Consider the following 1,153,433-nt stretch of genomic DNA (forward strand, 5'->3'; position numbering starts at 1 on the left):
AATAGGCTTTACTTTGCTACTTCATAGAGCATAAGAAATTGCCAAGAGGAAAATTTTAGACAGTGAATTATATGACAGTGAATTTTCCATAATTTGAGGCATTTAAACAAAACCAAAGTGATTGTTTATCAGGAATGCCATACTGATATATGACTCCTAAGTTCTTGAAATCAAATGTCCAATATTCTTCCCCCCAAGTCCAACAACTGTAAAGACCAAGTTTCTAAGATACGTTATAGCAAGAGAATCTCAAGTTGAAAAACAAACAAACAAAAAAAAACTTTATGGGATAAATTATTTTCAAATAACATTAAATCATGAAAGGGAATCATAGTATTTTAAAATTTGCTAAAACTAAGACAATGAAGATCAATGCACAGAGCAATAAACATGCTATCTTTAATCTTTGCCTAGATTAAGTAGTAATAATTGGCCTTGAGGGGATATTTTGAGACTCTCTTTTCCTCAGGATCTTCCCTTTTATTCATTATCTAAGAAATGCTTGGAATCTATTGTGCTTTGCTATAGAAAAGCATTGGACTGTGAGAGGCATTTCCTTCCACCCCACTTCTCCTGTAGTCCCTCTTTCCTTCAAGAGGTCAGTACCCTTCTGATTGTAGGAACTGGAGTTAGTAACTCCATCTCCCGGTCCCAACTCTGCTGCATTACTGTAGAATTATCTAGACACTTCAGATAAGTTACTTGATTTACTTTAGCACATCTGTTCTGTCAATAGATGAGATATGTTTCAAATACCCAAATACATGATTTTCACTAGAGTATTCTAGAATACAGCAGAATTCTTGGACAAGACTCTACCAGCTCCTCTTATAGAACTCCCAACTTTTGTTCCTCCGACCATGCAGGAAGGCAATTCTGAGACCCAATGCATTCTCCCTCAGCCTTCATTTTCTCAGTAATCCATGGCATTGAACCTCCACTTTGGCCTGGCCACAGGTTCAATTTCCACTTTCTTCTTGCAAATCTCAATTCCCCTTTTTCTAATTATCTCCCGTGGTGAGCTATCCAAATTTGCTCTTCTCTGAATGAAATTCTCTAGATTGCTGAACAGGTATAGGAAAGTAAATTTGACTATGCTAGAATTTTGCTTTAGGGAAATTCATGTTGGAAAGAATTCATATATATACTTTCCCAAAAAGGCACATTCCAATTATTTTCTTTATTATGCTTAAAATAAATAAGACCATTGCTGCAAATTATGATTAACTATTTAGAACAGGACAGTTGTTTCTCTTTAAAAAAATTCAGCATGAGTTAAATATTAAATAAAAACAGTTATTTCCATAAATTGAGTATGAATAAGTGACTAGAAGGAAAAAATACATGCTGAAGAGTCCTGCCAAGTTTAAAGGTCGTCTCTAGTGGAGATAGAGGAGTAAGAGAAGGACAAAGTATTTTGAGGATTGCAAATATTTTTTCCATTCATTTTCATGCTAAAAATAATAATCAGAATTATATAATATTCTTCAATAAAACTTTTAAAATGTGTTTATTATTGCCAATATGAGGATGTACAATATAAGACAAGGGGAGCAAGGAGAAGCATGCAAGACAGGGTAGTAGTGTTTTACAGGAGTAAAAAGAACAGGGACTGAGGGAGGGAGGAGTGTTGAGAAAGAGGAATTGGTGCAATTTCTCTGGGATCCCTGGTAAATTCAAGGACCCTGCACAGACACCAAAATCTGTGGATGCTTAAGTCCTTTATATAAGGTAGTGAGGTACTTGCATGTGACCTACATAAATCTTCCCATCATTTAAATCATCTCTAGAGTACTTATTATGCCTAATTCTATAATACTTATAATAACTAGTACGATGTAAATGCTATGGAAATAACTGATACACTGCACTGTTCAGGGAGGAAAGAGTCTGAAGGCCTTCAGTATAGGCACTTTTTTCCCAGTATTTTCAATCCACAGTTGGCTATATGAAGGGCTTGCTAAACATCTAAGAAAATCAAGACAGCTGAGTCAATGAAAAAAAGGTAGGATCAAGGAACACGAAGACGTCTTCTGCCAGCCATTGTGACATGAAAGAAAAAAAAAAATGATTTCCAGCTGTCACAGTGATCGCCTTGAGCAGGCTCACAAAGTGGTGGCTCACTCACCAACTTGGCATCAGGGGGCAGATGAGATTTTAATTGGATTTGAATACATTTAGATATATCATTTCCTCCTCAATTTACCACAAGTCTAACAATGTCAGAGTTTCAAAGAAGGTATTGAATTTCTTCTAGAATGTGGGGCAAAGGTTAGGATAGATCTGATCCTCATATTAAAGGGCAGACACCCTAGTTTCAATTACTCCACCTTCTCTTGGCTTCTGCTTGTGTGAATCAGCCCCCAAATCACCCAACCCTCTGTGTGTTTTGCCAAGGTCACTTCCCTCAAATTTCTGTTTTACGAAATTTCAGTTTCCAAGATTCTTGCTCTGCTAAAGAAATCTCAGTCTCTCAACTCCTGGCCCTGGAGTCTCTGCCCCTTAGGACCCCCTACTGGAAAAATAAATATGAAAACATAAATACTAATCTTATTTCACATTTTGAGTGATATCCAGAACTCTTCTCCTTCTCTGTGCCTTTTTCATCTTGCGTGGAGTCCAACCTTCTCCAAGCTCCACAAGTCTGCTCCCCAAATCAGCATCAGTACCTAGAAACTAGTCCCAAATTCTGCTCTGGTCCTTCAGAAAGTGCTGTGTTCCCTATTGCTGAATGGAGACACTCCTTTGCCAAGTATTTAGAACTGGATCTTAGCTCTGAAACTGCTCAGATGTGCAGAAAATTGAACTTGTTAATTTTAACATAAGGGGCAAATGACCCAACAGCATTCCATGCTCAGTTGAGTAGACATAACACTGATAGAAAACAGTTGAGACACCTGATCCCTTGGACAGCGTGTCTGCTCAGGAGGTACACACTCAGTGCCTTCTCTGAACCCCAGGTGTGTTTTAGAAGTAAAAATAAAATATATCTTTTAGGTTTTAAATATGAGTCTGGAGCTTACTGTGTATATCACAGAGGCCCCATTTCATCTCCTAGGGCTCAAAGGCAGCACTTCAGAGGCAAGCAGCCCAGGGGCTGCCATGAAACCTACACTGTGCACATCGTGGTGGAGAAAAAGGTCTGTAAATAGCCTCTCATCAATTCAGGCCAGGTATTGCACCAAGATATGCTCAGGTCAGGAGAGTTTTGCTGGCCAATACATAAAAATCAACCAATCAATCAATGAACTTTTTATTTCGGGATTTCAGAATTGTAGATTAGGCACCAAGGATCCAAGCCATTAAGAGAAAAATAGGCAAAAAGGCAGGAAGGTTCTCAAAAAATAAAAATTTTAAAATTAAGGATAAACTCTGGGTGCCATGGTGCGTGCCTATAATCCCAGCGGCTCAGGAGGCTGAGGCAAATGGATCGTGAGTTCAAAGCCAGCCTCGGCAACTTAGTGGTGTTCTGTCTCTAAATAAAATATAAAAAAGGCTAGGGATGTGGCTCTGTGGTTAAGTGCCCCTGGGTTTCCTGGTACCAAAAAAAAAAAAATTAAGCAAGCAGAAACCAAACAAGCAAAGGAGGCAAGTGTTGTACGAAGAATAAGTGATGAGAAGGATCCAGGATCATTGGATCATTGTCCTGTGAAGGAGGAAAGTATGGCACAGTGAAGAGGAGAGAGCACTCATGGTGGGGCTCTTTCTCCTACAGCAAGAGCATGAGGAACCAAGAAGGAGCAGTGCAGGGACCAGAAGTCCTAGAAGTACTAGAGGAGGGGGAGGTAAAGGAGGGTGGGGTGGGGGACTTAAACCCTGGGTCCAGAGCAAGCAACAGGAGCCAAAGAGGAGCTCTTGTTCAGGAACTTTCCCTTCCCTTCAACAACCAGGAGCAAAGAAAGCAATGTTTTTAACTGCAATTTCAGCAACAGAGGAGATTTCAGTTTCCATACTTGATCTGTTCATTTAAACTTCCATATATGCTAGTGAATTTCTGTCTTCCCATCTATAAAAATTATTTATCTCATGATTGTGTTCTTTATTTTCATCCTTATTAACTTCATACTGAATGCACACTTACGATACTCTGGATTGGGCACAAAATTCTATTATCTCACAGTAAATAATAAGTGCATCTTCCCCTGTTGACTTGGTCCTTACCCCTGGAGTGAGGCTATGAGGTTATTGTCCTGGGTCAGCAGCTGGTACTTCAAGGTGAGGGACAAATGATTTTTCTAAGCTTAAGAAAGGAGAAAATGTCAGGAAAGGAGCTAGTGCTTTTCACAAGGCCACCAAGAAACCCAAGCAAGGTTTATTTTTCCACACTTACTCACATGGTTTTAATGAGCATTAAATGAGAATTATGGAAAGCATTAACACAAAGTCTGGTGATTTTTATTCTACATAATATCCTAATTAATCTTGTGGTACAGGTGAGTCGAACAAATACATTCTGTTCTTTATAACAGGTATTCCCAGAAATGCCAGGATAATGGGCCTCCTTGAAAACTTAGAAGGCAGTTTCCTGATGTGGGTGTTATACTATATTTCATTAATAAATGATGAGCACATGAATGAAATAAGTTGTGTAGGAGGTGTCCCACCAGGGGCTTAATATGCTGAGGCTTCTACAACTGCATTTCATTTGCTCCATGAAGTGAGTTGGGGGGCTGGGACTTGAACATGGTTAATGCAACTGCAAAAAAGAAACTTGAGTCTTTCCAGTTAAGATCAAGCTCAACATTACCTATAAATATCTTTTTGTTTTATTTTTAGTATCTAGGTCTAAGGAAAACATGCAACTCTAAGACAAATACCATTTACGGAAAAAAAAAAGTTACAGAATGGCAGAAAGACAAAGCACTTTTCCATTAATATTACTAATTAATATACACTTATCACATATTAGAATACTTAATTGAGTCTAATAAAATGTGGAAGTGGTAATTATTTTACCATTACACTGTTTTACATATATCCAGTGGTTTCTAATAAAAATATAACATATAGAAAAACATTTATTATTCATTTTATGTTAAGGTTATTAAAAATAAAAATCTTCTTCGGGAGGTTGGGGAAATTCTGTTATACACAGAATGCAAATTTTTAAAAGGGCCTCTAAAAATGGACTGATGTTGGTTTACTGTGTCTCCTGTTCACCCACATATTTGCCTGACTACAGTAGAGGACTGAGTCGGGTCTAGTGCTATCTCCACTCCAACTAGCCTGTGACCTGGGCCTCAGTTTCTCCAATAGTCTTATCACATTCCCTTGGCTAGCCTGATACAAGTTCATTAAGAAGAAAATTAGGAAGAATCCTATCTGATTAGTCTCTATAACCCCAATTGTAGGTGCAGAGTTGGTTCCCAATATACATGTGCTTAATAAATGAAAAAGCAATAACAAAGGAAGGAAAGAAAGGGACAGAGGAAAGGAAGAAATGGTAAAAGGGAGGAGGGAAAGAGTGAAGGAGGGAGGGAAGAAAGTAAGGAAGGAGGCTGTATCTGTGTAGGGGGAAACCCTATGTTGGCCCAGCTTCTACATTGCCTGTGCTGGGGTCTGTCTAGATCAATTTATTTTGTAAATGAAGTGTTATTGGAACACAGTCTCACCTATTCATTTACATATTGTGCAGGACGGCCTTCATGCTTCAACCAAAGTTTGAGTTGAATAGCTGCAAAAGAGACCCTGTGGCAACCAAACGTAAAATTTTTACTATCTGAAATTCTATTCAAAAAATTTGCCAATCCCTTATTTAAATATTCTACATAGCTTTGACCTGCCCTAAAAGAAGGATTTAAGGGATATATAACAGAAGTCCTTACCACTAATTTGGATAGAGAGGTTTAGGTTATGAAGGCATATTTTTCAAAACACAGCCTCAGAGAGAGATTTTTTGAAGCTCTTACTGTCTTTTAATAAGCCAGTTCTTGGGAAGTCTAAAAATGTTGAGTCTTTGAAAGAAGATAGGACAAATAGTACAGAACAGTATTGTCCTAACCACTGCCATCAAACAATTTATGTTGACCCAGAACACTTTCTTCCAAAAAGTTAAGATACACACATACATCTGTGTTTACTCAGAACAATTGCAAGTTCCATCAATATTATTAGAATAACTACTAAGATGCCCCTTACAAACAAAATCTCCTGAATGGAAAATCTATTATATCATCATACCTTATATACTTGGTCCTGCAGTTATTATGTTTGCTCCTGTCAAACTTAACTCAAGAATTCTTATCTTTGTCATCTTTAGAGTTTCTCATTGGGCCTCAGGGTATTTCATCCATCTTTCTTTGCTTGTTTTTTAATCATGGTTATGTGTATATTCCAAAGCAGCCTGAGCTAAAAATCCACAGCTTTTGACTCTGTTTTTGAAAAAATTACTTCACGAAAATCTATATCTGAATGCTTTCCATGTGTGACTTTCTCCCAAGAAAGATAAAAATGGAATTCTCTTGAAAATACTGTTTTACTTCCAGGCTCAAATATTTCTTCCTGCATTCCTCTAAGAACATTGACCTCTTGTGGCATCAAAATCATTTAACTTCTCTTGTGGCTGCATCTAAGAAATCATCTCAAAGTATTCTTTAAAACCATGTCTGAGAATCATTTAAGATGATCAGAAAGTCTCCCAGGAAAATGGAGGCTTTAGTCATAGAAGAGTAATGTGTTTCTGGAACATTGTCTTTGCTAACCCCTGATGGGAAAGCAGTTGAAACCAATAAGCAGGTGCACTAGTCAACTCCATGTAGACTATTTTAAAAGGCAATTGATGTCTACAGATATAAAAATTTAACCCGACAACAATTTCACAACTTCTATAACCTGGCTGATTCTCTGTTAAACTGTTTTAAGCATTGAAGTACCCATGAAAACTTTCTCCTGACCCTAAAAAATATTTCATTGACTTGGGTATAAATCTGTGCTGCCTTGCACAGGAACCACTAGCTATGTGACTACTCAAAATGTAATTAATTTAAATTTTAAAATATTAAAGAGTTGCACCAGCCATGTGTGTGTTCAATGACCACATGAGGCTAATGGTGACAGTGTTGGAAGATCAGCTATTGAACATTCCCCACGCTGTAGAAAGCTCTATGAGTCATCACAGGATATGGAGAGAAAAGATGACAAGGATAGTTTAATTAATGGAGTTATAACAATACATTATGTTCCCTCTAACTAGAAAATGTTATACTGTAAAGTGGAATTTTTGAATTGCCGATGGGTTTGGATTCAACTTATTCACCAAGCAAATATCATATGATGGCCCATGTGCTGAATGCTATGAAGAATTAAGAAACAAAAAAGTGTTGCAGCTCAGATAGGTGAGTTAGACGAGCCCTGCGTGTGTCAGTGACATGCACATGAACAATTCATACTGTTCATAAAGAGAACAGTTCAAACCAGACGTGGTGCACACGCCTGTAATCCCAGGGGCTCTGGCAGGTGGATCACGAATTCAAAGCCAGTGTCAATAAAAGCAAGGCACTAAGCAACTTAGTGAGATCCTATCTCTAAATTATATATATATTAAACAAAATAGGGCTGGGAATGTGGCTCAAGTGCCCCTGAGTTCATTCCCCGGTATGAACCCCTCCCCCCACAAAAAAAGAGAACAGTTTAATCACATAAAAAGTGCCAGGGACAATGAAACATATCCACTCAGCCAGGCTTCTGGGAGGGATCCCACAGGGAAAAACATTGATTCACTCATTCATACTTTCAAAACAGCTCCATGAAGAGGACAGGGAAAATCTTTTCTCAGTTTTGTAGGAGGCAGACAGTCTCTTGCCAATCAGTAGTGGTTGTACCAGGATTAGAGGAAGGTGCTATTTCTACTAGGTATGCTGTAAACTTCTGACGAAGAAGTTTCAGACTCAGCCAATCAAGGAAAGAACCGTAAGCGGTAACAGAAAACACGAGTTTACAGAGGACCTTTTCATTAAAGAAAGTTTTGGTGAGGATCCAATCTGAATTGAACTTTCAGTTTTCCTCTATTCTAAAATTTTCATTAAGTCTAAATGCTTAAGGAAAAGTGTCATTTCCAAAAGCATTTGTGATGCTTCTATAGGTAATGCAGCTAGAAAATGAGGTACATTTATGGAATAGTGCTGCAAATGTTCCAAAATAAGACATTGAAAGGCTTATAGTGCACTGATTTGAGTTCTCATCAGGAAAGGGGGCACATTTAGAGGCTTCATCATGAGGCTCTGCTCTGCTCAGCACATGGAGGTGTTGCCCTTCCAATCAGAAAGGCCGTCACAATGTACATTTTTATAAGGCTCTTGATGGTGTCACCTTTTAAAGACTTCACTTAATCTGATGGAGAATGTGAGAAGAAAACAGTCTCTGTAAATGCATATTTGTGGTAATGTAATTTCTTTTGAAGGGCATTAAGCTATTTCTGTCTCAAAGGTTAAAGTGATTTTAAAACATAAATATTTGAGTGTCAAGTACAGGAGCAGAATAAGGGTTCATTATCCAAATGCCTAGCAATGCAGTGCAAACTGAAAATGACTTTCTTCACCATAAAAGACTCTTCCATTGGCTTTCTAGTGAATACACTGTAGCAGAGTTCTATACTTCTAGTTTATAGCTTCAGGGTGTACTTTTTGTGTGTGTGCTTTATCTTTTCCCTTCAGGCTGAGACATTTCCACCCTCAGGTGTAAAGTAGAAAACACTGGCTTTGGAATTGACTTCACAAAGAGACCATAGATCTCTATAAAGAGGATAAAGAAAAAAACTAAAGTTGTGGTCAAGAGAAGAGAAGAAGGTAATTAACATTCACCTATGGGAGTGCTAGCATCCTTCTTGTTGAAGCAAGGATTCCTCTAGCATGAGTAATTTTGTTCTGATGCCTCCCATGGCTTCTTAGAATTGAGTCACTTTCTCAGGATATAAATGCAACAATAGAAACAGGACCTACCATATTGGTCACTCATGTAGCATCAGATTCCAGGAGTTAAGGAACTACAGTATAAGATTTGTTTTAAAGATGTTTTCCAGGGATTTTTATCTAAAGATGAGATACGTGGTCAAGAATAAGTATATTCAGTTTTAATGGGGACATGAGAGACAGTCCTACTGTAGTAGAGGACAGTTTTATTTATTTATTTTTTCTTTCTCCTTTTTTTTTCTTTTTTTATTATTGGTTGTTAAAAACATTAAAAATATCTTAACATATCATATTTCATACATTTGATTCAAGTGGGTTATGAACTCCCATTTTTACCCCGTATACAGATTGCAGAATCACATAGGTTACACATCCACGTTTTTACATAGTGCCATACTAGTGACTGTTGCATTCTGCTGCCTTTCCTATCCTCTACTATCCCCCCTCCCCATCTTCTCTCTCTACCCCATCTACTGTAATTCATTTCTCTCCCTAGTTTTTTTCCCCTTTCCCCTCACATCCTCTTATATGTAATTTTGTATAACAATGAGGATCTCCTTCCATTTCCATGCACTTTCCCTTCTCTCTCCCTTTCCCTCCCACCTCTCGTCCCTGTTTAATGTTAATCTTTTTTTTTTTCATGCTCTTCCTCCCTGCTCTGTTCTTAGTTGCTCTCCTTATATCAAAGAAGACATTTGGCATTTGTTTTTTAGGGATTGGCTAGCTTCACTTAGCATAATCTGCTCTAATGCCATCCATTTCCCTGCAAATGCTATGATTTTGTCATTTTTTAGTGCTGAGTAGTACTCCATTGTGTATAAATGCCACATTTTTTTTATCCATTCATCTATTGAAGGGCATCTAGGTTGGTTCCACAATCTAGTTATTGTGAATTGTGCTGCTATTAACATCGATGTAGCAGTATCCCTATAGTACGCTCTTTTAAGGTCTTCAGGGAATAGTCCAAGAAGGGGAATAGCTGGGTCAAATGGTGGTTCCATTCCCAGCTTTCCCAGGAATCTCCATACTGCTTTCCAAATTGGCCACACCAATTTGCAGTCCCACCAGGAAGCTCAAGTGCACAGGGCTACAGGCCATGGATGGATATCTTCTAATCTCTTGAGGGCCTGGATAGAACAAAAAGTCAGAGAGAAGTTGAATTGACTCCGCCTGACTGCATGACCTAGACTCCTCTCCTGTCCTTCCTTGTCATTCCTGGTCCTCATGCCTTCAGATCCAAAGTGGACTCTGTACCATCAGCTTTCTGGCCTTCAAGCCATACCACTGGACTTCCTGGCAGATGGCAGACTATGGGAATTCTTACCTTTTGTTTGAGTCAATCCCTTATAATAAATCTTAACATAAACAAATGTGTTTGTGTGGGTTTTTTTGTACATGTGTATACACACACACACACATACACACACACACACACATACATACCACTCAGTCTTTCACATGAAGATATGTATCTTATTAATTTTGCTTCTTTAGAGAACCTGGCCTAAAGTAGGTTCTACCCTTGCATGCAAGAAGTTTCTAACTACTCTCTTAACTCAGCCCTGCCTCCCATTTTCCCTTTTCATCTAGTACAGTATATTCTCATTTGTGTAACCAGACTGAAATCTAAACATCTCCAAAGCTCCAATCCCTGCGCCACTTAACCCCTGCCTCTCTTTCAGTCATCTCTTATCACTCCCACTGCCGCCCTGACACACACACACACACACACACACACACACACACACACCTCATTCAATTCCGGTCACAGTGACCTTGTTGCTTTTTGAACATGTCAAGTTCATTCCACTTGAGTCTTCACAATTGCTCATTCCTCATCCAAAGTGCATTTTCCCTTTGTCTTTCTTATTAAAGCTCACATCTTGACAGAGACCTTCCTCTCACCATTGCATTCTTCCTTTCCCTGAAGCATTTTCCCTCAAAGCACTTAGCAGGCGAAACTTCAGTTTCGTTCTTGCATAAGCACTGGCATATGAGCAGTGAGGCTGGGTCTGGCTCATAACTGCATCACAAGTATCAGGAGCAATTCTTGGGCCATGATAAGCACATATCAAATATTTGTGTCATAAATTGATAGAGTGGATAATTTTCATCAGATTCTTTTTCCCCATTTTATGTTTTAAGGTTAACATTTTATCTTTCCTATCTTGCACTAAAAAAAAAATGACAACTCAGAAATGCAAGCTTAAGCGGAAGTTGGTAAAGGGGAGGGAAAACATGAAGTTCTGTCTTTGATCTCCCTAATTCAGGTTGACGATGAGAACTCCAGCTGACCTGATATGTCTAGGTCTGTGTAGAAATGGATTGAAGGGGAAATTTCTAGGCTAAGAGTGAAGATTATTTGTGCATAATTATCTATCTGAAGATAGAAGTTAGCCTCCTTTTAATTGGGAGGTTTAGCCACCGTCTCGCTCATTTTGAGAGGCTTAACTTTTTCATCCCTTTAGGGCACCTCTATGAGGCAGGGCCCATGGAATGAAATCACATAGGCAATTGGTTTCAGGACACCATGGCATGATTCCCTGCACGTGTGGGTTCTAGAACCACAGATTATGAAGATTTCTCGTTCTCTTTTCCATTTGCCCTCTGACTATCAAGGATAAGGAAATCTCATTCTCTTTTGAAACAGTGACTTGTCTTTAAAAGTATCCAAAGTCCTTAAGTGCTGCCTCTCCCTGATTCATTCTCCAGGAGCATTTTTATTTTTAGCTTTGCTTCTTGCAACTAAAAAGTTTAGTTCATTCCCCAAGGAAATATAACAGCCTTTTCCCTGGGAATGAAACCTAGAAACATTTGTCCTGAGTGATACGCCTCCTGTTTGGGGTTTGCACACAGATTCTACTGGACATATCCAGGGCATTGTTTGACATTCAGAGGTAACATGTAAAATTGAGTATATGGTACCTTTGTCACACATTAAAGTGATGTGAGCCGTGCTCGAGCTAAGAGACACAAAAATTTTGATTTCTCCCATAACAAGAAATTATATCCTGTAACATGTGCTTGGTAATTACAAATCTTCACGTGGGCATCAGTGCCATATGCATAATATACCCCGGTGGCACCATTTCAAGGTTGCAGAGTCACATTTTGTAGACGAATCATTTATAATCACCACTGCTACTGCAGCATTGTCTGTCAGCTCTGCTCTGCCTGGGTGTTTCCATAACAAATTGTAAAGCTGCTAAGTGATTTCTTGAACATACAAGTTAATCTTAGTGCATTTGAGATATCTGTTAAGGACTATTAAAAATGTCACCATGTACCTTGGAAAAGGACTAGGATAAAAGATAAACAGGAATTCTAACCAAACTTTTTCATGGCTCCCTTATAACAGCAAAACAATTTTGTACAAGTTGGAAAACATTTGAGCACTTGTATACTTCTCTATTTGTATGAATTAGGAGTCATCATAGGAAGTGACAGGACTTAGATATTTTTATTTTTTTTAGTCCTACTTGCTCACATTATAAGATTCATGAGGATTCCTTCATCCATTCATATTTTCTTCATTTTTAATTTTATCATCACTACTACTACCCTGTCAAGTATGGACTACACTGGAAATAGAATAACCAAGTGGTGAAGAGGATAGGTTCTCAGAGAGTGAAATTCACAAGTCTAGGTTAAAAGCCTGGTCCACTACTCCTTAGCTATCTATTCCTCAGGGTCACTTAACTTTTCTGTCTCTTGGTTTTTTCATCTGTAGAAGGGGAACAATGTCAGAAACTCCTCATTGTGTTGTTGGGATTAAATAGTTAAAATAAGTATCTGACACATAACAATTGTTTAATATCAGCCATTGTTTCTATAATCATGTTATAGGTGACATAATAATGACCTCACTCACAATAGTTTGAAAGAGGTCCTGAAGTTTGTCCAGAGTGGCATCATTCGCAAGTGGTTGACCTGGGGTTTGAGTCCTGGCAACCTTGACTTTACAGGTCAAGGTCTTAGGCACCATACCTCAGAAAAGACGTACACTCACACAGGATGATTGGATCATCTTCAATTTTGAATGATGAGATCTATGTTGGCAATTATATTTCATTTTTTCAAAAGTAATATATTTTGAGTGTGCAGATTTTAATAGGTTAGGAGTCTATGCTTAACCTAAAATAATCCTGAGCACTGCTGAGACAAAACTGAATTTCTGCTTCCTCCTAGGCACACAGCATGACTAGAGTGCAAAAACTCCCTCTTTCTCTCTCTCTCCTGGGTACAGGAGATTGGACCCAGCTCTTTCACTGAGCTACATCCTCAGCCCTTTTTTGAGACCGGGTCTCCCTAAGTTGCAGAGGCTGCCTTTGTGATCTCCTATCTCAGCCTCCTCAGTAGCAGGGATTATTGGCAAGCATGATGGCACCTGATTCTCTTTAGATTGGGCATTATACTTAAAATAAAGTGGGATTGGTAGTGATATAGTCACACATGCACATAACATGATTTGGTCATTACATTGCCCAGTACTTGCCTTTTCCTCCTCTCTTCCCTCCCTCCCACAGATCCCCATCCTCTTCTATACTGGTCTCCCTTCTATTTTCATGAAATCACTTCTACCCACTCCCACATATAAAGAAAACTTATGACCCTTGACTTTCAGAGTCTGACTTATTTCACTTACCTGATGTTCTCTAGTTCCATTAATTTATCAGGAAATGACATAATTTTGTTCTTTATGGCTGCATAAAACTCTGTTATGTATATATACCATGTTTTCTTTATCCATTGTTAACAGGCATTTAGGCTGGTTTCTTAACTTGGCTATTGTTAATTGTGCTGGTATAAACATGGTTGTGCATGTGTTTAATCAGTATGCTGATTTTAATTCTTTTGGATAAATACCAAGGAGTAGTATAGCTGGGTCATATGGTGAGTTCCATTCTTACTTGCCCTTTCAGGAATCTCCATAATGATTTCCATAGTGGTTGTACTAATTTACAATCCCACCAACGGTGCACAATGGTTCCTTCCTCCCCATATCCTCACCATCATTTATTGGTATTTTTCTTTCTTTTTTGTTTTTGGTACTTTGATCCCAGGGTACTTTGCCACTAAACCACATCTCTAGCCCTTTTTAACATTTTTATTTTGAGACAGGGTCTCACTAAGTTGCTTAGAGACTTACTAAGTTGCCAAGGCTGGCCTTGAGCTTGTGATCCTCCTGACTCAGCCTCCCAAGCCATAGTATTTGTATTCTTGATGACTGCCATTTTAACTGGAGTGAGTGAGTCAGTGTAGTTTTGATTTGTATTTCCCTAAATGCTAAGGATATTGAACTTTTTTTCATTTATGTGTTGGACATTTAAAGATATTTTGATAAATCAATTTTTGATTGGGTTATTTGGTGTTTTGGTTTGGTTGGGTTTGGTTTTTGAGTTCTTTATATATTCTGGATATTAATCCCCTGTTGAAGGAATAGGTGGCAAAGTTTCTCCCATTCTATAGGCTCTCTTCACACTCCTTTGCTGTGCAGAATCCTTTTAATTCAATGCCATCCAGGTCTTGTTCTTTGATGTGTAACTGAGTTCTGGCCAAAGGAATGTGAGTAAGAATATTGAGCACCATTTCCAGGGAGAGCACATAAAACCTTCTTATGTGCAGTATTCTTTGTGTTGTTCTCACTACCTACTTGTTGGAGAGGAGATGGTCATCAGGAAATATAAATATGAGAATCCACAAGAAGGAAGGAGTCTGCATCTTTTAAACACTGCCAAAGAAAGGCTACCACCATCCAAGAACTCCCATTTTGGAATTAAGTTGAAAGAGAAAGAAATTTCTACTGTGTTTGGAAATTATTATTTGAGGATTTATCTGTTAGAGTAGATGGTATAATTTCATTGAAACAATTATTCAGCACCAGCCTCCTTGGCCAAATTGATAGATTCCCGTACCTAGGAAGCATGAAATGTGAGCGTAACTTCTTTTACCTCTGTATTCAATAGCATATAACACAATTCCTTTGGACCCTAAATGGAACCCATAATTTACTTTGGCCATCCTAATATTTTATAAATATATGAAATATACCTTTAAAAAACTTATAGGATTTGAGTCAGGAAAGATTTAAAAGTCACCCAATTCATCTTGAGCTTGCATCCTAACTATACCAGCCCTATGTGGATTAAGTATCTACGGTAACAGGAAATTTACTTCTAGACAGTTCTGCTGTCCATCAAATCACGCTAGGAACATATGGTAGAGAATAGAAGTTCAAGTCTAATTGTCCGTGTCTGTGGACCACTTTAGAGTTAAACTTTAATTGATGTAGTTCTTCTTCAATGTTCCACAGATCCCATCACCCTCTATCATCACTTTCTGTTCCTCCATGAACTTGTATTGTATTTCTGGTCACTGAAGCATTTGAGTTTGTGTCGCTTGGTTTGCCTTAAAGTAAAACAGTTTGTGTTCAATCCTTGACTCTGTACCTTTCCTGGTTTTGTAACCATAGGCAAAGTTCCTTAACTCTTTCAATTTTCTGATCTGTAAAATGGTTTCAAAATTACATCCTCCTATAGATGGAAGATGTGAGGTTTAGATGAGAGAACATGCTCTAGAGACTTATGATATCAGAATTACTGCTGAAGCGATAACATTTTCATTGCATCGTCTATGTGAAAAATCTTTGAATTTTTGGTAGAAAATGATCATGTCAGTCCTGTGGCTTCTCTTCTTTAGTCTAAAATTTCCTCTTTCAATTACTCTTGCAATGGCATTATTTCAGTTGCTTTATGGTTCTAAGCCAGACCAGCAGCATAGATGTGAGAAGTAGGCTGGGTGGGACTGTAGTAGAAAGAAAATGCCATGCCTAGTCCAAAGAGGAAGCCAATATTCAGCTGATAGCTACCAGGTGGCAATATTCAATTGGCCAGGTCTTCTAATTTTTCAAATGAAGGAGCTAATCTGAATTGTATCTATAAAATCTCTCAATTTTTAAATATGGAAAATTCTTTTTAACATTGACCTGGAGGCCTCTAGTTTATCAAATCCTCCCTTAAATTTTTAGAGTTTGATATATGATTTTTTGAGCCTATGTGCAGAAATCAATCCAAAAACAGGTAGCTCAAAGTTGAAAAGTGACCAAAGTTTTTTTTTTTTCCAAGATAAATTCTAGTGATTAAAATAAATAATATATTTGAGCCAGTTTTTATTAATGAATCAGAATGTGAAAATATATATTATATGAGTTAATTATGTGGTAATCAGCCACAGTGTTTTCTTTCTGAAAGGACTTCAAAGAGTCAAGCAATGTATAATTACAGATAGCTTTATCAGATGCAGAATTTTCAGTAAAGGATGTGCATTGAAAGGAGTCTGGAGATGTACGGCTCCTTCTTAGGGTCCCAACCCTCATTCACTAGGGTGTACTTAATCTTTAGATCTGGCACTGCCATCTGTGTGAAACCACATGAAACACTTTTGCACCAGGAAGCTCAAAAATTGTTCACGGGAATCTCTTTTAGTGAGCTGGTCACATAGACACACCACAGCCTTATGACCAAGAGTTAGCCCCAAGATTCTACTGAAATCAGGCACAAATCACCTGATTGTCTTGCCCTTAACAACTCACAGACTTTCAAACTATCATTTATGTTCAATTAAAATCTTCTACAACATCAGCCAAAGGGTACTGCTATTCTCCAGAGCACATAAGGAAAGACACATACACTCAATGCAGCATATATTAATATATGCTATATCCTCAACACAATTTCAACTCTTTTTAAATTTTCTAAGAAAAAGTAGCCATTTTTTATTGGACTTTTCTCTGACAGGCAAAATCATCTTTGTTATGACTTACAGCCTTAAAGTTCCCTTTATCTTGACTAAATTTTAGAATGTTTCTTCTTGATTATAAGGGAAGTCACTGATCTTTTTCCTTACAGTTTAGAAGACTTACAACTATAAATTCTTTCTCTGCTTCTTTGAGCTATGAATCTTTTCATAGTCTTCTGCCAGTTTTACAAACCAGAAATGTCTTTCTCAAGGGTCTGGCACCCATTTCTTTGAAAGAGAAGGGAGAGATAAGGCTCCAAAGTCCTGGGCTTTGTGAACAGAGCCAGTCTAATTTTCATAAACACCAGTTAGCAAAGACAGATGGATTGATCACATTGGCCAACCCCCCTATTAACATCTTCCAATAGTTTTATATTATTTTACCTTAGCACTTAAGGTTTCTCTCACCTCTTATTTTAGCAGAGTTGAGTTCAATCTCTCTCCTCTATTAATTCTTGACTAATACTATATTGGTCTTGAATAGTCTTTCTTGTCTGATTCTACTTGGCACAAAACTTCACTGACATGATGGTATGACTAAATGACAAAGTGAGTTTAACCATAAACACTAAGTGTATTATTTCTAAAAATAACTTTTTCTGGGGCCTAGAATTAAATACTATTTTCTGTATTTTATTTTCAAGAGACTGCTTGATTTTTAATCTTCCTAAGGGAATGTGTAGTGATTCAGACACAATCTTTAATAATAAAAGTAATAATACTTTTGAGTAATTGCTGTTTCTGGTACAGAGCAGCTAATTTCAGCAAAGCTTGACTTTGTCCTCAAATACTTTGCTTTTAGTTTCAAATAAACTATTATTAAGCCTAGCCTTTTGGCAGAGGCTTTTGTTTTCTTACTGGCACAATGGCTGTAATGTGCTTTTGATGTGATTATAACAGGACTGATGTTGTTTTTTTGAAAACAACTTGTATGATGTGAAATTTTCAAATGGGATTATTTTTCATTTGTTTTTCCATATAAATATGATTGCCAATGACCAGAATCATTTAGGGCTTTGCAGGTTGAGACATATCCTTGCTCTCAAACCACATAAGGATTAGGTTACAAATAGCAGAACATGCTAATCTTATAATCATTAGGTGGCTTTTTGGTAATGTGCAGGTGAAAGAGATGGTGATTGACCTGGTTGACCCAGGTGATTCTGACATGCAGCTATGGGGCTACAATGATAAAAACGAAGGTCTGCCAAAATGCTAACTGATTTGTTCATTATCTCTTCTTCACTGAGTTTTTGGAATGAACTTGAATTGACTTTTCTTCTATATGAGTATATAAGCAGCTAGATTCTGAAGCATCCATGAAATTTTTCTTGTCATCAAAAAAGTTACTTTTACATATAAATGTGTGTGTGTGTGTGTGTGTATTTCCCATAGCCATAGACTCTAGATAGTAACAATGTTTCTGAAGTAATTAACACATTTACTATAAAAATTTCAAACAAACAATATTTTATAGATGTTCATAAATACATTTTAAAAGTTAAATTTTATTAAAAGTGTATCTTTTAATGATCTATACAAGATTTTATTTTCATCTATCTATGGACAGATAATATTTGCTGGCAGAATGAGATAAATTTCACCATCAATTCTATTTCTATTTTTCATTTTCACTTGTATAAAGATTAAGAAACTCTTCTCACATAAAGAGGTAGATGAAATTAGAATTTTTTTATAGGAAAGAGTTCACTTCTTTGAACATCCAAGTTCTAGGTAAAAATGCCACATTATGACCTAACATTAAAACAACTGGCAGATCAATTAGGTCATCCTTCAATTTTTTGAAACCAAAGAATTGAAAATGTCTAGACTTGCAGAAAGATTTGAACCTAGTTATTACAGTCACTCATTTTCTCAACATCTAACAATTTTCATTTTAAAAAATTATACGGCCCATGGATTTTACAGTGTGTGGGAATGTACCCAACTAAGACTGGAGTTTAGTAAAACATGCTTTTTACTGGGCATGGTGGTGAACAACTGTAATCCAAGCAGCTCAGGAGCTTTAGGCAGGAGGATCTCAAGTTCAAAGCCAGCCTCAGCAACTTGGTGAGACCATGTCTCAAAAGGGCTAGAAAGTGGGCTGGGACTGGGGCTATAGCTCAGTGGTAGCGCACTTGTCTGGCGTGTGTGAGGCACTGGGTTAGATTCTCAGCACCACATATAAATAAATAAAATAAAGATCTATCAACAACTAAAAAAATATATATGTTAAAAAAAAGGCTAGGGATATGCTTCAGTGGTTCAGTGCCCCTCAGTTTAATCCCCTGTACCAAACAAACAAACAGAAAAAAACAAAATACAACAACAAAGACCCCACATGCCTGCCTTCTATATAGTAGGGAATAAAACAATCAGATTGATTTGGAAGATCTAGAATGGAAAATGATTCCCCTAAAAAAACTATAATATCATACATGAAGATTTTCCCTTCATGTTACGATATGTATTCACAAGAATGAAATAAAGAAAACCATTCCTAAAAAAAAAAAAAAAAAAAAAAACTTGGGAGAGAATAATTTCTTGCTCCTACCCTAGACTATATGTACTTTAAGAAAATGATCCTCAGGAGATTGTGACAGTGATTCAAGATGGAGGGAACATCACTGAAATAAAGGAAAGACAGTGACCATGTAGAAGTAGACAGACACTGGGTTCCTACCCGGTCCTAAGACTCACTAAGCCACATGACACCACTGGGCAAATCACTTAGCTTCTTAGAATCTCAGTAGTCTCAACTGTGTAGCAGGATAGCAATCTATCTTTTAAGCACTTTTTGGAAGATTAAATATAATATGTGTAAATCACTTAGCACAATGTCTAACACATGGAAAATATGCAATAAATAGTTGTTTGGGGCATTGTTGATATGATCACCATCATAATTTATAGACCAGAGTTGATTCTTGGAAGTTACCACTACATAGATAGCACCACGGTATCCTGGAGAACATGCAGGGATTAGGGGCCCAACTCTCCTCATTGTACTCTACTATGGAGATAATTATGGGAAGAATTTGGTCTGATTGAATGACCATAAGATGAATCCACATGAGAAAAAGCAACTCTTCAGAATACTTTAATAGGTTACTCTCAGAGAGAAATTAGAAGTAATGAGGAACCAAAAAATTCAGGTTAAAAAAAAGTTCAAAATATTTAAATTATGTCATCCATTAGACATATGTCAGGACATCACATAATTCCAGTAATTTAATCTCATTTAGAAAATTTAATTACCTTACTTTTAAAATCATATGAAAATTAAATTCAATAAAAATTAATGTATACTCATTATCTACCTAACTTTATGATAAAAATTAGGTTCAGCTCTGAAGGTCTCCAAATTTGATTTAAAGTATAGGTGGCTGCAGCAGGCAAATGGGGAAGATGTAAAACACCTCTCTCTGCACTTGCAAGAGGGAGACACTTAAATTTAGAGACTAAGTGAGAGCTAAGGGAAATCCATTTCTTTAATTATAACCTCATCAGAAGTATGTTAATCAAGTGATTGCAGCTCATGAAGGGTTTAGATCTTTGAATGCCAAAATACAGGATTAGTGTACAGAATCACAGTATTATTCAGTAACAAATTACATGAAGATGGTATTTATTGGTGCTCAAACAACAGCTATGAAGACCTTTTTAAAGGGAAAAGTAAAATCCATTGGTCATTTGTTTAATTTATTGTTAATAAAGGGATACTGAATATTGAGATGATAGTGCAAAGGAATCCCCTAAAATGTAAAATTCAATTAGATTAGAAATGTTTAAATGCCATTTGATTAGAAACTAAACAGCCAGAGCGTTATCAAAGAAACCCCAGACTGACACAGTACTGGTGACTTACAGGAGAACATGGCCATGACACAATCTATCCATGGTTTAGGCTTGAAATTCAAACGGAAATTTCCAAAGCATCACCTTATGTAACTTGATGATGAGTGTGTGAAGATAAGCAAGCAAACATTGCTTATCAGCTGAAGTTCGACTATTTTAAAATAAAAATAAATGTATTCTGTCATGATATCACCTAAGTGAGTTTACATGCTTTATTAGTTCTGACAGTTACTTTAAAATATTGGTGCCACATTCCTTCAAAGTAGACTAACTTATTAAACCGGAGCCTTTAGGAAGTCCCTAAAAAGTTTCTTTAACTTTTCTGGTAGAACACCTCTGTTAACAATTGTTCAGTAGATTTGGTGGAAATAATATTCTCAGAAAAATAAATAAATTCTCAGAAAAGACCACATACAATGATACATATCTTAGGCTACAATATCTATATTAGAGTAGACTCTGATATGAACTTCATCGAAGTATTTTGGCTTCATAAAACTTTTTTTTTTTAAGACTCATTTCTTCTATGGGATACAGACTATAGACATGTAGGGTTAAAAAAGAAAAAGACTATAAATTGGCTTAGATCCTTCTTAACATGGTGAGAATAGAGTTGATAACTTGGCAATCTCTGAAAAGAAATAGAATCTGACTAGGTGAATAACAATGAAGAAGGGAAAAAGGAGAGTGGATGAGGCAAGATGATGCAAGCACAATGGTTCATTGTGTGATGCAAACAGGAAGAAAAAAGCAGCTCAGCTCTAAAGTTCCTGTGAACCTGAGTCCTGAGATAAATTGCATTTGCAAGGATTTCTGGGAAGATGCTGAAGTGAATGTGCCAAGAAAGCTAGCCAACTGCCATTATGCTCCACATTGGCTTCCTAAAAATCAATAGATTCCAGAATGCATTCCCTCTCCATTAATAGATTCCCTGTGATTTCTCTCAATTTATGTTAGATCCACTTACTTAATTTGTAAGAAATTGAATGTTCAATGTATAAAACCTACGTTTTTGCCATTTTAAATAAAATATAAATTTTAAAATGCCTTTTGATAGCTGTTAATGGGTATTCAAAGTATATGAATTATCATTTAACACTTATATGTTTCCTTAGAATACAATATAAGAGAACCAAGTTTACCATTCCCCTCTACAAAAAAAGAAAGAAAGAAGAAAAAGGACAACAGAAAACTCTCTGTTTCTAAAATATTTTGGTAAATGATATCTAAGTCCATTTTCTATTGCCATAACTGAGCATCTGAGACTATAATATAAAGAATAGAGTTTTATTTAGCTCATGTTCTGAGGGTTGGGGGGGGTTCAAGGACATAGTACTGGCATCAAGTGAGGACCTTCTTGCTGCCTTATAATAGTTCAGAGAGCATGTCACAGTGAGACAGAGCAAATTTGTCAGTAAGAGTTCACTTTAAGACAAAGGCATTCCCACTATAACCACTAATCTATGGCAAATTAATATATTAATCTATGAATGAATTAATAACCTCCCAAATATCTCACCTCCAATCATTTTTAAACTATGGATTTGGGGATTGAATTTCTAACATGAATTTTATGTTTTACGTCCCATGTCTCCCTTTATTATTAGAAAAGAGCCAATAAACTGGAATAAAGAACATAATAAATGAAGATGATCCATTGATAAACGATTACTCCATTTTCTGAATTCTGTCTCCCCATTATGTCCACTCTATATTTAGTAGGAACTGGTAAGTTGGAATATCATGTATGAATTGCTGTTTACTACATAAATTTAAAAATTACATTCAGTTTCAACCTCCCTTTGTCTGTCTTAATATTCCCTCGATGGTTTTAAGTATAAACAATCCATAAATTAAATGTCTGCCATACAAAAAGCATTCATATGTGAATTGGACAATGACCATTTAATTTGATTTCAAATGAAACCAAACAAACTTAAAATGTGTATCTGCCAAATATTATTCTTTTGATTATCTGAGGAGATATCTAATACACACACATGCACACACATTACATTTAAATTTATATTGTTCCTATATTTTCAATAATATATTATTAAAGATTCTAAAATATGTTGAAGAATTCTAGAAAGAGATGCTTTAATGTCATTCCAATGCAGTTATTGCATTATACCCATAAAAATCATTCAAGATTGTAGATCTTATAATATTGGAAAACCTCATTATGACCAATTTTCCTGCCAACTATAGTTACAAATATAGGCAATTTCTTTGAGTGAGCACTATCAATGACTTGCAAATCAAAAATTCTGGTTATAAGATAAACAAAGAGACCAGGATGTGTATATGATATTTGGCCCTTTTAAGGTGTTTGCCAATAGGAATATAGCAGCTGAGAGGCTTAGAAGCTAAGAAATTTGGAAGTTGCAAAAAAATAAGGAAGGCCCCTGGTAAAAGTGACAGGTTGAAGCCCCCCTACTTACATCCTGGAAAGGTGCCCCCCAAATAGAAGAAATCCAATATGGTACAAATTAATACATATTTTTGTCTCTAAAGAGCCTCAAATTACCCCAATTTTTTAAAAATGTGATTCTCTTAAACTGAATTAAAAATATGTGAGTATATAAAAGTTTAACAACTCACCAATTTTTTGGAGGAAAAAGAAGTACTGAAAACAGACATAATAGAATTCCAAATACAGGTGTGATCATGTAAACAGTTGAACAGAATCAAGTGAAATTCTAAGACTGAAAAATAGAATAAGTGAAATTAGGGACTCAATGGATGATTTAATATTTACTTAGACGTACCTGAATAGAGAATTAATGAACTGGAAAATACATCAGAAAAAAATATCCAGACTGAAACATAGGGAAAAAAAGAATTAAAAAACAGAGAAGAAAAAAAAATGCAAAGAAGACATGTGGGACATGTTATTTATACAATTAAAAAATAAGAAAGTAGGAAAGATAAAATAATAGAAGCAAAGTTTGAGGAGATAATGGCTGAAATTTTCCACTGATGAAAGACATTTAGTCAGAGATATGAGAACTGGAAGCAGAACAAGTTAAAAGGAAATCACATCTAGAGTTCAGTACTTTCCCAGAAATGCTATAACCACTTGAATATGATCAGCTCTTCTGTAGGCAACAATTATAAACTATAGGCAACATATTTTTAAATTATTTGAAATCTTTATAGAGTGATCAAAATAGGCAGAAACTGCAATGGTCAATCTTTGAAAGAAGCAAACAAAATTGGATGAAGTTTTACATTGATGCAGCTTTTACCTCTGAGGGTATGCTCTGGTTCAGATGACACGGATGGCTAACATTAAACAGAAAGGCATGGTCTTATTTGTTTGAAGTATCAGCAGTAGGATATGGTAACTAGAGATTGAGAGGGAACTCCCAGGAAAAGGATTCTCAGAAGGATAACCCCTCAAATCTGTGCGCAATTTCTCCTAAAATCCTTGACTGATACCTGGATAGCACATGGGCAAGAGAGAGTTCAAGGAGCCCACTTGGAAGCCATAGCTAGGGGAGATATGAAAGTCAAATAATGATTTAAGTTGCTGGTCACCATTGGGGTGAAAGATTTTGGACTTGGAATTCTGCCAAGTTACAGGGGCTTGATATATACTGTGGTCTTTCCACTTAAATTCTAGATATATATTATACTTAAGACAACAATGATATTCCAGGTCTAAGGGCAAATCCAAGGCAGATCTTTCCCAAAAAACCAAACTTCCACAAATTCAAGGTGATTTTTTTTATTAATTTACCAGCCTGACAGATAAAAACAGCAGAATAAAGGGCCTTTACAATATATCATTCCAATTTTCTAGTATATATAATTTGAAAAATCTCTAGACATGTCAAATAACAGACATAGAAAAGTATGACCATAATAAGGAGAAATAAATCAACATAAACTGATCCTGAGCTAACTCAGATATTGGTATTAGCAGAGAAGTTTTTAAAGGCAACTATTATTTTTATGGCCAAAAATTTAAAGGAAACCTGGTTATTATAAATGAACAAAGGGTGAATCTGAAAAGACACATAGAAACTATAAAAAAGGAAAAGAACTGAAATTATAATGTCTGAAATGCTAAATTCAGTGGGTAGGCTAATAGGAGATAAGAGATGGCAGAAGAAATGATCAATGAACTTTAAACAGAACAATTTTAATTATACAACCTGAAGTACAATAAAAAAATTTTAAAGATAACATATCATAAGTAATATGTGGAATATATGAAGAAGTTAATAAATACATAACAGTGATCCCACAGGAAAAAATAATTTTAAGGATAACTATTGAAGGAAATGATTGTTGAAAAATTCCCAAACTAAGTATGAAACATCAACTTATATACCCAAGAGACTCAACAAACACCAATTAGGAGACAAAGAAAACTACACTTAGGCAACATACTCAAACTATAGACCAAAGGCAAAAGAAAATCTTAAAAACAGAGAAAAGAAGTCTTAACATCACCAGTGAAGAGATAGGATGACTGATTCTCAAAGAAACAAAGAAAGCCAGAAGACACTGCAGTGCTATCTTCAAAGTAATAGCTGCTAAACTAGAATGCTAAACTAGAATACTAATCTCAGTGAAAATACCATTTATAAATAAATCTGCATACTTTTCAAACAACCAAAAATGGAGAGAATGAATCATTAGCTGAAACTCATCAAAGAAAATACTTCAGGGAGTTCCTCACACAGAAGGAAATTAATCCCAGATGGAGACATCGAAATGAAGGAGAAATGAACAGTAAATATGTGAGCAAACTTTTAAAATACTGACTTCAGAAACAATAACTCTGTATTGTAGAGTTTAAAATACATGTACAATTTTTAAGTGGCAAACATAACGCAAAAGGCAATGGTTGTTACATAATATTGTCTATCTTAGTACTAATTAGGAATATGCTGTGATCTGAATGGTTATCCCCTCAAAAAAAAAAAAAAAATCCATGTGTAAATTCTAACCTCAAGGAGATGGTACTAGAAGAGTACCATCTTGAGTCTCATACTAAGATTGGGGGCTTTGGCAGATGATTAGAGCCAAATGAATTGGATTAGTACACCCTTTTAAAGAGGCTTCATAGAGCTTGTTTTCCACTATGTGAGGCTACCCTGAGAGGATGTCAGTCTGTATAAGAAGAGGGCTCTCACTAGATATAACTCAGCTGGCCCTATGATCTTGGACTTCCCAACTTCCAAAACTGCAGTGATGGTTACTTTATAAAAATGACCAGGGAAGCCCATGATGAGAAAATTTTGAGTAGAGACCTGAACAATGTCAATGACAGAAACACTGTATATGTATACATGGTTGTAGACTAGGAAAGTAGAGAGAAAAATGTAAAAATTTTTATACTTCGGGTCAATGTGATTGAAGATAAATACTTTTAAGTTTCTGTTTGTGACTACAGCACATTATTAATAAAAAAAATTGGGAGACTGAAGGGTGTACTTTAATTAATGATAATTGAAATATTTTTCAAGTTCTATTTTGAAAGGTCATCTCCTCTCTCTCTGCAAAAAAGTATGTTAGTGAAGTTCTGAATCTAAAGTATAATTTAAAATTTTTCTTTAAATTATTTTTGATGATAATTTGGATTCAGAAACTATATATTCCAGGCAAAATTGAGCATTAAAATTGGTAGTTTAACATTCATCTAAGTTTAAAAGTATTTCCATATACAATATATTTTAATAAAATATTTGGTAAAATTCTTTGTTATGACTTACAAAAAGTGAAAAAGAAATTGCAAAATGGCAGCTCTAAGTCCTCCTAAGGCACAATCACTATTTTATATTCTGCAAATGTAATATATAAAAGTCAGTATACATATACACTCCCCAGTATTTAAACGGCAATTACTGGAAACAATTTAGGTGACCAAAATAATTCTATACTGATTACATTTATATTTCACAGAAGGATGACTCCATTCAGCCTAGAAACCTCAATTCAAGCATCTGTCCTGTGAAGCCCTCCCCTCTGCTCCCTCCTCAGATTCCTCTGTGTACAATCCCACTGGCCATCCTCTCTGCCTCCACAGTACCTGTTCCACACTCCATTCCTACTGCTAGACCATGTGAGACCTGTTTGCCTCTTTATTACTTCAACCTCCCATCAGAAAACTGAGAAAATTTGTTTTATGCATCTTAATTTTCCATTCTTAACACAGCACCTAACATTCACACATTGATTGGACAGATATTTTTAATCAATTTTGTAAAATTACAGTATTAAATTGAGCAAGATTAACCTTGCTCTGGACTAGGACTAGACTAGCTTGTTCACAACCCAGCAAGGGAGAAAATACACACATGAACTCTTAGTGTGCCAGTGAGATTCATGCCCTCATGAATGTGCATAACAGGTAGTGCAGTGATTAACTTTGGCTGAAGTTGCATTTCTGAGGAAGCAACTCTTGAGCCAAGTTGTTCAGCAAGAATTAGGTGTTAATTCTGCTGGTGATGTGTTAGATGACTGGAGAATACAAAATGGAATAGAAAGGGCACTTATCTCCTCTCTGAAGATTTATAACCTTGAATTAATAGTTTGAGTGAGAATGACACAGGTAGTCAATAAGGGTAGCAAGGTTGGTGGCCAGTTGGCTAAACTGTTAAAATATTGAATTCTTCCATACCAGTGGTAAATAGCAGGTCTTCCATGCACCTCTCCATTTACTCCTTATTCTACATTCTTTTGGTACCCTCTGATCCACAACCCTCAGACTTATTGTGCACTAGTGACTAAAAAGTCAAAACCCCTATGCACTTAATATTTTACATATAATCTCGGGGAATACACTTCACCAAGGAGGGAGATTATAAAACATTAAATAACTGTGAGTATTCAATAAACTGCAGTTAAAGGTCAGACCCTGATGTTCAAGCTGGGGAACAAAGGAAATGGAATTGAAGAATTGAGAAGGGCAATGGACATTCATTGGAAGATTTTTAAGCAGATCTGCTTTTAAAAACAACAATTCTAGCCAGATACTGTGGCACATGTGTCTAATTCTAGCAGCTCAGGAGGCTGAGGCAGGAAGATTGAGAGTTGAAAGTCAGGCTCAGCAATTTAGCAAGACCCTAAGTAACTCATCGAGATCCTGTCTCTAAATAAAATATAAAAAAAAGGGCCTGGGGATTTGGCTCGGTGGTTAAGTGCCCCTGGGTTCCATCCCTGGTACAAAGAAACCAAAAAACAAAACAATAAAACCAATTTTGACCACTTTAGTATATAAGGGCCAGAAGATGTTTATTGGATTGAGCTACCCTGATGCTAATAAATTATTAGCAGAAACATATGTTCTTACTATGTGTGTGTTTATGGGTGTGTGTGTCTGTGAACACATGTATTTCTATTGCTCTTTCTTTTCTGCCTGCTAATGAGACATTAGTATCCACATTTGCAAGATGGCTAGTCATTATTTGGGATCTTGTCTGCTGATAACACCGAAGAAAACGAGTCCAGATGAACAGAAGGAATTGGTCCAGAGACTCTGTTTTAATCAGCACAAACCTCCAGCCAACAAGAAGGAAAAGGGGAAAAAGACTTTATAAATCCTACAGACTTTGTGGGGAATTTGTCTCCTTATTTGTACAAATTACAGAATCTATTATTCTACTACTACTCCCTTTTGCAAGTGGTGATTTCAGTATTATAGACAGGACACTGAGAAATCATTTGGGGAAAGATCAAAATCAGCTGATCTAGAGTGATTTTTTTTATTTCACTGAGAACATTTCATTAAAAAGTGACCTAATGCTGATAAATGAGTTTCTTCATCATTTTGATCAGGCATGAGATCATGCAGAAGTTTTGAATTTAAAAGGGCCAATGGAAAAGGCTTGATTGTTTTAAAGTATTGATAGAATTGGTTCTCCATTATTTAATTCCTTACTTGCATAAAAGACAATATGTTCCTCATTAATGGATGTCTGGTTAAGTGATAATTAAATACCAAAACAAGATCTGAACAAATCATTGTTTTATTTTAACATCACTGTTCACTGCCAGTTTATCTGGCAATCACTGCACTGTAGACATTATCAATTACAATGTAATTCCTATAATTATATGTATGTCTTTTCATGTTCTGTCTTAACAGTAAATGATAAACTATTGTCATTGAATATTAATTTTCAAAATCTTTCAGCAGCAGGCACAAAATCAAAACCCAATCAACAGAATAAGTATGTACAACAAGAAATCAAGGTTACCTCCTTAAGACATAGATGCAATATTTTCATATTCCTAAAGATCTGCATTTTCGGGGGGGGGGCAATAAACAATAGAGTACTAAAATTTAATACAGAATCTGGTGTCGTTTAATACTGTTTAATATTTTAAAAGTTTAAGAATATAGATCACCTTAATGTGGACATTGTTTCTTGCATAACATCATATTGTAGGGAGATTTACCCTTTTGGGGTGATCCCCTCCCACTATAATTGTCTCCTCAAAGTGAGCAGTCTGGAGGAGCCATGAAGTCATTCCTCTTCACTCTTAACCAGTATGCGCTCTGGAGGAAGAACGGATTCCAGTTTCTGCCAGCGTTCTGGAGGCCACAGGATATGAGTAGCATGAGCATGCAGAAGTCCCAGGGAAACCTGAGTCCATGAAAACACAAAGAAAACATTTTATAAAGGTCATCATCAATATCTTGAGAGCAGAATTTGATCCACGTCTGGCATTCCATAGAAAGATGCTGATAAAATAGTCAACACTTACATAGATAGCATTTTCCCAGGTGTCTTATGTATGTAAACTCCTTCCATATTTGCAACAACCGTTTTTGGTAGGTAGTTTATTATTTACACTTTATAGGTCAGGAAAAAAATGTCCAGAGAGATTAATAAATCAGTCAAAAGTCACATACTTTCAATTGCTGGAATCTGGCTCCAGTACCAGGCAGGACAGGTTGCAACCCTAACCGGTACCCTCAAGAACCTGTCTCTATAGACTCAGGAAGCATAAATAGTTTATAATCTCAGAATTTCTTACAGATTTCATGTATCTGATTTTCATTTTGAAAAAAACAATCATACAGACTTGAAAAATTCAGATTTTGTGAAAAGTATTGTGCTAATATTGTATGAGCTGCGAGTTAGGTGTGAGTCCCTGGTAGCCTGCCTCGGTGGGAGACCACACTGAGCTACAGGGAACCAGCATTCACGGAGAGAGTGAAACCCAAGGGCAAGCCGGCAAGCCAAACATGGTGGAACAGGAAGCTAAGGAAAGTATGAAGATCATGGCAGATGGTCAAGAAGCCCATCAGCAGAGATGAGCAGTGATCTGCCAGGAGGGAAGAGGAGGCAAGGGGAAAAAAAACTCTTCCTGGAGGAAATAAGGCTGAGCCCAGAGGCAGAAAGGGAACCTTAAACACCATAATCTCCCTAAAGACATTAACTTTGAGCAGGAGAAGATGGCATAGTTGTTTAAAATACAGATCAGGGCCATAGCCTCAGAGATCACCTGCCAGGGGGTCTGAGGTAAGGCTAGAAATCCATGTCATTTGTTGTTGTTTTTATTGTTACTACTGTGGAATATATGAATGGTTCTTGAAGACATTCATACTTAGGACATAGTTTTTGAATGCCAGCTATAAATCATATACTATATGTCCATTTCATTTACTAATTTATTTTCAAATGTTTTCCCTATTGACTGTCTACAGAGATTAGCACAGAATTGTTGGTGATACAGTGGATAGAACCCTCAAGTGCTTTACCACTGAGCTATACCTTCAGCACATTTTTTTTTCTATTTTGGGACAGAGTGTTGCTAAGTTTTTAATGTTGACCTTGAACTTGCAATCCTCCTGCTTTAGCCTCCTGAGTCAATGGGATTACAGATATATGCCACTACCCCAGGCTAAGATGTTTACTATTAATACCATATTACTTGTTATATAGTCCACGTTCAAAATTTTTCAATTGTTTCAATAGTATCTTTTCTATTTTATTTTTAAAATTCGAGATCTAATCAAGGATGACAAATTGCATTTAGTGGTCATTATTTGCTTCCAATTATATTTTGTTTACTTTAACCTGAAGTCCAGGACAGTTACCTTGAAAAAATGTCCAACATCTAGCATTGCCTGATTTTTTTTCCTCTCTAGCATTGCCTGATTTTTTTTCCTCTCATAAATAGATGCAAGTTAAAACATTTTGGCAAGATTAAAATACAGTTGATAATGTGTTCTTCCCACTCTGACACACTGGGAGACAATAATATCAGCTTTTCCCATTGTTGTAATGTTAAGTTTGATAGCTAAATTAAGATGATGGTAACCAGATTTCTCCATTTACAAACACATATTTTCCCTTTTGTAATTAATAAGTAATCTATGGGATATTTTTAAACAGGACAAATATCCTGTATATCACAACATTACATCTAATGGCTTTACCATCCCTTAACAATCCTGCCTTAATTAACTTATTACATTGTAGATTATAAAAACAGTGATTTTCCTCTATTATTTCTTTTATATCTACTAGCCAAACTCTTCTCTAAAAAAAGGGGGGGGGGCTTCTATTTCTCTCTCAGCCCCAACTCCTTTATTTTAATACCAAAGATGTGCTTATTAAATCAGAACCTGTTATGATCTTTTGTTTGTTGGATGTTCAAAGCCCTCATTTTGGCCAGTGTTCTCTAGCCATATCACCATCAACCTGATTTAAGCACTTTCTTACTTTTTGGTACCACTAGTTGCTAAAGGCTTATTTGTACCTTAAAGCTGTTTTGCCTAAACTCAGACATTTCCTTAAAATGCCTTGGTTTCTTTTAGCAAGAAATGCTATTTATAAACCAAGGTCTGGTACTAGACATGCTCATTGATCCTGGGGTGTTGATATTCCATGATATTTCAGGGAATAAACATACAAAAATCTAGTACCAAAAGGCTCTCCCTTCAGTTTCCCCCATTCTATATTTTATTTCCCTTCTTTCACAGTGAGCACCTTGGCTCCCCACATTAACACATTTGCTCATTTACATATTCCTAAAGTACACAAAAAATTTCAGGGTGACTATACTATCACTACTATAACCACAAAACATTTATTGGTAAAAATCAAGATTTCTTGGCAATTATTTTGCTTCTTGTACTAGTCCACTTTCTGTTATTGATTGGGTGCATTTTAAAGAAAAAAGTTTTATTTTTGGTTTATGGTCCTGGAGGTACAAGATAAAGGGTCTATACCTGGGGATGGCCTTGCTGCTGGCAGAGTTCTGGTTTGGCACAGGCCACAAGTGGAGTGTGTGTCTGGTCTTTTTCTTCTAATAAAACCACAATGTTCTGTCATGGGGTTCCACCTTAATGACTTCATCTAATTCTAAACACGTTTCAAAGGCCTGACCTTCAAACTGCATAGTTGGATTAAATTTGTATCCTATTAGTACCTCAAAATGGGTATAAAACTCCATGAGTTCTGGGAGACAAACCATTTTCAAATTTTTTCAAAGCACAGCAGTACTTAAAACATATCTTGTTTTAAGGATGTTTAGTAGGTCCTGTATTCAAACTTCATTTGAATCAAGTCTTTTTTTTCTCCCAAGTGTAGTAATGTTACCAATTCATAAACAAGTTCATTTGTTTCTATTTATATTCAATTTTAGAATTTGCTTTGGTTATTCTTTTTTGATTTATCTTTATTTCTGAATGTATAAACATCTACAATGGTTCAAAAGTCAAAATCATTTTTAAAAGGTATAGTAAGCAGAATGATACCTCCTCCCCAAAGATGTCCACATCTTAATTGACAGAAATTATGACATTTTATATTGTAGGGCAAAGGGGAATCAAGATTCACTAATCAGCTTATCTTAGGATGCTGAGAGTATTCTGTATTATACCAGGGGCCCAAATATCAGCACAATGGTCCTTAAATATGAGAGAAGGTAAGGAGAATATATTGCAGAACATCCTAAGTAACAGTGCCTCCCACATTAATTGCCAGGAAATACTTCCCCAAGCCTGAATGATCAGTCATGCCATTCTGCTGTTGTTATTTACCTTTGTTTATATCTAGGCTCACCTGAGTTAGAGAAGAGCTGGTCTCCATCTCACCTAGAGTAACCTTTTTTAGATTTGATAGGTGCTACTCAATTGTACCTCAAGTCTTGCTTTTCCAAGTTTTTAAACTTTTTCACAAGGGTGCTTTGCCAATTTTTTAACTTTGCTGAACTCTTGCCAATATATTTGTTTGCTTGCTTGCTTTAGTTTTGGAGTTCAGTTTTGGACACAGTCATTCAACTCTGGTTTTTTTAATCAACATTCATTTTACTGAAACTAATCTTAGGATTCTTTAATTTCAAATTTGTTAAAGATACTATTCTCACATCAAGAGAAAAATTAATCTTCACAATTATGAATAATAATGGTGAAAATAGCTATCAATGAATAATACCAAAATTGCTTAAAATCATTATATGGGAATGCAAAATTCAGGGTTTTAAAAAATATTCTAAAATAATATTTTGCGTGTGTGTGTGTGTTTGTGTGTGTACAGATATCTGTATATGCTATATCTAAACAGCCTATTCATCATTTTCTTGATTGTGTGGACATGGGTCTTTATTTTTTGTTGGTATGTTTATAGACATGCAGAAAACATAGTGAATATAGAAGAATAAAAAAATCCAGGAATACAGGAACTTTTTCAAAATTAAAAGCTATGTTTTGTATAAAGTTATGCTTTGGTCTCCACACTTGCTGCATTAGGATTCTCCAGAGAAATAAAACAGAAAATATAATATAAGGAGATTTATTTTAGGGAATTAGCACACCTTATTGTGGAGGTTTAGCAAATCCAAAATCTAGCAGGGGCAACTGTTAGAAGACTGGGGAAATAGTTATAGTTTAAGTTCAAAGGTAGTCTTCTGATGAATCAGGAAGGGTTGATTGTAGATGAGGTATAAGGAATCTGTTGGCTCTTTCCCTCTTGATGGAGTGGCGGCAGGGGCAAGTGAACCTGTCTCTACACAGGCATTCAACTGATTAGAGAAGGCCCACCCAAATCATAGGATAATCTGCATTATTCAAAGCCAACTGATTTAAATATAAATCTCACCCTAAAGCACACTCACAGAAACACCCAGAATAATGTTAAACCAAATATCTGGGCACTGCAGCCCAGCCAAATTGACATATGAAATTAACATTCTGCCTGGGAAATGGAATCTTCTTCCTCCTCCTCCTCTTTAATTCACATAGTGTTTAACCACACATACCAACTCATTTAATTTTCACAATAACTGTTGGGGTAGGTACAATTATCTACTTCATTGTTGAGGAAACCTAGATACAGCAATATGGTTTTTGAACTGAGACTCAAACACATAAACTCTGGTTCCAGAGCATCTGTATCATAATTTATCATCCAAATAAGATACTTTTGAGAGTCAACAGGAGCATTATTTTAATTAGGTCAGGATACTAAGTGGAAAATGGGCATGTCAAATCAGGATGTATAGTTGCCCTACCTGACGCTTCTTGACCTTGCTAGGTCCCACATCATTTCCTAAGAAATGTATCAAAAGTAATTGAAAGTCTATTGTTATGAGCCCAACTTTGTCCTCCAAATTTATATGTCAACATCTTAACAGTCGAGAATGTAACTACATTTGGAGATATGCCCTATAAGGAGTGATTAAGTTAAAATAAGACCCTATCCCTATCTGACTTGACTGGTATTCTTATAATAGATTAGGACACAACATAGAGACACCAGGCATGCGTGCACACAGAGCACATGAGAACACAGCAAAAAGGAGACTATCTGCAAACCCAGGAGAGAGACTTGTAAAGAAACCAGACCTATTGATCCCTGGATCTAGGACTTCTAGCTCCAAAACTATCAGAAAATAGATTGTTGTTTAAGCAACCCGTCTATGATGATGTAGCTATGACAGCCCTTGCAAATTAATACACACATGAAACAAAAAAAAGGAACATCAAGCTAGATTAAGATTCATAGTATGTCCCAATCTTCACTCAAAATATGGATAAAAACATTTGAGGGGGGAAAAAGAAATGATTTCTGTTATTAAAGAGAGACTATTGAGCACATACAACTCTTCCAATAAGTTAAATACTTCAACTACTATAGTTTGGCTTTTAAGAAGACCTAGGCATAAAAGGTTTGTTCTACAGTCTGTGGCTCTATTGAGTGATGGTAAAACCTTTAAAAGGAGGGGTCTAGTGGGAGTTCTTCTGGTCATTGGAGGTGTACCCATGAAGATCTTAGAATGTCAGCCCTTTCCCCACCCTGTCTTTTGCATCCCAGTCAAATAGTGCACAGTTTTGTTGTGTACTGTTGTCATGATATACTGCCTTACCATAGGCCCAAAAGCAACAGGGCCTACCAAACCTCCAAAACTGGGGGCCAAAATAAACATGTTTTTAATAAGCCAATCATTTCAGTTATTTGTTTTAGTAACAGAATGCTGACTAATGAACCAATAATATAACATCTTATTGGAAGTTGATTCTCTTCTCCTTACTTATTTGTGTCCCTTGTATAACTGTGTCTCCTTAAATGGAATTAGAATATTTTTCAGACAGTAAGAATCTACTTTTATAATAAATATTAAACTACAACACTAAAACATCAAGTGAACCATTGGAAACCTTTAGTAGATCTACTGAATGAGAAACACCTCCATCTGCCTGTATTAATGGATATCTACAGTACCTCTGTTGTCCCTAGGGGACCTTGCATATTGGTAAGCAGTGATATAGAATAGTAGCCACCACATTGTTTTGGTTGTGTACCCCATCAGCAAAATTTTTAGAATTCACTTTCATTATTTATATTTTTAAATTACATATAATTAGCAATCCATAAAATCAAACATTAGCAAAGCTCAAATTCTAAATTCTAGATACAAACAGATGTTTTAATTATTTCTTGCATTCAGAGTATCATTATCACATCACCTGGATGTTCATATCCCTACTTTAGGGGTAGCTACTCTAGGAATCACCAAAAGTACTAGTTGGAAAGTCATCAGTACTAGATCAATCAACCAGTTTGTTTTGTCTACAAAATGCCAGGGAACCACATAGACTAAATTTACACTGAATTGCTTGTCTCCAGTTGAATTGGCTCCACGGAGAAGTTATTTTGGCATCTGCCAGGCACAGCTTTTATGAGCCCAGTTTTTCCTTCAGGTGCCAGGAGCACAGGTGAATGTTGTGAGGTTCCCTCTACAACCTCCCCATGGACCTGCAGTCTACAGGACATGCCTCCATCCCTTGGCTTCAGGAGACCCTCTCTGAGGGCAGGGTTTGCAAGGATAAAATAAGGACAAGTAAAAGCAAAAGAGTGCTGAAGTAGAAAAGAGTAGAAAACACAGGAAAGAAGATAGGGAAGGAAGATGCCTATTGCTGGTAACAAAGACTTTTCTTAGAAGATGTTTAATACTGAAGGATCAGAAGAGGATCTATGTGAGAATGAGATAAAGCACAAAACTTCTAAGTTCACTTGATTAAAATGTTTTCTAAATAGGAAAAACAAACACATTTATCTACATTATTAGCAAATAAAATATATCTTTGATGAATTTATTTAGCAGCACAAAAAGAGGGAGAATTTTTCACAAAGTTGTAGTCAGATGATATTTATCTTACAATATTAACTTACTTATAATTATGTTTGAAAATCAAATCAAACTGGAAAAATATATGAACTTTAAAGAATGTTATTTTAAAATAAGTACTGATATTTCAAAGCCTAAAGAAATATCAGCTTTACAATCAGACATCCAAAGTCCTTCACATTTATGTCCTTCCAAAAATCTTCATGATTTTCTCACCTACCTTAAGAGAAACATCCATATCTCTTTAGAAAACATTATTAGGTGACACGAGGACTTTGTAATCATGGATGGTATGCCACAATGGATTGACAGCAAACTGCTCCTACCAAAGAACTTTGATATAATATCAATAATTGTTAAAAGATCAAATATAAGTTAAAAATGCATGTAAATGTGTGTGTAATAATATATTTTTGTGTGTTTACAGCATCTTCTCAATAAAGCATTTAAACATATTATAAAGGCACAGGAAATTGGTTCAGATTGGCTCTAGTGACTTTTATTTGCCTCCAAGGCAAATGAACAAGAATAAAGGACAAGAATAACTTATCACAAGTGATTCACAGTTCCAAATGCATCATAGATGGTTTATTTGGCCACTGATCATCACTCTAGCAACCTGTTTTCTTTCCAGACTAAAGTTTCCAGAATACAACATCAATGCCAATTTGCTCCGTGTGAGCTAGTGAATACTTCCCAGGGATACATTAATGAAGTCTTTCTGGATTGTGGAGCAACAAAGAGAGTATTGTCCTTGGAACCACTGCTGAGACCAAAGCTGGGAGTGTCCTAAGAGAACAAGGTCACTGAAGAGAAAACCAGGACTTCACTGGCAACCTCTGCTTTGTTAACCTGCATTCAGTGCCACAGTGGAGGGAGATGTCCTGACAATGCATATTCTGCCTTCCTGGTTGGACCTCACAGGTCACCATTATTTTGCTCATTTCATCATCACACATCAATACAATAATACTAAAAACAACCTGAGAGACAACAGAAAAAGAGGAAACAGTAAAGTAATGCCTTTAATAGCACAAAAGCAAGTATTCTTTAGATACCAACAAAAACAGATGCATGGTCTAAGAAAATCAAACAGAATTAAAAATAAGGGCAGGCACACAAAAATGTCACATAGAAAAATGAGCAATTGTTCTGTTCAAAAAGGATTATCAAAAAGATATTTTGAAAAAAGACTGAAGAGTGGAAACAATGCTATCTACTTTATTTTCAAACATGGATTAACACATCCCGATTTCAATTTTTCATCAACATATTTTGATAATAGCAGGCAAGGTTCACAAAGGGAAAATATTAGACTACCATGCATTTCCACATTCTTGAAGTGCTTATCTGCACAGCACTGAACAGATAAACACCACTCCTAACAAAGACACGTACAAAGAATGCTTCCATCCTAGACTGACTTGTATCTGTCTACTCAAAGAAAAGCAAATAGGAGCAAAGCTTCTGTTCTTCAGGTGCATGAGGTGAGATGTACAGAAGGAAAAGAAAGCATCAAACTCCTAAGATCTAACTTTTGGTAAGAAAAAAAAATTAAAGATAGATGGATAGAAATGAAGAAGAGAGAAGGGAGAATTAGAAAAATGGAAAAATAGGTTAGAACAAAGAGGAAGGAGCAGCAGATGAGGAAAAGTGCAGAGACAGTGGTGGCACAATGTGGAAGCTTTCTTTGCCAGGAATTAACTACTTCCACTGCCCTCTCTGGTACCACCATCCTCCTGAGGGACCCTAGCAGCAGTGTCAGTTCTGTGAACAGTTCACATGCAGGAAAACACAATCTCTTTCTCCTCCCTGAACTACCAAGCACAAGGGGCCTTGCATGGATGAGTATTTCCCTTAGATGGGAGCTTCTTCCTGAAGGAATGTAACAGGCCTACAGAACCTAACTGGCAACTCCAAAATCCAAAGAGCTCACATAAACACATTTTGTAACCTGGTAGCAAGACCTGACCCCACCTGAGCTGTTATGAATGACGGTCCTCATTTCTCCACACAGTGTGTCTGTTTATCATTTTTGCTGCAGAAGCATTAAGGTGCTTGATTACAGATCTGCCCCACACTCAGCTGGGAGTATTACCTAATATTATGGTACAGACATTGTTACAGACAGACACTCATATCACATTTCCAACAGTTGGAAAATTGGGATTCTATAATACATCTATGTCTTGAGGTTTTAGGTACAACATTAAATATATGCAACAGCAAATATACAACATTGAGAATCAATGTAATCAGAATTAGGGGCTTAGAAGGGACAGCACCCTGCTAGATGTGGGAAATACATAGAAAACAATAAACATGATCCCTGTTCTCTAGGAACTCATGATCTGGTGGGAAAGACAGATGTTTAAACAAAACATTAAAATAAATCTGGCTTGCTGGCCATCCCGAGGAGCCCAGGGCCCTGGGAGCAGAGGGTGTGGCAAGACTTGGGAAGGCTGCACTGATCAGATTCTTCTAAGCTCATTCCAAGGGCTGCCAGAGACTTCCATCTCCTGAGGGCAGATCTCCACCCATGACATCTCCTGCCAGATTTTTACCATGAACATTTCTCCTGATCCTCCACTGGATATCCAAGTTCAGATAACATGATAGTTTGTTACAAAGTAAAATTCTGCCACTGAAAAGTAAAGCCATATGCTTTACAAAAGGTTCAAAATGATCTCTCTTTCAAAGGCCTCATTCTAGGACAAGTGTTTTCCTTCATTACCAACAATTTTAACTTTAATCATTTCAAAGCAATTTTCCTGTTCAAGACTTAGCTTTAATCAGAATGCATTTTCAGGTCACTTCATGGCCTCTTCATGATTCTCTCCAGATAACTACAGAATCATGAATAATCATTCCAGTCCCCCAAGACACCCTCAGTAAGTAGTCAGTTCAACATTTTATGCAAAAATAGATACCAAACAGGCCTCTAGGGGTATCTTCAGCTAATTTTCATGAATTAATTTCCCAGGATTAATGTTTATGCACCCGTCTCTTCACCACATAATCAAATCACTAGAGTTGAAGTGGTCTAGCTCCTTATTTTGCAGCTTGATTAAGCAGGTGATGAAATGCTTGAATATAATTTGGATAGTTAGCAACTCACAGCATTCCCAATAATCCACAGTGGGTGGATGACATTACTGACCAATGTCTCATTGTGTTCTCTAGTAGTTGATGCCCCACCTGCTATTTTTTTTATGTAGGAAATAAAACTGCACATAAACCAAGGAGGAGAGAGGTATAAAGTCTTTATTGTTGTTGATACTGTCTTAAACAATATTTAGACCAACAGGGCAGGCGGCCACTGAGATGGGAGAGACTACCATTGGAAAAGGAGGATTTGGGATGATGATATCCAGTGCCTGCCATGCTACTGTGATGGATGCAGCTATTCCTTCACTGAGGTCACCTATGCATTTTAGGTGATCATCTGGCATCCAGTTTTTGTCCAGCCATCTCTTCCTACTTCCCTTTTCTCTTTCATCCTTTTCAAAATGAAAGTGAGAAGGCTTATAAAAGAAATAATCAGAACTAAGAGAAGATAAATAAAAGTGGCAATTTACGACCCTAAATAGTTGCTATAACATACCTGGTACTTAGCTATCTGAGAGCCGTTTGAAGAGGAAAAATATGCTAACTTCACAGTTCTCTTATAAAAGCAAGAAACTTTCATTTTTTAAAAGGAAAGCTACCTTTTTTTTTTCAGGGGGATACCTGGATTGAACTCAGGGGCACTAAGCCACTGAGCCACATTCTCAGCCCTTTTTGTATTTTATTTAGAGACAGGGTCTCACTGAGTTGCTCAGCACCTCGCTTTTGCTGAGGCTGGCTTTGAGTTCATGATCCACCTGCTTCAGCCTCACAAGCTGCTGGGATTACAGGCATGCACCACCGCACCCAGCTAGGAAGCTATGTTTTTCTCTGATTTAATTTCTGATACAAGGTATAGCACCAGATACTCTATGGGTCCCAATGTATAACATCCATAGCAGGTTTCCCTAAAAAGCAGAAGCAGAATTAAGGTTACTAGCAATCTGATAAATATTGTTCTGCAAGAGACTAAGATGATATAGTCTTACATGTAATTTTCTGAATATTTAACTTAGTCTAACAAGAAAAACATGTATTACTGGAAGGCTTAGGTAATAAGATTCCCTTTAAAAGATCTTTCCTAAATATCCTTCCTATCTTAATATATAAGATCTGCTCTAAGTTGTTTGTGATTGGAAATAATTCCTGATCCCAATCAATTACTATATAAGCACTGATAAATGAAGAGTTAGAATCAGTGATTCACTCCATTCTGCCTTTCTTCTCATACTAGAATGACAACTTCAAGTGGTCAGAGCTACAACTGCAATTCTTATTTTCCATCAGAAGTCCCCCCAAATTCCATGGAATAGTGTTATTAAAGAAAAAATAAAGTAAAACAGAAGGTAAATTGAAAGAGTGGGTAAACGCTAGGAAAACTGGATTTTCTGGAAGAAAGTAATTTATCAGGGCTTGAAGTTTCACAGGTACATATGGTGATGCTGGTGAAGCCAAATATACTTCATTATGATCCTGACAGGCCTGGGCATGGCACACCCAATGGCACCAGTCTTGGTGATGCTTGCATGTCCACGCGAGTCTCTATGACAGTCATCATGCTCTTCTACTGCCTACTCCCCAAGCCAAATGGTTCATTAGTCCTTCTCTCCAACCCCAGCAGCTAGAGGAGCAACAGACCCAGGCTGAGCCAGTCGGACACCCACATCTGGAAATATGAAAGTAAAGGAAGTGACACAAAGATGCAACTTTACTGGCAGAGATATGAGTGCCATTAAGATTTACTGGCAGAGACACCAACTGCTATTCTTACCACCCTGTTCCTGTGGAGTAGCATAAGTGTGTCCTCTGTTGCTAATTCTGCCAAGCCTGGTTTTCATCCTACCTATTCTGTGTAAGCTATTCAATATCCTTCCCATGGCATCTTTTCTGTTTAAATTAGTCAGGAGGAAAATGAAAAAAAATCAGAATGGTTTGTGTTGTTAGCAACCAAGATACTTGATTGGTGTGCTGCTATCAACATACTGGTGAAAGAATAATGTCTATAAGGATATTAGTAATTAAGTCTAATTCCTATTTTTATAGGTAAGAAAACTGAGGCTCAGAAATACTACTCACAGTCCCCAAACAGTTAGAGCTAGTACTCAAATCCTACTACTGGCTCTTATTGAAAGCCCTGTTCACGATACCTGTCAGTGAAATGAAGTGTAGAGCCCTGGAAATTGTAATGTTTGGCAATGGGCCCTGCATCAATGCTCTCTAAGCCCGTTTTACCCTAGGGAAAAGTGAGGTCTTTCATTTTCTACAGGAAAAAAACAAGCATTGCACATTAGGGTTTGTATACAGCCATGTCACTCTGTTTGGGAACTGCTACTGATTTGTGGCACCAGAGCATGTTACAAGCCACTGGGCTGTAAGAAACATTTGCTGGCAGCAACAAGAAAGCCAGTGCTTATTACAGCAGCATGCTTATATCCACATGCATAAAAGACCCTAGAAAATAAAGAAATGTGATAAGATTATAAAGTACACTTCTATTACTCAATACAATGAATGGGCAAAGGCCTACCAAAAGAAATTCCTCATGGCTAACTATGGACTATCTGTGTGTAGTTTATCTTCAGAAAACTTTTACATTTCAAGCTGATATTTCCTCAAGTTGATTGAATACTTTTAAATCATGTCTCTTTTCTCTATGTGTGTCATGTGTATGTCAGAGAAAAGGTTGATAAGTCCATGTACGAAACACAGAGAAAAGTGTTCAAAATCTACCGAGATATGTGGCACATGGACTCTGGCTTAAGGAGTCCATGTAAGACAGGACTGGTTTAAGGGAAGACAGTTGTCACAGGCTTGATCCAAGGGATGTTTGTCAGAGGCAGAGAAGTGAAGGTTACAGGAAATGAGAATATTCTGGTGAGAAACACAGGCCACTGAAGAATCAGGAAGAATTAGGAAGAATGGAAGCCACTTCTAACTGCAACCTAAGGAAAAAACACAGGCAAGAGAGTGGTAAACGAGACGGCAATCAGGAGATTTTTTTGCAATGATGTTGACAAAAGATAGTGTCCTGCAAAAGAGAAAAAATTAATAATAAAAAGAATACTTTCAGAATGAAATTCAAACTTCCTAGCATGGTACACATGGCCCTTTATACATGTGCCTCTGTCTTTTATCTCAGCCCTCCTCAACTAGTACCGGTCTTGCAAAGACCATGCTCACTCACTCATACCTCTGGACATTTACACACACTGTGTTTTTGGCCTTTCTTCTGATTTTTCCCAGATAAGGCTTCTTCATCTTTTCAGACATAGTTTACATGCCATGCCCTCCTTAAAGACTTCCATGTCCCCATTCCTATTCAACAGCCTATATACACATATTTATCATTAACAATTGTCATACTGTAGAGTGATGACGGTCCACTCTGTTCTCTGTCTTATTAGCTGTGAGCTTATTCAAGTGAGCACTGTTTCATTTTTCAAAGAAATGGCATAAAAGTAGAAAGAAACTAAAAAATGTTTGTGGACTGAGGAAATAAATGAAACTAGACTACATGGATATAGATTAAATAGAATCTGGCAACTGACTGGACATGGGAGCTGAGAAAAGAACAATGAGTAGACATGAATGACCTACCTGGAAAGATGGTATTGCCATTAATAACAAGGGATCACAGTACAAGGAGCAGATCTGGGAAAAAGGAGTTCAGCTTTGGGTTATTCATTCTAAGATTCCTAACTTCTGTCAGGGGAAGATATTCTACATGCAGTTGAACGTTTGGGCAAGAGTGTGAAGTAGAACCTAACAGACTGAGAGATATCAGCTGCACTCATGGGAATACAAATGAGTGAAGAAGAAGAAAGCAAGAATGCTAAAGACAGACACCCCCAGGGAACATTTCACAGGTAAAAACAAGCAGGCTCTCTAGTTGCCCTGCTGAGAAATCATCTTGTTTGTAAAGAACAGTTTGAACAGCCAACAAGGTAATGTTAATGAGATCATGTTAAAAGTGTATTGGTGTAATGTCAGTCTGAATAGTGATACTAAGTTCCCAGATATATAGATCTCATTGTTGAAGTGTTAGGTTGAATTGTTAACAGAGTCATTTCAGCTTAGTAAGTTCTCTCCTGCTTGTGTGATTTTCTTTTTTTTTCAATTTTCAGTTCTCACAAATAATAGTTATCTGCCTTTGTACTTTGATTACAGTAGTTAATTTAAAGAAATCTATTGAGGATTGTTCAACATGCAATCAATAAACATGCTGGCACAAAGCCAGGGCTGAGATGCTCTGTATGAGATACACAAATTGCTAAGGGTAAATAACATTTAGTCTTTTGATTCTGAATGTGCAAAACAGTTATTGTCTGAAAGATAATAATAACAGAATATTTAAGGTATAAACATATAAAATTATGGGTAATCTCTGTCAAAGATGATATAATATCAGCAAGATAAATACTGGTGTACAAGTACTCTGAACCAGAAGAAATTCCTCATGGCTAACTATGGACTATCTGTGTGTAGTTTATCTACAGAAAACTTACATTTCAAGCTGATATTTCCTAAAGTTGATTGAATACTTTTAAATCATATCTCTTTTCTCTATGTGTGTCATGTGTATGTCAGAGAAAAGGTTGATAATTTTAACAGTAGCCTAAGGAAAATATGATAACAGAAGCAAACTGAATTTTCAAAGGAAAGTGACAAATAATCTAAACATTATCCACTACTACAGATTAAACACAATTTTACTCCACTGACTCAGACAATCTAGCACTGGCTGTGATTTGTAAATTCTCTTAATGTTTTATGAAACGTTTCTGTTGTGTGATATATTTAGATGGATCTTGGTAGGGCAAAAGGCTGGGGTTGACTGCTGCAATTCTTGATGCTTTATAAAGTCAGGGACAATTCTTAAGTGCCAGGGCTTCCACCTGCAGCATAAAGAGCACTTAGCCTTTGGGGCCCTATGGCTGAATGGAAGCACCCACCACCTTGTGGAAGAAAGAGAGATTTGGGCTAATGATGAAGGTTTCACATATTTCACTCATGTCCTCATGCATACTCTGTGTTGGGCTCCCAGTGTTAAGAAATTGTCATCAATCAGCTTCCCTAGAATGTGAAATGGAATAAAATGCTCACAGAACACCAGGAACAGAACCTGCCCTGTCTTGGGAAAAGTCTTTTCATAAAAATCTTTGACTTTATTTAGCCCACTTTATCCAGTACAAACGGGCACTTGAAATTACAGTTCCAAAGAGTTTTTCTTTTCCTTCCAATAGTTTAACATTTTCCAATTTTTCTTTCTTATGCCTTCTTAAACCTGAAAAGACGTCAGTTTCATTTCTTTAAAGAAATTTTAACTTGTTATTTCAGTCTAGACAAATTCATCAGTCAAAGAGAGCATCATTTCTAGTTATCAAAGTCCTGTTGATTCAGCATCAACAGCATAGCACCCATGTTTCTGGAACACTCTGATATACTGATACTCCAAGGAAAAGAATTGCAGTGAACACGAGTCTCAGAGGGCAGAGAGCACAGACCTTAAAGTTAGAAACCAAAGTTGGGATCTAGACCCTGAAAACTAATGTTAGTATTATTGTTGGTAAGTCACTTTACTTCTTTGGTCTTACTTTGCTCATTCTCAAATAGGAATAATACTATCAACTCTGCAAGGTTGCCACAAGAATTAAATGGTGTAGTTTGCAAAGTGCAGCATAGTGCCCTACTACATACTAACTCCTACATGACAGCTCCCAGGAAAGTCAGGTTCAGATAAAGCCTGAGGGACTACTCAATAGTAATAACAAATAAGAAAATAAGGGGTTAAAAAGAGCTGAATTATATCTAATCCCATTATTAACTGTTAATGATGTTGAACTAGGAGTTAGGCCTTTAAAAAAATTATATTTGGTTAGCTTGTGATACTGGTTTATAACAAATATAAAAATGATCACAAAAGTATTGTCCCCATAAATTTATTTCTTAGAAAATCTCCCCACAATATAAATAATACATGGTTGCTGTTATGTTTCATTTATTGATGCAGACCTGAACTTTAAAGGAGCTTTTCTATATACTGAGATGAACTCAATTAAAATGAAATCCTCTGGTAGAGACATCTGCAGTATTAGACAAAAGAAGAATGGTGGACTATTACTTTAAATTATACATATGATAGATCACAAAGAAGTGGATTTTAGTTAAATGAGCAGTATTTTCTTGATTTCCTCCCATCTTTCAATGCCATTTAAAAGTCCCACTAAAATATGAATTTTCTTAACAAAATAACACTGCATTATAAATTGTTCCAGTTCCTGACCACAAATTCATTCCTTAAACTCTGCTGGCTTCAGTATTCACTATACAACAGAATCACTTTCTTAAAAATCACCAACACTCCCATGGCCTGTCTTCAGTCTTCCTTTCCTCTGCAATATTCACCCTTGGTGATCACTTCCTGCTAGAAATCTTTTCTGGTGACTTCTCTTCCTAGCATTCTGAATATACTCAAGTTTTTGCTGACTTGTCATTATGCTTTCCCTGAATGTAGCTATTCCAGAATGAGGTTCTAGCTTTTCTACTTCTCTGCCCTCTTTGTATACTTTCCCCAGTGAAACTCACCCACTGCCACAGCTTTGACTCCTACTATGCTGCCAATATCTACCACCTCCCTGTTTCTAGCCCTAACCTTTCTCCTGACATGCAGACCTGATTCTCAGTGGTCAACAGGGTGTTTCTTCCCCACCAGGGTGTCCCCTTATCATATGAAGAGGATGCAGTCAAAACACCAGCTTATCTTCAGTTCCCGCAAATGACTATCATATCTTGGCTTCTTGATTTTGGGGAAGATCCTATTTCCCAGATTTAACTATTAACTTACTCATAATTAGACTTTTTCTTCACTTCACCACCCTCATATTGTAAGATGAATGTTTTCCTTTCTGTAAAATTAAACCCGTAGTCGGAGTTTCCTAATATGTAACAAAAATCTGTTTCCTGTAATCTACAAGCTAAATTTCAGTGTGTAGTTGGGTGGAGCTAATAAGTTATAAAATTATGTGGTTAATATGTAGCCATTTTGAGCTCCCCAACAACACCCCCTTTGTTTTCAGGCTTCCAATCAAAATGCCTATAGTGTAGTAGGTGATCCAGTCATAACTATAGTCCTTCCTTTTCCCCTCCCCAATTTTAAATTAGTCAATCCTGTAGATTGTAACCCTAAACAACTCCTACCAGAGCAAGGGGACAGGGCTGTATTAGGGATAAAAATGTGGACAGACTTCCTGCCCAGTGTTCTTGCTTGCCAGATTTCTTTTTTTTTTTAGTATACCTTCTGCAAAAGTCAAGTTTGCCTTGCCAAGTAACTTTTTAGCATATATCTGAGTTATTGCAGCACCCTGATTTTTCTAACAATATCTAATTAGTTGCTGAATTCATCCTTTCTTGAATCCCTCTTCTCCTTTCCATTTTCATTGCCCTCATCAAGGAATAGGTTCTGATTGTCTATATCCTGAATGGTCACAGTGACTTCTATGCCTGATTCTAAACTTGTTTTGCTCCAACTTCTATACTATTTTCTTTTCTTTTTATTTCCTTCCTTCCTTTCTTCCTTCCCTTCCTCCCTTGTTCTTTCCTATTCGCTCCCTTTCTTTCTTTCTCTCCTTCCTTCCTTCTTTCTTCAATCCCTCCCAACCCACTTGTTCTTTTGTAGTATAATATCATCATTACCACCTTTCTCCACAACAAGAGATGGAGTTTATTTCTTCATCTGCTTGAATCTGGTTGGTGTACCTGTGAGTACTCTTACCAATTATATTGGGCCTGGCACTTACTAGACTGGTAGCTTTTGATTTTGCCATTTGGAAAAGACCCCTTATATAAAAAGTGTGATTTTGTGAGATTACTAATGATAAGAAACCCAGGTCACATTCACAGGTCCTGGATAATTAAATGCCACTTGGGAAGATAAATGAAAAGGCACACACACACACACACACATACACACACACACACACACACGCACATCTTCCAGGCCAGCTATTCCAGCTGATGCCACTAGAATGAGACACAGACCACTCAGCTAAGCCCATTCTAAAGTCTTGACTTATTAATGATTGTGAGCAAATTAAAATAGTTATTTTATATCATTAAGTGTCATGGTTTGGATCTGGAAAGTCTGCTAAAGTCTCATGTATTGAAGGCTTATCCCCAATGGGGCAATATTTGGAGGTGGAGCTTTGGGGAAGTGAGTAAATCATGAGAGATCTCTGTCCATATAGGTGCATTAATCCATTGACAGCTGAATCAACCACTGGGAGGTGGTAGAAATTGTAGGTGGCGCATGGTTGGAGGAAGTAGATCACTGGAGAAGGGTATTTCTTGTCCCTGGCACCTTCTTCTTTCTTTTATCCTTTCCTTTCTCCTTTTCCGGCTCCTTTCTCTCTCATTCCTTTCTGGCTGCTATGTAGTGAGCAGCTTTCCTCTTCCATACCCTTCCTCCATGATGTTCTGCCTTGCCTCAGGCCCAAAGCAATGGAGCTGGCTAATGACGGACTGAAACCTCTGAAACCATGAGCCATAATAAATCTTTCCTCCTCTATGTTGATTTTCTCAGGTATTTTCACAACAAATGAAAATCTGACTAACACACTAAGTTTCAGCATAGCTCATTACACAGAAATAGATAATGGAACCACTGCTCATCACCACTTTGGACACACAGAGATGTGTTCACATGAAAAAGGAATGAAAACAGTATGATTGATTATAAAACAGATGTCTAATCGTACAAATGACAAACTGCTGTTTATAATTTAAATGCTTTGAAGAAAATTTATTAATAACCAATTTACTAACTCCCTTAATTCTGTTCTTAGCAAAAATTAATCAGCATGACAAATGAATTAAATATCCTTAATATTTTCCAAGCCAAGGCCTCCATTATAAAAAGCTAATGGATAAGCTACAAAGTAAGTTGAAACTACCAAAAAACATGGGTTATAAGCAAATCATGGGATGAATTTGCAAAAAATCTCTTTCAGTAATGTCTATCATTAGTTTGTTTAAGTACAATGTGAAAAGCAGTGTTTTTCAAAATGCAGTCTAGGACACCTGCAGGTGACTCTCCAAGGGTCTTTATTTGATCTCTATCTTTAAAAAGTCTCTAGTAGTGATGTTTCTCCATATTCAAGTTTGAGATGAGCTAAATGTGTAAAAGCTACATTTTTAATAGGAAAATACAGGTCATATCAAAATAAATTGAATTTCCACTTGAGACAAGGAAGAATGAAAACCAAAAACACCTTACATAAACAGTAGGATATGTACTGAATTGGCTACTTCTTGAAAATAGCAGGGGTTTGTGTTTTCTAATGCAAAGTGACTTGCTAGCTAGAAGAGTGCAGCATGGGAAACTCACATGTCCATCGCTGACTGTAGTCTGAGACATCATTGTTTCCTACCAGGACCATTTCATTAGGCCCTCGATATTGTTTTCAAGTGTCATCTTATGATAACCACTTCCTATGCCCTCCAGATTTAAAACAACGATATCTTGTCTCTCTCCTAAACCTAAGTACTATTCCTTAAGTCACTTATCTCCAATTATTAAATTACCCAGTACATATTGAGTATTTCTTATCTGAAATATTTGGGACCATAAGTATTTCTTATTTTTTGAATATTTACATAAAATAAAATATTCTGAGGATACAATCCAGTGTTAACAAGAAATTTGTTTCATACACACCTTATACACATAGCCTGCAGGTAATTTTATACAATATTTTGAATAATTTAAATAATTTTATACATGAAAAAATTTTCATGGTATAGAATTTTCCACTTACAGTATCACATTGGACTTTGAAGTTTTCAAATTTCAAACATTCAGATTTTCAGTATAAACTTATTCATTTTTCTCTATCTATATCCATTCACTAGGTAGTAAAACCATGAAAACAGGACATTGCCTTATTAACTGCCATGTCCCAAGTACCTAGAAGACTTCCTTTATATAGAGGTTCCTAAATATTACTGAATGTAAAAATGAAAGGATAGAAGGAAGTCCTCCCTCCCTTCTAGCTTATGAGAGAATAGGAAGGAGTCATAAAGAGAATAGAAAGGGAAAAAATTCAGAGGACGCAGAAAGGAAGATGTCTTATGGGTGAGGGCAAACAAAACCAGTATCGTGAGTTTAATCTGGAAAAGAAGTTCACAAAAAAGGGAAAATCAAGAACTCTTGCACTGAAATGAGTTTCTAGTAATAGAGGCTCAAATCAGTCTGGAGGAGCAGCGGTAAGCCAAGGTGGCTATAGAGACCCTAGCAAATGAGAGCTCATGTGATGGTGATGGGTGTTCCCCTTCTGAGGAACCACAGAGGGGCTTTCATCTTAATCAGGTGCTATGCTCCTTCCTGGGATAAAATGTCCCAAGTACACTGCAGATCCTACCATTTCTGATGACTGACCCTCTAAGAATGATAAATTCATAAAAAACAAAACTATTTCACAGTAGACTTGTAAAACTCTGGCATATAGAAAGATTGTTTGTTTTCCCAAGTATTTTTTTTCCTTAGAAAAAAGAAAAGATCATATACAAGTAAATAGCTGGATGAAAAAGAATAGAGTAGAAAAAGAATAGAGTAGTTTTCTGGGTAATGACTAATAATGTTGGAATGATCAGCTCTTGGCAGGGCCAGAGCACAAGCCTACAAAAATAAGGAAGGTAATGTTTAGCAGCCTTGCCTCATGGATAAAGTTGTTAAACTGAGATAAAATCAGACACAAGAGAAAACAATAAACATGATGCAGAGAAGAACCATAGTAGAGAGGAGTCTATCAAGTCTCTGGGGAAAATAAGGGGAAGGGAAATTAAGTCTAGTATTTAGGTCTTTAATTACCTTTGGGTAAGAGCAGACGTTCTGACATAGAAGACTAAATGTGACCTTGGTTATAATTAAGACTTCATGAGAAGGTGTGGAGGACTAAGCATATGACTGATTGAGGAGGAAAGAGTGGAGCAGGGAGAAAGAAAGAGGGAAGCCTTTGAATGAGTGTTAGGTCAATTATCTAACAATTTTTTTCCTAGGTATATATACAAAAGAAATGAAAACAGAGGCTCAAACATATCCTTGGAAATGCCTGTTTTATAGCAGCAATATTGGCAATAACCAAAAGTGTAAAAAAAAAAAAAAAAAAACCCAGTGTCCATCAATGGATCAATTTACAACTAAAATGTGATATATGAATGCTGTGAAATATTATTAGTCCACAAAAAGTCATGAAGTTCTGATAAATTAACTCATGCTAAGTGAAATAAGCCAGACATAAAAGTCATAAATTGTAATACTACATTTCATATGAAATACCCAGAATAGGTAAATCCATAGAGATTGGTTATTTTCCAGGGGCTGGTAGAAAAGGGGAATGGGAGATAATTGCTGACGAGCAAAGATGTTTCTTCTTGGGGTGATGAGAATATTTAAAAACCAGATAGAGATAGAGGTGCACACTAAGAATACTAAGTGACACAGAATTGTTCATTTTAAAGTTGTAAATTTTATTATATGAATTCCAATTCAATGGTAAAAAAAAAATACAGTCTCAAAGTCTAGAAAGTAATTTCTTGAGTAAATTTTTCAAAAGATATGGAGGAAAGAAAAGGAAAAGGGAGAGGAGAAGAAAGGAGGAAGCAGCAGTGTATGACAGAAAGAAATTTGTTTACAGCAGGAACAGCCCAAACACCAGGGCAGCAGCACAGTGTAGGGACTCATGAGGCTGATAGTGTAGACACAAAGTACAGAATTGTGAAAGGAAGACAAAGTCAGCCCAGTCGGACCATTAAGAATGAGTTTCCAATTAAGGATACAAAACAGGGAAAAAAGATGAAGGGTGCAGTCCCAGGATGACACAATGTGGGAAATGCAAAGGTTAATAAGGTGAGGTTCTTTGTCTCCAAAAGCTAATGGTGACTTTCTAAGCCCCTGTGCCATGATTGAGGTATGTGTAAGTGTCAGAATCATTCAGAAGACAAACCATTTTCAAAAGTGGAAACAGGAAAAGCTTCACATACATTTACACTGTCCTTTATTGAATGATCAGAAATGGGGGTGGGAGAATGAGTGCAAAGCATGTGTAGATACAGAGTATACGGCATGCACAAGGGGGTGCTATAAGAGATAAGGCTGGCAAGGAAGTCTATATCCACCCTAGTTTCTGAACAACAGGCTGAGTCTGGATTCTATCCATGTCTAATGGAGAGTTATGATGGTTTTTGAATAGTAACATGTGCTTTGACACAGGAAAATTTATCTGACAGATAGGTATAAGATTGATTAGAAAAAAAAAAGAACTCTAGGCAGGGAGAGCAGTTAGAAATCAGCTCTAATATTCCAAGAAAAGGGGAATAGATACCTGCATTGAGATAATGACTGTGGGATCAGGGAAAGGGGAAAGATAAAACAGATTATTAGAAACTAATTGATAGTCCTCTCCTCGGTCTATACCCAAAGGACTTAAAAACAGCATACTACAGGGACACAGCCACATCAATGTTTATAGCAGCACAATTCACAATAGCTAAACTGTGGAACCAACCTAGATGCCCTTCAATAGATGAATGGATAAAAAAAATGTGGCATATATACACAATGGAATATTACTCAGCAATAAAAGAGAGTAAAATCATGGCATTTGCAGGTAAATGGATGGAGTTAGAGAAGGTAATGCTAAGTGAAGTTAGCCAATCACAGAAAAACAAACGCCAAATTTTTTCTTTGATATAAGGAGGCTGATTAATAGTGAGCTAGGGAGAGGGAGCATGGGAGGAATAAATGAACTCTAGATAGGGTAGAGGGGTTAGAGAGGAAGGGAGGGGGCATGGGATTAGAAATGATGGTGGAATGTGATGATCATTATTATCCAAAGTACATGTACAAAGACATGAATTGGTGTGAATATACTTTGTATACGACCAGTGATATGAAAAATTGTGCTCTATATGTGTAATAAGAATTTTAATGCATTCCACTGTCATTCATAAATAAATAAATAAATAAATAAATAAATAAATAAATAAATAGAAACTAATTGGTAGTGGACAAAGAGAATACTCCAAAAATTTGATTGGGGGAGAATGGGAAGATGATAATGTCATTAACTAAAAGAGAGAGTACTGTAAGTAATTGGGCAGAAGGGGAACATGGCGTAGACATCCTTTTTATTTCACTGCATATGTTTGAAATGCTGGAGAAACAAGCAGATAGAGATGCCCAAGAGACAGCAATAATGCCTGAGGGAGGGAATTACAAGTCCAGGAGACATCTATAAAGGTGTGAGGCTTGAAATTTGATTGAAGTTTGTTATGCAGATGGTTTGCAAGTACTTAGGGAAATGAAAAGAAATCAACCGGAAGCTAGCACAAGTTTGCTGCCAACTAGGTATGCCAAATTAACCTCAATTCCTTTGTGATGAAGTATCTAGACTATAAATCAAGGAAGCTTTAGACATGCTATATCTTGATTTCTGCTCAACATTTAATAATTATTTCATGTTATACTTGCAAGTAAAACAGAAACATATCAGGTACAAAAGCAAATATAGAGGGATTCATTATTCATTGAGTAACCATACTTGAAGCACATTGAATAAATATTAATTTTACACCAGAACGTTCATTACCTTAAAGAAATGGCTTCTTTACCTCACTAAGTAGTTGAAAGAAAAAAATGAATAAAACACAACAAATATAATTTTTTGTTTAACATGCTAATCCATGATTTGAAATTTTTACTAAAATTGACCATGAGAAAAGTCTGAAGAAATTATGTCAAAACAATAAGACCTATATGCAGACCTATATTAAATTGGAAGGAAATTGTTAAACAAAGCATACTGTTTTTATATAATATATAAATGCAGGGAATCCTATATAATTATTTGGAAATTTTAAATATTTCATTGTTAAAAATACCACGGCTAACTATATATATATCACTATATACTAAGTTTTTGTCCAAGCATCTAGTATTAAAAAAAAAATGCCTTTTACTTAAAGCATCAACAATTTCTATGTGAAGAATTTACCATTAAAATTTCATGGTGAGGAATCATGGCCTGGGAATTGAATATAAGAGTAGATGGCAAAAATTGAGTTCCTATCCAAATTCTACCATAGTCACTGACTATATATTATCGAAAAGCACCAAAAAGTAATTGCAAAATACACTGAATATAAAGTATTAGGAAAGTACCTAATGAAGATAATACATTCTCTTCAATGAGAAATCAGTCCTCTAAAAGCTGCTACCTGATGGAATAAATAGGTTTAGTCACTATCCAGATGTTAATGATGTCTCAATATAAAACATAATTTAATATAATGCATTAATAATAATATTACAAAATCATTGCTTCTGAATATGAATCTTACATTTCATTGTAACTCAACCTTTAGAATACAGAATTGTAAAAAGAGAGAGACACGGGTGGATTGGTGGGAAATCTTTTCCTTGGCTTAGACTTCTACAAGATCAGAGTTTCAAACAGGTGAAAGAGACTGTTACTGACATAACTAACATTTTTTTCTCTTTCTTTCTTACTAAGATAACCCTGATTTTCCTCTTGATAGCAATATGCCAGTAAAATCTGTATCCTATTTTTCCTTGTTACCAGAGGTGGCCTCCTCAAAAAATAAAACCCCATGGCACTTTGGGTACTGAGTGGATACTCCCTTCCTTACTCATTCCCTGCCTCTTTCTTTCATTCTTTCTACAATTCAGAAGTGAGAGTTGGAATTCAGCAGCCATAGAACTAGCACAGAAACTTCAGATGCCTTTAGGACCATAAGTCAGGCTTCTAAGAATGGCAGAACTAGAAGACAGGAAGAGCTCTGGACCTACTTGGAATAGAAGAAAGCCAAATGGATTTTCTGTTATATATAGTTAAATTTAGCCACAACCGAAACATACTGCATATACAATATTCACCTTCTTGCCTTTCCACTACATCACTCTACTCATAAGATGCTGCTTAAATTAAAATTTTAATGTTTGTAATTCATTCCAAAGTTTTGACAAATATCAAAGCATAGAACAACATCAGCATATGCCTGGATAGTTTATGGCCTGTGTTCATCTGAGATAGTTTGAAAAACATTTTAATTTCTGTTTTTCATTAAATGTTAATGACATGTAATTGTTTTTATAGATTTCCAATGAAAGTGAGACACATGGACAGCTGTCAGCAAAGAGTCAAATAGACTGCGGCAGTGGAAGGTGAGGGGATTTAAAAGTCTATATTGTCAGTATCCTTAAATTGATATCAAGATGCTAAAAATCAGCATCCACTGAGGAAATAGTGCTTACCCTTTCCCATAGTTCCTTCACCTCTTATTATTTCTCCCTGCCTCAGCTTTCTCAAACTTCTCTCAGTTGTGCTCAGACATGGTCCAGTTTCAGAAATGATTCTGCCCTGAATACAGTATCAATCTCAAGTGAACCTCAAAATAGCTGTCCTTTCCAACATCCCATTAATTGACACCCAGAACAGTAAGTCATTTAAATTTGTTAAACATGGGAAGATTACTAGACTTGCTCCCCAAGGTAGGAAAATTCTGAGAAGGCTCTATGAACTCCATCCACTGTGTACAGATTACTTTCCCTTAAATACTGGTGGAATCTATTCCTCAATTCTTATAGAACATGGAAATGGTGACGCTATAACACTCCCATGATTACAGTTATGTTATTTAGGATGTCTTATCAGACTGAGGTATGAAGGATGCTATTCATGACCTTGAAGAGCAAAAAGATCGCTGTTGTAAACTGTCTACAGAAAGAGCTGCATGGTAGGAACTTCAGCGCAGTGATTGGGCTCTGATAGTGGCCTCTAGTTGACAGTCTTTTAGAACCCTGGGCCCTCTGTTATTCAGCCACAAAGAAATGAGTTCTTCCAACAACCTGAATGAATTTAGAAATGGATCCTTCCCTGATCAAATTTCCAGATGAAAACATAGCCCAGCCAACCCTCTGATCACACTGTTGAAAGACTTTTGAGCAGAGGACCTAATTAAGTCATGACTCCTGATCCACAGCACTGGGAATTAATGAGTAAGACTTATTTAAAACCACTAAGTTTGTGATAATTTGGGAAACAGAAAACTACCACACTCTTCCTTGCTTCCAGTTGACCTGGGACCCATTGGCCCATTTTGGGGGTTCTCACCAATCTCTTGATTGAAACTTTAAAAGCTCTACACCACAACACTAAAGCATAAGCTTAGGTCAGTTCTAAGTAACACACCCCCTAAATTATTAATTTCTGCCTTGTACACTTTACCTTGCTTTGGTGAATCCCCGTTTTCCAAATATGCAGGCCATAACTACTATAATCCCCATCATTCTCACAAAGATTGGCAAAAAGATTAGCCAATATTTAGACATTGCCCATAGATAGGTTTCCTGGTCAATAAACCTCTGCCAGCTTGGATTTCCAGAAATATTTTACTAACTACCTGGCATCTCAAGTGTCTTGAATCACTACCTCTTAAGAATATCTCTTACCTCATCACAGACTCTCCAGTGTTGGAGGATTTACCGGAACATAAATTTGAAATTAGAGTATATGTTAAACATTGGACTTTCCTGCCTGTTCATGTGTTTCATCTTCTCTTTCTTTCTACATCTCAAAACAAAATTAAAATGCAAATTATAAAAATTATATAAATTATAAAAACAAAACAGATTTAGTGCTAATTGTTTGCTTATTATGGCCAGCATATTACTACTCCTACATACCATTAGAGTAAACACAAGTTTTATGTTTAATTTTGAGGAGTCTGTAATGCGATTTGATACCAAATGAGTATCTGAACTATAGTTATATATTCATTTTATAGAACTTGTAAATTGATAAAAAGTTTTTAACAGATCTAAATTGTGCAGGATTATAGAAAAGAATCTGTCTTGTATTTTATGACATATATTACAGTTACATTTGAAGCCATCTCAAACAGGACCAAAATGACCTACATCTCTGCATTTAATATAAAATATCTATGGATAGTTTGTGAGGTACAGTGGCGCATACCTGTAATACCAGCAGCTCAGGAGGCTGAGGCAGGAAGATCGAGAGTTCAAAGCCAGTCTCAGCAAAGTGTGAGGTGCTAAGTAACTCTGAGAACTTGTCTCTAAATAAAACACAAAAAAAGGGCTGGGGATATGGCTCAGTGGTCAAGTGCCATTGAGTTCAAACCCTGATAACCCTTACAAAAAAATACACATATATATGGAAAATTTATTATCTGCCTTAACTAACCTATCATACTAGTTTTTATAAATAAATTTAGTGAAAACTGAATATTTCCTTTATTTCCCATATTGTAGTATATAGTAAAACATTTACTGCCCCTGACAGCACATTACTGTTATTATTATAGATAATAGCTGCTAATCATTTAGGGTTTATTTAGTTAGGCATTATTTTATTTTATTTTTTATTATTTTAAATGTTTTATCTCACTCCAGGCAAATATTATGACAATAGGATTATTAATCCTATTTCACAGATGAGAACATAGAAGATTCAAGACACTAAAAAATTTAAAATTTTTAAATTGCAAGCCATGATTTAAATTTCCTTTTATGGTATCTGGCTTTAATTTGGATGAGATAGATTGTGGTGCTGAATGTCTTCTAAAATTTTATTGGAAGGTAGCATATGTAAGTAATTTAGGATACAAATTTAGATTTTATTTTGGCTCACACTTTACTTCACTTTAATGCACACACACACACACACACACACACACACAAGTTCTTTATTCAGCCATTACTTATAAATAAAATCATAAATATGTAATAGATAACACTTTCATAAAAGTGACTAACTCTAATCATATATTAATATCTAAGTAACGAGGGCTACATCAAATTTGAAAAATCATACCATGGGTAACTGACATGTTAACAATATTTCAATCTTTAAATCCAAGAACATGGTGTATTTTTTGTATTAGGCTTTTAATTTCTTTTAACAATGTCTTGTAGTTTTTGAAGTATAAGTGATATATATATATATATATATATATATATATATATTCTGTTAAATTTATCTCTGAATATTTCAAAGTTTTGATGCTATTTTAAATAATATTGCTTTAAAATTTTAATTTTCAAATATTCATTGCTAGTATAGAGAAGCAATACTGATTCCATTTGTAGCATATCTGTACATGTTTATGAGATATAGTGCGTACCTTGGGTAATGATTAACTCAGAGTAATTAGTATATACATCACCTTAAACTTTTATCATTTCTTTATGGTGAATACACTCAAAATCCTTCTAACTATTTTGAGATTTATAATGCCATCATTGTTCATTATATTTATACTGATGTGCCATAGAACACCAAACTTTCTCTCTCCTGTCTAATTGTAACATTGTATCCACTGACAACATCTCTCCAATACCCCTTTTTTCCTACTTTTCCTGGTCTCTGGTAACTATTATTCTATTCTCAGCTGTATACATATACTACTTGTTCTTCATCTATTTGTCTACTGAGGTATATTTAGGTTGATTTCATATTCTGTCTGGTAGTGATTTCCTCATTTTCTATCTTGGTAAGAAAGCATTAATGATGGCTTATAATTATGAAATACTTTATGATTTATGTAATTATTACTATGATTAAATATAACAATGTTGTAAGTTTTTATTGTTATCTTTTATCAGAATGGAAATTTCCCTCATATTCCTAGTTTCCTTGGAATTTTATTATAAATGAGTATTGAATTCACCAAAAACAATTTTCTGTATCAATTGAAATAATCAAAGGGTTTTGATCTTTTCTTATTTCAACAAGATAATTTACCTTGACTTCTGAAGTTAAACACCCTTGCACTCCTGGGATAATCCCTGCTTGGTAAAGATAATTACCATTCTTATGTATTGTTGGGAACAATTTGTTAATATTCTGTAAGTATTTTTGTCTATGTTTACCAAAATACAGCTCTGCAGTTTTCCCTCCTCATAGTATCTTTATCTAATTTGATATTAAGTAATTTTTGCCTTATCAAATAAGTTAGGAAGTATCTCACAATTTTTGCTTCACTTCCCCACAAACCTATCTTCCAGAGATAATTCCTTTTACTAAGGATTTCCAAAATCTCAGTGTGTAGTTCATTCATATTTTAAAACTGATCAATATATAAAATCAGTTGCCTTGTAGTAGGAATGTTATAGAGTATGAGCTATGAAAAACAATGGAGAGTAACGAAATTCAAAATGTCATTAGAAAAAGAACACTGTATTCAGAAAATAAAACTAATGTTTTCAAAGAAGTCTGTGTTTATAATGAAGAGTATTTGTTACATAATGACTAGGTCTCTACATAAGATGTAGAATATGTTCAAAATCTTATTGAGTTGAAATTATATACAAAAGGATAGTTTTCTAATCACTCTTAAGAGGGTATTTTCAAGACTTTTAAAGTTACCATTCACATTCTTAATATTTTCAATTGATTTTATAATTTCTAAATAAAATTAACAATTTAATAATATTTATAAATATGTATAGTGGTAAAAATCACCAATTAAATATGTTAATAACAACATTTGGGTTGCTGAATAATAAAAATCAAGCCTAAGTTACTTTAGGTTGAATAATTTACCTTAAGAATATTACTCCTTCCCACAATTCCAAATTTTTTCTTACAATATTATTATACCTATTAAACAATGTGACTTTTCAATGCAACATGTAACTAAAATCTATTTTCAGTGATATTTATAGTTCTTCTGTCTTAATTGCAAAGAGACTCTATCCTAATCATTTTGATTTGTAAAGAATTCAACATCAGGGAGAAGCAGTACTATGGCAAGTCCAACTCAAAGTGTCCTTACCAGAAGTCAGGTGACAATAGAAAACACTAGACTACATGGTAAGCTACTCATTAGATTATTAACTTTGTCTGACCCATTTGGTCAAGATTTTGTGTTGCAAATGTCAGTTTCTGTCACTTGATTTCTTTTCATCTGGTTTTTGTAGACTGAGAAGAAATTACCTTTTTCAAAAAAAAGAAAGACTATTAGGAAAAGCAAACTCAGAAGTCTCTTGGAGGAAAAGTTAAGTACTGGTGAGAATCATTTTTAAGTTGATTAACTACGCTGGGAGATTATTCATTCTGTTTGTCTGACATTGCCCCTCATTTAACACTTTGGTACTTATCACTGTGAGCTCTGATTTCACAGCATATACCAAATCTGAGAAAACTTTCCAGTAGAGCATTTACTTAGACCAGATTAAATCACTTCTTTGTGGAGGAAAAAAAAAGTCGATTCATATTTTATAATGAAGTGATAAAAATTTAGCAATCATTTTCATAAATGATCAGCTCATTATTATTTTTACCAGAAATAACTGTAGAAAACTAAAAGATGAAACTAGAAGCATGCCTTCTGCCTCTGATTAGCAGGTGTCACCAGGGGCTTAATAATGGAGAAGAGTATTGCTACTAAGGATAAGAAGACTGTCAAAAATGATCGGCAATATCTTTCATCCATGTAATACATGACTATGGACAACCAAGAATTGCCTTTAAAATTCTAACACTCATCAAACGGTTGTATTGAGGAAGTATACTGATAACTGGTTTCTAGTAGAATGTTTCAGAATAAAAAAAGCAGTGTGATTTTAAGTTTACTTTATGATATTTTTATTATTTACTAAGAAACACACACATGTGCACACGTGCATGCGCGCGCGTGCGCACACACACACACACACACACACATATATATATATATATATATATATATATATATATATATTTGTTGTGAATTGATTTGCCCAAGCCCTAAGATTAGAGAGCCCATCAAGTAAGTGATGTTGCCAAAAATGTTTTGAAAAAATACAAAGGACTGAAGAGGGTTCAAGTAAGTTTTCAATTCTATACTAATGCAATCATTTTTTAATCCCAATATTTCTGGTATGAGAAAGGAATGGATCAATTCTAGAAATGATAAATAATAGAAATGTGAAGGATAAAATGTATATATATATATATATATATATATATATATATATATATATACACATTATGTATGATCTGCTGAATTTTTAACTAATTAAATATGAATTAATCAAATGTGATTAAAAGTGAAGAGGAAAGAGTCAAAAGATAACTAAATTTTCTAGTATACAATGATGGAGATAACCATCAAAACTAGAAATCTAGAAAAATTCAGCATTATTAGTGTGAAATTAAATCTCATGATAGATGTCTGAAATGAAGAAATATTTGAGTCATAAGAATATGGGGTTTAAAAAAAAGAATTAGAAGACTCAAGAAAGTCAATCTAGAAGACAACTTGGAACGAGAAAAAAGGTGGGCAATATCCAAGGTTTATTGGAGACCAGGAGGTATAAAGTGCACTACAAAGGCACAGTGTAAACTACAAACAACTCAAAGGGTAACCTCTGCAAGGGCAGCTTCTTGCTTCTGCCTGCTACCTTGCATGTTCACAGCCCTTACCTGGAACACAGTAGGTAAACATCTGCCCAAACAAACAAACCAAGAAAATGATATTCTAAAATCCAAATGCAAAAGAGGGTTTCCAGAGAGAAGGTCAATTACAGTGGCATCAAGATGTCACTGCTGCATTTGCAATTATAACATCATCAAAAATCTCACCAAGAACAGTTTTTGTATGCTTCTGGTGGTAGAACCCAGACTGCAATGCAGTGAAGAATAAATGGATTATGAGTTAAAAACATTTTTTTCTTTCAAAAATTCCATTAGAAGACAGCAGGAACTATTAATGAATAAAACAGAGAAAGAAGCATTATTGAAAACTTTTTTGTTTTGTAAGTTAGGAGAGATGTAAGAAGGTTTATATGTTGGGAAGAAGCCACATGGAGGAAGAAATGGAAGAGGTGAAAAATAGAAAATGGACCCAATTAATAATGTTTGATCATGGGACATGAAAGAGACAAGTTCTAAAGCAGAGTTGCAAGAATCAATCTAAGTCAAAGGACAGACCTCTCTGTAAAACTGATAAAATGTAGAGCATGAAAATAAAAGAAGAGTCAACAATAATTCCCAGATTTCTGATAGAAAGTGATGATCTGTGTGTCTTACATTGATAAGGATTACCAGAAGGAATAGAGGAAATAAAGGCATATTTATTAGTGTGAATAAAGGAAGTCTGAGGGCCACTCTGATTCAAATTGCTTAGTGAAGTGGTGATGATACCATCTTTTTAGATGGGTTGAAGTAAGGCAAGTATTCTGAAGAGAGCAGCAGATATTTGGGGAAAACTCTGGCACTGGATTAGGGAGTTTAACAGATATATAGACAGAACTGCTGCTATCCAACTGAAGAGGAGATGACAAATTTTGAGTTGGTTATAACAATCTGCTCAATGGTTGGGTTTTCTCCAGTGGCATTCAGGATCTTAGTATAGAAACCAAAAGGCAAATGGCAGGTTTAAAACAAGAGCAGAAGTTGGCAGAGGAGCATGACAGAATAGATGGGAACCAAGGAGTTGGGAGTGTTGAAAACCACACCCTTGGAAGTTAGGTTGTGTGGAGAAGGAAGAGAGTGAAATGGTTTAAGTTTAAAAGGGGAAGGTGATTGAAGTGCTGAAGAATGTGAAAGGCGGGTTCATCGGAAGACTAAAGGAGTGTGGGAGCCTCAAGATAAGAGATTATGGCCCTAAATAATAAAAACAGATTTGGCTGGGTGTAGTTTTGTTCTGAGAGGGGAACCTTAGGTGAAGATATTAGGTCATCTTAGGTGCTTGCCTAAAATAGAAGACAAGAGCAAGAGGATGGTGTAAGCTGTATCCTAGAACAGCCAGGGCGAGCATCAGATGTGCTAATATTGAGCTGGTATAAACATTGCAGTGGCTATTCCCCTGTAGTATGCTCTTTTTAAGTCCTTTGGGTATAGACCGAGGAGTGGGATAGCTGGGTCAAATGGTGGTTCCAGTTCAAGTTTTCTAAGGAATCTCCATACTGCTTTCCAAATTGGTTGCTCCAATTTGCAGTCCAGCAGCAATGTATGAGTGCACCTTTTCCAACACTAAATAATTTGAAGATGTTTAGCATCTAGAACTTAAATACTTTGTTAGTGAAAGTGTAAAATAGTACCACCAATTTGAAAATCTTTGTCATTTCCTAAAGAGATAAATAAATCATCAATTTATATTTTGACTCAAAAACAGTGCTAACATTTGTCTGGCATATTGAAATGAACAAACAAAGTGACTGAATCAAGGGGTTCTGCTGCCTGAGTGATGCCATATTCCTGTCATACTTGTAACCTATTCCAGACTACTCTCTGCAGGTCCATAGAACATACTGACTTAGCAAAACTCTGCCTTAGGATTCCTTGAAGGCCAAAATAAAGGATACAGAATGGCTAATGACAAAGCTCAAAAAATTAAGGCGAGAGATTCAAAACAAAGTAACAGGATACGATCCAGGTAAACAACGAACTGGACCTGGGAGAAAAGAGCAAGGAGAGAAATAAACAAAATCTATGTCTTGGTACAAATTGATCTGATGCTACCTGACATGGATCTGTCTTTTGTGCCTTAGGATAAATGGATGAGTTAACACAGAAGCAAATAAGGTAAAATTTGGAGTTCATAATTCCAGGAGTAAGCATTCCAAGATGATAAGCTATAGGTTTTTCATTTGTTTGTTTTTTTGTTATTAACAAATGAATAAATTGTGCTCTGAAAGGAAAAATATTATTAAAATGCAAAACATTTACCTATCAAAATATATCCCAATATTTTCCTCTTTGGCAACTGCACGAAGAGAACATTCTCCTGAGTCTAGAATGCCTATATAAATAACATTTTTGTGTTTCAGTAGAATATAAGTTACTTTTTTCTCCTTGAATATCTTTGAAGGAATGATCAAAGAAGCAGAATATCATTTGCATCGCCAAATGACCTTGGTCTGTGATCCTCATAGAAAACAAACAGCTTTAAATGAGAAGAAGCTGTCGATTCTGGCCATGTCACAATTATAAGAGTTCATCACATGCACCATCCTGTGGTTCTGAAATTATAGCACTCTTTTATGTAGTTACACTGTAAATCACCACCCACTATTTATGGCATTTCTGTGCTTCTAGCCAAAATATCAAGTAAATCAAATTGGAGATGAAATATTTTTGGCTTAAACCAATCCAATATGTTCTTGCTCCTGACAGCTGTGAAACTCAAGAGTTATTTTACATCTCAGTGTTTGAAGTCTAAAAATCACAATTTTGGATGACCTGATGCACTACAACTAAAATCCTGGAAATCTCATGATTGGTAGGAAATTAGCTGAGAGGGGAATGAGCAGAGACCACTGTTATTAGATGAAACTCACAGGAGAATCACAGTCAGGAACTATTAACTATGAAGCCTAAAGCAAAAGATCATGAACAGTGAAATTTTAAGAGACAGTCCAATTGGAATTAAGGTGTGGCTGTTAACAGTATAATAAAACACAGTGATTCATTCTGTCTTATTCTACAAAGTCAGCTAAAGTATAAAGAATCAGAGCCCCAGTTGAGCCTGGTAATTATTCTAACAAAACATTTATGTAGAAAGCAATCAATCTTCTTCAAGGCTGCTGTTAACAATTAGTCAAAGAAATAAAAAAGGACTAAAGGGATGAGCTAAAACAAGAATATAAACAATAATGGAAATGTTCACTGCCACAGAGGAATATTATCATAATTGTTTGAGGTTCATAAGTAAAAATGGTTATTTCAGTATTATCTCAAAATAATTCAATGAAGTCATAAGATGTCTCATGCACATATAATAAAACAATTTAAATTGGGGAAAAAAAGAAATTTGATTTTTACCCTACTAATTGCTAAGGACCATAATACAGGCTGTGGCCCTTCTGTTCTTATAGAGCTATCTCATATTCATAGGACTATAACCCCTGGAGACTCAGTATTTATGTTAAATATTTCTGAAGTCTTAAAGCACATTACTCTTAGTGATTATGAAAATGCCTTTAAAACACAAAGACATGTTTGTTTGTTTTTTTTAATTCTTGTCAACCTGCTTTTCCAGAATAAGTGGAATTCAAAATTGAATTTTCATTCTCCAGTACCAAAGAACCTAAATTCTGTCTTTGACTCTGGAGCAACAGCAATTGTAGTCTTAAGTGTGCTTGAGAGTGCTTAGCCTTTCATCTTTCCCTCAGCTTCACCTGATCCCCACCCAAGTCACCATCAAGAGTATTAAACAGTATGTAAAAATAATGTGTTTGCTATACAAGATCAGCTTTATGAAGAGTTCTTTTGCTTCCCCTCCAATAAATGGCCATCCTTTGCCATTCCTCTATCTAGTGTGAGCATGAAGAGGAAGCTTAGTGCACAGACCAAGTGCATGAACTTAGGGATCAGACATTGCTAACAGAAATAGGCTGAAAGGAATAAGCACCATCTGTTTCTATGTATATGACCTTGGGAAACTTTTAACCTCCCTAAGTGTCAGCTTGCTCAGTGTTTTTTTTTTTTTGCAAGGACTGGATGAAACAATGAGATGTGAAGTACTTGGGAAGTAGTAAGCAATTCAGGTTAGACAATGTTAAAACTACTGTTATTGCTATTGTTATTATTACTTTTATTTTCTCTTGCAAACAGTTTATCCATTGGAAAATGTCTAAATTAATAACCATAGAAAGTTTTAGAAAATGAAAACAGTTTTTTTTTCTAATGAATAAATCTTAGAGGCATTCTGTATTCTACTACTAGCTTTGAAGGTTTCATTTGAGGAATCAGAGGACCCTAAGTTATGCAATTTTGAGAATGGCTAATTATCAGGAAATGAATTTTTTTTTTTTGGTAAATCAAAACACACTGAATGTAACTTGATTATTTAGAGAGCATTTCAGCCTCTTATGTTGCCTGAGAGTTATCAGTATAACCATCAGTTTTCTTTTTACTAGAAAAGAATGAAAATCCTTGCTATGTAAGAATTCTGGATAACAATTTAATTAAACAAGTATTGACTGAATTGTGACCATGTGGAAAAGCTTTGTGTTTATTGGTGGGGATTGCATTTAGTGGGAGAGGATAAAGATAAGTAGGAAAATATTTCAAATACCTTACAATACAATGCGAGCAAGAGGGAAAGTTGTAAACAACCAAAAGATTGAAAAGAATTAAAGTGCTGTAATGAAAGTGAAAACCAAGGCATTGAAAGCACAGCTATGTGAAGGGTTGATTTGAACCTTGTAGACTGATGAAGATTTAGTAAGAGGACTCACTTGAGCTGGCTCTTAAAGATGGACAGGATTTCAACAGGGGAGAAAGATGCCAGGATGAAAGATAGGATAACATTATTTTGGTATATTTAGAAAATATAGTTGAGAACAATAGTCAAGGAAACAGAACAGGATGGGGAAGGAACAATGAAAGGCATTAAAGGGCTTTGAGTAATGGGGTGGGATAATAACTGTAACAGCAATAGCAGGGGGAGAGTCAGCAGGAATTATATTAGTAATTGTAGAATTAGTTACATGGTTAATATGTATTCAGTACTCACACTAAGTGCCAGGCACTCCACAAGTGCTTTATGTTTACTATCTCATTTAATTCTCAAAAACCGCTCTTTTTTTAAATAGATCAAATAGAATGGAAACCAAACACTCAATTTGTATTTATTTTTTGGCATTTAAAAAAGTTTATGTGTTCATAATAGTTATACATAACATTAAGATTTATTTTAACATGATTATGAATGCATGGAATATACTTTGCTCCAAGTAAGTGCCTGGTACTTACCCTTGCCCTCCTCCTCTTCCCCTTTCCCTGTTCCCTTTCCTCTACTCTGCTGATCTCTCTATTTATTTACATTTTTTAAAAATTAGCATCTTGTGGATATAACGATGAGTTTCACTATAGTAAAGTCATATATGTACATAGAAAAATTAGATCAGATTCATTCCACTGTTTTCCCTTTATCCCATCCATCCTTCCTTCCCCTCAATCTGCCTCTTCTACTTTCCCTGATCTTTCTTTTATTTTGATGGAATCCCCTACCCCCATATCTATTCTGCCTCTCTCTTCTACCCCCTTGGTAATTTTAGACTAGCTTCCCCATATTAGAGAAAATATTCAACACTTGACTCTGACTTATTCTACTCAGCATTATAGTCTACATACAGTTCAATCCATTTAACAGAAAATGACAAGATTTCATTCTTTTTCATGGCTGAGTAATACTACATTGTGAATATATATCACATTTTCTTTATCCCTTCATCTGCTAGAGGGCACCTAGGTTGATTCCATAGCTTGGCTATTGTGATTTATGTTACTATAAACATTAATGTGTCTGCTTCCCTATAGTGGGCTGATCTTAGATCTTTTGTATATCTATTGAGGAGTGGGATATCTGGATCATATGGTGGTTCCATCCCAAGTATTTTCAGAAATCTCCATACTGCCTTCTAGAGTGATTGCACTAATTTGAAGTCCCTCCAACAATGTATAAGTGTACCTTTTCTGCCACATCCTTGCCTATACTTATTATTATTTGTATTCTTGATAACTGTCATTCTAACTGGAGTGAGATAAAATCTCAATGTATTTCAAAAACCACAATTAACACATGTACCATCTCTGATTTTAAAAAATGAGAAATCAGGAGTAGAGAAGAAACTGCCAGAGCTCACACAGGTAAATAAGTAAGTAAGTTAAAAAGGTAAGATTCTGACAGATCTCTCTCCTTTAAATTAATTCACATGAATGATTTTTCTTTCATATAAAAATTAAGAAATCATATAATCCATATTCTTCACATACAAAGATTCATTTTTTCCTTTAATTATTTTTTGGCAAATAGATGTTGTACATTGTAATCATCATGGACCTGCATTCTAATTTTTGTTTCTATGCTAAATGTTATTAAGAATTTATAAGGCACAGCCATGTGAATATTTATAGCAACTCAATTCACAATAGTTAAACTCTGGAACCAACCTAGGTATCTTTCAATAGATGAATGGATAAAGAAAACATGGTATATACACACAATGGAATATTACTCAGCTTTAAACAAGAATGAAATTATGGCATTTGCAGTAAATGGATAGAGTTGGAGGTATCATGCTAAGCAAAATAAGCCAATCCCCCAAACCCAAAGGTCACATGTTTTCTCTGATATGCAGATGCTAATTTACAATAAGTGGTATTGGGGCACTAAAGAAGAATAGAGTTACCTTAGATTATATAGAGGGGAGTGAAGGGAGGGGAGAAGAGAGAATATGAGGATAGGAAGAATAGTAGAATGAAACAGACATTATTACCTTATTTGTATATGACTGCATGACCAATGTGATTCTACCACATGTATAATCAGAAAAATGAGAAATTATACTCCATATATGTATGATATATCAAAGTACATAAATGCATTCTACTATCGTGTAACTCATTAAAGCAAATTAAAATTAAAAAGAATTTATAAGGTATACTTAAAATGTAATACATACCATTATTTCTGATGAAGAAATGAACACCTGTCTTCTAGGCCCTTCTTACAATGACAAAGGAATAGATCATCACTTAGCTTCTTTTTTCTATAATTACCAACTGAGATGGTTTGGGAATATTGATGATAGGAGTGTGTGGAGAAGATATGGAGCAGAGGAAAGTATAGGCAAAGCAAGTCTCTGAAAACGGACACTCTTCATTCTTTACTATCATGCTTTTCAGACCAAAAGAATCTGGAATTTGGAACAATCTGTACAGAAAAAAAAAAAAAAAACATGATCTGCGGAGCAGGCAATCATGGAAAACTTGTTAAAGCTCTGTGCCCACTTCCAAGTCCTTCTTAATAGGAATATTTTCTTATATCTAGAAGATCACACTGCATTGTGTATAACACAAACATACCAACTATAAATTGAAAAATCTTCTGCTATAAGTAATGATGAAATGTTTACTATACTACAGTCTGAAACTTTGGTCACTGAATCATAGATAGGATTGCCCAATTGTATTATGATTGGGATTTTGAGGTATTCTCCCTCTGGACAGAAGTTATGCATGTGTGTAAACATTCCCGTCCAAGAAAAGAAGATGGCTAGAAGTCACTGTCACATCAACTAATGGAATAAATTACCACCAGTCTGATGTAAAATACTGGCCAAACCTTTGGTCCTACAGTGGGGTGCCATTATCACAGGGTGATCTTTCTCACAAGCAAACTTCAACCCTCAAGTATGTGAATGTTTCATTTTAGTTTTTTGAGATCAATACAATTTTCATTGGCCAAAAGGAATAAAATGTAGATAACTCATAGTAACCAATTATTTGGGGTTGATATATTTATCCTCTTAATAAATCTTCACTGAGTAGCAGTTGTTAAAAAAAAAAAATTGACTGATGAAGAAAAAGACACATTTCATATGTCTGGCAATATGTCTTAATAAAATGCTTTTTGTAAAAAAAATGAAACATTCATATTTTTAAGAGATATAATATACTGGAGCTTTTATTTTATATCTTCCTGTTATGGCCATGGAGATGAAAGATTATAGAACAGAGGTAATTATACAGATATGCCATGTAGTTTCAGCAACAATCTCAGATGATTCTCACACTTAAGAATAGACATTTTGGAACAGAAAACATAAGAAATTCAGGTGGGAAATACTTCTTAGGAAATATTTATCAGAAATACTAGCAAATGCTTCACAGAAAGACTTATAAATAATTTATATGAATTATAATAGTTACTAAAATTTTTATGCTAAACTTTGATATCTTATTTTGACTAATATCATTTCCATATATTTTCTGTTCCTTAAATTCTTCTTATCAACACCCCTCAAAATATTGGAGAATACTTGCACAATTAGAACCAAGTTATGTTTTACATGACAAAGTATCATTTCATATTTTAAATATGTATGATACAAAATTTGTATAAAATTATAAAATAGATTTCAAATGATCACCATTTGTATGTCTTCCAATATAGTGTGGTTTTCCACCTGAAGCAAGATTATGCCTTGAATGAAAGCTTTGATATCTAAGCTTATCAAAATAAGCTTAGATAGAGAAAAACTAGTGTCAGAATAAATGCTTTGACTTCCAAACTGTAGATCTTTTGAAATAATTCTTATAAGTAAATTTTACCATGTTGCACTCAGGAATATTCTAGAACCAAAGTGTCTATGGTAGGAAAGCAACAGCTGATCACTCTGCTTTAATTTCCTTTAGAGTAATGTTGCAGGTTTGCAGAGGAATGTTGGAGGTGGACTCTTCCAGGGTGTTAAGGACAAGGGGAAAAGTCCTCAGCCATTTTTGTATGTGTCTGATTTGGAAAAGAAATGCAGTCTAATAACTCCACTTATTGTTGTTTTATAAATACGTTTTCATAAATATATTTTGGTTCTTAGCCTTCAGGTTTTTAAATGGACATTAAAATTTGAAAGAACTAACCTAAGCCTGATCTCATCCATAATCACCTTCTCCTTCCTCTTAGCCCAAGAATCATCACCATTAAGGACATCATATAAATGTGAGTAGCTTATCAGGAATTGGCTGTGAGATGTTAAAACCTGCATGACCTTGACAAAAGTAAAAGCATTTCCAAGTACAATTCATTTAACTACACCATTATACTGGATGACAGGGCTGAGACTGAGGGAGTATGAGAATGGTAAAGTTGCAAGTCCCTTGGGGCAGACAGATAAAATGAGGCAGAACATGTCTAAACAACACATTTGTTATAACCAGTCATGGAATTTTCAAAGTCTTTGCTCTGGAAACTACACTATTGTGCCATAGTTCACTTTATCACTGCTGCCACACAGGTATTTCAGACCTAAGACTTGCCTATCTTGACTTTACACAAAGGATACCAGAAATGACAGTGCATATAAAGAACTGAATCCAGGCTCAAATTTTCACTAATGTGCACTCAGTTATTAAAGAAACTCTGTTTCAAAATATCTTCTTTGCTAAGAAGTCAGTATTTGGGCTGGAGTTGTAGCTCAGTGGTACAGCACTTGCCTAGCATATGCGAGGCATTGGGTTTGATTCTCAGCACCACATAAAAATAAATGAATAAATAAATAAATAAAGATATTGTGTCCATCTACAACTAAAAATATAACAACAACAACAAAAAGAAGTCATTGTTTTGATAAAATTTGAATTTTTTTATATTTTGGAATGTTTTCTTTTATCCACTGCAAAGATAAGGCAGACATTATTAATAATTACAAAAAAACATTTTATCTTAATTTCCATGGTATTTACCTTCTACATTCAAAATTTTTAAAGAATATTTTTTATTTTATAGTATTCTTAAATATTATAAATTCATTTTTAGGCATGAAATGTTAGATTCAAACATGAAGCAAAAATGAAAGGAGAAAGAAACTAACATTTTCTGACTGTGTCTACTATGTTTAAACACTATGCCCAGCAAGAAATACAGAAACAGCCACTGTTAGTGAGGAAGGTAGATATGATAACACTAACCATGATGCCCTGCAACAAGGGTAGTGATACAGCTTGAGACCAAGGATTTAAAGCTGTCTTATTGGAATGATCTCAAAGGGTTTCATAAAGAAGGTGGTATTTAAACTGAACCTTAGATAATGAATAATACTAGCAGTAGTAATAATTACTACTTACATAGCATTTGCTATGTACCAGGCCCTGTTCTAAGATATATATATATATATATATATATATATATATATATATATATATATATATTTATATATATATATATACATACATACACTCACTGAATTCTTACAACTCTATAAGGCAGGCAGTATTACCCCCATTCTATGGATAAGGAAACTAAAGTTCATAACTTGCCCAAGGACATACAACTAATAAGTTGTGGAGCTGGGATTTGATCCAGATGGTCTAGCTCCATACTCTGTGCTCATAGACACTACATCAAACTGCCACTCACACAGAAATTCACTGAGGAGGAGTGTTAACAAGCTGAGCCAAGTCAAGGGAATTGTAATATATCAAAAGTTATGGGATAAATGATTATTCTGTCTTCAGTCACCAAGGTCCTTGAGAATCTCCCTTACCATCTGAGTAAGTATGCAGAGTTTCTTCTTCCCATCATAGACCTCCAATTCAGTTTAAATAGGAAAGAGAGAAAAGGAGGAAAATGGATAAGGTAAGGAAAGCATACGAAAGCATGAAGGTCCTTTTACCCAGAAGTAATTATTATATACATAATGGAATATTAAAATGGAAGTTTTGGCTGAAGCATCAAAACAATAATTAACACATTCCACGGGAGGTGTTAGACCATATGTTGAATTCCCAAAAGAGGATTGTGAGAACCAGTTATACAATTCTAAAATGCCATACCCACATCAAAGTCCTATAATTAGAAATTATGTAGGAAAACTTACTTTGGATAAGTTATTGATAAGCTATAAATTTGACTTTGAAGACTGGGATATGTCTGACCTCAGTTCAGCATGGAAAAAGAGACTTCAACAGGACCTAGAAACCTAGTATATGACCCTTGATATTTAATGTGCACGTTCCAACTCATGGATGAGAAACCTAACGGCCAAGTGATTGACCAGCACCACTTAGGGAAGAGTGAATGGAAGATTGCTGATCTGGAGACCAAATAAACCCCAGAGTACACTGGAGTTCAAAATGAGTGAATGTTTTCTATGAACCAGATGTGGGCATTTTGGAAGAAGGTATCAGAATGGGGTCACCTGTGATCAAGTCCAAGACACTTGGAAAGGCTCCAGATCCCAACAGAAAACATTGAAAGGCCACATCCAGACTACAGATGGTTCACCCTTTAAAACAATTGCAGAGGGGAGGATTTACAAAGAACCAATGAAAGCAGCCACAGAAAAACAGGGGGCAAAATCCAGGGGGCGTGATGCTAAATTACCACTGGCACTTGTCAAAGAAGAGTTTTCCAATAACTTTTTTCTCCCTTCCCTGTCAGTGCTCCAAAACTAGAGGAATCAGCTACTGATAAGAACAATTTAAGGATGGAAAAGTAGAGGCAAGGAGGAGAAAAAGGAGACCAACTGTCCCTTTCCCCACTGCAAGTTTCCTATTGTTGGAAGGCCTGATCTTGAGAGTTCAAGGGAGAAGCTTTAATGTTATAGACAAAGTTTAGAATATTAAATATTACACAGGCTAGATATTTAAATCATTAAATTGAAGCTGTGCTCCTTTCCCAAAGTACTATAGAACATACCACATGCTAAGCATCCCTACTTCAAAAAAATCTGGAACCTGAAATGCTTCAACACCACCAATATGACACTGCAAGTGGAAAATTCCACATCTGGCCTCATGTGACAGGTTGCATTCAAAATGTAGACACACTAAAAACACCATATAAAATTACAATCAGGAGCTGGGGGTATAGCTCAGAAGTAGAGTGCTTGCCTAGCATGCAGGAGGCCCTGGCTTTGATCCACAGCAATGCAATAAATAAATAAAATTATAACCAGGCTAAGTGTATAGGTTGTATATGAAATATGGATGAACTTCATATTTAGTTATGGGTCTCATCCCCAAGATATCACATTATGTTTATGCAAATATTCCAAAATCTGAAATGCATTTGGTCCCAATCATTTTGGATAAGAGATACTCAACCTATACTAAAAAGACTGTATACAAAAATCATGAAACTACCTAAACTTACATCAAGGGGCAAGAAAAGGCTTTACTTCATAGAGTGGATTTAAAAATGAACTGTATTTAAAATTTCACCTTACAAGTTGTGCCTATTCAACATAGTAGCTATAAGTATGGCAATCCCTGCATCGGTACCTGAACACGTGCAGTGCTACTTACTTCTAAACACACTGTAGAAGGCAGTACAAGTGAAACAGAGTCTGAACTATAGATTATTAAGTTTGGCTGAGCATGCCTCAGTTTCTTCATCTGTAAAACCAGGGTACTTAACAGTATATGCTTCATAATGTTGTTGAGAAGATTAAATGAGACAAAGGTGAAAACATTTAGTTTAATGCTTCTACCAGAATAAGTACTTGCTAAGAGCCACAGCCAAGTAATATGATGCATGGCATTTTTGGTTGAAAGGTGATGCCAGCAAGCCATTGAGATGAGATTATGTTAAGATTTGCATTCATTTGGATATTGGACTCCTGCTGTTCACCTTGGCCTGCTACAGGACTCCTGGAGAGTTCCCATTGGTTGGGGAAGTGCGGTAGGAGGGAATTCCGGAGGAGGAACTTCCTCTTGGGATCCGGGAGAACGCCACGTGCATTGGTCAGCAGTCTTCCCGGGAGCATTAGGGGCATTGGCGGCAGTTTCAAAAATAAAGTTTGTTCCTGCTTAAGTGGCTCGTGATTTTGTGCCCAGCCAGACTGTGGCAAGTACTCTATAAATGACATTTGCCATGCTTGCTGTTATTGTTATCAGTATTGCTAATAACATTAAAAGATCCTTTTTACCCACCCTACATGCAAAGAACCCCCAGATCTAGAAGCTCACCACTGTTATACTTTACTTAGTTTCCTCTTATTACTTTCAAATCAACAAATCCAAACTGATACCAAGCCCTACCCCATCCAAAGAAGAATAAGTCTAGTTTCAAAACCAAACAAATAAAAATCCTGTGTACTGAGTACTTCCCACCCTGTACTCTGATTTCTACATGTTATCTCATTTATTCTTCCCACATCCTGTGAGGTGGCTACTATTATTCCCATTCTATTGACCAGAAACTAAAAGTTAGAATGGCTAAGTTCCTTGTCCATGGTAACACAACCAGTATGTGGTAAAACCAGGATAAAGTCATTATCAACATTTTTGCAATCAAAATCATCACTCATTTTAGGGGCAAATATTGCTATATCTCATAGGGATTTCATTAAAGGCCACTAATATCTCAAATTAAAGCAATGCATCTTTGATGATGAAGCCATTCTTTTTATTCATCTCTTGGTATGTTTTGGGTATATATTAAATATAAGGTAAAATAAAAGAAGTTGACTTTTAATGTCAAGTGAAAGATTTTCATGTTAGAGCACGTCTAGAACCAAACAGCAATTAAACACATACTGCAGCTGTAGGGTTCACTATTTAATGGGTGTGAAGAGAAAGAGGTAGCAATTTAAATAAATTTGAAATACAATATTCAATTAGGTTACTTCTTCTGAACAGTCATCTATTACTTCATATCTTCATTTAACTTTTCTTTTACTTTCAGATACCTGATACCTAATATGGGAATTTGTTGTAGGAAACCAAAAGAAATCATATATGCACATAAAATGACATGTATCTATAAAATGTTAGCACTTATATTAATTTTAGCAGGACCTGCTATATTTTAATATATAGAAAATACAGCCCTCTCTGCTTCCTATCAGCCATGAGTAGAGCAGCTTTCCTCTGGTCACCTTTCTACTGTGAGTGCTGAAGCCTTATCTTGAGCCAAGAGCAATGGGCTAGGCAACCAAGGACTTAACTTCTGAAATATTTTCCTTTCCCTTCAACCAGCAAGGGCATTGAGAGGATCAAGCAGAGCTGAGGAGCACGGCCTTCTGGACTTCTAAAAATCACTGGGGCCTTTTCCACCTTGACTTTTACCCATTGTCTTTCTGGGGCTCCTGCCTGGCTGATAGGCTCCTGAGGAAGCCCTTTTGAGTGGGGCAGGGGACAGGCAGATGGGAACTCTGAACACCCACCTGGTGATAAGTCCTGCAAACAAGTCTCCTGTGATTCTGAGGAGGGAATGTTTCTTAACCTCACTAATACAGTGCTTGCCATAGAACTGAAAATCTTTTCCTTCTGTATTAGATTAGCATTTATTAATTGTACATATTAATGGGGTACATACAGTATGCACTGATTGAATCAGGGTAATAAGCGTTTCCCTTCCTTTATTCTTTCTTTATGTTTGAAGGCTTTAAGCTCCTCCCTCTTAGATCTTCATAAAATATATATTAGGTTATTGTGAACTACAGTCATTCCAGGACTGAATTTTTTGAGTTCTTTCCAACATTATTACTTGTGGTTCCATCATACCCACCTTTTCTGACAACTCTGATAATTAGAGCAATAATAATAGCAACTAATATTGAAAAAAATCAAAGAATTATGCACTTGGCACTGGAATAAAACACTCTATATGAATTTTCTCATTTGCCTTTCAAAATAACTTCATTAGGTAAGTATTGTAATATCCCCATTTTATAGTTAAGGATACTAAGGTTTAGAGAGTTTAAGTAAACTGGGTGAGATTATTTAGCTATTAAGTGACTGGGATTGGATTTGAACCAAGGAGGTTTGGTGCCAGAATCAGAGCCTGCTTCTGGTCAGGCATGCTGTGTGTTTATATATGCAAATTACCACTTAAGATATATAGAATATCATCAAAATTAAATATTTAGCTGCCTGCATGTATATAGTACTTTACCTTTAGAATGTGTTCAATAAATACAGATGTTCTGAGCTCCTTACTAACAACATGAATATATCTAGCCTTCAGAAATGAAGAGTGACCTCATATGTTTGTCACTGAATGAACTCTGCCAGCAGCTTCTGTAGTTTGGGTCAGACCCAAGAAAGGAGAGTTACAAAAATAAATACAATACGTGTGTCCCAATCTAGAATTCAAGCTCCTGACATTTATTTTTGTTTTGTTTTGTTCATAAAATACATAGACAAATATACAAATACAACCATGAAATAAGACATTGAAAGTAATACCTTGTAATAATTAGATGAAGGATTCTTGACATATTCAAATTTTATGCTACTTATGTGATTATGAAATCTACTGATTTCTCTACTGACTTCAGAATGAAAAAGATAAAAGAGCCGTGTGTGTGTGTGGTGTGTGTGTGTGTAATATCATTTCATAGCTACTGAGCACCTACTAGGTGCTAGGAATTTTCTGAAAAAAAAAAAAAGTCACTATGTGGAACTTTTTGACTAGTTAGTGATACAACTGACCAGCAATTAGGAGACAGCATGATATCTACTAGGAAAAAGGAAGTACTGAAGGCTATATGAGGACAAGAGAGAAGAATTTTTTAGAAGGGTTCCCTGCACAGTTATGCCAAAGTTGAAACAAAGTGGGGTACTGAACTGGGAGAATATGTGTGATGGTGATGTTCAAGGGGAGGGAGAGCATGAATAATTCAGGATCCTGAGTGTGGTGGGACTGGATAGACCCGGGACTAAAGGGGTATCCAGAGGCAGTTAATAAAGGACTTAAGAACTATGATTCCTTAGGTAAATTTCCCTATATCTCCAACATATTTATTTCTTTCCATCTATTGCTTGTTATTAATAAAAGCTAGCTGTTTTTGAAGAGGCTTCAATTTTTAATCAAAAAAGAAAGAGTACAAGAACCCCAAACAGGCCACTGTATATCTTTTTTGGAATACAAAATAAATAGATCTTTGGAGCTGCCTGTTCCCACTTCCAGCAATGTGTACTATGATTTGAGGGCTTGGAATATAGCACCGAATTTGCTTACTCTGAGGAAGGATGAACATAGATAGCAAGAAGAGTTTTTCTTTTGGGTTTAGATCAATGATCTTTTATAAGGGTTTTGTACACTCTCTATGAATGCTGGAAACTCACAGGAAAATTAATGTTCCCTAAACTAAATTACTGACAATTAGGAAATTATTGACAATTTCAATTTACTGATATTGATTTCCTATGTTCAGAACAAGCAAATAGATACCACTAACTTAGTACCCAGGCATCTGTATAAGTTACTAAATGGAAGAACGAAGATTCAACCATAAAAAATAGATTTCAATTGCTTTGATACCTTATTAATTAAAATTGGATTTCACTACAAGAAATAGACACCCCCACCCCAGTAGTTTAAACAGGATACAAATCATAATTATGGTACCCAGTATTAGAGTGACAGTTCTACAAAATTATCAGGAAGCAGTGACCTTCTATCTTAACTTTTTACCCCGGTGGTGGCTCTTCCCAGAATGGCTGCTTGAGTCATCTGGAGACTCTGGTAGAATGGAGGAAAAGGTGAGGATGGGATAGCCTCTGCTTTTCAAAGAACCCTCTGGGAAGTAGTACATAGCTCTATTTAATAATTAGACCACATTTAGTCATAAGGCTCTTCCTAACTGAAAAAGAGAATCAAGGAATGTCATTTTTATAAAAGATAGCAAAGTGTCCAGGTAACAAAGTACTTTTCTCTGAGACATAAGGATAGAAAGAAGGGATTTAGGAGGAATCTAAATCTTGGCCTTAAGCACATATTCCTGGGAATTAAACAGTGAACATGTTCCATTCTTTGAATGCTTGTGTATCTCCAGAATTCATGTTGAATACCCCAGTGGAATAGAATGAGGAGGTAGGGCCTTGGGGAGGTGATCAGGTCATCAGGACTCCACACTCTTGAATGGAATTATTGCTATGATAATGGGTTTAAGAAAGTTCTAAAACTATAATTATAGAAACATTTCTGGAGCACACAATGGTAGTGTGTGTAGCCAAAAGCCTTAAAAATGTTTGAATGCATCTCATGAGTGATTAATTAATTTAATTAATCCTTGGGAGAAAATAAGGGATGTGGTAGAAATGTATGAATAAAGATATTAATTATAAATGTTATAAAACACAATTCATAATTAGAAATAACTAGTATCAAAATCAAACAAAGATGGTTAAGTCAATTATAATATAAGCAAGCAATGAAACATAATAAAACTATTAAAATTATACTTTCAAAGCCTATTTGATAACATAGAAAATGCCCATAATACAGTATTAAGTGAGGGAAGCAAGGTAACAAATTAAGTTACATATAGCTTTCTTTCGTGATCTTCCACTTATGCACATTCCTAGGTAAATGCATAAAAGGACCCACTTTCAAATGTATTTAATGTTGTCTAGGGAGTTATATTAGTGAAGACTTTACTATCTCCTTCATGGTTTTCCATATTTTCTAAATTTCCTAATATAAATACATGTAATATTTATACGATCAGAACTCAATGTTACTGAAAATCTGTCATATTGAAAGTTACAATGTTGACAGAAAACAAGATTATACAGATTTTCAAAATTAATAAATATTTTTAAAACTCTATGGAACTAGTTTGGGGTGAGAGAAACAGGGTCCTTAGGTCTGAGAAAATGCCATTTGAAGGATGTACAGATAGCCAATTCAACATCAGGTGATAGGAAATGTTTAAATTATAATTTAGTCATTAGTCACTTAACAGTAACAATGCATTATGAAATAATTCATTTGGATTTATATATGCATAACTCATATCTATATTAGAGATAACTTTCAGAGTGCTCAATATATTAATCAAAATCAAGTATGTCACTTACTTAAGCTGTTAAACAACTGCCATTATGTTAAACTTCATACTAGAGTAAACCTTTGCAACTAGCATTCAGTTTCCAGAAAATAATGATTTTAATTAGAAAAGCTACCAAGAATAAACTTTAAAAACATAAATATAATCACTAAAATAAAACTTTTTGATAGATAAACACTATAAGGATTACCTGGTTTAAGTTTCCAAGTGCAAATCCAATCTGAAATAATATTGCTAAAAATCTCTCTGGTCTAAAGGAGTTTTTTTTTAATCTACAAAGAGTGTGCACAGTTATATCTTCTCCTCACTGATCTGGGCCTTCAGAAACACATCAATACATGCAGTACATAAGAACCAGCTGTAAGAGATTTTTTTTTTTTTTTTTTTGTCAATACAAAGCAAGGTCACTGCATTATAGGAAGACTCAGCACTCTGTTTATTTCACTTCCATAAAGGGATTGTTCAAGGGCAAATTCTAAAATAATTTGATCTGAGAATCATTGAAACCCTTGGGAAAGCAGATAATTTTGGGAAAATTCTGAATATCTAATGAAACATTATTAGATTATGTTGTAAATAGAAGCAATAATTTTTAAAAGTTATTTTTTATTTATATAGTTTTAACTACATGTCCTTCCTGCTGAATTTCAAAGCAATTGAAAGGAATATAAGATGAAGAAACAATAAATTGATAACAATTATAGTGATCCACTTTGGCAATTTCTAGAAAAAAAAAGTAAGAAAATCTTCTAACAACTAAATGCTGATGAAATTTTAATTCAGTTTAATGAGGGCATGCTCTATGTTGGACACTGCACTTGTTACTAAGATCTCCTGCTAGCTCTGGGGTTGTGGCTTAGTGGTAGAGCGCTCGACTAGCATGTGTGAGGCCCTGGGTTCCATCCTCGCACTATATAATGATAAATAAAGGTATTGTGTTCATCTACAACTAATATATATATATATATATATATATATATATATATATATATATACACATATATATATGTTTGTGTGTGTGTGTGTATATATATATATGTATATATATATATATATATATATATGTATGTGTATATATATATATATATATATATATATATATATATATCCTGACAATTGCTTCTTAAATAGTCTAATTTGTTTCTACACAGCATGTTTTGCCTTTGGCTCTTTCACCATATTGGAACTTATTTCTAAAACTATAATTATAGAAACATTTCTGGAGCACACAATGGTAGTGTGTGTACCCAAAAGCCTTAAAAATGTTTGAATGCATCTCATGAGTGATTAATTAATTTAATTAATAATAGGGAACAGGGTTAGGACTAGGGTGAAACAAGTGACACGCTTACTAGAAGCACCAAATTTAAGAGGGCACAAATGCAAGAAAAAGCCCTTGGTAATCAAGATAAGCAATATTTTGTATTAGTTTCTCTTGTTTTTTCTTTTGTAGTGCTGGGTACTGAATCCATGCTAGGCAAGTGCTCTACCACTGAGCCTCATCTCCAGCCCTAAGATAAACAATACTTTAATGAAATATGTTTTAAATAAAAATTAAATAAATAAATCATGATGAGCAAAATATCAAAATTTTAATAAATATGTTTCAGAAAGCATATGTCAAATCTGCCTGATTCAAGTGGAAATTTTTTAAAAATTCATGTTGAAAAATGTATTTAGAGCAAACAGAATATAAACCTTTTAGTAAGCTGTTTTATTTATTTTTAATACATTAGGATCTTCTTTAAACAATTCTCTCTTGAGACCATCATGAGAACATCATCCATAATATTTCCACTTTTGTCCCTAAGTGACTAAAGGGAAATCTTGTGTAAGCACAGACTTCTCAGTAGAAAGCCATTATGGAAATCATGCATTGGTGTTAACAAAGCACATCTCATTATTTATGATGGATGATTAGAACAGGAAAAAAATAAAAAGAGAAAATAACACTATGCTACTCCTTTAGAAATGTATTTAATATTTGGCTAACCCTAGATTTTCATTGTCTAGGCATTTCGACTGATTTCCCCCTGCCCTTTACAAACAATCTCTTAGAAAGTCCACATTCAAGCAACTCTAAGAGGCCTTGAGGAAATAAGATGAAACATTCACAAGAAACAAAAACAAGAGCACTAAAGAGAAAAAAGAATAGCTCTGAAATCCAGTCTGCTTCAGGAAATTTTCTTTGGAACACTGAAACAAAATATAGCTGTAACATAATAAATTATAATAAGGTAAAGAGGGCATTTACCTCAAAGCTATTATATGGCAAATTAATAACCAGAAAACTCTGATAGTTAATGAACTAAAAATTGGTTTGTTTAAACCAAGGCTTTATCATGTGAATGAAAATAGTTACTTCCAAATTAACAGTTTGTGATTATATTTGATGTTAAAACATTTTCTATTTGTTCACATTAAATCTTTTTGGATTTATAATATACATATAGTATTTTTTTAAACAAAATGAAAGAATATACAGATTATGACTTTAGATGGTTATATGCATTAAAAAACCCTGACTAACTTTTGGTTCTATTCCACTCTAGATTCTTATCTTAAAAATTCTCACCCAATTTTGCAGGGGTGAAGGTATTTATTGAAATGACTGATTCCCAAATCCCACATTTAATTTCCCAAATCAATATCTCTGGAGTTATGACTCCAGAAATAGCACTTTTAAGAAGACCCTCTAGTATTACTTATATGTTCAAGTTTGAGAACCACTATTAAGTGTAGACTTTTAACTTAGGCTTTTAAAAATAGACATGATGGAAATAGCTCAAGGGATGGATTATGAGGTACAGGGCTGTAGAAATAGTTACAAAGCACTTTCGAGGATACACAATTTTCTCTGATGCTTTGATCTTCTTAGTTTAACATTGTTTGTCTTATGGTAATTGAAATAGTTGTTTAGGATTCATGACTGGCTACTAGTATAAGAAAAAAAATTGAGGGGTATGTTTTAATGTCTCACTGTCTGGGTCTTACAATGTCTAATAAAAAAATTAGTGTTTTTTATTTTGTCTTCTTTAAAATGTGCCTATATCCTATTTTATCAAACTCTATGATTATCAACTTCTCTATTTATATGTACACATTTATATATCTAATTATTTTACTCTTTATATTTTAAAATATGGGTTTCAATTCTCTTACACAATAAAAGTGACTGGGACACTCACACTAATATTTTCAAGTCTAGTATACCAGGCTTCTCTGGTCTGCTATCACCACAGACATGGTGGTTCCAGTATTGTGAAAATCTTCTGCTAATGTGTTTCTCCTCTCCTTCAGAGAGGAAGCAGATGAGCCAAGTTTCGGTTAGTCAATGAAAAATAACTACCATACTGTGAAGGGATGTGGGAAAGAGAAGAGAAAACAGCTTGCCTGAAAGGAGAGGTTGGGTTGAGAATGTATCTTCATACATTAGGGGGGCACAGAAGGAAATCTACAGCAAATCAAACATCATAGATTATTAAATGTAAAAGCCAGAAAGAATTTGAAGAAGCAGATAAAGAAGGCAGACCAAAGAGGAAAGAAAAGCATGCAGAGGTTATACAAATAGCTAGGTTGTTCAAAAGAAAAGATTTCATGATTGTAATAGTAATATTTTTGTTAATTATATCTCCATGAAGTTGCTTTGGACCTGCAATGGAGTATATAAACTTTTCCTCCACAGTAGTCATAGTTTGTGGGAAATGCATGATGGATTTTGTGGGTGCATTACATGGGGGGAATGGAAAATATCTCCTAATTCCATTACTTTTTGTGAATCCACAGTTACTTTTAAAATTTCTTTGAATCTTTCCAATTCCATCTAGATAGGGAGTCCAATTTGTTTCTTAATATCTACTCAAATATATTAGATTTTACAAAGGGAATGAATGAGCCACAATGGCTTCTTTTCATTTGCTAATTCATCACCAAGAAGTTGTGATCCAGTTTTTCTTTACTAATCCCTGCAAATGGGCACATGTCTTTAGACACTTAATTCTTATAACAAAATCCTACACAGGGTTAAGTTAGACTTGAATATAAAATACCCACATTTCATTGAAATATTAGATTCTAAACTATCAGAGCAACATCAAGATACCTCGATTTTCTAACACCCAAACATAGGAATCACAAATTTATCCTGACCCAGAATAAATGGATATTCATATTGTAGATACCAAAGACATGCGATAGCACATATCATGTGTGATTTTTAAAAGAAAAACAGCCAAAAGGAGATGATCAAAAAAGGTTAGAGGTTTTCAATGGAAGTATGTTTGCTCACACATGTGTGTGTGGAAGGGATATGGTGTGTGGAAGAGGAAGGATGAAATAAAAAGAAAATGTAGTCAATGTATGGGAACTGTATCTAAACATCACTATAATTCACTGATTCATTGTTTAGGAAATCCAGAGCTACCTTAAAATCAGTATGGAAGGAGAAATGCAACCTAGCTACTTTTACCTCTTGACGTAAAAGTTTTGGGTGCCATCCCACCTTTCCCGTAAAATAGCCTTGGGTTTCTTCCTACAAAATCTGATGCATAGTAAGCAGCCACCATTACATTTATTTCAGCATCTGATAAATTCTTCTGATTAGTCTTTTTTCAATCCTATCTTCAAGATTATACATTTCCATCAAAAAAATTTATCTCTTTTTAAAAGCTGTCCTTAAAAATAGGGTACAAAAAGGTAGAAAAGTCAACCTTCCAGACACAGTGCCAGAGATTAAAAAAAAACAAAACTAATGTAGGGACTGAGTTGTGGCTCAGTGGCAGAGCTCTTGCTTTGCACGTGGGAGGCACTGGGTTCGATTCTCAGCACCACATAAAAATAAATATACAAAATAAAGATATGTGTCCATCTAAAACTAAAAAGAAATTTTTTAAAAAAGAATATGTTTCATCTATTATATAGGTTTTCTTCAATGTATTAAAAAACTAATGTAATGGTCTACTGGGTCCTTTATTTATTTACTTACTTAATTTTGGTATTTTTCTGTTATTATAAAAATAATGAGATTCCAATTAATGCAATCAGTGAATATTGATGCTACCACAAGATTAACACTCTCTTATTTCAGAGATAATAGGGTACTTCTAGATGGCCTTTGTTCTGAAAGTCCAGATTTAACAATTTGTAGAAGTAGAATACAGTTTTTCTATCAAGTGCACTTTTTGTAGAAATCTGTCAGCTTTACTCAAGCAGCTATCTCTACCCAAAGGCATATCTGTTGTGGATTAAATGTCAGTCCTCTCTTCTCTTCTTCCTGCTTTTCTATGGATACAGAAATAGTTTATAGAAAGTGAAAAGTTATTTTTGGGTCTAGTGGTATTATCTTGGATTTTGAATTTTGGAACTTTAATTTAGGAGTTTTTTAAGTGAAGAGATACACATCTGCTTACTGCCTAGTATAATGTTAATTATAATCAAGTTCAAAAAATAATGTGTTATAAAATCTAATATACAAAAGGAAATTTCCATGGTACTGTAATATATTTGCAATAAGAGCCTTTTGTTGGTAATTGGAAGATTTAGCCTCACTTCACTGTTTAATAACCCACAAAACAGTTTATTGCCCTGTATATTCCTCCAACAAGAACATTATCATTTTAATATACCCCTCAGAAAACCAGGGAACATGGCATGGTGATAGTACATTCTACTTTTTTCATATGTTACTGCCAAATTTTAATCTGACCATCAAGTTCTGGATAATATATATAATAAATAGCAAATATCTGAATTGAAACAGATTATTGTTTGATATAGAATGACATAGGTCAGGGATTAAGACATAAATATATCTACAACATAAACTATGCATCTAAAATATTAACTTTTAATTACATATGGGTTTATCCTTAATTATACAGCTATAATTTTCAGAGGAACTGTTGAAATATGTTTTCATAAGTGTGTTTAAGTACTATGGATTCATGTGTATTCATTTACAGAGATTTAGTTTTCTATCTACAGTTTTTAAGTAAACATAAATTATAAACTACTAATTTTTATTTTTAAAGTAAACTTTTCCATAATCATTAGGAAAAATAAAACTACCTGCCTTTACTACTCTCTAGACAAAAATAGACAACAGTTCATGGATAATTAAGAACATTGCTTTCAGTTTTTAAAAACTCAAGTACTTATTTAAAATATTGAATATGAAATTCTAGACCTGTGGTTTAAATTTATACAAAGATGTGCATATATTGTGTGATGGCCAAAATTTAAATGTAGCACTTGTTCAACACATTTTTATTGAACACCTAAAAATACTCTCTTCTCCAAAGAAATTTGAATCTATGGTATGAAATATACCTAAATATATAGAATCTTGCAATATTCCCTTCAAGGTTACAATGGCGTTACAAGGTATAGTGAGAATGCAGGGATGCAGATGGGCCTTAGAGGACAAAGAAGCCAAAGTTTGGTGGGTTGATAAGTCTGGGAAAACATTGCCTATAGGAGAATCAACATTAAATGCTAGGCATGACGAGGTTAGAGATCATGAAAAACACCTGACTGAAGAAATAGTAGTAGTTTGGTATTTTAATTTCATTAATTGAAAAAACCCAGAGGAAGATAATACCTTAGAGGATTTTATATGTCATTTAAAAGAGTTTAGTTTTTATGTTATAGGTTAAGAGAAATCATTGAACAAATTTTACACATGGGAGATATGATAAGACAAGCATGTATGAAGACCACTTTATTGTATTGCAGAAGACCGATATAATAGTGCAGTTAAAGGCAAAATCACTTAGGGGGACCACTGTCAAAATCTAGAGTGTAAATAATAACAAGCATATGAATTAGTACAACAGATGTAGATATGAGAAGGAAAATGCAGACCTGGGAGATACTTAGGAGGTAAAAAACAAATAGGCTGTTGCATCTAATTAGATGGTGGATGACGAAGAAAAAGAAGCCACTAGTGACTCCTGTTTCTGTAGTTGATCACAGGGGGGATAAAGATGTCCCCAAAGCCAAAGTAGAAACAGCAGGCTGGTGACTGGAGTAGGAGAAGAGTGATGCACACAATCAATTTGAGTGATCTCTAGATTCCTATGAGATTTGCAAGTAATGATATGTTACAGGCAATTGAATCAATGCAGCACTATGTATTTTGAAGGCAAGATGGAAGATAAAGACTGGAGACAGGGTTTGGGCTTAATCTGCTCAAAATATTATTTCGAACTGTTAGCTTTAAAGTATTTTGTAGGGCCTGAACAATGAGGAGAGAAGTAGGGCAAGTACTGAACTCCAAGAATGACTGATTCTGAGATAGGCATACCACACACACACACAAAAAAAAAACATTAGATAAGTTCCCAGGGAAATAAACTGTATGAAACTTTAAAATTACATTCACACTCACATTTTTCTTCTACATGCCAACCACTAATTTAAATGAAAGGTCTTGTTTTGATCACTGCCTTTTATAGAGGAAATTGTTAAGGCAGATAATCTTAAATACTGAAGGTTTTAAAATTATCCTTTCTAACAGGAGATAATGGATTTTATTTAGCTTTGAGTTTTGGCTAATGAAAAGAAGGGTCAAGAATATGGAAAAGGAAGATGTGAGGGAAAAAAAAAAGAATAGTGTTACCCTAGATTAGGTAGAGAGAAGTGATGGGATGGGAGGGGAGGGGAAGGGAGGGGGGGATAGGAAGGATAGTAGAATGAAATAGACATTATTATTACTGTGTGTATATATGTGACTGCATGACCAATATGATTCTGCAGCCTGTACACTCAGAAAAATGAGAAATTATATCCCATATGATTCAAATGTATGATATGTCAAGATCATTGTACTGTCATGTGTAAGCAATTAAAACAAATTAAAAAATAAATTAAAAAAATAAAAACTCCAAATATATAAGGTTAAAAAAAAAAAGAATATGGAAAAGGAACCATGCTAAATCAGTAAAAGTTTGATCCCTTACTTCTTTCCCTTTTCAGGAGAATGGTTCATTCTTTTAATTTGTATATATTTACTGCATTTATTGTGCCAACGAGTGTTTGAGGCATTATATACAACATATAAGGGTTCTCAACCCCAGAGAACTTAAATTGCACTGGGTAGAAAGAAAATCAACTAAGTAAGTAAGTTAGATAACATAATAGTTAGATAGAGGTAGTTTAATGGAGAAAAATGAAGGAGGAAAGAAGCAAAGGAAATCCACTGCTGGAGGCAAAGGCTGAAATCTGGGCTGGCTCATGGACAGGCAACCTACATAAAAACAAAAACAAAAGTGGCCCCCATTTTAATTTTGTTCCATTTTCATTTTGTTCCTCAATGATGCAGTCAATCCTGCTTATAATTTTAAATATAGTGGATGAAAAAAGCTTTGTGTATCTTTCATCTGGATTATCAGATATATACTTTCCCCCTTTCCCTGATCTCTGTCCTGGAAGACTAGGCTATGCAGACTATAACAGAAAATTCATTTGCCCTATGGCCTCTACTCTGGTATCAATAATGGGGAGCCCCAACAGAAGCTCAAAAGTCACTGATTTTCCCAAAGAGACTCTGTCTACCTATTTCTGTCCTACTGGGTTCTGCTACTGCTCCCACTTCTTGTCCCCCTTTGGCCCTATAGAGGTCATCCCACTGCTTTGTTAGGTCTGGGTTGTGCACATTCTTCCAGGCTCCCATTTTTTAACCTATACCTTTGGTAAGCCTTTCTTTAATTTTTCCAATTCAAGTGTGCCATCTATACTGTGCCAACACTCTGGCTAAACAAGTCTCATTAAGAAGGGAACACCTGTGTAGAATCCTTAAAAAGGTAAGGGAGAAGCCATGCAGATGTCTGGAGGAAGAGAATTTCAGGCCCTGGAAATGGCCTGGGCAAAGGCTTTATGAGTCTGACTTAGAGAAGACAGAAACTATAGTCTATGGAGACTAGTCTGTGGGACAAATCCAACACGCTATCTATTATTGTAAATAAAGTTTAATTCGAACACAGCCACACTCACTCATATATGTCCCATCTATAACTGTTTTCTGTGATCACCATAAGAGTTGAATAAAGCCTAAATTACTTCCTATCTTTCCCTTTACAGCAAAAGCTTTGCCAAACTCTGAATTAGGGGAATAAGAAGGAGGCCCAAAGAGTCTAGAGCCTCCAGGGTGAGGTGGAAATTTAAAAGACCATGTCATAGGGATAACAGGAGCCAGATGGTTTGGACCTTATGAACCATGATAATGGGTAAATTAGACAGTTTTAAGGAGAGGACTTAAATTTTACTAGGCTAATTGTGTCTGTGGCATTAGTAATTAAGCAAGAATAGAAACACAGAAATCAGTTAGAGGACTATTTCAATAAGCCATGAATAAAAAGATGATGGCTGGACCAGGGTAGTGACAGTGGAGCTGGTGAGAAGAGGTCAGCTTGGATATACTCTTGATACTTCCAGTTATAGGTGACAAGTCCTGCTTCCTCACATGTTGATGTATAACATTAGAGAAGCATGCCAAGGCAAGCATATAAAGCAGGATTTACTTTAAAAGGGGTTACACAAACTTCTCCCAGGAGGGAGAAGGGGGCCATGGCTAGTATGCTGGTATCCCAAGAAGTGATGGTGTTCTGCACGTTTTATACATCCTAAATTTTCTTTGTTTTCCTGCTCATTTCCCCCTTATCTCTTTCATTCCTGTATATGTGACTGGGCCCAGGAAATGCTTGGTGGGATGGCCAAAATGTGAGAAGAAGATGGGGTGGGGGGGAGAAGGGCCATATGGAGTGAAGCATATAAAGCAGGAAGCATCCCAGGACACATTAATTAACAACTTTTGCAACTCCCTGTAGGGAAGGAAAATTCCTGGGTCAGGTACCTTACAAATAGGTTGGAGCAGGGGCAGGTTATCTGGATAAGGGTGGAGGAAGGCATTAACATTTCAATTCTCAGGGGCTGTCTCCAACTTTCAGGACCCAAACTGGCCTCTTTCCTCAATCCTACCTGATTGCCTATCTGTACTGACTGCCTGTCTTTAATCCTGGATTCACTGTGACAGTACAGTCAAAATGACTTGCCAGTGGATAGAATGTGGGATGTGAGAGAAAGGGAAACTGAGTCAAAGTTTTCTGACCTGAGCAACTGCCAGTATGGAGATGCCATTGACTAAATTGGGGAAGATATGGTAGAAGTGAGAGAGACTGGGAATGTAGGGTCAGGAATGGGAGTGGTATAATTTATTAGATCAGTTTCAGACACATATGCACACACACACACACACACAGAAAAACACTTTTAAATTCCTATTATACATAAAGTAACATAGGGGGAAAACTGGAAAATATATTGCCCTGGGAGTTAAAGAAGAAAATGTTTCAGTGGAGAAGGAAGGAAGGATCCACTGTGTCAATGTGGCTGACAGTCAAATAATACAAGGATGAAGAACAGACCTGTGAAATTAACAACTTGGAGTTTGCTGATAACCTCAACAAGAGCAGTTTCTGTGGAGTGGTGTGAGTGAGCCTGACTATAGTGGGTTTCAGAGAGTAAGAGTTGAGAAAGTACAGTTCATAAGCATAGTTAACTTCTTGAAGAATTTTGGCAGTGAAGAAAAGGAGAGACATAGGAAAATACTAGAATATTTAGCTGAATAATACTAGCTGAATAGAGTGTTTTTTTTTTTAAAGGAAGAAAAATAGCATGTTAGTATGCTATTAGGAAAGTTCATATAGACAGGAAAATATTGATGATGCAGGAGACAGGATAAGAATTGCTAAAGCCATGTCCTTGTAGGTAAAAGGGGTTAGGCTCTGGTAAGTAAGTGGAGTACCAGCCCTAGATGTGAGCAAGGAGAGTTCTCAGGGCATGTGACACTGAGCTATTTAGTAAATAATAATCAATCAATATTGACTTTCAGTCTTCCTGCAATAAAACCTCCTAATACTCTGTGAACAGTTACGGCATTAGTATCTAATCAAGATCTTGAAGTTCAATTCACTGTTTGGACACTGATGAGCTCCAAGACCCCAGACAAAAGATCCAACCTTTCTATGACTTACTTTGTCTCTAATTATGAAATATAGCTGGATATTACAGAGCTTGGAAAATTAATGATTTATCTAAGTAAACCTTCCCAGGCACCAAATCTCTTTGATTCTTGCTGTTGCAGAACTTCATAGAGAAGGAAAAAAAAAAAAAAAAGGTGCTTACACAAATGGCTACCTAGCAACAGCCATGTGGAAATCTTTTCACAGTACATTATATCTATTTTGTAGACTTTCTTGAATTTCCTACAAATAAGAGATATTTACTCTCCATGCCTTAACACTCTCCATAGTTAATTTTAATTTCTGAGAAGACATATCTTTTACATAAACAGAATAAGCAAGCGTAGAATTCTAGTTGCCATTATTTTCAAAAGAACTGTGCATGTGATGCTTAACTGCAGATTCACTGTCCTTGGAGACACAGCTCAATGGCAGTGCCACAGGGACCGCCTGGGGAAGTCCTCTCCTTCTTGTTCTAACTGTATTTTGTTCACACCTGTCCTAAGACACTGAGCAGGCTGCCTTGAAATCACCTATTTACATCCACAGACCTGGGTCCTCTATAGTCTAAAAGTACCTTATCTAACTCTCCCCTGAGTCTTCACTGGAATGTAGAATAGATAAGAGATAAATAGTTGTTGAATTTAAATGCAAATTTTCAAATGGAAGCTGATCAAATCAAATGGCATGACATACCAGGAAAGAAATGGAGTGCCTAGGGACTGAGATAGGCTTGTGCAAGTATTCCTGGAGAAGGGAGACTCTTAGTGTTTTATAAGACCCACGTATCCAAGGATTGCTTTGGTAAACTGAATAAGGAATACTTTCCCAGCCAGACTTTAATATTTAAAGCCAATTTTAGAGCTGTTCCTCCTCTCTCAGATGTGTTCCACATATAGACATAGGGTTTGCATGTTTCCTTAAGAAAGTACACAAATGCCCGTGTCCCCTTGTTTTACCAGAACTGACATCAACATCTAAAGCCATAGCTTTAACTCTCTCCAATAAGAAAGGATATGAATGAATTGAGTTTACAGAAAGTGACTTTTCAGGATTGAACTTCCTAGATGAGGTAAAGTTGAGTAGTGCTCTCAGATTCACTCTATCCGACCCCATTACTTAAAAAAAAAAAAAATCTTCGTTATTATTTAGTTATACATCGATATAATTATACAAGCATGGAATATATCAAATATACCTAATTCTAGTTAGATTCCCATTCTTATGGATGTATACAATTCAACTCCATTTCTTTTCCCCCCTCTGTGAAGTCTCTTTGAACTCTCTATTAGCTCTATAATAGACAATAAGCTTCAGCACCTTCTGAGGAAAACAACAGCAACAACAACAAAAAGCAGAGGCTTCCGTTTAATATGAAATCAAATGGAGATATCTAATAAAGATAATCTGTATACCATTTGTCTCCAGGAAACTATAATAATTCAGCAATAGGTAAAAATGTTTCAGAGCTGTGAAGGCTTTGAAGCTGAATATTTTCCATTATCAGGTAGCCTGTATAGTAAATACATTAAAAATGAGACAAGAAATGCCTATACCAAGAATGAAGAAGTCAGAGGATCTCATCCCTTACTGCTTTCAATTTATGAAAAAGATTGTGTTGTCCCCATCTCTGAGGAGAGCAACTACTGAGATGGAATGAAGTACCTGGAAGACACCAGTCCACACAGTCCATATTGAAAGGGAGAAAAGAAAGTACTGGCTTTATTTTCCTCCAAAGATTCTGCTGGGTTTTTTTTTTTGTTGTTGTTGTTTATTTGTTTGTTTCTTGGTCTGTGCCTATTTTTGTTCTATAGTATAATGCTTATTTGGAAATTTCTTGTAGCACTTCAATACCTGGAAAATCTCAAGAAGTTGGCTGACTAGAGTAACAGCTCCAATTAGACACCCATTTCTTTTTACAAGTGTACATGATAATCACAGTAAGCTCCTCACAATGATCAGGCAGATCCCAAAGGAAATTAGAGCCCAGTGAACCACAGGAGTTAGACCAGAGTTGAACCAGAGTTGTAAGTTACATAGATGGGGCTGCTGGAGTGGAGAGAAAGAGAAAGCTAGCACTGTAATGCAACCACTGCAGTGGTGGCCAAATAAGGAACAATGGTTACCTTCTCAGAGTCATTCTCTGTGTGGATGGGTGAGATTCCAAGTTAGTCCAGCTTTCTGCCAATCAAATTTTAAACTTTTGGTGTCTACAACTATCTCTAATATTGTGGGATTCCAGATGGTGTAAATGAAATAGGAGCACTTCACCAGAGAAACAGAGGACTGCTATTTAGAAGTGTTGACTTCTTGAACATTGAGATGAGAAAAGAAGAGAGAAAAATAGGAAAAGGAAGAAAGAGAGAAGAAAAAGCGTATAGCCATTCCTTTTTATTCACTTCACACCAAGCTCTAAAGACAACAAAGAAAAATGAAGCATGCGTGTGTGTGTATTTGTGTGTGTGTATTTGTGTGTGTGTGTGTGTGTGCTGGGGATTGAACCCAGGGTCTTGTGTATGTGAGGCAAGTTCTCTACCAACTGAGCTATATTCTCAGCCCAAGAATGAAGCTTTTAACTGATTAATGATGTCATTTCCATGACAGAAGAATCTTGAACTCTATCCTTACACTGAGATATATAGTATTTGGGTAGAATCAGACCCATCTCTATTTAGATATTTGTAAGAAATCAAGAACAACATGCTAGAGTACTTCCTGATGATCTCCAAACTTTAACATATTCTGTAGGAAGGATCCATAATGCTATAAAATTGAAGTACATATACATCCATTAAGGGCCTCTTTGGAGATTTTAAATTTTTACAAAAATAGCCATTTATACATATCAGATGCTTATAAGGCTAGGAACTTACATGTGTAAATGGCTAACGTAATTTACATATATTGTGTAACTTAATCCACACAGCTATCTTATGAGGTAAATATGATTATGAATCCAATTTCACAGATGAAGAACCTGAGGCATAAAGAGCTTAAACAAATACCCAGCTGTTAATTGGAAGCCTGAGTTCTTAACTTCTGAGCCATGTTGTCACAACTTATTCATTTCTTTAATTCTGACTCTTGGTATCATCATGACAATTATCAGATCTATGGAATATACCTCAAATATTCTATGTCAAAGCTAAATATTGCCAACATAGCTAACTTTCTGACACTGGGTTTGTATTCCAGCACCAGGTCTACTCCTGAGCTTCTATCCAAACTATGATACTGTAAGCAAAGAATGCTTTGAATTCTTTCTCTAACAGTCATAGTCCTTTACCTTTTAAAGAACTGTGGAACTTGACAACTATCTTAACAGCTATTTTAAGGCATTTAAAAGATTTAATTGCAACTCATTATATTTGCCTCCTAATGTATTTCTAAATTTCATTTCTCCTAAAAGTTGTTAAAGTAACTTTTCATAGTTTTTATCTGGAAAGGTGACTTTTGGTAAACATACCACTTTTTCCATCATTAATGTGCTTCAAAATGCTTTAAAATGGACAAAGTAATTAAACTGTGGTACAACTGAAAAATTCTAAATGTCTAAAATTGTCAGTCTGCAGAAATTATAAATCCTAGTCTCTCAATCTAGAAAAGAGAACAAGGTTACAGCCTTGGTGGTAGGATCACTACTGGCTGTGAAGTGGCTGGTTCTGTGTATAAAGTAGACCACAGATCACTTTGCTTCAACATCAGCTGCCCCTCAGATCTACCTCAGCACCAGTGTTCTTCATTCTCAACTCACAGTTGCTTCAAAGTCCTGTATTGCTCTTCCTTCTTTTATATCCTTCTTGACCTACACACACACACACACACACACACACACACACACACACCAAATCTTATTTTTTTCTGTAAGTAGTTTTGTCTGAGAGGACACAGGTCAGAGATGTAGGCTAGTAGGGATGGACTAGTGAAGTCCTCCAGAGGTCTCTAAGGAAATCTTATCTGCTGAATTGAATTAATGTCCACTTGTATTTTGGACATATGCCTAGAAGCATATGACATAGCATATGACAGTGGGGCCTTTTATATGAAATACAATTCCCAAACAAAAAAGCAAAAACTGAAAGGAAATGTTTGGAAAGCAAAGGCAATCATAACAATGTATTGTTCTCAACCCTGTATTTGATTTTGAAAACATTTATCCCATTTTCTATTATTAATCAGGATTTTTTTTTAGTTTAATTTTAACCATTCTTTTTTCCTGCAACAATGTATGCAATAAAACCATCCTTTGAGCTGGGGAATAGCACCATGGTAACAGATTCTCAAACATCAGCACAGGATGGAGCTTTCAGTGTGTGATCACAGCTCAGAAAAGGAGGAGGAGGGAAATGATGAAACCCACATTGGGGTTCGTTCCTTCCTTGGGATAACATCCTGAGAAAAAGAAATCGACAATCTTGTGAGGTTATGGGGGGTGGGAGGAGAAGGAAACGGAGTCAAGTAACAGAATAAGCTTAAAATGTTAATAAGCTAGTTATAGAATTACAAGATTTGAAATAAATCCTTTATTTCAGCTCCCCAAAGAGATGAAAAAATGCATTTCCTATTCAATAGAGCAGAAAAAACTCCACACCCTGATGCCACACTTTGTAGCAGATAATGAAATAGGTCTTTCATTCATTTACTCAATATTTAATTTTAACCATTCTCTTTTCGTATAACAATGTATGCAATAAAACCATCCTTTGAGCTTGGGGGCTACTCTGTGCCACTCCCTGTGGTAGGCACTGTGCTAGGATCCAGGTTCATGTGTTTACATTGGATAAATCTTAGTGAAAATGTATTTTATATATGGAATGAATTAGATGTTACCATCTCAAACAGTCAGCTGCACTAGAAGATGGACACCAAGGTTTCGTCTATATGCTATCAATGGGAATGTGTCTTCTTATGCACATTCTAATCACCATTATGAAACACTGATAAGCCCTGGGTCTATAAAAACTTCATGTTTGCCTGCCAAATTCAACCAAACCTCATGGATTTGGAGTAACTGAGTTTAATGCAAGGTAGTACTGAATTAGAGATGTATTTTTGAAAGGTTGTTTTAAAGTCTCATCATTATTCCTGGAAAGAAATCTTATTTAAAAAACTTTGAGAATATTTTGTACTTCAAGTTTAGATTGTCTTTAGGTATATGGGTACTTCTAAAGTGCTTAAGGGTGTTTAATACCATTTGTTCCTCCAATTTTGTTTGCACTATTAATTTGGTTAATGGGTTAGTAATCCTTTCTTTATAGATAGCAGGAAAGTAAACTTCAGCCCAACACTTTTCTAAATTATTACACCCTCTAAACAAATGGGGTGCAGATTAATGAAGTTTTACTCCATGCCTTGAATTCACAGGAGCCTTAAATGAAGTAATGCATCCTTGTTTCCATTTAATGAATATAACAATCAAGAAATGTAATCTGATTTGAATGCAGGATAACAACCGGATAACTACCTGCCAACACTAAAACCACCTGCAAATTACATCTCCTAGCAAATGAGAAGGCTCTGACCTCCCACTGACAATGCCAAATATACAACTACTTTTAAAAAGAGCAAAAAGTCATTATACCCTCTTCTTAGCTGCAGTGAGTCTCATGATTTATAAAATAGATGTAATCTTACCATCCATCAACAATAAATTCAAGAGGGTTTCTGATTTTCAGGTTTTTCATTCACTTAATCATAAAAGAGTATATGAGAACACCCTCAATGACAAATATACTACTTGCATTATTTCACCTAAAATAAAGTGAAGAGATGAAACAATATAATTACACAGAATATTTTCTACAATATCAGCATATTACATTCAAGTTTTAAATAACTTACTGGTATTGGGAATTCTCTATGGAAGGCACAATTAATTTCATTTCAACAAACTTGTATTTTTAAAAATTGTGAACCTGCCAAATTAACAAACATCTATTTTGAAATGATTGCTCATAAAGTAGCATTTAATTACAATAATAAAAAATTCAAATGCAGGAGAAACAAGTATGTCAATGAAAGCAAGTTATGGCCCCAAAGAGGGGGAGAAAAAAATAACTTCTTTTTTTTGCGTTACTAAATTAACTGGGGAGAAAATGTTAGTATTTGAATGTAGCATCATTACTCTTGAAAGCACTACTCATAAATCTATCAAGCTCAAAATAAATGCTACTTTACTTTTAATCTTCTAGCCAACCAACCAAGATGTTATTAAAAACATTAAGAACTCCTCAATGTTTCTGCGTTTTTTTTTTTTTTTTTTTTATTGATCCAGGGCGACAACAGCAAGAACTACTGAAAACTGTATCGCTCCAGTAATAGGCTTGACTCAAATCCCAAAGCTCAAACTTTTCATCTGTAACATGAAGAAATGGTGCTGATCTAGACATTCTCCTACTATAATCTTATGCAAGGTACAGGATATTTCGTATATTTGAAGAGTGCATAACTACTATATGACTGCATAACTACTTTGTAAACACAGGTAGATTAATAGCAATAGTTTTATTTGCCTATATAAAATATTATATGCCTAAAATAAATCAGATTGCTGAGGTTAATGATAAATAGAAGTTTCAAATCATAAACATCATCAAAGAAATTAAATATTTATAAAGTTATGTATTTATACTCTAGAAGAGAAGATTACAAATGTAACTTCAAGTTTGCCAAAATTAAGTGTGGGTTGAAGTAGTTTTCATGACTCTCAATATATACCCACTAAATATGATGATGGGTGTGGGGAGAGGCAGCATGGACTAAAGGGAATGGTCAATATTTTTAAAATGACTTTTTCTTCAATGTGGCATTCCCATAATCAGTTTATATTTGAGATGATAAACTCAGTACTTGGTGCTTTACTTCTAATTAGGGTATGCTGACACTAGATGGCAGTAAGAGCTAAATCATAAACACTGAGAATAAAATTCAGTTGAGAAATCTTTAAAATGCCTACTAAAATTTTTGTTTACATTATATGCACTCTACTTTTACATGACGGTTTTATTAAGACAATAAAATACATAACCATGGAGAATCGTTACTTTGAGCAATTTGTTTTAAAGGAACATCTAGATATTGAGACTTATCTTCCTTTTTAATGACTTAGTCCAATGCCTATTCCTTCTTAGAGATTGATCAGAAAGTACTTTAACAACTATTTGGAAACGTTCTTTAAAGAATTTTGTCCCTTTATACATTTGACTTCCAAATCATGGAAAAGTCCTAAGGTTTTAGTGTATCTGGCATCAAAAAGCAACTTCTGGCAATAATACTCAGTTTCTTTAAATTAAATATTTTCTAAAAATAGAAAAATATTTTCTACTTTAGCTACAGGACTATTATGCTGCTAAAATTACTAGATTTGTTTAAAAGCATGGGTTCTGTTTATATTTCAAAGCTTTTTAGGAAGTTTAAAACATATTTTTGTATTTTGTAATATTTAATATCTGTATTTGAAATGTAGTTTACTAATAAGAATTTCCTGAGGTAAATGTTCACTGATATACTCTGGGAGGTGGGAGTACAGCTCAGTGGTAGAGTACTGGCCTAGAACGTATCAGGCCCTGAGTTTGATCCCAGTACAGCAAAAGAGAAAGAGAAAGAAAGGGAGGAAGAGAGGACAGAAGGGAAAGGGGGAGGGAGGAAAACTTTAAGCATCTTGTAATATGTTTACAAATTTTTTCCTTGTAGAAATCTACTTCATATTCTTATAACTTTTGTTGCTTCCCCCCCGCCCCCAAATCTAGTGGTACTGCTATAAGATATTTATGAAAGCCACAAAACACATTAGAAAAAAAATGATTTTTTTCTGGCTTTTCTGCTCTTCTGATACAGTTCATTCTAGGGCAATTATTGTCAAAATTACAAGGCAAAATTCCATGATTGCTATTTGGAAAAAGAGATATTTGATTCAGTGTAACATCCTTTCAGAGTGAAGAGAAAAAGAATTCTAATCATCATTTAAGTTTCTTTTTTTAGGTGGTTGGAAAAAGTGCTGTGTTCGACACAATAACCACAAAATAGCTTAATTTATTACAAATGTAAGGTTTTTCAATTAAATGCAGAGTTTGTTTCCTAATTTCTCTAAATCATTGTGAGAAATAGTTAGCTCCAGAAGTATCCATCATTTGGGGTAGAACTGGGGCCCTTTGGGATGTCTTTGGAGATCTAACCTGGTCCTTTGGAAAACACCTTTCGCACAGGTTGACCAGCATGACGTCTCTGGGTGAAAAGGGGAAATTTTTCTAAGGAAAGGCCTTTTTTAGTTGAGGGACAAAAGAAAGCAGTTTTGAGTTTTGATTGTTGAAAAGGGGATTCATTTAACTATAACAATAAATGTCACAGAGCACTTTCTGTGTGTCAGCTACTGTGGCAAGCAGTCTCCTACATCTTTAACCTTTACAACAACACAGGGGCAGCAGACTTGGGTAGGCTTGCTCTATGGATAAGCAACAGAGGCTTATGAACGTCAAGCAATTTGCCCCAAATAATCCAAAGTGGGAAATGGAAGAGCCTACTCTTGAAGTCAGGCATTTAAACATACTTTAAAGAGGCAATGCTGTTCATGTCTCAGAAGTAAGAAATTAAAGAACAGGTCACTAGGGGAATACCATCATAGACTTCAGCCTCATTATATGTGTGAAGTTGGGTAGAAGGAATGAACCCCAATTACAAAGTTATTGTCAAGCAGGGAAGCAAACTTGGAACCCCAAACTGCCAGGTCCAAGAAAGAATCAGTAGGAAGAGTAAGAGGCGGTTCCCTGGCATTCACAAACAACTAAGTAGAACTTCATCAAATCATTTTAAAAATTTCCTCAAATGCAGAATAGGCTCTTCTCAAGTTACATGTTTCTGAAATGTAAATCAGCTCATGTGTGATTGATAAATGGAAGAATGTCTCCAGAAAAACATATAAGTCACATTGTTTTATACACTGTTTTTAAAATATTTTCCTCAGCAATAAGCAGTTGCTGAGCACAGTATCTATGACACATCCACACCCATCTTATCTCAGTTCTGTACATGATGCCCAGGCATGCCCCTCAGCTCTCCCTGGCTCAGGTCATCCACACTACCTGTTTGTTTCCAAAATTGAACAGCTTTAATACTTCCTTCCACCTGCTTCTATCTAACAAACTTTGGCTTTTGTGCAATGCTATATTTATTTTAAATTTATTTATTAAATGGGAATTTAACATGTCTTTGTAAATTGAATTAGTATTTTTATTAGTTTTTTTAACTGCTTTTGCTAGTGTTCTCAATGCAAAGTTGAAAAAGTTTTAAGTGATCTGCCTCAAGCTTATTTTTCCTCATAAACTAAGTCACTAGTTGTTGTATAGATATTGGGCACCTTCAGGACCACATATATCAGTTTGTAGCAAAAAATCTGTATCATATGGCTATAATATATTTTTTCATATAATTCTTGGTTTTAATCATTTTAATAAGCAGGATTCATGTTGACTATATTGTCTATTATCTATAAATGGAATAAGTTGCACATAATAAGAGATCATTTAAATAGTTTAATTGATGAAATATAATCTAAACATAGGTGGTTTCTAACTATTTTCTGGCTCATGATAAACTTGTATTTGACTCACTCCAATCCTGAGGGCCTTTAACTTGTCAAAAATTAATAAAACAATACAAATGTATGTGACCTTGAAAAAAAACCATTGTTTTTTTTTTACTTAATTGGAAATAGGAGGTTTTCATGGTGGGAATAGGGGCAGGCAATGGAATCACATTAATTTATCATTTTTAATCCTTTTTGAACTATGTTGTCTTTATGAAAACTGAGAATTTATATTTGTCCTTTTCATATCTTCAAAAGAACATGTTAATATATTGCTTTCTAGTGTTGCTATAAAGTCAGAATCATTACTAATTAGGAGTCCAGTGAATTCAGAGCAGTTGTAATCAGAAATTTCAATCAATAAGTATTTGAGGAGTAGGACCTGGTATTTGAGTTCCTGGGGCTTCTGATGAAACTTCTGACAGTTTTTACCCTTAATTAGGTCATTGGATCCTATCTGTGAGAAGGGAGAAAAACAAGGGACTGCTTGTTAGACATTTTAAATGATTCATTAATGACTACCTGGCAACATGAACTTAAGAGTTATTACAATGTTATCAGTATTTTTTGTTTTTCTCATTCTAATATTTATTTTTGCAAGATGCCATATAACTTATAACTTATTTATCTTACTAAGCCCTATTACTGTTGCTTATGAATGAGGCAGACTGGCTTAAATATAATTTATCTACCACAGAACCAGTTTTTGTTTTGATACAAGCAGAGAGAGACAGAAACAGAATTCATATAAGGAAGAAATTGTGTTTTCAAACCTAAATTTTTTTAAAAAAAATCTTTAATTTGCATTTATTATGGATTTAAACTGGTTAATTTTAAAAAATGATTTTGAATTTGAAATATCTCAGGATTTCAAGGCCTACTCTCTTTCTGATCTCATTCTTTCCACTTTCTCCTCAGTTCTGCTCATCTATTTGAACAAGATGTTTTACATCCATTTACTGATCATTTGTGAATCCAAATCTCTTCATTATTCTCTCTTTATTTGGTTATACAAGAAAAATATCTGGATGACACCTTGATTTCTCCTTCTCCATCAATTAAGAATCCAATTATCAAGTACAAGGTACTGTCTATGTATCTCATGCTATTTCTAATGTTATTTCCTTGACTCAACTTGGCATTTGGGCTGGGATAGGGCTGAAACACCCTCAGCTATCTCGTAGCTAGTATTTCTGCTTTCATAAAGCTTTATGCTCCAGCCAGGATGGTTATTCTAAAGCACAGAATCATGATAATGTCCCTACTCTGCATAAAATCTACTGCTTTCAGCAGCATAAACTTCCTAGTATGGCACTGACATTATTTTATGGAACTGGCCTCAGTTTATTCTTTTATCAATGCTGAAGAGAATTTTATTGACCCAATGTGTGTCAAGCACTGTTCCAGATACTGAGGCTTTAGTAGTAAATTAGTGTCAAGTCCCTGCCCACAAGGCCTTGGTGTTAGTGAAGGAATGTGGAAAACAGATGGCCACATGTTTAACCTAAATAGACTTTTCTCAAAAGAAGACATACAAAGGGTCAATAGGTGTATAAAAACATGCTCATCACTAATCATCAGAGAATTACAAATCAAAATCACAATGAAATATCACTGTATCATAGCCTACAAAACCCTTTGCAAACACAATGGCTAATAGCAAAAGGACAAAAAATTAAGTGCTGGAGAGGACGTGGAGAAAAGGAATGCTTGCACACTGTGGGTGAGAATGTAAAAAATGTTGTAGTAAACAATATGGAGGTAGGTTCATCAAAAAATTAAAAATAGGTCTACTGTATGATCCAGTAGTCCCTCTACTAGGTATATATCCAAAGGAAATGAAGCCAGTAGGTTGAAGAGACATCTGTACTCTCATATTTACTGCAGCACTATTCACAATAGCCAATGGATGGAAACAATTTAAGCATCTATCAACTAATTTATGGATAAAGAAAATGTTGTACATATACACCATAAAATACTATTTGGCCATAAAAATTGGTGATGGCTGAAATCCTGTCATTTATGACAACATGGAGGGAACTGGAGATCATTCTGTTAAGTGAAATAAGCCAGGCATGGTACCACATGTTCTCCCTCATATGTGGAATTTTAAAAAGTTGATCTCATAGAAGTTGAGAGTAGAAAGGTGGTCACCAGAGAGAGTAGGGGGAGCAATGGTTAGTTATAGTTAGACAGGAGTAAGAAGCACTGGTGCTCTATTGCACAATAGGGTAATTATGGATAAAAAAAATAATGTACTTTGTATTCTCAAAAGCTAGAAAAAAGGTTGTAAATGCTTTCACCATAAATAAATGATAAATGTATGAAGGGATGGATATGCTTATTCTGATATAAACAATGGATACATGTATAGAAACACCACATGGTATCCCCATTAAGATGTACAATTTGTACATTTTTACTTGTCAGTTTAAAACCTTAAATTACAAAAAGAAAAAAGGAATTTCAGTACTGATAGGCGCTATCAATGAAAAAGGCAAGGCAGTGTTACGTGGAGGGATGTGGTACACTTTAATTTCTGGCTGGTTGCAGAAGGCCCCAAAGGGGGGATGACATGTGAGTGGAGATTGAAGAACAAGCAGAAACACATGAAAACCAGCAGGAAGATGGAATTTAAAGATCCTGGGACTAGAATGAGCTTGATATGTGTAAGGGCCAAAAAAAAAAAAAAAAAAAAAGAAAGAAAAAAGGCCACAGTAAAGGTCAGGTTAGTAAGGAGCCAGATGCACAGGGTTTGAAGGCTATGATACAGTTCAATTCTATTCTGCTCACAATGGAGGAAGCCACTGGAGGGTTTTAAGTAGAGAGGGGAGTGACCTGATTAACACATGAAAAGCTTCCTTCAGTTTCCTTCACTTCCCACTCACTTTTCAAGCTAAGCCTTAGCCATAACGAATTCCTTTTGTTCCCACAAAATTCATACTCTTTCTCCAAGCTTCTGGGCTATCCTCATCAACAACTCCCTCCCTCCTTGGCCAGCTTCCACTTATCCTTTTGACCTCTCCAAACAAATACCATTGCCAGAGGAAATCTTTTCTCCCAAGCTGAGATAGGCATCCCTATTTTCTGCTTTCTAGCTTTAGTATCATAACACTTCTGCAACCTGCTGGGATTGCTCACTTTTTCTCTCTTCCTCACTGTAGCATGGAATTCTTGAAAACACACATTGCCCCATGGATTCCTAGTTACCCAGTACTAGCACAGAGCTTTGATGTAAAGTAGGCATTCAGCCAATTATTGAATGAACGAAGGAGTTTTTCTAAGTAAAAATGACTATTGTGTGCTCCTAGGGTAGAGAAGGTTTTATGGGAACAAGCATAGTTAGATGTGCTTACAATTTTTAAAAGAAAATAGACATAGCATCCACCTAAAATCCTTGTAAATATTCTGATAACTTTTTACCTAATAGCACAATTTTTTTTAAGAATCCCAATTCCTCTGGTCTAATCTTTAGAATGCATTTTCATTTTGGCAGCACATATTTCTAGGGTGCCACTGTATTTGTCTATTATTTTCTGCTATTTCTCTAAATTATTATGTGGTTGATTAATGGTGTTCTTCGCTTGTTGTTTTCTTTACCTGCCTAGACTAGTGTCTGTTCTTTCTTTGTGGCATTTCACATTTCAGGTCCAGCTTCTTCACGGTTGGCTTCCACATTTTGTATTCTGTGCCATTTTGTATTCATTCCTTCCAGAGAACACACACACTGCTTCATCCCACCACCCATGTGCACATACACTTGTAATTTAGTAGTCAGCTAGTTCCTCATTAATCTGGGATTGATTATCCAATTGATAGATCACCTAGGTCTTCTCCTTCATTTGCCTGCTGTCTTTTTGCCTGAACATTTTTTTTTTTCATTTTCACTAGATAATGCACAGAGGGAAAGAGGAAGTGAAATGCAAATTAATCAATTTTGATCATTCTGAGTAGCTCTCATAAAAATATCTGACGGAAGGCAAGGTTGAAATTATTGGCTCAACTGAGAATTGTTAACTGCCAATGGGTGTCATTCATCCATATTATTTGTGGTGTTGATATAATGTGGATTAATTGGAAGGAAAATGGGAGGTTGGGTAAAAAACAAAACTTAGTGATAAAAGTAAGAAAAGAGAGAGGCAAAAGTAAGATAGAAGTTATAAATCAATAAAGCTCAACCAATAAGTGAGTGGAGTCTGCCCTGGATTTAAACAATTTCTACCAACTCTGTGTTCTGGTGGGGAAACAAACCATATCTTATGTAATTTATCATACTATACACTAAAAAAACAGATTGACAAACCGAACTCTTTAGCTCTATAATATATAGTCTTCTTTGTTCAAGTAGATACAGCTACGGAAAAAGTCCTCAATTGCTATGCACTCATAGATACAATATACTCTAGGACATGCAGTTGGTGCTTTCCTGATCCCAAAGGGACCCAGAGAGTTGAATTCTTCTTTAAGGAAATCTACAAGGTAAAGCTAATGGTGCCATAAAATCTCAGGCCCTTAAGTAAAGCAATCACTAACTATTTCCTGTGGAGAACTCAGAGGATGGAGGTTTTCATCCTTAAATCCCTCATAGCTAATGTGAAGCCATCTGCATTCATGCAGGGTCACTCCTCCATAGATGCAATCCTTTGTGTGCAGTGTGCCCCTCAATATAATGGCACTCATTAGCGAATGTAAAAACATTTCTGTGAATATATTACGAGGTTTAAGAGAAATTAGCCTTTCTTTATAATTAGAAAATAGCGGTGCAAATGTATTTTATTTCACAGACTTTTCTGAATACATTCAAATTAACAGTAAAGTGCATTCCACGTTCTCAAACTTCCTCTCAGTTCAAATCTTTACATTTCATGCACTGTCTTGTTCCTGTCAAAATCCTTCTGATGTATTTTGTGGCAGTAAATGTTTCTGGTGTTATTTTTATATATTCAATATGGCAAATGTTCCCTTTAAGCAACTCTGCTTCACAGGAAGGCATTGAAGCTGATTAGTACTCATATTTAGGTGATTATTACATTAAGGACAAAGTCAAATAATATATGGAAAGGATTTTCCTAAGGTCATGCTACCAGGGGAATTGAGTAATCCTGGAGTAACTGACCCTCTAACACATTCTAAGAAAGCTTTGGGTCCCTGTGCAACGCATGCCACTTTACAGCAAATGGAATATCTGTGTGGCAAATCCACCATGAAATTAGCACTAACATTGCTCCCACAGATCCATTTTGTCTCTTGTGGGAATTATAGGACACTTGCTCCAAGGGGCCTGTGTTTACCCCTAGGGTCTATTAGAGATACCCAGACTTCACCTATTTATCAAGCCCTATGTAGGACACTGAAAGGCTGACAGGAGGGAGGGGAAGAAAAGAATGGCAAGGAAAAATTAATCTTTGGAAGATTACGATGATAAATAACCAGGAATTCTATAAAGAAGGGAGAACTGTTTTTATGATTTCAGTAGTAGAAATATTATAATTTGGGAGCTACTGCTGGCTTAGATGAGAATCTCCCTGAGCAGAACCAGGCCAAGAATTAGTGTTGATGCTGTGAGGAAGTAGGGTGAAGGAGTTGTCCAGGCCTCTTTGCTAGATGAAGGATGATACTCCAACCAGTTAGGCTATACCTCTGAGAAGTAATGAGAAAACAGCAAGGCACATATTAACAGATAAAACAAGGCTGCTATGTGAATGGCACAGATTTGGAATGGAGAGTTAGTACAGCAGACTGCTTGGGAGCAAGAACCACCAGGCTGCCAGATTCACAGCTTTGCCATTTAGCTCTGTGATCTTGGGCTAGTCACGTAACCTCGCTGGGTCTTGGTTTCCTCATTTGAAAGAAAACAAATTATAATGAAAGCAGCTACTCTTAGCTTTGTCATAAAGTTTAAATGTGTCCACATTTAGAACTGAGCCTGATACATTTAAATACTATTTAAATACTAGAGTATAGTTAAGTCTTAAAAATTTATTAAAAATGAGAATATAAAACCCAACAACTAAAACTCCTATGGCACGAGCCAGGCAATATTCTGATGGCTTTACCCATATTACCAGTGTAATTCTCATATAACCTATAGGGTAGGTCTCTTATAATCTCTATTTTACAGATGAGAGCATGAGACACATAAAGAATAAGCAACCTTAGGATCCAGGATTTGGATCCAGCACGGGTTCCAGAATCTGTTTTTAAATACTCTATTCAACTTTTTTTTTTTTTTTTTGACTGTATGGTTTTAAAGAAAGCTCTTAGTCAAGATCTTTTAATAAACATAGGTTTCTATAGGATCTAAATTTTAAATAAGTAAGGACATTTGGCAGTGTATCAAACCCTCCTAAATCTGCCTGGTGCCTCTTGGGTAATTAGTTCTGAATCATCAGAGTTTTGGGGTAGGTTCTGGATCCACAGAGTTGGTACAAAATGGAACAAACCTTGCCAATACTTCTGAGGTATCCCTCTACTTCGCGACTTGATTGAGTTTATAAATTGAGAATGGCAACCTGCACAAATGGCAGGAGCTGGACACTGTCTATAGGATATGAGGCCCTACATCTATGAGGGATACTACAGTAAATAGCTTTTAAGCCTTCTTGGCCTCAAGGCTCTGCTCAGTGTCTGGCCAGAAGACTGGAAAACTGCCTGCCACACCCCTGAGGACAAGCTTCACTGATACAAAAGTCATCCCACAGCTTAACCCACAGCTACTCCTAGAATAACACTATACTGTCCAAGGGCCCTGTCCACTCTTGCTCTCATTTTCATAGTGTTATTCCCTATACTGGCTATGGCCAACGTGGTTAGGAGTCCCTCCAGTGGATGTTATGCTGGGGAGTGGACAAATCCTCTCTTTAACACCTGGCTATATTACTTAGGGAACATCTGTTTCAGCAATCTTACTTTTAGACAAGGTTCACCAAGAAGAGTCTCTTCAATAGCCAGGGCCCCTTAACCACAGTGCAGTGGGACCAGGTGAATGCTGACTTCCCTGCTCAAGTCATCTGTAAGCACCTTAAATCCCTGGGTGTAGAGCACTAGAGGGGAACATGCAGACTTAGCCTTCCTGGAAGGAGGCCTCAGGCACTGCAATCTAGGGACTCACTACAGAGAGTTAATTGTACTAGGAACTGTGCAGAGGACACCTCAGTTAAACTAGAAGTACCATGTGCCATATTCATTGCTTTTTCTTTTATACTTTTGTATGCATAATTATAAACATGAAAATATTCAAAGTTATACAAGATTAACCTCATAAAATCAGGGAGGTGTAGATATGTATTTATTTTTGTATTCCCAAGTAATACATACATTCCAAATAACAAAACCTCAAACAATTCCCGTTCATCTTAAATTAAGAGAATGTCAAGTAGAAGAAGTGACTATTATTAGTTTCCTCTATGTGTGCTAGAGAAACAAGGATTTTCAATTGCATAAACAAATGAAATGTTGAAAAATTCAATGTTTCAAGGTCTCTATACTGACAAAAGTGTTCACAACCTGCCTGAGGCTATATCTTGAAACTGCTTTAAGAAAAGGACATTAAATCTATCTTCCTAATTGGCTAAGACACAGTTGCAGAAATTCAGGTGTTTCAGGAAATAATAGAAATGAATCATTAGATCACTCTTATCTGAAGCCATCCTGAACCAGCTTCTCAATCTAATATGATATAAGATTTACTTAGAGGATCTTGTCTAGAACATTAAAAGAATCATTAAGAATCAGGGATAGAAACAGATTAAATTGGGAACTCTGACAAAATGCTGCCGTACAAAATATAGCTATAAGAATAATCTTCCTTGGACTGCATTTCCCAAAGAGCTATGAATGAAAAGCAACTATAACAAAACAACTATGCTATTATTGCCACATTACCTACCTCTTATTCAGAATCCTGACTACCAACCTGGCCCTGCCAACTGAGTTCTGGGTGGGAAAGGACAGGCAGAGTTAAATCACTCATTTCACTTGGTTTTCCTGTCTGGGGGTAATAAGGTAAGTGCTCAGTGGCAAGTAGCCTTTTTCTTTTTTAAAAAAATTTCTGCACTGGTATTCTTTATTTTCTGCTGGCTAAAGCTACAAATTATTATACTGGGGAAAATAACTTCAATATTTATATAAGTAGCCATTTTAATGAGGGTGTATCTTTAGAAATTAAATTACTTCTTGATAACTACTGCTGTTTAAGGTTGTTTGTATCTGACAATGCTTTGGGAGGGGAGCAGGCGGAAAGCTTTTATTTGTGCCACATAAAAATATTCTATGGTCTTTTATGGTTTTGCCAAGTTTAAAAACCACTATTCTACATAATAGATGGAAACACTTAACAAGGAAAAAAACTGTAGAATCACTGGTTCGCAAAGCCTTGGTTACTTGAAACTTTTTCATTGAAAGGGGTGACTCAATTTGATCATCCTCTTTAATTGGTGGTAGTTAGACCAATTGCTCTTCAGTGCTGCAAACCACACCAACCAAGCATAAAAAGGGAAAAATGGATAGATAAATAAGTGAAAATGCCCAGATTCTTTTCCAATTCCCAATGCACATAGTCATCTATAAAAATATTTTACCTCCTCTCATTTTTTATTAGTTTATCTAGATGGAAAACAACAACAACAACAAAAAAAACCACTTCCATTCCACCATAAATTTAAATCTGTTTTAAAACCTTTGTAGGTTTAATTCATATACACATGTATACACACACATATTAGATTAAATGATAAACAGAGATTCTAAGTGTAAATAAAGAACCATGAAATGGTTAAATAAGCCATGAAAAATGCATAGAATGGAATACTATGAGGCTAATAAAAATCATACCTCTCATGATTATTTAGTGATGTAGCAAGAGGCTCATAAGAGGTGAAAGGAAGATATAAAACTATATATCCTGTATTTCAATTTTGAAATATGTAAATAGGCACGTAGAAAACAGAAAAAGGGAAATTGTAGATGCCATCAGAAGCCTACCAACTAAGCAAAGCCCAGGACCAGACAGATTCTCAGCAGAGTTCTACCAGACCTTCAAAGAATTAACACCAATACTCCTCAAATTATTCCATGAAATAGAAAAGGAGGGAATCCTTCCAAACTTATTCTATGAAGCTAGAATCACTTGATACCAAAACAAGACAAAGACACATCAAGGAAAGAAAACAGACCAATATCCCTGATAAACATAGATATAAAAAAAAATCTAGCTGGGTGTGGTGACACATTCCTGTAATCCCAGCAGCTCAGGAGGCTGAGACAGAAAGATCCTGTGTTCAAACCCTCACCAAGGGAGGCACTAAGCCAGTGAGACCCTGTCTCTAAATAAAATACAAAATAGGGCTGGGGATGTGGCTCAGTGGTAGAGTGCCCCTGACTTCAATCCCCAGTACCAAAAAAAAAAAAAAAAAATCAATAAAATTCTGGCAAATCACAAAAAAAGATATTAAAAGGATAGTCTACCATGATCAAGTGGGGTTCATCTCAGGGATGCAAGTTTAGTTCAACATAAAGAAATCAGTAAATGTAATTCATCACATCACTTAAACAAGAATTGCATGATTATCTCAATAGATGCAGGAAAAAAATTGACAAAAATACAGCGTCCATTCATGTTCAAAATACTAAAAAATCCAGATATAGTAGAAATATACCTCAACATTTTAAAAGCTATCTATGTTAAACCCAAGACCAACATCATCATAAATGAAAAACATTGGAAGTATTCCCTCTAAAAGCTGCAACAAGACAAGAATGCCCTCTTTCATCACTTCTATTCATCATACTTGAAACTCTAGCCAGAGCAATTATACAGAAGAAAGAAATTAAAGGGATACAAATAGAAAAAGAAGAACTCAAACTATCACTATTTGCTGATGATATGATTCTATATTTAGAAGACCTAAAAATCTCCACCAGAAAACTTCTAGAGCTCATAAAGGAATTAAGCAATGTAGCAGGATATAAAATTAACACCCATAAATCCAATAACATTCCTATACATCAGTGATGAATCAACTGAAAGAGATATTAGAAAAACTACCCCATTCACAATAGCCTCAAAAAAAAAAAAAAAAAAAAAAAAAAAAAAAAACCCACACACATTGGTGAATCAATCTAACAAAAGAGGTCAAAGACCTCTACAATAAAAACTATAGAACTCTAAAAGAAAGAAATTGAAGAAGACGTGAGAAGATGGAAAGATCTACCATGTTCTTGGATAGGCAGAATCGTTGTGACAAAATGCCTATACTACCAAAAGAAGTACTATATAGATTTAATGCAATGTACATTAAAATTCCAATTACATTCTTCATAGAAATAGAAAAAGCAGTTATGAAATTCAGTTGGAAAAACAAGAGACCCAGAATAGCCAAAGTAATTCTCAGCAAGAAAAATGAAGCAGGAAGCATCACAATACCAGACCTTAAATTATACTATAGATCTATAATAACAAAAACACTATGGTATTGGTACCAAAAGAGACATGAAGACCAACAGAATAGAATAGAAGAAACAGAGACAAAACCCACATAAATACAGTTATCTCATAATAGACAAAGGCATGAAAAACATACATTAGAAAAAGGATAGTCTCTTCCACAAATGTTGCTAGAAAAACTGGAAATCCCTATGTAACAAAGTGAAATTTAACTCCTATTTCTCACTCTTCACAAAACTCAACATGGATCAAGAACCTAGGCATTATACCAGCAACCCTGTGCCTAATTTAAGAAAAAGGCCCAGCTCTCCATCATGTTGCCTTAGGAACTGACTCCCTTAACAAGACTCCTAAAGTGCAAGAAATAATGTCAAGAAACAATAAATGGGATGGTATCATACTAAAAAGCTTCTTCACAGCAAAGGAAACCGTCAAGAATGTGAAGAGAAAGCCTATAAAATGGGAGAAAATCTTCGCCACCTGAACCTCAGATAGAGCATCAATCTCCAGGATATATAAAGAATTCAAAAAACTTAACACCAAAAAAAAAAAAAAAAAAAAAAAACCCAATCAATAAATGGGCAAAGGAACTGAATAAGCACTTCACAGAAGAAGAAATATGTTGGTCAACAAATATATGAAAAAATGTTCAACCTCAGTAGCAGTTAGAGAAATGTAAATTAAAACTACACTGAGATTTCATCTCACTCTATACAGAATGGCAATTATCAAGAATACAAGTAATAATAAATGTTGGTGAGGATGTGGGAGAAAAGGTACACTCATACATTCCTTGTGGAACTGCAAATTGGTGCAACCACTCTAGAAAGCAGTATGGAGATTCCTCAGAAAACTCGAAATGGAACCACCATTTGACTCTCAGCATATACCCAAAGGACTTAAAATCAGAGATGCTTCCACATCAATGTTTATAGCAGTACAGTTCATAATAGCTAAACTATGGAAACAGCCTAAGTGCCCTTTAACAGATGAATGATTAAAAAAATATGGTATATACACAATGGAATATACTCAGCCATAAAGGGAAATGAAATTATGGCATTTGCTGGTAAATAAATGGAACTGGAGACTATCATGCTAAGTGAAATAAGCCAATCCCCAAAAGCCAAAGGCTGAATGTTCTTTCTGAAAATCGGAGGTTGACACAATAGGCAGGGGGTTAGGGGGTAGGGAAGAATAAAAGTACTTTGGATTAGACAAAGGGGAATGAAGGGAAGGGAGGGGAATGGGAATAGAAAAGATAGTAGAATGAATTAGACTTTACTTTCTTATGTTCATATATGAATATATGACCAATGTAATTCTACACCATTTATAAACAGAAGAATGGGAAGTTGTATTCCACGTATGTATAATATGCCAAAATACTTTCTACTTTCGTGTATAACTAAAAAGAACGAATAAAAAATATATAGAGGGGCTGGGGATGTGGCTCAAGCCAGTTGAAAAATGGCATGCATGCGCCCCGGCTTCAATCCTCAGCACCACATACAAAAAAAACAAACAAAAGATGTTGTGTCTGCCGAAAACTAAAATATAAATATTAAAAAATTCTCTCTCACTCTCTCTTTTAAAAAAATATAGAAAGAAAGAAAACAAAAGAAGAAAATACACTAATATATTAACCATTAACCATCTAGTAGTGAGACCATGCACATTTCCTCACACTTTCTCCATTTTTCAATTTTTTTCTTTTATAGGGAGGGTGCTACACTTATCAGCTGTATGGATATGGGGGTTGTTCAGGTACAATATTAGCTTGTATTAATAACTTAAAGTGAACACAGCTTCAAAAACAGAATTAATAGTGAGTTGAGTTCATTGTTGAAGATAATGCTACCTGAAATAGAAATATTCTATTTAAATTACAAGCAAACATCTGACAGCAAATGTAAACCTAAGGAAGAGGACAACTGTATGAAGCCTATTCTAGACATAAAGTCCTAAACTGATAGAGAAATCATAACTGAAGAAAAGGCCATACAGGTTTCATTCTGGTATGAGAGGATACTAAAACATATGTTGAATGTTTTATGTTAGAGTCTGTAAACAAGTCAAAATAACGCCTGGCATTTTGCCAGGGGAATGTTAGAGTTCATAAACAAGTCTGGATGGTGCCTGGCAAAATGCCAGAGGGCGTGGTTTGAGAAGTAACAAAAGGGAGCCATTAAGTGTGGAGATTCTTATTGGTTGACTGATGTATCTAGTTTATGCTAATTAGATAAGCTGTGTGGAATGTATAAATACTGCTCCTGTCCTGCAATAAACGGCTCCTACTCCTGCTGTATCAATGTACACAAGTTGTTCCTCACACCACCCCACCCCCCACCCCCGTTACTTTGCTGCAGCCAGACTGCGGCAGTTTTAAACTTTCAAATACACACATTCATCTTTAGTTCAAAGACATTCTTAAAAGAACCCTTAAATAAAAATGTTTTCATCTTGTTCAAATGCTATTCTTTCATAATTAAAATCTCTGAAGACTAAGATTCATTTTGTTTTGCTCTATCTATTATGCTTCTTTACTTGGAAAATAAAGGATTAAATGTAAAGTAAGTGTAGATTAAGGGTAATGTATTGCAGTGTGGAGGCACACACAAGGAGTCCCTACAACCTGGAAGATTGAGGCAGGGTGACCTCAAGTTTCCAGCTAGCCTCAGCAACTTAGTGAGACCTTGTCTCAAAATAAATGCAAAATGAGCACAGTAGTAAAGTGCTCCTGAGTTCAATTCTCAGTACTGAAAAAAAAAAAAAAAAAAAAAAAAAAAAAGGCAGACATCAACCAGAGACAAAGGGAAAAAAAAATGAAGCTTCTCTTAAACAAGAAAGTCATTTCTCCTTGTTAGTGTACCATGTGCAGACCCTATCTTGGTTCTGTAGAACCCCCAGGGGAAACAAAGTAACTTGTGGTTGAAAAAAGCAAAATAAGGTACAGAAACACTCATGAAGAAATAAATCTTTGAGAAAAAAGAACTTATAAACTTCATAACAGAACACTGCTGGGGTACACCTACATAGCATGCATAATACCTAGGTTCCAACCAATCAACCACCACCCTCAACAACAAAATCATTCTTTGGCCAATGATGAGTCATCTGCAATTTACATAAAATACTTCATAATAGTGACTGGAATGTGCATAAGATATATTTAATCTATGTCCTGTGTAGATTCAATGAATACTGCAGTCATAAGCAATTCATACTCCAGGATAGTTAGATCTGAAGATCATAATCAAGAGTCCACACTCCAGATTGGTCATGTCACCTACTTTAAATATCACTATTATGTCTATATTATAGGTTGGGTTAATTGGCTTATGTTCAAAAAATTTTTCTTTTTTAAAATGAGTGATATTTAAGAGAGGTGAATTCCCAGAAAGATTGTACAAGTCTTTCTGCTTTCCATGAACAAAAACCCAGCACTCTAGTTCTGAAACTTCTTTTAACTGTGTGCCCCCTTAATAGAGGACACTGTCACTTGAAGAAACAATGAGGCTTCTGCCTCTGGTAACAATACTAATAAAATTCTTCTGATTCTGCCACGGTAATACTGTTGCATCTTAACTGGAATAAAGTTTACATTAAGGCTAATTATTGGAGCTCCTACATAAACAAAGGAATAGGAATAATCAAAACTGGTTTTATCCCTGCATGTTAATAAAGAAATGGCAGAACTCAGATGATGGCTTCCTTTCATTTTAATATGGGGAAGAGATCTTTATATTCCATTTAACCTTAATTTTTTAGCAGCTTCTAAAATGTAACTTTTTAAATCTGAAATTTATAAAACTCAGCTTAAGGATTACTTTCTTAGACAAGACTTTGTTCCAAGTTGAAAAATGCTAGTTCTTCCTTTATGCTTCCCATGGTATCTGGTCTTTCAATTATACTGCTTTGGTTTAGTTTGGGTACTGTTTGTCTTCCCCACTGATTGTGTGTTTCTTTAAAGTTTAGAGTAAAAAGCATATAAACTTCATCCCTAAAACTTTGTAAGACGGTGCTTGTTAAAATTTGTAGCTACAAATTTAACATTTGCTCTACATTAAACTTATGCATACCAAGAATGCAAGAGGACTTAGCATCACTAGAAACTTCTGGGAAGGCCTAAGAACATTTCCAATGGTCCTTTTTCTCATGGGCATGCCATTCAGTGCTGTAGCCTTCTTAGGCAGCATCCTGAATCTTGGACAGTCACAGGATCCTACCTTGATTGGGCCACATTTGAAAAATGAAGACATAACTAAATAAATATATGAATGCAACTCTTCTGAGTCCTATGACAGTCCTATAAGCCACTTTTCCTATGGGGAAAAACAGGTTTATAGCAATATTAATAAGCAAGATGCAGGTATTTGGGACAATTTGGGAGCAATCAAATCTGCCACTTATATACATTTCCCACACTAAACTTCTTTCCTAGAATCTAGTTTTAAACTTACTGCTCCAATAAGACTCCATAAATTGAACAGTTTCTCGAGCCCATTAATTTAATATGAACATTCTGTGCCAAAAATAATCTTGAGGAGTAATGCAGAGAAAGCTGTAGAGGTAGAGAATGAAGACTGCTTCTAGAATAGAATGTCTTATGTTATATAAGCCTCATTCTATAAATATGTTTGGCATAGCGTTATTCTGCATTATTTTTGCTACAATATGTGTTATTCTGAGGATCTGTTATAGTGATGGCTTATAGGTCTACTATATCAGAATTACATATTGACAATTGTGAAAGAGAAAACAATCTTAATACAAAAAAACTGTCAAAAAAGAAACAGCTTGATGGTTATATATGCAGTTTTATTTTAAAACTGATAAATTATTTTAATTTTAAGAAGCTGAAAATATATCTTTCCTGTTCAAAGACTTTGACTTGTTTTTCATTTATTGTTCTGCTACTCTAAAAAAGGAAACCTAACATTTTCTAACTGATGGACAGCAGTGAATTCCTTTTTACTGAAACTCCCACACTCAAAACTTCTTGGCAGTTTTTAAGGCAATGCTGGGTTAGGAAGAAGATGAGAATATGTCAACTTTACTAAGATGAACATCTGGCTTCTAGAGTCACTACATGAAGGAAAGATGTAGGAACTGAAAAATATTTGTCATATAAAAATTTTCTAATGGTGAAATCTAATCGAGAGTCTAGACGCTTTAAGATATTTAAATTATCTATTTAATATTTCAATTTAAATAGTTAAAATTCAGTGGATGTTTTTACATATATGAGTAAACATGAGCCTCAAGGAAAACAATGCCTTCAACAAAATAGGGGGAATAGAAGACATAAAACATTTCAGAATATTGTCTTCAAAAAATACCTATTTTACACCTATAACACATATTGCAAGGGGCACTGGGAATGCAAAGATGAGATAACCACTGAGAATACTCACCCTCATCATTAATTACTTCTGTTTTAAGTTAATGATTTTATTATTATTACTTTAGCATTACTGTTATCACTGAGTCAATCTTTTTCGATGTAAAAATAAACCAAAATAGAGCAAATCAAAATTACATTTATTTCATATTTTAGGAAGGTCTAGAACAGTGATTCTCAGAAGTTTATGTGTAAAATAACTAATTCAAGAAAAGAATCTTATAGAGAGGGCCAGGAGAAGTGCTATGAAATAATAATAAGCCAACAGAATATAGAATCTACAAGAAACACTATGTGAGATATGCTCCCCTAAAACCTGTGACAGCACCTAACTATCCTTTCCCAATAAAATTCAGCTATAAGAATTGGTGTGTTACAATTCATATTACACATATAGAGAAGAATTTTTCATATCTCTGTTGTCATGTATAACAAATTAAAATTTTAAAAAATTTTTAAAAAGAAGTAGAATGTTGGAAATGTTTAACAACTGATTCTCAGTAGAGTGGGATGAGGGTGATTTGCAGTGTTTGTCTATGTCTGTGATATAAATTCTCCCACAATAGCCAATTTCAAACTACTAATGTGAAACCACTGAACATGAAGTTGGGAAGAAATGCTCAGTAGCAAGTCATAATGCCTATATACTGTAAAAGTGTGAGAAAATGATTATAAAGTGGTATCTTGAGGATTTATTACTCCTCACAGTTTATAATTTATATGTATACTCATGAAATTTAAATTTTAATCATGTAATCATGGTTATGTTTTAACAGTCACTCAAAAAAAAATCCTGAAAATTTAATAATCAACTCCTATAAGCCAGGAAAACTGGCCCTAGCACACACTGGCTTAAGAGTCATTTAATTTTGTCTAACTTATAACAATTGATATAAAAGCAATAATTAAACTGTTTAAGTCAGGTTTTTCACTGCTGTGACTAAAAGGACCCAACCAGAACAATTATAGAGAAGGAAAAGTTTTGAGGGCTCCCGATTTCAGAGGTCTTAGTCCATAGAAGGGCAGCTCCATTCCTCGAGGCTCGAGGTGAGACAGAATATCATGGTAGAAGAGTTTGGTAGAGGGAAGCAGCTCACATGATGATCAGAAAGCTGAGACAGAAGTCTCCAATTTCCAGATACAAATATATACCCCAAAGCCACACCTGCAATTCCCACCTCCAGCCACACCCTACCACTTCAGTTTATTAGTGAAGAGCCCCTCTACTTCCTCACAGCAAAGGGACAGAGTGCCAGCCTTTTCTCCTAGCATCCCTGCTTCTCATTATTTGCATCCCTGTCCCCTGAGCTCAGAAATTACCTGAGTGTACAGTTTCTCTAGTGTTGGCTGATTACCTACTGATGGAGGCTTTTCATTAGGCGACTAATGGAGATTTGACTAACATCTTTAAGGAAATGGGGCAGGTGTTAGAAGTTAAGATTTTCATTTGTGTTATCATTTGTTAAACTTGGAAATTTTAGCATAATTATTAATGATTTTATAAGAACTCACAGATTACTGAAAAGGCTTTTAGTTACATATAACATTTTGACATTAATATGGGCCAGGCAGAAATTATGTATATTTTCCATAGTAAACTATTTAATCTTGTCTCATAAAAATCATCTTATTAAATTGACACTTAAAGAGATGTGCTCCTATTTTTCCTCCAATAATGTAGAACATCTATATTCACTATACTGAGTAAAAATTTTCAGCATAATGCTGCATGCTTCATTTTACACATTGTAAGAATAAACTCTGCACATTGAGGTTTCAAATAATTTAAAAAATATATTTTTTGTTATAGATGGATGCAATATCTTTATTTTGCTTATTCATTTTTATGTGGTTCTGAGGATTGAACCCTGTGCCTCACATTTGTGAGGCAAGTGCTCTGCCACTGAGCCACAACCCTGGCCCCATTTCAAATAATTTTAAAGTCAAGAGAATGCACTACTTTTCCCTTAACTATAAGAAATATATTCTTTAATATCAAATTGGCAAAAAATAAAATAATAAATTTTAATTTGCCATTATGGTATTATTATTTGGTTGTCAATAATATCAAATCTCTACTCAAATTTTATTCAATATATTATTCCCAAAATAAAGATATTTTATATTTCATCTCAAGAAAACTATGCACAGAATATATTCTTAAAATGGACTAAAATATTTATTTTTTACACTCAAATATAATTTAGCCAAGATATAAATGGAATTTATCTGACAACATGTTATGAATTGTCAAAAATCTTCATCCAAAATAAAACAGATTCATATAAAATATTAACAATAGCCTGCACCTGAAATAAAATTTTAAAGAGATAATTATAAGGGAAGTCATCCAACCTAATTATACCTATTTTAATAACAAAAAATACATATAAAGTTTCATTATAATTATGTACCTAAGGTGATATGCTATATAGCCCTTAAACTTCTTTCTAAAATTAATAGAAAATAGAAATCAAATTCTCTTTTTCAATAAAAGAGAATGATCATTTCATTCAATTAATTTGAAGTTTTCTCTTTTGAATATGAAGTGGATTATCTCTTCCTAAGCCCCTTGTGAGTCTAAGAGACAAGTCCTCAAGATTGATTCAGCCACTGAGTCAGCCCAGCCAGCATGTGCTATGGGTATTCTAGTTCAAGGCAACAAGACAAGGGCTCCTTGCAGCCTTGTTTCAATATTCTTGGTCACCTCCAGCCTTTAAATCAAAATGTACTAAAAAAGGATTTTGAGACATTCACTGAACTTATAACCACAAACACATTTAAAACATTTAGTACCCACTGTACAAAGTTGAATCCTTAGGAAGATTGTCAAAAAGAAACAATAAACATGACTATTTTATATTAGAATAAAAGTAGGGTGAAAAATCAACCAACTGGGTAAGAGTCAAACCTGCTATGCAATTCTGATAGTTTTAGTAAGCCTTACCTTAGCATTGCCAATTTGATGGTTTTCTTTTCTGACAATATGGTGTTTGCTTAATGTGATAATGCAACCTTATGGGGAAGAAGGCAGGGGCAGATGGAAAGGTATCTGTATGAACCACATTATTCCTTTTCAAAACTTTAAAAAATTGTTTTGGATGGTCTATAAGTCAATTTTGCATAGTATTCCTTTTTGGGGAATGTTTGAATATATTTAATCCCTTAAATTTTATATATGTATATATAATCTATAAAGAAAAGCTCTCTTTATACCCATCTAAACCCAAAGTTTAAGGTAACTTTTAATAGGTAACTCACTATGTGCTAGGCACTCAGCTAAATATTTCTATAGAAATTAACTTAGATCAGATTCTTCAGAAATTCTTTGCCTTGAGTTCAGTTAAATCTTCAGCTATGTATAAAACTAAGACGTGGCTTAGACAGGCAGTGTTTAAAAGTATGGGGGAATTACTGCTTTTTTGGACTAACAGTAAAGAGGTTCAAAGGATAGAAAGTACAGAAAGATTAAAAAAAATATCTTGAATATGAAACTTCCAAAAGGACCACAATCCTGAAGTCAAAGAAGATAATCAAATTTTTAGTATGTAGACTGAGGTAAGGGGAGAATAATAAATAAGGGATGATTGTGATTTTTTTTTCCTGGGAGGATGTAAGAACTCTTGGGCACACTGAGGTTGGTGCAGGAACAGTGAATCTAAGACATGTACATGGTAACAGGGTTCCTTGTTCTCTGTGTTGGGTCTAATTAGCTTAAACTCAGCTATCAGGGAACCTACAGAACAAGGATACCATAACCTGCTTGTAAGCTGGGTTCTTTGAGTTTGAATTTCTATCTTCCCTCCTTGCTAGAGACTCAAGTCTAGTAATAATAAAACTTCCATTAAATTTTATAATAATTTTCTCAGGTAGGTATCATCATCCTCAATTACAATGAGGAAAATAGAAGGTCAACAAAGTAATTTTCTTATCTGAGGTCTTAAGTTACAATTTAAGTAATTGGTTCTTTCCAGCTCAATCAGATGTTCTCTCTATCACAATATGACTAGATCATGTCAATAAATGACACTTAATGTTTACATATTGAAATGTTTACATGCTTTTAAAAATTGAATACAAGAGCATGATAACAAATATGTTAAATGCAAAAATAAATTAATTAATAAAATTACTACTTGGTGTTACATTGTTAATCAATGAACACATGACATTTAAGTACAGGGTTTTCATAAGTTTTTGCTATATTAAAATACCATGAAAAATCCAAAATCAAATAATTAAATAGGTTATATTTTCAACTCAAGAACAGAATAAATATTTAGAAGCTTTAGAAAAGGCAGAAATGTATGTAAAGGTGGAGAAGCAAGTTCTCTGAGGAGCCAGAGATCTACAGAGAATAGGCCAGTATAAAATTGCATAGATTCATTGTGTGGAGGAATGAGAACAGTATGATTTTGAGCATATTCCTTAACCCTCTGGAGCCTCAGTCCCTCCATTAAAAAAAAAAGGGAGAGAGAGAGAGAGTGATGTTGGACAAGCATATCACTAAGTTCTTACAACTATTTAAAATTCAGTATTACTAAATCAATTACTAATTCTGTGTTTTCTTTTACAAATAAGTATTTTCTTCAGAAGGACCAGATGAGTCACAAACTCAACAATAAAATAATTACTCTCAAATTTGTCTTTCCCTTGAATAGTAAGAAGAATTAAACAAGAAATATTCCCCACCAGTGGTCTAATTCTCAACATCTTCAGAATTACTTAATACAAATGATAGCAAACACTACAGCTTTGAACAAGGAAACATCTTATTCTTATTTTACCTTTTGTGTGTGTGTGTGTGTGTGTGTGTGTGTGTGTGTGGTGCTGGGGATTGAACCCAGGGCCTTGTGCATGTAAGGCAAGCACTCTACCAACTGAGTTATATCCACAGTCCTTTATTTCACCTTTTTATATATCTGGATGTACATTATCAAATCTCATGACATGAAAAACACTTTTTGCCAATGTTCAATCTCTTAAAAATAATGAACTATTGCATCCTATTGCAGTATCCTCCATTACACTGAATAGTGTACTTCCTTTTCCTCTCACCTTCCACATTTTATCTATAATCAAAACCTTGCATTTTATCTGTAATCAAGTTATTTAGAATAAAACTCTTGATTCCATCTCCATCTACCATGAAGCCATCTTCTCTGAACTGGGCTTATAGCCCAAGCCAATTAAAGGATCGGCTAACATTCATGTCTACTCCCCCCTCCCTCATCTGTTTTCTATGCTTTCCCAAAGTTCTTTTAAAAATGATAATCTCATCATGCTTATCCCTGTTCAAAACTCTTAAAAATTTATCATTGTTCAAAGGGGGGAAATATCCCTGTTCAAAGTCTGCAGTTCTCACAGTGGTGGTCCTCATACTTGGCTGTACATTGTATTCACTTTGAAAACTTGTTTAACAAACCTTGTTGCCTGGGTGACTTTGATGTAATCAAAGAGACTTTGATGTAATTGGTCCTGTGTGCCATTGGACAACCATATATTCTTTTCATATTTTACTAATATTTTTTTCTCTGTTCTTTTTAGATATATAAGACAATAGAGTATATTTTGATGTTATTATACATACATGGAATATAACTTATTCTAATAAGGATCCCATTCTTGTGGTTGTACATGATGTAGATTCACTGGTCCTGTGTTCATATATGAATACAGGAAAGTTATGTCTACTTCATCCTACTGTGTTTCTTATTCCCATCCTGGCTCCTTCCCCTTCATTTCATTTTGTCTAACCCAATGAATTTCTATTCTTCCCTCCCCACTCCCCTTACTGTGTTTTAGCATCCATATATCAGAGAGAACACCTGGCCTTTGATTTTTTTGGGAACAACTGTGTGTGTGTGTGTGTGTGTGTGTGTGTTGAGAATTTAGTATTATTGGATATTGTGGTGTGGAAAAGTATAGCCATCCTCTATTTGCCTCTGCTGCTCAGGTAGGGTGTCTGCCTTTAGAAAGCTCCCACAGAATTGGGGGGAGAGGTCCCACATCAGTGGCTGTCTGCTAGGGGTTTTTATACTGTTTTGATGAGCTAATCTTTCATTGGAGAGTACCTCTTGATTGATCTCTTTTTCTGATTCAATTGTACAATTTAATTCTTATTCCCATAATGGGATGGTTTAATGTGTTTGTTAACCTGAGTTTGTCTTGTACTTGTTACTTAAAACTAAAGGATTGCTTGGGAACAAAACAACTCTTTGGGGTTAACTAATATTAGGTGGTCAAGAAAGCCTGGGAACAACAGAGAGGAGGTATCTGAGTGTGAGTGGGGCCTTCCACTCAGGCAGCCAAAAAAACCAAACCAAAACAACAACAACAAAAACATGCTTTAGCCTGTATTTTTAATCTGGGATGTGGGAATCCCATTCTCCAAGGTCCCAAATTCTAAGAAATTTGTCTCTTGCCTCACTAATTGATTTGGGGGGGGGGGTACCAGTGATTGAACTCAGGGGTATTCAACCACTGAGCCACATCCCTAACCCTATTTTGTATTTTGTTTAGAAACAGGGACTCACTGAAGAACAACCATATTTTTAAAAGCTCCTCTTATAGCTCAACTGTGTCATCGGAGATGAGAACCAGTACTCTAGAGCTGCACTGTCCAATATGGTAGCTACTCACCACAGACTTAACAGTCATGGGTACAAGTTTAAAAATTATAATTTCAAGTTAAAAAAAGTCATTATATTCATCCATTTGTACCGAATACCACAGACTGCACAATTATTAATGAGCAGAATATTTACTTGCTTATGATTCTTGGAGGCTGGGAAGTACAAGCCCTAGGAACCAGCATATGGCAAGGGCCTTTTGCTGTATCATTCCATGGTAAAAGGACACAGAGGAATAGAGAGTAAGGAAGGAAGCCAAATTCACCCTTTTATAATGAATCCACTCTCAAGATAGTGAGCCCACTTCCACCATTAATCCATTTAGGAGGACAGAGGTGGTCCAATCACCTCTTATGTGTCCCCCCGACCCCGTATCTTCCTTTCTTTCCTCCTTCCTTCTTTTTTTAAAATTTTATTCATCTGATTCACTTTGGCCAATAAAACAGAAACTTTACTCTATAGGGGTCTTACTTGACTTTTTCCTTGGGGTGGAGGTTACTAGTTGATGACACTGGGTACAGGATCATCTTCCATTTCTAAGTTGTATTTTGGGGTGAGCTGATGGAGAGGAGGCTTGCAAACAAAATACCAAATGCAATTCTCTGGATATTGTGGTATGGAAAAGTACAGCTATCCTCTATTTGCCTTGTCTTGTATTTTGCTGCCACATTCTGAATGGTGTCACTAGACTTGATTTCAAGGGTGATGGCCTTGCCCATCAGGGTCTTTACAAAGATTTCCATGTCTATGTGAGCCACACAGTCCCTGCCACCAACCTGCCAGGCTGTTGTCCTCTCTCTTGATACTGTGTTGTTAGAGATTAGATTTCCAACACATAACTTTGGGGGACACATTCAAATTACATGTCATAATATTTTTAAATAAGATGAAAAAACATTTGAAAATATTTTCTACAAGATATCAGAAATTACCTTTAATTAGAAGATTAATTTTAATTTGTCATTAATTTCATGACACTCTTTTTAGAGAAACAGATTTAGTGGATAAGTAAATTTTGGTGTTAACCTTACAGCAAGTCATGGTAGAGTCATAATGTCAATTGTGTCTTAGATCCTTTTTACAAAAGTTATTAGTAAAATATTTTTTAAATGAATGTGTTTTAGCTAGAAAATTATCCTTAAAATAGGCTTATCATGTTTTAAAATGTTTGCATAAACATAATCTTCTACTTATCACTTGTAATTAATGGTTATTTTTAAATGATGCTCCTTCTTATTAAGTATTTCTAATTCTGTTAGTAGTGGCAAATGTTAAGAGGTTGAAATCTTAATGGTGTTTCAAGGTGGGGCCTTTAGGCGGTGATTGGAATGTCATCAGGATGGAACCTCCAGGATTGAATCCTGGTAGCTTTATAAAAAGAGGGAGAGACCAGGAGAGACACAGGTGCAAACTTCCTGTCTCTGGCTGTGTGATTCCCTCTGCCACCCATTCCCCCTGCCTACAGCAAGGCCATCACCAGATGTGGCTCCTTGACCTTAGGCCTCCGGAATTGCAAGTCAAAATGAATCTCTTTTCTTATAAAGGTGACTCGTCTGTTCTATTATGTGATTTACCAACAGAAACAAGGACAAATACTGTATTTTTCACATCTTCCACGCAAATCAACCCAGATTTTGGTATCAAATAAAAGTAGCACAAGTCCTTTTACAAATCGAAATGAGGAATTCTGGAAAGTTACCCTTATGAATCACCATATTTTTTTCATATTAACATAGAAGTATTTTTTTAAAGTTCTATTTTTTTCAAATCTACCATGAAACAGATGCATAAAAGGGAAATAATTATTTTAATCTAATGTTCCTATATTTTTTCTAATAAATTGTACTATGCATAGTACATATTCACTTGAAAAAACATCAGATGGATTTTTCAGTTGCTCTTTGACATTTAAAGACATTTAAATGTTAGCAAAACATTATAATTTGCAGGAGTATTAAGCCTCTGAAAACACATGAGACTTCAAATAGGATTTGTTCTATCTTTTCACAGAGTAAAGTTGCTAAAAATAGTGGGAACTTAAGCTAGGCCATAGTTTTGTGACATTGGCATCATTTTACTAAAATGGAAGAAATAAAACAAGGCTGTTTGGAGGCCTGTTACAGAGGATGGATTAGCATTCACATACCAGCCTTTCAGAGTGTTATACCAAAGGCCTTTTCCACTGTGAAGCTAAACTTAACACCAAGCCCAGCCTAACTGTAGGACACCTCATTGTACTTGTATTACAGTATGCAAATATAAATAAAGTTACCATAAATTGGTGAACAATTAATGAGATTCATTGCAGGGATATTTCATCACTGACTGCTGTTTTCCTGCCAACTGAGACATGATGTATTTAATTCTAAATGACACCACCTGCTCCCACCTCTAAGTGAAATGAAAAAGCTGCCAAAGGGCATGTTGGGAATTAACTTGCAGGCTTCCTTTTAATCAGGCATTTCTCCATAACCCTGAAAGCCAAAAACATAACAAATGAAAAATAACAGTTTTGTAAGTTGATAGTTGAATTTGGAGTGCTCATCAAATAAAAGAAACTTAGAATATATAGCATGATGGTCCACACAACAATAATATTCTTTTCCTGCTGTAAAATTACTTTCTTACTCTAAAGCAAAAAAAAAAAAAAAAAGAAGAAGAAGAAGAAGAAGAAGAAAATGTGTAAGAAAAGACAATATTATCTAACATAACAAATCAATAAGAAGGAGAAAGTGAAGTGAATGTTTTCATTTGTCAGTTACCATGATAATGTTACTGTGAATGTACTGAGTGTCTTTTATCTGAACATTTAACAGAATTTCCCAAACCTTAATTCATAATGTTTCAATACATCCTCAGTGAAGCATCAACATGATATTGTGTATATTTTTCTAACAAGTAAGATGAGTTAGTGTGTGGACAGATACTTCACAAAGAACCTACAACACTTTTCTTGTAGCTCTTATCATATGATATTCAATCCTCTTTCCTGATAGACTGAGGTGCTATTCAGTGTGAACAGGGGAGGGTGGAGGAAAGCACACATAGTTGATTTATACCAATTTCTTATCACTAGGGTCAGTCAAATGAGGAACCATTTTCAGAAGTAATCAAGTTGATAAAGATGAACTTAGATTAGTGCAAGGCAATATAAAATCCCCCAAAGTATCTTCTCACAAAGTCTCCCCTAGTCCCCAGAAGTCTCAAAATGTTACCCTGATTAAATGTAATGTCAAAATCACATTTGAATTGCTTATATTCATAAAATATCTGAGATAAACAACTTAAAAAGAGGAAATATTTATTCTAGCTCATGGTTTCAGAGATTTCAGTTCAGGGTCAGTTGATCTGCCACTTTGGAGCTTATGGAGGGGCAGAATACCACATAAGTATTGTGGTATTCTGTGGGAAACACATGGGGAGTGAAGCTGCTCACCACCTGATGGAAACAAAAAGAGAGGAAGGGGCCAGTGTCACAAGATCCCTCCAAGGGCACCCCCCCCCCCGCCATGACCTAACTCCATTCTACTAGACTCTACCTCCTAAAAGTTCTACCACTTCCCAATAGTGCCACAGATGCGCAATCAAGCTTTTAGCACATGGCCTTTGGGGGACATTTAAGATCCAAACTATAAAAGGTAAGCCAAAAAAAAAAAAATTCCTATAGAAAAGCACACTCTTCCATTCATTCAGCTGTCAGTCATTCATTTTTTCAAAATATACTTTACATGCCAGGTTCTAGGTGCTAGGAACAGTTCATAAATAAGATGGGAAAAATCCGGGCCTTTGTGGAGCTGATGTGATGACAGAAAATAAAGAAATATGTAATAATGGTAATGGCAGAAAGAACAATAAACAGATTAAGAGAATAGGATAGGAGCTTTTCCCTGAGTAATCAGAGAGTTCTCTGAGCACAGGACAACTGAACACAAATCTGAACAAGATAAGGAAGGGGAACAGGCAAGAACCTTTTACACTGCATGTCTTCCCTCTACATGCCTTGAAGGCTTTGCTCTGGCAAACCACCTCTTTAATATTACTAATTCCATTTTATGATTTTTCCCTCATTGGTATATGAATATGTTCTAAAATATTCCAGTCTAAAAATTAAAAAGGAAAACAAAGAAACAAAACTCTCCTTTAACCTGACTTCTAAAACCCTTCTCACTCATATATTTCCCTTTAAAGCCAAACTCTACAAAATGAATATCCACAAGTAAAAGATTGCTTTTCTACCCTTTGTTTTTGAGCACATATCAAGCTGGTTTGGAGCTCTACCACTCAACAGAAATACATTATCAGGGTTATCAACAACCTTCACAATTCCAGAATTAATTCTCTGACCACATTTTTCAATAGTACTCAATTCAGTGACTCTTCCTAAAATTATTCCCTTTCCTGATTTCCGTAATACCATTCTTCAACTGGTACTGGTGACTAATTTCTGTCATCTTGGCTAGTTCCTTCTCATCATCTTACTCTGAACACTCAAGGGCTCCAAGGTTCCTTCCATCGACCTTTCCTTCTCTATCTAAAACTGCCTTCACATTTCTCCATATAAAATCTTCCCTTCTCTATCTAAAACTGTACATTTAAATAGACTGATGACTTCCAAATATACCCAAACACAGAACTCTAACTAAATCTACACTTAATATAACAGATACCACAAATAAAATACCTCAAAAGTATAATTATTAATTGTGCACTCCTACACACACTTGCTATTCCCACAGACTTCCCCATTATGGCAGACTGTGTTTTCCAAAGAGGACTGCCACAGTACTTCCCATTCTACACATTCTTCTTGCAGTATGACCTTGATATATATATCTCTGCTCAAGTGGTAGAGTGTCTGGCCCCTTAAGTCTGTGTGAACTTTTGTGACTGCTTCATTCAATAGAATATGATGAAAATAGTGCTATGTCATTTCTAAGACTAAATCATAAAAATGAAGTTCCATTTGCCTCTCTTGAGTCAGTCATTCTTAGACTATGTGGAAGTCCAAAACTAGCCCACATCAAAAGTCCACCTGGAAGAGCCCTGGGTAGGACCCAGCACTAAAATTCTAAACTCAAAACTAACAATAACTGCCTGGCAAGTGAATGATGACACTTTTGGATTATTCTAGTTTTCTACAATGGAGTCAATTCTGGGCTTTGAGTCTTCCCAATTGAAGGTCTGGATATTGTACAATGGAGATAAGGTGCCCCTGCTACACCCTGTTTGAATTTATAATTAATAAGGTCTGTGGGTAAAACAATATATGTGTTTTATACCAGTAAGGTGGATACAGTAACTGGAACAGAGTTTACTGGTTTTTCAGGACAAAACTTGTTGGAATCATTGTCAACTTCCCACTTTCTGTTGTACCCATATGAATCTATCAGTAAGAACTATAAGTCCAGCTCTTCTCTTGAAATACACCCAAGATCCTATGACTTCATATCACCATATTTCTTGTTCAGACTATTATAGTAGTTTCCCTCATTCATCTTCCTGCTTTTATGTTCCCTCCTATCCTATCTCAACACAATAGGAAGAGTACGTTTCTGAAAGTATAAGTCATATCATGTCACTTCAAAACTCAGAGTCCTCCAGTGGCTTTTTTTTTTTTTTTGGTGATATAGTTTAAAAGCTAAAATCCTTAATGGCATACAACATTCTTCATCATCTGGGCCTCCACCACCTCCTCCCACCATCCCTGCCTTGCTTATTGCATTCTAGGCATGCTAGCCTCCTTGCTTTTCCTTAGAAGTACCTGGCAGGCTCATGCCATAAGGCCTTTGTAATATCTGTTCCTTCTCCCTAGATCAGGCTTTCCCCAAATAGCATACAAGCTTTCATTTTCTCCAGACCCTTCTTGAGAGGCACTTTGTCAGGCCTTCCCTGAATACTTTCTATAAAATAGTGTACCTATACTCATTGCTTTCTATTCTTATCCTTATATACCATCACCTGAACGATTTTTGTGTATTTATTTATTTGCTTGTTTGTCTCCCTCCTGTAGGGTGAAAGTTTTATAGAATAGAAACTTTGTCTTATTGAAAGCTCTATTCCCTGTGCACAGCAGGAACTCAATAAACATTTCTTGTTGTTAAAGACTACTCCAAGCAGAGGGCAGAGCAAGTTCAAAGGCCCTGAAACAGGAATTAGCTTGACTCTTTGAGAAACAGTGTGACCAGGACAGAATGAAAATGGGGGAGAGTGAATGAGACAAGGTCACAGAAGTAGCCAAAGGCCAGATCATGCAGGTTCTGACAGTGTGTGACAAAGACAGCCAGGAAGAAATTGAAGGACAGTGATGTGATCAGATTGGCATTTTAAAAAGATAATTGTGGATGCTCTGTGGAAAATAGCCTAAATGGAAAGCAAGAAGAGAAGAAGAATTAGAGAGATTAGCCCAGAGGCTTCTGCAGTAATTCAGTCAAGCAAGAGACCAGGGTGGTTGGACCTAAGATGGTGATGATAGAAGTGTCCAAGGCAGTCAGATAGATAATGTATTTTGAAAGAAGAGCTAAACAGGTGTTTCAGTTTAGATATAAAATAATAAGAGCAATTGAGAATAAGTTCTAAATTTTTAGCTTTTGCAAATGGTTAGACAGTGGTCATTATGGACATTACAGCAGTGTAATGGTACAGCAGTGTAATGGACATTACAGCAGTGTAATGGTGTTGTTTTAGCAGTTGGTTTACTTTAAACAAGGATCCTATTTCCATATGATAAATTCAGAGTTGGCAAGTATGTCCCAAAGCAATGTTCAATTGTACTATGGTTTTGTTGAACTGAAGTTCTAAAAAACAAAAGAGTAAATGCTTTCTCAGGATGTCTAGGAACAGAACACAATGCCTAAACTTCAATAAAAATATACAAAGAGATGAACAGTGATACTTTACATAATAGAGACTTGTGTGTTCCACAATCTTGGAAAAGCACCCTGACACCTATACAGATAAGTGGCCTAAGGCGGCACCTTGAAAACTGCAAGATTTGGTCTGGCAGATGAGCCATCAGGAAAACTCTATGGACATAGATTTTTGCCCAGTAAGATGCAGCTCTTCAGAACATTTACAGATACTAGGAGGAAAAAGATAACACTGAAAACCCCAGTGAAAAGTTAAACACTCTATTCATGTAAAGAATTAAGTACTTACTTGCCTTTCTTCCAGTTTACACATAACAAAAAGACAGCTGCTGACCAGGACCAAAAAGGAATATAAAATAATGAAACATCATAAGTACAGCTCTGTAGGGAGTAGCCATCAAAATGGACTTCATGGGCTTGGTGCTTCCCAAGCAGAAAAAGGAAGTTTACCTGAACATCCTTCCTCAGATAAGCTAATAACCTTTTAACAGATTTGTCATTCATCTTTCTTAAAATATTTTGCCATGGTTTTTTCTCACATTTTCCCCATGGAGAAAAATTAAAACTATTAACTATACTACAGTTAGTGATTGATACCTATCCTGACATATATACATTCAACATATTGATCCTCTGGACTCTATTCTACCTTTTTCTGAGGTTGAAAACTGCCGCAGTCCGGCTGCAGCAAAATAACCGGGGGGTGACGAATAACTTGTGTACGTTGATACAGCAGGAGTAGGAGCCGTTTATTGCAGGACAGGAGCAGTATTTATACATTCCACACAGCTTATCTAATTAGTTACATCAGTCAACCAATCAGGAATCTCCACACTTAATGGCTTGCTTTTGTTACTTCTCAAACCACTCCCTCTGGCATTTTGCCAGGCACCATCCAGACTTGTTTACGAACTCTAACATTCCCCTGGCAAAATGCCAGGTGTTATTTTGACTTGTTTACAGACTCCAACAGAAAACCCCCTTAAAATGACCAGTAAATAAATGACATCCCACCATTTAGGTAGGCATGCTGGCACATGCCTAAAACCCAGTGGCTCAGGAGGCTGAGGCAGGAGGACCACAAGTTTAAAGCCAGCCTCAGCAACTTAGCAAGCCCTAAGCAACTCGGCAAGACTCTGTCACTAAATAAAATGCAAAAAAGGGCTGGGGATGTGACTCAGTGGTTGAGCAACCCTGAGTTCAATCCCTGGTACCAAAAGAAAAAATAAGTAAGTAAATAAGTAAATAAATAAAATTCCTTTCATTATTTGGCAGATCGATAGATAGAAGATCAAAATGGCACCTCTGATTTCTAAACAAAGCTGATCAAAAAATGATACTTATGGGAAGACAAGAGTGAGCCACCTAATACCCTGCAGAGTCCCTAAATTAGAAAGTTGCCAGTCACTCTCTCAGAGGAGAATTTGGCTGAAAAGCTCTCTGCATAGAGAAGCAGAATGCATCTTATAGACTTAAGTCATAGGAGGATCTGGGCATAGTCATTTCTTCTCTTACAGTCAGCCATCAGAGAAATCACTCCTCCTTCCCTGAAAGGAGCAAACAATGAGGTGGAGAGACACGGATGGCTTCCTCACCTGCTTGTCCCTCCAGGAGAATGGAGTAGAAACTATCTCCTTTTATGAAAACACGAAATAGGAAAAAATGTTCCCACTTTTTACACTTCAAAATTGGATAAGGGGACAGATTTTCATCTTCAATCACAGAAATTGAGCTGTACCAATAATCTATGTATACTTATTTTTTCATCATTTCTCATACACGTAAATGAGGTAGCTTGTGGCCATTGACCATGGAAAGAGGCAGATAGTTTTGAAAATTTTCACCTCTATCTTTAACTTACAGAATTTATCAAATAATCTAACTTTTCAGAATCTAATTTTTTTAACTTAAAAAGGATTATTTCCTACAGTATTTTTAGAATTCAATGGAAAATAAAATTACAATTTTATTAAATCAAATCCTGTAACTTTATTCTAGTTTACACATAACAAAAAGACACTTATATCTTTAAAAAATTTAAGTACATTTGATTTTTTAAAGCCAGATGGTTCACAACTAATTGAACACAAAGTATATAGATCCCCGTCTCTCACTTACATATGGCCTTTGATACTATGGACATCCCACACTGGAGTGGCACATTTATTACAACTGATAAATTGTAATGTGCCAGTCTCCCAAAGTCCATAGTTTATATTGGTATTCATTCATGTTGTTGTACATTCTAGGGGTTTTGACAAAGGTACTGTGACTTCTAGATGCCTTTATAATATCTTGTAGATCAGTTTTATTTTCTTAGGATCCTCTATAATCATGCCTATATATGTCTCCTGATTCCTTAATCCCTGGAATATTATCCATCCCTAAAAAGAATGTGCTGCCACTTATAACAATATAGATAAATCTGGAGGACATTATGCCAAATGAAGGAAGCCATACACTCAAAGAAAAATAGTATATGATCTCCCTTATTAGTGGAATCTAAAGGAGTTGAATACATAGATGTAGAGAATAGGTGGCAACCAGGGGATATGGGGAAATATTGGTAAAAGGGTACAAAAGTTTCATTTATGTGTGTAAGTCCAGAGATCTAATGAATAGCATGATGACTAAGAAGTGGATACCAGGTGCTTTTACTACATATGAAATATAACGATGTGAGAAGATATATATTAATTAACTTGCAAGTAGCAATCATTTCACTATGGATAAGTATATCTAAACATTATGTAGTATATATTAAATATATAAAATTTTATTAATATTTTAAGGGAAGGTACACAAATAGAAAATGACTATATGAAAAGATGTCCAGCATTGCATGTCATCAAAGGACTGCTAATTGAAACACCTATGAAATACTGACACATCTATTAAAACGGGAAAAATTCCAAACTATTGACATCTCCAAATGCTGACAAGGATGTGGAGCAGTGGAAAGTCTTGTCAATTACTGCAGGGAAACCAAAATGTTTCTGCCACTTTGGGAGACAGTTTGGTGGCATCTTTCAAAGCCAAATACACTCTTACTATATTATCTAACAATTGGTCTCCTTAGTAACTATCCATGAATTGAAAACTTACGTGCACACAAAACATGCACATAGACACATTTAACAGATATATTCAAAACTGACAAAATAAGGAAGCACCCAGGATTTCCTTTAGTAGGTGAATGGATTAATAAACCATAGTACAACATAATGGAATATTAGCAGTAAGAACAAATGAGTTATCATGTCATGAAAAGACACAGAGGAACCTTAAATGCATATTACTAAGTAACTACTGCTAGTCCAAAGGCTATATATGGTATGATTCTACCTATAACATTCTGGAAAGGGGAAAACTCTCTAGAGAGTAAAAAAGAACATATATGGTCATGTTTTTAGTGTTGATAAAAGATTCTTTTAAAAAAATATACATCTTCCATTGTTCTCTATTATTTTATTATCAGGTATTTCCATCTGATTCTATTACCAGATAGTCTGAGTTTGGAAGTAGGACATTTAGGATATTAAGTTTTACTTTTAAAAAAATGACAAAATACTACCATATTTCCTAGTGACTCTACTGTGATACAATACAGCTGCCATTGCCACCTTGAGAGAGAGTCATTTCCAGGTTTTTTGTAGGGAATGTAGAAAGCATAAGACTGGTTTGATCATGAGATAATATGATTCTACAGACCATACATATTAAGAGTTAAAAGGAACTTTATTAGAGCTCCAACCTCATACTAAAACATATATGTACATGCATGTGTACACACACACACACACAGGGAAATCAAAATAAAGAAAAGTTGAAAGATGTGCCCACAGTCAGCTGCATAGTAAATTAGTAATAGGGACTTATCGAGTCTTCTGAGTTCTGGCTCAGGACTCTTTCCTCTGGTTTAGACACATGGAGGAAAACAGAGATGGGGAGATGCAGTGGAGATCATGGGCAGACAGAGCAATTCAAGACATCAGGTGCTTGTAAAGCAGAAAGAATGAGAAAAAGGACGAATACTGAAAGTGACTGGAACATTCTGAAGATAAATGCTGCCAACTTTTTGATGGACTTCAAATGAAATATGTTTCATATTATGGTTGAATTTCTGAGTTTGCTGTTTGCACCCAGTTTTGTTTTTTCTCTTGATCACAGAAACAAACCAGAAAAGTTTCCCTGGCTGTTGACTCAGCATGAGTCACATGACTCCAGATTCTCCAACTTAGCAATGATTAAAAATCTAAGGCAAACATACTATTTTTAAAAATCAGTATCATATTATGGTTTAAATATGAGATACTGAGCAAGTGGGCCAGAAACAGGCAGGGGATTTTCTTTCCTATATCGGTAATGATGAACATTGTCATAAAATTCACATTGCATTTTCTCTGGAGGGCAAGACAGTGTGCTGACACTGCTTTTTACTTAACAGCTCTGACAACCAACTCAAGCATAAGCATAGCAGCCATAGAGAAACATCTGCTGAACCAGAAATATGGAGACATATGAAATCTGTGACCAAACGAGAAGATGGCACTGGATATGAGATCATTCTGGGATTCACATTCATATCTGCTTTTTAATTCCATAGTTGGTATCCTGTGCTTGAATCAAGGTATCAAGATTTTGGTCATATATTTGAGAATTCATTGGGAATCAACCGAAAATTAGGAAGGAACAATTAAACCCCAGGCTCTAGGATACAGAGTAGGGAAAAGCACCTTTTTGACCCTTAAGAGAGCAATAGAGGAAGGAATGCTTAGCCCTGGAGAGGTGGATGGACTGAGGACTCACCCAATGCCCCCGTGCATACCAAGCTGCAAAGAGATAATGTATCCAAGGTAGAAGCAGAAATAGAACTTGCCTCTGACTCTTGTTCCAATGTTCTTTTCAGCACACCAGTTCAAAATGAGAATATGCTCTTTTACCATCTTTTCTTCTCTTCAGTTTTCAAAATTTTTACTTCTGACTTTTATAAGGAAGTTTCCTAGTCAAAACTTTTAAACTGGATTCTACTGGATCAAGTTTTCATTCTATGAAAAATTAAAACACAACCTCGAGCATATTATATCACAGACTATATTAAAAAGGAAGAGGAAAGAGTTTAAGCTAGATAAAAATGAATAGGAATATATTCTGCATACTAACAGGAGTCATGGTGTCACAGCCCACAACTCCAGGTAGCTCCAAAGCAAGCCTTGCAAGATCACAGGAGAAAGATGGGCTTTCTTATTTAAACACCTGGTGGTTAATTAACTAAAAATGTCTACAGGGTGTTAAGAAAAAAAAGTCCACATTTACAATGCATATATAGTATAGCTAAGTGCTTTTTCTCACATTAGTCAGCCTTCCACTGCATACTGGGAACTCAGCAAGTAATGAGTTAATTCATTATAAATTTCTAGTTTGCAAAGGGAAAATAAAAAGACAGCAAAATGAATCAGAACATACCCCTCCCCAAAAGAGTTCATGTCACTTTCATTTTCCTCACTCCCTATGAGTAAACAATTCCTGTATAAGTATTAAAATGCAGGGAATCTAGAGAGATTTGCTCCTCAATTTAAAAGGTAAAGAATGAGGTTATCTTTCATAATCTTTTTGTTCAGGGAATAACTATTCTGTGTTTGCTTCTATCTCAGTACATACAAAAAAAAATTGGCATGACACTTAAATTACATTACCTTTTTATTACCTTATTTGAACAAACTGAAAAGAGTGAGAAAAAAAAAATCCTGAATAGACCATCTTACCAAATCTGAATTCTCAACAAAATCACACAGTAGGCCTGATATGAAATACTAGAGAAATCTTGAGTGGGAAAAATGTTGGTTAAGAAACTGCTCTTATTTAATGATAAAGCATTAATGAAAAAAGTGTTTTAATTTTTAGATTAAATGAAGCATGCTTTTAACACCATCTTCTCTTCCCCTTGCTGTAATTAACCCCTTCAGACAGATAAAATTCATCTTATTTTGAAACTATCAAATAAATGAAGCCTGAAAGGTAATTAACTAAGAGAAAACTGAACTAGATAGCATAATTCTGCAAGCTTAAACTTCTATGAGCACACTTGGGCTAGTGTGAGAATATCTACTGTTCTTGGTGCCTCACCACACAATGGGTACTGATGATCTCCATGATGATCACTGGTCCCTACTGTGGGAAGACACTGCCAGGTACTGTGGGAAAGTCAGGCTGTTGCAAAATGATCCCTGTCCTCATAAAAGTTGAAATCTACTAAACAAAGTAAAATACATGAATGATTGAAGTCATAACAGTATAAAACAAATGTCATATGAGGGCTAAGTGCCAAATCTTTTAAAATGGGTCATTTGTTTTGAAATGAATCTTTACATTTGCCTATGGAAAAAAATGTTATAAAAATATAAAGAATTATCATACCAGAGAATGACAGAAATGTACACAATAGCTATTAATATGAAAGAAATGGAGATATGTGAGAAGAGATATGTATTGTACAATACATCAGTCACAGGAGTCCTTTAGAAATCACAGAACTTTGTGTCTAGTTTTTACTAATCAAAATATAAAATAATGTGGACTTTGTCAATCTTTTTTTTTAAAGAATAGGTTTATTGACAACAATTTCATAAATATTCTAAAGAAAATTCCTAAATTTCTAAACTTAAAATGTTTAAAATCTGTTCACATTGGCAAAATATCCCTCCACAAAATAAGGTAACAGGTCACTACAAATGAAAGTCACATTTACAATTGCTTCATTTTAACACCTTTGCAAAATAAATTTAAAAATTTATACATGTTTGATTTTCCCCCTCTTGTTACAGTAAATTAATATTCAGTTTTTATTTCAACTATTAGATATATTCATAAATATATCATTGAGCTGCTTGTAAACCTATCAAGTCAGTCAGTAGTATATGCCCTACTGGGAAAAACAGTTCCTCTGAACTTTGTGACTCTAACCACAGCAGGACACAATTAAGAGGAAAAACTCAATAGACATTTTAAAGTTTAGTTGCTGTATTTAACTAATTAAGACAGGTAGTATTGATCTTAATTTGAAATATTCAAATAATTGATGCCTGAATAATAATAGAGAAAACACATTTCTACTGAACACACTATGTTTGGCATTATGGAGGTACAAAGAAGACTCCTCAAAGGTAGAGAACACACTCATTCCACAATTCCATCTGCAGCATCCCAGTACACACCCTGCTTCTCAGGAGATGGTCACTTAATATTGTTAAGAAATGAACTTAGATGGATGAATAAACAAGTGAATTAACAACAAAATCCTGTAACTTATACTCATTCTATTTCTTAAAAAAGAAAAGTAAAAGAAACATGCCAATTTGTATTAGGAGAGCTAGGATTAATGCAAAAAAAAAAGAGAAGAGGAACCAAATAGAATGGAAAGAGAAAAAATATTAAGAATTGAGGAAAGATGGTAACTTCAGTTGAACATCCTATTTATTTATGAACTTCTTAGCAGTTGCGGTGGGGGGAAGGGAAGCAATTAATTTTTCAGTTCTTATTGTTTAAAGGAAAATATGTCTTCAGAGAAAGACATAATATTTTCTTCAAACTATATCATAAGAGAAAATTTTCACCAAGAAACTAACATGTGAGGAAAACTCTGGGTAACTTAATGGAAAATGGGATCAATAGGCCCTTACAGATGTAGAAAGGCTTATAATAATGTGGTCCTTGGTTTTACTTTTGATAAAAAAACTAAAGAATGGTAATAAACTGTAACTCAAATAAGGCATTTTTATTGGCAGTTAAGCTTGTTGTGTTCTTAGGATTTACTGAATCATAAATAAAGTTTGGAAAAAATGCACAGAGAAAAGTGGTGAATACTGTCAGTCGAAATATCAGTTGTCTCCTGTTGATATTAATGGAAGGAGCTGGATAGTGCTCAAGATTGAAGTCTTCACAAGGAATGCTCAGAGGATAGATTCCTGCACTGTTAACTGGATACCATACATACAACTAGAAGTACAAGTTAGAAAATAAAAACTGAATTTGAGGATATTAAAAGAAGAAACTCTTTTACTAAACCAAGTGAAAGTAACTTTCAAGCAACTCAAAAAAAATTCTACGAATAACTTGTTTTCTTTATGAAACTTAAGCCAGAAAATATTTTTAAGACTAATTTATTTAGCATATTGTAAAACTGATTTAGATGGTAAAGTCATTTTTAAATGAAAAAGAATATTATCTTTTTATTTTTATGTCATTAAGTGTGTTTTTGGAAGCATGGCATTTCAAGGATAAACTATTGCCTCTTTTGTACTAAATACATAATTGCTCAAATACTTCAGAGTAAAGGAAAATATACTATAGTCAGCTTTACTTAAGAAACTAGAATATATAATTTCTGGGAAAAAAGGCCAAAGAAAGCAATTTATGTTTACTACCAGTCATTTTATTTCTCTAAAGACAGAAAATGTTCAGTAGTAGCATCTCCAGACAAAGTCAAGATACTGTATGTTAAGAAGGTGGATGATAAATTGAAATTTTATGTTCTTTTCTGAGTTACTAGCTTCAGTTTACCCAAAACTCTCTAATATAACCTGTTCAGTAGTGATGTAGGTCAGCTTTAACTCCATAGCAAATCATCCTGTGATAATGAAGGTAGATTTGGAAATTCATTTCCATAAGTGTTCCCTGAAGTTGTGCTATAAATTTTAACACAAAATTGACCTTAAAGATTTGCTAAAATATTAAATGCATGTTTAAAATATTTATTAATCTTTTCTTCATTATTTCAAAGTCATATCTGTTCAGAGAATCTGAGGACTTAAAAGAGAAAATCGATTGCTTCTTTTAACCATCTTTATTATCATATTATTTATAAATTTCTAGTTTGATGTGGCTGGACATCCTACAAAGATCCAACTGACAGAGAAGATTATCAGGAAATGTGAGGCTATAGCAAGCAGAAAATGTGAGGAAAGAGAAACATCTGGAGTATTAGAAGCTGTTTATGAATGAATACAACATTTCGTAGAGCAAATAATCAAACGTCCCACCCACCCACAGCTGAATGGCATATTTGTCTGATCTAATGATGTATATCTCTTGTGTAAATTAATATTTAGAGTTTTCCATGGCTCATGGGGAATTTTGGAAGGACAAAAATGAGAGATGAAAATAAAATTAGAAAATATGCAGATACATAATAAGCAATAAAAAGATCAAACCAGCAAGAATTTATGAAGTACCTCTTGTATATGCATATTTGCCAACTCTTTGAGAAGTTATTAAAAGAAGGAACCATGCTTTCTTCCCAGAAAGTTGGCATGCTGGTTTGAAAGAAAATATGTTTATGCAATTAAATCATTTTTTCCCTCATAACAAATTTTCCCTAAGATAATGCTTTTAAAAACCTGTCATAGTATTTTTACTCACTTCAGCAAAGGATATTTGCTCATTTTCTTGAAAACAATGACAGATGAGCATTGCTTGACTCTACCCGTGTTGCTATTTAAAGTTCACATATCTAGGTATTTAATAGCCAGTCACCTCTGCTTTGCAGGTGCAGTTCTAAGGGCAGAATGCCAATGATATGGGAGGAAGAAGGACTCCCCCAAGATGAGCCTGTTCTGCTATACAGTTTTGGACAGTTACCTCATAAATGGGGGCATTGGCCACAATAAGTACTTTCTTCAGGAAATTAGATCGATTTTTTTTAAACGTGCAAAACCCTAACCAAATTAAACAAAGCTCATGAATTATAGCTCTAGTTTAGTGGATTAAAGTCTTTTTTTTATGGTACTGGAGCCCAGAGGCACTCAACCACTAAGCCATATCCCCAGCCCTTTTTATAGTTTATTTTGAGACAGGGTCTTGTTAAGTTCTTTAGGGCTTCACTAAGTTGCTGAGGCAGACCTCGAACATGCCATCCTCCTGCCTCAGCCTCCTGAGTCACTGGGATTATAGGCATGTCCCACTGCACTCAGCTAGTAGATTAATTTGTATAGATGGATGGTGAAACACTGTGGTCTGTGATTCCTTTTAGCTGATGACTGCTACACATATATAAAAATGATGTTATGTGAGCATGTTTTCACCAGCTTTCTAGATCTGGCTAGAAAGCCAAAGCCACTCATTGTCTGATACAGGGCCTGCACGTGTTATCTGCTATTTACTGAGCTGCTGTAGCTGCCCCTTTAGGGGCATGTTCCTGTTTGAATCTAATACTTTGCTCAAATTGAGCCTTCCCATCTTCTACTTGTCTGAACTTTATTTGGATTGCTCAGATTAGAAATGACTGTATGCTCTCTTGACCTCTGCCTCAAAACTGAAATTTCCACATATATGACTGACTTTTTCTTTTTCTTTTTCTTTTTTTTTGTCATTATTCTTATGAGGACTGACATTCTGAACAATAAAGATTACCAAAAAGCATAAACAGTGATGCCCTTATCATATCCTAGAGGGTGGGAAAGAGAAGAATTATCATTCCTCTTTATTTATGCTCCTTATAATTCTAGTTATGTTAGAAGTTGAATAGATATATAGAATATGAAAACAACTCACTCTTCAATCATTTCAGTTGTGAGCGGCAGTGAGCCCTCTGTAGGTCATGGCGAGTAATGCCCCCCCCCCCCCAAAAAAAAAGGTCCCAGTGCAAACCTAATTGGAGAACCCTGAGGTCTTGTTTGTAGATACTGGTAAGGGGCAGATTTGTCAAGACCTGGACTGAATGACATGACTTTCTGAGTAGAATCATTGCTTTGTCTGTCTCTGATGCTGATGAGGCTGAGAGAATAAAAGGCAGCTAACCTACGGTTTTAGGCGTAAATATCCACTGAGCAGCCAAGATCACCAAACACTACATGTGTCTCCACCTAATAGAGAGGACCTTGAGCATGCACCTACAGCCCTACAACACTTATTCCCACCCACCCACCAACGATCCTGCTGCTGGTGACCAAGCTTAGGGCATTGTTCATGGTACGCAAAGGATCTGACACTTGAGTAATTATAAAAAATAATAATAAAGAGGAGACAGGAACAAGTTGTAGAGACAGGGAAGGTGGTAGAGTGGCTCTTTGTTCAAGTGGCCACATTTATTTATATGAATAGGTTACATTAGGTCCTTAGTACCATAACCACATTATTGTTTAGAGTATCAGTGAGGTTACATATTTTGCAGTTACATTTCATAGTTACAATATGCAATGTTAAGAGCTTTGTGCAGTTCTCAAGAAAGTCCATTGTCTATACTGTTAGGCGGGCAGCTCCAGGAGCACCCGGAGCTTGGTGAAACGCTGTAGTTATCTAGCAAACAAGTTCTTCTATTCCCAGGAGCTATGAGCCTGCAATCAAAGTTGAGGCTTGATGAGGCTCTAACACAGAGGCATCTCAGGGCATTGCCATACCAGATAGACAGTACACATATATTAGCTATATTATTAGATCCTAGGAGAAATTACAGTGCATTCTAAGGGTGGGAAACAAGGTATCTATTAGCCCCTGGGAGTTTTCTCACCAGGGGAATGCTTCCCTGTACATTTCCATGGTCAGAATCCCTACAAATGATACCCCACACACTATAATATATACTCTTTGCTACCTTAGGAGTGAACTAGAATAGAAGCAAGTATGAATTAAATGCAAGTGATTTATCTTGTCCATCTTTGAATCTAGATTAAGCCTTATTGGTCTAGTCTAACAAAAGTAGAAACTGTGACACAAATAACATTATAAGAAGATAGTTAGTAAATATTACCTTCTGAATTTTCATGAAATTAGAAGTTTTGAGGTTAACTTGGTGGTATGGATTAACCTTTAATGTTTTTTTTTTTTTTTAATTTTGGAGATGGCTTTATGTGTGTGTTAGTAGATGTAACACCATATACTTTCTTAATGCAGTTTTCCAATATTGTTAATATTTTGTGGTTTTCTTCAAATTAATGTTCTATATCATTATTTTATTATTTTATCATTTTACTTATAAATATACTATAAAATACTTAGATTAGGATGAATTCATTTTCTTGTGATACTATAAGCATTCAATTTTGAGAAATACATAATAAAGATGTACGATATGACCTTCTATTCGGAATATTTATTATTAGCATGTTCTTTATTATAAGCCCTAAAACCATTAGGTTCCTTTATTTATCAAGTATTTATGGAACATCTGGTCTCTTCAAAGCATACCACTCAGAACCATGAGACTATAACAAAGTTAAATAACAAAGTCCTGTGCCCAAGAGATTTGTAAGGAGAATGAAGCAAGAAGGCAGGTATAAAAGACTGGTGGAGAAATTACAAGGTAATATGAGCATATTACTTAGCTCCTGTGCAATGGTCTGGTGCTCAATTCTGGGCCAATTGTTTGTTCAACTGGTCTTTGCCCTCAAGCAGTTCACAGTCTATAAGACTAGAGACAAGTACACAACCATTTTCAATACCATATGATGTATAATGGAAAAATGCATAAGAAATATAGATTATAAATACAATTACTAGAAAGAATATCAACTGACTCTGTAGTGGTTTTTCAGGGAAGGCTTCCTAAAATAGATGAGTTTGGATCTGAGCCTTGAGGGATAAAAAGGATTAGGACAGAAAAAAAGGGTTAAAATGGAGGGCCTACAAAGAAGTGGGGACAAGCCATGCACAGGGGCTCATATTTGTAATCCCAACAATTTGGGAGGCTGAGGCAGGAGGACTAAAAGTTCAAGGTCAGCCTCAGTAACTTAGCAAGACGTCTCAAAATAAAATTTAAAAAATAAATAAAAAGAAGAACCAGGGATAAAATGGACAAAATCACTGTGACTGTGTGGGTAATGTTGATATTCAGATGCACAGAATAAAAATGAGTAGGAAATAGCTATGAGGCATGAGCTTCAGAGCTTAGGGATGACCAACAGATTGAATTTCAGATTGATATCAGAATGTGAACTCAATTTCATAAGCAAAAGAGATACAGTAGAGGTAGAATCATTACTGTTGCAGTTTGAATCTCTAGAAAGGCAGATTTTAAAGCAGAATTTAGTATTTAGAATGCTTATCAGAGACTGCTCTTGTGATAAACACATGTACAGGGAGGGGAGAAAGCAGAACAAAGCAGAGAAAAAGGTCAGCTGATTCCAAAGGGAGCTCTGGAGCAGGAAAGACCTCAGAAAGTGTCTTGTGTCCAGTATTCACAGCTCTACTGTGCTCAGACACTGGATGTGAACAGCTACAGAAATGGGTGTGACTTGGGACAAGGCAGGTAGTGTGTAGTCAAAGCATTTCCTGATAAGGCTGCCATACTGTCCTTTTGTAGCAACACCAGCAGCTAGCAGGTCATTTCTTGAAGGAACAGCTGGGGAGTCACTGTTACCCATCTCATTAAATAAAGTAATGCAGTCGTTTTCAAAGTATGGTTCTGGAACAGCAGTATCACATCAACTTGGGGCTTGTTAAATATGCAAATTCTGTCCTCTCCCAAGACCTAGAGAGTCACACACTGGGCTAGAGCCATCCAGAAATCTGTCTACCTACCCTTCCAGGCAATTACAAAACAAGCAGACGTTTAAGAACAACTCATACGTAGGTATTTGGACAGTGAGAAAGAGTTCACGATCAGTGAACAAACTAAGGAAATGAACAGAGACTCCATTTGCAAAGCTTTACAACTAATTCCTTAGTTATGCTGCTTTGAACATACATGTCAACTGTCTTAAAATTAATGAAATAGGAGATGAACTCCCTGTTTTATCTTCCTTAAGTTAGTATGTCAACAGACTTGTGGTCTTCAAATACCCAGGATTTGGATGGCAAACACCCCCTTTATGCTCATGCTATTGTAGATTATATATATTTACTGCTAGAACTTTCTTTCATACCAATTACCATTTTTAGATGAAAAGGCATTCTAGGTGTCATTTGTAAAAGAACCTTCCAAACACTGTTATTTCTATGGCAAAAGTTCATATCATGATTAAATTTTTTGGTCCCAGGTTGCTCTGTGCCCCACAAACAAAATGTTACTACATTGAGTATTTGATTTCTAAAAAAGGAATGGCTTACCTATCAGTTAGGGATTAATTGAAATCCATTTAGAAGCCAGGGCATTCTAGAATTCTGGTTTCTAATAAACGCTGAGTCCTATGGCACCCTACTAGTTGTCCTCTCAGTCTACCTGGTAGCTCAGCTAGGGACCACATTGCCCAGTCTTCCTTGCAGCATGTCGTACCCATATTGCTTTGGGTCAAAAGAATGTGAGTAAAGTGAAATGTGCAATGTCTGGTTATCTTCAAACACCTTTCCCTGGACTGCCTCTCATACTCACAAACACCAGGTGCTAGAATGTCAATGTGTCAACAATTCAGTTTCACCCATGAAGATGAGGATTATTTAGAAGATAGAAGAACAACATGCAATGAACCTTGGTCTCTGAGTGACCCAATGTTTCAGAGCTATCCTGCCAGGCCAGGCCAGGCCAGGCCAAATGCTACATAGGAGAAAAACAACCCTATTGCATTTCAGCTACTTAACATTCAAGTTAACTTAAACATTTACAAGCTTTACACAGTAAGCTGTGTACAAGAAAGGACCTGAAATCAAATGAGAAAATAAAATCACTGGGTACTCTTCATGTTCCTGAACCACTGAGAAAGAAATTGACTTTAATTATAAATATTATTGTGGATGTCACAGTGAAGTATTTCCTATTCTTGAACAAAGTGCAAAGAAGTCACATAAGTTTTAAAAGATAAATGAGTGAGCTCAAAGTCCTATTAAATAAATTAATAGCAAAGTCACCAGGAAGTGTTCCATCTACCAATGGTACACTATAATTTAATTAGCATTCAGTAGAAAATTTAAATTATAAGACCAAAGACCAAGCCTTGTCAGAATGCTAAAGGTCACTACTAGAAGGTAAGCTTCACGAGGACAATGAATGATATATTTATTGCTAAGTTCACAGAACCTATGAGAAAAATTTGTGGCACATAAGTAGGTACTGAATAAAACTGTATAATGAGTGAATGTGATGATGTCTTTCAGGGTCCACCACCTATGAACAATCACAACACACATGCAAAGGTATTATGAAAAGATTTACTCTATCCTGGGGCTGTGATGTAGCTCAGCACTCGCTTAGCACACACAAGGCCCTGGGTTTGTTTCTCAGCATCACACACATACGAAAAAGGATGAACACCAAATATATTAAACCTTTTCCTCAAAATAACCCACAGTTTAAGTCTTTTTTAATTACATAAAGAAAAATTCCATGATCCTAGAACTAATAAAACTCTTGTTACTATACTTATTGATTAAATTTAAGATTTATGAATAATTATGTCAAAGAAAGAATATGAAATCCCAGAATTAATTACTAGGAAAAATGTAAAAAAAAACATAAACTCGTATTTTATTGAGTTTTAATATAACAATGTCATATCACTGGTCTTATCATACTAGCTTGTCTTACACATGGATTTTACTCTAGGTATATTTTTGATGTATTTTGAAACTTTTCTTAAATCTATCAGTTAATGAAATGGTATAATGGTAACCCAGAGTAACTCTACACCAGATAAAAAGATCAAAAGGACCTTTATATTTGGCATAATATTGTCAGTGATTAGTCAGCTCCTCTAGGTAGACAACCCTTGGTAAAATAGGCAAAGCATTGATTCAATAAATCAATAAGTAGACTAGTTATCTTTGTTCCACACTAAGGCCAAATGCTGCATCCTTAATTAGGAATGCTTGCTACTGATCACAGAGGACACCTGGTGAGTGATAAGATGAATAAACTCATAAAATTACTTGAAAACAGTGCAAAGACTATCGTATGTGTTTAAGGCAATAATTGCAAATGTCAGTGGAAGTTCAAGAGAGATAGTTCATGTTCTGACTCTGAAGTTCTTTTCTGCATCATTCTAAATTACTCATTTGAGACTTCAATATTCCATTATTTTCCTTTTATTTAGTTCAAGGAAACATTAACAGATTAACATGTCAAAATAGATTAAAATAGAGTAAGGACTATGGAAGGAAGATATGGTATGGTTCCAATACAGCATTAAACTGATTACTTGAAAGAATTTATCCATAGTTTCAAAAGTATTCTATGTTTTATTCCCATGATTATATAATCCTCTTCAGTCTATGTTAAACATGAGGAATTTTTAACAAACTTTTTAAAAAAACATAACTAAGGAATGGTTGGCCTCAAAAAACACCCAATTAAAGGGAAACTGCACACTAAAATAGCAATTAAGATAATGAAATATTTCTGGGCTCAGATCTAAGACTGCCAAATTTCTAGTTAACTTCCCAATATAGAAATATGATCCAATTCAAATGCTTTTTTTACCCCCCTCTGAAATTTTCCAGCATGTTCAGAGAATGGTGATGTAAAAGATGAGAAGATCTTAATCATGCCAGAAAGTACAAAGGAATCTTACAAAGTAAAAGCATTTGAGACAAAGTTAAATATTTTCTTAGGTTGTAGGGCTCTCATAATTAAGCGGTCAGACTCCATCTCAGCATTGCTCCTTGGTCACTGTTTTGGGAGGACTGCTCTGGTTCTTAAGTTTTTAAATCCTGCTAGGGGGTAGATTGAAACCTGATATGCTCTAGATTTCTATGTTCCTTGTAGACACTTTGGTTTCCTCTCTCTAGGAAAGTTTATTTGTTGAGCTGGTTTTTCTGGTAATCAAGGAGTTCCATCATGTTCTCAAGTTGACATGGTTAGCTCCATTTTGTCAAATATGATATCCACGTCCCTATTCTTAATCCAGGAGAACTTTTCTCTGGCCATGAAAAAATACTCAATTTGAGTACTTGCCTGAAATTTCTAACATGTTTTTTTGAAAACCATTGTTGGTTTTATTTGTGCCCAACATAAATAAAATAAAAACAAAATTAGGTCAAATATTCTCAACTCTTCTTAACAACTTCCCTTGTTAGTGAGTGGCATCTTTCTCCTAGACATTGAGATATACAGTCGAATTTTTGCCAAATATTTTATAATTTGAAATAAAAGCAACCATTGTCTTCCAAATAATAGTTCAGAAAAATAATTTAAATTTTTGTACATGTATATACATATGTCATATATATTTGAAAAATTATTACAACTTTTAGTATAATAACTTTAAATTTATCCTTTTAAAACAACCTCATTAATGCTATGGTTATTTAAGGTATCATTCTACCTAGAAACAGCCACTTTTCAGTTCTGTGGCTGAAAAGTCTGTCATCCTCACAAAACCAAACTGCAGCTAAACCGCTGATTTCTGGACCTTTCCCCAAACCAGATATAAGTCAGAAGAAATCAGTGTAACTTCTGCCCCAGTTGGTGATAGGCTGTAGCTTAATATCTGTGTGTTTTCATTACCATGGGCACTAGAGCTCAAAGGGCCTGGAGTTTTGCTTAAGAAAAAGTTACAAATGAGTCTCCTGAAAGATTTTCAAAAGGTTTTTAATTTTACATTTAAAAGAACTGACAAAGTAAAGACAGTGATCTGTAAAATAATGTATTTTCACTTTTAATAGTTACATTTCAATACATGCTCCCCACTTGGTGTCTGTTTAAAATATATATTTGGATAAAGACTAAAACTATTTCAAGGAATGGGAAGGACTATAAAATTCAATTTATATGCATTCTGTTGAGAATAATTCAGTGTGTGTGTGTGTGTGTGTGTGTGTGTGTGTGTGTGTGATCTGTGCATGTGTGTGTCCTAGTCCACACCTAAGAATCTGGCTTGGTAACAGTGGGTTACATAAACCAGAACATCCACCATGGGCTAATGATCTCAGCACATCTGCTATTATCCAACACTGAAAATCTTTAGTCTGCAATTATAATAGAGGGAGGGAATCAAGAGTTTCTTGATTTTAGGCAGCCCTTTATGAATGAACAGAGTCACTAAAAGGCTAATTGTCTCTTCTGAGCTATTAATTGACTTAGCTCCAGGAGTACTGCATAAAACATATGGTGCAAGATCCAAGCAACTGTCCAGGGCTGTGCACAGGGGGCATTTGGCTTCTTTTTGAAAAGAAGAACTGAAGGTAATCCCTTTGCAGCTGCAGTGCAGATGGTTTCCTTTACACCATTTCACTGAATACTAAACAGAAACTGGAAAAAGTTTGAAAACATGATAAACAAACAGCTGAGTGTTAGCTTAAATGCTCTCTGCATCTATCAGAGAGAAGTATTCACAATCTCTGAATGTTTACCAGATAGTTAAAAGAAACACAGAAACATGAAAACTGAATGAAATGATTCTGGAATTATACCTAAATATGGTTCTGTGTGGTTTCCTTCAAAGCGACAATGTAATTAAATCTCTCTGAAACTTCAATTATGGGTGTCATGATTCATAATCCTCGACATCATCTAAAGTTTAGGTTTCTCTGAAAATACGTGGAGATGTGCACAGCTGAGATCACCTTCCCCCCAAAGAATTACTTGGAAATCACTGTTAACCTTCATTCTTCTTCTTCAGTGTGGCAACTTAACACACTGAAATCCTTTCCAAATCAAAATGCACAGTGAAGCTCAATTATCATTTCAACTTCACATCATTTATTCTGTCCTATCAGAAGAAAAATATAAGGCTGGTTGGGAAGTCAGAAAAAAGCAAAGTCATATCAATGAGTGGTTCTGACCTGTTAATATCTAGCATGTAAAAATAGTGTGTTTAGTTAGCTAGAAGATAAAGATATTAATTCCAAAAACAAATTAGGTTTCCTGAATGTGGGTTCAGTACTCTTACAGATATTGGGATTATAGAAATAACAAAATACCTGTTCTGCATATAAACGTGTCTCCACACATGAACTACTTCATATATAGCTAAAAAGAAGAGCAAAATATTAGCATATTATTGACTCTAATTATGGATAAAATTAAGAATAGCAGTATGGCTTGTCCTTATGGGGAATTCATCTTAAATTTTCTCTGTCAGATGCCATTCTGGATTTTCCTAAACACTTATAGTCAAAAGTTATTTAAAGGGCTAGGTTATATACCTTATTACTAACAAACAGCCCCACCAAAATATAATTTACATGAAATAGGTTATAAATTAGGTGAGTATAATAATATCTTTTAAGTCTTTCAAGTCTCTTAGAAAGTCAAAGTGTTAGAACTGAAGATATACAAAATCTGAAGTAAACAATTACTGTATTTCCGTAAAAGGACAACTATATTCTTCATCATTTGGATATTAAACAGCAGAACAATTCATCAGGCAAAATATGTGTTCTGAAGCCCCAAATAGCCAACTCTTTCTCTTTTCTATTGCTCACCCCTTCACACATTCTTGAGTTCCATAAGCTTTTCGTACACTTTGGAAAACAGCAGTAGCTTTGCATTATGAAAAAATTTAAAGGCCAAACACACCAACGCCAGCTCTAAGAGGCTGGTTGCTGGTGTGAAGTTTTCTTGCCTAAACATCTGCCATCTGGAGCATGCGTGCGTGCGTGCGTGCTCGCTGCCCTGCCTTGCCAGCTCCTAGCCCGTTCCTAGCTCTCAGCTGAAAATGTATTTCTTATCCCTAGTTTAGTCTGGTTTAGTTTTCTTAATCTCATTTTCCTCATTCGCTTGTCTTTCACTTAACTTAGTAAAACATTATACTGGCTGCATTTAGCTCACTTACCAATCATTGTTCAACTAAAAAGAATTATAACAAAATTCACATTTGACTTCTGATGTAACTTCTGGTCCAATGAGTAAAAAGTCCACCAACATTAGAAATTCTTCAGTGAGAAAAGTTCTGCTATAAAACACCAAGGAAATAATTGGCTGAAATTTCATTGCTTATTTTTCTAATGGAGTCTGCCCCCACTCCAAAGTCTTAACATGCAAAGGACCCTTTTATGAATATGTCAGCTATCACATGGCTTAACAAGAGAGCTGAACTGTTGACATGGGAATGAATGCTTAAGCTGTTTGTCAGAACTCTGGCCATGATAAAGGCTGTAATGTGCCTCACACATCCTCAGGATGTTACTGCTTCTCAGTCCAGAGCCCAAAGTGTGGGGAGAAAAAGTCCATAGCCTTATTTTTTTTTAAGAGAGAGAGAGAGAGAGAGAAAATTTCAATATTTATTTTTCAGTTTTTGGCGGACACAACATCTTTGTTTGTATGTGGTGCTAAGGATCGAACCCGGGCCCCACGCATGCCAGGCGAGCGCACTATCGCTTGAGCCAAATCCCCAGCCCCAATCCATACCCTTATTAGATCTGAAAGTCAGTTGGTCATCATGAGAGACAGCTAAATTTATCATATGAGTCTCAAATATGTGATTTTCTTAAACATAATGTAATGAAATCTCTGACACTTCAATTAAGGACACCATGACTCATTGTCATCAAAAATTTAGGCCCTCCTGAAAATGTGCTTAGACAGGTAAAGTTGAGACCATTTCACTGCTACTAAGCTGCCTATATATAAAACATCATGTATCTTCCCAGTGGGGGCAGAGGGACTAATGGAATTTGTGACTGAAAGACTACCCAGATACTGGATTCTGATACCAAATCTCATATACTTGGAAATTTTTTTTACTCATTTCCCAGGTAATTATTGGGTAATGAGACTAATAAAATTTACTGGTACTTTATTGATTTGATAGTAATTTTTTCTTAACTAAAGTAACAAACTTTATTACTTTATAGCAATTTTCTCTATTTTAATAACACTGTAAAATACTATAATTTTCTCCTAGAATCCAAAAGCACCATAAGGTTCAATAAACAAAAGTGTTTCGCTTTGCCAATTCCAAAATGACCTTAATGACTGACTAATAAAGAAGATGTTATAGAAAATCCTAAAAGTCAAATCTACAAGACATTAATGACAGCATTAGTCTGGTGAGAAATATGATAAAGGGTAATATATTCATAAACAAACATAAGGGGTAGCAGTTTATTATAAATAGCAAATTGGGCTTATTCATCAAAGAATCTGTATAGGTAAAGGGTAAGCATACATACATACATTCCCTTTTATGTTTTATTTTATCCTTGTAATTTTGATATAAGTATTAGTTCAAATCATAGCAATTTAGTTAAAATTGAAAGTGTGCATTTTTTGTTTCTTGTATTTTTAAACTTTATTATGCATAAATTTAATTTTTAGGTTTTACTATGTGTAACATTTTAAATTACTAAAATAGTATACAACCATTTTAAATGACTGAAGAAATCTAGGAGAATATTAACTGGGGACACATCTGCTATCTTCAGTGCCTTGTACCCTTTATCCCTTCTGGACACAGCATCCTGATTTTCCTTCAGGCAGCTATACTTGCTTACCTAGTTTGGGTGGGAGTCCCATGTGGTTTGAGTAGAGTTGACTGTTCACCCTGGCCTTAGGATGGCCTAACTAACAAGAGCATTTTAACCCTCTGGCCATAGTAATTGGCTCAGAGAAAAGTAGATGACCTAAACTATTCAGAGATATTTATGTTTAAAACTTTGCTACTACTTTTACCTTCTATTCTCATTTTCCAGAGATAGTCTGGAGATGCTACCACTATATATAACCTTCCAGACTTATTTCTCTGCCATATTTATTTGTTGGTAAATTAAATGTGTACGCATATACATATATGTATACATATATGAATGTACGGATATATACATATATAGATAGAAAGCTAGCTAGATAGATAAATTTGTGTATTTACATAAAAACTTTCTAAACAGAGTGGTATACTTTATATAACTGTTCTGTGCAAGGTAATTTCCATATGTTCATATGTTAACCATATTAACTAGCATGTCTATCAATTCCTTGGATTAGGAAACATACCTACCCAATATCCCCAAAGACACACACACACATATACACACACACATACACACACTATACCAAGTAACAACTGAAAATTGTCTCCCTCATACTTCTTAAAAATTTAACCATGTCACGATTTGCTTAATTTGTTTACTATATTTTAAGTACCTAAGGGGCAGGGAATATGTCTGTTCTATTCTGTAGAATATTCACAAGCACTAATGTCGCATGCATGGTTTAGCAAATAATTTTGTTGAAACAATCTGTGAGTGATGATGGGAGATAGGAAAAGGAAAGAGGAGGGGAAAGGGGGAGGAAATGAAGGGAATAGTGAAGGAGAAAGAGTCTAGTAAAGAAAAAAAAAGGAAAAGCACATTTTAAAGTCATGTACCCAAATCTGCAATTGTATTCCATGATGATCTTATTTTTTGCAAAGTTCCTAAGAATAGGACATGGTTTGAAAGGAATGAGATTACAAAGATGTCATTCTTGTTTTCTTCTCTTCTTACCTAAAATTATATAGATTATACTCACAAACACATGTATCCTTTCTTTAAAAAATGCAAGTTAACAAATGCCAAGACCATTTTTTAATCAAAATATACATACGCTCACATAGCTTGGCATTTTCAAGTAGTATTGCATTTTTCTTATGCCAGCTAGTTTGCTTAGTAGACACCCCTCGAAGACCATAAGCAGCATGGAACTGAATAGGAATTATGAGTAATAAGTCTGCAGTTAAATGTTTTCCTCTATATCTAATATCCGCAAGAATAACCCTCTGGCCATGTAAAGAAAGTTATCATAAACTCAAAGAACATTGAGTCAAAAAAGGTACATGAAGTTTTTTTAAAATTTTTCTAAATCATCTTATTTTTGTACTTTATTCAGTAATTAATTTCTTTTTAAAGTGAAACTCCCTCTTATTGAATTCATTTGAGCAAAACAGCAGGATAACTTTTAGTTTGGGCACCTCCAGCAGGAGAATAGTCTATCATTTTACAACATTACACCAGTTCTGTACTGAATATGAAAATTCATAATTGTCTGTAGATTTTGGATTGTTAAAAAATATCAGGTTAAAACACTTTTAATCAAAGTGGACCTAATGGGGAAATGTTAGAAGAATGCATTACTGTTGTTAATTGTAGACCTGGAATAAAAAGCTAAAGATTTTAGTTTTGTGTAGAATCATCAGAAATTTTAAGTATTCCAGAATTTCTTCATTTCCTATAGATTCTTCCCTAGGCTAAACCTATTACCTAATTTCTAAAGTACTTTTTTGTCTGAGATTAAAATAAATAAATAGAGCACTTTAAAATTACACCAGAAGGAAAGAGACTCATGGTCTCTTGTTTGCAAGAGACTCATGGTACACCCAAGGACAGCCACAGGCTGAAAGTGAAAGGATAGAAAATTGATATATCGGAGCTGGGGATGTGGCTCAAGCGGTAGCGCGCTCTCCTGGCATGCATGCGGCGCTGGGTTCGATCCTCAGCACCACATACAAAGATGTTATGTCTGCCAAAAACTAAAAAATAAATATTAAAAATTTAAAAAAAAAATATAAAATAGATATTAAAAAAAAGAAAATTGATATACCATGCAAATTGAGCCCAGAAACAAGCAGGATTAGCCACTTTCATATCAGGCAAAGCAGACTTTAAGTCAAAATTACTCAGAAAAACAGAACAGTCCACCAAGAAGATATATAACGATAGCAAATATTTATGCCCCAACTATTGGTGCATCAAATTACATAAAATAGATACTACATGAAATAAAAACTAAGATAAACTCCAGTAAAATGATTTCAACACACCTCTCTCACCAATAGGTAGGTCTTCCAGACATAAAATCAGTGAAGACTCTTTGGATCTAAAAAATATTATAAATGAAATGAACCAATAGATATCTATAGAATATTTCATCCAAAATAGAGCATATTTTAGGCCATAAAGCAACTCTAAGCAAAAACAAACAAACAAAAAATGATATAATACTTTAAATCTTATGCTACAAACAACATATAGCTGGGTCATTTTTTTAAATCTATTCTGCCAGCCTATATCCTTTAATTAGAGAGTTAAGACCTCTTACATTCAATGTTTCAAAAGAGAGATGTTTATTAACTCCTGCATTTGTGATTTTTTTCTAATGTTTAATGTGTTCCTATTTCTCATTTGTTTAGTTATTCATCAAGAGAAATTTGTTCATTTGTGAACTCTAGGGTTTGTTTATTTAAGTATTTTCTGTAATGCTCATTTAGTCATAATGAATTCTTTTAGTTTCTGCTTATCTTGAAACATTTTTTTTCATTATGAATTCTGAAGAATAGCTTTGCTATAGCAATCTTCATTGATAGTTATTTCCTTTATTGGCTTGGGACATCATTTCAAGTCCTTCTGGATTTTAGGGTTTTCACTGAAAAATGAGGAGTAGTTTATTGATTTGCCTCTAAATGTGACCTAATGCTTTTCTCTTGAGGCTTTTAAATTTCTATCATTTAATTATAATGTGTCACGGAAAGAGTTATTTTGATATTGTTTGTTTGGGGTTCTGAATGTTTCCTTTCCTGTATTTGAAGAGAACAAGGAAATTTGGTTGATAGCAGGGTACTAAAGAAGAGAAACAAAATAAAGAAATAAGCAAAAAGTAAATTAAATAAAGAATAAACATGAAAACCCCTCACCTTCAAAGGAAAATATCTATCATAAAAATGCTAAAAATGAGAAATAAGAAGTGTGTGTGTGTGTGTGTGTGTGTGTGTGTGTGTGTCTGTCTATGAACTAATCAATAGAATGAGAACATTGGGGAGGAAAAAAAAGTTGTGGGGGAATACGGTTCTCAATAAAAAATGAGAGAACTGTCTCCAATGAGGTGGTAAAAACAGCCAAAGCCAAATAGGATGGGTGGACACTGCCTATGCTAGACTGTACATCTTTTCATTTGTTCTTGGGATGTATACTGACATAAGAGAACAAGGGCTGGAGGTTGTTAACTTCCTCCTCTTCTTGTGTTGCTTACTGAGCTGCCAGATGAAGTGGTCTAAAACTGAAGCTGGTTGAAACAGCTCTCAGTTTACCTTCTAAGAATAGCAGTATAAGGTAGGATAAAATTGGAAATACTATTCATTGGACTTTTGTTTAGATAGCCCAAATGGGTGTACTCCCAGGCTGGGACTGCTGCAGAGTTCTATAAGGGGAGTTACGAAGGTTGGGTCTAAGGTTTAAATCAGGTCTTGGGGGCATTGAAGGGTGGTATCTGCTCTGGAAAGATTATATCCACATAAATCCTAGAGTGGGGGCAGAAGCCTATATCTGCTGGGAATCTGAATTTCAGGAGCCTCCCAAGAATTCTACCCATATAGCAGGTGAGACAACTCACCATACTGTCTGATACCCATGAATATGGCCTTCCCAGGGTTAGTGTATTTACATCTATCTGCCTCTTCAGTTTTCTGGACACTCTTCAGCTGGTCATAGGAGCCACCAGACTCAAAGGGAAAGCAAGTTGCACTTCCATCCATTTCTCTGACTTGAATCCACCTGGGTACAATCTTCTCTGCACCTACCTGTTTCACTCGTGTTATGTGAGATACACCCTATGCCACTTGGTAGGAGCTTGCTCCAACAGTAAAGCAATGTTTATTGATCCCCCAGAAAGCTGCAGCTTGGTCTCCAAAAGATGGTTCCTGCCTTCACTCTCCGATAACAGTTGAGAAACATGAAGCACTTTTCAAACACCAGTTTATGGTGAAGCTTACAGATCAGCTGGGTTAAGGCTGCTTTTCTAAATCTGCAGATTTTTTCGTGCCAAGTTTATCTACTATATTTCTCTATCTGTTTTCCCTCCCCTCTGTAGAACCAGTGCCCCTGCCACAATCAATTTGGCTCCAATGTACTCTTTTTTTTTTTTTTTTAGAGAGAGAGAGAGAGAGAGAGAGAGAGAGAGAGAGAGAGAATTTTAATATTTATTTTTTAGTTTTCAGCGGACACAACATCTTTGTTTGTATGTGGTGCTGAGGATTGAACCCGGGTCGCACGCATGCAAGGCAAGCACGCTACCGCTTGAGCCACATCCCCAGCCCGCTCCAATGTACTCTTTCTTGTTAGTTGTTCAATGCACCCAAATATCTAAGTCTCTAGGACACTATGACTCTTCAATATTAAATCTTAGTGAAATCCCTTTTTAACCCTCTATGCTGAGAAACAGTCCCACTGCTTGGATCCTGAACCCCAGAGCACAACTACAAATGTAGCCTTCTTCTAATCCACTATCTTGAATCTCCAAAACACAATTTTCAAGTATAGTGTTATATATAATTCAAATACACTTTATGAAAAATATTTCTAACAATTGATTGCTCAGAAATAAAGCCTCATTAAGAATAGGTATTGTAAGTACAAAATGAACATAAGACACAATGCTTTCACAGTATTTAACTTGTCAACAAGCATTTATTATGATGTTTAATCTGTCTTCTCCTCACCAGGATAGGTAGCATGTGGGTTACAGAAATGGAACACATGGTCTTTATCCTTTGGAAAGTTAAAATGCAATTGAGATAATAGAAAACCTTATAAAACCACTCTGAACAATAATTGCTCAACTGTGAGATGTTGAGAGAGTGCTCTAGGATTATGAGACAAGAAATGTCACAAAGACTTCTTGAGGAAACTAGGATTTAGCAGAACCTTGATGGATATCATAGTACAGCTAGGTGAAATTAGAAGAGAAGCAACTTTATGATCTTTTGGGAGACTTAGAGGACTGGGAGAAAATGAGGCTGAGATGGGGACTGAATGAGGTTTTAATGGCCAAGTGGATAATTGTGTGATATGGCCATTATCTCCAGCAAATGTGATGTACATATACTTGGCAATATTCATAAATGTTCCCATTTTGAAACTGGAGAAGGTCATTAAGGAGGTTTTATAAAATGAGATAGAGGAAAGGAAAGTGACTCTATTAACGTGATGGTGGCTACCTTACATTTCTGTGCAAACCCAAGGTACCATGATAACAAAGTAAGAAAAACAGCCATCACAGCAACCACACAGTGGGTTTTAGTAAACCAAGCCCAAATAACTTTACTAAACAAAATGTCCTACTACAGAAAAATCATGTGACTTTTAGAGCTAAAGAAGCTCAGAATGGTAATAATGAATGATAATATAAATTAAACTGAAGAACAGGGTGAAATTCCTAGTTAAATAATCATTATAAGCTACGTCTTTCAAGTAAAATTTAGCTTCATTTCTTAAATTAAGATAATAAAAATGCCTGTTATATAGACCATTTCCATCTTTTCTCTTTATTCCTCTATATCAACTAATATTTCTTTAACTTATTATTAATCTTGTTTCACTTAGTTTACCATATCTATTGTGTTTTTCATATTTAGGGTCTGACATTTCAGCTGTTGTTTATTTCTGGTAACAGTCTCAAATGTTTCATCTAGCATCATTTATTATGGGCAGGTGATAAAAATCTGTGCTCATTTTTATCACCTCAACCTAACTCCTAGAGCAGACTACATAAATTCAATAAGAGTCCAAATCTACTTATCTTCAGGGCACAATACAAAATCCATCTATTTATTCAAGTCTTTGATTAAGGGTTCTATATTTATGAAATGCTTTGGGCTTTTCAGGTAAAAATATTTTTATATGAAACTCAAGTATTATTAAATATGCTGTGATGCTATCACAGTGTTTTGTGTGCATATGTGAAAATGTTCAATAACTTTAGCCTGAGGGCAAATATTCACCATATACTTACAAAATAAGAAAATCTCCTGTTAAGGAGTTCCATTTACTGAATAAATCAGGAAAAAAAATTATAAATTTGAGGGTATATCCAGAAATTGCCTTATAGAATCTTACTCTTTTGTTTCCCATTGAATACTAGGTAGTCTAAAAACTATCCCTGAGGAACTATTAAATATTATTCAAACACATATGTAAGTTATGAATATATTTGATATGTACACATACATAATAGTTCGAGCTAAACTTGAACTTTATAAAGAGGGAGCTTCTGACTACTGACGAACTCATTAATAAGGGATGATACTGCAATTCAATTGTGTACTATAAGGCAGGCTAATTATCAATGAAAATTCTATGTAACTTAACCTGGTCACAAAGGCACAGTTCCTACTTTAACACAGGGCAGCAGGAAATTCAGTGAGCTGTGAAATCTCTGGGCTTCAGTGCTGTCTTTCACTAGCTGTGTACCCTTGAACATATATTTTTTAACCTTTCTGAGCTCCCTTTTCCCTACCTTAAAAACCAATATGATTATCTCCAGCATCCCTCCTGTACTAAAATTCTGCCATTTGATGATAATGATTATGATGCAGCTACTGATTCTGATGACACTGTAAAAATATCTAGTATATACTGAAACTTTAATTATGCATCAGTCACTATCCTATATACTAACACATTCCATCTTCACCACTATGAGGTGTATACTCTCCATTTTGTAGAAAAGATTAAATAACTTGCCCAAAGTCAAAGAGATAGTGAGAGGTCAATACTTAGATATAAGAAGTTTAAGTTGGCCTAAACTTCTAATTATTAGAATAAATTATCGTGTTTTACAACATAACTATAAACAGAGCCCTTATCAGTGAATTTACTCACAACTCCATGTTTTGTTGGAATTAAATTTTTAATTCTTTAATTGCTAAATCTATAATTTTACACACACACACACACACACACACACTTACACAATAAGTTAAAGAGATTTTACAAGTATCAAAAAATATAAGCCTTAAAACAACTCAATGAAGGATGTTGATGTTGGTGTTGGGTAATTATTTTTCATTTGCATTCCATTTGTGATAAAATTCAGAGGTAAGACCCAGACATTTATAAGACCTCCTAATTATAATGTTAAGCTAATTTAAATGCCTTAAGAACAAGTAAAGGTAAATTTTGTGTTGCAAAGCCAATGAACAACACAGCTAAGGATAGAAACTTGGGATTCCTGTCTAAATGTTTATCATTCAAATCTTGTCTCTACTCCAGGTCCCTTTCCTGTCTATGGTTCTGACAAATCGAATTTAAAACACCCAAATGAAATTTATCATTTTCTTCCCAAACAGACTTTTTCTCCTAAATTCTCTTTTCTGATTGATGACACCAATAATGACTTACCTGAACCAGAAATCTGGAAGTCTCCTCCTTTCTTTTCCCTTAGTCCCATATGTTCACTCAATCCTATAAATTAGACCTCCGAAATACAGCTTAAATCTATTTATCTTCATTCATAGTACTGCTGCCTAAAGTCTTAAATCATTTGGAGTAAGTAAAAGGTCCTCTGTGATTGATCACCATTAATTCTGCATCTTCATTTCAGCTTTTTTTTTTTTTTTTTCCTCCACACTGGAAGCTACATCTAGCTGAACTACTCATAGCTCCTCTGATTGTAGTACAAATTCCCTTGTGCTTCTCTGCATGAGACCTTCTCTCTCTCTGGAATCCCTCTTTGATATGGACACTTCCTTATCCTAAATCTCCTTCTTTGAAGTAATGTTTCCTTATAAGTCTTCATCACCAAATTAATCCTCTTTCTTTCTTGTTCTTTTCATAACATAGTTTAATAGTAATAACATGTTTCATTTGATGACAATTAGTTCAAGGCTCCATGGTTTAAATGTTTTCTCTGATCCTTAAAAAAAAAAAAAAAAATGTAATGAGTCAGTGCAGTGATGCACACCTGTAATCCCAGTAGCTCAGGAGGCTGAGGCAAGAGGATTTTGAGTTTCAAAGCCAACCTCAGCAACTAAGTGAGGGACTAAGCAACTTAGCAAGATCCTGTCTCTAAATAAAATATAAAGAAGGGCTGGGGTTGTGTCTCAGTGGTTGAGCAGCCCTGGAATTCAATCCCCAGTACAAAACAACAATAAAAACCCATGCAAAGAAACCATTATTCTCATTTTACAGACGAAGTCCTTCAGAGAAGATAAAGCCCATGCTCTTCTTCTTTCCCTGTGTTACTATTCATTTATTTGCATCTATGTCCACCTTGCCACTAGCCATGGAACTCACAGGATGCAGGAATTATATTTTATTCAAGGGAGGGGCTTCAGTAGTGGGCACAGGTTCTGGTATAGTATAGACATTCAACAAATGTTTGAAGGGTAAGTGCAAGAGCCCATGTGTTATTTCATTCACTAAATAAAATCCTATTTTATTAACTACTATTTAAATAGAAATTTTTGTTTTATGAATATGACTGATGGAAAAGGAAGATTTGAACAATGTTTATGAGTTTTTAATGTAATTTTATTGAGTTTTTTTGTATCTCAACTCATTAATAAAAAAATAAGGAATAAGATTGGTGTACTTTATCTCCCGACATTATTCAAATTGAATTGGCTTTTTTAATTTTTTCAAGATGCTTGGGGTACATTATTAAATTCTTTACTCCCAAAATGACCCATCAATTTTTCACACAATGACCTTGGTCCTTGCTTTATGAAAATAAATTTGCATGTACAGATGACATGAGTTTGTGTATGTTTGTTCAATCATATTTCTTGACTCCCCCAAAGCAGGCAATCATTAAATAATTTTAAGGAATTATAAAATGTGAGATATTCTTTATTGTAACAAGGCAAATTTTATCATTTATCTCAAAGCCTAAGATATCCTAAAGAAGCTTACCCTAAGAATGGGGCATTCAGCTAAATAATTTCTACTTTATGAAACTAATATACATGAACTAATATACAAAATGCTTGTTATCTTTACAAACAAAACAAAACTGTGTTTCTTACCATAGCACAGTATTAAACTAAGTGAATATTACCTATTTGTCTCAGTAGCCCCTCTGTACTTTGAAATAAAATTGAGGGGGTAAAAAGTGAATGCTATGAAAACTAGTGGAGAAAAAAGAAATTCTGAAGATTCTAAAGTTGCTTAGAGAGAAACTTTTGAGGGAAGACATTAGTTATACAATTTCCATTCTCCAAATGTTAAGACCATTCTTTCAAAGAGATCTCAGCTCTACTGTTCAAATAACTCAGAAGCTGAATTTCAATCAATGATGCTCTTATCAAATTATCATTCAGTAACTGCTTAGAGAACAAATTACTGATGAAACCATGCTAGTACCCAGAGCAGTCATTTACCTGTCTGACCAGTACTGAAATTGTTTATGTGATATTTTCATACATAATGCAGTACTTATACTACAACCATTCCCTACAAGGTCAACCAGCTTTCGTTATACCTAGAAGTATTTTCACCTACATTAATTTTTTAAATAAAATAACAATGAATATTGAAATAACAAAATATGGAAGGGTATGAAATAAATCTGTCTCCTTCTATGTTTCTTAAATCCCTAATCATTTTCCCTACTGTAATTCTTACCCATACTTTCTGGGCATTTATTTCTATAAAGAGATTAATTGTAAATATACAATGGGATCATAATAAAATTTTTCTTCTGCTTTTTAAATAATTGACATAACTTGACAATTTTTGCACAGTCCTACACAAATAACTTTTCAGTGTCTGTAAAATGCATACTAACTTCACTTTTTGGGTGTACTTATTTAGCCAACTTTGTGTACTTTGTTTAATCTTAATTCTTTTCATTTTACTATTACAACCAATATTATAATATTACTGAATCAACAGCATGTGAATTTAAGTGGTGATAGATACTGACAAATTATTTCCAAAGAGTTTGTACCAATTGATATTCCCACCAGCAGTAAATAAGAATATCTACCCCCAACATTGATGGATCTCAAACTTTCTATGTAAAGACACTTGAAAATTAAGAAACAGTTTGTGTTCTATGACTTGTTTATATACATATTTTCCACTTTAGAAACTAAACCTGATGAATTAAAAAAAATGTTTCTTAATACATTTTGGGTAAAAATGATAAACCCACTATACATTAATATAAAATTTCATGATAAGTAACTATATTTCATCAAACCAAAATCAGTGAAAAATGCTTTACATTTTTTACAAATGCACTAATTTTTGTGACTCCTTTTCATGTCTGTCTTAATAGAAGACCACTAGATTTTCTCATATGTTGGAAAATGTTGCTTTGCTTGAAGTGTATGAAGAAATTTGTCCTCACATAGTAGATGGTAGTTGGAAAAGGGGGATACATTTTAATAGCCTTTTCACATAATTCTTGATAGAACACCAAAACCTGACAGTAGTTGGTTGTTTAAAAATAGCTGCAAATGTGGAATCTGAAATCTCATGAATGAACATAGTGAAATTATGGTTACATGAAAATCTTTTAGTCTTGATGTACACCCATATTGTACTTTTAATGGATCTTTACCTACAAGTTAATTTGGGAACATCACACATTGGCCACTTGGAAAATAACCATTCATTAAGTTATGCAGAACTCTCAAATATTGTCTTATTTCATGATATGATATTTAAAAATGTTTCATAGGGCATGGTGGCACACAGCTATAATCCCAGTGACTCAGGAGACTGAGGTAGGAGGATCTCAAGTTCAAGGTCAGCCTCAGCAACTTAGTGATACCCCGTTTCAAAATAAATTTTAAAAAGTGAACCAGCCCTCCCCCCCCCCCGAGTTTAATCCCTAATCAGAAGAAAATAATTTTTATATCAATAGCAATCTCTTCAGAAAGGACTTTTAAAGAGTCTCAAGAAATTGGCTGTTAAGGACAGCTGAGGCATAGGAGAAGTGGCTGCAGTGGATTGACATGTCACCACCTGGGGATTCCTAAGGCCGTATTTTTCTAAGATGCAGATTCCTCGTGAAACAGCCTGGGAATAAGACTGTACATACTGTAGTTATGAAGCTCTATGGACAGTACCAAAGATAAGTTTATGAAACTCAAGCTTGCTCAAAAGAAAGGGAGTCTAAAAGGTCATATTCCCAAAATTCAACAGACTTTGGAAATCCTAAAATACATGCAGAAATAAAAAGAATCCACCAATTGGCTGGAGACCAGAATCTCATGAGCAGATAACCCATACTGCAAAAGTTGGGTTCCTCCTACTGAATAAGTTTTTCTGTTCTTTGGGGCTACTGTAATGCTTGAATTAGATGTTGATGAAGCTCAGGTATTGTTTGAAATAATTTATCAACTGCTACAAGGAATCTGGATTCTCTTGAGGAACACCTTGATTTTATTCAAGATCAGTTTACTACTACAGAAGTCAATATGGCCAGTGTTTATAACTGGGATGTAAAGAGAAGAAACAAAGATGATTCTACCAAGAACAAAGCATAATTCTGCCAATTAAAAACGTGGGTCAGTTTTACCAATATGTTAAATACTCCAGCATTTATTCTTTAAGACTGAAATAACTTTGAATGTTTTTTTAACAGCAACAATGACTAAAACTTTAAAAAGATACACACCATTTTACTTATTTATAAAAATAAAATTGGTTACAAATATTTTATAACACTAACTGAATTCTTCACATTTTTAAGCAAAATTATATTGCTTTCATGATTTTATTTATTTACTTATTTAGTCTATCAAAAGATAATTCTTAACTAAGTTGGCCAAAAACTGTGAGATAGTTATGAGGCTGAATGTTGGGCACTAGCATAGTTTCCTTTTTCTTTATTGACTGATCTTACTCTCATTTGATGTGGTTAAACCACTTGATAGCTAGGAAAGACACTTTAATATTTGTAAACTTGTTTTTCTGTAGTATTTATAGGACTTTTATGGTCCTTTGTTGTCATTGTCTCCTATGAGCAGTGTTTCATGAGCTATTGCTTAAACAATAACTATCAAGATATTCTGGACTTTTCAGAAAATAGTAATCTGCCTTCCTGCCTAGTTAGAGAGCAGTTGAGACAACACTTATAACCCCAAATAAGTGCACAGTGTCCTTGCAATGCTAATATAAGGGAGATCTTGGCCAATGCAAAATAATATTACTCATTTCAAAACTCTTAGCTAAGGTGATGTTGTATTTCATAACATATCTCCAAGACATCTTGAACAGGAATATCTGAAATAACTGAAAAGTTTGTTGTAAGCTTTTTATTTAAGATAAACTGCATAGGAATAGTTAAAAAAAATCCCTGGGGAAAGCCCTTGGTCCAGAGGCAAGTAATAGATGATACAGATTCTGGCAAAAACACAAATGTATTATTCTATCTCCATGTACTAAAAAGTATACTGGTGCAATGTTTTGTACTTGTGTTTTGTATAATTAAAAGAGTGACATTGAAGGGGAAAAGAAAGAAAGATCTTTTAAGTATTGAAAAGCTCTCAAGTTAATGGTGGAGGATACAAACTTTCCCAAATCAAAACTTAGCTGAAAATCCTAGTTCTATTATTGGCATCAAATATTATTAGTTGCTTTCTTTAAAGTGAAAGGTTTGCTTTATTAAAGTGTGATAAAACATTTGCCATAGAGTCAAAGTCTGAATAACTATAGTTTTGTCTTTCAGTCATTCTTACCAATGAAATGGCATTTCATGAAAAATGTGGCTAGAAAATTCTTTTCAATTATTTCAAATATTCCTGTTCAAGATGTTTGGAGATCTGTTATGAAATACAAAATCACCTTAGCTAAGAGTTTTGAAATGGGTACTATTATTTTGTATTGGCCAAGATCTCCCTCAAGATAGCCACAGTACTCCAAATTGTAGCAGAAATGATTTATTTATAATTCCCATTTCAATCACAGGAAATATTAAAAAGGACACTGTACTAAAAGAGTTAATAAGATCAATAATTTTCCTACTCATCAAGGACAGTCTTAAATAAAACAAGCATGTCTTTTTTTTCATGCCAATGAGTGATAAGAACAAACTGACAACTTGTTCACCTTGGTGCTACTGCTTTGGTCTTTGCTAAGGCACTAACATCTCCCCACCATTTCTTTTGTTCCATCAATGTCCATATCGACACAGTGAAAATAGTAAGTAATGTCTTAGCATTCTTATAAAAAATAGTTTTGACCTAATAGATCCCTTGAAAATGTTTTGGGGATATGGTTCACTTACAAAACTATTGTTCTCTATCATCTTCTTTTTATTTTATTAACTGATTGATTGATTGGTATTGAGGATTGGACCTACGGAACTTTACCCACAGAGCTAAATTCAAAGAAGTCATTGTCTTTTTTAGTTGCTGAGGCTTGCCTGAAACTTGCAATCAATCTCCTGCTGCAACTCCCAACATTGTTGGGATTATAGGAGTGTGCGACTACACCCAGCTATAATTTCCTTTTTAATACACTTCTTAAGTTGCCTATGCAAAATGTAAACCCAGGTATTCTAACTTTAAGTTTGTGTCTTTAATGACTATATACATTGTTTAGGAGACTTTTCTATTGGTTGCCAGTGCTATTACAAAGTTCTCTTTACTGAGATTTCTCAATGGTCCTTGCTATGCCCTCTGGGGTTATGATATACATTCATTCATCAAGCATTTAAGTTTCTTCTATGAGCCAGGCACTGAGGCCATGATGGGGATGCCAAGATGAATAAGGCACTGTCTTTACTTTCAAGGATTTCACAATCAACTGGGGAGACAAATGTGTATATAGCTACCTATAAGGCCATGTGATAAATGCTTTAATAGTACTTTGTACAAAGTATTTCAGAAGCACAGAAGAGAGAGTGATTAATTGTTCCCAGAGAAGGGAAGAACAGTGACCTGGGGCTTAATAGAAAAAGTGCATTTTAGTTGAACTTAAAGGACAAATATATTTAATCCCTTTATTCATAAGATAGTCCCCTTCACATAATTGAATACAGCTACTGTGTATCCTATATTGTATGAATTTCTACTACTTTCAATTAACTATTCCAATGCCCTCATGAACAAATGATGAAGATGAATATAACAAATTTCATATTGTGGAAAACACCTTCTGAAAATATGTATTGATCTTTCTTCTGCAAGCATGCATGAACATTTGTTAGCATCAAGCTATAATTAATCATGAGAGCTGGAGAGACACTTTTGCTTAATATCCAAACTTCTTTTTCTAAAGCACAACTAGAAACAAATGTGCAAACTAAAGAGACTATTCACAAAGTGCTCCATCCAGATTTCCCAGTCATCTTTCCTCTAAGCAGAAGGTCAGGAATTTTTTGTTTTGTTCTGTTTTTCTGTAAAGAACCAGATAGTAAATATTTTAGACTTGGTAACCCAGATAGTTTGACAACTACTCAGCCTATCCATGTAGCATGGAAACCATCAAAGACAATATGAAAATAATGGTCATCATAGTGTTAAAAAAATCTTAATTTTCAAAACCAGGCATGGCTCGCACGCCACAGTTTGTTGATTCCTACTAAAGGTATCTTTCTTCTTATGTCCTCCATCCTCCCACTGTGGGGTGAAAAGAGCATCAGATTCAGAATCAGCAGACCTGACTTTTAATTCTACTCAGAGATAATAACCAGCTGTGGAAACTGCTTTCCTGTTCTAGCATTGTTTTTCTTGTGCCACATCAAGAATCTTTAGATTATATAATCAATAATCATCATTCCTAAAACCAAAGAATCACTGCAAAGTAATTCTCTTTCCTGCCAATATTCTTGAATCCATTTCAACACAGAATAGACAGTATGAGAGACTAATAAAGAATGAATGTGACTTCAGATGGTACTGATAAGAATGTTTATATCAAATGGAGACAGGGTCTAGTCTCTGCAGGTTACAGTGCAGGTAACTTTCAATTCTGACAGTAATGAGGCTGCCCAGAAGAAATCAACTGGGGACCTAAAATTTTCTGGAGGTTTTAGCAAAAGAAGAATGCTTGAAAGAACTGAGGAAAGAATGGAAAAGAGAAATTTAATAAGCATGATATACTTTTTAAATGTTAGGAATCATCAAACAAATGTTAGAAACAAAAGGAAATATTCTAGGCCTAAGTTATATTTCTAAGTCGTGGACTCTCATGGAAAGGAGTTCTGTGCTCTGGATCTTCATAGTATCTGGAGTCTGCAAAGTTCCTGCTAGTCATATCACCAGAAGCAATATAATTACTAATTCCTTATACTTGCTTAGCCATTTAGAGTTTATATTCCTTTGTATGATATTGCTCAAGCATCCTGAACCTATGAGATTGGCAAAGATGAATATCATCATTGCCTTTTTACAAAGCAGGAAGCAAACATTCAAAAAGATTACTTTGCATTTAGACGAGTCTTGACTAAATAATAAACTGAGGGGCTAAAGCTAAGCTCCTAAGTTAGCCTTGAAAATGTAGACTGAACACTAAAAACAGACATCACCAAATATTTTCTAGAACACCATATCCTTTATAATTCTAGGAGGAAGGAGAGCTTGGGGGAGTGGGATTTAACAGCTTTTAAGCACTTTAAATTTAGAAATAGTTGCTTAGCATTTTGCTTGAGCTGTTAGTGCCCAATTTACCTAGTTTTTCTATTAAATGTTTCAGCCAAATGTAAATGCTTTATGAATATGGCTCATAAAATGTCCTGGGAGGAGGTTCCATAATAAAATAACTCCAACTGTGAAGGATTCTAAAAGCAGAAGTTATTCCTTTCAATTTGATTGGTGTCTTATGTATACCTTATTCTTACTAAAAGAAGAAACCCCAAACATCTGTGAATAATTCAAATTGCTAAATGGCAAGAATAGATTAATACTTTAATGTTATACTTGTCTTTTATCTAGGCACAACTTTGAACATAATAAATTTGGTTTCAGAACTGAAACCCACAAGATTCTGAGTTTGGTTTATTTTTTTCAATACATATAATTAACTTCATCTTTGAAGGCTTCTGAAGGTTGTAGAGGGCAGAAGAAATGCATTTTTATTAAAATGACTCAACCCGTGGGCGGCCTTCACAGTTTCTTACACAGAATACTACAAAGAGATTTGAGAAAGAAACAACATTGAAGCCAGGAATTGAAAAAGAGAGAATGTTACAAATGGGAAAGTCCCCTCAGTTCAGCTTCTGCCTGGCACTAAAGATACCAGTGGGGAACAGGTTGAGGAAGTCACATGTATGTCTGGTGTTCCCCCTTCCCCCCACCTCCAAGTTTCCCATAATAAGATTACATTTTACTAACACCCCAGGTGAGTTTGTGTGAGAAAATGATCTGTGGTGTCCTTGAGTAGAAAAAAGGTGCATTGGCCTTCTGTGTGGAGAAGTTGAGGGAATTGAGGGGCTGAGAGTGTACACAAGAGCTTCATGACTCCTCCTTTACTGTCCTGTGGACTACTTCCTTCTAGAAACTAAGTTTCCTAGAGGTTGTGGCAGGGAAAGGTGGCACTGAGGACAATGGTATATTTGATTTTACATGGAGGTTAGTTTCTTTTCTTTTTTGGGAGGGGGTATTAGGGATTGAACCCAGGGTTGCTTAACTACTGAGCAACATCCCTAGCAATGTCCCACCCCCACCCCCGACACATACACCTTTTTTAAAACTTTTTTTTTATTTGGAGACAGGGTCTCATTAAATTGCTTAGGGCCTCACTAAGTTACTGAAACTAGCTTTGAACACGCACTCCTCCTGACTCAGCCTCTCGAGTTTAGGATTATAGGAGTGCACCACCATGCCCAGCTGGAGATTAGTTTCTTAAAAAATCCGTCTGTAAGGTGAAAATGACCTTGAATCAAAATATACATAAAGATTTATTGAATTTTCCTTATAGTATAGTAGACATGTATAGTACACACACAGCCCTACAACTATAAATATAATATACTCAATAATATTCAGTTTATAATAAAAAGGCCATTTTGTACTAAAAATATCCATTGAGAGATTTTATATTAGAAACACACTCAGGGTTATGAACTACTAATATCATGAAGTATATAGGAAACCAATTGAGGGTCAGTGTTATGAAAAATTAAGGCTAATTTGTCTCTACTGTTTATAGGAATAAATACCAGACCCTCCTCTTTCTTTTCATTTTTTCCTTTCTTTTTTTCTCTTTCTTCCTGAACAACTAGAGCCAAATTCAAATAACCTAGACAACTTAGAGACACTCACAGCATATTGAGCCTCAGTGTATACACTGGTTTTCTACTGTTGCCATTGTTATGGGCTGATTTGAAAGTTAAGTCAGGTTGACCCCATCCTGCTCAGACATTTCACTCCAGGCAGGATTGACACCCTTTTCCACAAGAGCCCACTCACATAGAAGCTGACATCTCCACCCTCACCCACTTGCACTCTAACCACAATGTCTTTAAACTATGGAGCAAATGTCAGCTTACTTCCTAAATGGGTACAAAAAGGTAACAATTCTGAGAATGTACTTATGACTGTACTTGTCTCTCCTGCTCCCCTCCTTTGTGGTTTTTCTGTTTTTAAGTGGTCCCCCAACCGTGTTCAGTGTCTGCTTTCTGCTCCCTTGGCCCTAGCCAGAAAAAAATTCTTTGTCTTTACTTCAAAAAGACCAAGAATTTTATTTGGGATTTTGGAATAGCACCTTAAGACCCTAACAAATTACTGTAAACTATAAAGCAACTTAAGTCAAACACAGTCTTAAAACAACACACATCTATTATCTCACAATTTAGTAGGTCAGAAGTCAGAATTCACTGCTTTGGGTTTTCCAAGGCTAAAATTAGTGCCAGTTGGCTGGGCACAGGGAGCAAGTTTAAGTTTCTGGCTGAATTCTGTTCCCTGTAGCTGCAGGAGGGAGGTCCTGTTTCCTTACTACCTGTGGGCCAGAGTTTATTCTTAGCTTCTAGGGGCACCCACACTCTTTGGCTCCCGACCACCATCCTCTGTCTTCAAGGTCAGTCACAATGAGTAGAACCTTCTGCAGGCTTTTTCCCCCAGTAATTTTGTCTTGCATGTTTATTTTTATATTTGCAATTGCAACTATGATTTTATTCAAATACTTGTAATATCTCATAATAGTCTGATAAATTTTCATTTCTCATGTTTCAAAACTCTCTATCTCCCTTTCTGCCTCATCTTTCCTGTGTCTCCTTCAACTGTGTTTCTAACACTTTTGCCTTCTTGTTTTGATTTTAAGGGCTCGTGTGACTATATTTGATCCACCTATAAGAATCCAGATTTCTTGCTCTATTTTAAAGTCATCTTATTATTATCCTTAATTCTGTCTGCAAAGTTCTTTCATGGCAGTACCTAGATGAGTGTTTGATTGAATAACTGGAGGATGGGAATCTTCAGAAAGCAAACACCTTTAATGCTTCCCACCAAACCAAAATAAATTTATAGTCTTTAAAACATACTTCTTTATAGACCCTAAAATATCTTGCATATCTAGCCAAAAGTATAGGAAGCTAAGTTGTTGGTAAATAAAATTTTGTTTGCAAAATGAAGAACCAAATGAAAACATACCCAAGAGGACTGTTATGGGAGGTTACAAATATTTGAATAAAGCCATAAAACATTGAAACAGCAAGTATAAAAATAAGCATGCTGAAAAAGAATGCCATGGCCTAACAAAAATACTGGATGGAAAGAGCCTGCAGATGCTTCATTTGTTCTCTAGACATTTGGGGTCACTGATTTATTTAGAGGTGCCCAGGTGTTACTTCTTGCCAGGCAAAGTCTAGAGTGCTTAGTACTTTGAAACAAACAGTGCTCTGAGACTTGTTAAAGGCCTAGGTGAAATTCCCTAATTGAATCTAAAGATCCCAGCTGGGTTTTGAGAAACTGGCTTCCAAACTGATTTAACTTCAAAACTACTCTGTCATTCTGATTTTAGCCAGTATTTGCACTGGGCTGTCTTTATCCTGGCATATTCATAGGCTTTGCTAAGTAACATCTGAGCAAAGTCGTGCTAGAGTTCAGGAATTCCCAGTAGGTGACATATTCCTTCTCTAGCCAGTGGTCAGAGACTACTCTCTTCAGCTGACAAACCAGCCCCTTCTGGTCTTTTACAATCTAAAAGAGACCTGCAGGTGACATGTTTTAAAGCTTTTCTGTAGCTTTACTTGGTCTGGTGGCCACAGGTCAACTCAGAACAATGGGAAACCCAAGCCCAGTGCCATGCAATACCCCATCCCTACCTGGAATTGAATTTATACCACATGCACAGCCACTCAATTCTGCACAGGCAGTTAGCAGATATTTGATGTGGATAAAAGTGAAAGGTTTGTTCTTTTCCTAAGTACCCCCAAGATAGTCAGATTTCCTCATAGGGATTCTAGAAACCAAACATTATTGAGACATGTGAGAATGCAGGAGGGAAATTCAGTTTTCTCTAACCATGAAAATTATATAAACATATTTGACTTGGACACAGAAATAGTGATGACTTTTCTAATGACCTGAAATCTGACTTTAGGTAAACAGGCCTGTAGAAGAAACGATTAGGCAAAGTTTCTCTGCCCCCTGCAGTACATCTCCTGACCTGTTTGCCTCTGGAAAATCTACAGGTGGTTGAAAATGCCCAGCTTTCTCCTGCCATGAGATATAATCAATATATCTTGAATGACACTGTTTCTTGTTTAAAGCATGGGCTACAGGAAGTTTACTGCACTCTCACTAGTAATCATAGGAGATATTTGCTCCAGAACATGAAAAAGGGATAGTCTTAGAAGAGCTTTAATCCCTGAAGTCAAGTATTTTTGTGTCCTCACACCCAGGAGAGAGCCAGGACAACCATGGTAGGACAAAGGCTGCGACAATGAACAAAATAAACAGTAACAACTCTGTGTACTATAGCATGTTACTTCTCTACCTCTATGCTCTTTTCAACAGAACTATTGTGAGCCCCTGATAGACCACAGATGTAAAAAGTTTGCATGAGATAAAATTGTTACTTGAGAAAAAACTAAACAAACCTTCTAGCTTCACTTAGTCAACTTAAAATCACTAATTTTGGAGGTCACAGAGCTAATCAATACATTATTAGTCTCCCACTAGCTTTGCTATAGATCACATCTAATGTTATGTGAACTAAGATGATGATGGTAACCTGGTGGTTACTTTTCAGGGAATAAAGGCCATTTTTGGTTAAAACACTGACTCTTTACTTGGGCCTGCAGATGTGTGATAGGGACTAGAATGGGCTCTCTGTGTTTTCCCTTTACTGCTTTAATGTTTCAGGCAAATTCTACTCTGTTCTGCATGTAGACATGTTGAATGCCCACTGGAGCAGCTAAGTGCTTCTTTTACCCACCCAGGTCTTTTTCAGCAGCTATAGAAGCCCAAACACCTAGTGTCTACAGCCCTATTGTAAGACCCAGAACAGCATAAAAGGCCAGGATGTTTGAACAGGATGATGGTGCCACCTCTAAGAATAACAGCACAAACTGACCATGACCACCTGGTGGTCCAAGTCTTCCATATGGGGGAAAATACAACAACAAAATCACCTTTTGGAACCGTATCACTAGCCAGCAGAAAATACCATAGTCTAGCCTAGCCTAGCAAATAAAAGCTTGTATCTCCCTTTGTTAAGGGAGTATCCTGGTTCCTTGGTCAGTGCTGTTTGTCTTCAGCTCAAACCCCAGTTACCCACTTGCTTGACACCCCATTTAAAATCTGATGTATTCATGCTCACTTGACCTGATTTAGTATCTATCATCGCTGAGACAAAGATTCTCATCCCTAGTATTAGGAGCATTGTTGAACCATTTGGGAACATGGCTAATTTGAAGAGACTTTATATTACAATCAACCTCCAGTTGGTGGGTTATTGATTCTAGGACCCCCAGTTGATAGTGCTCAAGCAAAAATCTATGAATACTCAAGTCCATCATAGAAAATGCCATAATATTTGCATATAACCTATGCACATCCTTCCTTATACTTTAAATAATTTCTAGATTACTTGTATTTCCTAGTACAATTTAATATATAAATATGTACAACTATGTAAATAGTTGTTAAGCTGTATTGTTGAAGTCTACACATGTTCAGTGCAGACACAATCTTTTCCCCAAATTTTCAATCCATAGTTAGTTGAACCAAGGATATAGAACTTGCAGATACAGAGGGCTCATTGTATATTCACCAAAACAAATAATATTGTATTATTTGGATAATAATCAGCATTTTTAGAAGTTCAATAATAAAAAGATACTTTAAAGTAATGGCCATTTCTGTGCCTTTTTAACAGAAAATCTCACACATTAAACATTGTGTTTTACATTATAGAAGACCTAATAGTAAGATCCTACGGTAACTTTCACATGGATCTCCATTCTAGTGCAGTTGTAAAATGGTGTCTATACCAATCCTTTGGTTCATCTGGCCAGTGAAGAAGATTTTTGTTTCTGTTTGGCTTTAGTTTGCCTTCCTTTGAATGGGCAAATGCTAGCTATACCACTCTCTTTGGTTCACACCTGACCACTTCACTCATTTACTTGGGTGTCTGACCCCTGAGGGCCCTGAGGTGAATATGAAAGGTAAACGTGAGAACTAGATAAACTAAATAATTTTTTCCTTTTGTCTTCATTGCCAGTAACTTCGAATTGAGTTTAGTGATGATCTACATTAATACATTCTTTTGAAGTTGCTTCTAACTTTTCATGTACTTTCACTGTTTGCTCTGAGCTTTTTTTACATGTCTCTCCTTTTTACTGTTATTTTATTTTTTAAATATTAATTAAAATGATAAATAAATCTTAAATGTATTTTTAAAATTGGAGCTCCACAGAAATATACCAGATGTTGTGACCCCTGGAGCACAGTAGCCTTTCCTGCCCTAGCACAGCAGTCTATCATTTAAGAAAGGGCCATGAAATATATATCAGGCCTTATCCACCACATTAATACAAAGGAGTTAAGACGGACATAAACCTACCTACAAACATAGCACACACACACAAATATTCATAAGCCCAAATCAGTACTGGAGGAAGCTCCTAATCATTGTTGTAGCATTTTATCAATAGGAAAACAGGTACCAGAAGAATTAGGGACAACCACTGAAAGGAAGAAAGCTTTGTGTTCCTTTCTTCAACTGTGTCACCATTACCACATCTTAGAAGAAGGAAATTTTTGAGTTTCTAAAAGTTTTCTAATTTACTATTTACTGTAGAATAAAAACCCTTTAACTATTGAGATCAATCAGGTTGAAGAAGAGAAAATTATAGCATGTGACAGCACAGCGTAAGAAAGTAGACTAAGATTGGGGGCTGCCAACTGCTACACAGAGAAATTATAGGGAGCAAGGGAACATTTTTAAAAGCATTAGAAGAACTGATCAGTCAACAGCCATGATTTTTTTTTTTTTTTTTGATACCAGGGATTGAACCCTGGATTCTTAACCATTGAGCCATATCCCCAGCCATTTTATTCTATTTATTTTGAGACAGGGTCTCACTAAATTGCTTAGGACCTCACTAAATTGCTGAGGTTGGCTTTGAACTTATGATCTACCTGCCTCAGCCTCCAGAGTTGCTGGGATTATAGGCATGTGCCACAGTGCCCAGCAACAACCACTATCTTCTCAAAGACCCTGAGCTTTATGCAGCAAAGCAGAACCTGGTTCCCATGAACAGGTGCTATCTTCCACCTGCCAGAAAACCACCTGTTTGCCATGTAACTGTCAGCCTTAGAAGAACAGATTATAGGTGAACACAGAGCCATCAGCAGGGGTAGTCTTCAGGTAGAAGCACTCATCTGAATATTTCTTTAAGGAGATGCATTTGTCAACAGAGCCATCCTGGCTCATAATGTCACCCCCCAAAGCACCTCCAGGAGGAATAAGTATGTAAAACAGGAAACCAAATCACCTCTGGTGCTCAGAGGGGAAAAATATTTGCTTTACCAAAAGAATAATAAAAACAAAGCAAAAGGTAAATAGGGGGAGACAAAAACAAACTTGCTATAAAAGGCTCAAAAAGATTCCACCCAGAGATTAGGAACAATGTGAAAGAACACACCTGGCTAAGAAGTAGTATGACTTCATCATTGTTTGCTGAAGAATAAAGGTGTTCATTAACTGAAACCAAAGATCTGAACCACCTACTGCCCTAACAGGAGGTATGGCAGAACTTTTTATAGACTCTGAAATTTTTTATCTATAGTGTTCTCAGATTATCTAAGACTCTTAGAAAGATGCCCAGAAGTGACTGGTTCATCAACCTACTCTCCCCTTATATTCTGAGAGCCCTGGACCAAGGACAACCATCAACCGGAAAAAATAACGAGAGAGTAGCAAAGAAAGGAAAATTCTGATTTGGGGATGTACATTTCAAATTATTTCTCCAAATTGACATGTCTTTTACTCCCTGAAGTTAGTTTTATTCAGCTTAGTTGCTGTTTTTTTTTTTTCTAAATATTTTTTTCTTTCTTTGTAAATTCACTGGGTAGAAATAGAATCATTTCTTTTGCATACATGACACTGTAGTTAATAAATGCTAAATAATAGGATTAGAAACCTTTCAATAATTCTACATTTTATTCTCACTGTTTTCTCTTCATCTTCTCATTTAACAAATCTTTCTTCAAATATGTCTCATGGGGGTGGGGGGTGATTACTATCTACCCTGATGGGTCATTGACATTGTAGAACATGGCATATGCTAAAATGAAATTGTAATTACATTGAGACCCAGGGTAACACCCAGTCATTCACTCTCATTTGTTTCTAGAAGCACCTACAAATGACATATATTAATGCATAGCAGATCCTGCAGTGAGTTAATAGGATAACAAATCTTGGTCAGTATTGCATCAATTGCAGGAGGAGTAGAATTGACTTCTTTGTAAACATATGACCTAGTGGGATGGAATTTCCACAAAAGCAGTTTAGAAATAAAGAAACTGAGCTAATACTGGTCCCTGTATTATCATTGTTCTGTCAATCTACTAAATTCATACAATCTAGCTGGCTGTTTCCTAGGATTTCTGAGAGTAAGACCTGAATTTACAACGTTTGTTGTAATTTGGGGAGAGGGGATACAGTCATGAACACACATGGCACAATGTTTTCATGGATCATGAGTTATTAAAGAATCCTTCTGGAAATCTCTGCAGCCCTAGGCCTTCTGTTTATTGCCCTTGTGCTTTAAGTGACTGAAGTGATATAATAAAACATAAAGCATTAATGAAATTCTATTATATTTTCACATGAAATTGGAAAAAATAGAAAAGACTGACAATATCAGGTACTAGTAAAGCTGCCCAAGGTGCAGGAAAACTCAGTCACTGCTGGTAGCTATAGGAACCGCTATCACTTTTCTGAAAAGTAAGAAGGTGATGTCTACTTCAGTTTAAAGGTGATGGTACTTTTCAAATCAACAAACTCAACTTGGAGGATGTTTCATATAAATTTACAGCAGAATACCTAAGGATATGTATGCAAAGTTGTTACTGCAGTACTATAAGCAGTGGCACAAAGGTGGAAATGATCTAAATGTTTTTATTAATACAGGAATGATTAATAAAATATAATGCATATTATATAATATTAGGCAGCTACTAAAAAGAATATGTAGCTAACATCAGAGGAATATTTGTGATACATCGTATAAAAGAAAGTAATTCATTTTATTCTAATTTATAAGTGAAGATAGGGAAGATGGAGGGAGAGAAGAAAAAGAGATGTAATAAAAAGAAGGAAGAAGGAAGGAGGGTGAATAACAGAGAAAAGGGGAGAGAGAAAAAAAGAGGTGGTAATGGCAGGGGAAATATAAAAATGTATTCATATGCATATCAATATTTGCATGAACGTAAAGAATGCTATACTGCAGATGGTTATTTTAACACTGTTTGTACAGGGACATGAGACTGAAGTAGGGAAAGGGAAGTTATTATAAATTTTGTTTTATATTGTAGAGTTCTTTAGGGTTTATGTAATACAGGAAGTCCAGCATGGTTTGGATATCTAAATGCCCAGAAGGCCTGAAAATGTAGTCTTCAATTTCTTCTACTTGTAAATTGAAATTCATACACTGAGCATGACTTGTACTGAGAGACCAACAGACCACATAAGAACATACTGTTTCTGGGTCTAGACTGGGGGAATCTAATTTGTTTATTCCTACCAAATCCCTGGAATAATTACATACCACAGGAAAGACCTTGGTTGAAAATATACACTTAATATCATAGGTAGAAATAGTTAGAATTTTTAATAGCTCAGTTTTTCTTTTCCCAAATAATCAGGTTCAGTCAGTATTATCTATCTTTGATTATATATTCCTGTAGCATTTCTGAGCATGTACTCTAAATAAATGTAAATTTATTTGTAAATAATATACAACTTCTACTCTTAAATTTTATTTTTCCTTAAGTTTTTATGAAAACATATAGATATTTTATTATTTTTTGTTAATGCATAACCAATGGACTGTTCTTTGTTTCTTGTGATGTGTGGAATCCTCTTTGGAATCTCTAGTTTTACAGGTACTAATGACTTATTTATTGAGTCCATGTAGATGTTCCACTAGATACATGGAATAGTTAATGTGTTGATGTCAGAAAAATATAACACAGGGCAAAAATCCCTTGCTGTCCTCCAACTGCCTAAGTTAACATAGCCTTAAATGTTTTAAGATAGATATAGAGATTGTATCCAACACTTAACATCTAGTAGGTGTTCTTAATATAATATTAGCAACACAGTCAATACTACTGCATTCTTTAGAGACCAGGTCTACTTTAGTTCAGCAACTCACTTCAATGCTGTAGTTTGACCTTAAATCCATTCATCAAAGCTATCGCGGAATGTGAAAATCCAAACTTAAATAAAAAACAAATTAGAAGATGATGATTCACATAATGAAAAGATTTTTTGGCCAAGTGAGGAACAATATTAGGATATCTTTCAACTACTAATCTCAACAGTTATTTGCAAAATTATATGTATATATATTTTTGCTTGTGAGTAGACATCAGCAGAAACATAAATGAACAGGTGATATTCATTAGAATTTGTAAACAGTGCTTGAATATTGTTTTTTTTTTAAAGTCTAGTAGAGATGTAGAGATGTAACTCAGGGGTAGAGCATGTGTTTATCATATGCTAGGCCCTGGGTTCAATCCTCTGCATCACATATGAAAGAATTATTTCAAAACATCCAGAAAAAAAGAATTTTGGATATTCTCACCACAAATAAATGATAATTGTATAATATAAATTCATTAATATGTTCAATACCCTATTTTGATTATTAAACAATGTGTAAATGTATCAAAATATTATATTGTACCCCATAAATATGTACAATTATTCTGTGTCATTTAAAAATTTAAAAATCAGAAAGCAAAATGAACAAAAAGGGCCTATTATACTACTGAAAGGCCAATTCATTTTCAACTTAGGTTAATACAAATGTCATTGTCTTTTGACCTGAGTACAGACTTAACAGAAATCATATTTAAGACAAAAATGGTTCTTTTAAAAGAATGTATGTGTCCCTGAATAGTTAACTGTTTCCTCTTACAGCTATCCCCTCACACCAGGCACTTAAATATTTGTGTGTGTGTGCGTGTATGTATGTATGTATATATGTGTATGCATATGTATGTATATATATTTTCCAGGTTGCAGTTCTGAGAGAATGTTTAAATAAACTGATGCCCCTATATTACAAATAAGAATTAAGCAAATATATTTTAGTAAGTTGAAACATTTAAAGACATTGTCACTGCTCTATTCATTAACCAAACATTTAAACAGGAGAGTCTCTGCTCATACACATGCCTTTCTCCCCTGGTTCTGTCCACTCTCCTTTCTCCATATTTTTCTCTGCTCCTGGAAGTCTTCCATGGAACCCACTGATGGCTTTCTCTAGTTTCTTGCTTTTGTTTAGATTTAGGGTAATGAGAAGCAGTGGCAGAGCATTAGAGAATGAGACTATCTATCACAGATCCTGGTAGCAGTTCTTCCCTATACTAAGAGCCTCTGTTAAAGCTCTTTTCTGGTCCTGATTATCTCTCCCCCATTTTGCCCCTCATAACTGTGAGTGGTAATAGATACCTGCTGCTTCTAGCACAGGAGTGCTTCACCATTGTTGTTCTCCTTTATACCTGCTCATGCCTTTGTAAACAGTCCTTATTAAACTTTCTACAGTTACACAAATTGTGTCATCAATTTCCTTCTGAGACCCTGACCATACACTTATTTGCAAAGAATCTGTTAAGGGATCTATAACATATAAAAGTAAATTAGAAATTGATTATACTTTCAAACAGTTTACAATCTGGTAAAAGAGATAACTGTGGTTCATCTGATATCATTAGTTAATTAATGTCTGTTTAGATATAATTGAGAAGGTGATAGTATTGTCAGCATGAATGCAGGAGAAAAAATAAAGGTAGGAAATTACATGGAATGATTTGTTGTCTATATGCTGGGTTGAAATAATTTATTTACTTATGATAAAATTAAATTGTACTCAGAAATATTTTAAGAAGGTTTTAGAAATTCTACTTTTCTCTAGTTTGTATATGTACAATACTTGAAAGGAAAATTAAAATTTTGTGCCCATGTATTTAAAAAATTATTTCATATACGTGCTAATTTTATGGAACACTCTCATCTATTTTCTATACAATCTTTGTATTTTAAATTTCTACATTCAAGCCTACAATTGCTAAAACTTTTTTCATAGAATATTTAAAATTTTCTAGTATCAATGGAACTATTAATTAAAAATTTTAGCAATTTGACACAGATAAGCCCAATTTTGGAAATAATTATAACAAGCAAATAGCAGGAGTTTAGCAGTGAGAAGATTGTAGACTTTAAAAAAGTAAATCCCTCTGTCTAAATGAGATTTATTTAATTCTAAGGTCCATTCAATAAACTGGAAAAAAAAAAAGCTCTTTTACATCAACAGTTAGATTTAGATTTTTAAGCTCTAGTGGTATATCAGATGGATTAACAAATATATAATACAACAGTTTTTTCCTTTCTTTTTTCTTATCTAAATGTAAAGTATCCAAAATAATGTTTTAAATACCCACATACACAATGAAATTATTTCTATAAGTGAGCAATTATCATGTCCATCATCTCACAGTTATTTTTTAAAGAAACTTCAAATTTTTTAATTACCATTTAATTTTTGTTAAATATAAACAACAAATGAGACAAATAAGGGAGAGAGTTCCTATCCATAAAATTTATAATGGGAAATCTATGCATAAAAATTAATGATGGATGACAAAGTAGAATCCTTTCTCCATAGATATTTATTTTTTGATAACAAGTAAGGCTAATCTAAAATCATTTAGTTTAATTAGAGTTTAACAAATATTCCCACGTGAATATGTTCACGCTTGCTTCACAACTTCCTAGCATTCCTTTATCATAATAGATTTGTCATTCACACTGAATTTCAAATCAAATTTTGCATGACTTCAATGGATATGTTATGGAATTAGCAAATATTTAAATACTATTGCTTGAAGTCTTTGCTTTTTTTAAATAACTGGAGTAAGGTAAAATTAATTTTAGCTAAGATCTACTTAATACAACTTGGACTACATATGGGCATGGAAAGGAAAAAAAGCGCTTAAACATTTGCAGAAGTAACTATAAAGATGAATAATGACATTACCTAATTGTCTAAGAACAGATGTGAGATTTAAATTTTGCCTGTCTCAATGGCATGGCTTTCAAAAGGGTACAAATATAAATAAGTCTCAGTTAAAATAAATATTGTGTCAACAAATCTCAAATTCATAAAGTACACTCAAAGCTTTGAACTGCACAGCCTCAAGTGATACATTAGCAGTGCAGACATACATTAAAGCACTTAGCATGAAAATTGTCCACTGTAAAACAGGACAGAAACACATCAAATATTCTTATCAATCTCAAGTCCAAAAGGATTACAATTTAGAACATATGCACAATCAGTTATGCAAAATGAGCTCAATAGTTTCTCCAATAATTGCCTAACTATTTGGGGATTTTATTTCCCGTATACTTTTGAATTTGTTGAACAGGGAGATCAGAAAGAAAATATTTCAATAATTTATTTTTGTTTATTTGGCTAGAATAGCAAAACATGTAACACTCACTGAACATAATTAGCTCCTCTACACTATGATTCCAAATCTCTTGGATGCAGGGCCAGCTGACCAGATGGTGTGAAGTAACATAATGCCTTTGAAATGGAGGCTTGAGTTCAGGTCCACAGACCACAGTACAACAGAGGCAGATTGCACCACAGAAGCGGTACATGCAACTCTGAAGGCCTGGGGCTGGCAAGTGCTGCTGTACACCCTGCCAAAGGGCAAACCAAATGCCATCTTCCTTAAGCCTCAGGTTCTGTCTTAGTACGTGGCTGCTCACTGTGCTTCTAATCTTTTGGTGAGGTCTGGGAAAGGTGATTATGAGAGGTCAGGAAGAAAACAGAAATGAGGAGAGGGAAGTTAATCAGTTTACAAAATACCTATAACCTAATATGCAGATACAAGGATATATCCTAGGGCTGGACATGGTGGTACATGCCTGTAATCCCAGTGGCTCGGGAGGCTGAGGCAGGAAGATCACAAGTTCAAAGCCAGACTCAACAACAACAAGGCACTAAGCAACTCAATGAGACCCTGTCTCTAAATAAATACAAAATATGGTTGGGGATGTGGCTCAGTGGTCAAGTGTCCCTGAGTTAATCCCCAGTACAACATCACCCCACCACCCACAAAAGGATATATCCTCAATTGCAAAAGAATAGGCCTGTCCCCTAAGTTACCTTGTATACAAAGAGATTTTCTTAGAAATATTCTTTTGCTCTTAATTAATGAGACTGATTTGTTAGCAACCTCCTTTATGACTAAGTCTGACAGAGCTTAATGGAAAAGAAGCTTAATTGTAGACAGGCAATGGAAGAAATACATTAGAGAAGTCTTGAAATCTGAAAATTATGGGCAAAGCAGACTACCCAAATGGAAATTGAGCAATTTAAGATGTCTTAATTAGATTTAAAACCAGAGCTTAAAAAAACTAAATTAGCTATATTGAATCAGATAAAAAAATCTGAGATAAAATGCATGGTTATTATTGGATTACTCAAGATAGTCTGTATAACTTTTTTGCTGGTAGTTCTAAAACTCAGCTTTACAAGAAGTAACAACAAAAAGAAAAGAAGAAAGTGAATATGAACTTTTAATGGTACTTTTATTCCTAACCTTAAACATTTAAAACGTTGTTTTAACAATTTTCTCCTTCCCCAAGTATCTTAAACAAATTAAAAACAGGTAAGCATAGAGAAAATTAATCTTAATTTTGCTTTTTTTTTTTTAAAAAGAAATAAACTAAATACTCCAATTTCTTATTCACTTGGGAATTAGAAATTTACATGAAACTGCTGTGATCCTAAGGGATTAGAAGATGATGACAGTGTGGATATGGGGCAAGCCAATCAAATAGTCAACAGGTTATTACATTTACTAGATAAGCATGGGGCATTAAAGCTAAGAAATAAAGGGAGAAAAAGAGTAAGAGCAAAATACTTACAGTAAATTCAATCCTAGAGCATACCACTTGTTCAGTCATATTTATTGAGTGACTATGTCTCAGGCACTGTGCTCTAAATAAATATTAGAATAAAATATACAATGTCCCTGCTACAATGGAAAATAAAACTAGGGAATAAGATGGACAGTAAACAAAATAACACAGATAAATGTAAATTATAAGTACAAAAGTTAAAAACTCCAACGTGAGATGATAGCAGGGGAATGTGATTTGGATGTGGGTCTTGCTGAAGAAGTGATATCCAAGCTGACATCTGAAGCTGGAGAAAGGAACAGACAACCAGCACTAGGAGAAGAATATCCCAGATGAAGAAGCAGTCCAAGTTTTGGCATGCTGTACTAGAATCAAGGAAGATGGCTAGAGAGGCTGAAGCATAGGACAGAGAGAAGGCAAAGAGCATTACCTGGAGAAAGAGTCTGGTTCAGATAAGACTGTGGACTCCATGCTAAGACTTTGCACCTAAACATAAGTGGAGCCTTTGGAAGGGAATAAGCAGAAAAGCAAGATGACTGGATGTGTATTTTTAAAAGATAATTGTCTGTAAGGAAAGGGATGGTTTTGAGGAATTTTTGAGATGGATCAAGCTATGTTATGTGCATATATGAAAATGGCATAATGAATCCCACTATTATAATTATCACGCACCAAAATGAAAAAAAAGTGGTCACTTGGCATTGCTGAGTCAACAATGTTGTAAAAGGAAAGTCTCTGGATTCCCAGCATATGTTGGTTAGTGTATTCATTTAGTATTCATAGCAGGGAAACATTTTTTCAATGTCTATTGTTTGTAAGTTCCACTGAGCAGGAGAGAAATACAAAGATCAATAAGGCTTAGGGTTTGCTTTCAAGAAATATAACACATTATTAAATAAGTATGATTTATTAGAGGTAAATGTTTATTATAAGTAGTACAACATGCTAAAAGAGAACAGGGGAAAACTTCACAAAAGAGATGAACAAAAATAAAAACAGAGAACTGGGTCTTGTAAGGACACTTGAAGAGAGGCAAAATATTTCAGGCAGCTGCAACTGCAAAATAATAGAGACATAGAAGAGTGTGGAATGGAATGAAGACAAGAGGAATTTAGTGATGCTGTACCAGAGAAAAGTATGGGAAGATGAGACTGGGAAAGGTAAACCTGTGACAGATGAATGAGGATATTTTATATACTCAAGTATCTGAATTCCATACTGTGATTAGTCAAAGTGGAGGGTATGGAATGAATTCAAGCCAGATGAGATATTGTATTTTAGAAATTCTAGCCCTACATGGAAGACTGGGAAAGTAAAGTGGCAGGGAGAATACTTAGGAAACTTCTGCCACAGTCTTGAAGGAGAGAGATGAAGACAGAACCTAAGGGAGAATGTGGAAAAGACAAGATGGCCACATCTGCTCTCCAGTTCCTTCCCATTTCCATCTCCCACAACAACCTATGACCAGGAAGTTTATTAGAAGGTCATGGGGTTGCATTACATTCATATTGAAGACAATGTAAGAGTCTCTGAACTCAAGGAGCACTGAGGAGAAGAGGAAGAAGAGCCCAGAAGAAGAGGCAGGCAGCCCCTGGTAAAATTTTTTTCTACTTGCTCGCCCCTCTCCTTCATTCATTGACTTCTATTATTTTATTTTCATGTCTGTATTCCTTAGCAACTAGCACAGTAATTAACCAGCAGTACATGCTGAAATAATATTGATTTAAAGTTTATTTGTAAAGATAGTAATTATTAATTCACTGTTTGCCACTTCACAGATTCTGTAGGGCCTTATCAGAGGCACTTCTTAAAAAGCCCCCAGGTGGTTCTTCTCTTCAGCCAGAACTATTACCACATAAACCCTAGACTATTAATGCCTCAAGTGTCTGGGATAAAATAAGTTCTTGACTTGATTAAATTACTATATTTTTATCAGCCATATTTCTACTACTTCCCCTCTATTATATGGCACTATTCCATAGCTCTTTTTAAAATTTAATTCTTTATTGGTGCATTATAATTATACATAAGAGTGGGACACATTATGCTTTTAAATCTACTTTTAATTAATTCCTTATTACTAAAGTTAAATCTCCATTATAATTTTCCTCAAATGCACTGAGGCATTTGACCAAATTGCCCAATACTTCATTGCAAACTCCCTTCTCCCTTAACTGCATGATTCCATGTTGCTGTGGACTGAATGTTTATATCCCTCCAAAATTCATATCTTGAAGCCCATCACCAATATGATAAAACCAGGAAGTAGCACATTTAGTAGGCACTTAGGTCATAAGGGCAGAGCCCTCATGAATAAGGGTTAGTTCTCTTATAAAAGAAGCCCCAGAAAACTGCTTTACCCTTTTTCTGCCATGTGAGGGCACAGTGAAAAAGTACCATCTATGAGTCAAGAAATAGGCCGTCACCAGGTACTGCACCAGTTCCCACCTTAATCTTAGATTTTCCAGCCTCCAGAACTGTGAGAAATACCTTTGTGTGCTTATAAGCATCCAGATCATATTACTTCATCATAGCAACCTAAACAAATGAATTACCACTATAAGGTGATTTGTGAACAAAGCTTCACCTGTTAGCAATCTGGTAGTGATATTTAAAAAATTTAATCTTCCACTCCAATAATTTAACTCCAAGAAAACTGAGACTCCAAACAGCAAAATGACTTGGCTAAGGTTACTTCCCCAAACACTAGGTTTCTGAAGTTAAGGCTAGGATCCTTCCTACTTTGCTTCACAGAGTCTTTCAAATTCTGATTTTATGACTCAGCCTTGAATATTTCCTCTGAACAGAGAAAAATGTTACTTAGATTCTTGTTTTCATGTGAAAATAAATAACCTCATAGGCATTCTTATTAGATTAGCTGTTACTCAAACCCCTGTGATCAAAATCACCATTTGTCTTTGACCCATTGCCCCCAGTTGCCATCTGAAATAATTGAAACATATAATAATATCCCTATGACACCAGGCCTGCTGATCTTTGACAATTACCTCTTCCTCTATTCTACCATTGCTGTTTTTGGAGCCAAAGTCTCCTCTACTTATTCTCTAGATGTACCCCTGTATTCCATTACTCATTAATATCACAATTAGTTCAAGAACTCTTACATTACACCACACTCACAAATATTGCATTTCTCTTATCTTTTATAACATGGGCACCAAAGATGTAATATGTGATGGGTAATTTAAGAAATAATTATTTAATTATACTAATTTTTCAAAAGAAAATTAGACACAGTCTAATAAATTAAGTTGCAGGATTATTTCAATAAGGTTTAGGAAATCTTAGATTATCCAACATGGACAGAGGGAAAAATTATAAAAGCAAAACAACTGATTTTCTGGGGTTTTTTTGTACTATCATTATATTTTAAATATATTTATTTTAGCTAGATTACAATATATATAACAGGTATTCATTTGAAAACATTTCAGATAGTAGAGAAAATATAAAAGGAGAAGCAAAATATCATCTCTTTCTCTAGCAAATCACTGATTACAACATGATCTGCAGATTCAACACCACCCTAAACATAAACATAGCAAGTTATTTTGTGTCTATTGACAAACTAATTCTAAAGTTTATCTGGAGAGACAAAGGCCCTAGAATAGCCAGCTCTATATTGAAGGAGAAGGACTGACATTATTTGACCTGACAACTTACTATAAAGTTATATTAATCAAGATAGTATGGAATTGGCAAGGGAACGGACAAATACATCAATGGAGCAGAGTCGAGAGACCATAAATAGACCCACACATAGTCAACATATCTTTGACAAAGGAGCATAGGAAATTCAATGGAGATAGGATTGTCTTTTCAACAAATGGTGCTGGGACAACTGGATATCCACTTAGAAAAAGCAAAACTAGACAGACCTTAAATACTTCACGAAAAAAGTACCTCAAAATGGATGACAGGCTTAAATATAAAAGACATAATTTTAAAACTCCTAGAAGATAACAAAGAAGCATATTTAGATGCCATGGTTATGACTTTTAAGCACAACATCAAAGGCACAATTGATGAAAGAAAGAATTGTTAACTGGACTTCATTAAAATTCAAAACTTCTGCTCTGAAAAAAATAATGTCAAGAGAATAAAAATACAAGTCACAGATTGGGAGAAAGCATTTGCAAATGATATATCTGATAAAGAACAATTTTCCAGAATCTACAAAGAAGTATTAAATAAAACTCAATATTAAGAAAATAAATCACCTGATTTAAAAAAAGACAAAAGACTTGGATAGAAATCTCATCAAAGACATGCAGATGGCAACAAGATGTTCAACATCAAATGTATTAGGGAACAGCCAAGTAAAAACAATGAGATAACACTGCACACCTATTAGAAAGGCCAGTTGCCCCAGCACTATTAGAAAAAGAGTGAGGGATAAATAAGCAAAGTCCAATTGTCCCAGCACCATTAGAAAGAGTGTGAGGGATAAATAAGAAAAGCACAGACAATTTTTAGATTAGTGAAACTATTCCAACATGATACTGCAAAGCTGGATATATGATATCATGCATTTTTCAGACTCACAGAATATATAGCACCAAGAATGAACTCTAATGCAAACTATGGGCTCTGAGTAATAATAATGTGTCAATGTAGGTTCAAAGATGGAACAAATATGAGCAGAATGTGTGTGTGAGCAGAATGTGCATATGGAAATTCTCTTGACTTTTCTGCTCAATTTTGCTCTGAATCTGAAATTTCCCCACAAAAAATTTTATTGATTTTGTAAAAATTTCAGTTTATCTACCTGACTTCTTTAAGAAGAATAGCTTAGAAACAATGAAATCATGAAAGTAAAATAATTGAGATTTACTATACTAAAAAATATAAATACATATGAAATTAAAAATAAAAGCATAATGTAGGAAAAATATTTTCTCCAAATATCAGTTATCTTCTGTTAATGATCTGTTTATATAAGACCGTTTTAAAAACAAATCTCCATTAAAAAAAAAATAAGTTATGAAAAAAACAATTTACAGATAAAACAGGTCACTCAATAAGCATATGGAAACATGTTTTGACATCCATGTAATCAAACCAAAACATGAATTAAAATAATTATGGTGTCATTTATCACATTAATAAAAAATAAAATAAGTGATATAACTCAGTGATAATAATTAAAGGTAATCTTGATGTTCCCATACTCTGCCATTGGGATTATGTAACAAGAAACTTCTATAGGAAAGTGATTTAACAATATGTTAATAAGCATGATGAGCCTTTAAAATGTTCCCACTTTTAAACCCAATAATTCTTACTCTAGAATAATCTGTTCCATAGCAGTTATCAGAAATTTAGAAAGGATTCATTTATTATGATAATCTTATAGTATTGCTTAAAAATGTTAAAAACACAAAACAAATTAGATTAGCTTATGCTAAGTAGAAAATAATTTGATAATTAAAATTTGTTTCCAGTGATCTTAAAATATTCATATTTTTTGAAAAAATATATTTTAGAAGAAATACATATATGAAAATGTACAAATTACACTTATACATTACATGTAAAGATGATATACTTACCTACCTAGAAGAGAATCAAATGAGAAACTATTAGAACCAGATAATATTATACCTACTCAGTAAATAATTATTTTTTAAAAAGGTATGTAATAGCTACAATGAATTAGTCAACATTATAAAAAATAAAATGTAAGATTTTATGCTAAAATTCAAAATCAAAAGGCATAAATCAAAAGACTGATATTATATTTTACTTGACAAAAGATATGAGAAACAAAATTATTATAAAAATAAATGAGTACTGGAAAATATATTTGCAAACTTTACCTTTTCATAATTTATATAGCAAGTTAAGATATCAATGAGAAAAAGAAAACATTTCTCAATAAAATAAGAAAAAATACATGAAAAAAATTTACTAAAGGGAAAGTGAAAATGATTATTAGGATGTGAAAATTTGTTCATCCTCACGAAAAATTCCAAGAATTAAAAAATGGGTAAACAAAAAGAATTTTGTTTTCTTATTAGATCAGCAGTAATTAAGACGCTGAAAAAGTCTAAAGTATGAGGTAAAATCTGCTTTCTGATTACTTTATAGGGCAAAACTATGTATAAAGACTATGGAAGAAACAGTGATATTTTTAATAGACCACAAAATTTAGAATGTGAATATTCAAAGATCTTGAGATTTTCATTCTACGACTTATTTTAAGGATACGATTTGGCAATGCACAAAGAGATTTATGTAGTTACATGATCTTTACATCAAAATTCATGATAGTAAAACAACCCATGGTAGAGACATCTTGCAAGCCATTTTACATTTACTAACAGAAGTGGCTCCATCCAAACAAGTGCAGGATGCATAGAAGAATTAATGCCCCCTGAGCAAACTCAGACCAATGGGAGACAGGAGTCAGCGAATAAATCACTCTTCCTTTCTTCCTTCCCTATGCTGAAAAAATGTTTATGTCACCTTTCAGAATACAATTCTGCAAGCCAGCATTCAATCATGTTTAATACTGGGCAGTGGTCAGCTCTAAATCATCCGCATTTTGGCTCCCCTGCCATCCTCGCCTTGCTTCCCCTTTCCCTCTCATTTACCCTCTAGGATTGGACTAACCCATCAATTTATGGCACAGAAGTCTTTTGTCTTATACATTGTTATCTGAGGACTTCCAGACTAAAGGAAAAGTGGAACTTCTTAATGTCCCTCAACAGGAATAGAAATTGAGATAAAAGGATGAGATAGATTAATTTGCATTGATACATGTAGCAGATTGGATTTTCTAATAGTGATTTAGAACACTTTTTTCTTTCTACTTTTTTTTTTTAGCTTTTTTTAGCAACAGTTTTGATCTCACATTCCTTTCCAGAATCTTGCCATTCCTCGACTAAGAGCTATAGTCACAAAGGTGATCACTTTGTGAGGGATTGATTAATGAAATCCAGGAAGACTGTCAAGGAATGACTTCTCAGGTTATAATATAAAAAGTAATACAGACTCCACCTCATTCTGTCTCTCTCAAGACACTTGCCTTTTGAATATACCTACCATTTTGTGAGAAAACTATTATATCAGAAATTGTGATGGGTCTGAGATTTTACCTTACTTGCAAGTGAATAATTTATACTGTCACAAGATGGATGGACAAACTAACACATATTTACACATGCACATCTGTACTTTATTAATATTGCCTGCTGGGTACACATACAGGGGTTGAGGGAGTGACAGAGAAAGAAAGAGAATATGAGGCCTCTGGGTCATAGACAAAGACAATCTATTACAGCAAAAGCAGCAACTTGAATAGACTCTCAAAGCCCCAGTGCATTCAGGGCAACACCTGTTATGGGGAGCCACCTCCGGAAACACTCTAAGTCGAACTTATTTACCTGGCCAGGGACTGTCTCCCACCCACAGAGACTGATGCTCTGTGGGAGAACATCTATTTCCTGGCCTGTGTCTTGGGAATTTAAGGATGAAAACCACAACTCAAGGGCTTTTCTCAGCATCATGCAAGCAAGCAAGTTTCAGAAGCTTAAAAAAACACAGCTTAACTGCATCTCGGGTCCCAAGACAACATGTGTATCCTGAGTTTCAGCTTAGAGGGGTGCTAATCTATTTTAAAGTCATGAAGACCCATAGCTATACTCAAACCCTTGTTGTAGCTCACCACGACCACCACCATACCCTGAGTTGGTTACATTCGGTGGGATACAAAGTACAGAAAAACAATTTTTTAAAAGACGACAGCTTTTGTTTCTATTTCTCAGAAATGGGTCATGCAGTTCCCTCTTCACAGGAGCAGTAACAGGAAAACTAAGATGGAGTCTAGAACAGCTAAGATGGAGTCCCTATGGCCACACTTTTTGATCCTATAGCCACAGTGATTCCTTTCCCACTATCCCAGTACTAGTAACTTATTTCATGCTTGCAGTTATCTCATTTACATCATTTACTACTGGTATCTATAAGCTTTATGTCTATATGATCAAGCTAATACAATTGTTCACAACTTTATTGTTTAACCTTGTCTATATCTATATTAACCTTCAGCCTATATTTTCTATAACTCTATTGGCATATTGACCTATCACCTTTCACTGTTCCATATCTTTTCCCTGTGGCTTAAATCCTATGTCTAACAGTTACATGATTTTATTACTATTTCTTAGGCTTATTCCTGATGAACTTATCTATGAACTTATGTCTTTCTGTTGCTTATCTATGTTATCTATATTATCTTACCTTATTTCTATAATCTATAACCTAAATCTGTGACTTACTGATTATATTGATCAGTTCACACCACAACACACCTATATAGCTAGATGGTACCTGCACGTGCAGTAGGGTACATTACAGGACAGGAAACCTCCACATTAGGAAACTCTGACCTTATACAGGGTTGTTCACAACATGCCAATTCTTCCCTCAGGAGAGGGAGAAACATTATCCTTATTTTGGAATGTAAGCAAAACGTCTGGAGAGACGAGGGAAAGGGTTTTAGCTTTACTATTTTAGACTATCTCTAGAAAAGAAGATATCTCTGAGCTTTATTATACTGTCTCCATTAAAAATATTCTTAAATTGTCTATACTTGCCTTTTTAAACAGAGAGAGCCTGGATCATGAAGATATATGAAATATTCATGGAGAATTGTCTTCTAGCTGAAACCCCAGTCACAAAAAGAGCCCAAGAGGAGACATTCCAACTGAAAGGCCAAGCTAAGGTTTAAGCCAATAGTTGGTATCAGTTGTAAGATACACAATGAACAAGTATTCACCTGATTCAGCCCCCAGACTTTGAGACATCCATTCCAGCAGATGCCAAAGTGGGGTAGAGATTAGCATTTTCTGGTGAGCCCTGCCCAAGACTGAAGAAACTATTGTGTTAAATAAGTACATTTCTGAGATGGCTAGTTATGCGGCAACAAATTACTAGAACAGCATGGGAAAGTAGCCCTGATGAATTATATAAGCAGTTTCAGAATGAAACAAATAACTTGGTTCAATTTGTAGATACATTTGCACATGTGTGCTTTGTACCTGCATGACTATAAATTACTACTTTATACTTATATTCATTCAATGATTTTTTTTCTTCAAATGAAGATATATATTAGTTTTATCATTAAAAAGTGATGTTCACTGGAACAGGCAAAACTATGGAGACAATAGAAAGATCAGGGGTTGTGAGGGGCTACAGGGAGAGAGGAATGAATAGGCAGAATTTTTAGGGCGGTGAAAATAGTCTGTATACTGTAATGGCACATACACATCCCTATACACTGAGCAAACCCACAGAATGCCCCAAACCAGAAGTGAACCCTAAAGTACAATATGGACTTTGGGGGGAGATTAACATGTGTCAGTATATGTTCATCAGTTATAACAAATGTATCTTCTAGTAAAGGACAATGGAGGATATTGGCAATGAGAAAAGTTATCCAAGTGTTGGGGCAAAGGCTATACAGGAAATCTCTAGACCTTCCCCTTAAGTTTTGTTCCGATTTTAAAATTGCTCTAAAAGAATCCTTAGGGCTGAGGATGTTGCTCAGTAGTAGAGGACATGCTCATACTCTACAAAAAAACAGCAATAAAATATGTTCCAACTGCATGCTAAGAGATTCACTTCCTCTACAACCATATGGGTATATTGAGAGTAAAAGCATAGATAAAGGGATTTCATGAAAACATTAATCAAAGAAAAACTATATAATTACAAGGCAAAATAAATGTCAAGGAAAAAATTATTAGAGATGGAGAATTATGTAATAATAAAAAAACCAATCCACCAAAAATGTATAATGATCCTAAATTGTGTATACCTAATACCATACATGAAAAACACTTGAACCCAAAATGACAAAACCAAAAGGAGAAAAAGACAAATCTACAATTATAGAGACTTCAGTATCCCTCTCTTAACAATTATAGAACAACCAGAAAGAAAAATCATCAAAAAAAAGTGATGTTCACTTTTGTAAAATAGTGTGCACATACCTTAATCTCTGCAGAATGTGTTTGTGAGATTTCACTCTTTCTTATATTTTCTTTTTTACCAATTTTCTATAAAGAATAGGTGCTGAATACTATGTAGTAGTGTGAGGTAATAAGGATAGCAATGGAGATATTTTCAGACAGTAGGAACTGGTTTATTTCAAAGTAGAAATGTCAGCCCATTTTCCACAGTTTAGGTTATGATGTAAGATGATAGAACCTCTAGAAGACTTTTAAAGAAGAAAGTGTTGTCCTATACATGAAGATAGATAGTGCCTGCTTTATGAATTTGAAACTTGATATTGACTATTATTTTCCTATTATTTTTGCTAAAAGCAGCCAGTAAAAACAGATTTTTAAAAATTCTAACACTGCATAAATTTGAATTAAATTGTTAATGATAAAATAGGAGACATAAAAATCTTATTTAGCTTTCTTCATAAAATCAAACGATTCAGTAAAAGAGTTTCAAAGCAAACCAGACAATAATGACAACTTATGTAGGTTATCTAGCAAACCAGAAGTTCATTGGACTGTAAAATATAGAATACCAAAAATAACTATAGTTTCTATACTGAAACTATAAAATCTATGGAAAACTACAAAAATCTATGGAATGAAACACATTATAAATGTTCTCACAGTAGGCAGAATTTTGTTTTTTTTCTATTTAGAAGTGTGGACAAGAGTATTACTAACCAAAATGAAAACAAAAGAGAATATTTCTTATAATCACCAATAGATAGTCCCAAATTCTTAAAACTAACCAGAGTAACTCAGGTAGATGCATATGTATTCTAAATACAAGCATTCTGATATAAAAACAACACTAACTACTTTGTCACTTGGCATGCTTGTATTTTTCTTTTAAAAATTGAGTACTGTTGTGTATCAGTGGGAAATTAACATAAGGAATACATTTGAATATTATATTTATTATGCTTTACTAAATTTCACTGGAAAGAATCCTGTGCAATAGTAATAATGAACACATACTTTGAAAAATGCTAGAAAATCCACAGGAGAAAATTATGCAGTCTTTTTTCTTATTAATATAAAATACTGGTCTTTTAAAGTGTTCTCCATTAAGGTTCATTCTGTCAAAATAATACAAATACCATTTTTTCTCCTCCATCTTAATAATGTTGTGGCCTGAAACAGACTTAAAACCTTGCTGAATCACTCCTTATTGATGGACCTTAAATCTCATAAAAATAGGTAATCTAGCCAAATTAAATAATACTCAACAGTAATTAATATGTGAGCACACAAAGATTGTAAGTTTAATAACACTTTTAAATACATATCTGATTCACAGATCCTGAAAACAAATACATTAAAACCAGCTAAAAGAGGTTTTTATCATATTGCAAATTGCATGTCACTATCTGGAGACCAAATGGTTTTCTTGAGTCTCTCTGTCTCAGTAGACTAAGGTCTGTAAGTTAGTGACTGTCTACAGGCAGCCTTGTAGCCCCAGTGCCAAGACTGTACCTAATACAGAGCAAGGGTAATAAAGAGTAAACAAGATTTCTAGAGTTGTGTTCTTCATCTAAGCAATAGATGTACAGTGTACCCAACCCATGTTAACAATGAAAGCCATGAAGCAACAGTTATAATAAATATTTTTAAAGACCAATTTTATCATTATTTAAGAAAATATTTGAAAAATAGCCAACTTAAGAAAATTCACTTAAAGGATAACAGACCCCAATGCAGTGGAAAATCAAGATCAGACAAAATTTACAAACAAATTTTATCTTAAATGATATGAAAGTTTTTTCCCAAGGAAAAAAAATAGTTTCTAACAGAAAAAAAATTAATGTGTTATCAAAGTGACATAACCTAAAGTCTGCGTGTTGAACATGCAGACTTCTATCTTCTCTGTGGTACTGAAATGTAAGGACAAAAGAGATCAAAAGCCTCTGTGGTGATAGAGTAATACAATGTACTATAGTGTGTACTAAATTCTATATTGGAAATTGATTCTTTTGTCTTCCTTTTCATTTCTGCTAATTGTTTCGCTCTAAAAATCATAGCTCTCTTCTCACGGCTTCATTTCATAAATTGTGGTATGCAGGATGAATTAGACAATCTTCCCAATCTTTCTGTTTCTGTGCTAGGAATCATTCTGGGAAGAATCAGATCTGACAAAGGAAGGGGGCTAATTTTTCAAGATTATAACAAAGAATATTTAACACATCTTAGCCCATCTGTCAATTTATTCAACATGAAAGATATTTCTATTTTCCCAAACCAAATTTGTGCCTCCTCTTTTTTCAAAACTCTGAAAAAATTCATTTCTTCCTGCAATACTTCAATCAGATACACCTCATCTTAAGTAGAAAGTAGAGATGTACCTTCCATTCTATATCTTAATTTATATATAGGCACTTATCTAGGTTATCAGTCTATAAATTTTACTTAATATAGAAATATTAATCAATCCATTCAATTCTCATACAATAATGTGATAGACTCAACAATGGAAAACTGTATGTTTATGCTAAAATGTTTAATTAAAACATCTGAAAATATGTAGAGCCTCACTGAAGTTTATCCATATACCTATTGTAATATTTGCACTGTTCATCCACTATAAGAACCAATCCTCTAACTTAATGTACCTTCTTCCAAAGCCACCAGGGTTATAGATTCTATAGCCAATCCCCTCCCCCAAAAGTCAGTGAGAATTGTATCAAAACTAACACTTAAATATATTTATCATCAACTCTATTAATGTGAGGCTATAAGGAAAAGGCAATTTAAAGGACTTATCCTACTCTTTTTTTAAGTCAGAGGGTCCTTTATGTGTCAAACTTCAAAGAAAAATCCTCAGCTGCAAGGTATGTACAGATTTTGAAAGGTTGTAAATACTCTTAGTTAAAGGCAGAATAATTCCATTGCCAACATAAGTAGAAAAATGAAGCTAATTTCTAGAAGATAAACCAACCATAGCACCAAGAAATAAAAGCAAGACAAAAGCAGTACTCTACACAGCTGGTGCTATATAAAGGAAGTGACCTTATGTTATCTGACACAAATTTATTAAAAGAAAAATCACTATTTTCTTACAAAAACTCAAAAATTAATTATATAAGTGTCTTGAGCAGCTGGTAAACCCTGACATGTCAGATCAATCTGCCACTTTGGAGAAATTGACTTAGAACAGGAAGACTGTCCACTTAGATAGATATCTTTCTGTTACAAAAACCAATAGCTGTTTTTAATGAACATTGACATCAAGACATGCTTTGGAATGTTACCAATTAACCAAGAGAGGCTGAGATCAGTGGCCTTACTTAATAGAGAGAGAAACTCAGTACTGTAGGACTCTTAAATGCTGATGAAATGGCTTGATGCTCATTAAATAGGAGTGGTCTTAAGAGACAAGGAGTTCTGGGATCCCCAGCTGTTCAGAAGAATGACTCATCATTAACCTTGAGGAAACAATAAACACTGGCTCTGGCAGACAATCCCTGACATTCACCTGATGGATATAAAATAGCACCATGTAACAGGTCAATGTGTTCAAGTGTCTGGGGAACATCCAGCAGTTCACTTACCCTGGCAGCCATCTGGAGACCTGCACAGGATCATCATTAAGTCTTTCGGGATAGCTATTTTATGACACAGATAACACTTTCTTCAAAGATTTCAAACTCAAAATGATCTCTGACTTATTCTAACTTGATAGTGGAATTCATCAGTGATCCAAGTACTGGAGCAAACTCAAAACTCCTTTTTTGAGGCACATTTGGTCTCTAGGGTAACTCTTCCATCTAGCTTAGGATACTAAGGCCTGGCTCTATAATTTTCATAATAGTATTTAAATCCTATCATTTATGTGGTCCCTTATAGATCTGCCCCTAATTAGCACTAGAGAATTTCTGCCCTCTAAGCTGTCTTCTGATAGTCTAACATTGAACTGGTCTATTTTGACTAACATAAAAGAAATCTGAGAGACCTCATGACAGTGGTTTTGAAATGCTCTTTCTACTGGTTGCACTAGAATTATGTCAAGTATCTGCCAAAAATATAGATTCCTAGATCTAATCTCAAACTGCTTAAATCAGATATTGTAGAAATACAATCCAACAATCAATATTTTTAAATGATTAAATTTATTTGATTTTTTATTTGTAATCCAGGTTGAAAACAACTGGTCTAAGTGACTCAGCAGCCATTCAATTATTGAGGAGCTGGAGGCTCTTCTGTCTTTGGGATGCATTTGGATTTTGTAGATCTTCAAAAGAATTTCATCATTTGAAGGATTAACTTGACTAACACATTTCATTCTTAAAACATCAGCTTTTATTTCAGTAACTATCACAAAACAACAATGTGATTTCTGCTTCTGCCTTTGCCATAAAAATGTTACGAAGGATATGCTGGCATATCTCTCTCATTAAGTGCTTACTCCTTCTCAGTATGAAGTCTTTGTCTTGATTATAAAATATGCTAGTCATATCTCCACTTTCCCCTAGGCTGCAAGGAAACTCAAATCCAAACTGATGTCTAATTGCAGCATCACTTTAAACCACATAGTAAGCACATTTGTTTCTTCCCTTGTCTTTGATTTCTTCCTTTCAGCTACACTTCTATTAATCTTTCTTAAAGTTAAAGGAGAAAAAAAAAATAGTCAAACAGGCAAGGTTTGAGAAAAACCACAACTGAAAGTCACAGTGGCTTTATCATTTTGATGCCCTTCCATTTAGAACAGCAATCTGTGCCCAACTGGGGCTGGGCTTTTTTATTGTTTCCTCATAAACTTGCCAAGACAAAAGTGCAATGGGTCAAGACTAGTCAGAAGACATTCTTAGTCCTCAAGTACTCAGAGACATGGTCATTGTTCCAGACTAAATTTTTCAGGATATTGTTTTAGTCTTTTTTCCCCCCTTCTGTGACTAAAAGTATCCAACCAGAACAACTGTAGTGGAGGAAAAGTTTATTTGAGGGCTCACAGTTTCAGAGGTCTTAGTCCATTGAAGGCCAACTCCATTCCTTGGACTCAAGGTAAGGCAGAACATCACAGTGGGAAATGTGGCAGAGGGAAGCAGCTCACATGATGATGAGCAAGCAGAGACAGAGGTCTCCACTTGCCAGATACAAAATATATACCCCATAGCCACACTCCCAATGAATCACTTCCTCCAGCCACACCCCACCTGCCTCGAGTTATCACTCAGTTAATCCTATCAGGGATCAATCTACTGATTAGGTTAAGGCAATAGCCCAATCATTTCTCCTCCAAACCTTCTTGCATTGTCACACACATGAGCTTTGGGGGACACCTCACATTCAAACCATAATAAACTCCCATTAAAGTCCCTAGAATGGCAGGAAGGAGAGAGATCAAAACTAACCAGGAACCAGTTTGAAGCCATTCCATGACCAATCTGAATGGATGACTCAGACTTCAGGATGGTGTATTAGCAGCATCTAGAACCTATAGCATTGGCTGGAGTAGATCTTCTGGAAACCTTTACCAATTTGAAAAAACTTTCACTCTCAAATAACTCCTTTCCACTTTCTAATCGTGTCTTTCTGAGATCAAGCATTTTGGTTTGTAGAAGCCCCAAATGCATAAGCAACTAGTTAACTTTATTTTCTATATTATATCTTTTTCCTTTTACTGAAAATGATTGGTTAATTAACTGTTTTGATGAACAGGTGAGTTTAGAATTCTGGAAGTCCAAACAGTAATTCTGTGATAAAAGTGAGCATGCATATAAAAAGCTGAGGATTTCAATGATTCTTTAAAGCTTCTGAATCAGAGAATGTATTACTAGAGAAGTTAGAGCTTTTCAAAGTTTTGGGGTTTTGTTTTTGTTTTTTAATCCAACTATGGCAGTCTGGTATCTTTGACCACTTAGGAAAACCTAAATGAAAAATGTTAGAAACTCAGATGTATAGTTTAAAAAAAAATTATAGCAAAGTTTGAGATTAAAAACTTTGGTCTACAAACTAATTTTTACCAATAAAAACTTAGTAGGCCTGTTAGAAGTGTCATGCAAAGTTTTAACCCTGTTTCTTTTATGACAGTTAAAGTATGTTTTTTTTAGTCCTAAAATTAGAATAAGCAAAGTATCCAAGTTATTAGGGACATTCCTTCATAATCATATTCATAAAGCAAAATGAGTCATAAATTTATACTTTGATCTTGTCTGCTATGAACTTAAATTGATATTATAGTTTCAGCCTAAGAACACCAATATTAGCAATTCATGAAGTGATATGAACCATGCATTCTGTTTAGTTTTGTATTATTATAATCAACACTAAGTCTCATTCTGGACTCATTAAGAAGAGATGGACACCAAGGTGACAACAGCCAGAATAAACAAAGCAATTGTTGTAAAGCATTATGTTCTACTTTGTGGGATATACAAAGTAAACAAATTAGAATGGGAAAATAAAAGAATCAAACTATCTACCTAAGAAATAACATTTTTCCTTTACCCTCCCCTTTAAAAAAAAAAAAAAACAGTCACTTGAAAATGCTGAGAGTAGACTAATAAATGTCATAGAAAGTATTTCCTGCTATTGAGAGGCATTTGTGTACAAGTTATGTTCCCGGAGTCCCTAAGATTAGGTAGAAAGCAATGCCAAGTTAAAGATAATACCTTTTATTGGCCAATTGAATGTTGACAGATACACTTATAGAATTTTATAATGTATTTGCTAGAAGCCAAAGGAAAATATTTCTTATTCCCTGAAAGCATATCTGTCAATATTTATAATTATATAATAAAGGTATTATCAGAAATGTAGTTTTGGATTCATGTAACTGGATTAGTTACTATTTTCTAAACAACTGGAGAAAAATAATTTATCCCTCATCGATGCTAAAACTATACTGACAGTTCACTAATGTAGAGATTAAATTAATAGTGTTTCTCTTTATATTTGTCATCAAAGCTTCCAAGATCATAATATACTCCCTTTCAAACATGGTTTTCAAGTGAATTTACCTACTTCTTTTGCGGTTCTCAAAGCCATTCTGGAGAAAAGAAACCAAAGAAAACTAATACAAAGGCTAATTCAATTCGTTTGTTCATTTAAAGCAAAAATTAGGGCAATAATTTTAATTTTGAAAGCACAAATAGATGAAATTAGTAAAATAATGTTAATAGGTAAAACTACATAATGGATCCAACTATGTAGAACTATTAATATCAATATTTTCTGATTACAAAAAGTTTACCAGTACTTAAAAAGATGTATTTTATCTCAAAGCCAAGTAGCAAAAGAATGACTACCAGCGACAATTGTTTTAGGCTGTGCTGTTGATGGATTTATTGTGAGTAGGAAAGGGATATACTGTAGAACAAAGAGAAGGCAAATGAATAAAATCACTTTTGCTAATTTAATTTCCATCAAGAGGAGAAATATATTTTCATTAGTAAAAAATTTTTTGGTTGTTTTGGTTCAAGAGAAAAATCACTTTTGGAAAATCAGGAAAGGTTTTATAAACCAAAAGTTCAACAAACCTTTAGAGGGGTGCTTGCTATGGTTTGAATGTCTCCCTAAATTTATGTCAATGGCATTTGGAGGTGGGGCTTTAGGAGGTAATTAGGATTAATTGAGGACACAAAATAAGGCCCTCATGACAGCAATAAAAGCTTTTTAAGAAAAGGAAGATAAATCCAAGATAGCGTGATTAATTTAGTCAGCATTTTTGCTGCTGTGATTAAAAATAAAAACAAACAAACAAACAAAAAGACCTGACAAGAACAACTTTAGAGGAAGAAAAGTTTATTTAGTAGCTTATGGTTTTGGATGTCTCATTCCATAGACAGCCAGCTCCATTCCCTGGGACACCAAGTGAGCAGAACATTATGGTGGGAGAGTGTGGCAGAGGGAAACAGTTCACATGATTATCAGCAAGCAGAGAAAGCAGTTTTCACTAGCCAGATACAAAATAAATATCCCATAGGCATGGCTCCAGTGAACCGCGCCTGCCTCCAGTTACCACCCAGTTAATCCTATTAGGGATTATTTCACTGATTAGGTTAAGGCTGTAGCCCAGTCATTTCTCCCCCAAACCTTTTTGCACTGTCTCACACGTGAGCTTCTGGGGGACAAATTACATCCTAACTATAACACACAATTATCCTCTCTTGCCATGTGATTCCTCCCATAATGTCACAATGCAAGAGGTAAGGCCTCAGGGATACTGACCTCATGCTTATTGACTTCCCAATCTCTAGACATGTGAGTTAAATTAAAACTTCATACCTTATAAATTACCTGACTCCGGCATATTATATAGAAACAGAAAACAGACCAGAACAGCATTTTACCCTCAGTTTTCTCACTCTAATTATTAAGAATTAAACCTTCACTTTTCTGAAAATACAATTCAAAGGTCCTCAATGTCTTTAATTACCATAGGTCAGAAAGAAATATTAAATAAAATATATGCATTTCTCTACTAATTTCAAAAAGTGTTCAATCACAAGCATATTTGTAGGTTTAAAATGTTTTAATAATAAATTAGTATGTAATGTGTTAATATGTTTACCAAATATAATGACTAGAGTAGTAGAAAGTGAAAATATAAGTATTATCATAATATCCAAGTACTTATAGTAGATTCACAAGATATGGAAAACATTAATTCCAAATAACATTATTACACCACAATGTTTAAGTATAAATAATGTCCACAAGACCATCATGATTTATTTCCAAAATACATATTCTAGGTGAGAAATATGTACACTAATTGGCATATTAGACTTTTTTGATATCTCTAATATAATGTGTATATCATTTAGAAAACTGTGGGCACATGTGTATAAACAATACACATTGCACACTTATATATATCTTCATTTACACCCCTATACTTTCCTATGGGGATTAGGAATTTCTTTATAGAAGTAGATTTTTCAAGTAAAATTCAATAGAGAAAGAAACATTTTACTTTTGGATTCTCAAAATAACAAAACCTTCCCTATTATTCCAATGTCTATAAAGACGTCTGTTTGCTGAACACATTAATTTACTTTAGATAAATAGACACGTTTTCTGCAAAGGGCGGCAATTCAGTTTTATAAATGCACCAAATAACAGTGCAAAATAATGGTAAACACCCACTTTTTATCACAAGAATGTGGCAATCCTGAACATATTCTTCCTAAATTGACTAATGTCATAGTTTGTTCTGCATCGCTGTTCTTTCGCATTAAGCAAGAAATAGGTATGAAAGTGAAACAACATTCAGGCTGGAAAAAATGCAGAGGATAGGAAAAAACCTTAGATTTGATTCAGCCCTTTGCAGCTATAAGGGAAAGAAAACAGTCCTCCAACCTTTCCTTAGAAAGATAGGAGTAATGATCACTTTGGCTGCATTTATTTTTATTAATTATTATTTACCTATATTATCTTCCATATCTTCTTCCTAACTCCACAGAAGCTCTTTAAGGGTCAGGTTGGTTCCCAGCACTAGGCATAGATTTGTTGACCCACCGCTATTCAAGAAATTATGACTATCTTCTGGTTTATAGGTTCAAATTATTTGGATAACTTAAAGGGGCTGAAGAAATTTTCTTGGTTATTCACCGCACAGAAATTGTGGCCATGTTTGTCCATAATGAAGATTTTCCAGAATATAGATTTCTGTGGGGGGAAAAATAGAATTTAACTATGGCATATTTGCCGTAACCACTCCTCTTTACCTATGGATAATCATTTAAAATATAGAATCTTGTCACATTACCTACAAACACCTGTTCAGGTCTTCCTTTTATAAGTTTTCTTGTCACAATGTAATTTCATTTCATAGCATTTATCTTACTTGTAATTTTATCTGTGTGATGATTTGACTGCCTTTTTCCCTCACTTGGCTGAAAGCAGATACCACTTGTGTCCTGTCTTCCTCCTAACTTTGCATGACACATTAATTGTATGACACATTAAAAATAATCCAATAAAAGTTCCCCCAAACAACCCAGGCTAAACCAACTTGTATAAAGGAGGCTATTCAACATTCACTTACAGATTCTCCAAAGAATATATACATGCACTCACTAGAGGTTTATTTTTCTTCTCAAAATAGATCCTGATACAGGGCTTTGCTAAATTGATACAGGCATTTGCTAAATGTCTATTCCTTTATTTCTTCTGTTACGTGTCCTATAATAATAAGCAAAAGTACTTTCTCAAAAGGATTATAAGCTATAAATGATATTTTAAAACTACACATTTAATTCAACAAAACATATAACAAATATGAAAAGGTAGGTTTCAGAAACGGAACAAATTTTCTTTCAACCACTTAGGAAAGAAAATGGTAATTTATTAGAACAAGTTTGTTTTTAATTAGAAAAAGGCATGTAAATCTAAACTCTATCCTCTTTTCTGATAGTTACTTGATGGCGAGGTAGAGTAGCTTGATCAAAATTCTTCACAGGGTCCTAAAGACAAATGGCAATGTGAGGACTGGACCAAAATTCAGTTGGGTGGATTCAGGTGTTAAGCGCTCATACCTAAAAGATATTTACTCATGAATCAATCAGTGTCAGTGGTAACAGAGATGGGTCTTGCTTGGTTCATTCTATGACATTTCCATCATACAGGCCTGGAAGCATGTTTGTATAATTTAAAATGACAACTGGTAGAGGAAAAGAGTTGCTTAATTTTGGACGCATACTTTAAAGTCAAAAAGACCTGAGTTTGAATATTAGATTCCAAGATTAATACTTGCATCATCTTGGGCAAGTTGTTTAACCTCTCAAAATTTTAGTTTTTTTTTTTTATACAAAACAGAAATAATAATGACCTGGCAGATAGAAGATATATGTTTGACATGGTATAAATTCCTTATTACTGTTCAGTGCACATATACAAAAAGGACTCAATATAATGTTAGTAGTCTTATGATAACTGAATAAATCAGAGGCCTTGATAGACATGAAATAATAAAAGTAAGCTTCTCCTACAGTGCACAGTACATGATGTATTAAGGAGCTTTGGCTAACTTATACTGAGACAAGAAATGTTGAGAGATATTCTCCATAAGTCTCTTGCATTATTAATACATCTTGTGAGCAGAGGCTCAGACTATTCTCGACTATCTTTCAAGCATTTATATAGTGATAAGTTTTTGAAGATAAAGATAACATCTTCTTTTAGAGCAAAGGGTAGGTTTGCTTATAGATTTAGAAGAGTTATATCTCTCAGAAAGCAGATGGCCGCCACAGGTTCTTCCCTTTCTAAAAGATTCAGATTCCCAAAAGTTCAGGCTCCTTTCCTATAATAAAATCCACCATGTATGTGGATTTTACCTGACCCTCTTCACACTGTCCAACGGAAACTGGAGCTCGGGGAAACAGCACAAATTCTGATACTCTGGCTAATGCTATTGATATGAGTAATGGCCTGTCCTTTTTCTCTGGAGTCTTAAATCCTCTGCCAGTATATATGATGGTATGGCAGGTTTACTTATAAGCTTTCAAGACCCTCCACAGTTCTTGACAACCTCTGAATCTCAGCAGCTTGTAATAATACAAGTTTATTTTCCAATTTCCTTATATTTGGCTCACTTTCCATGTTGGCCATTGGTTGCTGTGGTTGCTGAGGGTTAGCTTAGCCTTGCTCCACAAATTTTCTTCTTTATGCCATTTGGGTTAAAAAAGCAGACCCCATTTGGGACATATCTTTTATCATGGCCCAGAGAAAAGAGCAGTGGAAGAGCCACACAAACCATGGCATACATCACTTTCACATGCACTTCCCCAGCCAAGTCAAGTCACATGGAGGAACCTGATACTAATGGGACAGGAGGCATTCTTTTCTCATTGGGAGAACTAAAATTTCATCTTAAATGAAAAGGACATGAATGCATAATACACATAATACACAATGCATAATACCCTCTCCATGTTTCAAAATTATTTCTATTCTAATTATTCTGCATTACACTTAAGATAGAAAGAATATACCAAAGATCAATGATTATTTTCTAAAAAATTGACACAAAATGATATGTAAATTATAATAAATGTAATAAGTTGGTATGAATGTCTTCAAACATACACAGGACACACAAATATGAGCATGTATTTTAAGAGGATTAAAGAGAAATATCACTGCTACTATTAACAAAATAAATACATACATAATGCAGTGATGACTAAACACTTGTTTAATAATCACAACTAAATTTCCTAAAATACTTTTTTTATTTTTTAACTTTATTTTTTCATTTTTTTAAATGTTAATTTGTTATCTATGACAGCTGAATGCATTATAATTCATGTTACACATATAGAGCACAATTTTTCATATCTCTATTTGCACACAAAGTATAAATTGAAGAGTTTTGGTATTAGTTCTTCTTTAAAGGTCTTGTAGAACTTGGCTGTGTATTCATCCAGTCTTGGGCTTTTCTTGGTTGGTAGGCTTCTGATGGCATCTTCTATTTCATCACTTGAAATTGAAAGGTTTAAATTGTATATATCATGCTGATTCAATTTGGGCAAATCATAAGACTCTAGAAATTTGTTGATGTCTTTGATATTTTCTATTTTATTGGAGTACAAATTTTCAAAATGATTTCTAATTATCTTCTGTATTTCTGTAGCATCTATTGTGATATTTCTTTTTCATCATGAAAGTTAGTAATTTGAGTTTTCTCTCTCCTTTTTGTTAGCATGGCTAAGGGTCTGTCAATTTTATTTATTGTCTCAAAGAACCAACCTTTTGTTTTGTCAATTTTTACAATTGTTTCTTTTGTTTCAATTTCATTTATTTCAGCTCTGATTTTAAGTATTTCCTGTCTTCTACTACTTTGGGTGTTGATTTGTTCTTCTTTTTCTAGGGCTTTGAGATGTAATGTTAAGTCATTTATTTGTTGACTTTTTCTTCTTTTAAGGAATGAACTCCATGCAATGAACTTTCCTCTTAGTACTGCCTTTATAATGTCCCAGAGATTTAAATATGTTGTACCTGTGTTCTCATTCACCTCTAAGAATTTTTTAATCTCCTCCTTGATGTCTTTTATAACCCATTATCCATTCAGTTGCATATTATTTAGTCTCTAGGTCTTGGAGTAGCTTTTATTTTTTATTTTATCATTGATTTCTAATTTCATTCCATTATGATCTGGTAGAATGCAGAGTGGTATCTCTACTTTTTTATATTTGCTAATAGTTGCTTTGTGGCAAAATATGTGGTCTATTTTAGAGAAGGATCCATGTGCTGTTGAGAAGAAAGTGTAGTCACTTGTTGAAGGATGAAATATTCTATATATGTCAGTTGAGTCTAAGTTATTGATTGTATTATTGAGTTCTATAGTTTCTTTGTCCAGATTTTGTTTGGAAGATCTATCCAGGGATGAAAGAGGTGTGTTAAAGTCACCCATAATTATTGTGTTGTGGTATATTTGACTCTTGAACTTGAGAAGAGTTTATTTGATGAGCATAGATGCTCCATTGTTTGGGGCATATATATTATTGTTATGTCTTATTGATGAATGGTTCCCTTAACCAGTATGAAATATTCTTCTTTATCCATTTTGATTAACTTTGGCTTGAAGTTTGTTTTATTTGATATGAGGATGGAAACCCCTGCTTACTTCTGCAGTCCATGTGAGTGGTATAATTTTTCCCAACCTTTCACCTTCAATCTATGGATGTCTTTTCCTATGAGATGAGTCTTTCGGAGGCAACATATTGTTGGGTCTTTTTTTTTTTTTAATCTAATATTCCAGTCTATGTCTTTTGTTGGTGAGTTTAGGCCATTAACATTCAGGGTTATTATTGAGTCATGATTTGTATTCCAGACCATTTTTGTTTATTTTTGGTATTTAACTTGACTTGGCTTCTCCTTTGATTAGTTTTTCCTTCAGTGTAATCCCTCCCTATGCGGATTTTCATTATAGTTTTTCAATTTCTCTTCATGGAATATTTTGCTGAGGGTGTTCTGTAGTACAGGCTTTTTTTTCATTATTTGTTGTTTATGGGCCTTTATTTTATTTATTTATTTATATGTGGTGCTGAGAATCGAACCCAGTGCCTCACGCATGCTAGGCAAGTGCTCTACCACTCAGCCACCACCCCAGCCCCTGTAGTACAGGCTTTCTAGTTGTAAATTCTTTTAACTTTTGTTTATCATGGAAAGTTTTTATTTCATCATCAAATCTAAAGCTTAATTTTGCTGGATATAAGATTCTTGGTTGTCATCCATTTTCTTTCAGAGTTTGGTATATGCTGATCCAGAATCTCCTGGCTTTGAGGGTCTGGGTTGAAAAATCTGCTGAGATACGAATTGGTCTCCCCATATGTGATCTGATTCTTCTCTCTTGTGGTTTTTAAGATTCTATCCCTATTCTGTATGCATTTTCATTAAGTGTGCCTTGGTGTAGATTTATTGTAATTTTGAACATTTGGTGTTCCTATAAGCCTCTTGTATTTGATTTTCCAATTCATTCTTCATATTTGGGAAATTTTCTAATATTATCTCATTGAAGAGATTATGCATTCCTTTGGTTTAAAACTCTGTGTCTTCCTCTATCCCAATAACTCTTAGATTTGGTCTTTTGATGCTATCCCATAATTCTTGGATGTTTTGCTCATGGTTCCTTACTATCTTCACTGTGTGGTCAACTTTATTTTCCAGATTGTATACTTTGTCTGATGTTCCGTCTTCCAAGTGGTCTTGTTGGTGATGCTTTCTTTTTTTTTTTTTAATATTTATTTTTTAGGTGTAGATGGACACAACACAATGCCTTTATTTTTTCATGTGGTGCTGAGGATTGAACTCAGGTCCCGCCCATGCTAGGCGAGCGCTGCTCTACCACTGAGTCACAATCCCAGCCTGGTGATGCTTTCTATTGAGTTTTTTATTTGGTTTATTGTTTTCTTCCTTTCAAGGATTTCTGATTGTTTTTGGTTTGTTTGTTTGTTTTTGTTTTTGTTTTTCCAGAATCTCTCTTTCTTGAAGTAATCTCAGCACTGCATATAAATAATTAAAATAAAGGTATTGTGTCCACTACAACTAAAAATAAATAAATAGAAAGACTGGGGGAGATTTTAACATGCCAGGTCTCCATCTTCCAATCTCTTTGTTGATGTTATCAATGGATGCCTATATTTTCTCCCTTATCTGTTTATTGGTGTCATCAATGGTTGCCTGTATTTAGCTCATTTAGGTCATTCTTTAATTCACAGATCATTTTAATTACGAACTTTCTGAACTCCTTCTCCGACATTTCATCAACTTCTCTGTCTATGGGTTCTGTTATTATAGTATCCTGGTTTGTTTGGGGGCACTTTCCTCCCTTGTTTTTTCATGTTGTCTATTATGTGATTTCCTTTTTTTAGTGAGGATCTGAGGTATTACCATTTCTACCCTATAATCTTGTAGTATCTGTGCGGATTATCTGTATCTCACACCTTTGTGTTGGGCTTCCAGACACTACTGCTGTCCCAGGATGAATTCTACTGCAACTATAGGTGGTGGCAGCAATAGCAGGAGGTAACTCAAGATAGCAATGGTGGGGTTGTCCCAAGATGGATGCAACATTTTTCAGAGATGGGGCCTTACAGTGGCTTTGGGATGCCTGCTCCAAGATGCCAAGCTCCAGCTGCTTCTAGGCCCCGTCTGGTTCTAGGTAGAGGCTATTGCATGGGGAACACTATGGGGATGGCTGCAGTGTCTCAAGATGGAAGTGGGTTAGACCTGGGCTCCCAGGTGACAGTAAAGCGGGGGCAGACCCAAGCTTATCCTAGGCCCTGTCTCCCATGCTGGTTAGTGAGGTGGGTCTAGGCCGGGCCTGAGCTCCTGCGGGGCTCTGCCAGCAGGATGGACTCGGGCCTACCCTGTGCCTGAGCTCCTGCTCAGGACAGTGAGGCAGGTCTGAGCCAGGTCTCCTCCTAAAATTCTTTAACAAGTGTATTTATATCTCTACTGTTCCTTTTTGAATTTTTCTGTGGTTTATCTCACAATCACCCCAAGAAACATAGGCACATAAAGGGTTATTTATGATTTTTCTTCTGGATTGTTTTAGATAAAACCATCCTTTGAGCCATCTTTTCATCAAATAATCTCTTTGAACTGGTTATCTGTGCATTGCCACATTTTAGACTCTTACACTGCACAAATAAATATGCTTTACTTTGAGGCCAATGAGTCAGTAAAAATTTGTCACTAATTTCAAATCAGAAATTATAATTTGAGATTCTAAAAACTATGGCAATCAACGGTATTCTGATCAGTTATCACCCCCTAATTTTACTGCTTATTTAACAATCCCTCATGCAGTATTCCTTTGACCACAGTATCCTTCTTAAGTGACTATGTTCCAGTAAAGGCAAGCTTATCTATATACTTACCTATTTATGTTACAGTGCTGGGCCTTTTAGGAAACTGAGGCAGCAGAAAGCCCCCCCCCCCCAACACACACCTGCATCAAATCCCAAGTTCTTATGATCAAGTCAGAAATATTTTAGATTTGTCCCTCAAAGTTCTAGGTGTGAGTTTATTATAAGGGATAGAAGAGGGGAAAGGGAACACTATATCAAAGGAGAGAGAGAGTCCTCTCAGAGAGGAGAGGGACAGTGTGTCCTTCATGTCTGCCATTATTATTGGGAGTAAAAGAGTTATTTCCTGATTTCTGCCCAAGTCTACTTCTGACTATAGATTGATAATATAGGAACTGCACGGACAACCTCCAAGAAAAGATGTTGTGGCCCTCAGAGTAGGAGTTTTTAAGAAAACTGAGCCCCCTGTTTTTCCCTCAATTTACTGCCCCATTAATTAGTCCATTACCCTTTGAATAGCCCCCACCAAGTTTTGTGAGGTTCTTGATATTTTGGCTTTCAAGGTGATGAGGTAGGGGTTGTGACACAGTTTAAGTGATAAGAGTTCTGGAGACTTGGTTACAAAACGTGATGAGGATATGGTCCTGAAATGATAGGTTTTGTTAATTAAGATGGGTAGGGCTAGGGTTGTGGCTCAGTGGTAGAGCGCTTACCTAGCATTGTGAGGCTGGGTTTGACTCTGAGCACTGCATATAAATAATTAAAATAAAGGTATTGTGTCCACTACAACTAAAAATAAATAAATAAAAAGACCGGGGGAGATTTTAACATGCCAGGTCCCCATCTTCCAATTGCTTATCTGTCAGATAAGGCTGCCAATGGCTTTCAGTCACCCTTCATTGTCTTTTCCCTGCTCACCCATTCATGGTATGATCAAGCTAACATTTCATGCTATTATCTAATATTATTTAGGTATTCAACTACTTTCACCTACTTTAACAATATGTGAATTTTATGTATATAAAAACAATTTTTATTTATTTTCCCTATTACTTACATAAGATTATAAGCATCAAGAAATACATATATTTTACACATGTACACACACTTTACAAATGCTTATTCATTTATTAATGGTGAAAAATGAATTCACACAAAAATGAAATTTTAATCATTCTCTTAAAGTAAAATTAAGACAGACTTTCCTGCAATGTTTCAAAAGGAAATTTAAATATTTTCCCTAACATTCGCTTTTCACATCTTGCCTCTACTCTCCAATGATATCCTTCATCTCATTCTTATCAACTACACACAACCACATTTACTCAGAGTTCTATTTCTTAATTATAAACAACTGTTTGAAGCTGTAGCTATGGCCACTGTATTTTTACCTTATAAATGTTATTCTCATGAACTTCCTGTTAGAAGAATGTTAGTAACAGATGGTGGAGCTTCTTGAGATACAAAATGAGACTTTGCATATCAATGCAAATCTGACAAGTGACTTAATCACAAAAAGACACCTTCCTTCAAAAAACAATTAGCTGGCAGCATTGAGGAACCCAGGGAAAAAGTCATCTTAGACATAGCCTTTTCTTCATTTTTTCCTCTAATATTAATTAAGCAGGTTTAAGGCAGATTTCCATTTATGGTATTGAACCTTATGTCAACTCCATTCTTAATGGGGAAAATAAAGTAAAACCCCTGCATTTATTTTTTCTAGACAATTTTTACTTCAAGAAGGAGATAGGCATCAGTACGTATGTATAAGCTGAAAACTGACCTAAAGCAGAACTTCTTAAAAGATGCTGTAGGTTTAACAAAGTGTGTGTAAGTACTGGGAGCTAGAAGAGTAAAAGACTAGAGAAGAGGTAAAAGCTTCTCTATGTAATACCAATAAAGGATCCTGTTGAACAAAGAGATTCCTATGACCTTTGGGTAATTATTAGGTAGATGTAACATGTTTTTAAAATTATTTTTCAACAGCAAAGGCTGAACACAAATCCTTTTCTTTGAGTATCTATTTTTTTTTTTTTAAAGAGAGAGAGAGAATTTTAAATTTATTTTTTAGTTTTTGGCAGACACAACATCTGTTTGTATGTGGTGCTGAGGATCGAACCCGGGCCGCACGCATGGCAGGCGAGCGCGCTACCGCTTGAGCCACATCCCTAGCCCCGAGTATCTATGTTTTGGTTCAAATTTCAAGATCTTTGCTATTACTGTACTTGGTGAAATGTTTCATTCAGGAAAGAGTAAAAAAGGATGAAAAACCTAATTTAAGCAAGAAGCCTGAGTGACAGAAAGAGAAGCAGAGATAGGAACCATGTTTGAACAACTTATGTGGGTACTAGAGTTACAGAAATGGAAGCAAGTTCTAAAACAGCATGAAGGTAGTGGTTGGTGAACACTGAGATTAGAGTGCAAAGACAGGGAGAAGGCCAATTCTGCACCAAGAGATCACTGAAGATGAGTATCTTCTTCTCTTGGCATAATCCAGGTATCTAACCTAGTTATTAACTGGATTCTCCTTGCCACCTGAGCTCCCTGGGGTCTCTCTCCCTGGGGTCACTCCATCTCACCACCATGAAGTCTCCCTATTTTAGTCTCCTCTTCCTCAAAGTCTTAACTACCTTTTCTAAGTAAGAGTTGGCTAATCTTAGAAATTACTCAATGCTAAAAAAAGAATGGTAATGGGGATGTTTACATTTGACCAAGGGTTTTACAGAAACACAAATTTTTGAACCTACAGAAATAAATCTCAAATCTTGGACATTTTACATCTACTGATTATGGAAGATGGCAATATTCCCTAAGTCAAACCAAAGATACATAACTGCCTGCTCTGCTATATACCAACCATGACAGTATTTTACAAAAGGGGTTCAAAGAACATAAATGCAAAAACAATGGCAGGTTTTCATGTAAAAATTAATTATACTTCTATGCACACAAATGATAAGGGAATTTTACTTAAAATCATTTTTATTTATGGCTACCTTCATCTAATAACCTATTCATATGATAATTATTATTGAATGAATGTATTAGACTTCTTGGACTATGCCATGGTTTAAATGAGTATCCTCTATAGGTATGTGTTAAAGGCTTGGTCTCCCACAATGGTGCTAAGGAGAGGTAGTAGGACCTTTAGGAGGCAAGACCTATTGAGAGGTCCTTATGTCACTGAGAATGTACCCTCAAAAGCAATTGTTGAACCTTCGTTTCTTCCTCGTCCTCTTTGTTCCTGGCATATGTTGTTAAGTGGTTTTCTCTGTTATGTGCTCCAGCCATGAGGTGCTGCCCTTCCCAGAGGCCCAAAGAATGGGGCTTCCTGATCTTTAAGGGGACCCTCCAGAACCATGAACTAAAAGAAACCTTTCTAAGTTAATTGCCTCAGATATTTTATTATAGCAATGGAGAGTTGACTAATACAAGTTGCTATATAATAAAATACTATTCACTGAATGGCTTAAGCTACATAAATTTTGCATTCATGTCTCTAGATTCTGGAAGTCCCAGATCAGGGTGCCAGCATAGTTGGATTCTGGTAAGGAAACTCCTTTAGCTTGAAGACTGTAGTCTTTTCATGTTCTCATATGGTTGTGAAAGCTTTGACATCTCATGTTCTTCTTAATAAGGACACTAATACTTAAAAGGAACCCTGTCCTCTTCACTTAATCAAAACCTATTTTCTTCCCCAAGGCCCCATTTCCGAATATTTATACACTATGAGTCAAGGCTTTGACATGAGAGTTTGGGGATGATACAATTCAGTCCATAGCAGTGATAGAATTCTTCTCCAATTCCTAAAAGATTTCAGTAAGGTGTATAAGCAAACTATTTTAAAAATTAAAAGTATCATCAATAAAATTATATATTTATATAGAGAGATGAGAGGTGAGAACATAACTATTATGGAAATAAATTCTTGTGTATTTTTTCATAAAAAATTTTTGTGCATTTAATTACCCTTGAGTATCTCTCTTCTTTGCCCACATCTCTAGATTTCACTTCAAATCAAGTTTAAGGGCACTGTTATTACTTTCTGTGTGCAAGCAACTGCCAATCCTAGGTCCTCCAGGCCATTGTGTGAAAATTTTTTATTTACATAGGTGAGCCTCAAGCTCTTAGATATCAAAATTAAGCATGACTACACTCAAGTGCCATTCTCTGAAGCTGGCTGGTTTCTGAAATGCCTGAACTCATTCTCCTCGCATGGAGGTTTCTGATGCTGACATTGCTCATTCCCTCACGTGCACTGCTTAGTCACAGGCGCTGTCACCCCAGGAGCTCCCCATGGGTATTTAGGGCTCCAGATGAAAATAATCAACAAACAAACAGCAAAACAAGCAATTAACTGAGGGTAGCTGACCTTCAAAGAGACACAAACTCAAACTGTGAGAAGTTTCTAGCTGTAGTTGTTTTTATTCTGAATACAAGGATCTTGTGAGCTGAAAAAAAAAAAGAAATGTGTAACCAACTTTAAAATTCAGTGATAGGGAAAGACAAGCATGAGGTACTGGGTGAGCAAGATTAGCTAAATCAAGCTAAGAAAAAGAACACCTGGTGTACATTATTTTGGCTAAGAATTTCTTCATTTTTCTTATGCCCTCAGCCCATTTTTAGTTTGTTTGTTTGAAACAAAAGAGGCATGAAATGTATAGATTCGGTAATTATAGCAATAATAGTTGTGGTACATCAAGACGACCCTCTGAGCTGATTTAGCCACAAGAATCAAAATCAATCACTCCAACTATAACCGTAGAACAGCAGGTTATATTGTCATTATTGTCATCATCCAATCTCAGCGCAGAGGCCAGGAGGTTCACATCATAGTGTGTTTATTGCATTTTTTATTCTACATTGTTCCAATCTAATCTAGACATTCATTAAACCTTTGACTGCTGGGCCCTGGGCTAGGCAAAGGGGTCAGACACAAAATTACTAAGACATTTTCCATCTTCAGAAAATCTCTAACACCAAAATAAGAACTGGCATTGGGCAGGCTTTGCTCTGTTTACACAAAGAGCCAGCCACCAACTTTAAATGAATAATTGCAATGTGAAAAATATCCCACTCAGCAATGTATTTGGTTCCTTTTACAAACTATTCCTTAAATAAACTAGTCTGTCTCCATTATCCTTTCTACTATATAATCAATTTCTTTTTCTGGAAAATGGCCAGATTTTAAACAGCTCTTGAATTGAGGGTTGAGAGAATTTTCTGAGTAAGGAATAAATTTCTGGAATAAAATAGAAAAAAAAAAAGAATGAATAAGACTTTAATTATTTTAATATCCTTTGGAAAGGAAGCTGTTTTTCTAAAATAAGAATTTTCCCTCCAGAGAATTTATTATGCTTTATCATGGTGGATATTTTTACAATATAGTTTTTTCATCTTTTACTTGGTTGTACATAAAAAACAAATTGCTCAAATAAGTGACAAATGGTGGAATTTCTGTTTTCAGAGTTCAGGAAAATCAAGTGGGTAGAAACAATTGTAGGTGGGGCTACTTAAAACTTTCCAACCAAACTTTCTAGTAAGACAAAATATATATTTAATTAACATTATCTTCCACTTTTTTTTTTCAGATAATTTTCTAACGAAAATCTGATTCTGTCTTGGCTCCAGCACCTATAAGCTAGTGATACTTGGCAAGGTACTCACCCTCTTAGAACTCTGTTTTTCTTACAAGAATTAACAATACAGACTTTATAGAACTGCTGAAAAGTGAGAATGAAACAGCAGCAGTAAAGCAACAGTCTGTATAAAAGGAAGAAGAGGAAGCAAGGAACATACAGCGAGCTTTGAGTCTTTTCCTGTAACAGAATAAAAGGCATCAAGGCACCTAAAGACTAGAATGTATGGATTGCAAGCTTAAACTCAGTGCCATCCTTGGTTTTGAACAACCAACAATAAAAAATTTAAAAAAAAAAAAGCTCTCTTATTATAAAAAAAAAAAAAAACAGAAAGCAAGTTAACTTTTACTGACATTTAATGAAACTGGACAGTGGACTTCAAAGACATTCAATAAATTCAACAAATAGTTCTTGAAAATCTGATTCTATAAATTCAGATGACTGGAAATCAAATGAAACTATATTTTTCAAAACTGAAAAAAAAAAAAAGAAAAGGCAGAGTACTCACAATGTGTTTACATTCACAAGTGTTACAAAGTTTTAAAAAATGAGACTATCTAATCTGCAGAATGAAATGTCTTCCAAATTCCACTCTACCTGCCTAACAAACATCTCACAGACATGCATCCACACACACTTGTTTAGGTTGTTACAACATTGTTGACCTCTGGTTATGTGCTATGTGAGAACAGAAGGGCTCCCATAGGCCAGTGCTTCTCAAGGAACACCTGGCCTTGTATTACAACTGTATTAGTTTCATATGTGAAATATTTGTGACGTTGCAGCTTTCCAAAACCCACACAAGTCCTACTGACTCAGATTCTCCAGAAAGCTGGGAAATCTCTATTTTTAAGAAGCTCCTAGGGTGATTCTGAAGCACATTATTAAAGTTTGGAAAACACAATACAGCATTTCAGTTCTGGGTTCTATTTAGAGAGCTTCAGAATGGAATGAGAAGCTTTGGCTCCATCCTTCTTCATACTAACCCAGAATTTTTCTCCTTCCACATAGATGTTTTTACCCTCAGATTTCAGATCATCCTGTAGTAAATGAACTTTGCCTTCTTACTACCCCAGAGTTAACCTAATAGAACCAATATCTGTCCTTTAGACAAGAAATGCATTTCTCTCAGTGTCACTAAAGATTCCTACCACCCTCATTCCCACTTTGCCCTTCTTCTGGGTTTTAGTCAGCCTGTTCCACTAACCTACCACAAAAGTCCTGTTGCACCTAAAAGTAAACCTTTCCCTGGCACTGTTTCCTTGCCCTGTTTGCTCTGATTGAATCACTCTGTTTTTGTAGTGGAAGCCATTTCTCCTTCTTCCAAGAGCACCATGCACAAGCCTTCTTTCAAATTCCACTGGCCACACAATAAGCAAATTTCACACTGTTTTCCAAAGATATCTTCTTGAATACTTTCCAATGCCTTCTTATTTCTGAGCCAGGATAATATACTGGGGCTAAGCTCATTTGCAAGGCAGACATTTGCTTATCTATTTAACAAAAACGTATTGGATGCCTATTCTGATCCAGGCCCTGTTCTACTACAGTGAACCAAAAGGATAAGGTCCAGTCCCTGACCTCATGAAGCTATGCATATGGAGGAAATTTTTAAATTATAAAAAAAGTAAATTGAAAAATGAAATAAGATAGTGTTAACACCTATGATAAAAATAAAACACTAATATTGTGATAGCAGAAGTGTGTGTGTGTGTGTGTGTGTTTTCCCTTTTAGATTGGATACACAGAAAAAAAAAAAAATCTTCCCTAAAGTGGAGAAAATAAGGAGTCACACAGAGACTTCAAGGAAGAGGATCCAGTAAACAAAGGACCTTTAGCCATTTCATGGAACTGAAAGAGCAGTACTAACATACACATGAAAAAGAGGCAAGGTCCCCAAGACATGAGGACCCTGAAGGACAAGGTCAACTGAATCAGAGAAAATTTCTTGGAGGGGGTTTTAAATTCTTATAGCAACAGAAAGTAATCATTGTGTATAGAAAAAGACCTGATTCAAGTGTAAGATGGCCCTAAAAGCCATGAGTACACTGGAGCTAAGCAGATGAAGAGCTGAAGTGTGTAGGCCACTTAGAAAGATATTGTGGTCTGATGTGATGGTGTCTTGAACTAGGGAGGCTGCTGTATAGAGGGAAGGCAGAAGATAAGATTGGAGTGTTCATGGTAGCGGTAAGGGGTCATGATGGTGAGTTGTATTTAGGGGTGTTGAAAAGTACAACAGCAGCATGCCCTCTAACTTCTAGTCTTGCATAACTGGGTTGATGGTAGTGAAACCACAATTAGACAGGCAGTCAGTATAGATAGGTAAATCCAGTCAGGTCAGATCATGGAGGCCAATTTGAGTGAGTCCAGAAAGCTGGAGATGGATTGAAATGCTAATGCCTTAAGAGCCCTTTCTCCAGCCTTATCAACATAACCTTGCCCTGCTCCAACCTGTTGCTAAGGTAACCTGTCCCAGGGATTGTCCCTTCCTACAGGGAGTTATTAATTATGTCCCCTTCCTGCCCAGATCACACAATTTTTTGCCCCTCTGGCCCATCTGCTGCTAACCTTTTGGCCATCCCACTGAGCATCTCCTGGGCCTAGTCACATATGCAGGAATGAGAAACATAAGGGGAAAGAGAACAGGAGAACAAAGGAAGCCTAGGACATATGAAAAGGCAAAACACCCTCACTTCTTGGGATATCAGGATACCAGCTCTGGCCCCATTCTCCCTCCTGTGAGAAGTCTATGTTACCCCTTTTAAAATAAACCCTGGGGCTGAGATTGTGGCTCGGTGGCAGAGCACTTGCCTTGCACATATGAGGCACTGGGTTCGATCCTCAGCATCACATAAACATAAATAAATAAAATAAAAGTATTGTGTCCATCTACAACTAAAAAAAAATTAAAAAATTAAAAAAAAAACACCCTGCTTTATATTCTTGCCTCCGTGTGTTTCTCTAATATTATATAAGGGAGCAGAACTCCTCACCCATAAGCAGCGGTATCAGTAGGGCCATTTGCTGAAGCAGGGTGGGGGTTATAGGAAAAAAGATTCATTTAAGAAGGAAGAGAATAGGGAATTTCATTTTAGACATGTTAAACTTGACCTGCTAAATGGATAGAACTGGAGAATATTATGCTAAGTGAAATACACCAATCCTAAAGAACCAAAAGGCAGATGTTTTATCTGATATGAGGATGTTAATTCACAATAAGGGTGGGGGGCTCACTAGGGAAGAATGGATTAGACAGAGGGGAGTGAAGGGACAGGGACCAGTGGGAATATGGAGGAAGGCATGATAGTAGAATGAATCCGACATTATGATCCTATGTGCATTTATGATTATATGACCTATGTAACTCTAATCACGTACAACCAGAAGAATGAGAAGTTATACTCCATCTATGTATGATGTGTCAAAATGCATTCTGTTGTCATGTGTAACTACTTAGAACAAATAAAGAAATTTAAAAAATAAAAATTAAAAAATTGACCTGCTTATTAAACATCAAGTGTGATAAGCTCTGGAGATATAAATCTAAGCAGCAATGAATAAAACCAGCATTTAAAGACATGGGGTCATATTTCTTTGGGAGGACTTCATGGATAAAAGTTCAGGATTGAGGTCAGGGGCATGCAGAAATTTAGAAGTTTGGCAATGGAGGACAAAAATTTAAAAGAAACCTAGAAAGAAAAATGCTTGGTTATATAGGTTCCAGGAAGCTAAGAGAAGAAAATTCTCAAAATATTTTAAAAAGGAAGTGTCCAACCATATGAAACACTGCTGGAAGACTGAGTAAGACCAATACATGGAAGAGATCACTGGTTTTCCTAACAGAAACATAACCCTGACAAACCCTAAAACAAGTAAGTGAGTAATCTCTTCACAGAAAGATGAAAAGGATAAAGAAGATACAAAGAAAATCTTACTACAGCTTCAGAACTTTTAGAGGTCTTAATCTAAAATAAACTACAATGAGACAAACATATCATACAGACATTATATACAATAGAAATTTATTTTTTAATAAAAGAAATTCTATCTTGCACACATATTAAATCAATCTAAACACAGATCTTAGAATTTGTCAGCACAGGATAGCATTTTATTACTCCTTATTCAGGAGACAAAAGGGAATTTTTGTAAAGACTTATAATTAATTATTCAACAAAGAATAGCCAAGCCAAGTCTACAAATACACTGCTCCTACATACTGCTCCTAGGGGTACTTATCAGTCCTCCCTCTCATAGCAAAGCTGCCAAAAGCCTGATGATTAATACCAATCTCCCATTTGTTAAACAGTGAAAATCACCCTTTGTCATTTAAATTGCACTGAATTTGAATTTGCATAGGTTGCAAGTAGAGAACAGAATCTTGAAGCCACACTTAGTCTTAAAACAGAATACATTAATCTTTTCTGGCACTGCTTTCCACTAAACCACAGAACTCAATGCTATTCTTTGGGTGAGTCATGCTATAAAATTTCCAGTTGACTTATCCACAGAGAGATGGCACCACTTGAAAGAGAGCCCACGTAAACTTTGGAGAGAAGTGAGCCTTCATGTTTTTAACCTTATGTTTGGCTCTGACTTCAAATATATTATACTGAGACCATGGCTAACTACCAGGGCTCTGAAAACTCAGCAAACAAAAGAATGTGAACCAGGATTCTTTCATATTCAGTAATTCTTAAAATGGTTTTCCAAATTTCTTCCCAAGATCAGTATTTCTTAAAGTGTGGTCTTGGGACATATGTACCTGGTTATTGGTGCTTGAAAAATGCAGATCCCCAAATCTTTATGGGGTAGATACAAGCCATCTGCATATTTAATAAGGTCCCCAAGTATTTGCAAGGCATAGTAAAGTCTGAAAACCCCTGCCTTAATTTGTTTATAGTGGAGTATATTGCTAGATCTTTTCAGGTTTGGGTGTCTTATTGTTTCTTTATTCCCCAACTCATTTTACACAACATGGCTATATTATCATTCTTAACTTGTTGTTCTAACCATATTGAAAAGCCTCCTGTGGTGCTTCATGGCCTGCAGAATAATATCCAAACTTTACTATGTGATGTTCTAGGTCCTTAATAATGGCTCCAGACTTTGTCCTTCCCATAGTTGAACTCCCAGCCAAAACTGACCAAATACTCAACACCTGCTATAAAAACTTCCACTTCCATGCTTATGCTAACTTGTTCTCTACTTGTCCTCAAGTCCAAATTCTCTTTTCTTCAAGTTCACTCAAGTCTTTCTAATTCCTTGCTAGAGATACACACTTCTACAAACCTCATAGTGATTCGCCTGTTTCTGTTACTCCTTTTGTACTTTTTATCTTTTATTATTGTCTATTCATTCAACTACCCTGTAGAAGTGGGGAACAACAACCCTCAGCAAAATAAGGTTTCCATGGAGATACCACAATTTTTATATAATGTTTTCCCCAGGTCATTGTTGGTTGCTCCAAACTATAGTCACCATGATACCCCACCCCTTGACAACCATTGCTTGCTGCTGATGGAAACTTCACTCCCACTATGCCAATCACAGTCTGTTCTCATCTAGACCCTGCCCCACTGATCATAGTTAATTGTCCAGGACTGGCACCTGTTCCAAGAGAACTTTCTGAATTGTTCAGATCATTCTCTCACCTATAGCTCAAACTCAGATATGTAACACTGGGAAGCTGGCCATGGTCATGGCCATGGGACTGGATTTCTGCTCTGCTTCAGAAGGTCTCCTTGTAGAAAGACAGGCATCTGTCTCTCAGGTGGGATGAGCCTGGGGTCCAGTCCTTCAGCTTTCAAGGTTCAAATCACCCTCAAAGCATTATTCAATGTTGTCTTAAGGAATACTATGGAAGAGCTGTCACCATATCAACAATTCATCTATCTAGTACATGTTTTTTGCCATTTTATTTGGCCATTTTATTATTTTTCTTTATATGGTGAAGTTGAGTAGAAGAAACTGATTCATGCTATATTTATGAAAATTTAAAAAACAATTACATTCACAAGAGATAATATTTATGTCTCTCTCTCTCTCTCTCTCTCTCTCTCTCTCGTTTTCTCTTTTTCTGTGAAAGATTATTAGACTTTCTCTTTTGTGGAGGGGAAGAAGAAACCTATTTTGAGAACAGGAGAGAACCCCCCCTAAAGAGGTGCTGTTGTGCAATAAAAGAAATCGAGGGCTCGAAAGACAGAATATGTGATGAGCTATGAAGGCATTGTAATTTACTCTAGGCCCAGTTGATATGCCACTGAGTAGGAAAAATATACAGGATAAATATAGCATATATAGAATATATTGTGCATCTGTAAACGATTTTGCTTTGCATGATTCATGATGTTTTTGGTTGGTTTATTTTTAAACAGGATTGGAATTATGGAAAAGCACATTTAAGCAGATATACTAGTCAAAGCATCGTGATAATTGTCCCCATGACCATTTTAGTGTCTTTCAGGAATTGAAACAGAGAATACAGAAAATAACTTTATAAGGAGGACAGTCATCCTGAACCTAAAAGAGCATGATATATCAATCTAGGGTAATGTTCTCATAAACAGGCATATCCTATTTAAATTCTTTCCATAAAGGAGCATCTCACTCATAGTCTTTCTTATCAGATATTAAATTTACTTTGATGAGACAAAAAAAAAAAAAAAGGTATTATGGATAATGAACCTGAAAAGAATGAGGAGTGAGACAGGTAGGGGTAATGACAGAGTACAGAAGCATATAATAAAAATCACATTAATATAATATTGTTATACAAAATACATAAAGGCTGTAGGAAGACTTTCCTGAAATCGAATAGTAGTTTAAATAAACTCTTTCATCTAAAAGGAAAAATACTTCTGATAAGTACGGTGGTTTTTTTAAATTGAAAAATAGAGAAGCATTATGTGACTATAATGTAATTGAATCAAATCAGAAGTTACTCTTGAAAACTTATTTAAAGTTCTTCATAAAGTATATTTATGTGACTCAATTGTATAATACTAGTTTTAAAACCAGCCATTTAACCAGAAATGTCCATCTGGGCACAAGAGGCTATTTAAGAACTATGCACATTGATGAATGACCTTTTAAATGGCCTTGCTCATTTTGTGCTATTAGTTTTCATTCAGTGCAGGATAACACATTAAATCTAGAAATATCAGAGCAATGAAACAATACCTTTAGATTTAAAGAATTCCTTCATTCAAGGAACTTACCAGTCCCTATTCAGAATGTAAATTTTCTTTGAAAGACTGAGAACATATCTATGTTTTTTAGGTTTATTTATTTTTTTGTTTTAATGACAGAATAACACAATAAAGTTTGTTTTAAAAGCCATGTATCAAATATTTTAAGAAGATTGTAATTTTTCCTTGACCAGTATCTTTATAATTTCATAATGATTCACAAAATGACATAATTTATAATCTCATTAAGCTTTTTTGAAACAAAACAATCTACATGAATAACCTAAATACAATCATGGCTCTTTTGAGAAGAATGTTTCATTTGTTTGCTGCTTTACAACAAATTCTGGACTAAGAGGGTTTAAAGCCTCTGTGGGGAATAGGCAGAGGCACTTTACAACAATGCTTTGAAAATGGTTTGGTCAAAGCTCTTCAAATCCAAATCAAATGACTAATGGTCTAAATAAAATTTCAGCCTTAAATAATTGTTAATCTAAATTAGGTTTTAGTTAATAGTTATTATCTTGAAAAAAATCAGACCATGCTGATTAAAAATAGTTCAATATTTCATAACCTGAAGAAGACTTGAAATTTCATCTTGCCTTTCACTGACCTACACTATCAATATACTTGTTGAAATACAGTACTTTTATTTGCAGGGGAGATTAGTTAACATGGATTGAAGTTAGCATAAAAAGTCTACATTATTCCTTCAGAAAAACAAATACATCTCTTTTCAGAAATTTTAATTTTGAAATACACAGACTTGTACTTTAAATAATAATTTTAAAGAACAATAACACATTTTTAAAAAACATGTTTTTCCATTGGCCATTTTATTAAAATACTGACTTCTCTGTGGTATTTTTTCATGAGCTCCTACATTATAGGAATCACCCACACCTTTAGAAATATGTGAGAACTTTAGAATAAGAACTGAAAAGGCCTCTGAAATGAGTGGGTCATCAAGTGACATGGATGTGAAATAAAAATAACAGAAGAGACCTTTGAGCAGAATACTTGCCAATAAAGTTTAATGAATACTGAGCAATCCTGGTTTATCTGTCCCAAGGTCAGAGAAGCAAATATGAGCTTTATGAGGAGGCTACCCAGTTCTAACTGGGGAGCCAAGACTTTCTGCTCACATGTCTCTTCATGTGCTCTGAAAACTAAAGAATGCTGGAGACATCACTTCCTCACTTCTATTTTTTTTTTTGGTCTTTCACATAAAAATGCTAACAAAGATATTATAATCATGTATGCTTCCTGTGCTTAATTTTAAGATTTGACCCATCAGAAGTAATTGTAAAGGCTATTTCATATTTTAGCTGGTAAGTTATTCTAGGCAACAGAATCTAACACATCTACAATTAATTCTTGACTCCTAAGAACTTTCACATCAATATAATTCTCCATATTTTTATTACTGCCACCTTAGTCTAGGGCCTAATCATTTCTTACTGGAATCGATACTATCATCAAGTAATTGCATTCTCTACCTATAGTCTATTTTTGATCTCATCTTTCATTCAAAATTTTCCCAAATCTGTCTTGCTAAAATGCCTCTTCTAACTTATTACTCTCCTGGTCAAAATGTAAATGTTTTTTCAAGGCCTTCTAGATAATGTTCAAATTTCTGATTTTCCTATTCAAGTCTAACATAATCAGTCCTTAATCAATTTTTCTAAAGTTGTCTAGTGCTAATTCAGGAGTGAACAAACCTCTTCCATATGCACCAGATAGTAAACATTTGAGCATTTGTGGGCTAAAAGTCTTTCCTGCAAGTACTTAACTCAGCCTTTGCAAAGGGAAAGCAGCCATAGTCAAACCAGAGCACGTTTGTGTTCCGAAAGAATTTTGTTTTTTTTTTTTTTGGTGCTGGGGTTGAACCCAGGGTCTTGTGCATGCAAGCAATCACTCTACCAACTGAGCTATATTCCCAGCCCCTTGTTTTTTTTTTTTTTTAAAACAAAAACAGGTGTGGGCCAGACTTTGCCCAAAGGTCAAACTCTGCTGTAGAAGAACCTTTATCATTGCACAGTTACATTGTCACACATTGGTCATTAATTGTGTCACCAATCAGTTACTAACCTGTATTCCCATTTCTAAGCTACAGGGATGCAGGATGAGTTACCTCCTGTACATGATTTAGCAAACTCATTCTCTTCTACACATACACATTCAATTAGACTACAAAGGCTGCGAAGGATAACTGACTCAGCCAGAAGCAAAGCTTCATATTAGTTCTGGAAGTGGTCATTTTCTAGCACGGGTATGCAGGGAGAGAATAATGTGCCAAGATAGAGGGATGCAAACATAATGGTTAATTTAGGGAGTAGTCAAGGCATTGGCAGGCATGGATAAGGAGAAATGAATCCAGAAAAATTTGCCTGGAAAAGAGTCAAAAGGGTTTTAATGTAATCCCAATGAGTTTAGACCAGTTCCTTTGAGTCACACTGCACTGTTTCCTGATGCGTACATTTTTGAGGAACCAATATATCACAGATTTCATAAAAATGAATAGAAGAACACATAGGTCCTGTGTCACTCAAGATCTGGCATTCAGCACATAAAAACTTTGATTATTTTACTCTTAACAAACAAACACTAATAAAGAGTGAGAAGAATATTTCCCCACATTTCTTATGTTCTAAGCAAAAGGTGACTGAGTCCAAATGCCATGAAAGTTTGCTGCTGGTTGATCACAGGGAGGGTTTCAGCCTCAGGGAAGTTGTAAACACTTAGCTAGGAAAAGCATGGAATTAAACAACTTGACAAGCTGCCTTCTCAGCAGGAAGGCACAGAGTCTTGAATAACAGTATCATTTGCCAGGAGAGCTGAGTGTCCCTTTCCTGGCTTCTCTTCAAGTTTCAGCTAGTGATTCAAGGGGTTCTTAGGAGAACAATATTCACTACAATTGTGCATGACCACATGAAAATCTTTTTATGAATATTATACAATTCATATCACTTTTAACTCAGGCTCTAAGATGCTTGGATAATGATGCTGACTCTTTACATTGACAACCATGTGAAAATTGAACCCTAAATCTGTGAATAGATTTATTGTTATAAAAATATGAAATAAAGTTTAATAATTTCATTATGTACTTTAAAATTCAGTTTTAGTTAAATAATTTTGATGGAATTTATAACCTAATAATAGTAATTTGTATGTTACCTTTTGTTTTTAAAAGACATGCTTTAATAGTTAAAAAAATATTTTTTGAAAAAAAATTACCTTTTACTATATTACATTTTTTGTTCATTTGCATTTTCAATTAAATATTTAAGTTGCCTATTATCTAAATATAATTAGATATCATCTTAATCTTTTATATTACCATCAGTTAAGTACAATTTATGGAGGTATATTTATCAAGTTAAAAAACATTACATTTGACAGTTTGCTAACTTGATTTATACCTACTAAATATTTCAGATGTGTGGTATATGGACCTCCATGATTTTGCCCTCACAAATATTAGAGAAAGTCTAATATTTGTGAGTAATATGGAGTCACTGATGCCACTATCCTGAATTTTTATTGTTATTACTATTTTAAATGACAAATGCATTAACACTATGTCTTGTTTTGTTTTTTTAAAGAGAGAGAGAGAGAGAGAGAAGAGAGAGAATTTTTTAATATTTATTTTTCAGTTTTCGGTGGACACAACATCTTTATTTTATTTTTATGTGGTGCTGAGGATCTAACCCATGCATGCCAGGTGAGCACGTTACCGCTTGAGCCACATCCCCAGTCCATGTCTTGTATTTGTTAATGATGAACATACACACATCATGTATAAGAGCTATTATACTAGTGAAACTTGCATTTCGGTCTCAATAGCTGTGCAGATTCTTCTGGGTTTAATAGACAATATAATATTTATGAAAAATAAGTTTGGAATGTTCCTTCTGAGCCTACATCTTTATTTCTCTTTCTTAACCTGCACTGTCAGTGACCTTTAGCATTGACAAAGTTGAACAGTAGAGGTAAGAGTGGGCTTTCTTGCATTGTTTTGATTTAAAAGGGAAGGCTTCTAACATTTCTTCATTGAGTATAATAGGTGTCGTAGGTTGATAATAATGTCTTAAGAAGCACAATGATATTCTCAGAGTTCTTTTCAGAAAAATCCTTAGTGACAAGAGAATGAAGTAGAGCAGGAGTCATATTACAGGAATCACTTCTATTTAGTTCCAAAGCTATGGGCCTGTGGTGCCCCATCAATGGAACATACCTCATGGCTCTGATTCTGACCACTGTATTAAAAAATTATATTTTCACTTGCTTGATTTACCAAGTTAGATAATTTTTAATATGCCACAGTTTTCTAGGGGTCTTACTATAGATAATGTCTAAAGGCATAGTTACTATAGTTCATTATAGGCTACATGCAAGGTTCCATTATACTGAAAACAATCAACCAAGTCACTCATAATCAAACTGACCTTAAATTTGTCTTCCAAGTCATTTTAGTATATCAATGAGATACTGACAAAGAACAGACTTTCTAAAAATTACCCGACAAGCTTTGAAAACATAAAAATTTCTAAAAAAGCTATCTCCAAGAATCTCAACCTAAAGATAATTATTAACATAATTTAAAACTTATAAAGTCATTTACATAATTTGCTGTTTATTAAGGTAGGTGGAAAGTAAATATTGTATAAGTATACAGCAATTTAAACGAGGTCATTCAATCTAAAACCTTGATTGAGAGTATATTTGACTGCATATTGTTCTCTTTAGCCCCCTCATATTTCACAGTTTCTATGTAGATCCAGTTATGTAGTCACCAGTTGATTTTTAGAAGTATATTAAGGGCTATAACCCCACTTTTTAAAAAATTCTGAGAGCTTATAAAATTGGCAAATTAATAACCCTGCATATATTTCAGTAAATCTTGACTCCTGACCCACTGTCAGTAAATACACACTTCTAATAAAACGAACCACATTTAATCCTGTAACTAAATGGCCCTCAGGAACACTATCTGCCATAGCAATGAAATCTAATGACAATTCTTCTGACATTCTCCTATGTGAAAATGAAATCATGTGGAAAATGATTTCTACACTAGCAGAATAATTAAGATAGAGGATAAATTTTATTTGGCAGAAATGAAAGTTTAGGTTGTGCCTGTTCTTAGGGGGAGGGTATGATAGTATTTATTTCATTCCTATTTTATCTTTCTATGTTTTCTTCTTAAAATCATGTATTTTGTTGAATGTCATAATTAATAATTAAACACACAAAAAAATCTAACCAAAAGTGAAGTTAATCCTGAAGGACTCTTTGTTTCTTCTTTCTGTAAGGATATTTCTCCAATTTGAGAATTGCTCCAGACAATGGGCTCTCTTCTGAGACTTAGCTATCTTGCACAGATATTTTCATTACAATGATATTCATTTCCATTGGTTTTAGCCTTTTCATGAAATGCATGCCTTTGTCTAAACCAGTCAAATGGAAAGTCATACCAAAAAAAATGTGGGTTTGCCAGGTTCTAATACTGTTAAAGGTAACTGTGAGAAACAATTGAAGAAAATCACCAAGGTAAAAATTACAAAACTATTTTCATCATTATTTTTGCTATAAAATATAGATTATTTTAATTTTAACAAAAATTTAATGAACAAGTATGTACTATAAAACGAGGAAATACAGCCAATTAAAGTCTAAGCAACATTGCTCAAGAATGTGTGAACAGACCACTTTACTTGGATGCTGTCAACACAGTCTAATGACCTTTTTCTTTATTTGAAAATGGCTGGTTTTAAATAAAAGCTACTCTCACAGTTCTAGAGAATTTATCCGAAGAAAATGCTGTACTTCATCAAGAAATAAAATGAAATGTCAATTCATTCTCATAAGTCCACAAGATTATCCTGTATTGTATAAGAATATTTTCAATGCAGCTGAAAGCCATTAACCACTCCAGGCACAAATCACTTCATTCACAAAGTACACAGCATCTAGAGTGCCAATGTAATGCAATATTTTACCATATAGTATTTTCACTAATTCTAGAACTGGTTCTATTCTACCAAATTCTCCTGGGAGATTTTCATAGTTTTTCTTGTAGGATTTTAGTACCTAAAAGTACTACTTCATCAAGAGGCCCTGTCATATCACCACTTGGAGAACTTACACTGCTGTAATGACTTGATTGCCTGTCTCCCCTCTAATTTATCCTTCCTTGCTCACAGGGGTATACATCAGGAGCCTCTCACCTGCTCCTTCTGGGTTTCGGGTTTTATTCATGCTTGGCAACAGTGACAAAAGATTTAGGAAGATTCACAGGCTCAGCACACACCCCTTATTATCCATGACTTGAATCTTTGCTCTTACAATCTCTGAGCATTTTTGAAATTTCCCAAATATCTGTCTCAATTCATTTTTTTGCGATATGGTTTCAGTAGTATCAAAAAGTCCCTTCCTTTCATCCTTCCTGTAACTCCAAGAATCTTATTCTTGCAGCCTTAATCAAAAATTGAATTTCTTATTAATAATGTCAAAAAAATTCAAAACAGGTATGACAGACACTAAACCTCTTAAAATGCCCATTATGTGTGTGTGTGTGTGTATCTTACTCATATATATACATATATCCTAATCCATCAACCTCTCCCTAGCTAATATAAAATATAATTCTTGTTTCTCCTGATCCATTCCACCTATGAGGTTCTACAGGCCACAAACCAAGATGGAAACATAGCAGAAGCTCAAAAATGTGTCTTTAAGGCATAAATGAAAGACTTTCCATGGCGTGAAAGAATAAACTTTACTTTTCTCTTTTATTTTTCCACTAGTTTTTAAAAGTGAAAACTTCTTTGCATTTCATGAATTTCAAAAGGAATTCTATGAAATTTTAACCTTTGTTTCTCATACTCTCTTATGTATCATCACTTTCAGATTCTCCAGCTCATTTCATTTATAAATATTATTTCTAATGCTCATTTATTGCTAAAATTTCCATCTTCAAATAGGCATATTTCTTTTAAAAATGCTCTAGGGGGCTGATATTTTATTTAGCTAGGTATCAATAAAATAAGTGATTGAATTAAGTATTTTTTAATTACTTGGAACTTAAAAAAATCATTTAAAGTATAAATTATAGTTTTTCATTCTTGGATAGACAGAGTACCGTGATAATTTCTGCACCCAAATGGTTCAGTTCTTCTTCATGGTTCCTGCACAGAAATTGCTCACAAGGTGATACAGTGATCACAGTCCTATAAATCAAAATACAGCCAGGCATGGTGGTACACGCCTGTAATTCCAGCAACTAGGGAGGCTGAGGCAGGAGGATCATGAGTTCAAAGCCAGTCTCAGCAACTTAGGGAGGACTAAAGAAACTTAGTGAGACCCTGACTCAAAATAAAAAACTAATTAATTAATTAATTAATTAATTAAAAGGGCTGAGGCTGTAGCTTAGTGGTTAAGTGCCTTTGGGTTCAATACCTAGAGCAAAAAAAAAAAAAAAATACATTCATATATTTTGAAAAGGTTATCTTTGTCTTGAAATGCTTAAACCAACACTATTTTTTTCTAATGTCCTTTGATCCATTTGCTAAACTATTTACTTTAGATGCTAAATAAATTATTTAGTTTTGATTTCTTTTTAGATGCTAGAATTTCTATTGTGACATATTTCCATATGATAAGTCACTATGCAGCACAGAGTGAAAATATCTAAATTGCTTCTGACTTAAAGATAAACAAAAATAGAACATATACAAGCTAAATGGAGACCATGGAAAGAGTCATATTTGTATTTTTCACCAAAAGAAGAGAATACCTCTGCGTACTGGAATGAATATCTATAAAACGTGGAAGAGTGAAATGCATATGCATTTTTAATTGATGAAGAGTTTGCTAATCTGGAGTAGTCAAAAATTATTACTCAAAAACTCATAGCCATGCATGTACACATACAAACACAAATGTAAAATTTGTTTTTTATGTGCTTCTGCCATTACTAGTATACAGAACATACATAATTATCTATAATAGTTACTTTGGGGTGCTGAAAAGACCAACATGAGTATTTCAGAAAATGTGTTAATGTCATCTACATGGAAGTAGGAGTGGTCAAGTGAAAGATACTATTTGACAAAGGGAAAAAAATTACTAAGAGAAACATTTAGAAAATATTTCAAGCAATCACAAACCAACATATCAGAATCATCGAATATATTTATTATGTAATCAAGTAAAATCAAGTAGTAATATGTACTGATCACTTCTACGCAACTATCATAATTTTAAAAGAAACTTAATAATATCTGGATATATCTAGAAATTCAAACTGAAGTCATAAATTAGTGAATTCATATTATGAGAAGAGAGACTATTTTCTCTTATTGATCAATGATTCAAGAGGTTTATTATAAATATATATCATGGAGATAGTATTATGCATAATAGAAACATTTTGTATCCAACCACTTCTGCGATATTTTTCCCTATGGTCATAGCAATATGGAACTTAGAGCTAGCATTAAACTTAGAAGTCATTTGCTTTCAACCATCTTAATCTTATTTTTAAAAATTACTTTTTCTGATGATAAAAGTAATTAATTTTTTTTTGCAAAAGTTTTAAAATATAGACAAGTATAACAGAATAAAGAAAAAATCAACCAGAGGCATTAACAATTGAAGATAATCAATATATATTCAGTTCTTTATTTTTATATTATTCACTTAATATCATGAATATGATATCATTAAAGTTTTTCACAAATACAGATTTAAATGATTGTATGTTTCATCCCTGGATAAACAATGTTTTGTTTTCTTGCAGTTCTATATTAGTTTACTTAGGATATTCATTAAAATTTTGGTTGTGTTTATGTATATGTATACGTATGCACATATTTATATTTGCTCATTTATCATTAAGATGGACTTAGAGGAAAGACTCTAATCTTACTCATGAAAAAACGTAAGGCCATACAAATTAGTAGAGAGTTCCATATCCAAGAATATCTGATTTTCTGTTATATCACCTATGTTTGTAAGATAGTGTACTAGTTTCTTCCCAAGATGTTATCCTCAACAAATTAGAAATGTGGGCTGGGGATGTGGCTCAAGCGGTAATGCGCTTGCCTGGCATGCGTGCGGCCCGGGTTCGATCCTCAGCACCACATACAAAGATGATATGTCCGCCGAAAACTAAAAATAAATATTTAAAAAAAAAAATTCTCTCTCTCTATCTGTCTCTCTCTTAAAAAAAAAAAACAATTTAGAAATGTGGGTGTCAGAATAAAAGTCATCTCAGATTTCTCCTCCTGTTGTTATGTGTTCTATGGCTATAACTCAATATCAATATTTATTCATAGAATCATTCAATACTCTCTAGAGCCTACAATGTAGTTATGATAAACTGAATCCAAAAAATAAATGATCATATAAAAATAAAAATAGTAAATAATAAACCAGAAAAAAAGAACAAGAAGCTCTCTTTCGTAGTCTTTAGTACATTATAACTAAAAGTCTGCTTGAATATGAAAAAAGTCAGCTCTATTATGATTACCAGTGGCAGAAATTTAAATTGGATAAATTCTATGATAAAATATAATTACTGTTAAAAGAGCTAAAACATTAAAAAAGCAGTTGGAAATACTTCCTAAGTTATTTGGCTAGAAAGTGAAAATGAAAAGTTTCAATCAATTTCTAAAGGCAAAATAAGCATTCTAGACAATCCTGCCTACCTTTAGATAGGCTGTTAACATCAAGGAAAATTCATTATCTACTTCCAAAAGGGAAGAGAATCAACCACCTATCTGCAAAGCCTGGTACTCACTCACTTTATATACAATCTTGAAGCATGTGATTGATAAGCCAAAAAGTATCACCAAGAATATTCTTAGAGGAATATAATAATATTAACACTATGTTTTTAAAAGTGTGAAACTTACATTTTAGTATGTAGGATTAGAAAAAACATTAAAATAATGAACAAATTATTCAGATAACCATTCATTAATAAAGAAGTGCACTAAGAAATCTTTACATTCAAACCTCACAGCTTAGCTTTAAGAAAAACGTGTGGGGCTTCTAATTTAACTTCTATTCTCCTCTATCCTTTTAACACTTGTGTGGGAGTATCACTAAAGCTATGTTTTCCTAGTTATAAATCCTTGGAACACAAAACACAAGAGCACAATATAAAAGTTAAAGTATTATATGTTAAAACTTGTACAGTACAAGTTTGCATGACATGACAAATATTTTCCTTCATGTAAAAAGGTACTTCATCTAATTTTGGCAAATGAAAATGACACAGTTTACTGAATGGAAATCGATAGCTTAGTCCAATTTATGAATCAAAAGTCAGTGTGCATAAATATTTTTCTATGCATTAAAAAAATTTCAAAGTTGTTTTGTTTCTTTGACTCCAGGTATAGTAAAGTAGATTTTACTTAAAAATATGATTTAAGTATTTAGTACATTATATCTAAAAGTCTGCTTAAATATGAAAAAGTCAGCTCTATTATGATTACCAATGGCAGAAATTTAAATTGGGTAAATTCTATTTAAAATCTTCTCATGAGATTTACACTCACGAGAAGGATGTTTTCTTTCTTTCCTTTTTATAAGATATAAGATTTAAGATATTACATGTGGATATTTTCACATTTTATGTGCTTTCATATGGATATATTTTTATTCAAAGTTCAATAATTCAAAACACCACTATGAAACCTACAGGAGGAACTGGGGCCCAGGAAGAGCTGCACCATAGGTAGGACACTAAGGAGAAATATGTGTAACTTCCACTATCCTGGTTATCAACTCTCTTCATTTCTTTCCCAAATGAAAAAGCATAAGAAATACAACTTTGGGGGAATAATATTAATTATATCAATCAATCACACCAGCTTTAACTTAATAAAAATGCAAACCAATGTCAAATTTTATAACTTTATTATTAATAAATAATTACCACATACCTGACAACTGATAGAAAATAACATTTTAATGCTTCATTTCAAAATCACTATCCTACCAATTAAAACCCAACTAAAGTTAACTAACATTTTAATGTGGAGTTGGCCCTAAACATGATATATTAATACATTTAATATATTGATAAAGGAGAATTAAAACTGCATTGATGTAATTTATGTTCACTTTCAACTTGCTACTAGATTTCTTCACAACAGACACTTGAGCTATACAAAGTGACCCAACATTTCCAAAATTTCTAGTCTGTATCTCATTTTTGATATGTATTACCAAGACTAAATTCAATTTTTGTATAATTATTAGTCAGTGCAAGTAAAGGACTTAGTACATTTGTTGTTGTCATCATAATTAGAAAAAAAGAAATAGCAATAGTCTCCTAAAGTTTTTCCCACTGATCTATATATACCCTTATCCAATTTCAGCTCCATTATTGAACTTTAAGCCAAAGTTAAGTTAAAGTGGCTGCTCCTTTAGTGGCATTGATCTTCATAATATGTGAAGAAAACTGTTTCATTAGAGATCACCAATATTTAATTTTAGACAAAATTATGTGGATAAATTTCATTTCAAAAACATATATAAAGGTACTCAATCTTAAATTATAATATGTATTGAGAACAAGTATAAATATGTCTAGCTTTACAAAAATCTGATGGTAAGGCTGCTAATCAGAATTAGGTACCACTTTCATCAGTAAAGAGTCTTCATATAACAAGTTATTGCAATAATATATAGAGAACTTTTGTAAGTTGTACAATGAAAAAATCCAAAAAATATCAGTTCAGCCACATATTTTATAGAATATCAGCATAAAGCCTATCTGCATTTATTGTATAAATTAAAATTCTAACAAAATATTACTTATGACTGTTAGCAGAACATGCTTCCCCAAAAGACACCACTTTGACATAAAAATTACTTTGAGTTAAAGGTACTTGAAAAACAGCCGATAGAATAAGGACATATTAATTTTCCCCTTTTCTTTCTGAAAACAAACTAAAACTCTGTTATAGTACTTGCCCTCCTTCTAGTAAAGACAGGAAACATTCTTGGAGAGTCACAGCTGAGAATTCAGCACAAATGTATCTTATTAAAATAATTCTTATCTTCCTTTAGCTTCCCCATATAATTTAGTTACGTTTCTGTATTACCTTTATTGGTTCAACCTAATACAAAAATAGATAGGTATTGCCATTTCTTTAAGTCTTCATTTCCTTATGAGAGCTCTTGTGCCACATAAAACTTATGTTAAATTTGTATGTTGTTGTTGTTGTTGTTTTTCTGTTAATCTATTTTATGTCAACTTAATTCTCAGGTCACCTTGAGAACCTGAGAGGGTAAAATTTTCCTCTCTTATAGTTATAAATATGATTTCTATTAATATTGTACTTTTCAAAAAATTATTTATTCTAATTTGTTATATATGACAGCAGAATGTATTTCAATTCATAGTACACATATAGAGCACTATTTTTCGTGTCTCTGTTAGTACACAAAGTAGAGTCACACCATTCGTGTCTCCATACATATACTAGGGATTTCCTACACCTCTATTCCCTCCTTTACCCTCCCTCTCATTTGTCCTATGTAAAGTTCCTCCATTCCTCCCATGCCCTGCTCCATTCCCTATTATGGATTAGCATCCTCATATCAGAGAAAACATTCGGCATTTGGTTTTTTGGGATTGCCTAAGGTCACTTACCATTATCTTCTCTAACTCCATCCATTTACCTGCAAATTCCATGATTTTATTCTCTTTTAATGTTGAGTAATATTCGATTGTGTATATATACCAGTTTCTTTAACCATTCATCTGCTGAAGGGCATCTAAGTTGGTTCCACAATATAGCTATTGTAAATTGTGCAGTTATAAACATTGATGTGGCTGCATTACTATAATATGCTGTTTTTAAGTCCTTTGGGTATAAACCCAGGAGTGGGAAACCTGGGTCAAATGGTGGTTCCATTCCAAGTTTTTCAAGGAATGTCCATAATGCTTTCCATATGAGGAACAATTTAAAAAATTTATGCCTATGTCTTTTATACATTGAATGTGCTAACCACCAACTAACAGCATATGCTATAAAGCATTCCTGTGGGTGAAAAAAAGATATTCTAACTAAGACCAAGTAGCTGAAAGCACCTTTTAGTAGTTTTTTGAAGTAGTCTAAATTATTTTCCATTATTTTACACATACAGACATACACATGTGTGAGATAGTTTACATATCTTTCGTTCTATATTTAAAAGGAAATATTTGAACATAAAATGTTACACTATAAAATTCCTAATTAGTCTTTACTGAATTATCCAAATGACCTATTTTCCCACTTTTGAGATCCAGTTATATTGGCAACAACATGAAAAGATGACTTACCGGCCCAAAAGAATTACTGTCAAAACTGTGTCCATGATGATCACCTTCAACCCAGATATGACCACGGGGGACTTTGACATACCGGTTTTTGTGTCCCATGGTCCTAGAAATGAAAAGTGTAACCATTGAGGTAAGAGGAGAAATCTAATAGCTGAGCATACAAACTCAGGAGCAGCAGAAATGTCACAAAGATGCAACCAGTTAACCATGAAGTCAGTCCATGACTTCATATAGCGAATAAGACATATTCCCTATAAACTTATTTACATTTTTATTTTTTTTTTCATATTCCATAGGTAGGAATTTTGGGCTTAAGTAAAATGAACTAGCACCAAATATAATGTTTTGCTACTTAATTTAACTCATAATATCCTAAATATGTACTTAAGAAATTCAGTAAGTCCTAACAAAGTAGAGATCTATTTGTTTTAAGACATTTGCTTTTAATTATTTGAATATTAACCTTAATATTCAACATTTCCAATTTACTAGTGGATAACTATAATATTAATTTTTTTTCAAAAAAAGTTCTCAAATCAACAGATGACACTTTTTATAACATGACTTTTAAAATTCAGCATTTATAAGAAAGAAAATAATCCAGATGATTTCTTGTCAGATATAAATTATCAATATCAGTTGAGAATTTTTGATCAGCACCAAATTATTCTTAGAAACTATAAACATTTTAATAATTTTTAAGATTATGTAAACATCAATGATAGATACTATACATTTAACAGAATATTCTATATTGCTGACCAAGAAAAGGAGCAAGGACAGGATTTCTTAAACACTCTTGGTGGCAATGTAAAAACAATATAACCTTTCTGTCTGTATTTGTATTTTGGAACTAATTTGGTAAAGTTTCAAAAGACTAAAATGTCCATGCATTTTGACCTACTTATTCTACTTATAGAAATCCATTCCAAGACATAATCAGAAGTGTGAATATTTATTTATTGATTGGGGCATCCAACATAGGCTTTTTATAGCTTCCTGTGAAAAATAAATTTACCTAAGTATCCAACAGAAAATAATTGGTTAAGTAAATTGTGATATAACCAATTAAATAAAGGAGACATAATTAGAATCAAGTACTATCTGAATCCCACCATAATAAATTCTTTGGGGAGCAGAGACTGCTTCCCATCATCCCACCTCTAAAGCCCCATAGAAAATGTCTAGCCACAAGAGCTTTTCAACAAATATTTGCTGAATGAATGAATGAATGAATATCACCCCCAAGATTAAAAAGACCAGAGACTGAATTTGGCACACTATTCTTTGATGTGGAATCCCTGCAAGACCATTTTTTGTTAGCATATTGTATATGTACAGAAGAACACATAAAAAAGGAAAATTACACATAAATTGGTGCTATAGAAATTGAAACTATTCATTATCTAGGATGGTTTTTAATTTTCAAGATAATTTCAAAGTTGAATTACTTTGCTTTAGATCAGTAAGTCATTCATGCAAGGAAGCAATCTTGTGGTCATTAGAACCCCACAGTAAGTTAATGACTGCTGTTTATTTTTAATTACTACTGGGAAGAAGGTTTTCAGCTTTTTAGAGAAAAGCAAAAACAAGTTGAACACATCTTTACCATCATATACTTTGTAATATAAGTGTTCTTCAATTAAAATCAGTCAATTAGTTCTTGACATCAGTACTGCTTTTATCATGAGATTGCTTCTAAGAACTAACATCCCACATCAAGTGTTAATGACAAAGAGAAGACACTTTTACTTAATTGTTGCAAAAGCATACTCTCCCAATAAGTACAAATATTTGTTCACCTTATTAAGCAGGGTATTTTCTACAAATACTTAGAAAGATAACAATTTCCAATTTTGTCTCTTCAAATAACTATTTAAGAATCACAGGCATGTATGTACAGGGGAAAAAGCATAGAGAGTTCAGTATTATTCAAGATTTCAGGTATCCCCTGGGGGCTTTGAAGTACTTCCTCCACAGATAAGTGAGAACAACCACATGCATGTGTGTAAATGTATGCATTTTCAGATGTTCCCAATGCTTGGGATTATTTCACTAGATAAAAGAAACCTGGGAACCTCTAAAAGAAGCAGTCTTCTAACTGATGTCTAGTGAAGAGCACTGGATTGGGGGGTGTCAGGAAACCCAGGTTCTGAGCCTAGGTTGCCTCTTCCTTCTTGAGTCTTTCAAATTAATTTAATAATAACTTTTTGTTATTAGCCAAACTGCTAGACAATGGACCAAAATGGATCTTAGCTCTCATAACAACTCCAATTGTTCAGTAGTTATGAACTAGAGTGCTAGAAGCCCTGAGTAACTGTCCATGTTTGCCTGGGGCTCGAGAATGAATTCTACATCCCATGTAAAATAAGATAAAGAGTAATGACAATATGCATAACAATGATGATGATTACAATAAAACTTGTCTGATCAGGTCATTTAGAATATCAAGAAAAATCATAGATGCAAAGGTGCTTTGTGACCTGGGCAGAGAGACTCATTAAATGCTTTGATAATGTAGGGGGTATAGAATTAAAAAAAAAAAAAAAAAAAAAAAAAAAAAAAAAAATTCAGCACAAAATAATTTTTTAAATGAAATGGTAGGTTTTTAATAAAACATATTGTTCCAGAACCAAAAGAAAGAGATAAAACTCAGATTGAGTTTCAATGTCATATAAACCAAGGAGTCAATTCTCATAATGAAAAAATGGGGCATTATAAAAATATTAGTGAAAGTTGCACATTTCCTTGCATTGAGTATCTTCTTTAAAAAATTTAAGTACCCTTTATCACATTATCTTCTAGTCATTTGCAATGCTTTATTTTCTTTATTGCACCTATTAACATTGACATGCATTTATCAGTTTGTTTAATTTCTGTCTCCCCCTACTAGGATGAAACCTTCAGGACTCTGCATTTTTCATTTGCTAAGTAGGTCCACAGCCCAGAAGAATACATGCACAATGTGCTCAACAAACATTTGTTAAATAAATAAGCAAATGAATGAATTACTGAATAGTGAAAGATATGCCATGAAGGCAGATAGTATAGTGGAAAGTATATGGATTCTACAAGGAAGCTAAACCAGTTTTAATCTTGATACTGTTACACACAACTAATCTCATATAAGTTATCTGTATTTTTCCATCTTTAAAATGGGACCAATAAAACACCCGAAATGTGTTGAGATGACAGCAGTTGGATGAAGATACTATAATGGGGAATTTGTATAGGATAATCTCTAGAGTTAGCCAATAATGCCTTGTACATATGAATTAATTCTTTCAAGTTTATGTGATTTGGGGCATCTGAATGAAACTCAGTTTCCCAAATATAAAACTAGGAAAATAAGGGTACCTAATTCAAAAAAGTTATTCCATGGATAAACATAGTATATATTAAACACTTGATAAAAGGGTGTCTTATAGCTGAGACTATTTTTAAGGAAAGCATTGAATATATATTAAACACTTGATAAAAGGGTGTCTTATAGCTGAGACTATTTTTAAGGAAAGCATTGAATATAGTTCTGGTGCTAGTCAGAACCTAATAAGTGGTAGTTATTATTGCTATTGTCTTCTTTTGTCCATTTTTTTTCCATTTTATAATTCAGAATATGTTCAAGCTTATTATCTATTAGCATCAGTCTCTTAAAATTACCTGAACTATGCTTTAATAATTGCCTTTCCCCAGAGTTGCACTGTGACTATAGACTATTTATAATGGTTTAATGAGGTGTTTTTTTTTTTTTAAACTCTTACTCCTTTCTGACCACTCTAAAACTTTTATGCAAAACATAATTTAGGGGCTGTTGGTTGTGGCTTGGTGGTAGAGCACTTGCCTAGCATATGTGAGGCACTGAGTTCAATCCTCAGTACCACAGAAAATAACTAAAATAAAGATATTGAAAAAAATAATCTATTTGTGCATTTTCAAATATAGAGAAAGTAATAGGTGAAAGTACAATTTACCTGTGGTTTTACTTGCACATTTAAATGTTGCTATGCTAATACACAGTGGTTTACTTAGATACTAGACAGGTGTCAAAGAACTCTTTGAGCTGTACAACTGGTAAAAAATCATGCCATATACATAGGACAAATTCAATTCTCAGTTTTCAGTCTAACCCTTTACAGAATAACCCAAAATAGCTTTAAAAATATGATGTTAAAATATTGGACTAGTTCCTTTTAGGGCTGCCAAAGAAATATAATACTCTTAATAGAATTTCTCTAGAGAAGGAATTTTAAATAGCTTTGTGCTCTTGAATTCACATAAAAGAAAGACAAGGTAATCCTTTAGGTGATTTAACAGTTAAGTGAGGTGTCAGCCTACAAGGTTGTATGTATCTATGGCTTGCAAATAATTTCAGTTTTGACAGTCAAAAATGAGTTCTGTATGGTATTCTAACTACCTGTCTTTTTAAAGAAGGCATTTTTAGTACTAGCTTTACTGAGAAAAGTTACCTAGGTCTTATAAATGGAATGAAGAATGATTGCCTCCAATTTGATTTGACCTTGAAAACAATGTTTTTAAAGTCTCTGAAACTTTTGCGTGTCACTGGTTGAATACAAAAGTACTGTCCAGGCAACTCTTGGTACTACAATAAGAAAATGAATTCTTATTTAAAGTATTTCCTAAGCATGTTCATGCCCATACACATGTATATTCTTCATTTAGGTAATTTATACTAGTAATTCATGAATTATTAGAGTTAATATTCTATAGTTTTCAAATCATTATATTTATTATTCTCACTGTCCAAAGTAGTGGCTACCCTGAGTGCTCCTTATCCAGGACCTCAGGTTTTTCATTTTCTTAAAGGGACCAGGGTTCAAAGGTCAGGATCCAGCAAGAACACGAGTTGGAGCTAGCTCTCTTTATCATGATTGGTAGGTAGGATCATGAAAATAACAACAAAACAAGAACAAAAAAATAAAAAAATTAAAAATTAAAAAGCCCTAAAATCAAGAAGGAAAATGATGATGTTGCTCTTTAAGTTTGTCTCTGAGAGAAAAATATTTCTCTTAATGATCTACATTTGCTCTTAGGTGAGGTTAGATTTAAATTCATACTATTGTGTGCTCTGGGAAAGAGTTCCTTTAATTGGCTCTGAGCATCTGGCAGAAGCAAATATAATTTCTTTAGGGTTAACACTCAAATTGGGTTTTCAGATTTTCTGTAAATAAGTCTCAGCCATTAGGAACCCACAAACCTACATGACAAATCCCATGAGGAAATAGCCACCATTAGAGAATCAGGAGAAACAATGAACAGTAGAATTAGACCTCCAAGGACTTAGAATTCTAGGTGTATCAAGCACAGAATATAAACTGCATTTATTTAAATATTTGTAAGTCACAAAGAGAATTAAAGACATGAGTAAGGAAGAATATATTTTTAAAAGAAGGACATTTGAAAAAGAACCAAACAGAATATCTAAAATTTCAAATATATAACTAAGTGGCTTAAAAAGTAGAATAGTATAAGTTAAGGAAAGAAGTAATTTACTGAAATACATACTCCAGTAAAATATAACCTTTTTATATTTGATATTAAAAATTACTTAGAATTGAACACAGAGAAATAAAGACATGGAAAACAGGAGAGATGTTAAAAGACCTGGAGAATATTCTACGAAAATGTCACATCATACAATACAAGCTTCAAAGAAAGAGAATAAAAAGAAAGAAAGAATCTTCAAAAAGACAGTGGGAAAGAATTTTCCAGAATTGATGAAATGCATGAACATATACTTTTTCCAATGAAAGAAAATAACAAGATATACAAATTCATAGATCATAATGAAATTGTGGAATGCTGAACTCCTACCCCACAACGCTCCTAAAATCTAAGATCTCCCAGAGGAAAAAATAAAAGTGTGGATTACCTTCAAAGGAATAACGAATTAATAGCACAGTTCACTCACTGGAGTATAATTTACATGAAATATAATTCAGTGATTTTTAAGTATATAATTCAAGGAGTTTTAAAAATCCATACAGTCACAAAATCAGCAGATAGACTAAGATAATAAACATATCACCCAAAAGAGTTTCAACAAGTCTCATACAAGCAAATCTGATAACACAATAAGTCAGGAAAATATTATCTACATTAATGTCAGAAAAAATTAGATCTGATCTCCAAGATAAGACTAGAGATTGAATTGGATCTGATGGCAACAAGTTGTTAATGAGTATTTTATCCTAAAGGATAATTTAAAACTAATAAATAAAGATCAATTTCTTCTTAAAATCCATGGTCAAAGGATTCTAAAAACCCCTAAGAATGTTTTTGCTGTCACAACATGACAAAGTTTTTTGCTCCTTAATATAAATATTCTCTATTCTAAGCCTAAATGCTGATGAATGTTTGCTTCAGAATTAAATGCTAAAGTATGATTCAGACTTCTTCACTTGCAGCATGTATTCAATTAGAAATGAAGGCTACTTAATTTATGGAAGGTGAATTAAGCAAATCAGGTGATAATGTTTCTAGGAAGTTGGATCACCTGAGGCTAACTGTAAGCAATTACATCTCTTCTGATCACAGTTGGAAGAACCCTAGCAATGATCTAATAACTCCTTCTTGTACAGATAAAGAAACAAAGGTTAAAAGCATTTAAATGATGCCATCTAGCTAGTTAGTGGCAGGGCAAATACTATAGAAACCAGACTCCAAAATTCCTTTCCACTGTACCATGGACCATAACTACTTGGGATTCCAAAGAGGAAATCTTAACAACTTTCATCTAAAAAAAAAAAAGAACTATTACTTTCAATGCAGACTGCAGATGGTTGCTAGGTGATCAGAGTGAATCTATTTAATTCATTCAAATTAAAGGTTAGATGTATACATCTTCACAATAAAGTTGTAGAATTATTTTATAATTAATGATTTTAAAATTAATATGATGTTCTTAGTATAACTAGGAATTGTTTTAGTAATGAGTATTCTTGATATATTTTTTCTAAATTTGGATGATAAGACATGAGACAATTACCTTTAATATGTAGAATGTGTTCTTTTGTAAAACACACATTTTTTAAATATCTGTGGCTATTTTAAAAATTAATACAATTCTTCATGAGAATTTGAAAAAGATGCCAACATTTTCTAAGTATCAGATTCTGCATATGATCCACCAGAACATGTTCATAGCCTGTACTTGGACTATACTGCTCAACCCAGCCGTGTTGAGGGGAGGGGTGCAGTTTATGCTGTGATATGCAGTTAGTCAGTGAGCATAACGATAGGGACTCTGTGAGAATAAAAAACTGTGATTTTCATTTCTCAGTATAAATTAACATTTCCAGAGTAACTATTACTATGTGAAACCATGCAGATGGTATAGGTGAGGGCACAAAAAAGAAGATTCAGTCCTTTTGAGTAGAGTATAAATAAAACCATAACTCAAAATGTAAGCAACAAAAGAGGTCAATTAAATACATTATTTACAGACTCTGAACTATCATAGACAAAAATTCAACAAATTGGAAGGATTTGCAACAGAATATTAGATAAATGGAGGAATAAATGAATGAATGTCAAACATTGCTACCTACAGAAATCTGAATAGATGATATTGTTTTAGGCTAAAATAGTCAAAAAAGTCATTATGAGTATTTAAATCAAGATATGAATAACTGATAAATACCAGCAGATTAAGATAGTAATATGGAATTCAAATCCTATTTATTTACAGAAAATTATTTTTTCCTTAGTGCATTATTTCCTTGAGAAGTAGCATAATAAAATAAGAGAAATTCATTGAAAAAACATTAAATATGTTTAAATTATTTAATTCTAAAGACATTATTGATTTTTCCCTTAAATATTCTACATGCTACTATAACATATGCAGCATTAACTAACATAAATTATACTAAATCAAATTTTCACTAGGTCAAATTACAGCATAATTACAGGCATTATATAAGCTGACTGAATACAGAAAAGATAACTCCACATAGTAAAGAATGTATCAAACTTCCATATATTTAACATTAGTTTTTGCTCAAATGATGATTGATGGCATGAAACGTTAAAGATATAAATATTATGATCAGTTCACTTATTGTTAACCTGAACTTTATTATAAATAAAAGTAGTGACTCATATCACTGTTCCATGCATGACTTCCTAGAAAAACAATTTAAATAAAGGAGTAAATTTGTAATGCATAATTTTATTTTTCAAAAAAATCAATATTGGCAGAGAGATCAAGTCTCTGACCTCTTCAGCTGCGCAGGCATAGGGAGTCATAAACCGTCTAAATGCTGTTTCCTCAGGATCACTAGGCAATGCTGAGCTGACATGGATCTGGGGTGAACAGTCTGGGCCTCTCAGAACACACACCGAGCCCGGATCGGCTGAATTCAAGCTCCTGTTCACCTGCTTCTCGCAGACAAACTGCTGTGACTCAGCACTAAATGATCCCGCTGAAACAACTGGTCGGCCCTTCTGAATCTACAGAGGTTAATGCCAACTGAGCCTTCATAGGCAGTGGCCACAGGATTGAAAAGGGGCTTGGGAGAGCCAGTCAGGACACACCCGTTGCACTGGTCACCCGGCAAAGGGAACAAACTGTTGCCATTTGCATGGGATACCACCATGGCAGAGAACTGACGTCACCAGAATGCGGCGGAGGAGATAACTCCATTGAAACCGGCAGCGACAGTGACTTCTTCCCTTCCCTTCTAATACCTATCCTCCCAAGCATCAAATAAATTTATAGGAGTAAACAGTAACTCAGCAGTCAAACAAAACAAGAAGTAACATGAGCAGCATGAAAAAACAAGGAAGAAAAGGAGTACAAACAATGCAGGACGGCCTAAATATTCAGGAGGACCTAGAGGCATCAGAAAAATGGTCAAATAAAGAACTCAAGGATTACCTTAGACAGATGGAATGGAACCTTAAAGAGGATATGAGACAGCAAATTCAAACAGTGAAAGAACACATTAAAAATGAATTACATAAACAGATAAAAGAAGAAATTAAGCATCTTCATCAGGAGATAGAGATTATAAAAAAAAAATCAAACAATAATTCTAGAAATGAAGGAAACTATAAACCAAATTAAAAACTCAAATGAGAGTATCACTAACAGAATGGAGCAAGTAGAAGCCAGAATGTCAGATAATGAAGACAAAATATATCATCTTGAAAAGAGTCTAGCCAACTCAGAAAGGCTGGTAAAAAAATCATGAGAAAAACATCCAAGAGATATGGGATAACATAAAAAAACCAAACTTAAGAGTCATCGGGATAGAGGAAGGTATAGAGGTTCAAACCAAGGGAATGAGCAACCTGCTGAATGAGATAATTATAGAAAATTTTCCAGAAATAAAAAAGGAAACGGATATACAAATTGTAGATGCATACAGGACACCGAGCATACAAAATCACAGTAGACCAACGCCAAGACACATTGTTATGAAGATATCCAATATACAAAACAAAGAGAAAATATTAAAAGCTACAAGAGAAAGAAGGCAGATTACATTCAGGGTAAACCAATAAGGTTAACAACGGATTTTTCATCACAGACACTGAGAGCGAGAAGATCCTGGAACAACGTATTTCAAACACTGAAAGACAATGGATGCCAACCAAGAATTTTGTATCCAGCAAAATTAAGCTTTAGGTATGAAAACAAAATAAAAATCTTTCATGATAAACAAAAGTTAAAAGAATTTGCAGCCAGAAAACCAGCATTGCAAAGCATTTTGAGCAAAACACTACACGAGGAAGAAATGAAAAAGAATAACCAAAACCATCAGTGGGAAATGCCTCAGTAAAGACAGAGGGTGGGGGGGAAAGCTAATCATGGAGAAACAAACTAAATTAAAAAAAGAAAAGATAAATAATCAAACATGGCTGGAAGTACAAACCATCTATCAATAGTAACTCTAAACGTTAATGGCCTAAACTCTCCAATAAAGCGACATAGGCTGGTAACATGGATTAAAAAAAAAATCCAACAATATGCTGCCACCAGGAGACACATCTGATTGCAAAAGACATACACAGGCTGAAGGTGAAAGGTTGGGAAAAAATATACCACGCACACGGTCTTCGTAAGCAAGCAGGGGTGGCCATCCTCATATCAAATAAAATCGACTTCAAGACTAAGTTACTCAAAAGGGATAAGGAAGGACATTATATACTGTTAAAAGGAACCATTCACCAACAAGACATAACAATTATCAATATTTATGCACCAAATAATGGTGCTGCGACGTTCATAAAACAAATTCTCCTCAAGTTCCAGAATCAAATAGACCACAACACAATAATTATGGGTGACTTCAACACACCTCTCTCACCATTGGACAGATCCTCCAAACAAAAGTTGAATAAAGAAACTATAGAACTCAATATCATAATCAATAACCTAGACTTAACTGACATATATAGAATATATCAACCATCATCAAGTGGATATACCTTTTTGTCAGCAGCACATGGATCCTTCTCAAAAATAGACCATATATTATGCCATAGGGAAACCCTCAGTAAATATAAAGGGGTGGAGATAATATCATGCATTTTATCTGATCATAATGGAATGAAACTGGAAATCAATAATAAAAGAAGGAAGGAAAAATCCTACATCACATGGAAAATGAACAATATGTTACTGAATGATAAATGGGTTACAGAAGACATAAAGGAGGAAATCAAAAAATTCTTAGCGATAAATGAAAATACAGACACAACATATCGGAATCTATGGGACACAATGAAAGCAGTTTTAAGAGGGAAATTCATCGCCTGGAGGTCATTCCTCAAAAAAAGAAAAAAACAACAAATAAATAAGCTCACACTTCATCTCAAAGCCCAAGAAAAGGAAGAGCAAAACAACAGCAAATGTAGCAGAAGGCAAGAAATAATTAAAATCAGAGCGGAAATCAACGAAATGGAAACAAAAGAAACTATTGAAAAAATTGACAAAACTAAAAGTTGGTTCATCGAAAAATTAAATACGATCTACAGACCCTTAGCCATGCTAACAAAGAGAAGAAGAGAGAGAACTCAAATTACTAACATATGGGATGAAAAAGGCAACATCACAACAGATACTACAGAAATACAGAAGATAATTAGGAATTATTTTGAAAACCTATATTCCAATAAAATAGAAGATAGTGAAGACATCGATAAATTTATTAAGTCATATGATTTGCACAGACTGAGTCAGGAGGATACACACAATTTGAACAGACCAATATCAATGGATGAAATAGAAGAAGCAATCAAAAGACTACCAACCAAGAAAAGCCCAGGACCAGATGGGTATACAGCAGAGTTTTACAAAACCTTTAAAGAAGAATTAATACCAATACTTTTCAAGTTATTTCAGGAAATAGAAAAAGAGGGAGCTCTTCCAAATTCACTCTATGAGGCCAACATCACTCTGATTCCAAAACCAGACAAAGACACCTACAGACCAATATCTCTAATGAACCTAGATGCAAAAATCCTCAATAAAATTCTGGCGAATTGGATACAAAAACACATCAAAAAAAATGTGCACCATGATCAAGTAGGATTCATCCCTGGGATGCAAGGATGGTTTAATATACGGAAATCAATAAATGTTATTCACCACATCAATAGACTTAAAAATAAGAACCATATGATCATCTCGATAGACGCAGAAAAAGCATTCGACAAAGTACAGCATCCCTTTATGTTCAAAACATTAGAAAAACTAGGGATAACAGGAACTTGCCTAAACATTGTAAAAGCTATCTATGCTAAGCCTCAGGCCAGCATCATTCTGAATGGAGAAAAATTGAAGGCATTCCCTCTAAAATCTGGAACAAGACAGGGATGCCCTCTATCACCACTTCTATTCAATATAGTTCTCGAAACACTGGCCAGAGCAATTAGACAGATGAAAGAAATTAAAGGCATAAAAATAGGAAAAGAAGAACTTAAATTATCACTATTTGCAGTGACATGATTCTATACCTAGAAGACCCAAAAGGGTCTACAAAAAAAACTACTAGATCTAATAAATGAATTCAGCAAAGTGGCAGGATATAAAATCAACACGCATAAATAAAAGGCATTTCTGTATATCAGCAACAAAACTTCTGAAACGGAAATGAGAAAAAACACCCCATTCACAATATCCTCAAAAAAAATAAAATACTTGGGAATCAACCTAACAAAAGAGGTGAAAGACTTATACAATGAAAACTACAGAACCCTAAAGAGAGAAATAGAAGAAGATCTTAGAAGATAGAAAAATATACCCTGTTCATGGATAGGCAGAACTAACATCATCAAAATGGCGATATTACCAAAAGTTCTCTATAGGTTTAATGCAATGCCAATCAAAATCCCAACGGCATTTCTTGTAGAAATAGAGAAAGCAATCATGAAATCCATATGGAAAAATAAAAGACCCAGAATAGCAAAAACAATGCTAAGCAGGAAGTGTGAATCAGGCGGTATAGCGATACCAGACTTCAAACTATACTACAGAGCAATAGTAAGAAAAACAGCATGGTACTGGTACCAAAACAGGTGGGTGGACCAATGGTACAGAATAGAGGACACAGAAACCAATCCACAAAACTACAACTATGTTATATTTGATAAAGGGGCTAAAAGCATGCAATGGAGGAAGGACAGCATCTTCAACAAATGGTGCTGGGAAAACTGGAAATCCATATGCAACAAAATGAAACTGAATCCCTTTCTCTCGCCATGCACAAAAGTTAACTCAAAATGGATCAAGGAGCTTGATATCAAATCAGAGACTCTGCGTCTGATAGAAGAAAAAGTTGGCTCCGATCTACATATTGTGGGGTCGGGCTCCAAATTCCTTAATAGGACACGCATAGCACAAGAGTTAATAACAAGAATCAACAAATGGGACTTACTGAAACTAAAAAGTTTTTTCTCAGCAAGAGAAACAATAAGAGAGGTAAATAGGGAGCCTACATCATGGGAACAAATTTTTACTCCTCACACTTCAGATAGAGCCCTAATATCCAGAGTATACAAAGAACTCAAAAAATTAAACAATAAGAAAACAAATAACCCAATCAACAAATGGGCCAAGGACCTGAACAGACACTTCTCAGAGGAGGACATACAATCAATCAACAAGTACATGAAAAAATGCTCACCATCTCTAGCAGTCAGAGAAATGCAAATCAAAACCACCCTAAGATACCATCTCACTCCAGTAAGATTGGCAGCCATTATGAAGTCAAACAACAATAAGTGCTGGCGAGGATGTGGGGAAAAGGGTACTCTTGTACATTGCTGGTGGGACTGCAAATTGGTGCGGCCAATTTGGAAAGCAGTATGGAGATTTCTTGGAAAGCTGGGAATGGAACCACCATTTGACCCAGGTATTGCCCTTCTCGGACTATTCCCTGAAGACCTTAAAAGAGTGTACTACAGGGATACTGCCACATCGATGTTCATAGCAGCACAATTCACAATAGCTAGACTGTGGAACCAACCCAGATGCCCTTCAATAGATGAATGGATAAAAAAAATGTGGCATTTATACACAATGGAGTATTACGCAGCACTAAAAAATGACAAAATCATGGAATTTGCAGGGAAATGGATGGTACTAGAGCAGATTATGCTAAGTGAAGTTATCCAATCCCTAAAAAACAAATGCCAAATGTCTTCTTTGATATAATGAGAGCAAATAAGAACAGAGCAGGGAGGAAGAGCAGGAGGAAAAGATTAACATTAAACAGAGACATGAGGTGGGAGGGAAAGGTAGAGAAAAAGGAAATTGCATGGAAATGGAAGGAGACCCTCATTGTTATACAAAATTACATATAAGAAGTTATGAGGGGAATGGGAGAAAAATAACAAGGAGAGAAATAAATTACAGTAGATGGGGTAGAGAGAGAGGATGGGAGGGGAGGGGAGGGGGGATAGTAGAGGATAGGAAAGGTAGCAGAATACAACAGTTACTAATATGGCATTATGTAAAAATGTGGATGTGTAACCAATGTGATTCTGCAATCTGTATTTGGGGTAAAAATGGGAGTTCATAACCCACTTGAATCTAATGTATGACATATGATATGTCAAGAGTTTTGTAATGTTTTGAACAACCAATAAAAAATCAATATTTATTATAAATGGTATTGTTGCACCAAGTCCTCTCTAGAAATAATTTCCTAGGTGTCTGCTTCATTCATCATTTAGTTTGTTGGTCTTTCCCACCTAGAGGAAACAAAATATTTCAGTGCTTCTTTTTGTAAAGTCCAATAATATTTAATGACTGGAGAAACTATAAATAATTTCCCATCTTTTTTTCTCTGATCACAGTCTTAACAAATTCAGGTTTTGGCATTGAAAGGGATGAATGCTATTTTATTTCTTAATAACAAATTTAATGAGTTTTTGGATTGAATAATAATAAAACAAAAAGGAATATCTCAAATCTAAAGAACTCACTAAACTACTACTCTTCTTTTAAAATATCTCTTCAGAAATCTGAGCAATTGGGCAACATTGAAGCAGGAAAGGAATGAGGCAAAGGAGAAATTCATATGAGTTTATAAGTTAATTGAAGACTTGGATTGAAAGTTTCAATTCTAGGCAAATTACCTTGTATTTTGGGCCTCAGTTTTCTCCCTTGTACAGTAGGATAATACACTAACTGCTCCACATAGTTGTGGTAAAATACAATAAAATAATGCATATAACATTTTGAAATAGTGCCTAGCAGAGCAGACCACAATGAATGGCAGATATTATATCAGAATTAGGGAGTGAGCTTAGCTATTCTTATAACATACTAATTAAGACAGCCAGGAAAAAAAATTACTCTCTAAATCAAATTAATTTTACAAATATCTACAAAGTGTCTACTACTATCAAGAATTGTTAGACACTAGAGATACAGACATAAATAAGACACAGACATAGAACATAGTAGTTTAATTGGGGAAACAGATAATTTTCATTCATAGTAGTAAGAGTGCAATGTTAGAGGTTTAGATAGGGCAAAATAGGGAAGTAGGCAAGAGATATCCTATGCAGAGTTGCAGGGATAAATTTAAGGAAAAGGTGATACATGTGATACATTATAGTAGTATTTCTGAAATTTTCAACATCCAGTGTGTTACACAATAGGAGTAAATTATCAACAACTCTGAACAATCAGACAAAGGAAAATGTACAGACCTTTATAGTAATTTAAAAATTAAGTATTTTAAATAATAATAGAAGTATATTCATAAACTAGGATCGGGAAAACCTTTTTTAAGCAAGAATAAAGAGCAAAAATCATTTTTGAAAATAAAAAAATTACCTATTTAAAAATGAAAAACATTGAAAGATTGGGGAGTACTGGGGAATAAAATATACCAAACTATGCTATGTTCATGTATGAATATACCATAACAAATCACTTATATATTCACACACACATATGTATGCCTGTGCGTGTGTGTATGTGTGTGTGTGTGTGTTAAGAGATCATGTTAAGAGACCATGAACAAAACTTCCAAGAAATATGCGATAACATTAAAAGATTAAGATTTATTGGGAAAGAGACAAAGGCTCAGAGACATAAAACAAAGGAATGCACAATATTTTTAATAAAATAACATCTGAAAATTTCCAAAACCTCAAGAACAAAATGGTAAAATACAGGAGGCACACAGGACCCCAAATATACAAAAATTATAACACACCCACACCAAGGCAGATTATTAAGAAAATGCCTAACATACAAAATGAGGATAGAATTTTAAGGAGTGCCAGAGAAAAACAAGGGTTACATTTAGAGGGAACTCAGTCTGGATATCAGCTGATTTCTAAATCCAGACCCTTAAAGCTAAGAGATCTTGGATTAATATATACCAAGCTCTGAAAGAAAATGAATTCCAACCAAGAATACTATACCTAGCAAAATTAAGCTTCAGATTTGACAATGAAATAAAAACCTTCCATAATAAATAAAAGCTAAAAGAATTCACAACCAGAAAGGCTTCACTATAAAATGTACTCAGCAAAATATTTCATGAAGAAGAAATGAAAAATAAAACTGAAAACCAACAAAGGGTAGAACAACACTAAAGGAATAATTAATGAAAGGAGAAATTAATTCAAATCAAAAACCAGAAATAAATCAAAATGACAGGGAATAAAAATCATTTCTCAATAATAACATTGAATGTAAATGGCCTCAACTCATCAATTAAAAGTCATAGAATGACAAATTGGATTTAAAAAAAAAAAAAGAGCCAACAATATGCTATCTTCAGGAGACTCACCTCGCAGGAAAAGGCATCCACAGACTGAAGGTAAAAGGATGGGAAAAAACTTATCTTTTATTCACATGGATCTTGTAAACAAGCAAGATTTCTATCCTCATATCAGATAAAGTGGACTTTAAGCCAAAATTAAGCAGAAAGGACAAAGAAGGACATTTCATACTGCTTAAGGGAACTATACATCAAGAAGACATAACAGCTTTAAATAGTTATGCCCCAAACAATAGAGCATCTTACATACACCAAACAAACCCTTCACAATTTCAAGAATCAAATATCTCACAACACAATAATAGTGGGTAACATTAATATGTCTCTCTCACCACTCAATAGATCTTCAAAATGAAAAATAATAAAGAAGCTATAGAACTAAGAATACAATTAATAATTTACATTTAACAGACATATATAGAATATTTTGTCTATCAAAACAAGTGAATACACTTCCTTTTCAGCAGCACATGGATCCTTCTCTAAAATAGACTATATCTTAGGCTACAAAGCAACTCTTAGCAAATAAAAAAAAAATAGAGATAATACCTTGCATTCTATTAGATCATAATGGAGTGCAATTATAAATCAATGATAAAGTAAAAAATTAAAAGCTACAATAACATCTGGAGATTAAATAGTACAGTACTGAATGACCAAGGGATAGCTGAAAAAATCAGGGATGAAATAAAATAATACTTGGAGGTAAATGAGAATAGTAATACAACATATCAAAATCTCAGGACAGTATGAAAGTGATTCTAACAGAGAAGTTCATTGCATTGAGCTCATTCATTAAAAGAATAGAAAGCCACCAAATAAATTACCTAACTTTACATTTCAAAGCCTTAGATAAATAAGAACAAAGCAACACCAACAGCAGAAGAAGACAGAAAGTAATTAAAATCAGAGCTGAAATTAATGAAAATGAAACAACAACAATAAAACAACTCAAAAATTGATACAACAAAAAGTTGCTTCTTTGAAAAAATAAACAAAATTGACAAACCCTTAGCCAGGCTAATGAAGAGAAAGAAAGAAATCTCAAATTACTAAAATTCATTATGAAATGGAAATATCACCCTGGACACCACTGAAATACAGATGATAATCTGAATTTTGAAAATCTCTATGCCAATAAAATACAAAATCATGAAGACACTGACAAATTCCTAGAGAGATCTAACATACCCAAATTGAATCAGGAGAACCTACAAAATTTAAATAGATCAATTTCAAGCAATGAAATAGAAGATACCAACAAAAACATACCAACAAAGAACAGCCTAGGACCAGATGGCTTCTCAGCTGAGTTTCTACCAGATCTTCAAAGAAAAACTTATACCAATACTCCTCAAATTATTCCATAAAATAGAAAAAAGAGGGAACACTACCAAATTCATTCTATGAAGCTAGTATTGCCCTGATATCAAAACCAGACAAAGACATATCAAGGGAAGAAAACCTTAGACCAACAATCCTAATGATGCAAAAATTCTTAATAAAATACTGGCAAATCATATACACAAACATATTAAAAAGATAGTGCACCATGATAAGGTGGGATTCATTCCAGAGATAAAAGGCTGGTTCAAAATATGGAAATCAATAAATGTAATACATCACTTCAATAGAATAAAAGACAAGAAGACATGAATATCTAAATAGAATCAGAAAGAGAACTTGACAAAATTCAGCATCCATTCACACTCAAAAAACTAGAAAAACTAGGGATAGTAGGAATATACCTCAACTTTGCAAATACATGCTAAACCCAAGGCCAGTATCATTCTAAATAGAGAAAAGTTGAAAGAAATACATCTAAAAACTAAAACAAGACAGGTATGCCCTCTTTCTCCACCCCCATTCAAAACAGTCACGGAAACCCTACCCAGAGCAATTAGAAAAGAAAGAAATTAAAGGGATTACAATAGGAAAAAAAAAAAAAAAAGCTCAATCTATCCCTCTTTGCTGAAAAAAAATGATTCTATATTTAGAAGTCTCAAAAATCCCACCAGAAATCTTCTAGAAGTCATAAAAAAATAAAGCAAGGTAACAGGATATAAAATTAACCTATACATCAATGACATTCCTATACACCAAGGAAAAAATCAGCTGACAGGGAAATCAGGAAAATTATCCCATTCACAATAGCCTCAAAAGAAAAAAAAATGGAATCAATATAACAAATGAGGTGAAAGAACTCTACAATAAAAACTACAGAACACTAAAGAAATAAATTGAAAAAGACCTTAGAAGATGGAAAGATCTCCCACGTTCTTGGATAGGTAGAATCAATATTGTCAAAATGGCCATACTACCAAAAGTGCTATATAGATTTAATGCAACTCTTATTAAAATTCCAACAATATTCTTCATAGAAATATAAAAAGGAGTCATGAAATTCATTTGGAAAAATAATAGGCCCAGAATAGACAAAGCAATTCTTAGCGAGAAAAGTGACAGGAAGTATAACAATACCAGACCTTAAACTAAACTACAGAGGCATAGTAACAAAAACAGCACGGTATTGGCACCAAAACAGACATAAAGACCAATGAAACAGAATAAAAGACACAGAGACATATCCACATAAATACAGTTATCTCATACTAGACAAAGGCACCATGAACATATAGTGGAGGAAAGATAGCTTCTTCAACAAATGATGCTGGAAAAATTGGAAATCTATGAGTAGTATAATTAAATTGAACCTCCATCTCTCATCCTGCACAAATTCAATTCAAAATGGATGAAGGACCTAGGCATTAGACCAGTGACACTTCGCCTAATAGAGGAAAAAAGTAGGCCCAACTCTGCACCATGTAGGCTTAGAAACTGACTTCCTCAATAAGAGTGCTGGAGAGAAAGAAGTAAAATCAAGAATCAATAAATGGGATGATATCAAAGCTTCTTCACAGAAAAGGAAATATGAATGTGAACAGAAAGCCTACAGAATGGGAGAAAAATCTTTACCATCTGCTCCTTACACCATTAATCTCCAGATACACAAAGAACTCAAAAAAATTAATAACAAACAAACAAAACACAACCCAATCAATAAACGGGCAAAGGAACTAAACAGGTTCTTCACAGAAGAAGAAATACAAATGGTCAAAAAATATATGAATAAATGTTCAACATCTCTAGCAATTAAAGAAATGCAAATTAAAACTACACCAAGGGCTGGGGATGTAGCTCAAGCAGTAGCATGCGTGGGGCACTGGGTTCCATCCTCAGCACCACATAAAAAATAAAAAATAAAAAAATAAAGATGTTGTGTCCACCAAAAACTAAAAAACAAATATTAAAAAAATTCTCTCTCTCTCTCTCTCTCTCTCTCTCTCTCTCTTTTAAAAAAACAAAACAAAACTATACCAAGATTCCATTTCACTCCAGTCAGAATGGAAATTATCAAGAATACAAATAACAATAAATGTTGGCAAGGAAAATGTGTGAGGAAAAATGTTCATTTATATATTGCTGGTGGTTGTAAATTAATGCATCCATTCTGGAAAGCAGTATGGAGATTCCTTAGAAACCTTGGAATGGAACTACTTGGAATGAAATAACCCAGTTATCCCACTCCTCAGTATATAACCAAAGGACTTAAAATCAGCATACTGCAGTGATGCAGCCATATCAATGTTTATAGCAGCTTGATTCATAATAGCCAAGCTATGGAACCAACCTAGGTGTCATTCAACAGGTAAATGGATAAAGAAAATGTTAGATATACACACAATGGAATATTACTCAGCTATAAAGAAGAATGAAATTATGACATTCGGTGGTAAATGCATGGAATTAGAGACTATCATGCTAAGCAGAATAAGCCAGTCCCCCAAAATCAAAGGCTGAATATTCTTTCTGATATGTGGATGCCAACCCACAAGAAGGGAGGGTAGGGAGAGGAAGAATAGAAGTTTATTAAATTAGACAAAAGGGAATGAAGGGAGGGGAGGGGGGCAGGAATAGGAAAGACAGTAAAATGAATAGGATATAACTTTCCTTTGCTCACCTATGAACACATAACCAGTGTAATTCTACATCATGCACAACCACTAGAATGGGATCCTAATTAGAATAAATTATCTTCATGTATATATGTCAAAATACACTCTATTGTCACATATATCTAAAAATTAGTAAATAAAAATTTTTAAAAACTGATTAGTTCGCTTTCTTTTTCTCCATTTTTTATCAAGGCTTATAATTTTATTTTTGATAATTAGTTTCTCTTTACTTGATACAGTGTATTGCCTGCCACAGTGGTGAAACTCCTTAATATTCAAAGCATACAATGATACCGTATTTTTGGAAACAACTTTCCATTTGGTTTTTTAATCACTGTTTCATAAGTTTTAATGATCTATCAATAACATTTATATAAACAACTGTAACACAAAAGTCAATTTGAGGGGCTGGGGTTATGGCTCAGTGGTAGAGTGCTCGCCTTGCATGTATGAAGCACTGGGTTTGATCCTCAGCACCACATAAAAAATCAATTAATTGATTAATTAAAGGTATTGTGTCCATCATATATATATATATATATATATATATATATATATGTATATATATATATATATACACACACACACACACACATATATGAATCAATTGGAATTTGGTAAAATTTGAATTGGGGTCCTTTTCAAATGATCAAAGTTGCAAAATAGTAGAACTACTATTAAGGAAGCAGGGATTAGTTTACTAATTTTTTCCAATTAAATATTAAATTAAATGGGCTCATTCAAATAATAGCATTATAGAGAGAATGTAATGACTTATTTGAAAGCTGGTACTAGGTTACATATTTGACAGCTACAAATTATTCTTCATAAAATACAGATATAAAGAAAAATAAGTTGTATAGAGTACCGTTTAAAGGATCTTGCCAATTTAAGCCCAAATTGCTTAAGCCAACATGAATCTGTCTTTTAAACCAATATTTATAAGGTCCAGACTACCAGTACTCATAAATAAAGAGATGAATGAATTGTCTGGAAGTCAGAAGACATTTTTCCTTTTCTATATACAGAAGTATTACAAAGTGGCTGAGCTGTTCCCCATGAATTCTTGGGCTGCAAAGCACGACTGGGGTTATGGATCAAAGTGTCTGTATGCTAAGTGGATTCGTATAAAACAAAGTTGACCTAAAGCTTCCTAGGAGATTTATGTCTTACATATCTATGAATTTTTACTATTAATTACCTAAGCCCCAAGTAATTAGAGAGCAACTCTCAATTGCCAAGAAATGTGCTCTTGAGTAAAGCTGACTTTTCCATTATGGATGAGGAGATTTGGGGAATGTTTTACTCAGATAAAACATGCAGAAAAATATATTGATTGAGGTTGTTTAACTTCTTGTGTAACCCAAAATAATAATAAGCAAAATAAAATTGACTTTTTGATATCCAATGAACTTATCTGACGAAAGTCGGACCTAGAAGAAATTGGATTCAAGTGGATAAAGTAAAACATGCATTTTCTCATACGTGTCACCATGAAAATTGAAAAGTCAACCTCCATAGACAAATACTCTTGATACCCTGCCATGTAAGCCAATTTATTTTTTCCTAGTGTAAATTTGTAAATTGTATAAACCATCTTGTGAAACCTAAAAACCAATAGAAAGCCATAGCCAAAAGTATTAAAAAAATCAACATTTATTTTTATTTATATCTTGAGTTACCACTAGTCCCTTCTTCCTTAGTTCCCGACTTGATCCATGCCACTAATATCTTCATGGACTTCAGCAATTACTTCCTCACATTTTTCATGTCTCCACTATCTTATATCTTCGGCCATTCTCCCCTAGCAAACCTAAGCATGCCATCCTCCTGTCCTGTTAGACACTTTCCACTGGATTCCCATCACACTTAAAACACAAATTTCTTATTTTAGACAACAAGCCCAACTGGGGTTCCTTGTTTTTAAATTATAGACACATTGAGCCAAATAACACTTTGTAATCTGACTGCCCTATGCATTTTAGGATTTGAGGAGCATCCCTGGCTCTATGAACCAGATGCCAGTAGCATCCACTTTGCAGTTGTGACAACTAAAAACATCTCCAAATGTTGCCATGTGTCTTCTAGAGGGTCAAATCATCCCATTTGGGAATTGCTGTCTTACAGGATCTGGTCCCTGGCTAACCTTTCAGCCTTATCTTCTCTTGCTCGGTCCACTTCAACAACACTGGCCTCCAATGTTCCTCCTGACTCCGGGCCTTCTCTTCACTTGCTGTTCATGTCCCAGTGCTCTTTCCTCATTTTTAACCTGATTTATGTTCTGCATATACCTGTTTACATATCGTTTTTCTATTTAAAATGTTCTTTCTGTCACCCTCTGTTCCTTAGCATGATTTTCTTCTTAGCATTTAACTACTCCTGGCTTTATAATTTCTCATGATTTACATGATTTTTATCTCACTAGGGAGATAACTATAAACTACATAAAGACAAGAGATTAACAATTTTGTTCAATTATCTTCTAATTCTTAAAACTGTCTGTCTCTGTATTTTTTAATAGATGCTCAATAAATATATATTGACTAAATGAATAAATGAGTTTGGATTCTGGTAGTAGTCTTCTTTATAATACTATATAAACAACTTGAGGTTGCTATTTATCTTATTTCAATAGGAGCATCATTTAATATCTGAAACTCAAAAAGACTTCAGAAATCTTCAGGTAACACAGTCATTTTATAGTAAGAAATTGGATGCCTGGAAAGGTTAAATAGTTTGTCAACAGTGATAGACTTTAGTTTGTGAAAACTGACCTTAAAAAAGCAAAATGGTCCCAAGTATATTTCAGGGCTTCTTTTCATATTCTTTCTTTGTGGTCATTTTATCCACAGTGATGGAAGGTTCATTTATAATTAAAGTTTTAGAAAAATTGTAATTGAACCTGGTTATAGGTGTCGGGTATAAGCAGTATAATTAGTTTCTTGTTGAACTCAATAATTGAAGACCATTTTGTCTTATTTTTTAGTAGGAAATTCAGTTAGTAACATCAGATCATATTTTTTAAAATGAAAGAAAATTGATAGCTTATAGTTTATAGAAATTGAATCATTTTCTGATTATATACTAACATATTTCAAATTAGATATTTGGCACCAACACTATTTGAATGGATTATATTATGGACTTCATAGGCTAATTTGCATCCAAACTATGACTATATGGGAGATAAATATTATTTAAAGACATGGTATTTGGATTCCCTGTAGTTTATGGTAAATTTTTAACATTATTAGTAAGGTATATTCCTACCAATTCATTTATTAAGATATACATCTAAAATGTACATGGTTTGCAGGGTTAAGGGGATCAAAATTTTAAGCATGGCAAAGCCTTTGATCTCAAGAAACCTTATAATATGGTACAAAAGATGAAATTAGTATGTAAAACCACAATACAAAAGATTATGATGTTAGATTCAAAAGGTGATGAGGATGACAACTTACTATATGCTGATTACTTATTATGAACAAAGTATTATACTAAATAATAGTAACTTAGGCCCTGTCAAACAAAGAACACAGAAGGATTTAAACTCAGATACCCCAAAGCCTGTACACTTAACTAATATTCAACACTCTTTAAGAAAAAGATTAATCCTTACTGGGCTGATCTTTATCTGGGAATTAGGAAAATACAAATGTAAATATTACCATGGGTACAGTTAAGATTGACAAAAGGTAGATAAAAAATAAGAGCATTACGTTATAAAACCCATGAGTTATTTGTTTTGCCTGGAATGTGGCTTAATGGAAGCCAGCAAAAACAGGCTATAGTTTGGGGACAGATTGTAGAGTGACTTAAATATCAATCTAAAAAAGGACAGACTCTATTATGCAGGACGTGGAGAACACTTAAAAGGTGTTTATTTTTTATTTTTTTAAAGTGACAAAATTATACTTAATATTCTTATAGGACTAGCTTTTTGGAGGCAAAATTGACCAAACTACCAACAGAACCCATTCCTTCAAATACCTTCAATTCAACCAAGCTTTCCCTGATGATAGGGACAGTATACAGTATACAGTGTGGCCAACTCTTTTTGGGGTAATAGTTATTTTTTCTTTGTTAGCTTTTGTTGTAATAGGAACACTTACCATGAGATTTATACTTCAACAGATTTTTAAGTGTATAATACATAACTGTTGAATATAGGTTCAAGATTATACAGCAGATATTTATATCTTATTACTCATCTTTGCTTAACTGAAACTTCATGCCACCAATTAGTAACTCTTTACCTCTATGAATCCCTGGAAACCACCATTCTATTCTTTGATTCTATTGATTTGGTTATTTTAGACAATTCATGTATGTGGAATCAAATGTGTTTTTCTATGACTGGTTTACTTCATTTTGCATAATGTCCTCAAGTTTCACCTGCAATATAGGGCATTGAGTAATATTCAATTTTATGTATATACCACATTTTATCTATATACTTGTTTATGTTCATTAAGGTTGTTTCCACATCCTGGCTAACAGGAAATAGTACCTCAGTGCATATGGACATGCAGGTATCTCTTTAAGATACTTTTTTCAAGTCTTTTGGATAACAACAAGAAGTGGGATTGCTGGGTCATATGGTAGCTCTATTTTTAATTTTTTGTAGGAACCCTCATACCATGTCCATAGCAGCTGGACCATTTTGCCTTCCCATTAATTGTATACAGGGTTTCAATTTCTCTACAATCTCATTAACATTCATTGTCTATATTGAAGTCCTTAATAGTCATCTTCACAAATGTGAGGTGGTATCTCACTGTGGTTTGATTTCCACTTCCCTGATGATTATTAATGTTGAACATTTTTTCATGTATCTCTTGGCTATGTCCTGGTTTCTTTGGAGAAATGTCTGTTTCGGCTCTTAGACAGTTTTCTATATAGGTTATGTGTTTGGTTGGCTGGTTGATTTATTTTATTTTATTTTTATTTTTTGCTTTACTAAGCAGCTGTTGAAGTTACTTATATATTTTGGAGATTAGCCCCTTATAAATTAATATATATATATATATATATATATATATATATATATATATATATATATATCCAAATAAATGGTTTACAAGTATTTCTGCCATTCCAAAGGTTGCCATTTCACTGTTCACCATTGTCTTCACTGTGTAGAAGCATTTTGGTTTGATATAGTCTCACTTGTTTATTTAGTTTATATTAGTGGTACTTTTTAGTTTCATATCTATGAAATCATTGTCAAGACCAATGTCATGAAGCTTTCCCCCATCTTTTCTTCTAAGAGCTTTATAGTTCTGGGTCTTACATTCAAGTCTTTAATCTACATCGAGTTGATTGTTGTGTATAGTATAAGATAAAAGTTCAAATACATTCTTTTGCATGTGGATATCTGATTTTACCAAGCATGTTTGTTGAAGAGACTATATTTTCCCCCACTTTTTTTGTATATTCTTGACCCTCTTTGTCAAATATCAGTATACATTTATTTCAAGCCTCTGTTTTCTGTTCTCTTTGATCACTTATGTCTGTCTTTTTTTTTTTTCTTTTGGTACTGGGGATTGAATCCAGGGGTGCCTAATCACTGAGCCACATGCCCATTCTTTGTATTTTTTATTTTGAGACAGGGTCTCACTAAGTTGCTTAGGATCTTGCTAAATTACCAAGGCTGGCCTGGATCTTGCGATCCTCCTGAGTCACTGGGATTGCAGGCATGTGGCACCACAGCCAGCCTATGTCTGTCTTTATGCAGTGTACTTTGGTTAGTGTACTTGGGCTCTTTCTGAATGCTAATTACATTCAATTTATCCCCCATGTTAGAGGCATGCAATAGAAGGATCACCAAGGAAGAAAAGCATGTAAGTATTTCAGCTTAAAAGCTCCCACATGTCTTAGGTTAAGCAGCTATTTGTAAATGAAAGTGAGTCCAAGAGAAGCCAGTGCTCCTTCTGAAGTACCAGAAATACATAATTGACATAATCTCTATATCTTCTGATTTGATATCTATCTCATTCTAACAAAAGTAATCCTTTCTCACCCATATAAAAAATCAGACCACTTAAATAATAAATGCTTATCATTATATTCTCTTTATGATTACAAAATACCACTTTGATTAGATGAAACAGGCTTATAATGGAAACCTCTATATGCACCTAAACCCTTCTTTGCTAGTTACTGCCTCATATAGTTATATATTCACATTGAGGAATGTGCCCTACAATTGTACATCTACTACTAACAGAGCTTGTGTCCTAAAAATCATCAGCCTTATCATAACACTTAAAAAGATAACAGGTTTTTGGATCTCATAATTTGTGTGATTCTTTGTTGTATGAGTTTTATCCTCAGCACCCAAATATTATTATTAATCCTTAAATTATTGCCAAGTCTGAGATTGCCCTACAGATTTAAAGGATAAGATGTATAGATCAGACAATTTTATTTATTATTTATCTTTAAAATGAGATTTGTTAGGGTTGGGATTGTAGGTCAGTGGTAGAGCAAATGCCTCGCATGCATGAGGCACTGGGTTTGACCCTCAGCACCACATGAAAATAAATAAATAAAGATATTGTGCTCATCTACAACTAAAAAACATTTAAAAAGTAAGATTTGTTGGAACTGTCCTATTTTTATACCCCATAAAAGAAAAAAGAATACATTCATTCTTTCACCCCCAATTTTGATTTCATTTTTTCCTGTGTAGTTGGTTCTAACCGATATTTAAGAGAGCATCTTAGCCAGTCTTGAAATGTCTGGAAAGATATTCCAGAGTGGCTAATCTATAAACAAAGGAATGAATAGAAATTGTCAAGCAAAGAAGGCTAGGAAAAGATATTTCAAGCAGAAGGTAAGCATATTCAAAGGCATAAGAGGAAAGAGCAAAAGTATATCATGGGTTAATATTAGAAAAACCTCAGTCCTGTGATTTGGCTTGAGTATGAATGTGATAAATATGTGGTACTATGTTTCAAAAGAATAGAAATCCTCATTCAACACATTTCAGACTAATAACTCCCAAGTATTCTTTTAATTGTCAAAGACATCGAATTTTAAAAAAATCATACATATATTTCTTATACATAACATTATTCTATAAAACATACAAATACATAATCCATTCACCAATCTTTTAAGAAGTAATTCTTGGACTAGGTATAGGTCAGTGGGAGAGCACTCACTTGGCTTGTGTGAGGCACTGGGTTCTATCCTAAGGATCACATAATAAATAAATAAAATAAAGATATTGTGTCCATCTAAAATTTATATATATATATATATATATATATATATATATATATATATATTCCTTCTCTGTATATTTTTATGGTTTAGATATGAAGTGTCTGCTAAAAGCTCATGTGGAAGACAATGCAAGAATGTTCAGAGGTGAAATGATTATGAGAACTATAACCTAATCATTGGATAAACCTACTGAAGAATTAACTGGGTGATAACTGGAAGCAGTAAAGCAGGCTAGAGGAAGTAGATCACAGGGTGGGGGTGTGACTCTGGGGGGTTATATTTGTCCTTGGTAAACAGTGCTCTCTCTATATATCTTTCTGCCTCCTGATTGCCATGTCCTGAGTTGCCATCCTCGACCAGGTCCTTGTGCCATAAGCTTCTGACTTACCTCAGTCCCAGAGCTATGGAGTTGGCCAACCATGGACTGAACCTCTGAAACCATGAACCAAAGTAAACTTTTCCTCCTTTAAATTACTCTTATAGATAATTTGGTCACAACAGTGACACAAAGCTGATAAAAAAAGTTATAAATCTCTAAATGGAAATCCTGAGAAGTCTTTTATTTCAAAAACCACACCCATGTTGCACAGTTTACAGCTTCCAATTTTAGTTTCCTTTTATTATTTATTTTTTAGTTAGTTGGACACAATACCTTTTGTTATTTATTTTTATGTGGTGCTGAGGATCAAACCCAGGGCCTTGCACATGCTAGGCGAGTGAGTGCTCTACCGCTGAGCCACAACCCCAGACCCAATTTAATTTCTTTACATTGGAGTAAAACTTAGATATTTGTGGCAAAATCTGAATAGGGAATTCTTGTATATTTTTACAAAATTTTCCCAAAATTTCACAGTTGTCACATTTGACAGTCATTTGAAAAAAAAAAATCATTCTAAGTTAGTCTTTCAAAACATTTTAAAATTGTATTTTATCAATGTGTGTAATATTTAAATTAGACGGGCACAATAACAGGTTAATTAGTGTGAAAATGTTTGTGAATAATCACAACTGATAAATCACAACAAATTTTTTGAAGCATATATTTTAGGTTGTAGGAACAAAATCACATCGTATTTTGAACAAGTAACCCTTTACTATAAACATCTAAGTCATAAGCCTCAAAGGAACATTTTATAGAAGGAATAGAGAGCTTTAATGAAGTTAGTCTAGGTGAAGATCCACTTACAACCATATTTGTTTAGTTCAAAATGCAGATTAAATGCAAGATGGACAAATAACCTTAGTGAAAACTGAGGTTGGAAAGAAGAGCTGAATGAGCACTGTGAGCCATGCTGTGACATTAGGGAGCTTGATGGAAAGCCAGTCAGAGCAAGGCATCAGAATTGGAATACTGGAGCAACACTGCCCAAGTTGGCACATCATCTCTCCACCTATTAGTCATGTGGCCTTGGACAGGTTACTTAGCCCCTACTTAGTGATTCAGTTCATCCACATTAAATACACACACACACAGACACACACACACACAACACACACATACACACACACACACACACACTAATGGTATTTATTCATTCAGTATTTTATCCATAAACCAAAAGATATATATATCTTTTGGTTTATGGATAAACTCAGGAAAGCAGTAAGAAAGTCAAAGCAGAAATTCACAAAATCAGCTACAAAAGGAGAAAGAGCCTGGTCTTTACAGTCTCTCTGCATCCAGCAACCTCAGTGTCCAGAATAAACCGACCTTTTCTTATTAAGCCATCAAACTTCTCTCTCTCTCCTTCAAAATTATTTATAGTTTAGTATCACTAAACCATGCAAGTGTTCTTTGAAGATCCAGGCATGAGAAGCCTTGTGGAATAATTCTTTGAACATCATTCCTTTAATATGAACTTGCCTGATAACTGATTTAGTGTTCACTCTACTGAGAAACTATATCACAAAGTCGAATAGTAAAATCATTACACTCCCTCTATTGAAATGTGAAAGGCTTTGAGGCTGTTTCAGATTTTGCTGTGTATAATCTTGCCTGGAAGTGGGCATTGATACTAAAAATGTACTTAGAGTTTCCAAAAACCACGCACAGGGAGAAAGGTTCGAAGTTCATAAAGAAATGTCAACTTTACTCTTTATTCTGTGAAAGGCGAAAATTAATTTTTATTAAATAGATAACTAACTACATTTATATTAGAAGCCTTTGTATATGTGTTTGATTTCTTCCATGTTTTATAGGGTTTAAATAACAGGGATAACAATGTTAGAAAGGAAAGCTGTAACATGGAGTAGTACAGTAACTGAATTCACAAGTGAAAATTAAATTCCCAGTTCACTTAAGTCAATAAATATTTATTGGGTGCCTTGTTGGTGCCAGGCACTGGCATACGAAAGTGAACAAAAACAGTTCCAATCTGTTTTCTTAAGGAACTTCCAATTAAGTGATCAAAGTGTACATTAAACAAGAAATCACTTTAAAATGTAATATCAGAGCTATGCTAATGACTGCGAAAGAGAAGTACCTGTAACCACAAATGCTTATAATAGGGAAATATTATAGTTGGGTTGTGATGAGAATTGCCTAGAGAAGACAAAAAGTTTTAGGCATACTAACAACATGTGTAAGGGCCTGTGTCCCAAGGAAACCCCAGCCTTTGAGAATCTGAAAGAAGGCCAAAGTATAGCAGAAAGGCAACCCATGAAAGAGGCAGGATGAAATCAAGCAGGAGAGGTGAGCAGGGATCATATTCTGTGCTGCACTGAAAAAACTAAGGACTTTAGTCTGATGAATTTATTTATTCATTTATTAGGTACCTAAAGAAATAGCTTAGTTAAGATAAATTAAATAATTCCTTAGAGACATGAGTTAATTTGACATAGAAATTCAATTATTCATGGTCTTAAAAGACATACCTATGCAGCAGGACAGTATAGCTCAGCAGGGTGAAAATAAGCTATGTGACTTTCACCAAAAGGTACTTACTTGAGAAAACTTCTAATGCATTGGAAGCCACAGATTGGCTCCTTCAAATTACTCCATTTCTGATGCCCAGGAAGTACTAGACTAGAATATGTTAAGGCCAAGTTTTCAAGGAGGAAATATTCATTTTTGGAGCCTTTTCTGGTGAACTTTCTGCCCTTTTGCAGAGGCTACTTACTCTGGGGGCCCACCATGAACTCCTCCAGGACTTCCTGAGCCCCTATATTCCTGATGTGACCCAAAACAACCCTCCCCCTACAATCATGCTTCCAGTTCAGCCTTCTCCCGAGGATACCAGTGCTTATTCTACCTACCACTCCTACTATTCAATTAGTTTATCTGATTTCTTTAAAGAAAGGGAAAGGTGAAGTCTTACTTTTATGAGTTGGGGAAAAAAGCCCTACATTAAAGAAAAAGAGCAGAATTGTAAAGAAAAGAGAAAGAAGGAAATAAAAAGGGGTGATACTATTAAAACAATGGGACAGCCAAGGAAGGAGACACCAGTGTGGGCTAAAGCTAAGGAACTCTTAAGTATTGAAACTTCAGTTAAGCTTTGGGCTTAGAGGGGGAGACCAGACTGAATAGGTCATTGTAGAGAGAGCAAACCAAGCATGAAAACAGGATAAAGGAATTATACATGTGAGGCTTGGGATGAAGCATGAAAATTATAGAAAATTAAAACTAGCATAAATAAAAGAGCATTCGCAATTAGAATAGTGATAAAAGTAAAAGTAGGAGAGCAAGATATTTAAGAGCCTTAAACAGTGGGTTGAGGGGTTTGCCCTTTCTTTCCTTGATATCTGAGATTCACAGGAAATCACTGTAGGACAAAGTAAACTGTATTTTTAAAAATTACTAAAATGAATTTTGTAATGTTTATTCACTCATTCAACAAAAATTTATGAAGTTCCTACAATGCTCCCTATGTGTAATGCTAGATGCTAGGATTATAGAAAATTAACCAGGAAGGGAGATATTCATTAAAACATATATTTATATAATTACATATTTATATACTATGATTCATATAATACAAATTATGTTACACATAATACTATAATATGTATATCATAATAATGAATGTTATAATGCATATATTACATATAATACATATTAATGTTATCTATTATATAAATATATATGTTGAAGTTTGATGTAACATGGCAACAATGTGTAAAAAGGATCAGAGAGGCTTTGAAATTTTAATTATAGATAAATCATTGAGTTGATAAAGGGTCATGAAAGCTAACTATAGTTTAAAGATCACAAGATGAGAAGACTAGGTGGGCACCAAGTAGTAAACTGGTTCATATTTGTGGGAAAGTTATGGACTTTTGTATATGAATTGTTGAGTTTCAGTCACAAGTGACTTCATCAGGATCGACAGAGTTTATAAGGGACCTGATAAGTCTCTCTTCTCTTGTTAGTTTGGTTTACAACATAAATTCTGAAACCCTGGTAGTTGGGACATACCATATCATGCCCAGCTACTAGGGAAAATGTTTTGATTCGGGAGAAGACTTTATAACAATATTCTATCTGTACATTCAGGTTAATGAGATTCAGCATAGAAGTTGCCTACTGGGAGGATTTCAAGATGTGTGAAAAACCAATGAAATTTAAGAGAAAACAATTTTAATTACTCTTAAACATATTTAAAGTGTTGTTAGCATTTAGATGTGAAGTGTCCCCGAAAAGCTCATGTGTAAAACAATGCAAGAAAGTTAAAGGTGAAATTATTGGGCTATAAAAGGTTTAACATAATCAATGCATTAATTCCTAATAGGGATTAACTGGGGGGTAATTGTAGACAGATAGGTATGGATGGAGGAGGTGGGTCCCCAGGATCATGCCTTTATATATTTTGTCATAGTTGAGGTGATCTCTTTCTCTCCTGCTTCCTATTGTGATGTCCTGAGCTGTTTTCTTCTGTCACACCCTTCTGCCATGCCCTTCTGGCTCACCTCCAGCCCCCATGAATTCAAGCAGCTATCTGTGGACTGAGACCTCTGAAACTGTGAGCTCCAAAATAAACTTTTCCTCCTTTAAATTATTCTTGTCAAGTCTTTTGTTAACAGCAATGAAAAAGCGGACTAAGACAAGTATATTTATGTGTTTATGAATACATATAATCATATATATGAACGTGTATGTATGCAAATAAATATGTATACATAAATATATACACAATATTTTTCTACACATTTCTTCCTACAGAGATGTTGATAGTGGAACTTTTCAGAATCAAGAAATAGAAGACACCCAAACGTTTAAGACCCTGTCCAAGTAAACCATCAATAATTCTGCATATAAATTTAAAAGGTATTTTTGAATATTTTTTACCATTTAAGATAAACCATTTAAAATTGGAATATGTAGATAGCCCTAGAAAAGAAAATTACTGAACCAAGAATTGCATGCTTTCTTACAATCATTTACTTAAGTTGTACTGTGTGGTAAGAAGTTTACATCTAAAAGACAGAAGTAATAAAAATGCATGAATTCAAATTCAGCTTTAAAAGTGGAATTAAAAATACATTACACAATGTAAATCAAAAAACATTAATTTATGTTAAAATTGCCTTTCCCTCGAAGCGTTTTTAAGTACTCAGCAAACTTTATTTTAGCAGTCATGCTCTAATTTCAATTATGTGAAAATTATTCTATCTTCATGGACACAGAAACAAGAAGAATAAATGACTTGTTCCTATTTAAACAGCACATCAGAAACTGTTCAAATAAAGAGATTTCACTCATATGGATAAATAATAAAGACACCTGATAAAGTTGGCTAAAAGAGGTTGAAAGGGGAATTTTGAAGAATCCTCTGGGGGTCAGGTATTAAATGTGTGGCATTGAACAGAACTGCAAAAGTTTGTACTTCCCCATCTTGACATCAGTATATCTACTTTTTGGGCATATTGTTTTAGACAACAAAATATCGTCTCTACCTTTACCAATATTTATCAAGGAAGAAAAAGACAACTATTACAGCTATTACTATAACTTATTTTCTTCAATTTCTATTAAAGATATCCTGGAAAATTCATGTATTTATCTCAGGCATTTTATATGAGAGCAAATATTATCAAAATAATTTCTTCTACAAAAATCAAAGTAAATTCATTACAAAAGTTCTCTCCCTGGAAGGTGGAAGAAGCTCCTAGAATAAGACAATGTTCTACAATAATATCATGTTTAAAAAAAAATTGGCATCCATATTCCAAAGTCATCTAGTATTTACTGACATATTCCTTTCCAATATACAGTCAAAATATCAAAAGGAAAATAATCAACAAACCAAAAATGGAAACTCTCAAACACACTGTAAATGAAAGAAGGATGAGTCATCTATTTTCCTCCAACACCCTTTTCAACAGGCAATGTGGCTATGCCTTTCAGAATCTTATGGCCTAGCAAATTTAGAATTTTACCCAACAGAAACAATTGTAAATCTATATAAAGATATGTGTATGAGAATAATTTCTGCACCATTATTTACAAGAGAAAATGCATATATATAGTATATAAATATGTATATACACAAATATATATACACAGAAATACACACACACACAATGGAAGTATTCAACAATAAATAGAGAAGAAAATATTATAATCCATTCAAACCGCATGATGCTGGGAAGAGGTCACAAGTAATGAGCTATACTTGTGATGGTATAATATTAATGATGAATCGCAGATTGGAAACAAAATTTAAGCTCTGTATTTAAAAAAAAAGCATACAAGTTAATATGATTTACTATGAGAATTAAATATTACACAAAGAGGAATGATACAAGGAAAATTTTAAATACTGTTACATGTTAAGATGGTTTACTTAGTGAAAGTAGGATAATGAAACAAATTTAGGAAGGGGAACCTTAACCTTTATTCAATTAAATATTTGGATTTTATGATATTCATATAAAGAGCAAAAAAAAAGTTTAACTAAATGCCAGTGACTGTGGGAAGAAGCTGCTATTTGCCTCACAAGTGATAATCAAGATTGACACACACTCTTAAATTATAGTAGCAACCTCTCTTACTGCTCACGAAATGATTACTGAGATAGTAAAGCTGAATATACTCCAAACTCACATCCGAGAACTTGCTGTTTTGCCTCTATTCAGTGACCTAAACTCCTGGTATACACAATGGCAAAGAAGACACACATAGCTAGAGAGTGAATGGTTAGTGGCAAGAGACGTTTTTGAAGATAGAGATCATCTCATTATAAATACATATGAGTGAGGATGAATCAAGGAAAACTCTGTGAGCAGCAAGATTTGGAGGTCGTAGTTTTTCATGTTCTTTTGTCAAGGAATATACAAATCTGACTTAGAATTTCCAGGATATGTACAATCTTCCTATTTCTTTCCCTTCTCCTACCAAGGTGTCAGTAGATTAGTAACCACTGGGTAATGGACAAACAGGTAAGATGACATTCACACACCCTGCCCTTCAGCATAAGATATGAGATTCGATGAACACGAAAAGACCAAGAACAAGTATATAATCTTTCTGGTAAGTAAATACCAAGACAAGCTAAATGTGACCTTCCTCAAAAATTCAGAGTAAACTAGCATCAATGAAAATTTTCTTTTATGAAAGAGAGAAAAGGACTGAATTCCTAAAATATATAAGGAATTTCTACTTCTTAATAGCTAAAAAACAATTCTGAAATGGGCAAAGGATCATAAGAGACTTTTTCCCAAGAAAACATACAAATGGGCAACAGGCATATGAAATGTGCTCAATAGCATTCATCATCAGGGGAATGCAAATGAAAACCACACAGAAGTGTCACCTCATATCTGTTAGGATGGTTACTATCAAAAACAGAGATAAGTGTTGTGAGGTTGAGGAAAAAAGTATCCTTCCTGTACGCTGATGTTGTATAGTAGTGTACTAAAAGTAAATCAGTACAATCATCATGGAAAATAGTATGAGGATCCTCAAAAATTTAAAAATGGAATTATCATGTAATACAGCAATCTACTTCTAGGTGTATATACAAAGGAAATAAAATCAGTATGTTGAAGAGATTTCTGTACTCTTCATGTTCATTTGAAGCATTATTCACAATATCAAAACCACAGAAACAACCCAAGAATCTGTCTACAAATATAGAAAATGTGGTATGTGCACACATTTTCACAAACAAACACACACTCACACAAGGGAATATTACTCAACCATAAAAAGAAGGAAATCTTGCCATTTGTAACAATATGAATGAACCTGAAGGACACTATGCTAAATAAATCTGACATAGAAAGATAAATATTGTACAGATTTCACATTTATGTAGACTGTAAAAATCTTTCTTAGAATCAGAGAACATAGAACAGTGATTTCCAAGGTTGAGGGGTGCAGAAAATGGGGAGAAACTGAAAGAAGGGTACAAACTTTCAGTTATAAGTAAGTTTGTGTCTCTAACGTACAACATAGTGACTATAGTTAACATCATATTATAGCTCAGTGGTACTACTAATGCTAATGCTAATAATAATAAAATCAGACTTTAAATGTACTCACCTCTACCTACTCCACATTGAGAAACTGTAGGTGGTAATGGTTGTGTTAATTAATATGTGACAATTAGAATGCAAGGTATACATACATTAAATCTACATATTATACACTTTGAAATTATACCACTGTATACTTCTTATTTGTCAACTAAATATTCTAAGTAAAATTAAGTACTATACTACAAAAATAGGATGGGGAAGCATATCTCTAAGATTTAGAAAAGCTTTAAGTATGAAACTTCAGTAATACATGGGAGGCTATGGAAATCATGCCATCTCCTAAAACATCCTATCAGATAGTCTGACAAGTAAGTTTAAAAAGACGAGTAATGCGTTTCTTAGATCACAGGGCATTATTCACCACAGCTAATACACAATTTTGAAAAATAAAAAAAAATGTTTATTAAAAGACTAAAATAATAACAACTCTACCATGCTATGCTACTCCCTAAATGAGTATGTAGAAATGCTACAGGATAATCGGTGGAGGAAATCAAAAGCAAAGTTAAAAATGATTGCTTTTGTGGTATGATTTAGTCATACACAAATTGCAGGACCCTGGGTCACTGTAAGATCCAGATGAATGAACTGGTGATAACATAAAGTGTCTCTGTCTAAATGCTTGTAATGCAATCAAGAATTTTCTCTCTTAGAAATGGTGATTCTTTGAAGCAGGATCATATGGTTCTCAAAGAAAAAAAAATAACAGTTTCTCTACTTTTTCTGTTCCAAAAGATATATAGAAAATGCATCTGGCACTCTATTTCTTCCAACTCTTTTGTGCTATGACAGAATGGATAAAGTATTCTACTGTTATATAAAAGAAGTGGGCCATCCGTGGGAATGGAAATTTACAACAGAGAGTAAAAGTGAATCCTTGAAGATGTGGCCAACCAATTCAAGTTTCTGTTTTCAAATGGGATGAACACATTAATATATTATTTTATTTTTTAAATCTTGCCCTACTTCCTTCTTTCAACCTCATACAAATACACATATAGAACCACAGAATGGGAGGAAGAATAAATAAGTGTATAAGCAAAAATAATGTATATTTGCTTATGGCAGATTTATTATTATTGATTTGATAATTTCATAGTTTGTCAGTAAATATTACTATGTGTGAAGCTGATATAAAACAAAATGCCAATCAGTATGTTTATATTTGTTATAAATAACCATATTTTCTCTTAATAGAGCAATCAGCATCAAACAAATTACAAAATAGATGTTCATAGTGGTTTGAATGGTAGCTCCCTAAAGATAAGTCTACATTCTAAATGTCAAAACTTGTGAATGTGATGTGATTCAGAAAAAAAAAGATATTTATAGATAGAACTAAGTTAAAGATCTCAAGGTCATCCTGGATTAATCTGCATGATCTCTAATGACAAGTATCCATGTGACAAGAGACAGGAGACCAAAGGGATGAGGAAAGAGTTGGGTAAAAACAGAGGCAGAGAGTGGATTATATGTCCACAAGCTCAGCACTCCTGAAGGCCACCACAGACTGTAAGAGGGAAGAAAAGGAATTTCTGGAAAGAGTACAGGACTTTGATACCTTCATTTCATACTTCTGGACTCCACAGTTATGACAGCAAGAATTTCTGTTGCTTCACAGCACCAAGATTGAAGTAGTTTGTTATGACAGTCTTAATGAAACCAATACCACATTATTTTTCTTTTCATGTCTTCCTTTCATTCAAAGGTTAAAAATAATGACAATAATCACACTCAGCACTATCTGCTAATGAGTCAGAAAGATTGAAAAGTCTTTTTTACAATCTTCTCCTTATTTAACCTTCCCAATGACCCATAAAGATGACTTTACTATTAATTCATTTTTCTTTTTGATGGTGCTGAGGATCAAGCCCAGGGTCTTGTACATGCAAGGCAAGCACACCAACTGAGCCATATTCCTCCCAGCCCTTTAACTCATTTTGTTGATAAAGTAACTGAGAATTAGGATTCTATCCCATCAGTTTGATATTAGCCCAGGCTCTTGCATTAAAAGTACAAAGAAGAATAGAGATTATAAGTTAAATTGATCCTTCTTTGCTTGCATGTGTATTTAAAAAGACTCAGAAGAAAGAGGAATAATAGGGAGATGGAAGGCAAAGTCAGAGGGTATCTTCTACTATACAAAATGTTTGAAAAAATATAAATCATGTTAATGTATTATCTGTTCAAAAATAAATTATAAAAGAAAACTTCAGTTGCCTGGTAGAAAAGAATTTTAAAAATCCCCAGCTGGATAACAAGAAAATAGTATAAATTTATAAGCAGAAAGAACAATTTTGAGAATATAACAAAACCATGTCAAACTTAGAAAGTATGTCAAGAAATTATTAGATGACTATAGGAGTGCTGCTCAAATGAATGTCAGCCCACTGCTATAATGTGGCCTAGTTTTCCCACTTCTGTTCCACTCAGAAGCATCTACCTCACCACTGCCAGTAGGTCAAGAGTGGACAAGAGCATCTGAACATCCCAGTGCTCAGCCTACATGTCTTTCCCTCAGGCATTTCTCTCCTATTAGTTGTAGTTATTGAACATGTGATATCATAGCCTAAAGGAACACAAACAGGCATTAAATGTCTCAAAACATATGAAATTATTAATGAAGGAGCTCCAAATTCTAATTCTACTCATGTTATTTAAGAAAATAGAAATTTTCTGCTCTGGGTAATTTGTATTTCAGCATACAGTTATATGAAGGAAGCACTTGGGACTTCTGATAGCCATTTCTGAATGCACAATTCTGAAGTTGTAGTACCTTTGACCTTTATCTAAATTGTAGGAGCTACAAAAATACCAAATAGGATTCCCACTGTTATATTACTTTTACTAAGTCACTTCTGTTAGCCACACATATTTCATTAAAAATATTTTCCCTAATAATGTTCAAAAGAAGAAGAAAATAAATTAAATAACAATAGTGACTTAAATTTTTTATTATCAATTAGCATTTTATCAAATCTTTACAGCTACTCAATATGCCAATAGAAGTTGGTGGTTCATCTTTCTTGGAGACACATACAAACCCAGAAAGATAATTGAGTAGATTAGAGCGTACAACAATAAAATCTAGGTCAAACGTAATAACCTTCCAACAGCAGCAGCCACAGTGCATACTAAATGCACCAACCATGAACAAGATATTTTGATGAAGCCAAAACCAATTGGAGGCCTGTGGAGGATGATCACATGCTGACTCCTGCACGACTTTCTCTCTTCACTATATTTACTTTCCAATGTAACTTTTATTTCACTACTTTCATGTTTAAAATTATAAACCGATTACTGGCAACTAATTTTTGGTTGGCTTGTCTTCTGACTTACCAAAATGAGCCAGAAGAGACAGATGTTGGCTGAGATAACAAATTATGGTTAAGATATACCCAACTAAGCCGGGTACGGTGGCATATGCCTGTAATTCCAGCGGCATGGGAGCTGAGACAGGAGGATCACAACTTCAAAGCCAGCCTTAGCAATGGCTAGGTACTTAGCAACTCAGTGAGACACTGTATTTAATTGAAATACAAAAAAACAGGGTTGGGGGTGTGGCTCAATGGTTGAATACCCCAAGTTTAATCCTTGGTACAAAAAAAATGATATACCCAAGTAACATAGCCCTTAAAATAATCAGGTTTTCAATATTATAAACTATAAACAGAACTTAGAAACAGCAAAATCAGCAAATACATCGACATTATGTTACCCAAAGCCTTTTTCATAGAGATTTCACCTGTTTTCCACATCATTTATATTTAATTCTATGGGACAATGATATTATCTTTCCAATAATCCTAAAGACTGCATATGCTGGAGAGAAATATCTTTCTTCTGGCTTGTTCCTCATTTGCACTCTGGATAGGAAAATGACTAAGATGCCCTTACAAAAATTTTGCAGTGTGCGCATGTTTTATGATCAAATCCACTGATTACTTGAAAAAAAGAAGAGAACTTATTGTGAGCTAATACATTAGGGAGGACAAACCAAAAATAAGTTTCTTGCCTTGAAGGGTGTACACAGTAGTTAGGGACAACAGGAGGTCCTCAGTTCTGTAGTAGCTGACTGCTAAGTGTGCAGCACTGGGCACCGTCAAGGACAGGGTCAATGATTTATTCTTGGGAATTAAGAAATATCTCAGAGATGTCTTTGAGATAGAGAAGGCATTGAAGAGCTAATCCTTTAAAGTTTTTAGAAGTGATTTGGCTTTTCTTTTTCTTTTTTTCAGGGTCTAACTTAATATGCTCTGTGTTATTGAGATGATTATGAGGATTCAGATAACTGTGAAAGTCCTAATGCTAAGAATTGATCTTATGGGTTTCTATATTGTTAAACAGTATTTTTATATTTAACATGTGCTCCTAAGCTTCTAGACCTCATTATATTTGTAGGTTTTGAAAAAGCAATTATCATAGGCTATGTCCTACTAATTATCATAGTTTTTACTCATGCCACTCCTTTTCCTCTATAATTGATATGAATTTTTTAAACAAATTATTTGAGATGATTTTAGATTTACAGAGTAGTTATAAAAATAGTAAAGTTCTATACACATTTCACCCAGCTCTCTATAATATTAACATCTCATACAACTGTAGCACAATGATCAAAACTGAGAAATTAATATTGCCTTACAGTATTAACTAAACTACAGATTTACCAGGATTCCACCAGTTTTCATTGCAATGCCTTTTATCCTATCCTGAGAGCACAACTCTTTTTTAAATAATTCATTGAATAACTGGTTGAGAGAGAAAAAAAAGGAAGAGTATTTAGAACTGCCAACTTCTTAAGACATTCATTAATATATTTCTAGAATATTTTTCTAGATATATTCATGATATTTTCCAGAATATTCATGATCTTATGCATTGAAAACTTTAAGTGAGATAAGCTTTAATTTTTCTAATATGCTACTTGTTGAATAATTTTAGTTGAATGCCGACACAGTAATATAGATGCACAAAAATATATATTTCATTATTCCATTTTTCCATATTCTGTTGGTATTTAAAACTCAAGGTGGTTCTTTACCCTTGGGGATGGAAGGATCTGCTCCATCTTGTTAGAATTCGTAAGACTCTAATATCTCTAAGTATACTGTTCTAGTGGAAGAGTGGCAGTAGCAGGCACTTACACCGAGGTGTCATTTGCAAAAACATGACTATTCCACTGTCTAACATAAAGGCCAAAGGTGGTTTGTTAGAAGAACCTCTGTGCATCCCTCATTATTCTTCTGCATTATTTTTAAGTAACCAACAGAATCCAAGGTGGTTCACTTTAAATTGCTCTTCTTTTTAGGAATTTCACATAAATTATACTCAAAAATTCTAGAAAGGGCTGGGGTTGTAGCTCAATGGTAGAGTGCTGGCCTGGCATGTGTGAGGCACTGTGTCCCATCCTCAGCACCATATAAAAATAAATAAGTAAAATAAAGCTATTGTGTCTACCTACAATTAACAAATATTTAAAAGTAAAGAATTCTAGAAAACCAGCTAAAGGGGAGAAATGCCTGAGATGACTCCCCCTGGTTATTTCTTCTGGCATTCTCTTTTTCAGACTGGCAGCATGGGATAGGATTAGATTACATTTTCAACTATTCAGTACTGTGAAATCTTGGATCTTGGAATAACAAGAGTGCTTAACTCCCTATGGCACATCACAAGGAACACTGTTTTGACATATATGTGAAAATTGGAAGTGTAAATTTTTCTAGCACAAGGAGGATACTCTATCTCTCCTTGAGGTTAACAGTAGAGACAACTCCAACATAACTAGTCAGGGAATTGCCTTGTAATAATTATCCAGAGTCCTTGGCATTAGTCAGAATTTATCTTTCCTTGCAGTGTCATTCTAGTGTCGTGTACTGTAATACACTAGTACCATTGCTGGAACTTGTGGCTTTATTATAGATTTGGTTCATTAGGTAGAAAAAAGCATTAGCAGTCACAGTGTTTCTTTCAGTTAAATAAGAATAAGCTTCAGTCCATTAGCATTTTCCACCACTCCAATACAACCATCATGGTGCCTAGATGCTATGAAAATAGTAATTTCGCTTTTCTTTGAAAAGAGAAGAGTGTATTAAATTGTAGAATCTATTAAACTGTTACTAATTATAACATTGTTGGAAAACCTAGTGCTCAGGAAAGAATGTATATGGTAATGTCTATAAACTGTAAAGAAGTATGCAATCATCAGGCTTAAATGCAATTTTCCACAGGTCCTTACATTCAAAGATTCTAATTTGTTTGTCAATTGTCTAAAAAGTAAGTTCAAAAGACTTTGGTAGTAAAAGTAGATGACCAAATTATTAATTATTCTTAAATAAACAATATTAAGTATATAGAAGATATAAACACCCAATTAGTTTGAATTTTGCTATACTTTTAGACAGTATTTTTAGAACAGATTTTTTTTAACCATTGAAATCTAATTGATCCAACCACTTCCCCATGAAGAAACTTTAAAAATTAAATTATTCAGACCCCATGATAAATGTTTAAAGCTTTAAAATATTATTTTTATTCTCTTCACTTAATCAACTGGTCGTGTTAGGCTGAGGGGACTACAGGATAAGAAGGCCTTTGGTCCAAACTGTTGTCTTGTTTTATGCAGAACTGAGAATTATGAAAAAGTTTTCTACTACTCACTGTGAGAATTGAGGCTACCCTGTCACTTCAGATATCTAGCAGATATCTGAACTGGTTTCTTGCTAAATTCTGGGTGCAATGTTTTTCTCATCAGATTGATTGTCAAGACCTTCATTATGTGTAACATAAATGGAAGCTGGAAGCTGGTGAAATGTGATTGATTTTCTGATTTTCCCCACTGCATGGCGCAGTCAACAATTAGATTAGTTGTTTCAAAGTATTTCACAATTTCAAATCTCTATCCCTGAAAAAACTAGCCTGGGGTAGTTGCTATGGTGATCATGCTCACAGCTAGGCCCCCAGGCATAAGGCAAGGCGACCTGCACAGCATCAGTAACTGGCTCTTTTTTTCTTTAGTCCCTTGACTATAGGGAAAAAAGAAAATAGACAATGTGTCATTTATTGATCATGAAACCACTTTCAGTGATGAAGAGAGAATGAGTATAACTATTACTTTTATATGCAAGAATAAGTAATTCTTATATAATTAGGGAAAACTTCCATTACTTCACCATAAATATATGAAAAAATGATAATTTCTTATTAAAGAGCACTGTTTTGAAAATTAATTATAATAAAGCATATGATAGGGTCACTTAGCCAACAAATTAACTTTCCATACAAAGACAAAGTACATATACTTGGTGTTACTAATGTCATCAAAAAACAAACAAACAAAAAACAGTGAACTTTTAAAAGAAAAATACAATTGAAACAGAACTCATAAAAATATAAATGGTAAATGCATTTTACCATTTATCTGAATACAGTGGATATGCCTGAAAGGAGGCTTTATTTTATGCATGTGCACACATATGGACACATACACATATTTTAAGGGAAATTTTGTTCTTATATTATTAAAATATTTAAGAAGAATTCACTAAACCTACTATGTTTAACCATTATTTTTTTTCATAATACATAGTCTATCATACATACTTTACATATAAATATTTTGGTCACAGTTCATTATTGTGAGTAACTGAAATACAATTTCAACACACTATTGATTTAATCTAAATTGTAACTCAAAAGATCTGATGCTTTAATTAGAACATTGCTTCCTATCATATTAGTCTTTAAGTGTAGATTGAAACTGATTTCTCAGAATGTTAATGAAACTGCTATGTCCCAGTGTCCTACAGGTCATTTCACTCTGCAGCCTTATTTCCACTGATTGACAATAGAATCCCAAATTCACACCTGTCCAAGAATAGACCCTGACTCAACTAGAGAGTGAAAAGCTCAGCTTCCTCATTGGCCTCCAAGGTTGCATTCAACTTACCTTGTTACTAATAGGCAAATTTGTGTGACTGAGTCAAATATATGACAAAGAAACAGCTCCCACAGTTATTGAGATTTCTATCATCTGTCTAATATGTTCATTCCTATATGTTATGATTTCACATGAACCATTGCTTTATCAGAATAGCCAGCCTTTATCAAAATAAAGCCAGGTTTGGGCCAATGAGAAGTGTTCAGCACTGGTTCTCTCTCCCCAGTGCTTTTTCAATTCCTTTCTAAGGTAACTAGAGATTTCTGGTGAAAGCATTTAAATTTTGTTTAATGTTTTTACTAGTGCATTATAGTTATACATAATATTTGGGTTTGTTCTGATATATTAATAAATGCATTAACATAGTTTGCTCCATTTTTTATTCTGTAGGCAGATAAAATTAAGATTTATTTTTTAAATTTAAGATTTAAGATTTATTTTTTAAATTTCTTTCCCCAAAGTCCTCAAGTTTCCCACTTGGCAGACTTTGCCAAATATATCCTAGACATGGCATAAAGTGGCCTTGTACTTCTGGCAAGTCCCAGGGTCCTCTCTGTTATAGGTACTAGATTTATCCCATGCTTTTGTCACTACAGGAAACTAAACAGATTGGTTTTATTTTAAATATTGTATATTCCAACAATGTACATAAATAATGAACAATAATGCATTCACTTAGGAAATAGGATTCTCAACTTGGAGATTAAATAGAGAGCAGTGTCCAAAATATAATTGGTACACACATTAACTAATTTGAAAGAATGTTCTTGTTTTTGCCTCCGCTACCACACTGCCCTACAAGCTTTCATACATATAACTCAAGAAAAGGTTAAGGATGTTCTCTGTAAAATATAATTAAAAGAACTATCAAACAGTTTTAACTATATCAAACCATTCATGGCTATACATGATAATAAAGGGGGAAAACAGAAGTATGACAGAGAGAGGTTGTCTTTTTAAATTTTTTTTTCTAATTAGTTATAGAATGCACTTTATAGAATGCACATTATAGAATGCACTTTGACACATCATATATAAATGAAATATAATTTCTTATTCTTCTGGTTATATATGATGTAGAATCACACAGATTGTATAGTGGCATATGTATAGAGGGTAATAATGTCTGATTCACGCTACTATCCTTCCTACTCTCATATCCCCTCCCCTCCACTTACTTCCCTCTACCTAATCCAAAGTAACTCTATCTTTCCTTAGTCCTCATCCCTTATTGTGAATTAGTATCCTCATATCAGAGAAAACATTCAGCCATTGGCTTTGGGGGGTATTGGCTTATTTTTCTTAGCATGATATTCTCTAGCTCCATTCATTTACCAACAAATGCTATAATTTCAAAAGGTACATTCATACATTGCTGGTGGGACTGAAAATTGGTGCAACCATTATGGAAAGCAGTATAGAGATTCCTCAGAAAACTTGGAATGGAATCACCATTTGACCTAGATATCCTACTCCTCAGTTTATGCCCAAAGGACTTAAAATCAGCAAACTATAGTGATACAGCCACTTCAACATTTATAGCAGCTCAATTCACAATAGCTAAACTATGAAACCAACCTAGGTGTCCTTCAATAGATGGATGGATGAAAAAAATGTGGTATATATACACAATGGAATATTACTCAACCTTAAAGAGAGGTTTTCTTTTAATTTTTTTTTTTTTTTTTTTTGCTGGGATAAAATTCAAATTGTGACACAAGATGTGGGGAAAATAAGATTGTAAGAAAGATATTAGAGCTAAAGAGGAAGGGCATAGGAAGAACAGCTTTATTTTTCTATATAGAGATACACAAACATGTAAATCAACTTTGTTTTTTGGTATGATTACTGAACAGAAAATAACAATTGTATGTATTTTAAATTTTTGTTAATGAGCTAGCTCTAACCTTAAGGGCATGGCTTCACACAGGACATCAATCCCTTTCTAGGCATATGAAGTGTTCTTTAAAAATGAGAGGCTGGGGGTATAGCTCAGTGGTAGAGCATATGCTTAGCATGTGCAAAGCCCTGGATTCTATCTTAGCACTCCCCCCCAAAAAAGAAATCAAACAACCCATTAAAAAAATCTGTCCTCCAAATATTCTCACATCTCTCCTATGTCATATTTTTTTCAGATAGACATTTTATTCCATTTTCATGTTATCTATTGATATTATGTCTGAGGCAAAAATACATGAGCCTCTTTGACAGACATTCTTAAGTTCTTTGCAATCTCCTGTTTTATTAGGTAGCAGTAGGAAAACATGCTACAATAATCAAGGATAGATACTTAAATGAAAGAACATTAAAAAGCTAGTGAACTTGGCTTTCGATTAAGTATGCTATGTAATTATCTTTTATTCATTCATTTCACAGTCTGCATCCTATATTACTTAATTGCAAAGAAAAGAGTAGACTGCTCATGTGTACACTAATTGCTAAATATATAAGTGATTGAATGACCCTGTTCTCAGTCCAAGAGAAAAAAAAATTATTATTGAAGACATTAAAAAGAAGTCAAAAATAGGACTTAATAATCAACAAAAGTATATACTGCCCTCTTTAGTAAAACATGATTTAAGAACTGACAGTATAAGAACTAATTGAAATAATTCCCATACTTGGTCATACTCATTTTATTTAGACTCTGATATTCTAAAAACCTATGGCATTAGATATAAATATTGGCAAAAACATTAATGATGAAAAGTCAAGAATTTCAACTATTTTTTTTATGGAAGGATGTGAGCCAAAGAGTAGCAAATGCACATTTTCTAAGAGACTGTTATAATGAAATACGAAAACAACCATTTTAAGTTGGTATGGTTTCATTTTCCATTTATTAAAAATAATTTGCATTTATTTATGTCTGAAATTGGTGACTATATAGAGAAGAGCATAATTTATTTCAGCAAAGAACTAAACACCAATGTCATCTAAAAAAAATAATGATTTTTCCTTAATTAGCCACACAGATTATCATTGTTCATGGTTCTTGTCAAGGAACAAAATCTTTCTCTCTTTGATGCCTAAGTCTTAACTTTTTATCAAAAACACAATATTCACAGAGGATCAGCTGAAGAATGTGTATGGTTCAATAATTTTTCTATTGCCTTTGTGTTTTTGTCTAGCTTTTCTTTAGTGCACTAGAGACCTATACACCTGAAATAAATCCTGTTGCAACTTGTGGAATTGCTTCATCCTGAAAAGGGCTTTGGTGCTAACACTTAGAAATGCCATAATATACATCTCTATGAATTTATCATTGCATTTTTGTACAGATATCGGTGAGACCATTGTCTTTTTCCTCACACAGTGTCCTTTTATGAGACTTATGAAAAAAAATTTATTTACTTGTTATCTCCAAGAAAAGCTATTCAGGGGACACTGTAAATCTTTAAAGTGACTGTGGTAGCTTTAAAAGATGCCTGCAAATTCTTTGACACTTCTTCAATCTAATTCCTCTCTCTTGAATATTGTCTTACTTTCTTTCAATTCTAGTGAATGTAAAGATAGAAAAGAAATATTCCATGATTTTGGAGCCTAGGACATAAAAGGCAACACAACTGATACCCATTTCGGTCTATTGGTTTCACGTTTCTTTCTCTTCCTCTACTTTCTTCTTCCTCACTCTTGGTCTCGCTCTCTCTGTGCCTTGGAAACCTTAGCCAGTATAATTCAGCAACTTGAGCCATATAGTTACAAAGGTGCTTTGGGAAGCCCAGGCAATTTCTCACTCTTTTGCGAAAGACATAATTACAGCCTCCACAATATGTCCATGTCTAGATCCCCCAAGTCTGTGAACACATGAAGTTACAAAAGGCAAAAGAGAATTGTTTGCTAGTTAGCTGGCCTCAAGAAAGGGAGGAGGAAGGCAAAAGAAGAGAGGCAGATATAGACATGGGTACTGCAGAATTGCCAGACAGATACAGTGTCACTGGTTTTAAAGATGGAGGAAAGGCACCAAGAGTAAAGAAATGTGGAAAGCCCCTGGATCCTAGAAAAGGTAGGTAAAAACATGGTTAACTCCCAGAAAGAAATGCAGCTCTACTAATACCTCGATTTTAGTCTGATAATATCTATGTCAGACCTATAGAAATATAAGAAAATCAACTTGTGTTAAGTCATTAGTTTGTGATAATTTATTACAGATTCACTATAGTAGGAAATTATATACTCTTATTTTAAGCCTCTCTGTTAGGGGATGTGTTCTTATCCCTCATTCTACAATTGGAAGAGTAACTTCACCTAATTCTCAGTTTTGGCCTATAGAACTTCATATCAAAACAATGATCCACCTTTGGCCACATTGCAGGATCTCTTATCTCCACACTTTATATGTTTTCTTTCTTGTGATATATGTATTTTTGTATACTACTCAAGTCCTTTTTAGAACAGGTCAGGAAATAAATAAGAATAGCTAAAATAATATAAAATTATATACTACATAACAAAGTTTTGGTCAATGAGAGACAATATGCATGAAATATAAATCATATAGCCTAGGTGTGTAGAATCTAGATTTTCATAAATACACTCCATTACATTTACACAAAATTCCTTAATATTGCATTTTTCAGAATGTTAAGTGATGCATTATTATATATACCATGGCCTATTAGAAGTAATTAAGTAGAAGGTAAAATAGCTTCTCTTCCTTCACTCTATTAAAAACAAAACAAACCTCCAAGGCAGATCTAGAGACCTATAGCTATGGAGAACATTAACTGAAGATGGAGGCAAAATACATTTAATTTAGTTCAATATTTTCTAAAGTTAGTTAAACAAAGCAATATTTACTTACCTAATTTATTTGCAATAAGAAAGAAAAACTTCTTACCCAAAATATTAAAAAATGCATGTGTATATGCATATTCACGTGTATATGCATCAAAATACACAGAACATGCACAAATATGCATATTCTTTCAGCTTCATATCATGTCTGGTTAGGGAAGAGAGTACAGAAGAAAAGAACAAATGACACTCAGGGGTTGATGGAAAAAGATCAGAACAGAAGGAAAAAAAGGGAATGGTCCTTTTTAAAAATGCCTGATGTGTATACACAGAGAATGTTGGATCCCCACAGAGACACATAGGAGATAGAGAATCAAAAAGTAATTCACACAAAGTGTGCGCAAAGATGATTATATTCAAAAAGAAGACAAATGCCCTTTCATGGCATAACTAGCACTCTCTGCATGTGCCTTTTGGTGATATTCAAATATTTCTGACATTACATTGATTTCTACACATTACTATGGAATATTATCTATTTCTTATAAATTTCTCTATAAATTTGGTGAATATACCTTTCTCAGGTTGTCTCAAGTGCTCTGAAAACAATGCAGCCTGTGAGGCTGCCAGGCCACAGGCAGTCACTGTGTGGAGCACACAGTAAAATTAATTACCTGACACCTGGAATCTTGATGGTTTGTTCAAGTGATTTTTCTGAATTTGTCTGTTTCCTGCCACCTGGTTGCAACTATCTCTGTGTGTACCACATCTTTGTAACCAGGCTTCTGCTTCAGTTTCCCTATTGAGCCTGGAGACGTGCCTTAAACCCCCAATCCATTCATGAAATGGCTATCCCGTAAGTGTACACATCTGTCTCTCCTATGTACTTAACACAACTGACTAGGGACATGCTCCAAAACATATGTATAAAGTGAAACCTCCATATGTGCTGACCTGGCCATAGATTTCAGCCACTAATCACTGTATAGCCACAGCTTTCTACTTCCTTTCAATATTATAATTTGTTCTTTTGGACACCTTATTGATATCACTAGCTCAGCTCTGTCTCCTTATTTATCACTGTGGTATTTTTAAAAAACGACAGACGATTTTCTCACCTGGAGAAGAAGCAAAAAGATATTCTGTTTCTCAACTACAAATCATTTAGGAGGAATAAAAGCAAGACTTAAGTATATGTGCAGACCCTTCTGTGCAAAGTTCTTTGACAAAGCTACTTGTTTATTTGAAACAAATGTAGAAACAGAACATAACCTAAGGTATTCTTTTATTTTAAGGTTTTTTAGAGGTTTATTTTATTTTAAATTTTTTATTGTTGGTTGTTCAAAACATTACATAGTTCTTGACATATTCACACTTTGATTCAAGTGGGTTATGAACTCCCATTTTTACCCCATATACAGATTGCAGAATCACATCAGTTACACATCCATTGATTTACATATTGCCATACTAGTGTCTGTTGTGTTCTGCTGCCTTTCCTATCCTCTACTATCCCCCCTCCCCTCCTCTCCTCTCCCCTCTTCTCTCTCTACCCCCTCTACTGTCATTCATTTGTCCCCCTTGTATTATTTTTCCCTTTCCCCTCACTTCCTCTTGTATGTACTTTTGTATAACCCTGAGGGTCTCCTTCCATTTCCATGCAATTTCCCTTCTCTCTCCCTTTCCCTCCCACCTCTCACCCTGTTTAATGTTAATCTTCTTCTCATGCTCTTCGTCCCTACTCTGTTCTTAGTTACTCTCCTTATATCAAAGAAGACATTTGGCATTTGTTTTTTAGGGATTGGCTAGCTTCACTTAGCATAATCTGCTCTAATGCCATCCATTTCCCTGCAAATTCTATGATTTTGTCATTTTTTAATGCAGAGTAATACTCCATTGTGTATAAATGCCACATTTTTTTTATCCATTCGTCTATTGAAGGGCATCTAGGTTGGTTCCACAGTCTTGCTATTGTGGATTGTGCTGCTATGAACATCGATGTAGCAGTGTCCCTGTAGCATGCTCTTTTTAGGTCTTTAGGGAATAGACCAAGAAGGGGAATAGCTGGGTCAAATGGTGGCTCCATTCCCAGCTTTCCAAGAAATCTCCATACTGCTTTCCAAATTGGCTGCACCAATTTGCAGTCCCACCAGCAATGTACAAGTGTACCCTTTTCCCCACATCCTCGCCAGCACTTGTTGTTGTTTGACTTCATAATGGCTGCCAATCTTACTGGAGTGAGATGGTATCTTAGGGTGGTTTTGATTTGCATTTCTCTGACTGCTAGAGATGGTGAGCATTTTTTCATGTACTTGTTGATTGACTGTATGTCCTCCTCTGAGAAGTGTCTGTTCAGGTCCTTGGCCCATTTGTTGATTGGGTTGTTTGTTATCTTATTGTCTAATTTTTTGAGTTCTTTGTATACTCTGGATATTAGGGCTCTATCTGAAGTGTGAGGAGTAAAGATTTGTTCCCAAGATGTAGGCTCTCTATTTACCTCTCTTATTGTTTCTTTTGCTGAGAAAGAACTTTTTAGTTTGAGTAAGTCCCATTTGTTGAGGTATTCTTAAGGACTTCATCTTATGCTCCTTTGTACCTCTAGAATAGTTGGCATTGGATGCTCATGGGATTTAATGGCTACTGATGCTGCTCTCATAATCCAACAGACGGGAGTCTGTGAAACAGCAGATTACCACCCAAGACATTTCCCACCATTTAATAAAGTTAGGTCCCCTTTATTCTTGGATATCAACAGGAACTCCCTCAATATGCTTAGGTTAGGTCTATCCATGGTCATATAAATGTTGCATATGAATTCCATTTTATATCAGTAGAGTGATTCTCAGTTTATAAAGCACTTTTGCATTAATCATATGGAATGAAGGCACTTTCTGTTCAGACTCTTTCTATGCAAGTATAGAGCATTATTTGCAGATAATATGCTTCACTGAGCCTGCACTGAATTGTTCACGTAACAGCTGTAAATCAAGATTGACTTTTTGAACCTAACTTTGCATAATTCAACAAGCTACTCAACATCTTCTGCCTAAGCAGGCTCATGACTTATAAGAATCTGAAAGCTAAATAATTCCCCATGACTGTCTCAAAAATGATTAAATAACAAAAAGGTTTTGCATTAACAAATCAGGAATGAGTCACTTACTGTCTGATTCTTCCCTGATCAAGAAGTGACAGAGAAGGTGCCATTTACAAAGAGAAATGTCATGGAATGATTGAATTGTGAATTTCTTCTAGTTTCCAATTATAAGAAAATGACCACAAAAGGAGGTGGTAGACGGGGGATGATAAATGCTATTAAATACTAGTCTGTCAAGAGACAAATTTATCAGTGTCCTGGTGGTAGATTTAGTCTTAGCTCAGGGGAAGTAATCAGCTCTGCAGTTAATGAGTATACTGCTTTTAATCATTTTAACATATATAAGACTGAGCAGTGTAAATCAGAAACACCGGTAAGTCAATATATAGTTACAGGGAGCTTCAACATGGCATGACAATCAGAATTCATTACTATGTTGAAGCCTTTCCACCTTTTCATCTGTGGGACAAGTGTTTGGAAAGATGGTGACCAGTTCCTCCACTAACCATCCATTTTCATTGTCCCCTACTTCTTCTACCTTAGTCTACCATGATCATCCTCCTTCCCATATAGGGTAGTTTTACGCAGCAGTAAACATTTTTTTTTTTTTTACCATGTTTTTTCCCAACTTGACCTGCTCCAGTGAGCAGACGGCCTATACCTGGAAACTCTCTGCTGTTTTCATCACTCACGCCAGCAATGAAAATGAAAATAAGAAGGAAGAGGACAAGAAGGAGAACAAATGTTCACTGAGTTTCTATTTGTCAGACAATTTTTTCATGTATTTATCACATATTATAGAGAGGTTCCATTATTATTCCTATTTTACTGAAGAGGACAGTGAAGCCTGGAATAGTTGCCTAGGGTCAGAGAAACTGGTATATTGTAAAGACCTAAATTATGACATAAACTCCAAGCACAGACTGGGGTTGGAGCTCAGTGGTAGAATGCTCGCCTCACACATAAGAGGCACTGGGTTTAATCCCCAGCACCATATAAACATAAATAAATAAAATAAAGGCATTGTGTCCATCTACTAAAAAAAAAAAGGAAAAAACTCCAAGAACTCTATCATTATATTAACAATTTGCATTCTTAGTGAAATCTGAAGTCATAAAGTAAGATTAAAATCACCATCACCTCACTTTAACCATACTTAATTAATCATACCATGGCTGCATGATAAACTTAGCCCTATAGCTTCCACAAAGCTTAATTATCTAATATTGGTATTTAAGTTATTTCATATAAATGTGGGGGTTTTTGAGGAGGGGGCATACTTGAGACTGAACTCAGGGGCACTCAGCCACTAAGCCACATCCCAGCCCTATTTTTTGTATTTTTTATTTAGAGACAGGGTCTCACTGAGTTGCTTAGTGCTTTACTTTAGCTGAGACTGGCTTTGAACTCAAAATCCTCCCTCAGCCTCCTGAGCCACTGGGATTACAGGCATGCACCACCATGCCTGACTATAAATGTTTTATAACTTCAATTATACTCTAAATTCATGTAGACTAACAGCTATGTCTATATAAATTTAAAATTTCTTCTTTACTTCCCAAAAATGTTTTCATAGGGACAAAGAAGAGAATCAGATATTCCCCTGGCCTGAAATATACTGGGCTCTTATGGAAATGAAGGGACCTTCACTGAGTACAGTGTTCAAGTAATTTACACCTCATTCCCCTTGACCCTTATTCCCACAGATTTGCTCTCTTCACCATCCAGTTTTCCCTATCCCAATAAATATTTCCACCATGTGTTTAGTTGTTCAGATCCAAACTCAAAGAGTCACTAAGATTCTTTCTTCTTCAGCAGCCCTTATATCTAATCCTCAGAAAGTTTTTTGACTTGTTCTTTTTTTTTAATTTATTTTTTTGTATTGGTTGTTCAAAACATTACAAAGCTCATGATATATCATCTTTCATAAATTTGACTCAATTGGGTTATGAACTCCCTTTTGTACCCCAAATACAAATTGCAGAATCACATTGACTTGTTCTTTGGAACAAGTACCTGTACCTGTACTTCATCAACTGGAGTTCTTTCCACTTCCATTCTATTAAGATGGCCTATATTGCCATAATCTCTTTCCTGGATTATTATACCATTCCATCTTCCAGCTTTACTTTTGCCCTTCCTGTTATAGTCTGATACACACCAGCTTCAAAGGTGATTTAAAAATATTAATCACATCATGCCATTTGCATTTTCTAAACCCTCTAGACTGAGGAGCCCCAGAGGCATTACCAGGGCATGGTTGAGGCTGAGGAACCTGATCAGATACCAAGGGTGAAAGTGATATCTGCCCCCTCATCACTTCTAGTACCGCATATAAGAAAAAAAATTTTTTTAATGGCACGGTGGTGGCCTACTCTGTTATCCAAGTGATTTGGAAGGCTGAGGCAGGATAGGAAGATTGCAAGTTCAAGGCCATTCTCAGCAGATTACTTAATAAGGCCCCATGCAACTTAGTGAGACCCCTCTCAAAGTAAACAAATAAAAAGGGCTGGGGATGTGACTCAGTAGCAAAGAATCCCTGTGCTCAATCCCCAGTACCTAAATAAATAACAGGATGACTCCATTCTCTTAATTGGGTCTAGGACACCTTTCCTGGCTACATAAACCCACATATAAGCCTATCCTCACCAAACTCAGTCCATGGACACTACCAGATCCTCTTCTGTTTTCTTCTATAGTACTCACCATTATAATTTATTTATTTGCTAGCCTCCATCTCCTTATACCACAGTTAAATACAGGCTCATGAGTAGGGACTCTCATTAATTTATGAGAGTTTCCTAGTACAATACCTATTTCAAAGTTAGGGCTGATTAACTGTTTCCAAAATGAAAGAACAAATAAATGAACAACAGAAAAATCTTTTTTGTGGTTAAATATTTTTTGTTGTTGTTCTTTTTCTGAAATCACTGGTTAAGAACTTCCATTCTGAGTGTGTTGAGTATGGTTTTTACATTCTCAGGTGATATTTGAGAAATATTTTCATGTATTTTTCCTTGGGAGGAAAGGAAGAATATGTCATCTACATTTTCCTTATACACATAGCTTTAATACTATAGTCCTCCCTGTGGGAATCTAACCTGAGAATTATGTGAGGATGAAAAAGATAATTGAAAGAATGGTATAAAAAATTCCATGTTGCCTTTCCAGAGGATGCAATAGAATTTTCTAGCATGATATATTACTATACACGCCCTCAGTAATAAGGCGAACCTGAGAAAATGTTATTTCAGAATATTACATCAGTGAAGAGCTCTAACTCTCTTCAGTTTTGCCACAGGGTTTTTAGGATTGCTGTTGCAGTGCTTACTTGAAACATAATCACAAACAAGAAGTGTGTGGAAGCGACAGCTATATTAACTTCATCATGTACAGTTAAGTATCTAACACACTTGGAAGTACTGTTCCTTCATTTTCATAGTATCCTATCTGAAAGAAGGACTTTATCCTATACCATGGATAAGGCCCCTGGGCCCTGAATTTTTATAAGATTAGCCCTTAATCCAGACACTCTTCTTAAATTAGGACAAATTACACATTCTCCCTCTTCAGATTTATTTCCCTAATCAATGGTAGAAACAAACGCAAAAACAGGGAAAATTTGCAAAAATGGTATAGAATACAACAGGAGTAGAGATAAAGGTATTATCAGAATGCAGACAAAGGTCCCCTCTCAGGCTCTGAATGTGGCACACTGTAGGAAGAGGAGTGAGTTACTAGACTTTTGAGCCTCCAGGCTACATAGTTTAGGAGTAAAGAGGCTTACAAACCAAGGGACTCCAGCTGAAACAGCCTATATACTTGAGAGCAGATTCAGGGTACTCTGAACTCTAGGATGAATTCACAAACCCTAAGACATACTGGAAAGTTTCTCCATTCAATGATTGTACTCAGAATTCTAACACAGATGTCATGTAATTGCTGATATTTGACCATTTTTGAGCAACAAGAAGCAATATTGTATGGTTAAACCTCAGGCAACCATGGGTAAGAATGGAAATAGGAAGAAGATGTTGACTGTCAGACCTGTTATGCTCTGCAAAGCCAGTTTATCTTGGCTCGCACCACCAAATTCGCATCTGTGGAAATAAAAACCTATTCAGATTCTATACCCTGTCCTTGCAGAATAGATTTTTTATGATCTCATAGTACCTTGTCCTCTAGACTCTTCTTTGGTGAATTCTGTCTCACTTTCAACTGTGTCAACAAAGATGCACACAAAGCATATGCTGGCTTCTACAAGAAATCCACAAATACCAAGCAAGCAAATTTAAAAGACTTATTTGAAAATTTGGGTACTAATCTTTGGTCAGCTTTAGGCCAGGTGCTACTAGGGAGAATGGATATCAAAGGATGACTCCAAATGCCATCCTGGCTAAGGAATTCCATCTACTTGAGGGTGCACATATTTTGTAATAAAAGCAATACAGTACAGGGACACAGAAAATGACAGAAAGTGAGGTGAGTACTCTGTGTATTCTGAGCCAGACTGGACAGGAAACACATTTCTTTCCTAAAAATATGCTTCCAATGAACACATTTCTCTAAGGGAAATAAAAAGTAATCCCAACTAATTCATCTATGTATTGCAATTACAGCTTACAGATTTGAATAAGTAAGCATTGATGGGAGTTGTTGATTAAAAATTAAATTGATTTTTTCTAATGGTCACCTAAGAATAAGAATATCCTTAAAAGATAATGTGCAATTCTTTCCAGAAGATGAGTTTGAAGAATGGGACAGATTGAAAAATCTGAATCTTAGATCATCCTGTAATCAAATCACTTTTTGACTCTATCATTAATCTGACTTTACCATAAATTCAAGCTTTCAAGAGTACAGAGGAACTGACAGAGGCCTCCAGAACACTTCACTCATGAACATAAAAACAACAGGCAGGGATTGTTTTATTTGTCCCTGAAAAGCTATGTTTACATTACTAAATCCTCTAAGCAGAAAAAAAAAGTGAGGGCTTCTACAGCTGACTCCTAGAGATGGAGGAAAGTTTACAACAGTGATTTTCAATCATGAGAATCACTGGAAGAGCACTTAAAATTCTAGAAGCTGGGACATCATCCACAGTGCTTCTGATTGTATTAGTATTGGGGAGAAGGATCAAAGCCTTTTTTAACCTATACCAGGTAAGCCTCTAAAAATTACAGATTCCTGGACTCCATACCTTGGTGTTTCAAATTTACATGATTTGAAGTTACTTTTAGGAATCTGGGTTTTAAAAAGTTTCCCAAGGACTTCCTCATTTTTAAAACTACTAACCAATTACAAAATTGCAAAAAAACCCATCATATTTGGTTCTAAAACACAAAGCCCAAGAGATCTAAAAGTAATGTAATAAGATTTCTTGTGCTGTGCTGTGGCAGAAATAGTCTGAGAGCCCCTGGGATGCCACCTGGAAATTATGTGCTGACAGCACTATGACTGTCAATGAAGCTCCCCATCTTGAACCCTCATCTCTAGGAAGGTGGCCCAAATGACTTCTACTCTGTTCTCATTTAAGGAAAGATGACAAATATATCTCCCTCTAGAAAAGCATACCCACAATTGAGCAGTCACATTAGCAAGTATTAGGATACAGATCAGGGGTTAACCTGAATATAGTGGACATCTCACTATACTTATTTTGCCAACAAAAATAATCAATAGCACTTAAGGTAATGTCCCCTCACTTATCTCACTTATATATGGAATCTACAAAAGTAGAAGTAAAGTACAGAATGGTTACCAGAGGCTTAGGAGATGGGGGGGGGGGGTAGATGGGGAAGAGAGAGACATTGTCCAATAAGTACAAAGCTATAGCTAGATAGGAGGAATCAGTTCTAGTGTTCTACTGCATTTAATAGTAACATATTATATACTTCCAAAAAGCTAAAAGGATTTTAAATGTTCTTACCACAAAGAAATTGTAAATATCTGAAGGGATGGATATGCTAATTATCTAATTATTCCACAATGTATATATGTATCAAAAGATCATTTTGTATCCCATAAATATATATAATTATTATTTGTCAAACAAAATTTAAAGAAAAATAGAAGGATCTGTCAAGTTGTTTGTTATGAAGGCTTCCAAGTGACACCCCAAAGTAGAAGGGCAACAGAAGAGCTCTCACATGGAAAGGACGGTTCAAATGCAACAGACAGGAAATCTCTGCATATTTTGCTAAAAGGGAAACATCCTCACATTATAGCTTTTTGTACAAAACAGTAGTATTACATTATGACACTAACATTGGCTTGAAGACATTTTTTTTTTCTGGAAATGAGAGAGATCTACTTCAAAGATATTGCAGTGGGTTAATCATTTAAAAATTAAGATAATATAAAGATTTATATAATAATATAGATCACTAGAGAAAATTTCAAATATGCATATTAGTGGTTATTCATTAGGAAGTACAAAATTATAGAATCTCAGGAATAAAGTGTTTTTAGAGGTCTCCTTTAATCATTCCGATATGCAACAGAATAAATGATAATCTATTGATGATAGATTTCCAATAAGTATCACCTGATCAAATCAGACTGAGGATTAAGGGAAATGAATTAGCTAGCTACATAAACTTGGCAATTTACATAACTTTTCAGGTCTCAATTACCTGATACATACTGTGAGTGAACTGAATTCAACACTGAAGTCATGTCATCAGATTAGTCAAATGTATGTCCTTCTTTAGAAAATGAGTAATCAAATACAACAAATGACAACCTGAGTGACTTGACCATCAGGGAATACCTCAGGTGTCATGAGAAAGAAAAACCACAAGATTATATTTTGGTTACAATATGCCTTGAGAAGAGAATGACAGAACTTAGAAAGTCTTTTATAACTAATATGCTTATAAGTGGTGTTTTAATCATTACTACCTCACATGCTGACAGAGTGCTGCATGAAGGAAGCCAGCCTGATAAAATACTTAGGGGACCAATCATCACTGTTGACATTCATCCAACACGACAGAGGAAATCGCTACTCTGGAGAGTTATGTTCAGCATAATCAGTGATAATGCTGTCTTTAAAATGGAAATAAGAACCTAGAGTAATGGCACCCTTTTAGGTTGAATGCATCTCTCAGAAGAATGGTTTGTGTATTTCTCTAGCATAAGTAAAACATTTCCTTTTATCCAGAAACCTACGGGGAGAAACATGCCATTTTCAGGGATATCCTGTTGATGACAGTATTATGGACACACAATATATCAAATGAAGCACCATAAGACAACATGCCATGCAATTTATGTTGCTCAGCATAATTTGTCTCTAAATCATCATTTGTTTGCAGCTATTGTAACTGGGAACTACTGATGATCTAAAAGATGTTTTTATTCTTTAGTGGTCCTTGGAATGAATAGTACCTGTGATCCTTTTGCTCAACAACACACACACAAATATTTTTTTCGGTCATGTTAAGTCATGGTTTGAAATTCTTATAATTACTTTATTGTATTTAAACTTATAGTCAATGCTTACTTTATGCTTCATAATTCTATTTAGAGAACAAAGTAGGATATTACTGTTGAGTGAGAGACAAAGGGTTTAAAATTGTGAATAATTTAAATAAATCACAAGTTTGATAATATTTATTTCATTCATTCCCAGCAGGTTTAATTTAAACACTTTTATACTTTTCAGGTTTTTCCTATTGAGAAGGTGAAATCTAATGCTTAATAATATTCTTTCAGAATCAATAGAACAGAAAGGAAAATCATGAACTCCACTCAATAACTGAATGCACCTACAACTTTCTTAAGTTCTGACAATGTGGCAAAAATTCCAATTCATTAGGCTTTTCTGTTCTTCTTTCACAGAATTATGGACATACTGTCGAGCTCAATTTTTGTTAAAATAACATAGCTATCCTTAGTTCATTAAAAAATCATAACTAGGTTAAAATGATTTTAAAATAAACTTTAAAATATCACAAGTGAACATTAAATTTATTTTAACGGCCTTGCTTTGGTGTATAAAATCAGTTGGTAATCAAATATATTTAAATAAAATTGGATGGATTATTTGTGTGGATTACTTAACAAATCCCATTTAAAGTATATCTATGCATTTATTTTCAATGATGAATTGCATTGCACTCCTGAGTTAACTTTCTTGCAATAAATATTAACATAATGTGGAAAGATTTTATAATTTTTCAACTTACTAGGAATCCTTGACAACCCAAATGCTGAACTTAAATTGTAGAATAACTCATTAGAAAATACACTTTTGCACTGTCAAGATTTGCAACAAATACACTGGAAGTGTTTTAAAAATTAATATTAAGCTGCTATGCTTGGCTTAATTAGCTTTCTTCTTCATTTACAAAGCATATCTGTCTGGTTTTATGAACTTGGTCTCCAGTCACTTTTCTACAAACCTGTTTAATTAAAGTTTAACAGCTGTGTATGCTTTAGAAACAGCAGAATGATTTTTCTCCCTTGAAATACTTAATCCTTTCTTAAAATATGATCCTTCTGAATATATATTTAAGAAGCCATGGACTAGGAATAATGTACTAACAGAAAAACACGGAAAACTTAGAGCACCATGTATTCAATGGGTACACAGTTTACTGAATCCCAACCCACCAGGAAATCCTTGCCCATCAGCATGAGCACATCTTTGTTCTTCAAAATATATAAAATGGCAGATAGGCAAAACAAAGAAAACTATAAAATTAAATAGAAAGCTATGAAATATTATAAAATATAGTACTTATTGGATTTTGTAAGATGTTTTTAGATACTAGTAAACACATCCAACACCCAAGGAGTTTGACAAGAGTGGTAATTAGCTAGTTATTTTGATCAATGACTTGTAAAGTCAGTGTTGCCACTTTATCATCATACATGCAAATATTTATTAAATAATGATATATATCTGCCATAAAATTTCTGAATTAAATTAAAATGCTGATGAATATGATGAATCCTCAAACAGAGTACTTTTGCTTGTGAGATTAAAATATAATAATACAAAATTAATTTATGGATCCTTAGCTAAGGCATAGAGTTTCATACAATCTCAACTTCAGCTTTCTCTTCTCCAGGGGTTCTCTTCAGCCATACCAACCTGATCATAGTGGCAGGAAATAACATGTTCTTTTAGGCCCTTGTGAAAACAAGTTCTCTGACATAGCCTCGCTTCCCATACTGTACTTTGCGTATATGCTCTGTTTGTGGTACATGCTTATTTGATGTGTGCTGAATATACACACTGATGCAAGAGCAAAATCAATTCCTTTCCAGGTAAGTTCTAATAGAAATTTTGATAACATGAATTATGGTTTAAAATGTTCTCCTTCCATTCCATAGTCATACAGACCCACTCTATCCATATTAGGCTTAGCCTTTTTTTTTATTATTAGTTGTTCAAAACATTACAAAGCTCTTGACATATCATATTTCATACATTTGATTCAAGCAGATTATGTACTCCCATTTTTACCCCGTATACATATTGCAGATTCACATCGGTTACACATCCACTTTTTACATACTGCCATACTAGTGTCTGTTGTATTCTGCTGCCCTTCCTCTCCTCTACTATCCCCCCTCCCCTCCCCTCTCCTCCCCTCCCATTTTCTCTCTCTACCCCATCTACTGAAATTCATTTCTCTCTCTTGGTTTTTTTTTTTTTTTTTTTTTTAGGACTGCTTTTGGCCAATGACATATGAATGGATATAATATGTGCCATTTTGAAGAACTCTGAAGTTCCATCTCATAATTCTACAAGGCTTTTGTTTTGCTTTGTTTTGTTCATTTCTCCTGAGACTGCAAAGACTCTGTCAGTATAAGTCCCTGAGGGAAAAAATAAGGAGCAAAGCCTCATATGGCCCATGGTGAACATATAATAGTGTGAAAAACACACCTCTGCTAATTATAAACCACAGAGATTTGGTGGTAGTTTGTTGTCACAGAATATGTTAGCCTAAGCTCATTGACACAGGGCTTATCTGAGCTTTTTCTATCATAAACATGCACATCCTCATCCCCTTTGCTGTGCAGGGACAATCCCTGCAGCATCTATGATGCTGAAGAGAGAAAAGGAAGACAGATGGCTGAGACTCCTGTTCTGTACTACTTGCCTTCCTTAACCTTCAGCAACATGAAAAACTAATGTTTAGCAAATTAGAGAGTTTACATTTTTAAAGATAGGGAGTTGCGATTGATACTAATTGGACTAAGTTGAAATATTTCCAAAATAAATACAATTATTTCACAGAGTGATATTCAGGATTAAATTTCCATAAATATTGCACAGAGCTTTCGGCAGTCATTAAATTTGACAAATGCAGTACTTACTGAGAACTCCCTGGATACAATAGATTTCTTAAGATCAGACTGTGCTAGATGCTAGACTCCAAAATTTAGTTGCTGCCCCTGACCTCAGGGAGGTCATAAATAGAGGGATGGATGAACAACTGGCTCTAATACAATTGGATGCATTTTACACCTGTTGGATCAATAACGTACTATGAAAACAGAGTAGATGACATTCACTTCTGTTGGGGTAAAGAAGGATTAGCTATGCACAGGATAAAACAGGGGCATATGTAGAGAAGAATGAAAATGTTTTTTAATCTTTATATAGCTCTAGCACAACAGTGAGCATGAGTGTGCATGTGAGTAGGAAATGTGACAAAAGTTAAGTATAGTGTACAATGGGAGCACAGAAAGGACCTAACTACAGAAGATTTTGAAAAGCAATGTACAAACTGAGAGTTTAATTTGAATACACATATTTCTAAAAATAAATGCATAAATACAGTAAACATGCATACATATGTATGTGTGTACACACCATATTTCTCCAAATATATATATGCAAATAAGAGAGAGATGGAGAAGAGAGAAATGAGAATTGTTTAAAGGTAGTCCTCAGCATGCAAGGGCTTCTGACCATCCAGTCTCCTTCTCTAAAAGCAAAAGTTACTCATTTACTACATTTATTTACAGTTTCAGTTGCAAAGAAAGTGAGAAAAAAATGTCTAAAAAAATGATCAGGATGGAAGAGATGGTCAGGATCTGACACATTATGTTGACTAATTTCAAGAAAATCGTTTACTCATATACAAGCATGTATAGGAGTGATGTGTGTGTGTATACACAGATCTATCCTTTTCTTAATTGTTACAGAACAGTCTCTTTTATGAATGTATCACAATGTCCTTAACTTTACTGACATCCATATAGAAGATTTTCAATCTGTCTTTTTTTAATAAACAATACTGTAACTAACTTCATTATTTATATTTATTTGAACTCATTTGTAAATCTATCCACCAGATATACTTCTAGAAAATTAACTAGTATTCAGCCAGTTATAGTAATCCAGAAAGGAGACAAAGGACTGCTAACTCATCTTCTGGTTACCTCAGTAGGAATTAGCCAATGGAAACCAAACCAAACCAAACATGAACAAGATTAAAAGGAAGGGTGTTTCTTGAAAAGCAAAGGTAAGTGAAAATGTACACCGTTGCCATGAAACTGCAAACTACTGGAAGGGCTATATCATAGTGAGGAGAACATCATTTGAAAGATACTTGGAGTCCAGACCACGAGGGACCAAATTTGTGATGCTCCATGTGGGAGGCATAATGAGATTTATATTTTTGAAAAAATTCATTTCTGTGGAATTGAATAGGATGCACTGGTAAGGGTAAGAAAGGAAAATTAACTAGCATGCAGCTATAGTAAACCAGAAAGGAGACAAAGGACTGCTAACTCATTTTCTGGTTACCAAGTGAAAGCGCTCTCCCTGCTTTGCCGCCCCCCCCCCCTTCTCCTTAGGGAACTTTCCAAGGCCAGTATCTAAGATGCCTACTGGCAAACATCTGCCACAGGGAATGGCAGATACTACAAAGAACATAGGAATGAATTGCTAAAAAATGATTGGGGTGGAAGTGATGGTCAAGACCTGACTCTTCAAAGTATAAAGAAAAAATGAGGACCTGATGCTACTGAAATGTGTTTTCTCACCAGACACCCCATCTGAATCCTAAAATTGGCAGATTAAGCTTAAGCAGCAAGGTCCAGGTCCTGGGGTTCCATCCCCAGCACCACAAAAAAAGGAGAAAAGAATTTATATTTCTAATCATTTCCCAGGTGACATGATGTTTCTGGATATCACACTTCAAGAAACAATCTACAACAACACAGAAACACCACCCTCCATGAGGTGGTTAGGTTGCCTATAGAATGTTCTCCTCTATAATAAAGTATTTCTAGGTTTTGATAATTTTAAAATATTGAGAAAACGTGTCATAAAATTTATAGGAAATCTCCATTTATATACCTTTGTAAAACACAACAACTTTTATATTTATATCTACTGAATGATTTCATATTTATTAGCAAGTTAATGTTATTCCAAGTATTTCAAATTCTAAAGTCTACTTCATGGATCTGAAACTACTAAAGGTAAGATTAAATGACTTTAAGATTTAAAAAAAAATTACAATCTCTGAGAATTAATAAAATTAAATGGCAAATTGTAAACTAGAAATATATTTGATATAAATATAAGGAGATAAGATACTTGATATATTCAAAACCAATATGAAAACCTTAAATACCAGTTCTAAAAATGGGCAATTATAGAATAGATAGTTGTAAGCAAAGGAAACAAAATGTTCATAAATACATATACTCTTCATTCTTACTAGCAATGAAAATAATTCAAATTAAAACAAAAATAATAAACTTTTTAACCTTTTGTTTTAGGGAAGATTAAAATGAATAATCTAACTCAATACAGAGTGACATTTCCATACATTTCTGAGGAAAGTTTCATTCTATCTTTTTTGATTTTCTTCTACTTTATTGCTAAGAAGGTTGCAAATTATAATAATAAGAAGGCATTATTTTTTGAAAGTCATGTGAGGATATTAGGGCTCAGGAATATTATAAAGTTAAGAGTCATTTCAATTTCCATCACACAGTAAGCATTCTCTTGATTTTAATGATAGTTGTATTAGATTTAGAATTCAAGCTTAATTTACATAATCCCCCAAAGACAGCTCCAGAAATCCATTAAAGGTCACCTTACTTTCTCATACAAATACCAAATTCTAATCTTTTCATTGGTTTCCTCTTCTATTATCATATCCTCTGCTTTTGTAAAGCTTACTGCTTATTATACTTTCATCTCAAATAGAAAATCTTTCAGTTTTGGCTTTCTATCCTACTAAACTCCATTCCAGTATGTATTACTTGCTCTTCTTCATGTTATGGTAAAAGATTAAATAGTCATTTACTTTTTGATGTGTGTAAAATTGAAATCCAGACTCCAGAAATGTTCTTTGGAAGTATCAATATACCTAGAGGTGAAGCAGTGTGGGACACAGCATTTATCACTGCTGCTCTGGGCTGCATATTAAAATCAGGTATCACATAATGGTCAGAGAGAATTTATTTATGTAATAAAGTAGAAAATCTCTTTGGTTCCCAGGTGTCCAGTTGCAGCACTCAAGTTAATGACTAGCTGCTTACCATACTACAAAGGTACAAGTTCCATATCACATAATTTACTCTTCTGAAAGAAAATAACAACTGTCAGACCCCTAATAATGAAAAAAATTAATCATTTTCATTCACATTCTCATTTGAATCACAACTACCAGGATGATCAATTCCAAAGTCTTATTAGTTCTGCTAGTAAGAACAATTTGGGCTCTCATTGCAGCATCACTTTGCATAAGAAAACCAGGGAGACATGTTTTTTTAATGAATAATTTGCAATTAATATTTCTGTCAACAAACCTTTTCCAATTTTACAAAACAGCAAATATAGACTTTTGTTTTGAAATCAGCATTTAGAATATGTAGTCATTGCTTGTAAATTAAGACATTATTATATATGTAAGTAGCCCTCACAATAAGTTAAATAATATTTGAACATTTTCTATAATAATGAATGAGTTGAAGAACTAAGTTACTTAAAAATAATAATCTATCTTATAGGGTGTTAGCTCCTTTGTATTATTGGTTTGATCTGGCACAGGCAGATTGAACTAACATAACAGCTAAAAAATAATTGGAGTTCTAATGCTGGACTTATAAAAGGAACTATGCATGGCATGGGATAGTATTCTATCAGAATTTTACCACCTGTAAGGCAATTCTTTTTGTAGTAAGAAGAGACTATTTAAGCAATAAAATTTACTATTTTATTTTATGAGCATATAGTTATCCTTCAGTTAAGGCACTTCATGTTGTTTTTGTAATATAATAGCTCTTCCTCATCCAACTCATGATACACATATCAATACCAATGTCATGAAAGTTTCTCCTTTATAATTTTTTCTATGAGTTTTGCATTTTTTGGACTTAGTTTTAAGAATTATTGATTATCAGATTAACTATTTCATTATAATAATCCATTTTGAGTTGGTTTTTGTGCATACTGTATGGGGATATAGCTCAGTGGTAGAGTGCTTGCCTTGTGTGCATACCCTTGGGTATGATGCCCAGCATGAGGAAAAAAAAAAAAAGACCTAATTGAGCCAATTTCAGTCTTCCACATATGGATACCATTTTATCAACTGCTGTTGACTATCCATTCTCCAATGTGCATTTTTGGTACACTTGTCAAGCATCAGTTGACTGAATATGCATGGATTTTCTGTTCTGTTCCATTGGTACATATGTCCATCTTTATAATAGTACCATCCCACTCTAATTACTATAACACTATATATAATAGATTTTAAAATCAGGAAGTAAGATGCTTTTTTTTCTTAAGAAAAATTCTGTGGTTTCAGTTATGCATGATTAATCAAGATCTGAAAGCTTTAAATAAGAATTTTTAAAATAATAACATTTCAAATGTTGCATTGTCCTGTGTAGGTTTTTCTTTCTACAAGATTGTTTTAGCTATTCAAGGTACACTGTTTTTGAGAATGCAAAATGATACCACTGCTATGGAAATCAGGATCTCAAAAGGATATTAACTCTCTTGTGTTCATTGTAATACTCTTAACAATAGTCAATATGTAGAATCAACTGAAATATTCATCAACAGATTTGTAGATAGAGAAAATATGTTATATGACACATAGGGAATACATTCAAAATTGGGAAGTAGATGCCTGAAACCATGTATTTTTTGTATGAGTTTTGCATTTTTTTGAAAATCCTATAAATACTATCAGACCTGTAAGTATTATCCCTTTTTTATAAACATATACCTATGACAAAGTTTAGCTTATAAATTAGGTACAGTAAGATATGAATAATTAATAATAAAATACAACAAATATAATGATATTCTACAAAAAATTATGTTAATTTAGTGTCTGTCTCTCTCAAAATATTGTATTTTCACCTTTTCATTTAAATGAAGCATTTTATGGATTCTTTTAAGACATATCTAAATTTCAGCATCACTACTCCTGTATTCTTGGACCATTTTTAAGTCAAATAAGAGATATTTGAACACAAGCACTGTGACACTGAGATAGTTAATTTGATAACCAAGACAGCTACTAAGTGACTAACAGAAGAGTAGTGTATAGAGCATGGATATGCTGACAAATGGATGACTGATGTTGCAGGCATGATGGAGCAGGACACCAAGATTCCATCATGCTCTTCAGAACTGTGAAAAATTTTAGATGCATTAATTGGATTTGTTTTAAGTGTATTAATTGTTTACCTCTAAAATTTCCTTGTTAACTATGCACTAAAACCACAAAGCAAAACCATATATAAGGGGAATTACTGCTGTATATGATCCAGAAGTCCCGCTTTTGGATATTATCTTAAAAATTTTAAATCAGGATCTCAAAAGGATATTAACCCTCTTGTGTTCATTGTAATACTCTTAACAATAGTCAAGATGTAGAATCAACTGAAATATTCATCTACAGATTTGTAGATAGAGAAAATATGTTATATACGTACACTGAAATAATATTCAGCCTTAAAAAAATAGAGAATCCTGCTATACAAAACATAAATAAATCCTAACAATATGCCAAGTAAATTAGGCTTTCACCAGATGGGCAAATGCTGCTTATATTCTACTTATATGAATTATACAAACTAGCCACTCATAGAATCAGGGTGTAGGATGGTGTTTATCAGGAGTTAGGAGGAGAGAGAAATGAGGAGTTGCTAAGCAAAGGGCAAAAAATTTCAGTCATGAAAGATGAATAAGTTCTAGAGATTTGCTGTACAACACTATAGTTAACAATACTATATTGCATACTTTACAATCTCACGTAAAGTAATCTCACCACAATAAAATAAAAATTTAAATTTATCTTTTAAAAATGTTTTTGTTTCTTCCAACTTTAGGATTCATAAAACACAGAGCTATACATTTACCTGGAAGTACATAAAAATTATTTTAACAGTGACAACAAAATATTTGATCATCTAAAATGAGCAAGGTACTTGGCCAAGCTCCGGAGAAGCCAAACAGAAAATTAATGATAATAAAATTTTAAAAATTGTGAAAGCGTTTTAAAGTTAACAAAGTATTGGTGTTTCTTCTAACAAATCTTCTGTGGTTTTCAAAATAAACCTGAAAATATATGTAATATATTAAAATTATTAAGGTCAATAACTGCCAAGGTCACGCAGCTCATAAGAAACAGAGCTGGAAGGAAACTGGTAATGTGGTAACACTCTCTACAATATCAGGCTATCTCACTTTGTTCTTAGACATCTAAAAAATCTTTCATATGAAAATTTTAATATAAATTTTAAAATGTCCATAATTAAATGTGTATCTTGAATGTATCTGTTCTGTGCCTCAAATTCTTCCTCTAAACATTATAAAAGAGAAACAGTGGTCAATGTTAAGTAGAAACAAATTTAACTTAAATTATACAAAAATACAAGTAAAGTTATTAAGTAATTATTCAGGCTGAAATATTCTTAAGTTTTATTTTTAAAAAGTTATTTTTAAAAAATCTTTTGAGTGTCATACTGTGATAATTAAATGTCTTTTCAAAGTATTTGACAAACTTAAATTACTGCAGGCAGAGGGGAAAAAATCAATATTTAGTTCAAGAAGTGTAGAAAAGTTAGTATTTCTCTATTTTAAGATGGTATTTCTATTTTACTTGGAGTTCATGACTTCAGGAAGGTGTACTGAAAGAAATGTAACTGAACCAGAATTACTACACTAATACTCTAAGCAGCTCCAGGTGCAATGTGCTTCCTACTAGGAAACATCAGACTCCACAGGAACTCTTCACCTCATTTATCTAATTCATGGAAAGAGTAAGGTTCATGGCAGAACTGAGAAGAAAAGGCCCAGTGATAGCCATGAGAAAAGGAGCTCAGTGAAAAGCATCAAAAAATCAAACACTGATTAGAATCTTTTCAAGCGAAGCAAGGAGATGCGACTGACATCAGGCAGATTATATCATCTTCCTAGGATCCCTGTTGCAGAAGTTTTTTTTTTGTTTGTTTGTTTGTTTCTAATTCAGTTAAGTCACTGTCCTTCCTAACCAAAGCACTTCTGTTATTTTATCCCATGGACTGCCTAGAGAGCATAGCATGGTGTTTCTAATACTCCCTTTTAGATAATCTGAGTAAAATATGATAATATTAAATAATGAGGACATATTCAATATTCATTTTCATTTATCCTTCCTTTTTCAATAAATTATTGGTCTTCAGTGTGTATCATCATTACCCAAAATGCATTATGGCATCTTTCTGCAGGTTACCTAGGACTTTTCAAGAACTAAAAGTTATAATTTATGTTTTCAAATACCTTCTAGTAAAGGTATACTAGTATAACATACACAAAGGAAAAATAATTCCATACGATGTGTTATGGTTTGAATGTGAGGTGTCCCCCCCAAAATTCATGTGTACAACAATGCAAGAACATTCAGAGGTGAAATGCTTGTGTTATGAGAGCCTTTAATCCAATCAGTGAATAAATTCCTTCATGGTGAGTGGTAACTAAAGGCAGAAAGTGTGTGGCTTGAGGAGGTGGGCATTGGGGGCATGCATTGAGGGTACATATTTTATATCTGGCAAGTGGACTCTCTCTGCTTTCTGATAATCATGTGAGCCACTTCCCTGTACCACACTCTTCCACTATGGTGTTCTGCCTCATCTCAAGCCCCAAGGAATGGAGCTGGCTGTGTATGGACTGAGACCTCTGAAACTGTGAGCATTGAAATCACTTTTCCTTCTTAAAATTGTTCTTGTCAGATCTTTTGTTTGCAGCAAAAATAAAGCTGACTAAAACAAGATGTATCTCAATTGTATTTGTGAAATATTCAAGGAAAGAGCTACTGTCAGATAAATACTTTTCCTAATCTTTTCAATCTCCTGCTATAAAACATAGGTTAGAAGGATACATACCACATTTCAGTCTAGGGGTATGAAATGGGTAAATGAAAAGATCTTTCCTTTTTATTTGCTATGCTCCAGTATTGTTTGAGTTTTATATACTAAACATGACTTACTTTTGCAGTTCAGGAGGCTGCAGGTCTTCACTCATCACAAATTTCCACCAGAAAGTAATCTCCAACATACCCCAGCTCCTCAGGCCAACCAGAGGTTCTCTGCCCCACACCAATTTCGCTAAACTCTCAGGGGCTCTCTAGCATATCCCCAGGATGGCGATTCTCTTGTTACTCTACATCTCTTTCATTGATCTTTTTTTTTTTTTATTTTATCTTCAGACTACAAGCTTCACAGGGATAAGAATTATCTGAGACTTTTGATGTTTATAACCCTGGAAGCCAGCACAGTGTTGTGCAAATAGTTAATATTCAAGACACTCAATAAACAATAGTTAAATCACAACAACTACCATTATCATCTCATATTTACTAAACAAAACTATATCCCAGGCCCTGTGCTAGTCAAATCATATCCATTATTTGATGTAATCCTCAAGAAAGCTCTAGGGAGTATGCGCTATTATAATATTTATTTTATAGATGAGAAAAATTAGGTTTACAGAATTAAATAATTTGGCAATGTAGCAAAGTCAGAATCAAAGCTTTGATCTGAATCAAGGCACTCTGAATTTATCATCTGTGCCCATGGCCTCCACACCATACTAAATGAATAAGTGAAAGACTATGTAGGAATAAATAAGCACAGAAGATTTTCTATCTAAAGAAGAGCTCTATTCAAGAGACAGAAAGACTAAGGGGCTGGGTTGTGGCTCAGAGGTAAAGCACTTACCTACCATGTGTGAGACACTGCGTTTGATCCTCAGCACCACACATAAAAATAAAATACAGATATTAGGCAGAAAATAAAACTATTCAGAGAAACTACTGATAGGAGTAGAGAGAGTATCACCATAATAATAGGAGTCATATTATTGGAAAAGGCAATTCAATATAAATGATCTATTGACTTTCAGAAAATGTCACACCTTTTTAGAACAAGGTGTACCCATTGTTTGATATAGTGTCTCCAGAAACCTGCCTATATTACTAGAATACAAAAATAATTTTGATTTAAAAATTGACATTTATAAAAAGATTTACTAATCTTCATGTAAAATCAAGATCAACATTTCTAGATATGAACTATTTTCCTGATGGTAAGAAAGAAATGCCAATTGCTAAAACATAGTTTTTATTACCAATTGCATTTTTTCCACTAATACATTAATAGTAAGATAAATAATCACCTACAAGGGCTGGGGTTGTGACTCAACAGCAGAGCACTCGCCTAGCACGTGCAAGGCCCTGGGTTCCATCCTCAGCACCACATAAACATAAATAAATAAGATGAAGGTATTGTGTCCAACTACAACTAAAAAATAAAAATATTAAAAAAAGAAATCATAAAAAAAATCACCTACAACTATATAAAAGAAAGTGATATTTTTCATAAAGACATAAATTGCTGACCAATCTGTAATTTTTTAGTAAGAAAGAATTATAGGGCTGGGGATATGGCTCAAGCGGTAGCGCGCTCGCCTGGCTTGCGTGCGGCCTGGTTTCTATACTCAGCACCACATACAAAGATGTTGTGTCCGCCAAAAACCAAAAAGATAAATATTAAAAATTCTCTCTCTCTCTCTCTCTCTCTCTCTCTCTCTCTCTCTCTCTCTCTCTCTCTCCCTTAAAAAAAAAAGAATTATAATTCTTCAGCAAGAAGAAGGTAAGAATATCCAGCCTATTTCAATAATTTCCAATGGTAACATCAGAGGGAAACTAATAATTTTTCACAACACCTCTTATTTAGTGGTAACTAAACCCCAGACAGGCCTTGAGACACCTAAATTCAGTACTCAAGCCCATATCCACTAAGTTGCAGCATTTGTCAGAACCTAAGTATTAAACAAGAATGTATAATTTTGATTTGGAATAACTCATTGTTCAAATTAAACCAAGCTAACAGGCCTCAGAGATTTCCTCAAAACCTTCAAATTACCAACTGGGAATCAGCACATAAATATTCCCTGTCCTCAGGAAGAACCACCTATCCTGCTTCCATTTGAGAACTATACAATAAAACTATTGGATTCCAAGCTCCGAAACATTTTATTCACCAGTCTTTATCAGAGTCCTGGATATAAGCTTCTTTTCATATCTCCTTCCTTTCAGTTTAGAAAGCACTGCTAATTCCTAATCTACCAAAAATACCATATATCAATGCATGGAAGAGAGCCATGCAAACACATTAGGCTTCTATTATTCAGAGCTACTGCAGCAACAATAAAGAAGAAGAAGAAGAAGAAGTTATTAAACAGGCATCATTTGTAGTTTCACTGGGGAAAACTCAATTTAGTTCTGTTTTTCTTCCTATGGAGCTTATTTGCTACAACAAAATATGATTCAGCTGTCTGTGATAGGCTAATATTGATTTCCATATCTTCAATAGCCCATTTAAAATCAACAGGCTTTAAAATGTTTAATTTCTAGTGGTTCAATGGATTTTTTTTACTAATACCAGAAAAGTTATTTTTAATAAATTATGGTATTTTGACATTTTACAACATAGTGTTTAGACTTGAAGAGGAATTATCACTTAAATATTTTGCAGTGAGAAAAGTTTTATGATTCCCTCCCTCTGACTGTTCTTCTATATCAGTAAGGGTTACAGAAAGTCTCACACTGTGCATTCCAGTAGGACTGTGTTGTGGGAGGGCATGCTTCTCAGAACACTTCTGATTCTCCCCTGCCTAATGCCTCCCTGGGGCCAATAAGTTATTCTGTTTCCTGGGAACACTTCTTGGAATTCATCTAACACAAGGAGGGCCACAAATGAAACAAAAACAATGTATGTGAAGTGAATTATAAAGTAGACTGTATTTTACTTGTCAGATGACCATTTGCAGTGGTTTGTCTTGGCAGCACTGGTTCATGTTTGATTATCCCAATGCAGTAATTAATATTATCCTTTTTCACTCTACAAAGTCTCCTAGTTTAGATGATAAATTAAATGTTTGCCCTCTTCATTGGGAACTAAAGGACTCCATTTACTTGCTTCATTGAGTTTGGTAACAACATAAAGCGCCAGATATCAAAAGTCTGTGAAGTATATTTCACCAAGTAAGAGGAGAAATGATGCTGAGCTTCATTTCTGACTGGGCAGAGATCTGTGAAACAGAAATATGAGTGTCCCAATAAACAATGTTGACGCTTTAGAAATTTCAATTGTGACTGACTCACATTGATGTGCTGTGGTTAGGGATTTACATTCATTTTATGCTTTTTTAAAACTGTGCTTCAATGTGAGTCATAACAAATTAATAAGAAAAAGCAAATAACTATGAACAGCATTTTGGTGGAACTAATGAGTATGTCTAAATATTACTTTCATTAGCTTTTGACTGTTAGTATTATAGATAAGCATACCCATTTGGGTCAACATTATGAAAACGACTACCTTGCTAGCTAAGAGATTCAGAAAATTGAGCCATTGCCTTGTGATTTTAATCAATGTTGGCATTGAGATAGAAAGTCCACACTCCCAGTGGGTCCTCTTTTAAAATCTTGGGAATTCTTGGCTGAATTCTCTGAACAAACACTTCAGCTCTATTTTCACTTCATTGATATAGTGAGTGTGATTATAAATAATGTGACTACTTTTATCTGATTCACTGGAAATAAATCAAAGTAGTCATCATGTTTGTCATAAACAAGGGTACTTAACTGCATTCACCAGAAGATAGAAATTACTTCTTCAAGGGAGAAATATTCTGACCAGTTATTTAAGTCAGATTGCATGCCTCTAGTTTATTCTCACACAGCAGATAATAATCTATTAAAGAATCCAGTCAGATCATACCACTCCACTGTTGTAAATCCTCCACTGGCTGGCAATTATCAGAAGAAACAATTATCAGAAGAAAACAATTATCAGAAGAAACCTCTTACCTCAATTTCCTTCCTTAAATGGTAGCTTCATACAATTCCTTAAGCAGCTCATCTAGTAAGTATTCATTTTAGGATTGCTTTTTTTTTTTTTGCTTTGAACTATCTTTCTCCCTGATACGAGTATGGTTCTATTTCCTTCTTCCCTTATTTTCAAATCTTCTCAAACATCTTCTTGTAACAGAGACTTCCAAGGAACCTCTTAAGTAAAATCCACCCCTGCTTTTACTCTCTACCTCTTTTCCTGTTTTATATTTCTTCATAGCACTTCTCAATCATGATATTGCATTATAAGTTATATATATATATATATATATATATATATATATATATATATATATATGTTTACTTATTATCTATTTACATGTTAAATGTTAAGCACTTACTGTCTGCTTTAAACCTTAGAATGTAAGCACCATGAGGGGAGGAATCTTGTTTCTTTCAATTGCTAATATCTCTTGTTATCTCAGTAGTGCTCATTAAATGAATGGCACTAAGATCTATACTTTCAGTGAACTGACTAAATGAAATATAACTTGATCATCTAACATGAATTTCAAAATTTGGATTGATATGATTTCTCTTATGAATCTGAAGTCCCCCTTGCACATGACCTTTAAATCAGTTTCCTCTGAGAAGGGTAGTTCATACAGTGTTGATGAATATAAACATACAAAAACTTTCTCAGAGCGAAATTTGGCAGTCTAAGTTAGAATTACAGTAGCACCAAACACAACAACATGCCTTGACCTAGTATTTTCAATTGTAGCTATTTATTCTACAAAAATAAACAAGACACAAAGCTTTGTGTGTAAGTGTGTTCATTATAGCATTTTGAATTCAATAGGACTGTTATTTCTATAATAAAAACAAAAATGTTTTTCTTCCTTAGAAAGTAAGATAAAAGCATCTACTAATGAGAATAGAGAACTGTTTTATAGAACTGAAGTTTCAAATGCTTATGCTTAGTAAAATGACTGCAAATTGCAATGCCCTGTTCCTGGATACCTCACAGTACCTGACATACCTACAAGCCCTTGCAACAGTTTTTTTATAATTACAGGGTATACACCAGGTGACTGGTCTACCTAGTCACAGATGACTAGACAGAGAAGGACATCTACCCCAAGGATAGTTGATTGGTTGACCAGTGGTCATCAGATGGATACATCCTGTACCTCCAGGGATATAGGTATTTTAGTTGCCTTTTGCCCTATTTTGCCCACTGGTGATTTTCTTGTGTGTTCTTTAGCAACCTAAAGGAGTTTAACTAGCAGTATATTAATGGGAGCTTGGATTAAACCTTTAACAGGCCTAATCTCTGAAAAGATTGTTTTTTTTTCTATCCTCTAATTATGCGTGATTTGAATTAAAAATAATACTGACAAGTACAGAAAGTATAACTAAATTCTAAAAAGTAAGTTTTTTCTTTGATAATTTTATGAAAGAAAAAAAATGGTAATTCACATTTGTTCTTACATTCCCTTCTAGGTAACCCAGTAATATTTTTTTTTTTTTTTTTTATTGTTGGCTGTTCAAAACATTACATAGTTCTTGATATATCATATTTCACAATTTGATTCAAGTGGGTTATGAGCTCCCATTTTTACCCCATATACAGATTGCAGAATCACATCAGTTACACATCCATTGATTTACATATTGCCATACTAGTGTCTGTTGTATTCTGCTGTCTTTCCTATCCTCTACTATCCCCCCTCCCCTCCCCTCCCCTCCCCTCCCCTCCCCTCTTCTCTCTCTGCCCCCTTTACTGACATTCGTTTGTCCCCCTTGTATTATTTTTCCCCTTCCCCTCACTTCCTCTTGTATGTACTTTTGTATACCTCTGAGGGTCTCCTTCCATTTCCATGCATTTTCCCTTCTCTCTCCCTTTCCCTCCCACCTCTCATCCCTGTTTAATGTTAATCTTCTTCTCATGCTCTTCGACCCTATTCTGTTCTTAGCTACTCTCCTTATATCAAAGAAGACATTTGACATTTGTTTTTTAGGGATTGGCTAGCTTCACTTAGCATAATCTGCTCTAATGCCATCCATTTCCCTGTAAATTCTATGATTTTGTCATTTTTTAATGCAGAGTAATACTCCATTGTGTATAAATGCCACATTTTTTTTATCCATTCATCCATTGAAGGGCATCTAGGTTGGTTCCACAGTCTAGCTATTGTGAATTGTGCTGCTATGAACATCGATGTAGCAGTGTCCCTGTAGCATGCTCTTTTTAGGTCTTTAGGGAATAGACCGAGAAGGGGAATAGCTGGGTCAAATGGTGGCTCCATTCCCAGCTTTCCAAGAAATCTCCATACTGCTTTCCAAATTGGCTGCACCAATTTGCAGTCCCACCAGCAATGTACAAGTGTACCCTTTTCCCCACATCCTCGCCAGCACTTGTTGTTGTTTGACTTCATAATGGCTGCCAATCTAACTGGAGTGAGATGGTATCTTAGGGTGGTTTTGATTTGCATTTCTCTGACTGCTAGAGATGGTGAGCATTTTTTCATGTACTTGTTGATTGACTGTATGTCCTCCTCTGAGAAGTGTCTGTTCAGGTCCTTGGCCCATTTGTTGATTGGGTTGTTTGTTCTCTTATTGTCTAATTTTTTGAGCTCTTTGTATACTCTGGATATTAGGGCTCTATCTGAAGTGTGAGGAGTAAAGATTTGTTCCCAGGTTGTAGGCTCTCTATTTACCTCTCTTATTGTATCTTTTGCTGAGAAAAAACTTTTTAGTTTGAGTAAGTCCCATTTGTTGATTCTAGTTATTAACTTTTGTGCTATGGGTGTCCTATTGAGGAATTTGGAGCCCGACCCCACCGACTGTAGATCGTAGCCAACTTTTTCTTCTATCAGACGGCGCGTCTCTGATTTGATATCAAGCTCCTTGATCCATTTTGAATTAACTTTTGTGCATGGCGAGAGAAAGGGATTCAGTTTCATTTTGTTGCATATGGATTTCCAGTTTTCCCAGCACCATTTGTTGAAGATGCTATCCTTCCTCCATTGCATGCTTTTAGACCCTTTGTCAAATATAAGATAGTTGTAGTTTTGTGGATTGGTTTCTGTGTCCTCTATTCTGTACCATTGGTCCACCCGCCTGTTTTGGTACCAGTACCATGCTGTTTTTGTTACTATTGCTCTGTAATATAGTTTGAAGTCTGGTATCGCTATACCGCCTGATTCACACTTCCTGCTTAGCATTGTTTTTGCTATTCTGGGTCTTTTATTTTTCCATATGAATTTCATGATTGCTTTCTCTATTTCTACAAGAAATGCCGTTGGGATTTTGATTGGCATTGCATTAAACCTATAGAGAACTTTTGGTAATATCGCCATTTTGATGATGTTAGTTCTGCCTATCCATGAACAGGGTATATTTTTCCATCTTCTAAGATCTTCTTCTATTTCTCTCTTTAGGGTTCTGTAGTTTTCATTGTATAAGTCTTTCACCTCTTTTGTTAGGTTGATTCCTAAGTATTTTATTTTTTTTGAAGATATTGTGAATGGAGTGGTTGTCCTCATTTCCATTTCAGAGGATTTGTCGCTGATATACAGGAATGCCTTTGATTTATGCGTGTTGATTTTATATCCTGCCACTTTGCTGAATTCATTTATTAGCTCTAATAGTTTCTTTGTAGACCCTTTTGGGTCTGCTAGGTATATAATCATGTCATCTGCAAATAGTGATAATTTAAGTTCTTCTTTTCCTATTTTGATGCCTTTAATTTCTTTCGTCTGTCTAATTGCTCTGGCCAGTGTTTCGAGAACTATGTTGAACAGAAGTGGTGAGAGAGGGCATCCCTGTCTTGTTCCAGATTTTAGAGGGAATGCCTTCAATTTTTCTCCATTCAGAATGATGCTAGCCTGAGGCTTAGCATAGATTGCTTTTACAATATTGAGGTATGTTCCTGTTATCCCTAGTTTTTCTAGAGTTTTGAACATAAAGGGATGCTGTACTTTGTCGAATGCTTTTTCCGCATCTATCGAGATGATCATATGGTTCTTATTTTTAAGTCTATTGATGTGGTGAATAACATTTATTGATTTCCTTATATTGAACCAGCCTTGCATCCCAGGGATGAATCCTACTTGATCATGGTGCACAATTTTTTTGATGTGCCTTTGTATCCGAGTGGCCAGAATTTTATTGAGGATTTTTGCATCTAGGTTCATTAGAGATATTGGTCTGTAGTTTTCTTTCTTTGAAGTGTCTTTGTCTGGTTTAGGTATCAGGGTGATGTTGGCCTCGTAGAATGAATTTGGAAGTTCTCCCTCTTTTTCTATTTCCCGAAGTAGCTTGAAAAGTATTGGTATTAGTTCCTCTTTAAAGGTTTTGTAAAACTCTGCTGTATACCCATCCGGTCCTGGGCTTTTCTTAGTTGGTAGTCTTTTGATGGTTTCTTCTATTTCCTCAATTGATATTGGTCTGTTTAGGTTGTCTATATCCTCCTGACTCAATCTGGGCAGATCATATGACTTAAGAAATTTATCTATGCCTTCACTATCTTCTAATTTATTGGAGTATAAGGATTCAAAATAATTTTTGATTATCTTCTGTATTTCTGAAGTGTCTGTTGTGATATTGCCTCTTTCATCCCGTATGTTAGTGATTTGAGTTCTCTCTCTTCTTCTCTTCGCTAGCATGGCTAAGGGTCTGTCGATTTTGTTTATTTTTTCAAAGAACCAACTTTTAGTTTTGTCAATTTTTTCAATTGTTTCTTTTGTTTCGATTTCATTGATTTCAGCTCTGATTTTAATTATTTCTTGCCTTCTACTTCTTTTGCTGTTGTTTTGCTCTTCTTTTTCTAGGATTTTGAGATGAAGTATGAGATCATTTATTTGTTGGTTTTTTCTTTTTTTAAGGAATGAACTCCAAGCAATGAATTTTCCTCTTAGAACTGCTTTCAATGTGTCCCATAGATTCCGATATGTTGTGTCTGTGTTTTCATTAATCTCTAAGAATTTTTTAATTTCCTCCTTGATGTCTTCTATAACCCATTGATCATTCAGTAACCTATTGTTCATTCTCCAAGTGATATATTCTTTTTCCTTCCTTCTTTTATCGTTGATTTTCAGTTCCATTCCATTATGATCAGATAGGATGCATGGTATTATCTCTACTCCTTTGTATTGTCTAAGAGTTTCCCTATGACATAATATATGATCTATTTTTGAGAAGGATCCATGTGCTGCTGAGAAAAAAGTGTAACTGTTTGATGTTGGGTGGTATATTCTATATATGTCAATTAAGTCTAGGTTATTAATTGTGTTATTGAGTTCTATAGTTTCCTTATTCAACTTTTGTTTGGAAGATCTGTCCAGTGGTGAGAGAGGTGTGTTGAAGTCTCCCATGATTATTGTATGGTGGTCTATTAGACTCTTGAACTTGAGAAGAGTTTGTTTGATGAACATAGCTGCACCATTGTTTGGGGCATATATATTTATGATTGTTATGTCTTGTTGGTGTATGGTTCCCTTGAGCAGTATGTAGTGTCCCTCTTTATCCCTTTTGATTAACTTTGGCTTAAAATCTATTTTATTTGATATGAGTATGGATACTCCTGCTTGTTTCCGAAGTCCATATGAGTGATATGATTTTTCCCAACCTTTCACCTTCAACCTATGTATGTCTTTTCCTATCAAATGCGTCTCCTGTAGGCAGCATATTGTTGGGTCTTGTTTTGTGATCCATTCTACTAGCCTGTGTCTCTTGATTGGTGAGTTTAAGCCATTAACATTTAGGGTTATTATTGAGATATGGGTTGTTCTTCCAGCCATATTTGTTTATTTATGTTACTAAACATGGTTTGTTTTCCACTTTGATTATTTTCCCCCCTTTAGTGTCCTACCTCCCACTGTTGGTTTTCATTGTTATTTTCCATTTCCTCTTCCTGTAATGTTTTGCCAAGGATGTTTTGAAGAGATGGTTTTCTAGCTGCAAATTCTTTTAACTTTTGTTTATCGTGGAAGGTTTTAATTTCATCTTCCATCCTGAAGCTTAATTTCGCTGGAAACACAATTCTTGGTTGGAACCCATTTTCTTTCAGTGTTTGAAATATGTTATTCCAGGATCTTCTAGCTTTCAGAGTCTGTGTTGAAAGATCAGCTGTTATCCTGATTGGCTTACCCCTAAATGTGATCTGCTTCCTTTCTCTTGTAGCTTTTAAAATTCTCTCCTTGTTCTGTATGTTGGGCATCTTCATTATAATGTGTCTAGGTGTGGGTCTCTTATGATTTTGCACATTCGGCGTCCTGTAGGCTTCTAGGATTTGGGGTTCTGTCTCATTCTTCAAGTCTGGGAAGTTTTCTCGAATTATTTCATTGAATAGATTGCTCATTCCTTTGGTTTGAAACTCTGTTCCTTCCTGTATCCCAATGACTCTTAAATTTGGTCTCTTGATGTTATCCCATATTTCTTGGATGTTCTGCTCATGGTTTCTTAACAGTCTTGCTGAGCTGTCTATGTTCTTTTCAAGTTGAAATACTTTATCTTCATTGTCTGATGTTCTGTCTTCTAAGTGTTCTACTCTGCTGGTAGTATTCTCAATTGAGTTTTTAAGTTGGCTTATTGCTTCCTGCATTTCTAGGATTTCTGTTTGTTTGTTTTTTATAACCTCTATTTCCCTGTATAGTTGATCTTTTGCTTCTTGGATTTGTTTATGTAATTCATTGTTGAAGTGATCTTTCATTGTCTGATTTTGTTGTCTGATGTCTTCCTTGAGACTCCAGATCATCTGAAGCATGTATATCCTGAATTCTTTATCTGACATTCCATCAGCTGCAGCTATTACCTCTTCTAACGTTGAGTTGACCTGCAATGCTTGTGGTCCTTTCTTTCCTTGTCTCTTCATACTGTTCGCGTTCCTTTCTTCTTGGTGAAACTGTTGTGCTATTGAATTTTCCCCCTATATATTTATATTGGTCTTGTATAGTTGCAAAGTCTCCCTCGCAGGCGCGGGCGGCGGCTCTGCCCCTCCTCCAATTGGTGCAATGTGCCTACCACACCGGCAGGCCGCTGGGCCTGCTCTGCCAGTCGGTAGCAGGTCCGCCGACCTTGCAGGCGCGGGCGGCGGCTCTGTCCCTCTGCGGGCCGCTAGGCTTGTTCTGTCGGTGGTCGCAGTTCTGCCTACTTTGCAGGCGCAGGCAGCGGCACTGCCCCTCTGCAGGCCTCTGGGGCTGTAGTGCCAGTAGGTCGCAGGTCCGCCTACTTTGCAGGCATGGGGGGGGCGGCTCTACCCTTCCTCAGGCCACTGGGCCTGTTCTGTCTCTCGGTTACAGGTCTGACCTGTTCTGATGGTGGTCTCAGTTCCGACTACCTTGCAGGCGCGGGGGGGAGTGGGCGGCTCTGCCTCTCAGCAGGCCGCTGCTCCTCTTCTGCCGGTGGGTCGCAGGCCCGCCTACCTTGCAGGAGTGATTGGAAGCTCTGTCCCGCCGCGGGCCACTGGGCCTTTTCTGTCTGTGGTCACCCTTCCCCTACCTGGCAGGCGCGGGGGGTGGGGGGCGGCTCTGCCCCTCAGCAGGCCGCTGGGCCTGCTCTGTGTTTGGTCCCAGTTCCCTCTACTATGCCGGCGCAGGGGGAGGGGGCGGCTCAGCCTCTCAGCAGGTGGCTGCTCCTCTTCTGCCGGTGGGTCGCAGGCCCGCCTACCTTGCAGGAGTGATTGGAAGCTCTGTCCCGCCGCGGGCCACTGGGCCTTTTCTGTCTGTGGTCACCCTTCCCCTACCTGGCAGGCGAGGGGGGTGGGGGGCGGCTCTGCCCCTCAGCAGGCCGCTGGGCCCGCTCTGTGTTTGGTCCCAGTTCCCTCTCCTATGCCGGCGCAGGGGGAGGGGGCGGCTCAGCCTCTCAGCAGGCGGCTGCTCCTCTTCTGCCAGTGGGTCGCAGGCCCGCCTACCTTGCAGGAGTGATTGGAAGCTCTGTCCCGCCGCGGGCCACTGGGCCTTTTCTGTCGGTGGTCACCCTTCCCCTACCTGGCAGGCCGTAACCCAGTAATATTAAAAGAAAGGTAGGACTAGAAAGTCCACATCATAGTCCAAAGCACTTTGTCTGTCACCAGTTGGGTCACTATTTGACTAATGTTTTGTAGAGGTAATTGGAAAGCATATTTCTACAAATGTTTTTATATGTTCTACTGTTTTTAAAAATGGGGTCCAGAAGAGTATGTATCTATAAATTATATTTTGTTATCTAAATACTCAATTATATTTTTCAGCACTATTAGATATCATTGTAGGAATATATTCAGTTATTAATTTAAGCCCCAGGAATCCCAGTATATATAAGTAATAAAGTTTCAAAGAAGGGCCGGAGTTATGGCTCAGCAATAGTTATGGCTAGCATGTGTGAGGCCCTGAGTTTGATTCTCAGCACCACATAAAAATAAATAAATAAAATAAAGGTATTGTGTCCACCTACAACTAAAAAATGAATATTAAAAAAAAGTTTCAAAGAAAATAAATTTTTAATTTTATTTAAAAACAGCATATGCTGAAAAACAACTGGTTTTTAAATTATTTTTCAAAAATAGTACTAGATTCTACATAGGAGTTTAGTGGGATTGCATATCTACACTCTGTTTTCCATTACTAAAAGTATATTTGGATATTCACAGATTAATATTTAAATTATATCTCAAACTTTTAAAAGAAATAGACCCCCCACCCCAAAAAATCATGAATTTAAAGCACAGCTCAATATAATAGTTTCACTGATATCATGCAGGCTACTAATGAACATTTAATCCTGACGTGAAACTTTTTTCCATAAATCCTTACATTGAAAAGTACATAAATTGTTTGCTCTCAAGAGGCCTTAGACTCAAAAATATGGAGAATCCCTCAAAATTTGTGTTTATGTTGATACTAGGTACCAATATTTACCATATTGAAAATTAGGAGAAAAAAATTTTAAAGTCTTTTTGATAATTTAATTTAAAATGACAGAAATATAACTATGTCATAAAAACATATTTGAATGAAAAACTTATTTTCTAAAACAAAAGAGAAAATAGTGAAGAGGGGCATTTTTTACATTTTTGTAAATCTTATTAAAGTGTCTAATTTTACAGACAATAGCTGAATTTTCATATCTGCTGCTGCCTTTAATCTATTACAATATCACACAACTGGAAAATTACATTGTACATTCACAAGAAAATGAGAATATAAAGGGCAAATAACATGTTAGCATTACTGGGAAAAAAAGTTTTGATCTAATAGGCCACCTAAGGGGGTTTTAGGGATCCTCAGGTATCCTAAAGCCATCCTTTGAGAACTCCTGGTCTAGATTCTGCTCTAATACTGACTGAGATTCATTTTAATGAGATTGCTTTATCTATAGTATCATTAATACAGATTTATAGGATGGAAACTCTTGGTAAAACAGAATCAGGAAACTTCAAGAGAATAGTTTTCAAAGCATTTTGGCTACTACATTATATAGAACTGTTTACAGTCTATTTAAAATAAACAGTCTAAGTGAAATACAGCATTCCATATTACTATATATTTACTCAACCTGAAATATGTTCTTTTTTTAAATTTTTTATTGTTGGTTGTTCAAAACATTACATAGTTCTTGATATATCATATTTCACACTTTGATTCAAGTGGGTTATGAACTCCCATTTTTACCCCATATACAGATTGCAGAATCACATCAGTTATGTTCTTAACTTATCAGCAAGTAGAATAAATGAGACAGTACTATATATTGTTTAAATATCTTATTATTAAAGTAGTATCTAAAACTTCTATTGTCATTAATTCATAAGTTTATATTTTATATTCTTTGAAGCTTCTCCCCCATCTTCATGATCATTAAAGATTGCTATTAGTTTCTGTATTTGCTTTATAAATCATAAAATATTCTTGAATACTTCTAAAATGGACATTAATATAATAATATTCAAATAATTGTGCTAATTTGCATACCTAAATAAAATGATTTAACAGCCACAAAGTTTGTGGTTAATTTTAGTTTAATTAATATTTATTTTTTGTAAGCTTTACAATTTAAAAGTAATAACATGATCCATAAGTTTATGGATGCATGCCATCCCAAAATGATTAATGAGCTTACTGAAGCTGTAGCAGCTCATGTAGAATACCTCCAAAGCTTTGTGATTTAAAACTAAATTTAAAAATCTAGGTATTTAAAACTCAAACTCAAAAACCACAGTCTGGGCACCTACCTTATAATATCTCCTTCAAGAGCAATCACTCTCTTGATTATTTTTTGCTCTGGATTTTTAGGAGACCTATAATAAAAAGATATAAAGTTATGTCTCTATTATCTTAAGAAAATGAAAAGAAATTCTATAGCAAATAGACTATATTAAAGTCATTAAAGAAATCTTTGAACCTATGATATAACATCAATCCTACTTAGGTGTGAATTAAAGTTACTAATGAAATAATTTTCATTTCAAATATCTGGAGAAAAAGAAGTCATGCTGAAACTTTGCAAAAATAAAAACACAGAATAAAGAAGTTTATCATTAAGAGATAAAATTTATTAATAGGTTATTAGTGTCATTAAATACTTTTGGGGAAGACAAAACATACATAAGAAAACATTTAGATATTTCTTAAAACAAAAGCATACTTAGGTTTATTTTCTTTGAAATTAACAGAGGAGTTAGATTTAAATACTAAATTAAATTTAAATACTAAATTAAATTAGACTAATTAAATTAAATACTAAACAGAGGAGTTGGTTTAAACTCTCCAGAAGATAAGAAGCAATTTTTTAAAAAATAAAAAATTAGGAAATTCCTTTATGCTACATTTACACTAAGCCATTTGAAGATTATAGACTATAGTGACCCCTAGAACAGGGTTACTAATTGTTTTAAAATATGACAGGTCCTGGTGTACTTAAAAATGACATCATTTATTTTAATCTATTTGAATAATAATAAAAAACTTCTACTTGGAACAATACTATGTACTCTAAACTCCTCCTTCTGGTAGATACCTTCTGTGTACATCCTTTTCACCTTGTAATAATAGTGATCTGTGAGGTCAAGACAGTGTGGGAAAACTGACGATACATCAGTTTTGAGATGTGTCATGGAAGAGACTTCACTTCCAGTTTGAGCTCTTCTTTTCTTGCTCACTTCACCCACCCCTCCTCCCTCTCCCCTTTTCTCTCAGGGAAACCATTTCTGTCCTGAGCAAACCTGTTGAGAAATTCACTTGCTGAGGACCCAGATCTCCTCACAGTCATGTGAGTAAAATGAGAAGCAAGACTTTCAGCTTCAGTCAAGTCCTTAGGAACTATAGCACTGGTTAACATTGCAACAGCAATCCCATGAGGGATACTAAGCCAGAACTAACCAGATAAGGAACTTCTGCTCTCCAAATCCTTAGGAAATGTGTGAGGTAAATGTTTGTTTTTTTAAGTTGCTAGATATTGGGGTAATCTATTACACAACAGTGTATAACTCTATTTTGATACGGTTAATTTTCTGCCAATGACATTAAGTCAATCTAAAACAAATGTAGGGGGAGAATTTTTGTGAATATTAAAAGCATTTATGCCCAGGGTTTGATTTGATTATTGAAATGCTCATTAGCAGAAGACAACTGTTTAAGACATATGACATCACCTGAGAAGAAAATGCTCTAAGCTAGGCACAGTGATGCATGCGGATAAATCCAGCAACTCGGAGACTAAAGCAACAAGATTGAAAGTTCAAGGCTAGCCTAGGGAATTTAAGCAAGACCACGGTCTCAAAAACAAAAAGTAAAAAGTGCTGGGGATTTAGGTCAGTGGCAAAGTGCCACTGGGTTGAATCCCCAGTGTAGCAAAAAGAAAATGCTACAAAACAAGAGTAAGACCTGAATTAAGTTTCCCTTGTAATATTGAATGAGACTTACCATTTATGAAATAACAGAAAAATAATCCCTACTAGCTAGTATAAAAACAGTTATGTGAACAATCTTTAAGCTTTTGAGATGCTTGAGAAGACTTTTATATTTTTAAATAATCTGTTTTTTAAGACCATGAAACAAAATAGAATATGTAAAGTGAACAATCTTTATGATTAAAATCTTATAAATTACTACTTCAAACACATCCATATATTTTAATGTAATATTAAACTCATGACTCTAATCAAATAATTCAAAATGAAAAAAGCTATTACTAACATTAATTCCATTACTGCTTAAAATCTATATCTATATTTGAATCATTAGGCTGTTGAATGCATTACTTTGATGTTAGTAGAAGTGGTAGAAGAGTTATTACAGATTTACATCATAAATGTTATTAAACTTCTCTTTGTCTTAATTTTCTTGTCCACTTGCCTATCTTCTAGAAAATGTGAAGAATAACAAGTGGAGGATTACACCTTACTTTAGGAATATAATATATTCTTCCAAGTTAATCCTCAAATTTACATTTAAATTTTTAATTTTAGTGTTTTCATAATATGCCTTGTTATATTCATTTCTGAGACCAGCATGGTAAACATTCTGTTTTATGCTTATGATTTAATTAGGTAAGATTTCTATAGACATTTGGACAAGGAGCCTAGAATTATCTCTCTACTGCATGGGCTCAGTAAATCTTTTCAGTATGACAGAACATGTCTCTAAACAGAATGGCTTTAGGGCAAGGAATGAAGTACAGGGTACACATAACAGGATATCCTTACGATGATACTCAATGCTCTTTTTTTGAATTTCACATTCTATTCTGATGTTTCTATTTTTACTCAGTGACAAGTCAAACAACCAGGCCTTAGATTTTGTAATCTTTTAACTAATTTTATGTTTTCAATGTCCTCAAAGGTAGTAATTTGGGCCCTGTCTGGAGCACTGGGAAGGTACTTTGGGGTATTTATGAGGGACCGCATATTTTGTGGAAATGGCATGATTAGCACTCAACCCACCTTCTGTCATTGACATCCCTATGTCCAATAGACCCTTTACTCTGGACCTACACAGTCCCATTCTTCTCCCATTTGAGGCAAAATTCTAAATCTTCTGTGAATCGGACAGATTTTCATATTTATATGGCTGAGAATTGGGCCACACTGTCATTGAATTAATCTCTGGATTATACGTCACTTTAACCACAGTCTAATGCAAGCATTGATCCTTCAAAAGTACCACCATTTATTGGACACTAATTACATTGCATGTAACCTAATGAGGTTTAAATCTTGGTGCTTCATTAATGAGGTAAAAGTAAGAATCAATACTCAGGGGATACTTTATATTAAATAGGGTACATTTCACTGTCCTAAAGTGCACCCATGCACTAAATCATACAATTTGGCTTGACCACAATTTTTAAAATTTGAGTTTTGTTATTGTTTTAATCACCAAAACAAGAGTAGAAAGAAAAGTACGCTCGATGCAGTCATAAAAAGTTCTTCCTTTAAGACTTACAGAATATTTTTAACTCTCTAATAAAAGTATTTTCAGATTTTGTTGCATGGATGGCAAAGAAAAGCCTTTCAAAAGTTAAGTTTTATTACATAATTAACCAAAGAAATACCAAAACTAAATGTAGCAGTGTGTTCTGGTTTGGATATGAGATGTCCCCCAGAAGCTCACATGTGAGACAATGTAAGAAGGTTCAGAGGAGAAATGATTGGGTTGTGAGAGTCTTAACCCAATCAGTGAATTAATCCCCTGATAGTGATTAACCTGAGTGGTAACTGAAGTGATAGAGTATGGCTGGAGGAGGTGGGAATTGAGGACATGGCTTTGGGTATATTTGTATCTTGTGAGTAGATTCTCTGTCTCTGCTTTCTGATTGTCATGTGAGCTGCTTCACTTTGCAACACTCTTCCACCAGAATATTCAGCCTCACCTCAAGCCCTAAGGAATGGAGCCTTCTGTGTATGGATTGAGACCTCTGAAACTGTGAGCACTCAAACTTTTCCTCCTTTAGAATTGTTCTGATGGGGTCTTTCAGTCACAGTGGCAAAAAAAGCTGACTAAAACACAGTGTTCATATGGAATAGTCAAAGTTTAGTTTTAAATTAGATCAACACAATTGATAAAATAAAGATAAGGAGCAATTTCAGTGTTGGATTCTATATACTTGCTTTACTATCAGTAGTGTGAACTCTGTGCCTACACTCCCCCTTTTTATTCATTCATTTAAAAAATTTAACACATTTTTAATCATTAGTATTCTCAAAACTTTTTACTTAGTCTATCATTTCAGCTACAGTTTTCTCCTTGCTAAACTCTGTGTCTCATGTGAATCTTTATAAACTTCAAAAAAAAAAAAAAAAAAAAAAAACACCTAGACTTCTTTTGCTCTCTGGGTTCATTCTTATCCTCGAAACTGTGGAACATCTAACTTCAGATATACTCCAGAAAATGACAGATATATATTTAATCCCTAACAATTACTTTTTCTCTGATATCTATGAAATTAGTCCAATCCAAGAGCCTTAGTATTAACAAAGTGACTTATGAATGAGGTGGCAAGAACTCAGGTTAATATTCCAAATTTGCTTTTTAAAACCTGATTTTCTAGAAGGAGAAAGGGAGATCCCAAGAAAAGTATCTCAGGCAGTCACAAAAAGTTGTTATATGTTCAGAAAACTTTAATGCAAAGGAGAATTCAAAGACTAGGACTTATCTAATCTCATTTGGTAAGGCTGGAACAGGGTAGGCATGCTTTTCCTAGTTGGCCATACTCTCAGACCTGAGTAAGGCTACTGAGCAGCAACAGTGGAACTTCTACAGAGCACTGAAGAGGTTCCAATCAGGTTTCTAGAGATCTAAAAACATGGCAGTAGCAACAGCAACTTTATTTCAAATTCATATTCATGATCCCTTACACAAGTAAATATGTTTTAATAGTACTGATAGGACAAAACAAAAAAAAAGCATGAAACTTGAAAGATTTATAAAATTTCTTGGTTAAATGTAAATATTGTTTTCACTTTTACTATGATTAGGAGAAGTTTAATAAGCAAAACTAAAAACTGGTCTTATAAGTAAGTCAGACTTGATTATATAAAATCAATTAAAATTATGTAAAATCAATTAAATGTGTATTATAACTCTAACTTCTGTAATTAAAAAGAGTTGCAATAGCTTTTTAATTGAGTTTTTCATTCTAAAAACAAAAATCTTCACTTAACTATGAAAAGTCCAAAGAATTTTATAATCATAACAAGTTAATTTTTACCAATGTTTATTGACTCAAGCATTTCCTGACAGAACTGTTCAATCTTCAGGTATTAAAGATAATTACAATTACAATCGTACCTCAAAATCTAGATAGGTTGTATGTAAATGAATATATACAGCACATAGATAATACACAGCATACATGAGAATGAAACTCTGTTATTCTACCAAGCAGTATGAAGTCATAGTATTTAAAGAAACTGCTTCAACATATAAACTTCTGATCATAAAAACTAAGTTCCCTGATTTATTTATTTTGTAAACATATGTTTTTATTGAATATGCTTAAAGTTGAACATATCTGTGGAAATGGAGAAGATGAATAATTAACATAAATTATATATATATATATATATATATATATATATATATAAATAATATAAATTAGTATACGGGTGCAGACCCATACAGAAGTACCATTACTCATTACCCAAAGTTGGCCATGCCCTCAAAAATGTTAGTTTTTCCTTTCGTTAAGCTAGGACTTAGCTCTCAATCCACACTATCACACGCAGTATGCTTTCCAATATAATATCATTTTAGCCCAAAGAATAAAACAAAAACAAATGGTTCTTAAAGGAATAAAGCTATGACTCTAGCTTCACAACCCTAACTTTATAACTTCAAGTAAGCTAACCAGCTTTAGAGTTTCCGCTTCAATCAGCTTGTGAAATACTGCCACATAATTTTGGTAGGCTTCAAGAATATTCACACAACAAATCACCCAGGAAGAGCAACTTATTTATGTTTTCTTTATCAAACCATGCCTATATCTATCAAAATGGCCCAGAGAAGATTGACCAACTGAAACACAAAATGGATATTAATATGTGAGAGCCTAAGTTAGGAACATTAAGCCAATGGTTGTGAAAAATGTTAATGCCTGTAGATACCTGGAAATGCTATTGGAAGAGTGGCATAAGGATCATTTTATCCCCAACACAGCTTACTTGCCAGTTTGCAAATATGTGGGTCACATTGTGGGGCGAGGGATTTCAAGCTGAGAGACAGGACCATCTTGGTAAAAATGAGGAGAACCTAAGGCAGTCTTGCTCATTTACCTGGAGCTAGCATTTAACTTCCACCTACCCTTTCACCCATAATTACTTTCTAGCCAGTCAAATATCTGAAAAAAGAGGCAGAATTTTTACCATTAATAAAAATAAGCATCTCATCTATGACTGACTAAGCTTTTGAAAACTGCCCAAAGAGCTATGCCCTTAAAACAAGGTCATGTGTCTTCAGTGTAATTTTCTGCAGTCAGACAAACTAGGAAATTTACACTGATGTGCCACTTCAGCCCTTTAGTCCCATGACTATAGTTACCAGGATACTTTTCATGGTCAGAGAACAGAGAGTAAAATGGGAATGAGGACATTGCAGTGGTTTCCAGGCTTGTTGGGTATTGATACTGGAAACTTTACAACTGAGAACCAGACAGTCCAATGTACTTCACTATGGATGCCAACAGAAAGGTGTCAGCTGAGGTGCACCCTTCTTCCGAGGCTATCACATTATAAATTCCCCTGAGTTGAGATGCTTCTCTGTCAAGATGGAGTTCCATAAACAGATTTAATTTGATTTAAATTGTCTTGGAAAGCTCTTAAATTCATCCTGAATTGAAAAAAAAATAAGCTTTTGCTTGCAATTAGAAACTTAAATTCAGTAGTGACAAAATGTTATATATTCTTGGCATATCTTATTTCTATAACTTGAGAATTTGCACCCATTTAATTTTACTTTTTCCACTGCATATATTTGTAGATTAATATACTGTCTAGTTATTTAGTGACATGCATTACTAATGTTTCAACTATTCTACTGGATTCAGAATTTCCTAGTAAAATCAAGTTTAGGTATATGTGTGGGAAGAGGTGAGTTTCTGCACAATTTTCCTAAATGCTTAGTCTCCTGGAGAATGTTGATAGTGTGGAGGTTACAACATAAGTAGAATATGAGGCTTCCTGACTCATTTCTGTTCTAACCCTGTTGAACTTATTAATTTTTTAAAATATAGTACTATTGTTTTACAGAAGAGTTCTCAGTTAGGCTCCAATAACTACACACAATTTGGTTTCTTGAAAATGTCAACTTTATGCCCCCAATCGCAAAACTGAATGGCATCAGCAACTATCTTCAGAAAAAATACATGAGGTTTTGGATTTTACAAAATCAATTGCAACTAGCCACCCCTGAATACATTATCATTTACTTGCTCAGTGTGGCAGCCACATATAGCTCCAATAGCTAAGTTATCAGAAACTTTGTCCATGAATTTTTATCTTCTGCTATTTGTACCACAATAACTGATAACTTTGATATTGACAAGTTAAGCCAAATAATTCTAAGGATTGTCCTTTGGTGAAAAAAAGATAGGTTGAGATGGCAAAATTTTAGTGTGGGTGGGGGGGGCGGGGCTTAAAAAGAATTATGAAAAACTGTAAAGAAACTTTGGGGGAAATAGAGAAAACTGAGAATTATTACCAAGGACCGAACAGATGTTGCCTCATTAAAATAAACTAAGCAAGAGAGGTACAGAACAGTGACCAGAGAGACAGACAGTATCATGACAGCCAGGTAAATAAGAAGAAAGTGTGGTACCCATGGATTCAGCAAAGAGAGTGCAAAAGCACTAGTGCCTCCTCCTGGGGAGAGAAGAACCTTGGAGCTGCTAAGTTTGGGTTCTGGTCATTGAAAAGAGACTCAAAATTAGACCACATTTGATTATTATTTTGGTTACTCACAATCCAATGAATGACTTTTCCCTTGATAGGTTACCTTTAAAAAGCTTTATTCTTTAAGAAAATAAGATGATCAAAATATTCTTAGTTATAGAGAGTAGAACAGCAGCTGTCAGGAGTAGACAAAGGAGACAGAAATATGGAGATGCTAGGAAAAGGGTACAGAGTTTCAGTCAGACAAGAGCTATGGAGATCTACTGTATAGAACGGAAACTATGGTAAATAATAATGTATTATATACTTTAAAACAGTTAAGAGAGTAGATCTTTATGTTCTTATGACAGAAAAAAGTGACAGGTATGTGAGCTGATGCCTATCTTGATCAGCATGATTTAATCACTTAACAACATATGTGTGTGTGTTTTTATATAATGGTCATTATAAATATATAGACAGTCAATTATACATGAATACAAATGGGGAAAATATTCCTAATTAATAGTGTTATATATTCTAAATAACAAAGAAATTCCTTTCCAAAAATTACAACCATATCTCAACTTGTGATACACAAAGCTAGATTCTGTCTTGCTATTTTTAGTTAACTACACAGTCAGCAGTGTAGAAAATGTGTTCAGTCTATTTAAAATAAAAATACAAAATATGTTGAGACAACAGTTTGTCAGAATGTCTATTCTTTTCTATTTCAATCATTCTTGTGTGTGTGTATCATGTATGTGCCAACACACACACACACACACACACACACACACACACACACACACTGATGCTGCTTCTTTTTTGCTAGTCCATAAAATTTTATTCCAGATAATTGGGTAAGTACCTAACCTGGAAACATACACTGTCAGCCCACAGGAGTTATTCCTCACACCAGGAGGCTTTGATTCTAGGTTGTAAGACACTGATTAATGTGAGAATGCTTGCCTGCTTAACTGAGCATTGGTCTTCTGATTCTGTACACACACAAAAATGGACTCTAATCTCTAAAGCTGTCATGATGATGTTCTTGGTGAGTTGTACATTTCACAGGCTCTAGATCTACTCTACAGATCAAATGTGTCCAACAGTTTTCTTCCAAACCAGAACAGAAGTGTGAGATTATTAAATCAAAATGAGAGCAAACCCTCTTCTTCTTGAGTAGATGAAACTCACAGGAGGCCTGATTTCCATAGATGAAGCTTAATGAGTCTCTTCCAGAAACAGGTACAGGAACCACTAGTAATCCTCAAATACCTCTACAATGGAGTAAACCGAGGCTAAACAGAATTAAGAAAAATAATATCCAACTGGTCTTGCGTGTCTGTGGGTTAAATGTATGAAAGAGGTTTTCATTTAAATAAAAGCAGATTCTCAGAAACATATGCTCACCACCCACCCTTCTTCATCTGAATGGCTGAAACTTAGGATTTTCTTTTCACTGTAACATGGAAGCTTTGCCAAGAGACATGAGCACAAGCATCAGTGATAAGAATGATCTTCAGCACAAAACATGCTTGCAGGGATCTAATGCAAATTACAATGGATTTATCAGCAATGGCACCATGTTTCCAAAGACCACATTTTATAGATGTTTTTGATTTATGTAACACTATTGTACTCTATTTAAAACTTTAAATAACCAAACTCTACTCCTTAAAATAAAATGCCTTCCTGGAAAAGATGTAACAAAAATCAAGTAAATACTTCTCACAAAAATCCTCTGATTCAGCTCCATTTTCAAATATAGAGCCCCAAAGCCTTACTGATGCATACCATGTTTCTCCCACCCTTTATCAGCTCTTTCTTGCCGCTGCCATCTGTTTGCCTTGCTTTTTCCAGCACAATGCCCATCCCTCCAGGCTGTTCACTGGTACTCAGATGTTCCCTCCAATTCTTTATAGCAATATCCAAGAAATGTTCCAGGTCTTTTCCAATTCTTCTTCCCAAAGATTTCCTTCAGCACCACCCCCTGTATATTTTAGGCATCTGCCTTTCTTGGATACTTTTTGTCAATTGGGTCATATATAATTTTGTTTCTGGCCCTCTATTTTAAGCACAGTTATTTCCTATTATATTGTTTTGTGTTATGCATGCAAGGAAACTTCTCTGAATACTACTTATCTTTTACAGTTATAATTCCCTATTTCCTTATAATTCCAGGCTTTAAAAATTAAAAGAAAATATTCAGAGGAGTCCTATGATGAAAAAGTGGATAATATAAATGTTTCTGGGGAAAATTATACTTCATTTTTATTAACTTTTAACTCACAGAAGTCTATCTACAGTTACATTGATCTAATCATATAGTCAATATCCTACTATATAATTAATAGTTTCAGGTTTTAGACAAATATATAATATGAATTAATAAAAATAAGGCAAGGAAGTGAAACTCAGTTATACCTCCATAATACTAAGAGGAAATAAAAATTAAGATAAATGATTATTTTCATCTCTTTCATATCTTTCAAACTATCCTTCTAAGTTAAAAATCTCATTTTGATTAGTTATTGATGATCCAGTATAATCACTTTCAAGTCACAGACTCAGCTGTTTGGGATGCAGACTGTAACATTGCTGTGGCCATGTGTACTTGACCTCCTGCCTGTTAACAAAGAGACTCAATTAATTATTTGCTGTTTTGAATGGCTATTTCATTTCACCTCCACCTTTCTTTAAGTGTTAAAAGGCTCAATTGCTTTATCACCTAAACCTTAGCTTTGGAGAAGACACACAGAATTCTTAACTGCCAGGAATAAACTATCTTGAGTCAGAAAGCTAATTTTCAGGGCCATAGCTCCTAAATGTCTTATGCTAGAATTGACAGAAGTAACATATTGACCTGGTGCCACATCAACTTCCAAGAGATTATCTATGTTTTGAATGCCTGCACTGGTTTTAAATTTTCCCTTTATATGATACCAGAGAGACACTAGCACCTCAATAGGTTGAACTGTCAAAGTCACAGTGAAACACTGGTTTTGTTAGCAATATCACCACATGCAACTACAGAATTCTTGTGTTCAGTAATTAATGAAGAAGTTTTTCCAGTAAAGTTTTAATTTTTCCCATATATTGTTAGTCCCTTTAAGCTTAGTAGTACAATCTAATATTTAAATCCTGACACACCAAAGTAAGAAAATAGCTTTGATTGTGAAAATGGATTTTGCCATTTATGGATATAGCAGAATCACTAGCAATGATAGTCTAAATGTGAAAAACTAACTACAAAGCCAAAAGAGTATATGGAATCCATCAAGAAACTTACACTCTTGAATTTCTTGAGCAGTGATGCTATGCCACATTTTAAAAGTTCCTATTTGCTATACACTTGCTTATTTATCAATATATTGTGCCCATATGCATAAGTAGACCATAAAATGATAGGAATAAAATCTTAACTTTATCATTATATTCAATCCCAAAGCAGATACTTACCCTTAAATAAAGCAAGAAATGAGCAGTTGATAAGGATGATTAGATCATAACACATACACCAAGATATTCCTGCTAGGTATTTCAAATAAGTGCAATTATATAACATTTGTCCTTTTATATCTAACTTAGTTCATTTAGCATGTCTTCTGGACTTATTCATGTGTAGCATGTATAAAAATTTTATTCTTCAATTGCCATTTTCATGACTGATATCAGTCATGGCTTTATGAATATCCAAATTGATTTACTGGCCTACTAACAATATCTTTGTATATTTTTATGCTATATAAATGGAAACTGAGACTTCAAAAAGTTTATACATTCTTTCCAAGAGAATTTATATTGACAAGAAAATAAATGAGTCTGCCGTCTGCAGATAGAATGTAGATTCGTGGTTCTGAAATTTTAAAGCACAGGGTGGGGTTTTGGGAATCTGTAATTTCATTTTAACAAGTACCTACATGATTTTAATGCAGGTGGTCTTAGATTACCTTTGATAAACACAGCTGGGACCCCTCACATGGAAATTCTACGAAGCTGAACATATTGGCTTCTCACATGTTCAATGAAGACATAAGCCATAAAGGAAAGTCATATTTCCAAAATAAGTATGAAAAGCAATACTGATTTTAAAACATTTTAAGCCAATGAGAAAACAAAATTCCTTATTGGGGGAAAGACAACACTCTAAAAACTTTATATTTAACTTCAACCTGGAAGTAGACACATAACTTACTATATAACTCAAGGAAAAAAAAGAGCAAAGCATCATTTCCATATTCTATAAAAACCACACTTGAATAAGGCATAATGATAAACTATAACAGAAGGGCTATGGTATTAGGTATACAATATGTTTCTTATGGTATTTCACTAAACAAGTACATGCTAGATGGCCACAGGATCAGTGACTCTATGTGGCACTAGTGACAAAACAACCTTATTACAATCTATGGCAAGCATGTCCTTTTTAATAGTGTTCAGGTCTAAACTCGAACTGTATCACCCCGAACAAAAGTCATTTACTTCTCTTAATTAGTGTATATGTGTGTGTGTGTGCACACATACAAACACATTTTTAATGAGTTTGAAAAGAGATGATGACAACTAGTTCTGCTGTCAAGACCATAGGAACTAGCTGCTGATCATCTGCCTTACATGGAATGAGCCTCAGAATGAGATGAGTTATAATGGAGCGCTCCATCCATCTAATTCCTACTTTAAGTAGGAAAGAAGCTATAATCTCTGAAACTAAGACTACAAAATGAACTTCTCCCTAAAAAGATCACTATTATAACATTCTGTGAGGTCTCTGTTGTGGTCTATTAGATCCACATAGATGGTTGTAAGTTCTCTACCCCCAACCACTTCCTCCTTCCATTCCTCCCCACTACTCTTGCTCTTTCCCTTCTTTATTTTCCATTTTATTTTCCTTCCATCTTAAAACCTTCTTCATAAGATCTTTTTTAATAGACGAAAGATGGTACAGCTAAATTATGTTATTTTTAGACCCAGCAATTTGTTGATTGTTTTCATTAGTTTATGAGCTGTTAAATTTTTTGCTAAATGTATTCTTATTGGGCAACTTAATTGCTTCAATGAAATGTAAAAGTTTAGTCAACAAATTTTGTGTGGAAACTGAAGAAAATCTAATTGTTTAATCACTTGTATTCTTTAATTACTTGTTTCTCACTTAAAAAACTAGATGACAAAATGAAAACCATAAGGATTTACTAAAAATGCCCAGGAAATACTGCAAAGAGTTTATAGGATATCCTAGAAAAGCAGAAATCAAGAAGTCCAAGATCTAACAGACATTCACAATAAATCACTTAGGAAGTTGATAAATGATAGCTATTACTTCACATTTTAGTCTCATATTTATTATTTTAGTGTTTTCTTTGAAGGATAATAAAAAGCCACTTGTTAATATATTTCAAGGCTTTTATTCTGAAGACTTTAAAATGCTATGACTGACTTAATTGTGGTAATATTTTAAAAGAGTTAAACAATTTTATCTATATTTTACAAGAAACATATGCCATAGACAAATAACTATTTTATAAAAGGCCCAAATCAAATTACTGGAACCAAGATGAGGACTAGAAGTGTGAATCTAGCCATCTATTAATCAGAACACTACATTATCATTTCTCATGAAGACCCATTACTATTTCTAATGTGGTTTCACTTTTAAAAATCAACAGAAATGTATATATATATATATAGCACCAAAGAAAAATTGATGATGACAAACTAAAATTATTTCCATTTTTTATAAAAGGCCATATAACCATAATAAATTAATTGCTTAGAGGGACAAATCCTATTTAAAATAAGATTATCATCTATATTAAATATAGCCTATTTTCCTATGAATAAGAAAACAAAATATTTAAACCAGTTTGAATACATACATTATTAATAATAAAGGTCCTGTAGAACACTCCAGTTAATTTTCTGCCTCTTTGGTCTCTTAAAATTCTTTGATAAAATTTCTTAAGGTATATGCCAAAACCACAAACCCTGTTTTTATAAAACTAAAATGCCATAATTTTGTTAAATGCCAAACATTTTTGTTTTAAAAATGTTTGTATGATTTATAAAGTAATTAGAAACATGAATATCATTTTAAGTGACAATTCTTATTACAAATTTATATTAACTAATATGAAGCTATATAAAGAAAATTAAGAATGTTTAGGCCAAATTCTAAATAATTTAAGTGTTTGCCATTACAATCAGAGATCATTATGAATTGGGTCAAATGTCTAGTCCAATTAGGCATTCCTAAGAATAATATGATTTATATACATTTCCAGAATACGTTTACAACATGAATACCACCCATAAGAATCCACATAGTATATGTTAATTTTCTATGGGCCAGAATATACATGTTGTCTTGCTCTCACTACAAACTGGTCCAAGGACTTTCTAGTACTTCTCTTACTATTTATTTCTTTATTAGTCTACCCAAATCAATTTTTATTCCATTATTCAAAAGTAACTGCTGGAAAATCTTCAAAAATTTATCTCCTATTACTTCTTTCTAACTCCAAAGGAATTACATGCAATGTTCTATGATCTGCTTTTTTTAGAATAATTAATATTCTGTCATGACAAGTTTTTCCAATTCTTAACTCAATATAATGAAAACTTCCAGGGTAGGACAAACACAAATCAAAATGAAAGACTTGTGATTTCCCAATAATCTCTATCAATACCATTGGTCAATGGGAGACTACCTAAATTAAAGCTTTGAGAAAACTGAGTTATTGGTATGGCACCACTCATGCTGTTAAAATTATGTAAATAATTAACAATTTTGCCTATAGTTAAGTCTATATTTGTTATAAAGCATTTATGAAATCTTGCTAAATGTTCTAGTAAGAACAGGCCTTACAAAATAAATAATTATAACTATACTCATAGCTATTATTAACTTTTCATTTAAATAAAAATAAAAGAAATTGGTGTTTTTGATTAAAAATGATTGAAGTGATAAGCAGTTTTGGGGAGTTTGAAGAGTTCCTTTTTAAGATTTTGAAAAATTAAAAAAAAAAATTTGTTTTAACACTAAAGCAATTACATTTCCAGGACTTTGGAGAAAATAGCTGTTCTTAAAGTCCATTTAAGTTAAAGAAATCTTTTCTAAGCCATGCATGCTCTTGTAATGGAAACAGAGCCTCTTTCCTTGAATCTGGTCCTCTTTCATTTCTCCTTCCTAATTTTTGCTCCAAGCTCATCCACAAAAGCCATACCTGCAACACTCTCCATTTGGAGACTCAAGACAATTGTATTCAATGTTTGGAATTATGAGTACTTTCTCTTAACCTTTCTTTTGCCACTTCTTGAAAAAAGCAATAGGAAACCATATAAAGTTGTCAACTTTTAAAAATTGATAGTAGAATATTTCATATGAAACATACATTGCAAGATCTTTTCAAATATTTTTTAATAACATTCCAGGAAGGATTGTTTATATTTAAACTGGGTAAATTTATTAATACCTACATCTCATTTCAGACTCTATTAGAAAACCTAAGTGATTTTTTTCTGTGTAAACTGTACATTTCCAAAAATAATAGATATGTTTCAGCTACTGTCTTCCAAAAGCTAGACCCTGCTGCGTCATTGAGCCAAAGGTATAAAACTAAATCAGGTCACATATTCAAGTACATATCTCCATGAAGAAGTCATTGATTCAGAACTCTCCCTTTTAAGCCACATCGTGACCTTAGTTAGATCATAGTTACTCAAAATCAAGTAGTTTTAGTTGAGTCCTTACTGCATAAGCACTCATATTATGGGGAAAAAGGTACACAGAACATCAAAATTTTCACCTTTGTTGGTGGTCTCAGTAGAAAATCCTGAGAATGAATAGGAATGAAGACCCAGAAACTCTCTGATCACTGGAGGTAGTCCTACTAGGTCAAAAATGAAGCAAATTGGTGGGCATCATGAAGGAGATAACACAACAGGGTCCGTGAATTACCTAAAAAGACTACTGTGACTGTATAAGTACACTTTGTGAGAATGAAATGTCTTCTGGGCCTTTCAAATGTATATACAATTAAATATACATATGAAAGGTCATGAACTTTATATAAAAATCGTATTATTTTTTCCTATAATTTCAGGTTTTCTTAGCTATCTGGAATTATATAATCCTTGTCAACCACGTCAAGTGGTACAAGTGGATAAAGTTTTTTGTTTTGTTTTTAATAGAATCTTTCAGTTCAAGTCTCTTGTGGAAATGAAAATTTGAAATTTTCCTTAGGTCACATACTTTTCTCTTTAATTGGGAAAAAAATCATAAGAGAAACATTAATGATGATCTCTTAATGTTCCAAAATAGAAAGCCATAGGTTTAAATCATTAACTATGACCCTTTAACATATCCCAATCCTCAATTTAGACTCATATATTTAAAACTATTCTTATTATTAAATAACACATATTCATTTCATGTGATTATCATAAATCTTTAAAATAAAAACTTACGAACTCCACATACATAACATTTATTAAAAAATAAATCAATTGGTCCATTTTGCCATTAAATAGAAGTTTTTGATAGTTATTATATATGAGACAAAAAAAAAACAATACTAAGTTCTAAGAAGTAGAAAACACAAATTATTTGACCCCAGGCTTAACCTAATAGCCTAATTGTCTAGGTAATACATATATAAACCAAACAAAAAATTTATCTTCCTTTCTAGAAATAATATCTGATGTTTTTATGCTACTAATTTAGCAAATTGATAATAAAACATTACTTCATGCAGTAATTTTTTTAAAGATTAAGAAATTTTATCTAAGTTTATTTAAGATACCATTGCTTCCTGATATTTCTTTCCTACCTGTGATCATTTAGAACTTTAGTTATCAGAATTTAGAAGTACAACACAAAGGGTCACATAAATGCTTTTAATATGTACTACTGCAATCTCTCCAAATTCCTACATGGAATTTAAATATTCATTAGGTTCTCCCTGTTTTGCTAAAACCATTCTAAGGACCAGAGATGAAACTTAAAGTATTTAGTATATATATGGACCCCAAATGCCACATTTATAACCTATAATCCATCCCTGCCAGTTATAGCACAACTTAGTAAAGCTCAAAAATCTGACACAATACTGGACCAAGCAGATGCTTTCCCACAAGAATTCATTCTCTTAGACTGTTTAACAAAGGACATGTAGTAAGCACAGACCCTTGGCACAGCCGTGGATGTTTACACATACTCTAACACAAATGTAATATATAAGGAAACAAGAGAAGCAGGACATATCTGGTAGTAGATTAAATATTCACCTTTTGCTTAAACCAATTGATAGGTTATGTTATTTATAATCAAAAACAAACAAACAAACAAAGGGTCTAGCTTCTTTAAAAAGAAAGAGAAAAGCAGACTCCTACATGTGTTTAAATTAACTCATACAAATTCAAGGAAAAAACATTACCAAACTAACTAAATAAATACTTAATGTAGTGTTTCAGATTCAATCTGAAAACACTAGTTTCTAACTCTTCTTCACCAGAATGTTAATATTTTTGGTTGCATAATAGATAAAACAAGTATGTAAGCCTTGTGAAAAACAGAGTTGTAATAATGGATACATTTAAAGAATAGTTGGTAATAATTTCATTCAAGTGTTCATGCTTCTTTAAAACTTCCAAATGACATTTTACCTTGCCTAAAATTAATGGCTTGTAACACTCAGTGTTTATGCTTGGCTATTTTAATGAAACATTTTGTTGATACATAAAGACAACTACTATTTTCTTCATTTATAATAACCTAATTAGTAGGAGCTTAACTTAATTGAAATAAATAAAACACTCTAAAACAAAAGTTAATGGTATCTTCAGGTCTAATGATACATCTCAAACATTTAAAGCCAATATTTCAAGCATAATAATGGCCCTCTCAAGGACCCACATCCAAATCCCCAGAACATGTGATAATGTTAGTCTTCACAGCAAAGAGAAATCAAGGTTGAAGATGAAATTAAGGCTGCTAATCAGCTGATCATAGGTCCCTACTTTAAAATGATGAGATTATTTTGGATGATTCAGATGGACCTAATGCAATCACACAAATACTTAAAAGGGGAAGGGAGGGGCAGAAGAAAAGAGTCAGAGGAAGAAATTAGCTGGCAGAAGCAGGGTTTGAGGTATGAAATGCTGCCATGTCTGAAGGTGGAGGAGAGGAGCCGGGATCCCAGAATGTGGGCAGCCTCAAGCAGTTGGGAAAGAGAAGGAAACAGATGTTCTTCTAGAGCATCCTGAAAGGAATCAGTCATAGTGACACCTGTATTTTAGCCCTGTGAGATCTGAGTCAGACTTATGAACTACAGAACTATCATAAATATCATAAATATTTGCTGTTCTATGTCCCTAAGTTTGTAGTCACTTACTGTAGCAGTAAAAGAGAATTAATACAGGCTGGTTTTCTCAAACTGTTTCCAGTGGCTAACTCATTAAATGTGCAGATTACTTAACATTTCACAGTACTTCTAAGACTTGAGTCTGTATTATAGCAAAAAGTGTGGATTATTGCTATGAAATTTAAATCCATTGTTTGAAATGACTATGAAATCTTAAAATTAAAAAATAAAAGTAAAATAGTAAGTGTCACAAATCAAATGCAAGGAAATGTAGCTTTTCATTACTTTTAAAAAGTCAGTCAAGTTAAAAATATTTTTAACATTTTTGAAATGTTGTAAATTGGGTGTTTTTTTTGGAATATAAACCCTATATCCATTAGGAATGAAATGACAAAAACATCCATAGCATTAGATTTCACATTCTTAAGTTGTTTTCCCCACTCAAATGAGTGAGAATGTCAGAATAAAGTTTTATGAATGCACTTTCTCTCAAAGCCAACAAATTGTATTTAATATCCAATTGAATGCCATTAATAAAACTATGTCATACTTAAAAGAATTTTTAAAATACAATTTTAAAAGTGAAAAACAAAACGAAACAAATAACAACTAATGTCATTTACAATTATAGTGATTTAATAAAAGCCAAATTTGTAAAATTGAGTAAACAACATGAAGTTCAATGTAAATATTTCCTTTAACAATAAAAGCAAATTATTGCAAGTATATCTAAGTTGTCAAGCTAGGTGCAAGGCAGAACTTAATTTTTAAAATACAAGGCTAAAGTAGTTTGTTCATTCTTTAAGGGAATCCTAAGTACAGTCACTGTGTACTGGTTAATCCAAGTTGTTTTGCCACCTGGCTCAAATTTCTGCCTGTTTTTAGTGATTCCAATTTTCCAGTCAAATAATTTCATTAGCTAATTAGCTATCTATTACATGTAAAACATATAGTGCTAGAAAGAAAGAGAGAGAGAGAATGAAAGAATGAGAGAGGGGGGGGGAGAGAGAGAGAGAGAGAGAGAGAGAGAGAGAGAGAGAGAGAGAGAATGAAAGGAAGGACAGGGAGGGGGAAAGGGGGAAAGGGAAAGGGAGAGAAGAAAGGAGGGAAGAAAGGAAGGAAGGAAGGAAGGAAGGAGGGAGGGAGGTAGCAAGGAATGAAGAATGGTAGGTTGGTTAGTTGGTTGAGATTTCCTGTTACATTTGTAAAGCAGACAAAGTTTTAAAAATCACCCCACCTGAGATGTACCCTCTTCAACCTAGAGTGCTGCTCTTAGCAATCTTGGTTAGATACCTATTTGATTATCTAATCTCTGAGATACCATTTTAGCCTAGTATGAGTCTAGAAGAGATTCCTCCAGGCATTTTACAAGAGGCACTTAATGACTGAAAACCTTTAAGATACCAAAGAGTCTATCTTCACCCTGTCAAACAGGTTGTGAAGAAAATAATCTTAGTTTCTGGGCTTTCTGGATCTTTTGCAAATCCTGCCTTAGAGATTATCTACTCTAACACCATGTGACGTCCCAGCTAATAGAATTTTTAAAAAGATAAATTATAAACAACATAATATGGAGGAGAGAATACTAACTTCAAAATTGAGAAAGGCAGTTTTGATTTCCAGACAAATCTCAGCCTCTCTGAACCTCAGCTAGTTTGTTTGTAAAATACTATCTTGAAAACCCCTCCAGGGCTATCACGCCATTTCTAGATTGGGTTAGAACATATCTTCACAGTTGTTAAAGAATTCAAACACTACCATTACCCACTTCAAGAAAATACCCTGATGATTGCTATAATGCTACATTTTACCTTTTAAATATTTTTCTTCTTGGATCATCTATTTTTCTAAGGAGTTATAAAGTGCTATATAATGTTATGATTAGTTCCACCAGTTAACTTTCACTGAACTATCAAAAATTCTTAAATGACAGTAGTAGATTTAAGTATGTATATACACAGCAGTAGATAGCAAAGATGAAAATTTAATATATTATAAATTTTCCTTTTCCAGATTATATCCAGCTATAGTGTGCAGACAGTAACAGGTTAAAATTCAAGAAAGACACAGGTCGAACAAATTGCCTAACTGAATTAAATAATCTCTAATATTTATACAGATATCAAGGAAGAAAATAATAGTTGAATTCTCAAAAAAAAAGTGTTCCTGTTATTTTTAAACTCTTGACAGAGGATAATCAGAGTTGACAGGTATTCACAATGAGCTATATTCCACTCAGTTAATCTATTTTGGAAAACAAAATGACAATTCTGTTTGAACCAGAACAGTTATTTCTTTATAACTGCATACAAAATTTCAAACAGTCCTTTCCATTTGCTTTTCTCAATCATTTCAAAGTTTTCTCTAACTTTGATATCACGAGAGAGCATTTCTCCATGGAACAAATGTTTTAGGAATGCTAGTTTTCTAAGATATTAGTGGTGGAGATTTAAGACAAGGATTCTATGCAAAGTGAAATTTTGGAAACAACAGGTTAGAGAAGGGAGCTGGGTTCACTTATTTCAAGGTTTCTCAGAGCCTTTCACATGCTAATATGAACTGAACATTGGTAACAGATGTGCAGGTGTCCAGACATCTTAAAGAAGAGAATATCTTTTATTGCCTAGAATTTGGTAACATCCCATAGGGTGATATGGGCAACACTGTCCAATGACATAATTAAGAAGCTTTATGTTAACTTAAAAATATTAATTAAAAATTAGTTTTTCCTGTCAGCTAAGGTCCTGAATCTCCCCCAAATATTATACTAAAATAAAAACATTCTACTAAAATAAAAATACTTGAGAAAAACACACATTATCCCAATATCAATCTTAAACAGAATTGGTTCCAGATCAGTTTAATAGAGAATCCCAAAACAAAATCAAGTAGGAGAAAGGACAAATACTTAAGAAGTATAGGAAAGTGACTATGAAAGGTAAAATAGAGCTTCACTTTTCAATATTTATAGAATATTTATTTAGGAAATATTTAGGGCTGTATGGTTACACAAACATGTATAGTTGTACAAAAAGTTCATTTATGGCTCAAATAACAGTTCAAAGTATGTAAGCTTGGTGAGAGGTAAGGAATATGCAACTTAACTTTATTATGTGGGCTGTGAGTGGCTTTTCCATCAACAACACAGTTTCCAAGGTCATTCTAGGGGCCACCTCATCCCCATCAGTGGAAAAGGAAGAGAATAGAGGCCAAGCATGGAAGACATTTTGGGGACAAGTGTATACCTAACATATATGACTTTTATTCATATTTCTTTGGCTTAAATAGGGTCATCTAGCTACAGTATTTTCAACAGAAGCTGTGAAATGTGGTCCAGCTAGTGACAAGACAGCAGTCTTTGCTACATATACTGTGGAAAAGAGGTAAAGATGAGGTCATGACAGCAAGCAAAAGTCACAAAGCACAATGAGGCAGCAAACACAAAGTTGGCCTATACAAATGCCCAGTATTAGACTTATTCGTAGAATTAAAAAAAAAAAAAAACACTTTTTGAAAATATTAAAAATAATCCAAACATCAAAAGTGGGGGGGGAGTTAATTCTAACATTCCTAAAAAGTAATGATATGCTGTAGAATAATGTCTGATAATTTAGAAGGATTTTCATCATATAAGATGCATAAATACACTATCTTCAATATGATTTCACTTCTATACGTGTATGTGGGGAAAATAAACATGTGGAAGATGAATGGAAAGTTAAACATTAACATGGTATTTCAGGGGCAACTATATTTAAGGGTTGAGATTTTAGATTTAATTGTTAAATTTTTCTGTAATTTTTTCATCTTCATTAATTTGAAATGTATTGTATTATAACATTTCTAAATAATAATGTAAGTACCTAATTAAATATGCACCAATGAAAATATTATAAAGATATTGATAATTAAAGATGATCACAAAATAAAATACATATATTTTATCTCTTTTCCCCAATATACCTGATGGGCAAATGTTTCCTAAGACATTAAGTTGTAAAAGAGATCTTCGTAGGGAAAAAAGTTAACTTTTATTGGAATCTCTTTTTTTATTTTGTAATTTCAACAAACAACAACTGATTCTGAGTGTTCACTATGAACTATGTAGACAAAGGCCAGTGCTATTTTCTGCCACCAATTATCTATGTTGATGCATCAGCAATTACTTTCCATGAAGAGTTCTGCTAAATAAAAACTCCTACATTATTTTCTATTTATTGATCTTAATAAAAGCATAAAGGAGCAAGTAGCAAATGAGGGTTTATAAATCAACAATTCAAATAAATATATACAAATATGTAGCCACATGAATAAGGAACTTCAGTAATACATATTATATTACTATTATTATTTATTAATAAATTTATAATCACAGAGGGTATATGGTGTGACAATATTTTTATGCTTTGTAACTACAAATAAAATTATAATTTTTTTTCCATAACCTTGAAAACATTAAGTAACATTTAAGAAATTCTCTTTGTGAGCTTCTTTAAGAAAGTCTTAAAATTCATGCTCCATTGCCTTCACAAATAATTCTGGTCAAAAATTCAAATTTAACAATAATCTCATACTAGACAAAGACGCCAAAAACATACCTTAGAGAAAAGATAGCCTCTTCAAAAAATATGCTCAGGAAACTGGAAATATGCAGCAAAATGAAACTAAACCCCTATCTCTCATCATGCACAAAACTCAAAATGGATCAAGGACCTAGGAATTAATTAGACCAGAGACACTACGCCTAATAGAAGAAAAAGTAGGCCCAAATCTTTTATCATGTCAGATTAGGCCCCAATTTACTTAACAAGACTCTTAAAAGTGAATGAAATAAAATCAAGAATCAATAAATGGGATGGATTCAAACTAAAAAGCTTCTTCTCAGCAAAAGAAACAATCAATGAGGATTTGGGGAGCAAATTTTTGCCATACAGTAGTCAGAGTACTAATCTCCAGGATATACAAAGAATGCAAAAAACTTAATACCAAAAAAACAAACAATCCAATCATTAAATGGGCTAAGGAGCTGAACAGACACTTCTCAGAAGAAAATATACAATCAATCAACAAATATATGAAAAAAATGTTCAACATCTCTAGTAATTAGAGAAATGCAAATCAAAACTAAGATTTCATCACACTCTAGTCAGAATGGCAGTTATCAAGAATACAAGCAACAGTAAGTGTTGGCAAGGATGTGGGGGAAAAGGCACACTCATACATTGCTGGTAGGACTGAAAATTGGTGCAACCAATCTGGAAAGGAGTATGTAGATTCCTTAGAAAACTTGGAATGGAACCACCATTTGAGCTAGCTATCCCACTCCTTACTCTATACCCTAAAAACTTAAAAACAGCATACTATAGTGACACAGCCACACCGATGTTTATAGCAGCACAGTTCACAATAGCTAAATTGTGGAAGAACCTAGATACCCTTCAATAGATGAATGAATAAAGAAACTGTGATACATATACACAATGGAATATTACTAAAATTAATTTGGCATTTGCAGGTAAATGGATAGAGATGGAGAATATAGTGCTAAGTGAAGTAAGCCAATCCCCCCCCCCCAAAAAAAAAAAACAGTGGCCCAATATTTTCTCTGATAAGTGGGTGCTAATCCATATTCGGGAGGCATAGGATGAGTGGAGAAACTTTGAATGGGGCCAAGGAGAAGGGAGGAAGGGGGCAAAGGGGTAGGAAAGATGGTGTAATGAGATGGACATCATGACCCTAGGTACATGTATAATAGCACAAATGGTGTGACTCTACTTCATACACAAGCAGAGAAGTGAAATTCTGCTCCATTTGTGTACAATGAATTAAAGAACTTTCTACTGTCAAGTATGACTTATTAGAACTAAAAAAAAAAAAAAGATTCCCACAGCGATGACATCTATAAATAAGAAAATCTATTATTATCTTCGTAAGTATATTTCAGATACATAACAATATACATGATTTCTATTTATCATAGCACTCTACTATTTAATTGTTCCTCGAGAGCACTGAATAAGTCTGTTTACAGAATCTCTTAAAAATATATAAATTTAAATATTTGGATATTGTAAATTGATAGAAAATCCAAACACATTTAAAATCACAGAATGATCTACACTTATTAAGGCAGAAGTACTGACATCACCATTCTTCTAAGTGTTTACTCTCAAATGTTTTGGTTATACCTTATTAGGTGATAAACTAAGCAGAGAAGACCCTTGTCATACTTCTTCATAAGCAACCTGGAATAAAGGAAAGATCCATGGCACTGGGATAAGACTAATTGGTTTTGATTTTTGCCTAGAAGGTCTCCTTTTTCTTGTTGCTTTCCAAATCCAAGCCTTTATTATTTTGTAGCTGAGATTACTGCATAAAGCTCCTAGCCCACCTCCTTAATGCCAGTGTTGATCTACTCTAAGCTACATTACACCAAGATTGGCTTTTAAAACACAAGTCTGGGAACATCATTTCTTGCTTAAAAACTTTTGTTAGTTCTCCAGCCATGGGATATATAGAAACATAGATCAACAGCCCTGACCATATTGACCTGGACTATACACTCTTAAAAGCAGCAAATTCTGAAGCTTTGCTAAAAAAGGGCAAACTCATATTCATGTGTGGCACCTGTTATTAATAGAACATATTAATGCTCTTTCTTTGTCCTCACATAGATAGGAAAACTTTCTAATTTTTATGCATATAATAGATAGGAAAACTTTATAATTTTCATGCAATAAGATGAAAATGTGTGTTCCATAATTAAAAGTAAATTTCATGAGTTACACTGGATTAGTACAAATCCTATGAGCTATTTACATAGTACTGATATTTTAAACCACGTCATTTAGGATGATCAATGCAAAGTCCACAGAAGATTAATAAATGATAATACTCTGTACATATAAGAAAATGTTATGGCCCTGATAAATCCTCTCAGAGATTGAGAGAGACCCAGGTTACTTCCATTTTTAAAGCCTCCCAGCATCATAAAAATTGTAGAAGGCTAAAACATGACTACATATAGGGTGGTTTCTTCTATATGTTTTTTTGAAAAGATAAACACCTTCAACACATTTAAATGCAATGCAATACAACTGTGCAATTCACAAAGCAATCAATTCATTATAATGACTAGTTCAGAATTTATTCAAAGTGGTATGGTCCAATAACAGGAACAAAGCTTAAAATTTTTTTGTTTTGTTTTTTAGTTGTTGATAGACCTTTATTTAATTTATTTGTTTTTATGTGGTGCTGATGATTAAACCCAGTGCCTCACACAGGCAAGTGCTCTACCACGGAGCCACAACCCCAGCCCTTAAAGTTTTTTAAAGACCACCATTTTTCACTCTTGTCAGTGTTTTTGTTTTTTGTTGTTTTGTTGTTGTTGTTGTTGTTGTTCAAATACAATTACATCAAAACCCCTCACATTAGATCTTCTCTGAATGAGAAGATTGCATCTACAGGACCATTCTGGACTCTCCTTGTGATGGTTATAGCTCCTGTCTCCCCACACAAACCAAGTGAGTAATTTCTGAAAGGGATAATACTACTAGATTCTGATAACAACATAAGACAATCTTAACTGCCACCACCACAATGGCTTCCTAAGATCTGTGAATCAAATTCCTATAAACAAGCATCCTGGCTAAAATGCTTTCTTCAGTAAGCCTCCATTTCTTCAATAAGCCTCCACCATTACCCTTAGACTTATCTTCTGCACCTGGCCCACCTATTTGAATTCAAATTTAGATCATGCTCTCATTTTCTTTGTTTTAACCTAGGCTGTTCCCTGTGCTCAAACCCTCCTCATGTCTGCTACCCAAATCCTATCCATTGGCCAAACTTTTTCTTAAGTATGAAACAGAACTATTCCTGACCTTTCTTTTCCTTTGTTCTTTTTTTTTAACTTTAATTTTATATTTGTCATTGTGTGACTAATAATCCATGCTTCAATTAAATGTGCATTTCTTTTATTTCCCCAAGAAACTGCACATCCATTGAGGGTAAGAAAAAATCTAGTATTCCTCTCTTACCTTCCCCATGTCCTGTAACATAATGCTTTATATGTGGTGAATATTTGATAAATATTTATTAACTATAAATAAAAATAGCCACAAGTTTTGGCAACATGTTTACTGAAGTATTTCCTGTGGTTTCACTATCTGAAATACTCAACTTTGTATTTAACAGATGAATTATTAAATAGCATGCATAATAATTAGAGATTTGATACCCACTTCAAGTATGCCAGGCAAAAGTATACAGTTTATAAACATTAAACAGAAAAATAAGTATAATGATAAAGCATCAATAATGCTATCAGCCTTCACAAGTAAGATAAATCATAATCACAATCTACTTTAACTTTCTGAACAGAATATAAAAACATATTTGAAATTCAAATAAAGATGTACTTTTTTTTTTTAACTTGAGTTCCTAAATGTCTTGACAAGAGCCTCATAATATACAACAGATTCATTAGGAAGCTTAATCCGATCACTCAAGCATTGTTCATATGGAAAGTTCATACAAATATATCAAAACTCATAGCCAATATCAATCTAACTATAATTGGGAATACATGCAGAAATAACACCATAATTAATGCTTATTCAAATTGCCAACTTCTTGGCATATAAATTCATGTTATCTTTTTAGGTCATTTGTGTTTTGTTTTTGGAGTTAAAATAACTTAGCTAGACTCCAAACTCCAGTCACTTAAGGGAAAAGATCATGTTTTAGTGGGAATTGACTACCCAAAAGGGATGCATTAATATAAAAGATAACAACCTAGTCATACTTACTGAGATGCCAACCTAATTTTTATAAAACAGAAGTGTATGTATATTTTTAAACCACAGGAGACTATTACAACTAATTGAGGAGTAAGTGATATTATAGTATCCTATCAAAAAATGTAAACAGGCCAGGTTTCTAGGCTTTCAGTCTTTTCAGCGTATTCCAGCTTCTTGTAGATCATCATAATAGATGAACACTTGCTACTTTAATGACTGAAATGCAAAGAAAAGAAAAAAAAAATGTTCAGAGCACCCTGCCTCTCCTTCCTCTTTGCCACCCACTCAGCACATTAGTTAACTGTGCAATTATGGCTCATGTCTGTCACTTGACTAAAATTGTTCTCTAAGGAGTTACCATAATCTTCCAATGAGCAAATTAATTAGACTTATTTCCTTGTTTTTGTTTTCTCTAGAAATATTACCCTGGTGGTTATTTCTCTCCTTGAAAATGCTAACATCAATGAGATTTCCTTTTCTCTTTCTCTATCTCTCTTTATAAGTTGCTTTTCTAGCTCTTCTTGCTATCTCCCAATAAAATGGATCTTCCCTAAAGTTGACCCTTTTTTTCTCTCTGCCCTGATGTTCTCTTTTTTTTTTTTTTTTACAGTTACAATCAGCATATATTTTCAAAACCATAACCTCAGACATTTTTGGATGGTCGTGGTCCATTTTCTCTGCAGGGGCTCTTTAAATTTTAAAGAAGGATATGGAAAAGTCTCCACTTATAGAAAGAATTTAGTGAACTATGGCCAACAGTACTGTTTTATAGACTTAAAAGCCAGTGCTTGTGGCTCTCCTGAATAGCAACTCAATGACATAATAAGGAGCTACTCAGTGTACTCTTCCACATTTAAAGTTTTTTTTTGTTGTTGTTTTTTTTAAGAACAACACTTTGGTTTATTATAATATTTTAGATGATTTCATTTGTGATTGTAGATGTCTAATTCAAATTATGTCATTTCTTTCTGTGCTTGGTACATTCCAACCATGAAAAATAAAATTAGCATTTAAGAAATAACTCAAGAAAGAGACTCCTCTTTCTTGCCCCAGTGAGCTGGGTAATTCTTGCAAATTGGTCTTTTGGCCTGAGTGCTTTAGATAATTATTATTATTATTATTTTTTTGCTCTTCACATTTTGGTAGTTTATTTATTTATTTTTTAAATTTTTTATTGTTGGTTGTTCAAAACATTACAAATTTCTTGATATATCATATTTCACACTTTGCTTGCAGCTATTAGATTCATAAGCAGTACAGCAAGCTTTAAAAGTCTCTTTCCCTTAAAATTCTAAAGCTCTCCTCACTTCCCATCTAGCAATCTTATTTCCTTATAAATAGTCACCTGGGTGTTACATTAATATCTCAAACTCAAATGGCCCAAACCCAAATGCATCTTACTTTCTTTTCCCCTCCACTTCCACAAACCCCGAACAAGATAAAGCCCAAAACAAAAGTAGGTCCTCTTGGCTTTCTTATTTCTATTAATAAATAATGACTTTCTCTATTTATCCTAAAGAAATGTGCTTGACACCTCAAGATCAGGACTGTCTTCTGTCCCTCTCCACCCCTGGCAGGTAAGTTTGCCTCTCCAGTACTCCTCAGGCCTGCCCTCTCTCTGTTCTTCTCACTATCTATACTCTAATGCTAGCTCGCATTTGTTCTTATCTGAAAATAAAAAACTAAAAGCTTCAATTTGCCCCTACTCATTACATTGCTAATGCCAATATCAAATTAGTATGCTAGGGAATAGCTCTAATTATGTACTTATCCCTTAAACAGTCACTACTCACCTTCTATCATGTCATTTTCTTATAGAAAAAACACACACCTGACTTTCTACTGATCAACCAGTTAATCTTTTCTCAAGCCAAAATCAATTTCCTAAGTTCTTTTTTTCTTTTAGCACAAGTCATAGTAACTCAACCAACTGTAATATATATATAGGCAATGGGGGGATTGAACCCAGGGCTTTGTGCATGTGAAATAAGTGCTCTACCTTGTGCATGTGAAATAAGTGCTCTACCAGCCCCTTAACTGTATTCTTGAGGTTCTTTTTTCCCCCTTCATGCCTAACTCATTGTCACTGAAAATCTACTCTCCTGCTTTTTTTTTTTTTTAGTAATAGAAAATAAAACCTCTCACCTAAACACTGTACTTGCCAGTCTCTTCTATTGTAAAATGTGGGTATATGACTATATTTTGGCCAATGGAATTAGAGTAGAAACCACAAGTACAGCTTCTAGATCTTGCCTTTAAAAGGAAGTGTGCCCTCCACTTCTTTTTACTCTCCATCTTTGATATGCAAATACCAGAAACACCCTACTGGATGGGCAGCAAGAAAAAAAGAGTCTGGTTCCTGAAGAACCTCTTGGAACAGAACAACAACACTCTTCCATGTCCCCTCCTGACCATCTATAATTTGGATGTTTGTATGTGACAGAAATAAACTTCTCCCTAGTTTATGTCTTTGTTGTTTTGTTTCACTTAAAATAGTTGATAGGACAGGCTAACCAATATATAGAAATGATTTCTTCTGTACCTTTCCTTTGTATGAACAATGATAACATTTATGGCTCACAGGGTATTGTATGGCAAGAAGAAGTTAAGCAGAAACACTCCTCAGTCTCTAATGCCAGGAGAAAGGTTTAAATGGTATTACAGAGAAAGGAACATGGTGGCAAGAAATAGAGGGACATATTTTCAGTTTGAGCTCTAATAAGAAAATAAATCTTCCCAGAAAAAAAGTCCACAGCTCCTGAGCATTCAAGGCAGATAGAAAATTAGAGAGCTACAGCAAGCACACCATTTCTATTAGAAAGAAAATGAGACAGTCTGAAGTGTACAACAGAGAGAAGTAAAATAACATAAACGTCAGTCATTGACTCACACAAAGACTCAGAACTTAGAAATAAGCGTTAAGAAAAACAGATGCTATATTCCCAATGTAGACTAGCATGGAGGAAGAACATGCTGGGGTCTGCTGAAGAGGAGAAGCAGAATTGGAAAAGCACATGAAGAAAAACAGAATGGATCACAACAGATGCCAGACTGAAAGCTATCATTTCTGTCATAAGAAAAAAATTTCATTAAAACCTAAAACCCATGAAACATGTTTATAGTTCTTTGATTGTTAGTAATATTTATGCTTTAGTAATATTTATGCTTATGTTAAAGGGTATATATGAAAAAAACTTTCCCCAGAGGCTGATGAGTGAAAGGCTGAGGGACAGAATAATGTTCCTTCTTCTACAAGATAAGGAAGTATGTTGGTTTGTACTGAGTTTGGTTCAATGACAAGGAAATTTCAAAATCTGTAAACAGGACTTCAAATATCACATCGATTTTGTATTTTAGTTCTTTCTGTCTCAAGCTTCTAAGAGGAGGTATTTTCCCTCAGCTGGCAGGGCCCTCCATATGTAGGCAGCATCAAAAATAGCCATGAACCCCATTAGGGGTCCTGGAAAAAAGAAATCCAGGATAAGACAAGCTACATCTCTCCCCAAGTTTCTGCTACGCTCTTTATCCTTAGCCAAATGTGTCATATACTGTGTGTGTGTTTTTCTTACCTATCCATAAGTCGATTCAGGTTATGCCATTTTCAACCAAGTCTTTTGGGCTCTCAGAAAATCCTGACATAAGAATTTCTACAGATGTAACATATATAAGATGCCTTAGAAAATCGTGGTAAATAGATGAGATTTAGTCAGAAAGACCTAAAGTTTAATCCAGCTTTACCACAATAGTAGGCATGTAACTTGGAGCAATTTTTAAAACATTTCTACAGTTTATCCTTCAGTTTATCCTTCTACAAAATTAAACTTAAATAACAAGACAATCATGCAATTGTACCAATAAGTGTCTGACAAATCAAAATACTATAGGAGTGTGCAATAGAGCAACTAACCTTGCTTGGAAAATAAGGGAAGTTTTCTCCAAAGAAGTGATCTTTAAACTAAGATCTGAAGGATGAAAAGGATTAATCAAGGGTCAGTGGAGTGTTCTGGGCAAAGGGAAGATGAACGGAAAATGCTCATGGTGGGAGAGGTCTGACCTTCTGAAAGAAGGCAACAGCAGCTGGAATATAGAGGATGAGGAGTTGTTATACCTCTGTCAGACAACACAGGACAGCAAACCCATCTTTTCATAAGGAAGCAGCAGAGTGGCATGCACAAGTACTCAGGAAAATTTAGCTTTCCTATCACTATGGGCAATAGCACCTGGGCAAGGGGACTCTGCTTTATCATCATTAATTTACCAAAGGAGAGAAAACCAGCTAAATAGTGCCTCAGTATAGGATGCTATCTTTAAAAGCCTCATTCTGTTTGAGGGGGCTGCAAAAACACATAGGCCCTTTTCTTTCTTTAATAGTATTTTTTTTAGTTGTAGCTGAACACAATACTTTATTTTGTTTATTCATTTTTATGTGGTGCTGAGACTGGAACCCAGTGCCTCACATGTGCTAGGCGAGCGCTCTACCACTGAGCCACAAACCCAGCCCTCTTTATTTTTTTTTAAGTTCTTATTTTGATATATAACAATAGATTTCCTTTCTGTTGTAAGGAATGATACATAGAGACCCTGTATATCCTTCATTTATTTTCCCCAGTGGTAACATCTTGCTCAATTATAATACAGTATCACAATTAGATGGTGATATAACTACTGACCTGATAAAGACTTCACCAGAAGTACATGCACTGTATGTGTGTGTGTATTGAGTTCTGTGCAATTTCATCCCATATATACATTTCTGTGACTACCATCATAGTCAAGAATTACAGAATTACACAGGGTTCAAATGCTATCTCTCATAGTCACACTCACCTCTCCCATCTTTCCTTACCATCCTAAACACTCTATCTTTTCTTTCTCTATAATTTTGCCATTTCAAAAATGGAATATAAAATAGCTTATACTGAATGGACCTCATTTGGTTTTTATTCAACATAATCCATTTAAGAGTTATCCAAAGTGATTTTACGTATCAATAGTCCATTTTTTTCTTATTGCTGAGTAGTGTTTCATGGCATGGCTGTATCAGTTTTAACAATTTACCTGTGGGCAAATATTTGCATTGTTTTCAGTTTGGAGCTATTACAAATAATAATGCTATGGACATTAATGTTCAAGTGTTTGTGTGAACATAAATTTTCATTTTTCTGAGAAAAATGACTAAGTGACAGTTTGCATACCATATTTTAGTTGCAGGTTTAGTTTTATAAGACTGTTGTCAAACTATTCTCCAGAGCAGCAGTGCCATTCACATTCCTACCAGCAATGTATGAATGTTCCTGAGTCTTTAAATGCTTGTCAGCACTTGGTGCTGTCACTGTTATTTATTTTAGCTTGACATATAATTGACATATAATGATATCTCCTTCTGGTTTTAATTTTCATTTCCTAATGACTAATGATATTCAATGTGCCTATATGCTACGCATATATCTTTTCAGTGATTTGTTGTTGTTGTTGCCATTCATGTGTTTTGCCCATTTTATACCTTGTTTGGCTTTTTTGACTGAGGTTTGAGTGTTCTTTATAAATTCTAGACACAAATGTCAGACATGTAGTAAGTACTTTCTTCCAATCTGTAGTTTGTCTTAATGATTATAAGTAACAATTACTATTAAGAAGCAGGCAATGACAAATAATAGCTATGTGGAAGACTCAGACACACAAAATTATTTTAATACCAGACTCTTTGAGAAAAACTTGTTTCTAACATGCTCCAGAAATGGAAACTGAAAGCTCTCTTGTACCTTACCTCTGTGTTCCTCCCTCTCACATCTACGCATTGTTTATGTGGGCTCTTTCCTCTCATAATATATAACAGTGCTTAATGGGTAATCAATACAGATGACTATATATCTTCTTGTCACAAATTTACCTTTCTTAGGATATCTGAGTGGATGGGTCAAAGATCACTAGGCTTTAGCCCTATATTACCCGAAAGGGAATTTTTTTTCTACTTGCCAAATCAAAAATATTTAATTGTTCCCAATGCCTACAAAAAGTATTAATTTTACAATCTTGCAATTAAAGATTATGAGAGAATAACCCCAGGGGCCTTTCTATTCTTACCTCCTGTGTTCTAAAATTTCTATCAGTCTTTATACTCCACATCTTGTTTCTCAGATATACTAGCTCTCCTAGATTGGGGTTGCTGCTAAAATGAAGAGCATGTAGAACTCTATAACACACGGCACATGATTCTCTTGCTATGAAATTGAATGCCTCCCCCCACATCTACTTTTCCTAGCAATTATCAGTTTCCTGTTGCAAATAAGTATACATTTATCTAAGTATGTCAAAGTTTGCTAACATCAATATGCACTCTGTTCTTTCAAGTTTCATATAATAAACTATTTCTTATGAAAATTTTGTTAATTCAAACATCCCATCACTTGCTCCCCCTTGGATGGGATGACTGAAAGCCTGGGATCAACTGGACAAAGCAGGATAATACAAGGAAAGAGTGCTTCAAAGGACAGGAAGTGAATGATGATAGTTTCTTAAAGCCTGGGCTATGAAACTGGCACAATATCAACCCACTGTATTTGATTGTCTAAATGGTCAGATTCAAGTTAGAAGGATAAAGGATCATATCTCTCAATGAATGTCAGGAATGTTAAAGAACCCCCACCAATCTTTAATCCCCAGATGGATTAGGAAAGAAATTATCTGAGTTCTTCAGTATCTGAAAATGTCTTCAATTTACCATTATAGAATGGAGGGCAGATATCACTCTAAGTTGAAAAAGAGTTTTTCCTGTAAAACTATGAAAATAATGTTGTGTCTTCTGGTGTCCTATGCTACCCCCAAGGAGTCAGATATACATCTGATCTATGTTCTTTTGTGAGACTCAAATTTTTTTTTCTGAACCTTTTATAATCTTATCTTAAGGTTCTAAGTAGAGAAAAGGTTGTAAAAACTCCAAAAATTATTGTATAGAGTAATGAAATGACAAATATCCTTCTTCAGGTCTTGATATGGTCTTTGACTATTTTCTTGATAATTGTTTTTTTACTTTCCATATTTCTTCGGAAATTCTCAGATTTTGCCTCCACTGTTAGTATCTATGCTTTATAAAGGTCTCGCCACATTTTCTTTCTTTGTCTTCTTGCTCTGTTTTCTGCAAAATTTTCTCAATGTTATTTTCTAACTTCATTGACAATCTAACTTTAATTTTGACAATCATATTTGTATTTGCTAGGACTGCTCTCTAGCTCTCTAATAGCTCCCGATTCTTGTTTATGAATACATTGTGTTCTCAAATATTTCTGGACATATTAAACAATTTTTTAAAAAAGATACTTATGTGTCCTGCATTGTTAGTCCTTCTTCTGAGATTAGCTTTCTCCTTTATTTATTGATCTTTTACTTTCATGTTCCTGGGTATCCTCATAAGCCTGGCAATTCATAGTTATTTGGTAGTTTATTCATAGTAATAGAAGATGGGATTGCCGAGATGGGTTTCCTTGCTGTTGTGTGAGAAGTCTTTCCCTTGAGTGGGACAGTTGCATGGGGGTTAGTCAGCATGTGGTAGCGAAGCAAAAGCCAAAGATGAAACTTGCCAATCTGCATTTCAAGGTAAAAAAATTGCCATCTGATAAGTTCCATGCAATCCGCTCCACTGAGAGAATAAGAGGAGCTTTGCTCCCTTTACTGTTGAACATCAATATCCACTCTAGAAGCCTGGGCTTTCCCCAGTCAATCCATTCAATTCTTGTATGAGAAGCCATCTGTTTTGTTTTTCTTTTGCCAAGCACCTGACAGATAACTCTGTTCTGGGAACTGAAATTGAGGAGAGAGATGGAGGTATGCTCGATCAATCCCTGTTTATAGCCGTACTTCTTAACCAAACCCCCATGGACTTGGCTGACTCTCAGCTCAGAATTTCTCTTCTCTGTTAAATGTTTATCCCTTTAAAAATATCTCATCAGGGAAGGAAGAAAAGCACATCCTCTTGGTCAACTGTCTCAAACTAAAAGTTTTTAATAATCTTTTATATTTATACTCAGCCTTGTTTACACAGATACAAATTTCAAGAGATTGTTACAAAAGGATATGGGACATGATACAATAGAAATGACATTTGGGTGATAATACATTTGGATTAGGGGGCTTCATTCTGGAAATTTCTGTTATTATATACTATTTACAATTTAATTTTTATTGGGGACATTAAACATAACAATTATGACACCCCTATGGTAGACTAAAAATTTGGAAATTCTTATTAATATTTTATGCCCTCTTATTCATTTTGAAATGTATGAAAAAGTTAATAAAAAAGCTAGAAAAGTCAAATTTACTAGCAAGAGCACTGAACCAGAACACTATGGCTGTTCTGTGTAGACAGTGATATCAGGGCCAGTTCATCCACACATCACCAGTTGGTGGTAATGCATGGACGCTGATTTATCAATGAAGCACATAAACCTCTGTGTGTGGAATCAGCATAAAGACCCTGAGGACTTATTTTTAAATATTCTACACAGTTGCCAAAGTACCTGTCTGCTGTTATGGCACAAAACATTCTTTTACTTCCATAAAATAAAATAATGTAATGTTTAATTATTTCAAACATCCTTTTTCAATCCCATCTTTGATGAGGGCTCCAATATAATTAAAATCCATGGAAGCATAACTCCAAGTGACATGTTTTAATACCTTATATTATTATGTTTAATCATGTATGAAAGTATGATAAAAATACATAACTATTAAATAAATATGGTATATCCTTAAATAATGTTTGGACAGATTAACCATCTATCTTTAAGTATGTTAAAGAAGACTTGAGAGAACAGGTTAAAATCAGCTGATTTTACATCAAAAGAGATCAGACTTCATTCGAAGTATTTGAAAACTATTGTTATAAAATTTGGAAGGCAGTTAATTATACCTTACATAAATCAATTAAAGGAACATTTATTGGAATCTCACAATTAATAATATGTCAAAATTTTTCATTGCTAAAATGACTGATACGATATTTAGAGGACAAGGCTGAAATACAGTTAATAATGAGCATTAGTGGTACACTAAGGTCAATTTGTAATGAGCTAGGACTCTTCTTACCAAAAATTGGCCAACAGCATCCTCAAAACCAGTCATCAAGGAAAAGGGACAATCTATTGCAATGTTTGTGAGATAAACATCAAGAGATAGATAACTCTCTCCAACTAAGTAGCTAAAGGCTGCAAAATTGACCAGACCCAAATTCCCCCAATGTGCAGACAATCTAGACATGTGGACAAGAAATTACAGGGGAGCTGTGCAAATAAATTGAACTTCCATGCTTAATGATACACAAAACATCAATAATATCATAATTGTGGCGTGTGCTCTGCGCCACCCCTCCCCCCAACAAAATTAAATGAACTTCCTGATTCTATGAGTCAAGAACGGGGAGTACAAATGAAAAGAGCCTGTGAGGTACCAGCAGTGTTCTGAAAATAAGTTTAATAAAATCAGCACAGAATAGAAGCCATTAAATACAGGTAAAATTTGCCCTAAGACAACAAAAACCTCTGAAGCTCAAAGAAGAAGACAGGAAGAAAAAAAAAAAAAAAAAAAAAAAACACCTGTCTTTATCCAATCAAGTGTATAAACATTTCAGGGGAAAAATATGTGTTAACTGATGCAGAGGGTCAGTAAAAAAGAGGAAGGAAAATGTATGTCAGAGAGTGATCAAATTTGGCAAAGTTTTATCCTCTTGAGGAAAGAAATGATATGTTAGGGGAAGCTGGACCACCTACCACCTTTCACTAAAGATACCTGTATGAAAGGCAGAGAAAATTCTTCAGAATTCTCTGTCACCTAGATAAACAGTTTCAAACCTTGAGCCTTAAGTTCTTGAAATCCAGTCACACGCTGCCATAGAAAGGGGAGCTGAGAGGGCTGGGACATGAAGAACTAGAGCTGCTCTGATTTCATTTGTTATACACTTGACCAAGGGTTCCACGTCTTTTAAAAATGGAAAAATTACTGGTTCAGGTGAAACTGTTTCTACTAGTCTGATGAAGGTTTGCCACGAGGTGCTCCAGACTGCTTCAGTTTCCATGCATCCTGACTCCAGAGATTTTATTTTGATGAACAGCCTTAAGCTTTTAGATCACTCAAAAGGAAGGCTCATTTTGAAAACACTATACTTGTACTGTTTTGTTTTAATAAGCTCTGGAGAGTCTGGTGAGGATGAGTAAGCACACATCAGAAGAAATACTTTAAGGAATGTGGGTAAAACTGCTTCCAAAGCTGCATCCAGGACCATGGTAATGATGCCATTCAGATAATGCCCCTCTGCAAGTCCTTCTCTGAGAATCCAAAATATTCTCTTGATGACATAGATATTGCTGTTGGATCACTGAAACATAAATATCCTTAGGGAAGATTTTTCCATTACGGTGTCATTTTTTGTTACTATTTGTACCACTCTTAGTTTATGTTAACTGTTTATCATACATTGAATCAAAACAAACTGAGTTAATCTGGATATCATGCTTTTATTATTGATAATTTGTTTGGCCTACCTTTTCATAAAATTAAATGGAGATAATCCATAACTTATCCATCTTAGAAACTGGCATAATGGCCAAATAATGTTGTTCTTCCTTCTCCTTCCCCTCTCCACCCACATTGTGCTGAGGATTGAACACAGGACCTCATGCATAAGGCAAACTCTACCACTGAACTACAACCCTAACCTAAAGAATATATTCTTTATTAAATAGTATTTACAATGCAAAACTGCTTATTCGTGACTTTTACATGTTCATTCACTCTTGTTATCAAAATATCATCAAACTATCTCTATTAAAGTCATAAATCCTAAAAATCTTTTGACTATGTAAATTACAAAGTACTATACACATAACAACTATTATCGCCATTAGAATGTTTATGTTCCTAATTTTGTAAATAAAAATTAGAGTTGAGTACAAAACAGAAAAACTTTGTTGGAAAATGAAAACATGTTTGAGTGATTAATGTCATTATCCAATCCAGGGCTCTTTCTCCACCCCATGGAATATGCATCCATTTTATAGTAGGAAATTTCACTTAAAACAAATTATCCAGAGAACATTTAGCAAATTTAGAGACACCACTTTGTATATTCTCATCTAGTATATCTATTGATAAATTTGACAAAGGAAACAATAAATCAATGCCAAAGATCATAAATTCTCAGATTGAAAGGCAGGAAAGAGAGAACATGGTACAGCAGACTGCCTACAGGTGAATGCTCAGCTTCACCCTGTGCAGTCTTAGTGACCTTGTACATGTCAACCAAGCTTCTATAGAAGAGGAAATGATATCCAAGCTTCACAGGGTTGCCATGAGAATTATTTAACTCTCACATAGCACTGGGTTGGTGCCTGTCACTGAATAAAGCTTTATAAATATTAGTGAATATGTCATTATGGTCCCATATTTGTACTCTTACCTATTTGCACAGGGGATGTTCTAAGACCTTCTGAGAAATTCCTTACTAATCCCCAGCTGAAGGCTACTAGATCCACCTTGGATTATTCTTTCTAACTTCACAGTATGTGGAAACTGCAATACCAGACCATAAAATATGGTCAGAGGTGAATAAAATCAGAGGTGGAATAAAATTCCACCCACCTCTTTCAAAGAATGCAAAGCTTCTGTATCTGGTGAACAGTGCATTCCTGCATGTGTACTTAGTGACCCAGTATATTTAGGCATGTTTATTCCCTCAGTGTATGTTATTTGGATGGTTTATTTCCTTAACTTCTAGAAATAAATCCATTAATAAAAGAACTAGATATTTGGGAATACAAATAAAAGATAGATTTTGAAATTTAAGGATAGACAGGCAAAGCAAAATAAAAATATTCTTCCTTATCACATCAAAGCTATTTAATAAATGTGACTAAATCTAATTCAAACTTTCCCAGGTTGCAGAAAGATCTAATATATGGTATAGCTACTAAGTCATGAATAACTTGAGTCCACCTAAAAGGCAATTACTTGAATTAAACAAAGGTGTTAGAATATGTAAATATAATATTCCAGATTTAAAGAACATGTTCCTATATTCCTATATCTATGGCCATCAGATCAGTGCTTTACTTAGTTGCTCTCCAAGTTGTTGACAACATTTAGAATTCCAACTGCCTTAATTTTATATCTACAAATCTGCCCATCCAGAAAGGAAATCAGGCCAATATTCAATCAAAAGTGTTTCATCATTATACAATCTCTTCTATAGATCAAAGAAAGAGGGAAAACAGATAGTGTTTCTTATTAGCAATAATACCTCTCCTGCTGTTACATAAAGTAGTTCTAAGAAATTAATAAGGAATGTGTTTTAACCTATAGTTAAGCTAAGGTCCAAGTTATACAGAGAGAATGCATGCATCCCTTGCAATGATAGTTTTGGGAAACTACTTAAATCCAGAATCCACATCACCAATCTATTGTAACAACCACTCCAGTATCTGATGACCACATGCTCTCAGCATCCTGAATACACAGCTACCTCAGTTAAGCAGATAATTAGTCTACATAGTTCATCACTTACTGATGTCCCTGTAAAGAGAGTAACAATTGTAATGACCAGATTTGTTTATGTTCATGGTAAGTCTAGTCTCCTGTAATTAAACAGCTATGTGATTCCTTTTTTTGCGTTTGATTTTAGAGACAGTTACCCACTGAGGAGTGGATGAAGAATGCCAAGTGCATTCTCTAAAACTGGGGTCTTGCATTCTAATAGCTGAAGGCTACTAGATCCACCTTGGATTATTCTTTCTAACTTCACGATATGTGGAAACTGAATTAATTACTGGTACACTGCTTGGTGAACAAGGTAACACGAAGCAGTTAATAGAAATTAATTCAGCAAGGCCATATTTCTTAAAGTTATAGACCGCTTGGCCAAGAGTAACAAAGATGCTTTAGTCCCTCCTCACACACTTCCTCCCACTGCTGACTCTCAAGGGGCTAACTGAGGGGCTTAGGAAGCATTCTCACATTACAGGATCAGTTTCGTCTACACACACATGTGGATTAGAAAAGACGTAATTGTCACCATCATTTTAAATACATATCAGTAAAAACACATAGACACAATCATGAATGCCAAAACCAACTGAAGGGCCATGCTGGTTGATTCAAAAGAGAATGTGAAGTTAGTTCTGGTGTCAATGTGAAAGAGTACAATGACATGAGCGCTGACGGATGAGTATACAGGAAAACTGACATTTGTATCACAGTATTTGACCTCTAAATTTTGTAATATATTAACAGGCTTTTTCATGGATTCATAGACTTTTAACACTAAAACTCATTCTTAAAAACAACTAGTTTAATCTGAAGCAAAAGCACATTTTCCCAGAACAGCTCTTTAAATATTAATTCATGAGACATTTATTAAGCAAAAACTTTTCAACAGACACTGTACTGAGGGAGGGGCATTTCCCTGCTTTCCTTTTTCTTTTAGGAGTAACAATATTATCCAGTGACCCAGCTTCCTAAATTTTTGCTGTCATCATGACTTGCCTCATTTGAACATCTGCTGCCAGATTTTACTTTCTGAGTCTACTCTTCTCTCTCCTAAAATTCTATCACCATCAAGTAAAACTTGTGAGGTTGCCCTCCTCTTCCCTAGTCAAGGAAACCACTCTGGGAATCCCCTCCATCACTTGCTTCTCCAACTTCTCTCCCTCTGCTGGATCATTTCTCTCAGCACAAAAATGCATGTTCTTGATCCCAGTCCTCTGCCATATTTTTTTACTTCTCCACTTTCCCTCCTCCTGTTTTTACTTAAACCCAGTGCACTTGGCTTTTGTCCCTAGTATTCCATCAAAACATCTCTCTTTGGAGTAGGTACCCTTGGACACACTGATCATTCTCTCCTTGAAATGTATATGCCTTTGGGCTTCTGAAATGGAATACTTTCTTAAATTTCCTTCTGACTCATCTGCTATCATCCTTGATGAATTTTCCTTTTCTCCCTGATCTCTAAATGTTGGAATTCACCAGGACTCATACCTCACACTTCTCTTAATCCAAACTCATTCCCTAATCAATGTCATCCATTCTAATGTGTTTGTGTTCCATGGATATGCATGTGTGTATACAGTTATACATATGTATGCACAGATCAATATATATGTATATGTATCCATTCCAACCTTCCCTGAATGACAAACTCATATATCTATTTGTTATCTCCACTCAAATGTGTTATGTGCATCTAAAACTTTACCTATTCCAAACTAAAGGACTGATTCTCTACTTTCTACCTATTTTTAAAGAAAGTCTTCCCAATTTTTCCAATTGCAGTTAATAGCATCTAGTCATTTTAGGATAAGTACATTAAAGCATTATTGACTCCTCTCCTTTTTCTCTCATTCACATGTAATTTATTGGTAAGCCTTGTTAGCTTTGCTTTCAGAATGTATTCATAATTTAACTACTTCTCACCACTTCTACTACATTGACCTAGCAATAATGATATCTCTTTTGAACTACTGCAATAGTAGTAGTTTTTCACTTGCGCCTTCCTATTCTCTTCTCAAATGGGGCCAGCCTATCATTTACCATGCTCTTCTCAAATGGGGCCAACCTATCATTTACCATGCAAAATTGATCTATTCCTTTGCTCACATCCACAAATTGCCTATAAATCCCTAAACATATGATTCTCCCATTATCTCTGAGGTCACCTCCTTTTATCTACCTCCCCTGCTCTACTCTTAATCACACTGGCTGTCCTGTTTTCTTTGAGGCACCAAGAATTCTACTCTCAGGGACTTGAAACTCTATGGTTCCTCTGCCTGAGATCACACCCAACACATGGTTCCCTCCCTCATTTCCTTCAAGTCTCTAGTCAAATGCATCATATTTCCCTAACAACATATAACAGTCATGCTTTCTGGGTTCCTAGTCAATTCCTATTACTCATAGACCAGATTTTTCTCCATGTCACTTATATTTTATGGCCACAAACACACACCGTGTTGCTGTTGTTTAATCTTCCTCTCATCCTAGTGTGCACAATGTGGTATTGCATGTTAACAGGAACTTTAGTCAGGTGGTTATATTCTGTGTTCTCAGTTCCCAGGATGATGTGTAGTGCATGTTACTCAAAACTATTTATTATATGAGTTCTGGGGGGGAAGAAATTTTTTAAGAATGTATGAAAATATTACTGTGGAAAAACACAATATTAGCCAGTCTTGAATCATAAAGGATGAATTGGAAGTTTCCAGAAACTGAATAGGACACTGTGAGTAAAATCAGAAATATGTACTGATTTCTGACCAATTTGGGTTATCTTACTGATTATTAATGAAGAACTTCCCTAACTCATACCAACAACTTTGCCTGTTTTAATATCTAAATTTCTTTGACTTGTGTGGTCCATAATACATACTGTAGCATTTAATTCAATATCATTTTATATTTTTATAAGGTAATCAAACTGTATTTATTGTTTATTTCCTATATGCCTGTCCCCAAAATTTGTCTATATGTATTTCTTCTAAAAACGATCTTAAAACTTGGTATCTGGCCTCATTACATTGTTCTAGATAAGAAGATTCTGCCCACAAGTAATTTCACAGTTCCAAACTATTTCTTCAGTTTAGCCAAAATGGGTGTCCCTGTTATTTGGTAAAGAGCTATAACTGCAATGATTTCATTAACACTATATTAGCAAGTCAAATTAATTGCAGATTTAATGTAGAACATATATATTTATACACACACACATATATATTTATATACATCTCTGACTTTTTTTTTCATTTTAGGTTTGATTTTGATTTTGCTAAGACTGTAAATTACATACAAGCAGAAACTGTGTGATGCTCAAATTGTATAATATAGTATCTCACACATCATAGGCACTTCAAAAATGACACTGATGATGAACATTGGGAGGAAGCACATGTATATCAGCATCCTACAGAATTTTGACATATTGAAAATGTACGTGTTATATATGGCTTTAACCATATTTATTTTTTGTTTCTGTTTTCAGTCTGTCCCCAAAAGAATAAAAAGAGAAAGTAAATCTTTGGCAATAGCATAAGCACAGTACAAAAGATTACAAAGCCACTCCATCTCATATTCATATTCTACTCTGGAATGCAGATTTAGGGTTCCTGGAACATCCTGTGTAGAAGTTGAAAAATAAATGCTGTGGTATTGAGAGGACTGCAAAAGTACTAAAGAGAAATTAAAGACTCTGAACCTTATTTGTGTTCTGTAACACTGCTTCAAGGCAACATTTTTATTTTTAAATGTATGTCCTCATTTACTGAGGAAATTAAGAAGTGAAATCTCTGTGTCAGTGTCCCGGCTACTAAAACAACCTCCGCCACTGGCTGATTTACAATTGAGTACTAATTGAATAGTTATGGTTTTAACTATATCAGCATATCTTCAGGTTCCTTAGATAAATATTCCAAGTGTTTCCCATAGATTTTATAGGGAAAGTAAAGAGTAAAAAGACTCTTAGAGCAGACAAGATTCTGCAGACTATTTGGCATACATCTCTGCTTATTTTTCTGAAGTATATTTCATTTCTGATACATATTTTCCAAGACTTGCTATGGGAAATATGTTAATTAACAACAGATCAAAGGTTTTAGAGAGAAAACAGTCTTATGTGTCTTTATTAATATAACTTAAATTTTATGTTTTATAATTAGATAAAATTTAGATGGAGATAGATCTTATGCTTAATCACTACAATAGTTCTCCATTCATATTGTAGTATAATCATTTAGATGCCTTCCGACTAGGAGAAAATGAATAACCAAAGAACACATCTTCACAGGTATAATAGGGCAAAAATGGAAAGCTTAAATTTAAACCACAGAGAATTTATACTTACAGTCATTAGTCCACTTTTCAAAAAAGACTCATACTTTATAAAATTTTCGAGTTGTAAAGGAATATAGAGATGTAGGCCAGACAACTATTTTACGCAGAAGGAAACTGAGGTTTGGCGACACTTGATGAGCTTCTGAAAGTTACACAGTCAGCTGGGTCTTAAGCCCAGGTACACTGAAAGAAATTTGATAATTAAAGCTCACACGTGCATAAAGCACAAGCTCAGTGAGCATAAAGAAAGGATCGTGTTGCAAGCATAGGCTATATTTTGGCTACAGAAGGGAGTCAGGATCACAAAGGTGGCACAGTTTCAACTGAAGACAAATTTGAGGTATCCATCCAAACTAGGAAAGTCAAGACACCCACCCAGATGTTCAAAGTGTCCCCAGGATGAGACAAGTGGGATGACATTATAGGGGAAGGCAAAACTGCCCCAGAGATCAGTAGATAAGAATGGTAATTAGGAAAGAGTTGCAGAGGTAAATGACACTCGTAGGGACAGGTGGCAGTTATTACAGAGGGAAAGATAGGAGCCCAATAAATAGTATTTTAAAGACATGTTTTCAGGTGCCCACGGAAAGAGAGAAAACAGTGTGCTAGCTTAATCATGTTGAGTTACCAAGGCAAAATTTTAAGTGGGCTTCCATTTGCTGAGAAAAGTATTCATTAATATCTGATTCAGTGTTACTTCTAAGTGTTGACCAGACTGTTTACCTGGAGAAATACTGGTCTTGACCCTTTCCTAACTCTATGTGTACCCAAAATAGAAAGGTATATGTTATCAGTGAAGAATAAAATACACATAAAAATGCATGTACAAGGGACATTTCCTTTAGGATGCAGTACATTTGAAAAACAATTTTCTGAAACAATTTTCATCCTTCTGAAATAAAGCCTAGGGGGAAGAAGCAATAAGTGGGGAACCTGTGGGATATTAAAGCCTTCTTTCCTAGATCAGGATCATTTCCTATAGTTGAGTAATTATGCTCCCAGCCAAGACATTCTTTGGCATGATGTGATAGTTTGCAACTTTGCCACCAGCCAAGGAATGGATTTTGGCACCATGTTATACTGAAGGCTGCAACTGACAGAGTGTCAAGTGATTATTTTCTCCCTAATGAATGAATGAGTGAATAAACAAATGAACAAAAGGAATAACTGTTCAATTTACAATTTGTGATTTTGAGAGGTGATAGATCAACTCTCTCTATGAAGAAACTATGATGTGAGTTGGGAAGTATGACATAGATTGGAATTGCTACAAGTCTGGTAGAGTCATTAGCACAAAATTCTCACAACATTTCCAATCCCTTTCATACTGTATTTCCCTCTGGGACTTCACAGCTGGGAAGCATGACTGGAGTTCACTTTTCCAGAGCCATTTCTAATTGCATATGGGAAGCAAGAAGAGGCAAATGTATTCATTCTCACCCTCCATCTATGCTGAGTAATTTACTGAGTTGTGGTGAAAAAAGGTAGAGAGAGTTTTATTAGTCAAGGAACTGAAGTATAATATAGATGAAAAGTACATGAAAAAAATAAATTTCTATGACAATTACAGTTAAAATTTGATCTAGCTAACTTTTATATGCATCATTTCTGATGAGATGTCCAAGCATGAGTCTTCAGAGTAAACAACATAATTATTTCCATTATGATTTTGAATTTATATTGTGTTCTTCCCTTAAGGAACTTCTGCACCTCATATGATAAGTCAATTACCTTCAGAAATACCTCACTACAGAGGGAATAATACTTCATAAAAATGTAGCTAATAAAATGTAAAAAAAATGTAAATTCTTATAGGCAAATAAGCATAAAGGCATGTGTTTCCTGTACTTTCACAGTTTTTTAGTTTACAGTGAAGGTATTCACAAATAGTAATGTTTGTATATGATGCTAACATAGAGGCAAATCAAACAAGTTGAAAATGCCACATTCTTGACATTTAAAACAAAAAAGCTTCTACAAACTATTAAAGGTTAAGTTTTAGAAGGCAACTGAATGTAGATTTAAAACCAACACTTGTAATATTTTATATATGGTAGCTACTCTAGAGTTTGAGGTAAATCAGTGTGGCTTTAAAGACAACCTGGTACAAACCTTTTAGGTTGCAGATTCATTTGTAAAGGTTTTATACTTCATCTTGCAGGTGAGAAAATGGAAGCCTAAGGGATTTGCTGTAATTTCAGAACTTGTTTGAGCTTTCTCAGGAGGCAGAAAAGAGTGACCACATTAAGTCCATTTAAGGAACTTTGCAATTAGGAAAAGGAAGGAGTTGCACATAGCTTGGCTGCTTTGGTTCATTCAACACATTTGTATCACACACCTAATGTGTGTGCATTGTATTTGCTACTGGGACCACAGCAGTAAGCTAGACTGGCATAATTCCTGACCTGAAGAACCTCACAAGCCACTGAGAGACACAGACAAGTGAAGAAGTAACTAGAAGTCTCCCAAACAAAGGCTAAAAGAAAGGTAAGTAAAGGAGGACTAATGAGATGGTGTGAGAGCATGTGCTAGAAAGAGGCCTTGTGAACCAGGATAAGAAGTTTAGTATTAGTCCTGAGAACAACTGACAATTGTATAAGGAGTCTGTGTAAGTGATAGACTTGAGTAAACTGTATTTTAGAAATGACTACAGATTGCAGAGGGTAGGCCAAAGCAGACAGACCAATGACAAGACTGCTGTAGCCTGGAAGGCACAAATAAAACAGCAGTAAGAAAAGAGAGAGCAGCCTTAGGTTCAGGAGGAAAAACTGAAAGAATTGGGTGATTTCCTGGATGGGAGGTGTGAGGGAGAAGAAGACTGAGGGAGGCTGTCCAAGTTTCTGTTTTAGTAAGTGGGTGAACAGGAAGCCATTCACACATAAAAAGGAACAGAGGAGGAGGAGGACTGAGGAGGCTTTGAGTGTGAGCAGGATATGTTCAGAAGCATCACTCCAAACTAACCCCTCCCACATACAAACTCACACACCTACAAGTGAGAAAATGAATTCATTTTATAGAGAAGTAGCATGAGTCCCTGCAACTTGGGCATTGTTAGAGAGTTAAGTCTTAATTATGTGTATCTTTTGAAGTTTAATCTGTGGTGTGTCTCAACAGAGTAAACATAAAGTAGTCTGCTTATATTCTTTGCTCTTCTGTGAAGACAAACCTGGTTTACTTCTTTGTGTACCCTGCATCCTACCCAGAAATTCTCTGAAAGATAGACATGTAAAAAATTGCCTTGCATCAAGGAGTTCTTGATGGGGTCAAGCCAAGAAAATTGCACATATTTCTAGCTATTCTTGAGTCAAATATTCATAGCAAAACTTATTTTTCTGGAAGTTAGCTTTCAGAAGAGTAGGCACAACCATAATCAGATATAAGTATAAATTTTAAATAAAATACAAATGACTCTTGGATTGACTCTTGTTTGAATTACAGAACTCTGATTTTTTTTAAATTAAAAGCTGACAATGTATGTATAATTGTACTATGTTTATGGATTTCTTGGATATGACACCAAAACTACAGGCAACAAAAGCAAAAATAGGACTGCATCAAACCTAAAATATTTTTTGCATCAATAGCTTTAACGAAGAGAATGAAAAGTAACTTATAGAATAGAACATTTTCAAATAATTTTTCTGATAAATTAGACATTTGGTAAGAAGGGAAGTGATTGCTAATGAGCACTGGTTTTCTTTGGTAGGGGTAAAAATATTATGGAATTAAATATTGGTGATGGTTGCACAGCTGTGTGGATATATCAAGAACCACTGGGTTGTTTAATTTTTTTGAAAAAGGTTTTTGATGTCTAGTGATTGACATAGTTGTGTTCTCTCTTATATATCCTCTCTCATACACACCAAAGACTCTTAAGCAATTCCAAACCATTCAGTATATCCTTCAAACACTAAGAAATATTCTAAAGTAGTTTCTAAAGATATCTTAATAATTATTTTCTTTAAGCCACTGCATTCAACTCCCTAGGAATCCACAGACAACAAATACAGCATTAATAATGTTATGCTAAGAACAATGGCATAATGCCAGAGAATTTCAAGGATAAAATTATGAAATTCCCTTGCCTGAGATTTATTGTGCATTGCAAAAACAACTATATGGATCAGCCAGCTTGAATAAGATGTTTTGACATCTAATCTCAACATCTAAAATTAAAACTATATCTTCAATTTGCACTAAAAGCCTTGTGTTTCATCTAGGTTAAACTCAGATAAGAAGTTAAAATGAAGGAGATTACCTACGAGAATGCTTATTTGAAGGTTTTCTTCCTTCCCCCTGGAACTTGAAAAACAGTTCGATAATTTGTACATATCATATAATAATGTGATTCCTGTTTTGAGGATATGTTATGTTCACACTTTAATAAAATTTGAGTAGAAAAAATAAAATAGAAATTTCAGTAGGATGACAGCAATCCCTTCATCTTAACAGATATTTCATAATGATTATAATCAGTAGAACTTCAAATTATATTTTCTAAATACATTTGCTTATTTTTAACTCTACTGCCAATATTTATTTTCCATTAATGTCCAGAGTCCAAGATAATATAATAACTCTTATTTTATCAGAGGTTATTAGTGGGCTAGCTAAAAGGAGAATTATGTATATGATGATCTTGTCCCTCTAAACCCAACATCACAGAATTAGTGAGTGGAAAAACGGAGGCTTCAACACCACAGTCCTGGCTTTGGAAATTGCCTTACATCCTCTTCCTTTTATTGCTTGTTTTTACTCCTCATTCAGTTCCCTTTCAACTTCCTTTATCTTTAATAAAACCCCTTCTTCCCCAGTCATATGGAACAGGGGATCTGGGGGAGGTTTCCCTGGTTTTGACCCTTGTGCTGGGCTTACCACCATTCTCCTCACACAAGCACCCAGACAGCTCTAGAATCTAGGGCTCAGGAAGCTCTCTAGACAAGCCCCCTAGAAGGTAGGCAGACATAGTAGGGCCCACCAGGAGAACAGAACCTACAGAAACAATATCAGAGAAAATACCCATTGAGCCGAAAGAAAAGCTTCTGCCTTTACAAAAAGATGTCATTCTGAATAATACAATGGCCTATTTTTCCAAAGCAAGGAACCTACTTAACAATACCTTTTGGAAAAACTGTTAGAGATCTTAGAAAATGAAAGTGATGGGTATCTTAATGCAGCTTGGCTCTAACATGGAGCCCATGCAGGTCACAGCTATTCTTAAACTGTTCTTGTTTGCTTTTCCATTTTTCAATGTCAGACAGCATCATTATTCTGCTATTATTTGAACTCACATTATTTCTCAGAAGTAGGAAAAATCTAATAATTTCCCACAAGTGCATTATCCTGAAAAGTAGCAAGATAATTTTCAGTCCTGCAAAACCACTCTGGGTGTTCACTAAAGTCATCAAGCAACATAGTGTGACCCAATATTAATGGGAAACAGTGTTAGATTAGAGGATCTGTGAAGCTAGTGTTGACCCTGATTGCAAATTGTATATGAATATGCATTGGAATCTCTGGATCCTTCATTGAAATAGCCTAAAATGGTATATAAAAGATAAGGCCCTGAAACACAGCACAGGTTCTAGAGAAAAGAAATATTTTCTCTTCTTCAAACTAGGAACTCAATGCTAAGTTATTCCATAGTAAAGACTCAAAAAGTAGAAATGCTTCTACCATCACTACTTACTTGCACTTTGTATGTGCTCCACTGTTTTGAGTACTTTGCAAATGCAAATGATCCTTAACTTAAAAATATGATGAGTCACAAATAGATTCAATATGCCTAACCAACAAAACATCATAGTTCAGCAACACAGCACACTGTAGTATATTGATTGTTTCCCCCCTTGACTGATGGGTGATTGGGAGCTGCAGCTCACCAATGCCACTCAGTATCAGGAGGCAGGATCTTACTGCATTATCACTAGCCTGGGAAAAAAATCAAAATTCAAATTTTGAAGTACAGTTTCTATTAAATGTGTATCACTTTTCATACCATCATAAAGTCAAAAAAATCTTAAGTGGAACCCAAATATGTTGGAAACAATCTATGTTTGTGCAATCCTTAAACCCCAACAACTCCCAAAGATAGGTAACATTATTATCCCCAATTTATATATAAGGAAACAGAGGCTTAAAGTTTAATAATTTTCCTGATACCACAGAGCTAGTATATGAAGAAACCAAAATTTAAACCACATAGTTTGGCTATTAATAGTGCATAATCTTAACCAATAAAAAAGGTGTGCCTTTTTTTTTTAACCTTTCAACATCTTTTTATAAATATCCATTTTAGAATGGCACTACATTTTAAAAGAAAGCTACACCTACGTATCCAATGGTTTAATCTATTTAATAAACTTGCAAGGCTAAATAAGAAAACTGTCAGCTGAGTTAGTGACCATGTTCACAATAGCTGGGTGCAGACAAGGTCTAAGGCACAGAATCTTCTGTGATGATTGGTTATTCAATGCCTAGATGCTGTGCAGATAATACTGCTCCTTGAAAACAGAGATTACCATCTTTATATTCTGAGCATCTAGTTTAGACTATTCTAAACACTCAGTAAATGGTTTGAATGAAGATAGAATGTAAATAAATCAACACCATATCAAGGAATTGTCTGGTAGCACAGAGAGGAAAGAACATTGAAGGAGGAGGAGGCTGGGGAAATGTGACTGTTGGATCTTTGCTGTCTTTGCTCCAAGGTTTCCTTACTCTGCAAAGTTACAGGTCCCAGGATTTGCATCCTTGCTGTGCTTAAACTGAGTTCAGGAAGCAGGGCATGGGGCAGGGAGAGCAAAGAGGGAAGTCAGAAATCAGAGAGGGCCCCACAGCAGGGAAGCTATAGTGGCTGAGAGTCACACCCCCATCCTCAGGGGAGCTGTGGAGGAGTGAGGCATCCAGGAAGGGGATAGAGGGGGAGGCAGGCAGCAAGGGGCTCCCCTCCTACTTTTCAAAGAACCAAGAAGTCAAACTGAAAGAAAAAAGGATTTAGCCTTCTCTTACACAGGGTCTTCTGTCTTCCTTTGAACATGATTTTAGAAAAGAAAAGGTAAGGTTGAAAGGGAACCCACACAAAAAAAGTCAGAATCATACCTAGAGAGTTGAAACACATTGGAAGAGCCCCTGAAAATCAGTAGTAGTGGCCACTGCATTTGGAAGGGACCCTCTACCACAGGGTTTCTAAAGTCTGGCTTCTAAACACTGCTAATTATTAGGATGGAGGGGGGTGCTTAATCAGAGTAAGGATGTAAATTGAGAGGCAACTCATTGGCTTCCTTTCCTCCTGCTTTCCTGATTCATGCTGCGTCGCTTTCTTTATAGAATATTGCTATTCATCTCCACATCAAAGCCAAATGCCACCTCTTCCATGGAGCCCTTCCTGGTCACTCAAATGATACCTCATCTAATAGCTCTTATATGTCACTTGTGTGGTCTATTCAGGTACTGAATACACATTTATTGCATGTCTGCCATAAATACAGTGATGAAAAGCACAGACACACATTCCAACATTAAAGGAGCTATTTCCATCAGGTTGCTTACACCTTTTGAATTCCCATCTTTAATAACAGCATTTTGTAGAGAGCAGGCACTGCTTTCAAAACACACATGTGCATGCACGCACACACACACAAAATTTAGTGCGAATTTTTAAAATTTTACTTCCCAAGAGAAATGGAATATGCTATCTTTGGTAGATTTGTGGGAGAACATTTCACCTTTGCATTTTGTGTTTGGCAATAAATTCTCATATCTTACCACATATTATAGACACATAAAAAGTGGAAATAGTTGGTCATAGGAAAGGAAGATTCCAATTTCTGATTCTAATGACTACATATGATGCAACAACAAAAAAAACAGTCTTATGAAGCTTCTATTATGTAAAGTGATGCTTATTAAAAAATGTAAGGGGCATGATGGAAGTAAGCCCTTCTAAAATCAGTGACTTTAATAAGTTAAAGTATTTTCAAAGGAATCTAAAACTGTGTATCATGACATGTTCCTTAAACTTATGCTCATGTTTAAAAAAATGGCAATCTATAATAATTAGTACAAATTAAGTGCTTTCTTGTCTGACTTTAACTTCTCAAATAGTCAAGTGCTGAGATAGAAACCACACTGTAAATAATTAATAAACCACACTGTAAACCATGTGGTCACTACATAAGAATGATACTGCTCACTAAAGAGAGTGGGCCTTTAACACACTGTTATTTAACCGGAAAACAGCAATGACAATAAGGAAACATCTAAGTTATAGATGAGCTATCTCCTCAGAGAAGGTAAAGCAATTTCCACGATCCAGACCATCTTTCTTCTTTCTCTTTTTTTTCTTTTCACTTCTTTTTATATTTTAGCAAATACTAAAATATAAGCCTCAGAAAATCTCTATCTGAAAACAGGCAAGGTATAGATAATATTCTTCATAATTTGATATCTTATTCACCCTAATCAATTAAAAACATTTCTTACATAGAATAACTTGTGCTCAGCTTTATGCTATCCTCTTCCTAAGGAAATTAAAACCACCCTTGTTCTGCCAACAAAATCCTGTCTGAAGCTGGAGTCATTTTCTAAATCTCTTATTTCTCATCTAAGTATTTATGAATCATGACCTTGGCTATGAACATTCCTAAGAGACATGAGTGATATGGATAAAGACAGGTTGGGATTAGCAGAAATGCAGTTTCCTGGCATCCTAGTTGATGGATCTAATTATCATTCTTTGAATAAAGTCCCTCATTAACAGAAGCAGAATACAAGCTTAAAGCTTGGCTTATAATGGCATGATTTCCAACAGATTCAATGTCACAAGTCAATTTTACAAATTTTTTTTTCCAACCTGGAGGCAAGAAAATAATAGGATCTCCAGAGGTGTTGGGAGTGGGCAGGACTTTTAAAATTCTACTTGCCTCCCCAGACATTCTGAAACACCCTGCTCTGGTAACAATCTTAGTGAGTGGCTATTTTTATTGGTACTAACATATAATACTCTTTTGAGTATTGGGTTAAAACAAATAATTGAGGAGTTGGGTATAGCTCAGAGCTAGTTGATCTGCCCTAAGTCTTAGCCTTTCTCAAAGATGATCTCTGTCCTGGTTTTAGAACTAAAACCAGTAGCAAAGAGTCATCATGTTATGCTATGACATCCAAATTCTGTGTCACCAAGTCTGCTGATTTTTCCCCAAACTCCTGTATAAAAGACATTAAACAGCCTTAAAAATATTCTGAGTGCAGTGGTACACGCCTGTAATCCCAGTGGCTCAAGAGGCTGAGGCAGGAAGATGACAAGTTCAAAGCAAGCCTCAGCAACTTAGGGAGTCCCCCAAGCATAAAAACTAAAAAGCGGGCTGAGGATGTAGCTCAGTGACTAAGTGCCCCTCAGTTTGACTCCGAACCAAAGTAGGGGGGAAAAGTATTCTAGAACTCTGATCAGAAATAAATTTCATTCATTTTTTTCATGCTGACCTTTTTTTTATGGGAAAATGTTGCAAAATTGAATGAAAAAGACAGCAAATACACAAAGCAAATACAACTCATTTCTGAGTTACGATGGAGGCACAATACTAAATCATATCACAATCCCAGCTCTGTGCTAACTGCTCATGCCCTCAATAGAAAAAAGTCATAAATAATGTAGCAGTGAAATTGTTGACAGGCCACATGGTCACAGAAGCCCCTGTGAATCTGTGGCTGTGGACATGAGGATATGATATGTGAAGCAGGGCCTAATGATATTGCACATCCCTCAAGACGGTCCAAAGGCAAGTTCTGCTGTTTGATCTGCATCTGCAAAAATGTAAAGGCTTTTTATTTTATATACTTTTCCAGTTTTCAGCAACAGTTAAGCATATGCACATACAAAATGGCATCATTTCCTTGTTAAATATTCAAGTCTTATGGCTTTGGTAAACATACATAAACAAGACATCTAAACTACTCTAGCTCAAAATGCCCCTTTTCAAGTAAATACAAATATAAATGTTTACTCAAATCATGGGTTTGTAAAGCTCATGAATGTTGGGATGGCATGGTTAATGTTTGGACTTTGAGTGCCTTGATGTCATTTGGAATCACACATGCATTTCTGTGAGTAAGAGTCCATGATACTCAGCAATTTTAAAGAGAGTAAATGATCCCAGAAAGATTAATAATCACTAATTTAGAGGGATGAGTAAATAGCCCAGCATATATTGTATCTCATGACACAAGAGAAATTAGAATACATAAAGACTTTATAGATGGTCACTTTAAGTACATAAATGAACTGGAGAAAATCCTGGCCATGTGAATTCTATCATTAAATTATGAATCAATAATTTATTTATTTACTTATGGTGCTGGTGGGGAAATAGAAATAGAAAATGCAGGTTGTATTGAAGACAAGATTCTGGATCAAAATTTCAGCGTCATCCTTTTCCTTTTATAAAAAATGCTTTATTAAGCTACAGTTGATATACAGTAAACAGTATATATTTAAATTGTAGAATATATAATTTTTACATATGTTTGATTTACTAGATCATATCTACAATTAAGACATTCAAAACATGCCCATCATTCCCAGAAGTCTCCTAGTTATCCCTTAGAAATCCCTACCTCAAACCTTGTTCCCTTTCCAGTTCCCCATCACTATTTAATAGTTTGTATTTCCTAGAATTTTATGTAATGGAATCATGCATGTAGATGGGTGACTGATGGCCTACACCCTAATTCCTGCAGCCTGGGAACATTACCTATTTGGTCTTTTCAAATAAAGGATCTTGAGATGAGGAGATCATGCTGAATTATCTGGATGGACATGAACTCCAATAAGTATCCTTATAAGAGAGAAGTGCACAGAGGAGAAAATAAAGAGAGAGAGCGCAAGTGAAGATGGAGGCAGAGCATATAGTGCTGTAGCCACAAGTCCTGGAATACCAACAGCAACCAAATGCTGGATAAAGAAAAGAACAAATTATTTCCTAGGGTTGCTAGAAAGTGCAGCTATACCAACACCTTGATTTTGGACCTCTAAACTCAAGAATGGAATGCGAACAAAAACCTAATGTTTGCCACCAATTTTGTAGGTAATTTGTTATGGCAGCTACAGAAAATGCATTTCTTTTTGTCTGACCTTTTAAACTCAGACTAATTATTTTGAGATTGATTCATGTTGCAGCATGCAGCAATAGTTCATTCCTCTTTATTCCTGAGTTGTATTTCATTATATGGATATACCAGAGTCTATTTAACCATTTAACACTAGATGAAAATTTGAGCTATTTTCCAATTTGGGAGTATTATAAGTCAGGTTACTATAAACATCCATGAATGTCTTTTAACAGATGCATTCATTTCTCATGGGTATATACCTAGTTGTAAATGGCAGGATCATAGTCCTCTGGGCTCTGATGGGGTTCCTCCTTTGTTAAGCTACACTCTGAAGGCAAGATGAGACACATGTAAGGCTCACTTTATTTGTTTCCCATCTCAAAGGAAGCACAGTTGTAAGTCACCAGATGCCCAGGGTCTTGCTTCATGTATTCTGTCCCTTGTCTTTGTTTTTAGTGAGAGTAAATGCCAAATCTTTTAATTGTATACTGGCCTTTACTCCACATGGCCCATTTACCCTTTAATAATTACCTACTAATTAAACAAATAATACATAACAACTTTAGCATTGTACTTGGGGGAAAATAAAAGTGGACACCAGACAGAAGATGTTGCTAATATTAACTGCCTATTTTTCTTATGTTTCAATTTTTCCTTTAGTGTACAAAATATTATCAGTGTGAATGGTTATGTTTTGGAGAATAGAAAATAAATATTGAAGAGGGTTAATTAAGGGGGTATTGAAAACAGAATACACTGGAGGAAAGAACTTCTGAAATTTTGTTTACCCATAAATAACCCTTCCCAATGAACACATTCTTCAAATAGAAATGGAGACAATTTTGAAACCTTACTACAGTGACCTCCAGATCATCTACTTCTTTAGCTCCTTCCTTCACCCATTTCCACCCTTCCACCATACTCCATCTCCCAAATTCATTGTAAAATATTTCAGCTATATCAGTCAGCATGGACCAAGATGACCTAATCTCATCATATGCAGTGAAGATGAAAGTCTGATGTCATCCTGCTGTCAGTCAAAAGTCATGAGGTGGAACTGAGGAGGATTCTCTGGAAACTTCCTTGAGTCTGCCAATAAAACTGGAGGGCAGGAGGGGCAAAATGTCCTGCTTCTCCTTGAGAGGACCCACTCTTTCCCTTGAGAGTGTCCCCTTTTCCCCCTTTCCATTCCTTTCTAATTAACCCATGCCTATTACTCTTCGCGACATGTCTAAATATTTCTGGCATGGTTACAAGAATCGGGGCTTGAAGAGGGACCTTTACACTGCCTGAGTTTCATGGAAGGTCTCTGCCCTGTAACAAAACCACTTCTGAACTTTGAACAAACCTCTTGTCAGAGGCTCAGAAGTCTACAGAGCCCAAGCTCTTGATGTAGATGAGTGGGTTACCACTGAATCTCTCTTTGATTCAGTTTCATCATTTATAAGATGTGGTTACTTATGTTTTCTACTTCTTAGAGCTATTGTGAAGATTAAAGGAGGAACAAGTTTTACTTTGGTAAATCCTAACACTTTATACCAGTAGTAGTTATTTTTAACCAATAAGAACTTTCAGGATAAAGCCACTATTGTTTAAGATACTGTCTAGAAAATAAGCATTGTATCTTGCTGTATCTGGTATCTAAAATTGGGGGGAGGGGGTACTGCTTCAAACACTAAAACATATATTCTTTGATTTACCATTGAACTGTTTGTACTGCTGTCCTTTCAACTTGATTTCCGGAACTGATAAAAGTTAGTAAGGTAATAATGGTGGCTCAGCTATTAGGAACAAAGTAAAACATATAAGCAAAGATCTGTGAGCAGCAAAAAACAATTTAGTAAAGGAAACATATTTTATTCACAGAAGAAGCCACCCTACTTTAAAGGGGCCTCTTACTTCATATATAATTTTAATAACCTTAGTGGTCTTGTATCTATACTATGGAGGTTTAGAAGGGATGATTGGGTGGAGGGTAGGGGGCTATATAAGCAACTGTAGCAAAAAGATTGTGTTAGCCAGAAAAGAAATACAAATACAAATTTAAATCAGTGTAATAATTCAGTCACCTAGGTTATTAAGGTATAGGTCAGCATAACATATGAAGCCTTGATCCTAAAAGCATAAAGAAAGATTATTTCTTTGATTCCCAACACATTAAAACAAAACAAAAAAATAAATAAAAACAAATTCAAAAATAAAAATAAAAACAGAAAAAAAAGACAGAGAAAAGGAAAATAAGAAGAAATAAATAATATTTCCAGTACTTTCCATTTGGAGGTTATATAGAAGAAAGATTTTCAACTAAAATAAGTTGCACTTTAAATGGTTAACTCTTAGCCACTGGAAAAGGCAGAACCATGAAATCCTAGAAAATGGAAAATAGCTAAATGTTAATGTACTTTTCATTCAACTCTGTACTCTGGTTCACAGCCTGACAGTACTCTCCAGGAGGGCAATGTGAGTGCCCTGCTTTCTACTATACCTCAGCATCCAAACCAGTGCTGAAGCCAAGTTGGACATGAAATTTATTGAGTGAAAGGATGAATGCATACGTATGTGAATGGGTGGTTATAGCACTGCATGAATAAAGTAATCTCATTCTAACTAATCCACTATTAAATATTTTTAACATTGTTTGCTCCAGAATGGAATTTGTGATTCAGATGCTTTTTTCTCAGATCTTTTGAAGTTTAAACACTCCATAAATTATAATAGGCATAAAACAAGACCCCTGGGTATTTAACATTGCCAAATGTTCTTGTCTCCCTGATAAGTCTTTTAGTTTTCAAAAAAAGAAAAAAAATGTGAAAACAGAATAATTTTTAGTACCATAGTTACCAAAGTCTCCAGTAGCACATCCTTTCTTTAAAAAATAAAGTAAAATTCAATAAAACTATGTCTGCCCCAGCCAGATTCACTGTACAATTTTACCTTCATTCTACTACCTGAAGCAAATAATTTAAATTCCTATTTCAAGTAGTTAGAAGTTAATGATATTTTTTTGCTCCTTATAAAACCTGGCAGTTCTGTCTAAGCTGGTGTGTCACAGAAAAATTTCGCTATTTAATCCTTAAAACAAAGTTTCCCCTTTCTTCCCCTTATTGCAAAGAAGAGTGATGTTGACATAAGGATCAAACTGTTTGCCCTCCAATGCCATTATGAATGTATAACAGAGAGAGGAAAATGTGCAACTTAGATTAGATTACTGGGCTTCTAGCAGGCTCTCCCTGTGCCAATTACAGAGGGCTTTCATTTACATATAAATAGCTCAGAAATTCCAATACCAATGTACTTAAAAACACCGAATCAAGTAGTTCAGAAAAACATGGATTAGGTACATTTCAATTTAATTTTAAAGTGTTTACAACAAGCATGCATTCAAGTAAATAAGAGAAATGAAATCAATTTTTATTACAGAAAGTTACATCTTTTTAAATTATTGAAATTATCCCCACATAAGGTTTCTTTTAGCATGCTGTTAGAGTTTTGCTGGCAAAAAAAAAGAATTAAGTTTTTGTATAGAATCATGATGCGATGGTTGGGATATATTATGCTGTATTTGACTTCCTCTTAGGTTTTATCTGTGTATGTCAGAGATGGTTCTCCAGCTATCTTGGGCCTTATAAAAGATTTAAATAAAACAAGGTATAATTTCCCAACATAACTTGTTTATCTTTCTGGATAATCTGGTTTAAATTTTCTGCCTTTGTCATGTTCCTTCCCACTGAAAGACATTTTGTATTGCATATAACCTCATTAGCAGTCTCTAACCACTAACTCATCACAGATTAATGACTCTATCTTCTATTGCTTATGAGGAGTCATTTCAACTTCCACTGCAGTTTCACAACTGGATTTGATAGATGGTTAAAAACAAGCAAGTCTGAATGGTATAAAACAAACAACAGTGTACAGGAACAGTAAGTGTGCGAGTTCTGATTTGCTGCCTTCACTTGAGGGATAAGGATGTATAGAGAGAAAAGAAAGCTAGTTTTGATATATATTTTTATGCACTGAAATATTACTTGTGGTATTTTATATTTTGAAACTATATCACAATTATGTGTTCTTTGTAAATGCCTGAAAATATTAAATTCAATCAATTTCACATATACAAAAGCACAAGCCAAAATGGCTAATAATGATGCAGGTGGTAGGCATATAGAAGGAGGGAAGACAGGAAAAGGGAGAGAGAGAAAGAGAGAGAGAGAGAGACAGACACTGAATGCAGCTGCAGAACATCCTCTGTAATTGGGAAGGCTTGAAGGTGTTTAGTGGGAAGTTCTTGGTCTAGATGGAGATTCTGGACAATGCACATGTTAGAAACACTGTTGATATACAGAAGCAGCTGAAGGACTTATAAAAATGACTGCAAGGCCAAGTTCCATCTTCAATTGATAAATCCAGACATTATTGATTATCTGCCATGTGTAGGGAAGTCTAATGCTATTTCTCTACATGTTATGTAGTATTCAGACACAAACCTTAATATATATCTAAAGAAAGAAGAAAAACTTCTAAATTTAGAACTTCATAAGGCAGAATGGTCTCAGAATAAAAGGTATCTTAATTCACAGACTAAAGTAATATTATTTTAAAAACAAAAACTTGGTAATTTAGAATGCAGCCTAGGAAAAATGATTTCTTAAAAATAAAAGCTAAAGCAAAATAAAGCATTTGGTAAGAAGACCTGAATACATGAGGTGAAAATAAGTTATATATTTTAAAGGATAAATTTCTTAAAGTTTATAGCAGAAAAGTCCATATACTTAAACATTTAAGAAGTTCAACAACAAATGGTAAACATGAATTTTCTCCAAAAAGAATAATAGCATAATAATTGTTAATTGACCTTGTTATTTTTTCTTTTCATAGACATCTGAAAATGAATCTCTACTAGTAATTTTTATTAATAAATTATTCATTAGTTATGAAAATAAATCACAAATTCAGCAATAAAAATTAGATTTCTGTAATGATAGCCAATTCCTGGTAAAGTAAATTTGCACTACCAAATCTGGTCTCCATTACTTGGTAGTTCTGTCATTTTCTGGTAGACTAAGCACACTTACATTGAACACTGGATCAGGGACAAACAGAAAATACTTGTTTAGCATGTGTCCCTTTCCTTGTACTCTACCACATTCTCTCTCTCTCTTTCTCTCCCCACCCCCTCGTTGGATTACATAGTATACAAATTAGATTTTGTGAAAAGAGCATAAGGAAATCTCTGCAATTGCCTTTTTGACTGAATGTATTTAATAATCATCTTTCTAAAGAAACATAAGAGCAAAAGGCTAAGATGAAATTTTTATGCAATGGAATATCTATGTGACTTATTTTTAATGAAGATGGTATTACTGTCTATGAAAACAATTATTAAATATACCAGCAAAAGAATATCTCTGGGGAAAAAAAGAAAAAAAAAAACCCTAGCATTGTACTTATTCATGGGTCTCTTTATTTGAGACGTTGTTTCCCTAATAGATGTTAGATGCTGCCAACATACTAAGATTCTACTTAGTATTCCATGGTTTACTTAGCTCTCTTTTCTCTTAATATCACAATGTGTTGCTAAGGAAAAGGCTATGTATTAAAAAAGAATAAATGACATACATCTGCAATCTAAAGTGATTTCATATGGGATGGGGAAAAATGAGTAGAACTGTGAAAACTAAGCTATAAAATAAGATTTTCTTCAAATGTCACTGGATTCTGAAACTTTCAAGAAAATCTGAAATACACCTAATGGATTAGGATATATAGTGCATCAATCAAAACTATATAATCTTTACACAAAATATCAACTACCCTTCTCTTTAAAAAATCACTGTTTAAAAGATATTGAAAAAAACTGGCAGACAGTTATTTTAAAGGGAGCAAATGTGATTCTTCTAAATAGTAGTAGTGGACCAGCTGTCTTTATGACAGTCACTTGTATTACATGAGTTCTGGACAGATTTAAAACTCATGGACATTGATTCAATTTTCATAAGCCAGTGGTATAACTTAGGTACAACAGAGACTTCAACAACTTCCAAGGGACATAGTTCAAGGAAGGCCAAGTGGAGAATTGCACCAGGGAAAGATCTGGTTTCAGTTCACTGCCTGCTAGGAGCCAACAGAGATGAGAGCAGCCAATGTCTTTACGCTGTTCAAAGTGCTCTTCTGAGCAGCGGAGTCCTCCCGGGAGGTATTTTCTCCATTTTAGAGGTGAAAAATTTGAAACATAAAAAGGTCAGTGAAATATTTAGATCAAACTAATAGTAAGCAGATAAAGAGATACAGGTATCTGTTCCTCTGCATCAGTCTGCTGTGGTCAGGCAGGGATAAACTCTTTTCAAAGATATGTTTTAGCCTAAGATCCAAAGGCTTAACTGAATTCAACTAGGCTCAGCAAAGATATAAATGCCCTAAATTATCAATGCCTATTTCCTAGAAATGGACAAATATCTCTGACTCTTTTACCATGAATAAAAAACATATGTAAACTTCATGGTACCATGTTCACAGAAAATAAAATGACTGTTATACTTAGAAAATAAGTATTTTGGGTATTTCAATTTATTACTCATCACTTTCCACACCATCTATAATTTTAGCTACTTCAATCCAGTAACACATTTCTGAATCTACTGAAGGAGAGAAACTGATATTCTTTATTTTTTAAAAAAAATCATTGTTAGTCAAAGAAAAAAAGAGTTTAAAAACTATTGTAAGTGTTTTATGGCATTATAAAATGGAAACAAAAAGATGGCCAACTGGACACTGCCAGAGTCACTAGTCACAGAATTCTAAAACCTGTCTGCCAGAACTGCTCCTTCTCCCAGGTTCCTTATCCCCTCCACAAGTCCAGACCCTAGCTCATTTCCACTCATTAACGCAAAAGAAATCCTGGATTCTGCCCCCATGAGAGTCAACCTCAAGAGTCAAAAGGCAATGAGAAGTCAGTGAAGAGTTCAGGATTGAGCCTACAGCATCTAATCACGGACAGAAAATTAAATGGTGGAGACAATTACTTTTTGGATATCAGTCTTTTATACTTTCCCAATTGTCTAAAATGAAGACAAGTGAAAAGAACCTATAAAATGTATTCAAAATGGATGCCACTGCTAAAAACTTCTTCCTTTCATGAAACAAACTATTTCCCTAGTTTCCCATTTATGCAAAAACAAATTATTATATAATGAATGCCAACAGACGAGATAATCATTTTTCTTATGAAGCATTTTTTTTTTCTTTGCCTTCCCTCACCAGAATTAGTACAGTAAAAACATGTGAGGAAGTCAGAGACAATGTCAATCTTGATTCTGATGGAAGATTTAGCTTGTTAATTCCAAAATAAATTTCACTGGGTTGCTTTCAACAAGATAGTAACCCAGAGATTCCTTGGTAGTGATGCTAGACTCTTGAAGTAAGTAATGAAAGCCTAGTAAAAATATACTGACTTCTTTCACAATAGTAAAAAGTGATAAATTATATAGTTACTACATGTTTTTACTATACCATTAAGCAAAACTGTATGGTAAGAACAGTAAATGAAATCAAAAGAATGTGTCTGTGTGTGTATGTGTGTACACATATATATTTATTTATGTACATATAAGAATTGAGCAATTAAGTACGTGGATGATGTAGGAGGGGTACCAAATTTCTCACTGTTGGAGTGAAGCAAGGGAGGATGAGGACCATCCACATGATAAGGGACTAGAGTTGGAGACACAATGAGCTCATATTTAGTTTAATATACATAGATATTTAATATGTATACATATGGATTAGTATACTTCTTTGTTATATTAGCTGAGAGGGCCAAGCAGTAATCACATCACAATAGCAATAAGTTATCTAATGCCTAAATATTGATTACTAATATATTTCTTCAATAAAAGAACCTGAGATCCTCATAAAAATGCTAATCTTAGGACAAGAGCTAAAATATAAAAGGTGGAGCTGAAGAATATCATAGTACTAGATAATAAGGAAGTACCAAGGGAGGGCAGAGAGAAGAGAGAGGGAAAAAGGTCTTATAATGACATGCATATGTCAAAGGGACACACAGCCAACTATAAGAGCCCTCATTGGCCAAAGGGGCAAAGATTTGGAGCAACAAAATAAATACTGGATTATAACTAAAAGTATAAAATAAATACTTTACTGTTAGAAATACATAATATAGAAATTAATGAAGAAAAAGAGGCACATATCCCAAACAGAAGACTGAAAATGACTTGGGTTGATGCTCTGCCCTCCAAATGGTGAAAATATTTCTCTACTCCTTGAGTGTGAGCTACTCATAATGACTCCAAAGAACAAACTGTAGAAAGAAGAGGAAAAGAGCAACTTTACAGAAAAGAAACCTGAAAAATGTTATCATAGCCAGATGATGAAGGTCAACATTGACCATGATAAATCATGTTCATAGTATGTACTCTTGAAAAATGATGAGAAGAAATTTTACATCTGTGGAGCTTCTTCAAAATCCCATAACTGCACTCTTACCATGAGAAAACACCAGAAAAATTTCAATTGAGGGTCATCCAAAAATAAACACACACACACACACACACACACACACACACACACACACTTATCTTGTTGGTTTTGTTCCTCTGGAGAAACCTGACCAAATAAAATCATTCCCAAAAAATGAAAATGGAGGAAGAAAGAAATTACTAAGACATATAAATCTAGCAAAATATCTATAAGATCTGTAAAAGGAAAACTGAAAAATTCAGATGAAAGGAATCAAGATCTAAGTAAATGAGCATACTCAATATAGTTAGAGATTAGTACCCACCCCCCCAAACTTAATCTACAGATTAAGTGCTATTTCAATCAATCACAGCAAGTTATTTCTGGATATCAAGAAACTGATCCTAAAGTTTATATAGGAAGGAAAAAGACCAAGAATTGCCAACACAATATTTAAAAAGAAGAAAGAACTCTGAGAAATGACACTACCCAGCTTCATTCTTTACTATAATGCTAGAGTAATCATGAAAACCAGTACTGGCAAAAGAATAAATAAAATAGAATCAAGAGCCCAGAAATATAACCACATCAAAATGATCAACTTATCATTGACAAAAAAGCAAAGGTAACTCAATGGAGAAAAGATAGTATTTTCAACAAAAGGTGCCTGAACAACTAAATATTCACTTGTAAAAACTTCAATCTAGATAGAGACCTTGGCCATTTTAAACTCAAAATAAATCATAGGCTTACATGTAAAACACAAAACTATAAAACATATAATATACAGAAACAATTCATAATTTGGGCTGAATAATGACTGTTTAGCTACAACATCAAAAGCACAATCCTTAAAAAAAGTGACAAGGTAGACTTGATTAAAGTTAAAAAATTCTGCTTTATGAAAAGCCCTGTTAAGAAAACAGACAAGCCACCATCTAGGAGAAAACATTTGCTAAACACACATCTAATAAATATTATCCAAATCATACAAATAATTGTTGAAAAGGAATCATAAGAAGAAAAACACAACCTGATTTAAAAAATAAGCAATATATCTGAACATACACCACATTAAAGAAAATACACAGATGGCAAATAAACATATCCAATGCTCCACATCCTATGTCATTATATAATTGCCAAGGCTCAACATTATATCAGTGGATAATTGCAAATTAAAACAATGAGTTTTTACTACACTTCTGTCAAGAAGGCTTAAAGCATAAAATACTGACAACACCAAACACTGAAGAGGTGGAACAATTGGAACTCTCATTCATTGTCATTGGGAATATAAAATGGTGCAACCACATTGGCAGATATTTTAGCATCCCTTATAAAACCAAACATACTCTTAACCAGACAATACATTAATAATGTTCTTTGGTATACTCAAATGAGTTAAAAATATATGTCCATATAAAAACCTGCAAAGAAATATTTATAGCAGATTTATTCATGATTGTAAAAACCTGGAAACAACTAATATGACTTTAATAGGAGAACAGACAAACTAATAATCGAGAGCATCCATACACAGAATATTACTCAACCATGAATAGAAGGGAGGTATCAAGTCAAGAGAGGTACCACACACATTGCTAGCAATATATCTTTGACAATTATGGATGTATGTTATGGATAAACTCTCATTCAAATTATTAATTACCCCCCCCCCCGCCTCATCCTTAAGGGGAAAGTCACAGTAATATTGGCAATCATCACATTGGATAAAAAGAAATTACTAGTTCTTATTTCTCAACATGAATGATAGCCCCTCTCCTAAATTACCTGGCATTAACTGGGCAGATCATTTTAGTAAGTAATTTCTCTGGCTTCAGTTTTGTCATCCACAAAATGGGAATGATAACTTCACTTACCTTATAAGGTTATTGTGAGTTAGTGAGCTAAAGAATGTAAAGTGCTTAAAATAGAGCTTAGCACGTGGGAAGTTATATAACTTTTAGTCATCACTATTCCTTTCATTATTACTGCTCATACTACATCCTCTTTGCTACCAACCCAAAACAAGAAATGTTGACTCTCAGAACTAGAAAAAGTTAGAACTGACACAAGAAACACAAGTTTCTAGATCTACTTCACTGTTGTTTATAAAGCTATTTCTTTCCCTTTGGACCCCAGCTTATTCCTAAAATTGAGAATTAGTAAGATATCTTTTAATTCTAATATTCTGATGCACTGAATTCTTTAGTATCTTTTAAATTATTTATATTTAACTTTTTACTTAATTTTAGTAAAATCAACTTAAGGTAGTTAATTATACACAATTTTAAATTAGTAAAAGGGGTAATTAAGAGAGAGAACTAATCAGAGCAAAGTACAATAAATAAGATAGAGAGGTGGTAGTTTACATATCTATTTCCAGATGACAGTCAAAATGCACTCACTAATTTATTTGTATAGCAAAACTGTGGCTTTTGACGCTTTAATAATGTCTCTAGACATTAAACTAGACTAGGATACTCTAGGATAGAACTTTCATTCTCCTTTTCCTTCCTCTCCACAGCAACTTGCTTATTCAGAAATTAAATGAGCAATCAAAAAATGCCCAACAAGTGAAAAGTAAATGATTAATAAAGCCACCAGAGCATCTAAGAGCAATCTAGAATTTTATTGTTAGACATCCCTTTTTAAAAAATACTACTACTTGATTATAAAGCTGATCAAGTCTATCATTCACTCTTATAAAGTATATTTTTATAAACCAAATTAACTTTAACAGTTTCTGTAGTTTTGTATGGGTAAGAGGTTTGAAATATTCAAAATTGGTGCCACTTATTTTTCTAACAAATCCATTAGGACTACAGATTTATCTATGATATCATAAGAAATAACCATGTTGTAGTTTTGCAATTAAAAGGAAATATTTTTATTTATTAATGCTTTCAAATGATACAATATTTTGTAACAGAATGAATGTTTGCATGAACTAAATGTCAAGGACCAATAATGAGCAGTCAGAACAGCTGAGCAGATCTCTCACTTCTAGCTAGTAACACTGTTGTATAGGATCACTCAGACTGAAAATAAAAATTTTACAAGCAAAAATTTAATTAACATTTTGTCACCATTACAATGTTCTGCTGTAAGCTGATTTTCTTATTCAAGCTGTCGGTGCCTCAGTATTTAAAAGCGAAGATGTCCTTAAACTAACCATACATAGTATGGAACATTAATCTTAAGATTTATGTTTTTGAATTTGTCGAGGTCTAAAGGTTTTCAAGGCAGTTATAAACACATACCCTTTCTGAAGGGGAGGTTTTCAAAAGATCCAGAATGCAACCAATAAGACATATTATGAAGTCAGAGGAGAAACAGAGGAAAGTAAGCATAGTACAAGAAAATCACAAGATGTAATTGAGGCCAAAAGAAGCAGTTATTAATTTCAAAAGAGTGCCTTGGATGGTTTTAAAGCCCACTTCAGGTGCATTAGTAGGATATCATTTTCTATTTCAGGAAGAATAATATCAAACCAAGGCAGCTTTGTAGTAAATGAATCCTACAGCTATATTTTGTGAAAAGGGGTTATTTTAATTTCAGGGTCTTTATTACCCAGCAAGTTACCTGAATGAAATGTGTAATAACATTTATAATATAAATAAACTCAGTTATCTTCTCTTCAAACAGGTAGTTATTATTCTAGTATTTACTTTCTGGGTTCTCTCCTCTGTTGCGATTTACATAATAGAATCTTGGCCCTTTATAATATTAGATGGAAAGCAAACTACTAAAATAAACTTAAGGTAGTTAATTATATACAATTTTAAATTAATAAAAGGGGTAATTAAGAGAGAGAGAGAGAGAGAGAGAGAGAGAGAGAACTAGTCAGATGCAGAAAGTACAATAAATGAGATAGAGAGGTGGTAGTTTACATATCTATTTCCAGATGACAGTCAAAATACACTCACTGTATTTTACTAAGAAATAAAAAAGTTATGGTAATATCAGTGTGCTTAACCTGCTAGTTCCTAAATAACCTGTCACAGAAAAACCCTCTCTCATATGCCAATATAAGATTGTTACAATATTGGTAAAATATCAACCACACCTTAGCTTACAAATATCGCAATAAAGAACATTAATTTGAAGGTTTTTTTTTATTTTCTCATAATCAGTGATAGATATGGTAGCATATGCTAAGAGAAGAACTTGTATCTACCTAAATATATTTACAGAATTTAAAAGGCCAATAAATTGGGAATTGAATAATTCTCATTTTTTATAAAATCTAAATCTAATTATTCACAATTCCTTGATGGTAAAATTGAAAGGATAAGCAACAGCTGTTAGAAAGTAAATTGGAAGAGCAATGGAAAAGTTGTTAACACATAGCACTTCCTGTATTAGTTATTGTGACCTGATCCTTACCAATAACTTGCAACAAAAAGAGAGAGAGGAGAGGAAGAGGAATGAAAGTCATTCTCTTTCCCAACCTGCCAAGGCCATCTGCTGATTCCAGATAAACAAGGTAGGCTCAAAGACTCCTACCTAAACTAGCAAAGGCATGAATATCAAATATGATGGGGATGCTCTGAGTGCTCACAATGACCTAGCATCTAACCAAAAAGACATGAAGAATTCCAGTTTATTCAGTAAAATGAGCCCTGGAGCATAAAACCAGAGTGCTTCTAGTACTTAGTGCTAGAAAGACAATGAATAGTAAAGGGGTATACTGGAATATGTTAAGTATTATATGGAGGAAGGTACTGTTTCAAACACTGGAATCAGTGTTTTATGGGATGAGTTAAAATGGTTAAAATCAAAGGGACTGTCTGTCTTGCTAGACACAGTGGGGCACACCCTGTAATCTCAGCAGCTCAGGAGACTGAGGCAGAAGGATCAGATTTCAAAGCCAGCCTCAGCAATTTATCAAGGCCCTAAGCAATTTAGCAAGACCCTGTCTCTAAATAAAATTTTAAAAAGGGCTGGGGATGTGGCTCAGTGGTTAAGTGTTACTGGTTTAATCTCCAGTACTGCAAACAAACAAACAAACAAACAAACAAAAAAGACCATCTTCGTGAATTGGCTATTGATAGAGAACAGATGAAGAAATTTGCAGAATAGGATATTGGGAACTTTCTCAAAGCAGAAGTAATAATTAAAATCAATTTGGGGATGATGTGTCATTAATCAAAATTAAGGTTTCTAGTAGTGACCTAGTGTAAATGAGAAGGTAACAAATACATTTCTAAGCTTTGGAATTCAAGTCATTTATTTTAATATCTCAGACTTAAAACATTTGGGGAACAGGTGTCATTTCCTTCTAAATGTAATTTCTTTTCTAAACTCTGATAACCACAATGCACAGAATAGAATGGTTTGCATTAGCAGCATGAAGACAGCCTTTATCTCATATTTCTCCTCATTATTTATATATATATATATATATATATATATATATATATATGTTTCACTGCATCTGTTCCACCAAATCAGAGCATGAATTTCATTTGAATTTTGGAAAACATAAAATCTCAAATTTGAAAGCCTAAGTTTCAGAATTTATTTAAGACTCAGCTACTCAAATGAAAACTGAGATGAAAAAAACATAGTGGAGTGTTCTACTTAGCATGTCATAGAAAATTCCAAAATAGCTATTTTATTGTTAACAAAAATACATTTCTCTAAACATAAACAAATTTTTAAGCCTTATGATGAACAAATATTACAACTATGATACTTTGAGGAAGATGTATTCAGATTCCATGTTTCATACTGCTCAGTAATAGGTAGGTGTCACCCAGAAAACAGAAGTGTACATACAAAGCACAATTCAAAGAAATTCACATTAATTCACATCAGTGAGTGAGCACTCCCCTTTTTATTCCCTATATATTTGTTGATCCATGTAATAAAATAATAACATGGTAATGATAAAGAACACAGCAACAGAAACTATCAATTTGTACTGCATTAATCAAAAGTTCACAAAATATGGAACTTAGAGAGTAATTTCAGCATCTTCATTCCTCCCTTAATCATACCTAAGGAATATTTACATCTTTTTATGTAGATTATTGGCTACCATTGCATTCCAGCAGCATATTACCCCAATTCTATATGCGCACTCCTAATAAAAGGGTATGGTTATTTCCACATATGAGAATTTTGACCAAATTTCCTAAAATAATTTTGACGAAGTTTTCTAAAATAAATTGATGTTCCTAGTAAATAACTTTAAATTCTTTAAATATTTTCTGGAGTTACCAAAATTACTATTTTATAGGCTTGAGAAATGTCAGGATAAATATAGTAACAAGAAGAAAGAAATTAAAAACTTGATTTAACTGTGTGGGGTTTAATCTTACTGAAGCAAACAAAATTTAGAAGACTTTCTCCCCTGAGTTTAGTAAAACGTATTACACCAACCAATTATAGCAAAGATAGTACTCAACTAAATTTATCTAGTGGTTATATATCCTGAGATATATCTAAAATTCTCCCTTCTCTTTTAATCTAAAATTCTCTCTTCTCTTTAAAAAAATCTATGGTTGTTCTCACTTTTTAGGGTATTTTCTCTACTACTAATGCATGACAAAGATGTATAAGACTTCATGACAATAAAGTATTGTATAATATATTAAGTTTTAATTATGTCAGAAAATATCTGAAATTAATAATGATGTTATTACTTCACTCAAATATTGCATGGAAGGAAAGTATTAAAATCATTTGCTTTAGATACATTCAATTACAAATGTACAATGTCATCATATAATTCTAGCTGTTATGAATTATGATTCACAGCTAGTATTTTGGTATAGTAAATCTTCCAGAAGATAATACTACTTAGGGATTAGTGGCTAATTCTTATGGCCATGTACCACCTAAGGACATTTAAATTATTATTTTCCTAGGACTCATAAATTTTTGATATTTCTGTACTGAAAATAGTCTAAGTACCTATAAGGTAAAACATATCAACCTAAACTTAGCTAAGCTATGGTCAGAAGAAAAAGTATATATGGAAAAGAGAGCATTAAAATTCACTTAATTGTTTCTTTCACCTTATAAGCATGTGTAAATAAAAAGTTTAAGCATATACTTGTGCTTCCCTAAAATATGTCTTTACAGCAGCTCATTCTAGCTTCTTTACTATGAATATCTAATTCTAGAAACAGTTTCTCTTCACTATCAGAAATAGTGCATTTTCTTGCAATGTTGAAGGGATACATGGCAAAGTAAATTTCTTGTTTAAATTCTATATTTCCTTCATGTCCAAAATCCATTTTTACTGGATATCCTCACTTACCAGTTTATATTTCTGATTGTGCTTCTCTTACCAGTCACTGAAATATTGCTAGGCCTTGCCCTTAAGATTCTCATGGCTTAAACTAATATTCATATGCACAATATTCATATGCACAGTAGCTCTGATCTGTTTACATCAGAGGCCTTTTCTCCAAGTTTCATACTGATACATGGAATGATGGCATAGACATCAGGTGTCCCATAAGTGATACTCTAGAGGGATGAGGCAATGCAGTGCAATTAGCAGTAAGAGCATAGAACCTGGAGCCAGATGCCTGAGTTAGAATCCCAAATCCACCAGTTGAATGAGCTTGAACATATCATTTAATCCCTCTGGGTCTCAGTTTCCTTATCTAAAACAGAGATTAAAATAGTAATTTATATTATAGGGCTGTTTTAAAGGTGAAATGAGCTTAGTTTAGAATTTGGTATACAATACATGCTACATGAACTATCTATTCAATGTAATAAGTAATACTATAACTTATGAGTCTTAAAATATCCCTTATATCCCCTATGGACACCTTTATTCATGAAGCCATATGTTCTGATTTTTAATGTGGCCATCATATATTTTAAAATTTCTCATCATATATCATTTTAAGATTTCTCTTCCATAAGGGTTAACCTACTTGGGATAACCAAACTTGGAGCACAGGAAGCTAGATGCTGGCAGGGTCACAGGGACTCTGATTAGGGATGGAGGAGGTAGGGACAGGGCAGGAAAAAGTGTGATCCATTTCATACTCTACATGAGATGTGTTGACCACTGCTCCTCTAAATTACTTTGTCTGCCCTGCCACAACAAATGCCTAACATCTAAACTGGGATTTCAGGATTTTAAAGAAGCTTAAGAATATCAAACTTTCTCTATTCCCTCTAATCCAAGATGATCTTATCTTGACACACCCTCTGGTGATCCAAGGCTAGAAAAAATAAAGAAATGAAAGTTGGCTTTATGATTTGAAAGAGCAGAGATCATGCCTTGTTCTCTGTAACCAGCACCTAGCAGAGTGATTGGCTTATAACTGGAATTCAGTAACTATTTCCTGAACAAAAGAATAAATGTCAAAAGTGAATGAAGCAAAAGACATCAAATGCCTGTTTCCATAGCTGATCCTGTTGACTTCACTTGCCTGAATATGTGTATACACAGTGAGCCCTCTGTATCTGGAAGTTCCACAGACATGGATTTAATCCACCATGGGTGGATAAAATTACCTGTGATGAAGATCTAGGGAATATTTTGTCATTATTCCCTATACAATACATTTTTCCCTATGTAATACAGTATAACAACTACTTACATACCATTTATCTTGTATTAGGTATTATAAGTAACTAGATGTGATTTAAAGTATACAGGAAGATGTACAGTTTATATACAAACACTAGGATCATCTTATATATAGGATTTGAGGAAACATGGATTTTGGAGTTTTGCAGAAGTTGATGGGACCAATTCCCCACAGATAATAAGAGATGACTTCACCATAGATAGAGAAAGGTGACTTCATTACAGCCCCACTCAATCTACCCGCCTGTAATTCCTACCAACAGCCACTGATTTTTCAACCTCAATAAAATGCCAATGACAATACATTATTTCCTCCATTAAGTTTCAAAATATGAAAAAAAAACCCAAATACTCACATATGATCCTATATTGCAGGGCTGTGTTTAATTAAACATATCTTACAATTTGATTTTCTGTGTGTGTGTTGGTGCTAGCAAAAGAAACCCAGAGTCTCCCACATTCTAGATATATGCTCGAACTTGAGAGATACTCCTAGTCCTCTAAATTTGATTTTTAAAAGTGTCAAGAAAATAACAAAAAAGGTGTCAATATAGAAAAGTGATGACATATTATAATATCTAACTCAACTAAGAAGCCTTATCCTTCATGGTTGTTAATGTCCTACCTCCTTGCCCCCCTCCTCCTAGCATTAACATCTTAACAGTTTTTTTTTATACAGTACCAAAATTGCCTGTGGGAAAATACATAAACATTAAATGAGATGCAAACTTGATATCTGTCAGTTCAGTCTTGCAGTTTTATCTCTTGCATCTTAGCTGAATTTAAGATTTTTCTTCAGGTATGAATTCACTTCCTTCTAACAGAAAACTATGGATTAAAATTAAGTTTGAAAAATAAGAGCAAACAGAAGAATAAAATGTTGTATTTAAATATTGGAAAATGCTAGTATTACTACATGACCCTCGATATTATAATTGTTTTGGTCTAAAAACAGAAATAAATACATCTCTGGCCTTTTCCCCATATCTTTGCAAAGGTATAATGAAGAAGTCTTAGTTAATATATACCAGACAAGAAAGTAGCACAGAAGACAATGCTTTTAATTACTAAATGTGAGACAAAAACCAGTGGTGGATAGGAATATTAAATAGACATCATTTCTTGTCCTTCAAATATGAGAGAATGACTAATAATTCTGTCAGCTCCTTTGACAATAAAGGGGTCTGAACAAGGTATGAAAGAAACTTCCTAATCCAAGTGGTACTGATTATATAACAAAAACTAATAAAACACTGAGGCATTTGCTAAGTTAATTCTTCTGAGTATCACTCAAAGGATACATGTTAAACAATTGTGTTCTTGGACCACACTAGTAGAGTGAAATTACTGTTCCTTTGATGGCTTTCAATCTTCTAGGACACTTCCTTCCCCCTTCATCGTGAAAAGCAAAACAGTAGTTTCAGTTCATATAGTACTGATTAAGAGGCAATGCCATATCCAGAGCATGACACAAACATTGCCTTTGACTTCAAGAGACTTAGACTCCAATATTGTTCACATTCTGGAAATCTGGAAACCTTCTGAATAAATAAGATCAACTTTTTCATCAATCTATTAAGATTTTTTTCCCAACTATTCAAAATTGGTTGACAAGTGTTAGAATAATAACAGTAACAAATGAACTTTAAGAGACAAAACTACTGTAAAAAAGGTATCACTGACAAAAACAAAGGAACAAATTTGATGCTTTTTTAAAATCCCCTAAACAAATTAAGATATATGTATGTGTGTGGTAAATGAAATAATGAATGGCAATCTTTTTAAAGGTTACAGATGTAAATGGAAGGTAACTGACACATCAGGATGCTACTTGATTATAATTTATTTATGTTTATTTATAATTCATCTATATACTGTCTTGATTTAAGACAGCTCATACAAGTGTAAAAAATACAATAAAGACACTTAAAAGTGATAAATATAAGGTAGAAACAATGCAAAGATAGGACAATAATAATGAGATAATGGTGAGATTAATATACAAATTGAAGTCAATAAAACCCACTAAAAAGTTTGCCAAAAAAAAAAAAAAAACAGCCCATGAATTTCATTCTAAACTTTCAAATACAAAGGTCACAATAGCTATAAAAGAAAATTTGCTTCCAAGAAACTTCCTCCTGACTTTCATGAACTGGACTTTGACTATTTCTCTACACTCTTCTTCTAGTATCCTTAAAAGAAGTGAAAGACAGAAGGGTTAGTGACAGGATGATCTATGCATTGCTGATGGCTTTAAAGGTAGAAGGGGACCAGGAGCCAAGGACACCAGCAGCGTCTAGAGTCTGGAAAAGGCAAGAGAACAAGCTCTCCCCTAGAGCTTCCAAGGAGGAATGCAACCCTAATACCTTGATTGTAGCCCATACAAACATAGTAGATTTCTGATGTACAGAAAGTAATAGATACATGTGGTTTTAAGCCACTAGGTTGGTGGCAATTTATTGTAACAGCAATAGGAAACTAATACAGATTGTAATAAAAACCTCTCCCACAAGGTAAAATATAAACCAAAATAGCAAAACATGTTAAGAAAGAATCATGATAAGAGGGAAAGCCAATGAAATTTTTGAGAAGTATTTACTATGAAAAATTAAGATATTTATATAATCTAAAACAATCTGAAAATATAGATGTTTTAAAAACTCAAGATGAAAGAAGAAATGAGTACATAAAATAAAGGATAAGAAATTTAAAACAGGCAGAAATTAAACAACATGACATGCAGATGAAAAATACCAGTTAAAAATATGGGGATAAAATAAAAATAGTCATTGAAATAAAACAATTAATATATTGAATAAACTGTAAACTTAGTAAAAGAATTCATCAATTTTAAATATTAAGAGACCCCAAAGTCACCTATGATGGTTAATTTTAGGTCTCAACTGGAACAGAGGATGGCTGGGGAAGCACTGTTTCTAGGTATGTCTGGCTGTTCTGGGAGGAAATTAGCATGTTAGTCAATAGGCTGCGTGTCCATCCTCAATGTGGACAGACACAATTCTGCTTGCTAGGGGCCCACACAGAATAAACAGGCAGAAGAAGTGGGTATTCTTTGTATTCTTTCTCTATTCCAGAGTGGAATGCCCTTCTCCTCCTGCCACTGGATATCAGAATTACAGGTGCTTTAGACTGTTGACCCTTGGATTTGCATCAGCAGAACTACTGGGACTCACAGGCCTTTTGTTCAGACAGAATTACATCTGCTTCCTTGATTTGTATTTAGGTTTTCAAATTTGTACTGAGCCATGCTACCAGAATCCCAGGGTATTCAGCTTGAAGATGGCTTATTGTGGGACATCTCAACTTCCACAACTCATGGGGAAATTTTCTCTAATGAATGCTCTCTCATGATTCTCTATCTATATTGGTATTTATACCTAAATCCTGTTGGTTCTGTCTCACTGCAGAACTCTGACCAACGTAGTATCTAAGAAAAATAATTCATTAAAAAATATAATGGAGCAGTTGAAGAACATGAAAAAGATTGAGAAGCTCCAACATGCATCTGGGACAAGATGAATAAAAAATTTCCAGGACTGAAGAAAGATATGTGAGAAAGTATACACTGGAAGACCAAGCAGGAAAACTAACGATAATCCACCTGTAGAACCACTGCAGGAAAATTGTAATATATCAAGATGAAGATAAAAGCATAATTGCTCACAGAAAGAAAATTTTGCAGAGGAGTCTAATTAGACTGGCAGATTCCTCAGCAGCAACAGATTATAGAAGAATGTCATTAAATATCAGCTTCAAAATGTGAAGAACATGGAACTCTAGTAATAGAGTTAACCATTAGTCAATAGTGAGCCAAATAAAAAAATGAATATAATTCAAAGACAGATTTACCATAAACTAATGAAACTGAATCTTCAAGGCTCCTCTTGTGCAGAAGCAGCCAAGTATTCTGGACAGAGAGGGAAAGCATATCTATGAGGCATTTCTCAAAGATGAGCTGTCAAAAAATATCTCAAAATAAAAGGACCCAAATCTTCAAGTTTCCAATAATTATTATGTACTCTTATCCTATTCTTATCTGAGAAAAATAGATTATTTAATTCTTTTAAAAAATATCTTTGAATTTTTAAAAGAAGTTCCTAATATTGCATAAGCTATAATCCTTGTAACTTAGCTGTGCTTTTAAGTTGGAAAAAAAGATATTCAGAAAAAGGAGTGGGATACATAAAACATTAAATATAGAAATTAGAAAAATTCTTTGAGAAGCATACCTAATAATAGAATATAAAAATAACTACATTTGAGCTAAGGATGTAGCTCTGTAGTAGAATGATTGCCTAGTATGAAAGGTTCACTTCTAGATATGTAACTTTCTTTTCCAACTAGCCATATTTTATTTATTTATTTATTTATTTATTTATTTATTTTTTTAAATTTTTTATTGTTGGCTGTTCAAAACATTACATAGTTCTTGATATATCATATTTCACAATTTGATTCAAGTGGGTTATGAGCTCCCATTTTTACCCCATATACAGATTGCAGAATCACATCAGTTACACATCCATTGATTTACATATTGCCATACTAGTGTCTGTTGTATTCTGCTGTCTTTCCTATCCTCTACTATCCCCCCTCCCCTCCCCTCCCCTCTTCTCTCTCTGCCCCCTTTACTGACATTCGTTTGTCCCCCTTATATTATTTTTCCCCTTCCCCTCACTTCCTCTTGTATGTACTTTTGTATACCTCTGAGGGTCTCCTTCCATTTCCATGCATTTTCCCTTCTTTCTCCCTTTCCCTCCCACCTCTCATCCCTGTTTAATGTTAATCTTCTTCTCATGCTCTTCGACCCTACTCTGTTCTTAGCTACTCTCCTTATATCAAAGAAGACATTTGACATTTGTTTTTTAGGGATTGGCTAGCTTCACTTAGCATAATCTGCTCTAATGCCATCCATTTCCCTGTAAATTCTATGATTTTGTCATTTTTTAATGCAGAGTAATACTCCATTGTGTATAAATGCCACATTTTTTTTATCCATTCATCCATTGAAGGGCATCTAGGTTGGTTCCACAGTCTAGCTATTGTGAATTGTGCTGCTATGAACATCGATGTAGCAGTGTCCCTGTAGCATGCTCTTTTTAGGTCTTTAGGGAATAGACCAAGAAGGGGAATAGCTGGGTCAAATGGTGGCTCCATTCCCAGCTTTCCAAGAAATCTCCATACTGCTTTCCAAATTGGCTGCACCAATTTGCAGTCCCACCAGCAATGTACAAGTGTACCCTTTTCCCCACATCCTCGCCAGCACTTGTTGTTGTTTGACTTCATAATGGCTGCCAATCTAACTGGAGTGAGATGGTATCTTAGGGTGGTTTTGATTTGCATTTCTCTGACTGCTAGAGATGGTGAGCATTTTTTCATGTACTTGTTGATTGACTGTATGTCCTCCTCTGAGAAGTGTCTGTTCAGGTCCTTGGCCCATTTCCAACTAGCCATATTTTAAAAAAATAAAAGCTATTTGACACCTGTGCTTCAAGACTATGAAATGTTAGCATTTCTCATGATAAATTGGAATACCTGTGATTTTCTGGAGCCCAGAGACTATGTCTTATTCATAAACTGTATTTCCCAAACTTACACCATATGTGGTACATAAAAAGTGCTAATAACACTTGTAGAACTAATGAATAAAGATTAGTGAATATCTATGTAGAATGGTAAGAAGGCAGCTATTGATGATGATGTATATACTTACAGATGATTTTTGAGCAATTCCAGGGAGAATACATAAACCTCTATAACATCTATAGTTACAAGGTAGTGGCACTTCAAGAGATGAATGACATGGAATTCAGAAACAGAGACTGTGAGAATGACTGTGGAATTAATTTTTTTTTTTTTTTTTTTTTTTTTTTTGTCAAACAGGTTTCTGAGGAAGTACTAGATAAGCTGACCTGTGGTCATCTTCTATGGTCTATTTAGAGATAAGATGGATACTACTCATTATAATCAATTGTATGTTTAGTTAGAATGCTTAGTAAATTAAATCATAGGCTCAACTATTTGGAAACTACTCAATAATTAATTGAAGGACTACTAAATAAGTGATCCATTTTGTGAAAACTTTCATTTTTAAGAATGATACTGGGGGGATCCAACATGGCGGCGAGTGGGGAGGCAGCGCTTTCAGTACCTCCGCAACAACGGGGTCAGAGAGACGCATGGATACGCTTACATTCGACCTGCTGAGAAACTCCTAGCAAAATTCCACTAACGAGAGACCGGCCGGGAATTGGTAGGATTTTGGAGGTGACAGTTTGCGCTAGACGAGTGAATCTCCGCCACACAGCGCAGAGGTCCAGACCCGCCAGCCGATGCCCGTGCAACTCGGCGACTGTCGGCTGCCTGCACGCAGCCCCTGCGTCAGGGCGGATAGCCTCCGAGGCGCAGCGCAGCAGGAGGGGTGCAGGGACTCTAGGAAGAGGTCTCTCGCCAAGCTTTCATGAAATAGTCATATGATCTGCCCAGATTGAGTCAGGAGGATATAGACAACCTAAACAGACCAATATCAATCGAGGAAATAGAAGACACCATCAAAAGACTACCAACTAAGAAAAGCCCAGGACCGGATGGGTATACAGCAGAATTTTACAAAACCTTTAAAGAGGAACTAATACCAATACTTTTCAAGTTACTTCAGGAAATAGAAAAAGAGGGAGAACTTCCAAATTCATTCTACGAGGCCAACATCACCCTGATACCTAAACCAGACAAAGACACTTCAAAGAAAGAAAACTTCAGACCAATATCTCTAATGAACCTAGATGCAAAAATCCTCAATAAAATTCTGGCGAATCGGATACAAAAACATATCAAAAAAATTGTGCACCATGATCAAGTAGGATTCATCCCTGGGATGCAAGGCTGGTTCAATATACGGAAATCAATAAATGTTATTCACCACATCAATAGACTTAAAAATAAGAACCATATGATCATCTCGATAGATGCGGAAAAAGCATTCGACAAAGTACAGCATCCCTTTATGTTCAAAACTCTAGATAAACTAGGGATAACAGGAACATACCTCAATATTGTAAAAGCAATCTATGCTAAGCCTCAGGCTAGCATCATTCTGAATGGAGAAAAATTGAAGGCATTCCCTCTAAAATCTGGAACAAGACAGGGATGCCCTCTTTCACCACTTCTGTTCAACATAGTTCTCGAAACACTGGCCAGAGCAATTAGACAGACGAAAGAAATTAAAGGCATCAAAATAGGAAAAGAAGAACTTAAATTATCACTATTTTCAGATGATATGATTCTATACCTAGCAGACCCAAAAGGCTCTACAAAGAAACTATTAGAGGTAATAAATGAATTCAGCAAAGTGGCAGGATATAAAATCAACATGCATAAATCAAAGGCATTCCTGTATATCAGCAACAAATCCTCTGAAATGGAAATGAGGACAACCACTCCATTTACAATATCTTCAAAAAAAAATAAAATACTTGGGAATCAACCTAACAAAAGAGGTGAAAGACTTATACAATGAAAACTACAGAACCCTAAAGAGAGAAATAGAAGAAGATCTTAGAAGATGGAAAAATATACCCTGTTCATGGATAGGCAGAACTAACATCATCAAAATGGCGATATTACCAAAAGTTCTCTATAGGTTTAATGCAATGCCAATCAAAAACCCAACGGCATTTCTTGTAGAAATAGAGAAAGCAATCATGAAATTCATATGGAAAAATAAAAGACCCAGAATAGCAAAAACAATGCTAAGCAGGAAGTGTGAATCAGGCGGTATAGCGATACCAGACTTCAAACTATACTACAGAGCAATAGTAACAAAAACAGCATGGTACTGGTACCAAAACAGGCGGGTGGACCAATGGTACAGAATAGAGGACACAGAAACCAACCCACAAAACTACAACTATCTTATATTTGATAAAGGGGCTAAAAGCATGCAATGGAGGAAGGATAGCATCTTCAACAAATGGTGCTGGGAAAACTGGAAATCCATATGCAACAAAATGAAACTGAATCCCTTTCTCTCACCATGCACAAAAGTTAATTCCAAATGGATCAAGGAGCTTGATATCAAATCAGAGACACGGCGTCTGATAGAAGAAAAAGTTGGCTACGATCTACGTACTGTGGGGTCGGGCTCCAAATTCCTCAATAGAACACCCATAGCACAAAAGTTAATAACTAGAATCAACAAATGGGACTTACTCAAACTAAAAAGTTTTTTCTCAGCTAAAGAAACAATAAGAGAGGTAAATAGAGAGCCTACATCCTGGGAACAAATCTTTACTCCTCACACTTCAGATAGAGCCCTAATATCCAGAGTATACAAAGAACTCCAAAAATTAGACAATAAGATAACAAACAACCCAATCAACAAATGGGCCAAGGACCTGAACAGACACTTCTCAGAGGAGGACATACAATCAATCAACAAATACATGAAAAAATGCTCACCATCTCTAGCAGTCAGAGAAATGCAAATCAAAACCACCCTAAGATACCATCTCACTCCAGTAAGATTGGCAGCCATTATGAAGTCAAACAACAACAAGTGCTGGCGAGGATGTGGGGAAAAGGGTACACTTGTACACTGCTGGTGGGACTGCAAATTGGTGTAGCCAATTTGGAAAGCAGTATGGAGATTTCTTGGAAAGCTGGGAATGGAGCCACCATTTGACCCAGCTATTCCCCTTCTTGGTCTATTCCCTAAAGACCTAAAAAGAGCATGCTACAGGGACACTGCTACATCGATGTTCATAGCAGCTCAATTCACAATAGCAAGACTGTGGAACCAACCCAGATGCGCTTCAATAGAAGAATGGATTAAAAAAATGTGGCATTCATACACAATGGAGTATTACTCTGCATTAAAAAATGACTAAATCATAGAATTTGCAGGGAAATGGATGGCACTAGAGCAGATTATGCTAAGTGAAGCTAGCCAATCCCTAAAAAACAAATGCCAAATGTCTTCTTTGATATAAGGAGAGTAACTAAGAACAGCGTAGGGACGAAGAGCATGAGAAGAAGATTAACATTAAACAGAGATGAGAGGTGGGAGGGAAAGGGAGAGAAAAGGGAAATTGCATGGAAATGGAAGGAGACCCTCAGGGTTATACAAAAGTACATACAAGAGGAAATGAGGGGAAAGGGAAAAATAATACAAGGGGGAGAAATGAAGGTCAGTAGAGGGGGTAGAGAGAGAAGAGGGGAGGGGAGGGGAGGGGAGGGGAGGGGGGATAGTAAAGGATAGGAAAGGTAGCAGAACACGACAGTCACTAGTATGGCAATATGTAAATCAATGGATGTGTAATTGATGTGATTCTGCAATCTGTATATGGGCTAAAAATGGGAGTTCATAACCTACTTGAAGCAAAGTGTGAAAGATGATATATCAAGAACTATGTAATGTTTTGAACAACCAACAATAAAAAAAAAAAATCCAAAAAAAAAAAAAAAAAAGAATGATACTGGCTTTTGAGGTTCTCACTGAGGTTGCACATTAGCATTGTTGAATAGACAATGCAATCACTTTCACTAGGAGTGGAGCCCAATCATTCTCATCAGTATTTCTTGAAGCTCCTCTCTAGAGACTCCCAGAGTTTAGAAAGGACTTTTCTAAAGGACCTATGTCCCAGTGAAACTTTCCAGCTGTCCCATCACTAAACTATTAACTCATCAACGACCTACCAACCTTCAGTTCCCCCTAGCCCCAAAATAGTAATGCTAAAGAAAAGAATGTAGGTCAACTAAAAAAGATAAATATACCACCTCTTCTAAGTATTTTAGAGAAATATTTTTATGAAGCTTCAGTGGAAGAGACAAAAAACAGTCTTTTTATGAAAAGTCATTCTAAATGTTTCTAAGAGTTGGTAAATTTTGTTAAAACAGGCACGTTCAGCATTTTATTGTAATACACTATGTATAAGCAACTGTTCTTCATTCAAGTCTGAAAAGTTGGAACATGAGATACATCTGATGAATATTTTACCTGTTCCTGTGTGATATTTCTTTAGTTATTTAGATGTCAATGTCTGTGCAAGGACAACTAAAGGATCCAAGGAGAAGATAGCCAATATCAGAGATGTTGACAGAAGGAACAAGAAAATGAAATTCAAGCATATTTGATGTTACAAGTTATTTGTTTATTTCAATTAAGACAACAATGAATTAGTCTTCACAGCAAAATAACATTTTAGAACACATGCTACAATGCTACCTATATGATCAAAATGTTGTAATCACTAAAGCAAAATCTCTAAGGAATATTATGCTTGTTTTTAGAAAGATTCTAAAAAAGCAGGATATTAGGATATTAGGAGTAAGACAGGATAAATGTATTCATTGAGTTAATATATTTTCTGGGCATATGTCTTCTCTAAAACACTATCCTAAGGACTATAGCAATACAAATTTGGTCCCCTCATCAGAAGAAAATCTAATATATCCAAATACTACATGTCTCAATTTGAAATCTCAGAATGTCTGCTAAGTGTACCTAGAGTTATTACACTGATATGTTTTTAGCCTTTTGAATATATACTATTATATCTGATAGCCAAATGCATCCTAAAATTATAATCCTAAAACAAACAAACAAACAAATAAAAACAGGCTGTTCAAGTCTAGGGCATTGACTTTTATGATACTTCTAAAAGTGACAAAAGATATTAAGACTTCAGTGACTATCAAGTGACCTTTTAGCTTTTTAAAAATTCCAGAGAACTGACACTCTTTCTCAGTCAATCATCTTAGAACAGCTCTTCCCTTGGATCCACCAATCAAATCCTATGTATTTAGTGAATTTTCTCCTTTTTTTTAAAAAAAAAAAAGTAGCTAAGAAGAGGATATAAAATTGGGTCTTTTTATACCAATTTATCTGAAGCCCCAAAAGGATGCAAATGAAAACCTATTTGTCAAGTACTTCTAAACAAAATTCCAAGGAAAAGTCAAAATGCTAGACCATTTTGCAGGATTTGTAAAGGTAGTAGTTCAAAAACCAGTTTTGCAGCTCCATACCCATTGTGTGGGTATAAAAGTTTTAAAGCAGAATTGGAAAAACTAGACCCTTAGGGAAAATACAAATGTGCTAGGAGTAATCCCCACCCACCAAAAGGAAGGGTGGGAATCAAAGAGGCACTGATATAAACCCTTTGGGAACATAGTAGTTTGCCACTTAAAAATTTAAGGAACAGAGGTCAGCTGAATAGGATTTGGAACTAACTCCCCTCTCCCTGGTAGAGGGACCGAGTTTTAAGTTTCTCCTGAACCAAGGCCAAGAAGATTCAAAGGTTTGTGTTCATGTAAGGGCAGGGAAAGTGGCCTGGAGGCGGAGATACAGTCACAAATTCTGAAATTTTTTTCATTCTAGTAGTGCTATTGAAGAAGATGCTTGTGCTCCATCAGTTTCCTTTCTAGGAATGAAGGCCCTAATGGGCATCCCTGAGCACTTGTTGAATAACTCTAGACTGCTCCTTCAAAGGAGCTTTTGCTAATTCCCCCAAAGCTTCACTCTGTAGAAAGTGATGCTGCTGAGGGAAAAACCTTTACCTGAATTTCCACCCTCTCTCTGCCTTTGTTTTGCTATGGTCCTTCTTTAGGCACACCAACGTTGTACAGTCTGCTTTAAGATGAAAAACTCCTTTTTTGCTTTTTGCCTGGCAGGTTGCCAGTCTTTGTAAAGCAATCTTCACATATACGTGAATTATCAATTATGTGTACATCAACGATCTATTTTAGTAGCTTTGGTCTCAGTTTAGTTGGTGACTCAGAGCTGGGCCTAATTACTAAGTATTCATGCCAGCCTAGAAAATATAGCCTTTTGGGTTCAACTCTCTTCTGTGCCTAATATGACCATATCTTTTCAAAATATTTTTTTTTAACCTCCACAATATATCACTGGTACTCACAGAGTATGTCTAAAAGAAATCCTAACTGGGTCAGGTGGAAAACACAGGGTACATACACTCAGGTTGTTTTAGTCCTCAGTCTCTGGTCTGGAAAACATCAGTGAAAGCTGAGTGAGCTGATTACAGGAAAATAAATTAACAAACAAGAAAGCTGTCTTAAGAGTTAATGGGAAACAACAGATGGAAAACAACAACAACATTCAACAGACTACAAAGAGAGGGCATGGCATTTTTGGTTTTTTGTTTGTTTGTTTATTGTTTGTAAGTATTTTTACTCATCTCCCTCACTCCAAAAATGGAGACTAATTTACTTCTACAGTGTCAGAATTTTTATTAAAACTATGCTGTTTCATATTTGTCAAGAAGTTATTGTTTCTGAAGCTGCTGAATATTTTCCCTGGAGAGCCTGGGAAAACCTCCAGGGAACTGAGTAAATGCATCTAGTGAATAGAACACAGGACAAAGAAACCTGAGAGGACCAGTCCTACTTCTCAGCTTTCTAAAGAGTCCTGTCTATTCTTATTATCATCAGAAAATATTTCTAAAGCGTTTGAAGCCTTTTAATCAAAAAAATTCTTTATAAATACAAGGTTGCTTATATCAGTATAAAAATCCTCAGAGATTCACAAAATTCAAGCTTTCATACTTGAAAATTTCCTGGGGAAAAATATTTGAGAAATGTCTACCTTTTGAGATATACAAGAGCAGATTCACTCTAATTGTAGCTAGGCACAAAAAAAAAAAAAAAAAAAAAAAAAAAAAAAATCACTGTAAAAAACATGTCAAAGCATTTACATTTTGAAATATCTTTTTTTTTTTTTTTTAATCTTAGGTTGTATCATTTTAAGAAGAATCATGATTGATTATATCATGACCAATCTGCTTTTCAAAATAACTAACAAGAATATTGGAATCAATGGCAATATCAACAACTTGCACAAGGAAGGGACAGAGACTGTCTAATCTGGTTCCCTCTCTTGAATGGTGCTTCTCCAGCTCTAGGGTCTAAATTAACAACTAGCTTCTATGTTTGGTCATTCTGCTGTTCTTTCCTCTTGTGAACTGCATTTGTTTTCTCTTACCAAAATTCAGCACCACATAAGTTTAGCTCTATCTTTATCAGAGGACAGACAATAAAATATAGTTGAAAAGAATTCCAAAACACATTATAGCCAAGAAATTCTATTCAGTGTTAAATGCACCAAATGCATTCTGATAAATAAGTGTATCTCTGCTGTGTCAATACCACATTACTTACCAAGAGGGAACTATATCAAATTACATGATAATTGCCAAACAAATTAATCATTTTGCATTTTAATGCAAATTAATCAAAGTCTTTATGTAAGTAAGCTTTGGTGATTCAGAAAAAGCTACTCATTTTCAGAGAAAAAAATAGGTTGATAAGAATCATTAGTAAGAGAAGAATCACTGAAGTGGTAATTTGCAATAAAAGGAAAAAAATGGGTCACTAGGGAAAGAAGCAAATCAGTGCACTAAAATCTTTAAAATCACCATCTTCTTGTGAAAGCATATTTTTAAGACTGTACTTAAAAATAATTCTATTCAATATTTTTTAATATGTAGGAATTTAAAATTCATCCATACATCAAATTTTAAAAGAAGAACTCATGCCTTACAGACAGAAGATTTTTGAATCATTCTGTTGTTTTGACTTTTTGAATGTCCTTTTCTCTCTTTCAGCTATTTTTTAACCATGATAAGAGCTTCCCTGTCTTGAAGACATTTAAAAATACTTCATTTTGAAGAAACTATCAAAGGGACATCAACTGGCACATATGCTTGGCATCAGGGCACACCAAATGGCCCAATTAAACCATTTGCAGTCTTTGCAAGACACAATTTAAATGTACCCAAGAAATGTCAACTGGTTCCTCATGCAAAATTATCCTTACCAATGAGCTATGCCTCAGGAACTTAGCACATAAATCCTGCAGAAATCCATAAGATGGCATTTGTCTCAGATGCATGCAGCCGGGCAGGGGGTGAGGGGGACTAAGAGCACAAAAGAGGAGGAGCTTTTGAACACAATGATCAGAAACACTTTCTCCATGACAGTGCAGCTGAGGAAATTGAAACTGCAGCATCTTGCCCTGTTATAAAGTAGATTCCCCACACTTGGCTCTAAAATAAACATCAGGAGAATAACTTTGTACTTTTTTCTTTCTCCGTGGAACAATTCTTTCAGAGTTCCTAAGAAGTCTTTTCATTATGATACATTTGAAAAACAAAATAGTAAAGGATGGAAGAGAATTTTTAGTAAAGTTACAGACTCATACTATTATTTCTGTACTACAGAAACAAAAAAAAATGGCAATAAATTTGTGGAAAATAAAACAGTTGAAAGGGAGGCTCCAAGGCAACCCTAGGGGTTGCACAGATCCCATACTGGCTCCCTTTCAGTAGTCATGGGCCTGACCTATCTTGGAATAGAGTTCTAGGCCTGGCTTACTAATGTGCAAGAAGCCTTCACTTCCAAAGACAAGAGTTCTCAAAATGAAGCTGCCTCAGTCTCTTTAGAAGCTTGTTTCTATTGCTGACATACCTGTCAAGGATTTCCTCCCTCACTGGGACTGGTTCATCAGCCCTTGCCTGGGACTCTGTTTGCTGCCCTGTCCACCTTGTACCAGTTTCAAATCTATTTTCACCACTGCCTACCTCTAAAAACCACTCACCTGCTTTCTTAGATTGGTCCCTCGGGCCATAGTTCTTTGCCATTGGAAACAAGCTTACTTGTTATTCATACTCAAGAATGTACTTAAAGACTAACTAAAATATGGTTCATTAGGCTTCAAAAGGATATAGTGAGCAGAGGGATAAGGAAATTCAGGGAAGGGAGAAGAATGTCTCAAAAGCCTTCAAATACACGTGCAACTAGTTAATATACATGTATTTGAACATGCCTTCCAATAATCATGCAATATTAAAGGTAAATTCTAGTGGCTTGTATATGGTTAATACCAGAAATTCATTATATTGATGGCCAAACCATACTTAGGCTACTGCTCTAAGAACTGGCATATTTAATAAAAACTCATGACGTTTAATTATTTTTTAGTATTTTATACAATTAACATTTTCAAAGACTACTATCAATATGTTATCTTAAATTCATTTTCAATTTTATATTTGAAGATGCATTTAAGAATAAGTTGTTTATTTAAAGAACTAATGTATCTCTGAGTTACACCTACTTAGCAAGACATAGGATTTAACAGAATGAAGGTAATTAATGAAAATCTAAAAAAACTAAAAAAGAGCAAAAGCACTAATGTAGGATTTATCCTGTACAGCATATTCAATTACATAAAAGCTACACCAGTGACATTCTGTCATCCACATTAGGCTGAACAACGACATGGATATTTTTGCTTTGTGACATCATCTTCCTGCCTCTGAGGCCTGGAACTGAGCTGAAGGCTTAGATATAAAAGCAGAGGGAAAGGAAGTCTTCATAGTTACATGCTGCCTTTACTAGGAAAGATGTTCATAGGGTTGAATCCCTCTAAAAATATTGAAATCAATACCATCAATTGTTCCTAATAAGTAAAAGTTTTAGATATTTAAAATGTTTGACATGAACTCCTCTTTTAATAATATTAGAACCCCAAATCTACTTTATCCACTTGCCATACTAAGGTAGATTTGTACTTTTTGGTGGAATTATCTTGATTTTTTTTTTCATTTTTGCTCAAGAATTACCAAATTGTTAGCAGCATTCTTTTTTTTTCTTTGATTCATAAAGGTCACAACACTTTGGCTTCTGGAGATTACTAATTTAAAACTGCTCTCTCTTGTAATCATTAGTCTCACACTCTTCTGTTCACTTTTCAGCATTTGCTTCCTACATTTGATTCATTAGCATGGTACTGACTGCTGGCTCATGCCTACCATGAGGTAGACACCAGTTATCTTCCTCTCAATTTCTCCAGAATACAGGAAGGACTTATATTGCTCTGTGCTAGGCATTCTCCCACAAAATGATACCAAGTTATGTTTTAAAATAATAATCTTTTGGAAATGTATTTCTTATTCAGTAGAGTCTAAACCAAAACAGATCTGTTTTGCTAGTTTCATATAAAAAAATTTAAGAGTTCTCTAAATAATAATTCAAATAAAAGTTAACTCTCGGATAATATACTATAGGTACTCATTTTTAAAAAGTTTTAACAAGCCAGGTGCTATGATGCATGCCTGCAATCCCAGGTTATTGGGAGGCTAAGGCAGGAAGATTGCAAGACGGGGACCAGCCTGGGCAACTTAGTGAGATTCTAACTCAAAAAAAGGGAGTGAGGGCTGGGGTACAGATAGTTTCCTGGTGGAGCAACCCTAGGATTAATCCCAAGTACTATGAAAAGGAAGGAAGAGAGGGAGTGAGAGTGGAAGAGAGGGAAGGAGAGAGGAAATAAGAGAAATAAGAAAGGAGATTTAACAATATTTTCCATTTATAGGAAAGTACATACATATTGAATGAAACTGAATAATTAAGATTATCAGTGAAATAACACCCGCCAAAGGCATTAAATCTGAAAAAAGTGTATCTTTTATGATCATGAACATCAGGCTGAACCCTAAAATCAATGTCCTAATCAACCTGTTGCTCATTTGGTGCTTTCCAGACTGATGAAATGCTGTTTTTATCTAATAATAGAACAAATAATAAAACAATCACTATAAAATTTTTCTTTCTTCATGTAAAAATGTGGACATTATAAAACGTTCTTATCCATGAGCAATTTCTGCCATTGTGTTTCTGGAGATACACACACACACATATATACACAGCAGATTATTCTAATTTTGTTCTCCAGAGTCTTCAGCAGATCTCTTACCATCACAATATAAAGGCCCAAGGTAACTAACATTTCCATTTTTGAAAAAGGCAGAATTTAATCAAGTGAAAACTGTAATGCCCTAGATTTCCAGAAACACATGAATTCATACTCTTTTATTCTTCCATAAAGTCAAATAAATGTACAAGCAAGCACTCTAAAGAGAGGAAGCCATGTCCTTTTTCACTCAGGCTGTCATCCTAGTCAAAGATGACAAAGATTTCATTATCATGAGCTCCAATGAAAGACATCTAAGAAAAGTATAACTACAAAAATTTACCCCAGGACTATACTATGTCAGTATGAAATTATAATGTGTTTTATATTCATTTCTGAAAGGCCATGACTAGCCTACTTGAAATAATTCAAACTTCAGGTTTAAAAGACCAAACAATTCTTATTAAAAGAAGCTTAAAGTAAGAGCAATTCTTGGTGTTTGCAGGACACAGTGTGGTATGGTTTGAATGTGTCCCCATAAAGTTTATGTGTTGAAAATTCCTCAATGCAGTAACATTAGGCAGTGGGGTCTGTCTGGGTACTGGGGTAGAGCTCTCATGAATGGATTGATGCCTTTCTTGAAGGGATGGGTGACCTATCATTGAGTCCAGTCTTCTTTTCTCTTGCCCTCTTTTCTACTTTTCCACCATACTATGAAGCAGTACAAAGCCCTAGCCTGAAGCCACAGAGATGTTGTGCTATTCTCTCAGACTTCCCAGCCTCTGGAACCATGAATCAAAATAGACCTCTATCCTTTATAAATCACCCAGTCTCTCAGGTATTCTGTTATTACAACACAAAATGGACCAAGACACAGTGTTAAATTAAATATGAATTCAGGGCAGAATTACAAATAGTATTATAATGAAATAGAAAATGGTTCTTTGTTGCTTAGAGTTTATAAAATTGAGACAACTGAGAACAGAATAAATATACAAAATTTCAGTTTGCCATACTACCTTCTAACCCATCTTAACTACAAAGCTTTAAGAACCCAAAAAGTTATCTCAGCATACAGAAACCCAAGAATAATTACCCAAATCACTGTCACATCCCTCCTCTTCAGAAAAATTAGAAGTCTTAGGGAAACAACCACTGTGACAAATGACCCAGCACTGACCAACTTGAGCCCCATTACCAAATTTCTACTTCAAAAAAACTAAACTTAGGGCTGATAATATAGCTCACTGGTAGAGTGGCATTAATTTAGCCATATAATATAGGTCCATAAACTAAAATAAATTAAGTGCATTGCTTAAAGTACTCAAACTTTTTGTTCATAAGACAGTGAAAACCTTAAACATTCACTAGTTATTCCAGGGAACACTAAGCATTCTCCCCTCTATTGCCCATGAAAACAGCTTTCAGTGCCCCAAATTTAGTTCTCTAAAATGTTTAGTTGTTACAGACTTTCCTTCTCTGCTAGATACTTCATGAGGAGAAACTTTTATCTTTCATCACCTCTGTTCTCCTAGGGTCTAAAATATTGACTATGACATATAGGGCAATTAATGAATGTTCGCAGGATTGATTTTATATATTGGCTTACATATTTGTAACTTACATATTCTGCTGATCGTGTAGGACAGACATTGAGGTACTACTCAACATTTTAACAGGAGACTGCAAAGCAAATTTTCCCCAAAGGTTAACTTAATATCTTTGCCATTTCATATTGGTGACTTCAATTTTCTAAAATTATGGCACTCCATATGCTATTAAGACACAGCCCTTTCATTCAGGGTATGTATATATAAATATATAGTTTTACTTTACAGCATATGGTAATAAATTTGAGATTAAATGCCTAATTGTGAAGGGGGGGGGGGGGGGGAAGAACTATTCTTGCCAGAATCCAAGTCCTGTGAAAGTAGCCAATGCTGTCTCATTAGTTAGTAAGCTAATGGAAATGTTGCCAGCATTTCTTTCAGTGTCTAGAAAACAGAGTCTGCAATGTGCCAAGTCTTTACTGATTTATTTTTGTAAACAGTGGTATAATAAACCCAAGGAAGCCAAAAAGCAAATTTAAAAAAAATAAATATTCATTTGCTATCAAGATGGATATGACCTTTTTACCCAAGCCTATTAATGACAATTCAGAAAGACTATGTGAATTGGTCATTCGTTTATCTCAACTGCATTTGCAGGCACTACCACAACTCAAGTTTTCAAATGCCCTTAATTTTGAATTCCAGTAGCTTTTCTATAAGGAATCACATTATTTTACCCATGTACCTTATTATTTTCTGACCTTTCAGGAAAACCTGATAATAGAAATCTACAAAATGAAAAAATACTCAAGAATTCCACTTTTCTTTCTTAGCATGCCAACACATAACCTTCAGCTTTAAATTCACTGCATTTTACAAGAATCCTAAGAAAAGTCACCACAATGGGTTTTATAATCAGGCATGTTCTAGAGTACAGCCTTTTGAGTTCTGACTCCAGTACTCAGTTTTAAATCAACAAGGTGAAGATAACTTATCAGTCTCATTGCTCTCTTAAAAAAATTAAATGAAACAATTCAGGTAAAGCACTCAGGGCAATTCTGAACTCAATAAAAGTAAATAAATTAGTTATTATTATATATCAATAAGAATACCTACTCAAAAATAAGCTTTTGGGAAAATGGAGTCAGTGTACATTTTCAAAGTTTGCTGGGGGGTTTTCCCCCTGTTTCAATGCATAGAATCTTTTAACAATTTGGATGCTAAGTTTAACCTTAGATAAACTTATTCACCATATATAAGAAACCTATCCATTAGGTTTCTGGAATTTAGACCATGTTAGAACCCAATGTTCTTTTTCTAAAACATCTAAAAACTTCTATAATCTTTCATGCATAATAAAAGATAAGTAGATTTTGGAGAGAACAGTATTGTGGTTTTCAAGCATCTGGCTGCATTCCTAAAATGTATGTCTGTGAGTGGTTAAGTCTAGTTCTTTAATATCCCAGATAGGGGAGGAGTTTCTACAGAAGGTGTTATATCAGCTAGTTTCCAAATAAGATTTCAATGGTGAATACAGCAGACAGTCTGGGCTTAGTCAGATTCACAGATTAGAGAGAAGCAGGAATGTGATTCAGAGCACAGTGACAAATTGGACTTGCTAATGAACCATTCATGCTAGTGAAAATGTGGTCAATAAAGCAGGAAAGACCAGGAACAAACCACAGAGTTACTGGCAGAGTCTGAACTTAACTATTCAAGCAAAGAAAATATTAGTCTTATACAGTTTTTAAGATGTCCAAGTAACTGGTCTATTGAAGCTGGAAATCATGAAGCTTAGGATATACGTAGTTATCTTCTCTCCTTCAGAGGTTGGTACCAACTTCTCTAAGAGAAGGGTTTCAGGAGAGGCCAGGAACCATGTTCCATTTATTCCTATCCCTCACATTCCTCATCTGGACCTCCTATGAAACCTACCTCCAAATATATCTCAAACCCTTGGGCTCTGTGCCATATGTACTGCCACCTCAGTGATCCATATCACCTTTACATCTTTGACTGAATGACCAGATTTCCATGAGAGAGAGAGATTTTTTTTTCATATTTATTTTTCAGTTTTCGGTGGACACAACATCTTTATTTTATTTTTATGTGGTGCTGAGGATCAAACCCAGCGCCCCACGCATGCCAGGCAAGCGCGCTACCGCTTGAGCCACATCCACAGCCCAACCAGATTTCCATGAGATCTTTTGGGGTCCAGTTGCAACTTTTCTCATCCAGTTTCTAAAATACATCAGTTCTTTACATTGCAGATAAAATAGTATTTACAAGTATAAATGAATAATTTCATTTATTTACATGAAGCCTTTCAATGATTTTACTGTGATACCTCCATTAAAATCTTTCTTCTTCACTGCCCTTTACTCACAGTGTTCTAGTTACAGACATATTCCTTTACTTACTCTTCTACAAAGTTATTTCCCAACTAAGAAAATATTATTCCTTTTTTATGGAATGCTCTCTCCCACTACTAAGCCATTTACAAGCTGGCTCCTTTTCAACTTTAGCATTTCAGTTTTAAGAGAGTTATCTCCTTCCCCATGGTCCCACAGTTGAACCCTAACTTGGCACACTTTCTTTTCCTTGAAATATTTTCTACAATTAGGAGCCTTTCTATTTTGTATGTATGTGTGATTGGCTGATTTACTTTTTGTTTGTTTCCATTCTAGGCTGCTAATTCTGGGGACAGGAACTACATCCACAGTAGATAAAGTAAGCATTCAATAAATATGTATTGAGTAAATTAATGAATAAAGAAAAAAATGAATGAGATTTTAAAATGAGAATCATTAACTAAAAAATTAAAATAAGGCTGAAGGAAAAGGAAAGAAAGATCAAAGAAACTGACTCAAAACATAATATTTTACATAGGTCAGGGACCATGTTCCACACTAGGTGCCTCATACTGATTGTTTCTTTTAATCTTTGATGTGATTCTTAAAGGCAATGGGACAAAGATAGCTGATTTATTCCCCTCTGGATCCACTTTCCCCATTCTTTTCTACTGTGTATCAACAGATGTAACCTTGCCCAAAATGAGTTATGGACTTTTCCTTTGGCTTCTGAAAAGGTAATCTATGGGCCCTTGGAATCTTAGAAGTGACTCGGATTGTCTGCAGGCCCTAAGTAATGTTAGACAACCTAAAGATATGATTTAGAGTAGGTGCTGGCCACACCAGAAAAACCAACAATGTGTGCTAGGATGGAGCTTTGGATTATGTGATATCAGTCAGCCTTAAAATTGAGATCAATCACAAGCGCAATCAATCAATCAATCATGTTTGTGTCTATGTTTGTATATGGAGCCCCAGAATAAAACCTGAACACTGAGACTTCAGTGAGCTCCCCTTGTCAGCATACTGTCACATATTTCAGACAACAAAAGTATGTCCTGACTCAAGAGGGAAAGGACAATGGAACTTCTGGTGTGGTACTTTCTATATTGCCTGATATACTTCTTCCATTGGTTGATTTTAATTTGTATCTTTTCCCCATAATAAACCACAACTATGAGTATAAAAGCTTTTCATGAGTTATGTGAGTACTTCAATAAATTATGGAACTTGAATGTGGTATTGAGAACATTCATCCAAAAGTAACTGATATGAGAATGAAGTACAGTCTTGGGAATTGTTTCCTTAAACTTTGTCTTTGGCTCAAACTCTTGCACCCACCATGATCTCTGACACAGAAGCTGACCTGGGTGGATTACATAAATAACTTTGACCTTTGGTTTAAGGGTAAATGCAGATAAGGGGGAACATAGTGATCCCAAAGGAGGTTAGACAGAGGGAAATGAGAGAACTTGAAACTTATTCTTGTGTTTCTGTCCAGTATGACTTCCTGGACTGGCTGTGTCCCTCTCTGATAGACAGTCACTACTCATCTCCTTCTACCTTTGGATGATGACATTCATAATTAGATTAGTCCCTTCACAAATAAATCTTTCTCAATTTCTCCTAGTTCGAGTGGATTGTTTTTCTTCCTTTTGGGAGCCTCCCTGACAAAGGAAAGCATTATTTCACAAGAAAACTGGGGCTCAAATAAGTGAAAATAACTTGTGTAACATCACATAGTGAGATTTGAACCTGATTTATCCAATGGCAGGGCATATTCACTATCTATTACAATTGGCAGAAGAAAAGTTGGCAAAGAAAAAAAAGCAAGAGAAATAGGCAGAGAACTAGGAAAATACATGGTCATAGTCTCTAATAGCTAAGAGGATTTAAGCAAGAGATTGGGCATATGCAGGAGAACAACATAAAAGTCGTCTAAGCCTAAAATGAAAAAATACTTAGAAGAAGGAATATTTCAAAGACTATTTCATACTTAGTAATCCCTGAATTAAATCAGTGTGCCACAGGATATTTGACACATGAAGAATCAATAATATAATATGAATATATACATACATATATATAAATAAGTAGAATCATAAAATCATTATATACAAAAGGTTAATTAAGAGTGCTAAAGGAAAGAGTGCAGTGTTATAATGGTTACTTTTAATTTTGAACTTGATTTGAATAAGAGAAGTCAAAGATTAAGAGGTATGTCAATGAGAGTGTGTCTAGGAATGACTGGCATATGGGATAGTAAACTGAAGTGTAGGCCTTCCCTAAGCATTGGCAGCACCATCTAATAGGTTGGAGGCTTAGATGGAATAAAAATTGAAAGAACAAGGAAGCAGCCACAGATGCAAGCTTGATTCTTCTTGAACAGGTTCTTGATTGCTGCTGCAATTGCCTAAGGACATCAGACTCTCACTCTTTCACTCTTCCAAGGTGGACTCAGACAGTGATTCTCCAGGGAGTTTCCAGAAGCCTTTGGTCTTGGTCTGGGGTAGCATCATTGATCCATTCTGTTTTGAGGCTTCAGCATCTTTGACTGTACAGCTACTGGTTCTTCCAGCTCCAGCTTGCAGATGGCCACTGTGGGCTATGCAGCTTCTGTTTGTGTAAGCCAATTTAATAAATATTTTGTAATCAAACCTCCTGTTGGTTTGGTTCCTTTAGAGAACCCTGACTTATACAGGTGTGCATTTGTATCAGCATATGTATACACACTCACATACATACGTACAAACATATATAAGGAGAACACAGAGAATAAAGAACAGGAGAAATAAAATATGTGTGAAAAAAGATGGCTAAATTTATTTCACATATCTCATACAATTTTGCAAAATTATTTGTGACTGATAGCATTTTTCATTATAGAAAAGGAACATTTCACGATAAACTTTGACAGAGAAAATGTATTTTGTATGAAATAATTCCTCACATTTCCAAGATGATATAAGTTAATATGCAAAAAGCACCAAGAAAAAAGTGATTGATTTTCATGAAATCAATATGCAGCATAAATTTGTCATTTTATGCATATTTTTCTAAAACAGTACTGCTTCCCAGTAAAATTAAATGCACAAGGTGTGGACTTAAAAATTTGGCAAAGAGTCTTCAATCAAGCAAAAAATGTGTTTTTGAGGAAAAACATCAACTAATAAATTGTGGTCATTCTGACTCACTACTTCTTATGAAAATCTATAACAGCACATTTTTGGGCAAAAAAACCTCACAAGCCAATTGGAAAGCTCCTTTATCTTCTAGATAACATGTAAATAGAGATCAACAACATTAAAAGATCTTGTCTATTCTCTCAACTATACAGTTCTCAGGACAAACCATGAGGTCATTCTAATTTTAGAAAAGACAACTCAGAAGTCTGGCTCAAATCCCTTTTGTCACTCTGTCCTTTGAATTAATGGGATAATCAGGGGATGAAGTCAGCTATTTCTTTGCCAATAACAATAGAAGAGCAATTCCTTGAGAGAATTGCTTTCTACTTGACAATCAGTCCGGTACTCAGCCACAGGGAAGGCTGGGTGCATAGATACATTCTGGCAAAAGTAAACTGGATGCAACACCAAAGTCAAAGGCCTGTTTTGTAAAGGACTTCTTTTGCAACCCAAGAAACAATTTTATTATTATGTTTCTTTGATCTCATCTTTAAACAAAGAGGACTGGACTAAATCTGATTAAGCAATTAGATTGATTCCCTCATATTAACTCCTTTTTACCAGTGATGACTTCTGGGCACCAGAAAGGATGCTTTGTGCTCAGTGGGAAGAAGATCTTTGATCAATTAGTAATGTCTGCCATGGACAAGCTATAGTAGAAATGCTACTTATTTGATGTATTAGTGTTCGATGATTGTTGGATATCCTTGAAACCAAATATTTGGTAAAACTGAGTAATATGAATAAACTAATCTGTAACAATAGGCCATAAAGACCAATGAACGTAAGTTTTTATTCTATAAAATTAAAAAATGTGTAGTGGATGATATCCTAGAGTCTTTAAAAACTATTCCACTCAAGGTTTACAGGTAGAAAATGTTTTTTATGTGTCTTTTCATTGCTTTAATAATTAGGATGAAGGCTGATGACTGTATTCACAAATTTTAAGTAGCATTCTTTACATATACAAAGCCACAGTGTCCTAAGACCCTCTGCCAAACTGCTTATAAACCTACCCAAATACTATTTAGGGCCAAGATATGAAGGAGAAGTGGGGAACCAGTCTTCTTCCTGGAGAGACAGTTAAGGTAGAAGGACAGCTGCACAAGTCTCAAAGAACTGATTCCCAGGCTCTCAGATCTTTCCACAATGTGCTGTTAAACCACTTTCTAAAGGCCAAAGACATTGCAATATCCCACTAGGAAGTTCTTCTATTCTTTGCAAATAGTTCATAAAATAAGCCACATCATAGCCTTATGGACAGTCCTCCCTGAAGTTTCACACTCAGGGTGCCTTCCTTCAAAGACAGTTCATATATAACAGAACAGAGGTGATAAATATTATCCAGAACCTCATAACACAGATTTATAGATTGGAAGGGAAACAGTTTTTAGTGAAAGCAGTTCACATTTTTCTCAGGAATGTAAGGCTAGATATAAAATGATAGTGAGAAAAACACCTAGCAATATGCAAAGTCCAAAGAAGCTTTGAATAATGAAAAGAATGCTATAAATTCAATTGGAAAAAACAGTGAGCACCACAAATTGTAAAGGGTAGCAGGCCCCACTTTGAAAAAAAAGTCTTTGCCTCTGAAAATGTCAGACATCCAATGTACTTCTAAATGCTTTCCCAAAATTTAAAGCAGTACTCTCCATGGCTGCACTACTCTAAACTGTCATGATAAATTGTGATTAATGTTCTGTTGAATACCAGTTTATAAGGTAATAATTATATATGGAGACAATAGCTACAAAAACATGGATTTTTTGATTTGGGTTGTGGTTGTTGTTGTTAAATAAAAATTTTATCTTTATACAAATAAACTGATGATTGGACATTTTTAATTAAGAAAATAAGAACAGTAAAATAAGTAAAATAAGAACTGGTAAAAACTAGGATAAGTTGTTTTAGCAATGCACACACCAGATTAAGAAAACAACAAAGACCCATACAAAAAATTAATGAGGATAAGGTTGTTTTGCAAACTAGACTTCACAAGTTTGCCAAATTGAACTTCATCATGAAAATACCACTTGAGATTAAAATGATTCTCCCTAATGAGTCTAGATTATTAAAATGCTTGAGAAACCCAAACTGTTCTACTGCATCAAGATGTCCATGTTGAAGATGCTGTGGAAACCAGGTATATGATATTTAGACTGAGCCCTAACTGTGTAAAAATACAATAAACCTATGTGTGTTTTTATTGTGTAAGCAGATATATCTTCAAATTTCAGGTAAGTCATTAAAAAAGATTTCCTATTTGATGTTTCCCTGGTACTATTGTTAAATCATGTCTCTTGCTTAAATTTCAGATAGGAAAAAAAATGAATTTCAATTAATTTATGCTTTTTATTTTCAAAGCAATATGTTATTATGTATTACTAAAAGTTTATAGAATCTATAGACATCTTATCACTCAAAAACAAAATAATAACCCACATAAGAAAATAGGCAATGGACTTGAATAAAAATTTCTTCAAAGAATATAAATAAATAGTCAAGTATGAAAATCTTCTCAGCATAATTAATCATTAGAAAAATGCAAATCAAACTATCGGCCTCAGTAGATTTGTGAGAATTTAAAAATATATATAAAATTAAAAGTGCTGATGAAGATGTGAAATGTGGAGAAATGTAACTCTCATACGTAGATCATAGGAATATAAATTGCAGCCAATTTGGAAAAATGATTTGGCAATTCCTCAAAAAGTTAAACAGAGAATTACCAGATAATCAGTAAATTCATTCCTAAACATACACCTACCAAAATTTAAAAGTTTCTCAAGCAAATATCTGTACGTTGATGTTCACAGCAGCTCTATTCACAATTATCAGAATGCAGAAACAACTCTAATGCCTAATGTTTATCTCTAATGAAGTGATAAACAAAATGTGGAATATATATATAATAGAAATTATTCAGTCACAAAAGCAGTGACATACTGATTCCTGCTACAAAGTGGAAGAACCTAGAAAACATTATACTTAGTGAAGGACTCTGACACAAAAGGTCAGTATGATTCCATTTACATGAAACTTCCTGAATAGGTAAAGTCATAAAACAGAAAGCAGAATGGTGACTGCTAGGCACTGAGCAAAAAGGAGGATGGGGAAAAATGATTAATGATTCCAGGGTTTTCTTTTGGTGTGCAGAAAATGTTTTGAACCATTATATAGTTAGTGGTTACAAAAAACTATGAAAGCACTAAATACTATTGAATTTGAACTTGGTACATTTTTTAAATGGTTAATTTTATGTTACATAAAATTCACTTCCATTTTTTAAAGTTATTAAAGACTCCCCAAGACTCTGCTATGGATGATAACCATCCATAATAAAAAGTGATAGGGTCATGTCAAAGACTGAAAGAGAATTTCTAAAGGAAATATTGCCCACTGGCTAGACCTGGGCCAATTCTATAATCACTATAAATAATGATGTTATTAACTTCTAACACATTTTAGGAAAAAGAATCCACTAGCCCTTGTTGTTACAAAGCAAAAAGGAGATAAGTAAAAGCTACTCATTATAATAGGATGCCAACTAACATATATAAAAAGAACAACAGGATTAGAAATAACTACTTTGCCATGCCATAGTAGTGATGATTCAGGCAAGAATCATTAGGAGATGCTAAAATTATTGCATAAAAGTTAATCACAAATAGAATATTTATACACAATTAACTACTTAATGACAAACCAAAAAAAAAAAAAAGTTATCTCCTCAGTGGAAAAGGCTGACTGACACACCTTTTGCTTAAGTTCTCATGGTATGGTAGGTTTCACTAAAATTGACACTTTGGTATGAGTTACTTTCAAAATGCACAACCTCACTCATGAGGGAACCTGTTTGTTAGAAAAACTAAAATAAGGAACATTCTATATAAGTTAAAGACAAAGAAAGGTCGAAAACTTTCAGGTTAAGGGAGTTTAAGGAGACATGATTATCAAATACAATGCATGATCCTTGATTAGGACAAAGAAACAACTGTAAATAACATTACTGAAATGACTTGTAGAATTTAAACATGTAATATGCTGTATATAATAGCCTTTACTGATATTAAAAGAATTTCAGGGCAAGTTTCTTTCAAGTGGGTCAGTCATGACCATGATTAAAATAACAATAATATGAGTGTATACATGTATATAATAAGTACACTCACATGCCTGTATACATTCAAAATGTTATCAGTTGCTGAGAGTACTGCATCTAGGAATCCCTGTATTATTCTTTTGTTTATTAATTTTTATTGTTCCCACATTTTTATTGGTACAATATAATTGTACATACTGATGGGATTTATTGTTCCATATTTGTACATTCATATAATACATAATATATAGTTTGGCCAATATCACTAACTTTTCTACAAGATTGAATAAAGTAAAAGTTCTTTTAAATACGTGTCTCTGAATTAAGCTTTTTTCATTTAAACCTGTATGTTTATACAGATGTAAGACCATGTTTTCATTTTCCTCTTAGAAATATGGCAAATAGAAAATAAGAGGTCTCATTTGCTTATCTGGTCTATTAGCTTGCAAGTTCAGAATTATTTCTTGTTGCATCATTTTTACTGTTATTATGAGTCCATTTTATGAGTCCTCAATGTGTGGAATTCTACCACTTACTTCTCTTAAGCGGTATCTTCTGTTAATTATCATTTGCTAAAATAGAGGCCACCCTTAAATGTTCTTTTATTTGTTTTACAATATGCCACAGAACTGTGCCACTCAGGAAGACAATCCTTTTTTTCTAAGGATTTGTACAAACTGTCTTTAATTACTAACTTTGGCTTCTATGTAGGAAAATGTGAGAAATATATTTGGGATAAAATTTTGCATTAAAGTGTACATGATGTGCATTTACTGGTCAGTTTTCTGCTCTGCTCTACTCCATGGCCTGTCCCTAGAAAATAGGGAAGTATCCAAGCTCTGATACCAATGTATGCAAATAGAAATTACTTTTGTGTAAAAAACACTTCCTGAATTCTGCTTTGTTCCACAGTGAACCACAGACTCATAAAACAACAGAGCTAGAACTGAGACAAGCAAGAACCTCAGAAACAAGCACGCTTAATCCTCTTATTTTATGGATTAAAAAAAAATAAGACCCAGAAAGGTTAAATGACCTACCCAAATTAATATATTAAATGGAGATCAGAGCTAGAATCCAAAACCTGGTTCATGTATTGCCTGACCTGTAATCTTTCCACCTACTATGATGCCTCATCAAATGGTTCAGTATCTCTCTTTCTGCTGATTATTACTTCAAAAGTCTAATTTGCTTTTCATAAAAACGATGCTTACAATCAATAAATTTTCAAAGCAAAGTTTATCTCTAATCACATTGAAGAAGCTTTATTTCTTAAGGTTCAGAGCGAAACCCAGTTAATCTTTGTCCGATGTAAAATACACGGGCACATGAGACATATCTTTAGTCCTCCAATTCTTGGACATATTTCTGCCAAAATCCTCGTTCCTCTGCCAACTAACTAGCATTCTCTGAACAATATTTAGATCACTTTGAAAAAGGGAAATTGGCTCACAGAGATTTCATCCATACAATCACTGCGGGGGAATCAACATTTTAATGTTCTTCTTAGCGGGGCTCCATTACAATAGAAGAGGGTGACAGAGTCCCAATTCTTCTTAGAATGTTTTTCACTTTCAGAAACATTGAATACCTAGTTTTTCTTTTATGTCTGGTTCTGGTCAAGATTGAAATCACACATCAGATTGCAGCAATAAGGGTAGTTTTGTAGTACTTTGTCTATGATCAACAAACAGAAATGCTGAAAAATATCTAGAAACAAATCCATCTGTATAGTATCTTTAAGAATAAAGAAATCTGGGGGAATTCAGCCACATGGAGCTGACTGATAAGAACCACTCAAATGACAGAGACCAAAGGTCAATTAGAGTGGACTGATGGGATTATAAAGCTAACAGGTGGAGATAAGAGCTATCAGGCCAAAAATTCAATAAGTCTGATTGTAATGGGAGCAGAAAAATGTGGCGATTATATTATAAGTAAATTGCTTTCAAAGTCTTAAAAGTTTTATTTATAGCTATTGTAAATCTATATTTGTAGTTACCAGTTCTATTGGTCAATATTCTGTTTTCTTAATATTCAAAACTGCAGGAACATTTAATGTAGTTAGCTATTCATTTTTTAAAGATATTTTTAAGTTGTAGATGAACACAGTATTTTTAATTTTTATTTATTTATTTTTATATGGTGCTGAGGATTGAACCCAGGGCCTCATAAGTTTGAGGCAGGAGCAATACCACTGAGCCACAACCCCAGCCCAGCTACTCATTTCTTCTTGAAGCTTCCATAACACTAAGCACTTTCAGCTTTTTGCTTCCTGGTCGCACCTTCTCATCCCCCTCTCCCAGCCTTTTCACTTTTGCTTCATATTAAAAGAGAACGCCCCCAAGTTGGATCCTCAGACCTTACTGTCTCTCTGTACACTCTTTCCTCAAATTATTTATCTAAACACATAGTAATGACTTCTATATTTAAACCTTAAACTCTAATCTCTACTCTGAGCTCTATGCTTTTATATCCAAAATATGATGTGTCCATTATTTGGCTGAAAGATATCCCAAATTTGACTCATTATTCTGGAATACAGATAAAAGAGAAGAATGATTAGTTTAGTTTACAGGCCATTTAAGTGTTCTCTCCAAGCCCCTTCCATTTGATAGTTATCACTGAGTAGTCTATTTTCAACCAAATATCCTATCTAGCTTATGTTGGATCTAGTCCGATAATTGGAGAGATCTTTCAGCTAACTTTTGATTCTTCACATAGCCCTCACTCATGCCATTGGAAGAGAGGGGTCCACTGGTTTCAGGATGATTGTGTGTCAGTGCTAACTCTTCTTACTCAGAGTGATGTCTGTGAACTAGGGAATTCAACAACTCCTGGGAGGCTGTTACAGATGCAGAATCAAAATCTGAATTTTAATTCTGCATTTTAATAAGATCCTTGGGTGATTCACAAGTCTGAGAAGCACTGTCGAGCTGATAGCTACTCAGTGTGTGCCTAGCTACTGCTGGCCTTGCTGACAATCAGAACTGTGATATAGATTGTTGTGGTGTTCTGTTTGATTGGTTGGTTGGGTTTGGAGGGATTGTGCTGTTGCTGTTGTTTTTTCTCCATTGGTCTGCTCAAAGCCTGGTAGTTTTGTTGGAGAAAAAACCTCCACTCAGCTCCCACCAGCAGCAATCTCCTTAATGGCTGACTTGTCTTCCATTCATTCTGTAGCTCCGAAATGAGCCCAGACTCTGCCTAGGGACTCTGCTCACTGAATCTCAACATAGCATCTGTGGTTCTGGAAGGTAAATATTAGGCAATATTTTTGCTGACTTTGTGGTGTGGCCAAATGGCTGTGACATGGTACAAAAATGATGAAGAAAAAAAGGTGATATTTTACCAGGGACATAGGCAATGATATTGTTTGTTTTAGTGTACCCAAACAACTTCAAGCTAATGCCATGAGTGCACTTTGGAAAACACCTCTCCAGCATCTCATTCTCAGTCCTTTTCTCTTGAAAAATCTTTTGAGGCAAAATAAAAGACTTTTCTTTTCCTTCTACTGTATCTTATTTTTTCTTCTTTCTGATTCCAGCTAGGACTTAACAGATGACAGAGTCCATCCTTTAACAGGGAAAACTACATGAGCTAAGTCACTTTGGCTCAGGTGGACTCAGGAAAATCTGATCTCAAAACAAAAGCCTGGCTTGCAATACTTGCTCCATAAATTCACACCATGGGACCTTTGTACTAGTTATTTCTTCTGCTTGGTGCATAATTTAATTTCTGAAAAACAGTGCTGAATGTTATACTGACTACTTCTTGGAATTCCTTCTATTACAAATTTGAATCTCCCTTCAGGGAAATGAATGACTAGAGCTGATGAGGGCAAAACATTTTTGTTGTTTTGTTTTACATAATTGAGCAAAAGATCAAAACAGTTTAAGCATTTTTAAACAGTATTCTTCATGATATGGGAAAAATAGAACTCTATTTGGGCATGAGGACAAGGGCAATTAGCTCATCACTCAGAATGCCTCATCTCTCATCTCTTAGTAGACCACCATCTACCCAAATAGTTCCACCAAATATATAGCACCACCGACCAGCACAATACAGATAAATGCAATAATATCGACATTCTATTTCAAACCATCACTGGCTGCTCATTACAATTAAAATCTAATTGTTTTTGATGGTTTTCAAGAACATACGAGACCTCACTTCTAGTCATCACTCAGGCCCAATACCCAGGCACTTCCTGTTTGTTCACTATTCTTATGCACACCAGCCTTTTTCTGTACTTAGGATATGTCAAAGCTCATTCTTACATGAGCACTTTGGCACACAATGTTATTCGAAATGGAACCCTCTGTCCTTGGTTATTGGTTTGACAGACTCTCTTTTCAACAGTCATGTTTGAATTCAAACGTCACTTTCTAAGAATGAACTCTTTAATGCTGAATGTAAAATCATACCTCTTCATTATTCACTGTGTTATGACTTTGCTTAATTTTTTTAAACAATACATACTAATGTCTGGTATCATAATGTATAAGTTTGTAACTGCTGTTTATCACCTACCTCATACACCACCCCAACAAATAAAATTTTAGAAATCAGTATTTTTTTTTTTGCCTTTATGATCCCAGCACATACAACAGCATTTGAAGAAGTGTTCAAATATATTACATGAGTGAATACTGGCAAAAGCATGAGAGAAAAAAAAGACTCATGCTGCTATATGAATTTGGTATATAGCAAAAATCAACAGTCTTAAAATGATCAAATCTTTTGGTACACAAAATGTCACAACAATCCTATCCTGTGATTTCTATCATCACATTGTTTAGTCTTTAGTTATAGTGTAGGGCACTGAAAAGAATTTAGAAAAACAAATGTTCTCTCCAAAATACAAATATAGTTGATCTGATCAACTATATGGTATTAACATATGTAGTGAAGGGGGTTGGGATTGTGGCTCAGAGGCAGAGCGCTTGCCTAGCATGTGTGAGACACTGGGTTCGATCCTCAATACTGCATATAAATAAATAAAATAAAAGTCCATTGACAACTAAAACAAATTTTTAAAATATACACTGACAGTAATAAAGATTCTTTCATATAATTTTTAAAACTAGGGAATGTTTTATTATATGTAAAGGCAAAATAATATATACCAAAGTGAAGTATAGTAAAGTATATACCATGCTTGATGGGTAAGTGCTTTCTTCTCTGACTCTTTATTCTCTTCAAGTTTTCCAATTTTCTACAATAAACCTATGCTATTAATGAATATTTTTATACAAAATGCTTATTTACTTTTTACTTAAAGAATATAAAAGGAATGGAAATCAATATATGCCTCATTTAGTTAAATATGACATTTTTTCTAAACCCACTCTTTCAAAATGCAAAGACCATTTACTTATATTTAAATTGACAATATTCTAATCATTCCTCCCATTTTATCTGTTCTAGGAAGGAAAATTTTAACTTGTGTCCTTAAGCAATGTTGCAATCACATATGAAACACCTAATAATTAAAAAAAATGTATGTTTACATACACATGTTAAACACTATAACTTTTTAAAAAAATTCTCAGTGAGCTTCTAACTTTGCAAATTATAGATATGTACTAATAATTTGGGTAATAACTAAATTCCCCATTCTTATTCAAATTATAATCTTTTGGCCTACTAACAAATTTGAGTCTTCAAAATTTACTTCTCCAAACAAGATGATGCCTTGAGTTAATTGAAATGTATGATTGTTATAACAGACTGCAGATCTTATTGCTGCAGGCAGAAACGGAATTATAATGAATATCTGATGTTTCATGGTACCTGGAGACATTTTAAGAGCTCTCCCATTAAGAGAATGAAATACAAATATAACCACTATAGACTTGAAACAAAAGAAAAGCTGTCTGACAGATTTGACTCAATCCTTTCAATGCAATTTTATCACGTACACACGCAAGTGCATACACGCACAAGAATATTTCAAAAAGAGAGGTGACTGAAAGGACAAAGAGAAATTAGAATTTATTAGGCTAAGTGATAAAAAATTAAGCATTTGCTGTTTTTATCATTTAATACTGAATTAAGCAGAATAAGGGTCATTTATAAATGCTGAGCTTGCTATATTTTCCTCATATTAAACAATTCAGTTCAGTTTCCTCTTCCCAAATGCCTGCCATATGCCAGGCATTGTGTTGAATACCAAGAATATAAAAAATGCAGACAGCCTGATGTCTTCCAAATCCATATATGGGACCTAATGCATTTGAAAACAGACATTTCATAAGAAGTCCCAGTATTAGAATAATTTTCTTATCAACCACCATGATATTTAAACTGCTAAACATAAACTCTGTAAATATTCTGTAAGCATATCAGAACAGAAACAGCAGGTAGCTTCAGGCTGTTCACTTCAAAATGAATTGAAGATCTATAATCAAAATTAGTGAGAATATTATTAATAAGATACATATTTGTGTCATTCACATGCATAAACTTTCTTTTGTTCATGGTTTCAAATGTAGGGGCTTTTTGTGATGCTGGGATTCCCCATTTAAAACTAGAAAATGACTTAATTTATCCTTACTCAATTCTATTGAATTAGATATTTTTAAAATTTAGTTAGGCAGAAAATCTGAAAAAGATATATACTTGAAATATATTTTCACTAAAAATGCATAACTGCCAATATATTTAAAAGTACTAAAAGAAAAAAGAAAAAGTTTTTTAAAAATTATACTTTCTAACAAAGCTATTGGCTTTTTACATTATTAATTTTATTCTATTGATCTTTAAGAAAAGAAAACTGTACTTCCTTATTATGCTTGTTTCTAGGACTTAGATATTATAGCACCTTTTTGTAACATTGTTATTCCAAAGAGAATCTTGAGGAGCCTCTGCACATAGGTCCACAGTGCAGTATTAAAGTTCTGGGCTACAAGTTCAAAGATTTCATTCAATCATGAATTTTCATACAGAGAAGTCACCTAAGTGCCATGACTGTTGGCAAAACAGTAAAATGGCAAATCATCTGTAAATATTTGTTAATTTCTGCATGTGTGGACAAATTGAGCTATTGAAACACCTGTTTGAGGAAAAAATTAAAGTAGCTTGAAAAATAAGTAGTAATATCTTCCTCCTGACTTTCTATATTGCATGTCAGTAGCAATTGATTGAGGGTATATATAGCACTTTATGTATTTAAGAAAATGTCAATTAGACATATGCAAAAATGGGGAGGGGGTGATAAAGAGTATGGTATAATCAAAGTGTCATAAATTCTAGTTACTAAGGTAAGGGAGTAAGAAAAAAAAACTGACTTTTTGGTAGGAGTTACTTTTTTTTTTCCTGTGGGTTGGCAGGAGCTGGAGAGGGAAGGAAGCCTCCTAGAAGTAGGATTTTCTCACTCAGTATCTGAATCAGATACTCATTAACGTGTATCCAGTACCAGTTTGCAGTAGCCATTCTGAATTTAACAGTGACAATTTAGAGGCTGCAAACTGAAGTCTGACTCTGAACATGTGTTTGTTTACTGGCACAGAGATAGCATTACACCATGTAGTTACAAAGAAAACAGAGTAAATCTAGATTAATATGGGAATCCATATTTTGTCCTTCCTGTGCTGTATGTCACACTTCTCAGTGAGACCCTAACAAGAGCAGGAATTAAGAATAGGTCAGAAGAACATCTGCTTTGCTTATTTTGATTACGTGGGCAGGCAAAGGAATTTGCTTTTATAACACTGAAATAACTTGGAATGCGGCAAAAATAAATGCACCTTCTGTCTCATAGAATGTTATTACAGTACGACGCTTTGTGAATGCTTGGTGGCATTTTCAAGCATTTTGTGTTCCCCTCATTTCTTTCTCAGCTCCATAATGCAATCCTCATGGTTTGAGCACTAGACTTCAAATGAGACATCTATTCAGAGCATGTTCAGACAAAACGAGTGGTTTCCTTAGTAATGGGAACTATGTGAAAGCCTTCAGCACAGCCCTCCAGCGCCAGGCCTCTCCCAAGCGTGGGGTTCACACATAGGCTCTCAGTGACCATCATACAGCCACAGAGACCCTCAAAGTCTGAGCTGGCTAAAGAACTGAATATTCATTGTATTTCTAATAAAATGTACCTCTTATAAAAGCTTACGGCTGTGAGAAGTGCTCTTAACGTTAGGGTTAATTTGCTCACTTTTGGCATCACTTCTATAGAATGGAAAGAAAAACAAATGATTTCACAAAAAAGACATATGTTGTTCTTTTGTTTGACTACATTTGAAATGTCTCCTTACCTTAAAAAGTTAAGCTTTTCTCTTTCTTTTTCTGTCTACGCCTAACGACTGCTTCTTCTAATTTTCTGGTTTCTGCATAGCAATTGTCCTTAAGAAAGCTTTGAAATTCTGTTGTTAAAACATAGTGCAAGTTTTGCCTTTTTATAGTGTCAAGTATATAAAAAATAAAATAGTAAAGCAGTTTTAGGGATAGCAATGTTGAAGTGTTCTATATGTGGATCTATTTATCCAGTTGCTTAGTTTCAGGACAATGCAACACTTTTGAAAAGAGCTGGTTTCTCTAATTAATACATTTGTTCTTTATTTTAAACACTGACTCTCAAAGGCAGTCAAAATTGTGGAATAAAAATCAATATAAAATAGAGTTAACATAATTCTTACCCTTGAGGATAACAGTTTATAGTTTATACAATGTCAATCATCCAATCAGGAGGATATAGTCAAATATTTTGAGGTGAGAAAAGCAGGCACAACAAAATTATGTTAATTGTGTCAATCTTGGTGACAAGCAAAGGTAGGAAACAAAAGTTTGCTACAAAACATACAAGAAAGAGGACAATAGGGATCACACATGATACTTGGAAAAAAAAATACAGTTTTAAGATTATTGTCCTTGGCATCTGACTTATATTGCAGCCCTAGCTGTAAACTAGTTCAGAGACTAAAAAAGTTTACCTCAGTTTCCTCCTCTGTGAAATGCAGAACGCCCCTGGTTGCCTCAACATCTTGTAAAATGAAACCAAACATATGTAGTGCTCACTAAACATCAGTGTCTTACATATAGTTGGAGTCAACAAGTGCTATTTATTATTTTTCTAGGAATTATATGATTTCAGCATACATAATTTTTGCACTTGCATAGCAATACTTATTTCAAATTATGACCCATTCCATTGTGTTCTGTGGATAGCTCAAGTAAAATCATCTGTATTTCTCTGAATAACAGCAACAATAAATACAACAAAAAGGACTGCAATACTAAATTTGCTATCAAAGAAAATACTGCATCACCATCAGTGATAGTTATGAGCTTTTCTCCCTCCTGGAAATTGTGATGGATTTCTCCTCATAACTCAAATTCACAACATCAGTTCTCTATTTAATCAAGAGAAGGTATCTCTGATCCAGTTGGCCATGTATTATGGCTAATTGCCTCACATAAATGTTAAAATATAACCTTGCTCTCGTTTTTACTAGTCTACACATCACAATCACAGATTAAAAGATTTATGTGCATGTACAAATATACCACAATGAAATCCACTATTCTGTATAATTATTATGTATCTGTAAAAACAATTTTAAAGAGAAGATAATGGTTTTTTTAATGACTTAATTCTTCTGTGCTTAAATACTCTGCAATATCACGTTCTTCTCCATCAAACCTTTACTTAAAATTTATTCATCCATTTATTTAACAGTATCCTCAGATCCATTACTCTGTAAACCCAGCCTCATTTGACAAGGAACAGATCTCCCAGAAGGAACAACTGAACTGAAGATTAAAGAGTGAACAGTGGGAGGCAGCCTTGCTAAAGACAAGCCAGTGCCTGACTGCATATTGTAGAAAAAAGATGGACTAGAAAGAATGAGACTGGAAAGAGGGAAGTTAGGAGCAATTATGACAACTAAGGGAAGAGATGAGGAAGGCCTAGCAGAGGAGGAGCGTGATTCAAGAAAATATGGAAGTAAAATCTGCAAGATTCACTAACTGGTTGAATGTAGGATATCAAAGACCCTGGAATTCTCTGGATAACTAGGTAGTGATACTATAAAGAAAAAAAGGGAGCACGTAAAGAGGAGTATGCCAAAGGACCTAAGATTAATTCTTAAGAGGCATGAACCCACAACAATAGCAGACACAATGTTCAGGCAAATATGAGAATGACTAGAAGGCTTTTGTGTGCATGAACCAATCAAGGAAGGCACTGATAAGATCCCAAGGTAGAATTTCAGCAGCAAAGATTAGATTAGAAACCAGATTAAAATGAGTTTAAAAAGTAAGTAGAAAGTGATGATGTGGCTGTAGCAAATGTTAACAGCTTTGTGAGGAACTTTCCTGAGGAGGATAGAGATGGAAAGATAGAATAGGGTTATGTAATGAAGGGAGAATTGTTATCATTTTAGTATGAGTAAAAATTAAACATATCTATTGATTTTTGGAAATTTATCAATCATAGACTGGGGAGTAAACCTGCTGGAAACAAATTCCTGAGAACATAAAATGGATAAATTTGAAGAAAAAAAGTGAATAACATAGAGACTGACAGTAAAAAAAAAAAATGCTCATACTTTGATGAGTTTGGATAAAGACATATTAATAAGTTGGAAATTCATAAAATTAAGGGAGTTGATATTTAAAGGTATATAAATCCAAAAAAGTTAAAAGCAATGATATTTTCCTAAGAATCATCAGCAACTGAAAAAGGAAGTTAAAGAGAGTGCTAGAGTTTGAAATCATCCTTCAAGTCAATGAGATAAAGGATAACTTAGGACAAACATGAGGTTGGAAGGGTACAGCTAAAGACCAAAGCATGACAGTTTACCTTTATAGTAGATACCAGGGAGCACCACTGCTTGATTTCTTCCAGGAACACTTTGTCTCATAAAGACTGGGGCAGAAAACAAAGATTACATTGTTATCCAGAAGATTTCATTGAAGGGGGATGGTGAAAGACAAGAGCAAAGATTCTAGGTAAGTAGCTTAGATGATTGACTTTGGTGTGTAGGAAAGGGAGACAGATGAGGATGACCAGGAAAGAACTCGCCTCAATAAAGTTGAGTATTTGTGGTATCAAAAAAGCAAATGGGGGTGGGGTAGAGTTCTAAATTGACAAAATGAATATGGGGTTATAATCAAAAGCAGAATATTGAAGTTCAAGACTTCAGAGGTAGAATAATTCCAGTTACCAATAAGACCAAGGGATTATCCCTGAAAAAGAGTTTCTGAAATAAAGTGAAATTACATTTTAATTTAAGAAGCTTAGTAATTATTGACTGGTTTTATTCTTAAAAGTTGAAATCTTCCAAGATTTTAGTAATAGTCAAGGTGGAAAAGGATAATGTTCACCAGATATCAAATCTCAAATACAGTGAAGGATAGGTAAGGTAGTAGAAAAATAGAAAGGTTATGAATGCTATTTGTCATATGGAAGAGTAAAATAATTTATGAAAAAAATTGCAACTGGTATTGGAAAACCATAGGAATTACAAGAATATGATGCCCATGAACAATATATGTGCATAAATACATACAAAACACCCAGCCCTAAGAGTCAAAAAAAAAAAAAATCAGTAGTCTCCAAGCAAAAAGACTTAGAAAAATAACAGGTCCTGAAAGGAGATTAGTTTTTATTTAAGAAAAGAAATGGAAGAACACACTGGGAAGTAGTTAAAAGGATGTCAAATCTTGTAACTGAGTAATAGAAAAAATGAAAAGAATTGGGAGGATCCTTGTAGTTCTGGTAGAATATACTAGGACTGTAAAATAGAGTTGAAGACGATTTTAAGATTAAAAGTTAAAAATTTTACAGTAGTGCACATGTAGGTAGTAGATACAGGAATCTCCTGTCTATTTTGCCATCCTACTAGCTATAGTGAGATGCTTTCATTCTTGAAGACACCTTCTTTATATTAAAAGGAATAATTGTATGAATGATCACTAAAAGATTAGGCAGAGAACTTTAGCTCTGGGCTTTCTGTACCCTCCATCAATGAAAAAACAGAATCAGATGAGAATGATAATGGAATGATAACATTCTTCTCCTATCCAGTAGAAGTCAAGTAAAAGTAACAAAATATTCAGGAAAATTCAAATGACCCTTTAACTTCTATCTAGATAGTACAATATAAATAGATGCCTAATTTTTTTTTTCTGATAGTCTGCTTTTTCTTTCTTAGAAATCACTGCTTTAGTTTATTACTTGGATACAAACAAATAATTTTCATTATCCCATCTTTACAAACGAACCCATGTCAAAACTAAGGAAATATTAGACAACTGTATATGAGAATATTGTTTCAGGAGCAAATTGTTACTGTAGGCCATCTTTGTTCTTAACTTTTGCCTAGAATCGGTATGAAATTACATGCCATCTTGTAGAGCTTAATTTTTGCCAATAACTTAGATGATTCTTTATATGAGGCCAATTGGCATTTAATATGTACTAATCAAAGCAGATGAAAAAGAGGAAGTGATCAGCAAAGAAAAGTTCAGGTCAAGAGATACACTCTATTCTCACATAATGAACAGCTCTGTTATATATAACCTCATGAGTAACTGAAGTCACGAATCTGACAAAATTGATCTCCTTGAGGGTACTCTCTTGATTTAAGCTTTCTTTTAAGTAAATGACCTTCTGATTTTTACTCAAATCCTTGAAACAAAATAAACACTGATATTACTATTTTAAATATTATAATGTGGATAGAACTGAACACTGTTAAGAAATTTATTTTACTAAATAACTCTAATTATAAAGCAAAAGGGTACCACAAAACAGTCTGTATCTTTTCTAATAACAGCTATTACTTCCAATGTTAAAAACAATATGTATTGCTTATAGAAACTTTGAGAAGTTAAAACAAAAGAAAGGTACCCATTATCCCATCAAAGAAAACAAGTGCCAATAGTTGGGTATATTTAGGTGTTAGTGTATTTCTTCTCAGTTATTTCTGAGCATCTTTTGCAACTATCTATCTAGATATTCAGCTATTCATCAACCTGCTGTATTGTTTTCCTCCTTAAGAGACAGGGTTGCTCTGTATGGTTCAGGTCAGTCCTAAACTCCTTGGTTCAACTGATCCCCACACCTCAACATCCCAAGTAGCTGACTCTACAAACATGTGACACCACACCAACTACCTGCTGTTTTTTTTTTTTTAATTATTCAAAAAGCATAAATTTTCTATCTTGCACTTCACAGTAATTTTAACAGAAGCCTCATCTTTATTGCCACTGTTGTTTCTAATATATCTAGAGAAAAATGTTAGTCTTCTGAATGAAAATAATGAAGACAGGCACAGGGAGAAGATAAGATAGATAAGATGAGTAACATAAAGAAAAGGCCTGAGAAAGAATAGAAGGAAGAAAAGAATCTGAGGAAAGGACAGAGAAACAGATCTGTCCCCTGGATTTCTCTTTCTTGTTCTTGGTTGTGAACTTCCTTGAGTGGTAAAATTATGTGTGTTCTTCCAATGGAGTCATATTCTTCATTAAAAATAAAATCTATAGCTGGATGCAGTGGTGCACCCCTATAATCCCAGCAGCTTGGGAGGCTGAAGCAGGAAGATTACAAGTTCACAGCCAGGCTCAGCAATTTAGTGAGACCCTGAGCAATTCAGTGAGACCCTGTTACTGAGGATGTACTGGGGATGCAGATCAGTGTTTAGTGACCCTGAGATCAGTATCTGGTACCAAGGGAAAAAAATTTGGTTAAATAAAGATCTCATTTTTCCCCCAATTCTACTTCCCAAAACTCCTTTGAAAAAGAAAATGTGAAATTGATCTAGTTCGACATTCTAATAATCAATGTTATTCCTTTAAATCATGTTTCTGTCTTAATTGAGAGCTAATCTGCTATCAGAAAGGACAGAGTCACTGAAACCCTTCTGATCACAACAAAGCCCCTCATGATCAGTGGCTCATTCATATTTATTTAGTTTTCTGAGCATATCAACTCAAATTTCAGATTAGGTATTGCATTTCTTCCAAGCTCTATTTCTCAAATCGTGACAGCAATAAAAATTCTGTCATCAATGCTGAACAACCATAACTATATAAAAGCATCCACTGTCTCGTGCATAAAATTCATTCCTTTTTAAAAATAGTATTTTATTTTTGGCATCCCTAGTTGCTGACTACATCAAATTGGTTGGCACAAACATCAATCAAGCATTCATTTATTGTACAAATGATTATTGAGTTCCTTGTATAGTGGAAGGAGTCTTGGCTCTGTAAGTAGACTTAACTGGGTTCATATTTTATCCCCATATTTTAATAGTTTTGGGACACTGGGCAAGTAAGTAACCTAACTTCTTTCATCCAATGTTTCTACTCTGGCAATTGGGGATTAAAAATACATATCTGATGAAAGATGTTGTGAAGATTAAATAACTTTTAAAACATACACAGGCATATACTAGTGTTCAACAAATGTTGTTTTTTTCCATGTTAGAATGCACTATGGAGCTTAAAGACATCATAAGACATATATCTCCATCTAGAAGAATCTTACAAGCTAAAGAAGAGGTGAAATTATAGAAAAAAATTATGAGATGAAAAAAAAATGATGGGTTATAAGAGAAATAAAGAACACTACTATGGGTCAAATGAAGATCATATCTTCTTAGAGGGTTGGGACACATAGACATATAAAAGCAAGAATTCAGAGTAGAAGATACAAAGGACATTCCAAACAAAAGGGAAACTGAGACGAAAGTGGAGGTAGAGGAGGAGGAGGAGCTAATGCTTCTGACAATAATCAAGGTGATAATAAAAATTGTCATCAACACTGAATAATCATAACTATATAAAAGCATTCATTGTCTTGTGCATAAAATTCATTCCTTAAAAAATAGTATCAAATTGGTTGGCACAAAATCAATTAAGCATTCATTTATTTTACAAATGAATATTGTTTTTCTGTATTTCTTTTTTTTAGAAAGTAGAGCAGGTAGTTGGGTGTGGTGTCATGTCTGTACAGTCAACTACTTGGGAGAATTACAGAGCCAACCTTCCTTGCACTGACAAAAATTGATGTCCAATATCCACTTATTCTTACTGTTTCATGCATTTGCTAAGCTCTGTATATGTATTAACTACTTTAATCCTCATAACAATCCTAGGAGGAAAATGAAATGCAAGGTGCTACTTAAACTGAGATGAACAAGATACTTAACAGACATGATACTTAACATTATGATCAGGTTCACAGAGTTAGCAAGTTGGCAAGGTAAGGATTCAAACTCAGACAATCTGTCTGCAATCTACCCATTTGCCAAACAAACAAAAGAACACAGGCATATAAAGCCTAGGATGAAACAACAATAAACCCTGTCACAAATTAGTAACTTTAACATAAATCAATGAATATTTATTGTATTCTAATCATTTCTTATTTGACAACAAAGGCAGAACTCTTTTTACATAATTTAAGAATAAATTATACATTATGTTTTTAAATCATTTCATTAAGACTAACTATTCATTTGGGAATCCCTGCAGACATTTACTACAAGGTATCAAACATGTACACCCATGTGATAAAATATATTTGCAAGGTGAAATTTCTCTGATGTTTTAGTTGACTATAAAGAAATAAACTGGAGATAGAAAGAAAGTATAAGAAAGGGAGTAAAAAAAAGGGAAAAATTAAAATGAAGAGATCTGTCAGTTATCCACTGGATGATAGACTAATTTTGTAGAGAAATATTAGAAGACCTGAGGGATTGTATTCCTGGCTCACTTCTGTCACTTATGTATACTTAAACAAATCTCTAGACCTTCTAGAAGAACAGTAGAGTTCTGAGGTTCTATAGTTCTCATTTGATGATCATTCACAATTGCATTAACTCAAAAGTCCTGAAATTGTTACCCTATCAAAGCAAATGACTTCATATGGCACTGCATTATAGATGTGACACCTAAATAACTGTTTCACCTGTCTTTTGGGAGACATTTTGTATTTCTAGTGGATGACTGACCTTGATAAGTGAAAAAGCACCTAAAACACCCTCTGATTCCACTAAGCTGTTGATGTTCTTGAACCAAGATAGAAACTATAGCCAAAGAACAGAAACCTCATCCTTTCCATTCAAAGCAACAGCCATTTTCTCCTCCACAATATAATCCTATTTCTAATGCTCCATAGTACTAAATTTTCCAAAATGAGCATGAGATCTTTTAAATTTATCATATCCCTGCATTAAAAAGACAATCTTGCTGGGGCTGTAGCTCAGTGGTAGAGCACCTGCCTCGCATGTGTGAGGCACTGGGTTCAATCCTCAGCATCACATAAAAATAAATAAATAAATAAAGATATTGTGTCCATCTACACTAAAAAAAATAAAATAAAAAAGACAATCTCAACTCCTGTCCTACAAAACACAGTATCATTTAGTTAAAACAACTTCCAATGAAATAATAAAAGAAATCCTTTAAAAATAGGACTCAGTCCTAACTAAATTAAAACTTAAAAGATTTTTCTTTGATGTATGAATGATATTGAAAATATTTTTAAAAGGGACTGGTTGTTCATTTAAGAATCAAGAAAGTATTTTAAACATGATCTGTTTGAACATTACAACTTACCTTCATGATTAGAGTGTCTTTTAACTGCCTTGATTTCTGATTTTGCAATTATACAGTCAATACCAATAAACCAAAATGAAATGCATAAGGAATCGTGATATAAAAGTTCATTTTTCGAACAGTTATCAAAAATTTAATATAAATTTTCCCTATTTCAAAATAAACCTTTCAAAGATTGAAATGATTTAGGATACACAAAAATTACAGCTTAATAAAGTGAAATTGGGGGTAAGAAGGATGTTTATTATCAGTATTATAAGTACATTAAGTTATATGTAAATATACTCCAATACAACATCTCTAACCCTCAATCATAAACCCTAACATCTAAGAACTGATTATACACTTTATGAGTAAATACTAGAGCATCTGGTAAAGAATAAAACCTTAAAATAATGCTGTAAAATAAGTGTCAATAAATTAAGCAAGAAGCCATTTTTAACATGTATTCAAAAGGTTACAAATCAAAATAAAAATTTTATAGAAAAAAATAGTAAAGCATTTGGGAACTTTTTACAAAGTGAAAATATATGATTAAAAACAGGCTTAGAATTTTAAAAATTTTCAAGCATTATGATTATAATAACTTCAAACTATTAGCCTATGTTATTTCAAGAAACTCCTTAAGAACAATTAGTTGTGACGCTCTACCCTCCCTCCCCATACAAACACCAAGAAAATCTAATAGTGCCTTTTCTTTTAACTCCACTAGAGGGTAGTGTCTCAAAACCAGGGCTGGAGTCATGAATCTAGCCTGCTTTTGACCTGTTCACAAATTAATCCTCATGTTCCATCTTCTCAACATGTCTCTAGTATATTAATAAAAGCTGTAAAATGTGTTTTTAAAACTTCTGTCCATTTTTTCATAAGTATTCTTTGAGACATACACACTGCTATACTTTTCTCTGTTTTCCAAATTCCTGATACAGCTAAATTACATTTGTTTGTGTTTCATATAGGATATATTCCTGATAAATATCTATTTAAAGATAATAGGCCTACAAGTAAGGAAAAATCATTTTGAGTATTTAGTTTATTATAGAGATATATATCCACTGGAATAGTAAATTCATGTGTCCTAAACACACACACACACACACACACACACACACGAGAAGTATGTGGATATAACTGAAAATATAACTTTAAAATTACCCCCTTCCATACCAATGTTGTGAATTATAGAGAAGCAAATATATGCTTTATTTTTAAAGTCTTGTCATTCCAAATATGAAATGTCATTGCTTTAAAAAAAAAAGAAGAAGAAAAGAAAGGAAAAAAAGAACATGCTATTGGACAGCAAATATACAATCTAAATTGAGTAGGAACTATAGAGAACCAAATATCACTCCAGTTTCAGGCACAGAGAAGGAGTCAGATGCTTGAGTCTTTAGCAGGTGTTTTTAATATTTGGGAAATCCTTATTAGTAGAATGCCCTGCCTATCTTCAAAGTGAAAACACAGCTTCTCTGAATGACTGATAACACAAAAATAGAAAAAGTTGTTAAAAAAAAAAAAAGGGAGGGGGAGAAAGAAAGAAAAGAAATCTCTACATTCCCTGAAGGAAAAAAGAAAGAAAATGATTCCTAGGAAAATATGCAAGCCTGTTTCATTTATTTGTACCCTAAGCAGCAGTGTCATAGAACAGACAGGTTGCTTCAGCCAACCAGACTGGAGCAGCTGCGAGTGCTACATCTTGGCAGTCTGAAGCGATTGGCTCCTCTCTGGGGAGTGGAGGGTGTTCAGTTATTAATGACCGCTGAGCAGGCAGCACCATGTCAGTGTGACAACTGATCGGGTGAACGATGCACCACTAACCACCATGGAAACAAGGAGAAATAACGCCAGCTCACAGGATCTCCCTACACTGGATTGAGAGCCTCAGCTGCCGACCAGGAGAGTTACAGGCAAGAGAAGGAATCTGAGCTGCAGCCTCCTGTCTTCCTTTATATTTTAGGACACAGAGATAAGATTACTTGCATGTGTGCATATCTTTGGTACATATTTGTGTACACTTTATCACACACACACATATGCACCGATTTATACCCGGGAAAGAAGACAACCATGTGATTATCTGAATCAAGGAACTAAGGAATTCAGCACGCAGGGACACTGTATGTGGTCTAGCACTGAAACTGCTTTTGCAAGGTAAGTTTAAAATATACATATCTATTTAAATAAGCTCTATTTCTTGTTTCATTGATGCTCCTATTTTTATGTCTAAATTCTCCCTTGAGGTTTTCTTGTTGTCTGAATCCTGAGAGCATTTTCTCTGTTTTACTTTTGAGAAGAAATTCACATGCAAAACCCCTCTAGATCTGTATATGCCTATCTGTGCTTGTGGGATTCTCCAACATGCATTTTACTAGCTTGAATGCCCATCAGAGGATGTGAGTGGGAGAGAAAAAGCAGTGTTGGGGGAGGAGAAGGAGGAGGGAGACAGAAGAGAAGGGGTCTGGAAGAGAGGAGAGAAAGAGAGAAGTGGGAGAGAGGAAGAAGGAGACTAAGAGAGAACCAGGGACAGGAGAAAAAGAAACACAGGTTGTGGAGGGTGGGTGGTAGGATTTTTCTTTTTCTTCATATTATTTGTAATGAAAAGCAGATCAACATTATTCTGTGTTTTGCAACCACCTCCCCCCACCCCTAAATAGGACATTTTTGTTCCTTTTTTCCCAGTGGATGGAGATTAAGGGGAATGCTCTTATATGTATGTTAAGAGGAAAAACCACTAACCAGAGTAGCAGAATGAGCATATCAAAAACATTTATTGAATTTCTGCCAGACTACATCTTACAAACTGGAGTAAATGAGTTCCCTTTAATAACATCCCCTCGCTGGTCTGAAGGGACAGTGCAAATGTCTGATTGCTAACGCAGCTGGAACTGCCACACACTAGGTAAAAGGATCCCGAGAACCAGAAGAGTTCTAATCTTCTTTGGTAATTAACAGGATCACAGCAGGATGGCTTTAAAGTACATTTCCTATTTAAGAAGATTGTTTGTTCTAACTAAGTGCAATATTCCCTTTGCTGTTATTGAGTCAGATGGCTTAATTCAGCTCTAATTTATTCATTTTTAACAATATGTCCTTGTTTCCATGCATTTAATTTTATTGAAAGCAGACTATGAGTATGAGTAGAACCTTCCTGATTTAGTAAAAAGGAACAATGTGAAAAATGAAAAGGGAAGAAGAATCAAAATATCTACCAAGAAAAGAGTGCACCCTGGTACTACAATTACTCATATCCTAAATTTCTTATCTTTAGTTTCAGAAGTAATGCCTTTGAGACAGAATTACTCTCAGTAAACTCTATGAGCATCCAAGTGGTGATGATGATTCATGGAATACAACATGGGCTAATTTTTACTTCCAGTCTTGTAAAAGGAGTCAGCTACATAGAATATGCTTTCAAACAGACAACACCAATTGAGGATGTTCATGGAAACATTCACTACCCCCATTAATGGGTCCTGCACAGACATTAAAACAAACCCAGTATTTACATTTCATCTTCTGGAACTCTCTTCTCCCTTCCTCTAGTTCAACTAACCAAACACTTAATAGAGTCTGTTTCTTTGAAACTGTGTTATTTTTTTTTCATAAACTGTGATTTCACAGTTATTATTGGTTTCTAGTTTATAACATATGCCAAAACCAAAAGACAATAACCAGCCACTTACATCCTGCCACTTTCCCATAAACGTGTCAAAAAATGAGTCAGTTTACAATATGTAATGTAAGAAGTCAATTAATTCTGGCGACCTTTGTAAATGATGACAATAAAACATCTCTGACAGTCTGCCAGAGGCTTCGATTTTCCCTCTGTAAAATGAACAAGTTTAAGAAGAGGGTTCCTGCTCAGGGTGAAAAATGAAAGGTGCTGAAGCATTAGCTTGCAATATTGGCAGGCTTGCTCGCTCTGCCTCAAACACCACATGCAATCTATAGAAAAAACAAAATGATTTATTGCAAAGAAAAGGTGTTTTTATTTGCTTTTCTGCTATTCATTAGAAGTGCTGCTTTTGAAACAGATCAGATATGTTATTTTGAGGCAGCCGTTAAGTTCCTAACCAAGAGGAATGGTTGAAGTAGACATTCTACCTCCCAATTTCAAACTCCTATATAATGTAGCATTGCAGCATTGATTTCAGTTTCTCCTAAACCTTTCACGGGGAAAGTTTTCATACTAAACACACACATTCTTAAATCTTACCCAGCCTATTTTAAAATTGCAATCAATGACAGCTAAGTACAGGGGATTGGCTCTTTAACCTTAGTAGAGCTCAGATAAATATTCTGTGGATTTTAGAAGTCAGTAATGTGCCCTAGAATCTGAAAAACACTGTCACCCCAGGCCCCTAGTGTTGTCATTTGGTGTGTGCCCGTGAGTTTGGTGACTTGGTAAGCCTTGCCAGAGGATGGACACACAGGCATGTCTGAAAGATTTAACCATGCCCAGTCATGTAGAAATAAAGAAATAATAGCTTTCTGTCAAGAGGAGCTTCAAAGAACCATCTTTTCAGGGTGTCGCTTGTCACAGGCAACATGCTGAGGTAGAATGCTGATGAGTAGGTGGAATTTTTCCTTTGGTGGTGGTAGTGGTTGTTAACAGTTTAATAAATAGTGTAACCAGCTTTCTAGACTAGCAATTTAAGGACCTATGGAAAAGGTGATTAACTTATGATTCACTATGTGCATTTTACTGTTTCTTTGTTCATCTTTTAACACTTGCTTTTGCACAAAATGGGTTTGATGTTGAACTTTTTTCCCCTACTCTGATATTTTTTTGAGTGTAAAATTCCTAGGTAACATGATATTATATTTATTGAAAACTTAGTTGAACAGAGAGGTCTGTAACCTGAGTTAACCATAACAACAAAAAATTAAATGCTGTAACCCAATTAGCAGTCCCTGATGGCTGTATATGAAGTTGGTGATTCAGAAGGAGATTATTAAAAGGAAGCTTATGACACACTAAAAATGGAGTCACAACTCCTAGCCTCAGTAAAGATGCTCCCAAAGAATAATTTACAAGTATGTGGCTCCAGCCATTCTGGAGAAACACTGGACATGTTTGCAGTCCACTAAGATATTCCTTGCAGACCTGGTTCCAAGTGTAAGCTACTTATGTATTGCTCATTGGTATGTGAAACTAAATGAAGTAGCTAACACTAGGCCATATATCAGTATGTCTAATCAATGTTGTCAATAATCTCTGATATTGGCTATGACGAGTTCTTAGGAAACCTTCACTATGTAACAACAGAACACATTTCATACACAGAGCTCAAAGAACTCTTTCCCATCCCTCATGGTAAAGTGATATTCAGCAAGTCACTAGAAGAATATAATAGCAGTTATTCCCTTGTCCATAATGTCTGAGGAAATAAAAATTTAATATAAAGAAAGTAGGTGGTGCCAGAGGATGAAAAACAATAATAGGGAGAAATCAAAATGTTTAATTTGATGGGAAGGGAAGAAGACCTGAAAAGATGCTACTTAGAGGTCAATAAATATAAGATTAACAAAGAAGACTTAATGCTCCTCTCAATTCTTTGGAAGAACAGCACCTACCAGGTCATCTACAATATCTGTGTAACTGTCAAGTTTCTACAAATCTGTTTGCTATGATGTTCACTCATTTTAAGGCCATAAGGGAAGGTTATTTTTTTTAAGTCACCATGAATAAAAATACAATACACAGCTTCAGCACAGGGGAATGAAAGATGGGAAAGTGCTAGCATAATGTAATTTTTTTAATTGAAAGTGACCTTCAGTATTTAGTCTAACAAGCTCAGTGTGATAGGTAAAGAAACTCAAGTACAAAAGATTTAACATCTTTATAATGAGATGTAATATACATTATATTTTAAATATACACAGCCATTTACTAGAGAGGCCTAGGATAGAACTCCTTAGAGTGCTCCCTCCAGCAGTAAATTAAAAGTCTGCATCCTCTGTTTTTCAAATAATAAAATGTAAAAGAAAGACTCAGAAATATGGGGCAAAAAAAGAAAAAATATTCAGCAAGATAATCAAATATTCTAGAAGCAAAAACCAAAATTTAATAAAAGAAGAAGCAAGAATTTGTTAAGTATATATCACAAATATTTTAAACCCTTAATTTATCTTCTTGATCCAGTCCACTGTATTCTATGATGAGTTATAAACATTAGAGTTTTGCACTGTTTTTAAAACATCCTAACAGTAATGCTGCTATCCTTCAACTAGAGAGATTCAGCCAATTGATCATCTACTCTAAGCTATAAGTTTTTCTAAGAATTCTAAAAATATGCTCCAAATTATTTTTTACTTGTTTTCACTGGAATTACTTTAAGGCATTTAGCATGCACCCTTCTTCATATTCAGTGCCCATTCTTACAACTGATGCTTGGCTTGCTTACCTCTTTGGAAAATAAGGAGTGTATTCTCAGAATAGCAACCCCTTCCTTCTTCCACCCTCCAAACTCCCCACCCTGCCTTTTTCATTTCCAGAGTTAGAGTGTGAGAGGCTTTGTGGGCAATGACATATCCTTAATTTCAAAGACCTATTTTTTTTTTGGCAAATTTATCTCTGCTTCTAAATGTGTTCTCCAATAACATAACAGTAATTAATGGACTCAAAAAATTCAGGGGGAAATTAAGAATAAAAAAACACAGTAATGAGAATATTTATTTAGAGCTCTATTGTTTACAAAGTTTTTTTCCCAACAATACCATTTGTTCCTTAAAACAACCTGGTGAGGTAGGATAGGTATGTGATGATTATCCTTTCCTTCAAATTGGAGAATGAGTTTGTGTAAGATAAGAGACTTGCCAACATGTAGAGGAATTAGGATATTCTGACTCCAGGGAGTAGGAGATACAATGGGTACAGCACTGATCAATATAAGTGACATTTTATTAATCATTAGTAAATATCCCTTCCCTTCTTCTTGAATTCTCACACAAGGCTTTATCTTTCTAAGTCCTGTATTCTTTGTACCACACCACAATAATTTCCAGTTGGATTTTTTGCAAACTAAAATTTTCATTCTTAATTTAAATCATAGCTAATGCTATACCCAAATTAAAAAGAAAAAAAAAATCAACAGCCAGAATAAATTATTAGAGAAAAAGATTGTACATTGTTCTACCTACTCATCCATATGTTTGTCTGACAGCATTAGCACTTTGATAAATAAATACTTGGCAAAGGTCTTAAAAATTGGATATAATGGGATGAATAAATTATTCAAGGATTTTCGAGGTTGCTAAAAAACTATGAACAAATTCTTCAAAGTCACTTGAAGCACCACCAATGGATGAAGTGTCAGCATAAAAGCAACTTTTTTGGCATCTCCTTCCTGGTTAGTCTATCTTGGGGAAAATATGATACATTTAACCACTCCAAAATACAAGTAAATCTGTAAACTAGTAAATTTATAAGATAATAAAGGCTGTATACCAGTAAATTTATTTACATTATTCTGAAGAGCCTTTCTAGGGAATATTTTGACAGTCAGAAGCAATATATGATCTTTAAATTGAATGAAAATCCTGAAAAAAAAAAAAAAAAAAACATGTTCTAAACTTTGTCCTGTCAAGCTTGACTTCTATATGAGGCATCCCACAAATAATCTACAATACTACTCAGGAAAGGAGGGTAACAGGGTAACTACCCTGAACTTTTGCATGTATTCATTGAAAAGGCCCATTGAATCAACAGTCTTTGTATCAAGAGTCATTAATTGCCATTTCCATAGGCCTGAAACCTTTGGGAACTAAGTCCCTGAGGAACTAGAGGGGAGGCAGTGTTTCCCTTTTTGTACAAAGCAGGGACTCCAGGAATGGGTGGAGGTTTTCTTTTACGTGGAACCAGGGCCACTAACCTACCACAGGCAAAGCAACAGCCCTCAGAAAGGCACATATCACTTATGATTGACGTGAATAATACTGGGTATCTTGAAGACAGAAAATAGTAAAAAGGCCTCATTTTCACTGTGGTAGAAATAATTGATTTAGGCTTTTTGTAATTTTTTTCTAAAATTACTGAATTAAATTAATAACTAAAGAAATGAATGCAAATATTTTAGTCAATTAATTCTTCTGGAGTAACGTTTATATCTTAATGTCTTACAATCTCATAATGCCAAAAGGTCAAGGCATTTAAATGACATTGTCAACTAATTTACAGTTGATATTTGTTAAGGGGAAAAAATGAAAATTCAAAAAGGGTATTAAAAACAGACAAGTAACTGGGCATAGTGGCATACACCTGTAATCCCAGCAACTCGGGAGGCTGAGGCAGGAGAATCACAAGTTCAAATCAGCCTCAGCAACTTATGGAGGCCCTAAGCAAATTAGTGAGAACCTGTCTCAAAATAAAGAGGGCTGAGGATGTGACTCAGTGGTTAAGTGCCTGTGGGTTCTATCCCTGATACCAAAAAACAAAAACAAAACAAAACAGATATGCATTTTCAGAGATATAGTTCACGTTGGCTTTTATATCATTAGACTACTTTTCTCATTGCTATATTTATATGCCTAAAAAATACTAGTCTTATCATCATGGTCAACTGTGTCTTTTGAGTCTGTGTTTTATTCTTTTTTTATCAAAACTCAGTCACTCAGAAACATTGAATTCTGAATATGTTCTATCATGAGTACTCAATATTTACAGAACATGTGGGGTCATAAAACCTTTACTGAAATTACAAATAGTTGTAGGGAATAAATTTTAATATTCATCTGAAAAGATTATATTCTCATTTCTACAAAGGCCACAGAGATAATGACCTTATACTGCAGGTGCTAAGGCCCTGAGAACAAAAAGAAAAAAACAAAGTATGCAAAAGGGTCTAGGTTTCAGTGCTTTATTACTGAAGATAAAGTGCTAGAAGATGGAAAGAAACAAACAATGTGGCCACAACACATAGAAAAGAAATATATTCTATTTCTATATTCTATTTCTAGGCACATACAAACTTTGGAAGCTCTATCCACAGTAATTTTTTTCTTAAAATAATATAAAATGTCATTACAACATATGAGCTTTGATTTTCTTCATCTAACAAATCAATTCGTTGTGGGAATAGCTGCACTGATTCACTACCAAACACATAATTTATATTTGTTTCTCTTGCTGTAGTTTTTCACTCACACATTTTGTTTGCATTTTTTTTTCTTACACAAACACCATATCTGCTCATAGAGTGTCACAAGGTGATATTCAGCTAACTTTTAAAATAGTGAGACATTTTCCAATCTACCATTTCCTTAACCAGTTACTTTATTTATAGGGAGCAAATTCCATATACATATCAGAGTCCCATTTTTCATTTACCCTATAAATTATATCACAATATGCTGCTGTTAGACAAAATGGTCAAGGAAATGAAGAATTAAAATAAATGTTATGATATAAATTAATATAAGCAGAGCACTTATATGTCCCAATTTCATCATCTCTCTTAGACAATCCTTGAATAGCTCAGAGAATGATATTCAAAGTTCTCGTTTATTATTACTGTTGCATCTGTGCCAAACTTTGTACTAAACATCTAGCATGCATGTTCTCATTTAATCCTCACAATAACTGCATGCATTAAGTAGTATTTTTCTAACCCTAGTTTCCAAACAAGGAAGGGAGAAAAAAAAAAAGGCTTAGAGAGGTAAAGTAACTTGTTATAACTAATTAAAGACCAAAAAATAAAAGGAACCTATCAATTTGGTTCTAAAGAACATTCCTTTGTGGATGAGGCAACACTGCCTCTCACTGGTCCTGCCTAAATATAGCTAGTCTCTACTGCCTTCCTGGAGTCATATTCCCTTTCAAAATACAACTCTATATGTAATCTCATTCCAGGTGTTCTGCTCATATTACAATATCTTTCTGCAGGATTTATTCATAATTTCTTCTTCTTTTGTTTGTTTGTTTCCAGGAAAGAATAATGACTTACTTTTTTCAGTTGAGTGTCACTGTCTGTTAGACTACCTGAAATGATTTCTTTAGGTCAGTTCATAGCTTGACCAGTGAAGTAGCAGCTTATTATTCTTTCATTCTTTTTCATCTTTACCTAATGGGATGGAGTACAATAATGCATAAAGGGAAAATGCAAAGTTTGGTCCATAGGTCTCAAATTGCGTTATATTTATCACAACCCATCGAGGAATCCATTGACTGTCATTTTCTCTCATGCATTCTCATTTAAAGGAGGAAGATGAATACAGTCTGAATACTACACTTCACTGTCAATATGATCATTAATTTTCAGTGAAATTCATCAGTCTTTCTCATTATTAATAAGCCTCTTGCTCTGCAAAGTTAATTGATGAAAACTAAAACTTGTTCTTTAAACTGACTGAGCAAAGACAAACAAACCTAAAACTTCAGAAGTGTTCTATTGTAGTTGTTTGTTAAACTTCATCATTTCTCATTAAGTGACCTCCTCAAAAATTGTCTGAGATGATGAAATTGGGACATATAAGTGCTCTGCTTATATTAATTATGTCATGACATTTATTTTAATACTTCATTTAAAATATGGGGGAGTCCTTCAACTTGACTGACTGTCCTACATAGAAAAAGCTGAAAAAAGGGCTGGGGTTGTGGCTCAGCGGTAGAGTGCTCACCTAGCACAGACAAGGCCCTGAGTTCGATCCTCAGCACCACATAAAAATAAATAAATTAGTTAAAGATATATATATATATGAAAAAAGAAAAAGCTGAAAAAGAAATTATGGTAAAAATATTGTTGAGGGTTCCTCCAATGATTACAAATGGGGTCTGGACAGCTCATGTCCACAATGCTTTCTCAAAATAAAGATTTTTTAGTAAAAATAAGCATTTAGACAACTGAAAATACCATCATATAAAATTAAAATTATTTGTGCATTAGGAATAACCTAATTCAAAACATGTGAGAAATAAAGATCATTCATAATTTTAAATTAGATATTGAGGGTTTTCCTTGCTATTTATTATGTCCATTTACCATGAGGAAGAAGAAGCTAAAAAGGGGGAATAAGAGGGAGATGTTGGCCAATAATAACTTATCATGTACCACAGCCTGGACTTGGTTAAGCTCTTTAAAGACCTCCTCACATTTAACTTCACAGTTCCATGAGAAAAGCAAGCAATTAGCACGGGGAAATACTTGCCCAAATTCACTCATTGGCAGAGTCCTGATATGAATCCTGAGTGTCTGACTCCACGGTGCATTCTATTACAAATATTGTGATGAGTAAGATGTACTTTCATCTTCCGCATTCTGTAACAAATAATGTGATGATACCACTAAGGTATCACATCCTTAGAATAAGCATAATGAAATTCTCCTTTGGGAAGCATTTGATATTTTTATGCAGAAGCACCCAACAACAGGCTCTTTCTACAGCAAAGGCCAGGAAACAATAATTAATAAAACTTTACAGTTTTGCCACATGGTACAATCATATAATATAATCTTATTTCACGAATAATATACTTAACAACTAATATAATTCAACTAATTTAAAATAAAAGCACTGCTTGCAGATTTTCTACTTAAACATTTTCATTAGTCTGTGAGATTTCAGAAGCATAATGTGCATTTAAGAAGTTATCATGGTTGAATTCCAGAAGGACTTATGAACACCTAAAACCTTTATGTTATTTTCATGAATAGAAGAGTTAGGAAATAAAGAAAGTTTTCTTGACCATGAATGTCTTGCAAACTGAACAACAGAACAATGTTCAGACCTCATCGTTTGTTCTGAATGTTGATTCCCAGATTGGGAAATATGATTTTTTTTTTTCCAGATTGGAAATTGACGACTTTTTCTTTCTGTTTTTCTATATTTTGTACACCTAGGAAAAATGATAAACACGTTTAAATCTGTCTTTTAAAGAATCTTTCCTATAGAAACTCCTCCTGAACCATCACCTCTTACTACCACCCCTTCCCCACACCACATTGAAGGTAATGGTGCTCTGAGTTCTTGACTGCACTTAGGCACAGTCATGTCTAATTATAAAGCAACATGCTGCTTTTACTTTTCTTGGGAGAAACTTATATGTGTGAGTCTTTTAAAAGAGGAAAATTCTAAGGTAAAATTATACCATGTATTCATTCATTTAGAATGCCATTCCATGGTCATTTAATCAATGACCTTTTATATATCTATAGTCAATGATATATTGATAAGGAATGCTACAGATAGATAGATATAGATAATAGATATAAATATGACACAGTAAACAGAACTAAATATCTGTATCTCTGATGATGTATATATCAAACTCACATGAGTGATTACTTTTTTTCAGAACATCAGAAAATCTGAGAGTAGCACCAAATATACCCTAGTGATTTTCTTGAATAAAGTTCATGATCAGTAAAGGGATAAAGATTCTTCTCCTTTATATTTGTCCAGAGTCTGCCAATTTTATCTATGTTTAAGTAATTTTTTAAAAAAATTGTGACAATCAATTGCTTGAATTTATATAGGATATACATATGATAGAGCCACCATATAGTATTTTTCCCCAAGAGAAGACTGAGAAAAGGGTATAGCTAAATGAGTTAGGAGTTTTCTTTCAAATATCATATGATTTTCTTTCAAATATCATTGAATAATATAAGGATCAGAACTGCGGCAACAGAATTCTTAAACTGGGGTTTTATAGATAATTAAGTCACTTTCTCAAAGTGACCCTGTTACTTAAAGACATGATTGGAACCAAAGCAGGTGATTCTGTGCTTGCCCAGCAGGTATATTTCACAGAACATTGACTCTGATTGTAGAGTTTCAAAGAATTTGGACCATATGCTCACATCACATCATTCTTTCTTTGAGCACCACGATGACCAAAAACTTCCAACTTAACCCTATAGAGAAATCCAGCAGTACCTTCTCTGTGAGGGGCCAATGTTTGTGCACACTGTTAGCTGCCGGAGTCTGGTAGAAGTCCAATTCACTGTCACCAGTCACTTTTTAAAATTATTTTTATTTTTTAAAGTTTTTAAAAATTGTTGAGGGACACAATATCTTTATTTCATTTATTTATTCTTTTATGTGGTGCCGAGGATTGAACCCAGTGTCTGATACATGCTAGGTGAGTGATCTACCACTGAGCCAAAACCCAGCCCAGTCACTTTTCAATGTTTCTTTAGATTGGCATAATAATGACAGTAATGTGTTGCTGCTACTCGGTATCAAGCATGTTAATGATTTAAGTTAGGATTTGGGATTTGTGGCCTAACATGATTTTAGCTGAAAAGTTGTTTTGTTTTGTATTTTTAATCAGTAAAAAAAAAAAAAGAGGGAAAGAAACAGAAATTATTAAATGGAAATCCATAAGTAAAAGAATGGCGACCATAGAAATAGGTTTCACATTAATTCAGAAAAGATTTAAAATAAATCAGTTTCTTTATGCTATTGTAATAGAAACTCTACTCTTTTGGAACCTCCCATCCAAAATTTACAAAGCTCTGATAACATTACAATGACTCATGCTACAAAGACTTTCTAACACATACTGTGTTGTAATTTTTGAACTTCTAAATCTCACTCTGAAAATATTTGTTCAATTTTTTAAAAAACCTATTGTAAATTCCCTCCCACAAGAATGCATAAATTAGAACTGGACACAGTGGCACACACCTCCAGTGGCTTGGGAGGATGAAACAGGAAGATCGCAAGTTCAAAGCCAGACTCAGCAAAAGTGAGGCACTATCTCTAAATAAAATTCAAAGTAGGGTGGGGTTGTGGCTTGGTGGTCAAATGCTCCTGAGTTCATTCCCTGGTACCCACCCACCAAAAAAGAATGCATAGATTAGAACAATGAGTACTCAAGACTCTGAATTGCTAAAATATATTTTTAATTGCTAACAATAATATGGTCTTGTTTAAGATCACAGAATATCTATTTATCTGAGTGACTTCACACAGACAGTTTTCATTTTTCTCTCATTTGTACTCTCATTAGCACTTCTTGTGGATACGAATGAATAATGTTTAAATTAAATTTGAACAATGTCTACAAGATTTTGTTTCCACACAAATGTAATTACATCTCAAAAAAGGACTACTGCCTTATTCCATCAATTCAAAAAGTATATATACTACTATTTTGTAAAGTGATAGTTAACAGTTATATTTCTTTGTCTCTATTCCATTGCCAACAACCATGATACACACATGTTTAATTGTACATGCACACGATACTGGATTTCCAAAAACATTTGCCAAATGTTAATAGTTCTTATCAGTTACAAAAATTTAAATAAATCAACTCACAGTTGTGCATGGTTTCCAATTCCTTTTTGCTTTTTTTAGACATGTCATATAATTGAGATGTCAAATACTGTAGCATATTTTAAAGGGTCATTTACACAGAAATATCCAGAAAAAAATCTACTAGGCAAGCAAAATTCCACAGCCCTTTATGCAAATCAGAGTCAAATGCCACACACATAGCTCTATTTTGCTCTACTGCTTCTATTCTGACATCTCCACCTCTAAACTAAATTTAAGTCAACAAATTCTAACGAATTATCAATATAACAACTATTAGTTATTTGGTAGTGATTAACATTTAGTTACTGCTTTCTATGTTTCTGGGAGTTTTGTATTAAGAACTTTTAATGCATTATTTATATTTTGCAGTATGCCTAGAGGTAGGCATTATTATCACCCACTTTTAAATAAATAAGGTAATAGTGACATTGTAACCGAAAATTGATGTCAATGTTTGACCCTTAAATTACTATGATAATTCTACTGAACACCATTCTGAGTGAGTGAATAAAGATAAAGGACTTGCATTTGCTGTTTAAATAATTTGGGGAATAAGTGTAGAGCAAAGTGTGAACACCAAAAAGTGATACTCATGGAATATGTGTTTGGGGGGAAGCTACTTGTTCATTCTCACTTCCCCTGCATACCACCCCTCATCTCTTTGGGTTTGGACCTATATTCACACAACCTTTTTGAAATTCAAATTCACTAGAAAAATGACCACTGTTGTTGAAGAATTGCTTCCTTTCTTTCATGCATTACTCTACTTTTCACATTTTGAGCCAATTGAAAAAGATGAAAAAGTTAAAAAAGATGAAACTTCAAGTAGAGAAGATGTAAAAATCATAAAACTTTATTTCTACCACTGTCTCTTGGATCCATTTTCCCATTAATATTGGGTTCTGTAATCCACAATTCAATATCTGAGAGTGACAATTTCTCTTGTCAGCTTCTTTTAACTTGCCAAATGCTACCTTATGTTCTAGGAATGAACTTACTACTTCAGCTAGTATTCCAGGTTTGCATATTTATGTTTAGCATCCTATTGCTGTCAATTCACTAAGTTCAGTAAGTTCATCACCATATTATTTTTTTAAAAAAAGAGTAAATATTATATGTGAAAGTAGTCAATAAGTTTCCAGCAATAGTATTAAACAGTACTACATAATAATGTAGTATTGATAATCCCCTAACTAGTCTTTTCAGTTTTCAACTTTTGGAGGCAAATGCTAGATTAAGAGTTTTAAATGTAGAGAAAATAAAAATTGTTATTAGGGATAACAAGACAAGGGGGAACAAGACATGAGACATTAGCAGATTCCCAGTAAGCTGTATGTTGTACTTCATATTGAATTAAAAAAATATGCACAGAAATACTCAGGTTCTTATTCCCTTGGAAGCAGAAACAAATTCATTCAGAATATGTTAGTTATGACTTCTATACCCTTTTTGAAGACAGAGAAATAAAGCAGAGAGAAGTTTCTTATGTGCAGTTTCACACATAAGAGAAAAAAATAAAAGGAAGGGAAAAGGAGTTGAGTTATAACAGTTGATAGAAGTGAGTCATATATGTGGGCCCACCTGCCCAGTCCACAAAAGGTCCCAGTCCACAGCTATTTCTATTTCCACAGCAAAGGTCTCAATTGAGATAAAAATGTATTCTTATCTCTGTTGACTGAAAATACATGTTTTCCAAAAAAAATCACAAAGTGTTTTAAAATGCCCCTTAGAATTAATTTTATTCTTCTCCATGAAATAAACTGAAGAATCTGTGTGTTGATATGCTGAAAAATTACAAAACAGATGTCAAATAACATTCATTTTGCAACAACAACCTTCTATGAATCTGACATCTAGTTATTTCAGTTAACATCATGTATCAGACTCAGACTCAGAAATTATAGAGCCAAAAAATGAAATATTAATTCATGACAGCATGTTGAAAGGAGCAGATGAGAGCAAAACATCACAAAAGTATTTAAATTGACCAAATGAGACTGCACATGTTACCATCTTGGATGACAACAGAAATTTATTGACTGACAACTTACATCTAATTTGCTTCCTTATTCTGCAAATCACAAAAATGGGTTGCTGTGACAACTGTCATGTCATATTTAGCTTTATAGGGGGAGAAAAACCTTTAGAGTACCTCAAAGACACAAACACAGAATGTAGTTTTATTGTTATTCCCATCCTAGGAAAACAAATTTCCGACAATAGGTCTATTTTCTCACAGCCTTAAAAATGGGTTTGCTTTCTGTCCTTTTCATTTATGTTATGTCTAGTAGCAATTTGTACAAAAAGGGAAGAGAAAAATCCATACTAATATAAAGAGATAAATTCAGATCGCCTGAGTCACTTGAATGTGATAGGGCTATTGTCTTTTACAGCATCCCCACTTTATCACCAATAGCTTTTATCCAATTTAACTCCACTGATATATGCACCAAATCTGCACATGATACTCCCAGGAATATACTACAGATCAATTCTTAATGTATCAGCAAAGCCAAGCTTATTTTTTCTAGACCAGAAATAAGAGCGAATGCAAATGAGAGATGATTAATTTTCTTGTAAACATATTCTTCATCTCACAATAACAAATAATATAGTCTGTTCACAAGGATGCTATGAAGGATCTTAGAACACATAATACCAATATCAGTGCACACTGGAGCAAGCACATGAATTGCTTCATGCTAAATAAAAACTTACATGCTTCTCTTCTGGGACCCTAAAAATATATATCTATATAACATACATTGAATATATTATTTATATTACATATTTTATGCAGATACATATGGAACACTGAAGGATAATAATACGTATAATATGCACTTGTGTGTATATGATATATATAGGTAAATAAAACGTATAAATACAAAAATGTATTTATATATATTATTTTATATATTTTATACAGATATATACATATATAAGTATATGTATGCTTATACATATACTTATATGTATACAAATAAAAACACTGAAGGCCCTGAGTGTTGGAACAAAAATAACTCAAGTCATTGTTCTCCTTATTCAATGGCAATTTTGATAACTTTTTTGAATTCTCCAGACATTGGTCTGATGTGGAAGGCCACTTTGAGTTCTCTCATCACTAGAAGGTCACTAATATTGAGAAACCTTTCTTAGAAAGATAGTCCACTTAAAAGACAAAGAAACAGAAATTTTAACATGTCTTCCACCTTCACCACCAGTGTCATAGGAAACTTGCTCAGTAACTTCTCCCAGCCGTAGGCTTTAGTATGAACTCACCATTTTGAGGAAGGGATGTAAACAGGGCAAAGTTAGTGAAATAGGTCTGCTAAAAGATGCTATAGTTTTATAATATAAATAGTTTAATAATATAAATATATCAATAAGATTACAGGAACTAAAGTCAGTGTATAAACACACTATGTATCCAGGATGCATAGTAAAAATTGTCCTTACACATCTTGGAGGGAAGAGTATGGGCCTGCATATTAAATGTCTTCTGCTGCACCATTTAATCATACCAAGGAAATGGAATCAACACACAGAATTTTTTCAACTTTTCCTTGGGCAACAATAAAGAACAATCAATTTAAAAATAATTGGAGAAATTTGTGTTTTGTTCAGAAGAGTAAAGGAAAACATTCATTCAGCAGTACCACATAGAATCATTTGCTTAATAGCATTTCTAATATGTTATGCATTTATTCAATCTACTTCCTTCTATATTAAAATGCAAAAACAATTACTCTGGATGTAAATCCTAGAAAACAATCAAAGTTTCTATTAAATCAGAGAAGAGACAGTTAAGCTGCAATGTGATTTGCAGATGCTCATGAATAGACAATACTTAGAATTTCTTGCACTAAAATATGAACCAAAAAAAGGGTGATAGAAATTCAGGCATTATTTTTCTTATTCTTTTCCTCCCTCTCTCCTTCCCTCCTTTCTTCATTCTCTTCTTCCTCTCTGCTTTCTTCCTTTCGTTTTAGATAGAATTTGAAAAGTTCTTATTTAAAGCCTAAGGATTAATTTATGCAAGCATATAAAATTGTCTTTTGTTACAACACCAGTTCTACAGAAGTAGAAACTTCCTTTCAATGTTATACGTAGTTTACATTTAATTAATGTAATATGAACAGTTTCAACCTTTTAGCTCCTTTATCTCTTAAAAAAATCTAGGTAGTTCTTTGTACACTCACATTAAAGCCATTTCTGTTCATTAAAAATAAGTATGTTCAGGAAAAAGCAACTGAACACAAAGCACTAAATAAAAAGATTATGTATATATAATAAGCGCATTTTGTATTTTACTGTCTGAATGGAAGTTTTTAAAATCCACAAGCTTTAATTGGGATGCTACTGAAGTAATAATCTCAAATCTAAGATTCAATAAATATATTTGATGCTCTGATTAAATGTCAAGGCCACAGACTTGTTATTTCAGATCTACTGAGCAATAATTTTTCTAGATAATAATGAACTCCCAAAGATTTATTTGCAGCACTCAGCTGTCCATTTGAAAACTCTGAGTCACACTACAATACTTTTAATTCTGTTGATGACATTACAGAATCTAGTGTAGAAACCTTAAATTTTTAGGTAAATCTTATTTGTTTCCTATACACCATCTGGACTCTGTGTTCTTTTGCTAAAACCAGTGATATCTGCCCAATTTTGACTATTTGGGTTAGCATCAACTTTTTTCCTTAAAAGAATGTATGACTTTCATTACAAGGGTGGGATTTATTTGTTTTGTTTTGTTTGTTGCCTTAAATCTCACTGGCAAATATCACTTTTCAGCACAGATTCTTTACTTCAAGTCAGATTTCACTAAAGACATAAACATTTCATAGCAAATGTAATGACAACTTTAATTTTGACCACTATCAGCTGACAACAGGCAAAGTTTGGCCTCTAGCCACACAAAACCAGTTTTCTAGAGGTATTTCACAACATTTACACTCAATTATCTTCATGTTTATGGTTGCTCTTTTGTTGTTATTATAGGCATCTTCCATTACTTTTAAAAGCTGTTGGCTTTTGGACATTAAGACTGTATTATGATCTAATTTACATGATTTCCTATGTTCTCCAAGTAGAAATGTCACAGACTTCAGAAAATGACCTATATATCTAAAACCCTTGCTGCATATGCTATTACTGTAGATATTTTGTATACAAATCAATTGAAAACCATATTGTAAGTGCAAAAGATATACATGAACAAACACACTATCTCCACTAGTTCCTTCACAACAGATTTATTCAAGATATTTTATAAAAGTACCTTTTAAGATGCTTTTCCAACAATCTGAATTTAATTATACCTTTTAAAATATGCTAGTATTTTCAAGTGGGTTCTGTTCCAGTTTTATAGTCGACAGAATTAAACAAAATACACACTTATGTTTCATCTTGTCAAGGTTATATCATCATTCAACAGTCCACTCCATACAAACTTTATGAGGGAAATAAGCAAGACACAAAGGAGTTTCTTGTACAGAACACTTTAAAAAAGTGTACAATGATATTATGATATTACAACTAAAACAACTAATATTATTTATTTAATAGATATTTATTGAACTACAAGTGAAGAACTATTCTAACTGGGCACTGGAGATTCATCAGTGAAAAAACAGAAAGCAACCTTTATGAATGCTAACATTCATTGGAGGTGATGAGAAGCTAGTAATAAACCAAAAGCAAATATATTATTTCTGAAAGTTTTGAATGCTATATAAGGAAAACAGGATGAAAAGAGTGACCTGAGAGGGTACTTTTAGTAAGGGGGTCTATAAATCAAGTATTATTGAGAAAGAGTATTAAACACCAACTTATAAGCAAACATCTAAGATGTCTAAAACAATTTTAATGCCATTTAATATGTTCATTTCTAGCTGATAAACCATTAGCATTTATTCCTTAAATTTTAAAAAGAAGTATCATTTCAATGTGCAAAGAAGAAAATTCAGCATTGTGTATTCTTAGGATAAGACTAGAATAAACATGAAGTATTTTAGTAACAACTAAAATAATGATTCGTACTCCAATTGTATTCAGTACCAACTAAGGAGGTCAATTGAGCACAAATGTGTCTTTAACACAAAGCTTTATGCATCATGGGCAAAAACAAAGGAAGCTGAGGATGGAGTCAGGGATATGGAATACAGTTCAGGAGTCCTCACTTTCCATCCCTTTCGACTTTGACCACCTCATTAAATCTCTCTGAGCCTCTCTTTATCACTTATGAAGTTAGCACAAGACCCAGGCTACCAAGATTATTATGAGAATCAAGTAAGATCCTATGTGAAAATTGAACTGAATTCTTACCATGCAGTGCATCATCATTGTGATTACTACTGTTGTTTTTATTGTTTATTGCAGTTGTTAATGGGAATTATAAGGACCTTGAAGTATCTTTAGAATCAGAGCTACAGTAAAATATGCAAGAAACCAAAGCATTAAAGACCCTATCTATTCATTTATATTGGAATTAAGTCTACATTAGAAGAAAATGATATTATTTTTCTAATCTGTTTTTCCATACAATTAATGGGAGTCGGTTATGAAGAAAGCCTTAAAATTATAATTTTTCAGCTCCATATTTTCAATTATCCTGACATGGCTTAATTATTCTCATATATTTAGAGTACCTCTATACACCAAAACAACACCATATCTATCAAGAAAATCTAAACAACATCAAAGATATATTTTATCTTACTAACCAGTCTCATGAATTATAATGAATAGAAAACAGATAAAAAGTTTTACTCTATTTTCAGTTTGAATCCTGAGCTCCAAGTCCACAGTGGTTTAATCTGAATTTTACTGCATACCTATATTTTAAAAATCTACAAATCATAAATACTGAAATATACATATAAAAATACAAACAACTTTTAAGCTTCAAAGAAAATATCTCCATATTATGAAATTAATGTTACAAAAATATAAACTGAGTAAAGTAAATATCCTACAACAGACACCTAGTGGAAAATAAAATTACTTCACAAAATAATTTGTCTGGGTACAATGGAATAATAAAGTTAAGTGCATATCCCAGATCAAACCAAGAAGACTCCAGATCTGAAATCATATAACTATGAAGGGAAAATTTCTTCTCACAACTCAAATAATCAAACATTTCATTTCATCTAAAAAAAGAATTCTAACCTTTGAAGCTGCTATTATATAGCTTAAACCATTTTCTTTTGTTAACCTAAGCTGATTGTCTGAAACAATATGGAATTATCTGCAGAGACTTTAGTTAGAAATTCTTTAAAGCAGGTGATTTGGCACCTAGTTTTCATCGTAAGGTGCGTACAAATTTACAACATTGTTTTGAAAGAACTTTTTCTCCGTCAAGATTTGGAACTCCATTTCTATGATTGGTACATCCATATGCAACCTTGAAAAAAGATGTAGAAGTGAGTATATTGAGCATGTTCCTAACAGGAAGCTGAAAGAGGTAATGCTAACAAGGGCCTATATTGTGCATTAACACAAAATTAAAATTTGGTATGTATCACAAATTATACTACTTTCTATTTCAAAGAAATGGGCATTTAGTCTTTTTATTTCCTCCCTTAATATTGTTACTTTCTATTCAATACTTATAAGGAAATACATACTTCTTTTTTAAAGTCATTGTTTTCAGGTATCTTGTATTCCCCAGGTGTTCATAACTCAGATATAGTCTTAGTTGTTAATGATATAGTAATCAAATATCATTGGAAATTTATTTAACTAGAATTACATAGAGCCCTTTGTGAGCAAGAAAGATGTATATAAAAAAAAGTCCCGTTGTATCAATAATAATTTAAAATTTATGGAATTTAAGTCAACCAAGTCTCATAAGATCAACTACATAAGACATAAGACATCTACATAATTAATCCTATGTTAATTATGGCTATTGTTAGGCCCTTATAAGATTAAGTATATATAAGTTAGATGACAGGAAGAAGAAAACTCAAAGTTTTAACCTGTATGTAACCTGCTTTTGATATCCACATTTGTAGTAAATAATAACATTTGACTGACCTTGCATACATCAGAAACTAATTCAGTCTACCCCTTTAGGGAGAGGAATGTAACTCAAGGGGCAGAGTGCTTGCATAGGATACGTGAGGATCTGGATTCAATCCCCAGCACCTAGGGGAAGAGATAGGGAAGACTTCTCCAAAGTGCCACTAGGTCATTTCACATTAATCATTTGTCAGCACAAGTGTTAGGGAAAGAGCCCACTGACCTATACAGTAATGAGTTCCCACTCTGTAAGATAAACAGACATGAACAGATATGAACACACTCTCCATGCCTTGTTTAAAAGATTACTTTTGAAACTCAAAGCTATAACACAGAAAGCCTGTTTCAACCTTTCAATGGAGTTTTTGTTGTTCTATTTTAAAATCTTTCTTGTAGTCCCTGGACACAAATATAGCAATACTGTTTTAAGCAGATTGTTAAAAATATAAGGGCGTAACCACAGAGCACGATGGCAATCTGGCACAATTTTGAAATGAAAATAGACAATTCCATGCTCAGTACAGGAACTAACAATATAGACCACACCAGTATGATTGGTTCCTAAGAAAAAGCTTCAGAAAAGCTTCATCCATCACTGAACTCCTGGCAGTCAGAGTCTCACCCTTGGAACACCTGAAAATGTGGTGCTATAATTTATTTTCTTATTTATTGCATTGGAAGAATTTTTTTGACCATAGGAGCACATTTTATTTCACTTCCTTTCAAAATGTGTTTTATTGTCCCCATTCTTAGTAAAAACACTTTTATTCTGTGTTGTTTAATAGCAATAAGAAACAATATTTCACTATATGTAGAACAGAAGCTGAATTATCCAGTAAAAATCTACTCTGCTCGTGTCAGAGAAAATTTTCTATTGAACTATGACTGAGAGATCTCTGTAATCATACTGTAACTAAAATATGCTTCATTCTCAATCTGTAATGCATCAATGGACTCTAGTCCCAAGCCTATTCCTTCCCTTCTTTATAATTCAATGGTCCTGTGTGTCAAACCAAGTTAATATTAGAGTACAGATATGAGGAAAAGTTTTGTGCTATCACCCCTTTTATGATGGCTTGACTCAATTTCAAAATTCATCTCTTCTGAAACTAATATAAAAGTATTTACTTGTGGCAATCAAAACAGAGTTTGTTTGTTTTTGTTTTATTTTGCTTTGGTGTATGTAACAATCATGTACAAGACCCTAGGGAAAACATTTCTTACAAGATCAGAAATCAGAAGGCAAGCTTCTTTCAGTGTCCATAGAATCAACACAAGCTAGAATAACTACTTGTTTGCATTTTGTTTTGTTTTGTTTTTTGAAACGATATGAGGGAAATAGCCAATATTCAGGTGACTCAAAGGATAGAAACTTCAAAGATTTGGGCTATTTGGCTGTCTTCCAATGAGGAAGAAAATTATTTAAATATTCCTTGATAATCACACCCAAATGCTTTCATCTAAAATATAGGATACCTGAAAATAGGTCTACACAATATACACCTTTCTAGACATCATACTGCAAGGCATGACATGAATCTTGTCACACAATCTAGGGAAAGTCCCAGAGAAATGTTCTCTAAATCTGGCTAGCAATTCCTTTGAGATAAAATAAGAGCTCCCTTTATAAATAATCTCACTGCATTGGTTTCTCAAATAAACTGGAACTGAGTGATAAGAATGAGGTTTTAGAGACCAAAAATGTCAAAGAAATAAGGAAAATATATTTGTGGACACTTTTTCTTAACTTATGAAAATTTTAAAATGTAAATTGATACATAACTAAATTGGTCACCCACAACATCTGTGGATAAGAATAAAAATTGGAAAACATGAGAAACTTCAGTTCTTAGTAAATTTAGTTAATAGCATTCAGGATTTTCTGAGCAGAACCAAAAAGTATCTCAGTATATACATGTGCATGCACACATATATACAAATTGTGTCAGGAAACTATTATTTTTTTACAAATTTATATATATTGTTCCTGACTACAAGTAAAAAATTACAAATTTTGCATGAATTTGTATAGGTCTGAAAAATTCTTTTATAGACTACTTGTAATCCTAACACTCTGTATTAAGGCTACAGTTTGACAAACAGGTAAAACATGAATAAATATGATGAAAATCCAAAATTAACATGAATGTCCTTGTACACTCTGTCAGTATTTATTCAAGTACACAAATATCTATGCTTCAGTTATAACCCAAACCAAGTTTTCCATCACTGTATTCCCTAATTTGGAAATAATGATGATTATACATCAATCTAAGATGAACCAATTTTAAGGATAATGCATAAGTGAACATATTTCCCTAGAGAGGGCTATACTTGGGACTATACAAATGTTGAATAACAAGAGAATGAGAAAAGGAAGACCCCTCCCCCCCCAAAGCAAATCCAGCAATTAAAATCCATTTGCTCTCAAACAATATTAAATGAACTACTATTATGCCATACACTAAATTAGAATTCCCCAATGTATGGAATGATGCTCACAAAAGAGATACAAACATAAAGACAGAAGTTATGGCTTAGCAATATAATTTGTTTTGCTAATCATGTACAAAAATCAACTTCATATATAATGCTATTAATGAAGTGCTCAGTTGAGCAAAAACTATAATTAAAAACAAATATAAATCAAAAGTCTTTTCGTAATGAGAAATGACAGTATCATGACAAGCTGATAATTTATGAATAATCACTACACCAACATGAAACTCTCCTGAGACTCAGATTTTATTCCTCATTCTCTAAAGCCTACTCTAAAAGCAGACATTTTTCTAATGGCAGCTTCATAAGAAATTTCTTGAATTTCATAGAGTATCCAACCAAACTGGAAAAACAGTGAAAATTTAGTGATTGGTTTTTTTTTTTTTTTTTTGAACAATTAAGACTCAGATAACAATGTGATCTGAATAACCAGTGTAGCAAAACTAGACCTAGAAAATAGATTTTATTACTCTACTGCTTCCCACAACACCCAACCACCTTTTAAATTCCATTGCAGTAAAACTTTAGCAAGAGAGAAGCACTCAACAATGACGAAAGCAACAGCAAATGCAGTGCATCTGTCCAGTTTCAGGAAACACCTTTCTGAAAAGATCAGAAGATGAATGGTGCTACTCCAATACCAAGTTGAGAGGAAGTAGAGCACAGTGTTAAGGCAGAGTTTTGGAGACAAAATGAAAGAATTTGAATCCATTTCCATATTTAGATCAAGGTTTCTAATGCAAAAAATTTCTCTCAAGTGGCTAGTTTACTCTCTCATTTCATTTACTACTACATAGACATAAACTTAAAATTAAACAGGAATAATGGCACATAATTAATTTTATAACCTTTAAATGCCAAATAACAACTAAAATTCACTGACCCTAATTTGTTAATTGTATAGGACTAGAGTATTGAGTATAAACTTTTGATCAACTATAGAATACAAAGGTTAAAATCAGATTTGTGATTTTTAGGCTGATTTTTAGGCTCCTTTTAAAAAAACTTTTACATTCACAGAATAATATCATACATCATATAAATTTAAAATATGAAAGGATCTTAAAGATCTTATATAAATCAAAAGTCTTTTCATAATGAGAAATGACAGTATTATAACAAGCTGATAATTTATGAATATATAGAAATCATTACACCAACAGGAAACTCCTGGGACTCAGATTTTATTGTCAGATTTATTTTATAACCTTGTTCCTAAATTTTAAAGATAATTAATTTAAGGCACAGGGAAGAGTGGTATCCTGTTCACAATTACAAAAACACCTCATAAGTCTGGCCAGTCTTTCTTAACACAAAGTAAATGTTTTTAACCTATGCCAATTTCTTATTAACAGGTCAGAAGAAGTTTTATCAAGCCACTCTAAACATTCACTTGAAAGCTGACATACATAGTCAAATAATTAGGTTTGAGAAACACAAAAATAAATATTTCTCAAGCAAACAAGAGCAGTATTTTATAGGGATACATTTAGTATAATTCAACAACACCTTTGGGATATGAAACCTTCAATTAGAATTGAAGAGAGACTAAATTTTACAACAAAGGAATATAAAACCAGATAATGGGAGAACAGAATTTAAGTTCTTTATACAAACAAACTTAGCTAGCAGTTCACTATAGAAGAAAAGGAAAAACTGAGTTTTTATGTAGCCATGGCAACTTTCTACCTTCACCATTTTTTTTTTTTTAAACACAAGTCAAGTATCAAAATGTTGCTCTTTCTCAGGATTCTTTATATTATAATAACGAGGTACAAGGAAGAAGGCACATTTTGTTCTTAATCCTTACCATTGTAAAAATTCCTCTGAATGATGGTGGATTTTGAATGTTCTTACCCCCATGTTTCCCCACTATACTCCCAGCTGAATTTTTAAAAGCATCACAAAAGACCATTAAATATTCAGGCAGCTCCTGTTGGACACACAGATCAAAGCATTACCTTTCTTGTGTTTCCACAGAATACCACATATACCTTTAATGTAAATCAAATCTATTGTGCAGTATTCTTCTTTGCTATTTACTCCTTAGACACCTGAGAGCTTGATGAGCAGTTATTTCACCCTATTTATGGCTACAAGAGCAGCTGCCAAAAGGTAGGTATTCAATCACTATTTCATGAAGGATAAAACACAGATGAAAAAGCTTAAAGAATGAAGATCTCATTTCTATGGGAAAGGTAGCTTTTTCCATAAAAGGCTACCTATATAATTATCTCAAGAAACAATTTGTATTTTTAGATTCTCAAATATAAAAATTACTTTAAAAAGAAAAGTTATGATGAGTGTCTGCAGATATTAAAAATTAAAGTTATAAAAAATCTTAAAACTGCTTTCTTTTAATGGACTAAATTGGGAGGCTACATGCTGTCAGTGTCCCATATTAAATATTTTAGGCCTGTGGCTATTCTTCAGGCAAATTCTATGCAGGGGAGCCAATATGAGATATTAAATGTACTGTGAGAAAAACGGCAAAAGGACAAAATGACGAAGATATTAGGAAAATTCCAGTTTAAAGTGCTTTAATGTTAAAATTAAAATATATATATGGTCATAATCAACAAAAAATGCTTAATTGAACTGCAAAACTACATTCTATCAATAAAAAAATCTAAAATTTTTCTTAAAAATCTTACAAAGTGGAAAAATCAGAAATGAAAACACAGTGACTAATGTTGTAGGTCTTCCACAAATATTTATTGAACAATTGAATGGATGAATAAATGAAAGGGAGATAGATGATATGCTCTAATAAAAATGAACTTTGAAATTATATGATTTAGTACTTGAAGGAAAATTTATATAATAAAATTTATCAAGATGTGAGTTTCCATTCCTGGTAACATTTCAATAACAATGTCTTTCAAATTTTTAAAATATTTGACTATAATACATTTTACTTTAATATATGAAAGATGTTGTTGTCTTTAAAAGAAGATACAGAAATGACCTTCTAATATAGCTTTATGTGAAAAAAACAAGCGAAAAGAATAGTAGTTAATTTTTAGTTAGCTCTGAGTCATAACACCTAAAAGTAGGACCATATGAATTCATTTTTACAAAATAAAGTCATTTAATAACAATGCATCTACTTTTGGCAACATTTATTTGCATATTGATAATTACCATATTTAAGGGAGGAAATCCCCAAACTATTTCAACTATATATCATACACTTTTTATTCATTTACACATCCATCCACAATAATATAATATCTAATCCCTGTGCTAGGTGCCTTAGCATCTTCCTTAGCAAGAGTCCTAAACCTTTTAAAACTCAAATTGAAACATTATTTTATTTTAAAGTGTGATTTCTTCACTCTTACTTCATAGAAAAATTTCCTTGATAATTGATAGGAGTAGGATAATTATGTAAGTATATCAAATAATTCTCTAATACAACTTTTTTGAGCTTGAAAGCATTTTCCACCTTAGATTCAATGTGTTCAAAAAAAGGAAAAACATTACAAGGAAGAGAAGGAAGATGAGAGAAAGGGAGGAGAAAAATAAAAAGAATCAGGGAATTTAAATTATGAAAAATGATTAAAATGGTCAATTTATTTTAAGACATAATTAGTTTGTGATTTTTAAAATTTTTATACAGATGTGTATAAAAAAGAAAGAAAAATCTCTTTTAAAATTAATACCATTAATTATGATTATTATCTAGCTGGAATCCCCAAAAGGCCAACAGCTGAAACCATTTTCTCAGTAGTACAACATGACTCTAAGGAACAGCTTTGCTTTTAAACTGGTGTCTGTAAAGTGAATCATTTTCTGTTTTGCCAATGGACACTTTGCAGTATAATTGTGACATTTATACTTTCCTAAAAAAAATCTGAGGGTGTATCTTTTTTATCCTCATTTGTATTGACTGTGTTTATTTTCAGATTCTTAAAAATATTTTAAACCTAATTTAATCACTATTTCATATGTTATCATTCAGTACAAATGATATAAAGACATTTGTAAGTTATCAATTGGTAAACCTTTGTCTAATGACTTGTACTCTGGAGATAAGGAGCTAAGTGCTTATCAACCAACTAACTGTATTGATATTATCAAATCAATAGTGTGTTGAGCACCACCCCTAATAATAATAACCTTATTTTCTAGCAAGAATAATAATCTAATAATCAAAGTTTAGTAAAGGAATAAACTAGCAATTTATAATAATAATTTAATTATCTAATGTACATTATTAACCCAATCAGAACTTACTAAACTCATGGTTAGTAAGGGAATAGAAAAATATAACACAAATGATTAAGCAACAAGTGTGTGGTGAACAAGAAGATACTCAGGAAAAGCTTCCCAACAAAAGGTTTCTGTAAGAGGTCTAGTTCCCATAGATATTTGGCTTAGAAAAACAGATACGCAGGCTGTAATTTTCTTATTAATTTTTTTTTTAGTTGTAGGTGGATACCTTTATTTTATTTACTTACATTCAGTGCTGAGGATGGAACCCCATGCCTCACATGTACTAGGCGAGCACTGTACCACTGAGCCACAACCCCAGCCCAGCTGTCATTTTTAATGACTGTGATAATTAAGAATTCTAACCTGGCATCTCTGTCTCTGATTGTGTATTATTAAAGTAAACTGAATCTTCAAGTAAACTGAAGATTCATAATTTATGTTTCCAAGTATATTTTTCAAAATGGAGCAAAAGCATTGGACAAGTATTTTCATTGTAATGAATGGGCACTTTGGTTTTGTACACTGGTCCCTTGTGATTTTGACTCATGTGCATACCCTAGTCATTACTAGTGGATTGATAAAATTAATTTTCTCAATTCAAAAATCTGAAGACCAAGGTAATGCCAACTCTTCTTAAGAGGTAAAATAATAACCCTATCAGTCAAAATGATCTCATTTCTATATATTTATGCAATGTAGCTGTCTAGAAAATGGTGAGGGCCTAAGAAGAAATCCTAGGTTCTGTCTTTTATCAGCTGTGTGATTTCAGGTATATGAGATCACAATAATGTAAGATCTCAATATCCTTACGTTAAGGTGGGAGTATAGCTCAGTGGTAGAATGCTGGGCTTGCATATGCAAAGCCATGGTTGTAATCCCCTGCACTGCCACAAAAAAATCAATACCTTCACATTAAAAAATGGGTATTAAAGTATCTAACTAACCTATTTCACAAGGCCATTGTTAATATAAAAATAACAAATGGACTTTGAAAACTATAAAGCATTAAGTGATTATTATTATTATTATTGCTTTAGTTTCCTGCAAATAATCCATATCAAATAGTCTATTAGTGAAAGCATCATGATAATTTCCACAGTCATAAGGAAAAGTAAATACTACAATGAAGACAGGTTAAACTTCTATATTCTCTACTCTGTTTCCCATGTTGACAATTTCTTCCTATAGACAGGGATAAATAAAATTTGAGTTTGTTCACCACCATAAGAAATCTTGTTTTCTACATTGCTAGGATTAATCTAGTTCAAATCATAGTTATTTGTAGTATAGGGCTTCATAAATAATGAAATGGAGTCAGGAAAGTTTTTCTAATTAAAAAATATATATATTTAATTAGAAATATGTGTATAATATACATATGTGTATGTGTATGTATATATATGTGTGTATGTATATATATATATTTTTTTTTTCAATTTTCACCCACCAGAATAATTTCTAAATAAAAGGTAGCATTTTTAGGTTAACATTGCCTCCAAAAAAATGCTTCATGTTTAATATTTCCAATCTTCTGGTTAATTTAAAGGAGAATATAAGTTCCTCATTGCTGGAGACAATAAAACCAATTAATTGGTATACTAGGTGTACGAGGCCCATGGGACCACTGCAGAGTGGAGAGTGGGTACCTAAGTACAACTAGAGGTAGAGGTTATGTGGAAGATAGTCTTACCAGAATAGAGATGATTGAAGTGAGGTTGGAAAAAACAGTAGCAATTAATTGAAAGGAAGAGGCATAGCAGGTTGCCAGAATATGGAGAAGCATCAATTGCTTTACCAATAAAAAGGAAGCTGAAGGTAGGAAAATGGCAGAAGATGAGGATATGTATGGAGAAGACCCATAGGCTAAACAAGATTATCAGGAATCTTCAGTAAAAAATGCACAGTGTTACATTCTACCCTCAACGGGCTTAGAACCTAGTTAAGACAGAAGTAATAGCTGGAATGATCATTCAGTTGAAAAAAAAAAAAAAAAGGAGTTTTAGGTCAGTAATCAGATGAAGTAATAAAGAAAATAGCAAAGATATTGTAGTAGTTATCTAAATCTTCTCACTCAGTTTTTAGATAAAAAATCACATTTCTGAAAATAAAGAGCAAGAAGCAAATTAGGTGTGACTTTGAGCTATAAATGATTCATGATTTTGAGGAACAATGTCTTTTCTTTTAACGAGAGAGAGAGAGAGAGAGAGAGAGAGAGAGAGAGAGAGAGAGATTCTCTCTCCATAATGACCACATCTCCAAGTATATTTAAGTTTGTCACTGAAGCACCCACCTTATCATAAACTTAGGCAACAATGCTGTCAAAACTATCATTATTGGGGAGAGCTTGAAAAAGGAACAGTAGTAGAGGGCTATGGCTATTATTGCTAAAAGGCAACAAGCCCCAGAAGGAAGAAACTAGTCACATCAATGCTCTTCTGCATACTTGACAAGTGAGCTCAGCCGCAGTTCAACGGAATTGAGTGTACACCAAAAAGTAGCATGGTATTTTAAAACATCCCTTGTATCAGTCTGCAATGTGGTTCTGGAATTGTTTATTTCTTGGTGATAAAGACACTGATATCCATTAAAAAAAAATAAGTCTGTCATGCTGAAGTAATAAGGTTTATTGTTTGTGATTAATGGAATGTAAATTATTTCCAGGGATAAATAAAGCAACCAAACATTAACATGAACTCCAGTTGTGAATAATTATATAAGAGACCTTATATAATTATAAGGTCTACCCATAATAAGTCATGATTAATATCATCCAAATATTGCCAAGTTCGAGTCACTTTTTATTAGTTTATTAGAGATATGTCAAAATTAACCATGATATTATGTTTCAGTACCCAGTACTTCCCCTTTCCCCATCTTCCTCCCTCCCTCTGTTTCCTTTCATCTGGTATACTGATCTTTCTTCTATTTATTTATATATTTTTTCAATTAGTGAGATTCACTGTGGCTTATTAAGATGTGTACATAAGAAAGTTTGGTTAGCTTCATTCCACTGTTCTTCCTTTTTCCCAACCTCTTCCTCCTCCCTCTTATCTCCTTCCTCTACTCCACTGATCTCTCTTCTATTTTCATGAGAGTCCTCTTCTATTATTTTCTCTCCTAATTTTGGTATACCTACATATGAGAGAAAACATTTGACCCTTGACTTTCTGTGTCTGGCTTAATTCACTTAGCATGATATTTTTCAGTTCCATCAATTTACCTGAAAATGCCATGATTTCATTCTTCTTTATGACTCCATTGTGTACAAATAGCACATTTTTTAATCCATTCATCTCTTGATGGGCACCTAGATTGGTTCTACATCTTAGCTATTGTGAATGTTTAGCTATTAACATTGATGTGCCTGCATCCTTATAGTATGCTGATTTAAGATCTTATATATACCAAAGAGTAGGATTCTTGGGTCATATGGTATTTCTATTCCTATTATTATTTTATTTTATTTTTTATTGTTGGTTATTCAAAACATTACATAGTTCTTGATATATCATATTTCACCCTTTGATTCAAGTGGGTTATGAGCTCCCATTTTTACCCCATATACAGATTGCAGAATCACATCAGTTACACATCCATTGATTTAAATATTGCCATACTAGTGTCTGTTGTGTTCTGCTGCCTTTCCTATCCTCTACTATCCCCCCCTCCCCTCCCCTCCCCTCTTCTCTCTCTGCCCCCTCTACTGTCATTCATTTGTCCCCCTTGTATTATTTTTCCCTTTCCCCTCACTTCCTCTTGTATGTACTTTTGTATAACCCTGAGGGTCTCCTTCCATTTCCATGCAATTTCCCTTCTCTCTCCCTTTCCCTCCCACCTCTCATCCATGTTTAATGTTAATCTTCTTCTCATGCTCTTCGACCCTACTCTGTTCTTAGTTACTCTCCTTATATCAAAGAAGACATTTGGCATTTGTTTTTTAGGGATTGGCTAGCTTCACTTAGCATAATCTGCTCTAATGCCATCCATTTCCCTGCAAATTCTATGATTTTGTCATTTTTTAATGCAGAGTAATACTCATTGTGTATAAATGCCACATTTTTTTTTATCCATTCGTCTATTGAAGGGCATCTAGTTTGGTTCCACAGTCTTGCTATTGTGAATTGTGCTGCTATGAACATCGATGTAGCAGTGTCTATTATTTTTTTAGGAATTTCCATACTGCTTTCCAGAGTGGTTGTACTAATTTGCAGTCCCACTAACAATGTATGAGTGTATGCTTTTTCCTACATCATGTCTCTTTATGCAAAGGACACTATGGAGAGGGGCATGAATGAAAATGAGAATTCCACCTCAATACCACTTTTTCTGTTTCATTTAACAATCATTTTATAATTATGTCTCCAAATACTATCTCCTATGGGCCTAAGAAACCACAGTCTAACTCATGTGATTGTAATAGAACAATATTATTTCCTAAGAAGGACAAAAGAGCCAACATCATTGAAAGATCGTCCTTCCCCCATTATTAAATGGTAGAGGGAATAAAAAATATAATAAATAAAACTTAGGGTATAAACAAGACTTGATATAACAGGAAAATCCTGGAAGAATATTTATTAAATTTAATGATGCTTCAGCCTTCTAAAGATTAAATCTCTGAGCCTATCCGATGTCTAGGCCAAACCTGAGGGTTAGTTATAACAACAATCCAGTCAAAACTTACTGAAGGAACTATTTATATATGAAATAATTAGTTAATGGATATTATGTTTTTTCTTCGTACTAATTATTTTTCTTTTTTTCTTTTATTCTTTACTTTATTGTATTTAGCATAATGCTGCTATTCCTGCAAGTACTGACCAAGCATGGGATTTGAATAGTATACTCTTAAATAAATGAATTGCTCAATTTCCTGTGACCATCTATACATACTCCATCTTCAAAAAGTTCATCAATATTATATCATTAAGGAAATAGTGACCTTCTTTTCTCCAATATGTATGACGTTTTTGGACAAAGCAATTGTGGCACTCACACTTCTTTCCATGAAGAAAAACTCTATAGTTCTATGGAATTCATCATTTGACAAATGCAAGTATTCCCCTTATCAATCAGCTATTATTAAACTTACAAGTAGTGACTGTGGAATCCTTAAGGGCCCATTAAATTTCTGAAGAAGAAAGTTAAGATGAAGGACATGCCACTCCAAATTCATGTGCTACTTGGCCTAGCTATTACTACACTAGTACAAGCTGTAGATAAAAAATTGGATTGCCCACAGTTATGTACATGTGAAATCAGGCCTTGGTTTACACCCAGATCCATTTATATGGAGGCATCTACAGTGGATTGTAATGATTTAGGTCTTTTAAGTTTCCCAGCCAGATTGCCTGCTGATACACAGATTCTGCTCCTACAGACAAACAATATTGCAAAAATTGAATATTCCATAGACTTTCCAGTAAACCTTACTGGCCTGGATTTATCTCAAAACAATTTATCTTCAGTCACCAATATTAATGTAAAAAAGATGCAACAGCTCCTTTCTGTGTACCTAGAAGAAAACAAACTTACTGAGCTGCCTGAAAAATGTCTGTCTGGACTGAGTAACTTACAAGAACTCTATATTAATCACAACTTGCTTTCTACAATTTCACCCGGAGCTTTTATTGGCCTACATAATCTTCTTCGACTTCATCTCAATTCAAATAGACTGCAGATGATCAACAGTAAGTGGTTCGATGCTCTTCCAAATCTAGAGATTCTGATGATTGGAGAAAATCCAATCATCAGAATCAAAGACATGAACTTTAAGCCTCTTATCAATCTTCGCAGTCTGGTTATAGCTGGTATAAACCTCACGGAAATACCAGATAATGCCTTGGTTGGACTTGAAAACTTAGAAAGCATCTCTTTTTATGACAACAGGCTTATCAAAGTGCCCCATGTTGCTCTTCAAAAAGTTGTAAACCTCAAATTTTTGGATCTAAACAAAAATCCTATTAATAGAATACGAAGAGGTGATTTTAGCAATATGCTACACTTAAAAGAGTTGGGGATAAATAATATGCCTGAGCTGATTTCCATCGACAGTCTTGCTGTGGATAACTTGCCAGATTTAAGAAAAATAGAAGCTACTAACAACCCCAGATTGTCTTACATTCACCCTAATGCATTTTTCAGACTCCCCAAGCTGGAATCACTCATGTTGAACAGCAATGCCCTCAGTGCCCTATACCATGGTACCATTGAGTCTCTGCCAAACCTCAAGGAAATCAGCATACACAGCAATCCAATCAGGTGTGACTGTGTCATCCGTTGGATTAATATGAACAAAACCAACATTCGATTTATGGAGCCAGATGCACTGTTTTGTGTGGACCCACCTGAATTCCAAGGCCAGAATGTTCGACAAGTGCATTTCAGGGATATGATGGAAATTTGCCTCCCTCTTATAGCTCCTGAGAGCTTTCCTTCTAATTTGGATGTAGAAGCTAATAGCTATGTCTCCCTTCACTGTAGAGCAACGGCAGAGCCACAGCCTGAAATCTACTGGATAACACCTTCTGGTCAAAAACTATTACCTAATACTCTGACAGATAAGTTCTATGTTCATTCTGAAGGCACACTAGATATAAGTGGCATAACCCCCAAAGAAGGGGGTCTATATACTTGTATAGCGACTAACCTAGTTGGTGCTGACTTAAAGTCTATTATGATCAAAGTGGATGGTTCTTTTCCCCAAGATAATAATGGATCTTTGAATATCAAAATAAGAGATATTCAGGCCAATTCAGTTCTGGTATCTTGGAAAGCAAGTTCAAAAATTCTCAAATCCAGTGTTAAGTGGACTGCCTTTGTCAAGACTGAAAATTCTCATGCTGCCCAAAGTGCTCGAATACCATCTGATGTCAAGGTATATAATCTTACGCATCTGAACCCATCCACTGAGTACAAAATTTGTATTGATATCCCCACAATATATCAGAAAAACAGAAAACAATGTATAAATGTCACCACAAAAGGTGTGGACCAAGGTCGAAAAGAGTATGAAAAGAGTAACACCACAACGTTTATGGCCTGTCTTGGAGGCCTTCTAGGGATTATTGGTGTAATATGTCTTTTCAGCTGCCTCTCTCAAGAAATAAACTGTGATGATAAACATAGCCATGTAAGGAATTACTTACACAAACCAACCTTTGCATTCAGTGAGCTTTATCCTCCTCTGATAAACCTCTGGGAAGCAGGTAAAGAGAAAAGTACAAACTTAGAAGTGAAAGCAACAGTGATAGGTGTGCCAACAAATATGTCATAAAAACAACCAACTCAACTAACTTCAAAGAAAAGCTCAAAACTCCAGTTGAATTAAAAAACAGGCAGAGAAACCTAACTTTCTACAAAGAAGGTTAAGCTTCACCAATGCTGCTCATGACCAATGGAAACATGTACAAGTTCAGCATTTTAATTAACTGGCTTCAAGGGTACTGTGGCAACCAAATAAATAATTCCATTTTCTAGAACTTTCATGTAACTTTTATGTCTGGACGACAATTAAAGTGGACAAAAACATTTCTGTATTTTTTTTTAAGTATATAAGAGTAGTTGAACTGAGCAATACCTCCTCCTGTGTTGTATTACACATATTAGCCACGAGTTTTTGCAGTGACCAGATAAACTTGAATTGACACGTGGTGTAATAAAAAAGGACAAATTATGTAGAGTAGACACAGTGAGTATGTGGACCTCTTTTATAAGGAAAAATACATTTTGGATTAAAATCAATTGCTTTTGTCTTGTTTTTGTTTCTAAATAAAGAATAATTTCTGGAAAATATCAGTTGATCAGATATCATTTAAATGACCACTTTTTCAAAAGTGTTTTTTTATAATGAAATTTTGAATGTTAAGTATAAGACACTTTATTGGGTTATGTAACTACATTTATATAGTGCACAAAAATGGATTTTAAAAAGCATTTTATCAATATTAAAAGGCAATGATAATATTGTATCTAATACTTTAATTATTGACTGGAACAAATCCTCCAGGAAATTATATATTCTCTTAAAGATTTTTCTTAACACGTAGCATTTGAAGTGGATTTAATTATTAGATTTGGATAATGTAAATCTAATACCTCAGTGGCTGAAAGCGTTATTTCAATTTTATTGATAGTAGCTCAGCTTTAGGCTGCTTGCTTTGCGGGAAATATTGCCAAATTTCAGGATGGCTTATGATATAAATGTAACTTTCAGATCTCTCTGTGATTTTAAACACTTAATAAGCTTCACTGAAAACCAAATAATTCATTATGTTGCAAACATAGCAAGAAAACAATATATCCAAATTTTAAGAGAATGATTTTAGAATTTCACTATGAAATATAATAGATTAGTAGTAAAAGTTTGACAGGTTCAAATTCATAAAATTCTACCTTTTATCAATTTTACCCTAACATAAAAATAGCATAAGTCAGATAGCTGCAGTTTATTAAAAATTTAAGAAAACTTTCAGTAAGAAAAAAATTGTGAAATTATTTAGAGTAAAATAAAAACACAATGCAGTCCTCTAAGTTTATATTTAAAGTACTAAAAACCAGCTTACAAAATTGCAAATCAGTGAAAAGAAGTGTCAAGAACATTGCTAGTTATTTAAAAATCTTTTATATGTAAGAATTTTACTTAAAAAAAAAAACCCAACTAAGATCATTGAGGTTTTTAGTCATTTTTACAAACAAAAACTCAGAGTCTTGCAAATTAAACATATTTTTGTACAAAGAAAACAGCCTAAAATATTGTTTCAAATTTTAAGATAATAAGCCATAGTTTTTATAGGCAAATTGCTTATCGTAACAAAGCCACATAGCTTCCATGTCTATTACTGTTGTGTTTGTTCATAATCAAGTGTCTAACTTCTCACAGTAGCTTGATGCTTATTATCAACATGTCATTGCTATGTAAACATTTTCAGCACTGCAATAATATCAATTTATTTATTAATATTAGACATTTCTTTTGTGATAGCATTGATAATTTCAAATTAAATTCTAAACTACTTTTGACAATGTGAAAGGTAATTATTATAAATTCTTTAAAACAAAAGAACAAACTGTGTTAATTTTAACACAACTAAAATGTGGAACTTACTAATTCAATGTGTTCCCCAAACCCAAATTTTACAATCTGATGAATCACTATCACACAGCGGCTGACATTAGAATTTATCAGCAAGACATGCTCATACATCACGAGAGGTTTCAGTACTGTGGACAGAGATTTTTGGAGCTCAGCTATTTGTCAAAGATATAGGAGCTGAAATAGGACCTATTAGGATTCAGGTATTGTATAGGTCAGCAAGAATCTGACCTGGTAACTTGTATATTACTTTTAAGTCTATCTGCATGAAGATCCATCACAAATATATCATATATCTGAGAATGCATTTTGAGTTACATATTTCCTTTGAAACTTATGAAAAGCCTTAAGAAGAGACATCTAGTAGTGAGTACTGAAATTAAGTATTTGTGTTACAACCAAATAAATACAGATGCTCAAAGCAAATCATGATCCTATTTATTGACTTAATTTTAATCTAAAATACAGTAAGAAAAAAAGGTATTTGCTTTAATGTTGACATGATATTTCATACTACCAAAGTTATGTCCTTCAACTTCACATAAAATTAACTAGCACTTGTCAAATTTCTCAAAGCATATAACTTATAATTGTGTTTCACCAGGCAAATGAATCTGTTGCAACAGAGAAGTTTACCTATTACAATCTACACTCTAAAGTTTATACTCTATGAATGCCAATCCATTGGTTTACCTTGAATGGAGGAAAGCAAAAAATGATTTAAAAAGAATTACATATTTTCTAATTCATACTACAAAAATCAAAATTTTCTGAAATAAGCATGCCCAGTTCAATGCAAACATAGTTATGTGCTGCATAACAAAGTTCTAATCATCAATAGTAGGTTTATATTAAAGTGGCCTCAAAAGATTTTAAAGAAGCTGAAAATTTCCTATTGCCTACTGATCTCTTGGCTCTCCTAACATCACATCACAAAGCATCATTTATTTGATAATGGTGATATAAACAAATTTAATACACTTTCAGGTGTATAAAAGTAAAGCATATGCAATTATGTATAATATATAATACTTGATAATTAGTGACTAAGTTGCTGGTTTACATATTATATTATACTTTCATCATTATTGTAGAGTGTGCTCCTTCAGCTTATTTTTTTTAAATTGCACTATTAAACACTATGCCATGTTATGCTGGCAATACCCTCATATGTCTCATGTTGATTATGCCTCTTGATTACATCAAGAAGCCACTTGACTGATTCACTATACCATCTAGGTTTGAATAAGTACACTTTATTATGTTCACACAGTGACAAAATAAACTGACCATACATTTATCAGAATGTAACTCATCATTAATCAGTGTGCCATTGTATATAAAAAACTGTGGAAAAAATATGAAACTGTCAGCAAAGTCAACCAGTAGCATGACATTATTTTTCAAAGGAAGAAATGAAATAGATTTTTGGTAACGTGTATCAGTCTTTTGATACCTATTTCAGTTCTTAAATTTTTATTCTATTTAAACAAAAAGTTTTTAGTCACAAATATCTATAGATAAGCATAAGCTGAAACTGATAACTACTTAGCTTATTCATTTATCTTTTGTTTATTATCAGAAAATGTCTATTATATGGCTATGATTACTGGGGAAAAAAGCCACAAACAACACAAATTCCTTGTTGTCTAGGGATTAATATTCTACAGACTTATATTCTCATTTATTTTCTCAATGTTTTCAAAAATATGTATTGACTCTAATAATCAGTTAAAATCATATGGAGGAAAATTCAACTCAAAATTTAATGAGATGAAAATACTCTGAAAATTACGATATTTTTCTTGGTCAAAAATGTAATATGTTGATATAGGAACATGGTTTAAATTTAGTATTGATTTTATTCACTATATCTATTAAAACTAGGCTAATAATCTCCTTGATTAAATCAAGAAGCCTATCTACATCTCATAAATTATTTCTAGGCATATAAGCATGGATAACTGTTATATTTTCCCTATTTTAAACTCATAGAGTTTGGTCAACCAAGAAAATGAAAGTTATATTCAAGAAGTTAATCTAGCAATGACAAAGCATTTATATATTTTACAAGGAGAATCATTTTACACTATCAATACTAATGGTTAAAAAAATCTTCCAATAACTGTAAAGGAAAACCTTCAAGTTTCATACAGTAGCCTGTTAGATAAAGCCATTTAGAATTAATATGTCAGACCCTTACAATGCAAACAATTAAAACAATAAAGTTGAAAAATAGGTATTTGCCAAAGAATGGGACAATTTTGATAAAATGTCTCTAAAAGCTATCATAAATATCAGGAAAAAAATCTAACTGTATATATCATAATTACAGAAACTTGGTCTTCATCCCGATGTTGACTTTCAGGAGGTCACTGAATAAAGTATAGAAATTAAATTCTGAGATACGATTCCTTGATCCAATATCTTTTTTTTAATTTTCCAAGGTAAAGTACTGCAAATAAGTAAAAGTTTCTGTGAACAATATGGCTTCCACACATATGTTTGCTGTACCTAGGATTACAAATGATTGTGTTGGGATAGTTAGAAAAAAGACTACAATGATCTTTTCTCTCATCCCTGCTTCTAAGCCCCACTTCTATAATATCACTGTGTCCTAATACATTGTTAACTAGGTCATTGCTTGAGAGAACTACAGCATTTTGCTGGCCGGAAACAGTCAAACCCAGAATCAAATGCTACAAACAGTATCAAAGAATTCTGGAATAAAGAAAAAAATTGACTCCAATGTCAACAAAATAGGAGCTTTTTTGGTATGTTTATTTGAAAATGAAAGAGTATTTTAAGGGTAACTATGTCCTAAATTTATCTTATTCTTCTGAAGTAAGGGAAACATTAAAAAAATTATCATTTTTGTACAATAGGGCAAAAACCAGAATTAATGCTAATAAGTATAAATAATATATTCAGTCCTGAGAAGAATTGTTAAAGAGAATTTTAAAGAAGAATATTCCAGCAAAATATAAATTATTTCTAAAATCTAGCCAAATTGTTTCACTAATCATGTATGCAGAAGTGCCCATGAATTGAGGAGTAAGCATCAAATTATTTTCAACTGAGAATATACATTATGAAATAAACACAATTCCTTTTTATTCTTACAAAAGAGACAAGCCCATAGAGCTTGTCTATTTACCTATTCTAATTCACTTTACTTATACCTGAGAGGAATCTTACTTGTCTTTGAAATAAGCCATGTGGTATACAGCAACTACAGAACTGAATACCTCATAAGAATCAATAGGACTTTTTCCTAAGAGCAAACGGAGGTCTTCAAGTAAGTAATAAATTCAGAACAAATATCATGTATGATTTCAAATTTATTGTGGAGTGACCCAGAGTAACAAAGCACAGCAAAAAGAATTGTGGTTGACCTTAGTAGAGGAATGAAATATAATATATTTGGAGACATCATAGTACTTTGTGTGTTTATATTTACCTTTTCTAATTCTAATATATCTTCAAGAAACTAATAGCATTATGTGACCATTGTAAGGAAAATCCAGTTTCTCATTAAAACATATGGTTCAGTGTCTGAAGTTATTGATTCAAAATCCAATTGTGATATCCATTTGTAATGTTTACCAACCTCTAGAACAAATAATGGAGTAAGCTCAGGTCATAAATTGACCTTCCTAATCTTCACATTGAGAGAAGAAGAGTGTAATAAAATAACCTCCCTGTTATCTGTGGTACCAGACTCAAGGCTGGTAAAGATAGAAACAGTTCTTAAACTATCAGAGATGCCATTAATAAAGCAATATAGCCAAATACAGCAAAACAGTTCTTCAAAAGAACACTATAAAAAGCTGAAATTCATTATGAGGACTGGGATTAAGGTCAGACACCTCTGGTAAACACCCCTTTAATCAATGATTGCAGGAAAGAATAAGCTCTTCTGTAAAGAATAAAATTCCTGTTTCCAAAATACCTTAAAAATGCTTGGTTTCTTGACTGTTCTGCAGTGAGATAATCAATAAACCAACATTCTAATATATAAACTTTACATTAAATCACTTATTTTATCAGGGTTTTCAAATATATTTACCTATGAAATATATGAATTTATATAATAGCATAATGTTATCAAGCCCATTTAAACCCTGAGTGTAAAGGGAATTCCTTCTAATCATGGTAATGATATAGAAGATGTATAAAAATAGTAGGAAACAAAAAATTCATATTAACAAATATTTTGTCCATACAAATCAACAGAAATTCAGTAGAAAAAAATGAATTACATAAAATACAATCTTGAGCGATATGAAGAATCAGATTTTCCCTCCAATGGATTATGCGTACCTCAATCCAGGCTCAGTCCTGAAGTGACAATGATATGTTTGAGACATTTTCCAGGCACATAAAAGGCATAGAATTTAGCAAATACATTATTAACATACCATATTTAAATAAATATGCATTCATATTTACTTGAGTAGCAAGAGTAAAAACTGGAAAAGAAGAAAGAAAAAAAACAAAGTAAGGAGGGAAAAAAGAAAACATTTACTAAACACTGAATTCATGCCAGGCTAACAGTTTGCAGTGGTCTTAGGAAATCCATTCCTGGTTTTAAAAGAAAAGGATATGAGAAAAATGAGCATTTCCCATCTTGTGTCAGTAAAGCTGATAGACAAGTTTGTACACACTCCCTCTCTTTCTCCTCTCCACCACCCACACTCTCCACAAACACACATTGAATTGATTTACATACAAATATACAAATGTATATGTTTGCATACGCAACTATAATTCAATTTATTCAATCCTCATAAAATCCTCAAGTTCAGCATTAATATCTTACTTTATATCCCATTTTATATGTTAGTTTCAGTGAAGTTAAATGTTTTTCCCCAAAATAACAATAATGTAGAGTGGAAAAAAACAAAAATGCAACACAATTAGAAATATTAACACTCAGATACTTTACAAGTATGTTACAACCCTTAAAAAGAATTAAGAGGTGATTTGGGAGGTGATGAACAACCCACCAATTACTAGATTCATTAACTATTCCTATTATCGTCTAAATGTCCTAATATTCCTATCTCAGTTTTTCATCAGGAATTAGGGGTAAAAGGCTCCTTTGTCAACATCTAGTTACTACTTGCCAAAGACAAAGAACACTAGTATATCCCTCAAAAAATTTATTAAGAAAAAATCTTAAGCATATTATTATAAATAAAATGTATTAAATAAGCATTTTCACCTATAAGGTGCAAGGCTAGAGACTTTAAAAATAATTTTTTAAAAATGTTATTTCCATACATCCACTCCACAGTTCCAATCTAAAAAGACCTTCATTCTCAGTTCATTTAGAGAAAATTACAGGATGAAGAAAAATCTGCTAAACCTGTTAACATGCTCATGTTACATTCATCATTCATAAAAACCTGATCTTAGAAAGTACATCTAACATAAAGAGGCTGAAGAAACAAAAGCTTCCTTTGAACCTATTGCCATCATCCCCATTCTTGTGAATTGTGGAACTTCAGACATGGGAAACCCAGAACACTACCCTTAATACCAACAGCTTAATGTCAGAAGTTAGCATACTTTGATGTTTTTCGCTTTGCTTGCTGACTTATAATCTATTGCAAACCTTGGATTTATACAATTATATATGGAAGTTCTAAAGAAAAAAAAGTTAATATAGTTTAGATGACATAAATTGGTTAGCAAAAATAACTAAATAAAAACACACTCAAACAGATCCACGTAATCAAAATCTACAAGTGCCCATATAGGAAGCTGGTCATCCAGACTTTACAGCAGAAGAAACAAAGAGGTTCATTAACAACACAAACACTTTAATAGGTCAAGGAGATTCTATGGTATTAAACTGGCATGCAGAAATAATTTTATGTGTAAAGAAGTTCCTCGGTATTCAACAAATATTTTTACTTGCAAATATTTGAAAGTAACTGTATTGAGCAATGTTCTCATCCTCAGTTATATGCTCCCACTTTAGTGTTTGCTGCTGTTTTGTTTAATCAATAATTTGGGTGGTAAATTCCTTCCAAAAGATGAGATTTAGAACTAGTAGCAGCAGACAATGTTTGTAAGCAGAGACACAGAGTGACTCAGGTTATACACACATGCCTTTTGTTCATTCACTTTCAATTTATTGAGAAGATACTTTGTGCTAATATTAACTACTATTTAACATTAACTGTGATAGAACAAATCCTCTGACATCACAAAACACATAATGAAAAGATGAATAGTAACAAGTAGATGTGGCAATTTCAATATAAAATGAAAAACTATGAAAAGCACAGAAATATCTTATATAGAGAGAACAGAAAGGGCCTGGAAAGACTACTAACTCACAACTAGGACAATCCTTACATAGTCTTTCAATTAGAGAGTAAAGAAATATTGGGAGTAGATCAGGAATGGAATGGATATGACACTAGGCTTCAGAATTTTAATAGCATCACAACTGGGAGAAAGAGCAGTAACTGGCTTGAGAATGAAAAAGAGGGAGAATGGTTAAAAGACACCTTTTAAAGGTAACTTTATTTTATAGTGACCCTAGTGGAAACTACTATACCAGTGGAAAAATAACTGCTGAATTTAAAACACCATGACTAATATATAAGGGTAAAATCTTTGCCACATTTCAATCTCTCTCTTCAGTAGTCCAGCACCTGCTTCCCCATCTAATCCATAGTCTTCCATAGTTGACATGAAGAAGTGAAAAATAAAAAGGAAATAGACATAGGCATACTCTGTAATTGACTTTTTTAGGTCTTCTGTAATATGAAATCACATAAACACAGACACACACTCAAGACCCTCAAAGCACATACTTAGAGACACATACCAGTATCTGCATGATATACTAATCTCAGATATTTAAAAAATACATCTTCTATGAAATATACAGTGGGCCAAAGTGTTACTCTACCTCTTTATGTCTCTCCAAAGGGCAATAAATGAAAGCAATCCTAGATATTTTGGATAGCTTTATATATAAAAAATCAAATATAAAATTATGGCCTATCTCTTTGTATTTAAGACTGACCTAGTTCTATTCCTACTGTCAATTGTATTTTTCTTTCAGATATTTCACAAATATGTTTCATGGAATTTAATAAGCACACATGTATTAAAAATAGAGAAAACTTACTGCATCTCACTTCTTTGAACTGTGTTATGGTTTGGATTTGAGGTATCCCCCAAAATCTCATATGAGAGACAATATAAGAAGGTTTAGAGGAGAAATGACTGGTTTATGAGAGCTTCAGGCAGATCAGTGAATTAATCCCCTGATGGAATTCACTGAGAGTAACTGAAGACTGAAGTGTGGGTGGAGTAGGCTGGTACCTGGGGGCGTGCCTTCCAAGGGAAGTCTCCCTCTCTGTGCTTTCTGGTCATCATGTGACCTGCTTCCTTCTTCCACACTCTGTGGCCATGATGTTCTGCCTTATCTTGAGCCCCAGGGAATGGAGATGGCTGTCTATGGACTGAGACCTCTGAAGCCACAAGGCCCTAAATAAACTTTCCCTCGCCTAAAATTGTTCTGGTCAGGTCTTTTAGTCACAGGAGCTAAAAAGCTGACTAATAATAAACAGACTGTTTTGTATAATATCAGACATACTTCTAACTAACTGGATTTCACATATATCACTTTCTTCAGGTAATATAAATTTTTTTGTCTATTATTTACCCAATTGGTACCTTGAACTACAAACAACTTAAAACAGGAAAGAATATTTGAAGAAGTACTGACCCTCATAAACTGAACACTCAGAATAGATTTTCTACAGTTTTATACTACTGTGCTCTCTTAAGAAAAGTTTGAGGGGCTAGGGATGTGGCTCAAGCGGTAGCATGCTCGCCTGGCATGCATGCGGCCCGGGTTCGATCCTCAGCACCACATACAAACAAAGATGATGTGTCCGCCAAGAACTAAAAAAAATAAATAAATATTAAAATTCTTTCTCTCTCTCTCTCTCTCTCTAAAAAAAAAAGTTTGAAGACTGTCTAATGTAAGGTCTAATATGGATTACTAGAGTAAGAAAGTATATTATATCACATCAATTTAAGGCTTAAATATGACAAGATATTTTTCAAACATAAACTTATCTCTTCTATAAAGGAAATCAAACCTTTGAAGACACTTTTGCTATTACATTTTTTCAAGTGTTTTGAAGAACTATGATAGGAGGAGTATTAAAATAGTTTTTGTTGTTGTTGTTTTAGTTCTTCAATAGTGTTTTGTGGGGCACTTTTTTTGAGAATTTTCACTTTAAACCAAAGGAGAAAAATGACAAATAGAAAATAAATTGGGTAAAAGCACATCCATCTATCTATCCATGATATTTAAACACCGGTGTCTGAGTACACCCAGAAAAACTTTATTACCCCGGATACTAACTCCCTAATTCAGTGGTAAGTATTCCAACTGATCATGGCAGAGGTTATCTGTTCCATCTTATTATTGTATAGATAATGAAAAAGGATCAGATTTCCTTTTAGACAAAATATTTACTAAATGAATATAACAACAGAATGGTTTTTATTTTGTTAATAAGAGGAAGTCTGACCTGACACCAGTCTGTATTACTCAGATCAACTTTTTCTCAGTGTGAATACTCTAAGAATCAGGTAGAATATTTAAGTAAACTTAGCACAAACTGTGATCTTATTCCTTAAAGAAAAAACAAAAACCAAAAAACCTTCTAGTTCTACTGAACATATAAAACACCAGAATATCTATAAGACTAATGGCCCTTGATTTTGAAAACAAAATTAAAATCTTAAAATTATAAAGACATCATAAAATTCGATTGGTTACACATCTGTAAAGACCTTTTTAAAACATAAGATATTCTCATTATACATCATATCTGGCATTTGATTATATGATCCATACCTATTACCTACTTTATGAAGTCAGAAAAATGTTGCTAACCCACCATGATTAATTATGGCCATGCAAAATGAGATAGAATATAAAGTTATTGTCAGATAAACTCACAAGCCCATTGAGTATTTCCACTCCTCCAAAGTGAACACTGTCAACAGCTGTCATTACCTTTCTCAGCGGGGATGATCCTAGCAATAAGATTTCACTGAATTGGGAAGAAAGAAACTTGTGATCCTTAAATACTCTATCTACACAAAGGATTATTATTATTATTATTATTATTATTATTATTATTATTATATCTTTTTCAGAATTCTTTTTGACTTAAAATCTCTTAATTATCAACATAAAGTCATATTATCCTTTAAAAATATATTATTTTAAAATATGAAGGGACCCAGGAACAGTGGCCCATGCCTAGAATCCTAGTAACTCAAAGGGCAGAAGCAGAAGGATCTGAATTCAAGAACAGCCTCCACAATTTAGTGAGGCCCTAAGCAAATTAGCAAGACTCCCCCTCTCAAAATTAAAAATAAAAAGAACTGTGGGTGTAATTCAGTGGTAAAGCACCCTGGGTTCAATCTCTGGTACCAAAATTAAAATAAATAATAATAATAATAATTATTATTATTAATTTGTACCAGGGATTGAATCTGGGGCACTTAACTACTGAGGCCCAGCCCTTTTTGTAAATATATATATTTAGAGACAGGGTCTTGCTGAGGTGCTTAGGGCTTCACTAAGTTGCTGAGGCTGGCTTCAAACTTGAAATCCTCCTGAGCCCCTGGGATTTCAGACGTGTGCCACTGCACCTGGCAAGAAATAATTTTGATATTATTGTAATGTTACTGTAAAAGTAACATTTGATTATTACACAAAATTAAGTACAGAGAAGAGAGTCTCAATATTCATCCCCTACAACCTTTATAAAAGTCAGCCATTCTTCATTGGACAAAATTTATGATATTGTCTCTGCCTCCACTATTTTCACCCTTAATCCAGTCCAAAACTGTCCACACTTTAAAAGTAGCATTTAAACCTTAAACTCTTAGAATGAAAGAGATTCCAGTGTTCATCCTGTCATTCTTCCACCCACTACCCAGTGACTTGACTGGCAGATGGTACTACTCTCTACTTGATGGGTCTTTTAGATGTCAACCTGTTACATTTTTGAAAGGCTCTAGGAAAAACTAATTTTTCTATCTCATGTTAGTCTGAGTATTTGTTTCTTCCTAATGCTTATTAATTTTATTGTCAAGGGGCAAAAAATGAATGAATATGATTTATATATATAGGGCATTTCTTCAAGTCACTGATTATGCTAGATTGTAACTAATTTTTCTTTATTCCACTCTGAAGAAACCCATGCCCTTAAGCTTATCATGGCAGTCTTTGTGGACATGATCCAAGTCACTAAAGGTTTTCTTAAAATGTAGCACCAGAAACTGAATGCAATATTCCAGGTGTACTTTTCTCTAATCTCTTTATTGAGTTGGAGGCTAGCCTTAGCCAAATTTGTGCAACATTTTCAAATGAAAGCATAGCCAACTCTAGACAGACAACAGTAATCATACCTGACACCAAATTCATGGTTAACATCCTCAATATCATCATCATAGTTAATGCTGAGCACTAGAATACATGCTCATTTAACTCCTTAAATTCTATCAATAACCACATTTTGCATTTTAGATGAGAATGCAGAAATCTGGAATATCAATTATGGATACACAGTCCTTGTCAAGTTGGAATGCTGCAAAGGTATGGTAGGTCAGTTCAATTTCTAGTAGCGACAGGGTGTAATGGAACAGTGATAGACTTCCTCTACCTTCATTCTTTGATAGCATTTATAGTGGTATAACAAAAAAAAATTAAAATTATTCTTTAAGAAAGACTTATTCTATATTCAATTTGTACCAATTAGCATATTGGACAAGCCATTTAGGTGCCTTATAAAGATGGTCTTTGCTCTTTGAAGTAAACAATTTTTTAGTCACTGTGTATTTAGTCACTGATGTTTCCTTTCACCATTTCCTATTTATGGCAAAAAAAAAATATGGTGAGCCAGAATTACAATTTTCCATCATGCAAAACAAACTTACACAAAACACTGAATATTATTTCATATACTTAATACGATCATTTTTTTTTCTATTTCACACTTTCAGACCACATTGCTCAAAGTAAGAAAAGGCAAATCTAATCATGCTTGATAAACCAAGAAGCTGAGCAAATGATAGGAAAAAATAATTTGATTTGAGGGGTAAAGATATTAAATTACCAGCTCAATACTCTGAATGATAAAAAAAAAAATACAAAGTCAAAAACAGTTCAGTTTCTTAAAACCAAGGGTATTTCAACAGCTTTACCAAAGACCAGCAATAGTGTTAAATTTTTATGAGGATTTTAATATGAATGAGTTAAGAAATTATACTTGAAAAAACCTCACTCAGTTGGAATACAGATGGATTCCCTACACCTTTGTAAAAATCTACCTTAAAATACAAAATGTATTCCATTCACTCTTTTCAATATATTTAGTGAATGTAGATAATGTCATATTGCCTAGAGTAATTGTGATGCTTTTGTTCTGCTGGAAGAAACAAGATCCCCTTTAGCTAAAGGTTTTCTTCTGCTTTTGTCTGTTCAGCACTAGCACAACTAGGGTGACAGTCTCATAAAGAAAATAACCAAAGGCACTCACTTGCCCACTGTCTTGGCTTCCCTCCAGCATGACATTTCCTGCCCTACATTAACTCCTGGGGCCACTAAACCAAAGTAAGAAGGAAATAGTATGCCTTTCTGTTTAGTTGTGGTAGCTACTTTTTTTTACATGGGTAGTATAATTCATTGTTTCTTATATAACTGCTTAACCCATTTCAAATTTTAATAGCCATCCACCAACAAACAAATAGTATCACTTGTCCAAATTTAGGTGTGACTTACAGATAAAACCCTGCAAAATGACTCAAAAATAAATCAAAATAGTCCAGTGAGAAAAGCAAAACTTAGCTAGAAAAAGCTTAGAGAGTTAAAAAGTAAAGGTTTCAATAATGTATTCTTCTATATATTATTTTAATTGAGCTAAAGCTGTATCTGGTTCTCACGAATCTAAAAATATCATTAGTTGTTTTGCAAATGAAGAATACCAGAAATTATTTGGTCACCTGGCATGAAATAGCTTGGCATTTGTGTACCTTCAAGGAATAAAACTTATTTGTAAAAACTTTTTAAAGCAAAATAGAATTGCCTGTACTTATTTCTAGAAAAAGAAAAATACTAAAAATTATGATGCGTGCAAAGATCCCAAGTCTAAAACAAAATATCACCCTGGCAAATGGTTTTTTCTTGCCGGGCCCAGTGGCACACACCTATAATCCCAGTGGCACTGGAGGCTCAGGCAAGAGCATCATGAGTTCAAAGCCAGCCTCAGCAAATGAGAGAAGCTAAGCAATTCAGTGAGATGCTTGTCTTTACATAAAAAATACAAGATTGGGCTAGGGATGCAGCCCAGTGGCCAAGGGCCCCTGAGTTCATTCCCCAGTAACGCGCCCCAACCAAATTGAAATGATTTTTTAAATCTTCTCTAATGATCTCTTCATTTAAAATTCTGCTTGATTATTGTGAAAAAAAATGAACAAATTAATGTGATATCTACTTGATAACAGTATTTCACCAACAGAAGGGACAAACCTGGAATTTTTATCTTTGTCCTATTTACAGTGAAAGAAAATTTTAGAACAGAGCTAATAAAAGGAAAATATTACGACATAATTTTACTGCTCTGAGAATCTCGGTGTCACCACAACCCAGAGGCAAAAATCCTAAACGATACATGAACAGGTAACAAACTATAAGAATGGCTAGAGTGGACTAGATTGATATTTCTTTGTTCAATAAGTATTAACTAAGAAACTAAAATGTTAGAAGTTTTAGGAGATGCAAAGATGGATGAGACATGCACCTTTCCCACAATAAATTAGAAAATTAAATATAGTAGGATAAATATAAAAAAATCATAAAAAACTATGATGGCAAAAAGAGATAAGAAATACTGTAGTAATGAAATAGCTTTCATAATTTTGAGAAAATTTACAGCAGTAGTTATTAACCTGATCCTGATATGCAAGTTAAGTATCTCTCCCATCCACAAAGTTGTTCTTACTGTGAAAATAAAGTCATAGAATAATGCCTACTAACATTATAAAAATAGCAATTAATCTCCATTTTCTCAAGTAGGGAAAAAATACATTTTCCTCTGAATTAAAAAATCCTGTTTTGAGCCAGGAAAAGAAAACACCTGTGAAGTTATATTTTGCCTGCTAAATCTTTGGTTTACTTCACAATTTCCTAGCAAAAGGAAAAACTAGAATAATTATTTCTCTGACAAGATTTTCTGCGCTGTTGGCATCATTATTTCAAAAATTATTTCACAATAAGAACAATTTTATTTCTAAAATAACCTATGAGCTTTCCATTGCCTTATCTCATAAATGGCAGTTACAATTATAATTCAGTTTTCAATTTATGATATTTTCTTGAATCTCATAAAAGATAATAAAGGGAAAGAAAAATAAAGAAAAAAACAAAAGAAAGCAACTCCAAAAGTGAGAATAAAAGACTAAAAGGAAGAAATGAAAAATAAGTGTCACCAAAAAGACATGGGAAAAACGAGAAGGAGAGAAAGATTGAAACTCAAGGGTGTTTGGGAAGACAAAGCCTTCACTCCACTAGAAGTGTTAGCTTATTTCTTCTCATTTAATGTTGGCCTGAATCTATTGTCACCTGCTCTCCACTTGTTCTTTAAAAAAAATAATAATAAAGTTGGCAAAGGCATGACATAGTAATGACCTGGCTAATATGAACCTTTTGGAAAAGAGTACATCCCAGAGCTCATATGAGTCAATATTAGAGATTTTCTTCTTACACATTCAAACTCCATGGTGGTAAAATCTAAATGAATTCAAAGTACTAGCTTTGTGTCTTTCAAAACATCATACTTTAATATTATATTTGCTCTTAGACAAACAAAAATTTGGAACACAAATTATGAGAAAGCTAAGAAATATAATTGGGCCGAGTTAAATAAGGGCTAAGCCATTTCAGCCAGATGGCTTATTGCAATTTTGGAAATATCTGATCTTCTCATAAATGTCACAGAGTGTGAGAACTGAAAACATTTCCATCTGCCTAAACTAAAGGAGCCATTACTCCTCATCCATTCTAATGATAATTCTATACTGTTGGCCAAGTTATTAAGGCTGTTTGGCCACTTGAGAAGAAAAATTGTCTATTTCCTCTAAAAGGGTAATTCTGAAGCTACATGGGTAAATGGATGAATGACAAAGCAAAAAAAGTACACCTATGAGAGAGATACCAGAAATAGTTTCTTCTGAACTACTCTGTTTGAGATAGAGGAAAATATCTATGAGACATAGAAGAGAATTAGGGTAGTAAAATGGTAAAAGAATCATTCATTTGTATGGCTTTTTAACTGAAAACTACTATTGGCAGGAGAATCAGGACTAACATTCAGATCTTCAACCTGCAATTTTGTCCAGTTTATGTGTCATCATCTGTATATTCAGGCAAAGTTGAGGAAGGGCAAAAGCAAAAGAGATAAGTAACAATAACAATTATTTTTCTTTCTGATGTTATTACCACATTCCACACCAGTAGTAATAATAATAATTAATTTTAAATTCTTACATTTAATTTATTTACACAGAAATGATATTATAATGAATAAAAATTTAGTCCCCTTATATGCCTCCACATTTCCCTTCAAGTCTTCAAGCAAAGTATAATTTTATTGTAAATTTTTGTGAAATTGATATTCATATATACATCATGAATTATTAAAACTGAGCCATAACACTATAATGATATATTTCATTTATATAATATTTTATATTCCTTATAGATAATTATCGCCTTGTATTTCTCCTTTTTTCATTTGTTCAATATTCTGCATGCCAACAATTCATTAACAAACTCCCTATGGAACTGTAAGTCTGCAAACATTTCTATTCTACCATAGTATTCTCCCCATTCTCTTTATCACTGTGGGCATATGAGGTTTTATCTAATTCCTTACAGGTCTTTTAATGATACTTCAAAGAGATCAGATAAACACATGTGTTTAACTAACCATATTGAAGCAGGAGCTAGAGATCAATTTTTAATACCTGTGTACAATATTGAAACATTAACAGATGTTAACAAATGCCAAAAGTCATGAAACACACAGTATCATCAAAAAGAAAAGAATTTATCAATAACAGTTGGGTTTTGATTGTGAAGGAAAATAACAGCTCAAAAAGTAAGCCAGAATGGTCATTTTTACTTTTTCAAAGGATATGAACATAGTTTAACATATATTATTCTCATCATTTCCAAAGTTTAAAACAAAGTTGCTCAAACTTTAATGTGGATATGAGTCACCTTGGGATCTTGTTAAACTACAAATTATGATTAAGTCTTCATTTTAACAAGCCACTAGGTAATACCAGTGATTTTGATCCAGGAAGTACAGTTTGAGTAAAAAGGCTTTAGAATTTATCATTTAGCCTAGTTACAATAAATGGAGAAACTGGGCGAGAACCCCTCAACATGGAAAGTATCCTTAGCATAAATCTTAATTTATGCTAAGTATCCTTAGCATTAATCTTACTGTTCAGGTTTTGGAGCATGAGTTCTTTTTTTTTTTTAGAATACCATAGGTAACTTTTATTTTTTTTTTTTTAATTTTTTATTGTGGGTTGTTCAAAACATTACAAATTTCTTGACTTATCATATTCCACACTTTGATTCAAGTGGGTTATGAACTCCCACCTTCACCCCATACACAGATTGCAGAATCACATCAGTTACACATCCATTGATTTACAAATTGCCATACTAGTGTCTGTTGTGCTCCACTGCCTTTACCATCCTCCACCCTCCCCCCTCCCCACCTCTCCCCTCCCCTCCCCTCCTCTCTCTCTACCTCCTCCACTGTATAACCCTGAGGGTCTCCTTCCATTACCAAGCAATTTCCCTTCTCTCTCCCTTTCCCTCCCACCTCTCATCCCTGTTAAATGTTAATCTTCTTCTCCTGCTCTTCGTCCCTACTCTGTTCTTAGTTACTCTCCTTATATCAAAGAAGACATTTGGCATTTGTTTTTTAGGGATTGGCTAGCTTCACTTAGCATAATCTGCTCTAATGCATCCATTTCCCTGTAAATTCTATGATTTTGTCATTTTTTAATGCAGAGTAATACTCCATTGTGTATAAATGCCACATTTTTTTTATCCATTCGTCTATTGAAGGGCATCTAGGTTGGTTCCACAGTCTTGCTATTGTGAACTGTGCTGCTATGAACATCGATGTAGCAGTGTCCCTGTAGCATGCTCTTTTTAGGTCTTTAGGGAATAGACGAAGAAGGGGAATAGCTGGGTCAAACGGTGGCTCCATTCCCAGCTTTCCTAGAAGAAAAAGTTGGCTACGATCTACAGTCGGTGGGGTCGGGCTCCAAATTCCTCAATAGGAAACCCATAGCACAAAAGTTAATAACTAGAATCAACAAATGGGACTTAATCAAACTAAAAAGTTTTTTCTCAGCAAAAGAAACAATAAGAGAGGTAAATAGGGAGCCTACACCCTGGGAACAAATCTTTACTCCTCACACTTCAGATAGAGCCCTAATATCCAGAGTATACAAAGAACTCAAAAAATTAGACAATAAGAGAACAAACAACCCAATCAACAAATGGGCAAAGGACCTGAACAGACACTTCTCAGAGGAGGACATACAGTCAATCAACAAGTACATGAAAAAATGCTCAACATCTCTAGCTGTCAGAGAAATGCAAATCAAAACCACCCTAAGATACCATCTCACTCCAGTAAGATTGGCAGCCATTAAGAAGTCAAACAACAACAAGTGCTGGCGAGGATGTGGGGAAAAGGGTACACTTGTACATTGCTGGTGGGACTGCAGATTGGTGCAGCCAATTTGGAGAGCATGAGTTCTTTACTAGAGAAAGTAAAATGCCACCCACAAGAAAATATCAGGCATTTCAAGAAAACGCTCTGCAAATAATTCATGTCCAACTAGACACACTGATCAGTTTGTCTAAACCAAATCAGACGTCAATAAAAAGATCACATTGAATACTAGGGAACTGCACAGCACATATGCTCAATGCTTCTATTCTATACACCATCCCCAACCAATACTCTGTAATACCTTCCAAATCTAATGTTAAATACTTAGAGTTAATGCAGACTGCGCAAGGGCTCAGTCCTCCATAAAACTGCACTAACTTCAAAAGACAGTCCAAAGTAGAGTCCAGACCACCTACATTTCTGACCAAATGGTTACAAATCTGGGGGATTACAATGACCATCTTCAAGTTGTAAAACTTAATAGAATGACATTCTGAAAAGAGAAAACTGCTATACTCGTGACTGCAGTTTTATTACAGACTACAAACCAGATCATCCAAATAAAGGTCTGAGAAAATCCTGAAAACACAGCTTCTGTGCCTTCCCTCTGCCAATCAAGGCATGTCCCCTTCCCAGTACATCACTGTGCTCTCCAACTAGGAAGCTCTACTGAGCTTCAGTATCCAGGGTTTTTATTGCAGTTTTGGTCACATGGTTGAACTCAATCTCCAGTTCATTTTCTCCCCAGATGTCATAAGTTTGGGCTGATATCATTTGGTTCAAAGCCCCAATACTGAAATTACATGGTTGGTAATTACATGGTTGGTAACCTGAGGAACACTTATGTGATGCTATTATGAGGCTTCCATGAGTCACTGTGTATCAGCATAATCTCAGGTGTGAATTCAGAGGCTCATAAATAACAAAGACATTCCTGGACATGCCAGAAACCAAGGATAAAGATAAAGTCTTTACTATACAACAGTTACTATCTATTCTTTAGTGACTTTACTGCTCTCTTTTATACCTTATTTATGGGGCAAAAATTATCTATTATGAATAAATTAAGAGAGAGTGAAGTTACCAAAGATAATAAGTAAAGAAAACTGAAATCTAGTTGGGCTCTTAAGTAGACTGACAAATTACATGTGACAAATTACCATATTCTGCTGGGGCTTCGTTTCTTCTCCTATATTATTAAAGGATAGAGTTGGATGATCTTCTAACTGATTTTAACATACTATAATTCTATGAGTTTATACAATCTTCCTAATTCATTTGTTCAGTTATGGAGGGATTTTGTCAGTTGCTAAAATGATTACATCCTGATTGGTCAAAATGAGGGAGTATAACAAACATCTTTGTGGTTACTGCAATAATATGAGAATACAATAGTCGTGTTAAGTGATTGTTTTTTTAAAAAAACTAATGGCTATACCATTAGCTTCTCCTGAGTTTAAATCACTAGTGCCACTATAACCAAAAAAAAAAAAAAAAAACCACTATAAATATTAATTAAATCCCTTAACTAGTCATATGGAATTTGGAATGCATTTATTATCATTTTCTAGGACAATGACACAAATTTGTGGTTAATTCCAAATTCCATACCTCTGGGTCAATAAAAGCAAAACTATATGAAAATATCTAATCCACTATGAATTATGAGGAATATAAAATAAAACAGAGCCCTCTAAACCTAGTTATCAGTTATCTTTCATCTGTTTTTCTTACTCCACCTTCACTAATTGTTATTTGAACAGCAAATAGGTTTTATGAAATAAGAATCTCATGTATTATCACTACTATCCGAAGCAAAGCAAAGCTTCCTGCATTAGGAATCAATTTATACACAAGGTGAAAAAAAATCAGAAAAAAAGTACAACAGGTAGGGTTCATTCTGATATTTTTCTGTCCTGAACAGGACAAGCAGATCATTACAATTAACATCTATTGTGAATTTACAGGGATTTAGTTAGGAAGTAATTCATGTTAAGCTGAGGTTCTCAACATCATTAAGAGAGACTGAGAAACTGGGCCAATGTGCATGAGAGCATAAATCATGAGGTCATGTGTGTTAATGAGAAAAAGAGCATTTATTAGCTTGCAATTTAAAATATAAAGCCCTTCTCCCTCAATGGTTTAAAATGAAACAATATTTGATACCTGAGGACAGGAGAAGGCGGTGCCCTCAATTAGATGAACAATTCTCTTGGCCCCAAAACTTTTCTTGTTGTCATTGAAATTTCTCATTCTGATTTTACTTTCAGATTGTGATGTCTTTGTTGTTATGAACAAAATGCTTGTGAATATAACTCATCCTGTATGACTACCTACACTGCAGAGTTATACAATATTTTTTTAAGTTTAAGAGATCTACACATTTATGTTTTTGTGCAGTAGCCATACTGATATATTTCTGTACTTTTGTGTGAGCTTCAATCAGTATTTTATATTTTTATGTTTGTTTTGAAATTTAAAAATAAAAAAGAAAGACAAACATGTTGGCAAATATAATAGAAAAAAATCAATGTCATTAAAAAACTAAATACAAACAACATTGAAAACTAACATGTTGGGGAGCAAACAAAAGCATAGATTTCAAAAGAAGCAGATTATATAATTATGATGCTATATCAATACTAAGAAGTAACTTATTTTCCTGAAACATGTTTGAGGAATTTCACTCAGACTCTTCCCCCAACAACCAGGCAACATAGTTAACTTCTAAGTACTGAGAAGATGCTCCCTGTGAGATGTCAAAAAATGTTGGGTTATTGTTTTTAAAAATAAATTATAGATGCACTATCCCAATCAAACTTGGGGGGGGGGGGAACCTAGGTCATTTTCCAAACATTTATTTCTAAGCAATAGCTTTTTCTTTGCTTCCAAATTTCCACTGATTTCAAATGAAAGCATTTTTTCACAATTACTGAAGCCAAGGGATAAACTAAAACCTTTAATGAAGATGAATATTATAACGGAAGGGCAGAGAAAATTAGCTTAGGACATCCTTTTACTCGGGCCATTATGAGACTCAAGATGTCTTTGATAGCTAGCCACGTTGGGAGAGTGTGTTGTTATTTTAAATAATAACAACAGTAATGTTTTTGTGCCTTGCAGAGGTACCAACGAGTTGATGTATATCCAAAGCTACTCATATCCACAAACTGATCTGATATTATCAAAGCTTTACAAGTTTTTTTTTTCTCATTCTTGAACCTACTTTGTTTTCAGAAACTTTTAAGAAATTATTACTTTTTAGTTTGAGTCCATCCCATTCATTGATTCTTGATTTCAATTCTTGTGCCACAGGAGTCTTACTAAGGAAGTTGGGGCCTAATCACACATGACGAAGATTAGAGCCTACTTTTTATTCTATTAGACGCAGGGTCACTGGTTGTATTCCTAAGTCCTTGATCCATTTTGAATTGAGTTTTGTGCATGGTGAGAGAAGTTTCTTCTCAGAAAAAGAAACAATCTGTAAGGTGACTAGAGAGCTACATCTTGGGAGCAAATCTTTACCCCTCACATATCAGATAGAGCACTAATTTCTAGGGTATATAAAGAACTCAAAAAGCTAAACACCAAAATAAAATAAAATAACCCAATCAACAAATGGACCAAGGACCTCAAGAGACAGTTCTCAGAAAATGATGCACCCTCAATCAACAAATACATGAAAAAATGTTCATCATCACTAGCAATTAGAGAAATGTAAATCAAAACCACTCTAAGATATCATCTCACTCCAGTCAGAATGGCAGCTATGATGCAAACAAACAACAATAAGTGTTGGCAAGGATGTGGGGAAAAAGGTAGACTCATATACTGATGGTGAGACTGCAAATTGGTGCAGCCAATATGGAAATCTGTATGGAGATTTCTTGAAAAATTGGGAATAGAACCACCATTTGACCCAGCTATTCCTCTCTTTGGTCTATACCCAAAGGATTTAAAAACAGCATACTACAGGGACACAGCCACAACAATGTTTATAGCAGCACAATTCACAATAGCTATACTGTGGAACCAACCTAGATGAAATTAAAGAAATGTGGATAAAAGAAATATGGCATATATACACAATGGAATATTACTAAGCAATAAAACAGAATAAAATCATGGCATTTTCAGGTAAATGGATGGCGTTAGAGAAAATAATGCTAAGTGAAGTTAGCCAATCCCAAAAAAAAAAAACAAATGCTGAAGCTTTCTTGGCTATAAGGAGTATGATTCATAGTGGGATAGGGAGAGGGAGCATGGCAGGAATAGACAAACTCTAGATAAGGAAGAGGGGTTGGAGGAGAAGGGAGGGGGCATGGGGTAATTAATGATGGTGGAATGTGATGATCATTATTATCCAAAGTACAGGTATGAAGACACGAATTGGTGTGAATATACTATATATACAATCAGAGATATGAAAATTTGTGCTTTATATATGTAATAAGAACTGTGATGCATTCCATAGTCATATATAAATAAAAAAGAAATTATTTCAGTATCACAAGTAATATACTATAATCTTATCAAATAAAAGTATTAATGACTGGACTAACAAAATCCCCAAAGTATAAAATGAATTTACTTAAAAGGCAAACTTACCATATTACAACTTCATTTATTAGAGAAATGCAGAGACAAATCTATAAGCACAAATAATACTTTATACTTTCCATTATTTGACATGATGATATAATGTGCCAAAAACTCCTCCCTGAACAACTTATTCCTTTCTCTTCAATATTTCTAAGTCAATCCACAAAATGCAGGCACATTGTTTAATTTTCAAGTTAGCCAATGCCTATTTAGCACATATTTGCCAGGCATAGTAGTAAGTTTTGGGGAATAGAAATAAGCAGTAAGAAAAACTGATCATGATTTCTTCCCTTGCGGGTCAATCTTAGAGAGCTGAAAAGCCATATCAGCTTGGAGTTGGCCATCAGGAAAGTCTGTTAAAGAATAAATCTCTTCCCTAGAGGAGTTGATCCTCTGCTGACTGGTGGAGTAGTTCAAAGACAGCTTATCAATCAGCCTAAGGAGTTCAAGGGTCAGTCTTTTCCTTTACTCCCATACTTTTCTTTCTTTTTTCCTCTTTCTTACTACCCAAAATACTTAGTCCTGCTTATTTAGGGGTTGCTGGCATAACTAAACTAAACACACAGAGGGTAGAAGTTCCGGGGAACTTGCCATATATAGAAAAAGCAGACAAGAAAGAAACAACTGGGTGGGTTACTTTGAGAGAGATACTTCTCAAAGGGAAACTAGGCCTCTCTAACAGTTAGTCCATAAATATTTCTCGACTATTCATGTGCCAATAATACTGGGCAAATAATGTTGAACAAAAGACAAGCTCCAATGGTACTTATGGTTTTGCAGAGGAGAAAGACATTAACCAAACTTTATAAAGGCAAACAATGATAAATGCTATGAAGGAGAACTCTTGAGTCCTGTTTCAGAGGATCCTGATTTGAACTGTGGGCTTGGTGGGATTCCCCTGAGACAGCAATGTTTAACTTGGGATACTTAAGCTGAGCAGGTAGGATATTGCTAAAGGAAGAAGAAAGAACTTTGGGGGCAGAAATATGTATAATATGGAGATTGGAAGAATCAAGAACGCATCAAAAAATGAAGAGATTTAAGAACAATGTGGCTTGAGGACAGGGAACTAGAGAAAATTCCAAGTACAGCTGAAGAAATATACTCAGGCAAGTATATCAAGTAAGCTGTCAAAGACCAGTTTAAGGGCTTGGTTCTTCACCCTGAGACTAGTGGCTCTGCTGACATAAACATAATAAGTCTGAAGAGAATACCTGTCATTGCCTCTGAAAAGAAGAACCACAAGGCTGATGGACAGAAGTAGGAAGGATACAGCTTCCACTGTATAGCCTGTTGTGACTTTTGAAGTATATTTTTGTATATTTATTAATTATTTAAAAGAAAATAATGTTATATATATTTAAATCACTGCCTCAGTTAGAAAGAATTGATTGGGAGGAGGGTGGCAGCTAAGAGAGGAACAGAAGGCCTTTGCTGTGGTAGCAGTAAAGAAAGAAGTTCAAAATGATGACCTTAAATCATTCTAGTCAACAATTTTTTATAATAAATTGCAAAATAAAGGTAAGAAAGAAAATGTGTCAAAAATAAATCCTAGATCTCTGACTTGTACCTGGATAGATAGTTCTATCATTCACTACAAGGAAATACTAAAAGAGGAATAGATTGAGTTGAATATCAGTTTTTTGTAAAAAAAAAAAAAAGCTTGCATTTGAGATGCCCGAACTGCATCCAAAAGGGAGATCAAATGTTGAGGTTGGGAGTTCAGAGGGGATATATGGACTGAAGACATGCATCTGAGAGCAAACAATAGGAAAATATTTCTAAGTCAGAGATATCAATGAGATCCTCTACAGAAACCCCCTATTGCAGTTTATTTTAAATTATTTGCATTAAATTTATAACATTTCTTTCAAATAACTAAATTTTAATAATACATATTGATCTTAGTAAGTCTCATCAAAAGTAAAGGGATGAAAAAGCAGATATAGCATACAAAGTAACACAAAATGGCGCACTGAATTGAATTAGCCTGGGATGGACTTTTAATTATTTTTTAGATGACAGAATCTAATTATAAACAAGCCACATATGGCAAATATCCATTATGTTAACAATAAAGAAATCTCCCAGGACAGATATGTGAATCTGTTGGACCATTAAAAACAGTGATTACCAAATAAGATGCTATAGAAATGGCAAGTCCTGTAGATGAGTCGTTAGGTAAACTCTCAACTTGCTCTGAGGGTGTCAAGGGAACATCAGGGTGAATGCTGTGTCTGGTAATCACAAGCACTTAGCAATATTAAAGGGACTATTAGGATTCTGAGCCATTTATTAAGGAACCCATTTATGTGAAACAGAATCTGGAGGAGGTGAAGAACAGTGTATAAAACTCAAGAGCAACTGGAAATAAATTAATATTAACTTAAAAAAAAACAATGATGTAAAAGATGGCTTTGGAGAATGTTCTATTGAGGCAAATGCTAATGTCTTATTGAGGCAGCTGTCCTATTGAGGCAGCTGCTCTTGGAACATTCTAGTTTCATTCATCATTCCTAGGACACATTCCTACATTCCTAGTAGTTACTGAAAGGTATAAAAGCTAGAACACACTTATCCTGACTTAAAAGGATGAAAAGAATAACAACAAAAGCTAATTTTCTCCTAAAGAATAGATAAAAAATTATTGAAGAGAGGTTATAACATGATATACCCACAAATAAGTACAACAGCTAAAATATCTTTCAGGCAACTAAAAATGTTGACTAAAAATTTATAATTCAAAATAATTTAATCTGTGTTATTCTTGTTATAAGATACCTTTTTATGAGAACTAAAAATAGAAGGCATCTCTACAATAATAGATTGGGAAGGGGGTGGGAATAAAAGCAAATGATATTCTGATACATGTTACAACATTAAGGAGCCTTGAAAACATGCTAAGTGAAAGAAGCAAGTCACAATAGGCTAAACATGGGTGCTGGGTTGCAGCTCAGTTGTAGAGTGCATGCCTCATATGTGAGAGATAGTGGGTTCAATCCTCAGCACCACATAAAAATAAATAAATATAAATAAAGACAGGGCTGGGATTGTGGCCCAGTGGTGGAGTGCTTGACTAGCATGCATGAGGAACTGAGTTCAATTCTCAGCACAATAACCATATAAAATAAAGGTCCATCTACACTTAAAAAAACAAAACCTGGGGTTAGGGATGTGGCGCAAGTGGTAGTGCACTCGCCTGGCATGCGTGAGGTACCTGGTTCAATCCTCAACACCACATAAAAATAAAATAAAGATATTAAAAAAAAAAATAAAAACAAAACAAAAACCTTTTAAAAAATAAAGGTATTGTGTCCATCTATAATTAAATTTTTTAAAATATGCTAAACATGGTAGGACTCCACAAATATTGAATGGTAACAACAGGCAAATCCACAGCAACAAAAAATGAAAGTTCAGTAGTGATTACTAGGATTATATGAGAGAAAGGAATAGGAAATGATTGCTGTGTCTACTAGGGTTTTGGGGAGGGTGATAAAAAAATTCTGCAACTGTAAGTATACTAAAATACACTAAAACTCACTCAATTATATGCCTTAGCAGTGTGAAATGTATGGTACATTAATTATATCTCAATAAAGTTGTTTTCAAACATATACCTGATGAAAATTCACATCTTGGGCAAAACTACTATTTAAAGAAGACATACTAACCTGAAATAAGTGCAATGATATCTGCATTTTAAGGTTTACAGAGGTCACTACCTAAATATATTTGCTTCTATCTTTATTCATTCTCTAAATTACTTCTGGGAGAATGTGTAATATGGTATTTAATACTCAATGCTTATTATACTAGATTATTTATTATCAAGTGCTTATACTTATTTAGCAAACACTTCCACTACGTACTCCCTGTGGGATAACTTTTGATTTCCCAAATTTATTCTGTGGTGCTGGTACTCTTCTTAATCCTAGAGGAAAATTCAGAGATTACTAGGCAAAGGTTAATGACAAAGTAAGGAATGAATGTGAAACTTGAATCTAAACAGACTGGCTCCATAGCCTATGCTTTTAACCACATGCTATACAACTACTATAATAAAAATGTTTAAAGAACATGTTAAAAAAAGATAATAAGTATTACATTAAATATATTAAAATATGTATCAAAGGGAGAATTAAAAAAACCCAGAGCCAACACCAAATTTCTAATGTTTTGTAAAAAAATTCTCACATTTTAGGCTATAATTTCCAATTATAAAAATCTTGTCAGAAATCAGCATAGATATAAAAGATGTACCTTAAAATTTTGATATATGACTCAAGAATAGAAAAATGCTGTTGTTGAAAGTACATGTAGAGGGAAGATGGCGGCGAATGGAGTGCATCACCCCCCGTGTACCGCGTCACAGTGCGGGTGAATGACGAGTTAGAACAGCCAAAAACTATCTTGTTAGGAATTCCCAGCATAATTGGGGTGCACTGAAACCTAGAGGAAGGATTTGGTTACTGGGGCTCAACCACAAGCGATTTGTCCGCACGGAGATTCAAGCTGCTTATTCAGCGACTCGTCCCGTTGCTAGAGACTGCGGTGCGCGCCGGGAAACGGTGAGCTGGCAATGGAGAGATACGGCTCTGCTGATTCTGTGGGCGCCTGCCGGCTGTGCACTCACTGTGCTCAGAGCTGAATTTTGGATTTGAGACAGGGGAAGGAAGCGGTCCAGTTCTGTTCTCCACACCGGTCAGACCACCGAGGAAGCCAGCGGCCAACATCTGGGCGAGCTGACATCACCATCGCCAGTTTTCGACTGATCGCAGCTCAATCAGTTATAGAACAGGTCTGTGACTTTAAAACCATCTTCCATACAGCGGGGAAATCACATAAAATCTCTCCCCGGCTTTCCAGGGGCGTGATTAACAGAGTGAACCTGAGTAGAGGCGTGTGGGAAAGGCAAAGGCACCTGACCCCCAACTCCTCCCTCCCACCAGCGGGGAAAACGAAACCTGTTTCGCCAGCTCTAGGAGGAGGGACTAGCGGAAGGAGTCAAAACAATAAGGTGCCGGTTCCCAAAAGCCACACTCCACGTCCAGGAAACTGCAGGCACAGAGAATACTTTGAACTGCTGAGAGGTATCACATGGGGATAGACCTGGCTGACAGGAGAAGCCAGGGGACTAGAAACCAGGAATTAACTTAATCTAACATGTTTTGAGAGACACCAGTGGGGGGAGGACGGAGCGGATTCACATGGACTGTTTCCTATAGCCGGAGGACAAAATCTTGGCCCGGAAGGCACAGCACCCCCTACTGGAAGCGAAGAAAATAGAAGCCTAACAGTGTCCCTTTTTCCTTTAATTTTTTTTTTTTTTGGTTTAATTTTAATTTTTTTTTCTTTTCTACAATTATACTATTATTATTTTTTAAATGTAATTTCTATTTTACTGCATTTTATTATTATTTTTTTATTATCATTTCCTTTTCTTTTCTATTCTTTTCTCTTTCTTTCCTCTCTCCCTCTCTCTTTCTTGGTTCGCTTCCTTACCTTTTCCCCATCTTTCCTCTTAAGCACGACCACCCAGATTATGTACAACTTACTAAATGCAAATAGATGAATACTACGAATCCGTCCATAGTCCGCCTAAGCCCTTAACTACCCCCAAGTACTCCTGTCTATTCTCTTGTTAATATCCGCCTGCATTGGAGCAACCCACCAAAGGAGCTAACATATACTAACCTCCATACCATCAAAGCGCCCGACCTCATCATAAAATCCTAAATTAAAACCTCAATTCTATACATGCCATCAAATTCTGTAATGAAACTAATGAATTTACCTTAAAGCACAATTAAACCCAACATCTCTAAACATTGTCTCCCAACACAAAGGAGAGATATTGGAACTATAAAAACCAAAACAAATTTAAAGAAGAAAAGAGAAACACAGCAGTCAAACAGAGTTGGAAAGCAACGTGAGCACCATGAAAAAACAAGGGAAAAAAGGATTACAAACAATGCAGGACAACTTAAATTCACAGGAGAACCTAGAGGCTTCAGAAAAAATGGACAGAGAAAGAACTCAAGGCATACCTAACACAGATGGAACGAAATCTTAGAGAAGACATCAGACAGCAAGTCCAAACAATGAAATTATAATTTGAAAACGAATTAAATAGGCAAATTCAAATGGCAAAGAACGAGCTATACCAGGAGCTAGAAATATAAAAAAAATCAAACAGTAATCCTAGAAATGCAGGAAACCATAAACCAAATTAAAAACTCAAATGAGAATATTACAAATAGACTAGATCAAATAGAAGTCAGAACATCAGATAATGAAGACAAAGTGTATCAACTTGAAAAGAATATAGTCAACACAGAAAGGATGCTAAAAAATCACCAGCAATCTATCCAAGAGATATGGGATGTTATAAAAAAACCAAACTTGACAGTCATCGGGATAGAAGAAGGTATAGAGATTCAAACAAAAGGAAAGAACAACCTATTGAATGAAATAATCCTAGAAAACTTCCCAGATATGAAAGATGGAATGGATTGCCAAATCCTGGAAGCCTACAGGACCCCAAACATATAAAACCCTAATAGACCAACTCCAAGACACATAATTATGAAGATATCCAACATACAGAACAAGGAGAGAATAGTAAAAGCTACGAGAGAAAGAAGGCAGATTACATTCAGGGGTAAACCAATTAGGTTAACGGCTAATTTTTCATCACAGACGTTGAAAGCGAGAAGATCCTGGAACAACGTATTTCAAACGCTGAAAAATAATGGATTCCAACCAAGAATACTGTATCCAGCAAAATTAAGCTTCAGATTTGACAATGAAATTAAAATATTTCACGATAAACAAAAGTTAAACGAATTCGCAGCCAGAAAACCAGCACTGCAAGGCATTCTGAGCAAAACACTACAAGAAGAGGAATCAAAAAACAGCACCCAAAACTAACATCGGGAGGTAACCCAGTAAAGGGAAGAACAAAAAATATAACCAAAAAGGAAAAACAAGCCATATTAAAATAAATAAATAAATAAGCATGTCTGGAAGTACAAACAATATATCAATAGTAACTTTAAATGTTAATGACTTAAATTCACCAATCAAGAGACAAAGGCTAGGAACCTGGATTAAAAAAACAAATCCAACAATATGCTGCCTTCAGGAGACTCATATGATAGGAAAAGACATACACAGGTTGAAAGTGAAAGGCTGGAAAAAATCATACCACTCACATGGTCCTCGGAAGCAAGCAGGAGTGGTCATACTCATATCAAATAAAATCAACTTCAAACTTAACTTAATCAAAAGGGATAAAGAAGGCCACTATATACTGTTAAAAGGAATCATCCACCAACAAGACATAACAATTATCAATATGTATGCATCAAACAATGGTGCTACAACGTTCATAAAACAAACTCTCCTCAAGTTCAAGAGTCAAATAGACCAAAACACAATAATTATGGGTGACTTCAACACATCGCTCTCTCCATTGGACAGATCCACCAGACAAAAGCTGAATAAAGAAACTGTAGAACTCAATAACACAATTAACAACCTAGACTTAACTGACATATATAGAATATAGTTGTCAACCATCATCAAGTGGATACACGTTCTTCTCAACATCACATGGATCCTTCTCAAAGATAGACCATATATTATGCCATAGGGCAACTCTTAGTAAATATAAAGGTGTGGAGATAATACCATGCATCTTATCTGATCATAATGGAATGAAACTGGAAATCAATGATAAAAGAAGGAAAAATCCTGCATCACCTGGAAAATGAACAATATGTTACTGAATGATCAATGGTTACAGAAGACATAAAGGAGGAAATCAAAAAATTCTTAGAGATAAATGAAAATACAGAAACAACATATCGGAATCTATGGGACACAATGAAAGCAGTTTTAAGAGGGAAATTCATTGCCTGGAGTTCATTCCTCAATAAAAGAAAAAAACCAACAAATAAATGAACTCACACTTCATCTCAAAACCCTAGAAAAGGAAGAGCAAAACAACAACAAATGTAGTAGAAGGCAAGAAATAATTAAAATCAGGGCAGAAATCAACGAAATTGAAACAAAAAAAAAAACAATGAAAAAATTGATAAAACTAAAAGTTGGTTCTTCAAAAAAATAAATAAGATCAACAGACCCTTAGCCATGCTAACGAAGAGAAGAAGAGAGAGAACTGAAATTACCAACATACAGGATGAAAAAGGCAATATCACAACGGACACTACAGAAATACAGAAGATAATTAGAAATTACTTTGAAACCCTATATTCCAATAAAATAGAAGATAGTGAAGATATCGATAAATTTCTTAAGTCATATGATTTGCCCAGATTGAGTCAAGAAGATACACACAATTTAAACAGACCAATAACAAAGGAGGAAACAGAAGAAACCATCAAAAGACTACCAACCAAGAAAAGCCCTGGACCGGATGGATATTCAGTGGAGTTTTACAAAACTTTCAAAGAAGAATTAATACCAATACTTTTCAAGTTATTTCAAGAAATAGAAAAAGAAGGAGATCTTCCAAATTCATTCTATGAGGCCAACATCACCCTGATACCGAAACCAGACAAAGACACTTCAAAGAAAGAAAACTACAGACCAATATCTCTAATGAACATAGATGCAAAAATACTCAATAAAATCCTGGTGAATCGAATACAAAAGCATATCAAAAACATAGTGCACCATGATCAAGTAGGATTCATCCCTGGGATGCAAGGCTGGTTCAATATACGGAAATCAATAAATGTTATTCACCACATCAATCGACTTAAAGATAAGAACCACAAGATCATCAATAGATGCCGAAAAAGCATTCCACAAAGAACAACATCTCTTTATGTTCAAAATACTAGAAAAACTAGGGATAACAGGATCTTACCTCAACATTACAAAAGCTATATATGCTAAACCTCAGACTAGCATTATTCTGAATGGAGAAAAACTGAAGGCATTCCCTTTAAAATCTGGAACAAGACAGGGATGCCCTCTATCACCACTTCTATTCAATATAGTTCTCGAAACACTGCCAGAGCAATTAGACAGACGAAAGAAATTAAAGGCATCAAAATAGGAAAAGAAGAACTTAAATTATCACTATTTGCAGATGATATGATAATATATATAAGAGACCCAAAAGGGTCTACAAAGAAACTACTAGAGTTAATAAATGAATTCAGCAAAGTGGCAGGATATAAAATCAACACGCATAAATCAAAGGCATTCCTGTATATCAGCGACAAATCTTCTGAACTGGAAATGAGGAAAACCACCCCATTCACAATATCCTCAAAAAAAATAAAATAAAATACTTGGGAATCAACCTAACAAAAGAGGTGAAAGATTTATACAATGAAAACTACAGAACCTTAAAGAGAGAAATAGAAGAAGACTTTAGAAGATGGAAAAATATACCCTGTTCATGGATAGGAAAAACTAACATCATCAAAATGGCAATATTACCCAAAGTTCTCTATAGGTTTAATGCAATGCCAATCAAAATCCCAAGAGCATTTCTTGTAGAAATAGATAAAGCAATTATGAAATTCATATGGAAAAATAAAAGACCCAGAATAGCAAAAGCAATTCTAAGCAGGAAGTGTGAGTCAGGCGGTATAGCGATACCAGATTTCGAACTATACTACAGAGCAATAGTAACAAAACAGCATGGTACTGGTACCAAAACAGGCGGGTGGACCAATGGTACAGAATAGAGGACACAAAGACCAATCCACAAAATTACAACTATCTTACATTTGATAAAGGGGCTAAAAGCATGCAATGGAGAAAGGATAGCATCTTCAACAAATGGTGCTGGGAAAACTGGAAATCCATATGCAACAAAATTAAACTGAATCCCTTTCTCTCACCATGCACAAAAGTTAACTCAAAATGGATCAAAGAACTTGATATCAAATCAGAGACTCTGCGCCTGATAGAAGAAAAAGTTGGCTCCAATCTACATATTGTTGGGTCGGGCTCCAAATTCCTTAATAGGACACCCATAGCACAAGAGTTAATAACTAGAATCAACAAATGGGACTTACTCAAACTAAAAAGTTTTTTCTCAGCAAGAGGAACAATAAGAGAGGTAAATAGGGAGCCTACATCCTGGGAACAAATTTTTACTCCTCACACTTCAGATAAAGCCCTAATATCCAGAGTATACAAAAAACTCAAAAAATTAAACAATAAGAAAACAAATAACCCAATCAACAAATGGGCCAAAGAACTGAACAGACACTTCTCATAGGAGGACATACAATCTATCAACAAGTACATGAAAAAATGCTCACCATCTCTAGCAGTCAGAGAAATGCAAATCAAAACCACCCTAAGATACCATCTCACTCCAGTAAGATTGGCATCCATTATGAAGTCATACAACAACAAGTGCTGGCAAGGATGTGGGGAAAAGGGTACTCTTATACATTGCTGGTGGGACTGCAAATTGGTGCGGCCAATTAGGAAAGCTGTATGGAGATTCCTGGGAAAGCTGGGAATGGAACCACCATTTGACCCAGCTATTGCCCTTCTCGGACTATTCCCTGAAGTCCTTAAAAGAGTGCACTACAGGGATACTGCCACATCGATGTTCATAGCAGCACAATTCACTGTGGAACCAACCCAGATGCCCTTCAATAGATGAATGGATAAAAAAAAATGTGGCATTTATACACAATGGAGTATTACTCTGCACTAAAAAATGACAAAATCATGGAATTTGCAGGGAAATAGATGGCATTAGAGCAGATTATGCTAAGTGAAGCTAGCCAATCCCTAAAAAACAAATGCCAAATGTCTTCTTTGATATAAAAGAGCAACTAAGAACAGATCAGGGAGGAAGAGCAGGAGGAAAAGACTAACATTAAACAGAGACATGAGGTGGGAGGGAAAGGGAGAGAAAAGGGAAATTGCATGGAAATGGAAGGAGACACTCATTGTTATACAAAATTACATATAAGAGGTTGTGAGGGGAAAAACAAGGAGAGAAATGAATTGTAGTAGATGGGGTAGAGAGAGAAGATGGGAGGGGAGGGGAGGGGGGAAAATAGAGGATAGGAAAGGTAGCAGAATACAGCAGTCACTAATATGGCATCATGTAAAAATGTGGATGTGTAACCGATGTGATTCTGTAATCTGTAATTGGGGTAAAAATGGGAGTTCATAACCCATTTGAATCTAATGTATGAAATATGATATGTCAAGAGCTTTGTAATGTTTTGAACAACCAATAAAAAAAAAAGAAAGTACATGTAAAAAACTTAAAAGTTTCTTCATGAACTGTAAGAGTAGAAAAAACAATATATTAAGATTAATAAGTGCATGTGATTTTAAGTAATTATTAAAACAAAATCAATAAAATATTAAATAAATATTTGAGTTATTTATAATCACATCTGTGAAAAACAGGGTTTCATTCTATGTTCAAGATAACTTTTCGATGGGGAATACATGGAACATGTAACTGGACAATTTTCTAATAAAAGTATCCAATAACTCTTAATTTTTTCTCTTCTCCTGTGAAATCAACACTTTGGCAGCCAACCAATAAATCCAAATCATTTAGAAAGCCAAATATTAGCAGAATTTCATTTTACTTTTTATTTATCTTCAGTACTACTATTTTGATTTTGTCATACCTTACCTTACCATATGGTAAGTGACTTTTAAGAACAGTCAGAATCTCATCTATAACATGAAAACTAAACAGAATACAATGATCTCTTTCAGGTTTAATGGTAATTACTATTTGACACAGGGTTTGATACAACCCACAAAGATAAATGAAATACATATATTTTCATTTCTCAAAAAAAGTCTCTTATCAGTTTCAAATACTTCCTTATTTTCCCAACCATCTTTAAGACACAGTGCACTGTCATCCCTAGGTCGTCCATCAAGGTGGCCATGTTCAGACTCCCTGACAAATCTCCTTCAGTGGCTGCTCCATTTCCAACACAGACAAATGGACTTCCTGGCATTGAAGAGTTCATTTACCTGCTATCATCTTCAAGATCCTGTAACAAACCACTCATCTTGACAGTACAAACGTGAAACAAACCTCTAACTAAGTTCTTGGGACTGAGTTTGATAGACTTTTGCTTTAATTGACTCTGCACTGAGCTACCTTTGCATTTTAAACATGAAACAAAGTCAATCAAGGATAAACAAGGTTTCAATATTTTTTCAATATTTTCTGTACTTTTTTCCTCACCAAGCAGTCATAATCCTCATTGTTAAATAATTTTGCATTTTTAAAGTAAAAACAAGACCTATATAAATATGTATATGTGTCTACATACATACATAAGTACATATTCATATTATGGCAGAAAACAAACCTTATTGTTATTCCTTTTCTCAGAAAAATAAGCATGTTCCCTTAAATCACTCTTCTTATTTGTCTTCAGCTTGATTTTCTCTTTCATGTCCTGGCAGATTACTTCAGGCTACCTGCTCTTCTGCATGGCTTGCATATCACCAACTGTGCCATTTCATTAGCCATAGCCCATTCCTGATGCTTGGAGAGATCATAAGCACTGAATGCTTTGATTCCGTAGGAAAAGCTGTTTCCCACCAGAAAGCCACTCTGCCTGTCTGCTTTAGGGTCAGGGTGTTATAGAGGAAACCGTATGCAGGCTTCATGAGCAAGCTGTCCAAAATGGCTCCTGTATAACAGGAAACTATTATAAACACTTGAAATTAGAACTTAAATTTTTATGTTCTTGTATAATGCCTCAGCCACCTGCCAGAATATATGAGCATACAGAAGTTTTAATCAACATTCAATGGACTCTAAAATAGCAATTTCAAGGAACGAAGCCTCAGTTCTCCTCATAACCATTTTGAATAATCCAGTTTATTTTCCATCCCAGATCTTTACAATGTCCAAAAAGATCTAACAACCAGCTTATATATGAGATATAGGATTCAGTGACAATATAGGGATTTAATTAGCAAAATCCAACATGAGGGGACCTATCTTCAGGCCAATTAACCTGGTTTCTTCATCAAATAAATTGTTATGAGAGAGACAGTAAAAGAAAAAGAAAAAGACAGACAAGAAAAAGACAGAAACTGTTCTGTAGATTTTAATATATATAAAGGACATAACCAACATGTAAAATATGTATCTTGTTAAGAATCCTGATTTGATCAATTGTAAAATGTAAACAAAATATTTATGAGGCAATTGTGAAAATTCAAATATATTATTTGATATTAAGGAATTATTGTCAAAGTTTTAGGTATGGCAGTGGTATTAAAGTTATGTTCTACAGACCTTATCTTTTGTAGATACTGGTGGAAATTTATTATGCCTGAAATTTGTTTTAAAATAATCTTGGGAGGAAGTAGAAGAGTTTATTAAAGCTATGGGATGTTTACTCAGTGTTTTGCCATGCCATCCTCCATACCCTTAACTATACTTTTAAAGTTTTAATACGTAATAGTAATTGTTATTGGCCCTAGTAGTTCTCCCTTACCTAAGGGGAATACATTTCAAGGTCCCTACTGGATCTCTGAAACATGATTGGTACCAAACACTATATACACTATGGTTTTGCCTGTATATACATACCTATGATGAATTTTAATTTATAAATGGTCATAGTAAGAGATTAACAATAAATAAAAATAAAATTATGACAACATGCTGTAATAATATTGCCAGCATTGGTTCTTGTGTTTGGGGGGGACATTATTAAGTAAAGTAAGGTTTCTTGAACACCAGCACTGTGACAGTCAATCAGGTACAAGACATCTAGTTATCAGGTGGTGTATACAATGTGGATATGACTAACAGGCAGATAGCATATACAGCATGAATATTCCAGACAAAGTGATGATTCATATCCCAGGAAGGATGAAGTAAAATGATGAAGTATTATCATACTACTCAGAAAAACATAATATTTGAAACTTAAAATTTTATTACTGAAAATTTCCACTTAATATCTTTGAACCACAGGTGATGATGTGTAACTAAAATCATGGAAAGCAGTAAAATAATTAAAAGATTAAAATGTTTATAGTCTGTACATTTTCCTCCCTTTGAGTTCTTAATGTTACCACATTATTGCCTTTATTTATTATAGCACTTTACCTTTTTACACATAATTTCCCCTTCGTTCCTCAGTTCAGCAAAAGTGTGGTACTCATTCCTCTCATCATATCCCGCATTCATCTCTATTATTGCACACATTACATTTTAGTGCTATGTTGGTTTGTTTCTAACACTGGCAACTTTATCAATTGTAAATATTCCAGAGAAGTAAATCTTAATTTACTTTGGCAATATAATAAAAATAAAGCTACACATAATCAAAGTTATTCCTTTGTCACCCTTTCTAATAAATGAGAGTAATAAATGAAATCACTCCAGCTCAGCCTACAAAACTCTCTACTAAAACATAGCAGATGCAAGCAGGATATTCTACCTACTCTATTTACAACAGAGTTCCTCCTCATTAGTACACAAAAAGAACAGCCATTTCATCTTCTTTGCAATTTCATCCCTATTTTTACTTTCCTCTAACCCCATATCTCATCAGTCTCTCATTTTAAATGATTATCTATCTCCCACTGTATAGTGAATTAGCAAGTTAGAAACCAATTGTTTTTCTTCAAGGACTTACCATACTGTCAGGTAAATAGCAGACAGCAAAAAACAAAATAGAAAAAAATGATTTGGGATAGATGGATATATCGATATCAAGCTCCAAAGTAAAATAAATAAGTAACTTTATGTTTCCTTTTTTTAGTTAAACAGAAATGCAAAATTATGCAATTTTACTGTAAATAATTTTAAATGCCTTCACATGCATTGAAAGCAAATAATATTATAGCATGAGTGGAAAGGAAGCATATATCTTTTAAAATTACACATTACATATTTGGGAGTTCTGCCTTGTGGAAAATAGCTATTTATTCAGGAAGAAGAGAAAAGAAAAACTTTTATTTTTTATATATATATGAAATTTTAAAGATGACTAATTTACAGATACTCAAAGTTCACTGTAAATGTCAGTGTTATGCCTTATACCCATTAAGAAGAATATTTTGGCTGGGCTCAATGGTACACATCTGTAATTATAGCATCTTGGGAGGCTGAGGTGGGAGGATTGCAAATTCAAAGCCAGCCTCAACAAGAGCAAGGCACTAAGCAACTCAGTGAGACCCCATCTCTAAATAAAATACAAAATAGAGTGAAGATGTGGTTCAGTGGTCACATGCCCCTGAGTTCAATCCCCAGTACCCCCCAAAACAGAATACTATTTTGTTTTATAGATTGTGACATATTCAACAAATACAGCTATCATGGAGATCTAGTGTAATTCTACTATTTGATTTAAAAGATGGTCAAAAAATAGTCTAACTTTCTGATGAGTAATTTGTAAAGGATGTTTTTATTTATAATATAATATAAACTGCGTAGATGTTCTTACTAAGGGTAGAAATCAGCCATTTTTATATAGCCCCTCTTATCTAACAGAAATCACCGGACTGTAGAGCCAACCATGTTTTCTCCTTACTTACACATAGAAATACAGTAAAAGCATCAAAAATTGTAAATGAAAAATGATTATAAACTCTTAATAAATATATATCAAGTACATAAAAAAACTGTACTCACCTTTTAATGAGAACTATATATTTTCTTTATTGTACTTGCACAGTAAGCACACAAATCTCCAAAAGTTACCAAGTCTGGGACACTACAAAAATCAATTTTTCATTGAATGGCTGTTCATACCCATTCAGCATGAATTATTGCCTTATTAAGTACCAGAATTTTTTTCTCCCTAGCTATACACCCCATTGTACCAAATCTGGTTAGATGAAGCAGAAACAAATTCATATTTCCTAACACTTATTCAGACTCTTCGGACTAGAAACTATATTGCAGATAGTCTTCACATTTCTTCAAATTATTCTCCCAGTCACGTTCATACCAACAAGGCTCTCATGTATCATTGCTTTTTTCTTTTTATGAAAAAGAAAAGAATCCCCACTAATTTCACAGTACAATGATTCATTCATTACTTAATCTTGTTTCTTAGTCTATTAAAATTAAAGATGCATATGCCTTGTTGTACCACGCTATTATATTCAATTGTTGGCTGAAATACTGTTAAAAATGAAATTTAAACTACTCTAAATATCTTTAATGGATATTTCTAAAATCCTACTCCCCTTATCTTTTTGATTTATAATACACTGACTGGTTGGCAGCTCATTTATTAGATTTTTAAAGTTCTTCAAGAAACATAAATAATGACAGGTTGATAGGCATTAGCATCATTATCCCACTTGGTATATACATATATTTTAGAATTTTTCTGAGAGAGAATTGTGAGCATCACATCAGCAAATAGGATATTCTCTTGGAAGTTCAAGAAGAAAATAAAAACTAGAAAGCCCAAACTTCAACTTGAAAACAAATCCTTTTCATAAGCAAAATTGTTGTATTTGACTATCAAATTTATTTCAGGAGAAAAATGGTAATGGTGGGCAGATACTGGCAACAATATCTACAAAAATGGATTTAATTGGAATATTAAATGCTCTGAATGCTCTGAATCTTAATTTCTATGAAGTAGGGATAGTCAATATAATCTTTAGTAGCAGTTTGAGTTTACATTCCACCCAGGAGATGGTTGTAATATAAAAATCACTGTAGATTAGTTATTATTAATGCTCTGCTTAGGGAAGGTATATATACAGAAACACGTGGGTAATAATTCTTCCTTTTCTCCAGGACCAGGATGAATATGGACTTTCTGGTTCTGAGTTTGTTTTAAGAAAAAGGAACACCCAAAGTCAGATGTTTCCTTAAGCTGAGTGCAGATATTATCAGTGTATAAACTTTGGGGATGGTGATAACAACCCTGAAGATAGCAGAATTGTGGCAAAGCTGGGTCATAAAATCCAACTCTGGCTGGCTCTATTCATGGAGAAAATGTCAGTGGCAACTGTTCACTAGGAAAACAAGGGGTTAAGGAATAACTACTTGAAAAGTAATGATATTAAGACCTGTTCTGGGTAGGTATTTTCCTTTTACAAAGTTCTGTAACTTTGGTTAAATAAATTGGGATTAATAATAGGTAAAAACCATGGTACTTTCCTACCTCTCTAAACCACCTATAATGTCAAAGTAGTCAAAAAGAACAGTTTGTGCCAAATGTATTTCATGAGAAGGAAACCTAAATGAGATAAACTACTAAAATTTTAAGTCTGAATGAGCCCTAATTAGTGTAAACATAGAGGAAGAAAAAGTCATGTGATTCTTTCCTCAAAATCCAGCATAGCCATTTTTTACTCTGTGCTTTCAGGCAAGATACTTAATCCTTCAGCAGATGAATTCACCTATGTGCAAAGTATGGAATTCTCTTATGTTTTCATATATTGTATAGAATTAAGTGAAAAAGTGACTTGCCTGGGTCCTGTCCATTAATCTACCATTAATAATCAACCTAAAAAAACACATTCAACTCATATTAAAAACTTCTGTCACCATTTTATTCTCTCTTACTTACGAATTAAAAAAATAAAATGAGCTATGAAAAATACTCTTTGTACTGTCATGTGTAACTAATTAAAACAAAAAATAAGAAGAAAAAAATGATAAATGTTTGAGGAGATAAATATGTTTAACCTGATTTAAACATTATGCAATGTATACACGGATATGTACAATTTTTATGGTTTTATATATCAGCTAAAGATAAATTTTTAAAAAATACTCTTTGATATAACTAGGGATCTGAAAACAAACACACAGAAACTGACCATTCACTGCTGGGTTTTTGTTGTTGTTTATATGTTCTGTTTTCATGAAAAAAGAAAAGTCTATGGCTTGAGGGATGTATCTACCTTATCTTTCTGTCTTTTGGGGATATGTCATATAGTAAGGAAATATTAGCTCCTAAAGATAGAAATGTATTTTATAAAAAATAAAAAGAAATTAGAGACTTAAAATTCAAGATCCTAACCATTAAGAAACTTACAATAACATGGACAGGAATCTTGCTTTCACCCTTATGAGCTAAGGCCACTCAGGTTGGTTAGTGACTAAAACTGAAAATTATAGACCCCCATAATACAGATTTAGGGTTTTAAAACAGTATTGACAGTGATTTATTCTGATTATAGAAGTAATTCATATTCATTCTAAATAAAATTTGGAAAACAATTAAAAGTCCAAAAAAAGAAAAATAGTAAGCACGCTCCTTTCATCTAAAGACAATATGTGCAATATTAAGATTGGATGATTAACATGTTTTTGGTGTAATGTTCTCATATAAAATTGACACCCTACAGAAACTATTTATGATTATAATTTTGTTTTATATAGTTAGTATCATATCACATGATTTTTAAAAATAACAAATATTGCTCAAAATCATACAGTTAAATAGTTACATAGCAATTACATTAGATACCATGTAATTTTTGAAAAATAAATCTCCACATTTTTGGAAGTTATAATGTTTCTTACATTTTATCTTTAGAAATAAATGCAGTATGATCTTTCTTATAAAGAAATATTTGCACACATATTTGTTTATCTTCATAAAATAAATTTCTAGACTAGAGAAAATGCAATATATCTTATAAAATAACATTTGTATTCATCTTTATTTTCACAAAATAAATTTCTAGAAATTATATTAATCTTCAGGCATATTACTAAACTCATCTCTACAAAAATTGCACTAATTTATTCTCACCAACTACTGGATACTTCTTGTTAAAAGGGGAGGAAGTATACCTGAAAGCAAACATGGTTTTAAATTCAGAATGCAAAAATCATCAAATCAAATATTTTGAACACCGGGAAGAGTCTAATCACAAAAATATATCCTTGCCCTTGAAATGTTTGGATTTCATGGATCCCAGATAGTTTATGAAATAAAATATCAAACTTTTTACTATATGAATTCAGCATTACAGTACTAAAATAAAAAAGATTCTTATTATCAAATGATTTAATAATTTATAATTATTTATATGACAACATATCAGAGAAAAATGTAAAATCATTCATTTTTCATTATAAGTAATGAAGCAAGTATTTCTTTCCTTTCATGTGACACATATATAATAAAAATATTATCCCCTGCTGGATATAAAAAATATATCCTTCTATATCCAAAATGGCCCTGCACTATACCGTAATGTCTTCAGGACTGTGATTACTAAAACTTACTGATAAGAACTAGAAAACTGCTATTCATAGAAATAATTAGGAATAGAAAGTACACAATCTGCTTATAAGGAATTACCTGCCCTGAAGGAAAGAGTGGGTTCATGGTTGTAGAAAGCTGTGACCACAAACAATTAATAAAAAGTAACTGTAACTGAATTCTACCCAATAAATATAAAATTTTCTAGGACTATCTCTTAGAGAAAATTGGTTAAAATCCAAGTACAAAAAATTTTAAGCACCTATTAATAAAAATTTACTACTCCTGAATGGCAGAATATATAAAGAACTTAACAAGCTAAGCACCAAAAAACAAATAATCCAATCAATAAATGGGTCAAGGACCCGAACAGACACTTCTCAGAAGAGGATCTACAATCAATCACAAATATATGAAGAAATGCTCATCATCTTTAGCAATCAAAGAAATGCAAATCAAAATCACTCTAAGATATCATCTCACTCCAGTCAGAATTGCAGCTAGTATGAATTAAGCAACAACAAATGTTGGCGAGGATGTGGGGATAAAGGTACACTCATACACTGCTGGTGGAACTGCAAATTGGTGCAGCCAATTTCAAAAGCAGTATGGAGATTCCTTGGAAATCTGGGAATGGAACCACCATTTGACCCAGCTATTCCTCTTCTCGGACTATACCCAAAGCACTTAAAAACAGCATACTACAGAGACACAGCCACTTCAATGTTTATAGCAGCACAATTCACAATAGCTAAATAGCTAAACTGTGGAACCAACCTAGGTGTCTCTCTGTGGATCAATGGATTAAAAAAATGTGGCATTTATATACAATGGAATATCACACAGCACTATAAAAGAACAAAAGCATGGCATTTTCAGGTAAATGGATGGAGTTGGAGAAGATAATGCTAAGTGAAGTTAGCCAATCCCCAAAAAACAAATGCCAAATGTTTTCTCTGATATAAGGAGGGTGGCTCATAGTGAGGTAGGGAGGGAGAGCATGGAAAGATTAGATTAATTCTAGATAGGGAAGAGGCATGGGAGGGAAAGGGAAGGGAAAGGGGATTAGCAAGGATGGTGGAATGTGATGGTCATCCTTATACAAAACACATGTATGAAGATTTGAAATTGGGGCCAACATACCTTATATACAAACAAAGATATGAATAATTGTGGTATATATGTGCATTAAGAATTATAATGCAAAAAAAGAATACATGTATAATGGCATAAGTTGGTATGAACATACTGTATGTACAGAGATTTGAAAAAATATTCCTCTATATGTGTAATAAGGATTGTAATGAAAAATAAATAAATAAATAGAAAGGGGAAAAATAAGTTTACAAAGTGACAGAATGCTATCTTCCAGTTACAAAACCACATGTATGGTATAAAAATGCAACATCTAATAAAGAAAAAAATACATATATTAAACATGTTTTCTGGATACAATTCATAATTACAAAATCATATTAACTTACTCTGTAACTTGGAAGCACAAGCAGGACAAATAAAGTCTCCATGATGGCATCCTGAAAAGATGTTACTCTCAGCACTACTTGTCAAAATTTTTATTATAATTTTCTAGTTATGAAAGCTTTCATATCCTAGACTGTATTTATAAAATAAATATCTTGTTGTATCCTTTTACCATTCAAGAGGCAAAAACATTAGAGTGTAGAATCAGAAAATTATAAATAAGATTATTACATTTTTATATGTTAAAGAAAATTCATTCCATTATTTCTAACTCTTCAAAGTACTCTGGTTATAGATAGCTATAGGTAGATAAATACACATATGTAAATAATCACCAACAATGTTGCGCACAAAATAAACCCAACGCCTATGATAGTCAAAACATACAATCCATAAAGGTGACATTTTAAATTGTATAATTTAATCCATTATAACATTTGAGACTAAACACTGTTCACTTTTTACAGAAAGTAGTAGCAATTAAGCTTGGATGTAATTATGTGCTTTTACAATTGCTAATAATAACTTTAGAATGAAAAACTGTGGTAAAATGCAAATTTAACTTCCATCCAAAATGCTAGTTTTTCAAATCAACCAGGTTTTCAGTTATTTTAGGACACTGCCATATTCAATGATGCTTTACAGCACTCTCTATTGCTCCTGAACAGGTAAGAAATTCTACTGTGTAGACTTTCTCCCAAAGTTCCACCAATATATATTCTGTTAAATAATGTAGATGACAAATGTGGTTGTTTATATAATATCCTTGAATTATTAAACTGAAGAATAAAGATTTTATTCTGTAAACTAAATTCTAGATCTCCTTTCCAAATGATTCAGCCCATAGATCACATATAATCAAACGAAGTCAGAGACTGTCTAACCTTTGTCTAATAGATGCTTTGTAGACCCACTTAATTTCAAACCACCACTGAAATAAGGATGAACAAAATTAAATGGGCATTCTTCTATGATAAGCATATGCTTAATATTTAGGTACCTATTCTGTTTTACTGAATGTCACAATGTGCCTTTAGAAATTCTAAACTAGATGACATAAAATTATGAACATTTTGAAAGTTAAAATGTTTCTGGCAACATGCTCCTAAGAGTGTTTTCTCTTCAGGTTGGTGCTCATGATATTTATAAAATATAAAGCATTTATCTGGTTCATATGTTTTCCTGAAAAAAACAAAAGCTTTTTCTGTGATTTTTTTAAAAACTTCTCCAAATTAAGAGAACACTCAGGCAGCAAAAATAAACTCACTAAACAAAAGGGTATATAAGAAAATAAATTACTTTTGAAACAGGCAAAGTACATTGGGTAGGCAATCAGTAGACCTACATTTTGTTTCTAAAATTTTCACAAATTTGCTATGAAAGCTTTCATGAAATAATAAATGTTTAGATCAGCATTGTGTCATAGAAAAATAAGATATGTAATAAATGAATTTCAAGTTTTCTAATAGCCATATTTAAAAGTAAAAAAGCTGAAATTTTGATATTTTACTTAATCCAATATACACAAAGTATTATTACTTCAACGTGTAAACAGTAAAAAATTATTAATTAGGTGTTTTACATTTTTTAACTGAGAATTTTTTTCTTTTCTAATTTATTCTGATTTGTTATACATGATGGTCGAATGCAATTCATTTCATATTATACATACAGAACACAATTTTTCAAGGTACTGATTGTACAGAAAGTATTTTCACACCATTCATGTCTTATACATGTACTTAGGGTATTGATGTCTAACTCATTCCACCATCATTCCTACCCCTTTGCCCCTCCTTTCCCCTCCTTCCCCCTTTGCCCTATCTAAAGTTCCTCCATTTCTCCCATCCCCCCACCATCACCATTATGCATCTGCATCCTCACATCATCAAAGACAGTGTTTTACATTTTTATTACTAATTCTTCAAAACTTAATGTATATTTTGCACTTAGGACCTGTCTCAATTCACACAAGTCACATCTTAAGTACTTCACTGAATTTGGTACCACAGTACACTGTGCAATTTGGTTTTTGCTTACTAAATAATGCCATTTGCAAAGGATATTTTAGTGCTCTGTTCGTAACATTCTAATTCTGGTTAAAATTAATCAATGATGATATGATGCTAAGTTCTTCCACATCTCACAAATATGAGCAACCAGACTTAATCAATGTTATATATCTCCAAATAAATACAATGGCAAGCTAAATGCAAAATTTCACTTACATTTGTGAAATTATATCATAATTGTGTTTATATTATTACAAAGTTGTATAAAATCTTTTAAGAAGTTAAACTCTAAATGTTCAATAGAAATGCCATATATGGAAAAATGATAATTACCACCAACAAATCTACAAGCAGTATTTTCATTTGAAATTTTATATATATAAATATGTATGTCTATACACACACACACACACACACACACATATATACATACACACATATATCTATATGTGTGTGGTGTGTGTGTATATGTGTGTGTGTGTGTGTGTGTGTGTGTGTGTATGTATCCACTTCAATTTTCACATTAAACAGTTGTGGTTTCTAAGAAATTTGTGATGACACTCATATTTGCTAATGTAAGTTTTGGGTCTAGTATGGTAAGTCATTTTGCTTAAAAATTAATGAACTTCTATGACCCAACTGGCTCTTGACTCATTGCCACACTTATCTTGAATATCCACTGTGAAAAGTTCAAAGATTTAATGTTTTAATAAGATAAAAGGAATAATTTTATGATAATGTATGCCAATTATGAAGTTAAACAATAAAAATAAACTACAAACAAAGATAATTGAATCAAGGCAATAAATACAGGAGCAAAATTAAAGAAAATGTATATGAATATAAGAGAATTACTAAGCCCAATGTTAATTTTTTGAAAAAACTAAGATATCAAATATGCTTCTGGTGAGAAATAATGAAAAGAGAGCTATCACGATAGCAATGTCCACATAAATAGCAAGAAAGAAAAAGAGAGCACAATCAGAAACTTAATAGAATCAAAAGTAAGAGAAGTATATGAATAATTTTATGGCAATAAATGGAAAATTTCCATGAAATAGAATTATCTTTATAAAAAGATAGTCAATCTCAAAAAAGAATAAAACTTCAAGTAAATCTACAACTTTAAAAAAAAAAACATAATTATTAGCTTAAAATCTTTCCTTGAATAAAACAGAATAAAAGATTTTTCGACACAAGTTTCATCAAAGTTTCAACCACAAAGTATTTCAATCTTATACTTTTGCATAGAATGGAAGAAAAAGGAGAGTGAAAAGTGGAATGACCTGTTTCCTAACTCTACAAAGCCAATATAAACTTGTCACTAAAATACAAAAATGAAAAGGGAAAACCATATGCTCTCTCACTCTTGGTATGTGCACACAGATATCCTGAACACAATAATCAAAATGAAAATCCAGAGACATAAAAATATTTGTACTATTTGACTAACTTAAACTTTTAGGAATATAAGGGAAATTACAATTAAAAGATAAATAAATGGCATTCACCATATTAAGAGGCCAAGAAAAAATTATAATCACCTCACTAGTTGCAGGAAAAAATATTTAATAAATCCAACAAACTGTTATGGTAAAAAGTTTTAGCAAACAAACAAACAAAAAAAAAAAAAAAAGAAATTACCCACCTAAAACCTGCAAGATGTATTGTTAATCACGAGTGGTTAGGTATCCCTGTCATGGTACAGCAGTTCTCCCTTGTCCAAGAAAACTTGGATGTCTGAAAATATTTCACACACTTCATATACAGTTTTTTCCTCCTTTAACTCATTTCTGTCAAATATTTTGGTCATAATCATGCAAAGCTGACTGACTAACACAGGGCTTAGAAAATTTTCTCTATGTTTTGTATGCAGTGAAGACAACTGGACCTTGGGACCCAGTTGATGATGTCCCAACGTAATATCAGATTCAGAGGCTCCAATAGAAAAATACCATGAGAAAACTCAGTTTATAATCCAATAGTATGATAGTTCTTATTGTGAATGTTCTTCATCTTAAAGAAACTAAGTTTTGCCATACCTTAAGAGGGACTAGGCTATGGTGGCCATAAAGAAAAATGAAAGGAATAGAGTGGATGGGGAAAAGGCCAGGAAGTACATTTACCTCCCATACTCATACAGGTTATAGGAGAGAAGATCTGAAATACCTACAGGAAGAAAGTACTGCATGCTGGGACAGCATACCATTTAGCAGATAAGAAACAGACAGTTGTTAAGGGCATGGTATGGCAGAAGGCATTAAGAAAATTTTCAATAAAATAGGTTGTCATCGTTTTAAAATTGATTGCTCTTAGCCAACTAGCAGAGATACAGAGTGAAATTTTCTTTCAGAGGACAGTAATATATTCATCCCCAAAGAGAGCTTAAGAAGTCAGCTAGGGCTGTGTGATTAATCATTTCTAAGAATATTCAGTCTCTTGGTTATAATTTCAAAATGACAAGAAAAAATAGCAATTAGTATTTTTTTATTATCTCATTTAAATCCCATGAGTGAGGTTAATAATAATGGAAGAATTATCATCTACATATTATAGATTAAGAAAGGCAAGCTTGCACAGTGTCCCAGGCCATATTATACTACTATCATCGACTCTTCAGACTAGGTAAGTTACAAACAACAGAAGTTTATTTGAATCATGGGTTTTAGAGTTTGGAAATTGCAAGATCAAGGGGCCCCATCTAGTGAGGGCTTTTTTCTGGATTATAATATGATAGAAGATATCACATGGAAATTCAAGAGGCAAAGGAAAAGGAAACAAAACTCCATTGTTTATAATTAACCCACTCCTATGATAACAGCCTTAATGAATGAGAGTGGTACCCCAAGAACTAAACATCACCTGAGGCTCTCATCCCTTAACACTGTCTCAAAAGTAATTAAATGTGAACATGAGTTTTGGAAGGGACATTCAAACCATAGCAGAGAGGAAACCTGGCACGCTTTTTAGTAGCAAAACCTGAATCCAATCCAGGAAATTCAATAAAAGAAATGGTGTCTCTACAGATTTAAATTCTAGAGACTCAAAATCAGTCCTTAAACTATCTATGAAGTTCTTATCTAGAAATATAATTATTATAGTAGAGACTAGGATGCTTGAAAATAAGCTTTATATTATACTATCTCCCATCTTATTAAATTACATTCTGTTATTTTTAAAAAAACGGGAGTGTCAGATTACCTTTTAACAATCAGGGACTGTCTAGGATTTAAGAGGTCCCATCGCAGAATAGACTCCAGTGTCCTGAAGTACTACAAACTATAGAACATTAGAGTTGGTTTGGTGATGTTCTGCATGAATTAGTTACTTGGGCTCTAGTAACTAAGTACCACAAACCAAGCAGCTGACAATAGAAGTTTATTCACTCACAGTTTTGGAGGCCAAAATTCTAAAATCAAAATGGTGGCAGGGCCACAGTTCCTCCAAAGACTATAGGAAAATTTCTTGGTCACTTCTTTTAATTCCTGGTGGCTCTGGGCATTTCTTGGCTTGTGGCTACAAGTCCAAGCTCTGCCTCTGTCTTATCATCTTTGCCTCTTTGCTGTAAGCCTTTTGTAAACAACTATTGTCATTGATTCAGGGTCTATCTTAATGATCTCATTTGAGATCCTTTCATTATATCTGCAAAGAATCCTCTTTTTAAATCAGATGTCAGTCACAAACTCTGACACATGGGCACAGTTTTTGGAGGACCACCATTTGACCCACTACACTATGGAAAAACTCAGTACTTTCACAGTTCCATGGGAAGCTTGGATATTGAATATCATTGGATAATGTTTTGTCATTCAGTCTGATGTCTAAGATATCACTTTACTATTGTCCCATCTGAAGGGCTTGATATGACCACATCATGAAACAAACCTGCCCTCCACATCTTGCCTTCAGATCTTTCCTCTGCTTCTGTGGAATAATTTGGAATTTCTGCTACTCTTGGCTCACTTTCATCAGTTAATTATCATCATTCTACTTTAGATTTGCCTTATTAGTTACCTTGTTGACTACACTCATGAACACAAAACCCAAGAGGTATGGTGTTTTTTCTATTTTCCCTATACAGCATTGACCTTCTCTACCAAAATGAATACACATCTAATTTTTCTCAGGACCTTGATGATTTACCAAAATTTTAAGCCTATTTACTGATAAATTCCCCTTCAAGCTTAAATTTAAATGACTGCCCTAACTCTGGGGTACCTCAGCTTCAACCCAAATAGAATCAGAAGGTCAGGAACTCCAAACTGCCCACAACAAATGGGTTGTTGCAGTGTGTCTCACCTTTAGTGCATCAAGAAGCACATTTTCCAAAGATTAACTTTCTCAGGATATGATACAAGAAGAATCAAGTCTTAGGCTTGCTAATATCCCTCTAAAGATTTACTATCATATACAAAAGAACTGTCCTTGAGAAAAAAAAGTCAAGCACCTATCAGTCCTATATTACCTATCTCACAAATCCAAACTTAAAACAAAAAAGTGTGTGTGTGTGTGTGTATGTATGTGTATTTAGAGAAAAAGAGTAAAAGTATATATAGTTGTATACATACTTATATAAATATATATATATATATGGTAAAGTATATATAGTTGTATACATACTTATATAAATTTATATATATGGAAAAGGAAGATAGTATGCTGGATATAGTGATTTAATATATAAGATCTGTCTAATATGAGCTATTGGGTATATACATTAAGAATTCTTTCATTAGAATAATATCTGTTCCATTAACCACCTTCCATCTGATTATTTTCATCATTACTTTATACAACTCAGCCTACCAACCTAAGTATTGCTTTGTGGTTGATGTTGCCTTTACAGAGAAGAAGAAAAATTTCTTCTTCATTAAAACAGTAACAATTTTCACATAAAATTGTTCTGGCTCATGCCTAATTTCATGTAGATATATTTAAAGAACAGTGGCAGTACACATATTTCTGATGAAATCTGAAACCTAATCTTCTTTTGGATATGATTTCTGTAAAAATGATATGATTTTAAATGTTAAAATTATTTCTAAATAAAGATTCACCAAAAACTTTGAAAAAAAATTTCCCCAAACAATCTATTTATGATTGGTTTTTACGTGTGGGCTTTCTTAAGTCCTAAAAAAAGAAAGGGAAAAAAACCCTGAACCTTTGCTTTTATTTGAGCATTCTGAACTCATTTAGCTGGAAAACCAAACTCCCTGTGGTCCCATTAAGTATGTTGCTAAGCAAACCATCTAGCACCATCTAGAAACAGGAGAATTGGATGTGAGCCAGTCTTACTCTTTGAGAGGAGGTTAGTGCATTTTTAAACCAGCACATCATTAAAGCAGAAAGGTGACTTGCTGCTGAGCCAGTTTACATTTCTTTTGGGGCAAATATACACATCTATTGACCTATGCCAAAATTGTTTTTCTTGTTTATCCCTGCCTTTAGAAACAATCTTCCATATTGCTATACAGATCTTACTTAACAAGGACTTTATTTGAAAAACAGACCTAAAGATGATCTTAAAAATCTATTTGCTTATAGACTAATCAAATTGGGTATATCAATGAGAGTGTATCATTCCTGGGAATGATTGGCATGTGGGACAGTGAACTTAGGAGGAGACCCACCCTGAGTGTTTGCAGCACAATTTGCAGATCGGTAGCCTGGAAGAAATAAAAATTCAAAAGAACGAGAAAACAGGAGCAGACACAAGCTGGATTCTTCTTGAGCAGGTGCTTTAATTTCTGCTTTAATTGCCCGAAGGGCATCAGACTCCAGCTCCTTCACACTAACCTAATGGATTCTGACAAATGACATTCCAAGGGATTTCCAGGCCTTTAGTTCCAGAATGGGGCTACATCATCTATCCCTTTTCTTCTGAGGCTCCAGCTTCTTGTACTAAGCAGCTCTCCAAAGCACAGCAATTGTGGGATTATCCAGTTTTTGGTCCTGTAAACCAATCTAATGAATCCCCTTTTTATGATCATACACATGTGTGTGCACTATATATCCTGTTGGTTCTGTTCCTTTAGACCACCCTGACTATACACTTAGTAACCTCATCTTGCAGGGGAATCCAAGATGGCAGACCAGAGGGAGGCAGCATTCTGTGGAGTTCCGTGAACCGGGTCTCAACTAGTGGGAATACTGCTTCTCTGAGAGTGAGAGAGGACACCTAAACAGCTGCTCTCCCACAGAAATCAACAGCGCTGTGCCCCTGGGCAGGATCCAGGCCTCAATGTTAGAGCAGGACTCCAGGCTCCCAACTCCTGAAGTACTAGCCCACACAGGACTGCAAGGGCTTCAGCAGAATCTCCACATTAGCACCGCTGCAGAACTCCCAGATGCCGCCACTCTGCTCCCAAGCAGGAGACTCAGCTACCTACCCACAGGACCTTGGGCAGCCACTCCCCTGTGGACCCCATCTACCAACAAGGGACTATGCAATAGCCATAGTCCCCTAATGTGATAATCTGCCTGCCTATACCTGGGGACATCTCAGAAGCTCTGAAGAGAGCCAAAAGCCAAAGTACTGAACATCACAGAGCTCATCTCTGAACAGATTGCACAAAGTCATTGCCCAGTTCCCCCACCCCACCCGACACTCCAGCACTGGAAGCAGAACACCTTCATCTTGGCTGACCTTCTTCGTCATATTTGGTGGGGGCAGCTCCCAGATTGGAACTCCAACTGGCCAGGTACCCAGTTTCCAACTCCACCCTCTCCCCAGTGGCAGTAACCCAGTTCAGTAACTGCCAACAAAAAACAGCTCTAAGTAGGACCAGTGCGCAGTGCAACCAGGGCACAGCCCACAGGAGCCTGGGGAGAAAGGTCCTTTAATTGGGAACTGATAAGGAAGAGAGAGATGATGCAAAAGTTTCTAGACTAACAGAGAGTCCAAAAACTGGGAAATCCTCAGGTAAGATCGGAAGATAGGAATGGGCAATCAAGTCATAGGAGCAGACCCAAAAAGAGACCCTTGAGGTGCAGTCTCCCTGCAGGGACTGGCAGGTGCCACACCTCACTTCCATGCACCCTGCACCAGGACCAGCCTTCCCACCCCGGTTATCTTCACCATCTTGAGGGTGGAGATACCAGCTAACAATAGACAACCCCACCTACTTGATGAGAAGGAAAGCAGGAACTGATCTCCAATACAATCCACAATCCTGGTTTCTTCCTTCAAGACTTTTTCTTTTTTCTCGTTTTCTTCTCCCCCACTATCGTCCCAACCTCACATCCCCAACATATGTATAAACAAGTACTTTGCATGAAATAGAATTTTGAAGACTGGTACATCTTAATAATATATTAGAAGTGTGTTGTATATGCCTTTTTCCCCCTCCAATTTTACTATTTTTAATATCCTTTATTTTTCTGAATACATAAGTGTGTTTGTTTTATATACTCTACTGTCTTCCCACTTACTTGTCTACCCAAAATTACTTTCTGTCTATTCTCTTGATATTAACCCTCTTCATTAGATTTCACACTTCCTAAGATATATTAACTCTATATCCTCACGTCCTACCTACTCAGCATATCATCCTACGCCTCACCCCCAGTTCATCATCCACCGACAGAAACTGTAAACCCTTTTACAAACCAATTGATTATATTATAGATAACAATCAAATTCAACATTTCTGTACATTGTGTCCAAACTGTAAACATCTTAATAGCAACAAATTGTTCACAGGTGGTATACTGTTGATATTGGTATCTGTTAACATTATCCTTCCCCAAAAAGGAGAGGTATTGGAACCCTACAGGAGCACTATTAGCCTTTAGGGTAAAAAACAATAACACCCTGGACTCACAGCACTAGAAGGAAAGATACATAAGCAACATGAAAAGACAATGTGAAAAAAGTACCCCAACAAATCAAGATACCACAGTATTAGAATACATGGCTAGCACAGCAGAAGAAATTACAGAGAAGGAGTTCAGGATTTACATAATTAAAATGTTCTGTGAATTAAAAGATGATATAAGAGAGCAAATATAGGCACCAAAAGATCATTTCAACTAGGAGCTACATAAACAAATATAGGAAGCAAAAGATACTTCAATAGGGAAATAGATGTTCTAAAAATAAACCAAACAGAAATCCTTAAAATAAAAGAAACTGTAAACCAAATTAAAAGTTCAACTGAAAGCATCACCAACAGAATGGACTACATTGAAGATAGGACATCAGACAATGCAGACACATCTATAATCCTGAAAAGAATGTAGATCACACAGTGAAAATGTTAAGAAGCCATGGGCAAAACATTCAAGAAATATGGGATAGCATAAAAAGACCAAATTTAAGAGTTACTGGAATAGAGGAAGGCACAGAGTCCCAACCCAAAGGAATGAAAAGTCTATTCAATGAAATAATATCAGAAAACTTTCCAAACATGAAGGATGAATTGAAAAACCAAATTCAAGAAACCTACAGGATGCCAATGGATCCACACTGAGGCACATTATAATAAAAATGCTCAACATACAGAATAAGGAGAGAATATTAAAAGCCATGAGAGAAAGGAATCAGATTACATATAGGAGAAAACCATTAGGATATTGGCAGATTTTTCAACACAAATCCTGAAAGCTAGAAAATCCTGGAACAACATATATCAAGCTCTGAAACAAAAGTTAAAAGAATTTACAGCTAGAAAACCAGCACTAAAAAATATCTTGGGCAAAATATTCCATGAAGAGGAAGCAAAAAAAAAAAAAAAAAAAACAATGTAAATCAGAAGAAGGTGGTATTACCCTAAAGGAAGAACTAATCAAAGAAGAAAATCAAGTCAAGTTAAATAACAAAAATAAAAATATATGGCTTGGAATACAAATCATGTCTAAATAATAATCCTGACTGTTAAGGGCGTAAACTTGCCAATCAAAAGACATAGGCTAGCAGATTGGATTAAAAAAGAGACCTAACAATATGCTGCCTCCAGGACACTTATCTGATAGGAAAAGACATACACAGACTAAAAGTGAAAGGTTGGGAAAAACCATACCACTCACATTAACTGCGGAAGCAAGCAGGAGTTTCCATCCTTGTATCAAATGAAGTAGACTTCAAGCTAAAGTTAATCAAAAAGAATAAAGAAGGGCATTTCATACTTCTCAAGGGAACCCATGCACCAACAAGACATAACAATTATAAACAGATATGCCCCACAAAATGGAGCATCTATGTTCATCAAACAAATTCTTCTCAAGTTCAAGAGTCAAATTGACCATAGCACAATAACCTTGGGTGACTTTAACACACCTCTCTAGCTACTGGATATATCTTCCAAACAAAAGTTGAACAAAGAAATTATAGATATCAAAAGAATACAATTAATAACTTTGACTTAACTGACATATATAGAATATTTCATCCTTCAACAAGCAAATATACTTTCTTCTCAGCAGCACAAGGATCCTTCTCTAAAATAGACCATATAATATGCCACAAAACAACTCTTACCAAATACAAAAAAGTAGAGATACTACCCTACATTCTATCAGATCATAATGGGATGAAATTAGAAGTCAATGACAAAATTAAAAATAAAGATTATTTCTCCCATGCTCTCACTCCCTATCCCACTATGAATCAGCTTCCTTATATAAAAGAAAACATTTGGCATTTGGATTTTTTAAATTGGCTAACTTCACTTAGTATTATCTTCTATAACTCTATCAGAGTGTTGAAGGGAAAGGGATGGAGGATGGGGTTATTAATGATGGTGGAATGTGATGATCATTATTATCCAAAGTACAGGTATAAAGACATTAATTGATGTGAATTTACTTTGTATACAACCTGATATATTAGAAATCGTGCTCTATATGTGTAATAAGAATTGTAATGCATTCCACTGTCATATATAAATTTAAAAAAATACTCCAACACCTGGAGACTAAATACTATGCAACTGAATGAACAATGGATTGCAAAAGACATCAAGGAGGAGATTAAAAATTCTTATAGGTAAATGAGAACATGTACAGAACATATAGAAATCTCTGGGACACTATGAAAGCAGTACTAAGAGGAAAGTTCATTGCAAGGAGTTCATTCCTTAAAAGAATAAAAAATCAACAAATAAGTGACCTAACATTACATCTCAAAGCCCTAGAAAAAGAAGAACAGGCAGCAGAATACAACAGACACTAGTATGGCAATATGTAAATCAATGGATGTGTAACTGATGTGATTCTGCAATCTGTATATGGGGTAAAAATGGGAGCTCATAACCCACTTGAATCAAATTGTGAAATATGATATATCAAGAACTATGTAATGTTTTGAACAGCCAACAATAAAAAATTAAAAAAAAAAAGAAGAACAAATCAACACCCAAAGCAGTAGAAGGCATGAAATAATTGAAATTAGAGCTGAAATCAATAAAATTATAACAAGAGGCACAAGTGAAAAAACAAAAAGTTGGTTCTTTGAAAAATAAATAAAATTGACAGACCCTTAGCTATGCTAACAAAAAGGAGAGAGGAAACTCAAATTACTAACATAGATGATGAAAAAGGTAATATCATAACAGACACTACAGAAATACAGAAGTTAATTAGAAAATATTTTGAAAACTTGTACTCTAATAAAATAGAAACTATTGAAGGCATCGACAAATTTTTAAGTCATATGACTTGCCCAAATTGAATCAGGATGATATACACAATTTAAACAGACCAATATCAAGAGATGAAATAGAAAATACCATCAGAAGCCTACCAACCAAGAAAAGCCCAGAACTGGATGGATACACAGCCAAGTTCTACAAGACCTTTAAAGAAGAACTAATACCAACACTCTTCAATTTATTTCACAAAATAGAAAAAGAGGGAGCACTTCCAAACAAATTCTATGAGGCAAATTCACCCTGATTCCAAAACCAGGCAAAGACACATCAAAGAAAGAAAACTTCAGGCCATTATCTCTAATGAACATATACGCAAAAGCCTCAATAAAATTCTGGCAAATGAAATACAAAAACATATCAAAAAGATAGTGTACCATGATCAAGCGGGATTCATTACATCAATAGACTTAAAGATAAGAATCATATGATCTTCTCAATAGATGCACAAAAAGCATTTGACAAAATGCAGCACTCCTTTATGTTAAAAAGAAGTAGAAAAATTAGGGATAATAGGAATATATCTCAACATTGTAAAAGTTAACTATACTAAGCCCCACGCCAACATCATTCTAAATGGAGAAAAATTGAAAGCATTCCAATTTTCCAAACTGGAACAAGACAGGGATGCCCTTTTTCACCATTTCTACTTAACATAGTTCTTTAAACACTGGCCAGGGCAATTAGACAGACAATAGAAATTAAAGGGATATGCACAGAAAAAGAAAAACTCAAATTAGCACTATTTGCTGAAGATATGATTCTATACCTAGAAGACCCAAAAAGTTCCACCAGAAAACTTATAGAACTAGTAAATAAACTCAGCAATGTAACAGGATATAAAATCAACACCCATAAATCAAAGGCATTTCTGTATATCAGTGACAAATCCTCAGAAAGGAAAATGAGAAAAACTACCCCATTTATAATAGCCTCAAAAAAAAATACTTGGGAATCAACTTAATGAAAGTGATGAAAGATCTATGCAATAAAAACTACAGAACCCTAAAGAAAGAAATCAAAGAATACTTTAGAAGATGGAAAGATCTACCTTGAACAGACAATTCTCAGAAGATAATATACAGTCAACAAATATATGAAAAAATGTTCATCATCTCTAGCAATTAGAGAAATGCAAATCAAAACTACTTAAACATTTCATCTCACTCCAGTCAGAATGGCAGCTATTATGAATACAAACAACAATAATATTGGTGAGGATGTGGGGGAAAAGGTACACTCATACATTGCTGGTGGGACTGCAAATTGATGCAGCCAATATGGAAAGAAGTATGGAGATTCCTTAGAAAACTGTGAATGGAACCACCATTTGACCCAGCTATCCCTCTCCTAGGTCTATACCCAAAGGACTTAAAAACAGCATACTACAGGATCACAGCCACATCAATGTTTACAGCAGCATAGTTCACAATAGCTAAATTGTGGAAACCAATCTAGATACCCTTCAGTAGATGAATGGATTGAAAAATGTGGCATATATACACAATGGAATGTTACTCAGCAATAAAACAATAAAATCATGGCATTTGCAGGTAAATGGATGGAGTTGAAGAAGATAATGCTAATTATATAATCTAATTAGCCAATCCCAAAAAAACAAATGTTGAAAGTTTTATCTGATATAAGGAGGCTGATTTACAGTGGGGTAGGGAGAGGGAGCATGGGAGGAATAGACAAACTCTAGATAGGGTGAAGGGGTGAGAAGGGAAGGGAGCGGGCACAGGGTTAGAAATGATGGTGGAATGTGATGGACATTATTATACAAAGTACATGTATGAAGATACGAATTGGTGTGAATTTAATTTACATACAACCAGAGATATGAAAAATTGTACTGTATATGTGTAATATGACTTGTAATGCATTCAACTGTCATATATTTAAAAAATTAATTAAAAATTAATTTAAAAACAGTTTAAAAATAACCTTATCTTAACTGAATGGTCTGCAAAGACCTTCTTTTCAAATGAGGCACATTGACAAGTACTAAGGGTTAGGTCATCAATAATTTTGGGGAATACAATTCAATCCATTGCAAAATGTATTCATGAAGAATTATAAGAGATTACATGGTCATTTCCAAAGGTTCTACTCTTCTGGTATCTTTGGGTTGTTGTTTATGGTGGGTTTTGTTATTTTAATTTTCTCTATTAGACTTTAAAAATAACTGGGTTAATTCAAACTCATAAAAGAAATATACATGGATTTAAAAAATGATTTATAATAGCACATAACACTATTGATAAAACATCCTCATAAATTATTTTCTTGTTTACACACACATACATCCAGTGTTTTATCTCTAAAAGTAACAAGGTTTTGCAGGTGAAATGGCTGAAACTGACTCAAGTGTGTTTGGCATATATTATTATTTAAAATTTGGAAGAAAAAAACAATTCAAAAACTCCTGTCCCAAAACAGAAAAAGACTCCTTTTATAGTTTGTGTTACTCTTTTCCCTGTGAGGGGACCCAGTAACTAGCTGAGAAAATGAGGCAACCTTTAAAGAAGAAAAACTGGGTGTGCAGCAAATAGATTGACTAGGAGATAAAGGCCACTTTGAGAATAGAACTCTGCTTCTGCAATTACTCCAGTTGATCTTGAAAGAGGCAAAAGTCCAGAACAACTAGTAGGACCATAGTGTTCACAAACACAGTAGTCTGAAAGAAGACTGAGACAAAAGAGTAGCCCACACTATAAAAGAGAAAGCCAATACCCTTAAGAATAAGAGTCTATTGTGAATTGAGCAGCTATAAACATTGATGTGGCTGCATCACTGTAGTATGCTGATTTTAAATCCTTTGGGTGTGAGCTGAGGCATGGAATGAATGGGCCAGATAATGGTTGCATTCCAAGGTGTCTAAGGTATCCCCTCACTGCTTTCCAGAGTGGTTGCACCAATTTGCAGTCCCACAAGCAATGTATAAGTGTACCTTTTCCTCCACATCCTCATCAACATTTATTGTTACTTGTATTCTTGATAATTGCCATTCTGACTGGAGTAAGATGGAATCTCAGTGTAGTTTTAATTGCATTTCTCTAATTGCTAGAGATGGTGAACATTTTTTCATATATTTTTGATGATTCATATTTCTTCTGGTAATGTCTATTCAGTTCCTTTGCCCATTTATTGATTGGATTATTTGTTTTGTTGGTGTTAAGTTTTTTGAGTTCTTTGAATATCCTAGAAATCAATGCTGTATCTGAGGTATGGGTGGTGAAGATTTTCTACCATTCTGTACTCTCTCTTCATGTTCTTTGTTGTTTCTTTTATTGTGAAGAAGCTTTGTAGTTTGATGCCATCCCATTTATTGATTCTTCATTTTACTTCTTCTGCTTTAGGAATCTTACTTCAATGGTGAATGGGTAAAGAGAATGTGCTATATACACACAATAGACTATAACACAGCCATAAATAAGAATGAAATTATGGCATTTGCCAGTAAATGGATGGAACCGGAGAATATATGCTAAGTGAAATAAGCCAGTCCCTCCGCCTCCCCCCCAAAAAAACAAATGTTCTCACTGATATGTGGATACTCACCCATAACAAGGAAGGTTAAGGAGGGGAAGAATAAGTTTATTGGATTAGACAAAGGGAAGGGAAGGAGGATGGGAGTAGGAAAGGCAGTAGAATGAAGTGAACATAACTTTGCTATGCTCATGTATGAATACACAACCAGTGTAACTCCACATCATGTTCAACCACAAGAATGGAATCAAAATTGTAACGGGTTGCTCCCCATGTATGTATAACATGTCAAAATACACCCTACTGCCATGTATATCTAAAACAAACAAATGTTTAAAAAATGAAATAAAAAAGAATTAGAGTCTATAGTAACCAGAAGAATCAGCACTGGAAGTAGATATAGAGAGGTAGAGGATTCAATCTAAAGGAGAGGATAATCCTAGAAAACAGTGTCCTACAAATTTACACATTTACTGATATGTCTAAGTTACAAGATCTGAGGTTTCCTATCATCATCTCTCTAACTCCTAGTTTTCTGTACTTGAAATGAGTCTTAAGAGTAGAAACATGAAGCTTGAGATAAACAATCTTAGTATGTAAGAATTCAGTGATTTTATTTTAAAATCAGACTATACAAAATATGTCTGATTCCTCAAGACACAAGAGGAAAGTTCTGTTTGTTTGATTATAATTTATTGGTTCATTTTTATCTCTGGAGATTCAGTATAAAAAATCCAAAACCTTCTTATGTATAAAGTAATGAATACGACCAGATTTTTTCAGCAATTACTTCTAGAGTCCTGTGCTAAAAATTAAAATGTGCACATAAGACACAGAGTCACACAAATACACAAAGTACACATGAACACCATATGGTATACATTTATATTTAAAATGACCATGAATTAAATTGTCCCAAGTGAACTTCTCCATATTGTACTACTTTCGAATTATTAGACTCTCATGAGGATAGCATAAAATCAACCTTCTGAAGCACTGATATCAAGGGAAATAAATAGTTCAACCACTGAATTTTATAAATATCACAACAAGCAATTAAATATTTGTCTTTATAGCCCGTAGAAACAGATAGAAACAATGAATGACAACCTGTAGAATACAAATCATTTAAAGCATCTTTGCTTCCATTTCCAAGATTTAAGATTCTTTTGCTTCAATAGACAATATGGTAAATTGAACAATTATGAAAAATGAATAAAGTTAGATATTTAAAGCCAAATGTTTAAAATCAAAGAATCAAGGTGGAGGAAGTCTAAAATACTGAAAGAAATTTACCAATATTGTGATCAGACTGGGGTTTACATAGGATAGATATGTCTTAGGATAATCCTTAAACAGGAAGCAACATGAATAATTTTTCATTTAAATTTTATTTCTGTTGCTTCCAATAAAAAATTCAGGTATCTTACTCTAAAAGCAAATAGTAACATAAGTGAAATACATTTTTAAAAATTAGAAATATAAGCTTCAAGTAATAAAATATGGTTAGGGGTGGGTTAAAGAAATAAGGGATCAATGACAGTATTAATCTCCCTCAAAAAGTAATATAAAGTCAGAAGGATTTCAATGTTGTGAACATATATATTATTTAGGCTATATTCTGAAGATAAAGATATCATATATGTCACTTGCTAAATCTGTTTGCTAACTATTCTGAAACATAAAGGATTTTCATAATAAAAGCATGTGTCATGGTACTAGTTTCCAAGCATAGTCCACTCAATTTTGAAAAAAAAAAAAGATAAAATCCATATTTACTACAATATTAGACTAATTCAATATCAAATATAATCTACAAATTGGAACAATGTGATGCAATTTCTCATATCTTGATATATTTTCAATGTGGAACTGTATATGTCATATTATGAAAGAATTCTTAAAAGGACACACCATTAAATTAATTAAAATCAACTTGAAATTGACACACAAGCAGAGAATTCAGGGTGCAATCTTGCAAAGCTACAGTGCAGATTATTTATGTAGGCAATAGAATCACTGTTTTCTCTATGGCAAAGAAGTAAATGTAGTCTTCCAAGGGACTATTACTGTACCACATGATATAAACAAATAAACTATATGTGAAGTCTATAAAAATTCCAGCAAAACAAAACAAAAACAAAATTTAGGTCATGAACACTCCAGGAGATTCTAATTTCCAAGAAATGGGACTTGCTTTCCAAGAATTAACATCACTACTGAAGGACTACAGTCACAGGAAGATTTTCAATGACTTCAATTTTCTCTTCAAAGTTTAACATAATTAGATGATGTGGTTTAAAAATTTAACCTAGATAAATATAAGCCTATTTGTCAGATATTACACTTCACTGATAAATTATTATTTAGAAATTGATTTTTTTAAAACACATTTGTAAAATAACTTTCTTAGATGAGTAAAAATTTAAGTATTAACAACAGACAAATTAATATTAATACAGAATGAAAAAACAAAAAATGACTTAGTATCTAATTGAGAAATATTAGGGTCACATCATGTTGGACAATGCTCACTAAATTTTTATTGCATTATATTCAATCATTTATCTCGAGAAAAGAAATATTGTACATTACAAAATATAATAGAAACTAAATAATCCCTTCATTTTGGAGGCCAGGAATTCTACATCTACTTAAGAAATTAACTGCCAAAGACCATACTGCAAACTCACCAGGTTTTAAACTGCTTGAAGACATTCACATTGTATTAATTTCTATTGTATGACCTATATTCAGATAGTTCCAAGCATCTAATAAATTCAATGAACAATTTAGTCAAAATGTCTCACTCTTCGAGCTCTTTTAATCATAAAAAGAACTCAAGGGTTATTATTGCTACCCACTCACATACAATAATCCAAACAAAATCTACATTTATTATATTGCAAATACAATTTTAAATTGAAAAACTTCAAAGGTGTGATTACTCCTCTTACATGATCGGACATCCTACTGACTACAAATGGTCAGAAGTGCTAACTTGTATCACTTCCCCATTAGTGACATGGATGATAACATATTTTTCCAAGCCAAATAGCATTAAACTTAATAATTTGATTAAATGATTATAGATTAGCATGTCATTAAATCTTGAATTCCACAGGGTTTGAATTCAAACCTTGTGACTGCTCCATACTACCCATGTGACAAGTTATATAATTTCTCCTTGCCTTAGTTTCTTCATCTGTAAATGATGATAAAGTCATCACAAGGCTATTGTGAGATTAGATTAATATATGTAAAATATTTAATATATACCTGTCATGTAAACATTATGTAAGTACTTGTTAAGTGCTACAACATACATGCCATTAGTGGCATACTGATGTGGCTATTATTAACTAATTTAATGGAAGAGCATGGATAATCTTACATAACAATTTATGAAAAACTGATCACACATGCCCATAAGGAAGAAAATGTTGCAACTGTAAGAAATAAATTGAGGCAACCTAAATGAGTGAATTATTTGCCCACACTTAGTTTCTGACCCCATTTTTGTCACATGCTACTTGTGATTACTTGGTAAACTTTCCAGTGATGCTGAGAAGGTGAAGTGAGTGTTCGCACACTAGACAAGGAATGTTGTTGAGAGGGTGTGTGATCTTTACATATTGCTGGAAGTACTTATGATGACAATAGTGGTTTGGGGACATATGTATGTGTTCTTTTTCTTGTCTGTAGATGGTTATCCATAACTTTGAGAGCAATAGTGAATGTTTCTGGAGTGAAAGTATAACTTTCAATACTTAGTAAGATAGCAAATATAACCTGCCTCTTGGGATGTTTAGCCTATTATCAGAACAAGTCAGGAGTGAAATGTAATCCATCTAGTAAATGGGAATAAAATGATGTGAAGATTAATCAGTTACAGGAAATATCAAGAAAATGTAGATTAAATATGAGAAAAAGCTTAGAAGATTGCTGTAACATTTAAGAGAACCAATGCAGTAACCTATTGTTCTTTCTTCTATCATTTCAGGATCTTGTCTCCAAAGAAAGGAAATAAATCTAAAAATTTAAACTACTATTCTAAAAATATCTACCTTAAAGTAACGTTAAGTATATTAATTTAGCAATGCTTACATATCATTTTGAACATGTTAAAATGTATTGTAAACATCAACCCTTCTCAGAAATATGAACATTCATGGGTTCCTTATATGGAATAGAATCCTTCAATTCTCATTACCTGCTAATCATAAAGTAAATTACAAATAAATATATACATACTCATGTAAGAAGATGTGTTTTTCTTTTACAAACTGGGGCCTTGGGCCTTATTTCTTTTGGAATGATACTTTAATCAACAGCAACATGACTATAAACATGTCAATTGAAAATAATATTTCACAACTGAATAACTAATATTTCAGTTACTTCATACAGGTTAATCTCCTTGCATATTTAAAAATAAGACCAACATGGCAAGTAATCAAATCAGAAAACTGAGGCAGACATAAGTTTAATGACTTCCTACAGATGGTGCATAGGAAAACCTAGTCTTCTAATTGTATTCAGTGCACAGCACCCACACACACACAGGCACATTTACACAGCTAGTGCTTTAAACTAAAATCTATCTCTTCACTCTATGTTTTATTTTCTCAGCTACTACCTCAACCAAACATATTGTTGAATTTCAAAGTTCAGGGTACTTACAGGAAATATACAGCACAAATCTTTTGGCCCTTGTTTGCTTATTCTTAAATTTCATGATTACATTCTCCCTGCTTCAAAAAATTCTATTACTGTCTGAAAAACTATTAACTAGCTTCCTATTGACTCTAGTAAAATAATTATTGAGAAAAGAACACAGCCCCATAAAGTATGTGCATGAAAACAAATATAATCTCTTCTTGGCACAGACACATAAACTCAAATTGCAAAGAGAGTATCTGAAAGATATTTTGGGATCAATACTTGTGCAGTAAATGGTCACAGAGAATTATGAAAAGAAAGGGAGGTATACATACATAAAGCTCAGCATTAAAAGAATTCCTTAAAGTGAGCAGGACATTCCAAAGAATAAAAAGTTAATAAATAAAAGATAAATAGTCCCCTGGTAGAATATAAGGAATATGCTGGGCATTTAATAATTTCTTATTGTCATAAAGGATGTTCATGTTTTATGATAAAAATGTTGAACTCTATTAAATTTAAAATATTTTGAAGAATATCAGATATTATATGAAAAATCACAAAAAAATACTGTCTTCATGTCAGAAGCCTCTTGATACTGTGTATTCCATAGCACTCTACATAGATAGCACTCTTATTACTATCTTGCTTCTATTTCTCACTCACTTAGCAGATAGTCAAGGAAAAGGTTTAACAAGAGCAGCCAACTTTTTCTGACCCTGGATATGGGAAAGGTCAGGTATTAGATCAACTATACATCAACTGAGGCCCTAGATCACGCTGACATGCCTGGCTTCTAGTATAAAACCTTTTTGAAACAACCACCATATTTTAAAAACTGAATATTTTACATTAATAGGCAATTGAATAAAAAGCTTTCCTAATTTGAATTTAAAAAATTAAAACCTGGGCTGAGGCTATAGCTCAGTGGCAGAATATTTGCCGAGCATGCGTGAGGCACAGGGTTCAATCCTCAGCACCACATAAAAATAAACAAATAAAATAAAGGTTCATTCTGTCCATCTACAACTACAAAATATAAAAATAAATTTAAAAATTACAACCTAAAAATCCAACTTTCATCCAAAAGAGGCAGTAAACAATGAGAAAAATCCTGCTTTTTTAATGGTAATCAGGATGAGGCCCTCAAGTTTTCCTTGTTATTTATTCATCCCTAAAATGAAGAAAGTAAGATTTTATATCCTAAAGAAGCTGATATGAAGATTAAAGGATAAAATTTACAAGAAAAATGACATTTTTGTTTTTACCTTTTAATTAATGTATAAGTCACAGGGTGAAATTCATTCTCATAAAGAACAAAAAGCTCAAATTACAAGAATTTAAAATGGAAAATAGCGCAATACTAGTGACCCCACAGAAATGTACAGAAATTATATATTTCTAAGTATTTATAAATTATAAAGGAAAACTATATCAATAGATTAGATAACTTAGATCAAATGGAGAATTACCTAGAAAAACACAAATTATTAAAGTGATCTCAAGAAGAAACAATCAGAAAAGACCTATAGTAAGAGATTCAATCAGTAATTAAAACATCAAAGAGAAGACCAGGTCCAAATGGTTTGCTACTAAATTTTACCCAAATATAAATAGATTCATGTAATACCAAGTCTTCACAAAGTCTTCTAAAGTAGAAGGGAAGTTGCTCTTAACTCAGTCTATGAAGCCAGTATTTCCCTAATACCATATCATCATAAGAAAAATATAGACCAATATCTCCTATGAATATTGTTATGATTTGAATGTAGTCCCCAAATTTTGTGTGTTGCATTAGTGTTCAATAGAACAATGTTGGGAAGTGGTACCTAATAAGAAATTATTATTAGGCCATGATGGTTCATCCCCCTGAGTGGGTCAATGTCATTAACATGATAGTAGGTTAGTTCCAGCAAAAGGCCAGATTAAGGATGCTACAATAACAAGTTTGCCTCATTCTTGCTCATTTACTCATTTTTTTTTTTTTTTTGCAATTTCTTGCCTTTATATTTCTGACACTAGGTGACACAGCAAGAAGACCCAGCCAGATGATAAGCAGATATGGGTGACATATCCTAGAACATCCCAGCCTCCAAAACCATAAAACAAATAAATATCTTTTCCTTATAAATACTGAGTCTTGTCGTATTCTATCATAACAACACAAAATTGACTAGAAGAAATACAAATGCAAAAATATCAAGAAAATACTAGCAAATGGAATACAACAAAATGTAAAAATAACTATACACCATAACCAAATGGGATTTATACCAGGGTTGCAGGATTGGTTAAACATCTGAAAAATCAAATAATGAAATATATATAAAAATTTTATTTTAAAAACTCATCATCATCTCAATAATTGTAGAAAAATATATCTTTGGTAAAATCTAAAATTCTTTATGATTAAAAAAACAAAATCACACTCAACAAACTAGAAATTGAAGGGAATTTCAACGACTTGATAATTGGCAGAAAAATCTACAGCTAGCATCATATTTAATGGTGAAAAACTGGCCTCGTTCCTTCTAAAACTAGGAAGAAGAAAGGGATATCTGATCTTGCCACTTCTATTCAATATTGCATTAGAGTTCTAGCCAGAGCAAGTAAGCAAGGAAAAGAAATAAAAGGCATTCCAGATTGGAATGGAATAAAACTAATTCTATTCTTACATTCCATGATTTCATAATTAAAAATTCACTAAAACATATTAGGAAAAATTATAAAATTCATTAAGGGGTTGTAGGATACAACCTCTAGTACATAAAATATTATGTCTATATACATGCAAACAATGATCCAAAAATAAAATTAAAAAAATTCTAATATAATAGCATCAATAATAACAAAATATATAGGCATAAATTTAAGAAGTAAAAATATTTCTACTCTGTAAAATACAAAACAATATTAAAAGAAATGAAAGAATAAATAAATGAAAATATATTATTTTTTCCATAATAACTTTGTAATTATGGAATAACCTCCAAATGATATATAATTTAAAGTGGTATAATTTTCATTGGAAAGAAAAATGACTGCTGTTTAGAAATTGAGAAAATAATTCTAAAATTCATATTGAATTTAAAGAGAACTTGAACAGCCAAAACAATATCGAAAACAAAAAACAAAGTAGGAGACTCACATTCTTGAATTAGAACTTATTTCAAATGAACAGTAATCAATAAAATGTTGTGGTTTCACAAAAATCTATACAGACTAATGGAACAAAATTGAGAGTTCAGAAATAAACTCATATATTTATGGTTGACTAATTTTTAACAAGGGTACAGAGTCTGTCCAATGCGGACATAGTGCTTCAATAAATTGTTCTAGAACAACTGGAGATCTACTTGCAAAACAATGAATATGGCCCAGAATATATAACTCTTACAACTCTTCATACAGAATACTTACAACTTAATAAAATGAAAGACAATATAATTAAAAAACATGTAAGACAAAAAACAACTTTTCCAAATACAATCAGAAAATGACCAATAAGCACATGAAAAAAAATGCTCAAAACATTAGTCATCAGGAAAATATAAATTAAAACCACAATGACAAAAATGGCATGATACTGGCACCAAAATAGACTTGTAGACACATGGTACAGAGTAGAGGACACAGAGATAAACCCACATAAATATGGTTATGCCATACTAGACAAAGATGCCAAAAACATTCACTGGAGAAAAGATAGCCTATTCAACAAATGGTGCTGACAAAACTAGAAATCAAAATGTAGCAAAATGAAATTAAATATCTATCTCTCACCATGCACAAAAATCAACTCAAATTGGATCAAAGACTTAGGCATTAGAACAGAGACACTGCACCTAATAGAAGAAAAAGTAGGCCCAAATCTTCACCACGTCGGCCTAGGATCTGACTTCTGTAATAAGACTCCTAAAGCGCATGAAGTAAAATGAAGAATCAACAAAAGAAATGTATTCAAATTAAAAAGCTTTTTCTCAGCAAAGGAAACAATCAATAATGTGAGGAGAGAGTCTACAGATTAGGAGAAAATCTTTGCCACATGCACCTGTGATAAAGCATTAATCTCTAGGATATATAAAGAACTCAAAAACTTGACACCAAAAAAAACATATAACCCAATCAATAAATGGGCTGAGGAACTCAACAGACACTTCAAAGAAAAAGAAATACAATCAATCAACAAATATATAAAAAAGTAATCAACATCTCTAGCAATTAAAAAAATGCAAATCAAAACTACACTAAGATTTCATCTCATTCCTATCAGAATGGCAATTATCAAGAATACAGGCAACATGGGCTGGGGCTGGGGCTCAGTGGAAGCACACTTGCCTGGCATATGTGAGGCATTGGATTTGATTCTCAGCACCACATATAAATAAATAAAATAAAGGTCTATCAACAACTATATATATATAAATGTATATTTATATATAATATTATATATATATACACATAGATATATACATTTTAAAAAGAATAAATGATGGCGAGGATGTGGAGAAAAAGGTACACTCATACATTGCTGGTGGGACTGTAAATTGGTACAACCACTATGGAAAGCAGTATGGAGATTCTTCAGAAAACTTGGAATGGAACCACCATTTGACCCAGCTATCCTACTCACCAGTCTATACCCAAAAGGACTTAAAATCAGCATACTACAATGTCTATAGCCGCTCAATCCATAATAGCTAAACTATGGCACCAACCTAGGTATCCTTCAATAGATGAATGACAAAGAAAATGTGATATATATATATATATATATATATATATATATATATATATATATCCATCCATCCAATGGACTATTACTCAGCTTTAAAGAAGAATGAAATTGTGGCATTTGTCAGCAAATGGATGGAGTTGGAGAATATTCATGCTAAGCGAAATAAGCCAATTCCAAAAACCAAAGGCTGAATGTTTTCTCTAATTATATGCGGATGCCAATTCACAATAAGGAGGGGGGAATTACAGAAAAATAGTGTTACCTTGGATTAGGTAGAGGGAAGTGAAGGGTGAGGATGGGAGGGGATGGGATAGGAAGGATAGTAGAACGAAACAGACATTATTACTTTATGTGTGTGTGTGTATGTATGTATGTATATATGTATATATATATATATATATATATATATATATATATATATATACACATGTATATATACATGACTGCATGACCAATATGATTCTACAACATGTACACTCAGAAAAATTGAGAAATTATATCCCATCTATGTATGATATATTCAAAGTGCATAAATGCATTCTCCTGTCATGTATAACTAATTAAAACAAATAAAAAAATTAAAGAAAAAACAATGAAATACTCCTGTATACCTACTAGGATTGCCATAACCAAAAAGACAGATAAATGTTCTTCACTTGCTTTGGCTACACCAAAGGTTGAACTGTGCAGCTGAAGTAAATACAAGATCTACCCTAAATGTTTAAGGTGCTATGCCAGGAAGATTTTCCAGTTTCTTAATTCAAAATGCAAGTGAAAATTCCTTTCCGAGGGAATTATCAGCAGATAAATCCAACTGTCTTCTACCGAAGAAAGCACAAAAGGGAGAAGTTGAAACAAATTCAAAAGAAAAGAAACCGAGAGGCAAATTCCAGTCCACCATCACTGATGAATCTCTTCCAGATACAAGGGCAAAAGGAATCAGAAAATTAAAGTTACAAATGCTTCTTAAGAATAAACTATCTTGGTAATAACTTCTTACTCTTTACATATGAAAATGTAAAAATGAAAATCATCATTTTCAAATGCACATTGATCACTCATGCACAACCACTATTCAAAAACTTGCATATTAAACTTCATTGTGGTATTATTCAGAATAGTCAAAAGGAAGAAACAGGCACTGAGAGTATAGTTCCATGGCAGAGTGTTTGCCTAGCATGTGAGTTCAATTCCCAACATAATAAAAAATTATTGGAAACAATTCTAATGCCCATCCACATATGAATATAAGCCAAACGTGCAATATTCATAATAGGATATTACTCAGCCATATAAAGAAATGATACATGCTACACATGAATGAACCTAAGCATACCTAAGTTTAAGCAGTCAGTCACAAAAGACCACATATTACATGATTCAATTCATACAAAAGTCCAGTATACAGAAAGATCAGTGGCTGCTTAAGTATAGGGTAAGAGAAATGGGGAGATAGGGAGATAAACCTAGAGGACATTAAATTTCTTTTTGAGGTGGTAAAAATGTTCTAAAATTGACTATAGTGATAGTTAAACAAATATGTTAATATACTAAAACCACTGATCTGCTTACTTTAATAGGTGAATTATATATACACACACAATATTGCAAAGAAACTGTTCTAAAACCCATTAACAATAGAAATGGAAAATATCATCTTAGAAAGTTACTGGCCAACAAAAGCTTTCTTGAAGTCAGAAAACAACAACAAAAACCTATAAGATTGTATACTAAAGCAAAATTTCGGTGAGAAACAAGCAAACAAACAAAAACACATACAAAGAAGACAAATGGCAAAATAAGGCCCTTCTTAGTAACTTCGTTTCACATAATGGTCATCGCATTATTCTCACAAGGTACACATCTCAGTTTTAATTTTTGAGTTACCTGAACTATCCTGTCTTAACTTATTGTTAATTAGAAATCCTTACACAGGGGTTTATTTTCTAAATTCCCTGGGTTATTTTCCTAGGTCTTCACTTTCTCTTAGTGTGAAAAAAATAGGGTCATACTGACAAATGAGATAAGATAGGACCTAATAATATGCTTTAATATGCTAATTTATTTTTACAATACTATTTCCAGATAGTTAGGGGATATCTATAGACTTTTTGGAAGCAGCAAGCATTTTTCTCAAGAATCATAGAGCCAAATAATAAAGTTTTTTTTAAATGAATTGTATTATCTAATTATTTTTATTCAACAATACGCACATATTGACAAGGCCTCTTGTTTTATTGTGGCTCATTACGAGATGTATGCTTCATTTTATAAATTAAGAAAAAAATTTACATGTGGCATATTAGGTTTCTATGATGTTTCCAGGATTTCTTTTTAAAAAATTACTCCTTCAAGTAAGTCCATTTTATTAAAATAAAATACATTTGATGCTTAGTCGATGCTCTTAGGGGGTACAAAAAAAAAGTAAAAGCATATTTCATTTTCATCAACCACCAAACATTATCACTATTTATATACTATATTGCTGTATTAGCTTACTTAGGATCATTATATGTAGGCCTATTTAAATATAATTAGGAGGATACATTACCTGATATCCTTATTAACCATACTATTTTTGTTGCCAGCAGACAATTTTCACATAAATTTAAAACCCACAAAAAATGATATCTTTAGATCACCGAGCCCAATTTCCCTTGCTATGGTTGGCCAGAGAATACATAAAGCAATATCTTCAAGTAGTTTCCCATAGTAAGAAGGAATAATATTTCCCCTAACCACACACTATGAAACATTCTTCTAAAGGACAATCCTATACTTGTGCACTTTTCACTCTTCTGACATTTCCTTACTTATATTCTTCTAAGAGAAGGTAAGCCCAGTGAACAGGGATCTTGTTTGTATTGAGTATGATTACATACTCAAGGCTTTCAATAATACCTGACACATCATAACTGCTCAGTAAATATATTTAATAAACTATTAAATCCTATCCTTAAGCATCTTGGAAGGCTGAAGTAGGGAATGGTTTGGAAAGATGAGTAGAAGCTAAAACTCTGTTTTTAGGGGTGATCCTGGTTTGGTGCATAGACTCCACAAACATACTAGTCGAAAGCAAAGAAGTGAGTCCAAAACCAGATGATCAATAAGAGGCATAATGGAAGGTTCTATTACCCAAAACCACACACAAAAATTAACTTTTCAATTTTGAAAGTAGATAGTTAGACAAATGCAAAAGATTTATGTAATCCTAAACAAATAACCAGGATTATTTAATCTAGTTGTATGCCATAACAATAAAAAAAAATTGTCAGTAACTCTTTTCAACAGCATGATAAACACTAAAACAAGTATAAATGATAAGGGCTTCTTATCATTGCTTCCACATTTCTGAATGCCTCTTAAAGCTCAAACAAATAGCTATAAATTTTGTAGCTAGCTAATCTGTCACTCTAGATATGCTCAAACCTTACTTACATATTGAACCAGTATTGAGTAAAATTCTTTGGCCTCAAAAGCTTTCAGAATAAACATTTCAATACATACAGTCATTTATTATTTCAGTAAAAAGAAATAAGGATAAAAAAGACTTCTCTCCTGCAAGTGTCAGCAAAAAGATTGAGTATGAAATTACTTTGATCATGAGGGGCAAATATAAGTCCCAATGGCACACTGCCAGTATGTCTGCAGTGTGTCTGCAATATCTGCCAGCAGTTATTGCCCGGCTAATCATATCAGTGGATTAATTCACTAATCCAGTCATATCTCTCATAATCTACTCATCTTGCCTTTGAAAATTCTTGCATTATCTCACACATGAATTTTGGGGGAACACCTCATATCCAAACAATAACATCAAATCTGTTTGCCCATCACTTTTACATTCTAAGCACTCAAATGATCAATCTGATCAACAGGACTCTGGGACAGGACTGCCACCTACCAAACTAATAGCATGAATGAAACTAAATCCGTCATTTCTAGTTTCTACCCCCACCATATTTTTATCACTTCTGTTTTGGTCCTATTAGAACTAAAGTTGACACTTTTCCAACATCTTAACATGATTAGATTTCAGAGGAGCCCAGACATCACTAAGCCCAGTTCCCCCCAGCCTTGTTGATGCCTTCCATTCAAAGACTCCCTCAGACTTCTCAAAGTGGTCTGCTTAGAGTCAAGATACAGTGTATCAGTTTATTTATCAACTGAAAAGGAAACAACAGTAAGTTTGAAAAAGGAGAACTAGAAAACAGAACACACAGTACCCCCGCCAAAGTTGAAAGAATAGGGTAAGAAAAATAAAATCATTAATATTCTTTAGAGAAAATAGCTCTTGGGTGGAGGGTAGAGTATGAGTATAATGTGAATTTAGGGTAATTATTATTTCAAGAATGGACTTAGTGGCAAATATGAAAAGAAGCTAATTCTACAGATGTATTGAGTGAATTTAGAGACACAGGAAAGAAAAAAGAGAACTCAAGCCTGTTTCAAGAGTTTTGGATTCTCTCAAGTGCTTATATAAATGGAAATTTGGAAGTCAGCAATTCACTAATAAAATCGACCTTAATTTGTACTACAGCTCAAATGCTAAATCTTACAATCACAGATTGGCAGTGTTCAGTTAAATTGGTTCTTGCCTACTGTAATGCAATGAACTTTATACTAAAAGTTATTTTATACCAAAAATTTAAACTATCATTTATATAAATGTTTAAGACATATTAAGCACTTATAAATGCATCTTAAGTGTTTATTTAGTGGCTGCTGCATTTGAATCAAAATACAATGAAAAGTCATTATGTAATGCTTAACCCCATGCTGCATCCAGACAGAAAATATGCTATCTCAAACAAGTAATAATGCATAAACACTGAGTTTCTATAAAATGTGCATGAAAATTATGTCAACAAAATATTTCTACCATGGACGGAAAGGAAAGTAAAGCATTTTGATGAATGCTAATGCAAGCCTTTATAAGACATATTAGTCATGTACTTGAATTCAGTTCTGATTAGAAAACAAAAATTGCTGGAAATTTCATAAAGATCAAACTAATTAAAGTATTTAATTGCCTCTGATTAATTATAGAAATTGGCAAGCTCAGCAAGGAAACAGGCTTTTAAAAAAGAGTTTATATTTTAGGTAGTAGCTTCTTCGGCTTCATTTTACTGACAGCCACTTGTATCATTTCAGATCCGATATTGTAGGCTTTGTCCACAGAGAGTTATAAAGAGAAATGACTGCATATGCATTCAGAGCTTAACTGGGACAAGCAGAAGCTATATTCTCAGACTTACAGCCAAAAGTTCAGTTGGCACTTTCCTAGACAGCTCAGTTGTAAATTGATTCTCATTAGCATTTCTTCTCTCATAGATATGTTGTTTTGTTATTGTTGTTATTACAAGAGCAATTCCCTCCACAAGGCAAATGTGTAAGTTCATCCTGGCTCTTTAACCAAAGGGGCAAAATGCCTAAGTCAAGAAACTGCAAATCCCTATGGTGTATTTGCCAAGAAACAAAAACTGAAATTTCAGTCATAAAGGAAAGAACATGGACTCTGGGGTTCAATCTATAAAGGCTTTCTAAAACACAGGTCTGATGTTTAATAAGAATGCCTCTAAGAATGTGAGAAGTTACATAATTTCTCTAGGTCTCATTTTTTCTTTTTTGCACTTATAAAAAGGAAATAATAACACTAATTCTCACTTAGTCGCAATAATGGAAAAATGCAAGATCTCTAGCTCATATGTAAATGTAAAATATCCATAAATAGAAGATCCTATACTTGATATCCAATGAAAGACAATAGGTTTTCATATAATTTCACTACTTATGGGTGTAGGAACAGCCATGAAGAATCAAAGTTTACTCTTGGATCTTCCTGAGACAAAGTATAATTCTGCCTCAAGAATCAAAGAGAAATGGCAGGGTGGGGGAGAATGAAAATGAATCAGTAAGTAAATGATATTCTATGTATTTTATTCTTTACCTAAATATATTTTCATCACTTCCCATTTAAAATGATGCCCTTGAAAATACTATTATTTATAATAATTAAATTGTAAATAATTAAGTGTTTATAATGTGTGTATATATATAGTATTTATATATATATATAAATTATATATATAATATATATATATATATATATAGAGAGAGAGAGAGAGAGAGAGAGAAAGAAAGAAAGAAAGAGAGATTTTGAAGTCAGTGACAAAAATACTCAATTTCTCCACACCTATTTAAAAAAGATGAAACCATTTTCGTCTCTTAAGTATTGAAAAGAAGTTTGCTAGATTTTCCTCCTCCAGTGTGCCTGGTTTCACTACTGCTAGGATGACAATTAGGAGAAGTTGTATCAAAGTCTTCCCATGCTGCCTCAAATTTGGCATAAAAACATCATGGAGAAGAAGGTTGCCGTGCTAATGGAAGAACTGCAAATGTACCCTGACTTCTGGTGTTATGTACAGCAGAACTCAGATACTTCCACTTAAATGGTATGCTACCATTTACAACTACCCATATAGATGTGCAAAGTGTAGAGGTGGGTGGGGGAGTTGTGTGCTGTGTGCACAAGCACACGCATGAAGAATACACAAATCTGATACAGGAGTTTTCTGTCCATGAATAGAAATCACTTTATCCACATCCCCCACTCTACCCCTAAATTATCCCCAAATAGAAATTGTATGGATTCTGTACACTGTCAATAAGTATAAAAAAATTCTGAATACAATGAAGACTGCCCTATCAATAAGCACATATTAAAGAAATGTTATATTGCTATTAATAAGCATATATTAAAGCAAAAAGTATCTTTTTAGCTGGTTACAGCTTTGTTTTTAAGTAGCTTTATTGCTGAACCATATAGGAATGTCATCACTGAATGGAAGCAGTCCAAAAGACTCAGATCACTCCCACTAGAAGGAGAAGCTTCAATAAATCTCAAAAGCTATGGCGGTGGTCCAGTCCCTTTGCCATATGGCATTCCACCTGTCCCAAGAAATTTTGTTAATGTCCTTCAAAGCTCCAAATAAAAATACTGAGGCATAAACAGTCAAGTCTGCTTTACACTTTGGTTTTTTTGAGCTCTGTGTGGAGGCTGCAAAAATTCCCCATGCTGTGCATATTAATGAGACCCTCCATAGGCACCATTAATACATAAAAGCAATCACCCATAATTCACAAACCTTTTCTTTCTGATTATATCTGTGTTCACTGCTTTCAGCAACAAGAAATAAAATACACCAGGAAAAATAAGTCTAGATGTCAGAAGACATGAGAACTGAAGATCTAAATGCAACAAACAAGAAAATCTATAGGTTCCAGGGGTATTATCTCCAAGAACTGACTTCTAAAAGAGCCAAGCAATTAAGTATAAAACAAATACATTAAGATCAACATACACATAAACAGCAATTAACAAACTGAAAACTTACTTTAAGTGTATTCTTATACATCAGAACAATAACAGAAAATTAATTTTTCTGTAACCTAAGAATTACAAGGAGATTAGAACTATTTGCCCTGTCCTTTCAAATTATCAACACTTTGTTCATTTAAATTTCATTGCAATGGATTTAAGCATTTCAGATTATATAACATGAGAAATATAAATCAAAATGAGTGATTAGCTTGCTTGCCTTCTTAACATGTAGAAATACATACTTTATTATAAATTTTATGACTTGGTCACCAATAAAAATCTCATTCATTTTCAGAGCACATTCCCAATTATTTTCTATAGCTTAAAATATTTTTTCTTTCAACATTATTTGAATTTATGGTTGGTTTTAGGTCCAATGCTAGATCACATCAATTAATACTTGAATACATTGTGAAGAAATACATATATTATACATAATAAATTTGAAAAACTTCTTCTAAATGCATTCAATATAATTGGTTTCCTTTCTAATCCTATTTTTCCCATGGATTTTAAAATATATTCAGGGAACAAAACTATAGAATATTGCAGATTCCTACTGAAATGATCTAAGATGCAAAGAGAAGGGGCACCAACTTTTTCTAAAGAAAAAGAATATATAGACAGAAAGACAATGATGCCAATGCACATGGTTCTGGCATAGGATTATCATACCTACAGTTATAGACTGGAACTACTCATATTTTCATACCTATGTTGTTCTCTTTTATTCCCATTCTATGCCTAATACATATCTGATTCTCATTGCTCTCAATTGTTCTAAGCATCAAGACCACAACTCAACATTTACCTGGCAGGTTGATGAAGAAATCACTTCCAACCTACAATCTATGAATGGCTCTTACTGTTTAGTTCTTCCAGAACCCTTGGAAATCAATGGTTCAAGGACAGGATCAAAATAAAGCAACACTGAGAAGAAACCATCTTTGTTGTTTTTATTTGTTCAAAATTCTTACCCTACCATTTTCTGCAACTTTTCTCTAAGTGGAACTGCCTTTCTGACACCTGAATACAATAGAAAGAGAACTACAGTGTGGCCACTTGACAAATTTGGTGTCACTGGTCCTCCCCACAAGATAGAAATTTATGTCATTATGCACACTGGCTTGCCATTTAGCTATTAATCCTGTAAAATAACCTCTTCCTATTCAATAGCAAGATTTCCAACTTTGAGCCAAAGACCTTATTCCAAATAGCCATATTTCGGTAAGATCAGATCAGACCTATAAAAATGGCTGACAAAAAGGTTGCTCATGTTCATGCACCATTTGAGCACCACCAGCCAGTGCTGTTAATAACACTGATTTAGGAGTGCCATTAAGAGAAAGTTTCCTGTGAACTGCAAATGGGAGAAAGCTGGAGACAGCAGCCTGGATTCAACACAATCTGAAGCATGTTACTCAGAAGAAACAAGAAAATTCACATGTCCTTTTTATTGTGGGCATTCTCCAGTCAAGGCTCTATAGAAATCCATTCCGTGAAACCACACGTTTCAATTAAAATAACAAAAATAATTTATTCAAAGATGAAAGGAGCAAACACTATGTCTCTATGGTCCCAGAGAACTGGGAGGCCTTTGTATCAATTATAACTACTCGAAGATATTGGTGCTTTCATGTCACCCACATTACTAAAAAAATGAAATACTACAAGGGTTTGCCAGAAAGGAAATTAGCTCAACATTAATGACCACAAAAACTGTACTAATATTTAATAAATAGAATAGAGTTATTCTTTAACTTTTTAGTTGTATATGGACACAATACCTTTATTTTATTTTTATGTGGTGCTGAGGATCAAACACAGTGCCTCACACATTCTAGGCAGATGCTCTACCAGTGAGCTATAGACCCAGCCCCCAGAGTAATTTTCTTTATTGTTTTTCTCTCTACTCATTAATTCTACTTGAACTTTCGTATCACTGATAATCCAAGTATAGAAAGTAATCAAAAAAAGAAAGATACATTAGGCTACATTGTTCTAAACCCTATGAATATATAGGAAATAATTATGGTTTTGTTGTGAGGTATCCCCAAAAGCTCACATGTGAAATGATGCAAGAAGGTTCAGAGGAGAAGTTGGGTTATGAGAGTCTTAACCCAATCAGTGATTTAATCCCCTGACAAGATTAACATAAATAGTAACTGAAGGCAGGGAGGATATGGTTGAAGGAGGTGGGAATTGGGGCATGGCTTTGGGTATATGTTTCTATCTGGCAAGTGGAGGCTCTCTCTGCTTCCTTATCCTGTTCAGTCTCAATTCAAGCCCTAAGGAATGGAGCCAGCCTTCTAAGGACTAAGACCTCTGAACTCATGAGCCCTCAAACTCTTCCTCCTTTATAATTGTGCTGGTTGGGTCCTTTAGTCACAGCAGTGAAAAAGCTGATTAAAACAGAAATTATGGCATGGTTTTGCAAAAGCTAGGGAGAAAAAGAAGGTAAAAGAATAAGGATGATATTTTTAATTCAGAAAAGTTTCAGAGAATTGCCATTCTTCATAGCTTTTATGACTTTGAGATGACTGAACTTAAGGTGACTTCTCAATCTCCAACCTACCACAGGGTGAAGGAATTGAAGGGCTTTGAGGAGAATATTTAGTATACCTTTAAGAGGTAAGGATTCTTCTCCTGGTTTAAATGCTTGTTCAAACAGTTATAGATTAACCTTAACATATCAACTTCTGTGTGAGTATTACAAGTAAGGTCTATTTATATGACAATCTTAAATATGATGGTAAGATAATTTCAGATATTACCAGTTGAAACTAACTTGGCCAGTTATTATATCAAAATAATGATATGTAGATAGAAAAACCATCTACACATACCCATTTCAAAGTATCATCTCACTCCACTTTTTATATTAAATTAAATATAAGGCCAATAGCGAAAATCACTGATCACTGAGCTGATAGGTGTGTGCTTTATCATTCCCTTTTATTTCCAGGACAACATGACAGTTATTATTTTTTATTCCTCTAAGCTCTCCAACCAGTTACTCTATTTTTCATGTTCAAGGTAAACAATGACAACTAAGCAAAAACAAGGTGTTTGTTTTTTTTTTTTTTTTAGATTCTACTAGTACACTTCAGGCTTCAGTGTAAAATTAAATCTAGCATTAACAAAACATCAAATTTAGATTATACAGCTTCTTCATCTATCATCAAATGTATGTTTAATTTTCCCTGCTAATAGGGAAAATTATTTTGTTCTATATATCAGGATCAAGGTTACTATTTCACTCCCTGTACTAGCATAAGAAACAGAAAAAGAGTAGAACAGGTAGGTTAAAAGTGCTTAAATGAAGGGGCATTAGGGTCTGTCAAGTGGAGGCTCTTTCTACTTTAAATCCTATATATCACTATATCACCAATAAGATATATATATATATATATATATATATATATATATATATATATATATATATATATCTCACTAACAATACATGACCTTGTGCAGGTGACAATTTCCAGAGCCTGGATTTCCTCAAGTAGTCTGACTTCAAAAATAACAATTTCTTTTTCCAGAATATGCATACTGCTTCTCTATATTAAACAGAATTATTAGTATGAATGTACAAAGGTAGGTGAGTAAATAGGTATTTCTGTATATCATCATGTGATGTAAGTACATTCTATAATCACCATCTTGACCAAGGAGTTTGACTAAATAGAGTCTGAACCTGGGGAAGGAGAGCTGGTCACAAATTTGACATTCAAATTTAAAAAAATGTGTAAAATATATAATAAAAGCCAGTTGTATAATGAACCTCAATAATTCTACTCCTGTATGTATGTATGTATGTGTATGTGTGTGTGTGTGTGTGTGTGTGTGTGTGTGTGTGTGTATATATATATATATTAAGAAAACCAAGGAAAAAGTAAATTGACTGTTTTGCTTAGCCTCACAGAGCAATTGAAATTCCATTATGGCACATAAAATGCATTCATTATTACATTATAGTCACATTTGCTAACAGAATACTTCCTGAAACACAGTTCATTAAAACCTGCAGCAAGGTAAAATGCTACTGTTCAAGTACATACACACAAACCCCAACTGCATGCTTTTACTTTTAAATAACTGCTTTGACTGGGATTGACTTTTAATGCACTCTTAAAAAAAAAAAATCCCAAAGGCAAATACCAATATATTCCTTCCCCCTAGCTTGGAAGGTCAGTAGCACAATCCCCCTCCTAAGGTAAGATGATTCTAGTATTTCTTACTCTTAACCATGTCTTGGAATCAGTTAATCCTTATCAAAAATTAGGTCAGACCTTAAAGAAGTGGATCTTCTCTAAGGGAAAAATATTTTTTAAAGAAGCACTTCACATTTCACATTCTATACAAACCCTTCACTCTACCAACTCATCCTAATCATTCATTGCTGCGAGAAAGACTATTTGCTCCTATTTCTACAGCCAGGAATTACATAGCCAAGGCATGTGAGCAAGATTTTTAACAGAAGCAGGAGAGGAAAACTGTGGTTATCAAGATATGCCAAAGGAAACTGAAGCAAATAGAAGTTATAGTTGCACAGAGGTGACCTCACGGTTGAATCTTTTCCTCATCGGGCATCACTTATAGTTTCACTGATCAACTATGTACCTAAGTGGAGGAAGTAATTTTCTTTCAGACTTAGGCAGAAGTAAATAAAAACACAACAATGATTTTTTATGGCTCTCATCAGTTACAATCACATTATGAAGTCTGATTATTTAAAATCAAGGCCAAATATCTTAAAATAAAAATGCTACACTGTGACATTAGTATCAAAACTGAAATACAGTTTTGTTCTCAAAAATAACTTTTAAATATACCATATATAAAATTCTTACAAAATTTCATTTTTATTTCCTGCTTTACTAGTAACCTACATTTGAATTTAATCAGCAAACTGAACATCTAGTACAGCCAAGAACCATAATTCCCCTTCTTTTTACATTTTCCAATGAAACTTAGTATGTAACATATTTAATCTTAATAAAATCAAGTGAATGTTTATTTTGAAAGATGTCTCCATTATAGTTGACAATTGATATAAATCAGTCAGAGGTTTGGTACATACAGAGTTTGGAGTGGATGGTACACCAAGATGAAGCCATGAGTCTGTAGGTAATAAGAAACCTGGATGGGAGCTCCAGGTTTGTGAGTTTAATCAAGCAAAATTGATGATTGCTGAAGACAGTGCAGAGTGTACGAAGAGAAGATCAAAAAGAGAACTCAGGTGAATAGTCAAATTTTAAGGAGGATAAGGGCAGAAGAAACAACTAAGACTGAACCCAGTCACAGAGGTAAGAGGAGGGAGTGTTGGTTGCAGATGTAAGGAAGGAGCTCATAGGGTTAGTTAACCAGGTATTCTTGTCTATCTTCAAGCAGCTAAAAAGAGTTTGAATTGAACAACTTCATGTTAAGTATTCTCAGGACTTCAGTGGGATAGGCAGTTCAGACATAAGCCAGACTTCAGTACATGGAATATTAATAAAAAATGAATTAATGATGATAATGAGTAAAAACAACTGTTTAAAGATGGAAGAAGAGATAAAAAGAAAAAATATAAGGCGAGATTATTATGAAAGATTTCCTCTGTTTTTCTTTCTTTTTAAATTTTATGTATTTATTTATTTAGTATAGGATGTACAGATTTAGCCTATTTGTGGGTTCAGGGAAAGTTGACCAGTGACCATGCAAGCACGTGCAGGAAGCAGGCAGTGACAGAAGAGCACAGATAAAAACTTTGCATTTGGAAGTGAGATCAGATGCTCCCTCCTCCAACCCTGAGAATGAATGAGGTCAAAATGAATAATATTAACAAGGAAAAAAGGCACCAAAAAATCAAAACAACACAAAACTAAGGGGAATTGGAGTGTAATTTAGTGGCAGAGGGCTTACCTAGCATGCACAAGGCCCTGGGTTCTATTCCCATTACCATAAATAAATGAAAATAGGGGTGTTTATATTCAAAGGTGAGAAAGTGTGGCAAAGGTTTGGAATGAAAAAACTTAAAACATTGGTCTTCATGTCTGGTTTTGTGCTAATACCATGCTGTTTTTGTTACTACCGCTCTGTAGTGTAATTTAAGTTCTGTTATTGTGAATGCATCTTGCTTCATTTTCTTGCTAAGGATTGCTTTGGCTATTCTGGGCCTCTTATTTTTTCCAAATAAATTTCATGACTGCTTTTTATGCATTCTGCTGTCATATATAAATAAAAAAGACAAAAATTGCACTGTAATATTGTTAATAATAGGGAAAAAATGAAACCACAGTGGTATTTCCTTCGAGAATGCCACGGGGTTTCTACTTGTTAATAAAAATAACTTGCATGAACCTATTAAAAAAAGAATATCATCAGAATCTTATTAAGAATTGCATTAAAACTGTATAGTACTTTTGTATTATGGCCCTTTTTACAATATTAATTCTGCCTATCAAAGAACATGGATGATTTTCCATCTTCTAAGGTCTGCTTCAATTTCTTTCTTTAGACTTCTGTAGTTCTCATTGTAGAGATCTTTCACCTCCTTTGATACATGGATTCCCAAATATTTTAATTTTTGAGCTATTGTGAATGGGATAATTTCTAATTTATCCTTCAGTTGATTCATCACTGATGTATAAGAACTCAATTGATTTATGAGTGCTAATTTTATATCCCACTACTTTGCTGAATTCATTTATCAGTTCTAGAAGTTTTCTGATAGAGTTTTCGGGTCTTCTAAATATAGAATCATGTCCTTGGCAAATAGGGATAATTTGAGTTCTTCTTTTCCTATTGACATGACATCCCTTTAATTTCTTTCTTCTGTCTATATGCTCTGGCTACAGGTTCCAGGAGATGTTGAATGGGAGTGGTGAAAGAAGGCATCCTTGTCTTGTTCCAGTTTTTAGAGGTAATGCTTTCGATTTTTCTCCATTTAGAATGATGTTGGCCTTGGGTTGACTATAGATAGATTTTACCATGTTGAGGTATATTCCTACTATCCCTATTTTTCCTACTGTTTTAAACATGAATGAATGCTGTATTTTGTCAAATAATTTTTTCTGCATATACTGATGTGAGATTATATTTATTGATTTCCATACGTTGAACCAACTTTGCATCCCTGGGATGAACCCAACTTGATAATGGTGCACTATCTTTTTAATGTGTTTTTGTATGCAATTTGCAAGGATTTTAAGATTTTTTTGCATCTATATTCATCAGGGATATTGGTCTGAAATTTTTCTTCCTTGATGTGTCCTTGTCCAGTTTTGGTATCATTGTGATACAAACTTCATAGAATGAGTTTAGAAGGATTCCCTCCTTTTATATACCATGGAAAAAATTTGAGGAAGAGTGGCAGAGACTAACTCACATAAATATAGTTATCTCATACTAGACACAAAGGTGCCATAAACATTCATTGGAGAAAAGATAACCTCTTCAACAAATGGTGCTGGGAAAACTGGAAACCTATATATAACAAAATGAAATTAAAGCCCTATCTCTCATCCTGCACAAAACTCAACACACATTAAAAACCATTAGATCAGAGACTCTGCACCTACTAGAAGAAAAAGTAGACCCAACCCCAACTTTCCATCATGTCAGCTTAGGAACTAAATTCCTCAACAAGACTTCTCAAGAACTAAAATCAAGAATCAATAAATGGGATATATCAAATTAAAAAGCTTCTTCACAGAAAAAGAAACAATCAAGAACATAGAAGGCCTACAGAATGGGAGAAAATCTTTGCTACTTATACCTCAGAAGAGCATTATCTCCAGGATATACAAAGAACTCAAAAAAACTTAACACCAATAAATAAATAAATAAATAACCCAATCAATACATGGGCAAAGGAATTGAACAGTCACTTCACATAAGAGGAGATACAATCGATCAACAAATATATGAAAAAGTGTTCAACATCACTAGGAAGTAGAGAAATGCAAATTAAAACTACACTAAGATTTCAATTCACTCCAGTCAGAATGCCAATTATCAAGAATACAGGTAACAATAAATATTGGCAAGTATGTGGGGAAAAACGTTCACTCATATATTGCTTATAAACTGCAAATTGGTGCAACCACTCTGGAAAGCACTATCGAGATTTCTTCAGAAAACTTGGAGTGGAACCAGGATTTGACCCAGTTATTCTACTCCTCAGCATAGAACCAAAGGGCTTAAAATCAACATACTATAGTGGCATGGCCAAATCAATGCTTATAGTAGCTCAATTCACAATAGCTAAGCTATGGAACCAACCTAGGTGCCCTTCAACAGATGAATGGATGAAGAAAATATGGTATATATACACAATAGAATATTGCTCAGTCATAAAAAGAAATAAAATTGTGGTATTTTCCAGTAAAAAGATGGAACTGGAGATTATCATGCTAAGTGAAATAAACCAATCCTCAAAAACCAAAGGCCAAGTATACTTTCAGGTATGCAGATGCTAACTCATGCACAGGGCAGAGTTGGGCTAATGGAGGGGGGAATGCAAATGAGAAAGACAGCAAATTGAATTGGACATAACTTTCCTCTGTTCATATACAAATACACAACTAGTGTACCTTGACATCTATACAACCACAAAAATGGGAACTTATATTCCAGGCATGCACAATGTGTCAAAGTACATTCTACTTGTCATGTATAACTGAAAAGATCAAATTTTAAAAAAAAGACCTTAAGAGAAAATTGAGCTTGTACCTCCAATCTTTGTTTAAACAAAGAAAACTTAGCTCTTGTTACACTCAGTCATCACAATTCCCAAGAAACAGTATTTAGGATTGGGGAGGGTGCTAAATATAATCCTCAGTATACATAGATCCTGACTAGAGAATATTGGGGCCAAACTGGAAGGAGTTTCAGTGGACAAAAACATAGAAATCAAAAGAGAATCTCCCAGTAAATATTTTGATTGGTATATCTAGTCAAGAGATCCTAGTTGAATTAGACAATAATATTTTTAAATAGCATAATATTGATGTCTTTTGATAGTGCTTATTTGTACTTATTGTTTTCGATACTTATTTTGGTCATACATGGGTCAACTCTATGAGTTATTTAAACTGTATTCTGTCCATTGATTGACTATAAATCTCAAGATACGGCCATATATATTTTTTAAAATATTGATTTCTTAAAATTTCTCCTCTCTTCCATGCCAGTACATTTTTTTTTAATTTTAGTATTATTTTTAATATATTTTTCTTCTTTTTTAGGTATGACAGCAAAATGCATTACAATTCATATTACACATACAGAGTCAGGGGCCAAATTACTTATAAGATCAGCTATTTGGGGGATGAATTTAGCAGTTACAGTCTAGCTTAGTCAGAACGGAAAAAGTCCCAGCAGTACCTTATTCAGCTTCTCCTTTGAGGTATAGCACTCTGTATATTCATCTATCTCCTGAGGGACTATTAGTCCCTATAGATCAGGGACTAGAACTTTTTAACTTTTTAGTCATCCAGTGGCTAACACAAGGACCTGCCAATCATTGCTATTCAATAAGCACTTGATGAACTGAGTTTTGCTCCCCTTCTACATTAAGTTTTCTTTTGATATTAGAGTAAACATTTACATAATGTTCAGTATACCTATCATAAACATTAACATTTCTGCCAAATTAACTCTCTCATTTATCCTCTTCAAGTGCAGTCTCTGGGAAGGGTTCCCGAGATTCCCAGTAGAATCAATCTTTCTTTTTACTACTACTACATTGTTTACTACAACATGTGTTACTATATACCAGTTATTTGCTTTTAACACTCTCTTTCAATAACTATGATCTCCAGCAATGCAACAACCTCATCTTATCACTATAATCACTATATGGCACAATGCCTATTACACAGCAGGAACTCAATAAATGAAAGGAATGAATAGTATCTTCCCCCATAACTCAATAAATTCACACATAGCTGATAAAAATGTTAATCAATATCAAATAAATATTTATAAACACTAAATAAAAAAGTCATACTTAAGACATATTTCCTTTATAAAGTTTCTTCTATAAATTATTCTTACCAACTCTGTGATAAAGGCATATTCACCATTATTTCCAGCCTTATATTAAAAATTTAAAAATCACTTCTGAAGAAATTATCTGCCTAACTCTATTCAAAATCACTTTCTACAAACATATTTACCACAGACACAAAATTTCCATTTTATTTTTATACATACTTGAAATATGCAAAAAACTAACAATTCTTTATTTACAATTTTCTAAATCATTTTCCATAGCAGAAAAATGTTATTTATATTTTATAGGTAAAATGTACTTCAAATAATGTATTTCATTGAATTGTTGGGAAAAACCAAATTATTTAAAATTAAAACTGCCAAAATTTAACATATCCATTCTTAAAGAGATAATATATAATGCACATCGAGAGTATAATTCAGGTACCAAGTAATATATTTTCTACTTTCATTTATACTTACCTAGAATTATGAAGTTATTATTAAATCTGTTTGATTAATATCATTTGAATTTGAATTTAAAGTAATAAGAACATTGGAAATCTAAATCCTATTAACATCTTTGAAAGGTAAGAGGCTAGAAATAAATTTTTCCAAAAATTATCAGTTCTGTTTCAACTGAATGCCATTTTCTATGATCGCAGTATATACTCGACTGATATTATCAGTTGCTTCTGAAGGAAGGAATAAAAATGAGACAAGCTGAAAGAATGTAAGAGGCATCATTAATGGGGGGAAAATCAAAATATTCAAACTAAAAGGTCAAATTTAACTATAAAATTTCAATCACATCTCTTTAAATAATTGCCATATTTCATTTTCCTTGTAAAGAAACTTTATTCAAAAAATTTTATTTAAAATAATAAACATTTTAGTGAATGTTTATTATGCATAATTTATATATTTTATATCATTGATTTTGATTTTTTAAAAAAGTTTTTTGTAGTTGTAGATGGACAGAATGCCTTTATTTTGTTGATTTTTATGTGGTGCTGAGGATTGAACCCAGTGTCTCACACATGCTAGGCAAGTGCTTTGCCACTGAGCTTTTGATTTTAACTACCATGCGAGTAGCTTTTCACAACTATGAATGAGTTCAAAATCCATACTATTCTTGAATACTACAGATTTAATTTTTAGACATTATCAGAAAAATGTGAAATCTATTGAAACCAACACACACACACGCACACACACACACACACACACACACGCACACACACAAACACATACACACACCTTTACTTGGGGTCTCTCCAAACCTTAAATTTGCTTTGGCAATATAAATAGAATGCTAGAATATGTAGTCAACTTAATTTTTTAAACAAAGTTTATTTCTACCTTACAAGAACTGAATAACTGAGATAATTAATCTTTTGAAAATCAGTCAAAGTCTATATAGTTCCCATAAAGGAACAAAATATTTTACAGTGCTAACCTTTTTATACCACACTGGGTGAGCAGAAGCACAGCCTTGCTCTTCATTTTCAGAATCAAACCATACAATCAATATAGGAGAAAAATAGTTCAAGGAAGTGACCCATTTAACACCACAAGTTTTGAACTATCAGAATGTGGTATTTTTCCCTAAAGCATTATCAAAATCATTGTAAATAACATTATAAATTTTCATTCAGAAAAAAGTTATATAAGACACGAAAGAAAGCCTCCTCTTCTTCCTCTTCTTTGTTTTTCTAAGTAAAATGAAATCTTATTTAAAACATTTTATTATAAAAATAATTCATATTCATTGCAAGTACCTCTTGTTCTCACTCATATATGAAAGCCAAAAATGCTGATTACATAGAAGTAGAGAGTTGAATGGTGTTCAGCAGAGGCTAGAAAGAATACAGGTGAAGAGGGATAGGGAGAGATTGGATAGTGGGATACAGTTAAATAGGAAGAATAAATTCTAGTTTTCTACAGTATAATACAATGACTATAGTTAACAGCAATTTATTATTTTTCTTATAAGGAATTAGAATAGAGTAGTTTGAAGGTTCCCAACTAAAAATTTGAAATGTTTAATGAGATAAAAATGCTAGTTATCTGATCATTATACATTATATACATATATCACACTATCTCTCTGTACTGCATAAACATGTACACAATTATATGTGTTAAATAAGTAAATATTTTAAAAATTTCCCTAAATTTCCATGAATTTTCTTGAATTCTCTGGAATTCATAAAGAGAGCTTAAAATGATGATATTTTATATACCTTACAGCCCAGAAAATACAAAAATGTTGAGAATAAAAGCCAACTCTCACAAAGATCAAAGAAGCTAACCTATTAATCTGAAAATGGACCAAGTATTTATAAGAAAATAATTCTCAGAACATTATGACTAATTATCTGAAGAAATCTCCATACATTTTAAAAAGGCAATTAAAGATAAAATAATCATAGACTTTATCTTCAATAGACCAGAGTAGAATCTGTCATCTATTAAAAATGAATATATATACATATGTGTGTATACATACTTCTTAAATATAAGTACTAGTTCTAAGAAACAATAAAGGTAGGATCAGTTGGAAGAAAGGGAAAAATAATGATATTTTAAAATCCAGCAGAACTCATAAACCATATAATAGCCTTTACTTTGTTTACTTAGGACCAGTACATTCTACCCAATGATAAATTGGTCCGATTCCAAAGAACAAAATTGCAGTATCAAATGTTTTAAATAATTTTGCTACTCTGAAAATTATCTTGATGACAAACAATTACTTTCAAATTAAAAGGTTTTTCATAATTTGGAATTTTCATACTTTAGTAGGGATTTAGAGGCAAAGTTCTCCCTTTCAGTAACAAACAAGAAGGAAGAAGCATTTTTTGAATATAAGTTAGAAATCGGAAGGCAGACAACATTGCATGGAGGAATGGAGATTACATAGATAAGCTAAATTTAGCAATATTCAGCTTTTAATTATAATTTTTCTCCAAGGATTCCAAGGATGACATTTTTAAGCCAAGTATTCTTGTCCTGTTATCCAGGACACAGAATACAATTACCAATGGGAAAATTAAAAAGGCCTATTTTTGTTTGTTTGTTTTAAATATTTTAGTTGTACATAATAACTTTATTTCCTTTATTTATATTTCTATGTGGTGCTGAGGACCAAACCCAGTGCCTCACACATGCTAGGTAAGTGCTCTACCACTGAGCCACAACCCCAGACCACGCCTTTCTTTTACACATTTTGAAAATAAGAAAATATTCTTTCTAGTGTACATAAATTAGCTAGACATTTGGCATTACATGGCAACTCCTCTAAATATGGATGGAGACATGCAATTAGAATCATACAACAAAGTGAAGGAAAACAGGAATCAAAAATGCCAGGGTTCATATCCTGGATCAAGGGCTCATAAGCTGAGTGGTTTTAGACAAGTTTTCTGAGTCTTGTTTTTCTAAGTTATACAATGGTTATTATTTGATTATTATTGCCTGGTTTGGCAGTTGTGTATATTAACTGACATAATGAACTTGAAATGTCTAATATCATGACAGTGCCAAGTTGTTATGGTTTGAATATATGATGTTCCCCAAAAGTTCATATGTGGGACAATGCAAGAATATTATGAAGTAAAATGATTAGATTATGAAAGTTGTGACATAATCAGTGGATTAATCCACTGATGGATTAACTTCGTGGTAACTATAGGCAAAACAGTATAGCTGGAGGAGGGAGGTCACTGGGGTTATGCCTTTAGGATTTACATTGTGTCCCTGGCAAGCCAAGTTCTCTCTCTAGTTTCTGATTGCCATGTATTGAGCTACTTTCCTCCTCCACACTCTTCTACCATGATATTTTGCCTCATCTTGGGCCCAGAGCTATGGAGTCAGCCATCTATGAACTAAGACCTCTGAAACAATGATTCAATATAATTTTCCTCCTCTCCTTGATCCATTTTGAGTTAACTTTTGTGCATGGCGAGAGGAGGGGATTCATTTTCATTTTGTTGCATATGGATTTCCAGTTTTCCCAGCACCATTTGTTGAAGATGCTATCCTTCCTCCATTGAATGCTTTTAGCCCCTTTATCAAATATAAGATAGTTGTAACTTTGTGGATTAGTCTCTGTGTCCTCTATTCTGTACCATTGGTCCACCCGCCTGTTTTGGTACCAGTACCATGCTGTTTTTGTTACTATTGCTCTGTAATATAGTTTGAAATCTGGTATCACTATACCGCCTGATTCACACTTCCTGCTTAGAGTTGCTTTTGCTATTCTGGGTCTTTTATTTTTCCATATGAATTTCATGATTGCTTTATCTATTTCTACAAGAAATGCCGTTGGGATTTTGATTGGCATTGCATTAAACCTATAGAGAACTTTTGGTAATATCACCATTTTGATGATGTTAGTTCTGAGAGCCTATCCATGAACAGGGTATATTTTTCCATCTTCTAAGATCTTCTTCTATTTCTCTCTTTAGGGTTATGGAGTTTTCATTGTATAAATCTTTCACCTCTTTTGTTAGGTTGATTCCCAAGTATTTTATTTTTTTTTGAGGATATTGTGAATGGGGTGTTTTCCCTCATTTCCGTTTCAAAAGTTTTGTCGCTGATATACACGACTGCCTTTGATTTATGCGTGTTGATTTTATATCCTCCCACTTTGCTGAATTCATTTATTAGTTCTAGTAGTTTCCTTGTAGACCCTTTTGGATCTTCTAGGTATAGAATCATATCATCCGCAAATAGTGATAATTTAAGTTCTTCTTTTCCTATTTTTATGCCTTTAATTTCTTTCATCTAATATTTCATTTTCCTTTTGCATCTAGGTTCATTAGAGATATTGGTCTGTAGTTTTCTTTCTTTGAGGTGTCTTTGTCTGGTTTCGGAATCAGGGTGATGTTGGCCTCATAGAATGAATTTGGAAGAGCTCCCTCTTTTTCTATTTCCTGAAATAACTTGAAAAGTATTGGTATTAATTCTTCTTTAAAGGTTTTGTAAAACTCCGCTGTATACCCATCCGGTCCTGGGCTTTTCTTTGTTGGTAGTCTTTTGATTGCTTCTTCTATTTCATCCATTGATATTGGTCTGTTCAAATTGTGTGTATCCTCCTGACTCAGTCTGGGCAAATCATATGACTTAAGAAATTTATCGATGTCTTCACTATCTTCTATTTTATTGGAATATAGGTTTTCAAAATAATTCCTAATTATCTTCTGTATTTCTGTAGTATCTGTTGTGATGTTGCCTTTTTCATCCCGTATGTTAGTAATTTGAGTTCTCTCTCTTCTTCTCTTCGTTAGCATGGCTGAGGGTCTGTCGATCTTATTTATTTTTTCGCAGAGACTCTGCGTCTAATAGAAGAAAAAGTTGGCTCCGATCTACATATTGTGGGGTGGGGCTCCAAATTCCTTAATAGGACACCCATAGCACAAGAGTTAATAACAAGAATCAACAAATGGGACTTACTTAAACTAAAAAGTTTTTAATCAGCAAGAGAAACAATAAGAGAGGTAAATAGGGAGCCTACATCATGGGAACAAATTTTTACTCCTCACACTTCAGATAGAGCCCTAATATCCAGAGTATACAAAGAACTCAAAAAATTAAACAATAAGAAAACAAATAACCCAATCAACAAATGGGCCAAGGACCTGAACAGACACTTCTCAGAGGAGGACATACAATCAATCAACAAATACATGAAAAAATGCTCACCATCTCTAGCAGTCAGAGAAATGCAAATCAAAACCACCCTTAGATGCCATCTCACTCCAGTAAGATTGGCAGCCATTATGAAGTCAAACAACAACAAGTGCTGGCGAGGATGTGGGGAAAAGGGTACACTTGTACATTGCTGGTGGGACTGCAAATTGGTGCGGCCAATTTGGAAAGCAGTATGGAGATTCCTGGGAAAGCTGGGAATGGAACCACCATTTGACCCAGCTATTGCCCTTCTCGGACTATTCCCTGAAGACCTTAAAAGAGCGTACTACAGGGATACTGCCACATCGATGTTCATAGCAGCACAATTCACAATACTAGACTGTGGAACCAACCCAGATGCCCTTCAATAGATGAATGGATACAAAAAATGTGGCATTTATACACCATGGAGTATTACGCAGCACTAAAAAATGACAAAATCATGGAATTTGCAGGGAAATGGATGGCACTAGAGCAGATTATGCTAAGTGAAGCTAGCCAATCCCTAAAAAACAAATGCCAAATGTCTTCTTTGATATAATGAGAGCAACTAAGAACAGAGCAGGGAGGAAGAGCAGGAGGAAAAGATTAATATTAAACAGAGACATGAGGTGGGAGGGAAAGGTAGAGAAAAGGGAAACTGCATGGAAATGGAAGGAGATCCTCATTGTTATACAAAATTACATATAAGAGATTATGAGGGGAATGGGGAAAAAAACAAGAGAGAGAGATGAATTACAGTAAATGGGGTAGAGAGAGAAGATGGGAGGGGAGGGGAGGGGTGATAGTAGAGGATAGGAAAGGTAGTAGAATACAACAGTGACTAATATGGCATTATGTAAAAATGTGGATGTGTAACCGATGTGATTCTGCAATCTGTATTTGGGGTAAAAATGGGAGTTCATAACCCACTTGAATCTAATGTATGAAATATGATATGCCAAGAGTTTTGTAATGTTTTGAACAACCAATAAAAAAAAATAATAATTTTCCTCCTCTAATTGTTCTTGTCAGGTCTTTTGGTCACAAGGGTGAAAAAGCTGACTAACACAGGTCCTCTGGTTAACCACAGCTCATTAAGAAGCAATGATTCATAGTCACTCATATACCTTATGCTGTAATCAAACTGAAATCCATAAGTGTTCCCTGCATGTGCCCTGAAGATATTGGACTTGACTCATGCTACTTCCTCTACAATGAATATCAGCCTCCATCATTATCTACCCTTCATTTCAACACGTTTGCCCACGTCCCTTCCTTTATAAAGTATATTTTTCAATCCTCATCTGTTATCAGAACTCCTATACTTTGGATAGGACTTTATGTGTCCATAATACTTATATCTGGCCTTAAAAGTTGTAAGGCCTTGTCATTTCTTTATCTTTGTTATCATCTCCTGAAAAGAACTCTCTTCCTTATCTACAACCTCTTCAATATTCACCACAATACACACAAATCTACTTTACATTTGAATGTTTGAGCAGAACTTATACAACATCACCAGAGCTTATACAACATCACCAGAAATATAAAGTAATATCTGGAAAAGTGTTTCAGCTAGGTATCCTCTCTCAATGTGGTCCCTATCCCACTGAATTTGTCAGATACATTAGTTGCTGTGTTTGGGGACTACAAGTGTTTCCTAGTTTTGCTGTTGATATAATATGTGCCCATATTCTTCATTATTTTGTGTTTATCTTTGGGGTGTGCTTTAAGAAAGGAATTAGAATAAATACACTTTTACTCTGAATTATTTATCAGAACCACTGCCTTATTTTCTGAATAAATTAACACAGCCTATGTATAATGTATATTAACTCAAATAGTTCAATTATCTCATTTACATATGCAAGTACCTCTATTTAAAGTAACTTGATTCTAAAACTTAAAAGGAATAGGATAACCTGTCAGTTTGTCATACTTCTCTTCTGTACCTTAAAACACTACCACCAATACAACTATAATCAATTAAAATAATATGGAAACATGCATATAGGAAATGTGAAATAGTATCAAATATAGAATCAGGAAAATGCAAAAATATTATAAAGCAGTCAAACTAAAATAAAATGATTCTCTTTAACATAAAAAATAGTTCCATATCTGAAAGAAAATAACTCAAAGGTCAATGGTAATCACTAGAAAGTTTATTACCCTGTAACAATGTTAATCTGTATAATTTAACTTGAATCAGTTTTCAGAATAATAGTATGATGTAACACACCAATTAGAGGCAGCATAAGCTTTATCTTTCACTATTATTCTCATTTTGAAAGAACTTATAGTAGTAAATAATTTACTACTGTCATTAACCTGAGCTGGGTGTGTTATTATCAGAAGTTGCAAACTCTGCTAAACTAAAAAATCTAATTTAATAATATAAATGGATGTCCATTAGGGATCATGTTAAAACGACCAACCTCATTTTAGTAGATATCTTATCTCACATAAAGTATGTTGCTACATATAAAGTGTCACTGGTTTACCTCTAAATGATCTAGCCCCTTCAGGAAACTGGGTGTAGTTTTAATAAAATGGGACTCATAAGTTTTTATTACATTTATAATGAATGCTTTTCAGTTTTATAGGCTCTTTGAAGGAGCAATTTAGTTTCTCTATTAAAACATGACTTTATATCCTTCACTACTCTCAGGTTTCAATGTTGTTATCCCTCTCTATATAAATGCAGATACTGAAGCTTTAATAAAGGTATACAGTTATTTTTACTAATGTATGGGATATGAGTTTACAGAATTATAGGGGAAAGCACTAATTATGAAATATCTTTTCTGATTCTTTCTATATCTTTCCATCATACAAAACTAACATATTTAGGTATTAATTAAGCAGGATTCATGTTATCCCATTGTTTTGGAGTAAAAATCTTTTTTTGTCTTACTGGCACACTGAAGAGTATAACACTATTGAATTTAAATTGGTAAGCCTTTAATAAGTCTCTTTATTATATCTAGTGCAAACATATAAAATTTTCAAACATACTGTCTTTATTTATATCATCAAAGTCTAATTCAAACCCAACAGCGGGGTTATTACAAAGGAACTAAAAGTAGCTACACAAAATTTTGATTGTTTACTTTCTGAACAAAAGGATCTTTTTATACCAGGTTTTATTTAAGAAGTTGAATTTTTTTTAAAGCAACTAAGGCATCTCTGCCCATGAAGAACTTGCTATCTATTAGTGGTAGAGAAAGATACATAAAAAATAATACATTGTTGGGCTGGGGATGTGGCTCAAGTGGTAATGCACTCGCCTGGCATGCACGGGGCGCTGGGTTCGATCCTCAGCACCACATAAAATAAAATAAAGATGTTGTGTCCACCGAAAACTGAAAAATAAATATTAAAAAAAAATCATATTCTCTCTCTCTCTTTCCCCTCTATTAAAAAAATAATACATTGTTTATGTCATGGATATAATAAATAATAGATATAATAAATATTTCTGTATCTTTAATAGGTAATTAAGAACAATGAAATAATCCTTGAGGTAGATCAACCAACTCTGCACAGCAAAGAAAAGATTTCATGGGGAAAATGTTTCATTTAGAACCTGAAGCATAACTAGGATTTCACCAAACAGATAAACGATGCAAAGGCATTGCAAAGAATAGAGAGAACACATACAATATTTACTGCTATTAAAAACTAGTACTCTTGTACCAATTAGCATTTTGTTATTTACTTCATTCCATAACAATCCACCAAAATCTGTAGCATTATGTTGAAAAAGAAAAGAAAATTTCCCCATATGTTTTACATTAAGTCTTCCACAAAGGCAAAATCAGATCTTATTAATTTAATCCTGATTCCTGTCTTGATTTGTTTGAATGTTTGGGAACAATTCTTATCTGATCTTCCAAGAAACAGATAAGAAAGATTTAATATTTCATACTTATGCTTGAAGAACATAAAACAAGCAAAAAATAATAATAATAATGAAATGTATATGCAAATATAGCAATAGTCTATGACCATGTCATGAAAATCAATGTGTTACCCCAACCAACATTTATCATATCAAATAACACGACAATTGTTTCAATGGCAAGAATTTAATATTTATGTAATTTGGGGAGAATTACAATATACCTGACATGGTCTGAAGGTTTTTTGTCCCACCAAAATTTCTAAATAAAAACCTAATCCTCAGTGCAATCATATGTAGAAGTGGGGCCTTTAGAAATTCTGTGGACTACACTCTTTTGAATGGAATCAGTGCCCTTACAAAAACAGCCCCCAGAAAGCTTATTTGCCCCTTCCAACATGGGAGGATGCAGCAAAAAAAAAACACCTATCCATGTGGAAAGGGCCTTAACCAGACAGTAAATCTGCCAGTGACCTTATCTTACACTTCCTAGGTTTTAGACTATGAGAAACAAATTTCTGATGTTTATAAGCTACCTACTCTAAGGTATTTTGTTATAGCAGCTCAAACAGAGCAACAATATCTGATCTACATGAAAAACAAGATAAAGATCTCAAAGCACATCTTTTGAGAATAGCTTCTTTATTTGACTAAACACGATTCCACTGTTGTGGTAAATATCAACTTTTCTAGGATTTAGCAGAACTGTTATTGAGAAACAATCAGAACCCAGATGAAGGATATATGCTTCCTTTTATAGCAGTTTATGAACTTCCATAATTTCTACTCTTAGCAGAAAAATGTCAGGGCAATTAAAATCCACTTAAAAATACTAAATATTTGTCAGGGAACAGGAGTTATTAACTAGAGTACTGGCCCCTAAGTCCACCTTGCTAACAGTTCTCTGATGACAAGTTTCAAGAACCAAAAATAACTGTACTTGTCACACACTCATAGTTTCCCATCATGTAGAATTCATTGTTATAGAAGTGTCTTTCTTTCTTCCATAGAGGCCTATCATTTAAGCTGATCTACTCCAAATAAACCCAATGGGGCAAAGATGAGTGTCCTCACAGTTAGTTTCACTCATGAACCCAGCCAGCAATTCGAGTGCCTCTACTTTGTTCTAGGTTGCTGCACTCTAATGATCGACAGTAAAGAGGATATGTAGAATTGACTTTTCACAAAGACTAGCTGAAACAGTGCTAAAATATAACATCAAAGGAAAACATTATCTGAGCAAGACAGGAGTTTGGTGAAATGGACTACTTCTCTTCAGGAATGGTATAAAGAGATAACAAGTGATTTTACTCAAAGAACTTTAGTTGACCCCAAACTGAATGATTAATAGAGCAAAAATGGAGGTAATTGTCATGAGGTAGGTTGTGTTTTGGTACAAAGCTAGCCTCCTATGTGGATGCTAATTCACAATAAGGTGGGGGGGGCACTAGGGAAGAATAGTGTTACCTTAGATTAGGCAGAGGGAAGTGATGGGGGAGAGGGGAGGGGATGTGGGGATAGGAAAGACAGTAGAATGAAAAACACATTATTACTGTATGCATATATGTGACTATATAACCAACATGATTCTGCAACATGTACACTCAGAAAAATGAGAAATTGTATCCCATCTATGTATATCAAAGTGCATAAATGCATTCTACTGTCAAGTATAATTAATTAAAACAAATTTTAAAATTTTTAATAAATAAATAAATAAAAGCTAGCCTCTTGAAATCAATTTTGGAAAATGGTAATAAAAACAAGAAGCAAACAAGTGAAGAAATCCACAGTTGTCCATCATATTGGGAGACCAAGCTTAGTACTAATATCCTGAGCATTGCTCTGTTGCCCCAAACTATGAACACTGACACGGAAAGGGAAGTAATCCAGCTTTCTGGAAACAGGCCATTTGCTTTCTAGAATATCAGAAATGAAAATTAAAACCTCTTCAACTGGAACAACTCTTCATATAAAGACACCAGAAAAAGAAAAAGGAATAATGTTCCAAAGAATGATATTTTCTTTGAGATAAATTGGTTGCTGAAATAAATGTTTTCATGAAAAGAACCGATCATCCTAACAGGTGAGACATTTTATTTTATATTTACCATGATCATCCAATCCAATAAATATTTACTGAGGATATCCTATGTGCCAGGCATTATTCTTGGCACAGGGAAATAAAAGTCACTAAAATAGATACCAGTCCTCACTATTGTGGAGTTTTTATTCTAATGTAGGAGATAAGCAAAAACATATGGTATGTCAGAAAGCAACAGGTGCTTCAAAGAAATTAATAAATGCAAGACAGATACAGAGTATTGGGGAAGGTGTTGTTTTAAATAAGGTGGCCAGGGAATGAAAAACACATTTTTTTAAAGGAAAAAGAAAAGTAGTAATGTTTGGGAAAGAGTAGGCTAGAATTTTATTACATAAAAAAAAGTTTGTTTGGTTTTTTTTAATCAAAACTGTAGGACTAAATAAACCCAAGAAACTAGCTTCATAATGTTAATTTTCCTGCCAGACACCATCACACATTAGATACAATAATTTACTTTTGACTTCCTCTTCTCCGTTTCTGGAAAAAGATACAGGCTTGATTCAAAAAAACCATAAAAAAACAAAATGGTCCTTAGTATGTCATTCAATATAGTAGCAATGTAATCCCCAAAAGTTAACTCAAAAATATTTGAAAAAAAAAAAACAAAAAACGATGAAATCTAAAGCTCTCCATGATAATGACTTCCATGTCTTGATACATTGCTGGTGGGACTGTAAATTGATACAGCCACTACGGAAAGTAGTATGGAGATTCCCCAGAAAACTTGGAATGGAACCACTATTTCTTGATAACATTAGATTGGTTAACCTTAGAAGAACTTTGCCAGGAATAAGTTTAAAATGCTTGCTTTAATAATTCAAAAGATGTCACTTTACAGAACTGCTGAATAGACTAGACTCACAGATCACTCATGCTCTTAAAGTCTAACCATCCCAATCTACACTGAGAAAGGAAATAAATCTTACTTTAGAAAAATCATCTATCACCATTTATGAGGTCTGCATTTTAAAATATTATTCTAAAATAAAATCATTTATCTAGTGGATGAGAAATTATCATGTCCTATCCAAGAATTTTTCAATGACTTGAGACAAAACCTGCTGTGAGTAGCTTTGAAAATACTTTCAAAGCCCACAGTGCTCACTGATGCAAATGTCTCACGAGAGTTATCTACCTTTAAAAATGTAACTTAAAATTCCCTTCTGATGAAAATAATTACAATATGAACTTCAAGGCATAAAACAACAATCTAATTTTAGTTTATAATAAACTCCAGAGCATATAGTCAACTCTGAATTATAATGTACATGAAAAAAATATGTGACTAAAATATAATATTCTGTATAATTTTCCATACAAAGTATTCAATAATGCTGAGTTATTGATCTGTTGAATTAGCACATAAAATAGTTATTTGTAACAATATTACAATGATGAAAATTCTATATCATACCTGAAATTACATGAAATTACATGACCATAAGATTACATGGAAATTCTATACTGTACTTACTACTTAGATTACAAATAAATAAAAAATTCTTACCCATCACCAATATGCTTCCACATTTAAACATCATGATGAATATTTTCATATAAATAATTTAGTCTCCACAATAGTCTTTATGATTCACTATCCCCTTTGTAAAAATTAATCAAGTAACAAGTAGTTAACTGACTTACCCAAGATCTCAGGGTAAGAACCTATATTCAAAACCCATATTTCAGTTAACTGTTAGAACCCTTCAGGGGAAAAAGAATCATTAAATCAGAATTATATAAACTAATACTACTTTCTCCTGAGAAATGAAATTATAATATGGGTTTTAAAATCCTTAATGAACATTTGGTACTATTAGAATCTAGAGAAATGAAACATCTTTATAAAGTATATAGTTTCAAGGCATTTATGGATTAACAAAAATATAATATTTTTTTTTTACATTTTTGGCTACAATAAAAACTAATTTTAAAAAGGTGAAAATTAAAAAGCAAGTAATAATAGTCTACTTCAATTCCAAGTGACTTCCTGGCTAGTACTGCCAAGCATCAGATTTCTAGAAAGAAAGAATAGGGGGAAAAATGGTAAACAAAAAATCCTAAGAAAATGCTCAAGAACAAAGAATTTGGAAGGGTTCTTGAAAAAAGATTTTGAAGTCAGATACTTATTAAACAGAAAAATTCTGAGCATATCTCTGTACAAATGATCAAAACATGGTCTTTGAAGAAGTCCTAGATAACATAGGAAAAAAGTCAATAGAAACAAATAACCATAATATAAAAGACAAAATACTGCCTATACAAAATGACTTAGTAGGGACAGAAGTCTTCAGCAGTGATTCTTAGTGAAATTCTCAATGGTTTATTGAGAAAACAGCATTAATTAAAAAAAAAAAAGGCTTTTCTATCACTGTCATTTCTCAAAGTTTCCCAGGACTGATAGTGTGGGGTCCCAATTTTGGAGCTGCCATGTCAGTAGCAATCAAGGTTGCTATTTGCACTCTGAGGACATGTAAATGCTGTATGTATAAGCCAAGCTTCAGTGGCATCAAATTTTTCTTGCTTTGATCTCTCTCATGATGTGACTTCTTTACATTGTTAAAAACAAAGAAAAACCTTTAAAGAATGACAAATTTGAAAGCTATAAACTTGGCAAAATCTGATCTTTCTGGTGGTGGAATGAGACAGACATCATCACCCTAGGTACATGTATGATTGCATGAGTGGTGCAACTCTACATCATATATGACCAGAAAAATGAAAAGTTGTGCTCCATCTGGGTACAATGAATTGAAATGCATTCTGATGTCATGTATAACTAATTAGAACAAATTTTAAAATTGAAATTCCAACATGCTAGGGTCATTTGCTCAGTAGCTGGCAATCTTTTAATATGGATTATGTGGCTAGTTTTCTTCGGTGAATTGTATGTATCTACTCGGGTTGTTTTGGAATTATGTCTCATTTTCATCACAAAGAACCCTTCAAGTAAAGTTGCTCTGTGTGTCTTTTTGAGGAAAAAAAAAAATCTGATCTTTCTAAGCCAGCTAAAAACCCTTTTACTGGTGTAGTCATTAACATTATTGTTGGAGGGTAGCTTGGAATATAAGGTATGATTATATGATAATAAGACCAAATATATTTTCATAAATACATCAGACTTCATATATTGTATTAGTCTCTTCCTGCTGCTATAACAAAATACCAGACTGAGTAATTGATAAAATGCAGAAATGTATCTCTCATAGTTCTGGAGGCTAGCAGTCTAAGATCAAAGCACCAGCATGTGGGATCTGATGAAAACTTTCTTTTTAAGTCCTCAGATAGCAGAAGGGGCAAAACAAAACCAATGGAAAGAAAACTGTTCTTCTCACATGGAAGAAGATGGAAGACCAATAAATAAATAAGTAAATAAATAAATAGACAAATAAATAAATAAAATAATTCCTAGGACACTCTCTTTATTTCCTTTTATAAGGTTACTAATTCCATTCAAGCAGGCTTCAGCCTATGATTAATCACTTTCTAAAGTTCTCACCCTCTTAATATTATCAAATTGGCAAATTGGTTTCAACACAGAAATTTGGGGGGACACATTCAAACATAGTTATATACATCACATGAATGCAATCCTGAAAAATATTTTTACTTGATTGGTTATATATTTACTGAAGGGACATTATTATTACTACAAACACTTCTAGGACTTCTCTACATGGATGATTACAGAGACAATTTACCACCTCCTAAGAGAAATCAGTCCCATTCATTGAATGTTACAGAACATTACCTATCAAAGATCTCTTCTGCTAGTCAAATATGCATTCTACTCCATCCTTCCATCTTTATCCCTTTGATTTGATTTACAATGAAATCTACAAACTGTTCATGTTAGTACAAAAACAATAAATAACCTTAGATAATAAATAAGAACAAAAATATAAGAGCTTTACACAATTAAAAAAAAGATCAAATCGGGAACTACAATCCAAATTATGTTGTTCCTATTCTGTTCTCTCTCTCTCTCTTTCACTCTCTTTTCCTACTTCTCTGGAGCTGAGTCTAATTCTAAACCAAGTTCCATAGAGAATTCCATGGCAACAAGCTAAGGTTGTAGATGAGGGGGCCTTTATTTGATTCTCATCAGGAATCAGACTAACTGGGGTGAGTTCATTTGTGTCCTGCTTGCATTAAAGTACTATTATATAATAACATGGGCAAAAGTAGTGGGAAGCCTTTCTGCATTGTGTAGAAGTGCAATCACTCTAAGCAGAGGACTACCTGTACAGCTCCAAACCCAAGCACATATAACAATTAAACATGCTATAGGAAACAAACACAGGGTTGTTTTTTTTTAATATTCCTTTATGTAAAATCCCCAAAGACAGACCAATGACACCAAATCTGTATTCCACAACATGTCAGACTGCTTTAAAGCACCTCATATGCCATCTTATTCTCACACAATTGTGAAATTTTAAAAATCCAAAATCTATTTCAGATCACATTATTAGTAAACACTGAATGTTCTTCATTAGAACTATCTTAAAATACTACATCTGCTTGCTTTAACATAAACCTATTCCCTCTGTATCCAACCAGAAGAAACAAACACAGGCTTTTTTTTTTTTTAACTATTCCTTTAAGCAAGTCCTGCTTAACTTCCCAGCTCTGAGCTACCTGTAGAGTCCATACTTGCTAGCGATTTTCTAGTTTTGCTCTTGGTTCCCCAAAATCAGCATCTCAAACTGCAGTTTATGCTTCTTATAATTTATAGTGACCCAATGAATGATCTTGAGATTTTTAAAGTGAGGCTTAGCAGCTCATTGTCATCTCCCAAATAAGAGAACAATAAAACAGAACAGAATGAAATTAACAACAAACAGTAAGTCCAATTGAGAAAGATTATTTTTCCTTAGGTGTTACTGAGGCTTCAGATGAACACACCACATAAACATTTCAAATAAGTAGATAAAAAAGACCAGTAATTACCATTCACTGTCTTCAATTCTTTTAGGGGAAAAAAAAGGTATTTTTAAGATTTTTCAAGGAAATCTCTTCTATGATATAACCTTGGGACTACATTGTAATAAATGTAAAACTCTCTGCAAAGTGCCCCATCCCTCACTAAATAATAGTCATTTGAAAACCATCATTTGGGTCCAGCCCTGGGTAGAAATGTACTTAAAGGATCTTTACCAATGAAATAAACCTTGGAGGAGATACAAAATCCTAGCCAAGCACTGGGCCTTTGGAATTGGCCTGCCTGGGTTAAATATCTCAGATTAGCCACTAATAAGCCGCTAATATAAAGTAGTCTATTTGCCTCAGTTTCCTCATGGGGGTTGACCTATTTCACAGGATCAGAAGAATAATTAAGATGATAAGTCATGAAGCACTTACCATAACTCCTGGAACAAAATAAGAACTCAGTTAATGTTTGACTTCTGAGTCATTGCTTATCCTTTATTATTCCCAGACTTCAAATATATCTTAAAAGAAATAAAAACAGTCATTTATCTTCCTCCTCCTATGTTTTCAGCTCAAAAGACCCCTTACGAAACAAACTATTATTATACTCCAAGACAATCCTCGTGGTTTTTTTCAGTCTTCAATCAGGAAGCAATGGTTCCAAACAGAGTCCATTATAGTTTTATATATTATCAGTTTTACTCTGGTTTGGTTTTAAAATCTCAGAACAAAACATGCATTTGCCAATATTTAATTTGTTAATATCTTAACAAAATTCTCTCAGGTCATTAATCATTTAGGAAAATAATAATAAAGTAAAACTTTCATTAATATTGTTTATTTAATATTTTAACAGGACAAATAATGGGAATGATGAAAGCAAGAGAGATTTTGTCTATAAGATACAGAGCTCATTATTGAGTACAATTCCAAAATCAAAGTAAGCCATTAATTAATAACACCTTTAAATTATCTTATTTTGTGGATGGATTATTACTAGGCTGATACTTCTTCATTTAATTATGTCCTGGCACAGAGAACTGACATTTCACTGGCAGGTTATGAAATGTTTGTTAAAGCAATGAAGTCTAATTACAAAAGCCTTCTTTCAGAGGCTCACAAAGGGTGGAAAAGAGCTAGAAAATTATTTCCTTCATGCCAAAGGAAGAAGTATAAAACAAAGACAGCAAATAGAGTGAAATCAGATGAATGGTACATGTGTAAGTGGTTTACAGTGCACATGAAAGGGAGGCTGAGCCAATCATACAGAGAAGAAAATGAAAAGGTTGGTTTTGTGACATGCTTTGGGTTTTTGTAGAGAATGTCATTAACATATTTACATTTTTTCTTCAATGGGGTTGGTATAACTGAAGTTGCACTTTTGCTAATATGTTATCATTACTCAAATAATTATATTTGGGAGTAATAGTTTTTTTTAATTAGCTATCTCAAAGCAGTACCATTATAATCATCGAATTATCCTTTCAGACAGCTATGTACAAATGCTTTAAATAGTCATTGCCTTACTTCCATGGGTGATGGCTCCTTGTTTATAGGGTAAAACTAATAGCATTTATGAAAATACAGTATGAAAAATTAAACAGCACAATTTATTTATTTCTTCAGAAATTTGAAAGTAATTTTCAGAAAGTAAGAATTCATTAATTACATTTAGATCAAAAATGAATATGTGGTTTTAGCTAATAAGACTGATAAAACTCATATATTCATTTTCAATTTATTCAGATGTCAATAGAGTTTCTTAGCCTTAATGCCAAACATTTTCCTATATTCATTCAACACGATTGCTTAGCTAAATAAATTATTACAACCTTTTGAGGATAAGATGCCCACCTATAACAGTATGATTCAATCAGCTTATAAGATCAAATGTCTTTTTCAAAGACATAATTGTGGTAAATGACTCTCTAAAAAATATATCTATCTAATTACTCTAGTGACAATATAAAGCAGTATTTTAACTATAAAATTGCTTGTCTTCATTTTATTGTATGCAGAAGTGTAACATCAAAAGCTTTCTCAGAAACAGGTAGATAGGACATTTATAGATGGACCTAAAGATTTGGACCGAGAAGAGAAAAAGTGCTTGGGCATATTTGATCCCTAAGCCCCATGCTACCTGCCTATGGGCTGGAGGACCTGCCTATCAGCTCTGTTCCATTTGTGAAAGGAAAGTCTAGTGTTCTCCCTGTTTCAAAGATTCTAAGCAAGGTGTTCTTTGCCAAGAGTGAAATATCCATCTCTTCTCCTTATCATCTCCTTCTGGTTGAGACTGTAAGTAGCCTTTCTATCTCCTTTTGATTGAGTCCTTGCCTTTTATCTTCTTGACTGCCTGCCTTAACTTAATTCAAATTGCTCCAGCCTTGACATTCGCATAAGAAGAGACCCAGGATGTGAAGATTAGTAGAGCCAGTTGGCATAGTTGTCTTAAATATTAGAAAGTTCTTCTTTAAAGATGGAGCACACTTTCAACATATTTATATGACCATCTCTACTTTTTTCAACATTTTAAGTTTTCAACTGGGTTTGTTTGACATGAACGCAAAATGCTAGAAACGCTTACAAAATGCATCTAATGTACTCTGCTGTTCCTGGGTAGAAATCTCTTCAACCAAGCAAATAGCTGCATCAGTTCTTAGACAACTCTAAGAGAATATTTGCAAACTTCTTTATAACCCCCCTCAAGGTGTCTTCTCACTATTAGAAGCAGGAAATAATTTCCTTTCTCTATCCCTGACATATTTTTAAGGATCATACATTTTTAAGTGTATTTTCTTTTCTAGTTTCACAAACTGGTTATTACATAAGAAACACAGCAACCACTTACATTCTTCATCATAAGATTGCCTTTTAAGGAATGGTCTTAAAAATGTTTCCTTATGTAAGGGTACTATGTTAGTACTAAATTAAGAAATCGTCGAATATACAAAAAGCAATATTTTTCTGGGAGTGAAAACTGAAACACTAGTCAAAATGAAAAATAATACCAGGCCTTGAGAATCTTGTGATATGTCTGCTAACAATCTGTATGAATACACATAGGGCCTCTGGCCTTACCTGGACCTACCTTGTATGAAAAGGGAGAGGGAAAGACAATAATAAATTTGTTAATGTTTGAATATGAGGTGTCACCCAAAAGCTCATGTGTGAGATAATACAGGAATTTTCAGAGGTGAAATGATTCAATTATGATAACTACAACATAATTGGTGGAATAATCCACTTGAAGAGATTAAGTGGGTGGTAACTGTAGGCAGGTAGTGTGTGGCTGGAGGAAATGGGTTAATGTAGGCTTGCAGGTTTAGGGTTTATGTTTTGTCCCTGGTGAGCAGAGCTCTCTACCTCTTGGTTATCATGTACAGAGCTGCTTTCCTCTACCCCACCCTTTTGCCATGATGTTCTACCTCACCTCAGGCCTAGAGCTATGGCATCGGCCTACCATGGGCTGAACCTCTGAAAACATGAGCCAAAATAAACTTTTCCTCCTCTAAGTTGTTCTTGTCAGGTCTTTTGGTCACAGCAATTCAAAGCCTATAAATATACAACTTTACATTGTTTCTCTTAGGAATTTTTTCATAGCCACAAAATTTTCTGACTAACTCAGGAAATTGGCACCAGCTGTGAGCATACCTGTCTATGTGGTTCACAAGCCCTTGGAAACTGTTTTTGGGAGTTTAGAATCCTTTGGGGATAGAGGCTATACAAGGTCTAAAATATTTTAAGTGGAGACTAATGCACAGTTCTGGTATAAACTCAGAAGACTCTAATGCTGATGGAAATACAAACAGCAAAGACTATGTTCATAAGGTGTCAAATGGAAATAAGAACTCTTAATAATTGGACTAGAGCCCATTCATGCTATATTCTGGCAGAGAACTTGCCCAAGTTTTATCAATTTTCTGAGACTTTGTGTGAGGCTGAGTTTAAAGGCAATAGACCATTTCATCTGATGAAGGAAGTTTCTAAAGTATAGCATTCAGGTGGTAGCATTAGTATTGATGGCCTGCTTTATCCACAATTATAGCAAAAATTGAGAGAAAAGAACAGAATGAAAGATGTGAAAAACTTGAAGTCAGAAAAGAAATTCATGTAAAACTGGTACCATCAACATGTGGTTGCTGATGATCAGTGAAATTTTTAAAAAAGCTAAATTCTTTGTAAAGATAGGTGGAAGGTATCTCAGACCCCACCCTCTGAAGAGTGCAAAAGTATAAACTGGTTTTAAAGATTTTGCTTTAAGAAAAGAAAGCAGAGCACCCTGTTCCCACAGGGCACCCAGTAATTTCCTTCCCCAGAAATCATTTCATACTGTCCATCAACTCAGGCACTCAAAGACTACTGCAAGAAGGGTACAAGCTCCTAGCTACTACTCATGTAGAACTGGGCATCATCCACATGATGCTGGATTTGTAGGCAAGCAGAGTATAGGGCATATGGGGGTATGGGGACTCAAACCAAGATTTCAAAAGAAGGCCTAAGAGGCCAAGCAATAGGTCAGGGCCAAATCTCTAAGGAGAACCCCTGAGAGGGCAAGGTGTGTGAAGCTGTGGAAGTGAAGCTGAAGCAATGGAGACCCCTGGAATTTAGAGATAGGAGGGGTATGAAATATTGCCAAGGAAACCTGCAGGTGGCAAGCACAGCCATCCCAACTGGGAGGCCACATGGGCTATAATTGGCAAGACCACAGGGACAGAGCTGTCCAAGTCCTTTGTAGCTCATATTTCACCACTATGCCAGATGTGGAGCACCAGAACTTAATGTTTGCCCAGCTGGGTTTCGGTCTTGCTTGCTTCCAAGCTTTCATTCTATTCCATTAACTGAAGAGAGGTCTTTTGAAATGGGAATGTTTATACTGTGCCATTCTATATTGACGGCATGCAGCTTGCTGTTTGTATGTTACAGGTGTTCATAGCTAAGAGTTTGCCCTAGGTCTCAGACATTGGATTCAGACTTCTGAGAAATGCTGAAACTGTTAAAAACTATGGACCCTGTAGAGATGGAATGTATTCCATATTGTGAGATGGCTTAACCCTTTGGGATCAAAGGGTGGAATTCTCATGGTTTTGATCTGAAATGTCCCCCAGAGTCTCATATATTGAAGCCTTGGTCCCAAAGCAGTAATGCTCAAAGGCTTTGAGGAAATTATTGGATCATGGGCTTGGGATGTGGCTCAAGTGATAGCGCGCTGGCCTGGCATGTGCGAGGCGCTGGGTTTGATCCTCAACACCACATAAAAATAAAATAAAGATATTATGTCCACCTAAAACTAAAAAATAAATATTTTTTTAAATACTGGATCATGAGGGATTCATTCATTGATAAATTCAGAGCTGAATGGAGTTTTGGAAGGTGGTGGAAACTGTAGGAGGTGGAACCTAGTTGAAGGAAATAGGTGCTTGGGGAGCACACTCTGGGAGACTGTATCTTATCCCTAGCCCCTTCTCTCTGCTTCCAGCTGTCATAAGGTAAGTAGCCTTCCTTACCACATACTCCTGACACCATGATATTCCACCTCACTTAGGACCCAAACAATAGTCAGCCAACCTTGAACTGAAGCCTATAAATCCATAAACCCAAATAAACCCTTTACTCTTTTAAGCTATTTTTCTCAGGTATTTTGTCACAGTGATGAAAAGTTGACTAAAACTGCAATAAACATAAAATCCTACTGATCATTCATAGTCTGTCTTTAATACAGCATATTGAACAAGATGTTTGTGTGTGTGTGTCTATTCACCCCGCCCCCCCCCCATCAAAATAAAATACAAAATAGGGCTGGGGATGTGGCTCAGTGGTCAAGTACCCCTGAGTTCAATTCCCAGAACACCCCCAAAAAATTTAAGCATAATTTTCTAATGTAAAATATATTATCAGTAGTTAATTGTGCAGGCCATGAGGCTAGAGATATACTATTAAAAGATACAATAACTCAATTAAATATTCAGAGTAATAATTTTGTTTTGAAAAATTTATAAAACTTCATCATCTTTTACTTTTACATATCCACAATCCTTTACAGATTAATAACATATATATTCCTATGCTTTAATAACATGCATACTGACAGAAACTTTACCCAATGAATTATAATGTTTTTTCAAATTGTAATATTTTAAACAATAGGGTATTAGGAATTTCCCAGCATACTTTTCAGCATTTCAGCAAAGTCTAGAACAATGCTAAGTAGATTATCAGGAGTTCAATAAATATCTAAGGAAAAGATTACAGTAGAACCTCTGAATTATAGCCCGAGGCCAGATCTGGTACAGAGACCTATGTTATTTGGCACAAGCCAGTATAGCAAAGTTTGATTTATTGTGGTGTTTTTTGTTGTTGTTGTTGTTTAACTGCTTATGTGTATAAATTGGAAAAGTCACTGAAGAAAATCCAAATTTAAGTATTCTCCTTAAAAACAAAATCAAAAGGCTAGGGTAAGACTCGGTGGTAGACCTCTTGCCGAACATGTATGTGGCCCCTGTACTGTGAAAAAGGAAAAGGGAAAAAAAAAGGAAATTCTGACAAAATTAAGCTTGCATTTCCACAAGTCAATAACTACCTTAAGTCAAGTATCAACTGCACTTTTTGGTTTGGGGGTTTGGAAACCACTTTATTATAGCCCTGACCATGCTTCACCAGTTGCTTAAAATGTCTGTAGTTGTGTCCTCAAACAGAAACTAGTGTGAGTGCACTAGAACAAAAACAAAACAGAAGTAGAATTTCCTCCATTCTATTCCTCTGCCTATCCTCCCAGATATGCTTATGATCACATCTTTTTGCCTAAATAAGTTATATATCTTGCTCAAAACCAAACAGGATTAGACTTGAATCAGAATCTTTAGATACAAAATCCACTGATTTTTCAGTTTTAGGACCGTAAATCTGATTAGCAAATGAGAAAGAGTTATTTTCCCCAAATAGAAATTATAAGATAATCTAGTCTATTTGTATATAGCCATTTTTACCTCATGAGATAAAATTTACTCCACACAATAAGCATAATAGACAAGAAACTCACTTAGTCTAACTTCAAAAATAACACATCTGAATTGTCATCTTATTTCCTTCAACAATAAAAGGAAAGTAGGATACAAAAGCCTCAGACCACTAACAAATAAATACCTAAAGAAGAAAGTATATCAATGTTCATGAAAGTTTCAAAAAGAAACATTGGCAAAACATTCTCCTTCATCAGAAAACTTCTCTACTAAAATTCTACTTTCATTCTTTCTAATAATATTGTCTCTTGAACAAAATTGTTGAAGTCATTCTTTTGTTCCTTCTACATTTCTCATCTGGAAATGTGCTCATCAACTTGTCATCCAGACTGTTAGAATTTCTACGTAATCTTCACTTTCCCCCTTAGATGAAATTCTCTCCCATTCTTTAATCATTTCCTATCATGATTACTATAATTTCTTTTTTATTGTCCTCTTGAAATTCATACTTGTTAAGTCATGTACAGCCAAAATATGCAGCTAAAATAACATTTCTCTCCAACTATATCTCTTGCAAATGCCTCTCGATTCTGTCTTGGAAAATTCCGACTCACCTTCATATCATGCCAGGTACTGTGATGTAATTATCTTCTCTGTCACTGCAATTTGGAGTCACACATCAGCAATTTTGTCATCTCACCTTCCTCCCATGAGGTCCTAAGCAGATATTATTTGAGATGTTCTCTCTTCAAGCGCGTTGTTTTATAATGTTGACTATCCAGGTGTGCAAAAGAAGAAAAATATGTGAAGGACTAATTCTATCTATATTTTCTTTCTTTTCCAGGGAAAGAAGGAGTAGATCAAAATTTATTCCACAGTTTAAACTTGCTTTGAATTTTAATTTTTGGAACATAATTTCTAATAGATTGGAATTGAGGAGAAAATGGTTTCTCAGATTCTAACATATTCTGGGCAAAAGATGAGAAGACCAATTCTACCATGAGGCACTAAAAATGCAAATATTACAAGACTATATAATAGAAACAAGATCATTTTAGGCAACAAACCCTTCAACTTTAAATGGCAGCCAGGAACCCAACTTCAGAAGGCTTGGTTTTGACTTTACATCTGGCGAACCACATAATCATTTTTTCAGTAGGAAAAGCAGGCATCTTTTATGGGGAGGGGCAAAGAAGAAAGTTTATCAAATCTTTGCAGATAATGTGGCTCATACAGATACTTCAATTGAATCCCCAACTCACACATTCAATTTTTACCTGGTAAATTTCTGGGAAGATCTACAGGTATGCATTCTTATCTAGGATATTCTCCCATCTACTCACCCCTTTCTTCAACTCCTTGTCCTTCCCATTGCCTGCTTCCAAGAGAAAACAATTTTATTTTTTAAATGCCCTTACAGGATTTGTGGTTAGGAATGTTTTTCTCTGCAATCTCCAGTAAGTGTTTACTCTAAAGCTAGTTCTCCTTTGGGTGTTAGAATGGCAGCCAGGAACCCAACAAGAGAATCAGTTCTGAGAGCACTCCCAGTGAGAATAAAAGAAGAGGTATCAACAAGGTAAGAGCAATGCTACTACTACTACTATAACTACTATTATTACTACTACTACTATAACTACTATTAGTAGTAACAGTAGTACTGCCAACTGGTCTACTTAAGTGAGTAGACACTTGCAACATGAAACAATTAGGGTTGGGAAAGATGGTGTTTACCTTAGAATATTCTCCCAAATTCCAAGCCCATAACTAGAGCTTAGATTGTCTCAGCTTCTCCTGAAGCATTTGGCTTGAAGGGAACAGAGCAACTGCCAGAAAGAGCAATGTGTACTGTGTAGAAAGGAGCACAGGGATAGTAGTGCTGAGCACAACTGACAATATCCATTGGGTTAGAATGAGAGTTGTCACCAGATTACCCTACCTCCTTTACTTTCTCCTTTATGAACAACAAAACTAGTATTATAAAATTTAGCAACTTTAGGAAATCAACTACCACAAAATTGTAAAGCTGAAGAATAATCAACATGAATGTAATGTTAATACTAGGAAGAAAATCTATCAAAGATAAAGTAAATCTCAACCCTCCCTATATATTCCAGAACTTTTATTTTAATATAAAAATTGAATTTAATATTTTTTGGAAAGTTTAGAATTGAAGATCTTCAATATCTTTCTGGGGTAGGGCTTAGACTTTTTTAGGTTCTTCACTTTCAAAATAATGAACTATGAGAAAACTGCTATCACCTTTCTGTGACATAATAAGCAGTAAAACTCAAAGGACTCAATGATGGCAGAAAACCTAAGTACTATAATAAAAAAATTCTGTTTTTATTTATATTTTTGTATATATCCAATTTAACCAAACATCTAAGGTCTTACTAAATAAATGCCACAATAAAAACAAATGTTCCAAGCTAAGAACTAAGTTTCTGCTCCTGAAATTTTCTACCAAAACTTATCAACCAGGCCTGATAAACCAATGTTTTATAAGTCTCATCAATTTTTGTGCACATCCTTACAAGCATTCCAATTCTTGTACATTATATTTCTTATGAAAATAAATCTTCCTCCTGAAAGAGCAACAAATCAGGAATGCACATACCGGAGCTATAATGTGATACAATATATTTGCTGTATTTAATGAAACAAAAGTCTAAACTTTCAACATTTTCAGAAGTTTTCTCAATTGTTTTCATTACAATCTCCTTTATGAACAACAAAACTAGTATTAAAAAATTTAGCAACTTTAGGAAATCAACTACCACAAAATTGTAAAGCTTCAGTTTTAAAACAAGGTTGTGTTTTAAAACTGAAATAACAAATATTTCCATACTGAAAGAATAAAGAGAACTGCACCAGGGCTGGGATTGTGGCTTAGCGGTAGAGTGCTGGCCTAGCACGTGCGAGGCCCTGGGTTCGATCCTCAGCACCACATAAAAATAAAAATAAAATAAAGGTATTGTGTCCAACTACAACCAAAAAATAAATATTTAAAATTAAAAGGGAGAACTGTACCAATAAAACCCTAAGCAACATAAATAAAATATTCTCCATATGATCTTAAAAGAAATCAGAAATATCCAAGGCTATACACTAAAAATAGAGCTGAAATATTTTCATTCACCCAACAAAGAATGGGATATCTTTAATTAACTAGTTTATAACCTTAAAGGACTGAATTCAATTCGTGACTAAAATAGTTGTTGTTTCTGATTCATTACTTCAGTCAAAGGCCAGTACTACATGTGTCAAAGTCACTGATATAGTTACTTTCCTATAAATGATTGTAAAATCTGGGCCCCTGGCTAAATACGGTGATTGTAAAAGCATAATAAATCTTGAAAATGCAGGGCTTATCCTTTCTAATAGAAAATAATAAATATTGCTTAAAATCCCAAGGTTGTTTTTAAAACTGAAATAACAAATATTTCTATACAAGATAAAGTCATTTATGTTGAGCCACTAAAACTAGAGAAGGGGTGACATAGGTCATGAAAATACATAAACAAATAGGAATATTAGCCTAGAAAGGAAAAGACTACACTATCAACTTAGTAAATGAACTACTAATATATCCGATTGGGTTTAGTTAGTCAGCTGTTAACTATCAAAAATGAGATTTATATGGAAATTTCTTTCTTACTCTACTTTGAAATAAATAAATTTCTAATTGATTCTACTTTCAGACTACTGAAAAAATTTAAAGCCTTTTTATAAAGTCTAAAATATTGGCCTCATCTCAATAAAGCTAGAACTTTTTATGTGTGTTTGAGGTACCCTTTCTGAAAGTGTGCTTCCCAGACACCTGCAATGTATGATTGCCAGGCCCACTCAAGACCTCATGAACTACTCTGGAAAAAAGGCCCAGGATCCTAAATTTTACATGAATCATCTAGGCATTCTACATTGGTTTGAGCTACCACATAAACTTTAAGTAAACATTATAGATAATTCTGCATTGCTTTTTTTTTAAGGCCACCATAGCAATTCTAATAAGAATAACTCAACATAAAAATTAGCCTCACTAATGTCAGGAATTGTTACATATTATTCAAATTAAGTGAGTCGCTATTCCTACATTATTCTTAAGCTTTCACATTATGCTTTATTTTATAAAACAATGAAATCACATCCTATTTAATATGGTTTTCTTTTTGTCAATATTGTATGATTTGAAAGCAATATTCAGTTAAATGAGATTCAACAGCAATAAACAAGACCACTATTTTTTTCAGATTTATAGGAAAATCTTACCATATTTTTAAATGTTTTTGTTCTGTTTTTAGAATTTAATTTGAAATTTATCTCAAATCATTAATGGAATTAAAGAGGAATAGATCTTAAGCAAGCAAATGATCTTACAGTGGTTCTAGAATGACACAAGCAAAGGAATATCATTTTAACTTCTTTCAGAAATCAATAAATGGCTAATGGAAAAAAGTTCACAAAATATTGTTGGGATCTATTTTTACACTATAATTTCATGCTTGCAGGATATCTTCAACTTTGGCTAAAGAATTATGGCACTTACTATTACATTTTTCCAATCAGTTTTATTATACCACACCTCCATCATATTAAAATAGCATAGACTCATAAAAGGAATAAATTTTCAGGTTAGATCTGTGCTTCTATGTATTACACACTTTATACATCTTATAAAGTCTGATACTTTATATGTATTTTAACACACAAAAGATAAAGAGTAAAATATTGTTTGATTACCTGCTAGACAGAAAACCAGAAGTTAGTGTTACATTACAAATTTACTGATATTTATGAATATTTCATATACATTTTGAAAGATATTGAAACTAGATTTTAATACCTGGATTACAAAAGTGGTTCAAAATTAGAAAATTCTGAAAAGCATTTTTAACCTAGATGCCCTTCAATATATGAATGGATAAAAAAATGTGGCATATATACATAATGCAATATTACTTAGCAATAAAAGAGAATAAAATCATGGCATTTGCAGGTAAATGGATGGAGTTAGAGAATATAATGTTAAGTGAAGTTAGCCAATCCCAAAAAAACCAAATGCCGAAAATTTTCTTTGATATAAGGAGGCTGATTCATAATGGGATAGGGAGTGGGAGCATGGGAGGAATAGATGAACTCTAGATAGTTCAAAGGAGCTGGAGGGGAAGGGAATGGGCATGGGGTAATTAATGATGGTGGAATGTGATGATCATTACTATCCGAAGTGCAGGTATGAAGACACAAATTGGTGTGAATATACTATGTATACAACCAGAGATATGAATAATTGTGCTCTATGTAATAAGAATTGCAAAGCATTCTGCTGTCATATATAAATAAAAAAATACATAAAAATAAAATATCTTCTCATTTAAGGATATTTCTCCAGAGAAAGAGAACTAATAGGCAATAGACAAATTGATAGATAATTAGAGAGGTAGATATATAGAGAGAGATGGAGACATACAGACATACACACATACAGGCATTTATTTAAGATACTGTCTCATGTAATTATGGAGACTAACTTCCATGACCTGCCATCAGCAAGCTGAAGACCTAGGAAAGTCAGTAGAGTAGTTCAAAAGGCCTGAGACCAAGAGAGCCAAATGGTGTAGATTCCAGTCTGAGTCTGAAGATTTGAGAACCAAGCAAACCAAGGCCATGAGCAGATTGATGCTCCAGCTCAACCGTAAAGTACAGTGAATTTAATCTCCCTCCATCATTTTGTTCTATTCAACAGACTGAATGATCTGCTTACTGAGTTCACCATTTCAAATGCCAATCTCTTTCAGAAAGATTCTCATTGGTTCATAAAAAAAAAAATAACCTGTTCATCCCTTTGCCAAGTCAAGTTGACACATAATTAACCAATACAAATGCAAATAAATAATATATCAAGAGCCTATACAAATATCACAAATAAAACTAAAACTGTAATTGTATTATCATTAAAGTGAAAAGAGAAAAAAAATATTTATTCCACTCTTGATATTCATATTGTACTGAAGATCATAGTTAATACAAGACTATTAAACAAAATTAGAAGCATATGGATTTGAAATCATTATCAATATCTGTAGCTGTAACTGCACAAATAGAAAATTATAATAGAATCTATAAAAAAAAAGACTTCAAAAATTATCTGGTTGAAAGATTAGTAAAGAAAAACAACAGACCTACTACTAGATACAAGTAATAAGCAGTTCAATATACTTTTTCAAAAGATGCTATATACAATAACAACAGTAACAACAATAATAAAAATGTTGTACTGGGAAAATGTATATAATCATTTTATGAGGAAAATAATAAAATATTAGCTATATGTAATGAAAAGTTATGCCATGTTTATACATGGGAAGAATAAAGATAGAAAAATTTTAGCAATTAGTGTATCAATTGAAAGTAATACAAAAAGGGATTTTCATAGAAATAGATACTCTAATCCTGAAATTCATACAAAATGGCAAAGATCAAAAAATAATAAAGATGATTTTGAAAAAGTAAAAGAGTGTACAATGTAGGAAAATTTCTTCTATGAGATGTTGAAACTAACTTTATTAAAACAATATGGCATTGGGGTGAAGAATGACAACTGGATAAATAGGACCAAACATAGGAAAGAAACAGATTCATGCCAACATAGACATGGTATCAAACAGAGGTGGCATTACAGATATATTCAGGAAGACAGGAAAGAAAATGCATCCTTATACTAATCACAAAGTAAATGGAGATTTATTTTTCTATATCTTCCCATACTGATCTATAATACTACCTCTAATTCTTGATTATAATGACCTAAATTCCAGATTGATTGGATCTAAATATGAAAAGCAAAATATAGAAAAATACAGCTTTATAACTTTGAAGTAAAAAAATCTCAACAAAGAAAAAAATCTGTCAAACAAACACAAATAAACAAGACTGCTAAATAGAAATAAGCATTTTTAATTTTTTTTCAGTTGTAGATGGACACAATACCTTTACTTTATTTATTCATTCTTTTTTTTAAATTTTAAATTTATTTATTTATTCTAATTTGTTATACATGACAGCAAAATGCATTTCAATTCATATTACACATATAGAGCACAATTCCCACACTTATTTCTTTTTTTTTTTTTTTCTTTTTTTTTTTTAGGTTTCAACTTTTTTTTTTTTAATTTTTTATTGTGGGTTGTTCAAAACATTACAAATTTCTTGACATATCATATTCCACACTTTGATTCAAGTGGGTTATGAACTCCCACCTTCACCCCATACACAGATTGCAGAATCACATCAGTTACACATCCATTGATTTATATATTGCCATACTAGTGTCTGTTGTGCTCCACTGCCTTTCCCATCCTCCCCCCTCCCCCCTCCCCACCTCTCCCCTCCCCTCCCCTCCTCTCTCTCTACCCCCTCCACTGTATAACCCTGAGGGTCTCCTTCCATTACCATGCAATTTCCCTTCTCTCTCCCTTTCCCTCCCACCTCTCATCCCTGTTAAATGTTAATCTTCTTCTCCTGCTCTTCGTCCCTACTCTGATCTTAGTTACTCTCCTTATATTAAAGAAGACATTTGGCATTTGTTTTTTAGGGATTGGCTAGCTTCACTTAGCATAATCTGCTCTAATGCCATCCATTTCCCTGTAAATTCTATGATTTTATTTATTCATTCTTATGTCGTGCTGAGGATCAAACCCAGTTCCCCACACATGCAAGGCAAGTGCTCTGCCATTGAGCCACAACCCCAGCCCAGAAAGAAGCATTTTAATAAGAAAATACTTGAGGAAAAATTAAGCCAATGACTAGGATATTTTCAAAACTTATAACTAACAGATTATTATTATCCAGATTATAAACAGGTATCTACAAATCAACAGTAATTTGTCAAAAAGGCTTTTACAGCAAGTAAGAAAAGTAGGAAACAAATATTTCACTGAAGAAAAGTAGTAAATAAGCATACAAAAAATGTCCAGTTTCAGTCATAATCAGGGGGACATGCAGTCAAACTTCCAGATATTAGCAACATGGTTAAAGCTATCTATTCATACCAACTTCTGCAAATTGAAATTGAAACATTCTTATAACATACAAAATACCAAAAGTACTTTTGAAAACAATTTGGCAATATTTTAATGAAGCTGAAGAAGCACAAACAACAGACCTGGCAATTACAGTAGAAGGTATATGCCCTAAAGAAACTGTTGCTCTTGGGTACAAGTACATATAACAATGTTTGTGGTAATATCATTACTGATAGCAAGAATTAGAATCAACCTACATAGCTACCAATAGTTGAATACATATATGATGTATTATACTCAGTAATGCATACTATATATAATATGCAATATTATATAAACATTATGTTATATAAATATATTATATAATCTGAATATAATATTAAATATCAACATTAATATAAAATGTTAATATATTATATAATTATACATATCCATATGTTAATATGGATAAATTCAAAAGCAATGTTGAAGAAAAAAACTGTTACAAAATGATACAGAATGATGCCAAAATTTATAAAGTATTAAAATATAAAGTTTCTACTTCAAGAAAAATATGCGTATCAAAATATAAAACACATTATGCAAAAATCAGTAGGAAATTCAGAATAATAATTAATTCTTTAAATATAGTGGTAAAGATAGCCTTAGGAAAAGGTATACAGAGAACTTATCTTCATAAGATTCTATTTTTTTAAGAAAAAAAATATAGCAAAATGTTAAAATATGGATATATCTTTATTCATTATTATTCTCAGAATTTTTAAAACATTTTCTAAAATATTAAGGAAAAAAGAATTTTAAAAGTCTAATTAAAATGAACTCTTAAAAGTTCAGTTCAACCCTCTTGGTTAAAAAAAAAAAAATACCAGAAAGAAAGAGAATAAATGAATGTTTGATTAATTTTTACAATATGCAAACACTCTTTGTGCTATTATAAACTCTTCAAAACCTTTTTCATTAATTCACACCATGTACTTCAGCCTTTTGTATTATTAATCCCAGCATATGATTATAGATTAGTCAGTAACTTTAGTTTCTCACAAGCTTAATTACCCAGCAAATCTCCATCCTTTGTATTGTTTTGCCTTATACTGGCTGAAGAGTTTCTTTAAATTATTTCCTGCAGTTCTGCTTACAACTAAAATTTCATACCTGGGGTTAGCTGATATTTATTAAGGTTAAAAAGGTATTAACCTTCATAGTTACAACACAATTCTGAGGTACTGGGTCCTATCTGAGACCACACCTCTTATGTGTAGCTGCCATTTCTTCCATTACTATTTTTCCATCTTATGGTATGAAATGATAATAGAACCCTGCTGCATGGACCTGTTAGAAAAACATGAAATACATATTAAACTGTTACAAAGGAAGAAAGAGATATACAGTGGAGGAATCAAAGAGAAAACACAGTATCTTGGGTCTGTTCTGCCACTCACTCGTGTGTGGCCCTAAGTAACCCACTTCCCCTCTTTGAACCTGGTTCACTCATGTTGAGACAATGACATTGTCCTGCTACGTCACAGGATAGGTGTGAGGTATGAAAGAGAAGATATATATAGAAGTATTTGAGAACTATAAGGCATTCCAAAACCACAAAGTGGAGACTTCTATTACTGTGATGTTTTCAGAACAGAAAAATGAAATGTAAAATGAAATGCCTAAAATTATCTGAAACAAATTCATTAGGGAAAATTAATTTGGTTGCCTTTGAAAACTATTGTTTCTCCATGAATGAGTGAAACTGTCATTGCAAAATTTATATGAAAAAAATAGACAATTGCTAATGACATTTTAGGAAGGAACTTTGTTAAAATCAGGAATAGCAAGGAAGTTAAAGAAAGGTATTGGAGTGCTATTCCAAAATTACTTAAGGACTAAATTAAATGGTGATTACAATTTGTGTACAAAAATTAAGATGGAAACCAGCTGAAAGTGGTGGCAAAATAAGGAATATCAGGTGATTTCTTTCCTCAAAGAAGGTTCTAAACGTTTGTTCAATGGATTTATGGGATGCCAAAGAATGCTTCAGGAATCCATGAAGTCAAAATCATTTTCACAGTGTTCAACCACAGGTTTGCAAAACCTCCCATGTACTATTTACCGATCCCAAAGAAAGAAGCTAGAGAACTTGACAGAGAAGGTTTGGATATTTTATTACTCATACACTCCTTCCATAGCAATGGCAGGCTGACGAAAAATATAGGATAAGTTTTATGCCCACTGTCCAGATTAATTTATTTTAATGTTTTATGAATACATTCCTTTACCTTACAACCAAACTCCCTCTGCTTTGTTTCCCAAAGAACGTTTGGAGACAAGGGAAGTGGCCAGTTTCCCTTCTTTTTCTTTATCTAGTCATCCATTCTTTGAAGTTCTTTTTATCTCATCGCAAGGAAAAACAAGCTTTTCTAGGCCCAATACAGAGTAATGCTAAGATGTTCCGTGACTGCTTTGCTGTGTTAATATTTGCACAGAGGTTGTAAAAGCACTGATGAAGAACCGCTAGTGCCTTAGCACAAATCAAGGCCAGGCACCAAAAAAGTTCTTGTAGTCTTCCACTGCATTTATTTTATTAAAGCAACAAATAAACAAAAATGTCCATTTCATTTCAGAATACCCTGACTGAAGTAATAAAAAAATTCTTAGTCCTACTAGGTTTCAACTCAAGTTCAGTATATTTTATTATTTTATATGGTGAAATGATAAATATATATGAGGCACTTAGTTATTACAAGCAACAAAATCCATGTGGTTGTTTAAGTTGTGAGCTGAACTAGCCACTTTCCCATGAAACAACATTAATAGTTGAAGGAACAGCTGATTATTCAAACTTGGGTTTTTGGCAGACATTTTTGCAATAAATGCTTCAAGGAAAAAAACTGACAGTATCATTGCCAATGATAAAATTAAAGCTTTCTAGAAAAAACATCAGAAGTACAGGAAACTAGTATCTGTTACTGTTTCAATTAAAACTTATAAGTGACTTTGTAACAGCTTCCTAACACAATGACGTGTCTTATGTCATCACTGGTGACATTAACAAATGGGATTTGTTCATACTGTACTAGGAAATGTATCAATATGTGTGAAATCTATGTAACTCAGAGAATCAGTATCTTCCAAATGGCCAATATATGACATTATGATATCATGCACGGGTAAAGGATTTATTCAAAGTATAAGATAGCTAGGTGTGGTGATATACACTTACAATCCCAGGGAGTTAGGAGGCTGAAGCAGGAGGATCATGAGTTTGAGGCCAGCCTCAACAACTTAGTAAGACCCTCAACACCTTAATGAGACCCTAACTCAAGACAAATAATAAAATGGGCTGGAGATGTATGTCACTGATCAAGTGTCCCTGGGTTTGATCCCCAGTATCAAAAAACATACAAAATAGACCAATAGATTTTAAAGGCTCAATGTATAATTTCATTTTACAGTAACATAATTCTAGCTAATTGTGAAGTAAAATAAGGAAGAAATTTTAACTGTGCCAACAACCAAAATTTAGATTATGAACTTTGGGTTCTTTTTTTTTTTTAGAAAAAGGCATTCTCAAACAGGATATTTTTGAGTCCACAAAAATTGTAACACTCTTCTGGAACAACATAATGTGATAGAAGGAAGAGAACCACAGAGGAAACATGAGCAAGATTATGGGGCAAGATGATAATCAATGGAGAAGATAGGAAATTCCAGTAGAATAGAGAGGTGTCTGGGGGATTGGTATCCCTGATGAAATGGGATATCTTATAGAGAAAGAATGTAATGGATGAGAGAAGAATAAATACCAAGAAAATGCTAAGGTAGAAAAATGAGGTGGGGGGAATTTAGGCACACTGCCTTCAGTGGTACCCGTCATCATCCTGTGGCACTGGTAACAGAATGCAGTACTACCCCACACCACCACCTGTAAACAGCCACTCAGCACTCCATTTATACCAATACACACTATTCCATTACCACTGCTTTTTTATCCTCTTCCTTTTCTCTATATTTCAGTTCCTCACCAAATCACTGCTCTAAGAGACTACAAATTTCTGTCTCCAGCCAACACTTGTTCTGAAAAATCAATAAGCAAAGAAGGCAGTAGGATATATTACAAAGTATCCCCCTATGTTCTTTTAGGCTTAGATTGTAAGGGCCAGTTACTTTTATAGAACCCAAGAGGAAACCTTTGTCACAGGAACTAGTTCTGTATGAAACCATATCTACCTAAAACTGCCTTTGCCACTCCCGAAGGACAATGTTAAAAAGGGATAGCAAGGAATATATATATATGTGCCTACCAAAAGTCAGTTCCTATAAAGACAAAAACAGAGTAGAAACATTTAATAAAGCTGCTGTCATATTCTGTATAAGCCAGCAACAAATCACCTCTAATACTACAAGTATGCAATAAACATGTAAGCATTAGCTCAGTATAGCTATCAAAGGTATATTTATCAAATGTAATTATCTTCTTATGTTTAAACATTTATCAATATTAATATTTTTATAAACAGAATTCCACCATCTATCAAATTTTAAAATAATACAATACATCGTAGCCTATTTTAAAGTTAATCTTAATCCAGAGGTGTATTTATAACATTTCAAGTAAATCGATATCTTTGAATGATATTTGAAATTTTTCTGCTATCAATCTTTTGTCTCATTAGTTGTATTTGACAGAGAACCTAACATGACATACCTTTTTTAACAGCATGTAGAGATTTCTGTATTGCTTCCATTGAAACCTAGCCCCAGGCCACTGAAAACTATCAGAAATAATGTCAGAATTGACTTCAGAAAGGCTTATCAGGAATTCCCTCATTAAGAGGTTATCTGCTGTTGAATATTTTTATCTTCATGTTGGGAAAAAATAAAACTTTCTGCAACACAAAATAATTCTCTTCTTTGAAATCCAAGGGAAAGTACCATCCTCCACAATTCCAGTATATAAATAAAAGAAACAGACCTAAAAAGCTATCAGTTTGGGGACAGAAGCACTCAGGATATGTGTTGGAATGAAACGTGTCTAGAATGGGAGTACTTAACTTGATGAAGCCAACACTACTTCTATCCATTTGAATCAAGAGACTAGGTTAAAAAACCAAAATGGTCCTTTCAAGAAAAAAATTTCATTTATTAAAAAAATTATCAAAAGTTCTTAAATTTGTAATTATCTCCCCCAAACCAGGAAATACTGGAATCCAAGCACAAGAACCACAGTAACTACCTGATGGTCCTTGGGACCAGATGGCCAAGGCCAACACAATCCATTTATCAGCTCAAGTATGTGTTGGACGCATAGGAGGACTAAGGAACAAGTTCATAAAAATATCTTTCCCGAAAAACTGACCACATTCTGGAGAAATTCTCTGAGTTCTGCATGAGATTTCTTCTGTTAGGCAACAATAGCATTTGTGCCACTGAAACTTTGTCCAAAATGCATCAGTATTCTATAGTTTCTTGCAGAAGGAAAAACTATGATTAAACACAGCCTTTGTTCTTGGAAATATCAATTTTAAGAGATGTAACAAGGGTCCTCAACCCTCTCAGGTGAAAGGTATTTTAATATGTTGTTAAAAATAATATATGTAAAAATAAAGGATAATATAATTTATACCCTTTCTTGAAAGGTGTTTCCTTTTGAGAAAGAAATTTAAACCTTTTCTTGAATGGTGTTTCCTTTTGAGAAAGAAATCAAGAAATTCTAGCAATACTACTTTTTTAAACCACCTGCTATTATTGTAATAGTAACCATACTAACAATGTACCACTCTGATAATAATCTGAAACTCTTGAGTACTTCTACTCAGTCATCTTTGTTACAAAGTAACTTCTATCTACAATGATTACACATGCATTCTAATGGGAACACTAATACTTCTTAAAATTCATTTACAGTACTTTTTAAAAAAAATCTACTGATTTAAAAATCCTTAGTTTTCTTTTAAAATGAAATACTGAGACTATTTTTAAAAAATTAACAACTACTCAACCATGGGACAGAAACCTAAGTCACTTATTAGCTCAGTATATGAAAATCACAGTAAGGTGATTAAGATAACTCCCTCCTCTTACAGTCAAGATTCCCCATGGTGTCCAGAAAGAATGTGCTACAGCTATTTCGAATGGGATCAAACTACCTCACTCTATCCCCATATTCCACCATCTACTTCCACCTTTCTAGGATAGTATGTGGTATAAGTGTTCAACTTATTGGGAATGATGCAAACAAATTGGAATTAGTGAAGAATTTCCAGGAAATTATTGAATACACTGAAATATTCCATTAGTATACACAGGCTTGTCCATTTTAAAGACAAATGTTTGGTAAAGTTCAATTAGAAGCATCCTTTCGTTCTTTATGGAAAACAATTCTAAACTCTGTCTAAAAACCTAGGAAATGTTATTTAGAGAAATGCTCAGAAAAAGTCCAAGCATAAAGAACTGAAGATTACGTAAGCTTTGGTAAAACTCTCTGTGCTACATTTTCTCAGCTCTTAGACATAATTCAAAAAAAGACCCTGGACAGTATGGCATGGGCTAGCATACGGTTTATTTTCAGCTTTATGCAACAACAGGGATTTGCAAGCTTTCAGAAATTCCCAACTATACCCACAGAAGATCTCTTTGGACTTAACTAAGTAGAAAACAAACAATAATGAGTTGCTGGGGTAACAGGGTCTTTATTTGTTATGATGGCATAGAAAAAGAAATGTGTACCTAGGGCATTTGTTTTAATCATGAAAATGGAGCTGCTAGTACTAGCATTCTTCATCACTGGATTATTTCTACAACCAGCTTAATTAATCTGAAGGACAGCTTCTTGTCTTATAAATAATCCATTTCTTCAGTTAACAAGTACCTGTTGAGGTCTGATATGAACTCAAACATTAGAAAGGTCTGCTGCCCCTAGACTACACAGGAATTTGAGGACTAAAGAGATTTAAAAGAGAAGAAATACAGAAGGCAGAGCAACAAGATTAAATACTTATTTTAACCTTATTTTTAAGACAGTTTTGATGATAGCATTAATAAATTCTAAAGGTTTGTATAAGTCAAAAAATTAAATAATTAAACATGATATTTATCTTGTATCTTGAAAGAAAATAAATGTGTGACAATGCTGGTTCTGTTTTACAGGAATATTTAGGCTAAAGTGGTAGTATATTCACTTAATGTTCACTTAATCATATTTTTTTTCACAAATATTTATTGACCACCATGAAGGTTTTAGGTCCTATGACAAGTTCTGAAGATTTAGTTATGCTATAACACCTGCACTCATAGACCTTTAAATTTAATGAATAGGCATGAGACAATGAGAAAGAGTAACCATACACTAACATTAACAAGTATGTAATTACAAACTAACATGCGATCTCAAGGAAGGAAGTGCTAAGAAACCTGCCTTTGGCTTGTGGTTACTGAGGAAAGGGGATAAAGAAAAAGTTCTTTGAAAATGATATTGCTGGGGTTGAGAACTAAATAATGGGTCTAAGTTAACGAAGAGGGAGTGAGATCTGACAAAGGCAACAAAATATGCAGAAGCTTTATGGTATGTGTAGGATAACATTATAGTTTGGATCCTGAATGATCCCCAAAGGCCCATGTATTAAGGCTTGGCCCCTAGCCTGTGATGCTACTGAGAAGAGGTGGAACCTTTTAGGTGTGGTATACAAGAAGGAGGTTAGGTCATTGCGGGTATGCTGTTGAAGGGGACCCCTGAACCTTTTTTTCTCTTTCTTGCTTCCTGGCCACCATGAGGGGAGCTGCTTCCTTTGTGCTGTGTTCTCATTATGATGTACTGTACCATACAGGCCCAAAAGCAACAAGTCAAGCCACCATGAACTGAAACCTCTAAGACTACAGGCAAAAAATAAGCCTTTCCTACTTTTAATTTTCTCACATATATTGTCACAGCAACACAAAGTTAACTACCACAGTTTTATGGTTTTGATATGTGGTGTCTTCCAAAAGCTCATGGGTAAGACAATAAAAGAATGTTTAGAGGTTAAAGGACTAGATTATAAAAACTACAACCTAATCAGTGGCTTAATCAACTTGAATAATTAAGTGGGTAGTACCTATAGGGTGTAGCTGGAGGAAGTAGGTCACTGGGACCTTATATTTTGCCCTTGGTAAGCGGAGTACACATGCTCCCCACCCCACCCACCCCACCCCGCCCTTCCTGGTTATCATATCCTGAGCTGCTTTCCTCTACCATGCTCTTCTGTCTGATGTTCTACCTCACCTCAGACTCAGAGCTATGGAGTTTTGAGTGACCATGAACTGAACTTCTGGAACTGTGAATCAAAATAAACCTTTCCTCCTCTAAGTTGTTCTTGTCAGATCACAAAGGTAAAAATGCTTATATACACACTTATGGGCAGGGTGGAAGAGGGGAGGAGGTCAAGAAATGATCAATAAAAAAGAACACCCAATGAAGCCAAAATGTAGACAATAAAATGGGAGATATTTTCAGATGAATCTGAAAAGGACATCCCACCTGAAGTCCTTATATGGCAAAGACACTTAATGAGACTGTCAGTGGTCATATAAGTAGATTCAGTATTAGTAGAGTTGTAGTTATACTGTTGGTAAGCTAAATTTCTACATAAGTTAGAAAAATGTTATTGGGCTAGGAAGAAAGAGAAGAGACTGAAAGTAGGCAAGCCTTCAGATGAAGTCAAACCATACATGGACCGAGAAGCACACAAGATTCAAGTGATTTCCCCAAGGTCTACACACTGTCATCAGGTCTTGGGCCACATGAAGTAAAGCCAACTCTAAAGCTCCCAAATTAAGCAAGAGCAATGTTACTTAACAAGTAGAGAAAACAGGTGAAAGAATGAAGTACTCAAGCAAAAGGGAATTTCAAGTTGCTTTGAGCAACAAAACCATTTTCAAGACAATAGGACCACAAAGAGAATTTCAAGGAGTTAGTTTAACAAATAAATGCAACTAGAATCTGTAACAATAATGTAGGTTTTGAGATAATGGAATACAAAGGAATCCTGTGAGTTGCAAATGAAAAATGCTTGCTCCCAACAGCTCATTTAGACTAAAATATTTAAGACATATTGTTAGTTCAAGGATCACACTGTTCCACTAAGCCAACAGTAGTATGTCTTGTCTTTCATTTCACTTTAGTAAATGAAAATAAATAATCTTTAAAAAGAGAGGGCTGCAAAATGGCATTTCAATAAAGGAAGAATGGAAATTGAACCCTACCTGGCTTTTTTTTTTTTTTAAAGAATGTTGTCAATAAATACTGATTTAATAGAGATACTCTGAAGAGACTTTAATCAACAATATACTCAATATTTGAACCCAGCTAAACAAGTAAATGTATAAGTGTATATATACACATTTATATATATACACACACACACACACAAAGGAAAATATCTACAATATTGAAACCAAGAATTATTCAAATATTCTATCAGCAATCAGTTTACTGGGTCTATCTCTGCACATGCTTAATAAGTGACAAAATGTAACACTGATTTTTTTTTTCATTTTTCAAATGGCTGAAGTAAATTATTCCAATATTTTATACTATTATATGTTTCCTACTACTATAGTTAATGCAGGAGTGCTTAATGAACTTTATTTCATACTTTCTAAAACATGGAAATAACCAAACAGCAAAAGCTTATTTTGCTCAAACTTAGTCTTCACTCCTAACCACCACAAATCTTTGATTCTTCCAAGCCACCCAGCTTTCTCTCATCTAAGTATTTGTAAAGGCTTTCCTCCAAATATTTACCAAGAAAAACAACTCCTAATCACCATCAGCTCTTGCTGAATGCTATCTCCCCAGAGAGACCACTCACTTGGCTCATTCTAAAGTAGGCTGCAACCTCCCTCGTAATGCATCCTTTTTTCCCCTCATACCAGTTGTCAACTTAGTATGCTTATTTTTTTTAATCTGTCTTTCCCAACACAGCAAAAGTCCCATGAGGGAAAATATTCATGTCTATTTATCCACCAGGAACAACACATATTGTAGGAGCTTAGTAAATATTTGTTCACTGGAAGAGAATAAATGAATGATGACTGAGTAGTTGAAGTAAAATAAAGACAGAAAACTATGAGTAAATATGTATTATAATCTTTTTTCTCTCTTTTTAAATTTTTAATTGATTTTTAAAAAATAAATGACAGCAGAATGCATTACATTGGGAACATACTTTATATACAACCAGAGAGATGAAAAATTGTACTGTATATATGTGATTTATAATCTTTATAAAAAGGTGTAAGTGTAGGCACTCCAAAAATAACCAAAACACTCTTCTGAGGGTTTCTCAAGGAATATCATATGATACAACTGTCAAGTATAATAATTTTTTTATATGGAATACTGCCAAATTGTAGTGTACTATCAAGGAAATCAATCTGAATTTATCTAGCAAGTCAATATTAACCTTAAGATAGTTCTCGAAAATGTTTAGGAAAACATTTCTCAAAAATAAAAACTATACCAAACAAAATTACTTTCACATACACAATCAGTATCACAAATGAGAAAAAGAAATGACACATCCACATCAATGTTTATAATAGCCTGATTCACAATAGCTAAACTATGGAACCAACATAGGTACCCTTTAATAGGTGAGTGGATAAGGAAAATGAGGTATATATACACAATGGAATATTACTCGGTCTTAAAGAAGAATAAAATTATGGCATTTGCTGGTGAATGGATGGAGCTGGAGAATATCATGCTAAGTAAAATAAGTCAATGTCAAAAAAATCCATATGTGTATGCTAATTCACAATAAAGAGTACAGGTAGAGAAGAATAGAGGTACTTTGGATTAGAAAAAGGGAAATTAAGGGAATGGGAATAGGAAAGATAATAACATGAATCAGATATTACTATCGTATATGCATGTATAATTGTATAACCAATGACATTCTACATCATGTATAACCAGAAGAAGAATTATACTTCACATAATGTATAATATGTCAAATATATTCTATTATGATATATAACTAATTACTACAAATAAAAATAAAATAAATGATTAATAAATGTGGAATAGATGAATCAATATTAAGTATTTACACAACTACTTCATTCACTTTTTTAAGTGTAAACGAGTAGCATAAATTTAAACATGATAATTCAACAAAAATTATCCTTCCATAAACTTTATATAGGAGTCAGAATACAGAATTTTTGCCAGTATTTTTATACCTATGGTCCTAGGAGCAGTTCATAATGTGTCAACAAAGAATCTTCAGTTTAAAGAAAAACGGTCAATAAAATGAGCAATACATCTCACAGAAACATATACACTTTTCATAATTAATCCACCATACTGACTCATTTGGGTGGGAATTTAAAAAAAGAAGGAAAGTCATTTAGTCATGTGAACTCACAATCCATAACCTACTGAGAGACCAGTACAGTGTAAAACTATATAGGCCAGTCCTCAAGTCTGCTGGGTCTGGCTCAGAAATTTTGAATTTCCTAAATCAATACATTTATTTATTATTTATGTTAGCCCACCTTAAATTAGATTTTCCAACTTTTAAATGAAAAGAAAACAGACCAACAGCAAATACTAAGAAGTTCTAAACCACTCTTCTCACTTGTAGTCATCAGTTACTCCTCCATTACATACTACAGAATAACTTCAGAATGACAGATCACAACTGGAAAATAGGATTAGGTCATTCACTCTATAGTATATCCCCATATATAATAGGAAATCTAAACTCTATAACTTATCCCTATTACCTTTACATGCCCACCCATTACTTCCAATTCATATCCCTGTGTAAGTCAACAATTTTGAATATTTACGTTTTCTATGAGCCTAGAATTTCCTTCTCAACTCATTGGGAAAGGAGTTCCCTTACCAGCTAATACTAATAGAGCTTTCTGTGCTTTAAAAGCATTATGATTATAACTCAATCATAGAACATAATTCACTTTACTGCAACTTCTGTCTTGCCAGGCAGCAAACCACTCCCATTAGGGTAACCAACTTCACGACAAAAATCTCTCTTATTTCTCTATTCCCCTTGAAAATACTGAACCTAACTCATCTTTAATGATCAGTAACTGCTAGATGAAAGTACTTTTTATACACTGAAAATAAATTTCATTAAATGAAGACAAATAAGTTCACTGATGGGGTTTTAAATTTTTTTTTCAATTGTAGTTGGACACAATACCTTTATTTATTTGTTTATTTGTTTGTTTTTATGTGGTGCTGAGGATCAAACCCAGTGCCTCGCGCATGCAAGGTGAGTACTCTACCACTGAGCCCACAATCCGAGGCCCAAGTTAGCCAATTTTTAAAATAAGTAATTTCCTTATATAATAATAAGAAATATGAACTCTAATGTTTAAAGCAAAGCTTATCATTCTAAATAATTGGTCTTGTATAATTGCTTGGCTGATTTGTATGTAAAAAGAAAATGTGATCTCATTTTAAAATTCCAAATTTTAATACCTTAAAATTTTTAAAATGTGATCTCGTTTTAAAAATTCCAAATCAAATACCTTAAAATCTCCTTTGTAATAGAATTTGATCCAAAATGCTCTCCGATATTCAAACAAAATCAGAATTTGGGGAAATAAGCAAATGAAATCAGAGGTATTTGATCAATTCAATTTATGATCATTTCACTGAGATGACTAAGAAAAAATTTACAAATAATTATTTTATTCAGGATGCAAAAAATGTTTCCAAAATGTGAATTTTACACTTGAAAAATAAAGATTCATAAAAATATGTTTGATCAGTGTCAGATCAAACATTTATTGATGTTTAGTGCCAGCACTGATAGCATGAACTTAGATAACAGAAGACAGTTCTTCTGAAATCCATATTCAACTTCTATGAAATAGATTAAAAAGTAACCAATATTCTGACTATTTGACATAATTAGAAAATAATACCTAATAAAGTTTAAATGTTAAAATTCAGGAATTCCAAATACAGCATATAATTTTTACACATCAATTGCTTTGCAGCACCATATTGAAAATTAAATATTATGCTTACTCAGTAACTAAAAGATCCCTCCATAGGCAGAATTATTTGGGGAAACTAAGAAGGATAAATTATCCACTAATTAGTGACTTTAATATAGTAGGATTGGAGTACTCATATAATTAGTGCTATAAATTTCCAAGTATTGCTTTATTTACATTCAACAAATTATGATGTGTTTTCATTTTCATTCAATTCAAAACATTTTCTTCATTTGTTTCTGATTTCTTCTTTAAAGTGAGTAATTTGTAGAAGTATTATTTCATTTTCAAATATGTTGGAATTTTCAAGGTATTTGTTATCAATTCCTAATTTAATTCCATTAAACTGAAAAAGTATGTTGGTATGATGCACAACCTTTTTATTATATTGGGTCTTATTTTACATCCAGAATATAGTTGATCCTGGTAATTTCCTATGTGCTTGAAAAGAATATGTTTTTTACTGTGTTGGATGGAGTATTATGTAAATGTCAGTTGTACCATATGAAAAGCATTCAAATCTTCCATATGCTTATTGATTTATGGAAATTTTACCATCTCCAGTGCTCTTTCTTCCTTTCCATAGTCTGTTTCCATCTGATAACATTTTTCTTTTGTCTGACGTACTTTTTTAAAACATTTCCTTCACCACAGCATGCCAGTGATTAATTGCTTCAACTTCACTATGCATAAGCAAGTTTTCATTTTATCTTTATTTTGGAAAGATAATTTCACATTGGTAGTTTCTCTCTTTTAACACTTTTATTAATAGCTTTATTTTATTCATTGATATTCATGTGGTGCTGAGGATTGAACCCAGGGCCTCACACTAGGCAAGCACTCTACCACTGAGCCACAACCCAGCCCCTCTCTTTTAATACTTTAAAAATGTTATTTCCTTGTATCTGTATTATATTATTCCCAGTTAAAAAAACCTCTTGCCATCCTTGTTTCTCTTTACTTTATATGTCTCTTATCTGAATTTTTAAAGTATTCTCCTTATCAGTGGTATTAAGCAATTTGATTATGAAATACCTTGCTATCATTTTCTTGGCCTCTGAGTTTGTTGGATCTGAGTTTATAGTTTTTAATTATTTTTTCTCTCTTTCCCACTATTTTTTGAAATATTTATGTCTTAATTCATCTTACTCCTCTTCCTCCTCCTCCACTTACACTTCAATTATGCATATATTGAGCCACTGGAAATTGTCTCACAGATCACTGATATACTTTTTACTAATTTTTCTCTCTGTGTTTCATTTGGGTAATTTCTATAAATAACTATACTGTCCACCTCTTGATCTTTTCTTATGGGGTGTTCACTGCTTTATACCCAGGAACTTTTCAGCTTAGACACTATGTTATTTATCTCTAGAAGTTAGATTTGTATATTTTTCATATCTTCAATATTTATACTTAGTATATTTAATCTTTACTTTCTTGAACAGATAAAAGGTAATAGTAACTCTTTTGATACACCTATCATTAGTATGTACTACTTCTATCATTTGTGTCATTTCTAGACATTTTTGTTTTGTTAGTTTTCTACTCATTTTGAATCATGGTTTCCTGTGTATTTACATAACTAGTAATTTTTATTAGATTTTAAACATTATGAACTTAACTTTTTGAAGAACTAGATATTCTTGTGTTCTTAGCATTCCTAAGCTTTGTTTGGAAAACAGTTAAGTTACTTGGCAACAGTTACTCATATAGAAGTTTGCTTTCAAGCTTTATTAGAAAGAACTGAAGCAACGTCAAATCTAGGCCTGAATTTGTTTCATTGCTAGGGCAGTGGTCTGACTATAAAAGGACTTTATTAATTATGAAGGTTTTCCATTTTCTGGCTGATATAAACACAAATTATTCTGTGAATTCTGAGGATTGTTCCCTGTGTTCTTTTTGAGATAATTAAGGTGTCAGCCATGTATAGTTTCCTGATGTGCTGAGTGATACACAGCAAAAGTATCTAAGGTAGATTTCTTTAAATCTTTATAGTTTTTGTTTCTATATCTTTCTCTAAATCTTGTACTCTGCCCTGAAAACTTTAACTACCAGACCTCCCCAGACTCCCAGTTCAGTTATGTGAACCCTGGGAAGCTGCTAAGTTTCACATGGGTTTTCTTTCCTGTGCCAAGTACTGGAAAATCTCTATTGGCAGTAAGCTGGCACAATTATAGGGCTTAGTTCATTTTTCCATTCTTAAGTAATCACAGTTTTAGCTGCAATTTATCAAATGTGTGAAAACTAATCTTTCACATGTGTACTTGTTCATTTTAGTTATTTTGAGGCAGAAATATAAATCTAGTCCATGTAATTCCATTTAGGCTGAAATACTCTAATACAATTAAATGGACATTCTCTGGTCATAGAAAATAAGAATCTATAATACCGAAGTTTCTGAAAGAATTTATAAAACTTTAAAAACAGACAAAGGAAAAAAGATATAATTCACAAAATAAGAAAAAAATATCTTATTTGAAGAATTTAATATTTCTATACACAAGAACAATGTCTGCCACATAGTGCTCCTAAAATAAATGATAAGTATTGAGTGAATATACCTTAAAAGTACCTCATAGTTTCTTATTTTGATACTATTCAAAATTAGAAAGGGTAACTCATTTAAAGAAATTGGAAAACAAACCCCAATGCTATCCTAAGCCTTAAAAACTGAATAATCTGTGCTCATTTCAGTAGCACATATACTAAAATTGGACTAATACAAAGGAGATTTGCAGGGCCTCTGAACAAGGATGACACACAAATTCGTGAGGAATTCCATACTTTTTTTAGAAACTGATATCTTATAAAAATCTTTCCTAAAATTATTTATTGTGACTTGTCCCAATTGACTGGAAGATTCTTTTCTTTTTTAGTTTTATGATTAACACAGCACATTCACTGATTCAATATTTTAACTTACTCTGAAGTAAGACACACAACAAAAAGATATAGAAGGAAGGTTTTAGAGTGATAATAACCCCATGGCAGGTAAAACATCAATGTGTGAAAATTATTTAAATATAAGTAAACAAATATAGTATAAATATATTTAAATAATTCATAACAGTGTGTGAAAAAGTCAAGATTTTGCAACTAGACCGAGTTTAGGTCCAAATTTTGCCAGTTAGCACCTATAAAACCTTGAGTAAGTTCCTTGAATTCTTTAAAATTTTTACAATTGTATAACAGGCACAAGAAAACTATCTTTCAAATTAATCTGAAAATGCATGTAATATACCTAGTATAACTGTAGTAATAATAGCTTTCTTTATGGGGGTAGAGAATTTACAGAATATCAAGATACCCATCAGCTAGCCTACAGAAGAAGAATCAGGTATATGTCACAATGCTTACAGTAACAGTAACCTTTCAATGCCTCTGGAAATCATTAAAATGATTTATAAATCATAAAATGGTCTGACTAGACAATTATATATTGGGGCAGGGGAGTGAGGGAGAGAAATCAGCTGTCTCATGTGTAAATTTGGACTAATTCCAGGCCTATACCAACTGGAACTTCAATGACTGGTTCAAATTTACATTTTGATCAACATTATCCTATGCCAAACTTATAAATCAAGATACATCTATGAGTAAATACACTTATTTTCCCTGGAATCATCTCCATAACTTATTTTCTTTACACAAATGTCATCTATAAAAGTCAGTACTCTCAGAACTCAAAAACCTGTAGTCAGTCTCTAAGGCACTAATTTCTATAAAGCCTAATTTATGGTAATTAAACATCAAACCACTGTCCACTGTTAATTTTCACAAACATTGAGTATAATTTGAATCTCATGTTCTCATACATAATAACAAAACAAATATGAAATGTGCAAGAATTATGAACACCTATTTGGCTGAATTCATCACATTTACCAAAAACCTATAAAAACAAAAATAATACTCTTAAGGCAAAGGTTTTAAATTTAGGTCCACTTGTCTCTGATAGAAAATAGACAAGTGCCTAACACAGAATATCAGCCTGATATAAGACCACCTCTTTTACAATCTCTTTATCTCTGGTGATCCTTTATGAAATCCAGAAAACTTAATCTTCTCCCACATTTTTTCAACTGCTTATGTTTTACTGCCAAATCCCATTAATTGGGCAAGAAGATGAGAGTTACAGCCACTGGAAAAAATGGAGTGGGAAAAAAGAAGTCAAATCAACTGATTTTGTTTCAATAGTCTGTTAAATCTGCACAATGAGTAAGCCTAACTGTTCTTACTAAATGTAATTAAGTGGTATTTTGTAACTTCTGCTATTAAAAAAGGGATCTTGTATATAATAAAACACCTTTTGTCTTTAAAGAAGAGTGGTAGAATTAGTTATTAATAGTTACTAATAATTTGGGATTACCATCTTAATTTCACAGTAATCAATGTTTTAAAATTGACAATAAATGGACTTCCCCCTTAGTACAATCAAATTTCAATTCAAATAAAGTTTTTGTAGTGACTGTTAAGGAAACAAAGTGCATCAATAATACAGAATGTTTCCTTAAGGATGCACTTTTCCTGCTATGTTTTCATTTCTCCTAGTCACAAATCAATGTTATACTAGGCTATAATTAACAGCCACTTGCCAATTTCACTTAACTGAAACTCATCATTCCTTCAAAATCCATTCTTCTAGCAAGAATAATTTAATAACTTGACTTATTTAAGTTTCTGGTTTGATTCAGATATATAATCTAACCATGAATTGGAAAGCATATTACACATGGGGGGAAAGATATTTTATTAGCATTACATCTGTTTTCAGTATAGCCAATTTTTAAAGAAAGGACAGAAACTGCAATCAATTATTAGATACATATTCACACCTGTTGTCTGTCATGTTTCAAACCCCTTAGGTATGAGCTTTAGTCAAGGCAAATAAAATGAAGAAGGACCAGCTGCAAAATTGGATTTTGTTCTCAATTGGTAATTAAAAGGAAGGATTGTACCATGTGTTGTATACCTGACACTCCCATTACTTCATGTTGGGGGTGGTTCCATTTTTTTTAATAGATCTGTGATACTGTCAAGTCTATTATAAGGGATAGCTTTTATAGGTGAGGCTATTGACCCAATTTGCATTGGTAGTCAGTCCAATTACCTTGTTACATTTCTCCGAGAAGCACAATATATAAAGGTACAAGTAAATATTTCCATTCACAAAATGGAGCTGGGCAAACAAATCCTGTAGTTCTCTGTTTGGCATCTGGAGCACATGGCATACTATCCTCTCCAAAGGGCTTGTGTAGAACTAGACAGAAAACCAATGCATATTCAGGTTCTACAACTTAGCTATATGATTTTGAGGTCATTCAACAATTCTATGTATTAACATATCTAAGCTGTAACAATGGATATAGTATTTACCTCAAATTAAAGGTAAAAAGTATCAAAAGAAAAAGAAAGCTTAAAAATTTAAAGTTAAACTAACCTATTTGACAAGGACAAACTTGTGCTTCAAATGATCTTTATCATTTATCAATATAGTATAAATGACCACAAAAATTATTTTAATCAAGGAAACAAAATGCTACTTGTTATGAATTTTTAACTTAAGTTCTATAGGTTGAGCCAAATGTATGTTATGCTTTAATTATTATTTTAATACTATAAGTATCAAGTATAATTTTATACTTATACAGTTGAATGCAGCCGGGTATAGGGGCGAGCACCTGTAATCCCAGAAGCTCCAGAGGCTGAGACAGGAGGATCAAGAGTTCCAAGCTAGCCTCAGCAAAAATGAGGTGCTAAGCAACTCAGTAAGTCCCTGTCTCTAAATAAAAACTACAAAATAAGGCTGGAGATGTGGCTCAGTGGTTAAGTGCCCCTTAGTTCAATCCCCAGTACCCAAATAAATAAATAAATAAAAGTTGAATGCTTTTCCAGTCAAGGAAGAAAATACCATATTTTCAATGTCTTCAGAAGATTTATGGAACTGAATAATGTGAAACAAAATGAAGTAAATTCACTTTAGTGAATAAAACAAAAATTTCACTGTAAATTAAAAGAGGTATTTGCAGGTATTGATAAGGTAGTTGCAGCCTCTAGAAAAACATGTTGTTAAATTTTAAGATGTACTAACATTATATGTGAAAAATATGATTCTCCTGACCCAACCATGGAAAATGCTCTACATCTATGAAATAGATTTTCTTTCCAGATCATGAAGAATCTTTATTGAGAAGGCTGTGTATCATAGAGCTGATTGTTTTAAACGGAGAATAAAATGAAAACCCTAGTTCAGAAAATAGAATATGAGTTTCCCTTACCATAAACTTTTGCTGAATATGCTTTAGGGAAATAGAGACAGCAACAATAGAGCAGAACAAGGACAGGTGTGTGTTCTCAGTGATCAATCAGTTCTGCAATAAATCAGTCCCTTTTAGAGGAAGATTTTAAGGCACAGCTGAAGTGTATCAGCTGGGAGAGAGAATCCAATCTCTTCCAAGTTTATTTATGACAAAGCACTATTAACTGAAGTCCAATTTGTTTGTGGAATTGCAGTCATACTGATTCAACTAAACAATAAATGAATCTGCCTTTCATAGTTCCAACTCTAGAGCATAAAAGAAAACAAAAGGGACTTCATCATAACAATACTTCAAATCCAGGGATGCAGTGAAAGGAACAGTGGGAAGGCAGATTTTGGAGTGGTTAAAAAAAATCCCATGGGCTACAAAACACAATTCATTAACCAGAACCACCCGTGTAGTTTTTGCATCAGCAGTATTTCTCCTAGTGAGCCATTTATATCGCACAATGAGCCTGCTGGGAGCTTTTTTTACAATCCCTATTCATTCTTCAGGCTTCATGTAGAAAATTCTGGACATACTTAGATGACCACTCTAAATGTTCCTCAAACTCAAATCAAAGCCTATGGCACAACTAGATTATGATACTGACCAACAGAGAAAATGTTGAGAGACTAAAAGCAGAAGCATGTTGTAATGTCCAGAAAGGAAAGTGAAACCTATAAATATTCCTCCACTAATTAAGTTTTTTGAACTTCAGCATACAATTATTTTTCATAATGATTACATTATTTAGAAATAATCTATTGCCTAGTATTAGATGACTACTACTTCTTAATTTGCTACATGTACTAAACTATATCTTATTGGGAACAAACAGGAAAACTTAACATTTCTGTCACATACTAAATTTCTCTTTGTGCACTTTTCTTGTGACCCAATTACATGAAGGTGAAAATACTCTTATGAAAAAAAATTACTTATTCTTTTTTTTACCTTAAAAAGTGACCCTCTTCAGAAGAAACAACAGGAATTTTTTTATAAATATGGCATAATGTTGCCTTTTTCATTGGCCATTTGATCATTCAAGAAACATTTTTTATTCTGAAAACAAATTATTCATTTATTAGATATTGATTTATGAAATATTTATTATGCTGAAAGTGTTCTATATCATCAGTAATTTTTCATCTAAATATTCTTTTAGAATTAAGAGTCGTAAGAGAACTGAATCACTCTGGCAGGAAGGCACACTGTACTGGTAAATTCCCACAGGGATTAGTAATATCCACAACAATAGCTCTTATAGTTCTTCTTCTATTGGGCCATAATCACATGACAGTAGAGTTACTGCTTTAGAAAATAAAAATAATCAATTCTATATTCCTATTTCTTATTGTTCTTAACTAAATATTTACAAACTGATTCTAAGAATTCTTTGGGGAAAACAGTCATATTTTTATTGATCTTTTTTTTTTCAGGAGTGTACTGGAGATTGAACCCACTGAGCTACATCCCCAGACTTTTTTTGTTTTGTTTTGTTTATTTCTCACTAAATTGCTTAGGGCCTCCCTAAGTTGCTGAGGTTGGCTGACCCTCCTGCTACAGCCTCCAGGGTGGCTAGGAATACAGGCACACACCCACTGTGCCCAGCTCTACTGAATTTCTTTCTTACACCTAAAAATGTAACAATGCTCTGTAGCTCCTTCTTCATTAATTTTATGCCTTAATATGAGAACCTGTCTGAAGACCAATGTAGTAAACTGTCCTCTAACAAAACATTCTCTTATCTGTTAAAACTATAATGTACACAGAAAAGAGAAATACAATTTGCTTTAAATAAGTGAGAAGAGAACATTTCTGAAACTGTTATCAATCACCATTTCTTAAAATAGATAATGGAGGATTATGAACATCTTTTCTATTCAAAACCCACATGAAAGATTCTTTCCCTTGGGTGTGGGTTCAAATAAAGCATATGGTACATATGAAAGGAAGACACAGGCAACCAACAAGTGGGAACAAATTCAAGGTGTGTGTGTGTGTGGTGTGTGTATGTGCACACACACCCATACAAATGTTTATGTGTCTGTTCTGGTTATTTATTAGAAATATATCAATGGAAAAAGTTTTAAATGAGTGTATAAACTCAGACCTAGCAAATATAGACATAAGTTATTATGGCAAATAAATAAGTACCCTAACTAACATCATAAATATACTTAAAATAGCTGTCATATGATTTCAAAAGAGAAAGTACAGTGGATATAATCACTGGAAAAAAGAAAAGAAACCAGTAATAATTTGAAATGGAAGACAGGGGAGGAAAGAATAGGAATCTCTAATGAGCATGATTCTAATGTTACATTAGGCTTGAAGCCAACTCTAAATTGGGGTTTTTGAGTGTGTAAATTAAAATTCTATTTTTGAGAACCTATTAGGAGTCTATTTGTGATTAGTAACACTGACACAAAATATGAATAATTATTCAGAGATTTTTTTGATATTATTTCAGATGCATGAACTTATTTTTCAAGACTCAAACATTAGAAAATGGAGTTTCTATCAAGTTTTACTGGTCACTACATTTAAAAAATCACTATGTTGCAAGATTTACTATGTCAATATTCATAAACTAATATTTAGTTAATGTCTATGTGAAATGATATCTTTAAAATTAAAAATAATATAATGTGATCTATAAAACTTTCAGATTTTACTAACATTGCCTGGTCTTCCTATTATTTCTATAAATGTTCCAATTTCTATCACAAATAGAAAATGTGATAAGAAAAAAGAATATGGAGAGGCTTATTGTAATTTAAAACATTCATAATTTGGGGGCTTTGGGGGACAGTTGAGAGCAGGTGGGAGAATCTGTGTCATTCCTTCACTGAAATCAACAAGGTTAGTGAAGCTAGAATTAGACAAGTAGTCAGTATAGTTAGGTAAATCAAGTCAGGTCCCACCAAGGAGGCCAATTAAAGTCTGGGAAGTTGGAGACTGCACACTGAGGGATTGAAATGCCCTCAGAGCCCTTCCTCCACCCTTATTCTAGATAACCTGCCCTGCTCCAACCTGTTGCCAAGGTAAACTGTCCCAGGAATTGTCCCTTCCTACAAGGAGTTATAAAAGTTGTTAATTATGCCCCCTTCTTACCCATATCATTTCACCTTGGCCCCTCCAGCCCATCTGCTTCTCACCTTTGGGCCATCCCACCAAGCCTCTCCTGGGCCTAGTCACATATGCAGGAAGGAGAAAGAAAAGGGCAAGAGAGTAGGAGAACAAATGAAGTCTAGGACATATAAAAAGGCAGAATACCCTCACTTCTTGGGATACCAGGATACCGGCTATGGCTCGCTTCTCCCTCTTGGGAGAAGTCTATGTTACCCCTTTTTATATTAACCCTGCTTTATATGCTTGACTCAGCATGCTTCTCTAATGTTATTCTTCAACATGTAAGAAGCAGGACTTGTCACCTGTAAACGGCAGTATCAGCAGAACAGCACTCCAGCCAACAGACCATGCAGGGCTCAGAGGTGAGATGTAGCTGGGTGAGATTCAGTTTGGTTGCAGAAGTTGCCAGTAGAAAAGACCTTGAGGGGAAAGGCCAAGCCAAGATCATGCAAAAGATACACCAAAAATCTAGGAGGGAATCCATTAGAAGGGTTGAAATTAGGTGAGTCTACAGTATGTGTTTTAGAACGATAAGATGAACTAATTGTTGTCAAGTTTGTTATTAAAGGATTATAAAATACTTATCAGTGTGTGTTAAGGCTCTCAAAACCTGTTCCTTACAACCTGATCTATAAAACCGGCAAAAATGCTTAGGCAAAGATTCACACAGGAAAATGCTTATGACAATCAGACAAATTATATAAGTAAGTGAATAAGCCCAGGGGAGTCTATGGCAAACTAAGGAAGACAAGGAAAACTCAGCCCAGAAAGCCCCCATCAGCACAGCCTGATCTAAAAATTTACAATAGACCAAAAATAAAGATTCTTCAATGAACTATATATTCATTTTTTTCAATAACAATAACCACATGAAAGTTTTCAACAATACTAAAATGCCAAACAAAATATTTGTGGAAAAGAAGAAATTAAAATGGCCAAAAAAAAAAAAAAAGCCAACAGATATATGAAAAAATAGTCAGCATCCCTGGAACTAGGGAAATACAAATCAAAACTACATTGAGATTCAATCTCACTCCAGTTAGAATGGCAAGCAACAACAATACAAATAATAATAAATGCTGGTGAGGATGTGGAGGCAAAGGTATACTTGCACAATTGGTGGGACTGCAAATTAGTACAACCAATATGTAAGGCAGTATGGAGATTCTTCAAAAGAATAGGAATATAATCACCATATGACCCAGTTATCATACTCCTCAGTATTTATCCAAAAGAACTAAAATAAGCATATATGTGATACAGCCATATCAATATTTATAGCAGCACAACTCACAATAGCCAAGATATGGAACCAACCTAGGTACCTGTCAACAGATGAATGGGTTAAGAAAAATGTGGTGCACACGTGCACACACATACACATGCACATATACATACATATTCATGTATGTATATATACATACATATATACATATATGTATACACACACAGGGAATTTTACTAGCCATAAAGAAGAGTAAAATTATGGCAGTTTTCAGGTAAATGGATAGAATTTGAGAACATTATGCTAAGTGAAAAAAAGCCTGACTTAGAAAATCGAGGGTGGAATATTTTATCTCATATGCAGAAGCTAGAGCAAAGTAAGGGAAAAAGAGGAGGGGGATCAGATTTCATAAGGACAAAGGGAAGATCAAGAGTAGAAGAAGGAGATTTAGAGGGAGGAGGAATGGGAAAAAGAACAAAGCATTACAGAATTAATTTGATAAAATTATACTATATACATATATACATATACAACAGTGAACTCCACCTTCATGTAAATCCACAAAGCACTGACTAAACAACAAATAAATAAATAGAAGAAGATCAGTAGATGAATGGGAATAGGGGAAGTAGATGGGGAGGGAGTAAAGGAGGCACCAGGGACTGAAATGGAGCAAATTGAATTTTATGTATGTATGTCAAAATGAACACAACTATTATGTATAACTAGAATGCACTAATAAAAATATTTAATTTTTTGTGGAAATTATCTAACTCTGCAGATTGCAAAGGCATTCAAAACTGATCTTCACAAGACATAGATTCTAGGCATCAATTTGCTTCTTATTAGAGCCAGGAATCCTACCCCACACACTACCAAAATACCTTCATTGAAAGACTTCTTTGTTACAAAGGCCTTAAGAACTCTGCTTTAGTGGTTTAGATGGTTTTAAAAAAAAAGTGAATATTAATTATTAATTAATTATTTAGTATTGTGAAAAATTAATTATCATTTATGCAGACATTTATTTTTTATCTTTGCTTTGCTCATCTCAAAGTAATGGTCCCAAGCACTCTGGAATTATCATAAAATCTTTGAACATATGCAAATTTACAAAGGAGAATATTTATAAAAATGGGCCATAACAAATGTGGAACTTTTTGTTTGCACTTATCAACCTCTCATCTGGTAAACAGAAATGAACACAGGAATGCTATTTCATGGATGAAAAACTATTCTGAAATAGAATATTTCACAACTTAATCCTGTACTCAAAGTACTATTTTAAACCTTAGACTGTCATAATACCTAATACCTAGTTTACTGGATAAATGATGAACCCAATATATCAACATTATATAGGCAAAAACAAAAATTCAAGTTACACAAGTTTCTTATCTAGTATATAGATTACTTTTAGACAAAATCTTTAGCTCTTTATCACTGATAGTTTTTATATTGCAAACATACATATAACTATCAAACATAATTCAAGTAACATAATACAGAATATTTAAAAATCATCCATTGTTCCATACCCAGATATAACCACTTTACATTTAATCAGTATTCCACAATATACCAAGTAGTTATGAACTGATACAACTTCTAATTACCTAGTAATTCTACCACCAAGCCAATCCAACTATTATAACCACAAACACCAGTACATTTTTAAAAATATTTCTTCCCAGAGCATTCAAAATGGAAATCAATTGTGAGAGACTAATTTTTCTTCTAAAAAGGACTAAGGTGGGGCTGGGTTGTGGCTCAATGGTAGAGCACTTGCCTAGCACATGTGGAACCCTGGGTTCGATCCTTAGTACCACATTAAAAAAAATTAATAAACAAATAAAGGTATTGTGTCCATTTACAACTAAAAAAATATTTTTTTAAAAAAGGACTAAGGTAGGATAAAAAAATTAAAAATAGGTAGAAAGGGGACATAAAGAAAGGACAAGAAAATAAAATTTTAATCTGAGCATCTATAGATATTTCTAGGCCTGTCTCTCCTTAAACCAGTGTCTTTCCCAGGAGACTCACTCCCAAGTTTCTGGGATATCTGCAAACCTACCTGATGCACTGCTAATTAGCACACCAATAAATAGATTAAATTTTTAAAAAAAGATGTTAAGAAAATATAATGGAGACCACATCAAACTAAAGATCCTAAGAACGACCAGTACCATAAATCATTTTATAATCACCAGCCTGATGTCATCCTTAATACCTTCCCATACCCAGCCTCACCAAGTTTCCTTTAAAAGAGGAGCCAGGAACCACCAAAATGCTTCTCTCACTCTTAAGACGGTGTTTCTAAATAAATATGTGCCTGTACTGACACATGTTAAAATTCTTTTTCATCAGTAGAACAAGGACCCCAATTGTCCTAAATCAAGTTCCAATGTCTATCTGGGAACTTGGAACACTCTTCTGGAAATATCTCTTCTCCCATGACAGGATTACAAATATCACTGATAAGAAAACCAATGAAACACAACCACAAGTTGAATGTCATCTTCAATATGAAGCTATAATGCATTCTCAAATATATTATAAGCACAATATTGACAAACAATTCTGAACATAGAATTTGAAAATGTCAGAGTACAAAACAAAAGAATGGTGGGAGAGGCAAAGAGAGAAAGAAGGGTAATGACCTTACACTTTACAAAGAATCTCTGCACTTAAAATGATTCATGATAGGGTAAACATATAATAATAACAATAATAATATTATATAAAAGTTTTACTAATTATGGGCTATAATAAATATTATCATTAATTATGTCATTCTATTATTTCATTATTATTATATGTAATCAACACATATATGTGATTTTACTCCCATAAACCATGTGAGTTATAGACCATGTATATTGGCTTATAACTAAGGAAAACAAGGCTCAAGAAGTTAAGTGATCTTCTAGGATCCAGAAGATATATGAGCCAGAGATGGATGAGGAAAGACTTGACCTGAAGTCTATTCACTTCAAATGCCATGCTTTGGTTAACACAAACATTTTTAGAATGTTCAGAGCAAATAATCCTTTAAAAATTATTGCCTAAACTAAAAGATTTGACTAAATATTAGAGTTAATAAAAAGAATATCCATCTGCACACTGCTTCTAACCACATAATAACTCCCACATACTAGCTTACTCTATATTTCAATGTTCAAAGCCACAATTTGCAAGGAATACTTCTGGAAACAATAAATGCTTTTGTTTTATTTTCACTATTTCACAGATATTCAATGAGCAGTAATGTTCTAAAACCTCATCGTTTAAAATAATAAACCATGAAAATTTATCTCTCCCAAAATGAAAGTGAAGCACAGAGATTTCTACCACACATTGCATGTTGTTTCTTTGGAAAGTGAGATTGTTTTTATTTAGAACAAAACACTTAGTCACTTTATTTAGATAATATTCTAGCAAACTCATTAAAAAACTATCTGTTCTTCTTCATTTTAAAGTACTATGCTAATTATGTATACACAACATTTATTTACCAAAGTTACATTTATAAAATAACACATGTAAATGTGGAACTTCGTTTTACTTTTGAAACCAAAAGATTTTGGTTTCAAAAGATTTTTTTAAAGATTTTTTTAAGATTCCACACCTGATGCACATATGAATTACTATTTTTGAATTTTTAATTTTGAAAATATTTAAATCTAATATTCAATATTTTCCATGAATACCACACTTTCATAATCTACAAAATTCAGATGTGAAAAAAAAAGAAATAGAGAAACATTCCTAACACTACAGTAGTTAGAAGTGTGACTTTAGGGATGCATTTTGGTTCACTATGTAAGATGTTTTATATATATATATATATATATATATATATATATTTCTAATTTGGTTTGGATACCAACTTCAAATCAATAGAATATGACAAGGAAACATTTCATTGAAAGAGGATTAAGACCGTGAATTGTACTCCACTTTACAAATCAGTAGTCTCATTTTAAAAAGATATTTAAAGCTTCTCATTCTCACCATAGATGTTCACTATGTGTCCATTGTTCATAGAGGACCATGCTGCCCAGAGTGAAAACTAATTTAAAATAGAAAACAGGAGTTTTTTCCATACCACAGGTTAATCATAAAATGGCATATCCCTTAAAGGGATTTAAGGTGGCTCCTCCTTCAATAATTTAGCTCTCTGTCCTGAACTGCCACATTAAATTATCATGTGAATTCACTCCCCTGAGAAAGAAGTTTTCAAAATATTTCAGCTGTGAAGACAATGCACTGACTCTACAATACAGAAAACATAATGGCAAGCAACAGTTTCAGATACTGACTAAAAAGTATCTGGGTATATGATCAACTTGAGTGATATTCTAAGATGGGGGATAGGACTGCATTAGTTTTGTAGGTAAGCATCTTAAACAACTTTAAAATTTTAAAAAATAGACTTAACATGATTATATCCTAATACCAGAGGAAAATGTTTTTCATTCAAGTTTTAGACTATGTCCTTAATACAACCCAACCAGAAGCAAACAAAAAGCATTTCAAATTCTATAAGGGAAAAATCCAGCAAAGAATGTGGTTGGCAGTGCTTCACATACAACTCATAGTAAATCACACTAAAAGCTGTCAAACCCCAAAGGCTGTCTTACTAAAAAGAACAATATGAAAATGTCCATATTATATATTAACAGGAATGGCTATTCAGTTATTTTGTTTTAAGTGAAAATTAGCCCATTGTTCTATAGGACAGATTGATTCAGGTCACCCGTTACTAAATTAAACATTTTCTGCTTTCACTGCATTTCATTAAACATGCTACTGCAAGTTTAAATAACTCAGTGCTTTCATTTGCACAGTCACCCATTTTGTTATTGTTTACAGGAACCTCATTTGGCACATAATAATTCAAGTGGCATTGGTTTCATATTATACTGAAGTATTAATTTTTAATATAATTGCATTCTTTCGTCCAACAAAAACAAGTTCAGGGGGGATTTTACTCAAGTGATTCTTTAATTATTATACAAGGCAAATTCTTATAGTATTTTCACCTCCATTTGCCCCACAGATTCATTTCTCTATAAATTAAAAACTCATTATGCGGTTATTTAAACTAGGTTATTTGCTTAAACAATACAATGAATAATTACAATGGTACAAAATACATGGCCTATACATAGCTAAAACAACTTTTCCAAAGGACATTTGATTCAATTATTAAACAAGTTATATTTTCCTAGCACAATGATGTGTAATTACTAAACCCCCAAATTTGCATGAAAACTACTAAAGAAATTCTTCAAACACCAGTAAATGAGAGATAATGAGAGTTATTCCTTTATCACTAATCTGAATGAGGAAGATATTTGAAGAAATACATTAAAGATAAGTAAATGTCTTCATTCACTCAAAGGAAATTGATCACAAACTATGCTTGAGAAGGAAAAAATGAATTGACTGAAATGAAAAGATCAGGATAAAATATGTTCTCAAAGCAACAGGAAGGCCTTAAATTAATCACTAATTACTCTTCATTTTGTTCACTTATGTTTCTATGTCTTCTATATGATGGGTCATATTACAATAGTAACATTTTTCATAAATACTGTATTTTTAAAAAGATGAATAAGTGTAATAATAACATTTCAGATAGGGAGAAGTGCAACAGAGGAAAAGACTTGGAAAAGAAATAGAAATATATAGGGAGTGAAGTTGAAAATTTTATACAGGAAGGCAAGGATTGTCTCATCAAGAAGGTTGGTAGACTGGAAGGAAGTGAAGGAATAGGTTGTGTGACAAGATGTAAGTCTAGAGCCTTTCCATAATAGGGGAAGAACAAGTACATTGCCCTTTTGACAATTGTGCTACCATAAACTGGAGGAAAGAGTTAGGGGTGAGAGGTTAGAAAAGAAGGCAGTTAACTCTATTCTAAACCCCTTGTCCTCTGGAAAATATGTCTATATAAATAGACTGGTGATATTTACTCAAGAAGAAGAAACAATCTCTGAAGTGTCTGAATCAAGATGTCTTTAACTAAGGATCACATATAAGAGAGAACCTAAGATTTATGAGCCATATCTTTCTGGAGAATATCATACACAGATAAAAAATAGAGAACATCCACAATCTAAATGTGCCTGCTGTGTTACATAATCCCAAAACCCTCATATGAAGACCTCATCTATTCTGAGCCAAAAGATCATGACTAATGTGGGAAAGATCTTGGGAGATGTCCTTCTTATACTGAACTCTCATCTGTGTAAGCCTTTTGGTTGCTAGTACCCTTAGCCTTATTTAATAGAGTTTGATACTGGGTAAGAATTCTAATTCATATTATTCATATTTGACAATCTGGTTCTGCGTGTTTGCTTGGGGAAGAAGGGTCCAGTGTGGCTGGGGCACTGTAATTGGGAGACTCATAAAAAGTGAGTCCAGGGAGGCAAATAAGTGGACAGATAATATAGTGCATTATCAACTGTTGTAAGGCCTTTGACTTTTATTCAGAGAATGATGGGAAAACAATGGAAAGTTTGGAGTAGAAGAGGGGCATGGTAATTATCACTGTTGTCTTGAGGAAAGACTCTAGAGTGCCAAGGGCAGAAATAGGGAAGCCAGTTAGGAGGTTGTTCATTTCAACAAGGTGAACAATGATGGTACCTTGAAGAGGGACAGGGCTAGTAAACTAGCACAAGCTTTGAACTGATCATAAACTAGAAAGTGAGATATAATGGAAGCAGACTAGCTGGTTACAGGGAAAATTAGATGATGAGATTGAAATCCAAGGAAAATTCATGTGATCAGCTAGAAGGCTGTCCTCTACCCTAACAATAAGGACACTGGACAATCGCAGCCATACACTTCCAGACTTTGTTCACTATAATGAACCAGTTCCTAGACTTTGGTAAATGTGGATTAAGGGTAGAGAAAATGTCAAATCTCCTAGAGGTGAGTCTTTGCTACACACCGCTATGCAGTCTGTTTGCACATGGACCAGTGGATGAGAACAATGATAATCTGTATTGACACTATCACTTCTAATCCTTTGTTACATTGTCTTTTCTACAAAGAAGCAAAAGGGTTAATTGTTTAAATCAAGCTTCTTTATAGATCACTGGAAACAATTATCAACTTGATGAGCTTCAGAAAGTTGTGAGATAATTTAGTACTAATCTAAAGAGATAGACAACATTTCTGAAATGTTGCTTATTTTAGCAGAAAACAGTTTAAGACAGATTCATTTCCACATGGCTCAGCTGACAACCAGCTTCCCACATAAATGCACGTGAATATATTTTCTCACCAACTGTCCCTGAACATAGTGTAGGCTATAATACAGAAATGTTCTTCCTGTTTGAAATACATGCTACTAAATGCTTTATCTTCTACACCTTATTTTACTGAGAAAATATTGAGCCCCAATTGAAATATTCACTTTTTTTGCTAAAAACGCTGATTCTCAGGGAAATCTGATACATATCATTCAATTTAATTTACAAAATCCTCATGGAACAGTGATAGTCCACACTTAGAGACCAATTTGTATCTTTAAAGAGGTAACTGGATTGAAGTGGTGGGAAAGGAAGAATCAGAAGAAACTTTATAGAAGAGAGATCATTTGAAATGGACTTTGAAATATGGCTTTTTCATTGGGTAAAAGAGCATTCCTAAAAGAAAAACAATGAATAAAGGCCAAGAAGAGGGGAAACACTGAATATTCAAGGATCAGAGAATGCCCTGCCCAGGAATTACTTAAGATTTCAGAGTAGCATAAGACAGGAAACAGGATAACTAAATGATGCCCTAACACTATGAGAGAAGGGTTGGGGCAGGGGACAGGACAAGGCAATGAGTATCTGTGGTTAAGAAGAGATACAATAGATGTTTTGGTTGCTAGTCCATTTCCAAAGAAATGAAAACATATTTTTGCAGGAATTACAGGAGTAGATTTTGTATTAAGGAGGTAAACAATTACCTAGTCAGCCATGTCTTCCCTTTTAGCAACTCACATGCAAATCCATGACCCTTTCTCTTTAATTTTCTTGCCTTTTTTTTTTTTTGGTCACACTTAACCTACCTTAAACATACATTTAAGCATACATTAAAACTTTTCTACTTATGTAATTTACTGCCTGACTTCCTCCACTATAAGTAAGTTCCTCAAGGGCAGGGACTTTAGTCTGTTTTGTTCACTGCTATGACTCTATCATTGCTAATACTTACTAAATATTCCTTACATGAACAAACACATGAATGGAGGCAAAAATGACTGAAAAATAAAGGGGCCATTATCAGAAGCCATGAGGTCAGAGATTCCTTTTCTATGTCATGAAGAGACAAACCATTATAAAAGAAAATTAGGCAGGATTAGGAGATCAGGGTTCTATCTCCAAGCTGTGGCTCTAATGACATCTGTCAGTTTTGGTAAGTCACTTTTCTTTCATAAATTGTATTATTCTCATAAAATCAAGATTTAAATGAACTTACATATACCCACTGAGTATTAAACTAAGTCCCCAATTTAATTAGCCAAAGATATGGAATCTTTCTTCCGAATCTATGAAATCACAAGATTCTTGTCATATCACTAGCCTTTTTATACATGTGTTTAAAATTATTTACCCTGGAAGAAATAACACTGCAATAGGCATGCTTCTATTTGAAGGAATATTTGCAAACAGTAGCTCTCTTATTTCTTGAATCAGATAGCATGAGCATGATCACAGCCTCATTCAGACAGGGAAAGGAAAAGTCAGGGTCCCTGTGTGCTTGATAAATCTTTTGACCCTAGTTTTGCAATGATCGAAGGAGCCTGTTTCCCCACAGGTTACATAACTGATTTAATACCATGTAATCTGAATGGTTTTTAATAATGAATTTAGTCTGAGGACTACAATTACGAATTTATATCCTCCCAGCCTCCAAGATTCCTTTTAGTGCTAACATGCTATATTTCTATAAACTTTTATAGGACCTTACCCAGTGCTAGAGTTGATAACCCTTCTTCCTTCTAAATATAAATTCTTCATCAGAATATGTTAGGTTCTACCAGATGGACAATGTGTTTAATCATTGAAAAGAAACTATGATTTTGAATTAAGGGAATTTTAGGTAGTTTAAATGGGTAATAAAAATAATTGTAAAGTCCTTTGGAAACATAAAATCACTGAGATATATTCAATGCCATTATTTAAACATATTCTAATTTGTTATTATTTAACATTCATATCCCAATTAGTCAGCATTATGGCTCCTGAGCTGCAGGGTGATGGAGAAATCATGCCATCTGCTTCACTGCTAGAAGCACTGGTCTCCAGAGGTCACTTACTGTGATTATAAACACGCCTCAAAGGAAATAGCGACTTCCTGCCCTGAGAGACTAAAAGCTCAGATGCTCTCTTTCCAGTTCTCACTGATTTACTGGGCAACTTCTTAGCAGGAGACTCTTAACCTTGAGCTATCTCTTTAACCCAATCTTTAACAGATTTGAGAAGGGCAATTTTTCTTTTCCCCTTCTTAAGCTTTCAGATTATATTACATTTTTCTACATTCTATTCTTCAGGGATAAGATTATTTATCACCCACAAAGGTATTGGTTGGGTTAATTAATATATGATTTCAAGATAGAACACAAATTGAAATACTAAAAAACAATCATTCCCACATGTGTATGAGTTCATGACCTATTGTATAAAAATAGGCTCAGTACATTGTTTTATATCATTAAAGAGTAACTTTTTGAAAGAAGAATTAGGTAAATGCTGGCTATTCATGCCTCTATATTATGTATTTTATATACTGTAATTAAAGAAATTTTTAATTGGCAGCTTTACAAAAAGAAGATAGGAAGCACTTACGAAAACATTTGCTTTTGATTGGGACAAGGTTTCTGCCCCAAGTTTTCTCACTCATCAACTCCCTACCATCGTGATGTTTTAAATTGTACACACCAGGGGTTTTCTTTATGTGTTATATATTACTTCTCTGAGACACTCTCTTCTAAAAAGCTGATATCCCTGAAAGACATAGGGGATCAGGAGGCAGCTGATCACTAACACTGTGTGAAGCCCTCCAGGCAGGAGAAATTCAAGAGCATTGGATGTTTGGCAGCTGGCAGAGTTGGAAAGGGGATGTAGCAGAGGTCTAAGATAAACTTCACCTATCTCACGGTTTTGCCAAGGGCAGGCTTTCAGTAATAGGTTTTAACTTTGTGGTGGTAGCAATAGGAAAACATAATGGTAAAAACGTAAACTTTCTGGTTTCAAAAATTCAGCCTTGACATAAAAAACAGAAATGAAAACTGCACACCTAGGATAGAGATATGAGTAAATCTTCACATCTCTATACAAACTATTATCTTTGCTGCACTTTGGCAACTCTGAGGCATTTTCAAATTTTGCCTATTCTTTATTACTTTTAATACAAGTAGAGAAAGGCCCAGTGACCCCACTTAAGGCATGAAAAAAGGGATCATACAGGGAGAAAGGACTGTAAGTTCTGAATGTGTTACTATTAACTGCCAAATTGTCAGTTTCTGAAATCACATACCATTCATTACATGCCAGGGTAGAATTTGTGGAAACAATGATGATTTCAATGTAGAATTTATATCAAAAGCAGTATCTGCCCATTTAAGAAACATTTTTATCTCATTCATATCCTTCTCAAACAAGTATCAATTTTGTTCAACTTTTTGTATTATTACATTGTCTTGTCATGCTCCAACACTGTATAAAGCAGAATGAAGAAATGTAATCTGTATAGGAAAAGAAATCATCCACAGGGGAAGCCTGAACAAATAGCAGAGTTTTAAGTCAAATCAAATACTTATTATTTTGAAAAATATAAAAGTATGCAAATAATTGTAAAATTAAAAACCAAATACAAAACTATTTTACATGTACTATGGTCTCTAACTTCAGATAGAATGCCACTTATTTCACTGCCGCAGTCTGGCTGGGCACAAAATCACGAGCCACCACACAGCTTGTAGATTCAAACAGCAACTCTTTATTCCCGAACTCAAACCAGCCGTCTACAATCACGTTCTGGGGAAATCCACGTTCTCTGCCCAAATCCACTCTCACTGGGCTTCTGTCTCCCAAAAAATACTGTCTGAATCCCCTGAGAACTCAAGGGGAACTCAGGCAGCAGGATACGCCCTATTCCCAGCAGGAATAATCTTAAACCTGGAATGCCCTAAACCCGATTATCCTAAACCGGGAACACCCTAATCCCGGATCCACCCTGGTCCTTGAGCAAGGTCACCTAACTGCAATGTCACTGCAAAATGTCCTATTTCCATGAGTCCTTCCACTAAGCAACATGGGGTACGCTGGCAAGGAAATTGTCATACCTACTTGGCTAATGGCTCCCAGCATTTCACCTTATAATTTAAGAATAAAAAGACATTCACTTAAAAGAATTATTATAAATACTGTTTTATATTATAAATACAATATATTATTCTCCATGTGTATGATGTCAAATTCCATTTTTAATTAATGGCATTGTATTACAGTTTAAAATGATAACATTCACATCATGAGAGAAGAGGTAATAAATACGGAATTATATTACCAAACATGAAATTATAGGTTTAAGGCCAGTTAAACCCCACTCTCCCATCTGAAAAAGGACTTAAAGAACACAAACTCACCACACAGAAATGCTCTCATAAAGTGTATATTCAAAGACCACTTAGAAATGTACCTGGAGAAGCATCATCTGGCTACTTGTGTCTGGTCTTGGGGAGCAAATACCATGTTCTGATTTAGAATACTTCTGTCTGTACTAACTAAATCTTTTCTTACCCTTGAAGATTAAGCTGAGGCACCATTTGGTATCTGTATGTTATTAATCTGTGCATTTCCCTATTCCTATTGCACCATCTATGTTGTGTTTGTGTGTGAGTGTGTGTGTGTGTCTGTCAGTCTTTCTTCTCCACTGATTCAAAAATTATCCATTTGCTTTTCTCAGTGCCATGATTTAGCTACCTATTACATGAGGGCTAGAGGAACTACCTTGCCTTTTATAACTACCTTGCCTTTTATTTTTTAAAAAATACTATTTCATTCAAAGAAAATGTGTCAAGTGAATGAACTGTAGCTTAGATTCCATTACTTGAAAGTTATCATTACCTGCCTCCAATTATGATAAATTTCAGTGCTGCCTTAAAAAAACCTCTTCCACTGATCTGCTTTTCATTTTTTCATAATGTTCAGTATTATTCTTGAACATAATGACAGAATGCAATCCCAGGACCAAAGAGTCTAAATGCATTCCATTTGTCACAAGTATTGTATTTAGCACCTTGAATTCTTTTTATGCAGATGTAGACCATCAATTATCTCATATATTTATCAGAGTTCATTATAAAAGGAAAAATTTCTCTTTTAAAAATATGAAGCACAAGAGAAGAAACTTTATGCTATTATGTGAGCAAATTAGCTGTCCAAACCAACTTTAAAAGCCATACTAAATAGCAACCTAAGTAGCTTGCAATGTAAAGAGTTTAATTGAAGTAACTTCTACATAATACTTACATTTTAATGATTTAATGAATATAAGACCTCCATCCAATGAAAATACAAGTACATATTTGCTTATGTTCTTACTCGCAGCATTTTTTATCAGTCATGTAGAAAGATATAGCAATTGGGTTTTGCTTATACATACTAAATGACATCTCTAAAAAAAAACCAATTACCTTACATGTAATGTAGTTGCAGGACCACATAACTCCTAATAAGAAAGTTACCTTATCCACTGATATGCCCAAGTGATGGAACGGCCGAATGAAGCATGACATAAAATTCATCACAAATTAACATTGCTTTGAAGTAAAGTAACACACAATGAACTTATATGCAAGGCCTTCTTTCATTCTTAACTCTGTATTTTACGGCTTTTTTCAAGCCTCAATCATCAGAATCACATGGAAGACATATTAACATCAATTTGGGCCCACATTTAGAGTAACTCTTCATTTGGGATCTGAAAATTTACAAATCCAAATTCCCAAATGAGACTGATATTGCCAGTCCAAGGATCACATTTTGAAAATTATAGTCTCAGGTAATACATTCACACAGACACCCACCATGACTCTAAATCTCTATATCCATATCAGGTCCTTTTATCCAATTGCCCATTTGGATAACTTGGAGGGTCTCTGAGTGGAAATTGCCCTATACTACCCAAAACCTATATCAGAAAAAAAATGCTCCCATCATCAAGCAAGTTGCTTAAATTAAAAGCTTAGGAATCATTCTTAATTATTTTGTGTAGCCACATCTAAATAATCAGGGAAAAATGTGTCCATTCTATTCCTACACATCATCCCAGTCTTGATCCATTTCACTTCCTCCCTGCTAACACCCTAACCTAAGGCCAGCAGCAGCATCTTTTCCTTGGACCACAGCAATAGTTTCCTAACCAGATAGACATTCCTATTCTATTTGTACTCCTATTCAAACTATTTTTTATTGTACAGACAGAGCAATTGTTTTAAAACAAATAGGCAATGTTAAAACTTTCCATGTATTTCTTATATCTTTTAAAATATGTCCTAAAATCCTTAATGTAACTTTCCATAACCTCTAAGATAAAGCCCCTACTATATAGTTTTATACCTATCTTGTGTAAACTCTCTCATCTAACTATGCTGGCCTTTCACTATATCTTGCTTTGACCCACTTCAGGGTTTTTGCTTAGTTGATGCCTACATATTCTCCATCTTGCTGTTTCTAGCAAAATCCTCATTCCTCTGGTCTCAGCCTAAAATCCATGTCTTAGACAAAATTTCCCTGAGTCCCCATAATAAATTAAATCATTGCTACAATATTCTCAACAAGGTGTTCTACACTGCCCCTTTAGTCTGATTAATAACATTTAGGTATTCTTTGTATATACATGTTATCATTTAAGCTCCATAGGAACCACTGTATCTTTCATCATTTTAATCCTAAGACATTGTAAAGTGTTTAACACATTAGTAAACCCAACTAAGTACTGACTGGCTATACATAGACTAGTGTAAAAATTTTAGTGTGTTAATAGAGATAGTAAGTGAATAGAAGTGGCCATGTTCCTTGTGATGGCTATCTTGGGCTTGTTTCGTATGAGAGCTTCAACCTTTTCAAAAGGGCTCACTTAGCCCTCCTCTTTGGGCCCATACTGCCTAGACTTCAGGACCAATCCTGGCCATTGCATCAATCCTCTGGCATTGGTTTAACTATTTATTCTAAACAGCTTGCTAGTGGCCAAGCTTCTATATAGCTGCACTTTGACCATTTTCCTTGTATACAAGTTCTTTGCATACCCTCCAGGACCGTATTTTAGCCTGATTCTCAAGCATTAGCCTGCTCGAAATCTAGTGTCCACTGAATTCTGAATAAATGAAGATGAAAATTACACTATCCCCTCTAAACCATTGCCAAAACAATAACTGCCTATCTGAATCCTGAAAAGTACCCTTACTCTCTATTGTCTTCTTTGCCCTGTGATGATTTGGGTATGAGGTGTCCCCCAAAGTTCCTGTGTTAATGCAGGAATATTCAGAATTGAAATGACTGAATTGTGAGAGCTCTAACCTAATAAGTTCATACTAGTTTAAATGGACTGACTGGGTAGTGACTGTAACCCAGGCCATGGGTGGTAATAACTGGAGGAGGTATGTTACTAGGTGCATGCCCTGAAAGGGTTCATCTTCCTGTGGCCCTTTCCTCTACTCTCTGTTCTTCCTGGCTACTATGAATGGAGTAGGTCCCTCTGCCATGCCCTTCCACCATGATGTTCTGCCTCATGTTGATCCCATGTAATGAACTTGGCCGACCATGGTCTAAATTTCTGGAACTATGAACCAAAATAACAACTTTTCCTTCCCTAGATTGTTCTTATCAGGTATTTTGGTCACTGACAAAAAAGTCTGAGTTACACAGGCTCCAAATGGACACTTATGCAGAATCAATACAGACTTTCGACAAGAGTTACACTACTAGCCTTTATCTTCAAAGATTCATCACTGAAGTTGAAAGCTGTGAAGAGAATCCTTTCTGTAAAATTCACACCTTGATCTTGCTCCAAGATTATTACTCTTGCTTTTCATGTGGCTTGTTATTCGTAATTTTTTCCTTTCAATCCATTCATTCAAATGTGTATTGGAAACCAACTATGTACCAAGAATGGTTAGGTTTTGAGGATATGATAATCAACCAAAATATCATTATTGTCCTGTAAAACAATCACTCAAGAATATAATACAGGAGTATGCAGTATGATGCTCTATGAGCCCAGAGATAAACTAACTAATCTAGATGTTGGAGGAAGGTGACAACAGAATTGATAGATGATCCGAAATTAGCTGTTTTTAATAAGAATAGAAAGAACATTACAAGTAAAAGGAACAACCTGAGCAAAGAATTGCAAAACATCAGAAGACTTATACTAAAATAAAAATATGTCAGTAATGTTGAAACATAAAGTATGAAGCCACATGTAGTAGGAATTCAGGCTGTGAGAGAAAAACATAGATCACATCATGAACAGCAATATGTGACATGCCAGGGAACTCAGTATTAGCTCATACCCTTGCAGAGTACATTTAGTAAATTAAACATAAGAAGGAGTGATAAACCTAAATTAAAGGCATGGTAGGGGATGGAATGATGTTATCTACTTTGGGCATAGTGTCATCATGGAAAGGATATTCAAACTTCAGATATGAGACACAGGGAGATACAGGTACCTTTTGTAGGATTCAGACTGGGAATACTCATTCCACCTGATTTGCAAACATTTCTGAGTGAGATGGATCTAAAAGGGTGGTAAATTTTGGACATATAGATGTTGGAATTACAAGCATTTAAGGCTTAGGGAAAATCACCACCAAAAACACAAAGGTTCATGAAACAGTCTCCAAACTAATAATTATATTTGGCTGGAGCACAGGTGGATATGAAAGGGAGGGCATGAAAAAGGCATAACTAAAATAGGTTTGATCCTAGTGATGGGAAAATACAAATATGTGAGCCATCAGTTTCACTGATAACAAACTGTACTGTGCACTAAGATATATCTATATCCATACACACACACATACATATATACACACACATATATGTATATACACACATATACATTAGTACACATGTGAATATATATACACATACATATACACATAAGTACAATATATTTGAATATGTATAAATTTATATGTGTGTACATATAACAAAATTTTTTAAATTGATAACTGTTGCAGTAATTCACTTGCAGGTCAGCATGGGAAAAGAAAGAAGAAGCAGAGCAAGCAAAGCAGCAGCAGAAAAAAAGTCCTTTATTGTGTACAAGCAATCTTTTTATAGTATTGTGAACAAAGAAGGCAACCTTCCAACATCAATCAATCAGGTCTTTCAGCTAATTAAACATAGCATACAGAAGTTTTACTTTCTAATCAGAAGTGACCTGCTTCTCATGGCTAATCTATTCTCGGCCCGGAGTATGTTGAGCTCTGCTCTTTGTTAAGAACAGATAATAAATTTTTTCTCAGCGCCCTCCTAGCCCACTTGGCAAAACATCCTGTTTGCAGGCAAGTCCTCCCAAGGACAGCAGACACCTTGTTTTCAAGCATGTCCGCTGTTACCTTATCTAAACCTTGAAGGAGCCTCTCGTTTGCAAGTAGGCCCTCCCAAGGACAGCAGACACCTCGTTTTCAAGCATGTCCGCTGTTACCTATCTATACCTTGACAGAATATCCTGTTTGCAGGCAGACTCCATCAAGGACAGTAATAGTAACGCAGTTACATCTGATTCTCTACAGATAACTTGCCTAGAATTTCCTCAGCCAACTCATATCTTTGAAAGTCTTTTCATTGGTATAAAATGTGCTTCTCTTGCTTTTCCTTTATTTATTCTGCCAATGCCACCCAAAACTATTGAGATTTATTTAAATCCGTTTTCTCCCAACAAAATTAAAAAAAAATTAAGTGTAAGTCAAAATACAATATAGTATACATAGTTCTAAAATGTAAAATTGTGATAATAATCAAACCATTCTAACAGAAAAAAATTCAAGTGTCTGATCTGGTAGAATCACCTTTCAGAAATAAAAAGTCATCATTACATACTAGGAAACCTTATATTTTCCATTAGAAGGAAGGTTAAAATGAGTCTTAAATAAGAAGCATTCATACTACAATTTTTTTTACAGTAAGTGAAGAGAATCTTAATTATTTTACTTACTTTACTTGAACCTCTCTAAAAACCCTATTGCCGGTAATTTGGGCTGATGAATGCAGTCAATAAAAAAGAGCCTCGACTTTAACACTCCTCCCTCAAAGCCTGTCCCTCTTGTGGTTTTTCTGATGGGCTAGTGTTAGATTCATTTACAGTAAAATAATTACCAGCTCCCTAAGCAACACACATAGCAGGTTATCTATTGTCCCTCAGAGGAATGTTGGACTGTTCTTAACAAGCATTCTAAATTACAATAGCAGCTTTATTGCAATTAACAAACAGAGAAAATCATCAACCCAGTTATATCTCAAAAGAGGGAAGGTTTCTGAAATATAGTGCTGTACTTGTTTTCTAAAAAATTGTTTTGCAGCCCTAAATTCAAAGACCAGTCTTTTAAACAAATAGGCACACGTCCCAGGTGCAGAGAACACAGATAGAATAGCTTTTCTTGTTATTCCCAGATGGTTCAGAGAATTAACAGAGTGCAGACATGAAGAGATACGAACATTCCCCATCAGTATGTAAAGCACTCACACTTGATCATTTACAGCTCTGTCTGCTTGACATCTCCCAGTCTCCAATCCCAAAGCAGTAGCACCAAGGCACAGTTCTGCTTCACCATTTCCACTGACATTCTAATCTTGAGATGTGTCAAAATTAAAGTTGGCAAGTTTCCAGACTATCTGAATTCTTTCATGTTTATAACACTGCAATTGCACTGTGCATATTCATAGGAATCCCTGAGAGGATCTGTTCATAGACACTTAAAAAGAATACAGGTCAGCACATGAAAGCCAATATGAATGTATTGCCCACTAATGGGGCAAGGTGGGGGGAGAAGAATGAGAAAGGGACTTGACCCAAATGTTTCTTTCTCTGCAAATGATACTAAAGTACACATATAAATAGTTCTACTAATAAATTCAAATATTTTGAAGGGCAATGAGGTTGTTAAAAAGAAAACTTATGTTCTGGATTGAATTCCTGATGGCTTTGGCCTAGAATTACTGTACCCCTACTAGCATTTTAATACTTGAACTACTTTGTAAAATGATACCATACTCCAGAAATGACTGTGTGGGACTGGTGAAAGAAAGCAAGTAATTATATTGACAATGTAATAATACAAATTCAAATTTTAATAAAATGAAGATTTTTTTTTGGCCTGGGAAGTTTGTGTACGTGTTTGTATACGTGCGCTATAAATATATCCATGAATTATTCACAAAACAAAACCATTAAAGTTTGGCACTTATATTATATAGTGCTTCGAACCTTTTATACCCTGTGACATACAGAGAAAATTATGGGTTTTGTAGAGAACATGAGTAAACATACAAACCTGCTTGTGCAGCCTTACTAGCCTGGAAGCTCCAATCACTCTAATTCTTCATTATTCCCTAGAATCAAACCATTGTTTTTGGAAAATGACACATTTTTATTTTAAAAAATATTCAATCAGAATTGATGATTTTAAAAACAAAAAATGATCTGAAATCCCTCCATTCAGATAAAATCATTGTTATTGCTCAAAAAAACTTCAATACAATTCTCTCTCTTGGCACATATACACAAGAGTCGTCACCTCAGGTGTGAAGCTTGCTAATAATCATGATTTATACACACCTGAATTAAATCTTCAACTGAAGCCATTTTAATTGTTAAGCTATAAATCTGAAGATGAGAAAGGAAAACCTAATAAAGTATATTCTTTAATTCATAACATATATTATCATCCTCTAGCATATGCATTGTTCTTGCTCTTTCTCCCATATACCTGTGATATAGTTTTTTGTGATCAAAACTATTTCCTTGAGATCTATGCCTAACTTTCATCCAGAAATTAGATTTAAAACTCTACCTTCAGTCCAATTTTCAAGATATCTTATTGTTCTTAACAGATTTAGAAATACTCATTTTTAACAATTTCTAAGTCATTGAAACAAATTCCCATGAGAATGACATATTTCACCTAATCCTTAAGAAATGAAACACAGAGAGGAGAATTTGAGCTACCTAAATAATCAATAAAGGGCAAGACCCACAAGTAGTCTATTGGGAGCAAGTCTCCTCTGCTGTTTTTATAATCACAGGCATTCAAAAATATTGTTTTATCTGATTTTACTTAAGATAAATCTTATACAGTACAAGCTATCCTTTGAAGTCTTAAGCCAGACTTTCAAAATGGGGTAAGATTTATGAAATATCAGAATTGGAGCAAATCTAGAACGAGCCTTAGGCAGATAAAAAATAATAGCTTGTCTCTTGACCCCCCCAAATCATAGGCCTTTGTCCCAATTAACCAAAACTGTAAATGTGGCCTTATTTGTAATTGAATTAGATCTCAAGATGAGAGTATCCTGAATTAAGATGTAACCTAAAAGCTAAATCCAAGGATAAATACTTAAAGTGAGACAATCAGAAATACAAAAGAGGCAGCCATGTTGAGAGGGAAGCAGAGATTGGAGAGCTACTTTTGAAAGAGTGAAAATGACTGCCAAAGTCACCAGAAACTAGGAGAGTGTTAGGCAACAAATTCTCCCTCAAAGCCTCCAGAAAAAAAAAAATAGCCTTGCCAACACCTTGTTTGCATACTTTTGCCTCGAACACTGCAAAACAATCAGTTTCTACTGTTTTAAGCCCCCTAGTTTGTAGTATTTTGTTATAAAAGTCAGTGGAATTGAATATATCATTTATCTATTGAATAATTACTATGCACCAGAAGTTTTCCAAACATTTTTTACACTAACTACTCATTTAACCTTAATAAAAAAGCAATATTAATTTTAAAAGTTAGAAATGTTATTGTCTATATTTTACAAATGAGGAAACAGGCACAGGGAGTATCTGACCTGAGATCACACAGGAAGGGCCAAAGTCAGGATTTGAACTCAAGAAAGTCTGGTACAACAACATGTGCTTTTGACTCCCATGACATTCTCATTTTTGCTTGAAGAACAAAGTGTGCTATGAGGTATAAAGGAAAATAAATAAAGACATATAAAAAGAGGACATATTATAAAACCTTAGGAAGACAAAGGACTCTGTCCATGAACAACAATATAACCAAGTCCATAGACTCTATCTCTAAAATGTACAAGCTGATAGGGAGAAAGAATCCAATTAATGTCTTAAACCATTAGAAGAAATACATTCAGATATGTCAGAGGTACAATAGGTTGGCATTAGGGTACAACAAAGAATTAAGATAAATAGTAATACACTTGACATTAGAGTTATTTATAGTAGATCATGCCAAGGTAAAAAAAAAAAAGTACTTGTTGAAACTTGGTTTAGATTTCATTAGAATTTGGGACATTTAGAAGATGTCTACAAATCAATGAATGTAATCCACCACATAAATAGATCTAAGGACAAGAATCACATGATTATCTCAATAGATTTCAGAAAAAGCATCTCTGTACTTTATCAAGTACGGAAAACAAAATGTACTTGATAAAGTACAGCATCCATTCATGTTTAAAACACTAGAGAAAATAGGAATAAAATGAAGCACAACATTGTAAACTACATATATGACAAACTCAAAGCCAACATCATACAGAATGGAGAAAAACTGAAAGCATTTTCTCTAAAAATAGGAACAAGACAAAAATGCCCACTCTCACCATTCCTATTCAACATAGTCCTCAAACTATGCTAGAGCAATCAGGCAAGAGAAGGAAATCAAAGGCATACAAACAGGAAAAGAAGAGCTCAAATTATCTGTTTGCTGAAGACATGACCCTATATTTAGAAGACCTAAAAAAAAAAAAAAAAAAAAAAAAAAAAACCTCTATCAGAAGACTTTGAGAGCTAATAGACAATTAAGTAGTGGGATATAAGAACAACATTCAGGGCTGGGGATGTGGCTCAGTGGTAGAGCGCTATGAAATACTGGTTCGATCCTCAGCACCACAAAACAAAATAATAAAATAAAGATATTATGCCCACCTATAACTGAAAAATAAATGTTTAAAAAAGAACAACATACATAAACTATAGTGCTTTCCTATATTCCAATAATGAGTCCACTGAAAAAGATATTAAGAAAATCATTCCATGCATGACACCCTAAAAAAATATTTGGAAATTAATCTAACAAAGAATGTGAAAGTACCTCTACAATAAAAACTACAGAATACTGAAGAAAGAAATTGAAGAAGACTTTAGAAGATGGGACCTCCATTGTTTTCAGATGGGCAGAATTAATATTATCAAAACGGTCATACTACCAAAAGCAATATACAAATTCAATGTAATTCCCATCAAAATACCAATGATATTCTTCAGAGAACTAGAAAAGGCAGTTCTAAAATTCACTTGGATAAATATGAGACCCAAAATAGCCAACACAAGCAGAGATTGAACCCAGCTGCACTTAACTACTGAGCCATATCCCCATCCTACTAAGTTGCTGAGGCTGGGTTTGAACTCACAGTCCTCTGCCTCAGCCATAAGAACTGCTGAGATTACTGGCATGCACTACTGTGTAGCCAACGCAATTCTGAGCAAGAAAATTGATGCTAGAGGTATCATAATACTTGTCCTCAAAGTATACTGCACAGGTATAGTAACAAAACATGCATGGTACTGACACCAAAACAGGCATGAAAATCAATGAAATAGAACAGAAGACACAGAGACAAATCCACATGAATAAAATTATGTAATACTAGACAAAGGTGTCTAAATAATATGTTAGAGAAAAGACAGCCTTTTCAATAAATGGTGCTGGGGAAACTGAAAAGCCATACATAGAATAATGAAACTTGGTCTCTATCTCTCACCCTACACAAAAGTAAACTCAAAGTGTATCCAAGATCTAGGAATTAGACCAGAAACTCTGCAACTGGCTCTCAGGAAACATAGGCCCAACATTCCAATATATCAGCACAGGATCTGAATCCTGAACAATACACTTAAAGCACAGCAAAGAAAACATTAAAAGAGAGCCTACAGAATGGAAGAAGATCTTTGCCACCTGCTCCTCAGATAAAGTTAATATCAAGAATATATACAGAAATCAAAAAACTTAAAATCAAAAAAACAAATAACCCAATTAATAAATGAGCAAAAAAACTGAACAGGCACTTCACCGAAGAAATATAATTAGCCAACAAACATATGTAAAAATATTCAACATCTCTAGCAATCAGGAAATGCAAATTAATACTACACTGATCTTTCATCTCACTCCAGTCGGAATGGCAATTACCAAGAATATAAATATTAAGTGTTGGTGAGGATGTAGGGGGAAAGTTACAGTACTCACACATTGTTGGTAGGACTGCAATTTAGTGAAATTACTCTGGAAAGCAATATGGAGATTTCTCAAAAAACTAGGAATGGAAATCACCATATGACACAGCTATTCCATTCCTGAGTATATATCCAAAAGATCTAAAACCAGCATACTATAGGGATACAGCCACATAAATATTTATAGCAGCATAATTCATAATAGCCAATCTATACAACCAACCTAGGTACCCTCCAACAGATGAATGGATAAGGAAAATGCGGTGTACATACACAATGCAGTATAACACAGCTATAAAGAAGAAAGAAATTATGGCATTTGCTAGTAAATGGATAAAATTGGAGACTATCATGCTAATAAGTGAAATAAGCCAAACTCAGAAAGCCAAAGTCAAGTGTTTTCTCTGATATGCGGAAGCTAGAACAAAATAAGGGGGGAAATAGAGAGAAAAGGGAAAGGGTAGAAGATTTCATCAAAATCAAAGAAAAATTGATGGACTAGATGAAGGGGATTGAGGGAGAAGGGACTGGATAAGAAAACAGTAGAATGAATCTGACATAACTTTCTTATATACATATATGAATATACCACAGTGAATCTTACTCTCATGTATACCCACAAGACAATAACACAATCAATCAATCAATCAATCAATCAATATGAATTACAATAGAGTGGAGGGATGGGAAGAGGGAAGGGAGGAATAGAGGGAAAGGTGAATTACTTTGGACTAAAGTAGAGCAAATTATATTCCATGCTTTAATAATTATGTTTTAATTAATTTTAAAGTTATATAGAACTAAAAAGAACTAAATAAATAAATACAAAGAAAGGCAAGAGTCTGTGACATTTGTGCCAAAATTGCTCCCTTTCTTACAATCCCAGTTTACAGAGATAACAAGTGACATTTTATAATTATAAAAGAGCCAATCAGGAATATAAAACAATTATAAACATGCAGTCAATAACAATATGAACCATAAACTGACAGAAATGAATGGCGAAGCTGGGTGCCATGGCACATGCCAGTAATCCCAGCAGCTCAGGAGGCTGAGATAAGAGGATCATGAGTTCAAAGCCAGACTCAGCAAAAGTAAGGTGCTAAGCAACTCAGTGAGGCCCTGTCTTTAAATAAAATACAAAATAGGACTGGCAGATATGTATCAGTAGTTGAGTGCCCCTGAGTTCAATCCCCAGTACCCTTTCCACCCCACCCCACAAAAAAAAAAAAAGAAATGAACAGTGAAGTACATAATTCAACAATAATAACTGGAAGCATTAATCTTTTACTTTCAATGTTGGATGGAACATCTATACCAAAGATCAACAACAAATACACTTAAGCAACACTAAAAAACAACTAACCTAACAGATATCTCTACCCAACAACAACTAATACATATGATTTTCACACATGGGAAGACCACTATCCAGAACAAACCATATGTTAGACCATAAAACAAATTTCAATAAACTTAAAAGAATAAAAATAATATAATGTATGTTCTCTTTGACCACACTTAAATAAAATTAAACACCAATAATGGGGAAAATGTGGGAAACAAAATGGTTGGAAATTCACACACTCCTAAATAATCAATGGATAAAAGAAGAAATCAGTGGTAAATGCAAAAATTAGGGCCACTGGGGAACTAACAGATCATACAGAGAATAAATACTAATTCTAGTTAGAAAAATGTAAGAAAGCTCTATAGAGCAGAAGTAATATTTAACATAAATCTTGAAAAATAAATGAGTTTCTGTTCCGACAATGAGAAATGTATGAAGTGAATGACAAATTCTGGATACTAAACATTTATAAATGGTTAGGGCACACAGCAGGATGATGGCAGAAGACGAAGATAACACTGGGGGAAAAAAGGAAGGGCCAGAGTATTAATTACTGAGGATGTTATTCTAAATGGCATAGACTATATTTTGGATAATTGGACATCAATAAAATTGTACAGAGAGATGTGAAATAATATTTGCATTTTATATAAATTTTATTTCACAATAATTGCGAATGTTTTAGCATTTTTCTCTTCAGTACATAACAAGTCTTTCAAGTCAAGCAAAATACCCTGTACTTCATATGAAGCTGCCAGAGTTTTTGGCACAATGCTGAAGACATTGAACTATCTCCAAAAACACCTCCTTTTTCACTGCACAAATAGTGCAAAATTTCTAGAAATATTTTTCCCATAAACTTTCATTCTTTAAGTTCAGTTAGTCCTGCTGGCTATTTAATGTAATTGAACAAACTATAACTGATTTGTGTTTCCTTACCTTTTAATGTCACTAGGAAAGAAGTTTTAACATCCTCTTCTGTATCTTATATGTATCAATTTTTAAAGCAACGGTATTTAACAGGGTAAGAGACTAAGTAAAACACCAGAATCTTTGTTAAAGCTCTTTATATTCACAAGAAGGAAAATCCATCTGCTTCTAAAGACCATAACAAAATCTTCCCCACAGCAGTATACCAAATATTAAACTTTATTGTATAACTATACTAGAAAATATTGTAATGAAATAAAAGCACAATGATTTAGAAGTCTACCAGCAAAATTAACCTGAAAGCACAAAGCCTTACTACTGACTACGGAAAAATTATCTCTCCCTGCCTACCTAAAAATCTAAATGACACATTTGGCATAAAATAACTTAGTAAAGGCATAACAGGAAGGTGGGGTACAAAAGCCCATGCATTTGAGTTACAAAGGCAAAAATTTTATTTGGCTTGATCACCTTTGTTTCATAATTTTTGAACCCACATTTTGATTGTCTAAAAACAAAAGCCAATCAAGCAGGTGGCCAAGGTTGTAGAGCACTGAAGAGTGAATACAGAGAAAGGCGAATAGAATGAACCTTGAAAATCCTAGAAAAGGCATTGCTGTACCTGTTCACAGTGGGGGTCAGGCAAAGAAAGCCAGGGTTTAACTGGGATGGTGGAATTAACCAAAAAAAAGATGGAAAGGAAACTTAAGGAAGTGTAAATTTTAAGATTCTTGGCAAAGTAACATTTTTGAGGAAAGTTGAAGTGATGAAGATGCTTCCTTTGATGGAGGATAGCAAGAAGGTAGAGAAGGTCCACAGAGCACAGAATGACCATGAGTATGATATGCATTAAAAATTTCACAGATGAGAAAGAGAGCAGGAATTCAGAACGGGAGATGACTAAATAGGCACTGCCACTGAGGAGAGAGGATAGTGAGAGTAAGGATGGCAAAGAGCAGGGAGGGATGAAGTGAGGAAGAATGGGATGCCAGGTGGAGAATCATTACCATAAGAAAGGAAGTGTCAAATAATTTTGCAGAACAATTCTGTGGAAATCAAAACAAGTAGGAAAAATAGTGACAAACCCTTTTCTATTTTCATAAGGATTCAGATCAGAAATGGCCTCCACTGGAAAGTTCTAAGAGTACTAGTGAAGGTCAAATGTCAGAAGGGATAGGAAAATCAATAAAAGTACATCAGATACATCCTTGGATGATATGGTTAGAGATGTAGTCATAGTTACTGAATTGACCATACTATACCTAAGAACACAGAAGGCGTTTCAAAAAAAAATAATAATAATACCACCACTCACTATTCTAAAACCAGACCTCAAGTTCAGCTAGCTTCAGGAAGATAATGTATTCAAGATTGATTCTTGTCAGATTTTAAGACTCATAAAAATTACCTGGAGTTTCTGTTTAAATGTAGATGGATTCTTTTTTTAATAAATCAGAGATTAGACCTAAGATTGTGGAATTTTAACAAACTCCCAGGTAACACTGATGCTGATACTATGCAAACCACTAAAAGTTACAAGATCCTAGATGCAGTACCTTTGAAATATGTAGAATGTGGGTCTTCCTTAAAGGAGGGTTTCTCAAACTTTAATGTGCATATAAATCACTTCAGGGTTTTGTTAAAATGTAAATTGTGGCTCAGGAGGTCTAAAAAGAATCCAAATATTTCACATTTCTAAATATTCCAGATATATAGACACTACTGGCTCATAGACTACACTTTGAGCCCCAACTGATTATACAGGATACAATTAAACCATGGTTTTCCCTAATATAATTCATGCTGACAGATTATACTTTCTATCAAATAAAATCAATTAGATAAAGCAATACAAACTAAAGAGTTTCTCCAGACATATTTTCAAATGCCAAAATATTTGCCCCGAATATTTAATAACAAAATAAAATTATTTATCTAATGATATACTGCATGAGCAAGACATTATCACAAATTAATCTCACCATGGGGTTTCCAGTCATTGCCTACTTTGTAAAAATATCAGTGAAACTAAAATCCAAGGAACCATTCATGAAAGCAAAAAGTAGCAATTACTGTAAGAACTTGCAAACAGTCTGCTTTTTTAATTGCTGTAAATCTTTATAGGAATACTGAGAATTCTGATTTACAAAATAATAGGAACCAAAAGACAAACCAGGATATTGAGTAAATTTGCACCCAGTTTTAACATAAACAAATATATAAGCAAAATACAAAAATAATTAAAAATATATTTTTCCTGTTAGTAGATGTGATATATTACCATTGATACCCAAGTATATACTACCTATGAAAGGGAAGACATAACTTCTATAAGAACATATAATATTTGACTAACCATTGAATTTTCCACAGAGTAGCCATAGACTGAGAACTATCTGTTCAAGTTTCACATGAAAAATCCTCATTAATACAAGTTAATATGAGATTAACAGTCCTTGGGAACATAAGGATCAGGCAAGGGCTTTACCTTATGATTTTTTAAGGCAGCCCAGATATAGTTTTTGTCACCTCAAATCAACATGACAAAAAAGTTAAGAATTAAAAGGAAAAAGTACCAAAAAAAAAAACCCTCCACAATTATTTAGTAACAACACTTTCCTAATTTCATATTGGCCACAAATGACTAATTTAGGGAGGAAAAAAAAGGCAATTATAAACAGGAACTTACTGACAAAAGGAGCTTAAACAAAAGTTCTTCAGAGATCCTTTATAGTAAATGCTTATATTATTGTTTACAAAAAATTTCAAAGTGCATTCTCTAGTTTAACCATGACAATGAGCTCTACAGATGATAAAAATTGTGGGATTTTGGTATGTTGCAAGACTGTGCATCTTTATGGTTGGACAAACCATTTGCAAATACAGAGAAACACACTCACTGTACCCGGCAATGAAGAAGATCTAATAAAATGCAGTCCTGGCATCTAGGAGCTCATGCTAATAGAAAGAGGAAAATGTACATTAATATCTACAATCAATGAAATGAACACTGATGAGGCTGTGTGTCTAGAGTCTTGAGCCACAGGGATAGAGCAACTGCACTGAGTGGTCAAGAAGACATTCTCAGATGAAGGAGAGCATCATAACAGATGGAAATGAATTTGTATAGACAGCATCATGCAATAAGGGCCTTGTCAAAAGAGGTAACATCTTACCCTATGACACAAAACAGTGTGGATTAAAGAGAGAAAATGAACGGCATGAGGCTGGAAAGGCCAATGAAATACAGCTTAAAGAAGCCCTTTAATAGGATGCCACTGCTTAATGATGACTTCAAAGTCATACATAGGGGATAATCTACATAGAATCCACTACAAAAAATAAAAGTGATGAAATAATCTGAAATTGGGCTGGGGATGTGGCTCTAGCAGTAGCACACTCGCCTGGCATTCGCGGGGCACTGGGTTCATCCTCAGCACCACATAAAAATAAAATAAAGATGTCCACCAAAAACTAAAAAATAAATATTAAAAAAAATTCTCTCTCTCTCTCTCTCTCTCTCTCCCTTAAAAGTACTCTTAAATCATCATTTACACAAATGGTCATAAAATATGAAAAAATGTTCGACATCTCTAGAGAGAAATTAGAGAAATGCAAATTAAAACTACATTGGCGGTCTGGGGATGTGGCTCAAGTGGTAACGCGCTCACTTGGCATACGTGGGGCACTGGTTTCTATCCTCAGCACCACATAAAAATAAAATAAAGATGTTGTGTTCCCCCAAAACTAAAAAAAAAATAATAAATATTTAAAAATTCTCTTTCTCTCTCTCTCTAAAAAAAAAAAAAACTACATCAGGATTTCATTTCATTCTAATCAGAACAGCAATTATCAAGAATACAAGTAACAATGTTGGCGAGGATGTGGAAAAAAAGGTTCACTTTTATACATTGCTAGTGGGACTGTAAATTGTACAACCACTATGGAAATCAGTATGAAGATTCTTTAGCAAATTTAGAATGGAGCCAAGCGCTATGGTGCACACCTATGATTCCCAAAGCTCAGGAGGGTGAGGAAGGAGGATCACGAGTTGAAAGCCAGCCTCAGCAAAAGTGAGCCTCAGCAAAAGTTGCTCTAAGCAACTCAGTGAGACCCTTCCTCTAAGTAAAATACAAAATAGGGTTGGGGTTGGGGTTCAGTGGTTGAGTACTCCCTAGTTCAATTTCTGGTACCAAAAAAGAAAATTGGGAATAGAACCACTGTTTGACCCAGTTATCCCACTCCTCCGTTTATACCCAAAGGACTTAAAATCAGCATACTACAGTAATACAGCCACATCAATGTTTATAGGAGCTCAATTCACAATAGCCAATCTATGGAACCTTCAACAGATGAATGGATTAAGAAAATGTGGTATAAATATACTATGAAATATTACTTAGCCATAAAGAAGAATAAAATTATAGCATTTGCTGGTAAATTGATGGAACTGAAGAGTATCATGCTAAGTGAAATAAGCCAGTCTCAAAAAAACAAAGGCCAACTGTTTTCTCTGAATACAGATGCTATCCAACAACAAGGGAGGGGAAGAATAGAAGTTCATTGGATTAGACAAAGGGGAATGAAGGGAAGGGATGGGGGATAGGAACGGGAAAGATAATAGAAGGACTCGGACATAACTTTCCTATCCTTATATATAAACATACTACCAGTATAACTCCATATCATAAATAACCACAAGTATGGGATCCTAATTAGAGAAAGTTATATTCCCCATGCGTATAATATGTCAAAATATACTCTATTATCATTAATATCTAGAAAGAACAAATTTAAAAAAATAAAGTAAAATGAAATCATAATTTACAAAACCTTTAGTAATATTTCCTTGAAGAGATCCAATCAAACTTGAGGAGATTCATCAGAAAATGAAGGAAGAGGTTAATACCTCAAAACAAATTACCAAGACTGAGGTTCTACAGTTTGGACTGGGAGGAATGAAATGTATTAAATCACATCATTGCTAAAGCCTTACTCTCTAAATTTCAGAATGCTAATTTTAAAAGGAATCCTTGAAGCTTGAGGAAGAAAGAAAAAGATCCGTGATCACACAAAAATTATAGAAATGTTCATGAAATTCAATGCTAAGATCTGACCTCCCCAAGGCATCTTCTTCTTGTGATATCCTATTCATCCCTCTAGACCAGACCCACATAATGTCATCTCTAGATCTTCTCAGAATTCATCTTCCCTCCCCAAGATTTCCACAACATATGATAGCTTTTAGTACAGTGGTCCTTTATTGTTACCAAACTGAAAACTAGTTTCACGAGGCTTAGGACAAAACTTTCTTCCTATTAGCATACCTAAAGGTATCTAAAGTCAATAAGTGCATAAACCTAATACATACATACTCATGGGGATACTATTAAATGCGAAGCACTATGCCTAATACTTCTATACAATAAAGAAATGAGGGACACAATCTCCACGCTGAAGGACTTTATTTCTACCAGGGAGTTTAGGTAAGAAAGAAATAACTACAATACAAAGTCAAGGATGAAGGTACAATAAAAAACATATATTTTTGAGTTTTTAATTCATTTTCTATGGAATTCTCAAAGGAGTTTGATAGTTTGCAGAAATACATACAGCATAACACTAAAAAAGAATAATTTTGGGGTGACACAGGTTAAGAGAAAAATAATGAGCAAATAAGATGAAGTAAAGGCAATTCACAAAAAGATTAACAGAAGTTCAGTTGGAAACGGGCAGCAAAGCCAACAGCTACAATATTCTCAGCAACAGTTACTCAGGAATTCAACTTTGCCTGACACTGGACCTTTGAGAACTTTGTTCTATGGTTTTTCATAAAACAAACATTGTGTGATGTATGGACCACCTCCTGATCCATTCCACTGTGATACAGACAATAATGACTTAAGAGCAGCTGTTTATTAATAATGACCCTCAATTCAGTCAAGCATAAACACAGTACAATTTAATAAAAGCAAGTGTCAAGGGATCTAAAACACAGCTCACTAGTGGTCTCACTTGGAAAAGGGCTAATATCTAACGAATAGTTGGATTACAACTGTTCCACAAATATTATCTATCAGGATTGAATTTTAACAAAAACAGAGGGGTAGAAAGTTTGAGAAAATCAGGAGTATAAATATTCTGTGTTGTCAATTAAGGGCATTTTGAAATTCAGTAACCAACTGATGAACAACCAGGTTTACATCACTTCATGAAAACACAAGGACTACCTGCAGTTATTATCCATTCTTAAGCAGAAAACCATGATTTCTCTCAGAAGATGGGCATGGGTCCTCCCTACCCAACCTATCAGTGCATGAATCAGACATGATCAACATGATTTAAAAATCCATTATTTTCAAGGTAAGCATTTCCAATCATCATGCTGTCAAAAAATTACAGACTTGATAAGGCATCTTTAGAATAATTCACTTGTGCAATGTTTCAAGATATCTTTCAAGATAAACTAGCTGCAAAATGTACTCTTCTGAATAAGTGAGAGGACATGTTCCAGAGGGATGTTAGCTACAAAACAATAAAATGTTAGAGGAGGTGCTATGAAACCATTCTCACGATAACCGGTATCAGAAAAGGTATTCTTTAAAGTTCAGCCCTAGTTTGTAATAATAAATTCATAATTCTGGCATAACTAAAAACCTTATTTGTCTCTTCTCTAGGTAGTAAGGAAAGTGGATATGTTCTCCACCTTTAAATACATCAAGCTGCTAAGATAACAAAATGGAACACCAAATATATTCCTTTTTTTAGATGCTCAAATATATTAAGTTGTCAGGGAAAAAAAACTTCACAGATAGACTCTCATTTTGGTTGTGGTATTAAATAGCATAATTGTTCTGTAATCAGAAATGGGTACAGGAAAAAGGTCGGCATCTATTTCATGAACAGAGATGTAACCTAGAGTCTCTGTACTGCAAAATAAAGCCACCACAAAATTAATAAGCAAGATATTTCTCTCAGTACTGAGGATGAGAATAGTGAAAATCTGTCTGATAGTCTAATTTGAAGTCAGTATAAACTTAAAAACTGTGTACATTCTGAGTTGAGTCTAGAGTTGAAGGGATAGATGATCATTCTTTTAAAAAAAGTATAGACTCTAAGTCCAGTCACAAAGAACCAGAAATGTACAGTTAACCAGAGGAATGGAGGGAAGCCAGTCATTGGAGATACACTCAAGAAGTTTAAAATCAATTTTTAAAAAAGTAGTTTCATACTGTTTTCCTAGGCCTATTTTTTCCCCTAATTTTCCTCCACTATGGTTAGTTACAATAAAACCAATGGAAAGAAATCTTGGGGTCTGTAAAGTCTGCATGAATGTGAGGGCAATCTGACTGCAACATCTGTCACCCCATTGATCACCAGGGTTGATTCGGGTGTAGTCTGCAACATTCAATCTTGCTCCATATGCTGGGAAATGAAAATTATCTAATTCCAATGGAACTAAATCTATATTTCCATAAGTTCAGTAAGGAATAAATGAAACATTAAATATTGACCACCTTGCATTTCTGAGCCCCATAAAAACTCTCCTATAATTTATTATAAACTTCTAAGCTAATTTTTATTGTTATTTCCAAGACTCTAAGGTATGTATGTTTAAAAAGTAGTATATTAAAAAAGTTCTAAAAAAAGCAGAGATCACATCCCATTATAGATGCAGTCTTACTTTAAAAAAAGAAGTATCATTTTAAGGTAGAAAGCATTTTGTCAAAGGGAAAAATGTGAAAGAGAAAATTTCTATTTGGTGGACTTAGAGCATTTGTTAGAAGTAAGGAAAAAGCCGAGCACAATGGCACATGCCTATAATCCCAGCAGCTCAGGAGGCTGAGGCAGGAGGATCACAAATTCAAAGCCAGCCTCAGCAAAAGTGAGGTGCTAAGCAATTCAGTGAGATCCTGTCTCTAAATAAAATTCAAAATAGGGCTGGGGATGTGGCTCTGTGGTTGAATGCCCCTGAGTTTTCAATCCCTGGTATAAAAAAAAAAGAAGATAGCAAATTCTGAATATCCTTGAATAAAGGGAAAATGTTTAGATCATAATTTGTAAGGCAATAGTGATTATGTTGAACTGAAATTACAACCCTAAGCAACTATCCCAGGTTAGTCTTTCAGTAGATGCAAAAAGATATACAAATTGGAAGAGTAATTCTGGAAACTATAGGAGAGCAATCCAAGATAATTTGCACTCCCAGAAAGAAAAATTTAGCAACCCCCAATGACTTCACATAAAAAATCAAAAGTGGAATACCTATTGTGTCTTTGCATTTAAGTATTCTGTATCCTTAGGAGACTTTTGATGTTAACACAACCCTAGATTTAATATAATTTTAAACTTGGAATTTGATTAGTGATCATAAGACCTATTAGCACATTTAAATCTTTATAAATATTTCCATCTAAAAAGCAATGCCTTGAATTGAATTTTTACCCCAAACCACACACACATACCCTTACTACAGATCTCTAACATATATCCTATACCTCAATGTCTTCCTTTCCCAGTTTGCCGTACACAAAGAAAACAAATAGGAAAGGCAGTAGAATACAACAGACACTAGTATAGCAGTAGTTATAAACGCGGAAGTATAACCAATGTGATCCTGAAATTTGTACATGTGGAAAAATAAGAATTCATGCCCCATTTGAATCAAATGTATGATATGTGAAATGTCAAGATCATTGTAATGTTTTGAGCAACCAATAAAAATAAATAAAATAAAAAATACACACCAGATTTCTAAGACTTAGTATGCAAAAAGAATATAAAATACCTAGATATTTTATATCAGTACATGTTAAAATGATAATATTTTGATTTATCGCATTAAGTAAAACAATATCATTAAAATCAAAAAGAAAGAAAGAAAACAAAGACATAGTTCAATTGCTTCCAATGCTCACAGCAGAAATTCCACATCATTCTTCATTTTGTTTTAAAGGGGTTTTTCTTCAAATATAAAGGTCATGCTATTGACCTGCCATCAGGGATCACATGCAATAAGTCAGTTTTCTGGGAGTGGGCTATTAGATCCTTTCACACTCTATTGTCTAGTGCCCTTTGCAAAAATCATTCATTATGCATTATACAATATGAGGTATGATTAAAAAGTGACAAGAAATATTCCTCTAAATATATACAAGTAGGCAAATAGACTATTCTATGGGGCTGTTAAATTCTGATCATATTTATAGTAAAGTCATTGTGATTTTAAATGCCTTAAGAGGTGATTTTTAAATATAATTAGTATTTATTAAAATATGATGAACTTATTTTTTTTAAATGAAGTAACTGAGTTAAATCACTCAGGGTCTATTTACATTAGAGGTCAGTAACCTTGTTGAAGTGCTTTATGCCAAGCTACCAATCCATGTTTTTGGCAAGCAAGAGAGAAAGAAGGCAGAATCCCAGAATAGAGAACTCAAAAATATCTCTGATGCATAGATATGTGAAGTCTTTTTGGCAAATCAATTTCAAAAACAAAAAAACTTTAACCCAACATAAGCCCCTTTATATGATTCTTTTTCCCAATTACATTTATCACTATAAAATTACACACACACACACACACACACACGTTTTACCATTTCTCTAACTGGAATACAAGTTTGACAGGGGGCAGATATTTTTGTCTATTTTATATCACTAGTGTCTAGAACAGTTCCTGGTATCTATCAGGATTTTTGTAAGTATTTACAAGAGGAAGGAAGGAAAATCTAACCAAATTGGGATCCTCTAGGAGTTATTTATTTGCATTTCATATCTTTCTGTTACTTTAATTAGAAATCACCCTCTCTATTAAAACCCAAGTGAGAATAGCATCTAAGGAAATAGATGCTACTTCTAAATAAAAAGAGGCAATAGAGACGCAAAGATAATATTTTGCTACGTAGGGTAATTCAATCAGAAGAGAGCTTTTGAGAAACAACAACAAAAGGTGAGGGAAAGAAAATTGGGAAACCTTTGCAGAAGACCAGCATTTGCAACAGGAGATCAAGCATCAGAATACTCTCTTTCTCAAAGGTCAATGCCCTCCTAGCCTTGGCCCACAAGCATCTCAAAAGAGTGTAGTGGTTCTACCAAGCTGATGAAGTTCACAATTGCAGCTTGAAAACACCTACCACACAGCCTTATTTTTGATAGGTGCTTTTAGCGTACAATAAAGGGGTCTGAAAAATGTTTACCTTTAATCAGAAGAGAAGGGGAATGTAATTTTTTCTTGCTTACAGTCTGAAATGTGTTGTATTTTGTGTATAGTCTGAACCCTGGCAGCTGCACACAAAAAATGGAATAATGGTTACCAAATGCTGGAGAGGGGCATGGAAGGGGGAAAGGGAAATATTAATTAAAGAAAAAGGGTAGAAGTCTGCGTTAGAGAAGAGGAATAAGTTTAGTGAGCTATTGCATAGAATGGTGACTATAATAAATAATAATGCACTATACATGATAAAACTGCTAAGAGTACATTTTAAATGTTTTACCACACACACACACACACAAAAATGGTAAATAGGTAATGGATTTGTTAATGAACCTGATCTACCATTTCACATTGTAAACATATATTGTAGCCCACAAATACACACATTATCTGTCAACTGAAAATAAAATGTTAAAAAGTCTATATAAAAGAAGTTTTGGGCTGGGGATGTGGCTCAAGTAGTAGCACGCCCACCTGGCATGTGCGAGGCACTGGGTTCGATCCTCAACACCACATAAAAATAAAATAAAGATACTGTGTCCACCTAAAACTAAAAAATAAATATTTTTTTAAAAAGAAGGTTTTACTGTAGTAATCTCCATCAGCCACCAAGGATGTGTGAAAATTCCCCCTAAATTACAACTGTGGTGATTTAAGCTCTTTCTTGCCTGTCCCCCTGCCGTTAAGAAAGAACAGCTGTTCATCATCACTCATATAATATCCTTTCACACAGAGTGAAAACCAAGAAAACAACCATATTCTCAAATGCCTGTCAAAAGACAGTTCTCTTGGGAACCACTCATGGCCTCTGTATCTATGATTTCACTGAACTTGAAGACTGTAATTAAGTCCCTATTCAGACTTCACTTCTCTAGACTAAATAAATCCAATCCTTTAGGCTTTCATCACAGAGCAGATTTCTCAAACCTTTTAATAATTTCTGTTGGATTCCTCTGGATTCTTTCCAAATTCTACACAATAAAGTCATGGCCAGGACTTCAGGAGAAAAAAAGAATTGCCTGGCAGCCTCTTAATGTTACACTCTTGCATCTGTACAATCTGTTTTTCCTCCCTGTATGAATAACCCTGCTCACATATCAACTGAGCTATACTCTGTTTCCAGGTACTAATTCTTCAACCTTGCCATGATTATTATTGCATTGAAATCCTTTTCATGTTTTCCAGAGTAATAGCTTGTGTTGGAGATACTGCTAAAACACCATGCTAAGGACTATGATCTGGAGTATTATTCAGAATCTACTCCCAGACACTTCCCAAGGTAAGTCTAAAATAATATATCAGAAATTAATGGGCTGAAATTTCAATTCTGCCATCTACTAGTTTCAGGACTATGGCAAATATTGAATGCTTATGAGAATAATAACACCTACTTCACAGAGTCATCAAGAGAAATGAATTCACATAATAAAGGAAAGAGTGTGGCAGAGTGATCTGTGCTTTGTCATAATTCTAAGATGTATTCATGACTTTATTTTCTTCATGGAACAACCATTCTAGCCATTTTTAACTACATTCACAGTACAGGGGTAAAGATCAAGAGGGCTCATTCCTCTGCAGAATGAAACTCAATGTTAAGGATAACAACAATTAACAATTAACATAAACAATTAACAACAAGTCAAGATACTTAATCCTACCACATACCTCACCATCTGCTGTTTGTAAGGACACATAGAACAAGATACAAGTGATGTAACACACAGATGAGGTGTGGGAAACTTAGAAAACAGGAACCTGGTACAGGCAAAGCAACCTTAGAAGTTGGCAACTTTGCCCAGTATATTGTTTGAGTATTAAACCAAAAGACCTTGTTGAGGTATAAATTTACCATTTCAGTTTAGAAAATAATATAATAGCATACTTTTTCAGAGATAATAAAAATATTAATGCTTTTTACTTTCTGTTAAAACAATGTTTATTTCAATATTTCAAAAATGCATAAGACTCAATATAATGTGATGATATAACTTTAAATGAAAAACAAGATGAAAATTTTCTATTTCTAAAAATAATTAAATGAATTCTAAGTAGAACACGGCAGTAAATTAATAATATATTTTCTCTAATGATATCCCAAACATGTGACTGCTTGTTGAAGATCAATTCTAATAGAACATTAAAGAATGACCTCCTTCAGAGAACTAGAAAAACAACTCCTGTCTGACAAAGCACCTATGGACATGCTTCAAAATTGTTCACTGAAAATAACATAATTCTATTTCTGATTTTAAAATATTTAGCAATGATGTGATTAAAATCTTTCAGTCTTTCATATTCTATGAAATACAGCAGAGGAAAATCATGTTTATAGTGTGAATAAATAATAATAACGGCTAACATACAATGAGTTCTTTATGTATCAGGCACTCTATTAAGCACTTCTCAAAGCCTATTTCATTCTATCCTCAGAACACTCTTAATACAGACAGGGAAATCAAAGCTTAGAGAAGATAATTCACTGCCAGGGGTAACAAACTAAATCTGATATTCAGGAATATTTAAATCAAGATACAGATCTCAACCTAACCCAATTCTGATCATGAAATCAAGTTAAATCATGACCAGCTTTTCTTATAATAGAATGTTATAGGATAGAACTGAATAATACTGTAAATAATAAAAACAGAATAAACTTGAAAGCCACTGCTATAAACCACTATTATACTAGAGGTGACTAAAGCACTTAGAAGCACAATTTGATAGTCTTCGAGAGTATTCACAGATCACTTAGGATTTCTATTCTCTTTCATTTTACAATTGAGGAAACTAGTCATAAGGTTAAGTTGGTAGCAAGGTCAAAACAAGAGTATGGAACTGTTTAAAAGCATATTGATCTGAGATGTATATTTCACTCTGGGAATAAAAGTGGATGCTATTGATAATTGTGTCAGATATTTCGGCATAAAATTGAACTGTCCTCGACATATCAAAATAAGCAAAAACATGACATTAGAGCAAACCAATGCCTGACTGTCAAGCAAGCATAGTAGGAAAAATTTTTGTTCAACAGTTGTAACCAAAAAAAAAAAAAAATTGAACTTATAAAGTAATAAATAATAGCCTATATATTCATGCCTTTTTTCTTATTAAAAATATTTACATAATTTTGGGCTGGGGTTATGGCTCAGTAGTACAGCACTTGCCTAGCATGTGTGAGGCACTGGGTTCAATTCTCAACACGACATATAAATAAATAAAAATAAAAGTCCACTGACAACAACAGCAACAACAACAAAAAATTACATAATTTAAACACTAAGCTACCAGGGAAGCAGGAAGAAAAGAGTACACATTTTGAGACAACAGAGCAAACAACCATCAGGACATTGTAAATAGTTCACAAAGATTTCCCAGTATTTTACAGTATCAATACCAAAACTAGTGAGGACAGATACAAACCAAATTGCTGATACCATGAAACAATGCAAGATATTTACTGAAAGTGACACTTTCTATAAATATAATTCATAACTAATATTAATATTCAAATAACTTAGCCAAGAACTAAAAAATGAACACTTTATTTTCATAGGTCACCATTTCATAATGATTAGATAAATACAGATATTTCTAACCCTGGCCTAGTGTCATGTACCGATGAATGGACTTTTCAAATAGTGAGACGATGACTAATATTCTAGCCTATGAAGTCATTATGTAAATTTCACTGGTTTATATTGCAGCCCTTATGACTTGACACATCTGTTCAGTACAAGTTTTTCTGATAATACACAAAGTTTTAAACTGCAAATTACAGCATATTTATAATGTGATGGTTTTGTCCTTTACTGAAAAGGAAACTTCTAAGGTGTGACCTGTAACAGGTACTCAAATTATTGCTTACATTGCCATCTGCTCATATATATTTTCACCTAAAACTATATAACATTTATACCTACATTAGAAAATGATCTTCACACAATTTGGCACTTAATTATATGTATTAATATCTCATTGACCTGAGGTCAACAATTTAGCATGAAAGATAAGGACTATAAATGAGAACTATAAAGGAGATAAAAAGTTGATCAAGTTGGGAAAACACATATCACAAAGCCTAAGCACTAAACTAATGGTATAAACTAAAACGTTCATGCTCAGCCTACTTTATTTTCATAGGTCACCATTTTATAATGTTTAGATTATCGCCACTTCACTGCCAGGCCTACCTGTCCCAGCCAGCAACTTCACCACCCAATCCACAGCGCTGCTGCCCACACCAATATCACAAGAAAGGAAGTTGGTAAGTTGTAAACCCCACACTTCAACTCAGTGAGAAATGAAATAAAAAGGAAAGACGCAATAGCCCATGGCCCATATTTCCATGCTTAGTTCATACCTCAAGAAGAAATGAAAAGAAAATCAGTTGGGCCCACACAGAGAACACATATGCTCACTGACTATTTTGTCCATTATAGTAAAATAACTCCTTACTTGTTTAACTTTTCACAAACATTTGTTCATAATTATTAAATTTTTAAATCTTTTTGATATTGCTCTTGTTTTGTTCTACTTTGCTTTCTGTCATTGATTTTCTATATTGGTTTCTGTTTTATTTGAATGTGTATTGATTAATTCAAGGATTCCTACCCATATACATATTTGTTTCTCCTCATTTCTAGTCCTTTTTTTTTAAGGTGTTATTTTCTGGTGCTCTGAGTTTTGGAGGTGGGGTTTTTGATTAGCATAATTTGATTTTGTTTTGTATAGTTTTTGCTACTACTCTAAATCCCTTGTATCTTCTCTTTTTTCTATTGTTCACGATCAAATTCCATTCTTTTTCTCTTCCTTAATGTTTTTACTTCTATTTTTTCTACCCCTTTCTCATAACAACATATCCTAAGATACCACTGAATCTGCCCCATCCACCATGTGAAATTACAAATAATTTTCTACCCTCTTCATTCCTTATATTCAATCCTACCCTTAACACCTCTCTCTCTCTCTCTCTCTCTCTCTCTCTCTCTCTATATATATATATATATATATATATATATATATATATATATATAAACTTCTGTCCCCTACCACCAACATCACAACAATAATTAATATGGCAGAAGTCATAAACAACACCTATTGTTTGATTTTATGCCAGATATAATTCATGATTATTTGTTATTTTTACTGATATATTGATGATCCTAATAGTACTGCATATAACTCTGTAGATTTCAAAATAAGAACTAAGTACCCAGTGTACTACTATATATTGTTTACATAGATGATTGCTATCATTGGTCTCTCCATGCCCAATCTGTGAAGTACTAGTAACATACAAGAACATTGTAAACTCATAAGATAGGAACTCTATTCCTGCAGATCCATCCAAATAGATGAGTAGATAAACAAATAATATGAAAAATCAAGCTCTCTCACTTTGCTCTCTCCCTCTCTCTCTTTCTTTTCTTCCTCCTCCTCCTCCTCCTCTTCTTCTTCTTCTTCTTTTTCTTCCTCCCTCTCTCTCTCTCTCTCTCTCTCTCTCTCCCTTCCCTGTCAATCAGACACTGCCACAATAAATATTTCTTGGTTGTGCAAAAAAAAAAAAAAAAGCAAACAATCCATCTCAAACAATAAGAATACCTCAACAACAGACTCCATTGATACCACAGTGGAAGAAATGTCAGACATGGAATTCAGAAAGATAATGGTTAAACTAATCTATAAGGTAAAGGATGATATAAGAAATGAATCAGAAAGTGAAAGAGCACTTCAATAAGGAGACAGAGATCCTGAAGAAAACTTAGTCAGAAATCCTCAAAAGGAAGGAAGAAACCAAATTAAAAATTCAGTGGAAAGCATCATCAACAGACTAGACCACTTGGAAGAAAAGTGTTTCAGGAAACAAAGGCAAAGCACATAATCTTGAAAATAAAGTAGACCATGCAGAAAAGATTTGAAGAGACTGTGAACAGACCTTCAATGAAAGATGGAATAATATGAAAAGATCAAACTTAAGATTTATCTGACAGTTAAAGGCTCAGAGATACAAACCAAAAGAAGGTACAAATTTTCAAGGAAATAATATCTAAAAATTTCCCATAACAGAAGAATAAAATGGAAAATCAAACACAAGAAGCATACAGGATCCCAAATATACAAAATTACAACAGATTCATACCAACTCACATTATTAAAAATGCCGAGGGGCTAGGGCTATGGCTCCATAGTAGAGCACTCACCTAGCATGTGTGAGGCACTGGGTTGAATTCTCAGCACAGCATATAAATAAATAAAAATAAAAGTTGATTGACAACTAAAAAGTATTTTTTAAAAAATGCTTAACATACAGAGTAAGGATAGAATTTTACAGGCTGCCAGAGAAAATTGACAGGTTATATCTAAAGAGAAACTAATCTGGATTTTTCAACTCAGACACTCAAAGCTAGGACATCTGGAAATAATATATACCAAGCACTGAAGGAAAATAGATGCCAAACAAGAATACTATACCCAGCAAAATTAAGCTTCAGAATTGATGATTAAATTAAAACTTTCTATGACAAACAAAAGCTAAGAGAATGCACAATAAAACATCCTCATTAATATGTTTCAGGAAGAAGATATAAAAAATGAAAGTGAAAATCAGCAAATGGAGGAACTACACTAGTTTCTACTATGATTAAAGTAGAAACTAATTCAAATTAAAAACAAGAAATTAATGAAAATGACATAAAATAAAAAATCATTTCTAAATAACATTGAATGTAAATGGCCTCAACTCATCAATTAAAAGACAGACTGGCAAACTGGATCAAAAAACAAGACCCAACAATATGCTGTCTCCATGAAACTCACCTCTTAGGCAAAGATATCCACAGATTGAAAGTAAAAGGATGGGAGAGAACATAGCACTCACATGATTCTTGAAACAAGCAAAGGATTCTATCCTCATATCAGATAAAGTGGACATCAAGCCAAAGTTAATTAGAAGGGACAAAGATGGCAATTTCATACTGCTTAAGGGAATTATACATCAAAAAGACATAACTATAATAAATATTTATGCCACAAAGGAGCATCCATGTACAACAAACAACCCTTCTCAAATTCAAGAATTAACTAGATCACAACACAATAATACTTTGTGACCTTAACATGCCTGTCTCACCACTAGATAGATCCCCAAAAGAAAATAAAGAAAGAAGCTGTAGAACTAAAAAATATGATTAAAAATGCAGACTTAACATATATATATAATACATCATCAATCAATGACTGAATACACATTCTTACCAGTAGCACATGGATCCTTCTCTAAAATAGACCATATCCTACATGACAAAACAAGAATTAGCAAATACATAGTAATAAAGATAATACCTTGCATTCTATAATAATAAAATTAGAAACCAAGAATACATCAAAAAAATAGAAGCTACTTTTACACATACAGACTAAATAATATGCAACTGAATGACCAATGGATAGATGAAGAAATTCAGGGATAAAATTTAAAAATGCTTAGAGGTAAATGAGAATAGCTGCACAAAATATAAAACCGTGGGGACACTATGAAGTCAGTATGAATGAGCTCATTTCATTGAGCTCATTCATTAAAAGAATAGACAGTCCCCAAATAAATAACCTAATATGAAAGCCCTGGAAAAAGAAGAACAAATCAACACCAAATGCAGTAGCAGACAAGAAATAATTGAAACCAGAGCCAAAAATCAATGAAATTGAAACAAAAATAAAAATCAAGAAAAAAGAGTTGGTTCTTTGAAAAAAAAAATTAAATAGATAAACCCTTAGCTAAGATAATGAAAAAGAAAGAAAAAAACCCTCAAATTACTAAAATTCATTATGAAAAAAGAAATATTATAGACACTACTGAAATAAAGACAATAATCAGAAACTATTTTAAAAAAGCTATACTCCAATAAAATAGATAATCATGAAGACATCAACAAATTTATAGAGATATATAACCTAAACAAATTTTGTCAAGAGAACATACAAAACTTAAAAAGATCAAGTCTCCATCAAAAAGCCTACCAATGGGCTGGGGTTGTGGCTCAGGGGTAGAGTGCTCACCTAGCACATGTGAGGCACTGAGTTCGATCCTCAGTACCACATAAAAATAATTAAATAAAATAAAGGTTAAAAAAAAACTCAGGAACAGATTCTCAGCTGAGTCCTACTAGACCTTCAAAGAAGAAATAACACGATCTTCCTCAAATTATTCCAAGAAATAGAAAGGAAGAGAACCCTTCCACATTACTTCTATGTAGCTAGTACCATCCTGATACCAAAACCAGACAAAGTCACATCAAGGAAAGAAAACTTCAGACCAATATCCCTGATGAACATAGATGCAAAAATTCTTAATAAAATAATGGCAAATCATATACGAAACATATTAAAAAGAAAGTGCACATTGATCAAATGGGGTTCATTCCAAGAATGCATGGTTGGTACAAAATATGTAAGTCAATAAACATAATTAATCATACCAATAGACAAAAATAACATTATAAAAGCTATATATGTTAAACCTAAGACTGACATTATTCTAAATAGAGAAATATTGAAAGCATTCCCTCTAAAAACTGGAATGAGACAGGGATGCCTTCTTTCACTGCTTCTATTCAACATGGTCATTGAAATGCTAGCCAGAGCAATTAGACAAAAGAAAGAAATTAAAAGGATACAAATACAAAAAGAAGAACTCAAACTATCCCTAATGATTCCATGTTTAGAAGACCTAAAAAAATTTCACCAGAAAACTTCTAGAACTCATAAACAAATTCAACAACGTAGCAGTATATAAAACCCAAAAATCAAATTTATTTCTATACACCAATGATGAATCAGCTGAGAGAAATCAGAAAAACTATCCTATTCAAAAGCATCCCAAAAAATAAAATATGTAAGAATCAATATAGCAAAGAGGTAAAAGACTTATACAATAAAAACTACAGAACACTAAGAAGGAAATTGAAGAAGATCTCCAAAAATGGAAAGATCTACCATGTTCTTGCATAGACAGAATTAACGTTGTCAAAATGGCCATACTACCAAAAACACTGTACAGATTTAATGCAATTCCAATTAATATTCCAGTGAAATTCTTCATATAAATAAAATTCATTCATGAAATTCATTCAAAAAAATGAGAGGCCCAGAACATTCAAAGAAATCCTTACCAGGAAAAGATAAGCAGGAGTCATCACAATATCATGACTTAAATTACACTACAGAACCATAGTAACAAAAATTGCATGGTGTTGGCACCAAAACAGACCAGAAGACCAATGGAACAGAGTCGAAGACAAAGAGACAAATCCACATACACAGTTATCTCATACTAGACAAAGGCACCATTAACATACATTGGAGAAAGCATAGCCTCCCCAACAAATTGTGCTGGGAAAATTGAAAATTTATATGTAGCAAAATGAATTAAATCCCTTTCTCCACCCTGCACAAAACTTAACTCAAAGTGGACCAAAAACCTATGCATTAGACCAGAGACCCTAAACCTAGTAGAAGAAAATGTAGCCCTAATTTTCCATCATGTCAGTTTAGTATCCAACTAACTAAATGAGACTCCTAAAATGCAAGAATCAATAAATCAGTTGGTATCAAATCAAAAAGCTTCTTCACAACAAAGCAAATAATCAAGGACTTGAAGAGAGAGCCTATAGAATGAGAGAAAATCTTTGCCACCTGCCCCTCAGATAGAGAATTAATATCCAGGATATAAAAAGAACTTAAAAACTTAACACCAAAAAATTATATAACCTCATCACTAAATGGGCAAAGGAACTGAACAGACATTTAACAGAAGAAGATATAAAAACAGTCAAAAAATATATGAAAAAATGTACAACTCTCTAGCAATTAGAGAAATGCAAATTAAAACTACACTGAGATTTCATCTCACTCCAGTCAGAATGGCAATTATCAAGAATACAAGTAACAATAAATGTTAGTGAGGATGTGGGGGGGAAAGGTTCACTCATACATTGCTGGTGGGACTATAAATTGGTGTAACCACTATGGCAAGCAGTATGAAGATTCCTTAGAAAACTTGGAGTGGAACACCATTTGACCCAGTTATCCCACTCCTTGGGATATATACAAAGAATTTTAAATCAGCATCCTACAGTGACATAGCTACATCATTGTTTATGTATTAGCTCAATTAACAGTAGCTAAGTTATGAAACCAATCTAGGTGCCCCTTCAATAGATTAATGGATAAAGAAAACATGGTATATACACAAAGAACAATAAATACAGCATTTGCTTGGTAAATGGGTGGGATTGGAGACTACCATGCTAAGTGAAATAAGCCAATCCTAAGAAACCAAAGGCCAAATGTTCTCTCTGATGTGTGGATGCTAACACACAATAAGGGGAACAGGGATAATAGAAGTTCATTGGTTTAGAAAAAGGGAAAGGGGAATAAAGGGAGATGAGAATAGGAAAGATAACAGAATGAATGGAACAAATCTTTCCTATATTCATATATGAACCACAAGAATGGGATCCTAATTAGAATAAGTTATACTCCATGTATGCATAATATGTGAGAATACAATCTACTGTTATGTATATCTAAAAAGAACAAATAAAATTTTAAAAATGTAGGATATCGTTTAACTTTCTCCAACATCAAACCAACATCCTTTTTAGTCTGTCTTTCCTCTTTGTCCTTTTACATTGTCTTATATGAGTTTTTCAAACCTGCGCTTCATGACAATGACTGTAGCAATATTCCCTCTGTTTAATTATGCTTCATTTTGCAGCCTTAATTTATTAAATGAGTTTATTATTTGAATTCTTTTCTTTCTGATCTCTGTTCAATTATGTACTATATTATTCCAGCATATTATCATTGCTGCTTTCTGATATTGTGGCTCTTTTAAGCCATTTTCATTGGTAACTTCTCCTTAAATTTATAAGAATAAAGAGAAGTGTTGATATAAAATAATTAGCACATATATACAATGAAAATTGCAATAATAGGGCTGGGGATAGAGCTCAGTTAGTAGAGTGCTTGCCTTGCATGCACAAGGCCCTGGGTTCAAACCCTGGCATCACCCAAAAAATTGCAATAATAATAAAAAGAAAGCAATAGAATCTATGAAATTTCAGAAGCAAAATGAACAAAAGAAGCCAGACTTAAAAATTATATACTATAAGAGTTTATTTTTACAAAATATAGTATAAAACACTAACAAAAAAATAAAACCCATTGGGCCAAGAAAGATCAATAGTCTCTTGGATCCAAGAAGATTGACTAAAAAGGGAAATCCGGGTACACTCTGAGGTAAAGGGAATGTTCTATACACTATTTAGTTACAGGGATGCATATGTTCATCAAAATTCAGTAAAGTGTATGCTTAAAGTGAGGTTTCTATTTTATGTACAGTATACCTCAAGAGCATTAATTTTTATAAAATGTGACATGTGCACAATAGAGTATCAAGTGGCAATTATATATCATCCCTTGATGCACACATAAAAACATGGAAGAAGGGGAAAGTACCAAATGGAATTCATACTACACTACTTTAATATTAATGGAAAAGAAAACTATTACATCAGTTATCAGTGTGTACTACAGAGACAGCCAGTCTGTTGAAATCTTGGCTCTATACCTATGAGTTATGTGCCCTTAAGGAAGTTACTCAGCCTCTCTGTAACAATAGGGATAAGAGTACCAGACTCAGAGGGTTGTTGTGAGGATGCAATGAATTAATGTTGGTAAAAGTTTAAAAGGTGTGTAGAACGCAAAAAAAATACTATATCAACTTTTAAATAAATACATCACAATCCCTTTTCAAGAACACACATTTCTAAAAAAGCTGATAGAAAGCAAATTTGTAGGAACGAGTATTAAATATTCTGCATAGATACTTGACAGAAAGATCAAGGATGAAAACAAGGAATAAACTAAAATAAAAGGATAATACTGATCAATGATGAGAGTCTTTCATACAAGAGAAAAATACAGTTAAAAAAGCAAGGCACTTTGGACCACACTTACTTAAGAAACAACCTACATTGTTGTTAGGAATTATAAGAACCATAAATAAAATATGTATAACAAAGACAACGAGACATAAGAAAGAAGAATGGAAACAAAGGCAAAGACATAAGACAACAGGAAAGTATAGCATTAAATATACACACACACTTGCTTACACACAGGTACACACAAATGACAAACACATTTTAGAAAGTTTCCATCATATTCTTAAATGGGATACCATGATAACAAGTTTTGGTTAGTTCTCATTATTTATGAATCTCATCACAAAATTGAAAGCTACATGAAGTTGTACCATCCAAATAGTTCCAGCACATAGCAGTGAGCATTGAATAGCTGATGATCTTCTTCAATACACATCACTGAATGCCTTCTTATATCTATGAGTTCTGGTGAGCTGTACACGAAACAAATTATCTTCAAAATATAACACAAAATTAAATTAAAATGGCCATTATAAAATCAAACAAGAGTTTGGCATTTTCAGGAGTAAATAAAAACCTATTGTTAGTGGGGGTTTGCCAGAAAAATCTTTAAAAGTATAGGTGAAGCAGAAGAAAGAGAAATGTGAGCTTCTCTACTTTAAAAAGACAAAAAGTAGGCCTTGTGGAAAATTAAGTACTAAACTTATTCATAAGGCAACAGTTCACTGTGATTTCTGCTCTGAAGCAACATGCACTCAAAAGAGGATCTCATATGTAATTAAATACTGAGTTTTTAAAATAGAATCCTGCAGCTACCATGCAAAAGAGAATTGCATGTGTTCTGTTCACAAATACAATTTTACTTCCCAGCCAGGGCACCTATGAAAGAAAAAGAACAAAAGGACTAATAGCAATGTATAAACAAAAGTAAGCTCTATCTTTGCTGAAAAAATTACAGTTGCTACAAATAAGTAAAGTAATTATTTCAACAAGTGTCTGAAATAAAAGCTGAATGGACCTTGGGGGAAAAAGAAAAAAAAATAGAGAAGCTGGCTGTGTTGTACACTTGTAACCCCAGCTACTCATGAGGCTGAGGCAGGAGGATCACAAGTTCAAGGCCATCCTGGGCAGTTTAGTAAGACTCTTTTTCAATATAAAGTTTGTAAAAAGGGATGGGATGTAGCTCAGTAGTAGAGCAATCCCTGTACTTGTGAGGCTCTGGGTTCAATCCTCGGTATCACACACAACAACAACAACAAAAATTTGAATAATGTTTAATTTGAAGAAGGAAATATGTTATCTATAAACATATAGATATCTAAGTTATTCTCAATTGAGTGGCTCTCATACACTGATCCTATGGGATCAGATCACAGATGTGTGCAGAATCAAATGCCGGTAACAAGCGTCACAATCTAAAAATCTCATTAGTAACACCCTGCCCTTAAAATCCAGAGGGATTTGTTTGTAGTTTTGCAAGATCCTCAATCCTGTCTATACAGTAGAATCAGCTGCAGGTCTTTTTAAAAGTACAAGACATAGATTCCATCAGTTAAATAAAACAAAAAGTAGGACAAGAGGCATACATTCTTCACTGATCAGCCAAAATAATACAGGGTTTTTCTTTAAACATTTTAAACTTTGAGATAATTGTAAATTCCCGTGCACACATAAGAAATAATAACAGAAAGAATCCTATGCATCATCTATTGAAATTCTCCTGGAGGTGACATCCTCAAAATTTTAATGGAAAATCACAACCAGGATAATAAAATTGTCATAGTCAAGATAAAAAACAATTCAGTTCCATCACCACAAAGATCTATACTGTTGTCCTTTCATAGACACCTCCTTCATCCCCTTCCCCAACTTCCTGGTCCTGACTCCAGACAATAAATAATGTTCTTCTTTTCATAATTTTGTCATTTCAAAAATGTTATATAAATGGAATCATTCAGCATGTGTTCTTTAAAGATTGGTTCCCTTTAACTCAGAATAATTCCCTGGAGATTCAGCCAAGTTATTTTGTGTATTGTTCCTTTTTATTGCTGAAAAGGATTCTATAGTACACATTTATTTCACTATTCACCAATGAAGAACATCTAGGATGTTGCCAGTTTGAGTTTCTTACTAGAAAAACTGCTACAAACATTCATGCACAAGTTTTTATGTGAACGTAAATTTTTAGATCTCTGGAATAAATATTTAAGAGAGCTGGATCGTATGGTAATTGCATAGAATTATAAGAAACTATCACATGGCTATCCAGAATGGCTATACCATTTTACATTCCACTGATAATATATGAATTATCCAATTTCTTCACATCCTCAACAGCACTTGGTATTACTTTCTTATTTTAGTCACTCTGATAACTTTACGGTGATAATTTGTGTTTTTAATTTACATTTCTCTAATGGCTAATGATGATGAATATATATATATTCATGTATTTTTTACCATCTGTATATACTCTTTAGTGAGAAGCTTCTTGTTTTTGCCCATTTTTTAACTAGACTGCTTGGTTTTCTGCAGTTAAGTTTTGAGAGTTATTTAAAGAGTCCAGATATTAGGGATCTTTTGTTAGTTTTATGGTTTGCAAATATTGTCTTCCATTGTAGAGCTTTTCTTTCCAGTCACCTTATAAGAGTCTTTCACTGAATAACTTGGATAAAATTACCAATCTTTCCCTTCTTGGGTCATGCTTTTGAAAACAAGTCTAAGAGTTCCTTGCTTAGCCCTAGATCCTAAAGTTTTTACCCTATTTTCTTTTCTTGAAAGTTTTATACTTCATATCTTACATGAGGTTTAGTCCAAGGTTCTTTATTTTACCTGAAAGTGCCCAACACCTCCACCATCATTTTTTGAAATGATTTTCTTTCTTCCTTCTAATTGTCTTTGCACTTTTATCAAAAACGAAGTTGGCCATATATCCACATAGGTCAATTTCTAGGTTCCATGCTCTGAACCATTGATGTGTCTATCCCTTCCCCACCAATACTACATTGTCTTGATTATATAGCTACAAAGTAGACTTTAAAATAAGTCTTTAAAATGCAAATTAAGCCAAGCCAATCCTTACTTAAAAACCCTTTAGGATGTCTCTGCAACTTAGAATGATATCCTAATTCCCTATCCAGGCTCATAGATCCCTACAAGACCAGAGCTCCACCAGCCTCTCAAGCTGTACCTCATCCTGCTCTTGCCTCTAGGCTACTACTCAATAGCATCACCAGTGTTTGTCCTCGGAGTACTTCTTAGAAACTCCTCATGGGAATGCTCTTACCCCAGATCTTTACAAGTTTGTTTCTTTGTCATCAACTTTCAAGGTAAATGTCACCTCCTTAAAAAGACTTCTTTGACTATCCAATGTATCCTATCACCCAAGTTTAGTCCTCTCTATGGCATGAACTGACATTTTTTATCAGTTAATTATTGAATTGTCTCTTGATCTCCAGAACCAAAATACAAGTTTCATATAAAGAGTTCTCTGTCTTGATCATTATTGAAGGTCTACTATCTAGAATAGTGCTTGTCACTGATTGGAAGCTTAATTAATGTTTGCTAAGTAAATTTAAAATGACTATGTCTGAAGTCTAGCATGAATACTAATATCTATAGCAATAACAAAAACAAATGATACCTACACATAGTCCTTACCTATAATCTCTCTCACTCCCTTCAACCTAGATGTATATATCCAGTCCTCACAACAACCCAACAAGGTGCTAGTACTGTTCCCACTTTATGATGATGAAATTGAGACACAGAGGTTAGAAAACCTAAACAAGTTTATACATCTTCTAACTGGAAGACCATTAACTATCACACAAAAAAACAAGTAAAAATAAGTGTTTTAATTTTTATCTCTTTGAAGTTTGTGATTGCAATTATGACAATTGCCAAAATCTATTGCCTACAACCTTTTATTTCAAGCTTTATTCTGAAAAACAAATGTTACTGTGTTGGGAAGGCATGACATGGAATAGATTAGAAGGAGAGTTTTCTCAGTGTGACTTATTTCTGAGCTAGGAAAACAACATTCCTAAATTTACACTAGACTCCAGTGGCCTGAATGCCCAACAGGATATTAACTAGACTTTCTTCTTAAACATGATTGGAAAATACTAGGCTCAAGAGAGCTCATTACTGCCTACTTTGCCCCTATTCTTAAAATTCTAAAGAGCAAATGATGGCCTTATATATGTATCATCTGGAATCCTAAAACTGCATAAATGTCTAGACAAAAAAAAAGATTAAAAGAGCCAAATTCATTTCTAAGTATACATTTCAGCCCTTTTGAATGCCTGGTTCTGTTCTAAGTGTCTTCAAAGTGTTTTGGTTTGTTTCCTCCTATAAGGGGACTAAAGAAATCTGGAAAGGGCTGAGGATGTGGCTCAAGGGATAACATGCTCGCCTGGCATGCGTGGAGCACTGGGTTCGATACTCAGCACCCACATAAAAATAAAATAAAGATGTTGTGTCCACCGAAAACTGAAAAATAAATATTAAAAAATTCTCTCTCTCTCTCTCTCTTAAAAAATATCTGGAAAATTAAAACTATTTACTCTTTATTAATTATTTAATTATTACATATACTAGTAAATGTTAGAAACTTATGAAGTGTTTTCAGTCCTTTCTTTTACAATAAAATCACATAAAATCAGAATAATATGTTCTTGGCTTTGGCCTTTGATAGACAGGACATTCATCAAATGTACCATTTTCAAATTAAACACCTCAATCTAATAAATCAAACTTTTTATTCAGTTAAATGCATTAATAATTTAGAAGCCATCCAGATTATTTACTTCTGAAATGCTTTTATTTATCTCTATAAAGTGCTTTGGAATTTGATTTCTGTGATCATGACTATGTGAAGTTAGGAATGATGTATTTTATTTGTGAGAAAATAACATAAGATTGATTCTTACACTTTTGGAAAGTATCAGGAATAATAATAAAATATCAGGAATAATAAAGTATCAGGAATAATAATAAAAAACTTACATAATAAGGCAGTTTTTCAAACTGAGTAGACAGTTTTTTAATATTAAACTTCCTAATGATAGTGGCTTTACAAATTTCTTTGTGTATTTTTTAAAAGGATAAAAAAATTCAATTTAAGTAACTTAAATGGGGTTCTCCACAGATTCCATAAATCCTTTTTGGAGAGACCACATCATATCCCATGCAGTGAATGAAAAAGGTGTGATGGAAGGAACTGAGTTGAGGAAACAACTGTTTAAATTCTTAACTCTCCAAAAGAGCTTAGATCTGAACGGAATAAAACCCTATACTGGGGCTGGGGCTGTAGCTCTTGCCTAACATGCATGAGGCACTGAGTTCTATCCTCAGCACCACTTTAAAAAATAAAATAAAAACAAATAAAATAAAGGCATTCTTGTCCATTTACAACTACAAAAAAAATTTTTAAACCCTATACTGGTACTCTAAATGGTCAGTTCTATAGGAAAAGATTTAAAAAAAAAACTAAAAGTTTATTTCATACAGTAATGGAAAGGTTATTACATCAGAAAGAAAATGAATTCCCCTATACTATTAACTTCAAATACTAATGTGAATTAAAGAAACTAATTACTCAAAAACGAATAATGGTCCTTTGGGAAACACTGCTGCCTAAAAGGATTTAATGGTCAAAGCTTTTCTGGATTATTATCATGAATTAAACTAATGAGAAGATGAAGATATTGTTAACAGAAGAGAAGCTCTCCTGAAATGCTAACCTTGCCATTTCTGTCATTTGATGAAAAATCAATGTCCAAATAAAATGAGCAGCTAAAGCTTTTACAGAAAATAAATGCCACATTATTTATGGAGCTAGCTTTTTCCAAAGCAAAAATACACTAATGGTGGTAGAGTGAAAAAAGAGAGCAGTATTAAATATTGTGTCCCAAGTAGAAATGAAGTTTAACACCCTGAGAATGAACTTGGAAGAGTCAAAATATGATCTTCACAGATTTGTAGAATTATCATGATCCAATGTGTATGTAGAAATATATATACACATTATACACACACACACACACACACACAGAGAGAGAGAGAGAGAGAGGCTGGAAGAATGAGATTATCTGAACATTAATGTCCATAATCAAGATGACCTATATGTTAACTCTTTGACAAGTGTAAGGATATAGAAAAATTTTACCTAGTTTTAAGGAATGTATTCTTTCAGTTTATTATGATTTTGTGGTGTCTCAGGAGGATTGCAAGGGTTGGGAAAAAATGGGAATCTTGGTAAGAAGAAAGAATCAGAGAAGAGAATGAATAGAACAGAGAAGAGGGCCAGATTATTGGAAAAGGATTGGTATTATGGAACGTAAAATGTTGAAATAACAAATTATTAAACCTGCATTTTGATGTACATATCAGTAATGTCATATATGATTATGTTTTGTTTGGTGTATATCCCAGAAGATTGACAAACTCAAAGATTCTGAATAACCAGTTTTCTGGTGTATAAAGTTAAGAGCCAGACACTAGCCCTTGGTCCAGGGAGGAGATGGTCTGTCCTCTGGATGAGCTCTCCATGCTATTCTATCTGCAGAGCTTTACACAAAACGTGATTAAGAATTACTTAAGGCAGTTTCTGGAAGAAAGAGGAGGGCATAGAAGCGAATTGTAGGTACTTTCTAGAAACTATCACTAATGTCAAGCATTTATATATAACAAACCTCTAAATATCATGAAATGTAAAATTTCTGAAATTTTGAGGGATACCTTTTACTTAAATACAATGACTTAGATCAAAATATGTCTAGCCAGGCAAGAGATTGAGGCAAGAGGATTAAGAGTTTAAGGTCACCCTAGGCAACACAGTTAGATCCCAGCTCAAAAAATAAAAACTTTGTGTGTAATTGACTATCTTTTCATTTTCTTTTTCATTCTATTCTGTATTGCCACATTCTCCATAGTGTAAAAACACAATTTTAACAATGAGAATTTTTTTTAAATAAACAGATTATTTTGAGCAATGAAACTTCTCTGTGTGATATCATAATGGTAGGCACATGTCATTACAAAAGTGTTCCAACCCATAAAATATAGAACACCAAGAGTGGGCTGTAAGATAAACTATGCACTTAGGGTAATAATGATGTATCCATGTTCTTCATCAGTTATTGCAAATGTATCAATCCAGCAGGGGAGGAGATAATGGGGGAGGCTATGCATATGTAGGGCCAGGGGATATGTGGCATATCTCTGTACCACCTGCTTAATTTTGCTGTGAAACTAAAAATTCTGTAAATTCTATTTTTTATATTTATTTATTTTTTTAAATACACGACAAGAGTGGAATGCATTATAATCCTTATTACACATATAGAGCACAATTTTTCGTATCTCTGTATATAAAGTATGTTCATGCCAATTTATGCCATTATACATGTACTCTTTTTCTGCATTACAATTCTTAACACACATATATACCATGATTTTTCATATCTCTGTTTTATATAAGGTATGTCGGCACCAAATTCAAGTCTTCATATATGTATTTTGTATAATGATGAACATCACATTCCACCATCCTTGCTAATCCCCTTCCCCTCTCCCTTCACTTTCCCTCCCACCCCTCTTCCTTATCTAGAATTAATCTAATTCTCCCATGCTCTCCCTCCTTACCCTACTATGAGTCACACCCCCTTATCTCAGAGAAAACATTTGACAAAAAAATCTATTTTTTGTAAATTCAGCACAGAGCTTATCTTATTTATAAGGAATCTAAATCAACAGATTTTCAGAAATATTTAAATAAATTCATTTTTATAAATTAGATCATATTGATGGTCACTAGACTGTGTGTGTGTGTATGTGTGTGTGTGTGTGTGTGTGTGTTTGCGCTCGAATGTGCATGTATATCTGTTTAATCCAGAAAGAAGTTAAAAATTGGTATATTGTTATAATGGACTCTCCCAATAAAATAATGTGGCATAACCAATCTTTAAAGACTATTTCAATTTGATGATGTGTTTCCCGTAACTTGTACCCTTTCAGCTGAATCTGGAGAAATAAATGATTAAGAACGTGCTACCCTTAGCAAAACAGAGTGGGGGGGAGTCTATATTGATTTTCAGTATATATTAGCCTTATATTTTAAAAATTTGATGTTATAGAATTGATTTCTCATTAGTAAAAGGACTTCTCTGATGTTTCAAGAACTGGTTAATTATCAGAAATACTTTCTAAATAAATTGTTTTATTCTTCACTTAATATTTCAGTCAATTTTCCACATGAAAGACAAAAAAAGAAAAATAAATAAGCATATAACTACCATCTTAAATTATGTTATAAAAATTAATATCTCATTTTTATCCTAAAAATGTGTTTTATTGATATAATTCACAATTAAAATTTAATTTTTAAAACATTTAATTTAAAACATTATTTGAAGTAACAAAAAAAGGGATTAATATTTGGCTAATGTTACAAAAATGTTAGTAGTATAATTGTTGTTACTATTTTAAGAGCACTTACCATTATTGTCAAGTTACTGAGTTTTGATTTTTGGTTCCATTCCTTGGAGTGTCCCTTAGAGATTTTAGTCCTGAGCTTTCACTAAATATGCTTTCTTGTCTCATTAAATACAAATAGGAAAAACTTTTATTAAGTACCCACAGTAGGTAAAAGTAGAGAAGGTTTCACAGTAATAATCTCTTCACAAAATTATGCATGCTATATATAATACATAAAGTTAATTATGTGACTGTGGATATAGATCACTTGATTAGCAAGTACGAGGCCCTGGGTTGATCACTTACCACCAACAAAAAATACCATAAAATAAAGTTTAGTTTTGCATAAAAATTTTCTGTACCATTACAAAATGTAATCACATGTAGTATAGTTATTAATTCAACCAAATAATTTTCCAGTCACTTTGTTCCCTATAATTTTTACCATATTCATACTTTATACAACTTATCTTTATTCTTTTATAGGATTCTTTTTTCTTACTTGGAACTGTGTGCTGCCATTGCATTACTAATTTTCTTAGAAATGACAATATCAGAACTTTTACTGATATAATAGTTCATGAAACACTGTTTCATGTTGTTAGGTTTAAGTCTAGTTATAAGATAAAAATTCAACAGTTCTCTTAAATAAACAAAGGAAAGGATGAGGGAAGGACTGAAATAGCATAAAGAACCAATCAAATATACATTAATAGACAGGTAAAGGGAGTCTAGTAGAGGAAGGAGAATGGCAGAGGGGAAGGAAAAGGGTGGGAGGGATCATGAACTGAAATCCATTCCCATGCATGTTATGTATAAGTCTGTCGAGGTGAACCAAGTACTATATGCTCTAAAACTCTAATTTAAGAAATAAATAAATAAACAGTACAAATCAACCCAAAATCAGGGCTGGTTTTAAGAGAAATAGAATTCATATGTAGAATATAAATGAACACTTTAAGCAACACTATACATTTTAGGAAACAGATGCAGATTTGAGTTGTTTAAAAGAAATAAAGCAATTCCACTGTACTTCAAATCAGTCTCTTAAATAATCCCTACATCTGTATATCTTATCTTTCTGATCTCCATTATATTAATTACCTACAAAATGATTAGCTTAAATCATCCAATAGAGAGGAAAGAGTTTCACACTAAAAATTCGAATATAATATCAAGATATGGTAGTGCACTATTTCACAGATATAGTGTAACAAAATTATATTATCTGAAAATATTACGATATGCTACATGAACATATGAAAGTTAAATAAATGTACAAGTATAAACAAAATTTAAAAATCTAAAGTATTTTTTGATATAAAAACGGAAGAATTGGAAACCAAGTCTTATTGGTGATTTAAGAGACTGAGAGTCAGGTAAACAGTAAGGATGGGGCAGAAGTAAATAGAAAAAGAGAAAGAGCAAGAAAAAGAAGAAGAAACAGGAAGAGGAGGAGGAGGAGAGAAAAAGAAGAGGAAGGGTTACTAAAAATTATCCAAAGTCTCCATCTTAATGTTACATATTTCGAGGTAGCTTTTACATCTTTATAAAGAGAGTCAAAAAAATTCTAGGAATTGGGGTTGTGGCTCAGTGGTAGAGCACTCACCTGGCATGTGTGAGGCACTGGGTTTGATCCTCAGCACCACACAAAAATAAATAAATAAAATAAAGGTATTGTATCCATCCAAAACTAAATTTTTTTTTTAAATTCTAGACAGAAACATAGTATAAAACTGATAATAGAGAGAGTGAAATACTACAATTTTTAAAATGATTCTCCCTGGCCAATCATGTTTTAATGGTATTATAATATAAAAAAATAAAATTACATGAAAAAAGGACCTGTATAATAACTTTGGAACATAATATTATAATGAAAAAATTATCAGTATAAAACTAGGGAGAAAAAGATACATTCTTTAATAATAATTGAACTTGGCCTGAATACATAAGAATAGCCTTCAATTTTGCAAAGTGTCTCCCATTTGCTGAGAATCATTCTTTTATGCTAGCTTAAAATAAGCAAAGATTACACAAGTCCCATGTGCCATCCTAAATAAAGAAAGGAGAAAAAAATCCAAGTACAATATGGTATTTAAACAGCTGTGTGAAGATACTGGTTAAAACAAGAATCATTTTTCAGTTGAGCTAGTTATGCTTCATTTTGCTAAATATAAACTAGTGCATCATTAAATTAACTACTGATTTGTAGACTAAAGCACAGAACCTCACCTGCAAATAATCCAATGAATAAAATAATTTTTCAAATGCTTGTGAAATTGTCATAATTTGTGGTTGAGAATATAGAGTAGGAGAAGAGACACAGAAATTATTTTGTCGACTTACTGGGTAAAATACAATTGATTTCATCATTTTGAGTTCTATTTGCATAAAATGACAAATGTAAAGCAAATAATACATTTGTAAACAACCTTATAAAAATTTTATGCCCAGCTATTAATGAAGATTATTGCAGAAAGTCAGTATTTTGGAAATAAACAAAAATTTAAATGTTATATGAACTGTCTAGTTAAGCTTTAAAAGTAAATGAGATTGAACCAGTTGAGAAAAAGGGAGAAAATAAGTATATGCTCAAAATCATAGTTAAGCAAACATGTTAAAAATAAAATAAATATTTATTTTAAAAAGTCACTGTTATGTAAATTTATTTAGAGTGGAGCCTCTGTATGTGGGGCTCAGGAATCCCTTCCATATCAGAAGTTTCAATAGTTAGAGTCCAGGTCTGTATATTTGGATGGGAAAAGACCATGTGTTTATTTTCATTAACATTAACTAAAATATTAAATTTCCCTCCATTATGAATAAAGACAACAGGGGCTGAGGCTGGGGTTCAGTGGTAGAGCGCCTTTCTTGCATGTGTGGGGCACTAGGTTTGATCCTCAGCACCACATAAAAATAAATAAAGATATTGTGTCCATCTACAACTAAAAACAAATTTAAAAAAATAATGCAGACAACAAACTATAGTAGTATTAAAATGGAGTAGTAACAAAAGCAATGCTATATTCTAATATTATTACTATATTACAGTTTAAATTATCTTGATAGCACTATTGTAATTCATTCCCTTTATAATCCTATGCATTTAATTTCTGCATTTAAAAACATTCTGAGTCTAATTCACAGACCTTACCAGATTGCAAAAAGGACCTACTGCCCCCAAAAATATTAGGACCCTCTGGTTTTTAATTTAGCAAGTAAAATAAAGGAAAAGGTATGTAGACAAGAAACACTGGAAATTAAAACTAATTTTTCTGTTTTGTTTTTGTTTACTTTTTTTTTAATTTTGGAAGAACAATCAGCTTAGATGAAGCCAGTCAAATAAACATTGCTTTAAGCACTAATTAATACCATCTTCATCCACTTTTTATTAGTTCTAAAAAATGTTCTTTGGTTTACAATTGTACACAATGGAAAAAGCATGGAATTTCCTATCTTTACTTAACTATTTGAAAAATCAATGCTAATATGTACTAGATTATGACAGCAGATTTTACATAGCTGTGATGCTATGCAGCTTTCTTGGTCAGGTGAATGTAATCAGTTTCCTATTAATTCTGGCTAATCGACAGAGAGAGGGGAATTAACAAGATCAATAGCTGTGCAGCAAGTATAGCCAAAGGGACTGGCTCCAGTAAAAGATAACATCTGAAAGAAGAGCATCAATTGATATTACGATCTTTAAACTTTAAAAGAAAAAAATCTTGTTTTCGAAGGCATATTCTTTTTGCACAAGCCAAGTATGTGAATGAAATGGGTAAGAGATAAAAATCTGTTTTCAAATTTATCAAATATTTAATGGTAGCACTCAGCCCTAAAATTCCTATGGTGCAGTTATTACTTTTAGCTTACTCTCCTAAATTGGAGTATTCTCCAATAGTTCCAGTGCTTTCCACTTATATATCCTTCATGCCATGGCTCAGAATGCTAATATACAAGTTCTTCAAAATACAGATATCTAGTCAAACTAAGCATTCAAGAACTGAGAAAATAATCACAAAGTAGATGAACTACATGAAACCAATTCAAGTAGAAGAATGAAAACAGAAAAGGAGGAGAGGGTAAGGAGAAAAGAAGAAATTCATCTTTTACTGTAACTCTAAAACTTGAAGGATAAAATTTTGGTTCTTGTATTTAGCTGCACAAGTATTACAATAATAAAAGATAAGACAATATCAGGGGAAAGCCACCATGAAGTTCTGTTTCTCTGACCATCCTGGAACTGAAAATTTAAAGCAATGACCTCATAATTTCTTTACTTTAAATTCTCTAGTGTATCAGAAATAGCCAACACAGCTCTGAATTCCAAGACATTATTCCCACCATCATAATCAATTACAGCTTGCATTTGATTTTTTAGCTTTGGTAATCTCTTCAGTTCCAGAAAGAAATTTGATAGTTTAAGTAACTAAGCTGTCTCTGAATGCAATGGCAATTTTCCACTGACAGTGAGATTCTACTGTATTCAATTCAAAACATGTCAAATAACCAATCCCAAACTCATATCTTTGAAGTTCTATTTCTAAAGACCACTTCTTGGTATTGTCCACTAAGTAAAGTGGAAACTACTCTAGCTATTTTCAACATAGGGAAGTCAATAATGGAAAGTGATTATAAAGCCGTCGGGAGAGTTAGAAGGCGATATAAGTGGAGCTGCAGAACAAAAACAAGTTAGCAAACCAAATAAAGTGTACTGCTACCCTAGGCCAGGATCACTGTTGAGCTTCTGGAAACATTTCCACAATTCACACTGGGATGGTTCTGTTACTGGTCGGCACAGTGAATACTACCCAACATCCAAAGTACTGTTTGTAATGTTGATGAAGCCACCACAATTGGTACTGAAACGTAGTCACATGCAGTCACCTTCAACCATCCTCTACTCCTTCTGCATGCTGAATTGCACCAGTCAATGAAAGGAAATAAATAACTTCTTTCCTTCTACCATCCAATCTTTCACTTTTCCCTTGTTTTGGACATTCCTAACAGAAAACTTGCTATCAATGGAGTCTGGCATGCATAGTTCCCAAGTTGTTTTTTTTTTTTTTTTTTTTTTTTTAATCTCTGCAGTAGAATGCAGAAGGGTAGGTAAAGAACTGAGAGATAAGAGCATTAATTGGCACAAAATTAAACACTTATAGTTAAAAAAAAAACACAAGTATGGTAATTCATTTCTCAAACACTTATAAAATATAACTTAAGTTAAATTCATATTTATGGTGAAATAAGAGCTGTAAAGGAAACCAAACATGATAGAAGCACTCAAAATACCATTTTTAACCCAATCTTACCCTTCATATTATTCAACAAATACCTACTGTGCCTACGTACCTGCTATTGTGCCAAATGCTAGGGTTACATATGTAAAACTAACTACAAGGGGTTTTTGCTCTAGTTGGGAAATAAATTCCAAGGAAAGAAACAAAATACAATTAGCAATTAATAATTCTCAGGAATAGAGGAGAGACAACCACAACTGACAGGAAGAGTCAGGGATAGCTCCAAGAAAAAGGGACTTTTGGAAAGTGACTTTTGGGTTTGGCCAGAGTGCAGGAAGAAAACAATATTCCAGGTCTGAAAAAGAGCATGAACAGAGGCATACAGACATAAAAAAGCATGGCATATCCTGGAAAGTAATAGATATTTTTTTATATGGCTGAAATAGAAAAAGTAGAGAGACAAGAATAAACTGAAAAAAAAAAACTGAGACAGGTAAAAGGTAATCAAAGTATGATTCTCTATTGCTCCTACCTTTGACAGGATGATGTATTACAGAGTAGCACAGTATAAATTTGCATTTTAGAAAAATAATTGCCAGAGTAATAAAGGATTCATTGGAGTGGATAAGACTAGGGGAATGAAAGTTCAGTTAAAAAGCAAAATCTAGTGCAGGATAATAAAACCAAGAATGTAAAAAACTGAATTAATCCTCACTTGTTCTATAATCATAGTCTAAGAAAAGTATGGCTTGCTTCCTTCCATATATGTTTCCCAGCATTTAGTCAATCTGTCAGTTAAACCCAGTTTGGAAACTATTAACATGCATTCAATGTTCATTTTAATAATTATATTTCTTTACTAAGATTAAAGAAATAAAATTATTTTGTGGATCTTTCAAAACAAAAGTTGTAAATACCTATAGAATATAATTTAAAATAGTAGCTAACAGCCAGGCGCAGTAGCACACACTTGTAATCTCAGAAACTTGGGAGGCTGAGGCAGGAGGGACATACATTCAAAGCCAGCCTCAGCAATTTAGTGAGGCCCTCATCAACAAGACCCTGTTTCAAAATAAAATGTGCTGGGGATATGACTGGGTTAAATCTATAGTACAAAAAAAAAGGGGGGAGATTAAAAAAAGTAATTTGAATTAAGCTTTGGAATATACTCTATTTCTTATTTACCTATTTTGTCATGTTTATTTTACAAAAAAAAAACCTATCCTAGTTAATATTGTTTATCATTTAAATTATGTCATAAAATATGTCAAATTCACACATATTAACTAAAAGAAGTAGAAACTGCCTAAAATAAACTGAAAGGAAATATTTTTTAAAGTATAATGGCAAATCCCTCCTATGTAAAAATAAAGAATGAATCCATATTGTTTTTAAGATAGTGGCTCTTCCATAGAACAGTAATCACTTTTTTATATCATAATATAAAATTTTGAAAGAAACAAAATACAATGTAGCAATTAATAATTCTCAGGAATAGAGGAGAGACAACCACAACTGATAGGAAGAGTCAGGGATAGCTCCAAGAAAAAAGGGACTTTTGGAAAGTGACTTTGGGGTCACTTAATAAAATCAATAATAAAATAAAATCAATAATAATAAAATCAATAAAATCAATCATTTGTGATGGCATCACAGTTCATTTTATATGGCCAATCAGGAAAAAAAGTTCTCTTCAACCACAATCAATCTGTTTGAACTCAACATCTTTCATTGTTATGGAATATATGGGAAATTGGGCAGAGATGGGTCAAACAACTGGGAAATAATGGGGAACTAATCTGGATAGTGGTAGCATAAGAGAACACTGCTATTTCCTTAGCATCTTCCTTATATCTGTATTGTAACACTAAAAAATGCATTGCTAAAGAGTTTTTACCCGACTTCTCCAGTAAAGTCCCTTAAAAGCTTCTAGGGGGGAAAAAACTTTCTTACTTCTCAACTAATAAAAAGGCGAGTATTTCAGGTGATAACTACATAAGAGTGTAAAAAAATAATAATTGCTCTGGCTGCAGTACTCTGGAAAGACTTTATGGAATAGATAAAGCTTAAATTATGCTTTAACAATAGGAAAGCATCTCAAGAATGGAAAGGAATTGCAAGTGGGTGGATGATATAAGCAAGGCATAAAAAAACAGAGAAAAGTGTTGGATGTATTCAAAAGCACAAACCAGCCTCCCAAAGTGAAAGATTCACAGACAAAGAGAAGATGGGACAAAAACATAATTAGGAGAAAGGGTCTAAAACACAGAATATATTTCATTGTGTCAAAAGCCAACAAAGTAAAATTCTTTGTTATGAGCTAAATGTATGATTCAAGGATGAATACATTATTATGGAGAAAAGAAAAACTCTTTAGCTTTGAATAAATTAAACTAACATTATTATTTGGTACTCCTTTCTGAAGGGGGCGACTGCATAAAGATTCAACGTACCAGGGATCTCAATTTAACACACATAATCCTTTATTAAAGAGTAGAAAGAATAAATATATATAAAGTAAAAAAAAACTGAAGGGAAAATTTTAAAATGAGTAAATACACCTGATAATCACTACATATTATCTCATATTCATATGCTCAAGAAAAAGTATCTTTCATATTTATAAACAACTATAAAGGATGATTTGTAAAGGATCTCACATATAATATTTCTTTCAACTCTCACAACTATCCAGTGAGAGAAATATTGTTGACTTCTTTCTATAGACATGAAAAGTGGCTCAAAGAGGTTAAGTGGACATGAAGATTCAGATTCACATCCAGGTCTCCAACTCTAAATTCCATATGCATTGTAATGGACCTCATTTCATCCAAGTGATATGTACGTAAAGTTCAGCAATACTTAAAGACATTCTGAACTAGAAGTAAAGACTTTTAATTGTCAATGCATCATTTTTCAGACCTAATATTAAATAAAATTAGCCAAACAATTTGGCTGAATGTAAGATGTATATTTTAAGATCCCAGATTATGCCAGTTAAAGTGGCACATGCCTGTAATCCCAGCAATTCAGGAGGCTGAGGCAGGAGGATCACAAATTCAAAGCAAACCCCAGTGACATAGCAAGGCCCAAGCAACTTAGGGACCCTGTCTCAAAATAAAAATAAAAGTTCCTGGGGATGTAGCTCAATGGTAAAGCACCCCCTGGAATCAATCCCTAGTACCAAAAAACAAATAATCCCATATTACATAGTCTAAGAAATATTATATGATTCCCCAACTGAAGTCTATCACTCAAAGTGTCTCTAGAAATTCAGTATTTTGAAGATATGATAATAATAAGTCAGAGACAGAAATAAACTAGTAAAAAATATTCAAAGGCCATTCTTAGCAAAAGTTTTATGTGAGTCCATCTAACTCTTAAATTTGGAAACCAAAGAATTTATAAAAATCAACTGTTCATCTTCATTCCCTCAGATCATGGTCCCAAAGAGACAGAATCCTGCTGGTGATAGAATATCAGTCATTGATTTTACTCAGTTAGTTTAGGGTATTTGTTTTGTTTTTGAATTGTTAAGGGAAATTCAAGATGCTTAAAGCAAATTATTTCAAATTTTTAAAGTTTGTCAATTTCATAATTTCCTCAATCAGTCCAAGTTAAATCATATTTCCAAAATCTAGGAAAAGTTGAATAAAGTTTGTTTTAAATTCTACATGCTTCATTTTCTTTTATTTTTAAGAAAAATATGAAGTAGGCAGTTATGTTTTTTTAAAATCTGAATTATACTCAATCTGACCTTTGAAGAACACCAATTATGTTAAATAAATATTAATAGAATATAAACATAATGCAATCCTTAGTCATCCAAGCCATGGAGAATTAGAGAAGTAGAAATGACACTGGCTTATAATTAGAAATTATATTTTTCAATATAGGCCAGGATCTGAAAAGCTAAAGAGTGAAAGAGGGTCACAGGTGCCAGCAGAGAGTCTTTAAGGGGCCCAAATATCAGTGTAATTGAAATGCTGATTGATTCTTCCCACAAGGCAGATGGCACCCTTTTCCCCAAGATGCATGGCTAATACAGATACAGAACTCAGTTTCTTACAAAGTTTAGTGTAGGGCTTGAACTCACAAACAATTCAAAGTGAATACAAGAGGGCTGGTCAAGTATGGCAGTAATAAGTTGCATGTACATACAGGTGAATGAAGGAAACAGACACAGTAAGTAACCTGGGATTCCACTCTCCATGAAAAGAGTATACAATAGAGATCATCTCAATCTTTTCTTTTTTAATATTTTGTTTAGTTGTCAATGGACATTTATTTTATTTATTCATATGTGGTGTTGAGAATCGAACCCAGGGCCTCACACATGCTACGCAAGCACTCTACCACTGAGCCACAACCCCACCCCCCCACCAATCATCCCAATCTTTAAAGAATCTTCAGGTGAACAGAACTTACAGCAGGCCTGCACTGACTATACCCTAGACCAAGGGAATTTACCACAAAATACTGATATAACTAAGAACAAACCAGAAATAGGTTTTTATAGTTCTGAAGTACAAAGCAAACTTTTTTTTAAGACAAAAAATATCCTAGAAGAACGTACATTTTTAAGGTGATACGTTGCCAAGCCACTTCAAGAACAAATCTATTCTATAACAAAATTATGAAAGATTTCTCTAACCTAATACATTAGTTTAAAAAAATTAGCTACTAAATTAGGATTATTAAATAACTGATGTTGTTTACATTTTGAGTATGGAAATAAGAGTTTTTTCAAATCAATAATGAGCAAATATATTGCCTATTCTTCACAAAATTCAGCATTAGTCAAACATTACTGAATAACTTTAAGATTAATCTAATTAGCCAGAAATTAGACATCTACATCAACTATATCTTCATAGTAATTACTTTAAATATTGTCCATACATCCTAATAAGCAAAGAAGAAAACGTCTCCTCATACCATCATGGTAATCACAAAATCACTACATTGTCTTAATATAAGACTATTTTAGACTTCAAAAGACTAAGTAAATGCTTTCACATAAGTTTGTGGGGAAGCAAAGGAAGGCATTCTTACACTTTCAGGACTTTGTGATGAATCATTGGTAATCATGTCACATGCAACTAAGTGCTAAGAACATTCTTTTTTCATCCTCACAGCATCCAGAGGACTGTTCGGCAATATCAAGTCATGACCCTGATGTTTTATAGCTGAAAGACCACAGTTAAAGTCCTCATAAGCACTAAAAACCATGTCCACACAAGAATATCCTTCTACAGTAATATGGTACATAATATAGACTTCTATAATCTGTTTCAAATGTGATACAATCTTATTTCCTGAACAGTAGAAAAATTCATAATACTACAGATCCGAGCAGAATTCCATTTTTATAATATGGCTGGATTGGGGTAGGAGATGGAAGAAGCTTAGTCAGAAAAGAATGGCAGTCAGGAAAGTACTAAAATTTTCATCATTCATCAATTCCTTATGTTTGATTTTCCCAAGGATCAGCCCTAAAAAAAAAATCTGTCCTAATACAGAACACTATATTTTATACAGATAGGTACAATTTTAAGAAAGAGATCATTTCATTTCCAATGTTGGCAATTTAAAACATAGCATTTCCTAGAATGGAATATAAAAAAAGAGAGAGAGAGAGAGATTAAAGGAAGGCCAAAACATTGGCTAAAAATATACCTTCATGGTAGCACACTTCTATTGCCAAGGAATATTAGAAGGTAATGTATGGTTAGTATTTCAGATGCTGCATTCCATAGGAGGTGATAATAACTTTATATACAAATCATTTCTATTTTTGTTTCATTTTTAACTTTAATATCATTAATTGGAACCCTTAAATGGAACTCTTTCTTCCCTTATTAACTATTTTTTTTTAAAGAGAGAGTGAGAGACAGAGAGAGAGAGAGGAGAGAGAGAGAGAGAGAGAGAGAGAGAGAGAGAGAGAATTTTTTAATATTTATTTTTTAGTTTTCGGCGGGCACAACATCTTTGTTTGTATGTGGTGCTGAGGATTGAACCCGGCTGCACGCAGGCCAGGCGAGCTCGCTACCGCTTGAGCCATATCCCCAGCCCCCTTATTAACTATTCATTACCATATATTTCTGCCCTGAAACCTCCTTTAAAAAATGGCCTTATCCTCATACCAATATCCATCCTGGGAAGACCTCTATTCAGAAAGAGAAAACAAGTCATTGATGACTATCCAGATGTAACTTGAGGCTTCAACACCAGAAATCCTTCCCTGGGCTGCATACTATTGGGCAAAGTCACACTGTCATTTAGGACAGAAGCTAATTCTATAAAATGAATATGAATGACTTCAAACTCCTAAAGTATGCCTTCCTGTGTTGTTTCATTCACTTCAGTCAAAGACATCCCTCTACCGTCTCACTCAAGGCAGAAGCTTGGGAGACGTCCATGTCATTTCCCCTTCTTGACAGTCAATTAGTTCAAATTCTTGTTAGCTCTAGAATTAACTCATTTCTCTACAACTAGCAATACTTGCTTAAGCTCACATCAATTCTGTCTCAGATTATTTTATCAATTGTTTTACTATTGTTCTCTGGTTTATGACCTATAAATTCATACTACAAAACATAATGTTCCTTAAAACCTTAAGAGCTCCCCACCACCATTAGGTCAGGTCCAAAATCCTTCACATACTTTATAAGGCCCTTTTTAATCTGTTTACTCTACATGCTCAATCTCTTAACACCCCTACTTTTCATAGCCCCCCAAAATGCAAAATTAGTTAGAATTACTCAATTGACGATATGCTCTCAGCATAATGCCCTACCACTCCCCATCCCTCAGAACCTAAATGTAATCCTCAAAGAAAACACTGTGAACTGTGAAACCTTTCCAGACCCATTTCTCTGTCCAAAAACCCTTGTGCTTAAAGCCATCACAATATTCTGTAATGTATATATTTTTTTCTCTCCCCAACCCTTGTCTTGAGTATAAGATACTTAAAACTGGAAACAACCATATTCATATTTGTACCATAGTCACTAGCATGGTATTTGGAACAAATGAGATTCCCAACAATATTTGCTGAATAAATTATATGTATATAAAGATGTGATGTATGCTTTCTTTAAGAAAAGAAAGTTCACCAAAATATGAACTATGAACCTAAGACTGTTCAAGGTCTGTCCAAAGAAATAATAACTAAGAGTTTGCCAACATTTGCATCTGTATTACCCTTGCTTGCCTTCCCATAATACCATAAAAAGCACCTGTCCACACTGAGAATTTAAGTCAGCACCCAACTGGCTCAGATTCAGCAAATTACAACCTCTATAAAAAGAAAAAAATTTTTATCAAAATCCTGCTTCCTTACATGATTTAATCATTGCATACTGATTACATAAATGACAGTAATTATAAAGAATATTTTCCATCCACTCTGTGTGTTCTTAAGAAGCTTACAACTGCTCAGAGGGATCTCTGATCTCTGATTTGAGAAAATGTTTTCTATGTCCTAAATTAAATGCAATTACTCTCAACCTTTTAAAAACAATAAAACTCTTTTTGTTTCTAAGTTATTTTTCTTTGATGTTGAGAGTCTTAGATGTTTGCAATGGATCAAGGGCATAATTTAAAAAAGGGAGGGGAGTCTTTAAAAAAAACTGCATGTAAAAATTTTAATTCCTAATCCAAATGTTGGACTTACTATGTAACTGTGCCACACATCTCTAAATTCAAGGGAATATAGACTCCTAAATGCAATTCCATTTTAAGCACCCTTTTAACAGAATCACTTTTCAAAGTCCAAAATTAGGGGAAACTATAATTAGCACTTTACTTAATTAAATGGTATATAACATTAGAATGATTAGTCTAGAAACATTCAACATGCCTTTTGAAAGGTCTGTAAAATAGTAAGACTTTACTTTATCCTTGCCTTTGTGGCTAAGTAATAGACATTAAAGTACAAATTCTTAAATCTAAATTACTTTAGGTTAAAACCTGAAATATATAAAACCTTAAGTATAATGTAGTCTACATCATTCATAGAAATTAAAATACATTTTTTCATTTTTGTATTTTTATAATTTCTACAGGAGAAAACAATGCCAAGAGATATATCTCATTTGTAACATAATAGCTTCCAATACAGAGACTTGGCTGCATTTTTAACATGGCCAGTATAACTTTAAGATTTCACATATATTGAATAATTATCACTAAATAAGAAACTATTCCAAAAATCTCCTCATTCCTATCTATGAAATAGTATGTGATAGATAACATATTCTGAATTAGCATTTATTGGGATTGAATTGACCCCATGAGTGGTTGGATGCAGAATTTTAGTTCAGATGATAAAGGTACCCTGAAAGTCATTTTAATACAAGCACAATAAATTCAGCAGATTCTTACACTAAATTATTCAGACAAAAGTATCAGTCATTCTCTAATGCAAGTCAACAAAATGCAGAAGCAAAAGAAAATAACATAAGAGTTTTGAATTATATAACCAAATTTTAAACAAATGAAGAGGAACCTCCAACTGACAAAGTTGAAAAAGGAACTCAAAGTCTGGGTGGTAGCAGAAACATAATTAATTAGAAATATACTAACATTAGTATATTAACACTAATATACAAATGAACTAATAGTGTTCTTTTTTCACAATGTAACAACCAAAAAAAAAAAAAACCCCTAGTAATATTTTTAAAAAGAAAAAGTTTTTTTTCACTTTCAAGTTAAATAGTAAGCTATTATACAGCTAATATTTATGAGTCATGACAAAAGCACTTCTCTGGAGAATCTGCAGCATTACTTCTATAAATAATTTTCTTAAAAAATAAATGCCTTAAACATTGGATTCAAAAAATAGAAAAAACTGACAAAACAAAAGCAGAACAAAGAAATTAATAAACAGACAAAAATTAGAATTAGTAAATAATTTAAAGCCTGGTTCTTTGGAACTCTCAACAAAATAAGAATACTATTAGACAACCTAAATTTTAAAAAATAAGATATGAAGTTAGTTAAAAAAAAAACTAAAACATAAATTGAGAAATAAAAAGAGAGAAATATTCACCAAGAAATATAACAAAGAGAAAAGAAAAGAAACTCAGGAAGAAAGTCTATTATGTTTACAAATAAATTTGAAATAGACAAGAAATTGGCAAAATTTACCTTAATGGAGTCACACAACACTATTAAGGAAATGCCTAAAATCTTATCAATTAGAGACCATAATTCATAAAACTTTTTTTTAATCAGTTAAGGCAAATCACTTTGAAGAAAAGAAAACCTAAGGGCACATTTGAGAAAGTCATTGAGCTTTTTTTTTTAAATTTTTTTAGTTATACATGGGCACAATATCTTTATTTTGTTTATTTACTATTATGTGGTACTGAGGATTAAACCCAGTGCCTCACATATGCGAGCCACAACCCCAGCCCCAATTTTTTTTTTTTTTTTTTTTGGTGTTGGAAATCGAGAACATTTTTAATATTAGGTACAATAGCAAAACAATAAAATTCATATGAAGTCATGTGAAATAGAACTTTTATTTAAATTGAGTTTCCATAAAAGAAAAATTCCAATTCTATATCTCCACCTATTGGCAAATGTATCATCATTTTTAAAAAGCAATAAAAAAAAGAAACTAAAACTCTAAGTACCTAACAATAACGTCAAAGATGTTTTTTGGAATACTGAGAATTTACTGGAATGACTGCTCAACATTTGGTTGCTTCACAATCTGTTTTGTTGTTGTTGTTGTTGTTGTTGTTGTTGTTGTTGTTGTTTTACCAAATCTGACAAGGATAAGTCTGTCACATCCATAAAAACATTAACTGAAATTAATATGCAAATTATGGTGCCTGTATGGGATGCCATTTCATTAATTTCAATTCACTGGCATAATTATACTCTTTAAATTTGTGACTTTTTCAAATGCCATACCACAAAATATAATTAGTGAATATTATTTGACTAGTATAAAACTCAACAATAGGTTAGTCAACAGGAAAAAAAAAGTATCTAAGGTTTTAGTCACAAAATAATTTACATACATATTATATCACAGATTTATAGTCTTTGAGGAAATTGACATGTTTTTTAACCTTTTTTTAAAATTTTTGAAATAACACCTATTGATGGCAAAAATCCTGGAAGTTCAAAAAGGCAAATAAAAAGGAAACATTTTAAAAGTCTGATATCTTTATATTATGAGTTTTAATTGTTAATATTGTGGTACATTTTTTCAGTACATTTCTTCAGTACATTTTCCTGCATTCAGGTACATTTATTAAAAAATAGAATGTAAAAGTATATAAAATAAATATAATTTTCTATTCCACCTTTTTAAATATACTTGTTATAGGAATTTTATATGTCAGTAAATAAAATCCAAAATGTAATTGTAAATGAATGCATACTATGATAATCATATGAACTTACCAAAATATTTTAATCATTTCACTGTGTTTTAGAATAATTTAGCATTTTATAACCTTCTGTAATAAAAAAAAAACCTTTGTGATTATATCCATAATTTTTTTTCTTTGAAGTAAAACTACTAATTCAAAGTATATAAACATGAATACATAAGATCTAAAGATCTTCCAAAAGAAAAGCATTTTACATTCCAACTATGACTTCTATTCCTTTGAGCTTTTGTCTATACTACATATTACTTTCCAGCATTGTCAATGTGGTGATCAAAATGGAACCTCAGAGCTTATTTATCTGTATTTCTTTATTAATTAGGTTAAACACAAATGAATTTTTATTGTAGTAATAATCCACTGGAATTTGATTAAAATTATAATGTAGTTTTGCCTATTCGTGAATTATAAGTATCAGTGCTGTTTACAATTTATTATTGCTTGAAGTCATATATGGTAAAATATGCTGTACTTAAATTATATACAGTACTTTTAAAAAATTACATTTAATCAATAAATGAATGGATAAGAAAATGTGATATATACATCCACTGGAAGATTATTATAGCATTAAAAAAGAAGGAAATTCTGCCATTTAGACAACATAGATGAAACTGTAGGATATTATGCTACCTGAAATAAGCCAGGAACAGAAGAAAATAATGCAAGATACCCCTTATATGTGTATTTTAAAAGAGTCAAACTCAAAGAAACAGAAAGTAGAATGGTGGTTTCCAGGGGCTGGGAAAAGGAGAAATGGGGAATTGCTACCCACCTAGTGTTGAGTTTTAGTAAAGCACAATGAAAAGGTTCTAAAGATTTGCTGTACAACATGTGCCTATAATTACCAATACTGTATTGTACACTTAAAAAGTTAGTTGATAGTTTTAAAAGATTACTAACAAAATATTTTCCACAAAATAAACTGATTTTTTAAATATTTATTTTTTAGTTGGACACAATATCTTTAATTAATTTATTTATTTTTATGTGGTGCTGAGGATCAAACCCAGGTCCTCTCACATGCTAGGTGAGCACTCTACTGTTGAGCCACAAGCACAGCCCCAAATAAACTGATTTTTAATATTCACATAAAGAAAAGAGTCCTACTTCTTGAATATGGAATAGAAGTCATGATGTAAAGTATAAAGGAGAAAGGGAGTAAAAGGTGTAGTAGCGAGAAAAGAGCTTGATGTTACTAGTTCTAGGAATATTCACCTGGAAGGATCTATTTCTCCTTTTCACAATCACAGACACCAAACAGAAAGTATAGGATTCTAATAAAAAACATGTCTAAGACATAACAATTTTGTGAACTTTGGTCTTGATACTAAAGGGGAAAAAAACAAAACTATAAAAGACATTTTTAAGGGACAATTGAGGGCTGGATGTTAGATGATATTATAGAATTGCTGTTAACTTTCTTAGGTATCAAAAGATAGTCATAGAATATTTTGTCCATTATCTGTAAGCATGAACTTTAAAGAAAAATTTTTATTACATTTTTTAAATTTTTAAATTATAACAATACATAATGGGGGGATTCATTATGCCATACTTATAAAGATAATATAATTGGCTTAATATTCTTCCCCAGTACCTTCTCATTCCCTCCTCTCTTGCCTCCCCCTCATACACTTGCTATTTATCTTTACATTTTCATCCCAATTGCTATCTTGAACACCAAAATATAGTTAGGTACAATGATAATATTCAGCATGTTTAAGATGGAGGAAATTACTATTTTCTTCAATATATAGGGAAATAATTGTATATATATTTAAATTAATTAATATTAACATTAAAAACAGTGAATTGTATAATAAGTAGACAACCACACACTGTCTTACTAAGTGAACTTATTTAAGAAAGATTTAAAAAGGTGATCCCTCACACCTGAATTGTTAAAATTGATAGTTCTTTAATCCTTCTCATTAGTTGACTTATCGTAAACACTAAAGAGTTGGCAATGACTGTTTAGAGTTTGAACTGTACCTTTCTGTATTTGATGTATTCTTTACCCTATTTTGAAAATTTTTCTGTAACCCATTAGGATATGGTTACAATGATCTCTTGCAAACCCAATATCTCAATCACCATTCTTGTCAAAAGTATAGCTGTCCTTTGTTGAGCAAGCACAAATGTACTAAAAGACGTCACTGGATCACAGACTCTTAGGCAACCCTAAGCAAGACTTTATAAAGAGTCATATGATTTGTGAAAACAGAAAGTATCATTAATTTATTTTGTATATTAATTTATTTTGTACTTTATAGCATATTTCTCATTTTCAGATATTCTTTTTCTGTCGAGGCAATTAATATTTGTATAGCATAATAGAAATAAGGATTATAACAATAACTGTTCACATATCAATCTGATTCACTTAGTTTTCAGTTACATTGTTTCACTGTCTGTTATTTTTTAATTCATTTTTCAATACAATATATGAAACTGTAGGTCATATGCATGAATTAATAAAAATTTCTAACAGTGGGGTGGCAATGGAGAAATAATATTCAATTCAGCTACTGAAGTTATTTTAATTAAATATTTGAAAATAATAACAAATTATGTGAATATTCAGAAACTATAAAAGATAAATAATATATTAATTATGCAGAAACCCAGCATACAATATCATTTAGCAAAAATTATCTGACACTGGAATTAGAAATCTTAGATTTAGGTTTTTTGTTTAAAAGAGAATTACCTAAAAATATAATTTTTTGATAGCCCAAATTTATATATAAACATATAGTGTAATCTTACTACTTGGCAAAAACTAGAGATATGACATGCAGGCACTCTAAGTTCAATAATTATTATATAATTATATATATAATCATTTATAGGGAAAATGGGCATCTGCATAATTTGATGCAGGATAATGTACATTTGAGGGGTTACAGATTTTAAAATTTATATATCATGACTTCAAAGGGATAGACAGCTCCTATACTCAAGTAGGAAAACAAATTATAGAGAAAAATCAAACTAAAAATACTAACTTCTAAAATTTATGAAAAAGAAACTCTTATCTAATAGAATCCCTCATTTAATCTGTTTTTACTCAGGAGTTTTCACTCACTCACATGCAGATCATATATTTAAATGTGACACTATAATGAAATAACTACATGCTTTCATTTGTATGCATTCCATTTCCCTTGCTCCACATCTCTATTACAGTTGTGCCTGCAAGGTATTCTGACCAACTGTTCATCTATTCATCCACTTTATTATACACCAGAAGACTGAGCTATGTCTTTCACATATTTGGGACAGAACAAATATATGATATATGAATAAATAGAAGCAAAATAAATATAGGAAAATTTAACTCACAAATATGCTATTTCTGAATAAAAAAGAAAAATATTTTAATCTGTCTTCAGAGATAAGTCAGGGGCAAGAAAGTGATCTTATATTATCTTCATAATTTAAATGTTATCATCATATCTTCTCGTTTAGTCAAGGTAAATGTAGAGGTAGCAAGAGAGAGCCATTTTGACTGCTTGATGTCAAAAATGGAGCTGAAATTCATAAAGAATATAATATCAGAAATCCTAAACTGGAACTCTGGATTTCTACATATCAAAATCTCATAATTTCGGTGTGAAAATGGGGGTTTAACTATATACCTCATTATCTGTTTACAGAGACAGGTATATATAGGATATATAGGAAATATATAAAATATGGGAATACATCATTATCAGCATAGGAACCACTCAAATTTCTCCAATTTCTTCTCATCATTAAGCTGAAAAATATAAAAGATAACTGCAGTAGCCACTTCATGACCTCTCAGTCATAATAGAACTAATGAAAGTACAATAATCCAATCTCACTCAGAACTCATATGATTTTTTAAAAAAAGAGTACCATTAGAACAGATCTCTGAGTACTCTCCTATATATTCTTGAAAGTTATTTTGAAAATTGTCAATACAGCTGAGGTTCTTTTCAACACTGATACAGGTTACAATGGAATATTAAAGATGTTCAAAAACTTATACAATTCAGAAACATAATTTAAACAATATTACTGCAATTATGACATGTTACAATGAAATCCATGATGGCTAGAAATGAATAGGAGCTCACAGAATGATAATTAGAAATGCATTTACATGATTACTCAGTCTGGTCCAGTAGAAAAATAACTGTCCCTTCTTGCTCCTTACTGGTACAAAAATTATTTCAGAAACCATAGATTCTAAAAGCATTCCAAATTCTGAAAAATATAAAATAAATGGCCATTAGAAAAAGTAAAGTTTTATATTTTATAATCCCCAATGAAGCAAGACTTAGATTTAGTTATAAAATGAGAGGTGTATTACATCTTGGAGAAGTAACAGCTGAATTCTGTTCTGAATAAATGTGTATGCCAGTGGGTGGGATGTTCATAATGCTGAAGGGCAAGAAAGAGATGTATATCTTCGGAAGTGATGTGAATAATTACTTGTCATTAAACACTGTAGTAATTGCTGCAGCAAATTCCATGTAACTACTCCACATGAAACTTTACCACGCCCTTGGATTGACTAAATACAGATAGTTGTCTAAATCTTAGAAAAAAGACAAAAGGCAATTATGCATCACACTTTAAGAGAAAGACCACCATCTTATTAGTTAGTACCACAAAACACTAAAACTTTAATAATAGAAAGAAAAAAGTCCACTGATTTTTACATTAGTAAGACACTGGTAAGATGATCTTAGATTCCCCTACATCCTAATCTGTTCAGACTATGTGTCTGATAAAGTTTACAAACAATTTAAAATATATTCTCATATCTTACACAGTTTTGATATACAATCAATATATGTTGATGATTTAAATGTAATTATAAACAAAAATATGAAACATTTATGTTGCTATGAAATGTTGGGTGATATCAAAGATGCACTGATAGACAGGGTCTTGGGTAGACAAAGCATGAAGAGGTATAAATCTGAAAGTCTTCAAATATCCTGGATATCATGACTTCAACATGACTAGAAAACAGAGGACTTCAAACATTCAAATTATTAGCAAGTACAAAAATAAACATCAGAACTTCCCACCTCTCTTGGATCCTCCTATCACAGCTTTCATGGAGATAAGAGCAGTTCAGGAGATATTACACAGAAAAGAGAAGCTAGCAGCATTCCATAACCTGATCTACAATCTATGCTATAAAGAGCAAGTTGACCCTGTATGTGAAAATACTGACAAGTGAGATCAGAACAATGACAACAGAGAAGGGACTTGGAAAAACACATGGGATACTGCAAAACAATCCTGGAAAGGTTTTGCTTTGTGGAAAAAAAAAAAAAAAGAGCTAAAACAAGATAGGTTTCTTCAGAAATTATATTAGAGAGAAAAAGAAGAGGAAACATTTAGAATGTAATTTAAAAGAAAGTTAAAAATTGAATCATATGACTATTCAAAAACAATGCCACCCAATAACAAAACAATACTTTGATACAATGACAGAAGAGGACACCATAACCAGCCCAACCCATGAAAAAATAAAATCCATTTTTAAATAACTCTTAAGTAAAAAGGTAAATACATAACAAAATTTTTAAAATCTTTTTTAAAAATGAAAATAAGAACACTAGATATCAGATATTTTTTAAGTACTGGTCAGAGGAAAACCAATAAGCCTTAAACATTTCCATGAATAAAATTAAAGAAATAAAAATAAACAAATCAAATTCCCAGCTCATAAAGACATTCAGAGTAATAAACATTAATCTTTATGTTAGTTCATAGTGCATGACTAAAGAAACACAGTGCCCAGGTACACTGTAGGTTTTCGCTGTTTCTTTCTACCTGCTCTTGACAGTGGAAGAGTTCTTAGAAATATAGCTCCCTGGTGATTAAAGGCACTGATTGAAACAGTGTATGAGACGGTAGGCTTAAAGAAATTGAGCATTTTATTAATCCTTCATTTCATTTTTCATTTCCCTCACTTTTCTGATTCTATCTCAGTACAGAGGGGGAATAAAGGAGATGAGGAAGGTCAAATTCAAGCAATATCAATCAGATAATGCTGGAAACCAAAAGCATGAGACACACCTCTTCTTCCTGCTGGCCTCCCACCTTCTTTTTCAAACAAATTGCATTTTGCTATTAATCACCCATACAGAGTTCTGACAAAAAACTTTCATTGGCCTTTGACCCTGTGGCAGGAACAGGTTACAGGCCAAGTCCCATGAGTTTATCAGAGATTACTTTACTAATGCTGTTCTGGAATCTATATTTTAACACTAACTCAAGAAGCAAAGGAAACAGGAACAGCCTTCCTACAAAAAAATACGAATTAAAGCTAGGCTTTGGTGTCCATTGCCTTCTCATTTTAACATTTTCTACATATTTAAACCTGTATTTCACAAAATATTCTTATATATCTTTAACAACAATTATGAATATGAGTACCAACAACTCCTATTACTATAAGCCTGAGAGACCTAAAAAGTAAACAGGACTTTATTGAGAATATAACAAATTAAACAGCAAATGTATAGGGAAGAAATATTTATATAACAAATAAGAGATAAAAGGTTAATATTTACCATATTTAGAACTCCAAATAATAAGTAAAAATTACCAGGTGCAGTGGCCCATGTCTGTAATCCCAGCTCTTCAGGAAGCTGAGACAGGAGGATCACAAGTTCAAAGCCAGCTTAAGCAACTTAGCAAGACTCTGTCTCAAAAATTAAATAAATAAATAAAAGGGCAGGAGATGTGGTTCAGTGCTTAAGCACCCCTGGATTCAATTCCCAATACCAAAAAAAAAAGAAAAAGAAGAAGAAGAAGAAGAAGAAGAAGAAGGAGGAGAAGGAGAAGGAGAAGGAGAAGGAGGAAGAAGAAGAAGAAGAGGAGGAGGAGGAGGAGGAAGGGAGGGAGGGAGGGAGGGAGGGAGGGAGGATGGGAGAGAAGAAATCATTAACATGAAATTTACCAATGAAATAGAAATAAACCTTACAACATGTAGAGACCTCCAGCTTCAATAACCGTTTAAAACATACAAATAAAATAAAGATATTCTTCCCATGAAATTATAAAATTTAAATGGCTTCATAATATAATTAATCAGATTATGGAGAAACTGTCATTCTAAAAAGAATTCTGATAGGAATACAAAATAGTACATTATTGGCGGGCAACATTATCAGTATGTATTAAAATTAAAAATTTACATACAATTTTATCTCCACTTCTGATCATCTCTTGTAGAGATACGCACACATGATTACAAAGAAATACATCAAAGGATATGTACTGAAATTCTGTTAATGGCAGCAATAATTGGAAAGAGCCTAAATGTCCATTAATAAGAAAACAATTTAAAAGATCAGGCAACAGCAGAAAGGCTGAATTGAGTTACATAACACAGAAAGTTTGTCAGATTTCTTGAAGCATGGTGACATTTTATTATGAAATTTTTGGGGGGGTGGGTACCAAAAATTGAATTCAGGGGCACTCAACCACTGAGCCACCTCTCCAGCCCTATATTGTATTTTACTTAGAGACAGGGTCTCACTGAGTTGCTTAGCACTTTATTTTTGCTGAGGCTGGCTTTGAACTTGCGATCCTCTTGCCTTAGTATCCTGAGCCACTGGAATTACAGGTGTGAAACATCACACCTGCCATAAAATTTTTTTAAAGTATGCAGTAATATGAATATTTTAATTCCTCATGAAAATAAGAATATTATGCATTTCTGCATATACATATTTTCATGCAAGTACAAAGAAATAAAGGTCTGTAATTATACATACAAAATACATAATGGTTACCTGTGGAGTAGGAAATATAGCAGGCTAAAAAGAATAAAGAGGTAATGTACTTCTTAATCAATATCTATTTATTTCATGTTTGAAAGTCTATAACAGGAATGGGTTCATATACCCTATCCTAAGTTCACCTTATTTTTTAAATGAAAGGGAGGACAAAAAAAGGAAGATATTATGTGTTCAAAATATTTTAGATATGTTTAGTTACAATGTCAGAACCTATTTTTCAGCCTAGACTATATTTTTAAATATTTTTCCTGTATTTGGTGTAGGGGAGGAATCTTCAACTATCTTGCAAAAAATCTCTACCAGAGATTTTTCTGTAATTTGTCTTGTTTATAGTGGTAATTTAAGTTCAGCAACATCATTTTTCAATTTCAAAGTTTCCAATTAGTCTTTTTTAGATCCATGCACTCATCTTTGATCTTGCCTGTTTTGTTACATAATTCCTTTCTCTTTTTCAGTGAAAGTTATTTCCTTACTTCTACCTATGAAAATCAAGCATACCTATTTTAATCATCAGACCTTCCCATTAGATTAATTATACTAAAAATGAATTTATGTTTATGTTACTAATTGATCAAGTTGTCTTTCTCAGGGATAGATTTCTTCTTCTTCTTTTTTTTTTTTTTTTAGAATTTTGGTGGGTATGCTCTTTTTTACCAGATAAGGTAAAATAGCCCAATAAAAATCTAGCCTCAACTGGTAAATCAAATAAGCAAAAAGAAAGTCAAATACAGATTAGTAATACATAATAATTAATTAACTAATATAAATAGTTAATTAATATATAAGTATTAATATTTAATGTTGGTTTCCCAATCTTCTTTCAACCCCACATTTAATTTTTAAACAAATTATTTAAAAGCAAATCTACATTGTTATTATTTAAGTTTGAATATTTGGTCTTCAGAAATTCTGCAGTACTTTCCTGATTAAGATTTATTTTAATTAGGATAAAAACTCTAATGCATCAAGATCAGCAACTTTTACTTAAAGGGAAATGTCAGAAGGTTTTCAAAGCCCAGAATTACAAAAAAAATACCCCATATTAAGTAATTTATTTCAGCTTATAAAAATACATAAATACTGATTTGCCAGTTTTTTGAATTTACTCAAAGTACTCCTTAGGAATAGCCAATAACAGTAATTACTATATTATCCCCTAATAATTGATGTGTTTTCTTCCCATTTCCCATGGTTCCTATCACATGCTATGTATCAATAAAATGAAGGATTTAAGTAAATAATTTGAATGGATGAATCAATTGATGGGATAGATGAGGTGGACAGTGGATGAATGAGAATAAATCGACCATTCAGCAGAAATAACTAGTCTGACTTCAAGTTAGTCAAATGTAGAGTGTCTTAGTTACAAAAGATGACCAAAGAAATAGCAAAACTAAGGGTCATACATCTAGAAAAAGATTTTCATTGTTTTCACGAGCATTAGCAGAAGCAGAAATAGCAATAGACTATTGAGATTCATGAGAGATATACAAAGATAAAATCGATTGCTGCTAGACATAATCTAGTCAAAGTTAATACACATGTAAGGATATATATCACAATACAGGGCAAACACAAAACAATGTGATAGAAAAGAAGTCAGGAGCAGAAGCATAATAAAGCACTTCAAGGAGGAGGCAAGCCTCAGCTATGATAGAGAAAAGAAAGTTCTTCAATCAAGTGCACAGGGACAGAAATGATAGTTGGAAGGCAAAAATAAGACCCATTTAGCAAAGCAAAGCCTTTACAGGAACAATGTGGAAATTATACATGATTAATTAATAGAAGCAAATTGTGAATAGAAAGCTTCCTTTTTTTTCTTAGCCCATATTTCATTCTTTTTAAACTATCATTGTCATATTTTCAGTAAAAATGGAAGATTAAAGTTCAACAATCCATTCCCATCCTTGTTAATTTTAGTTGCAGTAAATTGTTATCATGCACAAATGGAGTCTAGGTATTGTGAGCAACCAAATATTTTGAAAAAAATATTAATGGATATATTATTAAACAATCAAATTAATAAGTACACCTAACAGTAAAGTTGATAAGAAATAACTTAAGTTTTCTTTAATAACTCATTAAAATAAAGTTTCTTATAGGACACTGAAGGAAAGTAAACTGGCTGATGTTCATTTAGCATTACTTAGGCAGTGTAGGTTTATGAATAGTTATAATTTCACAAATACTATATATTTTGTGAAGTATTGTTACTCTTGTTTCGGGGATAAAGAAATCCAGCTTTAAAATGTTGTTTATCTATTAATGAGAATTAGGAATAGGTCTTTACATTCTCGTCCCTTTGCCACAAAGTTGTGTGTGTGTGTGTGTGTGTGTGAGAGAGAGAGAGAGAGAGAGAGAGAGAGGTTCTTCTTAAGAACAATGTGTAGTTAGCAACAAGCTTTCCCCAAAATAATTCAGTCCATGTAACTATTTACTTTGAGTCTCAAGAAAATTGTCCCAAAGGTTGATGACTAGCTTCAATGCTGATCCCGGTACACTACAGGTGAGTTTCTCTGGATTTTATTTGTATAAACGATTCTTCCTTCAAACTAAATTACTGTGAAAACACTTACCACAAAGGAAATTGCTAACAAAATCATTATCTACCTCAGTACAAACTAATGTTATTACTTTCAGGAAACAGAAGCAACTGAATTATATTATAGAAATATTAGTTTAAAAGGTCACTGGATGTCAGAATGTATCATTTTACAGAAGTCTGCTGAGACACTATTCATCAGAAATTATAATGCTTAGAACACCAAATTCAATACCGTGATTCAGCAACTCTCTCTCCTGCCTAGTTCATTTAGCACCAGTCATTCAGTTCTGGAAGAGAAGGATAGTAATTCACTTTCTGAAATACTTCCTTCCTCTGGCAAGGAAAAAGAAAAATAACTAAAGAGGCCCACCTAAGTCTTTATTTACTAACATATATAAAGCCTCTTTTTATTAAATATACATCTAATCCCCAAAGAGGGATCAGCTCTGGAAGGGACCAGCTTAGTCCCACAACTTCATTTTACAGAGAGAGAAACCAAGACCTAGTCAAGTAAAGGGTTCATCCAATCAATGTTCTGGACATAACTAGAAGACTAATTAAACAAACTATAACCATATCTCAGCTAGATCAAAGTTACTCAGTATAACTGAATATGAAGCAAAAACATGACAGTGATATTTTCATTCCTCTATCTCATTTAAACACATATTTCAACTCAACTTTTTCTTTTGAACCTATATTTGCATATTAAAGGTCTTAGGGTGAAAACTGAATTTTATATTTTTGATATGAAGTATCACCAAACTCATGTATGAGACACTGCAAGAAAATTTAGAGGGAAAATGATTGTATTATGAGAGCCTTCTCTTAATCAGTGCATTAATCAACTTGAATGAGTTAACTGGGTCATAACTGTAGGCAGTTAGATTGTGGCTAGAAGGAGGAGGTCACAGGGGTATGTCTTTGGGCTATATTTGTCCCTGGTGAGCAGACCTTTCTCTTTTTCTGATTCTTGATTGCCATGTCCAGAGCAGATTTTCTGCTCCACTCCCTTCTACCATGTTCTTCGGCTTCACCTCAGGCCTAGAGCAATGAAGTTGGCCATCTACAGACTAGATGTCTGAAACTATGAATCACATAAACTTTTCCTCCTCTAATTATTCTTATGAAGTCTTTTAGTCAAAGTGATAAAAAAGCTGAGTAAAACACTGAATCATTAGCCTTCTGCAATATACTAAAATACTTTCTAAACACAATACTAAGTGGAACTGAAGGTGAAATAATATTGATAACCTATTATCAAATAAGGGAACCTATGTTAAAAAAATACCAACAACCTTGGAGAGATCTAATTTGGAATTACTTAGTTTGGAATTACCAGGCAGTTATAATTATCAAAGATATATTAATCCTATTTAGATGTATACTAATACTACTAATACTTATCCCGTGTATATACAACATTGTAGGCACTGTACGTTCTTTTTCTGTAACATGTTAAACATAATTAAGAAACTCTGGGACCGAAGGGAAAGAAAAATTCACTGGATATCAAATTAACTGGTATCTGTAAGTTTTCTTTCCCCAACTTTATTATACAAATAACATTTTTGAAATATGCATAGGACAAAAAAGAATCTTACTCTCAGGGCAACAATATACCTATAGTAATTTAATGTGTTACCTGAATATTTGAATTTTTTAATGATGTGTTATATATCTCTTAGTACTTCAAGAAGGAAAGCTGCAACATATTTATCCATTTAACATTTTTCTATATCAAAAGGAAAAGTTGGGATAAAAAGTTTAAAAGAGATTATTGTTGTTTTTAAAAGACTAAGTAATTATATGCTATTTATATTTCATAAGAATTAAAACTAAGTTTCAGCAAATATGACCCCTATTTCTTCTAAACATATCCCTAATGTTCACATTATAAAATAAGGAATATAACATAATCACTTTAGAGAACTCTTGAGCTGTGGCTCCTGAGGCCAAACATACACATATCCTGGATTCCATAATTCTACTCCTAGATAGGACTCAGGAGAAATTCATACATAGACAGAAAAACTGAAGCATCATTTCAGTATTCAAAACCTGCAGACAACCCAAACATCTATCAGAACATCTATCAGTAATAGAACGAAAATACAAATTCAGAACACTTCACAAAGGAATACTACATAGCAATTACATTGAACATCTGCTATACATAGCAAGAATAAACTACACCTACATAATGGCGAGTGAAAGAAGCCAAACACAAAAGAGTACTTACTATATAATTTAATTTATACACATTTTCAAAAACAGACAAAACTAATCTATGGAGACAAAAATCATCCAGTTAAAGGAAAAGAATATGAATGAGGTATGTTTCTTTATCTGAATCAATGTGGTGATTATATGGGCTGTCCTCTTGGAAAAGTCCATCAAGCCTGCTCTTAAGATGCACACATTTCTGTTTGCCTGTTAAATTTCAATTTGAAACTTTCACCAAAAATGTTAAGTATTTATTAGAATTTTTCTAAAACTACATCCTGCAGTGATGGATTCAACAAAGCAGTACTGAAAATAATAGGATTCTAGAGATGACTTCACTACTAACTAGTTATGTGATCTATAACAAAATTTAACCTTTTGGTAATAATTCTAGCAGTCAACAAATCTCAGAGTTCTAAAGATTTTTTTAGAGATATATTAATATTTTGAAGCCATAGGTTTGATCCTGAGCACTCCAAAAACTAATAATAATTAAATTGTGGAATAAATACTTATTGTGAGACTACCATGCACACAACATTGTTGTAGGAACCTATAACTTAAAATGGAGAGAAATAGAAAACATGCAGCCAATACAATAAATGAATGAATGATGTAAACTTCAGTATTTAAATTATATACAGTCTCATGTGTATATGTGCATGCATGTGCATGTACACACACACACACACACACACCCCAAAGGAGGTCTGAGCATACCTGAACACACACACACACACACACACACACACACACATACAAGAAAAAAAATAGCTTTAAGTAACTGTTTCATTATTGTCAGAACTAAAACCATTTCCAGTTTAAAACACTCCTGCATAAACCTTCAAGAAAAAAGTCTTGGTAACATGAAATATTTAAACATAACCTGAAACCATGGGTAGAGCTGGACCTGAAAAAAAGTGTATTTAAAAGAAAAAAAGACTAATATGGTATTTAAGAAAAAACATTATTTATTTTTATTTGTTTTAACTAGTTACACATGACAATACAATGACCTTGACATATCATACATTTGAATCACATGGAATACAATATCTCATTTTTCTGAGTATACAGGTTGCAGAATCACTTGGTCATGCATTCACATATATACACACAGTAATAATAATGTCTGTTTCATTCTATTACCCTTCCTATCTCCCCAACCCCTCCCCTCCCCTCCCATCACTTCTCTCTACCTAATCTAAGGTAGCACTATTCTTTTTTTTTCCTCACATCTTCATACATGCATTTTGTATAACAATGAGGGTCTCCTTCCACCATCCATGCAATTCCCTTTCTCCTTCCCTTTCCCTCCCACCCCTCTTCCCTATGTAGAGGTAATCTTCTTCCCATGTTCTTCCTCTCCTCCCCATTTTGAGTCACCCCCCTTATATCAGAGAAGACATTTGGCATTTGTTTTTTGGGGATTGGCTAACTTCACTTATCATAATCTGCTCTAATGCCATCCATTTCCCTGCAAATGCCATGATCTTATAATTTTTTAGTGCTGAGTAATATTCCATTGTGTATATATGCCACATTTTTTTTTTATTCATTCATCCATTGAAGGGCTTCTAGGTTGGCTCCACAGTCTAGCTATTGTGAATTGTGCTGCTATAAACATTGATGTGGCTGTGTCCCTGTAGTATGCTGTTTTTAGGTCCTTTGGGTATAGTCCAAGAAGAGGAATAGCTGGGTCAAATGTTGGTTCCATTCCCAGCTTTCCAAGGAATCTCCATACTGCTTTCCAAATTGGCTGCACCAATTTGCAGTCCCACCAGCAGTGTATGAGTGTACCTTTTTCCTCGCACCCTCGCCAGCACTTGTTATTGTTTGTCTTCATCATGACTGCCATTCTTACTAGAGATGGTTTCTTAGAGTTAAGTTTTAATTTGCATTTCTCTGATTTTTAGGTATGATGAACATTTTTTCGTATATTTGTTGATTGATTGTATATCATCTTCTGAGAAGTGTCTGTTCAGGTCCTTGGCCCATTTGTTGATTGGGTTTTTGGGGGTTTTTTTTGGTGTTTAACTTTTTGAGTTCTTTGATACCCTAGAGATTAGAGCTCTATATGATGGGTGAGGGGTAAAAATTTGTTCCCAGGATGTAGGCTCCCTATTCACTTCACATATTATTTCTCTTTCTGAGAAAAAACTTTTTAGTTCGAATTCATACCATTTGTTGATTCTTGGTTTTAATTCTTGTGCTATAGGTGTCTTATTAAGGAAATTGGGGCCTAGCCCCACGTGATGGAGATTAGGGCCTACTCTTTAATAAAAAACATTTTTTAAATGCTAAAATAAAAATTTAATACAGGATCATAAAAGATAAATAAATTTTGTGTTTGAAAGAGATAGATTTGATTTATAAGATCCTTCAAGAACTTAATCTTATGAAATGGAATGAATAATTTGAAAGTTTTGAAAATATATTAAAATATTACAAAATTTTAAAAAATCTTTGTTAACTTCACATAAACAACAATAAAAAGATTAATTATCATGCACAATCTTATGCTGATAATAAATTGACATTTGAATTTTTATATTCTCTTGTAGATACTAAAAATGTTTTTAGACTTACACATAATTAAATCAAAATTTTAGCTTCCTTCTCACTGAGAATTCTGTCCATAAGTATTCTGAATAAATTAACTCTTGCTCTAATTCTAACTACACTGGAATTTTTATACCAAAAAAATTTCTCTTTTTCAAATAGGAAAAAGATATACAAATATCTAAAAAGTGGCATGATTTGTCTTTGGTGTGCTTTAATGCAGTTCTAGCATACAAACTGTTGAAAACTCTAGCAAACTTTAATGAAAAGCCTAAAGTCAAATTATCTAAATATTCAAATAACAGAATAATATAGCAATGAGACTCATTAAGGCCCCGTTTATGTCACTCACTATTGGTTTCAAATAGTGCCTCATCAGTCAAGTTGAACCACAGTGAAAATTCTTGCTACTACCTATTACACACATAAGACATTTAGAGAATATTATCAACAAACATTTATTGAGTGCATCCATATCTGATCTATTCTCCACACTACAATTACAATGGTCTTTCTGAAAGGATAATTCTATCAAGTCATGTCCTTTCTAACAATTATAAATGACTCCCCTTCTACCACAGATACATGCCCAATTTCCTTAACACGACTCTTCAGCTAGTGTGCCCTGTTCACTTGTGTAGCCTTACCTCTCCACACCCTCCCTAGACTAATATCCATAACTACACAGACCAACTTAAGGTTTTCTGAGCTTCTTGGATTCCCAGCTCTGATTATTAGCCATCACCTCTTCCTAGATACCTAGGTCCTGATCTTTCTTCTCTTTAGCCTTCAAGACTCATCTGAGACAGGACCTTCATCCACAAGACTTTCCTACTTCCCTGGTCACACTGCACTGTCCCTTACAACAGCCACACATTAAGCTATAGTGTGTAATGTCCGTCTTCCCTGACATCAGGAATCATTTCTTAGTGTCACTGCTCTGAATCCAGTGACACCTAGCAAACCCAATATCTGTAGGATAAATGAGTGATTGATATTAATGTCAGCCTTGTTATTGGTCTTTGGGACCCATATAATATATATAAGAATTAAAATATATATCTACCTTAATCCCTTCCAAGGTCATTCCCCCAGTGACCTAACAATCCCCAATTACATTCCACCTCTTCTCAACTACTGTCACTCTGCCAAACTGGGGAACAAGATTTCTACACATAAATCACTGGAAGACAAACTATGTCCAAATCATAGTACTAGGTATTCATTTAAATTTGAAAAGACAGTGTGAAGGAGAGCATGACTTTGGGGAAATCACCTGACATTTGCAAGCTTTATCCTTCTCTTCTGAGAAAGAGAGAAGCTTCACCAGCTCATTATGTGGTACAACCATCCACTTACTGATTGATCCACAAATCTGGTCATGGTCCTTTTTGTTCTCTCTCTCCCTCTACTACCTACTGCCAATGCAACCAAAAAATCTGCCTCCAAAGAGATAATGTGCTGTGCTTACTTGTATAGGCTTACCTCTCCCAACTCTCTCCAGATTAATATCCACAACTATACAAACCAACTTCAGGTTTTTAGAGCTCCTTGGATTCTCAGCTCTGAATATCTCTTCCTAGATTTTTGTACATCCAAAGACATAGTTCAATCCACTTACTTCTCTTCATTTTTTTTCCTTGTCCTCACAGTGATTCGCTTTCTCTCCTAGACTTCTAAGTGTATGATTTCCAGTCTTGTCTCCATTCAATTTATTTCATCATAGAGGAGTCAGCATTAATCAGAACTTACTTTACTTAAAATCTTTTGGGGGAGTGTCGGGGGGATGGGGCAGGAGTACTGGGGATTAAACTCAGGGGCACTCAACCACTAAGCCACATCCCCATCCCTATTTTGTATTTTATTTAGAGACAGGGTCTCACTGAGTTGCTTAGTACCTCGTTTTTGCTGAGTCTGGCTTTGAACTTGTGATCCTCTTGCCTCAGCCTCCCGAGCCACTGGGATTGCAGGCATGTGCCATGTCCGGCCTACCTAATATCTTTCTCAACAATTTCCTACTGTCCTATTTATGACCCAGCTCCTTCTGTACCAATCTCTCCATACTCACCTCCCTCAGCTTTACCTTAATAAAACTCCAGTCACACTAGCCTACTTCCAGAACACACCAAGCTTCTTACCACCTCAGAGCTTCTTACCATCTCACACATGCTGTTCACTCTACCCTAGCATACTCTCTCCTGTCCTTTGCTTCTTTCAGTTTCAACATAATAGTTATGGAGAGAATTTCTCCTGAATCCCATATCTAACTGAACCTCAGTCTACATTCCTATTATACCCCATCACCATACTCTGGTCTTTCCTCTTTCACTCTTCAGCATATTTCAAATATATAAAATCATGCCTGGAACATAGAAAACAGACTATTGATCTTTAAAAAAGGAAAAGGAAAGAAAAGACAAGAAGCATGTACACAACTATAATATGTACACTCTTATTAGATGTGAAGAGAGTTTCATTATTTTCTTAAATTTCACCTTTAAAAGTCTGATAGTTATCAGTAGAGTTGGTAAAAATGCCTTATATTCTGAAAACTATTCTTCATATATGTTATCATGAGGTAAATCATGTATTGACAAAAGTTTCTAAAAGTAGATAGTTATTACTTAGAAAGGACAAAAAGAATATGAAAGAAGAAAAAAATACTTAATAATTTTGATAAGAGAAAAATCCCACAAAGTTCTCAAAATGAAATATCAACTAAAGGCACCAGAAAGATGCCACAAAGTTAAGACATTGAAGGCAAAAAATGAGGCAAAACATTTGGATCCCCAAATCCAGGGACTCAACCCAGGGCCATAGGAAGAGTAAAACCGATTGGTACAGAGGGTAGCAAAAATAAATCCTGATTATTTTACGTATGTATTTTGTAGTATTTCCCTGAACAGAGATATTACTCATGAAAATTGGAAATTTCACATAGGATCACATAAAATGTTATACACATTTTAAAATTCAATCAATTCCTATAGAGCTCATAGCAAAATCTAATATTGCTAAATGTATAATGTTACTAATTTGAGGTCATGTAAAAATGCCAAGTAGATGGACTTTTATACCAAGCTGTTTCGGTTCTGCTTCATTAGAAAACTCAATGCATTCAGGTTCCTTTTATGTTGGTCACCTGAGGCACAATTTGCTACCCACCACGCTGCAATAGGCAGCTGTTTTCAATAAGCCCCATGTTGCAGACAACATTAGACTGTCTCCTGGGGTTTACAGGATGTTGATTCCTAAAGGCCAGATTTCACACTTTGGGGAAATATAAAAAAGACAGCAAACAACTACAGAGGGAAAAATAATGCATGGTATTTGATTATTTGCAGACAGCAACATATTACAGGAATTAGTTACCACAGAAACTATGATCTGTAAATGGCCCAGATGGAATATGCTGGAAAATGACATGTTGGGCAAAAAAAATGAGTTGACTTGTAGAACATAAGAGGTAGAAGGCAGTATAGAGATTAACTTGTGGAGCTGTGGCTGGTGGTTAAAAGATCTAAGTCTCTATTCAAAGCATTAATGTCCCATTTGATTACCTTGACTGTGGACATCCGGTCTTCACTGGAATGCCTACCAAACTGGACAGGGCATTTTATGGCAACCCCACTATGGAATTCATTATACTGGGTGAAAATCTACCTCAATTTTTTAATTTACTCATAAGGTTTTGCTCTCTAGAATCAACAAATCAAATTTGTTTTCCACAGCTCCATAAATATTTGGAAACAAATATTATATACCCCCATACCTCAGTTTTTGTGTCTTCCAATTAAATATCTGTAGTTTATACAATTATATTTTATTCAATTTATTGACAACCATAGGACTGTGTCATTTCCATCACCTACCCACTCTCTTCTTGGCATAGACATTGCTGTATTTCAATAATTAAAGTCAAATGCACTCTAATCAAACAAAAAATACCAAACATGTACTAAGTGCTTTGCATGTCTTACTTCATGAAATGCTAATGAGGAAAAATGATAATCACCACCTTACAAAAAAGACACTGAGGAGTATAAAAATAGAACTACTTGCTAGAAGCTATATTGTTAGCGACAAGGTCAGAAATTGAACCCATGTTGACTCCAAAGCCTATGCCCCAACCTCTGTTCTGGACTACTTCAGAGGAAACGTAACCAGAACAGAGGACAAAATGGGGGTAAGAGAGGTTTCTGAACATCTGTTACATCTACATTCTGTTATTTAATATATAAACTGACCCATTTATTCAATCTATGTGATCAACAGGCAAACTTCATTTTTTTCTCCAAGTAAATTTTTAAAAAGGCTAAACAAGACAAATTTGAGAATAGAGATTTACAAATGCTACGGAAATAAGTATGAACTAACTTATCTTGGACTTATGAAGCCAATGATTTTTTAGATAATAGAATTATATTCATACTAAGGTTATTTTTCTAAAGATTTCTCTAAAAGTAGATATGAATAAACAGGAAGCCATACTGGAGACTGAGAGCAGTAATGTATCTCTAACAACAGTTAAGTGAGTCATGAAAAAACTCTGGCTACATTAGTGGTGTGGGGATGGCACAAAGCATATGGACTCTGGAAATATCTAAAAAACAGAACTTACAGTATATGCTGGTGATTGTAAGCTCCCATATGCTTGTGGTTTGGAATCAGCTCCAGTCACACTCTAGAATTCCAGCTCCACCACCTTAATGTGGAAATTAAGTTGCTATAGTTCCTACAACTTAGTTCCTACAACTATAAAATAGGCATAAGAGCACCTAACTCATGGAGATGCTGGTAAAATTAACTGTGATAATAGAAGGTTAGAAAATTCTCTGCCATGTGAGAATATGCAATATTAGCAATGAGGAAAAGAAGGAAGAGGAATAAGATGGGGTGGGGGAGTAGTCTTACAATGACTGCCAACTTTCTGTCTAGGTGACCAGATAAACACAAGAGACAACACAAACAGAAAGGCAGGTCTGAGGAGGAAGATATGAGTACAGTTTTGAATGCAATGAGCAGCAATGGATTGAAGAATACATGTTGTGGCTTGAATATGTCTCCTGAAGTTCATGTGTAGGAAACTTGATCCCCAGTGCACAAGTGCTGGGAGGTGAGACATTTAAAACATGTTTAGGTCATGAGAGCTCTTTTTTAATGTATTCACACCATTATCATGGAAGTGGATTCCTTATCTCAGGAGCAATTTCCTTAAAAAAGAAACTCAGCGCCCTCTTGTGCAGCTCTTCAGGGCTCACACAACTCTCTCATTGCAGCTAAAGTGCCCTTTTCCCTGTTTTTCCCCATCTCCTTCCTCCTTCCCCCCTTCCTCTCCCTCCCTTTGGCCTTCCATTATGATATGATGCAGTAGGAAGCTCCTCACCAGCTACCAATCCCTTGACTCAGATTTTCCAACTTGCAGAATTATAAGAAGTAAATTTCTGTTGTTTATAAATTATCCAGTCTCAGGTGTACTTACAGCAGCATAAAAGAGCCTAAGAGCATGGAAGTGTCAGCAGTGTAGCCTAGGCTTTTAAAGGAGGCTGGCTATGAAGGAAAGTAAAAAGGACTGAAGAGCCAGAGAAGGTGAGAGACTTATTTTAATGGGGTGCACTAGCAGGTAAAATTTAAGAGAAAAATCTGAAGAAAGGGAGGGGTCTAAGGTAAAAATGATTACAGAGTGAAAGCAAGCTCTAGGTGACAAGGTCAGGACTGAACCCATGGTTGACCCAAATCCTATGTCCTGTCTTGGATTACTTCAGGAGTGACCCAACCAGAGCAGAAGAGAGAAAGATAGCTGTCTCAGATACAGGAAAACCAGAGAAATGGCTACAGAGCAGAAGGACAAGACTTAAGCAGTAACAGAGGGGACCTTTATCCTCATGGAAAACAGGGAAGAGGCAATGATGGAAGCAGAGGTGATTAAAATTGTAGAGAGAAACTGAATAAGTTTCTCTCCAATGTTGGTATTTCTCAATAACTTGCAATCAACTCTAAGGGAGTAGGAGTAGACGGAAGTTGGGGAGTAGGGAGTAGAACGTGAGTGTGACGGCAAAGATGAAAAGCAATATTTGGGGGGAAAAGGGGGAGGAAAGTGATATAGGAAAGGCATTCCCACAGTTAGTACTCATCTTTCAAGGCCAGTTCAGTAGTGTCATCTGTGATATTTTCTCCAACTTTCTTCTCTCTTAAATAAAACTTCTGTCTCTCACACAATACTTATAAGTATTATAATAATACTTAAAATACTTTTCTAAATTTCTTAAAAGTAACAAGCCAGTGGGATGCTGTGGTTCATGCCTTTAATCATAACTGCTGGGGAGGTTGAGGCAGGAGGATCACAGGTTCCAAGCCAGCCTCAGCAACTTAGCAAGGTGCTAAGCAACTCAGTGAGACCCTGCCTCTAAATAAAATACAAAAAAGATCTAGGATGTGGCTTGTTGATGAAGCGCCCCTGAGTTTAATCCCCTGTTCCCAAAAAAAAAAGGAACAAGTCAGTTATCAGTCCACTTAACTGTATTCTAATATGCTTCTTTCTCCATTTTAGTATAGTTGAAACCAAATGATGCAGTTTTAGTTAAATAGAAAAAAAAAAAAAAACAATGCAAGACTTTCCTGACAGTTAATATAAATCTCTATGAATTAAGATCATTGATTGCCTCCATAGGTTTTAAAAATATGTCAAATAACATTATTAGTATCATTTATAGAATTAAACTTTTGAGCTAATCCATAGAATCTTCTAAAATAACATTTAACCACATCTCATAGGTACCTACCCATTCTCCTAGAAGAAAATGATCTTCTGCTATTTCAACTAACACCCTGGTAGACTCTGTCACCCAAGGGTTTTGATGCCTGAAAGCAAACAAGATTTCTTCTGTCCTTCTTACATGTGCATATCATGAAGACTAAAGACTTTCCTAGAATAAATTTTGACTAGCAAAGATATACTTTCTACCTTAAAAAAATCCTTTCAAGTATTTATTTCCTCCCCAAGTAGACTGAGTTATGAGCATACTGGTTAATACTTTACATAAGAGTGGGCTTGCATGCTGAACATATCAGAGGCCATTGTCCTGAAATGGTAGTTACTTGCCATAAAGAAAAAAAAAATGATATCTGAGCAAAAACCACATTATCAAAATAGATGAGCCTCCCAGAGTTTTAATTAACAGAATCAGAACACAGAATTATTAATTCAATTCTATTTTTCTCTGCAATTTTGGCAACAAAAAAATGAATAAAATTTATTGATGAAACTAATAGCAATAAATTATTTGACAATTAGGAATGAGCACCCATGTTAGGTGATTGCTATGTTAGGTATTGGGATGGCAACTGAAATTCATGAAACATTATTTCCATCCTCCAAGAATTTTCCAGACAGGTTGAGCTGTCTGGAAAAAAGTATAAAAAAGTAAAGAGCTTTCAGCAATAATTGAACAAATGTACATAGTTAATTTATATCAATTGAATTTCCCTTTAATTTTGAAATGTCAGCTTTTTAAATTTTGGAAAGCAAATAAACATTTCTTTGTTTCCATGGAGCACTAAGAGCCCTAACTATGTTGTGTTAAAACATTAATAGATTATCTTCTGCAAAAGAATTTAACTAAGAATGTCCAAAGAAGAAGAAAGGTGGTCATGTGAGGGGAATAAAAGGGAATGTTTCACATGAGGAGAAAGAGAAAAGCTGGAATAGCCACTGAAAAGAAAGGAAGAAAGGATGGATGGAAGAAATACTTGACCTTCTCCAGCAGGACCATGCTGTCTACCAGTTCCAACCCAGCCTTCTGCCTCAACCTCCTCTCCTCATTTCTCTCAGCAATCCTCTCCCTGTCCTAATAAAAGTGAATGTTTCTTGGGCTAGGGTTGTGGCTCAGTGGTAGAGCACTCACCTAGCACGTACAAGGCCCTGGGCTTGATCCTCAGCACCACATAAAAATAAATAAATGAAATAAAGATATTGCATTCAACTACAACTAAAAAAAAAAAAATTTTAAAAAGCGAATGTCTCTTGTCTGAAGCATAAGTGTAAAAATCACTCCTCCAAAATCATGGCTTCCATGTACACCATGTGAGCACATTACCTTATTAACACAAAGATATTCTCTAATTAAGAGGAATCCTGATTTAATTGTTAAAATAATAACATGTATAATCATCAAGTTTGCATATATAGTTATATTGTTGAACTGCTCTATTTTGTGATTATTATTAATGTATTGCATAATTATAATTACTAGATGATGCACTCCTTCAAGACAGAGTCATCTTAGTGGCCCCAGAGCTTATACCAGTACAATAGGTATTTAATAAATGTATAATGTTGAATTCAATAAATTCAACACAGTATAATGGGATAATACTTCAAACAGGTGTGTTGTGTGTCTAGGAGTTTACTAATTATCTTGCACAATTATCCTCCATAAAATATTATAGTCACAACAGCAGAGTTTATCTGAAGTGGCTTGTGATTAGAAATAAGCTTCAGCTGACCTTACCATAGAACATTCACTATTTCACTTACTTTCTACAGAATGTTTTAAAGTATATGAAAAATAGATTAATATATTTTCCAGAAATAATCCAGAATACTTAATTCATTATCACCATGAAGACTTTCACTTCACATTCTTTTGATCTATTTTTAATTCTGTGAGTGCACATACACTAATTTCCTCACAGAACTTCCATTTACTTAGGCCAGAACAATGAGCACAGTAATTGTTGGGGATGATATAAAATGTAAAAAATGGACTACACATTTTCAGTCATTACATTTAATGTTATTATGTTAGATTGCCAACTATTACATTTTAAGAGATGAAATATAACCAGAATTGATGAGGAAATTATAATCTTCACATTTTCAACAACACACTGGCATTGATTTTGATGTTAGACTAAAGAACTTAATACCTACTTTGCTCAATTCACTGCTGCATATACACTGGGGAAATGGTATCTTGTATTTTCTACCAATCCATTAAATCAAAATGAATGAGGGTGGCCTCTTCTTTTTTATTTTTTATTTTTCCTCATACTGCACTATAGATAACTCCCAATTCAAGAAGATAACCAGAAACAGGAGCAGTTCATTACCAACATAGTTTTATCATCAAGTTCTACTTTCATTCCTGATAAAACCTATTCCTTTTTGACACATGTAAATTTCAAATGAGTGCTACAGTTAAAAATTGTTAAATAAGTGGCTACAGTAACATGGGATTGCAAAAAGAAAAGACACACACTCACTACTCCTTGTTTTTAACTAATCACGTAATTATTTTATTAATTTCAATCTATGCATTTGAAATGAATGAATTCTGACACACTGCCCATCTCAATTTCATACATGTTGTACCACCTACTGAATGTATACCACTTTAGATTTTTGACCTATATATTTCAAGACAGCTGCTACATAGTACGTTAATATTTCTTGTTTGATATATTAATATAAAACTGAATCTGATTAGGCTACAAATTTTCAGTGAAATAATGCTCATTTTCTTAAACATCTCTTTCATTTCAATACAATGGCACTTGACAGAGAATTTTTTATTCTCTGTAGCATTTTATATTAGCCTTTTTCCCATTAAGACAACAAATACATCCATAACACCAAGACATATGAGAAAAGTTATAAAAGCTGTCAATCAGTTTAGAATCCTGGGCACAAACATCAGAGGCATGATACAGCCTACCAGAATGGTAATACTTGGCAAGAAATTTTTTTTAATCCTTATAAACATAGTATAAATGTGACAAAGACCGGTATATGCATAGTATAAAGGTGACAAAGACCTGTATAAGCAGAGAAAATGCAGAAGAAATAAAGAATTCAGATTATATATCAGAGTGAAAACATACTTGATGCATGACTAGCTCAAAAATGTGAGAAAAAGACAGGCTCATATATCTATATAAGTATAAATTTGTTCATTTTGAGAAAGAAAACTAATAATCTTCTCAACATTTTTCTAACTCTTGTACCAGTTTCCAAATACAGAATAAGAAAAAAAGGAAACAATATGATATTTTCTGATAGATGTCTCCCATAATATCTAGAACAGAACTAATATAACAATATAACACGACTGTTAGCTGAATGATATTGGGTGCTTTTCAAATATTCTATTTTACTAATCTCTACATTTATATCCTCCAATTCAAGTGTTGGACCAAGTGGAAGTCAATCATTCTCAAACTGTGTTGACATAGGAATTTCTTACATTTAAAATTTTAGTTTCTAATATAATCTTTTTATATTACATTAGAAACTAAAATCAGCAAAGTAAAGTATTTACAAATTCAATGTAAAATAAAAGTACAACCCCATTATATGTTATCATAAACAACATTTTTATTTCAAATAACTATATTTTCCCTAAACTAGTTAAAAAAAAAAAAAAGCAGGGACTGGGGTTGCTGGGGTTGTAGTTCAATGGTAGAGCTCTTGCCTAGCACAGGTGAGGCACTGGGTTTGATTTTTCAGCACCACATAAAAATAAATAAATTAAATAAAGGAATTGTGTCCTTCTGCAACTTAAAAAATATTTTTTAAAAAAATATATTTTTTTTACATTTCCATAGATCTCTTTGGTGTCTGGTTTAAGAGAAACAAGAGGATTCTCATTTCTGCTTCTAAATTAATTTGTTCTGATGTTGCATGTCCTACAGTCTCTGGAAAACTTCACTGTATGCTCATGAGAATGAGAATGAAAAAGACCAATAAATCATTCTTATTATTATACAAGTCATTGTGCCCTCAAAACTGGTACTGTTCAGCCAGGTGCAGTGTCTCAAGCATATAATCTCAGGAGCTTGGGAGGCTAAGGCAAGAGGATCACAAGTACAAAATCAGCTAAGCAACTCAGTGAGACCCCTTCTCTAAATAAAATACAAAAGAGGGCTGGGGATGTGGCTCAGTGGTCAAGTGCCTCTGAGTTCAATGACCAGTACTAAAAAAAAAAAAGGGAAAGGGAGGGTAGGGTAGGGGAGGGGAGGGAAAGGGAAAGGGAAAGGGAAAGGGAAAGGGAAAGGGAAGGAAAATGAGTACAGCTCAGAGACCTCCAAAGATAGTTTCAGGGATTCTCCCATATTCCCTCAACCCAACATGAAGACTGTGTAGTTCCAAAGTACATTATTGATTTTGCACATGCATTATTTCACAAAATACAAATTCAGATATGCAAATATAAGAATTTTGTTTCCTAGAATGGAACGCATCACCTATCTCAACTTCCAGTTCCACCTAGTATCACACATTATATTCATTTCTAGAAAACCTTATATTATTTCTGGTTTTCCTCAGAAATTTCTGCAGAAGCTCAAGAAATCAAGACTTTCTCTTTCTCTTCCTTGAAGTAAGGATTCTACACTGAGTGACAGCTCACAGAGCAATGACATAGCATTAGTAGGAGGCATTGCATCTGTAGCATCTTGCTCTGAAACCTGTTCAAGTCTAAGGTCAACAGCATTCGGACAATCTCACCATTGCTAAAGCTAGCAATCTGTACTATTCTTGGCTTTCAATCATATACTCCATGCTGACATTCTAAATTTGTCTCATCATAAGTGTGATGGTCCTTTCAAGCTCTGGTCTTGTAGACAGCTGCCACACCCTGCCCAGGAACACAAGAAGTTTCAGCTGCCTCCCTGGGCCCATCTCTCCTGCACTGAACAAATGTCACTTCATATGGGACACATCCATGACATTGCTAATTCACAAAATTTCAGAGCAGCAGGCTATGCAGCCATTCCAATAATTCTGCCCCATACCATGGTCACAGAAAGGCCTTCTTGTAAGACTTGCTCCTTGCTGCTTTCACCTAGAGTGAAGCACAAATCTTCTCTGCTCAAATCTTTGCCTAAAGAGTTTGTATTATCACACACCCTCAGTCTCAGCCTGAAGAATAAAGATAGGCAGGATGTGGTATTGTCTAATCTATGAAATTTGTTTCAACTCTCCTTCTAGCCAAGGCAACACTTACTAAAAATAAGATAAAATTATCTCATTCATTAGCTAATTTAAGATACTGTGTACTAAGTCAGCTTTACTTCACTGTAATCAAAATTCCTGACAAGAATAACTTAGACAACAGTGCTGGAGTTGTAGCTCAGTGGTAGAATGTTTGCCTAGCATGTGTGAGGCACTGGGTTTGATCCTCAGCACCACATAAAAATAAACAAATAAAATAAAGGGATTGTGTCCATCTACAACTAAATATATTAATAAAAAAATAACTTAGAGGATGGAAAATTTATTTTGGCTCACAGTTTAGAGATTTATTCCACAGTGGGACAACTCCATTGCTCTGGGTTCAAAGTAAGGCAGAACATCATAACAAGAGGGTGTGGCAGAGGGATGCTCCTCTGTTCAAAGCCTGGAAGCAAAGTGGGAGAAGAGACCACAGGGAAGATGCATGCTTCCAGAGCAAACTCTCAGTAACCCCCCTCCTTCAGCTACACTGTATCTCCTACAGTCACCACTCAGTCCATTCAAATTAATATGAATAGGATAGATTACAGCTCTGCAGCTTTGACAATCCAATCATATCACCACGGAACACTTCTTCATTAACACAGCAGCTTTGGGGGACACATTATATCCAAACCATAACATACTTTATTAATGGTAAATACAGAACATCCTATCACCACCTTGACTGACATCTAGTGTCAAAGGCTGAAGTGCTTAAAATCTAATTTCCACCTTAAGATACACAAATAGCAATCAATAAACCTTGAAGAGAGAAAAGAAAACTTTAACACCATATGAACAGTTAAGGCAAATATTGCATTTAAGGCGATATAATAGGATTTCCATGAAAGTCAATGAAAGGCAGTGGAGGTTCTGGTCAAAGAAGAACTGGGGGGTTGGTTGGGGGCGGGGAGGACAGGACAAGAAATGAAACAAGACAGAAAAGTACAAAATTTTGAAAAGAAAAGAGAAAACTTATTGCTATCTATGATATGACCACCTGGAAAAACTCATAAATTCAACTGAAAATGATAAATAACAACATTCAGAACATGGTCAGAATCATGATCAACAATAATGGCTTTCTAATCTACAGAAATAACCAGTTGCAAATTTTATTTTTTTAAAAAAAGTTTTTGAGCATGAGCAACAAAAACTATGGAACAAGTAGAAATAAATCTAAGAAGGATGTGCAAAGTTTATATAAAGATATCTGCAAATTTTTATCAAAAGCAATGAAAGTTCTCCAAAATGAAGATATGCCATTCATTTGAGAAAAAATAAATAAATCTTTACCTTACACTGAAGCCCAATCCAAACAGAATAAATGAAACTGTATAGATACTAGAACAAAATACAAGAGAAGAAAGAAAAAGAGAAGAAACTAGGAGGAAGCCATCTAGGGAAAAATAACAATGTTTAGTTTTCCCAAGTCAGTCTTTAACATGGACATCAATGAAAAACATTTCATGAATGTCCACTGAATGTATTATATTGCTACAAACATGATGGTTTTCATTAAAATAATTAACAATGGTTGCCTGTGTAGTGTAAAATTAGAGATTTTCTCTTTAACAATTCCTACAATGAACACGGCATTTAAAAAAAAAACAAAATTGAATTAAATTTTTTAAAGTTAGACATATATAGTGCATATATTACTAATAATGCAGGAAATAAGTTTGCTAAAATGTTCTTTATAAAAATAAATCATGAAAATTTGTAAATACACTGTAAATCATTAACCAGAGACACAGTATAAATACAAGATATATTACTCTTCAAAAATGTCTCAATATAATACTGAGCATTATTACATAATAAAGAGGATGTAAACTGTACATCTTCTCATTAATAGTAACTTGGTATTTTTCCAAAATCTATTTTTTTCCATTTGTCATAAATTTCCCATGTTTTTTTAAAAGTTTGTATTCATATCATGCACAAGGCCATGGGTTTAATCCCTAGAACTCAAAGAAAAGCAATTTTAAAAAGAGAAAAAAAAATAGAATAGTAAAACATTTTACTCATATTTAAGACGTACAGAAAAATGTTCTTTCTAGTATCATTTGAATTTTCACTTATATATTAAATATAATCTATTTTCTAATTTCCTTTTGAGTAAAGATCAAAGCACATTCAGATTTTTTTTTTTTTTACTTAAGGAGAATATACATAGAACATAGTCTTTACTTTTGCTTCATGTTTTTATGATTTATGTTTAAGCTTTAATAATAGTAATATTTGAGTTCTTTTTCTATAAGTCTTTGATTACATATATCTGGAAATAGAATGTCTAATTTATTAGAAAAGCTGTGAGCCTTAAAATATTTGGTTTCATGAGTATATAATGATTATCTGAAAATACAAATGCCAAAGGACAATGATTATGCCACATGGGATTCTACATTGGCAGAATTTACAAAACAAAATATACACACAGATATTACACACATTATATACATATGTATACACACATATTTTTGTGTATACACATATTTTTTGCATATATATATATATATATATATATCTACATTGAATAAACGTAATCAACTATAAAGAGAATTAGTTCATCCAGAGCCCTTTTCAAACTAGTGAATTGATTCAATTGTTCAAATAAAACTTTACTCAATATCACTCAAGTTTCCATTTTAACAGAGAATTATAAATTTTTCGGAAAATAATATAAAATATAAGCAGTACTATTTATGAGAAAGTTAGTTAACTTTCAGATTAGCTGGAATAAAATTTCTGGTATAAAAAAAAGAGGAAAAAAACAAATATTTCTACAGATATTCGGAAGATTAAAAATACATATATGTACAAACAAGAAGAGTATTATCAACTGATACAGTACTTCATAAACTGCAAACTCATTTGTCATGGGGTTAATCACCAACCACTTTGAGGAGTCGTGGACATAGTCTGGCCCTCTGTGGTATTTAAAGTTTTTTGGTTAAATACACACATCTGTGTCCTTCTATGAAACTGTCAAGATATAAAACACATTTAAAACCTTTTTTAAATACCATGCAGCAATGATCCCTTAGAGGCAGCAACTTTAGATGGTGCTTAAACAATGAATTTTTTTCCAATAATAACAATTTTCTTTAAATTCATTTGCAAAACCTCACTACACAGCATCAGGCATAATTTCCTGGTAAGCAACTATAAAGTAGAATTAACTATCCTCAAATGACTATGAAATTAAGTCAGCCATATCAGATTAAGATGACCATAAAGGCAGTTAAAAACATGCTAATTTGCATAGCCCCCTAACCATGTTTAATTGCCACATTAAAAATCCTGAATGCATTCCCTTCAGATGCTGGTTTGTCCTTTCACAACTAAAAACACTGTCAGCTGAATTAACTTGTTTTACCTAAATGTTGCACTTGTTTTTTTCATTTTTTATTACTGGAGCATTCATGAGCTCTATTTTGTCTAAATATTTTTATTAAACAAATTAATGCAATTAAGTCTACAAAACTATTTTAATGAATGAAGTAAGCGATGTATTAAAAATATTCTCTAAACCTTAAACAATATGAGTCATCATGAAAATTTTTTGCATGTGTGTGTGTACACACTTATGATACACATATAAATGCTGTTTTCTATTCCATTCAGTTACTTTGAACCATCTGGGATGTAACTATCTTCCCATAAAAAAAGAGATGGGGTAGGATTGCTGTATGTATACACATGGATGTATAACCAATGTGATCCTGCAATCTGTACATGTGGAAAAATGAGAATTCATACCCTATTGGATTCAAATGTGTGATACGTCAAGATCATTGTTGTGTCTTGAGCAACTAATAAAAAAAAAAGAGAGAGAGAGATGGGGTAAACAAAGGGTGCATGTCAATAGAAGCCATTAGCCAGTCATTTGGATTATTACTTAATCAATCCTCCACCAGGCCCTCTCCACCACCAACAACTATACTCATTCATGTCTGCAAACAATGAAGAGCCTAAGCTTTTCATCCTAGGATTAGCTGAACCCTTAGGACACCCCACTTCAGATCCAGAAACCCAATCTCTACTGGGCTATTGTAGAATACAGTCAGAAGAATACATAGACTAGTAAATTGATTCACTCAACATGTTCAAATAATACTTTACTAAGTATCACTTCCTAAAGGTCCAATTTTAACATAGAATTATAAATTTTGAGGAAAATACCCATATAAGCCGTGCTATTTATGAGAAAATTAACTTTCTAGATTAGCTGGAATAAAATTTGGCTTGTTTTTGCAGTATTCTCCTGGGTGCCTCAATCTCTATAAACTTGTTGATATGTATACTCCCAGTAAGTTTGAACTTGACTTCCTTCCTGGAATACTCTTTCATGTTTCCTTATCTATACCACAGCTTCATTATCTTATTACCTTTAATTCCTGCTCCCCAAAGATCAGGATACCACTGGAGGTGAGGATAAATTATGTACTTCACCATTTACTTTGGCAAACCCTAGAGTTAACAAAAGTATCTTTTCCCATCATATTCTACATAGACTCTTCAACATGCAGCAATGCATAGGAGAGAATAGTAATTGATTCTGACATCCCAAGGGAAAAATCACAAAGCATAAAATTATTTTGTTTTACTCATTATCACAATACCCTCTGGTTACCATAATGGCCAGAGTGAGGAGTTAGAAACCCAAAAATATCCATACCAGGCAGCAAAGCAGTAATGGTCTCGACTGATAAATTTCAATAACTTATAGTACTAACGAAAGGCTCACTTAAACAAGTCATTAAACTACCCCCAATACCAAGAGAACTATGCACAGGTTAAATTTCTATAGTTTTCAAATGAAAAGTAACATCTTCCAGTGGCTGCTAGAAATGACCAATGTAGATGGTTTTAGCTGTTGGTTTTATGTTCTTACAGCAACTAACAGAGGCATTTGGAATGGCAGAAAGATGAAGTCTCCTTTATAAAAATGAAGATTAAGAAGGGTAAAAAGAGAAATCAAGACAGTAAAAGGTGTTGTGATTTAATTACCCAGAGACAACTGTTATGAACATTTTATTATATTTCATTTTAGTCCTTTTTTTTTAATGCACGCAGATTGGTTCCTTCACCTTCATGTTAGTTGCATTCTTTAATAGATGCTGAATAGCTAGCAAAAGCTAAAATTTATTTCCTAGACACCCAGGATAGCTAGACTCCGGCACATGATCTAGCTCTTGCCAAGAAGAGGCACTGGCAAGAGGCACTGTATTTTCTGATTTGGGAAAGCAGAGAATACAGTGGGGCAAATGCCCGCTGCTGTTCCCTCTGCTTTCACATGAAAAATCAATCACAGAGAAATTTCATTTTTCTGCAGCATAGATTCCAATGTTCAATCTCTGCTTTCATGAGTGTCAGCAGCCAGGGCATGGCATCCATTTCACTAGTGTGATCCAGGAAGACATGTGGTCCTAGATCCCACAGTATTGAAGTGGTCTCATAATCCTCCAGGTTCTTGAACAGCAGAAATTGCAGCTTCCTTGGCTGGCCACCTATGCATCAAGAAGCCCCTCTCTCAGACAGAAACATATTCATTAGGTATAACAAGAAATTAAGCTTTATTGTGTTTAGACCATTGGATATTTTGTAATCTGTTAAGTTAGTCCTCACCCTAAGGGGTTCAAGAGAGATGTATTAAAATAATGTTAAAGAAGAGGGAACAAAGGTAAGAGGAAAGAAGGAGGGAGAGTAGGAAAGAAGGAGAAAGAAGAATAAATGGTTGGGGATATAGATTTTTTTAAAGGGTTTATGAGATAAATGTTCTCTCCTAAAAGAAGTATTTAGCACTATTACAACTATTAAATTAATAAAAATATATCTTAATTTCTTTTCAATGAATTTTTGTTTGAGAAAAACATTTGTCCATAAATCCTATCCTGTTGAATCTAATATTCTAATATATTCCATAAATTATTTTAGTCCTTTCAGGTTCTGATTATAATTTTGCCATAAATGTAATTACACAAAGTTAGAAAATGTTCTCCATAATATGTCACTAAAATCAAGTGCAGACAATATCAAAATAATACATATGTAAAAGCTGTACTCCCATTTTATTACATCACAAAGAAATTATGAAAGTGTAATATAACACTGTGACAATATTTTAAAGCAGCATACCTCATGGTGTAATACAAAGACTCTGATAGTCTCTGGAAACTTTTCTGGGGTTCCATAAGGTCTCCCTTTTCCAAGTACATACTGATCTGAGAGCAGATTGTCTTGATATATACTTCAACCCAAACATGCCACAACAAATTGAATACTAAAGCAGATAGGGGAATACAGCTGTTTCTATTAAGCCAGACATTAAAGAGATTTACAAAAATGTAAAACAGTGCCTCTCTTCTTACTAAATATTTTTGTTCAGAAAATCTATTTTTCATTAAAAATTTCTTATTTGTATTAATATAAAATGGGTATTACTCAGTTTCAAATTAATTAAGAAGGTATTTAAAATGTTCTCAGTATTAATTTCTAATATGTTGAATGTTGATAATTTCTATATTAATAAAATCTGCTTAGGTCCTGAATTTTTAAGTTTAAAAAAACCATAAACAAATTAGCACAATCCTATAATACCACCAGGATTTCTTTTAGTAAACAATAAACTATATTTAAATAGAACCAGTTTTCTATATGCATAAAATACTAGGCAGCTTTTCCAATTTCTGAGTTGAAAGAACATGATATTGAATAAAAGGGTTTAAATACCAGTTTCACAACTTATTAGCAGTGTGGGCATCTGGTCCCTATTATTCTCACTACTACCAATACAACACACAGTATGCATATCAAAACAAAAATTGTTGCATTTTGCAAGCACTTACCAACATCTAATTATCCAGTAGTATATAGAGTAATTTCTATATAATTATATACACTTACTAATTCAATTATTAGGGAGCATATTTTGCAGCTAATTCACTATTCAGAGTTCCACAAGCTATCATAGCAGTTGCAGCATAACTGAGCATGGCTAAATCAGGCAAATGAAACCTAGGACATAAATTTTTCCCATCTAAATCATATCTATTGGACTCTATTGAAACAAAATACTTCTCTGCTCATGCCTGCGTTGATCCAAAAGTTTCTTTCCCAGGAATATGTTGGGGTTGCCTAGGAATAGTCTTCTCCTTCAGTGAAAAAGTGTTCATCTAAGAGAGCTATGTGTGCCACTCATTGTTGATAACAGATCAGCTTTATCATAAAGCTGCGTATGAGACATTCACAACCTAGGATTATACTCTTTTCTACTAACAAATAACATACTCTTAAAGAGCATTATCTTAGTTTTATTTATCACCCAAATTTTATACAGAGATATAGTGAATTACATTCTATGAAAAGAGATCTGAAGCAATAGCCTTCATTTTTTTTGTCCTCCCCTGTTCATTTTAAAAAATTTCTAAAACTCCACAATGTATACTTTCACTTGACATCTAAAATTTTTCATCATAAGTTTAAATGATCACAAAAGATAATTTCCAGTATGTTGTAAAAGTTGCTAATTTAAAGTAAAACTATTCTATCACTTCTTGAAGAATATTAAAGGTATCTAAAATTCATAGTATTTTGATAAAAATTAGCATACATTTCTTAGAAATGAATCAGGGTTAGAAATTAGATTTGGTCCACTTTTTTGCTTAAACTCATATCCATACTTTCCCACAGAATTTTACTCTAATTTTTATTTCTGAAAGTTTTTAATTGGTCACCTTCTCATACTTCTCTATAACAAAAATATTTATGGTAAAATCTTAAAACTGAACTTTTAAAGCTTGTGTTATTTCCAAAACTATAATGTTCAAACTAAAAAAAATGTTGGAAATACATTTATTAATCAAATAAAAAGGCTAGTTTTTTTCTTTTTAAAATAGTTCATGTTTCTGGATGATTATTAGTTGCTGCTATTATAAGACTAGTTTCCACTTCAATTTTCTTTTCATTTTTTATTTTCTCTTTTTATGAAAGGACTGAAAAACCCTTGTTCATTTATTCAACTAACAATGCTACTCAAATGTTCAAAATCAGTTTTCATATATCAAATGTTCTTATAATCTTTCAACTGGTAATTGATAACACAATTACATCTTCCTATAAATTTGTCAAAATCAAAAAATTAGAAAGCCTCTGAGTTAAAAAATGACTTGTTACCAAGTGTCCAGGTCATTTGCTTTTTCATAGCAACAACAATGCTTTCTAACTTGTCCACTCCTGATGCAAGCGGAATTTTCCGCCCTAGACATATGCACCATAATAAGATTAGTACTGGGTGAGAGATCTGCCATCCTTTTGTAAAAAGAGAGAAAAGTAATTATGAACTAAAAGGTAGAAAAGGAAAACATGTTTTTGCAGGGTTTGCAGGTGGATGAATGATAAAGGGAAGAGTATGATAAAGACTGAAAAACCGACTTCTTCAAAAACAACTACATACTCCTTGCAAAGTAATCATGTACCATATTTTGAAGACCTCAGTGCTAAAGGACATTCTATCTTTCAGGATTTTCAGTATTTTAAGTTCTCTCTCCTTTCTCTTTCTCTCTCTCCCCACCCCCTACCCCATCCTTATCTTCTTCCCTCTCTCCTTCCCTCCAGATGCAACCCCAAAGCACTTCACAGAAAGCAATCATATGAAGATGACCTCTGTATTTATAACATTATTGTTGGTGCCACAATCATCAGAAAACTAAAAAAGATGTAAATTCTTGCTACTTGAAATATTAACCTCAGAACAACAGTATAAAGAATTATCTGTAACCTTGAAAATTTGGGGATCCTGCCCCAAACTGAATGAATCAGAATCTGAGTTTAACAAAACCCCTAGGTGATTCCTATGAAGATAAAATTTTGAGAAACATTGACCTAAGAAGGGGAAAACTAATTTTGAAAATGTAATGTATAAAAAACACTTGTCTCTAAAAGAAATGACACTTCAACCTTTCTGATCATAAGAATTAGGTAACCCTCATATTTACAATTTTGTCCATCTTATTAGCACTGGGCCAGTTTAAGTCCTAAGACCATAAAGCTTGAACTCTAAACCAATTAGGAATGCCTTTGTTCATCATTATCCTGAACTTTTGAAGTGTTAGACTAGCTTTTCCTGTTCACCAGTATTCTTTCTTCTCTTCAGTCCATCTTCTCCACAACTTAAAGAGAGGATCTATAAAACAAATCTGATCATGACACTTTTTTGTTTAAAAGTCTTCAACGTATCTTTAACTTGAAAACAAAGAATATGATGACATGATTACCTGGCCACTATTTACCTCTCAAGGCTCAACTGTCCATCATGTTGTCTCTTTCTAGAACACCTTGCCCTAGTTAGCCCTACTTAATTTTTACCTGTCCTTCAAGGCTCAACTTACCCATCTCTTTTTCATGTATGACCACCCCCCAACACATGCCATTCCCCCTTCAAACACATGCACAATAAGCAATGTTTATTTTCTTTGTTCTCTCCAGAACTTATCATTTTATATTCAGAAAATTTCTCTACATCTCTTTCTATTTTAATAACAAACTTAATAGCACAAATAAGGTGATAAATATTAAGAGTCAAATTGAATAAAATGAAATTTAATTCTTAATCATAAGAATAGATCTAGGGTTGTGACTCATTGGCAGATCACTTGCCTTGCACATGTGAGTCACTAGGTTCAATCCTCAGCACCACATAAAAATAGACAAAATAAAGACATTGTGTCCATATATGACTTTAAAATTTTTTTTAAAAAAGAATAAATCTTACAGTTGGCAAATTTGTTTCTTCACTATTCATGTGCTTTTGGCATGAATGTTATCTGATGGTTTTATGTTTGGGTTTTCTTTTTTTTTAATAATCTGCCTCAATTCTTTTTTTTTTTTTTTTTTTTTTTGCAACAAGTTGAATATGTAGAGAGAGAATGGCTCTATTGTTTTGATGAAATTACATAATTTGTCTCAGAAACATTTTCTACAATAACAGTAATTACATAATCAGTGTAGGTATGTGGGGTCACATTAGTGATACAGTGAAACATCATATGTAAACTATAAACATTATGTATGGATTATTGTAATTACTCATTTTGCTAAAACCAGATCCACTGTAGCAAAAACTGTGGTTAGAACTCTTTAAAAAAAAGACAGGAAGTACCTTAAGAAATAAGGTAAACTTTAAATGAGAAGGTCTTAACCTTTCTGATGCTGAACTTTTGAATTTAATTCAATATAAAATTAATATCCTGGAGTGGCCTTTGCACAATCCTATATTTCCTTAGTTTCCTGTACTTCATGAAAGATGTAGAATTTATAAGTGATTATTTTAAACTGGTCAGGTTCTGAAACATGATCTGCCAACATGAATATTTCATTTCTTGAAAATATTTTTATGCTTATCCTTTTCAACAATGCCTCATCATAATACTTTATTTCATCTTCCCATGACAGGCATCATTATTAATTTCATACAGCTGCTTGTTTCATGCCACACTAGAGCAGTTATTGGATTTCCTACAACATGGCAGCCAATCGTGACATTCATATAAGGAACACCATGATAAATATACAAGGAACTATAAGGCTTAGGGAGTTAAAATATCACGGGTTCTGAAGGAGGCATCTTGACTTAAAAGACAGAAACCCAATAAATAACCAAAACCTGCTTAAGGATGAAAAGAAGAAACAATTGTCAACTGGTTATAAACCAAAATTTAATCAACTTTCAGGTACAGTGAACCTAGTACACAGATTTTGTTTTTAATGCCATTCCTCTAAAGTGAACTGTGACTTTTAAAGAAATGGCTAGGTCTAGGGCTGGACAGAAAAAATACATGATTGTTCTTAAGTAACTTGTTATGCCAGAAAATAAGGAAATGCTCAAAGAAGGGTACTGCTTGTCACAAGTTTGCAGAATTATAATCCACTGGGGGAAAAAAATTAAAAAGATAGAAATACCAGAGGGAAGTTTCATAGTAGAATGTTGAAGTTTGACTGGGCGAAGGAGATGCTGGCATTGGAATATCAAAATTCTGCAGCCATCACAAAAATGTCTGGATAAGGCAAGAAATATTAACAGACACTAAGTCAAAAGGAGAAATTTCTACTAGGAGCAAAACATAAGAAGAGTCAGAAAATGTCTCCTCACAGATTGCTTATTAAAAGCAAGGGCATGGGCTGGGTTTGTGGCTCAGTGGTAGAGCACTCACCTCGCACATGTGAGACCATGGGTTCGATCCTCAGCACCACATAAAAATAAATAAACAAAATAAAGATATAAAAAAAAGCATATGGGCATTCTTTGTACTGCCCTTGTAACTTTTGTGTAAGTTTAAAATTACTTTCAAATAAGAAGATTAAGGCAAAGAAAAAAATGGAGGAATGAGAAACACGAAATCCAACTTCTGTCAGAGAGGGGAGCAATGCATTGATGATACCACGGGCTCACCCTCCTGGGTGACAGACTCATGGTTGCTCCTCTTACAATCATACTTTACAACTACATGTACTGCATGTACTCTTGTGTGGGCAAGATTATGTTAGAAAAGAGAATAAAGGAAAAAAATCATGCTCTATGAGTTGTTTCAATGAGTCTTTCAAAACTACTATGTGATTATAAAAAGTCACAATGCAAGCACAACAGGACCTAGGTGAATAAGTACTTCTGAAGTAATAGTCTTCAATTTATTTTATTGCACTGGGGGGTAAAAAGCATAATATTGTTTTTAGGTTGAGTTACTTTGTGTTTAGTTATCTTCCTTCTTCCTTAACTTGGTAGTACTTTTTCCTGTCAACAAACATGAGGTGTTATTTTTAATAAAACAACACAGTTAACAAGAGTACTACAAATAATTATAGCTAAAATTTATTACTTACTAAGTACCAGGCATCATGCTAATCAGCACTTACTTCATTCCAAGTCACTCTTATGAAATAGATCTTATTATTTACTGTCTTTTCAGATGGGAAAAAAATCAGAAACAGAAACATCAAGTAACTTGCCCAGGGTCACCCAGTTAGACTCAGAATTTATACCCAGGGAATCTCACTCTACAACTCATATTTGTGTAAACACTATGTTCCACTACACCTTTATTACCTCTCTGAACCCAACATTCTGACCTCAATGGTTCTTGCATTGAAAACATAGATAAAATGTCCACATACTACTTTAAATCCACTACTTTAAACCTGTAGGCAAGCAACAAATTACAGCTATTATTTCCATTTGCTGTGGGCAGCAGACACTGTATATAAAATGTAGAAAGAAACACTATCTTAGATTCATTCCCCTCTTTTTTTCTTCTTCTGGCCATTTATGGGGGTGGAGGAAGGGAAGTATTACTGCGTAAACAAAGCAATGGTACAAAAACTTAAAATATTTTCTCTATTTATTAGATAATATACATTTAAAAAAAATTTAAGTATACTCTAAAGAAAAGGCTAATAATATTGAAGGCAGGAAAAAATATGTTTTCTAATATAATATGATCAATTATCAGGCAACTAGATATATGTGGCAACCCAGCCTCCACAGCCCCATTCTGGACCTCATCCCAACTCACATTTGGGAACTTTTATTCTCAACCAAAGGCATCCCTTGAAGGTTGCTTCAAGAAAACCCTATGCTCACTCTACTGGTATATAGAAAAGTGAGCATACAACCCAAGCTCAGTCAATCAGACACATAGTATATTATTAGGTCAACTCTACACACATATCAAAGAGATGCTTAGAATTGATTCATGAGACTGGGTTTTCCTTTCTTCTCTTTTCTTACTACCAAGTGTTCTTACTACCAACACCTTCCAGATCTGCCTGGTTCTCTGCAGTCTCTCTTCAATTCTGTGAGCTCTTCTCATTCTACATACTTTGAAGGAATTTCTTTTCAGCTTTTAAATCAGTCTGTTTCCTTTGCTGGAAATGATAACAGCAATAATAAATGTATAGAAAAAACATAAGATGATAAAATTAATATAATACATTGAACATTTCTTTGGGTGACTTTTATGCTTTTCCACTACTTTGGTATGTTACAAAAAGTACTGGCCAAAAGATTTAAAGATCTAGAATCCAACCCAGGTTTTTCCATCAATTGGCTTCAATATTTGAAGGTTTAATTAATTCTAGTTTTTTTTTTTTTTCCTAACTCACAAAGGAAGATGGTATGAATTGCAAGTTTTTTGTCTCTCTCTTTTTTTTTTTTTTTCCTTTGGGAACCAGGGATTGAACCCAGGAGCACTAAACCACTGAGCCAAATACACAGAACTTTTTTATATTTTATTTAGAAGCTAAGTTGCTTATGGTCTTGCTAAGTTGCTGAGGCTGACTTTGAAGTCATGTTCTCCTCACGAGCTGCTGGGATTGCAGGCATGCACCACCACGCCCAGCTTATTGTCTGGGCCCTCGCACATGCTAGGCAAGTGCCCTGCTACTGAGCTACATCTCCAGCTTTTTCTAATTTTTTTTTTTTTTTTTTTTTTTTAGGCAAAGTCTAACTAAATTGCTCAAACTGGGCTCAAATTTGCAAATTTCCTGCCTCAGCCTCCCAAGTCACTACGATTTCAGGCATGTGCCACTGTGCCCAGCTTGCATGTTGTTTGAAAACAATCATAAAATATTATGTTTCATAGAAGAGACCAAAGATTCTTAAATAACAAAATGCCAATAATATAGACCTTTTTCAATAAATTAGACATGTGTAACTGTTGAAATATAGTATTTTCCCTTTTTCTTTCTTGTTTGATACTACTGGTTTACATATAGATAAGATGTTATAGCAAATTCTAACAGAACAGAAATCAAATACTTTTAAACTCTTTTCCTTAAAAGAACAACATGTCATGACTAAGAAGATTTAGCTATAAGAAATAAATTGTTTTGAAAATATCAGTATTCAGTAAATGCCACTGCATTTATGAGATCCACAGGCAAAGCAATGCATCTTCTATAGGATTTTACATTTTCTAATACCACAACATTTTCCTCAAATGTGCTTTTCTTCATGTTTTCAAATACTGTATAAATACCAGCCTTATATAAAAGTTGTATGTTCAAAAGAATAGTTCCTTTTAAAAATTAAATGATTTGATAAACCTATTTTACTACATGTGTATAAAATGATTAGTATACTTTCAAAGAAATATATTCATAATAGTACTGTGCTTTTAATTTTCCTAAAAAGCATACAATTACTTGTGTCAAGTACACGAAAAATGTTTAAACTGGCATTGGCCATAGATTGGTAATAGTTGTGAAAACCAGTAGGAAATCATAGCATAAAGTCAGAAGGAGTTCAGTATTGAAACCAAGACATCTAATAGGAAAGTACTACTATTAATTCTTTATAATATTAAAAAAAAGAGGCTAGTTGGCCTGGGGTTGTATGTAGCTCAGTGGTAGAGTGCTTGCCTCACACGTGTGAGGCCCTGGGTTTCATCCTCAGCACCACATAACAATAAAACAAAAATAACGATATTGTGTCCATCTACAACTAAAAATATATATATTTTTTTAAAAAGGGGCTAGTCTCAAAAATCCCTTCAAGTCAAGAAGAACAATGTCATTAAATCACATTTCCAAGAATGATCATTATTTAATATTAACATTTATCAAATACTAACTATATTTGAAAGTCTGATATTTCACTCCCCTTATTAAAGTTTTACTTCTCTAGACCTAAGCTTGGATGTTACTACCTTTCAAAGCAATTCTAATTCACAAAAACCTCCATCTATCATGAAAGTCATTATGTTAAATTGTGGGATGGCAAAAAAGGAATACAAATTGATCTATGGTCTTTAGGCACTAAAAGCCACAAAAATTGTCCCCATTTAATGTTTCCCTGTGAAGTTCATCTATGTATTAAAAAAATTAACAATGGGAATTTTTCAAATAACCAAAAACATTAAAAAACAAAGAAAACTCTAGATGATGAAGTATAATTGTCAATTGATGCTGTCAGGATCTCATTTCTCTTATAACACACACACACACACACACACACACACAATGGGGTTCTACTCAGCCATAAAGAAGAATGAAATTATGGCATTTACAGGCAAATGGATAGAAAGGAACAAAGTCATACTATGTGAAATAAGCCAGGCCATGAAAGTCAAAGGTCAAATGTTTTGTTTTTGTTTTTTCTCATATGCAGAAGCTAGGGTAAAATAAAGGAAAGGGGTGGGAGAATAGGCTATCATAAAGATAAAGGTAAGAGCAGTAATGGAGAAGAAGGAGATCGAGAGGCAGAGTGGAGGAATGGGAAAGGGGAGGCAGTGCAAAATGAATTCTTAAACAATCATGTTAGGGTTAGGCACTGTGGCATGTGCCTGCAATCCCAGCAGCTTGAGAGGCTGAGCAGGAGGATCTCAAGTTCAAAGTCAGCTTCAGCAACTTAGTAAGGCCCTAAGCAACTTAGCAAGAGCCTGTCTCAAAAATTTAAAAAAAAAGAGCTGGGGATGTGATATAGTGATTAAGCACACTTGATTTCAATCCTTGGTACCAAAATTTTAAAAAATCATTTATGTGTATATATAGATATGCCACAAAGAATGTCACCTTTATGTATAAGCAAAAAAAAAATAAATATAAATAAATAGACAAGCAAAGGGAAGTCTAGTAGAGGAAGGAGGATGGAGGAGAAGAGGTAGGGAAAAGGGGTAAAGGTAAAGGGGGCAATAATGAACTAAAATTGAATTCCATGCTTGTATGAGTTTGTTGAGATAAACACAACTATTTATGACTATGAAGCTCTAATTTAAAAAAAAAAAAAAACACATTACTCAAAGTTCACACTGAATCAGTGAGCCTTACCAGTTTGACCAAAAGACAGTATTAAGAGATTCCCTCCAAACCAATTTAGTAGACAGCCATCTTTTCTTCCTCATTTAAACTATTACAGTTTCTTAATAACTGTGACATAAACAGATAAACTGTGTATAAAGATGAATAAAATTTATACACAGAAAGAAAATATTAGCACAAAACCTATAATCTCACTTCTTTTTTTCACACATTCCACTTCCATTCGTGGCATTTATCAGACTTGTTTTAGACTATTTCACTGTGTAAGGTCTTTAAGGGTTACATATTATCATAATTCAAAATATGATTTATTATTTAATAGGCAATTGTGACACATCAACTCTTTCAGACAACGCTGAAACAGAAACACACTCAGCATATGTCAGGTGATATAATAGGGAATGGAGGGGTTATTGAAAGGAGAGGCTATATGATTAGCTAAGTAAGAACAGAATCTACCTGTCCCCAGAATAGAGCAACTTGAGGAGCCAAAAGGCAAGTCTGAGTCTTCCATACTTGGACTCTCCTTGGCCTATTTCTCTCCTTTGCTAATCCACCAATTTCTCTGCACAGCCCTTCTCCATTGTCTGATGACACTGTCTTCTTCCCGATTACTGCAACAGCTTCCTGAATTCTATAACCTGCCTCCACTCAGAATAAGTGCATACATCTGCTTCATTCTATTACTTGCATCCCTCCTCAGAGGGAAGATATTACTGGGGTGTGTTGCTTTCTTCTATGGAGCAGAGTCTTCATGGCAGCCCCTCAATGACTGTATACCTTTGATTGACTTTCTTTCAATGACAGTTGGATAATGGGGTCACAAAGTTAAAAACAAAACCAAAATCTCAGTAACATGTATAGAATGCATCATTTAAAGGAGGTCTATGGCATAATATGTATCATGAGGTTTGTAAAAAAGATTCACTGCAACTATCAGGCACCCGCTGTGGACCAGAAAGAACATAATGACAGACTGTATGTACAGAGACTGAACTCACAGGTCACACGAGCAGTTAGGCCATTTCTTTAAAGAAACAGAAGTCAAGTGAACAACTGAAAATATTTATGGCATATATTAGAAATTTAACATTTTAAAAGGTGTGAAGAGGTGTGTCCATTTTAGAATAAACAAGCCCAGTAGTATTTCAAGCTAATCAGTTATAATTGGCAGTCTCCAAGCTATGAAACTCAGAATATATTGACAAATGGTCACAATTCTGGGTGAAAGAATGATCACTCTGGCAAATATTTCACAGAGCTTTACCATTCCAGTTTTGCCAGGGAGATGCAATCAAAATTACACAACGATTAGCCTGAGGTTCTGCCCAGTCTCACACATAAAAATTATAAGCGACTAGCAAATAAGACACAAAACATAACAAAAGATCGAAAACTTGGGAATAAATTTTGCTTCATATTGAATGCTTCTATAAAAAGAATGGAACCATGTTAAAGAAAGGGATATTCATCTCTTTTCTCTTTCTTTCTGATGCCAAGCAGGAAAAAAAAATACATTTGTCCTCTACCTGCCACTCCACAGATGCCACTGGCTGTTGTCACGTAACCGCAAAATGGGTTGCTTTAGAAGGAAGATACCACAGAGGCGGAAAAGAGTTATGGAAGTGGGGATTTAGTGACATGGTTGAGGCACTGTTTAATCCACACCTTAACCCTGCCCAGCTCTGGTCTTTTCACATAAGCTGCCCAAAAAGATCCTTTCCCTTTTATCTTTAGATAAAAACATTGCCTTCCCTAACTTCTGAGATTCTATCAACACCAAACCAAGGGAGACTTTTGGAGCTCTGGGAGGACCAAACCTCCCCAGCATTTATACAGCCATGGAAAAAAGTAAAACCTGAAAGCCCATCCTCTCCTCTGCCACCACAACACTCATAATCTTACAATTTTATCTTCCTGGAACCATCAGAATTAATATTATGCCCTTCATTTCCCCATTTCATCAGCATCCAGAGAAGCCCAGGACTCTCAGGTTTTCCTCTAATTCCCACACCGTTTCTCTGGGCAGTGAGGTTTCCCCAGACACACCTGCCACTCCACAGCTCTCTGTATTAGTTTTGTTCTTTCCAACACTGTTTGCAAATATTTTATGCACTGTGAATTCTATTAGAATTCTCCACAAATGCTCTTATTTGTTTCTATCACTAAAATGTAAGCTCCTTGAGGGCAGAATTTTTTTGTTTTCTTAACTGGTATTCCCTAGTACACAAAGAGCATTCAATAAGTATATTCAAAAAGTTTTTGTTCAGTGAAACAATACCCAAAAGAGTTGTAAAAATTTGGGGACAGGAGTAGAGGTTTCTTTCTTTCTTTTCCCTGGACTAGTCATGTTTGACTCTTTTAGGATGAGGTAATAATCCTATATTGGATTCATGTGAAGTTAACATATTCAACACATACAAACACTAACAAAAAATATGTCTATAAACTTTGGAATCCTGCTCTGAAAAGAGTTATTTTTGTTCTCTGTATATACAATAATATCTTTTCATACAAAATACAAATATATATTCTCAAGTAAATAATAAATTTCAAAAATGAATTACTAATTATTAACAAAATGGTATCAATCACTATCAATGCACAAACACATATATTTACTGAAATAAGCTTATGTTTTCTCTTTTATATAAACTGTTTTAAAACACTCATTCATTGTCATTCTAACTTCTTGAAGTGTTAAAAAACAAAAAAGGTTCTAGTAACCCAAATGAATTGAAAGCATATATAGATACAAAAATCTGCACTGGAATGTTTATACCAGTTTTATTTATAATTGCCAAAACTTGGAAGCAACAAAGATATTTTCAATTAGCAAATAAATAAACTATGGTACATCTGTACAATGGAATATTATTCAGCAATAAAAATAAATGAGCTATCAAACTACAAAATGACACAGAAGAGTCTTAAATACACATCGCTAAGTGAAAGAAGCCAGTCTAAGAAGACTATATACTATAGGACTACAATTATATGACATTCTGGAAAAGGCAAAAGTGTAGACAATAAAAAACTCAGAAGATTGGTGGTGGTAGGCAAGTAAAGAAAGAGGTGAACAGGAGATTTTTAGGGAAGTAAAACTATTCTGTATAATAACATAAAGGTCGGTACATGTTATTATGCATTTGTCAAAACCATAGAATGTACAAGACAACGAATAAAGAAGAAACTTGGCAGAGAGAGTTTTATGCAAATTCTGTACTTTCTGCTTAAATTTTTCATAAACAAAATATTCTTTTAAAATGAAGTCTATCAATCAAAAATAAAAATGTAAAGGTAAAAACATTACCTATAAGTTTCTCGATGATCACTGACATGATTATTTCTCATGTGAGTTCTTTTTCTTTTCTTTTTTCTTTAATATAAGCAAGTTCTGCTTCATAGAAAGTGAAATGGTAAATCACAGGCAGAGGAGCATGCTTGTAATCCCAGTTACTTGAGGGGGCTGAGGCAGAAGGATTGCAAGTTCAAAGTCAGCTTCAGCTGTCTCAAAATATAAAATAAAAGTAGATAGGTTTGGGATATAGCTAAGTGGTAAAGTGCCCCTGGGTTCAAAGTCCAGTACACGCCCCAAAAAGGAGAAAATAAAATGATGAGTATGGGGGCAGAGCAGCAGATAAATAAAGAAATTCAAATTATAAAAGCTTTCTCTTTTACTCCTAGTCTACCAAAGAGGTCATGAACACCATGTATAAACAAGGATGGTTAGAAACACCAATTTTAACACTATAAAAATTAAACAAGGAACCCTAGCATGATAAGTCAGAATTCTTTATCAGTTTCATTTTCCTGTCTCAAATATTATAAATTATGAATCATATTTCAGCAAATACTCATAAATCTACACATTTAAGGTCAATAATCAGCCTGGATAAAAGTGAAAATAAAGCACCAATGTAATTTACTTTTTCATTTTTTGGGTTTTTTGTTTTGTTTTGTTTTTGGCTACTGAGGATGAGGCCTACAAAATTATCCAGTTTACTCATTACAAAGAATTATACAACTTGCCCTAAAAACACTAAAAAAGTGGCACATATGACAGAAAAAAATAAATATAGAAGAAAAGAGAGAGCTCATGCATTTCACAAAGAAGTTGCTAAAAGAATATGTTTCATCTGAAACTACATGGCAGGGAAAGGAAATAACAAATTTTCACTAAAAAAGAAAAAGGATTAGAGATGGTCAAAAAAGTTGATATACTGGAGGATAGGCAGCATAGCGTAGTGGAATGAGTATCACCTACTGGGCAGAGTTGTTTTAAAAACTAAATGAAATAGTGTTTGTAAATACGCTCAGTAAATATCAAGAATGGAGCAAAACTACTGACATGGAGAAAAAACACTGAATAAAGGAGAGAAAACTGCCTTTCAAATCTGCTAAGTAAGGTGAAGTGAAAGAGGGCAGGCAGCAAGCTTCCGCTTTCTTGATGCCTTAAAGCTCCAGGAGCTGCTACTTGTAAAACTAGTTGGGATAGAGATGTTAATTTGCCTGTTTTTCTTGAAAACTTTGGTTATAAGCTTTACTGATGCTTATAAGTTCCTATAGGAGACAAGTTGGTAGTGAGGATTAGGAACTAAAGGAAAATGTCTTCAAGGATGGGGTGATGAAGGTAGAATAAATTCTAATACTACACACATACAAAAAGCACTAAGATTTGACCCTATATATATCATGCCAAATTAATTTCTCCTCTACTGAGTACAGTAGTTCATAAATCCCACTCACTCTGCCCACCAAGCATAAATGGAGAATATGTAGAAACAGATCAAAGATTTAAATGAATGCATTTTTAAATTAGGAAACTCACAGATGACAAGAATGGCTTATGCTTTTGTTTTGAATCAAATAAAAGCTTAAAAGTGTTTTTTTTTCCTGATTTTTAATAATGGGTAGGAAAATGTCAGACTCCTCTCTGATGCTCTAGACTTACTCTGACCCTTTCTATTTTAGTCTTCAGTAAAGACACCATTTGGTTCATGAAAAAGCCAAACCTGCATCATAGTGATTTCAAATTATTTAACGGGAGCCACTTTGAACTATCCAAGCACAAAGCCAGTCTTTTTAAAATGCTCACACACTAGAGTTTGACAGTGTCATAAGTGTCTATAAATCAATACTGAATAATGCAAATTGGTAACCTGTTGACAAAGCATTTGTATCAATCAAGTGAACACTCCTGTAATAAATTCACCTCTGACCCTTTTACTTTTCCTTGTATTGATCATTTCAAAGCTGGTAAGGTCCTGAACTAAGCTGATGACAATAGATAAACAGAAAGGAAAAATGGCTTCTAAAGAAAATAACTAAGAAAAATCTATAGAGCTTCATGATAAGAAGCTGATTTTTAGGCAAAAAATAAATAAATAAATAGAAGAAATGTAGGACTTAACAATTCTACAAAGTGAGCTTTTCCAGGTCCGGTCTATTCCATTATCCTTATTTCTGTGATGAAGTTCCTTGCATATTTCACAAATGTTAAGTCAAAAAAGGAACTCATACAGTTCTTACCAAGTTAGAACAAAAGGACAGTCAGCTCCTGTGAGTCAAATAAATAGACTCTTTGTAAAATAGCTTTTCTTAAAATGTAAAAGCTAGTAGGATCTGAGTATATAAGTTTGACCATTTAATAGTCCCACTAGCTTGGCAGCGTAAATGAGAAAACAAAGAGTTGGGGTTATTTCCTGTGCAAAGACACTGAATGCTTCATCTGATATTAGCTATAGGTATCACACAGTTCATTAAAGAAATCAGACTAGACTTTTGTTTTCCCAAAGGAATATACAAAATTTAATATATTCTAATATGATATCATAATCTAATTAAAAGACTTCACTATTTTTATAGATGCTTATTTGGGCTGGGGTTGTGGCTCAGTAGTAGAGCACATGCCTAGCACATATGAGGCACTGGGTTCAATCCTTATCACCACAAAAAAAGAAATACACAAAATAAAAAGGTATTGTGTCCATCTACAATTAAATATATATATATATACATACATACATACACACACATATGAATATATATATATATATATATATATACGCACATATATATTAAAATAAATAAATAAATGCTTATAATTACTAAAAGAGTTCTGGCTCCTTCATGGCAGAGATCTTGTGCTTCAAGTGTGCTATCTCTGGTCAATTTAGGTGGTTCTCAGAAATGGAGTTCTAACTGAAGGATTAACTCAGCAGAACTCCCAGGATGGAAACTGAGACTAGAGTAGTCTCCCTTCACATTGGTGCCATATTTGCCAGTTTTAAAATATTTAAATATTGCTACAGATAAAATAATACAAGAAACTGATAAACTAACAAAAGGTACTAGAAAAGAGATGAAAAACTATCAAAAATAATAATAATTGTCTTATGAGATAGAATCACCAAAGAAGTGATTCTCACCCACTCGCTTATATTTTACTTTCTAGGCCTGAATCATTCATAAAATATTGGGTAATACCTAAAAATATGCATTTAACAAACAATCCAGTTAATTCTCATTTAGATAGAAAACAAGGTACAATCCTGGCTAAATAACAATGTCTTAGCAAACATATGAAAAGATTTCCTACATTTGGTAAAAGTGACTGTTTATGAATTATAAAGTCCTTTTAAATGTGAGTCTTTGTTTCTGTGGAATTATACAATCAGGTATAAAGAAATAACCACAACAACAACAAAAATAATAATATAGAAAGCTTAAAATACATGATTGAGATGTAATAGAGTATCACCTTTAAGAACTCATCAAGTTCTGGATTTAAAAAGTTTAAATCCTATACCATTAACAAGCTAAACCCTATACCATTAACAAGCTCTGTAACCTTGAGAAAATTATTTATCTTATGTAAGTCTCAATTTTTAATGGTTATAATACTTAGCTCACTAGAAATTATGATGAACAACTGACTTTGTGTTAACACATGCTTAAAACCATAAAGAATAAAAAGTAATGGTATAAATGTATGAACAAATATAATATTACTTCAGTTAAAAACAAATTATGAAAGTAAAACAGCTTTATAATCTCATTATATATGTGTGTATATATACATATGTAGTATATATGAATATGGTGTGTGACTAATAAACACATAAAACAATGTTAAACATCAGTAGCAATCAGGAAAAAACAAATCAAAACAACAATGAGATACCACTTCACATCTACTAGGTTGGTTATTATCAAAGAGAAAGATAATTTTTGTTGATGAGAAGGTGGAGAAATTGAAACTCCATGCACAGCTGGTGAGAATGTGAAATTGGGAAATGATGCAGATGCTTTGGAAAACAGTTTAGCAATTTCTTAAGTGCTTAAATATAGATACCATATAAGCCAGCAATTCTACTTCTAGCTCTCTACCAAAGAGAACTGAAAAGAAGGATTCAAACAAAAAAGTATATGTGAAGCTTCATAGAAGCAGTATTCAAAGTAGTCAAAAAATAGAAACAATTCAAATGTCCATCAACGGGTGAATGGGTAAAAAAAAATACAGTACATCTATGCAATGGAATATTGTTAAGTCATAACAATGAATATAGTACTGATACATAGTACAACATGACAAACCTTGAAAATATTATGCTAAGTGAAAGACTCTAGTAACAATGGAGCACATATTATATAACTACATTTAAATGAAATGTTCAGAATAGTGAAATCTACAGAAAGCAAATTAGTGGTTGCTAGGGATTCAGCAAATTTATTCAATATCCATTGTATCTTTTTCAGTGTGCTAATTATACTGGCATTCAAGACACACAAAACGTTTAAAGCTTAATATACTTTTAATTCACTTAGTCAACATTTTACAATTGTCACAAATATAAAAATTGATAAACAAAATTTCCAGAAAAATTAACACACTTAGAATACAAAATGACTTTTACAATGATGATGATGATGATACTTAATATTTTTAGTACTCACTAACTCTAATTATTTCACTTTTTTTCAAACCAATCCTATGAGGCAGGTATTATTATAATCAGTCAAAGGCATTGTGGTAGTTATAACTGGAAAAGAGATCTGAAGCCATTTCTTTTCATCTCTAAAGTGTGTTTTTTCTTACAAATGCTTCTGTAATACCATAAGAATTATTTTAATATCTTGCTGGAGAACTTAACTCAGGGGTTTTTATAATATGCAATTGCATTCTCAGATCAATATTTTTTAAAATCCTGTAGGCAAAAAGTCAACTCTCTAAATCAGCACAACGAGCTACTAAACATGAGTTCTTTACTTCTTGGAACTTGACAACTTACAATATCAATTTCTCTGCATTGTGATAAAGGTTAACTCAATTAATCCAATCCACATGCTTAACAGACTTGTGATTTTTACAACATGAAAACAGGTTAGTTTATGCTCCTAACTATATAGTTATTTTGCATGAGAAATACAATCATAAATCCATAATACAATATAAAATATATCCTAATTACTGCATTGTTATACTGTATATCCTTCCATACTTATGCATATTTAATTAAAATGATATTTATCAAAAGGCTAATGAGATCATTTTGAAACACAATTAACTAAAAAGCTAATGAGACAGTAGAATACAATCTGTTTATTAGCTGAAGAGCAAGATATTTGACATCTGTACACAGTAAGAGAAGACCAGAATTACCAATAAAATATCATTGAAAGCTTAGCATAAACTTTACAGTAAAAATTCCCATTAGAGATAAGAAAGACCATGTATAATATCAATTCCTCACTTCTATGGCAAACTTCAAACTCAGACTAATAGTAAAATTTATATTCTAGTCAAAGAAATTACCAATGAGAGCCATAAATTATATATCCATTATACATGATTATAATCATTATAGGTATTTAAACATAAGCCATTTTCCAAAATGCAAAATAGGTCAAAATATTTATATGATAAAATGATCTTTCACACTATTTTACTTTAAAACAATTAGATTGTTACAACTCAGAAAAACATTCTTGATATTTCAGTGAGCTGAAAATCAATTCCCTTATCATATTAATAAGGTAAAAAAAAACATGCTGAAATGCAAGTTATTTTCTCAATTCATAATGATAATAACAATATATACCTGAAGCCTTCAACTTCAAAATCAGAAAATTTCAGATATCAAAATTATAGATAATATCAAACTCTAGATAAAAAAATTGTTCAACATATAATTACCAATTATTTGCTCAGCAAATATAAAGGAACTCATTTTAAGAGTAAGAAAACTAGCAAGTGAGTTCAAGTGTGGAACAGATTCATGAGGGGCTTTCTAAATTACAATCTTGGTTAAATGTTTCCTAACACTAATAACAAAATTCATACATATGAATAAGGTTAGATAAAAATTAACAGAAATGTACAGATAAGACAAATGTGGATATTCTAACTCATGTCTATAGTCAATTTAGTATAATGAATTATCTAAACAAAAATCAAAAGTGAACTGCCAGAGACAGTAAAAATAGCTCCACCAAAAACTCTTCTGTGTGTATCCCTCAACATTATAAATGAAATAATTAAATCACTAATTTTCTTATTAGGATAAAAACAATACTTTATTAGAGCATCTAAATAATTTGAAGGTATTTCAAATATTGTCTTTTGGTTAACACTTTTCCAATGGTATATTTATTACTTGTCATATTAAGACCCTGCTATAAGAGTTTTAAACATTTACCAAAGAAACACATTCTATATTCAAAATAATATTATATTTGGTATCTTTAAAGAATCTGCAATGGCAAATTATATATTTATTGATTCTTACAACATGCTCCAGCCAGAAAATGATCTCTTGTCAAAATCTGAGCAATTTGATCATGAGTTCCTCTTCATATAGACTGACAGCAACACTCCAGATGTAATAAATGCAAGCTACTCACTTAAGGAGAAGTGAAAGAACTAGTTCTACAGATTTTTATTTTTCTTTTAAAATTTTAGTCCCTTGAAATTTAACTTCTTGACTTAATGCACAGCTATTAAAAAGCAGCAGACTTGTAATCAATACCTTTACTAACAGCTATTCCCCAGGCTCTCATAAATATAAGCACCAGAGTTATGCAAGATGGAAAATACCCAATTAGGTCTTCCTGGACCAATTTAACTTGTCCAGCTATTGAATATTTTGACAATAAATACATTCACACTCTTGAGTTTGAGAGAGAAAAATCAGCCTTTTAATTAGCAGTAAAACTAACCTAGAAATTAGCCAACTGGCTTATCTCTGAGTTAGTTTTGTGTTATCAGGAATAACAAAAATATCAGATATAAATTGCTAATCTCTAAATATAAACATAATTTCAGCTTCCTTCACAAAAAAGTAACAGAACCTGTTTCTCTACAGTACTTGAGTTAATTATAATAAAAAAATATCAAGTTGTTCTCACTGCTATCCATTTTCCACGTTGCCAGAATGAAAGAACAAATCTGAGCTGCTTATTCAGGTATAAGTAGATTTGAAAATAAAGAAAACCATGTTATCACCCAGGGGCTTGCATTTCAGTCAACAAGGGCCAAGACAACACAGTACAAACTGCTGCAGCTGATTAACTTGGATGGTTAAAATATGCCCTTGAACCCCTGTGAATAGTTCTTCTGGGCTTGAGTCTTTCAACAGATACATATATTGAGCATCTATATTACAATAGGCATTGGACTTGGCAATAGAACCATACAGATTAGGAAAAGAGAAAGAAAGTTTAGAATCTAGCAGGGAGACACATACGAAACACAAATGTTAGTGCAACCTGCTAAATGTCAATAATAGACTTTATATGTATAAGATTGCTGCTAGTATAAATTTGTGTTTTTATTCTTTTTTAAAATTTGTGTTATTCTAACTGCAGATGCTGATTAATTTTGTGAGTCATGGATTTAGTATAGTCAAACCCAGAATTTTTAGTGTAAATTTTAAATAGAATATAAAACACTAAAGTATACTTCATGAAACACAACAATGCTTTGCAAACTTTGTTTCAGTTTTACATAGGCAAAGATTTAGATATTAACAGACATATATTTTACTATAACTAAAGACAGTAATATGAGAATGTATGTGTGCATATATGTGCTGCGTCACATTAAAAAATATATTTCTAACCAGATGTTCTCAAACCACTGTGAAAGCCATAGGCTGAGAAAATTTACCTGAACATGTGAAAGCATTCTTCATGAAGGAAACAGCATTCAGGATAAAGTATGGAGAGATTGATTCCATAAAAGGGTAGGTAGCTTTTGGATAAAGATAGGAAAGCAATTAAGAAAATTGAGCACCCATCATATTTCTAAGAACTAGATTAGGTTGGTGTTAGCTGGTGGAGTTTAATGAGTGGGGTTCAAAGTACAAATACCATGAAGTGAGGTAGATAAGGACCAGGTCATGTCAAACCTTTAAAGAGATAATACCAAGTTGAGATATTTGTCCTATAAGACATGGGGACTTATTTAAAAAGTTGAAGTAGAGGAGAGAAACGATATTTTTTATCTTGACAGCAGGGTAGGTAGAATTGTTTTCATCGGTATGCTAGCCCTGAGCAACCTGTGCCTATTAAACATTTAGCTGGCTAGGGCCACATATTGGAATAGTATTTTGGATAGACTGGATCAAATAAAATAAGTTAAATCAATATGACCTTCTTCATTGTGACTACTAAAATATATAAAACTATATCTATAAGCTTCCATAATAAATTTGAATTGGGCAGCACAATGTAGAATAGGGAACTGTAGGAGGAAATGAAGACCATTATGCTACTGCAATCACCAAAGTTAGAGAAGATAAATCCTAATCCAGAACAGGTAGAGTGAAGAATAATAAGGGAAAAAATTCAAGAGCAGAAAGTAAGAGACAAGACTTGGGAACTGTCTGGATATAAGATATGAGAAAGCAGGTCATATATTCATTCACTCATTCATTAAAATCATTATTGCATGCCTGTTATATGGTGGATACCGTGCTGGTCATACTACAGTGAGCTTAATGAAGGTCTAAAAATTATTATCAGCTACTTGGTTTGGGAAACTGAGAGGAGACTATTATCATCTGTTGAAGCAGCAAATAGAGGAAGGAGGAATATTTTTGTTATCATCAATGTATCATGTATGAAATGCCTCTAGTTTACTTAAATGGAATTACCAGCAATTAGATGCCAGGATCTAAAATGCAAGAGAAAGATCTGAGCAAAAGCTAGAGAATTTGGAGTTATCAGTGTTGAATTGGCAGCAGTCCTTAATGAAGGATTTGGCTGTGATTGCTCAGGCAGAGGGTGTAGATAAGGGCCTGCTATACAAAGGAAGAACATTTAAGGACAGTAAAGGCAAAAAGAAATAATAAGTCCACTAACAAGGAGCAGCCAGTTATAAATGAGCAAAATACATAAATGTAGAGTCACAGAAACCAAAAGATAAGATTTTTTTTTTATGAGAACTTTTGGGGCTGGGGATAAAGCTCAGTTGGTAGAGTACTTGACTTGCATGCATAAGGCCCTGGGTTCGATCCCCAGCACCCCCCCAAAAAAATCTTCTTATTATGAGAGCTTTGGGTACTTAGTAATTGGGTTCATCCCCACAAACTCATACATTCATAAAAATCTACTTTGGATCATGATCCCCCCTTTCCCTTCCTTTTCCCGCTCCCGTCCTCTCTCGCCTGTCCCATTCTCCTTCCTCTACTCTACTAGATTTTCTTTCACTACTCTATTAATTTGTATTTTATTGGTCAAAAGAAAAGAATATTTTAAGGAAATACCATTTGAAAGGATCAAGCACAGAAGAAAAGTAATTTCAGAGAAGCATTGAAAAGCATACAAAAATATTAAAAGCAAAAATAATATATTTAGCAAATGAGAGATCATTGAAGACCTTCATGAAAGGGATCCCAGGGGTAAGAAGGAGCAAGACTGCAAAATGCAAAGGGGAGGCAAGGAAATAGGTCAACCATAGACAAGAGATTCTAAAGCTTATTTATGGATTAAAAAAAAAAACAATAAAGTAGTGAGCCCAAAATCAAGAAAGAGTTTGCAGTGTTTTCATTTTTGTTTTTGATATGAGAGAGGTGGGCATGTTCAAAAGCTCAGAAAGATAGTGCAGAGGAACTGGTTAAAACAGCAAGAAATGAAATAAATAATGGACTCAGTATCATGGGCAGCCAGAGGAATGAGAAGTTGTGCTCCATTTATGTACAATGTGTCAAAATGAATTCTACTGTCATGTATAACTATCTAGAACAAATTAAAAATAGAAGAAATAAATAATGGAGCATGGGTCTGCGGAATTGGGAGAGGAGACCCTGAACCATATGGAGAGGCAACTCTGAACAAGAGAAAGCACATCAATTTCTCCAGGGATAGAAGGGATAGAATAAGCAACAATTAATACAGGTGCACATAAAAAGTCTAATCTCTGAACTGGGCCCAGTGGCACATACCTGTAATCCCAGCAGCTCGGGAAGTTGAAACAGTAGGATTGCAAGTTCAAAGTCAGTCTCAGCAACTTAGTGAGGCCCTATGCAATTCAGCAAGACCCTGATCACTAAAATATATATATATATATATATATATATATATATATATATATATATATATATATATATATATATAAAGAGAGCTGGGATGTAGCTCAGTGGTTAAGTGCCCCTGGGTTCATTCCCCAGTACCAAAAAGGAAAAAAGTCTAACCTCGAATTAAAATATTATTTGGATTATATACAATAATAATTGAGAATATATGGTTAATAATAACTGCAAATATGATTCCACAGTTCCAAAGATTTGATTAATTTTACCAAAATTACACAAATTGTACTTAATGAATACAGAATTTCAACTCCATTAAGAAAGGCAGAGCATTTTATAATGTACATTATAGTATAAAAAGTATTTCAAATAGTACCATTTTACACTTGAGGACATAAAGTCATAAAAATTAAGTGAGTTTTCTAAGACCTCATTTATCAACAAATATTGAATAATTGCCTGTTATGTGCAATGCACTGGGACTGCAGCAGTCCTGCCCTACTGGACCTTTTTCTTTGGGTAAGACAGGTAACAAATACAATAAATAAAATTATGTCAAGTAGTGCTATGAAGAAAATAAAGCAGAGTGAGGGGTAAATGAATAAAATGACCAAAGAAGGCTTCATTGACAAGATGATATTTAGACAAAGATCTAAAAGAAGAGGAGAGTACCAAATCTTAGATTTCCAATGGTCTATTCAATCTGGCAATAAAATATTCATTCACTGACATTCCAGAACATCAGGAAAGTTGTTTGAAAATCCTGAACAGAATCCAGACCACTATTCCAGGCCAAAGTGAGTCCCCAACCACACATTTGAATAGTCCAAAAAGATGACAAGTGGCAATTTTCACAGACAGCAATAGCAATACCACCACAAATAATAAAATGTTAAAGTTATAACTGTAGAAAGTTTATCTTTGTATTGTTGTTTTTAAAGGCAGATGTCCTGGGTGGTTCATTATGGTTTCTATCATAAAAAAAAAAAAGTACTTTGATTCTACAGAGTTTCTTGGCTATCACAAAATGGAAAATGAGCTGAAGTAAAAAGAGTTATTAATAGGAGGAAAACATAAATCTCTAGTCCCACTAACAGATCACCATCTTCTTCTAAGGCATGATTTATCTTTTCCAGTGAATTATCTGTGTATCTCAGTTAATTATCAACTTAACTTCTACCAACTGGGAGTAAGATTTGGTTCAAAAAAGTGGGGTAAGAAAGCAGATACGACCTACAAATTGCTCTGTATGATTAATAAATAATTTAAATAACCAACTAGACAACAAATACATTTTTCTGAATAAATTACCATTGTATGAATAATCCATCCCTATATCTAGTTAACTCCAGTCCTTAATACCATTTCTGCTTTTAGACTCATATGTTCATTCATTCACTTAACAAGCACAAAAGGAACACCTACAAATACTTTGATTGTATATAATTTGCTATTTGAAAATGCTATGTTTATGTGAACACACACACACACAGAGCACATACATAGGTTCTATACAATCCTCAGCTGGGAATATTTTTAAGTATGTCAACTATTTAAATTCATGTGTATATGTATGTTTATTTTGTGAGTAAATGTGTTCATAAAAGAAAGAGGCAGGGTATAAGAATAACTAAATTACATTAGACAAAGGAAAAACTCAACATAATTATGAGAAAATGTAAAACTTTAAACAAAAAAAAGAGCCATGAGCCTTCACTTCAGTCACTCACTGTTTATCAGTGAGTGAGTCACTCACTGTTCTATCCAAATCCAATGTACTCCTGTTTTCCCTCCAGTTTGTACATAACCAAGCTCTATCTTTAAATCTATTTGCAAAAATATCTGTGCCATAAATATTTAGCTTGTTAAGTATAATTATAATTTACTCTGCAAAATAAAATAAGGCATAAAGCAGCCCCACATAAATGAAAAATTGATAACCCTGTTTCACAAAAGAGATTTAACCAACATAACACAATAAGTTTCTGTCCTATCATCCATTGAATTTAAGTTTGATTTTGCTTTTTGTATCAAATGGCACTTATTCAAAACTAGCAGAAGAATCCCTATATCTATATGTTGTCCTATAAAAAGAAAAGAAAATACTATTATTTGTATTTCTTGTTCAAACACTCTAAGAATAAAAGAACTGTTTTCAGAAATGATGAGGTTCCTGCAGATAACATTTACCCACAGGATTTGAGGCTTTCTTGTGACATAAAGTGCAGAGTACTTTGAGGGTGGTTACAGATGCAATGGTACAGAAAAGGCTTTTAACTTTGGCTCATTTCCTCTGACCACCATGCCTCCATTCTAAATTATAACCTCTCAAAGCTACAGATCCTTTAAAACTAGCTTTTAAACTAGCTTTCTATGGTATCATCACAAAATAAGAACACTTTGTTACTTGAAAATAAAAGCACAAAATCACCAGACTCAATAACTGTTCTCATTATTGCAAACCAATAAACAAGCCTCAATAAAAAATTGTTTTATACTAATAGCTCTTGCTTATCAAGCTGCCAAGAATTAAATCCAAAAAGAAACCAAAGAAAAATATGCCTTAACAATGTAGATGAATTCTTATCCAGAAGCTATCTTTAATATCAGAAATGGCTAGCATTTATCCTAGTGCTATTATTATCATCCATGAAAGAATCTTAAGTTAAACACTAAAAACCTGTCATTCACATCTGGAATAATAATCTTTAAAAACTGAAATACTAAAGAATTCATATTTAATTTGAAAATTTCTTTTATGACATATCCCATACCAAATACTACCTGCTCAGTCTAATCACTTTATACCAAATACTATCTGCTCAGTCTAATCACTTTATACCAAATACTACCTGCTCAGTCTAATCACTTTATATTCCATGTACCACTTTATATACAAAAGAAAATAATAATAGGGCTAGGAAACAAAGTATCTGGGCCCCTTGCCCATGACTGGGGCTAAGGAAGTAGCTGGCATGGCCAGCAAGGTAAGAAACTAATGTTCAGCCCTATGGTTGACGTCACTGGGCAAGGTTAAGGAGGTAACGCATATAGGGGTCAAATTGGTTTACATACAAAAGAACTAACCAAACTAGTAAGTATATTAAAAATAATGGGAGCCAGGTTTTTCAATGCTGGAGTAAACTACAAGTATAAAGGTGGGGAGAAAGAAGAAACTCTGTTGTTTGTGACCAGAATTTGAAATACCACTGGGAACATTTTTTTTTCTTTTACTAAGATTTTTTTTAAATTTTTTATTTTCACTTTAGAATGACATTTTTAATTATTTTTGTATTTATATGTGACAATGAAATTCATTACAATTCTTATTATACATATAGAGAACAATTTTTCATATCTCTGGTTGTATACAAAGTATATTCATACCAATTCATGTCTTCATACATGTACTTTGAATAATAATATCCATCACATTCCACCATCATTTCTAACCCCATGCCCCCTCCCTTCTATAGAGTTTGACTATTCCTCCCTTCTCCCTACCATACGAATTAGCCTCCTTATATTAGAGAAAACATTTGGCATTTGGGTTTTTTTGTTTGTTTGTTTGTTTGGTTGGTTGGTTGGTTGTTGTTTTGGTTTTGTTTTTTTTTTTTTTTTTGGATTGGCTAACTTCACTTAGCATTATCTTCTCTAACTCCATCCACTTACCTGCTAATGAAATGATTTTAGTATCTTTTATAGCTGTGTACATATGCCACTTTTTTTATCCTTTCATCTATTGAAGGGAATCTAGGTTGGTTCTACAGTTTAGCTATTGTGAATTGTGCTGCTATAAACATTGAGTGGCTATGTCCTGTAGTATGCTGTTTTGATAGATAAATGAACATATATTGTTTGTATAGGTATGTACATGCAAACCTATACTTCCTAGGATTGTCCACTTAAAAACTCTAGAAGTAAGACACCCATTATCATTAAGCTTAGGACCCAGATCTTGGTTTTTAATTGTCATTTTCCATTAAAATGAATCAGAAATCCATGATAGCTCCAGGACCGGGGCAAGAAAAATTTAAGATATACCTAGATCATCTTTTAGCCTGATGAACTGAGAACAAACAGCATCACTTCTTTGGTAATCTCAACCTATTTATGAGGAACCATCAGAAAAACCCTACAAGAGAAATATAATGTAGCTATTCTCTTCACAAACACAAAGGTCATAAAGGGACATATAAGGATAGATGCAGGAACAGTTCCAGAGTGAAGAGACCAAGGAGCCAAGACAACTAAACATAAGCTCTGGATTCTGTACCTATTAAGAACATCAATGGGAAAATAGGTGAATTATGAATTGGATCTGTGCAATAGATAGAAATAATGTATCAATATTAATTTCCCATTTTCTATTTATATTGAATTGATTATAAGAATGTCCTTATTTTGAGAAAATAGGAAGTGAAGTACTGAAGAACTAGTGGGGCCTCATGTCTGCAACTCACCCTCAAGCCAAAAAAATTATTCAAAATAAAAATGTGTGAAAGTGCCAGGCACGGTGGTGCACGCCTGTGATCCCAGCGGCTGGGGAGGTTGAGGCAGGAGCACCGTGAATTCAAAACCAGCCTCAGCAAAAAGCAAGGCACTATGCAACTCAGTGAGATCCTACCTCTAAATAAAATACAAAACAGGTCTGGGGATGTAGCTCAGTGGTTGAGTGCCCCTGAGTTCAATCCCTGGTCCACCCCCCCCGCAAAAAAAATGTGTGAAGGTAAGGAGAGAGAGAAAGGAGTGAAAGGGGAAAAAAGAGAATATAATAAGACCACCACTGTAATAAGATGTTAATAATAGTAATCTGATGAAAAACACATTTGAGTTTTTTGGCCAATTTCTATAATGTTTCTAGAAGTCTAAAATCACTGTAAAAAAAGTTTAACAAAGAAAAAAATTTGGCATTCAATGCTCATATACTGTTAAGAAAAACCTCAACTTCCTATGAAGGTCTACAATCTACTATGAATTTGAAAAAAACAAAAAACACACTGTGGCTAGAGGCAAAAATGCAGCCTATATAATTCTAAAAGGACTCAAATAAAATAAGAAAGTCAAAAGAAATTTTAACATCTGTTGATTCTTACAAAACACTTGGCTGGAGGCTGGAGATACAGCTCAGGGGTAGAGCACTTGCCTAGCTTGTGTGAAGTCCTGTGTTTAATCCCTAGTGACGCAAAAAGAAAAAGGAAAAAAACAAAAACAAAACCACTTGGTTGATTGGGATGATGTATATTCAGGAATTATATAACTATTATAAAGATAAAACTGAAGAAAATATTGATTGTCATAAAATAAAAAGACCCATGCAGACAAAAGAGATGCACATCCAGTTCACTCTCCGGAAGAACTGGCTCACTCACTGTCCATATGCATGGCCTCTAGGCCAAGAGACTTCAACATATCCCCCATAAATGCCCTGCCTTGGGCATCCTATGACAAAGCAGGGTGATATGAAACAACTATGAAGGTCATACTTTCCCCAGGACCCCACTCTGCCAAATTGGCAGGTTTTTTTCCAGGTCTCCATTGTAGTTTGGTTACTTCCTTGGCCCAATTCCCATATCTTTTCCCTTCGTCTCCCCAGGGTGATCCCTAACATACATCTAATAGACCAAACTCCAACTCCAACATACATCTTGTGGCCCAACCTGACACAAAGTCTTCCTTTCTGATTTGATAAAACATCACTTGATATGGGCACATCTTATAATTTTACCTTGTGAGTCAGTAATTTTATTTCTGACTCACAAGGCAGATAGAAATTTTTTTTCAGGTACACTCTATCTCTAACTTTCATCCATTTACCTTCTCATGCTGTAGGACAGAGGAATTATACTTTCCCCTTTTCATGTTAGCCAAATATAAAAGATAATCATTGTTTAAACAACAAATTTCCCTCTTATGGTCCATTAGCTCCTGCTGCTTGTTTCTGTAGTGAAATTGAAATATAACAAAACGATTTCCATGGCAATAGATAATAATCAAGTAAATGGGAATTTCTGCCTTAGCAACAGAACAAAACAAGAGGAGATTATGGGACTGCAGTAGAGCTAAATTCAATTTCTATGTGTGTATTGTTTGCATCACATTTTCAAACAAAGAAAGCTCAAAAAAATGCACACAAACATAATAGAAAACTATGAAAAGTAAAATCCTAATTATAGGATAAGTTTAAAAGAAAGAAATCTCAATAATCAATATCACTCCTTACTTTACTACCAAAATATATTCTATCAATATAAAAAACTCTTCCCTTGTAAATTTGAGAATCCTTACTATTTTATTCAGAAGTTTTTATCTTCTGTAATGTCCATTCTAATTAATAATATATACCATTATTTTTATCTTTAATAATAACATAGCTTATATCCAATACATATATGAAAGATTGTCAAAGAACTAAAGAGCCTCTAAGAGCATAGGGATAGAAAAACTGGAGAGTTTCTAAGCAATATCAGCAGATTTCTTGTCAATATCAGAAGATGCCCATTTTGAAAACATCCCCAACTCCAACACATGAAACACAGAGACTGGCGCCTTTGTGGAGAACCCTATCCAGGCCAGTGTCTACTATACATATGTTCTTCTCCTTTAGCACTTGAGCTACCACTCACCAAGAGTTGCTGTTTTGTGGCCACACCTGTTACTAGTTGTTCTTATTACTGTAATTGCATTAAGTAAATGATCTAGAAACTGATGAAATATGAGTGCAAAAAGAGAAAGATTATTTCATCCAAGAAAAATAACTCCAATGCTTTGAAAAAATCATTAAAAATGTGACCAAATCAGGTGTATCACTAGCCTGTGAGCAATTAAGGAAATAATAATTCAAATCTAGAAGGATTCTACACTCAGGTTGTTTTATAAATGCCTTAAATATTGCTTTGTGAACATTTTATACAAGAACGAATATGCAAAACTTCAAGCTCTTTAAAGTGAAAAGCTTCAGCTTTACCAGAAAAAAATGACAAATAGACAATAAGATCATGAGATTATGAGTTCAAGAAAGCCTTGACATGATCCTTTAATACACAACAATTCAACCACACCTCACTCATTTGCCTTTGCTCTCCAAATGGGATTCCTGCCCTCTATTCTTAAGGATGACAGTGCCTCCTTGTCCTTGACAGATCTGCAATCTAAAGGCTAATTCTTCTTGGTTGGCATTAAAGGCTCAGAAACTGTTCTTGCCCAGTTTGCTTCACAGTTTTCGCTTTGCGCTACACATTCACAGTCTTCATTGCCAACATTTACCCAGCATACCACATCAGCAAACTGTATTAGCTCTTTAGCCATCTTCTACCCAAGTGGACCTCAAACAAGAATTTTTTGTTGACCCCAAAGTCACATGGGAAATTACTTAATCATCACATTTTCAATAATTAAAGTGACCTTCCCAATGTATATACTATCTAACCAGTAGAAAGGTTACCTGATCTAGTCAAGTCTCTTTTTTCCTGCTCTAGACATATTTTAATGATTAATATCCCTATCAGTTGGAAATACACAAGAACTACCATAAAAAGAATTTCTTGCCAAAGGCTCAACATTTGTAGCTTAAGATCCTAAAGCATTTTCTCTCACTACTTTTTATTCTATTGTCTTAACTTCCTTATCTACTACTAACCTCATTTCTCATCAAACTATTACATCCTTATCTCCCACCTTCAGATTTCTTGCTTCTGATTATACATACTTCAGCTGTTCTAACTCACACCACATTTCTAATATCAAATGAGACATGTTTTTCCTTCTGACATGAATTTGTTCTGACGCCAAATGGGCATCCCAAAATTCAATTCAACTCTGACACCAATAACCCAAAGTTTAAGGTTCATACTCTCAGATTTAAGGGTCTTTTCATACAACACAGATCCCCTACTTCAAATGCCCATCACAAACACCAGGTCTCAAGGTTACCCTCACTTTTGTCTATCTTGGTTACAAAGTATAAGGGAACTCCCCACAACATCCCCACCCATTTCAGGTTCAATAATTTCCTACAAGGGGTCTCAAAGCTCTAAAAGCACTTTACTTTCTATTATTGATTTATTAAAGGGTGCAAATGAACAACCAAATGAATAGATATACAGGGATAGATATAGAGGGTCCATGCAAGTGCCTTTGTCCCTGAAGCCTTGAGGGGCACCATTTCCCAGTAGGTGGATATACTTTGCCTAAGGTCAAACTCTCCAATTCCTCAGTTTTATGAAGGTTTCATTGTATAGGCCTGTTTGCTTAAATCCTCAAAGTCTGGGAATTAACTCAATCTCCATCTCCTTTCCCCTCCCTAGTGGCTATGGAATAGTGCTTAAAGTTCCAAGTTCTAATCTGTGATGAATCTTCTGACTATCAACCCTAATCCATAAGCTTTTTAAGAGCCCACCAAGAGTTGTCTCAGAATGAAATGACCCTTTGTTACGGTTTACATATGTGTGTGCCCCAAAAGCTCATTTGTGAGACAATGCAAAAAAATTTTAAAGGTAAAATGATTGGGTTATGAAAGCTTTAACATAATCATTGCACTAATCCATTGATGAATTCATTGGGTAGTAACTGTAGGCAAGGTAGGGTGCTGCTAGAAGAAGTAGGTCACTGGGGACATGCCTTTGGTTTTTATATTTTGTCTCAGGTGAGTTCTCTTTGCTTCTTGTTGCCATGTTCTAAGCTGCTTTCCTCCTCTACACTCATCAGCCATGATGTTCTGTCTCACCTTGGGCCCAGAGCATGGAAGTGGCACTAACGGACTGAGACCTCTAAAATTCTTAAGTGTCAAATAAAGTCTTTGACCTCTAAATTGTTCTTGACAGGTCTTTTGAACACAGCGGAAAAAGCTGACTAAAACACCCTTATTATTCAGAAAATTCCAAGGGTTTAATAAGTTGTACCTCAAGAACACTACAGAAACAAAGACCAAATGTCTTTCTATGATACCACAATACTTCAATTTTTTTCTTTCCTTCTTCTGCTTTTCCACAGACTACCTTATATTAATAGTTACTTAATTGTGACTTATCCCCTACAACTGCCCTGCTCCCACCACCCTCTTGTGAAAAATTTATCCCATTTCTCCTTCTCTTTCCTCCTCCTTTCCCAAGTTTGTACCAGATATTAGGCAGAAATTAGATCATTAGAAATTTCCAATTACAGTTACTCTCACATCTGCTGTGCTTGGGGAGTATCTACAGTTGTAAACTGCATGCTAGGAAGAGCTATACAGATTCAGTACCGCTAGAAAGAACATTCCCTAAGGAACAATATATCTATTTTTCAAAACTAATGTTTTACTTTTAAAACCCTACCATCATATCCTACTGCCAGGAGTACAACTTCGCAACCTTTTGTTTAGCTTAGGCTCTACTTTCACAAAAAGCCACTCTAGCAGCATGAAATATAACACTAAATACAGAATACAGTAAGTGCTCAAAAAATTCTAATTGATACATCAGCAACATCATCATGTTTCTAAATAAACAATGAGATTAAAAAACAAAGATGAGAGGCTGGGAATGTGGCTCAGAGGTTGAGTGCTCACCTAGCACACATGAGGCACTAGGTTCAATCCCTAGCACCACATAAAAATAAAATAAAGATATGTGTCCACCTATAACTAAAAAATAAATATTTTTTTAAAAAGATAAATACTATTCAAAAAATGATTTTTGAATGGCTGCATACCTGTTCCTCCTTTTGACTATGCCAGTGTATTTGGCTGACAAACCAATGTTTAATACATTTACTACCATGATAATTCAGTAAAGAATATAATCTTATCTTTGCTTTGGTTTCTGGTTTATTTTTTAGGATATTAATATAAAAGTTGAAAATAGCAATGGAAAGCATACAAATATTTTCAAGGCTTTTGATACCTACCACCAAACTATGTCCAGTAATGCCTAAGAGTACAAGTATAACAGAAAGTTCATCAACATTGAGTGTTACCGCTATGGTGGATAAAAAGTGCACCTTATTTAATTTCATGTTATTTTAATTATCACTAGGGCTAATCACTTGGATAAGTTCACTTTCCATTCACTTTTTTCCTTTTTTAAGCTGTTGTTCACAATCTTTGATCCTTTTCCTTTAAACCATTTGCTTTTTACTATGTTTTAGCTATTCTTTAATGAGTAATATATTAGATATTACACATATTTTCTAGGTGCTCATTTGCTTTTAAATATTAATTCTTTTGACATATAACTTTTTTCATTTTTATAATCAAATTTGCCAAACTGTTCATTATAATTTCTGCTCTCAATTGAGGAAGACCTTCCTCAACCTATTCTCAAATGATTCATCCATACTTCAAGCATTTTTATGGTTTCCATATTTTGCACACAGAAATAGAGGGGCATTAACTGTGGTTATATTTTAGACAGAATAATCTCACCCATCAAGTTCAAACAAACACGTTCAGATTAAATGTATTATCCATGATCCTTTCACATTTAAAAAAACTTAAGTTGATGTTTTTAAAATCTAGAACATAAACATATATTAGCATGTTTGACTACTTTCTAAAATACAAAACCAGCATTCTCCATCAGTCCTTGCTTTTATGCTAACAGTACTATAAAATAAGAAAATCAACAAATACCCTAATTATAAAGAATAGTTTGGTATATCTGTTTAGTGTAAAACACACTATATTTATAATATATTAATTTAAAAAGAACTCAATTCCTCTAGCTATAGAAACAAATTCAAAATTAGAAGCACAAGATAAGTCCCATTTTAAACTACCATTAAAACAACCCTGTCATCTCCTATTTACCAATAGAGTACAGACTAACTTTAATTAAATGTCAGTTTGCCCAGAAGGCCTTCAGGGGCCCTGGGTCACACTCTGACTAGATAGGTATTTCTCCTGCTTTCAAAGCCATGCCTGATCACAGCACTTACCACCTTAAATATCACATTCTAACTTACCAATGGGTCTTCCCACTAACCAACAATAATCTTAGAAGAATTATATTTCAGGTATCATATTACCCCTATCACCTAGCTCACATTAAACACTTTGTAAATATCTGTTGAATGAATGAATTTTGCTCTCGTCTAAATTGATTACTAATAAAAATATTAGTAATATTTCTAATCCCTTTCAGGTCTATTGCCAATTCCTAATGATTTCAGTAGTGAACAAGTCATTTAACCTTTTAGGCCATGATATTCAATTTAGAAATAAGTAATTTCTCAGCAAGACAAATATATTAAGTCTGTTCAAGCTCAAAATTCTATGACTTGTCCTCTATTTCCAGAACCTAATCTTACACACTCTGCCACTGTACCTCCTACTTGGTGATATTTCTCTGTTCCCACCACTCTGTTCTTCCAGACTTGGCATTTCTACATAACCTATTGTCCATTTAAAATGTCCCTATCTTTTTCTCATTGGAGCTTTTCTAGGTGATTGATCCTCAGAGTGTGTGTAATCTAAATGACAACATCTTTTAATGTCTCTTCCCCATGCTAAATTTGCATTCAGATATTCTGCAGAGCTTAATGGGAAGAAAATAATGATACAGGACATCAGACACAGAGCTAAAGAGGAACTGTTGGCCTATCCTGTTTAACTAAAAGACTCATTTTTGGTCAGATAGGAAGAACAAATTCTGAAGTTGTGTTGTACAGTATTGCTAATTATAGGTAATAACAATACATTAGCTACTCGAAATTTTCTAGGAGAGTACACCTTAAAATTTCTCAACACAGGGGCTGCGCTTATGGCACCTGTGAGGCACTAGGTTTGATCCTCAGCACCACAGAAAAACAAATAAATAAAGGCATTGTGTTCATCTACAACTAAAAAAAAATAAATTAAGTTCTCAACACAAAAAAAGTAAGTGATAGATAAGTTAATTACCTTGATTTGATTATTTCATAATGTATTCATGCATGAATAAAAAGATCATGTTGGAGATAGCTGGGAAGATGGCAGCGAAGGGAGAGCATTACCCCCGTGTACTGCATCACTGTGCGGGAGAATGACGAGTTAGAACGGCTAAAAGCTATCTTGTTAGGAATTTCCAGCAAAATTGGGGTGCTCCAAAACCTAGAGGAAGGATTTCCATCGCACGAGGATCAGCTATGGGGGCTCAAACGCGAGAGATTTGTCCGCACGGAAGGTCACGCTGCTTATTCAGCAAATCGCCCCGCGGCTAGAATCTGAGGCACGCGCTGGGAAACGAGGAGATAGCAATGCAAAGATACAGCGCTGCAGTTTCTGCGGGCTTCTGCCAGCTGTGCAATCACCGTACTCAGTGCTGAATTCTGGGTTTGAGACAGGGGAAGGAAGCGGTCCAATTCGGTTCTCCACACCGGTCAGACCACAGAGGAAGCCAGCGGCCACCATCTTGGAGAGCTGACGTCACCATCCCTGTTTTCGACTGATCACAGCTCATTCAGCCATAGAACAGGTAATTTCAGGCTGCCATTCGCCTGCGGCTCGCAGACAAATTACTCAGGCTCAGTGCTAAATAACCCGCGGAAACTGCTTCTTGGAGCCTGCTCCTATCAGAACATACACCAAGCACGGAGCGACCGAATTCCGGATCCCGGAACTGCTCTGGCCCAGGGATAAAGAACCCACGGAAACTGCTTCTCGGTCCGGGTCCTGCTGAATACTGTGGAGGTAAATACCAACCGAGCCTTCATAGGCAGTGGCAACAGGACTGAGACGGGGCTTGTGAGGGCCGGCCAGGACTCACCTGTTGCTTTGCTCACCCCGCAAAGGGAACGAAATGCTGCCATTCGCATGAGATACCAACATGGCAGAGATCTAATGTCATCAGAAAGCGGCAGAGGAGAGAACTTTATCGATACCAGCAGCGACAGAAACAGTTGGTCTCCTGGTAAAGAAAGTGAGTCACAAACACCCGAGTCTCTCTCACTTTGTCATCAAGCCAGAGGGGCAGAGCAGAGCCGCCGCCCGCGCCCAGAACAGGCCCAGCGGCCCACCGGCGTGGTTGTCACGTAACCCCAATTGGAGTAGGGGCAGAGCAGAGCCGTCACCCGCACCCGCAAGGTAGGCAGACCTGCGACCGACCGTCAGACAGGCCCAGCGGTCCGCGGGCATGGTAGGAGGGGCAGGGCAGAGCCGCCGCCCGCGCCTGCAAGGTAGGCAGACCTGCGACAGACCGGCGGATCAGGCCCAGCGGCCTGCCGGGGTGGTACACACGTCACCCCAATTGGAGTAGAGGCAGAGCAGAGCCGCCACCCGCGCCCGAAAGGTAGGCAGACCTGCACCGACCAGGGGAACAGGCCCAGTGGCCTGGCGGCGCGACAGACACGTCACCCCATTTGGAGTAGGGGCATTTGGAACAGGCCCAGCGGTCCGCGGGTGTGGTAGACAAGTCACACCAATTGGAGGAGGGGCAGAGCAGAGCCGCCGCCCGCGCCTGCAAAGTAGGCAGACCTGCAACCGACCGGCGGAACAGGCCCGGTGTCCTGCCGGCGTGGTACACACGTCACCCCAGTTGGAGTAGGGGCAGAGCAGAGCTTTCGCCCGCGCCCGGAACAGGGCCAGCGGCCCGCCGGCGCAGTAGTCATATCAACCCAATTGGAGTAGGGGCAGAGCAGAGCCGCTTCCTGTGCCCAGAATAAGCCCAGCGACCCGCCGGCGTGGTAGACACGTCACCCCAATTGGAGTAAGGGCAGAGCAGAGCCGCCGCCCGCGCCTGCAAGGTAGGCAGACCTGCGACCGGCCGGCAGAACAGGCCCAGGGGTCCGCGGGCATGGTAGACACGTCACACCAATTGGAGGAGGGGCAGAGCAGAGCCGCCGCCCGCGCCTGCAAGGTAGGCAGACCGCCGCCTGACCCTGCAAGACTTTTCAACTATAAAAGAGCAATGTAAATATATAAGGGGAAAAATTTTTCAAAAACACAACATTTTCACCAAGCAGAAAGAAACGCAAGCAGTATGAAAAGACAAGGAAAGAAAGGACCACAAGCAATGCAGGTCAACGCAACTTTAGAAGAGGTAACAGCTGCAGCAGATGGAATGTCAGATAAAGAATTCAGGATATACATGCTTCAGATGATCTGGAGTATCAAGGAAGACATTAGACAGCAAAATCAGACAATGAAAGATCACTTCGAAAATGAATTACACAAACAAATCCAGGAAGCAAAAGATCAACTATACAGGGAGATAGAGGTTATAAAAAACAAACAAACAGAAATCCTAGAAATGCAGGAAGCAATAAACCAACTTAAAAACTCGATTGAGAATACTACCAGCAGAGTAGAACACTTAGAAGATAGAACATCAGACAATGAAGACAAAGTATTTCAACTTGAAAAGAACATAGACAGCTCAGCGAGACTGTTAAGAAACCATGAGCAGAACATCCAAGAAATATGGGATAACATTAAGAGACCAAACTTAAGAGTCATTGGGATACAGGAAGGTATAGAGCTCCAAACCAAAGGAACGAGCAATCTATTCAATGAAATAATACGAGAAAACTTCCCAGACGTGAAGAATGAGACAGAATCCCAAATCCTAGAAGCCTACAGGACGCTGAATATGCAAAATCATAAGAGATCCACACCTAGACACATTATAATGAAGATGCCCAACATACAGAATAAGGAGAGAATTTTAAAAGCTACAAGAGAAAGGAAGCAGATTACATTTAGGGGTAAGCCAATCAGGATAACAGCTGATCTTTCAACACAGACTCTGAAAGCTAGAAGATCCTGGAATAATATTATTTCAAACACTGAAAGAAAATGGGTTCCAACCAAGAATTGTGTATCCAGCGAAATTAAGCTTCAGGATGGAAGATGAAATTAAAACCTTCCACGATAAACAAAAGTTAAAAGAATTTGCAGCTAGAAAACCATCTCTTCAAAACATCCTCGGCAAAACATTACAGGAAGAGGAAATGGAAAATAACAATGAAAACCAACAGTGGGAGGTAGGACAGTAAAGGGGGGAAAAATAATCAAAGAGGAAAACAAACCATGTTTAGTAACATAAATAAACAAATATGGCTGGAAGAACGACCCACATCTCAATAATAACCCTAAATGTTAATGGCTTAAACTCACCAATTAAGAGACACAGGCTAGTAGAATGGATCACAAAACAAGACCCAACAATATGCTGCCTACAGGAGACGCATTTGATAGGAAAAGACATACATAGGCTGAAGGTGAAAGGTTGGGAAAAATCATATCACTCATATGGACTTCGGAAACAAGCAGGAGTGTCCATACTCATATCAAATAAAATAGATTTCAAGCCAAAGTTAATCAAAAGGGATAAAGAGGGACACTACATACTGCTTAAGGGAACCATACACCAACAAGACATAACAATCATAAATATATATGCCCCAAACAATGGTGCAGCTATGTTCGTCAAACAAACTCTTCTCAAGTTCAAGAGTCTAATAGACCACCATACAATAATCATGGGAGACTTCAACACACCTCTCTCGCCACTGGACAGATCTTCCAAACAAAAGTTGAATAAGGAAACTATAGAACTCAATAACACAATTAATAACCTAGACTTAATTGACATATATAGAGTATACCACCCAACATCAAGCAGTTACACTTTTTTCTCAGCAGCACATGGATCCTTCTCAAAAATAGATCATATATTATGTCACAGGGCAACTCTTAGACAATATAAAGGAGTAGAGATAATACCATGCATCTTATCTGATCATAATGGAATGAAACTGAAAATCAACGATAAAAGAAGGAAGGAAAAATCATGCATCACTTGGAGAATGAACAATAGGTTACTGAATGATCAATGGGTTATAGAAGACACCAAGGAGGAAATTAAAAAATTCTAAGAGATAAATGAAAACCCAGACACAACATATCGGAATCTATGGGACACACTGAAAGCAGTTCTAAGAGGAAAATTCATTGCTTGGAGTTCATTCCTTAAAAAAAGAAAAAACCAACAAATAAATGATCTCATACTTCATCTCAAAATCCTAGAAAAAGAAGAGCAAAACAACAGCAAAAGAAGTAGAAGGCAAGAAATAATTAAAATCAGAGCTGAAATTAATGAAATCGAAACAAAAGAAACAATTGAAAAAATTGACAAAACTAAAAGTTTGTTCTTTGAAAAAATAAATAAAATCAACAGACCCTTAACCGTGCTAACGAAGACAAGAAGAGAGAGAACTCAAATTACTAGCATACGGGATGAAAAAGGCAATATCACAACAGACACTTCAGAAATACAGAAGATAATCAGAAATTATTTTGAATCCTTATACTCCAATAAATTAGAAGATAGTGAAGGCATCGATAAATTTCTTAAGTCATATGATCTGCCCAGATTGAGTCAGGAGGATATAGACAACATAAACAGACCAATATCAATTGAGGAAATAGAAGAAACCATCAAAAGACTACCAACTAAGAAAAGCCCAGGACCGGATGGGTATACAGCAGAGTTTTACAAAACCTTTAAAGAGGAACTAATACCAATACTTTTCAAGCTACTTCAGGAAATAGAAAAAGAGGGAGAACTTCCAAATTCATTCTACGAGGCCAACATCACCCTGATTCCTAAACCAGACAAAGACACTTCAAAGAAAGAAAACTACAGACCAATATCTCTAATGAACCTAGATGCAAAAATCCTCAATAAAATTCTGGCGAATCGGATACAAAAACATATCAAAAAAATTGTGCACCATGATCAAGTAGGATTCATCCCTGGGATGCAAGGCTGGTTCAATATACGAAAATCAATAAATGTTATTCACCACATCAATTGAAGGCATTCCCTCTAAAATCTGGAACAAGACAGGGATGCCCTCTCTCACCACTTCTGTTCAACATAGTTCTCGAAACACTGGCCAGAGCAATTAGACAGACGAAAGAAATTAAAGGCATCAAAATAGGAAAAGAAGAACTTAAATTATCACTATTTGCAGGTGACATGATTCTATACCTAACAGACCCAAAAGGGTCTACAAAGAAACTATCAGAGCTAATAAATGAATTCAGCAAAGTGGCAGGCTATAAAATCAACACGCATAAATCAAAGGCATTCCTGTATATCAGCGACAAATCCTCTGAAATGGAAATGAGGACAACCACTCCATTCACAATATCCTCAAAAAAAATAAAATACTCGGGAATCAACCTAACAAAAGAGGTGAAAGACTTATACAATGAAAACTACAGAACCCTAAAGAGAGAAATAGAAGAAGATCTTAGAAGATGGAAAAATATACCCTGTTCATGGATAGGCAGAACTAACATCATCAAAATGAATGGCGATATTACCAAAAGTTCTCTATAGGTTTATTGCAATGCCAATCAAAATCCCAACGGCATTTCTTGTAGAAATAGAGAAAGCAATCATGAAATTCATATGGAAAAATAAAAGACCCAGAATAGCAAGAACAATGCTAAGCAGGAAGTGTGAATCAGGCGGTATAGCAATACCAGACTCCAAACTATACTACAGAGCAATAGTAACAAAAACAGCATGGTACTGGTACCAAAACAGGCGAGTGGACCAATGGTACAGAATAGAGGACACAGAAACCAATCCACAAAACTACAACTATCTTATATTTGATAAAGGGGCTAAAAGCATGCAATGGAGGAAGGATAGCATCTTCAACAAATGGTGCTGGGAAAACTGGAAATCCATATGCAACAAAATGAAACTGAATCCCTTTCTCTCGCCATGCACAAAAGTTAATTCAAAATGGATCAAGGAGCTTGATATCAAATCAGAGACACGCCGTCTGATAGAAGAAAAAGTTGGCTACGATCTACATACTGTGGGGTCGGGCTCCAAATTCCTCAATAGGACACCCATAGCACAAAAGTTAATAACTAGAATCAACAAATGGGACTTACTCAAACTAAAAAGTTTTTTCTCAGCAAAAGAAACAATAAGAGAGGTAAATAGGGAGCCTACATCCTGGGAACAAATCTTTACTCCTCACACTTCAGATAGAGCCCTAATATCCAGAGTATACAAAGAATTCAAAAAATTAGACAATAAGATAACAAATAACCCAATCAACAAATGGGCCAAGGACTTGAACAGACACTTCTCAGAGGAGGACATACAATCAATCAACAAGTACATGAAAAAATGCTCACCATCTCTAGCAGACAGAGAAATGCAAATCAAAACCACCCTAAGATACCATCTCACTCCAGTAAGATTGGCAGCCATTATGAAGTCAAACAACAACAAGTGCTGGCGAGGATGTGGGGGAAAGGGTACACTTGTACATTGCTGGTGGGACTGCAAATCGGTGCAGCCAATTTGGAAAGCAGTATGAAGATTTCTTGGAAAGCTGGGAATGGAACCACCATTTGACCCAGCTATTCCCCTTCTCGGTCTATTCCCTAAAGACCTAAAAAGAGCATGCTACAGGGACACTGCTACATCGATGTTCATACCAGCACAATTCACAATAGCAAGACTGTGGAACCAACCTAGATGCCCTTCAATAGACGAATGGATAAAAAAAAAAAAATGTGGCATTTATACACAATGGAGTATTACTCTGCATTAAAAAATGACAAAATCATAGAATTTGCAGGGAAATGGATGGCATTAGAGCAGATTATGCTAAGTGAAGCTAGCCAATCCCTAAAAAACAAATGCCAAATGTCTTCTTTGATATAAGGAGAGTAACTAAGAACAGAGTAGGGACGAAGAGCAGGAGAAGAAGATTAACATTAAACTGGGATGATAGGTGGGAGGGAAAGGGAGAGAGAAGGGAAATTGCATGGAAATGGAAGGAGACCCTCAGGGTTATACAAAATCACATGCAAGAGGAAGTGAGGGGAAAGGGGAAAATAATACAAGGGGGAGAAATGAATGACAGTAGAGGGGGTAGAGAGAGAAGAGGGGAGGGGAGTGGAGGGGAGGGGGTATAGTAGAGGATAGGAAAGGCAGCAGAATACAACAGACACTAGTATGGCAATATGTAAATCAATGGATATGTAACTGATGTGATTCTGCAATCTGTATATGGGGTAAAAATGGGAGTTCATAACCCACTTGAATCAAAGTGTGAAATATGATATATCAAGAACTATGTAATGTTTTGAACAACCAACAATAAAAATTTAAAAAAAGATCATGTTGTACACCATCTAATTTCTACTTGTCAATTAAATCTTCACAAAGCTAAAAAAATGAAAAAAAATCAGATGTCTCTGTAGTAAAAGTTCTTATAATTAACATTTTTCAATTCTACAACTTCTGTTGTTTCTATAATGACCAATAGAAATGATTATTCAGACACATATAGGGAGAAAAGACGGGGGAGATTAAACCAACAAGTCCTTTGCCAATATATTCTGATTAAAAAAGGTTTGTTTTATTTTTTCCCATTTTTTGCTCTAGTTTAAATTGTTTAAATACTTCCATGAATTTTTAGACTAACTTCTTTTTGGGCTAACATTAGTTTTAAATTTTTTCAGAATCTTATGTTATTTGCTGAAATAGCTTAATCTCACTGAGAAATATTAAAAAATTAAGCCTATTGTTTCAAATATCATTCACCAAGTTAAAACATGAGTTAAAAAGAAGTCTACAAAATAAAATACAATTCCAATTTTAGTCAATATTCAGACATAACCACTAAAGAAAATATTTTAAATCAAATATTTTCTGTCAACCTGTAATAAGTGTTCTCAAAGAACAAGGGCACATAAAATCAATTCTCTTCCTGTAAGGAATGTACACTCTGGTAATATAGAGAAACCTGTACTCAACTAACAAGGCAGAATAAAATGGTTCTACATAAAAATTATAGCATTAAAATATAGATAGGCGGAAATTATTGAAATTGTAACTCTAATACCCATCTAAATGTCAATGTAATTATAATTATTATTTGTTCTACTTGTACATGAGAGCAGAATGCATTTCAATTCATCATACACAAATGGAGCACAACATTTCAATTCTTTGGTTGTACATGGTGTAGAGACACACCATTCATGCAATCATGCATATAAACTAGAGTAATGATGTCCATCTCATTCTACCATCTTTCCTCCCCCCATAACCCCTCCCCCACCCTTCCCTTTGCCCAATCCAAAGTTCCTCCATTCTTCCCATGCCCCTCCCATCACAGATCAGCATCCACTAATCAAAGAAAACATTTGGCCTTTAGTTTCTTGGGATTGGCTCACTTTGCTTAGCATAATATTCTCCCACACCATCCATTTACCTACAAATGCCATAATTTTATTCTCTTTTAATGCTGAGCTCAATGTACTTCTTGAGCTACTAATAAGAGAAAAATTCCTAGCCATGTCCTCTCCAAAAATACAGTATAGTAACAATTCCTATAGCACTTCTAGAGGTATGGGCTCTAACTGGTGGTGGACCATAGTTCCTAAACTATATGTGAAGACTGAATGACAAAAATGTCAGCCAAGTCATGGTCATTTCAAGCAATTCACATGGTTAAATACAAAGTGGATAAATATATACAAAAATCAGTAGAAAAAATGAGATGCTTTATTGAAGCCACAGAAGTAGAAAGATCACAGATTCAAAGTTAAACCAACATAAAAGCCTCTGATATTCCATAGTAGTAAATGTTAGATTAGTATATAAAATCCAGGAAACAATGTTCTCCAGGAAATTTTCTCCTATGTTAAATATTCATGGTTAAAAAAATGACAATAATAAATTCATAAACCAATCCTTCATTCATTCTCCCTATATATATCCTATGTATTAAAAATCAGTACTAAGCAAAAGCCTGCTGTTCTAAAACTGTCTATGAAACTCACCACCTGGTTATTCCTGGTCCCTGATATCAAGTTCCTTTATTTATTCCTATAGGTTACCCTCATAATGAAATGGAATCACCCTTTTTCTTGTAAACCTTAAAAGTCTCCAGTTACCACATCATCAAACAGGAACACTTCAAGATAGCATTCAAGAAACTTCATATCTACATATTAAAATCTGCTACCTATTAGCTTCCAATGAGTGCTACAAATGTTACATTCATTTATGTCTACTTACACCTGTACTTTCTATGACCATCCTTGCATTGCAATCCTCTCCCTCCAATCCAAATCTTTTCCAGTATAACTCAAGCACTATCCTCCTCAGAAAGTCCTCCCAGATCATCCAAATCCATACTACTTCCCTTTTAGTATGCAGTGTTCATATTGTCAGCCTTATATAATTTTAAATTGGTCTCGCTTTTTTTATGCCAACTAGCTTACAATTCTTCATCATTTATTTATTTTATACTTCCTATAATATTTAGTATATCAATTAGTGAATAGTAAATATAAGATATACAAGTTATTTAAAGATGACCAATAAAACAATTGAGTCCAAATTTTCTTTTTACACATGAAAAAACATAGACCAAAAGTTAATCAGCTACTCCAAAATTACATACAACTTGAGAAACTACCTCAAACCCCCAAGTTCTGTATTCTTCAGGTTATAAAGAATCCTGCAGATGGCTGATAAAAGCTAAGAATGAGGACCTCTTCCTTTGTATTACTATTAGTAGTATTAGTAAAGTTGGGGTCTCCTTGATTAAAAAGGTAGCTTGAATTCTAAATATAAAATTGCCATCATAACTAACTATAAATTATTTGGGAAAAATTAGACATGCCAATTTAAAGTCTTTTGAAAAGTATTTTTTATTCTACATGCTATTGTAAGAGGCATACATGGAACAACCCTAAATACATATATAATAATTAAATAATATCAGTGGAAGCACAACACATAAGGAGTATTATCACAAAGGTCTTACTAATCTATCATATTAAATACTGCCCTAGATCATGGTATGTAATCTACATGACTAGAAAATAAATTGCATCATAAATTCATTATTTGTCAATTTTTTGCTAAAATATTTCAGAGCACAAAGAATGTAAATTACCTGAGCAGATAACTAGCATACCAAGTAATCAGGTTCAATTTGATATAATTAAAAATGCTTACCACCATTGTTTAGTGGAATAATTGAGAGCCTTTTAGCAAAAAGGGTTTGCCCAACTGTTAAGTAATGACAATGGAAAATTTTATTTCCTAATGATCTCATCTAAAACACATTATATTTGACAGAATATAAATACATTTGAATATAATAGGCACATAAGAATATTAATTATGGCTAACTTCTTTCACAAATAACAAATGACCTTTGAACATAACTCTGAAGAGTTTTAAATGTTTTTTGAAACCTCTTTTCCATTTAGGATTGAGCAATAATATACAACAATACATGGTAAATGTAAGTACTTTACTATTTTGGAGAGAAAACTATCTTAGAAAGAAAGTCTATCAACTTCACTTGCCATCCATTTGAAAACAAATTTGAAGAGGGATATCACTTCATTCTTAAGATCCTCTACACTAAAATAAAATTTATTCTAAATTTTCACATTTGACAAAGACAATAATATCAAAGAGCAGCCCACAATTCCCTAAAGGAATGATGTCAATTGGTATTTCTTAAATTAATTCAGTGACCTACAATAATGTGAGTTCTTGATACATAATGTCCGTCAGTAAGCAATACAAAAATTTCAAAACCACTTCTAATGTCTGAAGTCCTAAAATTAAAGAAAAAAATACACATCTAAAGGAATTCCATAGTTCCTATTTCTCTTTACATCTGTGCTTATAGTAATATCAAAAAAATTAAAATTACACCAGGTATAGATTGCTAGAACTAGAATTCCACAAATTAAATACAAGTTTGACCAAAATTTCTGATTATATATTATCAGTAATCTTTCTGAGTTATAACATTACAAGTCTGTGAAAGTCCTTTTACCAATGATGGTATAGTGAATTCCACATGTACATATACAGCTCATACTTATTATTTAATAGAAAATATGCAACAACATCCTTTTACAAAGATTTCAAAGGTCTCAAGAAATAGAAATGCTCAAACTTAAAGGATATATCTTTTATCTCTGAACTCTGTTCTACTTTCATTGTTCCCACATATGTATATCCTCCAACACAAAACCAGATAAATAATCTGAAACAGAAATATCCAATTATAGCATTTTAACAAAAAGCCCCCACATATTAGATTATATAAAAATTTTTAGAATACCACTCAAAAGAATGTACTAAAAATTGTAATTAGAACTTTACACTCAAGACTAAGAAAATTTAACATGATAAAATAAACTCTACAAAATAATTATTAAAGTATATTATCAGAGAACTAGTATGTCTAAGACTACAGGAAATCAGAATATTACCTATTTGGACTCTTACATGAATCATTTGTCCACTTAAACCCAGAGGTGAAATGAGGAACCTTAAATGGAAACCTCTCCACATACTCTGAGTTTCTATCCTGTCTCACTGGATATTCTGGATATTCCTTCTCATAACCCTGTCTCCATTCTCCCATTATTTCAAAGCTCTAAGAGTTAATACTACCTTAGGACTCAGCTACGGTTTAGGTCTCTTCTGTCTCTACTCACTGTTAAGGTTAGAGGTCAGTAAACTATTGATTGTAGGACAAATCTAGCTTAGTACCTATAAAGTTTTATAGTTTTACTGTAACACAGCCATACCCATTGGCTTAATTGTTTATACATTCTATAACAATATAAGATCAGAGATGAGTAATTATAAAAATAATAAAAACTACTTAAAATATTTCTGAGCTTCACAGGAAAGGTTTGTCAAATTCTGTCTAAGGGATGTCTCGCAGACACATAGCTTTACTATGTTGAATATTACATATTGAATATTACATATTCAGAATATTACATATTCTGACAACTTCCAAAATACTGTTTTCAGTCCTGATCTAGATTTACATTCCCTCTTTTCAAGACATATATATTCTTGGATGCCTAATGGATAAAAACTTAGCATATCTAAAACATAAAAATGCTATTTCTACCACCCAACCTACTCCTATATACATTTCCATTCATGCACAATTACTTAGGCCAAAAATTATAGAATCTTCTTCGACTCTTACTCTCAGATTCTCTATTCTCAAGAAATTATATTCTCAAAATTCATACAATTCTCAAAATTATATTCTCAAAATTCATACATTTCTCTCCACATCCTACCTGCTGCCACCCTAACTCAAGTCACAACCATTTTTCACCAACAATATTTATCGGACCCGGAGCCTTATTTCTGCTCTAGGTTCCTTATATGCTATTTTTTACAGAGAATCTAGAATGATCATAGAATTACACTACTGAAAATATTGCAAAGGCCAGGTAGGGTGTGTCCCTTTGTTATATTTGCTCTCTTCCCCCTGATTCTTGTTTCTCCGTATAGGTCTCTACTGTTAAGAATAGTTCTGCTGGGCTAGGGATGTGGCTCAAGCGGTAGCATGCTCGCCTGGCATGCGTGGGGCCCAGGTTCGATCCTCAGCACCACATACAAACAAAGATGTTGTGTTCGCTGAAAACTATAAAATAAATATTAAAAATTCTCTCTCTCTCTCTCTCTCTCTCTCTCTCTCTCTCTCTCTTTCTCTCTCTCTAAAAAAAAAAAAAAAAAAAAGAATAGTTCTGCCTTAAATCACTGCTCTTCCTTTTCTATCTGGAAGATTCTTTCCCCAGATATCTAGTTGGCTCACTTCCTAATTTTATTCAGGTCTCTCCTCAAGCATTATTTCAAAATAGAGGTCCTTTCTTAGTCAATCTCTTTATGACATTGCTAGAGTTGGATTCCATGCAAAATAGATTATAAGACTCTTGAAATTTGCACTCATTTGGGGGAGAGTTGAAGCTGGGTAGGTAGAGGAAGAAACAGAACCACATTACAGAGGCTTTGTCCACAGGAATCTCTGGAGTGAAAAGAGAATTGCAGAATGGCAGAATTGTCCTAATTGAGGCCGAGGGGCTGGATCTTAGAGCCCATATGTTAATGCATCCTAAGATTAAGGGTATCACCAGAGAAGTGTAACCTTGGGTGCAGTGAAATTAGAGAAAGATGAATTAAAAACAAAATGAAATACTATTTCACATTCACTAGAATTGCTATAAACAAAAATAAAATAACAAATGTTAACAAGATGTGGAGAAAGCAGAATATGTATTGCGGGTAGAAATGTAAAGTGGCACATGTAGCTGCCTGGGAAAAAATTCTGGCAGTTTCTTTAAAAGTTAAACATAAATTTATCATATAACTCAGTAGTTTTACGTCTATAAATCTCCCTAGGAAAAATGAAAACCTGACTCCAAAAAGACTTGTAAAAATATATTTGAATCAATATTTTTGATAATACCTAAAAACTGAAAACAAAAGTCTGTCAAAAGGTATATGTTAATGAAATCAGGTACATTTATACAAGGAATACTATTTAGCCATAAAAAGGAACAAAATATTGATACATGCTATAAAATGGGATGAACCTCAGAAATGTTATGCTCAATAAAAGAAGGCAACACAAAAAAATCATTGTATGGTTCACATTAAAAGAAATATATACACAAAGGGCAAATCCATTGAAACACAGGAGGTGCATTAATGGTTGACTGGGATTAGTGGGTAATAAGGGGAATAAGTACATAGAGCCATGAGAAATGTTTTGGGGATAATAAAAACATACTAAAATTTGATGAAGGTGATGAACACAACTCTAAATTCACTATATATAACTGATTTCTATGCTTAGCATGGGTTTTTATGGAATGTAAATTGTGTGTTGATAAAATGTAGGGGAAAAAGAAAAAAGATCTTTCATTAAGTGTTTCTTGACTTAATTAAAGTAATAATGATGATGATAGCTAATACCCAGTATGCTAGAAGTCAAGAATTATTCCAAGTGTTTTACATATATAAATTCATTTAATCTTTTTTTTTCTTAAATTATAAAGAAGTTTATTTTGACTCATGATCCTGGTTCAAAGTTGAGGGATTACATCTGGTGATGGCCTTCTTGCACCTCAGAGAATGTGGAAGACCTAGTCAAACTGTCTTTTAGAGTAGACCCACAAATGAGATAAACCCATTAATCTACCAATCCATTAACTGCATGTATGGGTTAATTCATTATTTTTTGTTAATTAAATTATTTGTTTTAATTAGGTATACATGACAGCAAAATGCATTTTGATTCATTGCATACAACCACAGCACAACTTTTCATTTCTCTGGTTGTACATGATGTAGCATTGCACCATAAGTGCAGACATATATGTACCTAGGGGAATGATTTCCATCTCATTCCACTATCCTTCCTGCCCCTATGCCCTCTCCCCACACACCCCCTTCTCTTTGCCCCATTTTTCCCATGCCACACCACCCCTTTATGGATCAGCATCCACTTATCAGAGAGAGCATTTGACCTTTTGTTTTTTGGAATTGACTTACTTCTCTTAGCATGATATTCTCCAACTCCATCCATTTACCTACAAATGCCATAATTTTATTCTCTTTTAATGCTGAGAAATATTCCATTGTGTATATAAACCACAGTTTCTTTATCCATTCATCTACTGAAGGGCATCTAGGTTGCTTCCACAGTTTAGCTATTGTGAATTGAGCTGCTGTAAACATTGATATAGTAATCTTTATCAATCCTAGAAGCAAAATAATTTTATACCTATTTCAGAGATGGAATACCTGAAGCACAAAGAAATTAAATAATATACCCAAGGTCACAAAGCTAAATATACTACAAATACATTAGCTTATATTAATAAATGTAAATAACTCTAACTTTATATGCTAAGCAATAACATTTATCCATATTACTGGCAAAATTAGAAAATGACATCAAATATGGTTAAACATGGTAAGTTGAATATACTCTTAAAGTCAGTCCAATAAGTAACCAACTTGCAAATCTTTTGATTATCTCTAGTAGTCATTGACACTGGTAATAATATGTGTTCTTTGCACAATAGTTTATATTCATAGACTATATTATTATAAACAAATATAAAGAATGCACATGATCTAATCTACTAAATACTATGTTCAAACAGATACAGAAATATCACTATGGTATATATGAAGACAATTTTATTCAGCAAGAGTCATGCATAAACATAAGCACAAATACTGAGTTACACACTCTATTTTTCTAGTTTATCATGTCACAAAATGTAGGTATAACATTGCTCTTACAACTGAAGAACACAATGGGACAAGATAACATGACAGTGTGTCTTGTCATTTTCATATGAAAGTTTAGTAGTAAATTTCACATGGCAGTAAACCAATATGAATGGAAAACTTGGCAACACTAACTTACTGTGTATCTCCCAATAAAACACTCTTCAAATTTAGAGAGAGTACTAAATAAAAGACATGATAAATAAACCACTAGTACGTAGTTAATATTTAACAAAAAAAAACCTAAGGCATATAAATGATCGGCAAGCCTATAATATTTGACCACAACGTATTTTAAACAGTCTAATAAAACACAATACACAGACAGTAAAGGAAAGTGAATGTGTAACTAAAATCATATTCACCTTCAATATCTTTGCAGTCTAGGGCTAAAAAACCTACATCAGCACTTTCTGTCTAAATGATATATTGATGCAAACCTAGAATAAAACTCGTGCTAAAAAATATTCCATTTATAACAGAATAAATGTTTCTAAGTGATGACAAGTTTCTGTCATTTAAATTGCTTTTATGTAGAAATATTCTTCAGTAAATGTTTCCTCTAGTATTTTATTAGGAAACTTTATAATTAATGTTCCAAGCTAATAATTAAACAACTTTTGTGTATGTGTGTTAGCTATACACATTAATAGTATATCTATTTAAGGCATTCACTTAAAGTTGAAGAAACCATTCCACAATAGAAAATCAATCCCTACTCTTAAATCTTAAGTGTATAACATATCTACCTAGAAAGCAATGCATCAATACTAAATTTATGATTCAGTATGGACATGAGACCACATCTAAAAATTTGTAAGTCTATGTAACCAAGAACATTAAATAATCCCCCTGGGTAACATATAACAATGAGCCACTCTCATTATTCAACATGTAATATGGTAAGAACCATCAAAACAGCATGGGTTTGTTTTTAGAAAAACTGTATATGTTTTTAAGAAAAGCTGCATATGTTTTCAATGTAATTTTAAGAAAAGCTGTATATGTTTTTAAGAAAAGCTCTATGTTTTTAAGAAAAGCTCTATGTTTTCAATGTAATGAATGGTGTACAAAAACGTCGACAAAAAATTAATATTTTTTAGTCGTGAATGGACCTTTATTTTATTTATTTATATGCAGTGCTCAGAATCAAACCTAATGCCTCACACATCTAAGCAAGCACTTGACCACTGAGCCACAACTCCAGCCCCTAGACAAAAATTTTTAAATGACCTACCAAGCATCTTAACTTTTGTGAAAAATGTAATAGTTTGTTTGGCTTTCTTTATAAAGAGTTTGATATAACATTTATTAAATAATCTTACTGCCTTATACAAAGAATCTATGCAATCCCTGACACAAGTATATAATAACAGCTTGCTCTAAAGATTAACTAAATTCTATGTTCAAATTTAAAGCAAGTATATTCATTACAATGAATTTAAGGGTTAAAAATAACTATACTAAACTGCTATAGAACTGCCCTCCCAAAGATGTAATGAATTAGAAAAGTGGAGAAAATATAAAAAGGTTTTTCAGATATTGGAAAAAGAAAGGACTGCCCTGTATTATTCGGAGAAGCAAAATAAATCAGGTGATTTCTAAGACTGCCTATATTTTAACCTAGATATAAAGTCCAGACAATGATATAATAGGGATGGGGAACTCAGAAAGAGCCTCATGGACCAAAGAAATTGAGAAACACACTGGAGTTTGATGCAGCTGGGATGGCTGAAAATTTAGCTGAACAATGTAAATCCTAACATTCATTATCTAATTTAAATTTTAAAAAAAGGTTTGGCACAGGCCAAAAAAAAAATGCAGGAAAATATTACCCAAAAATCAAATGAAAAATTAGTCTAAAAAATACAACCTGGAGCTAGGGTTGTAGTTAGTGGTAAAGCACTTGCCTAGCATGCGTGAGGTACTGGGTTCAATTCTCAGCACCACATACAAATAAAATAAAGGTACACTGACTACTAAAAACTATTTTTAAAAAAGCACAACTTGGGAGCTGAGGAAATAGCTCAGTGGTAGAGCACATGTGTTATGGTTCATAAAATGTCATGTGTGAGACAATGCAAGAAAGTTTAGAGGTGAAATGATTGGGTTTGGGGAGTTTTAACCTAATCAGTATGTTAATCCTCTGATTAACTGGATTAAATGAATGGTAACTATAGGCAGGTAAGGTGTGACTGGAGGAAGTGGGTCTCTGGGGCTGTGCCTTAGGGGTATATATTTTGTGTGCTGAGCTTAGCTTTCCTCTGCTTCCTGATAGGAAGTCCTGAGCTTCTTTTCTCTGCCACACCCTTCCACCATGATGTTCTGCCTCACCTTGGGCCCTGAGGAATGGAACCTGCAGTCTAACTGTGACCTCTGAAACCATGAGCTCCAAATCAACTTTTCCTCTTCTAAAATTGTTCTTGTCAGGTCTTTTGGTCACAGCTGTGGAAAAAGCTGACCAAAACAATGCTTAGCACGTGCAAGGTGCTGGGTTTGATCCCCAGTTCCCAAAATAAACAAACAAAAAATAAAATAAAATTTTCACATAATTTATGTGTGGTAGGCAGAATTGTATGAAGGTATCCTGATGCACACTCTATCATCCCTTCCCTTGAAGTGAGGGCAGGAACTGTAAAATAGAATAGACTTCACTACCATTATGTAGTTAAGGTCCCAAAGCAGGTGTATTTGAGTTTATTAAAACAGAAATTATTCTGGGCTTATCAGGCAAGACCTTACAAGGGACTAGGCTCTTCTTAAAGAAAGAGCCTCAAAGCTCCAGCAATATATTCTTTCTACTGATCTCTAAGAATTGAGCCTTGTATGGGGGGGTGAGAGAATAGAGTAAGGAACTAAGGGTGAGGGACTCCGGTAATTGAGAGTAAGTAGTCTCTCTACAGAAGCAAACCAAAAAATGCAGTCTTCAATCACACAACTTTAACAAATTGAATAATGCCAAAAAACATGACCATGAAAGAGGATCCCATGAAATCCCACAGGAGACTTTGCACATGCTAAATCCAAGCCAAAACCTTGATTTGGGCCTGTAAGACCTATAACATATAATCCAGCTATGTCCAACCCATACTCTTGACAACTGTGAGATAATTAATTAATGTTGCTTTAAAGCTCTAAATTTGTGGTAACTTGTTACACAGCAATAGAAAACTAATAATAGTTACTTCACATTGACAAACCATCAAAGCCAACAAATTAAGTTTTAAAAAAAGACATTTGAGGATTCAGGGCATTTTGAAAACTGAATCATTAAATTTCATAGTCATAAAACATAAATTACTTTATTTTGCACTTAGCTGTATTGTTTCAGTTACATGAAACATCCAGAAAAAGTAAATCCAGACAGATAGAAGATAAGTGATTTCCAGGGCTTAGGGGAGGGGAAACAGTTAGTAACTGCTTATTGGGTATAGAATCCTCCTCTGGGATAATGGAAATGTTTTAGAACTAGATAGAGGTGATGCAGCATTTTGAAGGTTCTAACTGCCACCAAATCATACAATTTTAAATGGTTAACTATATTAAGTAAATTTCACCAATTAAAAAAATAATCTAATCTAGCTAAATGTTAATTATAATTATTACATATACATGTGTAGAGACTATCTAGTCCCAGCTTTGTCAACACTCAACTATGTAAATAAAAATAAATAGCAAATGTTCCAGCAATGTGGGAGGCTGAGGCAGGAGGATATCAAGTTCCAGTCTAGCCTTAGCAATTTAGCCAGGCCCGAAGCAACTTGGCAAGATCTTGTCTCAAAAAGGGTTGGGGATGTGGCTCAATGGCTAAACATACCTGGGTTTAATCCCCAATACACCCTTTCCCCCAAAAAAATAGCAAATGAACTGAAAATTATTTACTGGCCCCTTAACCTACACATTATGCTTGAAACTACACATTAATACACTGCATTAACAGTACTGAAAATTTTCTACCCAATACTAAGCATATAATGAATAAAATACACAGTCTTTCAGAAAATTATATGTAATGATACACCATGATATACACTAACTGTACTAAACAATATGTGTGATTTCTTTCTGTTCTACCAATTAAATATCCATGAGTTACCATGTAATACCGTGTCCTAAAAGACTACAATTTAGTCCAAAATTTGAAATCCGGTTTGGATCACTAGGATTAGCAAACTATTATATTTTACCACATAATCATCACAAATTTTATGGTGAATTTTTTTGAAAATATGTGGAGTGCTACTGTTATTTGATGCTTAAAATTTTTTTTAATTGTGTTAAAAATCATTTATTGCTAGGCAGGTATGGTGGCACTCACCTGTAGTCTCAGCAGCTAAGGAGGTTGAGGCAGGAGATCTCAAGTTCAAAACCAGACTCAGCAACTTAGTGAAGCCCTGAGCAACTGAGCAAGACCCTGTCTCAAAATAAAAAATAAAAAGGGCCGGATAGGTGGCTCCAGTAGTGAAGTACTCCTGGGTGAAATCCCCAGCATGCTTCACCCCAAAAGCATCTATTACTAAACTATTTGTGGTGTAAGACTAGGATACATAGAATACTCATGAATATATGTTAATGCAGTGGCAGAAATCTGCATTGATATAAGGTTCATAGGTAAGTAGTCAAATAAAATATTGAGTATGTCAACTAAATAATTCACTTTCCCTTTGTCTGGAATGGACTTATTAAATTTCTTAAAAGAAAAATAAAAAATATTTCAAGCAAAAAGATTTTAACCCATAATTTAAGATTTTTCAATAAAATTGACTCAAGATTATTTACAATAAGAGTAAAATATGTCAACAAAAAGGAACACTTTAAAGGTATTTTTTTAGTTTACTGTAGTTCTGTCAGCATAATACTGTCCATAATATGAGAATCACTTGCTTTGCTTATAGACAAAAAACAAATCATATATGATACAAAATTTAGGCTGTAATTAAAAGTCAACTATCTCAATAACATCAAAAGTTCAACAGAAAAAGATACAATACAAGTCTTTACTAGGATAAAATAAGCATTAATTTTATTAAATATATTAATAAATTAGATGTTAAACCAACACTATCCAACAGTAACTATGAATTACATGTGTCTATTTAAATTGATAGCAATTTAAATTTACTAAATCAAAGATTCAGTTCCTCAGTTGCATTAACCACATTTTAAGCATTCGATACAACAGTTGTATAAAGCAAGTAGCTACCATATTGGACAGCACAGATATTAGAGACATTCATCATTGCAGAAATAGCACTTGTTTGGCAGAGGTAGATTTATCATCAAACTCGTAATGAAGCTTAAGCTTCAGGGCTCCTCAGTTTCAAAGATCCTTTCAGAACTTGGAAGGAGCCTTGGCAATACATTTACATGATTACATATTTTAGAAAAAAAAATGATATAAGCATAAATTATCTCTCTCTTTTCATTCCCTCTTCTCTCTTTTGTGTCAGGTGGTGGGAACAACAGCAAGCAACTTGGGGATTAAGCAAAGGGGAAGGTGAATTAGAACAGAGTTTGGGTTTTCTGGGATATACAGACATAGTTCTGTCATTTCCATAGGTAGTTAATTACTGCTATCTATTCCAGTACAGGAATTACTTTTGGAATACACCTTTTTCTCACTGCTAAATAACCTGGAGTCATGATATAAAGGTGCAGAGTCAGAATCTATGGGGATATGAATACCTTCAATGGAAATTAGGACTAGAGGTATGCAATAAGTGGAAAAGAATCAAAGTCTGAAATGCACATAGCCAGAAGCTAATCTGTGGGAAATTCTTACAATCAGGAAACATAAAAAGTATAAGCAGATAATTAAGTTTTTAATGAATGCTTAATCAAATCAGAAGTTCCCTCTTATTAGAAAGTTGATAATGCATATACAATTATAAATGTACCATACATTTCATTTTTTTAAAAAAAATGAGACACATAAAAGAGGAATTCTCAGAAACCCTGTGTTTGTAGAGGACACACCTATAAGCAATTTTTCAAGAACTGAATATATATGTATGAAGTTGCATGTTTTATAGATTCCAATTTCAATAATAAAAACAAATTTTATTACCATACTATATGGAAGACTAATTTATCCTTCTAAAACTCTTTGTAGAACGTTATAAAAGCATTCCCATATGGAGAGGCAATCATCATTATACATCCTGTAGGTAAAGAAGAAGTTTAAAGGTGTGATCAGCCATCTTAAAATACTATATTATAAATACTGCAATGATAATGTCATTGATCATCTTCATTAAAATTTGCAATCAGTTATGACTTCTTATTCTAAATACATTCTGACTCTTGAACATAAATTTGTATTTGTAATTTGTATTTTTCCTTTTGTGTGTGTATGTGTGTGTGTGTGTGTATTTTTCCTTGACAGAGGACTCCCCCTAAATGGTCTAAGTTTCAGGTCTACATCTCTTGATTAGCCCCTGATGCTAAACAGAATCTTCATTAAACTATATATTTATTAATTAATAATCTCTATGTTTTCATTTCTTTCATTCCATATGTGTTACATTAATTACTCAGTCACAACCTTGTCATTGCATAGTAGACCTTAAAAGGGGTTAATTGTAAATACATCCTTTCTTCTCACTCTGGACTTATTTGTTATATCTTTAACCTTCAGTACAAAAGGATCACATTTAGCACTGATATGTCATTCCTCGAATTAGGTACCATTGAGCTTTGTACTGCTAATACCAGTGAAGTTCTTAATGCATTTACAGTTATGGTTATTCAAACTAACAAGGCTTTTCCTTGAATAAACAATATATTGAAACAAATGCTTGCCTGACAATACAAATTCATTAGAGAAAATAAAATACAAAAAATGTGACTCATCTAATTACATTTAAAAGACTATTCTAAATGACACCAACGTTTCTGAAACCACCTTTTTGTGTTATAAAAATGCACATACAATATAAATATAAAAACGCCCAGTACCTAAATGCTACTCATGCAAATATTACCTGTTACTTTTTATTTATATAATTTCATACCCTTTACACTTTAGTAAACAATACTTCAGTAACATAATATCTCATTATTGTATTTCAAGATTATTCTCAATCTGAAATTGCATCAAATAAATTGTATGTCAAATTTCTAAAAGCCATAGCCATGGATAGAAATCAAATGAAATGCCTAATTTCACATAAATGGCTTAAGCTTTAAATGGATTACATTTTATATGACTTCCCAGGTACACCCATTCCAAAGTGTTTTCACTTGCTGCCTCCTCTAACTGTAGAATAATGTTATCAAATATATGAGCAATATATTGACAACCAAGGAGGAAAAAAATCAAATATAAAATGAGAAGTCTTATAAAATAAAGAACCGAATTTTAGACTTGAAATATACATATTCTAATAATTCTGTTTCTCTGATTTAGCCCTGACTGATTCATTTACTAAAGATAAAAAAGAAAAGGGGAAGAAGGGTGGGAGGGTAAGGGAGGGGGCAGGGGATTAGCAAGGAAGGTGGAATGTGATGGACATCATTATCCAAAGTACATGTATGAAGACTTCAATTGGGTGTCAACATACTTTATATACAAATAGAGATATGAAAAATTGTGGTATATATGTGTGCTAAGAATTGTAATGCAAAAAAAAAGTACATGTATAAAGGCATGAATTGGCTCGAACATACTCTATATACAAAGATATGAAAAAAGAATTGTAATGCATTGCACTGTCGTGTATTTAAAAAAAATTAAATAAATAAAACTAAAAAAAAAAGAAAGAAAAGAAAAATTATTTACCTGAGAGGACTGGGAACAAAGCAATAATTTATCACCCTCATTCAAAAACTATTGTATTATTCAGAGAGACAGAAAATGGAACAGTGAGTACCTGTGAGTGGGAGGGGATAGTGATTTATGATTTTATGGGTAATTAGCTAATATTCGGCTTTTGGCTATAGTTAGATATATAGAGAGAGTTAAAAACCACAAAGAGTTCATAATGACAAGGGCTAGTGTCTAAACTAAGCCATGCTATATTTTAGATTGAATTGGGGACTAACGTTCAGAACTGAAACAGCAATAGACTTAAAGACAAGAATCACATTATTATCTCAAAACATGCAGAAAAAGCATGACAAAATTCAGCATCCATCATGTTCAAAATCCTAGTTAAACTGGGGATAGTAGGAACATACCTCAACTTTGTAAAAGCCATAAATGCTAAACTCAAAGCTAACATCATTCTAAGTAGACAAAAATTGAAAGCATTCCCTCTAAAAACTGGAACAAGACAGGGATGCCCTTTTGTACCACTCCTATTCAAATTCTTGAAAATCTAGCCAGAGCAAGTAGACAGAAGAAATAAACTAAAGGAATACAAATAAGAAAAGAAGAGCTCAGACTATCCCTAATTACTGAAGACATGATTCTATATTTAGAATACTCAAAATCCTCCACCAGAAAACTTCTAGAACTCATAAACAAATTCAACAATGTAGCACTATATAAAATTGAGACCCATAAATCAATTGCATTCCTATACACCAAAAATGAATCAACTGAAAGAGAAATTAGCAAAACTATGCCATTCACAATAGCTTTAAAAAATGTAGTTGGGAATCAATCTAACAAAAGAGGTAAAAGACCTCTACAGTGAAAATTATAAAACACTAAAGGAAGAAAACCTTAGAAGATGGAAAGATCTCCTATGTTCTTGGATAGGTAAAATTAATATTGTCAAAATAGCTATACTACCAAAACCTGTTCATACTACCAAAATCTGGATAGTATACAGACTTTCAAAGCAATTCCTACTAAAATTCTAATGATGTTCTTCATAGAAATAGAAAAAGCAGTCATGAAATTCATTTGGAAAAATGCCCAGAATAGACAAAGCAATCCTCAGGGAAAAAAGTGAAGCATGAGGCATCACAATACCAGTCCTTAACTTACACTACAGAGCTATAATAACAAAAATGGCATGGCATTCATACAAAAACAGACATAAAGACCTACAGAACAGATTAGGAGACACAGAGACACACATAAATACAGTTATCTCATTCAAGACAAAGGTGCCATACACATATAATGGGAAAAAGAGCCTCTTCAACAAATGGTGCTGGGAAAATTGGATATCCATGTGTAGCAAAATAAAATTAAACCCCTATCTCTTACCTTACACAAAATTCACCTCAAAGTGAATCAAGGACCTAGGCATTAGACCAGAGAAAACAAAATATGTAAAATGTAGGCCCAACTTTCCATTCTGTCAGCTTACGAACCAACTTTCTCAACAAGACTCTTAGAAGTGCAAGAAGTGAAATCAAAAACCAATAAATGGGATAGTATCACACTAAAAAGTTTCTCCACAGCATAGGAAACGATCAATAATGTTAAGAGAGCCCCTACAGAATGGGAGAAAATCTTTGCCACCTGCAGCTCAGATAAAGCATTAATCCCCAAGATTAATATACAAAAGAACTCAAAAAAATTAATAATAACAAAACAAATAACCCAATCAATAAATGGGCAAAGGAACTGAACAGGCACTTCACAGAAGAACAAACATGAATGGTCAACAAATACATAAAAAAAATATTCAACATCTCCAGCAGTTAAAGAAATTCAAATTAAAACTACACCAAGATTCCATCTCACTACAGTCAGAAGGGCAATTATCAAGATACAAGTAACAATAAATGTTGGCGAGGATGTTAGAGAAAAGGTTCACTCATACATTGCTGGTGGGACTGCAAATTCTACAACCACTATAGAAAGCAGTATGAAAATTCCTCAGAAAACTTGAAGTAAAACCACCATTTGACCCAGCTATCCCATTCTTCCAGTTTACATCCAAAGGACTTAAAATCAGCATTCTACAGTGATGCAGCCACATCAATGGTATAGAGCTCAATTCACAATAGCAAAGCTATGTAACCAACCTAGTACCCTTCAACAGATGAATAGATAAAGAAAATGTGGGACATATATATACACAATGGAATATTACTCAGCCATAAAGAAGAATGGAATTATGGCATATGGTGGTAAATGGATAGAACTGGAGACTATCAAGCTAAGTGAAATAAGCCATTCCATAAAAACCAAAGGCTAAATGTTCTGATATCTGGATGCTAACACAAAGTAAAAGGGGTGGGAGGAGAATAAAAGTTCACTGGATTAAATAAAGGGGAATGAAGGGAAGGGAGGAGAAATTGGAATAAGAAAGACAATAGAATGACTTATACATAATTTTCCTATTCTTATATATGAATACACAACCAGTGTAACTCCACATCATGTTCAACCACAGTAATAGGATCCTAATTAGAATAAGTTACACTCCATGTATGTATAATATGTCAAAATAGACTCCACTGTCATGTATATCTAAAAAGAACAAATAAAAAATTTTAGAAAGCAAAAATTAAGCTTTAAAATAAAAAAATGGAAACATAGTATGATATATATTGATATATAGATATATCACAAGGTATCTAAATAACAAATGGGAGTCATTACATCTGTAATGTAAAGTAATTTCATATATACCAAAAGATTTGTCTTCACATACATTAATTAATACTCTTTATATATTTTTTCAACATTCCATACTAGATCATTTTAAAACTAAAAATTAAGTAATTCTATCTCCAAAGCAAAACATTTGAAACTAACACCATATTTTGACTTATGACTTTTGAGAAATATATGTATATCTGGGTTACAAAATTTTATCACCAGGTAAAAATCTTCATCAAGTGATTTTTTAGATTTACATATTCTAATAAGATTACAGCAATTACAAAGCTTGAAGGCATGCTAGCCATGAGTTACTTGTGGCATCCCCCTAACTACTTGTCATTAGTCATTTTATCAAGTCACTTACATTCATCAATTGTCCTTGCAGATTTTCCAATTTTCACTTTAGTTATTCATTTTGCTCAACAATCCTTTGTCTTTGCATGTTTCTCTTGTAACATTTACTTTATTAAAGATGTCACATTTTGGAAAAACTAATATATAGTGGGGGAAAAAATTAGTACAGGGATTGTCTTTGAGGTGTGGGGAAGAGGTTGATTAGGAAGGGACCTGAGAGGACTGTATGGGGGTGATGGTAATGTTCTGTATCTTGACTGAGGTTTCAAATGCCCACTACATGCATAGGTTGAAACTCAACAGATGTTCATTTGAGATTTATGCATGCCATTGTATTTAAATTTCTGCTCAAAAGAAAAAAAAACTGTAAGCTATTATTGAACTCTAGTCAAGGATAAACATAGTGAAGTTATTAAGGGGGAAGCCCTTGCAATTTAATTTGTCATGCACTGTAAATAAAGAAGATGACCTAATGGATTAACAGGTGGATAGTTATATAATTAAAAAATGGTAAAATATAAGTGATATTCACTGTAAAAGTATTTCAACTTCTCTATACGTTTAAAATTTTCCATAATAAAATGTGTACAAATTTTAAAAGTTACTTCCTCATAATCTTCATTTTTTAATTCACTGAGTAAGAGAAAATAGCAAGTGCTCCCAAAGATTTGGAATCATAAATGTAGTTTTCTCCTTCCTTGATCAGTTCAGGCATTTAGAAAAATTGATCCAAATTATTAAGACTGTTCAAAAATCTTGCTTATTTAATTAAACATAATTTATTCATCCATTCCTCATTCACTCCATAATACTTATCAAACATTTCCCCTTCTATGTAGCAGATGTCCCTAAGTGCTACAGAAGAAAGAGAACTTAATTATAATACAGTATGATATAAAGTGTTACAGGAATATGGCAGACTAGGCAATTTCTGGACCATACAGAGTAAGTGAGATTTTTGTCAGCTGGGATAGAGGAGAAAGTTCATTTCAGGCTGCAGAAAGGATTATAAGTAAGCCTGTGATATATAAAATATATTTTACCGCTAAAAAGTAACTTATTTATGACAGTTGCTTCATAAATATGTCAAAATATCTAAAGACACATAAACATGATTCCTCCTTTTACTATCTTATATACTGCTAAAAGATTCACTACATTTTTAATCATCCGTATAATCTAAGTGTCAGCTGTTCACCACTGAACCTAAGTTTCATGTATGATATTTTCAATCATTAAAGATATATTCACTTTTGATTTTAGAGTTTGTTCTGTTTTGTTTTCATGATAAGTTTTACCTGCAGTTCACTTTGGTAAACAATCCTCTAAAGCCTTAAAATCCTAAGAGTGAATACTAGGGGCTTAGACAAATTTCCTAGATCAGGTAGCAATTAAAAATGTATATCTTTCATATAGCAACTCAGCCCCATATAAAATGCACAAAGGATAAACATCAAAATGCAGTCTAAATTATCTACAATCTACTTAGATATTTTTTAATATTACAAATATTACAACTTTCTTTGTCAGGTATGTAAGTGATCTCATTTTCTTTGATGATTAGTTTGTTTCTTCTAAAAAACCTAACCAAAATTCTAGTATATGCAGTTTTACTGGAACATGCCATTTTTATTATCTGCAACATATGGCTATATATGCTATATTTACACATATACATATATTACATACACACAGACACACACATATGTAAAATATAGAGTTCACATGCTTATGTACAACATGTTTTTTTAAAAAAAGACTAAAAACATTCAGTGTTTTGGTGTTCAATAAATATAATTAATGTTAAAAAACATTTGCTTGTGTACATATCCATGTTTGGAGACAGGCTTTTTAATCTGGGCCAGGAGCTGAGGTAAATGAGAATTCATCCTATCTTTTGAGTGTAGTTACAAAGTCTTAAAGCTTAATCTCATTGCATTACTGACCACCTCAATGTCATAGTTTTTCATTCACTCCCTTTCAGAACCAAACTCCTTACTTCTGTTCAACCAAGACTAGTACTCTTTACAGAGTTCACTAGCAAAGACCTTAGAATTCTTTTATCATTTATCTGTTAGTGGCTAAGAAGAGAAATATCACTGGACCTTTGCCTCAAATAATCCTGCAAAAAAAATTTCCAGTAACTGAGTTGGGCCAGAGGTTCAGACTCAAGATGCTTTGTAATTTGCTTCAAACCATTTTCTATCAGTACTTTCAAATGATCCTAGGCTGAATGAGATGTTTTGTTCTAAAAGACTTTGAAAAAAAATCAGTTAGGAAAAGCAATATTAGGGTACTCTTAAGATCAAACAGTGCATTATGAAAGAAGAAGAATATTCAGAGATTTTAGAGAAAAGACCTCTAGAACAACAAAAAATTAAAAAGAAAATCTGATTTCATTTGTTTGTATATATAATAATGTCTGTTACTATTTAACTGAAAACTATCATCACATTGAAATTGGAGAAACTGAAGTTATAACTTTGAGATTGCAATTAAGTGATCCATCTCAATAAATGATAAATAGAAGGGAGTATTTCTGCACAGAGTATCAGAACAGGCTATAAATTTGGGAACAACCTTGCAAAATGATTGTGACTATTGATCAGTTTATGAAGAACCATACTGTTTTCATCTCGAAAAAAAAAATCCAAGTATTCTTAATATTAAGAATACTTATTAAATTATAAATCTAGTCCCACATATCATAAATATTTAAAAACAGTTCATTTGAATGTCACTAGGGCAAATACAGAGACTGTAGCTCAGCTCTATTAGTCAAACTCATAACACTGATATATTCTTCCCATAAAACATGTTGATTTTTCTAAGATATAGGTATGCATCTTATTTTGCTAGAATTCTGATTATGCTCACTTTAAAACCTTAATTCTGCCAGGCACAGTGGTGCACGTCTGTAATCCCAGCAGCTCCAGAGGCTGAGGCAGGAGGATCATGAGTTCAAAGCCAGCCTCAGCAAAAGCTAAGTGCTAAGCAACTCAGTGAGACCCTGTCTCTAAATAAAATACAAAATGGGGCCGGAGTTATGACTCAATGGTCAAGTGCCCCTAAGTTCAATCTCTGGTACAAAAAAAAACACCTTAGTGCTACTAGTACATTTACTTTTTCATCTTTCTTGATTGGCTGCAATGCTCCGGATAAGAATGCACAATGTGCAGCACTAACACTCAGGCAGCACTCCTCATTGGCTACATCCTGTAGCCGACTGTGTGCATTTAAATCTTCATGTTGCTTTTTTATACTTTTAAATATTTTACAATATTCTAAGGGATTCTCTTCATTGTGTCCTTTCTTGTATTTCAATCTTAGAGAAAATGATAGGGCAATTAGAACCTTATTTCACAAATAAGTCACTCTGCCTTACTTGTCTAAAGCAAAATCGATTTTGTTTCATATCAGAATAAGAAATATATAGGCAGTAGAAAATGAATACTGAAAATTTTAAAAGAAATAAGATTTCAATAGTAATTTGTTAAAGAACTAAAGGACCAGAAAAAACAATTTAATATAAAAATTTGAACATCTAAAAATACTTAGGTAAATCTCTACAGTCCTAAAACACCTTTACAAGTCAATTTGTATGTCAAATAAACAAATCTGTCAATTCAAAAAAATAAAGGAAAATAGTTTTTCTAAAAGGAATATAATCTACATTAGAAAGTTTTTTAAAAACTTTGATAGAGTACCTTTCTAAAGAAATAGCAGATGCCTAACAGCTTTATTTTCACCCAAGAAAATCCTATTCTGCTTTCTTGACAATATGCTTTATATTAAAACTAGAACAGTACAAAAAGTTCAAAGGAAGACTTTTCAAAGTATAAAATGAGCCCTAAGATTAGCCAAGCCACAGATGAAATGAGTATAGCACCTTCACAAATCTGTAAATGCTTTAAAGAATATCATTATACAACCACAAACAAATCTCTACATATTCTCTATTTAAACACTTTCATAGTTTCCATGAATCATTCTTTCATTTTCTGTATTTAGAAAGCAGTGTAGTTTCAGGTTTTAAAAGGGAAGAGGAGGGAGAAAATTATACAAATAAAATATTTAAGACATTTTGACAAACATAAAACATCTGACCCTTGCATGGATGAATGGGTGGGGGCACAGTTAGATATATTTATATACAGCAGATGGATGAACAAATATTCAGGACAGGTAAATGTATAAATATGCTGCTTTCTTTCAAAGAAAAAAAAAGTCATCTTTTCTGTTCCTCTTTTCACTCAGTATCACTCAAATGGTCTTAATTTAGGAGTTTAGTTACCCATGAACTTCGGAAGGTTTGTGAATCTCTATGAACCAAACCGTAAGAGAAGGGATGCATGATGATATAGGTAAACATTCACAGGAATGTGTGTAAATATGAGAGAGTTAGAGAGAGAGAGACACAGTGAGAGAGAGAGATGAGAGGTAGAGAAAGGGGTTGTGCCTGTGAGTGTGTGTATAGGTTACCTACTCATGATTTATTTCTAACGTAAGGATTGACAGCTTCTTACAGGTATCATGGCCTAGGAAAAGGCTAACGCCCATTATCGTGAAGTGTTTTACATGTTTAATTTATATGTTTTACATGTTTAATTTAATTTACATGGTGGAGCAATACTAGGTAGCCTTCTCAAAGGCTACCTAGTATTGGTAAGCCATGCTAATAATTTTAAGAAAACATACAATAAACTAAAATTCAGGATACTCAATTACAAAACTCTGAACTACCCTAAAGAAGTTGAAAATTACATTGTTGAACTAAATACTGATGTTTTAAATGAAACTGAAAGTCAAAATAGGTTCTGACAGTTCTCAAAATTTACTTTTATAAGGTCACTGTTAGGGACATAAAAAGTTCTCAGTCATAACATTCAGTATTTTGTGAGGGGAACACTCTTCATAGCATAGCCTGAGCCCCCATAAAGGTACCCTAAAATAACTTGCAGAAGCATAGAATCATCTCTTTCTTTATTAGACTATATACCCAAATAGGGTCCCTTCTTCTGTTCACCTGAAACAATTAAACTGCTTCTTTTAAAAACCCTCCTTCACCAGTGTTTCACCTGTCATCAAAAGAAGCAGGGCCTCAGTAAAAGATATGAAGCCTGCTTTGGGCTGGCAGCCTGAACTGACAGAGCAGGCTCCCCACACATAGACCTGGGAAGTGTAGACACTCACAAACACAGCTGGTGCAAGGCATGGTTCCTGAATTGAACAGCAGGATAATACCTGCCCATTATGAAATAAAAGCTCTGAAAGTTGGCTTGAAAAAAAAATCAACATAGCATCTCTGATTCCATATTTATGAAACATCATCCTTTCACAATAGCACAGAAGAATTAAGTAACGGATTTAAAGACTCACATCTAATTGACCTTCAACCCAGATGAAACAGCCTGTGTTTCTTAAATTGAGACTCCAACAGCTAAATGCTGCCTTTCAAAGGCAATAGAATTTCAGAGAAATGATCCCTTCCTAGGAATACCTTTGGGTTTTTCCAAAACATTTATCGTGTAGCAAAATAATTTCATTAAGATTTTTTATTGGACATATCAGCTTGCACTTTGAGAAATGCAGACCCAAGAATCAAATTCACAGCAGAAGGGCAACACAGTATTTTAGGAAATATTCTGGACCAGAATCAAATCAGAAGGTTTACAGTCTTAGCTCTAAAACTAGAGGGATGGATTCAGTTCCTGGATAACAATGATCCTAATGTAATTGCCTTTGAAACTATTGCCACATATATACAAAACAATCATAAGGGAATGTATCTTGAGCCACTCTATTTCTGCCCTGAATTTAACTCATAAAATTACAAAGTCCTGAAAAAGAAACACAGAAAAAATGGAGAATATTTAAAGTAAGTGTATTGAAAATTAATAACAAGATGAGAAAATGTATTTAATATTTTCACTTTCTGCAATATGCCCCCTGTATAAGCTAAATGACATATGTCCAAAAACTATTGAAATGGAATCTAAAAATAACAAAAACTGAAATATTATTCTTCCTTTCCTACCTGATAGGAAAAGTAAAAACACAAAAATTTACAAATTTTTAATGAAAGGAAAAAATCCTTCTCCAATTTTTTTCAAAGTTTGAGTTTATAAAGAACTATAGTTCCAAGAGTCTCTTCTGCTGCTAACTTAAAAAGAAGTAAATAATTGTAGATAAAACTCTTGTTCTTGCACCAGACCTTCCTTAAGTTACCAGATATTCCATCCTTAGGACACAATCCTACTTAACAAATAACACAATCACTTAGAAAAATAGTGAGATAACTATTTTAAATTATCTATTTTTAAAAAATAAACTTCTTTAAAGTAGTATTTCCAAGTATCATCCTTGATGCTGGGTACACAAAATAAGAATATATTACAGCTCATGAATATTTTTGCAGTTTTCTCTTTTACCTTAGGAATTAAATAAACAATAGACATTATTAAATTTAAATATATCATGCCCTTTTCTTATGGAGGACAAGAATGCTCCAACTCAGTAAAAGATATTTTACTGAAGATTTATAGCTCTTTTGTGAGATAAGAAAACTCAGATAAACCTAGAAAGTAAATGTAACTCATGCTATGCTAATATTCATCACTAAGGAACTTAGGACTTGCTCAAAATTTTACTAACCAAAGAAAAAGGAAACTATTGTGTTCTCATGAGGAAGTCATTTTGCTCAGTGCTCGCTGGGTCTGCCTTCTCATACACAAGTACTTTACTAAGTCCTATTAAACTAGGACAATGTAACCCTAACAGCCATCCAAAATAAGAAAAAAAAATATGCAGAATGTAATACCACAATGGTTCTTTTCATCCAGTTTAATGTTCAGGTATACACTTGTCCCTCAGCAACCAGGAGGGATTGGTTCCAAGATGCTACCAGCCACCCAGTAGGTGCCAAATTCACTGTTGCTCAAGTCTTTATATAAAATGGTGCAGTATTTGCATATATCCTATACACGTCCTCTTGTATATTTTTAAATCATTTCTAGATACTTAAAAGTGTTCAATACAATGTAAAAATTTGTTATACATATAATTTTAGTAATAATGTCAAGAAAAAAGTCTGCTCATGTTCAGTACAGATGCAATTTTTTTCTGAATAGTTTCAATCTATGGTTGATTCGATCTACACATGAAGAACCTACAAATACAGTTTTTAAGTCTGATACTTGGGTGGGAGGGCCTATAAAACACAGTAGATCAATTAAGAGGATGGGTGGGTCCATAAAAATGTAATGGAACAAATGGAAGGCCAGTGCTCGCTGGACCTTTGTTGAAAAATTATTTGCCTTTGTTGAAGATAAACTGAAAAACTACTGTATCTTTTTTGTTACTAGAAATAAGTTTTCAATGAAGATTTCCAAGACAGAAATTAACTAAGAAAATAATTTTTTTACTTTATTGACTTTGTTGACTCACTTTATTAAAGAATGGCCTCCATAAGACTCACCAAAGCCCTATCAAAAGCTCTGATTCCACACTTCATAAGGAGGTAGTATAGCTTCTCTTTGAGATATCATGGCTTTTTTTTTTTTTTTTTTTTTTGCTTTGTTTTTTCAAATCAAAACCTTTGTAGAATATCTAATCACAAATTGAATAAGGATCAAGTCAAATCTTCCCTAAGTTCTATTATAAAGTGAATATAATCTTTGGACAACAAAGAATCAGTACTTAGAAATGCATATCTGAACAATCTGCCTTAAGACACTATACTCCGAAATACAAAGGAGCTTGCTGGAGTTACTGGGTCATGGAGGCTTCCACCTAGATTTCAAAGGCAAACCTGGGAGGCCAGGCAAAGTGCAGCAGGGTCAGATTTCCTGCGAGGAGCCCCTGAAAGGGCGATGCATGGAGAAGTGTGAAGGTAGGCAAAGCAGCACTGGTGACCTCCGAGACTAAGAAATGCCAGTACCATCAAATGTCTAACAAGGAAAGCTATAGGAATCCAGCAGAGACAAGCCAACAGGGGGGCCATGTGGGCTGCAACCAGCAAAGCCATAGGGGTTGAGCTGTAGAAGCCCTTAGAGAGGACATTACTATGCCATGTGTTCCAGATGCTGGATGTGGAACTACAGAATTTATTTGCCAAGCTGGATTTTACTTTCATTTTGATTCCCTTTTTTCTATGATCTATTCTTCCTTTTCAAAAGGAAATGTTTACTCTATGACTTTATATATTGGACATATATAACTTGCTTTTCATTTTTATAGGGGCTCAAGCTGTAAGTATGCCATGAGTCTCACAGCCACAGCCTTTGGACATGGACTTCTGGGCAATGCTTGAACTATTAAGACTATGGGGACTCTTGAAAATGAATTAAATGTATTTTGTATTATGCGATGGACATGAGCTTTTGAGGGTCAACAGAAGAATGTTATGGTTTAGATGTGAATTGTTCCCCAAAAGTTCATGTATAAGATAGTGCAACAAAGTTTAGTGATAAAATGAGTGAGTTATGAGAGCCTTAACCTAATCAGAGGATTAATCCCCAGATAGGGATTAATCAGGTGGTAAATGTAGGCAGGGAGGGTGTGGCTGCAGGAGGAGGTAGGACATTGGGGTCATGTCTTTGGGGTATATACTTTGTCTATGGTGAGGGGAGTCTTTGCTTCCTGATTGTCATGTCCCGAGCTGATTTCTCCCACCACAGTCATCTGCCATGATGTCATGCCTCACCTTGACACCTGAGGAATGGAGCTACTATCTATGGACTGAGACCTCTGAAACTGTGAGTCCCTACATAAACTTTTCCTCCTCTCAAATTGTTCCGGTCACATCTATTGTTTGCAGGAATGAAAAAATCTGACTAAAACAAAGCTACAAACCATAAAATATTTGTCACAGAATTATCTGTAACAGCAAAACTCCACTAAAACCAAAACTATTAAAATAAGAGAATTATCACATAAATTGAACCATAATCACCTGACCTTCTATTTCAAAGCCATTAAAATGATGGACGTAAAAATCAAGTGGCAACATGGAAATGGTTTGCTCAGAGAAAACAGAAGGAAATATAATGATCCCTAAAAATGAACAGTTTTATCCAAACAATGTAAAAACACAAAAATGAAGTTGTTTAGTATATTTAATAAAGAAATTTAAAAGTTCAATTAAATAAAGATGTATTTTTAAAACAGGTCTGAGTTGCTTTATAAGTCTTTTCTTCATATGCTTAAATATATAGTATATATTGCTGAATAATTCCAAATACAATTTTTTCACTATAAAAAATTAAAATGAAGTAAAACTAAAAAAATTTAAACCCTAAATATATTATTATACTTGGAATATTGTCTCTGAGTTAATATTTACATAAATACACAAAAATGCACATATTCTTTTTTAAACATCAGTTAAAATAGATCTTAAAAAAAAAAAGAAAATCCCACTGCTACAACTGTTGGGAAAAAAAAAAAAACAGAAAAGAACTGTGTCAGTCTGAGCATTTTTAGCAATAAAGTATGAAAACAATAAATTCTAAAAAGATGTATATAAAATAATTTTATTTTTACTATTTAGAAAAGTATTATTATTTCATTTTTACAATTTTAAAGAACCATTTCATTATTCTTCCCAATCATCTACTCTAGCTATCTAGTAACTATCATATAACACTATTTTAATTATTTGTATAGGTCTTATTTTCATCTGAAACATTCGTGTTTTCTTTATTGATTATCTATCTGCACTTCTAGAATGCACAACCTACACAACTAAATATATTAGGTTATGGGCAATTATTATACATGTAATAGAAGACAAGGATTTTAACAATACCATATCCTTTGTGGTGATGTACCACACTCAGGCATGCAAAGATTCAATTGCTAAATTTTCTTTAACATTAGTTCATATAAGTATGTAAGAATTATTTGTTCTTTATTATTCCACAAAATTTGTAAAAGCAAAATATTCTTGAGTCGAAACAAATCTAGTAGAGTTATTTATTAAATGCCAATATAAGTGAGTTATAAGAGCAGGTATTTTTCAACCAAAAATACTAACTTCTAATGATTCAAAGAATACTGTATATATACATTTATCTATAACAATCCATTTGAAGTTTGAGCATAGAAAGAGCTCTTAGTCATTAAAACGTATAGAACTACATCTTTTTAATAAACTACCATCACTTTTTCATAAAACTAAGGGGTTTGAGTTTAAACATCTATAATATTCAAGAGTTTCATATTCACTGTTTCAAAAAATGCTTCTTTTTATAGTAACTTCTGACAATCATCCAGAGGAGGAAAAAAATATACAGTTTTAATGGAAGTTAAAGGCTAAAATTGTTTCCTTGGAAAGCTAATTTAAAGGTACACAATCTCCTTTACTTGAGATTGTCCTTTTCATCATATTGTTAAAAAAAATAATAATGGAATATAAACATTTCTCTGCTCAGTTGTTGTTTACAATCTGGACAAAGACAATGACTAAAGAAAACATGAAACTGAAGTCACTGTAACAAGGAGCGGGGTCAGTCATTTGTCTTCTTAGAAGATGCTGATCAATAATACTAGTAGCCACTAAACAATAAATCTCTCATTCCCTTACACTCACATATACACTTAAAGCAGAAATTAGAACCACTTGGCAGCTGTCTTGAGTTTAAATATACAGGTCTACTATGTCCTATACACTCATAGGATAAGATATGACTAGGAAAATACTTGTTCCCAGAGAAACTTCACACTCATAGGAGGGCATTACTTGGCAAAGAAAGAGTGCAGATCCAATGTCAACTCAAGGTGAGGTCCAGCAGTAAGAAGTCTGTCCTTCCTTTCCAGCCCCAGTCTCAGGCAATTCTATCTCTGCATCAAGTGCTTTCACATCTCAAAACTGCATTATCAGTCCTGATGACCCAGGGAGAGGAAACTTGAGTCACAACATTACAATAATGAATGACAAGAACACAAGGACTAGAAGATAAGGCAGTGCAAAAACTGTATGAGACCTCTGCAGGTAATATGGTTTGAATTATTTATCCTAGGAATGACCAAATCAATACATTCAAGTGCTCACTGCAGAGTAAGGATTCCTTTTTGGGAGCCACCTAATCATGCTCCACAAATTGGTCCCACAACAGTCTTAGTGTATATCTCTATAGGAAATTATAGCCAAAAACTACTTCAGGTTTTGCTTTTTCAAAACTGGTTTCAATCACTGGAAATATATATAGAGAAGGTATTTGGGAACTTCATCATTTGCAGTTGACTGATTTTCTAGACCCTCCAATACAGAATTTTACCCCTTTCCTGACCCTCTAATCCCAATATAAACTCTCATTGATGCTATGATATTGTATGAAATAACCTTGAAGCCAGCAGTCAGATGGAGGAAGGCAGCAAGGTACCTCCCTAACCTTCAGTAATGGCCTGTGCTAATGAGAAGACAAGGTGTTCTTTGCAACCACTGTGTAGCTATCTCAAATGATTTCCAACTACCAAAAAAAAAAAAAAAAATCTGGTACAAACTAGGACTGGGTGCAGATAATACAGCATGTGATGCTATAATGCTAAATATATACTAACAGAATTTTCTATGATTCCATGCCAGGAGGTCTGTTTAAATCATAGGAAGATACATGTTTTTAACACTAAATTTCCTATATAGTTAACTGCTGCTGTACAAACAAGTCTTGTGAATTGGAAAGTCAAACTGAGTTGGCTTGGACCTAGGTACAATTTCCATTTAAATATGATACAAGAAAATCCTCTGTGCTGACAGGGGCAACATCAAAGTGGAATGCAAGCCTCATACAACCCACTAGGTTTTTTAATCAGTAACAATCTGTACACATAATAGCATAGGTTGCCTTTATTTTTTTTTTTTAAGGATGGAGATTCAAATGCTTTTTAACACCTTTCATTTGAAAGATAGAGAAAATGAAGCCTAAAGGGTAATTGATTTAAACATGGCCACACAAAATATCAGAGATAAGAATTTCTCTGTTAATTACATATGCCACAGTCTGGCTGGGCACAAAATCATGAGCCACTCAAGCAGGAACAAACTTTATTTCTGAAACTCCCGCCAACTCCCGCCAATGCCACACATGCTCCCGGGAAATATGCCGAACCACACACGCAGCATTCTCCCGGGCCACACTACACCAACAGGAAATCCCTCCTCTGGAATTGCCTCCTACCGCACTTCCCCAACCAATGGGAACTCTCCGGGAGTCCCACTAGAGCTCCAAAGTAGCAGGCTGAGGCGGACAGCAGGGGTCTAATATCCAATTGAATGTAGATCTTAACATAATCATATCATCTCAATGGCTTGCTGGCATCACCTTTCAACCAAAAATACCATGCATCATTCCTACTTGGCTATGGCTCTCAGCATACATATACCTCTTACCCATAAAATAACCAATTTTTCAAATATGATAAAATACATTATTTTATAAATTCACCAAAATAACTTCCTATTTTCAGGATAATCAGAGTTCTGAGACCACTGTCGACAGAGAAAGAACTCTGAATGGTTAGGAAAAGGACAGAGAGAAGGACAAAATCAAGGTCTCATTTTGATTAAGAATGAACTTAATTCCCAGGAAACCTAGTAAACTTGAACTGGCTTGGTGCAGCTAGGCATACAGAGCTCAAACATCTATCAAGTCCCTTTTGAACAGTTCTTAACAGGGGGACATATCAGTGTGCTGTTTTATGTTGCTTCTCAGTCCAGACAGCACAGAATAGAAGTCTACTTAAATATCCCAGAGGGACTGCAGAATCCACTTTTTCAAATGTTCAGACACAATAATGTAAAGGTTGAAATCATTAATATCTCAGAAATTATTATGTTTAATTCAAATATGCTTAACTATTTATTTATTTCCCCTGTTTATTTTTAAATGTGATAATCATTATAAATATTGTAAAACTTGGTGTATTTTCAGTTCTTTCTGTGTAGTCACATGCAAAGGAGGAAGGAGTTTTAAATGAAAGAATTTAATTTTCTAATCCATTAGAAAGGGAAGAAAAATGGCATTATAGATGTAAAAACTGAAATGTAAAGGATATAGCATATGCATCTTGTCCAATTTCAAAACATAAAAACGTTTAAATAAATTTATAAATTATTTTATCTGTAAATGTCACAAAATAATAAATGTACATAGGCTTAACTTCTGTGAAAGTGATTTTTAAATGCTTTTATTTTAAAAATCACTTTCTTTTTCACTTTAAAGAAATACATTTGTTGCTACATTTCTAATTTTTCTCCTATTATCAAAAACTTGAATTTGTTTTTCTGCATTAGTTACAATGTTCTTTCTCTCATAGTTGTTTTGTTTTTCAGTCCTGGAAATCAAACCCAGGGACTCACATACTACCCATACACTTTACCTCAACTAACCACCAGTCCATCTCAAATGTTTAAAATGCTCTGTGTGATCAGGTATATGCTGATGCACACATATTATGATGGAGCCCACTATATTGTGCTGGCAAATACATTCATTCATATGAATATGTATATGTACATACACGCACATGCACATGACTGCATACTGGTACAGCAGGGAAGGCACACATTTGGACAAGTAAACTCTCTGTGTCATAGTTTCTTTATCTAATAAATGGGGAAAATGATGGTAACTACTCCTTAGGGTCTTCCTCCTCCTTTCCTTTACTTTCTTCTTCATCATTATTTTCATTGCAACATCTTTATCAAAAGCTAAACTATCAAATCCGGCATTACAGATAACATTTATATATTGCCTACCCTCCGAACATAAACAACAAGCCACTGTTAACCATGATGATAATGTACATATCTCACACCAAGACTAGAATAAAAATAACAATAAGAAACTATAGGGCATAGTGCAATGGTCTTTAAACATATATATTTGCCACTGAAATTACATGAAGATTTTTCTAAAGTGTGGTTAGGAATATACATATATTTAAGGGATCAATTTCTCCATCTTCAACATACATTTGAACTCTTTTTTTTTTTTAATTGTTGGTTGTTCAAAACATTACATAGTTCTTGATATATCATCTTTCACACTTTGACATTTGAACTCTTTTCCCTAAAAATAATTTATGTAAAAAGTGCTTCTCAAGTAGAGACAACAATGTCTTACATGGGACACTGTTGGGGCGACACCAAAAGTGAACATCACCTGACGTGTTTAACCTGAAGTGAGGAGTAGCCCTCCAAGGGAGAAAACATTCTGCCTTCTTTCCACCTTCCTAACATCTATTCTTCCTCACTCCTAAGGAATGTATGAGGAAAAATGATAGATAGACATATACATTAAATTGTTTTGCCTTCAAAAGGAGTGAAACCATGTAAAGTAATAATGATTTTAAAGATCAGTAGAGGGAAAAAACCAGAAGGAATGGGGAGGAGAAAGGGGAGTTACTGGGGACTAAATTAGAACAAAATATATTCCATGCTTTTATAATCATATCAAAATGGATTCTACTGCCATATAAAATAAAATTAAAATTAAAAAGAAACAGATTTGAAGATTGAGAATAAGGAAACCTCAAAGTTCAAATTCTCTAATTCTCTTGAATTAGAATTCAAGCACATTCTCTACAACATGAGCATTCTCTAATATGTTTTAGAGCTCAGTTTTGAGAATTCTTTTTGTGGAGTGCTAAAAGGGTAGAGGTTGGAAAACAGGATTAATTGAAGAAAAGAGCAGAATAAGAGAACAAAGTGGAAAGAGGAGACAAGGAAAACTGAGTAATCAGTAAAGGGAAAAATCTTTTCAAACAAAACAATTCAATAAAGGTCACACGTTAATAGAATGTAATCAGTGACTGAAATGTCATGGACTGTCAAATGTTGTCTAAAGTCTAAAATACTGCTTATCCTATAAAGAAATCCTATATTTTCACCAGACATATCACTAGAAACATAAGCAAGAAACCAACAGGTATTATTTTTAAAAGGCAGGTTTAAACAGACCACAGAGAATGTAAAACTAATAATATTTTTTCATACAGATTAAAATTAGCCCTGGTCACTAATTGCATAGTAGCATTAGGAGAGGAAGATATCTCTAAGACTATATAACTCAGTGATACATGGAATAGTTGAGACTAATCTGTTTTAAGTATCACTTATATAGTATTATACAGTAATCAAGAACCAAGTTTATAATCTAATTCTGAGCCTTACTTTAAAGTTCTTACCAGCAATAATCTTGTATAACCTACTAAAACTGTGTGTGTGTGTGTGTGTGAATGTGTGTGTGTGTATGCAATCAGATTTAGTAAGGCAATTTATGATACAGTCTGCATATTTGAAATTGAAAGACAGATACTATTATACTAACAAGCTGACAAAAAAATGTATAGTTTTGCCAAAAAAAAAAAAACATTTTTATACCAGTCTTTTGAAAAGTAGATAAAACTTAGAATTCCCTCAGCAAACCAGAGTTACACAAAACTGTCATAAAATTTCTATGAAGACCATGACTCAAATGCTACCAAAATCCTTCACAAGATTAATTTCCAAAATATTATCTCTGTTTCAGAACACTGATAATCTGCTGCCCATTCTCCTGCAACACACTTTATTATTTCCTATTCCTGAATAGAAAATACAAAAAGAAAATCTTAGGTAAAATATATGAATTTTTTTTCAATTTGAAAAATGAGTATTCGCTTCCTATCCCTACGCCACTAATCTCTCTGGACAGGCCCAACTTCCAATACTCTGGAGTTGTAAGGGAAAATGAAAGAAATATAAACACGAGACTGTTGTGACTCACCAATTCATAATCAAGTCATCACTCCATTTTGTATAGCAATCTATCACATTTCCTTCTGCAACCCTCCTGATCCCCCTCTTTCACATTCTTGTGTAGCATAATCTTCTTAACATATTATAAAATTTACATGTATATTTATTATATGTCTCTTCTTCCTAGGAAGTAAGCCACAACAGGGCAGGGACCTACATCATTTTGTTTCATTAGCCTATCCCAAGTACCAGTGAAGCAGCAACTCCTTCCTAAGATGTTTCTTTTTCCTTTTTGTTTTTATCTCTGTTAATAATTGCAACCTGCTAGTTTCTGCTTCTATAATGGTACTTGATTAGCACCTCTGGAAGCAGCTGGAGCTAGCTGAAGAAAAGGGGAGAAATCAAGGTTACTTGCATGAGAAATCCTGAAACCTAGAAGTCTGACTATTTTATAAAAGATGCTGAGCAAAGGGCAACACTCAGCTTGAAGAGAGGACTGCATTGAGGCCATACTCTTATAAATAAACCTTGTACTTCTGCATCTTCAAGTGCCACTTATCTCTTTCCATTGCCATAATTTTCCTTAACACTAGAACAGTACCTGACTCCTACTAGATGCTCACAAACATACTCAATGAATCATCTTCTACTTGCTTATATCAAACTCCTCAGTTGAGGCAGCACTACCTAAACTACTCATTGCTCAAATTTAACTTACTTAATTTGCATGTGACTTTTCTTACCCACATATTATTATGAGTAACAGCCCATTACCATATCAGTTGGAGGAGATATCCAGTAGTAACCCCTTATCTGCAGTATCACTTGCAAAGGTTTCAATTACCTGTAGCCAACTAAAGTTGAAAATCATTAAATAGACAATTCCAGAAATAGATAACTCATAAGTTTTAACCTGTATGCAATTCTGAGAAATGTGGCACAATCTCATAAATCCAGCATATTCACAACGTGTATACTGCCTACCTGTTGGACATTTAGTAGCCATCTGGGTTATCGGATCAATTATCATAGTATAATGGTGCTTATGTGGTAGTAACTACTATTTTACTAAATAATGACACTGATGCAACAGGAGTACAGATGCTGGCAACTCAAATATGCCAAATAAAACCCATAAAGTAACTCCTTTAAGTGGAAAGGCAACAGTTCTCGGCTTAAAAAAGAAAGACAAAATTGTATTGTGAAGTTACTAATCTACAAAAGGAATAAATCTTCTAGCCACAAATTGTTCAGAACAAAAAAGAAATTTTTGCTAGCTTTGCTGTTGCAATTTAAATTGTAAAAGTTAGAGTCAGGTGTATAATAGAAACTTGGTTACAAGGGAAAAGGCATTGTTCCCTACTATCTGGGGTTTCTAGTATCCACTGGAAGACTTGAAACATATCTCACATGGAGAAGGAGGAACTACTGAAGGCACAGCTCAGCCTCTAATAAAATCTAAACGATAGTTCTATTCCTGGCTAACCTCATTTTTTTGGCCATGAAAAAATTTAAAGCATCCCATTGTTTTGCATATTTCTTCTTCCACTTTGGGCAATGCCATAATAGAGCCTCCTGACCTGAATACCTTTCCTATCAATTTAACATCAGAGTTCATTTTTGTGCACCTCATCCTTGATGTGTTCTTCCCACCTCTATAGATTCACTATACTGATAATTCCCTGATCAATAAGGTCCCTAAAAAATCCACAAAAGCCCATTAGTTAGAAAGACACACATTTCGTTTATTTTTTGTTTGTAATTCATAAACAAAAGCATTTGTAGAGATTTTTACATAAATGTTTTCCTTCTCTCTTTTTCTTTTAGTGGCAAAAGAAAAAAAAATAAGAAAATGGAAGAAAGACTGCAGTCATTTGCAAACTTGCACTGAGGAAAATCCTTTATCAAAATATTTTATTTGTTTGCCTTTAATTAATTCCTACAATTATCACAAATGTTAGAGTCAGGTGGCAAGATTATCTAAGGTCAAAATCATACTATTTTATCATAATTTGAGTTTATTACATTTTTCTATTATAAAATTAAACAATAGGTAATATAGAAATTTCAGAATATATTGAACAGATGATAAAATAGGGGAGGAAACACCCAAAACACTCTAACCCAAGTAAATACACAAGTGTGCTCACAGGCGTGTGCACACACACAAACACACACACACACACACAGCCTGAAGTATATATACCAAAAAATAGATTATACATTCTCAGGAGTTGATTTATGTTAAAATTGATTTTCTAAGTATCTTTATACTAAATTTACATGTTTTGATTTTTTTAATATTCTGAATATTTAATTATCAAAGTAAATCTCAAAACGTAATCCATCTTATTTGAGCCACTCCAGATAATCTAAATCATTTATTTATCAAAACTTGAAGCAGAAACTTATCAAAACTTAGCCTCCAACATGGTTAACCCAAATCAAGACTTGAAATATTGGTAGTAATGACATCGCTCTTTATCACATGTATGTATATTACTTTTTTGATCCTTCCCTCTCTCACACTTACATCTTCATCCAGAAAAGCATATGGTAGGATCATAAATTGTGGAGGCAGAATGAACCACTTTGAATCCTACCTCCATTATTTACTAGACTGTGTAAACTGGGCAAATTGCTTTACCTCTCTACAGTGATAAAATAGGTATAAAAACAAAAGTCACAGTATCATTATGTGAGATGTCAAATTACATTAACTTTATAATCATTAAATATTATTCTATATTAAAGTACTTAGAATAATACCTTATTAAAATAAGTACTCCATGAGTGCTAGTTGCTAATATTAATTTCTCCTCTAATGTTTTTCCTCTGAACTATGTCTTAATTTATCTATTCTCAGTCTTTTTATGTGGACCTTATTTGATCAATCAAACATTGAATAGGAAGATATATAAATACAGCCAACTTTTTTAACTTTAACTATCCAAACATCCTATTCAAAAAGTCAGTTAAGATTTGACATTTATACTATACCTGATTCTCTGTCCTCCACTTGGCAGTACATCTTAAATTCTGAGGAGTTCTATCTGCTTATGACACATTTTTGATGACTTCACTGTCAGACAAGATCTCAGTATTCATTAATCCCCTGTCTAAGCTATTCCAGGATACACTCCCAACCACTTCCCCATCATATATTCAAGCTTTTCACAGCAGTTTTCAAACTCCTCCCTCATCTGGAGAAATGGGCCTTCAGTAGTGATTTTCCTTCCAAAATGTGGGTGCTTGATGTCCACTTAATTTGGGGGAGGGGGAAGAAGAGATGGTATTTGAGCCCTGGCATGACTCAAAAGAATATGAAAGCTCCTTAGATTTAGTAGCTTTTTAGGAAAGAGTGAAAAATTGGGGAAAGAATCTAAGAAAGGAAATTCATTGATTTTGCAAACTACTAGCCTTATTTTAAAATAAATAAAAAACTGTGTTAAAAAATCCCCTTACTTCACTTAGCAGGAATATTTCTTAGTCATAACAATAACTATACTGAACAAGCAGTAATTATTGTTAAGGTATAAAATGACTATGTAATACAGTTATATTTACTATATTTGAGTATTTATATGAGGACATGCTTATCATAAATAAATTTAAAATATCTCATAGTTCATCCTAAAAATGAGAATACTAGCTAGCCAAGAGTAGAGCTTCTAGAGTTCATTAGCATGAAATTAGACAGACTGAGGGCAGACCAAATCACTGATTAGAAGTGGTATGAGGTTGAGTGGCCTCTGAGGTAAGAAAGTCCTGGTCTGAATCCTCACTCTCAAACTTAAAGGCTGATCTTGGGCCAGTTACCCGTCTCTAGATGCTTCAGTTTCCTCATTGTATAATACTTTTTATTTCACAAAGCTATTGTGGAAGATTAAATGAGGTAATAAAGGTAAAAATTTAGAACAATTCTTGGAATATAGTAAGCCCCAAAGACTTTCCTTTCCAAAATTTCCAATTGTATACATGGCCCAGAAATATACAGTTCTATAAAAGATGATACTCATTTTTTTTTCGTTTTTTAAATTTTTTTAAGTTGTTGATGGACTTTATTGTCTTTATTTTTATGTGGTGCAGAGGATCGAACCCAGTGCCTCATGCATGCTAGGCAAGCACGCTACCACTGAGCCACAACCCCAGCCCAAAGATGGTACTCATTTTAATGGGAATAAATATTTTATTGAAGTTGCAGTTCTGTCTTGTCCCACTTTAATGAGTCATGCTGAAGCACAATACAAGTGATTTTCCATAATAAATGTTCAAAGATGGCTGATATTTACACATTGAAAATAATATGCCAGATCTTGAGTTCATGTCTAGACTTCCATCGAATTACAGAGATAGAAAGGTTAATTATCATTTTAAATATGATGATCAGTTATTACCTTGTTTTCTTTTTGAGGAAAGAGCAAAACACTCTTACTATATGCAAAAATATTTCTGTTGACAATTTATGCTTTGCTTTTTATGACCTCTAGTTTTCTTTCAAATTAAGCAATTAAATTTTAAACAAACACTCAGGGAATAGAAGCAAAAATCATTTCCTCAGCGTATTTAGTAATTCTTAAAGGTCTCCAAGAAGTAACATACTACAATTAATATTTATCCTGTTCCTTACAGCACTGATGACTATACTGCCAGCTAAGGCAGATGAGGTTAATAATAAAAGAATTTAGCTAGGAGAAAAAAACACATTGCATTATAAAGAACTACCATCTCATCCAACTGAAATATGCTAGGAGAATAAAGAGACCAAGAGACAACCAAGTGTAAAAATATTAAGAAATAGGTAACAATTAAAGTCATTATTTCTCACCCTAACTAAATCCACTAAGTGCCAGAATTACTTTGTATCTACATTAGTGTTACCTCAGGGGATCTATTGTTTTCCTATAAAAGTCAGGTGAACTGAACAGCGTAACCAAGATAGTTCTCTGTATTAGATTCCAAATATAGAAATCATATTGTAAATAAATAAAGTATACATCATTCAGTGTTACTAGGATGTTATTAACTCTCGCTCTCCAGTAACAGAAACATCTATGTATGGATGTTTTTTACAAAGAAATAAATCTGCTTGCTAACCTATTTATGGGTTATCACCACTTATTAATGATATAGGATTGTTCTATAAAACTTACTATCCATACTTGATGGCAAATTTACTCCAGTAGCCATCAAGAAGCCTAAAATTTCATCACTTGAAACATTTCTTATATCTTATAGGCTTTTAGAGGATAAAGAAATATTATAGTTTAAGAAAACAAGGCCTAAAGGGTAGGGGCGGGGAGGAGTACTGGGAATGATATTGACCAAATTATATTGTTGAATTGTATGCATATATTATTATGTAATAACAAATCCCATCATTATGTACAACTAAAAGTCACTAATAAAAATGTAGGAAGAGGCAAAAAAAAAAAGATAAGTAGGTAGGTAGGTAAGTAGGTAGGTAGATAGATCGAGCAATCTATCGATCAGTTGGTCCTAACAGACTAAGTGACTCATTTAGGTCACATAGCTAGAAACAAAACCCAGACTAGACTCTAGTCCATTGGTTTCACCCCTATTCCTACCTCTTACAATACCAGTAACAACTTTAAAAGTTTAAATTTAAGAAGATATTAATTCAACTCTTTATGAACCTTATTCGGTCCCACACTCAAAATGATGTAACCCCAAACATCTTAAAATTAGGACCTCAATATACAGTGTCTTTTGTTCATCAAATCTATAATTTAATATATTAAAGTTATGCCTACTTATGATTTAGTTTGGTTTTGTTTTACTTCGGGCATATATATATATATATATATATATATATATATATATGTTATATAATTATATATATTTATTATTATAAAATATTACATAATATATATTATTACATAATAGTTCAGAGTATATATACATATATATGTATATACATGCTTATTTCACTCCAAATACATACCCTATCATTTACTTTTTACATTTACATATATTTATATATACTCTGAATTATTTCAACTCAATTCTGTATTAACTTTTTAAAATATATTTTTAGTTGTAGATGGACTCAGTATCTTTATTTTATTTATTTATTTTTATGTGGTGCTGAGGATCTAATCCAGTGCCTCACATATGCTAGGTGAGCCCTCTACCACTGAGCCACAAAACCCCAAGCCCAATTCTGTATTGATTTTAAAGAAAATAATCATCCACACAAGCACATACAACTTATAAAGTAGTTGTGAAAAAAATAGATCTATCAAATTGTCTATTCAGTTCTGCTGCCCTTCCTATCCTCCCTACTCCTCCCCTCCTCTCAATTTGATTGATGTATGTACATTCCATGTATGTATTATATGTCAAAATGCATTCTACTGTCATGTATGAGTAAAAAAAAATAAAATTAAAATTAAAAAATAGATCTAGAAAAGTTCAAAGAATTTATTTCTCAACTCTTGTGTTATTATCTGCCATTTGAGAGTGATAACTAAGACTTTATAATGTTCATTAATATAATATCCACAGAAATTTAAACTTAAAAATTTCAGAGTATGGCTCAGTATATGACAATATAGTATTTCAAATTCTGGCAAGACTGAAAGTCCTTTGCCCAGCAAAACTTTCAAAGTTTCATTCAATCAATGTGTTGTTTCTGGAACACCTACAAATATAACCAACCAAAATCTTTGGCTATAATTTCTTTAATACTCCAAGGTACTATAAATATACTTATTCTTCCCATGTAAAAAGAAGATATTTGTGAAAAATAAAAAGTAATCAGATTATTTTCATGTTAATTTTCCATGTGAAATCAAAAAATAAACATTTTAAATTGTACAAAGTATGTAAGTTTATGAGGTAGATTAATAAGCTAATAACTGCCAAAATAATGATAGTTATTTCCTTTATACAGCTATTGCTCCAAATAGCATTTATAAAAATGAATAAAGATTATCTGATCATGCTTATTATTTGAGCATGCTTATTTCATTCCAAATACATACCCTATCATTTACTTTAACAAATAAAAACTATTATTGGTGTTCTAAAATGACATTATTGAAAGTGAAAAAAAAAGAATTCTAACTTCCACTTTTTGAATTTCAATGTATCAATTTCAATGTATCAATGGATACATTTCAATGTATTATTTCAATGTATCACACAGATAAAAGGCTGCTGCAAGTCTATCTAATAGAATTAGACAGGCACATGGTGACTGTGCTTTCCAAAGAGATTTCAGTTTTGATCTACATGTTTTCCTGTACAGTGCTGTTTGTGTCCCCTCTTCACATAAATGGAGTTCATCCATTCCACAGTTATTCCATTTCAGCAGCTGGACAATGGCTACTATTATTACCCTAGAGTAGAGCCCCCAGTGTCCTTTAAAGCTGAGCTTCAATACATCCTTAAAAGGTTTTTCAGTTTTCTCTACTTGTATTTGTCCCTTTTCAGATTACAAAATAGCAAGTGCTAAGTGTCTCAATGTCCTCTATTATTCTTAAAGAATAATCTAGCATGGAGCTACCGAGAATTATGCCTTCCTCTATGTTGGCAGAATGAATCAAATTGTTGTGAAGTAGGTTTATGGAAACATACTTCATGTTATGAATAACTGACAGTTGATGATAATGGAATTGCATATGCATGTACAGTAGATTCAATATCAATATGCTAGGAAATATTTACCGCAAACAAACAACATTTATAGGCCTTGAATATGGTATAAAGTCTATACTTTGATATAAACGATTATTTCCTTACCTCTCAGAACATTATTAAGAGATCAAGTCAAAATTCAATGACTGTCTTCAATTTTTTACTACTAGTGAAAATCTGGCTATATTTTGAACTTATTGGGTACAAGCTAATTTATGATTTATTGTTATGCTTATATGATATTAAGCTTAGATACCTATTCAAAACTAACAAAACTATTTTACCACTTCTTCCATAAAACTGTCCACTCTTGCCTCAAATTTTTGTATATACCATCTCTAAAACTGTCTTGCTTATTTTCTAGTCAAGTATATAGTAACCATCTTTAAAATTTAGTTTCAATTCATATCTCTTTTTCTTTCAGCCCTTCTACCTTCAATATCTCATTTATTTCAACATTATATCAATAACTTTTCAGGTGACTATAAATTCACTGTATATCAGGTTCTTGCCTCACATTTAATTTGCTCATATGACACACAAGGGTAGAAACTACATCTGCCATTTCCATTGTGCCAGCTGGCAACATTTGGCACTGTATGCTTTTAGATAAGTTAATTTTTTAAGAAGGGTGGGGGCCTGGCATGTAGCTAGGGTAGAGTACTTCCCTATCATGTATAAGGCACCCTGAGTTCAATCCCCAGTAATATATACACATACATACACACACGCATACACACACACACACACAGAGACTGATGTGAAATAATTGCCAATTTTTATTATATAAATACTCTCACCAAGGCTGATTTCAAATTAGCAAAATAAAGTAACTGATTATGGGAATAGGCACTTAATCTTAGGAACCAGTACTAGTCACCGTACCATGCTTGACATAATTGTTCATTTACTGAATATCAAGCTTCCGTGTTAATATGACTACACACCATATTTTTTGCAAGTTTCAAAAATGTCTATTTTCAATTCTGTCCTATTCAACATACATCTATCAGAATAGTAAGTTCCATGAAGAGATGCTTTTCCTGTTTTCTTTATTCTTTTATTACCAGTGGCTAATTCTATGCACAAAACACACACTTAGGAATCAGTTGCCAAAAACCCAATATTTTTAAATATTAAATAAGTATCCAATGGAAATTATGATTTGTCTCACATCATAAAATAAATTTAACCCACGATGTGAAAAGTAAAATAATCACAGAGAAAAAAATCTTTCAAGTTAAAGGTTACTTTGGAAGTTATTAGATACAATCCTTTCATTGTATAATAAAAACTGATCTACAAATGTTAATTGACAAGTTAATTAACATACAGTTCCTTAATGTCAAAGTGAGCCCAGAAACTAGGTCTTTTGGTATCTGATCCAATTATTTTTGGACTATATAATCATGACTGCCCCTTGAGTTACTGCCTATTAAATTCACCCCGGGGCAAAGCTACAAACATTTTGAAAAGTAGTTTTTCTCCTTGGTGTTCAATGCAAAACTACATTTGATATAGTGATTAATAGTAAAAACAGAATATACTAAGCCAGTAACAAAAGAGAGGCTACAAATAAAAAGGGTATTTCTGTATATATCAGATGACCTTTTCCTCAACACATCATCACAAAGGGTAAGCCCAAATTCTTAGGCAAGCCATCCTTACTTTTGGAATCATCTCTGAATTTAATTATCTTGGCTACTATTTCCTCTATCTGAACACTAGTACAGAGGTCATGTAAAATTAGATCTTATATTGATTCTAGAAACAATCATCAAAATGGTTCCATAATTCAAGTTTCATAGGGGCATAAGGTATAAGCTGTAAAAGTGGTCAAGAATCTATTAACATAATTCTAATACTTTAATAACTATATATATATATAAAATTATTTAATAAATATAAATTATTTAAATAACTAGAAAAAATCTTTCTTTAGATGATATTTGGGATTTTACTTATATGAGACACACTTATAAGAGTCATAATCTTCTATACTGAATCTCTCTTACTGGATCAATTAGAACGTCAGCCTCTAATGTGCTTCTAACTGAAACAGTTGAGTAAAATAAACTCAAATTTAAAGAACTGATCCACAATACTAAAAAATGATAACATATTGTTATATCCTCACAAAAAAATCTTTTTCTATAATTCATTATTTGTTGACACCTAAAAATCCATAATATAATAAACAATGCCAAGGAATCATTACCTCCTTAAAAAAATAACTAAAAACATCATTTTTCCCCATTTCTAGAAAAAGAAATGTGAAAATTCAAAGAAAACTGCAGGAGGTTAAGTTCATTAGCCAATAGTCCCCTAAAACCTAAGGCAGTTTTCTGATTTTTTTTTTTAGTATGATCTTATTACTGCCTAATTATCCATATTGCTTTTCTTCCGTTTTGTTAAACTGAAATTCACCCAAGCAGTTTAACCTTTCATTTAGAATCATTAAATACACTCCCCTCCTTCACTGATAATTGGCCTCTTTATTAACTGATTTACCCCCTTGATTTATTACAAATCTTTTTTGCCAAATTTGGATCTTTTCTAATACATTCCTTACCTTCTTTCAACTCAATTAACACATTGTCACCATTACCAAAGCTTTCCTATTATTTCTTCAAGTTCTTACTGCTCTTTAAGGATCCTCTAGTAAAAAAATGAATTTTTAATAAACTTGAAATATTTTAATGATTCTTCTTAATTATATGGTGAAATTCAGGAGAGATATACTAGTCACACTGATATTTCCTACTGTGTTACTATAATTCTCCACAGTAAATTTTCAGCAATCCAAATACACAAATCTTTGCACATAACTTATGACCTCTAAAAGCACAGAAAGCCATATTATAATTATCATATCCATAGCCAAATCAAACTGAGCCAGCTTCTCTGTCAGCAATTTCAATATCCATACAATTCCTAATAAAGTGAAAGCTAAACTTGTGCCTTCAGTAAATATTAATGTGACCTCTGAGTATGAGTAAATCTGTCACTAGATTATGCAAGAGAATAACCTTTCATAATATGGGTCATTGATGTTTCTCATTAAAACAAAAAAGGTATTCCCTTTCTTTTCTGAGAAGCATTTTCTTGTGCTCCAAAGCACTTATAAACTTTCATGGTTGTTGCTTTAAGCCCTCCCCTTTCTTATCAGCCACAGACACATTTTCCAGGAACTATCACTTCCACTAACCAAACATAGTGTCTTTTTTTTTTTTTTAATAAAAGAAAAATAGGAAGGTAACTGCTGATCTTGGATCAAATAAGTTTAAGTTTAGTTTTCAACTTTCTCCCCCATTTCCAATACCTAAACTATGAAAAAGAACATGGAATTGAGCATCTTTTTTGTAAGAACCAGCAGACAGTATGTTTACTGGTGGGAAATTCATTCTAAATTGACAAGTGAGATAGACATAATCCAAACAAGGTTAACCATTAGAATCTTAAAAATTCTATTCTTGTAACAAATAACAAAGACTAAAGAAAAGTAAGATTCCTACATCTTCTTACCTTGAATAATTTTAAACAAATAGAATGAATTTTGTGCTAATCCTTCTGTAAAACATGTACATACCAATTTCTAAGTTTTCCGTTTTCAAAAATGCCCACCAAAGACATAATCTCAATGAGTATATACTCTTTTGATGCCTTTGGCCAATAAAGACCTGGTGTTCAAAATCTCCTTGTCTGGACTGGTGATGTAGCTCTGTGGTACAGCACTTACCTAACATGCTGGAGGCTATAGTCTCACTCCATACTATCACCAAAAAAAAAAAAAAAATCTCCTTATGGGTTTCAAATTTCTGTTTATTGGCTTTTTCTTTAAGAAACTGAAAATCAGTTTTGATTCCTGATTCAAAAGTTGCAACCGTTTTTCTTATATTCTTGGGACTGATTTATACGTCCAGCTCCAGAACATTTTCATCTTGATTCTTAAAATGCTTTCTATTCAGTTTTCAAGTGGAAGAGATTTTAGAGATCAAACTCTAACAAATTCCTTTTTCTCTTAAATTTTTCAAATTTTAATTTATTTATTTACTTATTTTCATTAGGCATATATGACAAGCAGAATGCATTTTGATTCTGTTGTACACAATTGCAGGAAAACTTTTCATTTCTCTGGTTGTACACAATGTAGCATCACACCATATGTGAAGTCATAAATGTACCTAAGGTAATGATGTCCATTTCATTCCACCATCTTTCCAGTCCCCTAACATTTATACATCAATTTCTAGGAAGGGCTCTCACTGGTCCAGTTTATGTGCATGCCCAAAACGCACCAATCACCAGCACCAGCGACCTGAGGATTCAACCAGTACAGTCACACATAGTCCAGGGTTTAGAAGGGCCATACTTAGGGTTTGATTTCTGAAGTTCCCATCTATAACACTTTTAATCAATTCTGTAAATAAAGTGCAATAGGACAATTAAGCATGTGCTGAGAGTTTGCTTATCTGAAAAAGAATGTAATTTTTTCATTTCTGAAGAATATTTCCAATAAGTACAAAATTCAGATTTGATATATTATTTGTCTTGTACCACTTTAAATATGAATTGTCTATCTTCCATTGATTAAAATATCATTTTTTCCTCCTTTTTGCTTCTTTGAAGGTAATATGTCTTTTTTTACTTTTGAGATTTTTCTTTTACTCTAGTTTTCAGTGGTTGACTACCATGAGCCCTAAAATGTGATTTTCATTATATTTTTTCTGATAGTGTCTATAGTTATTCTTTAATCTATGGCATAAAAACTTCAAAAATTCGAGTCCTGAACCTGTCAAATATTGCTGCTTTTTCATTCTTTCCTTCCTCTTCATCTGGAACTCCAATTAGATGGAAGTCAGTTTTTCCACTATTATACTATTTACACTACTCACTGTATGTTTTATTCTTTTCTCTCTCCATACTCTTTTAGATATCTTCTTCATAAACTATTACCCATTTCACTAATTCTCTCCTCATATATATCTAATTTGCTATTAAGCTCTTCTTTTAAATACCTATTTTGAATTATAGTAGTTTTCATCTCTAGAATTTCTTTGAATTCTTGTTATGTATTCTAAGTATCTGATGAATTTCTCATCTTTCATCAATATTTAATGTATTAATAATTATTATCTCATAGATCGTGTACACTCTTATTCCACTACCTGGATCACTATGCAATTGTTTCTATCATTTATTGTCTGTTTTTCCTCTTGATCTTGGCTTCTAATATATATGTGGTATAAATCTTTTTTTATTTAATGCCAGGTAGTATACCAAAAAAAGTTACAGGAACTCTACAAGCCAGAACTTCTTTTTGGCAACAGCAGATAGTTAAAATAAAGGCATATTACCTTAAAATTAGAATTTAGTTCATCAGAGGTTACATTTTAATTTCTGTAAAATATAGTCTCTTTCTAGTTTTCCAAAACTCATAGGATATGCCCTTGGGGTTCCGATTAAAAACTGAGAGTGTTTTACCAGAGTCTCCCTTCTCTTCCCTGAATTCTAGTGTGTGACTTCCCAACACTGTGAAACTACCAAAAATTCTGCTCAGCCTCTCATCATCTTAGCTACCATTGCTTGACTTCTTAACCTATGGCCTGCACTGCTTACAAACTGACAGAACCCAAGACAGAGGTAGTACCAAATATAGAACTCACCTTAATGTGCTTCACTTCACTATTGGATCTTTACCCCTTGATGGTGCTTAAATGCCTTTACATTATTTTTAATTAAGTATCTCATTTTTCTTAGGATGGACCTTAGTTTGAAATAAACTAGTCCACGATAGCAGAAAGTAAAATTAGGTCCTGACTGACTTTATGTATGGTTCCATATATTACTGGTCTCAAAAGTAATTAAAATAAATTGACATACTTATAGGATAGTTTGACTTATATTTCCTCCTTGGAAACTAAGCTATTTACTGCTCTAAAATCTCAATTAACTCTCTCTTAGAATTATTAATTGAACTATTAAACTCATATTCAAAATGCCTTTCCTCCACAGCTTGGTCTAACTCCTTATACATAACATACGATGTGTACTCAGGAGCTTCTTTCTTTCTTTCTTTCTTTCTTTCTTTCTTTCTTTATTTATTTATTTATGTACTGGGGATCATTTATTTGTTTGTTTTTGTACTGCCAATTGAACCCAGAGGTATTATACCGCTGAACTATTTCCTAGCCCTTTGTATTTTTTATTTTGAGACAGGGTCTCACTAATTACTGAGCATGGCCTTGAATTTGATATCCTCCTTCCTTAGCCTCCAGAATCACTAGGATTACAGGTATGTGCCACTGGCCTAGCAGGAGCTCCTTCTTTGCAAATGTTGTCTTGCATTTATTTTTTAAAATATAAATAAGAGTATTTTTATAGACTGCTTTTTTCACACTGAAAACGAAAGGTTGTAAGTATGAGTATCCAGTATTTCCTAGAATGTTGCCTATGCAACTTTGTTCTCTGACAATGTCTACTTACCTCTCAAAGGATGTAAGATTTATAAAATAAGATGAACAGAAGCTATGGATGTCTCCTATAGTTATAAAATCTCAATAATTAAAAATTAAAATTTATGATCACTAAAATATTTTTAAGCTGTAATTTGTCTCTAAACTAAGAAAATATTTTGCTGCATAATTAAAACTTTGTGAAGGTAGTTTTATCCTACTCAAAAAAATACACTGCTATTAAGCCTGCCTTAATGATACCAATTTTTTGCATGCCTGTGATAGTATTTTAAAAGTCAGTTTAATGTACTTCAAATAATAGAAATAATCCTTACATTATCTCATTATGTTTTTAAAGGTATCATTTGTAAATTTACTTTGTAATGAGTACAAGTTATGATGGGTTACTGACTACCAAAAGCTAAATCCCTTCTAAATAAATGGAAACACAGGATTTCACTTCTCAGCATTTTACTGTCAATTTAAAAAGAAAATGGAAAAAAAAAAATAACAGAAACCCAGGCAATTCCTATCACCTACAAAATCTTTCATTGAAAGCCAAGATTAGGGCTGGGGATGTGGCTCAAGCGGTAGCGCGCTCGCCTGGCATGCGTGCGGCCCAGGTTCAGTCCTCAGCACCACATACAAACAAAGATGTTGTGTCCGCCAATAACTAAAAAATAAATATTAAAAAGAAAAAAAGAAAGCCACGATTATTCTGCATATTCCTAAGATGTACAATATTACCTTCAAACTCAGAAAAACATTTGGTTATAGACAAAATATAAAATAAAATTCAGAATCAGTCCAGAAACATAAGACAGTACACAATTATATTTTTTTAGCTCACTGATAACCGGCTTTTAATACAATTATAGGTTATTATTCAATATTATCATTGCCTAGGCATTTGTTTTAAAACATGAAATTCCTTTTTTAGCAGGCTCCACTTTGTTTCCCTTAGTAGGCCAAGATCTTTAAAGATTTACAAATACTAAAGACCCAAAGGAACTAGCACCTTTCTTCCTACTTAATCCTGACCACCGCCAGAAAGTTTCTATTCTATTTCATTATTTCCTTGGTTCACATTTCCATAACACATTTACTGCTAGAGATGTAGCCAACACGTTGACCATCTGTCAGAACATAGCAATGAGTTTAACATGTCACAAACCAGCTGTTGAAATTGTTTGCACAATATATAATCATACTAGAGCACTATTAATGAAGAGACTACACTTTAGAAACCACTATATCAGGAATCTGTTTTCAGAAATAGGAATAAATTGACAGATGTAAACATAAAAGAGGCTTCATGACTTATTTGCTGAGAATAGTTAAGTTGCTCTTCATACCATATATAAAGAGGCATTATGATACAATAGTTAAAAACACAGCTTTAATGTAAGGCAGTTCAAACCTTTGCTCTGCTATTAAATTGTCCTTAAGCAAATTGCTTAACGTATGCCTCAGAAGTCTCATCTATAAAGTGGGGATAACAATGCTATCTATTTTCTTGGATATTTTTTAAATAAAGATTAAATAAGTAAGAGGCTGAGGTTGTGGCTCAGAGGTAGATGCTGGCCTAGCACATACAAGGCCCTGGGTTCAATCCTCAGCACCACATAAAAATAAATAAAATAAAGGTATTGTGTCCAACTACACCAAAAAAAATAAAGATTAAATAAAAGTGAACAGAGAACTCATTGACTAAAAATAATAAGCAATCAATAAATAGTAAAAAATTATTGTGGCTATCTTTTTTCTTTCTCTTGTAGATTGCATGTCTCTTCCCTTTTGTCTTTGGACTTCATCACTCCAGGACTTTCAACAAAACCCAGCATTTACCTTAGTGTTTTCCATCTTAGACTTAGAGGTTTCGTCTTAATTCACCTTAGATATACTCCAGGGAAACAACAGTAAATATTGATGAAAGGTTTAGACATAGTGTTGACCAAAAAAAAAAAAAAAAAGATGAATATCAAACTAATTTTAAATTTTCTCAAGCCACAATAAAATTAAAAATAAATAGATGAAATTAATTTTAATAATGTGTATATTTGATTGAAAATATTCTAAGTATTATCATTTTAATAAATGGCAGTGTTCACATTAATTCTCTACAAACACATTGCCTATTCCATCACATAGTAGTATCGAGTTAAGGGTCAAATGACCGTACATTCAAATTCTAGCTCTTTTATTTACTCGGACCTAATTTGCTCTGAATTTCATCGTATTAAAAATAAGTAGCTCTTAAAAGCATGCAATGGAGGGAGGATAGCATCTTCAACAAATGGTGCTGGGAGAACTGGAAATCCATATGCAACAAAATGAAACTGAATCCCCTCCTCTCGCCATGCACAAAAGTTAACTCAAAGTGGATCAAGGAGCTAGATATCAAATCAGAGACACGCCGTCTGATAGAAGAAAAAGTTGGCTCCGATCTACATATTGTAGGGTCGGGCTCCAAATTCCTTAATAGGACACCGATAGCACAAAAGTTGATAACAAAAATCAACAAATGGGACTTACTTAAACTGAAAAGTTTTCTCTCAGCAAGAGAAACAATAAAAGAGGTAAATAGGGAGCCTACATCATGGGAACAAATTTCTACTCCTCACACTTCAGATAGAGCCCTAATATCCAGAGTATACAAAGAACTCAAAAAATTAAACAATAAGAAAACAAATAACCCAATCAATAAATGGGCCAAAGACCTTCTCAGAGGAGGACATACAATCAATCAACAAGTACATGAAAAAATGCTCACCATCTCTAGCAGTCAGAGAAATGCAAATCAAAACCACCCTAAGATACCATCTCACTCCAGTAAGATTGGCAGCCATTATGAAGTCAAACAACAACAAGTGCTGGCAAGGATGTGGGGAAAAGGGTACTCTTGTACATTGCTGGTGGGACTGCAAACTGGTGCGGCCAATCTGGAAAGCAGTATGGAGATTCCTGGGAAAGCTGGGAATGGAACCACCATTTGACCCAGCTATTGCCCTTCTTGGACTTTTCCCTGAAGACCTTAAAAGAGCGTACTACAGGGATACTGCTACATCGATGTTCATAGCAGCACAATTCACAATTGCTAGACTGTGGAACCAACCCAGACGCCCTTCAATAGATGAATGGATAAAAAAAATGTGGCATTTATACACCATGGAGTATTACGCAGCACTAAAAAATGACAAAATCATAGAATTTGCAGGGAAATGGATGGCACTAGAGCAGATTATGCTTAGTGAAGCTAGCCAATCCCTAAAAAACAAATACCAAATGTCTTCTTTGATATAATGAGAGCAACTAAGAACAGAGCAGGCAGGAAGAGCAGGAAGAAAAGATTAACATTAAATAGATACATGAGGTGGGATGGAAAGGGAGAGAAAAGGGAAATTGCATGGTAATGGAGGGAGACCCTCATTGTTATACAAAATTACATATAAGAGGTTGTGAGGGGAATGGGAAAATAAACAAGGAGAGATATGAATTACAGTGGATGGGGTAGAGAGAGAAGATGGGAGGGGAGGGAGGGGGGATGGTAGAGGATAGGAAAGGTAGCAGAATACAACAGTTACTAATAGGGCATTATGTAAAAATGTGGATGTGTAACCGATGTGATTCTGCAATCTGTATTGGGGGTAAAATTGGGAGTTCATAACCAACTTGAATCTAATGTATGAAATATGATATGTCAAGAGCTTTATAATGTTTTGAACAACCAATTTAAAAAAAAATAAGTAGCTCTGTAAAATTTTTTTTAAAGTAGCTCTAGATATTATAATGAGAAATAAATAAAAATGACACATTCAAGTCATTTAGCACAATGTCTATATAGAGAGATGGTCATTAAATAATTCCCTCACCCTAATCTACTCTAGAACATTAAACCAGCTCAATGTAGCATAATCTGTGACTAAGCCCTTCTACTTTCCCTTCTACCTCTAACTATACACACCCTATACACCTTAGTCTTTTCCCTCATCTGCACAGCTCTGACTCCTTGCTTCTTGAAGCAAGTACAGACTTAATTGGGTTTATTTTTATAAACCATGGACCCTTTCAGTCATGATCCAAGAATATGGTCCCAAGAAAATAAAAAGATCTGTGCCTGAAAAAGTGACCCTACAATCTTCTCCTTTGCCCTGATATTAACCATTTGCCCAGCTAGCCCTGTTGCCTACTCAGCCTGAGCTTCTGCCTCACTCAGCTGCTACTATGGCTGTGGCCTCCTCAGCAACTGCCACTAACATCAGTGCTTCTGCATTTAAAGTCAGACTTGCCTCAAAATTTTAAAAGGTTGAACATCATTCTGTAACATAACTGGCCAGTACCTTTCAAAAGTACCAAGGTCATAAAAGACAAAGACCAAGAACTGTCACAGACTCAAGGACTTGACTACAGACATGAAAAATAAAAATTAAATATAAGAGCCTGAGTAGGACTTGCCCTGAAAAAGGACATTAATCAAAACAATGGCAAATGATTAAAGTCTGTAAATTAATTAAAAATATTATACTGTAATTTATCAATTTCCTGCTTTCAATAATTACATTATGCTTGCATGTAATAACATAAATGCGAACTCTGCCAATTTTACAACTATTCTTTAATACTATTTTAAAATGAAAAGTTAAAATACTTTAAATGTGATTATTTGAAACTTTGTTATGGAAAAGCCTCTGTTCCAGGGGACTTGTTAATGATATATTATTGGGAAATAGTGCTACTTATGTTAAGCCTGTTGCAGTAAGGCCATCACACAGGTTAATGAAAAGTCAATTCCAAGGTATAGAAAATCCACTTTAATCAGAACTATTAGTTAGCAAATCAACTAAGTACCTATGATACCATGTATATACACTCAATTATACTGAGAATTTAATGACAGCAAATCATATTTTGTGTGACCTATAGTTTTATTAAATAAATATGCCTTTTTAATTAACTTTACTAAATAACATGCTTAAACAATAGCTCCACTGAGATCAACCTTTTACAGAAAAAGGGAGCTAGGAAAAGTTAACAAGATACAAAGAAGCATGTTCCAGTATGTACCTGCCTCCCTCCCCCATTCCTTTCTTTCTTTAGGAAGTTGCAGTGGTCAACAAGTTCCAAACAATACCCCTTTACAATAGAAAGGACAGACAGTTCTGCTATACCATGTGTTTCTGTAACATGAACTAGCTCAGAGATTGTTAGTAAAAGGAGAAAAGATGAATACAATGCAGAAGGTACATGTGTTTAAATGTAATTTTACCTCAGACCACGAATATTTTTCCTTATTATAGTAACAATAACCAAAAGCCATGTATGAGAAAAGAATCAGTATTACACATTTAATCATCTTCTAAAAAGTGGTTTCTGCAAAGTTAACCCTGATCTTTTCTTAAAAAAAAAAAAACTGCACACACATTGAAAATAAACTTTAAAAAGTAATATAAAACAATGATCATAGCATACACCTCTAATACCAGCATATTTTGCACAAAGTTTACAATCTTTCCTCTACTTGCAACTTATAATGACAATATCCTTCCTTGCCCTTGTATTCACAGACAGCCTCAACCCTTCCTTATATCATCTATAATTAGGCAATAATATTGCTTAGTGATTATTTGAAGTTAAATAACAAAATGTTAATACTTTTTTCTAAGTACTTAAAACCAAAAAAAAAAAAGGTAAAGGCAACAAATTTTTAATTTCTTATTTCATTAAAAATGCATACACCCTTGAAACATAGAATTTTAATCAGGATTATTTTGTTTTTTGTGCTTCAGTTACAAAGTTTCATAAACCTTACTAATTTAACTATGAATTTACAAACTGAAATTTTTCTAAAAATTAATATGTTATAAATTATGATAGAAATGATGTATCTTCACACAGTCTAAATATATAAAATGCCATTCCTGGGGGTTTTTTTCTGGTTTTTTTTAACATAAAAATATACTAACTTGTTACCAAAGATTACTAATGTATCAATTAAATGTGCTCAACAAAAAGATTAAGAGCATTTTACATGGTCTCTAAATTCAACATTCAATTATTTCAATATTCATCACGTATTTCTTAGATATAATGTTCTAATGTAATAATGAAAATTACCATCTATGCTAAGATCAAACTGATGCTCTTTGTAAAGAACGCGAATATTCAATGTTGTTCAACATGGATTAAATCTATACATGAACATTTATCAAACCACCATCAATCTTTTAAAGCAGCCTATAAATTGTATGAAAACAAGGAGATGTGTCAAGAAAACGTTTTTGCTCTAAAACCAAAAAAATAAACATTAAATAGTGTGTGGCTTTTATGGCTTTTACACTATTACCTCAAGTTAAATAAGAATTTAATATCAGATAGTAGAGAGAACTGGGACCAAACACAGAGCAGGCCCAGCGGCCTGCTGAGGGGCAGAGCCGCCCCCCACCCCCCTCGCCTGCCAGGTAGGGGAAGGGTGACCACCGACAGAAAAGGCCCAGTGGCCCGCAGCGGGACAGAGCTTCCAATCACTCCTGCAAGGTAGGCGGGCCTGCGACCCACCAGCAGAAGAGGAGCAGCCGCCTGCTGAGAGGCTGAGCCGCCCCCTCCCCCTGCGCCAGCATAGTAGAGGGAACTGGGACCAAAGACAGAGCAGGCCCAGCGGCCTGCTGAGGGGCAGAGCCGCCCCCCACCCCCCTCGCCTGCCAGGTAGGGGAAGGGTGACCACCGACAGAAAAGGCCCAGTGGCCCAGGGCGGGACAGAGCTTCCAATCACTCCTGCAAGGTAGGCGGGCCTGCGACCCACCAGCAGAAGAGGAGTAGCCGCCTGCTGAGAGGCTGAGCCGCCCCCTCCCCCTGTGCCGGCATAGTAGAGGGAACTGGGACCAAAGACAGAGCAGGCCCAGCGGCCTGCTGAGGGGCAGAGCCGCCCCCCACCCCCCTCGCCTGCCAGGTAGGGGAAGGGTGACCACCGACAGAAAAGGCCCAGTGGCCCAGGGCGGGACAGAGCTTCCAATCACTCCTGCAAGGTAGGCGGGCCTGCGACCCACCAGCAGAAGAGGAGCAGCCGCCTGCTGAGAGGCTGAGCCGCCCCCTACCCCTGTGCCGGCATAGTAGAGGGAACTGGGACCAAAGACAGAGCAGGCCCAGCGGCCTGCTGAGGGGCAGAGCCGCCCCCCACCCCCCTCGCCTGCCAGGTAGGGGAAGGGTGACCACCGACAGAAAAGGCCCAGTGGCCCAGGGCGGGACAGAGCTTCCAATCACTCCTGCAAGGTAGGCGGGCCTGCGACCCACCGGCAGAAGAGGAGCAGCCGCCTGCTGAGAGGCTGAGCCGCCCCCTCCCCCTGCGCTGGCATAGTAGACGGAACTGGGACCAATCACAGAGCAGGCCCAGTGGCCTGCTGAGGGGCAGAGCCGCCCCCCACCCCCCTCGCCTGCCAGGTAGGGGAAGGGTGACCACCGACAGAAAAGGCCCAGTGGCCCGCGGCGGGACAGAGCTTCCAATCACTCCTGCAAGGTAGGCGGGCCTGCGACCCACTGGCAGAAGAGGAGCAGCCGCCTGCTGAGAGGCTGAGCCGCCCCCTCCCCCTGTGCCGGCATAGTAGAGGGAACTGGGACCAAACACAGAGCGGGCCCAGCGGCCTGCTGAGGGGCAGAGCCGCCCCCCACTCCCCTCGCCTGCCAGGTAGGGGAAGGGTGACCACAGACAGAAAAGGCCCAGTGGCCCGCGGCGGGACAGAGCCTCCAATCACTCCTGCAAGGTAGGCGGGCCTGCGACCCACCGGCAGAAGAGGAGCAGCGGCCTGCTGAGAGGCAGAGCCGCCCCCTCCCCCCTGCGCCTGCAAGGTAGTCGGAACTGAGACCACCATCAGAACAGGTCAGACCTGCAACCGAGAGACAGAACAGGCCCAGTGGCCTGAGGAAGGGTAGAGCCGCCCCCCCCCCACGCCTGCAAAGTAGGCGGACCTGCGACCCACTGGCAGTACAGCCCCAGAGGCCTGCAGAGGGGCAGTGCCGCTGCCTGCGCCTGCAAAGTAGGCAGAACGGCGACCACCGACAGAACAAGCCTAGCGGCCCGCAGAGGGACAGAGCCGCCGCCCGCGCCTGCAAGGACGGTGGACCTGCTACCGACTGGCAGATCAGGCCCAGCGGCCTGCCGGCGTGGTAGGCACATTGCCCCAATTGGCGGAGGGGCAGAGCCGCCGCCCGTGCCTGCGAGGGAGACTTTGCAACTATACAAGACCAATATAAATATATAGGGGGAAAATTCAATAGCACAACAGTTTCACCAAGAAGAAAGGAAAGCGAACAGTATGAAGAGACAAGGAAAGAAAGGACCACAAGCATTGCAGGTCAACTCAACTTTAGAAGAGGTAATAGCTGCAGCTGATGGAATGTCAGATAAAGAATTCAGGATATACATGCTTCAGATGATCTGGAGTCTCAAGGAAGACATCAGACAGCAAAATCAGACAATGAAAGATCACTTCAACAATGAATTACATAAACAAATCCAAGAAGCAAAAGATCAACTATACAGGGAGATAGAGGTTATAAAAAACAAACAAACAGAAATCCTAGAAATGCAGGAAGCAATAAGCCAACTTAAAAACTCAATTGAGAATACTACCAGCAGAGTAGAACACTTAGAAGACAGAACATCAGACAATGAAGATAAAGTATTTCAACTTGAAAAGAACATAGACAGCTCAGCAAGACTGTTAAGAAACCATGAGCAGAACATCCAAGAAATATGGGATAACATCAAGAGACCAAATTTAAGAGTCATTGGGATACAGGAAGGGACAGAGTTTCAAACCAAAGGAATGAGCAATCTATTCAATGAAATAATACGAGAAAACTTCCCAGACTTGAAGAATGAGACAGAACCCCAAATCCTAGAAGCCTACAGGACGGCGAATGTGCAAAATCATAAGAGACCCACACCTAGACACATTATAATGAAGATGCCCAACATACAGAACAAGGAGAGAATTTTAAAAGCTACAAGAGAAAGGAAGCAGATCACATTTAGGGGTAAGCCAATCAGGATAACAGCTGATCTTTCAACACAGACTCTGAAAGCTAGAAGATCCTGGAATAACATATTTCAAACACTGAAAGAAAATGGGTTCCAACCAAGAATTGTGTTTCCAGCGAAATTAAGCTTCAGGATGGAAGATGAAATTAAAACCTTCCACGATAAACAAAAGTTAAAAGAATTTGCAGCTAGAAAACCATCTCTTCAAAACATCCTTGGCAAAACATTACAGGAAGAGGAAATGGAAAATAACAATGAAAACCAACAGTGGGAGGTAGGACACTAAAGGGGGGAAAATAATCAAAGTGGAAAACAAACCATGTTTAGTAACATAAATAAACAAATATGGCTGGAAGAACAACCCATATCTCAATAATAACCCTAAATGTTAATGGCTTAAACTCACCAATCAAGAGACACAGGCTAGTAGAATGGATCACAAAACAAGACCCAACAATATGCTGCCTACAGGAGACGCATTTGATAGGAAAAGACATACATAGGCTGAAGGTGAAAGGTTGGGAAAAATCATATCACTCATATGGACTTCGGAAACAAGCAGGAGTATCCATACTCATATCAAATAAAATAGATTTTAAGCCAAAGTTAATCAAAAGGGATAAAGAGGGACACTACATACTGCTCAAGGGAACCATACACCAACAAGACATAACAATCATAAATATATATGCCCCAAACAATGGTGCAGCTATGTTCATCAAACAAACTCTTCTCAAGTTCAAGAGTCTAATAGACCACCATACAATAATCATGGGAGACTTCAACACACCTCTCTCACCACTGGACAGATCTTCCAAACAAAAGTTGAATAAGGAAACCATAGAACTCAATAACACAATTAATAACCTAGACTTAATTGACATATATAGAATATACCACCCAACATCAAACAGTTACACTTTTTTCTCAGCAGCACATGGATCCTTCTCAAAAATAGATCATATATTATGTCACAGGGAAACTCTTAGACAATATAAAGGAGTAGAGATAATACCATGCATCCTATCTGATCATAATGGAATGGAACTGAAAATCAACAATAAAAGAAGGAAGGAAAAAGAATATATCACTTGGAGAATGAACAATAGGTTACTGAATGATCAATGGGTTATAGAAGACATCAAGGAGGAAATTAAAAAATTCTTAGAGATTAATGAAAACACAGACACAACATATTGGAATCTATGGGACACATTGAAAGCAGTTCTAAGAGGAAAATTCATTGCTTGGAGTTCATTCCTTAAAAAAAGAAAAAACCAACAAATAAATGATCTCATACTTCATCTCAAAATCCTAGAAAAAGAAGAGCAAAACAACAGCAAAAGAAGTAGAAGGCAAGAAATAATGAAAATCAGAGCTGAAATCAATGAAATCGAAACAAAAGAAACAATTGAAAGAATTGACAAAACTAAAAGTTGGTTCTTTGAAAAAATAAACAAAATCGACAGACCCTTAGCCATGCTAGTGAAGAGAAGAAGAGAGAGAACTCAAATCACTAACATACGGGATGAAAGAGGCAATATCACAACAGACACTTCAGAAATACAGAAGATAATCAAAAATTATTTTGAATCCTTATACTCCAATAAATTAGAAGATAGTGAAGGCATAGATAAATTTCTTAAGTCATATGATCTGCCCAGATTGAGTCAGGAGGATATAGACAACCTAAACAGACCAATATCAATTGAGGAAATAGAAGAAACCATCAAAGGACTACCAACTAAGAAAAGCCCAGGACCGGATGGGTATACAGCAGAGTTTTACAAAACCTTTAAAGAGGAACTAATACCAATACTTTTCAAGCTACTTCGGGAAATAGAAAAAGAGGGAGAACTTCCAAATTCATTCTACGAGGCCAACATCACCCTGATACCTAAACCAGACAAAGACACTTCAAAGAAAGAAAACTACAGACCAATATCTCTAATGAACCTAGATGCAAAAATCCTCAATAAAATTCTGGCCACTCGGATACAAAGGCACATCAAAAAAATTGTGCACCATGATCAAGTAGGATTCATCCCTGGGATGCAAGGCTGGTTCAATATAAGGAAATCAATAAATGTTATTCACCACATCAATAGACTTAAAAATAAGAACCATATGATCATCTCGATAGATGCGGAAAAAGCATTCGACAAAGTACAGCATCCCTTTATGTTCAAAACTCTAGATAAACTAGGGATAACAGGAACATACCTCAATATTGTAAAAGCAATCTATGCTAAGCCTCAGGCTAGCATCATTCTGAATGGAGAAAAATTGAAGGCATTCCCTCTAAAATCTGGAACAAGACAGGGATGCCCTCTCTCACCACTTCTGTTCAACATAGTTCTCGAAACACTGGCCAGAGCAATTAGACAGACGAAAGAAATTAAAGGCATCAAAATAGGAAAAGAAGAACTTAAATTATCACTATTTGCAGATGACATGATTCTATACCTAGCAGACCCAAAAGGGTCTACAAAGAAACTATTAGAGCTAATAAATGAATTCAGCAAAGTGGCAGGATATAAAATCAACACGCATAAATCAAAGGCATTCCTGTATATCAGCGACAAATCCTCTGAAATGGAAATGAGGACAACCACTCCATTCACAATATCCTCAAAAAAAATAAAATACTTGGGAATCAACCTAACAAAAGAGGTGAAAGACTTATACAATGAAAACTACAGAACCCTAAAGAGAGAAATAGAAGAAGATCTTAGAAGATGGAAAAATATACCCTGTTCATGGATAGGCAGAACTAACATCATCAAAATGGCGATATTACCAAAAGTTCTCGATAGGTTTAATGCAATGACAATCAAAATCCCAACGGCATTTCTTGTAGAAATAGAGAAAGCAATCATGAAATTCATATGGAAAAATAAAAGACCCAGAATAGCAAAAACAATGCTAAGCAGGAAGTGTGAATCAGGCGGTATAGCGATACCAGACTTCAAACTATATTACAGAGCAATAGTAACAAAAACAGCATGGTACTGGTACCAAAACAGGCGGGTGGACCAATGGTACAGAATAGAGGACACAGAAACCAATCCACAAAACTACAACTATCTTATATTTGATAAAGGGGCTAAAAGCATGCAATGGAGGAAGGATAGCATCTTCAACAAATGGTGCTGGGAAAACTGGAAATCCATATGCAACAAAATGAAACTGAATCCCTTTCTCTCGCCATGCACAAAAGTTAATTCAAAATGGATCAAGGAGCTTGATATCAAATCAGAGACGCGCCGTCTGATAGAAGAAAAAGTTGGCTACGATCTACAGTCGGTGGGGTCGGGCTCCAAATTCCTCAATAGGACACCCATAGCACAAAAGTTAATAACTAGAATCAACAAATGGGACTTACTCAAACTAAAAAGTTTTTTCTCAGCAAAAGATACAATAAGAGAGGTAAATAGAGAGCCTACATCCTGGGAACAAATCTTTACTCCTCACACTTCAGATAGAGCCCTAATATCCAGAGTATACAAAGAGCTCAAAAAATTAGACAATAAGAGAACAAACAACCCAATCAACAAATGGGCCAAGGACCTGAACAGACACTTCTCAGAGGAGGACATACAGTCAATCAACAAGTACATGAAAAAATGCTCACCATCTCTAGCAGTCAGAGAAATGCAAATCAAAACCACCCTAAGATACCATCTCACTCCAGTTAGATTGGCAGCCATTATGAAGTCAAACAACAACAAGTGCTGGCGAGGATGTGGGGAAAAGGGTACACTTGTACATTGCTGGTGGGACTGCAAATTGGTGCAGCCAATTTGGAAAGCAGTATGGAGATTTCTTGGAAAGCTGGGAATGGAGCCACCATTTGACCCAGCTATTCCCCTTCTCGGTCTATTCCCTAAAGACCTAAAAAGAGCATGCTACAGGGACACTGCTACATCGATGTTCATAGCAGCACAATTCACAATAGCTAGACTGTGGAACCAACCTAGATGCCCTTCAATGGATGAATGGATAAAAAAAATGTGGCATTTATACACAATGGAGTATTACTCTGCATTAAAAAATGACAAAATCATAGAATTTGCAGGGAAATGGATGGCATTAGAGCAGATTATGCTAAGTGAAGCTAGCCAATCCCTAAAAAACAAATGTCAAATGTCTTCTTTGATATAAGGAGAGTAGCTAAGAACAGAGTAGGGTCGAAGAGCATGAGAAGAAGATTAACATTAAACAGGGATGAGAGGTGGGAGGGAAAGGGAGAGAGAAGGGAAAATGCATGGAAATGGAAGGAGACCCTCAGAGGTATACAAAAGTACATACAAGAGGAAGTGAGGGGAAGGGGAAAAATAATACAAGGGGGACAAACGAATGTCAGTAAAGGGGGCAGAGAGAGAAGAGGGGAGGGGAGGGGAGGGGAGGGGAGGGGAGGGGGGATAGTAGAGGATAGGAAAGACAGCAGAATACAACAGACACTAGTATGGCAATATGTAAATCAATGGATGTGTAACTGATGTGATTCTGCAATCTGTATATGGGGTAAAAATGGGAGCTCATAACCCACTTGAATCAAATTGTGAAATATGATATATCAAGAACTATGTAATGTTTTGAACAGCCAACAATAAAAAATAAAAAGAAAAAAAAAAAAGAATTTAATATCAAACTTTTCCTTTCTTTCTCAAAGAAAGCAACAATATTGCTTAATGATTATTTATCATTAAAATATAAAACCAACAATAAATATTCTTTTGTGTATATGACTCCAGGTAGCAACAAGTATTATGAATGTGTATTTTATTTGTACCTGCCAAAGAAACGGCACATAGTTGACTCATTGAAAATATAATTCACCTGGAATAGCCACAATGTATTATAATAACTGTAATTTGAATATAAATGTTTTTTTAAATAATTTATATAATAAATATCCATCATTTCAATATTTACCTAAAAGAACAGTGTTCTCTTTTCAATATAATCCATGATATGCTAGGATATGTTTATGAACCAATGCAACCCTGAATTTTAAGAAGCCTTTCTTACTTTTCAATTACCTATTAAAATTCACTTGCTTAGAGATAGCATGTTTCTTACTGGGGAGAAAAAAAAAATCTGCACAATTTTCTGCTTGCAGTGTGACCTCTTTCATTTGGGTAGGTATCTGCTCTATAACAGACTAAGTGAGGATGTAACCTTGTCAAACCAAAGGCAAAAGAATAATGAGGATACGACAGGCTTAACCGGCATGGAAAAGGTTTTGAAGGAGGTTGCAAAAATAGTACTCTGAATGAGAAAATTAAAGTACACTCCAAAGAATAGGTTAATATTAAAGAAGGTACTCAAAACCTAAGAAGCATTTAATCCCCATCCTTGGATGTCTGCCATACAAAACTCCACTCAGATTTGTTTATTTCATTAGCTACTAACTAGATTTGGTTAATATATTTTCAAATGAATCCTAGTAGAACAATCAATCTTGAAGGAGATAAACTTATGGACTATTTACACAAAGCATTAGCCAAAGGTAAGTATGAAGAAACAGATACTGGTTTGCTTTCACTAATTATAAATTATTATCCAATGAGAAGAAAATCATTATAATTCAAAAATAAGAAATACAAATTGGAAGTCTTCTTCACTCAATACCAGGCTTTACTACCACTAAAACAAACAACAGTACAACTGCTACAGTAGTTGCTAACCTAGTCCACTAACTTTCATAATAGAGAATTAAATTAAAACATTTTTATAAATAGCTGAAACCAAAAGAAATTAGGCAAGTTTTGCAGTAGTCTTCTCAGTGTGTCTTACTTTTAAAATAAACAAATAAAAATCTCAAATCTAAACCATTCAAGCATACACTAGGACTATGTATTATATCATTGTGTCAATTATGCACACTTTGACATTCCTTAAACAACTAAGACAGGAATGAAATTTTTGTTCCAGACCAGTCACAATATTTTAACAGAGAAACAGTGCCACCTTTTGGTTCTAAACAAAAGCCTCTAGTATAGTCTTCCCAAGTTCCTTTTTCAATTAAACTGTTGATACACGTAACTATCATTAAATTTCACATCATAATTATAAGCTAAATTTTAGCTTCAAAAACTAAGAAACATTAAGGTAACATAAAAGTTGCTTACCAAGATGCAAAACTTCAAAATATTCCAAAGTAATACCAAATGCACATACTTTGGATCATCAAAATAATAATTTCTGTCACTATTTCATTAAACACATTTTACGAAATCCAAATATGCCAATCAACTGATGTATCTTAATATAAAAGGTTTTTGTAGTATTATTATATTTCAAAATTAATTTTTTAATATAGTATTTACATTTTACTCATAACTTTGATAACTGGCCACATGGTATTACCAGCGGATTCACAGTTAAACTAGTATAAGAATAAATACAAAGATAGTATGTTTCTGAATTACTTACACCAATGATACAATGTCACCACGTTGTACTTCAAAATTCCTTACTTTCCAGTGATTCAAAAGTACCACATCTGATGACTGGCTTCCCCCAGGATTCAAAGAAGGCTAAAAAAATAAGAAAATAGATACATCTATCATTTGTATTTTTTAATATTTATTTTTCAGTTGCAATTGGTCACAATAACTTTATTTTATTTATTTTTTTATGTGGTGCTGAGGATCAAACCCAGGGCCTTGCACCTGCTAGGCGAGTACTCTACCACTGGGCCACAACCCCAGCCCCTCATTTGTATTTTTTAATCTTTACAGTCCTTGAACTTCATAGCTTGATTGGAATGCAGTAAAACATTTCTAATGTAGTACCTTTCAATAAATTGCTATTATAAAGTAACTGCAAATGATGAGTTTTCAAAAGGCTCATTGGGATTCTCCATAAATGAACCAGAAAAAATAATAATAAATTACCAATGCTTTTTTGAAAGAAAAAAAAAAATGTGCTAAATATTCAAATCTTTACTAAACTCAAGTAGAGAAATATGGAAAGTTTTATAAAGAATTTTAAAAGTTGAGAAAGAAGCAACCCAATCCTCCCAATATTCAGATAGGACCCAATTACACAATAGCACACACACATCATTGTTCCATCTGGTGAAAAGAGGAAATAATCTCAAATCAACCAGTAGAAGACCCATATAAAAACTAGAGGGAGCAAAAGAAACAGGCAATTGGATAATCATTTAAAATGTAGGGATTTCCAGGCTGGAGTTGTAGCTCAGTGGTAGTGAGCTTGCCTAGAACGTGTGAGGCACTGGGTTTGATTCTCAGCACCACATATAAATAAATAAAATAAAAGTCCATTGACAACTAAGAAAAAAATATTCTAAAAAAAATGTAGGGATTTGCCATCTCAATCTCTCTTTTCCCAAGGGATCGTATTCCAAGGGATCTGGTCCCAGTTTGAGCCTATAATGGCTTTCATTCTAGGACTCAGACAAGTAAGTGTACCTATGCCTAAGAATAGATGGAAGAAAATGTTGAAAAACACTGTGTAAGAATTCATCTGAAGGAACCACCTACTAGGCACAAAAATATGAATGCCTTTTGGACAGGGGTACTGACAAAGTCAATGGATAACAAGTCTAAGACTTGAGGTGAGAATGGTGGGACAAAAGAACAAGAACTAAGAAATTTTCCATGGTTGACTGAGAACATCAACATGGGAAGTATTAACAATTTCTGTGGTTATGGGAAGGGTGCCAAACACCTGCAGCTCTCTGCCTTCACTGAGAGGCGGAGGAGACAAAACCACAGCAACCAGGGCAAGCAAGGAAAGCACTGAACACCAAGCAAAAGCCAGTCCCTGGAGTAGCAGTAACATTCTCTTTCTTAAAGATTCTTAGAATCATCGGTAGCTTTTCTACAAAGTAGAAATGGGCAAAGATGAGAAAATTTGGTATGGAGGCTATCATCATGACCTTAATTTTGATGCCCCAGGTTTGTGTAGCCAAAAATTGTTGGTTACCCTTGGAGATCTGAAATATTCCCAGAGTTCTCACCAACTTCTTGGTATAATAATTTCTAAATTTCTACCTTCATATTGAATTTCTCTAGCATCCCATTTGATTTTTCATCAGTTCCTTTAAAATAAAAAGTTTCTTATTTTCCTACATCCTATGTACCACTTTCCCAGTCCAGCTTAAAATCTTAATCATCTGTCTCCTTCCAACCAGTCACCAAGCTAAAGAGTTTTGTTTCTCATCATAATGTCTTTCAGCTGATTTTCTTTTTTCCACCATCATCATACCTTAAGCACCTCCATCACATAACTAGATAGATATAACACTAGTAGATACAATACTAATCAACCTCTTCTAACTCTGATGGAAAGGATTCCATTTTCTTTCTAGCTGTGTGAGCTTGAGCAAGTTATTTAACCTTAGCATGCATTTCTGTAATGGGAAAATGGTGATAATTAGTAACTATTACACAATTAATAATTAAATAATAGTCACTACCTACAGAGTACTTACTATAAGCACTATTCTAGTAATAATGAATAGACATTCTAGGTGGTTGATTTGTGCAAGACAGTGGGGATTTAAAAACACTAACTTATTTGGTGAGATCATTCATTTAAAGTGTTACAGCAGCTCTTGGTCCATAATTTACCTCTCAGTAACTTCTATTACTGATATTACTGCATCCCAATTTTAATTATGGGCAGTTTCATATCCTTTTTCCAGTTCCCTCTTTGCTGCATTCCTAAGTAAGGAACAGAGCTGTTGAGAGCCACAGCCTAAGGGGCTCCAGCAAACTTCCAGCTGCCAGCAAACTTCCAGCTGCCAGCTGATGATTGGCTCACAGCGGCCCCAGCAAACTTCTAGCTGCCAACTGATTGGCTCCTCTGCAGTGATGCTCATTGGGCTGTTTCCCCGCCCTTTCAGACCACAGAGCTGCTCATTGGGGGAATTTTTTTGGCTCTGCCCACGTGATCCAGCCAATCAGCCTCAAGAGCAGGAGGAGTGGGGGAGGTGAAGAGACTTGTGGGAAGCCGGTGGTGGCAGTTGGGCTCTGAGGGTTTTCCTGAGGAGCTGTGTGGTGTGGTGTGTGTGTGTGTGTTCTAAAAATAAAGTTCATTTCTTTTGACAAGTGGCTCCTGAATTGTGCCCAGCCAGACTGCGGCACAGAGCTAAGGCATGGAACAAGCCAGAAGACCTTTACTGGGCCATGGAGCTAGGGAATGGAATACCTGGTGTTGAAATAGCATGATTAGATTAAAAGTTGAGATTTCACAGAGTTCATTAGCTCTCATTCAAATTCAAATCTATTTCAAATTCTCTATCTCCCTCATCTTCTTTGTCTCTGAATTCTATGTCTTGTGAATTCCCTTTCCTTATTTCTTTCCTCCTATAAAACTGGTGTAAGTGAAGGTGGCCTGGGGGGCAGACATCTGGGCTCTAGACAACAGAGGGAAAATTTTCTTCCCACTGCTCTTTCACCATTTTTTTCCTTGCCATCAGAATAATGAAAAACAAAGATGATTTAATTATTTCTGATTGCTTTCCCATACTCTCTTTTATTGGTGTTTCTAAAAGTTTGTGAATCTTTTAGAACCATAAATAAGAAATGAATTTTATACTACATCCAGTACATGAACAAACACACATTTAAATAAAATTTTGCAAAAGAATAATTACTTTGCTACATATACCTTTTTTTTTTTTCTTAATCTGTGCTTTTAAAATTCTGTCTATATCCAACTATATTGATTTTAAACTAACTATATGGATCTTGAACATACAAATGGCTTTGCAACCCAGTGTTAAAACCATGCTCTAAGGGCTCAGGGTGTGGCTCAGTGATAGAGTGTTTGCCTAGCATGAGTGAAGCCCTGGATTCAATCCCCAGCACCACCACCACCATCACCGAACATACATGCGCGCGCGCGCACACACACACACACACACACACACACTCATATAGTATGTATAATGCTTTAGATGATTCTTCCTTAACCATTGTCCTTAAAAAATTATTTAATTAATTATAATTTCCAAGAATGATACCTTTAGTTCTTTTATCTGTCTCTAAATTCTTTCTCTAGAAAATTTCATCAATATTTTCAGTTTCAAATATTACCCTTAGGCTGATGGCTATTAAATGAATAATCCCAAGTGATTTTTCTCCTTCTATAAACTAAATTTATAGCAAGCACTTCATATTACAATACTGAGCATATTGTAACTTTTGTTTTACTTATTATTGGTCTTTACAACTAAGCAGGAAGCACATTTTATCCATCTTACAGGAATACTTTCCTAATATTCATCTTCTCCCTTTTTCCATCCTCAGTCACAGGTGATCAAAAATCCCAAGTTCCCCACCATATGTGATTATTTCTATCATATTATATTTAAATGTACATTATAATTACTCCCTCATCTTTTTTTCCAAGAGCCTTTATAAACATCTAGGAAACAGATTTTTTTCCCTAGGTTTGTGTTCTTGAGTTCCAGGCACTTTGAAGGAAATTAACATATTTAAGTAGAAAGAATAAAAAAAATAGTGAAATTCCCAAGCACTTCCCAAATTAACATGCCCCAAACAGAGATGTTATTCCATTCACCTTAGCCGCTCAAATATATTGCTTTATTACCCTCTTTGGTTAACAGTAGCACCATTCACCTGTCCCCCATTCTAGAAGACTCTAGCTTCAATTTCTACTCTCCGAGACTCCCATCCTCAGACTTTCCTTCTGCCAAATCCGAATGCCCTTTCCCCACTTTGAAAATTCTACTCATCTTTCAGAGTCCAATTCAGTTCACTCTTTTATAAAGGCTTTTAAAAAGAAAAAGAATATTATGTTAATAAACAAAAGAAGCCTACAGTCAGTTCTCTTGTAAGACTTTTAAAAATTATATTCTGCTGCTCCCTATGGAGCAATTGAATCCACCTTTCCCTTATAGAATCATTTTCCCCAAATTTTCTTAAACTAATTGTAAGACACAAAAGGTAAGGCACTGTAAACAAAAAAAATCAAAACACTTATACAGAGGGGAAAAAATCCCAGAAGGAAGCATCTCTAATCTCAAATAGTAAAATATTAGAAAATCATCATTAGCATATGGAAGAACTATGTGATTTTACAAGAGAAGCAATAGAGTTTTTTTTTTACCTTTCCTCTCCTCTGCAAGGTTGAATTAATTATTCCCCCATCTATAAACCCATAGCAATTTAGGTAAACTTCAGTGATTGTACTTAATAGGTATCTGCCTAGAGATATGACTCTCAAGTGTAAGTTTCCCATATTTTATTCGCTTTTGTATACTTTATCCCAAAGGAAAATATTTCTATACTTGTAATTCCAAAACATAAAAGCTCTTAAAAGAACATTATAAACTACAATGGTTCCTAAACATGTACATTATCTAAACAATATACACATCTCTATCACTGAAAACATATTTGGATAACTGGTAAAAAAAAAAATCTATCTCTTCAAGTTAGGCAATGTAAGCACTAGTAATAAAGTATAACACTGCTTTATTATTATCACCCATAATGAAATAGTGGTAATCACAACAATAAAATAACTACTATTCATTTATGAATCTGAGTAAGACATCATAAAGAAAAACCTTCTTAAATTGGAAAAGTGTTTCTGTAGCATTACAAAAACCATGGTTCTCTGCACTTCAATAAAACATTTTATTTTAGAGAATACTTTCTAACTTTTCTAAAACTACTTTTAGGAAAATTCACTAGCTTCAAAATGAAAATTTAAATGGAAAATTTTTTAAAAATGTAAATTAGATGATATTCAGAAAAATTAGTAAAGCTTTTTTAAAATATTTTTTTAGTTGTAGTTGGACACAATATCTTTATTTTATTTATTTATTTTCATGTAGTGCTGAGGATCGAACCCAGCATCTTGCACATGCTAGGCAAGCACTCTACCACTGAACCACAACCCCATCCCAAGTAAAACATGTTATTGCTTTGAAATTTTGTATCTTGTTTTTCCTTGTGGGAAAAGTAGTATATACTTCAGACAGAGCAAGGAATCATTTCAAATCAGAGAAGCTATGAACAGAAAATCAAAATTAAAACCCATAAACTTTGATAATCTTGTGTGACAAGTATGTTTCTTTGTAATTTTGTAAATGTTTTAAATCCTAGATTCCCAGAAACTATATCAAATTATAAACAATAAAGATTTTAAGCAAAAATAATCTTAATTTAGGAGTTTCCACCTATATCTCAAAATGTGTGACATTGCTGTTAGCAATAAAGGAAATGTCCAATAGTAAAGGTAAAAACATTATAAGGGTTGGATTCATTAACAAAGAACAAAGGAAGCCCATCAGGTGGTCTGCCTGAACTTCCCTTCAAAAACTTTCACTCTCTCACAAATTCAATCTGTTCTTGTCCTTCTATCATGAACTGCTCAGGTAAAAAATCAACTTGAGGGACTGGGGGTATAGCTCATTGATAGAGCACATGCTTAGTATGTGCAAGGTCCTAGGTTTGATCACCAGCACTTCCAGGAAAAAAAAAAAAAAATTAAGTCAAACCTGGAGAAATTTCAAATAGGTTTTATTCTAAATACAGAAAATTATTTTTAAGTTTGGCTCCATTTAATTGCTAGTCATATTACCTTGAGCAAATAATTCAATAGTACTAAGCCTCATTCTTCATCTATAAAACCAGGAGTATAGTGCCCCTATCTCATCAGATTACTCTGACAAAAAAAAAAAAAAAACCCTCTTACCCTTCCTAACACAGTACATAAAACAGTCTAGCAGTCAGCAAATATGATAATGATGATATTGACAACAAAAGAATAAAGGGAAACAAAATAAAGTACAGCATTCCTTCCATAAGATCAAGACAAATTAAGCTTTTTCATAATTCTAAGACCTTTCTCATTTTAAACATTAAGCTGGAAGTACCCAGACAGAAAATTCTACTACTCATTTCTAAATCATTAGTGTTTCTCCACTTCTTTCAAGCAATAAGTCATCATGCTTTCATTTTGGAACTAAATTTTTTTGCCTCTAGGAATTAATCCAAAATAATGTTTAATGTGCACAAGTATAAAGTTATAAATATCTCTGAAAATATTCCACCTATGTTTTAAGCTTTCTTTTTCAAAACATAAATACACATATAAAAAGATGTTAAAAATCTGGTTGAGATTATGATCTTCTTTTCCCTTTTCTGTGCAGTTGCATTTCATACGTTTTAACATTTATGATAAACAAATATATCTTTTTGGAAAATTTTTAAGTTACACTTTAAAAAGCCAATTGTATATATTTCTTTGACCTAAGTACTATACAGTCCATTTTAAGAAAGACAATATAAGTCAGCAGAGTTCAACAGATGCTAATATTTCATGCTAAAGCTAGAGAGAATCAATATGGAACCAGCTCTCCAAACAAGTAAAACACAAAAATTGGACTTTAATGTTTATCTCTGCTCAAAAACTATGTTGAAGGATTTTTACTCCTCCCACAAGCAAATATTATCGTCAAAGTGTCCTAAATCTTCAGCTTGTGTACAAGTTTAAATCATATAGAAGTTTTGAGGGAACTTGGGCTTTCATTTAGAAAAATAAAACTCCCATAGGGAATTAAACAGAGTCAAGATAGATTTCTTGCCTGATAAGATTTAGCTGAAGCTAACAATCAGTAAATCATATTATTCTGGGTTTTTTCTCCTTTTTTCACTATTTCCTAATTTAAAAAATAATTTTCAAAGTCGCTGATTCTTGCCTACAGTCTACCAACAAAGCTTGGTTTTAACTTCTTTGAAAGCAATGCTTTTAACCTTTTCTGGCCTATAAAAGCACCACCATTGGTTATATACAACCTACAAATTTTAAATATCACAAATTTTAAAAATTTTAAATTTTAAACATTTTATGCATCTAAATAACATAGTCCCCAAGAGCAGTCATGAAAAACTAATAGTATCCTCCAGACTTCTTTTACAGAAGCATTAGAGAAATGGTCAGGGGAAAACTAATAGTGAAAGAATATAACAGATGGGGCTGGGGATGTAGATAAGTAGAGCATTTGCCCAGCATGCATGAGACCATAGGTTCAATACTATATATATTATATATCATATATACATATACATATGCATATATATAATATATACACACATATTCAGATACATATATGTATGTGTAAATTTTATGAAATACACAAATACGCAGATACATGTATGTATATTTTTATAAAATACATATAGCTATATGTATGTGTGTATTTTATAAAGTATATATACATGTATCTGTGCATATATGTGTATGTATATGTGTATGCAGGAGTGCATATGTGTGTGTGTATACTATTTCAATTTGAGATATTTCAAATTGAAATTGTACAATTTGTTTAGAACGTTTTTAAGACAGCAACACTAGCCAGAAGGCATAAAATCTAATTAAAATAAATGTATATATTGATTATCGTATTATTATTATTGGATAGCACACGTTTTAAAAAATGTAGACAAAATCATTTAAAATGTCATCTTTCTTCCCTTATTTTTCAGGGGTCTCTATCATTTTTGCATAGTTCTAGAGTTCTCAGATTTATCTCACTAGGTATGCATAACAAAATGAACTAAATATACCCAGTCAGAGCAAACCTCTTAGTTAAAAATGAAGCATTCCTCTCACATAAAGGGTACCTATCACCCCCATAATACTTGACCCCCCACCCCTTATAAGGACCATCCATTTAACTCAAAATATATACAATTTTTTTATTTTAGGGCTCTTAACCCAACAAAACTCTAGTCACATAAAATTCCACATTATGTGCTAAATGAAAGAAATTCAAATAATAAAGCATTACCAGAAATGAATACTTATTAAATCCTAGTCGCACCTGATGCTTTATTATGTGTAAATGAGTTCTCCATACCTGTTCCAGTATCCAGAGGCTCCACCAGAGAACACAAGGTGGTATGTGACATTCCCAGTGCAAACTCCTCTTCATACTCCAGAGCTCTATCCCCAATCAGTTACCACCCCTGCCCTTGATCAGACAATTCTGCCAGTCACTCTCTGTTCACCATGTAGACCTTGGATTCTACTCAGGTCAAAGTTAAAGAACAAGAGGACAAAAACAAAAATGCTAACTTGGTCAAGGATGTAAAAGTATAAAAATCTATTCATGTTTTCTTTTCCTCACTCATTCATTCATCACTGAAAAAAAAACAAGTGAATTCTGACTCTGCCGGGCAATGGATTTTTTGCCCTCCAATATCCAGATATGGATCCAACAACATTTTAATCTGACAGATCATTAAGAGTCCCTTTTTAAAAACTGTATTCTAATCTCATTCCCTTATTTACTGGTAGTCTTATATTCTCCACTTTAAATTGAAGTGAATATTTTCATTCTTTTAGAATCTCTCCATGAATTTTACTCACATAAAAATAATTTTTATGTCTACAGATACTATAATTTCTTACTTTTCCTTTTAAAAGAGATATTTGTTTTTTTAAAAAGTAGGACATATACTACATTAACTTGGAAAAATATTGAATTTCTAGTTTTTCATTCTCCTAATCTTAACTGTATATTCTACTAGAGTAATATATCAAGTTTTACAGGCACTCTCATATATTACTGGTAGGAATAAAAATAAGGTAATTTGCTAAAATATACTTAAAAGTCTATAAAATGATCTTATCATTTGACCTCAAAACATATTTTAAAAGTTGTCCTAAGGAGGGCCTAGGGCTGTGGCTCAGTGGTAGAGCACTTGACTAGCACGTGTGAGGCACTGGGTCATCCTCATCACCACATATTAATTAATTAATTAATTAATTAAAGGCATTGTGTCCATCTACAACTAAAAAAAATTTTAAAGTTATTCTAAAGAAATGAGTAGAAATATGTGAAAAGATATATGTACAAAGTTGTCCATCACACATTATTTATAATACTGAATAATTGAGCCAACTTCAATACAGTAATATCCATTTATCTATCCATAGTAATACATTCCAAGACCCTCAGTGTTACCTAAAACTCAGTACCAAACCCTATATATACACTATGTTTTTTTCCTATACATATGCACCTGTGATAAACTTTGTAATTAGGCACAATATGAGATGAATGACAATAACTAATAATGTGACTATCAAAATGATACAATGTAATAATAACATCATCTCTATCAAGGTATCTTACTGTACCACAGTCACACTTCTGATGATGATGTGAGAAAACACAATCCCTTTATGATGAGACAAAGACAATATGGAAGGCATTGTAACACAGCATTAAACTACTATTAACCTCTAGAAATAGTCAAGAGGAACACCGGGAATCCACAATAATGCTTCCCAGTTGACCAACAGTAAATGAAACAGCAGGAAATAAAACTTTGGATAAGGAAGGACTATTATTGCATCAATAATAGAAATCTAATTAAACCATGATTTATCCATTGTTAAACCATGTGATATATGAATACAAAAAAGTGGTTAAAGAACACATCAAAGAAATATTAATACATAAGGATATTTGAATATATTTGGCAAATAAAGTTAGGTTGTGATAAATTTTTTAAAATGGTATGATCCAATTAGGGAAGGAAGGAATCGAGACAGGAAAGAAGGAAGGACAGAAGGAAGGAAGAAAATTCTGCAAAAGAGGAAGTAACAATTCATAGTACTTTGGAAATGCAAACTTTGAAGTCATAAGATTGGACTTAAATCTGTGTAATCTTCAATAAGTCATTCAGTTTCTCTGATCAAATTTCTTAATTTTTAAAATGGTATAATAATAGAACAATCATCATACAGTTATGGAGAATATCAATTAATGTGTTAAGTTAATTTTAACTTTAACTCCTTCCTAAAATAAAGAAAGAGTTCTTTATTTTCCACATCACAATGACTGGAACACTATTACCATTCAATACATTTAAACTGTTACTATTATTATATAACAACATTGAAATAATTCTGAAAGGTAGTATTGATTGTTATTTTGTTTTGGTTTGGTTTTTGGTATTTCCTAAGTTTTCACCAGTTTGCAATGTTTTTGTATAAGAAAAAAAAGCAATTTATTTTTAAAGGGAAAAGCATCTGATTTTTATATCTTCTTATAATAATTTTTTAAACATTTATTTTTTAGTTATAGGTGGACACAATACCTTTATTTTTTTTTTAATGTGGTGCTGAGAATAGAACCAAGTGCCTCACGCATACTAGGTGAGTGCTCTACCTCTAAGCCCACACCTGAGTCCTTCTTATTACAAATATCTTTGAAATTCATTTTCCTTTTTAAAAACTTCTTTACTGTTTAAGAATCACCTTAATTCAGACCACTGCAACTAGACTGTAAGCCTAAAATCTGCAAACTTCCTGGCTCATTATACAATGACTATAAGACATGAACATTAAATATATGTATTGTTTGTTACCTAATAAAATAGATTTTGAGTCAGCTATTATGATTTACAGTTCTAATAAATCATGACAAGGAAGAGATCATATAAAATTAACAAAACACAAATTTTACATAAATAACACTTCTACATATTAACAAAAAGATGATTTTCTATATGTAACATAAGTCAGCTACATGGAAATTCTCCCACATACATCTGTATACAAACAAATCTTTAACTCCTTCCTAAAATAAGGAAAGAGTTCTTTATTTTCCTCATTAACTGTTAAGTCCTTCATTTCTTTTTTTTTTAATTTTTTAATATATATCATTTTAGTTGTAGATGGAGACAATACCTTTATATTGTATTTATTTATTTTTTATATGGTGCTGAGGATCAAACCCAGAGCCTCACATGTGTAAAGCAAGCACTCTACCACTGAGCCATCACCCCAGCCCTCTTTGCTTTTTGTATTAGTTCATTTTAGTTATACAAAATTTTAGCATTCATTTTTACATAACTATACATAAATACTATATAATTTGCTATAATTCAATCCCTGCGACTTCCACTTTCTCTTTCCCCCTCTTCCCCTGTCCCCTTTCCTCTCCTCTACTGATATTTCTTCTATTTTTTTTTTGTTTGTCTTCATATAACATTTTTTGGTAATACTTATTTATTTATTTTTGCTTTACAATTCTTAATACACCATTATATCATAATTTATCATATCTCTGATTACATATAAGGTATATAATTCTCATTATATACATGTATTTTGTATAGTAATGAGGGTCTTCTTTGACCCTCCATGCTATTGATATTTCTTCTATTTATTTACAGGTGTTTTTTTTTAATTAATGTATATTCACATATGTACACTGGAAAGTTAGGTCAGATTCATTTCACCATTCTTCCCTTTTCCCATCACTTCTCCTCCCCCTCAATCCTCTTCCTCAACTCCACAAAATTCTCCTACCCTTTTCTTTCTTTCTTATTTTGGCCTACCAGACATATCAGAGAAAACATTCAACCTTTACTTTCTAGGTCTGGCTTATTTTGCTTAATGGTCTCCAGTTCCATCCATTTACCAGCAAGTGCTATAATCTCACTATTCTTTATGGCTGAGTAATACTGCATTGTGCATACATACCACATTTTCTTTATCCATTCATCTGTTGATGGGCACCTAAGTAGGTTCTGTAGCTTGGCTATTGTGATTTATGCTGCTATAAACATTGATGTGGCTGCATCCCTACACTATGCTGATTATATATCTTTTGGATATATATACTGAGGAGTGGGATAGCTAGGTCATATGGTGGTTCCATCTCAATTTTTGAGGAATCTACATACTGCTTTCCAGAGTGGTTATACTAATATGCAGTCCCACCAACAACATGAGTCTATCTTTTTCCCCATATCCTCACCAACATTTATTATTATTTTTATTCTTGATAATTGCCATTCTAAAATAATAAATCTCAGTGTAATTATTCCTGATTAATAGATATGTTGAACATATTTTATGTTTTTATTTTATATAACATCTTATATTTTGTGAGCTTATTTCTCTTAAAAGCCCCAGACTGGGCAAATATCCAACTATTGTACTTTGACTCAATGTGTCCTCTGCTGTTCGCAGTATCAGCACCACTTTGAGAGAAGACACTGAATCCTATTTACTACAATCACTTGAGAACAAAGCCATATAATATTCAATCTTATGAAAAATTTGTTGACTCTGTTCTCCATAGTTCCTCTAAACCAGGCATAAACTTGTAATTTCTGGAACAGATAAATTAAATATAGTAAAACTGCTATCACATTAGATAGGGTCTGAAAGAAGGAAGAGAGAAAAAATGGGCAAAAGAAAGAGAAAACAAAAAAGGGATAGAAAAGAATAATACATACCAAAGTGAAAATAAGAAAAAAAAAAAAAACGGATTAGAGGAGTAGATTTTGAGGCAATAGCCGGTAGGAAAAAGAGAGAGAGAGAGAAAAAAAGGGGTGAGAAAAGTATAAACCAGAGCTAGGAAAATAAAGATGGAAAAATTCCAATAAACACTTTAACACATTAGAAGAAATACAATCAAATGTGTTGAGGACACAATTAGCTGCTAGGGTAACAAGTATCAAATCAAAATGAAGAGTGATATATATGATCAAAATTTATGTTAGAACTATTTATAGTAAATAATGCCAAGGTGAGAAAAATTCTTATTGAGTCTTAGTTTGGATTTTGTCAAGATATGGGATCTTTAGAATATGTCCATCATTCTCTGGATCTCTCCAGAGGTGCAACAGGAGCTACTCCTCTAGATGCTGTGAACTTCTATCAGCCAGTTCTCTTTTATCAGTCCAGGGTCCTCAGGCTGGCTGCTTAGAGGATGAAGTGTTGTGTCTCCTGGCTGTTTTTATCCTGTGCAGAAGCTCAGGATGCAGGCTCTTGGCTTCCTTCCACAGAAACCTTTTCAAAGTGTCATGAAGCCTGGTGGCTGACAGCTATCTATAAACACAAGTCCTGTGGTTGTGGATTCCCTGTGGGTGATCTGTGATACAGAAGCATCCCCTCCTGACTGACACAGCTCACCAGGGTACTTTCCTTACTAGTGGTCTTAAAGAGACTGAGCTAGTTCATCTGGGTTCCAGCTTCCAATTTCCCAGATTGTAAACCACAGGTGTTGCTTCCCTCTGCTCACTGGGATTGAAACAGGTTTTGGTGTGACCAACTTACTGGCCATGATGTAGACACTGTCCCTCTCTACTGCCTGGGACACAGGCAGTTTCCTGCTGTAGCCAACCTCCTGCCAGCTACAGCTGAAGTCTGACCACCATTCCTCTCAGATGCCCAGAACAGCAGGCAGCTTCCTACCATGACAACCCATTGGCTGTAGCAAACATTCCTTTTCACTGCCTGGGACTGAACCTGCTTTTCCACCTGAATCTGAGCTCTCACTTCCTGCCCCTGGGATCATGGGCATCTGCTTCGTCTCTTCCTAGGCTGTAGGAAGCACTGGGTTAAGCTAGTCCTTCCAGAGACAAGACTGTTCCAGCCCCTTCCTCTTGTTCAGATGGAGAAGGGAAAAAGATTTCAATAACTTTTGGCTAATAGAAATCCATTTATGAGTTATTTCTAGACTGATTATTGAGCCATCTCACTGCAGACATGCTCCTTCTGGTTCAATTTGCTGTTATCTGTAGGTGGGGAGATGCCACATTGATTTAATTTCTTCTCTGGAGGCTGGTTTACTATGGTTTCCACAAACTGGCTACCATCCCCAGCATGACTTTTTGTCCACAATTTTGGTTAAACTCCTTGATCTTCAATGATCATGTTGCTTCTGTGGCATTTTAATTTGGTTTGCTTTTCTTTCCAGGGAGTGAGCTTATATGCTTTTCCCTTCCCTCCTTCTCTCTGTTGCTTCTCCTGCCTTCTTCCACCCTGGTCCAGTTGAGGGTTAGTGAACTCTGCCCTTATTTTCTGCTCTAGTAACCAAATTTCAAGTCTCTCCAGGTCACAGACTGTCTAATATTGAGTCTTTCAGCATGTATTATATCATCCACCCCTCCAGTCTAATTGCTCCCTCACTATCCCTGTTCTATTATGAGATCTGGGATCCCTGCCTAGCTCCAATCTACCATCTTTCCTTCCCTCTGCTAAGAAATTCTAGCCCAGAAGAAACTACTTTCTCTGTGATATATCCTCCTTGATCTAAAAAAAATAAATGCTCTACTAGGGAATGAAATAGAGTAAATCATGTTACATGCATCTATAAATATGTCAAAATGAACCCCACTATTATGTATAACACACATTTTACTAATAAAGATAATAAAAATTAAAAATAAATAAATGTTCATATTAAGGTATGTAGGAACAGAAAGTAACTAGCTCAACAGATGACAACGCTTTTAGAAGGCTGCCTGGATGATCTCCCAGAAGAACTCCAGAAGGGCCAAATTCCTACAAACAGGTACAATGGTGCAGCAATCTATTCACAAGCTTATAAAGTACCTGTGAACAAATCTTTAAAGACAGACCATGGATTTCAGATCCTTTAGTTCTTCATTATTGAACATGATACAATATCATATCAGAAAAAAAAAAAAACAACAACACCATTCTAACAGTATCAAGAAAAATTTTGGTCCATGGGCCTCCTGAATTACAAAGATCAAAGCAATTAGAATTGAGAGGTTCAAATGCATAGGAAATAAACTACCTATTGAAAAGTGTTGTGGCGGATGAAAGGTACAAAAGTATATAGTTCTTGTATTACTCATCTAACACTTCAAAACAAACCAATCCAAATCCTAAAACAAAACTCACTTATTGGCTCATGGTTCTATAATGAAGGCTCTGTTTGACTAGGAAGTTCATTACTCTGGCTGGAAAGACTCAGGCAGCTGCAGTCAGGGAGGTAGCCGTGTACCAAGAAGATAAGCACCATTGTGTAAGTATCTAACAAGCATCAGTCTGCACATTTGCCGATATTCCACCAGCCAAAAGGAATAGTAATGACATAGCCAAGCCAAGAAAAAATTTAGGAGCAGACTACACAGAGCTCAGAGGCATGATTCATGAGGACTGGTTTAAGAAGGAACATGAATGTAACCATCTACCAAAGTTCAGCCCTCTGGACCCAATGAATCATATCCCACCCATACACAAAAGATATTCAACCCTCCTCAAGAACCTTCAAGTCTCAGACCTTTACAATAGGATCAAAGTCTGTTAACTCATGATATACATCAGGACAAGATATGGATGAGGACTCTAGGGTGGCACTTGGGGGCAGTTCGCCTATAATCAGAAATTTATGAGAAAAAAATCTTTCCTCTAAACACAAAACATACAATGGAAGGACAGGAGCAAGATAACCACAACAGACTTTAAAAGGCAATGAGAGAAACATACAAGTCACACACACAAAAAAATCTAAAATCCATCAGCATAAGTAGTCAGTGCCCCCTACCCCAGGAAAAGGAATGCTCCCTTACTAGGGCCCTTCTTTGTTCTCTGTAATGGTTCTCTACTCAATCATTGTTCATGACTCTTAGCTTTATCTCTGGCCTTTTCACTCAGAGACTTGATGCTTTTTAAAAAGAAACACTTTTGTTCATAGTATGTTGGGACCCAGAGGCCTCTTTTGACAATGACCATCCCCTTTTAGTACAAGCTAATTCATCTCCCTTGAAATTTTGTAAAGTTACTACTTATCTAACTGGGGTTCATTCCATTCCCCTCAAAACTACACCCATAACTCTTTCAAAAAAGACCTGTCTCTCATTTTTTTAATTGCTTTTATTTTTTAAATACATGATAGCGGAATGCATCACAATTCTTTTTACACATATAGAACACAATTTTTCATATCTGCATATAAAGTATGTTCACACCAATTCATGTCTTAATACATGTACTTTGGATAATGATGTACATCACATTTCACCATCATTGCTAAATCCCTGCCCCTCCCTTTCTCTCCCACCCCTCTGCCCTATCTAGAGTTCATCTATTCCTCCTATGCTTCCTTTTCCCTACCCCACTATGAGTCAGTCACCTAATATCACAGAAAACATTCGCCATTTATTTTTTTGGGATTGGCTAACTTCACTTAGCATTATCTTCTCCAACTGCATCCATTTACCTACAAATACCATGATTTTATTCTCTTTTATTGCTGAGTAATATTCCATTGTGTTTATATGCCACATTTTTTAATCCATTCATCTACTGAAGGGCATTTAGCTTTGCTAAGAGCCATAGCCAAGTAGTATGATGCATGGCATTTTTGGTTGAAGGGTGATGCCACCAAGCCATTGAGATGATATGATTATGTTAAGATCTGCATTCATATGGATATTAGACCCCTGCTGTCCACCTAGGCCTGCTACAGGACTCCTGGAGAGTTCCCATTGGTTGGGGAAGTGCGGTAGGAGGGAATTCCGGAGGAGGGATCTCCTGTGGCCCGCCTGGGAGAACGCCGCGTGGGTCCGGTTGTCATTTTTTCCCGGGAGCGCATGGGGAATTGGCGGGGAGTTTCAAAAATAAAGTTTGTTCCTGCTTGAGTGGCTCGTGATTTTGTGCCCAGCCAGACTGCGGCATAGCTTGGTTCCACAGTTTAGCTATTATGAATTGTGCTGCTATAAACACTGATGTGGCTGTATCCCTGTAGAATGCTATTTTTAAGTCCTTTCGGTATAGACCAAGGAGAGGGATACCTGATACATACCTGGTTCCATTCTCAGTTTTCCAAGGAATCTCCATACTGCTTGCCATATTGGCTGCACCAATTTGCAGTCCCACCAGCTGTGTATAAGTGTACCTTTTTCCCCACATCCTTGCCAACACTTATTGTTGTTTGTATGCATAATAGATAGCATTCTGACTGGAGTGAGATGGTATTTTAGAGTAGTTGTTGAGAGCCACAGCCGAAGGGGCCCCAGCAAACTTCCAGCTCCCAGCAAACTTCCAACTGCCAGAAAACTTCCAGCTGCCAGCTGATGATTGGCTCACAGCGGCCCCAGCAAACTTCTAGCTGCCAACTTCTAGCTCCTCTGCGGTGATGCTCATTGGGTTGTTTCCTTGCCCTTTCAGACCACAGAGCTGCTCATTGGAGGACTTTTTTTGGCTCTGCCCACAGACCCAGCCAATCAGCCTTAAGAGCAGGAGGAATGGGGGAGGTGGAGAGGTTTGGGGGAAGCTGGTGGTGGCAGTTGGGCTCTGAGGGTTTTCCTGAGGAGCTGTGTGGTGTGGTGTGTGTGTTCTAAAAATAAAGTTCATTTCCTTTGACAAGTGGCTCCTGAATTGTGCCCAGCCAGACTGCGGCAAGTAGTTTTGATTTGCATTTCTGTAATTGCTAGAGATGATGAACATTTTTTCATATATTTGTTGATTGATTGAATATCCTCTTCTGAAAAGTGTCTGTTCATGTCCTTGACCCATTTATTGATTGGGTTATTTGTTTTTCTGGTGTTTAGCTTTTTGAGTTCTCTAATGAACATAGATGCAAAAATTCTCAATTAAATTCTGGCAAATCAAATACAAAAACATATCAAAAAATATTGTGCACCATGATCAAGTGGGATTTATCCCAGGTATGCAAGGTTGGTTCAACATAAGGAAATCAATAAACGTAATTCATCACAACAATAGACTTAAAGATAAGAATCATATGATTATCTCAATATATGCAGAAAAAGCATTTGACAAAATATAGCACCCCTTCATGCTCAAAATACTAGGAAAACTATGGATAACAGGAATATGTCTCAACATTGTAAAGACTATCTACGCTAAGCCCCAGCCCAACATCATTCTAAATGGAGAAAAATTGAAGGCATTCCCTTTAAAATATGGAACAAAACAGGGATGCCCTCTTTCACCACTTCTATTTAACATAGTCCTTGAAACACTGTCCAGAGCAATTAGACGGAAGAAATTAAAGAGATACGTATAGGAAAAGAAGAACTTAAATTAGCACTATTTGCTGACGATATGATTCCATATGGAATCAAAAAGCTCCACCAGAAAACTTCTAGAACTAGTAAATAAATTCAGCAAAGTAGCAGGTTATAAAATCAAAACCCATAAATCAAAGGCATTCTGTTATCAGTGACAAATCCTCTGAGAGGGAAATGAGGAAAACTACTCCATTTACAATAGCCTCAAAAAAATAAAATAAAATACTTGGGAATCAACTTAACTAAAGAGGTGAAAGTTCTATACAATGAAAACTACAGAACCCTAAAGAGAGAAATCAAAAAGACTTTAAAAAGATCTTTCTCTATTTTGGAAATACCAGGATGCCATGGCACAAAGTCCTTAAGAACAAATTAAAAGAATTTATTAAGTCCATCTTAAATATTTCTGAGGTCTTAACAAAGAGTCTTCCAATCAAGAGTTGATCTTTGTCCCAAACCATTTCTTATTTTGAGTATCTTTTGCCTGCTAGAGACTGGGAATAAAAAAAAAGTTTTATTTTCCAACCCAGAAAATATGGGGTACATTGTATTTCCTCTAATTACTCCAATAGCAGTTTCCTTACCACCTTTCCAGTTTCCATTAAAGGTTATTTGTCATTTGTCCAGCTTCTGCAGATAATCCTCCCATCACTTTCCTATCCCCCCAACTGCTACCTAGAACCAAAACCAACATCACAAATTTTAGGGCTTTTTAGGCAAAACTAATAATATCATATATATATATATATATATATATATATATATATATATATATATATATATAGATGTATGCTAATACTATCAGTTTTTTGTTTCAGTTATCTATTGTTTTATAAAAATTTTTAAAAAAAACACTCCAGCAGGGTGCAGAAGTACATATCTTTCATCCCAATAGCTGAGGAGGCTGAGGCAGGAGGATCCTGAGTTCAAAGCTAGCCTCAGAAATGGCAAAGTATTAAGCAACTCAGTGAGACCCTGTCTCTAAATAAAATACAAAATAGGGCTGGGGATGTGGCTCAATGGTCACATGTCCCTGAGTTCAATCCCTGGTATAAGGGGGAAAAAAAAAAAAAAAAGCACTCCAAAACTGCCTTAAAAGAACAACTTAAGTTTATTTCTTCAAGATTTTGAGTTTGGGCTCTAGTCAACTGGGCAGGTCCTGTGCTGGTGTTCCTTGAGGTCACTTATATAAGTTGTAATTAACTGGGACTAAACAGGGTTGGACAGTCCAAGCTAGTCCCATTAATAAGTCATAAACTTACCTGCAGCTTGCTTGCCAGGATGCTTTAATTATCTTCCAATATCTACTTTAACAGTATAACCTGAGCTCTTATATGTTCCCAGTTCAAAAAAATTTTTTTTAAATTTTTTTTAGTTGTAGTTGGATACAATAACTTTATTTATTTATTTTTATGTGGTGCAGATGATCGAACCCAGCACTTTACACATGCTAAGCGAGTGCTCTACCACTGAGCCACAACCTCAGCCCCCAATTCAAAAATTTTTACCAAGCTTCTACTTGAGCAATATTTGCTGATGTCCCATTGGTCAAAGAAAATCAGAAGGCCAAAGTCAATGTGGGAGGAAGCCATGCAAATGAAGGAGAGGTCTGAATTCAATGAGGAGCCATTGCTATAAAAATATACACATCTTCCACACTAAGTGAATGGACCATTCACTCAGAACACTCTTGTGATTGTGCTTCCTGTTGATCCTTTTTTTAAATTATAGAAATAAAAGACCATTTTATTTTTTAAAAAATACAAAATTTTGGGTTGGGGTTGTGGCTCAACGGTAGAGTGCTCGCCTAGTACGTGCAAGGCCCTGGGTTCGATCCTCAGCACCACATATAAATAAAGATATTGTGTCCAACTACAACTAAAAAATAAATCTTTTTTTTTTAAATACGAAATTTTATTTTTTAAAAAATAAAATAAATAATTTCTGGCAAATTAAATAAAAGATAATAACCATCTTAAAAGTGAATGATAAGCTAAAAAGTTTAAGCATTATTTTTTAAATAAAAATAAAGTGTAAAAATAACAGAAAATGAAAATTAGGAAGAAAAATGAAGTTCATAAAATAGTAAGGAAAATTTAAAATGACATAAATTAGTATAATTGTTGGCATAAAAGATGAGAAACAATAACTTAAAATTAGCACAAACATATGGTGAGTAACAGACTAAAGGATGCAGAATAAAAGAATATTTTTTGAAAGGTACAAGAGTGAGAATGCAAAAGATCAACAAACAAAAGCGATCAGGATTTTTCATGTAAAAGTAGTTAGCAAATCTAGGAAACACTCAACAATTTGCCCTCACCCAAGACTTGGGGCTCTCTCAAGGAAAGAGTTCTCAAATTTTATAATATAATTCAGATTCCAAGGTCCTCAGAAAAATGATTCTAATTTCATATGTCAAGAATGGTACTCATGAATCTTACTCTTAGTTAATAAGTACAACCATGTGTGGTATTAATTTAAAAAAGACCCATGGAACACACTGATTACAAAAGGGATTTCTCAAACAAGGAACAGTCAATGGGCCTCCTTATCCTTCACATTGCACTTACTGCTTGAAGCCCTTATGACAAAGCAACATTTAAAATTTCAGGATCAAAAGACAACCTGCTCCACTCCCCTATTTATAGCTCAATTTCAACTGTTTCATCCTTTCAAGCTTTCCTCCATCAATAAAGCAGAATTTTTCAAACTATAGGTCACAACCAACGAGTGAGTCATAGAATCAATTTAATGGGTTGCAGCCAGAACTGAAAATATCAAAGGGCGTTGCACTTAATGATGGTAATTATGGCTTAAGTACTGTTACATAAAACTTTCATTTCAACTGTGCACATATGTGTATAATGCAAAACTCTTACTACTTAATATGAGTCATAGGCTAAAAAGGTTGAAATTCTCTGCCATAAAAAATAAGATGGGTTCACCAAGGAGCTAAAAAGTTTTCAGGAGACTAGTACAGAAACACCCTCAAAGTAAAAAAAAAAAAAAAAAAAAAAAAAAAAAAAATGGATGACAATTTTCTTTTATCATATTTCTGTGGAGTTTAATTATTCAGGCACTTCAATGCTTCAAAGATCAAATTTAATAAATATTTATTCAATTTGCCTCTAAATTGGTAGGTGAGAAAAACATGTCCCTTTCTTGTAGAAGCATGCAAAAGTAGGGTTAACCTATGAAATACTAGAGGATAACAGAAAAAATCATAATCATGAGTCAAATTTCCAAATGCTGTAGGATTTCAAAGAACTGAATGACGGAATTAAGGAAAGCTGTAAGAAGATAAAACTTGAGAATAACCTTAAACAGAGCAAAAGATAAGAAAATGCAGAGGAGAAGTTTTGCTGACTACCTATATACATAGAATCTCAGAGCTCAGTGGCATAACACAACACTGAATAGGTTTACTCTATACAGTCAAACTCAGGTGTTTCTGATATTATGCAGCTACCATTCCCCATGGTGGCCTCAGGGTCCTCAACTGGATCTTCTACTGTACTGTATAGTACCTATACAGAAGTCCGCAGTTTAACAATATTTCAACTTCTGATTTTCCAACTTTGTGACAGTGAAAAAAAAAAAAAAAGCATTCAGTAGAAACCATACTTTGAATCTTGAATTTTGAACTTTTCCCTGGCTACTGATACATGGTACAATACTTGTTCAATGCTGGGCAGCATGACAGCAAGCCACACCCTGTCAGCCATATGCTCATGAGGGTAAACAACCAATACTCCACAGTGTTCTATGTGGTAGATGTTCAGTAAGCCATGATGTTCAGTAAGTTAGTGTGTTAAATACATTTTTTTTAAAGAGAGAGAGAAAGAGAGAAGAGAGAGAATTTTTTAATATTTATTTTTCAGTTTTCGGTGGACATAACATCTTTATTTTATGTGGTGCTGATGATTGAACCCAGCGCCCCACGCAAGCCAGGCAAGCATGTTACCGCTTGAGCCACATCTCCAGCCCCAAAATACATTTTTGACATGATATTTTCAACTTACAAGGGATTTACTGAGATGTAACTCCATCAAAAGTGTGTGTGTGTTTGAGTATATTATGGTGTTTGGAAATTTTTACAAAAATAAAAATAAAAAACAATTCCCTGCTAGGAAGAGATTGCTCCCTCCCAAGGCTAGCCAATTCTTAAAAATTACAAAAGCTGGGCCAGAGGATAACTGCAATATGCAAACTCACCAATCCAGACCCAAGACCACTTTGTCTTTGGTCATGACAACCCAGGAGACAATGTTCCTCTGCTGTTGAGAGCCACAGCCGAAGGGGCCCCAGCAAACTTCCAGCTGCCGGCTGATGATTGGCTCACAGCGGCCCCAGCAACATCTAGCTGATTGGCTCCTCTGCGGTGATGCTCATTGGGCTGTTTCCCTGCCCTTTCAGACCATGGAGCTGCTCATTGGGGGACTTTTTTGGCTCCGCCCATGTGACCCAGCCAATCGGCCTGAAGAGCAGGAGGATTGTGGGAGGTGGAGAGAAGCTTGTGTGGGAGAGAGAGGCTTGTGGAAAGCCGGTGGTGGCAGTTGAGGCTCTGAGGGTTTTTCCTGAGAGGCTGTTTTGTTTGGCGTGTGTGGTTCTAAAAATAAAGTTAGTTTCTTTTGACAAGTGGCTCCTGATTGTGCCCAGCCAGACTGCGGCACTCTGCCTTAATCATTCCAATTAGCGAACACTCTGAAAATTATTCAAACTAACCATTCTAACCTATTGACCCTGCTCTGCCTTATTTTTCCCACAGAAAACCCAGTAAAGACTCTGGTCTAGAGCTTTCCCCTTGCTCTTACCTTCTTCCTCCCTGCCTCCCTGGTGTCCTTCCTAAGTGGCCCTGTGTCTATGCCTTGCCTTCTCTCTATAGACCTGTGAGTATAATATAATAAATTTTCCTAAGTCTGTCTCCTTTCATGGTCAGAGTAGAGTAATCATCTCCTAAAAGAATATAAGACACATGTATCTAGTAAGCAAGCAGAAGATATAACATGGAAAATGACAAGTTTTTTTTTTTTTAATTTAATTGATTTTATTTTTTTAAATACAGGACAGCAGAATGCTGTGTTTGTTTTCTTTCTTCTTATTACACATATAGAACACAATTTTTCATATCTCTGTTTGTATATAAAGTATGTTAACACCCAATTTGTGTCTTCATACATGTACTTTGGACAATGATGTCCATCACATTCCACTATCCTTGCAAATCCTGTGCCCCATCCCTTTCCTTCCCACCCCTCTTCCCTATCTAGAATTCTTCTATTCCTCCTCCCCATCCCACTATGAGTCAGCTATTAGTCAGATTGGCTAACTTTACTTAGCATTATCTTCTCCAACTGCATCCATTTGCCTGCAAATGCCATGATTTTATTCTCTTTTATTGATGAGTAAAATTCCATTGTGTATATATGCCACATTTTTTTAATCCGTTCATCCACTGAAGGGCATCTAGGGTGGCTCCACGGTTTAGCTATTGTGAATTGTGCTGCTATAAACATTGATGTGGTTGTGAATAACAAGGTTTTTATGGGCCAGGCCTAGAAAGAATACCTCACTTTCACCCATTTTCTACTGGCCAGAGATCAGTCATTTCTGACCATTAGAAAAGTAATAAATTAATTAATCAATCAAGCCACCCAGCCTTGGGCCAAAGTGGAGGAGTTAAAGTGGAGGTCCTCCCTCTTATAACAATAAACACACCAGACAATATAACAAACAAGTACAGGAAGACTGCAAGACAGAAAGAAGGCAGACAAGAGGCTAGGAACCTTAGAACTTAAATTTCACCGCTGCAATCTCCCTATGTTTTCTTGTAGCTTGTCTATATCCTATATGAGGCACTGGAGAAGCTTACAATGTGGAATCAAAAATTAGGGTGGAGTGGGGGGAAGCCTGCAGAAAAGCTTATTCCTACTGGACAAAGGACCAAGTAAAAAGTGGCTTAGCAGAAGAAAAAACTTTTTTTTTATAATAACCATCCTAATACAGTCAAATTAGCCCCATCCCAACACTGTGGTGTCAGCACAGCACAGCAGGAAGGACTTCCTGTCCACCCAGCAGCAATGAGATGGGGCAAGCTAGCCCTTCACTTCTCCCTCTCAGGCAGCTTGGAGGTATGATGAGAGGACAAACAGCATCAGTCAGCATCCCATCTTATGGCTTGAGACAGACTGCCCTCACAGAGCTAACTAGTTTGATGTGAGTTTGGTAATTTCTTAAAAAAATAAAGTAAAAGTACCATTCCATTACTAGTTACACTCCTATGAAGAGTATATGAAATATTAAGTGTGAAAGGGACAGGATGTATACAACTTACTTTCAAATGGTAAACCATTTAATACCAAAAACAATAAGAATGTGCATATGTATACTTACATATGTGTATATATATATATATATGTGTGTGTGTGTGTGTGTGTATATATATATATATATATATATATATATATATATATATATGCAGAAATACTGAGGAAAGGGAGATAAGGAGAAACTGAGAGAGGAGGGAAAAAGAGGGGGGGAAGGAAGGAAGGAAGGAAGGAAGAAAACAAACAAAATCAATGTGAAAAAATTAAAAACTGGTATATCTGGGTATAGAACCCATGGGAATTCTCTATACTATTCCTATAACTTTTGTGTAAATCTAAAATCACTTTTTCTATTTTGTTTTGTTTTGAGATGGAGTCTTATTTATTGCCCAGGCTACTCACAAACTCACTTGTGATCCTTCTGCCTGGGCATCACAGTTAGCTGGAATTATCGATTGGCACCATCATGCCCAATTTAACAAAAATTCATAAAAGATATAAAAAAAAAACCCAGTGTTTAAATAACATACATAACCTTAGCTGACTTGATTATATAAAACAGAAGCATATAGGAATTCTCTCATGGGAAGAAAAAAAAATCCATCAAGGGACATTATAACATTACTACTCATCAACTGTTTCGGGATCATATAAGTTTGTTGCTATAAATACAAAATAATCTATTTGAATTCTCTGTTAATGACAGATTACAAAACTACATAAAAACTCATAGTATCCTAATAGGTAAAAACCTCAGGTAATATTTCTGGATCAAAAGTAATCTGAGAAGAAAGCACAAAAACAATTCTCAAAGCATTCCAACATTAAATCCTGACTTCCTTCAACATCAGCCCCAGCAGACTAAGGGGAACAAGCAGAGGAGTCAGCACAGGAAGAATATGTGCCAGGTGCTTCCCAGCATCTTAGAAGTGCAAATTCAGCAGGTAACATAAAACTCCCTAACTTGATCTTAAATGCTGCAGTATAAATCACAATAAATCTCTTGCCTTTAGAATCTGTTTGTAGCCAGCTTCCCAGAATGTCAAAATAATGGTTACAACCAACAATGACTCTTGAGTATTACTAACGCCCCTCTAGGTTAAAAATTTTAAAGAGAGAGAGAGAGAAAGAGAGAGAGACAGAGGAAAAGAGCCCCTCTACTATTTTTGCTTTTGTTTTTGACAGAACTTTTAATTTTAAACTCAGCAAGAAACAAAACAATGACTGCAAAGACCTAGGTGGAAGTGTAAGAGGTTTATTACAAATCAATTTTATTCAGGCTCATACACAGGTAGCTGAAAGTCAGGAAAATTTCAAATTAAAGAAAGTATGTTATTGACAAATAGAGGCCTCATTGCTGAAAAAACCCTATTTTCTCTCATCTACTCTAATATTCAAGTACATTTTGTATAAATATGTCTCTGAAGCCTGAGCTAGAGAGGTAGTATAGCAAGGAGATGTATTCAAATACTTTTTATCCTGGCAATGCACAACAGGAAAAAAATGAAAATCTCAAGGATAGTAACATAAAAATTATGTGCAACTGCAACAAAAATAAGATAGTGACACAAAATTATTTTCCTTCACTTGCTTTCTAAAGTATTAAAATCTTAATTTTAAATGTGGAAAGCCTACACCTTCTATCAGAACTGGTAACCCTGCTGAAGGCATTCTCAATCAAATAAAACCTAAACCTTTGGTATGAGGTCATTAAACTATTCCTAGGGCACCCTTTTACTCTAAAAGCCTCTGTAAGCCATTGAAGTTCTAATTTGAATAATTGCATTCCACCTACATAAATTCCCTCTGTAGTTTCAACTGTATGTAATATCAGTCTTCATTTCCTGAATTAAATTAATGTCATATAATGTGGTGCTTCTTGGAAAAAAAAAAAGTTCATCTACTTTCATAGGTAATCTTTCAACAATCAGTAGATGTGATTCATGCTCACCAGAGGGGAATAGGTCAGTATGAATAATCATTAACCAGCAATTTGTGCCAGCATTCATTGTGTCAAGCATTGTAAAAGGGGCATCTCATCCAATAAAATGGAAGCACCTATATAGCTTTTGAAAAATCAAATGTTTCATAAACTGAATCCCATTTTCCGTTGAACTGTATCATTAAAAACTTCAGTTTGGGAGGGGGGGGCTGGGGTTATGGCTCAGCAGTAGAACTGTTGAGAGCCACAGCTGAAGGGGCACCAGCAAACTTCCAGCTGCCAGCTGATGATTGGCTCACAGCGGCCCCAGCAAACTTCTAGCTGCCAACTGATTGGCTCCTCTGTGGTGATGCTCATTGGGCTGTTTCCCAGCCCTTTCAGACCACAGAGCTGCTCATTGGGGGACTTTTTTTGGCTCTGCCCACGACACCCAGCCAATCGGCCTCAAGAGCAGGAGGAGTGGGGGAGGTTGAGAGGCTTGTGGGAAGCCGGTGGTGGCAGTTGGGCTCTGAGGGTTTTTCCTGAGGAGCTGTGTGGTGTGGTGTGTGTGTTCTAAAAATAAAGTTCGTTTCTTTTGACAAGTGGCTCCTGAATTGTGCCCAGCCAGACTGCGGCATTGCAGTAGAACGCTTGCCTAGTGCAAGGCTTGGGTTCAACCCTCAGCACTACATAAAAAATAAATAAATAAAATAAAGGTATTGTGTCCAACTACAACTTAAAAAAAAAAATTAAATAAAGTTAAAAAAAAAAAAAACTTCAGTTTCATGTATGACTTATCTTCAGCTAGCTGAGATTTCCCCATGTTTGATCACCCCTATCTTTCTAGTCAGATACTTAATGAATTATAAATTAATATTGGAAAATCCTAACCTAAGAAAAGAACCAATGAATAGTATTTTAAAAGAAAAGAATTATTTCTCATAAGAAAAAAAATCCTGAAAATAAGCTTCCCCTAGTTAATCACTAGCCAATAGAAATTCTGAAAGATTTAAAGATTTCTTACCACAAAATTTTTACACAAAGTGAGTTTCCAGTGTTGCCATGACAGTATTTATTGAATAAACTCAAAGGACTGGAATTACATATACCTTTAAAAGATTTAATCTTGAAATCCTTGGATGTTCTTTAATAATAGGTCTATTATGTTGCAGAGTAATCTTTAACAAAAGTCACTCAAAAGTTACACATATCTGTAATTCCAGATACTCAGAAGGTTTAAGCAGGAAGATCATGAGTTCATGGCAACATAATGAAACCTCATCTCAAAACAAAAGGAAGGAAGGAAGGAAGGAAGGAAGGAAGGGAGGGAGGGAGGGAGGGAGAGAGGGAAGGAAGGAAGAAAAAGAGAAAAGCTACTCTAAAATAATGATCCAACTGATCCTGGGCTACCTCAAACCTAAAAATATCTACTAAAACAGAAATCCATTCCCAACTTTAATGACTCACAATATCAGTTCATTCCAATTTTGTTAATCTTAGACTATAAAAACAAGGATCATTTTTGCACACTCAAAGGTAAATACAACTTTTTAGATGCGCTCTGAAATCAACCATATGTCCTTGGAGTCACAGAGTAGCTATGGTAGATACACTTATTTATTCACAATTCTTCCATCCCTCCCACCTCTGCTATGGCTTCCCTGAGGGTAGAAACTATCCTTACACTCACTGAATCTGGTTTGGTTCTATGATTTGCTTTGAACACTGAAATATGGAAAGAAGAATCAAAGTTCCTAACTAAGAATTTAAGAGGCTTTGTGTATTTTTTTCTCATCTTCTGTCCTGCTTTCAAACATGAGAAGAGCACACTCCAGCAGGTGCTGCTGTATACAATAGACTAAATCAAACCAATAGGCTACAGTGACTGCAGCCAGCTCAGAGAGTCATGAGCAAGAAATAAAGATCTTTTATGTAAGCCAAAAAAAATCTCGGAGTTATTTATGGCCATAACAAAAAGTCAATAGAGTGGCCAAGAATAAAAGGGCTAAGTTATTATTTTTCTGGTTCTATTCTGTTCCTCATTAAAATTTCCAGGTCAATTCTCCAAAAAATAGAGTGCTAAACTAAACAGATTTTCAATTCTGGATATACTAAAAACTGACAAAACATTTATCTGACAGATGACGGCTTTTAAAGTGATTTCTTCTGAAGATGTATTCATTATCCAAGACTAATAATTGTTATATCCTCTCTACTAAAGTAGAAGCATCTTGAGGACAGAATTTGTGTCTGATTCATCACCCTCATAGTACCTAACCTAAGTGTTTAATACTTATTAGCCATTGATAAATGTCTGTATCACAATAAACTTACAAGTACTAATCAAAATTACCCATATTCAAAAATGATATCCTAAGATATAAAATTAATTTTATTTTTGAAACAACAGAAATGATTAGAACACCAGGAGAATTAGTCCTATGCAATGACTAAAGTTCAAAATTGATAACTCATACCAATATTAACTCTTATAAAATGGTACACAGGTTCCTTCCATAAATATTGAAATACAGAATGAGTGGCTAGATCATTCCTGCACCCAAACATGCAGCAGAGATGCATCAAACATCAAGGGCACGATTGCAAGGATTGTCCCATTGAGAGTCCTGTCAACCTCTAGCCTAGCACTTTTCCTCTTTTAGTAGTCTCTATCACTGGTCCTCTGTGCCTCTGTTCCCTACTCACTGGAAAATTAGTGATCTAATTTTCTTCATTATTCCCTATCACCCAATGTATCTATGTTATTTGCTTTCCTCATATTTCTCTATATTATCCTTTGCCCTCCTCTTCTTTTTCTGCTTTCCTTTCATACTTCTAAGCCTTGGTACCAGAAGTCACCACCACATATCCAGAATATCCCTGTTCACAATGAACCAACCAACTACCTTGCACCAAATGGAATTTCCAGACCTGAGTCAAGAAAAGCAGGTGTGTTTCTTTTTCTTTTTTTAATTGTAGATGGACACAATATTTTGTTTATTTATTTTTATGTGGTTATAAGTACTAATCAAAATTACCCATATTTTGTTTATTTATTTTGTTTATTTATTTTTATGTGGTTCTGAGGATCGAACCCAGCACCTCGCACTCATTAGGCAAGCGCTCTACTGCTGAGCCACAACCACAGCCCAGCAGATGTGTTTCTTACAGGATGTTCTGGGACTTCTACAGAGCTCCATAATTAAAGAAATGTGAAAACCAGGATTTATTCCAAGGAAGTGTTGGGGAGTGATATTGGCCAAATTATATTGTGTACATACATGAATATATAACAACAAATCCCATCATTATGTACAACTATAATAATGCACCAATAAAAAATGTGGAAATAAAAAAGAACTTATCTCAATAAAATTCTATCATATTCTGCTGAACCTGTCTAAAAACATTCAGTTCATCAAAGCTGTCTATTACAAAGGATGTCTTTAAATATACTGAAATTATTAGTTAATCCCCAAATTTCATTATTATGATTTCTGCCCAAATAATTTTAAGTATGACTTGGTGCTAATGAACATGTAAATGAAATTATCTGTTATTCCTAGATTTAGTTTCAAATTGAGAAAATAAAGATCCAATATAATAAACATACATATTTTCCTTTCTTTCCAGATTATCCTTTCTACTTGTATTCTAAAAATAGCATCCCCTTTCCTCTGGGAACCATCATCTATACTTTACCCCCAATTCCCAGAGAATAATGAAATGTAAAACAGATGCTCTCTAGCTGGGTATGGTGAGCACGCCCATAATCCCAGCAATTTAGCAGGGTGAGGCCAGCCTCAAAATTTTAGTGAGTCCCTAAGCAACTAAGCAAGACTCTGTCTCAAAAAGGATTGGGAATTAACTCAGTGGTAAAGCACCACTGGATTCAATCCTCAATGCCAAATTTAAAAATACATAAACAAACAAATAAAACAAAGGTTCTCATTTTCCTATAGATCAGTCTAGCCACAGGCTGGGGATGTGGGGATGTCCAAAGCCAGACCAATTATGTTACCCACCTTGTTGGCCAAAACTGATCTGTATATTTGTTAAGATAAAGGTATGTGATACAAGCTGAACCGATCATAATCCTTCCCCGAATTTTTCAAGCTGAAATTAAGGCAAGAAAGGTGATCTTTCCTAGATAGTAATGAAACCAGGCATCTTAAGGCATGAGAGCTCACAGAAGCCATGTGCCCTGACATGCGGAGAAAGATAATCTGAGAGAACTTAGTCAAAATGCAGACAGAAGCAGAACGTAAAAGACTAATAACCATGGCAGTGCTTGAGTGCTGGTTCCAATTGTCCCTGGCAACTGCTGTACTCCTGCACTTCTCATAAGTACATAATAAGCCATCCAATAAATTCCCCTCTATACCTAAGTAAATTCAAGTTATTTTCCTATAACCAGTAGCCAAGGAAATTCTACATATCCAATTCCAAGATAATAAATTAGATTTCTAGGGGTGGGGCCCAGGAATACTGCTACAAATTCTAATGCATCTGCAGATTCTAACACATCTAACATTAGTCCATGGACTAGCATTTAAAAATAACATGATCCCCTGGGTCATCATCAGATCTAAGGTAAGCAGGTTTTGTTTCTAATTTTTTTTTTTCCTCAGAGGGTGGATTGTGGCTCAGCAGAACAGTACAGTACTTGCCTTGTACATGCAAGGCCCTGGGTTTGACCCTCAGTACCACATAAACAATAAATAAATAAAATAAAGGTACTGTGTCCAACTACAACTAAAAAATAAATATTTTTTTAAAAAAAAGAAAAATTTTTTATCTCAGGAGAATGATGGCTGTATATCAAGCAGTACTAACAAAATTAGAGAAAATCATTTTTACTCTTATTAGTTGTTATTAAAAGATACATAGCCATAAATGGACTCAAAGATCCTAGAGACCAAAAAGGGATCTGAACTGCTAAGAATAAGGAAGTTTCAATCTGAAATGAAGAATCTGATTCAAAAGCTCTGCAAATAAAGTCGATCTTTCCTTAAGGATTATGTCTAAGATAAGGCTACCAGGAATTTAAAACTGAAGAGGCAGAAAATGCAATCTCCAATGTTAAATATATTAAACTTTATTTAGAAAAAAAGACATACACCTGTGAATTGTTCTTCCTATGTTTACTGTACCCCTACATTAAAATATTTTTGCATTCAAAATAAGTGGCCATTTTGCTGTGGGAACCTGAAAGATAGAATAGAGATCAGAATTCCCTGATGAAGAGAAGGGCTTAAGCACCCTTCAAATGATAGAAGTAGAAGTAAATATGAAGGGAGCCCTACTTTAAACCAAAGAGCACCCACCGTAACTATATGCTATACTAACTTATCTCACAGACTACCAGAACTCAGAAAGGAGTCTGATTTATATATATTTAAATATGTATATGTGTGTGTATATATATGTGTGTGTGGGGTGTGTGTGTGTATGTGTGTATATATATATATCATACTTATAATAAATAAATCTATCCTAACTTCTTAAAGCTGATGCTTTTGTGTTATGATTTGGATGTGAGGTGTCCCCCAAAAGCTCTTATGTTAATACAGGAATAGTTGGAGGCAAAATGAGAGCTATAATCTAATCAATGCATCCTAGTTTGAATGAATTGGCAGGGTGGTAGGCAGGTGGCTGGAGAAGATAGGTCACTACAGGCGTGCTATCTTTTCTTCCCTATGTCCACTTCCACTTCTTTCTGCTTCCTGACCCTGCCATAAACTGAGCATCTATCCCCTGAAGAGCCCTTCTGCATGATGTTCTGCCTCACCTTGGACCCAGAGCAACAGACTCAGTCAAGTATGAACTAAACCTCTGAAATCATGAGCCAAAATAAACTTTTCCTCCTCTAAATTGCTCTTATCAGGTATTTTGGTCACAGCAACACAAAGCTGACTAGACATTAATGTCCTTAAGCAGTTCCAACAAAAATGAAAAGGAAAAAACTAAACTTATTTTTCTCTGTATAATTTTAATCTCTTGGAAGTTCGTATATTCACATTCTTTTTTTAATAACTATTTAACCTAATACAAAAATTTAGCATGTTAGTAACAGAAGAAAACAAATAATACTACAAAATACAAATGTTGCTTAACAACATAAACTTACTTATTCAGCTAGGTTCTAAATATAAATTTGAGAACAATAAAATTTTCTCTGGTATTCCAGAAGACTATTCACATGTAATTTTTGGAATTCTACATGCTGAAGTTCTTCAACTGTAAAATTCACTTAATATTTTCACTCAGCAAATGTTTAAAGAACACACTGGAATATATGGGATCAGTTATCTAGATTTTTCTATAAACTGAAAGTATATATCAATAGAATAACCAAATTTGACCCAAACTCATTCTTTAACTGCACTAATAATTAGATCTTAAAAGGATATTTGATAAAGCCATACTCAGAGAAAACTGTCATTTAGCAAAATTTCTTTAGAATCTCCGTTTACAATTCTCACCAAAAAGTCAAACTACAGACTCAGAGGACTACTTGATAGTTGTTTTTATTCACCTGTACTCTGATTATACTAGTAGTTTTAGAAAACCTTATAAATTAATTTAGTCAAGTGAGACTTCAGTTCGATGCTTATTTAAAATCTTTCAGTTACCAGTATTGAAATAATACCTAGAACTCTTCTTTCTAGTGCTTGATAAACAATAAAGCCTGTGCTTTAAAGAATGAAGTTGAATTTGTTTTCACCTGCATTGATGCTCCTTCCACTCTTGCAACACAGGCAACCCGATCCAAGAAAGTCACTGCCACGGGCACTGCCACAAAGAAGCCTTTACAAAAGGCTTTCAAGTATCTTTTCACCCAGCCCTGTGACTGTGCCATACCTAGAAATACAAATAAAACAAGTGAAATTAGCCTCAAGAAAGGATAATGGCAAAAACAACATAAGAAAAATAAGAGGATGGGAATATGGCTAAGTGATACAGCATGTGCTTTGCATGCACAAGGCCCTGGTTCCCATCCCATGAATGACAGACAGAAAGACAAAAGGGAAGGAAACAGAAGAACAAACTTATTTTTTAATGTGTTTTATACATTTTATACATCCTTATAACCATTAGAATAAATTTGACTTATAATCCCAAAGGGAAATACATTAATTCAGATTAACTCTTTGCAGTAGCTCAAATCTACTTGAAAACTTCAGTGGAAAATTTCTATCCTCAAAGCAATAGTACATAAGAAAAAATAATAAGCATATCAAATCCTTTTTTGTTGAGTAAACTTAACATGTGTTTTGTTTTTGATAAGTAAATCCTTATTTGTGGCTATTATGGTTTTATACCCCCCTAAGAGAAGTTTCAGTGGGACGTGTGTTCACCCAGCTGAAAACTATTTTTCATACTCCCTCACAAGAAAGCATGACCATGTCTGATCAATGGCATATGTGCGAAAATCACACACTTCTAGGTTATGCTCTTAAAAGGGGCCCATCCTCCCTTTTTTTGTTCCCCATTTTAGAACTCCAATAATAACAATGTGACAGTAAAAACAAGAATATGTGGTGAGCCGCTTCTGCCGTTTCTGCAGACTATGGTCGCCATTACAAGATGACGCTGGCTCCGCTGTGGTCTGTGACAAACAACTCCTTATTTGGGAGAGTTGGCACATGATTTTTCACCACCCTATGAGAAAGCTCCACGTGGCAGCTTTGCATTGGGGCTTGAGATGCTTTATTAAGGCTGGGAGGGGCATCCGAGAGGGAGAAGAAGAAATATCAAAGGCCTGAATAAACTGCTGAAAGAAGATTCCTGAGTTGCGTCTTCCTTGCGGGCAAGGGGTCGCGACAAGTGGTGCCGAAACCCGGGAACCAGAACTTTCAGCAGTCAGGGGTGGTGCACCGGTTAGTCCCAGGTAAGTGGGATCCGCGACCAAAGCGGGGTTAGTCCCAAGTAAGTGGGATCCGCGACCAAAGCGGGGCAGCTCCTCTGTAAAGAAAGAGAGAGCATTACATTTTATTGCAGCTGCACTGTGTACTTTCGCTTCTACTTTCGCTTTTGTTTTTTGTGTTTCTTTTGTTGTGTCATTTCGCTTTTGTTTTTTGTGCTTCTTTTGTTGTTGTGTCATGGGTGCCGCATCTTCAAGTCCGCTTCTCCTGGCCCTAGATGGCCTGTTACGTTCCAAGGGCCTGGAAGTGAAACATAGTACTTTACAGAGATTTTTACAGAAGATAGATATCGCTGCACCGTGGTTTGCATTTTCGGGCAGCCTTACTGTACCTAGTTGGGATAAATTAGGGAAAGATCTAGATTTCGCTCGTGAGCAAGGCACCTTAGAGGGTGGCGTTATACCACTTTGGAAGTTAATTAGAGGATGTATAACAGATGGTAAATGCCAAGAAGCTGTGAGTGAGGGTCAGGCCGTTCTTGAACAACTACATGAGGAAAAATCTGAAGGATCACATAGTGAAGTGGCAGAGAGTATCAAAAGTAACAGTAGTGAGAAGGCAAAAGAGCCTGAAGATAAAAATAGGAGAAGGCTCTATCCAGACTTGACCGAATTCAAAACGCCTGAGAACACAAGCGACTCAGAGAGTTCTGAGGACCTTGATATATTGTTACAACAACTACGTAAGATAAAAATGAAAAAGAAGAAAAAGGAGACACAGGGCACGCAGGCCTACTGTAAGAAGGGGAAGGGAAACTCTGAGGAGGAGGAGGTTGAAAATTTAGAAGAAGATATGGTGCCGGTTGCCCCACCTCCATATGTGGGGGGGAGCCAAGGTTCTGGGAGATCTTTTCATGCGCAAGTTTGGAGGACAGTTAATACAGATATGGGACTTGCATACCCTGTATTTCAGGACAATAACAGAGGAAGGTATCATGAGCCTTTAGACTTTAAGATAGTTAAAACCTTGGCAAAATCTGTCCGCACTTATGGCATAGATGCCGCTTTCACTCTCACTCAGGTGGAGGGACTTACTAGATTTTGCATGACTCCCTCAGATTGGGCTAGTCTAGTCCGCGCTTGTGTTTCCCCAGGGAAATATTAGGAGTCCAAAGTTGGCTGTTTAATGTTTCTGGTAGTACCCAAGACTCGGAGCAAGATAAGAGGCTTAAAATTTTTGCAAATAATTCACAATTATCTAATGCTACATTACCCTCCGCAGCAGTCTGTCTCCAATCTCCGTTCCTGTTTCTTTTGGCTAATGTTACATTACAGGGGATGCTTAATTGTTCTAATGTTACCTGCTACTTGTCTGAGTGTTGGAATGGCTCCTGGACTACGGCAGTGATTATGAAAATTCCAACCTTTGTCCCGATCCCAGTTACTGCAGATCCAGAATCCTTTCCTATTGTTGAATTGATTAGAGCCCGTAGAGATTTTGGAATTACGGCAGCTATAGTGACAGCTGTGGCGGTATCTGCTGCTGCAGCAGTTACAGCTGAAGTAGCCATGGCCAGCCAAGTACAAACTGCTGCCACTATTAATCAGATTATTCAACAAACATCCACCATACTTGAATCTCAAGGTAGAATTAATCAACACATTTTATCTGGGATTCTGGCTGCTAATCAAAGAATAGATCTGCTTCAAGCTCAAGTTGAGGAATTGTCTGACCTAGTACATTTGGGTTGTGTTGACCAACGTGCACATTTATGCATAACCTCTGTCAGATTTAATGATTCCAGGAATGCCTCCCGCATCATTGGCGAATATTTGGCCGGAAATTGGTCCATGGCAGCGGAAGACATGATCCAGTCTCAACTAACCCAGATAGCTGTCTTGAACAGTACCCGTGTCGATCCCGTGACTTTGGGTCAATTCACCGATTGGATATCTTCTGCTTTTTCCTTCTTCAAAGAGTGGGTGGGGGTAGGCATTTTTGGTGCAATGTGTTGCTTCGGTATGTTCCTCTGTTTGTGGTTTCTCTGTCGCCTTAAGGCCCGCAGTGCTCACGATAAGGCTATGATCATACAAGCTATTACAGCTTTAGAAAATGGCAACTCACCTCAAGTCTGGCTTGCGCATCTTAAGCAGTAAACCTTTGACATGGTCGTTACACCCCAAGTTATTATAACATTGCACTGGGATCGACATGACTTTCCTTGTTATTCTCTTAGTGTTGGAAAGCCCTTGCACTCTGCCGGTCTTACTGCCATTGCACGCAGATGGGTTTCCACACTAGTGCTTTTCTATCGTCTTGAAGTCCGTGCCTTTCTTTCAGGGTGCTGTCAACTTGTTTGTCATTATAAACAGCCACAGTTCAGCCTCAGCTATCCCCCTTCGTCCACCATCGTCACGATACAGGATGCGAGGCAAGGCACTGCACTTGAGTGATCCTTGACGTGGACCTCAAGGAGAGCATGTCCTATTGCATGCGGGTTAGACGCGTCCACGCCCCGCCCCACAAAAAAAGGCGTCGGCTGATATGGCCTCAGATCTGGGGAAGGGCCCTCCTTAGGACTGAGTCATACTATGCAGCCACTTCTGCACAGTGGGATAGGACCTCTACTCTCGCCTGTATTGTTTTAAGAAAACAGAAAAGGGGGAACTGTGGTGAGCCGCTTCTGCCGTTTCTGCAGACTATGGTCGCCATTACAAGATGGCGCTGGCTCCGCTGTGGTCTGTGACAAACAACTCCTTATTTGGGAGAGTTGGCACATGATTTTTCACCACCCTATGAGAAAGCTCCACGTGGCAGCTTTGCATTGGGGCTTGAGATGCTTTATTAAGGCTGGGAGGGGCATCCGAGAGGGAGAAGAAGAAATATCAAAGGCCTGAAAAAACTGCTGAAAGAAGATTCCTGAGTTGCGTCTTCCTTGCGGGCAAGGGGTCGCGACAAGAATAGTCATCTCAAGTTATAAAATCTGCACATTAGAGATGGCTAAACAACAAAATAGAAGGATCCTAGATCCCCAACACTACAGAAGCTCTGTAACTGTCCTGCACTGCTTATATTCAGACTGTTAAATGAGAGGGGAATCATTTTCTACCATGTATAAACTGCCACTGTGTTGGCCTTTGCTATAATAACTAAACTGATCCTAGATAACAATGAAATCTATGAGACTGAGAAAAATATATCACTACATGTGAATTCAATACATATAAAATTATCAACCCTTGCTTAGCCCTGTAACCTTTTGATTAATTTTCAGACTTTCTAGAGATTATGAAAAGGCAATTATTATTTAAAAATAAAATTTACTTATTTCAATGCTTATTTAAAATCTTTCAGTTTCCAGTATTGAAATAATACCTAGAACTCTTCTTTCTAGTGCTTAATAAACAATAATACCTGTACTTTAAAGAATGAAGTTGAATTTGTTTTCACCTGAATTGATGTTCCTTCCACTCTTGTTTTTTTTAGCACTATTTTTTATTATTAGTTGTTCAAAACATTACATAGCTCTCGACATATTATATTTCATACATTTGATTCAAATGGGTTATGAACTCCCATTTTTACCCCGTATACAGATTGCAGATTCACATCGGTTACACATCCACGTTTTTACATACTGCCATACTAGTGTCTGTTGTATTCTGTTGCCTTTCCTATCCTCTACTATCCCCCCTCCCCTCCCCTCCCATCTTCTCTCTCTACCCCATCTACTGTAGTTCATTTCTCTCCCTTGTTTTTTTTCCCTTTCCCCTCACTTCCTCTTATATGTAATTTTGTATAACAATGGGGGTCTCCTTCCATTTCCATGCAATTTCCCTTCTCTCTCCCTTTCCCTCCCACCTCTCGTCCCTGTTTAATGTTAATCTTCTTCTCATGCTCTTCCTCCCTGCTCTTTCTTAGTTGCTCTCCTTACATCAAAGAAGACATTTGGCATTTGTTTTTTAGGGATTGGCTAGTTTCACTTAGCATAATCTGCTCTAGTGCCATCCATTTCCCTGCAAATGCCATGATTTTGTCATTTTTTAGTGCTGAGTAATACTCCATTGTGTATAAATGCCACATTGTTTTTATCCACTCTTGTGACACAGGCAACCTGATCCAAGAAAGCTTATTTAAAAGCATTGAATGTTTATTTAAAAATAGGGGTGGGGGATACAGCTCAGTTGGTAGAGTGCTCGCCTCACATGCAGAAGGCCCTGGGTTCAATCCCCAGCACTGCCACACACACAAAAAAAAATTACCACAGTATCTCATGACTCATTTTGGGCTGGGGTTATGGCTCAGTGGTAGAGCACTTGCCTAGCATGTGTGAGGCACTGGGTTCAAACCTCAGCACCACATAAAAATAAATAAACAAAATAAAGTCATTGTGTCCATGTGCAACAACAACAAAAATTTTAAAAAATAAAAATAAACTTTTCCTCCTCTAAATTATTATTGCCTTCTCATAAAATGAAATATAAAATAGTGAGGGGCCAAGATTTGTTACCCTATTGGACCAAATGAAGCCAAATGCATTCCAACAGATAAAGAACATTCCTGGCTAGGAAAGATAAATAACAAGTTGGTTCACTGTCTTACTTAAAACATCTCCATGTGCTACTCAAGATTAAAAGGAGTAGGTAAAGTGGGTAAAGGGGACAGGGACCCACAGAGAGTCAGGGGAATCCTGATTTCTCTTTCTTTACTTAGACTGTAAGACTAGACCAGAGTAACTGAAAATTTATTTAACACAATCACAAGCCACCTTCAGCTCCAAACCCACAGGTCAACTTGCTTCCAAGATGATCTAAGATTTCTTGTCCTCTTGAGAGTGGCTCCAGAAAGTCTAAAAATACAATTAGAGGAAGCATCTGCCAGAAGGCATACACCAGGACAGTATTTTGTCTTTCTTTTTTTAAGTTCCCAAAAGTCACACTACCAATAAAAAGAGTGTTGTGACAATATTCATACTATAGAAAAAAAAGAAATAAAAAGAGATGAGAATATAGCAAGGAAAGAAAAAAAAGATTGAGAAACATATTCATGAAAACAAAGAAGAAAGGGAAAGAGAGTGAGGGAGATAATACGGTATGGTCTGGATATGAGGTGTCTCCCAAAAGCTCCTGTGTGAGATAATTTGCAATAATGTTCAAATGTGAAATGATCAGATCATGAAAGCTGTAACTTAATCAGTGGGTTGAATCCATTTGATTGATTAATAATTTGAAAGAACTACTGTACTGGGTGGTAATTATAGGCAGGCAGGGTATGGCTGGAGGAAGGAGGGGGGCAGTGTTCATGCCTTTGGGGTTTATATTTCGTCCCTAGCTAACAGGGCACACTTGCATGGTTGCACTTGCGAGAGGGCTAGCTTGTTGGCTCTCTGGCTCATGCTCAAGTACACTTTCCAGCACTCTCGCCTGCTCTGTCCACCTCATCCCCTCTCTCCCTCTCCAACCCTCTCCCCCGCTCCTCCATGCCTCCCTTGTACCCTCCTTCCAGGTGCCAAGAACTGAGTAGCTTTCCTCCACCAGGCCTTTATACCATGATGTTTTCTTTACTTTGGGACCACAGTTATGGAGTCCAGCTAACCATGACCTCTGAAACTAAACCAAAATAAACTTTTCCTCCTCTAAATTGTTCTTATCAGCTACTTTGGCCACAGCAATGCAAAACTGGCTAACACAAGGTAAACATTAAAAAATGGAAAAATGGGCTGGGGTTGTAGCTCAGTGGTAGAGCACTTGCCTCGCATGCATGAGGCTCTGGGTTCGGTCCTCAGTACCACATAAAAATAAACAAATAAAAATAAAGATATTGTGTTCATCTACAACTAAAAATAAAAATTAAAAAATGGAAAACTACAAATTTTGCCCAGATACTGCTTCTAAGGATTTTACCCACTAAACTACCCAATTTAACCTTGAAATGTAAGACAAGAGGAACATGTGAAAAAGTATCACTACCTACATGACATAAACACTGCACAGTTATGAAACCACTTACAAAGAGTTCTTTCAAGAGATGCCACTTATCTTATTCGGAAGGAGTGTTTCTGAGTATAGAGAGGGTGACATGGTAAAGAGGAACTCATAGTTTTCTGAAAGAACAAAAACTTCTCTACAGTTATCAATCTAGGATAATGGCTTTCAAACTTTTTTGCCCATGTCCCACGTGAATAAATATATTTTACATTTATATATGTGAAGAAATGTGTTTTATATACATATACATATATATGTATATATACACAAACACACACATATAAAATTCAGTACTCACCTCACACATACACACCCATCTACACATACATCACAGCAATTAAGGTGTAACTGAAAAGTTTCAAAAACAAGCCAGATGCACACCTATAATCCCTGCTACATATGAAGCTGAGGCAAGAGGATCACAAGTTGGAAGCCAGCCTGGGCAACTGGGGATGTAGCTCAGTGGTGCAGTGCTCCTAGACATCATAGATATTTTTTTTAGGGGGGGGGGGTGCTGACTTATTCTTACTATGATAATTTTAGTTGGTTACATTTCATTTTAAACTGCTATTTAGGAATTACTAAAATAATCTGTATGACCTAAAAAAAAAAAAAGGCTTTTGACCTGCAGTTTTATCTAAAGTGATGTATGAATATCCTAATCCCCTTTAAAACCTGTATGCACCAAAAAAAATAATAATCTGAATTGGTTAATTCTTAATGACCTTCTATAACTGACATCAACAGGGTATGTGTATGACAAGGAATAAAAACCAGTTTTTTTACAATTTTGTCAACATATACTGCATATAACATTCACCAAAACCAAAACTCCTTTATATATGTATAACTGAAGTAAAAGTAATTACAAACTAACTTTTGAAAATAAACAATTAAAAAACATGTTTTTATCCAACTATAATCTTAAGAAAAACTGCTTATGAGTTCCCACACCGGGTACCCACAAAATGTGTTTGGCCCAAGAAACAAAATGCTTCTATGAGAAACTTCTACCATTGCATTCCTGAAATAGTAAGCCTGCTTGACATGTTTCATTCATTCATTTAGAGCTTTAATATGAGGCCTTTAATAAAACTAATTTCTCATCAATGTCATGTTTCACCTAGAATCAAAACACCTTTACTAACTGCTTTTATACATCTCCACAAAATATTTAATATACTTTTTCAACAGACTGTTTAACAAAGTTTCCATTTATCATCTTCTACAAGTCTTGGCAAGAGAAAATAACTTTGGCGAATTTATTAGATCTGTATCATCAGGATGCAAAAGATGCATTTTTCTCAACATTAGATTTCATTAGCACAGTCACTCTGAAAACACTTCTAAATAAAGGTTTAACAAGTCAAAGCTTCATTAAATTTAAAAGTTTGATGACTCCCATATACTTCCTTCTTGGTGTTTTCCAAAATACAAATAAATCCAAAGATTCCAGACTGTAAAATATATAAGTTCGTAAATAATTTATAAATATAAGATACACATTTTGGAGGTTAAACTGGTAGGATCTGGAAATTAATGGGCAATGGTGGAGGAGAGAAGGAGATAAAGTGTCAGGAAAGAGCAACAACCTGCCAAAGCACTGGTGTTTTGTCATTCTCTTGAATTACCTACCAAAATACTAAAAACATGTTCATAATTCAATTCCTAAAGTTAATTATTGAGTCCTACACTAAACATGAAGCTAGGGTTAGGTACAAGGGACAGGGCAGTGAAAAAGCAGATGTGCTCCTTGCCCTGGAGGAGTCACAATGTACCAAGGAAGACTACCTTGAAACAAGTATTTCCCATTAAAAAGGGGCAATGGGCCAGAAACAGGGCCAATGGGTCTGAAGCAAGGAAGTGTATTCATCAGAAAAAGATCAGGGAAAGTGGAAGTTCTTCTAAACAAACACTTGAGGCCTGAGCATTTTACACAAATAGAGCATATGTGAAAGCCTAGGGTCAAAATAAAATGTGGTGATTTACAAAACTAAAAATTTCAGTTTGAATTTAGTATATACAAAATTCATTATGTTAATTTTTAACTCAGAAAACTATTTCTTTATTAGATGTCAAGCATCAATGCTAAGTACAAAGAATATAAAACATATACTATGATACCATTTAAAAACTCAGTAAACAACACTATATTTTCTAGATAAATTTATGTATCCATACAAAAGTATTTGAAATTGAATATTATTTGTATTGTTGTTTTAATTATTTAATAAGCACCCATATGTCACTTATATAATTATTAATATAGAGCGTGAAAGAAAAAAAGGCAGACTCAAAAAATGCTAATAAGAGTTATTTCAGACTTCTGCTTGTTCCTAATAGTTAAGAAAGAAAGATGGTTCCTGCCCTAAAAGGTCACTGATATATAGATAATACAGGGTAACCCTAGTCTTGGTCTCTTTCCCACCACAACAAAGTAATTACACTTTCTTAGTCCATTTTCTCTCCTGTTCTAAAGTAGAACAAAAATACTTAGTAAAATTCTTTATTAAAATAGCTATCAGTATATTTGACTGAATACAATCTTTCTTTGTAGCCAATTGAGGCTAGAATGAATACTACATTTTTTTTAAACTTGAGAGTACTATCAAATCTTTACTACTTTTACTCTAAGATCCACACACTTCAAGTATCTCTTTTCTGTTCACTATGCCCTCTGTATGCCAACAATTAGGTTCTTTCCACAGGATAAAAACTGGAAATGCAGTCAAATGTAAAGATGCCACAACTAATCCAACTAAAAGATGAGGCATTGGGGTCTGAATTGGAACAAGATATAGTCCATACTTTTATAATTATGTCAAAATGAAATGTACTGTCTTGTATAACTAAAAAGAACCAATTTTTTTTTAAAAAAAGGATAGTGTGTATGAGTAAAAGGTAAAGGGGAAAAAGACATTACCAATAGTTACATCAAATTCACATTTCCAATCTTTTCCAATCTGTATTCTCTTAAATACTTCTACTCACTCAGACACTGTGGCCCCCATTAAGGAGCTAGGTAAGAGTCAGGACCCCTGAGCCAGATTCCTCTCTTGGCTCAAAACTAGCTATATGACTTTGCACAAGTCACTTCTGGACCTCCGTTTCCTCAACAAGAAGAGTGTTAGATTCCATTTCTAAGGACCTTTCTAGGCCTAGCATAATATATTCCTATAATTTTAAATTGTTTTTTTCTTTTTACTGTTTCTGGCTGATACTAAGACAAACACTCAAGTTATTATTGACTAAGAAAATATATGGAAATTGCCTATTAGATTTGAGTCTTTCAAATATTGAAAAGAAAGTTAACTTTTGTTAAAATATAAATTTTAAAAGTCAGTAAAGAGGAAGCTGGAACCAATACCAATCATGTAAAATAGCATTTTAAGTATAATTAAAGAACTGAAAGGCACTGCTCTTTCACTTTTCATTTCTGCAACTCCATTGCTCATGGCATTGCTACTGTCCCCTGCACAACAAAGTCAAGGCAAGTATCTTTTTGCTGAGAGATTATCAAGCAGCATGTGGGAAGAGTGCCAATCTGATAGTGTGCAGATCCTGCTCCAAATCAAGAGAGCAGGAGAAAAATAAAAGCAACCCTGTGAACAAAGTGCGAATGGTGGCTATTTTCAGAAGCTCAAAAGACAAGGCTCAGTGTAGTCGTATCCTCTCTGAATTATGAAGAATGCCTATATCTCATGACATGAAACACTGTTAAAAGATTTCAACTAGCATATAAATACTAAAGAAGCTATATGCTAATAACAGACATGAACATTACATTTCCATGTCAATCATACCAAATCAAAATTTTAAAGTCCTAATGGCATTCACATTTTGGTAACGTTAATGTATTTGCTCATCTAGAGAAATTGCCAAGGAATTATCAGGGTGCTCTGATCCTTCATTCAGACTTCAAATGTTTAAAGATATCATACAAATAGCACCTACTGCCCACTTCTTCTAAGAAAACTTCCTTTGAGCAATAACAATGTGATACTAAAATCGTTCCTGGCAAAAAGGGAATAATTATTATCAGTTACTTTGTTCTTCTAGTAACTCATGCAAGTCATTCAGTTCAAAGCGTTGCTCCTAAAAAAAAATTATTGCTTAAGTACTACTTCATGGCTGAAGTACTTAACGTGAGAATATTTTTAAATAAGCTTTCAGATTCAGTTAGAGTCATATTTGCCACCTGGCATTTATCACCTTTAAGTAAAAGATTCTGGGTGATGTGACATTAACCACACAACATCTCACACTATCAGCTCTTCTCTTTCCCATAACAACTTATTATAGCTTGATCATGCATGAATTCATCAAAAATTAGTCTTGAATCTGCTTATATTTCTGCCTGTACAAACTCACCAATCACTTATCTGCAGCAACCGTGTGGATAAATACATCTCAAGTCATCCCAATTATAAAAATGATTTAAAATTTGTGTAGGAATTTGAAGAGGCAAACAATGAGTTATTTCTTTATATCTTGGGTAAAATGTAACTCTTCAATTGTAGTAATAAGTAAAAGGGGAAACTATCAGACAATGAATATCAGAGAATATAAGAGCAAGGCTCCAAGAAAATCTGATATGCAATTCCTGAATCATTCAATTTACATAGTCTATGGTCATCTACCATGTATCCAGGAACTCTGCTAAGGGATGAATGTATGACATAGAAGGTTATCACGGTCTTTGCCCATGTGAATGGAGTGTGAATTTTCACTCCTTCAAACTTAAGTACTTACTCTATGCCAGATACTAAGTTAGACCCCCAGATTCGCCAAGTCATGCCTCCTCCTTCCAGAGGGACTTGTGGCAAGATCATTAGAAACAAGTAGATGACAACATAAGATTGGGTTACTCTACTCCAAGGATTTCTCCAGCAGACCATATTATCAATAAACTGACTATAAACAGAGTCTAAGCATGCAAGTAAAGGGAGGCACTTAGATACATCTAACAAAATAAATAAATAAATGATGAACTAGAACAATTTTGGCAGCAGAGCTACAGAAAACAATTCACACAATGTTTCAGAACCATTTTGTTTCTTATTATGATGTGTAACATTAGATAGTATGTATTAGTCCATTTTTCATTACTATAACAAAATTCCTAAGAAAGATTATAAAGAAAAAAGATTTTTTTTTTTTTTTTTTTTGGCTCATGATTCTGGAAGCTCAAGGTCTAAGGGTTTCATCTGAAAATGGGCCTTCTTGCTGGCAGAGTATTGAAGTGACATAGACCATGAGATGACAAGAGACAAAGAATAAACACGTATACACGTGGCTCTTCTGATCTCCCTTCCTCTTCTTATAAAGTCATCAGGATTTAATCATGGGAGCACCACCTTAATGAACTTATTGAATTCTAACCCTTCCAAAAGCCCCCACCTTTGAGAATTTTTTTTTAAAGCAGAATAAGAGGAAATATATGACTTAGTGCTAGAATTGAACCACAGGAGTAGATTATATCATAGTCATTGAGGGAGATGGAAAAAGGGAAGGCTAGAATTACAAAAATTAAAAAAAAAATAGGAGCTGTATGTGGCTCAGCAGTAGAACTTTCACCTAGCTCATGCGAGGCCCTGGGTTCGATCCTCAGCACCACGTAAAAATAAATAAATAAAATAACAGTATTGTGTTCAACTACAACTAAAATATAAATATTTTTTTAAAAATTAAAAAATATCAAAGTTAGAAAAGCTGAAAAGAAAAAAAAAGGAAAGAATCAGAATGTAGGTGGTGGGTTTAGGATGGTTCATTACAAAATTCTTACAAGATTTTCTATCTTCAAAATTTTTCACAGGAATGTTAGAAATAAGAATAAATTACATTTTGTAAATATCCTACACAAGAAGAAATTAAAATAATGGGATTAAAAATACATATGTTCTATTTGAGATAGTGAGAACACTGGCTCACTGGTGTTGGAAAACCATATCAAAGAAAACCCATAAACTTTGGTTGGTCTCTTGAAAAGCTGCCTCAGAACATACTAACCCTAAAGCTTAACCTTTTGTTTAAATCTACACAGACAACATTGATAGCATTTACAACTAAGGCCCAATCTCAAATTTCAGTTATTAAGATTCCATAAATTCTGTAAAATAATAGTTTATTATAAAAATTAATAGGATAGTGAGTGGCTTTTTACAGCACAAAAAAAAATCCCATTAAATGATAACCTTAGCAAAGAGAACCTTGGGAAACATTAAATTTTAATATGCCCAAATTTGAATTTCAACACTGCACTCTATATTTTTTCCAAATTAATAGAAAAAATAATTATTGTCATTAAATAGAAGATAAAATCCATGTGGATTTTTGCTAGCAATGGAGCAACTTAAATATAGATGTAAATGAAACAGAACAGGTACTTTTCCACAACCCAAACAAAGCAATTACCAGATTTTGAACTATTTCACCATAAGCCAACTTCTGAAACAATAGTATTTTGAGTTAGTAAAAGAACATTTTTCTAGTATCTAGAAACATTTTTTCTAGTATCAATAATACTTACAGAATAGCTCAAAAAGAAATACTGCATTTAGAATTTGGGTTGTATGTGAAAATGGCTTTTAAAAAATTAAAAAGCCTATCAAGAGAAAAACCACTCTTCTCAAAAAAATAATAATAATAATCTAAAACTTTTAAAAAACCGAATCTAAGAAATAAGAGACAGAAAAATGAGGACAAGGTGATAACATTCAGAACCAAAAAAAAGATGAGCACAAAATAAACAATAATATCAGAAGTGGAACATTAGACAATGAGTAATAGAAAAAAGTCTCTAGAAACACATGACATGCTGTTTCTGAAGTATAGTCAACAAAGTGTGAGCTTTGTTCTCCTTACTTACATGGCTAACTCATATTTTAGCCTACTAACTAACATTACTTCTTATTTATTTCTCCTAGATATTTTCCATAACAACCACATTGCTGCCCTATTTTAGAATGGCACAAGGGTCTCATTTGGGCTCAACAGGATACAGAATAGAAAATTTTTTAAAAAGAAAAAAAAAAAGGGGGTTCCATGGCCTAATGATAATTCTATCCTAACACTCACCTGAATGTTTCAAATGTGTTGCTTTCATTATAAATGTCTATAAGTGAATATAATGCATCAAACTCAAATTCACATCAATAAATAAGGACCAACAACATGATTTTTCTTTAGAAGTAGGAAGCAGGAAGATCTGCTCAAAACCACCATGGGCATTAGACCCCAAAGGGACAAAGATGGAAGAGGATGGTCAAAAATGTTGAGCTGAGAAATATAATGTAACAAGCAAACTTATGAGGCCATCCCAGGAACTGCTGTTATTCTTTATAAAAATATAAAAATTAGAAACACAGGATCCAGCAGGAGGGAAGCCCATTAGGGCTCTGATTAGTCTGTCAAAAATAAAACCTGTCCAAACTATGGTTGGAAGATTTGGAAGGCTGCCCACAGCCCATCTATGGCAGCTGCAAGTCCACAGGGAGCTCAAGTGGCACTAGTGCAGACTCAGTACTAGATAAAGACACAAGCCAGATGAAAAGATTTATGCAATTTAAGATAAAAGCAATAATAAAAACCTCCTTTGAATGAGTGATTGGGGTCCTTTAAACTTAAAAGCACAAATCCATCTATACACACAAATGGGCATAGACTAGTTGAAATGGCAACAAAGTCCAAGGAGGCAATATAAGTTAAATAAATAAATACTGCCAAGGGGCCACAGTACAATGAAGCTCGTGCTGTGTAGCCCGGAGACAAAGGCAGATGGAGCACAGCACTATCCAGACTCAAGTGTCTGCTGGAAAGAAAGTCCAGGGATTATAATGAGCCTCTGATGAGTATTACAACACAGAAGGCTGGGATGTAATTTAGATTGCTCCGCACACATAATGCCTTGTTCTGATTTTGCATATTGCCTGTGTAATAGAAGATACTGTTTAAGATACCAGTGAATTTTTTTTTTGATACCTGTGAAATTCATCAATGTGCAATGTCCTGAAGTTACTATGTATTTGTCAATGATAGCTTTCAAAATTACTCATGGAAGCATCAAATAATATAAAACAATTTTTAAGAATACTGTAAGTAGGCACTTGCAATAAAATAAATGATCCCAACAATATAATTCTAATAACGCATGAGAAGTTAGGGAAATAAAATAAAACCTTAACATATCACCCACTTATTATTAATACCATTTTGTATAAATATTTTTAGATACTTGACCAGTGAACCAATGAGAGCAGTGGCTTTTAAATACAATAGAACATAACACTGTGTAATATTCCACCAATTTAACATAAGACTCTTTAAATTAGTCAATATATTAAAAGATGTGATATTAGTCAGAAGTAAGTATATATAGAACAGAACAAAAAGAAAGTGGTACCCTGTCTACCAATTCTTTAAAATTCATAGTCTTCAAAAGGTGGAGCCTAATACCCTTCTCTTTCAGAGGTGATTGGACTTAGTTACTTTCTGCTAGCAAACAGAATGTGATGCCATGACTTCTGAGGCTACACTTGAAATGCTAGCTTCTTCCAGGTTCTTTCTCCTCTGGGACCACTACTTCTACACAAGTCAGCACACCCTGTCATCCAGTCTGGCCAGAGGCCCCTGTAAACAGAAACTGAGTCCAGCACCCACTCACCAGCGATGTGAGTATGCTGCATTCAAGGTAGATTCCCCAGCCTCAGTTAAGCCTTTTGATGACTATTAGGCCTGGGGTGAAATCTGAACTCCACCCTTCCAGGAGACCCTGAATCAGAACTGTGAAACTGAGCTGTTCCTAAATTTCTGATTCATGGGCACTAAGGGGAAGACAATAAATATTTTAAGCCACTAAGCCTGTGGGTAATTTGTTTTGCAGAATTAATTAATACAATATTAAACTCAGAAAAAAAGACCTAACACAAAGAAACTTGGTATATGAAAAGTCAATATTCACATTGGAAGGAAAGGAAATTGAATTAAAAAATGATTCTAAAAAAGCTAATCACAATTTGGAGGGGGAGAAAATCAAAACTGAACATTTATTCAACTCATTATAATGAGAAAATAACTTTCAGTTAAGTTAAACATTAAAAGTAATAAATAAAAAGTAATAAAATAATATGAAATAAAATAAAGGCAAACAGTCTTTTAAGGGTAGAAAGAGGTCTTTCAAAACATTTAACAAAAAACAGAAAACATTTTTAAAAACCTGATGAATTTAATTTAAAAAGTCAAAAAATGCCATAAATAAGGTTCAAATAAAATCAGCATGATAAAAAAAAATGCAACATATACTAATAACAAAAACCTCAACATCTCTAAAATTTTACAATCCTTAAATATTACTTTTTAAAAGAAAATTCTGAAAGAAAAGGGAGTAAAAGCAAGAAAAAGCATTCCATCAGAAGTAAAATATGGAGATAATACATAAAAACATAAAGATGCTAAAACACACTAATAATAGTGAATGCAAATGCAAAGTATCATTTTGTTTGTTTATTTTTGCCTATAAGACTGCAAAGATTTTAAAAACTGACAATACTCAGTGTGGGAAAATAAACCTATCATGCTTTCCTGGGAATATAGATAGCTATGATCTTTACTGAATAGAACATGGCATTATGTACCAAAATGATACATGAACAAACCTTATGATGCAAAGGATATACTCCTAGGAATTTCTTTCACATTTTCAATGATATAATCAAAGATTTTCAACACATCATTATTTATAACAGTGAAAGACTTAAAACAACCTAGCTATCCACAAATATGTAAATTAACTGGCATGCAAACAACAGAATAATTTGGAATCATTAAAAAAGACAATTCATAGTTGTATTGCTTAACAATTTGTCTTGAAAATAAGTTGGAAAACTGTCCATAGAATGTGAACCCATTTATTTATGTGAAATTTTATATACATTATCATCATCATCATCATCATAGTCATGGAAAGAGGACAGATGATGAAAAATATGAACCAAAATGATAACACTGCAGTCAAAGCAATAGGGAATACACAGATATGAGTGGTAGGAACATAAAGCTAAGAGAATAATTCTATAAACTGGGCTTACTATTTCTGACCGCTACAAGTTTTCTTTTGAAAAGCAATTTACCTGCCACCCTATGTGGATTAAGTCAATAGGATATGTTACATTCCTCAGCAAATAACCTGTTATCTACAAAAGAAATGGAAGCCTAAAATGCCAACAAGAACACCATAAGTTACCCTAAACAAGGGGTACTTTTGTGACCCTTACACAGACCAGATTCCAGAACTCAGGGAAGTACGGATAATTCTACCTAACCATAAAATCTATAAGAACAAGTTACAATTAAAACCAGTCAGCATAGGCCAATGTGACCCAGAGTAGTCATGCACAATGGGAAAGTCTTATGTCATCCTGCTCTCAGTCAAAAGTCAGGAAGTGGATTTAGGCAGGATTCTGGAAACTTCCCTGAGACTCTAATAAAACTGGAGGTAAGAGATTGCCATCCTTTCCTCTCTAGGAAGACACACTCTCTCCTTGAGAGTGTCCCCTTTTTCCTTTCCCTATCCCTTCTAACAGACTCATGGTGGCTACTCTGAGCAACATGCCTGAAATATTTCTGGCACAGTCACAAGAACAGGTGAGAAAAGACTTCCCCATGGAAGGCCCTTACTCTGTAACAAAAGGACTTCTACTTTCTTCTTTATATTTTTCCACACTACTTAAATCTTTAATAATGGATATGTATTACCTTTATATACTAAGGCAAAATCACTAAGATATTTTTGCTACAACACATATTTTTAACATAAATTAACTCAGGCAAAAAATAATATCAGCAAGTGTGAAAATTTTGTTGGTTTAGGTAGAATTCCCCAGCATGTGAAGGTTTTGATCCAATCAAGAGCAAGTTTTCACACAATTAAAGGGAAAGTCCCTTTAGGCTTCAAGACTTCCATCATTAAGCTGAGGAAGCTGAGAGTGCAAATGAAAGAATGGAAAGAAAATTTTCTCCCCTGTGTTTAATAAAACAAAATTGACAAGTCAGTATCTTGGAGCAGATTTTTAGCTTGGGTGATATTGGTCTGCTTAAGAAGTGAAGTGTTTTAAAGGACCTACAACTCAAAGGTTTAAGGTTTAAGGCTAAGATTGACGGTGATGTTGGGTGAGTGCAAGTAACAATGTAAATTTAACAGTGTAGTTGTTAACAATTGCTATTTTGCTAGTTCTGTTTAGAAAATAGCACTGGTTTCCAATGATCTGTTTCTAGCCCTATCTTCCTCATAGGCCTTTAATTTATTTTTACAAGATGATTTGATAGAATTAAACATTTTCAAGAATGCATATATGGCATTCATAATAGAGATGTGTCTATTATTCTAAATAAAATGCAAAAAAAAAAAAAAAAACCCAGAAACATTCAAAAAGAAAGAGAGGAGGGAGGAAAGAAGGGAGGGAAGAGAAACAAGAAAAAGGGAAGAAAATCGTTATACTTCAATTTGCTTCAGTGATAGTTTCTAATAAGTAATATTAGACACAGTACAAAACAACCTCATTGGTATCCTTAAATTATACATTTTATTATGTGTTTCATATACTCACACATACATTTCTTTTTAGAAATGATGTTTGTCCCACAGACACTAAAAATCTAAACAAAACAGAAAATTAAACAGTAATCAACTATGGGAAAGGGACTAACTCAATTAAATTTTGAACAAAGTATTCAATGATATAATCTAAGTAAGGAGACGAAATGGACACAATTAAGGAAATAATTCTGAAAGTATTTTAAATACTAGTAGAATGAAGCAAATGAGTGAAGGTGTTGGTTGGGTTCTCACTAGGAAAAAGGGAAATATACAGGAAGAGTTCATGGAATGCTGGGGGGTGGGGGGGGGGGGTAGGGGCCCTAAGCAAAACATCAAAGTAGCAATCAATATATCCAGTAACCAGTTCTTAGGTTCTAATACCATTCCCTGATATAAGGAACCAGGACTCTTAAGCAAAAAGGTTGATTTTGAGGCTGAGACAGGGAAGATAATAACATAAGCCTTGACTTATGTTTTTATGGAAACATAAAAGAACACAGGAGCTTGCTTGAAGGTGTTCCCAACTGGTTAGATGTGGGAGAAGTTGATCACTTAAAGTCAGCAGTGACTACAAAGCACTGAAAAAGAGCCTTGAATTTGCCTATTCTCTGAATCTTGGCAATATTGAATAGGTGTTTTTCTTCAAAAGGAAAATTAAGTGAAAACTAATTTAATTTTGTATAATGAATATGATATAAATATTTTTGTAAGGTAAGTTGAATAAAATACAAAATAATATTGCAGCCAGACACAGTAGCAAAAAACTATAATCCTAGTGACTCAGAAGGCTAAGGAAAGAAGGTGGCAAGTTTAGGCAGAATGCTCCTGGGTTCAAACACCAATACAACACCAACAAAAAAATATATTAATAATAATAATGGGGCAAAACATTTTAAAATAAGTTCCCTTTGTGATCATTCTCAGATATGTCAGAAATTAACTTTGCTGGCAGAGGCAAAAAAAAAATCTTTTCAATTTATCGATTATTCTTCTACACTAATTTCCAAAGAATAAAAGTTTTTCACTCTTCTTTAAGTAATATATATGCATCTCTAATTATTACATGAATAAAACAGAAAGCTGGTGAATTTGAAGATAATGATAAAGTTTTATTATCATTAGTACTAGTATACAATTGGTGGACCCTTGTAGCCTCATTTAAAAACACCTAAAGTTAAAATTATCTGAAGTTAAAGGACAGGTTGGGAGAAGCACAGAAATCATGACCAACAACAAAATATTGGAATTGGCACCCCTTTCATTTTATTTGCTCCTTTCACATCAATAAACATTTATTAAAGAACTTTCAGATGTCAGACATCATACCAGTTTCTATGCATATCTGTGTGTCTACACAGATACTGAACATTACATATTGTTCTCTTGAATTATTCTAGCCTTGTAAATAAGGTTAGAGGGGTCATAAAAAAAATGAAGAAAGTTTTTTTAAAGAAGAGAGGCAATCAGGGATGTTAGGAAAAGATAAACTATACAGTACTCTATACTCTTGATTCTTATACCCTGAAAAAAATGATTCCATTATCCAAAATGCAGCCCCAAAGTCAACATGGTAGTCACCCAAAGTGCTCTCTCCTGAAAAGATACAAATAACTTCCTCCTGCTTGTAATATTTCAGTTACTCCCCAAATCTCTATAGCGAATCAGATTTAACATACAAGGCTAATTATGTTGAGATCTCTAGTCTCATCATTTCTATCTACTCTTTCATTAGCACATCATGCATCAACCAAACCTAGCAACATGCAATTTCTAGAACTGTCACACTTACATTTGTCTCTGGACCCTTATAAATGCTCTCCCTTACATCTTTAGCATTCTTCCCACATTTCTTGTTTTTTGTCGACTCTTACTCATTCTTCAGATTAAGTAAAACTTGTCTCAATCTTTCAGGTTGAGAACTCTACAGCAAGTCCACTCTGATTCTCAAAGTCTGAATTAGATTCCCTTTGTATGTTTCCATAACATAGCATGTCTTATTTTCTCATCTTTACCCTCAATTGACTGTGAATTCTGTTAGGGCAGAGATTCTCATTCACTAGCCATATTTCAGTTCCTTGTAGTTAAATACAAAATAAGGTTCAATGTTCAATATAGTTTTATTAAAGAAATTAATTAATCAGTTCTAATAATTACTAAAAATTTTATTATTTTGATAAGCTAAGTTCATAATTTCCTCTCCATAGTCTCTCTACATAACATTCAGAATGTCATGAATATTGTAGAGATATAAATTGAGGGAAAGGCATTGCCCAGCCACATGTAACAAATTTTGTGTGTGTGTAGTAAGTGTGTGTTCATGCATGTGCATTGGTCTAAAATCTCCATCTCTTACCTGATGGATTTAATTCATAGTTGAGTATGTTGATGGAGAAAGTGTTTTTTAAAGAAATTACACACACACACACACACACACACACACACACAGATTAAGAAAGTTAATTTGGGGGGGGGGGCGGTTATTTATTTTTTCAGTAAATCATAATGGCCCAGCACTCATTCTTTAAGACAATAAAAATGTTAGGAGGATCAAGTAATTTTTATAATGCATTCAACTATAAGGCAATAAGATTTTTTTTTCAATTAACAATATAGTTTTACAAAGTGTTTAGTTTGGTTTTCCTTAAAAGTGATGTTTTTCAACCTCTGCTCCACAGTATCCTAAAGATTCCCGGGAGGCTCAAAGGCCAAGGGAAGCTGTGGGAAGCCACCTGTAAAGCTACTTGAGAGGTCTTTACTCGGTACTGAGCCATGGGGGACTTAAATCTTCCTTTGGAGAAGCATCTCAGCTTTCCAGTGTGTATCAGACTGCGCAAGGTGTGAAATCTCTGCACCCCTCTACTAGTGGGACAGTTCTGGTAGCTCCAACTGGTAGCTCCAGAGTTGGATATAACCCATTGGGAACTGGACAGCCCACCCCCTACCTTATTTGGCAAAGAACATTCCATGAAAAACTCTGATGCTTACCCATATAAATAAAGCAAGTGTGGGCTCCATCTCTCTCTCTCTTCCTAATGTGGAAACTCGATCCCTAAAATGGAACAGCTGTCCATTCCTTGCTTTAAAAAATTACTTCCTGTGTACTATGTTTTTTTCGTCACTTTCTCTTTATAAGCTTTTATTCTGCTACCAGCCTACTTCATGCAGAGGAACCCCAATTCTGTTGCCTGCCCCAGATCCAGGTGAGATCTAGCATCTGAATAGGGACCCTCTACGTGGAAGCAAGGTAACTAGTAAGTGTTTGGCCCTCTCTCTCAAGAAAAGTGTGCTTATGGTTTATAATATTGTGGACTTAAGTATTTTGGATAGAATTATTGTGGGTTAGAATATTGTGAATTTAGTATATTGTGGATTGGTATTTTGAGAGTAAGAGGAGAAAGGAAAGATTTCTTTTATCATGGGACGTTAAGCACCGGAAATTCTTTGTCTTCAGAGAAAGAAACTTATTTTGCAATTCTGAAGATGATAATAAAACAAAGGAGAAAAATACAAAAACAGCCCAGATGCTAACCTATAAACAGGAAAAATGTATCCCCGGGCACAGGCAGGCACGAGACCCAATGCAAACAGCCCTAATAGCAAATAGCAGTGCCCCTGCTATCCCTACCTTAGGAGCCAAACCATAACAGTGGCAGCAGTAAGGAAGGCAACTCTCAGAGAAGGCAGAATGCAGGTAGCTGGTGAAGTTCTGGGGGCGAACAGCAGTCCGCAGTGACCAAAGTGATCAGTGCAAGGTCATAGAATTCCATTGGCTTTTGGCCTGGCAGTACCTGGGGCCAACATATCCACACTAGGCCTGGCGGGGTCTGGCCAGGACTACCAATATTCTAACTCAAGATAGATGGGCATAGAGGGCACTCAGGACAGGAAGACTACAGGGTGGGGAGCCTGGGGTTATGGGCAAAATTTCAGGTCACATGGAAAACACAGGAAAATAGCTCCAACCACAAAGCCATGATAGGAGGCAGGTCCAAAGCTTTGAACCCTGATACCTACACCTCAATCAGAGCCACTTTGCTTTTATCTGTTAATTTCTTTCTTTCTTTTTTTTTTTTTTTTTTTTTTTTTTTCCCCTTTCTTTTCTTGCAGTGCTAGTTTGGAACATAGGGTCTCACAGTCTCACATGTTAGGCAAGTACTCTACCACTAAGCTCCATCCTCAGCCCCTTTTTTTCTTTTTAAAGAATGGAATTCCAAGCAAGATTTTCTTTACAGAAAATAAGAAAAGGAAAAGTTTAAAAGTCACTGCCTTAAAGAATCAAAGGTGGGGGCTAGAGATGCGGCTCAGCTTCAGTGCACTTACCTAGCATTTGCGGTCCTCAGCACCACATAAAATAAAATAAAGGCATTCTGCAGTCCCACCAGCAATGTATGAGTGTACCTTTTTCTCTACATCCTCGCCAACACTTATTGTTGTTTGTCTTCAAAATAGCTGCCATTCTGACTGGAATGAGATATCTTAGAGTAGTTCTGATTTGCATTTCTCTAACTGCTAGAGATGAAGAGCATTTTTTCATATATTTGGTGATTGATTGTATATCCTCTTCTGAGAAGTGTCTGTTCAGGTCCTTGGCCCATTTATTGATTGGGTTATTTATTTTTTTTGGTGCTTAGCTTTTTGAGTTCTTTATATACCCTAGAGATTAGTGCTCTATCTGATGTGTGAGGGGTAAAAATTTGCTCCCAAGATGTAGGCTCTCTATTCACCTCACAGATTGTTTCTTTTGCTAAGAAGAAACTTTTTTAGTTTGAGTCCATCCATTTATTGATTCTTGGTTTTAATTCTTGCACCACAGGAGTCTTATAAAGGAAGTTGGGGCCTAATCCCACATGATGAAGATTAGGGCCTACTTTTTCTTCTATTATATGCAGAGTCTCTGGCTTAATTCCTAGGTAGGTCCTTGATCCACTTTGAGTTGAGTTTTGTGCATGGTGAGAGATAGGGGTTTAATTTCATTTTGTTGCATATGAAATTCCAGTTTTCCCAGCACCATTTGTTGAAGAGGCTATCTTTTCTCCAATGAGTGTTTTTGTCACCTTTGTCTAATATAAGATCATTGTAATTTTGTGGGTTAGTCTCTGTGTCCTCTATTCTGTACCATTTGTCTACCAAACTGTTCTGATGCCAGTGTATCATGCTGCGGCCAATATAGAAAGTAGTATGGAGATTCCTTGGAAAACTGGGAATGAAACCACCATTTGACCCAGCTATCCCTTCTCCTCAGTCTATACTCAAAGGAATTAAAAACAGCTTATTACAGGGACACAGCCACATCAATGTTTATAGCAGCACAATTCACAATGTGGAACCCACCTAGATGCCCTTCAGAAGATGAATGGATAAAAATTTGTGGCATGTATACACAATGCAACATTACTCAGCAATAAAAGAGAATAAAATCATGGCATTTGCAGGTAAATGGATGGAGTTGGAGAAGACAATGCTACGTAAAGTTAGCCAATCCCCAAAAAAACAAATGCCAAATGTTTTCTCTGATATAAGGAGGCTGATTCATAGTGAGGTAGAGAGGGGGAGCATGGGAGGAATAGATGAACTCTAGATAGGACAGAGGGGTGGGAGGGGAAGGAAGGGAGGTAGGGGGTTAGCAAGGATGATGGAATGTGATGGACACATCATTATCCAAAGTACATGTATGAAGACACGAATTCATGTGAACATACTTTATATACAACCAGAGATATGAAAAATTGTTCTGTATATGTGTAATAAGAATTGTAAAGCATTCCGCTGTCATTTATTTTTTTAAAAATCAATTAAAATTCTTAAAAATAAACTTCATAAACCCCCAAAAATAAATAAATAAAGGCATTCTGACCATCTACAACTACAAAAAAAAGCAATTTTTTAATAAAAAATTTAAAAATATATAGTCAAGGGTAGACTGAGGTTTGCATTATATAATTAAATCCTAAGTGTCTTTCAGATTTCTTGATTAGACTAAATTCATCTGTGTCAGGTTTTTAGTCTTTCATTTGGGATAAAATGAGAAATACTATTGAAACACAGAAATATTCTGGTACAGGGAAAAGTGCTTGGGTTTTGAGATGTATATTTATTCTCTGATGAATATATTTTTAAATTTATTTATTTTATTATGTTTAATGGCATTATTTATGTACCAATCTTCAAGTTAATGATTCATAACCCAGAATACCAAAATAATCTAATTGAACAGCAGAACAACCTACTGAAAATGCCAACTACTGCTGTTTTATATTCTACCTTACTTTAATAGTTTCTTCATAAAAAAAAAGATCATATTAAATGGAAAGATCCATCCATTGAAATCACATTTAATTAACATTTAAGCTACCTTGCAATCGGGAAACAAAAAGGAACTGGGGTTACTGAAACAAGGGGTGCTTCATCACAAAACTTTCAGAAGAACCAGTGGGAAAAATTTCATCTACCTGTGAGCTCACTGAAGAGTGATGAGCTGAAATAGAAATCCCTCCAACAGAAATCTCTTGCCATCCTGTGCACAACAGCATGGAATTGTGGAATGGTGCTCAACAGGAAGTAACAGAAACACCTGCAATTAAGTTCCTCCTCTGTAACTTAACCAGTTAGGTGAATCTGAAATCTTTAAAGCTGAACACATATAATTATGAGATCTACTGAGCTGAGAAGCCACCAACCAATTTTCATCTCTTCTGGGAAATCTTACATAAGACTTTCTCACCCACTCTGGAACTCACTAGCAATACCCTAATTTGGCACTCAATATTGTTACCATTTTATAGTTATATCCATTCTCCCATTTCCATGTTTCAATCCTTCCTCAATATCCTAAAGTTCTTAGAATTCTGCTAAGCATTTGTAAGTACTAAATAAATGTGCTTGCTTAATTATAGTTATGGTTTTTAATACCACACATGTAAAATGCTGATAGAAAGCCAGTTTGGTAATTTAGTATCATATACTCCTTGAATGTTAGCAACTATAGTAAGGGAGAAAATGAGTGATCTGATTAGGCTATAATTAGAGCCTGCAATCCACCTGATAGTAGCATCTCCATGCATGTATCACTTCCAAAGAACCAAGTATCCATTCTTTTCTAGAACTACACCTTTCTTCTTCCTCCCACAATATCATATTAGAAACCAAAAATTTGGGTTTAAGTCCTAACTATGCCAAAGAATAGGCAATTAACATCATCTACTTGACCAGGCTATCCCTAGGTTTTTTGCTCCAACTCTGAATGACTCTATAATTTCAGCTACCTTCATTTGAGAATGGCCCCTCCCTCAGTTCTAAAATTGCCTGTCTTCCATGATGTGCCCCATCACCATCAATATCCCTGCATCCACACTCTGGGACTATTTCTGACTTCTGCAGCAATGTTAACATACTCATAAAACTATGTTCACTTCCAATAATGACACTGTTAAGTTTCTTGTCTGATCTTTACTTAATACCTGTGTTCATTTAATAAAAACACATGTCAAGTGACTGGCTGGATAGTATAGAAAAAGCACACATTTGGAAAAGCTTCTAGTGTATTCCTACTTTTAGCAACAAGGATAAGTATGACTTCATTTGCAAATAAGCACCAATAATAAATAAAACTAAATTATTTTCATATTAGCCACCAAAAAGTTTATTGTTTTTGTAACTTATAAGCCTTGAGAATAATCCTTTAATTTCTCCCATTTTGTAAGAAACTTATATTTATTGTCTCATCAACATTAAATGATACTATTGTCACAATGGTTATTACAGTAAATGGCTTAGAAGGAAAATCCAGTAACAATTTTGATAGGTTTTATCAAATATATGAGGGTAGACAAAATTATATGAGCCATACACAAATTTAAGCAATTTAAATTAGTATCTATCAGTTGTGAATAATAAAGTTTTTCAGAATCTAACATAGTTTTGTTCTGCAAAAAGACTTAGTATATTCCTCAAAAATCTTTCCTGGGAAAAAGTGAGATATACAAATTCAAAAATAGCAAATTTACCTTCTCATATCAAGCAAAAACTGTCATAATAAAATAAAAAATGAAAAGTCAATTTTAAAAGTGAGATATGTCTAATAGACCCTCTGGAAAATATGTAAAACATTATTTTTCCTTGGCCAAAATAATATCAACATTGTGCTATATTTGGGGGCTTTAACTTCAATAAATATTAAATAATCACATAAAATTTTTGATTAATGGTACAGTGAAGTTTTGTTTCATTTTTTAATAAAGTTAGAGTGATTCACCATTAACAAAATCAGTAAAAATTATTCTTTCTGGGGCTGGGGTTGTGGCTCAACAGTAGAGCACTCGTGTAGCACCGAGGGGCCCTGGGTTCAATCCTCACTACTACATAAAGACAAATAAATAAAATAAAGGTATTGTGTCCAACTACAACTAGAAAATAAATATTTTTTTAAAAAATTATTCTTCCTCAAGTTATGACCACATCTATAAATTAAAGAAAGAAAGAACTGGGAAAAATAAACAATAAATAATAATTTCATGTAAAATCAATGAAATTTTAAAAATCAGGCCAGCAAAGAATATTCATTTTGTGTTGTCTAAAATATTCTATCACTGTATTAAAGATAGCAAAGTATTTTGTTATTTCTAATTAGTTCATTTAATCACTGCATTTACCTTGTTTGTATCCCCCATTTTAAAAGATACAAACTCGTGTTTAAGTAATTTTCCTGGGGTCACACCGTAAATAGCAGAGCTACATCCAGACTATTTAACCCAGTGACCTGTGTTTGTAAGGACTATGCTAAATGCCTCCCAGTTATTCACCACTCCCAATAAACATGGGGCAGAATAGGTTATTGACTTCATAAGTGCTACTGCAGCATTTAGAAACAATTTAATTTTTCTGTGCTTGATACCCAGAACTGACCAAAACAACAACAACAAAAAAAAAAAAAACAGGTGTGTGTGTGTGCATGTATGTAGGAGAAAAAGGACAAGGCTGAGCCCCTTCTATGAGCCAAGACCACCCTTAATAAATTCCAAGAAGGGGGGAAAAAGGGTACTAGACAGACAATTCAACCCACTATGTAAAAAGTAAATATACAGGTGGTGCACACCTATAATCCCAGCAGTTTGGGAGGCTGAGGCACAATCACAAGTTCAAAGCCAGCCTCAGCAACTCAGCAAGACCCTAAAGCAACTTAGACCCTGTCTCCAAATATAAAAAGGGGTTAGGGATGTGGCTCAGTGGTTAAATGCACTTGGTTTAATCCCTGAATACCAAAAAAAAAAGCTGTTGAGAGCCACAGCCGAAGGGGCCCCAGGTGTGGCTGTATGCTGGACCGGTAGTCAATGACAGGTAAGATCCAATTGCAATGGTACCGACCTAAGACAGGAGGCTGACGCCTTGAGGTCAGCTCATCCGATGACGGGTAAGGACCATATGTAGTATTGGACAACCTAAGGCAGGTAGGGTCCCTAACCCACATGCTTGTTTAAACAGAGACGGTGAGATGTTGAGAGCCACAGCGGAAGGGGCACCAGCAAACTTCCAGCCGCCAGGAAACTTCCAGCTGCCACCTGATGATTGGCTCACAGCGGCCCCAGCAAACTTCTAGCTGCCAACTGATGGGCTCCTCTGCGGTGATGCTCATTGGGCTGTTTCCCCGCCCTTTCAGACCATGAAGCTGCTCATTGGGGGACTTTTTTGGCTCCGCCCACGCAACCCAGCCAATCGGCCTCAAGAGCAGGAGGACTGGGGGAGGTTGAGAGGCTTGGGAGGAAGCCGGTGGTGGCAGTTGGGCTCTGAGGGAATTCCTGAAGAGCTCCTGTGGTGTGGCATGTGTGTTCTAAAAATAAAGTTCGTTTCTGCTTGACAAGTGGCTTGTGAATTGTGCCCAGCCAGACTGCAGCAAAAAGCTAAATAAATACTCAAAGTCTCATTCAAATGAGTGAGGAGTGGGAAAGGACTAGATTTACATGCAATATCAATTAATAGAAAAATGAAAAATATAATGAGCTATGTTTGAACTTAATGAGTAATGAGGCCCTTATTATGGTACTGTCCTTTCAGCTCTTTCAATTGCCATTTAGAATTTGAAGTTTCAACACTGAAAAAAGAAAGCTGAAAGACAGGTGCATTCCAAAACATCTTCCCTTTTGCAATTTTTCTTTTCCATTTATTACCTGAATCTTTAAACGCTCAAGTAGGAGTTAAACCAATTCAACTATATATATAAAATGTAAAATTGGAAATGCCAGAAAATCAACATGACCTTTCAAGTGTAACATTTCCCACAACCATTTAGCTAATACTAGAAAAACATTTTACAATGTTTAAAGCATAATCTTCACATGTAATATTTTCAGCAAATATAAAAGCAAATATAGAGCAAAGTACTTAAAAATCAATCACATATTTAAACTCAAACTGCAATTAAGTTTAAACTACCACTTTTTCTGCAATAGTTAAACTACCTATTAAACATTCATAACCATATTAATGTGCTATACTTTTCAAATACAAAACTGATATAACCACACCACCATATCCCAGTCACCTCCTATTAGTATAATAAACTGACCCTCAACTTGCCCATATTAATTGTACAACAAAATGTGCTGTCATGCTGGGGATGTAGCTCAGTGGCAATTGCCTAGTACACAAGGCTCTGTGCTTGATATCCAGAACTGACAAAAGAAAGAAAAGGTGTAGGTGCATGTATGTTGGAGAAAAAGGAGAAGTCTGAGAATAAAATGTCTTTAGCTTTTTTACCCTTCTATGAGCCAAGACCACCCTTAATCAATCCCAAGGTACTGCTTCAATAGCATAGTTTCTAACCAGCCAGATTAGTTAGTCAAAAATCCTTTTAACAAAGATAAAAATTATATAGTCAACGATATTACCATAAAATTAAAACTTGTATAATAATAAACGTATTTTTTTAATGTTAAGATCTAATCACACATTTGATAAAAGCAACAGACATGCAAATCAATGCTACTAGATGTCAAACTTTCCCAAGACATAATCTCCCCTTCAAATAAATTACCACTCTTAAATTTTTTTATTCTATAATGAAATAGCAATACTTGAGAATATATCTTTATTTACTCCTTTGACTAAATATTTCCAAAAGGTGCTAAATAGAAAATACTTTTTCTCAGACATCTCTTTTCTGCAGCTTTCCCAGCAGGAGAAAAAAAATTAGCAAGACAAACTAAATCATAGTTCACCTCTTCCCCTTTATCGAATGCTAAGAATACATATCCTGCTGTTTTTAATATCTACGAATCAGGAAGAAGAAGAAATCAAGGAAACAAACTGAGCAATTTAATACCTGGTTAAAGAAAAATTCTGTCCTTAAAATTGAGTACAGTTCCTATCAACTTTGTGAATTCCATTCATATTTCTTTAATGCGAAGAGGAAAGAGCAAGGTTAAAGTATAAAGAGAAAAAATAGTAAAACATCAACAAAGAAACTAATTACCTCAACTGTCATAGAGAAAATCAATAAGATCCAGTGAATTCATATGTGCAGATGAATTTTTAGGGAATTTTTTTTTAATTTAGGGAAAAACCTTAGAATAAAATGTCTTTAGCTTTTTGTGTACTTGACATTCTTCTCCATTGCATAAAAGAAAGCTAGGAAAAGATGACCCCTGTGGCAGGGAGCAAACAGGGCTCAGTCTTACTTAACAGCAGCAAAACCAGAGGAAAGATGCTTTGGGGGAGGAGATGATCACATTGAGCATTCATAAAAAGAATGTTCACGAGCATTTTATCAGGAAAGGAATATAAGTGTCTCCCCTAAATATAAAACAGGCAGGATCAGCATGGCAAGAACAAAACAGGAGGATTAAAGGATCCCTGAGAATGGTTCACATTCCAAAGAAAGTAAGAATGAGACAAACTCAAGTAGGAAAAAGACAAAAACTAGCCCTCTTATTCTGAGAGAAACAGAATAAGATAAACCACCACAAACAAAACATCTACACCCAGAAACCAAGCTCACACACAGTTTCACAACAGGAGAAAAAAAGGACAACATATTTTATAATCTTAAAAGAAAACCTGAGGCAGAAGGATTGCAGGTTCAAGGCTAGCTTCAGGAATTTAGTCAATTCCTAAGCAACTTAGTGAGACCCTGTCTCAAAAAAATAGAGACAGCTGGGGAGGCAGCTCAGTGGCAAAGTATCCCTGAGTTCAGTTTCTAGTACCAAAAAGAGAGTGAGAAAATAATTGAGAGTAAAACAGCCATCTTATTGGTCAGTTCTGCCCACAGAAGAGTCCTACCCCAGCTGTCATCCTAAAGGATAGAATCTCACTGTGGCTTTGACAGACATTTCCCTAATGGTTAGTGATGCTGAGCATCTTTTCATGCGCTTATTGTCCATTTGTATATCTTCTTTGGAGATACAAGTCCTATGATCCTTTTTAATTTTTAATTTTTTTGTTTTTGTTTTATAGAAATTTTTATATATTCTGGATATAAATCCCTTACCAGATATATGAACTGCAGGGCTTTTATAAAAATAATTTTTCTAATCCTTAATTTCTCAGAATTGGTTATATATAATATTTTGAATGTGTTTCTTGTCTTTATTTTTGTAAAATATTCAAAATACCCCAAAAGAAGTACACAATAAAAAATAAGATTCTGTCCCATCCCTAGTCTCTAGTCTCAAGGGCCAATCCCCACGAATATTTTCCACTTTATCCCCTCCAGAGATACGCTATGTATACAAAAGAAAATACATATCTTAATTCAGTCTTCTCCAAAATAATAGCCTACTGTTATTATTCTTCACCTTAATTCATTATTCTTCACCTTCCTTTTTGACTTAGTGTCTTGAAGATTACTTCATTTCAGTACATATTTAAACTGCCTTATTCTCTTTAGTTATTAAATATTCCACTGTGTATACCTTATTAATCCAATTCCCTAAGGATGGGCATTTGTTTCCAATTGCTGCCAAGAATACCTTTTTTTAATATTTATTTTTAAGTTTTAGGTGGACACAATATCTTTATTTTACATTTATGTGGTGCTCAGGTTCGAACCCAGTGCTTCACACATGCTAGGCAAGTACTCTACCTCTGAGCCACAACTCTAGCCCCAAGAATATCTTAACTATACATGATTTAAACTAAGTATAAGATCTTTAGGATATATTCTAGTAAAGGAATCAAATGATATTTATATTTTAAGATATAAATAAATAAATAAATATAAGATTCAATAAGATATAAATCCATATACCCCATTAATAATGACACTGCCTATACTTCCCTATAATCTCAATGATATATTTTCATATTTTCTTTGCCAATTAGATTATCTCTTTGAAGTTTTATTTTGTATTTCTCTTATTATGAACTATTCATATTCTTCATATCTTTATTCACTTTTCTATGAAATGGTTGGTCTTTTTTCCATTGAGTTGTTGATGCTTTTTACATATGAACTGCTAATCTCTGTTCTATAATTTGCATTTTGATTCAATGTTTCCCTATTTTTTACAATTCATAATAATTATGTAGTTAACCTGTATCATTCTTTTAACAGTTTCTGAGCATCTCTTTAATTTCTATCCCCACAATTACCATAGTGAAAATAATTATTACCTTGCAAGTAAATTACAGTTTCTCAATTGGCCTACTCTTCATCATTCCCTCCCTCTACATTCCAACTGATGCTACACACTTGTTAATCTTCCTAAAACACTATTTGCCATGTGGGTCTCTGGTCAAAAATCCTTCAATTATTCCTTTCCTACTATTTAAAGACTACTAACCATACACAGTTTATAAAATATTTAGGTTATCCTCAATCTAACTTCAACCTATCTTCCCTGTAGTCCCTTCCTATAGCCAGTTTATTCGTTCATCTTAAATGTAAGAACAAAAGCATTCCACTGTCTTTGTTCGAACTGTATCCTTTATTTTGAATGTTCTGTCTTGCAAAATTAGTTCAAGTTGATATTTCTGTTCTCTCCCCTACTATTCAAGGCACCTTGATTCAACAACTATCTAGAGAGAGCCCATTACATTATGCAAAGGTAGAAAATTAAGAATATCTAGTGAATTTTCAGCTATAAGAGCATATAGCAAGGAGAATGAATAGAGGCCTCTAAACTTTTAAGCTGTATCTGAAAAATGAGAAACTTTGACCCAGATAACAGAAGAAAAAGTAGGCCCTAATTTCCATCATGTGGGATTAGACCCTAACTTCCTTAATAAGACTCCTGTGACGCAAGAATTAAAACCAAGAATCAATAAATGGGATGGATTCAAACTAAAAAGTTTGTTCTCAGCTAAAGAAATAATCTGTGAAGTGAATAGAGAGCCTACATCTTGGGAGCAAATCTTTACCCCTCACACATCAGATAGAGCACTAATCTCTAGGGTATATAAAGAATTCAAAAAGCTAAGCACCAAAAAACAAATAACCCAATCAATAAATGGGCCAAGGACCTAAACAGATACTTCTCAGAAGATGATGTACAATCACCAAATATATGAAAAAATATTCATCCTCACTAGCAATTAGAGAAATGCAAATCAAAACCACTCTAAGATTTCATCTCACACCAATCAGAATGGCAGCTATTATAAGTGTTTGTGAAGATGTGGGGAAAAAAGTAATACTCATACACTGCTGGTGGGACTGCAAAGTGGTGCAACCAATCTGGAAAGCAGTATGGATATTTCTTGGAAAACTGGGAATGGAACCACCATTTGACCCAACTATCCTCTCCTTGGTCTATACACAAAGCACTTAAAAACAGCATACTACAGGGATACAGCCACATCGATGTTCATAGCAGCACAATTCACAATAGCTAAACTGTGGAACCAACCCAGATGCCCTTCAGAAGAGGAATGGATTTTTAAAATGTGGTATATATATACATAATGGAATATTACTCAGCAAAAAATGAGAATAAAATCATGGCATTTTCAGGTAAATGGTTGGAGTTAGAGAAGATGATGCTAAGTGAAGTTGGCCAATCCCAAAAAATCTAATGCCAAATGTTTTCTTTGATATAAGGAGGCTGACTCATAATGGGTGGGGAGTAGGAGCATGGGAGGAATAGACAAACTCTAGATAGGGCAGAGGGTTGGGAGGGGAAGGGAGGGAGCATGGGGTTTATTAATGATGGTAGAATGTGATGATCATTATTATCCAAAGTACAGGTTATGAAGATACATATTGGTGTGAATACACTATGTATACAACCAAAGATACGAAAAATTGTGTTCTATATGTGTAATAAGAATTATAATGCATTCTGCTGACATATATAAATTTAAAAAATGAAATAAAGTTCAAAGTAAACTAGAATGTATTACCTATAAATTAGTCCAACTGGAGTATAGAGTGCTAATGCTGGAGTATAAAAAAGAAAATGTTAAAAAGGCAAGGAAGACCAAGTAGGAAAGGGTCTTTTAAACTAATTTAAGCAAGTTTTCAGCTTAATCTAATGGCAACTAGAAGCCACAGGACTATTTTAAACAGAAGAGTAACCTGGTCAGAGAGGAATTTTACAAAAATCATTGACCGTGAAATTAAGCTTAACTAGCACTTAAGTGTCCAGACCTAAAACTAATTCAAATACCAAATATACTCATATTAATCTAATAAGTCAATTTGAATCATTATGGAATAAAATCCTACAGAAAGGTGGAATAAGGTTTTATGCTGCTCTACTTCTTTGCCTGTGGTTTTGAAACAATTACCATCTCTATCCAATTTTAAATAACCAGAGCAAGTTAAAAATGAGTCTATTAGTGATAGAAAATCATAGTTGACTCTCCCCAATTTCTAATTAACATAAAATTCAAGATGGATGAACATGGGCCTCCAATATGTGCCATTAAGTCAACAATTTTAACTCTTGTTTCTTCATCTCAGGCCAAACAAATAGTTTTCAAGACCTGGTACTAAATGTTCACAAAGATTTTTCAGGAAGTGTCACTAAATTTCCCCAATTTTGGTTGAAGTAGTGAAAGTCCAGTTACAGGGATGGAATATTGTCTATCTTCTCACCCAGTTCATTGCTCTAAACTGACATTCTCTGTGATTGCTACAATGAAAAGTTGTATCAAACAAGCATATCCAAAAAATGAAAAGCTATTCATCCATATCTCCTCTATAATGCTTGCTAATTTTTTTATTCCCTCATTCTTAGCATCTTAAGTCAGATAACCCCAAATGGGAATTGTACATATTCTTTCTTATTTGCTGATGACAATTCCTTTTTGACTCCTCATTTCTTCCTTAGGGGTTAGTGGTTGAACAGTTGTTTTTCTTACATCTTTTTCATAGGATATTCCATCATTCTGTCTTTGACCATACAATGCATTTTGAAACTATCAAAAAAGCAAGTTTAAATTAGTAAAAATACAAAAGATGAGAATGAAATATAATAATGTCATGCATTCTCAAACTGGGAAATATAAAGTTTTCTTGAATTTAAAATATTATGTCACTATCCATTGTTTAAATATTTATAACTAGAGGGACATTTTGATTGAAACTACAATTGAATTTTGAATTCATTATATTACCTGCCTCAGGAATTCAATTTCACAAAGCTATTTTCATTCTCTTGCCCAGAACTTTATTACACAAGAAGAACATCCCAAAGTGTATGCCTTTAATGAGAAGACAAGCAGGTTTAATCAATGAGATACATGCAATAAAAAAAAGAAGTCATGGGCTGGGACTGTAGCTCAGTGGTTGAACGCCTACCCCGAATGCACAAGGCACTGGATTCGATCCTTAGCACCACATAAAAAAATAAATAAAATAAAGATATTGTGTCCATCTACAACTAAAAAATATATTTTTTTAAAAATGAAGTCATTTTATTTTCAGATACAGCTAAATAACCACCTTTCCAGCAGTATTGCCTTATTAGCCTCAAACCAATATTTTTTTTCTTTATTATCTATAAAAACTAAAAAAAAAAACTGAAATTGAAAATATTAATAAAGTTTGAGTCATTAACCAATTAACTCCTCACATTTTTTATAATGAGTTCAAATTTACATCAGACTCATACAAACAGCTCATATAGTCCTTAAAAATAACCCATGACATGTATGTTTTTTCCATATTCCTAAAAGGAGAAGGAAGTTCATAGACAAAAATGACTTGTCCATGCTCATAATGATTTTCGTAGCCCAATTCCACAATTTTTTTCTCCATATATCATCACTTTAGTGTCCAGAATATATATTTAATGCCTATATTTTAAAGTTTTATTATGAATTTTTTTTTCTAAAGATAGGAAGAGTGAGAGGGTGTAAGTGTATGGAGAGGTGGGACGTGTACCGGAGAGGTGAAGTTGAATTGGCATTTGTTTTTTTTAAGAGAGAGAGAGAGAGAGAGAGAAGAGAGAGAGAAAATTTTTTAATATTCATTTTTCAGTTTTCAGTGGACACAACATCTTTATTTTATGTGGTGCTGAGGATCAAACCCAGCACTCCGCTCATGCCAGGCGAGCGCGTTACTGCTTGAGCAACATCCCCAGCCCCTATTAATATTTTAACTGAATATTAATTTAGAATATTAACATAATGCAGTCACATACACCAAATTCTCAAATAATGAATCTTCTAATATATTGTTCAGTCTACAGAACCTCTCTTGCACATGACAAATAGTGAGACTTAAAAGAAACAAAAGTGTATGGCTTTATAATGTGTTTCAAACTACCCTTACATAATAATAATGCTAAATACTACCTTAACGAAACTAAATGGTAGTTATTGTTTTAATCTGAGCTAATGAAATTCTTAGAAAAGCGGCTATTAGATAAATAAGCTCTTGGAAAAATAATTGAGATAATTTGTAAATAACCTGCTGCACCAAGGAAAACTAAAAATTAGGTGAAAAGGGCTGCACACTATGTTATTCCAACTCTATGACATTCTGGAAAAGGCCTAAAACTATAAAGGTTAATAAAAAGATCACAAGAGTTTGAAGGAAGGGAGGGATGAATAGGAAGAATACTGAATTTTTATAGCAGTGATAATACTACTCTATATGATACTGTGATGATGAACACATTATTAGATATTTGTCCAAACGTGTAGAACATACTACACTACGAAGTGAACTTAACATAAACTACTTCAAGTGATAATGACTTATCAATATAAATTCATCAGCTATAACAACTGATTCCCCAAATGTTGACCATGGAGGTGGCCTATGCATATACAGGGGCAGGGAGAACATGGGTAGACTCCATACCTTCCACCCAATTTTGCTATGAACCTAAAAGAGCTCTAAAAAAACAAAGTCTATTTTTTTTTTTAATTAAGACAAAACATTTTTGGCAACTGTAATCTTTTCCTATCAATGTTACTTCACAGGTCCTCTATTACCATTTAGTAAAGAACTCTATTAGTTATAAGCTAAACTTCAGTGCAGTGCAACTGTTCTTTGCACACCCACCGCTACTTGCAATGTCTGATCTGCCCCCTGCTAGTCTATTTACTCTCTCTTACAAAAACTGGGAAAGAGGTACAGAAAAGAGATAGAGAAGGCAGGTAGTGGCTGAGGAAGCAAGGAAATCAGTAGATCTGCAGGAGAGAATAAAAAAAGAGAAAAGAATTCTAAATTGCTCTGAATTTGTTTACTGGTCCACAAGTTGAGAATATCATTCAAAACAAAATTATCCTAAAATAAAAACTGTGATGACATTACAAACATTTCCCTTCTTCAAAAATGTCTCTAATACACACAATTTCAGAACTAGAACTTGATAGTGTATTTACAGTGTATCCTCCAGCTACAGAGCAAGATGATTTTTCAAAAGGTGAACATAACTGCTACATTTATTTTTCAAAAGAAAGATAAAAGTGTGTGTGTCAGTGTGTCATTACAAAGACCTATCTCAATAAACTTTTGGAGAAAATTGTAAAGATTAAATTTTTATGATTTATTACACAGAAGAAAGTTGTATACTTTTATCTTCTGGGAATTCTAAACCCAAGAAGTCAAAATCAAGTTATATAGTTACCAAACCAAGCAGAAGTTCAACAAGGTTTTGAAAGTCACATAAGAATGATTGTTAGGGTTGTGTGTATTTGCATGCTTGAGAAGGCCAGACCAAGCATGTAGTAGTCCAATTCTCAGAGTCATTTAGGAGAGGTTAAGGGCTCTAATGGCTCTAATGGCTCTATAAAAAGTAGAGTTAAAGATGGATCTGGCAGGAGCCACCACCATCACCACCACCTGAGCAAAATAGAACCCTTTAATTTTAAATTTAAAAGGAGGCACAAAGGCTAGAGTTTGGCCAACTATTCCAATTGAATTCAGCAAAAACTGCTTAAGCACCAATTAAGTCCAAATCCTTGGGTTAAATGTGCTGGTGAGGGGCACAGAAAAGATTAAGACACAGCTTCTACCTTATGAAGTTTCCAAGGAGGGGCACAGATAGCAAGTTCAAAGCCAGCCTTAGCAATTTAGCAAGGCGCTAAGCAACTCAGTGACAGCCTGTCTCTAATAAAATACAAAATAGGGTTGGGGATGTGGCTCAGTGGTCAAGTGCCCCCTGAGTTCAATCCCCAGTAACCTCCCCCCAAAAAAAACACCCAAAGAAAAAAGAAGTTTCCAGTCTAACATATGAATAGACAAATCCACAAAAGAACTCTAATCCAGGCAAAATCAAGCAAATGACAAGAGAGATATACAAAGAATAAGACATGTGGAAATTTCATCAAGGAGATAGACTCTCTAGAATGACATATCAGAATATTACTCAGCAGAGGACCAAAAGGTTCTTGCTACCATCACTATTATTTCTAATTTTCTCCCATTCAACATACTACTTTTATACCCGTGGATGGGAAAAACTTGAAAAACACATTTTGCTCTAGCCTTTTATTAAAGGAGTAGATTTTTTTAACACAAAATAAAGATAAAATAATTTTTTAGCAAGAGAAGAAAGACTTGGAACAGGCATAATGTTAACATGGCATAAAACAAACTAATTCCACTTTTACTCAGCCTCAATTATATTATCTAATAAATGATTTACAAATGACTTTCATATAAATTCTTAAATTAACCTCAAAGCAATCCTATGTCAGGCAGAGGTTATCCTCTCAAGTAGCCAATCCCCCATAAGAGTCCTCAGTGATCCTTACCTTATGCCCTTATGATCTATGAATCCAAAAGAATACATTAAAAAACAAATATAGATAAATCATGAAAGGCACTATAGTTTCCATGTTGGTCCCTTGAATACTGCTCTGTGGAAGCCAACTCCCATGGCAAGAGGACAGCTTCATGGAAAACCTTTCATGGAAAGGAACCAACTTGCCAGCCACGTGAGCAGGTCATCTCTTAACTTCAGCCATGCTCTAAAAACTTCAGCTCTGAGAGCAACTTCACGAGACCCTGAAGTAGAACCCCCAAAATGCTGACCTATAGCAACTATGACATCACAAATGAATAATCTTTTCATCCACTAAGTTTCTCATATGCTACCAAGTAACGGGAAACTAATACATCCTAATTTTATATGAGGCTCAGAAAGGTTAACTTACCTACTATGATAAAGAGTGACTACAGAAACCAGATCTAGAAACCAGTCTTCAGACTTTGGGTTCAGTTTTGTCATTAAACAATACCACTTCTCAATTAAAGTATATCATAATATCAAAAGGATGAACATTCCTATACTATTATATAAATGATACTAATGTACCAGGCTTCCCATAGTACAGAAACATAGTACATATCCCTACATGGAACCCACAAATAAGCAAATTTGTAGGGCTCTATGGTATGCTGCAGTTTTTACTAACTTCTATAAGATTGCTGATTTTAAATGTATATACCTTCAAAATAAATACCTGACCTTAGCATTTTAATACTGAACAATTACATTATTAACATTGAGAATGAATATTTTTTTCTTTTCTTTTTGCAGTGCTGGAAACTGAACCCAGAGCCTCACACGTTAGGCAAGCACACTACCACTGAGTCATACCCGCAGTCCCTGAGAATATCTATATACCTTATAATCTTAATCATGGAAAACATTTACATGATCTTAAATAATTGGAATTAATATGCCAACCTAGAAATGCTCAAATGATGGTTTGCATTTTAGCTATGTGTGGTGGTGCATACTTATAATCCCAGAAACTTAGGAGGCTGATGAAGGAGGATCACAAGTTCGAGGCCAGCTTCAGCAACCTAGCAAAACTCTGCCTCAAAATAAAAAAATAGATGGGCTTGGGGGTGTAGCTCCATGGCAAAGCACCCCTGGATTTAATACCTAGTGCTGCAAACAAAAAAAAAAAAAGTGAGGAGGAGGTTTTGCTTTTTGGCTTTGGGTTTTCAACTGTTTAGCATTATACAAATGTAGTAAAATATATGTAAAACTATAGCTTAAAGATCATCTCTGTGCCTTCAGGATCACAAAAAATAAAGAAGTCCCCCCCCCCTTTTTTTTTTTTTTTTTTTTTAGTCATTTTATACTCTGCCTCTAGGGCTAGGGCATGTGTGAAGCACTGTGTTCAATTCTCAACCCCACATATAAATAAAGAAAATAAAGGTCTATCAACAAGTAAAACAATATTAAAAAAAAAAAAAAGAAAGAAACCTCATGATGGTAAAATATTAAATCCAAATCTATAAAATCTATACTATCTTGCAGAAAAAGTTAGGCAGTTCTTATCCTACAGGCTCTTAGAAAATGACTCAAAGTATTTCATTGTTTCCACAACATTTATATAATATGTTCCTTCACACAAATCAGCTTTTGATGTGCAAGACTCAGCAAGACAGGCAGGATACATATACTACCATCCTATTTAAGGAAAGATGGGCTTAGAGAAATCTAAGTAGCTTAAAACGACACACAGTTTTACAAGGAATTTTAACAATTTAACCTACTTTTTTTTTTTTAAGCTAAAAATCTCTGCCATCTCATGTAAACAAACCATGCAGTGGTTCTTTACCCTGCCATTAGAAAACCTGGGAAGCTCTGAAAAATATTAGGGCCTCGACCCCATTCCCCAGACATTGTGATTAACTGCTCCAGTCTGTGTTAGCTGTCTAATATACCGCAAGCCGGTGGCGAAAATTTCATACAAAGTTTGTATAAGAAAGGGAGAAAAATGCTTGTATATCATCTATATGTAAGACAAAACATATTTATCCCCTAAGAACTTCCTCAAAGACAAGGATACCTTGCAATAAAATAAACCAAGCAGAACAAGAAAGAAAAATTTAAAAAGAAAAAGAAAAGCAAAATTTGTTGCTTTCATGGGACAACTAAGGAATATTTCATTACCTTGATTTACTCCCTGAAACTTAACACGCCATACTTGAAGCTGTGGCTCAAACATCATCTCTGAGCCTTCAGGATCACAAAAAATAAAGAAGTCCCTTTTTTTTTTTTTTTAAGTCATCTTATACTCTGCCTCTATAATGGCATACACATATCAAGGAACTTAGTCGCTTCTTTATTTACGTATCCATTCCTCTCTCTGGCCTAAGGGCTCTTTAAGGGCAGAATCCCAGTCTTATTAATCCTTTCCATCTTATGTCTTTGCATTCAGAGCCTTTAACATAGCAGATACTCTGGGCTAAATTGTTTTTTTGTTTTGTTTTGTTTTTTAATGTTTGATATGGTTATGTTCCCTGTTAGTCTCCTAGTATATACTGCTGAAATTTTTTCAACCTTTAATGATGAAAAGTAGATTATTTTTACCTATTCAACTGGATTAGAGAATAATATATGCAAAAAGGCCAGATGTGATGGGAACAAAACAACAATGGAACTCTGGGCCAGGAAAGAATTAAGTGAAAAAGACATTTAAGGGTACAGTCAGGTATGAATTAAAAAGCAGGGAAGAAGTAGGCAAATAAAGAGACAACCTGATTTTCACAACCTGATTTTCATTCACACACACACACACACACCAAAAAAAAAAAAAAAAGTAATAAGAATAGAGGCAACTCTTTTTCAACATACCCCTTTCTATGAAGGATCTTCCTCTCAGCATAACACACTGTCTATCCCTCATTTTTCTTTTTAAAAAAGAAAGAAAGTCAACAACTGTGGTTATCATTCTTTCCTCATTTATTCTCAAGCACATCTTAGAATCTGCTGAAGAACCTTTAGATATCTCAACTGATATCTTTACAAAGTGGTGATTTCATTTCTTTTGATTACAGACCTTAAAAAAAGACTGCTGGATCACATGGTAGTTCTATTTTTAATTTCTCTGAACCCCCCAAACTGTTTCCATAATGGCTATACCATCTACAATCCCACCAACAACTACACAAGGGTTGCCTTTTCTCTACATCCTCACCAATACTTGTTGTCTCTCTCTTTTTTTTTTTTATAGTAGCCTTCCCAATGAATGTGAACATATGGAAACAACCTAAGTTTCTATCAACAGATGAATGGATAAAGAAACTGTAGTATAAGTATACAATGAAATATTATTCACTCTTAAAAAAAAAGATCCTGCCATTTGTCACATATGGATGATATCAGGGGACATTATACTAAGTGAAATAGGCCAGAAAAATATTAAATTATTTCAGTTACATGTGGGCTCTTTAAAAATACAGAGACTGTGGAATGAGATTGATCAAATTATGTTATGTGCATGTACAAATATGGCATAATGAATCTCATTATTTTATATAATTATAATGCACCCATAAAATGAAAAATATGCAGAGAGAATAGAACAGTGGTAATGAGGCACAGGGCAAGAAAGGGAAGATGTGGGTCAAACAATATAAAGTAGAAGAAACTTAAGATGAACAAGTTTAGAGATTTAATGTGTAACTTAAGGAGAACAGTTAATAAAACTATATTATAGTTGGGATCTTTGCTAAATGAGCAGATTTTAGCTGCTTTTGCCATAAAAAGGAACTGGGGTGGGGGTTAACTATGAGATGATGAATGTAAATATGCTTCACTATACTAATCATTTAAATATCTATATATATTCCATAACATCAAGTTGTATAAATATATACATTATTATTGAAAATGTATTAAACAAATATCTTGACTAAAGAACAATGAAGTCATTATCTCCCAGAGAAGGGACCCAATCATGCCTACTCCCTATTTTCATGTCTGTCCCCTCTCTCTCTCTTACCTTTTCTCCAATTCATTTCTTTACCCATGGCAGTTTAGTCCTGCCCCCACCATCCCCAAGAAATCAAAGACTTCTAACAGACATTTAAACTCTTCATCATACTTTATGATTTACATTTACATTTTAACTGGGTTCTAGTTCTTAAAATTCTGCCATTGGCCTGAAAATCTTTTTCTCCTAGTCTCTCTGGCCACCCCTCTTCAGTATCTTTCTCTTTCTTGGCTTTTCCTTTAAGTTTCAATATTCTCTAAGACTTAATTTTAGCCTTTACTCTTTCTATGCAATTCCTCTAAACATTTCATCCTTACCCATGCCTTCAACTATTCTCCATGTTGTTAAGAATTTGGAAAAATTCAGTCTCTGCAAACTCTTATGATGTTCCAGACTCCTATATTTAGATGTCTCTGGACACCTCCAACTCACCAGTGACACCCCTGCAAGTATGCTAAACACGTGTCCAAAGCTGAACACATCATCTTCTCCCTCATATTTGCTTTCTCTTCTGTTTTCCCTCTCACTACCCAGAAACTGAGAGGCATTGTAGCATTCTCATTCTCCCATATCTTTTATATTCAATGCCACAAAGAACAGCCAATTCTCCCGCCTCCTAAGTATTTTTCCTAAACATTCTCACTTCTCTATCCTTACTACTTCCCTCCTTGTCTGAGCTCTCAACCCCTCTTCTCCATACTAATGCATCATCCTCAATGGCTTCCCATCTTGCCAAGGCCGCATCCCCACACTTGTCCACTCACAAGTTTCCTAGCACACTGCTTTCAGTGATCTTTCACCTCATAATTCCTCAGTGACTCACAAGTACACATGGGCTAGAAAGTGCACACTGAATTTATCTAGTTTCATCTACTTTCATTCCTAACCTTGCTCTTCACCCACTAATGACACTGACCTACATATAGCTCCAAGAACACACCATCTTCTCATAATGCCATACAACTGCTCATACTATTATCTCCTCCTGGAAATGCTGTCTGCTGTTGTCAAGCTGCCTACTATTACTCAGCTTCCAAGTCTCAACTCAAACACAACCACTACTAAAACCCTTCCTTGATATTCCCAACAGGGATCAAGAGTTCATGCTAGGTTTCCTTTGCATTTGTAGTACCTCCAGTATAGCAAAACAGCATACTGTATTTGAATATAGACACTCATAGTTCTACTACACTACAATCCCATTAGCTAAGGACAGTGACTTTTCATCTTTATATCCTCAGCACTATTTCAATGCATGCAGCATATAATTAAAAAATAAATAAAATAGTGAGGGGAAAGTTAATGAATAAACTCTAGGCCAAAAAAAGGGCAAGAAAGTCAACTGTACCTAGCATATAGAAAAAAGAGAGAGAGCAGGAGAGCTAAAGGAAGTACAAACATCTATTATTAAGTCTTATCCAAAAAACAGAAAAATAAGGTTATCCAGGCTTTATCAAGGTTACAAAGAAAAACAGTCATTATTGGACTAAGCAGGAAATAAGAAGCTAAGAGTTTCCAGTGGAACAGCTGGACAAAAATAGAGAGGCTAAAGGAAAAGATGGTTCTTTCTATGAGCCAAGCAATTCACAGAGCTAAGTCCATGGACTTCTCTCAACAATTCACCAGCTTTCTCCTTTGTCATTATTCTACATATGCCTTTTCCAGGTCCCACTACCAAGTCCCAAGGACAACTGCCCTCCATTGAAGCCACAAGTCCTGGCTAGTATGTTAGTTTGGATATAAGGGTGGGCTCAGGAGGGGGGTCTTTGGTCTTGCATCCAGGACCTAGAGGAAAAATGAAACTACTTTTATTAAGAACCTATTTTGTAGCAGATATTTTACCACTTTACCATCACTGAACCTCACTTTAATCATGAGTAACTATTCCATTTTTCAGATAAAATATTTGTGTCCAAGGCCACACGGTTAAACAATGACAGGGCCAACCCTAAAACGGAGGAAGGTGAGCCTCCAGAATTTTTTTATGCCCCTCACTATCTCAAAATTGAGATGAATGTGTCCAGCCATTCTAGGTTGGAACTCAAAATACATTTTCTCCAAAAATTATTATTATATGTATTAGAGTATACACTTACCATTGTTAACAGAATGGACACTTGATGAATGAAAAATAATAAATAAAAGATTTAGCGCTCTCACCTGCACATGTAAATGCTATTTGTTATTTCATTCCTATAAGTATATCATTAACATATACACAATAGGCTTGAAATGAACCTTTGGAATACAACTGATTCCCAAGTGAAGCTTTTCTTCTAAGAATATTTTTGCTTCTACAAAAACTCAATGTAAAATCACCAAAGATAGAAATATTTCACCTTGTTAACTTGTAAGAACAATGACACTAGAAGACACCTGTGGGAAATGTGCTTATCTGACCAGGTGCTCATTTTCAGTGTGCTGTCATTTGAATAAAACATCATACTAAACCCTATAGACCAGAGCTTATAATAGATATGCTACAAACTACAGCAGCAGAGCTGATATGCCCATAATCTACTGACAAAATGTACTCCTTAGCAAAATGAAACCAGATGTCTGGTGTGAAATCAAATGTCTGTGGACTTGTCTTTCTCAGCTTCCAGAGCAGTATTAGATACACTAAATACACAGCTTAGCTGTATATTAAACTCACAACTTGGCAAAATCATGACAGTTTGGACATGAAGCGTCAGCATTTTTACTGTAATTCTTATAAACCAAAGACATTTCTGAAATAGAAATCCTAACTTTAAGCACTCAGCTAAATGCAGTAGTATGTCTTTCTCACTTTGGGAGCAGTGTCAGAGCATTTTAAACACATTATAGAAACCCTTTCCCTTCATTTTTCAAGCTGACATTTTCTAGGCAGGGCTGAAGAATGATCTGATAGGGGGAAATGGAGCCACATCAGTTGACAGTCCTTGTCCCAGATATCTTAGGATCAGATATGGTAGGTGATCTGTGAAAATGCATATGCCCAGGAATGCATAGTACCTATAGGAAAGTAAGTACCAGACTATCTTCCACTATCAAAAGAAAGAACATAAGAAATGAGGAGTGATTAGATAGAAAAACAGGGAGGAAAATTAACAGTGAATATCTACATGCCAGGCACTGTTTTTTACACAGTCTTTTTTATTTACTCAGTATATTATTTTGACAGATGATAAATCAAGGAGCAGAGCAGTTTTAACTACTCCATAATGACACAGTTAATAAAATAAAGGCAAGGATTATAACCCATATCTAAAAGACTATAGGGGCTGGAGAGGTAACTGAGTGGTAGAGCTCTTGCCTAGCAATGCATAAGGCTCGGTTTCATAAGGCCACAAAAAAAAAAATAAAAAATAAAAAACAGCTTGGGAGGTTGAAGCAGAAGGATCATAAGTTCAAAGCCAGCCTCACCAACTTAGCAAGGTCCTAAGCAACTTAGTGAGACCCTGTCTCAAAATAAAAATATAAAAAATGGCTGGGGCTGGGGCTCAGTGGTTAAGCACACCTGGGTTCAATACCTGGTACTGAAAAAAAAAAGACTATAAAAGCCATGTTACTTCTACATGAGAATTTGAGGGAAAGCAAGGAATGATAGTAAATAGCCAAAATGGTGGAGGAAAATAAATTTATAATTTCATCAAAAAACAATATACACATGTATATACACATACATCTTATGTTTTATACATGTCCTACATGTATTAACATATAACTAAATTGTATGTATTTAACATATCGTTGTGTGCTAGATATATATAAGGAACAAAAAGTTGAAGAAATAAATACCAAATTGTTAAAAGTAGTTATCTTGAGAGTGGGCTTGGGGCTGGGATGTGGCTCAAGCGGTAGTGCGCTCGCCTGGCATGAGTGCGGCCCGGGTTCGATCCTCAGCACCACATACAAACAAAGATGTTGTGTCCGCCAAATACTAAAAAATAAATATTAAAAAAAAAAAAAATTCTCTCTAAAATAAAAAAAAAAAAAAAAAAAAAAAGAGAGAGTGGGCTTACATGAGACCAACTTCCTGCCTTTCATATTCCTGCAAGATTTAATTCTAAACAACTTGGTTTTAACCTTATAAACTTCTACAACCAAAAAAAGACAAAGGACATTTCTTGTTTCAATAAAATGCAGTTAAATGTACAAAAATCCATGCACATCACAGTTTACTTCAGTATTTATTTTCTACATGCATCATCGTTAACTCTCCATATTTTCTAATATTAGGACTTCTTATGGAACAATTCAAAAAGTTAACCCCAATTAATTATTGTACTCACACAATATATTTATTACACTGGAAAATCACTAAAATACTATTCACTTTAGTACACAAATCATGGTCAGTTATCCTTGAAAGTCTATTACTGACTGTAATAAGGCAGAATAATAATACTATTCTCCCACAACACTATATAGACTTGCAAATCATTAAGATCCATAGTAGCCAGGTGTGGTGGCACACCCCTGTAATCCCAGCAGCTGCGGAGGCTAAGGCAGTAGGATCCTGAGTTCAGCAAAAAGGAAGACACTAAATAACTCAGTGAGACCCTGTCTCTAAATAACATACAAAATAGGGCTGGGGATGTGGCTCAGTGGTCACGTGTCCTTGAGTTCAATCCCCAGTACCAAAAAACAAAAGATCCGTGGTATAGGAAAGTTTTTACACATAATTATTTTACACATAATTATTCAGAAAATCCACAGAACACTGGTGAAAGGGCCCATCCAAAATGACCATCTCCAACAGTCTCTCACTATCCCACTTTTATCAAAGTGTCCAGCACATGGAAAGAAAGAGCTAACAAGCATCGATTCAGTCAATACCTGAATACATCATCAATAAACAACCACATTCTGGTTTTTTATAAAATAAATTATGTGGTCACCTACCACTTGGGCACAAATTGAAGGAAGTAACCAAGAAGCCAATGGTAAGCTATAGAGGGCAATTCTAGTTAAATAATTTAAAATGTTTATTTTTATGTGACTTATATGAGGCCAACGGGTTCACAACCATCTGAGAGAAGCTGTGTTTCATTGCCTCACACCAAAAACAGGAAATCAGTATACTAGTGAAGTGATGGAAAGGTCCCAGAGAAGAACCAATGAAAGAGAAGACCATGGAAATCACAGTGAACTTCCCAGGACCTCAATGTGCTGTTCAGCAAATCTTCAAAAGTGAACAAAATGCTTGTAAGAGGGCATCAAAGTGAAAGTCAAAAGTAAAGGGCCCAGCCTGGTAATTTCTCTCCTCCACAAATTTCCTCTTCCATAGCCCTGAGAGCAGATCCCAAAAGAACTTGGGCATTTGTGATATTGCCAATAACACTGTCCTTCAGGATCCTAAAGGATTTTTTTCAGTAATCCTCTTTTAAAACATAAAAATCTCCGGAGGGGTTTCAATTAATTATCAATCAAGACCTTGATTCTTTAAAACCCTGCAGTCCCAGAGATTAGTCAAATCTCGCTAATAAGATATGGGCCCAAGACAGGAACCCTATAGGACCAACCTTCCAAGTTAAAATAGGTGAAGGGAAATGAATTTTCTGTCAGGCCATTTCACTAAGTCCAAGCTGTCAAACTTCTAGGCGACTCTACAAACTGCAAACCTGCAAAAAGTCTTGGGCTAGAGGCCTTTGACCTTTGAAGGTGGGTCTTCAGTTTCTGGTGAAAAGTAGATTTTGGACACAAGTTTGTTTTCTCTCTCTCTCTCTCTCTCCCCCAGGAGGAAGCCCTAGCTCCTTCCACCCCTGATTGATCCTTACTTACCCTTTCTCCCGCTCTTCCTCGGTGAGAAGGGGTAAGTGGTTATTTTGTGCCCTCGCCCAATTTGGTCAGAACCCTAAAAGTAAAAAACGACAGAGACAGACACGTCCTTTAAAAATCTTTTTGCTCCAGCCTGAGGAACTCCCACCACCTGCCCAACACTACCAGGCAGCCTGTCCCCACAGCGCTCCCTCATGGGCAGGGTTGAGGTCAAGGGTAGGCGTGCTCTGGGGCGACCCTGCCACGGGGACCACCGGTTTCATAACCGGGTAAGCCTGGAGGAGGAAAGACAGGAACCGCGACCGCACGGGCCTCAGATAAACACGCGCAGGCACACATGTTCTCGGTCGCCTGGCTGCCCAGCAGCTCTCCGCCTCCGAGCAGCGCCCACTCCGCGGGATGCCAACCCTGGGGAAGAGTCCCAGGCCCAGGGGACCACCAAGGGTTGGCAGCTAGGCGCCCGATCACCCACCCCCCACCCGCCGAGGGGCGCCAGCCCTCCGCACCCGCTGCGCCGCTCTAACCAGGGGAAGTCCCTACGCGGGCCCCGCCCCCGCCGGCGGCAAGCCCCTCCCCGACCCCTAGCGCGAGGGCGGCGGCCCGAAGCTCCACCCCCGGCGGAAAAGCGGCCCTGGAGCGCCGCCTGGGTCGAGCCTGAAACCTGGCCTGGATCTCCAACGGATCAGGAACAACACCCATTTGGCAAGCAATGACATGTATTAGAAGCACTTATGTAAACTCAGCACCGTACTGATGGCGTAGAGGGCAATAAAGAGCGGAAAATCTAGGAAACCATCTAGTCAACTCTTCTCGTTATTTTACAGGCCTGGAAACCAATACCTTATAGTTCCTTGAATGCACAGCTATAGAGACCAAGCGCTTCTCTGTCTCTCTCCTTTCCTTTCTGGTGACTTCTTTTTATTCATGTACACACAGGAATACTATTCAGTTTTGCTGCCTCTAAGCAAAAGGAGTAATCAAGAATAGGTGAAATCACCAGAAAGTTTATACTTGAGTTTTCGCCATCAAATTTTCAAAAATTCAAACTCTTAACTGGGTTCTCTGCTACAACCTACAAAGAAAGTGTAACAACTTATTTAATGGACATAATATAATCTCCTCTTTTTCATTCCTCCAATTATACTTTATCATTTGTTTCTGTGTTTCCTCTGAATGTATGGTTTTCAGATCGCTTAGTACTACCTCATGTTCAGGCACTCAGGATTCAAAATTAATTCTAAAGGTTTAAGAATCTACTCAAAGACTTAAAAGTCTTGATAACTACAATTCTAAGAGTCTCCTAAAGAGAACAAACTTTCTTTCTTGTGAAGGACATACGTAACAGTTATTCTTGTCACAGAAATAATTACTATAAGGTAAACTATTTTCTGCCATGCTTAATGACTTCATTCCACAAGTACTTAGGTCACAGGACCACCCTCTTCCAATGGCAGTCAGTACCTATTTATTATCTGGACTGGGTTCTTTTGGAATTGTGAACCCAAATTAAACAGGTCCTAGTCACTAGGACCTGACAGTCTGTGATGGAATGTACAATAGATAAACAAGCCAAGACAGGTGGATGTGGCTTTTATTATAGTGGAATGTGAATAAACATACAAAATGTTGCAAAGTTGATCTAACTTTGTCACTAAGATTCATCAGATGTGATTAAGAAGCAGCATCAGAGGCCCGGATTGTGGCTCAGAGGTAGAATGCTAGCCTATCATGTGTGAGGCACTGGGTTCAATCCTCAGCACCACATAAAAATAAATAAGAGAAAGGTATTGTGTCCAACTACAATTAAAATGAAGGAGGAGGAGGAGGAGGAGGAGGAGGAGGAGGAGGAGGAGGAGGAGGAGGAGGAGGAGGAGGAAGGAGTTTGAAAACCTGTATGATACTAACTATAAGACATCCTAGAAATGGAAAAACTGTAAAGACAATGAAAAGATCAGGGATTTGGGGTAGGAAGGGATGAACAGGAAGAACACAGGATTTTTAGGTCAGTAAAACTATTCTGTAACATACCATAATGACGATGCCTGTTATTATACATTTGTCAGAACCCACAGAATGTACAGCACGAAGATGAACCTTGATGTAAACCCTGAAGTTTAATAATGATGTTTCAGTGTAGGTTATCAATCACAAAAAGTATACTTCTCTGATGCAGGAAGTTGATAGGGAGTCTGAGCATGCTTGGTATCCAGGTATATATGGGAAATCTGTCCTTCCTGCTCCATTTTGCTCTGAAACTAAAACTACTCTTTTAAAAAAATAAATAAATAAAGGAACTGAAGACAAGGGGCTGAGGCTGTGGCTCAATGGTAGAGTGCTTGCCTAGCATGTGTGAGGCACTGGGTTCTATTCTCAGCACCACATATAAATAAATGAATAAAATAAAGGTCCATACATCTAAAAAGGAACTGAAGACAAGACTGTGAATATCCCATTTAGTTTAACTTATTCCAAGCTAAAACTCAAATTTGACAATTCATATCAACCATCACATTTCTGAAAGTTTTTCAAAGTTTTTACTATACCAACACCAAGGAAACTGATATTCTTATTTGAATTAATATGAAAACATTTGAAATTTAATTTATATCCTTCATCAGGAACTTTTTGAGAAACTTTGAATATGAATTATACCATCTGGAAAAATGAAACTTTGGTAAGTAGTTATTAATCCCAACTTTAGGTATGCTTACAATGAATAGTATATAGCTCCTTTTATATAAATAACATAAATGTGAGCCTAAAATAAAAATAAAACAAGCAATTATGGTTTCAAAATACATAAATATAGGGCTGGGGTTGTGGCTCAGCGGTGGAGCGCTCACGTAGCACGTGTGAGGCCCTAGGTTCAATCCTCAGCACCACATAAAAATAAATAAATAAAATTATTTTTAAAAAAGCATAAATATAGGGCATAAAGTTATTTTTTGGAAAAAAAAATGTAGATTTATAATATAGCTTTCATTTTTAGTACAAATAAAAAGAATCTTCCAGTTTGGGATTTTTAAGTATATTTCCAATTAATAAAAACCAGGGCTGTAGAATTTCAGGTCTGGACTATGGGATGGGCTTGGGATATCCTGTGCCACAAAACAAGTAATCCAAACAACAAATAAGATGTTAAAGGGACACAGAAACCAACATCAAGGGGCTCCTTTGGCCAAAGATGGGACAAATTTAAGCATCAAAAAAAGTAATATATGCAGCTGTTTTAAACATAATATATAAAAATTCATGATATCTTAACGATGCTCCAAAGGAGAAAGGCAAAAAAAAAAAAAAAAAAAAAAGAGGAAAAAAGAAAGAAAATCACTGGACACTATTACAAGTAACTAGCACAAACTTCTTATTCTAAAATTGTCAGTTGAAAGAAAATCATTAAAACTTATATTGCCTTTTCTGATTAAACAATACTTCTGGAAATTAAATAGTTGTTGAGGGAAAATTTATTATTATTATTATTATTAAAGAAACAGTAGAATTGGAAAACCTCCATTTAACAATCCCACATGTAAAAAAATGATTTAAGAAATAATCATCAATGGATGAAACCATTAGGTTACTGGTTGATGAGAAACTTAACAATGGAAATCAAATTGTCACCACCTGAGCCTAATCAAATATTGCTACAAGTAGGACACCAGAAAATGTGTTTCCTGGTCTAATGTCATCTGAAGAGCTCCATATACTATGATGTGTTCTTGCCAGAAAAACAAAAAGGAAAACAAAAATGGAATCTAATCAATACTTAAAACTGACTTCATTGCCTCTCAGAGACTTTCAAGAAACATGAGACTTAGAAGAAGAACTTAAATAACACCACAAAGACGTTAATGAAGAAATTTAGAATGTGAACACTCTATAAGATTACTGACACAGTTTTCTCTGTGCAACTAGTTGATAACAGGGGGTGAAAAAAGAGGAAAGGGGTCAGGAGAAGCTTCTGACCTGAGCATGATTCAAACGTCAGAATTACAAAAAAGACCTATGACAACCATGGATGTGTGACTATGAACCAATATTAGGCAATACCAAGGAAATATTGCTATTTCATCCAAATAATTTTATTGTACTTATGTAATTTTTTTAAAGACATTCTGAAGTATATTGAAGTTAAATGACATACTCTGATATGTGCTTAAAATACTTCAAGAAAAAATTAAAAAGGAGAGAAGAAAGATAAAACTATTGATGACAAAAAAAAAAGATGTGTTGAATGTAGAGGATGCAGGGGTTCTTTTTACTTTTCTCTCTATGTTTGTATGTTTGAAATTTTTCATAATGAATATTTAAATATAAATGACTGCTTTAGGGCTGGGGCTGGGGCTCAGTGGTAGCGCACTTGCTGGCATGTAGGGAGCAATGGGTTCAATTCTCAGCACCACATATAAATAAAAAAAAAATTTAAAGTCTATCAATAACTTTAAAATTTTAATAAATAAATAAATAAATATTAATGACTGCTTTAGCCAAGATTTCCTAGAAAACACAACTGAGACTTACAAATACTAACATTTTATTGGAGGGCAGGGCATATGCAAACCTAGAAAAGCAGTAAGAGGAGAGAAGGGACAGAGGAAGAAGATATAAGTGATGTTTGTTTATAAGCTGGTTATAGCCTCACAGTTTACACCTTGCTTGCTCAGTCACATGGATTGTCTCAAGAGGGCTGTATGATCCACTGTATAACAGTCATAGTCAGGAGGGCAAAGGGCAAAAGCCTCCTTACTATCTCTTCTATGAAAGAGATAAAGCACTTGAAGAAAAAGACTAGGGGGAATGGCAGTGAAATGGAAATGAAGACAAATAACTGTCTCATGATGTGACTGAGATTTATTTATTCTCACTATTTAGGTGACTTTCCAGTTTAGTAAAGACAACTTTTAATTTAACTTCTTGACTGGAATAATCATTCTGCTTAATCTTTTTATCTCAAAAATAATTTATTCACAAATGTTATACATTGTATCCATGTAACACTGTACACCATAAACATTTACAATTAATGTGTCAATTAAAATATGGCAAAGTAAATAAAGAAATAATTTATTTAGGCAGTCTTTTTTAAAAGTTATTGATTCTAATTTGTTATACATGACAGCAGAATGAATTTCAGTTCATAGTATACAAACAACACAATTTTTCATATCTCTGGTTATACACAGTCACATCATTCATGTCTTTATACATGTATTAATGTCCATCTCATTCCACCATCTTTCATTCCCCATACCCCATCCCTTTCCCTTGTACCTTTTTGCTCAGTCACGTGGGTTGTCTCAAGAATTCTTCCTTTCCTCCTGTGTTCCTCCCAACCCCCATTATGGATCAGCATCCACTTATCAGAGAGAACAAACATCCGGCCTTTGGTTTTATGGGATTTGGCTTACTTCACTTAGCATAATATTCTCCAGCTCCATCCATTTACCTGCAAATGCCATGATTTTATTCTCTTTTAATGCTGAGTAATATTTCATTGTGTGTATATACCACAGTTTCTTTATCCACTCATCTATTGAAGTACATCTAGTTTGGTTCCACAATTTAGCTATTGTGAACTGTGCTACCATAAACATTGATGTGTCTGTGTCCCTGTATATGCTGATTTTAAGTCCTTTGGGTATAGACAGAGGAGTGGGATATCTGGGTCAAATGGTGGTTCCATTCCCAGTTTTCTAAGGAATCTCCATACTGCTTTCCAGATTTGTTGTACCAATTTGCAGTCCCACCAGCAATGTAAGAGTGTGCCCCTTTCCCCCCCACCTCCTTGCCAACATTTATTGTTGCTTTTATTCTTTTTTTTAAATTTTTGTTGTTATTGTTGCACACAATAGCTTTATTTATTTTTATGTGGTGCATAGAATCGAACCCAATGACTTGCACATGCTAGGCAAGTGCTCTACCACTGAGCCCCAGCCCTAGCCCTTGTTTTTATTCTTAATAACTCCCATTCTGACTGGCATGAGATGAAATCTTAAAGTAGTTTTGATTTGCATTTCTCTATTACTAGAGATGTTGGACATTTTTTCATATATTTGTTGATTGTATATCTTCTTCTGAGAAGTGTCTGTTCAATTCCTTAGCCCATTTATTGATTCGGTTGTTTGTTTTTGTGGAATTAAAGTTTTTTAGTTCTTTGTACATCCTGGATATTAGTATTCTAACTGATATGCATGTGGTAAAAATTTGCTCCCATTCTGTAGGCTCTCTATTCACCTCACTGATTGTCTTTTGCTGAGAAGAAGATTTTCAGTTTGAAACCATCTCATTTATTGATTCTTTATTTTATTTCTTGTGCTTTGGGGGTCTTGCTAAGGAAGTAGGGACCTAATCTGACATGATGAAGATTTGGGTCTACTTTTTCTTCTATTAGTCGCAGGGTCTCTGGTCTAACTCCTAGGTTCTTGATCCACTTTGAGTTGTGTTTTGTGCATGGTGACAGATAAGGTTTTGAGTTCATTTTGCTACATATGGATTTCTAGTTTTCCCAGCACCATTTATTGTAGAGGCCATCTTGTCTCCAATAATATGTTTTTGGCATCTTTGTCTAGTATGATATAACTGTATTTATGTGGGCTTATCTCTGTGTCCTCTATTTTGTACCATTGGTCTACAAGTCTATTTTCGTTCCAATATCATGCCATTTTTGTTACTATTGCTCTATACTCTATAATATATATATATATATATATATATATATATATATATATATATATATACACACACACTATATATATATATATATATATATATATACACACACACACACACTATATATATATATATATATATATATATATATATATATATATATATACACACACACATACTATAGTATAGTTTGAGGTCTGCTATTGGGATGCCACCTGCTTCAATGTTCTTGCCAAGGATTGCGTTAGCTGTTCTCGTCTCTTATTTTTTCCAGATGAATTTCATGATTGTTTTTCTATTTCTAAGAGGAATGTCATTGGGATTTTGATTGGAATTGCATTAAATCTGCAGAGTACTTTTGGTAGTATGGTCATTTTGACAATATTGATTCTGCCTATCCAAGAACAAGAGAGATCTTTCCCTCTTCTAAGATATTCTTTAATTTCTTTCTTTAGTGTTCTGTAATTTTCATTGTAGAGGTCTTTCACCCCTTTGGTTGATTCCAAAGTTTTTGTTTTGTCTTATTGTTTTGAGGCTATGTAAATGGGGTAGTTTTCCTAGTTTATCTTTCAGAGGATTTGTTACTGATGCACAGAAATGCATTTGATTTATTGGTTTTATATCCTGCTACTTTGCTGAATTCATTTATTAGTTCTAGAAATTTTCTTATGGAATTTTTTGGATCCTCTAAATATAGAATCATGTTGTCAGCAAATAGAGATAGTTTGAATTCTTCTTTTCCTATCTGTATCCCTTTAATATCTTTCAACCATCTATTTGCTCTGGCTAGAGTTTCAAGGACTATGTTAAATAGAAGTGGTGAAAGAGGCCATCCCTGTCTTGTTCCAGTTTTTGGAGGGAATGCTTTTAATTATTCTCCTTTTAGATTGATGTTGGCCTTGGGCTTAGCATAGATAGATTTTACAGTATTGAGACATTTTCCTATTATCCCTAGTTTTTCTAGTGTTTTGAACATAAAGTGGTACTATATTTTGTTGAATGCTTTTTCTGCATCTATTGATAATCATATGATTCCTGTCTTTAAGTCTATTGATATGATAAATTACATTTATTGATTTTTGTATGTTGAACCAACTTTCAATCAACAAAACCACAGTCACATAAATGACTACAGAAACTAAAAGTAAGAGATGGCTTTACTCTGGAACCCTGCACTCTACATGTGCTCTTGTACATCTTTACATGGGCTATGTAAGTGAGACTTGACTGCAGGGGACCCAAGTCCATGGGAAGGTCTTTTGAACCTCCTGGAACAGTGAGATCATGAGAGGCTTGTGAGGAGCTGCAACAAGACGATTTCTCATTCACCTCCCTATGCATGGAGGTGACTGTTGTGACCTAGATTTCCACTACTTGCTATGTTCTGAAGAGGTATAAGATTTTCTGCCTCATCCTCTTTGGGGTACAGCTGCTGGCTGTAAAAATACTTAGGTAAAGCATGGCATTCAAGCCTTAGCAACAGGATGTCCTGTTGTCCAAATTGCAGCCATCAGGCCCCCCTTTTTTTTCAGTGGCACTCAGTGCCACGGACACCAGAATTGGTACCTTTGGCTACTCTTGCTTCTGTAAGTACTAAATATTCTGAATCTAAAAAATGGCAGCTCATTTTTCCCTGTTGGCCAAAACTATCAGTCTTGCCTTGGCCAACTCTAGGAAGGAAATTTTGACTTTTTTTTTTAACCCTTTTCACCCTCTGCTCAGCCTACAGTATCAATAGTCAGTAGCCAGTAAACAAACTGATCAGAAGATATGAAAGACTTAGATTTACATTTTTAGAAACAGTAACCCTTCTCTAAATATTATAGAATAATTTTTGGTCAACAATCAAAGGAGTCTTCTTTCTCCTGCCTAGTTTCCTATTAATTGATAGGTTATTATTAAATGTCAGTTCAAGATTCAGACCTCCTAAAAAATAATGATCAGTCATAAAGAACTTTTTGTGGGGTTTTTCTTTGGTCAAGGGAGGGTGCTAGGGAGTGAACCCAGGGCCTCACACATGCACCTGTGCTCTACCATTCAGCTATACCCACATTCCCATTATAAGGGTCTTCCAAAAAAATTATTTTCTACTCATGATTAAATATTATTCACATTAGGTTACAATAGTCTAGGAAAAAATAGAGAAGCATCAAAGAGTGAGCTCTACTCACAATTTTACAGGTGGGTGACCTGTCTATCTTTTTTCCACAAGATGACTAACAATGATGTCAACTAATGACAATTTTGCCTTTCTTATTTGGTACACTGAGAGTCAGGGTTCCTCTATTCTTTTGTCTGTTATAATAAAGTAGCAAATGGGAAATTAATGAGTGAGAAAAAACTATAAAGGTACCCCTCAAACTACCTTGGTGCCTCTAATTTATTGGACTTGCCCCTAAAATAGGGGAGGTAGTTGATTCACCCTGTTTTGATGCAGCAGGGTTGGTTGGAAGTTCACTTCTTGGTTCTCCATTGGGCCTCCCTGATACCAGGGAACAGAGGGAGGTAAGCAACTTGCCCAGACTCCTACACCTTGTCCTGTCTCATGGATGCCAGGTGGGTATAGAGGCTCAACAACTTGCTGGGCCCTGTTTACTTGGGGGTTAGGGGTGAGCAGAGGCTGACTAGTCACCCATCTTTTTAGTCTTGTTGATGCCAGGTGGAGGTGGTGACTCAGCTTCCTGTTGGTCCCCAGTGACACTGTGCTGGGGAAGGCCTGGTGAGAGGGGAACTGAAGCACAGCTGTGACAAGCCCAGCATGCTACCACCTCATTAAGTCTCCTTGTGGTATAATCTCAGCTCATTGCTGAAGTTTGCTGACACTATCCTGGCCGGGAATCAGAGCAGTACCTGTTTCTGCCAGGCAGGAGATAGAAGATCAGCTCCTCACTCAGCCAGCCACTATCACCCTGTGGGGGAATCAGGGCTGCTGCTGTTTTCAGCATGTCAAGTAGAAAATCAGCTTCCCGCTCAGCCCTACTAAAACATGGAGGCAGAGAGGTGCCGTTTTCTATCTGTGTTTGATTGGAGCAGGGCAGACACTGCCAAAAAGTTTTTTTTAGTATGTTATTGGCACTGTCTGGGATATATGGGAGGCAATAAGGAAATCCAGGGAACTCAATACAGTGGCACTCCTCAGGTCCCCAGGTTCCTAAGTGGTCTCCCTTCTTCTTCTTTCAACCTTGTTTTCCTATACTTGTTTGTTGAGTTACACTCCGAGGTTTTTATTTGTAAGAAGACCTAAAAGGAATGGGACTATTCAGTATGCCCAGAACCAGAAGTCCTCTTTGAAAATACTTTAATAGAGAAAATGCAAGGAAGAAATGGTTTTTTACATAATATTTCAACACAAAATCAGAAACCTATCTAAAATCAGAATTTATCAAAAAGCCATATGTATTGGGCATCAAAGAGCACACCTATAATCCCAGATACTCAGGAGACTGAGGCAGGAGGATCACAAGTTCAGGCCAGCCTCACTAACTTAGTGAGACCATGTCTCAAGACAAAAATATAAAAAATTGGAAAGGACTAGGAATGTAACTCAGTGGTCTAGCTCCCCTGGGTTCAATCCCTAGTATTAAAAAAAAAAAAATTTGCAGTATGTATCAATTTCCAAAATTGAAATGTTCTTAATTATGTGTGCTATAACACTCAACTTCAAAATGCACTTTGATGCTCTCTTAAAAATTCAACCAATGTTAATGGAACATGAAAAATAAATTTTCTACTTATGAGATTTGTCACCAAACAAGGAAAAAAAATGATCAGATAGGGAAATTCATGCTTTGTATATCTTAAATTTTTATTTATTTTTTGTTTGTTTGTTTGTTTATTTTGGGACAGGGTCTTGCCATGTTGCCCAGTTGTCCTCAAACTCATAAGTTCAAGCAGTTCTTCTGCCTCAGCCTTTCAACTAGCTGGGTCTAGAAGCATACATAACACCCCATCCAGCTCAAATTTGTAATTTTAAGAATGATTAATTTTAAGAATTTGTATTGTTATCTTTCAGCTTTTAAATTGTTTTTATCTGATGTTTATTGTTATGATTTTCTCTTCTTTTAACTTATTCTATTATTAAGTAGTTTTTGTTTTTTTTTAACATATCACTGACATATATGCTATGGTCAAATGCATTAAAATAGTGTCTTTGTCTTTACAGAAAAATTCTGACATTTGTACTATTACTCTATCATTAAAAAATGATATACCACATATTATTTTGGTCATTCATCATTATTTAAAAACAGGTAACTATTATAAAAAAACTTAATAAATTATGATTTGGGGGATTATCATATTTTTATTGGAATTAGAAGACATCTGTGAGGGATTTAGAAATGCTATAAAAATACAGTGAATGCTGAGACCAATTATAATATTAACAGAGCTTTTTTTCCTACTTCTTCTTTTTCAATGATCAATCCTTAATCAAAATGTTTCTCTCTCCAATTTGTATGTCCAAACTTACTGGGTCATTCCAGACTTACCAATACAGAGAAATCATGATATATGCTTAAATAGCCTGTAAATGTTTAGTCTATGGACAAAAGGGCTTAGATGAGAATTTGATAGCCATCTCAATAAACTTCAAGGGCTGTCTTGAACAAGACAGAATGCATTTATTCTGCAACTGAACAGGAAAGAATTAGGCTAAATGAGATGCAATTACAGAGAAGAATATTTTGGACACACACACAACATACACACACAACCTCTATCTAGAAATTAGAGAATTTTGAAAAGAGAGAAGATGGTTTTAAGAAAAAGTGATTTTGGGGGCTGGGGATGTGGCTCAAGTGGTAATGCACTCGCCTGGCATGCATGCGGCCCAGGTTTGATCCTCAGCACCACATACAAACAAAAATGTTGTGTCTGCCGAAAACTAAAAAATAAATATTTTTTTAAAAAAAATTTCTCTCTCTCTCTCTCTCTCTCTCTCTCTCTCTCTCTCTCTCTCTCTCTCTCTGAAAAAAGAAAAAGAAAAAGTGATTTCATGCCAAATCTGTAATGCCACCTATTTGGGAGATGGAGGCAGGAGGATTACAAGTTTGAGGCTAACCTGGGCTACTTAGCAAGACCCCGTCTCAAGATAAAATAGGACTGAGGATGTAGCTCAGTCTCAGTAATAGAGTTTTGGCCTAGCATGTAGAAGTGAAGCCAGAATTAGACAGGAAGTCAGTGTAGATAAGGTAAATCAAGGCAGGTCGGGTCAAGTAAGCCAATTTTGAGTGAGACTGGGAAGTTGGAGACTGTCCCCTGAGGGATCTTATCAAGAACCTCCCCCTGCTCCAACCTGCAAAGATAACCTGTCAGGAATTTCTGCTCCCTACAGGGAGCTATAAGGTTGTTAAAGTATCCCAGTCTACTCCATCCTGCCCTTCCCCCTTCAGCCCATCTGTTTTCCACCTTTTGGCCTTCCCACTAAGCATTCCTGGATCTAGTCACATAGGCAGGAAGGAGAAAGATAAGGGGGGGGAACAAAGGAATCCTAGGACATATTAAAACGGCAGAACACCTGGGATATCATGATACCAGCTATGGCCCCCTTCTTCCTCCAGGGTTACCCCTTTTTAAATACACCCTGCTTCATATGCTTGCCTCGGGGTGTTTCTCTAATGTTCAAACTTCAACACGTGGGAAGCAGGACTGTCACCAATAACCAGTGGTATCACAAGGCCCTGGGTTCAATCCCCAGTACTACAAAAAAGAAAAAGAAAGAAAGAATGATTTCCTGTCAAAGGAAAAAGCTAATAAACCATCTATTGGAGATATTATCAAAGAACTCTAAAGAGTTTATGATTCTGTCTCTATTGTTACATTTTGTTCTCTTAGTGAGATAACATAGAACATGTATTAAAACTGCTCTTTATGGAAAAGAGTGAAGTTCAAAGAGTATATTGGTTAGGATCCTTATCAATTATAAAGCAACTTGAACCAGCCTATGCAAAAACTAAACCAACCAACCAACCAAACAAACAAAAACACTATAAAGATTGAGTGTTATTTCCCAGAACCCAAGGGCAGTGGAGGCAGCTAGGCTATAGGATGGGACTAAAGCCATCATAACCTTATCTCTCTTGATTCTGTTTCAATCATACAACTGCTTTGTTCTCAATTTCTGAAGATGTATTTTCTATCCTTCACAACCACATAATAGGTAGAAGATGTTTACTCCACAGCTCCTGAGTTTACATCTCCATCATTTGGGAGACCCCTGCAGAATAATTGGGTGCCTCAATTTTTTGACACTTGGGAGCCATTTACTCATTTCCCCTTATTAATTACACATCAACTGAGAAATGGCCACAGTAAAACTGGATTAGAGAATGTAGTTTGGACAGAAAAAGTAGTTTTCTACAACTTTCCTTTGAAATAACTTACCCAATCCAGGCAGACCATCCAGCAAATGCATTTCTTGCATCTCAAGAGCAGGCCTGACCTGATAAGCTTATCACGTAAGGAAGGCATCAGGAGGTGACCACACTCCATTTGCACACATGTAGAAAGAGAATAAAGCGTTTGGTCAGACATATGGAATGACTTTTTCTCAACTTACTAATGAAGTCCATCAACTCCCACGAGGATGAATTGCTTTAAAATGGAGAGAAAGGCATAATTTAATTCTAATAGATTAAGAAACTTATACAATGGGCTAAGATAGGAACTTGGCAATAGGAAAAGAATATCCCGTGCCAATTCTTATTTCTGGAGATAGAGATGCTAACTGACCCACTTTGAATCAGATGTTTGCCTTGGTCCAATTATGGCTTCATCAGGATGTTAAAAATGGAAATAACAGCATTGTCAGCAGAACATCATGGATAAGACAGGCAATTCCTGCTAAAAGATGAGTAAGCCCTACAAATATACTCAGAACATACATACTTCCTCCTTTACATTATATATTCCTACTAATAAGATTCAATTACCCATTTTCAAATGCAAACACACACACACACACACACACATACACACACACACACACACTCCCTCCCTCACACATGCCCTGCAATGGAAAAATATCCAAAGTAATGAGCAGATAATCTATTACATTTGAAATTGATGCTATTTGGGGGCCAACACTCTCGAGCACAACTTCCGGGTGATGTTTGTTTCCTCCTAAACTAATTATAGTTTCCTTCCCATTTTCTTACATTTTCAGTATTACAAATTTTAATAAGTCTAACCACAAACTCCCAGTTCAAGTTTAATCAGATTTAATTCTTAATCACCTCATATATATATATATATATATATATATATATATATATATATATATATATATATATTACAAAATACTTGGAGGAAATACCCACAGAGAGGTAACAGTGGAAAGAAAAGTCTATAGAATGATCACTGGTCTAGAATATAAGTCTTATTAAGCCAGATAATGGCAGATTGGAAAAATAAAACAACTAGTGATTAGTGTGGGCATAATTTTGGCTACTTCTGCAATTTTCTCAGTGATCCAATAGTGAACTTCTACTAATTTCTCCTTGGATTATGTCTGAAGATTTTCAAAGAATTGAATCTGAATTCTTTCCTGGAGAAAGTCAATTATGAACCCCTTTTACCAGGTTTAATTTGGGGTGGGGGTGTTTCTTTTGTTGTGTTTTTTTTTTTTTCATTTTTTCTGGCACATTAGTGCCTATAATGTCTGGTTAGCTGTCACATTCCTTTTGGACTCAATTTGTTAAAATCCAACATCAAAAATTTTGTTAACCCCTTTCTCTCATGGTGCACAAAACACAACTCAAAGTGGATCAAGGAACTAGGAATTAGATCAGAGACCCTGCGCCTAATAGAATAAAAAGTAGGCCCAAATCTTCATCATGTCAGATTAGGACCCAACTTCCTTAACAAGACTCCTAAAGCACAAGAAATAAAATCAAGAATAAATAAATGGGATGGTTTCAAACTGAAAAGCTTCTTCTCAGCAAAAGAAACAATCAATGAGGTAAGAGAGAGCCTACATTTTGGGAGCAAATTTTTGCCACACACATGTCAGATACAGCACTAATCTCCAGGATATATAAAGAACACAAAAAACTTAATACCAAAAAACCAAACAACCAAATCAATAAATAGGCTAAGGAGCTGAACAACACTTCTCAGAAGAAGATATACAATCAATCAATAAATATATGAAAAAATGTTCAACATCTCTAGTAATTAGAGACATGCAAATCAAAACTACTCTAATATTTCATCTCATGACAGAATGGCAGTTATTAAGAATATATGGAACAATAAATGTTGGCAAGGAGGTAGGGGGAAAAGGGTACACTCTTACACTGCTGGCGGGACTGCAAATTGGTACAACAAATCTGGAAAGCAGTATGGAGATTCCTTAGAAAACTGGGAATGGAACCACCATTTGACCCAGATATCCCACTCCTCTGTCTATACCCAAAGGACTTAAAATCAGCATATACAGGGACACAGGCACATCAATGTTTATGATACACAGTTCACAATAGCTAAATTGTGGAACCAACCTAGATGTCCTTCAATAGATGAATGGATAAAGAAACTGTGGTATATTACACAATGGAACATTACTCAGCATTAAAAGAGAATAAAATCATGGCATTTGCAGGTAAATGGATGGAGTTGGAGAATATTATGAAGTAAACCAATCCTGAAAACCAAAGGCCGGATGTTCATTCTCTCTGACAAGAGGATGCTGATCCATGGGAAAAATGGAGAAACTTTGATGGGGCAAAGTGGGGGATGGGTAGGGAGGGGGGAGGGGGGCAGGAAAGATGGTTAATGAGATGGACATCATTACCCTAGGTACATGTATGACTGCACATACAGTGCAACACTACACTGTGTACGACCAGAGAAATGAGAAGTAGTGCTGCAATTATGTACAATGAATCAAAATGCATTCTACTGGTATATATACCTAATTAAATTAAATTAATTAACTAAAAAAAGAAGTGAAGTTAGATTTTGAAGGTATTAAACAATATTAAATAGATGTTTCTTTTTCTGTCAAAAAAAATAAAATCTTGTTAGGCCAGGCATGGTGGCACATGCCTGTAATCCCAGGGGCTTGGAAGGCTGAGACAGGAGGATTACAAGTTCAAAGTCAGCCTCAGCAATTTAGCAAGGACCTAAGCAACTTAGTGAGACCCTGTCTCTAAATAAAGTACAAATCAGGTATGGGGATGTGGCTCAGTTGTCGAGTGCCCTGAGTTCAATCCCCGGTACCCTCCCCCCCCCAAAAAAAAATCTTGTTAGGTCATGCCCTGAAAATTTCCAGGCTTCTGAACTGAATATCCAGTACTTGTCCACTCAACTCAGGCATTTGTTTGTTTGTCATTCATTCTATTCTCCAGGACATGAGTTAGAATATCTGCCCTGGTTTAAGGTAGCCAGAATAGGAGATCTGGATTTTTTTAATCACTTATGAATATTGTTCCTGTTTTTCTATTTTATCCAGTGAGAGGGGTACTCTGAAAGGGTGAGAGTGAAGGGGTAGGTTTATGGTCAGTGTTTCCCCACTTTTCTGTTTCCTTCAAGCTATCCCCATTCCTGTTTCTAGGATCCTGCACTTTCCCAGTCAAGATATTTATTTATTTTTTTCTATAAAATTGGGAGTCAATTCAAGACATGACTACTACAATTACCATCTTCTTGATTGATTTTTCTTCTTCTGAAACTGATCAGTCTTTTTGGAAGCTTGAACCTCCTCTATGTGCTTCCAATCAAGCAAAACCAACTTGATATTTTTTTCTTCTACTATACCTTTTATTGGTAGCTACAAAAAGATAGCTATATATTAATATTCCCCACCAAGGCCCCTGATGGCTTTGTGGACAATGGTATGTGTTGTAAGAGACAATGAGTAATTTTGACTAGTTACTTCACTATTGCATAAAGATGACAAATTTCTAGCCCAAGATTGGTGTAGAGAACAGACAGGGATTGAGTTTCCTCCCTAACCCACATCCTGCCTTAACTTTACAATTCCTTCTTTACTAATTAAGAATGTCTTACTTATAACCCTATCACAGGTTACAGTTCTTATATTAAATGTCTTTGTTGCCACAAAATGTATGTAGCAGCAACTATCTCATGTTAGCCTAAGCAAGAAAATAGTTTCAGAATAAAGAAGGTTAGGGAGTCAGTGATGTAGCTCAGTGGTATACAGCACTTACCTACCATGCATGAGGCCCTGGGTTCAATCCCTAGCACCAAATAATAATAAATTTAAAATAATAATAAAGAAGAGCAGTCAGGACTGTTGAGGGCCACAGCCGAGTCTGGATGACACATGGCATTTTTGCCAGAAGTAGTGGTTGAGAGGTGACCTCAGTGAGCCATTAAGATGATGACTTTTGAGTTCTCGCGGAGTTTGAGTTCCTGTTGAGTTCTCGCGGAGTTTGAGTTCCTGTTGAGCTCTCCCGGGCATTCCTGAAGAGTTCGAGTTGGTTGGTGAAGTTCCGGTGGTGGGAGTTCCAGTTGGTGTGTGGTGTGTTCCTGGAGGAGCGTCGTGGGTGGCGTTCGGGAGAGTTCCCCTGGGGAGCGTGAGGGGAATGTGCTGGTGGAGTTCAGAAATAAAGTTTGTTCCTGCTTGAGTGGCTCATGATTTGTGCCCAGCCAGACTGCGGCACAGGACTGAGGAAGAAACTGAAAAGTTAGATATTTATTCATCTCTCTTATGTTTTTCTGACTGCATGTTTGTTTCATTTTTTCTCTCTAAAGATTGGTTTTCTCTGGCTGAGGATAGATCATGGCCACTCATAGATCATGAGGTAGATCATGGCCACTCATAGCTTCCAAATTTATGTCTCCTTTTTTGGAGAGACCAAGAATGATATGCTAAAATCATACTGGTTTTTATTCAGGTATATCCAGAGAGAAAACCTGATAGACCCAGTTTGTCCTTCCAGTGAGACTTGATCAGAGGTGTTTGCCCAACTTTAGATATCTTTCTAATTTTAGACAATCTCAAATTAAGTGGACAGAAATTTCAACTTCTGGCTCCTTTGTTCCTAAAACAAAGACACGTGATTTAAATTAGTCTTGCCTAGAACTTTGAATGTGGATGAAGTGACATCCACGATTTGGATTACTTTTTCCTCTATAACTTTAGCATCAATGGCTGTAACATTTCTTTCTGGCAGCAGTAATACCAGTGGTGGCAGTGCCAGCAGTACATTCCAGTGTCTGGTTATTCTGTGATGACTGCTTGGCAAGGATAGCTGCCTCATCCTAGCCTGGTTCTGTCTGCAGCATGATTTTGGTTGTTTCGGATTATAACTCCCTTGATTACTGCCCATTTTTCCTAAGCCCAATTCTTCAGGGATTCTCATCAATAGTGTTAGCATTGCCATTTTTTTCCAATATTGTTTTCCTCTTAAATATACCAGTCTTTTTATGTTGTTTATATCTAAGAACCTGCCTATATTCCATTCAGGTATCAGTGGGTCAGGCTCTTGTAGAGAAAATCTCTTATTAGAAGTCTACCCTGCAAATAGGAATCATAGTTCCCAGGGAAAAGAGGGTAGGCAGATACCTCAATTAATGTCTTTTTGCATTGATGATTTGTTAGTTGCCCAAGTCCACAGAGGTGATTCATATAAGAAGAACATACATACAAATAATTTCAATTATATATGTATATACATATATATATATAATTATATATGAAGAATATATATATAATCAATTATATATATGAAGAATATGAATATATATATATATATATATATATATATATATATATATATATATTCCAAATCAATGTAGCATTTATTCTTTTGTTCCTAGGATTAATTTTAACTTGTGAGTTAGTAATTTATGGGAAATCTAAGGCTATGAATTGAAAGGCTAACATAAACACTTCACAATCTCTATCACTTTCTCTTATATCAAATTTAAAACCCAATTTATCTGGAGATATAGCTCAGTGGAAGAGTGCTTGCCTAGCATGCTCAAGGCCCTGGGTTCAATCACCAACACTGCAAAAAAATAAAATAAAATAAAAAACAATTTAGAAGAAGAAAAGGCTGAATTCAATTAAATAAAGTAGTTATTTGAAAATAATTGCTTACTTAATTAAACTTCATTACTTTAAACTTTGCAAGTATGTCCTAAATACTACTATGCTAATATGGGACAGAGAAATTAATTACTAATTAAACTCATAGTTAAATTTAAAATTATATTAAAAATATTTTAATAATTTTCAGCATGTAATATAAAATATAACCTACTGATTTGAGCTTTATCTCCTTTCATTGGCCTGATTAATTTCTGTAGAGGAAATTAATTTTTGAAATTAAGCAAAAAAATTTTTTTTAAAAGGGAATAATTTGGACATTAAGTTCCAAATAAATAAATGTTGCTATTTTAATTTTACTTCTACACAACTAAGATTATATTCAAAAACTCAAAGTAAGCTAGGGATTTAGTGGCAGAGAATGTACTCAACATGTACTTGGCCCTAGATTTGATCCTAGGACTCCTCTACCAAAAATAATATTCAAAGTAAACTGTATATATTATACCATGATTATCCTTCAGAATGAGTAACTAAAATTAAGAGGAATTTTAAATACACTGAGAACTCCTAGGTTCCTGCAGACATGAATGAGTCTACTAGAATTCTATAAAAGTTGTTTCTATAATTCCATTAGCAATGGCTGGAACAGATAATATAGGATCACTGTTTAAATTTAAGAATATTTGTTTGAATACATTTGAAAACACCAAGTAGTTCTTCTTAAGTTAATTGGCAAGCTGTTTTATGCTTGTATTACAGTCTTTGGCATTTTTTTTTTTTTTGTAGTAATAAGACAGCATCTATCCTTCCAAGATTTTGTCCATAAAAGAAATTAGCAATCATGTATGCATTCTTGAGGCAGCAATTATACAGTAAATGAAAACACAGACAAGCACTGGTGATAACAGATATGTTTTACTCTTTACTTCATGACAGAGAAGAGCCTGTAATTCAGCTTCCAAATATGAGAGGCAAAAAGCACAACATATTGCCATGGAATTATAGAACGTTAGATCTGAAAGGACCCTTGATGTATTAATCAGCGACTGCTATATAACATCCCAAAACTCAGTGTCTTAAACCCTCAAATATTTATTTTTGCTGACAAAACTGTGTATTACCTGTGTTCCATGTGTTTCACATTCCTCACAAACCACAAGCCAAATAATATTAGTATTTTTAAAGTTGACACTTGTTCAAGGCTTATTATATGCCAGACTGTGTTTAAAATATTTAAAAATATAATCTGCCTTACTCCTAAAAAAAAAATACTATAAGCATCCTAATTTTACAAGGGAGGGAACTAAGAAGGAGCTTTCTCAGATTCATTAGCTTGGTGTATAATGTACCTGGAAACGCAAACAAAGGTCTGCCTGACACCAAATTCTATATTTATTTTTTATATATTTTAATCATCAATGGACCTTTATTTTATTTATTTATATGCGGTGCTGAGAATCAAACCCAGTGTCTCACACACGTGAGACAAGTGCTCTATCACTGGGCTACAACCCTAGCCCCCAAGTTCTATGTTCTTAACCATTCTGCTATCTAATACTTTAAGAAATAGTCCACTCATTTTTAGGGAATTCTAACTGCTAAAAAGTGCTTCTTTTACATGCAGTGAAATTTTTTTTTCTGTAATGTTTAGTCACTGATCTTAATTTGGCTCTTAAGCATATACAAGATAAAAAATAATATTTCATAAATTGAGTGATATAGTAAAAATGCCTGATAAACAGCATGTGTTCAACAAAGATCAATCTAAACCATCCCCACAATAAGTGTAACAATCACTGATAAAATATCCAAGAAGGCAGGGCCAGCATTAATTGCAGTCTCACTCCGCTTGTACATACCCATTTATACAAAAAAACAATCAGACAAGGATAAATACAATGTTTAAATCCAGATATACTGTATCTATAACATTTCCTTTATCTACCAGCCCAGTTATTGTATGATAAAAGAAAATGACAATTAGAAGGGATTAGAAAGATAAGGGAACATTAAACCATGCTATTTAAAATTAATACTCACATACTTTATTAAGAAATAAATAGGCCTAACCTAGTATTCACTTTCTTTTTTTATTCTAACTTGTTATATATGACAGCAGACTATATTACAATTCATATTACACATATAGAGCACAATTTTTCATATCTCTGGTTGTATATAAATTATATTCACACCATTTGTGTCTTCATACACGTACTTAGCTTAATGATATCCATCTCATTCCACCATCTTTTTTACCCCCATGTCCCTTCTTTTCCCCTCCCACCTCTTTGCCCTATCTAAAAGTTCTTCTAATTCAGTTCAAATGATTTTGCAGTTACTCTGTGGATTGGGATTCAGTCAGTGGTATTACTACTTCTAAGCAAGGTGTGTGAAAGAGGGAATTCACTAAAATTCAATAGTGAACTGTCAGGATATCTTCAAGACTCATAAATTCATGTGCACTGATTAAAGAACAAGAAAAAGTACATTGGAGCCAAACTAGTTGCAGAAGTGGCAGTGATAATAGCAGCAGCTCTGTTTTACCACAGAAGGATGAGATAACAGAGAGAGAAACACAATGGACAGATTTGGAAACCTGTAGATCAGAATGGAGCCCGAGGTTAGCTAATCCAGAGGCTGACAGTGAACTGGTATTTAAAAGGTCTGTCTGATGGCTCACCATGACCAGAATAAGAGTGGTGGGGAACTGACCAGGCAGGCATGAACAGGCTCCTGGACTAAGTCTGGGAAGCCTGTATTTTGGAGCAAGACAGTGTGTATAGGATTGGTTTCCGTACCCTGCAAGTAAAATTCTTGGGAGGCTCCAGAGGTCCAGAGTCCTAGCAGAGATTTGCATCTGTCTGGCTATAGGGGTATGTTAATGTAATCTCTCCTGAACAAATACCATCCAACAAAGCCAGTAAATCCTGTTTAGACCTAAGCCCCAGCCACTGGAGCTCCCTTCATAGAACTCTGTAGCAGCCCCACCCAGGAATGCATTGATTTGATCTGTGCTGACAAAACTGCAATGGACCATACTAATTATTCCATATGACCTTACATGAGTGAGAAGGGAAGCTGAGAGCTATTTCAATCAGCTTCAGTTTTAGGCCACTACAACTGGCAGCTAAGTGAGCAACACAAAAAGAGAAGGGGGTTAACAACCCCCAGCCTTTGCTTTCCCTCTCACTGCATGGCCCAGGAGGAGAGAGAAAGGAGAGTTGGCATAAGCAGGGACCATCCATTGTTTTAACCACCTCAGTGGAGATCATTCTTTCATCTGTCAATTAAGAATCATTTTTGCACACATGTGTGTGTTGTTCTTGCTGTGTTGATTGGTTTGTAGATGTGTGTGTGTGTGTGTGTGTGTATATATTTCTTTTCCCCCCTAATTTTTAGCATTTTTATGACAGTTATTTTTCCTTTCTTTTCCTTGTCTTTTGATAGCTAGCTAGGGTTTGGGGTTTATTTATTTTTGCTTTATGTTGTGTTTAGTGTTTTCTCTCTCTCTCTCTCTCTCTCTCTCTCTCTCTCTCTCTCTCTCTCTCTCTCTCATTTTGTACCAGGGATTGAACCCAGGGGTGCTTAACCACCCAGCCATATCCCCAACTCTTTTAATTTTTAATTTTGTGATGGGGTCTCTCAAAGTTGCTCAGGGCCTTGCTAAGTTGCTGAGGCTGGCTTTGAACTTATGATCCTCCTTTCTCAGTTTCCAGAGCTATCAGGATTACAGGTGTGTGCCACCACACCTGACTCTCCTCCTTCTTTATAACTGGGACTTACTACATCTCTTCTGTTGTTCACATTTTGAACATACTAAAGTTTCTTCTACTTTCACATATCTTTTGGAACTATTTGTTTTATATTACTCCTGCCCCACTATTCATATCGTTGCATTTATTAGTGTTGTAGAATACATAGTTAACAGCTGCTGTTTACTTTAATGTCAGACCTAGTTCATGGTTATTTATGATTTTTGCTATTGTCAGTTGCTGACCCACCATTCCTGTTTTTGTAGTAATCAGTGTTCCAGATATCATAGTAGGCACTGGGCTTTTATTTTAATGCTGCATGTTGTTTGCTTCAGTTGTTGCTATTGTTTATTTCCTCCCATTTCTCTGAGGTTCTAGTACTCTACAGGAACACTACAGTTCACAAGGTAGAGACTCTGCTGCTGAACCAACTTTAGCCAATAAATAACACACCTTTCTCCATGCACAAATTAGCTACACCCAAACTTCAGCTATACTTTAATACAAAGAATATAAGAAATAGAAACCCAAACTAACAATCAGGCCCCATGTAGGAATGACTAGGGGTGGGTTTTCAGATCCCACTCATGCACAACATCTCCTACAGGAAAAACAGAGAATTTACACAAAAATTGTGGATAATACACCTATAAGGGAGCTTCAATCTAGGTCACTCTAGGATACTTTGGCAAGAGAAGGTCATTCCCTAAAATGGCCCATACATAAGAGTGGAAGAGAAATCCATCCCCAAATATGTGTAAGATCCAACAGAAGAATACAAGAAATGTGAAAAAACAAGGTAACATTACATCTCCTAAAGTTCCTAATTCACCAGAACCGACCCCAAAGATAATAAAGTAGATGAAATATCAGAAAAAGAATTTAAAAGAATGATTATAAAAATTATCAGTGAATTCCATCAGACCATGGAAAAACAACGAAATTAATTAAGGAAGTCAGTACAGGATAGGAATGAGAAATTCAATAAGGAGATAAAGATATTGAAAGAGAACCAAATAGAAATCTTGGAAATTAAAGATACAATAAATTTAGTCAAGTGTTCAGTCAAAAATCTCTCTAATTGACTAGACTGTGCTGAAGACAGAATCTCAGGTCTGGAAGACAAAGTGGCCAGCCTTGAACATTCAAAGAATATTAAAGAAACTAAATAACCATGAATGGAATATATAAGAACTCTGGAACATTAAGAAATTGAATTTAAAAATCACAGGAATTGATGAGGGTGAAATGCAGGTGAATGGATTGGATAACCTCTTCAGGAAAATAATAACAGAAAGAAAATTTTCCAAACCTTGAGAATGAGATGAACATCCAGATATAGGAGGCATTTAGAAACCCAAAGTGACAATATCAAAAAAGAACCTCTTCACAGCACATTATAATATATAATTCTGTACAACATACAGAATAAGGACAAATTTTAAAAGCCTCAATGAAAAACATAGGTCATATTTAGAGGCAAGCCAATCAGAATTGCTTTTGATTTCTTAGCACAAATTCTAAAAGCCAGGAGGGCTTGAAATAATATACTACAAACCCTGAAAGAAAATAACGGTCAACCAAGATTGCCATGTCCAGCAAAGCTGTCCTTCAGAATTAGAGAATAAATAACAATCTTCCAAGATAAGCAGAAACTAAAAGAATCTATGACTACTAAGCTGGCACAACAGAAAATACTTTAAAAATACTCTATACAGAAAAAAGTTTTAAAACCCACAAAGCTCACAAATGAACAAATTTCATTGGAAGCATAGCTAAGCACAGCGAAACGGGATCACATTAAACATTAGAAATAAATCAAAATTATAAGAATTAATAAACACCTCTACAGTAACATTGAATTTAAATGGTCTCAAATCTCCAATTAAAAGACATAAGCTGGCAGAATAAATACATTTAAAAAAAAACAACAAGAATCAACAATATATTGTTTGTACGGGACTCACAGGCAATAATAGCCACAGACTGAAAGTGAAAGAATGGAAATTGATATCCCATGCAAATAGAACCTGAAAACAGGCAGGAATACCTATTCTCACATCTGACAAAGCAGACTTCAAACAAAAATTAATTAGAAGTGACAGAGAAGATCATTTTATACTGGCAAAGGAAACAAATGACCAGGAATATTTAATGATAGTAAATATTTATGCCCCAAACTTTGGTACACCTAATTATCTAAAATATAACACTCCAAGACCCAATTTAATAAAATTAGAAATGAAAAAGATATCACCCAGTACAATAATGCTGGAGATTTAAACACACTTCTCTCACCATTAGATAGGTCTTTCATACATCAACTTAGTAAAGACTCTTTGGATCTGAAAAATACTATAAATCAAATGGACTTAACAAATATCTATAGAATATTTCATCCAACAGCTGAATACACTTTTTTCTCAGAGGCTTGTGGAACTTTCTTCAAAACAGATCATATTCTAGGCCACAAAGCAACTTTTAGCAAATATTTAAAAATTGATATAATTCCTTGCATCTTATGAGATTATAATGGAAAGAAAATTAGAAATCAACATGATAAAAATCTTACATAGACTATACAAACACTTGGAAATGGAACATACACTTTTGAATAGTGAATGGGTAATAAAAGAAATCAGGGAGATATTTAAAAATTCTTAGACTCAAATGATAACAGTAATACAACATACCAGAACCTTTGGGGTACTATGAAGGCATTTCTAAAAGAAAAATTTAAGCTATGAGTGCCTACATAAGCAAATCAGGAAGATCCTATATAAGCAATCTTATGACGCATCTCAAAGCATTTGAAAAAGAACAAACCAATCCCCAAGTCAGTAGAAGGAAAGAAATAATTAAGATCAGAGCCAAATGCAATGAAACTGAGAATTAAAAATCCAATATGAAGCACCAATTAAATAGCAAGTTGGTTCTTTGAAAAGTTAAACAAGTTTGGTTAGTCAAACTAACCAAAAGAAAAAAAGACCCAAATTAATAAAATTAGAAATTAAAAAGATATCACCAAAGACATGACAAAAATCCAGGGGATCATTTCGAAAGCATATTCCAATATTGGAAAACCTAGAAGAAATGGATACATTTCTAGACATATGAGCTGCCAAAATTGAATCAAGATGACAGAAAACCTAAACCGACTAATAACTAGCAATGAGATAGAAGCAGCACTAAAAAGTCTTCCAACAAAGAAAAGCCCAGGAACAGATGGATCCTCAGCTGAATTCTACTAGATTTTTAAAGAAGATCTAATGGCAATATTCCTAAAATTATTCCAAGAAATAGAAAGAGATGGAACACTTCCAAATTCATTCTATGAAACCAGTATTACATTCATCCCCAAAACAGATAAGGACACATCAAGAAAAGAAAATTACAAACTAATATACCTTATAAAGTTAGAAATAAAAATCCTTAATAAAATACTAACAAATAATATTAACAACTTTTTTTAGTTGTAGATGGACACAATACCTTTATTTCCTTTTTATATGGTGCTAAGGATTGAACCCAGTGCCTCACAAATGCTAGGAAAAGTACTCAACCACTGAGCTACAGCCCTATTTAACAAAGAAGACTATACATCATGACCAAATTGATTTTATCCCAGGGATGCAAGAATGGTTTAACATTTACAAATCAATAAATGTAAATCATCACATAAATAGAACTAAGGAAGAAATTAGTCATCTCAACAGATGCAGAGAAAATCTTCAACAAAATTGAAAAGACTAGGGACAGAAGGAACTTATTTCAACATCATAAAGGCTTTATATGACAAACCCAAAGACAACATCATAGTAAATAGAGAAAAACTAAAAGCATTTCTTTGAAATGTGGAATAAGACAAGGATGTCAACTGTTAGCACTCCTATTAATATTACTAGAAATTCTAGCCAGAGCTATTAGACAGGAGAAAGGAATAAAAGGGATAAAAATAGGAAAGGAATAAGTCAAAATACCACTGATGATCCTATACTTAAGATAAAAAAAAAAAAACTCCATCAGAAGACTGCTAGTGCTAATAAAAAAAAATTAAGCAAAGTACTATGTTACATGTCAACATACAAAAATTAATAGCTTTTCTATACACTAATAATGAACCTTCAGATAAAGAAATCATGAAACAATCCCATTCATAATAGCCTCAAGATAAAAAATTTTTAAAAATCCTATGAACAAATCTAACAAAGAAGGTGAAAGACCTCTACATGAAAACTATAGAACATAGATGAAAGAAATTGAAGAAGACTTCAGAAGATAGAAGGACCTCCAGAGATCATAGATACGCAGATTTAATATTGTTAAAATGGCCATATCAGCAAAAGCAATATATAGATTCAATGCAATCCTCATAAAAATTTCAATAACTTTCTTCACAGAACTAGAAAAAAACAGTCGTAAAATTCATTTGGAAGATAGAAGACACAAAATAGCCAAAGTCAATCTAAGCAAAAAAAAAAAAAAACCAATGCTGGAGGCATCACAACACCTGACTGCAAATTATACAATAGAGTTATACAGTAACAAAAACGGGATGGTACTAGCATAAAAACAGACATTTAGAACAATAACATGGAATAGGAAACACAGAGAAAAACCCACTCAGGTACAGTCATCAGATCCTTGACAAAGATGCCAAAAACATATATTGAAGAAAACACAGCCTGGGAAAACTGGTTATCCATATGTAGAAGAATGAGACTAGAACTTTATTTCTCACCCAGCACTAAAGGCAATTCAAAATGGATCAAAGACCTAGGAATTAGAACAGAAAGTATACGAGATCTAGAAGAAAATATGTGGTCAGTACTCCAACATTTAGGCACAACAGCTTTCTCAATAGAACCCTAAAGCTCAGGAAAAATGCAAGAGTTAATAAATGGGACAACTTGAAATTTAAAATTAGAAATGTGAAGAGACAACCTACAAAGTGGGAGAGAAATCTTTGCAAGCTATTCTTTTCTGACAGAGCATTATTATCTACAATACATAAAGAATTCAAAAAAAACTTAACATACATACACAAAATAAATAACCTAATTAATAAATGGGCAAATGAACTAAACAGACCCTTCTCAACAGAAAAAATACAAATGGTCAACAGATATATGAAAAAATGTTCAACATAATTAGCAATTAGGGAAATGCAAATCAAAACTATGCTAAAATTTCATCTCACTCCATTTAGAATGGAAGCCATCAAGAAAACAAACAAGTGGCTTGGGAGGCTGAGGCAAGAGGATCTCGGGTTCAAAACCAGCCCCAGCAACTTCGTGAGGCCCAAAGCAAGTCAAGGAGACCCTGTCTTAACATAAAATATTTAAAAAGGGCTAAGGATGTGGCTCAGTGGTTGGGCATCCCTGGGTTCAATTCCCATACCAAAAAAAGAAAAAAGAAAGAAAAAGAATATAAATGATAATATAAAAAATGCTAAAGAGGATGTGAAGAAAAAGGAACACTTTTACATTGTTTGTGGAACTGTAAATTAGTACAACCACTATGGAAATTAGTATGGCAATTCCTCAAAATATTAGGCATGGAACCATCATATGACCCAACTATACCACTCCTCAGTAATTACCCTAAAGAATAAAGTCATCGAACTATAGTGATACATGCATACCCATGGTTAGAGCTGCACAGTTCACAATAGCCAAACTATGGAACCAGCCTATGTGTCAATCAATGGAAGCAAATGTGGCATATGTACATGATGGAGTTTTATTCAGCCATAAAGAACAATGAAATTATGTAACTTGCAGGAAAATGAATGTACTTGGAGAATGTTTTGCTAAGCAAAATAAGTCAAACTCAAAATGTCGAGGTTATATGTTTTCTCTCACATGGGGAAACTAGAGAGGAAAATGAAAAAGAAAGTTTGGGGTGGAGTTTGTGTGAAAATCAAAGGAAGATCAGTATAATAGACCAGGGGAAAGAAGGAGGGGAGGGAAAGGCAACATACTGTGGAATAATATTGGCCAAATTATATTGTATTGTGTGCTTGTACAAGTATGTAACAACAAATCCCACCAGTATGTACAATTATAATGCACCAGTAAAAAAATATTAAAAAGTGATACTATACAACTAATGACATTTTATATGTTCAGATGATTGCTATCAAGCTTTAGAAAAAGTATTCCCTGATTTTGTTTTCATTGAAAGATCATTGACTGATACTTAAAAATTGGCAAGGAAAATATGATGACGTCCAAGAGGCACATTAAATATGCTCAAGCTGGGTACAGTGACACAAGTTTGTAATCCCGGCAACTCTGGAGACTGAGGCAGGAGGATCACAAATTCAAAGCCAGTCTCAGCAACTTAGTGAGGCGCTAAGCAACTTAGCAAGACCCTGTTTCAAATTAAAAGATGAAAAGGGCTGAGGATGTGGCTCAATGGTTAAGTGCTCCTGGGTTCAATCCCTGGTACCAAAAATAAATAAATAAAATAAGACGCTCAACATTACTAGTTATTGGAAAAATACAAATCAAAACCAAAATACAGCCAGGTACCGTGGCCCACACTTGTAATCACAGCAGCTTGGGAGGCTAAAACAAGAGGATCACGAGTTCAAAGCCAGCCTCAACAATGGTGAGATGCTAAGCAATTCAGTGAGAACTGTCTCTAAATAAAATACTGAAATACAAAACATAGCTGGGGATGTTGCTCAGTGGTTGAGTGCCTCTGAGTTCAATTCCTGGTATCCGCCACCCCCGCCCCCCCAATATATAAAATATCACTTCACATCCATTAGAAAGGCTTTTTATTTTATTTAGTAATGGGGATTAAAACCAGGGATGCTTTATCACTGAGCTACATCCCAAGTTCTTTTAATTTTTTTACTTTCAGGATTGTGCTAAATTGCTGAGGATGGCCTTGAACTTGTGATCCTCCTGCCTGACCCTGCCACATCACTGGGATTCTACCACACCTGGCAGGAAGGCTGTTTTTTTCAAAATGGAAAATAATAAGTGTTGATGAGGATGTAAAGAAATTGGAATCAATGTGTGTTGCTGGTAGAAATGTAAAATGGTACACCCACTAAGGAAAACAATATGGCAGTTGAACAAAATACCATAGGATCCAGCAATTCTATTTCTAAGTATATACCAAAAAGAATTAAATGCAAGGGCTTAAACTGATTCTGTACTTGTATACCAGTGTTCATAGTAGTATCATTCACTGATTGGGTTCAAAGAACATTGCCACAAAGTATTTTCAATTGAAGGAATTTCAGAAAATAGCAGAAGCAGTAAGGTTCCATTTACCTTCCCTCAACATTTTCCTGGAATAGCTCATAAAACCTAAAAAGCAGGGCTTGAGATTCTCAGGTGAGATATGTTCTTCATATATCTAGAGGAAAGGACCAGACACAGAGATGCCAAGGAGAATCTGAACAAACAGTTCTAAGTTTCTCCAGACTGTTTCTGAAGCCAGAATTAGACAGGAAGTCAGTGTAGATAGGTAAATCGAGTCAGGTCAGATCAAGGAGGCTAATTTTGAGTGAGTCCAGCAAGTTGGAGACTGTCCCCTAAGGGAATAAAATGTTAATTCCTTTAGAGCCTTTCTTCCACCCTTATCAAGAACCTGCCCCTGCTCCAACCTGCTTCCAAGGTAGCCTGTCCCAGGAATTTCCTCTCCCTACTGGGAGCTACAATGTTGTTAGTGTGTCCTTGGCTACTCCATCCTGCCCTTCCCCCTTCAGCCCACCTGTTTCCTATCTTTTGCCCTTCCCACTGAGCATTCCTGGGCCTTGTCACGTACTCAGGGTACTCAGGAAGGAGGAGAAGGGGGAAAAGTTAGGAGAACAAAGGAATCCTAGGACATATAAAAAGGGCAGAACACCTCCCCTCTTGGGATACTAGGATATCAGCTATGGTCCCATTTTCCCTCATGGGAGAAGTCTATCTTACCCCTTTTTAAATGAACCTGCTGCCTTCATATGCTTGCCTTGGCGTGCTTCTCTGATGTTCAAACTTCAACATGTGGAGAAGCAGGACTCACGGATAACCAGAGGTATCATTTCCATTAGTTCATATAGGAATTCCTCCACATCTATCCACTTCTCTATCAAACCTAACATAAAAAACATGTTTAGCCTATTTCTTTGGGACCTTCAGTTCCTTGTGAAGGCTCTCAAGTCACATACAACTGATAACAAATAAATGTGTGTGCTTTTCTCTTATTAATCTTTTAGTATAAGGGCCTCAGCCATGAACCTAGGATGAGTAAGGGAAACATATGTCTTTTCCCTTCTGTCACAATAGCCAAAAGATAGAAGCAACTGAAGTATTCATCAACAGATAAACTAAATGTCATGTATTTGAATGAGAAACTAGTCACTGACCTAACCAACTCTGTTTTGTTTCACTTTGACACCATTTGCCTCTTTAAACTTCTTTTTTGAACCACTTTCTTCTGCAGTTCCTTGTATTCCCAGACTGATTGATAAACATCTTTATAACAATGGACTGAAACTATAGCAAAGCCATGGCCAGCCTCACAGAACAGATCACCCCATTGAGATTGCCTGCTAAGTGGGAGTAATTACCACATCATGGAACCAAGGCTGCCTCCCCCCATGCAGATGCAATCATCTCATATTGGAAACCAAATTACCCTCCAAGTAATAATGACCTTCCCAGAGCTTCACAGAGAGATAATGATCAACCAGACCATAGCCTGACAAGATGACCTACTCTGCCAGCTATACAAACCCCCACAGTCATCCAAACCAAATCCTTACCTTTGTTCCCCTTTTCTATAAAACTTCTAAGTTTCTGTCAACCTCTAGAAGACAGATCTTTGGTAGCTGTACCCCTATATCTATTCTTCAAGGTATAACCACACTGATTAAAGCTCCTTTCCTGCCCTTCACCACTGCCTGTCTCTTTGATTGGCATATTGAAACAAAAGGGGACCTCTGTGGGACCCCTGGAGCAGGGGGCCTTCACCATAGAACACTGGTAACAAACATATATTTGCATATTATTGAACACTTAAAAGGAATGAAATTCTGGGTTGAGGATGTGCCTCAGTGGTAGAGTGCTTGCCTAGCATGTGAGAGGCCCTGAGTTCAATCTCCAGTTATACATACACACACACAGGAACAAAATTCTGACATATGGTAGATGACAGAATATGGATAAACCTTTATAAACAATATGGTAAGTAAAAATAAGGCAGAGAGAAAAAGACAAGTATTTATATGAGATACCTGGAATGCCAACTTTGTAGAGACAGAGAATAGAATTGAGATTTCTAAGGACTAGGGAAGGAGGGTTGGGGAATTATTGTTTAATGGGCACAGAGTTTTTGTTTCAGTGATGAAACAAGTTCTGAAAATGGATAGTGAGAATGTTGCACAACAATGTCAATGTACCAAATACAACTGAACTGTAAACTTATGAAAGTTTAGATGGTAAATTTTATGAGTTACCAAAATTTTAAAAAAGAATCATTAGTTGGAAGTCACATAGGTTCCAAAGCTCTTTTAGAGCTATAAACACTCCAAATTGGCTTCCATTTAAAAATTCTCTCATCAATTAGTCAATAAGCATTTATGGAGAGCTTTTCTGCTAAACATGGAATTAGGCATAGCAGAAAATTCAAAATAATGTGACATTTTTCTCTGAAATTCATTATTTAGTTCTTCCTAAATTGAGATTAAGGAAAAATTTTTAAAATTTTTATACAGGTTTTGTTTTCTTTTGTTGGGAAGGGATTGTTAATAGGTTTGCAGAGGGGAAAAAATTCTTCCTCATTACAAATAACTGTGTGTTTTATCACTGAACAAAGTTAAATAGGTTTTTTTTTTTTAACAGTGGGACTTCATATAGCCTTTAATATGCTAATGTGTATTTTGAATCTCCACAACAGGATTTAGTAAGGGACATTCCTAAGCTTATTTGATCAGGAATTCTTTGTTCTCTTGGAGCCCAATTAATTAACATATCCTTTTGTACTATGCCCACAGAAGTAGAGTTACAGACCTACAAACTATGTGGGGAATTCTCTTTATTCAGGGCTAACTGCTTTATACAATCTGTAATTACGGTATAAATTTATAGTCTATCACAAAGTCTTCTAGAATGTGTAGATGACTATTTTAAAGATTTTTTAGAATTTAGAGTGTAGATTAAACTTTAAAGACCAAAAAGAGTGATTTTCAAAAATAATTTTGTACCTCAATTTTATATTTCTTTATCTGCTTTAGATAGCATTGAATATGCTGAGAAAAATAGACTTGCCAAATAGAGATTATACAGAAAATTGTGATTCTGACTTGTGATATGTAACTTTTAAACATTTTAGTAATAAAAAAATACAACCAATTCTCATTTTTCTCTCTTTTTAAAACATTTTTAGTTATAGATGGACACAAAACCTTTATTTTATTTATTTATTTGTATGACATGCTAGACAAGCACTCTACCACTGAGCCATAACCCCCCAGACCCTCATTCTTATCTTGATAAAAGAATTCCTACCAAGTTGTGTCCAATCAATATAAATAAGGGTCTGTGGATTTTCTCTCTGCCTGTGAATAATTGAAATTTTTGAGGCTGATTCTTTAGTTTGTTTTTTAGACACTGGGTCTTGCTATGTTGCCCAGGTTTGCCTCAAACTCCAGACTGGGCTCAAGTAATTCTCCTGCCTCAGACTCCATAGTAGCTGGGGTTACAGCCATGTGTTACCATGACCCTTTTTTGAAGATGATTCTTAATCTATATTTTTAAAAAATTATTTATTCTGCAGTCCTTGGGATTGAACCCAGTGCCTTTGTGCATGCTAGGCAAGTACTCTACCATTGTATTATACTCAAAGCCCACAATTTTAAATATGTCTCTTATTTTCCCCATTATTAGACCTAGCTTTAACTCACAACTGTCAACATAAATTCTCACATTTTCTACATATTTTCTAATTTTATATCAATTCTTCAAAATTAATTTATGTATAATGAGCATCTGGTTAGAGCTGAAAACAGCAAATCTGAGGCTAGTTCATGATTTTAATAATGGTTTCCATTATGTTTTCATTAGTAATGAAGCCAGATTTACAGATAGGTAGTTAGTGTAGTTAGGTAAATCGGGTCTAAACTGGAGTAAGATAAATATAATGGAGGCCATTATTGAGACTAGAGTCCAGGAAACCAGAGCAGCACTTGGGGAAATTGAAATGTTTGTTAATGTCCGCAAGGCCCAGAACCCATCCTAAGGAAATGTTAATGAAGCAGCTCCCAGCAAATAGGGAGATGCTAATCCAAAAGCCGCCCCAGGCCAGGCCCTTCCTGCCCAGATTACTTCTTCAGCCTACCCATTTCCCACCTTTTGGGCCTTCCCACCTGCATTCTATCACTGCAAGATAACGGGAAACACAGGACAGGAGTGTGGGAAAGCTGAAAGAAGACCTTAGCTATAAAAAAGGGAAGACCTCGCCCTTCCATGGATTCTGCCTTTTGGGTCCCCTTCTTCCTCTGGGAGAAGTCTTTTCTGCTGTCCTTTATTAAAGCTCCTACTTTCCACTCTACACTTGCCTCGGCGTGCTTCTCTGGTGTTATATTTCAGCATTGAGGGAAGCAAGGACTCAGTCACCGGTAAACAGCGGTAACAGTAGTATCGATTTCATATGCATAAAATATTACAAATAAAATGAATTGGAATATTAAAATATTCAATATATATATTTTTAAGTGAGCTTTCACTTTTGGCTTGCTACTTATATATTTTTAATATTTAAACTTTATTTGTGTGGTCCTGGGGACTGAACCCAGGGTGTTGTGAGTGCTAAGCAAATGATCTACCACTGAGTTACATCATTGACATTGTTAAAATATTTGCCCAATAATTGTCCAAGCATTATGAAGGATAGAAATGATACAGTTGTCAAGATCAAATAGATGACTATTAGACCCATATATTTTTGCAATGGCATGAAATGTCTACTTCTCAGTGAAGGATGAAAGTGTAAATTCAGCATAGGAAAGAGAATTTAGATGTATACATATACAATGCTTGGAGGTGCAAGTTACCTGAAATTCAGGCATTCTAAACCTTAGGATGTTGAAAAACAGCAACAAACATTTCACTCTGAGAATTCAAGGGTTAATTCCTACTGGATGACCATGGAGGCCTTCAAGGAGGACACATTTGGGCTGGATTCTGAGAGATAAAGAGGGTTCCTACAATTTCTTTCCAGAGGAAGCAAGAGAGACTAAGATGTGAAAGTTCAGGGAGTGTGTATCTAGGAATGTAATTTTGTAGAGTAAAGTATAGAGTCCATGAGGGACAGAGAAGTAAATGAGACTAGAAAAAACAGATTGAGGCCAGATCATTAATACTAACAAGTTTAGACTTTATTCTCTAAGTAATTGGGAGCTGAGGAAAGTTTTTGAACAGAGGGCATGATCTGTGTTTCAGAACAATTACTCTGGTGTGCCAAAGGGGAACAGATGAGACTGAAATGAGGCAGGGAAGCTAATTAGGATGTTATAATCGTCAAGTGAAAAAATGATGAATACTTGATTGAATGAAAAGGAAGCAATAAATAGGAGATACATTTTTTAAAATTAACTGAACTTGGTAAGTTAATCAATTAGAATACATATGGATGCAAGAAATAGACTTTCTATTTAACAGGTTTAACATATAGAAGTTTATTTAATTCAAATAGCTGCAGGCAGGAGCCTGCTGGTGTTAGTGCAAAAACTTCACAATATTAGTGACAGCATTTCTCAGTTTTCTGGGTTTTCCTTCATGCTATTGAATAACCCAAGTCTTCAGAACCTACTTTAGATGTGATTGGCCAGAGCTGGTCACATGGCAGTCTCCAGGGGCAATGAAGGCTGGTAAAATTCATACCGCTGGTTATCGATTACGGGTTCTGCTTCCCCACATGTTGAAGCTTAAGCATATAAAGCACGGTTTATTTAAAAAAAGGGTAACATAGACTTCTCCCGCAAGGGAGAAGGGGGCCATAGCTGGTATCCCAAAAAGCAAGGTGTTCTGCCTTTTTTATATGTCCTAGCCTTCCTTTGTTCTCCCACCTTCTTCCCCTTATCTGTCTCCCTCTTGCATTTGTGACAAGGCCCAGGAATGTTCAGAGGGACAGCCAAACAGTGGGAGAAGGTCAGGATAGTGCATCCAAGGACACATTAACAACCTTATAGCTCCCTGTAGGGAGGGGCAATTCCTGTGACAGGTTACCTTGGCAACAGGTGGAGCAAGGGGAGGTTCTTATCTGATAAGGGTGGAGGAAGGGCTCTGAAGGAATTAACATTTTAATCCCTAAAAACTTTGATTAAAAATTTTTGTTTTGCTTTCCTCTCATTAATTTATCTTTTGTTATAAGAGTATTATAGGTAGCCCTCATGATGAATGAAAAAAAGGTGTCACATTTCTTTCTGTCCCTAAATTATTAATGTCATGGGTTGAACATGTTGATTATGAGATGTTTGGAAAATACTCATATGAGATTTTAGGCAAGAATTAGGATTATGAATTTAGAATTGAGAAAAGAAGAATAAAGACACTGCAGGGGAAAGAAAAGTAAATTTCATTCGTGGTTAATAACACAAAATAGAGTAAAGGGGCTAAGGATGTAGCTTGGTGGCATCATGCTTACTTAGTATGCATGTGGACCTGTGTTTGATCCCAAGCATCAAAAGAAAATAAATAAAATAGAGAATAGTTATAGTGCTTAATTGACCACTTAACACAATTGTTTCCTTCCCATATTCAAATTTTAGTCCTACGTGGCAGGAGAGGAAGGAATGCTAGAATCATTGAGGGGTAATGAATTTGGCCTACAAGGGCCAATGAATACCCACAAATTAAGTTTGGAAACAGGCATTAGCATCACTTTGATTTCCCATTTGCCTTAGTAGCAAATTTACCAACACTTTGTCAATTGCACTGTGGATTGCAGTCTTCACTTGTTTTTGTTTTTTAAATAAGAAAACAATAAACAATAAGCATGGGTTTACTATATCCTCATTGGTTCTAATATATTTTTTCCTATCTGTAGTATCATACTTTTCCCACTGCATTGTAATTTTCATTTTCTCTCCCTCTCCAAATAGTGAGTTTTTGAAAGTAATGCACCATTTTTATTCATATTTGTATTTCAATTATGTGGTGTGAAAGTCAACAGTTAAGTAATTTATAACTATTAAATGAATTATAGCAACAGTACTATTAAGGGCATAGGTTCTAGAGCTTGGTTTGTTAGACCAGGACGCAAGAAAAGACCACTGACTCCAATTAAAATCAAATTGAAGCAAGCTTATTATTTCTACCGGCTGGGCTGCCTCCCCCACCAAAAACCGCAGGAACAAGACAGCACTGCAGCTTTCTTGCAGCCCAGCTTTATAGCCCAGAAAGTTACACAAAGGGGGGATTCCAGATAACAAATCTCCGAAGTGCATAACACAAAGCCTAGTTTACATTTTTGCTGGCCCTGACATCAGAATTTATGAAGGTTATTAGAGCCTCAGAGAGGGTTGTTACCTGGCCAGGGAAGGTCAAGATTTATGAGGTGTCACTAAAGTTTCAGAGAGGGCTGCTATCTGGTCAGAGAGAGCCAGTCATGGGTGAGTTCAAGGCACAGGCAGGCATTCCAAGCAAGTTCAGAATTTGCAGTAATTTATAGTAAAGCCAAAATTAGCTTTTCATAGTTTTGTGGTGAGATGACTCCCAATTTTAAGAGAAAATCAGTCTGGGTCTATCAGGCTAACCTGGGAGAAATCCTGAATCTACTGCTTATTAGCTTTGTGATGATAGGCAAATTACTAAACCTTTCTGTGCCTCTCTTTTCTCCTTATAATGTAAAGTAAGAAAAGTCATGTCTTAGTCATTTTAGAATATTATAAAAATACCATGGACTGAGTGGTTTAAACTACAAACAACCTCATGGTTCTAGAGACTAAGAAGTCCAAGATCAAGGTGGCAGCAGATTCAGTGCTTGTAAAGGCCTTTTGTTCTGGTTTCTAGACTGGCCCTTTCTTGCTGTATCCTTACCTGCTTAAGAGAGAGAGATAATTTCTTAAGTGTCTTTTCTTATTTTATTTATTTGTTTATTTCCATTTTGCAATAGGGGAATTAAACCCAGAGGCACTTTGCCACTGGGTTATATCCCCAGGCCTTTTATTATTTTGTATTTTGTGACACCATATTCCATACTGCTTTCTGATTTACTCCTCTTTGTTCTCTTTGTTATTTTACTTTTACATTGCTTGTTATTTTTGTAATGGCAATTTTGTAAGCTATAGATAAAATTTTATAATTTTATAAATCTATGTTAATTTTATAATCTATGGATAAAATTACCATGAGATTTTTTCATAGGCAAATTACTCTCTTGAGGGCAAGTACCTCATTGGTTAAGTTCTCCACCCATTTTATGCTTAACACACAGTAGAGATTAGTAAAAGTTTGTTAAAGGAAGAAATTGTTAAACAATACATTTTTATCTTCTGCAAAATCCAATTGAATTCTTTCTTATATAGCTTAATATTGAAATTCCTAGTTCAAAGTTAAAAGAAAAATAAAGTGCAGAAGCAACAGCCTTTTAGGCAGATCTAGAAAAGAAAGACTTCCTTCATTTCTAGAACTTATGAAAAAAAGATACTAGCTTACATCACTGCAATAACATAAATCATGTCTTATCTTGTTATTTATTTATTTATTTATGTCTCCCTGAACTACTAAAGATTGAACCCAGGGGCATTCCACCACTGAGCTATATCCCCAGTCCTTTTAATTTTTTATTTCGAGACAGGGACTTGCTAAATTGTGCAGGCTGGCCTTGAACTTGAGATCCTCCTGTCTCAATCTCCTAAGAAGCTGGGATTACAGGTGTACACCACTGCACCACTATACCTGGCTATATATTCATTCCTATAGTTCCCTGTTTCTGAGGGCAATGACTTCAATCTCATACCTTTATCCTGACTTTGACTTCCTATACTAACCACTCTTCAAGGCAGTTTCAACATTGGAATAACTAGCAATAATAGCCTGTCCTCAGAGAAAGATTGATCCACTCACTGGAATAAGGTTAAAGGTTATTTCTGTTCAATTTTCTTGTTTTAGTGTGATTTATATAAAAGAAGAGTCAATGTTGAAGAACTGGCTATTTTAAAATCGATCACTCTATTGGTCTACTAAAAGGATTAGTGAAATAAATGTTTACAGAATCTTTACCGCATTAGATGTTTCAAGACCAAAATGCAAAATACCTTTATTTAATTAACATAAAAGCTTCCACATAGTTTCGTTCTGCCAGACTTCTATATGTTTATCCAGAAAGGACAGAAACAAAGGAAGAATATGTAAGCATTTTAATCATTTCTAACTTGCCATCTGTGACAACTCACCCTGCCGAAATCAAAAAGGATGGGATCACTTTTCCATTTCCTTAAGGTCACCAAGGACAGACAAGCTCAGGACATACTGTATTTGTCAGAAGCAGAAGAGATGACTGGTGAGGTGGCAGTGACAAATCTGTTCTAGGCTCAGCTCATTTTACTGAAGAATGTGTGTCCCCTTCTGACATTTATCAAAAGAAATTCAATTTTATAAAAAGAAGGATGTCAAATAATACTACATTGCTAACACTCATTCTGCCGCTGTCAGAAGAGTTGATGGGGGCAAAAAGGGAAAGGGTAGATGGAAGAGAAAGTTACATTGGTAAGAAACAAACAGGGTGTAAGGTCGGGCTAATATACTTACAGGCTTGAATACATTTCTAATTAAATTGCCTTTTTTTGAGATCCACATTAGTTCCTTTTTCACATTTTGGAATACCCACTTTTCCTTGTCTTCAAATGTAAGAAATGATACAGAGTGGAGTGTTTGTGTTTTGTTTTTTTTTTTAATTTGTTTGTCCATATTCTGTGGTTTGACTGTAGTTTCTCTGCATCAGGGAAGAAAGCTAATGAAACCTGGTAAAACCCCAGAGCACCAAGAACAATAACATGCACCCTGTGGGCAAGCAATCAATATTTCTTATGGTGAAGATGATGACTTTTCTCTGGCAGAAAAGGATGTTCTGGGTCAAAAAATAAAACCAAAAGTTGTGGCAGGAATATTAGGAAAATAGAAGACAGATTAAGATCAAAAGAAGGAACTCTATCAGGAAACTAATGACAAAACTGACAAAATGCTGTAACAAATAGTGTTTGACCATCCTGCATGAAAATACTGGATTAAGGAACAAATTAAATCTCTTTCTCAATGAGGGGTTTCTGCAGGATGTAAGCAATTAGAAAGTCTTCTAGAAAGTTGATTAACAGATTCAAAAAGACAGCATAGGGAAGATAGGCTTAACACTAGGAGGTGAAAACACCAAATGTTATGCAAATTGACTTTCCCAGAAATGGTGGAAAATTTCAATCAGGACTGAAACACACTTAAAAAAAAAATCTATGTTATCTAGCCTTCAACTAGTCATTAGATTTAGCAATAAGAGCCAAAGGAGGTTCTTATTAAGTAAATGCTACCAGTGCATATTCTAATCTCAGTCTCCAGAGAAGAGTATGGAGATGCTATAGAAAATTAAACCATGAAGTAGGATTTTGCTTCTTCACTATAAATCTTCAAATATCTGGAGGTATCCTGGGTAAGGGTGGCTGAGCAGGCAGCTAGTGAAACCTGAGAAAGATGCAGGAACTTGTTGAACCTGCTGGAAAGTACAGAAGACACCAACACTGCTGTGTTGGTTTTGGGCCATTCTGTATCCTGTAGCCTGTGTGAGGTGCCTACATGGTGCCATCCAGGGTAGTCTTATTTATTACAGTGACTCTCTCAGGGTCTCCTTAAGATGCTAAAATTAGTCAAAGAAAAAAAAAATACTTTGTGCACTTTTTCCACAAATAGACACTCTGTTAAGTCCAAAGGCACTAAGCCAGGAATCCACTAAGAACTCCGAGCTCAACCTCCAAACTCAACCTCCAAACTCGTGCTTACTCTTGAGATTTTCAAATTGACTAAAAGTCATGCAGAAAATTCAAAAACTTTTATGTTATCAATTATCTTTCATTGAACAAAGCAAAATCAAACTCAGTAACATATAAACCAGATCTTTCTGCTCCTTCTTGAAATATTTTGAAAAGAATTACTGTCACATCAGTGATTTCCTACATGGCATCATATAGTCATCCACGTAAGTTTTATTACCAGCACAGTTTTCAAGCTTTGAACATTTTCATGCAGCTGTCCATAAACACTTGCTTAAATTCTTTTGAATACAGAGCAGGGAATAAATAACAAAAAAAAAAAAAAAAAAGAAAGAAAAAGAAAAAGAATAGGGTAACATACAAATCTTAACCTCTTAGAAGTCAAAAACTTCCAAGATCATATTGTAAATAAGCTCAGCTTTGCATTACCTATGCTCTCTCACAAATTGAACTCTGCTGCTACAGCAGAACCACAACCATAGATGATGTGTAACATGTGGGTATGGGTAAGACTTTGGCCAATATCATTTTATTTACAATAATTAGTATCAGACTTTAGCCTTCAGATTCTAATTTGCTGACTACAGCTTCCTATTATCATTTCCCCCTTCCATTTCTTTTCTTTCATCCCTTATCAGTGTCCAAGCCTTGCACTCAAAATACAGCAAAGCTGTGGCAAACATTGTAAAGAAAGATTGCAAGGGAGACTTGAGATTCAGATAGAACTCTGCTGAATTATCAATGAAATATACACTGGGAAACACAGGAGTTAACAATCCATTCCCTATCCTGCTGCCTGGGTGATCTTTCTAAAATGCAAATTTGATCTTGCAACTCCCTAGCTTAAAATTCACCAGGGACTGAAAGCCCTGCTCTGTAACTTGTCACAATTGGCTTATCTGTGGCTTTCCTTCCCCCTTTTCTCTTGCCATTGCTTCCTTCTCACATTATATGATGCAGCCACACAAAGGACTTGCAATTTCCAGAATAATATCTGCTTTCTTGGCTTTCAACCCATGTACTTGTTACCCACTCACCTTAAACATTCTTCTCTAGACATCCCTGGCTCTGCTCCTTGAGGGCTAAGATCCTAAGATACCTGCATACCTAAAACTTACTATTCTCACTACAATCTATGAGTAATTACTGCTGCAGATCAATTTGAAGTTATTTTATTTTATTTTATTTAGTTGTAGATGGACACAATACCTTTATTCTATTTATTTATTTTTATGTGGTACTAAGGATCTAACCCAGTGCCTCATACATGCAAAGCAAGCAGAGTTCTGCCATTGAGCCACAATCCCAGCCCATATTTGAAGTTCTTGAAAGCTGAAACTGTGTTTTTTTTTGTTTTGTTTTGTTTTTAAGTATAACAAGGAGTTAGAAATACTGACTCTTCATTTGGATCTGCAAATGTAAAAAACTTGGCATCTCTGCCTCCATTTTGCATGTTTTCTTTGCTCTAAGTCACCAATGGATTCCCGGAACAACAGGTCAGATCAATAAAAATCTAGCAATGCATTGAAACTATCCCCCAAGCAACAGTTACTTTCTTATCACCACCAACAAGTCCCTTCTTGACCAATTCTGAGATAATGATCAACCAGATTACAGTTCCACCAACACTGCTTAACTATGTGTATTTCTAGTCCCCCTTTTCTATGCAACCTGGGAGCTCATGTTAGTACCTGTTATGGTTTAGATTTGAAGTGTCTCCCAAAGCTATGTGTGAGACAATGCAAGAAAGTTTAGAGGTGAAATAATTGAGTTATGAGAGCCTTGACCTAATCAATGCATTAATCTACTGATATGGATTAACTGGGTGGTAAGTATAGGCAGGTAGGATATGGCTGGAGGAGGTGGGTCACTGGAGGCCTGGTGAGCAAAGGTCTCTATCTGCTTCCTGGTGCCTTGTCCTGAGCTGCTCCCCCCTTCACCCCCAAATTCCCTTCCACCATGGGGTACGACCTCAATGGAGTCAATTGCCTGTGGATTGAGATCTCTGAAACCATGAATGCCAAATAAACTTTTCCTCCTCTAAAATTGTTCCCGTCAGCTCTTTAGGTCACAGCAATGCAAAAGCTGACTAAAACACTACTCTATAAACAGGAGTGTAAATGCTGGTCTCCTTCTTCATCCCAATATGGCCATATTGATTATAGTTCCTTTCTTTTTTTTTTTTCACCATTAACATTTTCCATTTGATTTTTGGGGCAAATGGCCAGATCTAATTTGTTAGGATCCCCAGTCAGGCCTCTGGCCTAGGACTTTGGTGACAAAAACATAGTGCCTGGCACATTGAGAATAGTCCATAAGTGATTATCAAGTGAATTAATCAATTATATAATGTATTAAAATGAGCTTTTTTATTAGGCATGCTGTGCATGCCTATAATCCCATCAATCTGGGAGACTGAGATGGGGGATTGCATGTTCCAGGCTAGCCCAGGCAATTTAGCAAGACTCTGCCACAAAATGAAACTAATGAAAAAAGGGACTGGGGATATAGCTCAGAGGTAGAACATTCCTGGGTTCAGTCCCTAGTCATGAAAAAAAAAATGTGGTCTCTCCACTTCAGTCGATAATCTCATTTGTTCCCAGCTAAAAATTATACCAAAATGACTAATAGGGGGATTTTTTTTTTAATCAGTTAAGCCCAAAACTCAACATCAAACTTTGGGAAAGGAAAAATCATTTTCTTTCTACCCTTCATAGTTCTTAGTTGGAATCACTGTAACAAAAGATGTAACTAAACAGAATCATAGCAAGATGTATATTTTCTTAGTTTTGGGTTTTGCTGCTATGACATAATACCACAAACTAGGTAATTTTAATGAACATAAATTTATTGGCTAATGGTTCTGGAGGCTGGGAAGACCCAGACCCAAGGGCTGCCATCTAGCAAGGGCTGTCTTGCTACATAATTAAGAGCAGGATTTGTTACACAGATTTAAGTCAATAAATTGTGACTTCTTTACTGATTAACAGTCTCCTGTGATTTGGTCATTCTTCTCTTCCTAGTACTGAAAAGAGTCTTTATAAATGTACAAAGGGGTAAGAGATACTGTTTTCAGAGCTTCTCCAATGTTTGCTGTTTGCCAAAAAAAATCAGCCTGAAATAATATTTTAAGTTTGGATTATTTGGGGGAAATATCCAAATGGTTTATTGTCAAAAAGGTATACTTGGGGTGGCATATAATATAGTCATATTTTGCAGTCCAGGATAATTGATGGGATTGTCCTAAATTCTATCTAAATAAAGAAAAAAAAATCTTTTAAACTCAATTTAAGTTTTTTTTTTAATTTTTCAGATTAAAATTGGGTTTATAACTTTACACTGTTGCAATTATTGTTTTTTTCTTTTAATTTATTTTAGTTGTAGATGGACACAATATCTTTATTTTATTTGTTTTTATTTCTATGTGGTCCCTGGGATCAAACCCAGGGCCTCATGCATGCTAAGCAAGTGCTCTACCACTGAGCCATACCTCTGGCTGTTGTTTTGTTTCTTTAGAGACAAACTTGGGGCATTGTCCAACAGTATTAATAAATCTATCTTCCATTTACCCCATCAGTAGGAATTTTTTTCTAAAGTAGTCAGGTAACAGTCAGGTTTCATTTGAAAAGCAATTAAACATTTATAGGGTCTACTGGAGACATGAACAGGTGCTATAAAAAATGTTGACAAAAAAAGACTGTAGAAAAAATTGTGATTTAGTGGGAAATTATGTATTATCTATGTACATTGTATCCTTCTGGGTTATTAGATTCTAACCTTTCATAAATTTGTACTACTTGTAAATTGATAGTGACAAAGACTCTCCCCCAAGTCAAATTTCTCTGAATCCTCTTTTGACTAGGGCCTCTCCAGTGGTCCTTGGCATACTTAACCTCAGCTTTAGTAAGAATTCTGCTGAGTCAATCTCCCACCCTTGGTATCTAATCACCCTAGATAGCTGGTCAAATTCCTCTTCCCTCACCCTATCCTATCACCCTGGTCTATTAAGTCAATCTAACAAGCATGCCTCTAGCCTTGAAGTTTCCTATTAGTAATTTTTCATTCACTGAACCCCTCTCTGGTCCTTTGCTCTAGGTCCCCATTTTTTCTTGCATTTGAAATGGAATTCAATTTTATGCTGATCTCTTTCCCTCTTGCAATAGTTACTGAGTAAATTTGCCTTTACTATCTAACTACTATCTGGCTCTGGCTGTCTTTAACAATAACCAAATAACCAATAATCAAATAACAGTAACCAAATAACCAATAATCAAATAACAATAACCAAATACATTCTGCTCTGTCTAGCAAAGTTAAACTAACTTTCTAACCCCTATTTAAAAAATGGTATTGCCCTCTTTTGCAATTCTATTATTTCCTCCATAGAAATTTGTGCCTTTTGACTTTCCTGTTAAACCAATTATACTTTCTAACTGGTTCCCTCATTGAATGCATAAAATAAAAATTTTAACATATGCTAATTTTTATACCCACATGAATCATGATTTTACCTTTTATAGAAAATTCACACTTAATGGTTTTGGTGGTTCCACTAAGATGCCCAGTGGATTCACCTAACAGAACCAAGAAAACTTTATAGTCAGAGAAGTGCACTCATGGGCAATTCAGGTTCGAGAGGGTCTTTCCTTTGGCTCACAGAGGTAGATCCAAAGAGCCAGTGGAATTTTGCTCCTCTCTCTGTTTCAAATTTTAATTTCCCCCTGTACTAATTTTCTGATTCTGTTTTGGTTTGGGTTGGCTTAAAGCTAATAATTTATTCCCCATTGATGGAAGTAATGTGTGAGAATTTAGTTTTATGACCTGATTATTTGATGACTTCCTAAAGGGATTCATGGTTTACAGAGCTTTCTGCTGGCTAAGAGATGGCAGAGAATCTGGTGTGCTAGTCTTTTCTGTTTATTTTCTATTTGGAGTTCTTGCAGAAACTAACTCAGAAATGTTTAAGAATCAAGATCACATACGTTTTGTGATAAATCTTTGGCAAATGAGACAAGGTTAATATTATTGGTTTAATAGAAAATTGATGTCTTTTTTGATTTACCAGAATATAACAATAATGTAAATACAGGTTTTTAATTCTACTTTGGTATCTTTTCTGTAATTTTTTTTTTTTAGCAGTACTGGGGACAAAGCCCAGGGGTTCTCTACCATTGGGCTATATCCCCAAACCCTTTTATTTTATTTATTTATTTAATTTTGAAATAGGGTCTTGCTAAGTTAATAAGGCTGGCCTTGAACTTGCAATCCTTCTGCCTCAGTCTCCCCAGTCATGGGATTACAGGTGTGCAACACCATGCCAAGCCATTGGTCTCTTAAATAGGTTTACTGATTAAATAAACTTGCCTTACTATATGTCTAAGATTATAAAAAAGGTAAACTTATGCTTACCCATATCAAATCATTATTCTGATAGACTTTATTTCAACAGAAATTATGCCTTGTCATATGTCATCTTTAAAGATAATTTCTAAAATCTATAGGTAACTTAAAACCTTGGACTGACACAAAGTGGATTTAATTAATGGATACTCATTAGATAGACAGTAAGATAGTATTCCAAGATAGTAGGATAGAACACTGAAATACTGATTACTAACTATAACTTCAGGTTTATATCCTTCTGCTTCTCATTTTTATGAGGCTATCTCTTTGAGGCTATAATGAATGTGCTCATTTCTGCCACTTTGAAAAGCGTATATGAATGATGTGGATAGCTGAGGAAAGCTGGGTTGGGAGTATTTACAAGCTCTGTGAGTCTGCTACAAAATGCTGATATATGACAGTGCACAATTATGCACCCCCCAGTTTTCTCTGTGAAACTGCCGTCAGTTACTTTGGCTAAAAGTTATAATGAATGTGTGGTTTAGACTATATTTAGGAACTATAGTTTCAGAGAAATACAGCTGTGTATTTCTATTTTTTTGAGGAAAATTAAAAATAATTTTGGTCTCCAGACCCATTTGTGTTCTTCAAGTTACTGAGGACCCCAAATAAACAAAACTTTCTGAGATTTCACAGACAGTGCCTGTAAAATTGCAAGGATTTGGCCTTTCCTCTTATAAAAAGAAAAGTACTAGAAATAATTAGATTCATTTCATATTTTATTATTGATGTGTTACAGAGAAAGGTTGTCAAATCTGAAGAGAGGCTAGTTTAAATGTGCTTGAGAAAAATCTTATTACAAAACAGTCTCAGTGTTGTTTTGTCTGACATTAAGACAAGAGTACACTGTTTTCAATGGTTATAATTTCAGTTATTATTTCATATCAGTTTTATTGTGATGTAATTCACATGCCACACAACTTAACCACTTAAAGTGTACAATTTAATGGTTTACTATGTTCACTGAGTTATGCAAACATCATGACAATCAATTTTAGAACATATGCATCACGTCAAAAAGAAATTCTGTAACCATTAACAATCATCTTTCCTGCTATTGAGCCAGATTTGCCTGTTTTGCACATTTAATATAAGTGAAATATAATATATGTGATTTATTTATTTATTTATTTTGGTACTGGGGACTGAACCCAGGGCACTCTACCAACAAGCTACATCCTCAGCCCTTTTTATTTTTTGAGACAGGGTCTAATAGATTAGCACCTTGCTAAATTGCTGAGGCTGGCCTCAAACTTGGGATTCTCCTGCCTCAGCCTCCCAAGTTGCTGAGATTACAGGAGTGTGCCATCACATGTGTGATCTTATGTTACTGATTGTTTTTTCTTAGCACAGCATTTCAAGATTCTATGTTGTGCTGTGTATCAGTATTTTATTGCTTGTTATTATCAAATTTTATTCCATTGTATGAATATAACACATTTTATTTATCCATTTATCATTTGATGAGTATTTGGGTTGTTTCCTCTATTTTGACTATTAGGAATACTGGTATTATAGAAATTCACTTATACAAGTTTTTGTGTGGGCATATGTTTTCATTTTTCTTGGGTATATATCAAGAAATAGATTTGCTAGGTCATATGATGAGTCTCTGTTAACTATTTTTACATCCACTCTGTTTAATTGAGGACTGCCTTCCAAAGTGGCTGCACCAATTTGCATTTCTATCAGCACAGTGTGATGGTCGCAGTTTCTCTACACATTTGCCAACACTTGTCCTTTTTTATTATAGGCATACTAATGAGTATGAAATGGTATCACTTTATGACATCAATCACACTTTTATATGTGTATTTTGTTCTTGGAGGAATATTTATTCAAATCCTGTGCCCATTTTGTAATTACGTTACCTATCTTACTGTGTTATAAGAATTTGTGTGTGTGTGATTGTGTGGTACTGGGGAATGAAACTAGAACCTTGCGTATTCAAGGTAAGCACTCTAATGATGAACTACATCTCCAGGCCCTTTCTATTTTGAGACAGGGTCTTAGTAAATTGACAAGGATGGCCTTGAATTTACAATCCTCCTGCTTTAGGCTCCCATGAATTGGGACTATAGACATGCACCACTGTACCTGGTCAGACTTTATATACTCTATGTACAAGTATCTTATTAAATATGGGAGTTAAAAATATATTCTCTCATTCTGTTGATTATCACTTTCTTGATGGAGATCTTTTGGAGTAAAAGTAGAGTAAAATGCAAATTATCTAAGTTTTCTTTTGTTATTTGAGTTTTTTTTTTTGTGTGTGTGTGTGTGTGCGTGCCAGTGTGTGCAGTGTGTGTGTGCATGCCCATGTGTGTGTGTGTGTGTGTGCATGCCCATGTGTATCCATATGTTATATCTAAGAAGGCTTGGCCTATCCCAAAGGGATAAAAATTTAATCCTTATATTTTGTTCTAAGAGCTTTATTGCTTTAGTTCTTATACAGATCTGATCCATTGTTCATTAATTTTTATGTGTAGGATATGAGGAAGAAGTCCAAATTTATTCTTTTGTATGTGGGAATCCAGTTTTAATATTTGAAAGTAATTTTCATTTTAATCAAATATGACCATGTATTTTTAAGAAACTAAGGTTATAGATTTCATGAAACCAATGCTCACAAGGCCCTATTGGGTACACTGGTTTGAAACTTGACCTATAGGGCTCCCAGTCTTCCAGGTTAGTACAAAAGTTCATTTCCTGGCAAACCTAGGTATTATATAATATATGGGGGACTTGAAGAATAAAGGAAGTCACCCAAATTTATAGGAATTGCAGTTAATATCTATTAATGAAGTCTTGCCCATTTTTGGCAGGGGTAGGGAGTGATCTGGGGAATGAACCCAGAAACACTCTATCTTTATAGGATTATAAGTATGCACCACCATATTTAGCTTCTTACCCTAGTTTTCTAGCCTTTGGATAGCATTAATAGACTTAAAAAACCTAAGATACTTTATAAAAATTCCCATAATGCAAACTTAAGAAAATATATATAGTAATACACTATTCTTGCTGTTCTTATGTAAATTATCATGCCAGATCTACTTACATGAATCTTATTTTGTGATAATCTTTTGAGATTATTCTTATCAAAAAAGGAAAAACTAGGAAAAAATGTGTTTCAATGGAAACTACACATTATCTACATATAGTAAATCCCACAGTATCAGATTCTAGCCTTTTATAATCTTTGAGCTATTTTACAACTCTTTGTAAATGGATAAACTTGTACATTCCATCTTGTCTGATTGGGTTTCAATTGACTCTCCTTCCTCCCTACAAGGAAAAAAAAATCACATTTTTCTCCATTTACAAGTCCATTCCTTTATTCCATAAAAATGTGAATCTTTTGGCTTTCCCTTGGAACCAGCATAGCATGTATCTGGTTCCCTAATCAAATAAGTGAAGTAAAATTTTTAACACTTTTTTTTTTCAATCTGTAGGAGAGTCATGATTTTGCCCGCTACCCTCCCCCACCCATAAATTATCTTTTTACAACACATTTTAGTGAAATGGAGATGAAATCAGGTAAGAGAGAAAGGGATGCAAAAATATAAACATTTTGAATGTATCTCATTTGAACAATTTATAGACAATAAAGCAATGTTTCCGAGTGATTGACTTGTCCAAAGTGACAATCAGAGTGAGACAGGGTTGGGTAAACAATAAATAATGGAAAAAGAAATTAAAATGATCAAAAGCAGGTGAATAAATGACTAATCTGCAATGGCCTCAAAACCCTAAATTAAAAAAAAATTTAAATTTATTTAGGACCTTGCACATTTTAGGCAAGAGATATCTACAATTAATCTATTTTTCCAGTCTTATCCCACCCCCAACTTTTTTTTCCCCATTTTTATTTTGAGAAAAGTTCTTGCTAAATTGCCCAGACTGGATTGCCATTTGCCATCCTCCTGCTTCAACCTTCTGAGTAGCTAGGATTATAGTCATGTCCTACCATACTCAGCAAGTACTATGTGTTCTAAGAGTAAATACGTGAAAGTGGGCTGCTTTCCAGTGCAGGAAGGAGGTAGCAGCTAGGTATATTCCTGCTTTGACTTAAATACAAGTAACCTTTATTCAAACATTTCTTCTACATATTTAATCAGTGAAATGCTTGCCCAAGAACATGATGATACACGTTCAAGAATATTTCTAGCACAGTAATAAATGTCTATATTTTCCAGCCAATCTGGAGGTTGAAGCAAGATTGCAAGTTTGTTTATTTGTAGTACTATTGCAATAGAAAGCTTAAGAACCCTCTAAGTGTCCAATAACAAGGAATTGCTGAATAAAATAATATAAAGATTCTTTTATTTAATTTAAAAATAAATATACACACACACAGAGTAAGTATCTTAGAGGGACAAGACTATGGAAGTCTACTCCAGATTTTTTTTTGTCTTTTGTATTTTATTTTATTTATAAATACTTATTTATCAAAATTATAGCAATAATATAAGATAATCTTATCTTTTGAATTTGATGCAGTATCATTTCTGCTCTTCCCTTATTTCAGCCCTTTCATATAAACTAACTTATCTTTTCAATTTACCAATGGCAGCTTACCAATGGAGGGGTGGGGAGGGATATAGAACAGTATCCTGGATTTGACCTGCATGGGGCAGAGAGTTTTCATTACTCACTAGTCACTAAAAAGATTTTCTATGGGGTGCACACAATATCCAGACAAAGACTTAATAAAGATCCACACATCCTTCTAAACCAGTTATACCATTTATCTAACCAACTAATGAAGGCCTTAAGGACTATGAAATATGGTGTATGTGTCTATCTATATATAATCTTAAGTTTTGGGTTTTTGTTTTATTCAGTAGCATTGTTGTATGCCATAGAAATCAAGAGAGCATCCAGGAGCAGTGGTTCATGAAGTAATGTAGTAACTCCAAAAGTAGGAGGACCACAAGTTTGAGGTCACCCTCAGCAACTGAGTGAAACTCTCAACAACTTGGCAAGACCCTGTCTCAAAATAAAAAATAAAAGGGATGGGGATATAGCTCAATGGTAAAGGTAAAGTGTCTCTGGGTTCAATTTCCCAGTATAAAAAAATAAAACAGAAAAGAAAATCAAGAAAGCAATCCAATTTATAATAGCATGAAAAATATTTAGGGGGCTGGAGTCGTAGCACTGGGTTTGATTCTCAGCACCACATATGAATAAATAAATTAAATAAAGCTCCATCAACAACTTAAAAATATTTTTAAAAAGTACTTAGGAAAAATTTTTGCTAAAGAGGTGAAAGATCTCTACAATGAAAATTATAAAACATTGATGAAAAAAACTGAAAAAGACACAAAAAAGTAAAAAGACACCCAGGTTCCTTATTGTTTTGTTTTTGAGAAGGGAGGTTTTTTTTTTTTTTTGGTATAGGGTCTCAGTATGTTGACCAGGCTGGTCTCAAACTTCTGAGCTCATGTGATCCTTCCACTTAATTTTATTTGGAAATGACTAGACGTCTTTTGACTAAAGTGTCCATTGAAGAATTGATAGATGATGTGTGGCTAAATAATCAGAATAGATATCATATAAATAATCACTTATAAATGAATGTAATTAAAATGAAATAATTCAAATAGGATTTGTATGGTTTGTAAATCAATGTACTTCTGTGGACTTAATTGATTTCAAAATGCATATATCTTTTTTTATTTAAAAAAAGAGTAATTTAAAGTAGTTTTTCATAGGTGTACAACATATTATCCTTTTAAGAATTTAGATTTTAAGTTACATTAAAATGCTACAGGAAATGGATTTGACCAGGCAAACAAACCAATGTCATGGTCATTCTCCATAAATGCCATAGCAAATAATACTTAACATTTACCATATTTAGAACAATGAAATTACTTCTGTCAGATATGCCTCCAAGCAACCCAGTTAGGTAGGTAATGATTATCCTGGTTTAACAGGGGATGATTTGCAGCATTGAGTGAGAAAATGACTGAATCCAAATTACCCCAGGAGTCAGAGTCAGTATGCCAATCAATATCCCTGAGGATAATTCCATAACATCTTCAGTGTTTACAAAGCCATACTTTGGAGTCTTTTATGTACTGAAAACAATTTTAGAGGAAAAAAATACATACATATAAACAGTGGAATGAGTTAGACATCATTACCCTAAGTACATGTATGAAGACACAAATGGTGTGAAAATACTTTGTGTACAACCAGTGACTTGAAAAATTGTGCTTTATAGGTGTAACATGAAATAATTGCATTCTGCCATCATGTATAACAAATTAGAATAAATAATTTAATAAAGAAAAAATATGTCTCAGCTTATTTAGGCTGCTATAACAAAGAACATACTGAGTGGCTTAAATAAGAAATATCTATGTCTTACAGTTCTGGAGTCTAGGTATTCTAAGACCAGTTACCAATGCATTGTTTAGTGAGTCTAATGAGGACCCGCTTCCTGATTCATAGATGGTGACTTCTACTGTGTCTCCACCTAGTGGAAGGGAAAAGGGAGCTGGAGGTATCTCTTTCATAAGGGCATTAACCACATTCATGAGGCTTCTACTCTCATGCCTGATCATATTCTAAGGGACCACCTCTAATACCATCATATTTGGGGTTAGAATGTCAAAATGCAAATTTTGGGGAGGACACATTTAGCCCATCACAAAATCCTTTTTTGAGGCTATATGTATAGACTAGATAACATATTAGTTCTCCACAGTTTCCATCCCAAATTTATTTGCTATTCACTAGACAGGGCTCCCAATTGCTTTCTATTTAACCCAACAAGAGGAAATAGGTGAATTGTAGAACAAAAACATAAAAGGAAATAGTTTAAACTTCTTGACAGGGTGGTGCATAGCTTTGTCTTCTGTGATCTAATTCTCTTCATACCACCTAGGATTGGACTCTGCACATAAAAACAACCTGTGGATATCCAGTAAGGGACTGAGAAGACTGGAATGGGTCATAAAGGAATATTGGAGATTCTATTTCCCAGGAGATCCCCAACAAATATTTATCTGCCTAGAATGAATTATTGGTGGGATGCCCTTGAGGCTAGAATATTAATAGGTAGCATTTTCAGGCTTATTAATTCTTGAGTAAATATTTTTCCCCTTCATGGTTGGTTATAACATCTAAATAGTTAAATGCTACCTCATCTGATATGGTACTTGTCTGCCACACTCCCTTTTAGAGAAACTGATTTCCAAATAATTTCTCTTGTACATGCATTTTAAAGGTGTGTAATTAACTGATAACAGGTTGTTAGGTAGCTGATGAGGTGTGAGCCAGCCTCTAATTTGTTTTCTTTATTTACAACTTGCCTTGCACTTGAAGATGACAGCATGGTGTTTTTCATTCCCTGCTTACTTCACCAGATTAAAAAGTGATTTGTGAAGCCATTTTTAATTCCTCAAATTCCATTAAAAAGGAATATCCAAGGGAGTCTTAATCAAGACATAATAGACACTAAAATGTGATCACATAACAGCACTTCTAATGTGGCCCTATTTCAGCTGTAATGTTCAGGGTTTGCCTTCAGTTAACTGAACTCAGCCCTAACACTGACCTACAACTTCTAAAATAATGTCAGTGCAGTTGGTACTGGGTTTATTGCAAATGTTTGCAGCTAACATATTTTATTGCTTTAGAATTTATCATATCACCCAAAGGGATAATTTGTCACAAAATTATTATTACTGTATTCTCACTAAAATTGTTTGTTTTCCCCTTCAAATTGCCTTGCCTTCTATTTAATAATAAATTTTTAAAAAATCAGATTGAGAAGAAATTAAAAGAAACATAGTGGAATGAGAATTTTTAAAAACACAAGACTAGAATACTGAAGACGCAGCTGAAACAAAAACAGCTAAATGTAGAATCCATATATAACCAAAAGGGGTAATTTGGAACCAGGGAGAATATTGAGTTATTAGATGAGTTTGAAATGAAAATAGAACTCTGTCCTTGCATTTTAAAATAATATAATTAAAAGTTAAGCTATAGAAGTTAAGCCACAGAATATATAACAATGTCATGTCCAGAACTTTTCACAACTCCTGGCTAAACAGTTAACCATCACGCTACAAAGCACGGTTGTTAGGAAACTGGCAACATTTTTCTTTCAACCTATCAAAGCCTAAATCTGTATTTATATCTATCTGTTTTTTTAATGCAGATATGCCTCAGAGCATCAACTCCAGAAGCCACTGTGGTGATCAGTTAAAAAGCGATAATAATACAATACTTACTGAGCTCTTGATTTATGGCAGGCATTTTTTTAAGAGCTCTTCGGCGTTATCTCATGGAATCTTCATGATGACCCTATGAAGAGGACTATTAGGCTTCTCATTTTATAGACTAGGGAACTGAGGCCCAGATTTATAGTTAAAAGTAACTCCCCTAAGGTTACCTACTGCTTGGGAAATTTAAAAAAAAATCTGCTATCAACTCCAAAACCTCTCCATAAAGATAGGAGAGGAAAAAATAGTTTTGTTATTGAATAAGCACTAAGCTACAATGTGATGCCCACCACAGGCACTCTACTAAGAGTTTGCAAAGACAAATCTCATCCTTTTATATAGCCAAACAGTTAACAACATTTCACATGTTTTCAAGATAAGCAATTAGTATTCAAGTAACAGGACTTAACATTAATATTTGTCACATAGCTCATCCTAATGTTACCTGGTATTGTAGTGTTAGCTAACTGAGGTGATCCAGGAAAAAAAACCCCTGGCTTATCATATCTTAATGACAGGAGGTAGTTTTGAAACTTAGAGCATGGTATTTACCAAAGTTAGTTCCTATTTTCCCCCCGAAACTAGTAGGTAGGGCTACTAGTTCAAAGAGATAACCCCCAGGTCCCTGAGAAAGGCATTCCTGGGTCATAAAACTGACAGATCTGGTTTCAAAAGATTTATAACTTTAAAAAAATCTTTGTTTTATATATTTATTTTTATGTGATGCTGAGGATTAAACCCAGTGAAATCACATGCTAGGCAAGTGCTCTACCATTGAGCTATAACCCCAGCCCCTTTATACATTTTCAAGAAAGAGGAAAGTACTTAAAATTGGAAGTTTTCTTAAGTAAATGCTTTAAGAGAAAGAAGGAAGAGAGGTCTCCTTATATTCAACAAGGAGAGTTAACCCTCTTATTTTTATTTTCTTTTTAAAATTTTCAGTGCTGGGGATTGAACCTAGGGCCTTGTGCATAACAAGCATACACTCTACCACTGAGCTATACCCCTGATTCTTTAGCCTCTTATTATTAATTTGTGTATGTCCATACAATAGCTAATAAATGGTGAAGTTATAATTGAAGCCCAGATAGTCTTGCTAAAAAGTCTTTTTAAAAAATCATATAGTATACTAACTACTTTTGTAAGCTTCCTTCTTGGCTTACTGGAGGGAGGGGATGGACTGAGGGAATTCACATATTCACTCAAAAAATATTTATTGAGTGCTTATGCATTTTGTTAGGCATCAAGGGTACAATTATGAATAAAATACACAAGAGTTTTGCTGTCATAACATCTCCACCCCAGCACTCAGTGTTGGGGTAGAGATGTTAGGGAGCTCATCAGCCATGAACAAGTGAGTGCAGAAAGGACAATGAAGGCTGTAACCTCCAGGGAGGACATCAGACATAGCTATCAAAGAGAGTCTACAGGTCACAGGATAGGGAATCACAGGGAATTATCAAAACAGACAAACATCTGGAAAATGGGAAGTGCTCTGCCAAACGTCCCCAAACCATATTTAATTATAACCCTTAAGGGAAGCATCACTTCATGATCATGTCACACCTTCCTCTTGTGATCAGATCATCATGGCCCTCACAGAGGAAATTACTCAAAACTATACAAAAGGTAATAAATCACTTGGGGCTGGGGAGGGGATAGGAAACTAAGGCAAGAATGAAGGACCCCCCAACCTTTAAAAATCCAAGACTCTGTAAGACCCTTACCTTTCTCTCTGGAGGCAGTCTGTGCAGAGACTATAGAGTATGTTATCTTCATTTCTTACTTTTCTAATAAACTCCTGTCTACTTTGTACAACTCATTTGAAAATTTTCCTGGGGGATCAGTTACTTCGTTTCTGCAGGCCCATCTCCTCTGCAACAGACTCATATTTTAAAAAAAAGGTTTTGAAATCTACTAAACAAATACAGATTGAGGAAAATAAAAAGTACAAGGTATTTTGAGAGCATATTATAGAGGGAATTTGAACTAGTTTAGGTGGTCTGGAGGGCTATTTAAGTTAAAAACTGGAATTGGTTTTCTTGTTTGGTTTTGGGGTGTTTTTTTTTTTTTTTTGTACTGGGGATTAAACCCAGGGGCACTTTACCACCAAGTTACATCCCCAGTCCTTTTTATTTTTTATTTTGAGACAGGGTCTCACTAAGTTGCTTAGGGCCTTGCTTAGTTGCTGAGACTGGCTTTGAATTTGTGATCCTCCTGCCTCAGCCTCCCAAGCCACTGGAGTTATAGGATGTGCCACTATTGTCAGCAAAACTAGAGTTTTTATGGAGAGGAAAAGACGACAACAAAAGGTTGATTTCAGTTTGGGGTACTAAAGAGACTGGGAAAAATAAGATTTTTAAAACATGTATGCCATGTTCTTTGAAGGCTTATTCTCCCAGAGTGAAATGATTTTTTAAATTTTAATTTGTTATATATGACAGCAGAATATATTACAATTCATATTACACATGTAGAACACAAGATTTCATATCTCTGGTTCTACACAAAGTAGAGTCACACCATTCATGTTTTCATACACATACTTAGGGTAATGATGTCCATCTCATTCCTCCATGGTGAAATAGTTTTTGATAGCACATATTGACAGGACACTCGCAGAGTCTATGCAAAGTCCAAGGACCACGCCACACACCGGAACGTCACGCAAGAGATGTATTGTTGGTAACAGGAGGCACACTGACAAGGCTGTCCCTCCAAGGAGAGTAGCAGCCTGTCAGCACTCACAGAGCAGCTTTAGAGCCAAGAGGAATCTCATAAGCTGCTTAGGAGTTTCATCTGGGGTGGGGTTGATAGCAGGCACATCTTCTTACGGGAAGTTAAGCAGCTTTGCCTCAGAATCAAAACTTTGGAACCTCCAGATAAAATGGCTCCTGACCTAAAATGGTGAATCTGATGCCTATATATATATATATATATATACACACACACACACACACACATATATATATATATACACATATATATATATATATACATATATACGTATATATATATATACATATGTATATATATATATGTATATATATACGTATATATATGTATATATATATATATATATATATATATATACTGGCTTTGCACATATATATATATGTGTGTGTGTGTGTGTGTGTGTATATATATAAAATATACATTTTAATTATCCTTGATTAACTAGACTATCTTACAACATATAGGGAAAACAGTAGAAAACTAATAACAATGGAAATGTCTCTTGTCTATAGTAATGGGATGATTCTTTTCCACAAAAGAGCAAGTAAAAGCTGAGGCTGTAGCTCAATGGCAGAGCACTTGCTTAGCATGGCACTGGGTTCAATCCTTAGTGCCAAATAAAAATAAACAAAGGCATTCTGTCCATCTACAATTACAATATATATATATATATATATATATATATATATATATATATATATATATATATTTAAAGTATAAGTTATCTTGTCTGGCAGAGTTAACAGTTTTTAAAATATATGTATTTTAATTATACATGGGCATAATACCTTTATTTTACATATTTATTCTCATGTGGTGCTGAGGATCCAACCTGGTGCCTCACACATGTTAGGCAAGTGCTCCACCACTAAGTTACAATCCCAGCCCTGGTAGAGTTAAAACTGATTTCTAACTTTAAGAAAAGATAATCCCAAAAGATTACATTTTATTGATCTATAGAATATCAGCTAATTTATATCTATTAACAAGTTCATTTCAGCATTTCTGGTAGCCTATTTTATATCTGTTATTTAAATATTTCTTTGAACTGGTTTTGTTAGAATACAATGCTGCATAGACATGTGCAAGGGAGATTGGGAAAGGAAATTTTGTCCCTGTTCCTAGGCTGCCCCCAGCTGACTATTACACCACCCAGGGATCCAGGGATCACTTCTTGTGGCCAGACAGCTCATTGTCAATATGGAGAAAATGGATATAATATATGCTAGAAAAATTTCCAAGATGGTGAAATTGGCACAGGTATACTAAGCCATGGTGGGAAACTGCAGTGACTGCCCCAAATGCATACTACATGAGAAGGGAGGTTCCCAAACCAGACATAAAACCTCTCCTCTTATGAGACCCCAAGCCAGTTTCAAGGACTGCTCTACATACCTCAGAGTGTTACTTTCATTTCACTAAATAAACTTTTTATGGTTTTCTGTGTCTCTCAACTGAAATCAATCTTTTGGAAAGACAAAAACTGACAAAACCTCTGCCAAGTAACTGTTTTTATATATTACTAGTTTCCTTATTAATTAATGAGTTAAAGAGACTATTTAATATGTCTTAATTTTATATTTGATAAGAGCCTTAAGTATACCTGTTAGCTGCCAGGCCTGCATTTTTAGGGGCAGGCTCTTATACTTTACAGGACTGGAGGGGCAATATGCCTTGAAAGTTGGATTTTTATGGGTTGATTTTTTTTGCTTTGTTTTATTTTTCATTTTAATGGAGGCCCTTTGGAGAGACTTACAAGGAACCAAACAAAACCACCAAATCACTCATTTTTTTTTAAGGTGACTTTAAGTTTACTATGCTTTTTATAATACTAAATTCTCAGGATGGGATACTGGTCAAATTATAATTGTTATATTGTGTGCTTATATAAATGTGTAACCAAAAATCCCATCAGTATGTACAACTACAATACACCAGTAGAAATGTGGAAAAAAGAAAATAAAACACTTCTGACAAATAATACTAAATGCTCCACCCAGAAGCATTGGTGTCTGCCATTTTTTTTTACATGTGATTTATGACCTCAACTGGGCATGCTCAGGGATATCCCCACAGTTACATTTGATGATGAGTTTTTCCTATATGAATATATAAATTTCCTCAAAAAGCCCCTTTCTTTCTTTCCTCACAGGAACACTGCTTTGAAAACTATCCCCAGTTCTCTCCTCACTTGCTAAAATAAACTCCCTCCACTATTTTATTTCCTAGTTGCACTTACTGGCTTTGCACTCACCAAGAGGCAAACTCATTGTGTTACATACTTTTTTGAAAATTATAGTCCAGCAACTGTGATGTAAGTTCTTTTATCAGATGTTCAGGTAAGGGCTCTTCTGGTTTGACAATAATAAAAACACAGTTGTAACCATGTTTCCATTTTTCTCCTCTACACAGATGTTACACAAAATTTTCATCAATTCTTCAAACTCTCACTCCAAAAATCCTACTCTAAGAACTTTTATTAAACTCATTTGAATCCTAAATAAATAGCAACTTTAACAGAATTCCCGGGAAAAAATGTGAAGCAAAATATATATATATATATATATATATATATATATATATATATATATAGAGAGAGAGAGAGAGAGAGAGAGAGAGAGAGAGAGAGAGAAAAGACTCTAAATTTCCATAAATCCCACTTAGATTTTTAGGTAGTTTTGAGAAAAATATTCACTATTATTTATCTCACATCTATTATTTCCTTTAAATCTCCAGGCACTTTTCCCTCATTTTGAATTTCAGTGCAAATTAGTTCATTGCCTGCCCTCCCCATCTTTTTCCCTTCTAGATCATTCTTCTAATCCCACCCCTCAGGGTTTTCTTGAGTCACATTGTATTCTTTCTTTTTTTTTTTTTTTTTTTACTGGGGATTGAACCCAGAGGTGACTTACCACTGAACCACATCCTTTGCCTATTTATTTATTTCTGTTTTAAGACAGAGTTTCACTAAATTGCTTAGGGCCTATGTTGCTAAGGCTGGCCTTGAACTTGTGACTCTCCTGACTCAACCTCCCCAGTCTCTGGGGTTATAGGTGTGCACCACCTTGCCACACATCACACTGTATTCTTGGATTCCCTCCCACTAACATTTAAAGAAAAAAAGGCAAAATTTTAAACAGAGCACAGAAAGTCCAACCCACTTCTTCCATTCTAATTCATTGCTCATTGGAAGAGGAATGAAGTGATCTTATCTTGCTAGTTGGTATTGCTGGGTAAGTGGTGTTCATTTTCTGAAATACATCTAGATTTAGGACAAATAGAGCTGCTATTAAGTATGTTAACACTTGGATCACTGTGAAGTTCTGGAATGAAGTGGATAAAATTAAAACAGAATATATCTTTCTTCATCTGTTCAGGCCACTATTTTGGAGGCTGTGAATCCAAGATCAATGTGCCAGCAGATTTGGTTTCTGGTGAAGACCTATTTTATGGTCCATAGAAACCATTGTCTTCTGGCAGTGTCCTCACATGGTGGAAAGGGTCAGGGGTCTCTCTTAGGCTTCTTTTAGAGGACACTAATCCTATTCCAGAACTATTTGCTCTCATGATCTAATAACTACCAAAGGCCCTGTTTCCTAATTTCACCCCCTTGGGGGCTAGAATTTTAACATACAAAATTATGGGGTGACAAAACATTAAATATATAGCAACTATGAATTATTTATAATAAATCAAATTGAAATAAAACATCAAAGAAATTATAGGAAAATAATAGAATAAGTAAGAATTTTAAAATATCTTGTATTAATCAGCAGTGCCAATCAATAATAATTAACCTTAACAGAGTTTTAACTTTAAAATAATATTGGAATACTAAATATTGCAATGTTATCTTATTATTTAAAATGACTTTCCTTTAAAATTTGAATTTGATATCACCTCTATAGTTTAACATCTTTCACGTAGCTTCCCATATTTTAGATAAATAACAAACTTTAAAAAATTGAGGCACCCTATTCTTTCAGCTTTATCTTGTAGCCATTGCCCTTGCTCATGATTTGAAGAATGGAAAGATGAGGAGGAGGAGGGTAAAAGATGCATTGTCAGCATACAGCACTTGCAGATCCTGTCTCCTTCCAGGATAGCATTAGAATTGGCTAAGCCTGTATATGCAAACATAAATTCCTTAAGTAACAAAATGCTTAATTTGCTTTTGAGGAGAAGCCTCCAGAATTCATTTAAAGATGCTTTGAAACTGGCTTTTCAAGAATGCATGTGCACAGAAGCAGCCAGCTCATCTTGTCCTTGATCTTTTGACATCACAAATTCAAAATCTTCTCTTAGAATGTAAGTGTAGTGCTCCCCCCACCCCTCACCCCCGCAAGAAGTGCACATCCTGTAAAGAGACATGGTATCTATATACACTGGTATGAAAGAACCAAGACTTTCCCCTCCTCACTACCCAGTCAGTAAGCAGAGTCTCCTTTTTCTCTTTTTATAAATTCTCCTGATACCAACTGATTCCCATAACAGATATGAGCTTTCTTCTGTGCTATGGTCAGCTCACATTTAAAAATCCCATGCCTAGTATTGATGGTCAGCTCACAATTAAAAAATCCCATGCCTAGTATTGACTTCTAATACCTAGCTTTGAAATGAACCCTGTTTTCAAAGGATAATCATTTATTTATCTTTAATAAAAAGAAGTTCACTTTGGACACACTTTAATATAAATTCATTAATTAGGCACCATCTAATTTCTTATTAATTTTTATTAATTTTTATAATTAATTATTATTTTCTTATTAATTTCCAATTTCATCAGAGGCTTTGTTTCTGCCTCCACATGCCAGGCAACCAGGAGTGGAAGCCAAGGATACCACTCCCTACCACTCCCCACTATGGAGAAATCACAGACAATGTGTGTGTGTGTGATTGGGGGAGAATTATATGATGTGGGTGATTCAAAAAACTGCTGTACCCCAACCTGATATGGCTTGCTAGAAAATGAATTCCACTATTAAGAATTTCTAATCTAGGGGTTGGGGTTGTGGCTCCGCTGTAGAGCGCTTGCCTAGCACGTGCGAGGCCCTAGGTTGATCCTTAGCACCACATAAGAAATAAAATAAAGGTATTGTGTTCATCTACTACTAAAAATGAATATTAAAAAAAGAATTTCTAATCTACTAAAATAAAACCTGAAAGAAGATTAAGACCTGAAATTGGGGATATGGGGATTGGTGAGAAAAGATGGAAAAGGCTATAAGATTGGATGTTGTTCAGAGATAATAAACTTGGACAGGACATCAAAACAGAGGGCTTGATGAACCCTAGAACCTTGGAAAGGAGAGGTGATGGGTGGCGTGTATGGAAAAAGAAGGCATACAGAGTACTCAAGATAAACTTAATCCACTCTTTTTACCAGAGCCAGGAGTGCTCTAAACCTGGGGGAGAGAGGTTCTTTGAACATAATGGGGAAAAGCCTGTATCTAAAAGTATTTGCTGAGAAGGGTGGTCCACAGATTTTCCCTGACTGCTCAAAATAGTTTAAAAACCTCTGAGGCTTAGCCCTTTTCTTGTTATTAGTACTTTCCATACTATATTTTCCTTATCAATGATCTTTCTAAAAAACTTTTCCAATTTATTCTTTTGACAAAACTTTTATATCTTTGCAGATCTCTGATACTATTTTTAAATATACTCCTCATGAAGTCTGTCCTATTTTTCAGGGACTTTGAAGGAATGGGCTACCTAGAGAAAAATATCTGCAGTATAAGGTACAACTAAGGACAAGACCCCTACTTCAGCTTAGAATATCATGGTGGATTTGCTGAGAGCACTTATGGTGCATTTAAAATCTGCAAAATATTTAACAAACACACTCACCAGTTTTTGCCACAATGCCAGAGAAGAATGAAAAAGAAAAAATGAAGGTATTATAAGCATGATGGTGTGTTATGCTGCTGCCTTTTCTCTCAGACTACTCAATACGAACGAACTTCAATTCATCTTTTCCCAGGAAGGATTGTTTGTAAATTGCATTAGGATGATTCTGGATTCTCAGAAAGGCTGGTCTGTCTGGACTCCTGGAGGCAGCTAGAGAAGCTCTTGTTTTTAATGTCATGTTAGTTTCTTATTTATTTAATATGTCAGTCAAAGTGGGAAATGGCTAGATATTTGGACATACAGCAGTATGTGGTAACATCTCTTTTTGTGTGAAGGACTTTAAAAGGGAGAGTACCTTGAAGTGCCTGATTTGGAGAAAGAGGTGTGTGTGTCTGTCATCAAGAGCTCTTAACTGTGTGCTTAACATTCTGCTGCAGATGTTTTTAAGCATTCTACTCCATATTATTCCAGTTGTGTAGTTTCAGATTTTAATGGAAACAGTATAGTTCAAAATATATTCAAGTGCTCACTTCAGCAATACATACACTAAAACTGAAATGATACAGAGATGATTAGCATGCCTCCTGTGCAAGAATGATATGCAAATTTGTAAAGCATTCCATATTTGAAAAAATATTAAAAGTATTTTAGTGATTACAGAGCAGTCTAAATTCTATTTATCTCTACATTTTGGAAATGCTAGAAAAAAATAATTTATTCTCTACAAGACTGTTTCACACTCTGTCAAGAATGTTCAAGAAGAAAGAATACAGTTTCCATTTGTTTCTAAACAATCAAATAAGGGCTGTTCACTTATTTTGTTGTCAAATACAAAAAATAAATGTACTGTGCTAAAAAAAAGTCAATGCAATGTAAAGTGCTTTTAGGTCTAGCTACCATTTTTTTACACTTTCCTAAATCCTTTCATACTTAATTTTGAATACATATCCTAAGACATAAATCTTACTTGAGAATATGATAAATCTCCATTATTCAGGTTGTCTAGTCTATAGTTATTTTGCTTTATTTATTGGCAGGTGGCTACAATTTGAAGAAAGTTTAAGAATTTAAAACACTCTGAACAAAAGGCAATTAAATTTCTCCTCTCTAGTATTACATTAACTCCTTCAGGCTAACAGAATCCTATTTTCTAGATTACCTTTTTCTAGTAGACCCCCCCCCCCGACCCCATAACAGAGGTTACAGTGACATTTCAGGGAATAAACTGAACACTGAGGATCACTGTTGAAAGTGTACAAAAATCAATCAAGAAATCACTCACTTAAGAGTAGTCAGGTTCAAATGACAAATTTGAGCCAAAGCCTGCTGGTACAAAATCAGGAGATTGCTCTCTTTTGAGAAGGGTATGATCTTTTTTTTTTTTTTTTCCAGAACAACTTGATATGTTGTATCAATTTACTTTATTATAAAAGTAGAACTGCTCATCTAAAGTTCCTGAGTAACACTTTAAAAGTGAAAGTTTTGTATCAGATAGCATTATTATTACAGAGTGATGTAAATATTATATTTCAAAGTTTTGAGTTTGCTGGGATTAAGTGGAGGGTAGGAGTGCTCAGAATAAGAAGTTGTCACTTTTAACTAACCGGTCTGGGCTTAGATGCAGTTTGGGGACTTTATGTATTTTATGGACTGAAAATTAAAATTTTTGGAGTGGGGCTGGAGATGTAGCTCAGTGGAAATCATGTGTTTATCATATGCAGTACTTTGGGTTCAAATCCTAGCACCATATTTTTTAAAAAAGGAATTAAGAAGATAGAAGAATGTTGATAGAAAGGCCCAGCCACCTATCTTAACAGACAAAATAATTAGAATAGTGAAACTTTGTTAGCTTGCTAATGACTATTCTCTTTCAAAACCATCAAAATCTTTCCCCTGGCCATCTCCATGAAAGTGTTCTGTCACTTGGGAGAAGTATCCATCTCCTTTAGAGAGAATCTGTCTAATAAAGAAGATAAATAATTTTAAAAATCCTTTCCAAACAAGAGGATTTTATTGGGTTTTATTTTCTACAGTTTCCATTTCAAAAAATGATGATGTTTTGGTGGTGTTTGTTTAAATATGAAATAATAATGTTGAATATTTTTTTTCTAAAATCCCCTTCTCATCATCACATAAAACAGAAGATAAATACTTCTCTACCAACTGACTTTAAGAGTCCAAAATTGCCATTTAATATGTTCAAATTTTGGATTAAGGCAATAGGATCCTGTTCCAATGTAATTGGACTATTGGTACTTCTATAGTTCATTAGATTGTCCAAATCCTTAACATTGGAGATGGGAACCAAAATACATCCCAGGTTCAGAGCAGCCTCAGAGAAGGCAGCACTGAAGTGGGTCCCAGGCAGTTATGGGAAGAGGGACTGGGGTGCCCTCCAAAAGAGAGGGAGAACTTGTATCTCCTTTGATTTTACAGCTATGGCATTTATGCAATGCCTTGAAGGATTAACTGGGTTAAATGTGACAGGCTTTTCTACTTGTCCCTGGGGGCTCCAGAATATGTCATCTGAGATGGAATAAGAAGAGCTAGCTGATCCGGATTTACAAATTGCCAAAGATCTGGCTGGCTCTTTTCTGAGCTGTTGGATATGTCTAAGTCAGTTTTCTGGCAGCTATGTAGCATGAAAGGCTGACTACCATTTTTGCCAGCATATTTACTGTCTTCCTCTTAAAAGACTTCCAAACATCCTCTAGGGTAGAGAAATGGCATAGTATACATCATAATGCAGAGATTTAGCTGTAGACTCTCCCCATAATTCTTTTTGGTTCCAGGGATTGAACCCAGTACCACTTAACCACTGAGCCACATCCCCAGCCTTTTGTATCTTTTTATTTAGAGACAGGTCTCAGGTCTCGCTGAGTTTGCTAAGTGCCTTGCAAAGTTGCTGAGGCTGGCTTTGAACTTGAGATCCTCCTACCTCAGCCTCCTGAGTCACTAGAATTATAGCTATGTGCCACCATGCTCGGCTTGTTCCCCGTTAATTCTTTTGCATTCTACTTTCATAATACACTTTGAAAAGTTTAAAACCATACTATTAAAATCAAATAATATTCTGACATTGATTTTTAGTTTTTAAGGTAATATATTCTCATACAACATAAATCTTGACTTTAAAATATTGAAAATCCATGTTTAACAGAAAAACAAAACTTTATAATAAAATAACAGCATCAAAAGGTTAAATAAGTTTTTGAAATAAGATCATGTACCAAATGAAAAAGTGGCTATTGTCAGGGAAAAAAACATGGGAGAATATTTTCAAAAGGGTCTCAAAGAACAATTTTTCTCAGCATACAATTTCTTGTATCAGTGTTTAAATGATTAGTTTCTTTACAGGAATATTTAAACTAAAAGTCATAATGGCCAATAATAACAATAAAAAGTCCAAATCCAAACCAAAGAAAATAGATAGCTTCAGCATCTCATTTTCTGAGAACTGGCTGTGTACAAAACACTATACTAAGAAAACTACACAGATTATCTGACTTTATGCTTATAACCACTAACTACTACTATTACTTCTCCATCACATCTTCATCATCATCTACTCTGGTAAAGATGTCTACATTTTCTTAAAGCCCGAGATTCTATATTTAAACTTGTTTCTGCTAGATAGAAGGAAAAATTCTTAGCAAGGGTCATTCATGTAAAATTAGTTACACAGTGTTTTTGAGTAGAAACGGTTCTATCATTAATGAACTTCATAGAATCACAAATACAAAAGAAATAATAAAATAAATTGGAATAAGCAAAATGAAAGAAAACAGCAAATTCAGCAAAACTCTAAGAAAGCATCAATAGAAAAGATCCAAAAAGAAAAATTTAACCAAATAACTGAATGTTTTAGTCAACTTTTTTTGTTGCTATGACTAAAAAATCTGACAAGAACAATTTCAGAGGAGGAAAAGTTGATTTGGGGCTCAGAGTTTCAGAGGTCTTAGTCCACAGAAGGTCAACTCCATTGTTTTTGGCCAGAGATGAGGAAGAAATCCTTGTGGAAGGGTGTGGCAGAGGAAAGCAGCTCAGAACCTTGCACCAGGAAGCAGAGAGAGACTACTCTGCTCAACAAGAACAAAATAAATATATTTTATTTATATTTTATATTCCCCAAAGGCACACTCCCAGTGACCTACCTCCTCTAGCCACACCTACCTGCCTACAGTTACCATCTAATTAATCCCTATCAGGGGATTGTACTGATAAGGTTAAAGGCTCTTATAACCCAATTATTTCACCTCTAAACTTTCTTGCCTTGTCTTAAACATAAGCTTTTGGGGGATACCTTGCATCTAAAACATAACACTAGGTTTCTAGAAAGAAGACTGTGAAAGCAACAGAATGATCTGCAGTGATTATTTCAAATCTCTCAAAGTTATTTCAGTGCAGGCATCTTTTCATTCACTAATTTAATCAATGAACATTTATAATTAGGTCTGAGGATGTAAGGAAGGAAAGATACAATTTCCACCTTCTTTGAGCTTACTGGCCCTGGAAATACAGACACACAAGAAAACAACTGCTTTTTAAAAACCAAAATCAAACAGAAAAACTATTCCTGAGAAAGTCTGGGATGTTTTTAGAGAAGCAGCATCCAGGTGGCATCTGGGATAGAGGAAGTACCATATGCCAAGTCACTGAGGAATGTAAGAGCAGGGTTAGAAACTAACGTGCAGCTATGTTGATGCAGTAGAAAGCAAGAGGCAAGAACTGTGGGAGCAAGAGGGGACAAGGCTGGATAAGAGACGATGCTTAATATGGTGACATGGGGCCAGATCATGAAGGGTCTTTATCATGCCAGGAATTGAAATATTTAATCTTTGAATGGTAGAGAGCCATCAAGAATTTTGAATGGGAATATGACATAATCAGATTTATATTGAATAAATATCCTCTGAGTCCTTATACTCTGTTGGCAGTAGGATGACTATAGCTAACAATACAATTCAATAAAATTCTGTATTTCAAACAGCTAGAAGAGAGAATTTTGACTATTCTTACAGAAAATAAATGACAAAAATTTAAGCTATTGGATATACTAATTATCCTGATTTAATCATTACACAATACATACAGGTATCACACTATAACATCATACCCTATAAAGATGTACAATTATTATATGTCAACAAAGTTTTTGAAAAACTCCTGTGAAGGAGCTAGGGGTACGACTCAGAGGTATATCACTTGCCTTGTATCTACAAGGCCTTAGGTTTGGTCTCTAGTACACAAAAATCCTCTGGAAGATGAGTGGAATTGAAATAATCTTGGTCACAGGTGATGAGACCCTTGTGAGCCACACCAATTGGGCTGGTAAGCTTGGAGATATCACTTTCCAGAGGTAGAATCAACAGGTTTTAGCCATTGATTGGAGGGAAGAAAGGGACAGAGAGAAATTTATGATGTCACCAAAATTACTGGCCTGGGCACATGGGTATCTATTAGTATGATTGTTTGAAGTAGGAATAAAAGAAAGGGGATATCTCTTTCACGTATTCTCTATCTTATCAGACATAACAGACTCTTCTTTTCTTTTTTCTTTTGTGTGTGTTTATATGTGCAACCCTGCTGAGTATCAAACCCCAGGTCTGCCTTGCAAAGGTTAAATATGTGCTTTACCATTGAGCTACATTCCCAGCCACACCACGTACTCTTTTTACACACACACACACTAGAATATTCCCTTGACTATACTGAAAAATGTATAGATAATATAACTAACACACACACACATATATATATATATATATACATATATGTAAATAGATATATATATGTATATAAACATTTAAAAACTTGAATGTAATGGCTCAATATTAAGATAAAGTATACATAAAAGGAAATAAATTGTGGATAAAAAAATCTTTATCAATGAATTTTCAAGCATGACAAATGATGTAGGCAGATGTTTGGGCTTATATGTAAAGTCATTGTCAGTGACTCTACCATACATGCAAACCAACACGCCACCACAATAACATGCTATAAAATCTTGGAAGAGAGCTCATTTTGGTTGCAGTATTGGAGAAGGCTTCACGAAGCTGATGACGTTTCAATGCAGCTTTCGAAGGAGGATAAGCATTTTGAAAGGTAGAACTAGAGGGAAAAGGTTATTCCCATTATAGAGAAAAGCACAGAGAGAAAAGGAAATACAAGGTGAGCTTCAGCTTTGGCCATGGTGGAGGCTGCATAGAGTTGGTGTAGAAAGCTGCAGAATTAAGTAGTGGCTGGTGTGAAGTATGCGCTGAAAGTCTACCAAAGAGTTTAGATTTTACTAATCCTAGTTGAATTTATAGCTAGTATTGGTGAATTATTTACATTAATCATCATTATGCACAATTTTGTTTTGCCATAAATATCAAACAGAACCCCTTTAGGGTAGTCCTGCCCGAATGCACAAATAAATGAGATTTTATTGTCCAAATTGATAAAGCTGCATTAAAGAGAATTTGAAAGTAATGAGTGGATATAAAAATAGCTTTTCAGGGGCTACAGTTGTAGTTCAGTGGTAGAGCACTTGCCTAGCATGTGTGAGGCACTGGGTTCCATCCTCAGGACCACATAAAAATAAATAAACAATAAAGATTATTTATTTTATGTGGTCCTGAGGATGGAACCCAGTGCCTCACACGTGGAAGGCAAGTGCTCTGCCACTGAGCCACAACCCCAGCCCTAAGTTTAATAAAAAAATAGTTTTTCATAAAATGTTTTAAGTGAAAGGATCAAATCAAGTCTTTTGTGTTTTTCTTCTGGAAAGTAATCTGGAAAGAGGGCATTTATGATCTCTGCTGGCAGTGATAGCAAGAGAAGAGTAAAACTCATGTAGATGATAATGTCAGACTGAGAAGAAAATGAATTCCACTAGACAATTTTCTAAGACACAGCCCATGTTAATATTCTATCTTTTAAGACACATAGACCAATGGTACAGATGACACAAAGACAAACACACATCCAATTCTTGACGAAGGTGCCAAAAACATACATGGGCGAAAAGACAGCCTTTTTAACAAATGGTGTGGGAAAACTGGCTATCCACACGTAGAAGAATGAAACTAGACCCTTTTCTCTCACCCTGCACAAAAGTCAGCTCAAAATGGATCAGAGACCTAGGTAGGACTTAGACCAGAAACTATGCAATTATTTCAAGAAAACATAGGGCCAACACTCCAGCATATATGCACAGGCAAAGACTTTCTCAGGGGGAATCTACTGAGTTAATAAATGGGATAGCACCAAATTAAAAAGCTTCTGCACAGCAAAGGAAAAATTAGGAATGTGAAGCAAGAACCTACAGAATGGAAGAAAATCTTTGCTAGATATTGAAAGAAGATTAATATCTAGAATATATACAGAACTAAAAAAAACTTAACACCTTCCCCAAAATCAAATAACCCAATTAATAAATGGGCAAAGAATTAAACAGATACTTCTCAAAAGAAGAAATACAAATGGGTAACATACACATGAAAAAAATGTTCAACATCATTAGCATTTAAGGAAATGCAAATCAAAACTACACTGAGATTTCTTGTCTTATCCAGTCAGAATGGCAGCCATCAAGTATGTGAACAATAATAAATGCTGGAGAGGATGTGGAGAAAAAAAGAACACTTTATACTGTTGTGGGATTATAAATTAGTACAACTTCTATGGAAATCAAAAGACTAGGCATGGAACCACCAGAGAACCTAGCCATACCATCCCCTGGTATTTGTCCTAAAGAGTAACAAATGCATAACCATGTTTATAGCCACACAATTTACAATAGCCAAACTATGGAACCAACCTAGGTATCCATCAATGCATGAATGGATAAAGAAAATGTAGTGTGTATTTAATATATCTATGTATATATGTGTATGTATGTATATAAATGAAATTATTCCATTTTCAGGAAAATGGTTAGAACTACAGAGTCATCCATTATGTTAAGCAAAAATAAGCCAGACTCAGAATGTCAATTGTCATGTTTTCTCTCATATGTAGAAACTAGAGAGGAAAAAGGAAAGGGGGGTTGGCAGGGATTTCATGAAAATCTAAGGGAGCTCAGTAGAGAAAAGGGACTAGGGGATGGATGCAGGGGGATGGGGAAAGAGCTGGGAGTGATTTTGTCAAATTATATTATTATATTGAGTGCATGTACAAATATGCAATAATAAATCCCATCATTATGTACCATAATGCACCAATAAAAATTTTGAAAGAAAAAATTCTATTCTTTTGATAACAGAAGTTTCCTTTTTAAAGTATAAAGCTATATAGTATTTAATAACACTGAGAAGTTTGTTAATTATCCTAGCTGAAAACAGAAGTTTCAAACAGCATTCTTTTGAGAAAAATAATCTTTATTTTATTTCATTTTAGCCTGAAATGTCCCGGGGGTTTTCAAAGCCATATATACCTTCTCATCAATTGTCCATTTGGTAAAGCAGCTAGCCCAGAGGATTCAGGAATAGGACAGCATAAACTACTTCCACACATTTTACATCTCATAAATAACTGAGATACAGTTGATGGTTGCTAGGTTGCAGTCAAATTCCATTTCATTCTATCCCATTATAATGTAATTTAGGTTTGTTTGGTTGTTGTTTTTTGCTTCTTTTTAATCCTACAGGGAAAAGCTTCTGATGATTGAACTGCCATATTTAATAGTACCAATTCTAAGCCAATGACTTTGAGGTATTTCATGCCATTTCTTTTCATATCTTCAAACTAAAGAATGTATAGGATTCCCAATCTACCCACACCACTGACAAAAGAAAAAGAACGGAAATGAGTATGGCCTGAAATTTGGTCCCAAAGTTACTCAGATTCAAGACATCTAGTGCAGAGGGCACTCAACTAAGTTAAATCAGTTTCTCAAGTTGAAATCTACCAGGGGTGAATTAAGAGTCAAAACTAAAATATTATAGCACCTTATCCCAGAGCCCAAGAAAACCAGGAGGGTTCCACATTTAGATGTCACCTCTCATTGTTGGTATCTAGAGTAAGAATCTGTAATCTACAGGAAGCAAACCATAGACTATAGCTGCTGGACTATATCCAGCCAGTCATCTGTTTTTGTAAATAACATTTTGTTGGAACAAAGTCATTCTCCTTCATTTTATAGCATCTATGGCTGTCTTTACCCTAAAAACAACAGAATTAAGTAGCTACAAAAAAGACTGGTCTAAAATATCTACTGTCCAGCCTTCTATATGCTGACCCTTGCTCTAGAATATTATACTGAGAAGCCTCTGCTAGCCTCAAGAGGAAAAAAAATACTTCTGAAATTATATACACATGCGCACACACATATGTAAATATATGTATAAATCCACAGAGTAGGAATTCTATGCATTTATCAGCCTTTGCTTTATCCCTATCCCAGAAGTGAAAGCAGAGTGATAGGAAATGAAAGATGTAAAAGAGAAAATTCAGCATCAAAACCAAAGCCTCAGTATTTCTACCAGCAAGGGAAAGGGATTGAATAGTATTTCAAAGGAGTTATTGACATGGATGCAGGAAGTGATATTAGAGAAAAGAGATGAATTATTATTACTGGGGTAGATCAAAAACTTGTAAATTCAGCTGGGCATAGTGGTGCATGCCTGTAATCTCTTGAGAAGGATTTGGGAGGCTAAGCAGGAAGATGGCAAGTTGGAGGCCAGACTGGGCAACTTAGTGAGACTCTGTCTCAAAATAAAAAGTAAAAAGGTTGGGGATAGAACTCAGTTGTAGAACATCCCTGTGTTCTATCCCCAGTCTCACAAATGAAGCAAATCTTGCAAGTCCAAAGTCAATCAAAATTAAAGAAACACAGCACAGTGGTAGGAAAGAATTCACCTTCCTTTGAAAAAGTATGTTCACATACATACACATGTATTCACACACTCAGTTCTCCCCATCACAAAGCTACTGATCTCCTAGGTATAATGATACCACTTCTTCAAAGTAAAATACTGGAGGTAGAACGGGTATGCAAAGACAATCTTTTTAAAAAAAAATTTTTAATTCTAATTTGTTATATATGACAGCAGAATACATTACAATTCATATTATACATATAGAGCACAATTTTTCCTATCTCTGGTTGTACACAAATTTCAAGTCACTGATTGTACATAAAAGTATTTTCACACCATTCATGTCTTCATACATGTACTTAGGGTAATGATGTCCATCTCATTTCATCATCTTTTTTACCCCCATGCCCCCTCTCTTCCCCTCCCATCCCTTTGCCCTATCTAGAGTTTGTCTAATCCTCCCATGCCATGCTCCGCCCCCAACTCCATTATGAATCAGCATCCTTCAGAAAAAAACATTCAGCCTTTGGTTTTTGAGGATTGGCTTACTTTGTTTAGCTTTATATTCTCCAACTCCAAACATTTACCTGCAAATGTCATGATTTTATTCTCTTTTAATGTTGAATAAATAGTATTCCATTGTGTATGTGTCCCACATTTTTTTATCCATTCATCAACTGAAGAGCATCTAGGTTAGTTCAACAGCTTAGCTTTTGTGAATTGTGCTTCTATAAACATTGATGTGGCTGTGTCCCTGTAGTATGCTATTTTTAAGTCCTCTGTGTATAGACATATATTTGTTGATTGAGGAGTGGGATAGCTTGGGTCAAATGATGGTTCCATTCTAAGTGTCCAAAGATTCTCCATACTGCCTTCCACATTGGTTGCACCAATTTGCAGTCTCACCAGCAATGTATGAGTGTGCCTTTTCCTCCACATCCTCGCCAACCCTTATTGTTGTTTGTATTCTTGATAGCTGCCGTTCTAACTGGAGTAAGATGAAATCTTAGAGTAGTTTAGATTTGCATTCCTCTAATTGCTAGAGATGATGAGCATTTTTTCATATATTTGTTGATTGATTGTATATCCTCTTCTGTTCAGTTCCTTGGCCCATTTATTGATTTTTTTTATTGGTGTTAAGGTTTATGAGTACTTTATATATCCTAGAGATTAGTGCTGTATCTGATGTGCTTGTGGTAAAGATTTGCTCTTTATTCGCCTCACTGATTGTTTCTTCTGCTGAGAGGAAAGTGAAAACAGTGTGAATGAAAGCAGTGTTAAGTATGATAGGAAATGAAAGCTTTTTAGTTTGAATCCATTCCTTTTATTGATTCTTCAGTTCTAATTCTTGTGCTATAGTAATCTTACTAAGGAAGTCAAGGCTTAATCTGACATGATGGAGATTTGGACCTACTTTTTCTTCTAACAGGTGCAGTATTTCTGGTTTAATTCCTAGGTGCTTGAAACAATGGCCAGAGAAATTAGGCAGATGAAAGAAATTAAAGGGGTATGAATAAGTAAAGAAGAACTCAGATTAGCACTATTTGCTGACAATATGATTCTATACCTAGAAGACTCCAAAAATTCCACCAGAAAACTTCTAGAACTAGTAAATGAATTCAGCAAAGTAAAAGGATATAAAATCAACACTCATAAATCAAAGGCACTTCTGTACATCAGTGACAAATCCTCTGAAAGGGAAATGAGGAAAACTACCCCATTTATAATAGCCTCAAAATAAAATAAAATACTTGGGAATCAATATAATGAAAGAGGTAAAAGACCTCTACAACAAAAACTACAGAACACTAAACAAAGAAATTAAAGATCTTAGAAGATGGAAAGCAGAATTAATATTGTCAAAATGACCATACTACCAAAAGCACTATACAGATTCAGTGCAATTCCAATCAAAATCCCAATGACATTCCTCATAGAAATAGAAAAGGCAGTCATGAAATTCATCTGGAAAAATAAGAGAACCAGAATAGCTAAAGCAATCCTAAACAAGAAGAGTGAAGTAGGTGACATCACTAGACCAGAGACCAAACTATACTACAGAGCAATAGTAACAAAAACAGGATGGTATTGGCACCAAAATAGACTTGTCCAGAATAGAGATGGTACAGAATAAAGAACACAGAGACAAACCCAAATAACTACAGTTATCTTATATTAGACAAAGACATCAAAAACATATATTGGAGAAAAGATAGCCTCTTCAATAAATGGTGGTGAGAAAACTGGAAATCCATATGCAATAAAATAAAATTAAATCCCTATCTCTCACCATGAACAAAACTCAACTCAAAGTGGATCAAGACAATCTTTATCTAGTTGCTATTTGTCTGAAATGAGAGTAAATACAGCACTGGACAAAGTAAATATATTCACTGTTCTTTGGATCCCAGGGCATTTTCTTGGACCCCATTGCAGAGAGTGGGCTGTGCCCTGCTCTCACTTACTCCATGATACATGTTACAGTAGTTTTCAGGCTATGTCTAGTTCCATTTTATTTATTTTTTAAAAAATATTTATTTTTTTAGGTGTAGATGGACACAACATAATGCCTTTATTTTTATGTGGTTCTGAAGATCGAACCCGGGTCCCATCCGTGCTAGGTGAGTGCTCTACTGCTGAGCCACAATCCCAGCCCCTAGTTCCATTTTATAAAGCAATAAATAGTTCATTATGGACTGTTTCACTTTGAGCACAAGCACCAAGGTAGAATTATCCCGTACCCTGTTTGTACAAGTAAGCAATCACCATTGGCACAACCACCTTTAACAGAACCATAACATAAACTGATAAATTGTGCTAGTAAATAATGGCCACCTGTGAACTCATCAAATTAAAACAGTAGCACATGAATTCATGGGCATACGAGCCCTATAATCTGAAAAACCAAGCCCATGAACTTATCAAACACACCAGATCATTGGATGAAGCAACCACCTCACCTGAGACCCATAAAAGAGGAGCACCTCAAGACTGTTGTTGGCCCACACACCAATCTCTCATCAAACCCAGTGAACACGTCACAGATTCCAAAGGTGAGAAATATCTAACTCAGTTCCTGGGCTTCAGCTCAACTCCCTCTTGTCATGGGCCTGCTTGATGTGGCTCACTTTGAAACTGTCTGCCATCTGGACTCTGATCTAGAATAAGTTCTATGTTCTGACACTCTGAGCACTGAACAGGTTCTTTGGCTAGTCCAGCTGGTCAGTAATCTCATCTGACCACCTAGAGTGACTCTGCATTTATATCTGCTCTTTGCAAGGCTTCCTAGAACCCTGGGGTTATCTTCACTCTCTCTTAGCCTTTCTGGAACCTATATTTATCAATGTTTAAAATGTGATATGTGACTTATATGTTGTAGATATTAGTAATTAAGAGTGGAATAAAAGAAACACAGGATTGCCTGTCCTATGGCTACCAGGTAACATATGAATACTCAGTGAATTGCAAAGATGATAGTGGTGTAGCTTTGCCACAGTCTGGCTGGGCACAATTCATGAGTCACTTGACAAGCAGAAACAAACTTTATTTTTAGAACACACGCAGCACCACACCAGCTTTTCAGGAATTCCCTCAGAGCCCAGCTGCCACCACCGGCTTCCCACAAGCCTCTCAACCCACACTCCTCCCGCTCTTGAGGCTGACTGGCTGGGTCGCGTGGGCGGAGCCAAAAGAGTCCCCCAATGAGCAGCTCCGTGGTCTGAAAGGGCCAGGAAACAGCCCAATGAGCATCACCGTAGAGGAGCCAATCAGCTGGCAGCTGGAAGTTTGCTGGGGCCATGGTGAGCCAATCAGCTGGAAGTTTGCTGGGGCCCCTTGGCTGTGGCTCTCAACATAGCTTGTGAATCATTATTATTATTTAATAAATTCTGATATTGTGGAAAGACACGAGTGTTTGGGCTATGTTAATGCATACCTTGCTCAAGACAATCATACTTTCAAAACACAACCTAAAAAAAGACAATCCAAAAGTGTCTGAAGACTTTCAGAATATTGTCTTAGAGCTGTTTGTCAGTTGAAATGCAAGATCAAATGCTATTTGTCAGTGGAAAGATACAAATGATTCATTGATAAGCGAATTAACAAAATAAGAGCTGTTGAGTAGTTAACAACATGCCTTGAGGAGGAAATCAGGCAATAAGCTTAATTTCTTTATTTGGCATACTGACAAAAGGGAAGCAATAGATGTAATATATCCAGACTTCAGTAAGGCTTTTGATACCATTTCACATGACATTTCTTTTCAACAAGCTGTTAATACATAGCTTGGATCACAGTGCTGTCAAGTGGCTGAAGAGTTGCAATCAAAGAGTAGCTATCAGTGACTTCTTGTCATCCTGAGGACATTTATCAAGGGGTGTCCATCCATAAGGGCTGGTTGTGGGCCAGAGTTATCCACAGGGTGATGGAAGGGAGAGCAAGTTCAATAAATTTGCTGATAACACCAATCTGGAACAGCTGCTTACACCTGGCAAGACAGGAATAGCTTTCAATGACCTTGATTAAGTCAGGCTGGTAGAGTGAGACAGAGCCAGGATGCCAGGCCAAGACACAGTGGGTTATGCAGGAAGTCTTATAGTATGTTGCAGCAAAATTCGGCTGTGTTTTATTTCCAATTTTTTTTCTGAAGCACTATAATTAATTAACAACTCTCCACGATGCCAAGTGGTTTAGAGCTACTTTTATTATCCTAGTTTCCTAATTTGCAAAATGGAGACTCAAAGCCTGTCTCAGAACATTCTTTTAAAATTTAAATAACCTCTGGAAAATGCTTGCCAGATAGGAGAAAGGAGACTAACATTCAGCACTGTCTATTTTCTGACCCTGTTCTAGTAGGACCAGTACTGAAAAGGAAAATCCCTGGTAACAATATAGAAATTCAAAAGGAGAGAAAAAAAATATCTTTCAAATAACAAAAACATTCACATTAAACCTTAACCCACCCTCTGACCTACCGAAAGAATACACCTCAATAATATTTCACCCATCAAGTAGAATACCTTTGGAAGGATGTTTCAAAATCATACTTGTAGTTATAAGAATTTTAGGAAATTCACATTCAGCAATATGGAAGGCAGAGGATTGTTTCTTCTTTTTTCAAAAGATAGGTCCATGTCCACAGAGGGTCCTGCATGTTTTATTTGCTTTGTGGATTGTCAGAAGGAATGGATTTAAAAAGTCAGCACTTGATAATAACTCCAGAGCAAGTATTTTTAACCCTTTTGGGGACTAAGTAAGTTCTTAGAGAAGAACAAAGGTGTAAAGGAGACAGTGGAACATCTGGAATACGGGTTTATTCGTTAAGTCCTCGTCTTAGTCTAGACAGAGTCAGGACAGGTCCCAGGTCCTATTCCTCTTAATGGAACTGGACAGACCCTGGTGCTGGCACGGTGGAGCAGCAGGCTAAATAATGAGAAAGCCGGCTGGTGTTCTTGGTCAGTCTCCTTAAACATGAACCAAAATACACCCTTAATTCTAAATATTCTGCTTGAAGAAGACGAGGTGAAAAGTGTCCTGCTCCAAATTCCCTAAACTCAACTGAAGAAAACAGAGAGCTAGTCAGAAAATTCAGCTGTTGGCATTTAACATTCCCCTCCCCTCATCCTCAGTTCATTACTTTTATTTCACTGGAAAAAGTTGACTAATCAAAAGAGAGTTTTGCCACATTCCCATTACTAAATCCATCCACCTATCTGCATCCACTTTCAAAACTTTCCCATTTTATCCTTTCTAAATCCAACTTATGCACTGATTTACTCTCTCTAAACTCTGCTGTAAAAACTGCCAAACTGCCTGCTCTGTTGGATCATTCTCATTGGCATACACATATGTCCTTATCTCTTCAACCTAAAAAAAAAAAAAAAAAAAAAGGTCAAAAACCCTTCCGAGGTTCTGCTCTAGCTAACACAGCTAGGATTACATTCTTTACTGCCTGTATCTCAAAACCAAAAAGATATGTGTATATTTTTGTCTACAATTCTCCATCGATGTCACTCTTGAATGGATTCTAATTACTTTTTGTTCCCTCTACTGGAATCAAATTCCTATTAGCAAGATACTAATAACCTCCATACTGATAAAAATGATGATCAAGTCTTGGTCCAGTCCTTGTTTAATTTTTAACCTGTCTGTAGATCACTTTCTCTATTATTTGAAACACTTCCTTCACTTGTCCCTGAACACCCTACCTTTTCTGGGTTTTTTTTGTACCTCCCTCACTGCTCTCCTCAGTATCCTCTGCTTGATGCTCCTCTTGTTCTAATCTCTGAACATTGGAGTGTCCAAAGACTCTGGCCTCAGGTTTCTCCAATTTCTAGATTTACTTCCTGTGAATTTTTGTATGGTTTAATAACTACATAGACCACCTATTGACTAAAAACTTCCAAATATATATTAGCCGCTAAGACCTCACCCCTGAATTCCATACTCATCTACATAACTTCCTTCTTGACATTTTCCCTTAAGTGTCTGACATTTACACATTTATCAATGTGTAAAATGTGATATGTGACTTATATGTTGTAGATATTAGTAATTAACATGTCAAGACCAGATCCTTTATCCACATTCTTCCTTCAATTGCTCCTTTCCCAGATTCCCATTACGATAAACCCAATTCTATTCTCCTACCTCACATCCCTAAACATAGAGTCAACCTTCACTCTTTATTTTTCCATTCTTCTGGCTCTACATCTTGAAATATAACTAGCTCTACTGTTCCTACTGTCATCATTTCCTGATAGGATTTTATAGTAGTCTCCAACTGGTCTTCTCTTCCACAAGTTTTTCTTTTTAACCCCTGTACCCACCTCTGAGAGTAGCCTAAGGAAGTCTTCTAAATCTCAAGTTAAATTATATAAAACTTCTGCTCAAAACACTTCATTTACTCTCCATCTCATCCAGAACAAACTGCTGCCTTTTTCTGGATCCTCAAATTTTGTATACAAAATTTCCTGGGAATTTCTCTGGCTTCATCTCCCTCTAGACATACCATCTTCTGTGCCTTCCCGTCACACCTTTTAGTACTTCTGCCCCAGAGTCTTTGGCCTTGCTTCTTTTGGTGCCAGGAACCCTTCCCATTCATAAATATGCATGGCTCTCTCATTTACTTCTCCACTCAAAGGTCACTTACTCAAATCTGCTATATGAAATTGCACAAACCTACCTCATCTTTTCAACCTTTAGCCTAAAGGCGAGGGGCGGGGGTAAACTGCTTTAGTCCTATTCTTAGCACTTATCACCATCTGATTTAAATAAGTTCATTAGTTGTCTGTCTCTTTCTACTAACATATAAGCTCCATGAGAGCAGGATTATTATTATTATTGTGTGTGTTTGTGTGTGTGTGTGTGGTCTTTTATTCACCACTTTGTCCTCAGCACTAAGAACAGTGCTGTGCACAGAGTAGGAGCTCAAAAATATTTGTTGCCTAAATACTGCCTGTTGAAAGAACTGAAAACTGCAATCTTCGCTTCAGGAGATTGAGCTAAAACTAAAATTACCTGGAATACTATAATATACAAACTTTATAAATGTGCACAATAAACATAAATTCTTGATCAAAAATGTTCTTTTATTTTATTTTATTTGTGTGTGTGTGTGTGTGTGTGTGTGTGTGTGTGTGTGTGTGAGAGAGAGAGAGAGAGAGAGAGAGAGAGAGATTGAACTCAGGGTCTTGTGCATGCCATGTAAATGCTCTCCAACCGAGTTATAGAGTTATATCTCCATCCCCTTGACCAAGAGTTTTTGTTATGGCCATTACTTATAAAGATAAAAATGGCTTCAGTAGTTGTTGTAGTCAACTTTTTTTTTTTTTTTTTTTTGCTACTGTGACTAAAGGATCTAACCAGAACAATTGTAGAGGAAAAAATTTTTATTTGGAGGCTTACAGATTCAGAGGTCTCAGTCCATAAAACGACAGCTCCATTCCTGGGGATTTGAGGTGAGGCAGAACATCATGGCAGAAGATTAAGGCAGAGGGAAGTAGCTCATGTGATGATCAGAATTCAGAGAGAAAAAGAATCTACTCTCTAAATACAAAATATATAGCCCATAGCCACACGCCCAATGAAAGGCCTCCTCCAGCCACATCCCACCTGCCTTCAGTTTCCACCCAGTTAATCCCATCAAGGATTAATTCACCCATTAGGTCAGTGTTACAACCCAATCATTTCTCCTCCAAACTTTCTTGCATTGTCTCACACAGGAGTTTTTTGGGGACACCACAACAGTAGTGTATTAGTCCAGAGAAATAGAAACAACAGGATGTACATATGTAGAGATCTAAAGAATTAGCTCATATGATTGTAGAAGTGTGGTGAGTACAAACTCTGCAGTGTGGTCTAGCAAATTGGAGACTTGGGGAAGAGTCATTCCTTCTTTCTCAGAGATGGTCGGTCTTTGTTATCTTAAGGCCTTCAATTGATTAAATGAAGCCCTACCATATTATGGAGAATAACCTACTCAAACCCCAACAATTTAAATGTTAACTTCATCCAAAAAACACCTTCACAGAAACACCCAGAATATTGTTTGACCAAATATCTGAGAATCATTATCTCAGCTATATTGACATATAAATTAGCTACCACATAAGGTTATATATATATTTGGATTTACCTCTTTTGTCTCTTCATTTATCCATAAGGTATCTGGACACACTGGTTTCAGGAAAGAAGGTGATCAATAAATGTGAGTTGATTTTCAAGTAATAAAGCCAATAAGCCAAGGGAACATGCTGAATGCCAATTAAAATTACTCTCACTATTAAAGTCTTTTGTTATATTGGGGAAGCACTGCTAAATTCCTCATTCAATTGCTTTACTAAAATAGGTCCTATTTGATTATTTATGCCCTTTGAACAAGTTGAGTTGAAAATAGAAGGTCTTCCAATATTAACATTTCTACTGGAAGACCTTTACTATGGTATTTCAACAATGGCTATTTTTTTATCAAGAAAAACTTAACCAATTAATAAATTTGATACAAAAAAAACCCTCCGTTTTTAGTATAGATTCAAAATGAACTATCAAAATAAGCGGTCAGGAAAATATCAGCCATAAGAATAGTCATCCTATCAGATTGGCATCAGTAGCTCTAATTTTATATGCCTATGTTTTCACTTGGATCCCTGATACATTGAAATTCGCATATGAGCTTAGGTTACCCTGCCATTTCAGATTTAAAAAAGAGTTGGCTTCAGTCTCTGTCATCTGTCCTGTGGGAAGTATCTCTCCCTGATATTTTCACAAAGTTTTTAGAGCTCGTGTTTCTATGGATATATCTATTCCCACTTCTGCTGACCTCTTAAGTTCAATTTTGTCTGGTTCTCTGTATTAGTCAGGGTTCTCCAAACAGAGAGAACCAATAGGATAGATGGATGAGAGGGAATTTCTTCAGGAAACTGGCTCATGAAATTATGGAAGCTGAGAAGTTCCATGGTATACCATCTGCAAGTTGGAGAACCAGGGAAGGTGGTAGAGTAGTTTCTAGTTCTGAAGGCCTCAGAACCAGGTTCCCCTTGGAACCAGGGGACCCAAAAGTGTACACTTAGACTGAAGTCAAGGGTCTCAGAATCTGGACCTCTAAAGTTTTGTTCTATCCAGGTCCTCACCCAATTGGACTCTGCCTGCCCACACTGAATAGGTGGATCTTCTATATCAGTTCACTGATTCAAATGCCAGTTTCTTTGAGAAACACCTTTACAGATATATCCAGAATGAATGTTTTATCACCTATCTGAGTATCTTTTTATCTAGCCAAGGTGACACCTAAAATTAACAATTATAGCCCCAGTGATAGTAGTTAGTCCCTACTTTTCATTGCTGTGACCTGAGATAATCAACTTCAAAGAGGCTGGATTTATTTTGGCTTATGGTATCAGAAGTTTCAATCCATGGTTGCTTTGCCCTATTGCCTAGGGCCTATAGGGAAGTTGCTGGAAGCACAGAGAAAAAGGAAGGAGCCAGGGTCCCAATATACCTTTCAAGAGCATGCCCTCCAGTGATCTACTTCCTCCAATCAGGTCCCATCTCCTAAAGATTCCACCTCCACCCAATAGCATCATCACCTGAGAACCAAGCCTCCAACACATAGGCCTTTGCGTAACATTCCAGATTCAAACTATAACCACCCCCAACCTTCTCTCCTGCTTTTATCTCCATTTCACATATTATCTGTGCTGTGTACTGACCCAGATGTGAATTACAGATCCCTCTCCTTCTTGAGAAAATTACACAGATAAGGAATTTGAGTGCATAGCAGATTTTATTAATGATCTGGAGAAGGAGAGTGGTTAAATCACAGTTAAGGCAAACACATTAGAAAAAAAAAAATATATATATATATATATATATATATACACACACATATACATACATATAATGGCTCTAGCCACATGTCATGGCTTGTTTTCCTCATCTATATGTTTCTCTGTTCCCTTCATTGCTTGATCCCACCACATTTCTGTTATTTCTCATTCAGAGCAGTTCGGTCTTCTGCTCATACCTTCAGAGCCTCATCTTCCCTCTGGAAGAAATCTTTCAAAGTGCAGTCTTAAACCAATGGTGACAGTGCTGTCAGTTATTAAAAGTTTTCTCATCTGCTTTCTGAAAAGGTGACCTTGTAAGTTCTGATTACAAATCTCTCTTTCTCTCTCTCTCTCTCTCTCTCTCTCTCTCTCATTTTCTCTTTCTCAGTATGAACCATCCTGAACTAAAATCCTGAAGGACTTTTTGAAATTTTTGAAACTTCATCATTTCTTTGATTCCATGACAAGCATTCCTTTTTAAAGACTGAATGTCCTCTTTAAAATCTCACCACGAACTTCTTATACCTGTAAGGAGATCATTGTGTAAAGTCTTTGTACTATGAAGCAATTATAATGTCTCAGTAGATTTATAGATAGACCTGTATTTCCAAAAATATTACCTATTCTACTATCAAAAATTCTCTGCTTACATTATTTATATCATTCTATATTCAGAAAACTAGAAAGCAGAGTCTTGGTGTCATACTGGAAAATTGCAGAGGTATCAAAAATAAATGAAAGATGCTTACATTTGAACATCTCTCAGTAGGTGAGGACTATTTGGGTACCTTTAGCTACATTGCTAACAATTAGTTATTGGTATACTCAAAGACTTTAGTTTAATAGTTGCTCAAAATAACTCTTTCCTTTTTTTGGAGCAAAAAATAAATTTTAGGAAATGACATGGTAGAACATTTGTATCCAGATGGAGCTATCAGTTCTCAGAGAATTCATTTCCTTTATTTTGGCAAAATTTCCTTTAAGTGTTTACTGTGTGCCAAACACTGTTAAACTGAACATGAATTAAATAATTTAGTCCTTCCCCAATTCCTAAGGTAGGCATTTTAATCTCCATTTCACATGTGAAAATACTGAGGTTCAAAGAAATTAAATAACTCATCCACAAAAAAAATTTAAAAAACAACTCATCCTCCCCAAAATAATAACTCATCCATGATCCCAGGATGTTGGCATACCCAGGTGTCTAAGATAGGACCCTGGCAAGGAACAGTTGGCACACTTAAACAGTGTAATTGAGGAGTATTTAATGAAGGAAGTATTTATCAAGGTGTGGGCAGGAGTTAATAGCGTCAGCAAGGGACAGTAAAGCACATAAGGGCTAGAAAAAGTGGGCTCCATATTTTTCATAGGCCTCCAGATACCTTAGAGATGCTGTAATTTTAGGTAAAGGAAAGCAAGCACTGCCAAGCTATAGCCAAAAAGGAAAGGTATCGACAGAATAAATGGCTTGAGCCATTTCTCATTATACCTTCTGGTCTCTTGCTAATACCTCCCATTGACCAAACTCAACCTGAAGGACCCATGAAAATGATTCTCTCTGGGCAAAGAACAGGATGAAGAGGGTGGAGGGTGGGTCTGAAGGGAAAAGAGGCCATTCAGCACCCCCACGTGTTTCTGAATCCAGACCCTGAGTCCTTGACCACTGCATGATACTCTTGCCTTGTAGATGTTTTAGTAATTTCCACAAGAGGAGTTATTCTGTATAAATATGATATGGTGGAAGGAGTACTAGAGAGTTAGGAAAATCAAATGCCGGAAAGTATGTAAAATGCCTGGCAGAGCATAAACTTAATAAATGTAAACCTCCTTTCCCTTCAGATTGTGCATCACAAGCTTCCCAACACAACATCAAACCTCTAAGTTGTAACGTTTAATGAAAGACCAAACCTTGTCATTGAAGAAAAAGTCTTCCAACAGATTGTGCATGGTTTGGAATGTAAATCTGAATAATAACAGCTGATGAGAACAGACATCAGTAATCCATAAACTCTCAATTTTCTGTGTCTCGCTGAAATAAAAGCACTAGGAGATCATATTGTGGTATGTACCCGTTGGGCACACTTCTGAGTAGAGGTCTATAGTAGAAAGAAGGCTCCTAAAAATGCCCATATCCTTGTCCCCAGAACCTGTGAATATGTTACCTTACATGGTCAAAGGGTCTTTGCCAATGTAACGGGGAGATTGTCCTGGATTATAGAAAGAACCAGTCTACACACTGTATCTTATATGCAGAGAACGTGTCTCTGCTACAGAAAACCAGAGAGAGGGCAGCATAAAAGGGACTCCAACCCCTGGTGCTGGTTTTACAGATGAAGAAAGGGGGCCTTCAGCCAGGGAATGTAGGCAGCTTCTAGAAAGTGAAAAAGGCAAGAGAATGAATTCTATCCTAGAGCCTCCAGAAAAGATTGAAGCCCTGCTGATGACACCTTGAATGACTCCTTTAGCCCAGGGACAAGAACAATTTAGAGGAGGGAAAGTTTGTTCTGACTCACAGTTTCAGAGTTTTGGTCCATTCTTGACTGAATCTATTTTTTTAGGTTCAAGGTGAGGCAGAAAATCATGGTGGAAGGGTGTGGCAATTAAACGCTGCTTACCTCATGGTGGCTGGGAAACAGAGCAAAGGGAAGAGACCACAAAAGATGAACCCTTCCAGGGAATGCCTTTAGTGACCTGCCTTTATCCACCCCTCACCTGCCTATAGTTAGCATCCAATCAGCCCATTCAAACTTGGTTACAGTTCTCATATCATTTCACCTCCACACACTCCTGCATTAACACAGGAGCTTTGGGGAGACACCTCATATGCAAACCATAACAGATACCTCTGTCAGATTTGTAACTCATGGAGTGAAAACATAATCAATTTGTGTTGTTTTAAGTTGCTGAAATTGTGGTAGTTTGTTATGGCAGCAATAGAACACTAGCATAAGGCTCTTCATCTTTTTGTTTCAGGGTAAGAGAGCATTTTGGTATATAAATTTCTGGACATATGATGATTGACAGTAAAGTGTTCATCAGGCTCCTGACATCAATCTTTCAGTATTGGATCTGTTCAAGTTCTAGTTTAGAATCTGTAATCAATTGCATACCAGTGTTATTTGAGAATAGATTGTGCCTTATACTGTTATTTTTTAAAAATATCTCTGCCTCGTTATTATAAAGTTTTGTTTTGGGTAGTAATAATAAAAAACAGTCATGGGTAGAATAGTCCTTGAGAAATGGTCCTGAAATAGTAGCCTAACTCCTGGTCATATGAAAATAGAAGAATCAAAACATATTGAAAACCCTCAAGCCTATCAGTCAAGTCAAGAACCTTCAGTATGAAGTCCAGAACTCCATTTCTGCACCCAAATGATTATTCTGATTGTACACAAAATTGTCTGGGATTCCTGATCAACCAATATTCACTATGGAAGTTATAAAATGCCGCTGTTCCTCTATTAGCACATGATCCTAACCACTGTTTTGTGCAGCCACACAGGAAATACAAACTGAGTCAGTTATTTAAGCCCAAAACACCTGTGCTGGAGGAGTACAATTAGGATGAGAGGGATATAGGGAAGATAGAAATTTATATAAACTCTCTATTATGTAAATGTACTGCAGTCTCAGACCCTCAAGTGTATTGAGAGGCAATAGCCACAAGAAGGATATTCCAGTGCTTTGGCAACTGCAAAATCTTCAAAGCACATTCACCCCACAGAAAAAAAACTCATTTCCAGATCCTTCCCTCTGTTTTGTAAGTGGCACCACCTAAGGAGAATGAGAATCTGCCTTTGTATTAAGCTTCCTTTGTTATTTTTGCTTCAGACGTGATTTCTGAGTTTGAAGTCTCAGGACTTTAGATGAAAAGAATTTCAGAGTTAGATAAGGGGGGTTACTATGTGAGAATGTCTGTTTCCAATCTCACAGAGTGCCCACATGCCGAGTGGCTGATTAGACAAAGGCCACAGAAAGAGAACGAGAAAATCAGCTCCATCAGGATGGGGATTCAGAATTCACCATGGTTGACACCTATTTATTTTTTACTGGTAGTCAGTTTCCCAAGGGAGATAGGGGAAATGTGTCACCCTTAGTAGAACATTGCAACACTTCCATTAGGGCAGATGGCAGGAGCATCCTGCAGAGGCACAGACAGTGAAACCTACTGGCAACTGCTGATTCTCTCTGCAAAAGGATGTTACATTTATATTTCATTTCTTCACCTTTTCAAAATCTTTTGGTTTTAAGAATTCATTTTGGAACTCTGGCAGGTAATGTGAAGACTGGTTTCTATAAGCTAATGCTTATGCTCAATATTTTAGTTATATATCCTAAGAATAGTTTTTATGATCATCTCTTTCAAAATTTATTTACATAGGTCAATGCCTGTCAATGATTTTCTCCTTTTTTTAAATTTATTTTTTTAGTTGTAGGTGGACATAATATCTTTATTGCAGTTTTTTTTTAAATGTGAGGATTGAACCCATTGCCTCTCGCATGCCAGACGAGTGCTCTACCATTTGAGCCACAACTCCAGCCCCAGAAATGTCTCTTTTTAAGTCTTTTGCCAAAAATGAATCTCTAAACTAACCTCAGGGGAAGAAGCTGAGATGACTCTGTTTGGTTTAGGCTGATTGTGATTCATCTGCTGGGCCTGGCGCAATCTTCTGGAGTATCTCATCCCTAACAGCAAAGTAACTATATTGGGGTTCTATTAATAAGACAAAAAAGAGGAAGGCTCTTGACTAGGCAATCAACTATGCCTTCTGCATAGAGGGGAGAGGTTTGGGGACATGTATTAGAAGAAACAGCAGTGGTGGTTATAAAAACAGATCTCAGGTGTCAGAGATTCTGATTCCAGATGGGTTTCAGGAGCCCATGTTTTAACAAGTCCCAGAATGTCTAGGGTCTAGGTGATCTACCAATCACAGTTTGAGATATTGCCCAAGGGAAATAACAGCAGACATTCCTTGACAAAACAAAACTTCTGTTAACTCATCAGTATTTACCTCAGACTTATTAAGTGGAAATCTACACATGTGAATCTACTGTTAGGAAATAATCATTCTTATGCCAAAAAAATGGGGTCTTCCTAAGTGGGGTCATCAGATAAAGTCCAACTGCACAAGTAGCTCACAACTTCTTTCAAGGTAAGTAAATAATATTCTAGTGTTCTAGAGTCCCAACTCCGGATTCAGACTTTCCAAGTACAAATTCAATGTCCCTTATATATTAGTCATGTGACCCTAAGTCATTTAATCTCCCTAGGTACCTATCTCATCTGTTAAAACGAAGATAAGAATACCTAAATCAGGACTGGGCTTAGTGGTAGAGCATTTGCCTAGCATGTGTGAGACACTGGGTTCAATTCTCAGCACCACATATAAATAAATGAATAACATAAAGGTCCATCAACATCTAAATAAAAAATTAAAGAATACTTGTATCAAAGTGGGTAGAAGAGAGTGTGGTGGCAAATGCCTGTAATCCCAGCCACTCAGGAGACTGAGACAGGATTACCAATTCAAGGCCAGCCTCAGGAAATTAATGAGTTCCTAAGCAATTTAGTGAGAACCTGTCTCATAAACAAACAAACAAATAAATTTAAAAAAAGGGCTGGGGAGGTAGCCCAGTGGCAAAGCACCCCTGGGTTCAACCCCCAATACCCAAAGAGGGTAGGGGATGGCAAAGGTGGGTAGGAGAAAATTTAGATGATGCATATAAGGTACTTCACACAGAACTTGGAGTAACTACTTACAGTAACAATAAAATTGCAGATAGGGCCATTATAATTTTTTAACCCCTCAAACATTTTTGTTGCTACCATATTATTGCAAGATTGTTTTCTGCTCAATATTTAGTTTAGGTCTCTGTTCAAAGTATCAGTTCCACAGAGAACTACCACATCTCACTCTTTGAGGAGATAGCATTTGTTTACTTGTTTCTTTCTGTCTCATTTACTTATCATCACTTTCATGAGGCAGGGCTACGTTTTGTTCTTCCCTGATGCCTATTTTCTGGATTCTGTGTATATATGTGTGTGTGTGTTTGTTGCTTAGAATTGAACCCAGGACCTTGCACATGCCATGCATACACTCTACCACTGAGATACATGCCCAGTTCTACACCTGCTTATTTAAATAACTATTTTCAGAAGTTTCTAAAAAAGATGCCTGTTCATGAAGCTACAACCTCAATTACTATACAGAACCAAATTTTAAAAAATGTCAAAATGTGGTTGCTTTTATAAAAAATAATTGATTTAGTCAGTTAAAGTTGATGCAAACAATTTAAGTGAATTAATAACACATTAAGTAAAACTAAGAGCCAGTATTTAACCAAATAAATCTCCCTACTGACAGGTTGTTAAATCTAAAAATTGTGTAGGACTTTGAAAAACTGAATGAAGTTGCTAACATGTCCTGGCACTATTATTATGGCCATTAGTTATGGTTGTGACTTGGTTCCCTAATCAAAAGTGTACCTATAGAAAAATTAGTAGAATTGGGCCTTGGGTACTTTACTGTGTATTCCTCCTGAAAGGAGCTCAGCACCATGCTGAAACTAATGTTCTAAACCAGTGCCATCCAATAATTTTCTGCAGTGATGGAAGTATTCACACTGTCTCATTTATTACCTACTAACCATGTGTGGCTATGGGGCCTTTGAAATGTGGCTAGAATCACCCAGAAACTGAATTTTTTTGTGTGCATTTTTTTTTATTAGAGCTTTATAGTCATACACAGTGATTGGATTCATCCAACATACTGACACATGCCTGGAAATTGATTTCAGTTCATGATTCCCCTCCTTTTCCCCCCGTCCTCCCTCCCCTCTCCCATTCTCCTTCCTCTACTCGACTTCCTTTTGTTGATCTACTAGTTTATATTTGATTGGTTCTTTATGTTATCCTTTCCTTCTATCCCCCTTTCCTTTATTTTTCTATAGGTTCCACATATGAGAGAAAACATTCAACTTTGAGTTTCTGAGTTTGGCTAATTTCACTTAGCATGATATTCTGTATTCCCATCCTTTTACTGGCAAATGCCATAACTCCATTCTTTTCTATGGCTGAGTAGAACGTGTGTGTGTGTGTGTGTGTGTGTGTGTGTGTCTGTCTGTCTGTCTGTCTGTCTCATGATTTCTTAATCCATTCATCTATTGATGGGCATCTGGGTTGATTCCATAATTCAGCTGTTGTGAATTGTGCTGCTAAAAACATTGATGTGGCTGTATTGCTGTAGTATGGTGATTTTTACGTCTTTGGAAAAATACCAAGGAGTGGGATAGCTGGGTCATCTGGTGGTTCCATCCCTAGTTTTTTGAGGAGTCTCTATAATGACTTCCAGAGTAGTTGTACTAGTCTGTAGCCCCACCAACAATGTACAAGTGTTCCTTTTTCTCTACAGCTTCACCATACTCTTGGTCGTTGCTATTCTGACTGGAGTGAGATGAAATCTTAGTGTAGTTTTGATTTGTATTTCCCTGATTTCTAGAGATACTGAAAATCTTTTCATATATTTATTGACCATTTATGTTTCTTCTTTTGAATAGTTTCTGTTTAGTCTTTTTTGCTTATTTATTGATTGGGTGATTTTGGGCGGGGGGGGGGGGGTAGGTGTTAAGTTTTTTGAGTTCTTTGTATATTCTGGATATTAATCCCCCATTGGAGGAGTAACTGGCCAAGATTTTTTCCCATTCTGAAGGGAAAAATTCTCTCTTCATGCTCTTAATTGGAGAAACTGAATTTTCAGTGTAATTTAATTTTAGTAGCCACATGTGCTTGTGACTACCATATTGGATAGTGATCTTACAAACATCTTTTCAGCAGATGGGTAACATATATTCCCAGAACTTTAAATGACTTTTCCCACCAGCTCTTATTTCCAGTGACTCCCATTTCCCAAGTTTACTATTATCCCACAGTCAGTGAGCAGTTTAACTCTTGGATCCTAACCTTCAATGCCCCAGGATGACACAGAGAAATATCATAGAAGAGGCAGTAAAAACATCATATACAGTACAAAAATAGTCATTGCCCTGGAGGTGAATTTGGTCTGCTGGAGAAGACAAAAGTTGGCACTAAAAGGCAAAACATTTCTTTGATGTGTACCCATATGATTTAAGACCTGATATTTATTTATTAAGTCAGCAAATATATTAAACCCTGTGCTGAGTGATGGGGCAAAGAATGGGAATAAAGATGGATAAACTCCCTATCACAATTTGGGGTGGTATGAGCAGTTGTGATTACAGGTGAGTACAACCACACCTAGCTCACCTCTGAATTTTCTTGCTTTGTCTCACACCATCCATAAGCTTTTGGGGGACACTTCATATTCAAAACCCATAACAATATCCTTCCCAATGTTTTTCTATGTGTTTACATAGATGAATGTACGTGGCAGCTATTTTTAGTACCAGAACAAGAAAGTCAATTAATACAAAAAGGAAAAGAATTTGGGGAATAAAAAAGGAATTGTCTGGCTCTCTTAATAAATTATCCAATAATTAAAGCTTATAAAAACCAATATGGGGTGATAGACAGGGTCAAGTGCATGCACTGGAAGGAAACTACCTAGGCTTTTGGGACAGGGGAGTCGTGGGTATCATGAAAAGAATTAGTAACATCTAAGCTGAAATCTCAAAACCTGATGTCAGACAGACTGGTTGTGAGAGATGAAAGAGGAAGAAGACTAGAAGCAGAGTGAAAGTGTGTGTTTAGGAGACTTGAATATGCCATCCCAAAATATGCCACTTTAGCATAAGAATTATTTTAAGTTGAAGGCAATTGAGAAGCAGCTACAAAAAAAGTTACCTGCTCCCCACCAATTACCTAAAAGCAGGACACAACTTTATAAAAGCATCCCTCCTTCCCTTCCTACTAGGAAAGACAAAGGTTGGTCACCAAAAGCAGTGTTAGACCCTTATCAACCTGGAGATAGCATCAGAGGGCCATACATAATAAAAATCCCACTCATATGCCTTTCCACCATCCCTAGAGACCCAAGGTCCTTTTCCTTTGCCTTGTCATTTCTCTAAAAGTTTATTTCTCTTTGTTGAAGATTCCATAGAACCCTGGATCCAAAGTCACCTCTTTAAGAATTGCTTATGTCCTGGGCATCTCCCAAGTCTGCATGTATACATGTTCATCGGCTTCTGTTTGTTTTTCTTGTTTTTTGTTACAGGGATCTGTCCCAGTTACAAACTGTAAAGGATAGAGAGAAAATTATTTTCCTCTCCTGGAGGGCTCAAAGGCCCAGAGGCAAGAGAAAACTTGTTTTTAGTTTATGTGGAGGATAATGCATGAGGGAGACCATCATGAGAGGGACAGTACTCATGCTGGAAAGGTAAACACTGGCCAGATAATGAAATCCCAGGAATATTAAGTAGTTTATTCTAAATGTAGTGGGTCAGGTTACAGTATATATCAATTTATAAATGCCCAGAGCTTTGTGAGGTCAAAAGCAATAGTACTGGAAAATTCTAGGGAGGAAATTTTTACTCTTAATCAAAAATACAATAAATGCAAAGTAAAACTACTGGGGACTGAAGTACTGGGGATCAAACCCAGGGTCTCTTGCATGCTAGGCAAGTGCTTTACCACTGAGTTACATCCTAGCCTCCAGAGGGATATTTTAAGTGATTAATAAATGAATGGGGAACAATACAGTGATCAGTCTCAAAACTTGTGAGGTCATCATGAAACATTCTCTCAACTGTAGATGGTGAGAATATCAATTAGAATAGTCCCTTTGGAAAGCTATTTGGAAATCTATGTTATATACTTGTCAAGTTGCCCATATTCATTGATCCATTTCTGGATATTATGTTTTAAGCTAATAATCCAAGCCATGGAAAAGACTATATACCTGAACTTATCTGATCCAATATTTATCTATTTCCATTATATTATGAAATAATTAAATTGAAAGCTAATACTGCTAAATAACATGGAGCAATATTTATGATATAATATTTATAGCCATCTGATAAATAAGCCATTAATCATGAGGAAATATCAAACTCAGATTGAAGGATATTTTACAACATAACTGCCTTAAATCTTTAAAAATATCAACATCATGAAATGATTCACACTGAAGAAGGCCACAGATGTTATCAATAGATGCACTAGGTGATCCCAGATTGGATCCCAGCCTGGAAAAAAAATTTCTATAAAGGATATTATTGAGATAATTGGGAAAACTGGAATATGGACTGTAGACTATAGATTTGTATCAATGTTAAACTTCTTTGATTTGACCATTGTGATGTTGTTATATAAGAGAATATCTTTGTTATTTGGGAAATGCACACTGAAGTATTTAGTGATAAGGGAACATGATGAATGAAACTCAGAAAAAAAATTATGTAGAAAAATGGGGAAAGAGTGAGAATGATAAAGCAAACAAGGAGCAAAAATCTTAAAATTGGTAAATCTGGTGGAGCATGTATTGGAACTCTCAGGAAGGTAGAAATTATATATTTCACCATGGAGTGGGATATATCTTAGTCATAGCAACGACAGTGTTGAAGTGGTGGGATTATAGGCACCTTTTTTTCCTGTCAGATTTTCGGTAGGTGATTATATTTATTTCATTTTCTCATCCAATATTTTATTTTCATAGATACACATATTGCATGAAAGCATAATCTAAATCAGCTACCTTCTAATGATTACTGGGCTCTACCTCAGCTCCATAGTAGAATCAGATGTTACAAATCTACATAATAAACATCCAACCTCAGTTTTTGCTGGAAAACAAGCAAGAATGTAAGCCAAAAATTTGCCACCAAAAAGCACCATGTACACATAGAACATATTGATCAACTGAGGACAAAAATGATGCAACCTGTAAACCACTCACATAGGTTTGACACAGATGAGGTTCTCCCAACTTATTTAACTCAATAGCTATTTGCCTTTAGAAAATCCATTTTGTAATTTTTGAAACCCCTAGTTTCAGTGTACTAAAAGCAAGTGAAAATTATTATAATTACCCAAATGGTTAAAATTGACATTCCCTTTGAAAATAAAATTGGATATAGGTGTGCACAATAAAGTGAAGGTGCATTTAGATTTAAATATTGATTTAATTTTGAAAATTAGACACAATGCTTCTTACTTTTGCTGTAACATCAAATTGGTAATGAGATCTGCTTAAACATGCTCACCTCTATATAAATAACTTTTAGCTAAAGTAGTTATGTCTCCTTTCAGAATTATTGTTATGTATGTGCACCACCTATCTTATTATCTCTTTAAATCAACTCACATTTTCTTAAACAAATGTAATTTGTAAGGAAGCTTTAAATTATGACTACAAATTGAAGAAAATTATTGCTTGTCATGAATAAAAGATACCACATAAATAAATACAAATGAAATCTAAACTGTGTTCTTAAATTCTAACTGGTTAATATTGTTCCCTAAATTTTTTGTGAAAAAGAGATATTATCAAGTGCAGGGAAGGTGTTTAAGACTTACTAACACCAGCCTGAGATTTTTACCTTGGTATAATCAGAAGGATTAAGAGAATAAAAAAGGAAATTGTTTTCTCATTGTGTTTCAACCATGTACTTAATGCAGTTCTTCAGTACCACCTAAAGCCATCAGGATCACCAAACTTGGCTGAATCATAACTACCCTTCTTTCCTACAAAATTAACATTGCATGTCTTGCTCCCTTAGATCCATGTAGAAAATCGGTCTTACGGAAAAATTTAGGGGATAGGGATGAAAAATAAAATGTCTAGCAATGAAATGCTATCCTAGGTAACATCTTTGGGATAGTCCCAGCTGACCTGTTTTTGCAATGTTTCTCCATGCTGTTTAGAATATGCATTCCTTGACCTGCCTTCTGCTCCTCTTAGTTAATTTCATTCTGCTCTCTAACATTTCTTTGACTTGACAGAGGTTCTAGGTACTCAAGGCTGGGCTATGATCATGGAAGTAGCCAGCAGAGAGTGAGATGGGCCCTAATGCCAAGGACAACAGCCCAGCAGGAACACCCATTGACCTTGAAGCTGAGAGCCAGGTCAGCCCAGCTGGTCCCTCCCACCTCTAGCCAATGTTTCAAGACAGCAACCAGGTACTTACAAAATGATAAAGATGGGAATCGTAAAAGGCAACATGAAAGTGTGAATACCTTACTGTTTTGTAGAGGAGTTTTCTCAGAATTGGAGGTCATGTCGCCATTATCCTTCAGAAAGACTGAGCTGCTTCACTGGCTCCTGGGAAGCTTCCACAGCTGTTCCCTGAGGGGCATTAACCAGGGCTGCAGGTAACAATTATCCTGGGCATTTAAAATGCCCACAGCTGGCCTTGTTCAGGGACTATTTTATTGGTATGAGGTAGGGTCCTGCTGCAGAGGTTTTTTAAACATTTCCCCAAGTGACTATGAGACAGAGTCATGGAGTTGAGAACTAAGAAGACTAGTACACAGCAGACAATGTCACCACTGGAGCTTCAGGACAGGGTTAGGGAGGGTGACACAGGGTTAATTGCCAAGAGAGTGTTGGTGGCTTGGTTACACTAACTTTGTCATCAGTGTGTTGGAAAACAGGCAGCCTACACTTCTGGGCCAGAAGTGCCCATGTCATAATTTATAATATTTTAAGGAAAGTCACTTAAAAAATCCTGTGTGAATTTTCACTTAGCTTAGTTTTCTATTTATTTTTTTTCTATTTATTTTTTAGTTCTAGGTGGACATAATATCTTTCTTTTTTATTTTTATGTGGTGCTGAGAATCAAACCCAGTACCTCAGGCATACTAGGCGAGTGCTCTACCTATGAGCCACAACCCCAGCCCTTAGTTTTCTATTTATTAATGTTAAACATTTTGATTTTTTCAGTGAAAATCTCATGAGCTGGAGCGGAGCAACTGGGTCATCCAGCTTGTTCCTTTTTTTCTTCATTTCTCACTTTGCCTCTTGTCTTTAAAGTTACATTTGCACATTTAAAAGAGGGGAGTAGGGGGCTGTGGTTGTGGCTCAGTGGTAGAGCGCTCACCTATCATGCATGAGGCACTGGATTCGATCCTCAGCAACACATAATGTGATCATCATCATTATACAAAGTACATGTATGAAGACTTGAATTGGGTGTCAACATACCTTATATACAGAGATATGAAAAATTGTGCTCTATATGTGTATGAAGAATTGTAATGCAAAAAAAGTACATGTATAATGGTATAAATTGACGTGAACATATATATATGTATATGTATATATATATATGTGTATATATATATACACAGAGATACGAAAAATTGTGCTCTATATGTGTAATAAGTATTTAATGCATTCCACTGTTGTCATGTATTTAAAAAATAATAAAATCAATAAAAAATAAGATAAAGGTATTGTGTTCTCCTACATCTCTCTCTCTCTCTCTCTCTCTCTCTCTCTCTCTCTCTATATATATATATATATATATATATATATAGATAGATAGATATAGGAATGGGATCCACTTGAGCCTAGAAATGAACAACTCTCCAACTATGTTCTTCTGTGTGGCATGTCTCATTTTCAACCAATTAGATACACAAAAGTTAAAGCTGTTACTAAAACAATGTTTATGAATAGAGTAGGACACATAGGACACTGAATCTAAATTGATTTCAAAACATTAATGTAATAAAACTCAGATCAGTTATTCAGAATCAAAGATAAAAATATCTTGCCTACTCTGTAAGAGAGCAATTACTTGATAAGGAAAGTCAACTGCATTTTTGTTTTTTTCAAAGCCAGCAGAGCCATTGTGGTGTCATTTGTAATTCTGGCAGAATCAGCACATCCTCTCCTCCCACAGGTTAAAGCTCTATGTGCTGATTCTGAGTGACAGGAACAAATGTCATTCCAGCCACCATCTCAGCATGAGGAGGACTCCTGGGCATAAATCTGGTCCTCTCCCTTGCTGGGGTTTTGCAAAGCTTAATTAATGTTTGCAAAACACTTGGAGGACCTTATACAGAAATTACTATGTAATTGTGAAAGATTACTGTGAGGGGAAATGCTACTAAAATTTACTGGGAGAAGAGAATTTAATTGGTAAATCTTATTCTTTACTTTGAAAATTACACCAGACAGAAGTGAATTGACTTTCCAATGCCAAGGAAAAGGGCGGGATCTAAGGAGAGTGGTCTATAAACTCAAGGTATTATTAAGTTTCATGGCTCGGTTTAATTTTGTTTAAATTCATAATAGTACAAACTTAACCAATTACTTTAAAGCCATTTATTACAGAGATTAAAATCTGCTGTTTATTTGATATCTGTCTCCTAAAAAGCTTAGTGATAAGGATCCTTAGTTTTCTATGTAGTTCAATCAGAAAGCACACCCCAGCCACCATGATGGTAATTGGATTTACTTTGAGTTCTTTCTTTCTCCACATAGCTCTGGGATCCCTTGTCAGCACCGCATATTATCTTTGTGGGATTAGTTTTGGGGAAACTTCAGCAATATAAGTACTGTTTGGCATTTTATTAGTTTTTATGTTTTTCTGAAGCAGCATATCTGAGCTGAGCTTGTTTATCTGATAACATAATTTCATACTCATGCAATTTTTAGTAGTTTCCCCTCCCCAGTACATCTCCTGGTGCAATGTTAAGTTTAGTCATCTCATTTTAAGGCTAACACATTGAGTAGAATCTTTATTCTAACTAACTCATAGAATCTAGTGTTTACAAACCCAAAATAAAGTTGATCAAATGGTTAGAGTGTGGCTCAGGGCTTGAACCCCCAAGAATTGAGTCCTTGGCTCAGGGCTGAACTTGCTCACAGTTCCAAAGCAGCCCCTCTTATTTATGCAATCTGCAAGCACAGGCATGAGCCCTTACCCAGGAGGTGGAACTCCTATCTGACTATGGGGAGATTATCTGGGTTGCTGCAGCAAGCCAGTGTTTGCCACTTTCTTTACCCACAAAAGGCTGTTCTTTCAAGACATTTCCAGTTGGCATAGGAATTGTGGCCAGGTATGAAATCCAAACATTTGTTTGCGGGGGAACAAGGAGATAAGGTTCTTCAAAAACATGGGCTAGGGGTGGGCACAGTGGCACATGCCTATAATGCCAGCAGCTTGGGAGGCTGAGGTAGGAGGATGGAGTTCAACTTAGTAAGGCCCTAAGCAACTCAATGAGACTGTTTCTAAGTAAGTACACACACACAAAAAAAGGCTGGGGATGTGTCTCAATGGTTAAGTGCCCCTGTATTTGATCCCCAGTACCAAAAAGAAGAATATGGGATAGGATGTCATGGTGATCTTGTTGAAAGTTGCAATCTCAGTTATGTTTGAGCCTCAGGGGAGAGAGTAGGAACCAGAGACCCATAGAAATCACACTAGCATCATAAAAAAATGCTTTAGATTGGGATCCAGAGGACCCCAGAATGGAAGGAAAGACAAAAGTAAGAACAGGGGTATGGGAAAGGCCAGAGGTAAGTTCTTCCAGTGGGAGCAAGTGATAGCAGGTAGTTTGCTTTTGACCTTGGTCTACAATGCTCCTGTGACTAGATCTCATCCCTGATGATGGATCTTTACTTCTTTGAATATATTCTTTGGTACAAATAGCAGAAGGTCTCAGAATGTTATATTTGGAGCTCTGTGTCAAGAAAAGAAGCAATGGTAGAGGAACCATTCCTACCCTTTATGATCCTTTTACAAAAAGATTTTGCTCTGCAAAGGACGAGCCTGTCCTTGCATTTTCCCAACTACGTCCACCTCCACCCTTCCTCAATGACTCACTCTCTTTATGAAACCTTATTCTCTTCCTCTCTTTGAAACAATCTGCATTAGTAAATGTTCTCCCTATGCAATAGCCTGAGTGAAAGCAGCTCCTTGTCAGGTGCATTTTGTTTTGCACAAGTCCAAACTCCTCAGCTTTTACAGAAGGTCCTTCATGTCCAACTCTGCACCTTCACACTCTCTTCTTGCCTTTCCTGTAGTACACAAGCCTCATAGTCTATTTGCATTTCACCATAAGTAGTATAGGGACAGAATGATGTAATGCCTTTTTTCACACATAACTAACACTTCTATAGCAATGGACAGGTTAATAAGAAGACAGCATAATGAATTTATTTAAATCAAAGTGTTAATGACCTGGGAGCCTTCAGAAATGAAGACCTAAAGACCCAGGGAAAACTGTCTATTTTTTTTGCATAGGATTGTGTTTCCATGTGGAAACGCAATTGAACAAAGGGATGTGATCTAATGGAAATAGACTGAGGCGGAAAACTCGGCAAGTTCTGGCTGCTCAGGGGCTTCTTGGCCTCTCCATGTGGCACTCCTTCCTTTGGGGTATGGCAGGATCCCTCTAGAATGAGGATCTCCAAGGGATAAGAGAGAAAGTGGCCTTTCTTGGTTTAGTGGCTGGCTGGCTTGGGGGAAGAGAGATTCTAATTTCTCTGATCAAACTTGGGGAAGAATAATTTTGGTTACTAGGACTCACTTTAGGAGAATATAGCATAGTAAATATGTAAACATTAATTTTGTTGTGGTTTGTCATTATCAAGTGTATATGTACATGATTATATGTGCTATACTTTTCTATGAATGGCAGTTTAGTAGGTTTGTTTACACAAGCATCACCACAAACACAAATCGTGCATCGCACTGCCACATTATGATGTTATTTGAACTGTTTCCTCTGACTTACTAGGTGGTAGGAATTCTTCAGTTCTATCACAATCTTATGGGACCACTGTTATATATGTGGTCCATCATTCACCAAAACATTGGAATTCAGCACATGACTATACAGTTTTCCTTGGGCCTTTGGGCCTTCAATTCTGAAGCCTCTTGTGTCACATAAAACTTTGATTAAATAAATTTGTTATGCATTTCTCATATTAATCTGTCTTTTGTTATAGGGGTGTTTAACCATGACCCTTATAATGTAGGAGAGGAAAAAAATATTACCCTTTCACCCCAACACTATATTATAAACCCCCTCCCCATTGACTTGCCTTGAAACTGGTAAAACCCAACTGGACTGTGAGCTACATGACACCTGGTGAACAGAAGAAAAGCTGCTTGATTAATGGCTGGAGAGTGGACAGTTATGGTAATACCCACCTCTGTGCTGTTTACATGGAAATGAGCATTACTGCTGTTCTCATTTGATTGATAGCACTCACCCTTTACAGATTGGGAGTGCTAATTAAATGTCAAAGGGAACTAAATCGCTAAGAGTGAATTGTCTCCTAATTAAAGGGAGAGAGCAATTGAATTAACTGATCTGGTAATTGTTCAAAGTGACCAAGCTGAGTCCTTTGAGTCACCCTTTCTTTCTTCACTGGGTTAGGCAGCTAAGAGGTAAGCATTTCAAAGTCAAATCAGGCATGGCCAAGGAAACCTTGGATTCCCTGAATTCAAGGATCCCTCCTTTCTCTCTTGCCCCTCATTGTCTGCCCTTCTCTTTCCTTTCTCCTCTTTTACACTTGAGTTACTTTCCCAACTTTCCATCACTAACACACAAGTTATTTTATAATTTATGCCATACTTATGTGCTTCGAATATTTAATGTGGTTTATACCAAAAAAGTAAACTTTATATGACTGCCTTAAACAATAACCAGTATCACTTGTCATGGGTCAAAAATTCACCTGAAAGAATAAAGAACAAGAAATTCTTGGCTTCTATCCTAGAGAAAACTCCACCCCTATAGAGCAGAATTCTGAAAGAGCTCCTCCTTGGACCCTGGCTGCCTCTGTAGGCTCTCCCTCTTGATTATTTGCTTGCTTAGTGTGAGTTCAAAAGATGTGTTTGAAATTATAATCTGGATCCTGAATAAACACCAGCTATCTCCACCGTCCCTGTAATGCACTTGAGTGACATTGCTCCAGTTTCCACACGGAAATGTTTTGTTACTTTGTTGATCACTCTCTGTCAAATAGGAATTCCTAATTTTCACTTACATGCCACAAACAATTCTGAGTAACATCCTCCTGATTTTATTTTCCTTTAAACCACATCAGATGCTTGGTTCTAGGATCCTATGTCCCTTTCAAAATCATGCAAGTAGAATTTGGAACTGACATTTAGTAGGCACCTATTTTAAGGTAATTTACAAGGTCTACCTCTATCAATCTCCTTAACAACCTTGAGAAAAAGGGCTCCTCCTTGTGATGATCTCTATTTTACAGATGTGAAAATGTTGTGATCTCTATTTTTACAGACGTGAAATTTTTGTTAAAAATTATAGAGCTAGAGATTCAATTGCACAGTCATTCACTCCTACTCTGCTGCCTCTGTGAAACTGTTGGAGTTTCTTCAGCAGTTACATCATGGCTAAGTATCATGGCAGCATGGCTGTGAGATTCCTACTTGCTATATTCCTAGTGATAAATTAAAATCAGCTATGCCTGTGACTCATTTTCAGTTTGGGCTTTTAATGACCCTTTCATCCAGAGATGGTAGATGGGTTTCATCTGAATGCTGATGTTGAACAATAAGCAGAAGCTGCATGGAGCTCTGCTTGGAAAGACTGTTTTGGGGTTTGACAGGAAAAGATGATTAATTGAAAATATATCCCATGGGCTCTGAAGCAGGGAGTAATAGCATAAGCACCTAGCATTTTCCATGCTTGATGCGATCTTTTCTGGAATTCCTCATGCGTTCAGTTATTTCCTCCTTAACATTTACATGCTCTATGTTTTCTCCTTTTATTCAAGGCTTAGCAGTGGTGTTTTGGTTTCATATTACTTCTTTGGCCACCTAAGTTTTAAAATTTGGATCCACTTGTGTGAAGGTGCTGGGCAAACTTATTTCTTTTCTTTACATAATCCAATGTTATCTATATACCTAAGGTGATATAAACTAATACAGGTACTTCACAGAAACTGCCAGTAGGACTCTGTGACTGCATTAGATTTATAATACACTAAAAATAAATCTCACAAAACACTTAATAAAGTTTTTCCAATTTTTGTGCTTATGATTGCTAATTCCAAAACTGCCTCTTCCTAAACAAATCTAATATTAAATGGACGACATAATCCATTTTCAATTACACAGATAAAATTTTCCCAAGTTGGAAGACTAGCTCGAGGGTTTGAAAACAGCTTGTTTGTCTTAAGAATTTCACTGTTAAACTCATTGGCTAGAATTAAATAAAAGTGATTTTTTAAACTTATCTATGGTCTTTAAAGCCCCTCCCATCATTTTTCTTCCTTTTAAAAATAAAGTGGGTCCCAGATATCAGTTTACAAGGGACTTCTAAAACAGTAACTGAGAAGGTCATGTTTTCTTTTCTTTTCTTCTTTTTTGAGAAGGTCATGTTTTCTAATATGCATACCAAAAAAAGTTTTTTTAATTCTTTTCCCCAAAATGACTTATTAAAAATGTAAGTATAGGATATGTTTGGCAGGAATGAAGTGAAAACATACACATAGTATTGTTAAAGTTAAAATTGTTGATTTATTGTGCTCTAGAATGAAAAAGCAGAGTAATTTTTTTTTCCTACCAAAGAACACATTAGAGCTGGGAATGGTGGCATGCACCTGTAATCCCAGCTACTGGGGGGACTGAGACAAAAGGATTGCAGATCAAGGCCAGCCTGGAACTTTAGCCAGACCCTGTCTCAAAAGAAAATTAAAAAGGGCTGGGGGTGTAACTCAGTGGTAGAGCACTTACTCAACATACACAGGCCCTGGGTTCAATCTCCAGTACTACAAAAGAAAAAACAAAACAAAACCTCTTTCATGTAATTTAATGAATGAAGTTCTAACAACTATTTCATCTATGTGAGTGATCTGTAGCTAGAATATTCTGTGTTTAACATTTGCATAGTGATTCTTGGTTAAAAAAAAATGTTGGTTCTGGAAGCCAAATTTACCTGCTCCAAATCATAGTATTTTCTTTGAGACTTTTGTTTTTCTCAAGTGCCCCAACTAAAGGCACATGAAATAAGAGCGAGCACAAGTCATATGGCACTCTCCAGAGAATATTCATTTTAATTGCATTGATCTTACTTCATAAGGTTAAATACAATTGTTCCCCAAGTAATATATCATTTTTATTGAGGTTAATGTTGAGTCAAGATCTAATTTCAGCAGCTTCTTAAAGTTATTTGAACTGTTTCCTCTAGCCACATGATGACACTTATTGTTCACTTGAAATTCCAATTCACAATGGTTTACTTCAGCCATTTATAGTTGTATATACTTCTAATAAATATTGTGATTCAAAATAGTTGTACATGCTAGATAAGTAAAGAAACTTCAGGAGACTTCCATTTATGAATATGGCAAAATTTATAATATAAAAAAATCTTGTGGTTGTTTTGAAAGTTTTAAAAAAACAGGGCTTCACATCCTTTGACATTCTTCCTATCAAGAAATGAAGTCTATACCTTCCCTCTTGGACTTAGGCAGGTAGGTGTGTGTGTGTGTGTGTGTGTGTGTGTGTGTTGCTGGGGATTGAACCCAGTCTTGTGCATAGGAGGCAAGCACTCTATCAACTGAGCTATACCCCCAGGCCTAGGCAGGCTTTGAAGGCTTCAAGAATAGAACTCAGCAGAAGTGACACTGAATGATCTATGATGCTGGGATACAAAAGACTCCCTGATAAAAAGAGTCTATGGAAGTTTTCGAGCAAACATTCCTGGTGGAACAAGGCCAGCCCTTCGTATTATCCCCACAAATCCTCCAGCATGAATGAAGAAGCCCCCAGATGATATCCAGGACTTCTCAGCTGAGACCTTGACCTCATGAAGCAAAGACAAGCCATCCTCACTGTGTTCTGTCTGAATTTATCACCCCACAGAATCCATGAGCATAATGAAAGGTGGGTGTTTCATGTCTCTAAATTCTGGGATTGTTCGTCATTCAGCTAATGGATAACTGAAACATTACTTGGTGCCTGAAAAATGGGTGTTATCATAATAAAACTTAAGACATGGCATTGATTTTAGGGCTAGGTGGCTGGTAAAATCTTGCTGGGCTTTGAGGAAAATGAGGTAAAGTGTTGAAGGAAATTGAGAGAAATGTTATGAGAAGTTGAGGGAAAGAGGACCCTTGCATATCTTAGTGGAAAGTTTGGTAATACTGTCATCCGAGAGAATAATAGAAAATAAGGAGATACACTTAATGAACTCAATGATCTAGAAAAAGAGGGTTTTTTCATTTTCTTTTCCTGTTTATTTGTTTGTTTTGTTGTTGGGGATTGGTACTGACATACCAAGAACTTGCTCTACTACTGAACAATACCATCAGGGCCTAGAAAAATAGATTTTTGTGCAGAATATTGAAAATATATCCTAGCTTTATCTCTGCTTCTAATACAATGTGCAGGAGCAATGAACAAAAGAGTAGAACTTAAACAAAACGCAACAGGTACACATGAGTTTTTCTAGCTAGTAGAGTTCTCCACATAAGAAAGGACTTCAAGGGAAAGATCAAGTCCTAGTTGATATCTGGAAAATGTAATCTCAGGGGAAAGATGTTTTCCAGAGTATGACTTATAAAACTTTGTTTTGACCTCACAAAATTTTAAGGTGGACCTCACAGACTCTTCAAAAAAGTCTTCTAAGGATCTTAAGGTATGTCTTGCAGACATACTCCATTAAATATCAGTATTGTAAGAGAAACAAGAACCAACAAATTTAAGAGCCTTAAGGGGATTGTTACCTAGCAGCCTCAGAGGACACCCAACAGAGAGAAAGACTTCCTAGCAGAGATTTCTGTGTGTGACTAATGAAATGGAACATAAACGGATGCCCAGAAACTCAGTATTTTAGTTAGCTTTCTTACTGCTGTGACCCAAAGAGCTGACAAGAACAATTAGAAGAGGAAAAGTTTATTTGAGGGCTCATAGTTTCAGAGATCTCAATCCATAGATGGCTGACTGCATTTGTCCAAGGTGAGGCAGGACATCATGGTGGAAGAGTGGGGTGAAGGAAAGCAGATGGGAACACAGCACCTATGAAGGAGGGAAGGAGAGGAAGAGAGAGAGATAGAGATAGATAGATAGAGAGAAAGAGGGCGCTCTCACCACAGACAAAATAAAAATCCCATAGACACACCCTCAGGGACCTACCTCCTCTAGCCACACCCTACTGGCCTATAGTTACCATCCAGTTAATCCCTATCCAAAGATTAATGCACTGATTAGGTTAAGGCTCTAATAACCCAACCATTTCTCCATTAAACATTCTTTTTTTAAAAAAAATACCTTTATTTTATTTTTTAAATTTTTTTATGTGGTGCTCAGGATCAAACCTAGTGCCTTGCACAGGTTAGGTGAACATTCTACCACTCAGCCACAACCTCAGCCCCACCTTTAAACTTCTTGCATTGTCTCACACATGAGCTTTTGGGGGGATACCTAATAGTTAAAACATAATACATAAAATTAGAAAAAAATTTTAATTGAACATGAACACATTACCCTTGTTTTACTAATTTATTTATTTTATATGGTGCTGAGGATCAAATCCAGTGCCTCATGTGTGCAAGGTAAGTGCTCTACCACTGAGCTACAATCCCAGCCCCAGTACTCACACAAAATTTTAAAAAGATAATATCAGCTTGGAATGAAAGGGACAGAAATAACAAAGTCAAAAAAGGTCTTTAGAACCCTGGACTTGTATGGGTAGAGATTATTTATCAGATGTATAAATGGGCTATTTCTTTTAGAAACAGAAGGATGACACAGGAGATAAAACCAAGACCCTGAAGATAGAGACTAGAGTCACTATGAAATATTTCTAGGAAGGCCCTGCTCAAGGAACTGATGCATAGGCATGACTGATTTCAGAATTTCTATGGACCAGTTACTGACATGTGCTTTCTAGTTCCCTGTTTTTTTTTTTTTTTTCTTTAGTTGTAGTTGGACACAATATCTTTATTTTATTTATTTATTTATCTATCTATCTATTTATTTATTTATTTATATGTGGTGCTGAGGATTGAACCCAGCACCTCATACATGCTAGGCGAGCACTTTACCACGGAGCCACAACCCCAGCCCCAACTCCAGTTCCCTGTTTTCTAATAATGAGTGTCTCTTGTAGTTGATCTCTGCCTGTCCTGCCCTGGTGTGTTGGATATATTGGCGGGGGTGGGGGGGTGGGGGGGAAGATAATTTCCTTCTTTAGTTCATGGGTTTTCAGATCATATCTGAGGAATTACACCCCAGGAATCTCATCCACATCTGAACCTTATTTTGATTAAAAAAAAAATCCTGAACCTCAAACCTGAGTGTAATATTGTGAAAGGATGGGACTTTTGTGTGTTCATGGCACATATATTTTTGTATGTGGAAGGGATGTAAATGCATGTGACCTATAAGACAATTGTGGCAGTTTTAAAAGTTGGCCATGAGTTCCTTAACATTCTTTTCAAATATATTTTTAGTTGTAGTTGGACACAATACCTTTACTTTATTTATTTTTATGTGGTACTGAGGATTGAACCCAGCACTTCCCACTTGCTAGGCAAGTGCTTTACCACTGAGCCACAACCCCAGCCCTTTAACACTGTTTTCATTAAGAGATAAAGGCCTAGGGCTGGGATTGTGTCTCAGTGGTAGAGTGCTTGTCTAGCACACGTGAGGCACTGGGTTCAATCCTCAGCACCACATAAAAATAAATAAATAAAGCAAAGCTATTATGTCCATCTATAAGTAAAAAAATAAAAATAAAAAAAGAGGTGAAGTCCTATAGACTGAATATTTGTGCCCTCCTCCCCCACCAAATTCATATGTTGAAACCTAATCCCAATATGATGGTGTTTGGAGATGGGTCCTTTGAGAAGTAATTGGCTTCCTTCCCTCTTCCCATAAATACAGGAAGAGGTCATAGAAGCACCATTCAGTGAGAAAACAGGGCCTAAGGGTCGAGATGAGACCTGGAAATGAAACCTACCTTGCTAACATCTTGATCCTGGGCCTCTAGTCTTCAGAGTTGTGGGAAATAAAATTGTGTTGTTTGTGGGCTGGGAGTTAGCTCAGTGGTAGAGTGATTGCTTAGCATGTGTGAGACTGGGTTTGATCTTCAACAATGAAAAAAGAAGGGGCAGTGGGAGAGAAAGGAAAAAGAACAAAAAGAAAGAAAGAAAAAGAAAAGAAAAAAATTGCAAGAACCACCCAGTCTATGGTCGTGCTGAGGTAGCCTTACCCAACTACCTCACTTTGGTTAGGAGCTGAAGCTGGATAAGTTTTCTTACCTAGGTGCTGGGACTTGCTTGGTTTGTGCTTCCTACTGATGCCAAAGGAGAGAGTATTCAGGATTTCTCAACAGCTTGTCCATATATGGGGAAGAAATGGAAGGGAGAGTGGTGAACATGAGTCATCAGCAATCAAACATCAAAAATGGGCAAGACTCTTTATTACAAAAGCACATTTAATAATGAAATCATTTAAATCAGGATTGAGATAAGGATGTCCAATACTTGAATATTTCAATTGAATCTATTTAACATTGAACTAAAGGTCCTAGAAAAGACAGACACTTCTTTATCAACCTCCTTTCTGTGCAAAAATGTAAGGATTGCAATGGAAGAAAAAGCCTGAAAATTTGCAAGCAAGCACTATTAAAGTTTAGGTGGGTGAATTTGTCTTACCAATTATCTGTCATAAAGCTACGATAATTAAAAAGGCAAAGAATTCTTATAAGTAAGAAAATTCTGAGGGAATCAATAGAAAAGGACAAAGGATTTGAATAGGGAATTTACTAAAGTAGAAGCAAAATAAATAAAAATATAAAAAGATACTCATATTTAGTAACCAGGGAAATGGATAGAAAGACACATGAGATTTCGTATACACTAGTAAAAGAAGAATTCTTAACTCATTGATTTGCAAAAAATTGTAAGTAACACAAATGTCCATCACCAAGAAAATGGGTAAATAAATTAGGGGTTGTTTTTGCAATGGAATTATATTCAGTGCTTAAGTAAACAAGCTACATGCATCCTGATATGTCAGGTAAATATCAAAAGAGTATTCAGCAAAATAAGTTGTTGTTTAAGGATACCTACAAAATGACATCATTTATTTAAAAATTTACAACATAGGAAATAATTCTATATCTTATTTACAGATACAGACGTATGTTATAAAAGGTATAAAATACTCACAGAAGTGATAAATGCCAAATTCAAAATAGTAGTGATTTTTGGATTAGATAGGGAGGGAAATGCTTTGAGGAAAAAGACACAGGGCGCTTCCATTCAAAAATCTTTGTTTTGTTTCTTATAGAAATATCTGAATCTAGGGTATGACAAAACTGGATACTCAATACATGATGTATGTTATTTTGCTCCATATACTTTTCATAGATTCAAAGTATTTCTTATTAAAAAGGGATGGTTTGGGACAGTATTCTGAGTTGGTTAAAAAGAAGTCACTTCCTGGGACTGTGGTTGTGCTCAGTGGTAGAGCACTTGCCTAGCATGTATGAGGTACTGGGTTTGATTCTCAGATATAAATGAATACAATAAAGGTCCATCAACATCTAATATATATATAAAGAAGTCACTTCTTGACTATCTCCAACAATATTTGTAAGAGGTTCCCCCCTCATCTATTCCTAAGATTCCATAGCTGTGCAAAATATCAAAAGATTTTTATGGTTATAAAATACTGATAATGATGGAACACAAGTATTCCTATAGACATATTCCTTTGCTAGCTAAACCAAAGGCACAAATGTTTTTATTCACTCGCACAGTATTTAGAGAGTGTCTACTAAACCAGTTACTATCATAGATTCTGGGCACAAAATGATAAATAAGATGTGGCTTTGACTTTAGACACCCAGCAGTCTGGCACCACACTCACATAGGCGATTATTATATATCCATGATAAATGTGAATGGAGGTTTATACACATCTAACTTGATTGATGCAGTTAAGGTTGAAGCTGGAAGGGAACAATTGAGAACATGAAGAGAGAGCCTACAGAAAGGGAGAAAATCTTTGCCACCTGCATCTCAGGTAGAGCATTAATCTCTAGATATATAAAGAACTCAAAAACTTAACACCAAAAAACCAAATAACCCAAGCAAAAAATGGGCAAAGGAACTGAACAGACACTTCACAGAAGAAGAAATGTGAATTCATGAAACAATGTTCAACATCTCTAGCAAGTAGAAAAATACAAATTAAAACTATACTGAGATTTCATCTCACTCCAGTCAGAATGGCAATTGTCAAGAATATAAGTGTTGGCGAGGATGTGGGGGTAAAGGCACACTGTACATTGCTGGTGGGACTACAAATTGGTGCAACCACTCTGGAAAGCAGTATGGAAATTCCTCAGAAAACTTGGAATGGAACCACCATTTGACTCAGTTATCCCACTCCTTGGTTTATACCCAAAGGACTTAAAATCAGCATACTATAGTGACAGGGCCACATCAATGTTCATAGCAGCTTGATTCACAATAGCTAAGCTATGGAAACCAACCTAATGCCCTTCAATAGATGAATTGATAAAGAAAATGTCATACATATAAAAATGGAATATTACTCAGCTATAAAGAAGACTGAAATTTTGGCATTTGCCAGTAAATGGATGGAACTAGAGACTAGCATGTACTGAAGTAAGTCAATTCCAAAAAACCAAAGGCTGAATGTTTTCTCTGATATGCAGATACTGACTCACAATGAGGGAGGGTAGGAAGGAGTGAGGTTCACTAGATTGGACTGGAGAATAGGGGGAAGGAAAGGGGGGTAATAATGAGAAAAATAGTAGAAGGAATCGGATGTAACTTTCTTATGTTCATATATTAATATATGACCAGTGTAACTCCACATCATGTACAACCACAAGAATTTATAATCCATGTATGTATGATATGTCAAAATACATTCTACTGTCATGTATATCTAAAAAGAACAAATAAACAAAATCATTAAAAAAAAAAAAGATGGAAGTTGGTGTCCCCTGGGCTTGGCAGGAGTCCAAATCTGGCTTTGTTCTTGCCTATTCCTCGGCCATCTTGTACCAGGCCCTCAGACTACAGTTAAGTGAATAATCATGGGCAGTGTCTGTCTTTCTTTCTTTCCTTCCTTCCTTTCCTTCTCTTTCTTTTTGGTACTGGGGCACTCAACTACTGAGCCACATTCTCAGCCCCTTTTCTATATTTTATTTAGAGACGTGGTCTCGCTGAGTTGCTGAGGCTGGCTTTGAACTTACCATCCTTCTGCCTCAGCTTCCCAAGCATCTGGGATTGCAGGCATGCACCACCATGCCAGGCAGCAGTGCCTTTTTCCCCCACATTGGGGAAGCAGACATCTTAAACTGCTAGAGATGAAGGGGCAGTTACCTCCCAGGGGACCTTGTATCTCTTTTCTGCTTCCTCATGCAGATCTAGACTTAGCTGCTCATCTTTAAATGCTCTAGATGTGAGTCAGCCGTGAGTCACTCCCCTATTCTCTGCATTTCAGAGAATGTGTATCAAGCTCTTTGAATCCCCTTGAGTTCCTCTTACTCTGTCTGTGGGGAGGGAGAAGCACCCATCCTCTACCTATTGGACATAAACTAACAAATTAGCATATACACAACACACCTAGATCCCTCTCTAGACCCTTTCAACTTACCTTTTTTTGTACCTTTAGGCAGCTTAATGTTGACAAAACTAGTTTTGCCATCTCTCAGTGTGACTTGCTTGTGTGAATGGTCTGGAACAGAGTTTGTCAAACTATGGGCCATAGACCAAATCTGGCCTGCCAGCTGTTTTGATTCATAAAGTTGTATTAAACACAGACATGCTCATTCATTTATATATTATCTGTGACTGCTTTCACGCTCTCATGGCAAGACTGAGTAGTTGAGTTGCTATAGAGACCGTGTGGCTTGCAATTTACCACCCGGGTCTTTACAGGGAAAGTTTGTTAACTCTTGTTTTAGAAATGCACTATTCAATATGGTAGCCTCTAACAATGTGGCTAAAATTAAAGTTAAAATTAAATTTAAAAATGAATTTCCTTGGTCCCACTAGCCATATTTCAAGTGATCATTGTCTACATTTGCCTAGTGTTGCTGGGTTGGGCAAGAGATATATTTCCATTATTGCATAAAGTTCTATTGAATAGGGCTGACACAGAATATTGTGTTAGTGTGTCAAGGCATTTGTTACTAGTGGTATTTTTGTTGGCCTTTTGACTTTAACTGGAAAGAAGAAAAAGTCCCATTAAACATACTATTACACTGTTGTTCGCGTAATTACACATTTAATCCTCTCTGTGCCCTTATGAAATAGGGCACCTATTTATAGTTGATGAAATGGAGGGCCGGTATGTAAGTTAGTTCCCAAAGCTCCGACTGATATGCAAGAACAACTTAGAGGAGGAAATATTTATTTTGGTTCACAGTTTCAGAGGCTCAGTTCACGGTAAGTCACCTCCATTGCTTTGAGCCTGAGGTGAGGCAGAACTTCATGATTGAAGGGCCGGTAAAGGAAAGCTGCTCAGTTCATAACAGCCAGGAAGAAGAGAGAAAGCTGTTGAACAAAATATATACCCCAAAGACATGCCCTAGTGACCTACTTCCTCCATCTGCACCCTATTGTCTACAGTTACCACCCAGTTAACTCATTCAAGTAGGTCAATCAACTGATTAGGTTATAGCTCTCATGATCTAAATTATTTCACCTCTGAACATTATTGAATAATCTCATATATGAATTTTAGGGCACACTACATATCCAAACCATAACAGCCGGGGAAGTTAAAAATAGGAAACATCATAGGATAACATTTTCCTTTTAGAAAGAGCACATTGGTGGCATTATGGAAAATAAATGTTAGGTGTGATACTGAAGGCATGATGCCATTTAGTACATTAATATAATAGTTTAGGTAATGGATAATGAATGTGTAGTAATATCCTAGGGCTACCCTTACAAAAAATATGTCAAACTGGGTGGCTTAAGACAACAGAAATTTATTCTTTCATGAATTCTGGTATAGCCATCCTGCCTCTGAAGAATAGGGAATAATCTTTCCTTGCTTCTTTTAGCTTTTAGTAGTTTTCAGTATTATTTGGCTTGTAGTAGCATCACTACAATCTCTGCCTCCATCATCACCCATTCCTCTCCCCTGTGCTTCTGTATATCTGTGTCCAAATTTCCCTCCTCTCCTAAAGATACCAGTCATTGGCTTAGGGCCAACCCTAATCCAGTATGACTTCATCTTAATTTGATTACATCTATAAAGACCCTGTTGCTAAATAAGATCACATTTCCAAGTACGAAACCCCAACCCATACTTTGGGGGACAAAATTCAATCCACTACAGAAGACAAGAACTAATTCAGAGGTAAGGTGATAGAGGGAAGAGGAAGGAGGGAAATTGAACACTTTAAAAATAAATTAGTTGTACTGTATGAGCTGTTCTGATGCTTTGAGTGCCTAAAATAATTTACAGGATTGAGGCTAAAGTGACCTACAACAGATAAAAACTAAAAGGAATAAACCACTCTGGGGTGAGAAAAAGATGTTGTTTGAGGCCTATGGGCCACCCAAGCACAGATTTTCATTCAGAAAATGTTTGGATAGAGTTACAGATTTAGGGATGAGATTGGTCAAGAGGGGTGTTAACAGTGAGAGAACGGAAGGAGGGGTGAATAAACCTTGGGACACACATTTGATGGATGGTAGAAGAAGAGCTGCCCAAGCAAGGAACAGGGAATGATAAACTGCGTTAGTCAGCTTTGCATCACTGTTGCAAAATACCTGAGAAACACTAGCCAGAGAAGAAGAAAAGTTTATTTTGGCTCAAGGTTTCAGAGGTTTTAGTCCACAGTTACTTGGTGCAGTTGCTTTTAGAACTTTGGTAAGGGAGTACATCATGGTGGAAGCATATGACAGAGGAAAGCTGCTCATCTCCTGGTGAGAGAAAGGAAGGGGCTAGGGTCTCAATAAACCCTTCAAGGACACACCCACAATTACCTACTTCCTCTAATTAGTCCCCACATCCTCAAATTTCCACCACCTCTTAGTAGCTCCACCAGCTACAAGCCAGTGGGGGTACAGTGCAGATCCCAATATAACAGAAGCCATGAAAGTTGAGAAGAAAAACCAAGGAGCAAGAATGTTATGGAAATTGAAGGGCAAAAGCATTTCCACCAGAAAGAAGTAGTTAACAGTGCCATGTGCTCTATTACTCCAATTAATAGAAGGAATAGAAATATTGATTGGACTTGGAAATTCTGATAAAATTGGCAAGAGCACTGGGGTCAAGAGCAGTTTGGAGTGAATGGAGGGGCTAATGCAAGGGAACTATGTGGATAAAGTAAATGGAACCAAGCCATCAGCAAGCTTGTCATGGAGGAAAGCAATTTAAATACTAGCTATAAATTGATGTAAGAGCAAAGGTGATTTTTGTTTTGCTTTGTGTTGCTTTTTTAAGATGGGAGATATTTGAATTTATTTAAATGCTGAGAGGATGGCGACAGTAGATGGCAAAGATAGAAGAATCTGGAATGGGTGAGGATAAATGATGTAGCAAGGTCTCTGAGAAGGAAGGAGGGATTGAGAGTGCAGATTTTGACAGGAGGAGAGACACATTTTCCCCACAGAGATGAAAGGAAAGCTAGACTGGGAACAGTGTCTGGTAAATTTAGGAGGATAGGGTAGAAATTTCAAGAAATTCTTACTTGATGGACCCTATTTTTTGTCATATATAAGGTAAAGTCATCAACTATAATAAATTTAAATGAGTTTCAAGAAATATTTTTCTTCCTTTATGTCACTGATAGATTCTTTAATGTTTTATCATTTTAAATTGAAATTATTTTTATTATCACCCATAAAAGCATGAAAGACTGTGTAAATCATTTTGGTATGATCCTGAATTTCATCACCCATTGTTTTCTCCAAGAGATTAGCCTCTGTCCTTCTTGCTTCTTTGGATTACTATTACCACTATTGCTCATACTTGTTACCAGGAACTAAAGTATAGGGAGATTCAGCTGGTTATGGTCATCCAAAAGTTCCTGAAAGGGTTGGACCTTAGCTAAGAATCTTATTTTATTACTGTTTCTCACAAGTGATGATTTTTTTTCTCATTGAATGACTTAGTAATATGGCCTCACTAGAGACACAGGGTTCTGTCTTGCTCCAAACATTTATGAACAAATAAGATGAAAATATTAAAACTTACAAGGATTTATTTGGCTGTGTACTGTGGCACACACCTATAATCCTACGGCCTTAGGAGATTGAAGCAGGAGAATTGAAAGTCTGAGGCCAGCCTGGGCAACTTTGTGAGACCCTGTCTCACAATAAAAAATAAAAAGGGATTGGGATGTAGCTCAGTGGTAGACTACCCCTGGGGCTCAATCCCATTACCATAAACAAAATAAAACAAAAAACTTTTGAGGTTTAGTTAATATAAGAGATGAAAAAATTGTGATGTGAAATGTACTCAGTGTGATAAAATAATAGTCCAAATAAATGAAAGGCATTTTTAAAGGAATGAATATAAAGTTTTGTATTTTGTTTTCAAAACAATAAATTTTCATAAGAATATGTGCCCGGCACACTTCAGAAGAGTCAGGAAAAGTTTACTTGTAGCACTGGCTATACTATACTAAGTAAAATAGTGAGATGTATAGGCAAGGATGGACAGAACAGAATCCAGAAACAAACACATGCACACATGGAAGTGTGATGTGGTAGTCCTCTCTTATCTATAGGGGGATACAATCTAAGAACCTCAATAGATCTCTGAAACTCTGGATAGTACTAAACCCTATACATATGATTTTTTTTTTGCTATAATTCATACCTATGATAAAGTTCAATTCATAAACTGGGTCCAATAAGAGTTTAAAAATAATTAATAGTAAAATTAAGCAATTATGATAATATACTGCAATAAAAGTTATATGAATGTGGTCTATCTCAGAATACCTTTGGGGACTGAACTCAGGGGCACTCAACCACTGAGACACATCCCCAGCCCTATTTTGTATTTTATTTAGAGACATGGTCTCATTGCTTAGCACTTCCCCATTGCTGAGGCTGGCTTTGAAGTCGTGATACTCCTGTCTTAGCCTCCCTAGCCACTGGGATTACAGGCATGCACCACAACACCTGGCTCAAAATATCTTACAGTACTATCCACACCTATGTGATGGTATGATGTGAAGTGAATGATATAGGCATTGTGACAGCATGAGACTACTGTATAAGATTTACTTGAACACCCACACCATATACCTATGACAATGAATCTGATGACCCAAATGGCTATAAATGACAAGTAGGCATAGCATACACAGTGTGGATATCCAGGATGAAGGAATGACTCACTTTCTGAGTAAGATGGAGTGGGACAGTGGGAAATTTCTTTACTCGAAAAGGTACACAATTTAAAACTTTTGAATTGTTTTTGTCTGGAATTTTTACATTTAATATTTTTTTAAACTGTAGTTGACTGTAGGTAACTGAAACCTCAGAAAGCAAAACACTGGGCAAGAAGAACTGTTATTTATGATTGAACTAGCATTGCAGATCAACAAATAAAGGAAGAATTCTTCAGTAGATAGGGTCAATTGGTTATTTGGATTGAAAAATGAAAATATTTTTATGCAAATACATATATCCATACACAAAAATCAACTGCAGGTTAATCAAATATATCAATTTTAAAGGGAAGTGAATTTTTGAGCACTACAAAAGAGTAGCTTTACCCCTGAGATATGGAAAAAATTTTTTATTTAAACAAAACCCCATAAACTCTTACAAAAAACTGATAAATCCAACTACACTGAAGTTAAAAATGTTTGATTATCAAAAGCATCCTAAAGACAGTGGAAAATACAAGGCACAAACTAGAAGATATATATAATACATTAACATGTCAGGTTAATATGAAAAATATGTAAAGGTATTCTATTATCAATAAGAAACAAATTTCAATTCAATAAAAGAAGCACAGAGGCATCTCTCAGGGAGGATAGAAGAACAACCCATAAACAAATAAAATGATGTTTAGCTTTTTTAGTATTCAAGAAAAAACAATATCACAGTGAGGTACCATTTTATTCCCATTAGATTGGAAAAGCCAATTAGTCGTTCAATATTAAGCATAACAAGAATGTGGAACTACAGACCTCTTAAGCACTATTGATGGGAATGCATATTGGTAAAATGATATTGGAGAACAAACAAATATTTTTCATTAAAGATGAACACATGCATACTCTGTGACTCTTTATGTATGTATACACCTTAGAGAAACTCTGGGACATATGAATAAGGAGGCAGGTGTAAGAACTGTCACAACAAATTTCAGAGGCACAAAACTAGAAACAACTCAAAATATTCACCATCATGGAAATAGATAAATGAAGCAGTGAATATTAATAAACTGTAGCAGTATATAGGATCATGGATGAATATTTTAAACAATGTGGAATAAAAAAGCAAGTCAGAGAAGATGGGAAACATATGATTCTGTTTGTATGGAGATTAAGAATGGGATAATGCATGCAATATATGGTTTAAGGCTGTGTATTTTATGTAATAAAATAATAAGGAAATATGAGGTCATAATAAATACAAAATAAAAAATAATAGCATATGGCTCACAGCTGGTTTGAAAGGTATTAGAAATGTCCCACTTGTCAAGCTGTGAGGACTCTGTTGTGTACTTATTTATTTTGATTATTTTATAACTGTATAAGAACATGCTATCAGATCTTTTGTATATGTTACAATTTAATAAATAAGTAAATAAAAGTATACATGTATATGAAGTATATACTCCACAATTTAAAAAATCTAGAAGGGGCCCAGCGGCCCGCCTGCGCGGTAGACAGAACACCCCAGCTGGAGGAGGAGCCCAGCCTCCTGCCTGCATGGTAGGCAGACCACGCGGCCCGGAGAGGGGGCACAGCCACCCGCTGGCATGGTAGACAGACCACCCCAACTGGAGGAGGGGCCCAGCTGCCCGCCCGTGCGGTCACGTGACCGAGCTCTGGACAAACATAAGGTTTCCCCAACACCCCCCACCTCATCAAACACCTTATGAGAAAAACTGATGGAACTCATCTTGCAAAATCCCATCAACCCTTAAAACCCACCAACCAGTGGGCGTGGCTACCAGCTCCGTTCTGCAGCAGATCAGGCACCTGGTTTACATCTCAGAGAATAAGAGTAGAGAGGCCACAGGTGGAAGCTCAAGTCCTCTCACACTGACTACCACCACTATCCTGAACCCAGAGACTCAAGCTAGGAATAGACAATGCCACCAACTGGAAGAAAAGAAAACAGAGTTCTAAGAGACATTTTTTTCTTTCTTTTTTTCTCTTCTCTCTCTCTTTTCATCTGTTCATCCAGTCTCCTCTACCCTTCCCCCTATGGTCCTCACAACCTCAACATATGTGAAACCAAAAATTGTGCATGAAAAAGGTCTTTAACAACTGAATCACCAGAATAATATAATATAGAGGAATTGCATATACCCCACCTCCCTCCCCCCTTTTTATTTCTTTTCTTTTTTCTCTTATTTTCTTTTTCCTGCTCTCTTTTTTCTCTTTCTTTCCTTGTTATTTGTGTTTTTCTCCCTCTTACTCCCTCTATCCCACTTGCAACCCCCTAAATTTTACTATTTATAAGTAGGGTAATCTTATAAATACAGATAGGAATTTGAATCTATACATTCTTCCATAAATTACCCATCTATTGGTTAGAGCTTTCCAAAGTTACTAAGTTAGATTAACCCCATACCCTCACTCCTTCTCCCCTAAACATAACATCCTACACCTGAAATTCAGTTTTCTTCAAGCTACCAGAAACATTATGCCTTTCATGAAACTAATGACTATATTTGTAAACGATAATCGAAACCAACATTTGTAGACATAGAGTCTAGCTATAAATGTAGTAATAAGGAAAACGTGTGCTTAGATGATATACTATTGATATTGAGAACCGTTAACATTGTCTTTCTCCACAAAAGGGAGACTTTGCAACTATACAAGAGCAATATAAATATATAGGGGGAAAATCAATAACACAACAGTTTCACAAAGCAGAAAGAAATGTGAGCAGTATGAAAAGACAAGGAAAGAAAGGACCACAAGCAATGCAGGTCAACTCAACTTTAGAAGAGGTAATATCTGCAGCAGATGGAATGTCAGATAAAAAATTCAGGATATACATGCTTCAGATGATCTGGAGTCTCAAGGAAGACATTAGACAGCAAAATCAGACAATGAAAGATCACTTTGACAATGAATTACATAAATAAACCCAAGAAGCAAAAGATCAACTATACAGGGAGATAGAGGTTATAAAAAACAAACAGAAATCCTAGAAATGCAGGAAGCAATAAACCAAATTAAAAACTCAAATGAGAGTACTACCAGCAGAGTAGAACACTTAGAAGATAGAACATCAGACAATGAAGACAAAGTATTTCAACTTGAAAAGAACGTAGACAGCTCAGCGAGACTGTTAAGAAAGCATGAGCAGAACATCCAAGAAATATGGGATAACATAAAGAGACCAAACTTAAGAGTTATTGGGATACAGGAAGGTACAGAGGTCCAACCCAAAGGAATGAGCAATCTGTTCAATGAAATAATATGAGAAAAATTCCCAGACTTGAAGAATAAAACAGAATCCCAAATCCTAGAAACCTACAGGACACCGAATATGCAAAATCATAAGAGATCCACACCTAGACACATTATAATGAAGATGCCCAACATACAGAATAAGGAGAGACTTTTAAAAGCTACAAGAGAAAGGAAGCAGATTACATTTAAGGGTAAACCAATCAGGATAACAGCTGATCTTTCAACACAGACTCTGAAAGCTAGAAGATCCTGGAACAACATATTTCAAACGCTGAAAGAAAATGGGTTCCAATCAAGAATTGTGTATCCAGCGAAATTAAGCTTCAGGATGGAAGATGAAATTAAAACCTTCCACGATAAACAAACGTTAAAAGAATTTGCAGATAGAAAACCAGCTCTTCAAAACATCCTCGGCAAAACATTACAGGAAGAGGAAATGGAAAATAACAATGAAAACCAATAGCGGGAGGTAGTACAGTAAAGGAAAAACTAATCAAAGAGGAAAAACAAATCATGTTAAGTAACATAAATAACCAAATATGGCTGGAAGTACAAACCATATCTCAATAGTAACCCTAAATGTTAATGGCTTAAATGCACCAATCAAAAGACATAGGCTAGCAGACTGGATTAAAAAAAAGATCCAACATTATGCTGCCAACAGGAGACTCCTCTGATAGGAAAAGACATACACAGACTGAAGGTGAAAGGTTGGGAAAAATCATACCACTCATATGGACCCACGCTAACAAAGAAGAGAAAGAACCCAAATTACTAGCTTACGGGATGAAAAAGGCAACATCACAACAGACACTTCAGAAATACAGAAGATAATTAGAAATTATTTTGAAATAATTTCTATACTTTAATAAAATAGAGGATAGTGAAGGCATCGATAAATTCCTTAAGGCATATGAGCTACCCAGATTGAATCAGGATGATATAAACAACCTAAAACAACCAATGTCAATTGAGGAAATAGAAGAAGCCATCAAAAGACTACCTGCCACAGTCTGGCTGGGCACAATTCAGGAGCCACTTGTCAAAAGAAACGAACTTTATTTTTAGAACACACACACCGCACCACACAGCTCTTCAAGAAAACCCTCAGAGCCCAACTGCCACCACCGGCTTCCCACAAGCCTCTCAACCTCCCCCACTCCTCCTGCTCTTGAGGCTGATTGGCTGGGTCACGTGGGCGGAGCAAAAAAAAGTCCCCCAATGAGCAGTTCCGTGGTCTGAAAGGGCGGGGAAACAGCCCAATGAGCATCACCGCAGAGGAGCCAATTAGTTGGCAGCTAGAAGTTTGCTGGGGCCGCTGTGAGCCAATCATCAGCTGGCAGCTGGAAGTTTGCTGGGGCCCCTTCGGCTATGGCTCTCAACAACTACCAACTAAGAAAAGCCCAGGACCGGATGGGTATACAGCAGAGTTTTACAAAACCTTTAAAGAAGAACTAATACCAATACTTTTCAAGCTATTTCAGGAAATAGAAAAAGAGGGAGAACTTCCAAATTCATTCTACGAGGCCAACATCACCCTGATTCCTAAACCAGACAAAGACACTTCAAAGAAAGAAAACTACAGACCAATATCTCTAATGAACATAGATGCAAAAATCCTCAATAAAATTCTGGCAAATCAGATACAGAAACATATCAAAAAGATCGTGCATCATGATCAAGTAGGATTCATCCCTGGGATGCAAGGCTGGTTCAATATATGGAAATCAATAAATGTTATTCACCACATCAATAGACTTAAAAATAAGAACCATATGATCATCTCGATAAATGCAGAAAAAGCATTTGACAAAGTACAGCATCCCTTTATGTTCAAAACTCTAGAAAAACTAGGGATAACAGGAACATACCTCAATATTGTAAAAGCTATCTATGCTAAGCCTCAGGCTAGCATCATTCTGAATGGAGAAAAATTGAAGGCATTCCCTCTAAAATCTGGAACAAGACAGGGATGCCCTCTCTCACCACTTCTGTTCAACATAGTTCTCGAAACACTGGCCAGAGCAATTAGACAGACGAAAGAAATTAAAGGCATAAAAATAAGAAAAGAAGAACTTAAATTATCACTATGTGCAGATGACATGATTATATACCTAGCAGACCCAAAAGGGTCTACAAAGAAACTACTAGAGCTAATAGATGAATTCAGCAAAGTGGCAGGATATAAAATCAACACGCATAAATCAAAGGCATTCCTGTATATCAGTGACAAATCTTCTGAAATGGAAATGAGGACAACCACCCCATTCACAATATCCTCAAAAAAAAATAATAAAATACTTGGGAATCAACCTAACAAAAGAGGTGAAAGATTTATACAATGAAAACTACAGAACCCTAAAGAGAGAAATAGAAGAAGATCTTAGAAGATGGAAAAATATACCCTGTTCATGGATAGGCAGAAATAACATCATCAAAATGGCAATATTACCAAAAGTTCTCTATAGGTTTAATGCAATGCCAATCAAAATCCCAATGGCATTTCTTGTAGAAATAGAGAAAGCAATCATGAAATTCATATAGAAAAATAAAAGACCCAGAATAGCAAAAACAACTCTAAGCAGGAAGTGTGAATCAGGCGGTATAGCGATTCCAGACTTCAAACTATACTACAGAGCAATAGTAACAAAAACAGCATGGTACTGGTACCAAAACAGGCGGGTGGACCAATGGTACAGAATAGAGGACACAGAGATCAACCCACAAAATTACAACTTTCTTATATTTGATAAAGGGGCTAAAAGCATGCAATGGAGGAAGGATAGCATCTTCAACAAATGGTGCTGGGAAAACTGGAAATCCATATGCAACAAAATGAAGCTGAACCCCTTTCTCTCGCCATGCACAAAAGTTAATTCAAAATGGATCAAAGAGCTTGATATCAAATCAGAGACTCTGCATCTGATAGAAGAAAAAGTTGGCTCCGATCTACATATTGTTGGGTCGGGCTCCAAATTCCTTAATAGGACACCCATAGCATAAGAGTTAATAACAAGAATCAACAAATGGGACTTACTCAAACTAAAAAGTTTTTCCTCAGCAAGAGAAACAATAAGAGAGGTAAATAGGGAGCCTACATCCTGGGAACAAATCTTTACTCCTCACACTTCAGAAAGAGCCCTAATATCCAGAGTATACAAAGAATTCAAAAAATTAGACAATAAGATAACAAATAACCCAATCAACAAATGGGCCAAGGACTTGAACAGACACTTCTCAGAGGAGGACATACAATCAATCAACAAGTACATGAAAAAATGCTCACCATCTCTAGCAGTCAGAGAAATGCAAATCAAAACCACCCTAAGATACCATCTCACTCCAGTAAGATTGGCAGCCATTATGAAGTCAAACAACAACAAGTGCTGGCGAGGATGTGGGGAAAAGGGTACACTTGTACATTGCTGATGGGACTGGCAAATTGGTGCGGCCAATTTGGAAAGCAGTATGGAGATTCCTTGGAAATCTTGGAATGGAACCACCATTTGACCCAACTATTCCCCTTCTCAGACTATTCCCTAAAGATCTTAAAAGAGCGTACTATAGGGATACTGCTACATCGATGTTCATAGCAGCACAATTCACAATAGCTAGACTGTGTAACCAACCTAGATGCCCTTCAATAGATGAATGGATAAAAAAAATGTGGCATTTATACACAATGGAGTATTACTCTGCACTAAAAAATGACAAAATCATGGAATTTGCAGGGAAATGGATAGCATTAGAGCAGATTATGCTAAGTGAAGCTAGCCAATACCTAAAAAACAAATGCCAAATGTCTTCTTTGATATAAGGAGAACAACTTAGAACAGAGCAGGGAGGAAGAGCATGAGAAGAAGATTAACATTAAACAGGGATGAGAGGTGGGAGGGAAAGGGAGAGAGAAGGGAAATTGCATGGAAGGAGACCCTCATTGTTATACAAAATTACATATAAGAGGAAGTGAGGGGAAAGGGAAAAAAAACCAAGGGGGAGAAATGAATTACAGTTGATGGGGTAGAGAGAGAAGATGGGAGGGGAGGGGAGGGGGGATAGTAGAGGATAGGAAAGGCAACAGAATACAACAGACACTAGTATGGCAGTATGTAAAAAAGTGGGTGTGTAACCGATGTGAATCTGCAATATGTACATAGGGTAAAAATGGGAGTTCATAATCCGGTTGAATCAAATGTATGAAATATGATATGTCAAGAACTATGTAATGTTTTGAACAACTAATAATAAAAATTAAAAAAAACCTATAGAGTAAAATTGTATTGAGTAATTTGAGTGAATAAAGCATTGAAAGGGGTAAAAAAAAATAAAAATAAAAAATAAAAATCTAAATGTGCAACATTTGTCCTTCTGATGAATAGCTTATTTCTTAGCATACTGTCTTCAAGTTTCATTCATGTTGTAGTATGTCACAGGAATTCCTCCTTCCTTTTATATATATATATATATATATATACACACACACACACACACACAACACTTATATGGCTCCATTTATATGAAGTATCAAAAGTATTCCAATCCCTTGATGCAGAAAGTAGAATGGTGTTTGCCAGAGAGTTGTTGTTCAATGGGTATAGAGTTTCAGTTCTGCAAGATGAAAAGTTCTAAAGGTCTAGCATACAACATTGTGCTTCTAGTTAACAGTAGTGTAATGCACACTTAAAATTTTTGTAAGAAGGAAGAATCATGTTATGTGTTTTGCCATAATAAAAATAAATACATAGATAAGTAAATAAAGCTAGTACATTAAAAAAATTATGGCTAGGGTATTCTAAGAGACATACATCAGATCATAAATAATAATCTTTCCCTAAATTGCTGTCAATTGTAGAGGATGCCTGAGATCCCCTCAGAGGGCACCGTGGCAGAGAATGACTGCTGAAGCCTGTCTCAGGGTATTAAGTTGTTTTAATCAGCTATTTCGCTGCTGTAACTAAAAGATTTGACCAGATCAATTTTAAAGGAGGAAAAGTTTATTTGAGGTCTCACAGTTTGAGAGGTCTTCATCCATAGACAGCAGGCTCCACTCCTTGGGGATTGAGGTGAGGTCGAACTTCATGGCAGAGTATGTGGCAGAGGGAAGCAGCTCACATCATGATCAGGAAGAAGAAAGACTCCATGCTCCAGATACAAAATATATACCCCATAGCCATGCCCCCAGTGAACCAATTCTTTCAGCCATACCCCACCTGCCTCCAGTCACCACCCAATTAATCCCATCAGGGATCAATTTACTGATTAGTTTAAGGATATAACCTGATTATTTTTCCTCCAAACCTTCTTGCATTGTCTTACCTGTGAACTTTTGGGGGACACCTAATTTAAATCATAACATAAGTGATCTGAATCTATCATATATAGGATGTTGGAAGGAATTTTCAATATGATATAAAGCAGACTAAGCTCTCTTTAAATATATAAAGAATTGTCCTTGGGAAGAGAGAAACTTGGTGTTCCAAAGAACAAGGATGTGAAGGCTAATGTAGCAAGTCTTTGGCTTCATCTAAATGCCCCAGAACTCCTTAATGAGAGAATGTGATGTCTCATGGTGTGGGGGAGGAGTCGAGTCATAGTGGCTGGTGACCATCTGCTAGGTATATTATAGAAAGGTCTCTTCCAGTTCTGAGACTCATTGACTCAATGACAACACTTATAAATTAAATTAACAAATTATTCTACATTATGCACCATGTGTCAACAGGACTCCTTTTACTCATTCTCTGCTCTGTGATGAATATTAGCTGTGATTCAGGACTTGGGGGAAAATATTTCAACCTTCTTTAGAGATCTCTGTGTGAGATTCAGCATGGTGCCCTGTCATGGTGGCTTTCTGGTTTCTGTTGCTGGGACCATGTAACCTCCTGCTTGGTAAACCAGGATCCTGCATCTGTGACTCTTAGAAATCCATTTCTAATGCCTGGTTGAAAGTCTTGATTGACTGAGCTTGGACCAGGTGTCCATGCCCACTCTGCATGGTCAGTGCCCAGTGGCATGTGGTGAAATGTGGTTTAAAGGCTTGCCTAGATGGGTAGGAGTTAGTCTTAGAGGAATGGAGCAGCTAATGAGCTGAGCAGAGACCCCAAATGTTTTAAAAAAAATCTCTAACTCATGGAGTTGTTATAAGAATAAAGTGTAAGATACATAAACATGTATCTTACATGTCTTATGACCCACCCATGGTCACCTTGTTAATGTTAGCTTCATCTCATATTCCACTCCTTTGTTTGCAAGCATCAGTTCTTTTTATGTGAATTAAAAAACAATATCTTTACTCCTTTGATTATTTTTTTATGCCCATTCTCATCATCTTTATTTTTTCCCACATTTTTTATTGGTGCATTATAGTTGTACGTAATGATGGGATTTTTGTTACATACCTGTACATGTATACAATATAACAATATAATTTAACCAATATCACTCCCCATACTTTGATGTTTTTGTGAATATTGATAATGTATGAGAAAGGACTTTGCAAACTTGAAGTAAAATATAAACATGTTACCACTATACTTGACTCTGGTCAAGTAACTGGAGGCATCTACAGCTGGAGTTCCCTGGTGCAGCAGATGCTTTGATCTCCACTACCATTGCTTTGGTCTCCTCCAGTTACCTGACTTACCTTTGTATGTTTGTCCATTTTCTAGGTATTGGAGATATGCTGTCTCTCTTGGTTACAGATCAAGTCCGAGTAAAGACAAAGTACTCATTTTCAGGTCTGAATTGGTCCAATTTCTAAAATTTGTTTTTTGCCCAATTTTCTTTGCCCTTATCTAGAGAAAAAAATAAATCAATGGACAAAATGAAAGTTCAGCTACGTCTCACATATGGCCAGATGGGCCTACTCTGTTGATTTTGGCTCTTTCATCCCTATCAGCCACCAACTGACAAGCAATTGATTATATCTGCACAATTGTTTTGCTTTTTCAGCCACCTTAATGACTAAATTGGACCAACGGTATACTTGTAAGTCACTTCTTATTTAGTCATTATCCTATAGATAAGCAATGATGGGGCAGGAACTGTTAATTCAGCTGTGTGTGTCAGACATAGTCCAGACTCAGCAGCTTAGGAGCCCACGTGGCGCTGCTTGCTTAACTAACACTAATTCATATCACAGGACGAAGGCCAAAGTGTTATTTGCTAGCCCTTCAACCAAAAGAATATGCTGAATAAAATAAAGCTGGGAACCATAGACATATCTGCATTTTTTTCCTATTCTTAATTAATAAGCACAAATTTAGTAGTAATTTTATATTGGCATTATTGGAAATGAGTTAATGTATGTAAATGACTTTTCCTGATAAGTTCTACTTCCTTTTTCAATGCCATAAGAAAAATTAACCATTTTTTAATGGGTGTTTCTTTAAAAATATCACATGAATCTAAACAAAACAAAACAAAAATAAAAACACCTAAACTAGACACAACATACCCTTGACGTTTGTGAAGACTATTCCTAAGCTCTTTGCCTGCACTCAACATTGAAGCTATAGTGATGTTGTACAGATAACTGACTCCTGGGTCACATTTGTCCAAAATTTTAACTTTCACTAAAACTTTATTCTTTTTAATGGTTGTAGATAACATAGAAGCATACTTTGCAGCCCTGAGTTATGTCATATGTGATTCTGAGTGCAATAGCAGAAGGTTTAAAAAAAAAAAAAAAAAGCACAGGCCCAGGAGTTGGAATGCTGGGATCAAATCTGCCTTTTTTTTAACAGCTGAGTGACACTGGGCAAATTACTTGGCTTCCTCACACCCCATTTTCCTAATTTGTAAAATAGAAATTGCAATGGTTTCACTAAGTGTTCCCCAAAGCTCCGTGTGTTAAAGGCTTGCTCGCCAAGGTGGTAGCATTGGAAAGTCCTGTGGACCTTTAAGGGATGGGGCCTTGTGGAAGGTCCTTCAGTCACTGGGGACTTTGAAGGTGACAGGTAGTCCTCAGTCTCTGAATCTCTTGCTCTGCTTCCCGGTATGTGATAAAAGTGAATGAATTGCTCTGTCACATGCTTTCACCTTGATAGGCCACCCTTACCGAAGGACAAAAGCAATAAGGTTGCCCATCTTGACCTGAAAACTCCAGAACTGGGAGCCAAAATAAACCTTCTCTTTTTGTAATTGGGTAATGGTAAATTCTCTTTTTGCCTTGGGTATTTCATGATGTAAAGCTACTATGGAGATCATAACAAAACTTACCTCAAGGCATTATTGATAAGATTAAGTAAAAGAAAATTTTATCACAGTACTTGGCAGAGAGTAATTGCCAAATAAATGTTCAATTTGAATTAATTACAATTATAAAGAATGTAAAAGGTTAACTTGAGATAGGGATTTGGGGGAGGTGGGCTGTAGGCTCATACATAAATGAGATGACTTAAAGTTCATGGAATTCACATTTGTATCTTATCAGTTTCAATTTATATCACAAACTTCTAAGATTATTATTAATAAGTCAAAATTTTGATTTTTGAAATGTGTTAATATCACAGATCTATTTTAATTACATTTCTCTCTTAAACATCCCATTAATTTAAAAAAATAAAACAGGCAATATACAGTTCCTTAAGTTGTAACATTGATTTGTAGTCGATTAATATAGAGCAAAGACACTTACATGAGCATTTCAAATTTGCTCCCATAGAGTAACCAAAAAAATAAGTAAGTAAATAAATAATTTAAAAGTGACATTGTTTAACATCTTTGAAGTACTTTTTGGAAAATGTTAGGTAAATTTTGATATTTTACTTAAGCATCTGTCACTTCTCAGTGAAACTGTCACTTGGAATATCAAAACTATCCCAACAGGGTTAAAACTGGCCCAGAGGCTGAGAAATTTCCTTCATGACAAAATTTAATCTAAAGAGCTCTAAAGTCTAAGTTGGTGTGATTTTATACGACAAAGCCAATTATGGGCATATCTACTCTCTACTTACTGAGAGCTAATTTAAACTAACATCATTTCATATAATCTTCCTTGGGAACTAAATCCTTTGCTTCTTAGGTAAGTAAAACTCTTTCCCAACTTCAAAGGGAGTTTTACCTACCTTAGAAACTGGATCATGCTTCTAAGCATATAACCCTTTTCTTTATATTTCTTTTTAGTTCCTTCATGTCTGAAAATTTTGATGGACTATATACTAATGGATAGGTGCAACATCCATGCTAATTTGCAGTAGTTTCTATCTCTATGGCTTCAACTGCTTAAGTAGCTTTTAAGAAAAGTTTGGTTGGCATGCTCCTGAGAAAAAATACATTGCAATAGATCTAATCATATATTAATATGTATTTAAAAGACTAAGAAATGTGTTAGAAAATATATATAACCTAGATCATTAGCATGAAGGACACATATATTTTGTTTTTGCTATATTACCCTAGTAATATCCTTTATAAATACACATATGGGTCATGTAGAATTATAAAGAAACTGGACCATACAACTTCAGCAATTATTTCACATTTTAAAAAAACTTGTATTTCCAGGGCTGGGGAGTCTGAGACAGGAGGATCACAAGTTCAAAGTCAGCCTCAACAACTTAGTGAGGCCCTAAGAGACTTAGTGAGCCTGTCTTGAAATAAGAAGAAGAAGGAGGAGGAGGAGGAGGAGGTTTAGAGATGTGTTTCAGTGATTAAGTGTCCCTAGATTTACTCCCTGGTACCAAAAAACTGAGGAACTATAATCCTTTGGTGTTTCCAACTTCTTTCAAATGAAAATGCTTCATCAGTCTTCCGAACTTCTCTGAAGAGTGAGCAGGAATTAGGCTTATCTCTTGGAAAGTCAAGAGTAATTTCACTGAATGGATTTATGCAAATTGATATTTCAGATGAAGATGTCTCAAGTAAAGGTCAAGATAAGGCCCCAAACTGAATTTAGTTTCAAAGGGCAAATAGGAAGTCCAGACTCATTTGTTTTCATCAATATTTTGCTGCACCCACAGTATACCTGTCATAATCAAACTCAGCCTGGGCAGAGAAGCCTGATCTCAGCTCCCTATTGCTGCTGGTACCTGACTCTAGAGTAGATATGTTCATATAGTGGACACACTTTGCTCCCCTCTTCACTGTCAGTCATCATTGTGTTCCAATTTGGGAAAGTAAAGCCAAGCTCAGTTATCTAAGTTGTATTTTTAATTAATGGAGATTATAAGATCGTAACTAAGATTTTGGCAGCAGTGACTAGAACAGACTTATTAATGATGATCAATTATGACCAGGTGGACTTTCTGACAGCTGATATTTACCTGACAGTATATGTATAGGCTTTAATTAGATAAATAGAGCTAACAAGCTGACCTCACCATCTGCTGTCATTTCTCTTCCTGGGTAGAGTGTTTCATCCATTGCATATGAAATTTCATTCCTTTTCAGTGTGGGGTCCTGTGATTGCCCTGTGAAGTACTCACAGTTCAATTGTCAAGACAGCAGTGGTTGAGTACCTTTTTATTGCCTGTTATAGCTCCATAACCATGAAATAATTTTCTAAAACCAGTTGGTGAGGATCTAAACATTTCCATTCTTGCTCTAAACCAAAGGGAGTAAACGAGGCCCCTTTTTCTTTTATCCAGTAAATAATAAGTGATCATCAAGGAATTCTGAGGCCTGCAATATTTACTTTGCTATGATGGTTGGTGACAGCTGCAGTTACATGGTGTGATAATGACAGTGATATAGGGAGAATGGTAGAGCTGCAATACCTGATTCAGGTCCCTTTCAGAATTGAGGCTTTAGTGGTCAAGACTGTGAGCACCAATGGCTCACAGATGTGCCCTGGCTTCCCCACTGCCCTCAGAAATTGCTCTTGGCCTAAAAAAGCTGCTTCATTCCAGGTTACATCCCCCCGGCTTCAGTTCCACTTTCTCCCCCAACAGCAGCCATCCAATGATGGATCAATCCCCTCATCTCAAACTGAGACCCCTGTGAAAGGCCACTTCTGCTCCAGGCTCACAATGGAATTCGCTGAGTCTTCTTTGTCAAGGGCATCTCAGTTCAGCTTCTCCCTCTGCCTAAGCTTGTTTTCCTCACTCCTCACAAAGTTTTAAAGCTCCCCAGTAAAAATCCTATACATAAATCTCCTTCTCAAAGTGTTTTCTAGACACCCAAGCTAAAACATGCAGCCATGTCCCAAGAGCTTGCTTACAAATATCAGACCTTGTCCTGGCTGTTTTTGTGTCTTAAGACTGACTCTGAATTTCTGCATCTTCTCTATGGATTAGAGATGATTTTATTAAGCATTTCATTATGGATTCAGTATGGTAAAGGCTATCTCTTTTCTAAGGTATTCACTCTCTTAGCACCTGTGGTCATATCAGATGTGCCTAGAACACTTATGTACTGAGTCAATGATTTCAGGGCTTAATTGATGCTCCTGTCCATATTTTGTCTATTTTTATAGATCATCCCTGTACTTTTCCTTTACCCCTTGGTCATTTACTCTAACTGCTATCCTAAGCTATAGTTTTAGTCCCAAAAATTCTTTGAGAGTTTAGTTTTGGACAAGCTAAATTGAAATACTTTTGAGACATTCAGCTAGAGATATTGATTAGGTTTCTGGATAGAGAAATTTTGAACTCAGGAAAAACGTAAGTGTTAGCCTAAAACTGCCATAAGAAACTATGGGAATGGGAAGAAGTCATTTAGGGAGGGAGGGAAATCAAAAGAGAGGGGTTAGGCTGAGCTTGGGTATCAAACGCCAGAGGCCTGGGGGAGGATGCAGAACCTGCAAAGAAGGTTAAGAAGCTACAAGTGAGAGAGGGAGAGGGAACGAGAGAGAGAGAGAGAGAGAGAGAGAGAGAGAGAGAGAGAGAGAGAGAGAGAAAATGAATATAAATGGTATCCTGGAAGCTAGAGTGCTTCAAGAATGAGGAGGTTACATCCTTGGGATATTTTTAAGCAACAACACAACAAGTTTATAAATTTACTAATTCCAGAACATTTCATACACCTCCTCCCCAAATAGAAATCTCATATTCACCAGCAGTCATTCCCCATTCTATCTTCTTTCAGTTCCTGGCAACCTCTACTATATTTTATGTCCTCTAATGTAATTGTCCATAATGGACTGTCCACATAAATGGAATCTTACAATAAGTGGTCCTCTGTGACTACCTTCTTTCACTTAGTTTTCAAGATTCCTCATGTTGTGACATTACCAATAGTGTTTCACTCCTTATTATTACCAAATAATATTCCATCATATAAACACACCACATTTTGATTATTATTCATTCATTAATTAACATTTGGGTTCTTTCTACTCTTGGCTATTATAAATAATGCTTCTATGAACATTCATGAATATGTTTTTGTGTGGATGTATATTTTCAGCACTCTTGGGTATATACTTGGTACAATTGCTGGGTCATACAGTAACTTTATGTTTAACCAATTAAGGAACTTTCAGACTTTTTTAAAAATTAGCTTTACTATTTAAATTCTTACCACCAGCAAGATATGCTGGTCCTGTTTTCCCACTTCCTTGTCAACACTTGTTATTGTTTGTCTTTTTTTTTTTTTTTCAGAGTAGAAATTAGAAGTTTATTAAAGGACAGCAGAAAAGACTTCTCCCGGAGGAAGAAGGGGACCCAAGAGGTGGAATCCAATGTTTGTCTTTTTTTATTATGCCTACCCTAGTCAGTGTGGAGTGGTATCTCATTGTGGTTTTGGTTTGCATTTCCCTGAGAACTGATGATGCTGGGCATTTTTCATGAGCTTATTGGCCACTGGTAAATCTTTTTTGGAGAGAGGTCTATTTACATACTTTTTTGATATAAACAAAGGATACTGGGGTACAGGGGATTGAACCCAGGGGTGCTTTACCACTAAGTTACATCTTCAGTCCTTTTTTATTTTTTATTTTGAGACAAGGTCTTATTAAATTGTTGAGGGTCTCTATAAGTTGCTGAGTTGCTGGGATTATAGGTATATACCACCATGTCTGGCTCTTTGCTGATTTTTAATTGCATTATTTGTCTTTTATTGTATAATTGTAAGATATATATATATATATATATATATATATATATATATATATATTTTTTTTTTTTTTGTGTGTGTGTGTGTGTGTGTGTGTGTAATGTAAGTCCCTTACCAGATACAAGATTTGCAGACATTTTCTTTCATTTTGTGGGCTGTCTTTTCACCTTCTTAGTGACACTACTTGAAGCATAGTTTTTAATTTTGGTGAAGTCCAACTTACCTATTTTTAATTTGTTACTGTGCTTCTGGTGTTATGGTCAACTGTGCTTTGAATGCTGCTGAGAGACAGAAGAACAGTGATTACAGAGAAGTAATTACAGGTTTGGTGACAAGGAAGTTACATGTAATCTGGAAGAAGGTTTGAAAGTGTTGTGTTTGGAATCCTGGTGGAGTAAATTGTGAGGAACTTAGGAGAATGTGAGAGTCAACTTCTAGTCCTGAGGTATATGAGGTTTAAGAGAAAAAAGCTTGCATTAGAGAAGTCTGTTATTTTTAAGGGAGGCATTCTAAGGGGATAATAGCAGTTAGGTAAGACAAAGAAATCAAGGAATATCCAGGAAAGAGGTTAGAGACATAGGAAACTTTATGGATCAGTGTTTGGGAATCAGAGGAGGCATGGAAAAGGGTTATGGCTCTGTAGTATTGGTAGATTAGGTCATTTTGAGGGAGACCTGGGATGAATTCTAATTTATCCTTTGTCTTCATATCAATAGAAATGAGCCCAAATCCTAAGGTGATGTAGCCAGCTGGAGACCTCTGGCTGCCTGGAAGAAAAGAGAAATAGGGTCTGAGAAACTAATGTGACTCCATTTTTGAGAAACCAGCCTCTACCTCAGAGCAAAGCCTGTCCAAGGAAGGGGGCATGACCCTTGTCCTTGGAAAAACCCATAGAGCACGCCTAAGCACATACCCACCCTGCTGAGTTGTTTGTCTGCAAATAACAGGAGAGATCTGCAGAACCAGGTGTCCCTGACTCAGTTAGGCTAGGTGAAGACCCATAGCAACCCCTCTAGCAACCACTAATCAGCATGAGACAGGGAAAATACCTGGAATGCCAGATGACCCTCCAGTAGTTTACGGTGGTTGATAACATGTTGGGAAACCATGTAGTTTAAGCACATATACCCCTCGTGGCCTAAACCAATCAGTTCAAACGAATCCCTCTCTTGTACTAACCAATCACCCCTACCCAACTTGTTCCCGCCAGTGAATGTGCTAATCAATGTTAAGAGTTGTTGTTTGATTTTCCCACGGTATGGAATGATTTGCTGTGTGATGTTGTGACGCATAGAGTATTCCCTCAAAACCTATAAAATCTCACTGAACAAAGGACCGAGACTCACTCCCTGGGACCGCTGCGTCAGGAACAGTTGTGAGTCCAGGCTTGAGCTTTCCATAAAGACTCTTATGTGATTGCATTGGATTCGGCTCCTGGAGGTCTATTGGGGTCCCAGAATCTGGCATAACAGGTCCATTACTCTTGGTTCATATAGTGGGAGACTAAATGCTGCCTTCAACCATACTACTCACAATTGAGATTCCCCCAGATAGCAATGAGATGGGATTCTGGGTGATACTTTATCCATAAAACACAAAAATCTGTTACAAAGTTTTTGTGTCTACCTGAAAAGAAAGTTTCAGAAGAAATCCTTTGGACTAGGCAACAGAGAGTCAACAGCAGGTCAAAACCACATATCTTGACTGTAATAGTTCTAAATGTATGTTTTTGGTTTGGATGGTTTGAGATATGAGTTAGATCAGCCTAGTTTTTGTGGGGAGAACATAACCTTCAAAAGTATTTTTAAGGCATTATATATTCTTAAGTATTTTCAATACACACACATACCCTACAATTTATTAAAAATAGTCTTTAATGTGTATGTGAAAGTATCTCAAGTGTCTGCTTTGATTTATCCTAAGACTGTTTACGGTGGCACAAAAATCCAACTGAAAAAACTTGCATCAAGTCTCTCATTGAAATTGCACGTGTGCAGGTCAGGCTAGTGTTCATTCTAAGCTGTTGGTACTATGGACTGAATTTGTTAGAAAGCCCTCCCTGCCCTCACTCCCCAACTCACCCACATAACAATCCAAAGGTTCTAGCGTGGGTAAGTAGCTCTGTTTCATGACCAGTTATCTCTACTTTCAGTGTGTGGCTTCCATCTCTAGGCCCAAGGTTGCTGCTGCAGTTCTTTGCAGTTCCAACTGGCAGTAAGAAGAAAAAGTTGCTCATCTGCCTTCATTCAGGGAAAGCAGCTTGCTTGTTTTTATGTGCATTGTCCTAGAATTTGCATACATCCTTTATGATCACGTACCACTGGCCTGAATTTAGTCACATGACAATCCCTAGGTAAAAAGGCTGAGAAATGTAGTCTCTGCCATGAATCCAGCTAAGACACAGGGGTTCTAGCACCAAATGGAAACTAAAGGTTTAGTAATCTCCAATAAATCAGGGGACAGCTGGTGTGTGAAAATTTACAAGTGTTTTCACGGTGAACTAAATCCTTGTTTCAGTGATGTACAGAAAGGAATGACCCACTGAATAAGCAACCTCTTTCTGTTTGTTCCTTACAGATAAGACATTTGAGGCATTTGAGGCAAGGGTGTAGGAGCTACCTGGGTTCATGATCCAAGTGTTGATATTTAGTGGTTCTGTGAAAAAAAAAATAACTTTTCTGTGCTTCACCTTCCTTCCTAGGATGATAGGGAAGAAAGTGGTTACAACAGAGCCTGGGCTATGGCAAACACTCAATTAACATATATGGACAGAGAAAGTGCCTTTTAGCTAGTTAACTTTAATTAACAAAGTATCCTGAAATTGTTGTTAGTATTAGTGTTGTTCTAATATAGGTAGTGCTTTTTTTCTTTCCTTTCTGGGGATTGAACCAAAGGCCTTGCACATGCCAAGTGCCCTATCACTAAGCTGCACCTCCCAGCCCCTGGGAAATACTTTTCAATGAGCAACCATGGCCTTATTTGACTTCATCTCTCTTTTATAACTTTTCCAAGTTTATTCTCTTTACTCACCCAAATTTCCCTCCATTCACTATACCTTGCCACTTTCTGTCTTGGCTTGTTCTTTTTCTTTGCCTTCTAATATCTTCCTTATAATTGATAATCAGAACTCTCTCAAACGTTCATTTGAAATCCCCACCCAAGAAACTCTTCCATCCCTCTGCTTCCTTACGAGGTCCAAAGATGAGGTCTATTTGAATAGAGGACTCAGAGGAGACTGTTCCATGTTTGGAAAAGGAGAAAGCCTGTCAGATTAGCTGTTTTGACCCTTCTTCCATTTCTTGGGCCCCATATTCACTTTCTTATAATCTGGGTATATAATGTCTGAAACTGCAGCAGTTTAGTCATTTTGTACCAACACACCCAGAGGAAGAAGCATATACACCAAGGGTAGTGCAACAGAAATACAGAGAGAGCTGGGGTGCCTGTAAGCATTATTAGTCAACCGATTCAAAGCCAGCAGCCGTCTAACTCTTCATTCCTCTTGTGTTAGCCTTCTTCAGCTACGTACTGATAAATCTAACACTTCCACATATTTCTTGTGTCCTTTCTTCCTCAGAAGAAAGCTCTGTCCTATTTGAGTCCAGAGTTAATAATGCTGGAGACAGAAAATACTTCAAATTTACTTCTGCTTCACATCCCATCTCCTGACTCTAGCCTTACTCTATCAATACCTCTACTCTTTCTTGACCTGTCATGAGGTTGCCCAGCGCTCCACCTGAGGTTTCAGGATTGGATCCTCACTGAATCTGCTTCATCCTTCATCTGGGATATGGCATCCCAGGGAGAGTTAAAGGCATGTCAATTGCTCTCCAACATAGGTCACCTCCACCTCTTACCTGTTCTTCTGTCTGAATAAGCTTCTGAGTCTATTTTAGACCCAGTGCTTCCACAGGCATGTCATTTCTTAGAACTGAGCTTCTTTATGTTTCCCGTCCTGATTGGTTAGAATTTACTGGGCATTTGCTGCCTCTGACCCTGGTTGGGACACTGGAACTCTGATCTCCTTGAGAAGATCTCACAGACACCACTAGAACCCAGTATTAGCCTCCTGAGCAACCTCTGGCCCCAGGTCTCCCTGTAGAGCTCTTTTGCTGACTGTGGGGGATCCCCTGCCTTCTCACCTTGAGCTCAGAGAATTGGAGATGTCTATAAGATTTGGAATTTGTGCTTCAGTCATAATTGGAGATGTCTGTAAGATTTGGGATTTGTGCTTTTCTTTGTACAAACTGTGCTCAGCTGTTAGCTCTTACAGTTGATCTGTCACCTCAGCAGCAGGTCTGACCTGGTAGGTGGGTCCAGTCCTATTTGCCTTGTTTCATTACAAGAAAATTGTCACATCTTAGCCACAAATCCTTTGGTATCTTGATAATAATTCTAGTTACTTGGGCTTTCTGATTTGTCCTTTTAACAATACCATTGACTCCCTGAGGGTTAGTGAGTTCTCCTTTTTAAATTTTAAAAAATGAACTCTGAAAGGGTATTTATGAGCATATAATAGGCTCATAATAATTGTTGAATGCACAGATAATGAGTCACAGAGGCCAGGGAAACCCACAGGTCAGAATAACAACAGTGCTTTCTTTTCATATTTCTGTCTTCTGAACAGCTTCAGGGAGTTTGGTGTGGTTGTAATTGATAAGGAAAAATGGGAATCTTTAATTCTTTCTAGTGCTGTCTTGTTGGATTAATGCCATGACTGATGGCCAGTAGTTACATGAAAAAATAAATGTTATCTTAACATTTAAGCTAGTAATTTCAAATGTGACACCTGTGATCTGGACGCCACTCGTGGTAGAACATATCAAAGGGGCTTAATGTAAAATCCAACCTTCGTGGCCTTTGTGGTCATCTCTGCTATTCAGTGTCCACTCATGCCTGACAGGCGCCATTCCCCAGTTTTAATCCATGTGTCTAGTGCACCAGCTGTTTCTTGGCTCATTACATTTGATAGGGTTCTCAAGGTTGTGAGACTGAGACTAAGCCTCCCTGGCACTTTTTTTTTTTTTTTAGCTAGGGAGAGGAAAGAGACATTTTCATCTTCTCATTGCAGTTTTTAATGGAATGTCAACATTTTTTTCCTCGTTATATGTGAAGTGATGACTAGTCAGTGAAAAAGTGCTGGAGCGTGAAGAAAAGCATGAAAAAAGATGGTAGGAAGAAATGGAAAATTGCTATCTAGAGCCTAAGAAAATAAGCAGAGGGCTCACTTAGGACCAATTAACAAGGAAAGATATCTTCAGAGGTTGTCCTTGTGTGGGATTGAATCAATAATTGTTTATCTGATTCACTGTCAGTTCTTTGGAGATAGAAATGTTTGAAAATTTGGCTCCTTTCTATTGCAGAAGGGTTTTGAGGCCACATCAAATGAGGGTCTTATAATCCAAAGATTCCCGTGAAGCTATCTACCCAGGTGTTGAACTGGAGCTTCCCAAATGAACCTTACAGTCTGAAGAAGTCTACTGTGTGGGGGTAGTGGGAAAGCTAGGAGATTCCACCTTGTCTTTTTTTCCCCCATGTAGTTTCTGACTCTACATAAAAGAGAAACAATTGAGTATTTTGACCAACAGGAAAATCAAAGGTATGTATATATTTAGTTTCTCAGTGTTGGAAATGAAACCCAGGGCCAAGGCTGTCCATCACTGAACAACATCTCCAGCTCTCAAAGGCCTTGAAGAACATGAACAATAGTATTTTTGAGTGGAGAAAAATATATTCCTCTACAAATATAATAAAACAGGTAAAATAATAAATATATGTATTAAGAAGATGAAGGCATCAAGGATCATTATGGAAATTTACATTTACAGCAAAGAAACATTATGGTCATTTGTTGCCCTATGCTTTGATTTCTGACTTTCAACTCCCCTGAACATCAACCACTCACTTCCACAGCCATCTTTGGACTACTCACCCAGAACTGCTTTAAAATGATAATATCCAGTATTTCACCCCATGGGCCCATCGCTTCTTCCTTCCAATTATCACTCCTTTCACATCTCCTCCCTGATCTTATTCAAACCTCCAGTCACATCCTTCCAAGTCTTTCAGAGCCTCACAAGTTTTAAACCCAGTTAAAGACAACTTTCATCTGCCTTCCTGGAAATTAGGCAGTGGCCACTGAATTCTTCTGGAGAAATTCACAAAATTGCATTGATTGGTGTCATTAAAAAAATTCACCGCTCCAATTTCAGTTGGCCCTCCAAAATATTCAGGAATTCTTGTCTCATCTTTAGCGCCAACAAATTTGGTCCTAACTTCAAAATTCTCCTCAGGCCGACTTCAGTTCACTGACCTTACATTCAGCAAATATTCTCTTCCTACTATAAGGATAAAATGGGGTCACTGGGAGTGAACTCTTCAAACTTTCTTCACGTTCCTAAAGTGATGTTGATCTGTATTCAGCACCTAGATCTCCAGAGGAAGATGCATCCCTCCTCTCGCCAAAAAACAATGGTTTTGCTTTCTCCTGTATTCCATTCCCATCTTCAGGAACATTTTCACCCACCTCACAGGCCAACTGTTTTTCTCCCAGACACATACTATTATTTCTATTGCAGTTAGATTTCTTAAATGTGCCCTTCTTGCTTCTCCACAACTCTGCCTTTAATCAGATCATCCTTACTGCAGACCCCTGGAGTCCAGCTCCACTCTGTCAACCTCATGTTAGGATAAATGCCTCAGCATTACCACAGCAACCTCCTTAGATTCCTTTCCAGTTCTTATCATGCCCTTATCATTTATTCTCCTATTTAGTTATTTACTTCTTTACATAAACTAACCATAGGAAAATTGAAAATACACATGGGGCAGGGTAAGGAGAGACAGAATGAACCAACTATAATTCCTCTACCCAGATTTAATAAACACTAACTTTTGGGCATATATTCTAGTATATATATTTCTTTGATAATGGGTTTATATGTGCTGTTTTATATCAAAATTTTCAGTTAACATTTTTGTAGGGCTGGGGTGTGGCTCAGTGGTAGAGTGCTTGCTTAGCATGTTTGAGGCACTGGGTTTGATCCTCAGCACCACATTAAAAAAAAACTAATAAAATTATTTTTAAAAATTAAAAAAACAAAACAGTGTTGTAAATATCTTTCCATGTCATCAATATACATACACACCATAATTTTAATAGCTACTAAGCATTACATTGGGAAAGCCATTTAGAATATTTCAAATTTTCATTATTATAATCAGTGCTGCAATGATTATGCAGACATATTTTTGTACATATCTGATAAGAATATTTTCTTAGAATAAATTTTTAGCAGTGAAATTTCTGGGTCAAAGAGAATTTTAGAGAGTGTTGCCCAAAGCCTCAATCTACAAACATGTTCATTCTCTGATAGAGGGCCAGATAAGAAAATTAACTGCCTTCCATGGAGAGCACTCAGCACATTCATAACATTCAGCTGAAGGTGCTTGTCTGCTCAGCTTCACTTACAGGTGGCAGTGAGTGGACAGCCGTGGCTGAGGCAGCCAGTGGGCATCATCAGGCATGGTATAGAAAGTCAAACCACTTTCAGCACCCCATCTAAAGCATGTTTGTTGTTGCCAGCCAGCCCCCGCCCTTGAAACCATCAGTTCCTTTTAGCACTATGTTCCTAATATTTGATGCATCTTACTTGAACAAATTTTCTGAATGACATACGTCTCCCCACGAACTTTAAAGAATGATGGAATTTTCTTTAAAAGCCAGTGATGGGAATATGGAAGAAAAGAAAATTAGTGTCTGGAAGCCATTACCCACTCTCCAGGTTTGATCAAGTACTTTTGACTTGAATTCTGCAGCAATCAAACACTCAAGGCTCAAAGTTCAAGAAGAGCCCCAGGCTCTTAGTCTAAAAAGTCTGAAATCACAGCTGAGCATGAAAAAGTGGAGAGGAAGAACTAAAACAGGTTCAAAACTTACCAAATAATGTAAAATTACTAGTACTACAAAACTATATCCTGATAAGTACTTGAAGCTAAGGTGAAAACCAATCAACTTGTTCTGTAAAATATTTTGACTCTTGCAGAGAAAAATATTAAAAGTAGTTTCTACAAAATATCCCAACCTTCCCCCCGCCCTCCCTTTTTTTTTTTTTTGGTATTGAAGATTGAACTGTGGGTGCTCTACCACTGAGCTACACTCCCAACCTATTTAATTTTTATTTTGAGATAGGATCTTGATAAGTTGCTCAAGTTGGCCTCAAACTTGTTTCAAAAATTTCAATTAATAGCATTGCAAATATCTCCTCCGCCTCCTTCCTCAGCCCCCTTCAGTAGCCTGATCAAATGTCTCATCTCATTCCATCAAGAGTAATAGATGCTTGGAAGCACCGGCCCTCTCCTACTCTAGGCTCCATTCAGACTTGGGCTTCTACTTCCACGTCCCCTTCCCCTACTTTCTAGCCTTTGAGATTTCATGAAGCCATCTAATGAAAAAACTGGAGAACAGCCATCAGTCAAGTTTTAACAGTGCAAATAAAGACACTGGGAGAAAGATCCTCATCTGTTAACACTCATAGTTTAAAAACAGAGGACACTGTAACATTCTAAGAAGATGAAGAAAAGTTCTTCCCAACTTAAGACAATTGAGAATTTAAGACAACACATTTGTCCATTTCACATTGTTCTTTTTTTTTTCCATTTCAGGAAAAACGTGTGGAAAATTCATAATGCAACACTGGCATTGGGAAACATTGTACTGCATGCCAGCACATTTTCCACTTTCCCCAAACACAGCTCCAGGCACTGCCCGTTTCCAGTCTATTCTGAGACACACCTCTCCTCCTGTTCCCTCTGCAAGCACTTAGCCTCTCCTGCTCACTTTCAGCCTTTTTTCCCCTATAGCTGTTTCTCCTGATGTTTTTTTTCCATTGGCCCCACAGATCTCTGATTCCATTGTGGGTCAATACCCCTTTTGCTTTTCTCTTACTTCTATTTCTCCCAGACTTCTCTTTAAGTTGCACGGTAGATGTCTTGGTTATACCCTATCTTCAGTGATCTCAGCATTACTGAGTTGGAGGGAAAGGAAGTGCAAAGAGCAGCCTACCCCTTCACTTCCACAAACCCCCAGGAGATTGTCAGTGTCCTCAGTGCTGGCTGCTATCTGGTTCACCCTTTGCACTCCTTAGGCTATTCCTGCTTCTCCTTGCTCAGAATTTTCTTGCTTCTAGAAATGCTCTGACTTGAATATTCTCTGATTGAGGGCCAGATAAGAAAATTAACTGCCTTCCATGGAGAGCACTCAGCACATTCATAACATTCAGCTGAAGGTGCTTCTCTGCTCAGCTTCACTTACAAGTGGCAGTGAGTGGGGGCCTACTTGCCCTTCCATTTCTATTACAACTTTTTTAAAAAATTATGAAAGTAATGTAATTATTTGGCCAAAAATTGGAAAATTGAGAATAAAGACAAATTATCACCATAATTTCCCTCCCTATGACAAATTACCAGTTTGTTTTTATGTTTTAAGTATGCAATTTTAAAAGCATATAAGTAACATAGTGTATGTATACTTTAAATCTTGTTTTTTTCCATTCCATGCAATTAACTTTTTTTCTTGTTACCACTCTGTTTTTTTTTCTTTTTAAAAATATAATTTATATAAATGCATTTTTATGGGGTACATTATGGTAATTCAGTATATGTACATATAAGTTGTAGTAATCAAATCAATAATATTTTGCATCTCTTCAACTATTAATTGTTTTTTAAAAATGTATTTATTTATTCTAATTTGTTGTATATGATAGCAGAATGCATTTCAATCCATAGTACACATATGGAGCACAATTTTTCATGTCTCTGGTTGCACACCATTTGTGTCTTTATACATGTACTTGGGGGTAATGATGTCCATCTCATTCCATCGTCTTTCTTGTTACCAATCTTTAGAAACATTCTTAAACATAGTCTTATACTCCATTCCATTGATTGGATGTGTCATATTTTATGTAACCATCTCAAAACTATTAACATTTCTCAGACTTGAAATTTTTGCCTGATTCTCCAAACACATCCCATTTTTGAAACATTTTCTTAGATTAGGTTTCTAATAATGGAATTATATGGCTCAAAGGACATAACCATTTTTTAGACTTTTGACCCATACTGCTAAACTGTGATTTGAAAAGGTTATCCTAATTTAGTGCCACCAACTATGTCAATGAGTAGAACTTTTACCACATTCTTCTCATAATTGGGTGCTGTGATTTCACACATTTAGCTAATTTAATAAGCAACAAATGTTATTTCATTGTTGTTTTACTTTGATTAGGAGAATGGTTAGTTATTTTACCATATGCTTGTTTATGGTTTGTCTTTTGTAAATTATCTATTTATTTGTCTATTAACATATTTCCTCCTTCCTTTCCAATACTATGCATCCTCATATTGTCTTAATTCTTATTTTAAAAATCAATTTGGATGCATTTTAAAAAAATTAAGATATTAACATTGTCACATTTTCCAAAAATGTCCTTCCTGACTTGTTTGCTCTTTTATTTTGGCTTTTTTCTTTGACTTACAGAAGTTTTGACATTTAATCCAGCTAATTCTGCCAACTTTTAAAAAATTCTTAACTTAGGAAGTTGCCTAATCAAGGGAATAAAAAGGAGAGAAAGAAAGCAAAAGAAGATTGTCCTGCTATCTAAGGTCGGTCAGCATTACTTACACTTGTTCTTGTCTTCAGGCCTGGCCAGCAGGTCAGCTGGATGAGTGGGTCAAAGGTTACAGCTGGCTCTCCTCACTTCCTCACCAGTGGAAGGTGGGATGAATGCCTGGGTGGAAAGCTTAGCCATATCTTCATCTAAGTTTGGAAGAAGGAGTTGGGTAAGTTTGCATGATGAGGCAGGAGATGAAGGTAGTGTCCCCTACAGAAAGTGAGGGGTGGGAAAATGGGTGTGGTGGGACATTCCAAATTTCTTTTCTTTAAAAACATGTTTTTAGTTATAGATGGACATAATACCTTTATTTTATTTTTATGTGTGCTGAGTCTCAAACCCAGTACCTTCCACATGCAAGGCAAATACTCTACCACTGAGCTACAACCCCAGCCCCCAAATTTCTTTATGAGAAACCTGAGCCCTTGTAGCACTCACCATACATTTGTTACATTTTTCCTCTCTTGGAGGGAAATAACCTGGAACTGTTAAAAATTGTTCTGGAGTAACCACACTAAGACCTGGATGTGCTTTCATCATAGTGAGAAATATTGACACAAAAGGAACTTGTAAACTGGTAATACCTGCAGAGTCCTTCTAGAACTCTCTAAAAGTTGTTTCTATTGGTTGCTTAGTGTTGCGACTAAAGAACAAACCTAATGGGATTAAAACTGACTGCAGGTCTCACTGCCAATCATTTTTGCTCCAGGAGAGGTCTCACATGGGTGCAGAAACTCCTCCACCTTTATTCCTCCTACTTGCCACATACACATTCCTTTCAGTAGACACTGGTTTCAAAGTCTGTATGTGCTTCTCAAAGAGGCCCAGATCTAGATTTACTCTGTCACATAGAGGAGAAAAAAATAAATAAGAGTAAGTAAAACCAGCTAAGTGGTATCTGAATGCTATATATTTTTTTGCTTCAATCTCTTAAAATGTGTTATACTCATACATGCATTTATTTCCATAAAGCCATTAAGAAAAACAGGAGGCCCCTCAACTTCCCCACTCTCTGCCATTTTCATTTACCAAATACAATTATTTTCAATTTTTATTTTTTTTGCAATGCTGGGGATCAAATCCATGGCCTTGCACATGCTAGACAAATCTCTACCACTGAAGTACATCCCAAGCCCAATTTTTAAAGTTATTTTTTAATGTTTGTTCTTTATATCTGTAAATAAAAAGTATCTCATATTACTACTTTTTAGTTAAGCTGTAGGCATTATCTACTGACATCCTTTAATGGAAGATAATTTGTTTAATTTTCCATATACACAAATTCATTCCTTCCTCTCATCTTTCCAATAAAATTATATAATAATTTGGGGCAAGATCAACATTTCCATGTCAATATCATATGCTTCTCATTCACATAGTATACTATAGTTACATTTACTTTCTCATATAAATTTTTTTTTCTCTTTGGGGTTAACTGCCTTCTTTCACTTGTATAACTTACTCTCCTTGGAGACAGTTCACTTGGTGAGCAGAAAGTTGTACTTTCTGACTGTTCAGATCATTATCCTTACTTATAGGTGTCTGGCTCCCTCTCTGGTTATGAATCTCAATGTCGACTCTGGATAAATTAGGTTGTACATCTGTCTAAAATGCTCAGGAATGACAGTAGATCTTAAATGGTTTTTGGTTTTGAATCTGGAGGCTTGCGTTTGCTGGGCAAGTGCTCCACCACAGAGCTACACCCCAAATACCTCAAATGTTTTTCTAGCAATCTCTTCTCTGAGATGAAGTATTTTCAGAAGGGGCCTTTCTCCACCCTGGCCCCTGGCTCCCACAGGGGATTGAACTCAGGACTTGCACATTTTAGGCAAGTGCTATACCATGTGCCTAAAAAAAAAAAAAAAAAAAAGAAAGAAAAAAAATTGAAGACAGGGTCTCATCGTGTTACCCAGTTTGGGCCAGGCATGGTGGCATGTCCCTATAAGCCCAGTGATTTGGGAGGCTAAGGCAGGAGGACCCTGTGTTGAAAGCCTGCCTCAGCAATTCAGCTAGGCCCTAAGCAATTTAGCGAGAACTGTCTCAAAGTAAAATATTTTAAAAGGGCTAAGGATGTGGCTCAGTGGTTAAGAGCCTCTGGGTTCAATCCCTGGTACCAAAAAAAAAAAAAAAAAAAAAGTTACCATGTTGGTTTTTAACTTGAGATCCTCCTGCTTCAGCCTCTGGAGTGGCTAGGATTATAGGTATACACCACTGTGCCTGGCTGCCTATTGCTTTTCATCTCCCCCTTTTATTTACTTTATCAGGGTACCAATTCTTTAGCCCAGGATTCTGTAAAATACTTAATTGCTTTATTAACATGTTCTCAAAGTTGAGGTACAGCAGCAAGTTTCTTCCTATATATTAAATTAGGGGGGAAAAGAGAAAATAATATGATAACCAATCTTGAAAAAATTGCCACAAAAATTTGTTACTAGTGCCCCCCAAATGGGTGCAACCCTTTTCAGAAATAACCTGTATTTATGTATAGAAGACCAGAATATGCCACCCCAAGATATGACTGTAGACTGTAGGAGACCAAAATATCCCACCCTACAAAATGCCTCTCTGACATAAAGATTATTTTGAGATGATTATTTTGAGAAACATCAGACATGGGAGATGCTCTGGAAATAGAGCAGAAGATAGCCTTTAGTACGAGAAATTCACATCAATGAGGGAAATCTCCATTTGTAAGGGGGTCTCCCTCACTGTGCCAGGAAGACAAAGATGGCTGAGTCACAAGAGACTCTTATCAATTGAGAAGGCTGGAACTGAAACAGACACATCAAATTTTACTCTCGTTTATTCTGCTTTTTCTGGTCACCTCCTGATAGTTAGCCTCCTTTCCCAACCCCTTTTTCTTTGTTTTTAGTTGAAGGTGGTACTTAAGCCTGAATTCTAAACCACTTCTTTGAAGGCTGCTTATTTTTCTGTGGACATCTCCCACAGGTACATAAGGTACACGTTAGAAGACTTCTGTTTGTTTTCCTTGTTAGCCTACCTTTTGGTATGGTAGGCTTGCTAGGAACTGGAAAGATACAAGGATAATTATTTTTTTTCCTCTTATACAAGAGAACGAGAACTACAAAGCCATCATTCTTTAAACAAAACATATTTTAACATATTTTTTTTGGGGGGGTACTGGGGATTGAACTCAGGGGCACTCTCCCATTGAACCACATCCCAGCCCTATTTTGTATTTTATTTAGAGACAGGGTCTCACTGAGTTGCTTAGTGCCTAGTTGTTGCTGGCTGGCTCTGAACTCTCAATCCTCCTGCTTCATACTCCCAAGCCACTGGGATTACAGGTGTGCACCACTGCACTTGGCTTAACATAATTCTTATGTATTTGGTTTATTTTTTACAATTCATTCTGAAATTCATTTTAAGGAAATAATGCAAAACATTGAAAAAGCTGTATGCAATGAGAAGGTCTCAGTGGTGTCATTTGTACTACTATAGCATTAGGCATCATAGAATGTTCATTAACAAAGAAATCATTAAATTGTGGAATAATTTTTATATGCATGTGATAATATGAAAATAATTGCTATAACATTAAGCAAAAAATAAGGCAGTCTTTCTAGATTCACTGTGATTACAACTATGTAAAACATACATGTTGAGAAATGAAACTGAAGCCCATGAATGGGTTAAATTGCTCCTGGCCCTAGAAAGTCTGTTTTTCACTGTTTGTTTGACCTCTCTCCCCTGAACCATTCTCCAAACGAATAATCAATGAAGTCAGCCCTGCTTGAATAAGTGAAAACATCAGAGAACATCACCAGCCATAGGGCTCCCTGTCAGTGACTTACTTTCTTTTTTAAAATATTTTTTTAGTTGTTTATGGACCTTTATTTTAGTTATTCATATGCAGTGCTGAGAATCAAACCCAGGGCTTCAAACATGTTAGGCAAGTGCTCTACCACTGAGTTACAACCCCAGCCCAGTAATCTTTCTTTAGGTTGACAGGTATGTCTAGAATGCCTGGTGACCTGTGAGCAATACCTAAACCATGTCAAGAGAATTAATTATTGAAAGCATGAATCACCATTCCAGTGCCCACCTGGCTGTGACTAAAATCAGACTCCCCATAAAACCCATATGTGCTTTTGTGGCTGTAACCCTGACACGATGATATTTGGGAGAAAGTACTCCGTCTTCCACCTGCCATCTTCTTGTCACTTACGATCTTTCTTCTCCCATAACTCTGTCTCTTGAGTTACTGGCTTTATCAGGTAGCAGACCTTTCACAGTTACAAATTCAGCAATCTAATGCACTTATTCCATTGTTTATTAGCATAATTCTATTCTTCCAGGAAATCTCTTGTCCAGGCGAATAATGACTATTCAGAATAGGAACTTCTCAAGGGACTCTTTAATAGAAAGCACCAATGGATGGTTTATGTCCCAAGATTTTTTGAATACCTTGACTCAAAATTCCTGCCTTGCTGTCTCCACCCATCCTACACAAGTGCACCTTGACCTTTAATCTTAATCAAAGCCTGCTCAATGAAAGACCCACTGTAAACAAAACTCCAAAATTTCTATAAAATCTGATCTTGTCTTTGCCCCTCTGAGACAGGGCCAAAGCTCTGTCAGGATGGGGCTCTCTCAAATGCTGAGCAATGGACACAGCCCTGTATCATCAACATTGTTGGTGATATTTGGGGAACAGGAACTCAACAATGCAGAAAAAGACAATAGGAATATGTAAAAAATAACAGCCATGTTGAGATTGATAGTCAAATCTTCAAACCTTTTCTGGTTTCCTTATATATTGGTGGCAAGACATAATTCAATCATTAAATAAGAATTCATTTTAGTAAAAGCCAGCTTTTAAAGTGTAAAGAGCAAATAAAGGCAAGATTATGTGATTTGTTATTCTTTTGTTGTCTTTTGTAGAACAATCACAATGCACACAGAAACCTTCTTAGGTGGGAAACTGAGCTATTCATATCGTAATTATGCTTGTAGACTTGAAATACTTATGGGCTCAGTTATAATGAAAATACTCCAGAAACGCTTAAATCATTTAGTTAATGCTGAGAAACAATCGGGAAGATGTTGACAATGGCCTTTAACTGGGTTTTGGTATTTAATGGGACAGAAGCTTTAGACAGTGGTTTGCTTAGCATTGAGTTACATGAATGTCATAAACCTAACACAGCACAGACACAACTTTATTAACAGAAAACTTGTAGTCATTGGATTTAGTGACTGTCAAATATATTCTATAACATTTTATAAAAACCAGGCATGCCAATAGAGCATGTTACAGCTGGCAAAGGCAGCACTAGGTCATTCCCTTGCCCAGTTCTACCTGTGTTGTGTCAAGTTTTCTAATGCAAAGAAACTCTGATGGCTTGGCTGGTTAAATTGGCTTTAGTTAGGCCAGTTAATGTTCAGCCACCCAGAAAAATGTAACCTTCTCCATGGGACAGTGACCCACACTGATCCTTCTCACCCTTTGTTCTTCATGGCATAAATGAGCCATAAAGAATAGAAGTGCATTAACTGGAGCCCAACAATACATAGCTGCTATTCTTGGTAAAGACGCACTGATGATAGGAATAAAGACAGTAATATGAAGATTAATCTGGTAGCTTTATTTAATATTTACCATCCAGCAGCAACCAATATGAACATCTGAGCTAAGGGAATCTCTTGAAATGTTCTGCTATATAGCTGCTTTAGAAATACACGCACATGATAAATTCAACTGTTCACTGCCAAAAAATTGTTTTTTTCTTAAAAAAAGTGGCTTCAAGAGCAAATAACACTGATTTATTCTGTGCCCAAGCACTAGTCAAGAAATCTATCAAATTACACAGGAAAAGGAAATCAAAGAAGCTTTGTTATCTTATGCATGTCATCTTATTTAAGTGGAAGGTTTTACTTCTTAAAGCAATAGAAATATGGAGCTTCCTACATTTATATATATATATATGTGTGTGTGTGTGTATATATATATACACACACACACACACACACATATATAAATATATGGATGTGATTACAAACACAAAGTGTTATCATCAAAAGCGAAAGCTAGTTCAAGAAATTTCCAACTGCAAAACTTGCAAGATACAAAGCTAAAATTGTTCCTTTCCTCAATTATGAATACTTTCACTAAACATAAATATTTTAACATATATTAATTTTTCTGACATTCAAAATTGTAAAGTCAATATGGCAGAATTATTGTTAAAAGCACATATGTACAAATATTCTTTTTCCATACATAAAGTATTTGGCATAATTATAACAATCATACTGTATCCACAACTGTTTGCTTTTATTTTTACCTTTTTTTTTTACACATAATGGTATCTCTTATTAAAATTAACCAGTTATGTACAAAAATACTTGAACATTTATTATAGAAAACCTCTATAACCAGCCTCAACAGCATATACCTGCTGAATGGTTTCATTAAGAGAATATAAAAAAGTGGTCACTGCCTTCCAGGTAAGCTATCAACAAAAACAAATAGGGTTAAACTAAAATGAGCTTCCCAACAAAAGAGGGAAAATATTTAACAGTATGATTTAAAATACAGTTTATATCTATTGTCAATTGAGTGTTATAAACAGTCAGTAAAAGAAAAAAACAAAGATACAAAATACATTACTACATACAAGGTGCATTTTCCACACTCCTACAACAGCGGCATCAGCTTATCTATCTAGATCTAAGATGCTATGTTGCAATATTCAAGCTAGAACGTTCTATAATCATCCTCCTCTAACAAAAGGACCACAGGATCAGCTTAGAAGACAAGCTTCACTGGTAAGAAGAGAGAGTTGTGAGGAATTTTAAATTTTATGCAGGATTGAAAGTTAATGCCCTTGCCTTTTGAAAGTCTTTTTGCCATTTAATCATGCTGATATATTTTCACAAAGGTGTTTTTCTTCATTTACACTATTGATTTAATACTGTCCTATATTGATTCCTGAATTCTTGTTAATGGGACACAGTAATTTGTGCCTATTTAATACTTGAACACTTGCTCTTCTGCAATGAAACATTTTAAATGGGACACTATCAAGTAAGGAAGCACAAAATTCAAGTAAACACTTCTTTTGGGGTCTTTTGCTTAATCTAGCTGATTGGAACTCTGAAAGCAAATTGCACCTTGAAAAGAAATACAGTAGATAACATGGTGTCAGGGTACTAAAGGATTTAGCAACTGATTCACAAGGTGGAGTTTTAAGAATGCAGACAGCTGTCAAACATCAAAAACAACCTTAAAGAAACATTTTGTTTCAAGAACAAAATAACTTCTAGTCCCAATCCTTGAAACCCCTTAATATATTGTCTAACTAGCTTTAACCTTTCAATTCAAGGGTGTGCACTGAACATTCTGCTCAGGGAAAGAGCCAGAAACCTCACCTTATTTACAGAAGTCTTCTAAAGTAAGGACCATTGTGTGAGGATGTGCATTGACGGTAATAAGCTTTCTCCGAGTATCAAGTATTCAGTAAAAAGTATACAACATTATCACACATTGTACTGTTTGACAATATTGTATTGGTTTTAAGATTAAACTATATATATATAAAAAAAAGCGAACATAAAAAGATACAAAAAGAGTCTTTATCACTATTTACCACTAGGAGAAACGTTCCAGAGAGATTCAGCCATTACTTCATGTAACATCTGGGCTTTAGATCAGTAACTTTTAATATTGTGCAACATTATATTAATAAGCAAGTTTTAATTCCACTCATGTAAAGAAAGATCTGAGTAAGTTATTAAAGTGCCTACACTAAATGTCTTCTCATCATACGTCTTATTTTGTAAACGGCCAGGTATTCATCGCAGGTACAAGGAAAAGTGACTTAGAGCTGAGAAACCTTCCGGGGCAGGGGCCTGGGCCTCGGGCCGGGCTCGGTCCTCCTGGTCCCGTTCTCCAGGTGGCTGGTGCGCGCTGTCAGAGGCTTGGGGGGCAAGGCCGGCGGCTCAGAGGTGACGGGAATGGAGAGGCTGTGAGGTAGCGGGACCGGGCGCCGCAGAGTCCGCTCATACACGCTGTACGGGGGTGGGGTTTTGCTCTCTTTGCGCACCGGCTCCTCGGGTCCTGGCCCCGCGTAGCTGGACACCGACACCGGGGCCGCCTGTTCGTTCACCTGATTTTCAAAGCCTGAGGTTTCCGACGTGCTACACCGGCTGAGAGAGGAGATCCCGCTGCTGTAGCTGCCCGACAAGACCGGGGAGTTGGAGATCAGTCCTGGGGAGTGGTACTCCACCGGAGATGGGGTGAAAGACTGCACAGAGCCCTGCTCCCAAGGCAAGGGGAGGGGGAGACGGAAAAGAAAGAGGGGAGAACGGCAGAGTCAGGGACACTGGTGGGTTGAACATCCCACCACCCACATACAAGTCCACGCTTGGAAGCCCTGGCTTCCAGAACCGCAGCAGGTGGCTGTATTTGCAGCCATCTTCAAGGAAGGGACCAAGTTAAACCCACCCTGATGAAATCTGACTACTTTCTGTTAAAAAGAGGAATTTCGGTATAAAAGAGCAATGCTGGTATTCAGAAAAAAAAAAAAAAAAAGATTATATGAGGATGTTAAGAGCCAGCTGCCCATCTCAAGCCAGAGTTCTTAGGAGAAATCAAGACTTTTAAGACTTTAATCTTGGGCTTCTAGCTGTCAGAACTGTTCTGTCGTTTAAACCCCTGACTATAGTATTTTGTTATGAGAACCCAAGCTGACTAATGCAAATACCCAGACTCAACCATGAGCGGTGGTCAAGCACAGCGCTGAAAATTACACATCTGACACTTATCTGCCAGCCCCCCAAGCATCCAGTTCACCTCAATGCCTGCTTGACTTCTTATCATTTTCAAACAGAGGATGAAAGATACCAGCCAGGGAATTTGTTGGCAAACCACTGTCCTATATCCAGCTTGAAAGAGAGGCAACTGGTGAAAGCAGCCTTGGGGACTCCATTTTGCTTTTCTAGCTCAGCAGGCCAGGAGTTTGCAACTGCAGGACACAGGGCAGCTTGAGGACATGTAGGTAGGGCACTTCCCACTAGTCAAGAGGCCTTGCACTTGATTCTTCTGACTTTGCTCCAGACTCCTGAGATGAAGCTGTAAACTGAGCCCTCAGATTCTAGCCTGAGCTGTGAGCAGTTCCATCTGCTGCTTTTTTTTTTTAAACAAATTTCATTTTTTTAATGTTAAATTTTTAATTTTAAATTATTAGTTGCTAATTTACTAATTTTTTAAAATAGGCAAATTTCACACAAAACCCTAGGTTTCTGATATTATATAAAAAACTGGAAGTTCTGCAACAATGGCATGAATGCTTCAATTTACCACAATCCCCACTCCTCCACAGGGCTTTCTACACAGCCTCCTTAACTCATTTATGTCAGCAATGTGGTCAGTTTGCATCTGAATCTGTTGCTCCCCCAGGTGGTAATCTAAGGACAGCAAGTCCTAAAATAGGTTCCATGAATGGAGGGTTCCACTGGGAAATGTTCCTATGTACCTGGCAATCATATTAATATACAAAGTCTTATAATAAAGAAACCCAAATAACTCTGTTTAGCCCAGTGTTTTCTAATTTTATTTGACCATAGAACAATTTTCCACTAATAACAAATGTCCTATAAAAACCCAATTTTCTATGGAACATACTTTGAGAAATGCTATGCTGGCCCAACTTTACCTTGGTCTCTCTTTTTAAACAAAATAATGCTGGTAAACACCAAGCATTTCCTTTAATAGACAGTAAAATAAAGCATAGCTAATCAAATCCACATTCACTGCTGTCTTTGTCAAAAATTAGATCTCAAATTCAAAAGAAGGCAGGTAAGTCTCCTCTAAAAGCTTAACTCCATTGTTTAACTGTTGAAAAAAAAAATCGAATTCTACCACTTAGGGCAGCACACTGCATTCTAATCATATTAAATTTAACAACTTGGTAGCAGTGTGCCCTCTAATGTACTACAGGTGTTACAACACAAATGTTCAATCTATTTTCTCCTCTTTCAAGCCCCATTTACAAAGGCATGGCTTCAAGATTATCCATGGCCAGTAAAAATATATGCAGGTCTGTAGAGAACATATACGAGTTTGCTAACTAGAACTGTTTGATAGCTACTTGAACATTTTCAGGCCTTGGATTCTTTTTATTTTTTAGGAATTAATTTCTTAGACTACTTATTATCTTATTACTACTCTGCAAAATCAAGTTGAAAAACACATATGATAATTTCACAGCAACATGTGGAGCTCTTTGCCAGTAAGTACATGTAAAAATGCGAAAAAGCATGTTGCTTTCCTTTCCTCACATCAGGATGGCAGGCAATGGCTTCCAAAGCAAATGCTGTCTGTGTACTCTATGATAACACTGCATTGCAGAAAGACAACGAAACTAGCAAATAATTTCCACTGATAAGCAAATTTATGTGTCAGAAATTCTGGGCAACACAAATGAAATCACACTTCTTTGTGATTTTTCTCCTTTTCTTTTTGTTTTGATTTCCAGAATCTCCATTTCTATCAGCAACTCTCCTCGGCAGCACAGATGCCTGGGATCACAACATGCCCCTATGTGTTTGTAGAGGCTAATTTGTCTTTTTCACATTAGCTAGAACCGTCTCATCAACAAGAAGGACATGGAGCGTGTAAATCCTAAGTCGCTCAGGTACAAAATCGTCCTTTCAACACTTACTTCAACCCTTTATTTGCTTCTGGTGCTGCAGCTCTGAACACCAACCTCTCATATGTGCTAACAAGACTTGCAGCTAGTCTGATTCAATTTGGATAGAGACTAAATATTATTCTTTATCTTCATGAGGGATTTGTATGTTTAGAGATGTTCAGCAGCCTGTATCTACACAGCAATTCAAAACTCTGACCTTTAAACCTTTCTCAGTTTGTTTCCAGAAATTTTTTATCCACTTTATCATTTTGTTTTTCATGACTAAATATGTAATTCTAATGTGAATGACAATCTTGGTATAAAATATTAAAAAGAAAGTTGAACTTCACTTTGTCAAAACAGGTGAGGCTGATGATAAAGGCAAAACACCCACAGTAGAATATTTAGATCTTTGTTACTGATGTTTTTCAAGCGTGGTGTGTGTGTGTGTGTGTGTGTGTGTGTGTGTGTTGTGCAAAGTACCTTAAAACAACAGAATAGGCTGAAAACGTTCCTAAAAATTCATTGGGACCATATTTCTTTCCTAATTCCTTATACATACTGACTATAGTTTTTAAGTTCTCATTGCTACTATTTGGGGAGTGAGGCTAATAATCCAAAAACAAATAGCTGCATTCATGGAGAAGGCTCCCCAAGGGGAAAATCCAGAGTTTTTCTTACCCATCCTTCCCCTACCTCTTATTTGTATATCCTGTCTGTGCAAATGAAAACACCTTTCAATTGTCTGGGATGAGTCTTACAGCATAAAGGAACCTGGGCTAGTCTCTAGCCTCAGTCTAAAGAAGGGTCTGTACCTTCAATGGAGACCGCCCAGCAGGTGAGGGGGATACTGATGTTGTGTGTCTTGCTGGTGAAGCTGTGAATGGAGAGAGATAACATTTTAATTAAGAAAAACCAGACAGCTGACCATATGCAAATACCCTCTGTGTTCAAGCCCATATAGATGATCCAGTGTATAAGGCCCTCCTAAGCAAGGTAGGGTAGGGACAGGGGAGAAGCGAAATGAGGCCCATCAAATTCCTCACAAAGGATAGCATTACTAAGACCTGAGCCAATTAGCGAAAAGTTGCCAGTGCACACATGATGCTTTGACCAAAGTGACAGGGCCCCAAATTGGTCCAAGGCCCTTTCTATTTCTCTAATGTCCAGATGCTTCTCCACTGCTTGATCCTGCTACCTGGTAAGGTGCTTTTAGGTGTGAGGTGCCAGGGAGCAGTCCTTGGGAGACAGCTGTGGGCTTTGGCCTGGGCTGCAATGGGAAGACCAAGGCCATGCAGGCAGCTTCGAATAGGTCCATGGTAATATATTTAATCAAACTCCTTTTACACAGCCCACCCCAATACTCCCCAAACAGACAAAAAGCCTTGGTCATTTCTCCCCCCAACACTGTTCTCGGGTCTTCCCTTTGTCCCATGGGTGGTGGTATTCGATGGATTTTGTCATCAGGGCCAGAAAAGCGATCTCCTTGCTCTTTAACTAGATTTTTAAGTCCTATACTTGGGACATAGCATGCGTGATGGCACTGCCCCCTCTGTGTGTGCCTGTGGATCATATCCAGTTCTCTAGATCGTGACTATGCTGGGTGAAAGCCGCATATGACACAGTCACCAGGGGGAGGGCAAGCCACACTTCCCAATTCCACACAGAGAAGTTGCAGTGAATTCAGGATATGTTGCTTTGTGATTAGCTGCCACTCTCCCAGTTGTCACAGTAAGGTTTGTAACTCCTAAGAAAACCACAGAAAAGCTGAAAGGAAGAAAGACAGACAGTTACAGAGGCCTACAACAGTGACCACGGATGATGACATCAGGACAGACCATGAGGGCAATCAGTGCAGAAGGGATGACAGCCCTGCCAAGTTACCTGGGGAGAAGGAAGGTCACCCTCCTAAGGGAACAGGAAGAGTGGTCTGTTGTCACATGGTGGGTGTAGCCTTCACCTGGCTATGGCATGCTGTCAGACATGTCACCTTCTAACACAAGGGCTACTTCTCGTGGCTCATCAACTGTGGGTACTGATTATGGAAGAAATCATGCATATACAGAGAAGCCAATCCTGATTGGGAGCTATATTTATGTCATCACTGTGGCAGAAGTCAAGGTTTCCTGTTCCTCTTGACTCAGGCAGGTGGTGACATCTCCATAGTTGGCCTTGGCACTCAGTGCAGGTTCACAGATCCTTCTCTGGAAAAGCATTTTCCCACAAAGGCTAAAAATGGTTCCATTAATATCCTTGTCTTCAGGTTGAAACTGGCCTAGGAACCTAACTACCATCAATATAATGATGATGATGATGATAATTATTATTAACATTATTGTTAATATTATTAACATTATTTTTCCTTAAAAAAATGCCTTTAAAGTTCCCAACTGTAGGGACACAATCAGGTTTGAACTGGAGACAGCCTGAATCTATGTGAATCACAAATGAAATACAAAAAAAATTGGCTGATGTGTCTTAATCTCCTGTCATCACATTGACACAGTGATGCAGATGATCAATAAGCTTAAAGTAATTTCTTGTTTTGTTTAAAGGTCTCATGTGCCTTTCAAAAATTATAGGTAACTTGACTTTCAGCTTTGACAATTTTAGAACACACTGGGTAGCATATAGTTTACTTTTAAAAGGTAAAGTCAACTTTCTTAGTAAAAAAGAAAACAGAACAAGATGCTAGAATACAGCAAATGAAATATGAAAGATCAGTGCAGAAAAATCTATGGAAGAAACAACGTCATATTTTCTTATTTTTAGGCCAACTATATTTGTAAAGTTCAAGTCACCTTTAGACATAGGTAGGTGCTGAGAAGACCCCCAACACCAGAATAAGCAGAGTCAGTAAAGGAGGACAGGACGCTTTTAACAACAGCTCCAGCCCAGCATGATGGCACATGCCTATAATCCCAGCAGTCAGGATGCTGAAGCAGGAGGATCATGAGTTCAAAGACAGCCTCAGCAACTTAGTGAAGCCCTAAGCAACTCAGCCTCTCAATTTAAAAAAAAAAAAAAAAAAAAAAAAAAAAAATATATATATATATATATATATATATATATATATATATATATATATAAAAGCTGGGTATGTGGCTCAGTGGCTAAGCACCCCTGGGTTCAATCCCCAGTACCAAAAAAAAAAAAAAAAACCAAACACAAAAAACAACCAACCAAACAAACAAACAAACAAAAAACCCAAACAACAATAAAACTCCACATTCAAGTCTCCATTCAGGAGGAAAGTGGCCTCTTATTGCTGTACACTCATGAAAAAAATTTCTTTTCTTTACTTTTTGGTGATGAGGATTGAATCCAGAGCCTTGCATGTACTAAACATAACACGTACCACTGAACTACCCCATCCCAAAAGTTTCTCAGAAACCACTACCAGAGGTTCTCAGAATCTAGTGAGCATGAGAATCACTTGAAAGGTGTGGTAAAAATACAGACACAAGGATCTTTTCTCAGAAATCCTAAAATTCTGATTCAGTATGGCTGAGGTTAGGTCTCAGAATCTGCTTTGTGAGCCAGGACCCTAGGGAATGCAGTGCCTTGCATCAACCTTTGAGAAACACTCCCCTTGCATCCAGACTTAGAAAGCAGCAGGTAATTATGAATGCCAGAAGCCCAACAAAATTGCTGTTAGTTAATTCCTATTTAGGGGCAATTGAAACCTTGGCATGAGTCCTGAATGACGCTGAGGAGAGTGCCTGAGTTAGCAGAGGGTGATAGGAACCAGGTGGCTCAAGCAAAGGCTGGAGGAAATGTGAGTGGCCCAGCAGGGTTAGAGGGTTGAGGATGGTGACTGGGGAGCACTGACAAAATCTGCCTGAGGGCTTCATTAGGAATGGACCACTGTTGGACATGTAACAGAAGCTGGGGAAAGGGGAGAACACTGTAAATGAAGTATGCAGCTGCCAAGGCTTTCACCTCAGAAACAAATGCCCACCTTTCTCTGAGGAGTTGAGGATAAGTTGGAGTAGTGAGTAAAAGTTAGTTTACAAAACTAATTGTTCAAATGCTTCAAATACCCACCAGTCTGTGTGGGTCTTGGAGGGACAGGGGGAGAGATAAGTTTCCCACTATCCGACATGTTCTTGGCTTCTTTCCCACTGTCCAGGCTCCAGCTGCTAGGGGTAGGATTCACAGCTGGAAGGGAATAACACAGCTAAAAACACATGGTTCAGCTTTGCTTTTCCAGCACTTGAGATATTAGAATAAAGTCAGAATTATCCAGAATGAAAAAATCCAGAATTATTCAGAATGAAAAAAAAAAAAAACAAAGAGGAAAACCTCCTGAATACCCAAACTTCGTTTAATTGGCTACCTGACAGAGTTGACATTTAATTGTAGGCTAGCATGTCTCTTTAATTCCCTAAGCTGTAAAACAGGACTACAAATCTCTATGCCAGAGTATAGAAACTTGTTGAGAATTACAAATGTGTTTAGATGCTGGGAGACAGATGGAAGATATAGTCACTGGTCTATTTTAAAACTTGTTTTTTAGTGGAAATTTATGGACATGTGGCACCCAAAAAGGGAGAAGGCAATGACATCCTAATATTTCAACAGTTTGTTTGGCAGAACTATTGGGAAAGCATAGCTGTACCACACCACCTCATTGACTAATTTTTTGAAGAAAGAAGTCTTGTTCCTGAAATCAGTGGATTGCAGTGAAGTATGTCCTAAGGAAACCATTTGGAATACTGAGTGCCATTCTTATTTTGTGATCTGTCTGCTCCATGCTTCACTGAGATGCAGGAATATGGAACAATCCTGCCAGGAACCAGGGCAGGACGCACAAGGTTGGTGACAGTCACTATGCAATGAAGTCCGCTTGGAGTTCCAGGAGCTCACTCCCTGTATAGATACTGCCATCTCCTGGACATGTTGAAAATTTCCACATTTTCCCACTAAATTACCACTTTCATTTAACAGAGTGGAATGACTCTTAAGATATTTTTTCTCTATTCCTTTTAAATTTGCTTTGTGGTTCTCTTTTGATAGAAGAGATGAGAAAAACAGCACACCACCCAATTTCTAACGGCAAAGATCAATGCTTGACTCAAAACATTAAAGTTAAATTAGCATTTTAAAATTATTTTGGCTAAGGCCTCACTGATTTCCATCTTCTTTTGGAAAGTTTTTAATGTTAATGTGTCAGTACCCAAATGACAATACAGTCTAGTTTTTAATGAGGGCAATTAAAGTGCACTTTACCAGGACGTTTCATTAGGGACTCTTGATTCATTGGCCTGTGGGACTGCTCCTATTTTTGAGGCCTGACCCTGAAGCGGCAAATTGGTGACTTGCTGCAAACCCCCACCCCCCCACAGTTGAAGAAGTGACATTTAATCTGCTCTTCATCTTCTGCCCATGTTGCAAAACTAATGCTAATTGGCTGCTTATTCAGATGCATGTATTTGGTTCTCATTTGTGTGTGTCTGCGCGTGTATGTGACCTTGAGCAGGGCACACTCCGTTATGCACTGGATTGCAATTTTTAATAATATTTAATTGTACAAGACCCATATCCGAGTCACCACAAACAACAGATGAGCTGGCTGAATGGGCTTTGTAAGGGAGACAAAGGATAGGGACCACAGAATCAATCTTCCAAGTTGCTATTTTCATTGTGCTGAACAAGTGACCTAATTGGCAACTTTGTTTCAGGAAGAACAGGCTTCACATGGGGACTCAATGAAAGACAACCAAAGTCATTCAACAGAGGCATTTCTAAGTTGCTCAGATTCTGCCCTTAAATCTCACAAACAGTTGATGAAGAATGGATCATGAATACTGTCTTTCATTAGTTCCCTAAAGAGTATACTAGTCCTGATCATTAAGGACCTAGAGCCCTGCCTTCCACAGGACACACGGAAAACTGGAGAAAATGAGGACAAAACAAACCCTTATACATCCCAGGACTGAGGAGGGGGCTGGTAGATACCCACCTTTCTCAGGGGCAGAAAGATTTGGGTCACTTCGTGGCAAGGCCCCGTCTCCAATGTGATTAAACAGCATTCTCTGGAAAGGGATAAGAGTCTGTTTTTATGATGCAATATACTGACAAGTGAGACCTTTTAGAAAATGACATGATTTATCTCCTTATTGAAACTTTTCGTTCAAAGTATTTTTTTTATATGGTATGATGAGCCTAGGAACAAAGAATTCAATTATACTTAAGGGGAAAAGAGCCTTAGGTTTTGAGAAAAAGAATAGTGTTTTAGAAATTTGTATTTCATTTTAAATATCAATGGTAAATAAATACTTATAACAAAATATAGAAAAAATATTAAATAGTGGTTGAGCTATGGTGTTCTTTATAAATACAAATGCTAGACTGGCAATATGAAATTAAGGTAAGAATTAAAGGAGAAACTGTAGCTCAAAAAATTCTCTAATGAATGGACGTTTTAACCCCTTCACATTTTAAATCCAAATTAAGTTTAAAAACATATGAAATGGTTAATATTCTGTATTTTTTAACCTATAAAATGCCAGTTTTACATGGTGACCTATTAAAAAAAAGTTCCAAGTCCTTAACTAGATGCACTATAGCAACATTATTATTGTAATACTGGCAATATACACACTGCTTTGAATTTTACCCAAAGTAGAAAACTCAGGAGAGTAATCAGGGAAGGCTTTCAGAGTTTCCCATGCTGCCAACATACTTTCCTAGAGCAGATGGAACACACTGTGAAATCCCCTTGCAACATCAAGTGACAAAGGGAAATAAAACTGGTTAGCTGGTTCAGCCAAACGCACTCAGATATAATTTCTGCAAGACATCAGTGCTGCGCAGAGGAGGTATCCTGGGACTTTCGGGAAGATCACACAATCAGCAAAGATAAACCAATCAAGCCAAATCCCACTCGCTCTCATCCACTTCCAGATGCAGCTACAGACTTCTGCCAGGATGGTGTAGAAAAACAGAGAAATTAGCTGGAGTAGAAATAACTATTTTTCTCCGCTCCTAAATTACTCCCAAATAATCTATAAAAATTCAGGGCTACATACAAATCTTCAACTTTGAAATCATTCTTTGATGTTCTAGAAGCGCCCAAAGGGCTGAACCCATGACCTCAACCTTCAGATTAAGAGAATCACTTTGAAGCCAAGTTTGGGGGAGGAGGGTTCAAGCCACATTCCCTTGTCCCTGTGAGGGGTACTGGGAAAGCCAGAGGATGCAGCCACTTTGCCCTCAATGCCTTAAAGAAGAATGGCAAAGGCAAACAGATTGCTCCTGCACTCTTGGGGATTTCAGAATGGAATGGATTGCAGCTCTCTTATATAGGTAAGAGAAAAAAGAAAGAGTGAGGGACAATTCACAATAGCCAAATTATGGAATCAGCCGAGATGCCCGTCAACAGATGAATGGATTAAGAAAATGTGGTATATAACACAATGGAGTTTTACTCAGCCATAAAGAATGAAATTATGGCATTTACCAGTAAACAGATGGAACTAGAGAACATCATGCTAAGTGGAACAAGCCAGACTCAGAAAACCAAAGGTTGATGTTTTCTCTCATTTGTCGAAATTAGAACAAAATAAGGGGAAAAAAAAGCATGGGGGGAGGGGATCTGATATCATAAAGATATAGGGAAGATCAGTGGAGTAGAAGAAGGAGATTGTGAGGGAGGAAGAAGGGGCAGAAAAAGGGAGGAGATGAGCAATGAATTTGACAAAATCATGTTATGTGCATATATAAATACACCACAGGGAATTTCAACTATATGTGTATGTGGAAAGCACCAACCAAGGATGGATAAATGGATGAGCAAGGGGAGGGTCAGTGGAGTAAAAATAGAGGCAGGGGTCGTGGGGAGAGGGGGAGAATTGGAGACTGAAATGGAGTGGGTCAGATTCCGTGCATATATGATTTTGTCAGGATGAACCTAGCTACCAGGAATAACTATAATGCTCTAATAAAAAATTTAAAAAAAAAAGAAGAGTGCCAGGTAGCAGTATACTTTTTCTTGAGAGTCATCTGCTAACCTAAAAAGCTCCCCCAGATTTCTGTTACATACACATGCAAACACACACACAGGCGATCCATTCACCCACTCCCCCTTGGAATGTTTAATAAAGAAACAAAATGTTGGTTAAAGAGGAAAAAGGATTTCCCATTTTCCTTTTCAGCTGTACTGCTATACAACCCATATAGCACTACCAGAAATACAAGGCTCAGACAGAATTCCTTACAAAGGGCATAAAACAAAGGAGGACTCTTCACCCAGCTGGCCTGTGGTCTGACAATGCCCATTTAGTTGCTTTTGGAAGCTATGGTGTGCTTCTGCCGAGGTATGTAAGCAATTCCAGACTTTTCCCTATATTCTGGTTTTCTCATCCACAAAGAATACCTGAGATGGCTCCACAGGTGTTGGATAAATGGCACTGCAGGGTCTTTCTCTTGGGGACAGGCAAGAGTTTTCTCTGGAATGTTTGTGTTTGTCAGATAGCAAAGGAGAAGCTGGGAAGAGAAGGGAAGAATCATGTGTGGTGCCATGTTGGACCTGTTTAAAGGCAAGAGCTGAGCTTCGGTGGCAGTAGGCCACAGGTTTCTTTGGACACCCTTAGTCTCCCCCACATTCTGGCACTGACCTCTGGCACTCGATGGAGCAGAACTTGTCACATTAGGTGAAGCAGAGTGAGTAGAACTCAGGCTTGAGGTAGATGGACTTGGCTGGAAATACATGGGGAGCTGTTACATACTGTTTAGAGGCTTCAAATGACATGGACACATTAGAAACAAAACCATCAACATTTTTTTTTTTTCAAATTAGCAAAAATAAAAAAATAAACATCAAAAGGCCATTTAAAAATATACAAAAATCTTACACATTCAGACTGATAAGTCCTGTCTGAATTAATCAAGAATCTGAGATTTTCACTGACACCAAAGGAATACCTGTGCACTCATTTCTGCTACTGTCTGTGACTGCATACCTATCAGCAGCACACACCCAAAGAGTCAGTAGAGTGACTTCCAGCCCAGGGCAAGTACCTGGGCGAAGGTCTCTAAAAGGCACAGGGACTGCCTTCTCATTCTTTTAAAAAATGAGTTCAAAGCATGAATTTGGAAATACATGTTGTACTCCTTTTCCAAAGAAGGTGGGGGGAACAATTCAGCTCGGTCCTACTAAACTATCCTAAATGCCATATTAGTGATATCTAAATAAAATGTTTCATTGCAAGACTTATGTTGGCTCTAAAAATACTTAAAAACTATATTTTTTCTCTTATAAAAACTTTATTATAGCTGGGTGTGGTGGTGCATGCCTGTAATCCCAGCGGCTTGGGAGGCTGAGGCAGGAAGATGGTGAATTCAAAGGCAGCCTTAGCAAAAGTGAGGCACTAAGCAACTCAGTGAGACCCTGTCTCTAAATAAAATACAAAATAGGGCTGGAGATGTGGCTCAGTGGTCGAGTGCCACTAAGTTCAATCCCCGGTTCCCCTCCCAAAAAGAAACTTTGTTATAGAAAATTTCTGATATGTATATAAGCAGAGAAAAAAAAATTTAATGAACCCTGAAACTAGGTCTTTCTTAAAGAGCCACCTGGACATGCTGAGGGGCAGCTAGTGTGGCAACACACTTCAAGAAATTCAGGATGGGGGGATGGTAGGTCTCAAAGCTAACCCTGGGTGGCTTGCCTGGGCTTTTCCATTGTTGTTCATGTCTTCTTAAAGCGATGGTAGTTTGGAAACACCTTTGCAGGCTCCAAGACCAACAAAGCAATAAGGGTGTTTAAAAGTTTGTCCTTAAGTTCTTGCTTGAAGGTCTGTTCATGAGCACAGCAGAATGAACAGACACTCTCACGATTGAGACAGAAAAGGAATAAACACGACCAGACAAAAAGCTAATAAAGTACCTGCATGTTAAAGACTTCATCAGAGCTTTCTGATTGCCCTGTAATATTGCTTACTTCAGCAGAAGCTTGTGAGGACAGTGAGGAGGAAGAATACCGGTTGACAGCTGGGTAACTTAATGGGCTGTTTCAGGGAAAAAAAAAAAATGGTCGTTAACTTGGTCTCCAAATTGCACTTTATCACATGCTGGCAAGGTATAAAACCAAAAGGGGGGGAGAGTAGACATCCCATTTTGTTGTCTCCCGTTTGCCTCAATATAATCAAATGTTTGAGTTTGTTTATTTCTCATGCTGTTGCTGTTTTACCAGTGGCAGATGTCTGCAGCTGCCTTGCGGGTTAATTATTTCATTAAGAAAAAGCCCATTTGACAAATTATGCCATAGAGAATGAGAGAATCATTCCAGATCATCCTGTGGGGATGCCAAATTGTAAGGTAATTCAAAATATGACTTACCTGCGCCTAGGAATTACCCTGGTACCATCTGGGCTCATGGAAGCTGGTGCTGAGTTCCTACACACCCGAGGACTTCCATTAGGAAAATGAACAGGACTGGCTTGGATACAAGCAGAGAACTCCTAAAGATGTGGTAAAGGAAATATTTTATTTCAGTAATGATATGGGCAAAGTAACTGCCACGATATTTTAATATACTAGATTCATGTCCTAAATGCCATGAAATCTTTACATAGGAAACCATTAAGGTAAATTCCAGAATTACTAAGCCTTCCCTCACATTGTTGTTTACATGATACATAAACATGGCAAATAGCAGACAATGCATTTTAAATATTTAAAGGCTCCCCGGTTGGTGCTGCAATTTGGCAGAAAAACCAAAAGATGTCACTATTGGATACTTCATTGTTGGTCTCTTCAAAAAAGAAAAAGAAAAAAAAAAAAAAAGCAAAGGGCAGTAGTTAGATAGATTACTCCACCATGAACACTAAGCATACATACCTGTATCCCTAAGCTCGACTTCATCACAAAGAACTGATCAACCAGCTTTTTGTGAAGGGGTCTCATATCTTGGGGTACAAACTTCTCATGCACGGCCAAACCAAATTCCAGAATCTGGGCCTTGATAATAACATAAGGAAAAACCCACATCAATGACCATCTCTCACAGTGTATGCTATGGACCAAGCACTGTACGCATGCGTTATTGCTAATCTTCTGGATCTCATAAGAGAGGAACAATTGTTACTTTATGAGCGAGAAAACAAGATCAGAAAAGTCTTGCACGTAGTCAAAGACAAATGGGGATTTGAACTTGGGTCTGTCTGATTCCAAAAACTTGTTTTTTCCTAAGTTTTTTTTCTGTGTATTTTAGATCTTGAAATATAAATCTCCTAACAGTTATGTGTTAGATGACCCTTTCCTGCCCTTCCCAGCATGGGATAAGAGCTGCTCCCTTGTTAGGAGAGTCAACTGGGTCTCCTCCAGGAATCTCTTCTCTGGATGGCAGTCTCTCTTTCCTGTTATCCTCTTCTCTTCCATTATGTTCTTCTGTGACCACCCCCAAATCCCTCCCACATTTTCAAACCCTGTCAAGAAGGAAAAAACAAGCAGAAATTCTGCAACTGTTGATATGCTTCTTCTTCTTCTTCTTTTTTAAAATTTGAACCAGGATGCTTAACCAATGAGCCACATCCCCAGCCCTTTTTGTTTTTTATTTTGAGACAGACTCTGCTTACAGTCTTGCTAAGTTGCTGAGGCTGGCTTTGAACCTTTTATCCTCCTACCTCAGCCTTCCAAACCACTGGGATTATAGGCATGAGCCACCAGCCCAGGGATTCTTGTTTTTAAGATATTATTCTTGTTTGCTAATTACAATGCAACAAAGGAACAGGTCGTTTTTAAAAAGTTTTCCTGCTGTGAGGACCCAAAAGAAAATGGACAGAAACATGTTTATCTCCTTTGTTCAGCTAGAAAAGGGAATAGTGTATGATTCCTTTGATTTGAGTACCAGCTATCTTGAAAATTTAAAAATGCTGAAGTGATCAATACAACCAACTCCTTAGTCTGTGAGGAAAATAAATGATACTATACCACAAGGTTTTGTATCTTTCCAGCTCCTGAAGGTTTTAGGTTGGAAGTTCAAAGCCAAACAAAACTGACCCTAATGAGTAAGAGAATCTAGCAGCTTCCCTAAGCAACAACGAATGACAACGCCTACTCTGGATGCCCACCCTATCCAACACATTTGTAAAAGGGGAAAAACACCTTGAAATAAATATGAAGGACACCCTTGAAAGAAAGAGCTAGAGTGGGATAAAGGTGCGGTTGACCTCTGTGCTGAGGTGCACCATTTGGAAGATAGTGCTGTGGGCCGGGTGGCTCTCTGAAGCTGAGGTAATCCTCAAAGGACCTGACAGCTGGATGTGTCTGTCAAGGGCCATGCTCCAGGAAGGAGCACAGGGCAGTGCCTCTTCATGGCAACAGATAGCTTATCTGAGCTACCTGGGAAGGATGGCACATTCTCTAGCTCAGGCCCCTAATCAATGGTCCCACAAACAGGGGGTCACATGACAAGTCATTTGTACCTCTCATCTATACAAGAGATCTTGTTTCCTAGGCTACAGTCTTCCCCAAAGGTCCTGGTACATAATTAGGCATGATGTGGTGTAAATAAATGCTCCCTGGTTATTTTTGCTGGGAAGCTTCTTGGCCCTGAGCGACTACTTTAACTCTGGGGAAACAAATTTAGTCAGGCTGAATACAGCAGACACAGCCTGAAGCAAAGCATTCACATGAGATCATGCTCAGGTAAAATGTAGATTAAAAAAAAAATCAACCAAGGTTAAAGCCATCCCATTCTCCTAGGAATTAGATGACCTAACCTGCTTAATTCTAGTATCTACATCCCACCCGGGGTCACACTAAGAACTTTATTTATTCTCTATTTCACTGCAGATCAATGACAAGTAATTCCTCTTTCTTTTCCAGAAGCTGTACAAGTACCTTCATCCATGGCCAGTTTTGTGGACTGAGCCCAGTGAGCATAAAATATGGACTAAAATCAGATACAACCTTATCGCTTTCTAATCTAAAAGAACACACTTTATTTATCACTTTGGTATTATCAAGTGGGGAGAGATGCTTTTTCCCATTTTATCATACATGCTCCACTTTTCCTGGGAATAAAATGCCTTTATTTCCCAATTCACTTAGATTTCCAATCATGTCTCTCCTACCTCTGAGGTATTCAAACCATTTTTAGGCCAAAGCTATAATCCTGGAAGAGCTTAATCTTGGAAGTACACAGCAGGCAACAGATTAGTCACTCCAGTTCTTTTAATTGATGGTACCAAATAAGTAAAAATAAACAATGTTTCTTTGGAGTAGAAAATGGTGATTTCTAGCTGGGCGTGGTGGTGCACACCTATAATCCCAGAGGCTTGGGAGAATCTTGAGTTCAAAGCCAGCCTCAGCAACTGCAAGGTGCTAAGCAACTCAGAGACCCTATCTCTAAATAAAATACAAAAATAGGGCTGAGGATGTGGCTGCCAGAGTTCATTCATTGTTAAATTTGTTTTTGTATTCAGTGGTTGAGCGCCCCTGAGTTCAATCCCTGGTACAAAAAAAGGGGGGGGGGGGCGGTGAGTTCTATTTAATTTTGACTATTCCATATCATCTATAGGCAAAGTCTGTAAAGCACAATGCTTGTTATAAAGCAAATTCTATTGATTGTCCACTTTCTAATTATAACATTTGCATAATAATCTCATTCATTCATGCACTCATTCATTTACTTTCGGGTAGCCGGAACTTATTTAAGCACAAATTTTTGAGTGAGAAGTCAGCAATAAGCCTACAGAAAGTCTTTTGGGGAAAGAATATTCAAAGAGACTACATGAAGTGCTTGCTATTATGGGCTGCCATAGTTCATTCATTATTAAATTTGTTTTTGTATTCAAGTGGGAAGAAAGAGTAGAAATTAGTTAGTTGGGATGCAGTACAGGTGTGCCTGCTAACTCCCGATCACCACTTTAGTAGACCACTGATTCAGAGAACAGTGTAGGCGGGCCTCTGGTAAGTAAGCACGTAGCCAGGCAAGATGGAGAGAAGGTGATTGGCTTCTGCCTCACTTACCTGCTCAAGCATCAGTTCTCTTAATCGTGCAATTTTCTCCCCATCTTCAGGATGACTTAAAATATATTCTTTGACAAAGAATGCCTAGGAGGAGAAGGGACAGTCTACTTCAGGACAGTTACCAAGGAAGTAAAAGACACAGTTGTTGTTTTTAAAGACCTGGCATCTTAAGAGAAATGACATGATTATAAACCACTTGGGGACAGATGGAATGATTCCTAGTGTGGGTGGCTGGTCAGAAGGGAACATAAGGAAAAGATTGTTAAAGGAAGATCAGAGATTGTACAATAAGTACCTTTGGTAAAATAAACAAAAAGCAAACCCATATCAATAAAATATAGGGCATTCTAGCCTAAAATAAATTGTTGCATGATTCAGCATGACCAAGATGGTGGCCTCATCCTTCAGGTGACTATGTACTTCTGTTTAAAACTAAAAGGGCAGAGGAAAAGTCCATTTAAAGGATTGTCTAAACAAGATCAGACTTTTCTATACCCAAGAACCTATTTGCTCATACAAATTATTTTAGACAAACATTCATTAAGCAATCCTGAAATCTTTACTACTTTTATTCATATAAACACATCCTCAAAACATTACATGTTGGGGAAATAGAGTAAGTGGACATCACAAATGGCTATACATTTATGCTATTTCACAAAGGACTATATATGTGTCAATCGTAGCTGTTTGTCTGTATGGTGATATGAATACATATTTTGAAAAGATTCATGACACCCTAAGAAATCAAAACTGAAAACTTTCTCTCAAACAACAATCCCTAATTCTCACCTCTTGGTACCTTGAAACCCCACCGTTAACTGCAGCATCTATTACTCCATTCAGGCACATGGTCAGGGGGTTAATATTTTGCATCTGTCTTGTTTGACATTGACTAATCAGTGTCTTCAGCTGCTGGTTCTTATTTTCCAAAACTTCAATTGCATTTTCCAGAGGACTCATTTCAACCTGATAAGCAAATGAGCGTAAATATATATATATAATATTGACTTTTGAAACATTCAAGAAGTAAGGAGGAGAAAGGAAAAGGGAAGAAAAAGAAGAGAAAGAGGAAGAAGGAGGAAGAAAAAAGTAGATTATCTATGTTCTGAATTACCAATACTTCTACCAGGAGCCATGCAGTAAAATAGAAAAGGACATGAAAGTCAAGTTAACTGTTCATCAGTAGGGTCTGAAAAGGGCAGGTAATTATATTCATTGATTAGAATGTGGTTTGGATAATCATTAATCATTCATTCTAATTAGTACTGTAACAATGAATTCACTCCTTAAAATCCAAGCATCCCATGGTTCTCTTTTCTTCTGAAGGACTAAATATTGAGGGACCCCAAATATTATTATTACCTTTCTAGATGCTTATTTGATACAAAGCACCATGGGAGACAATAAAGATCATTTATAGATCCTCTGGTGTCAAAGGAGCTTTCAGCTCAGCTGGTGTTTTAGTCAGCTGAAACATTGCTGTGACCAAAAGACCCAACAAGAACAACTCAGAGGAGCAAGTTTGTTTTAGCTCACGGTTTTAAAGGTTCAGTCCATGGTCAGCAGACTCCATAGCTCTGGGCCCAGAGCGAGGTAGAACATCAGGGTAGAAGGGTGTGGCAGAGGAAAGCAGCTAAGGAAATGAGAGCCAGGAGAAGAGTGAGCTCTTCTCAAGAGGGACAAAATATATACCCAAATGCGTACCCTGAATGACCTACTTCTTCCAGCCACACCCTGTCTGCCTATAGTTGCTGCCCAGTTAATCCCTATCAGTGGACTGATCCACAGATTAGGTTGAGGCTGTCATAACCTAGTCATTTCACCTCTGACCATTCTTGCATTGCCTCACACAGCTTTCGGGGGATACCTCATATCTAAACCACAATAGCTGAGAAGAGGGGACACAAGCCCAGATGGACTGGACTTCATATGCACAGCACAAGACGGCATACAGTTGGGAGTTAAGAAAAGGAGATGATCATATACACTCAGCATCCATTTGTTGAGAGAGCCAAGTCGAATCATAATGACTTGCTGGGTTGTACAGTGAACACAACTGTGAAAATGACAAAAGTGCTCTTCAAATGAACTACAGATTTAAAGGCATTAGTGTTTTCACAAAATCTTATAAGCTATCAGGATGTATGATTTAAAAAATAAAGATCTATAACTTCATATGAAACATTTAATGCCACGTTTCTGAATTTATAGTTTTTCAGATTTTCTCTTTTCTTTTTGGCAGTGCAGGGGATCAAACCCAGGGTCTTGCACATTAGGCAAGTGCTCTACCATTAAGTTTTAGCCCTAGCTCCTTGAACTTTCAGATTAGAAAGGTAATATAAGGCATACAATTCAATAATCCCCATCAGGATCTGGGCAGTTTCCTTTAATCAACTGAATAAATATGTCTGCAGGGAAGCTTATAAGCATTCACACAAAATGACAGTAAGTTAATAAATGGCCTTACATTGAAGAGCTTAGATATATAAGCAAATAACTTTTAAGTCAAACCAATGTAAACATCTTTGGTTCTCAGATTTGGGCATTGCAGACAAGGAATCTCAATTCATTTTGGCATATATTTATTGCAGACCTACTTCAACATAACTGTGTTCTTGATGGCCTTATATAATAGGAATTAACAAGCAAGTCAGTAACTTTAATAGATGGTGGAACATTCCAGGCAGCAGGAACAAGAGAACAACACAAAGGCTCTTAAGAGTGGGCTGTGCTCAGGGAACAAGTAGCCGAGTTTGATTTGTTCTGAAAGAACATAAGATTACATATTCTAATAAAGTAGGCAGCTGATGTTTGAAAGGCTGTGTTTAGTAAGCTCTTTTTATCATTACCAGCATGCTGTGTGTTTGTGTATGTGTGTGTTTCAAGAGCCAGGACCACTGGTAAGACCTCACTGGATTTAATGCTCTGGGTTTGATGGATCTAACAGGGCTTTCTGAATCATTATCGCAGCATGGATGACCAAGAGCCCTTCTGTGGGTTGGTCCATGCCATTCAGTAGGAAGCATAATAATAAGACTTTCTGATCACTAGGTTTGGCAGTCTCCTCTTTTCCATGGAGGGCACCAGGCCGTACCAGCTTTTGGGGATCCTTGATTCAGACTATACAAGAATACAACTGCAATGATGCAATCTGCTAAATTGAGTTGTTTGTTTAGGGAGCTGTATTAATTTTTTTGGCACTGCAAAATGAAAATCCTATTAAATCCTTAGCTTAATTGAACATAACAAGCTGAGTTTTAATGCTGAGAGATTTGGGGTGGGACTAGCCATTCTGGAAAGACAATTTGGGCAGGGGCTGCTGTTATTCATTGACAGAGTGGCCCTGTTATCTAAATAAAGTATGGGTTAAATTATAATTTCACAGTTGGCACACTTTCTTTCAGATAGAGGACCATATCCAGCCATAACAGATACGCTAAGAGCAGGAGGGATGCTGGGAGGGTCAGGGCTGTGGCTGCCTTCAGGTGCTGTTAGCCTGAAGAGCAGTAGAGATGGCAGTATGCTGGGTCTCATCCTCAATGTGGCTGCCTCCAGCTACTATCTCCTGGTTATCCACCGCTGGGGAGTGGAACCAAAGGTGTGTTTGACAATCAGCTTAGTGCTGTGTCTACCAGGTTCTATAATGGCATCTACTGATCTCTATCTGGTACTCCATGCAGGACAGCTCAGTTACTAATATCACACCATCCCCTCTCTACTGGAGACTGCAATAGTATAGACTTATGTGTGTCATACATGGTGCTGGGACTTTATATTAGTTTCATTTTGCCTATAAGGAAACCAAGGCTAGGAGAGATGAACACCACTGGCTTTGGAATCAGAAAAATCTGAGTTTGAGACTGTCCTGTTTTCAACATTTTGTTATGTAACTTCTGGCAAAAGCTTTTAGTCTCTTGTTAAAAACTGTGAAAATTGGGAAAAGAAGACATCACTCTGATATAAGAATACATAGCTTGAATAGGAGGATCCAGTAAGACATAGTAGGCAGCCTTCTTGGCCCTGGTCTGCCACACACTACACACTGAAGCTCACTTAGCTATCTAGAGCAATTAGGAGAGCTGAATTTCACTTCTCACTCAAGGGCCCAAGTAGTTTTTTTTTATAGGCTGCAGTCACAGCTGTTTTCAAGGAATTTGTCTGGCTGGATGGACTAGGACAAGGTTAATGTTCACCATCACAGCCTTAGTAACAGCAGTCAGTATCATAAATATTCACTAACTTACTATGAGTGAATCCAGGGACTTGGAGTCAAAAACAGAAGCAATTAATATCCAGCATGATTCCAGGTGAGCTACTTTGATGAGAAAGTACTTGAGAATAAGCTCGGGTCCTTACCACTTCACGCTTCTCCACTTCAAACCAGCGGGAGATGCCAGGTAAACTCTGCACCAAGTATAATGATGTTCTCTCCACCCAGAGGCTCTACAAAACAGAAAACAAATGAAGTTCCCCCGTTGCCCTTCTTTCTAGGCACTGAGCTATGACTAACGCGATCAGGTTTTGCTTATTTGTCACCTTTTCTTTAGTCTTCGCTTGAGCACTCAGTAAGATGCTGCTGAAGCTTATGCTAATAAATCCATTGTATGGTGACTGAAACTTTTTTCTATGTAGAATAAATGAGCTCGTGCTTCAGAAAGCAAGCTTTAAAATATAAAAATAGGCCATCATGTTATATTCTTTGCTATTTCTCTAATGTGTGAATTCAAACTCTTTGTCCCTCAAGGTTTAGTCATTCTCACCCGAAAGAAGGAACTGAAGGAGCTAGTCAACGCAAGACTACAATAACTGGTATCCTAAAGAATAAAAGAGCTTTAGGGATCATGCAGCTTGATTTTCCATTTTAAAAGTGAAGACACTTTAAGCCTTAAGAGACAATGGACCTGCTGAAAAGCAGCGCACTATTCACCTGCAGAGCTGCACTGACCCCACCCCTAGAACCTGTCGCGGCCTCTGCCTCCTCCTCCTCCGCTGCTATACACTGGGTCCACCCGAAACATTGTAATCTAGACTGACATTTGAGTTGGCCCAGGGCTCCCTCTGACCAAGACTAGCACCCTCAGGACACAGCTGTCTTTGGCACAAGCTGCTGTTGTGACAATTTTCTCTTTCATCAACCCATTTTCTACCTATGCCTCATTTTTCTTATTTAAACCAAGAGGATATGAAATGCCTGAAATTGTGCCATTTATTCAACAACAACAACAACAACAACAAAAAGGAAGGATCTGTTTATGCCCCTTGCGAATTATCGAAAGGAACACGGCAGCGTCACTGTGACAAGATTTCACAGCATTCTGGTGGTGACAGGGAGGTGAGCAGATAAATAAGATCTTGGAGGGAAGAGAAGGAACATTCAAGTTGCAGCGAGGGATGCAGGTGTTCGTGCCATGCTGAGGAGGGGGATGGCAGCCCTCAGAGGAGGTGACACGTGAGCTGAATTTTGAAGAGTGAGTAGGAGTTTTCCAGGAGGAGAGTGGGGGTAGCTGCGCAGGCAGGAGGAAGCAGCCCGCACAGACGCCGAGTGGCTTGTGAAAGGGCACCGTGACAGAGAAGGAGAGAAGCTGGGTGTTGCTGGAACTGAGGGAGAGGGTGGGTGAGTGGGTTGTGGTAGATACATGCTTGGGAGTGCAGTTTGGAGCCAATTCTGAGGGCTGAAAGCACAAAAATGAGGAGCCAGATTTACTGTCCCCCGCCCCAGGGGTGTTGCTGTATCAATGATAAATATATAAAGCGAGGGCCATGAGGAAACGTGGTGCAGTGGAGATAGTGATGGAGATGGCGTTAGAAGATGTGGGTTCCAGTGCTGTGCCCAGAGGTAATTAGCATGGGACTTGGAGCAAGTCAGCTGTTTGGCTCCAGTGCATCTCTGACTTGTCATCACTGGAAGCAACTGCAAGAAGAACTACATCATAAACTAATTAGATCTTCAGTTGATTTTAGAGGCAAAAAGATAAACAGAAGTATCTAGAAAGGACTAGAAAACGATCATGGATCTTCTCAGTAATATCACAGTGATGTTTTCCAGTGGTCTCCCTGCTTGCTACGTAACCCACCAAACCTTCCTGCACAAAGAACTGTCCTTTATTCAGCTCTAATGGAACTCTGTAAAATGATCACGGCATTCCTTTCTGATTTTTTGAAGGTGAATAATCCCTGGAGTGACTGTTGGGAGGACTGGGAACCAACATTTAGGTAGGGCTGACAGGTGAGTCAACATTAGGTAGACAGGTAAGTAGGTTTGGATGTACGTATGAACATATGTACTTAGTGGTACTGGGGATTGATCCCACTGCCTTGCATACACTAGGCAAGTGCTCTAAGTTACATCTCCAGCCATTTTTATTTTACTTTGAGGCAAGGTCTTGCTATCAGGCTGTCCTTGAACTTGTGATCCTCCTGCCTTAGCCTCTCAAGTTGCTGGGATTACAAGTATACACCTCTGTGTCTGGCTAACATTAGGTAATTCTGACTGAAAAGTATTAGGAGAATGCTTCCTAGCTCAAACAGAGAATATCTGTAATGAAAGATGCTAAGCCAATGAACTCCAATAATAAATTCACCTCGAATTTTTTGATTAAGTGCAAAAACTGACTAACTGGGGATTTATCTGGTCTCACTGTGTCTTTGTTTTCAAAGAAAGGGAAGATTTTAATTTATGTGCCAAACAATCTGGACCCTTCTCCCCATGGGGTTGCAGAACTCTTACCCTTTTTGGCTGGGAGCAAGCTGAACTAGGAAGGCATATTGGAGCTACTGAGCAGACAACGCAACACATGCCTTTACTTTGGGTTCTCTCAGAAATCCTAATTACACACCGTTCTAATGAGGAAAAACAGCAAAGATGGCACAGAATTCACCCACTGTACTAGCAGTTTACCCGCCTGTTCTCTGTCTCAGTGTCCCCTGTTCCTGAAATATTCTTTACTCATTTCAGTCTTGTATCTGAGGATATCCTGAGGTTCCCTCAATGGGTTCAGCATGAATAGGCAAGAGGACTGAGTTCAACCATGAGTTCTCAAAGACAGGTCTAAGGACCACTGGCATTAGAACTGTAAGAAGAAAGTTGATTTCAGGACCTCTTCCCACAGTCAAGACAGAATTCCTGGGCTTGAGGGCCAAAATTCTTCTTGTAGGAAACAATACCCATTAATCTGATACATGGAAGAGTTGAAGAACCACTATACTAAGGGATTTCTAGAGCCCCCTTTGGCTCTGTCACTATTCTGAGCATTTACCAGAAGAGTCTTGCCCCAGGGAACTCATAGTCTAGAAGAGAGTATGAGGAGAAAAATGCAATAAGAACTGCATGGTACCTTGAATTCATTCTCCTTATCTTTCGTGCCTTTGTGAAATGGTCTGTCATAGCGGAATTTCCAGATATGATTCACTTTATAGAAACTTTTGATGTTGTCCGGAACACCCTCTCTTTGCAGGACCTCCTGGCTCTCTGGAATAGGGGTCACAGCATATATCTGCAAATCTAGGATTAAAGAGTCAAGGAGAGAACCTGAACTTGGCAAACTTAAAAGAAGTCTGGCTCGAGCTGAGCTGTGTGGAGAGAAGAGAATTGTTAACAATCTGGTGTTTCCATTTCGGTTGAAGTCATTTATAAAATTGCCAAAAAGATGCTAGAAACACACTTGAAATCATATCTATCTCAAACTATAGGCCTTGAACTAGTTCTAGGTAGGTGATTCTGACAAAGGGTCAGGTTTAAATTCCCATGGCCTATGAATTGGTCTTACCAAGCTTATTACTGATGTGTGTGTGTGTGTGTAGGGGGGATAGTTTGGATATTAGTTACTCAGATCACTCCTAATCCTTGTACGTGAGACACTATTTTGTGTGTGTGAATATGTGTGGGGATCAAATCTACTTGTACATGCTAGGCAAATGCTCTAAAACTGAGCTACAGCCCCAGCCTTCGTTTTTAAAAAATTATACTTTCAGGGCTGGGGATATAGCTCAGTGGCAGAGTGCTTGCCTAGCATGTGTGAGGCATTGGGTTCAATCCTTAGCACCACATAAAAATAAATAAATAGATAGATAAATAAAATAATTATATTAAAAAAGAACTGTAAACCTTAAAAAGAAAATTGAATTTTGAGACAGGGTCTTACCAAGCTTCCCAGGCTGGCTCACTTGAGAGCCTCCTGCTTCAGCCTCCCAAGTAGATGGGATTATAGGTGTATGCCCCCAGGCCTGGTGAAGCACTTTTATCTTAGTTTGTGCATGGCCCTTTAGAACTTATTGTTTGTTTATAGTATTAAGTAACCCTTATGTTGCCATGACCAAAGGCAGAAACCAGAACACTGACAATGACTTACATTTACATGTGTGATGTTGTGACCATAATTATATTTTTCCATTCTCCTAAACCAGGTATGTAGGTGTTTAGGTGTAATTGACATTTTAAAATACTCCATTAAAGGGCTCCCATATTTACTTGTATGTTTACCATCTCTTCTAATTCCAATAAAGCAAAAATTTTTTTTTCATGTACTTTCTTGCTTCTCTTACATTTTGGCTTCTGCTTTGAGATGGTATCCATAATTGTCACTTGGAGTTTTACATGTTCTTTAAGACCATCAGTTTCAGGTAAAGGCAGGGGAATTCAGGAAGAAGTATGGTGATGAACTGCCTTTGCCTATAACATCTGTGTGATTTCAGCTGACTTGCTTGTGTTTAGGTGGTGGATGTGTGAACTGCATGGTAACTACTAAAGGCGTCCCAGATGTCATAGCTAAGTCTCCAGAAGATGCTGAAGAGATCTCTTTTTCTCCCCTCCTTCATTCCAGAATAAAAGTATCAGAGGAAAACGGAGTGAATGATTTGCATCTGCACCCCTGAACATACTGCTATCATCCTGAGCTGAAGTAGCTTCCACCAGATAAGTCAGAGGAAAATTATTCTAAGGGCAATCACTAAAAAGAGCTTTAAAAGCAAGGTTGAGATACAGAGGAGTTTTAATTAAAAGGGAAAAAGTTCTTAAATAGAATCTGTAAGGGATTTCTTTTCATCTGACACTATGATAATAAATAGAACAATTCCTGTTCAGAAGTATCTGGGCTAAAATTAAGAAGATGAGGAAGAGTAAGAACATGGCTACTGAGAAGGGCCCAGGGGCTAAACGCCCAGTGTGCAAATGCTCTGCCGCTAGCAGCCAGTGTGACCTGACTGGAGTGGAGCCTTCCAGGTGTGGATACACTGAGCTTCTGCCTGGAAGATGGTCTCATCAGGCTGGTTGGCGTGCTGCATGGCGATGGCATGGGGGAACTCGTTCAGCATTCTCTGTTGGAAGGCTTCCAGCCTCTCGTAGTCATGCCCTCGACACACAAACTCCTTATTCTGGGGGGGGGGGGGGGGGGAGTGAAACCAAAAACAAAATTAGGACTATATAGGTGATAGCATTTATTACAGAGATAATATTAAAAATGCAGGGCAAAGATCATGCATTTCACTCTCTATTGCTCTTATGGGGACCCAATAGAACACCTCACTCTTCCCAGTTCACTTGTAGGAAGTGCAAAGATGTATCTGATTCTCAGAGTACCAAAGAACAAAATGAAGCAATCGTATTCCATCTAAAGGCTAATGTACACATTTGTTAAAGATGATTCCTATAAACTGGATGTCAAACTTATGCACATAAATTCACAATTTGGAGGGAAAAAAAAAGCAAATACAACAACTAAAAATGCAATCTTTTTTTAAAAATTTTTATTGTTGGTTGTTCAAAACATTACATAGTTCTTGATATATCATATTTCACATTTTGATTCAAGTGGGTTATGAACTCCCATTTTTACCCCGTATACAGATTGCAGAATCACATCAGTTACACATCCACTGATTTACATATTGCTAGTGTAAAAATGCATTCTTTTTAAAAGGCTTCTGAGGTCAGCCTTAACACTTCCACCGAACACAGCCTTCCGGAGGAAGGAAGATTGAGCCCATCTGTATTCCAGCTTTCAAAAGGGCTGGCAAAGAAACTTCCCTGTCATAACCAGCTCAGCTCAGATGCCTGTAGCCAGGAATCGTCTTAACTGCCTGAAACTAGGATTTTGGAGTTTCAGGATCCTGCTAAATGTTAAACATATTTTTGACGGATTTAAAAAAAATATATAATATGTCTTCTGTGGGTCAGAACTCTGTCTCATTTGGGTGGGGATATTGAAGGTTATTCTTGAGGTCAGCCAGAGAGGTGGGAAGATGGGCAGGTCTTTGAAAAGTATCTTAATGGGCTGGTTAGATACGAGGGAACCCTTTCTGACAGTTTCATGATCATGAAATTAAAATGTTGAGTATAGTTATTGACCAGGCACACCACACTTATTTACTCTGTACAAGCTTGAGAGGTAGTCACCCACCCCTTCTCCATTCTATAATCTGGGAACAGATTCAAAGGCTTTAAGCACTTTGTCCATGTGCATAGTACTTAAACTCAGGTCTGAGTCCAAGGGCTGAGCTCTGCAAACTCCAAACATGGCCTGATATGCTCAGGAAAACCTCCCAGGAGCTACCAGTGAGACCCCAGGTCCTAAAGAAGAAGAGAGCAGTTTGAGCCTGGGAGCTAAGGTCCCAGGTTTTTAGTGCTTTTCAGCTCTCTGAAGTTCCTATTATTATATAAAATGCCCAAAGGAAGACTTCCAGGTCACCGTGAGAGAGTCAGAAACTTGCTGTAGACAGCTGTGGCACAGGTTCTGAGAGCCTACCTCAGTTTCCTACAAATCTCTATAAATTAATGGTGATCCTTTGAAAAAACACAAGTTAAGGCAAACTATCTAGAAATTAGGACACTAAATGATCCTAAATTTAAAACTTTCTAGATACAAATTATACCTTTTGATGCAAATGAAAGTTGTACCTTCTGATGCTGTATTTTAACAATTTTACTAAAAGATGATACATTTTCTTGATAAAGTAGGAGATAACACAACCCCTTCCTAAAGGAGTGCCAAAATAAACATCTGAATACTTCCAAACTTAAATAGTTTTAAAACAATGCTTATATATAATAACACTTTGTAAAATCAGAGCAGTTACTGTAAGTGCATAAGCGTTCAGTAGTGTTAGGAAGCTATTTTGAAAGAAACATTTTGGCTCTGATATTTGGGTTTTCATGAAATAAAAAGAAATTAAGCATTTTACTTCAACAATATTCTGTAAAATTCAACATTTTAAAACATGCAATTCAGTGGATTTTTTTAGTTTTTCATAGAATTGCACAACCATCAGAATAATTTAATATCAGAATATTTTCCATCATCCCCAAAAGAAACCCCATGCCCAATCTCACACATGTCCTTTTAGTCATTTACTTTCCTCCAGCCTTGGATACCCCAAACTATTTTCTGTTTCTAGGGATTTATCTATTACGGAATTACACAATGTGGCCTTTTTTGACTGGCTTATTTCATTTCACAGAATATTTTCAAACTTCTCCCTCATCATGGTATGGAACTATACTTCATTCCTTTTTTTTTCTTTTTTTTTTTTTTTGGTGGTGCTGGGGATTGAACCCAGGGCTTTGTGCATGCGAGGTACTACCAATTGAGCTATGTCTCCAGCCCCCACAATTCATTGCTCTTTGTTGCTGGTTTACTTTACCATTTATCAATTAAGAGACATTTGAGCTGGTTCTACTTTTTTGCTATTATGAATAATACTGCCATAAACACCCAGGTACAGATCTTTGAGTGAAAGCATGTTTTCAGTTTTCTTTAGTAAATACCTACAAGCAGATCTGCTGGGTCATGTAGGTCAAGAACTAACTTTGCATGAGAAGAAAACCCCTAGAGATCATAAAATTATATAAAGGTATTTATTGAATTTTAAAAAATTATCTTGAAATTGATTAAATAATGAAAGAAAATATTTAAAGCTGATGTTTATTTTTAAATACAAAAAAAAGATTAGAATCTGAGCTCTCTCTCTCTCTCATACACAGATACACACACACACACACACACACACACACACACACAAAGTGAGACCCTGCAGTGCCCTTTAGAAACCAATAGAGGGTAACCCTTCTCTTTCATTTTGAAGGAAATCCCAATTATGTCCAGAAAAGCTGTTTTCAGAAGACTGATGATATAGAGATTGATTTATTGTAACTGACTCTTACACAAGATTTACTGCATTAGCCAGTGAAGTTTTCCAATTTCCTAAACTCTTTTTATAATTATGGCTTCTCAACTACTTTTAAAAGGTCTACACTTTTACAATAATTGCACATAATATATAGATATATGGGTACCTCACTGTGTACTTGCTAGCAAAACTCAAGAGTTTGATCAGTGCTTCATTATGACTTCAGGGGGCCTTAGGCACTTTGCCTTCACAGGCTCCTTGCTTCATAAAAAATATTCAAAATTATATTATGACTGGTTTAGTAAAGAGATGGACATAGCAATACTAACATTATCTAATGCATAATATACAATATATGGTATATTACAACATTTTCTTCAACTTAAATGTCCATTTTTCCCCTTCTGATATTTAAAAGAAATTAAAAGTTGTATGGATAGCAGGGTGTAGTGGCACATGCCTCTACTCTGAGCTACTCAGGCTAAGTAAGACAGGAGGATCACAAATTCAAGGCCAGCACAGGCAATTTAGTGACACCCTGTCTCAAAATCAAGGGCTGGAGATGTATTTCAGTGACAAAGTGACTCTGGGTTCAACCCCCAGGACCACACACATATACTCTCCACAAGGTTCTGGAGGTATGTTTCCAGAACCTACCTTTCACAGTTGATGTAAAACTGCCCTCTTCCACAGGTTGTAGCACCCAATCCCGTGCGGTGTTCCATTTCCCCACCTCCACCTGTTTTCCTCTAATGCCAACTGTATGAAAATTACAAATTGGGAGTCTGTGAATATCAACCTGTGAATATCACAGGAGGGAAACTAAATTACCAAAGACTTCTTGTAAGATAAACTTAGAGACAGATTGTTGATTCTTGGAAAATTATTCAAAACAAGGCATTCTAGCTTAAATATGGTGTTTGCAAACTACAAATTTTTTTAAAAAAACTCATGATGTCATTATCTGTCATAAAAAGTCATTAATATTTTAGTTTTCCTGATTGAAGTTATCTGTATGAATAGGATGAAAGCTAATTAAACAGTTTATTACTTACTCTCAAGAAAAATGGAAATTTTTTCCCATAAAATCCGACTCTGAAGAATTCTGGTTCCAGACGCTGCTGGTCCATAATTTTGTCATATAGAGAGGCTTCCATCATCTAGGAAGATATCAGAGAGGTTGTAAGTATTCTACCCAAACTTTCAGCCCTACCAATTAATAGAAGAGGATATTTCTTCTGTGTAAAGGAAAACTTCATTTTAATTCAGTTGAAGAAAAGAAGCTTGACTCCTTTTTTTATGCTTTAAGGCAAGGATCAGCAAACAATCTAGAAGCATCCAGAAAGCAAATATTTTAGGCTTTGCAGGTCATGTAGTCTCTGTCACAACTAATCAACCCTGCTAGGCCCACAGGCTATAGTTTAGTGACCCTTGTTTAAAGGATCAGGTATATTATTACATGTTATCAACAGAGCAAATTATCTCTATGCATGTAGTCTATTGAGGGAATATTTTCTTCAAAATTAAATTACATAAAAAATTAGAAGCAAAACCCTTCTGGAGCATTCTCATGCCAGATATACTCACCTGTGGATTTGTCTCCACCTTGTACCTGGTAATGCATTTGGAAGGTGCAAACTTGCACAGGTTGGAACAGGGGTAAACCAACCAAACAAACCAAAGGAGACCCATAGTGCAAAGTGCCGTCTGGACTGAAAGCTCTTAAGTACACGTCTTTGAAAATGTGCAAACTATGAAGCATATAAAGCTTATAGTTTCCCTTTTAAGGTATGATTATCATCTCCAGGGTTTCTGGAGAAAGACTAATACTGCACTTGAAGACTTCCCCCCACCCTCAGTAACAACACCCCAAAGAGCAGTTGGTATGAAGTGTAATGCTTTGGGTTTATAAAAATCTTAATGTCTATGGCACCCAAGGGCTCTCACGGGTAAACATTGTAACCTCGCTTCTGTTACAGGGACAGGATGCCAAGAGAACAGCAACGTTTTTATATAAAACTGCAGTGCCTGCCAGAGTCAGCACGATGAACTGATATTAAAATAAGATTTTTTTTTCATGCTAGGAGAAATATCAATGAACTGCTGACATGAAATACTATGCCAAGAGTATGGACCTAGTTCCTGCCAGGTGAATAAGTAACTTATGGTATAAGGAATTTTGAAAGCTATTAAAGGTATATATTATCACCTCTTAAATGGTTACCTAAGATTAAAAGGTGATATCATAGTCTTTTTTTTTAAATATAAGAGCTGATGATCCTATTTTAGAAATCCCAAAAAACTTTAGCACTCATTAAATATTATAAAGTGACACAAAATGTTCGTAATGCCCAAGAATAAGGACTTGGAGGACAAGAAGTACTTGTATGAACCTAAAACCAAAGGTGATACAAAACAACTGGCTCAGGAACAAAGACATTAAAGTCTTTCAGTTTGGGGGTACTAAAACCTGATTGAAGTGCAGTGAAATTGTATTTTCTGAAACTAAAGAGAGGTGACAATGTGGCCCTCAATTTATTTTAAAATGGGCTAGTCATTTCTACTATTTTTCTTTGCAGATTATGAAACTAAAAATGGCATACAGTTAGAGATATGTGTACAATTGGAAAGCTCTTCAAACAGTGTGGAGATTTTCCATAATAAACTTAAAATATTAATCTTAGATTAAATTGTGTATTTCTGATGCATTTTAGAAATAGATGAAGGAGTCACTTTTGGTATATTAACAAAAGCATTACACAGATCAATTTGTTATTTCTCTGCATTACACAGATGAGTACACTTCAGAGAAAACACTTATAAAAGGTTCCTGCAAGGTATATCAAGATGATCACAAAGCTGATTTCATAGAACTACAGTGGAAAGTTAATCAAAAAGGGTGCATCTTGATTAGGATGCACCCAGGTAGCTTACCCTCATCTTGCTCAGATTTCTGTAATCATAGTAACTCTCATACTGTTCTGCGATCTTCCGGCACAAGATGATGCCATTCTCCCAGCACTGTGGATAAATGAATGATGTAACTGTAACCCAAACGAGTTATATAACTTTGCATCCAAAGGTCAGGATATGACTGCGTTCATATCATGAAGTCGTACTCCTTAATCTTTATAACATACCTTGAATAGTATCTCTGCAATTTTTAAATATGAAAACACCATGTAATTAACATGCAGATTACTTAAAAGCTTTAGAAAGTTGGAAATGATACCACACCACTACAGGTGGTGGTGCAGGAACAATATTTTCTGGTGTTGTTCAGAATCATCATCTTGAAATGACTGCAGTTCCACAATGGCCAAGTAGATGGATATGCACAGGCCCTCAGTGCTGGGGAGGGAAGGATTACTAACCCTAAGTTTCAGTTATCTGGGCTGGTACCTCCATTCCTTGCTGGGCTAACTTGCATTTGCAAATTGCACGGGTCCAACCCAGCTGGGTATTCTCAATAGAAATGCAAAAAGTCATTGTTTTAACATAGGCATCAACATACTTTCTGCAAAGAGCCAGGCAGTCAATATTTTTGGCTTTGAGGACCATATAGTCTTTTCCACAACCATTTATCCGTTATAGCATGAAAACCTCCATAGACATGAATGAATATGGCTGTGTTCTAATAAGAATTAGACACAAAAGTAAATTTCACCTATTTTTCACATGCTATGAAATATTCATCTTTCAATTTCTTTCAAGCACTTAAAAATGTGAAAGCTATTTGTAACTTGTAGGCTGTACAGAAACAGGAGGTAAGCCATTTGACCTGAGGGTCATAGTTTGCAAACTCTGATCTGGCACAAACTCCTGGAAATGGTCCAATATAGGAAGTCAAGAAATTTTAAAACAGCTTATCATATAGGTAAAAAATTTATAACAGGAGGGTACAAAGCTATTTCTTCTGCTACTAACATAATGCTATGACAGCATAGTCAGATAAATAATAGAGGAGGATATGAAAGAAGCAATTTCCCTGCATCTCATTTTTAGGCATACCCAAATTTGTTCTGTACAAGAATAACAGTCACTAGTTGTGTTTTAATTTTTTCGGTTTAATTTTTGCAATTTGGAAGAGATATTTAAATCCAAGATACACCACTGAAACATCCAATGGTTCTGATCAAATAAACAGTGGTGGTCAGATTCACAATTGTTTAAAAAACAGAACTGTGAGCCCTTAAAGAAGGAGAGGAAGTGATGTGGGGCGAAGTACTTAATTGCAGTAAGTGTTTTCAAAACGCCAGGCATCTCTAAATATATGAGGGATGCCAAAACTTCTTTAGCAAATCTAGTTTTCTATATTTTAAACAAAAAAGTGGAATGGGGCAGAATATATGCCAATATGGACAGCCTGTGAAGGTTGATAATGGTTTTTCAGAAAATAAAATAGCTAAGTGTTACGGTCTGAATGTTTGTTTTTCCTCCTAATTCACATGTTGAAATCTTATCTTCCAAGGTGATGATATTAGGAGGAGGGTCCTTTGGGAGGTGAATATGTCACCAAGGTGGAACTCTCATGAATGGCATCAGTGCCCTTAAAAAGGGGCTCCAGAGAGCTGGCTTGAATTTCTTCTGTTCATTAGCCATTCAGTCTATGAACTATGACTGGGTATCAAAACCTCAAGATCAGTTTATCAAAGTGTAATGCAAAGTTTATACACATGGGAAACTTCTGGAGATTCTCCAGCCCCATGCTACTTAATCAGAAAGTCTAGGGCAGAGCCTGGGGATCTGCATTTTAACAAGTTTTAATGCACATTAAAGTGTGAGGATTCCTGATCAAGGAGGTAAGCATCCGTACACTAGAAATAAAAGGAAAAGGGACGCCGATAGTCACCTCAGGCGAGACCATGGGTCAGGCAGGGCTACTTACTTTGCCTCTGTCAAAGTTCTGAATGATGGTGAGGTGCAGGTGCTCCTTGCGCTGCCATTCTGTTTGCATGGGGTAGGTCAGGAACTCTCTGAGGGGCCGATCTGACCACTCCAGCAGCTCATCATACAACAGGAGAGTGTAGGCAGCCTCTGCAAGTCAAGTGGGGAGGCAGGAACTTAACTGTGACCCCAGATCACCCCCCTCCAAATGGGGTCAGGAAAAACTGTTCTTTAAATTTTGTGAGACAGTAGAAAAATGTCCAGAATATATGCAACAGCAGTTTAATGAATGGTGAGTTCCCTTGGATAACGGAATTATCAGGACTTGTTCAGTGGCTAGTATTCTACATTTCTCTTTTTGTCCCCCTCCCCACAACCATATGCTATGGTCATAATACACATGCTCAAAGATTTCTTGTCATAGTTGGTTCCAAGACGTAGCAGGGTGGAGGACATGCTTTTGTTTGCTAGGACAGTTCATGGGGATCATTGAGACCTTTGAAAGGGCGTGCTTAAGAAACAACAAAAACAAACAAAAAGAAAGGCATCTAGAATTTTCTGGTTAACAAAGAGTTGAAAAATAGAAACTGCTTTCAGGGGAGGAGACATTCAGGGTGTAGCCAGAATTTAGAAGGACAAAGAAGCCAGTGAGAAGCTTAGTGAAGAAAAAAGACAAAACAAAACAAAACAAACAAACCTAACAACAGAGAAGGAAGAATTGGAGAAAGTGGAAGAGTTGAATAAGGGGTGTATGTGTGTGTGTAAGAGAGAGTGCGTGAGCAAGCATAATGTCTTGGTCTGTGTGATAAGACCCCAATAGTTGGCCCCACAAATTTCAGTAAAAGGCTATTGAAATCATTACATGCTTGGTATGGTTGAATTTCCAGTAGGGAAAACAATAACAACAATAATAACAAAAGGGGTGTTTTTTCTATACACACATAAACAGAAATGCTGAACTATTGACTCAGCATGGTTAACGGATAGGTCATGTGTTTTATAGAATACTTGCCATACTGCAGATCTCTTCTTTTCCTGAACCACAAATAGGGTCAAAAAGATCAAGAATAGGAACCAGAATTCACTGTCATTAATGAAATATTATAATAGTTTTTCCTTTAATATTATAATAGGCAACTTATGTTCTAAATGGAATAAAATGGACAAACCCTATGTTACTAATCCATTTAAACACTACTCCATCTGTCTCTCAAAAGTGTTAATACTAGCTTATAACACAATATCAACACATGACAAACCGTTTCCTAATTTATTTGTCTTAAGGCAACTATACATAAAGTTCTGAAGTAACATTTTAAGTTCTGGAGTCCTCCTTAAAAATTTTTAAAGAGGCCATCTCCATGTAAAAAAACCAGTGTAATTTGAAAGGCCTGCAGCCCTATCATTTACTCTTGGCTCTTCAGTACAGAAATCCCAGGAGATACAAGCTCTGGCCTTTTTTTTCTTTCCCCTCTTCAATTACCCTTGGTGAGCTCAAACAATCTCCTGGCTTCATTTTATTATTATTATTATTATTATTATTATTATTATTTTTTGCAAAAATGTTTAGAACTCTTTAGCATTCTCCTATCTTTTCCCTTCAGTTTGTGTACTTTTAACAATATGATCTTCCTTCATTGCAAATAGTCATGTTGCTTCCCTGATTAAAAGCAGTCCATGACTCTCAATAGCTAAAATAATAAATAAATTTAGGCTTCTTAAGGGAGAAGACTGCTCAAGATCTGGCTGCTGCCAATCTCTCTGCTCCATCATTGCTCCAGAGTTTCTTCAAGCCTTTCCCCCTTAGCTGGCAGAACAACTCCTAATTTATTTTAACATTGGACCTTAGGACTTATTTTTGCTTCTTTCAAATTTCTTTGGTGACACCCACTGCACCATAGATAGTACTCAGAATAGCCTTCCCACAGCTGTTCACAGAGAGTGACTTAAAGGACCATGAAGGTCGAATTCATAAGACAAAATAGACTGTTGGATGCCAGGGGCAGGAAGAGTGGGGAAATAGTGTTTAATGGGTACAAAGTTTCAGTTTAGGAAGATGAAAAAGTTCTGGAGAGAGATGGTGGTGATGCTTGCATGACATTGCTGCTGAACCACACATTTAAAAATGGTTAAGATGGCATATTTTATGTTGTGCATGTTTCACCACAATTAAAAAACAAAGAAAGAGCAATAAATATCCTCAGCCCCTATAACTGCTTTCCCAATCATGCTTGTCTTTGGAAGGTCCAGGAATACTTGGAGTGTCAGGTATGGGCGAGTTGCCCCTGCAAAAGTCTGGAAAAACAAGGAGGCATGTGCAAGTTGCCAGGAGAAGCTGACAAATGACTGAACAGGGGCATGGGAAAGGTGTGAAGACAAATGACAAGTCCTTCAGAACCTGATTTGGTGAAATGATGATACATAGCTAAGAGAAATGGTGTGTGGAGAGTAAGCTGTAGAAAATTTTTTATTAAACAAAAGCACATGTACTTTGAGGTGCAAACAACATGATCAACCCATGAGGCTGATTTTGAACAAGCTGATAAACTGTGAATATTTTCATGCATTGTTATATGTCTATTCTGCATATTTATTTATTTATTTAGTTGTGGGTGGACACAATACCTTTATTTTATTTATTTATATGTGGTTCTGAGGATTAAACCCAGGGCCTCACACATGCTAGGCAAACACTCTACCACTGAGTCATAACCCCAGTCCTATTCTGCATCTTTAGAAGACAACATGTGTTGAAGAGGAATGAATTTCCAGCAGATGATCTTTTAAAAAGTGTTCACGATTTTAAACAAAATCTATCACTACACAATTAAATGTGGGTTATTCCATTATTCTGAGAAGTGTACAGTGAGGACACAAATATGCAAAAATAAGCAACACAGAAGAGTACAGATGCATAAGGAACAGGAGGCAGCATCGTGAAAGTTTGGAAAAGGGCTAAACCAGAAATGCCTTTGATTTACTTAAACAGAAAGAAAAGCTTTCCCATCAATTTCACTTTCTCCAAGGACACACAAAAACGAGCACATAAGAAAGAACAACAAAATGATACATGGGAAAAGTACTTATTACTTATGACTTTGGGGAACATACAACTGCAAGTTCAGTAAATAAGGAAAAAAGACCTATTCTGAAATATCGGATAAATTTGGACTTTATTTCAGAGAACCAAAATATATCCATTTCATATCTAGAATAGCTTGTCCTCAGTTCCCTCTCTCATTTCTTATTTTATGGACTTGAAAATAAAATTGGTTTCTATGTTGTTTCCTTAGTGATTCAAGACCTATCAATACTGAAGGACAATCTTCCTACCAGGTGTTAAAATTTAATTAATGGTTCATTAGTGATACACTTATTTAAATCTTACATTGCTACTATTTTAAAAAGTTAGAAGACTAAGGAGAAGAACACATCGTCTCTGTCCTCAGAGAACTCACCCTTTATCTGGGTATTACCTGTCTGTATACCCACACACATACATATATATTTTAAATGTAATATATAATTGATAAGAAAAACAATGTGATAAGGGTGCCCATGGAAATCTGAAAAAAATACAATGTGGGAAAAAAAATAGAAATGGAAACATCAGCTTGTCCTATGGGTGAAAGCTGGCGGACTGGATTCATTGAGCGAAAGAGAAAGAAGAGAACTCCAGTGAGGATGGGAGGGGTGTGGGGGGGTGGAGACTTCAAGGAGGTGATACAGGAGCTGGGGCCATAGGATGAAAGGAAGGTATGTACAAGAGGAAAGATGAGGCTGAACAGACAAAGGGTAGTTCCATTATGGTAGACCTTGAATGAAGGACTTGAATTTTACTTTGTAGAATAATAAACTGACAGCAGACTCACATCTAGAGAAGGGGTTAGGAATTTTAAAGGGCCAGACAGAAAATAATTAGGCTTGTGGGGCAGGTGGTCTTCATCTCAACTCGAGTCTGCCACTGTAGCACAAAAGCAGCCATAGACAATACAACAATAAGTGGGCATGGCTGAGTTCTAATAAAACTTTCTTTAAAGAAACAGGTGTTTGGTTTCCAAGTTGTAGTGTGCTGTTCCTGGCTCTCAAGCATAACACTGGTAACTGTTGAGGGGGTAGGGGCAAGAATGATGAGGTCTAATAGAGGCAGTGAAAGTGGAAACAATGAAGAAAGTGGGAGCAATGAGAAATTTTGAGGAAATAGAATCAATAGAACCTTATGAAAGACTACTTTGAGGGAGGTTAAGAAAATCAGAGTCAAGGATAACATCAAGGTTCACAGATTGAGTAAAGAGTGATGCTATCAATTGAAGCAGGGGAACCACAGCTAGAGGCAGGTTAAAATTCTGGGGACCATTACAGAAAAAATTCCTTTATTCATTTAAGGCTAGGTGGGGGCATGATTCAAGAGTCCTTTGGAAGAAAAGTGCAGCAAAAAGCCAAGATTCGTAGTTCCTGACTCCAACAAAAAGGTCTGGTTAAGACACAGTGAGCATATTCCACTGTCTCTTTTTCAGGGATTACAATTAAATGTTCCTGACAGAATATATAATACAACCATTGGAGGATTCTGAAATCCAAACTAAGAGCAGGTAGACTGAGGAGGAAAATCAAAACTCCAAGAATGACCACCATGAGTTGAGTTCAGTTTTTATCTTTTGACTCCCATGTCTGACTTAAATTTCCTTCTTTCCTGGCACAGCAAATGGGAAGAAAGAGAGAGCTCCCTTCTAGTCAGAGAACTAGGAAGGGGACATCCTGTGAGCCTGCAGACTCTTCTGGTCTCCCTCTAAGGAAGGCCTAGGAACAAAGCTGCAAACCGTGGTGGCAGCAGCATCAGTGGGAGCGATGGCAGTGGCAGCAGTATCTTCCACAGGCTTTTTAAAAATTTTAAATGTTTTTCTATTGGTTCTTTTTAGTTATACATCACAACAGAATGTAATATGGCATAATGATAAAAGTGTGGAATACAATTTGTTCTGATTCGGTCCCCAGTACTTCCCTTTTCCCCCCCTCCCTCCTAACCTCTTGTTTTCAACTCTACTTTATTGATCTTTCCGCTATTTACTTTTTTGTTTATTTTTAATTAGTTCCTTGTGGATATACATAATGGTGAGATTTGTGGTGTATATTCATATATGTACATAGGAAAGGGGATCATGGCTTTTTTTTTTTTTTTTTTAAATCTCACTGTTTAGGCCCCAGCAGATGAACTGTAGGGAGGACATCAAAGTATGAAGAGGATCTAACCCTGGCTCTTATAACCACAATCCTAGGATAGGGAGTTCCTGCGAGTTGGGAAGAATGGGGAGGATACAGAGATGGAGAACTTGAGAAAGAGATATTCTAGTTTCTGTAGGAAGTCTTGGGCTCAAGTCCAAGGTGCACATTTGTAGAATGGGTCATGAGAGACATAACTAAGACTCTGAGACATGAACAATGGTGTGGATCATTGCTTAGGTTCCAGACCTCCTTGTTGGGAGGTACCCATGAAGGAAAAACCAGAATGATAATGCAAGAATTTTGAAAACAAAACTTAACACTAGAATCACAAGTTTCAAAAGGGGGTTCAGGACTTGAGGTTTGAACCTAACTGGATTGATTGTTAAAATAAAAAAAATGTCAAAATTATCCAGAAGATTTTAAGAGAACCCAGAGTTTCAAAACATAATATTCAAAAGGTCTAGGATATAATCCAAAATTACTTGACATTCAAAAAACCAGGAAACTAAACAACTCTCAAAGGGAAAAGGCAATTAACAGATGCCAACCCCAAGATGACTCACATATTGGAACCATAGGCAAAGTCTATGAAGCAGCTATTATAACCACGCTCCATGTAGTAAATAGGAACACTTCTGAATAACTGAAAGGAAATTGAAAGCTATGAAACACAAATAATCAAATGGAAATGTTAGAATGGAATAATACAATAACAGAAACAAAAAGTTCACTGGAAAGGCTCAACTGTTGAATGGAGATGCAGGAGAGAATCAGGGGACTTGAAACTGAATCAACAGAAATCATCCAATCTGAAACTAAAGTTAGGGAAAGAAATGGACAGAGACCTAAGAACTTATCAGAAAAAAGGCCTAATATTCATGCCATTGGAATCCCAAAAGAGAAATGAAGGATTGGTGTAGCAATGCATTTGGGAAAATAACGCTGGAAAACTTCCCAAATTTGGTGATGGAAATAAGGAATGGATCCAAAAAGCTCAGCAAACTCAAATAAGTTCATACATAACATAATTAAGCCACTGAAAACTGCAGAGAAATGTTTAGAAGCAACCACAAAACAGGTATGCATTAGAATAGGTGAATAATTTGAATGACTACATATTTATCATCAGAAACCATGGAAGTCAGAAGACAATGGAGCAGTATTTTTAAAGTACTGGCACAAAAGAATTATTCACTTAGCATTTTACACTAGCGAACATATCTTTCAGTGACAAAGGTGTGCTATACTTTGAATGTGGAATGTCCCCCAAAGGTCTATGTGTTAAAGACTTGGTCCCCAGCTTACTGCCATTGGGAAGAGGTGGAAACTTTAAGAGGTGAGGCCTACTGGGAGGTTTTAGGTCACTGGGAGTGTCCTTGAAAGGGATAGTGGGAATACTTCCTTCCATTCTGGCCATGAGGTGCATGGTTTGTTTTGTCACATGCTTCCCACCATCATGTGCTGCCTTGCCACAGGTCTAAAAGCAATAGGGCCAACCAACCATAGCTTGAAACCTCCATAAGTGTGAGCCCCAACCTTTCCTCTTTATAAGCTGACTACTGCAGGTATGTTGTTACAGTAAGGGAAAGCTGACTAACACAAGGTACAATGAAGACATTCCCAAATGAAGGAAAATGAAGAGAATTCTTCATCATTAGATCAGCCTTAAAAGAAAAATCAAGCTATTCAGGTTTAATGGAAATAATAACAGGGAAACTAAGAACTTCATGAATGGGGAAAGAGTTACAGAAAAGGCCAATATCTGAGCAAATATAAAACATCATTTTAAAATTCTTTTGAGATAGGTATGAATGTTGAAGGCAACACCAATGCATTATTTGCTACAGTTTTGAATGAAGGTAGATGTAATACATATGACAAGTATAACACTAAATGGGGAGAATATTGGGATCTCTATGGTTATAAAGTTCCCATATTTAGCTTGAAGTGGCAAAACACTATTAGTAGATTGTAAAATGTTAGGTATGTATTTTGTAATCCTAAGATCAACCTCTAAAAAGTTATACAGAGAGAAATAGTCAAAAAATAGAGTACTTAGAAACATATACCTAATTAAAATATATTTTAAATTTAAAGTAGAAATGCCTGAGTCCTCAGCTCTAATTACAAAAAGCAGAGGAGTTATCATGTTTAATACATCAGTATCTAGCCCACTTCCCCAAATCTGAGCCAAAGACAGAATTACCTGTAAAGTTCTGTGCTTTGAGATGCAGATCATAAAGTTTGTGGATATAGCGTATATACATCTCTTCCTTGTTCAGTTCAGTCTTATAGAAGTTCTGTAAAAAAGAGAGTACAGGCATGGATGGTTCTTCAACAGTTATACCTATAATTATTTTCCATTTTCTTTGTGAATCAAGAGAATTTGTCTTGTGGAAGAGAACTGATGAATTTTTCCAGGTAAATATCTTTTTAAAAATGAAATAAGGAGCTCAGTGATAGATTTGTAATTAAACACTACCCATGTTAAACATTATCAATTGCTGGATAAGCTGTCAGTAACTCTTAGGTTATGACCATTCATTCACATTTATTTTGTTACTTGTTATTATTTTTTTGTTAGTTTAACAGTCATCTAGACGATCATCCTATTTATCTAAATATATTAAAATATAAAATAGATTAACATGCTTATTCACTTCGCTGGTTGATATTCAAAGGACAGTTCTTTAATTTTAAAAATATATTTTTCTCTAAAAAGTCTCTGAGACATATAGGTAAGGATTATTAGAAACCATGGAGAAGCATCCTCCTACCCCAAGAATTATGTAAAAAGAGGGTAAATAAAAATGTTCTTTGTTGTTAAGGTATTATTCTGCATTTCTTACTTGTGTTAGAATTTAAATGTTTCCAGTTTATGTATGAAACATAAAGGGACAGATATTTTTATTTCTAGTTGTTATTATGGGGCATACTTATTGAAAATATTCTATTCATTTATATTAAAACATCTGGGTGTTATTAAACTGCTCTAAAATGTTATAACAATTGTTACCAAAAACTCATTTTAAAAGATTTTTTTTTTTTGCAGTTATAGATGGACAGCATGCCTTTATTTTTTTTTTTTATGCAGTGCTATGGATTGAACCCAGCGCCTCACACATGCTAGGCAAGCACTCTAACACTGAGCTATAGCCCCAGCCCACCAAAAACTCATTTTTTTTTTACTTAGCTAGACACATATGCTGGTATTTTAAAGGTATATTTATAAGCATCCACATCTACTTCCTTACCACACTAGAAAGTGCATTAGTCCTCAATGAACTTAGTAATCACAAGAACGAATGTATATGAATTTGGATTCTAGGAAACACATTATATTTGAGTCTCCAAATGAGGTTCTTTCCTTGAGTAGATCAGATATATCATGAAATTTCTATTTAAGATGCTCAAAACTGCTGGTGTTACTTATTGTTGCTGTTTTGACTAATGCTACTTGGTACAGAGTTGAGGGAAAATAAGCAGTGACAGGAGGAGAAATCTGTTGACACTAAGTAGCAACAAGTTTTTCAGGGGGGAAAGGGCCAGGAATTCTGACCATTTCTGAAGCTGATTAGTTAGACAGGGCTTTGCTGATGAACTTTTAAACAAGCCAATGTGACTGCTTAAATTGGACTTGAAATCTGATGGCCCTCTATCGGATGTACCTTCTGCCCACTATCTTCTGGTGTCCATTCTCCAAGATGAGGACTCTTCTCACTGGAGACACTGACATTAAGTTCAAGACTTCAATAAAAAGCATTGTTTTCTTTTTTCCAATTCATACCATTATCCTCCTTCTTTCCTTTTGTTTCCTGTAGACTCCTGGCATTCTTTGAAAAGCTAAGTAAATAATGCTATTCAAATCTCTCTCATTATAACCAAAATCATTTTAATTAGCAAGAATTGTTGTACCATAAACACAGCCTAACAACCCCACAGCAAGTTTCTACATTATTAAAGGCTGATTTGCTCTAATAGCTTTCTGGTAAGAAGCTGTTTTCTTTGAGAACAAAAATAAGTGATAACTCTATAAATGAATAGTTCTTAAGAAAAAAAAAAGATCTCTCCAGTCAGCAGATGAGAATATTTCACATATGTCTGGCAAAACTTGTGACACAGGAACAAAACAATAATTACATCTCCTAGTATTAGTCATATCAAATATTATGCATTTTTGCCGATTTCACAGTAGAGTTTAACTCTGATCTTATAAGGGAAGCCAGAGCTCTCCTGAAGGGGATTTGGATCTGATCGTTCCAAAGAAAAATCTCTCAAAGGAAGTAAGTGGTTGAAGAGAACCATATTGCTGCAAGAAAACATCAAGAACTTTCCATATGGAGTAGAAGTTAAAAAGATTAGCTTCAAAGTGATATATCTGGTCCAGTAATAAGTGTTCTTGTCCTGGACTGAAATTGCAATAGCTCTTAAAATGTTGACATTTTCTCTAAGGACTATTCTTGATTACGGAAAGCTATCAGTATAAACTCTCGTCTCATGTGATTAGTGATGGGGCCTCTGGTTTATTAAATCTCTGGTTTATTCCTACTAGAAGACTAGAGTAAGCACAATTAGGGCAAAGTACTAATCTCTGGCCCAAGGAAATGATCTCTTCTTTTTTATACCAGTTGAGGATGAAGAACCAAGGGACAGCATTAATTTGGCCACTTCCAACTGGAAGGCACCTGTGAAAGGGGATGAAGACAACGGAAGAGGATTCCTTTGGGAAAGGTGAAGGCTTTGTTTAGAGGTTTCTGAGGAGACTTTGTGCCTGAAGTTGCCCTATAGTTAGGGTTAGGGAAACAGACTGAAGTTTACTGAGCTCTTGGCTGTTCTCCCTGAACACTGACATACAAGCAGGACATGAGAAAAACAGGCTGAGGTTTTCAACCTGATGAAAGACTGACAAAAGCTGGCAGGAAAGTAGGGAGATATGATGGTGGACTTAACAGGAATAACTGTTCATAGTTGGAAATGACAGCAAGGACTGACACCGTGATTCTGGGCTGAGGATCTAGAGGTCACTGTTGGGTCTGATGACAAAAATTATGGGAGAAAGGTGCATAATACATGGATCAGATGTAGCCTGATAGAGGATGCTCAGGTCTCGCTATTTTTAGGAGCTGACATTGGAGGTGGAGATGTAGCAATTAAATTTAAAAGGAGAAGGAAGAGGTGGATGTGGTAAAAGAGGACAAAGCCATCAACTCAGAGATGAAGAACAGTGTAGCAAAATATTAGGGAAGTACAGAAAGACAGTCACAAGAAAGTGAAGCTTCTGAGCTTTGAAGAGGGACTGTGAGAGAAACAAAATTTAAAAGACTGAAACCAATGAACTAATATAAGACCGAATCAAAGAGGGGATAAAAGAAAATTTGAAGGCAAACAGAGTGTTTTTAAGGGGTCCAGAGGATCAGAGGAAGAGTGAGAATGGCTGTATAAGTACTTAGAAGAGATGTTTCATCTATTTTGCAAAATGTAAGAAAAACAATCTATGAAATTCACAAATCTGGAAGTGGAAGCAGTCATTCTTCTTATATTTCACATCGGATTGAAGGAAATTATCAAAATAATTAATTTGCCCTGTATTAAAATATGAAAAATAAACATCTAAATGTGTGGTCATTTTGTGCTCCGTGGTGAGAATCATTTGGTGGGTAACACTTTATGTCAATTTTGGTTTGCTCAGGACAATTGGTTTAGACAGTTATCCTTACATCATATTTAATTACACTCTCAAAAATGTCCTGCCTGGGTGATACACTATATGGTCCTATGGTTAGGATGCAAATCTTAACAATAGTGCTATCATAAATTGAATTTGCAAAGATGCTAGTGGTTGAAAATCAGTGTGTAGAAAAGAAAGTTGTCACTAGTTCACAAAAGAAGAGATCAGTAATGTTTATTAAAATGTAGAATGCTTAAAACTCTGGAGAAAGGAAAAAGGACACAGAAGCAATAGGACCTCAATCTGGGGATACTGTGCCTTTTCCCAGGAGGGCAGGATGAGACTGGAGGAGGGCGAACAATGCAATAAGGGCTGTGTTCTCTGAGATCTCATGAGGTCTGCACTAGGGCTGAGGGCATGCACCTGGCACATCCTGCAATGTTCAGAGCTGAAGATTTTCTGAGCTTTCATGCAATCTGCAACTTGCCATGAAGCTGAGAAACATTTCTAAACTCTTCTCAGAAACATCCAAGGGGGAAAAAAATTACACTGCAGATTAAGAACAAACAAAAAAACCCCAGTATTTTCATAAAGAAAACAAATGTTAGGATAAAAGGAGGAAAAGGAGAATGGGTTACTAACCAGAAGGCTAACTGTACAGCCGATCTTTTTGCCATCTACCTCTCCCATTTTCATGCAGTCCCTAAAAACAAAAAGCAACAGTCAGAATTTCCTTCTTAGGAGGACATACGTGAAACCTTTATCATCTTACTACTTGCTATTTTTCTATAAATCTAAAATTATGCAAACAACAACAACAAAAATCCTAACTTACTTCTTAGGGGCAAAAAATGGTTTGTTACCTTATTCCCCACCCTCAGACCCCCACCAAAATGTACTGTCAGAAACCAGAGGCAATTGTGTGAGCTCAGAGAAAGGCTCTGGGGACTAAGGGTCTCTGGTGAAGCTGGGAAGCCAGAGACTCCTGAGTAACAGTTTCTGCTGAGAGTTCACTTCAGCATCAAGGTCATGCTCCCTCTCCATGGAAAGGGGCTCAGGAAACAAGTGTGAAGTTACTTTGAACACCTTCTAAAGTGGGAGGAGAAGCAGCTGACAAGTCTGGCCACGGGCAAGAGAGTGAGGGTTTTGTTCTTATTTGAAAACAAGATCACTGTGCATGTAAATGAGATGAACTCCTTTGCAAGTCTAGATAATACAAAAATCAAGGAATTAAAGCTAGGAAAGGTAACAGTGGAGTTTTACCCTTGCCAGCCCCACCACTTTAAAAAGAGATAGCCTTGTGGTACATAATACCACCTTCCCTCTAAAAAGGAAAGAGTCTACTCTCTTCACCCTAAAGCAAAGGAACCACAGAGGACTTTCTAGTGGTTGAGCTAAAATTTTCTACTGGTTGAGACAAAAAAAAATTACTTTTTATTATTGTTATTATTATTTTGAGAACTGTCAGGGATGACTTTGAGAACCCTCTCAACTCTCCAAGACTTTGAAAGATCAAAAACCAAAAACAAACCCAAAAGTGCCCAGATTAAAAACTCTGAACTACCTGGTTACGAGTCCAAGGTGTGATTATCAGTTCCTTGAGTGATGAACTCAAGTGGAACCCTGACTGTATTCTGGCTATTTGCTATTCTGGCATGCAGCATTTCTAGAGAACATGGGATGTGGCTTACCTGTAATCTAGCAACCTCTCCATTAGACGAGTTACAGTGGCAATTAATGAAACGCCACTTTCCCTCCATGTTTCCCGCTCTATTTTCTTTAGTAGACTGGAAAAGAAAGAACCCGGGGCATTTTCAACATTTATTTTTATCAGTCACCATGACAACCATTTTACTTTCATCAGTACCTTAAATGCCTTAGCAACCACTGCAACATTTCACAAGTAGCACAATTTGCAAACAATGTCTTACCTAGGATAGGGACCAAATAGTGGAATTCTAATCCAGGAAGCATTGACAAAGCAAATTGATTTTCAGATTATCCAAGTTATAAAATATGAACACATGCACATAATCAGATTTTCAGAATATACAAAAGCACCTCACATCTCAAAGACATTTTTTTCCTAGCTTCTCTCTTATACTAAAAGAGGCTTGTGCCTCACCACATCAAATAACACTGCAAGAGGTGAAAACAGGAGTACCTCCAAGTTTACTTTTAAGTAAGAGCTTGCTTTATTCACATAAAAATGTTTTCCTACCTCTCAGTAGAATGCATCCTCATCCAAGCAATTCTACCGCAACGCAACTGCTACAGGAAAATCCTTGTACAGGCGGGATGACGTTTTGCGTTTTTTCCTTTCACTTAACATTTGCCCACTCAATACATATTGTACTATCTGTGCACTCACTCAACAGTTTCATTCATTTTGTCATTAATCACAGAGGATTTTCTAAGTGGTTGTTACAGCAGATTGATGACAAGTACTGAACCATGTCTCTCCTCCTACATCTCCCCTCGTCCTAAACACCTTGGAGCACAGGCACTATGTAAACACAAAATAATAACAATCATAATAATGAGGATCTGTTTTACTTTCACTCCACCTCTTGGCAAATTAACATTGTGCTTTGCAAGGGCTTAGTGACTGAACTTACCCCCAAAGACAAAAAAAGCAAAAAACAAAAAATCAAAACCCATGAGCACAGCAATATGAGGATACCTCCCCTAGCCCTCAGAATTTAATGATCATAATTTCTTGTCTAAAATCTTGTTTCCTTTCCCTTTCATCATGGTTTTAGGAATAAGACTGAAAGAAAACATTTCTTTCAATACAATACTTTCAGTACAATCTAAGTATATCATGTATGCACTTAGTGGAAAAATAAACACTAAGGAAAAAAGCTATCTCATCAAGGCTTTCTTTGCAGCTATGTTCTCCTCAGTTTTCCTCTTTTTCTTGCTATTTCTGTCTTAGGGCCCAGTTTTCTGTCTTGTTTCCTCATCTGTTACCTCTATAATCCCAATAATTTGCCTTCCTAATTTTTCAAAATATTTTTTTTAGTTGTTGTTGGACACATGCTTTTATTTTATTTATTTTTATGTAGTGCTGAGGATTGAACCCAGTGCCTCGCATGTGCTAGGTGAGCGCTCTACCGCTGAGCCCCAACCCCAGCCCCTGCCTTCCTAATTTATTCTAAACTATTTTATAGATTAAAGGTGGGTGGGATAGAGATTGCATATGGAAGAGATGAATCTCACTCTGACAAATCTTCCAGGGGGAAGGTCCCTTAATTTGTTTAAATGCATTTTCTTTTAAAAACCTCTGAACAGCACCTGTTTCAAACTTAAATGGCAAACTGGTGTTGAACCAAGTCCTGAAATGAAAACCTGCCTACCAAAGCAACAAAGGATGATGTAGAAATTTCTCCAAGTGACAGCCTACACCTCATATACTTCAGAGGCTAAAAAACAAAGAACTCAAGTTAAGTAATAATTCTAAAAATACATGGAGACTGCTTTCATGAGTTTTATTAATTTGCACAGCCTACTGAGACAGTAAGGAGTCAGAGCCACATAATCCTCTTATAAGAAGAGGCAAAGTTGTACACAGTCTGTTTTCTTGACTGACTCAAGACCAAAATGTTAGGACTGGGTCTGGAACCCAATTCACCTGTGTTTTCACCCAGGCTTGTTCCTTTTGTTGGGAAGCTTGCCAGTTCCCAGTATACCTGATAGGAACTGATAAGGAGAAGCCATCAGCAGCAAGAGAAGAATCTTTCTAGATAACTTATGCCAGACTGGGTGTCTTCATTTGGTCTATAATCATGCTCATGTGCTCATACTGAGTACATAGGGACCCCATCTGATCACAGAGAGAGGCAATTCTCATTGTTAATTGATAAGGCTGCTTATAAGCAATGGCACTCTATAACATTGGGGATCTGGATAAAACACTGGTGTTGTCATATGACACTGCTCACCAGGCTCTGGGGGTAAAGAGGTGGTGGAATCTGATTCTCAACCTGCCTCCCTCTGTATCATAATAGGATCGTGCTGAGACCAGCACTCTGAATTATATTCTAGTGTCTGTGCATACTCTTCTTAAACGACCCAAAGAGAAGAGTTAAAGATCTAAGGTATGATGTTACACAGTTTATCTTCTGTCTCCAAACAGCAATTAAATATGTGATCATAAAATAAAGACCTTTGAAATAATTTGAAGTCTTATTGAATTAGAGCAGAAGAAAGAACTGAGATGGATGTTACTTGTTTGGGGAAGCCCTTTAATTTTCCCCAAGTAAATTAGGCCTACTGTGTGCTCTGATAGCACAGTCACTGCTGCATTCCAGCCCTACACAAATAAAGCCCAATAAGTGAATCAGGTGGATCCAGAGAAAGCAGAATTTGGTTCTGATATTCTCTTTTAGATATTTAACATTGCAGTGTATGCTTCACAATTTCAGTGCTAACAAAAATTATAAACCCCACTAACTTCAAAAAGTTGTAGTATGAGTACATGGAGATAATGTTGAGAGGCCAGGAAAGATGAAATGAGTTCTAAGGTACTATGCAAATTTAAAGTTCCACTCTTCGGGGACTACTTTGGCAGGTATTACACTTTAGGAAATAATGAGCTACTTTCCGCCTTTTCAGATTCCGAACAAATTTTAAGATATTTTGGATATAAATTACAGAGAACTGAGAATCTAATGGCGTGTGTTCCTAATTCATAATGTGTGCAGTGACTCACTGTGATTACTCTAACTCACTGTGATTTCTATCACCAAAACCACATTTTATTGTTTCTTGAAATATAATTGAGATTTTCACTTTCTTATCTGAGTCCAGGCAGTAATGATATTTAATTATCACTTCAGATTTGATTTATTCTCAATATGCTGATCACAAAAGCATGAAAGAAAAATATTTATAGCAGCCTTTCTAGTAATATCCTAAAAATCAACAAAAGAATAAAAATCTCCATTGAGTGAATCAGGATTCTTAAAATAGTCCTAATTACAGAGGCTTAATATTTTAATTATTGGTTTGCTTCTAATGTCAAAGTACATCTTCTATTTCAAAGTCATATTTATACACAAGCAATCCAAACTACATACTATCAGGTCTTTATTAAAGTAGATAAGAGGCAATATAGAACTATGCATGTATTTATTAATCTTGTGAGCTTATTATAAATAATTAATCACAAATCTCAAGAGATTAGTTTTACTGAGTGCTTTTTCATTTTAGTTCTTTGTTCAAACGAAAGACTAGTAACTAAAATGAGAGCAGTTTTCAAAAGCAATTTATTATATTGGATGAGGTTTTAATCAGAATTCTTACTAAACTCCAGCTGTCATGAAAGACAGACGCTTTGTACACAAGAATGAACAAGGGCTTGGTGAATAATTATTAAAAGTTCTGGTTTAATTACAGTATCAGAAGAAAATGGTGTTCAGGGCTCAGTACAAAGAATGCATTTTATCACCCACCACCACCACATGAAATCTCTATACCCTTTCTTGGCTTTTTCATTCAATATAATTTTCCTGAAAGCTTCAAGAGTGATTTTGAATCAGGAAAGCTGAAATCTACCCAGTCTATCAGTCACTTATAATATTTTTCAAACCTATATATTAGTATTTCCACCGTTGTAACGTAATAATCCTAAAGTGAATTACAGAATCTTATATTTGGTCATCAATACCAAAATACTATTCTTGAATTTTAGCTGACAGTTGGCTTAAGGACAATTAAAAGTATATTTCATAACTGAAAATCTAATGCTGAACTATTTTGACACTTCTCTGAAAGGACTGAAAAATTTTTGCAAGATCAATGAGCTAATTCTTTCTTCAAAAAAGAAACATCTTGTAAGTATACCAGGTTCGAAAATGACTAAGATCCACAGAAAGCCCTATAGAGAACAGATACCAAAAGAGAAAACCCAAAGCCCTGAACCATTCTCACGTGTCCTCTCTAGCCAGTTCAACACAGTGGATGAACACTCAGTACAAGCAATTCATTCCTGTGACTGTGACCAGGTAATACTGGTAGGGACAACCATAAAGTCTCTTTATAGCACTCCATTATTTCTCTATCCTCCATACAAATCCCAAACACATAATTTATTAAAAATGATTTGCTTCCGTAATATTGTGATAAGAAACACCAAGGAAGCACTAAATAATCATGAGTGAACAATCAGTATAAATGGATTAAACCAGGTTCTAAAGAACAAATGCAAAATAGGTTAATTTTTCCAACAGCTAATCAGCCAAGGATATCAGGCTTTGGAAATCACTGAACAGACGTGTTACAATCATACCCCTTTGTCCCTCTCCCACTCATAGCCCTACTTAAAATCATTATCTTGAAGCAATGTTTTTTCTTCTTTTTTTTTAATTATTAGGCATGAAAAGAGTGAGATTTGTTATGTAACACATACGACCTGTCCTAATCAGAGATTAAAATAAGGAGACATGTCTAATCATCAACATAATAAGATCCATTTTCCAGAGTCAGGCAATTATCCTTTATTTCACACTTCACAAAGACAAAGCAGTCCTATGAGACCCAAGCTGTCTTTGCAACTCTCAGCTACGCCAGTGTGGAGCAGCTCAGTACTGACACCAAATCCCCCAAATAGAATCGACTTGAGATAAAACATTACTCACATACTGTTGAAGAGCTCCCGGTATGTTTCATCACCTTTGCCTTCTGACATCAGGCTATCCAGTTTGTCAATTAGCTTTGCTTCCACCTGAAACATACTCAAATATTAATCTTCTTTCTTCCTGTTCACAAGCATTTCTAGGCAAATTAAAGCATACTTATTTATCCCAGGGAAAAAGCCATACTGTATTTTGTGAAAGTGACATTATCAGCCATGGTTAATAGCAGACATCCCTTTGGAATTCTATGGGCCTAATTTGGATCGAGTTAACTTCAAACTCCCTGCTGGATGGCTCTGCCTACTGCCAAAGACATCTATCTATCTGTGATTCAAACACGAGTGCTTGCAGTCCAATTTAAATGTTTGAATTCTTTTTTAGGGACTGTAAAACTGGCAGTCCTATTTCTTTTCTCTTTACATCACTATATATAAGGACATCAGCAAACTAACATGCCCACATACATGAATTTAAATCTTTGATGTGTTTTATATCTATTTTCTTTCCTAAAACAGTTGAGGTTGCACTAAATCTTTACTGAAGTTGAGAACTTGTCCTATCCATGTACAGATGGTAGACCCATGGAAATATTCTAAGTCAGCAATAAGCAGCAGGGGAGAGAAAGGACTATAGTCAAAACATTTATATTTTCAAGGATGTAAATTCTTTGGAACTTGAATATCAGGAAGAAAAAAAATATCCTTTGATCTATCTGAGGCAGGAGAAGAGACAGAAAATGAAAAACCTCTCTATGGCCAGAGAGGGATTGCGAGGGCTATTTGAGTTGGTAAGTGTGCTGAGCCCAATTATTTCTTTAAACCAAATTTCAAGAAATAAATACAAGGGGGAAGGCAAGTGGTCCCCACTGCCCCACCCCCATCACCAAGCATGACTTTTTCTTCTGTGTGTGATACTGGGATTGAACCCAGGTTCATTCTACCACTGAGCTACATTCCCAGCCTTAAAAAAAAAAAAAGATAGGCTCTTGCTAAATTGCCAAGACTGGCCTTAAACTTGTGATCCTCCTTCCTCAACCCTCCTGAATAGTTGGGATTACAGGTGTGCATCATCATACCTGGCAAACACAACTTTTCAAAATCCTTTCATTTTCCTAACTTTATTAAAAATAAATGTATATAACAATACACATGAAATACCCAAGCTTTTGCTAATTGAATCACTTTTTGCAATTGCCTTTTGCAATCAGACAGCTCATACAGTTGACAACGACATCTACGATTTGAGGAAGATTTCATTTAGAAAAGCATGAACAAGGGTCACATCCTATGAGCAAACAGGGTAGTGCATTGACTGTGTAAGTCCAGCTTAAGGGACTTGGCATTGCAAAAGCAGCTGATCCCTTATAAGATCTGGTGTTCAAATCAGAATGTCTGTCTTCCCCAAGCTAGAGAACACTATTAGAACCTATGTCAATGAGAAATGATAGGTTCATCCACTTGGGATTTCCTTTGCAAGAATTCTCCCTGCTTTTTTTCTTTAAATTAATTCTCAATGCTTCAAGCTAAGAGCAATAAAACATACTGTGAATCCAATGCTCAAAGCTAAGCCATTCACCAAATACAATGTGCAGACCACTGAGCTCAATGACTTTAAGAATCATTAACTCTTTGATTCCTCTATTCTGTGTCCAACTGGGAGCAGATAAAGTCTCTGTAAGTTCTTAAATATAAAACTGGGAAATCAAAGACTTTTTAACTGAAAGGGCTTCCCTGGAGGCTCAGAGGAAAACAAGACCAAAGAGAAGTGTCCAGGCCATGTGGTATGGGAGAGGATAGACTAGCCAAATGAAGGTGTGCTGGCCCACCAGCCTTCATTTCCCAGCTCAGGGTTGAATCTGGAATCAGAGGTGCTAGAGGGGAAGTGAAATTGTTTCAACTGTTTTAAGGAACACTTCTGCCTACCTGCTTAAAGTTGCCACTCCGCCTCTGCTCCCAGTCCATCATATCATGAAAAATAGGAATCATGACATTCCGGAGATCTGGCTGGGGTATCAAGGTCACTTCTAGGAAGGGGCCAATCAGGGCAGGGATGAAGTGCAGTTTATGTTCTCCTAAATTGAATACAATATATAAGTTTTAGCATATTCAGCCTTAATAATGTATCAGAAAATTAATATTATAAAATGTAGTTTGAAACTATCACTATAAGAATTTTCAATTATATATTATAGTTATCTCCAAAAAAGAAAATCATAAGATACAATTAAAATTATACAAATCATGAGGAATTGACTACATGTTATTATACATTCATACATTAAAATTTTGATGCAGTTATTAAAAATGAGCCTGAAGAAGGATAACCCAGGTGAAGTTTTTCAATATAATTAAGACAAGAGACAAGATACAATGTGGTAGGTATGGGAACATCTTTCACTTAGAAAAATATAAGTCTAGAAAATTATACCCTCCTATGGTTAACAATAGTCATTATCTCTGGGTGGTGGGACTCTAAGTGGTTTTAATATACAAAAAAAGGTAATTCTTAGTATTATAAAATTTCTTTGTTTTTTTTACATAATAAATACACAGCATCAATAAAAATCTAAATGGTAGCGCCCCCGCCAGTATAACTATTTTCTGAAAAGAATAAAATGTAACAATAATTAACTCAAAATTGTGTGTTATCAAGTCTTAAAATGGGTGGTACTGATAAATCAGAGGAAAAGAAGACAGGAGATGGCATGGACACAGATGATTTCATGAAGCAAGTGGGTGTGAAATCCATGACTCTAATCTTCTATGTTAAAAGTCACAGAGAAGTTTCTAGTTTTATAATCCAAACACTGCATACCATGATAAATACACTCTTTCTCAAGAACTAACTTTGAGCAGCATAGTCAAAAGCATACAATACTGAGTATCCTGTTAGAATCCTTAGAACAATTTAGGAGATTAAGCCTAAGATGGGTGGCTTCAAGAAAGAAGGTAATTTCTTCTTTAGGGGAAAATGAGGAAACCTTTTCTGATTAATTTTCCCTATGGCATACATTCTTTCTCTCTCTCTCTTTTTTATGGTGGGGCAGGGGGCTGTGCCAGGAATTGAACTCAGGGGTGCTCAACCACTGGGCCACATCTCCAGCCCTATTTTGTATTTTATTTAGAGATAGAGTCTCACTGAGTTGCTTAGCACCTCAATGTTGCTGAGGCTGGCTTTGAACTCTTGATCCTCTTGCCTCAGCCTCCTGAGAGACTGGATTACAGGTGTGTGCCACTGGCACCTGGTTACCCATTTTTTCTTATATCCTCAGACTATAGGTACTCTATCATGAAGAAACTTTCCTTCAGGGACATCATTGCATGAAAGAAACACCACTGCATGCAGGTGAATATTTTAGAAGACAGGAGGAACCATGTTATAACATCACACATGCTACTGACATGAGAGATGAGATTTAGAGAAAGTTCTCTATTTATCTGTGACCCAAAGAGGTCATGGAATCCCCGTCCCTCCCTACATCTTAACTAACCTGGACAATGCATTATAGCAGTCAAAGCAAAGATCTGAATTTTTACTGATTTAAATTATTATAAACAAAAGGGGAGAGAGAGTTGTAATGGGTTCCTCTTTCCTGTGCATTGTTTTATAAGTGAAACATTGTTGGTTTAATAATTTGCAAAGAGTTTGAAAAGAGCTTGGAAAACTTGGGGAATGTCAAGATCTTAAAAATGTACTTTCCTTAACATTATGTGTGTGTTACTTTCTTCCATTTCATTGATCCATTCTATCATTAATCTATTTCATTCAGTGGCTCAAGAAATAGGAATGTCTAAGTGTAATTTGAGTACACTATTACATGCAGATATGTGAAACACAAAGAAATTTTGGGCTGTCATAGAGATAGAAATCTAATATCAAGAAAGGGGTGTAGGGCTGAGGTTGTGGCTCAGTGGTAGAGCCCTTGTCTAGCATGTGTGAGGCACTGGGTTTTAACCATATGGGGTTGGAAAAAAAAAAGAAAAGAAACTAGAACTCATGTTCCAAGATGGTGGATTAGAGGCATCTAACACTTGCCTGCTTCTCAAAACAACGGAGTGTAGCCTTGTTGAGCAAGCTGACGATGGGGGAGTGCTGGAATGCAACAGTAGAGAAAGAGAGAGAGAGACTTGGATAGCAGCAGAGTGGGAGAAACAGAGCACTCCAGCACTGATCAGATGGCAGCATGTCAGGGCAGGGGGAGTACCCCTTGGCAGGGATAGAGGTAAAAGAGGGAGAGCTCTAGTCAGCTCCACTGGTGCAGGATCCAGCACCCTACTGACATGTTATCTAAGCAGACAAGAGCTATGGACTCTGCATTGGGAACAGGCCCTGGAGAACTGTCTGTACTTGCCAGAATATTTTCATAGTGTTGTCTTGAGAAGGGTCCTATTTTCTAAGTTTATACTGCTGTGGGAGTCAAAGGCCCCTTTGACTATCTCCTGGATCCTGAGGTAATACCACTGCACTGACTTAGCAGGCAGCCACCTCAAGTGTCAGTTTGGCCCAGGGGAGAGATGGACACAAACCAGCTGAGAATTCTATGTGGTAGGAAAATGGTCTCTGATGCAGAGGGGAATGGAAGGTACTTCCTTTTAAATTGGTAGTTTGGGAATCCAATTATCACAGCCCAGGGGAGTGAATCATTTGTCATTTCACGTGGGGGTCAAGAATGGAAGCACCTGAATCATGGGTGGTGGGTGGATTGCCCCATGGCCTCCCCTCCTAGCAGAGCTCCTTTGTGACCCACTTGCCTCTCTCTGCCCTCTGGGCCATCAAGGATCTGCAGTAGAGCTGGCGTTATTCTCGCTCCAGAGAGTATCTTTGGGGGCGTCCACACTAGGCTAGCTTGTTGGTCAGCTGCAGTGCCAGTGTTAGTCCAGCCCTTGAAGTATACAGTTCAAATAGAATCTCTTGTCAGGCGAGTTATACATCCTATCCTAGCCCATCGACCTGATGTAGCACTGGCATTTTCTGTGCCCTTGAAATGTGCAGTCCAAAAATCTCCAGTGAGAATCTATACCTGGGAGGTCTGCTTTCAGCACTAACTCCTTACAGCCAGCAGAGGGGCTGAGAGGAATTCCAACTAGCTTCAGCTACAAACCACTCCTGCTACTCATCAGGCAAAAATCAAAACAAAAAGACGAGGTGGGTGACTAACACACAGTTTCTGCTTTCTCTGAGGGGTGCACAGCCTAAGAAGACTCAGAGAGGCTTCTCCCCTCTTTTTATTTTTTCTCCCCCCAACGCCTTTTCCTGTTTTCCTTGTCTCCTCTTTTTAACATTTACTTTTTTAAAAAAATATTTATTATCTTTTAACTACTTATTTATCTATTGTAGTGCTGAGGATTGAACCCAGGGCCTCACAGTAGACAAGTGCTCTACCACTGAGTTATACCCTCAGCCTTGATATTTTTAAATTTTTATTTCATTCCATATTACTTTTCCCTTATCAGTACATAGTAAATGTTGGGGTTGTTGTTAATTTAATTTAATTTAATTTTTTTGTGGCCTGTTTCCCCGCCTACCCTTCCCTGTGCTAGGGATTGAGACCAGGACTTTAAGCATTTTGGGTAGGTGCTCTGCTGCTAAACAATATTTCTAAGGCTAGCTGACTGAAACTGTACCTAGCTCCAGCCATGATCTAGTCCTGCTCAAACCCTGGGGCAAAAATTCCCTAGTCAGTAATCCCTCCCAAGTGGGTATGGTAAGGGGGGATCTGACTGCACTCACTCCCACAGCAACAAAAGAAAAAAAAATAAAACTTGTGGCTATGACAACTATACAGTGCTCAGCATTGGTTGCTTCCAATTCTATTAGATTGCACACTGATAACAAGTTTGAAGGTGCTACAAAGTGGGAGGTATAACCCTGGTCCCTGCATCTCACCATGAAATACCAGGATAAAAGTGTCAGGTCCTTTACCATGATGAGAATACCTAGTACCAGGAGTCTTTTCAAGCAACAGAACCAATATCAACAGTACCTGAGGAAACCCCTATCATCTAATAGGGGTTTCCACTCCTATTATAGGAGTAACTCTAATAGATGCACCCCACTTTCTCTATTGTCTATGTCACACCTACCTGAACTATTGAGGGGAACCCCTACTCTTGTGAGACTTCTAGAGAAAGAAGTTCCTTCAGCCTCTGACACAGTAGGCATTATGTCAAAAACCACTAATCACAGCCGTAGAAACCACAGGGAGATTATATTATGAAGTCCAATTGAAATTAAACTCAATATTGAACAACAAACTGATACCCCAAGACATAGTGTCAGGAGAAGACAGCTTATTAAGAAAGCTTCACCTAAAAAGAGAAGAAATATGCATCTCAACAGATGTACAGCTCTCAACATAAAAGCATATGAAATGTGAAAAAACAAGGCAAATGAACTCTACTTCCTAGAGTTCATAACTTCATAGTAACTTGTTACAGAGATATCAAAGTAGATGAAATTACAAAGAATTCAAAAGAAAAACTTTTTAAATGCTGAATGAAATAAGGAAAACAATGCAATATATAAGTGAACAATTGAAAGAGAACCAAAGAGAAATCTTGGAAATAAAAAGCTCACAAGTTAGATAAAAACCTCAGTTGAAAGCCTGAGCAACAGACTAGATAGAGCAGAGAGAAAAAAATGACACGAGAGCTTGAAGGCTACTCTGCCTAAATATTATATTCAGACAACAATTAAAAAAGAATGAAAGGAATAAAAAAAGAAAGAAGAGAGGGAAAAAATCTAAGATCTCTGGGATACCATTAAAAGATCAAGTATTTACATAAATGGCGTATAAGAAGGAGAAGAGATAAATTATTCAGTGAAATAATAGAAGAAAATTTCCCAAGTCTTGGAAAAGACATGAACATGTAGGTTCAGGAGACATTTAGAACCCTAAACAGATATGGCCTAAAAAAACCTCTCCATGCCAGATTATAGTTAAATTGCCAAAATTACAGGACAAAGAAAGAATATTAGAAGTTGCAAGAGAGAGGCACCAAATCATATTTAAAGGTAAACCCATTAGAATAAGCAGATTTGTCAGCAGAAAGTCTAAAGGATAGAAGGGCATGGAATTATGTATTTCAAGCCCTGGAAGAAAATAAATGCCAACCAAAATTACTATAGCTAGCAAGGTTATCCTTCAGAATTGAGGAAGAAATAAAGACCTCTGAAGAAAAGCACAAACTTAGGCAGTTCATGACCATCAGACCCACATTACAGAAGATACTTAATGGAATCCTACATTCAAAGTGTATTCAGAAGAGAAAGAAAAATACAACCATGAAAGCACAGGAAAAAATAAATCTCACTACAAGAGTAGGCAAACAAGTAGAAAGGAATCAAACATTATCAAAATAGTAAAGTATAAGATGAATAATAGGAAGAAATAGACATAAAATATTCAAAACAATAAGAAGAAAATCAACACAAAGAAAGGAACACAATAATACCCCTGAATGTAAATGGTCTCCATTCACCAAAAGAAAGATGCAGACTGGTTGAATGGATTAAAAAAGAAGAGTCAACAATATCCTGCCTATAAGAAATTCACCTCATCTGAAAGTGAAAGGATGGAAAATTATATTTCAAGCAAATGAAATCTGAAAGCAAGCAGGAGTAACTACACTTACATCTGAAAAAACTGACTTTCAAAATCAGAAGAGACAAAGAAGGTTACCACAAACATTGATCAAGGAAACAATCAAGAAGATAAAATAATTATAAACACATATGGACCAAATGTCAGAGCAACTGAACACTACTGCACATATTAGCCATATTACAATATGATTATAATAGTTGACTTCAGTACCCCGCTATTACCAATAGCTACAACATCCAGACCTCCCCCACACAAAATCATCTAGTAAACATCAGAATTAAATTACACTTAGACCCAAATGGACTTAATCTACAGAATATTCTATCCAGCAGCTGCAGAATAAACATTTTTTCATTAACATATGGAATTTTTTACCAAAATTGATGATATATCAGCCTACAGAGCAAGTCCCAACAACAGCAACAAAAACAAAAACAAAAAACCTCTGAAATAATTTCTTCGTATTATTAGATCACAATGGAATGAAACTAAAAATCAGCAAGAGACACAACTGAAATTAAAAAAAAAATACTTAGAGATTGAATGACACCCTTTTTAATGAATGGTGGGTTCTTTCAAGACAAGAGTAGATTTTTTTTGAAGAAACTGGAGAAATTTAAAAATTCCTACAATCAAATCAAAATGCAAATACAGCAAAGAGACCCTGAATAGGCAAGTCAATCCTGAGCAAAATTAATGAGGCTTGAAGGCCTCATGATTTCTCATTTCAAAATGTACTATTGAACAGTATTAATGAAAACAGCATGGTATTTGGTATAAAAAGACATGAGGACCAATAGGACATAATACAGGATACAGAAACAAACTTGACACAGGTGCCAAAAACATACATTGGAGAATAAAAAAACAGCCTCTTCCACAAACAGTGCTGGGAAAACCAGATATTCACACATTAAAGATTGAAACTAGACCCCTATTTCTTGCCCTGTACAAAAGTAAACTTAAAATGGATCAAAGACCTTAATGTAAAATCTGAAATTTTGTAACTGCTAGAAGAAAACACAAGAGAAACACTCTGAGATATTGGCACAGGCAACAATTTCCCAATCAGGTCTCCAATAGCTGAGGAAACAAAAGTCAACAATTGAAAAATGTGATTACATCAAATCAAAAAGCTTTTGCATAACAAAGAAAATAATCAACAGAGTGAAGAGAGAACCTACAGAGTGGGAGAAAATCTGTTATCTATTCATGTGACAGAGGATTAATATCCAGAATATATGAACAACAACAACAACAAAAAAACCAAAACATAAAAAGAGCAAGTAATCCAATAAAAAATAGTCAAATGATCTGAACTGACACTTGGCAAAAAGATATGAAAGCGGCCAATAAATATATGCAAAAATGCTCAATATCTTTAGTCAACAGAGAAATGCAGATCAAAACTACATTGAGCTTTCATCTCACCCAAGTCAGATCAGCTATTATCAAAAACAAAAAACAAAAACATGCTGTGAGGATGTGGAGAAAAAGGAATCCTTACATACTTTGGTGGGGATGTAAATTAGTGTAACCACTATAGAAAATATGGAAGTACCTCCAAAAACAACAAAAAACAAAACTAAACTAAAAATAGCAAAAGATGGAACTACCATATGTATAGATATATTTAAAGGAAATGAAGTTAACATGCAGAAAAGATATCTGTATACTCATGTTTATTGTGGCAGTATTCATAATAGTTAAGATGCGACCAGCTTAGGTGTCTGCCAACAGGTGAACAGATAAAGAAAAGGTCCTTCCCTTCCTTTCCCTCCCTCCCTCCTTCCCTCCCTCCCTCCCTCCCTCCTTCCCTTCCCTTCCCTTCCCCCTCCCTCCCTTCCTTCCTTCCTTCCTATATTCAGCCATAAAAAAGAATGAAATCATGGCATTTGCAGGAAAATGGATAGAACTAGAGAACATTATCTTAAGTGAAAAAAGCCACTCGTAGAAAGATAACCATTGCGTATCTTCCCTTAAATGTGAAAACTTAAAAAAGAAAAAACAAAAGAAGGGATGGTGTGAAAGTAAAATAGGGACTATTAGGCCTATTAGGAAAGGGCCTGGAGGGAGGGAGTAGAAGGGAGAGCGGACATGATCAAGGCATGGTATATGCATATATGGAAACATCCCAGTGAAACCTATTAAGTTGTATAATTAATATGTGTTAATAATTTTTTAAAAATAATTAAAAAAAGAGAGAGAGAGAGACAAAGGATAGAAGAGGAGGGGAAAAGATGGCACAATTCATCCTATCTGGGAAAACTGAAGAAAGCTGCTTAGAGGAAGTTGAGCACACCAGGGCCAGGACAAGAGGAGTTGCCAACAAGAGAGATGGGGTAGAGGCAGGCAGGGGAACATGGGAAAGTGGTGATGTGGACTACAAAAGGATTAGAGGTGGTGACTTATTTCTAATAGCAGCTGACACTGGAAAGCACTTATATGTGGCAGGCAGGGCTCGGGCTGCTTTGCATGTACAATTTCATTTATTCCCCATAACAACTCCAGGCAGTAGGAACTACCACCTCCCACTTAGAGAGAAGGAAACTCTAAAACCTGGGAAGTTAAACAACTTGCCCAAAGTTCCTCAGCTAGTGATCAGGGTGGCCAGCATTTGAACCTAAGCAGGCTGGCTCTAGTTTGAATTAGTAATCACTATCTTGTGGATTCAACACAGGCCTTTAGTTTTGGCAGAAGAGTAATGTGAAGGAAAGTATGACCATGCATTAAAGAGTAAAAAGAAACAGAAAAGGTGAGCTGGTAGGAATTGCCTGTTTTTCCTCATAAAGTTGTCTGAGGGCAAAGGCAAGAAAGGAACTAAGCCAGAATCTGGGTGGGAGGGAAGAGGGAGTCAGACATGCCATCTGGCCAGCATCCTGTCCTTTGGGGGAAATGGTTCATCTGTCATTCTATGGGCTGGGAATGTGGGGTAGGGAGTACACACTCTGCCATCCTGGTCTCAGAAAGGCATATAACCTGGGTCTTGTAAAGTCACAGGTTAATTCCTGGAACCTAGGGATTTGTTCATGAAGGACACATCACCCAGTAGGGCAAATTTGTGGCCCTGAAAGACTTCTCTATGGGGCTTTTAGGAAATAGAACAATTGTTTTAAAGCCAACAAAAGCCACTTTCCCACTGAATGGAGACAGCCTACTTGAGAATTAACACAGCGCATGGAACAAGGACAGCTAGGAAATGGTGAGGCCCAGTGTTCTCTCTAGAAAACTATCATGCCTGAAGCCAGATCTACCTGTAGGCTTTCCAGCTATACTGTACCATGTATTTCTTCAACACAAGTTTAACTGGGGGCATTTTGGGCTTTGTCTTTGTCAAATGCAATCAGAAGAGCTCTGATACACTAGAGGCCAAGACCTCATGATCTGTACTACCAATCCTTTTGTCAAAACCCTTCTGAGGAGCATCTTGTCCACTCATAGAGACCAATATGGCAACGGGAAAAGATGGGAGGCTCTGTGCCTTTCTGAGTTTGAATTCCCTCTGGGTTTCTATTTCCCTAGAAAGGGTGCCCTTGACAGAGGCCACAGGTCTGAATTACCTCTTATCTTGCAGACACCTAGAGGGCTTTGTATCAGCTTCCTAATGATAGTTCTTGATGCTGTCTCAGGAATCTCAGACACCTTCCTTGACTCAGGGAAGGATATCCTCACCCCTGCTCCACATCCTGAGTGTCCTATGGGCCAAGACCTCATGATCTGTTCTAGCAACATGCCTGCCCTCTTATTTAGCTGTTACAGACATAGCATCCTGGGGCATCTGTTACATCCCCCATTATTGGGATTGGGTACTCCACAGAGATTTCAGGGAGTTGCTTCTCTATCACAATTGGGAAGTTTATCGATTTTACCTTGGGTTTAGTTTCAGAGCGAATTAAAGACAAGAGGCTTTGGACAGCTCACAGGCCTCTGCCCATCTGAAAGTCCCTTTACTTTTATATCACCGAAGTCACACAGTCCCTTCCTCATTCGAGGTTTCATCAAAAGTAATTTCATTGTACCTCACCCTCTCTAAATTATTTATCCATACCAGTTATATGTGAGGAAGAAACCTGGCTGGTTATTCCTTGTGTGTTCCTACTTTGAATTTTGACTCAGGCAATCTCTTGTCTTTCTCAAAAGACTGCTTTATTTTCCTCATCAAAGCAAGAACACCTCGAAATCAACTTCCTTATCAGTCTAACTTTGTATACTTTCCTCCAAAAAAAGAAAAAAAGTTGAATCCTTTCAAGATCAACCTACTCAATGAAATAGCAATTCATCATTCTCCCTATTTATACCTCGTTCTTCAAACATACATTTCAAGCCGGCAACTAGCAGCTAGCATTTGCAAATTCTTTCCTCAGTTATTTTGTCGCGGCAGAAAGCAGAAGAAGCACCCTTAACTCAATCACTCTCATTGCCATTTGCAAAGGCTTAAACTCACTGTGTATTCAAGATGTCCTATTAAGTGGAAAATAAAAAAGAAAAAAAGAGGAAAGGATATTCTTGTCAGGGCAAAGGCTGGTAAATCCTGAAATTATGGGTCTTACCTCTGTCCCACTATTGTGCCCCAGGAAATGGCTGCAGGGTCTTGAAGTCTAGCCACAAAGAGCCATCACACTGAAGGAACCAAGTGCACCAGGACAAAGGCCACTGTTATGGCGTGGATGTGAGGTATCCCCCCAAAGCTCACGTGTAAAACAATACAGAAGCATTCAGAGGTGAAATGATTGGGTTACGAGAGCCTTCACCCAATCAGTGAATTATTCCCCTGATAGGAATTAACCAAGTATAATTGAAGGTGGGTGGGATGTGGTTGGATGAGGTGGGTCATTGGGAGCGTGCCTTTGTGGTATACATTTGGTGAGCTGAGCTTAGCCTCTTTGCTTCCTGATCTTTGCTTCCCTCCTTCACATTCATCTGCCATGATATTCTGCCTCATCTTGAGCCCCGAGGAATGGAGCCAGTATAGACTGAGACCTCTGAAACCATGAGCCCCCAAATAATCTTTTCTTCCCCTAAAATTGTTCTGGTTACTCGTTTAGTCACAGCAGTGACAAATCTGACTAAAACAGACATCTTAGCATTTGACCAGTTATCCCAGAAGACCTCTCTGCTGCTTTACCATTGGATAAGACACTAAAGCTCTGCATAGCTTTTGGGTGTGTGTGGAAGGAGAATGAAAAAGAGAAGAAATACAAAATAAATTGAAATTCCTGCCAGTCCAGTTAGTTCTCCCAGGCCTGAGTGGGCAGAATGAAATTCAAAGCTACTATGTTAGTTTTATTTATTTATTTATTTATTTTTTAATATTTATTTTTTAGTTTTCGGTGGACACAACATCTTTGTTTGTATGTGGTGCTGAGGATCGAACCTGGGACGCACGCATGCCAGGCAAGCGCGCTACCGCTTGAGCCACATCCCCAGCCCCAATGTTAGTTTTAAATCTTTCTCAAGTATGGTGTTCTTTGCCCTCTCTAATGAAGATCATAATTAGTATGCCATGAACTTTATTTACCACTGTTTGCTTGAGTATTTTTTAATCTCTTCTTTAAAAAAAAATTCTCATGTTTATGGACATTTTACAACCCAATTTTCTTCTTTTCAAAAATATCAATGTTGGGGCTCAGTGGCAGAGCACTTGCCTAGCATATATGAGGCACTGGGTTCAATCCCAAGTACCACATAAAAAATAAACACATAAATAAAATACCATGCTGTCCATCTACAACTACAAAAAATAATTAAAAACAAATAACAATGTACACTAAATGACAGAGAATAGAAAGACAAATCCCCATAAACCCATCAATTGGCTTCAATATCAAGATTTTTGTTAGTTTTATTTCATTTAACATCCCACATAATTTTTTTTCCTAGAGCATTTTAAAGCAAGTCTGAGAGATCATTCTACTTGTGTAATATCAATAAATATTGTTAACTGGACATTTTAAGATTGCAGAATCACAATCTCTATCATGCCAAACAAAACAAACAACATTTGTTAATTTAAAACCCAGTCTATGTTAAAATTTGCCTGATCTTCATAAAAGACATCATCTATAATGGTTTTATTTCAAACACAATCCAAACAAGGCCCATACAATACATTCTGTAGTCTTATATGAGAATAAGGTCATGCAACAGTCACACCTACATTTAAATTATTGTGCAGAAATGCACAAGAATAGTCTTATTTGCTGAAAACACACTTTGGGAACACAGAATCTGTGCAAACCTGAACAGGCACCACAACCATTGAAAATTTAATTCCTCCTGAAACAGCAAAGCAAAAATTTGAGCTTTGTATAGCAATAGCAAACTAAATTTCCTTTAAATGATTTCTTTTTAAACTATAGATTTAGTCTATTTCCCCATCTCAAGTTGTCAGCCACATGGTCTTGTTTTGAAGTATTTAGGGCACCTGCTTCTTGGGCTGTTGGAGTTTTATATTTATGCACACAGAACAGCCTGCTAGGGAAGTATTGATTTTTCTACAGCAGTTACAAGATGCTGTGTTTGCAAATGTGGAACAAAGAGCTCACTTTATATTTAGTAGGAATGTGAGTTCATTTAAAAATAGAGAAAAAAACTTAAACTTGCAGTAAGATGAGGGCCAAAGGTGGGACACAGTAGTGAAATCTAACCTCTCTGCAGACTATTCATACCAGTACAAGTACCAACAGATAAAATTTTTGGGGAAAAATATGTATTTTCCCCTTCTCTTGATAGAGTATTTATAATCCTTCAAGTTAGAAAAATGAAAATGCTGAGAAATAGCATAGTCAAGAAAAGGTGTTCACTTATCACTAGTTGGTCTTTATTCTTTAAAAATAAGTTATTTTACCCAAACCACAATGTGATATCACCTCATACCCATGAGGATGTTGACTATGAACAACAACAACCTTAGAAAGCAGCCAAGTGTTGGTGAGGATGGAACCCTTATGCTCTGTTGGTGGGAATGTAAAATGCTGCAGCAGTTATGGAAAATGATATGGTAGATGGTTGAGTTAAAAATAGAATGATGATCACATGATCCAGCAATTCTACTTCTGGGCATATGCCTCAAAGAATTGAAAGCAGGGTCGCAAGGAGATACTTGTAGACCCATGTTCATAGCAGCCTTATTCACTATGGCCAAAAGGTTGAAGCAATCATGTATCCAGAAATGGATGAATGAATAAAGAGAATGCAGCACATTCATACAATAGAATAGTACTCAACCTTAAAAGGGAAGGAAATTCGGACACACGTTACAACATGTAAGAATCTTGAGGGATTCTGCTAAGTGAAACAAAAGTCACAAAAAGACAAATACTGTATTATTCCACTTAAAGTACTAAGAATAATCAAATTCAGAGCTAGAAAGTAAAATGGGCTGGGAAGGAAGGGGACCCAAGAGTCATTGTTTAATGTGTATAGAGTTTCAGTTTAGCCAAGCGAAAAGAGTTCTATAAATGGGTGGTGGTTGGAGGTGATTGTGTTATAATGGGAATGTCCTTAATACCATGGAATGAACTAGGAAATGGTTAAGATGGCAAATTTTATGTGTAATTTACTACAATTAAAAATACTTAAAAAAATTATTTCAATCATGTGATAGGATAATGTTGTTGTGTCCAGTGCTCCAGATGCAATGGAGACAAGGAGCATAATTCAAAATTTCAATGAAGAGCAAAAGCCTTTCTGTCTCCAAGAACCACTGCTGTCTCCTAAGGGAAAAAAAATTCCTGCCTTGTTTACCTGTGGGGTACCACTGGTTGTCTGTACACAAGAAACTTTCTGGTTTTCTTCCTATGTCCCCATCCAGGCCTCATATTCTTGGGCTGAAGTATAAAATAACAGAACCTTTTGATTCACCCCCATGAAGGTGAATGGGCACTTTGACCCTGATTGCTCAAAAGCTCATTAAAGAGGAAGAGAAGGTGCAGCTTGTGTCTCCTGCTTTTGTTGGCTTAATAAATAATTAAAGGATCCAAATGTTCCGGAAGAAATTTAAACTTTCTGTTTGTAAATAGTTATAAAAAACCACTTAATACTACAGATAACTTGTTATATAAGTTTAGAACTACAAAATATTTCAAGTACACCCAACTGAGTTTGTCTACTAGTTTGGTGGCTACGGTTAAAAATAACAACTGGAAATCTTAAGTAGTTCCAGGTCTCACAGGTTGAAAAGTTGCTCACAGGTTATTTTCTAGGGGATATAATGACCAGATTTGAACATCCTTCAGCTTTCTATTTATGTCTGCCAGTACTGGGGATTGATTCAAGTGGCACTTTATCACTGAGTCACATCCCCAGTCCTTTTTATTTTTTATTTTGAGAAAGGGTCTCACTAACTTTTCCAGGTTCATCTTGAATTTGCAATCTCCTGCCTCAGTTTCCTGAGTTGCTGGGAATATAGGTGTGTGCTACCACATCTGCTCCACTTTATATTTAAGAGCACTTTAGGAAAAAGCCAAGTCATTGCCAGCATATGTAAGAATTCAACACATCTAAGCTAAACACCAAAGACAAAAATCTGATTTAAAAATATTGCTCAGTAAAATTGTATTTCCAAATTAGACCAACCAGCAAAAGCCTTTCAGGTGGTAAAAAGTGTATTTCGTCAGACCAGGCATTTCCTGCGCTCAACTTATTTTCTAAAAGTAAATATTCTTTGTATCTATTAAAAAGTACTGAGGTTCTTAATTTATTAACTCATACAAATTTACTAGCTTTTGTTTTTGTTCTTTTTAATATTCATTTTTTAGTTGTAGTTGGACACAATACCTTTATTTCACTTATTTATTTTTATGTGGTGCTGAGGATCAAACCCAGGGTCTTGCACGTGGGAGGCGAGCGCTCTACTGCTGAGCCAAAACCCTAGCTTTACTAAAAGACAGTAACTTTATCAGGATTTCTTCTGGTTCCACATATATCCGGCAAAAGTTTAAAATGCAAGATTTTAAAACTAAGCTTTTAACGGTTGTAGACCCCATTTTCCTGTTTCCCCAAATAACTTGCACATAGTCAATATTTTATGAGTTACTGGTCTGTAAAATTAAAATATGAAAATGTATAAACTCTTATTTAGCATTCAAATATTAAATATGACATTCTTATAGGCATATAAATTATATCTCATATATTTTTGTTATAACTAACATACGATAACTAATTTATTTTGATATTCCTAAGTAATATAAGCCAATTTGAAGCTTATAAAATTGTCTAAATAGTTCACTGAATATTTAATTTTTCTTATCATTTTGCAAAAATGTATGCTGGAGAAGGGGTTTTAATATTTTTGAACACATTCAAATTCTGTTATATACTAGCAACTTTAAAATTCACCTCATGTTTTGGAAGTTTCAGAAAAGTTAGGACACAACTTGGGAAATAATACTGAAACCAAGGAATGAAAATAAAATATATACTCACCCTACTCTTGAACTATATCATGCTGGGGACTCAAAGGTGTATATAATGAGCCTTCTCTAAGAGAGTTCTAGACTGTGAGAGAGCTAGTCTTCAGAGCTCTAACAACAGAGAAGGGGGATAATTCTGCATAAAGCAGGGCGGTTCTAGTCAAGTGTTTAAGAGTTACTTGGAAAACTTGCTAAAACTAAGATTTCTGGGTAGTCTCCCAAAGATTCTATCTCAGTAGGTCTGGGGTGGAACCAAACAATTTGCATTTCTTACAAGCCTCCAGGTGAGACTGATGCTGCTGGTCCACTTTTGAGGTGCAATGTTCTAAAGATACTGCATGATGAGCTCTATGTGCTTAAGAGACTTTTTACCATCTCTAGAAATCTAAGAAAAACAGAGAAGTAATTTAACATAAAAACCAGAGGCAGAAATATTTTTGTTTTGGAACAAAGACAAAATAGAGAAAAAAAAATTGTATGTCTGCTTAATTTTGCAGACCACGGGACATAAGCCTCAGTGCATAGCTATCCTGGCCCAGACAAAGATTTATGTGGAAATCATCACACATAGTAATGCTCAGATTTATCCAGAAGAGAAAGCCTGCCATGTTTCCTAATATTCTAGTAACCAAACCAAATATGTCCTATATTTATCTTATAATTGGCTTGGAAAAGAGCTAAATAATCATAACTCTCTTTGAACACCTCAGTGCAAAATACTTTGGAAAATAGCTTGCTAAATTAATGCTAACTGTAATATGGATCTATAAGGTCCCTGATCTGCTTCTGAAAAAACAAGGACACAATCAAACATGAAGACTAAGAGGAGCATTCTACAAGTAACACAAACATGTAATGCTAATTTTGAACTGAATCTAAAGACAGATCATGATTTATTCTGGCTGGCCTTTCATAGTTGGAGGTTATTTTGAAGATGATAACTTCCTTTTTTATATTACTTATCTATTCATTCATTCATTTATTTTACTGAAATCACCACCAAGCACTGAACACAGGGCTCAATTATATATAATGAGGCACCCTCAAACTGCCATGTGTATTTGAGGGACAAACATATTCTAGTCAAAAATCACTCTGTAATAATTCAAGCAAAATGATAATGGTTCTATTTTCACTTACAGAAAGCAAACTCTGCCATTTCCAAATTGTTATTGGATGAGCCCAAGAAAGAAGGTATGCTCAGATCATTACATATTCAACTTAAATAGGTCAATCATTTTAATAAATCACAAGGAGGAATTAAAATGCAATAATTGTTAATGAATACTATAAACTTACATAGTTAACATACCAAATTAAATGTTACAAATCTGTAGAATGATGCCAATGACTTTTAAATCAATTTGTTTCCAAAATATTATTCTTTTTTGTGCAACCATATCTGTGCCATCAATTTGCTGGAATAATATGCTCTATCTGCTGTGGCAGATTTAACAAAATTGGATATAACAGTCTCTTAGCAACCACAGATGCTTTTAAAGTCCTTTGGCTATACTCTTTATGACACAGGTCAATGGTCTGAAGGTTTTTAGAGTGATGATGTTTAAGTCAATGTTTCATGAAATTTAATCTAAATTTATGATGATTCATAGCCTCAATTTAGACTGCTAGACATTTTGAGTAGTTATAGTCTCCAATTACCCTCTAGCTCATTGCTAGAAATAATGGGTGTAATGCTGGAGTAATGCTAGATTCTAAAATTTACCATTAATTAATAATGAAACACATAAAGGAAAGGTGATTTTTCAGACACCAATTTAAAGAATTAGTTGTAACTTTACTCACTGTCAAAATGCCAATGACTTCCTATAGATATTCTTATTGATTTTGACATTTGGTTTCAAATGCTGTCATTGGTAAATTTCCTTCTTCTTCGTTTGTATGCTTGAAAGTACAATGATAAGCTGTGCAATGGTAGAGGCTTCTTTTCATCACTTACCTAGGTTCTGCCACATGCTGAAAATCTCACAACCCATTGTCACCCGCATGTCACCGTACCTGAAATAGCAAAAAGCAATCCTGACACAGAACCTCCAGAACAAAGAAGTATTTGTGTTTCTGTAGAATACAACCTATCATTCTCAATTAAAAGGCACGATGTTTTTAATTAAACATGTCTAATGTACATGTCTTTATGTCTCTAAATCAATTCTTTACACAAATATTTCAGTAAAACGAATCAGTTTCATATTTTTTTGCTGCTATAATAATTTTGAATCCTGAAAGACTTGGGATAAAAATGTATAAATAAGTTCAAAATATTGAAATTTCCCTAAGAAATTGCTTATTGCCCTTTTGATTACTGCTATCCCACTTGTGATTTCTAGTTATGGATCTTTTGGTTCGTGAGCCATTTGGAACAAGCACCTTCTAGAAGTTAACATTCCCACCTAAACACATAGTGGTACTTACTTTTCTAACACCTTTTTCTTTTTGGAAGGTGTGAACATCTCCAACTGCAGACACAACTGGTTTATAAAAATGACTGCAAGGTAAAAGTAGGAATCCCAGATCTAAAATAAGAGCAAATATTTAAATACTATTGTTACAAAAATATTTGTAGGTGAAGTGACACAATATCTTGGATTTACTTCAGAAGTGGCAAATGGTTGGGGGTAGAGTTGAAATAAGATTCAACTTGATAACAGTTAAGGGTGGAAATGAATACATGGAGGCTTATGATACTATTCTCTATTCTTTATAAATCTATGCTTTAAATTTTCTATAAAAAGAAGTAAACACATAAATAATCTCTACTTAGATATTGCTTCAAAGCTATATCCCAAGTTCCATAAGCTCTTGGGTAGATGCTAAATGGAATATGTTTTATTTCTCTTATTTCTGTATCTCCTGTGAGGCAGAGATATAAGATGGGTTACTTTATTCCTATATGAATTCAGTCTTGGAACTGCTTTTAATGTAGAACTTTAAAAAATGTATATGCTTCTTTGGATATGCTAATTGCTTTCAATTCAGACAATACTTAAAAATTCCCTGCCCAGACAAATCTTTTGAGTCTATATTTTCTTATACCAAATACAGAATAAGAAATAGATCAGAGTATAATTTCCTGAAATAAACATTAAAAAATGTGTAGAACTTCTAATGAAAAAAAACTATGTCTTAATTGATGCCATGTAAAATTATAGACAACGAGCTATAAGAAATATGGGAAAGACTATCTGTAATATGTAAAGAGTTCTGAGAAATAAAAAAGATTATGATAAAGCCCCAAGCTGAGCACAATAATACACATCGGCAATTCCAGATACTTTGGGAGTCTGAGGTGGGAGGATCATAAATATGATCCCAGCTTGGGAAATACAATGAAACCCCATCTCCAAACAAACAAACCCAGGGAAAACAATAAACAAAAGTCAAGAACTTAGGGTGGAAGAGCATGAGAAGAAGATTAACATTAAACAGGGATGAGAGGTGGGAGGGAAAGGGAGAGAGAAGGGAAATTGCATGGAAATGGAAGGAGACCCTCAGAGTTATACAAAAGTACATACAAGAGGAAGTGAGGGGAAAGGGAAAAATAATACAAGGGGGACAAATGAATATCAGTAGAGGGGGCAGAGAGAGAAGAGGGGAGGGGAGGGGAGGGGAGGGGGGATAGTAGAGGATAGGAAAGGCAGCAGAACACAACAGACACTAGTATGGCAATATGTAAATCAATGGATGTGTAACTGATGTGATTCTGCAATCTGTATATGGGGTAAAAATGGGAGCTCATAACCCACTTGAATCAAAGTGTGAAATATGATATATCAAGAACTATGTAATGTTTTGAACAGCCAACAATAAAAAAATTAAAAAAAAAGTCAAGAACAGAAAATTCACAAAATATGAACTTCAATAAATAACTAGTAACTAGTGAATAACTAATAACTAGTAAGAAATTGCAAATTAAAGCAAAAAAGATGGTCCCCTTATCTAACTATTGGAAAAAGCTGCCTCTTCTAGTGTTGGACAGACTTAGGAAAATAGATAATCAAATACAACTGGTTCAACCTTTAACTCAACAATTCCACTAATAAGTATTTATCCAAAGAAACAATTAAGAACATATGCCAAATTTGGAATGCATCCAAAAAGGGGAGTTGTAAGAAGGAAATAGAAGATAAAAATATCAAAAACTAGAACTCTGATTATGAAATTCTGACATACTATTATGAGAAATGATTTAAAGAAATATGCAATTATTCAAATCCCATTGGTTTTTATTGTATTCGTGCTTTTTTGATAGTTTTAAATTATTCATTAAAGGAAATTTTATTAAATGCTTATTTATGAAAAATGCTATTCAAAAAGAATAAGACACAGAGATGCTTAAACAGTACCACACCGAGAAGAGAATCCACCATCGATAATTCCTATCTTTGTTTGCCATTTGAAAAAAATAGGAATCAAGAATTTTTAGGCACCTAGGTCTATCACTTCATATTATATTATACAGAAAGTTCTGCTTGAAAAAAAGTTTTTAGAAATATTTCTTATTTTTTCATTGATTAATTCTAAAACATGGGAAGCTAGAGGAGTAAGTAAATCAAGCATTTACTTCGTAATTTTTTCTTCATATAAACTACTTTAAAAAAATTCTTGAAAACATTATATTCTAAGTCTTCTTTGTTATGCAACTAAATCATACAGAAAAGAGCAAGAATTATTATGTATACCAACAATAAAGATCTATCTTCTTTTAAGTACTATTGATCTCCATCAAGCTGATAAGCATTATTATAGCTCTGCTTGTGTGCAAATAAAATGAAAGTGTTCTAATACTATTCACAGTTAAAATTAATATAGGACAAGGAAATATATTAGTTAATCTACTAAAATGCAATACAAATCTTTTAGCCCAAGTGAGACAGTCATCTAAATGGATACTTACCTTATAATCAAAGTTTTCATTTAAGAAGTTCTTGCGAAGTGCATCTGAGAGGTATAGAACTGTTGTAATAATCACACTAGTGAGAAAAAGAATACATTATAAGTTGAAAACTTCATTTTAGTAAAAATCATTTAGTACATAAGAATAAAAAGTAACTAAGATAAAAGAAAAGCTCCTTCAGTAAACATGTGGGTCAGTGTCAGATAATTCACAAAAGAGACATCAGGCAGAAGAAAAAAAATCTATTACTGAAGTTAGTTTCCTTGTAAAGCAATACACAAGAAGATTCAGGAATTCCAAACGGAAACACATTAATATCACAATGTCTTGTAATATTTTTGTTAATTTTTGAACAAAGCAAAATGACTTAATGGAAACCTAACATTCCTTTTGATTATCATGAAAGAAATGGAACCTAAAAATGAAATGATAAAATATATGATGAATTTATTAGATGACTTTTTTTTTTTTTGCTGTGCCCCATTTAAAGTGTTAGAGGTTATACAAGAACTATAGAAGGCAGATTCACTCTCAGGACAATAAGACTTCCAACAATTATAAAATTGTCTGTAATCCAGGACTAAACTGTGTAAAGCTGATAATATTAGAGCTACTCAGAGAAAGGAATATTTCTAGTACAGGAGAAATTGAAGACAGCCTAACCTAGGGGTCATATACAGCCATATGTATCTTGCTGGGGAGATTAATAAAGGATTTGGTAAATTGTCTTGCCTATTTCTAAAGTTCCATAATTTGTTCAAAATCTGCACATTTTTATAGCCAAAAAAGTATTTATTCAAAATTGAATTGTGTTTTCAACAGGTTAATTAAATGCATTATACTGAAATAATATAAATTAAGGAAAAACACAGAAATGGTGGATATTTAAAACTTCTCTGGCTTCTTCTGAGATGCACACACAACACAGTATTATGATGTGATAAGGCCCAAATTCTCATTATAGCATTTAGAATCAAAGGAGATGGCTACAAGACCCTAGGTAGAATGAAACAAAATGGCACCCCACCAAGTTTACACCTTGGTACTCATATAGATTAGAAGAATATTTACTAATAATATTTATAGTCTTTGAAGGACATGAGTGTTCATTATTATCTGCTAGAAAATTTATTATTTGATCTTTTTCTTTTTGTACCTGGGATTGAACCAAAGGGCATTTAACCACTGAGTCACATCCCCAGCCCCTTTTTATATTTTATTTAGAGACAGGGTCTTGATAAGTTGCTTAAGCCCTTGCTAAGTTGCTGAGGCTGGCTTTGAACCTACAATCTTCCTACCTCAGCCTCCTGAGCTTCTGGGATTGCAGGTATGCCACCAAGCCCAGCTCACTATTAGATCTTTCTTGTGGGGTATGGAAACATTATAATAAAGCTAAGGGGTTGGATGGTTGAATGTGGAAGTTCAATTTAAAGAAAGGGAAAGAGGAGGAAATCACCATTTCTCAGGCATATGCTCAACCATGAACAGACACTGTCTTACCTAGATGTCATTTATACCTCTGAATTAATCTTGGTATAAGAGTTAATAAAGAAAAATCTATGAGACTAAGAAACCATTTCTGTGGTTTCTTCAGCCCCTAAAGTGGCAGCTATCACCAGTAAATTTCATATATTAAAGAGACAAATTGCCTGCAAATTTGTGAAATTTGTGAAAGTGACAATTTTCCATAGAGACACTGGCAAAACCAATAATGAAACTGAAGAAATCACGAGGTTCCCAAAGTATTTTACTCTATGAAACTAAATTTTAATAACCAGAAAACAACAATGCTATCAGGTAAGGAATTGACTTTTTGCCTATCATGTGACAGAAGTGTGGATTCTAAGTTTAAAGAAGAAAATTTGGGGGTACTCGGGGTATAGCTTAGTGATAAAGCATGTACTTAAGATACACAAGGCCCTGGGTTCCATGATTCGCATGAAAGAAAGAAACAGAGAAAGAGAGACTGAAATTTTGTATCCTTAACATGGCTGTAAGTAGAAACTTTCTGCTTTGAAGTTCAGCAGAGAAATACATACAGTTCTACTACAAGAGTCTGACATAGCAAATTGTTTTCTGCTCCAAAAATTCAATCTTGGATTATTGTTCAGAAATAATATCCTTGAGTATTAGTGAAACATGACATATCTGGGATTTAGCCAATTAGGCCTAATGTCCTGGAAATAAGTTTACAAACTCAATCTTTCAACCAAGAGATCTTATTCCACGCAAGTGTTACCAAATTGTTATGTATATACTGGGTCCCAAACAAACAAACAATGTCCATGGCTTCCTGAACTGCAGCACTTACTGGTAAGCAACATGGAAACTCTTTGGTATTGCTATGGAACAGTGTGTCTCAATCTGGACTGTGAATTGAAATCACCTGAGCTTCAAAATACAGATGTCTGGGCTGGGGTTGTGGCTCAGTGGTGGAGTGCTTGCCTCACATGTGTGAGGCACTGGGGTCAATCCTCAGCACCAAATAAAATAAATAAAGGTATTGACTTTATCTACAACTGAAAAAAAAATACAGATGTCTGGATAATACCTTTAGCCAGAGATTCTAAAATGATTTGTCTGGGGTACAAAGGTTTGCCAGATAATTCCTTTGTGAATCCAGAAATGACAACCACTGTTTTAGACTAGAGCAGCATTTCTCAAATTTTAGTGGGTGTCTGATGAACTAGGTAAGATGCAGATTATGAGTCAGCCATCCTGGAGTGGGACTTGTGATTCTGTGTCTCTAACAAGCTCCAGGTAATGCTGATGCTGTTGGTCCCCAACTCAGCCTTTGAAGAACAAGGCTCTAGAGAGGCCTGAATCAGAAAAATATTCCAACAAATTCTGCTTCAGCATTCTCCTGACTTCTAGAATTTTAGCAGATTCTTATGGCTCTTTAATGCAGCACAAAGTCCTTATTTCTAGACTCTTATTGGGGCATTTTTATCATTGAGCACAAAGGGGCTTAGGCTTATAAGATTTTCATGAGTTTTGGAAAATATTGAGACCTGAAAAATGTTATGGAACCAAATTGTGAAATAAAAACTAAAAAAAGGGGGGGGGGGTTAATTACATGTCCATAGAATATATTGATGAGTTTCATTACTTTAATATTTATGCAATTTTTACTATGTTAAAAATTACAGGTCACCTTTTAATATTTCGTAAGAATCCTCAAATTTGCATAAGTGCTAAGAAATCATAGCCAATCAAAATTAAGTGATTGCTTCATAGGCCAAAATTTAAGAGACAAATGTAAAAAGTGATTTTAATATTTTTCTTCAGCAAAAATATCTACTGTGGCATGTAGTTTAATAGGCATCCAAAAGTAAGACTTCTCAGGGCTAGAAAGATCTTTAAATGACTCTACTTCAAAAGATTCTCATTTATGCCTATAATTTTGAGCCCATGTTCCAGAGGTAGCTTCCAGAGCTTTCCATGGTAACTCAGTATGGAAATACAGCTTCCTAGCAGCCAGGTCTCAAAGCCAGTTGCAAGTATTCATACAGCTTTCCTCCTTCATTGTGCTGAGTAACTGTGGAGTCAGGTGAGGGAAGTTTTTTTAATTGACTTTTTCTAATAAATCTAGAACCATGTGGCTCCTCTGGTTTTATTTTTTTTAACTCATGACTCAGTTTCTGAATATGGGATTATTTCAAATCTTGGTGGTCCAACTCAATAGCCAAGAATAGTTTGCAATCTGCTCCCACAAATGGTCAAATGACTGATTTCTGCCACAGAAACACAGGCACAAGAATCACTTCTGAGAACCACAATTTGTGGATGCAGAATGATAAAATCTATACAGGAAAGAGGGATTGATACACAGGAAATAAGTTACTGCTTCAAGATATTCCAGTTGTCATCTCATTCTGTGACTTAGGAATTATCTTCAATCACCCACTCCCACTTTCCTTATAGAAAACTAATCTCCTATAATTTATCCTTTTGAAAGCTATTGCATCCTGGTAATCTGCTCAAGCCTAAGCCCATTGCCAAAAATCATATATGGACCTAGAGAAACACCTTATGGATGAAGTGCGAATTAACAATGTTGATGTTTACACAGTAAAAACCTAAGAAAACCTAAATCTAGAGTATGGCTTCATTACAATCTGGCACCTTAATTGAGGGCAGCGAAAAATCTTGGACAGTCACCAAGGGAATTCATGGGAGACAGCAGTTCTCAAACTGTGGCATGCATGAGAATCACCCAAGTTGCAAAGAAACTTCAGGGTCTCACACCACCTCTGAGCAGTGGGTTTACAATGGAGCCTGGCCAGATTAGGTGATTTTAAAATGTGCACCCTCTAAAATGTTTAATATATCAGATATTTTAAAGGACACACTGAAATTAGGCAAAGCTGATGAGAGGAGGGCACAGCCTCAGGCAAAGCTGGGAAGGAGGAAACTAGTGACTTTGTTTCCAATCCATGAAGCCAATCCATGAAGCATGCAGTGTGGAAGAGGCAAAGAGAATTAGGAAAGACTGTAGTGATCTGCAAACTCCACTAGGATGCACTGGTAGAAAATCAGTCATGTGGCAACAGTCTTTATTTGGACATGCTAGGCCTAAGCCTTAAGAAAGCCTTTCCTTCATGTATCCATTCTCTCTACTTCACTGGGGGATGCAATGTGCATGGAATTCTTGCCAAAGTGTTTGTAATAACTATTTATGTTAGATATAATTCTCACTGTATTACATAGTTTTGATAAAAATCAATATCTTATTCTTCCCTCTCTCACTTATAAGGTTTATTACACTTAAAGAATAACTATCCTTAGGAAAAACAAAAATGAAGCAACATCCAGTGTCAGTGGATGGCCAATGAATTATCTATTCCATCCTTCAACTTTTCAGGGTCCCTATCACATCCTTTGCCTTTCATCCTATAACTATGGACAAACTACCAATGCTCCTTGTTTGAGCACAGCTTTCCTTGTGTGTACCAGGTGAGTTTTCTTTGTGTGCTACTCTAAGTGGGGAAAGCTTCCTTCATTGAGAAAGTCTTACTGAAGGAAGCAATGTCAGCTGAACTTGACTGCGTGCTTGCACAGTGGATTTATTTTTAGGAGTGAGAACACTGTGGACAGGGACACACAGCCATATTACTGTACTCCCCTCATTAACCCAAAGGTGTTTCTGTATGAACTGGGCCATTCCTATTAGTAAATCTAAATGCTACAATATCCCCTATTTTAAAAAAGAATTCTGGCCCTCATGTATCCTTCCAAATATAGCTTCATTTATTCCTTTTTATAGCAAAGTTCTTCTAAAGAGCTGCCTATAATTACTGCGATCAGCTTCTCAACTCTTGAATTCACTCTAATCAGGCTTTCATCTCCACCAGGCCACTGAAATAGCACTCGTCAAGGTCACCAGTATTTATTTACATTGCCAAATCCCAAGGTTAGCTGTTGGTCCACATCACTCCCAACCTCCCAACAGCTCTAGATGTTGGTATGCTCCAGGGCTCAAGCCTAAGTCATTTCCTTTTCTGTCTACACTTTCCTCCTGTGTGCGCTCATTCAGTTCCATGGCTTCAAATCCTAGCCATATGCTGATGACCCTCAAAGTACATCTTCAGCTGCAATCTCTCCCCTGAGCTCTACCCAAGCACACGTTAGCTTTCCCTTCTACATCTCTACCTAGATATCTAACAACATCTTGAACTTAGGTTCAATGTAGAATTCTTCACCTCATTCATCACCTTACCTACTCCTCTTTCATATTTTTCACCTAGGAGAATGGCACCACAATTTGTCCTTTTGCTCTGGCCAAAAAATTCCAAGGACATGATTTCTCTCTCCTATGCACATCAATTCATCTGCAAGTTCCACCATCCTTATGGTTGAAATCTACCTTCTCACTACAGTCCTTGCTAATCACATGGCCAAATCATCATTTTTTCTTAACTGGATGGCTGCAGCAAGCTCCTATCTGTTGCTTCCTGGTTTCTCCTGTGCTGATAGTTCTCTGTACCTCCCAATATCTGGGCCCTGTCTTCTCCTTTCAATTGGAATGGATACCTCCCCATACTAAGTCTTTCAGTTCTTGGAGAGAGCCTTGTTTCCTCTGACCACAGGGTCTTTTCTACGTACAATTCCTACACATTCTTCCTTCACTGTTTGCCTGCTACCTCTTGCTTTAGCTTTTAGCTCAAGTTTCACTTCTTCATGAATGTCCCTTCCTCTTCCAGTCCAGAACAAAGTTCCTTTCATAAACACACTCAGAGACCTATGCTTTTTAGCTTTACAGTGTTTATTTTACACAATGGGCACTGGGGCAGGGGAACCTGCTGCATAGATGGGTCAGTGAATGAATGGATGACCTCCGCTAAGAATCCATGATTTAACAAATTATTTATTTGCTATATACACCTATTGGAAACCCAAATTGGTTCATGTAAGACATGTTTGAGGCCAACATGCATATAAGATAAACAAAGCGAGAATCTGAAATTGGATGCGAAGGGTGAGAAAGATTTTACTGTCCTTAGCAGGCAAGTGTGTTGTAAGATTTATCTCCTTGAAAATATGCATGAAGCTGTGACTTTATTTTTGTACTTCATTTCACAATGTGGACAGGAAGGGGGTGGAGAGACACAGCTCTCAAAGTGTCCTGTATTTTTGGTATTCATGTTCCTTATGTTCCTTCTTTTTCAGATTGAGTGGTTATCCTCATCAGAAACATCTACTAAGAATTTAACAGTGGGCACAAAGTAGCTTTGCAGCATGCAAGAAAGAGGAAATGTCTTGACCTTATGGAATTTAGACTGGACACACTTCCTGTGCTATACAATTTTAGATATCTAGGTGGAAATAAACAAAAACCATAGAAATCGCCAGGTGTTTGGTCACAGGACTTCACATAAAGCAGGAAACCTATAAGATTTGAGACAACACAGCTGTGGATGAAAATTAAAGGCATTTACTTGAAAACATAGGGAAAAGGGGCCAACACCTGAGGGATGAGTCATTCAGATGAGTTTAAGGAAAGGGTAACCGACTTCCCAGCTAGCTGCTATCAGTTGGCCACATTCTAAGCACACAAAATGGGTTAATAAAATCGGAAGTTTGCATTTGAATGTCTCTTTCAGAAGCCCTGATCAAATGTTTGTCTAAGAAAGTTAATACTGTGGGAAAAAAGGTAGTCAGCTTCAGAGATGTAGATCTAGTTCCTGCAACTTGCTTCTACTCAGTTTAGCAAAGAGGAATTTGTTTCCTTTCCAGCATATGCTCTTTAACATATTTAAAATATTTTAGCATATTTCAGAAATATGTATTTTCTATCAATATTATGTATAGGTTAATAGTTTTCACAAAAAAGACATATAATTGAGGGCTTATTTCTGCACTATATTGCATTTACAGAGCAAGGCTAAGTCTTACATAGTTTTATAATTTGAATGGGGAATGGTTTGTACAGTTAAATGAGGACAGCAGAGTCTGGTAGAAGAGTACATGGTTTGTTCTACCTTGGCAGGTGCCTAAAATTCATGGAGTCCAGCAATCTGCCCTCAGCATTCACTTAATGGCAACATAATGGTACTGTTGCACTGAGCAAAGGCTTTTTGTCTTTTTTTTTTTTTTTTGAGCAAAGGCAGAAGACTTTTGGGGTTTGTTATGGGGAAAGTTCTTGTTTAAATATATGACAACACAGAGCTCACCTCTTAAAAAAAAATCATGTTCCTATGTGGTTAACACTGTAGATGAGTAATATACATGACCATGCACATCTTTATAAACCGAGTAGGGATTTTTAGGTGGGGCAGACAGAGACAGTATTTAATATCAAAAAGTCATATTCTTGTCCTGATTTTCAGCAAGCTCAAGCAAAGCCTGTGTACCTAAGGAAGAAAATGTTAAATGTACTTTCACTTTGAATTTCTGCTACTGGAAATTCTAATTTAAACCAAAAAGTTCTTTGGCACATGGGGCAGAACGACCAAATGCTGATTTTATGTGATGGTGACACAGGGCCACCTGAATCACTTCCCATCTGGTTCCTTGGATCACTTCATAGTCCTCTACAAGTACCAGAATGTTTGATCTTTATTAGCAAGTCCAGAAATATGAGCAAAAGCTCCAACTTCAATCTGTAGCATCTAGACATTCAGAGGAATTGATATTGATTCTACTCACAGATATCAAAACTAAAATATATGCTAAATTCTGAGGAGAGCTGTTTCATTACTCTCAATTAGTCTTCAAAATGGAAAAGCTGCTTTACTTATGTAAAATATAATATGCCATATTATACTATTTGTTACTTCACAAAGTTTTTAACACATCATGTTAACACCTCCAAGTCTATAAATGTGTACTGCAGCAGAAGCCATATGAAGCATATCTAATCAAAACTGAATCCTGTGTTCTGGGGCTCTCAGCACCACTGTACCTGGGCATCTGGGGAAGACATATGGTAACCTTGGCCTACGGATAGGTGTGTTGAGAATCCAACCTTCATCCTGAGGATGAGGGAGTTGGCATTTGGAGAAGAGGGAAAAGGAGAAGCAGGCAAGCTTGGGCTTGGAAAGTAGGAATGTTAATGAAATAGAGTAAATAATGAGATTGGAAGTGAAGACCAGGTTAGTTTCCTAAAGAACTTATGTTCATTCTTTCTCCTGAGACTAGGAAGACAGGAAGCTGAGATAGCATATGAACTCATGACATTGTGTTCTATGGAAACGGTGCCTAACATTTTCTCGATGTACCCTAATCTCCTGTTCTAGCTCCTGTTCCTTCAGATCATTTTATTTTTTTGCTGGATATGCCTCGTATCAGGTAATTTTATCAACTCTTAGGGACTCAGATATTAACTTTACACTAATAATTTCCCAAATGTCTGTAACTAGTTCTGAACTTTCCTCAGAGCACTATTTTCAGTTCCTTAATGGCCATGTTGCTTGGATAAATAAAATAAATTCCAATCTTCATATGTCTAAAGCAAGGATCATGTCTCATTTCTGGAGATCAGCAGATAGTAGATGCTTAATGTATTTTGTTGTGGGTAAAAAGAACTAAGAAGGATGAGAAATGACTCAAATGTCCAGCAATAGGGACCTAGCTAAATAAACTATGATATATCCATTCAATTGGATATTATTCAGTCAGAAATGAAAAAAAAAACCATAAAAGAATGAGAGGCTTTTTTATCTCCTGCGATTTATAAGTATAAGAGCAAGTCCAGAGCAAAATAATGCTGTCTGCTTGACTACGTATAAAGGAACTGTGGAAAAACTGTAAGAAACAGATAAGAATGGTTGCTACAGGCAGGCTGTTCTAGGGGGTAGAAAAGATCCAGTAGGTAGGGAATGGGATTTCTCAATGCATACTCTGTAATATTATTTGATTTTTGAATGATATTAATACATTCAAAACAAAATAATAACTCAAGACAAATTGTAATAATAATAAAAAAGAACCCTAGGATTTAGAGAATTAAAACTGGAAATAAAATAAAAAGGCCATTATTTACTCTCCTTTTCCTCTATACATTGAGCCCCAATTATCATGAACTAAAATGTCTTACTTGTTAGCAACCAAGCGCATGACAGTCCAGTCCTTTGGAAACATCTCTGGGCGTATCAATATTCGGAACACAGTAAATATCTGCAGCAGGAAATCCTTGGATAAGGAGAAAGTACAACATTTTACTGATTGAGCATAACTGTCAATACACACAGAGAGACAGACAGTACTGCTGTTATCGTTTCTAAAGCAATGACAGAGAAGAAGGGCACCTTTCTTTCATAATATACTCAGGAGCAGGAATATCACTTTCCCACTTTCAGCACCCAAAGCCACGGGCCTGCCGCTCTGCCCAAACACTGTCTTCTGTTTTCTGCTTGGGCACAGTAGAAATGACTTTTCATTTCTCTTTGCAAGCTCTAAAAATCTAGGTTCTAGAAACAACTTGGAAGATTAGCAGGCAAATATATTCTGTTTCTTCTATTATAGCATCTTAAACATCAGAACTTTTCAACCCAAGGAACAGTAAGCTGTACTGGTTTAGTTAAGTAAGCACTGAAATTTAAAGTTATGTTCATCAAAAAGCCTCTTATACAAAAACCTGTTTTTTTAGAGAGTGTTCTCAAGATGCAGTTTTAAGAGAATGTGTGCAGGTTATAGAATCTGAGTGAATTTTCCTGAGTGTGCTATGCAGATTAAACTCAAATAAAACATGTGCTAAGTTGAGCCCAGTGACTGGCTGAATTATCCTCCTAGAGACCCCAAGCCATAGAGTAGTGGCATTACTGTCATCTTACTCTGAAACTGATCACCTGACACTGTCCCTCCCCATTTCTTCTTTCTCTTTTTATTTAAAATTTTTCTGTTTTAAATTGACAGACAATATTGTATATTTTCATCATGTACATGATGCAGATGGTTAAATCTAGCTAATTAAAAATGAATGACCTCAGGTAGTATCATTTTTGTGGTGAGAACACATAATACTCTTGACAAGAAGCTGTCCTGAGACGTGGACACATCACTCCTTTAAACACTGCAAGGGGGGGGGGGCAAGTGCTTCAGCACATGATACTTCCAAGGGGAACAGGGAAGTAACACGGTGTAGGGAGTGAAATGGAGCCCTCCATACTCAAAGAGGAGCTGGCTCAGCTAGCTTTGATTTAAATTTGTTAACCAGAAAACATAAAGTTTTTTTTTTCATAACCTTAAGTCATTTTAGAAAAATATATTCCTCTAGCAATCTAATTGAAGGCAACAGCATGGTGTTGCTTACCAAACAAAAAGTGACTCAAAACAGAATATTTTTATTTATCAAACCAACAACACACTATGTTAAATATGTAAGCTGCTTAGATATAAGATTACAATTGTCACTCATATCAACAGAAGATAGAAAGAATCTAAAAACTGAGAACCATGTGTTAGCTTTTCTTTTTTTTCCTCCACATTCTAACAGCTTCCATCAAGCCCATAAATATTGTGACAAGAATTTATTTTAGCTTCTTTGGCATCAACACACATATGTTGATATGTAGTATGCGCCATGTGGAAACATTCCCACTAGGTCATCTGCTTTTAAATGGCCACACGGATCCTGCCCATGTCTCAAAAATGAATAGAAGCAGTGCTTCCAAAACATGTTTCACTGCAGGTCAGATAATTTTGTGGGCTGGGGGTAAATCTTAGTGGGTGAGTGAGTGCTTAGCATGCACAAGGCCTAGGTTCCATACTTAATGTCCCCCCAGATGTTTTGGAGGGGAAACACTTCACATTCTAGCATTCCCTTGAGATAGTAGATTATTAGCATAATATAATTATGAACAACCCTTCTAAAAGCATTTCTCAAAGTTGTTCTAATGGTTTTTCAGTTGCTTCTTTTTGAGTTTCTCAGACATCAATACATATGATGACTGCAAAAAATGAGTCTGCATTTGTCTTTCAAAGGTTTCCTATTTTGTTGTTTGTTTAAACAGATATGAAAGAAGAGTGAATGCAGGGAGTCATTTGTTTTTCCTAGTCTACAATTAGGAGTTCAAATAATTCTAAAATATGGAAGTTTCATCTTCTCACTTCACAACTTAACAGCACTGGACTCTGGCAGCACCCTTGGTTGTGATGGTTGTATGTGTGTGTGGTGGTTTTGTGTGTGTGTGAGTGTGTGTGTTTGTGTGTGTGCATGCGCTACTGTGATGTCAGTAGCAAAGTTGGGTATAAGGGTTGGCTAAAGGAGATAAGACATTTATCCTACAGGCTAGCAACCTCAGTTGTTCTTGCGTAGGGCTGGGGACAAAGGAAAGGCTATTTCTGACATAGGAGGTGGGAACAGACGACTTGTTTCCGTGCCATCCCATTTTAATATTCCCATTTATCTCTCAGAATAAAAGGCTGTGGCAGCGTGTGACATCATACCCATGCCTCTATATTGTCATAAATCTTTATTTCTCCTAAGAAAACTTTTCAGTGTCTTGAGTAGCTTTCTAAGGTACCCATTTAAGTGTTATTTACATTTATGGAACCAAAAACAACCATTGGAAGAAGAAGGGGCGAGAAAACATTAAACTGAGAATCAGAAAAATCTAGATTTGAATTCTAGCTGAACTCCTGTGGCAACTTAGTAAACTTTTTTCATAACTGAGCTTTCATACTTGGAAAATGTGAGGGCTTTAGGGTTAGTATGATCACCTATCTATTCCTACCTATTCATACAGTACCATCCAATTTTTCTTATTTCTCAACTGTAGGCTAATGTTTTATCTGACCTCACTGAGATGACACAAACGCTGCCCATTGTGGTACTCACATACAATTTAGTCCAGAGAGGGTTTGTCAACTCCCAAGCAACAGATTTCATTTCATTAATAAGTTCCAAAATTCTAAAGCACTGAGACCTGAATGCTAGATTCCACAGCACCTCCTTCTTCCTGTCCCCAGTACAGTGCTATTTCCTTTCTGTCCTCTAAGTACTTTCCAGCTCCAGTCATTTCACTAAATATGTGGTTTTGCATAGACAGACACAATTATTTTGTTCATCTGACTAAGCTACAGATTCTTTTTATAGATTAATAAAAAGAACACTTCCATGTCTATAATATTCCAATTTGGACAGCACACAGAAATGTGTTTCATATGCCACCATTTAAAAATTGGCAGATCTGGAGCAGCTTCTTTTTTCCTGCTTATTTATTTTACATAGCACAACATGGCAATTTAATTATATTATTGTCATTCTTTAAATCAGGGTTCAAAAGGAAAAAAGAAAAACTTTGGAGAATTACTTTTTTGGTAACACAAGAGATTCAAAGAAGACAGTTTATATTAAAATCTTCCCAAACAACAAAAAGGTCTGTGTTGAAATAAAAAAAGAAAGCAGGAGTTGTTGCTATGATTTTAGAAATGATCACTGACATTTATTCATTTATAAATCCTGGGTGTTTTATTATGTGCCTGGCACCATGTTAGATGCTGGGGACACTTGGTTAAAGTGTGATATATTATTTATTCATACACCAAGTATTTATGAAGTGCCTGTGACATGCCACACCACAGCAGCTAAATGCTTTCTTTGCTTTGTGGCGCTCACATTTGGTGGAAGAGATGAATGTTAATCTAATAAACACACAGATGTGTGCATGCTCCATGAAAGAGGGTACATCAGAGGGCCAGATATTCCATGCAGTAGGAGAATGCAAGAGAAGGGATAGTAAATGGGGTTGAAGTCGGGTGCAGTGGCATACACCTGTAATCCCAGTGGCTCAGGAAGCTGAGGCAGGAGGATCATGAGTTCAAAGCCAGCCTCAGCAATGGGGAGGTGCTTAGCAACTCAGTGAGACTAAATAAAATACAGTGGACAAGCACCCCTGAGTTACATTCCAAAAAAAGAAATGGGGTTGAGAGATAAATAAAGCAGGATAAAGAGAGGACAAATAAATAAAAGATAAGTAAACAGGGAGAGATGAAAGATAAAATAAAATTTCATAACTTTTCTACCGTAAGGAGTTTGGAATTTGCTCTAAGGGCAATGTGGAGACATTGAAGGGTTTTATGCAAAAATGTAGAGGGTAAACTTTTGTGTTTTAGAAAGATTTTATGACTGTATACATGACATTATAATATTAACAATAGCACAAGACAGAAATTACGACCATGAAACCAAAGAGGCAAGACACAGAGAAGACATGAGTTAAAACATCCAGAAAATAAAACACCACGAGGCAGGCAGACAGATAAAGAACAATGAATAGGACAGATCTTTCTAGAAACACCGTTTCTTCAATTATGATTTATACCATCATTAGGTGTTATTTTTAAAATTCATCATAAATTTACAATGTGTAATATCCTCGATATGGGGTTTGAATTAAATTAAAGGGTGCTAATAATCCTTATCACATTAAAATTTACATCCTTAAAATGGAATAATTAAGTATATTATGCAAAATAAACTCCCAAAATGTCTTTAATCTTTGAGAGTGACAGAACTATTTCTCTGTAATCAATATATTCAAATAAAGACAATAAGTCAAAATAATTACATGGAAAAAGATGGCTTATTGAAGCAGGCAGAAATCTATTCAGAGGGCTCATTCATTCAACAAAGATTTAAAGTTCCAGACTCTGTGCTTAAGACACAAAAACATGATCCCTGTTCACAGTCATTGAAAACAAAATAAATGGCAAATAATCAGTATGCTGTTAAGTGTTAAGAAAGGGGTGGACCACAGTCTTTGGAAGCTTCATCATGAAAGTGAAATCTGAACTGGATTTTGTAGCATGAGTGGAAATCAGGGAAGAGATGGATAGGTTATATATTTCATAAACAAAGTAATAGCGGAATAGGCATTTCAAATAGAAAGAACAAAAGGAATCAGAGGAATCAGGAATTATAAACATGCTTTGTTAGGAATATATAAGTAGTTTTAAGTGGCTGGAGTAGAAGTTCTTTGAAAGGAAATGGAGGATAATAGGTTGGAAGGTAGACTGAAGATAGGGACAATGTGACAAGGAGACTGGTCTTTGTTCTCTAGGTAACAGGAAATGCTCAGTTTTAAGGCTGGATCAAAGTTTGATCAGATACAATTTTTTTTTTTTAAAGAGAGAGAGAAGAGGGAGAGAGAGAGAAAGAGAGAGAGGGAGAGGGAGAGAGAGAGAGAATTTTTTAAATATTTATTTTTCAGTTTTCGGTGGACACACAACATCTTTATTTTATTTTTATGTGGTGCTGAGGATTTTATTTTTATGTGGTGCTGAGGATCGAACCCAGCGCCCCACGCATGCCAGGCAAGCACGCTACTGCTTGAGCCACATCCCCAGCCCAATTTTTTTTTTTTTAAAGCTAGTGGGCCAGCGAGCTTTAGGACGGCAATGGAATGTTATAATAGTGCTGTACTTTTATAATCTCATGCTTACACCAAGTTTCCCATGGTTCTATATGAAAAGTCATAATCAACAAAAGAAGAGGAGTGAAACTGCTGTATATACATGAAATACCAAAAATTTGGACAAAACTTAAGTCCTCAGCATGAGGGGGGTGAATAATAAGATATTACTGACTACAGAAAGAGGAAAAAAAATACTTAATTGCTAACCCAGTCTTTGCTTTTTGTTTGTGTTAGAATTATGTAATGTACAGAAGGAAAAAAATTAAAACAATTCAGAGTGCCAGCCCTCAGGTCTTCTCCCACACACCTGTATTCTGACTCTGTGACTCGCACTACTCACGCACAGGTACCCGAGGGCCAAGAAGAAGCAGTGGCCTATGCCAAAACCCAGAAATCACGTAAACAGTAACCCTATGGACTTCCAGGTTCTTTAAGCATGGATGGAGTTAAAGCATTATTTAGTCTCAGTAGACACTAGAGAACTACACACTTTCAATGTTCATTTTGATTTAGAGAATCTTTGGGAAATGCTAAGACAAATCTTTCTTTGAAATGATAAGAAAAAAGAAAAAAAAAGCAGTGATGCTAGGAATAAAAACCAAAAATAGTCATTTGAGAATCTTAATATGTAATTTGTAAGTATCAATTAAAATTTAAAATATGTATATACTATGACCCAATAATTCTACTTCCAGGTATTAATACTACAGCAATAAGGACACAGGTCCATAGAGATGTGTGTATTTGTGTGTGTGTGTGTGTCTGTGTATTTACTGCAAGATCCTCTCTGGTTGCAAAAATCAGAAACATTTTAAATGTTCATCACAAGAATGATTAAAGTTGTGGGCTGGGGTTGTGTCTCAGTGGTAGAGCACTTGCCTAGCATGTGTGAGGCACTGGGTTTGATCCTTGGCACCACATAAAAATAAATAAAAAAAGTTATTCTGTACATTTATAACTGGAAAAAAATGGCTAAATTGTGTAGAATCTAAATAATGAGGTTCAGAAAAATGACGTACTGGGATATATACTATCCATGAGATACTGTTGTGCCAAAAAAAAAAAAAAAAAGGACAGTACAAGAAGAATGAAATGATCTCACTTTTAAAAAACGTATGGACACAGCATAGAACGTAGTCTAGGAGGATATACATCATCTATAGCTAGCTCTGGGAATTAGGGAACATTGCAGGAGGGAAGAGGACAAGGTGTGGTTTGAGTATGTCCCCCAGAAGTTCATTTGTTGGAACTTTAATTCCTAGTGGGAGGTGTGTGGGTCAGAGGCAGGGCCCTCATGAATGGATGAATGCCTTTCTCTCATGACTGAGTTCTTGCTCATGCATGACTGGCTGAATTCTAAGAGCAAGTTGTTATAAGTCAAGTCCATCCCTTGTGTTCTTTCTTCTTTGCAAAAATATTCACTTGCCTGTCTGCTTTCCACCATGAGTTGAGGTAGAATGAGGCCCTTGAGAGAAGCCAAGCAAATGCCGGAACCATGCCCTTGGACTTTCCAGCCCTAAGAACTGTGAATGTAAACACATGTCTTTTCTCTAAAAATTCTCCAGTGTCAGGCATTCTATTATAGCAACAGAAAATGAACTAGGACAGGACATACATTATGATTTTCACTTTTTGAAACAGTATAGAGTTATGTGGGATTTTTAGTGTCTAATCCAAATATCAGTTACACTTTTCACTAACTAGTACTTTATTAATTCGTATCTTAACTTATTGATAGTTTCTTTATTCATTTAATTTCTAACCTAAATGTAGACACAAGCTTGCCTCCACCCCCCCCCCCAAAGAAAAACCCCTCCCCCTCTCATTTGGTCTTTCTCAGATACTTCCACTCTATGACTAGAAATACCTTATTAATCTTAAAAAAATCGACAAATAAAATTTTGTGCATTTTGATAGCAAATATTTTCATTTAGAAAAGTACAGTAAAGCTCAGGGAAGAGCTGAATTCAGCTGCCTAAGCAAAGAGGTTGTAAGTTACTAGAATTCCCATCTCTCTCAATAACTTGGGAATAAGAATAACTGCATCAATCCATCTTCCAATGAGGGGGAACGAAATGTGTTACTACAAGAGACTTGCAGACAGTGTTTAGCAGCATGTCTGGCTTATGATTGTGGGGGTGGGGTGGAGAGGTGTTCTTTAACTGTTAGTCATTATTCTTGTTGTTTAAACATAGCACGTTCGTTTGTATTGATTTAGATAACCTTTATAGCAGACTGCTTAATTAGCCTTAATATTACTTTTGTGTAACCAACAATACTCAAGAAGTGTTTGCTGAATCAAGTAACTGGCATCTGTAATACAGTAAGGGGGACTGGCGAGGGGCGCAGTGATGCACACCTGCAATCCCAACTATTCAGGAGGCTGAGGCAGGCAGATTGAAGTTCAAGGTCAGTCTGGGCAAATTAGTGAGATCCTGTTTCAAAATAAATAAAAAGGTCTGAGGATGTAACTCAGTGGTATAGTGCTCCTGGTTTCAGTACCCAGTACCACAAAAAGAGCAACATCAACAATGTTAGGGACTCACTCATGGGGTTCCTTTGAGAAGTAAATGCGTTAATATTAATCAACTGCTTAGAACAGTGCCTGGTATATATTAAATTCTATACAAAATGTTACTATTCCTTAGTTCCTCTACTGCAACATAAAAATTTAAAAAAGATTATAAAATTTTTTGGTTTTCAGGAGACTGGGGTTGTGGCTCAGTAGTAGAGTGCTTGTTGGCATGTGTGAGTCCCTGGGTTCGATACTCAGTACCACATATAAAGAAACAAAGTAAAAAATCCATTGGCAACTAAAAAATATTTTTAAAAATTTTTTTTTGGTTTTCTAATCCATTCAGCTGTATAATCTGACCTGAACAATTTGTAATCTTTATTTATTCTTCCTCTTGAGTGAACATTTTGTTATTGAAGATCCTGATGGAGGTGCTATACTATAAAATACAGTAAATGCATTATCTTATCTCTCTGAAGTTGCAAAAATTCTGGCTTCCAAAATGCATTTGGTACTAAGAACTTTAGATAGGGGATTATGGATTAATGTTATTATCTTTAAAACAATGTAATATAGCTTTGAGGAATATAATAGCCAAGGCTATTCAGCTTTGCAGAAAATTGAGAACAGAAAAAACTTATTGAAAGGTGGTGTCTTTTAATATGTGGATTAACATCTGATGACTCATTAGTCTTTAGCAAAGTAAATAAATGACCTCGAGCTGGCATTTACTCCAGTTATCTCCTTTCTAGTCCCACTCAGGTAAAGGGCTAATTCTTTCCCCTCCTGCTGCCTTGTCAGGGACCTCCCCTTTGTGAGAGGTGTGGCAGCCCTCTCTCCGTTTAGCTTCTCCCTCTCCATTGGCTCTAATCATTGATATTTAATCATGCTTAAGTCTCCTCCACTATACATACTGCTCTAACACCCAAAGTTATACATAAAGAGTCCCTTTAACTTATTCTTCTTGGAATATTACACGCTTCTGTTCCTTTATATCTTTTTCTTTTTTTTTTAATTCCTCAATTGCATGGTAGCATGGCTTTCACCTTCACCACTGAAATTGCTCATCAGCCTTCCCAATAATATCAATAATGTTACTTAACCTCTTTGAAGGAACAGGCACTAGTCACCACTCCCTTCTCTTTAATGCTTAGGATTCCACGTAAGTCCTTTTGAGTCTAGTTTCCTTGGATGTCTCATGATGTCAATTACTATTCACAGGCTGACAGTTGCCCAATCTGCCTCTGCAGCCCACCTCTCTCCTGAACCTCAGACACTGTCTACTAAACACCTCCAGCTGGATGTCCCCCAGGTGACCAAACTCAGACAAACTCAGAATTTACCTATGCTCCCAAACCTCAACATCTACTCCTTCTATGTCCCCCAATCAATGAATGGACCAACATTTAGCCTATTGTTAAAGAGTCTTGGAGTTATCTTCAGCTCCTTCATTTCTTTCACCTTTTAAAACATAGTTAGTTATCAAGTCCTGCCAATTCAACTTCCTAAATGTCTCCAGAATTTACTACCATGAGGTTCTCTGTTTCAGGCCACAGTCTCTTCTAGCTTAAATTACTACACCAAATTACTAGCTTAGATTACTACATCTTTATAGGGTTCTGCCTCCTATTTTCATCTTAGTTAATCCACTTCCAGACAGATACTGCAACTAGACAAACATGGTCATGTCTTTCCCTTTTAAAACCCTCAATAGCTACCAAATATTCTCAAAATAAAGTCTACATCCATTAACAAAGACTTATGTCTTAACAATTCTCTTTCTCAAACTCTATATTCTATTGAACAATCAATAAGCCAATTTCCCTCCTTCCCTTCCTCACTCTCTCCCTCGCTCCCTCTAAGGATTGAAGGAAAGGCCACATGTGTGCTAGGCAAATGCTTTAAAACTGAGATACATCCCTGGTCCTTTTTAAACTTTTTGATTTTGACACAGGTTCTCACTAAGGTGGCCAGGTTGACCTAAAATTTGAGATTCTCCTGCATCAGCATCCTGAGTAGCTGGGATTACAGGCATATGTCACCATACCTGGCTTCAACAAATATTTCCTCAATATTTATATGTGTTAGGGATGTTCTGGAATCTGACAAGAGAGGAATGAACCAGACAAAGCTTCAGATATAAGCTTCTTATAACCTAGTAGCTGGGTGGGTTGGAAAAATACATAAAATCATAAACAAAAATATTCAAGATTATAAGAAGTGTCAGAGCACTGAGGTGACATTTATTTATTTATCTATCTATCTATCTATCTATTTATTTATTTATTTTGCAGTGCTGAAGATCCTACTCAGGGCCTTGTGTATGCTAGGCAAACACTCTACCACTGAACTACATCTCTAGCCCAAGGTGATAATTGATAGCACACGCCTACTAATCTCTAGGTTCTCAATTGAGACATTCCTTGGGAAATTTTCCTGCTTCCTCGAGTCTATTGGCAGCAACTCCCAGATGCTCCAGAACACCATGTCCTTGCCTTATCCATCACCTGTAGGGTATCCATGTACACAATTATCTTATTCCCCCAACTGGAAGATATCTTGTGCTAGATTACAACCCCAGTGCCTGCTCAGTCCTTGCCATGCATAGGATTCTCAGTCTGATACAGACTAAGTATTTAGTATCATTAAATAACTCTGTTGTCTCAAGGCCAGCTAATTTTGAAGAGGGAAATATATGTCTTTTGAAAAAGTATGCTGGCCGACTGAAATAAAGCCCACATATAACACTTCACTGATTATTTCCATTTGCTTTATTATCAGTGAGAACACTAGAGCATAAAACTCAATACCTTGATTAAATTAATCATATCTTTCAATCCATGCTTCTTGGCTATTTTTAATTCCCAGGCTCTTTAAAAATATGTAGTCTTTTTATGAGAAATTTTGAAATATGAAGTCACAGACATCTTACGTAAAATCTAATTATTCTTCAACTGTATTAAATAGTCTCTGGTGAAAGTTAACTTCATGATTACCTTCCTTTTGATGTACCCACAGTGGTGTAAGTTCTAAGGCCTTTTATCTATTTAAAATTCTAAACTCAAGACTGAGTGAAAAAATGAAAACACCATGGCATATGACAATCAGGTGATGCTGTGTAGACTGTATCTGCAAAAAAAAATTGTTTTGCATGACTCGGCTTATGAACTATCAATTGCTCCAAGGTAAGAGAAAGAGTCTTCTGACATCATGCAGTATCTTCCAGGCACTTAAAAGTTAATAAGTAGAAAGAGAAAGTACTAGGGAATGATATAGATTAAAGTATGTTATGTGTGTGTACAAATATGGCATGATGAATTTCACTCTTATGTATAAATATAATTCACTAATAAAAAAGTCAGTAAGTGACCCCTATACACTATCCAAATAACTACCAATATTTCTCTAAGGCACTGTGATAGACCTCCCATCAATCAAACATTATAGTGTAATTGCATTGACCTATAATTCTCCATCAACCAGCATTTAAGCAATTCTCCCAATATGATAACTTACATATGCAGGTATCTGGAAAACTAAAGAGATGAAAGAGAAATAAAAGCAAATAAGGGCAGATGATAGGTCATTTCTCTGACTACAATCAACTTCTAAGCTTTTAGTGATATTATAAAGGAAGCATTATTGTTCCTCCAATACTAGATGTTTTTTGGCATACATTAGATTTTTATAACTTGACATCACTACTTTCTATTTAATGTCAGCCTGTCAGACTAGCATTTTGATTAGATTAAAGCTGATAAAGAATATCAAATAGAACTCTGCTTCTCTAGTCAGAAAGTTGCAACTAAAACTTCTCGATATGGTTCTACAGGGATGAAATCAGTCGCTGTGTTTATATAATCTCCCTTATTTTCTATATATATATATATAATTCTAATTTGTTATATATGACAGCAGAATGCATTATAATTCATATTACACATATAGAGCACAATTTTTCATCTCTGGTTGTATACAAAGTATATTTACACCATTTGTGGCTTCATACATGTACTGAGGATAATGATGTCCATCTCATTACACAATCTTTTTTACCCCCACATCCCTTCCCTTCCCTCCCTTTGCCCTTTCTAGAGTTGGATAAAGAAAATGTGGTATACATACACAATGGAATATTACTAAGTTATAAAAGAGAATAAAATCATGGCATTTACAGGTAAATGGATACAGTTGGAGAATATAATGCTAAGTGAAGTTATCGAATCCCCAAAAAACAAATGATGAATGTTTTCTCTGATATAAGGAGGCTGATTCATAGTGGGATTGGAAGGGGAAGCATGGGAGGATTAGATGATCTCCCCTATTTTCTACAAAGTTGATATTTTAGGTACACTTAACTAGAGTTAGTCTATTTGCTTTGTCTTCTTAGATCTGTTATTTTTTTTTCTAGTTTACTGAACTTGGAAGAAAGGTGTTTCAAATACTATGTCCTCCAAAAATCAGGGTTAATTACTTTGCTTGAGTAATACAAATCTTACAGAGCCAATGTAGCCAAGTGGATTTTTGAACAAGGCCAAGAGAAAAAAAAATAGTTTAGAATTCAATGGAAAGAGGTAAAGCAATTGTCAAGAAGCTATCTGAAGAGTGATAAGAACATGAAAAACTAAAAATATACATAAAAGAAAAAATTTAAAATAACTTACCCTTAATTCTTCTTTTGTATTGAAACTATCAAGAAGTTGTTGATAATGTCTGTCAGTCATTTGTCGTAATAGGGATAGAAGACAGGCAACAAATTCCCCCTATTAAAAAAAAAAAAAGAGGTATTTTTAAGGAAGGACATAAAAGAACACCAGTGATTTACTCTGAACTTTCCTCAAGGAGAATATTTTTTAAAAATTCATTATGATCCATATTCACTATATGAACTCTTCTTAATGTAAATTTGTACATTGCCTGTAATATCACAGCCAAAAATCTCTCCCTGAGGTGATTACCATTTACTTCATACTATGATTTTTTTTTTTTTTAACTTGGGCAGAAGTTTTTCACTTCAGGACTAATTCCATGCACTTGAGGGAAACTTATAAGGCCCATGATGATTTACTGAGCACTTAAAATACCTCCATTCATTATATTATTTGAGCCTTACATCAACTGGGGTATAATATTATTTAAAGAAGGCAAACTGCAGATTCAAATGGACTAAAAGACTTGCTCCAAATCACAAAGCTAAAAAGTGGCCGAGTTGGAGTTATCCGCAGATTCTTTTACTCCAAAGCTTTTTAACTAACTTCATGCTCTATTTTTGAATTCACATGACCTCCTCCAACTCATCAGAGTTGGCTTACTGACTGACAGGGTTCAGAGAAAGAAATGCATTGCATAATGATGATTTCAATCTCCCCTTTGAAAACGGTTCTAATAGCCATTCTTTATGCTTGGGTTCCATGTGATTTATTCCTACAAAGTCCAATTCTCAAAAATTAAAAATAAAAATGTATGCAGAGAATCCTTAGATTTGAAGACCTATGTAAAGTTGCTCTAACTTGCATTTTTAAATGCATTTCTAATTTAAAATTCTTTTGTTTTCAGTACAAACATTTTTACTTAGCAAATCATTCATCTATTTTTAAATAGAGTAATACCACTTAAAACAATATGAACACAGCAGGAAAAGCAATCTGTGGCAACTAACTGAATATTTACAGAAGTATTGTTTAGTTGGAATTTGTATCTTTGAATTTACATGGAAAAGGACTAAAGGCTCACATGTAAAATTGGAGACTAAATGCCCTGAGAAGTAGGATTTTCCAACAGAGTCAGCTGAGCTAGCACAGTCAAATGAATCTTTACCAGCTGCCATCGGAAGCCTGAGGATACAACTTCATGCATGAGAAGGCAACCCAGAACTCAAGTTGGTTCTTTGCAATATACAGATATGAAAAATGGTTTTGCTTGTACATTAGTTAGGGTAAATATTCAAGAAACTAATTAGTAGGGCCCAATAGAAATATCCTACAAACTCAACATATTATCTTGTTAATAAACCAAGGAATCTTTGATATTTCACATGAGATGGAAAATTTGAAGAAACAACTTTTGATCATTTAGTGCTTGTGTATGAAGAAACAGCCCAAGGCTAGAAAAATAACACTTAGGAAAGAACTGAGTGAACAATACCAAGAGTTCACATAGGACTCGAAATAGAATGAATGGACTACAAACTGTGAGATGAAATGTCATTGAATGGACAGTGCAAAAGAAAAGATCATTAAACTTACACATAGGGTCACAGAAATTCTCCAAAGTAAAGCATATACAGAAAAAAACAAAAACAAAAAACAACTGAGGAAGCAAAACAAACAAAAAGAAAAAATATCCCAGTGAATTATAGAAACAACTTCAAGTGGCAGAATCAACTTCAAGTAGCAGAATCAATCATCTATTATCTATCTATCTATCTATCTATCTATCTATCTATCTATCTATCTATCTATCTATCTATCTATGTAATTTGTGGCCCCAAAGAGGAATAGGGCAGAAAAAGCAAGTAAAGATGTAAGGGGAAAAAATCCTTTATATTCTTGAAAAACCAGAAACTATGTATCAAAAAAATTTCTACTAACCTCAAGTAAAAGAAATATCAAGGAAATTACACTGAAGTATATCATAATTTAACTGCTTATAGCCAGTGATAAGGAGAAAATTTTAACACTGGTCAGAGAAAAAAGATAAATTTCATACAGAGAAACAAAGATAAGGATGAGAGAAGATTTCTCTTGGGAACAATACAAGCTAAAATACAGTACAGCAACATTTTTAGAGTAATCAATGAGAGAACAACAGCTATCAACCAAGATTTATTATCCATTTCAAAAATGAAGAAAAAATACTTTCAAACCTACCAAAGCTTATTCATGGTTTCTATTCAGGTTCTAGGTAGTATAATAAGTCAAGAAAAAGAAATCAAAGAATACAAGTTTTAAAGGAATTTTTAAAAAACCTGTCTCAATTTACAGACAACATACTTGTATACATAGAAAATGCTATGGAATCTACAAAGAGCTGCTAGAATTTGTTGAGGCTGATGAGGTAGCTGAGTGGTAGAACACTTGCCTAGCATACCTGAGATCACAGGTTCAATCAAGAGCACCCCCCAAAAAAAGAAAAAGAAGAAAAAAGAAGTTTTTAATGTCCCAGGATATAAGTGTGAAAATATCAACTTCACTTCTATATACTAGAAATGAGGAATATAAAATTAAAATTTAAAATAACCCCCTTTATAATACCTTTAAAAATATGAAATTAATTAGTGGTCTATATAACACAAGAGGTATAAGCTTTGCATACCAAAGGCTATAAAACCCTGATGCAAGAAATTAAAGAACACCTAAATAAAAAGGAGAGATATCTTATATTCATGGATTGAGAGGGATTCAGTATTGTTAAGATATTAATACTTCCCACATTGACATGGGAACAATATAAGCAATTGTATTGTTCAATGCAATTCCAATCAATATTTCAGCAAATTTTACTGAGAATAGAAATTGACAAGCTAATTTAAATACATACATGGAAACGCAGAGGATCTAGAATAGTCAAAACAGCTTCAAAAGAAGAGCAAAGTTGTAGGGTTTATACTATCTGATTTTAAGACTTATTATAAAACATGGTAATCAAGAGAATATATTACAGGTGCTAAATAAATAAATAAATGGAACAATAGTCAAACCTATGAATAACCCAAATGTCTACCAACAAGCAAATAAACAAACACACTGTAGTCTATTCATACAATGGAATACTACTCATCAATAATAAGTAATGACTACTGACACACAAAGCAACAGAGATAAAACTCAAATAATTTCACTGTATGAAATAGGCTATAACAACACCTTTACCTCCTGTCAAGAAAAAAACAACCCCCTGAAACCAACAATAACTATATGTCATATG

The 1,153,433-nt window shown here is 34.9% G+C and overlaps 3 protein-coding genes, 2 non-coding genes and 1 pseudogene across 7 annotated transcripts in view; 4 read left to right on the forward strand and 2 right to left on the reverse strand.

Annotated features, from left to right (window-relative positions):
• Positions 1-28,528: 28,528 nt before the first annotated feature.
• Positions 28,529-905,570, reverse strand: Immp2l (inner mitochondrial membrane peptidase subunit 2). The gene is made up of 7 exons (XM_027932722.2): positions 905,521-905,570; positions 905,018-905,090; positions 856,402-856,538; positions 823,030-823,133; positions 317,470-317,535; positions 233,137-233,239; positions 28,529-29,167 (listed from the first exon to the last, which is right to left on the reverse strand). The coding sequence occupies exons 3-7, from the start codon at positions 856,534-856,536 to the stop codon at positions 29,048-29,050; spliced, it is 528 nt and encodes a 175-aa protein (XP_027788523.1). The 5' UTR covers positions 856,537-856,538; positions 905,018-905,090; positions 905,521-905,570; the 3' UTR covers positions 28,529-29,047.
• On the forward strand, positions 155,302-161,591 carry LOC114090449 (prefoldin subunit 3-like; annotated as a pseudogene).
• Lrrn3 (leucine rich repeat neuronal 3) lies at positions 467,943-470,508 on the forward strand. Its single transcript, XM_027932721.3, has one exon. The coding sequence runs from the start codon at positions 467,943-467,945 to the stop codon at positions 470,067-470,069; it is 2,127 nt and encodes a 708-aa protein (XP_027788522.1). The 3' UTR covers positions 470,070-470,508.
• On the forward strand, positions 604,209-604,315 carry LOC114090550 (U6 spliceosomal RNA). Its single transcript, XR_003582379.1, has one exon. It is a non-coding gene; the product is annotated as a U6 spliceosomal RNA (small nuclear RNA).
• A 62,624-nt stretch (positions 905,571-968,194) lies between the features above and the next one.
• LOC114090540 (U6 spliceosomal RNA) lies at positions 968,195-968,301 on the forward strand. Its single transcript, XR_003582370.2, has one exon. It is a non-coding gene; the product is annotated as a U6 spliceosomal RNA (small nuclear RNA).
• An 84,330-nt stretch (positions 968,302-1,052,631) lies between these two features.
• Dock4 (dedicator of cytokinesis 4) overlaps positions 1,052,632-1,153,433 on the reverse strand; it is a 439,856-nt gene continuing 339,054 nt past the window's right edge. For 2 of the 3 annotated variants that reach the window (XM_071613555.1, XM_071613552.1), the window contains 27 exons: positions 1,150,172-1,150,270; positions 1,137,673-1,137,767; positions 1,128,135-1,128,210; positions 1,125,653-1,125,753; positions 1,125,180-1,125,238; positions 1,108,120-1,108,268; positions 1,106,201-1,106,286; positions 1,101,251-1,101,346; positions 1,100,202-1,100,262; positions 1,096,098-1,096,191; positions 1,088,670-1,088,818; positions 1,086,716-1,086,802; positions 1,084,837-1,084,941; positions 1,080,889-1,081,030; positions 1,078,996-1,079,162; positions 1,076,018-1,076,104; positions 1,072,451-1,072,627; positions 1,071,659-1,071,742; positions 1,068,524-1,068,643; positions 1,068,023-1,068,144; positions 1,067,571-1,067,691; positions 1,066,303-1,066,384; positions 1,066,062-1,066,171; positions 1,063,647-1,063,719; positions 1,061,729-1,061,842; positions 1,058,497-1,058,558; positions 1,052,632-1,055,305 (listed from right to left, as the gene is read on the reverse strand). In XM_071613555.1, coding sequence (XP_071469656.1) covers positions 1,054,868-1,055,305; positions 1,058,497-1,058,558; positions 1,061,729-1,061,842; positions 1,063,647-1,063,719; positions 1,066,062-1,066,171; positions 1,066,303-1,066,384; positions 1,067,571-1,067,691; positions 1,068,023-1,068,144; positions 1,068,524-1,068,643; positions 1,071,659-1,071,742; positions 1,072,451-1,072,627; positions 1,076,018-1,076,104; positions 1,078,996-1,079,162; positions 1,080,889-1,081,030; positions 1,084,837-1,084,941; positions 1,086,716-1,086,802; positions 1,088,670-1,088,818; positions 1,096,098-1,096,191; positions 1,100,202-1,100,262; positions 1,101,251-1,101,346; positions 1,106,201-1,106,286; positions 1,108,120-1,108,268; positions 1,125,180-1,125,238; positions 1,125,653-1,125,753; positions 1,128,135-1,128,210; positions 1,137,673-1,137,767; positions 1,150,172-1,150,270 — 3,156 coding nt within the window. In that variant the 3' untranslated portion in view covers positions 1,052,632-1,054,867. The remainder of the gene's footprint in view (positions 1,055,306-1,058,496; positions 1,058,559-1,061,728; positions 1,061,843-1,063,646; positions 1,063,720-1,066,061; positions 1,066,172-1,066,302; positions 1,066,385-1,067,570; positions 1,067,692-1,068,022; positions 1,068,145-1,068,523; positions 1,068,644-1,071,658; positions 1,071,743-1,072,450; positions 1,072,628-1,076,017; positions 1,076,105-1,078,995; positions 1,079,163-1,080,888; positions 1,081,031-1,084,836; positions 1,084,942-1,086,715; positions 1,086,803-1,088,669; positions 1,088,819-1,096,097; positions 1,096,192-1,100,201; positions 1,100,263-1,101,250; positions 1,101,347-1,106,200; positions 1,106,287-1,108,119; positions 1,108,269-1,125,179; positions 1,125,239-1,125,652; positions 1,125,754-1,128,134; positions 1,128,211-1,137,672; positions 1,137,768-1,150,171; positions 1,150,271-1,153,433) is intronic. The other variant, XM_071613553.1, reaches the window with a different exon arrangement.

This window comes from Marmota flaviventris, chromosome 1, assembly GCF_047511675.1.
Source record: "Marmota flaviventris isolate mMarFla1 chromosome 1, mMarFla1.hap1, whole genome shotgun sequence".
Lineage (NCBI taxonomy): Eukaryota > Metazoa > Chordata > Mammalia > Rodentia > Sciuridae > Marmota > Marmota flaviventris.

Bases quoted from the DNA above. Each gene is read 5' to 3' on its own strand.
- Immp2l (XM_027932722.2), bottom strand. From the start codon at position 856,536: ATGGCACAGTCACAGGGCTGGGTGAAAAGATACTTGAAAGCCTTTTGT. The intron at 823,134-856,401 runs GTGAAAACAAAT...TTATTTTTTTAG, and splicing joins TGGAAGGAGCATCAATGCAG to CCTTCTTTGAATCCTGGGGG. The intron at 317,536-823,029 runs GTAAGTAATTCA...TTTTTATTATAG, and splicing joins GGTGACATTGTATCATTGGT to GTCTCCTAAAAATCCAGAGC.
- Lrrn3 (XM_027932721.3), top strand. From the start codon at position 467,943: ATGAAGGACATGCCACTCCAAATTCATGTGCTACTTGGCCTAGCTATT.